Here is a 1,153,433-nt window from a genome sequence, read left to right on the forward strand (position 1 = left end):
TAAATATTACACTCAAACCAGTGCAATTAGGATAGAAAGAAGAACTAAAAGTCATAGAAATTGGAAAGTAAGAAATACATCCTTAATTGCATACACATGACCATGTTTGAAAGTTGTTCAAAATAGTATACACAGTATTAAAAATAATAAATTAATATAAGATCACTAGACATAACATTTCTATATAAAAGTTAACAATATAAAACAAAAATTTAAAAAGAGATACCATTTACAAAAGAAGCATAAAATACCAAGTACCTAAGAATAAACAATGAAAGTTACATTGAAAACTACACATTACTGAGAGAAATTTAAAAGAGAACATAAAGAAATAGAAAGATATACCATGTGCATAGCTTGAAACTTGCAACATCACATAGATTCATTGTAGCCTTTATCAAAATCCCAGCATTTACTGTGGCAATTTTCAAAATGGTTCTAAAATCATGCAGGATATTCAAAGAGTTAAGCAAGCAAACCCAAGGCTTTCTAGAGGACTTATCATATGTAAAGACCTATTATAAAGTAATTAATATAATAGAAATAGACACAAACAGAGACAAACCAACTAAGGCAACACAATAGTCTAGAGATAAACACACATACATGGTTACCTGGATTATGACAAAGATGACAATTAGCACATTGGAAACAATGGCTTCTCAATGCCTGGTTCTGGGTTAAATGGATCTCTGTATGAAAAAACTGTGTCTTGGCACTTACCTCACAGCATGCAAAATCAGTTTCCAATATATCTCAGATTTAAAAGTGAAGGGTGAGAGGTCACTCTGGTGGACATTCTTATGTACTATATAGATAACCCATTTTAGGTTTAATGCATTGGAATAGCTAGAAGTAAATACCTGAAACTATCAAACTCCAACCCTTGACTTTTGAAGATGATTGTATAGCAATGTAGCTTACAAGGGGTGACAGTGTGATTATGAAAACCTTGTGGATCACACTCCCTTTATCCAGTGTATGGATGGATGAGTAGAAAACTGGGGACAAAAACTAAATGAAAAATAGGGTGGGAGGAGGAATGATTTGGGTGTTCTTTTTTACTTTTATTTTTTATTCTTATTTTTACTTTTTCTGGTGTAAGGAAAAAAAATAGATTGAGGTGACTAATATGCAACTATATGATGGTACTGTGAACAGCTGATTGTACACCACAGATGACTGTATGATATGTGAACACAGCTCAATAAAAGTGAATTTAAAAAAAGTGAAGGGCAAAATCCTAAATATTTTCAGTGAAATAAACTTAGGAGAGCATTTTCATGACCCCTTCACCCCCTTAGAAAGTGCCAGTAGAATAAAATTTACCAATTTCATACTCCTCCCTTTCAGTTCTCTCCATTGGTTAAACCCAAATGGAAGTCAAGCAAGAGATTTTTGGGTATAGTCCACACAGATCACCCTTGCGGAGCACGGAGCAAAGTGGAGATGGGTAGATCATGGGTCTGGAAAGCTAAAAGGAAGATACCCAGCACATATGAGGTTAAATTGTATTTCTTTTTCATTTAAATGGAATTGGATGTTCTCAACTGGAAAAGAATCCTTAAGAGTTGAAAGGATGCAGCTGAGTAGATTTCCCAGCTTCACTGACCAATTTCTGGTTTTAGCATAAGGACTGAAAATATGGCCTCCTTTATAGCTTCTCCTCTTTCCCGAAGTTCGTGCAAATTCATGAAGATTTTTTTTACTTCCCAGCCTTATTTTCCTAGATCTCTACAGTTCTTTCCTTCCAAGATGGTACTCTTGCTGTATTTTGCTGATAACAGTAGTTTCTGGTATCTGCTTCCCCTGAACTGCCCCACTTCCACCATTTACACTTTTTATCTCCCTTTTACCTAGTGTTTTTTCTCTACCCAGTGTATTTCTGTTTTCAACATTCTTCTCTCAGGATGAGGCTTGGGTATTTCTGATCTCATTGGTAGATCACCACAAGCACCATTTGCAGGTTTGTACTCATCCCCAAAGGAGAGGTTGTGAAGACTTCTTCTAGGTTCACTCTTGTCCCAGATGAAATTCTATCCTTTCCTGTTGGGGGTGGGGAGATTATTTGTTAGTATTCTTTTGTTCTGTGGACTCTGGGCTGTTTAGTTCATTCCCTTTCACTGCTCTCAGAAGTGTTGCCTAGTGTCTATGCAGGCACTACTGCTTCAGTAGATGGTTTGTCCACATCAGTCCCTATGCTGGGCAGTGGTTGTTCCAGTCACTTAACTTTCTGTGAGTTTGTTTGTTTTTGCCATCTTGGTAGATCTGTTTGGTTTTCAGAAGAAGTTTTGGGAAGATTTAAAAGCTATGCTGTCACCATGCCCCATTGCCTGAAGTTATTCTCCAGGGATTTAGATATTTGGGAGAGAACATTCCAGGGATTATTACTCTGGTGTCATTTAAATAAGAAATATTTTCTTCACATATTGGTATATCATATTACATACTATATTATTCTTCACACATTAGGTGTATCATGAAAAACAACCATGGTCCAAGATGATTTTTTTAAATAGAACTATTTTAAAAATGGGAAACACAGCACTCAGTTAAATGGGGCATAATTGCTTATCATTACCTAAAATAATGTGTAAATTGATAAATGGATTTTAATAATTACATTATAAAAGAAATTAAAAATCCACTACAAAATAGACACTGGGGTATAGTCTCCTTGAATTGAGTGTACTTATAATTCTTTTGAACTTCAAGGGTTCTTGGAGACATCACTAATTCTTTGATCATTATGCTAATTGACCAATGGACCATATACTGAGTAGGACAATGTGGGGATACTGCAACAAGTACAGAGACTTCAGGTTCAACTAGACTCTCATATTTTTAATTCTTGCAGGACAAATATTAACAAATGTCTATTCCTGACAGATTGGTATTCACGGCAGTCTGTACTCTTCAGCTTAAACACTACTTCTGTCTCTGTCCTATATAGAATATTTTATTTTTCAACACAGTATCCATTCTAAAGATCTGTGAGAATCGTGATTTGTGGCACATTAATCAGGGGAATTGATTTGGCAAATTATTTTTATTAAAATGCCAAAATTGACAGTTTTTCTTCATATTTTCTCTTTGCGTCTTTAAAAAATACTTAATAATTGTTTTAACAACCATTGATTTTATTCTTGGCTGTACATACAGTGTATTCCTAAACTGTAACATTTTACTTGTGGGTTTATTTCTAAAATCACTTCATTTAGATTACTTATTATTCTTATTAATGAACATTTTTAATGTCTTCAAAATTAATTTATATTGCTAATCTAATTAACTACTTGAGGGTATGGAATGTGCCACAAACATTTTTGTATATTCTTCTCACTTTTTCCAATTTCTGTATATGTATATATTCAGTAAATATTTGTTAACTGAATAAATATAGTAGTTTAAGTAAAAATATTAATTGTTATATTCTGTCATTATGGAACACATATGTGCCTCTAACTGACATATTACTGGTATTTTTTCTGTGGATATTTCTAGCATGTGCTGTTTGCTCAGCTATTTCATTAATGATATAATATATGCAAGAGGTAGCAATTCAGTTTTAAATTATCTACTAATTGTGTTAAAATGGTTTACAGAGAAAATGTTAAGTGCCTCACTGATATTGTCATTTTTATTTATTGCTACACATTTCAGAGGCATTCAGGAATACTTTAGTTTCTCCATTTAGAAAGGTTTGCAGTCTCTCATCCATCTAGTGAATCTACCAGGGCAATTCAAAATCTTCCTTTCCTGAATCACATCAAAGCCTATAACTTTTGCCCTGCTTCTTTATCTCCTATTCACTCTTCTTTCTCACCCTCTTGGGCACTTATCAAACACTGTCTTTTATTGCCAATTGTAGTATAAAAATTGTGTTCCTAAAATGAATTGTAAACCTCTTGAGTGAAAGGAGAAATCACACTGACACATAAATAATCTAGCATAATGTTATGAACAGAGCAATTGTTCAATTAAAATAAGTTGATGTGTAGTTACAAAACATTAACCATTTCTCCAAGAACTAGCAAATGAAACAATTCTTTAATTATTAAAGGTATAATAATATCTCTTTGAAGATAGAATAAAAAGCTCTATTTAAATTCCAAATATTGGAGGTCAAACGAAGGCTTGGTTTTGAGGAATAAAAATAAAATCCACTGGAAAATAATATAAAAATACTTAATAATCCTTCAGAGACTATAAAATGATAAAATATTGTGCAAAATCTAGCCTACTCCATTTAGTTGCTGGCATTTTCCAAAGACTTAGAGACATCATATCTGATGAAGTTTCATCAACCATACAGTTGCTAAGCAACTGATGGTTCAGATGGAAGGAAAATGCCTTGTTCATAGGTATTATAGAACATGCCTATCCTTAAATTATTCCAGTAATGCAATTGTATAGAAATACAAAAATTCAGAAGGCTAAATACAGATATTTCTCAAATGCTAAACTAAAATTTCTAACCTTTGAAAAGCTCATACCTTTACCATAGTCATAAGTACATTATTGCTCTACACATTTCAAAGAAGGTATTTTTCACTTTATAGGTACTTTACAAGTAAAAAGAATATTAAAACTAACCTAGGAGAGATAAACTCTTGAAGTCTTTAGAGTTACTCTCCTCTCTTCTCTGGTATAAATTTTAAAGGGGCACAGATGGCGACCCTCTACAGATTTATAACAGCCTGAAATAATCTAGCTGAATGTTGGCAAATGGTTATAAATGTCATGATTTGTTCCAGCTTTCAGATTTACCCCAGAGCATTCCACATGCATATGTTCAGTACATAACACATTGCAAACTTCAAAGGCAATCGAAAGGATATGAGAATTGTATCCTTCCACTCTCTTTCCTTCAAAAACAGGGTAATTTAAAAATGTTTATTTTCACAGTGATTCATTGATGGTTTCAAAAGTAAGTTAGACTCTCTTATTACTGATAGACTCTTCTGTGCCACACACATAACATGGCAATGAAAGGAAAGAATATGTAAGTAAAAGATTAATGTCCTTCATTTCACATGTAGAAATTATCCTTCAAGGAAAGTTTTCTAAAAGGTTAATTTATCAAAAAAGCTAAATTGAGCTTAAAATTCCTTTTATAAATTCCCTATTTGAGCACTTGAAAGGTTACAAGTCAGTGTCTCACTGTGTTGACTAAATTCACATATCTGCTGTCATATAAATATAGTATAAAGTGCCTCTGAGTACATTTTTAATGCTTAACATCATTTTCTAGATGTTTTCCATAGAACAAGTTGATCTTTATATTTCTCTATAGACCCCATGCACATAAATGTAGATGAGGTCTTTTCCCCATTAGCACATTTAGTATTTCTTATAAAATTTATTGTAAATATTGTCATGAAAAGCTACATGTCTATTGAAATTTTTAATATTTGGAGATTTTCAAGCATTTTCTCATTTCTCTTCCTATGAAATATTGTTTATACATTGAATTTTGTACAAATTCTCTAATTCTTTTGCAAATTGTATCCACAAAAATCATCAAAACAATTATATGTTAGTGAACTAGAAATAATTCCACTTTTAATCAGAATATAAATTCCACCCTTCCCGCTCCCCAAATTAGAGCACCAAAAGGAGCTAATTATGAAGTTATCATTCAAATTTTGATATCTTTTGATTCACAAATTTAAATATAAAACTTTAACAGACATATTTATAGGTAGAGTATATTTCACCTATTTAAAAGGATTATGTTGAACTATTTTAATTCTAGCTTCCTTTGGATTAAACTTTAACAAATGTATGTTTTAGTCTACAATGTGGACATGTAAAGAAAACACTTTATTTTTCCCCAGTTTCTTACCATTTCTGGGCCAAAATGTACATTTTAAAGAGTGAGAACTCAAAACATATTAAATAGAAGATTTTACGTGTGGTTTTGAAGAAATTCTCAAACTTGAAAAATGTATACTCATTGTCCATCCTTCCAGCGTCATTGACTCAATTTATATCACAGGAGTAGTTGCCTAGTCTATGTACTCATGAGGCCAAGAGAGAGGAAATTCTTGCCAAAATGATTAGTCAGTAACTAACTATAGGCACCAAGACAGTTGGTCATACTTTTTTTAAAAGATGACTTTTGTGAGTCACTTCATCCGACCTTGTGTGACAGCTGTCATCTGTTAATGGTCCATATGTAACTGAATAAAGTTATGGACTATAAATTGCTCAAAGGAATGGAAGTTATTTCTTTTTTGAAAGCTGTTAGTGATTCAATCAGGATACTTCTTAACAATTTTTCACTACTTACAAGATGTGGTTTGGTCTCATGTAATGAAAATACTATAAATGGGAAATTGCCTTAATAATCTGCTACCAATCATGTGGCATTAGTAGTGACTAAGCATGTGCATTTAATTTCATTCCTCTCTGCAGATTAACAGAGGTAGGAAGATCAAGAAAACACAGAGGCTAAAGTCAACAGAGATCCTTTATAATCTGATTTAACTTGATACAGAGACCATAGCTTACACAGAGTTTGACAAACTCTTTCTGTAAAGTGACAGATAGTAAATATTTTAGGTTTTGAGGGTCATATGTCTCTGCCACAACTACCCAGCTCTTCCTTTGATAAAAGGACCCACACATCATATATAAGGGAATGACCACAGCTATATTCTCATAAAATTTTATTTATGGTGGAGGTGAGATTTGGCCCAAAGCTATAGTTTGCTGATCATTTGTCTGGAGAATAGATGGGTTATATTTAGCACAATTTGTTTACCTCCTGCCAAGGGGCTGGAGAACTGGGGTGACATAAATTAGTAAAAAAAAAAAAAAAAAAATCAGCCATTATCGAAGGGGGAAGAATGAGTTTTAGTCTAGGGTGATATCAGTCATTCAAAGGCATCCAAAGACAAGAGAAGGAGGACGTTGACTTCAAAGCCCCTTCCATACATTGATTCTATCCTTCCAAAATTGTCAGTTATTGAGGAAGGGTTGCCCATACACAACTCTTTATAATAAAAGGCAGTTTATAATTTCTACAGTAAAATATGGGAGGATCTGTCTATATATAAATTTCCTAAGAGACACTGAATTCTCAATTTGAAACCCTAAATGCAGGAAGTACTTACGACTGGAACAAAAACTTTGGGAGGGTTTGCCAAGGCAGCCATTTTAGACTTCTCCCTTGGGCTCTCTTCTTTGGAACTCTGGCCTTAGGACTGTCTAAGTGTGATCATATTATGAATAGTCATATACCATATATAATGGCATATTTATGCAGTGTAACATAAAATTGGCTAAGAAGAAACAAATCCATTTATGTATGATATATGACTTTTTTTAGAACACATTCAGGAACACATTCTTAAATACAAGTTTTGTTGATTTTAGGCATTCATTATAAACAAATATAAAATTAAAATAGCTTCATAAAATATTGATTGTGTAAATAGTATCAGTAAAGATAAGTCCTAAGAAAAAGGGAAGATAATGACCCAACTGGAATATCAGGCGCTTCTCCAAATTAAATATCATCTTCCAGCCTGAAGGAAAGAACATTTTATTATGTTTAAGGACTTTTGAGAATTGCAAGTTTTCCTACCATGTAATTGTTAAATTCTTACTCCCAGACAGGGAATCTTTTTTTGTTTTTCAAACATTCTACTTCTTAACATATAAAAAGAAACATTTTTGTTATTTTGACTATGTGTCATACCTTTAAACTGATATATTTGACTAATTTATTACAATCTAGCTTGCCAATCCAACTTCAATTATCTTTACAATGGTTTACAAACAGAGAAGTTAAGGAAGCCTGCCAAGTTTTAGTTTAAGTTGCAACTCAATAAAATAAACACATGTTTCTTTAAGTCTCTAAATCCAGAAGTAGAATGAAGTCCTTTAATTCTAATGCAAGTTTTATACTTTACATAATCTGTTTGGAGAGTCTTTTTTGGCAGCATCCTCTGATTTTCCCTGTGCTAACCCTAAAGCACTGTTTACCTGTTTTTCCTTATTACCTGAAGCAAATCTATACCAAAAGAGCATGAGAGAAAAATGTACCAAGATTCCTTAGGATAGACTGAAGGGTTATTTACCCCACCCCCAGCCCCCAATATATTATATTTTTGCTTTTATATATACATCTGTAGACATCTCTTTCCAAGCCTCTCTCAACTAAAAGACTGCTATACTATCCTATTTGAATCTTCCTCTCAGAAGGCATTCCCCCCAAGAAACCTCAGATTCCACAGGGGTTCCTTTCTCTGTGAATATGTATATCCACTCCATGGACTGAAGCCTTGAGTTTTACTGGGCCTGTACTCTGTAGAAAGTAGTTTAGGAAGTATGTACTTTTACATTAAAGATCTCTCCTAGGCAGTCTTACCTCTCATTCCATGAAAATTTGCAAAATATTTGTCAAAAAAGTGGGGAAAGAGGTTGTTTTTTTAAAATTATTATTTTAGTAAATACATGTAGAGGAAGAGAAGGTAGAAGAAAAAAATTATAATGTTATAAATAATATTTCCCCATATTTAAAAAAATATTTGCCTTTACTTTATACACTCAGTTTGCAAATGCCACACCCATAACTATTGCATTCCATAGCATTTGTACTGGTTTGAATCTATTATGGGCCTCAAAAGTCATATTCTTTTAATCCAATCTTGTGGGTGCCAACTTATTACAGGTGGGATCTTTTGATTAGGTTGTTTCCATGAAGATGTGACCCACCCAAATGTAGGTGAGACCCTTTGGTTAGATTATTTCCATGGAGACCCCACACATTCAAGGTGCTTCTTGATTAATTTACTGGAGTCCTTAAGAGAGCTCAGGGGCCAGCACAGACCCAGACACCTGGAGATGCACACAAAAAGATGTTTAGAGATGCAAAGCTAAAAGATGAAGCCCAGAGTTTGCCCTGGAATAGCTAAAAGAGGACCGCCCAGATGCTTAGAGAGAAATACCCTGGGAGAACAAGCAAGGATGCACTGGAGCTGAGAAAGAGAAGCTAAGAGAGACAATAGCTAATAGGCCTTTTGGAGAAAGCCATTTTGAAACCAGAACCCAGGAGCAAAGGTCTAGCAAATGCCAGTCACATGCCTTCCCAGTTGAGAGAAGTGTTCCAGACACCATCGGCCTTTCTTAAGTGAAAGTATTCTGTTTGGACACTTTTATGGCCTTAGAACTATAAATTTGTAACCTAATAAATCTCCTTTATAAAAACCAATCTCTTTCTGGTATTTTGCATAATGACAGCTCCAGCAAATTGGAATAGCATTTTCTTTCAGCATTGGTGCGAGACTTGATTTAAAGTCTCTACTTGATTCCTACATTTGACTATAAATAATGAACTTATCCTTTCTTTATAATCCTAGATGTCTTCAGGACAGTGTTGAATGAATGAAACTTTTCAATTAATAAAAGATTTTAAATTGTGAAGTATGTGCCACACTGCCCTGCTGGGAATGATAATGAGAAGATAATCCAACTTTATTTGGTTCCGTCTACTGTGAAGAATGTGTTCTGTCTTCCTTGTCAAACAAGGCAGGGTTTTGTTATGCTTTATTAAAAAAAAAAAAAAAAACACTGTTGACAAAGTAGACTCTTTTTGGCCTCAGTTATCCAAGAAATTTGTCAACATAGATTCAATCTTTTTACTAGCTGTTTTCCCTGGATAATCTAAACCCTGGTTAAATCTCACCTCTCATAAACCAAGTCCCCAGTTAGATGTCTGATAATTATGTTTATCTTAGGTATGGCATAAACTATTTCTGTCCCCTTATTAAGCAGTCATTATACTACCAGCTTTATTTCCTTTTCATGCAGTTTCTCAAACTAATGGATGAACTTCTTGTAGACTGGGGACATATTTTTATACTTCTTTTTATTCAGATCATATTTCATTGTTTAAATGTAAAGAATGCTAATTGGCAAACCATTTTAATCACATATCGCTCCAATTATAGTTCACTTTCACCTGATATTTTTGGGTTAAGATAGAAAGTGTCAACAACAGAAACAACAAAAAACAACAACAAATTAAGAGCTTTCCTGAGTGTTATATGGGTCAATCCATTATGCAGAACATAGAATTTTTCAGCTGTGCTTTAGACAGATGTCAAAGAGTTAGGGCTATTTTGATAAGCTGGGACTAAATGGTATTCAGTGCGTAAGGCAATATGATAGAACTGTCCCCCATGCATTATGGGCTTCTGTAATTCCAACAGAGATCCAGGCATCCTGAATGCTACAGCACAGTTGAATTACAGTGACAGGATTTTAAAGAGGAAAAGATGTAAGTACAAGAAAAGATGGCAAGAGAACATATCCCTATCAATTAAAGCAGGATAACTGATATTTTTATGGTATATCATTTATAACTGAATCAATTTATCTTTGCAGCTATATTTAACATATAGGTTTTTCTGATCATAAAAGTCTTAAAGAAGTATAATGGCTTTCCACTAAATTTTACACAGATACACTAAGACAGATTCTGTCAGTGCATAAATGATTCTCTCTAAAACATATTTTAGTTATTCTGAATAACTGCTCAAAGTTTCAAATAATTTTAGAGAGAGCAAAACAGCATGCATTCACAAATGTCCAAAGGAGGAACAGGATTTTTTATATAAGCAGTACAGATTTGCTCACTTAGGAAGATCCTGTCTGCTTTGAAGGTAGACAAGTATTTTCTGGGATTTGAGAAGGACACTAAGAAGTAGAGTATGGCTGCATCTTCTTTGTCCAAGTCCAGATGTGATGCCAGTCAGCTCTGGGTTCAAGACTCCAGCTCTGTCATTACGATCTGTATTTTATAAAAGGTAGATAATGAGTGTAACTGTCTCATTCATTACTATGAGAATTAATTTTAAAATATACTTAAAACTCTGTTATCTCTAAACTCTGAAATACAAAACTATTAAATTTTCCCATATGGGAAATCTCTGATACTCTCTCAAGCATTAGGAACTCCCAACTTAATAAGTCAAGCCCTTGATCTTAAGGCTTGTTCTTATGAAACTTATTTCTGAAACAGGGAAGCTAAGCCACCTATAATTAGGCCTAAGAGTCACTTCCAGAGAACCTCTTTTGTTGCTCAAATGTGGCCTCTATCTCTCTCTAAGCCCAGCTCTGTGAATAAACTCATCACCCTCCCCCTGCATGGGACATGACTCCCAGGGGTGTAAATCTCCCTGGCAACGTGGGTCATGACTCCCAGGGATGAGCCTGGCCCGGCATTGTGGGACTGACAACGCCTTCTTGACCAAAGAGTGGAAAAGAAATGTAACAAAATAAGGGTTCAGTGGCTAAGAGAGTTCAAATATAGTCGAGAGGTTATCCTGAAGATTACTCTTAAGCAAGCTTCAGCTAGATATTGCAAGCTGCCATGGTATGTCAAGCCCTAACCAACAATATTCCTGAACACCCTAAAGAATACCAAGGGTTCTACATGAGATTCTATGGAAAAGTTTCACTCACTATGTTTCTTTTGCAGAAACTTAAAACCCCCAGATTGTTTCTATGCCAGAAAAGCCCTGAGACCCAGAGATACTGGTCTCTCCAAGAATATCAACCAGTTACATCCCCCAATCCCATAATGTTGACATCCATTTTCAACATGAAGAAGTAGAATGGTCATTGCCTAAATATACCTGAAGATTGAGAGAATGATCAAATGGGAGGGAGGAATTATAACAGAGAGGATAGGATTTAAATGATTATGACTACTATTTCTTTTTAGTATCTAGTGTATTAGAACAGACAGAAGGACATAACTTGAAATGGTGGAACTGTAACCCATAGTTTACTATGAAACTTGCTATACAACTACTTGTTAAAATGTACCTTGAAATCTGTCACTTCTCTGTGTATATTTTATATTTCACAATAAAAAAATTTTAAATATACTTAATACTCATTATACAGAGCTAAATATGCAATAAATGCTTGTTAATATTAGCTATTATCATGGCATGACATAAAAAGCTTTCATTTCGTCCTATTTTCTTTTACATGTTCCTCATACTAACTTGATTTCTTGTGAATTTTGTAAGTCTATTTTTTATATATGTTTACCTATAGACAAAAAAATGGGTAAATAGCTTATATCTTCCCTAGATTATCAGGTCAACATTACTATGAGCAGCTTAGGAGACTCAATTCAGCATTATGACAGAATCTTGATTAAAACTTGAACTCTTCAACCATCCAAAGTCATGCACTCCACAATTACTAAATGTGTATTTTCTTTTTCTGCTGTAAAATTTTCCTCTTTTTTTGTAAATATTATTGAAGAAGTGATGACTAATCATTTATTTTTTTAAATAAAGTTTAGTCACAAATCTAATCCATTACATGAAAAGCAAAAATGCTATCAAATAGGATAGCATAAAATCTACCACAATGAACACTTGGGGCTGGATGTGATGTTCTGCAAAATAATTATTTCATGTAGCTGCTTTTGGTGGTTTGAAACTGTATGAACCCTAAGTAAAACATGTTCTTAAATGTAATCCACTCCTGTGGGTGTATACCCATTGTAAGTAGAATCTTTTGATGAGGCTACTTCAGTTAAGATGTGACCCACCTTATTCAAGATGGGACTTATTGGGGTCCTTGATAAATGGAGTAAATACAGAGAAAGAGAAACCTGGAAGAGAAGGGAGAGACTATCAGTGTCATCATGTGCCTTGCCACGTGACAGAGAAGCCAAGGAACTCTGGCAGCTGGTCTTCAGAAAGAAAGCATTACCTTGATGATGCCTTGATTTGGACATTTTCACAGGCTCAAAATTATAATCTTGTAAACTAATAAATTCCCATTGTTTAAGCCAAACCATTTCATGGTATTATGAAATTTAAGCAGCCTAAGAAACTAAAACAATGCCTTAAAATTTTTATCACTTTTAGGGGAGTTTCTACACTAGTCTAATACTTAGGAATATAACCACATGAGATGAGTTCAAAATACTTTCATAAAAATGTGTTTAGGCAAGATAATTTTTGATAAAATAAATTTGAGAGCATATTATCAATACTAGAGTATGCTTATTTTTAAAAGTGCTTTATAAGTATTATAGAATAATAATAATTATAAGAGTTTGCAATTTATCTGGTGTTTAAAATTTTTAAGCTCTCTGTTAAAATTATGATTCTTTTTAAACCACACTTAAACCATATAATTGGCTATTATTAAGGCAATTTTTATGAGGCAACTGATTTTCAAGGTTTAGTTTTATAAAGTCATACAGCAAGAGAAAGATGAGTTTCAGATTGTGCTGGTTTGAATATATTATGTCCCCTAAAACGCCATTATCTTTGATGTAATCTTGTGTGGGCAGATGTAACAGTGTTGATTAGATTGTAATTCTTTGAGTATTTCCATGGAGATGTGACCCACCCAACTGTGGGTGATGACTCTGATTGGATAATTTCCATGGAGATTACCCCACCCATTCTGGGTGGGTCTAAATTAAATCACTGGAGCCATGTAAATGAGCTGGCAAACAGAAGGAACTCAATGCAGCTGACAGTGACATTTTGAAGAGGAGCTACAGCCAAGAGGAACACTTTGAAGAATGCACAGGAACCGAGAGAGGCGCTGCAGCTTGCAGAGACATTTTGGAGACGGCCTTTGAAAGCAGACTTCTGCTACAGAGAAGCTAAGAGAGGACAAATGCCCCAAGAGCAACTGAGAGTGACATTTTTGAGGAGCTGCAGCCTAGAGAGGAACATCCTGGGAGAAAGCCATTTTGAGAGCAGAACTTTGGAGCAGATGCCAGCCACGTGCCTTTCCAGCTAACCGAGGTTTTCCGGGCACCATTGGCCATCGGGTACCCGATTGTTGATGCATTACCTTGGGCACTTTATGGCCTTAAGACTGCAACTGTGTAACCAAATAAACTCCCTTTTATAAAAGCCAATCCATTTCTGGTGTTTTGCATTCCAGCAGCATTAGCAAACTAGAACACAGATTTATATACGACTGCCTGATTCTGAATCCTATGCTCCTTCTATTATATAGGAAATTACTGTTTCAAAAGAAAGATTTAAAGTTTTGCTTTTTTCTTTATTATAGGGGATAATGCTGCTACTCTTGTCTCCTCAAATTCTGTGGTGTGTGGATAAGAATGTGAATATTATTGACGAGTTTATTATTAATTAAACAGAAATCTTTTATTATCTGGTTCCGATCTCTTTCAATGTAAATCTGGAGTCTTTGGGAAGAGCTTGGGTTGCAGGGTATAACTATATTAAATGGAAAAGAATCCTTCACTAGCAGAAAAATAGAAACTAAACATTACAGGAGAATTAAGGAAATTAACACCTGATGGGAATCAAAGGGAGAGGCCAGCCAATAGCCATTCCCGACACAAAGCACAGACACCAGCCCTGTTTTGTTTTGTTTTGATACATTTCTGATTGGGGGTGCATTTAGATGGTTAAAACAAAAGGAACAAAAAAACCTGCATCAGCAAAATTTCTGGACATCTTTACTCCTCACCTGAAATCCAAAGTCACTTCTGGGCAGAAGTTTAGGTTGTGTGCCCATGTTTTTGGCAAATAATATGAGGGCAATAACTCTGCTCCAACACCTTGTGGGCTTAATTCTATCACCTTCTTCTTCCCAATATCATGGAATGTGGGTTAAACTTACCTGGACATTGCAGTTTGTCTCTGCTTTATTTATGTTACTTTTTCTTTGTATTGTCCTTGTTCTTCCACATCTATTCAATTATGCCTCTTATTGTTAAAACTGATGGGTAGAATGAAAACGTTTACAAAGTACAGAATTTTGTTCTCATGTTGGGTCCTCAAAATACCAATTTTCCCTTATCACTTCTTATTTCTGTTTCCAATCATCATTGCTAGAATATAGAAGAATGTTTGATTTTATGTATGGTTTCCTTGTAATCTGTAACATAGATACACTCATTTGTTTGTTGAAGAATTTTTTAATTGCTTGTGATTTTCTGCATAGGCAATAATGTTGTCTGTGAATAGGAACAAATGATGTGTATGCCTTTTATTTCCTTTTTTACCTCATTGCATAGCTAGAGAAAATAGTCCAATCGGAAACATGAGAGTAGAACTCCTTCCTTTTTTCTTAATCACAGGTGTAAACTATTCAGTGTTTCACCATTAAGTATAATGTAAACTGTATAGTTGTTTTACTTATTTATTTATTTATTTTTGTAAATGTTCTTTATCAAGTTGAAAAATTTCTTTTTTATACCTTGTTTTCTCACTTTTTTAATCACAAACGAGTATTCAATTTTCTAAAATGCTTTTTCCTACCTCAAGTCATATGATCATGTGGTTTTTCTTCTTTAGACCAGGAATTGGCAAACTTCTGCAAAGGGCTATTTCAGACTTTGCAGGCTGCATATGGTCTCTGTCACATACTCTTACAAGTTTTTAAACAACTCCTTAAGAAATCTAAATCATTTTAGGTAGAAATCCATATAAAAATAGGCCATGAAAAAAATTTCAGCTTTAGGAGATTTAATAGTTGGATTGCATTGATTTTTTAATATTAAATCAAACTTTCATTCCTGTAATTAACCTCACTTAGTTGTGATATTTTTTGTTGTGTGCTTTTGAATTTATTTTTTATTTGTTTTGCTAAAGTTTGTTGAGAATTTTTTTTTTCTGTATGTATGTATGTTCATGTGGGATATTGGGTTTTAGTTTTCTTTGCCTTAATGTCTTTGACTGATTTGGATATTACAGTAAATCTGACCTCAAAAAATGAGTTGGAAAATATTTTCTTCTCTATTTTCTGAAAGAGACTGTGAAGAATTGGGGTTATATCTTCTTTAAATGTTTGGTAGAATTTTCCCAAATATTTATTTTTAAGAGTGTTTTAGATTATGATTTTAATTTCTTTAATAGTTATAGACTATTCAAGCTATTTCATTTTGTGTGTGTTTTATTAGTTTGTAGTTTTCAAGGAAATGTCCCATTTCATTAAAGTTTACATAATTTTGAACATAGAGATTTTCATTGTATTCCTTTATTATCCTTTTCATACCTACAGGTGCTGAAGTGATATCCCCTTTCATTCTTGATATGGGTTTGTGTCTTCCCTCTTTTATCTTTTTAAGTCTTGCTTGAGGGTTATCAATTGTATTGTTCTTTTCATGAATCTGCTTTTGATTTCTTTGATTTTTCTCTATTTGTTTCTGTTTTCAATTTCATTGATTTCTGCTCTCACTTTTATTGTTTTCTTTCCCTCCTCACTTTGAATTTATTTTTTACTTTTGAATTTGCTGAGATGGAAACATGTGTCATTAATTTATGACCTTTTTTTTCCCAATATGAGCATTTACTGATAAAATTTTGCTGCTAAGCCCTGCTTTTGCTGCATCCCACAAATTTTTTTTTTTTTGCTTTTGTCCAATAACTTTTTTTTTTCATTTTTATTGAGATTGTTCACATACCATACAATTATCCAAAGATCCAAAGTGTACAATCACTTGCCCCTGGGTACCCTCATACAGCTGTGTATCCATCACACTTAATTTTTGTTCAATTTTTAGAAACTTTTCATTACTCCAGACAAGAAATAAAGTGAAAGATGAAAAAAGAAAAAAGGAAAAGGAAACTCTAATCTTCCCTTACCCCTAACCACCCCCCTCAATTGTTGACTCATAGTATTGATATAGTACCTTTGCTACTGTTTATGAAAAAATGTTGAAATACTACTAACTGTAGTATATAGTTTGTAATAGGTATATAGTTCTTCCCTATATGCCCCTCTATTATTAACTTCTAATTGTATTGTCATACATTTGTTCTGGTTCATGGAAGCGATTTCTAGTATTTGTACAGTTGATCATGGACATTGGCCACCATAGGATTCAGTTTTCTACATTCCCATCTTTTGACCTCCAACTTTCCTTCTGGTGACATATATGACTCTGAGCTTCCCCGTTCCACCTCATTCACACACCATTCAGCGCTGTTAGTTATTCTCACATCTTGCTACCAACACCCCTGTTCATTTCCAAACATTTAAGTTCATCCTAATTGAACATTCTGCTCATACTAAGCAACCACTCCCCATTCTTAAGCCTCGTCCTATATCTTGGTACCTTATATTTCATGTCTATGAGTTTACATATTATAATTAGTTCCTATCAGTGAGACCCTGCAATAGTTGTCCTTATGTGTCTGGCTTATTTCACTCAGTATATTGCCCTCGAGGTTTTGTCATCAACCCATTTTTTTTTAAAATATGGTTTTGTTCACTCACCATACATTCCATCCCAAGTAAATAATCGATGGTTCTCTGCATGGTAATACATTTATGTGTTCACCACCTTCACCACTATCTATATAAGGGCATCTACATTTCTTCCACAAGGCAAGAGGGAGAGTCAAAGAAGGTAGAGAGGCAAAAGAAAGAAGAAAAAAAAAATGACAGCTAGGAAGCAGCAAAAGGAAAAATAACCTTAAATAAAAGTGGAATGAAGAATCAGACAATACCACCAATGTCAAGTGTCTAACATGCCTCCCCTATCCCTCCTTCTTATCTGCATTTACCTTGGTATATCACCTTTGTTACATTAAAGGAAGCATAATACAATGATTCTATTAGTTACAGTCTCTAGTTTATGCTGATTGCATCCCTCCCCCAATGCCTCCCCATTTTTAACACCTTGCAAGGTTGGCATTTGCTTGTTCTCCCTCGTAAAAGAACATATTTGTACATTTTATCACAATTGTTGAATACTCTAGATTTCACCAAGTTACACAGTCCCAGTCTTTACCTTTCCTCCTTTCTTGTGGTGTCTCACATGCTCCCCACCTTCCTCTCTCAACCGTATTCATAGTTACCTTTGTTCAGTGTACTTACATTGTTGTGCTACCATCCCCCAAAATTGTGTTCCAAACCATGCACTCCTGTCTTCTATCACCCTGTAGTGCTCCCTTTAGTATTTCCTGTAGGGCAGGCATCTTGTTCGCAAAGTCTCTTTGTCTGTTTGTCGGAAAATATTTTGAGCTCTCCCTCATATTTGAAGGACAGCTTTGCTGGATACAGGATTCTTGGTTGGTGGTATTTCTCTTTCAGTATCTTAAATATATCACACCACTTCCTTCTTGCCTCCATGGTTTCTGCTGAGAGATCCGCACATAGTCTTATTAAGCTTCCTTTGCTGCTTTCAGGATTCTCTCTTTGTCTTTGACATTTCATAATCTGAATATTAAGTGTCTTGGCGTAGGCCTATTCATATCTCTTCTGTTTGGAGTATGCTGCAATTCTTGGATCTGTAATTTTATGTCTTTCATAAGAGATGGGAAATTTTCATTGATTATTTCCTCTGTTATTGCTTCTGCCCCCTTTCCCTTCTCTTCTCCTTCTGGGACACGCATGATACGTACATTATTGTACTTTGTTTCATCCTTGAGTTCTCGGAGATGTTGCTCATATTTTTTCATTCTTTTCTCCATCTGCTCCTTTGCGTGTAGGCTTTCAGGTGTTTTGTTCTCCGGTTCCTGAGTGTTTTCTTCTGCCTCTTGAGATCTGCTGTTGTATGTTTCCATTGTGTCTTTCGTCTCTTGTGTTGTGCCTTTCATTTCCATAGATTCTACAAGTTGTTTTTTTGAACTTTTGATTTCTGCCGTATATATGCCCAGTGTTTCCTTTACAGCCTCTATCTCTTTTGCAATATCTTCTCAAAACTTTTTGATTTGATTTAGCATTAGTTGTTTAAATTCCTGTATCTCAATTGAAGAGTACATTTGTTCCTTTGTCTGGGCCATAACTTTGTTTTTCTTAGTGCAGGTTGTAATTTTCTGTTGTCTAGGCATGGTTTCCTTGGTTATTCAAATCAGGTTTTCCCAGATCAGAACAGGCTAAGGTCCCAGAGGGAAGAAATATTCAGTATCTGGTTTCCCTGAGGGTGTGTCTTAGAAAATTGCTCCACCCTTTGATGCCTCAGGTCACTGTGCTTTTCTGCCCAGCAGGTGAAGCCTGTTAGCCTATAATTCTTGACTGGTTTGAGGAGGTATGGCCGTGTTCCCCCAGGCTCTGGGGTCTGGTTCTGAATGGAAAGGGCCCCACCCCTTTCCTCTTAGAGAAGATAGACCCCCTAGGCGGAGGTCATTAGCATTTCAATGGTCTCTCTCTCTCTGCTTGTGGTGTCTCCACCCTTCTCCAAGTCACAGTCCTGGGAACTGGAAATGACTGGGGCTTTCTCCACTGAGCCAAAAAAGAAACAGATAGTCCCCTTCAGACCCAGTCCAAGGTGACCCTCTGGCTCTCCAAGGTCAGTTGTCACACAAAGCCTCTGTCTGTTTTTTGGGGATTCGTACCTGTAGTGAGCAGTTCACACTCGCTACTTAAAACCCCAGTTGGAGCTCAGCTGAGCTATATTCGCTTGTTGGGAGAGAGCTTCTCTCTGGCACCATGAGGCTTTGCAGCTCGGGCTATGGGGGAGGGGGTCTCATGACTTGGATCCACAGGTTTTACTTACAGATTTTATGCTGTGTTCTTGGGCATTCCTCCCAATTCAGGTTGGTGTATTATGAGTGGATGGTCTCGTTTGTCCCCCCGCAGTCATTCTGGATTATTTACTAGTTGTTTCTGGTTTTTTGTAGTTGTTCCAGGGGGACTACTTAGCTTCCACTCCTCTCTATGCCGCCATCTTGCCCTGCTTCTCCCCACAAATTTTGATGTTGTATTTTTCATTTTTGTGTAGTTCATAATGTTTTCTAATTTCTCTTGAGATTTCCTCTTTGACCATGGATTATTTAGAAGTATCTTAATTCCCACATTTTAGATATTTTCCTGTTATCTTTCTGCTATTGGTTTCACGTTTAATTTCAATTTGGTCAGAGAATACACTTTTTAGGATTCAGTGCTGTTTGTTAAGATTTGTTTTTTGAGCAAGGATATGATCTATCTTGATGAAAGCTGTATGCGCACTTGCAAAGAATGCATATTTTGCTATTGTTAGGTGGACTTTCTGTAACTGTCAACTGGAACCAGTTGGTTGATGGTGTTGTTCAGTTCTTTATGTTCTCCCTGATTTTCTGTATGATAACTGTATCATTCTCTGAGAAAGGAGTGTTGAGATCTCCAGCTATAATTTTGAATTTGTCCATTTTCTTCCTTTTGTTCCTTTAGGTTTGCATCATACATTTTGAACCTTTATCACATCACAAGGTGTATATACTTTTAGTATTGTTTTGTCTTTTGGTGATTTGACACTTTTATCATTGTGTAAGATTCTCCTTATTACTGATAACTTGCTTTTTCTGCAGTCACTTTTTCTGATATTATTATAGCATTTCATCTTTCTTTTGATTAGTATTTTCATTGTATAACTTTTTCCATCCCTTTACTTTTTATTTTATAATTTTTTAATTAAAGAAATTTGTAGGTTGACAGAAACATCATGCAAAAATTATAAAATTCACTGACTTTTAGGTTGTATATATGTTACTAGAATAAAACATTTAAAACACACACACACACACACACACACACACACAACACACACACACACTACACAACTCAGTGTTCCCGCATGTAAACTATGGACTATAAATAATAGTAAAATTAAAATAACATTCTTTTGTCAATGGTAACAAAGTTACTACACTAATGCAAAGTGTTAATAATAATAGAAGCAATAGTTTATCACTTCAAATAAATGCAAAAAACTTGGCAATATGTAGGTACTTTTGCCCTCTCACCTTTCATTTTAGAGGTCCTGTTTATTACATATACATACATTAAAAACATCTTCAAATTTATTTTTTAAATCAGTAATATTATTTTTAATACAAATGTAGTACAGAATGTTTAATTGCAACAGGGCAGTGATTGCAGTTAAATACAATTAAAAACCCTTATTTTCCCATAAAATTATTAATTTAATGTCTTAAAAGCAAATATAACAGTGAAAGCTTTAAATTATACCACCATTCACCACAGGGTTTATATTTCACCAATTACATACTCCATCACTTTGGCAAAAGGTTGAAAATTTTAAAACAGGTTATAAACCTCACATAGCAAAGATTATATACCTCTCCATATTGCACTTATTTATGTACAAGAATAAAACAGTAAGGTCAAATGTATTACATACATTAAGAACAGCACAAATTCGTCACAAACAACACAGAAACCCAAGTGTGTATTAAAAATGTATAGAAATGTGATACATGTGTATACAGAATGCCACACATTCTGAATGTTTAAGGATTGGTAGCAAACTCATTTCTAACCAAGAAGAGTGGTAATAATATATTTTAAACTGATTTTTATCAAAGAAAAACTACTATCAATAAAATGAGGAGAAAAGGAGATAAAGGAAGAAAGACAATTAGATGAAGAATAAAATAAACACGTTCTGTGGCAAGACTTCTCTTTGACTGGAATATAAAGAAAGACGAAGAGTTAGTAATCACTGTTTATTCACCTGCCTCTATAGCCATTCCTTCCCATGCTGCAGGCTGTTTCCAAAAGCCTATAATTCCTCATCTTGTCTTTTCTGGGCACAATGTTACGTATTCTAAATCTAATCTCTATCATTTGAATCCCAGTTCACCTGTCCTTCACTTCAGGACTTGATATATCCATTTACACTAAATGCTAATGACTGCTCATTCAATTTACTCTCCCTCTTAGGACTATTTACATTTCAAGTGTGAAGAAAATCACGCACTATTTTCATCTATATGGTCTACAAAGCTAAACAATAGAGAATAGTTAATCCTGCCCTGGGTGCGATGAAATTGTCTTTCACATATTGACAAAAGATCTCAAGAAAAATTTCACTTAGGAGGTTTTCCCCAACTCAATTTATTTATCAGCTCAAGTAAACCTTCCTTAGAGAGGTCCCTGCTCCCATTACCAAAAAAGGCCCCTAGTTTCTATCATATTATCCTATTTATATGCTGATGTGCTGTCTTTAAGGCACTTTCAGTAGTCTGAAATTATCTTGTTAACTTACATTTTTTGTTAATTAATTTTACTCCTGTAGAATGTAAACTCCATAACACTAGAGATCTTTTCTTGTGCGTGTGTATCCATGTGTGTGTATTTGTGTCTACAGTCCCCTATGACAGTGACTTGCACTTAGTATGTTTTCTATAGAAATTTTTGAATAAATGAATAATTGAACAGTTAAGCAAGTATACAAAGAGCTTTGAACCTACTATCTGTCTCAATATTTTCATTTCTACTTATTCAATACATTTAAATAACCTAAAAAATCAGAAAAAAAATTTATTACATATTCATTTTTATCTACTGAAAATTTTATGTCTTATTTATACTTTAGTCTTTTTTTTTTTCCTCTTCTAGCCAAAGCTGTGTTTTCATCAAGTCTCAAGATAAAGATCTTCATCATGGGTTAATCAAAGAGCAATAATTTACCTCAGTTAAGTCTAAGAAACCATCCCACATTCACCACCATAGTGCTGGTCATGAGTAACTTGATTGTTTTCTCAGGTTGCCTGATGTACAGTCTCCATGAGAGCAGAATTGAACACTGATTGGGCATATCAGGAAATACATATTGATACATATTCATTAGACAAATATCAAGGTAATGTTAACTGTGCCCATACACTGTGAAGTAGTCAATGCTGCTCACCAAAAAATTAGATTTCCTGACCCTCTTTTGATGGAATAGGGTCACATGACTACTTCTGACCAATGAGTTGTGAATGGAAACATCAGAATCTGAGATGAGCCTTTACTTAGTAGTGTGAGACTCTCCGGAAGTCTCTTCTATTTAAAGTGCAATGGGCAGCATTCAGTGTAGTTGCTATTACCACAGCCAGGGACCCCTAATTACCATGGTGCAATGACAGTTGAGCAACTTCCAGTGGACAAGTTATATGAACAAAAAACGAAAATTTGCTGTTTTAAACCACTGAGATTTTGGAATTTCTGTTTACCTAGCTTGTCTGTATCTGTCTCAAGACCTTGCAGCATCCATTCTATATTTCTGAAATGGGAAAATAGTTCAATAATACTTTATTATTTGCATAAGCTTCTAAGAACCGGGGTAAATGCAGTACATCTAGCATAATTATTATATACCATTGTTACAGCTTTGCTTGAGGTAAATACCTCCAAAAAAATGCTTTGTATCTATTTAATGCATCTACAAACTCAAGCTGTAAATTCTTTGACTTCCTTTAGTGTCTTCCTCCTGAGAAAATGAAAAAGCCTAGAATGATTAGATAATTAATATGTATAGTGTGTGCAAAGTCATCAAGGCCTCTAAGAATCATTAGTAGCTGTTTATAACTGTGCTTTAGTGAAATGCAAAAATTAGCTCATCTATCAGGAGAACCCTTCTTCAGCTTTTCTGACCTGAAAATATATAGGGCAGATCCTTTGAAACCTCTGAAAGTGATGCAGCTATAAATGAGGACTTTTTAAAAAAATCAACTTGCAATTTTATCAATATTCTCCACTATGTTGACTGTATATTTAGGAAAGTCACATGAGTTTCAACTAGTTATGAGCTCTAATATACATTTTTTTGTTTTGTCTCTAAGAAGAATGATGTTAGTGGCAGCTGACAGACAGAGGTAGAGTATTTATTAATAAACTTACTGTGTAGGCATATTACCTGTGTTGTATAAGCAGGTGACATGGCAACCAAAGATGGTACCTTAAGAGCCAAAATGGATCTTTCATCTCTCCCTATGATTTGTGATAAACTTGTATAGAGAAAGCCCTCTTGCATTTCCTCTGAAATTTGAAATCCCACAAAGGCAGCTGATCCAGATAGCAAATACGGCCCTAGTTCATTACCACTGGCCCAATAGAAAATATATCCCAACCACCTTAAATCTATCCCTATAAGATGAACAAAGCCTTGCCCAATTAATAGGAGTCAAGCTAACTTCCTTTTTATATCAATAAAGACAATTACCATACCTAGATTTTTAAAACTACTTCCATTCTGGCTTCCTTTGTTGCAGCAAAACTTTGGTGTCCCAAATAAAATGTAGTAGTCTGAAAACTTGACTCTGATTTGTCTTCCATATGTGAAAAATGGGGATCATAGAAAGTACATCTTGGTTGAGAGGGAATTATTAATATTATACTTTCAAATTCTATAAACGACATACATCTAAGAGGAAGTATGCAGGGAGTCCCCAGTACATAACTTTTACCCCTGATTTCCAAGTTATAAGATGTTATAAATTTAATTGAATCTTTCAAAAAAGTGAGTTAAGTTAAAAGGAGTAGAAAGGGTCATATATACTAACTCAAATCAACTTTGTCATATCATCAAAAATAATTTTTAACAGAGAGGAAATAACATGATAAAAGTTGCAATGCACTAAAACAAAATATAACTTTCATATAATAAGTGTGAATGGACTAAAAACTCCCATTAGAATGCAGTACCTGATTTAATTATTAAAGGAGAAAAGCACTTAAAGTGACAAAGAAAGGTTGAAAATAAAGAGCTGAGCAGATAGACTGTAACCTGATGTAACCCAAAGTCAATAGAAATAATGCAAGTAGATGTTATATAATGAAAATAGGTACATAAAAAGAAGAATTAACAGTTATAAACCTATATGTCTAAACATAGCAGCAAAATGCATAAAGCAGAAACTACTATATTACCAGGAGAACTTGATAGAAAAATTCATTATACGAAGGGACACTTCACTATAACTCTGAGAGTTGGATAATAAACAGAATATAAGAAACACATAGAAGAATTAAATGGCATGTTCAATCAATCTGAATTATTGTATTTTTATAGAAGAAAACTTACATAGCTAAAACAGAGCCTATACTTTTCCATTTGCACATGGGACATTTACCAAAAACAAAACAAATCGAATCAAAACAAAATAAAAATACAACTACGTCATTGGTCAAGTTTTTAAGATAATTAATTGAAAAATATATACATAGGAAGCTACCTGCACAGATCAAAATATAATAAAATGAGAAACATACAATAACGAATTCACAGGAAGAATATTAACCTCTTAGAAATTAAGAAATTCACAACTAGAAAAACCTTGGATCAAAGAAGAATTCAAAAATGAAATTGCACAGTATCTAGACATCAAAGAGACTGTGTTCCCTATATACCAAAACGTTTATCACCACGAAAACTCTACTCCAAAGAAAACATATAATGGAACATATCTTACATTTCAATATTAAAGATGAAAAATAAAAGAATAAAGTACTTGGAATAAGAAATAAGAAAGAGAACGAATATATAAACAGAAAGGAACAATGAATGGAAGTGTTACTAATACAGACAACACTGATATTGAGTAAAAAACAAATAAATAATAACAACTACCTGAAAATAGATAAGTACCTTGGAAGCATGAGTAATTTGTTTTTAAATGAGGGTAAAGCAGAGAAAGTGGGGAAGCCGATGGAGCTCTAACCATAGATGTGTGAAGTTTTAATGCAATTGTAAAAGAGTACATGGAAATTTGAACCATGGTGGCCCACCATGCATGATTCCTTAGGAAAAAATAAAAAGATTCTCAAATTGACTATTTCCTTGCTATGAGAGACAAAACTAATCTTTGATCCACAATGATGCCGTTCGCTTCCTCTCCCTCAGCACTAATTTTTCCTGCAACATGCCATACATAGAACATAAGAAAAACAAAATTTTTATAATTTCCCTATCTTCTCTCCTTGGTTTCATTCTACATCCAACTTAGGTGGGATCCTGGAACTACCTTTACCTCCTTTCTCTCTTCTCATTGTGAGAAATTCCTAGGTTTTTTTGTTTGTTTGTTTGTTTGCTTGTTTGTTTTTTTTTGCCATAGTCATTACTCTAAGATTTAGACTATTGTTATATGTGCCATTAAATTATTTTGTGTTTAATAAACTTTTATTTTGAACTTTTATTACAGCAACTCATTTTCTGCCTAGATATTCACTATGCCCTCTTCTTTCCTTTTTCATCTGACATTATGACAGCTCTCCTGGATCATTATTTCAGTTTTTTCCCCCTGGCATATTGCCATTATATGGTATTCTAGAATGACATACCTATATTGTTGTAAGTTTATCAATATATTTATTTTATTTTAACTTATAAACAATATATTGGCTAAAATCATGTTATTCATTTAATTAAAAATTAAAATCAAAATAAAACCATTTTATTTTGTAGTTTCTGCAGTTTTTTTCCCCTAACTTTTAGCTTCCATTGGCAAAGACACAATGTCTAATACCAATTTCATTCTAAGGATAACATCTTTTCTGTTTAGAAGTTTATAATAATTTATTTTTATCCTTGGAGTTTAATAAACTTATTCCAACATATATTTACTATGTTTCTTTCTTATCAATCAGCCCAGAATTTATTAATCTCTATTATCTATAGGTATGCTATTTTATACTTATTTATATCAGTTCCTTTATTTCGTTATGAATCTCTTAATATTCATGTGTTATGTATTCTGAATTTAATAATAGGCTCATAATTTTGAGTACCTTACATTTTCATTGTGATCTTTGAGATAATTTTATTAATTGACCTTTCAACACAAATCTGTTTCCCCAGTGATAATTTTCTTTTTTTACTACTTTCACTGAATATATTAACTTATAAATCATATTTTAGGTCTTTTATACCCTTAATGTCTTATACCTCCAGTGTTACCCTTTCTATACATGTTCTTTATTATGAACATCTGATTAGGACTTCTTTCAGACTAATCCTCCCATTCAAACAAGTATAGGCAGACTTCTGGGAGGATGGCAGATTAGAAGAGACAAAGCAAAATTCTCCTCCATGAACAACACTAGATAAAGGACAGAAAGTGCTCCAGAGCAGCAGTTCCAGGTTCCACTGGCTGTGCAAGGACTTCTACACCCATAGTGAGTGTGTACTTGGAGAAGCCGAGAGACTGCATTTAAGACCAGTGAGTGTTTGGCCCAGAATGCTGCTGGGTACGTGCGGTTGGAGCCAGCTGATGAGCGTGGACAGTAGCAGTATTAAAGGAAGTCCTTCAAGCAGAAGGAAAATGATCCCAGGTGGAAATCTGCCTCTACTAATTGGACAAAGAATGGATTACTTTAACTTTTCCCTTATGAATCTAAGGAAAGGTGAAAAATAAAATCAAAGTTAGCAAAAAAAGGGAAAATAATAAAGATAACAGTGGTAATCAAGGAAATCTGCCAGAGGAAGATCTCAGAGTTTACAAATGGCATCCCTTACTGAGAACAAGAAGGGTACTGCCTTCTTCCCTGGTATCAGAGAGCATTCTTTAGTCCTTGTATACTTGAAATAAGTAAATTTGGGTTGAATATGTAATTTAATGGTTTTTTACAGTTGCATTTTGTATATTATCATTTCCAAACACCTAAATTGTGCAATAAAGGAATGAGGGAGATTATAGCAATGTGGTACATTGTCTGTAAAGATGTCCAACCAAAACTTCTTTCATTCCTATTTGCACATCCTCCTGTTCAATCTGGGCTGGCCTACTAACTAGTTTGACCAATGTTAAGTGAAAGAATTAATACTATGTCAGTTCCAGACTAAATCTTAAAAAAAACCTTACATACGCTCAGAACCTTGAGCCATGCTACCATGCTTTGAAGAAGTCCAAGTTAAAGACACATAGAAATTCTATGTGGAAGGTAATCTACACCCACAACCCTAGCACAAACACCGGTTAAATCCAGATGCAAGAGTGACCCTGGGTGAGACCGTCTAAAGAATTTCCCAGTTAATCCATGGGATCATGACAAATAATAAAACGTCATTTTAAGCCTCTAAGTTTTGGCTTGTTTTGATATACAGCAATAATAAATGATGCAAACAATACTATTTTTGTTACAGTTCAGAGAAATTGTTTTACAGACACTATCTTATTTAATTATACAGTGAACTTTTAGTTAATATTTATGCTTAATCTATATAGGTATATACAAGAATAAGTACATAAATTATATTACAGTAATTGTATGTTCATTGATCTAATTAAAATACTATCTATAAAATTCATGACTCCATTATTTTCATAATGCTATATTTGATAAGGTTGTATCTTTAGCAAATCCACAGCTTCCTTGTTAAATGCCATTTGCCAAATCAAGTGAACTTTAAGAAACTTACTTGAGTATGCTATTTGTCTTAATAGTCAACAAAGAGTAAAACTAAACAATCTTTAGACAGATAACTAGGAGAGACCCATGCGCTGGACAAATACAATATATAAATGCAGGCAAACATAATCTTACTCCTACATATTTTTTCATGCTCATCCTAACATTTCCAATTCATTGGTCAAATTTTCCCACAAAAAATAATTATGGCAAGTCTTTGAATCAACTCTGCTTTTTATAGAATTTTACTGAGATACATTCATACCACGTAATCATCCAAAGTGTATAGTCAATTGTTGGCGGTATCATCATATAGTTGTGCAACTATGCTTTTTGACCTGTGCACTTTTGTAGGTTGAATGTCTTGCTCCTTCAAGACTATGCCACAAGTATATATATATAATGACCTAACCCAGATGCCCCCCAGTGCAAGAAGTCTTCACTCTCTCTTCCCTCAAACTGAATTAATTTTCTGATTTTTTCATAATTAGAAGTTTCTTGATTCCTTGACAAAATGCTATGAAAACTTTTATATTTCTGAATATGTTATACGATTGAGTTCTTTGAGGGCAGGTATCCAACTTGGTGATTTTAGTACATTTAGTGCCTAGAACTGTACATTAGGTAATTAATAGAAATATGATGAATGTATGACATGATAGCAGAAAGCCAATACAGCTAAATAATTACTACTAAATAAAATGCATTCAAATAATGCATATAACTTTCATAGGATGTAAGAAAAAGGAGTCAAATGTGGTAAAGCTGATGATTTTCATCAAATTCATTACCAAAACAAGGAATGGGTTTCTAATATAAGGTGAAGGAAGGATTCATGTTTAGGCAGAATCCGATTATCTGGTAAAGGTAACTTCCTAGCACATGTGTTTAATACAAACAATAGAGTAAGCTGCTAGGAAAAAAAACGGGCAATTTCCGATACAGGTATTCTTTCATTAGAAATGCTGTGTGGATAAAACTATGCACCACACATAAAAGTTCACATTTTAAAAAATCATGTGAAAATGATAAATTAATATACAGGGAGTAAAGCTTCCAAAACTTGAATATAATAAGAGGCTAACCTCATGAAAATCATCTTCTTTATATCATGTGCAGCTTACATTTTATTTCCATGATGTGAATGAGCAAAGATACCCTTTTCCTAAAATCAATGTGAATTAGAAACTGCTTTTGTGGTGTTTAAAAAAATCAGTTGAGCCTAAAATAAACCCTTTGAGAATATTCATAATGACAAATAACCTAAGTGAAAAGCAAAATGCAAACAAAAGAAGAATTCAGGCAACCATTCATTATATCCATACTTGTGGCATAGACTTGAAGGAGGGAGACTTTTTTTCCTAAATAATGTATTAGTCCTCTCCTCTTTGTGGTTTCTATTGAACATCCTTGATTGATTTTGTTCCTTGCTGAAATAAAACTTATCCAACTCAATCATCTCACCGCTTTATTTCCCTGCTGTATTTAGGAAGAAAAGGGCATTTAGGGACACTGCTTCATTTACAACAAAACTGCAGAAGAATCAGATTATATAACAGAGAGTTTTTCATTAAGAAATATTCTGACCTGTAAAAAACTGACCCCCTGTTCAAGGTCAAATCACCTAGTACTGCTGTCCTTTATGATATATTTCTCTCACAATGCAGCTACATTAACTCAATTTGCACTCTTTGTAGCCTCAAGATATACGAGAAGTGAGTTGTCAAATCTGCATATTTGAACGACTGTCAAAAAGGACGTGTAGGTAACAACAATCAGACTTTCAATGTTCTGAACATGTAAAACCATGGTTACGATAAATATTTTTACTCCAAGTCCTTCTATAGATCTTCTACATGCTAAACTTTGCAGCAAATATATTTGTGGGGTCTAAATTCTATGATATTTAAAGAAACTCATAAATATAATGTCAAAAATATATATTTCACATGTAATAAAGAAATGTATTAGAATCAAAACTCAATTTGAAAATACGCAAGTAATAAATTATTTAAAATTTATGCTATTTAATCTTAATGTCATATTTTCAACAGATATGAATAAATATATAGATCACAGCCATACTAACATGTTCTCATTGCAAAACAGCAAATGTAAAACCCTAGGAAATAAATGCTCATTTGGAGGTTTGAAAATTACAGAAAAAAGCAAACAAGAAAACAAAATATTAGTTGCTTATTATTCATGATTAATCAATCAGTCGATCTCAGTAGATGCAACTTAGGAGTCTACTATTTCCAGTGGTTGCACCTTGAGTGTACATAAGCCCTTCTCACTCTGAAAGTTTAACATATTTCCCAAACAGCTTCAGTTTTATCCTGATTTAATTAGTATTTGGAGTCCATAATCATAAACATCAGAAGTAAATCTCCCTCAATTTGAATACTGGCCAAGTCTGCCTTTCCCAAACCAGAACATTTGGGGCCTCAGTCACAACTCCAGAGGGCTTGTTATTTTTCTCTTCCTCACTGGAGCTGTTCTCCAAACTCACCTGCTCGGTATCATCTGAAATCACGGCTCTGGTTATAGCTTTAAGATAAAAAGCAACATGTATTTTAGAACTAATCACCATTGCTTTCTGGGAGAGAGACTTTTAAAAACAAAATATGTAATGGAATGCTTAGAACATACTCTCTCCATCTCTGTATTCATTTTAATTGTTTTTTAATAATTATTTATAAAAAAAAAAATTTCCAAACAAAACAAAGCAAAGCAATGGGAAAAACTAATATCCTGAAATAACTTCATTCCTTCCAATATAGTCCATTTTTATTGCTTTTTTTTTTCCAGGATACAGAAGTTGAGTGTGAAAAACAAAATAAAGAAATTGTCAGGCTCACATTCATATTATTTGAGATTAGCAACAGCAACTTTGAGATAACTGTGAAGACACTGTGTTTTAGTAAACATAAGCAGATGATTTTATTAGCCAGTTTTGTTATTGTTGTTTTAATTCTGGAGTCTTCCCTCTTCCCAACTTTCCCTGCCATTGTTGGGCCTCAGGTAGAGCATGCAATAGATTATATTCATTACTTCTGTAGCAAAAACAAAAGCTTTGGAGATTTAGAAGGCTAAATCCTGAGTGGACTCAAGAGTATGGAAAAGGATTGATGAATCAAAGTTCTTCCCAGTCATGTGACTAGGTGGATTCCCATGACTGGAGGGATGATAAGAGAAAGCACTGAGGTTTGGGATAGATGGTTCAAACCGGCAGAACAGGGCATGGTGGAGTAGAAGCCACCATGTTCCCACCAGATTGAGCACTCACCCTAGGGAGCTGTTCCAGAGCCGTGTCCTTTCCATGTCCTTTCTATTGTGCATCCCCTGGGTCCAGGAACCATGTTGGTTGTCCCAGCTGTTCTTCAGTGACGTTATTCTATCTAGAGTAGACGGCCATTGCTCATTAACCGCCTGTGCAAAAATAGTCCCTCCCTCCGTCCCTGCCTTCCTTCCTTCCTTCCTTCCTATTGGGTTTTTTGACCGGGAAGAGAAGAGACCAAAACTCAATTGGAGAAAGGTTTTTTTATGTGCAGGTGGGCTGAAGCCAAAAAATGGCGACAGCCCTGAACAAAGGGGAGAGTACAATTTTATAACTTTGGGGAGGGGGGTTGGGGTAAGATAGAGAAGTAAGGAGTTGACATCAGGGGACTGGCTTGTTTAGGGTAAAATAAGGAGGTGTTGTCAGGGAGGTTATTATGTTATGGAAATTTTTGTTGTTGTTGTTCTAGCTCAAACTGCCAGATTAGCTAAGAGTAGGTTTTATGTAAACAGTCACGGCTATTGTGGGTGAGAGAAAGCTTCCTGGAATATTTGCTAAGGGTGGATTGTGTGTGTGTTGGGGGTGGGAAGTTTTGCCTAACACACACTTCCTTCCTTCCTTCCTTCCTTCCTTCCTTCCTTCCTTTTCTTCATCTTCAGGGATAGTCAGTTTAAAATTGAATGAAGAGCATTGATTTTGCTTCACCCTGTATCATATTCCTCTACACAGCAAAGGACTTGAAACAAAAATCAGGGTGAAATTATTAAAAGATGGTTTATTACTGTTCTTAAGTCCCCTGCAGCAAAGTGACTTTTACATAATGACTCATATGTTAAAGGGATGCACTTTGCCACTTGTTAATAAGTAGTCAGTCTTCAAGGAAGAGTTTAAATATCACTTCCTTCTAGAAATTCCCTGAGCCCTGAGATCTAATTATCTCTCCTTTCTTTTCTGTAATTCCATGACACCTTCTGTATCCTTGAGAGCACATACCACTTCCTCTTTTAGATTGCTATTAGGTATGTACATATTTGTTACCCTAAGTTCTTAAAGGGGAGGTAATATATTTAATCATTCATTTTTTGTATTCCCTACAGCATCTAGAACGAAATCTTGAACTGAATAAAGGAATCAATGAAAGAGTAGTTGTAGATAAGGAATTTTAAAAAATCTACACTGATCTTTTTTTTACTACATTTTACCCACTTTCAGATTGGAAGTATAGTTTAATGTGGTGGGTAATGCCATCATGGAGGCTACCTGTAGCTCATATTGTTGAAGATATCCAACTTCTAAGAACAACATGCATATACTTATGAGTTACATCTTTGGTATAGTACCTGTAGAGGAGAAAGATAAAGCAGACATTTTCCATCTTATATTATTAAAAAAATCTTATGCGGTATTCTAAATGTGCCAGTCTTTGAAGCCATGAAATTCATAATCCACAGAGATCTTCAATGTGAGTAAAAATAAAGGCACTTGCATTACAAATGTAACACGAATGTCTAAACAAGTCTAACGCAAGTCTGAACAAATGTTCACTGTTATAATCTATATTAATTAAATATTTAAAATTCACATAGAAATAGAAAACTAGCCCAGAGCTTATGCATACACACACATATATTTGTTTACTTTAACAGATTTGATGTATTCTCACAGCTGTGCTCCTTCCCTCACATTCACTCTGTATGGGTGCATTTACCCCAAACAATGGAATGTGGAAAAACAGAGCCTTTCATTCTGAAATGTGAACAACATGGGCAGTGAGTCTGGATCATTTAAACTAAAATCCGGGTTGTTTTTTCCTCCTTTTGACATCAAAATGTCTTGTTTTCCCCTTTCAACTTTCCATTTAATAATAATAGCATATTTGGGAGGTGTTTTTTAGGCTTTTTAGAAGCAAACATAAGTGGTGGTTAGAGGTAATGGCATGAAGTCTATTCAACAGAAACTGAAGAATAAAGAATTTCAGGAGATTGCCTGAGCGCATAGCCAGTTAACAGCCAAACAGGAACTACAGGGCAGACATCCTGATTTCTAGTATGTTGCTTCCACTCACCACCTCCCACACACTGCTTCTCAGAGTTTTTATCACAAGAGAAATAACACTTCTTGGGTTCATCTACTAAGGGTTACTTTCTGGCTAGGAAGTTACTTTAAATCCTCCAAATAACCTATAGGAAGTATAATATCACCCTAATTTTGGAGAAGAAATTTTACGTAAAGAGGGATTAAATAAATTGCCTGACATTGGATAACTTGTATGACAGCCCATACCTCCATTATGTATTGTTGCTTCCCTTGATGGAGAATCATTAACAGTTTTTTTCTGGTTTTATTAGTAATGGTTTTCCAAACTTATATTTGCTAGCTAATCCTCAACTAGATTATAAATCTCTAAAGTGCTCTGCTCTGTGCATGCTGATGTCTTACTTGACTCTTTCGAATAGTACTATAAGACTATTTCTCAATAAACACAATTTTTATAATATTTATTCTTTATTTTACTTGAACTAAATCATAGTGCAATATGTAAACTTATTCATAAAGAGGATTCAACTCTCAATTACTTATTAAGAGAGGGACTGATTGATTAATCACTGCCAAAACTCAGTGCTCTGAATTTGACTTATTCTTTTTGTGCATCATTCCTAGCAATATATTCAATATATATTCATCACACTACTTTATATGACAGTAATCTTCAAGGCTTTATCTGCAATAATTTGTGGTCCATTGAAACCCACAGAAATTTTTACAGCCTCATTGATTAGAACATTTGAACACAGTGTAAATCAAGTTAAACACCAATAGGTTCATTTTCAATGCTAAAAAGTAACAAAAGAGCCACAGACAGCTCATGAGGGAAGGAGCAACCCCATCCACTTGGGTTTGTTGTTGGGGAGAACAGGACAAAGCCTAATTTGTGTATCTGGTCTTTTTTTTTTTTTTTTCCTATTGTTTTAAAAGAAGACTGCAGCCCCAGGAGCCTTTTCTTTTTTTTTTTTTTCTTTTTTTTTTTATCTTCATTTCATTGAGATATATTCACATACCACGCAGTCATACAAAACAAATCGTACTTTCGATTGTTTACAGTACCATTACATAGTGGTACATTCATCACCCAAATCAATCCCTGACACCTTCATTAGCACACACACAAAAATAACAAGAATAATAATTAGAGTGAAAAAGAGCAATTGAAGTAAAAAAGAACACTGGGTACCTTTGTCTGTTTGTTTCCTTCCCCTATTTTTCTACTCATCCATCCATAAACTAGACAAAGTGGAGTGTGGTCCTTATGGCTTTCCCAATCCCATTGTCACCCCTCATAAGCTAAATTTTTATACAACTGTCTTCGAGATTCATGGGTTCTGGGTTGTAGTTTGATAGTTTCAGGTATCCACCACCAGCTACCCCAATTCTTTAGAACCTAAAAAGGGTTGTCTAAAGTGTGCGTAAGAGTGCCCACCAGAGTGAACTCTCAGCTCCTTTTGGAATCTCTCTGCCACTGAAGCTTATTTCATTTCCTTTCACATCCCCCTTTTGGTCAAGAAGATGTTCTCCGTCCCACGATGCCGGGTCTACATTCCTCCCCGGGAGTCATGTTCCACGTTGCCAGGGAGATTCACTCCCCTGGGTGTCTGATCCCACGTAGGGGGGAGGGCAGTGATTTCACCTTTCAAGTTGGCTTAGCTAGAGAGACAGGGCCACATCTAAGCAAGAAAGAGGCATTCGGGAGGAGGCTCTTAGGCACAACCATAGGGAGGCCTAGCCTCTCCTTTGCAGCAACCGTCTTCCCAAGGGTAAAACTTATGGTAGAGGGCTCAACCCATCAAACCACCAGTCCTCTATGTCTGTGGTCATGTTAGCAACCATGGAGGTGGGGTAGGCGAATACCCCTGCATTCTCCACAGGCTCCTCAAGGGGGCACTACATCTTTTTTTTATCCTTGTTTTTCTTTTTTTTTTTAACTTTCCCTTCTTTTTTAAATCAACTGTATGAAAAAAAAGTTAAAAAGAAAACAAACATACAATAAAAGAACATTTCAAAGAGACCATAACAAGGGAGTAAGAAAAAGACAACTAACCTAAGATAACTGCTTAACTTCCAACATGTTCCTACTTTACCCCAAGAAAGTTACCTAATATAGCAACATTTCTGTGAACTTGCTCCTACTATATCCATCAGAAATTAACAGACCATAGTCATTCCTGGGCATCCCCAGAATGTTAAATAGCTTATCTGTTCTTCTTGGATTATTGTTCCCCCTTCCTTAATTGCTCTCTATTGCTAGTTCCCCAAATTCTACATTATAAACCATTTGTTTTACATTTTTCAAAGTTCACATTAGTGGTAGCATATAATATTTCTCTTTTTGTGCCTGGCTTATTTCGCTCAGCATTATGTCTTCAAGGTTCATCCATGTTGTCATATGTTTCACGAGATCGTTCCTTCTTACTGCTGCGTAGTATTCCATCGTGTGTATATACCACATTTTATTTATCCACTCATCTGTTGAAGGACATTTGGGTTGTTTCCATCTCTTGGCAATTGTGAATAATGCTGCTATGAACATTGGCATGCAGATATCTGTTCGTGTCACTGCTTTCCGATCTTCCGGGTATATACCGAGAAGTGCAATCGCTGGATCGAATGGTAACTCTATATCTAGTTTTCTAAGGAACTGCCAGACTGACTTCCAGAGTGGCTGAACCATTATACAGTCCCACCAACAATGAATAAGAGTTCCAATTTCTCCACATCCCCTCCACCATTTGTAGTTTCCTGTTTGATTAATGGCAGCCATTCTAACCGGTGTTAGATGGTATCTCATTGTGGTCTTAATTTGCATCTCTCTAATAGCTAGTGAAGCTGAACATTTTTTCATGTGTTTCTTGGCCATTTGTATTTCCTCTTCAGAGAACTGTCTTTTCATATCTTTTGCCCATTTTATAATTGGGCCGACTGTACTATTGTTATTGAGTTGTAGGATTTCTTTATATATGCAAGATATCAGTCTTTTGTCAGATACATGGTTTCCAAAAATTTTTTCCCATTGAGTTGGCTGCCTTTTTACCTTTTTGAGAAATTCCTTTGAGGTGCCAAAACTTCTAAGCTTGAGGAGTTCCCATTTATCTATTTTCTCTTTTGTTGCTTTTGCTTTGGATGTAAAGTCTAGGAAGTGGCCGCCTAATACAAGGTCTTGAAGATGTTTTCCTACATTATCTTCTAGGAGTTTTATGGTACTTTCTTTTATATTGAGATCTTTGGTCCATTTTGAGTTAATTTTTGTGTAAGGGGTGAGGTAGGGGTCCTCTTTCATTCTTTTGGATATGGATATCCAACTCTCCCAGCCCCATTTGTTGAAAAGACCATCCTGACTCAGTTCAGTGACTTTGGAGGCCTTATCAAAGATCAGTCGGCCATATATCTGAGGGTCTATCTCTGAATTCTCAATTCGATTCCATTGATCTATATGTCTATCTTTGTGCCAGTACCATGCTGTTTTGGCAACTGTGGCTTTATAATAAGCTTCAAAGTCAGGGAGTGTAAGTCCTCCCACTTCGGTTTTCTTTTTTAGAGTGTCTTTAGCAATTCGAGGCATCTTCCCTTTCCAAATAAATTTGATAACTAGCTTTTCCAAGTCTGCAAAGTAGGTTGTTGGAATTTTGATTGGGATTGCATTGAATCTGTAGATGAGTTTGGGTAGAATTGACATCTTAATGACATTTAGTATTCCTATCCATGAACATGGAATATTTTTCCATCTTTTAAGGTCCCCTTCTATTTCTTTTAGTAGAGTTATGTAGTTTTCTTTGTATAGGTCTTTTACATCTTTGGTTAAGTTTATTCCTAGGTACTTGATTTTTTTAGTTGCTATTGAAAATGGTATCTTTTTCTTGAGTGTCTCTTCAGTTTGTTCATTTCTAGCATATAGAAACATTACTGACTTATGTGCATTAACCTTGTATCCCGCTACTTTGCTAAATTTGTTTATTAGTTCTAGTAGCTGTATCGTCGATTTCTCAGGGTTTTCTAGATATAAGATCATATCATCTGCAAACAATGACAGTTTTACTTCTTCTTTTCCAATTTGGATGCCTTTTATTTCTTTGTCTTGCCAGATTGCCCTGGCTAGCACTTCCAGCACAATGTTGAATAACAGTGGTGACAGCGGGCATCCTTGTCTTGTTCCTGATCTTAGAGGGAAGGCTTTCAGTCTCTCACCATTGAGTACTATGCTGGCTGTGGGTTTTTCATATATGCTCTTTATCATGTTGAGGAAGTTTCCTTCAATTCCTACTTTTTGAAGTGTTTTTATCAAAAACGGATGTTCGATTTTGTCAAATGCTTTTTCAGCATCTATTGAGATGATCAATTGATTTTTCCCTTTTGACTTGTTAATGTGTTGTAATACATTGATTGATTTTCTTATGTTGAACCATCCTTGCATGCCTGGAATAAACCCCACTTGGTCATGGTGTATGATTTTTTTAATGTGTCTTTGGATTCGATTTGCAAGTATTTTGTTGAGGATTTTTGCATCTATATTCATTAGGGAGATTGGCCGGTAGTTTTCCTTTTTTGTAGCATCTTTGCCTGGTTTTGGTATTAGATTGATGTTAGCTTCATAAAATGAGTTAGGTAGTGTTCCATTTTCTTCAATGTTTTGAAAGGGTTTGAGTAAGATTGGTGTCAGTTCTTTCTGGAAAGTTTGGTAGAATTCCCCTGTGAAGCCATCTGGCCCTGGGCATTTATTTGTGGGAAGATTTTTGATGAATGATTGGATCTCTTTGCTTGTGATGGGTTGGTTGAGGTCTTCTATTTCTTCTCTGGTCAGTCTAGGTTGTTCATATGTTTCCAGGAAATTGTCCATTTCCTCTACATTATCCAGTTTGTTGCCATACAGTTGTTCATAGTATCTTCTTATAATTTTTTTAATTTCTTCAGGATCTGCAGTTATGTCACCTTTTTCATTCATTATTTTGTTTATATGGGTCTTCTCTCTTTTTGGTTTTGTCAGTCTAGCTAGGGGCTTGTCAATCTTGTTGATCTTCTCAAAGAACCAACTTTTGGTGATATTTATCCTCTCTATTGTTTTTTTGTTCTCTATGTCATTTATTTCTGCTTTATTCCTTGTTATTTCTTTTCTTCTACTTGGTTTAGGATTGGTTTGCTGTTCATTTTCTAGCTTCTGCAGTTGATCCATTAGTTCTTTGATTTTGGCTCTTTCTTCCTTTTTAATATATGTGTTTAGTGCTATAAATTTCCCCCTGAGCACTGCTTTTGCTGCATCCCATAGGTTTTGGTATGTTGTGTTCTCATTTTCATTCGTCTCTATATATTTAGCAATTTCTCTTGCTATTTCTTCTTTAACCCACTGATTGTTTAGGAGTGTGTTGTTTAACCTCCAGGTATTTGTGAATTTTCTAAGTCTCTGATGGTTATTGACTTCTAATTGTATTCCATTGTGGTCAGAGAATGTACTTTGAATAATTTCAATCTTTTTAAATTTATTGAGGCTTGTTTTATGTCCCAGCATATGATCTATTCTGGAGAAAGTTCCATGAGCACTAGAAAAGTATGTGTATCCTGGTGATTTGGGATGTAATGTCCTGTATATGTCTGTTAAATCTAATTCATTTATCCGATTGTTTAGGTTTTCAATTTCCTTATTGGTCTTCTGTCTGGTTGATCTATCTATAGGAAAGAGTGATGTGTTGAAGTCTCCCACAATTATTGTGGAAACATCAATTGCTTCCTTTAGTTTTGCCAGTGTTTCTCTAATGTATTTTGTGGCACCTTGATTGGGTGCATAGACATTTACGATTGTTATTTCTTCTTGCTGAATTGCCCCTTTTATTAGTATGTAGTGGCCTTCTTTGTCTCTCAAAACATCCCTGCATTTGAAGTCTATTTTATCTGAGATTAATATTGCTACACCTGCTTTCTTTTGGCTGTAGCTTGCATGAAATATTTTTTTCCAACCTTTCACTTTCAGTTTCTTTGTGTCCCTGTGTCTAAGATGAGTCTCTTGTATGCAACATATTGATGGTTCATTTTTTTTGATCCATTCTGCGAATCTATATCTTTTAATTGGGGAGTTTAATCCATTTACATTCAACTTTATAACCATGAAGCCATTTCTTGAATCTGCCATCTTATCCTTTGGTTTATGTTTGTCATATTTTTGCCCTCTCTATTAATATCCTTTATTGTACCCATACCGAATCTCTTTAGTACTGAACCTTTCTCCAAGTCTCTCTGTCCTTTCTTTGTTTCTCTGTCTGTAGGGCTCTCTTTAGTATCTCCAGTAGGGCAGGTCTCTTGTTAGCAAATTCTCTCAGCATTTGTTTGTCTGTGAAAAATTTAAGCTCTCCCTCAAATTTGAAGGAGAGCTTTGCTGGATAAAGTATTCTTGGCTGGAAATTTTTCTCACTCAGAATTTTAAATACATCGTGCCACTGCCTTCTCGCCTCCATGGTGGCTGCTGAGTAGTCACTACTTAGTCTTTTGCTGTTTCCTTTGTATGTGGTGAATTGCTTTTCTCTTGCTGCTTTCAGAACTTGCTCCTTCTCTTCTGTGTTTGACAGTGTGATCAGTATATGTCTCGGAGTGGGTTTATTTGGATTTATTCTATTTGGGGTTCGCTGAGCATTTATGATTTGTGTATTTATGTTGTTTAGAAGATTTGGGAAGTTTTCCCCAACAATTTCTTTGAATACTCTTCCAAACCTTTACCCTTTTCTTCCCCTTCTGGGACACCAATGAGTCTTATATTTGGACGTTTCATATTATCTATCATATCCCTGAGGTCCATTTCGATTTTTTCAATTTTTTTCCCCATTCTTTCTTTTATGCTTTCATTTTCCATTCTGTCATCTTCGAGGTCACTGATTCGTTGTTCAACTTCCTCTAGTCTTGTACTATGAGTGTCCAGAATCTTTTTAATTTGGTCAACAGTTTCTTTAATTTCCATAAGATCATCCATTTTTTTATTTAGTCTTGCAATGTCTTCTTTATGCTCTTCTAGAGTCTTCTTGATTTCCTTCATATCCCGTACTATGGTCTCATTGTTCATCTTTAGTTCTTTGAGTAGCTGCTCTAGGTGCTGTGTCTCTTCTGGTCTTTTGATTTGGGTGCTTGGGCGTGGGTTATCCATATCGTCTGGTTTTTTCATATGCTTTATAATTTTCTGTTGTTTTTGGCCTCGTGGCATTTGCTGAACTTGATAGGGTTCTTTTAGGATTTGTAGACCAATTGAAGTCCTTATCTCTAATTTATCAGATCTACAGCTTCGTGGAGTACACTTTCTCTAACTAACCAGCAGGTGGCGTCCACGAGCCACCTGTTCTCCACAAGCCAATTCTCCCCTGCTTAGCCTTTTTGGTGAGTGGGGGAGTGAGTCTTGTGGGGTCCAATTGGTGTACCAAGCTTGTGTGTGCAGTTGGTGTTGCCTGCCCTGTATATGGGGCGTGTTTCTGGGCAGTCAGGGAGGGGGGGGTGGCTCTAACAATCAAATCTCCCTGGTGATCCTAGAGTTTTAAAGCTGCTGCAATAGTCTAATCCTTCAGTTCAGTCCTGCCACAGTTTGTCTCTGCCACTGACCCACAAGTCCTTGGTATTGGCTTATAGCTCCTGAGACTTGCAAGTGGGCCCCTCTTCCAGGCCGTGCACCCCGGGTCCTCTGTTGAGGGATGACTGTGCTATGTCACAGGTGAGTGCTGTCCCCCCAGGGCAGTTCTGGGCTGCTGGGCTGTGTAGGGAGGCTCCCAGTCTGCTGAAATGATGGCTGAATGGGGCTTTGTTAATTCACACTACTCTACCTTCCCAACTCTGGGACAATCAGCTGAGGTTGCAGGGAAGGCTAATGTCCATGCCCAGTTTTGTGGTGTGTGCCTGTTATTTGAAGCACTTCTGTCACACTGGGTTGTCTGGGGCAGTTCTGGGCTATGGGGCTGGTGATGGGCAGTAGTGTTTCCTGTCCACCAGGATGATGGCTGTGAGCGGACACCCCCCTTTTCTTGGGAAGTTGTGGTGTTTAGTGAATTTTCTCAGCCACTGGATTATTGCCTTTTGTCTCAGAGCTCTCTTAGTTCTGCTCTTGACTTGACCTGCCCAAATAGTAAGTCTTTGAAGCTTTCTGTATTGGGCTTCTTAGAGTAATTGTTTTAGAAAAAGAAAAAAGGATTAAAAAAAAAAAAAAAAAAAAAAGGTCCTCCTCAGAGATCTAATGGGTTATTGTAATGCTAAGAGACAAAGCAACCAGGGCCATTAAGGAAAGGTCCACAGGGCAGAGAGATCAGCTTTTCTTCGGGATTTGCATATGCGCCTCAGGGCCTGGGCTCGGGCCTGAGCGCTGCCCTTCCCCTTTCTATGTTCACCAGAACTCCAAAAATCCTCCACTTTTATTTTGGAGTTTTTCGTGTTGTTTTTTTTCTATGCCTGCCTCCTCTCTGCTGGGCTGGCTGCTCTCAGATTTTCTGGTGTCTGGTCTCCGTCTGTCTATGGTTGGAGTTTGGATCAGCAGAATGGGTTTCCAATAAGAGCTGCCACTGCAGTTCTCCCTTCTCCTTCCCGGAGCTGACAGCCCCTCCTCCCACGGGACTGAGCCTGGCAGGGAGGGGCGCGGGTCCCCTGGCCGCAAAAACTTACAGATTTCGCTGATCTCAGCAGTTCCACATTTTCATGAGTGTTGTATGAAGTATGCCCAAAGTCAGATTGCTCTGTGGTGTCCAGTCCACGCAGTTCCTGGCTTTCTACCTACTTTCCTGGAGGAGTAACTAAAACATACAGCTCACCAGTCTGCCATCTTGCCCCGCCTCCTCCCCAGGAGCCTTTTCAAGTACTGCTGTGTAAGAGCAGCCCCAGGTACACAAAGGTCCATTGTGACTCCCACTTCACTGCACCTTACAGATGACTCATCATGTGTCTCATACTTAAACAAACACATTCACTGCAACTGTGTAAAAGATACTGCTTCGGTTTGCTAATGCTGTCATTTTGCAAAACACCAGAAATGGATTGCCTTTTATACAGGGGGTTTATTTGGTTACAAAGTTACAGTCTTAAGGCCATAAAATGTCCAGGGTAAGGCATCAATAATACAGTACTTTCACTGAAGGATGGCCTTTGGCATCCAGAAAAACCTCTGTTAGCTTAGAAGGCACATGGCTGTGTCTGCTTGCTCCCAGGATGTTCCTTTCTAGGGTGCAGCTCCTTTTCAAAATGTCCCTCTTAGTTGCTTTGAGGTCCTTCTGTCTGTGAACTCCTTTATGTGACTCCAGTGATCCAATTAACACCCACCCTGAATGGGCAGGGTAACACCTCCATGGAAATTATCCAATCAAACCTTTCACTCAGTTGATTGAGTCACATCTCCATGGAAACACTCAATCAAAGAATTCCAATCTAATCAACACTAATACATTTGCCCCCACAGGATTGCATCAAAGAACATGGCGTTTTGGAGGACATAATACATTCAAACTGGCACAAGTGCCTTAGGATATTTTTCCCACTGCAAAATAGATTCCGTAATAGAAACAAGGTTAAGGTGTTTGTTAGTCAAATTTTCAAAGGAACAAACGCATGCTTTATTGATTATAGGTGCCAAACAAAATAAAACTCCTCTCTTTCCTCATTACAGCCTCCAATTTAAGGGTCTCCATTGCAATGGTTCATAAAGTCAATGCCCATCAGAATAAAACTTGGGGAGAGTTCAAAAACACAAATTTGAGGAATCAACGGTAGGCAACTATGTCAGACTGTCTCAGCCCAAGATCCAGAAATCTGTATATTTTAGACCACTTCAAATCATTTCTCTTGCAAGCAATTCATGTGCCAGCATTTTGGAAACACTGTTTTATTTTGTGAAAACTAATTCCTACCTTTTGGCCTTCCACTCTTCAGAAAAATTCTGCATAAGTGAATTAGTAAGGGATGTTAAATAAATGTTAATTTGAAACCCATGATAAACTTCTTTATTTGTTTTCAAAAGATTCAGTATATTTTCATCACACTGCTTTATATGACAGTAATCTTCAGGGATACATGACAAAAGATAAAAATTGAACTACATCAGGATACAAAAAGTGGGCTAAATGAGTAGAAATGTTCTAAGTTTTTGATTCAGAATTGTGACTGGAGTGAAAGGCATGGTCTTTTCTTAGGAGTACTTACCTGTTTCTTTCACTGGGATGGTCCCCTTCACACAGTTGTTCCATCACAATATCTAGCACAGGAGCTAGACAGTTGTGTTCTCAGACTTCATTGAACTCAGTTATTCCAACTGTAAAATCTTGATAAATACTTAACCCATAGATTCATTGTTAGGTTCAGATTAGATAGTATTGTTAGATTGAAACTAGATAGAGCTATCCAGCAAAATGTCATAACACAATGTTTTGGGGAAATGTTCATTCCTTTTAGGACTCTCAATGCATTGAGCTTTTTTTAAATTAAATTTAGTTTTATTGAAATATATTTACACACCATACAATCATCCATGGTGTACAATCAACTGTTCACAGTACCATCATATAGTTATGCATTCATCACCACAATCTATTTGTGAACATTTTCCTTACATCAGAAATAATTGGCATAAGAATAAAAAATAAAAGTAAAAAAGAACATCCAAATCATCCCCCCCATCCAACCCTATTTTCCATTTAGTTTTTGTCCACATTTTTCTACTCAGCCATCCATACACTAGATAAAGGGAGTGTGATCCACAAGGTTTTCATAATCACATTGTCACCCCTTGTAATCTACATTGTTATACAATCATCTTCAGGAGTCCAGACTACTGGTTTGGAGTTTGATAGTTTCAGGTATTTACTCCTAGCTATTCCAGTACATTAAAACCTAAGAGGTGTTATCTATATAGTGCATAAGAATGTCCACCAGAGTGACCTCTTGACTCCATTTGAAATCTCTCAGCCACTGAAACTTTATTTCGTTTCATTTTGCATCCCCCTTTTGCTCAAGAAGGTGTTCTCAATCCCACAATGCCGGATCCAGATTCATCCCTGGGAGCCATATCCTGCATTGCCAGGGAGATTTACACCCCTGGGGGTCGGGTTCCACATGGAGGGGGGGCAGTGATTTCACCTGCCGAGGTGGCTCAGTTAGAGAGAGAGAGAGGGCCACATATGAGCAACAGAGAGGTACTCAGGGGGAGACTCTTAGGCACAATTACATGCAAGTTTAGCCTCTCTTTTGCAGTAACTAGCTTCATAAAGGCAAGTCCCATGACAGAGGGCTCAGCACATCAAACCACCAGTCCTAATATTTGTAACAACATCAGCATCAGTCCAGGTGAGGAATTCCAACACTTCTACACTTACTCCCAGCTCCTCAGGTGGCTTCTGTGAATATATTTTTGTTCTTTGCCCAAATTACTTTGGGATGTGTCACTATTTCATTCTAACCTATACTAACCTGCCATATCTCACTTCCTATTCAAAGTTCCATGTAATTGTGGTGCTTGAACAAAACAACTGAGAATTATACTGTTTAGAAAGTAACAGATCCTGCACCAAAAAGACATCTCTTCCCTTGGTCTCATGTGGAAACTGAAGTTTTAAAACACAGTCTGTTTCAACCTTTACCTTTTGGCCTGGTTTGCCCTAGTATTAACCAGATCTGCTTCATTCGTATCACTAATTGAAGTCTTGGCTCCTTTTTAGAATTTTTTTTTTTAACGGTTGCTGTATGCCCTAATACTGACATTCATATCTGCCAAGCTCTAGCTCTGAGTTTCAGGTGTCACAGAGATACCCATTGTTCCAGAGACTGATCAGGTTATACATTAAGGGATCAGCATCTCAAAGTTTGGAGACAGCCATTACAAGTCAGGAATAGATTTGACTGTTGTAAGAGCTCACAATCTAGGGACCATTACAATAATCATTCCGCTCTTAGACTGTGTTCTAAGATTCAATTTTGAGTTTACACATTGTACTTAGTCCAAATTGGTGAGGCATTGTAGTAATTGCCTTATTTCTTGTGTACTTCACTCAAAATGCTGTCTACAGTATCCATTAACCTTGTTGCATGTCTCACAGCTTCACTCCTTCTCATAGTTGCTCAATATTCCATTGTAGACATACACCATAGTTCATCATTCTGTTCCTCAGTCTATGTACCCTTAGGCCAGTTCCACTGACTGCAAATAATGAATACTTCCTCCATGAACACTAGTGTGCAAATGTCCATTCATGTCTCTGCTCTCAGATCTTCCAATGACATACCCCATAATGAGGTTGCAGGACCTTATGGCCACCACATACTTAGCTTTTTGTGGAAACACCACACTGACCTTCAGAAAGGTTACACTATTCTGCCTGCTCATCAACAGTAGATAGGTACATCCCTCTCTCCATGTTTTTCCCAACACTTTTACTCCTATATATTTTTCCTACAATTTTCTAGAGTTATATTCACATGCCATACATTTATCTACAGTGTACAGTCCATTGTTCATGGTATCATCATAAAGTTTTACATTTATCACCACAATCAGCACTTGAACATATTGATTACTACAAAAAAGTTTTTTTTAATTTTTTTTTGCAAATAATAAAAAAGATGATAAAAAGAAAAATAATGTCATACAATACAGAATAATAGTAAGGACAGAAAACAACACCACTACCAAGAATCCCATATCCCTCCTTTATATCCCCCTGTCATACACACTTAGCATTGGTATATTTCCTTTGTTACATTTAATGGAAGCATATTACAATGTTACTATTGACCATAGACTCCAATTTGCTTTGATTATGTTTCTTCCCAAATACCATCCCTTTTTCAACACTCTGCATGGTTGACGTTCATTTGCTTTCCCACATGCAAAAACATTTTTATATTTGCGCATTTAGTAACAGTCATTGGCCACTCCAGTTTTTGCCAAGTTATACAGTCCCAGTCTTTATCATCTATCTTTATCTCTTGTGTCATAATTCTCCTATCCCACATCTTTCAGCTTTACTCACAGACATCTTTGTTCAGTGTACTTACAATACTGTGCTACCATCACACAGTATTATGCTATCTATTTCTGGATCTATACAATCAATCCTGCTAAACATTCTGTAGTCCTTCAGCATCAAATGCCCAATCTCTGCCCTCTTTCTGTCTCCTGGTAGCCTGTGTTGTCAGCTTTTAACTCTCAAAGTTTGTTTATTAATGTTTGTTCATATTAGTGAGACCATAAATTATCTGTCCTTTTGTTTCTGGCTAACTTCACTCAACATAATGTCCTCAAGGTTCATCCACGTTGTTATATGATCCATGTCTATGTTCTGTCTTACAGCTGCATAATATTCCATGTGTATATATACCATGGTTTGTTTATCCACTCATCCACTGATGGACATCTAAGCTGTTTCCATCTCTTGGCAATCATGAATAATGCTGCAATAAACATTGGTTTACAAATGTCCTTTTGTGTCTTAAGTTTTAGTTCCTCTGAATATATACCTAACAATGGAATTACTGGGTCATATGGCAAATCTATACTTAGCTTCCTGAGGAACCTCCACACTGTCTTCCAGAGTGGTTGCACCATTCTACATTCCCACCAACAATGAATAAGTGTGCCTTTTTCTCCACATTCTCTCCAGCACTTCTAATTTTCTGTTTTTTTTTTTTTTTTTGGATAATGGCCATTCTGGTAGGTGTGAGATGATATCTCACTGTGGTTTTGATTTGCATTTCCCTAATAGCCAGTGAAGTTGAGCATTTTTTTAATGTTTTTGAGCCATTTGTATTTCCTCTTCAGAAAAGGTCTGTCCATGTCTTTTGCCCATTTTTAATTGGATTGTTTGTCTTTATGTTATTGAGTCATAGGATCCCTTTGTATATTCAGGATATTAAACCTTTATCTGATATGTAGTTTTCAAATATCATCTCCCATTGTGTAGGTTGCCTTTTTACATTTCTGACAAAGTCCTTTGATATACAAAAGTGTTTAATTTTGAAAAGATCCCATTTATCTATTTGTTCTTTGGTTGCTGACACCTTGGGTGTGAAGTCTAGGAAACCACCTCCTATCAGAAGATCTTTAAGATATTGTCCTACATTTTCTTCTAAGAGTCTTATGGTCTTGGTGCTAATGTTTAGGTCTTTGATCCATTTTGAGTTAATTTTTGTATAAGGTGTGAGATAGGCATCCTCTTTCATTCTTTTGGAAATTGATATCCAGCTCTCCAAACAGCATTTATTGAAGAAGCTGCTGTTTCCCAGTTGCTTTGGCTTGACTGCTTTATCAAAGATCAATTTTCTGTAGATGTGAGTGTCTACTTCCGAACACTCAATTAGATTCCATAGGTTGGTATATCTTTCCTTATGCCAGTACCATGCTGTTTTGAGCACTGTAGCTTTGTAATATGTTTCAACATCGGGTAGTGTGAGACCTCCCACTTCATTCCTCTTTCTCAAGATATTTTTGGCTATTTGGGGCACCTTGCCCTTCCAAATAAATTTGGTTATGGGTTTTTCTATTTCTGTTAAGTAAGTTGTTGGGATTTTAATTGGTATTGCATTGAATCTATACATCAGTTTAGGTAAAATTGCCATCTTCCAATCCATGAACATGGTATGTTCTTCCATTTTTTTAGTCCTGTTCAATTTCTTTTAGCAGTTTCTTATAGTTTTCTGTGTAAAGGTCTTCTGTGTCCTTGGCTAAGATTATTCCTAAATACTTGATTCTTCTGGGTGCTATTGTAAATGGAATTTTTTTATGGATTTCCTCCTCTTGCTGTACATTACTTGTGTATAGGAACACTAAAGATTTTTGCATGTTGATCTTGTAGCCTGACACTTTCCTGTATTCATTGAGCAGTTCTAGTAGCTTTGCTGTAGATTTTTCTGGGTTTTCTACATAGAGAATCATGTCATCTGCAAATAGTGAAAGTTTTACTTCTTCCTCTCCAATTTGGATGCCTTTATTTCTTTTTCTTGCCTAATTGCTCTCGTTAGCACTTCCAGCACCATGTTGAATAACAATGGTGACAGTGGGCATCCCTGTCTTCTTCCTAATCTTAGAGGGAAAGCTTTCAGTCTCTCCCCAATTGAGTATGGTGTTAGCTGTGGGTTTTTCATATATCGCCCTTATCATATTGAAAAAGTTCCCTTCTATTCCTATCCTTTGAAGTGTTTCCTCAGGAAAGGATGTTGAATTTTGTCAAATCCCTTTTCTGCATGTATTGAGATGATCATGTAGTTCTTCTGGTTTGATTTATTGGTGTGGTGCATTACCTTCATTGATTTTCTTGTGTTGAACCAGCCTTGAATACCTGGAATAAATCCCACCTGGTTGTGATGTATAAATCTTTTAATTTGGTGCTGGATTCAATTTGCAAGTATTTTGTTGAGGATTTTTGCATCTATATTCATTAACAAGATTGGTCTATAATTTTCATTTTTGTAGTATCTTTGTCTGATTTTGGTATTAGGGTGATGTTGGCTTCATAGAATGAGTTAGGTAGCTTTCCCTCTTCTTCAATTTTTTTGAAGAGTTTGAGCAGGATTGATACTAATTATTTCTTGAATGGTTGCTACATTTCACATGTGAAGCCATCTGGTCGGGGGCTTTTCCCTTTTGGGAGCTTTTTGATGACTGACTCAATCTCTTTACTTGTGGTTGGTTTGTTGAGGTCATCTATTTCTTCCTGAGTCAATGTTGGTTATTTATGCTTTTCTAGGAAGTTGCCCATTTCATCTAAGTTGTCTAGTTTATTAGCATATAGCTGCTCATAGTACCTTACTAACTCCTTAATTTCTACAGGGTCAGTAGTTATGTTTCTTTTCCTGTTTCTGATTGCATTTATTTGCAGCCTCTCTCTCTACTTTTTTTGTTAGCCTAGCCAGCAGTCCACCAATTTTATTGATTTTCTCAAAGAACCAACTTCTGGTTCCAATAACTTCTCTATTGTTTTCCTGTTCTCAATTGCATTTATTTCTGTTCTAATCTTTGTAATTTCTTCCCTTCTGTTTTCTTTGGGGTAAGTTTGCTGTTCTTTCTCTAACTCCTCTAGGTGAACAGTTAATTCTTCTATTTTTGCTCTCTCTTCTCTTTTAATATAGGCATTTAGGGAAATATTTTTCCCTCTCAGCACTGCCTTTGTTGCATCCCATAAGTTTTGGTATGTTGGGTTTTCATTGTCATCTGCCTTGAGATATTTACTAATTTCTCTTGTAATTTCTTCCTTTACCTACTGGTTTTCTAAGAGGGTCTTGTTTAGCTGCCATATGTTTGTGAATTTTATGAACTTCTGCCTTTTATTTATTTCCAACTTTATTCCATTATGGTCTGAGAAAGTGTTTTGTGTAATATCAATATTTTTAACTTTGTTGAGACTTGCTTTGTGACCCAACATGTGGTCTATCCTAGAGAATGTTCCATGAGCACTTGAGAAAGAAGTGTATCCTGCTGTTGTTGGATTTAGTGCTCTATAAATGTCTGTTAAGTCTAGTTCATTTACTGTATGATTCAACATCTCTATTTCTTTATCAATCCCCTGTCCAGATATTCTATCCATTGATGAGAGCAGTGTATTGAAATCTCCAACTTTATTATTGTAGAGGTTTCTATTTCTCCTTTCAGTGATCTCAGTGTTTGCCTCATGAATTTTGGGGCATTCTGGCTTGGTGCCTAAATATTTATGATTGGAGAAACTAAGATGGCAGCTAGGTGAGACAGGGCAAAGAAACACCTCTGTGAAAACCATTAGATAAAAACCAGAGGGTGACCCAGAATACTGGTTACATTGATGCACCAGCTGGACAAAGTCTGCTAGTTCCAAAGGGGCTATATACTTGGTGAAACTGGAGCCTGCATTCTGAAACGAGTAAGTAAGCTGGTTGGAAGACCCGTAGCCGCGCGGTGGTCTGGGGAAGCCAGGGTTTGGCATTTGGAGACCGACTGGCTCTTTTAAAAAAAAAAAAGGGGAAAAACCCAGGAGCAGCTGCAGCTGCGATAGTGGGAAACACGCAGTAAAACACAGCAAGAGGGGGCTGGGCCAGCCTCTCAGTGTCTGGCCTGGAAGATAGCCCGCTGCAGATACCCTTGGGGCCGGGGAATGAAGGGGAGAGCCGGAAGCTGAAAGAAACTCTGTGGCTAGCAGCTGGCTCTCTGGAGGGCTCGATAAACTCCTTCCCAGGGCCGTGCCCACAGCCCAGAGCCCCACCAGTTGTCTCAGAGCTGGGAAGGACGAACTGTGCAAGGAGGGGGTTGTGGAGATGCCCTGTTTGGCCATTTTTGCATCAGGCTGAAAGTGAGCCGGCAAGGCCCAGTGGCCTGAGGCTTCCCTTGAGGGATGGTGCACACTGGTGATGTACCAAGGCTTTCCCTTGGCAGAGGTCCTGGAGGATCACAGCTGGGTGGGGGGACCCACTTGGAGAACCCAGGGACACTACACCAAGTCCAGTGGTTTGTGGGACAGTGAGAGAGAGAGTCTGGGGCTGAAATGAAACGAAGGCTTAGACTCTTGCAGTGGCCTTGAATCTCCGGGAACCTGGGGGATTTGAATATTAAAGCTGTCCTTCCTCCCTGGCCACCCATAAACATGCCCTACATTCAAGGCAAACGGCTCCAGCAACACACCCAATCTGAGTTCTCCAACTGAATCCCACAAGAATCATTTCCTGACACACCATGGGGACAAGGTGGAGAACTGACTTGATGGGTATAGGTGACTCACAGAAACCATCTGCTGGTTAGTTAGAGAGTGTATGCCAAGAAACTGTGTTTCTGAAAAATTAGATAGCTTTTTTTTTGTTTTTTTTTTTACAACTTGAAAGAACCCTATCAAGCAAAGCAAATGCCAAGAGGCCAAAAACAACAGAAAATCTTAATGCATATGATAAAACCAGATGATATGGAGAATCCAACACCAAACACACAAATCAAGATATCAGAAGAAACACTGTACCTAGCACAATTAATCAAAGAACTACAATCGAGGAATGAAAACATGGTAAAGGATTTAAAGGACATCAAGAAGACCATGGCCCAGGATATAAGTGACATAAAGAAGACCCTAGAAGAGCATAAAGAAGACAATTCAAGAGTAAATAAAAAAATAGAAGATCTTATGGAAATAAAAAAAACTGTTGGCCAAATTAAAAAGACTCTGGATATTTGCAATACAAGACTAGAGGAAGCTGAACAACATCTCAGTATCCTAGAAGTCCACAGAACAGAAAATGAAAGAACCAAAGAAAGGAGAAAAAAAATTTAAAAAATCAAAATGGATCTCAGGGATACAATAGATAAAATAAAACATCCAAACTTAGGCTCATTGGTGTCCCAGAAGGGGAAGAGAAAGGTAAAGGTCTAGAAAGAGTATTCAAAGAAATTGTTGGGGAAAAATTCCCCAACATTATACACAATATAAACACACAAAGCATAAATGCCCAGTGAACTCCAAAAAGAATAAATCCAAATAAACCCACCCCAAGACATATTCTGATCAGAATGTCAAATACTGAAGAGAAGGAGCAAGTTCTTACAGCAGCAAGAGAAAAGCAATTCATCACATACAAAGGAAACAACATAAGACTAAGTAGTGACTACTCAGCAGCCACCATGGAGGCGAGAAGGCAGTGACATGACATATTTAAAATTCTGAGACAGAAAAATTTCCAACCAAGAATACTTTATCCAGCAAAACTCTCCTTCAAATTCGAGGGAGAGCTTAAATTTTTCGCAGACAAACAAATGCTGAGAGAGTTTGCCAATAAAAGACCTGCCCTACTTCAGTTGCTAGAGGGAACCCTACCAACAGAAAAACAAAGAAAGGAGAAAGAGATATAGAGAATTTCAACTGACATATATGGTACCTTACATCCCAAATCACCGGGACACTCATTTTTCTCCAGTGACCACGGATCTTTCTGCAGAAGGGACCATAAGCTGGGACATAAAACAAGCCTCGAGAAATTAAAAAAACAAAAATTGAATATACTCAAAGCACATTCTCCAACCACAATGGAATACAAATAGAAGTCAATAATTTTTGAACTGTAACTCCACTATTTACTTCCTACATGATATAAAATACACAAATTCTAATGACAAATCAGTGGTTTTGAGCTCAAGGTAAAATATGTAATTTTAGACAACTAGATAAAGGTGGGGGAATGGAGGAGTATAGGAACATAGTTTATGTGTCCTATTGAAGTGCAGGTGGTATCAAAGAAAAACAAGATCGATAAGGATTTAAGAGGTTAATTTTAATCCCCACAGTAAACACAAAGAAATTATCAGAGAATATAACCATAGAGATGAAAAGTAGAATTTGAGTTAAGAGAAATGGGGGAAGGGGCAATGGGGTCTTAAGAAATGAGTGTAGGGTTGCTGTTTGAAGTGAAGGGAAATTTCTAGTAATGGATGGTGGGAAAGAGCATTACAATATTCTAATGTGATTAATCCCACTAATGGAAGGTTAGGGAGGGGGTAGAATGGACAGATTTAGGCTGTATATATGCTTTCACATTTGGAAAAAAAAAAAAAGACACTCTAAATAGATGACAATTGAATGCCAAGTATGAACTTGGATGGGATTGGAGGATAGAGGACAGGTGGCTCAAAGAGACAGTTGAGACATAAGGAAAAGGAAATATAGAATGTAAGCTTTGTATCATTGTTGAATCTCTTGTACTTTTTAGCTGCGCTTAATGGGATTGCATAAAATAATGTTCTTGTTCATGGAAGTGTATATGTAAATTATAGTGTACGTTCAAGGATGTGTGCAGCTAGCTCTCATATGTTCAGAAGACAGAGCAATAGATGATGGATGATAGATAGGCAGGAAGGGAGGGAGGGAGGGAAAGAAATAGTGATGTGACAGCAGGTTAAAGTTGATGGATTGAGCTATCGGGGAAGGGGGGTCAGGGTATGATGGAATTCTGTGTATGGGGTTAGTATTGTTTTTGCAACTGTTCCTATAACTTTGAATTTATTTCAAAATAAAAAAAAATATTTATGATTGTTATGTTTTCTTGGTGAACTGACTCTTTTATTAATATATAGTGTCCTTCTTTGTCTCTTTTAATTGTTTTGCTTTTGAAGTCTAATTTGTCTGATATTAAAATAGCTACTCCTGCTTTTTTCTCATATTTGTTTGTGTGAAATATCTTTTTCCAACCTTTCACTTTCAGTCTATTTTTGTCCTTGTGTCTAAATTGGGTTTCTTGTAGACAGCATATAGATGGGTCCTGTTTTTTAGTCCATTATGCCAGTCTGTGTCTTTTTATTGGGGAGTTTAATCCATTTACATTTCGTGTTATTACTGTAAGGGCAGTACTTTCTTCTACCATTTTTTCTTGTGGATTTTATATGTCATATCTTATTTTTTTCTCTCTCTCCTTTTACCTTTCTGATAATCTTCATTTCTGAACTCTTCTCCAACTCTCTGTCTCCTGTCTTTTCCTATCAGCCTGTAGCACTCTCTTTAGTATTTCTTGTAGCACTCAACTCTTTTTCACAAACTCTCTCAGTGTTTTTTTGTCTGAAAATGTTTTAATCTCTCCCTCATTTTTGAAGGACAGTTTTGCTGGATATAGAATTCTTCTTTGGCAGTTTTTCTCTTTCAGTATGTTAAATATATCATGCCACTTCTTCTCAACTCCATGGTTTCTGTGGAGAAATGTGTACATAGTCTTATTGAGCTTCCTTTGTATGTGATGGATTGCTTTTCTCTTTCTCTTTTCAGAATTCTCTCTTTGTCTTTGACATTGGACACTCTGATCAGTAAGTGTCTTGTAGTAGGTCTATTGGGATCCATTCTGTTTGTGGTGCACTGTACTTCTTGAATCTCTAATTTTCTGTCTTTCATAAGAGTTGGGAAATTTTCAGTGAATATTTCTTCTATTATTCTTTCTTCTTCTTTTCCCCTCTCTTCGCCTTCCAGGATACCCATAACATGTCTACTCATGTGTTTCGTGTTGTCACTCAGCTCCCTAAGACCCTGCTCATATTTTTCCATTTTTTTCACCATTTGTCCTCTTGTGTGTGTGAATTAACATGTCTTGTTTTCCAGTTCACTGATCCTTTCTTCTGCCTGTTCAAATCTACTGTTGTGTCCTGCCATTGTGTTTTTCATCTCCTCCATTGTGGCCTTCATTCCCATGAGTTCTGCCACTTGCTTTCTCAAGTTTATGAATTCTTCTTTATGGTCATCCAGTGTCTTCTTTATATCCTTCATCTCTTTAGCTATGTGTTCCTTCAGTTCATTGAACTGATTTAACATTAGTTGCCTCAACTCTTGTTTCTCAGTTGAAATATTAGTTTGTACCTTTGGCTGTTCCATGTATGGCTTGTCTTAAGTTGTCTAGGCATCTGATTTTGTTGATTAGTTTATTCTGGAGCTCATTTTCTCTCATTTACCAAGGGGTTTCTTATTGGTTGGCTTTGCTCTCAGACCTCTGTTGTTCAGTTCAACTTATTCTAGACCTCTAACTTAGGTTCTATCTAATTGATCAGAATTTTTCACCTCTTTTTTTTTACTCTTTCTTGCCCTGCCTCTATGTAGCTTTTTTGTGAGAGGGTCTCCTCAGTTATGGTTGACCCCAGTCAGATTTTCCCAGTCTAGAGAAGTCCAGATCACATGAGGAGGGTATGGTGTTTTCCTGAGAATGAGACCCTTCTATGAGGTCTCTAGAATTGGTGTTTTCCTTATAGTTGGAGATTATATTTTCACACTTTTAATAGTGGATAGGAAAAAATGGTAAAATATCAACAAGGAAATCAAAGACTTGAATAACACTGTAGCTCAACTAGTCTTAACTAGAGAACACTCTACCCAAAACAATACAACACACATTCTTCTCAGGAAACATGGAATATTTTCCAGGATAGATCATATTATGCCATAAAAAGTCTTAATTAATACAAAAAGATTAAAATAAAGAACTATTTCATTTGACCAACATGAAATGAAATTAGAAATTAGTAACAGAAGGAATTTTGGGAAATTCACAAATATGAGGAAATGAAACAATGCATTCCTAAATATCCAATAAGCAAAAGAATAAATCACAAAGGAAATAAGAAAATGCTTTTAATTGAATGAAAAACCTGCAAAAATAACACAAATTGGGATGTGCACCAAAATTATGGGATGCATCCAAAGCAGTGCTTATGGGGAAATTTATAGCTGTTATGTGCCTGTATTATAAAAGAAAAAAGATCTAAAACTAATAACCTAAACTTCCACCTTCAGAAACTAGAAAGAGTAGAGCAACCTAAACTCAAAATGAGCATAAAGAAGGGAATATTAATGACTAGAGTAGAAATAAATGAAATAGGAAATAGAAAAATAATAAAATACTAGGGAAAATTTATGACACAAATAGTTAATTTTTGACAGCTTCAGCAAAATTGACAAGCCTTTACCTAGACTGAGAAAAAACAGCAAAGACTCATTTTATTAGAATCAGTGAAGTGGGAGCATTACTATTGACTTTACAAAAAATGAAAATGATTATAAGATTATGACCAATTGTATGCCATAAAATTGTATAACCTATATGAAATTGATAAATTACTAGAAATACAAAAGCTACTAAAACTTAGTCATGATGAAGTAGAAAATCTGAACTGGCCAATACCAAGTAAAGTGACAGAATTCATAACTTAAAACTTCCAACAAAGAAACCCCAGACCCAGATGACTTCATAGATGTGTTCCACCAAATGCTTAAAGAATAATCAACACAGTATTATATTGACAATATTGCATAGACTGTAGACCCTAAAACAAAGCAGAATATTCATGTTTTTAATCTTTTGAGACCTCCAATAAATCCTAAGAATATATCTATTATATTTAAATGATCCCAAAATTTATCTACATGCATCTCACAGTTAAAATTTACATTTCAGTTTTGTAGAAACTATTGGTGATTTCAGTATGCCTAGAAAATAAATATGTATGAACATGTGATAATACCATTAACCAATTTCAGTTTAAACTAAATATAGAGAGTTAAAGATTATTAAAATCTGATCAAAGATGCAAAAATCCTAGAAACACAGATCCTTTATCAAGATTTGTTTTATAAGAGAGAAAAAAAGTAATCCACATCAATTAGTATATAAAATGATTATCAATTTTTAGATATTTCATGTGAAATTGATATTTTTCAAATTATTTATCTGTGAAAATCTAAAATTGAATTACCATATAACCTATGATAGGCTTAACTTGTGCAAATGACTTTGATTTGAGTTTCAAATTTCACACTCAGTGGTAGCATATTATTACAAATTAATCTAGAGGTGTATTTAAAATTTCAATGTGTGTTGTGCTTTAGATCTAGAATTACATATAATTTTGTCCCCCAAAAATATGGAAAAGTGAAATACTGTATTAAATATGAGGAAACTGTCTTTGGCACTCTGCTACCTGCTGGGCACCAAACACCTCTTAAAATGCTACAGGATATTACAACCTTGTGTAAATGTTTGATTTCCTTGAATATTTCCTATTGTTATCACAAGCTAAAGCTAAGAAAAGTTCCTTTTATGTATAAGAGATAAAGGCTTTAGTTCTGTGATGAGATGGCTATATTCTCTGTAGAACATGAAAATTAATTAAGAATGAGAATACCTTGACCCTTGGTAACCTTTTGTCATTACACTGCACAAGTGGCAAAAATGAGTAATTGAAACTACTTAGTTGTGTGTCAGTTCAACTTTAAATGTTATATATTCTTTGGCATCATTTTATGAATAGATTTTCAGCAGAAAATTTAGTTGGTAAGTGCAAACTTGGGCAACAGGACTGTATCAGACACAACCATAAGATCTGACAATAGACTGATTCCTGAGTACCCGTCCCCTGAACTACAAATTTAGTGGGCAAGTTTTCCAAAACCTGCGTTCTGTTTCATACCTGGAAGCTTTAAGTTTCCTCTTTTTTCTTTTATTTTGGCAAACAAAATCAACTGCTCCCAAAATTCTGGATACAAGGTGATTTTCTGATTGGAACCTATTACTGTTCTCTCATATGCAACATTTTATTTACTAAGATCAAGCTACATAAAGTATCTGATCGATATTTTCTGACTCAAACTATTCAAGGCTCTCTGGAAATGATTAGATGCTTCTTAATTTGTTTATATTATAAAACAGAGAGAAGTGTTTCTGATTGTTTGAAATCAGAGGGTAATCTACGATACATTTGGACACTTGATGGTATGTTGTAATATTTGGTAGTAGTCTCCCCTTATTACTATTCCTTAGTACTATTGTTTTATAGGCAAGTTGCTCTTGCACATTTATTTGGCCAAATAAAATTTATCACCAACCTGCTTGCTACCAGAAAAAAAGAGGTTTATTAATATTTTATTAAGATTTCACTAAATTTAAAAATTAACTTAGAGATAATTTTAATTTCCATTCTATTCAGTTGTTTTATCCATGTATGAAAAGTTCATTTACATATCTTCAATTTCACACATTTCTATGCCTTTTATCTTTTGTATTGTTATTTTCTGTGGTTCTTTCTCTTCTTTATACCTTGTAATCAATTGCTCTTACTGTACATGAATTCCATGGGCTTTTAATTATAATTTTATATCCTAACTATAGTATTAATTTTTGTAAGCATTAGATTTTCATTGATTATCTTGGATTTTTTCAATTATCTATCCTGTCATCTGCAAATAGAATAGCTTTACATCTTCTTTTCTAATCTTCATGCTTAAGCAAATATTTCGACAGTGTTAAATATGGCTTTAACACACTGTTAAATATATATGATAGTCCCATGTATTCTGATATGTTGTTTCCATTGTCATTATTTTTAAAGCAGATTTTGTAATTTCAGTTTCATATTTTCCTTTAATGCAGAATTTGCTAAATTGTTTGTATCCAAAGATGGCCACAACCATCCCTTCCCTTCTACATATTCTTCTGCAATATGATATGGCTGCTCCTCTTACTAAGACATGAAGTTTTATTCCACTGAATCTGGGTTTCATATATGACTGACTTTGACCAATAAAATGCTGCTGCAGAAGGATCCTGTGTGTGTTCTAGACAAATATGGCATTTTAGTTTTCTCATGCAATGGGTTGGCTTCAACACTGGGAATTTATTGGCTCTTGGTTTTGAGGCTGGAGAAGTCCAAAAGCAAGGCATCAACAAGGCAATGCTTTCTTCCTGGAGGTTGGCATTCTGGAGCTTGCTGCCAGAGATCCTTGGTCCTTGGCTCCTCTGTCACATGGCAACTCACATGGCCATCTCTCCTGGTTTCTACCTTCTCTTTCAGGTTCTGTTTACTTTCAGCTTCTGGCTGCCCCCTCTGGCTTTTTTTTTTTTTTTTTTTTTTTCTCTCTCTCTCTCCCTGAGACCTTCCCCATAAGGTCTTAAGATAATAGGATCAAGACCCATCCTGGGCCATACCTTATCTGAAGTAACCTCATCAAAAAGTCCTATTAACAAGGGTTCACACACATAGGAATGGATTAAGTTTTATGAACATGTTTTTCTGGGGCACATAACTCCAAACCACCACAGATTGTAAGAGGCCTTCTTGGAGCCATTCACTAGCATGTAAAGAATTATGGCTATAATCTTATGGTGAAACTTTGAGTTGAGAGAGAATGTCTGATAGCCCCCAGATATTACAGCCATCCTTGCTGTGGAGACAGAAAGGTGAGTGAGATCACTCGGGATCAGCAGGGTCCAGTCAAGCCTCCAGATGACAGAAGCCACAGAAAGATCCCAGACAAAATCAGCAGAAGAACCCCAAAGTGGAACGTAGCCTAGATTGCAGAATCGTGAATGATTAAATATTTTGTCTTATTTTGAAGCCCCTAAGTTTTGGAGTGGTTTCTTATGCAGAAATAATTAGCTAATACTAAAGTGGTTTTGTAAACATTTTTCATTTCAAGTGAAATGACCTATTTTTTTTCAATTTTATTAATTTTTAATTTATTGAATGAAAATCAGAGTTCAGAGAGTGATGCCGGGAATTTTAACTTTATGGAACTTATTTGATGCTTTTAATGTTATTTTCAAGAACTCTTGTTAAAATTTTTTCTTTTCTTTTTTTTTTTTTTTTATTTTGAAAGTGACTGGGATGTCCTGAAGATTTTTTATCTTGAAAGTATAACAGTTTTACTGGGATTTTGCTAAGAGTTCCTATTATAGATTATTTTCCCTATATACATGATAAGCTCTTTCAGTATATACAATCTGGTTTGGGTTTTGTTTTGTTTCGTATTTTGGAAAATATTCTTGGATTACAGCTTTAGATATTTATTCTGTTCCCATTGCTTTGTTTTTCTTATTTCGTGATTCCAAATGTACATATGCGGAATATTCCTCAATAGCAGCTGTATGCAAATGTGGTTTAGAATTTTAGATGGCTTATGAGATTGTTAGTTTAAGAGCATTCACTTATGTCTTGTCTTTATAGTGAAGTGCAAACTCTTTAAATAATGCAATTGTTTTCAGAGTTTGGAGGGGTATTGATGTATCTTTTGATAATTTTGTTACTCTTCTTTTTTTAGAACATTTAATATCCCTTTCGCTTTTTGTTTCCCTTTACCACCAAGTCTCAAATATGGCATTCCTTCCTAGATATCATCCTTCTCTCTAGAAGCATTGCTTTCCCAAGACTAAATCTCAGTTAGCCAAAGTATAATTTTCAAAATATTAAAATATAATTAGGATGTAAATACATAATGATCTCATGCCATTGATTTATTTTACCACATAACTGAGTAATATTAATGAAATACATATATTTCTCATATCTTTCTTTGAAATGTCTTTGTTATCCTGGTATCCTGGGTATATATACATATATATGAATGGAACTAACATAAATAATGCTGAAATAAGATTGATTCATTAAATATAAAACTCCTAAGTGGCCTACAGGACAGTAAATTCATAACCTCTTTTCAGAAGATATATATCTCTATTGGATATATTCATTTACATCTAAAGAGCTTTTTTATAAGTTAGTATCTAATTCTATTCTGCATCTGCAAAGTTGTAAAATATTTGGGCTCTAATAGTAAATAGTAAAAAACAAACAAAAAACAAAAAACAACAACACAAAAACAAGTTATATTTCCTTAGAGTCAGGAGTCAGATGAACTTATACCATGCTTTAGTTATGATATCAAAAGTATGCACAGTCATCTTTTCTGTCTTGTTATTAAGTTTTGGATAATTTCTTAATGCACCCCATACACTTTTTAAGTTCTTTTCCCATAGTGAATGCTTTGATCTACCAGGTCTCAGAAATGTTCTCAGTATCTTTGCACTTGGGAATCTTTCTTGCAGTAATTTTTTCTGTGCTACCACCTTCTCTCTGCCAAAGCATATGATATGATCTTGCTGTTTATTTTTTATTTACAAGTGATTTGGGGTTCATGGTATTCTATGTCTTCTGGTTATGCTGAATATGTGAATATGTGTGTGTTTTTCTTTCCTTGTTTTTCTTTATGCTATTTTCTTCTTTAGAGTATCTGGGAAAGATTCAGATTTCAGCAGCTGCCATTTTTCTAGGACAACGTAGGAAACCAGACTGTGTTACATGTATTTCTATAGATACTTACCAGTGTTAAATAAATTTACCTAATGGGAAGAACATGGATTTTTTCTTCACTTCCCCTGAGACTTATCTTTCTATATTCTCTCACCTGCGTGTCTTCTACTTGATATGATCAGTAAGTTTCAAGAAAGCTGTAAGATACAATAGAATGGCTGCCATCAGTGTGTTTTTCTTCCTGTGGTTAGGCTATCATCATTAAACCTTTCAATTTTAATTATAGAAATAAAGGCAATGACCTGTGATAAAATAATTTCCTGGGTCAGCAAGTAGATGAAGGTAGTATAATTTGGGACATGTGAACTTTCTGGAATTTCCTGCATCACAGTAAATAATCAGCAACCTACTCATTAAGACTGAACTAGAAGATAAAATTCAAACAATCTATTTGGGGATGCCTAGAAAAGAGATTATTGTCTCTTCCTCTCCTTCCTTTGCCCTCTCCATCCCCTAAATGAACTCTTAATCTCAGGTTTATAAAAGTATGTGGTTGGGACTAGTTTGGCTCTGCTATAACTGCTGAAGGACAATTCGTGGATCTTCTGGGATGGAGTAGAAAATTACCAGGTGCAAAAGGATCATGGATTCTATCAGAATCAGATTTAGTAGATTTCCCTGTTTCCTTTTATTAATTCTTTCTCTCTTGTCTCTCAGACGTTAGATATCTACCGATAATTTTAAATGCAGATTTTACCTTTCCCTGTGTGTAGCTCAAGTCTGTGTGGGGTTTCTTCCTGTTTTCACTGTTCTATCTGTCATCTGTGGTCACAAAGAAAGAGAAGGAATCATGATCCCGCGCGAACACCACCCCTTTCAGGGGCCCTATTTAGATGTGAGAGTCAGCACTTCCACTGCCTTATGCATGAGAACGTCTGAGGAGCTCACTCCATGGGATAGTGGTGGAAGGTGAGAGTGGAAGAGAGAGAGAAGACCTTGAGCAAGAGTTTTCACATGAAAGGTATGCGAGAAGATATAGAAGTAAATTGGATTCCCCGGGCATTTTAGCTTCTAGGAAATTCATCTGTCTATGAACAAAATTTCAAATATGTTTTACCTGCACATATTATAATAAAAAAATTGACCAAATGTCATTTATAGATAACATAAGAAATCAGAAAAAGTAAAAATTAAACATGATTTGGCTAAGTAATAGTAATTATACTAATTATGGTCTTATGAGCAAAATCAATATTTAAGAAAACTTACTTTATGCCTAATTTAGCTTTCTTACAATAATTATGAATCAGGGCATATATATCAGTTTGGCTCTTTTATTAATTTTCTTTATTTACAATAATACATAGAATTTCTATATGCTTAACCTTTGCAATTTATGGCTTTTTACTTCTACTTAAGAAATAAAATAAATGGATCTTTTACAACCCAGTATGTCATGGCTTACATGCTTTTACATTGTTCCCAGCAGGAAGACGATTCAAACTTCCCTGTAATTATGAAATTACTGCTCAATTTTAGAAGGAAACTATTTTTGTTCTCACCTAGAATTATAGAAAATATAAGTTAGAAAGATAATTAAGATTTCACCGACCACCATGATAAAACAAGTTGTTGCCTAACCAATCACCTTCCAAATGCCACTTTTTATTTCCTGAATTCTTATTCTTTAATTAATTATTTACTTTTGTTTTGGGCTTTGTTTGATATAGGCAAGGGAATCTATTGATTACAAAGAGAATCCCATGGTTCATTAGTTTTTATGGTTTGATAGAATAAGTCAAAAATTCTCATTCAAAACAAATTTGTTTTTAAAATGCTGAGTTGTCAGGAACAGGTCAAACAGCAACAACAATAAAATAATAATAATAAAAGTGTGGTACAATTTCATTTTAAAAGTTAGTCCATTTTGGCAGCTAGCAAATCACACAACAATAAGAGCAAACAATTATTGAAGTTGTTTTTTTTCCAGTATTAGATATAAGCTACCTTTGACAAGCTGTATATTTTAAAATCTCAAAATAATTTTATAAGGTAGTTACTATTATTAGTAAACCCATTTTGTAGATGGGAGATTTTAGTTTTACAAGGGTCTAATAACTTACCCTAGGACCAATAAATAGCAAGTAGTGAAAACAATTGAAGCCTAGCTGGTCCAACTCATAAGCTCACGCACTTAGCTATTTTCTAACGATCTCGAACCGTGGGTCAAAGACCCCTGGGATTTTCCTTAGACCTTATTATGGAATATGTGAAAATAATACTATTTTCCTAATAATATCAGACATTATTTGTCTTTTCAAGTGTGTACAGTGTTTTCCAAGGCTACATGAAAGGTGATGTCACGAGAGATTGAATGCAAAAGCAGATAGGAGAATCCAGTTCTCCTCTATTAAACCAGGTATTAAAGAAATTTGATAAATGAAAAACAATGTCATTTTCTCATTATTTTTTTCTTTTGGAAAATGCAATTATATTTATTAAAATATATTACTTAAGTTACCATGCAATGGGTTTGTTATTTTTATTATTAAATTAATTAATACATATATGTATTAAACATTTCTGTTTTAACTTCTAACACAGTTTATCAATAGTTAACAAATACATTACAAAATCCTTTGCATTCCTCAAAAATTTTTAACTGTTCAAAAATGCTCTGAGACCAAAGAGTTTGAAAACCAATGTAATAATCCACATCACTTGAATATATTCATCCTTCATGATTGCACTTTGAAATATATACTAGAATCATATTCTCAGTAAGAATTTTAATAATAGTACTACTAATATTCATTGTTCTATTATTTTCAGTTTATTTTAATTTTAACTATTCTTTCCTGTACTTCCACCTTATGATCATTTCCACCTATAAATGTTTATTGATTGTAATTCCAAGACACATAGTGAATCATCATCATAAATACATTATTTCCCTGCATCTCTTCAAAATCCTCAATTTCAGTAACAGAGCCAGCTCAATATTCTAGATTTTCTCCACATCATACAAGTAACTTTACTGTATGAAGCTACAGTAGAGGCACATCTATCAAACAGATGGGGCATGGATTCAACAGAGAAGTGAATTTTTGGTAGCTTTGGGGAAAGGGAAATAAAATAAATATTCAGTTATTCTTTTGAACTTGGTGCTACTCCCATTAATATATTCCTATTTAACGGGCCCTGTCACAAGATAACAAGGGCATATGGAAAACAGTGTGCAAAAGATGAGCAAGGAGCTTTTAGGTTAGTCTTTGCAGAGACCATAAAACTAAAGAAAAAGAGAGATGAGACAAGATAAAGCTTTTCAAGACTATTTATATAAAGTCATGGTCGAGTCCTGCTAAAAATCCTTCAGATTAAGTTCACTGACCATATAAGTGACTTGAATGGCTATTGTTTAAACTGATTTAAGTTGTGCCAGTTGACAGTTTAATCTAGAAATGAAGGATTTATGAAGTTCACTTGTGTGTGAGAGTAAATGTCTATGTGTTTTTAAAGGAGAATTTCAAAGTGTTAAACTGATTCTCTACAGAATTCATAAAAGAGATCTACTTATATTTGACCTCAACTGGATGTCATGTTTATTAAAACCATTAATGAGGAAAAGATTAAGCATTGAGCAAAGTATTGGCTGAATACTTAGCAGACTCAGCACTGAAATTAACAAATTCATTTTCTGGTTTTAAGATTACAAAAAAAAGGCAAACATTAAATGATACTTCACTGACAGCTAAGTGTTCATTCAGCTGCAATGTTTTATAATAAAGATAAGGGAGACAATATTTCAATCATTTGATTGAGATAAACTATACTTAAAATAACTAATATTTATGAGCAACAGGAATAGTGCATTAAGTTGTGTACTGGAGAAAAACCTGCTATATAAAAGGGAAATATCTACACAAAAGATCTTTTTTATGAGAAGTGGATCTTTGCAAACTTTGTTTTAGCTGTTTGCTTTAAAAAAAAGAATGCAGATTCTAGTTAATATCTAAAGTTATCTATGCATTCAATTTGAATTTGAATTTTATTTAAACATTTTTAATATAATCTTTTATTAGAGAAGTTGTAGGCTTGTAGAAAAAACATGCAGAAAACAAGTGCCCATATATCCCCTCCATTATTAACACCTTGCATTAAGGTGGTACATCTGTTACAATTGAAAAAAATATTATTATAAGTGTACTATTAACCATGGTCTATCATTTACAAGAGTTCACTGCTTTTGCTGTACAGTCCTTTGTTTTGTTTTAAATTTTTATCCTAGTAACATATAAAACCTAAAATTTCTCCCTTTAAAACACATTCAAATAGATAGTTCCTATTTGGGCTGATGGACAAATTTTGGTATTAGTTGGTGGTGTTGGGAGCACAACATTGCAGTCATAATTAACAGCACTGAATTATTTAAAGTTTATATGCAGATGAAATATCTTCTCACTAACCAAAAGCTAGTCTGTTTTTGAAATCATCTACTACATTTAATTTGGCTCCACAGTTTGCGTTAGTCCTATGGGAACTCAACTAGATAGCTTTCAGTCACTCCTAAACTAGTTACCCTTAGTCTCTAGGAGTAGTCTCTCTTTGTCTCCTTCCTTCCTTCCTTCCTTCCTCTTTTTCTTTTTCTTTCTTTGCTCCATAACTAAATTCTTCTACCCAAAGAATGTTGAACTCAGGGTTTCAGGAAGTGTTAAGTATAAACATGCAGATTATGCAGAACACTAATTATATTCATTATTCATGTTTCAGTTTCTTTCAGAAATATTTAATGATACTTGAAGAGATAAGTTAATCTTTGAATCTAACTTTCTTCTTAATCAAGTCACACAGATGTCAATACATAATTGTACAAGAGTTAGCTAGATATTGCAGAAGATGGAAAAATATCAAATTCTATATAATATAGGAGATGGAAGATATATGTCCTTGTACATATTATTCTCATAGATGATATGATGTACATTATTTCATACACCCACTGACATCTTCCCTAATCATCTACAAGGAATGTTTCGGCAGAGGAATGTGAAGGTAACCAGGCAAAAGGATTGATCCAGGAAGAACTAAGCAAGCAGTACACTTTGGAAGTTACAATATTTTGTTCAGTGTTTCTGGCTGCAGAAAAATGCCTGAGATTATCCTTGATTAAAACTCTTTCCCATTAGAAAACATGCAAGGATTAAAACCTTTAAGCAAAACTCCAGTTTAAAATCTGAAAGGACAATCCAAAACCCTAGAATTAATCTAAAAAAATTAGAATTATAAGGATGAAGAAAGATTTCTAGAACAATGCAGTATGAGTTTTAAGGGGAAAATATGACTCAAGATTAATATACTCTGTCATATTATAATTCATATGCTCATAAAACAGAAGAATATATTTTGATGCATGATAACTCAGAAAGTTATACCACCTCTTAGCTTTTCCTAATATCAAATGCACACATGCATATATTTATATATATACACATTTGTATACATAAACACTTAAATTAGGGAAGTTTCCTATAAAAGTATGAGCAGTGAGCATTAAAATTAGATTATCCAAACTTCATTGTTATGAATATGGTTACAAAAATGATTGCAAATATCGAATATATGTACTTGCAATGATATGTAAAAATATATTTCAGTAATCTCTGAGATATCTGAAAATGTAGATGATGAGTACTGTTATCACTACTCTGTGTGCTGTACTATGTCAGTTAATGGTGTTTGCCTCCACAGGGCATTTCTGTTTGATGTTTGCAGTGACTGCATTACCTGGATAGATTAAAATAAATACTTGCTAGATATTTTGGGGACTACCCTGGTATGTTCAAATTTTACATGAGGCCTCCAATTTAAATGAAGATTTTATGAATTCTCAGATGAGATACCATTTTTCCCACCATGCAATGCTGCAATTGAGGCAGGCAAGTTTCTTTACCAAGATTTTAAAGAAGTATCTTCAAGCAAACTCTAGTTTTATTTTTTTCCCTGCTCTCATATAGCTCACAGACATCAAAACAGAAGCTCAGAGTCAACAAAGATTGGAAGAGGTTCTCAGAAAAACAAAAGCTTCTGAGCCTATTTATCTCTATGCATTTCTGGTTCCATTCAGTTTTTGGAATATAGAGAGTCCCTTTACTTTCTTTCTAGCTCAGAGATACATCTAAAAATATACTTTTTATATTATACACAGAATTAAAATTGCTTTACAACTACTTCCATTTATTTTATTGGTGTTTTTTTTCTCCAACCATTTTAATCACCTTCTTTTTGGGAATTAATATCAAAGTGTTAGAATTGTCTATTTGTCTACATTGCTTGTTTTGCATTACTTTCTCATTTGTATCATATGAACCCTCCCTAAACAAAGATGATTGGGCTACAGATAGGCACATCTAAACTAAAGGAAATCCAGAGACTTATGGTGTCTGTGGCCTGTGATGCAGAGCGGACTAGTCAATCTTATCCTTGCTCTTAGAAATTTAAAATAAGAAACACAAAAAGAATTAGGCAATAACCATTAGAAGCTACACCTAAAAGGTCACGGTCAGTGCTTGGACAAGAGAGTCCTCTATGGGAGAATGAACTAAATACCAGCTAACAAAGCCAAATGGTAGCAAGCAAGAGAAACAGTTACGCAAAATATAAACTGAGAGTCAGGGTTCATGACATTTTGAGTTATCAGATTTGTCTCTTCCAAATTCATCTCAATAAGCCCTCTCCTATTAAAATCTACACATAATATTTACAAGTAAATTCTGTGCCAGGTGTCATGTTAAGTATTTCACAAAAATTACCTCATTCCATCTTCCCAGAAATGCTAAGAGGTGATACTAAAATTGTCACTACTCTATATATGGGAAAAACAAGGTATAGAAAGTTTAAGAAACTTTCTTAAGGACATGGCATTAACAATGGTGCCTCCATGAATCTAACATCTGCAGTCTCTTTCAAGAGCCTACACTAACATCAGCATTAATGTTCTTGCATTTTCATTTCAAAGACATTCCCTTATCATTTTAGTGTTATCTTTATAGTAAACACTCCTTTTCTTGGGCTAGTTTGTGTGCTTTCCTTTCTTACAAAGAAGTTTGCCTCTAACGCATTCTTATGTATTTCTGTAACAATCTAAACTTCGCCCCCAGCAATGGGTTTTTTTCCTGGTATGTATTGCTACTTTGCTTGTGTGTCTCCACCAGAAGATCCCAGGGGCACTGAGACCCTCTATTGTTCAGAGTTTACCAAGATATCTAAATGCCTAACAAAATGTTTGGCACATAGACAACCTTAGTAAATATCATTGAAAGAAATATAAATGAATACATGAATGCTACTGGCCCTGAAGAACATAGAGAAGAGGAAGAGAAGAAAACAAATAGGTATTTTCATTTTATTAAGTATATGCCAAGCACTAGCCCATGTGTCTTAATTATAATTTGATTCAGCTACTGTTTACTGTGCACCTGCTATGAACCAAGCACTTTGCTAATTTCAGGAGCTATATCCCTGAATGAAACAGACTTTCTTTTACTACCTTCATTATAATCAGATTTTAGCAGTGGAGAGACAGATCATTAAAGAAACAGTTAAAATAAACCATTCTAAGTGCCTGATAAAATTTAGGGCCCTGTATTAGTTAGGGTTCTCTAGGGAAACAGAATCAATGAGAGGTGTCTCTGTTTATCAAATTGTAAAAGTGACTCATGCAACTGTGGGTATGCAAGAGTACAAATTCTGTAGAGCCGTCAACAAACTGTCAACTCCAAGGAAGATGTCCGATGAACTCCTCAGGAAACGAACCGGCAACTTCAACGAGCTCCTCAGGCAATGAATTGGGATCTTCGACGAACGTGTTTGATAAACTCCTCAGGAAACGAACGGGCAACTTCGACGAACTCCTCAGGAAATGCTTCACTGGGCAGCTGAAGAAGAAGTGAAGGTCCTCATCTGTCTTGCTTATAAGTCTTCAACTGATTAATTGGATCAAATCCAGCCAATTGCATTCTCTCATTGTGGAAGGCACGCCCTTTGGTGAGTCATCAGTCACAGCTGCAGTCAATTGACTGATGATCCAATAAACCAGCCTGTTGGTTTATCAACCAGCCTCAAACGTCCTCACAGCAATTGTTAGGCCAGTGTTTGCTTGACCAGACGGCTGGGTCACCTGGCCAAGTTGACACATGAACCTAACCATCACAGGCCCTAAGAAGGGAATAGAAAGTAATCATGAGGGCCAAGGAAAAGATTGCTAGAGGAAGATAATTTTAAGCTGTAGCCTAAAATATAAGTAAGGTCTAGCTGATAGAAGTAAGAGGAAACTGCTCAAGATGGGAAATAGCTTGTGCAAAAGCCCAAAGACTGGTGGTTTATGGAACCAGCTATAAGTTTACTCAATATGTCTGTCCTGTGGCTAGGCTGGATATACCAAAACCTACACAACCCTCCACTTGTAGCTGCCTCTCTGTTCACAGAACCCCATAGAAAGCAAAGTCTAGAACTGATTGTCCTCATAGCATCCTACACACTGCAGGAGTAAACAATGACTTAGTACAAACCTGACTCAGAAATACTTTCACAAAGATACTACAAGCAATAAAATTAGTTTCCAAAAGGATCTCTTCTGTTCATCCCTCTCCATCATTTATTTGTATCGTCACCATCCATTTCACACAGAAGAGGAGGATGGATTTGTGTGTGTGTGTGTGTGTGTGTGTGTGTGTGTGTCCTGGGTGATCTCCAATTCTCTCTTTTAGAGAGAGAGAGATGGCTATCTGTTGGGAGTTGACATGACACTAAAAGTTAGGCTATGGCACTCTTCTTTTAACCAGACATGATTTCAAAGAACACAGCATTAGAGGAGGACAACTCTCTAACTTTCTCTGAGCCCAGATGAAAACAAGAAAGTGCATAACACGAAAAGGACCTATCTTCTCTTTCTCTGCTCCCTTTAGTGAATATTGCTTCTTGACCAATCACAGCTTTAATCCCTCTCATTCCTCCCCTCTTCCAGTTAAAAAAACAAAACAAAACAAAATGACTAAGTTACAGTAATACAGAATGAATCCCACTTCCTGAAGCACCCAGTGTGGATAAAACTCTCTGCTTCCTTGAACCCTCACAAAGCTCATCCAGTTCAAGCCCCAAGCCTGTAACAAGTCCCACCTAACACTTTCTAATGCAGCAACTTTCCTTGCTTCACTATAGGTGTGTTCCTATGGTTTTTAGCTAGATATTTTATTTGTTTATTCTATGCATTTTATGAACTTCAGCATTCACCCATAAACACTAAAATATATGAGTTTTATGGATAGAATGGAGCCTAAAGCCAAACATGAAAACTCCTGAGTTTACTTCTCTTTACAAAACCTTATTTGCAGATGCTGCTAAATGAATCTGCAGGCATATTTCTTCAAAGGAGTTTTACTTTTTTTACTCAATTATCAAGGAAGAAGTAAAGAGGTCCCAACCTAACTTACGGGTGGAAAAAAAAAAAGGGAGAAAGTTTGCTTCAGATACTAGATATCTTAGTAATGGATAATATTATAATTAAATAGGCCAGAATATAGGAGATATATGAAAATAGTAGCTGGAGTTGAGCCTGAAGAAGCAAGCAGAAATTATCTCTTGAGATGCGTTGTAAACCATGTTACAGTGTTTACGCATTAGTCTATGGACAATGTAAAATAACAGGAATACTTAGCTAGGGAAAGGCATGATGTGGCCTGGATTTTCAAAATTTCTCTTTGCAGCTGGTGTCCATAATAGAACAATATTAGAGAGAGCAAGGTAAATAGGAGTGACAGTTGAGAAATGTTTGTGCTTATTCAGGGATGGCGGCGATGGAAGGAGTGGATGGATACACTCTTTAGATAATAAGATTTTAAGAAGGGCTAGGGCTTGATGACTATTTGGACAGGAGGTAGGTAAAGTTTTCTACTGGGGAACAGGGAAGAAGATGCTAACATCCACCCTGAAGAGTAATAAAGAGAAGCAGTTTTGGAGGTGAAGAGCAAGTATAGACATGGCAGGTGAGGTGATGAGGCATCGTGAGGAGGGTCTGTCTAGGTTTCAATGAGTATATGGGTCAAGACATAAAAGAGAGGTCTGTGCTGTGGGAAAAGATTTGGGAACTAACAGCATGTAGATGATAACTGAAATTGGAGGAGTAAATATGGTTTCCCAGAGAAAGACCAAAGACAGGCATCTAGAAAGCCAGTGTCACAGGACCCAGGAAAGCAATGCACGTGTATAAACCTCAGTCCCCATATAAGAAAGGGGGGTTGGGGGGTGATAGAGAAGCAAAGTCCATGGCTTGCCAAAAGATTTTTTATGTATCTATATATCTTTGCAAGCTAGCCACAACCTGGAAAAGACAAAGAAGAGCAGTGGAGAGGTTTTCAGGCACATCTCTGAAGAATGTTGACATTTTCCTAATTGCTTGAGAAAAAGAAATATGCAACTTGTGTAAAAGGCAGAGGGAGAGGAAGAAAATCTTGAGAGTGTGGGATTACAGAGAGCAATAAGGATAGTGTTTTGAGAAAGATGGAATATCAGTAGTGACCAATGCTGGACATCCATTAAACAAGTTCTATTTTTAGAAAGTTACATTAGAGTTGGCGATAACAATGTGGTTCAGGCTGACCCTGGCAAAAGGAGTTTCTGAGGAGTAGTATGGTTAGGATCTGGTTTACAATGAATTAAGGAGTAGGAACAAAGTACTTAAAGACAGATGCAGAAAACAACCTCAAAGTTAGTTTTGAATAATAGTATATACAAATGTATGTAGATTATTGAATGATAGATGTTAGATTTTGTTTGTTTTGTTTTCTCTTCACTTTTAGGACATCTATTTTCTTCTGACTTCTATTTTTATTAAGATATCTTCTGTCAGCCAATTTCCATTCATTTTTAAGGAAACTTCCTTCATTTCTGTATTTTTTGAAGTCAATCTGTATGCTTTGCAATTTTTTTTTTTTTTTTTACACTTTTCAATGTGTCTGGGTATGGAACTAGCTTTACATATTCTGAACTTGTTATGCTACGTATTGGGAAACATTATGTCTTACATCAGGTATGGAAAATGTTCACGCACTATTTCTTTGAAAGTTACCTGCAAGCCTTTCTTCTTAGTCTCTTTCCATAACTTACACTGGATTTCCGATCTTAGTTTAACCTCCATGTCTCTTAACCTCTTTTCTATATAGTTCATCTTTACTGCTCTCTGTGATGCTTCCTAACCAGTTATTTCTATCAATTGTCAGGTATATCAATTCTCTTCTTAGCCATGTCTAATCTGTTACATGGCTGTTATCCACTTACATTCTAATTTCAATATCTATTTAAAATATTGACATATTTAATTTTTTTAAATCTAACTGATCTTTTTGATACTGTTTTATTCACTTACATCTTCTATTTCTTCTCTATTTTTTGTCTTATTCTATGATCTTCATTTAAATATGTTGTTATCTGAAATTCATTTTGGATCATTATAAATAATGCCTTCTGTTAAAAGATTGCTATTTACTTTTCTTATGATTCTGCATCATCCTCTTTTTAATCTTATGTGATCAACTTGGAGGGTGTAACTCTTCAAATCAACTTTGTGCTTGCTTTTGCTGAATGTACAATGTTTTTTCTGCCTTAGTACCACCTTATGTGTTAGCAAAGAATTTTGCTGAATTATGTTCTAGTGTCGGATTGAAAGTAGAACTTATAAGAAATGAACTTTTATATTTAGCTTAGGACATTAATAAGAAATATACTGAAGGTGCAACCTGGTTTCTCCTTGCTGCTTACAGTAAAATGAGAGAGAAGAGGGATAAATGAGGACTGAAATGTTAAGCAAAAGGAACCAGCAGTTTACAATTTGGAGAATTCTCAGCCTATCCAGAGAGCATGCTGTGAGAAAGCAATTCTGACAGGGATTTCAGAAAGTGAGTCACCAGAGAACAGGGTTCCATACAAGGGTGTGGCTACTCAGCTGTTTGCTAAGGAGACTAGGCAGATGACTCATGGAGTCAATGAACCATCTCAGAGTAAATCAGGAATAGAAATGCAATTAACCAGAAAGGATCTGTGGAATATCCTTTTATCTGATAGCTTGGACCCTCTCGAACTGCACAAAAAGCTGACAAGATTGTTGGGAATTTTGTATGAGTAAAAGCACTGATAGTATGCATTGAAAGGGATAGAGACAGGATGAAATGAAGGAAGAATGACTCCAAGAGCACAGCCATGGAAGCAGAGGTCTGGGTAGAAGAGATCCTCTGGAGCCAAAAGAGAAGGAACTCCATCCTGGTGTTTGGAGTTGGTAGAACTTGCATGTTCAGGGAAAGCATTGCTCTCACCCTTGTGCTTAAAGAAGATGGGGCTTACATCCCAAGTATTTGGAGAAAGTGTGGCTGCCACCACTGTACTTAGAGATGGTGGGACATATGCCCTAGCATTGAGAGTATGGCCATCACTCTGGTGCTCAGAGGGCGGTGTCTATACTCTAGAAGTGTGGCTGCCACCCCGATGCATGCTCAGAGAGTGTGGGGTGAATGCTGCAGCATCCCAGGAAAGCAGGGCTACTACCCCAGCACTGGAGAGGGTGGAGCCTATGCTCTGGTGATTGGAGAGAGTGTGGTCACTGCCCAGTCACTTGAAAAGTGTGGGGCTGCTGTGCCAGAAGGCCAAAGGAGTCAAACCATGACTCTGCGACCTTGGGATCTAATGGAGTTTGCTCTGCTGGATTTTGGACTTGTTGGGACCTGTGAACCCTGTTTCACAGTTCTGATTTCTCCATTCTGGAACAGTAATACCTACCCTTTCCCATTATTTTAATATAGAAGCAGATAATGTGTTTTCCTGGCTTCACTGATCCACAGATTCAGAGAAATTTTGCTCCTGGATGGACCACCCCCAAAACTGATTTTGGTGATAATTTGGGCTTTTGAAAGTTTGGAGCTTTTAATGAAATTGCTTAAGGCTTTTGGGATATTGGGGTAAATGAATGTATTTTGCATGGGGGAAGAACATTTCTTATGGGGTTCCATAGAGCAGACTGTTGGGGATTGAATCATGCAGTTAGTCATTTTAAACCAGAGAAAAAGATACATAGAGACATGGGACAGAGGCAGGCATGCACATACAAGTCAAAAAAACACCAAGGATTTTTTGACAAGCCAGCAGTAAAATGCTACAGCCTCCAGGAGAAAGCATGGACTCATAATACTTTGATGTTGGACTTATAGTCTCCAAAACTGGGAGACAATAAATTCCTGTTTGTTTAAGCCAACCAGCCTGTGGCATTTGTCAAGGAGCTCTGGCATTTTAAGACAGGCCATAATTGTGATTCTGAAATTTAGGGTAATTCATATTAAGATAGACATGCTTCCATTACATCAGACTATGCCAAGGAATTTACTTTTTTTTAAATGAGAGTATATATTCAGCTTTACAGAGGACTCAGTTACAATTCCCCATCAGCCTTACTTTGCATTTTGTCGATTATAAGCTCTCTTATTTTCTTCTGAATTCATCTATGCACTTAGAGATATAATCATTTATCCAATGTTTTTAAGTATTTTTAGTGAGGTTTGGAAATATAAGAAACAAATCTCACAACTTATTTAATTTGTCTTCTATCTGACACAATACTTTCAATTCAGGGCAATGTATACTACATAATCAGTCTGATGTTACATTTCTGCTTACTGAGTCTTATTCAGTGAAATTAGTCTTTTTCTTTACATGTTCATGGATTTCTGTTCCCTTAGAATGTGTGCAGATGAAGCTCTTCAGCTCCCTAGAATGAAGCCAGACACATAAGAAGTGGAACATACTAAATTGTCTGATGTTGAGGCTTACAATGAGAAAGCAGACAATCCATTACTCCTATGTCAAAGAATAGAGAGAATTTCTCCCTGTTTCTCAGGAACTGAGATAGACTCAATCCACCACTGAAGTTCTCCTGCCAGCCTAGCTGGGTGAGTAGGATACTGGGCCAACCTCCATGACCACAAACAAAATGCAGAAAAGTGCAACTGCTCTCAAGATGATTCCCAAAATGAGTTATAGAATTTATTTTAAGGGAGGAAGTTATAAGACAAAAGAGCCAGGGATATTCAATCTGCTATTTCTATATATTCAAAACAAATTTAGTAGCTAAAAAAAAAAGGGATTCTTCTTTCTTTGTCTTTAACATATAGAGGCACCAGGAGTTAATGCCCACTGCATACTGACATGCCATTTCCAAATAGTAATAAACAAGTGGTAAACTAAAAAAGGCTTTTAAAAAATGATTTAAAAGTAAGCACATATATTTCCATTGTACTAGTTATTTAGGGAGTAAGGAGATTAAAGTCCAAGATAAACACCATTGCCAGAAACAGGGAATCCCAGTGGCATGATATCATTGCTATCTTGTACCACAGAAATGCTACAGCCAGTTGCTCTAAAATATTGTTCAAGAAAAGACTTGTTGGTGGGGAGGGGTATGATAGTTTGTAGAAATGTTCCAGAAAACTTGGATGTGAAACTCTGAGCCAAGTTTGCTTGACAAGTTCTCTGTTTATATGGCACCTGGGATGGCAACTCAAAGTAAGCTTGCTGTCAATTCTGCAGCACCAGTCAACTGGGGACTAGGTCATGTGTTACAGTTTAATTGTCTCCTTCTCCATCATTTATCACCATGCATCTTTTGGCCAGCCATTTTTCCACTGAAACCACTGAAATGGACATTTTAGTGTACTCTGTATAGCTTAAGTACAAAGAGCATTGTGTACCATCACTGAAACAGATGCTAAATTACTTGAATGTTAAAAATTTTTTTTAAATATTTTTTCCAACAAATAAAAAGACCAAAACAACTTCGAAGCTACCAAGGATTTTCATTGATTTCTGTTAATGAGCAGTCCCTCTTTCTCCCTTTCCACTCCATTTAATCAGTTAGAAAAGTCAAGTCTGCTTATTTACAAAGTCCTCATTTCCCAACAGTAAATTGAAAGCCTAGAAAACAATAATGGTTGAAGTGGCAGAGCAAAACGCAATAGTCACTCATGCTATTTTAACTTTCCCTGAACATCCATTTTCAATTTCTTCTGTCTCATTTAAATGCTTTGTACATATGCCCTCAAAAACCTAGAGTGTAGAATTTGAAAAATTGTTTTGACTAATGATCTAAGTTCCTCCTTAAAATGTCACACTAAAGAGCAACGCTCTGGAGAGTACATAAAAATATACTTTATATTTTGGTCCAAATTTTTTTCCATCTAATGTTTAGATAAAAAACAAACATAATTTATATTGTTTAATATTGTAAGTATAGTAAATCAGTTTGGGTCCATAATCATTGTTTTATATATCTAAGGAGAAATTTGAGCAACTGGTTCATAAATAGAATGAATAAATAGAGTTTTAAAATGTATGTATCTAAAAAAATTAAAGTCATCTCCATTTAATCATACTGCATTTTTATTTTGAGAAAGACTGATTTTGATTTTTTAAATCAGGACACAGTGAAGAAAGAATATAATAATGCCTTTCAGATAAGTAAAATGAATGGTGCATTTTTGTTTTGCCATCTCTGTTTAGCATCAGGAAAGATACAGGCTCAGCAGTATAAAAGCAATTGTCTCTTTAAGAGCTAAATCTTATTTGTGCACAGCATTAGCCATAGCCCCAAGGCAACAATGAAGATGTTTTCAAAGTATTGCTTGGGAATTTTTCAGTGATTCTCATTGACATTAATAGGGTTTCTATAGGCAGTATTACTCCCATCGCTTTGAAATGTGTGAGATTTTCTACCAGTGCTTTTTGCAAGCTTTCTACAGATATATGAAGTAACACTTTATGGTATGGATGTATCTAAAATGTTGAAATAATTGTGTGATCTAACAAATACATCAGCTATAAATTTATGTAACCATATTAATCAAGATGGTTATTTCAAATCATGTAACTTTTAAATAGCATATATTTTATCCTGCTTCCTCCACCTGTTTTTGGCTCTTTCATAGAGATAATAACTTTGTAGTCTGTGTGAGTTAATATTCAAAAATAACCAATCTACTTACAGCATATAACTGGAATTATGAAACTGAAATACAGGATCAAAATGTTTGTTTGCTTTTATAATATTCAGCCTTGATGTTAGTCATTAACTGATATATTTATAGTGCCGTGCACTATACCAGACACAGAGAATATAGTGGTGGGTATAGAGTCCTCATAGAGATCATTATTACTATTTGTTACAGTAATCAAATACTCACAACACAAGCACACATAAAGTGGCAATGTAAAACTCTGTGAAGAAACACAAGCACAATAAAATAAATAAAAGAGAGGTCAAGAAAGGTTATCTGGAAAGAATGATCCTTGAGCTCAGTTCTAAAGGATGAGTAGGCATTACTATGGTAAGGAAAGGAAGGAGAACATTTCTGGAAGAGAGAATAGTATGCATTCAACAACCTGCAATAGTAGGGATTACAGAAAATACTCGGTGTTAAAAGCAGGCCATTATGGCTAGAATGTGCAAAGATGGAAAGTCACTGCCCACGGGAAGGTAGCAGAAACCAAATTGTAGAGAATATTAGAATTATTAGAATACTGTAACAGCTGCCATTTGTTTCATAACCGTGAGCACAAAATTCAGTGGCTTAAAAATAAACACTTGTTTTTCACAGTTTCTGTGTAATGGGTATTTGAGAAAAATTTAGCTGAGTGCTTCTGATTCAGGGTCTTTTATGTGGCTGCTGCCAGTGTGTCAGCAAGAGCTGCAGTCATCTAAAAGCTTGCCTGGAACTGGAGGATTTGCTTTCAGCGTGGCTCACTCGCATGGCTGTTGGCGGGGGCTTCCGTTCCTCCCCTCCATGGACCTTGCCATAAGCTGCTTGAGTGTTCTCACAACATGGTCACTAACTTTCCCAGAGCAAAAGACCCAAGAGAGAGTAAAGAAGAATCAATGACATTTATGACCTAGTCTCCAAAGTTGCACACCATCTTTTCTAGTTTATATTATTCTTAAAGGGATGCAATAAGTCCAGCCCACATTCAAGAGAAGAGGAATTGGGCTACACCTCTGAAAGAGAAGAGTATCAACTAGCATATAGAAATGTTTTAAGACCACTACAATAAATGTAATGAGGTGTTTTAATTAGAAAGAGTGATATGATCAGGTTAATCTTGCTGCTTTGTGGAGAACAAAATAGAGTAGAGCCAGAGTGAATGGACAATAGCAGAAAGTAACCTACTCCAATAGCCTAAGTATGTGTGAATGTAGTTTGGATTAAAGTGGAAATAGATAATATGGAAGTAACATTGAGGAGCTAAAAGGATAAGACATTATGATGGAATGATTATGTGGCAAGACAAAAGGAGTTTTCCTGGATGACTCCAAGGATTATGGCTTGTTTTAAACCATTGTGATGGGTAATATCTGTAATAGAGAACATTTGGGGAGAGGTGGGGTGGAAAGATCATGAATTCAGGGTGTCTGTGATGTGTTTAGGTGTAACTAGATGATTTTTTTACATGAGCTGGAGGCAAAAAATTTCATTATGCAACATAAACTTTTAAGTCCCTGTGTAGGTGGTAATTAAGGCTATATTTTTGTAGGAGATCATCCAGATAAAATTAGAGTTCTGAGGAAAGAGTATAGAATTGATCATGAATAGTATATATGTATAATCTTTAGATTCAAAGACCACAGCAGGATTTATTGAAGATTATCCACTCATTTATCCATTCTTTAACCATTCTTTCATTAAACAAATATGAACACTATGCCATGTTGCATTTAGATCAATGAATAGCATAAGGATATCTAATTCTCATCTCCACACATCCTGATTGAATGGAGTATACAGGTAACGAAACTGTCAAGTATAAAAATAATGTAAAAAATGTTAAAATGGAGATTAGTAGAGTTTGCCATTGGAGCAAAGAGATGAGGCACCTAATTATACCTTAGGTCTCAGAGAAAGTTTTTGGAGGACATAAAGGGAAATCAGAGTCAGTCTGAATATACAGAATTGAGGAAATATGGAGAAAGCAATTATTCTAGATAAAATAAATAAATATTGTAGTTGTTTTGTTCAACTATTACATTCTTACAGATTCTTCTGGAAATTGGGAAATGATGCTTTCTATATATATATATATATATATATATATATATATATATATATAGGCCATATATATTTATATACACATATATATATAAAGGCTGTCAATCATCATATGCTGTCTCTCTAAATCACTGTAAGAGGCCTCTGAACTGAAGCTGCCAAATTAGAGTAGATTCCCAGGTTTTCAGTCTGGAACTAGAGTTAGAAGAGAAGTACCTCTCTGGAGGAAAAAGAAGGAAGCATGGGAGCAGCTGGCATACATTTCTCTTGCTGCATGAGAAAATAAACACTTCATTCATATAAAGGGGAAAAAATCAAGGGAGGGAGGGTTGGGGAGGAAGGACTTGGGTGAGAGAGAGAGAGACACTATGGAGGAGGCAGTGAATACAAATTCATATTTTCAACCCCAATGACTTAGAGAGAGATTGAAGAATTATTGTAATATTGGCAAGGGATTACTGGTGACATGGGAAGACAAGTGGACACTATTGGACACTATCAAGGCTGACAAGACATCAAGTAATAAAAGGGTTGAGAGTCTATACATTTATATCTATAGCCAAGTTTGTATCTATGTAAATATGTGTATATTGAATTTAGCAAAAGAGAGAGCCACAATGGTATTGAGAATATTTACACTGAGTTTTAAAGACAGAATTAACACCTTCAACAATTGGCTCTTAATTCAAGGAGATAATTAAGCCAGTAGTCAGAGGCATCATAAAGTCCAGAATGAGTTTTTTGTTTGTTTGCTTGTTTCAGAAGAGAGTTATTTGAGTGTGTGTAAATCCTAGTTATTGCAGATGAGTACAGAAAGCAATTGAATATTCAAAAGAGTTTATGGATGATTAGAGTCACAAGGAACAGAAGCTTTTGTCTTTAAAAGGAAGAGGGTGAATGACTTTCAGAACTGTTAATTATGAATGAAGGAGTATATGAACCAGGTAAATTCACATGTTTGGAAAAGGAAAGTTTGTACCAAACGTAAGAAATAAGCAAAGCTGTTTTTTCCCCCTGCGTCTTTGCTTGTAGTTTAAACCAAATCTTTTAATGTGGCTTGTTAAAATTCAGTCTTATTGCTTGAGTTCCGCCGCTGATCTGTGCCCTATCCTATTTCACACTTTTCCATGAGTTGGCTCTACTGTGCATAACACTGTTGTATAAAACTTCATAATTCTAACTTAGATACAGATATATTCTTAGCATTTGCTTTCTCTATGTGCTGTTATTTTCTTCTGATAGAATATAATAGATGTCATTTTGGACAATCCTGCTACAGATTTTCTTTTTAACAACTTTTATCAGAATGATATATATATATTTAAACTTGTGAAATGAAACTTTAAACTTTCTTACTTAAAAAACTCATTACTTATATAAGAAAAATGTTTCATACACTCTCTGAAATGACACCCTTTTTTATACTCTCTCTGAAATGGCAAAATGGCAAAATTTTGGTCATGATAAATGCTTCAGATAAATGTGACTACGAAATTTTGTTTTTAACCAGTTTTGTGACTAAAAAGTAAAGGAGATGCTAGCTGATATTATCTATGTAGCTGGAATGGGAGGTTATTTGTTGTGGAGTATAGAGTTGGTATTTATAAAAAATGGAAGAGATTTGAAATAGCCTTAGAGAAAGTTAACTGACCAAAGAAATTAAGAGAGATTGCAAGGTAGCACTGAAGTCTACTTGATACTGGAAATCATAAATGTGTTGTGGTAGTAATCAGGTCCCATTCTACTGCCTAAGTTCTGAAAGTATTGCAATTATATAACCCTTAATCTATGGAAAGCTTTAAAGTTCTGTATACATTTTGAGCTGCTCTTGTGTAGAAGTTAAAATGTTCTTACTAGGATAATGATACATTTTCACCTTTTCTCCTTTGATGAAGGGTAATATATGTCCACTTACCTCCCTATGATCAAATTTTATTTGTACCTAAAGAATAAGACTGTTAGCAATTAGCTTTCTTCCCTTTAAATAAAATGTTCTGTTTTAAACCTTATCCTTCTTTGTCCTTTCCTTTAATCTCAGTTTCAAGTTATTGCTAGTCCATTTAAAAGGCAAAATTGAATGAACTGTTTTTCTCTGAGTTTACCCCTTGTTGTTGTTTAAAATAACCATGCCATTTTATTGCATTCCATTGTCTGTGAACACAAGCTTTGTAAACTCTCAGTTTAAGACAATAGAGGAAATGAAGTATCAGACAAAATAAGAATGAACTTTTTGAAAATATGACAGACATATTAAGGGTTGCTATAAAATAAGTAAAATATTTCTGGAAGAAGAAAACATTAAGAAGAGAATATTGATGAGTTGTGAGAAGAACCAAATCTTAAAGATGAGCTGGGGAAAAAAAAAAAAAGGAAACCTAAGTCTATTATTCCTTTTCATCTAAAGAATATATAGATTAGTTTTTTCTGAAGTCAGTATAAATTGAATTACATGCTTCATATCATCTTTCCCAAATTCTTGGAAAATATCTTGAATCATTTTAATTATGTAATAAATTAAAATATGACATAGGACTTTTAAATGGAAATTGTCAGAAAGGAGATGCAAAATAAAAGGAAATCTTGAATATAAATTCTATTGAAAGGTCACACATAGACTAGAAGACATATTTGTTTAACTGTCTGACACTTGAAATAGCTTGTTTCCAAATCTAACTTTAAGGTTAAAACATATATTAGACGATGCCAATGCCTCAGCCAGGGTTAAATTTGAGCCTCTATTTTCTTATTACACTGCCAAATTCCAACTACTCTGTAATCATGCTCTCAATGCTGTGGTGACTGAAGTTTAACAAGTGAGCTTCCCAACGTGGCAGCATCATGATGGATCAAACAGACTGGTCTTTACAGAATTCACCACTTACTGACTCTGTGACTTCTGAGGAGCTGCTCAGCTTCCTTACCCACAGCATCTTCATCTGCAACTAATAATAATGCATTCTCCAAAGAGCTACTGTGTAAGAATATCACTTAGTAAATTTCCTGACACTAAATAGGAATTTCATAGATGATACATCCTGTCCATCTTCAGAGTTTCAAACAAACATAGTAATAGAACTTTGGGTTTTCAACAGTTATTCTTAATCATAACAATCTAAAATAAACATCATATAAATTTCTCTAGGAATCATGGAATTCCAAAAGATTTAGAAAATCTTACTGCTTAAGGACTTTAAGTACATATCCATTAAGAGAACAAAAACCTACTTCCCACCTAAATATATCATAGTCAAAAGATTTTAGATTTGGAAAGGACCTCAGAATCTAGAGCTCAACCTTCCATGCAATGTGTATATTTTATTTTATACCAAGTGCAATGCTTTACAATTATGATAGCTAATATTACCCTACTAGATTCATCCCATCATTTCATACAATTGAAGACCTTTTTAAAATTTTTCTCTCCAATAATTTAGGGCCTCTCATGTCTTTATGTCATTTTCAAAGTTAATTCTCATGCCTTTTGTGACTTAATTAAGCAGGTGACTATAAACACAAAGCAATCTAAAGCTGACTGTGGAGTCCACAGCCTGGCTCTGGAGAGTCTGTCCAATTTGGTTGTAAGCACTATTCCATTTTCCTTGGAAAGGGTTGCTCAACAATCTACAGATCCACTATGTTGAATCACCCCCACCCCCATCCCCTCAAAACACACACAAAAAAAACACACAGGCCTTAAGCCCTGGGTGTGAGCCTATTTGGAAATAGGACCTTTGGAGATTTTATTAGTTAAAGTTTGCCCAAACTGGATGAGGGCAGGCCTTAATCCAAAATAGCTGAAGTCTTTATAAGTAAAGGAATTTGCAAACTGGGGTGGGGAGGGGATGGGGAAATGCTAGAAGGCAGAAGTTAGAGAGGACATTGCTATGTGACAGAATAACCAAAGAATCCCAAGGATCACTGGCAGCCAGGCCCAGAATGACAGTCTTCAGATAGAAAACATCACCTTGTTGATGCCTCAATTTTGGGCTTCTCTTAGCCTCAAAAACCATGTGCCAATAAGTTCCCGTTGTTTTAGCAGCCAGGAAACTAAAACACTCTATATGATCAAATAGATACTTTTTGTCTCTATTGTGTGATAAGGAAGGATATGGTTAAACTTTATCAAAAACTCTGTGAAAATTAGGATAGACAATGGCAAAGGAGCCCGGGTCAGGTTTAACAATTGAAGGTTACTTCTGTTTTGTTTTTACTTTAGCTAACTAGCTATGAAAGGATGCATATTTGGCCATAGATAGAGATGGAACAGGTGTTTGGGGCTCCCATGTGCCTTCCTGGTACAAAAATGTGAGAAGTTTGAGGGTCACATTCAGTATTAGTTCCATATGTCTGGCTGCATGGCAGTTTCATAATAAATTTACTTTTGTTATAGTGCGCTGAAATTTCAGTGCAATGGGTCTAGCCATGGCCTGCCATATCGTAAACCTTGAGCTTCAGGATTATTAAATATCAAAAAAAGGAATAGACGTATAAAGTGCTCTGGTTTGCTTCATTATAGTTGTGACATCTTCCTAACTTCCAGTGTCCATTACCTTGAAACCACTCAATAATTTTTTGCTGAATGACTGAATGAATGGGTAAGTTAATGCACTTTGTTCAGTATACTTTTTTCTTAACCCACGGTGACCATATTTTTTCTCTGTACTTGTTCACAAACAATATCTCTAATGACATATTTTATAAATTTGCCAAAGAGAAACATGGTTCTCAGCTGCAGCTTTTTTTTTGTATATTTAATTACGTTTTCTCCATTTATAAATAGATTTTAACCAAATTGCCCTCAACACTAGAACAGCAGGACACTTCTCACATCCAACTTTTTCTACTTCAACATCTGAGTACAAAAGCTGCTTGATCCAATCAGATGTTACTAATTACCTCAGAAGCATGTCCACAGAACCATTTATGTGTAGGCCTTTATATAAATGGATTCATGTGCATTCACTTTTGCATGCATTATATTTTCCAATTTTATTGAGTAAAATCTTAATGTTAGGAATTTTAATGATAGTAATAATAATAATAATACAATCATAATATAAGAACTAGTATTAATTGAAGAATCATAATGTGCCAAAAAATTGGAAGGTAACATTCACATATTAACTGCATTTATGTTTTACAACAATTCTGAAAGGTGCTTGACATTATTCCCATTTCTAAAATTAACTTTTAAAATTGTCTATTTTTTTTAGTGAAAATCTCTATATAAAGAACATATAAGAACCCTCACATAATACTGAATGAATAACCAATCATTATTTCAATCAAAAAATGAAGCAATTTATAGGACAGAAATAGATAAGTCTCCAAAATGAAAGATATTTGTAAAACAGTGAGAGTTTATCATTATTGCAATGCTTTTGTTCAGCTCTGGGAACCAAAATCTGCTGTTCTGAGAAATGTAATACTCAACAATGAGTTTTTACTCTATTTTCATTTCAAGCATAGTAATTGACATTAAGCTGTATTTTCCTGAATGCCAAGTATATATATGAGTTTTCTTTGTAAGCCATGTGGGTGATTTCGCTAACAGAGACCCATGTGCCGTTGGATCTCTTTTCACTGCTTCCCAGAATTTGCTCAGCCTCTGTCCAACAAAAAAAGATCAGGGCCTTGAATAAGCCATAACACTCAGAGCAGATAGTCAGGGAGGGGAAATAATCCATTTGCTTTTTAAAGGAAAGCTGTTATCTAAGTTCAGATATAGCCCCGACTGTAGCCTGAAGACAGAGTTTCAAGCTGCAGCCTGGCAGCTATTTGATAGATTCACATTACTGGATGGACAATTTTTTTTCTCTCTCCTGTCACACCAGTATTATAAACTCTATTGCTTCATGACCGATGATGCCAAAGATGAACAATGAACAAAGAATAGAGAAAGAGATGAAAAAACACTGTGTTGGGAGAGGAAAATAATAGTTCTTCATCAGTCTCTCACATCCTCTACGTTGAGAGTTATGGAACACAGTGTCAGTCAACAGAGAAGTAGGACAAGCAGGACACAAAAGACCTCATTAAACTAGTGTTCAGAATGTTACAAGGACTTATAATCAGCAAGAGATAAAGAGTTTTCCTGTCATAGCTACTAAAATATTTGTCTCTCTGGTTTATATAAGATTATGCTAGATGATATGTATATATACCAATAAACTATTCTGTGCTTAAGTGTATTAAATTGCCAGCAGTAATAAATACAAGACCCATGGGTTTTGATGAGACAAATTATTTGCCAGACTGTTTCAAGAAAACTAATGTGTATGTTTGTTTGTTTCTTTCTTTTTTTCACTTTCTTTTCATGCTACTATTTCAACCCAAAAAATAGGAACTCTCTGTGGTTTAGTTTCTCAGAGTAATTTAAAATTAATAAAATTTCATTTCAAAATTTTCTGCCATTTCAATATGAAAATGCAAGGTGGACCAAAGATTAGATTATGTCAAAATTATTCTTCCCAAAGAGAAAAATTTAATTCCAAATAATATGGGGAATTTTATTTCATATTCAAATTTCTCAATTTTTAATGATAGTATTTTTATTCTGAGAATGAGTGGCATCATCTCAAAGTTCAGAGTAATTGTGAGGGTAACTATGGTAAAAAGTTAAAAATATGGAATGTTTTTTAAAGAATCTGACATTTGATTTCTGCTCTGCATATCCCTGCAAATACGGCTCTGCAGGGCAACTGCCAAAAAGAGGTATGGCTGTGAGGTAGGGGAGGGGTGGCAGACTTTAGGGCAGAACAAATGAGGCCATGTGGACAGGGTTTGATGTGGCTCCAAACCTTCTCATAAAGACATTGACCATTATGGAAGCTACATTAATAAATATATATTAAATTTTCCCATGGAATGCTCAACCCAAGAAGACATGGACTATATTTATATTTATACTTATAAATACTTATAAATATTTATATTGTACAGTCTGTGTTGAATGCCAGAGAAGGACAGGGGTGGATTCCTAGGATAATGCACTCAAAGCAAAGGAAAAACTGATCATGTATCTTCATTAACGTAATGAAATTATAAATGCAGCTAACATAGTTCCTAGTACATAGTAAGTATTCAGTAAATGTGGTTTTCCCATTCTATCTTTCTGTTTTGAACTGTGAATATTGTAAGAGCTAAACATTTATCAGACTTGGCATCTGCTCAACCCCTAGAATTTGTTTTGATTGGTTGGGTCCTCAAGCTACCATGAGAAATACTGTCTTTGATTTTTATCAACACTATTTTTAATGGTGTGTAGATGATATGTAGGATGAATTTTATTAGGAATATATAATCAAATTGATGTTTTAATGAGAAAAAATTTCTCCCTCTCATGTATATCCTAGTTAAGGTCATTGAATGCTAGCTAATGTTTTCAGTTAAAACTTTTTTTTCAATTTGTTTTCTCTATTTGTTATTTTATGGTATATTAACAAGGCAATGTACTTCTCACATTCAGCTGTAACCTTCTTGGGAATATCAGAAATTCCCTAAACTCCACACAAATTTAAGACAATGTAAATCATATACCAACATATTATGTGGTTTTCTGTTATTTTGTAATGAGCGCTGTTTCAAGCAGGGAGCACATGGAATGAAGAGCAACCAGGCTCCTGAGAAGTCTCTGAAGACCAAATTCAGCTAAGCCAATCTGAAATGCCCTCCAGCTTGTTTACCATTGTCCTCGTTCTCACACATGCTCATGAAGTCAAAACCAATATTTAATACATGATTTTCCAACTTACAGAGGGTTTTTAGTTAAATCTAAGAGATTTTTTTTTTGAGAAAATAAATCCTAGTCACACTGTGTCCAAAATTACAATAAACCTCACAAAAGTATTTTGGCTAAGTATATGGAGACTGTGATTAAATTTGCATAGCATTTCTGGGATCATATTTTATTTCTGTGCTCTATCTCAGTATAGCTATGTAGCTATTGACTAAGATCAAAGAATATAAACCACGCAAGTTTTAATACTGGAATGACAGTAAACTCTAAACACTCTTCTATGTCTAGATATCTAACAATCTTTATACAAAGTCATCCCTCACAATGAACTCCCTAAATTTGTAGAGGCTCACCTTCTTAAAGGGTAGTTCTGTGGGAGATGGCATATTCAAAAAAGAAAAAATGCAGGCAATCCACTGGGGATAAAGAAGATCACAATTATAGCACTGCTTTGTAAACCATATCGGGAAAAGAGAAAGATCCCTGACTTTTTTAGTAAGCTAGTTTACAGTGATGATAAAATTTTAATCTAAATTTATAGAAATAATGTCTTTAAATAAAATAAACTGTATAGTGCTGTCTGCAGAAGGGATAACACTACTTCAAACTCAAGTTTCTGAGCATGAGGCAATACTATTAAATAAAATTAAAATATGGAAGAGAATTAGATAACTGCTATTTATATATAAAACCTTAACAATATTCTTAATCATCTCTCAAATTGGGTTTCAGAAACTATGAGGAATGATAATGGAGTAGATCTGTGATACAAAGAGATGAAGTATGTCACGTTTACCCAGTTCCTATGGTCTACTACCAGATTAAGAAATAAAATGAAACTAGTGAAATATAGTTAATTTGGGGGAGGAAGGCTGATATCAAATTTTACAGCTTCAACAATTATTCATACAGAGGTATAACAAAGTAAATTGAATTGATCTACTGTCAATTCAAAGCTTTGAGCTTAAATTCCTTAGTCATATAAAAATTGCCAAAAATATTGGCTTTGAAAATATTCTTGGTAGGAAGTTTCAAGTATCCTAAGGTAAGCCTGGCATGGCTTAGAATAGAGGGTGCAAGTTTGATTGAGCGTGTGAGAACGAGGACAATGGTAAACAAGCCGGAGGGCATTTCAGATTGGCTTAACTGAATTTGGTCTTCAGAGACTTCTCAGGAACATGGTTGCTCTTCATTCCATGTGCCCCTGCTGTTGATGTTGGTTGGGGCCAGAGGTCAACATTAAAAGAGTTAAAAGGAGTAATGCAGAGACTATAAACTAGGTCTCCAGATGGGGGTTTCTCTGTCTTCTAAATTATTTCATTTGCTTATATAATTCAAATAAGTTAGATTACCTAGGCCTCTTAAGCAATAACAGTTCTATTTATAAACAGCTTCTGTTTAAGTGGTAAAATTTATAATATTCTGAAAATAATTTAAAGGAAGCTTGATAATAACTGTAGGTATAATTTGCCTACCTATGCTATGGGTAGGTTGCAACAAAAAAGAGAATTTGAAAACAAGAACATTAAAAGAACAGCAGCTCATTTAAATAGAATCTCTGAATTGTTCAAGTCAATTTTCTTTTGCCTTTTAGCAAATATATTTCATCAGCTTCAGATGTAGAAAGCATTTCTATTGGCTACAATAGTTCTCCAACAGCTGAAGATCCAGCATGACTCCAAAGACTAATAGCGACCTTAAAATAAATCACCTTTATTCTCTGCGTAAGGCCAAGCCATTTTACTAATGGATCACAAAGAGAAGAACATGACACAAATGTTAGTCTAAATTGGATGTAATGCACCCCATTAGTTCTTCCAACTTCCCTATAATGCCTATGTAAACTGTTCAACAGATTGGGATATCAGACATTTTTGTATGCTCAAAATAGATGTTTTTAAGTGGCTTAATTTAAATTGTGAAACCCATAATGTTTGTGTTCAAAAAGCCATATTAAAGATTTCTTTGTTTATACTTTCCTTGACTTAAGTTTTTTTAAGAGTATTTCTAAACAGATCATCTCATTTAGAAGTCATTATTGATTGTAAAATAAAAACCCAGTAGACACACATACACATATACTCAAAAACCAATTCCAGAGTCCCAGACAATGCCTTGTGGAGTATGACATTCCTTGAAATTGCTTATGTACTCAGTCATAAAAGTGCACTTAGTAGATGTAATTATAGCTTTTACAACAGTCTAATTAAACAACACATCCATCATATATATTGTCTCCTTCACTAAGAATTGTATAAATAAGTTTGAAGGAAAGCAGGCAGTGAGTTGTTTCTGCCTCCCCACCTGCTGATACTAACTGTAAACAAGCAACAGTGGAAGGGAGAAAAAATGTTTCCTATCAGAAAGTGATAGATGATACGATTTCCTATTTTCAGTACTTCTTGGCTCAAGTAAAAAAATCTGTATGTGCATCGTAATTATTGTACTTTATTTCTTTGGAAAAGAAATATTTCCTGTGATACGAATCAACACCATTATTTTCCTAATTGGAGAAATGATAAAGATGATTTTCCCAAATGATAGAGTCACAAGTGTATTGAATAGATAGATGTGACTTAAATTCAAATGGTCATTTCTATCAAATTCCTGGTTGGCACTTTTCTTGTGGCCCAATTTTCCTACATTTAAATGAAAGTACAAGAAAGTTTTAATATTCATAGTTTAAAGCAATGTGGTATATATTTTGCTTTGGGGTTTACTCTAGAACTTTTGGTAATTTGAAAAGAAATGCATCCTCTCACCATTAGGAAGAAACAGCATATCTATAAGTGACATCAGATAATTATTCAGCCAACTATAAGTTAGCCTTACGAACTAACAACAGGTTACTGAGTTATTCAGTTCCAAGGGGTCTAATTACCTAGAACTTAAGGAGATATGGTTAAGGGGTGAAGCAAAAGGTTGGGCATGAATATGGCTTTCCTAGAGGAATTTTAGAAGCCAATACCAGCGTATGAAATAATGAAGAAACAGAAAATAGGGAGTTAGGGCTTTTCTCGTACTTGTGGAAGTTGAAATCTGATTTCATCTTTTCTTTTTACAAGAAAAACATAACAGAATGAAGCAAAACAAATGAAAAAAGGAAAAACACAAACTCAAGTCTTTCAAATCAGTCGGTAACTGGCAGGAAGCATTAATGAGAAGTGCAAATATAGAAAGATCATTTCTTACTCCTTAGGGAAGCTTCCCTTGGCAACGTCAGAGGGAGGAAAAGTACACTTTTCTGTTCACTGACTTTTCTCTGGATTTATCCACTTAATTAAAGTTCTGGAAGTATTACTACTCAAACACCACTTCATATATTACTTATGATGGATGAAACATCTATGGCTGAACATCTGAAAAGAATCACCTCAGGTTCAAAAGTGGCAAGACCAGTTGTGGCAACTGCTTCAACCCTTTGCCAGATCCCTGAACACCAGTCAGGGACCTTCAACGTCTTCCGTAGAAGAGAAGCAGGAATACGGCTACAGAGCCATTAGAAACCTGCAGAGGGAGAGCTGGGATTCTGTCAAGAGGTTTTTCACTGTTGATAGACACTGAGAGATAGAAAGATATATGGAAGGAATGAATGGTTGAAGAAGTATGAGTCAGGTAAACTCACTCAAATTCCAGTGAAGAGTTTTAGCATCTTTGGTTTTCTGAGCTTACATTTTGCAGTCCCAGAAAGAGCCAGAGACACAGTCAACCGAAAAGAAAGCAACTCAGTAGAAAAAGGACAATCTGTGCAATTTGCTTATTCTTCTGAAAGGAGATATACCCCAATGCTTCAAATTTTGAAACACTAATTTACATAAATGCTTTTCTATCACTGAAGATGTGTTTCACAGAGACATATTCCCAATCAAAATCAAAAGAGAAAAATGGAATTCTCTTCTTATAACTCCTGCTCTTAATTTCCTTAGTTAAGTTTAGCGATACCACAGCAGCCTGCCAGCTATATATATACACTCACACACATATATATATGTATATATATTATTGAGGTTGTTCACATTCCATACAATTATCCAAAGATCCAAAGTATACAATCAATTGCCATGGTACCATCATACAGCTGTGCATCCATCATCACAATTAATTTTTTTTCCAATTTTTAGAACATTTTCATTATTCCAGAACAGAAATAAAGACAAAAAAAGGAAACTCAAATCCTCCCATACCCTAACCACCCGCCCCCTCCATTATTGATTCCTAGTATTGATATAGTACATTTGTTACTGTTGATGAAAGAATGTTAAGATACTACTAACTGCAGTGCATAGTTTATAATAGGTGTATATTTTTTTCCTATATACCTCTCTATTATTAACTTCTAGTTATAGTGTCATACATTTGTTCAAGTTCTTAAGAGAGATTTCTAATATTTGTACACTTAATCACGGACATTGTCCACCACAATATTCACTGTTTTATACATTCTTACCTTTTAACCTCCAACTTTCCTTCTGGTGACATACATGACTCTGAGCTTACTCTTTCCACCACATCCACTAACCATTCAGCACTGTTAGTAATTCTCACAATGTGCTACTATCACCTCTGTCTACTTCAAAATGTTTAAGTTCACCCTAGTTGGACATTCTGCTCATAATAAGCAAACACTGCCCATTCTTTAGCCTTGTTCTATAACCTGGTAATTTATATTTAATGTCTATGAGTTTACATATTATAATTAGTTCATATCAGTGAGGCCCTGCAATATTTGCCTTTATGTGTCCATCTTATTTCACTCAATATAGTGCCCTCAAGGTTTCTTCATCAACCCATTTTTTTTAAGATGGTTTTGTTCACACACCATACCCAAGTAAACAATCTTTGGTTCCCTGTATAGTCACGTATTTATGTATTCAGCACCATTGCCACTATCTATATAAGGACATCTCTATTTCTTCCACAAAGAAGGAGGAAGAGTCAAAGAAGGCAGAGAGATGAAAGAAAAAGATAAGAGAGAGAAAAGAAACCAAAAAAACAAAATATGACAGCTAGAAAGCAACAAAGGGAAAGATAGCATTGACCTAAAGTAGAATAAAGAGTCAGACAACATCACCAATGCCAGGAGTCCCATACCCTTCCCCTATCCTGCACCCCCCATATGCATTTAGCTTTGGTATATTGCCTTTGTTATAGTAAAGGAAGCATAATACAATGTTTCCATTAATTATAGTCTCTAGTTTGCATTGATTGTATTTACCCCCAATCCCACCCTATTTTTAACACCTTGCAATATTGACATTCATTGTTCTACCTCATGTAAAAACATATTTGTACCTTTTATTACAATCATTGAGCACCCTAGGTTTCCCTGAGTTACACAGTCCCAGTCTTTATCCTTCGTCTTTTGTTCTGGTGTCCCACATGGTCCCAACCTTCCTCTTTCAACCATACTCACAGTCATCTTTGCTCAGTGTACTTACATTGCTGTGCTAATATCTCCCAAAATTGTTTTCCAAACCTCTCACTCCTGTCTTTTCCTTTATGTCTGCGGTGCTTCCTTGAGTGTTTCCTGTAGAGCAGGTATCTTGTTCACAAACTTTGTCATTGTCTGTTTGCCAGAGAATATTTTAAGCTCTCCCTCACATTTGAAGTACAGTTTTGCCAGATATAGGATTTTTGGTTAGCAGTTTTTCTCTTTCAGTGTCTTAAATATATCACCCCACTTCCTTCTTGTCTCCATGGTTTCTGTTGAGAAATCCGCACATAGTGTTATCAAACTTCCTTTATATTTGATGGGTCACTTTTCTCTTGCTGCTTTTGGGATTCTCTCTTTATCTTTGAAGTTTGATAATCTGATTATTAAGTGTCTTGGCATAGGCCTATTCAGCTGTATTCTGTTTGGTGTACACTGTGCTTCTTGGATCTGTAGTTTTATGTCTTCCATAAGAGATGGGAATTTTCATTGATTATTTCCTCTATTATTGCTTCTGCTCCTTTTTCCTTCTCTTCTCTTTCTGAGACACCAAGGACATGTACATTCTTGTTTTTCATTTTGTCCTTAAGTTCTCGGAGACATTGCTCGTATTTTTCCATTCTTTTCTCTATCTGTTCTTCTGTTTGTAGGCTTTCAGGTGCCTTGTTCTCCAGTTCCTAAGTGTTTCCTTCTGCCTCTTGAGATCTGCTGTTGTATGTTTCCATTGTGTCTTTCATCTCTTGTGTTGTGCCTTTCATTTCCATAGATTCAGCCAGTTGGTTTTTTGAACTTTCAATTTCTACCTTATGTAAGCCCAGTGTTTTCATTATACAGTTCGTCTCTTTCACTATATCTTCCCTAAACTTTTGGAATTGCCTTAGTATTAGTTGTTTAAATTCCTGTATCTCAGTTGAAGTGTCAGTTTGTTTCTTTGACTGGGCCATAACTTTGTTTTTCTTAGTGTAGGCTGTAATTATCTGTTTTCTAGGCATGGTTTCCTTGGTTACCCCAGTCAGGTTTTCCCAGACCAAAACAGGCTTTGGTCCAAGAGGAAGAACTATTCAGTATCCGGTTTCCCTGAGGGTGTGTTTTAGAAAATTGGTACACCCTGTGATGCCTCAGGTCACTGTGCTTTTCTGCCCAGCAAGTGGTGCCTGTTAGCCTATAACTCCAGACTTGTGTAAGGAGGTGTGGCCCATGGCAGGTTTTCCCCAGGCTCTGGGGTCTGGTTCTAAATGGAAGGTAGGTAGTAGAGCTGGGCTCCACCTCTTTCCTCTTAGGGAAGAGAGATCCCCCAGAGAGCGGTCATTAGCATTTGAATGATCTTTCTCTGCCTATGCTTCTCTCCACCTTTGTCTGGGTCAGAGCACTGGGAACTGAAAATGGTTGAAGCTTTATTCCCAGTTTTGAGCTGAAACAGGGACTGAAAGCCCCATTCAGGGCCAGTCTGCAGTCACCCTCGGGCTCTCCAAGGTCAGTCATCACCCAAAGCCTCTGTCTGCTTGTTGGGGATTCGTAGCTTGTATCAAGCAGTCCATGATTGCCAATTAAAACCCAAGTTGGAGCTCAGCTGAGTGTATTCACTTGCTTGGAGATAGCTGCTCTCCAGCACCATGAGGCTCCGCAGCTTGGGCTGTGGGGGGTGGGGGCTCCCAGCTTGGATCTGCAGTTTTTACTTACAGACTTTATGCTGCAATCTCAGGCATTCCTCCCAATTCAGGTCAGTGTATGATGAGTGGACGGTTGTGTTTGTTCCCCTGCAGTTATTTCGGATTATTTACTAGTTGTTCCTGGTTGTTCACTAGTTGTTCCAGGGGGACTAACTAGCTTCTACTCCTCTCTATGCCACCATCTTAGATCCTCCCCTCTGCCAGCTATTTTTAATTTTGTTTTTCTCTATTATCCTAGATATATGCACACCTGAAAATCTTGGATATTATCCGTATCTGTGTTTACCATGGTAATACCAAAACTTTTAACACATAGTTTAGAGATTATTCTTGTAAAAGTAGCATATTTGAATTATTCGCAATGAAATTCTAAGAGGCACTTCTGGAAACAGCAATATGAAGAGGTTGCCAATTTAGGTAATTCCCCTCTGTAAAATGCAAAATTTCTCAAAGCAAAACTTCATGATACTGGAAACTGACCAAAATTAGAAATAAACTGAGAAGAGTTTCTCCTTGAAAAACTGAGGAAAGTTGGAGTCTGTGATCTTCTTGTCTGGGGCTGCTCCCATTACCTACTTCTTAACTCTGCAGATATAAAACTGTAGCTTTACCAGCTTTGGGCTCTCTAACAAACCCAATCTGGTGGAAAATTCAGTCTGGGGCTAGAGATGTGAAAATCCATGGCTTTGCTATCCAAAAGTGGCAGATTTTATTGGGAACATTCTGGAAAAAATCACGTTTACTCTCCTGGTTCAGTGCAAGAAATTGACCAGCAAGAAATTTAACAGGGATATTCTGAAAATGAGACATTCATAGAAGGGCTGTGATAAGGTTGCCATCTGTTCCAGCCTGACTGTAAAGGATGCTTGCATGGGAGGAGACATAAGAGAGATCTGCAAATACTGAAATCCAAAGGAGACTTCAAAACAAGCTGCAACATTGAATGTGTTCCCCAACCCAAAAGCGCTTCAATCAGTAGGAGATGGAAGCTTTGTAGGCTTCAGGTGTTTGAGCCCAACCTCTGTCCAAGCAGAAACTGATGACTAAGCTATGCTTATCAAAATGAAAAGCAAACAGAATAGAAGATAGAGCCTCAGAAATAACAGTGGCTGCACACTGAGAGGAAAAAATAAAACAGAATCCAAAGTTGCTAAAAATATTATCTAAATGACCAGTTTTCATTTAGTAAAAATCCAGAATCCAGATATACAAAGAAACAGAAAAGTTGACCAATACTAAGAAAAAAAAAACCAAAAAACAAAAAACATTCAATTTAACTGGACCCAGAATGGAACTTGAAGCTAAATTTCTCAAAGATTTTGAAGAAGCTATTAGAAATATGGTCAAAGAATGTGTAAAAGTAAGGAAATAAAGATTAGAGCAGAAATCAATAAAATAGAAAAGAGGCAAAAAGCAAGAAAATTAATGAAACCAAAGTTTGTTTTTTATGAAGATCATCAAAATTGATAAATTTTTAGCTACACTGGCCAAGGAAAAAATACAGAAAACAAAAATTACCAAAATGAAGAATGAAAGAGTATGTTGCTATAGAAACTAAATAAATTATAAGAATCATAATGGAGTACTATGAGAAAAGTGTTTACCAAAATATTTGACAACTTAGATGAAATGGAAAGATTCCTAAAAAGAAACAAAGTACAAAAAGGGTCTCAAAAGAAATAGAAAATCTAATTACATTTATATTGAGAATATAATATAACATAAGTGAACTGGAGACATATATTTTTGGTAGAAATGTGAACCATATAGTCACTTTGCAAAACAGTTTGACAGTTTCTTAAAATTTAAACATATACTTCTCTTATGACCCAGAAATTCTACTCCTAGGTATTTACACTAAGAGAAATAAAAATATATCCTTAGAGAAATCACAGACACCTGTTAAGTGGCCATCACTCAGACCTCACCTACCGCCACCTCCTTCTCCAGGGAAGGCACAGACACCTGGGCCTTTCTCCACCCTCACCTCCTTTTCTATTGTGTGCCGTTTCACAACCTGGGGAAGATGTTAAGTCTGAATGAAAAGGCCCAGCCACACTTTGAACCCTGAAACCACCCAGAAGCTTATCAGAACTGGAATGCTCAGTGGCAGGGCTCCTGCTTCTCCAGGTAGATAAAAACTGCATTCAAATAGTGTTGATTTGTTTTCTCTTCTCTGATGCAAAGTTGACATGTGGAGCTGCTATCTACTGAACCTGACCTAGAACACTTTTGGCATCCTTGGGATACTGAGCATGATGGGACTTCTTCCCCTGCTCTTTTGGACTTTGTTCTGTGTAAGTGACAAAGAGAATATTTGCCCTTTCTGGACTCATTATACTGCACAAGTAACAAAGGGAGAATTTGCTGAAAGTTCCTTTGTGCTCTGAATCTCTGTTACCACAAGACACTGTTGTAGCAACTCATTCCACATGTATGACCACACAAAGACTGTATACGAATGTTCATAGCAGCAGTATTTATAATAACCCTAAAATGGAAACATTCACTTAATAAATAATTTATAGCTATAGCACCAAGATATTTCCCATAAAGTTTTGCATGATTTAAGCTACGTATCTCATTAGAAACCATTAATGTTCTTTCATCCATTCGCAAATACGTACCTTGACTCTGCTACCAAGCCCTATAGAGTCTAATTGCAAAAGCACATAATTCGTACTGCCTCCCATTCTACGTATTTGCATAGCATATTCATTCTATGGATGCTGAACTTTCTCTTAACTTTAATGAATGCAGAGATTGGAAGTGGAAGAATATTACCCAGTAGAGTGGGAGACTTGGCAAGAGTTTTAGATAGGCATTGAGACCTTTTTAAAATGTATTCCCTCTTTTGGCCTTAAAATGATCATGATCTTCTGTTCTGATCTCTTCAATTCTCCCTTTGGCGGCACTGAACATTTAAAATCCCTTTTGCTTTGGAATTAATAATTATTCACCTGCATGGCCCTTCCTTTTTGATGAGTTTTACTATTTTTATTCCAACAATAGGTTTATAATTGCTATAACTAAAGATTTTTTATTTCCCATTTTGCATTATAGGTTCTAAAAAAATGTACCATGAATATTAGTAGCATCAGTATTGATTTCTTCATTTAATCTTCATGGTAACTCTGTGAAGTAAGTACTACTTATATTCCCATTTTACAGATGAAGAAACTGAGTCTTACAGATGTTCAATAAATTATCCAAATGAATGCACTAGTTACTCTTGATACCAGGATTGTAACAATGATTAGGCTGGCTCCAAGATTTGTTCTCATAACATTGTATTCTGATTTTTTAAAAATTTCTTTAACACTGCAAAAGGAAATAAAATCTAGAAAAACAGAAACCCAATTAACTCATATTTGCATTTGAAATAATGAGTGAGCTGAAACTACTACTTGCAATGTAAGAAGATGGCATGCTCTTCAATTTTTCTGAAATGACCTTGACCATAAGGTTTTTACTTTAATGGATGATGTCTTTGATATGGGTTAGAAAATTTGATACATGGAGTTCATTAATTGAGCATATTAAATAGAGATAACGTAGTAAAATCAGGAGGTGAAAATAAAAACACGATTTAATAAAAATTAAAATCATTTTTTCAATCATCGTAATGATAAAACATTGGATAATAAATTCATCAACACTTTCATTTATTTGTTATTAATTTAACCATACAATTTTTAAAAATCAGCTTGATTGTGGTCACTTATTAAAGGTTGTTCTCTATTTATGATTTAAGGTACTTTCATTAATCCATTTATTTAAGAAATAATGAGCAGCTATTATATGTCAGTTACTATTACAGGCATAGGGATACAGCATTGGATGAAAGACAAAAATCCTAGCCCTGATAGAACTTGCAGGAAAGAGGAGATTCTATTTCGGGAAATGAGTTAAAATAATTGATAGAGGCAAATGGATCAGATAGATAGATAGATAGATACATACATACATACATACATAGATACATAGATGCATAGATATAGATAGATAGATGGAGGTAGATAGAGAGATGTAGTTTTTGATAAATATGTATTATACGGTAGCTTAGAACATAAATGAATTTTAGATAAGTTGGCCAGGACAGATTCCACTGAAAAGAAGAGAATTTGGGCAAAGCCTGGAAGGAGGTGTGGGTGTGATTCATGAGCATAGTAGAGGAAAGAGGATTCCAGGCGGGGGAAACAGCATTGGAATTGTACTTGACAAATTCTAGGAGAGGTAGTAAATTAATAAGAATGGAGTCCATAGGGGGAAAAGAGAGTAAGAGGAGATTAGGTCAAAGATCCATGGGAGGGGATTGATGGTGTAAAGCCCTGTAAACTATTGTAAGTTTCTAAGTAGCTCATTGATAGGACCTGGATATGACAAATGACACTGGATTTCCTGTGGCATGGACTGAAGGATATAGCAGGGAGGGAGCTGGGAGGCCATCTGGGAGTTATTGCAACAAACTGGGTGGGAGATGATGATGGCTTGAACCAAGTATGTTGAAATTAATGAGAAGTGACTAAAATCTGGATATTTTTACTATGGAACCTGTAAGATTTCATAATAGTTCGAATTTCAGGTTTGAGAGAAAGAGAAGAGTCACGAAAGATACTAAGAATATTGGCTTGAGGCACTGGGTATGCTGAAATTGCCTGTGCCTGAGAAGAGAGGATCTTGGTGGAGCAGACCTGGGGGAGGAAAGCCAGGAACATGTTTTTGGACATGTGGGTTTTGGATATCTACTGATATGTAAGTGGAAATAAGGAGACAGCTGGATATTGGAATCTAGAGTTCAGGAGAGCGATCTGGGCCATTTACATGAATTGCGTATTTGTCATCATGTTAATGGTCTTTAAGGCCATTGGACTCAACAACATAATCCAGTAAATTAGTGACAGAGAAGAGAATTCCATCCCATCAAAAAGAGATAGAAAGATAAGGGATGAGCAACAAAAGAGTCTACGAAGGAATGGGAGCAGAGGTATGAAGAAAACCAAGATATCATGTCCTAGAAGAAAAGTGGCTTTTAGATATCTATGGCTGCATAAGAAACCACTCTAAAGTTTATTGGATTAAAACTAGTGTATTTGCTTGTGATTCTGTGGATTGATAAATTGAGCTGGTCTCTGCTGAGACGCCTGCCTCTGCTCCATAGTATACAGCCTGAGCTCATTTACATGTCTGGGCACCCAGCTGAGGATGCTGCACAGCTGTGGCCTCTCCTAGCATAGCCCCCCAGCCTTTGGCAGGCTAGCTTGGGCTCATTCACACCATGGCCCCTTTCCAAGACAGACAGTGCAAACACTGCACAATCCCTTGAGGCTTAGGCTCAGAACTCACACATTACCACCTCTACCACATACTGTTGGACAAAGTATGTAATGAGTCCAGTTCAGACAAAAAAGACTGAAAATCAAATCTACCTCTTTCGTAAAGAGAAGAAAAGTATTTGTGATGAACTTTGCAATCTATCCCATCAAGTGAAGAAAATATTTTGGAAAGAAGAAATGGTAAACTGTCTAATGTTACTTCAAGTAAGATGAAGGCCAAGAATAGGCCTCACATTAAGGAAATGTAAGAGCTCAGCCTAATTCTCTGTGAAATGAATAAGATCATGTTGGAATATAAGAGTACTGTGTGCAATTATTTATTGAATGGCAGTTATAGCACTATATGTGAGAACTCTCATACTTTGAAGAAATTCTACACATTACTTTCAATTTTAATATGTCAAAAAAAGTAGTGATCTTATTTCACATTTTTATAGGGTTTTAGTTTTCAGCATACATAGATTCCTATGCTTGTTCAGCCACGTATCAACTTTATATTTCTTGAAAGGGAAAGAATGTTATTGAGAACTATATTTTTAAACAAGTCAAGGGCAACACCATGACAACTAATGTTTTCTTCAACAAAATGGAAAACTTAATGGTAATTCAAAAAAAAAATAAGTGCTTGATACACTACAGATGTATTAAAAGGAGGGCTTAAAATTTTGATATTGAGAGACATGTAAAAGATTTGAATATATAAAATTGCATTCCATTTTTCTATTTAAAACCCATGATTGCAAATGACCCAAAGAGTAGCAAGAAATGCACTTAAAAGAACACTAAGTAGTTCTTATTTTCCATTAAGGCAAGTGAGAAAAAAACTACTTTTTACAATTGAGTGCAATTTAGCACATAATAATAAAGGATTCTTACATGCCATTTGCTACAAATAGATTTTTTTAAAGCCCTCTTTTTGGAAAATTATATCCTTCCTTACATTTTGGAATAACTAGAGGCAAATAATGTTTTGAGATAAGATTAAGTACAAAAAAAGAGGACTATTGTGCATAAGCTATGAAAAAACTACCATCACTATTAAGGCTTTCTCTTGTTTGTTTTTGTTGTTGTTTTGTTTTGTTTTGTTTTTAGCTAGGCAAAGAAGTTTATTAATCTTTGCTTTCAAACTTTACTCCCAGGCTTCTTCAGCTTAATTAGCTGCAAAGAATGAAACTGTTTATAAGCAAAATCTGAAAAGAGCTGCAGTGTCCAAGGGCTTGAACATAAAAATATTAGAGATCTAGATTTTATTAGATCCATTAACAAAACAACTTTAAAATGCAGTCAAACTATAAAATAGCTCCAAGTGACTTCAAGTTCTATCTTCAGAAGTTGACTCAATTCAGTTTACCTCATTCTTGGAAGTCTCATCAAAATTCTCCACAAGATCTGGAACTTCATCATTGTCATCCTCTCCAGTAGCAAGTGGTGCTTTTCAATCAACAGATTGTTTGGACAGAGCTTCAGCCAGTCTCCTTAAACCAGTCAGACTGCACCAAGCTGGTTTAAGACTGCCAATTCTGCCCAAGACTTTTGACCTCCAGCTGCAAGAAGTCAGGGTTCAAATACAAAGTTGGAAAAGTCCACACACAAGCACTCTTCTCACATCACCAAGTTCTGGGCTTTCCCCAAATCACCCTCAGCTTTGATAATTCACTAAATAGCTTCATAGAAACCGGAAACTGCTGAAACCTATTATACTCACTGTTACAGTTTATTATAGGGAAAGATACAAGTTACAAATAACCAAGGGAAGAGACACACAGGGCAGTCTGGGAGGGTTCCAAATGCAAAGCTTTCCTCTGCAGGATGCATTACCCTCCTGGAATCTACTTGTGACTAGAGACATGGAGTATTGCCAACACAGGAAGCTCAACAGAGCTTCAGTATGCAGAGATTTTATTCAGGCTTCACGATATTGATTGCCCATGTGGTTGAAATCGGTCTCTGGTGCCAGACTCCCTTAGAGATGAGGCTCATAATGCCAAAGGGACAACCAAGAGTCACCTCATTAGCAAAAATTATCAGGTGTGATCTGAGGGGTTCCCAGTGAATAACAAAGACACCCCTACCACTCCAGAAATTCCAAGAGTTTAGAGATTACCTCCCAGGAACTTGGAACAAAGGCCATATCTCTCTTTGGGCAAGGCCAAATTTCTATACTACTTACCTATACTGATTAATATCTACAAAGTGCAAATTAAACAATGCAGATCATCAAAGAAAAACTTAATAGTGCACAAAGTCCCACTGGGGTGAGATAACCCTTCATAACCTTTTAAGTTAATCACTTGAAAATATTGTTCCCAAAAAATAAAAGTACATGTAACATACTTTGTTAAGAAATTAATATACACACCCTGTTATAAGTTGGATTTTTTGTTCAAAACTATATCCTGGACATTTTCTCATGATTACTTTATTAGATCATACTGTCTACTTAACTGGCACACAATGAATTAATTAGAAATTTGTTATTCAATATTTTCATTGGTTTCAGTTTTTCACTTTTGTAAATTATGGAATAATAAGCATATTTCATGTACATGTATTTATGTTCTAGTTGAAGCATCCTATAAGAATAAGCTTCCATATCTGACACTTGGAGAAAAGACATGCTCCGTTTGGAGATTATTGATATGTTCTGCCCACGTACTGTTATTTTTTCCTTCAAGAATAGTATAAGAAAATGGCCACTTTTCACTAAATGCAAGAAAAGATTTGATTTTATAATTAAAAAATTATAATCAATGTCCAGCTCAATAAATTGCATTGTGAGTTTAAGCATGTTTACTGTTTTAATTTTTTTGGTCATAAGAATTACTAAATCGTGAGTGAGCAGTTCATTTCCTTAGCCCGTTTTCTCTTATGGTATTAGTTTTATCCTTTTGACTTATTTTTAAAATATTAAGTAAGACTATTAGTCTTTCATAGTTATTTGCAAAACACTTTTTTCAGTCTCTTCTCTGCCTTTTAGTTTGTGGTTTTAATCTTCTAAACAGAAGCTGTTATCAATTTCCCTGTTTTCAGCAATCTTTCTGGAATTGCTATCCTCTAATCAACCTGTCTTCCTTCAGCACACTTTATAAGATTTCTTCTTCTTGCTCCCACTGCCTAGATTGTGCTTTCCCCTTAAAGTTGCATGATTGGAACCTAGAACTATCTCATATTTTAGGTCTCAGCCTAAAAATCATTTCCTCATGTCAGCGTTCCCTGCCCAGCATTGCTAACATACAGAACCCTACCATATATAATCACCTATCTTTGGCTCTTCTTTTTTTCAAATAGTGCTCATGCAAATTAATTGTAATCTTATTCTTGTGATTTTTCCCCCCAATTTAGCAATCTCATTTGAATGGTACTCTGAAAAAGCAGCAATTAGATCTGTGTTGTTCACTGCTAGATGACAAGAATTTTGCACAGTTCCTGCTACAGAATATATATCCAGAAATATTTATGAAATGTATGAAAGAAGATATTTCTCACTACAAAATTATTTAAATATCCCCTTACAGTTAAATCTAGCTATTTTATAGTTTCCTTTTTACATTTAAATGATTCAACTATTGAGATTTTATTTTGCTAAAATTTGTAAGTAGGAATATACTTTCCTTAGCCAAAGCTTAAGAGAGCAATCATATTACCATTTATTATTTCATTCTTTCTTCAAATTTCAACTTGGTTAAGTATGAATGTTTTCCCTATTGCTGTTTCTGGACCTTTTTCTTCTGCACCATTGTTCTATTTCATGAGCAGTGGGCTCTTAGAAAGATTAGGATTGGCGAATCTGTGATTAAAAGACGTTAAATATTTATGGAATACTCAAATGGTCTGAGACTATAATCACATTAGTCTCTTAAGCAAAAGACTCCATTCTTGCCACCCTTATTTAATTAATTTAATTTAAATAGCCACATTTTGCTAGTGGTTAGTGCATTGGAAAGCACAGTTCTAGACCAATATTTATAAATATCTGCATATGATGAAGCATTAACAAGATTTGGTCAGAGTTGTTTTGTTGCCAGGTTGATGAGTTTGAACCCTAAATTCACATCTTACTAGTTGATAGACACTGAATTATTACTTAGCCTTTATGTGCCCCAGTTTCCTCATATGCAAAATAGGATTAATAATTGTTAAAATCTGGTAGGGTTGTTGCAGGGCTGTTAAGCTGTTAGCATAGGGTCTGCCATGTAAAAACAAGGTACTCAATAAATCTCAGCTATTAGAGATTTTACTATTATTGTTCTTATGTATACATAAGTATTTTCTATGTTGAACTGTTTTAGCAATAAAAATGACTTCACTGGAAAAATTAACTCCTCAAAGCATCTGACAAACTAATTTTTGCAGTGTGTATGGAATTTATTAAGTCTTTGATCCTAAATATTGTTCCTAGAAAATGGCTGCCAATGTTAATTTGGAAATTGTGAAAAAATCATTTCTCTTTACCCATCAAGAAGTAAAGTGTTTATTCAAAAAGATTTTCACACAAGAAAATGTTCATGCCAGAGTAGAAACTGTGGATTCAGTAAATACTCTATAGGTATTCTCAGTCTTTTTGCTATTCTATGTATTTCTTTACTAACCTATAGCAGCAGGATCTTGGAGTATTTTATCTTTGGTTCTTTAGCATAAATGAACATCTATTTGGCCATAATTACAAACCCAACTCTGCTTTGGATCATCTATTGATATTTTAGTCTGATACATTTTTTAATACTTGTGTCCATTATCTTAGCTGAGGCTGAGCTTGGGCTTAACCACAGATGAGACACTTTAAAAGTAAAGATTAGTGAGCTCAAAGTCACAGAAATAAAATCTATACAAACTGAAACATTGAGGAAAAAAAGAATAAATATTTGTGAACAAATCATGAGTGACCTGTAGAACAATATCCTATGTTTTAACAGTGTTACCGAAATTCCATTAGGAAAGGAAAGAGAGTGAGTTAGGAAAATATTTGAAGAAATAATGAATAATTTCTTTTTCAAAACTTGATGAAAAACTTCAAATAAATTGTCAATGAAATCTAAAAAAGAAAAATACTTAGTAAACCACAAACTTGGCACATAATAGCCAAACTACTAAAAACTGAATCAGAGAGAGAATTTTAAAAGCAATCAGTGACAAAAGAGGCTATCCATAAATAGAAACAATAATCCAAATAATGGTTGACTTCTCATCAGAAACAATGCAAGACAAATGTTAATGGATAAACATATTTAGAGTCCTGAAAGGAAACGAACGAACCTATAAAACCAGAATTCCATAACTGACGAAAATACTCTTTATTTTTAGATAAATGAAAACTGAAAAATTCTTTGATGTTATATCTGAATTCCGAAAAAAAGGCTAATGAAAATTCTTAAGACTGAAGGGAAATAACACCAGATGGAAACAAAGATCTACAGGAAGGAACAAACAAGTATTGGTAAATATGTGGATCGATAAAAAGATTATTTTAAATATATTAATTCCTTTTAAATACATATCAATGTTTAAAAGAAAGACTTACTATAATATATTGTGGAGTATTTAAAATATAAATGGAATATGCTATATATAATAATATAACAAAAACGAAGGGGTTATTGGAAAGACCCTGTTTCAAGATACTAGTATTCAAAGTGAAATGGTACAATATTGATTCTAAATAGCCTGTAATAAGTTGAATATGCGTATCAGAATTCCAGAACAACAATTAAAAATAATGGAGTAAGATATAACAAAAATCCAAGTAAGAAATTAAAACTAAATTTAAAAATACTTGGTTAATCCCTGAGAAGGCAGGAAAGGAGAAAAAGGAACTGAAATCAGAAAAGAAAGCAATTTAAAATAAGAAATGGTAGCTGTGAACTCATATGTGTGTAAAATTATATTAAATTTAAATTGATGAATCATTCCAATTAAAAAGAAAGAACAAAAGACTAGAAAAACATATAAAATCCAAATAATATCCATGTATAAGAGATCAACTTCAAATATAAAGTGAGAGAGGTTGAAAGTAAAAGAATAAGAAAAGATAAACCGGAATTTCTACTTTTATACATGACAGAGTATCAGGACAGGACTTATCTTCCCAATAAAACAAGTAGAAAACCAGACAGAATATGTAAAGCAACTGTTTTCAGACTTGACAATAGCCAGTGTAGGACTGAATGTGATCCATGGTGTAAGGAAAACAAATATTTGAGTGCTGTGATTGTCCTAGTTTTATTATTGGGAGAGATTTCAAGATCTGAGTATAGGAAAGAGAATCTAAATAGAGCCTAGGGATGCCCCAAAGGTGAGGAGACAGAGGTTGGATTCTGAAGAGGCCAAGGAAGCAGGAATTTGCAGAACAGGATTTTGAAAAGGAAGGAGCCACACAGAGATATGTATAGGATTCCTCTTCATCACTGGTGAAATATTAAGAGCATTTGTGAAAGAAAACTCCTAAAGACCAGGAAGAAAATGAATGGAAGGTAACAGGCTGAGGAATTCCCAGAACTCGAGTAAGGCTGGGAATAATTTGTATTCCCACCAACTGTAGAGCAAGTTGCTATGGTACATTATGGGAATACTGGCTCAGGCACAGCAGAGATCCTCAACAAATGATCACATTATTACGTACACAGCACAAAGGATCCTAAACAGCAGGGGAGGATGTCCCATCATGGATGGTCACTGGGAAGACCAACTGCCAGGGTCAGGATTGGTGGCTGGCAGCTCCATACGCCCTGCTTTGAATCAGAGATGAGGTACCTTGTGCTGCCACAGGGTTATTTATATACCCTACCAGGAGGTTGTCCTGCCACTGAGCAAAAAGCATGTATCAAACAGTCGTTGTGCAAAGTTCCCACACAGGCAAGCAACAGGATTGCTTGTTCCCTGTTTTGGGTTCAAGTTATGGTCAGGCCATTCCAGCAGACCTAACGTCTCCTGTGGTTGTGAAATGGAAACATATGAAAATATCTGCATGCCTACAAGCCAGAGGGGAAAAGGAGGGGGGTAGACAAGGTCTGGGATATGGCTACTGAGTGCGTCCATGACTTCTCCAGCACCAACCAAATGAGAAGACCTCCTAACACATGAGATATAATTCCCAGAAACAAATTCTTTTACTAGTGAATCTCTATTAGGCCTGGACTAACAGCTGTTCCCAGTCTACCTTTCTTCTTTAATTGAAAAGTGTTTATAATGTACCAACATAAATCAATATGCAGAGTTAATAAGAGGTTTTAAGTCACATTCTTGACTTAGTCTTTACCAGAGACCCTGTTTTCCTGAAAGCATCCAAGATTTGACCATATCCCTGAGGTTTTTTCTTGGATAAACCTTTGCTGACTTGGAAATCCATTCCTAAATGCATCTATCCTTCCTCTAAATTCTACTTGAAAACTGAAAAGTGTGTTCCTTAATTCATTTCTCTCCTCTCATAATTTGTTACAAGAGGATAGAAAAAGCCCAACAGCACCTTCAACGGTTTGCCCAGAAATCTTCTTAGCAATATCATGGAACTCTTTACTACATTTTGTATAGCTGTAGTCCATATTACTGCAAGCAACGGTGTTGCCGCTACATAAAATGTCCCCCCCTTTCTTCAGCTACTAATCAGATTTCATTCATTTTCCTTCAAGATTTCACCAACAGCTTCCTTGAGGCCTATCAAGCTTCTGTTCACCACCCAGTCCCCAATCAATGGCATTTTAGACTTTGTCATGGAAAGATCCTACTTCTGGGAACCAAATTCTCTTCTGGTTATTGGTTACTGAGTAACAAACCACTCAAAACCTACTGGTGTAAAACAACAACCATTGCATTTTGTTAACTATATCTTTGTGTCAGAAATTCAGAAAGGGCACAGGAACAGCTCTGGTTTTCTGAATCTGGGGTCTTAGCTGAGATGACCCAAAAGGCTTAGTGTGACTCGACCTGCTGTGGGCTGGAGGGATCTGAAGTTTCCTTTCTTCATGAGCCTTGCATTTGGGCTGGGATGACTTGCAGTGGACTAAACTGAGACTGTCGACATGGGTGCAGATGCATGGCTTCTCCCTGTGGTTTGGACTTTTTACAGCATGGTGGCTGGGTTCCAAAAGGGAATATTCTGAGAGGAGGTGTCTGGAAGGCAAGCATTGTAAGAATCCAGACTGAAACTGCATAGCCTTTGAGTATGTAACCTTGCACATCGCATAGCTTCTTTTTGCTGAAAGGCAGAGACAGGGAACAGGGAATGGACACTGCCAGCCACTGCTGTTTTTATGGCTCAAAAGTAGTCCTCCCCTGATGCACCCAAAATAAAAGAGTAGACACTGGGATTTTGAGAAGAGAGAAAGTTTATTTAGCAAAGCCTGTTGTTGCAGAGACAGGAGGATAAATAGTCTCTCAGATCTGTCTCCCTGAGCTGGTACTGTGAGGGATATTTATTGGATTAAACAAAGGGAGGTAGGGCTAGGGATTTTAGTACTACTGGTGTATTGGGATTGGCTAGTAAACATTCTAATTTAGGATTGCAAGTTGGCTATTATCATTGCTGATGAGTTCTGTTATTTTGAGGAGCAGGTTTGTGATGTTGCCACAATTTGCTAATGGTTGAACCTCTTGCTTTCTTTTAGGTCCAAAATTCTTCTTTCCTGTTGTCTCTTTTTATTTCAATTTCACTCACAGTGTTTTTTATGTCTCAGGGTCATTTTAAGTTCAGGTCTTGGTTAAAGCTAATTAAGGCTGGTCTGGCTAGAGTTGTTAAAACAAGAACTTATCTATGGGGTGTATAGGTGGGAATTTCAGAGAAAAGAAAAATGGCAACTTTTGCAACCTAGTTAGAAAAGGAGCTTCTTTGGCAGTGTGAGGCTGATATGGAAAAATGGGCCAGGGTCTGCTGCACTGTTGACAGACAGTGGAGGGGGGCTTAGAAAATTTTAAGGTAGGTGCTTCTGGTGACTGGTGACTGATCCCCACTAGGGATCAGGTTTGGGATTAGGACACCTGCCTGTGTGACCAGTTCTAATTGCTGGAGGGAATTTAATTCAAAGAAGACACTCAAAACATGGGAACCTTTGAGGAGTGGGGCCCCAGACAGGAGGCCCCTCTTGGCTCAAGCCTAAGAGCAGTAGTGCTGGTAGCTGACTGTTAAAGCAGTTTTAAAAGTTTGAGGATAGTTGTATACAATTATGAATAAATGCCAAATCAGACCTAGGAATTGGAACAACATTCTGTATAGTGAGTTTTCAGATATCAAAAATGAAGGAGATTAGGGAACATATTAGGAAATCAAGAAGGGAAATGTGTTGATAGGTAGATGAAGCCCAATAAGGAATCCGAGCTTCAGGAACAAGAAACTAGTGGCAACACAAGAACTTTATACTATGAATGTTTTAACCCCTCTGAATCAAATGCTTACTTTATTCTCATTCCCATGGCAGAGATTTACCAGAGCACATCAACAGAATAACATGGAGGTTGCCCACCTGGAGTAGGGTACAAGAGTATGAAAACCAGAGCACCTCTGGCACCCAACGTAAATAAAGTATGTTCTTATACATAGTGGGTTTTAAGATCTTCTCTGCAGAGTCCTTGGGTTCTGCAAAGACATCTTAGCAGCCTTTGTGCAGGAAGAGAAGACAAAGCAGTAGAGAGGCCTCCATCCAGGCCTCTGCCAATTTTATCCATTTGACATACTGGATTCCTAGTAAATTTTAATGTGTACATATGGGTATTAGTTTCCTAGGACTGCTTAAAACAAAATTGGGTAACTTCAAGTAACAGAAATTTGTTTCTGCCACAGTTCTGGAGATCTGAAGTCTGAAATCAGGGAGTCAGCAGGGCTAGTTCCTTCTGGAAGCTTTAAGAGAAAATCCATTTCATACTTCTCTTCTAGCTCTGGTATCTGTTGGCAATTCTCGATGTTCCTTGGCTTGTAGCCACATCTCTCTAATCTCTGCCTCTGTCTTCACATGGCATTCTGCCCTGCATCCATTTGTCTTTTCCTTTTCAGTCTCTTATAAGGATGCTGTCATAGAATGTAGAACTCACCCTAACCCACCAAGATGCCATCTCAATCCTTACCTTAATTATATCTTTGAAGATCTTATTTCCAAATAAGGTCACATTTCGAGTTTTCAGGTGGACATGAATTTTGGGGGGGACATTATTCAGCCCATTACAACATGTCTCTTTGGCTTTAGAAGTTCTTACAAACCACTTTTTGAGGAGGCAGCCAATGAGCAAACTGCTAGCCCCTGAGTCAGGAACATCCCCTTATTTGGAGGCTGGGCAGTAACATCATGCTTGTCCCAGGTCCTTCTTCCTTATAGGGTGATTCTCCCCTGTTCCTAGGGAACTTCTGTGCATCACCAAAGCATGTGCATCATATGGCACCTGGCCAACTGCTCTAGGATATCTGTTCCCAGTAGGGAGGCAATGGGGCTCCCCCAGTGCATCACAAAAGAGGTGTGCACAAATCATCCCCTGCATTGGCTGTCAGAAGGGACTAACTGGCAATGGAAGACCAGTGCTTACTACTAAAGCTGGCCTTGCTTATCACTTCTCTATGTGAATAATGCATTGTTCCAGCCAGTGCTTGTATGTGTTGTGTCTTCCCTGACAACTACAATAATGCAACACCATGGAGTGGACAAAAGTGCCTAGACTCCTACTCTTGGTGACCTGCATTATCTTTGCTATTCCCCAGGTAGTAGGCCTTCTTCCTTGGTGGTGACCTGGAACTTTGTCTCAACAGTTTGGTACAGTGGTCAGGGTCATCAATGACACCCATTATGGCATGGTGGAAACACAAGGACATCCCAGCTTCTTTGCCCAGGGTGGTGTTGAATCCCTGGCAGGTGATGGACTAATGGGAGTTTTGGCTTCCATCTGGCCACATGGGGACAAATTTGATGTAGCTTATCTCCCCATGAATGGATAAGTTGATATATCTGGGCCATTGTAGGAAGTAGGACCCACGAAGAACAGGGAAACCACCCCTTGCCTCTTGGCAGCCTTGCCGTCCATGGCTGTAGGCCTGATGGCCTCAAATTACCAGTCGTGCAAACCACTGGGGAGGGGGGCTCTCCTATTAAAGGACATGAAGAGAAAGTGCAGGTATCCAAGGTATCTCAGTGCCATGACCTTGACCTTGAGGGGATGACAGATCTAATTATGTTCCTGGAGACTTGGGAAAGGGAAAGGAACACCCCCAGATTTATCCTGATCTTCTTTTAAAAGAAATGACTAGAAGTAGGCCCTGCATCAGTCCTACACCCCAATAAGGATGAAATGGTAAGGTGCGAGATACATATTTCAGTTGCACTATTAGATATTAGTGCTCAGGTGAACATCATTCCAGGATCCCACAAGGAAAGGGGGAAAATAGTAGCTTTGGGTGGCTTTGGGGAAGATATTGTAATCTATGGGAGGTAAGTCTGCATATGCTCGTAGATGGGTTCATTTGTCCATTTTGGATGCTCATGGTCGTGGTTCCCTCTGCTGAGGGCATTATAGGTATTGCTCTCCTGGATCTCTGTGACACTGACACCACTGCCACTGAAGGTGATGTGCACTTCAACAAAGCCATATGCAAACCACTGTAGTGGGCCAGGTACATTCCGGGCCACATCCAGAAATTCTCAAACCACAGCATATTGCCCAACTGAAATAATACCACATTCCCGGAGGGGAAAAGGACATTATATTCTCTTGATCCAAGCCTTAGTACAGGTTGATGTGCTTGACACCACCCTAACACAGCACAATATCCCAGTTAATAAGGCTTTGGAAGGCTTATGGTGGGCTATTGCCAGTAATGCCAGTGTACCACCCTTGGCCCCATCAGTTCCTAACATCATTGCTCTCTCATCCAGCAATGGCAGCCCATACCAGAGAATGGTTTGCAATGATTGACTTGGCTATGGCTTTTTTCATGGGGTATCTCAATTCCCTACAATTTGTCACCAATTTGTCACCAATTTGACAACTTAGAGCAAGCCCACATTCTCCCTGAGGTGTTAATTATCCATTATATAGATCATATACTGATTGCAGGGTCCACCAAAGTCTGCAGTCAGTCACTGACACTATGTCTCACACTGCCTGTGCCATAAATTTTAATGAGGTTCAAGGTCCTGCACAGTAGGTTCAGTTTCTGGGAACTACGTAGGTGGGGATCCAAAAAAGAATCCCAGACAAGGTCAAACAAAATCTGATGTCCTTGGCGGTGCTTGCTAGTAAGAAGGAAACTGATAGTTAGTGGGCCTGTTTGAATACTAGAGACAATATGTACTTCACCTGGGAATTCTCATAGCTCCTTGACCAAGGAGCCCCCTGCAGCAGCAGATGCTGGAGGCTGTCCAATCAGCATGATCCAGGCCATGTCCCTGGAGTTCTTAGAGCTGGCTAGTCCTATGGAGTTGCAGGTGTACACAACTCCCACTCATGCTGATTGGAGTCTGTAATAGCTAGAAACTGCAATTGGGGTATGCAGACCATTTGGGTTCTACAGCAGCCACTGAGTTTATCCTCTTTAAAAGACAGTTTTAGCCTGCTATTGGACCGTACAGGAGACTGAGCCTCTGACCACTGATGTGCCCTATGTGACTTTAAGGCCAGAACCACCCATCCTTACTTGGGTACTCATTAATCCTGCTAAAAAGGTGGCACAAAGCATCATTAAATGAATATGGGACATCCAAGGCTGAGCCTGACTGAGGCCTCAAGGAGTAAGCTGGCTCTTTGAACAGATAGCTGCTTTGCTACAGGGGGCCGAATGACCCATAAATGATGGATCTGTCCCTCCTCTGGCTAAGTGGGACCCTTGATTTGAAAAAGTTCCAGCAGGTGGTAAATGAGGTCATTCTGCCCAATGGGCTTAACTCTGTGCAGTGGTTATGGCTATGCAGGCCACTCCAACAACTTCTTGCTACGCATTTATAGACTCATGGGCCATTGCAAACCGGCTAGCTATATCCTCTGGTGGATGGAAAAATCATGACTAGAATATTAAAGGTTCCCTTGTGTGGGGACAAGGGCTACAGCTTTCATCTGGGAAGAAAATCTACTTGTCATCCATGGTGATGCCCATTGCAAAGTGCCATTTAAAGCAAAATATTAATAGAATTCCTGTGCTGACCAAGCTTACACTCAATAGGTTACTACAATTGCTTGCTAGATTTGCCACAGGACACGGAAGCCCATGTCTGATACAAGAATGGGATAATTCTTATGGACCCATCTTAGAGAAAGCAGAAGCCAAAGATGCAGCAGAGTCATGGAACTCCTGCCAATGCTCTCAACCGTTCATTGTGGATAGTGGGACCACATCAGCCAGGGCTTAGGTCCCACTTGAGTCTGACAACTTGACCTCATTGGACCAATGACACCCAGCTATGGATACTGATGGTGACTCACTGCCACTGACAACTACTAGAGTTATGGGATCATCATCCCTTTGGGGCATGTAGATGCCAGTACCATGACAGTTTCATTAATAAGCATCCGTATCATGTTTTGGGGCACTCTATGGGTTTCCAATCCAACCAGGGAACAACTTTTACTGCACAAGCAATGCAGCAATGGGGACATGGAATAAGATGGACTTTCCATGCACACTTAGCATCCACAAGCCTGAGGGGCCATCAAATGATGAAATAGATGACTAAAGCAGCAATTCAATAAAAGAACATCAAGATGGACTGCTAATTAGATGATATCACCACCTCATCAGGCAGTTTGGACAGTAAACACTGCACTCCAGCATAAGGTAATGGGGCTCCTCTGGTGTGATTGGGAGTGCCTGACTCCTCAGTAGAGGTTGACAACATTATTGGACATGTTATATTTGTCCATGATATGACTTCCAAGACTAAACAACCAAGGCCAGAAGATTTAGGATAAGCAAAGGGACATTGGGTCCCCACTGAGGTTGTAGCCTTAGGACTTGGACAGACAGCCTGGGTTGCAATACCTGGGCAAGCCTCACCCCAAATAACAGGACAGGACCACCTCCAACGGCTGGAGGTAAGAGGAGTGAGAGGGGGTGGGAAAGCTAATTTTTCTCTCTCTCTTGCCTCCCCAGACACCTGGTAGTTCCTGGACTGACAACAGTCTAGTAACAGTTCAGTGGTGGCAGCAGGACGTGGCCTCAAGCAATGCTGGATCTGCCACCCTAGAATAAGCTCTCTTTCAGCACAGACCATCTTATTAAGAACATTTAATTCTGATATTGATGAGTCAAAGTCATATATCAGTTTTGAAATATATCAGATATATAGGATACATATATACATCCCCAAAGAATAAATATCAACAATAACCATTGCTGCTCATAGAAAAAATTAAACCCTTAAAAATAAAAATACTGATTTTGGTCCTCTGCTTCTTTAGTGGCTTTATTTTTTAAATATGGCTTTTTATCGTGTAGTATTGGATATTTCCATTTCTTTCAGATTTAAGTGAAACCAAGGAGCTTCCAGATGAGATGCATATTTTTAGTGAATGTTAGATGTTCTTCAAAGAATACAACATTTAATAGCAAAAAAGTAAAAAAAAAAAAAAAAAACTGGGAAGAGAGTGTGTTTTAATATTTTAAGCTCTTGGCTCTTGGAATAGTGTAAATATTTTTTTAGCAAAATTGGATCTCCAATTCTATAGGTAGTCAAGATATTCCTCATAAATTAAAATGCTGGTGTGAAATTGGTGATGATATAATTTCAACTTTATTTTGGATTTCTAATTGGTTCAAATCATATCATGTAAAAATTATATGTGAAGAAGTTTAGCAATTAATATTTTTTAAAAAGTCCATTTAAACTATGACCTTACCTAAGTGAAAATGTCAGTCCTCATGGAACAATAAAAAGTTAAAATATTATTTCTCATGTACACTTTTAAGTTTTTATCTGTATCTTCCAAATTATGGTTATCTTTAATCCATTAAGAACACATATTGAGAATTTACTAAGTGGAAAGATCATAGACAGTTTAAGGAGATTAAAAATAAGTAGGAGTTATGTCTCTGAAATTTAAGGAGCTTAAAAATCATGATATTGACAAAGCAGAAATAATACAATAATATTTTTGCTTTATGAAAATTAGTCAATCTCGTTTATCAGGTACTAGATATAAGTTATAAAAAGAGTAAGATGCTTTTTTATTCATTTATGAATATTCATTGTATACTACCTCAGAGTTTGGGGATATGATGATAAATATGGCATAATCATTGAACATATGACATTTATATAAATGGGAGAGACAGGTACATAAATCATCTACAGCTGTATGTTGTTGATTCTCAAGGAGATGGAAAGTGTTTCATTCATTGTTTTATTTTGAGGACTCAGAACAGAACCTTTTAAAAGAGGTGTTAAAAACATTTGCTGAAGAGTATACAAGTGAAAAGCTAGATTCAAAGAAGTCTTCTTAGAAAATTAACACTCAGATTAACTCTTAAGGATATTGAATGATTGCCAGAGAGTCAAAAGGGAACAATATGTGCAAAAAGTGAGAAGACATGAATTCAAATAACTACAAAATATTTTGTATATCTAAGATAAAAAAAATGAGTGAGTATGAGAAATTGGATGAGTGAGGTCTTCAAGGTTTAAATTATAAAGGTTTTGTATGCCATTTCAAAGGCTTGAATTTTAAACTTAAGTAATGAAGAAACACTGAAAGCTTTGAAGCAGGAGGCTGATATTTACAGAAAGGCCACACTGAAGGCAAGGAACTTTTCATGAGTCTTATCTCAACAGCCCCAATAAGAATCAGGGTTTCAACTAAAACAACAAAGCTCGATTTAATCAATGGTGCTTGGTATCTTCCAATGGTATATAATGACTGATTGAGAGAAGGAGGAACAAAGGATAAATTCTAAATTTCTATTTTAAAAAACAGTGTTGAAGATACTATTTAGTTTCACTTACAATTTATCACACACTTTCATCTCCAAGACCTTAAAAGCAGACAGTCAGAACATAAAAGAAACATGTTGCAGTGGAGCCTTAGTATATGAAAAATGAGACAGTCCACACAATGGATTTATTTCAGCTAATAAATGCTTAAAGCACCAGACCAAAAATGTATAGAGAAGGAATGGACAGTGACAATTAGATCAACAAAAAATATTGGGTCAGATTTTTACTAAGTATTTTGAATACCATATGCCAACATATGCTTAAAAAAATGTAACAATGAAAACTGTTGACATAAGCCAAGAGAAAATATAAATATTATTATAACTTGACATTTAAACACTTTAGATAAGTAATATTTATACCTATAATTTTACTGCATGACAAAAGTAACTTTAGTTATCCTTATATAATTTCCTCTTTGGTTGTGGTGTCATTTTACCGAACTAAAGAGCTCTATTGAAATGTTTCCCCAAGGTTTCCAGCAAGTTGATCCTGTTTCAGACACCTCCTCCCATTCCCTGTCCAGGGCCTTTTTTATTTCCATGGCACATAAAAATAACTTGTTCGTATTTTATGCATGATTGCTTTGTAAACCTACAACTTCTCTAAAAAAGACACAAAATAAGTGGTTTGACCTCTTAAACCTGGATATTTATAACAACAAGCTGGCAGTGTAGAATACCTGTCTTTTGAGAATTATGACAGTTTTCAAGGGAAAAAGAGCTGGTAAATCCACTATTATAATACAATTAATACAATCTAAAATGGAGCTGTATTACTGAATATGTATATATATAAACACAGACACATTTTGAAGAGTGAATCCTTAAGAGAATGCCACAGGAGTCAATTGCATACTGAAGGATTCTGTTGTAAGTTCATTGGTGGCAAAAACAATGACTGAGTTTTATTATTATAATTTTGAATCACAATGTTAGTAGTAAGCATATCTTAGGCAATTTAACATTTCTAATGACTTGTAAGAGGTTTGTTAAAATTATGTATGTGATTATTTAGCTTGTGTGTAAGAAATAATAAAGATTACATTTGAGTATTAATGACTGACAATATCATACAAGAGCATAGGGCAATTTCTCATCTAGTATCTGTGGACTACAAAAATGTTTCTGTGCCTATTGTGATTCAACAAGAAAAATAATGTGTTTGAGTCAATAAGAATTAGGCTCTTGCTTCTATTGACTGGTTCTCAGGAGTAAATAAATCAATGATAATTAAGTCTTTATTTCTAATGTAACATTCTTGGGGGAGATAGACCAGAGGGTGCTTCTTCTAATGAAGGCATAAACATTACTTGCAAGTGCTTTGTTCATGGGTTTGAATTCAAAGAGTACTTGGTTGAACCTCGCTCTACTTCCTAGCTTTTTTTCTTTTTGAGCAGACAACCTAAAAGCCAGGAGTACTTGATGCAGTGAGACAAATAGAGGCATTAATATTACATCCATCACCAGTCACTTACATTCCCAGAGAGATCTGGGAGTTGCAAGATTACCTGGCATGGAGTCCAAGGGTATGAGATGAAGGGCAGTGTCTCATCATCCCTTGTCTCCTGTACTTGGATAAATAACACTATTTCCTTTCAAAAAAATTATATTAAGAGTTTCCAAATCAGTTGGGTCATGCACATTTGCTAAGCAATATTGTAATAACCCACCCTGCACCCCTTAATCCCTCCTCCTTGCATGGATGTACTCTTTTTAATTCAGGGATCAAATGGAATAGGAGAGTTTTCATGCTTTGCTGGCAATCCATTAAGGATAGGGGCAGTGTCAAAGTGAAAACTGTTTTGTTTCTCCCATTAGAAGCCATGAAATTCATTGCTTCTAAATACCATATTTTGCAGAGTTTGGGGAACTGAAGGATTTGTGAGGTTAAAACCAACATGCCAAAATCCAGGGTTATAGTGTCAATATATTTATTTATTTTATGATTACTAGAAAGGTCCATTATTTTTCCCCTGGGCTAAAATATTTTTATTAAGGGAGGCAAGTGTTACATATTATAACACAGTATTAAATAGCAAAATTAGGATTGTTCAGAAAAGAAGAAATTATATTTATTATAATTAATTGCTCCAATGGGGGATTTTTAAATGAATGAATTTAGTTATCTTTGATTCATCTTTAACTGCTTTTCTAGAATAAATTTCCATTGAACAAAATGTTTTTCAATATTAATCAGTAAAACAGATTATTAGTAAATTTGTTTTTTCACAGTGGAAAAAATACATAAATGAAAATATATAATGGGAAAACTGACATTTTGAGAGTGATATGGTTTCAGAAAGATTTCACAGTTTAAGAAAATACTAGAGCAAATATGGGTTGTTGTTTTCTAAGATGTTTTTACATTCACAAGACAAATAAAATATCTCATTCTGCAGCTGCAACTGTACCTCTGGGCATTTCTAATTTTTCCTGATTTCCTTGCTTTGAGCTGCTATCTTTTAATGGATTACCAGACTGTCATTAGCCTGAGTAAAATTCCCATGGAGTTAGTTATAGAAGCATTATAGTGATGTGTAGTGGCTCTTGGCAATAAGGTTATGAAATTTTTACACATATAAGAGATGCACCACACACACAGCAATACAGTAACACTGCACAAGGTTTAATCTCATTCCTGGATAAATAATTTAATCATAAATGTACTCTGGAGATGACAAGTGGATATTGGGTAAACACATCAAGATCAGCATAAGTACAATAAACTTAATTAAAATATTGACAATATTTCTTTTTTAGCATGTCACTTTTCTACAATACTAAGCACTTGCTTTTATGGTTCTATTAGAAACTTACAAACAAAATCCCTATTTAATGGAACTGGGCACTAAATACAATTCCGGAGGCTACACATATTAAGTGAGAGAAAGCCACTCCCCTTTTCCAACCTCTCCAAGGCCTTCCTATCTCACTCAGAGTACTGGCCAGTCCTTACACTAGCCCACTGGCCCTACATTACACTTCAGATCTAAAGTTCTTCTCTGTCCCAACTCGCTCGGCTCTAAGCACACAGGCTTTCTTGTTCTTTGTAAACACATGGCAGCTTGCTCCTACCAAGGGTTTGGCATTTGTTCTTTCCTCTTCTAAGAACACCTTTCCCACAAATATCATCTATTCCCTCTCTCACTTGGCTCCTTCATTCTCAGGCCATCAAATACATATATATATTTTTTCCTCAAACATCACCCCTGGCAATCTTTATAAAATCTCTATCCCCACACTATGCTCTCTAAATCTCTTGCCTGCTTGTTTTCTTCATAGTGTTTTTCACTACCCAATACAATATGTGGATTACTTTGTATATATTTATTAATTCCTTGTCTTTCTCTTTCTCACCCCTAGAAAATAAACTCCACAACCACAGGGATTTTGACTATTTGTTCATAGCTCATATGCTCATATTCCCAGAGCCTAGAAGTGTACCTGATTCATAATCAGTGCTCAATAAACATTTGTTGAATGAGTAAGTATTAAGAAGTTGAGTTAGGCTTACTCATTCCTTCCGTGCTTTTGAAAAATATATTGTGATTTAAAAAAATCAAAGAGAGTCTATTTGTTAATAACTCAGGAAAATATCAAATGGCAATGGAATATAATGTCACATTTTACAAAAATAAATAATGAGAAGTTATTAGAAAAAAAATTGACAGAGAATAGATGCCCCCCTCAAGGAGCTAATCAGAAGCAAAGCACTGGTAGAATGAGAAAGAAATCAGAAGGTATCTTTGTGTTGAGAACAGCCAAGAGCAGAATATGCAAGTGCTATTGGTTAGAAATGGGAATAAAATAGATTTGGATTAAAAAGAAAATAAAGTTAACAACCACAAAGAAAAGACAGAGGAAGATCTAATTTCTGTATTTGTTAAAGGTAAAGGTATGTCTAAGGGCTGTAGCAATGCAGATAAAGGTCAATGTGTATGAAAGATTTATTTTTATTTCCTAAAGAGAAAAGCTGTGACAAATCAAAGGTCAGAGGAGGGAGAATTTCTAGAGACACAATAATATCTAATTGGACTAATCAGCATAAGAAAGGCAGTGATGGGTATAACTTGATAATTCTTAAAGCTTATTTTTAAGACTAAGTGAATACTGAAAAGTAATAAAATAATTTCTTTTTGTTTGGGTGCGTGTGTGCATTTGCTTATGTGTGTGTTTGTCAAGACAGAAACATTAAAGTAATTCTTCCTTATATTTTTGCATATGATGAGAAGCCAGTATTATAAAATCATGGTAAACATGAGTATTGGACTTAGGGAGACTAGGATAAAATGCAATTTTTCAAAATTTAATTTTGGTTTTTTGCTATGTAATCTTGGATAATTACCCAATATTTTCAAAACTTTCTTCTCGACTTAAAAGGGAGAAGTAGCACATATCTCACAGGAGAGTTTTGAGGTTTAAATGAGGTAATATATTAAAAAGCCTTTAGTATAGTGACAAAAACATAGTTATCATTTCACATTCTTAGAATTAGCACTGCAAACTCTGTGGAAGAATACAGAATAATAGAATGGCAAATTATATTGTGAAAATAAAAATCAAATTAGATGTGCATTTTTGAGCAGCTCAAACTCTTCTTTATGCCTTTTAGTTGTCTGATGGTAAAAGCAGCTGATCCTGGTTCTGTTCTGAACTCCCAGAACTAACCGTTATCCAGTTTCCTCTTATTCTGCTCCAGCCATTACTTATTAAGTTCATGTATGAATATTATGATAGGTACTCTTCAAGTTTCAAGTGAGTTATTCCTTTGAGAAAACAGCCGACTAGAAAATACTCAGGAGTACTCATATTAGATACAGTTACTTCCATTGTAATTATTTGCTTTTGATAAGACTTTTAAATGAAGGCACAGGACTGAAAATTTTCAGATCATCCCTGGAAGATTTATTTACAACATCTAATGGTGTTGGATACTGTTATTTTTTCATCTTTTCCTCACTCTACCCATTTCTGTCTCTCTGCTTCCCCGTGGAGGCTTATACCTGAGGGCTACATTACCGAGGCTCTTTGCCTCTTGCCTTCCAGTTAAGTTTAACAGATCAGACACAGTTGAGGGTGGCTGCCTTAGTCTCTCTAAGGACACAGCTCCTGGCAGGCAGGCCCTCTCCAATAGGTACAGCTCTGGGATAGCAACGACTCTATACTCCTTCCTTAAACCTGACCTTGACAATTGCAAATGGTCTCTTTTCTAAACTCTCTTTATTACCTTGTCTTAGTTTGCCATGGTTGCTATGACAAATACCGCAAACTGGTTGTCTCAGACCACAGGAATTTACTGTCTCAGGGTTTCAGAGATGAGAAGTCCAAAATCAAGGTATCGGCACAGCCACGCTGTGTCCCAGAGTCTGTGGCATTCTCGTGCTGACTTTTGCAATCCTTGGAGTTCCTTGGCTTGCATCTTCTGCCTCTGTCACATGGTAATCTGTCTCCATAGTTTCCTCCTCAGACCTTTTCTGGTACCTGGCTTTTTCTTCTGAGTCCAGTTTCCTGTGCTTATAAGGACTTCAGCCATACTGGATTAGGCCTGCCCTCATTCAATTTGGCCACATATAACTAAATTTACATTTTCAAAGGTCCTATTTACAAATGCATTCACACACAGAGAAACACAGATTAAGACTTGAAAATGTTTTTTGTGGGAGACATGATTAAATTCCTAATATACCCCTTTCAGGATACAATCTTTTTGATGACTCTCTCAGGCCTCTTCTAAGTGTTTCTTTTAAGTGACACTTAAGAGTAGGATATAGTTTCAGTGATATGCTTATAACTACTGAAGGTACAGGGAGAAAAGACTGTGGGTGAAGTGAAATTGACAGCATTAGCATTTACTACTTCAATGTTGACTGCTGATGGGTTGAGGGATTGGGTGGAGGCTGAATTGATTTTACATCAATTCAAAACATCGTAAACATCATAGAATTTCAGCTAACACCAGCACCATAATCTTAAGCAATCATCCTCATCCAAAAGTGAGTAATATTTTGTCTGAGGCCACATCCTGCCATAGTCCATTATTTTTACATGTTTACAATATTGAAATTCAATGTCAAAAAATGCCATGACCCAATTCTGGAGACACCATCCTGACATTAAAGTGACATGAGGCTCATTGGTGATATAAATAAAAGTATTTAAAGGGCTCAAGGTAATAAGAAGAGCAAAATAGAACACAATGTGCTATTTAAAACAAAAATCTGAGTGTTTCTAATCTTCTCTCCAACGTCAGGCATTTTTTTTGTGATTCCTTTCTTGCCTTGCTTAAGGTGCAAAATGGATATAAAACTATTATTTTGCAGATAGTTTTGCTTTTCACATAGTTATATGGAACAACTGAAAAAAAAAAAAGTGCCATATTGTTGCACCAGCCTTTTCCTTTTTGTCCTTGGACTCTGTCAACCTTTTATATAAATTTAGTTTTGGCTTTGATTTCCAGTGAATCTTTTGATGTAAATGTAGGGGTACACAAATCAAGAATTTTCAAAATTATGGATATTTCATTCATAAAATATAGTTTTTCAATATATTCTATTTGTGTTTAACATCAAAATGTTTGTCCAAATAAATGGTATCTTTAAACAGGCAATATATATATATTCATTCTAAAAGTATACCAAATAAATTGTCTAAGCACACATATCTGAATTATCTATAACATGATTATGTTGCGTTTCTCATGATGAAAGATTTCTTCTAATTTTCTTGTTTGCTCTTTCTGTGATCCTCAGTCTTACTTTCATTATGTTATTATTTTTTGCTCTGCAACATATGTTTCCTTCTTTATGGAAAAACAGGGTACAGGTATTACATCAGAATTGTTCTACGTAGTTTCTGTTCTTTTGTTCACACAAGACTAACGTTTCTAAAAGTATTCAAAGAAAGTGTTTGAAGAGAAATTTTATTTCATTCAAAAGGAGTATTTTCTGTGATAAAACAGCACATATTAAAGGTGTGAAGAAAAAGTCACTAAAGGAAGCTAAACTCAGGTTATGAAGAAAATCAGAAGTTGCTGCCAATTCACAAGTACATGGTATAAAAATCAATGTAATTACTTATTTGCCTGACTCCTCTTTTTCAGGTTGTGCTGGTCTCAGAAATTATCAGAAATGTATGTGGATTCCAAATGTGGATAACAATGAAGGGAAAGGATGATAAGGTTGTGTTTTGATGCCATTGAATGAAGTAAAAAATGATGTTGGTGAAGACGAGCATAACTTAGGAGGGATTCATTTTCCATTATTTTGATAATGGATAATGATCTTAAAAATCAACTGTAGAAATTATTCTGAGATATCAGTAAAGGTATGAATTTTTAAGATGCTGCAATTTGAAAAAGGAAAATTATACTTAAATATATTATTACTACCTTTATTCTCAAAGTATGAGAATACTTTGTGGTTATAACCTAACTTTAATCAATGCCTAATTACTAATGCACCTACTTCCTATGTGAAGTCATTTACTGAGAAGTACAGGTTTAAAGATGACTCTATGTTTATTCCAATTTTTTTAAAACATTGTTTCATTAATAGAATAATACTGAAATTTTACTCTGTAAATTACCATTATTGCTGGGGAAGTAGGTTTCTGTAGCTCTCCTCTCCCAACCCCCACTCACCAACTCTGCCTGATGGGTCTTTTTCACTGGCTTATCTTTCTGCTGTAATAAACAATAGCCATGAGTTTAAATGAAGCATCCAATTATACTCCAAATCTCTGATATCTTTGTTCAGGTCAAAGAAGCACACTAATTATAGTCGCTTAACATTGAAAACAGAAGAATCATCCTTAAAGGAAGATTTAATATATTCACCAGCTATTGACCTGGAAAAATTTAAATGAAAATGCATATGAAAGTTTTAATGAATACACAAAACACACACAGATATATCTGTTCAGTTTCATTTTTGAATTGTGACTCAATGAAATATTTCCAGACTTTCTGAATTGTTCCCCAAACAGATACATTCAAGTCCTAACTCCCAGCACCTCAGAATGTAAACTTATTTGGATATAGGGTTGTTACAAGTGGAATTAGGCAAGTGAAAATGAGGACATAGTGACGTAAAGTGGGCCCTTAATCCAATATGACTATTGGCCTTATAATAAGGGGAGAAGAGGCACAGGAGAGAAGACCCTGTGATGATAAATGCAGCTGCAATTGCAAGCCAAGGAAACACCAGAAGCTAGAAGATGCAAGGAAGGATCTTCTTCCAGAGGCTACAGATGGACCTTGATTTCAGACTTCTAGATTCCAGGACTGTGAGACAATAAATTTTTAAGCTATCCAGTTGGTAGTACTTTGTTAAAACAGCATTGAGAATTAAGACAATTACCAACAGCAACATCCTGGGTTATTTAGCAAGTGTAAGCAGAAAGAAATGTGAAAAATTCATGAAAAGATTTAGATATTGGACCTGCACAGTACTATAAATATTTTTAAACATACTTTCGTGTTTTTATTCTTATTCAAATGTGTGTGTTTTTTCTAATATATTTTGTCTTAATTTGTGAGGTTCCTCAATGACCCCCATTCCAATCCCTGGGAAGAGAAAGGATTAACATAGTAATCGGGAAGATGAAAAGCATAATTTAATGCATTTTTAAACATACTTCCGTTTTGTGGTGCATAATGCTGCACTGCCCACCAGGGGTGGCGTCTCCTTTTGTCCAACTAAACATTCAGCCTTTCAAGGCCATTACAGGCCATGTTGGAGCTGTCTACTTAGATGACTATGGCACAGAATCACAGCTTACCAGCAGGGCAGCACAAGTTTCCCTTCTGCAGGAACCCTTGAGGCATTTTACACAGTCGTCTAGGACTTCTCTTCTCCCCAGATGACAGCCCACATTCATAAAGGTGAGATCCACATAAGTGGGTGTGGAGCCCATGGTGATTCTGAAGCCCCATATCATGAAAGGGCCAATGATCTCTTGTAACAATCCCCAGGCCTGGCTTTCATAGGTCTCTCTTGCCCCGTAAAGGACAAGACAGTTGCAAGAGTCATAGTCTTCAGAGAAACCCAAACCTACAAGTTTTATCAAGTATTTATAATTCATTTTTTTAATTCTCCTCATGTAAATGTAATTTACCAATCAGGGGCTATTTGTATAATAAGCAATTCCTTAGAAACAATTGCCATTCTTACCCTTTAAATGTTACCAGGGCAACAGACAGAACTAGAGAGATTAACTGATGGGCACAGTTCATGGAGCAAGGGAAAGGGTTACCCTTTGAAACAAATGTCTGAGTAAACTTTGCTCTAATAGATGTTTTTGGTTGTTGTTACTGCTGCAGAGACTCAAGGGCAAAAATTACTTTGGATTTCATACATTTTATATAGAATACATCAATATTTCCCTCTTAGCTTATCGAAGAGTAATGAGCTAGATTTTAAATGCTGAACTGGATGAAGTGATTTATAATAATTGAAGTTTTTTAAGTTGTAAAAAGACATAAAATCGCAAAGAGCTAGGGAATGAGAAAATAAAATAAGATTACAAAGTAGAATATATTCATGCCAACATACCACCAGTAATTTAAGATTCAATCACTGAATTTCACAAAAACAGTAGTGATGCCATGAAATGTAGCTTCTTAGAAAAGGAAGAACATCAGTGATAAACACAACATTAATAAACATAACGTCAAAAATACTAAAATTCAATGAAAAATTTCAACTATAACCTACTTAGAAGTACCATTTGCAAGCCTTCTATAAAACAAGCCTTCTTATTTTTATCAAATACATTTATAGTATTGACCACAAGAAGTAAGCTAACTGGAGCACTCTTGCTGCAGGCTCAAACAGGTTTTCCTACTAGTAGTAGTTGTAAGGACAGATTTTTAAAAAGAATTTAGAATTTAGTTTATGAATGTTTTAAATTTGCTGAAATAATTGGCTTTCAATAAATATTGTCATATAAAAATGAAAGAAGAGGTCTGTGTTTTCCTGTGATTGTAAAGACATTGATTCCATAAATGTTTACTGATGGCCTCGTATGTAATGTGCAGTATGTTAGGTCTTAGTAATGAATGATTTATAAGTAGTCAGAATTCAGGGAGTCTTGGTGGAATTCAAGAATCCTGAGAATCAAGGAATCCTAGCCGGGCAAGGAATTATATGATTTTAGAGTGACCTTTTGTTTGTTAAGCTATAAACACAGACCAGAATATATTCTACAAGGCTGGTTTTGGTGAAAGATAGACAATAATGGAAGATAATTTTTGAAATAAGAGGAAAACTCAAAAAGTTATTTCTATGATGAATATATTTGAAAAGAATGTAATGAAAATCAATTTATGCCAGACGGATTTCATTTTAAAGCCCAGTCTTGTCAGTGGAAAGCCTTCTGGCAAATAATCTTACTGAGTATTTTAGCAGTATCTTTAATACTCACAGTTGCTGACATTTTCTAATGCAAGTTTTCCTGTCATAATACTCTTTTGATCAGACTGAATGTATAGTTTCAAGGATTTATTAAACCTGGCTGATACTAAGCCTATTTTTAAAGATCTATAATTTCCACAGTAAACCATATTTATTTTCCTACAAATATGTGTATTCAGATTTATCCTCATCTCTTCATAAACAAACCACTTTAAATAACTCTTTTACACAGTATATACTGACATTTTTATTCTTGTTCCCAGGTTAATGAAGACATCAAAAAGATTAGCTTGGCCGTGTGAAAAATGCACAGATTTGCATTTTCAGGGATGATTTTCCTAAGGTTGATTTCAGATGAATGTGAACGTGGCCAGTAATATCAAATATCGGTAGAATACACTGATGTGTTTTTGTAAAAAATGCACAATTATTACACACTTTGCTGCATTAAGTACTGTATTATCTTAAGTCTTCCAGTTTCTATAGCTTTTGTAATTTAGCTGAAAATGTAATACCAAACATAAACATCCAAAATCTCTTTTCTGTTACAATCATATACCAAATTGGATAATCCATGTAAAATGCTTAGTTAATGCTTGGTATATATCAAATACTCAATAAATTCCACCTATTATTATTTTATTAGGATCATGAATGCAAATAGTATTACCATTTTTATCCATGTTGTCCATTTAAATTAAAAAGGAAGATTAAATCAGATGATCCATAATGTGATTTCCATTTGGTTCTATCTGATAACAGGACAGTTGGATGGGAGCAAAATTTGTTGACCTGGAATTGTGAGTTATGGCAATCTCTGTACACCAAATCCACTATTTGTAAGGCTATGCTGATAAACTTCAGAAGATCGAAACTTATGCATATTTAGACACATCTGATTCTGCTGATTCAGGAAAATTAAGTAGACTTAACCACAGCCTGTGGTAAAAGCATGTCAATTAAGGACTTTCAACAAAATAGAAAAAGAAATAGTGCTACATCCCATCTAGTCTATTATTGTATCATTTGAAAGTCAAATTCCCTTCAATCTCTTCAAAAATCAGTCTGCATCCCTTCAGGTCTATATTATTTATTGCATTTTACTTCATTCAGTAGGAATTGACACTTGGGTACAAGAAGTTACTTTTATGCTTAGTAATCTAATTTTTACATTTAGAATATAAAATATCCCTAGCTTCATGTATTGGATAGTATGAACATCCAGTTTCCTAATACTCTCAAAATTTTACATCAGTTTTATAGTGAAGATATTTAAGTTAGTACTTTTATACTTGATGAAATTTAAGTGATGTTGTTGCATAGTATCTAAGTGATTTAAGCATGGTGACATCACCATGTGAATAATTAAAACAAGAAATATCTTTAAAAGATTTGTTGAAAAGTTTGGTTTAAGATTTCAATTCTTATAGATGTAAAATTATTCACAAACGTAAGAGTAGGTATGCATTAAGAACTCTGATAAATCAGGAAAACACAAGACCGAACATTTATTTTTTAGGTATTGTAGCATATTTTGATGATGCCAATAGCACAAATTATAAATAGTGTCTCTTAGCTCTAAAGACAGCCTATCTGGTAATTCTAGATTGCCAAGATTCCTCTTGATTAGTTTTGTGATTTTAAGAAGTAATTTTAATTTCTCTGAGTCTCAATTTTCCCACCTATCAAATGTGGATGATAATTGCATTAACCTCATAGGGTTGTCTTAGAATTACAAGAATAAATACATGCAAAACATCTAGAAGAGTACTAGGCATAAAATGGGATTTCAGTAAATATTTCTTATATGAATATATTTTTAATACAGACATAAACTTGAACATAAGTAAAAATCATTCTTACATTTAAAATTTCTTGCTTAGAAAAATGAGACAGAGGAGAAAAATTTTGTTGCAGAGCACTTACGAACTTAAGATCTGGGTTTGAATTCAAGTTCACCAATAACGAACTCTGATTTTGGCTCAGGCTGCTGTCCCTCATTGCAACCTTAAAGCAAAAGTCTGATGAGTATTAAATGGGTAGGGATTTTATTTAAGAATATGACATATAGGAAGCATGCAATAATATTTTATTGTTACTTGAGTATGCAATTAAATGATAAACTAAGATAAATTATAGGTTCCACTTTTCAAAAATCCAAACCTTTTTTATCTCTTTTTATTTTCTTTTAACTTGGGTTTAGAAAGTTACAAATTAGCATTGTAACATCAAGTTGCTTTTTTAGGTTTCCTTTTCTTTTTTTTTATTATTTTACAGTAGTTCAGTGTAGCTATAAATCTACCATTATTGATGATATGTAAAATACATAGCAACTTCAGATCTTTAGACCATAAGTCCTCTGTGACCAGCAACCACCTTTGTGTTTCCTGCTAGGTTGCTAGACATGATCAATAAATATTGACAAAAATTGGGAAAGATAATAGATGTAAGTGACTTGCACTAGGTTATTTTATAATATTAGTCCTATTTTAATAATGTGAGTGTGAAATACATTTGAGTAGTGAAATACTTACTTAACATCATTCTACCCATGTCCATACTTTGTATTCATTTTCTTCTGCTGAAAAAGTTGGTCACTATTCAACCAACCATGCAACATTCAGAATTGATCAGTGAGAAGCTTAACTATGATTGTCACAATTTTGGTTCATAATTGTGAAGCAAAGAAAGCTAGATTATACGTTAAAATGTTTTTTGAGATATAGAAAATGCCATTATTACCAGAAAAAGAGAAAATTAAACAGAGGAGCCTACTCTTGCCAAAATGTTTCAGCAGAAGCAGAGGGGCCTACTCATGGCCAAAATAGGGAAGGTGGAGTAGAGGAAAGACGACGCCAACAGCCAGGCTGAACCCTGTGCCAGATGACAGATGAAAGGACAGAATTCTGAGGCTTCGTTGTGACCTAGTTTAATGCTCCATTTTAGGAAAAGTTACAGAATCTCTAAAGTTCAACACTTAAAATGCCTCCTCCAGTGTGGGGAATGTTTGAGATTTTTCTTCATTCTTATAGGCCACAGGTTATAATAATAGTTGTCATGCATTTAAGACCATGGGAGATCCTTAGTTCTGTTAGCATTTTTTTCGAAGGCATTGTGTTTAGCTTTTATGAAAAATCAGGGAGAATTGAAAACCAATTGCTTTTATGAGGTCAGTTTCTAATTTTGTGGCAACATGAACAATTTCTGCTATGCTATTAGGCTAGAGTATTTTAGAAAGAAAAAAATCCACATGCTTTATTGCTGACAGAGCGGCCCAGGAATGAGACACGGACACAAAGCTAAGAATTAAGGGAGCAGGGAGCCCACTTGCATCTCGTGCTAAGTGGACGACAATGCAGCCTTGCTCCAGCTATTTACTTCAGAAGATCAGATGTATATGCTAAAGGTGCTCAGGTGGGGGAGAGCCCACCAAATACTTATGTTTACATCAGGTGGATACAATCTAGGTTTAAGACAATGGTAGTCACAAGACACACATCTTTACAAGGCGGGCCTGAATGGCATTCTATGCAGGCCTGCGGCTCAGCGTTCTAAGCCACCACCCCAGATATGCCTCAGGCAACATGGAAGACTCAGTTCCCCACAATGCTTCAGTATAGAAAGTTTAATAGAACCTTGCACGTGAGCACTGAACATTTTTCAATTGTGGAGAAAAGTTAAATATTCACTAAACTAGTCTCAGCAGGACTTATAGAATCTAAAAGAGCCATTAAAGTTAAAGTTTATAAAGAGAAAGTATTTAACTAAGTGGTAAATTAATACAGTGAGTATTTTTACATATACAGCAGCAAGTTTAGTCATTTTATTTCAGAAAAAAAATTTCCTTAAATAAAAGGTAATATTTTTATCTTCATTTCAATAATGCATTGATCTCTGTAGTACATGCTCTCTTAAGTCATGTCCCAAATGGTTACAACAGGGAAGAAGTAAATAGGATGACATGTGAGAAGCAAAAAACTAAATTTCCATAACTATTTGGTTACCATGTGTTTTAGTTTCCTGGGCTGCTCAAGAAAGTACTTTGAAATGGATCAGGTTAAACAATGGGAAATTATTCATTTACAGTTTTGAAGTTAGGGAAAATTCCAAATCAAGGCATCAACAAGGTGACACTTTGTCCCTGAAGACTGTGGTGGTCTGGGCTGGCTGCTGGTGATCCTTCTTCCTTAGCTCCTCTGTCACATGGCAAGGCACATGGTGGTCTCTCCTGGCCTCTCTATTCTCTTCCACTGAGTGTTCAGCTTCTTTCTTCCTGGGGCTTTCTCTCCATCTGTCTAAATTTCTGTCTGCTCATAGAGGACTCCAGTAATAGGATTAAGACCTATTCTGATCGAGGTGGGTCACACCTTAATGGAAGTAACCACATCAAAAGTTTCTACTTATAATGTTTTCACACCCACAGGCATGAATTAGGTTTAAGAACATGTTTTTCTGGGGTACGTATGGCTTCAAACTGCCACACCATGTTAACAAAAAGCTTTGATAGTATTTAACATTTAATATTATTTTCCCATAATACCTTAGGGGCCAGATGAAATAGTTATGATCATATATTTAAGTGTTGAACAATTTCTCTTATTTTTAAACTTTTATTTTGGAAAACTTTAGATTTGTAGAAAAGTTACAAAGGTAGTGTAGAGGGTCCCTGTATACCCTTCAGTCATCTTCCCTGTGTTATCACTTTATTACCCTGGCATATCGGCCACAACTAAGAAATTAACATTGGCACAATTCTATTGGTTAAACTACAGACTTTATGTGATTTCATCAGTTTTTCCACTTATGTCCTTTTTGTGATCAGGATCCATCAAGGAAACCAAGTTCTATTTAGTCAACATGTCTACTTAGTCATCTCCAATCTGTGAAGTTCAATTTTTCCTTCTTTTCAGTATGTTGGCAGTATTGGAGTACATTGTTCAGGAATTTTATAGAAGGCCCCACAGTTTTGGTTTTTCTGATATTGTCTCATGATTAGACTGTGTTATAGGTTTTGGGGAAGAACCATATGGAAATGAAATGCCCTTCTCATCACAGCATATCAGGGGTACATGATACCATTATGTACACCTGGTGAACATTTGCCTTGATCACTTGGCAAATGTAGTTTCAGGTTTCTCACTTTAAAGCTTCTATTTTTCTCTTTCTAGTCTCTATTCAGCAGAAATTAGTCACAAAGTCAAGTCCATACTCAAGCAGACAGAAATTAAACTCTACTCCTGAAATGGATAACATCTGCATATATTAATTAGAATTATACTGTAAGGAAAATTTATCCTTCCTTTCCCATTTTATTTATTAATCCATTTATTTATATCAGTTTGAACTTGTGGGAATCTATTTTATTCTTGTGATTATAATCCTTGCTGAGGAAGTCCTCAGTGGCCATCTCCAAGCCCTTGCCTACTCCCTCCTTTTCCCCTCTTATTTATTTATTTATTTTATTTATTTATTTTTGCATGCAGATGTTTCGGTTTCTATTTTGCAGCTCAGGGGAGACATTAGGTGTAATGGAATGGTCTGACCATACATTGAACCCAAAACTGGGAACAATAAACCTCAGCTGTTTATCAAGGTGGGAAATCTGCACAAAGATTGCTTGATAAATGCTTTTTACTTGGTGGCAGGGCCACCTTGCCTTGGGGTGTACAGATACTCACCCCTCACACAACACATGGAGCGTCTTCTCTGAGGCAAAGTGGGCATGTGGAGCCTCTATCCACCAACACTGACCCAAGCAGTTGGCCTCCCCAAGTGACTCATGATGGGATCTTTCTCCTGGCCCATTTAGACACTTTGTACTGTATATGTAACAAAGTGGTCGTTTGTTGAGAATCTCTGTTGTGCCTGAGCCTGTGTTCCTGTGATGCGCATGATGCACCATATAGCAACTTGCTCCAAATTTTATATTAGAGTTGTTTATTTTGTTGTTTAAATTTTTCTCACATTAGCTTTTGGGAGCTCTTTCAGATTGCCTATTGTGTCATTCTGAAAATCCCCCATCCTTTTTCTTATTGTTTTTTCCCCTTTTATTTTCTTTGAGTACTTCCTTACTTTCTGGCTAAAAAAAAATTCCCCAGAATAATTTTGAATACTTCCTAACCCAACCTTAGAATCAGTCATTACTCCAAGAATCCCTAGTACATTTAGGAGACAATAGTGTTTATAAATAAACATCTGGTATACAAGAATGTTAGTGTTTGGCAAAGACTGAAAAGAAGGCAGAAGAGTGGGAAAAATTTATAGTGGAAAAAGCGAATGCTTCAGGAAAGCCCTAAATGGAGGCTATAGGCATGAAAAAGCAAGAGCCAGGTTAACTAGAAGTGAGGCATCGTATATGATTGGTCAGGGGAGCAAAATTGACTTTCTCTGGTTGGTCCTACATTGGAAGTAGGAGAGAATTTAGGAAGCTGTCAGTTATTGATCCAGTGCACTTTATTTTGGGTCAATTGTTAGAGAGTTTGTGGTTTCACTTTCTGGGCAGTTTGCTGCAAATACTGGGTCAGAGTTCTGTTTTTATATGTGATATGGCTATTATACATTTGTATAGTCAGTATCTCAAGACATACAGGTGGTGGTATCTAGTAAACATTTGGATACATGAGTCTGGATTATAGGGGAGAAGTCTGAATGCAGAGAAAAAGTAGGAGTTATTGGAAATATTTGGTAAAGTCATGAGACTGAATGAAATCACCAATACATATAGATAGAAAGAAAAATAGGATTAAAACACCCTAGGAAATTCCAATTTTAAGCAGTAGGGAGATGAGGAAAAATTAATAAAAGAGACTGTTGGAGATGGAACAAGGAATGGATTAAGAGGAGAACAAATAACAGGATAGTATCCCTGGGTGCTAAGAAAAAAAATGGATTTTAAGAAAGGGAGTGATCAACATTATCAAATGCTGCTGATAGTGAAAATAAGAGAACTGATAAATGGTCAGTGGATCTTCATCTAGCAGTTTGAATATAGATACAATAGATATAAAACACAAATAATGCAGAAATAAGAGAGAACTGCTAAAATATGTGCCCATGTAAGTGAAAGGGATTCGTATCTAGTGCAGAAATGAAGGCATCGGGCATTGGCTAAGAACTCAGAAGTGTTATTCATAGTAACAGACACTGGAAGAGTCATGATCTCTTCTTTTTTTAACTTTAATTTGCATCTAATTTAAGATGAATTAAATTATAAGTTTTCATTTCTTCAGTTTCTTCTGGGATATCTTTTTCTTCCGTGCAACCTCCTCTTCTGGTTTAGGAACAATTTGTTCTTTCTCAGTAAGGCTCATCTCTTTGTGGGAGGGGGAACTCATGTATGGGTTAATCTGACCATGAGCTCTGTAAGTAAGGTAGCAGATCTTGGGGGATTTGTTCACTTGGATATGGTCAATAACCAGAGAATCTACATCTAAACCCTTAAGTTCAGCATTACTTTCCGCATTTTTAAGCATGTGCAACAAAAATTCAGCACTCTTTTTGGGCCGTTGACCCTGCACCCAGCCCCACTGTTTGGCCTGGGCATACCTACCAACACCACCATTGCAATGATAGAATGGCACACACTGCTTCTGTAAAGTGACATCTTTCAGATACCTGGTGGCTTTTCGAATATGCGTACCCTTGATGGCCTGAGCAGTTTCTCCAGTGTCCTTAAAGGAACACAAAGTTTTGAACTCCTGACTTGTATGATTTTGTGGGGTTTTCTGGGTAAAGTGAATAGCAAACCATTTTCAGAGATCACCTCTGACCAATTACGGGAAGAGGAAGAGTGTGGTTGCTGGGAGAATTCATGAGAATTTGACTTCTCACAAGTCATGATCTTTTTAATCCTGTCTCGTGGTGTGGGGCCTTTAGATTGAATGTTTCCATGGAGATGTGACCCCCTGAACTGTGGGTGAGAAATTTTGATTAAAGTATTTCCATGGAGGTTTGACCCTGTCCATTCAGAGTGGGTCTTAATTAGATCACTGTAGTCCTTAACAGAGCTGAAAGCCCACACAGACCCAGATGCTTGGAGATGCAGACAGAGAGACATTTGGAGACGCTGAACTATGAGATGAAGCCTAGAGTTTCCCCTAGAGAAGCTAAGAGAAGACCCCAGACACTTAGAGAGAAATGCCCTGGGAGAACAAGCAAGGATTCACAGAGGCTGAGAGAGAGAAACTAAGAGGGACAGAAGCCCAGGGACATTTTGGAGAAAGCCATTTTGAAATCAGAACCCAGGGGCAAAGGACCAGCTGACACCAGCCACGTGCCTTCCTAGCTGACAGAGGTGTTCTGGATGCCATTGGCCTTTCCTCAGTGAAGGTATCCTCTTGTTGATGTCTTTGGATACTTTTATTGCCTTAGAACTTTAACTTTATAACCTAATAAATTCCCTTTATAAAACTCAATGCATTTCTGATATTTTGAATAATGCTGCTCTAGCAAATTGGAATGGTAAGGAAGTAGACTGAGTCAGATGAAGGTGAGTTGGCAGATGTTGTGGAGCTTTATGGATGTTCTCTTCTGATGGCTTCTAATTACTCAGAGAAACAAGAAATGGTCAGCATCTAAGAGTGAGGAGGAGGGAGAAGTTTGAGGCTTGAGGAGAGGAAGCTATGACACACTCATCTAGGACAGGACATATGATTGTAATAAAAAAGACTGCTTAGTAAGGCAGACTTTACATAGTTCTCCACTTTTACTCTGTAATATAATCTTTTGATTATATCTATTATTTTTAAAATAATACAAGTTGTGGATATGTACCTTACTTTGAACCATGAATTTGGGAAATATTAGTTTTTGTTGGCCTATCCATTTTTGGCTTCTAATAGAGTATTCATAAATGAGCACCACTGTTACTAGCACTATATAAATATTACCATATTACCAATTTTTCTACAATTCATTAATAGGCACATCATTACCAGTTACTAAAAAAAATCAGAAAAAAATCTATGGCTCATTTTATAGCAACAGAGACAGAAAGATCATTTCCATTTATTTTGCCCTTCCAGAGATATCAGTTACCATAACTAATTTACTTGCAATTTATAAGCACATGGAAATTTAGATGCAGTCTATTTGTCACAGGCAGAAGGCAAGGAGGGACTAATGTTCTGAAAGGAAAATACAGTTAGCAATCTCATTAACTAGTGACATGCTTACTTACTTATCATTAGCGTTCATTAACATCTTTCTATCCTAGAAGTGTGTACATGCACAGTTTCTAATAGTTTTAGGAGTTTGGAGCAAAAAATCTCTCACATCCATTTATGCCACCACTTCATTATTTTTTTCATTTTTATTAGAAAGAAAGTACTATTAACATATCTGTAGATATGACCAAAGATGTCCTCATTATTTTCTGTAAATTGTATGTGTACTAAGAAGAGAGGATAAATTGTTTATATAGATTCCCCTGTTTGAATTTTTGTTTGTTTTACCTTATTTTGTTTGCTCAAGGATCACTGTGGTACATTATCTCTCTCTGTCCTATGGTGTTTACTTTTGCCACTTCCTTTAAGGAATTACCTGACATTTCCCTCCCTTCCAAGGCTGATGAAATTAAATCCTAGGACTACTAGATTAATTTCATCAACAATCACTCAACTGCTCTTTAAGACACAGAATGGGCATATAAAATTAGTCCTGTATGAGTCTATGTGTACTAAGCCCGAAAACAGGCAAAACTATTCTAAGGTGTTAGAAGTCAGGATAAGGCATACCCTTAGGGGCAGTGGGGAGGGGACAGTTAATTAGTGCTTCTAAGATTCAGGTCATCTTTTAGGACTCTGGTCATCTTCTTTTTCTTTATTTGTGTGCAAGTTACACAGGTATTTTCACTTTTTTGAAAAATCCATAAATGGTAGGCACATGATTTATGAATATTTCTGCATGCATGTTATATTTTCAATAAAACAAGAATAAACCAGGATGTGATTTTCTGTTGATAGCATGGACTTCTCTTAAATTCTCCTTAGAGCAAGTGAACTGTGCCAGACCAAGGCTCAAGAGGTCTCCAACACTTGAAGTCTTCTGCTTTCAAGCAGAAGGAAAGGCTAGAAATAACGTGGTGGAATTCTATCCACAGTTTGAGCAATGAGTTAGATACTTAATAAAAGGATATATGAAAACTTTTGGCCAAATGATCTAAACTGTTATTGACACCATGGTTAAAATAACCAAAGACCAGTTAATTCACTCAACAAAACTTCATTGAGTCTCTATTGTATCGCAGGCATTTGTGATAAAATAGGTTGTAAAACAGGAAAAATTTCCTATCACCGTAAAGTGCATCCACAACGTTTTAACAACTTTCATGTAACTATAGAAGGAACAAATAGACAGAGATGATGCATAGTTTTCCATGGCCAGCTAGAAGACCAGCCTTTTTCTTCTGTGGTGCTTTGTTTGCAAATCCTCATCTTTGAGAAAAACTTTTCATTTTCTGAGCTTCTGTCTCAGGATTGTGAAATATCTTAGGGGAAAAAATTACAAGAGGAAAACAATTGATGGCTCAACTATGATTTCATGGCTTGTATTAGTTTTCTGTTGCCATAACAAATTACCACAAATTTAGTGGTAGCCAATATGAATTTATTATCTTGTAGTTCTATAGGTCAGTAGCCTAACAGAGGTCTCACTGAACTAAGATCAAGGTGACAAGTCTATCTTCCTCTCTGGAGCCTCTAGCCAGGAATACTTTCCTTGCCTTTCCACCTTCTAGAGGCTACCCACATTCCTTGCTCATGACCCTATTGTCCATCTTCAGTCAGCAACATTACATCTCTTTGGCAATTTGTGATTATGGTTCCTTTGAATCCAGACAAAGAAGGTTCTCCACTTTCAAGGATACATGTGGTTAGATTGGGCACACTGGGACAATCCAGGATCCTCTACCCATCTTAATTTAATCACGCTTACAAAGTCCTTTTTGCCAATTAAGGTTACATATTCACAGGTTCCAGAGATTAGGACATGGACAACTTTGGGAGCTGTTATTCTGCCTACCACAATGTCCCTCAAACATCTTGGGTGCTCCCTAGGACTCAGCAATTTTTAATCTCTAACCAATTCATGCATACCTCAGTTAACATGATTCATCAAGATTTTTCCATCATTCCTTCAAATTACAATTAATCACAATTTCTCTATGTGCATGGTAACACCAAACCTTGGTTCTTTTTATTTCATACTCAATTTCCATATCTAACTTCACCAATCATTCTACCTATTCAAAAAATTTCTTTCCTCTTTCTCTTTCAGTTTAGTGTTTGTCTCATTTTGATGCCTTCCCACAAGTGCAAGGATCTTGCTTCATTGTTCTCTCCCTACTTATATATTTAAATTTATCTTTTCCTAGTCACTGGTATCGTCCCTTCAGAGTTAGTTGTCGCTGGTTATCCCTGCATCCTTTTGCATATTCCAGCATAGTTTAGAATTAGGAATGAGGCTAGTTTTGGCAAATGGATTGATAGTTCAAGGGATATGAGTCACTTTTGGATTGGAATAAATAAGAGACAGTGTGGCTCCTCTGTGTCTTTCTCTGCTGCAGTGACCAGGAGACACATAATCCAGATGATGGTGATTTGAGATGGAGGGAGGATGTCCGTCCATCTTGCATCAGAGTTTGGTCGAATGGGAGATAAATCTTTGTGTAAAGCCCCTGAGATTTGGGGGTTTTCCTGTTGCAGCCTTCAGCTTAAGTTACACTGACTGGTACACTGAATAAACCTACCTAGTCTGGGGGCTTGAGGACAGCTTCCTGGGAAATTGACAATTGAATGGATAAGTAGGTATTTACTAGGCAAGCTGTTTCTAGGGAAAAGTGAAATAGATGACTTATAAAGGCACTACCACTCTTGGTACTGCTCAACAGACACTTCACATATTTCAAACACAAGAAAAAATAAATGTAATGAAGAATACATGGGCACATCTGCCACTCAGGATACAGATATTTTCACTGGTACAGTGCAAACCATAACCCCAATACTGAACATAGTTCAGGCTCAGGGAAACTTCTCTGTTTCTTTCACCATACGCTTGAACTAGAAGATGACTGCCTCTGAGTACTGTGAGGATTTGTAGGTATAACTGGGGTCAATGACAAAGACACACAGGTTCGCAGTGCAGTGAAGATTTGATTGGGGAGAATTCTTAGGTAAGTGAAGAGACAAATCAGTTAACTTGTCAAATTCTTCATCTCTGATAGCAGGAATGCAATAGCTTCTTCCATAAAAAATTATGTTTCCCAGTAGTGCTGACAGTCTATTTTCTTGTTTCCTTTCATATTCTTATGTGTGGTTCTGGAGCACTCATGAATTAGCATTGAATTCACAGTGATGTCAAGCAGTGGCTAAAGACATTTTGCAACACTAAGCAATTCATATTATACTTAAATTTATAACTTTACATGAAATATGAGTAAAGTGTGATATCAGCTATCGATCTTGGCAACTGAAAGGACATTGACTATAGAATTACATTCGTTTTAATTTTATAAAATCATATAAGATATAAGGAAATGTTTTTGGAGTATCAAAATTCAGCATAATTTAAATAATTTTAATTTAAAACTGTACATTTCATTATAAATTGTAATCTGCCTTTTAATTTAATAGATAATTTTGAAGAAATTTAATTATTATTAAAGTTGAACAGGCCTGGGTGTTCTTCACTGCTCTCAAGTATTGTTCATGTAAAAGTCACTCTCCCTTCAACAGAACAGATTTGTGCAATCATAAATGAAGTAGGCTTTGAAATGTTGTCAAATTTTATCCATATAAAAATAATAATTTTGCACATTTTTAACTTTTATCCTTATGAAGATAAATATTTTATTTAATTGTTCATTAGTTTTATTAGATCTTTACTAACAATATTTTAAAGTTTGGACACAGGGTGCATCCACCTTCATTTGTATTCTTGCTCCAGGCACACAAATGTTGGGAGGACCTGCAAAAAAAAAAGGAAAATTAAAATACTTGTGTACACATGTGAAAATGCATGGGAATTCCAAGAAACAAAATAAATCCTGTGTAGCTGTTGCACAGAGATTGTGCTGCCCAATGACGTTGGAGTGAATAACAGGGTCCCAGCCCCACAGACAATTGAAGTTTATAGATACTTGCCTAAAATGAGCAGAAACTATTTCGGACTTTTTTTTAATCATAGTACTGATTCAATATTTATTGTAAGAATTATAGTTATTAAGGAATATCTATTAAGTAATTATTTCTGTGCAGGATACTTTATTAGGTATAGGAGATATTGCCCTGAAAAAAACACAGACAAGATTCCTACCTTCTGGATTTTACAGTCTGTTGGATATTTGCCAAAAAGACCAAATATGTGCAAATGAACACACCCATTTTTCTCAACCATGAACTAGCCAGAACTTACCCTAGGGAAGAGTGGTGAAGTAAGGATTAGGTGGAAAAAAGAATGGGTAGAGTTTAAAAAATCAATACAAGTTTTGTTTTGAAAAGATAATACCTATGATATTATGGAGAAAAGACTTATGATGGTTCAGAAAATATGTCAAAAATTGTTTGGAGGTTGTTTTTTGGAGATAGAATCATGTGCCACACAAAAGACATACTCATGTCTTAATCTGCTTTCCTGTATGTTTGAACCCATATTTAAATAGAACCTCTGTAGAAGTTATTATTAAGTAAGGTGTGGACTCATTTGTGAATTGGCTCTCCAATGATCCTATTTAAGTGAGGTCAAATTGAATCAAAGTGGGCCTCAATCCATATAGCTTTAGTCCTTGAAAAGAGAAGAAATCTAGACAGACATACAGATGACAGAGCAGGAGTAGAAGCCATAAGGCAAAGCTTTGCAACAGAGGCAGATATGCAAGCTTAGGAATCCCAAAGAATGTGGCAAATCAGCACCAGAACACTAGAGTCTGGGAGAAAGAATGGCTTGCTGATATCTTGATTTTAGACTTCTAGCCTCCAAAACCAAGAGATAATATTGCCTGTTGCTTAAGCCAATCAGAGTTTGATATTTGTCATAGTCATAGCAACCCTGACAAACTAAGACATGATTTTAACAGTCCAAAATTAAAAAAAAAAAAAAAAAAAAAAAAAAAAGTGTTGTTTTGAACCAGTCATGGGTCAGAGAAATAGAAAAGATGGAACATAATTTTAAAATAAATTCAGGGTGCAAGAATTATGGAAACTATGAAGTCTGAGGAAACACATTCCACACAAGACTATTCTCAATTTTGGCACTGATTGCAAATTTGGAGAGTTCTTAAAACCATCCTCAGTTTTGATAATTTGATAGAAGGACACACTGAACTCCCTGAAAGTTGATTTATTCATGAGTAAGGTTAATTATAGGGAAAGGATACAGTTTTAAATCAGCCAAGGAAAGAAGCACACATAACAGAGTCCTTGCAAAGTACCAAATGTGGAGCTTCTGTTGTCTTTTCCTGTGGACTCAAGGACATCATTACTTTTTCAGCATCTGCGTGTGACAATACATGTGGACTATTGCCAAACCGGGAAAAGAGAGGTTTTCCTGGAGCTCCACCATGTTAACATGCATGATTAGTTGCCTACCTAGCTGATCTCAGTCTCCAGCAACTCTAGAGGTTGACTGATATGTAACCCAAAGTCCCCATCCAAAATCACATTTTTCATCTTTCTGTTATGGCCAGCTCCCATCCTAAATCATATTATTAGACTATCCAGTGACACAAGATCTCCAGGAAAATAAGACATTTCTATCAGAGATAAATTTCCAAGGGCTTAGAGACTATCTTCCAAGAGCCAAGGACAATTGCCAGACCTATTTGTGGGAAAGGTTAAATTCTTTAGAACAGAGGGAATAGGGAAGCACTGTGTCAAGTTTGAATAATAGTGTTCCACATTATAAAACGGGATCAATACTGTTACCATTAACCAAGATCAGAAGTTTTCAAAGAGAAGCAATTTGTAAGGGAGGACTGAGTTTGGTTTTTCACATGTATATTTTGAAAAATTGTGTAGCCTCCAAGAGGATATATGGAAGAAGAAAAGAAATAGGTGTTAAGTAGATGTGGGCTTGAGGCAGAGGTCTGGAATATTTGAATAGCCAGATGAAGACTACCTTAGAGATGCCAACTCTATAGTTGTGATTAAAAAAATCACTGATAAATAACATGTTGTTCCTAAGAAGGCAGAGTAGGGATTGTCCTTAGAAAGAAAAGAACAGCTCTTCAAATAGCATAAAATCAAAAGATATAAGCATAATGCCTGTGACGGTTAATTTTAAGTGTCAACTAAACTAGGTATAATGTCCTGTTGTTTGGTCAAATACTGGTCTAGTTATTACTGTGGAGATGTTTCATCAATGCAATTAGCATCTACAAACAGTTGACCTTAAGTAAACCACAATGTGGGTGTGCCTCATCCAATCAGTTGCAGGTCTTAACAGCAAGAATCGAGAATTCCAGAGGTCAGAAAAATTTCTGCCTTGAGACTTCAACATCAACACTAATTGAAATTCCTAGCCTGCCATCTTCCTCTAAAGAATTTGGACTCAAGACTTCAGCATGACCTTTACTGGAATTTTCAGCCTATAGCCTGCCATATGGAATTAGCATTTGCCTGTCCCCACAACCATGTGAACCAATTCCTTATAATAAATGTCTTTATATATACATATACATATATACTGTGTATCCCATTGGTTATTTCTCTAGAGAACTCTGATAAAATGGCAGATTTTTATATTGGTAGTAATCTCCTGATGGCTTCTAGCTTCTCTAGGGAGTATGATTTAAAGGCATTTGCTAAAAAATTTTTGAAGAGTTATGTAGATTGCAATTTTGAGTATTGTTGGAAAAATGTAAAAATAGTCATTGCACTGAATAGGAGGGTGAGTTAACCTGGGCATATTGCAGGCTAGCTGAGTGGTTTTTTTTTTTTTTTTTTTTTTTTTTTTTTTTTTAGTGGAAACAATCTGCTTTGGTGTGTGGCTTGCCAGCACTCATCACTCATCTGCTCAGATCTAGGAATGGAAAAGCAGATAGTTATGGTCCTGCCAGTGTGATCTGATAGTTTTAGAAAATAGTCAAAGGAGAGAGAATTTAAAATATTGACAAGAACTGTAATAAATGATGCACCAGATAATGTAACAAAGAAAATTAAGCAAATGGGAGCCTATATGGATTAGAAACCAGTTCAGTTGACAATGAAAGTGAGTTGCTGCTTCTGTTAGCAGTAATTGAGAAAAATACTTTGATTGAGACGCTTTGTGCAGAGAAGAATTACAGTTGTTCTGAATATTGGATATTTCCACAAAATATGACTGGGAGACTGGCTGATTATGGAAGAGTGCAGAAAAAAGACCACTGAAAATGAGAAGCTCAAGGAAATTAAAGGTCAGGGCATTAATTGTTTTCCATGTGCTTGATAAGTTTGTATGTTTCATGCCTCAGACCAAGCTCTCCCCTTCACTATCCACCCTCTCCACCCATGTCTTTCTTCACTTTGAAAATTCTTTTCTGTTTTCTCTATTATTTCTTGGCAAGAAAGAAAATTTATTTTTCCAGGTATCTTAGTATTCCAGAGCTGCTATCATAAATACCACAAACTGGTTTTGGTTTAACAATAGGAATTCATTGGATCATGGTTTTGAGGCTAGAATAAATCCCAAATCAGGATATTGGCAAGGTTTACTTTCTCTCGGTGTCTAATGTTGTGGTATGGCTTCTGGAAAACCTTGGGTTTCCTTGGCTAGTATCTCTGCTGAAAGCTTTGGGAAAGCACTGGGGAAGGACCCCCCTTCAAGTTTTTGGGATTGTGGGCAAGACTCATTTCCTCATTAGTCATTGGACTAAGAACTTCTTTTCATTGCTGTTTGTTTGCTGGAGGTTGCCCTCCATTCCTTGCTGTTTGAGACTCTCTAACATAGCAGCTTGCTTCAAGAAGGCATACAAGCCAAGAATAAGTGGAGAGAATCTGCTGGCAAAATTCAATCTTCTATCACACAATTGTTGAAGTGATAATGCTTAACAAAATAATCACTGGAGTGAATTCCCATTACCTTTGCCATATTCTATTGGTTAGAAGTCATTAAGCTTAGCCCACATTCAAGAGGAGGGGATCATATAGGAGCATGGATATTAGGGTATGTGATCCTTGGCAGCTGTAACAGAGGTCTGACTATTATATCATCTTATTATTTATATATTTTTAGCATCTAAAAATGGATCATTATAGTCTCTATCCATCCATTCATTCATATACTAAATTACCTATATTACATTATGCATATTTTTGATATTTATTATTAAGTAAGTATTCTAAATATATAAGAAATTGAAATTAAATCCTAGTAATTACTCTGTATAAAATATAACCATAAATCAAATAAAAACTATATCCAGGGAAAAACATAATGTGTTCTATGTGGCAAAAAAAAAAAAAAAAAAAAAAAAAAAAATTAGAATCTCTAAAAGAAAAGAGTTTGCTATAAACTTTCCAAGTTTTCAATTAAATCTTTAGCACAATGTAAGACAGACTTCATATATAAGTTTGTAACATGGCCAGAGACATAACATTAAAATATATGTAGTATCTTAAGATTATGTGATGCAAAATGTGCTTTTAACATTCTTTCATTCTCATATTTCCATGTAATTCCAACATTACAAGGTCTACCATTGTTAATTTATAACTGTGTGACAAAATATCCCAATGTTTAGTTATTTAAACCATTACCCTTAGTTATTTGCTGATTCCACAGGTTGACAACTTAGTCTGATCCTGGCTAAATGATTCTCCTGCTCTAACCTGGACTTCCTCATTTGTCCAGGGTGAGCTACAGGTCAGTTAGGGGACTGCTTTTGGTGGTTGCCTGGAAGTTTCCTGATGCATGGAGGCTGTCCCCCAAATGGTTTATTTTTCCCCAGCAGACTAGCATGGGTTTGTTCCCTTTGCATGGCCTGAGTCCCAGGCAGTGAGCATAAATTCATTGGCTTCTCAAAGGGCTAAGCTGAGAATTAGCACACTGTCACCTTGGCTAAATTCTACTGACAAAAGCAATTCAGCATACCAGCCAGATCTAAGGGGTAGGAAAATACACTCCACTTCTTGAAGTGAAACCTGCAAAATCATATTACAGAATGGTATAGATACAGAGAATAGTAAGGAATTATTAACAGTTTGCTGTTGGTCTTATTTTCCTAGAAAGATAATCCTGGGTTCAAAGCATCCTCAAATTACTTACTGAAAAGTTACACTGTCTAAATTTTAGATAACATGATCATGTGAATTTACAAATGTATTTCAGTGGTGATGTGGTAAATGTGAGTTAGTATGCACGCAGGTAAATTGGCACATGAAGGAAAATATGGTTAGTGTAATCCTAGCTGACATCCCATATTTTCATGAAAAACATGAACATATTTCTCATAACACAACATGCAAATACACATTCTTGATCCTCCATAATAATTTAAAAACAGGGATATGAATCAAAACTATGCCAACCACAATATACCAAAGTTAAATATGTATGAGAAGGGGATATAAGGAGGGATATGGGATTCTTGGTAGTGGTGGTGTTTTCTGTCCTTGCTAATATATTGTATTGTATAACATTTTATTTTTCTTTTTATTATTATCTTTTTTTTTATTCACCAAAAAAACACTTTTTCATAGTAATCAACATGTTCAAGTGCTGACTGTGGTGATAAATGTACAACTATATGATGATACTGTGAACAACTGATTGAACACTGTGGATAATTGTATGGTATATGAATATATGTCTATAGAATTGTAGGAAAAAATATAAATAGGGGTAAAAGTGCTGGAGAAAACATGGAGAGAGGGATGTACCTATTTACTGTTGATGAGGAGGTAGAATGGTGTAGCATTGCTGGAGGTCACTGTGGTGGTTCCACTAGAAGCTAAGTATGTGGGAGCCATAAGGTCCTGCAACCTCATTATGGGGTATGTACTTGGAAGATCTGAAAGCAGAGACATGAATGGATGTTTGCACATTGGTGTTTATGGAGACAGTATTCATGATTTGCAGTGGGTGGAGGTGGGCTAAGGGTACACTGATTGAGGAACAGAAAAGTGAACTGTGGTGTAAGCATGCAATGGAATATTGAGCAACTACAAGGAGGAGTGAAGTTGTGAGACACACAAGGAGGTGAATGGATCTTGTAGACAGCATTTTGAGTGAAGTACACCAGAAACAAAGGCAAACACTATAATGCCTCACCGATATGGACTAACTACAGTGTGTAAACTCAGAATTGAATCTTAGAGCACAGCCTAACAGGGAAATGATTATTGTAATGGTCCCTAGATTGTAAGCTCTTACAGCAGTCAAATCTATTCCTGAATTGTAACGGCTATCTCCAAACTCTGAGATGTTGATCCCTTGGTGTACAATCTGATTGGTCTTTGGAACATTGGGTATCTGTGTGACACCTGAAACTCAGAGCTAGAGCTTGGCAGATATGAATGTCAGTATTAATGCATACAGCAACTGTTAAAAAAAAGCTGAAAAAGAGCCAAGACTTCAGTTAGTGATATCAATGAAGCAGATCTGGTTAAGACTAGGGCAAACCAGGCCAAAGGGTAAAGGTCAAATCTGACTGTGTTTTAAAACTTCAACTTCCATGTGAGACCAAGGGAAGAGATGTCTATTTGGTGCAGGATCTATATTTTCTAAACAGTATAACTCTACAGTCGGTTTGTTCAAATACCACAATTACATGGAACTTTGAATAGGATGTGAGATATGGTAGGTCTGTATAGGTTACAGTGAAATAGCAACACATCCCAAAGTAATCTAGGTGGAGAATAAAAATATATATTCAGGGGCCCCCTAAGGAGTTGGGGGAGGATGCGGATGTGTTGGACTTCCTCACCTAGATTGTTGCTGATGTTCTCACAAACACTGGGGACTGATGGCTTGACATGCTGAGCCCTCTGTCTTGGGGCTGGCCCCTATGAATCTGGTTGCTGCAAGGAGAGGGTAACCCTGCTTATAATTGTGCCTAAGAGTCTCACCCTGAGATGTGGCCCTCTCTCTCTCTCTCTAACTGAGCCACCATGGCAGGTGATCTCGCTGTCCTCCCCCCTGCTTGGGACCTGATTCCCAGGGGTGTGGATCTCCCTGGCAGCACAGGATATGACTCCCAGGGATGAATATGGACCCAGCATCATGGGATTGAGAACATCTTCTTGACCAAAAGGGGGATGCAAAATGAGGTGAAGTAGAGCTTCAGTGGCTGAGAGATTTCAGATGGAGTCTAGAGGTCACTCTGATGGACATTCTTGTGCATTATATAGATAACATTTTGGGGGGTTTTAGTGTGTTGGAATAGCTAGGGGTGAATGCCTGAAGCTGCCAAGCTCCAACCTAGTAGCCTTGACTCTTGAAGACGATTGTATAACAATGTAGATTACAGGGGGTGACAGTGTGATTGTGAAAACCATGTGAATTGCACTCCTTTTATCCTGTGTGTGGATGGCTGAGTAGAAAAACGGGGACAAAACCCAAATGAAAAATAGGGTGGGATGAGGGGGTTGGGTGTTCTTTTTTACTTTTATTTTTTATTCTTGTTCTGATTCTTTCTGGTATAAGGGAAAAGTTCAGAGATAGATCGGGGTGATGAATGCACAACTGTATGATGGTGCTGTGATTGTACACCATGAATGTTTGTATGATATCTGAACATATCTCAATAAAACTGAATTTTTTAAAAAAATTATGACAACTAGATGGATAGATAGATAGATAGACAGATAGGTGTTTTTTTTTTTAACTTTAGACCTCAAAGTCCTAGCTACAATTTTCAGCCATTGATTCCCTAAATCCCAAGACATAATACCTGATGACTGTGCTCAGTTACTATTCTTTGTCTCAGCTTCTCCCATAACCCAGGGTATGGCCCAATGTCACTGCATATAGTTATGCTAGTTGTGTCTACCAAAATGGACATTAAATTCCTACTGAAGAGATTAGTGAAATCTGAAATCCAGCCAGCTTTCTGATTTCCAAGCTGTGTGTGTTGGGACAGTGTTATTACCCCAGAGGAAGGGATGTCCAAACAAAGTTGCCGAATGGGCTTGATGCTATTCTGAAGGATTGGCCATCTGATTCCAAAACATATCACTGTAATTAGATTAGTGCTGCCTGTCAAGAACTTTGATAAATACTTGGTGGAAATTGAAAACATATGGCAAGGGCAGGATTGCACCTGAGACTGTTATTGAATTGACATTTCTTATTATGTACCAATGACTTCAGAACCATCAAAACCTATAAGATGACACACTACACAGCACTCTATTCCCTGGGCTTTTATTTTATAGCCTTTTGAAAATGAAAAGCAGTATGTATATACATATAAATGCTCTCCTCTTTTGATAGTATGACACAATATCAGGTACCAATTATTGTAGAACATGATAGGAAATTGAGCCAGGTTTTTAAACCACTTAGAAAAAATGATGTGGTTTGTTTGGTTTTGTTCTTTTAGAATAGGTACTGGAAAAAATTTTAAAGACCATTCCACTCCATACTAAATAAGAAAATTATAGGCACAGTGTTGCTGGTAGTATCTGGTATTGTTGCATGTGTTTCCACAGAAAGCTGATGACAATATTTATTATAACATAAACACATATGTAATTTTAGAAATCCAGCATTGCAGTATAGATTCAAAAGTGAAAGTCTCTAAACTCAAAATTCCTTTCTACCCCCTCCACTTCCAATTTGGTCCTCTAGAGGTAATTAGCTTTAGTAGTTTGACATTTATATTTCTTCAGTTTTCTATGTACACAGGTACATATAAATACACACATCTTCCCCAGAAAAATTGAGTCGATATAAAACAATCTGTCCAAAGTACACAGGGATACTGAAATATTCCATTCTATACATATATATATATTCCTTCATTGGTTATTGATTCCATTGTCTTCAGTTATTTACTAATAATCTTTAATTATTTACTAATAAATAATGCTGCAATTGAATCCTTATCTAAAGTGATGGTTTGAAGCTGTATGTACCCCCAGAAAAATATATTCTTAAATCTAACCCATTCCTGTGGGTGTGGACACATTTTAAGTAAGATCTTCTGATAAAGCTACTTCAGTTAAGGTGTGGCCCACCTCAATCAGTACTTCTATTACTGGAGTCCTTTATAAACACAATGAAATTCAGACAGAGAGAAAGCCATGGACGCAAGAAGCTAAACGCAATGAAACCCACAATAGAAGGGAGAGACCAGCAGACAATGCCATGTGCCTTGCCATGTGACAGAGGAAAAAGGATTGCCAGAAACCAGTCTTTGGGAAAAGAACATCACCTTGATGATGCCTTGTTTTGGATATTTTCTCAGCCTTAAACTGTAAGCTAATAAATTCCCATTGCTTAAGCCATTCTGTTTCATGGTACCTGCTTCCAGCAGCCTAGGAAACTAAAACATTTAGATTTTCTCATTAATAAAATATTCCTGGATATTTAATTGAAGAATTGAAGGATATGTGATAAACTGTATAAGGACCTCCCTCCAAAGATGTCTACATCCTAATCTCCAGAACCTGTGAATATTACCTTATTTAGCAAAAGAGACTTTGCAGAAATGATTAAATTAAGAATCTTGAGATGGTGTGATTACCTTGGAGTATCTGAATAGTCCCTAAACGTAATCACTAGGATCCTTATATGAGGAAGCAGAGATTGGAGCAATGTGTCCAGGAGCCAAGGAATGTTGGCAGCCTCTAAGAAGCTGGAAGAGGCAAGGAATGGATTCTTTCCTGAAGCCTCCAGAAGGAACCAGCACTACTAAAACCTTAGTTTTAATCTCTTAAGACTGATTTTGGTCTTCTAACCTCCAGAAACTTAAGACAATAACTTTTCATTGTGTCATACCCTTAATATTTTAGTAATTTGTTATAGCAGTAATAGGGCTCTAATACAGAAAAAAAAAATTTTTAATGTTTATGAATACACTTATCTGCAAAAAACTGTACTAAATTTTACATCATGAACAATGTATTAGTGCCGGTCCCCCATGGCAGCCCAAACAGTTACACCTCACTGTGATGGAGAGCAGCACTCTCTGAACAGCTGAAAATACCTCAGCCCTGCTTGAACTGAGGTTTTAATTAACAAATGTTGACTGCTCAATACAAGCTATGAATCTCCAACAACCAGACAGATGCTTTTGGTGACAACAGACCTTGGAGAACCAGAGGACCTCTCTAGGAGGGAGGAGCCCAGAGGACCAGGTGCTATCTCTGGCCTATGGGTGAAAGTGAGGTGGCTGTGGACTGGCCCTGAAGGGAGGCTTTCTGTCTCTTTTGTGGCTCACTGGAGAAAGCCTCAGCCATTTTCAGTTCCCAGCACTCTGACACAGACAAGGATGGAGATAGCAGAGTCAGAGAGACTATTCAAAGGCCAGTGGTATCTTCCTAGGGGGTGTATCTTCCCTAAGAGGGAAGAGGAGGTGCCAAGCTCTACCACCTGCCTTCTATTCAGAACCAGACCCCAGAGCCTGGGGGAAAGCAGCCATGGGCCACACCTCCTTACACCAGTCTGGAGTTACAGGCTGACAGGTGTCACCTGCTGGGCAGAAAAGCACAGTGACTGGAGGATTCATAGGGAGTATGAATGTTCTAAGACACACCCTCAGGGAAACCTGAAATTATTGTCTCTTTCTGAGACCTAAGCCCATTCTAGTCTGGGAAAACCTGATTGGGGTAACCAAGGAAACCAGATGACTAGACAACAGAGAACAAAAACCTAAACTAAGAAAAATGAAGTTATGGCCCAGGCAAAGAAACAAACTTACACTTCAACTGAGAAACAGGAATTTAAACAAGTAATGATTAATCAATTCAAAAAGTTTAAGGAAGATATGGCAACAGAGATGAAGCATATAATGAAAACACTGGGCATACATAAGGCAGAAATCAAAAGTTTGAAAAAACAACTGGTAAAATCTATGGAAATGAAAGGCACAACACAAGAGATGAAAGACACAATGGAGACATAAAACAGCAGATCTCAAGAGGCAGAAGAAAACACTCAGGAACTAGAGAACAAGATGCCTGAAAGCCTACATACAAAAGAATAGATGAAGACAAGAATGGAAAAATATGAGTAACATCTCTGGGAATTCAATGACAACACAAAATGCATTTCATTTAATGGGTATTCCAGAAGGAGAAGAAAAGGGAAAAGGGGCAGAAGCAATAAGAGAGGAAATAATCAATGAAAATTTCCCATCTCTTATGAAAGACATAAAATTACAGATTCAGGAAGCACAACATACCCTAAACAGAATAGATCTGAATAGGCCTATGCCAAGACCCTTAATAGTCAGATTATCAAATGTCAAAGATACAGAGAGAATCCTGAAAACAGCAAGAGAAAAGCAACCCATCACATACAAAGGAAGCATGATAAGACTATGTGCAGATTTCTTAACAGAAACCATGGAGGCAAGAAGGAATTGGTGTGATATATTTAAGATACTGAAACAGATAAACCACCAACCAAGAATCCTATATCTGGCAAAACTGCCCGTCAAATATGAGGGAGAGCTTAAAATATTCTCTGACAAACAATGACAGAGTTTGTGAACAAGATACCTGCTCTATAGGAAATACTAAAGGGAGCACTACAGACAGAAAGGAAAAGACAAGAGTGAGAGGTTTGGAACACAATTTTGGGAGATAGTAGCACAGCAATGTAAGTACACTGAACAAAGCTGACTGTGAGTATGGTTGAAAGAGGAAGGTTAGGAGCATGTGGGACAGCAGAAGGAAACAGGAAAGATAAAGACCGGGACTGTACAACTCAACGAAACCTAGGGTGCTCAATAATTGTGATAAAAGGCACAAATATGTTTTTCATGAGGTAGAACAAATGAATGTCAACATTGCAAGTTGATAAAAATAGGGTGGGATTGGGGGGGGAATATAATCAATGCAAACTAGAGACTATAATTAACAGAAACACTGTATTATGCTTCCTTTAGTGTAACAAAGGCAATATAATAAAGCTAAATGCATATGGGGGGGACATAGGGGAAGGTATGGGACAGTTGGCATTTGTGATGCTCTTTGACTCTTTATTCTACTTTAGTTTAATGCTATTTCCTTTTTTTGCTTCCTAGCTGTAATTTTTTCTCTCTCTCTTTGGTTTTTCTTTTTCTTTTGTCTCTCTACCTTCTTTGACACTTCCTTCTTTGTGGGAGAAATGGAGATGTCCTTATAAAAATAGAGGTGGTGGTGGTGAATACATAAATACATGACTATACAGGGAATCATCAATTGTTTACTTAGGATGGAATGTATGGTGTGTGAACAAATCCATCTTTAAAAAAATGGGTTGATGAGGAAAACTTGAGGACACTATATTGAGTGAAATAAGACAGACATATAAAGGCAAATATTGTATGGTCTCACTGATATGAACTAATTATAATAAGTAAACTCATAGACATGAAATATAAGTTACCAGGATATAGAAGGAGACTAAATAATGGGGAGTGGTTGCTTATTATGAACAGAATGTTCAACTAGTGTGAACTTGAACATTTAGAAATGGGCAGAGGTGATGGTAGCACATACTGAGAATACCTAACAGTGCTGAATGGTGTGTGAATGTGGTCGAAAGGGTAAGTTCAGAGTCACATATGTCACCAGAAGTAAAGTTGGAGGTTAAAAGATGGGAATGTATAAAACAGTGAATCTTGTGGTGGGCAATGTCTGTGATTAACTATACAAATATTAGAAATCTCTCTCATGAACTAGAACAAATGTATGACACTATAACTAGAAGTTAATAATAGAGGGGTGTATAGGAAAAAATACACCTATTGCAAACTATATATTACATTAGTAGTATTTTAGCATTCTTTCAGCAATAACAAATGTATATACCAATATAATGAATCAATATTGGATGGGGGCTTGTGGTTAGGGGTATGGGAGGATTTTAGTTTCCTTTTTCTGTCTTTATTTCTTTTGTGGAGTAATGAAAATGTTCTAAAAATTAAAAAAAATTAATTGTGGTGATGGATGCACAGATGTATGATAAAAATGTTCTAAACATTGAAAAAATTAATTGTGCTGATGGATGCACAGATGTGGGCAATTGAATGTACATTTTGGATCTTTGGATAACTATTGTATGTAAAAAATCTCAATTAAAAAAAATGTCATGTAGCTTTTCAAAAAAAATTCATGGGAGAAGAGGAAAGAGGAAAAGAGGATAAATTTGTCTTAGTTTGCCAGAGCTGCTATGACAAATACCGCAGACTGGTTGTTGTAAAGAACAGGGACATACCTGCTTGTGGTTTGGAAACTAGAAGTCCAAAATCAAGGTTTCAGCAGGACTTGCTTTCTTCTGGAGTCTATAGCATTTAGGTGTTGGCTTGCCAACAATCTTTTTATTCCTTGACATCTCAGTTTCCCACTCCTTTGGCTTCTACTGAGTGACTACACCCAAAGTTTCTCTGTGTATGAAAACCTCAGTTGTACTTAAATAAGGAACACCCAGATTCAGTTTGGCCTTAATATCTTCAAAGATCTTATTTACAAATTAGTTCATGCCACAGAACTAGGGGTTAGAACGTGCCATGCTTTTGCAGGGTATGTGATTTAATCTACCACAACTTAACAGGAGAAATGAAACAAGACCTGTACATAATTATGTACTTGTGAAATTTCAGGCATCCAGAAAAAAAGGAAGAAAGAAGGCAACAGTTTATCTACAAAGGAATAAGAATTTCACTGTCAATACATTGCACACTAGCCACACTGGGTACTACTTTAAAAAAGGAACAGAGTTCAAAATTGTTGGGAGTCTAATTTGTACATAAAAGCAATACTTCCCCAAACCAGTATTTAAGAGAACAAGATAACTTTAAATATTAAAGTTTCAGAAAGCTTACCATGCACTCTTTATGAAAGGCGTAATTATGAATAAGCTCCAACCAAAAACCGCAAATAACTTCAAGAATGAGGAAGAATTGGGTATTGCAAGTGTGAGGAGGGGAAAAGAAAGAAAACAAAGCAAAACAAAATATTTATGAAACTGTAGGAAGTTGCTTAAAATGACTCAAAAAATTATGGGCAAATTTTAAAATGTGTGTGTGTTTGTATGTCCCCATAGAAAATGAGTGTGAGTGTACTTTATTCCCACATTAAACAAAACATTGTGGTTGCCATTTGGAACATGATGTGGGAGGTAGCATAATACTTTCTTTCATTTTGAGGCTAGAGTTTGTGGTTAAAGGTAAAATTTGAATGGTGATAGAAAAAATGTGTTTAAATATGTTACTGAAATTTAAAGATAGAAGTAGGATGCACAATTTCTAAACTTCTAGAAAATCTAAAAGAGCAGGGGAAAAGTAAGTATGCCTAAACATAGGAATGTTAAAAAATAAGGGGAGGGCAAAAGAATAGCAAATGGAAAACACAAAGCAATATTTAAAAAAATAAGAGCTGATATATCTGTAATAAATACAAATTTATATGGTTAAATTTCCCTAATATAAATATATTCACAAATTAGAAAGTGGGAGGGATATTGAGGGGCAGGGCTATAGACTTTTCATAAAGGAAATAAACTACGCTAATATAGAAGTGTTAAGGAGCAAATATAAATTAATAATACTCAAATAATATTAAATATTTTCATTTTTAAATCAGCATGTTTTTATTACAGGATTTGAAATCATAGCAATCTATATGATAAATAAATAATTAAAATTATTTAAGTACATAAATAATTTGACCATAAAATTATAATTTTAGATAATCTGAATGAAATAAATTTACTTCTATGTGATTAAAAACTGGTTAAAAAGGACATTTACTCAAAAATTATATTCATATATTTAATTCCAATTTTTTTATAATTTAAGAGGAAAAATACAATTTTCCACCAATATACTAAGACTTGAGATCAGATACTTTTAATAAGTTCAATGAATTCTGTGCTAAGGCTAAATATCTATCCAAAAATTGTTAAATATTCTTTACACTATCTCTTCATTATTGTTCTCTTTCCTGCAAATTTAAAATAATTATCTTTAGTGCTGATTTTGGGGGGTTTGGGAACCATAGTTAATAATGATAAGAAAATTTACTCTCTTGAAGTATCCTGTTCAACTCTGCCTGTAAGGAGAACAAGTTCTGAAGAATATTAGTTTAAACCATCTTAGATAATTGTGGATCTATTTTTATAACTTGCTGGCAAGAATGAATTAAATTGACTCCATCTTCAAATAAAGGAACATAACCTTACAATAATTAAATATGGAAAATTTTATAATCCTCTTAAAAATAGGTTGAACATTTCATGTGCAAAATTACATATTAATAATACAAAATTTCCAAGTCTACTATGTAAATTAATTCACTTAGCTATATTGTATTACATAAAATACTTAGAAACCTACCCTCTAACTGACTATGTCAGATACTTTTACAATCCTAGGAGGGAGTTTGGACTGTTTCTATATAGGTGACTATTTTTCCTAGAGAGAGTGGGCAAATGGACAATTTACATTGATTCAGAATACCTAATTCTCTATGTCAAGTTTACATCAGGTTCTTTTTGGATCCTAAGAGAGCACCTTGAGCAATTTTCTAATATTCTTGTTGGACAAGGGAGCATTAAAGTTCAAGAAAAACTGGAGTACCCTATTGTAAGGGTCAATAACCAGCTTGGCTTTATCAGTGCCCCTTCTTCCCAAACCCCAGCCAGCTTGGTCCCTCCCCATGGACCCTTAGAGATCCCCTCAACTTGGCCTGGTAAGAGTTCCAAAACTCTGCTCTAGTTTGTTGCCACCATCTGTTGTCATTTGTCAGTATCCATGACCCACATGTAGTAAAATATTTTGAATGTGACCCCTGAAAGAAACATGTTTTCTGTTGGGACAGTAACATATCGATGAAATGTCTCTTTTGCTGTTTGTCTTTGATAAAATCTATCGCATTTATTATTTTCTCTGTGAGTGTTAATATCAAGCCTCTTTATACATTCCATATAGATAATATCAAAGTTTACCTTACCAAGAATTGTCATGAACGGTCAGTTTTTCTCTTTATCTTTAATTCATTAACTCAGGCATTCATTTATTTAATTTTTTATATGCAGAAGGCAAATTCTCCAATTCTTTTAAGATCACATTATTGAAGTGGGAATAATAAGAGAGCTCCATGTTATATCTGAAATCTGCCATTTACCAAAATGTGATATTTTATATAGTAGTGTTCTAGTTTGCTAATGCTGCAGGAATGCAAAACACCAGAAATGGATTGGCTTTTATAAAAGGGGGTTTATGTGGTTACACAGTTACAGTCTTAAGGCCATAAAGTGTCCAAGGTAATATATCAGCAATCGGGTACCTTCACTGGAGGATGGCCAAACAGAGGTTTTATGTTAGCTGCGAAGGCATGTGGCTGGCGTCTGCTCCAAAGTTCTGCTTTCAAAATGGCTTTCTCCCAGGACATTCCTCTCTAGTCTGCAGTTCCTCAAAAAATGTCACTCTCAGTTGCACTTGGGGTATTTGTCCTCTCTCAGCTTCTCCAGAGCAAGAGTCCACTTTCAACGGCCATCTTCAAACTGTCTCTCATCTGCAGCTCCTGTGCTTTCTTCAAAGTGTCCCCTTTGGCTGTAGCTCCTCCTTAAACATCACTCACAACTGCACTGACTTCCTTCTGTTATGTCAGCTCATTTATATGGCTCCACTGATCAACTTAGACCCACCCCGAATACTCAGAGCAACACCTCCATGGAAATTATCCAGTCAGAGTCATCACCCACAGCTGGGTGGGGCACATTCCAAAGAAAAACTCAAAGAATTACAATCTAATCAATACTGATAACGTCTGCCCACACAAGTTTACATCAAAAATAATGGCGTTTGGGGGACATAATACATTCAAAATGGCACAAGGGGTAATAAAAATTCATAGAGCTTTTGAAGGATATATGATAAGATATATAAACCAAGTCTCACATAACCACCCCCAAATTTTAGTGTTGTAAATGTTACACTTGACAAGAAGCTAACACCTAGGCTTCATGTTATGGTAAAATCCCTTATGAAGTTCAGTTTATTTATTCATTTTGTATTTTTTAGGTATCAGTCAAGGACTGTGTTTATGAAGTCCATCCCTCCTCCCCCCCATTTTTTTATATATATATATATATATTTTTTATTGAGATTGTTCCCATATCATACAACTATCAAAGATCCAAAGTGTACAATCAATTGCCCATGGTACCATCATACAGCTGTGCATCCATCAACATAATTAATTTTTTCAATTTTTAGAACATTTTCATTACTCCTGAAAAGAAATAAAGACAAAAAAGTGGAAACTCAGATCCTCCCATACCCCTAACCATGCCCCCCTCCATTACTGATTCATAGTTTTGGTATAGTACATTTGTTACTGTTGATGAAAGAATGGTAAAATACTACTAACTGTACTATATAGTTTGCAAACGGTATATATTTTTCCCTATATGTGTCTCTACTATTAACTTCTAGTTATAGTGTCATACATTTGTTCTAGTTCATAAGAGAGATTTCTAATATTTGTACAGTTAATCACAGACATTGTCCACCATAAGATTCACTGTTTTTATGCATTCCCATCTTTTAACCTCCAACTTTCCTTCTGGTGACATGCATGACTCTGAGCTTGCCCTTTCCACCACCTTCACACAACCTTCAGCACTGTTAGTTATTCTCATTACATGCTACCATCACCCCTGTCCATTTCCAAATATTTAAGTTCACCCTAGTTGAACATTCTGCCCATAATAAGCCACCACTCCCCATTATTTAGCCCCCTTCTATATCCTGGTAACTTATATTTCATGTCTATGAGTTTATATATTATAATTAGTTCATATCAGTGAGACCCTGAAATATTTGCCTTTATATGTCTGTCTCATTTCACTCATTATAGTGCCCTCAAGTTTTCTTCATCAACCCATTTCTTTTAAAGACAGTTTCGTTCACGCATCATACATTCTGTCCTAAGTAAACAATCGCTGGTTCCCCGTATAGTCACATATTTATGTATTCAGCACTATTGCCAATATTTATATAAGGACATCTCCATTTCTTCCACAAAGATGAAGGAAGAGTCAAAGAAGGCAGAGAGACAAAAGAAAAATAAAAAGAGAGAAAGAGAGAAAAACAAAAACCCAAAACTTGATAGCTAGAAAGTGACAAAAGGAAAGATATCATTAACCTGAAGTAGAATAAAGAGTCAGACAACATCATGAATACTAGGAGTCCCATACGCTTCTCCTATTCCCCACCACCCCCATATGCATTTAGCTTTGGTATATTGTCTTTGTTATATTAAAGGAAGCATAATACAATGTTTCTCTTAATTATAGTCTCTAGTTTGCATTGTTTGTATTTCCCCCCAATCCCACTCTATTTTTAACACCTTGCAATGTTGACATTCATTTTTTCTACCACATGTAAAAACATATTTGTACTTTTATTACAATCATTGAGCACTCTAGTTACACAGTCCCAGTCTTTATAGTTACACAGTCCTGAGTTACACAGTCCCAGTCTTTATAGTTCGTCTTTTGTTCTCATGTCCCATATGGCCCCAACCTTCCTCTTTCAACCATATTCACAGTCATCTTTGTTCAGTGTACTTACATTGCTGTGCTACTATCTCCCAAAATTGTGTTCCAAACCCCTCATTCCTGTCTTTTCCTTTCTGTCTGTAATGCACCTTGCAGTGTTTCCTGTAGAGCAGGTATCTTGTTCACAAACTCTGTCATTGTCTGTTTGTCAGAGAATATTTTAAGCTCTCCCTCATATTTGAAGGACAGTTTTGCCAGATATATGATTCTTGGTTGGTGGGTTTTCTCTTTCAGTATCTTAAATATATCACCCCGCTTCCTTCTTGCCTCCAGGGTTTCTATTTAGAAAATCCACCCATAGACTTATCAAGCTTCCTTTGTATGTGATGGGTCACTTTTCCTTTACTGCTTTCAAGATTCTCTGTATCTTTTATGTTTGATAATATGATTATTAAGTGTCTTGGTGTAGGCCTATTCAGATCTATTCTGTTTGGGGTACGCTGCACTTCTTGGATCTGTAATTTTATGTCTTTCATAAGAGATGGGAAATTTTCATTGATTATTTCCTCTATTATTGCTTCTGTCCCTTTTCCCTTGTCTTCTCCTTCTGGGATACCAATGACATGTATATTCTTGCCTTTCATTTTGTCCTTAAGTTCCTGGAGACATTGCTCATATTTTTCCATTCTTTTCTCTGTCTGTTCTTTTGTGTGTAGGCTTTCAGGTGCCTTGTTCTCCAGTTCCTGAGTGTTTTCTTCTGCCTCTTGAGATCTGCTGTTGTATGTTTCCATTGTGTGTTTCATCTCTTGTGTTGTGCCTTCAATCTCCATAGATTCTGCCAGTTGGTTTTTTGAACTTTCAATTTCTATTTTATGTATGCCCAGTGTTTTCATTTCATGGTTCATCTCTTTTGCCATATCTTCCCTAAACTTTTTGAATTGACTTATTATTAGTTGTTTCAATTCCTGTATTTCACGTGAAGTGTAAGTTTGTTTCTTTGACTGGGCCACAATATCATTTTTCTTAGTGTAGATTGTAGTTTTCTGTTTTCTAGGCATGGTTTCCTTGGTTACCCCAATCAGGTTTTCCCAGACCAGAATGGGCTCAGATCCCAGAGAAAGAAATATTCAGTATCCAGTTTCCCTGAGGGTGTGTCTTAGAAAATTGGTACACCCTGGAATGCCTCAGGTCACTGTGCTTTTCTGCCCAGCATGTGGTGCCTGTCAGCCTGTAGCTTCAGACTGATGTAAGGAGGTGTGGCCTGCAGCTGTTTTCCCCCAGGCTCTGGGGTCTGGTTCTGAATGGAAGGTGGGTAGTAGAGCTGGGCCTCACCCCTTTCCTCTTAGAGAAGATAGAACCCCTAGGGAGAGGTCATTAGCATTTCAATGGTCTCTCTCTGCCTGTGCTATCTCCACCCTTGTCTGGGTCAGAGCACTGGGAAATGAAAATGGCTGAGGCTTTCTCCACTGAGCTGAAACATGGACAGAAGATCCCCTTAGGGCTAATCCATGGTGATGCTCTGGCTCTTGAAGGTCAGTCATCACCCAAAGCCTCTATCTGCTTGTTGGGGATTGGTAGCTTATAGTGAGCAGTTCACACTCACTAATTGAAACCCCAGTTGGAGCTCAACTGAGCTATATTTGCTTGCTGGGAGAAAGTTTCTCTCTAGTACCACAAGGCTTTGCAGGTTGGGCTATGGGGGAGGGGTCTCCCAGCTTGGATCTGTGGTTTTTACTTACAGATTTTATGCTGTGGTCTCACTCATTCCTCCCAATTCAGGTTGGTGTATGATAAGTGGGTGGTCACATTTGTCCCCCTGCAGTTATTCCAGATTTTTTACCAGTTGTTCCTGTTTTTTTGTTAGTTGTTCCAGGGGGACTAACTAGCTTCCACTACTCTCTATGCCTCCATCTTAGATCATCCCCCTTCTCCCAATTTTTGACCCTAATTAAATATCTTGCTTATATTCCATGTCTGAGAGCAATGGTCAGAAGTGTATAAGCAAAAATTAAATATTGCTGTTACAGAATCATTGTTTTCTTCCTTATTTTAATGAAAGTGTCACATGTATTTCCCTTAATGGTTTTTATCTATTAATTTTGCAGGGAATAAAGAAGATCATTTCTCTGGAGACCTAAGCTTGGGTGAGCTTCTCTGATTGACAACACTCCTTGTGTATTGTCACATGTAATACATTCTGAGTCCTCAGGGAGAGGATACTGGAAATTTCTGTGTTTGGAAGCCTCCTGGTCTTTGTCCTATGCACTTCCTCCCTTGGCTGATTTTGACCTGTAACTATGAGTATAATAGCTTTCAGAAAGTTTTGTGAGTCCTTCTAGGGAATTATGGAATCTGAGGATGGTTGTAGGAACCTGCACTACTTGCAATTGGTGTCAAGAGGGAGAGTAATCTTATAGAGGAGTGTGTGCCCTCGAAACTTGAGAATTGGTTCTAAACATTGAAGTTCAGCTAACTTCAAGAAACATGTTATAAAAAAAAATTTTACTTCTATTATTTTAACTCTATTAGGAAAAGGTACTGAATTTTATTACATGTTTTTGGAAAGTCATTTACTCTATTAAGGGTACATTTTAAAAACTATTAATCAATAATTTGATATTAAAATATTTAATAATGCCACAATTATTATTGTGTAATAATAATTATCAAATTTTATTTCATTTAAATTTACAGTGCTTTTTAGTATATCTCTTTAAATTTTGAGATTTTCCTTTGTGGGTTCATATGGAATATCATTGAAATAATTTCCTGCTTCAGAAAAAAATGGGAATTTACCATGTATCTTTCTTTATCCAGAAGCTTCAAAGTAACTAGAAATTTTAGCAAAAATTGGCTGCCATTCTCAGTGTGATAATGCTTAAATACTATATTTTCACTATAATAAATCTTGTGCCAAAAGACCAGATTTGTAGAGATTACATCACTTGCTTTTTAATTTTTTTAATGTGCACATGGAAAGATGCTCTTTCTGTAGTTTCTAGGCAAGGGAATGTTGGATCATTTTACTGCCATTATCATTTCTAAACATGCTAATTTTTTGCTAGACAACTAGCTAGCAGATGGATAGAAGAATGACAAATCTTTAAAATTACATATAAATATTGTAAAATAGAATGGAACAAGATAAAATAACAGTTATGAGTAAAGTAGAACAGACCCAAAGGATTAATCAATTTATGTAACCTACAAAATTTCTTTAGTTCATTTTTTTATTTCCAGAAAATAAACTCCCCAGTTATTATTTCTGAGCCAAAAAAGTTAATTAATTTTACTATAACATAGGAAGTACATTCTAGTTGGAATCACAGAGAAATGGTATCCCAGTTAAAATCTCATGATTAATAGCCAGATTCTTTTTAATTTCACCTTAAAATCAAGCAAAGTTACCTTAACATCAAACAGAGTTTTATTTTTATTTGAACTATTTTTCTAAACTTCTGGATCACAATATGGTAATAGTTTTAAAATTTAAAAGTAAATTTTCAAACATATTCCCTTTAATTTTAAAAATAAAGTAGTGAAACATCAGATTCTTAAAGCAGTTTAATTACTTGTTTTCTTTTTATGCTATCCTTTGAATTTGATGAGTAGGCTATTGGATGAATCGACATCATTTTAAATTCAACAAATACATGTGGAAGACCAACAGCATGCACACTTTCTGCTTAGGCCAGGCTAGTGTTGTTCCGTGTGACTCATATTAAGATAATGTACAGAAAAGCTACCTAAATAAAGTAGAAACATTTTTAATATACCAACCAAATGGCTAAATAACTGCATCCATTTGTGAATGTATAAACATTAAATAAATGCATAATAAAATAAATCCTTTATAGTACCTATATGACTTTTCAGTGGAAAAAATTATATATTTTCAATTAAAAGAGCAAGAAAGGAAGTGATTTATAATGTTCTTTATAATTTTCTTAATCACTTTGAAAGTGCATGGTGCTGAGTAATGTGGTTAAGAGTGTTTAAGGAAATAGAGGTGGAGAAGGCTGAATGTGTGTGGCTGAGGGGTGGGGTGTCCTCTAGAGCTAGAAAGTCTGTGTTGGAATCTTCATTTAGCTACTTTCCAAATTCCTAAATAAAAAGTGGCAAAATATGATTTTTCTGAGGATTATTAAAATGAGCAAAGTTATCTGAAGGAACAAAAGACTTGTCTTTATTACTGCTACAAAACAGAGAAGATAGCCTCCAAGAAACTGCTTTAGCAACAAGCAAATGCAGTGAAGGGATGTTACAGGTTTTATGGGGAGGTTGGTGGGATGGGGTGGAGAAGAGGACCAGAGACATTCTGAGAACAAGAAGCGAAAATTCCAATAATGGAGACCAGAGAACAGTTACAACAAATTTGAACAAAGCAGTATATTAGTTTGCATGAACAAGATTATTAAAAAAAAAGATCCCAGATTTTTTCCTTGAGAAATGTATATAGGGTGATTTATCAATAACAGCTTTATTTTGGGGTTGGGTAGAATTCTCCAGCAGGGATAAACGGAATCTGGGAAAAACGTGAAAACACAGAGATTTCAAAATAGTTCACTAGATATGGAGGAATAAAATGTTCTCCTAGAGGTAAAGATCTTAAGGAACTGTCTGGCACTCAGTGAATACAATTAATAGTAGTATTAGCACTTTTTAATAAATCTGTGCTGTAATTATTTTTTTTTCTTTTCCAATAGAGATTATACATTTTTTCATCTGACCATGCCTGAGCCTTGGTGACAAGGAATTCAATTTTAAATATTCAGATGATACAAGTTGGCATAGTGGAGGACAGTTGTTAAGAAATTTTGTGGTTTTGTTCTGTTTTTAATTTAAAAGACTGATCTTTGATGTCTGTTTTGCATTTTTTCAATTCTTCTGGAAGTAGAGTAATGAATTCACTCTAAGAAGCAAAAAGCTCCTAAGTGGAATGGAGTGGTATGATTTAATGTGTTCTTTAGTATACAAATGGAAAATAAATACCTGTCAATCTTTCTAGGGTGAGATCTAAATTCACTGAAAGAAAGCCTGCCTGCTTCAGATTGCATTAAGTGCTCTGTCCAATATTGTTCGGGAATGAGCTTTGTTACTGTAACCTAAATGGAATTTTACTTTTGCAGGTTATGTTTTCTTTTTGAGAAGTTTTTTGTTTGTTTGTGTTTTGTTTTCCCCTCCATCTGGAACCGGCAGCTAATTGTTCTTGTCTGGAGAAGTTAGGAGTGCTAGGTTGTACGTAGCTGTCCACTGAGGATAGTTTGCTCGGTGAAAGCTCCCTCAAGAGGTCCAAGAAGGCATCCATGCCAATATTCTCTTCAGCACTATGGAGAAAAGACAGTGAAAAGGCACTGTGGCTTGTCTTGGTGCTACACTGGCAGACTAATGTATCAGTATCCACCAGAGATTTTATTTGGGATTGATTAACTCAGGAAGCATGCTGGCTGCCAATTCACACCGCTCACCCTGCACAGGGCCGTACATTGGACTAGAACCCAATATATATGTGGATGCTATGGCCAACATCCAATGTAAGAATGCAAAAAAATATTCTGAGAAACTACCTGTCATGGCAACCAACTACTTCTCCCTACCCCATAAGGACCATTTGACAGTTTAACTGCAACAAAAGCACCTCATGGGCCTCCAAAATGGTCAGACAGAGAGAACCTCCTGCCTCTCACATTGAACAGTCCTTTCTCTTGAAATGTCTCCAAACTACTCATGTGTCCCTTTGTAGCCAAACAAGACTGCAAATGTACCTGGAAATCAATTAGAAATTCTCCCCACTTCTAAAACTCCACCTTACTAGAACACTTGGCAATCGGTATTTCCTCTGATTTTCTCTTAGAAACTTTCTTTCTAACACCTTTGCATCTCTGCTGAAATGAAAGTGACAGCAGTTTGATGATGCAAGTTTCTGAATAAACAGGCTTTGTTAATTTTGTCTCCTACTTAAGTTTTGTCTTTGGTGGTTAACAGCAGTGATGTTTATAATAACCCAAACCTGGAAGCCAGCAAGTGTCTATCAAATGGAGAATGGATAAATGATAAATAAGTGAAAAAAGTAAGTACACACACAATGGACAAATGGATAAAATAAAATCCATAAAATGGAACACCATAAATAATCATTGAGAATGAATGGGATGGGATGGCTGAATCTCACAAACATAATGCTGAGCAAAATAAGCCAGACATAAGACAATGCACACTGTATGTTTCCATTTATATAAAATTCACACAAGAAAATCTAATTTAGAGTGTCTGAAGTCAAGGCTGGGGTTACATCACTGAAGGACAGAGACTGAGTCAGGGCAAGTGTACCAGTTTGGATGTATTATGTCCCCCAAAACACCATGTTCTTGGATGCAGTCTGTGGGGGCAGATGTATTAGTGTTGATTAGGTTGGAATTCTTTGATTGAGTGTTTCCATGGAGGTGTGACTCAATCAACTGTGAGTGAAATGTTTGATTGGATAATTTCCATGGAGGTGTTACCCCACCCATTTAGGGTGTGTGTTAATTGGATCACTGAAGTAGAATACAGGAGTTCACAGACAGAAGGATCTCAGAGCAGCTAAGAGTGACATTTTGAAGAACAGCTGCAGCTAAGAGAGGACAAAATGCCCCAAAAGCAACATTTTGGAGAATGCAATTTTGAAACGCCACCTGGGAGCAAGTAGATGCCAGCCACATGCTTTCCAGGCTAAAAGAGGTTTTCCAGATGCCAATGGTCCTCCAGTGAAGGTACCTAATTGTTGATGCCTTACCTTGGACACTTTATGGCCTTCAGACTGTAGCTTTGTAACCAAATAACCCCCTTTATAAAAGCCAATCCATTTCTGGTATTTTTGCATAATGGCAGCATTAGCAAACCAGAATAGCAAGCTTGTATCTTTTGGTAATAATATACTTCTTGGTCTGGATGCTAGAGGGGCAGTGTGTTTATTTTATGAAAATTTGCTGAGCTATAATTTGACAATTTATGAATATTTCTGTTTACATATGCATATTATAATCTCATAAAAATATCTATCTAAGTATCTATCTTAGTTTGCCAGGCTGCTATGACAAATACCATATAATAGGTTGGCTTAAAAACAAGAATGTACTGTCTTGCAGTTTCAGACTTTAGAAGGCTTGCTTCCTCCTGGAGTCAGCAGTGGTCTGGTGCTGGCTGGCCACAAGCCTTAGATTACCTTCGGCTTGAATCTCTGTCCTCTGTCACATGATGATGTCCTTGTCTTTCTCTTCTGGGTTACTGCTGACTTCCTGCTTCTCACTATGGCCTTCTCTTTATAAGGCCCCCAGGAACCTGGATTAAGGCCCACCCTGCTTCAGTCCACAATTTAACTAAAAATAATATCTTTAAGATGTCTGATTTAGAATGGGTTCACACCCATAGAAATGCAGATTAAGAATAACAACATGTCTAAACTGGAGCACATAGTTCAATCTACCATAGTGTCATCTCTCTTTATTGTCAGATGGGATGCTCTAATAAATTAGAATTAACTGATTTTAAGAAATATTTTAAGCAGTACAAATTTCTTGTACTCATGGTAAAATAAGCTTAGACTTATTTAAAAAAGTAACTTATCAGTGTTGGCATCATAATGTGCTAACGGCCAAGGGAAAAGTATTTTAAAAGCATTCTGTTTTTGTCTAGTTGGATCTATATTTTCTAAACAGTACAACTCTACAGTCGGTTTGTTCAAACACCACAATTACATGGAACTTTGAATAGGAAGTGAGATACGGTAGGTTAGTATAGGCTAGAGTGAAATAGTGGCACATCCCAAAGTAATTTGAGCAGATAATAAAGAATATACTTACAACCTCCCCACCCCCACCCAGCCCTGAGGAGCTGGGGAAAGATGCAGAAGTGTTGGACTTCCTCACCTGGATTGGTGTTGATGCTGTCACAAACATTAGGACTGGTGGTTTGATGTGCTGAGCCCTTGATCATGGGACTTGCCCTTATGAAGCTCGTTACTGCAAAGGAGAGGCTAAACTTGCATATAATTGTGCCTAAGAGTCTCCCCCTGAGTACCTCTTTGTTGCTCAGATGTGGCCCTCTCTCTCTCTAACTGAGCCACCTTGACAGGTGAACTCACTGCCCTCCCCCCTATGTGGGACCCGACTCCCAGGGGTGTAAATCTCCCTGGCAAAACAGGATATGACTCCCGGGGATGAATCTGGGCCCAGCATCATGGGACTGAGTGTATCTTCTTGACCAAAAGGGGGATGCAAAATGAGATGAAATAGTTTCAGTGGCTGAGAGATTTCAAATGGAGTCAAGAGGTCACTCTGGTGGACATTCTTATGCACTATATAGATAACACCTCTTAGGTTTTAATATATTGGAATAGCTAGAAGTAAATACCTGAAACTACAAAACTCCAACCCAGTAGTCTGGACTCTGGAAGATGATTATATAATACTGTAGATTACAAGGGGTGACAGTGTGATTGTGAAAACCTTGTGGATCACACCCCCTTTATCTAGTGTATGGATGGATGAGTAGAAAAATGGGGATAAAAACCAAATGACAAAAAAAAAAAAAAAAAAAAAAAGCACACAGCAATTATAAGACCCAACCAGGACAAACTGAACCCACATCTGTCTGTCACCAAGGTCCATCCCTGTGACTCCTCTGGTCTGTCCCTGCATAGAAAGAAAAACTATTCACTTCCCTTCAAAAGCAGCATGGGGTCTTCAAGCCTTTGGAAGACTTGGGCTTTAGGGTAGAGTTTGAATCTTAACTCTGCCCCTGTGTGACCTTGGACAGGCATTGAATGACCTCTTGCCTCAATTTCCTCATGAGGTAGAAGGGTATCCACTTCATCCCTTGTGGGGCTGTTGGGAGCTGGCATCCTGGGTGTCACAATAGGATTGTCAGATAAAATACAGGATCGTCCATTAAATTTGAATTTCAGACAAGCAACAACAACAAAAAAATTTTTTTTTTTTTAGTATAAGTATATCCCAAATATACTTATGGGCTATACTTATGCTAAAAATTTATCTGCTTGTGGCCCTCTCTCTCTAGCTAAGCCAACGTGGCAGGTAAAATCATTGCTCTCCCCCCTACATGGGATCAGACACCCAGGGGAGTGAATCTCCCTGGCAACGTGGAATATCACTCCCCGGAAGGAATGTAGTCCCAGCATCGTGGGATGGAGAACATCTTCTTGACCAAGGGGGGATGTGAATGGAAATGAAATAAACTTCAGTGGCAGAGAGATTCCAAAAGGAGCTGAAAGGTCACTCTGGTGGGCACTCTTATGTACAATATAGACAACCCTTTTTAGGTTCTAATGAATTGGGGTAGCTGGTGGTAGACACCTGAAACTATCAAACTACAACCCAGAACCCATGAATCTTGAAGACAATTGTATAAAAATGTAGCTTATGAGGGAGGACAATGGGATTGGGAAAGCCATAAGGACCACACTCCCCTTTGTCTAGTTTATGGATGGATGAGTAGAAAAATAGGGGAAGGAAACAAACAAACAAACAAACAAACAGAACAAAGGCACCCAGTGTTCTTTTTTACTTTAATTGCTCCTTTTCACTTTAATTATTATTCTTATTATTTTTGTGTGTGTGGTAATGAAGGTGTCAGGGATTGATTTAGGTGATGAATGTACAACTATGTAATGGTACTGTGAACAACTGAATGTACGATTTGTTTTGTATGACTACATGGTATGTGAATATATCTCAATAAAATGAATTAAAAAAAACTAAATGATAAATAGGGTGGGATGGGGGGATGGTTTGGGTGTTCTTTTTTCACTTTTATTTTTTATTCTTATTCTGATTCTTTCTGATGTAAGGAAAATGTTCAGAAATAGATTGTGGTGATGAATGCATAACTGTATGATCATACTGTGAGCAGTTGATTGTATACCATGGATGATTGTATGGTATGTGAATATATTTCAATAAAACTGAACTTAAATATATATATATATATATAAAAAATAAATAAATAAAGTGATCATCACTGAAGCTGGGTGATGCCACCCACTAGGGCTCAATACACTATTTTCTCTCCTTGTGTATATGTTTGAAACTTTCTATAATAAAAAGTTTTTTTTAAAGTTAACCAAAAATAAAAAGCATTCTGTTCTCAGTTTACCATTGAAACACTACCATAAAAATGCCAATCCTTTGAGAAAAATGAATTGGGTGAAAGAGAAGTGTTCTGTAATCTACTAACCTACTTTAGATTGCATGTAAAGCTACCTAATATTCTCAGAGCATATTCACTATTACACCTCTCAATGTCTATGTTGAACAAGAGCAAAATATTAAAATTTCAGGGTAGTTCAAGATCTTGGGCCCAAATAGGTTACAATTAAAAAAATGCAGTAGACTGTTGTTTTATAGGTGTTTGTCACTTCAGAACAGTGTTGTTTGGAAGAACTTGGTAAGGAGCATGATCTTTATTGCTTTACTATGTGGCCCTAAAAGTCTCATCTCCAAGACATCACTAACATATGCCTCCTTACCATAGAATCCAGAGTTCCCTGCCTAAACAGTTTTTCAAGATTCCCTGGATTATTTGTGTGGATTTTCACTCATCTGTTACTCACTATGAACAATTCCTTGGCGTAAAGCAGATCAAGTTAAATCTAACTCTACACGAAACTGCATTTTAGAGCTTTTAAATTATTGTAAAAGTGTCACTGTAAAAGTCATATCACTTGATAACCTCTTTCTCCATTAGATTATATAAGAAACAAAACTGATCAATAAAACAAGTCAAAATCAAATGTGCCAATTTTTATTAGCACAAGAGTTGTTACTTTTGGTTGGACCCATCTATACCCTTTCTATTCACCTGTCTGTGTGACTAGGATTTTTATTTTGGAAATCATTATGTTATAACATTACTATTATGGCCCATTATGAGCTAAAACAGCTGGGTATATTGTTACAATTATTCACTCTTTTGAAAAGCAGGGGTTATTTTACACATCTCAGCATTGTTAGAAATTATGCTGAAAGAGATATTATTTGATGATATCAAAGCCTGGGGACCCAAGAATACTCAAATCCTGTGCATATCACTGCCTAATAAGCCTCCAAAATGTCTTTGATAGAAATCATGAAAGTACAGTGATCAGTATATAGAAATAAAAGTAACAATTTTTGTCTTAAAATCACCAGATTTGGGGCCTTAAAACAAATCCAGGTATCTAGGAAACTAAACTTCAACACTGAGAAGACCCTTTAGTCCTTCAGTAAGAGTTTAAGGTAAAATTTAAGAGTATCCTTCACTCCAAAGCCATAACATGAAGAAAGGTTCTTTCATTAAAATCAGACTAAAGGAACTAAAAAGCCATTCTTCAGAGAGTATGGTCTTAGGGTGGGAAAGCTTACCATGTCTGGCTCCTGAATAAGAATAGATGCCAGATTAGTTTTTTGCTACAACCATGTGAAAAAAGAGGGAGAAGTGTCACTTGCAAGTTTTGGTGAGCTTTATTAACTCAAGGAGGTGTCTGACACAACTATCGGGAAAGACAAAGGAGAGCTTTGAGGAGAAGTCTTAGGCTTCTTGGAGGCCAAAATTCTTTGTTTTTCATTCTTTTTATTCTTGAGCCTTCATATTTGAAAGCCTTTTTCACCTACAGTAGAAGATCAGGAGAAAATCAGAACTCATTTTGTGGCATTTGTCTGATATTTTTGATCAGTTTTTGCATCCTCCTGGGATCCACAAAATAAGCAATGGAGTTCCATGGTGCTTTTATGGATTGTTTGATGTTGTTTCCAGAGTCTTATGAGATGAATCAGCGCAGGATAATATATTGAAACCCAAGCCTACACTTTTTTCCTATCAGGCACTATGTTCAATGTTCAGTCTAGCTCACTAGGTCACAAGTGACAAAACAGCCCAAATAATAAAATGCTATTACCATACAATTATTTAACTGTGAACAGAGATAATCTCCTCCATTATTAAGTTCTAACAGCATAACTAAAATCACCAATATTAAATCTTTGTTTCTAAAAACAATTAGTAAACAAAACTCACCTTATACATTTTTTATTAGAAAACTTTATAGAAATAGCATGCATAAAATACAGGGTTCCCATATACCACCCTATTGTTAACACCCAGAATTGGTGTGACATTTTGTCACAACTGGTAAAAGCACATTTTTATAATTGTACTATTGACTATAGTCCATGGTTTTACCTAGGGCTCACTGTTCGTGTTGCATTGTTTCCCCTTATATATTTTTGATAGTCTGCTTAGACTTAGCCAAATCTGTCTTATCCAAATGTCTTCCTTGGTTGGGTTCTCTTCTCAGTGCTGTGGCTTGGGCCATCTTCCCTGGACTGACTAACTCCATTGGCGAATTAAAGCTGGATAATTTCCATTTCAAGTCCCCATATGGGAAATTATAATATTTGATATATTATAATTTGTTGAATTGACTACTAAAAGGGTCAACATACCACTTAAAAAAAATCTCCATGACCTAATGACAGCATCTTCTAAGCAAAAACAATGTCCCTTACCAAACCGGTACACTTCTGCTGTACAGTACAATCGCGTATGTAGACTGTGAAAACTTCAGTAACTTCTGACACTTCCAACAGCAACTCAACTCAATTCAAAACTCAATTCTGACTCTACCCAGAATTAGGCCAGTCTCCACAGGTGAAGGGCAAATCTCTCTAAGATCATCCTCATTTCAGACACTAATCATAAGCTTGTGGGCTCAGGCCACCCACAGTTCTGATCAATCTGCCACAAATTCTAGGGTTCCCTTTATCCTCTCAGGTTTGATAATTCACTAGAACTAACAGAAAGCAGTATATTTACCATTATAGTTTAATTAGACTAAAAGATTACAAGTAATAAGCCAAAAGAATTGATGCCTAGAATAAGGTTTAGGATATTCTCAAACTCTAGCCTCCCTGAACTTTCCATGTGAATCAGAACCATCACCCTTTCAGCCCAGCAATGTATTTTATCAGACATGGAAGCTCATTATAGTTTCAAGTGTCCCTAATTTCTCTGGAGCTTCATTACGTAGATGTGATTGCTGGAATTAATTTCTATGTAGTTGACCTGAATCACCAGCCACCATCTCCATCCCAGAGATCAAGATCAGGCTGATACAATGTAGCTCAAAGCCCTGCCCTGGGACTGTAGGTGTGGCTGGAACTTCCCTGTCGTCACGTTAACATGTGAACTCTAAGGCATGGTCTTGGGCTCACCATGAAGAACAAAATAATTCTTATCACAGTAAATTCCAAAGATTTAGAGGATTCCCCCAGGATCCTTGGCAAAGGCAAGACCTCTTTTTGGTGGCCAAATTCTTTACTATATAAGTAGCAATAGACTTTGAACATTTAAAATATATCTACTGAACACTTAAATATGACTAAAATAAGGAATTGAATTTTTAATTACATTTAATTTTTAAGCTAAAATCTGATTTTTGATCTAGTTTTTGGAAAACATACACATATGTTTGGAATAACTTGGGTATATATATCTATTTTTCAGATGTAAGCTTTATGTAATCTCAATATAGATCAATATTTTATTGTCAATATAATGACAATTTACTATCCAGATTTAAATGTACTCTGTGTAAAATGCACATTAGAGAAATTTAGCATTCACACTGAGGTGTTCTCTAAACACAAAACACACACTTGGTTTTGGAGACTTAGCACAGAAAAATGATTATAAAATATGTCATTAATATGTGATACCAATTAAGTGTTGAAGTGGTAATATTCAGGGTCTATTTGGATGAATAAACTATATCTCTGAAAATAATTTCATCTGTTTATCTTTTTTTAATTGACTACTAGAAAATCTTAATTATATACATAGCTTACACATTTCTGTTGGACAGTGGTACTCTATATAAATCTGAGCAAAGACTAATGGTTTTGAGCAGAAAGTGGATCAACAGAAGAAATCAAATAGAGAAAAAAGAAAAGAATTCTTGGTTGTGGTCCACCCCCCTGCCAGTGATGAGGAGATCAAGCACCTTCATAATCAACAGAAATTCATATAACATATTTTAAAGTTAAAAGTCTCAACTGTCAAAGAGATCCTTAATATTTAATTCCTAGATAAACAGTGTAAGCCTAGATTTTAATGTACTTTGGGCATTGAGAAAATTGCTACCCTTGAGAAATCATGGTGGATAAGAGAATTAGTTTTGACGTTAAAAACTAGTATACGATTGCATTCAGTTCTGGGGATTTACATTTTTCCCCTAACTTTTGTGAACTAGAGGTAGGAACTACACCATTTTTGCAGATATTATTGGCCCTTAGAAATTTGGAAATGTGGGACACATGAGTGATTCTGGATTGAATAATCAGTCTTTGCAAGTGCTGAAGGAGCTGCACCAGTTCGAGTGAAAGTGAAGACTGGCTGCTGAAGAAAGAAAACAGACTTTCCAGATACCTGGGTAAATGTCTTTGGCTGAGATTGAGCAGAATAAAAAAGAAAATGTATGTGGGAAACCCTTGAGACTTAATTTTCCTGTGGCCACAAAGAGAGCTGAGATTTAGTTAGGAAATGTTAATTTCTCTGAATGCGCTCTTTCATTAGGAGCTCATTTCATAAAAGCGTATTACATTTGCATGAAACTGTTCACGGAGTTTGGTTTTAAAATACATCTGATCATGATTGGAGGTGGGGAATTTAAAAAACCCTGACTACTCAGTTTAAAATTTAGCATGAACTCAAGTTAACTTAATGCTTTCTCATTATTTTCAGAGATCTTCTGCAGAAAGTATAAAAGAAGCATTAATAAAGACCTTGAGAGACTGAACTCTCCAACTTGTTGGCTCCATATGTGTACTTTTAGGTTCAGTGGCCAGTATTTGAACAGCAGATTAATGAAGATGAGAAGATGCAGAAAACAATAGTGTTGGTTGACCACAGGTCTGGGCTTTAAATTCATTATGTTAAATAGCAAAATAGAAGAACAAAACCTGAAAACGGGGTCGCAAAGATGTTCACAATCCCTTCCCTTACTCCATTCCTGTAGAAAAGGTTTATTTTTGTTTTCTTTTGTTTTGTTTTACAGTCTAAAATCAAGACCACTGCCTCTTTCACATATAAAGATGGGCCTTAGCAGAAGGGCATAATACCTAATGTAAGATAATTACTCTTTTCTCTTCCCTGTGTCCTTGCCTTTGCACTTGCCTTTCATTGTCATAAGAATGACATTCACCAATTCATGCATTAGACAATGTTAATTGACCCACCATTATGTGCTAGGAACAATGCAAAGCACTAATATGATCAGGTACTCATGGTTATCTGGTGGAGGAGTGTGGTGGAAAGTGGCAAAATTGGCATTTGTGCCTACAGTGGTTCTGGGCTGTAGGTATCATCTAATGGAGGCAAATGTTTCCTATGCTATCAAGTCCAGCTCATTAGAAGACTACCTTGAAATAGTTGGTAAAAAAGTTTGCCTTTGCTCTGTCTTGATCTCTTGAAGGAAGAGTACAGGTATTCTTGGATGTTCTAGGCAAATAACTTCACACTCATTCATCCTCAGTAACTTCATGTAAAAAAAAATCTGATCAATCCATAGACCAAAAACAGGCTGCAATCCACAGAGCACTTTGTTAGATTTTTCTCTTGTTTGTAATGTTGGCAACAACAACAAAAAGCACCCAGGATCCTGTTCCAGACATCATGCAAATAGTTTTCTCCCATAGACAAACATATCCATTCTGAAATAGTGTTTTGCAAACCAGCACTAAAAATAAAACTAACTAGCAGCAATTGACAGTTATAGCCCAGAAGAGTTAGTGGGTTGCAGTGGTTTCACCATTCCTTGTTAAATATTTAAAATGCTGTTTTGATAATAAATTCTTCAAATCAAAGCAAGCAGTGGGTTCTCAGCTTCTGTTTTACTTTGGGGGTTTGAATTATTAAAAACTTGTAGTCAGTGAAGAGCTGGTAAGGCTAGAATATGAAACACTTTGCTAAAGTTTTGTGATAAGATCATTTTAACAAACTGAATATACAGTTCTAGATTCCAGGGACATCAAGTGTGCAATAGCTTTCTTTATCTGTATAAAACTTGGTTTAAAAAAGGAATCAAGCAATTGCTATGCAATTAGATGTATATAAATACATGACGGAGAAAGGAAAATTCAATTAGCTGTGGTCACACAGTTAAGGATAAACATATTTCTCTGTCAATTACTATTATCAAGAGCTCTATCATGTCAGGGAAAACAGAATCCTGTTCCATTCAACATCTTTCCTAATCCAAAAGATTTCTTTGAAGTTATAATAGGGTTCTGATAAGAACAGTAGCCTGCACTGCTAGAGGGTTCATTATCAAGAAGAGAGACATAGAATTCATTAAATGGGCAAGAGTTTATGCTTTGGATTGAGAGTTGTTTTTCTGCAACTCTGTAGGCATTTATTACAGTTTTCTAGATGGAAAATTTTTAACTATTCTCATGGATGTTATTACTGCTAGTTTATTCAGAGATATGAGCCTCATAGCTAAGGAATAGTTAAATTTTGGTTTTTCAGGAATTTGCAAAGTTCTGTGTGAACAAAGGAACACAATTGCTTGTCACCACTTGATTTTCTAGGGAAAAAGAGTCTTATTTGACTTAGATGTAGAAGTTCTGAATATTCATTTTATGTAATCACAAAATATGGAACAGGGAAAAAGCTGCTTATTCTCTTTTATATCCTCAATTTAAGGTAACCAAGAAAAACAATAATTTAAAATATTAGTGTGCCTAGATCTAGTGAGCAGTTTTACAATTATCAATCCCATGGTAACTGGCTAATTCACCTCTTTCATTGGCTGTACAAATTGTTTTATGTTAACATGTGTCTGGTCATAGAATTGCACTGATAAACAATTTTCCAAGCAAACCAAATATTAGTTGATATCTATATTTGTATCTAACTATTCCTAACTATGTAAATCCTAACTCAATGACATTTTAAAATTCATTAAACATTCTTGCTGGGCATTAACACTGTTGGAGCAATCTAATTCTCAGCTTACCATCATTATAATGCCATTAAACATTTAGGACACTCTCACTGTGACTGAGGAAGTAGCACAGCAATTTTTTCATCAGAATCTCTTCTGTTCCTTATTTTTTAAAATGTCATTTTAATATGATCTTTCAGTTTTATCTGAAATGAATAATGTGCTAGAAATCCTCACTTCATAAAAACCAAGAACCTTCACCACATTTTGCCATTTTGTGCCCTTCTGCTAATTTTTACTAGTGAGAGATAACAAATGATAAAAAGACAAGTGAAAACACCTGAATGTGTGTTATCTACAGGAAGATTTGGGTCAAAGAAAGAGGAAGTAACCTTTACTTGATTTAACTAATATGCAAAGTGTCAACCCCCTGCCAAAATCTATGCATTAATCCTTATGGCAAATTCAGAAGCCCTGGAGTTATTTTAAAAAGAGTTAGATCAGTCATGATTTAAAATCTTTTATTCACCCCTGAAGTCTTATTTAATATTTTTGAAATTATTCACCATGTTATTTTACAAAGCAGAATCAATGGTTCGTGATGCTAATTTTAAAAGGTATCCATGAATTTAAATGATTGTGAAAAGTTCGGTTTGTCCCCATTTAATAACCGTTAATAACCTCTGAACACAAAAGCCCTGAGAGAAATTTAAAAAAGACAAACAATTTTGGCTATTGCCCTTGTATAGTCTGCAGTAAAGCTGAAAGATAAAATGTTCTCACAAATATATATATTGTAATAAGTATGTATATAAATGAATGATATAGAAAATATTTATAATTTATATAGAACAAAATGTATATAAATATATAAATATACAACTATATATGTAATTCCAAGATAATGTAAATGCATTCATATCGCAATACAATACAAACTAATCACATAAATGATAAGAAAGAAAGTTAAGCTGAGATGGAATAGATTAGACTGAAGATTCTTCTGAGATTTACAATTAGGTTTTTGAATTTGAGACTTACGAAAATTAATATTTAAAATACTACAAGAAAAATAGCCACATTTTACCAAACATGAAAATAGAGATAAGAAGATACCATTGCAGGAAAATTCTACCTCCATACATCTTAATTGTTGAAATAGTAATTTAAAAGTATCAACTGCTTTTAACTTTCTAATTCTAAATACCACAGGGCAGGAGTCCTCAACTGTGGGCCTGCAAGCTGATCATTTAGATCTGTGTATAAAGTTTTATTGTAACACAACCATGATCATTCATTTGTGTATTGTACATCATTGCTTTCACACCGCAACTGCAGACATTAGTATATTTGAAAAAGTCTTTTGCCCTACCAGTTTAAAATATGGCCGTTCAAGAAAATGTTTGCCTAGTCTTGCCTAGGGGTTTATATCATCTTGGACTGGAACCAAACAAAGTTTTATAGTGGGATGTGTGTGTGTGTGTGTGTGTGTGTGTGTGTGTGAGAGAGAGAGACAGAGAGAGACAGAGAGAGAGAAAGACAGAGAGAGACAGAGAGAGACAGAGAAAACTATAGACTGAAATAGAGAACAAAAAGAAATAGAGGTCTTATGTATCAGAAGTACAACTGGTGTGGTAATTAGGGGCCTTTTGATGTGAATATTTATATGATATGAAGAATACCAAGTCAAGTTAAAATCCTGAAAATCTGGGAAATTATTTAAAGTGTATCTAGCACACCATCATTTTGCTTTCAACAAAATTAGGGGAAATGGGTCCCCCAATTTCTCTAGATAGAGAAATCTTAATAGGATTTTCTTAGAATTACTTTTCATTTGAACTCATAAAAAATGCTAATTCCTTCAGTATATATTTCTCATTTTCACCTTAGATGTAAAAGTTATGCCAGGAAATTCAGTGAAGAAAGAATTCAATAAAACAAACAAGTTTTGATTCTACTAGATTTCTGATACCTGAATTATGCTATTTGACCTCATATCCTCATGTCATGGTGATATATATCCTGCTTTCCCAGGATAGATTACAGGATCCACAATTAAAATTTTGCCCTTGTGTTCTGGTTTGCTAAAACTGCCATTATGCAAAATGCCAGAAATGGATTGGCTTTTATAAAGGGGATTTATTAGGTTACAAATGTACAGCTCTAAGGCTGTGAAAATGTCCAAATTAAGGCATCAACAAGAGAATACTTTCACTGAAGAAAGGCTGATGGCCTCCAGAAGAGCCCTGTCAGCTGGAAAGGCACATGGCTGTCATCTGCTTGTCCTTTGCTCCCAGGTTCTCGTTGCAAAATGGCTATAGCCCAAATATCTCTGGGCTTCTGTCTCTCTGAGCTTCTCCCTCTCAGCTCCTGTGCATCCTTGCTTGTTCTCCCAGGGTGTTTCTCTCCGGGCATCTGGGGGTCCTCTCTTAGCTTCTTAGGGGCAAAATCTGGGTTTCATCTCTTAGTTTAGCATCTGCAAACATATTTCTGTCTGCATCTCTAAGTGTCTGAGTCTGTGTCGGCCCCTGAGCTCTCTTAAGGCCTTCAGTGAAATAATCAAGACTTACCTTGAATGGATGGAGTCACACATCCATGGAAATAATCTAATCAAAAGTTCTCACCCACAGTTGGGTGGGTCACATCTCCATGGAAACAACCTAATCAAAAGATCTTATCCACAATAGGTCTGCCCCCACAGGATTGCATGAATGAACATGGCTTTTTCTAGGGTATATAATAGATTCAAACTAGCAATCTTGTAAACACTTTCAACTCTCTTTCCCTTCTTCCTCTGTTCAACTTTCCTAAGAAAATCACACTTTAGCCAAATCCAACTTCCCCTCCACTCTAAGTCTGCTCCCATGCTGCTGATGTGGCTGGAGAAAAGCAATCAACCATCCTCGCTGTTCTATCATGGATTTTATTTAATGTGGCAGACCAATAAAGCTACCCAATAATCCTACTACTGTCCATTCTGTACCTTCCTTATCCTTTATCCTCAAATCCCCAAGATCTTTTCCTCTTTACTCTGAGCTGTAAGTTTGCTTTTTTTTTTCAAATTGGAAAATCAAAGTAATTAGAAGATGTTTCCCATTCCTCCATCATCCAAATTTACCAAACTATTATCTGTATCTACATATGTTCTTATACTTATTGTTAATATGGATGGAGTAATATTTCTTGTATCTAACATAGATATCCTGGATTTAATTTCCTATTGAGTACTCAAAGACTTCATTGTATTATTTGCCTAGGGCTACTGTAACAAATAAGTCATTCTGGGTGGCTTAAAAAAATACAAAAACTTTGTATCTTACAAAGTTTTAGCTATTACAAAGTAATAGCCTTGTAATAGCTAAAGTAATTACAAAGTTTAGGCTATTACAAAGTAATAGCCAGTATCTTACAGTTCTGGAGGCTAGAAGTCTGAAATCAAGGTGCCCTAAAGACCATGGTCTCTCTGAAACATGTAGTGGAAAATTCTTCTTTGTCTCTTCCAGCTTTTGGTATTTGCTAGTGACACTTAGAATTACTTGGCATCATGATGCATCATTCCAATCTATGCCTCCTCCTTCACATGAAAGTGTTCTCATTGTGTGTCCCTTTTCCTTTTCTTTCAAAAGTGAATAAATAGAAGGGGTTTTAAGATGGTGAAGTGGTGAGGTGTGGAATTTGGTTACTCCTCTAGGGCAGCTGGTAAATAGCCAGGAACTATATGGAACAGCCATTTCAGGGATGTCTGTAACCAGTCATGAATCATAAACCAGTCTGGAACAAGTGGAGCAGCTGAGATTGCAGCAAAAATCTGTGAGTCTCCCCAGACAGGGGGCTGACACCCCTCCCCTCCCAGGCACAGCAGACTGTCTCGGAGCTGGTTCCCTGAAGGAAAAAGAAAGAAACTGTGCTGAGAGCAAGAAGGGGGCTCAACCTGGCCCCAATTGCAGAACTAATCAACAAACTCAGACTGTTGAATGAAAGCTCCAAGCAGAAATAAAACAAGAGCAGGCACCAAAGAAACCAGGAGCAATAAGTCTGGCAGAGAGGAGTTAGGGCAAACAAAACAAAGACTTTTGGAGTTGCAGTTTTTCAGAATACTGGAAAAGGGCTGGGCTCCAAGAAAAAGAGGCACATAGAAATGGGTACCAACTCCTGTCTGCAAACCCAGGGAGCTGGGGTCTGGCTCTGAAAGTTTTTTATTTGTTCCTTGCTCTCTGACCCTTTATATTTTCACTTTTCAGTGACCCCAGGGGCTGGAAAATAGAAACCAGCTTGAGTCAGCCATGTTCCTGGCAGGGACAGGGTCTGTGGAGAATTAAAGGCACCTGTGGCACCTTTTTACACTGATAGAGAGCTGTGGGCTCTCAAGTGTCACCTGCTGGACAGGATAGGATAAGCACAGAGTCTAGAGGCTTCCCAGGAGTGTCTGGCAACCTGTGGGGTCTCAATCTCAGGGAAACATGATATGGAGTACACACTCTTTCTGAGACCTTGGCCTGTCTGGACTGGGAAAAGCTGATTGGGATCAACCATATCTGGGGAGACACTTTCACAAAAAGGTTACATAGAAGCAGGGCAAGAACCAAAATAATAAGTGGTGAAAAATTCTGTTCAACTTAACAAAAGCTATGTTAGAATTCTAGAATATGTTGAACTGAACAACAAAGAAAATATAGAGAACAAAGCTAGCCAACAAGAAAACTCTAGGTAAAAGAGTGAATATAAGCTCCAGAATAAACTAATCAAGAAAATCAGATGCTTAGACAGCTAAAAATAATGAGCCATACTAGGAAACATAAAAATATGGACCAGTCAAAGGAACAAACTAAGAGCTCAACTGAGATACAGGAATTGAAACAGCTAATTAAAGATGTTCAAACAAATTTCCTAAGATACAGGAATTGAAACAGCTAATTAAAGATGTTCAAACAAATTTCCTAAATCAAATCAATGAGCTGAAAGAAAATGTGGCAAAAGAGCTGAAGGATATAAAGAATACACTGGATGACCATAAAGAAGAATTCATAGGCTTGAAAAAACAAATGGAACAACTTATGGGAATGAAAAGCACAAAAGATATGAAAAATACAATGGAGACATACAACAGGAGATTTGAAAAGGCAGAAGAAAGGATCATTGAACTGGAAGACAGGCACTTGAAATCATACACACAAAAGAACAGATATGGTAAATAATGTAAAAATACAAGCAGGGTCTTAGGGAACTGAATGACAACATGAAACACACTAACATATGTGTCATGGGTGTCCCAAATGAGAAGAGAAGGGAAAAGGGGCAGGAAGAAACAATAGAACAAATAATCACTAAAAATTTCCGAACTCTATGAAAGACATAAAATTACAGATTCAAGAAGTGCAGCATACCCCAAACAGAATAGATCCCAATAGACCTACTCCAAGACACTTCATAATCAGATTATCAAATGTTAAAGGCAAAGAGAATTCTGAAAGCAGCAAGAGAAAACTGATCAACTACCTACAAAGGAAGCTTGATAAGACTATGTGCAGATTTCTCAGTAGAAACTATGGAGGCAAGAAGGAGGTGGGGTGATGTAATTAAGATACTGAAAGAGAAATACTGCCTTCCAAAGATTCTATATACAGCAAAACTGTCCTTCAAAAATGATGGAGAGTCTAGAATATTTTCAGCCAAACAAACACTGGGAGAGTTTGTGAACAAGAGAACTACTCTACAAGAAATACTAAAGGGAGCACTACAGGCAGATATGAAAAGACAGGAGAGAGAGATTTGGAGAACAGAGAAATTAAGAATAAGGGTAAAAAAGAAGAGAGAGAGGGAAAAAATAAAATAAAATAAAACAAGGCAGGCTGTATAGAATCCAAAAGACATAATGGTAGATGGTAGCACAATACTGTAGGTACACTGAACAAAACTGAGTGTGAGTATGGCTGGAAGAGGAAGGATAGGGCCATGGATGACACCAGAAGGAAAGATGGATGTTAAGGGCTGGGACTATATAACTTAATGAAACCTAGAGTGGACAATGATAGTGATTAAATGCACAAATATAAAACTGTTTTAACATAAAGGAGAACAAATGAATGTCAATATTGCAAGGTATTAAAAATGAGATGGTATATGGAAAAATATGATCAATGCAAATTGGAGTCTATAGTTAGCAGTAACATTGCAATATACTTTCATGAAATGGAACAAAGACAATACACAAAAGCTAGATGTCAATAAGAGGGGGTATAAGGGAGGGGTATGAGGTTCTTGATGTTATTTTTGTTGTATCTCTTTTTCATTTTATTTGATTAATTTTATTTTTTATTCTTCATTTTTTCCCTCTTCTTTCTTTGCAGAAGAAATGGAAATGTCCTCATATAGATTGTGGTGGTGAATACATACCCATGTGACTATTCCAGGAATCATGGATTGTTTAAGTTAGGATGGATTTTATAGTATATGAATAAAACTCTTAAAAAAATAAACAGAAAGGTACAATTCTGGAGAAAATGTGGAGAGAAGGATGACTTATTAACCATTAGGAAATTAGAATGGTGCAGCCCATCTGGAGGGCAGCATGCTGGTTCCACAGGAGGCCAAGTATAGGGATGCCAGATGATCCTGCAACCCTGTTATTAATTATATAATGGAAGAACTGAAAACAGGACATGAATGGACATTTTCATACTGGCATTTGTGGTGGCAGTACCCATGATTTGCAATGGATGAAAGTGGCCTAAGGGTACATTGAGAAATGGAAGGGCAAACTGCTGTATTCATACAATGGAATATTGAGTGGCTGAAAGAAGGACTGAAGTTGTGAGGAATACAACTTTGATGAATGAATCTTGAGAACAGTATGTTGAGTGAAAAATGCCAGAAACAAAAAGACTAATATTATAACACCTCATTAATATGGACTAAATATAATGTGCAAACTCTGAGAAATGAATTCAAGAGCATTGGTTACCAGGGAAAGTCTTATTATAAAGGTTTCTAGAGTGTAAGCTCTTACAGTAGTCAATTATTCCTGAGTAGTTAATGGTTATTTCTAACTTCTGAGATGCCGTTCTCTGTGTACAACCAAATCATTCCTTGGAACTTTGGGTATCTGGTGACACCTGAGACTCAGAGCCAGAGTTCTGCAGCTATGAAAGTCAGTATTACCCCATAGAACAATTGTTTAAAAAGCTGAAAAAGAGATCAGACTTCAATTAAAGGCATGAATGAAGTTGATCTGGTTAGCACTAAGGCAAATCAGACTAAAGGGTAAATGACAATATTGGTGGTGTATGAAATATTTTTGTATGAGATCAAAGGAAGAGATGTTTATTTGGTAAAAAAAAGATATATCTTTTGTAGCACACTATCTAATTTACCTTTTACTTGTACACCGTAAATACATGGAAACTTGAATAGGGAGCAAGACATTGTTGGTCTATACAGGTTAGTGTGATACCCTGATTAATCCTAGAGAATTTGGGCAGAGAATAAAAAAGTATTTCCAAAGTCCCTTTGAGGGACTGGGGAAATATATGGAAATATTAAACTTCCCCACTTGGGGAATTCCTGACACTGTTGCAAGCTTTGGGGACTACTAATTTAATAGACCAAGCCCTAGGTCTTGGGGATTGCCCTTAAGAAATATATTCCTACAAAGGAGAAGCTAAGCCCACATACAATTATGCCTAAAAGCCACCCTGAGAACCTCTTTTGTTGCTCAGATGCAGCCTCTTTCTATAAGCCAACTCTGCAGGTAAACTCACTGCCCTCCCTCCTTCATGGGACATGACTCCAAGTGGTGTAAGTCTCCTTGGCCATGTGGGACATGATTCCCATGTGGGCCAGGGGGTGAGCCTGGCCTGACATCATGGGATTGAGAAAGCTGTCTTGCACCAAAAGGAGGAAGGGAAATAAAACAAAATAGAGTTTCCATGGCTGAGAGATTTCAAATAGAGTTGAGAAGTCATTATGGAGGTTATTCTTATGTATTAAATAGATATCCCTTTGTAGTTTTTAGTGCATTGGAATAGCTAGAAGGAAATACCTGAACTGCAACCCAGTAGCCTTGATTCTTGAAGATGATAATTTAACTATGTAGCTCTTAAGGTGTGAATGTGTAATTGCCAAAACCTTGTGACTGACACTCTCTTTATCCAATGTATGGACAGATGAGAAGAAAGAAAGACAATAAATAAATAAATAAATAATAAGGGGGATAAAGGGTGTGGGATGTTTGGGGTGTTCTTTTTTATTTTTATTTTTATTTTTTGGAGTGATGACAATGTTCAAAATGTGATTGTGGTGATGAATGCACAACTATATGATGATACTGTGAACCACTGATTGTACACTTTGAATGAGTACCTGGTTTGTTAATATATCTCAATAAAATTGCATTAAAAACCTATAGAACTACATACAGAAATAGGCAAATCCACTATTACTATGGGAGACATCAACATCCCTTTATCAGTAATTGGCATATGCAGTAGGCAGAGGATGAATATGGATACAGTTGAACTGAACAGCACCATCAATCATTTGATCTAACTGACATATATAGAATATTTCATCTGACAAAAGAGTAACATACCTCTCAAGCTCACATGGAACATTCACTGATATAGACCATCTTAATATATGGAAAATAACAGAAATCATAGTAAGTGTACTCCCCTCTGTGGACTAATGAACACAGTAGTGCACTACCTGATCATCCTAGAGAGCCATCAGTAATATCAAGGAGACAACCATGGCCAAGTAAGTCTGGGAAATTATATAAACTGGATCCTGCACACTATCATTTTATATTCAACCTTATAGTAGCCTAATATTTAATGTGTATCTCATATCTAAAATGGATTTCCAAATTAGTTATCTATTGCATGGAACAAATTATCTCCCTATTTTTCTGCTTAGAAAAACAAACAATTACAATCCCAAAGTATTAGGAGTACAGGCATGGCATAGCAGGGTGTCTCTGCTTCAAGGTATCTCATGATTCTCCTCCTTTTAACACCCAAATTCCTATCTAACATTGTACCAGAGCCAATATACTAAGGAACTGTTCATTTTAAAGAATTATCTTTTCTGTTTTACCAACTTCATAATAATGTCTGATTTTTTTGACTCTTTCTATTGTCATCTCCAACCTATTTTAAATCAAATACTATTTATATTTAAGATATTGCATTATTCATGTGCCGGACTTCTAACTGACTCTTTTATTTGTTTCTATTTCTCTGATGAGATGTCTTATTTTATTTCAATTCATTACAAATATATTTTCCTTTATAACCTTGAGCATAGTTTTAATAGGTGCCTTACATTCAATATCAGTGTCACTTGTTGTTAGTCTTCATTGATTGACTTTTCTTGTGTATATGGCTCACATTTTCCTGACCTTTTTATGTGTAGTAAATTTGTATTTTATCCTCAACATGGTACATGATATATTGCAGAGACTCTGGATTTTCTTGTGCTTCCATGAAGAGTATTAATTTTTGTATTGTCCTGTGTGTTTTTTGTTTTGTTTTAGCAGGCACTTAAGTTGGCAGGTTTCAAACTCTCAACTCTTTTTCCCCTGATGCGAATGGCAGATGAAATCCCTATTCAATTTATTTGGCTTTATTTGGGGTGATTTTCTCAAGCCTCAATGCTTTTAGAGAGTGGATTTTTTATACTTTCTTCACAAGTCAGCCATTATCAGTGAGATTTGTCCCGTAGTAGTAAATGTATAATTACAGGAAGGCTTGGAACTAGTACACATAAAATTATAGTATCGATTGACTTTTTCCTTGATATATTACATTCTTAATACTGTATAAAGCTAGAATTAATTATTCATTAGCATTTAAGATCAATGAATGATGATATTGTTTTGTTCAGTGCTCTATTCCCAGTGCTTAGAACATAAAGTAAACATTTTGAATGAATAATTAAATAAAGCCATATTTGCATGTGGTAAGATATTTAATCTATAACCTACAGAGTGTTGACAATGTAAGTTTATATTTGGCTGATAGATCTAATTTCAAAATTTGGGGCCTTTTGTTAGAAATCTAAATATGATACTGTCAGTTGTCAGATTGAAAAATCAACCTGCAATGCCAAGAATGTACCCAATATCTTTTAAGTAATTGAAAATGTTTATATTTATAATTATACATTGAAATATTCCTATTTTATTCTCTACTTTAATATTAAGTTTTTAAATTTTTAATGTCTTTAATATATAGTAGTCAGGATGAATGCCATCCTGCACTAATAAATGTATAAAGAGAAGTCTGGGCAAAATTACTATGGAAATACAACTAGTTGTCTCTGAATATTGGGAAAAGATTAAAAATGCCAAAACACTGCAAGTTTTGAGGGCATCAACTTTTCTCTCACATATGACAAAACAACGTCCTTGGAAATTTGACCTGTCATTGACGTGAACTATACAGCTTGCACAAGACAAATAAAATATTATAAATGAGCTTCAAATATATTTGTAGAAAATATTTAAATTATTTATAAAGATATTTCTTAAATTTTGATATCAGAATAACATATAATTTATATATCTATTATATATATGGAGTATAAGATACAACATCTGAAGTTTTACTTATCCCTATGGCATTATACTGTAAGATAAATTTTTGTTAACTACATTAAAATTGAGGTTTTAGGAATAGAAAAGAAAATGGTGCATAAATAAAGATTTTTTTTAATCCCAGCCCTATCTCCAAACCACTGTAATGTGTCATTTTTAATCATTTAGTTTATTTTTAGCTCAGTTTTAGCTTTACAGAAACATCATGCAGAAAAGTAGAGAGGATTCCCATGTATGCTTTCTCCTTTCCCTCACCAGAACATGATTTCTCCTATTATTAACATCTAGCATTTTTAGGTACACTTGTTAATATTAATGAGCCAATATTAATATGCTGTTGCTTACTATAGTCCATAGTATAAATTAAGGTTCATTCTTTGTGGTGTATAGTTCTATAAGTGTTGACAAATGCAAAATGTCATGTATCCACCATTACAGTGCCATACAGAATATTTTCATTGCTCTAAAATTCCCTGTGCTTTACTTATTCCTCCTTCACCCATCCCCCCCCTCCAAAACCTTGGCAAACACTGATCATTTTAGTTTCTTTCTTGTTTTGCTTTGTTCAGAGTGTCACACCATTGGAATCATATTTTATGTATCTTTTTCAGAATGGGTTTCTAGACTAGCTTCTTTCATTTAGCCAAATACATTTAAGGTTTCTCCATATAGATTTAAAATTTTTTATCAAGGTAATATAAATGCAATATAACATTTCTCCACATCTTTTTGTTGCTTGATAATCCATTTCTTTTTTCTTTGAATAATACTCCATATACCACATTGGCTTATCCAATAACATATTGAAATACACATTGGTTCCTTCCAATTTTTGGCCATTATGAATAAAGCTTCTATAAAATTTCATGTGTAGGTTTTTGTGTGGACCTATGTTTTCAACTCACTTAGGTAAAAACCTACAAGCACAATTGTAGAATCACATGGTAAGACTATGTCTGACTTTTTAAAAAACTACCACACTGTCTTACCAAGTAGCAGTACCATTTTGCATTACCGCTAGCAATGAATAAGAGTTCCTCTTGCTCCACATAATTTCTAACATTTGATGTTGTCAGTGTTTGGGATTTTATCCATGTAATACATGTGAAGTGGTATATCCATTGTTTTAATTTCCAATTCCCTAAGGACATAGGATAAGCATTTTATCATATGCCTATTTCCCATCTGAATATCCTGTTTGGTGAGGTGACTGTTCAGATCTTTTTCCATTTTACAATTGGGTCAGTTGTTTCTTATTACTAAGTTTTAATAGTTTTCTGTATATTTTGGATTCAAGTCTTTTATCATATATGTGATTTGCAAATATTTTCTCCCAGTACATATTGTCAATTTATTCTCTTAGCAGTGTCTTAAACAGAAGAGAAGTTTTTAATTTTAATGAAATACAATTTTATCAAGCAGTTTTTTCTTAAAGCATGAGTTTTGTGTTGTGCCTAAAAAGTCATTGCCAAACCCAATGTCACCCAGATTTTCTCCTACATTATATTCTAGAAATTGCATAGCTTTCCATTTTGCATTTCTGAGTTAATTTTTATGAAAGGTATATGATTTGTGTCAGATTCTGGATTCATTTTTTTGCATGTGTATGTCATTTTTTGAGCACCTAAAGTGCCTTTTTGTATAATTCACTAAAACCATTTTGAAATAAGAGAGTTGACAGTAGCCAAAGCTCAGTTTTTTCAATGATGTTATCTTAGCTAGATGACAAAAATGTAAAAAAAAAAACAAAAAAAAACTAATATAAAAAGCTAAAAATCTAATGGAGTACCTTAGGGTAGCCCTAGAAACATGATAAAACCGTCTTACATGTATTTAATCATGTAACACTCTAATGTCATTATTTCTAAATGATAAATATGATTTACTTATAGTTGTGGTAAGCAGAATAATGGTGATGTCCATTTTCTAATCCCCAGAACCTGTGAATATGTTAATTTACATGGCAAGGGGGATTAAGGTAGCAGATAAAATTAAGATTGCTAATATGCTTACAATAGGGTGATTATCCTGGATCATGCTTTTGAAACTAATTTTATCACAGGATCCCTAAAAGAGCAAGAGAGAGGCAAAAGATTGCTCAGAGAGATGTGACATGAGAAGGACTCAACCCAACTTTGCTGGCTTTGAAGACAGAAGAAAGTGGCCATGAGATGATGAATGTGGCTGACTCAAGAAGCAGGAAAAGGCAAATAAAAACCAGCCTCTCCACTCAAGTCTCCAGAGAAGAAATCAGCATTAGGAACACCTTAACTTTAGCCCAGTGAAATCCGTGTTAGATTTCTGACCTACAGAATTATGAGATAAATTTGTATTTAGCAAGCCACCCAGTGTGTGTTAATTTGTTACAGAAGCAATAAAAACAACAATATATTATAGAAAAAGCCAAGAGTATTGTGCTGGTTTGGATGTATTATGTCCCCCAAAACTCCATGTTCTTCAATGCAACCTTGTGGGGGCAGACGTATTGGTGTTAATTAGGTTGAAACCTTCTGACTGAGTGTTTCCATGGAGATATGACCCACCCAACTGTGAGTGACACCTTTGATAGGCTGTGACTTGATGAATGTTTCCATGGAAATGTGGCCCTGCCCATTCAGGGTGGGTCTTGATTAGTTCACTGGAGTCCTATAAATAAGAGCTCACGAACAGGGGAACCCCAGAGCAACTCACAGTGACATTTTGAAAATAGCTGCAGCTAAAAGAGGCATTTTGGAGAATGCCATTTTGAAACACAACCCAGGAGCAAAGGAAGAAGATGCCAACCATGTGTCTTCCCAGACAGCAGAGGTGTTCCAGATGCCATTGGTCATTCTTCTGTGAAGGTACCCTATTGTTGATGTCTTACCTTGGACACTTTATGGCCTTAAGACTGTAAGTCTGTAACCAAATAAACCCCCTTTATAAAAGCCAATCCATTTTCGGTGTTTTGCAAAATGACAGCATTATCAAACCAGAACAAGTATGGTATCATTTCCAAAATGAAATAGCCCTCAGGATAAATGCCACATTTTAAGTAGTTCATTAGAAACTCACACAATATTTCTCATGCCTATTTAACACTACCTTGGCATTGGGGACTACTACCAATTTAGAAGGATGAGCCCTCAATCTTGCAAAGGAGAGGCTAAGCCTACTTAAAATTGTGCCTAAGAGTCACCTCAGGAGAAAATCTTTTGTTGCTTAGATGTAGCCTCCCTGTCTAAGTCAATTCTGCAGGTAGACTCACTGCCCCCCCTTTTTATCCAGTACTTGGAAAGATGAGTAGAAAAATGGTGTAAAAAATTAAATGAAAAATGGAGGGGGGATGGTGGGATAAGATGTTTTGGGTGTTCTTTTTTGCTTTTATTTTTATTCTTATTTTTTTTTTGTAGCAATGAAAATGTTCAAAAATTGATTGTGGTAATGAATGCACAGCTGTATGATGGCACTGTGAACAACTGATTGTACACTTTGGATGTTTGTATGGTAAGAATATATCTCAATAAAGTTGAATAAAAACACACAAAAAACTACCTTCAATCAAATAGGTATAAAGAAAGAAAAATTAGATTATCAGACTTCTGGTCTCAGTTCTGACATATAAAGAGTTTGAAAGTCATCAATTCTATCACTACAACAGGGAAAATCTGAACAAACTGAAAATCAATAACTTTTCCTAGACCAAAGAGAAATATGAAGTTGTGGATCAAATTATCACCCCCTGAAATCTAAGGCTCATTAAGAGAGATACCACTGAGATCTGCTTAACTGTGGCAGGCACCACTGAAGCTACAATTGGTAGGAACATTTCAATGGTAAATTTGAAGGGATGCTGGTGAATGAGTGTGGAGTAACTTGAGAATAAAAACTGCTGGAGGAAGCAGTCTTGTTGCGGGGGTGGAGGGGGGTGTCATACTTTGGAGACTTTTAACTCCCAGAACCACACCTTCTTCTCATGGTGAAGAGGTGAGAATGAACCTTTTGTGCTCTGTAGGAAGGAGGGGAAAATAACCCTTGTGAAATACCTCCAGGACATTCTTCATAATAAAAGACTACTTTCCAGAGGAAAAACTTTACCAGCTGCTTGGCTTACTTTCTTGTATTTTATTTGGAAATATTCCACATTTCTTTGATGTGCTATTTTGTTTGTTTGTTTGTCTTTATATAATTTTTTTTCTCTTCTGGCCTCAACTCTTGCTTCTGAATCAGAGTAACATGATTACAAGAGCTTGAGTTCCTCTAGTTAGTCTTTCTATTCCCATCACATTTCTTATCTCATTCTTCTTCTCCCTTGTCAAACAACCTCTAAAGAATATTATAAATATATACCAAGAAGGCTTTTTGATATTTCTAAAATATCCACTCTTGGAGATAAAGTGTGGGTAATTAAAATGAAGCCTCTCTGGAATAGTATGTCATTTATCTTTTATGCTTATATGTCTTGATATACTTCTATTTCAGTTTTTACCTTTGTCATACAAACTTTCTTAAAGCACTTAATAGTAATTTTAATATTAATCATTACATCAGTTTAGTACACATTATATTCATTGGTAAATGACACAGAAAACACAGCACATTGTTCAAATACTGGCTGATGGTAACATTGGTGTGCTGAATTGGTTCGCTCCAGGCTATTGATCTGTATCCTGGTAGTCAGAAAAGCATGGGTGACTGGATGAGTGAAGACTGAATCAAGGAAAGATACTTGGTGTGATGGTTAAGTTCATATGTCAACTTGGCTAAGTTTGTATAGTGGTTTGGTCAATCAAGCACTGGCCTGATTGTTACTATGAAGGTATTTTTATGGATGTAAATCATTAGTCAGTTGATTTCATCTATGGCTGATTACATCTCCAATCAACAGAAGAAATTGCTTCAGCAATGAGAGGATTCTCATCCAATCAGTTGAAGTATTTAAAGGGAGAACAGATGATTTCAGTAGTCAGAAGAATGTCTATTTCTACTTCACACCATCAGATTCTCCTCTGTAATTTATGGAAGTCTTCATTGGAGTTCTCAACTTGTGGCTTGCCCTATAGGATTTGGACTTCAGTCCTTGTGGTTTCATGAGCCAATCACTATAATAAATCTCTTTACATATATCCTACTTCTCTGTAAAACCTAATAATACATATTTTCATAATGAGAGTGATTCTAGGGAAATGGTATTTTAAAGACGAGGTTTCTAGGTTGATTCTTATGTTTTAAAACTGGTTCTCAAATCTGATTAGATTAAAAGGCACTAATGACTATTTCCAATGACCAAGATGGCACCAATAGTTCATGGTGTGAATTGGCAACGGAAATTGCAAAACATCATCATTGGATACTGCTACTCAAATGCTTATAAGAGACAAGGCTCTGGGTGACAGTGCATTTGGTACCTCAATAGATTTTTGTGGAATTAAAAAGTATGATGGTGTTGGATGGTTTGTCCTAAATTTACTGAATACAATTTTAAATAAAGGGATGAGCTCAGGTTTTTAAATTCCCAGCATAAGTGCTAATGAAGGACATGAAAATTGTATGAGTGCCCTAAAAAACAAAACAAACAAACAAAACAAAAAAAAAACAAAACTCTTATTTCTTGGAGCTACAGGACTTGACATTTCTGAAAACCAGATCCAGAGTCTCATTGTATTCATGGCTGAATTACAATTGTAAATTGTATTTCCAAGCTTGACAGGTGTTTTCTGTTAAAGTGAGGGTATTGATTGGGATGGAATGGGCTCCTGAAAATTAGAATGGGGACATATGGGTTGTTAGTGATGATGATGGGGACATTGAAACCCTGGATTCTGCCCTGTCTTCTTTGCCAGATAAACCAGTAAATATCTGCCCTGAGGAATCAGCCACCTGCCCTCCAATCCACCCCGAGCAATCAGCTATCCCAGCTCCATCTGAAGAGATTAAGCCTGCTGTACCTGATAAACCAGTCATTAGCTTCCTTGAATAATCAGCCCTCACAATTCTATCTGAAGAGAGTAACCCTCTTTCACCACATGAAAGTGTAATGGAATGCCCCAAGATAGTTGACTTGTAAGATGTTGCTGATTCCTTCCCTGACCCACCCCCACCATCCCTCTTTTCTTCCAGACCTATTATCAGACTGGAGTCCAAACATGTCCCAGGAGGTGAGGTATGAAGTGTGACCACTGAGAAGGTGCATTACACTCCAAAAGAACTGCATGGGGTTTCCAATTTATATATACAGAAATTAGGGAAATATGTATGGGGATAAATTTTAAGGGTATGGGATAATGGAGGAAGCAACAGGAAGTTGGGTCAGGCTGAAATTTTTTATATGCACCAACTAAGCAGAGATTCTGGATTAAGTGTTGTAGTTTTGAGGGGTTAGAAAGGTCTATAACAGTTTGTTCAGGTGGTTGCTGTAACACGGACTGAAAGGTGACCTACACTGCCTGAGATCAAAATGCCAGAACTGCCCTGGTATAGTGTAGATGAAGGGATCCAAAGTCTTAGAGAGATTGGAATGTTAGAGTGGATATATAATGTAAGGCATGCTTACCCACCTCAGGAATTTCCAGAGGATACACCTTTCACCAAGACTGTGAGGAATACATATGAGCGCAGCTCCAACATCCCTGAAGAGCTCTGTGGTTGCTCTTTTCTGCAGGTCAGATGTTACTGTGGGCACTATTATGACTGAACCTGTGTTCTTAAAAGCAATGAGAATGATTAAACCTCAGGTTGGCAGAAGCCAAATGACAGCAGTTAATTGCAGACAAGGTAGGTGTGGCCACTATAATAGACAGCAGAGTCAAAGCAATAAACAGAATAGTCTGACTTGCAGTTAGTGATCATGGGGTACCTAGAAGTGAAATAGACAGTCTACTAAATTCTTTGTTGATCCTATAAGCAGAAGAGTACCAGGTCAAGTGAACAAAATCTAACTTTAATCACAAAAACAGAGAGTCATGGCTCCTCAATCAATTCCACGACTTGAGACAGTTTTTAGACACAGAACCCACTTAATGAAGAGATGGCTAGGTCTCTTTGGGGAAGGAATCTGCTACCCTGCCCAAAATTTTTACTGTTAATTATCCTTCCAATCTTCCCCGAAGGGACATATGGCTTTTTACAAAGATGACTATGCATTAGGGAAAAGGAAACTATTCAACATTTTGATGATGGTTATCCACTGCCTCTAAACTGACATTATCTCCAGGAGACCCAAATCATCACCAGTCAGAATAAGGGCTTAAAGAAGTCAAGTAATCAATGGAGTTTTAGCTCAGGTCCATCTTGCAGTTGTTCCAGTCATTTATGAACCCATTCTGTAGCTATTTCCCCAGTTCCAGAATGCATAACTGGAAAAGATATACTCAGCAACTGGCAGAACCAACACAGTGGTTCCCTGACTTGCAGAGTGAGGGCTATTATGGTAGGAAATGCAAATGGAAGCCACTAGAACTGCCTCTGACTAGGAACATAGTAAACTAAAAGCAATACTGCATTCCTGATGGGATTGCAAAGATTAATGCCACCATAAAGGACTTTAACAACACAGCGATGGTGATTCCCTCCACATCCTCATTCAACTCTCCTATTTGGCCTGTGCATAAAACAGATGGCTCTTGGAGGGTGACAGTGGATTACCATAAATTTAGCTAGGTGTTGGATTCAATTGCAAATCAATACATCCCCTGGTACATGGTATGCAGCCATTGATCTGGCAGATGCTTTTTACTCAATAACTGATAGTAAAGACCACAAGAAGCAGTTTGCTTGCAGCTGACAAGGCCAACAATACACCTTCTTTGTCCTACTTCAGTGGTATATCAACTCTCCAGCTTAATGTCATAATCTAGCCTGCAGGGGCCTTATTCACCTTTCCCTCCCACAAGACATCACACTGGTCCATTATATTAATGCATTATGTTTACTGAACCTAGTGAGCAAAAAATAGCAACTACTCTAGACTTATTGTTAAGGGACTTGCATGTCAGGGGCCTTCTACCTCAATGAAATTACCAGCATCCAGTGTCATGGGACATGTTGAGATATCCCTTCTAAGTTGAAGGATCAGCTGTTGCATCTGGTCCTCCTACAACCAAAAAAGAGGCACAATGACTGGTGGCCCTTTTGGATTTTGTAGGCAATATATCCCTTATTTCTTAGTGCCACTCCAGCCCATTTACATAGCAACCCAAAAGCTTGTTAGTTTTAAGAGGAATTGGAACAAGAGGAGGCTCTGCAATAGGTCCAGGCTCCCATGCAAGCTGCTGTGCCATTTGGTCCATATGATCCTTCAGATCCAATGGTGCTAGGAGTTTCAGTGGCAATTAGAGATGCTATCTGATGTCCTTGGCAGGATAATCATGGCACAAACCTTTAGGATTATGGGACAAAGCACTGCCATCACCTGCAGATAACTACTTTCCTTTTAAGAAACAGTTTTTGGCTTGCTACTGGGCCTTAGTAAAGGCTGAACACTTCTCAATGGGTCACCAAGTTATCAGGAAATCTGAAAAGTCCATCATGAACTGGGTGTTATCTGAGCCACCAAGTCATAAAATTGAAAGTGTGCAGTAGCATTCCATCATCAAATGGAAGTGGTATATATGAGATTTGGTTTGGGCAGACCCTGAAGACACAAGTAAGTGACCCAAAAGTCCATGGTCTCTACCCATGCCACAACTATCTTCTCTTTCCCAGCCCACAGCTATAACCTTGTGGGGAGTTCCCTATGATCAATTTACTGTGGAGTAGAGAACTTGAGCTTCATTTACAAACGGTTCTGTATGATATACATGTACATCCAAAAGAGGAAAATTGCAGCATTCTAGCCCTTTGTGGAACATCACTGAAGGATAGCATTGACGAGAAATCTTCCAGTTGGCAGAACTTTGAGCAGTGCACCTGGTTGTTCATTTTCCTTGGAAGGAAAAATGACCATAGATACATTTGTATACTGAACAGTGGGCTGTGACCAATGGTTTGGCTGGATGGTCACAGACTTGGAGGTAACATGCTTGGAAAATTGGTAATAAAGAGGACTGTATGAGATGTATGTGGATAGACTATGAATGGGTGAAAAACATGAAAATATTGGTCTCCCATATGAATATTCACCAGAGGGTGACCTTATCAAAAGGAGGATTTTAATAAGTAAGCATATAGGAATAGGATGACCCATTCTGTGGACACCTGTTAGTGATTATGCATAAGCTCAGATACCTGGACTTCCACTCACCAAGGCTGATCTGACTATAGCCACTGCTAAGTGCCCAATCTGCCAACAGCAGAGACCAACACTCAGTCCCTGATATGGCTACATTCTTCAAGGTGATTAGCCTGCTACCATTCACAGATTGATTACATTAGGCCATTTCCATCATGAAAGAGGCAGTGTTTTGTTCTTACTGGAATGGACATACTCTGGGTGTGGATTTTCCTACCCTGTATTTAAGTCTCCCACCAAAACTACCATCCACAGACTTAACAGCATGCCTTATCCACTGTCATCGTATTCCACACAACATTGCTTTTGATCATGGACCCATTCCACAGCAAATGAAGTGCAGCAATGAACACATGTTCATCTAATTTATTGTTCTTACCACGTTCTCAATCACAATGAAGAAGCTGGATTGATATAATGATGGAGTTACTTTTTGAAGACTCAATTATTGTGTCAACTGTGTGGCAGTACCTTGCAGGGCTGGGACAGTGTTCTCCAAGAGGCTATATATACTCCAAATAAGCAACTGCTCTATAGTACCCAGAATCATGGGTCCAAGAATCAAGGGGTTCAAATGCAAGTGACTCCACTCATTACCTCTAGTAATCCACAATAAAATTGTTAGCTTCCTGTCCTATTTATCATAAACTCTAGTGGTCTACAGGTCTGTGGTGGCTTGGAGCTGTATACACCAGAAAAACTTGTTATTAAACTTAATCGATTACTGGGGGTGTAAATCTTTGTAAATAGACCTTTTGATGACATTCCTTCAGTTAAGGTATGGCCAAATTGAATCAGGATATGTCTTAATCTTATTATTGAAAGTCTTATAGAAAGGTTACAGATAAAGAGAAGGTCAGATGGAGCAGCCAGATGCTCAAAGTGAGTGGAACTTGGAAGACAAGGGAGAAGCCATCAAGGGTCACCATGTGTATTGTCATGTGATGGAAAAGCCAGGGATCAAGGTTTGCTGGTACCCAGCTCCCAAATTCTACAGCCTTCTGAGAGCCCTGACAATGTCTTATTTTGGACTTCTCATAGCCTCAAAACCATAAGCCATGGTTTAAGCCAACCCATTGCATGGTATTTCTTTTAGAAGCCAGGAAACTAAAACTAGGTCTTAGTTCCAAAAGGAAGGGTGCTTCCACCAAGACACAACAATGATTCCATTGAACTGAAAGTTAAGACTGCCACTTGGCCACTTTCAGCTCCTCATGCCTCTGAATCAATGGGAAAATAAGGGAATTACTGTACTGGTTGGGGTAGATTTTGATTATGAAAGAAAAAATTCAAGTATTCTCTTTCAGTTTCTATCCTGTCATCTGGCCCCTTCTTGAGACAAAGAGAGAGGAACATATTTCTGTTCAGTTCTAAGGAGGTAATTTCAGGTAATATTTTCAGGTAATATGTGTTTTATTTTGGTTACCCAGACTGATATGGAAAGTGATATGCAGGAAAATTACTGGGCAGCACTTTTGGGATCAATATCTATGAAGAAGTGAAGGAAATAATCTAAGCAGAGGGAGTATTGAATTGTGATGCAGAGACCTCAGAGGAGAGTCTGACAATATTCTGAGTCTCACCCCCAGGACACCTGATACTGATTACAACCTTGTCCTAGGACCTGGGCCAATCTAGTCCAGGAAACCCTGATTGGGGTAATCAAGGAAACCAGATGCCTAGACAACAAAAAACTTATGAATCACTCTAGGAAAAATGAAGATATGGCCCAGTCAAAGGAAAAAACTTATACTTCAAATGAGATACAGGAGTTGAAACAACTAATTAAAGATCTTCAAACAAATAGGTTAGACCAATTAAAAAATCAAATCAATGAGTTGAAGGAAGATACAGTAAAAGAGATGAAGGATATAAAGAAGACATTGGGTGAATATAAGGAAGTACTTGAAAGTTTGAGAAAACAATTGGCAGAAATTATGGGAATGAAAGGCATAATAGAAGAGATGAAAAACACAAGGAGACATACAACAGCAGATTTTAAGAGTCAGAAGAAAGGATTCTTGAACTACAGGATGACAAGTCATCTGAAATCCTACACACAAAAGAACAGATAGGGAAAAAAAATGGAAAAGTATGAGCAGAGTCTCAGAGAATTGAATGACTACATGAAGTGCTTGAATATATGTGTCATGGTTGTCTCAGAAGAGGAAGGAGAAGAGAAAAGGGCAGAAAGAATAATAGAGGAAGTAATCAATGAAAATTTTCCATCTCTTTTGAAAGATGTAAAATTACAGATCTAAGAAGCACAGTATACCCCAAACAGAGACATCCCAGTAGCCCAACTCCAAGACAATTAACAATCAGATCATCAAGTATCAAAGGTAGAGAATCCTGAAAGCAGCAAGAGAAAAGTGATCTATCACATACAAAGGAAGCTTGATAAGACTATGTGCAGATTTCTCAGTAGAAACCATGGAGGTGAGAAGGCAGTTGTATGGTGTATTTAAGATAATGAAAGAGAAAAACTGCTAACCAAGAATTCTATATCCAGCAAAATGGACCTTCAAAAATGAGGAAGAGTTTAAAATATTTTCAAACAGTCACTGAGAAAGTTTGTGAGCAAGATACATCCTCTACCAGAAATACTGAAGGGAGAACTATAGGCAGAATAGGAAAAGACAGGAGAGAGATGTTTGGAGAAGAGTGTATAAATTAAGACTACCAGTAAGGTAAAAAGAGAGAGAGAGGAAAAGAAAATTAAAATAAAATAAGATATGACATATAAAATCCAAAAAACAAAATGGTAGAAAGTAGACATTACATTAAGTAAAATCAACCAGCAACAAAAGGACAGATAGTATATGGACTCAATAATATTAACTAACATTTATGAGCGAAATTTGAGAGTTGAGAACACAGGTTATCAGGAAATAGAAAAAGGTTAGATATCTGGCATTTTATGCTGAAGGAGTACAGAAGTTTCAACAGGATTGATTGCATGCATCCAGAATGGAATGGATAGCATAATATTATGTGATAGTAACACAGTGTTGTAAGTACTCTCAAAAAAATGAGTGTGAGTATGGTTGAAAGAGGGTAGCTAGGGGCATGGATAACACCAGAAGGAGAGATAGAAGATAAAGATGGTGAATTTATAATTTAGTGAAACCTAGAATGGTCAATGATGGTGATTAACTGAACAAATAAAAGAATGTTTTTAAATGAGGGAGAACGAATGTCAACAGTGCAAGGTGTTGAAAATTGGATGCTATAAGGGAAAAATACAGTCAATGCAAACTATAGTCTATAGTTAATGTTAACATTGTAAGATGCTTCCATTAATTGTAACAAAGCCAATATACCAAAGATAAATATACAAAAGAGGGGTTTATAAGGGAGTGATATGGATTCTTGGTGGTGGTGTTTGTTGATTTTTCATTGTATTTCATTTTTATTTTTATTCTAACTTTCATATTTTTATTATTCATTGATTTATCGTTTCTTCTTTCTTTGCAGAAGAAATGGAAATGCCCTCATATATTTTGTGGTGGTACCTGCATAATTATGTGATTATACCAGGAATCATTGATTGTTGACTTAGGATGGATTGTATGGCATGTGAATAAAACTGTTTACAAAATAAATAGAGGGATAAAAATGCTGGAGAAAATGTGGAGAGAGGGATGTACCTATTCCCTTTTGGTAGGGAAGTAGAATGGTACAACACAGCTGGAGGGCAGTCTGGTGATTCCACAGGAAGCTATCTATGGGTTTGCCATACAGTCATGCAACTTGGTTATTGGGTATATTTGGAAGAACTGAGAGCAGGGACATGAGTGGACATTGCACACTGGTGTTTATGGCAGCACCATTCATGATTCGAAGTGGATGGAGATGGCCTAAGGGTACATCAACTGATACATCCCTAGAGCTTCAGGCACCTGATGTTCAGAGCCAGAGTTCATCATCTATGAATGTCAACATTACCCAATACAGCAAATGTGAAAAAAGCTGAAAAAGAGATCAGAATTCAGTTAGAGATATGAATTAAATGGACTTGATTAGAATGAAGGTAAACCAGACTAAAGAGAAAAGGATGATGCTGACTCTGTTTCAAAACCTCAACTTCTGTGTAAGACCAAAGGAAAAAAATGTTTATTTGGTGAAAAAAAATCTATATTTTCTGTAGCATGCTATATAATTTAACTTGCATGGTCAGTTTATTCAAATACCATCATTACACGGAACCTTGAATAGGGGGTGAGATCTGCTTGGTTTGTACAGGTTAGTGTGAAGCTCTGATACATCCCAGAGTAATCTGTACAGAGAATGAAAAGTATTTGCAAAGCTCCTTGAGTACCTGTGGAAAAATGTGGAAATATTAAACTTTCCCACCAGGGGAATTCCTGACATTCTTGCAAGCATTGGGGACTACCAATTTAATAGGCCAAGCCCTTGATATTGAGACTTGCTGTTGTGAAGCATGTTACTACAAAGGAGAGGTTAATCCTACTTATAATTGTGCTTAAGGGTCAACCCCGAGAACCTCTTTTGTTGCTCAGATGGGGCCTGTCTCTCTCTAAGCCCACTTGGCAGGTAAACTCATTGCCCTCCCCCCTACATGGGACATGACTCCCAGGGGTGTAAATCTCCCTGGCAATGCAGGACATGACTCCCAGGGATGAGACTAGACCCAGCATCATGGGATTGAGAAAACTTTCTTGACAAAAAGAGGGAAGAGAAATGAAAGAAAATGAAGTTTCAGTGGCTGAAAGAATCCAAATTGAGTTGTGAGGTCATTCTGGAGGTTACTCTTATGCATTAGATAGATATTTCTTTTTAGTTTTTAGTCTATTAGAATAGCTAGAAGGAAATACCTAAGGCTGTTGAACTGCTATCCAGTATCCTTCATTTTTAAAGATGATCATCTAACTATAAAGCTTGTATGGTGTGACTTTGTGATTGTGAAAACCTTGTGGCTCATGCTCCCTTATTCTAGTGTATGGACAGATGTGTAGAAAAAACGGGAAAAACAGTAAATGAAAAATGGGGGGGGGTATGAGATGTTTTATTTTATTTTTATTCTTATTTTTATTTTTTGAAGTAATGAAAATGTTCAAAAAAATGATTGTGGGCCTGAAAGTACAACAATATGATGATACTTTGATCAACTGATTGTACACTTTGGATGATTGTATGGTATGTGAATACATCTCACTACAACTGCAATAAAAAAGTTATGTAAACTGAGTTATATGTGATTTGTTTATTTGCTTATTTAATTACATATTATCTTTTAGAGATCTACTCTTTTTCAGTATATGTGGTTCTAGCTTTCTTTTTTTCTTCCATATGAGTCATGTCAAGAATTGTAAATGTTTTGAAATATTGTTCATTCAGTTTGCTAAAGCTGCCAGAATGCAATATAGCAGAAATGGGTTGGCTTTTAACAATGGCGATTTATTAAGTTACAAGTTACAATTCTAATGCTATGAAAATGTCCAAATTAAGGCATCACCAAGAGGATACCTTCTCTGAAGAAAGGCTGCTGGCATCCAGTGTTCCTCTGTCAGATAGTAAGGCACATGGCCAGCATCTGCTGGTCCGTTGCTCCTGGGTTTCCTTGCTTTCACCTTCTGATTCCAGTGGTTTTCTTTCTCAGCATCTGTGGGTTCTTTCTTAACATCTCTAGGGTGTTTCTCTCTCTAAGCTCTCTCCAAATGTCTCTGCCTTTTATTCTCTCATAAAGCACTCCAGTAAATGATTAAGACCCACCTTGAATAGGCTGAGTCACATCTCAATTAAAACAACCTAATCAAAAGGTCCCATCCACAACTGATCTGCCCCCACAGGGATGGATTGAAAGAACAAGGCATTTTCTAGGGCACACAACAGCTTCAAACCAGAACAATTACCCTTCTTGCAAGGATACAAATTAATGTGCAACAGTGTCACAGATGCTGAAGACATAAAACTCTTAGAGACAAAGAACATTATTGTTCACAGCAATAGCAGTAGTCAGAGTATCATATTTTCTTGTGCTTGCTTCCCAAGCCCCAACACTCATGGGGAAATTTAAAGAGGTGCATGTGACTCATACACATGCAGTAGGTTGTGTTACAAGAGCGGAAAGCTGAACTTAAGGAACTTAAATATTTTCTAATTCACAGTAAGTATGCCTAAATTTTGCTATGAAGAGAGACGCTATCTAAACTCCAATATTATCCACTACACAAAGACACCTGAAAAATTACAACAGAACAAACGCAGTGTGGTGGTTTGAAGCTTTAAGTACCAAGAAGTGGGGTGCTGCAAGATGTAAATACCAACAATGCTGGAATGGTTTTAAAAGTGGATAAGGGGAAGATTCTGGAAGAACTGTGAGGAACTTGATAGAAAAGACCTAGATTGCTGTGAAGATACTGTTGGTAGAAATATGGATGCTAAAGGTACTTCTGATGAGTCCCTAGACATGAATGATGAATGTGTCATTGCAAACTGGAAGAAAGGCAACCCTTGTTTTAAAGTGGTAGATAATTTGCAAAACTGAGTCCTGATGTCAGATGGAAGGCAACATTTGAAAATGACAAGCTTAGATATTTAGCTGAGGAAATTTCCAAATCAAATTTGGAAAATGCAGCCTGGCTTCTCCTTGCAGTTTATAGTAAAATGTGAGAGGAAAAGAATAAGCTGAGAACTGAACTTCTGGTAAAAGAAACCAGAAATGGATGGTTTGGAAAATTCTGGGCTTCCAGAAAGTAAGTCTTCAGAGGATAGTGACCCATGTGAGGATTTAACGAAACCTGGAACCAGCCAACCATTTCAGTATGTCAGGATTGGAAATGTAGCTATCCAGAAAGGATTTGTGGAAGGTATTTTTGTCTGATGGTTGGGACCTCTGTCTGCTGCATGCAAAGCTGACAAGTTTTTTGTGAGATCTGCATGAACATAACCACTGCCAGACTAAACTAAAAGGGACAGAAAAGGGACAGATTGAAGAAAAATGAGTTCAAAGGCAGAACCATGGAAGCTGAGGTCTGGAGCCCAGATAACTCATGCCAGGAGAGCAGACCCACCCATGTGTTTGGAAAGGGTGAGTATGCCCCATAACTTGCATAGGGCGGGCCTTCTGCCCTATTGTTCAGGAAGATTGCTGTCTCCTATGGCTTCAGAGAGGGTGTCACACATTATTTGGGGACTGGGAGAGTCTGGCTGCCACCCTGCTATTCTGAGGAGGTTGAGCCCATGCCCCAGAGATGGCCGAGAGTCCAGCTGCCACCCCAATGCTTGAGGAAGGCAGGGCCTAGAGTTCAGCTGCCACCCTGATGCTTGAAGAGGGTGGAACCAAGAGCACAGCTTTCTCCCCAGTGCTTGGAGATGTTGGAGCCCTCATCCCAGTGTTTTAAGTGAGCAGGGCTTCTGCATGAGCTTTTGGAAGGGGTGTGGCTATGGCTTTTCCAAGCCTTGAGGACAAAACATCATTCTATAGATGACTCTCAGACCTGGAAATCTAATGAAGTATGCTCTGCAGTTTTTCGGGACACTTTGGGTCTGGTGACCCCTGTTTTCCTTTCAATTTCTCCCTAATGCAATAGGAATTTTTGTCCTGTGACTGACAGTTCTTTGTATAATGAAAACAGATAACTTGTTCTAAGTTTCACAGATCCACAACTGCAGGAGAATTTTGCTCCAGGACAGACCACATCTGAAACTGATTTTGATGAGACTTTGTACTTAATGTTGTTACTAAAATGATTTAAGCCTCTTGTAATATTGTGATGGAATGGATGTATTTTGCATATGGAAAGAACATATATTTTGGGGGTCCAAAGGGTGGAGTGTGGTGGTTTGACACTGTTATGTACCTCAGAAAAGGTCATGTTCTCTTTATCCATTCCTGTGGGTACAGAAATGTTTCAGGTAAGACTTTTTGGTTAGGTTAGTTCAATTGAGATGTGACCCACCCCATTCACCGTGGGTCTTACTCCTTTTACTGGAGTCTGATGAAAAGATAAAAGACAGAAGCCAGAAAGCTCAGAGAAGCCCCAGAGCAACTGAGAGACAAGGACACACCCACAGAAGCTGAGAGAGGAAGCCACTGAAGCCAGAAGATGAAATCAATATCTAGGAAAGGACCAGCAGACACTTGTCATGTGCCTTCCCATGTAATACAAGTGTCCCAGATGCTGGCAACCTGTCTTCAGGGATGGTATTTTCCTGTTGATGACTTAATTTGGACAGTTTCATGACCTTAGAACTGTAAATTTGGAAGCTAATAATTCCCCATTGTTAAAGCCAACCCATTTCTGATATATTGCATTCCAGCAGCTTTAGCAAACTGAAACAGGCAGTGACTGCCTATGATCAGAAAATGTACAGAAATGTGAAGCCACTTGGAGAATTGTCTCCTACCAGTCATTGTTTGAATGCTATAAATTTGATTCATTGAGGCTATTGCTAATTTGTATTAGTAATTTATTATTTATTGTTACTTCATTATATATAATACTGCAATGAACAAACTTGTACATATCTTGAACTTATACATATTTCTTTTTCTTCATGAGTCTGCCTCTGGGCTATTCTTTTCACTTTTTGTTGATACATAACAATGCCATTGTTTTATTTCATTTTGCTCTTATTTTTTATATTGAACTTACATCCAACAGCTTGTAGAACTCCTTTACAATATTTAGTATTGAATCAATAGATATATTCAATCATTATCACATGCCTGTAAGCCTAAGTGAAGAATTTCTAAGTATTATGCCTGTTCCAGTTTGGATGTGTTGTGTCCCCCAAAACATCAAAATGTTCTTTGATGCACTCTTGTTGGGCAGATGTGTTGGTATTGATTGGGCTGGAATCTTTGGATTAAGTTGTTTCCATGGAGATGTGACCCACCCAGCTTTAGGTGATAACTCTGACTGAAATATTTCCATGGAGTTGTGGGCCCACCCACTCAGTGTGGGTCTTGATTGATTTACTGGAGTATTTTAAAAAGAGCCACACAAGCCCAGCTGCTTGCTTCAGCCCAGAGAGACATTTTGAAGATGGCTATTGAAAGCTGACACTGACATTTTGGAGAACACCAGTTTGAAACACAACCTGGGAGCAAGCAGATGCCTGCCACGTGCCTTCCCAGCTAACAGAGTTTTTCAGACACCATAGGCCAGCCTCCAGTGAAGGTACCCTCTTGTTGATGCCTTACCTTGGACACATTATGTCCTTCAGACTGTAATTTGTAACCAAATAAATTCCCTTTATAAAAGCCAGTCCATTTCTGGTATTTTGTATAATGGCAGCATTAGCAAACTGGAACAATGCCTAATAGTAATTATGAAAAATACTCCATAAAAAAATCATTTCATTGTCACTAGGAAGGAAGCCTATATAATTCACTTCCTTTTAAAGAGTACAACATACATAAGCATATGAAGCTTTGAGGAATTTTGATGCAAAAATCAAGTTAAATTTTTTTCTCATTATTTGCTACGGTAGTTTGGAGCTCTGTACCCCAGAAAAACATGTTCTTAAACTTAATCCACTCCTGTGGGTATGACTCCATTTTAAGCAGGACATTTTGATGAGGTTACCTCAGTTAAAGTTTTGCCCAACTCCATCAGAATGTGTCTTTGTACCGTTATTAGAGTCCTTTATAAGCAGCATGAAATTCATACCGACAGAAAGAAAACCATGGGAAACAAGAAGCTGAGAGTCAACAGAACTTGGGAGAGAAGGGAGAGGCCAGGAGAGGCTATCATGTGCATTGCCGTGTGGTAGAGGAGCCCAGGAACAAGGGTCATTGGCAGTGAGCCTCACAACACCAGTCTTGGGGTAGAAAGCATCACGTTGACTTGGGCTTTTCCTAGCCTCAAAACCATGAGCCAATAACTTTCCATTGCTTAAGCCAACCCATTTAATGGTATTTGGTTTAGCAATGAGGAAACTAAAACATTTACCAAGTTCTTTGCTTGAATTGTTGGTCCAAAAAATAACTACCACCTTTCTGTGAAGATAATTTTAAACAGAACTTAATTTGGAAAATGGTGCAATAAACAATTTCATGTTGAGATCTTTGCTGTTAAAGACCATCCCCTGGTTGTGTGTGTGTGTGTGTCTGTGTGTGTGTGTGTGTGTGTGTGTGTGTTTGAGTAGGTGTATGTATATGTCCATAGGTTCATAATTGTTATTCAAGGAATGAGTTAAACCACTTCTGAATTTAGGGTTACATTACCCATAGAGAGAAGTTTCACACTTTTAAAGGCTCTCATTTTAGTTTCAATAGAAAAGAAAGGCTAAACCTTTTTTTTTTTCTAAATAGCCATTTATGCAACTATAGTTTCAATCAAGAAATAGAAAGAAAAGAAATAAAGCAAAGCCCTAGAACAACAGAAAGCCATCATTTCCTTTACCTCAGATTCCCAAACATGTTGGCAAAGATGAAAACAACCTTCCTGCTGGTGCTATTATCTACAATAGCAAATCCTTTCCTCCACTCAATCAGGGTCCAGAAGAACAACCTGTCCCAGGGGCAGCAGAAGCAATAAAAAGTGGGCAAGTGAAGACTCTCAGCATATGAACAACAAAAAAATATACATGACTGGACAATCACAGTAAACAAAAGGACTAAAAGAATGAATTTGTTGTGTTTGTTCCAACTTTGCCAGTTCTTTCTCTATTTTTTTAGCATTCCTATAAAGATGAGACATTTATGCAAAATTATCCTCTTCTAAGCCACAGAAACAAAACTGATACAAAAACAAAGAAAAGAAAAGAAGAGAGAATTTAATTTAAACTTGTGATGATTGGAAGCCAAAGAAAATTCCTTTTCTTTTGCTTGTATGATTACTTAGAATGGCAGTAATTTTGCTAAACCTACTTTTCTTCTGATAGTTTTTAGGAAATGGTCTTGTTACTAAATGTTCTATTCCAAGCTTTGAATAATAAAATTTTGTAGAATAAAATATTCTGGGGAGAGCTATCTAACTGCTGTTTTTCAATGAAAACATTGCTTTTTTTCTGTTACCAATCTCTTTAATTACAAAAGTTATATATATTTAGTAGAAAATTCACAACTTACTGCAAGACAGACAGAAAATTTTAAAAATTTCCCATGATCCCATGCCTCAGAGAAAAGCCACTGTTAACACTGTTTAGTATGTTTGTGTGTGTGTGTGTGTGTGTGTGTGTGTGTGTAGATGTATAAGTAGATACTAATTGTCTCTATGTAGTATTCTATCAAATCTTCTGCAGGGTTATTTATATTGTTACAAATTTAAAACATAATTTTAAGCTATTTTTCAAGAATAACCTTTAATATAAATTTGAGAATATATGCTCATTATTTCCTTTAGACAACTGCCAACAAGTGGAGCTGCTTGGATGAATAGAGATAAACAAATTTGCAACTTCTGATAGAGAAAAATTGGAAGTCATAATTTTCAAATTCATTTTTTTGTTGTAGTAAAGAGAATAATAGGTGGGATTATCAAGTATAATGGATATACACAACTTGGATTTTGGATACTAGCATATATTTTAAATATTATGTCACATTAATTTTTTTCACATGGTTGTATTTATAAATTAGAAAAATAATTTTCATAATATGTGCTCTAATTTGGGGTTCCAAAATAATCTTCAAACATAACAAGAAAATGAAATAAAAAGTTACATAAAGAGCTATTTCCTTTTATTTCTACCTAACATCAAAGAGAGAGCATATACTGATATAGCTTTAGACTTTAAACATCTCAACTGACAGCTTTAATACAAACTTCACTATAATTACCTAAAATGATCATATAATTAATAAAATTGCTATCACTTCTCTTTTTTTCTGGGCATTTGTTACTTTAAAGATTTTCTTATGAATATATAGAAACTCTAATTCTACCCCTGAAGCTTTGATAATTGTCCTTTTACACTACTAGTGGCTCCTCCAGCTCCTCCAGGCAGTGGGAGGCTTGTCATTTAGAATTACAACCTAAATTCCATAAACAACATTGGATTAACCACAGACAGAATGCATGCAAGTGTAGAGAAACATGACTCAGAGAAGTATTTCTGTAACCAAATTACCCTCCTTGTTTACAAATTGCAGCAAAAAATAACCATGATTTTATCAGATAGCCCTGGCTTTCAATGTTATCCTTATTATGCTGTGATATTTAATCTACTAATTATCACCAGTGGGCCTCAGTTTCCACCTCTGTATAAATGGAGATAATTATAATTTATGCCTTGAAGAGGTATAGATGACATGTGCCTGATATATTAATCATTGCTCACTGAATACGGTTTCTCTACAGTTCCCTTATTAACTTTATTTAATTCTTGAAATAATCTTGTGAGATGTGTAGTGTTGTTTTCGATGTAATTACAGTTTTATTGTATGGATGAGGAAATTGAGGCTCAGAAGCGAAATGACTTAACCAAGGGATAAAACTCCTACAGGGAAAGCCACACTCAAATCTTAAATACATAACCTCACATACTATGGGGTTTTTTCACTGCAGCGTGTTGCAAAATATACCTTTAGAAAGCATAACTCATTTTTGTAGTTGTAATACATTGACAAATAATATGTCAAAATCATTATGTTGGAGGCATGTTGAGAGTGAGTTTCCCCCATGATTGATCACAAATGCTATTGTGCCAGGCTTCAGGCTTGATGCATGAAGAGGGTCTGGGAGCAGAAGTTTTTACAAAAACCATCACACAGAACCACTTTAAGTTATTACAGATTTTTCCTTTGCTGCTATCCCATTTTTCAATTAGTTTCACTGGATATGTGCCCTTTTCACCTCTAGACCAATCTGTCCCTGGCCACTGGGCAAGAAATAGATATTAACCACCACCAGAATCTAATCCTCTTTTAACTAACAAATCCTTATTTCTAAATCCTTATTCTCAATTAGTTTTGAATTAGTGGGATGGGATAAAAATAATCCTGATAAATGTTCATGTATAATCATAAATTAGGGTTGCATTTTACTAGTGGTAAATCTGATTTTTAAAATGACCAGATGGTTAAAGACAAACAGAAGGTTAGTAAAGGAAGCTCAGTTGGCCCGAGGCATCCACAACATGCCCAATACAAAGCCAAACAAAGATCACGCTTAAAAAATTTAATGCTTCTATTTTTTCCCAATCATGCTTAGAACTAAAGTAAAAAGTTCATAGACGTTTAGGATTAGGTATAAAGGCAGTTAGCTGAGAGATTATCAAGTCAAGAAATTTCCACTCAAAAATAGTTGTTTACTAAAACAACACCTGTGTTTATCACTATGGAAAATGCCAAAGTGGTGATTTTTTAAAAAATCAAATATTTGAGGAAGGCATTTTTAAAAATTATTATTGCAGAGGCACTATGCTTAACCTTGTCAAAATACAATGAGCATTGTCCAGAAATGTTTTCAATGCTGGCCTTGACATAGACTAGCTGGCAGAACATCTCACCTAAAATTTTTGAGTCTCAATTTTTGTTATTTCAAAATGGTATGATACATACTGCTTCACATGTAGACTATTGTTTATGAGCTTTGATTCATTGGCACATACAAATCATTGATGCTAAAACATTTTCACTTCTCCCTCATGGTTTCGTTCTCTGTAAACAGCTTAAATTCCAAAGCCTTCTCATAGAGCTTCAACTCTTTTGCTTTGGGTTCCCTGCCTAATGTAGGCCAGCCCAGCTGTGTTTAATATTTAATCTCCTCCGAGCCCATGCCTATGCCTGCAGAGCAAATATAATTAGAGAAAAACACACAGCCATGCTAACTTGTCTTGCTTTAAATGAAGGACTTCTAACCTCCAGTTGACCATTATGACTGCCCAACAATTTTCCTACATACCACTAGTCTCACTTTTTCTCTCTCGTGTATGATGATTTCATTCATTTCTCTCCTCAAATTTCTATAGCTTCCAACCCAGTTTTCACTATCAGATAATGACCTGGCTTCCATTTAACTGAGAAAATACATATAATCCAAGAGATTCCCATGACATCTTACCACCATATCTACATACCTACTAGAATCTTTACTCACATGACCTGCCTCTAATTCAAGAGATTCCCATGACATCTTACCACCATATCTACATACCTACTAGCATCTTTACTCACATGACCTGCCTCTAATTCCATTACTGTTTTTTAAAACGCCATACCCATCCTTAGCCACTCTCCCTTCTCTCCCCTTCCTTACAAGGTGCCATTACTCACTATCCTCAGTTTCTTTTTTTTAATTTCGTATTCAGTATTGGAACTATTCTAGTCACATTTTGCAACTGAACTGATTTGTAAAATCACCAATGACCTTCACATTGGTAAATGAAATGATCCATCCTCAACTTACTTGAATTTCATTTACATCCACATTTGATGATTGATTCCTCATCCTTGAAAATTTTGTTTTTTTCATTTCTGATGGTTTCTAGTCTAACACTTCTCCATCTCAGATTATTTTTCTTATACTTTCTCATCCCTCCAGCTGCTAAACACTAGGCTCAGTTCTCAGACATGTATCCTTCTCTATATATTTTCTCTCCCTCAGTAATCTCACCTTATTTCAAAGCTTAAATAACATTTTTATACTCATGGCTGTCCAAATTATATTTCTAGCTTAATCATCCCCACAGAACTCTAGGCAAGCATATCTACTTTCTCAAAATCTTTACTTGTGTGTTGAAATGACAACTCAACATTAACACATGCAAAAATAAATTCTTTATGGTTCTATCCAAAATCTGTACCTCTTGAAGATTTCTCTATCTCTGTTCATGGCCAGATTCAATCTTCCTGTTGCTCTGGACAAAAGTCTAAGAGTCAACCTTGATTTATTTCTTTTTCTCACACCACAAAACAAATCCAGCAGCCAATCTTACTAGATTTCCTTTCAAAACATATTGTAATCAGACAATTTCTCAACACCTCAAGTGATACCACCTTTTTCCAAGCCATCATTCTTTTTCTCAAAGATTATTACATAAATTCTCATTTTCATGCTCATCTATAGTTTGTATCAGATCATATCACTTATGTGCTCAAGTTCCTCCAGTGGCTTCCTATCTCACTCCTAGAGAAAGATAAACCCTTTAGGGTGGTCTAGAAGACTCTATTTTTTCCCCCACTAATTACCAGTTATTGTTACTTTATCCTTCTCTATTCTGTTACATATGTTGGTGTAATATTCTTAATCCAACAACTCCATTGTATCATTTATCCAACTAAGGAAAATAACACAATTGTATTTTTTTATAATAGATAAATTCACTACACCCAGAACAGAACTTTCAAATATTCCAAACCACTTTGTAAGGCTTGATGTAGTTTATTTGGTGGCTTTTCTATTAAACACATAAAGGAAAAATAACAACTTTCATATAAAGTAAGTAGTTTAGTCTCTAAAATAGAATCTACTTCCTTATGAGGAGTGAAATTGAATTGAACTGTGACACTTTTTAGATCATGTTGAATTGCTTAAATAAAAGAGTCAATCTATATGGAAATAACAGGTATGATTTTTACAATATTTTTCTTCTTTGAAATGATATAGAAATAAAGATGTTTTTAAATCCTCTGGTACCATTTAAAAATGAACAAGTATATGAATTACCTGGTGCCTTGATGCTTCCTAAGATAACTGCTTTCATAAAGATGGAATCTCACAAAAAATATAGACACTGGCATCTGATATTATAAATAATACAGACATATTTTAGAAATACTACAGAAATACATAGAAATAATTTAGAAAGTACTTTAGCAGGTGTGCCGGTTTGAATGTATTATGTACCCCAGAAAAAGCCGTATTCTTTGGTGCAATCTTGTGGGGCAGACAGAATAGTGGAGATTAAGTTGGAATGTTTGGATTAGGTTGTTTGCATGGAGATGTGCCCCACCCAGCTGTGGGAGGTGACTCTGGTGGGATACTCCCATGGAGGTGTGGCCCCACCCATTTAGGGTGGGTCTTGATCATTGGAGCCATATAAATGAGCTGGCTCAAGGAGAGGAAACGGAGTGCAGCTATGAGTGACATTTTTAAGAGGAGCAAGCTTGCTAGAGAGGAACATCCCGGGAGAAAGCCATTTTGAAACCAGAACTTTGGAGCAGACGCCAGCCATGTGCCTTCCCAGCTAAGAGAGGTTTTCCAGACGCCATTGGCCATCTCCAGTGAAGGTACCCAATTACTGATGTGTTATCTTGGACGTTTTGTGGCCTTAAGACTGTAACTGTGTAGTGAAATAAACCCCCATTTTATAAAAGCCTATCCATCTCTGGTGTTTTGCATTCTGCAGCATTAGCAAACTAGAACAGCAGGCTATCACTCTAAACAAGCAATTCCCAAAAAAGGCCATAAAGAACAAAAACAAATAGCAAATCTACAGAAAGACTCAGGAATTCCATCACATATACACAAAGTCTAGACTTCCAAATTTAGAATCAATGCCCTAGGGAATGACTGAATTTTAATAATCACAAGGATAAGAACTGAGAAAACCAGAATGTCCACCACCTCGTAGAATCAGAAAAAAAATCACAAATTGACTCTTGCCAAAATTCATCTACAATACAAAACAACCCTGCACTTTAGGGACAAATTGCTGTGGAAATTATCCCAATGGGGCAGACTTTTGGGTGGTGTACTTGGACTTCTGCTTTCATGCCAGAAATAACCTGAAGTAAGGATATATAAGGATTTATTAGCAGTAGCTGATAGTTCAGATGATTGTTGAGAGGCCTGGGTAGAGCAGGATTATAAAATGAGATGGAGTGTAGAGATATGAGAAGAGGCATGTGGATAGCTCAATAGGCTTGGGTACAAAGTGGGGGGATCTTTGTATTGTGAAGACTGTTAATGCTCAACAGTGAGCTATAAAAAAGCACTAAGCGATTGAGTGGACAGGGTGACTTAGCCAGTGGTATCAGCCAATTACTATAAGCCTCCACGGTGCTAATACAATAGGCTCATGGATAGAATAGTCATGTGGCAGAGATGGAGGCTACTCATGAGCCCCACTGCATGAGTGCCTCTCACAAATTCTGATCTAGTCAATGTCTCTGCTGAACATTTTTGTCTTCCCAGTAGGAGATACTGATGTTGAATCCCTGGTGTACTATCTCTAAAAAGAACCAGTCAGCTCTCTTGTGGCAAGTTGGCTTCACTGAAACCTTTTCATCCAGAAGATGACAATGACTCATCCTGAACAGGATTGATATTTGTTCTGAGTATGAGTAAGCATTTATCTGCAGTAACTCACCCAGTGTTACTATTCAAGTACTCACAGAGTAAGTGAAATACTGACATGGGATCCCACAGAACATCATCTCATGCCAATAGTATAGTTGTGGCCATGTAAACATGGTAATAGTCCTATTATAAAATACATTACACCAAAATAGCTGGCTTAGTAGAGTAGTAGAAAGGACTCTTGAAGACACAGCTGAGGGAGTATTTGGTGAATGATACCATGAAGAATGGGGTGCTATTGTTTAGGATATGGGGTACACCTTAAGCCCATGGTCACAGTATCATTTTTTGTCCCCCATAGGTGAAATACATGAGTGTAGAAAATAAGGTGTACAAGTAGTGGTACTCACTTCCATTAACTCCTTGGGGAAATATGTACTTCTATCCCTCAACCTTAAAATCTAATTATAAGGCCTGGTTCCCAGAAAGAGGGCATTTCCACCAAGGGACACAGAGTCACAATCATTTTAAATCAGTGGATAGTGCCTGATTCATTTGGGCTCTTCAAGCCAGTAAACTGGAAGGCACAGAAAAAGAGTTACAGTACTGAGAGAGGTAAATAAGCTGCCTGTCATGAGGATGCAGAACCACTGCTGCTTCTGGATGCAGCAGAGAGAATTATGTTTGGCATTTATATAATCAACTGGGTCATCATTTACTATTTCTGTGTGCAGTGTTAAATGTAAATGTGCAATTACAACAACCCTGGAAGGCAAGGAAACCAGGGGTTCAGACCTCCCAAGAACGTGGGTCTGGGTCATTACACCAGAAGAGCCACCTAATCAGTACAAGTTCTAGTCAAGGGTGAGGGAAATATAAAATGAGTGGTATAGAAGAGAGATGATGATTATAAGTTATGGCCTCAGGAACAACCATAACATAGTTTATCCAACTATACCCTTTGCTTTAGTTTCTCAGCTGCTAAAACTAATATCATACAAAGGGCTGGCCTATTAACAGGCATTTATTGCTTATTGTTTCCAGGCTAAAAGACTTGCTTCCTTCTAAGGTTGGTGTCTCCTGGCTGACAGGAAATCTTTGGAATTCCTTTGCCTTTCTGTCACTTGGCAATGCACATGGAGGCATCTTTTCCTTTCTCTTCTGAGTTCCATTGACATCCAGCTTCTGGCTCCTCTTCATGTCCAATTTCTTTTGCTTATGAGGACTTCAGCCATATTAATTTAAGGTCTGTCTTCATTCAGTTTTGGCACACCTTAACTAATTACAACTTCAAAGATCCTATTTACAATTAGGTTCACATCCCAGGACCAGGGCTTGGGACTTCAACATGTTTTCTATGGGGCATATGATTCAATTCCCAACACCATCCCTCCACCAAAAAAAAAAAAAAAAACTGTGAACAACCAGGAAGACAGGAACAGACATAGTGAATTTAATGTAATGCAAGTGGTGGACTGTTACTGACACCGTTGATGTTCTGTCAAGTTCCCATTTCCCAGTGTGTGCCTCAGTGGTTGCAAGTGCCGTGGCTAACAGTTTAATCCCATAAACACCTCAGAAGAACTTCACTTGTGTGACTGGATCAACCATGTTGTAGACACTTCTGGGAGGTTAGGATTTTCACCCCCAGTATAGTTGATATCTAACTGATAAAAGAAACAAAAGTTCAAACACCTTGACTTATTGTGGGATTCATGTTTGGTATAATTCAAGCTTTACAGCCCTATCACTACCCCATTGATCAGGCCAATGCTAGTCTTGAGGGTACATTCTGTTTATCTTGTTCCCTTCCACATCTTGCTTTGTTCGCTCCCTTGAAATTTTTTTCCTTGAAAAGCTCTTCTCCAATAAATTGTGTTCTTTTTTTATTAGAGAAGTTCTGTGTTTGCAGAATAATCCTGCATAAAATACAGGGTTCCCAAATACCACCTTATTAACCGCTTGCACTGGTGTGGTACGTTTGTTACAATTGATGAAAGCACATTTTTATAATTGTACTATTAACTATAATCCATGATTTAACTTAGGGTTCACTGCTTGTGTTATGCAGTACCATGGAATTTTAAAATTTTTACTCTAGTAACATATATACAACCCCAAATTTCCCCTTTCCACCACATTCAGATATATAATTCAGTGGTGTTGATTACACATTCTCAATCTTGTGCTGCCATTGCCCACCTTCCATTATCAAAATCTTCTGTTACCTCAAATAGAAACTCTCTACAATGTAAGCATTAACTCCCTATTCCCTACCCCCACACTATCCCCTGGTAAACTGTATTCTAGATCTGGACTCTATAAGTTTGCTTATTCTGATTGTTTCAAATCGGTGAGATCATGCAATATTTGTTTTTTTTGTTTTTGTTTTTGTTTTTGTCTGGCTTATTTCACTCAATATGATGTCTTCAAGGTTCATCCATGTTGTCACACATATCAGACAATCATATTTTTACAGGTAAAAAAATATTCCATTGTGTATATCACATTTTGCTTATCCATTCATCAGTTAATGGATACAAAGTGTAAGTTCCTCCCTGTCTTTTCTGAGTTTGAATCTTGTCCTGGGCTTGTGCTTACTAGTGGCCTTAAGAGTTCCCCTGTTCATTGGAATTTGAATGCCCCTTTCACTTCCCAAGAAACAGACTTGCTCCCTCTCCTGGGTGTTCCACTGCAGGACTTAAAGCATGTAAACCTCTTCCCCAGTTAGCCTGTCTCAATTGTTTCTTGCAAGGCTTTAATTGTCTCAAGCTACTTTGCCTGAAGGGCAAATTGTTGGAGGGGAGCATGCCAGAGAGGAGTTTCCCAAGATTCCCAAGTCAATCTTTCCTAGCCAGGACAAAGTCAGAGATTCTAAAGGGAGTGCCACTCACCTCCAAATTTCCCTGGGGAGGGGCTGAAAGAGGAACAAGGAAGGGCTGCTAGGAGCTTCTTCCGTTACTCCCAAAAGCTGCACTTTCTTGACTCAGCACTTGCTGGACCCTTTAATTGTCCTCTGCAGCTCCGAGGAAACATACTCTATAATTTCACTGTTGCCCTTGTCAAGTGGGTTGGAGCAATGGCACCCTCAGAGCCAGTCCTCCAGCAATCCAAAGTAACTGATCAAAAGCAGTGATCAATAATCAGACTGCACCCCTCCTCCCTGGATCTTAGGGAACTAGTTTTTTATAGACTCTGGTACCAGGGGCCAGACCTTATTAATGCCTGCCATGAGAGATGGGGGTGGGCCACGGTAACTGCTGCACAGAGCAAGAAATTCACTGGCATTTACTAGAATTTATCAGCCTCTTCCTCCTGCTCTTTCCAGAATGCTTCACAGTTTTCTACTGGACTCCAGAGTTTTGAAATAGTTGATTCAGATAGTTCCTGTCTGCTTAATAGTGGTCCTGGAAGAAGGATTGATTCCTGGAGCTTCCTATTGCACTATCTTCCACAATTCCTCCAAATCATTTGCTTTTGATACCTGTCTTAGGTTTTGTTTCTATAGCATCCAAGACAGTGACCATCTGCATATAAATGCTCTTATGCTATCTCTATCTTGCTATGGAGCTGAATCACAAAAAAGAAGACACCAAATGAACCCGACTTTGGCTGAATTAAGCTACTCTATAACCAATCACTAATTTATGTAAGGTAATTATAAAGACTTTCTGTAGTGCCTCCAGACAGTCAAAGCTGTTCAATGACAATGAATATTTAGAAGTCATCTTTGAGTGATATTGGTTTATAATATTACTGAAAAAAAATACAATATGCAAATCAAGAAATAATGTGTTCAATGAATAAATAATGAGTTCTTCATAATGTTCCTTAAAACCTTAGTATGTGATTTTTATCTATACAGCGGAAATAAATATCTCTCTATTACCTGTTGTTATTTTTTGAACTGCAGTGTGTCTCATCTTTTTGACCTAAAACAACATGGGGCAGATATTATTTATGGGTGGGCACCTCTAAATGATTTAATTGACAAAGTTAATTTATTTTATGGAACAATTTGTTGTTAAGCCCTCACTAGTATTCAGATTTTAATTTTCCCACTTTTCCCCAAAATCATTCTCAGTAAAAAAATTTAAATCTAATATGGCATTTAACACAAGCAGCCTAAAATCAAGGCATATAAAATGCCAACAGCTGGCCTTCATGGCAGGGATTTTAGTTAGCTGTGTTTTCTTGCTGTTTTGGGGACTACAGGAGTGGTTCCAAATATGACCTGACCTGGACTTCTCTTCAAGCCTACATTATGCTGCATTTGTTGAGTTTTCTAACCTGCAGTTGGAGCAAATCCATTTATTTCTCAAATAATAATTTCATGGATGCATTTTTCATCCTCTGATGTATACTTACAGATATATGGTCTTTCATGTTCATGAAATGCCTAATTATTTTTGTGAGACTTTATTTAAAAAAAAAATACTGACAACTGGTGAAATAGACTCAAACATTAAATTCAGAGGTATTTATGATATTGAAAAATAAAGACTAACATGCCAAATAAAGTTTTATTGTAGAATAAATTGTCCCAAAATAAAATTGCGTATAGAAAACCTATTTGTTGTAGAACATTTTTTGCATATATTTTACAATGATGGGCTTTAATCTAATTAAAATATATTTAAATGCAGATAAAAGATGATAATCCATGTAAACCACTTAGCAAAGTTTGAAAAGAAAGCTTTAATATCAATATTATTGCTTTGTCCAGAACATGTTCATTATTTAATGCACATTTGCAAATTTCCATGATTTATTCAATTCTAGGATACAGACATTCCTGTTTGAATCACAATCCCTCTTCCTGAAATATATCATTTATTCATTCAATCATTCATTCACCCAACATATATTTATGTTTAGGGACACTTCTATAGTCTGGAGGTATATCAGGGAATGCCACAAATAGAATCCCTACCTTCTTGAGGTTTATCATTTACAGACTAGATATAATAAGGTGAACAATAGACTAGTTTTGTTCAAAGACTAATGAGAAAAAATAAAGCAAGAAATTAGATAAGTGGTGTCAAGGTAAGGGAAGATATACAGTTTTAAAGAGGGTGGCAAGAGAAGTCTGTGGAATGTTGGCATTTGAGTAAATACCTGAAAACTGTGAGGGAGTGAGTCACCAGGATAGTTAGAGAGAAGTTGTCAGAACTAAGAGCCCGGAGGAAGGAGTTTGCCTGATGATTTCGAGGGACTCATGGCCAAACAAGCAACTAGATTCTGTTTATAAGACAAACATTTAAAATATGAGTATACATGAAGACTGAAAATGAAAGAATGAATAACAAACAATACAATGAAAAAATAATCAAAAGAAAGATTATCAAGTTATGATAATATCAGATTAATTTGACTTTAAGAGGGGGAAGCTTTAAAAGGCAAAGACAACGACTTCATGATGAAATAGTCAATTAACCAGAAATGTAAAATATTTCTTACTTTATATGCACATAATTCCATGGTCTCAAAATATTTAAGGCAAAAGTTGTAAAGCTACAAGATGAAATAGACCAATCCAAAATCACACTGGGAGTTTTCAACACAAATCTCTCAGTCATGGATTAAACAATCAAAAATGAAACTTCAATAAAAACATTAAAGTTATAACAAAATTAATATAGTTGACTTAATGTTCTCTTATCATGCTTCACCCACCTACTTCAAATCATGCACTCTTTTCAGAACACATAGATCATTTATAAAAATTGACAACATGTTGTGTTATATGTAGAGTAGCCATATATATAGTTTGCCCAGGATAGTCTTTGTTCTCTCCTCTTGTCGCAACACTAATTATTAAAATCACCACCATTTACTTTAAAAATTGCCCTGGTTCGGATGTAAATTATATGTTCAGTCTAGTCTAAAAAACAAGTATCAACAAATTTTAAAGAATTTAAATTCTACAAAATATGATTTCTGACCACATGCAAATAAGCTAGAAATCTCTAATAATTAGATGAAGATAAAATACCTGTTCTTTCAGAAATTAAGATATAGACTTTAAAACAACTCATTGCTAACACAATACAACAATACAATACAATTTTTTAAACAGATTGGTAAGGAAAATACTATTTATCAAGTCTTCCTTTATACAATTAAAACAATGTTTACAGGTAAGTCAATATAGCCAAATGCACTTATTAAAAGAAAAGAAAGACAAAATTAGTAATATAAACAGTATCATTTGACATTGAAAAAAGAACATCTAAGTAAACCCAAATAATGTAGAAGAAAGGGGATAATGAAAATAGAGCATAAATTAATAAAATAGAAGCAAACATCATTAGAGGGTGTAAACATGAGACATGTTGGATTATATACTTCCTGGCTCAAAACTCTTCAGTTGTTTACCATTTATCTAGGACTGAAGTATTAATATCCTGGCACAATGAGGCCACGTTTTTCTCTTCAGTCCCACCTCTTAACACACTCCATCTCTAATGGAAAAAGGTCCATTAGGATGAACTTTCATTTTTCCTGCACTCTCTTTTAGCTCAAGACCCTCAGAAATACTATTCCCTCTATCTGAAATACTTTCTTACTTTTAAAACCTCCTCCTGACAAGATAAAATCCTATGTACACTTTGGAGTAAAATTAGAGGCTATCACCTCCAAGAAGCATCCTCTAATTTATGAGTCTGAAATAGACATTGCTCCTATATAACACCTTTCATACAGTATAGTAATTACCTTTTGTATTTATATGTATTTTCCTTCAGACTATAAGTTCCATGAAAGCAGAAGCCATATCTGTAACGTTGAACAAATGAATAAAATAATAAACTCATGAAAAAGACATAAAATAAGACAATGCAAATGTCTTATAGAGATATACAGATTAATGTGATGCTCAGAATACTATACACTGTCACTTGCATCAGAAAAGCCAGGAAGAGAAATACTAGAAAATACACACTGAATCATACAATTAGGATTTTCATGTCAAGTATATTGATGGTTGAGTTACAGAAGGTTAAGGTGAATATCATATTTCACTAAGAAGAAAAGTAAAAAAATAAAATTTAAACTACTATTTTAGATAAACAGAAAATGATTCGATATTAATGAGGAAAAATACTGACCAAAATAATTACACCTAAGCAAAACTATTAGTAGTTTACTGGAATAAGATTGTGCATAAATCATTTTTATTCCTTAACCAGAAAGTAAATGTGAACTACACACTTAATGGTACTGTGAACAATTGATTGCACACCATGGACAATTGTATGGTATGTAAATTCAATCTCTAAAAAATTGAATTTAAAAAACATGTATCTTGATACACTCATTGTCTAATAATTTCTTCAGAATAAATTTCTAGAACTGGATTTGTTCTTATCAAAGAAAGTATATTTTAATATTTCCCAATAGCACTCTGATATTATAGTAGTTTATACTCCCATAGTAGTGCTTATGAGTATTCCCCATCATCACTGACAATGGGAAAAATATCATTAATTTTGTAAAGTTGATAGGTTAAAATGATTTATCATTGTTTTAATTTTTATTTCTTTTATCACTGAGATGTAACTTTTCCACAATTGTTGTTGACACAAACAAACACACAGTTTATGTACTTGAAATAGTTCAATGGCAAATCTGGTCAATAAAGTACTTACAAATAATTTGAGGACAGCTAGTCCTATTGCCATAAACTTTATGGAAGGGAAAGTGAAAAGTGAAAAAGATTAGAAAAAATAGGAAGTAACTTAGTGGTTAAGAGTGCAGAAGAGCTTCCTCAAAACTAAGTTATTTTAAAATGCATTTTAATGGTCAAATTCCCAGTCTCATGTGCATTTGAGCAGAGAATGTTAGGTACTTTAAAATAGTCTTTCTAAGCCTTGTGGATCACACTCCGTTTATCCAGTGTATGCATGGATGAGTAGAAAAATGGAGACAAAAACTAAATGAAAAATAGGGTGGGATGGGGGGATGATTTGGGTTTTCTTTTTTACTTTTATTTTTTATTCTTATTTTTACTTTTTCTGGTATAAGGAAAATGTTCAAAAAATAGACTGGGGTGATGAATGCCCAACTATATGATGGTACTATGAACAGTTGATTGTACACCTTGGATGATTGTATGATATGTAAATATATCTCTATAAGAACTGAATTAAAAAATAGTCTTTCTAGAATGTATTGGAACAGAACTCTCTACTTGCAATATATGTTTTCTCTTCCAAAATGATTTTTCAAGCAGTTTCTGTCCTTACAAAGCCCTTACTGTTGCTTCCACATTTCATCACTATCAAAGGTAGCTTGTTATTGCAGAAACATCCAGTCATAATGGAGGTCTGAAGGGGAAAGAGCAGTCCTGATTTTCTAGAAACTTAGAGAAAATCAGTTTTACTCCTCGAGCAAATGGAAAAGACACAAATGGACTGTCAATACTTTGAATCATCCTAACCAGGAGGAGGTCTTCATAATCAAGACCAGAATCTGAGAAATCACAGAAAATAAAACAAAACACAAGGGCATAACAGACTACATAAAAGTTTAACTTTTATCTGAACAAAAGGACCATAAATAAATTCAAAATAAAAATGAAAAATTGGGAAAGTATTTATGACAAAGAATTAATGTCTTTACTATTAAATGAACTCATATAAAACAAAAATAAAAAGGAAAGGGAATATAATTAATAAATGCATATAAATATTACAAGACAATTATTTTCTAGAATAGTCAAGGAAATGTAAAATTGAAACATCAAATTGGTATCATTTTATCTATTAGAAGAGAAAATTTTTTAGAAATTGAAATGAGTGATGGCAAAGACAGTCTTATGCATATTGGTAGGGATTTGACTTTTTATAATCTTTGTGGGGACAAATTGAAAATTGTTGTTAAAGTTCAAATAACACAAATACATGAAAAACTATATTGAAAAATCTGCATGTTCAATGAATCACTATTTGGGGGAGCAAAATATAGGACAACAATACCTCCAAGTTACAAAATGGTTGATGTTTGTATGAGGTAATCATTCCCAGGATATACCAAAAGGGCAAGCTCTAGATAATTATGCATAGCACCAGTTGATTTAAGAGAAAAGTGAAAAAAGGGAGAATTGACATCAGCATTTTACATGAGTTCTCTCGTTCTCTCCTTGGATCCTCAATACAACACAACAAGTTTGGTGCAAATATTGCCTAAGAAGCTGAAATTTAAAGAAATAAAAAATTTGCAGAGTTATGTATCTAGTACATAAGCAAACCTGAGTGAGTAAAAGCCAGAAAAGCTGATCAGGTAATTTATGAGTCAATAGTATATGAATATGAAATTGGGGATATCATGGAAGAATTTTTGCCACATTGGAGGACAGCATCATGTTTGGCAAACACCCAAGTTTGGCTAGGGGTATTCTGGTAGAGATAGTTAGGTGTCTGTTTTTTCTTTAGATAGATAGATAGATAGATATGTATATGAATATATATATATATTGATAAATGACGAGAACATGGCTTCTGTTATGTACTTAATCATCTCCTCCATAAAATATTTTCAATAGAGTGCATGTGAACTCATTTATAATTGGGATCTTTGAAGATTTAGTAGTTAAGATTATGCCAAACTGAATCAGGTTGAACCTTAATGCAGTATGACTGGAGTCCTTACAAGCAGAGTAAATTTGGACACAGGAAGAGACAGACAGGGAGAAAAATGGCCCTGTGATGAGGCAGAGATTGGGTTATGGTTTTCCAGCAAGCTACCACCAGTACACTGCAGACTTCAGAGAAAGCATCTTCTTGCCCACACTTTGATTTTGGAGTTGTAGCCTCCAGAACTGTCAGTCAATATGGATTTCTTATAGCAGTCCTACAAATGAAGACAGATGTTACCTATTTGCTTAATAAAATCAGTATTAGAAGAACAATGAAAAAAATTAAGGAATAAATATCCTCTTATGGCACTTATTTTCAGAATCAATTTCTTGCTGCTATTTGTATGCTCCCTTGGGATTGTGAACAAGAAGGAATACCACATTACTGTCCTATATGTTTACCATTTACTTAGATATGGCAACATATGATTTCTAGATTTCTAAAAATTTACTTGAAAATTCCATGAAATGAGCATTTTCTATTAATATAATTCTCAACAGATTTATTTAGCTAGAGTCCCCAAGAATTTTTTGGCATGTAGTTTTACAGTATTGACAAAAGTATCATCAGCAGCTATAACGAAAATTCTACCTAATGTTTAGCTTTGTGTGAAAAAACAATAACACTCTTATCATCTGTTGTTAATACAAATAACTATGTCTTCTAATGATCATACTTCTAATCTGCCTTTGTGGTATCTATGTGCAGCAGCTAGGGCAGAGGTGATGTGAAGCACAGACTCAGGATTTCCTAAGAATTAAAAATGATATAACTTAAAACAAAAGTTAACCTGTCTTGATTACTGAATATTTCCTGGTACCATGATACAAGTTTTAATTCCCCAAGAAAGTTGAGAGGTGGTGTAGTGAACCCAGGAATTCAGAAAATTGTACATATCTTAGGTAATAGTAGTAAAAATGATAAAAGATTTGCAATACACAACCTAATGAAAAAGTTCGATGACATTAATATTACTGAAAAGAAAAAAACGTAGGGTTTAAATAAATATGTTAAAATTGGTTTTAGAAAACTACAAGCTATTGAAGGAAATTGTGTTCTCTTTGAAGATGGAAATTAACAAAGAATAGAATAAGGAAACATTTACCGGGGATGGTTTAAATCAGTCAAGTCTATGTTAGCTGTCATAAAATCCTTTCATGGTTCATGGGAAAGAAACTTGGAATTTATCAAATATATTCCAACTATATTAAACATGAAGATAACTAAGTCAAAGTTAGTTTTCCTTGATCATGCATTAAATAGCAGGGCTGAAAGTAAAACCTAGCTCTTTTGGATCTCCATTTTGTGCTGTATTCATTATGCTATGATTCAATTTCTGTTTCTCTCCGTCTCTCTATTTTTAATTGATAAATACAATTTTTGCTAAAAATTGATGTAAAAAATATGTACATTCAAAATTTAAGGCTAATCCAGAAATAGTGGAAGGAACCATGAAGATCTGAGGCTGAGAGTAAAGATGAATAGTGATGCTATCTGATTCTAAATGTACTCAGGATTTGGCATTGTTTCAGCAACTTAAAAATACTTTAGTTTCTCCTTTGTAAAGAAAGGAAAAGATGAATTGAAAAACGCTCATACACAATTAATATGCCTCCCACATTATCAATCAGAATATAAGAGATAAGTGGCAAGATTTATTCTGTAATACTATAAAAATTGCTGGTTTGGCCTGGATAATGGAAGATAATTGACACTAGTGTCTTATTGTTAAATTGTAAAGGCTTCCCTGTTATTTTAATTTTGTGCTAATGTACTTTAAAGAATGTTTATTCCTATAGCACACAGACGGCAGATTTTTTCTCAGAAGGTTTTTCTGTCTAAATATCCAAAATAAATACTAAATAATGTCATTATCATTATGCAAAAACAGAATGATGTGAGGATTCAGGTACATGAAAGTACAGCATCACAGTACTTACAAAAGCATTTACTGAGCCAACTTTCATTTCTACTACATGAAAACAAAATCAATTCTGCTTAAGACAACATAAGTGATGCTGTAATTGAGGCAATCTTTACAATACAGCTTGTGTAGTGACAGGAGGAAATACAAGTCATTTTTATTTTGTTAGAAAATGGCTCAAAGGCAAAGAGATTCTGCCCTTTGGAGACTTGCAATAACCTATAATGAGGGCAACGGCCATCATACAAGAAATATAACAGATGGCAGAATGGCTGCCTCACTCAGACACAGGTTACAAAACAGACGACGACAGGACTTTAATATTAGAATACAGGGGATAGGTGGCCCTTAAAACTAAAGGTAATGTAGCATAGAGAACATATCAAAACAACTGTGAAAATAAATTCAAAGAAGAAATGGAAACATAACATGGTACTTTATTATATTTTTCCTTTAATATATATTACCGTACTTGGGATTAGAGTTCATAAGAATATGACTCAAAACTATCCCAAGAGTTTAAATTTCTTAAAGATATGGAACACATTTTGTTCAGTGTTATAAAAATTGACTGTTTATAGTAAATGTTTAAAAACTGTATGTATTATTTTAATTGAATTAAAATATATTAGAATATAATGGGGTAGATTCAGAAATAGAAATCAATTTTCAATGATGACAAATTGCAAAACATCTTTTAAGGAGACATATCTATGGCTATGATGGAGCAAATAGATCACCAAAAAGTATAAAAACAGGATGAAAAATAAAAATAGCTTTTCAACTACATTGCTAGGCAACCAACGGCATTAAGACAAGAGGTGGGAGTAGGAATCAAGCTCTAAGAGGAAATGGAAACTCATTTGTTTAAAATCCACTTTTATTGCCACTTTTTTCTCTTGTAGTTTTTGGCATTAGTATCTCAGGTCATAGATATTTAACCAAAGCTGTAGCACAAAGCTTGTAGCAGCCTTGCTGGGCTGGGAGGCAAAATTTTGATATTCAGTGCTACTAAGACAAGACCTGGGCAAATCCTAGACAAAAGGGATCTGTGAAGATGTGAATGGGGCATTTTGCTCAACTTTGCCCTCAAGGTATTTACTAAATTTTGAACTGCTCTGCTCAAAAGGAGAATAAACCCAGCAGAAAGCTGCTGCTAAGTAGTTCAAAACCAAAGCTGAGTTTTTGCCCATCTCACATACATACCCAAGAATACAACAAAATGGAATGTAGCACATTTCAGGAAACAGTGTCTGCAGAAAACACCACAACTTACAATTGAAATCCCAGAACAAAGATCTTAAATTGCAAGCAAACCAGGAGAAGATGAAATTGAAATTCAACTTCAAATATATCAATCACTGTTTTTATCAAATATATCAGCCCATTTTCTATTTGCCAAAAGAAAATTAAATTTTCTTCAGTGGAAGAAATGATTTGAGTTCTTGAAAGTCTCCAAACACAAAGTCTAGCCTCCAGTGAAAAATTAGCAGAGTTGTTTTGTCTATTAATTGGCTCATAAAAGCTTTCTTTTTCAAAATTTGGTGACTTAAAACAACAACAGACACTTAATTATCCATAATGGCTCTGTGGGTCAGCAGTTTGTGTAAGGACTGGCTGCAAGATTGGAGGCTGGAGAAGCTGAAGGCTGGCTGAGCATCTTTCATAATATAGATTCAGACTACAGCTATGATGAGAATAAAGCAAGAGAGGGGTCTAGGGCACAAAATTCAAGGAAACAATAACGCTCAGGATACTGTTGGTTTTGTAAATTTCTACAATCATTATGAGAAATTGGCAATATCTACCAAAGTTGAATATATGCATATTCCAAAACCCAGTAATTCCATTGCTAGGTGTATAGCCAATAAAAATAATAGAAATATGCACATATATGTACAAAAAACAAGCACCATGGTGCATATAGTAGCATTGTTTGTTATTACAAACTAGAAAAAGCAAATTTCCATCAACAGTAGAATGAAAAAGGAAATCATGTCATGTACTTACCTTGGAATACTACACAGCAGTAAAAAATAAACTACTGCTATGCAGCATATATATATTGAATCTCAAAAACATAATATGGAGCAAAATAAGAGACACAAAGGCCTACACACTATGGGATTCTATTTATCCAAACTTCAAATCAGGCAAAACTATTTTAAGGTATAAAAGTAAGAATAATGATTACCATTGGGGAGCAGTAACACAAAGGAGGCCTGCAAGGGACTTCTGAAAAGCTGTTTATACATACATACATACATGCATGCATACATGCATACACAAGTGTATATGTGTATATATATAAGTACATATATGTATAAATTGTGTTGGTAGTTGCTCAGGTGTATTCATTTTGTAAGAATATATCAATCTGTGCATTTATTATTTGTGTGCTCTTTATATGACATTACACTTCAATCAAATGTATATGATTGTATGCTTTTTATATGTATGTTAAATTTAAATAATTTTAATATAAGGATATAAAGATTCACTCAAAATACAACTTAAAACAAGAATATTCTTATATTACCGGTGGGATACAGAATAGTATAGTCACTTCGGAAAAGTATTGGCAGTTTTTAATAAAGTTAAACACACTCTTAACACATAACCCAACAATCCCACCCCTAAATATTTACCCAAGCAAAATGTAAGTATGTCTGCACACAAATGTTCATAGCAGTTTTTTATCATAACAGGCAGACACTGGAAACAACCTTAATGTCCTTCAATAAGAGAAGCAATATTCTTCCATTAGAATACTACTTACCAATAAAAATAAATGAACTAGTGATAAAGCAGCAACATGTATGCATCTCAAAAACATTAAGGTGAGAGAACTCAGACATGAAATAGTAAATGTGGTATGATCTTACATGAAACTCTAAAAAAGACAAATGAATCTCCCACGAGGAAAATCAGATCAGTAGTTATTTGGGAACAGATGTGTGTGTCAATGACTGAGAAGAGCCTTAAGAGAAATTTGGGTATAATAAAAATATTTTATATATTGATTTTGCTGGTATTTACACAAGTGCATATATTTTTCAATCTCAACAAACTATACACTTAAAATGAGTTTGTTTTACTGAATGTAAATTATACCTCACTAAAGTTGATTTTTAAAATGTATATAAACAGATTTATATGTAAACTATGCATATGTACAATTATATGAAAAGATAATAAATTTTACATTTTTTTTAAAAAAGCAAGACAGAAAAATACTAAATACAAAAAGCTTCAAGTTCAGCTTTACAATCCCTCTGTTTTGCTTCAAGGGCAGTATACTTAATATACCATATTTCACATTTTTCAATTTCCAGCCATTCCACATGCAAAAAAGGAACAATGCTAAGATTTCTATCGGCTTAAGCCAACAATGGCAAAATATCAACTGAGGGAAAAATATGTAGTTGTTATAAATATTACTGTAGATAATAACCTGAAGGGAAGGAATGATGGGTAGCTCAGATTGCAGCCATCTGCATTGTTTATTTTTTAGCTTTTCAACCACAAAGAAATGTTTATTTTCCAAGGAGAGCTGCAAATCAAGATGGATTTACAATTTTGATTTTTGTTCTTTTGTTTTTTAAGTGGCAAATGTTCAAAGGTGCCCTTGTAAGGGCACAGTAAGAAAGCATCATCATCAGACCATGATTCAATTCAACTTCGTCCTTCCATGCAGAAGAGAGTGAGCAAAGCATACATAATTTCTACTTGATCACTAAAATCCCTTTCAATAGAATTCTCCTTGTACCAAGCAACTGAAATAAACTTACCCAATGTATCTGCCTAATGTCAATCAATGATAAGCAAATTTTAATATATTATTCTCACAAGCATCATATCTCTACTCTGAATAATGCATAATGTCAAATATTTCCTGATATTGGATTTTCTTTCAAACTTTCCAGACTAATTTAAGCCCATGCCTTTACTTGACAATGAAAACACAACCTGTTTTCTGTAGACAAAGTCCAATTGATAAAGTAGATGGGAAATTCTCCCAAAACATACTAAGATGCCTTTTTTGAATTTTGCAGTTTGCACATACATTGTATGTGAAATCTGAGGGGAGAAAAGAAAGAATTCTTGGTAGGTAAAACAATGAGCATAATAATAATTTGAAATGACAGCAGTCAGATAAACAGAAGTGTACATGGGAAGATTTCCTGCCTTCTATTATTTATTACCTCGGTTTAATTTAAGTCAGCAATGTCACTAGAAATACTGAAAACAGAGAGAAATAGAAGTATGTAAAAATAGATAATCTTAATCTACCAGTCAATTAGCAAATGAATCCCATACCATTAGTGGAATTTTTAAAAAGTATAGTTCCGTTGATGAGAAAACACACCATTTCTGATCTTAGCTTATCAAAAAAAATTTTCTATGTCTGCTATAGCTCTAAAAAAATGATGATAGCTTACTCTTATTGAGCACTTAACTATATTAAGCCCTGCTCCAAGAGCTCTACATGTATTGATTCATTTGATCTTTACACAAAATTTCTGACATTGTACAGTTATGATCACCATATTATAGATCAGAAAAGTGAGAAACAGAGATTTTGGTTTACAGTAATTGGCTTGCTCAAGTTCACCATCATGTGAACTAGTCAAATGGACAGCTGGCAAACACATCAAATCTGTTGGACAAAGTCATTGGGAAAAACTAATAGATAGGAGTGTCAGTGTATGTGTTGTCCTCTGTTGCTCAGTGTGTTCTTGAGCAGTGCACAGGTATCTAACAGGTTGGAAATCAGCATCTGGGAAAGGAACCCTAAACTATAGGCTGTGAGGCTAAGTTGCATTATCAGGGAAGCACCAGTTTATTCCTTGGGGTGAAGTGGAGGTTCAGATCACAGCTTTGTGATTGAACATGACTGCTGTAAACTCTGGACTATACTCAGCTTCCAGGGAACTTACAAGAGCCCAACTCATTTTCTGGGAAGTCTTTGTGCAGAAGACCAGTTTTTTCAGTTCATCCCTGATGAAAATTATAAACTCTGAGCTTCACTTAAGGATTCCATATGAATTGTGAGTCTAGCCACTGACATTTCTATTGAAGACTGTTGAAGATAGATAGAAGTGCTAGACAGAAGTCCATTTGAAAGACCATCCCGGAGGAGCATAATGTCGAATCCGGAAGGTATAACAAGGGTGCATCTGTAGCTGCCTCGTAGAGTTTGGTAAAAGACTAGTGAGCACTTGCAGCATTGCTTCCAGTCCTCTCCAATTCCTGGGGAAAATGTGGCAGTACTGGGGGGAGGAGCAGGCATCCCGCTTGGCTTGTTCATTCTAGTACTGCAGGCGCTGCTGTGGACAGTTATTTTCATTGGCAACAATGATGAAACCACATTTTGTGAGGTGTGAAGGCTTATAAAATCTTGGAGCCCTCTTAGGAAAAATCCTTTAGAACATAAAATTCAGTACAAGGTGATGTGAAATGTTAATAATAGGGAAAAAAATTTTGCATGTGATGGGGGGCAGTTCATATGGGAACTCTGTACATTTACATGATTTTTCTGTAAACGTTCAGTTGCTTTAATTTTTAAAATGTTGCAAGGGGCCTCCTGTGAGCAAATCCTAAAACTTAAACTTTTAGTATCTCAATAAATCTATTTTTCATAGGAAGGTCCTGGATTCTAGGAATCTGTGGAATTTCCAGAAGCTGGGGAAACACCAGGAACAAGAAAGTATATGGGAAGACACTGGAATGGGTTCTGAAGGCCACTGACTGAAAGAGACATTGCAAGGAATTCAGAGCAGTCTGATAATTCCCTCAGAAGATTACAGTACATGAAAATTTAGCATCCATCCTCCCTATTCCAAACCCTGTGTTTCGGGTATTCCCCTCCTCATACAAAGAGGCATTTTCTAATGGAAAAACCCATTCCATCTGATCCATATCCAGGGAGACCAGGCCAGTGACTACTGAGATTTATCCAGTCACCCACACACTCCCCCACTTCAAGGCCTGGTGGCTGCCTTACGTACCTGCACCAAGGAAAGGATGCCCAAGACAATGTCCATGTGGCAAGGAATCTGGACCCAGAAGTTCCATAAAACATGGACTATGGTAAAGGAAATAGATGTGACCCTAATTGAATGGCCTTTGTTAACCAACCTGGAGTTAACAGTACTCCCTGTTTGAGCTCCTCTCACCACTGCAAACAGAGGCAAATGCTCAAGTAGCTCACACTCCAGACCTGCTGGAGCAGCATTGTTGAGGAAAACTAACGGGGATAAGAACAGTGGCAACAGGTTATCAGGTTCCCTCTTTCCCATTGCATTCCAGGACATTGCAGAGATATAAGAGAGTCAGATGTTTGACTCCAGGCATGGGGTTTAGGGCTTTGGTTGCAGGGCTTTGAAACTATATGATGAGAGAAACACTGGTGCAACCTCCGATGGGATTAAGGCCCACAAGGGAATAGCAATGTGGGCATTGCAGAGCCTGCTAGCTCAGCGTTCATGGTTAAAGGGAACCACTAGCTCCTCACCTGAAATTATGAGATTATGAGAAGATTTGAGCCCGAGCCTTGCAATTGCAGTTGCATTAACTACAAGCTGCTGGCAGGATATGCCACCTCAGACTTCACAATTGGGGAAGGACAAGCCCCTCCCATGGCATGATCAGGGGGTGGATTCCAAGCCTTTCTTTGGTTACTATTGATTGCTTTAAACTCTCCACCAAAGTTGGTTTAGGGGGACACAGCAGGGTATGAAGTCTCTTTCAGGGAGGCCGGACAGCAGGAGATCAGTCTTGGGCAAGTTATCCCTTATTGTTCAGTCTCACAGTTAGTATGGTGTTATCATCCATTCCTCAAATAATTTATATTGATAATTTTTAAATAAATCCATATCATATGCCATATTATGTATTGTATGTATATATAAAAATACAAAACAAACTTAATTTCATCTATTTAATACACTAGTCGTATTTGGTAGATACTGGTTTTAAATGCTACAGAGTCTCAAATATAAATATGTATATATCTCAAATATATATCAGCTGGAGTTTTGTCTCCCATCTAAGCAAACAGAAAATAAAGTTGCAGTGATAATGGGAGATGTGTGTTGGCTAACTCTGGGCTTCTAGGTTCTGAGGCTGAGAATATTATGGGTATAGGGAATAAGAGAGCTGGATTCTGAGTTCCTGGAAAGGAAGTAGAGGAAGCAATTAGAAATTGAAATTTGAAGTCTGTAGGAATAGAAGAGACTAAACCGTAAGTGGAGTATTTGCAACAGGCAACAGCTAACAAAGAAGCAAAAGTACAGAAAAGAGTTTGTCAAATCAAGTCAAGAATGAATGCCGGAGGCTATGTGATACATGTGGTGTGGTGCCAGCCATTTATGAGACATCTGTGGCAGAACCTGTAGGCTGGGAAAGAGCCATAGCGAGCATTCCTTGATTAGACCTGGAATGTCTAAAGCACTGGTTTTAACATCTTGCATTCACAAACCCCTTCAATAATCCAAAGAAAGCTATGGGCTATTCTCCACCTACTCCATCTTTAAATGCACATAGGCCTGTGTCAGGTGAGTTATTACAAACTTAATTATTGTCTTGCCTTTTTGCTGCTCTCCACTTATAAGCGATATATATGAAACTGTAAATCTTCTCTTTTACCTAAGGGAAATTTCTTGGTTTTCTGAGATTGGAGTTCCCAACAGTTTCAGTCTTCAGAGGGAGATTAAGTTAAATTGTCTCAGAGGGAAAGGAAAGGAGGCTTTTGTGTGTTTTAAGAAAAGAGTCTGAAAAAACTCATGGAGAGATTTCAGTTCTCAGAAATGGGGAAGATGGGTACTTAATTTCCAAGTATCAGTGACTAAGCCCAGATATGGCAGGTCTCCTGATGAGGGTGAATGTACATATTCCTGGGGCCTAAAAAAGCCCATCATTGGTGAGTGACTCTTCAAAAACTGGCATAATGGAACTATCCAAAATGGCTTTGAAAATGAATATTTCATCAGTGACTATAAAAAACTGATCAGAATTTCTTGAAAAATTTTCTCGACTCCCAGAAAGTACAAAGTTTTTGCACAATAGCAAAGAAGGGATTATAATATAATAATCTACTTTAACCTCCTTTGAGTATGCTTTCCAGTGCTGAACACCAGAAAGGCTAAAAAAATTACATCACCTAGACTGTTAAAGCTGAGATCAGAATGTGGTTTAAATTCTCAATCAGATTCGGATGCAGCCACATAAAATGTGGAGGAAGGAACTGAAGCAGAAGCAAGGATCCCAGAGCTTCTGTTACTTATCTTGCAAGCCCAGTCCCATAGATCTTTGATTGTCCTAGTGGGCATTAGCAGAGGCCTACTGTGGAGCACCCATGTGTAGGATAGTAATTTTAGAGCTGAGAACAGTAGCAGAAGCTTCCTGTACATAAATGATCCTAAGTGTGTGGTTCTGGAACCAGCAGCTGCAGCAGCAGCAGCAGCTCTCAAATTGGCAGAAACATTTCTGTATATTAGGCAGCCACTCCTTTGGTTACCTACCTAGGCAGTCTTACTGAAAAGTCATCCTAGAGTCTTTATCTGTAGGCATTCCAACCTATGAGATTTTAATGTCCTGAAATAAATCTCTTTCTAAAGAGTCTGTTCTCTGCAATTTAATTTAAACCATTATGAAGATAAACCCTAAATGATTGAAATGTGATGTTTTGCCAAATCAACTTGTTAGGACCAAATCCATATTTAATTAAATTTAAAACAAAAAGATGCTTGTTTTGCCATTATTTGAAACCAACTGTAGTAAACTAATCTGCACACATTATATAAATAACAAACAAAATTTTGTGTTCTTTGTCAGAGAGCATACAGAAACCAAGTCTTGTCCAAAGACTCTAGCCTAAGAATTTCTGGTTAAAAGAAGAATCTGGCATGACAAAGCATCATGAAATCAATATAAAAAGTTTAATGTTAGATGTTGTCTTTACATATTCTGGTGGTTTGAAGCTGTATGAACCCACAGAAAAACATGTTCTTAAATTTAATTCATTTCTGTGAGTGTGAGCCCATTGTAAGAAGAAACTTCTGAGGAGGTTACTTCAGTTAAGGTGTGTCCCAGCCCAATTAGGATGGATCTTAATTCTATCACTGGAGTCCTTTATAAGAGAATGAAACTCAGACACAGAGAAAGAAAACCTCAGATAGCAAGTAGCTGAAATCAATGAAACCCAGAAGAGAAGGAAAAGACCAGGAGATGCCACATGCATCTTGGCACTTGACAAACTAAGGACCAAGGATCACCAGCAGCCAGCCCCAGAAAGCCACAGTCTTCTGGGAAAAAGCATCATCTTGATGACGCCTTGATTTACACATTTTCCTGGACTCAAAACCATGAGCAAATAACTTTCCATTGTTTAAGGTGAACAATTTCATGTTATTTGCTTAAGCAGCCCAGGAAACTAAAATACATAGCTATACACAACCCCATGATAAATGGAACTAAAATGTATCCAAATTTGAGAAAAATAAACTATTTTTTGCAGTCTACAGCCTCAGGTGGCAAAAAAAATCAAACAAAAAAACTCAAAACAAAACAAAAACAGCACACACATATTTAGTGAGTTTGTCATATATGTCAAGTATTTCAACTGGAAAATCAAAAAGAAATAAACCATTCTCACGGAACAATTTAGTTTTCTGATTTGATGTGGAAGAAATTTTCTTCTCTTCAATTTGAGACTAGATGTTATTTGAGAAAACCCCACATCTCAATACAAGAACCCTAGTCTACTGAGGTGTCCCAGCCACCACAAATCTTGCTTCAGAATATCGTAAGAATGTAAATATTGGTGGGAGGAAAGGAATGAAGTTAAAATAAAAAAAAAAAAAATACTTCCTTGATTCTTCATACTTGGTATATGTAGTGGCCTGTAATTCCTGAGGTAATTTCCTGAATCTTAAAAAATAAAAAAAAAAAAACACTAAAAAGAATAGAAGACATAGCCAGTTACGTAGAAAAAAAAGAGAATATAGAATTGCGTGCAACAGTGTAATTTCTTCAATCCCAGGGACCACAAACTTTCCTAGAATATGGTTAAATGTTCACAGTTTTTACTCATTTCTGATTTGAAACCAAAGTATTTTCTTATCCACAAGCTTCACTCCCTTTTTTGCCCCTAAACAATATTTGGTAAAAATCTGATTATATGATTATAGTAATGAGTTTCTGTCTTGTTCACAGCTCGTTAACCTACCACATGCTAAACACAAGGCCTTAGTCCACTAAAGGTAAATTCAAAATCCCTTGCTTATCACACGCCCTTCCCAATGAGCCCATCCCACCCTCCCTGCCTCTCTTAGGCAGCTCCCACCTGCTTGTGCATTTGTATCACTTGGATTTTTCTGAACTTAGCTCCAAACACTCAGTTCTATAACGCTGTGTCTCTAGTCTTTGCGGACTTTGTGGTTTTACAGCTGTTTCAACTTTGGGCTTCTCTTTCAGATTCAAGTTGTCTGATTTCTGAAAGGTTTTTAAAATCATAGACATCGAAATCTCCTTGGCTCCTTGATTCCAGAAAACTCTGTGAAAGTGTTAATTAAAATAAATAGTTATGTCTGATCCGATGATAGTGTTCAAACAACTCAATGTGTTCATTTTACATATATTTCAATGGGATATTAATTAGGAAAAAGAAGATCACTAATGGGTTGGTATGTTTCATACTCCTTTTCAAAACATGCTGGTGACTTTTGATGTCAATTTTCCTCTTATCTCATTGAATTCATGGCGAATTTAGTAATCATTTTGATAGCAGAAATATAAACATACAAACAAAAAGGAAGGTCAATGACCAGCAAAGGACTTGGGAGAAGGATCACTAACTTTGAACACTTATAAAATAATGTCACTAAGAAATATAGCTCCATTATTTTAAATTAAATTTGCAATATTCTTCAAAGTTATTGCCCTCAATACTATGCCTTGCTTGTTTTTTATTGCCCTAGACTGAATGATTATATCCTTGTACAAATGACAGAAATACATTTTAAAAATTTAAGATCACTTGAGTGTTTGCACATTTATAAAAGAAACAAAGATTTCAACACTTTAGTCTGCTCAAGAAAAAAAAGAAAAATCTTGTTATGACCTTCAATTTAAACAAGCATCTTTTTTTACTTACCTTTCTGCAATTCTGTGAAATTATATTCTTTACCCAAGAAAAACACACCCTTAAGTTTTTCAAATGTATTAGTTATTATTTGCAAACTTAAAATATTCTTTAAAGCTAAGCACTCTGACTTCCAACTATTGTCATTGGTTCCACGTGTGCTCAGATTTTCTTAGTAGAAACAATCTACCATTTCAAATCAGTTTCTTCTAATTGTGTGAAATTCATTCTTTTATGAAAGAAATGCCACACTATTTTCAAAAAATAAAAGGAAGTCCTGGAAAGAATTGCTGACCCAAATAGTCAGTAACCTGCCTCTGCTTTTTTGAATGACAGACATAGTTTCACTTTTTTCTCTGAAGAAAACTGGAAAGTACGTGGATTGATCTTTTTGGCTTTTCTGCTCAGATTGATGTGAAATTAAATTTTTACTGTTATCAGCAAACATCAGTTTTTGCATTTCAAGATACCACTCCAAGTTAATAAAATTATAGCCTTATTCCCTTAAAACTCCTCACACAATAGACTGAAAATGGATTTGGAATTATGCAGAAAAGCCAATGTTGATATAAATCCTGTCCCACTACTTATTCAATGACCTAGAAAAAGATAATTTTCAAGCTTCCTCATCTATCAAATAATACTTAATAGATAGTTTCTGATGAGGCCAAATAAAGTAGTATATGCGGAAGTAACTAAAAATTCTTCTATATAGTAAAGGGTAATAATTGTTGATTTTACACTTGCACATGCACTCATACACACACACATAAAACATTAAAAACTAATAGCTTTTAAAGGCAAAAGGCACTCAAAATGACATCAAGGAACTTAGTACAAATTGATTCTATTATTATTTGAGAAGATATATAAATATCCAGATAGATAGACAACTTATTTAATCATGAATGCCATGAGTGTAGAATGAAAAATATTTATAATTTCATCTCATCATCCTGTCGTCTGTCTGGCCCAAATTATGATGAATTTTTCTAAGGCAGTGAAAAGTTTAAACCAGTTAACACTTTTCTTGGGAAGGTACCTGTGTTGTTCTTTGTGAGGACAACAACAGAGGGCTACTGTTTATTTCTTTAGTTAATAGATGATAATTTGCCACCAATTATATATATAAATATATTGATAATCATAATCACTATATAAATGCTGGCCTATTTTCAATACTTATAAAAACCCACATTGTATCTCTTCAATATTGCCCAGATGGAAGCAGGTCTCTCTCTTCTTCCTGAAGGCCAAGTACTTCATTTGTCATTCAAGCTCTTTTCCCTCAGCCTTGAGAAAGAATATAAATAAATCTGAAGTCAAGAAAAAGTGAATTAAATGGCTGGTAATAAAAAACATGCTGCCAATTACATGCCTCATATATTTGACAAAAGATGACATTTCTTCTGTATAAACAACTAATGCTTGAAAGCAGACAGTTGATTCAGCAGGTAATAGTCCATTTTATAAGAATGTTATCTTCCCTGGGGATTTGTAAAACCATGTGAGATGGCCATAGCCATGATGGATATGATATGAAGTATGTGGAACTGGGCTAGTGCCATTGTATAGAGATGACCACAGTCTTAAGTCCTTAAGTAATATAGATGATCCAAATGGTATCAATCTTAAAATAAAAAAAACTATTTATCCTATTCATAACATAACTCCTTTGGTACCATGTTTGTGGGGAATGGAGTAATGTGGCAAGGAATAATTTAGTTATTAAAAATTTCACCTATTGATGACTTCTCTCTCTAACTAACCATACCACTTGTTCCTGTTTAGGAGTGCTATACATATATATGAAATTCAGTTTCAGCTCCCATTTGTAAATCACTGAGAAGGGCAGAGTAATGCAAGGCAGCCAGCAGTTTATCCAAGTTGAAGCATCAATTGAAGACTGAAGTAAGTCCCTGAGTAGAATTGTTGACTGTATTAAGTGATAGTTGCCTGATCTAGCAGGAAACCAAGAAAACTGAGAAGTGGGAGAGAACAAACCCATAGACAGTATTGAAGCCAAGCACTGGCTCCAGCATTAACAGAGGTTTTGATGCCTGATAACTTTTTCTTGTTCTCATAGCCTCCACATCAGGATTATGTAGACCCAAGTGAATTAAAAATAATCTTAAGCAAGCTCCATAGGTAACTTTTGCCTCGGAATGCAAAGAGAACTGTCCTAGCCGCATCATCACATACCCACAAACCAGTTGCTGCTGGGACTGTTATTTCTCCTTTCATCTATGACAAACAGGCTGGGTACCAAATAAAGGTCTTACACCCTTCTTTCTTTTTATTCCTTAGGTATAAGGGTAAGTAGGAGAAGACCCAAATCTGCCTTTGTTTTATTTCTTTTATACTGGGCTTGTGGTAAAACTGCCTGCTACATTAAAAAAATAATAAGGAAACCTTAATTAGTGCACTTAAATTCTATCCCTATGTGATCTCGATACAGAAACTGAATGCACCATTCTTCTAGGTAATCTATTCATCTCTGGCCTTACATAAAAGTCCCTCATAATAAAATGATCTATGGTCCATTCAGAGATTAATGCTGAGGCTGTCAATTTATAAATCAAAGCACTTCTTCCTCTACAGAGGAATAAAGCATGAATTCCTTGACTCTCATCAAAGTCACACTAAATAAAATATCTCATAAAATAGGTACATATATGAGCTCAAATAAGTCCTCAAATGCATCTTTATTACATTCTTCCCAGCCTGAAGTCTGATTTGAATGCAACAGACAGCAAATATATCAGATAAAATATCAAATTTGTTTTAAAAATGGAAGTTTCAATGTATTTTTGCCACCAATGTTTGCTGACTTTTTCTGCAGAACACTTCCAATATACTTTTTAAGTAATGGAATATATTCATTTCTTCTTGCCACTTTAATGGTTCCTTCCTATTTGCCAACTAAGAATTTCTGCATCATCTCCCCTCCCACTGCTCCACTGCTCCCACTTAATATCCTTTGGGTGTTACCTACACAAAACTAAGCAAATGTACTCTTAGCAAGGCAATATAACTTTTTTTCTTAGAAAATTACCCTGAAATATTGGAAAAAATGGGAGAGAAAAGAATATAAAGAAAACATTATATTAGAAAATGTGGCAGAATAAAATATGTATGCCTTTGCCTTTTATTTGACATGACTATAGCATTGAAAAAATACATATTATTTCTATAATGTTACTGTGAATAAATTATCCCAATTTGATACTTTTTGTCTCTCATCCCCTCTCTCTATATATATTTCTTCTTGATTTTATTTCTTAAATGCAACTCAAATATATCAATGTCTCCAACATTGCTGTTGTCACACTAAACCAAAGTGCCTCACTTCTCTCTTAAGTGATTACAAACAGCTCCTTTTTATTTTTCCCACTTGTACTCACCCTTCTCCACCCATTCTCCAAACCAAAACTGAGGTGATCTTTTTTAAAAAAAATTGTTTTCTTGTGAGAATCCCCTTGGCTTAAAACCTTTAGTAGCTTCCTATTACTAATAAACTAAAGAGGCCTATCTCTCGCACAGACTGCAAGGCCATGACTATGAGGGCTTGCATATGTAAATGCCATCTGTAAGGCCACAAGCAGCTCTAGCAGTTGACAATTCATGAAAGGATGAATTCTGCTTACTTTTCCAGCTTTAGATTGCACCAATCTCTCCTCCGTTCACTAATGCCAGGCTGCATTAAACTTCTCTCAAGTACTTGAACACATTATGCTTTCTCTTACTTCAGAGTCTTGAAGATGATGGGTTTTCATCAAGAAGTTTTTTTTTTTTTTTTTTCTTTTTCCTCCTCTTTGTTCTTAATTAGATCTTACCTATCTTTCTAATCTCCAGTTAGATGACTCTTAAGGAAGACATTCCCTGGGCTTTCTAGAGCGGATCAATTTTCTCAGTTAAAAGTTATAAGTTCTCAAAAGTTCTTACAACCTCCTCTTTTGTAACAATACCTTTTTTTTTTCCTTATTTGAGGAAATTTTGCTTAATATCTATCTATGCTACAAGACTGTAAGCTCTAGGAAGGCAGGGAAAAAACTGATTTTGATCACCTTTATATTCCCATTACTTAGCAAGGCACTTAGCACTCAATGGGTGTGCAATAAATATTTCCATAGGAAAGGAAGGAAAGAGGGCAGGAGGAAGAAAGGAAACAAACTCAAAGACAGTGAAATGTACACATGGGAAGTGGATGTAGACCGAGGCCACTGAGGCTAGCAACCAGGTCTGTGGGTTGTTGGTTACAGGCACACGAACACCAGCTGTCAACACCTGCACCTCGGCTGATGATTGGTGTGATTTTGTCAGAACACTTTAGTATCCTAATGTATCCCAGATTTAGTAGCCACTATAACCCTAGTAGTCTTCAGAAAATCATACAAGCCTATGATGAATCTTTGATGAGGTTCTAAGTCTCTTGAATCTTAGTCTAGCACTATATATAATATTCTCTCCTGAACAGACAACTTTACCCTCTTCTATAGCACCCCCAAAATGCCATCTCAAGTACAAGCTCTTCACAGCAGGGTCCAGCCTGCTGCTGGTGGCATTAAAAATGTAGTATCCTTCCTGCCACATCGGTACAGTTGAGGAACTGGCCACATTTCTGTCTTAAAAGGATACACGGGAAGGTAAACTTTCCTAGTCTGTAGAGGACTTAGTGGAAACATCTCATGTGAAGACTGTTATTAATTTGTCACTTCTCACTGCAAAGCAGGTGAAAAATCCTAGGAATCAGCAGGACTTCTGTTTGGAAGCCATCAGGAAATTAAGAAATTATTTCTTTTTTGATGTCATGGAAATTTACAGATCCCCTAAAAAGGAGCATTCTTTTCAAAGTGCACCAAAACTTTCAGCACTGAGGCAGGCATTATGGTGAGCCTGAAAGAAATGCGCCTCATGAGATCAGTTTCCCTCTATTTTATATTTTATACAGCTAATTCTGAAATGACCAGTCTTTCATGCTAATGATGGTAATATTAAGTAGTATTGATTGAGTATTCATATTTTCATCAGAAACATATGGTATTCCAATTCTGTAATTGACAGGGTGTTTTTAGATCTCAAATCAAGATATTCAGAGATAGATTCTCAGAAGGAAACAGATCAGGCTTACAATCTGTACTAAACTGACAATCCATGGATTGAATATGTTACTTCTTGACATTTTCTCTATTCTAGCCTGAATATGGATGAAAATACCTAAAATGATTTCACTGGGTTGAGTGAGGGAAAACCGGAAAGTAGAAGCAGTCACTAGAATTTAGAGTCTAAAGGTAGTATGCAGGGTGGTTTGTTTAAAAAAAAAAAAAAAAAAAACTGCCCAAAACTAGAGCTTTACTAGGCAGTTTAACACTTCAACAAATGTTTACTGAGTGTCCAACCTCTGCTGCATGATATGATGGACAATGGGAATATAATGTTGGAAAGACACAGTTTTTGCCTTCCAGGCTTTGCTCTCTAGTGGGGAAGGCAGGAAACATAAACAGGTCTTTCCAGTGTGGGGAATGCCTGGCAGAGGTGAGCCTGGGTGTCATGTAAGCCAAGGGAGGCCTCCATCCACCCTGGATTCCTTCGTGGATCACGACAGGACAGGGAGTAGTTACTGGAAAGCAGGGGAAGAGGGCTGAGTGTCCACTGTGGGATTGAGCCTTAGCACAGAGGGAAGAAATGGACGTGCTAAGAATTTTCCAGTGCCCATGTGGTAGAGAATAGAGTTTGGAGAAGTGTCAGGATGTGGGGATGGAGAGTTCGTCAAGGGTGGTTCATGGTCCCATTCCACACCTCCTAAGCCCATTTTCTCACTGTGGACCACTATCGACCTTTCAGCACCAAGGGCAAGATCCTCCTTCCTTCTGGGAGTCATTTTCTTTCTTGAGTTTGGTTCTTGATATGTAAGCAAGCTGTAGTCTGAGTTGCCTTTATAAGATATAGAAAGATCATGTCAGCCCTTTGGTTTCCAAGGAACACAAATTATCCCTTTGTGTGTGCTGTTTTTTGTTTTTGTTTTTGTTTGTTTGTTTTTATTAATCCAATGGAAGTATGGAGAAAGGGAGAAAAGAGGCTAAAAATAAAAATAAAAACCCTGTTTTGTAATATTTGCCATTTACTTGGCATAAATACTCCAACCACAGCCAAATTCAGGCTACCAAGATATTGTCACTAAATGCAGAGTTGGAAAGAGATTTGATGAATAAATGAAAAAAATTAATTAATAAATCATTTAATGAATAATTTCTCAGGACCAGCAAGAAAAAGTAAACAACTGAACAACCCCCCAAAATCAATTAATTTGATTGTTGTATGAAAAATTCCAAGTGCCATATACATTGAGGTATTGAAAGGCAAATAATGTTTTTGAATTGAGAAATATTAAAGTCTTCAGGGAAGCACTATTTGATGTTCTGTGACTATGCAGATGTGGGTATTAACATACATCTTGACTTCCTCCTGATAATCCGAAGGTACTCAACACAGATAATTTGGAGCATGCGGAAACTTAAACAGGATTGGAGCTCAGACTACTTTCATAGGTGTAAAACTTAAACTTTGGTGTTTTTACTGGGATTGATCTGCTGGCCAAAATATGGAGCTTAACTGTTTTTATACCTTATATGTAATATTTATAATTTAATTGATGCTCTTAATCCATTTACTTTCTCTTCTCATAGAAGTATTTTACTAACATGAAAACTATTGAATGCAATTTTGCTTTTCCAAATAAAATAATTTAAATTAGAAACTAAACAAAAATATTTTGTTCAGCATTTCAGGATATGTTGAAAGATTGATCCATGACATAAAGGAAATTAGTTTAAATTTAGGAGGAGGAACTTGATGCAATAACAGTAACAGCAGCAGTTTTGATCTATAGTTTCTAAATATCTAGACCAGTTCAGTCCAAAAGATATATGATGAGATCCACATACACTATTTAAAATTTTCTAGTATCTACTTTTTTAAAAAGTAAAAGAAATAGGTGAAATAAATTTTAGTAATATATTATATAATTTAGTGTATTCAATATATTATCATTTCAACATGTAGGCAGTGTAAAATTTTTATTAATGAACAATTTTACTTTTTAAAGTCTATCTTCAAAACTGGTATGCATATACTTTATAGTACATAGCAATTTGATGCTAAATTTCCTTCAGGAAATCTTGATCTGTATTTGGATTTCATGAAATTTATAGTTGAGAAATTGATTTACATACCCAAGCTGTTCCAAATGTACTTAAAAGTTTTCCTATAATGTAGTCAGATACAAGAAAATAAAAATAAATCCTTTGTATTTGTATACATACTGATAAAAATTCTTCTATTTAGAAGAATTGATTTGATTTTGAAGCTGTCTTTTGCTTTAAAATTCCAATTAAATCCTGATATTTGATCTAACTTACAGGTCATTGTTTCAGTTTGCTAAAGCTGTGGGAGTGCAATAAGTAAGAAATCAGTTGGCTTTTACAATGGGGCTTACTAACTTACAATTTATAGCTCTTAGACCATGACAGTGTCCAAATTAAGGCATCAACAAGAAGATACCCTCTCTGAAGAAAGTCTGCTGGCATCTAGGACACCTCTGTTGCATGGGAAGGCACATGGCTGGCATCTGCTGGTCCTTCTCTCCTAAGTTTCATTGTTTTCAGGTTCCAGCTTTAGGAGCTCTTTCTCTTAGTTCCTGTGAGTCCTTTTTGCTTCTCTGGATGTTTCTATCTCTGAGCTGTCTTGTTTTTTTTCTGTCCTTTATCCTCTCATAAAGGATTTCAGTAAAGAATTAAGACACATTTTGAATTGGGTGGGTTATATCTCAATTGAAACAAACTAATCAAAGTGTCCCACCCACAATAGGTCTGCCCCGACAAGAATGGATTAAATGAACATGGCCTTTTCTGGGGAACATGACGGCTTGAAACCAGCACAGTCATGATAACATTTTCTTTCATTTCCAGGTTGTATTACTTTTTGACATATGTAAAAGATTCAAAAATATCTAAGCCATGAGTGATTTTCATTCTGCAAAATAAGATTTATTTGTAATTGTGGAAGCCTTTTGAGACAAAAATGTATCAATATATTAGTTGGGCAGTTTCTGTTAATATTGTGTATGACTTATCTAAAGCTAAAAAACAGTACTTTTACTATCTCAATTAATTGAATCAATTAATCTTTGATGTTGTTAGAAAAGTTTCCTATTTTATGGACATTTGATGGCTTAAATGAAGATCTCTCAATTTTTGTAAAATCTTTTTTAGTCTTTTCCTAACAGATGAAGTAAAATTTCTTCAAAATATCTTCACCCAAAACTGGTTTTCTTTTTAGTGCACGAATCCCAGGCAATTTTTAGCTGTCCAGAGTTACATACTGAGATAGTATTTAAAATGTTCAAAATTTTTTTCTAAGAAACTTAATTCTGATTTTAGACACTAGATTTGTTGATCATTTTGTGAAGATTGAGAGGAAATTTCTTACCAAATTCATTATCTATTTGCTGAAAATATCTGCTGAAAATACTGCCCCATTTATCAACCTAATTTTTTTTACTTAACCCACAATTTTTCTGTTTTGCTTTAACACACCAAATTATAATTATCTTTTATCATGTAATTAATCATACATATTTTCTCACTTGCTTGCTCGCTCTGTCTCTTTCTGGTAATAGTACAAACTTCTGCATCTTCACCAGACTCTGTATCAGAATTATGCCTTTGCTTAAAATTTAAATAATTGCCTATACTTATTCTTTAACTGGGAAAACAATTTACATATATTATAATTAAAGCAATACTAGGTATTTCATTTTAGTAACTATCACAATGTATGTAGCATCATAATTCATTCTCTCTGAATAAACTACTAAAATGAATTCATAGTAATGTCATCAGTATGTAGAAAAACTATCATTCAAGCCATATCCATCCATTGATACCCACTACATTGGTGACATGTTTATATATGTGTAGTGCTAGAAATGACGTGCATCCCAAACATGTACTCCAATACAATAGTATCATGCATAGTGTAAGAGTTAAAGTGAAATGTAGTCCACTAAAACAATAAAGTTGCATTACAAGAAAAATATTTTATACTGCTTCAGTATTGACATTTAAATCAATCAGAATTAAAAATGCAGTTCATTGGATGCAATAGCCACATTTCAAATGCGCAGAAGCCTATTAGCTGGTAATGAATATACTGGACACCACAAAATCTAGAACAAATCACAAACCAGTCTCTGCATTTAAGCTTAAAGCCAAATTAGATAACTCTTTGTCTTCCTCGGTTCTTTCAATGTTATCATACTTGAGGCAGGGAGAAGCAGTAGAACTTACGGTGTCTGCATTACAGCATGGGAGAGGGCATTGTAGCACCTTGACGGATGAGGAAAGGGTGCTCATAATCATCCTGCCTATTGCAAATTTTGGTTGCACACAAAGACAAACACAAAGTGCCTCTCCAAACTTGGAAAGAAAGTTAAAATTAGCAGAAAATATATTGATTAATTAATAAATAAAATTATCTAAAAATTGCTTACTGGCTCTGAAATTAGCAAGATTGCTTTGCAAACTTAAAAAAAAAAATTACCATTCTAAAGAGAATGCCAGTCAAATGTAGATCACTGAAGCAAATGCTGGAAGTGCCTATTCCAAATATTTTCTAGGACAGTTCTAACTTGGGTTTATAAATATTTTCAGGGACTCATAATTTCACAGCTGGAATTTTATTTCTTTTTATTATGTTATGATAAAATGATAATATGATTAATACTAACTAAAATGTCCTATTCATCATTTTATGATATTCTCCCTCTCCCTCCCCCTCTCTCTCTAAATATATATATATATATATATACACACACATACACACATATATATACACACACAAATAGATATTGGAATAATCTTTAAACATCAGAATTATCAACAATTGCTACATAGTTTTAGTTTTTATGTTTATATTTGTGTTTAGAGCCATGTTGTTGACATGTAATCCCTTTAAGTAATAGCCAGTAACTTAAAATTCAGTATGTCCTAATCTGGACCTGGAATATCCTGTCAAATAAATATGGGAGAGATGGTGCCCTTATCTTAGTTCATAGGTTTACATAGTCATTGCAGTAATCTTCCACATGATAGCCCTAAGCATTATATGCATTTGCTTCACTTATAATCCTAGTACTTTCTGAAGAAAGAAGAAAGTATTGTGGATTTTATATAAAAGATAAACTAAAGATCAATGGTGAGATTCCTGTAGCTCCAAGTGAGTGAACATATTTTCCTAGTTCTGTTCTAGTACTTAACATCTGAACTGCATTATCCTTTATGAGTGACAACCACAGTGACTTCTCAGCCTGATGGAGATCATAGAGCTTTGGAGAAAAGATCCCCTCCTTTCATCTTCATGCCTTTATCATGTTTTTCAACTCATGTTATCACAGTATATAGAAGAAATAGTTCTAATATATCATTGACTTGCAACTACACTTCCCAATGGATCTAAAGCTGTTTTAAAGATGTAGTTTAGTGTGCCATAAACTGATCATAACATTTTTGCTGACTTCAGATCCCAGTGGGACCAAAAATCACAAGAAAATTGTCAAACATTTCAATTTGTCATTCTGTCATTTAAGATCCCTATTCCCCCAGGCCCAAAAGAACTGTGTGCAAAGGGATCCCAAACAAGATAAAATGGTGAACAGCAACCTTGATATATATATCAAAACAATTTGCTATATGTAACTAAATGTTACTGCCCTGAAGCAGGCAAACTTATTTTAAAAGAAACACATAATACCAAAGATTGAGAAATGGCCTTTTTTATTAAGACAACATCTTTCATCTGGAAATATCCCAAGGTACTTTTTCAAGCTGTGCAATTTGAATTATCCCTGTAAACTGAAATACAGAGACATGTCAATTAATTTTCCAGTAGCTGAATCATGTATTTGTTTTAGGAAATGTATTTTTTTTTAAATCCTGTCCTTTAAGGTCATTTCACCCACCATGTCAAGCTCTATATTCAATGGTTCCAGTGAAGAATCTCCCTCTTGACGTGACTGCTGGTATGACGTGCACATGTGCATTGCTAACTTGTCTGCCATCTGTTTTAAGATTTTTTGCTTATAAAGAGCAGAGGCTGTCTCAGATCCCAAAATGGGTGGATTATTTCAAGGACACACGTGAAGCAATATGGGAGATTGGCATATCATTTGAAGGCAAACAAGCTGTGGAGGAGGTAGAGCTCATGGTTACTGGAGCTGGGTCTAAGGCACATCTAAAGACTTAAGCATAGGAATGCAGATTTCCAAACTAATGCTCCCTGATTGACATGAATCACTCATTATCTTTGTGTCATTACCATCTTTCCTTCACTACCACAGATGCACTATGTCTCTAATCCTCATAGTCTGTCACTTTGTAAATTTGGTTTGCCATCACTGCCTCATAGCATCAGTTGCACTGCAGTTGGCAGGTTTTCTTAATTCTCCAAATTCATAATTAAAAAAAAAAAATGCTTGCCCCAGCTTATTGTTACTATAAGGTCACTGTTTTTAAATCTAACAATGTCTTAATTTCATCACTCTCCCCACCTTATCTATTTTCCACTTACCAAAAGAATGCTATTTCCATATTCCAAATTTGGTCTTGTCATTTCTTTGATAAAATTTTTTCAATGCTTTTCCCAGAGCTTTTTGAATAAAATCTAAATTGCATAATGTGGGCATGTTAGTGCCTCATGACTGGCTTTACCACCCTCCAGTCTCATCTTCACCACTCACCACCCCACATCCTACTCACCCATTGTGCTGTTCTACCCCATGTCCAGGCTTACGCTTGATTCTGGGCTTCTATGCCTTCTGCTTCCTCTACTTTTAAAGGCCTGTGAAGCTTTTGTACCTGGTAATTACTCATTCTTGAGTGTCCTCACCTCTTATGGTGATTCTTTATCAATGCAGTGATCATATTATATTTTAATTGATTATTACACTAGTCTGCCTTCCATTCTAGAATCTTCCACCGTACTCTTTGAGGGGAGGGTTTGTTTCTCTGTACTTTCACACCTGGCATGGCCTTGGCACATGACAGGTACACAATAACTGTTGTTTCTTGCTTTATTTTTAAGAAATGAGAACAAATTTGTGTTCTTGTATATATCTACTTAGTCTATGTCAAATCTAAATAAACTAGTTGCAGAGGATCATTATGTTGACCTTTTTCTTAAGTGAATAATGGTTTATACTTTTATGTTCATCCTAGAGTTAGTGAGGGAAAGTTGGCTTATATTTTTACAACTCAATCTTCATTCTCATTTCTTCCATCAACGAGCTTTTTTTTTACTTTCCTTCTATGCACAATTAATTGTGCTATAAGCTAGAGAAAAGGAATTGAAAATTGCTGTAATTTTCTTTAAGGACTACAAAAGCCAGTGGAAGAGACATAATGAAACAAGCAACAAAGGCAGGCATTATAATGTAGAAATAGACAGTGTGTCAGTCAAAACCATCTAGTGTAAGGCCTGATAACAAAGGATCACAAACTTTCACGGGCTTCAGCATTCCCCTCCACCTCAGGTCAGTTGTAGTGCTGCTCTATGTCCTCTTCACTCTACACACAAAAGCTAATAGAGCAGCCTCTATCTGGATTATTCTTGTTCTCACAGTATACGGAAAGGAACATGGGGTCCACCAGCTGGCTCTTAAGCTTCATGCTCCTTCTGCACATATGCCACTAGGTAGAGAAAGTCAGAAAGTTTTACCTGCAAGTCACTAAGTAGGACTGGCATATACCATCCTCCACAGGGCAAGCACCCCAAGGAGGGGCATTGAATATGGGTACAGAATCCAATCCTGACTTGAACAGATATTTGAAGAACGAGTTGGAATATTTGAAGAATGGAGCAGGGAAAGGTCTATTCCAGACACAATTACCAGTCACAGGGACCAATGAGAGTATGCTAGTTTATTCTGCTGAACTAGAGTAAAGAGTGTGTAGACCAAAGGAAAAAAAAAAAAAAGGTTAGAAATCATTAAATGTAACAAGATGAGAGATCAGATACACAATTTGGTAAGAATATGCTGTAGCTGTTTGAAGAAGCCTTTGGTGGAAGTTGAAGCCAGGGGACTCTTAAAGAACAGTGATTGGTTAGGAGACAGTTACAGAATCTTGGTAAAATGTGGTAAGGGCTTGAGCCCTGGCAGATGTTATATAAAGCAAAATGAGGATGTCTACGACAGAGGTCTCGTTTTCTTATGTTGCATCAGTTTTTCCTCAGTGCCTTGTGATCAGACCAAAGTAATTTACCCTTGATACAATTTCATATTTCCCAGTTAGAAATAGGGGGAATTATTTGCTGGAACAAATTAAGACTTTGTTGAAAAGGTCATTGTATATTTGTTTACATAGCAAATTATTATCATTGCTTATATCTGCAGTACACTGTCATTATTCATTACCCTAAACAGCTATTACATCATTTTAATCTATGATGTAAATGAGAGGCTCTATTGAAAAATAGCCAATGGAATTTTAATTTTCCTTGGATGCAGGTTAGAGGAGAGTTATCTCCATTCATATGCTTATGAGTATTTTCTACAAAACAAAAAAAGAATTTATCCCAGGAAACTCTAACAACATCTACAGAGAATTTGTAATCTTTACTCATGTAAAGTTGGTAAATTAAAAGAGAAGAAAGAAAAATCTGTCCTCAGTCTTCTTTCAGTTATCTATCTCACAACTTCAGCAAATCTTGGTGCTTTGATTTCTCACAGAAAATAAAAAAATGGAGAGGCCATCAATGGCACCTATTACGGTTGTAGTAATAATGGTTGAGGTGATTTTAAGTTCAAAAATATGTGCTTAATTGCTGCATTTGGATCCAGAAATACCAGGAAAGCTGGAATATGTCCATTGTATTGAAAGTATTTGTAAATTAGTGATAAATTAGGTAACAACTTCCCAAGGTGTTATTTTTTTTTTTCTATCTGATAAACTAAAAGATACCTTTTAAAACCTATTTGAGGAGGTTGTATCATCATATTAATTAAGATTACTTATGAAATCTATGGTGGAATGCACAGCATAAAGCATAGGTTTATATCATAAACATATCAGAAGACATAGGAGTCATCATTGACACAAAAAGACATGCTATTTAAACTAATATATGAAGAACTTTAAGATAAACATTTTACAGCATAATTGATACAACCAAATGAAAGTAGACAAGTAAAAATATTTTTAAAAATTATTCTTATGTTGTTAAAACAGAGTGTTTAAAATATATTTTCCATTTTTAAAAAATTGCTGATTAGCCTGTCTCTGGATAAAAGCCAAGGGAAGCTTCATTGGCTAGTAGAGGTTATTACCAAGGTGGAATGAACAGAGAAGCGTGATAAAATTGTATAGAGAAAGCCCTGGGCCCACTCAGAGCTAGAAACAAAACAAAACAAAACATGCTGGTTGTGCCGGTTGAAATGTGTTATGTCCCCCCAAATGCCATTATCTTTGATGTAATCTTGTGTGGGCAGATGTATCAGTGTTGATTAGACTGTAAGTCTTTGAGTGTTTCCATGGAGATGCACCCCACCCAACTGTGGATGACGACTTTGGTTGGATAATTTCCATGGAGGTGTTGCCCCACCATTCAGGGTGGGTCTGAATTAGTTCACTGGAGTACTATATAAGCTCAGACAGAAGGAGCAAGCCTGCTGCAGCCAAGAGGGACACTTTGAAGAATACACAGAAGCTAAGACAGTAGCTGCAGATGAGAGACAGTTTGAAGATGGCTGTAGAAAGCAGACTTTTGCTCCAGAGAAGCTAAGAGAGGACAAACGCCCCAAGAGCAACTGAGTGACATTTTTGAGGAACTGCAGCCTAGAGAGGAATGTCCTGGGAGAAAGCCATTTTGAAACCAGAACTTTGGAGCAGATGCCAGCCAGGTGCCTTCCCAGCTAACAGAGATTTTCTGCACACCATTTGCCATCCCCCAGTGAAGGTACCCGATTGTGGATGCTTTACGTTGGACACTTTCTGGCCTTAAGACTGTAACTGTGTAACCAGATAAACCCTCTTTTACAAAAGCCAATCCATTTCTGGTGTTTTGCATTCTGGCAGCATTAGCAAACTAGAATACTGGTCCAACCCAGATAAGCCCCAGGACCAAGGAACACACCTGACACAGAGTTACCCATGAATCTAATTAGGGAATTATGCAACATGAGATGTTTCTTCCTGGTGACAGGTTGGGAAAGTGAAGTCAGCATTCTGCACAGAGATATTGAGGAGTGCCAAGGGGGGTGGCTTATAAAGATTTGTGACAATGGGCTTTCTTGTGAGATTTGTTACAACAAGGTCTGGCAAGATTTGGTTACTAACAGTGATTAGGCAAGGAAAGTTTTAATACTTTCCTCCCCTGGCAGGGAGGAGGGCATGTTGCCTGGTCATGTAGGTGGCTGTGTGTTATCTCAGTAATGCAGGAGGGGGTGGGGCCTGGCATTTCCTCTTTATCTTTTGAAATTTTAAATCTTCACCAAGGCAGCTGACCCAGATAGCCAATCAAGCCCCTAGTTCATTACTTTTGACCCAATATGAAATAAAGCCCACCTGTCCTAAATCCATCCCTAGAAGATGGACAAACTTGGTCCAATAGAAGTCAAGCTAGTTTCCTTTCTATGGCTATAAACATCCTTTGCCATCCCTAGAACCCTGAATCTACTTCAGGTCTGACTTTTGCTGGAACAGAACTTTGGCATCCCAAAGAAAATGCTGTAGTCTGCAAACTCTACTATAATTTGTCTTTCACAGGAAGAATAAAAGGAGTAAAAAAAACAGAGAGTCAAGGGAAGAAGAAACTGAATCAAGTAAATCAAAATGAGGAGTCTGATTTGAAGCATGGTTGTCTTTTACATGTCGGTGAAAATTTGGCACGTTAAAATTTTCAAAGGGACTATAGTTAAAGAAAAAAAAAGCCCAATGGTTTTCAGCTAAAATTGTTGAGAATAAATTTTTTTCCACTATATATTAGTACTGCCTCCTGCACAAAGGAAGTAAATCTATAGTTTTTCATATTTGGTCTCTCACCTAATATAAATAAAAAAAAATTGCAGTAAATTTAAGAAATACAGAAAAGATATTTCAAATATATAGAATAGCACAATATGGTATAAAATATGAAAGAAAATACATTTAAAATTCTACTTCTACTTACATTTCTGGGTTTACCTTTCCTGTATTTTTTTCTATGAATGTGTACACACATATACCTAGTCATTCACATATAGGTAGTGAAATAGAACAGTACTCTTTATAGATACAAATTATATATATGTAAATATGGATATGGATACAGATATGTTTAAAGTACTATTTTTTCTATGAATTTGACTAGATTTATAGCTGTACATATACTTGTATATATGTGCATATATATTTGCATATGTGAATATACTCATATAAATATGTATGTGTATGTGCATAATTGTATGTATACATTTGTGTATAAACATGTGTGTACATATACTTAGAAAAGTATTTCTCTCTATAGATACCATACATGAAAAACAAACAAACTTAAGCTTATAACTGATGTTTTGATTTTCCTTGAATACTACTGGATCGTTCTAGTCTTCCCCTTTCTTTATTTGCAATATCTTTCTCTCTGACAGGAGAACTAGGATTTTATTATTCACAATAATTCTACTTACTGTTGCAAGCCTAACATAAAGTTTCAGAATTTCTAAGCCATACTCTGTAAGAAATAAATACACTAATTAGAATATAGCAGAATACAATATTCACAATAAATTCTTCTTGTCTTTATCCTTGCCTTGCATGATATGACAAAATATCATTTTCTTTCCAACCCTCTTTGGTGCAGTGTTCTTATTCATCTGTAATGCAATTAGTTAATTTTTCACTGCTTGTATTATTTTGTGTTCCCCCTATATCCAGATTTTATTTATTTATTTGGGAATCACTGAACTATATTAGCTTGATTCTAAGAGACAGAACTGTGTAATAATGGCACATTTGACAGATGCCTCCCACACTACTATCCTATTTCCATTTCCCCTTTCTTTCCTTCTTGTTCCCACTCTCCATACCCACTCCCATGGTCACCAATCTTAATAGGTTCTGGCTTATCCTTCTTGTATTTCTTTTGCACAAAATGGACAGACATATGTTTATTTTCTTGTATCTACTTTAAAATGTGAGGAGTGGTATACTATAGATACTTCAATGCTTTCTCTCTTTTTTTCATTTAACAATATATCCTGGAAATCTTGTCATGTAACTTCAAAGAAAGCTTCCTCACTTAATATTTTTCTTAATCTGTAGAGTGCTCCACTGTATGGAGATATCATAGTTTATTCAACTACTCTCCTGGGAGCATTTAGGTTGTTTCCAGCAGTTTGTAGTTACAGAGAGACTTATGCATATATGTTTTCAGATTTTTGAAAGTATATTGTCATTAAAAATAGGATTGCTGGGTCAAAGGGGAAGTGGATATGCAGTTTTGTTAGGTATTTCAAAATTCCCATGAGAAGCATTGTACCAGTTTGTATTTCCACCAGCAATGTATGCAAATGCCTGTTCCCCCAGAGCCTAGAAAACAGGATCTGTTGCATTCCTTAGAATTTTACATCAGGGTAAGCAATTAATGAGTTCAAAGGGCATGGTTTGCGAAGGGTATTTTATAGGGTCCAGAGCCTGGGAATATGTTGCTGCATGTGAAGGTGTGTATAGAAAGACAGAAAAACAAAGCCAGGAGAAATTAGCTTCATTAAAGTCTTACACATTTCCTTTGAACCCTACGGTTTTTATGGCAATAGGTAACCCAAAACATTGTTTATAAAACTGGTAAAAGAAACAAACTCACCAGTGTTATCAAAGCTGAAGAGTTATGATCTCAAACTGGGTAAATTGAAGTGAGAGTCTCAAAATGGCAAGTGTGTTACTGAGCTTATATGGGCAATTAGGGGATTTCCAAGTGGGAAGTTAAAAAGATTGATTGACATCTAACCCCTTCATTACATAGGAGGGTCTTGCAAAGCAGGAATAGATATACATTGATTAGTATTATACATTTGTCCATTTAATAGGCTGCTCTTACTGGACTGAGTCCGTCTTATTAAATGTTGCTCAAATTTCAATGTACAAGGAATTCTCTGCTTTTTTGTTGTTCCAGTTTGCTAATGCTGCCATTATGCAAAATACCAGAAATGGATTGGCTTTTATATAGGGGGTTTATTTGGTTACAAAGTTAGAGTTCTATAGCCGTAAAAGTGTCCAAACCAAGGCATATACATGAGTTACCTTCACTGAAGAAATGACCTCTTTGCATTTAAAGAGCACTTTGTCTGATATTAGTATAGCTATCCCTGCTTTCTTTCAGTCACACCTTGAGTGGAATATTTTTTTTTCATCCTTTCACTCTCTTTGTGTTGCAGGGTCTAAGATGAGTCTCTTCTTAACATCATATTGATGGGTCATACTTTTTAATCCATTCTACCAGTCTGTATCTTTTAATTGGAGAGTTTAATCCATTCACATTCAAAGTTATTATCATGAAGGGAATTCTTGAACCAGCCATCTTATCCTTTGGTTTTTAGTTGTCATATCTATTTTTCCCTCTCTCTCTGTGTGTTTTCCTTTAAGTTATCCTTACTAATACTCTTCAGTTCTGTGCCCTTCTCCAGACTTCTCTCTCCTTTCTTTTTCTCTCAGCTGGTAGAGTTCCCTTTAGTATTTCTTGCAAGCAAGTCTCTTGTTAACAAATTCTCTCAGCATTCATTTGTGAAAATTTTAAACTCCCCCTCAATTTTCAAGAACTTTGCTGAATAAAGAATTCTTAGCTGGCAATTTTTCTCTTTCAAAATCTGAAATATGTCATACCACTGCCTTCTCACTTCCATGGTGCCTGCTGAGTCTTATATTGTTTCCCTTGTATGTGGTGAATCACTTCTCTCTTGGTGCTTTCAGAACTTTCTCCTTCTCTTCAGCATTTGACCGTCTAATCAGTATATGTCTCAGAGTGGGTTCCTTTGTATTTATTCTATTTGGAGTTCATTGGGCATCTTTTATTTGCATACTTATGTCATTTAGAATGGTTGGGAAGATTTCCCAACTACATCTTGAAATACTCTTCTTCGCCCTTTTCTCTTCTCCTTCTGGAACACCAATGTTTCTTATATTTGTGAGCTCCATGTTGTCCATCATTTTCCTGAGAACCATTTCAAATGTTTTGATTTTTTTCATTTGTTCTTTTGTGTGTTGCCATTCCATTGTCTTGTCCTCTAGTTCACTTTTTCTTTCTTCTGCCTCTTCCAATCTGTTGTTGTGTCTCTAGTTAATTTTCAATTTGATCAACAGCAATTTTCATTTCCACAAGATCTATTTTTTAAATTCAGTCTTTCAAATTCTTCTTCATATTCTTATAAAATCTTCTTGATGCCCTTTTTGTCTTCAGCCATCTTGTTGAAGTTGTTTTGGAGGTTTGTGTTTATTTCTTTAATTAACTGTTGCAAATTTTGTGTCTCTTCTGGCTTTTTAGTTTGTTCATTTGGGTTGTCCATATCTTCTTGGTTCTTCAGGTGCTTTATGATTTTCTGTTGGCTTTTGGGCATGTGCTTATCTTGGTAAGATTATTTTGGGAAATACAGGATTATTTGAGCATTTATGTATAATTTGTAAGAGTTACAGCTTGCTGGAGTGCACTTTCCCTGTCCTACCAGCAGATGGTGCTCTTGAGCCACCTTTTAATCTCAAATCAGCTTTCCCCCACCTTCACCTATATGCTAGGTGGGGTCCAAAATGGCTGGACATCTACTCAGTGTGCTAGTTCTCCATTTGTACTGAGGACTGCCTGCCCTGGGGGTGTGATGTGGGCCTGTGCAGTTCGGCAGGGAATCCACTCAAGGGCACTCTCCAAGTCAAATGTGCCCCACTCCCTGCTTCTTGTGTCCCTGTGAGCCTCTGGTGTTTGGGAGGGGTTCCTGGAACTTCCATGTGACACCCTCTTCTATCCCTGCTTCTGGGTCATGCATTCCCGCTTCTGGCTCATGCATCCCCAAGACTTCCGTGGACAAATGTAAATTCATTCAACTCTAGTCTTCTGCCCCTAGGTACCCACATGGGAGCTCCCAGCCATGTGGCTGTGGAGGATTATCTCCCCAGTTAATTGTTAAGATGGGTGCACAGGAGTGGAGAGCCACTGCTCACTCCCTTGCCCGGTGGCTGTCCCATTGCTTCTAGCCCTGAGAGGTGGTCCAAGCTGATCAAACTCAGCCCATCCCGCAAGGCACTGTCTTTCCACTAATCACACCCTGAAACCACAGTCCCAGACATCCTCTGGTCCCTCTCCAATGGCCACCACCCCCTGGGTCTGGATGAACACACTTGGTCAATTTTTATCTTCTAAAAAAGTCCCTGTCATTTTCTCAGAAAAGCAACTTCTCTTGACAACTTCACATGTTGGTGTCCCTTTTGTTTTTTGTTTTTTACTTCTCATCTTTTTATTTGAATATATGTTTCTCCACTCACACCTGCTGACAAGCAAAACTACTTTTCTTACAGAGGTATTTCTTCCATTTGGGGGAACATTCTACTTTCTATCCAGATAGATGGGCTGTTCACACTGTCTGGTCCTATATGTGAATGCATAATTGGAAAAAGAGCCTATGAAAATGCCATATTGCCTCTGCTTCATTGATAGTTTCAGAAATCTCATGGTACCCATACTCAACCAATCAGGGTTAATTCTAGACTTTGTTGGCAAAAACAAAACAAAACAAAACCAAAAAACCTCTTATTGCATTTTCTTTTTCATTTTTTAAATAATTCAATTTTATTGAGATATATTCACATGCCATGCAGTCACACAAAGTGTACAATCAAATATTCATAGTACCACCATATAGTTGTGCATCCATCACCAAAATTAATTTTTGAACATTTTCATTACCACACACACAAAAGTAATAAGAATAAAAATTAAAGTGAAAAAGAACAATTAAAGTAAAAAAGATCACTAGGTACTTTTTTTTTTTTTTTTTTTGCCCCTGTTTTTCTACTCATCCATCCATACACTGGACAAAGGGGAGTGTGATCCACATGGCTTTCCCAATCACATTGTCACCCCTCATAAGCTACATTTTTATACAATCATCTTCAAGATTCAAGGGTTCTGGGTTGTAGTTTGACAGTTTCAAGTATTTACTGCTAGCTATTCCAAGTCATTAGAACCTAAAAAGAGTTATCTATATTATGAGTAAGAGTGCCCACCAGAGTGACCTCTTGGTTCCTTTTAGAATCTCTCAGCCACTAAAATTTATTTCATTTCATTTCACATCCCCCTTTTGGTCAAGAAGATGTTCTCAATCCCATGATGCCAGGTCCAGATTCCTCACTGGGAGTCATATTCCACATTGCCAGGGGTATTTACACCCCTGGGTGTCAGATCCCACATAGAGGGGAGGGCAGTGGATTCATCTGCCAAGTTGGTTTAGCTAGAGAGAGACGGCTACATCTGAGCAACAAAGAGGCATTCAGGAGGAGATACTTAGGCACAATTATAAGCAGGCCTAGTCTCTCTTTTGTAGTAACAGCCTTCCCAAGGGCAACTCCTGTGATTGAAGGCTCAGCCCATCAAACCACCAGTCCCCAATATCTGTGAGTACATCAGCAACCATCAAGGTGAGGAAGCCCAACACCCCATGCATTCTCCCTGAACAATGTTCACATTAGTGGTACCATATAATATTTCTCTTTTTGTTCCTGGCTTATTTCACTCAGCTTTATGTCTTCAAGGCTCATCCAAGTTGTCATATGTTTCACGACATTGTCCCTTCTTACTGCTACACAGTATTCCATTGTGGGTATATACCACATTTTATTTATCCACTCATTTGTTGAAGGACATTTGGGTTGTTTCCATCTCTTGGCAATTGTGAATAATGCTGCTATGAACATTGGGGTGCAGATATCTGTTCATGTCACTGCTTTCAGATCTTCTGGGTATATACTGAGAAGTGCAATTGTAGATCAAAGGGTAACTCTATATCCAGTTTTCTAAGGAACTGCCAGACTGACTTCCAGAGTGGCTGAACCATCATACAGTCCCACCAACAATGAATAAGAGTTCCAATTTCCCGACATCCTCTCCAGAATTTGTAGTTTCCTGTTTGTTTAGTGGCAGCCATTCTAATTGGTGTGAGATGGAATCTCATTGTGGTCTTAATTTGCATCTCTGTAATAGTGAAGCTGAACATTTTTTTCATGTGTTTCTTGGCCATTTGTGTTTCCCCTTCAGAGAACTGTCTCTTCATATCTTTTGCCCATTTTATAATTGGGCTGTCTGTACTATTGTCATTGAGTTGTAGGATTTCTTTATATATGCAAGATATCAGTCTTTTGTCAGATACATGGTTTCCAAAAATTTTTTCCCATTGAGTTGGTTACCTCTTCACCTTTTTGACAAATTCCTTTGAGGTACAGAAACTTCTAAGCTTGAGGAGTTCCCATTTATCTAATTTTTCCTTTGTTGCTTGTGCTTTGGGTGTAAGGTCTAAGAAGTGACCTCCTAATACAAGGTCTTGAAAATGTCTCCCTACATTATCTTCTAGGAGTTTTATGGTACTGTCTTTTATATTGAGATCTTTGATACACTTTGAGTTAATTTTTGCATAGGGTGTGAGGTAGAGGTCCTCTTTTATTCTTTTGGACATGGATATCCAACTCTCCCAGCCCCATTTGTTGAAAAGACTGTTATGTCCCAGTTCAGTGGCGTTGGGGGCCTTATCAAAGATCAGTCAGCTGTAGATCTGGGGGTCTATCTCTGAATTCTCAATTCAATTCCATAGATCAACATATCTATCTTTGTGCCAGTACCATGCTGTTTTGACTACTGTGGATTTATATTAAGCTTCAAAGTCAGGGGGTGTAAGTCCTCCCACTTTGTTTTTCTTTTTTAGGGTGTTTTTAGCAATTCAAGGCATCTTCCTTTTCCAAATAAATTTGATAACTTGCTTTTCCAAGTCTGCAAAGTAGGTTGTTGGAATTTTGATTGGGATTGCATTGAATCTGTAGATGAGTTTGGGTAGAATTGACATCTTAATGACATTTAGCCTTCCTATCCATGAACATGGAATATGTTTCCATCTTTTACGGTCCCTTTCTATTTCTTGTAGTAGAGTTATGTAGTTTTATTTGTATAGGTCTTTTATATATTTGGTTAAGTTTATTCCCAGGTACTTGATTTTTTTTTTAGTTGCTATTGAAAATGGTATCTTTTTCTTGAGTGTCTCTTCACTTTGTTCATTTCTAGTGTATAGAAACATTACTGACTTATGTGCATTAATCTTGTATCTCGCTACTTTGCTAAATTTGCTTATTAGCTCCAGTAGCTGTATCATTGATTTCTCAGGGTTTTCCAGATATAAGATCAAAACATCTGCAAATAATGACAGTTTTACTTCTTTCTTACCAATTTAAATGCCTTTTATTTCTTTGTCTTGCTGGATTGCTAGCACTTCTAGCACAATGTTGAGTAACAATGGTGACAGTGGGCATCCTTGTCTCATTCCTGATCTTAGAGGGAAGGCTTTCAGTCTCTCATCATTGAGTGCTATGCTGGTTGTGGGTTTTTCATATATGGTCTTTATCATACTGAGGAAGTTTCCTTCAACTCCTGCCCTTTGAAGTGTTGTTATCAAAAAGTGAAGCTGGAGGAGGCGGGGCAAGATGGCAGACTGCTGAGCTGTATGTTTTAGTTACTCCTCCAGGAAAGTAGGTAGAAAGCCAGGAACTGCGTGGACTGGACCCCACAGAGCAATCTGTCTTTGGGCAGACTTCATACAACACTCATGGAAATGTCGAGCTGCTGAGATCAGCAAAATCTGTGGCTTTTTGTGGCCAGGGGACCCGCGCCCCTGCCTGCCAGGCTCAGTCCCGTGGGAGGAGGGGCTGTCAGCTCCGGGAAGGAGAAGGGAGAACAGCACTGGCTGCTCTTATCGGAAACCCATTCTACTGATCCAGACTCCAACCATAGATAGACTGAGACCAGACACCAGAGAATCTGAGAGCAGCCAGCCCAGCAGAGAGGAGACAGGCATAGAAAAAAAAAAACAACACGAAAAACTCCAAAATAAAAGCAGAGGATTTTTGGAGTTCTGGTGAACACAGAAAGGGGAAGGGCGGAGCTCAGGCCCTAAGGCGCATATGCAAATCCCGAAGAAAAGCTGATCTCTCTGCCCTGTGGACCTTTCCTTAATGGCCCTGGTTGCTTTGTCTCTTAGCATTTCAATAACCCATTAGATCTCTGAGGTGGGCCCTTTTCTTTTTCTTTTTTTTTTTTTTTAATCCTTTTTTCTTTTTCTAAAACAATTACTCTAAGAAGCCCAATACAGAAAGCTTCAGAGACTTTCAATTTGGGCACGTCAAGTCAAGAGCAGAACTAAGAGAGCTCTGAGACAAAAGGCAATAATTCAGTGGCTGAGAAAATTCACTAAACACCACAAGTTCCCAAGATAAGGGGGGTGTCCGCTCACAGCCACCATCCTGGTGGACAGGAAACACTCCTGCCCATCGCCAGCCCCATAGCCCAGAGCTGCCCCAGACAACCCAGTGTGACGGAAGTGCTTCAAATAACAGGCACACACCACAAAACTGGGCGTGGACATTAGCCTTCCCTGCAACCTCAGCTGATTGTCCCAGAGTTGGGAAGGTGGAGCAGTGTGAATTAACAAAGCCCCATTCAGCCATCATTTGAGCAGACTGGGAGCCTCCCTACACAGCCCAGCAGCCCAGAACTGCCCTGGGGGGACGGCACTCACCTGTGACATAGCACAGTCATCCCTCAACAGAGGACCCAGGGTGCACAGCCTGGAAGAGGGGCCCACTTGCAAGTCTCAGGAGCCATACGCCAATACCAAGGACTAGTGGGTCAGTGGCAGAGACAAACTGTGGCAGGACTGAACTGAAGGATTAGACTATTGCAGCAGCTTTAAAACTCTAGGATCACCAGGGAGATTTGATTGTTAGGGCCACCCCCCCTCCCCGACTGCCCAGAAACACGCCCCACATACAGGGCAGGCAAGACCAACTACACACGCAAGCTTGGTACACCAATTGGGCCCCACAAGACTCACTTCCCCACTCACCAAAAAGGCTAAGCAGGGGAGAACTGGCTTGTGGAGAACAGCTGGCTCGTGGACGCCACCTGCCGGTTAGTTAGAGAAAGTGTACTCCACGAAGCTGTAGATCTGATAAATTAGAGATAAGGACTTCAAAAGGTCTACAAACCCTAAAAGAACCCTATCAAGTTCAGCAAATGCCACGAGGCCAAAAACAACAGAAAATTATAAAGCATATGAAAAAACCAGACGATATGGATAACCCAAGCCCAAGCACCCAAATCAAAAGACCAGAAGAGACACAGCACCTAGAGCAGCTACTCAAAGAACTAAAGATGAACAATGAGACCATAGTACGGGATATAAAGGAAATCAAGAAGACTCTAGAAGAGCATAAAGAAGACATTGCAAGACTAAATAAAAAAAGGGATGATCTTATGGAAATTAAAGAAACTGTTGACCAAATAAAAAAGATTCTGGACACTCATAGTACAAGACTAGAGGAAGTTGAACAACGAATCAGTGACCTGGAAGATGACAGAATGGAAAATGAAAGCACAAAAGAAAGAATGGGGAAAAAAATTGAAAAAATCGAAATGGACCTCAGGGATATGATAGATAATATGAAACGTCCAAATATAAGACTCATTGGTGTCCCAGAAGGGGAAGAAAAGGGTAAAGGTCTAGGAAGAGTATTCAAAGAAATTGTTGGGGAAAACTTCCCAAATCTTCTAAACAACATAAATACACAAATCATAAATGCTCAGCGAACTCCAAATAGAATAAATCCAAATAAACCCACTCCGAGACATATACTGATCACACTGTCAAACACAGAAGAGAAGGAGCAAGTTCTGAAAGCAGCAAGAGAAAAGCAATTCACCACATACAAAGGAAACAGCATAAGACTAAGTAGTGACTACTCAGCAGCCACCATGGAGGCAAGAAGGCAGTGGCACGATATATTTAAAATTCTGAGTGAGAAAAATTTCCAGCCAAGAATACTTTATCCAGCAAAGCTCTCCTTCAAATTTGAGGGAGAGCTTAAATTTTTCACAGACAAACAAATGCTGAGAGAATTTGCTAACAAGAGACCTGCCCTACTGGAGATACTAAAGGGAGCCCTACAGACAGAGAAACAAAGAAAGGACAGAGAGACTTGGAGAAAGGTTCAGTACTAAAGAGGTTCGGTATGGGTACAATAAAGGATATTAATAGACAGAGGGGAAAAATATGGCAAACATAAACCAAAGGATTCAATGCAATCCCAATCAAAATTCCAACAACCTACTTTGCAGACTTGGAAAAGCTAGTTATCAAATTTATTTGGAAAGGGAAGATGCCTCGAATTGCTAAAGACACTCTAAAAAAAGAAAAACGAAGTGGGAGGACTTAAACACTCCCTGACTTTGAAGCTTATTATAAAGCCACAGTTGCCAAAACAGCATGGTACTGGCACAAAGATAGACATATAGATCAATGGAATCGAATTGAGAATTCGGAGATAGACCCTCAGATCTATGGCCGACTGATCTTTGATAAGGCCCTCAAAGTCACTGAACTGAGTCATAATGGTCTTTTCAACAAATGGGGCTGGGAGAGTTGGATATCCATATCCAAAAGAATGAAAGAGGACCCCTACCTCACCCCCTACACAAAAATTAACTCAAAATGGACCAAAGATCTCAATATAAAAGAAAGTACCATAAAACTCCTAGAAGATAATGTAGGAAAACATCTTCAAGACCTTGTATTAGGTGGCCACTTCCTAGACTTTACACCCAAAGCACAAGCAACAAAAGAGAAAATAGATAAATGGGAACTCCTCAAGCTTAGAAGTTTCTGCACCTCAAAGGAATTTCTCAAAAAGGTAAAGAGGCAGCCAACTCAATGGGAAAAAATTTTTGGAAACCATGTATCTGACAAAAGACTGATATCTTGCGTATATAAAGAAATCCTACAACTCAATGACAATAGTACAGACAGCCCAATTATAAAATGGGCAAAAGATATGAAAAGACAGTTCTCTGAAGAGGAAATACAAATGGCCAAGAAACACATGAAAAAATGTTCAGCTTCACTAGCTATTAGAGAGATGCAAATTAAAACCACAATGAGATACCATCTAACACCGGTTAGAATGGCTGCCATTAAACAAACAGGAAACTACAAATGCTGGAGGGGATGTGGAGAAATTGGAACTCTTATTCATTGTTGGTGGGACTGTATAATGGTTCAGCCACTCTGGAAGTCAGTCTGGCAGTTCCTTAGAAAACTAGATATAGAGCTACCATTCGATCCAGCGATTGCACTTCTCGGTATATACCCGGAAGATCAGAAAGCAGTGACACGAACAGATATCTGCACGCCAGTGTTCATAGCAGCATTATTCACAATTGCCAAGAGATGGAAACAACCCAAATGCCCTTCAACAGATGAGCGGATAAATAAAATGTGGTATATACACACGATGGAATACTTCGCGGCAGTAAGAAGGAACGATCTGGTGAAACATATGACAACATGGATGAACCTTGAAGACATAATGCTGAGTGAAATAAGCCAGGCACAAAAAGAGAAATATTATATGCTACCACTAATGTGAACTTTGAAAAATGTAAAACAAATGGTTTATAATGTAGAATGTAGGGGAAGTAGCAGTAGAGAGCAATTAAAGAAGGGGGAACAATATTCCAAGAAGAACAGATAAGCTATTTAATGTTCTGGGGATGCCCAGAAATGACTATGGTCTGTTAATTTTTTCTGATGGATATAGTAGGAACAAGTTCACAGAAAGGTTGCTATATTATGTAACTTTCTTGGGGTAAAGTAGGAACATGTTGGAAGTTAAGCAGTTATCTTAGGTTAGTTGTCTTTTTCTTACTCCCTTGTTATGGTCTCTTTGAAATGTTCTTTTATTGTATGTTTGTTTTCTTTTTAACTTTTTTTTTCATACAGTTGATTTAAAAAAGAAGGGAAAGTTAAAAAAAAAAAAAGAAAGAAAGAAAAACAAGGAAAAAAAAATGATGTAGTGCCTCTTTGAGGAGCCTGTGGAGAATGCAGGGGTATTCGCCTACCCCACCTCCATGGTTGCTAACATGACCACAGACATAGGGGACTGGTGGTTTGATGGGTTGAGCCCTCTACCATAAGTTTTACCCTTGGGAAGACGGTTGCTGCAAAGGAGAGGCTAGGCCTCCCTATATTTGTGCCTAAGAGTCTCCTCCTGAATGCCTCTTTGTTGCTCAGATGTGGCCCTCTCTCTCTGGCTAAGCCAACTTGAAAGGTGAAATCACTGCCCTCCCCACTACGTGGGATCAGACACCCAGGGGAGTGAATCTCCCTGGCAACTTGGAATATGACTCCCGGGGAGGAATGTAGACCCGGCATCGTGGGATGGAGAACATCTTCTTGACCAAAAGGGGGATGTGAAAGGAAATGAAATAAGCTTCAGTGGCAGAGAGATTCCAAAACGAGCCGAGAGGTCACTCTGGTGGGCACTCTTATGCACACTTTAGACAATCCTTTTTAGGTTCTAAAGAATTGGGGTAGCTGGTGGTGGATACCTGAAACTATCAAACTACAACCGAGAACCCATGAATCTCAAAGACAGTTGTATAAAAATGTAGCTTATGAGGGGTGTCAATGGGATTGGGAAAGCCATAAGGACCACACTCCACTTTGTCTAGTTTATGGATGGATGAGTAGAAAAATAGGGGAAGGAAACAAACAGACAAAGGTACCCAGTGTTCTTTTTTACTTCAATTGCTCTTTTTCACTCTAATTATTATTCTTGTTATTTTTGTGTGTGTGCTAATGAAGGTGTCAGGGATTGATTTAGGTGATGAATGTACAACTATGTAATGGTACTGTAAACAATTGAAAGTACGATTTGTTTTGTATGACTGTGTGGTATGTGAATATATCTCAATAAAATGATGATTAAAAAAAAAAAAATTTAACTCAAAATGGATCAGTGACCTAAATGGAAGAGCTAAAATTATAAGACCTTTAGAAGACAACATAGGGGAAAATCTTCATGAATGACCTTGGGATTTCTTAATGGATTCTTAGATATGATACCAAAAGCACAACCACAGATCTCTGGTTCTGAAAATCCTAGGGAAAGAATATCTTTTTGGTCCTTACTTTAGTCATATATATATATATATTTGGCTTAATCATCTGTCCCACAACTTTGAAGAATTCATTTATTAGCTCTAAATTTTTGTGTGTGGATTTTTTAGGACATTGTATGTATAAGATCATGACACCTGTGAATAAGGATAATTTGACTCAAAAAAAAAAAAAGTGATTCTGGATTTTGTCAAATGCTTTTTCAGCATCTTTGAGATGATCATTTGATTTTTCTCTTTTGATTTGTTAATGTGTTGTAATACATTGATTGATTTTCTTATGTTGAACCATCCTTGCATGCCTGGAATGAACCCCACTTGGTCATGGTGTATGATTTTTTTTAATGTGTCTTTGGATTCGATTTGCAAATATTTTGGTTAGAATTTTTACATCTATATTCATTAGGGAGATTGGCCTGTAGTTTTCCTTTTTTCGTGGCTTCTTTGCCTGGTTTTGGTATTATATTGATGTTAGCTTCATAAAATGAGTTAAGTAATGTTCCACTTTCTTCAATGTTTTGAAAGAGTTTAAGTAAGATTTGTGTCAGATCTTTTTAGAAAATTTGGTAGAATTCCCCTGTGAAGTCATCTGGCCCTGGGCATTTATATGTGGGAAGCTTTTTGATGACTGATTGAATCTCTTTGCTTGTGATGGGTTGGTTGAGGTCTTCTATTTCTTCTCTGGTCATCTAGGGTGTTCATATGTTTCCAGGAACTTGTCCATTTCCTCTACATTATCCTGTTTGTGGCATACAGTTGTTCATAGTATCCTCTTATAATTTTTTAAATTTCTTCACAATCAGCAGTAATGTCACCTTTCTCAGTCATTATTTTGTTTATATGGGTGTTCTCTCTTTTTAATTTTGTCAGTCTAGCTAGGGGCTTGTCAACCTTGTTGATCTTCTCAAAGAACCAACTCAGTGTTATTTATTCTATTTTTGTTGTTGTTGTTGTTGTTCTCTATGTCATTTACTTCTGCTTTAATCTTTGTTACTTCTTTTCTTCTACTTGGTTTAGGATAAGTTTGCTGTTCATTTTCTAGCTTCTTCAAACGCTCCATTAGTTCTGTGATTTTAGCTCTTTCTTCCTTTTTGATGTATGAGTTTAGTGCTATAAACTTCCCCTCCGTACTGCTTTTGCTGCATCCCATAGGTTTTCATATGCTGTGTTCTCATTTTCACTTGTTTCTATATATTTAGCAATTTCTCTTGCTTTTTCTTCTTTAACCCACTGATTGTTTAAGAGTGTGTTGTGTGGTATTTGTGAATTTTCTAAGTTTCTGATGGTTATTGACTTCTAATTGTGCTCCATTGTGGTCAGAGAATGAATAATTTCATTTTTTTAAAAAAATTATTGAAGCTTGTTTTATGTCCAAGCATATGGTCTATTCTGGAGAAGGTTCCATGAGCACTAGAGAAGAATGTGTATCCTGGTGATTTGGGATGTAATGTTCTATATATGTCTGTTAAATCCAGTTCATTTATCAGATTGTTTAGGTTTTCAGTTTCCTTATCGGTCTTCTGTCTGGTTGATCTATCTATATCTATCTATAGGAGAGAGTGTTGTGTTGAAGTCTCTCACAACTATTGTGGGAGCATCAATTGCTTCCTTTAGTTTTGCCAGTGTTTCTCTCATGTCTTTTGTGGCACCATGATTGGGTGCATAAACATTTATGATTGTTATTTCTTCTTGTTGAATTGCCCCTTTCTTTAGTATATAGTGGCCTTCTTTGTCTCTTATAACATCCTTACATTTAAAGTCTATTTTAACTGAGATTAATATTGCTACTCCTGCTTTCTTTTGGCTGTAGCTTGCATGAAATATTTTTTCCCATCATTTCACTTTCAATTTCTTTATGTCCCTGTGTCTAACGTGAGTTTCTTGTATGCAACATATTGATGGTTCATATTTTTTTATCCATTCTGCCAATCTATATCTTTTAATAGGGGAGTTTAATCCATTTACATTCAATGTTATAACTGTGAAGGCATTTCTTGAATCAGCCATCCTATCCTTAGGTTTATGTTTGTCAGATACATTTTTTCCCTTGCTCTCTTATTGTCCTTTAATGAACTAATATTGAATCTCTTTAGTACTGAAACTTTCTCCATATCTCTCTCCTTTCTTTGTTTGTCTGTTGGTGGGGCTTCCTTTAGTATCCTCTAGGTATAAAATGCAACAAATTTCTTTCTTGTTCATCATGGTTTTAGTTTGGTTTCTTTCATTTGCAACTCAGAGTCAAATTAAAAGTATTATTTCAGAAATTGTCTTGGCCTTAGGATGACTCTTTAGTCGTATGAGACTAATATGGTTAAAAATGAAATATTTTTTTGAAATACAGTGTTTTAGTTCAATTTCCATTCATTAGGTTTCAAAGGATAAGGGAATGACCCTGAAACAGATGAGCAGATTCTGATCCTTGAGTTGTGTAATGAATGAAAAATACCATAGCTGTCAACAGATGCTGAAGCATCCAGGCAGGACTGACAATTGATTCTTCCAGTGAATTAGCATTAGAGCATATTTGAGTTTATCAAAACATTTCAGAATAGGCCTCTCTAGGGTTTAGTGCATTCCACAGAGTAAATAGTTACTGCCATAGCTGCCAGTAATGGAATGTACCATTAACACCCTTTCTTTGTTAAAGTACAGCTGCATTTTAAAAATTTCTTTTTCCTGTAACATTTTCCTATCTCTTCACATCTGAACCATCTGTATATAGCTCTCCATAAAAGCACCTTCAAAGCCCAGTGATCATCAGACTTGCTTTTCTACAACTGATTCAATTGTCATTACTCCCCAAATTCTAAGCTGTAGCTTATTCGCTTCCTACCTCATGTGCTCATTTGCAGTTTGAGACATTTACTTGTTATATAACAACCTCATTCCCTAACAATATTTTTCAGTATCCACGATAACCATTGGTTGTGTTTACTGCTGTGGGTTCTAAAATGAGTAAGTCACTCTCATGTATTAGAGATGCAAATGATAGTTAAATCCAAATTTGTGAGTTCCATGACAAAGATGCTATAGTTCACTATAGGAATCGAGAACAGGAATAGATGAATTTCCTTCTAAAAAAGAAGTGGTTGTTTCAGGGAAAGTCCTCATTACTAACTTGAGACTTGCGCTGAAGTTTTATCTATTTTATTTGCTTGAAATTTGTTTCTTCTCCTTCTGCATCCATGCTTCCACTTCTTCTAAGAGTGTGGAGTAATACTACATATCATAATTTTTCCAAATGTTCTTTTCCATGAAAATATATTTCAAGATCACAAAATTTGATAGCTATGTACACTTAGGATTCCAGTTAAACACTTGTCTTTATAAAGTAAGTTATTCTAGAACTTTACTTATTCTAGAATTCATGTTATTACATTAAAACAACAGTTATATAGATCTGATAGTATTCAGGCTTCCTAAAGCTGCTGGAAATGCAATATACCAGAAATGAATTGGCTCTTACAATGGGGGTTTATTAGTTCACAAGGCCATGAAAATGTCCAAATTAAAGCATCAAGAGGTAGATACCATCTCTGAGGAAAAGGCTGATGGCATCCAGAACACCTCAGTCAGCTAGGAAGGAATGTGGCTAGTGTCTACTGGTCCTTTGCTCTTGGGTTCCATTGCTTTCAGCTTCTGATTCCAGTGGCTTTCTCTTTAAGTGCCTGTGGGTTCTCACTTAGCTTCTCTGGGGCAAACCCTGGGATTTATCTCTTAGCTTAGTATCTCCAAACATCCGGGTCTGTGTCAGCTCTGAACTCTCTGCCTTTTATCCTCTCATAGAGGATACCAGTAAACTAATGGGTTTGAATTGGTGGGGTCACATCTCCATGGAAACAACCTAATCAAAAGACTGTACTCACAAAAGTGTGTGCCCACAAGACTGGATTAAAATATGGCTTTTGTGGGGGTACATAACAGATTCAAGCCAGCACAGATAGATTATTTATCAATAGTTTTACTTCATAGACATTTATGTAGGAATATAAAATAACCACTCAGTATTTTGCTTTCCTACCCAACCATTTACTTACTCATTAATTTTGTAAAGGAGTTAATTTTGAACTCCATTATATTACAGCATATGCTTTTATGATTAAACAGGTGGTAATGCTTGGACTGAAAGTTCAGTTCTGTCAAAAAAAGAGATTTCCTCCTACCATCAGAAATTAATGTGCTTGTAAGGCAGCAGCAATTTGTTTATGGCTTCTTCATGCAAGGAAGACATGATTAAAGGCTCCATCAACACCAGCACAGCTTTGATAGAACCTACAGCATAATTAGTTTCTAACATGTTGAAATTGATAAACAACTTTCAAAGTGTAATTATGTTCTATATATTTTCTCATTATGCATGCTGTGGAAGGAAGGATGAGAACTCAAAAATGTTTCAAAAGTAAGTTCTCCATTATAAAAAAAGAAATGCTTGTGTATTTCCTTTCTCTTAAATATGTGTATATATGTGTGTATATTTGCATGTCTGTGTGTGCACATATACACTTTGGAAAACGATATGCATTTTCTAACCCTTTGCAAGGGAAAGAGAAGGAGAAAGAGGAAAGATGTGGCAAATAGAGTGTGCTTTAGTTCACTAAAGCTGCCAAGATGTAATATATCAGAAATGGGCTGGCTAACAATGGGGATTTATTAGTTTACAAGATTACAGTTCTGAGGCAGTGAAGATGCCCAAATCAAGGCATCAACAGGACAATATCTTCTTCCTGAAGAAAGGCTGCCAGTGATCTGGGATTCTTCTGTCATGTGTCAAGGCACATGGCAGTGTCTTCTGGTTTTTCTCTTCTGGGTTTTGTTGCTTCCAGCTTCTGGCTTCAGTAGTTTTCTCTCTGTGTCTGTGGTTTCCTTTCTGTCTTATGTCTTTTTGCCGTACTTCTGTGAATTCTGTGAATTCCATTTTCTTATAAAGGACTCTAGTGAAATAATTCCAACCCACCCTGAATGAGTGGGTCATATCTCAAGTTAAGTTCCTACTCATCAAAAGATCCTACTTACAATGGGTCCACACCCAGAGAAATGGATCAATTTTAAGAACATAAATTTCTGGGGGCCATAAAGCCTCCAAACCATAACACACAAAAAGAGTGTAGGTAAATGAGAGGGGAGTATGTCAACCTTGAGCCATTTCTGCGATAGTTGGAACTTGAAGGAAAAGACTGGTTCAGCATGATTAATAGAAGTGGAGAGTATATGAAATAGAACAATCACTTATTTTACTGTTAGCTCTAAATATCTACATGGAGGCCTTAACAGTGTATACCACCATGAAACAAGATAATCTTTCCTGCTGATGAAACTAAAGTCAAAGGAATTGTTGGAGTTGTTGAGGCTTCTGAAATCAAGCCCTTGCTGGGCCATCAGCTCGGAAGAATTATGCTGCTATATGGTATTGGCAAGAAATTGGTGGTGACCAGTTAAAGAATAATTTTTACAAGTTTGTCAGTACTGAATTATGACTAATATCACAGAATAACCTTCAGGGTAGAGATGTGTGTTTGGCCAGGTAGCATGTCAAGAAAGGTGACAAATTTTTCCTGCAGGGAGCAACTAGGTCAATATTTTTAGCTAAAGCTCAAAAAGAAAAAAAAAAAAAAGATAAATGACTTATGAAAACTGCAATTTAATCACATGACTTTATTTTGGTAATCATTGAGTACCATACAAGTACTTCTGTAAGTCTACAAGGTATGACTTTTCTGACTCAGACCAACACTTATATTTTCTCTGTTCTCATTTTTGGCCCCAAGGACTCAGTCCCCTTCCTATTTTTCTTTAAGAGATGTCACTATTCACAGAACCTTTTGCAGTGTTTCTCTCCATGATGACTTCTTGTTCAATGGCAAGTATTCTTCACAGAGAGTTTCATTTTTTAATGGCCACTTGCTTGAAGGTGTATGCTATTGGGGTATAAGGATTACAAAGATAACAGAAATTTTTGCCATAATAATTGTATCTATTGTTAAGTAAAAAACAAATGACTTCCTAGAATGGGTAGTGCTGGGAGGGACCCCTTTGCTGAGAAAGGCTTTTCCAGAAGAGAAAAATAATTGACCTGCAAGTGCTTTCTGAGGAAATGGAAAGCATCCAACAGAATTGCAGAAAGGCAACACCTATGATAAACCAGTTTCTGTCCAGTGGAGACAGCTTATCAGAAGGGATATGTATGCCATAATAATGCATATCTGCTCCCCACTCTGCAAGAGTTGCCCTATGTAAAATAGAAACTTAACATCAGACAATCAGAACATTTCTTTGCTTGCTTTGGCATTCACCCTATAAACTTCCCCTTCCAACCTCCTAGGTAGAGCTTCTTTCTACTTTCTGAAGAGGATGCTGTCTGATTCACCACTTGCTCGATAAAGCTGTGAGATCCTAAATTGCATGAAAACTTTTGCTTTTAACATTATTAATATGAACCTCTTCTTGCCCAGACACTGACAAATAGTAGAATGAACTTACTTGCAATTTTTCTCCTTTCATTTACTGTTTTCATTTCCAGAAAAGTCAGAAAGAGGAGAAAAAGATATGTGAGATACAAAAGACTGCATAAGGCATTCTAAATTATAAATGGCCATATCCATAATAATGCACAAATGAATAATGCCCTAGGAATCCCCTTTGAAAGGGATTAGAAGAGATGCAATCTTTTTCACTGGCTACTATTGCAATAGCATACACATTTATTAAACAAATTTAATTTTCATTTTGGACTTTATTATTTTCATGTTTTCCCTTCAGCATGAAGAATTATAACAGAAACTGATATTTATAAATGTTAACAGCTCTCCCTTACAGCATATCCTAGACATGTTTTGAATGAACAGCTCTTTGGAAGTAGCCCCATCAAAGTCTACCGTTAAAATTAGCTTGCCTGAGGCACTATATGTGCAGAGTAAGGTTGTTTTTGCTGATAAGACATGACACTGTCTTTCCTGGCATTAAAGAGATGTAGGTTGCAGTCACCTGGTGAAGAAAACAACTGAACTTCTCTATCAGTTATGTTTTCCTTCATCTTGCAAGATTCTGGACCAGATCCTGGCACAACTGTTCCCATAATCTCACCAGAGAATAGGTTTATTATCCAGCTAATACCAGGCATAAAGCCCCTTTCTATCAGAATAATTATAAACACATCTAGGCATTATTGGCAGTGGTTTAGTACCCACTTAACATTCTTCAGGGATATGTTTGCCAAGATTTCCTTGACACTCTAAATTTACAGACACCCTTCAGTATGTGGTTTTCTTCATAAAATGGGACTAAAACATGAATAAGATAGCTTTTATTTTTTATTTCAAATGTAAAAGAAGAGACAGCCTTTGAAAAACAGTAAGTTTTGCATGGAAAAAAAGGTATTCGTTACAGACACAAAGCTATTTTGAAACTGGATGCAGGGTAATTGTCTAGACTCCCTTCCTAGCCAAGTGAGCTGCTTTTTCTCAACTGCCTAGAAGCATGAGTGATTCGAATTAAAAAAGCCTACATGGCCCTGGAATATTTTAAATGATGAATACAAAATCCATAAATGCCAAGAATATACAGTAATGAATACAGAACATACTTAACCTCATTAACTTCTTCTGCTTCTCTTGCTTCTCAGTTGCCAGGGTGCAGTTTTATTTTCTTCTAAGAAGCACCAGTGAAAAGTGAGACCAGAGGATACACACATACTGATACAGAAACAAAAACTTATTCAAATGATCATGAATTTTAGAAACAAAACAGAGTACAAAGATGTTCATTGCTCTTGTAATTATGAAACTCCTGTCAAATACATATTTTAATCAAGGAATCAAAATTTGCACTATAAATAGTCCATGCTTCACATGACTTACTGTACCAATACCAACACAGAATTATTTGGGAGTTTTCCCAGATATAATTTGTCTATGAATTATTTGTTGTCATTCTATTTGATAAGAAAAATGTGATGCCCAAACTAGAATCTTCTATTTGTCATTTTTCCTGCAGATATATCTTATGTGGCATTTTTCCCCATCTACTGTCTGTCTTTCTCCGGTGGGTCAAATTCATTCTGAAAGAGTATCCATTGTTTGGTGTAGAAATGATGAGCACCTGGAACACGTCCTAAAGTAGTAAAATGTTAAATAGTTAGATGTCAGATGAGGGAAAACAGTGTCTGGTTAAATTAAACTAAGAAGTAGTTTACACTTAATGGCCTATTTTCCCACTGATATTTATTTAAATGAGAAAATAAAAAAATTTTAAGTTTTAGACAAATGTAAAATGATTCAGATTACATATTTACACCCTTTGAGGCAACTTGAGGAATGTTAAACTGCTTTACCCATTCTTCTTGTGGTTCTACCTCTATATTTTGCCTCCCCAAATAAATTCTAAATTATGTTTAAAGCATAAGTAATGTTCAAAATTTTTATGTTTTACTTTTATAAGTTCAAAATGACACTGTGCTGCAACTTTTGTTAAGCTCAAAAACAGATTTATAGTATCTAATTATTGCTTTTCTTTCAACTCTGGCACCTATAAGTCTAACATTCAAAGGAGCTAAAAAAAACTATAATGAAACTTGGCAGTGTATTACATTCCAATTAAAAACACACATTGAGAATTAGAATTACGGGAAACCTACAGTAAGAAATTTCTGTGAATTTCCACTCTTTTGAAAGGACACCTTAAATGGTGGATAATCAATGTTTTGAAAAGATTAGTCCTTAAATAGAAAGTACATTTTAAGAAAGAACATTCATGAGAAATCAAAAGCAAGTTAATACTGGATCATATGAGTTGGAGATACCTGAGTTTGGGCTTTAGTTTCTATATTGATATTCTGGCTGAATTTCAAAGATCACCTAATTTCTCTGAAGTTAAAGTTTCCCTAAATAGAAAATAGGAATAACAATTTCTATATTTCCCTCTTAAAATAAAAATGGGATGGATCTAAAAAGAGTGGTTAGTTGTATTAGTCAGGGTTCTCTAACAGAAGTTTCTCATGACTTTGGGGATGGGCAAATCCAAACTCCATAGGGCAGTTCACAAGCTGGGAACTCCAATGAAGGCTTTTGGTAATTCCCCAGGAGAAGCTGGCTGGCTAAAGTAGAGATAGCACTTCTCTCTTCTGACTGCTCAAATCATCACTTCTTTTAAGGCCTTCAGCTGATTGGAAGAGAGACATCTCTCATTGTTGAGGGCAATCTCCTCAGTTCATTGTAGAAGTAATCAGCAATAAGATGTAATCGACTTACTGATGATTTAAGTCCATGAAATATCCTCAGAGAACAATCAGTCCAGTGCTTGATTGACCAAACAACTGAACCCTATAACCTGGACAAGCTGACATGTTAACTTAACCATCACACTAGTGTACTGATTTTACTTTCCTTCCCTCTCCCCTTCTTCATAACTATTACTTAGCATTTACTAAGTGCCAGCTACTGTCATTTGTTTATATGTATTAAAGCTTATAATCCTCCCCCAAAACTCTATGAGATGGGAATTAATATCATACCTAAATAAATCAAAGTGTCTGGGAAATATGTAGCATATAGTGAGCATCGAACAGACATCAGTCCCGATCTCTTTCCTAAAACATGTCATCATGCCAAATACATATAAAATGTTCTTGGAACAAATCAGAAGACTTTATCACATACCTTGGGAAAAAATATTATCATACCTATTGCTATTGCACTGATGAGAAAACTGAGGCACAGAGAGGTTAAGTAACTTGCCTAAAGCTACTCAGGCAGTCAGTGACAGAGATAGGATTCAAGACATGGCAGTCAGGCTGGAGTGCCTATAGATTTACTAATATATATATCCTCCACCTAACTATGCAACACTATGCACAACTGTAAACATAATTATAGTAGCCAACTTTTTTGAGCAAGGCACTTTACTAGGATTTTCAATGAACTCCCACTATAACTTTATGAATTAAATCTTGGCATTATTGTTATTTAACAGTTGAAGAAACTGAGTTGCAGTAAAGTTAATAGTTTCCCCTGTGTCACAACACAGAACCAGTTTGAGTTCAGGAAATTGGACTCCAGAAGCTGTGGTTCTTATATTGCTACATTTAATTAATCAACTTAATTTATTAATGTTCTGTTTCACTTTAGAGAGATCTGAGATGATTTTCAAAAATATGTTGCACATTATATAAAAATATAATTTTATAATTTTTATACACAAACATTAGTTTGTGTAGTTGTTGCAAATTTAGATACGGAAGTAGCATCCTCTGGTAAATTGATGGAAGTGGGAGACGCGGGCTGAAGTCATGGCTATATCACTATTTCATCTCAACTGGATATAAAATTGATGGCCCTGACATCTGCCCTGTAAAGCACCAGACACAGTCGGTTGACCAGAACTAGTCATATGGCCCCAACCTGACTAGAAAAAAGATGTCTCAGATGCCCAGGAAGAGAGCAGAAGCATGTTTGGTGAGTACTGATTGATTTTTCATATTCCTCTTCTTTTGTACAAGAAAAATAATACCCCCACCTCCTAGTTTATTGTATGGGTTTAATGTATATAGCATTTCATGTATGGTACATGTAGTAAATGTACTCAAATCTAGTTAATATTAATCTTGAAAATGTACCTATTCAAAAACTAAGAATTACTTAGGAAAGTCTACTAGCTAAGACATTTGTTTGGTATTTACTTTTTCATTTCCCAATTTGATTTTACTATGCCATGCCCCTTTAAATAAGGTTAATAATTGCATTTATTTGGTATTTAGTATGTTCCAGACATCATATGTTAATTCATTTTATCCTCACAATTATCCTCTGACATAAGCATTATTATCCTTATGTACTGTTTGAGATTATATATTGGATTATTTGTTTGAATGAATGTGATTAAAGCTTTAAAAGGAGAAGCTAATTTTGTCACCCAACTTGAAAACTTCAGCAAAACATTTGATGCTAATCTATTTTAAAGATTTGGCAGAAAAAAATTAACATTTTATGAGTACCTTCTATATGAACCACACAGTGTTCCAGCTTTAAATGTGTATTTCATATAAACATCAGACCAATCCTTTAGGGTAAGCACATCGTTACAAATGTCAGATGAGAAAGCTGAGGCTTCTATAGACTTCAGGTATTTATGTATTTATGTGTTTAAATACCAGTAGGATAATTGATCATTAAAGTACAACAAACTAAAGTCCCCAAAGGTATCTTTGAACACGTTAAATACGGTTCATGATGGGGTATAGGTTTATGAATTCTCCACAATGTTTTAATTTACTTTAGATCATGTTTCCCAATGTATTGTTTTATCATAATTTTACTTGCTAAACTTTTTATTGAGGAAAATAGAAAATAAATTAAAGGTAGTACAAAGCTTGCAGAAATTCATATGCAATTGAGGAGAGAAAATAGTGATTATTCAAAAAGATTACTTCAACTTGCTTTGCCTGAGGGAAGATGACAGATGTACTGTATATATTTAATGCTTAGGATGCTCTCTTTGAAGTGTTTATTGAGTCAACCATTGATAAAATTTTCATGAAGTTGTTACAATTCATGAGACTCTTTTTGCAACACAAAAGTAAAAGTATGATACTATTCCCTATAAAAATGTATGCTAGAATGAATGAAAATGCCTCTTTCTATTATATTAATATCAGTTATTAGGTTTAAAATAATGTTGAAAATAATAAGCTACCTAGAGCTTATATTTTCATTTCTTTACGTCTCTTTGTTAACACTTTAGATGTTCTGATATTGTGTTTTCTCACTTCTGAGCCATCTAAGATATGGTCCTGTATATTTCCTTCATCACAGTCAAGGGTGAAGAGAAATAATTGCTAATTGAACTAGTCAATTTTTTATTCAAAAACAAAAATTGTATTAGCCATTTGTGTGTGTGTGCAAGCATGTGTGTGTGCATCAGATATTACATATATGTTTCTATTAATGGCTCTGTTGAATTTGGTTTGCTTTCCCCATTTTCCCCAAGTATTGGGAAACTCTCAAAGTAGGCTGTTTGGGGGTCTGAATTACCCATTGCATACAACCAGGACATCATTTCTTCTATAAAAGATAGCCTCAAAATGTTTGCTTTGAAGCAAATGTTCATTTATACAACTCTGTAAACCCATTCTAAGTAAACTATCTACAGCCATACGAATTGATGCCTATTTTCTGAGTTACTTTTCACATCTTCATGTAAAATGAAAAAATAGGAGTAGTTTGTTAAAGAATTCCTCTAGAATTGGAGAGTAAGTTAGCAGCACAGTCACCATTTCAATTCAGCTCCTGAGATTTTAAGAATAATAGAAAAACAATAAATAGCATCTTATAAAAACATGAAAAAAATTTTATATAGGGAATAAAGTATTCAGCAGCTATTTTATTAATTATGTAGGAAATTTTTGCCAATGATTTTGATATTTTGCTTTGATGGATTTTATTCTTCTAAATGATTGGCTGGAATGCAGGGTTTTTTTTAAGCCACAAGACTTTTTGATCAATATTAACATATTTTACATTTACCTGGTTTTCCCAATAGTTTTATGCACCATATCCAAATTCTGATGCTAGATAAGCATGAGAAAATATTTATAAATTTCACTATTAGAATTTTGACACATCAAGAATGTTTGATGTTTTATTTGTATGTTTCTACTCTCTTTTTTTCAGTTCAAATTTTACTTTGTGGTGATTCAGAATGTCTTGCTGTTTGTAACTTCTAAGTGTGCTTCCTATAATAACACAAGGCAAAGTGTAAAGTATAATCAGCAGTTTGAGTTCATGTCTATGAATCAGATTCAACTTAAGAATAAAATGTTAGGATAGTTTGATTCTTTTAAATTAAAAATGCTACTTTGTGATTTTGAGTTTGTACCAAGGACCTGTAATCCTCCTTAGGGGTCACAATACATTGTTCTTTCTTCAGATTAAATCTCGAAAATAACTTTGTTTGATTTATTTCTACAGCAAATGCAATTACATTGTGTTATGAGACTAGAAATAAACTTTTAAATAAAAGATAGATTTCTAGAAACAGAGAGAGAGGGAGGGAGAGAGAAACAGTCACTCCTGTTAGTTTCATTTTCAGAATCCTAGCTTCATTCAGTTAGTGCCTCTCAAATGGTCCGCTAATGTGCAAGCTTGCTTTCACGTCACAGCGATGCTGTCACCTCCTTCTTCCCTGAAAGCTCTTTCTCCAGAAAGCTTCATGACCGCTGCCTCACTTCAATGAGAGTTTTCCTCAAATGGCACCATCTTGGCAACCTCCCCCACAATACCTATTATTTCCCTTCTCTGCATTATTTTTCCTTTGAATTTATAATTATCTAGCATCCTACATATTGTAGTTATCTCATTGCCCGTCTTCCACACTAGAATATTAACCCCATGATTATTTTTAAACTGCTGAATTCTGGACAGAATAGTGCCTGTCTTATAGTAGGTGCTCAATATTTATATTTTTGAAAATATAAACAAGTATAGTTATACTGAATCAAAATATACAAAATCAATTAAATATTTATCAAGAGATTTAACATACATCACAAATAGAATTTTTGTAAACACACAATTACATATTATACCCAAATGTATAATTTTTATAAAGTTTAATAATGTAAATGCTTTAATTTTGTATTTGCTGTTGAATTGGTTGCTTTCCCAGGAATTTGGAAGAGGACACCTCTTTAAAAATTAGCTTAATTTCAAGACCACTGCATTTGTTCTTTATGTTCATTTGCTAAATGTCTATATTGAATTTTATTTTTGTCTTTTGTCTATCAAGCCACAAGTTATACTTTGTGATTCCTACAATTTGGTAAATAGATGAGGTTTTCCTATCACTTCAAAAATACTGTTACAGAAATTTAGCTAAGATGTTTGATATGATACTACAAAAATGCCACCTCAAAAAAGGAAAAAATAGTCTACTTTGCAATATTACGAGAAATAAAGCAAAACCAAAGAAACCAATAAAGAAAAGCATTTTAGCATACTTAAAAAAAAATCTGAGGTGCCAAGAACTCTGAATTTGAAATCTGATATTTTCAAAAAACCTTCCCAGTTAGATTGTGATGTATTCATTTAAAATATCAGGAAATGGATTAAGAGCCCTTTGTCCTACTATCTATACCCCAGAAATCCATTAACAAATACTTTAGTTTGATTATAAGATTCTTTATTTTGTAAACTTTACATAAACAGTAAAAAAGAAAATGTGTTATACTTTAAATATTACATAAGGGCCACATTAAAGTTTTTATTTAGTTTTTACAAATCAAATGGAAAGAATCCACCAATTTTGCTTTCAATGAATTCTGTATCAGGAAACCAGTTGATCCACTGTTGAAATTAAAGGTACTGTTATGTAATATTCAACTGGATTTTCCATATTTATTATGGGCACAAAATCATTGGTTTGATATACTTAAAAATGATGGTGTGCCAAAATGTCTACACAAGTAATTAACATGCTAACTTAAATACAGCAATTAAAGTAATTTTTACTACAGTTAAATCTTAAATGCTACTCTACACAATCATAAACAATTCCACATGGCAATTATGTAACAACAGAAAAAATAGAAAGAAACATATTCCATTTTCTTCATTCCAGCAGCAGTACCTATACTGGCATTAATTTGGTAATCAGGTGTGCTTATATATTGCCTAATATCCTATATTGGTATGCATGCTAAAACCTTTCTATCTCTATTTTGCAAGGCACCATACAATACTTTCTCTAAGTTTCAGAACTAGTAACAAAAATGGCATAATTCTAAGAATAAATGCAAAGTTTTATCTAAAATCAGAAATAAAATGAGAATTAAGATTTTTGAATTTGAGCTTGGGGCAAGTGACACTGTTTTTGTGAAAGCATGGTGTAACTGAATCTTTCCCTTTGTCTTCTTACTTTCTATTCTGCATACTAAGTTGCTGGTCAGAAGGATAAAGAAACTTAGAAAGGTAAAGAAATCATGCTGCTTAAGAATATTAAAAAATCTAAATAAGACTGCCATCCAAAGTAAAATAAAAATCAGAAAGGACAACTAAGTTTTTTAGCTTTCAGAATCCATGGTTTTCCATATTTGCCTTTTGTAAAATATCCTATCATATCCAGAATAATTTCATTGTTAAATACATCATTATTAATGTAAACACACAATAGCAAACTCTGCAATAGTCACTTTGTTTTTCTTACTATGTGGTATCACCCTCATTCACCTCTGACTCACTCTAGGTTTGGGAAATGTTACTCTGGAATTGTAATTAAGGTTGTGTATAATTTTATAAAATCTCTGGGGCTCAGGCTACCAATAAGTTAATGTATATTTAACTTAGATTATTTCTCAGAAAAGTAACACATATGATCCCAAACACTGGTCACCGTTTTGTTTGTGGGAGATTTAAAATGTTTGTTCTTATGAAAATTTGTTAGTTTAGTTCAGTAGTTCTTCATAACTTTCTTTCTTTTGGCTAGGCTCCATATGTGTTGTTGTTTTTCTCTAAGGCATTATAAAAACTCAAAGTAAATGATTATTATTTAAACATAAAGTTCTATGACTTTAGCTGAGTATCTGAAATAATAATACAAAATACATATGAGGTTAAAAATCATTGTGTTTGGGGTCAAGAAGTTAATCCTCAATAGGTTACCACTTTGTAAATATTAGAAATTTAAAATTTATTGATCTCAGCTCTTATCAATCAAATATATCCATCATGGTCATCATCATCATCATCATCTCCTTCATCTTCATCATCATCTTCAATTTCATCTTCATCATTCATAATATCATCCTCCTCATCCTCATCATCAGTCCATTCATGGAAATCTCCACTTGCAAAATCTCCAGAGATCTCGAAATCAATAGCTTAAAAAAACAAACATTATCTTTATTTGATTGAAGTAGAAGATGATTATTGAGACATAGAAAATGAGCTTACTTAATAAATATAAGGAAAGTTCCATTAACATGAAAACTTTATCACATGTTAAAACTGTCATTTGTTAAAAGGTGGGTGCTAAAAAGCTGAATCGTTACTGAGGTATGATATGTAAGGTATTGGTCCTGTCTCATTGAGCCCAGTCCAGTTTTTATAGAACTCTATGTCATTCTTTGAAACATACAAAGGATTTAAAAATCCTACTACCAAAGGTAGGCGGTATAATTGCCCCTCTTCACAAAGATGTTCACTTGCTAATCCCCAGAATCTATGATTTTCTTACATTGCAAAGAAAAGGGGACTTTGCAAATATGAGTAAATTAAGGGCATTCAAATGAGATCATCCTGGATTGTCTCAATATAATCACAATATAATCTGTCCTTAATATCATAAACCTTTTTCAGAGTCAGAGTGAGATACGACTATGAAAGAATGGTTAGAGAAAATGCAACATCACTGGCTTGGAAGGGGAAGAAAAGGGGACATGAGTCAAAGAAAGTGGGTGGCCCCTAGAAGGTGGAAAAAGTGAAGAAATGGTTTCTCCTCCACAACCTCCAGAAAGAAATGCAGCACTGACAATAACCTTGCTTTTTTAGCTCAGCAATAACTGTGTCAGACTTCTGACATACAGAACTGCAAAATAATAAATTTGTGTGTTTAAGCCACAAAGTTTGTGGTAATCTTTTACAGTAGCAATAGAAAACAAATACAATTAGACAATATTTTTTAATATTTAAGAAATAGCCACTAGTATTTATGAGGGGAATAATGCATATATATCTTAGCTTGTGTTTCCTTTTTTAACCCCTCTAATGTTAGTATGAGTTTATTTTTGACTCTTTTTAATATTTTTGTCTTGTAATTCTTTGGTAGCTAATCAAAACAAATTGCATTAATGCAATTCAATGTTTATAAAAGTTATTACTCTCATATACCACACCGAAATTCACATCTTATGTAATGAAAATATTATTTCTATTCTCCAATTTCATGTATTTAAAAAAAATAATTACAGCATGCTAAGAAAACTCAGGAAGTTTATATTTTCAAAACAATTTTCCTATTTACTTATTAAATTCATTTCCATGTAATTTTCATTTACAACTTAAAAATTAGAATACTTTATCCATCTTTGGTATCACTGATAACTTAAGTAGGTAATAATGCAGGTAGTTTAAACTATATATTACAAAGACTTTTTCTCTACATGTTAAAGTTATGTTTGGTAGCTATTGGACATGAATTCTTCCTACTTAAATTCAATGGCATTGGCTGGGTAAGAACATCCAAACCAAGCCGTTAAAAATGTTATGAAATAGATAATTGCAGAACAGGTATTTAAGCATTTAAATGAGGTTATTTACATTTAAACCATTTATCTTTTTCTAAACAATCTTAGTCTACAAAATGCATGAAGGAGACATCTAAACATTTTCTAAAATTCAAGACTAGGTATATTTTCATATTTTGTTGTTTTTTATTAGTTGAAACACAATACATTAATTCCTGGTGTATGTGTGTGTACATGTAAAGCTAAGTGGCTTTTGTCATGAAACCTCTGCTTAGCACAAACAAAAATACTGATTTGAAACTTGCATTGTAGGAAAGTATTTAATGAAGCAAAACAAGATCCCACATTTAAAACTTTAAAATGCATGGCTGTGATGTTCAAGTTTATTGCCATATTTTTAGGTTTATGCATAAAAATGCCCACAAAAAAGTTAGAATATTGAGTATAATTACCCATCAACAATTAAGAAACTACATTGTAAGGAAATAAAACATAGCTGCAAATTATGGGCCTTTACTTTAAAAACGATTGCTTTTGTTTTGATGGCAAACTTGTGTGTTCCCTAATTTACCTTTTCCAGAGGTATATAGCCAAATGGGCTGTCATGGGGACATGACACATGCTAGCTTAGCTGAGTTGGAGTAGAATGGTGATAAAGGTCGCCTTACCCAAGGGGAAGGAAGATAGGACATATTTAACATCCTTTCTGTGTAGGAAAAGAATCTGCCCTGTAATTATTCTCCCTTACAATATCTAAACCAGACAATTCCATTTACTAGCTATACAAGTTTTTAGTATGCTTGCAGCAAGTCTTTTCTTGTCATTCTACCCCCAAGTATATTGTACAGTCTTTGCATAGAGCAGGTCCTCAATAAATGCTTGAACCAAGGAAGGGAATCTGGAAGTACTCAATCCTGTGCTCTGGAAATTATTAAATAAGTAACCATTCTCCTTACCACAATTTGCAACCCCATTTTTCCTGGATCCAGTGACTTCATTTCCATATCTGTCAACGCACCAGCACTGCCCTACACTGCCATGGCATTGTGTTGCTTTGTAGTAACCATCCTCATCACACAGTGGGATATACTGTCCTGTGAAACACACACAAACATATGTGGATATATGTTATGACTAAATTGTGCTCCTTTTTTGATAAGTATCAATTATGCATTAAGTCATTCAGGACATATGCATTTTGAGTGCGTACGACATTCCAGGTAATGTATTAGTAATACATGCAGAACAGAAGAAGTAAGGTCACTGCTGTCAGGGAGCTGGCCATTGTCATAATGAACTGCTTACTGCTCATGTATTCTTTTCCTTTAGTAAGTAAATGAATCTCTCTTACTATTTTCCACTCTGAAAACGGTATAGTTTTTGGAGGTTTCATACAGCATTAGAAATTTATTAATATCATGCCCATATTAGGTCATCCAGACCAGTTAGCATGGCATACCAGACCCTTCATTGTAGGGTCACTACTGACTTTAGCTTCATTTCTAAAATTTTTCATTCAGATATTCCAATTCTTGCCACATCTAACTACCTGTTTACCCCAAAATCAGTGATGCTTTGTGTCTTTACACATCTTTTATCTCAACGGAGTACTTCTGTTTCCTTCCTGCTTCCATTTTAAGACGACTTAAATAGGACGTCCAGAATGAAGGCTTCTGTTAAGCTGGAGGCTCCCCAATGCACTTCTTCCATTATATATATAAACATGTGCAATGTGTGTGCATGAGTGTGCATGTATGTGTGTGCCTAATTTGTCCTTGCTTGCTTCCATCACTAAACTGTAATATTCTCTATGTTTAGGGAGATATAATTTGTGTCTCTTGGTTTTGATTGTTGTACAAACAAAATCTCCTAAACCCCATAGTTTATTCAGAAAGACAGACATTTATTTTTAGATTTATGTTATCTAGCAAAGTACCTGGCACATTGCTAACTATAAATGTTTACTAATTTAGAAGTGAATTCACACTCTTCAACAAACACTGTGCCACTAGAATGTAAGCTAGAAGATGAAGAAATTTTGTCTTTCCTGGCCATTTTGTCCTAGTGACCAGATACATTATAGTTATTCATTGAAAGAGTGATTGAATACATGAATAAAATATGAAGAGCATCCATTTAATCTTGCAACCACAGGGGATCATTATCTCACCCTTAAAAAGTTTGAAAATTGTGATACATAAGTAATCAATTTAGTTTAAAATTGTAATTCATTTGAATGATTTCAGTGAGATAGACGCAATATTACCAATATGAAAAACTGGAGAACAGCTTTTGTGGATTTAAGGCCAGCTAAAATAATTTCAACTTTCTTACCTCTATGTCTCAAAACAATTGCCACATTTTGATATTTTTGACATAAAAATATTATGACACATGATGTGTGGGACCATATAATTTATCCTTTAAACTAGTGCACTTTGAATGTAAAAGAGAGCACTGTTCATTATGCTAGGTCTACGGGCAACAATCAGGACTGACCCAGAAAACTGGAACACATGGTATATAACAACTGCTCTATTTACAGATAAGAACTGTTATCCCAACCAAATAAGACGCAATAGTTAGGGATTTGGTACTTTATAACAATAATTCCATTTATACTACATAAGAAGAATAAAGGCGACGCTTCCCAAATAAGCATTATTTTTTTTTCTGTGTAACTTCAAATAATGAAAGTCTAAATTGAATAGATTTTGTCATTAATAGACTTTGATAGAATCTACAATATTTTTCAGCTAAATTTGAATGGCTCTTCTCTTTGCGTAGGGCTAACCTTGAATTTGTGGAGACAAAAAAAACTTCCTAAGAATGCATTATTTCCATTTGTCAGCTGCAATACCTCATGCATCTTAAAACAGAGTTAAGCCAAAACATGACACACTGTAGCTTGTATTGTAATTTTTTTGCATCTAAAAATGTTTTATTTCAAACCATTAGGCTTTTAATTTTGTACAATGGGGACTGAACTAAGGAATCTAAAGGTATAGAAATAATATTCTCATTGAAACATACAACATTGTAATTGCAAACTTTGCACATCACAATATAATATGATTAATAGGATCCAGAAATTTGTAAAATTATGTGCCTTGAAATACATAGTAAGTTAATATATAGGAAAAACACTGCATATGTGGTATCCTGGAATGGATCCTGAATTTGAAAAAAGGACATCAATGGGAAAATTAATGAAATGCAAATAAAGTCCATAATTTAGTTAACAACATTTTAGTAAGTTTAATTTCTTAGTTTTGACAAATGTATCATGTTTATTTGGTATATGGTAAGATATTAACTTTAGGGGAAGCTGGGTTGAATATATATGGAAACTATGTGCTGTCTTTGCAACTTTTCTATGAACTTAAAATAAAAAGTTTATTTGAAATTTATATATTTACAAGAATACAAAAATAATCACATATAATATTTTAATAATATGTTGATAATCAAACAGTCAAACATTTCAAGCTTTAGAAGAAATTTAGAATTATCTATTTCCCATCTAACTCTCTATCTATCAATACATATATTTACTTGCTCAAAGTAAGTTAGTTAAAAGTCCTGATAAAAACAATAAACAGTCTTCAGATTTTCTTGAGAAACTCAGGGCAGGCTTTCATCCCATCTCTACAAGAATTTGCTCTTGATATCAAATATATTTTTTCCCATCAATTCTTGAATTGTTAACGATAGAATTAGAATTGAAGTTTTTGCTGATGCTTTAACTTAAGCAATGTTTAAATCTCTTTTTTACTTAATGACTTTCAAAATGAAAATTATATTAGGGTAATAAAACAGACATAATATCTTTCAATGGGTAATGTAATAAAAGTAAGTTTAATGGCTTTCAAAAACTTCATAAATTTTGTTGCTGAAATTTAGTGCAGTCTATCTTTGCTGGATTAATATTGATTTTATGTTGCTGTTTCCCTTGGGTTATTTATGTAAGCAATAAAGCCTTCAGAAAAATGATCTATTACTCACCTAGGAGTTTTGCTACCCCGTGCCTCTTCTGAATATTGCTGAGCTCCGTCTGGCAAGGTGGGTCTGCAATGACATTAAAAATGTACTTTCAAGGATTGTGGTTAAACAAAGAAAGTATACTTTCTATGTTATCAAACTTCAGTTAGCCTTTACTTGACTTTAGGAGACAAATATTAACTGGTCCACTAATGAAGATACATACATCTACCTACATATATATACATATATAGTTGATTTACTAATCATTATTAATATTAGATCATTTTGGTTTTCCTCAGAATGACTGAATCAATGGGAAAAAAAGGATCTTATAAAATACTCATAATGCATAATATTTATTATTCTTTACTTTTAAAAGGAAGGTCTAGCAAATCAGTAATGTAAATCCAAATGACTGACTGGTGCCAAAGAAACTGATTGTTTTCCCCTAATTTAAAATAATTTCTGGGATATAGAAAAATAACTTTGAATTACAAAAAAAAAAATCTATGAAAAGATTAATGCTTCCTTCAAGTTATATCACTGATACCATTATATTTTTTAATACTGTATAATGTCTACAAATCTTGACCCTTTCATCCAGGTGCCTCAAGTCAATATACAATTAGGAAACATGATATAACATATGATAATGTCTGATAAGCCATCATTTAAAAAATATACTTAAGACACTTTAACTAATTTGGAAATAAGTATTTCCTTACTTTTTAAAACTCAGTCATTTAAAGCATGAAATGATTGCATTTTAAAAAGTAAGGAAATACTTATTTGGAAAGAATTATGCAATTCTAAATCAAAAATATATTTTGGGTTATATAATTACTAATATTATTCTTATCAGGAGACAATTCCATGTATTTTATACTCAAATTCTAAAAAAAAAATGCCATTAATGCTTGTTACATGAAAACTGCATCATAAAGCACTGAAACAGCAAAACAATAAACCAGTACCTATTCTTCTTTACTACATCTTTTTAGGGAAAAGCAAGGTATAATTAATGCAAATGATTTTTAAATCATTTCATTTGCCAACTTCACAATATTCAATTATTAAATGTCCATCTAAGTAGCAAAGTAAAATGATGGAATGAGACAAGGTGCTTAAAATATATTTTATAGTTTACTATCTGATGCCAAAAATGTTTCCTCTTATAGTGTCAAAAAGGGATGAAAAATTCATTTGTTTGAACAGTATGAATCTTATTGTTACACTTCATTTTGAAATTGGTCAAATTGTCCCCTTTATTTTTCCTAACAATCTTAGGCATATCTGGTACTAAGTACTAAAGGAATAGGAATCAAGTTAGATAGCGTGGACTTATAAAATTGACTTTTTAAAATTTACCATCCTCCAGACATGGCATCATAGAACCAAGGGGAAAGAGTCTAGCTGAAGTCTCAATATTATATTGGAAACAGTTCTTTTAGGTGCTATGGACTAGTTATCACAGAATAGAAGTATTTTTTCTTACATGTTCACTGCTGGATTACTTGAAAATCTGGGTACCTTTAAGTCTGACTATTGGTAATCTCACTGAAAAAGCCTGTTTTTGACACATGAGTGCCAAGACTGAGAGCACTGTGTTGGGGAACATCTTAAGATTTCAAGAGAAAACATGACAGATTAGACAGTTCTAGTCATAATATTTTCTTCATCTGATTTATGAGCCAGCTCTGTTAGTCTGGTCCTTAGCTAGTTATGCATAGAGCACTTAATTGAGAGGTTGTCTATCAGATAAACCCAATAGCAAAGATCTGATCCAGATGAGAAGGAAGTTAGGAACTCAACCGAGGGCAAGAAGTTTGGATATGATTAGACTATGGATATTCAGCTAAGGGTATAGGTACAGATACATCTGACAAGATTTTTATTCTCCCTAATCTGTTTACTAATAGTGTTTGATTTTTGGATAATCCTGGATTTTATATGCTTAAAATTTGTTTGAGAATCATGAATTAATGAAATATAAGATTTAATTTAATCATGAAAATTAGCAAATATTCCAAACTAAATATGAGAAAAGTGAAAAGAAATTTACTAGCTAAATCAAGACATTTTTGAAAATAACATTGTTTATATGTTTTGTATTCTGGATTTCAAAACTCAAATATAAAACTACATTGGGGTCAATCATACATTATCCATATTAGGAACTGATAATGTTCAATACAACAATAGCAATGCACTTTTATTGTCCCACAGAATTCTGAACTGAATAAAGTACTATTGGGAAGAGTAAATAAAATAAATACTATTTACAGTAGTTACTAAAATATAAAAGCATTTTTTCTATACTTGCTCTTAGTCATTTTTAGGGATTATATATTTATTAGCCTTCAAATGCATATAGACAACCCAGAGTCAGAGCTAAAGAAAGTGCACACTATGGAGGTTACTGAATTAATCCCTAAATTGGTAGCACATGGCCACACATACTGTGTACTGCAGGGCTCCAGGGGGTGCCATTCACCTGCACAGATTCCGAAAGGCACCCTGTGTTGTACAGCAGGGCAGCCCACTAACTTCCTTCTAAGTAAACCACTGTCCTTATTCACTTTCTCCTCAATATTTTATTACTCATACAGACTTTCACAAATGGATAATACCTAAACAAGTTCATTGGATTCATTTCATCTTTGGAAATTTCAAATATCCGTAATAACAAAGAACAAAATTCTCCTTATTTAATGTCTTTTATACACTAGAAAAAACATTTCCTTTTAAAATTATTAAGCCCATTTGACCCACACTCTGATGCCTCTAATAAATGCATAAATTACCTCTAAAAATGCTATCCATTTTTTTTTTTCCTGAGAAAAAGCATTAGATATTGAATATATTGAAACAACACCTGGTGATGTTATTATCTGTATGAATAGGACTTGCCAACAAGTTGCTGAGTGATATCTGACTGACATTACATAATTAAGTGAAAAGTCTAAAAATAACATTAAATTACTTGGAGACAGAAGTCAAGGACTCCAGTTTCAAATCCCAGTTTCTTCACTTACTCATTCTGTAAGTTAGTTATTTCAGAGCAAGAAGTTTCAGTCCTTAGCCATATAATGAGAATAATATGTTCACAGAGCTCTTTGAGCAATAAGTGATTTTATGTCTGTGAAAGACAACATGGATGTGAATAAATATTAATTTTCTTTCTCTTACCCTGTTTATAAACAATCAGAGTTTAAGTGAAAAAACAACTAATAATTGATTTTATTTTTTTAGACTGGAGGCTTAGGACACATATTTATGAAAGTACAATATTATTGACATTCAAGGTATCCAAAATCCAAAATTAATATTTCTCTTACTTATACTTTCAGGATTACTTAGAATAAAGAATTCTAGAAACCACAATCTTATATATTTTGTATTGCTTAACTGCCATGATTTCGAAAAATTCATCATAGAAACAAATTAGTATTTGAGTTAATTTTTTTATCAGACAACTACGAATATTTCACTTGTGTGAAATTTTACATTCTTAGTCTCATTTATTAAACCTTTGAAATAATCTTAATTTTATATTTTTGAAATATATTTTTGAAAAATGCCATTGTTTTATTTTCCAGATATTTTCCACCACTATACAACTGTAGTCTTACACTGCAGATTTAAGTCAATCTGGATTAAATAACCTTCTATCCTATTCTACTTACAATTATAATAAATTTTAAAATTTTGTATTGTTAAGTAAACAAAAAACACATTATTTCATGAGGTAAAGCATTGGAAAATATTTTTAATGACTATTCTTTTTTTATGAAATTACTTGTTGAACTAAAAGAATACATAAAAACAAAAACAAAGTGGAACCATAACACTAGCCCTAGCCTTCTCAGTTACCCTGAAAAGTTTTGCAACTTTTTCCAGAATTTTGCAGTAATGAATATAATGAGCTGAACTTTCCTAAGCTTTTGAGGAGTGCATAAACCTTTGTACCAGTTCAGATACTATTTAGTAAATAATTTGTTCCACTAATTAAATGATATCTGAGAATATAGCTTCATTGACTAAAAGTTTTTTAGTTTGTTTTTTTATTTATTTATTTTAGTAGAAAAGTTATAGGTTTACAGAAAAATCATGTAGAAAATAGAGTTCCCATATATCGCCCCTTACGCTAAAAGTTTTCCCTATTATTAGTGTTTTGCACTGGTATGGTACCTGTATTACAATTAATGAAACAATATAATTGTAATTACACTGACTGTAAAGGTTTTAACACTGGGAGAATGCTGTTTAATATGTGAAAAGTATACAAAGTAAAATTTTGCTTTGGGACCCTTTAAGTAGTCCTACAAATATGGCTGCAAAATCCAGGAAGGTTCAAAGATAAAAGTATTTATTACTGCAGGTGAAAGATTCAGAGTCATTCAGCATATTTTCAGATGTTCATGTTAGAATTTGCTATCACAAAAATGACATTTGTTATCATAATGAAAACTACTTCACTACCAGTCTTTTTATGGTGGCTTACTTGAATTTACTTCTTTACTTTTTTATTCTTTAAATTATTTAAATATATACTAGATATTAAAACTGGGATGTAGTTTTTTAGGGTAAGTCACTTACTAGAAAGCGCATGTGTAATGGTAAAGTTGACAATGGCTGTTTGTGTGTGTTTGTGTACAATTTAAAATATTTTAATAGAGCAAATCTATTTTTTAAACCTAGTTTAAAATCAAATCTATTTTTTAAACCTTGTTTAAAGTTGTTTGTATATGGTTAAACTACTGTATGCACCCTGCTGTTGGCTCACCATTATCAATTTGTGGATAAACGTTTCATCCTTAATTACTAAGCAATTACTAATAAATGAAAATGTAATCAATAAGTAAAATACCCTATATAATGTGTTAATTTTCCACATGAATCATTGGCAATCATTAATAGCGTCTAAGGTAGGTTGCTCTTTCTCTTAACTTCAAGAATTTAAAAATGCAGTGTTAATAGCAGGTGTATCACATTAAACTAATTTCCAGAAGTTGTTGTTTTAAATTAGCCTCAAAATTACCTAAATCATTGCCTTCCTAGTTTGTTAAAACTTTATTGTAATGTGAACTTTTTGGATCTATTTCCCTATACATACTTAATTTGAATTATCATGTCAATTGATTCTGTGAGCATGACACGATTTTACAAGATTTACAGTTCCTAACAAAGAAGGATGAATAAAAAACTAATATCCTTCAAACTCTTCAACTTGCCTCAACTCTCCTAGAGAATTAACACTTTTCCTTGCTGTGTATATATTTTAAAGCTAAGTTATTTGGAGAAGTTTGAAAGACTAAGTCATTTTAAAATCAAATGAGTAAAAATAACTTTATGGTAAATGCTGTGGTTCATTCAGCTGATTTAATAAAATCACAAAATAGAACATTAACACACCACAGTACAGTGATAAAAAATCCACTGATTTTACACCATGGGCAAAACAGATAAATTAATTTTAATGATTACTTTTAATATCTATGTGCTCTTATCTCAATGTGCAGTTCATAATGGAAACTATAATAAAGTCCTTTAATATAAGATATTAATTACTATTTTCATTTTATTTAGAATGTTTTGCATCTCTAGAAGAATTATTTTGTTCAACATGCTGCTTATTTGCTCTTGTACTAAACATTCAAATTGGAAAAATGTCTACTAACATGAATGGGGTGTAATGCACTGCAATTTTTGTATCATGAAGGAAGAGATACAGTTTAACAGGCAGGTCAAACTATTTGCATGGTAGGTATCTCATCTTTTACCTTGCTGTCTCTGGAAGCAGTAGCACCATTCATTGTTAGATATCAAACTGTCCTTGTATGTGTCACATGAATTGAAGAATGCCTTGATACATTGTTCATTCTTATCAAGGTAAATGCTTCCGAGCTCTGACTGGTCCAGCAGCAGGTCATAATTTGTATCAAGTCTGTTAAACATCCAGCCAAGTGAATCCTTGCAAATTGGCAAAATACTGGTATCAAATCCTAAAAAACAAAGGCAGAAAACGATAATTTAAATATGAAAGATGCCATCAACAGCAAGTATAATAAAGCAGCATTGCAGGCCATTAGTGTGGGGCATCAATTCAACAGTCAGCGAAGTAGGACTTTCAATTCATCTTGGGTAATTTGTTTTGAAATAAAGTGCTGATAGTAATATTTACCTCACAGAATAGTTTTGATGATTAATTATCCCATATAAAAAGCAGCCAGTACTAATTAGTCAGTCCTTAAATGGCAGTTACTATTATAATTATTACATTATTTATTTACCATTATTCTTATTGTTGAAGTTTCGTCTGAATAAATACATTGTCACGACACATGCTGTATCCAATTCATGTAAAAATAATTAAATAATCATGTCATATTAATAAAGAAATAAAATTTATTTCATTCATGGAAATGAAAATGCCACTTTAACCCAAATATAATAAACACATAATAATAATATCAATAATGTTCTTTAAATTTATATTGTTGTGGTGATTGTGCTATTTCATATAAAACTGCTGGAAAACAAAAGAATAACGGCCATGTAATTTACATAGCTGTTCTGTCTTTTGCTTCCCCCAAGACAATTTTTACAGCAGCAAATATGCTATAATGGGAGGCAGCAGAGTGCATCGGATAGGGTCAGGTCTGGGTTTGTGTCCCAGCTACACACTGTCAAAGTTGGGTTGCCCTTAGTAAGCCGGAGACCTAACTAAGTTTCAGCATCGGATGCCCTCTCAGTAGATTAACTAAAAATCTTTAAGTAAAGATTTATCTTTGACAATTCTTATTTGTCAGGTTAATGCTAGCTTTAACACATATTTTGCTAATCTGGTTTTGGTTTTCCTTGCTATTTTCCACTCACTACAAGTAAAAGTAAAATAACTTATTTAAAAGGCATGGAAGAGAGGATGTATTTGGAAATGTGCAGATTTTCTGAAAACTGAATATCAAAATGATTTAATCTTCAACAGCAGGGTTTGAAGAGTAGTTTAACCATTTACAAGTTGAATTCTCTCTCAGATGTACTTTTTTTAATAACAAATCTATTTGTTTTAAGAAACCTACTTTGATAATTTTTGTTTGCTATACTTTGAGTTTAAGAATAATTTCAACTAAAGTTATGGATATTTAGGGTTAAAATTAAATAAGTATGGAATCTGGGAGATGTTTGGACTTGAGAAATTAATAATTTCACCAGATTTTTGGAAATTTTTATTAATTTATTCCAAACATATTAACATATTTACTGCTTTCTATGTATGCATTCCTGCGTTAGGCCAAGGGGGATTCAGAAGTAAATGAGGTTTTTGAAGTATTTTCACATAAGTGTAAGGAAGGAAAGACACTGACTTTTCACTGTTTGCATTTTCTTTGTAAAATTGTTTGTAGAACCAAAACAGACTTTACCCAGTCAAACAAAGAGTAAACATGAATTGCTTACTTTTCCTATTTACTTTCCAGGTATTGAACTAGGTTCTTGTTTGAAAAATTCAGATGAGGCTCCTATTCTCTTGAAGCTTTCTTTTAACCCAGCAGGATTTGAGATATTGGTTGAAGCTGTTCCTTACTAACCAAAGTTGTCAAATGCCCAAGTATTACATGAATAAAGCAGCCTATAGAAAACAAATGTATTAAACTCTCCAATGCCATTCAGAGCAGCTGAGGTCTTAATATGAGATTTCCTGTATGCTTTTGAACCACGCCCTCCCTCCCAATCTCATTTTCTGGATCAGTGGAGAAACCTGACTGTGTTATATCTGCCCGTCACTTCCTTATTGAGAGTTGGTTTCTCTCCCAAGGTTAACATTGAAAGCCTTAGGACAATCTTAAGAATGTGCACACATGTCTAGCAGAAGGAAAGAAGGGAAAATGGACATTCAATTTGCAGGTGAAAATCTACTTAGTCTAACCTTGTCTACTGGCCTTTGGAGGTGGGGAAACAGCACTGGAGAAAGATAATTCAGAGTATAGCCATGTAGGTAAAAGGATAAGGCTGCCTGGGATCCAGATGAGCCTGAAGGATGTCTCAATGATGGGAACACAGAGGTGGATGAGATATGAGGCTATAGGCTTTGCAGCACAGAAGGACTGTTGGGAGAAACTGGGCAGAAGGCCGGCATCTAGGGATTCACCAGCTAGGGTATCTTGTCTAGAGATGAGCGATGGAAAGCATTAGATGACAGCAAACATACTCCAAATTGTATTTTGAATGCAATGGAGAATTACAGAAAAGTTTAAAAGCAGGAACTGGCACGATCTGCTTTATACTTTAAAGAGAAAGCACTTTTTGCCCTTTGGATTATATGGGTACAAGTGTGGAAGCTGGGAGAAGAGTAGGAGGTCACTGGAAAAGTGTAGGTGAAAGATTACTGGTGTTTAGGGTATCATTTTCACAGTTCCTTTAATTTTTTGACCAATAATCAGTCTTTAAAAATATCAATTTGAAAAAAAAATATTTCTTTCTAGCTTTTACAGTGTACTGTAACACCCTTGTCAGTATTAACATGCTGTTCCATCTTTTTGTATATTTGTTAATATAGTGTGAAAGAGAAGTATCCTTAATATTTTGATAATTTTTGTCACTCTATTTTGAGAAGAGCTTACTCCACAATTCAGACACCATCACAAAAGAATATTTCTGAAAATGACAAGCACAGATATATAACAATTTTTAGACACAAAATAACAGAGTTTATTTTTCATGTCAAAAAGAAATGAAATTCTTATATAGAGTAGATGCCCAGTGAATGATCAATTTTATTAACTCTGATGTAATAATGTTTCAGAAAGAAATGTCAAAGTATCTGATTTGGATTCAAGTCATTGGCCTGTGTTCCACCACTACTTCACCTTGATCAAGTTATTTAATATTTTCAGGCTTCAATGTCAACATCTCGATAATATAGGGATTTTTCAAAATAATCTCTAAGTTATGATAAAAATACAGTAAGACTATGATTTTGCTATTTGAACAATTTTCTTGTACACAAGTATTCAGGTACAATGGTCTTCAGGATGATGAGTAACAGAAAAGGACTAGAAATAAAATTACCTTGAGATCCTCAATTAAATATATACTTTCAGATATGATTTCATTGATGCTACAAATACAAATTGAAATCAATTTGGAAAATGGTGTTTTCCCATGTTTTGTCTTGAAATTTTGGAGCAATAGCTAATATTTGGTGAGTTTGAGAGTTCTAGGATAATGATATCATATAGCCACAAAAATATTTTATTTTTTATGAATATGAAGTAGTGAAATAATCAAAGTATCTCCATAAACAGTGGGAAGTAGAATGTAATATACAGCATTTGTGGCAATTTAAAGATTAAAGCATTGATAGATCTATTTGGCAAAGTAAATAAATTAGTTTACTCAGCAAATAAATACAGGAAATAAATTTGTGACTAATTGACAAGATTTCAAGCTTCTTTTAATGCAAATTATTGTTGACCAGATACAATATATCTCTTTGAATGCTGTTTCTGAGTCAAAATCTCTATGGAAAATAGAAACAATAGAAGTATATTTCCTGTCAAAACATAGTTTTAAAATCAACCTTAGATCATGAATATTCCAAGCTTTTCACTGAGAACAACTCACAAAAGCTATAGTTCAATGGATTTAATTTATCTGTTTGTCACTTACAAGCCACCCTCAAGAGTAAACTTTGACCCAGATTCTGTTTCCAATCATTGATGTCAACACCATGACTAATTTGATATGAGCAAAATTTCCTAACTTGACATTTATAGGGCAGAATGTCTCCTCCTTTTCTAAGATTCATGCAGCTTAGTGACATTTCTTCCTTTTATCTAGTAATGAGTATGTTTGCAATTCATTCCCTTTTTGATTAATATCAAACTTGAGGGTGCATGACTAAATACTGTGACATTCTTTATGTGTCATATTTCTTAAAATAAACATGCATCACCTGTGTAAATGAAATATGAAATATAAAAAAAGAAAAAACAAAGTGCTACATATAATCACATATCCTTAACTATGATATGCTGAAAATAATTTAACACTTATTAATGATTCAAAGGAATCATCCAAAAAATAGTTTTGTTTTTTGTTTTTTTTTTTTTTTTTTTGGCTAGCATATGGTTTGAGGACTGTTGTGGTGTATAAAATCATTTGTTCCCACATTAAATAACCCCAGATACATATGCTTTTTCATTTACTTGCTTTTCATCTATATATTTTTACTTTGGGTTTTAGCTATTACTTCTTGATGCTCTGAGGCACCTATTACTCAAACACTCAAGGCTTTTATATATTATTGAACTGGCATTGGGTAAAATTCAATTGGGGATAATGCTTATGCTGTAACTGACTAAATATATATCTCATGTATGCTCTTTGAGAAATGTAAAATTTTCTGTTTTCTTTTTTACACTGCATTGATGTCTAACCTGATTGCTATTGTGTTTTGTTTGTGTGTGTTGGTGGGGTTATTTCATTTTTCACTAAGGTTCTGATAGCTCAGATTGCTAGTTAAATGTGCTCTGAATGCCCTTTATGGTTATATTTGGAAATTAAGGAATAAATTTTTTTTTAAAACACCAAACAGCAATATTCCATTCACCGTTGAGACGCAACCTACTTGTTAATGACCCCCAAATTGCCATTGCTAGTATAATTCCCTCTACTTGGAGCAATATAGTTCTTAAAGACTAAGTGCTATCCAAAATTTGGTGCCTAGCAGATCTAACTGGGTAATTTCCGAAGAAAAGCACAAAGCAATTTTATTGTAATACATCCTCACATAATATCTTTGTTTGAAAATTGTAATTTTAATATGCATAAGATTGCATTAATTTAGCTAAATATGAACTATATAATTCTACTAAATTACTCTATCCAAATATTGAGAAAATATCTTAGTAATACTAAAGCGTACAGTTACATTTTATTATAGAGGGAGTTATATGCGTCTATCCATTAAAAGAAGAAAATTGCCAGTTGTCTCAATAATTAGGATAATAAAATAAGCAATGATCTAGATCCTTCATTTTATTATTGTGAAATAAGAACAGAAAATTTATCTACAAGCCTTACAAATCTTTGTTTCAAAAAGATGAAAATTCCATGCCATACCTGAAGGCTCCTAATTGCATTTAAATGGATCATCCTTTTAAGCCATCTGATTCGAAATTCATCTTCTTCACAGTGTGAAGACAGCATGACATAAAGTGAGCAATATATTGGTAAGAAACTGGAATTCTTTTACCCTGGGGGTTTAAGTATTTTATCATTTTCCTCTGGAGAAGATCATTCGGTTTGTAGGAACGACAGAAATAAGACATCTTAATCTTTTAATCTGAGGATTTGCACATAGTTCTAATGTCCTGATGTTGTTCAACTTGACAAAAGGAAAACTGATACAATATCATTTCAAAGATAAAGCTCTATCTATGTATCTATGTATCTATGTATGTATGTATGTATCTATCTATCTAATCTGTCTGTCTTCTACTCATCTATTAAAAAAATTCAAACCTGTTGTATAGTGTTTTCTGTTCTTTAATTAGTATTGTACATTAAATAATGAAATGAAAAGTCAGATACATACATTAGTATGCTTGGCAAGATGGCAGTGGTAGAGAGGGTGTAGAATTTAGTTAGTACTCTAAAGCAACTAGTAAATAGCCAGGACAGCTAGTAAATAGTCTGGAACAACTGTTTGGGGGACATCCGTGACTGGACACACATCATACAACAGTCTGGAATGGGTGAAAGGACTGAGACCACAAGCGCAGAATTCTAAGTAAATCCCCAAACGGCAGAGGGCAGTTTTTTTCCTTCTGTTTTTTTTTTTTTTTTCCAAATTGGAAAATGTTTTATTTCAGGGAAACACAAAAGGTACTGAAATACAAGGGAAAGGAATGCTACTACAACATAGCAAAACAGAGGAAAGGGGTGCTTAGCTTTGCCTTCCAGCTACAAACATGAATGGAAATCTCATTAGTTAAGGTAAGACACCACAAGCACAAACTAAAGCTCACTGGGGACTGGGCTCTCTCTTCTACTGAGTTGGGGCACTTCCCTGCAGGAATAAGAAGTGGCCTCTGCCAGGAGCAAGGGGTAGTTACTCACCAAGCTACAATTGTGGTTTTAATTAATGAATTTGGACTACTGAACACAAGCTACAAGCACAGTTTAAACATGGAGCAAAGCAGGAAAGGAGCCCTGAGGTCTCTCCCGGCAGTTAGGTGGTGGCTGATGAAAAAACAAAAAAACATAAATAATTAAAAACAGAGGCTTTTGGAATCAGCTGAGCTCAGAATACTGGAAAAGGGCTGTGTCCTAAAAAAAGGGGCTAATAGAAGCATATACCAACTCCAGTTCTTAATTAGAGAAACTGGGGACTGGGAGCTGAAAAGGGGATTTCCTTCCTTTTTTCTTTTTCTTTTCTCTCTCCCATTCTAAGTAGCTCATTAGAGAAAACCTCAGGCGGTTTCACTTGTCAGCACTGACCCATGCTGAATAATATTTGGGGAGAAGGGGTATTGGATATTTTGGTTTTCTTTTTTACCTTTATTTTTACTCTTATTTTTACTTTTTTTTTTGTTTTTGGAGTAATGAAACTATGCAAAAATTGATTGTGGTGATGATTGCACAACTATATGATGATATTGTGAACAATTGTAAACTTTGGATGATTGTATGGTATGTGAATATATTTCAATAAAATTGCATTTTAAAAAAGAAAGAAAAACAAAACAAACAAAAAAGATATGTACATTATAATAGACACACATGCTTATTGAAAGAAAGCCTCAGATAAGTTTTTTCATGCTATAATAATAGGATTTGAGGCTAACTGGCTCCTGTTCCTTCAATTACTCTTCATATAAAAAAGCCTAGGGTCATTCCTTTGCTTGTCAGTGAATGCTCCAAGATATTGTTCCCTGATCCAAATGAAATATATCAAAAAGACTGATTTTTTTTTTAAATATGACTTCAATGGTTGAAAATAATGGTGGTATTCCATTTTATTTATCCATCAGTTGATGGACCCTGGGTTGCTTCCATCTTTTGGCAATTATGAATAATGGCAATATGAAAATTGATGTGCAAATATCTGATCGAGTTCCTGCTTTCAAATCTTTGGGCATACAATGGAATATTATTCAGCCATAAAAAGGAATGAAGTTTGGATATATGCAACAACATAGATGATACTTGAAGATTTTCACCATGTTGAGTGAAATAAGCCAGATATTGCATGACCTCATCAATATACAATAATTTGAATAAACAAACTCATAGAGTCAGAATCTGGAATGTAGGTTACCAAAAAAAATATTTCTTTCTAGCTTTTACAGTGTACTGTAACACCCTTGTCAGTATTAACATGCTGTTCCATCTTTTTGTATATTTGTTAATATAGTGTGAAAGAGAAGTATCCTTAATATTTTGATAATTTTTGTCACTCTATTTTGAGAAGAGCTTACTCCACAATTCAGACACCATCACAAAAGAATATTTCTGAAAATGACAAGCACAGATATATAACAATTTTTAGACACAAAATAACAGAGTTTATTTTTCATGTCAAAAAGAAATGAAATTCTTATATAGAGTAGATGCCCAGTGAATGATCAATTTTATTAACTCTGATGTAATAATGTTTCAGAAAGAAATGTCAAAGTATCTGATTTGGATTCAAGTCATTGGCCTGTGTTCCACCACTACTTCACCTTGATCAAGTTATTTAATATTTTCAGGCTTCAATGTCAACATCTCGATAATATAGGGATTTTTCAAAATAATCTCTAAGTTATGATAAAAATACAGTAAGACTATGATTTTGCTATTTGAACAATTTTCTTGTACACAAGTATTCAGGTACAATGGTCTTCAGGATGATGAGTAACAGAAAAGGACTAGAAATAAAATTACCTTGAGATCCTCAATTAAATATATACTTTTCAGATATGATTTCATTGATGCTACAAATACAAATTGAAATCAATTTGGAAAATGGTGTTTTCCCATGTTTTGTCTTGAAATTTTGGAGCAATAGCTAATATTTGGTGAGTTTGAGAGTTCTAGGATAATGATATCATATAGCCACAAAAATATTTTATTTTTTATGAATATGAAGTAGTGAAATAATCAAAGTATCTCCATAAACAGTGGAAGTAGAATGTATATACAGCATTTGTGGCAATTTAAAGATTAAAGCATTGATAGATCTATTTGGCAAAGTAAATAAATTAGTTTACTCAGCAAAATAAATACAGGAAATAAATTTGTGACTAATTGACAAGATTTTCAAGCTTCTTTTAATGCAAATTATTGTTGACCAGATACAATATATCTCTTTGAATGCTGTTTCTGAGTCAAAATCTCTATGGAAAATAGAAACAATAGAAGTATATTTCCTGTCAAAACATAGTTTTAAAATCAACCTTAGATCATGAATATTCCAAGCTTTTCACTGAGAACAACTCACAAAAGCTATAGTTCAATGGATTTAATTTATCTGTTTGTCACTTACAAGCCACCCTCAAGAGTAAACTTTGACCCAGATTCTGTTTCCAATCATTGATGTCAACACCATGACTAATTTGATATGAGCAAAATTTCCTAACTTGACATTTATAGGCAGAATGTCTCCTCCTTTTCTAAGATTCATGCAGCTTAGTGACATTTCTTCCTTTTATCTAGTAATGAGTATGTTTGCAATTCATTCCCTTTTTTGATTAATATCAAACTTGAGGGTGCATGACTAAATACTGTGACATTCTTTATGTGTCATTTCTTAAAATAAACATGCATCACCTGTGTAAATGAAATATGAAATATAAAAAAAGAAAAAACAAAGTGCTACATATAATCACATATCCTTAACTATGATATGCTGAAAATAATTTAACACTTATTAATGATTCAAAGGAATCATCCAAAAAATAGTTTTGTTTTTTGTTTTTTTTTTTTTTTTTGGCTAGCATATGGTTTGAGGACTGTTGTGGTGTATAAAATCATTTGTTCCCACATTAAATAACCCCAGATACATATGCTTTTTTCATTTACTTGCTTTTCATCTATATATTTTTACTTTGGGTTTTAGCTATTACTTCTTGATGCTCTGAGGCACCTATTACTCAAACACTCAAGGCTTTTATATATTATTGAACTGGCATTGGGTAAAATTCAATTGGGGATAATGCTTATGCTGTAACTGACTAAATATATATCTCATGTATGCTCTTTGAGAAATGTAAAATTTTCTGTTTTCTTTTTTCCCCTGCATTGATGTCTAACCTGATTGCTATTGTGTTTTGTTTGTGTGTGTTGGTGGGGTTATTTCATTTTTCACTAAGGTTCTGATAGCTCAGATTGCTAGTTAAATGTGCTCTGAATGCCCTTTATGGTTATATTTGGAAATTAAGGAATAAATTTTTTTTTTAAAACACCAAACAGCAATATTCCATTCACCGTTGAGACGCAACCTACTTGTTAATGACCCCCAAATTGCCATTGCTAGTATAATTCCCTCTACTTGGAGCAATATAGTTCTTAAAGACTAAGTGCTATCCAAAAATTTGGTGCCTAGCAGATCTAACTGGGTAATTTCCGAAGAAAAGCAACAAAGCAATTTTATTGTAATACATCCTCACATAATATCTTTGTTTGAAAATTGTAATTTTAATATGCATAAGATTGCATTAATTTAGCTAAATATGAACTATATAATTTCTACTAAATTACTCTATCCAAATATTGAGAAAATATCTTAGTAATACTAAAGCGTACAGTTACATTTTATTATAGAGGGAGTTATAGCGTCTATCCATTAAAAGAAGAAAATGCCAGTTGTCTCAATAATTAGGATAAATAAAATAAGCAATGATCTAGATCCTTCATTTTATTATTGTGAAATAAGAACAGAAAATTTATCTACAAGCCTTACAAATCTTTGTTTTCAAAAGATGAAATTCCATGCCATACCTTGAAGGCTCCTAATTGCATTTAAATGGATCATCCTTTTTAAGCCATCTGATTCGAAATTCAATCTTCTTCACAGTGTGAAGACAGCATGACATAAAGTGAGCAATATATTGGTAAGAAACTGGAATTCTTTTACCCTGGGGGTTTAAGTAATTTTATCATTTTCTCTGAGAAGATCATTCGGTTTGTAGGAACGACAGAAATAAGACATCTTAATCTTTTAATCTGAGGATTTTGCACATAGTTCTAATGTCCTGATGTTGTTCAACTTGACAAAAGGAAAACTGATACAATATCATTTTCAAAGATAAAGCTCTATCTATGTATCTATGTATCTATGTATGTATGTATGTATCTATCTATCTAATCTGTCTGTCTTCTACTCATCTATTAAAAAATTCAAACCTGTGTATAGTGTTTCTGTTCTTTAATTAGTAGTGTACATTAAAATAATGAAATGAAAAGTCAAGATACATACATTAGTATGCTTGGCAAGATGGCAGTGTAGAGAGGTGTAGAATTTAGTTAGTACTCTAAAGCAACTAGTAAATAGCCAGGAACAGCTAGTAAATAGTCTGGAACAACTGTTTGGGGGACATCCGTGACTGGACACACATCATACAACAGTCTGGAATGGGTGAAAGGACTGAGACCACAGCGCAGAATTCTAAGTAAATCCCCCAAAACGGCAGAGGGCAGTTTTTTTTCCTTCTGTTTTTTTTTTTTTTTTCCAAATTGGAAAATGTTTTATTTCAGGGAAACACAAAAGGTACTGAAATACAAGGGAAAGGAATGCTACTACAACAGAGCAAAACAGAGGAAAGGGGTGCTTAGCTTTGCCTTCCAGCTACAAACATGAATGGAAATCTCATTATTTAAGGTAAGACACCACAAGCACAAAACTAAAGCTCACTGGGGACTGGGCTCTCTCTTCTACTGAGTTGGGGCACTTCCCTGCAGGAATAAGAAGTGGCCTCTGCCAGGAGCAAGGGGTAGTTACTCAACCAAGCTACAATTGTGGTTTTAATTAATGAATTTGGACTACTGAACACAAGCTACAAGCACAGTTAAACATGGAGCAAGCAGGAAAGGAGCCCTGAGGTCTCTCCCGGCAGTTAGGTGGGGCTGATGGAAAAAACAAAAAACATAAATAATTAAAAACAGAGGCTTTTGGAATCAGCTGAGCTCAGAATACTGGAAAAGGGCTGTGTCCTAAAAAAAGGGGCTAATAGAAGCATATACCAACTCCAGTTCTTAATTAGAGAAACTGGGGACTGGGAGCTGAAAAGGGGATTTCCTTCCTTTTTTCTTTTTTCTTTTCTCTCTCCCATTCTAAGTAGCTCATTAGAGAAAACCTCAGGCGGTTTCACTTGTCAGCACTGACCCATGCTGAATAATATTTGGGGAGAAGGGGTATTGGATATTTTGGTTTTCTTTTTTACCTTTATTTTTACTCTTATTTTTACTTTTTTTTTTTGTTTTTGGAGTAATGAAACTATGCAAAAATTGATTGTGGTGATGATTGCACAACTATATGATGATATTGTGAACAATTGTAAACTTTGGATGATTGTATGGTATGTGAATATATTTCAATAAAATTGCATTTTAAAAGAAAGAAAAAACAAAACAAACAAAAAAGATATGTACATTATAATAGACACAACACATGCTTATTGAAAGAAAGCCTCAGATAAGTTTTTTCATGCTATAATAATAGGATTTGAGGCTAACTGGCTCCTGTTCCTTCAATTACTCTTCATATAAAAAAGCCTAGGGTCATTCCTTTGCTTGTCAGTGAATGCTCCAAGATATTGTTCCCTGATCCAAATGAAATATATCAAAAAGACTGATTTTTTTTTTAAATATGACTTCAATGGTTGAAAATAATGGTGGTATTCCATTTTATTTATCCATCAGTTGATGGACCCTGGGTTGCTTCCATCTTTTGGCAATTATGAATAATGGCAATATGAAAATTGATGTGCAAATATCTGATCGAGTTCCTGCTTTCAAATCTTTGGGCATACAATGGAATATTATTCAGCCATAAAAAGGAATGAAGTTTGGATATATGCAACAACATAGATGATACTTGAAGATTTTCACCATGTTGAGTGAAATAAGCCAGATATTGCATGACCTCATCAATATACAATAATTTGAATAAACAAACTCATAGAGTCAGAATCTGGAATGTAGGTTACCAGGGGATGAGTTAGGGGTAGGGAATGAGGAGTTAATGCTTCAGTTGTACAAAGTTTCTATAAGGGTTGATTGTAAAATTTTGGTAAAGAATGGTGGTGATGGTAGCATAAAGTGGTGAATGTAATTAACAGTACTGAATTACATATGTGAATATGATTAATGGGAAACTTTTAGGCTGTAGAAATGCTATCAGAATAAAATAAAAATAAAAATGAAAAAAAAAACCCATAAGGCTGTACAACACAGTGAGCCCTATTGTAAACAATGGATTATTTAATAGTGCAGTTATAAAAATGTTCTTTCATGAATTGTAGTAAATGTACCACAGAAATGCAATATAGGAGCTATGTATTTTTTTTTATTTTTTTTTTAATTTTTAATTTTTAATTTTTTAATAAAGCGGTTTTTTTTTTTTTTGTTTGTTTTTTTAATCTTCATTTTATTGAGATATATTCACATACCATGCAGTCATACAAAACAAATCGCACTTTCGATTGTTTACAGTACCATTACATAGTGGTACATTCATCACCCAAATCAATCCCTGGCACCTTCATTAGCACACACACAAAAATAACAAGAATAATAATTAGAGTGAAAAAGAGCAATTGAAGTAAAAAAGAACACTGGGTACCTTTGTCTGTTTGTTTCCTTCCCCTATTTTTCTACTCATCCATCCATAAACTAGACAAAGTGGAGTGTGGTCCTTATGGCTTTCCCAATCCCATTGTCACCCCTCATAAGCTACATTTTTATACAACTGTCTTCGAGATTCATGGGTTCTGGGTTGTAGTTTGATAGTTTCAGGTATCCACCACCAGCTACCCCAATTCTTTAGAACCTAAAAAGGGTTGTCTAAAGTGTGCATAAGAGTGCCCACCAGAGTGACCTCTCGGCTCGTTTTGGAATCTCTCTGCCACTGAAGCTTATTTCATTTCCTTTCACATCCCCCTTTTGGTCAAGAAGATGTTCTCCGTCCCACGATGCCGGGTCTACATTCCTCCCCGGGAGTCGTATTCCACGTTGCCAGGGAGATTCACTCCCCTGGGTGTCTGATCCCACGTAGGGGGGAGGGCAGTGATTTCACCTTTCAAGTTGGCTTAGCTAGAGAGACAGGGCCACATCTGAGCAACAAAGAGACATTCGGGAGGAGGTTCTTAGGCACAACCATAGGGAGGCCTAGCCTCTCCTTTGCAGCAACCGTCTTCCCAACGGTAAAACCTGTGGTAGAGGGCTCAACCCATCAAACCACCAGTCCCCTATGTCTGTGGTCATGTTAGCAACCATGGAGGTGGGGTAGGCGAATACCCCTGCATTCTCCACAGGAGGAGCTATGTATTTTATGCATGATTTTTCTGTAAACCTAAAACTTCTCTAATAAAAATAATAATAATAGCAAACTTTGCCAGGTTGTTTAATTTCTGTACAAAGCTGTAATCTTATTGAGATTTTTTTTTTGTCAACCATTCAACTATGAAGTTTGTCTACTATCCAACATTCAAATAAACAAACACTTTTTCTTGGGTAATGACTATATGATTAATTATGTAATTGTGATGAAATTTGGTTGATTAAAAATTCAGGTTAATTTCCTATTGTGTTTGATAGAAAGAACTGCTAGAATAGCTACTAGAAAAAAATTCACCATATCTTTTATCATTATTATTATTATTATAGAAGCTGTGGGTTTAGAGAACTATCATGGTTAAAATACAGGATTCCCATATACCATCCTATTATTAATACCTTGCATTGGAGTGATACATTTGTTACAATTGTTGAAAGCACATTTTTATAATTGTACCATAAACTATAATCCATGGTTTAATTTAGGGTTCACTGCATTGTGTAGTTCCATGGAATTTTTTTAAAAAAATTTATTCTAGTACCAAAAATACAGCCTAACTTTTCCCCTTGGAACCACATTCAGATATATATTTCAGTGCTGTTAATTACATTCATAATGATGTACAATCATCACCACCACGTCTGACCAAAACATTTCCATTGTTCCAAACAGAAACTCTACACATTTTAAGCCTTAATTCCCTAATTCTCTATCCTCACCCCATCCCCTGGTAAACTATATTCTAGATTCTGACTCTATGAGTTTGCTTATTCTAATTGTTTCAAATCAATGAGATCATATAATATTTGTCCTTCTGTGACCAGCTTATTTCATGCAACATAATGCCTTCAAGATTCAAACATGTTGTCACATTCCTTTTTATAGCTGAATAATATTTCATTGTATGTATATACTATATTTTTGTTTATCCATTCATCAGATTGGGTTGCTTCCACCTTTTGGCAATTGTGAAAATGCCACTATGAACATCTGTATGCAAATATCCGTTCAAGTCCCTGCTTTCAATTCTTTTGGGTATAAATGTAGAAGTGGTCTTGCCAGGTCTTATGATAATTCTATACGTAGCTTCCTGAGAACTCCCAAACCATCTTCTGCAGCATCTGCACCATTTTACATTCCCCAAAGCAATGAATGAATGTTTCTATTTCTCCACATCCTCTCCAACAATTGCAATTTCTAATTTTTTTTATAGTAGCCATTCCAGTGGGGGTGAAATGATATCTTGTGGTTTTGATTTGCATTTCCCTGATGGCTAATGATGTTGAGCATCTTTTCATGTGCTTTTTGGCCATTTGTATATCTTCCCTTGAGAAAAGTCTATTCAACTCTTTTGGCCATTTTTTAATTTTAGTTGTCTTTTCGTTGTTGAATTCGGGGGTTTCTTTATATATTATGGATTTTAAGCCCTTATCAACAAGTCTTGGACCTTTTATTCCAATCCTGCCAACTGTGAGCATACTGCTCTTGTACAACCTGCATGTCATTCAGTAATCATAGGAAAGCAGCTTTAGGCTACTTTATCACTCTTTTGAAACTGGGACAATGCTAAAAAAACAATTTGTCGTTAAATTCATTAACTGATTCATTAAACAATTGTTATTAAAGCTCATTATGTGCCAGGGCATACTCTAGTAGATGGGAATTCCACTGTGGAAAATTCCCAGCATTATAGAGCCTACATTTTTTTGGAAAAAGAGAGAAAATAAAAAGGTAAACATTTTTGTATCATGTACTGATATATGCTCTGAAGAAAAGCAAAGCAGCATAAGGAGCAGGTGAGCACTTTGAGGGGGGGAGTATTATTATTTTATATGGGGTGGAAGGGAAGAGACCTGATTCTGGATATTTGACCAACAAGCTAAGTGAAATAAAGGAATGAGCTATACACATATCTGGGTGCAGAGTTTTTCTGGACAAACATACACTGTGAAGCATGTGTCTACTGTGAAGAGTTATGTTAATTAAAAAGTCCTGTAATACCCCTAGAACCTACAGAGAAGTCAGCAGGCCATGGTTAATTTACAAGAGTAATTTGTAGTAATACTTTTTAGCAATCTGACTTTTGAGTGAAGAAAAGGAAAATAAAATTAGAGAACACATTGCCTGTATTGCCTTGAGCTTAAGTGTCATAAGTAACTCTGTAGTTAATATATAAATACTAAAGGGGATATAATTATAATGGGTTATGAGATTAAGATAAAGAAAAAAATGTATGTTATGGTTATATTTTACTTTTACTCAACATAACACTGAAGGAAAATTAAGCTAATAGACAAAAGGGTGTGCTTTACTCTGAGAACGAAAAGAATTTGAACTATTAAAGTATCACCAACTAACTCGCACATGAAAAGTAAAGTAAATTTTCAGATAAGTTGTATTAGATTGAACCTTAAGTAATTATTGTTTTTGTAGTTCCAAAATTGGTAATTTCATATAATTCAACCTAACATTTGTATTCATACTCAATTATATTGATCAAGTTAGTGACCTTTCTTTTGGCTAATACTTAGAGCCAGTTTTTCTGGACTGCACCCATGGGTTTTATTGTCTCATTTGTTGGACTGGGAAATGCCACATATTTAAAGCTTTGTATAAAGGAGAATGTTGAATTTTTCAGATTATTTAAGGATCTAAAGTATTGACAAAGAAGACTTGTTCCAACATCCATTGTTCATCCTCTACCTACACCTCAACCATTTCTGTGGCAGCTCAGATCCACTTCTTAAAGTTATTCAGTAAATTTTTAGTTTATAAAGTTAGATCGAATGAGTATAAGTTTTGAGAATTATTTTGCTAAAACTACATACTCAATTCGCAATTATTCTAATATCATAAAAAGCAAACTCTCTCAAACTTCTAGATGGAAAAGTAAAAATGGACTCATTATAAAAATCACATTTATCATTTAAATGTCATTGGAAATACACATCCATCAAAAGACAAAGACCTATTTCAAGGATAATATTAATAATAGTAATTATTGAAAGAAATAGATATTGACATTTAAACATTCTTATTTGTACAACCAGAAAAATATACAGAAAACAGTATTCTCTACATTGCTCTTCAGCTTTACTGTCACTTTTCCTATATTAAATTTGAAGTTGGTTGATTAAACATAAGGAAGTTATTCAACTACCCCAAAAAAGGCAGCAACTTCACTCTTCATGATCAAGACCAATCTATTAGCATTCTTTCTTTAGTCAAACGGGTATTGGAGACTACAGATAAATGGGTACAAATTAGTACAGAGCTTTCTCTCCTCATGGGCTGAGTGCTGGAGACCAGCATGGGGAGACTGGGGTGGAGAATCAAAAGTGACAGACCCTGAAAAAACCTTGAGATACAGGGCACTATAGACTCTGGGATGGGGGACTCAGTATCTACTCCCTTTAATTAGGCCTAGTATCCCTGCCCCCCAAAATTCATAAAGACGGCTGGGACAGTCTAAGAGACACAGGATTAAGGAAGCATCTTCCAAGGTTCATTGGGGAGCCAGTGCCTTCTGGATGGTGTAAGGTAAAGCCAAAGTATGTGAGACTGCTTTCCATCCAAGTGGATCTATTACCAATCAATGGATGTCACCAAACAGACCAGAGCCCCCTGAGTTGACAAAGGAAAACCACTACATATTTGAATGAACTGAATAGCCAGAGAGAGAAAGATCAGTTATATACTGAGTAAAATAAAGAATATGGGGGGACAGTTTACAACTTGAATTCAAGGCACATTCTCACACACTAGTGCACAGACATTTAAGAACACGCCCATAAAAAGTGTACAAAATACTTTCTTGAGCTGAAAAACATAGTTTCCCTACTAAACAATCCTATGGATGAATTGTAAGAACTGATTAATGCTGTTGATTGCCGAATTAGTGGCCCAGACAGACAAGTGAGAGAAATATATCAAAACACAGACCAAAGATATAAAAAGATAGAAATTGTGAGTGAAATAAGAGGCTTGTGAAAGAGTCTCATTTTCTTGCATGCTAGGTAGACCTAATGTTTACATTTAGATAGAGTTTTGTGATTTCCGATCAGGGAATCTTATACTTTGGAACATGTAGAGTATATTCGCTAAATCCCTAAAATGGTAAATGCATTTTCCAAAGTTAACAAAATATCAAATAAACTAAAAACGGAGATGTATGATAGGAGATGATGAATTACTGGTAAACATACATGCAAATATATATCAAGGTGTATTATTATAGGTCTTGATATGCATATATAAAAGATTGTATGTATACAGTGGGAAAGTTATGGACATGCTCAGCAGCTATCTCCCAGCCCCACCCTTGCCTATTCCCCTCATTTCCTTTGTGTACAGATTATTTGATATGTTTCCATTTCTCAGCCTGGGAGAAACATTTATGTGTAACAGAATAACCTGACCACTCCTTCAACCCAAAATCAGAAACAAGTAGCCCTAAGTGCTTCTCAGGGTAGAAACTCTGCACAAAATTTGCTTGATACATGCTTTTTGCTCAGTGGCAAGGTCCCACTCCCAGGATATAAATACCCGCTCTTGAGTAGCACAGGTGACTCTCTCCCACAGCAAAGTGGGGCATGCAGAGCAGCCAGCCACCTATCCTGGCCAAGCAGTTGACCTCCCCAGAGACCAATAGGATCTTTGCCCCTGCTATTTTGGACCCTTTGTGCTATGTAAGAAATACAGCGATCAATTGCTGAAAGCATTTTTTGCACCTGTGTTCCCATGACACACCGTATAGCAACTTGCTCCACAGAATTTTGGCACAGCGAGCAGAGTGCACAGGGAAGTATGAGGTGGCTTGATTTCTTGGCCATTCTGTTAATTGCTCTTGCATTCCTTTTGTACAGGAGCATCTTGGGCAACCCAGAACTCATAGTTTTGTGGACTCAACTGAAGGTCATCCCTGGCATATCAGTCCCAGTAGAGGTACTGACCAGCTGGGGGACATAGGGCATGCTGTCTCCATTCTCTGGGGAAGGGCAGTGATAAATGGGACTTTGAGAATTCCCCACGAATGTCAGAGAATTGGTTAACTGTTTCCATGCTGAGATCAATGAGGTTGGGGATTCCAATACCCAGCCTACACTCCCCTGGCTCATGGCCTCTTATATCTGTTCTCACTCTGGAAAAAGACGTACATACACCAGACCACCCAGACTGATCTTGAGGTTAGTGTGAGTCTGTTCATTAATTAGGAGACTATTTGAACTGAAGGGGGTGGGGTGAATGGATGTGAAAATGAAAGTAGGAGTTTTTGCAGAGAAGGAGATAGGAGATATGAAAGACAGGTGTAGACAGGATCTCCTCATGTGGCTATCCCGACTACACAACGAGAGCACCACTACCACCCAGACAACCAGGCCAAATGCAGGAGTCGTGGCTACTCAAGTCCAGCCCCATCCTCCAAAAAACTCTTAGTCAGTTAGAGTTAAAAGAGGAAGAAGTGGGAGGTGGGGAAGGAAGGGCAGATGGAGTAGCTGCAGATGCTGTGCTGCTTTAGCCTCAGCTTGACTGGATCCTTCAGAGACCTGACTCTGGGTGACCTCCCCTGAATTCCAAATAAGCCCCCTAATTCCAAAAGGAGGAAGCCATGGTCATGCAGTGAAAACTGGGTGTTGGTGTGTGGATATCCCTCACCTGATTCCCACTTCTCAGCAGGACATTAATGATCTTATTAGAAAGGTGCCTCCTGAGTGGGCAATGAGCTGGTTCTCCTTCTCTCCCCAGGGCTTCCTCTGGGAGATGTGAATGAGCTGGTTTATGGTATCCTCCCTTTTTGGGGCAATGGTTCCTGTATTAGGCTTCTTCCCCTCAGGGCCCTCACTTGCCCAGTTATGTTCTTGTGGCTCCTAAAGCAAGGGGTCCTTAAGGACACCCTGGTCACAATCTCCAAAGGAACAACTGAGGGAAAATATAAACCAGAAGGATGGAAATGGGCTCAACAGGGAAAATCTGCCCTTGTCCTCCCCCTCCCCACAATCCCCAGATGCAGGAGGAAGAGGAGAGGAGGATCGTGCAGATCTCCTGTTTCTCCCTTCAGCCCCATCTGAGGAGTCTGGCCCAGGGAAGGATGTATTTACCCAGACTTGACTAAACTGAAAATGGCCGCAGGGTAGGGTCAAGGGCCCTGACCACCCCCTGAAGATCAAAGGCTGTATGCCCAAGTGCATGTACAATATGGGAAGAGTGAACAAAATTTATGCTGTTTTTGGATACAGGTACCCAGGTTGCTACCATTAAGGGAGACGCACAGGGGAGGGGGTGACAAATTGTGTTTGGAGATTTCAGGAATTCCACATGGATATGAGAATGAGAAGTAGTTGCCACCCTGTGGTTTGATCTCTTTGGCCCTTTGGCTGACCCTATGGCCATGTTTCTTACCAGAAAATGCATTAAAGGATTGACGTCTGGCTCCACTGCACATCCCAGTGGTGATGGTGCAGATAAGCTCCCCCAACCCAACAAACTCTGTCCACCACAGTTGGGCAAAGGACAGATCACGCACCCCCAGTGTTTCAAACTTCTCTCTGCATTGTCCACCAGTGGCAACACCATCTCCCTGGTGGGGAAAAGGGCATGACTGAACTCATAAAGGACCTTCTATCTGTGGGCATCCTCTGCTCTACTACCTCTGCCACTAGCAGCCCAGTGAAAAAGGTGAGTGGAGCATGTTGGCTAACTATACATTCTTGGCACTTAAATGCAGAAGTACCCACTTTGGTGCCTATGCTCCTAGATATTGTGACTCTCATGGATGTCATTATGGCCTCCACCAGAGTTTAGTACGCAGTCATTGACCTGGCGAATATCTCTTTCTACATCCTACTTCAGGAGGAGGACTAGGATCATTTTGCTTTCCAGTGGCAAAATCCAGACCACCAGGTCCCCATCTTAGGCAGCATAAGGGCTGGAGCCCAGTACCAGATCCCTGACCCTGTATAGGAAAAATTACTGCCCCTAAAGTCACCACCTCCAAAAAGGAAGTCCACCAGTTGATTGAGCTATTTGCATATTATTCCTCATCTTGGTATCCTTCTGGCACCCCTATGTATCAGGTCACACAGAAAACAGGTACTTTCCACTGGGGAATGGAAGAAGGGCAGGCCCTGCAAGATGTAAAAGCAGCTGTTTCAACCACCCTGCCATTAGGACATTTAGAGCCTCGTTCTCCCTTCATGCTGCCACCTGGACCCAGGAGGGAGCAACAGGAATTCTCAGACCCCTGGGTTTTTGGACCAAGAAGTTTGCAGACACAGCCAAGCGCTACTCCACTTTTGATAGGCAACTTCTTGCATGTTATTGGGCTTTGGTGAAAATGGAAAGGATTACTGAGAGCTCTCAGGTCCTCCTGAGGCCAGAAATCTCCAACATGTCCTGGGTCCTGGGTAATCAGAACACATGCCCAGACAATGCCAAACAACAGAGTATCATCAAATGGAGGAGGTACCTTCAGGTGTGTGCTCACTCAGATTCCCAGGGAGTGACACGCTTGCAAGAACAGGTGGCAGAGACTCCCCTCATCAATGATCCTGTTGCAGCACCAGATGAGGGCTCTTCCCTCCCTGCACTGGCAGCTTGGGATCCCTGACTCAAGAATGCTCTACCAGATGCCCAATGCTGGCCCACTATTGGATCGGTCAAGCTGAAGCCTTCTGGACTTCATTGGGCAGCAATTGCTATTTCCCTTGCCTCAGGAAGACTACATATCACCGTTGGCACTAGAGAAAGTGACCAATGTGTTGAACTGCAAGCAGTACTCTTAGCCATGGAACACTTGGACCCAAGCACCCCTATGTTCCTGTTTACTGACTTATGAGTCATCACCAACAGCTTGGTCATCTCTCTGGTTCATGCGGGGAACACGATTAAAGATCCAAGGTTCCCACGTGTGTGGAAGGAACCTTTGGAAACAATTGGCAATGAGAAAAGGCACCATCTGTTATCCATATGGATGTGCATGGCAAGGTATCAGTATCATGCTGATCATTTGAGTGACCTAGCAGATGAAAGGTGCACTAAGCTGCTTTTTGCAAATGAAGCCAGAGATCTTCCTGGGAGAAAGGCAGAGAATGAGCTCCGCCCAGAGGATGAAGACGATGAACCTACCCTTGGTGACATCATGAAATAGCTGAATTTCCCATGACTGCTTCCACCGCTGGGTGGATCCAACACCAAACTGGACATGGAAATTATGGGTCTAAGAACATGGAGTACTTCTTTGTTATAAGAGCCCCAATCTGCCTTTTATCAATGTAAGAGACGTCAAGTGCAAGCCAGAGCCCACAAAGGGCATCTAGGAGCTATTTCCAGAGGGTCTGCACAGGACCACTCATGGCAAATGGGTTACACTGACCCTCACCTGATGTCTCAAGTATGTCCTATTCCTTGGTTGTAGTAGACACACCTGTTTGGGTTATGGCCTTGCCTTTCCAATTTGTCATGCAGCTGTATTACATACATGGGATACAGTGGAAAAGTGGCTCTGCCATCCCTTTGGGTACCCAGACAACATCTCTCTAACTAAGAATCCCACTTTACTGCACAATCCACTCAGTGATAGGCCCAGACCACAGAATTAGATGGACCTTCCACATCATCCATCACCCACAGCACTGACATTGTGAAAAACATTACTGGCTGCCTGTAAAAGGAGCTTTGTAATCTATACCTTGACAACTTCAGTGGATGGACTGTCCACTATACTCAGGCCCTATGGAAGCAAAGTTCAGCAATTTCCAGAAGGGAAACAGAGCCTTATCCCACTTCTTAGAATAGGAAATAGATGAAGGTAGTGGAGGAACCCATGATTTGAAGCACATCTGCCCTTACTCCCATCAAGCTGAGGACTGGCCCTGAAAGGGGGATCAATGACACACTACTGGGGACTCACCTTTTCAGCCACTGTCAGGGGATCACCTCATTTTTTATCCCATTACACCCTCCACATGATTCCCAGGATGGTGGGAGGTTAGGGGCACCAGGTAGAGGGGTAGGATGACAGAAGTGGACCTAGAAGTGCTTAGTACACATGGGGTGACAATCCAGTGGGCTGGATCCATTTGGACTGACACAGACATATTGGAGGTTAGTTGGTGACGCCTACCCCTGGTTGGTCCTCCAGTACCCTTGGAAATGGTCATGGGATAAACTCAAGGAGTCCTGACAGCTCCCATCTATCAAGAAAGAGTGGAAGTGGGCTGGAAGATATGGGTAAGGCACTTGGATCAGTGGGAAAGAGGTGAGATTATACCTCTGGGCAAGAGGCAGACAGACTGGGTGGCCTTAGAGGGACAAAAGAAATTACTGCAAACAGGCTGAGAAAAGTGTCTCCCATGGGAAGTGGTTGCATGACCACCCCGCCAAGACTAGATACTGCTTCCCCGTTTGCTACAGATTTGGCTCAGCAACAACCTGGAAAGAAAACACCTTCATCTAACTGACAAAGGCCATTCTGGCGGTAGGGAACCTGACTGACAAGTGGATCTGCCATCACACTCCTGGACAACCTATTGAAATGCAACAACTCCTGATACAATGAAACTGGCAAATGGCTCAGACATCTTTACACTAGTATCCCTGAGATCACCAGTGACTCTTCAGGGGCGAGCTGTGCCCTTCCAAGGTTTATCTTCCTCTCTGGAGGAAATAAAACCTCCACTAGTTGTGCCATTTCCTGCATAGATCGTTAAGAGACTGATGAGACAATGCACCGTCAGGTTTATTCCTACCCAATCTGAGACTTCTCACTGGACTGCTCCCTTCAATGTGTTATCCTGAGAAAAATACAAATTGCATGGGGGTGGTACCTGTTTCTGGACTCCTCTCTTTCAGCAGATCATTATTGCCCTGGCTGGGAATAAGTGCCAGTGAACACATGATAAGCAATCTGTCATCCACCTTGGCTGATACTGCTGCACAGCACAAGCCCTTCAGGCTCAGAAAAAAATCATTAGACTCTATTGAAAGTAGTGCTTGATAATCCCATTGCCTTAGCTTCCTCCCAGCCCAACACGGAGGCCTATTTGTTATTGCTAACACCTCCTGTTGAATGGGGGTTAATACCTCAGAGGAAGTGGAATAGGAGGTAATGAAAACCCAATGGCAAGTCCACTGGCTGCAAAGTGTACAAACAGATTCCATGTGGGACCTCTTCAGCTGCCTTCTGAGGGATAGGGTGAATGGATGCACTGGAGTAATGGGATGCACAGGTGAAGACTTCCTAATGTGCTGCTGCTGCTGTTCCCAAATTGTTACCGACAACATTGTTGAGAGCCACTGGTGGGTAGGCCTGACCCACCTCCACCTTCGTGTCTGAGGTGGAAGATGGGCTTATTTATGTCCTGGAAGCTAATGGAGGGGAGCAGTTTAGGCCTAGTGAAGAGGCCGAGGGGTGGACAGCTGGGGAAGTCACAGACACACTCAGTGGTCATCTCCCAGTCCTCGCCTAGCCTACTCTCTCCTTTTCTTTGTGTGCAGATGTTTCAGTATTTTTCCATTTTACCCTGGAGAGACATCTAGTGGAAGGGCTTGACCATACCTTGAACATCAGACTGGGAACAAACTGCCCCAGCTCCTTATTAGGACAGGAACTCTGTACAAAGTTTGCTTGATGCATCCTTTTATCTTAGTGTCAGGGCTCCCTCCCCACCTGGCCCCCCAGGTATAAAGATCTACTCTTTATACCTCTTTATACACTCCTTATAACTCTTTATACACTATTTATAAAGAACGGGCATCTTGCTTCTCCCATGCAAACTGGGGCATGCAGAGCTGCCATCTACCAACCCTCCCCAGGAGACCAGCCACTCCCCTGCTCATTTAGACCTTTTGTTCAGGATAAGTATTAAAGTGGTCATTTGCTGAAAGTCTTTGTTGCTCCTGAGGCTGTGTTCTCCGGACACACATACAGCAACTTGCTCTACAATACAATATAAATTATATGCAATTATTCTGTGTTAAATCAAAATATATAAGGATAGACAATTTGGTGATAAGAACTATAAGTAACAGACATTAAATTTTGAAGAAGAGATATATTGAAAGGGAAATAATCACTAAATTAGTTCAAGTTCAGCCAAAGTATTTGGAGAAAATGAGTAGAGAGGGAAGAAGGATTAATTTTTCCTAAAAATGTCATTTAGGTGCAGTAGGAGAAAAAGCAAGAGTTTAGGGAATAGAGAAATAAAAGTATTCTAGAGAGCTCATTTTATTGTGGTGAAGATGAGTGTTCTAAAGGAAGAGAACAACTTGGTTAGTGAAAAAAGTATGTCTGCATGAAAGAACTACTTGGTATACTGCTTTCAAATAATAGTAAAGGAACTGTGCTTAATTGTGCACTCACAGAAAAGAGAAGTAAAAATAAATGAAGTGGAAAAGTAAGGTATAATGCTCAAATCAAATGGAATGAAAAACAACATGATCAGGATAGAAAAACTAAAGGAAAAAATATATATAAAATAATTTATACATGCAAAATAATATTGAATGAATAAAAATCAAGTATATCTACTATTACATCTAATGTTAATGGGCTGAATTGAATTGTATCACTATATACCATAGATTGCCATATGATGGGGGCTTACAAGAAAGACATGACAGTTAAATCTAAGTGATAAAGACAGATTGGAAATAAAATATGAGGAAGGATATCAGGTAAGTGTAATAAAATTGAAATTAGGAGTGGTAAATTACTATAGAATAAATGTGAAAGGCAAAATCTATGCTAAAATGCAGTAAATAGGATCTACTGTAACCAAAAAAAAGTGTGAAGAAACATAATTTATTAATGGATAGAAAAGACATAAATCCATATATTCTAAAAGTGCAGCTAACACATAAAACAAAAATTAGCAAAAGTGCTAGAGGGGCCTGATTAAATAGAATGATAATGGAAGCCATCAACATACTTTCTCAGGATTAAACAGATAATAGACATAATGTTTGGTGCTTGTTCTTTTGTTTTATGCTATGTAACTTCACTCTCATTTTTTATGTTCAAATTCACTAGTAATAAAGGGAATGCAAATTAAAGTAAAAATAAATATAATTCTGTGCTAAACAGAATGGAAAAATTAAGAGAATTAATTAAAAATTAAAAGAAAACTAAAAAGACATTAATTTTTGCTGGCAGGGATGCAGGTAAAAATTTACACTCATGCCTTACTTGCTGAGATTTTGAAAAGTCCTAAGCTTTTTGCAAAGCAGTCTGGCAACATCTATTAACATTTATGATTTAAAATGCATATGCATTTTGAATCCTTACTTCTAATGCTTTGAATCTTCCTTATGTTAAAAAAAAGTATACAAAATTGCAGCAATGATTGTCATAGAGAAAAAAAAAGTGGCAACAGTAAGTACTCGTTCTGAAGGGAGCAACTGAACAAATTATGGTATATTTACATGTTGGAATATTTTATTTCATATTGCTTCTTTGCTTTATCCATTCATTCATTCATTCCCCTCATTTTTATTTAGTGCAGAGTATGCATAAAACATTATTGTAAACTCTGGGGATGCGTGTGAAAAAAGATTTCTGCCTTCATTGTCTGGTGGGGAGAGAGAGAGACAATAAACAGAGTAAATAAGTAGAGCTCTAGTATATTACATTGTGATGCTATGAAGGAAAAACAAAGAAAAGGCGATGACAAGTATGCTGTTGGAGAATTGATTTGCACAATAAATTGAGGGAGTCAGGGAAGGACTCACCCACAGGGTATAAAGATCTGAGAAGCTGGGGGACCTGCCATTTCTTATTCATGCATTTGTCATATCTCTCCTAATAGACAACTTCCTTTTGGAAATTATCTCCTTGTTGGTCTCTGAATTCTTCATGCAGTAAAAATAAACCTATGACCCACTTTTTCCTTTACTCTCCAAAGATATTCAATTCTCAAGGAGCTTTTTGTAATTAACCCACTCTTAAGAGAGTCTCATGACGTTCCCTACAAGAAAAAGTTAGAAAGGGAAATAATATTTTATAAATGTGAACAATTTGCCAGGCACTGTGCTGAGTGTTCTACACGATCTCTTGTTATCCATTAACAAATCTAAGAGGGATCATTCTTCTGAACTCCAGCTCAAAGGAGAAATTTGAAAGCAAGCAATAAATGTGTTCAAGGGTGAGTATTGGGAGGACAGGGAATGAATATGAATTAAAAACAAACAAACAAAAAAACTGGGAGCCGCAGTAGAAAGCAAAATATAGAGGTCTGCAAGAGAGCCTAGATATATTTGCTTTATGAATCCAGTAGCAAATATACTTATTTATTGTTTCTATTAAATAAGATCAGGCTGAGAGGCAGTGAAACAATTTATATCTGCCAAAAACTGGACCAGTAATTCTGAAGAAAAACCTCGGAAATACTCCCACAGGGTAGTGAAAATGTTATAATTCCTCTGTGAAATTCTTCAAAAACACATATTTGCACAGTCATCACACACTCAAATACCATTACTATGTCTAAATTTGATGGCTTAATTGTTTCTGCACATTAAATTATTTAGGAGCTTAAATGAGATTCATAACTGGAAAAGGGTGGGGTTTAAGCAATTCCCTGATGAGAAGAAAGCAATTGAAGTGTTTCAGGAAAAAGACTATGGATGATTCTGCGATCTTACCATGTGACCTTGTCAGCAGCTGCTCCTTGAGGGCTGCAGTTGAGAGTGGATGGGGCATGTCAGGATGAGCTATGAAAGTCGGACACTTGAGGCTTCCTTTGTCAGTGACAAGATGCTGTGCACAGTTGCTGCTCTGCCCCCTCTTGCATTTTAGGGCAAATGCTCCCATCTTTGAAAGCTCCCTAAAATTCAGCCCATGCTTCAGCATCCTTTTATGTGCATTAGCCATAGAATAAATATCTTCCACAAACGGAAATTAAATAAAATGTTCATAAAATCACTCAAAACAAGTGCCCTATTTCAATTTGCATTTCTAGTTCTAAGGGATTAAATAGATTTGGGGGAATTATACAGATGACGAAAACATCATGCAAGAATCATATGGCTCTTATTTCTTCCTCTATGTTGTAAGAATTTGATTTGCAGCATGCCATTGAAAACATTCTTTCTAGTCTGCGCTTCCATTTTACATAGTTATGATTGGGTCAAAGAGAGATGTCTTCAAAACAACTGTGAGAAGGATAACTTTTGGGTTCAGTAGCGCTCTCTAAAAATCTAAGTACTCCAAAATTCTTGCCCTTGTTTCCTGTGTTGTTTTACTCTTTACCACTTTTATCAAAACAACTGAAAAGTACCCTGCTTTTTTGAGTCAACTAGAAGTTAAATGCTATCAGGAGTGATATTCCCTTTTCCAAAGTAGCCCCAAATGCTTTATGTCCTTGAAAAATATGATGCATGCAGCTGAAACTAGTAAGACTGTTTGGATTATGCTTTAGGCATTTACATAAAGGATACATTTTGAAATGTGTTTTATTCTAAATGATTTATTGCAAATGCAATCTCCTCTCAAAGACAATTGCACATATTATATATAGAAATCTTACTGCTTCTCTCAGGCCTCAGTAATGCTTTTGTCTTCTTGTTCTGGCTTCCACTTTCATGAAGGGCCTTGAACCAGTCCCGCAGTCTGTTTGCCACTTCTCTGAACTCCAGGTCACTACATGCTAAAAACAAAGAGAAATAACACAAACTTTGAATAATAATTTAGCATAATGCCAATGCTATTTCTTAAATGATTCCAACAAGCTGAAAGGTAACAATGATTAAAAGGAAAAGAATAAGAGAATAACTGTGTTTTGGCATCCCAAAACTTAAATAGGGTGATTGAAATATAACAAGATATAATATAATGGTTATGTTTTACTTAATAAAGAAATATTATCAGAATTTCACTTGTATTTGTCACTGGAAGGTAACACTTGGTTGAGAGCCCTTATTATTAACATCTTATATACTGAGTCAAAATATTTATGTACTGAAATCTTTGGGCTTGGTAATGCGGTGGGTCATTTGGAGAAATAAAGGAATGAAAATCCAGAATTAGTATTATACGTTTAATATTGGCCATACCTATCATAGTATGTTATTTAAAATTCTGTAATAGTATACTCAATATATGTAGAAATGTTCCATTACAAATATGTGCTATTTCTATTTGGTTTAATCCTAAATATTTGTTAAGCACATAAAAATAAGAGCAATATAATATAATTTGATGTTAAGAAAGATTGTAAAATATTTAAGAAAATATGTTCATGTTGTGAAAATTTAATTGTTTCTAAATTTTGACTTTTGGAACTTACTTCCTTTTTCTTTTTCTTAATATTATTACTTACCAGTGTGTGTTTGTGCATGTGTTTGACTAATGCTAAAATATAAGCTGTAAAATTCAGTAATTTGCTGCCAAAAACTTTTGAAAAAAAAAAACCAACCAATTTACAGACCTAACACTTGTGCATGTTGTAAATGCATAATTTCCTCAACTGACAAGTTTTCCTTACTAATATTCTTCTTTTTCATTTTGTGAAAAATAATAATTTACAAATATTATTGTATTTGTAAATGTAGTTTGCATTACATTTAATATATATTTATGTAATATGTATTATATGTACATAGCATACCATAATATTATATAATACAATGTAATGTATTATAATTCAAGAGAATTTCCTAGCACTAAAGGAAATAAGATTCCAGTTAAAAAGCACAAGCAACAAAAGAAAAAATAGTTAAAATGGACTTCATAAAAATAAAAACTTTGTGTGAAGGACATATAAAGAAAGTGAAAAGATAGTCTACAGATTAAGAGGAAATATGGGAATTCATATGTTGTTTATAAAAAGAACAATAAGTCCTACAACTCGAAAACAACAAAAAAACCCAGTCTTCAGGGATGTCCAGCCAGTGACCACCCTAACTTGTTCATGTTGAAAAGGAGTGTTGACATTATGGGAAAAGGGGGCACAATTGGTGGTTGTTCTTGAAGAGACTGTTGCTGCTGGGTTTGGGGACTTAGCTGGCATAGGAACTCTCTGGAGGATTTTAATTTCTGAAGAATAAACTTGGAGAATGAAACTTTTATAGAGTTTTATACCTAAATTTTTATAGAATTTTATACCCTTTTACACCCAGAGGTATTATTTAGGGTTTTTGGGACTACTGTTGACTTGGGCTTATCATACTTTGGTCATTTGGCATATATAGCTGAAGCTTGCATGGGAGAAAACCTCCAGGACAGCCTCTAAACTCTATTTGAAATCTTTTAGTCACTGAAACATTATGTTGTTGCCTTTCTTTTCCCCTTTTTGGTAAAAAAAACATTCTCAATCCCTCATTGCCAGGCCAGGCTCATGTCTGGAATCCATGTTCCGTGTTGCCGGGGAGACTCACTCACTTGGGGAGTCCTGTGCCACACTGGGGGAAGGTCATGAATTCATTTGCAAAGTTGGGCTTAGAGAGAGAAAGTCCACATTTGAGCAAAAAAAGAGGTTCTCTGAAGGTGACTCCTAGGCATAATTATAGGTGGGCTTAGCCTCCCTTTTACAACCGTAAGTTTCACAAGAGAAAGGATCAAGATCAAGGGCTTGACTTATAAAGTAGGGGATTACTAATTTCACATAGCATATGTTCTGTCCATGATAAAGCAATCAGTATCTCACATTATCATCATTTATTGTACCATCCTCATCACTTTCCAATTTAAACAATTCTCATGACCCAAAACACCTCATAGCTCTTTTCAGCCCTTATTATTTGTCCCTAGTATTTGTGTAGTACTAGTAAGGTAGTCCTATCAATTATAGTCCCTAATATGCAATAGGTAGATTTTTCCCTTATCCCACTCTGTTGTCAATTCTCTGTACCAGTGTCATACCTGGGAAATATATCATGAAAGCCCCTATCTATATTTGTAGTGCTGTTCTGTGGGAAGATTGGGAAAGTGATTAAAGTAGAGGAAGGGGTAGAAACAGACAAGATAGAATTTAACAAAGGATTGTGAATACTGAATCTGTATATAATTTTATGTTCCTTAGTTGCTAGGGTATTAGAATAGCCAGAAGAAAAGAATTGAAATGGTGGAACATTCTTTGAGATTTGCTATATAGCTACTTGTTAAATTGTAATTGAAAGCTATCACCTTTTTGTATATATGCTATACTTCACAATAAGGAAATAACTGAAACTATGGTACTGCAACCCATAAAATTCTTGGAAATTTCCTATATTACTACTTGTTAAATCGTACTTTCAAAGTTATCACCTTTTTGCATATATTTTGTATTTAATAATAAGGAAATAACTGAAACTGTGGAACTGTAACCCCCACAACATTCTTTGAAATTTGCTCTCTAACTACTTGTTAAGTTGCATTTGGAAAGTTTATCACTTCTATGTAAATATGTTATATTCCACACACAAAATAAATAAATAAATAGATAGATACAAATTGGGATGAGGGTTTGAATAGACATTACTCCAAAAAGATATTCAAATATACAAGTATGTGAAACAAACTCAACATCATTTGCCATTAAAGAAATGCAAAGTAAAACTGCAATGAGCTATTACCTCACACCTACAAGCGTGGATCTTGAAGTTATCATGTTGTGTGAATTAAGCCAGACACAAAAGGCAAATATCTTATGGTTTCTCTTCTATGTAATACTTAGAATAAGCAAACACATAGACACAGAAAGCAGAATAATGGTTACCAGGGGTTTTGCTAAATGAATATGAGTTTTGGTATGGGATTAGGAAAATAGTCTGGAAATAGTGGTGAAATTACACAGTATTGTCAATGTACTTAATGTCAAAGAATTTTTCACTTAAAATGGTTAAAATATTTTTACTATAGGTATATTTCACCACAATACACCCACAATATACCACAATATATCCAGAAACATCAAGTGGGAGAGTAAGCTAAAAAGATTTTAAATTGTCCACATAACCTTTTCCCAGGAAGCAGTAGAAGATGTAGCACACCAGAGAAATCCAAAAAAGAGGAAAGAAGGCTATAATACAGGAAATAAAGGATTTAGGAGGGATATGAAGGGAATTCTTAACATGGCAAATGGGAATCCCAGAATTCATGCTGTGTAGTGGCCTGTGATGGCTAAGTTCATGTGTCTCTTGCCAGGTTTTGGTGTCCAGTTTTTGATCAAGCAAGTGCTGGCCTGCTTGTTACTGTGAGGACATTTCAAGGAATTAAATCATCAGTAAGTTGATTGCATCTATGTCTGATTACATCTACAATCAACTGAGAAGATTGCCTTCAATAATGATTAAGTCTCAAGCAATCAGTTGAAGGCCTTAAAAGGAGAAGTGATGATTTCAGCAGTCAGAAGAGAGAATTTCCATCTCTACTTCCACCAACCTATTTCTCCTGGGGAATTTACTGAAAACTTTCATTGGTGTTCCCAGTTTGCAACCATGCCCCCAGGAATTAGGACTTGTGCATCCCCAGAGTTGTGTGAGAAAATTCTTGTAAAAATCTTAAAATGTTTGCAGTTATCTCCTTTTGGTTTTGTTTCCCTAGAGAATGCTGAGAAATACAAGGCAAATGTAGTAAGTTTTGAAATCCTTGGCCAGAGAAATGTACAGAATTCATTGCCAGCCTTTCATCCAGGGAAAACAATAAGCTCTAATGAAAATCAAAGAAAACATCACTTTTATTGATAAGATCCACAATGAGTGGGAATGAGTGATGAGATCGTAAATGGTATGCTCCTAGGTGAATGTTGACATTCTAGCCTGGTATCTCAGTTCAGACCAACATTTTGGCAAGAGTTTTCTGATCTCCATAAACGACTATGTAGAAAAAAAAATGAAAATCCATCCAAATAAGAGGAATCCCTCTACGTATAAATACATGCTTATATACGCATTACTTAATTCTGTAAGGATAAATACTAAGCTGATAAGACTAATTACTTTCAGTTAAGGAAACTGGACAGCTGGGGGAAAGGTGCGGCTGGTGTGAAGTAGTCTTAATTTTACTTTTTATCTTTTTTTTTTCCTTCTGAGTTGTGAACTATATACATGTATTAATATTAAAAAATAAATGAGGGAGGAGGGGCAAGATGACAGCATAGAGAGGTGTGGAATTTAGTTAGTCCCCTGGAGGAACTAATAAACAACCAGGAACAACTGGTAAATAATCTGGAATAACTGCTGGGGGACAACCGTGACTGTCCACACATCATACACCAATCTGGAAGGGATGGAATGGCTGAGACCACAGCATAAAAGCTGTAAGTAAAAACTGCAGAACCAGAATGGGAGTCTTCTCCCCCCATAGCAGGCTGAGCTGCAAGACCTCGCTGTGGGAAAAAGCAGCATTTCCAGAGCAAGTGAATATAGCTCAGCCTAGCTCCAACTGGGGTTTTAATTAACAAATGTGGACTATTGAGTATAAGCTACAAACATAATCAAACCCCTAACAAGCAGAAAAGTACCCTGAGGTCACTACCAGTGGAGAGGAGGTGGGGCTGATGGAAAACAAAATTAACTTAAAGAAAAAGAGGCTTTTAGAGACAACTGACCTTAGAGAGCCAGAAAACTCCTGTGTCCTGGGAAAGGGAGCCCAGAAGACCAGGTGCTATCTCTGGCCAATGGGCAAAACTGGGGGGGGGGGGCATGGACTGGCTCTGAAAAAGGGTTTTCTTTCCCTTTTCCTCTCTCTCAACCTGAGTGGCTCAGTGGAGAAAGCCTCAGCCATTTTCCGTTCACAGAGCTCTGACACAGACAAGGGTGGAGATAACAGAGTCAGAGAGACAAAGGATAATTCAAATGCAGAATATAGCTCCCTAGGAGGTGTATCTTCCCTAAGAGGAAGGAGATGGGGCCCAGCTCTACTGCCTACCCTCCCTTCAGAACTCAGACCCCAGGGTCTGGGAGAAAACAGTCAAAACAGAAACAACTTAAGCTGACAATTAAAGAGACCACACCACCTTACACCAGTGAGGAATGACAGGCTCACAGATGTCAACTGCTAGGCAGGTTAGGAAAAGTACAGCAGCTAGAGGCCTCATAAGGAAGTCTGTCAATCTTCTAAGAGACACCCTCAGGGAAACCTGATAATAAATATAGGCTCATTCTGAGAGCTGAGCCTGTTCTGGCCTGGAAAAATCTGATTGGGGTAATCAAGGAAACCAGATGCCTAGACAACAGAAAACTACAAATCACACTAGGAAAAACAAAGATACGGCCCAGTCAAAGGAACAAACTTACACCTCAGTTGAGATACAGTTGAGAGATTGTTTCACTTTAATGAAACAATCAATTAAAGATTTTGAAATAAATATGCTAAATCAATTAAAAAGCCCAGTCAATGAGTTTAGGGAAGATATGGAAAAAGAGATGAAGAATATAAAGGAAACACTGGGTGAACATAAGGTAGAAATTGAAAGTTCGAAAAACAACTGGCAGAATCTATGGAAATGAAAGGCACAACACAAGATGAAAGACACAATGGAGACATACGACAGCAGATTTCAAGACACAGATGAAAACATTCAGGAACTGGAGAACAAGACACCTGAAATCCTACACACGAAAGAACAGAAAAGGAAAAGAATGGAAAAATATGAGCAAAATATCAGGGAATTGAATGACAACATGAAGCATATGAGTGTATATGTCATGGGTGTCCCAGAAGGAGAAGAGAAGGGAAAAGGGGCAGAAGCAATAATAGAGGAAATAATCAATGAAAATTTTTCATCTCTTAAAAAAGTCATAAAATTACAGATCCAAGAAGTGCAGTGTACCCCAAACAGAATAGATATGAATAGATGTATGTCAAGGTATTTAATAACCAGATTATCAAACATACAAGACAAGGAGGGAATCCTGAAAGCAGTAAGAGAAAAGTGATCCATCACATACAAAGGAAGCTTGATAAGACTATGTGCAGATTTCTCAGTATAAACCATGGAGGCAAGAAGGAAGTGGTGTGATATATTTAAGATACTGAAAGACAAAAACCCCAAACCAAGAACCCTATATCTGGCAGCACTGTCCTTCAAATATGAGGGAGAGTTTAAAATATTCTCTGACAAACAGACAATGAGAGAGTTTGTGAACAAGATACATGTTCTACAGGAAATACTAAAGGGAGCACTACAGACAGATAAGAAAACACAGGAGTGAGAGGTTTGGAACACAATTTTGGGTGATGGTAGCACAGCATAAGTACACTGAACAAAGATGACTGTGAGTATGGTTGAAAGAGGAAGGTTAGGGGTGTGTGGGACACCAGAAGAGGGAAAATAAAGACTGGGATTGTATAAATTAGTGAAACCTAGAGTGCTCAACAATTGTTATAAAATGGACAAATATGTTTTTACATGAGGGAGAACAAATGAATGCCAACCTTGCAAGGTGTTAAAAATGGGGTGGTATTGGGGAAAAAAGTACAATCAATGCAAACTAGAGACTAAAGTTAGTGGAAACAGTGTATTATACTTCCTTTGATGTGGCAGGGGCAATGTACTAAAGCTGGATGCCTGTGATGGGGATATCAGGGAGGGGTGTGGGACTCTTGGCATTGGTAATGTTGTCTGACTCTTTTATTATACTTTAATTCTATCTTTCCTTTTGTTGCTTTTTAGCTGTCATCTTTTTTTTTCTTTCTTTTTCTTTTCCTTTTGTTTCTCCACCTTCTTTGAGTCTTCCTCTTTCTTTGTGGAAAAAATGGAAATGTCCTTATATAAATAGTGGTGATGGTGGTGAATGCATAAATATGTGATTTTGCAGGGAACCATTGATTGTTCATTTAGGACGGAATGTATGGTGTGTGAACAAAACCATCTTAAAAAAAAAAAAACCGGTCAATGCAGAAACCTTAGTGATATATTGAGTGAAATAAGTTAGACACAAAAGGGCAAACATTGCAGGGTCTCACTGATAGGAACTAATTATAATATATAAACTCATAGACAGGAAATATAGGTTACCAGGATATAGAATGAGGGTAAAGAATGGGGAGCAGTTGCTTATTATGAACAGAATGTTTAACTAGGTTGAACTTAAGCATTTGGAAATGGACAGAGGTGATGGTAGCACTTTATTGTGAGAATAACTAACAGTGCTGAATGGTGTGTGAATGTGGTGGAAAGGCAAAGCTTAGAGTCACCTGTGTCATCAGAAGGAAAGTTGGATGTTAAAAGATGAGAATGTATAAAACAGTGAAACTTGTGGTGGACAATGTCCATGATTAACTGTACAAATAACAGAAATCTCTTTCATGAACTTGAACAAATGTATGACACTGTAACTAGAAGTTAATAATAGAGAGGTATATAGGGAAAATATACCTATTGCAAGCTATGTACACAGTTAGTAGTATTTTAACATTCTTTCATCAACAGTAACAAATGTACTGCATCAATACTATAAGTCAATAATGGGGGCAGGTGGTTAGGGGTATGGGAGGATTTGAGTTTTCTTTTTTTTTATTTCTTGTCTGGAGTAATGAAAATGTGCTGAAAATTGAAAAAAAAATTATGGTGCTGTATGCATGACTATATAATGGCACCATGAACAACTGATTGTACACATTGGATTATTATATGGTATGTGAACAATCTCTATAAAATTAAATTGAAAAAATAAAAAAATGAAATCTTAAAAGTTCTTTAAAAATTAATTGCAAATATATCTACCCTTTGATCTAGCAAATCAACTGAAAATTTATCATATACTTATGAATTTAAGTAGATTCATTTCAATTATGTAATGGTATTTATTCAACATTTTTTATAATAACAAGTTTATTAACAATAAACTGTTCACCAGCGATGGCCTGGTGATATTAACTAAGTACAGCCATGCAACAAAGCCCTAAGAACTACTGATAAAAAGAAGTACATTATATCCTGATATGAAACTAGATTCAAAATATAGCTTTTGATGAAAAAAGGCAGAAAAGTGTATTTAATGTGCTTCCATTTGCATGAAAAGGGATGAAAAATGCATTTGCTTCTATGTGCCTAAAATATCTCAGGAAATGTACATAAGAGATTGAAACATTGTTACCTCTGCAAATGGAATTGTATTGCAGGATATAGAATAGTAGAATACTTTTCATTGTATTTACCTTTATAATTTTAAAAGTTAAAGCATGTAAATGCATTACCTAATTTAAACAAAATAAACATTTAATAATGAATTTAAATCCCCTTTTCTGTTATCCATTTTATACTTCTGCCATTATGTCATTGTTCTTACAAACAATACCTGGCACAGAGCAGTTTTATTCAATAAGACATCTAATTAAAAATGAAAATAAAAAAAATTTAAACTTTGAACTGATTGGTTCAAAGTATTTTATTATGTTAGTTCACTGAAATTTAATGATACAGAACTTACTATGTATATACAATGTATATTTAACGGACCATGTATATATAATGGACTAATAGTTAAATTGCATGATTTTTATGAGATTAAATAAGATGTTTAAAAATAATAGCAATTACAAAAATTTACTCAAATGTGAGACTTATAATACCCTTACTGTGTAACACCTTAGCTTAAGTTTCAATACATATTTGTGGAATATTTTAGAAATAAAAATCTTGTGGCAGTAATGATAATGCTAATAGCAGCTAACACCGTATCCTTACTGTTGTAAGTACTTTATATGTATTGACACATTTAGTCCTTATCACAACTCTAAGAGGTATATATGACTACTGCTCCAATTTAAAAGTCTAGGAAACTGACAGAGAACTGAAGAACTTTCCCAGGCCAGACAAATAAGTAGCAGAGCCAAGTTTTGAAACCAGAAAGTTAGATTTCCAAGTCCAAGGCCTCAATCATTATAGCAAATCTCCTTAGTGGTCTCAAAGGAAACTAAATCAAGTAGCATGCTCCAATTTAGAACAAACAATTCAAACACTGCTTCCCTTAAAGCTCGTAAGCTTCCATTCCATTAAATTATGATTATAGTGATGTGATATGATCATCATGGCAGATATGTATGTTGTTAGCAAAACACATTTTTAGAAGATAGTAACACAAAACCAAGTTAGCTGTAGCTTCTTGACTTTAATGGGGTCATGTATCTTCTATCTCAATGTTTAATGACAATTAAAACATTACAGAGATCTTACTGAGCCACAAGCTACAATACATGCCACCACATAATCTACAGAAACTGTTGAGGGCCCATAATGGGGGTTACTCAAAAGGATATATTTCACTATTCTTATTTTTTAGAAAAAGTCACAATGGTGACATTATTACTATTTGTAAATCATGAGACAAACTGTCCTTTTCACATACAAAAAGGGAATATGTAGCTTAAATAATTTTGAAATATAGCATTTATTATAGGATGCCATTACTACTTCCTTGGCTACCAAATTCTGTTACTGACTAACCAGATAAGATGTGATTGGAACATGACCAGTAAGCTCTCCTTCCACAGATGTTTAATAGCCATTGGTGATTTACCATAGTCCTTTAATAGAAGTCAACTGATGACTTTATTTTTCCAGATTTTCCAACAATTCTGCCATAGAGATTTTTTTCTAGAAACAATAACTTGCATTTATACAACATGAAATGCTTTTAATGAGGTTTCACATTGGATTTTAATATTGGGCCTGGTGAGTTAGGGAAAGAATTATTATCTCTATTTTTTTATCATTGTGGAAAATGGGACAAGGAAGTTAAATGACTGCCCTAAATTTTAGAGCCAGTAGCAGTGAACTAGGACAGTGCTCAGTACTTATAGATCTAATTATCTTTGTATGCAGGAATGGGTAACAGAATAATAAATTACCATAATGAAATAAACATGCTTTTAAATCAAATTTGCATAAATAAAAAGCTACACTCATGTCCAAGGTTCTTCAATTGTGAAAAAAATATTAATAATAAGAGCATGGTGTTATGTAAAGCAAACAATGAGTGGAAAAAGAATATCTCTTGGAAATTAAAAAATACATACATACACACATTTGACAAAACATGTAACAGTAAGAGTGGAGAAAAAGCCAAATAAATCTTCCCAAATGTCAGATGAAAATAAGAGAAGGAGACTAGAGGAGAAGAATATAAAAGGAAGGATATTTCAACGTGGAGGATTAGGCTAAGAAGCCCAATAACCGACTCTTAGAAGTTATTGAAAGAGATCAAAGATATTGGAGTGGCTAAATTATTTTTAAAATATAATACTTAATATATTTAAAATATAATTCCTGCATAATTCCTGAAACTGCAGAAGGAAACAGTTTTTAGACAAAACATCTGAGTTATCAGCTGAATGAATTGAGCATACACAAACACACACATATACAAAGACATATTTTGATATTTTAGAATATGAAATATAAAAAGACCTTAAGAGCTTTTAGGAAGAAACAAACAAAAAAAACAAAACAAATAATCAGTCAAACAAAAACACACAAAAGGTTGCCTTCAAAGGAAGAAGAATAGGCCTTGTACCACACTGTTAGTGACAATGGATAAAGAAGGTGATGAAACAAGGCTTCAGAGTTCTGAGGAGAAACAGATTTCAATCTAGCCTTCTATGTCTATTCAACTATCAGTTAAACAGAGGAAGAATAAACACATTTTTAGATTTGCAAGACCTCAGAGATTTTACATTCAATGGCCTAATGAGAATGGGCTACAGCAAAATAATAGAGGAAATCAATAAATGTAAAGACATGAAATTCACACAACAAGTTTTCCACTCAAGAAAAACTGGAAAGTTAAATACTTTTCTGATGTTGGAGAAAGCTGATGGACAGCTCTGGTAGAGACAAATCTATTTGGTGGTTAGGGCATGACTGTGATAATGATTTGACAGACCAGTGTCTGACTGACTTGTACAAACTTGTACAGTTAATAAAGGTAGTAAAGGTAGTTAGAATGTGAGGTGGTAGAATGCATTTTAAATCAATACTAGTAATATTCTTCATGAAGTGAGACATTTTTAAAGATGTAATTTTAGTGTAAATGCTCACTCTTCGGTTAATAATATTTAAATGGTCAGAACATTGTAAAGGCCTTTGGTTACAACCTGGCTCACCTTATAAAGAATTCGCAGATTTAATGATAGTGATACAGTTATAGAAATAATGCAAATGATATCAAATTTGGCAATGAAAGGCCTGGCACTTGCAACCAATGGAAAGAGGGAGGTGGAAGTGAGAGCATGTAAAAGAGAGCATGACAATGCTAATGTCCTCATTTCAAAAAATGAGAAACTACTAGACAGTGTCTGTGGGACTAGAACCATATAACTGAGTGGCTTTTCTTTTGTTTTGTGCTAATATGGGTTTTTTAATTTTTTTAAATTTTTTTAATTTTTAAAATTTTTTTTAGATTACTGTTGTGCCCTCTGGAAAACAGACTAGTCATCTAATAATATTGGAAACTTGGAAGGGAAGTGGGCATATTCTTATTTATCAAAGCAGAAAATAGAATGTTAATGTCAAGTTGATAAATAATTATTTCACAAATGGGCTAATCACCAGGGGCCCAAAACCTGCAAGGCTTAAAAATGATTGGCTCTCTGCTTCAGGAGTGCGGATGAGAGGAGGTGGGGCAGGAGATTGATTGTTGGTTTTCATTATAATCAATTCTGAATCACTTGACTTTTTATTCCCACACTTGGAAATCAATAATAAATTGCCTTAGTACCTCTCTCACTCCCTCTCTCACTCTTTCCCTTCCCACCCCCCGCCACCCATACTTCTGGAAACCTCTGAGTGCTAATAATGTACATTATGGGGATGAGCTGAGGGAGGGCAATTAACATTATTGATCATATTCAGACAAACCAAGCATTAAGGTATTAGCTTTCCTTACAACACCTATTAGTTTAGATAATTTTTGTAGCCTATTCCAAATCATAGTTATCATAGTTACTAAGTAGCAAATTTGCAGCAATTTCTATTATGTTAAACTAGCATCTTTTGCCTACAAATACAGTTAAGAATTGAAGGAGAGCTTTCAGAAACATTTCAATGTCTTCCTTAAGCTCAGGAAATCTTACTTTTGTAAGCCCCAATCCACAATATACATTAAAAATGATATTATACATATTAAACGTTTGAAGTCATTCTTATAATTTTGCAAGTTAATTTTACTTTTCTAAGAAATAACACATTTAATTTAAAATTGGCAGTGATTTATCTGAAATCATTAGGCAAAATAAATCAAAATTAATTCTGATTATTCACTTTTTTTCATTTTACGTTTTAGAACCAATAAATGTTTTCAATCTCAAATATTTCCTAGACACATTTTAATAGGTATCAAACCTGCCACCTCTTATAAACAATTGATCAAATGCTCTTGATTTGCTCACACTGTGACATATTTAAAAGTAATGATTAATAAAAGTCATTTATTAAAGTATCAATACTGATCCTGTTGTTATGAGTTGTTAATTGAGAGAATGCTATATATTAAAGAACTCAGACATAAATATTGATTCTGGGAAGGTTCAAATCAGAAGCAGATTCCACAGTATCAGTTGTGTCCTAACAATGAAAGAATTTCACGAGTGTTGTTCTGACACTATATTTAGCTCACTGACCCCCATCTCTATTAGGCTTGATTCATGAGGGTTTTAAAAGCATTTTTCAAATCATCATTCATTCTTGCTAAATGCTAGAAAATAATTGCAGAAGATACCTAGGTATGTTTTGGTAGATTTTTTTCCTCATGAGCTTTTTGGTTAAGAAGAAATTTCCCTAAATCTGTGATTCTGTAGGAGGTAAAGACATGAAACAACATCATCACATATCCCTCTTGGCAATAAAAAAAAATTTGCTGCTCCATTCTGACAATTTAATGTACAGAGATCTGAAAGTATCTCTGATATAATTATGTCAATATGTGCATGGGGTACAAATAAAACCGTGCAGAAAACAACCACCTTAAGGGTAAAATAACTTAAGTTGTCTTTATATGACTGTTTCCCTTCAAGGTCAAGTCTAGTACATGCAGAAAAGTTCCAAGAAACTTGCTTCTCAATGTCAACTCTCATGTATTTCCATTTCAGGAGCTGCAATGCCTCAGAGACATGAAAAAGACAATGTAACAGAAAAGGTTTTGCATACTACAATATTTATTTCAGGTTGAAGAGGAAAGGGAGAATTTAATTCTTGTTGAACTTCATTCTTAACTATTTGAGGATGGATGATTAAGTATTCTACAGTTAGCTCTCTCTTTTGTATCTTGCTGTGCCAGGAACGTAAAAAGTTGGTTAATAAATATTTGATGAATAAATGGTACAGATCTCCACATTTCTGAATGACTTTTATTTACCAATCCTTTGAGCATTTGCTTTATTTGATATTTTTCTTATTCAACTCACATTCATACAAACCTGACTTCAAGTATTAAATAAGGAGAAGAGGGAGTGTAATCTTGAAGGGTTTGTTTAGCTTTATTTTTTTGTCAGCTAATGAAACCATTCCTTGAAGCTCCATCACCTTTTTCTGGGCTCTAATCTCCCATAATGTTTCTTTCAGCTTGTAATTTGGAAAGTCATTAATGAACCAATTTAGCTGTTAGAGCTTGTAATTTGGAAAGTCATTAATGAACCAATTTAGCTGTTAGTTCACAATGGATGATGATAAGAACTTTCTTAACACTATTTTTTATAAAAGTATTTGAAACATTTTTTTCTGATTATGAAAGTGAGATGTCAATTTTGTAAATATGTATGTTTTATAACATATATTAACAAGATTTTTTTAAATGCATATAATCCACCACCAGTAGGCAACCACAGTTAAAATATTTACTTCGTATATGTGCTAGGCATACTTTACATAGGTTGGAACATATCACACAAACAATTTTGAAACTTATTCCATTGCATTACATTATAAAATGGTAATTGTCTCAGACTGATAATCACCCAGAACAAAACAATCTGATAGATGCAAAAATTTCATCATGTAATGTAAATGCATCATAACTTGTTAAAAATTCCCACAAGGAGAATTGTGTGTAAAGACAATATATATTGTTCACAATCTGTGTGCTCATAAAAAGAACTAGGATGAAATTTTATTTCCACAGATTTTTGCTGTCTCATCATTTCTATTGAAAAACTTAGAAATGGAGTAATGGATCACAGAATATAAACATGTAAAGGCACTTGGTACATACAGTCAATTTCCTTCTGTAAAATACAAACATTTAATCCCGTAAAACATTTTAAACATATTTAAAATGTGCAGTTTCAATTACAATTCATGTATGTATATTTGAATTTTTAAGAAATGAAATAGTATAGTCATGTAGTGATTTTAAGAAACTTAGTGAAGATTGCATAAAATTCTCCAGTATAAAAATAGCATGAATTATATATTAATCTAGGGCATTCTAACTCAAAATGATTAGTGTGTATATAGTCCAAAGAATAACTCACATGGAAATCAGAAAGATAGAAAGTCAGAAAGATCCCCGAACTCCAACCAGGACTTTAATCTTCCTGCTTGAAAGTTTATAGAAAAGTTTCAACATTTCTTTTCAATTGTGAACTATGCTTTCAACGTGAAGTACAGTCAGAAAGTTATCCCTGAAGCAGAATTCAAAAATACACCCATCACTGCAATGAGGTACACAACATATTGATAAAATGCAACACATAAATTGAGAGACTATAAATTAGAGAATAAGAGAACATTTCTTGTCTAATAGGTAAGTGATACTGTATATTTTGAAGGTTTATTAGATTACATATTCTTCTGTAGGAATCAATAGATAAAAATTGTATGAGAATATTCATAAGCAGAGACTGAAGATGTTAGAAAAAGATAGAAGGGAGGAAAATAGTATGGAGTCATAGAAAAAGATCAGCAGGTCTTTGATAATTTGAAAAAACAGGGGGATGCAAGATCAACAGAAACTCTTTTAGAAGCTTTACCTGGCAAATAAAGAGGAACTGGAGACTTACAGCAGAATGTACATGTATATTCATATATGCACACATATATGTCCATACACACATACACACACATACATGGACATGTACACATGTATCTGCCTAATTATAGAGTAAAACACATATGTCTCATTCAAAGACAAGGATTCATCTATTTTAAACTATTTCTTTCTTAAAAAGCTCAGTTTAAAAATTGCCCCAGGCATTCCCATAGAGAGAAATTGATTTGTGGTAGGCCTTACTATACTATAGCAATCGTGATTCTGCTGTACTTAAGTGCAAAATCAGGTATGTTGCCCTCCAAATCCTCTCTGACACATGCACAAACACACACACACACATATGTTAGAGAATAATTCCTTACCAAGGATTATTTCAGTCTGAGTGTGTTGTGTATTAAAGTCACACTAAAAATTTTAAATGATATATATTTTAAATTAGACACCAGGAGGCTTAAGCATGGCTATAAATCATATAGTTTTATTAAAACATAATCTACCATTTCTATAGCCATTAAAGAATGTTGATGTTCACAAGTGTATTTGAAACTTTGTGAACCACAAATGATTTGCTTTTTGAGCCAGCCTAAGTAGGGGAGTGTTCTATATTGAGAAGCATTTTGTTCAGACATTAGAAGTTAGTCTTGAATGGATGAGTCTCTTAGCAGGCATTTGGGCAGTTGTAATACATTATTCATTAGATGCTGACAGTCAGTGGCATTTTGGGTTATAAAAAGTCTCCCTGAAAAGCAGGAGCTGCTAGAGACAGGATCAAGTGGCACAGTGTCAGATGCATTCCAGGCAAACATCTTAAAGAGGACAAACTGTGTTGGAATGTTTAGTGTCCTACAGAACATAGATAAATCTACTTCTGTTTTAGGATAGGAGGCAAATAAATATTAGGTTTCAACAAAAGTTTCTGAGCTAAAGAACTTGAGTTATTGTGTTTGAAACTTCAAATATCTGTTGATCTTTTATGTTAATGGAACATGACTGAAGCTGAAACATTGTCTATGACATTTACTAATAATATAACTAAAAACACTAGTAAAATTCCATGCCAAGAATTATTATTAGTTTTTATTTCTGGAATAAAATAGGATTTTTTACGTAACTCACCCAACTGTATGTAGGATTGTTTCTCTCCTTTCATTAAATTTGAATTAACTGTAGCATTGATCAGAGGAAAAATCCTCTTCTAATTTGAATTGCTACCCACTATCCTTTAGGAAACCACAGAGCCATGACATAATCAATAAAATTGAAAAGAAGAGGTATTTGCTATCAGCTTCTTTGGGATGAAAGGGGCTTTGAGATTGCTCACAATGGCTAACTGGTGAGGGCAGCATTGCCTTGTGGCCTTCATCTGGGTTTGAGGACTCAAGGCCCATATGATCCAAAGAATAAATTATAGGGCTCAGCAGGTCTGCATTGAGCTTGTGGCACATTATTACAGTGTCACAGAATGTAATTTAAACCACCTAAAACTCACTTTGTACATTTTTAAAAGTTATTCTGGAATATACGTTTTCAGGTAGATTTTAAATCTTCCTATTGTTATAAGAGTACATGTTATATACATCTGTCTGAATCACAAACATTACATTTTCTTGAAAATCATCATTCATAAATGTATATTGAAAAACAGAATATACATTACTCATTTGTTTCCAAGTTGTTTTGATGTCACATCTAGAAACAATGCGTCTGTCTCTAGTCACTACCAGAATGAAAAAAACAACCAACCAAACGTTGACTAAACAGTGAACTCTATCACAGCATTTCTCAGGATATGTCCTACAGGTCACAATTCACTGTAGTGTTAAACTTTGTTTCATGGAGAAGGGCTCCATGGGAAAAGAGGTTTAATAAATACAGTGCTGAAAATGGGTTAAATTGATTTATTTTCTGAAGAATTTATCAAGAATTTTAATATGTTTTCAACAACCATGCATCTATAGGAGTGATAACATACACAGCATTATCAAAATTTCATTTCTTAAACAACATAACTGTATATTACCCTGGGCACTAACATTGTGCAGATGTACATATTTGAGAATGCCACTCTACAAAAGGAAAATAGAACTATACCTATCACATCTTTTTCATATATGTCTAATCTTCTGCACAGTAGAAGTACACTGATAGTAAACAGGACTTCAAAATTATTGAATGGATGGATGGAAGGACAGAAGAGGTTCAAAGGAAATTATGTGTTACCCTTTGTTATACTTTTCTGAGATTCTCTTTTTGAGAATCTCTTCTCCAGAAGAGAGCTCTTTTCTAACAATGGATATAAAGTATGAAGATGTATCTTGTAATCCATGTCAAAACCAGATCTAATGCACTGGATTGCAATAGGTTTTCTTTCCTACTGGATAGTAATTTTCTGGTCACACATACATCCATAAAAGAGTAAAATAACAGTTTTATCTGATTTCATAGATGAGATGAAGTAATGCAGGGCAGAATCATTCAGATTATTATTTTATCTGCTATACTGGCAGATTAATCTTAATGGCAAATGAAAGACAGTAAAGGTTGTAGAAGGTTAGTCAGCAATCAAAAATGCATATTTAATCAGATGAATTCTATTCGGGAACCTGCCCAAAACTGCTTTTACTTTTGCATAATATTAATGGAAGGCATGCCTGCTATTACAATCAATCCTAGTAGCCATTAAGAGAATTACTATGGGGTAAAAATGAAGTTTCAAGCTCAAAGGCTGGTACATTTAGTGATCATTTGGAACAAAAAAAAAAAAAATAATGACTGGCTTTGCAAATGCAACATGTATAAATCTAAAATGAAGGGAAGGATTTTTATGTACATAAGGCACTATAAGTACATGTTTCAGAAATTCCTTTACAATAAATACTATAAAATGGTGCAAGCAGTTTTCTTCTACATATAGCAAAAGATACAATCTAATACTGCATTTGAATATAACTATTGCTTGTGGGAAATCATGATAAAAGTTAATTAGTTTATACTCCCTAAATTGTATTAAAAGGTAACTGAGAGTTGTAGAAAAGCAGTGTTAGTTAAAAGTACTATTGTACTACTATTTAAATATTATTTACAGAGACAGTATAGAAACAATTGAATGCATGTCACATTTTAAGTTGAATCCACAAATCAGAAAGAGTTTTTATATTCGTGTCTAAAGTACTTCACAATGGCTCTAGTCTTTGTCTTGACCTCAATAATAAATTAGTTCAGTCTTTTGATTACCAGCAATAGGAATGCTACATGGTTCACATCTCCTTTTTTACAGTTTATCATAAGTGAATAATTTTGTTTGAACAAGGTCTACTCCCTAGAGATTTTTTAATTCTTAGGTAATTTACCTATAATTAGGTGGAGTTGTCACCAGATGGGGGGTGAAGCTTATATATTGCCTCCATGTTAATGAGTTAAGTTATACAATAGTGAAATTGAAAGGTCTATTTGCATGACTTTTCCAGAAAAATATTATTTCTTATAAATGGGAAATCATTTTAAAAACCTTAAACAGTATTGCTCCTACATGTAACAAATATTTATGTTATATAAGTCACGAGATAAAATCTGAATTAAATTTTAAGAAATATATTTGACTTTTAGTCTGTCTTCTTCTTAACTGATTTGTATTAAAATATACATCCTTGGGATTAAAGTTCAAATTCTTGCAACAATAAACCATGGAGTTTTTAGGAGTATACCTTATTTCAGACCAAGGACTGCATGCCAGACCGAGCATCTGTACTTTGCTGTTGAAGTTTTCAAGCAATTGGTAACCAGTAGTGAGGTGATGCTGCTGGCCTGGGGAACGGGAGCTAGTAAGAAAACTCTCAAGGAATTGTACACTGACTTTTGGAGCTAAATTACTTCGCTGGTTTAGATCTGTTACGTACTCCAGAAAAGCCTATGTTCTTTTGCCCAGTCTTGTGGGGGCAGACTTATTGTAGGTAGAACCTTTTGATTAGGTTGTTTCCATGGAGTTGTGACCCCACCCATTCAAGAGGGATCTTAACCCCCTTGCTGGAGTCCTCTACAAGGGGATAAAAGGCAGAGACATCTTAGAAAGAGTACACAGAAGCTAAGAAAGAAAATGCCCTAGAGAAATGAGAAGGACCCACAGAAATGGAGAGAGCCATTTTGAGAGCAGAGCCAGGAGAAGAAGGGCCATCAGATGTCACCATGTGCCTTCCCATGTGACGGAGGAACCTAGGATGCCATCAGCCTTTCCTCAAGAAGGTGTTGACCTCTTGATGCCTTAATCTGGACATTTTTATGGCCTTAGAACTGCAAATTTGCAACCTAATAAATCCCCATTGAAAAAGCCAACCCATTTCTGGTATATTGAATTCTGGCAGCTTTAGCAAACTGAAACAGTTACTAACTAGGCATAAAACTGAAAGTCACCAGGTGCTGATGGTTCTCTTGAGCTAATATGTATTCACCACTCGGATTCCTGCACATTCCAGATACAGAGCAACTGGGTAACAAAAGCTCCATCACCCTGTCACTATGTATGTCGTGCTGTTGTCTATCCTCTGCCCTTTATTAAATCAGGGTAATATGTGCTGTGTAAAACTTGTTGTGTTTAATTTGATGCCAATATGATCCTAGTCGAACAGAGAGGGCACAATACTCAGCAGTATCTTTTTTGATTGAACTTAGGTTTCTGTTAGACTTTCCCCCCAAATATTCCAGTTTTAGAAGCACACAAAGCATGAAAAAAAAAAAAAAATAAGACATTACCCAATGGAAACAGAATACATATTCTTCTTGAGTGTATGTGGAAAATTTTCCAGGATAGACTATATGTTGGGTCACAAAACAGTTTTCAGTAAATTAAAAAAATATTGAAAGCATGTAATGTATATTCTCTAACCAAAATGGAATGAAGCTAGAAATCAATAACAGAGGAAGAAAAAGGTAATTCAAAAACATGTGGAAATTAAACAACATACACTTAAATGACCAATGGGTTAAAGAGGAAATAAGAAGCAAAATTAAAAATTATCTTGAGATAAATGAAAATGAAAACACAACAAAAAAAATTTAAGGGATGCAGCAAAGGCAGTGCTGAGAGGGAAATTGTAGCTCTCAATGCTTGCATTAAAAAAGAAGAAAGACTTCAAATCTGAAACCTAACTTCAAAACTGTAAGAATTAAAGAAGAGCAAACTAAATCCAAAGTGAGCCACAGGAAGAAAATAACAAAGATTAGAGTGGGGATAAATGAAATAGAAAACAAAAACAATGGAGAGAACACCTCTAAAAGGTGGTTCTTTCAAAAAATCAATATACTTGACAAACACTTAGCTAGACTGACAAAGAAAAATGAAGATGATACAAATAAAATCAGCAATGAGAGGAGTACATTACTACTAACCCCAGGGAAATAAAAAGGAAAACGAGGATGCTATGAACAACCGTAGGCCAACAAATTAGACAACCTAAATGAAACGGACAATTTCCTAGAAACACATGAGCAACCTACACTAAATCTAGAAAAAAAAGAAGACCTCAACAGACCAATTACAAGAGATTGAATCAGTCATCAAAAATCTCCCCCAAAAATGAAAGCCCAGACCAGTTGGCTTCACAGATGAATTCTACCAAATCATTCCAAGAAGAAATAATGCCAACCCTGTTCAAACTCTTCCAAAAAAATGGAAGGGAGTTAAACACTACAAAACTCCTTCTATGAGGCCAAAACCACCCTAACACTAAAGCCAGATATAGACACTACAAGAAAAGAAAATTACAGACCAATTTATCTTATAAATAAAGATGCAAAAATCCTCAACAAAATACTTGCAAACTGAATTCAACAGCACATTTATACCCCATGATCAAGTGGGTTTTATCCCAGGTATGCAAGGGTGGTTCAACATAGGAAAATCAATTAATGCCATATACCACATTAAAAAAATGAAGGGGGAAAAAACACATGATCATCTCAATTGATGCAGAAAAGGCATTTGTCAAAATCCAGCATGCTTTCTTGATTAAACAAACAAACAAACAAACAAACAAAAAACAACACTTGGAAGATTAGGGATAGAAGAAAACTTACTCAACAGGAAAAAAGGCATATATGAAAAACCCACAGCTAACGTCATACTCAATGGTGCAAGACTGAAAGCTTTCCCTCTATGATATGGAACAAGTCAAGGATGCCCACTGTCGCCAGTGTTATTCAACATTGTACTGAAAGTTCTAGCCTAGGCAGTTAGGCAAGAAAAAGAAATAAAATGATCCAAATAGGAAAGGAAGAAGTAAAATTTTACTATTTGGGGATGGCATGATTCTACAAATAGAAAGTTCCAAAAAATCTACAGCAAAGTTATTAGAGGATAATAAATGAATTCAGCAAAGTGGCAGGGTACAAGATGAATATGCAAAAATCAGCTGTGTTTCTATACACTAGTAATGAGCAATCTGAGAAGGAAATCAAGGAAAAATGCCATTTATAATAGCAACTAAAAGAATCAAATATCTAGGAATAAATTTAATCAATGATGTAAAGGACTTGTACACAGAAAACAACAAATAATTGTTAAAAGAAATTAAAGAAGACCTAAAGAAATGGAAGCGCATTCCATGTTCATGGATTGGAAGACTAAATTTTGCTAAATTGTCAATTCTACCTAAACCAATTTACAGATTTAATGCAATCCTAATCAAAATCCCAACAGTGTACTTTCCAGAAATGGAAAAGCTATTGCTTCATCTGCACATTGGAAATAAGAGTAATAAGAATAATTTATGTTATAGATATTTTTGTAGGTACCTTTTATCAGATTAAGGAAACTCCATTTGATCACTAATTTCTTCAGTATTTTCTCTTTAATTGATACAGAATTTTATTAAATTATTTTAAGCATATGATTTTCAGCGTATTTTTTCAGTGTTATGAATAAAACTGATTTTTGAATGTTTAAACTCCATTTAATTCTTGGATTCAAACCAACTTTGTTGTAATGAATTATACTTTTTAATATATTCCCAGATTAATTTTGCAGCTACAATGCTTAAGCTTTATACAATTATGTTTATGAATGGGAAGAGCTTGTAACTTTTCTTAAGATGATTTGGTAACGCTGGGCACATAAAATAAATTGGGGAATGCTGGTTGTCTTTCTGTTATCTAAAGGTATTTGAATCAAATTAGTGAAATTTCTCCATTAATATATGAGAGTAATTTTTTTTATTTGTAGGAAGATAAGATTAAAAAAAATTCCACTTCTGCAATACGATTGGATTATTTGAAATTTCTATTTCTTCTTTTTTTCAATTCTAATAAGGACATATTCTCAGCATGTGTCCAATTCAACTTAATATTTAAGTGTATTAACTGATGATTATTCACCTTATTATAGGTTTTATAACTGTTGGATCTATTATGATGTCCCATATTTTACTCATGATACCATTTATTTGTGCATTTATTCCTTCAGTTTCTGGTTATTGACTATTTGATATTACTAAATATCCAACTTTTGTCTTTTGTCATTTTTTCAATTGCATTTTTATTTTATATTTTATTAGCTTGTGCTTTTGTCTTCATTATTTTTTTACTTTTTCTTTGTTAATTTTTAAATTTCCCTTTTCTTTTAACTTCTTGAGATAGACTGTACTAACACTGATATTCTCACTTTCTTCTTTTTAAACCTATACATTTAAGACTAATTAGTTCCTTCTTTCAAATACATACATTTAAGAATAAAGCACTGACTTAATTTCATCCTATAAGCTAGGATATTTACTATGTTTATTATAATGTAGTTTCAAAAATGTTATTTTAAATTTCATTGTGATTCTTGTGACTTCTTCTTTCACCTGCACACATTATATAGTAGCATTTTTTAAAATTATTTAAACATGGAGTTTTTTTTAGTAATGCCTATATTATTGATTTCTAGCTTAGTTGCACTGTAGGAATAGAGACCACACTTGAAATGATTCAGAAATGGTGAAGGGTTACTTGTGTAGAATGCTGCTCAGAGGTTAATACAGAAGAGATTGTGACCATTAAATATAATAGTATGGAATTTAGCGTTGACCTTGATACAGCCACCCCAGGGCAGTGATGGGAAATGATTGCTAATATATGGGATAACTTTCTGTACTCCTGATACTGTAATTGCCTCAGCATTTGTCAAAATTCTGTTTTATTATATTTAAAAGGAAATTTCAACTTTAAAACATAAAAGTTCTCAAGAATACATGAATTTTTCTCTTTATTACTTGGAGGTAACAGGGGAATTTAGGAAAATAGTTTTATTTTATCATTTAGATTGAGATTGCCTAATTTGGTTAATAGGAATATGTAATTCTTAGTTCTTTCAAGTTGCATGAACACAGTAAATCATGGTCATCTTCCCAAATTAAAGATCTGTGTTTTGTTATCGTGTTCCATATTTTAACATTTAAAACATTAATTTTGCTTACACCCATTGCTTATCCATGGAACACACACTTCCCCTTCCTACTGGTAACCTCTTATCCACTTTCTGTCTCTGAAGATTTTCCATTTATAGACACCCCTTAGAAATGGCATCATACAATATTTACCTTATGTGCCTTGCTTATTTCACTGGGCATGTTTTCAATTTCTTCCATGTTGGGACATGTCAGAACTTCATTATTTCTTATGGCCGAGCACTATTTCATTGTCTGAATGTACTACATTTTGTTTATCCATTCATTTTTTGATAGGCACTGGGTTTTTTTTTTTTTACCTTTTGGCTATTGTGAATAATGATGCTATAAACATTAGTGTACAAATGTCTGTTTGAGATCCTGTTTTCACTTTCATTGTGTATATACTTAGAAGTAGAATTGTGGGCCATATGGTAATTCTATATTTAAAATATCAAGGAACCACCATATTGCTTTCCACAGTGACTGCACCATTTTACATTTCCACCAACAATGTACTAGAGTTCTAATTTTTTTACATCCTCTCCAATAATTGTTATTTTCCAATGTTTTATAGTTTTTCAAAAGTATTTAATTGTAACATTAAAAATCTAGAAGTATTTATCTGAAATGTCTCCAGATAAAATGATGCTAAGGAATATCTCAATATGACAATGGTTTCATGCAAAATATATTTCAAAAATGCACATTTTACGTTAGAGTTGCTAATCAGTATTTACCTGTATTAATCATTATTCTGTGTAACACCTTTGGCAAGTTCATAGAGAATTTTGCTATGTGCATCAGGAACTCAGCACCTCACCCAGATCATCATAATGCAGAACTCATTAAGGGAATGTTTAGAAAGTGTCTTCAACATAGTCTCACATAAAATATCACAGTCACACACTGGGATTCTAATCTTAAGATGGAAATGTAACAGCCAGTTGAAGGAAAAGTTACACTGAGGAATATGTTTGAAATAATAGCAATGTTCTACTTACCTCAATTTGAAGAACAATAACTCTAAAAATTATGCTAAATAGCATGTAGAAGTATATTGTTATATATTCATTCAATGAAATAATAATGCATTCCAATAAGGAATTATTATCCAAAAAGAAAGCATACCAAAAATATACCTGGGATAAATTAGACTAGATATAGATGTAGATATATATATCTCATTCTTCTCTCTCTCTATATATATACATATATATTAGTGTGTGTGTACACAATTTTCAATGTATGTATGCATGTATATATATGCATACATATAATAAAACATATATTTAGTTTCAAATAAATGAATTGAGATGAGGATGGATATTAGGAAGAGAATTTTTAAAACTTCATGATGAATTTTTTTTCCATAATATATAGTCTATGGGGGAAGGAATCCTTTCCTGTATTAGAATTTTCCAATTTTGTCAGAGCATCATTATAATGAATTTAGACTCATATGCCTACCAGCTAATCAGAAAACTAAAAGGCCTATTTCCACAGAATTGTATAATTACAGAAAAACAACTGAAAACATCAATGCATTATGATACGAGTGTAACTTTAGATACTGCCCTATTAATAGTTGAAAACTGTGCAATTGGTAGGATTGCAAAATTCTGAATAAATTCTCTGGTCTTCCATAAAATATCAACATGTACTGAATATCACTTAATAAAAGACTGTGCACATCATTAAGTTTCTGTCATGTGTTAAGCCTTAAAATAGGCCTTTAACATAATTATCTCATGGGCATCTCATGGGCATTATCCCCTTTGTAAAGAAGAGGGAAATGAGGATTAGACCTTTCATACAGTTAACCAAAATCCATACAACTAGACAAACTGCATAACTATGTAATAAACACAATTATTTATGGCTTTAAAGCCTATGTTCTTCTCAGTATATTATTCTACTTCATCCTTACAATTATAAAGGATAAAAAAAAACCTCAAAATCTGGTAGGAACCCTGATTTTATCTTCTATTGAGATAAAGTAATTATCTAGAAAATGAATATAAATAGTTACTCCTTTAATTGCAGTTCATTTTGTCCTGTTCTCTCCTCTTTGGAAATTATAATATTTCATATCAAAGTAATTTAATGTTGTTTTCATATAAATAGTTAATTTTTCTAAAAATTATTAAATTAATCTTCAATCCATTTTCGGTCTTTAAAAAGTGCTTTATCTTTGTTCACAGGTGAGATTTCAACTATGTATGTATGTGTATTTTTAAAATGCATTGTTCTCTAGACTTTCTAAAGTTTCTCTTTATCTCCTAAGTAATTGGCACTATAATCTTCATTATTCATTCTGTTAGTTCATGCCAGAAGTTATTCTTCTATGTGTGTATATTTTGGCCTGCAGATTTTAAATTAATTTCATTGCTATCAAGTAGCATTTTTATAAAGCATCCTGTATGCTTTATAAGGCTGCAATATTCCAGTCTGTCAAATGTGATGCATGTTTTTCTTCTCTGTGATGACAGGCTTCCTCTGGATCTGCTTAATATCACTGTGTTGATTAGAGAGGAAATTATATACAAGTCAAACACTTTATGTTAAGACTAATGCATAACTAATTTTAAATCATCCATAAATCCTCTGTCATAAGGTATTGAAAGAAGACATTCCTTTTACCTTCCAAGGATATAAGCAGGATCTATCCTTTGCTTTGAAGAGTGACACTTTGTCCCTCTTCAAAGGCTGGTCACTATTCAGGCACCCTTGAAAAGCTACTCCAGAACAAGGACAGTCCATTCCTCTGCTTGCAATGTGCACGTAAGTGTGTTAGACCCATGGAGAACTGCAGCCTAACTGATAGAAGCAGAAGTTCAGGAACTTGGGGGTAGCATCAAGGTGAAATCAGAATCAAGTATGGGTGGAAAGTAGAAAATAATTAATACGAATACATTACCCACTCCTGACTAGTTCCTTGACAACATCTCTCCAAACTGAGGTCTGGGTATTAAATCAGGAGAGAGGAGGTCTAACAAAGATTAAAATTAAAGGACTGAGCAATAACAGGAAATTCAAATAAAAATACAGCCAGAGTAATAACATTAATAGCAAACAAAATAAAATTCAAGAAGCAAAAGAGCTTCAAGGGAAAAGAAGAATGTAATATATACTTTAAGAAGAGCAGTAGGTTAAGAAAATATGATAGTAATTGACAGATTCACACAAACCAACCATGACCCAAAACTCATAATAAAAGCAGAAGAAGATCCATGTAGTGTGTATAATGTGACTGGTGTTGGTCCAAATGCTTTACAGTTCCTGAGTCTTTTCATTATTTTAGGAAACTATGAAGTAAGCTACTATTATTTTAAAATTTTTAGGTGAGGAAATCAAAACTCTAGGAGTTAAGTATGTAACTTAACCAAGGTTACACAGTTAATAAATGCTTTTTCTAGATAATTGTTTTGAAAAATTAAGTAGCCAATCCTTTTAAATCTTTCAGTAAAGTACCTATAATTAAAAAGGTTCTCAATAAATATTAGCTTTTAATTTTAGGATACAAAATACTCACTACAGAACACCAATGTTTTCACATCCTAATTAGCATTGTAACAAAGATACTTTGATCAATGTTACGAAACTGTATATCTTAAAAAAAAGAAAGAATTTCATTTTTTTTCTTTCCTAGGAAGGACTAAGTTCAAGTCGCTTTTTTAGACTTATGTAGACCTTTATTTGGGTCATAAGTTACTGACTGTACTGTTTTCTAAATAACATAAACTTGAAACATCAAATCAGCTAAGTTCTGCTTGCCCATATTTCCTTTATCACACCTAATTCTAAAATCTGCTGTTAAAAATTGCACCTAAGATTATGCTTCTTTTAAAAAATTCTTCTGTGGAATTATAACTTTAAATTCATTTTAAAAATTGATTTTAAAATATGTCAGCTTAGTTTAAGTTGTATTGCAACTACAGTTAAGACTCTTAAAATGGATTTCAATCAACTGATTTGAAAACAAATCCCTGTGGATTTCCTATTTCTGTAATTGAAGAGAGATATAAATGAAAATGATTTAAGAGGAACACAAAAAGTATTTGGGCTTTATTACAATTTGAAGCATAGCAGTCTATTCCCCAGCATTGCATACATAATTGTGAATTTTCCATTAAATTTTAATGTATTATGTGACTATTCTTTGGCTAATTTTTTGTTGTTGTGGGAGGTGAGGATACAGGTAGAAGACAAATAGCCAAAGCCTTTTTGATTCTTAATTTTCATTATTTAAAAAAATTGCCTTTATTAAGGGGGAGAAAAAATGATCTCAATAGATGTAGACACATCATTTGCTGAAATCCAATACACACACATTCATGATAAAGACTCTCAACAAAATAGGGTTAAACTGGGAATTTCCTCAACCTTATAAAGGCATTTACAACTAACATTCTAATTAATGGTGAAGACTAAATGCTATCCCCTTAAGAAAAAAAGCAATGTAAGGTTGTCTGCTCTTGTCACTTGTGATGGTTAAGTTCACCTGTCGACTTGGCCTGGTTATGGTGCAAAGTTGTTTGGTCAAACAAGCACTGGCTTGTTACTGTGAGGATATTTCATGGATTTAAATCATCAGTAAGTTGATTTTATCAATGGTTGATTACATCTAAAATCAACTGGAGGAGATTGCCTTCAACAAAGATTATATCTCATGCAATCAGTTGAAGGCTTTAAAAGGAGAAGTGATTATTTCAGCAGTCAGAAGGGAGAATTTCCATCTCTACTTCAGCCAGCCAGCCTCTCCTGGGGAATTCATCAAACACCCTCATTGGAGTTCCCAGCTTGCAGCCTTCCCTACAAAATTTTGAAATGCCTATTGCCACAGTTGTGAGAGTGAATTTCTATAAAAAAATCTTATAATAGTTACATAATACACACACACACACACACACACACACACACACACACACACACACACACACCTCCTGTTGGTTCTGCTTCCTTAAATAACTTATATTCAATTTTGTAATGAAGGTTTTGGTTAGAAAAATCAGGCTAAAAAAAAAAAAAAAAAGAAAAAAGAAAAGAAAGGAAAGGAAAGAAGAAAAAAACAAAAATAAGAACTTCCAAGGAGGATGGTGGAGTAAGGAGCTACAGGACTCATACCTCCTCCAAATACAGCTAGCAGACAGGTATAAACTGTCTGAAACAACTGCTGTGGGGCTCTGGAGGTGGCTCTGGAGGCCAGTGAAGCACTGCAGAGCATCCAGGGAGGAGCAGGACAAAGAGACTGAGAAACTGTGGTAAAGAACTGTAACTCGAGCTGCAGGGGGGTCAGGGCCCATCTGCCACCCTCGGAGCAGGCCGTTTTGGGCCTGGTCCCTGGCTGGCATCCTGCAGACAGAGAAAGAAGTAGAGAATCTCCTCCACAAGAGCAAGGCAGGGCAAGGCCGAATACTGATCGTGCTTTTGATCAGCAAATTTAGATAACAGCATTCTACCTCCAGCTACTATTCTAGACAGTCACGGACAGGAACTACCTCGGCCATTGTCTTAAACCCACTACTAACATGGGTTGAGAAGATGAATGAAGGTTTGAGACAGTACCTCACTATGTCTGTGGGGAACAGTTTACTGAAGGGCACCATCCGATGGGTGGGCCAGGAAAGTGCAGCCTTGAAGAGCTGAGAAAAAGGCCTTTTGGCATCTTTTCTCACCCACTCCCCAGGGCCCTTTGGAACTAGTCTGGCTTAACACAAAGACAATCAATAATTAAGTCCTAGCAAAGAGAGGGAAACTGACCTTCAGAGTAAATTCATCAAGAAAATCAGATGCCTAAACATCAGCAAAAAATTTATAAGCCATACTAAGAAAGAGGAAGATATGGCTCATTTAAAGGAATTAATTCCTAGAAGAAAATGTAGGGAAGCATCTTCAAGATCTTTTGGTATGAGGTGTTTTCCTAGACTTTGCACCCAAAGCACAAGCAACCACACTCAAAAAATAGGTAAATGGGACCTCCTAAAAATTAAAATCTTTTTTTCTTCAAAGGACTTTGTCAAGAAAGTAAAAAGTAGCCTAGTCAATGGGAGAAAATAAGGACTCAATATCCAGAATATACAAAGAAATCCTACAATTCAACAATAAAAATACAAACAACTCAATTGAAAAAATGGTTAAAAGATTTGAATAGACATTTTTTCAAAGAGGAAATACAAATGGCTGAAAAGTACATGAAAAGAGGCTCAACATCACTAGCTATTAGGGAAATTCAAATAAAAACCACAATGAAATATCATTTCACACCTGCTAGAATGGGTATTATTAAAAAAAAAAAAACAGAAAACAACAAGTGTTTAAGAGGATGTGGTGAAACACGTACACTCATTCACTGCTGGTGGGAATGTAAGATGGTGCAGCCACTGTAGAAGACAGTTTGGTGTTTTCTTAAGAAGCTTTGTATAAAATTGCAGTATGATATGGCAATCTTGCCTCTAGAAGAACTGAAAACAGGGACACAAACACACATCTGCACACTGATGTTCATAGCAGCATTATCTCCATTTGTCCAAAGATGGAAACAATGCAAGTATCCATTTACTGATGAATGGATAAATATAATATGGATAAACATAATATGATGGAATATTATTCAGCTGTTAGAAGGAATGAAGTCCTGATGCATGCGACAACATGGATAAACCTTGAGGACATTATGTTTAATAAAGTAAGCCAGATACAAAAGGACAAATATTGTATGATCTCACTAATATGAATTAATTATAATAAGCAAACTCATGGAGTTTGAATCTAGAATATGAGTTACTAGAAGACAGAATGATGGTAAAGAATGGGAAGCTGATGTTTAATTTGTGAAGGATTTCTATTTAGGTTGATTTTAAATGTTTGGAAATGGGTAGCGGTGATGGTAGCACACTACTATTGTGAGTGTAATTAACAGTACTGAATTATGTGTGTGAATGTGGCTGCCAGGGGAAGTTTAGAGTCATGTATGTCACTAGAAGGAAAGTTAGAGGTTAAAACATGGGACTGTGTAACACAATGAACTCTGTTGTGGACAATGACTATGGTTAACAGTACAAATATAAGAATGTTCTTTCATGAAATATAACAAATACATGTCATTATTATAAGTTGTTGATAATAGGATGTTGTATAGGATAAAATACATCTAATGCAAACTATGGACTATAGTTAACTATATTTTTTTAATGTTTTTTTCATCACCTCTAACAAAGGTATCAATACCAAGTGTAAACAATTGGAGGATATAAGGGGTATGGGTTTTTTTTTTTGGAGTAATGAAAATGTTCTAAAATTGACTGTGGTGATGAATGCACATCTCTGTGATTATACTGAGAGTCCTTGATTGTACACTTTGGAAGGATTGTATGTTTTGTGAATGTATCTCAAGAAAATGCTTCTATCAAAGGACATTAAGCAGTTCTTTAGAAAATCTAAAAAAGAAAAGAGAAATAGAATGCATGATGGGAAATGGAAAAAGTAAAGCTGTCTTTATTTGCCAACAACATGATCCTGTATCCAGAAAATCCTAAAAAAAAAAAAAAATACACACACACAAACAAACCAACTATTAGAACTAATAAATAATCTCAAGATCACTATACAAAAATATGTGCTGATTCTGTATACTAGCAGTGAATAACTCAAAAATGTGATCAAGAAAACAATTCCATTCACAAAACTATCTAAAAGAATGAAATACTTAAGAATAAATTTAACAAAACAAGTACGCACTGAAACTACAAAACATTGCTGAAAGAAACTAAAGATATAAATAAATTGGAAGGTATTCCATGTTCATGAATTGGAATACCCAGTATTATTAAGATAGCAATTCTCACCAGCTCAACATACTCATCCAATGCAGTACTTATAAAAGGGACCAAGAAGACTGCATAGATGCTCCTAAGTAATGTTCCCCCACAGAATCTTTGAGCAACTAACAAAAGCTGCCAGATCCATCTTGCTAAAAACTCCAGAAAACAGATAAACTATTGCATTACATGGGCAAATGCAAAAATAAGAAAATGCAATTAAAAATGGTAGGAGACATACATGGTAGCCTTGAGGGAGCCTGTCCTACTCCCTCCCTGGTGCAGTGTGTGGCCAGCCTGTGCTTCCATTTTGAGCCTCTGACCCTGTTCTGGAGGGAGAAATGTAACCCCTATGTGCATACTAGGGAGGTTATATGTCAGTGCCAATCTCTTTGGTGGCTCTTCCAGAACCTGCCCTGTAGGCATATGCAGTTTGTTAACAGTCAAATTGCTCTGGGACAAAGAAATATTTTCTATTTTAAAGAAATACATTAGAACACTAAGCAAGTAGAGGGAGTCTACTTCATAGACAGTGGAGGGGGCATTTGAATCCCAGTAGTTGGGAGGGTTCTAAGGCCACATGTAAGCAAAAGCCTGGGATAAGACTCAGGTTTAGAAAACATGGAGAGGACCCTGCACTTTTGTCTTGAGCTGAGCTATTGGTAGGAGTGCTACACTCTGAAGGAGAGCACCAGCCAACACAGAGCCAATTCACAAAGGCTGCTAGGCTTTTTCATTGATTTGTTTGTTTATGATAGCTCCTGGGCACTCAATGAAATTTCTAGATATTTCTACCTGGATATAAACTTAAGGAATAGACATCTCAGGGCTAAATCCCAGATTTAATAGTTTCAAATATTAAATTCGCAGCATGCAACAAAAAATTACAAGACAAAGAAACAAACAAAAATCAGGAAATGATGGCCCATTCAAAGGAACAATATAAAACCTCAGAAGCCATCAATGAAGAATACTAGACTCTGGACATACCAGACAAAGATAAAGAAAAAGAACATCAATATGCTCAAAGAGCTAAAGGAAAGCATGGAGAAAGAACTGAAGGATATCAGAATGATTGATGGATAATACAAAAAACTCAATAAAGAGATAAACAATTTGGAAAAGAAATGAACAGAAATAGGGAAGTTTAAGGCCACAGTAACTGAACATAAAAATCCAAAAAAATTCTCTAAATGCTTTCAATAGCTGATCAGAGCTGGCAAAAGAAAGAATCAGTGAACTTAAATATAAGACAATTGAAATAATACAGGATGAGGAGCAGAAAGAAGAATGACAAACAGAGCCTAGGAAACCTGTGGGAAATCATCAAGGATATGCATTATGGGAGCCCAGATGAAGAAGAAAGAGAGAAAGGCACAGAAGGAATATTCAAAGAAATAATGGCAGAAAACTTCCCCAATTTAATGAAAGAATATACGTTGAAGAATTCAAAAGAATCCTGAACAGCATAAACTTGAAGCAAATCATGACTAGACACATTGTAGTCAAACCGTCAAATTACAAGGAAATGGATAGAGTTCTGAAACCTGCAGGAGGAAAGCAACATGTTATGCATAAGGGAATCCCAATAAGATTAAACACAAATTTCTCTTCAGAAACCATGGAGGCAAGAAGGCAGTGGGATGAAATATTTAACGTATTGAAAGAAAATAATTTCCAGCCAAGAATTTTATATCCAGTGAGACTGGATTTCCAAAAATGTGAAGAAGATTAGGATATTACCAGATGAACAAAAGTGGAGGAAGTTCAGGACCACTAAACCTGCCCTACAAACAATCCTAAAGGGAGTTCTTCAAACTCAAAGGAAAGGTACAGGTAGGGTGAAAGTGAAAAGTTGGAATAAAATGTTCCATGAAAACAGTATGCAAAAGAGAGCTGGGGTAGTAATACTAATATCAGATAAAATATTTTAAGTCAAAAACTGTAATGAGGGACAAATGAGGTCACTATATCCTGATAAGGGGTCAATTCAAAAAGAAGGCATAACAATTATAAATATATAGGCACCTAATGGCAGAACCCCAAAATACGTGAAACAAATATTGACAGATTTGAAGGGAGAAAAAGGCAGTTCTATATTTATAGTAAGAGACATCAATATACTACTTTCAGTAATGTATAAAACATCTACATAGATCAATAAGGACACAGAAGACTTGAACAATACTATAAACTGATTAGACCTCACAGACATACATAAAACACTTCTCCCTACAACAGTAGAATGCACATTCTTCTCTAGTTCATATGGATCATTCTCTAGCATAGAACATGTTACAAAGCTAGTCTCAATAAACTAAAAAAATATTGAAATCATACAATGTGTCTACTCTGACTACATTGGAATGAATTTTGGAAAATTCACAAATTTGCAGGAATTAAGCTAAGTTACTCATAAACAATCAATGAGTCAAAGAAGAAATCCAAGGAAAATTAGAAAATACCTTGAGGTGAATGAAAATGAAAATGCAACATACCAAAACTAATGGGCTGTAGCAAAGGCAGTGGTGAGAGGGAAACTATAGCTCTACCTGCTTACATTAAAAAAGGAAGAAAGATCTCAAATCAGAGATCTAACCTCACAAGTGGAGGAACTAGAAAAAGAAGAGCAAACTAAACCCAAGTTGAGCAGAAGGAAGAAACCAACAAAGATTAGAGTGGAGATAAATGAAATAGAGAATACAAAATAAATAGAAAAAACCAACTAAACCAAATTTTTTTCTTTGAAAATATCAATAGAATTGAGAAATTTTTAAGTAAGACTGACCAAAAAAAAAAAAAAAAGAGAGAGAGGGAGAGAGAGAAAGAGAGGACACAAATAACTAAAATCCTAAATTAAAGGGCAGGAATTACTACTGAACCCATAGAAATAAAAATGATCATAAAAGTTACTATGAACAATTGCACCAACAAATTAGATAACCTAAGTGAAATGGACAACCTCCTAGAAACACACAAACTACCTACAATACTTATCAAAGTCCCAGCAGGCTCTTTAGCAGAAACAGATGAACTGAACCTGCAATTTATATGGAAATTCAAGGGTCCCAGAAAAGCCAAAACAATCTTGAAAGGACAAAGATGGAGGACTTACATTTCCTGATTTTGAAATTTAACAGTGAGCTACAGTAACCAAAATAATTTAGTACTGGCATAAGGATGGACATTTAGATCCATGGAACAAAATGAGAGCCCAGTTATAAACCAATATATTTAATGCTAATTTATTTTTGACAAAGACGCCAAGGCAATTCAATGGGGGAAAGATAATCTTTCAACAAATAGTGATGGGAAAACGAAAATCCAACATGCAATAAAAGATGAATTTTGACCCTTATCACATACCAAATGGTGATGAGACAAATGAATATACACATAGAAAAATGAGGAATTTGACCCTTATCTCTCATCAACACAAACAATGACTCAAAAGGGATTATAGCACCCAAATGTCAGAGCTAAAATTATCAGACTCTTTGAACAGAAGTAAATTTTGTATTCTTGAATTAAGCAACAATTTCTTAGCTTCACCATCAAAAGCACAAGCAATAAAAGAAACAACTGATAAATTAGAGTTCATAAAAATTGAAAACACTTGCATTTCAAAATACACCATGAATAATGTGTCATAAAGACAGACAATGACAAATATTGGCAAAACTGGAAATCTCACACACTGCAGAGGAAATGTAAAATGGTGCAGCCACTTAGAAAAACACCTGAGCAGTTTCTTAAAAAGTTAAACATAAATCTCCCATATGACTTGGCAGGCAGTTCTACTCCCATATATCTACTCAGGAGATACAAAGGCTTATATTCAAATATTCATAGCTACAAGATAGATGATAGCCAAAAACTGGAGGCAAACCATACGGCTATTTCCTGATAAAGGGAAAACATCATATATCCATATAGTGCAATACTAGTTGACAATTAAAATAAGTGGAATACTGAACATACTACAATGGGGAACATTGTTAGTAGCAATGTAACATTGCAGCAAGCCAGCAGGGACACTAGCTATGTCTTATCTATTTAAACATGTGCATATACATTGTTTCCCTTAGGAATATTCACTGCATCTACATCCCTTGTTTCATTTAACCCCTGCTTAATGACTTTATGAGACAAGGCAAATAGATAGTCCCCATTTATAATTTAAAAAAGCAAACCCGTTGGGACCTTGAGTTGCTGAAATAAAATCTGATGATTGCTGCCCAGTCTCAACAGCTGTTTTCCCTTTCTTTTACACTTGCAGAGCCTAGTTTTCATTCCAGAATTTACTTTCTCTCTCCAATAAGTGACTGGACAAAGTTAATTTGATAGTGACATGTTTCAAAATGGACCTGTGATTCAGTTCTGATTAAAGGCACATGAAAGCAAGTCTGCTAGGGAGTTGTGGTGAAAGGTTTATTTGCTTTAAGTGAAAAAAATTAAAAAAATATTATATTAGAAAGAAACAGGCCTTTACTTCTACTAGATACTGCTGTTTCTTCCAATGATTCCTGGAACTTTAGTAGCCAATACATTGTCACACATTAGCTTACGAAGTCTGAGGATGGGAGAGTGAAAAGAAGGAAGGAACCCGGACCTTTGATGACAAGGTTTAACTACTGAGTTACAATAAATCCTGGAACACCCACCCATGGTAGTTTGAAACTGTTAAGTATCCTAGAAAAGGATATGCTCTTTTAATCCATTCCTGTGGGTGCAGACCTATTGTAGGTGGGACCTTTTGATGAGGTTATTTCAGTTGAGATGTGACCCACCTCATTAAAGGTGGGTCTGACCTCTCACTGGAGTCCTTTACAAGAGCACAAAACACACAAAGAAATTAAGAGATGAAATTAAGAGAAGCTCACAGGGAAAAGCCCCAGAGAAGCTAAGCGAGGATCCATAGAAGCTCAGAGAGGAAGCTACAGGAACCAGAAGCTGAAAGCAATGAAACACAGGAGCACCGGCAGACACTGGTCACATGCCTTCCCAGGTGACAGAGGAGTCTCGGATGCCAACAGCCTGTCTTCAGAGTCCAGGTAGCCTCCTGTTGATACCTTGAATTGGACATTTTCATGACCTAAGAACTGTGAATTGTAAGTTAATAAATTCCCACTGTAAAGGCCAAACTATTTCTGATATATTGCATTCTAGCAGCTTTAGCAAATCAAAACACTCACCTGGGAAATCATACTATGGGAAATCATAAGTCCTATCATTTTTATATAGTTTGATTGGGCTTCTCGTTTGCTTATAGGGGAAATTAACCTATTTGATACACTTTGCTAAAGTTATATGGCTGATGGGGAAACAAAGCAATACAAATCTTCCGTATGAAGAGGAAAATATGAAATTAGCAATATTAGTCTCCCTGTAAGAATGGAATCAGGTTTAATTAAATTAAACTATGGAATAATAATTTGGCCTTAAAATATTTCTTTATTCAGACCTTGTGTGTCGTCCATTATAGTTTTATGTTCATGAGAAAGTGAAGAATTCTGAATATATGTGACCATTGGAAGTAAAAATAGTTACTATTGGACAATTAACAGTGTACCTAAACAAAGAATCCACTTGATGAATGTCTCCAGCAATATTGCATTTGACTCTGTCCTGTATTTTATCATAGGTTCCAATGTTTTTCTGTTATGTTTTCTGACATTCAATGTAAATGTGTAAGAACCTAATTATTGATAAATTGTACTAAAAAGCTTGTCTTTACACATCTGAAATATAATAGACTTGTCAATAAAACTCTTTTACTACTTGAAAAAAGTGATTCTTTTATCCTATAGAATAGTCGACTAAAAATAGATCGACACTGAGTTATATTTCATCAATTCTAAGATGCATTTTTTCTTTCTCATTTAAGTGCTTTAGAAATCAGCAACTGAGGGTTGCTTAAAAATAATAAAATGGATTATCAACAGTTACAAATGAAAGGGAAGAAAAATCATTTCAATAAATAGAATAACCAAACAATGTTTTTTTTTGTGCTTGTCATTTTGCCTTTGACTAACATTTTTTCTGGAGGACTCTCTGAATATATATTTCAGTTATGTTTCAAGCAATAGACTTATTTTGTCAGAGGTATATCCATTTTTAAATTCAATAAATAATATATATATTTTTTTAAATTTGCATTCCAACATGCACTGTGAACACCATACCTTAATAGGAATAAGATTTTTTTTATGCAGAATTCCTTTTTCTTTAACCTAAATCTATTTTATTTTCCATTTCATAGTAACCTATGTGGTTTAGTAGGAACTAGGTCATGCCAACACTACAACCCTTAAAGTGGACATATGGCTTGGTGAGAAAATCAAAATATCCCTTCTGACTTGCCTCTAGACGTTGGAAAAGAGATTAGGCTAAGACTGAGAAGTCAAACTAATTAGACTTTCTTAAAACTTTTGCTGGTTCTATTAAGCTAATAAAATTTTTGTATTTTATTTTATTTTTTCTCTGGTTGATATACGCATTTTTATATGTATGTATTCATAGAGCTAGAGTTCAAAGGAAAATGCAGGCCTGAAGCTGTCTGAGGTCCCTACGTTCGATGAAACATGATCTTTCTGATGGTGTATTTTATTTTGCTTTTATTTTGCCAATGTCAAAGTTTTCCTTGAGCATTTATCCTGAAAACACATCTGTTGTTAAAGAATTAATAGTTTCAAATTATGCAAACTAATTCTACGTGACTGTTTCCTTAAATATCTGTTCATTGACATGATACTTAACTTCTGTTTATCTGTTTCTTAATTTCAACCCCTGCTTTTTGAAAAGGAAGTACTGAGAGGAAGCGAAGAGATTTGTGGTGTATACCTGATATAAGGTGTGTAAGGTGGCTAAGCATAGTGCTTGGCATGCAAAGAACACTCAAAGAATGGCAGTCTTTATAATTGCTTGTTTAGTTAAACAAGGTTTAATAACATTTATTAACCATATATATTGTATAATGTACCTAGATTCATACATAGTAAATTTTTTATGGTAAAAAAGGTATGTATTCCAATTTCTTTTTATAAAATAGAGCTGTACTCTATTGCTATTAGGCTTATATCATAGAAACAATAAAAAGTTCCGTGTCAAAATTCAGAGAAATCAACAACAAAACAACAAAAAGAGCACTGTTTTAAATCAGAAACATATGTTAGGAAATCTTGGCCAGCTTGACTCTTAAGGGCTATGGTGCTTGCACTGATTAGCAGTAAATCTGTACAGCTTGCTGAAACCAACTATGCCCCCATATATTACAATATTTTGTACTTGACACCCACTTCAACTATGAGTGAGAGAGAATAATGGCCCTCACACATACTACACTCTTGGGAAAAGAAACTAAATCTATGACAGGTTGTGAATAATTCTAAGAACAATTATTTGAATTTTAGAAAAATGCATAAAGAGCACAATTCTATTCAGCCTATTTTCCTTAATTTTTTATAATTACAAGCTTAATTAATTTTTCATATAAAACCCTCAGCTTTTCAAAAATTATTGGTTAATATAATCTTATAGTCTCTTTCTACACATATTCTAAATACTGCAGAACTTTAATGGGCATGTCTGATTATGCATAAATTGACAAGTACAGAGAATGATTGGTCATACTGTAACTGAGAGTTAAGAATTAACAAATAATTATGATTACTGAATCATTATATAGATGCTTTTCTTATTTCACATATATGTAACACGACCAAAGGGAAATGCCTGAGGTTGCTGAACTGTGGCCCATCTTCTTTCATCTTTAATAATGATTGCATAACTATAAAGCCTTTATCTTGTGATTATAAAAACCTTGTGACTGGCCCCCACTTGTACTCCCTTATCCTGTTCTTCAAATTTAGAGTCTTATGATCACAAAAGACAGCCCCTATGTTTATGAATGAAGGAACCTGAGTAAGCCCAGAGCTACCCCATTCCAATTCCTGAACTATCTTGCTAGAAAAAGCTGGATCTAACTAAAATGGGCCTGCCTGAGCTTAAACTTTAACCTTCAAGTGACCTATACCTCTTTATAATACTAAAAATCATGCCATCTTTATATTAAGGCCACCTTTTTCTTACATGCATTCTGAGACTAAGCATGTAATCAAACTGCACATGCTCAATAACTAGATCACCTCTAATTACATCACCTAGATCCATTGTGCTCAGTATCCTGAATCTTGACAGTCTTTTGATCTTACAAAACTATCATTGTTACTGCAGTTACAGAAGACATACTTTTAGGCCAATAGGCCATCTCATCTTCTGCTTCCTGCTTAGAAAAAAGTCTTTCTTTCTTTGAAACCCTGGTGTCCTAGGAATTGATGATTTGAGTGCATTGGGCAGAGAACCCACCACTTTTGATTAATATCAATAGTTTATGATGTTAATACCATAATAAATGATTCTTTTCTAGAAAGATAGCTTCATATGTAAATAATTTTCATTTGCAAAAATTAAAAAATATTTTCCCTGTTTTCAATTAGTAAATCTCTTCTGTTTTCAAATGTAATTTAGCTTGGATTTACGTTTCTTTGACTATTTTCATAGAAGATATATGTTTATTATCAGCAATAAATAGGAATTAGATAATATTCTATAGCTTATCATATTATGTGGGCAAGGATTATTCTCAGATATTGCTTTACTCCAGGGATTCTTTAATAGTATCATATTACTTATCTCCTAAGCACATGGATTATTCTTATCACGGGGGTTAATCATTTTTCTAGGATAAAAGCTTCCTCTTGGACATTGTGCTGGTGGAAAACTGATTGTTTTGCATTGTGGCAGTACAGAATAAGCATTTACATGGGTGCATTCTTTTTTTATTTTCATTTTAAAACAGTAAGAACAAAAATGGCTACAATATGATGTTATCACATATAGTGACTCCACTGCTGAACTTAAAGATAATACATTTCAATGTAACAAATATTTCTTTTGACCTTTGATCTTCAGTTTACTCAAGCTTTTCCTAAAAGACTGTAATCTCCCAAGGGAAATGTGTCTTGCTTTTAACAGGGAGAAATGTATTCTGAGATGTAATAATTCTACTAAAAAGACTAATGATACATCTAGTATTTTTCCCCATTAAACAATACTTCTACCTGAAATATTGAAAATTTTGTGAGGGTGCTTATTTATGACAGCTTTAATAAGCCAATTTAAACTATTTACATAACTGATACCAGGTCCAATTATCATGTTTTTTAATGCAGACAGTTTATAAGAAAAAACCATTCAAGGAATAATGTAATTTTGCTTCACACACGCAAATACAATGCACTCACACACACAGAAACACAAACTTTTATTAGATACTGATTTTAGCATTTATAGATTATCAGATTAACATGAGTCAACATAATCAAGAATGATGTAATTTTGTTAAATTTATTACACAAGTTAGAAGTGATCAAATAATTCTAAAGACAGTCTTTTTAAAGAATCACAGCAGTCATTAACTAACCAGATGACAGACTACATTTGTATTTGCTAATATTTTTTTCTATTTTAAATGCGGCTGAATTTTTTATATAATTAGAGGGAAAGGACTATTTTAAATATCCTTTCATTTCTTTCTTACTTTCCAGTTTTTGAATTTTCAATATTTTAGGTTGAATATAGCGTATGGTTGCATAATTGTGTTTACTTATTTGCTACAAAGAAGAAAACAATTTAAAATGCACCAATGCTCTGGAATGATTACTTAAGCTGTTGATATTTTCTATGCAAATTCCCAACAGAGGGTCAAGCTCTCTGTGAAAGCTCCCAATAAGGGCAGTCTCTTATTGCTGTAAACTCAAATTGCTTAATCAAACAGGACTTGGTTCATTGATTGTGTCACTTTATTAAGGTTACTTAACTTAGTTCTTTACATCATTCCCCCTTTCATATGGATTAATTAACTACTATCACCATGTCTGTTCTATGGTTTGCATCCCCTAATCCGAATGCCCCCACTAATGCTGACCAAGGTTGCACTAATACACTAATAGCAGCCCCATACAATTGTCTTTTAGTTCGCATATTAACGGCTGAAGTGAATTTGTTTTTCATATGAATCACATGAATTGGACCTCTCTTATTCTGTCATATCTTAAGTGATTTTTTAGAAATGTAAATATAAGTCTTTCTAAATGTTTCCCTTCAAATAAAAGTTGTTGCTTCAAGGTTATTGCCTGGCTTATTCTAACAAGTGTGATTCTCACTCTATCACGATTGAAAGATCCATTCTTCACAAGCTTGTTTCCTATTCAGATTTGATAAGCATATCTTCTTGGTCTTTTCCCAAGGAAACTGCAATAAATAGACTAGAATGAAGGGCAGCATAATATATAACAACAATTACGGAACTTCCATGAGGTTCTGATCCATTATTCCAAACAATTGAGATAGATTTATCAACAGTTTACAAATTATTTATTTCTTTTGTAATTTCTTCATTGGCTTGCACAAACAACAAAAAGTATCTCAAATCTTGAAATCACATAGTGTGAATCCTCCAAATTTTAATTTTTTCACAAAATTGTTTCTGCTGTTCCGTTTTGCTTTTTCACATACATTTTACCATGAGTTTGTCTACTTCTATAAAAAGAAACCAACCATTGTGGAGCTTTGGGTTGTTACTGTGTGAAATCTATTGAAAAATTTGGGAAGAACGGACATTTTAGCAATAATGAGTCTTCAAATCCTATAACATGCATTATCCTTCCATTTATTTTTTTTTTTTTATTTTTGCTTACCAGTTTTTTAGTTTTCATCTATTTCATTTAATGTAATAAATGCATTATCTCAAGTGCCTTAACGCAATCATGATAAACAATGTCTTACCTTCAAGGAACGCCATCATAAAAAGCAATATTGTTATTTTGACCTGATTATATTTGCTGAACTCATTGTAGCACTTACTAATCACTGCTTCATTTTTAAGTTATATTAAGGCATAGATTACATGCAGTGAAATTCACCTTTGTTAGGTAAACAGATTGGTGAGTTTTTTAAAAATTATTCAGTTGTGTAACCACCACCACCATAATCAAAATAGAGAATACTTTCATCACCACAGAAACTTCCTTCATGCTCCCTTGAAATCAATACCTGTCTCTCCTAGTTACTGGCGAGGACTGATTTGACTTTTGTCCCTACACTTTTACTTTTCCCAGAATAGCATTTAAATAGAATCATAGAGATTTTTACCTTTTGCATCTTGCTTCTTTCACATAGCATAATGATTTTGAAATTTACACATTTCAAAATGTGTTTATCAGTGGTTTGCTCCTTTTTATTACTGTTATCATTTCACTGTATGAATTGGCACAAGTTAGTACACATTTTGTTTGTTTGTTTTTTCCCCAACTTTTGGGGGTTAGGAATGACTGCTATAAATGTGAACATGTTTTTGTATGGAAATATATTTTCATATCTCTTGGGTAAATACCGAGAATTGGGATTACTAAGTCATATGGTAAGTCTAGTTTAGCTTTAAAAAGAACATTTCCAAACTGTCTTCTAAGGTGGCTGTACCACTTTGCATCACCACCAGCAATGTCAGCATGTTCTGACTTTGCCACATCTTCACTTGGTATTGTCCATTCTTTTAAATTTTAGCTATTCTAATAGCTATGTAGTTATATTTCCTTGTAATTTTAATTTGCATTGCATTAATGTGTCATGATATAGAGTACCATTTCATGTACTCATTTGAAAACCCTATCTTATCTTTATTGAAGTGTCTAGTCTATTCATATATTTTCCTCTTTTTTGAGGGGGTGTGGCTGGTTTGTTTTCCCATTATTGATTTTTGAGAGTTCTGTGTATACTCTGAATAAAAGTTTTTTTTTTTTTCATCAGATGTGTTTGCAAATAATTTTCCTAGCCTGTGGCTTATATTTTCACATTGTTAATAAAGCCTTTCATTAAGCAGATGTTTTAAATTTTGACAAAATGAACTCTAGTAATTTTTTTCATCTTTCATCCTTCTGTGTCCTGTCTAGGAAGACTTTTCCTAACCCATGGTCAAGATAATGACCTTATATCCTATTTTATAGAAATTTTATAATTATAGATTTACATTTACTTCTATGACCCATTATGATGTAATTTTTATACATTGTATGAGATGAGTCAAACTCTTTCTTTTCCCCCATGGAAATGTGTCCATTTGTTCACATTGTCCAAATGTGTTGAAAAGACAATCCTTTCTCTGAGAAATTATTTTGGTACCTTTGTCAAAAACAAATTGAACATATATATGTGGGTTTGAGTCTGAACTGCTTGCTGTTCTATTATTTTGCTAATTCTCCACTGTCTTTATCACAATAGCTTTACAGTGAGCCTTGAAATAGGTGGTATGAGTCTTATAACTCTCCTTTTTAAAATTGTTGCATCTATTCTTGTTACTTTGACTTTTCCCATATATTTTAGAAACATTTGTCAACTACAAACAGCAATAGCAGCAAACTTTTAGGGATTGTTGGGGATTGAAACATATTCCCTACTCCACAAAACTTTCCAACTCATGATCTTATGAGTGTGAACCCATTGGTGAACAGGACCTCTAAGGATGTCATTAGTTAAGGTGTGCCAAAACTGAATGAGGGTGGGCCTTAATCAATATGTGTGAAATCCTTATAAGCAAGGAAATTGGACACAGAAGGAGAAGCCACTGGGAACAGCTAGAAGGTGGAAATCAATGAATCAAGAAGAGAAAAGAAAAGATACCACCATGTACATTACCTTGTCAGGGGAAAAGCCAAGGAACCCTAAAGATTGCCATCCAGCTAGAAGATACTGAACCCTGGAGACACAAGCCTTTTAGCCTCTGAAACCACGAGCCAATAAATCCCTATTGTTGAGGCCAACCCAGTGTATGGTATTTTGTTTTAGCAACTAGGAAACTAAACCAAGGAGTGTTTAAAAAACAGAAAAATTCCATCTGAAAAAAATTACCATTTTGAAATAAAAAGTTAACTGTCCCATCTAATCCCCATTCTTTTTTCCCTCATTTTCCACCTTTTGAGTCAAGTCAATGTTTTATGATATCATTCTTTCTTTACTAGTAGCTTACTAGTTGTATGTCTTAGGCAGGCCTAGTGAGCCTGGGCATCAGGAGTGGATTTATTTCATCATTCTTGTCCCTCCTCCCAATGGTGATTAAATTCTGTGTCTATATGAGGTTTCTCTTGGGTATGCAAGTGTTACTAGCCCTTTCCCATGGGGTAGATGACCTCTGCCTGTTCCTCTGCCCAAGTGGGGTCCTGCCATTGCCCATGTAGAGAGATTTTACTTCTCCCTCAGCTCTAGATGAAAACATTTTAGAAGCAAGGTTTCTAGTCCATCCCCTAGAAGCAATCGATCCTTTCCAATTCCCTGGTGATGAGAGGCTCTTTGCCCCAGAGGCATTTTGCACAGTTGCACCACCCAGGGGACTCTCTCTAGACTTCTGCACTGCCCCAAACCTTTCTTCTCAGCACCAATGGAAGTCCATGGAAAAGAGCTTAGCAGTGAATGCAACCTCCATTTGTGTCTAGGGCCCCAAGTATTCCAAAAATGATGCATCTTACCATACTTGGGCTTTATTAACTCATTAAGATTTCTTGACTTCTTATCAAATTTTAGGGTACCCGCCTCTTTGTCACATGCTTTGCCAAATCTGACACAGTTCATATGGCCCACCTTCATTGAGAAGATCTCTCTGAAATTCAGTTTATTTGATTGACTTGCAGTCACAGCTCTCTGATGGTTGCATGGAAGTTATGATTTTATAGATTTATCAGGTTTTATTCTCTGTGTTCAGATGGGAATGTTCAGGTTAGATCAACATTCTTTTGGGACTTTCTACATCCTACGTGGAAGAGGAAGTCCTACTTTTTCATATTAATCACACAGGCTACCTTCTCCATTAATATCTTTAAGAACTTATACTCAGCATCTTTATCCAAGTGTACTCCACAAAGTACCTGTCCTGCTAGATGGTATTATAAACAAGATGAAAAAACAATCAAATGAACAAACAAAAGCATTTTTTCTAGGAAATATGCTTGATTTGCAAGGGTATTTGACCACAGAACTATAAGCTATCTGAGAATATTTTTGAGTGAGGGATTCTAAGTATTCCTTCTCTTTCTCCCCTGCCTGCCTCCCCCCATTATCTCTCCCTTTGGAAAACTTGACTATGCTTCTATCAGCTGGTACCCCCACTGTAGTCTATGATTTCTCAAGAATGGTCCTATAAACACATCTGCATTTTCTTTAATATCCCATCCTTTTTTTTCCAAGTGGATTTTTCAGATTGTATCCTTTCTAAAATAGACATGCAAAGATTTACCATTAAATTGGAAAATATCTGAATTTGTAATATATAAACAGATTACTAATAGAAATGTTTTTTTATTAGGTCAATTTACTATTCTGTGATTAACAATGACTTTCTAGATAAATGTAATGCATCATTATTGTTGACAATAATTATATACAGTCTTCTGAACTAACTGGTTACACTGATTTAAATCTAAGTGTGTAAATAAGTGTTACTTATCCACAAAACTCTTTTATATTCTATTTGCAGAAATCATGAAACCAAGAATTCTTGTAGTGTCAACAATAACATCAACATTTTGTTAGAAAGTTTTAGGAAACAATACTTGAGTAAAAGCTGCCTAAGGAAACAAAACAAATCCTTTTATCTTTTCTTTTTAACATCTGAGGTTATTTATTTTTTTTATGTTATGTCTTAAACTTTTCAAAAAGGTCCAAAAGGGAATAGTCGATGTGAAACTAGGTCTTCATTTTTCAATTATCTGTATGGAAGCATTCACTGTTCTTTTTCTGCCAAACTATTTCTTAAATAATTTGTTAGTTATCTTGCATATTCTTCTATATTTCAGCTTTAGTGGGCTATACCTTTGTATATTCTTTGTAGACCCTTTTTTATTCACTGCCAGAGGAATTTCTTGATATAATATACATATTCCTGTAAAGAATGCTGCTTTGTTATGAAACCTTTGATATGCCTTCAGAAAAGTGGATTGTTATGTAAGCTCTATCAATCTTAGCATAGTGACATTTTATTGTTAGTTTTACTCCTTGTTTTTCTGCTCTTAGGTTGTCTATATGTATAAAAATAACAGTGGAAGTGTGATAACCCACTGTATTTTCAAACAGGTACTAAAGCATATTCCAGAATCACCTCTCAGGTTTTTTGGTTCTTGTTATTTTCTGAAAATTTGAAACACAGAACACTAAGAATGATATGACAAGCATCCATGTATTCAAATCTCCAAATTAGCAGAATTTTGTTATTTTTCTTCAGCTACCTTTGAAAGATTAAAAAATAATACATTACTAATAAATAGGTTGCCTATTCTTTCCTGCCTTTAAGTTCACACAAGGAAAAAAAACCATAATGAATTTATATTAAAACTTGTACACTGAATTGTCATTTCTAGATTTTAGAAGGAATATTATTTCAGTTGAATCTGCGAACATACCTTTTTCTTGGTATGTTTTGAGATTTTTTTCTGTGAATTGCTCTTCAGCAATGTTTATTTTCCATTTCAGTCCTGTGTTTCATAGATGGTGAAAGTATCCCAAGGATGTGTGTGCCAGTTTGTATACACTATGCCACCAGAAAAGGCAATATCTTTTAATGCAACCTTGTGGGGGCAGATTGATTAATCTTCTTATTTAGGGTGTGAGCTCTTGATTCGATGTTTCCATAGAGACTTGACACTGCCCATTCAGGGTGGGTCTTAATTAGTTTACTAGAGTTCTTCAAAGGAAGTTTTCACAGAGGGCAGAGAGTTGAGAATGTCCCAGGATATGCTAACCCAAGACCCAGACACTTTGCTGACACTTTGGAGATTCTAGACCAGAGTTTGCTCCAGAGAAGCCGAAAGGACAAAATGCCCCAAGAGAGGGGCAGGGAAAGATGACAGAGTGGTGAATTGTGGAATCTAATTTTTACCCCAGGGCAGCTGGTAAATAGGCAGGAACTGCATGGAACAGCCATTTCAGGGGCTTCTGTGACTGCTCATGCATCATACACTGATGTGGAATGGGTGGAATGGCTGACATGATAGCAAAAACTGTAAGTTTCCCTGGCCAGGGGGCTGGCACCCCTGCCACCACCCCCAGGCATGATAGACTGTCTTGGAGCTGTTTCTTGAGGGAAAAAGAAACTATCTGTGCTGGGAGCAAGGAGGAGTCTCAACCTGGCAACAAATGCAGAATTAATTAGTAAATTCAGATTGCCGAATAAAAGTTCCAAGCACAGATAACCAGAAATGGGCACCAAAAGAGCCAGGAGGAATCCATCTAGCAGAGATGAGGTGGCGCTGACAACAACAACAAAAACCAGAGAGTTTTGGAGTTGGAGGCATTCAGAATACTGGAATAGAGCTGGGCTCCAAGAAAAGGGGGCACCTAGATAAAGTTACCAAATTAGGCTCTGGTTTCCAAATCGGGAAACTGAGGTTTGGCTTTGAAAATGTTTTTTTTTTTTTTTTTTTTCTTCCTTTGCTTGCTTTTCGACTCATTATCTTTTTACTTTTCAATAGACCATCAGAACTCCTGGTTCAGCACTGCCCCAGGCAGTGCAAAATTAAGAATTAAAGTTATCTGAGAGTAACTCTTCAGTAAAAGAGAGAAGAGTCTAAAGGACTTATCTTTACATAACCCACAATGGGTCTGAGAGAACTTGGAGTCTGGGAAAAGGCCTTGAAAAGGATTCTCTCTCTCCTCCCTCCCTCCCTCCCTCCCTCCCTCCCTCCCTTCTTTCTTTCTTCCTTCCTTTCTTTCTTTCTTTCTTTCTTTCTTTCTTTCTTTCTTTCTTTCAAAATAATAATTCTAAGTAACTCATTACAGAAAGCCTAAGATATTTGCAACTGGCCCCTGGATCCAGGCAAGAGTGGAGCTAAGATAGGTCTGAGAAACAAAGCAATGAGTCTGGGGGGGACATAACTTCCCCAGGACAAGGGGGTGAGGCCCAGCTCAAGTGGTGGCACTCCCTCAGAGAACTCAGACCCCAGGACTAGAAAGCAGAAACCAGCTTGAGTCAGCCATGCCCCTGACAGGGAGAGGGTCTGTGGAGAATTAAAGGTAACTGTGGCCCTCTTTACACTGATGGGGAGCTGAGGGCTGAAAAGCACCAACTTCTAGACAAGATAGGGAAAGCACAGAGTCCAGCAGCTTCACAGATGGTCTAACAACCTGAGTAGCCTCATTCTTAGGGAAATTTTATACCATCTCCCTGAGACCTGGGCCTCTCTGGACTGGGAAAATCTGATTGAGGTAGATCATATCTGTGGTGACCCTCTCATAAAAAAGTTACCTAGAGGTAGGGCAAGGACCAGAAAAACAAGAGGTGAAAAATTCTGATCAACTAAACAGAAGTAAGGTTACAGGTCTAGAATAAGTTGAGCTGAATGCCAAAGATCAGAAAGAGAACAAAGCCACCAACAAGGAAACAGTAGGCAAAAGAGGGAAAACAAACTCAACAATAAAGTAATCAAGAAAATCAGATGCCTAGATAGCTAAAAATAATGAGCCATACTAGGAAACACAAAAATTTGGACCAGTCTGAGGAACAAACTAACACTTCAACTAAAATACAGGAATTGAAACATCTAATTAATAATGAAACAAATCTCCTAAACCAATTCAAAAATCAAATCAATGAGCTGAGGGAAGATATGGCAAAACAGATGTAGGATATAAAGAAGAAACTGAGAAAACAAATGGCAGAACTTATGGGACTGAAAGACACAACAGAAGAGATGAAAAACACAATGTCGACTTACCATACCAGATTTGAAGAGGCAGAAGAAATGATCAGTGAACTAGAAGACAAGGCATCTGAAATCTTACACATAGAGGATCAGATAGGAAAAAGAATGGAAAAATACATGCAGGGACTTAGGGAGCTGAATGACAATAAGAAGCACACAAATATGCATGTTATGGGTGTCCCAAAAGGAGAAGAGAAGGGAAAAGGAGGAGAAAGAATAACAGAAGAAATAATCACTGAAAATTTCCCAACTTTTATGAAAGACATAAAATTACAGATTCAAGAAGTGCAGCATACCCCAAACAGGATAGAATCCAATAGACCTATTCCAAGACACTCACTGATAAGATTGTCCAATGCCAAAGCCAGAGAATTCAAAAGCAGCAAAGTGATCCATCACATACAAGGGAAGCTCAATAAGACTATGTACAGATTTCTCCACAGAAATCATGGAGGCAAGAAGGCAGTGGAACAATATATTTAATAAACTGAAGGAGAAAAACTGCCAACCAAGAATTCAGTATCCAACAAAACTGTCTTTCAAAAATGAGGGAGAGATTAAAATATTTTTAGACAAATAGACATAGAGAAAGTTTGTGAATAAGAGATAATGTGCTTTAAGAAATATTAAAGGGAGTGCTGCAGGCTGATAGTAAAAGACAGAGAGAGTTTTGGAGAAGACTGTAGAAATGAAGACTACCAGGGAGGGTAAAAGGAGAGAGAGAGAAAAAAAGATATGATGTATAAAAATAGAAAGGCAAAATAGTAGAAGAAATTACTTCATTACAGTAGTAACACTAAATGTTAGAGTAAACTCCCTAATAAAAAGATATAGACTAGCAGAATGGATTAAAAAACAAGACCCATCCATGTGCTGTCTACAAGAAACTCATTTTACACACTAGGACAAAAGTAGGCTGAAAGTGAAAGGTTGGAAAAATATATTTCATGCAAACAGCAATCAGAAAAAAGCAGGAGTAGCTATACTAATATCTGGCAAGTTAGACTTCAAATCTAAAACAATTAAGAGAGTTAAAGAAGGATGCTATATATTAATAAAAGGGAGAATTCATCAAGAAAACATAACAATCATAACTATTTATGCACCAAGCCAGAGTGCCCCAAAATACACCAGACAAACATTGACAATATTGAAGGGAGAAATGGATACCTCCACAATAATAGCTGGAGACCTCAATATGCCACTCTCATCAATGGACAGAACATCTAGACAGAGGATCAATAAGGAAACAGCAATGTTCAATTTTACGACAAATGAACTAGACTTGACAGACATCTATAGTACACCACGTCCCACAACAGCAGGATACACATTTCTCAAGGGCTCATGGATCATTCTCTAGGATAGACCACATGTTGGGCCACAAAGGAAGGTGCTACAAATTTTTTTTTAAAAATTGATATTATACAAAACACCTTCTTGGATCACAATGGAATGAAGTTGGAAATCAATAACATGCAGAAGGACAGAAAATTCACAAACATATGGAGGATGAATAATACATTTTTTAGACAACCAGTAAAGGAAGAAATTACAGGAGAAAATATTTAATACCTTGAGGCAAATGAAAATGAAAACACAAGAAATTGAAATTTATGGGCTGCAGTAAAGGTGGTGCTGAGGAAAATTTATTGACCTAAATGACTGTATTGAAAGAGAAGAGAAAATATTGAGGTGTTAACTGCTTACCTGGAGGAACCATAGAAAGAACAGAAAACTAACACCAAAGCAAACAGAAGGAAAGAAATAAAAAAACATTATAGCAGAAAAAAATGAAATTGAGAACAGGAAAACAATAGAGGGAATCAACAAAACCAGAAGTGAGTTCTTTGAGAAAAATCAATAAAATCGATGGACTCTTAGCTAGGCTAACAAAAACAAACAAAAAAAAAAAACAAAGAAAGTAAAAAAAGAGAACAGATGCAAATAAACTCATTCAGAAATGGGAATAGGGACATAACTACTCATCACACAGAATAAAGGAGATAATGAGAGTAAACTATGAGCAACTATATCCTAATCAACTAGACAACTTAGACAAAATGGACAACTTTCTTCCAAAGCATGAACAACCAACATTGACTCGAGAAGAAATAGATGACCTCAACAAACAAATCGTTTACAAACAAGTAAAGAGATTGAGTCAGTCATCAAAAAGCTCCCAAGAAAGAAAAGCCCAGGACAAGACGGCTTCACATGTGAATTCTTCTAAGCACTCAAGAAAGAATTAGTAGCAATGCTACTCAAACTCTTCAAAAACAATTGAGGAGGGAAAGCTACCTAACTCATTCCATGAAACCAACATCACTCTAATACCAAAGTCAGACAAAGATACTAAAAAAAAAAAAAAAAATTTATAAATCAATCTCTTTAATTAAAATAGATGCAAAAATCCTCAACAAAATACCCACAAATTAAATCTAGCAGCATATTAAAAGAATTATACACCATGACCAAGTGGGGTTTATTCCAGGTATGCAAGGCTGGTTCAACACAAGAAAATCAATTAATGTAATACACCATATCAATAAATCAAAGCAGAAGAACCATGTGATCATCTTGATCAATGCAGAAAAAGCATTTGACAAAATTCAACATCCTTTCTTTATGAAAACACTTCAAAGGATAGGAATAGAATGGAACTTTCTCAATAGGTTAAGGGCAATATATGAAACACCTACAGCTAGCATCATACTCAATGGGGAAAGACTGAAAGCTTTCCCTCTAAGATCAGGAACAAGACAGGAATGCCCACTGTCACCACTGCTTTTCAGTATTGTGCTGGAAGTTCTAGCTAGAGCAATTAGGCAAGAAAAAAAATAAAAGACATCCAATTCTGAGAGGAAGAAGTAAAACTTTCACTGTTTGCAGATGACATGATTCTATAAGAACAAAATCCAGAAAAATATACAGCAAAATTACTAGAGCTAATCAACGAATTCAGCAAAGTGGCAGGCTACAAGATTAACACGCAAAAATCAGTAGTGTTCTTATACACTAGTAATGAGCAACAGGGGGAGGAAATCAAGAAAAAAAAATCCACTTACAATAGCAACCAAAAGAATCAAGTATTTAGGAATAAACTTAACCAAGGCCACAAAAGACCTACACAGAGAAAACTATAAGAAACTGCTAAAAGGAATCAAATAGGACCTAAAAAAATGGCAGTACATACCATGTTCACAAATTGGAAGAGTAAATGCAGTTAAGATATCAATTCTACCTAAATTCATTTATAGATTTATGCAATACCAATTAAAATCTCAACAACTTCCTTTGCAGACATAGAAAAACAAATAACCAAATTTATTTGGAAGGTCAAGGTGCCCTGAATAGCCAAAAATATATTGAGAAAGAGGAACGAGGTGGGAGGTCTCACACTAAGCATTCAAGCATAGTGTGGCTGACTTTAAAGCATACTACAAAGCTATAATGATCAACACAGCATGGTACTGGCATAAAGACTGATATACAGACCAATGGAATCAAATTGAGCATTCAGAAATAGGCCCTCTTATCTATGGACAATTGATCTTTGATAAGGCACTCAAGCCAAAGCAACTGGGACACAGTAGTCTCTTCGATAAATGGTATTTGGAGAACTGGATATCCATATCCAAAAGAATGGATGAGGACTCCTATCTCACACCTTATACAAAAATTAATGCAGAATGGATCAAAGACCTAAACATTAGTGCTAAGACCATAAGAGTTTTAGAAGAAAATTTAGGGAAATATCTTAAACATCTTGTGATAGGACGTGGTTTCCTAGACCTTATCCAAAGTGCAAGCAATGACAGAAAAAATAGGTTAATTGGGTCTCTTCAAAATTAAACACTTTTGTACATCAAAGGACTTTATTGGAAAAGTAAAAAAGTCACTCTGGAGGGCATTCTTATATGTTATATAGACATCCCTTTTTAGTTTTTAGGTATTGGAATAGCTAGAAGGAAATACCTGAAACTGTTGAACTGCAACCCAGTAGCCTTGATTCTTGAAGATGACTGCATAACTATGTAGCTTATATGGTGTGACTGTGTGACTGTGAAAATCTGGTGGCTCACACTCTCTTTGTTCAGTGTATGGATGGCTGAGTAGAAAAATGGGGACAAAAACTAGATGAAAAATAGGGTGAGATGGGAAGGATGGAATGTGCTGGGGGTTCTTTTTTACTTTTATTTTTATTTCTTTTTTGGAGTAAGGAAAATGTTCAAAAGTTGATTCTGGTAATGAATGCATGGCTATATGATGTTACTATGAATAGCTGATTTTACACTGTGGATGACTGTAGGGTATGTGAATATATTTCAGTAAAACTGTGTGTGTGTGTGTGTGTGTGTGTGTGTGTGTGTGTGTATTACAGTTATAATACAGTTATAATAAATTGCTATCATCATTTGTAATATATGTTCCACAGCAATGCAGTATGTTGGTGTTGAGGTGGTGTAAGGGAATCCTGTGACTTATGCATGATTCTTCTATAAACCCATGATTTCTCTAACAAAAATAAAATACCATGCTATTAAAATAGATAGTTGAATGAAAGTTAGAGTGTGTAGCAAAGAGCAATCTAAACTGTGATATAATAATGGAAAAGAAAAAAAAATGCCCCAAGAGCAGGTAAGAGAGACAAAGAGACATTTTAGAGAAAGCCATTTTGAAACGCAACCTGGAAACAAAGGAACAGTAGACACCAGCCACGAGCCTTCCCAGCTGACAGACGGTTCTGAATGCCATCAACCATTCTTCAGTGAAGGTACCCTCTTGTTGATGCATTAATTTGGACACTTTTACGTCCTTAGGACTGTAAATCTGTAGCTTAATAAATCTCCTTTATAAAAGCCAATCTATTTCTAGTATTTTGTATAACAGCAGCATTAGCAAACCAGAACAATGTGGTTTTTGCTTTTGCTATTCTAGGGCCTCATGATTTCCCCAGCTCTATTCCAATTTTTATGCTATTTCCATTGCCTTAATCCCTACCCCACAAAGTAGAGGAGATTTTATATCTCTAGATATAAGATCTTCCTTTATATTTCTTTTCCAGAGAGGGACGTTCTTGTTTATTATAGCTTCTCTAAGAGGTAGAGGCCTTTTGCTAAGCCCCCTTAACGACTATTAAGCTCTTAGAGATCTGACTTAGTGCAGGTGGCTAAAATGCATTCTTATCACATATTCAGTTCAGATGGAGACAGATTTCTTTCTTTGTAAGATAATTCCACAATACTGAATGAAAATTGTATCCCTCAGTATTTTGCATGATCCTGGGAGGGTATTTTATTTAAAGCATCTTCTATGAACATTTTTATTTTGAAATAATTGTTGGTTCACATGTAGTTGTAAGAAATAATACAGAGAGATCCTGTTTACATTTTATCCAGTTTCCCCCAATAGTAAAATCTTGCAAAACTATGAAACAATATCACAACCTGAATAGTGACATTGCTGCCATGAAGACAAAGAACATCAACAGAAAGATTTCTCATTTTGCTCTTTCATAGCCCCAGCAACTTGTCTCTTACCCCAATACCTCCTTAGCCCTGGCAACCAATAATCTGTTCCTCATCTATATAATTTTGCCATTTGAAGATGCTGATAAATGGAATCATACATTATTTTATATTTTGTGATTGCCTGTTTTTTTCCTCAGCGTAATACCCTGGGGATTCATCCAGGTTGTTGCACGTATCAACAGTTTGCTCCTTTTTTATTGATGAGTACTATTGCAAGGTATAGTTATATCGTAGTCTGTTTAAACATTCACTGGTTGAAGGATTTCTGGGTTGTCTCCAGTTTGGGGCTATTATGAATAAAGCTGCTATAAACATTCATATACAGATTTTTTTTTAAATATAAATTTTCATTTCTGCAGGACAAATGCCCAGGGGTACAATTGTTGGGTCATATGTAGTTGCATGTTTAGGTTTTTAAAAGAAGCTGCCTCCTCTTTGAAAACTTTTCCAGAAAGGCTGTATTATTTTACATTTTCACCAGCAATGTATGAGTGATCATTCACTTTAGGGTCAGATAGTAATTCTTTTTTCTCAGTCTTTTCCAGGACAGAGTGCAGTGTGCCAGGTGCTAGCCATATCACAGGATGCCATGGAATTAGAAGAATAAGAAGTATATTAAATGCAGACCCAGACAAAAGAAAAACAGCTTCACAGGGCTAAAGGAACCACTCTCTACTTCCAAATTTACATCTATCTGGTTTTTCTATACTTCCTAGTTCTTGATGACGTGTCTTTCATTTTTTTTACGAGGCCTTGTAACATGTCCTTCCTTCTTATTCTTTCCTAGTATGGGAGGTTATAAAAATTTGCAAAAAGTCCCACCTTCTTGCATACATGCTATTTCAATATGACATATAAGTCCTTCCCATCCATTTGAGGTAGGAAGAATTCTAAGAAAGCACCCATGAATCCCACCCTTGGGTGTATACTTCCTATATTATCCCTCTTTGAGAATGGGCAGGACCTGTGACTATCATGGAATATCTCTCCCATGATTAGGTTCCATTTTATTCCAAATGTGAAGGGAACTTGAAGACGTAGTCCCCTTAGCTTTGAGTTAATTAAAAGGGAGATTATTACGTTTAGGCCTGACCTAAGCAAGTAAGTGCTCTAAACACCAGTGTAGAGGTAAGGACAAGATGCAGCAGCAAAGAAATGAACCTTGCCAACACCAAGGTGAGCTTGGAAGAGAGCACTAAGACTCATATTAGACCTTGGCCCTAACACATACTTCATTGCAGCCTTGTGGGCCCTGAGCAGAAGACCCAGCTGTGCTTTGCCTGGGCTCTTGATCCATAGAAACTGTGATGTCATAAATGCATGTGGTTTTCAGCTTCTAAATTCGTGGTAATTTATAGCACATCAATAGAAAACTAATACATTCTCTGTTTCCCTACTCCCTGAATCTGGATTGACAATGGGACGTTTTTTGCCCAAAGGTGACACGAACAACATTTAGCACCTCTTGTATGTTGGAGTTTGAAACTCAGAGACCACTACTGGATGAGGCTGAGCTAGTTCGCTAAGTATGAGAGACACATCATTGCCCCAGTGAATCAAGCCAGTGGCGAAACAGGTGAGTGTGGCTATTCTAGACCTTTCAGCTCCAGCTGAACAACCAACTGATTACAGACACCAGGTGAGCAAGCTGTGCAGGTGAGCCTGCCCAATGCAGGAGATCCCTCAACCAGCCCACAAAACTATGATAAATTATATATGCTTGTAATTTTAAACCACTAAATAGTGGGGAGATTACTAAACAACAAAAGCTAACTGATGCCCTGTAATTCTCTGGACCAAAAAAAAAAAAGCAAAAAACAAAAAAGGCTGGAACAAGAATCTGAGTTCAAATTCAGCATTGCCATTTACTAGCTGTCTGATGTCTAGCAACTCCTTTTCCCTCAACTATAAGTAGATATAATATACTTATTTTATTGTATTTTCATAGTGAAAATGAAGTAAAGTATTCTTAGCACATGGTGTATTTGTAAGAAGATAGCTATCAATATCATTTTCCTAGATTTATGCAGCATACCATTTAAATTGTTATCAATGCAGTGATTTCTGTTTCTAGCCTTATATACACCATTGGTTTTCTTCCTTTTTGACTGCTGGAATGTTGAGGAAGAGTACAATTTATGTGCTATTGTCAAGAGATTTCTTGATAGTTGAAGTCTAGTATGAAAAGTTATAGAATCCACTATTGAATTCACTATAATTTAAAATTTTTGACTTCACTACAATCTAAAAGAATTATGTTAAACAAATGAAATTTTTCTTTCCTGACCTACCTTATTAAGTGGTACTGTAGCATAATGAAATATTTTTTAAATTTCAGATATAGATAAAGAAACACCAACTGTATGGAAAAATATATATCAGAATCCCAAAATGTTGAAATCATAGTAATTACTAATTTATGTCTGAACTGTTTAAAAAAATAGAAAATATTAATGTTCTAAAAAGTAATACAAATCTGATTGTGGGTTTAATTTATATTTAATATTTCCTTCATGTCAAAATTTATACTGTCATGTGTTTCTCCTAAAGTTTCATGCAATAAAAGATACTTCTTGAATACTTTTTAAGAATTTGAAGAAATTTTTGATATGGTTTCTGTTTTTTATAAAAATAAAGGTTTTTAGGAGAATAAACTGACCAAGTAGCTGACTTTACCAAAAGGTAGAAAGCAGGTTTTGGAAGCCATGTTTGCAAATGTCCAGGAGACCTCTTTTGTAGCTACGAAGCAATAGTTCAACAGGTTCATGAACCAAAATGCTCTACTCTAAATATTTCTCACTAAGTTATTAATTAGGTGATTCTTAAAGCATGGGACAGAAAAATTACTCTAAGGTAAAATAACTTGTTTTTTAATGGTATATTTTGATCTGGAATATCTGCCAGGGATTATGGTTAAGCAAAGAGATAAAGAAATGCTAGTATTGTGCTAAATATACAGGAATATCGCAAAAAAAAAAATGTTCAGTGTGTTCAGTGTGTTCTTATCTCTTTTCAATTACATTATCAACTAAGGCTCATATTCAATCATTTTATAAAAGATATATGATACACATACAGGCAATATTGTTATATATACTTCTGGATTATTGTAAGTCAGTGTACTAGCTCATTCATTAATTATGAATATCATCATCCAAATATAATAGTAATGAACAGAGAAGGAAATAAGTGAGGTTGGTAAAACATATGATTCATCCAATCTATGTTTAAAAAGGCAAAAATGATGAATATTTTAGGCATTGATAATATATTTTTTCAGATAGTGAGTAAACTAGCTTAAAGCATGCTTTTTTTAAACATTAGCTCACGTCTTCACATACTTGAAATTGGTGTATTGTAATGTTACAGGCAAATAATAGCTTAATGTTCTAGAGTGCTCTTTTAAAAAATATTACATTTTAATCAGTTTTGGTGTCATTTCTCATTATTCCTCAGTCTGTGGTAATTTACCAGGTAATTTTGAAATTATCAATAGCTTAACAGAATATTGTAGACTTTTAAATAATGACATTTATGAAGGGTAACAATAAAGATATAAACATAAAATTGTTTCAAAACTAAATTTTCCAATAAGTATACCCACAAAAATAGCAATGTATGTAAATGTTCAGAAAATGTCATTAAAATATAATATGAATTAAATCAAATCATTCTTACAGGAAGGAAGCCTTTGATTAACGACGTCAAAAAGCCACCATTATTACTAGGTAAGTAGTGGCCTGTAAATAAGCAATTTATGAAGTTTGGTTGGTATATTAAAAAAAGCTAATCTCATTATTCATAAATACTTCACATATAGAGAAAGAAACAAAAATCAAGTATCATTTACACCAAAATAAAAGACTGATACGTTGTCTTGCACTGCAAAATTTATTATTATGTGGTAGAAGTCAGGTATGACTTTATTTTTCAAGCTAAATATTTTTTATTTACCAGTTTATAAGCCATTTGGGAAGAGCTGAAGCAAAGCATGGAGACTCTGCTTCTTTTTATTCAGTCAGATATCTAGGATATAGAAATGTTGGAAATTTACTGAATTTCATTTTTGACCAATGACAAAAAAATTAAAGGTCTCTGAGGGATTCAAGGTTTCAGGCCTCTAGTAATATAGTAGAATTAGACTTTCTTTCTAATATAAGACACCTAAACACACTAAATTTGAAATTCTGAGGAAACACCAGAGTTGCTGCTCTGTTAAAAAAAATGCAGATATTTATAATTGAACAGGCTGCTGTAAAGCAGCCAACAGCAACTGAGAACTAATGATATGATAAACAACATTAGAGCAAAATCATTCAGAGCTTGTTTCATCAGGGAAAGCTTCATGAACAAGCACAGGATTCAAGAGGCCTCCTGTCAATCACAGGAACATTAAAAAAAAAAGGTATCCAGAGGCATTTGCTATGTCTTACTAACAGTCGATAAGCAGATTTAGATAGAATGAAAGATTTCTATAGTGAAAGTCATATGCAGGAGTGTTGGCAATTTATGCAGAGTTTGGATTTTGAAGAAGCTTGAATGTGAGGTTAAGTAATTTGGGCTTTGTTTTAGGAAAATGGAAATTGGCAGAAATTTTAAAGGCAAAAGACAAATGTAATGTATATTGAGCCAAAAAATAATTAACCTGGAAGCACTGTGTGTGGTGGGATAAAATAGGGGAACACCCAAAATATATTGTTAAAATGGTACTCATTAAATTTTACAACTGCTTTTAGTATGTCAACAAAATTATCTTTAAAAAGAAATATATAAACACATATGATCTATCTCTAATGCTCCAAATTAGTGACACTATCTCAGGGCTAGGTGTAGGGAATTTTGGGTTCTAATCTCAGCTCTGTGGGCTGGTTAACTTTTACAACAGAATTTTTTTTCTTTTATAAAAGAAAGAGGTTAGGTCATCTCCAATTTTACACCACTCCCTAAAATTCTTTGATTTATACATTTGTAATTCAAATTTTATCCAGTTGGATATTGAACTAGGTTGCTAGAGTTTTCTAAAAATTGAAGTGTTTATTTTTTTATTTACTCAATACACAAAACAGAGATAGAACTGCCACTAAAATAAAACCAACAATATGTGAAATTCAAAGTCAAAAGTAATGAGACAGAATTATTTTACTGAAATAATAAGGCCATTTTCCAAAGTGTTTACATCAATTTTATAATGTAGAGATAAAATTTAAATATTAAGCAGTGTAAAATGTTTCCTACGTATTAAGCTCCTTTTATTTTATTAACTATTATCTTAGAGGACTACGTATTTTTTGAAACTGAAACAATTCCTCAAGGCCACAAGAGTACCATTTAATTTGCAATGCAGCAAGGCACTAAAATCTCCCTCAGATTTTCACTAATAATTTTCACTCATCATTTTACAAGATGAGGAATGGAACTACACAGTTTTGCATACTCTCTAAAGTCAGTCATTGAATCAAACACAAAATTAGCAAAAAATTAAGCACGATATTTCACAAAACGTAAAGCAACCTTTTAAAATAATTTTAGGCTGAGCCATATGAAATTGTGGATATTCATTATTTTTTAACCTATAAAAAGAAAATATCAAATAGTTTGACTCAATCTGTTAGGTAAAGGTATTAGAATACCATTAAGGATTCATTGAACTTCTACATAAACAAGCCTGCCCTCCCCAAACAAATAAACAAAAACACAACTGTCTTATGTTAGCAAATTACAGAATGTTATCATTCTCAACATAGTTTTTATGTTTTGCATAGATTCTTGGAATCAGAAGAGGTTTCTGATACTCATTAGGTTTCCCAATAGCACTAACCCTAGTAATCGGTGCACAGTATGCTTTGAACAAGCATGCAATTTGATTTGGAATACAATTATAATTTATTTTCAATTGTCCAAATCCTGGCTTAAGTAACAGATTATGTTTGGTACTATTTGCTCAGCCCTGTTCACTGAGCAGAATAATTAATAAATACCTAAGTTGTATCAACAAACTGGATTCTCCAACTCTAACAGGAAAAGTTATATATATATATAAAAAACAAATGCATGGCCTCACCATCACCAAAAATTCATCTCAAAATCTGTCAATAATATGTATAGACTGTCTCTTATATTTAGACTATTATATCTTATTTTGGTATAACTTGAGAATTTAGTTCTTGAATTTTATTTTATCAAAATTATATTGTAGAAACAATTATTTAAATGGGAATGGAAGTACTGAAGGTATAGGCGGTCTGGAGAGTTTCAGATCCAGCAAATTAGTTTTCCAGGTGGAATTTCAAAATCTAATTTCAATAGTAAAGAGAATATCACATATCGACAATATTGCATTGTTGACAAAACTGAAAAAAAATAGTTTGTGTAGAATGGGTGCATCTTACTGTTGATTAAATGCTAGGACAGTTGTTTCCTCTATCACCCCAGCTGAATCATCAGGTCAGTGCTTCTTACACCTTTATCTGTATGACCTTTACCAAGCATTGCTTAAGAAGCAAAGTATAAAATTGAAAAAATATACAGTAGAAAACACATACAAAATCACAATAAATCAGAGCTGAGATCATGAAAACCAGTGGTAAACACAAAAAATGAGGTAAGGGTTAACTGTCTACCCGCAGGTACAAGGTAACTGTGTATTCTGGCCTGGAAAGCAGGACATCTTTATTGATAACCCACTGTTATCAATAGCTCCTGATCACTCTGAAATTTTAATCACTATTTTACATTTAGTGCCAATTGTGTTTCTTAATAAATCAAGCTAGTTAATCCTTACATTATAAAAATATTTGCTTTAAGAAAAATGCCCATACTTATGGTTTTGCATACAGAAGGGGAAAAAAAACAGAAATGTGATCCTTATTCTCTCAAATCATTATTATCACTTTTTAATTTAACCTTCCTTCATTCCTTTAAAGTCTCAATTATATATCTGTTATGTGTCAGACACTAATTGGCATCACAATTATCTGAAGGGCTTGTTGAAACACAGACTGTTGGGCCCCCCTCCCAGAGCTTCTATTAATAGACATGGGGAGGGGCCTGAAAATTTGTGTTTCTAATCCTAACAGGTTCCTAACAATTTCTCACTTGATATTGATACTGCAGGTCTGCAGATATACTTTGAGAACCATTGTTCCAGGGGTGAGAGTTGCAGGGGTAGTAAAAGAAGACACCACATTTTTCCTCATCATAGTTACATTCTGTTGGAAAAGATATAGTACCTTGCCCATTAGTGTATCAGTGAAAACCAAATTGAATTCACACACATGTTAAAGCAGTAGTTGTCTTGGGCAGTTTGATTTTCCACTTCTAAGTGCCCATGGTTAGATGACTATACCTGCTATGCTAACCAAACAGAAAGCACTAAGTCAACTGGCAGCCACATCTGGGTAAAAACAATCAGATCCACTGATTTACTGTCAACCCAACAATGGGTAAATTATATAATTATATACATACAAAGGCATGCCTGTCTTTTGAACTATTAAGAGAAGAGTTTAGTCTCTCTCCTCTCTGATTTTCCAGCTGGCTCATGTAAATGACAGTCCTGTGCTGAGAGGTCAGCAGGAGCTACACTAAGCTACCCAGAGAGCAGGCCCTGAGTATCACTGTACCCAAGTTCAGACCCCACCTCCGGCGGGGAGCTCAGCTGCCTTCACACTGGAAGGTACAGAAGCCTGTATCAAATGGGTGGCCTAACTGGGGAGAAGGGGGATGCTTTTGGACAGACACCTTTAGATAAACTACTTGAGCTAGCTGGAAGCTCTTGTTCTAGTTTCAGTATTCCATGTGTCCAGGGTGAAAATAGGTTTTCCTTCAACTGTTACCTAGTACCAGGATGCTTTGGACTGAAACCTGTCCAAGAGCAGAGTGTTAGAGTAATCTTTCCCACAGCAGAGGTAAAACCTTGGAGAAAATTTAAAAGTCAAATTTGTGTCTCCTATTATAGGTAGTTTGAATGGATTAAGAAAAGAAGTAATTATCTGGAGAAGTGTCATACCAAACCTTCCTTTCTTTCCTTTTCTGATTGGTAGCTCCAAATGTAAAGCCATTCAGTGATCTATTCATATGCAGAGGTAGTAGTATGGGAGTTGTCTGCCAGATAGGCCAATCACAGTCCTTCAGGGAACTGTTATGTATGGTTAGCCTTTGACCCATTTGCAAAATAAGATGATTTGTATCATCTCAGTTTGTTACAATAACTGTATTCTCCTTTTATACATAATTTGGGAATGATATTACAATGGGCTATATTTTTTCAACCTACTGTATATAAAATAGAACTAATGCAGGAGTAACAATTCTTTTAGCCAGTGTGTATATATATATTATTCACACACCATAGAATCCATCTTAAGTGTACAATCTATGGCTGTTGGTATAATCACATAATTATGCATTCACCACTACAGTCAATATGAGAACATTCTCATTTCTTTCAAAAAAAAAATCCCATACTCCTTTTTCTGGTTTGCTAACGCTGCTGAAATGCAAAATACCAGAAATGTATAGGCTTTTAAATGGGGGGTTGTTAGTTCAAAATTTACAATTCCAAGGCCATAAAAGCATCCAAACTAAGGCATCAACAAGAGGATATATTCACTGACAAAAAGACTGATGGTGTTTGGAACACCTCTCAGCTGGGAAGGCACATGCCTGATGTCGGCTGATCCTTTGCTCCTGGAGTGTGTTGATTTCAGTGGCTTTCTCCTTAAGTATCTGTGGGTTGGCACTTAGCTTCTCCAGGATAAACTCTGGGTTTCATCTCTTAACTTAGCATCTCCAAACGTCTGGGTCTGTGTTGGCTCTTGTGGGTCTTCCTTGCTTCTCCTGGGGGCAAACTCTGGATTACATATCTTAGCTTCTCTCAAAAATGTCTCTCTCAGCTTCTCTCTTCAAAACATATCTGCCTTTTATCCTCTCATAGAGAATGCCAGCAAGCTAATTAAGACTCACCTTGAATGGGTGGAGTCACATCTCCATGGAAATAATCTAATCGAAAGGTCCCACCACAATTGGCTGGGTCACAACATAATCAAAAGATCCCACTCACAATAAATCTATCCCACAAGATTGAATTAAAAGAACATGGATTTTCTGGGGTATATAATAGATCCAAATTAGCATACCCCTAATATCCCACTATTATTGACAGTAAGCTTTGATAATGTGGCTTTGTTACAACTAATGAATGAATATTACATTGTTAAATATAGACCTTAGTTTGCATTAACTGTATTTTTCCATATGCCATCCCATTTTTAAAACCTTGCAATGGTGACATACATTTATTCTAGTTCACGTAAAAACTTTCTTAGATTTGCACAATTAGCCCTGTCATTGTTTACTCTAGGTTTTGTTAGTGTACAGTCCCAGTTTTGTTCCTTTATAGCTTTCCTTCTGGTGACATACATGCCCCTAGCCTTCCTCTTTCAACCATACTGACTCTCAGCTTTGTTCATTATACTTTCAATATCATACTACCATCACACAGTATTGTGCTATCCATTTCTGAACCTTTACAATCAACCTTGTTAAACATTCTGTACTCTTTAAGCATCAAATGCCCAATCTCTACTCTCTTTCTATCTCCTGAAAACCTGTGTTCTCAAATTTACCTCTTAGAGTTTGCTTATTATAGTTAGTTCATATGACAGACCATACAGTGTTTGTCCTTTCGTTTCTGGCTTATTGTGCTCAACATAATGTCCTAAAGTTTCATCCATGTTTTTGTGTGCATCATGATTTTATTCTATCTTACAGGTACAAAATATTCCATCATATGTATATAGCATATACCACAGTTTGTTTACCCACTTGTCATGATGGACTGTTTCCATCTCTTGGCAACTGTGAATAATCTGCTATAAACATTGGTGTGCAAATGTCTATTTGTGAACCTGCTTTCAGTTCTTCTGAGTATATACCTAGTAATGGGATTACCAGATCATATGGCAATTCTATGCTTAGCTTCCTGAGAAACTGCCAAATTGCCTTCCAGAGTGGCTGTACCATTCTACATTCCCACCAATAGTGAATAAGTGTACCTCTTCCTCCACATCCTCTCTAGCACTTGTAGTTTTCTGTTTTTTGATAATGGCTATTCTAGTAGGTTTGAGAATGTGTCTTACTGTGGTTTTGACTGCATTTCCCTAATTGTAGGGAAGTTGAGCATCTTTCATATGCTTTTCTGACATTTGTATTTCCTCTTTGGAAAAGTGTCTATCCATGTCTTTTGCCCATTTTTAAATTGGGATGTTTGTCTTCCTGTTGTTGAGTTGTAGGATTTCTTTGTATATTCTGGATACTAAACCCTTATCAGATATGTGATTTCCAAATATTTTCTCCCATTAAGTATAGCCAGTATATTTTGATTCTATCCATAAGCAGTGCTGACTTCATAACATAATTACATAGTACGTGGAAACTATATGTTTATGTCTATTCCCATAGAAGCTAGCACATCACCTGTGTATGGAAGACACTTGATAGATTTCTTTTAATTGCATGGGATTTCTTCCATTATTCCTACTGGCTATTTCAGATCTGCTATAAGGCCCAATTCATAGTAGTTAGCATATGGAAGGCAAAGCCCGCACAGTTCAAGAATGAACATTCTGCTAAGAACTCGGGAGGCTTCTTATTTTACCAAACTCCTTGTGAAATATTAATACTATGACTTGATCAGCCTCCTATCTCTGTCTACGTTTTTCATGCTTCTCTTTAAATACCAAATATTTACTTTATGTCAAAGGCCAGTTCTTCCAGTTGGCTTATTCCGATTTCTCCTGAAATGGTATGGAATGTAATCTCCATCTTTTTTATAGCACTTATTTGTCTTGACGAAATATTATAGTTTTAAGGTATAGATCTGATAGCCTGTGAATTCCTAAAAGAGAACAAACCTAGGCCTTCCTCAAAATAGTATCTACCAACATTACCTAGCATATTACTGATTAGATAGCAGGCATTCAATGAAAATGTTTAATGAATATAAAATAGAGGTAGAATTATATTTAAATTGAACATAGAATTTAGAAAATTCACCAGACAGGACTACTAAACCAGATATTGCATGAGCAAAAGAATAACAATCTCCTTTAAGTGAAACAAACATAACACATTAATGCATTATTTCCTTGTTGCTCAATGCTAGCCTCTTTTTATCATGAGCACTGATAAGCTTATATGTATATATATACACATATACTTTTCTGGGTGTATTTATGTAATACACACACACACACATAAATAGATACATAAATACATGCCCATGAGTATATATAGAGATATAGAGATACATACACATATACTTGTCCAGGGTTGATATTCAAATATAAACAAATAGTACCAATACTGGTTTTAACAGAGATTTATATTTTAACCACAGCTACCTTGTGGGATCAGTTACGCCTATGAAGTCACCTTGAGTTTAAAAATTGTACAAATGCATTTTCCCTTCTTTAGCCGTCAAATACAAAAAAAAAAAAAAAAAAAAGAGAGAGAGAGAGAGAGACTGGTCTGGGAAAAGTCAGTTAATATTTGATAAGCAATAGCTTCAAGATTTGGCAAATAGTGACTATTTTTACTGATGTAAGATTTTAGATCACCTTAATCACACACACACTTGTGCCAGTAATATGAGCTCTTTCTTTCAAAATTCATGCCTCTTACAATCAACTGGAATAAAATATTTGCTATAAATTGGACAACTTGCCATTGTGTCTTGGGGAACGTAGACAAACTATATTTTTTCTTTGTAGAGAAAGATGAGAATGGGAATTTTTAAGGAAAATTATCACCCAGGGGTTTCCTGGTATCCAATAGTATGCATTTTTAGAAAAACAGCAAAAATACTGAAAATATCAGTCTCCAAAGACACTTCCTGGAGTAAAAATATATACAAGGTCAACGAAAGCAGAAGTATACCAGCTTTAAAAGCAATGTGCCAAGAAAGAGAGTCCGTAAATGTATTAGTGACAAGAGCAACATATTTACCTAGTATCTATCAAGAACAAGCAAGTGGCTAGATGTTATCTCATAGAAAATAACAATGAAATATAAGCAATTCCAATAAATCTGCAATCCATTCAACTAGATAGCAATGTGTGATGGACTTTCTGTCTTCTCAATCAGATCTGGTTGGTATGTCAGCTAAAAAGTGGGTAAATCAAATACAGACAACTTACTGGAAGTGAATCTCCAGGATTCTGCAGGGAAGATTATGTTTTGAATGACTTATACTGGTCTTCATGCCCATTTGGCCATGATGGCATTGTTTGCATTAGAATCTTGTGTTTGAGAAGTTCAGAATCCCAATCACTTTTGCACTGTGGGAAAGGCATTTTCAGGAAATTTTCTATTACTGAAAACATTTAGCAGCAATAGATTTTTCACACTACCACTAGGGGGAAACATACAACAAATTCCTGGAGCAACTGCATCCAGCATTTTGTAGAAACACTTTCCGGGAAAGAGAAAGAGAGGCCATGAACTAGTTAAAGATGCTACTATTGAAGTGCAAATGCTGCAAACAGAAAGACTAATGAATCTTAAATTTGGTAAAATCCCTGACAGAAGAGTGCATGCATATTGTGAATAACTTGGTATATGTAAAAGAATGTCGTTCAAGACTACAGACTCAGGAGGAGCCACAGTGAGGGCCAGCTCAGCAACACCTGCCACAACCACATCTACCTATGCATTTCAACGAGCACATGGTGGGAAGAGATGAGAGATTTATGGCATCTCCTGTTGTATCCCCTCACTTGTGGTTCACACACACACACACATACACACACACATTCATAAACATGGATAAAATATATCTCCATGTTTAAACCAATAGCTTTATAATTCTCATAGAATTCTTGTCATAATGTGAATTTGGTGTCCTTGAGGACAGCATAAAATCTGAGAAAAAAAATTGGGTATCATTATAGATAAATATTATAATGGAGGGCACACAACTGGCAATTGTGAGTTTTGATTCCCTAGCCAGGTAGCTGGAGTAACAAGTTCTCCCTATACTGTGAATGAAAACAACTGCTAGATTCATCCAAAAGCCATGACACTGATCCAATGCCCCCTGAGAAACTGTCTACATACAGACTTCTCCATAAGAGAGAAATGCATTAGGCAGTGATTTGGTTGGCTTGAGTTCAATCCTTCAAAACATAAGCACGGAAGGGAGAATGATAAAATTAAATATCTAGACAAGAGAGTGCCCTGGAAGTGTTTACACCAAGGAATAGTCTTTCCACAGTCCAGATTAAAGCAGCAGTTAGTCAATCATTTTCTCTTTCCTCTCTGCTTATCATACCTTTCTCCAAGTTCATTACTGTCAACAATAAAACATATCCACCTAGATATACTTCAATAAAAAGAAATCCTACTTTATTGAATTCCATTTTTAAATTCTAGGTTAGCACTTCTTAAAACAGCAAGATACACATTTTGCTAGATATTTAAAAATTATGCCAAGATTACCTGGAACAATAAGTTTATTTAAGATTAAATAAAGTTGAGTTTCCTTTGTAGCATGGGATCCCCATTGCCTTCCATATGCTTTTTATGTGGAGGCTCTCCCCAAAATGGTGCTCTAATATGCAGCACTTCCCAGATCATTCACCTCTGAACTCTTGCTTCTCATGTACAATAAAACGGAGCTTTTGAGAGATTTTTGTAAATCTATTTCTATAGGGTAAGAACCCACTCTCTTTTGTTGGAAATCTTCCTGAAACACTGAAGTTTTCATTGCAAAATATATTGCAATGAAAATTTCCAATCAGGAAAGTCTATAGAAAGGAGATGGGGTAGCTAGCTCAAATGATGGCATTTGTTCAACAGCTATTTAGCTTAATCAAATTAAGTTTCACCTTGGTTGTGTTAGTCAGCCATGTGTTTTTAGCACAGCAATTCAAACCCAGTATATTTTTATAAACTCAGGAGCTCATGCAGCAAGTAGACTGGATTTGGATCAGGTTCCCCCAAAGGACAGAAATAGAAGCTTAGAAAATGATTGCAGTGATTAAATTTAATAATAGCAGGTGGGAGGTAGGCCTGCTGCTTGATGCACATGATATGTCTTTTGTGGCTTGGGGTATCTGAAAGTAACAAGGTTAGAAAGATAAAATAAACTTATCAAAATTGGAAGGCACTAAACTTATGAAAAAGACTTGGGCGTAGCATATTAAATAGAAAATAACCTACAGAGAATACGCCTGTCAAGTTCTTGGACTTCTGTTTAAGTGAACTGATGTTGGATGAGTAAAGAGAATATAATCAATTTATAGTTGCATGTTTATCTGAATATTACTCTATCTTAAATTACTAAATAATCTCAATTTTAAACATTTAAACAATTCCCTTTTAAAATTATAGTCATCATGTTTATTAAGTACATAAAGGCTGGGCAAACCACTTAGTCTTCCAGAATAGTCTTTATAAAGACTGTAAAATGCTTACATTAATATCTAAATTTTCCTAATTGTGGGTGATACTGAATTTCCCCTTATCTAGTAAGTAAGGCCAAGTGAAAATGAGGGCTTAACTAGCTCTTTACCATTTCTTTACTTTTCTTTTAAGAGCTTTCAATAGCTGTCTCCCATCTACACATGACATTCTATTTTTACCTAATAGTTCCAGTAATATTACCATTTATAATTTGTGGCCAAAATTGGTATAATTTTTGCATAATTAAGACTGATTCTTTCAACATGTTTCTGGGGCTAGGAATCAGGACACTCAGCTTAAATTTATTATTTTACAACTACTTAACTCAGCTAGCACAAGTCAATTTATACAAATTGTTTGGGCTTTTGTTGCTTTAATTTAAAAAAATTGGGTTCCAATATTTTATCTCCTGACTATCTGATAAGATTGGAATGAATATCAAGTTATAAAAGTAGTGAAATGTTAGTTTTAAACCACTATAAAATTTATGGTTTTCAATTATTAAACTTTTATTTGTCACAAATTTCATTTATTAACTAATGTAATCAGTTATGTCAATAAAACAAAAGTAGAGTATTCATAAATACATGACAAATTCATAGAAGATTCAGTGTATTGAGAACAAAATTTAAAATGTTATAGCTGTATGTTCAGTGTTCTTTAAAGAATATGATAAATCATTTAGTTAGATATGCTTGTAATACATCTGTTCCAGTTTGCTAATGCTGCCATTTTGCAAAACACCAGAAATGGATTGGCTTTTATAAAGGGGGATTATTTGGTTACACAGTTACAGTCTTACGGCCATAAAGTGTCCAAGGTAAGACATCAACAATTGGGTGCCTTCACTGGAGAAAGGCCATTGGCATCTGGAAAACCTCTGTTAGCTGGGAAGGCCAGTGGCTGACGTTCGCTTGCTCCCAGGCTACATTTCAAAATGGCATTCTCCAAAATGTTAGTATCAACTTCCAATGGCCATCTTCAAAATGTTTCTCTCAGCTACAGCTAGCAGTGAGTTCCTTCTGTCTGAGTGTTTATAGGGCTCCAGTGAACTAATCAAGGCCCAGCTGAATGGGCAGGACCATGCCTTCATGGGAATTATCTAATCATTTTTATCATCTACAGTTGGGTGGGTCACATCTCCATGCAAACTACCTAATCCAAAGGTTCCAACTTAATCAACACTAATACGTCTGCACCTACAAGACTGCATTAAAGAATATGGCTTTTTTTGGAGGACATAATATATACAAACTGGTACAAAATGTCTCTTCATATGATCAGAAAATACATGTCTACTCTGAAAGCATATTACAGATCCACTGTTGAGTTTATTAATTCATCAAAAATAAAATTTTTACCCCTTTGTTCCAAATGAAAATACATGGCAATTGAGAGAATTTAGACAATGTATAAATACACAAAATTTTTTTTGTTTTAGAGAGATGAACTATTGATATACATTTATAATACACTGGGAAATTTATTTTCTTTCTTGGAACATAGATATTGATATAGAAACAGTAACATAATTGGGATCTTAAATACCTTGTTTTTAATAGGTAGCATTAAATATTTCTGAAACAAAATTTAATAGCGCCTTTAAAATCCACACACAGTTTATTTAGCCATTCCTATGTTGTCACACATTTAGGTCTTCTTTAGTTTCCTAACCCATAAAAATTTTTTTGCTTCAATGAACACCTGTGCTCATTAATCATTTTGTGACTTTATGACTGTTTTTTAAATTTATGCTCAGAAGAGGTGATACTAGGTCAGACTATGAATCTTTAAGGCTTCTGATGCAAGTTAATTTTCAGGATTTCTGTGTCTTTATAATGACCTCTCTCTCTGTTAGTTCTCATTTCATAATGTTTTCCCTAAGCTCAGATATTATTTTATAATTATTGTTTTCTTAATTTGAAAGTTCAAAAATCATATCATGTTCTTTTTTTTAATTTGTGTTTGATCTTTGATAAATTTGAATAGTTTTTCTATAAATTTATTGTCAATTCTAATTGTAATAAATATCTATGAAATTTCTGGATACATCCTTTTGCTCATTTTTCTATTATAATTTAGTTATTTTCTATTAGTGTGTATGAGTTCTTGATATCTTGAAATCATTAAATCTTCAGCTGCTACACTGTAGTGGATATTCCTTACAGTATATTGTTGTCTTTGGATTTGTTTAGACAATTTTATCAGGTATGATCATCATTAAAATGTAACAAATGTGTAATTTATAATTACTTTTTTTTATGTCTAGAAAAAGTTTCCACATTTAGAGGTCATCTAGAAATTCACCTATATTTTATTCTATTTTTAAATATTCGTTTTTAATGGTTTTTCATCAATCATTAGTTTTGTATAATGGCATGGAATAAGGATGAACTTTACTTCAAAAAAATATTGATTGTCAGATATTGCTTGGATAGGTAAAACTTTTTTCCCTTATTAACTGATGATGATTCATGTATCAGATGCTAAATTCATATGCAAAAGTTCTACTTATGCAAAGGTTAGGCTCTGAAAAGATGTTCAAAGTTAAAAACTTCAGAGTTACAGCAGTTAAAGAAGTAGAAGTAGGCAGAGATGACATGTTTGTTCTGGATATAGTACTGCTTTTAAGTATAAAAATCTGTAGGGAGATAGTTCTTAAGGAGAAGAGAATCTGTGCACAAACTCCCTGCCCCCATTGCACATATCATACGCGGGTTTATTTCTGTCTCTCCAAACTTGTAATAGTACTATGCTATTTTAGTTATTTGAACTGCTTTCCAAAGGTAGAAATTGCCAGGTGTGCAAAATTGAGAGCCTTTTTAACCCTGTTTCCATCCTGAAGTGCAGAATTAATACTAAAGTAATCTTGCACTCCTGGGATAAACCCAAAATAAAAATGGTGCATCACAAACATTTTTATCCCAGAACTCCGTATGCCAATATTTTGCATCCACATTCATAATTCAAATTTGCTTTTGTCACACTTTTTATGCCTAGTTGTGGAATTAAGTTTAGCTTCATACAAATTGAGGAATGATTTCTCTTTTTCTGTGGTTATGTCTGGAAGAATGCAGATAAGATTGGACTTAGATATTCTTGTATTTTGTTGCAATCACTGGAAAAACCATTTGGGACTGGTGTTTCCTTTATACAGTTTTAACTGTGGATTCAATTCCATTAATGTTTTTAGATCTATTCTGGTTTCCTCCTTCTTTTTGAGCCAATATTGATAGTTTCCTAAGAATTTACCAATCCACCTCAGAAATACCTTAAATTAAATATCAAAAAAGTTGTAGACAATACTATTTTTATTTATCATTGAAGAACTAGCTTTTTGCTTTTTTTAATCCTATTTTACCTTTTTCTCTAATTCATTAATTTTTGCTCCTGCTTAATTTTCTTCCTTCCATATTAATAGTTTTCACTCTATTTCTTTTTTAATAACTTGTATTCCCTCCTTAACTCCTTCACTTTTAGGCTTTTTACTTTTCTAATTCAAATATTTAAAGCTATAAATATCCTCAGAGTTCTGCTATAAATGCATCCTTCAAGTTTAATGGTACATAATATTGTTTTAATAATTTTCAGTTCTAAATATTTTATAATTTATATTATGATTATTTCTTTAACCCTTGAGTTATTTAAAGAGTGTTTCTTAATTTTCAACCATAATGGAGTTTTCTATCTATAGTTGAATTATTGATTGAATAATTAAATGCATTTTATTCAAGGTGTGTTCAGGTCTAAATTATTAACAATATTTTGAAATTTCCAATACTTGCTTTCCAGATAGATATATGTTCACTTTTAATATATGTTCTAGCTTTGTTAGAAAAGAATACATATTTTGTACATATTGAATGTGATTTGCTATATATACCTATTAATATTAAATTTGCTGTATATACCTATTAATATTAAACTTGCTATGTATACCTGTTAATACTAAACTTGCTGATTTTGTTATATCAAGTCTGTATTCTATAGTTTTTGTCTACTTGATTTTACCAAGATGTGTAAAAATCACTATGCAGTCATTTTCCTAATTCAACTCATGATTTTGTCAATCTTTACTTGTATATTGTGATAGTATTTTGCTAGATGCATGGGAATTTATTAATTGTTCATCTTTCTGGTGATTTACCTTTTATATTTGGCATCTGAACCTCTTTGATTAAATTTTTGTTTTCTTTAAAGTTTTTTTCATCTGCTAATTATACAGCCACACTAGATTTCTTTTGATTAGTAATTCCCTGTTATATCTTTTTCTTTTCTTTACTCTCGAATTTTCTGGGAAAGAATTACATGTATTAGATGCATCTATTATAAGCAGATTTTTTATTTTTAAATCTAGGTGGGTAATTTTTCTCTTTCAGCTAGACTATTAAGTTCAATTACATAACTACAATATACTTTGTTTCCCATTATGTAAGTGTTCTACTTATTTTTCACCTCCTCTCCATATTTCATTAGGTTATTTTGTTTACCATATTACAAGATACAGAAAACATATACTTTTCATGTCAAGCAAATATCCTTAAATTCATATATAAAATTAACTCATTTGATATGGTTTTGTTAGCAAGGAATGGTACATTCAGTATGCCTATCTGTTGCCTTCTGATGCACAGATGGAGTAGTACCTCAATTCATGGAACACTATTTCCCTCAGTCCTTGCAATATTTTATTATTTATTATGTTTTCCCCCTTCATCAGAGATCCCTATAATCCTTTGCTTTTTCCCATAGGTATGCATTTAATATGTTTCTTATATAATTTTAAAACATCTAATAATGGTTTTGTTTGCTTTAATTCATATAAATGTTATTGTCTTACAATTCATTCTGTTCTTATTTTTCTTACCCAATGGCAATTTTTAAAATGTGCTCACTCTATTCTATATATACTGCCATTTTCTACTGGCACTATCATTTTTACATTTTGGTTTACAAGAATTTCACATAATTGCTAATGCTTTGTCAAATTTTGATATTATAAATATTTCTCCTGGTCTGTAACACATTAACTACTTTTTTTGAACTGAAGTCCTTATCTTTGATGTATAAAGATCCATCAATGTTTCATCTTTAGTTTGCAGTTTTGGGTACCTGTTGAAAAAATACTTCCCTATATCACAGTCACAAAGATGTTTTCCTGTATTTTCTTTTATTAACTATACAGTTTTGCCTCTCAAATTTAGGTTTTTAATCCAACTGGAGTTCACGCTACAATAGAAGTTATGAGTTGAGTGTCCAACTTTGTATTTCGTAGTACAGATCTTCTACTTATGTTTGCTTGTTTCTGAGCTATCATATTGTTTTGTACTGATTCGTTTACCTATTCCGGTTTTGTTTTTATAAGAATACTTTTTATTATATTTTAATAGCTGTTCATGCCTCTTTCCTTTTATATTCTTTATTAAAATTGACTTTAACATAAATTTCAGAATAGTTTCTTCAAAAACTTAAACATGCATTTTATATTTTTATTAGATTTATATTACACATAGATTAATTTGTAAAAATAAACATCTTTACAATGTTAAATGTTCTTATCAATGAATGTGGTGTATCTCTTCAAGTTTTCAGATTTTTTCTCTATCCTTTAATATATATATTATTATAATTTTCTCTTTAAAGGCCTGTGAACACTTTGTTACTTTCTTTAAAAATTTCTTTCTATTGAGAACAAAATATTGAATTCGTTTATATTACAAAGTAGACTATTGGTGGAACAGAGAAAGCCTATTGATTTTACAAATTAATCTGCTACCCACATTTTGCTGAATTTTCATGTGGTTCTCAAATTCTCTCAGTTCTGTTGTTATTTACAAAATTATTATCTTATTGGCTAATAATGACGGTTTTGTGCCTTTCCTTTTAATCTTCATATTTATTCCTCTTTCTTAAATAATGGGCCAGGGTTCCAAATAATACTTTGAGATATTAGAGGAAATTCTTATACTTTTCCTGATCAAAAAAGATAATTTGCCTGAATTATGTTTAGTTGGTATTTTTAATAAGAATTTGTTAAAAAAAAATTTTTGTTTTCAAATTCCAGTACCATAAAACAAGTCCAGAAAGAAAGAAAGAAAATTTTCCAGTCAGTGCTCATAAAATGGTCACCATGTAACATAATCAATATTGTCAATGAATTGTCATAAAGTAAGCTCATCAAAAAGTTCTCAAGTACATTAATATGAGCTAGAACATATCAAAATTAATTGAAGTACATTTCCAATATACAAAACAGTTATGTGTTCAATCATTCTAACAATAACTAGGAAAAGATGTTCAAAAATCCAATTAAATAACATCTTTTTCATTTTTCTCATCATTATCCTTATCATCATCATTTTCATCTTTCAACTGAGCTTTTTATAGCTACTGTTCATAACTATGATTAGACACTATCATTTCCTGGTAAAAAACTCTTCCATGTTCTGTAGTAGGACAGAAAATACTATTAGATTATGGTCAAACTAGGAGTATAATTGATGATTTTTATGAAAATTGAGAAGTTTCAGAAGAATATACTCTTAAGAAGTATTCTATATCCAATCAGAATGAACTAATGAAATATCCACAGATATGAAGTTTCTCTATAGAAAAAAGTTTTTAATCCTCAGTAATTCACTTTTTCATCAGCAACTCCACATTGTGTATCTATACTATTTTTAAGTTGTTAACATTATAAGTAAAATGAATATATTTATACATAGTAACAAAATATTAACAGCAGGCATATAAATTAGACAAAAAAGTATTAGAAAATTTTCATCCTAAATACCACGTATGAATTTGTGAAAAAATCAAAATTGAGAAAAACATTATGTTGAGGCAAAAACATTCTTAATTGCCAAAATATATATACCAGAAAACATGAGTTTCTGTTTAAACTTTTATCATTTCATATAGTAACTGATTTGTTGCATTAAGAAAGAAAGTAAAAAAATCTAATGTTTGAGGGATTAAATAGCTTTAATTGTAATTCAGTTGTAATTTTAAGAAAATAAGTTAGCACATTCCCACACAATTCTGATTTGTTTGTTTGTTTTGTTGTTGTTTGTTTCTCCTGAAGTTAAACATTCTGGAAATAAAATATGTGAATTAAATATTGCACAGAGTGCCATCTAGAATAACATGGGGTTTTAAAGTTAAATTTTCTTAAAACATACAACAAGATATTATTTGGGGACTGATCATCATATTTAAGTATAGACCATAAAAGAAAATCTAGGAAAACTCAAATCCCTCTGGGGAACAACAATTGAAACTATAATTTAATACATCCTTATATCTATTTATAAATTGGAATAAAATATACTCTTGCTGAAAATGTCATACTGTATCAATATAGTTTTATTCTTTTAGTCCCACAAATCAAAGGCAATGTAACAAGGATGTTCTAAGTATACATTCCCTATATTTTTGGAATCAGGACTGAACTAAACAGAATAAACTGATTCCTGCTTAAAATTACACAAAGTGTCTCAATTATCATCTTTATTGTACTATGAAGCCTTGGCTTGATTTTATGTTCACTCATTAGTGGCTTTGTAAATTTTATAGTTTTGATGCTTGAGCCTAATTTTTTTGAAAAAGTTTTTAAAAACAACTGTAAGCTAAGAAAGTCAATTAACACAAAATTTTTCAGTTTGAGGGAGAATTGTGAGTTGCTGTTTTCATTAATTATTTAGTAAATTACAAAGCTGTCCCCATGCTAATGGAGCAGAGTTCTCAATTTGACTCAACTGAGGAACCACTGACAAATGCCTGGGAGGCCTTTCTGGTGTTTGATCTTGCAGGATCAGCAGGAATAGTTAAAAGGACACTGCTGTTAATTTTACAGAATGCAAAATGCTGATACTTCGGTTTTTTGAGTTAAGCAATCACAAGGAAACACATCCCAAAATATATGGGTAAAAGTCTTATAGTAGGAAGTGTAAGGCTGTCTAAGTAAATGAGAAAACTTAGAGTTGTGACTAGTCTTCCTTTCTTTTAGAGCTACAAACTAAACCTTCAAGTACAGCAACTCTTTTGCACATTTGTGTTGTTGATTTCCATAAAATCTAGGTCAGAACATGACTACATAAAAACTACCTATAATACTTACAGGAAGAAAATTCCCTAACCACATCTTTTTTTACTGTTGAATCAAAGTGTCATCCTTTCATTTAAAGGACAACTGATCAGTATTATATGATAATAAATTATAAAATAATATAAACAAACTAGTAAAACCTTAATAGTTGAGTAATATTTGTATTTTAAAAGTACTTTTAGAGACTTTGGTTACAGCTTCAGCATGTAAACTCCTTGAAAGTCATTAAGCCTGTTCTTATACCAAGGAAAACCTCAACAAACTGTTTATTAATGATTTTTCATAGACCTTAAGAGAACTTAGGCTGCATGGCAAACAACTGGTCTGAAAGTTAGAGAATCAGGCAAATCCATAGAAATATAGCACCCAGGATTTGCTTATCTGAAGTAGAAGTTCATGGATGCAATAAACAATAGAAACAGTAATAGTACTTTTGTAATTTTGATTAATGCATGAAGGCTAAATGGGGACTGGCCTGAGTGCAAGAAGCTCCTGGGAACCCCAGATTAACTCAGGGGGCAACACACTTTTGCAGATTTTTCTCTAGGAAACCCAATGTTCTCACAAAGAGGAGCTAAGAAATCTTCCCCCATGGCCATAACAGGGAGAGGGGAAGTATAGCCAACATGAATCTCAGTTTCTTGTCCCAACAATCCTCTGGCCTCCAAGGGGAATGACCACCCGAGGGCAATTCTGACACCTTATCCTATCTCAGAGCCACAGCTGTAGAGATCCCCACACTTTCATCAGCTTTCTCTCCAGGAACCCCACCAGAGAGGTCACCTTGTGACCCTGGCAGGAGAAGGAAAAGAGTAACTATTGTGAAATAAGCCCAGAGCCATCTATAGCAAAGGTCTACTCTCTCTAGGGTGGAAGCTTTGCCAGAAGTTTATCTAGCTAGGAGAAGAGAATTCCAACTCCTCAACTTCCTTTCAGCCTTCCTATTCTAAGGTAATAAATAGATTGGGTAGATAGATATAATAGAGAGATAAATACCACAGTTGACAGGGAAGAGGGCTTCAAGGAAACAACCTGGTAACCTTGTACCTAGAGAAGAGGTCAGGACAGAAAGAAACCTCTATTTCTGGAGGAGGGATAGAATCACTTCTGAAGGCCACAGTCTCAAGACACAGAACATTAGACTAAAAGAACTATGGAATAGAATCTCTCATGTGATAAATACCCTACCAAAGGGTATTTGAGGAAAGGTGCTGACCTAAGTAACTTTGGAAATAGAGTCTGTAAGACTAAGGAGAAAGGAACTGTAGATAAGCACTGCACTCCAGTTGGTAAATTTGTTTTCCATGGGGTATAGGTTAACAGTTCTGAAAACACAATACATACATTCTAGGAGTGAACAAATAAGTAAATGTATGGGGGGATGGTAGGAGCCAGGTTTCTCGCTGTTGGAGTGGACAGTTACAGATGTGCAAGGGAAAAAGTCTAGAACTGATATATGGTACAGAATTTGAGATCGGGACTTCAGTATAAACTCATGTTTAGCTTGACATAGATGATAATGGATTGATATATAAACAATCATAGATACGTGTGTGTACGTAGGTTAGTATACCTGCATATATTTCCTTGCTCTGTTAGCCCAGAGGGCTTAGAAACAAAGTCAACCCAGAAGCAATTATCACATCCAGCACTCAGAACTTGTTTCTAATACCATTCTCCAATACCAGGAATCACTGCAGAAATGGCTGAGACTAGGGTTTGGGGCAGCAAGCATATGCAATGAGCCTAGAACATCTTGTAGGGTCCAAAAGCAAAGAAATACTCTAAAAACAAAACAATGGGGATATGTCAAAGAGACACAGAGATGAACTGAAATAGCTACCAATAGCTAAAGCTCCAATGATATCAGCAACAAAATAAACAAAGTAACATTGTTTTATAGCTCAAAGTAGAAAATAAATATTCATGAGTTCATACTGATATAAAAGAGTAAAAAATAAATAAACTGGGGAAGAGGGGAAAGAAAAGTCACTCATATGGAAGAATCCCCAGTAATTTATGTGGATATTCCTACCTCGAGAAGGTAGAGCAGAACTCCTATCCTTTAAGTGATGGGCTACAGTAACTGACTTGTTTCCAAAGAATACAGTATGGAAAGGTGGAAAAATGGCTTTACAGTGGAGAAATGTGACAAACACTACCACAGTCAGGTGACCAAGGTTCACATCATCAATTTTAAGTATTGTTGATAGTTTGTACCCTTTATATGATTTGTTGTGCATGGCACATAGCCTCTGTGATCTACTTCCTGAAAACCTACAACCTCAGTCTAACCATGAGAAAACATGAGACACACCTAAAGTGAGGGGTATTCTATAAAATAGTTGACTAATTCTCAGAACTTTCAAGGTCATTAAAAAACAAAACAAAACAAGGGAAAGTCTGAAAAATCATCAGAACCCAGAGAAGAAAGCCTAAAATGACCCAATGACCAAATGTAATATGTCATCCTGGATAGGACCCTTGAACAGAAAAAGGACATTAGGGAAAACTAGTATAATCTAAATAAAGTACAAAGTTTAATAGTGATAATATATCAAGGTTAGTTTCTCAGTCATGGCAAACATAGCAAAAGAAATATAAGATGTTAATAATAAGGGAAACCATGTTGGGTACGTGGGAATTCTCCACTGTCTTTGCAATTTTTCTGTAAATCTAAAACTATTCTAAAATTTGTAAAAGTTTATTTAAATTAAAAAATAGACTTTGACATGTATGATCTATTTCACAAAATCCTGTGAGAGTTATTACTTATATTTTTAAACTAAGAACACAAGTTTAAATATTTTCCCAGGGTCACAGAGCTATCAAATAATCAATAGAACAGGAATCAAACCAAGATTACAGAATCCTAAGTTTTTGCTTTTACATTATTTATTCAGTTAATACTTTTACATAATTGATGTAAAGATATTTCACTTTTTAAAATTTGCTTCAAACCAGCAACTAATTATGTTAAAATGAAGAACTTGATGCAATAGTAACATTTTTCACATAAAGATTCATTAAAATAAAAGTGGTCAAGTATCGATAGGAGGCATTTATTTGACTTTGAGAATAATTATAGATAAATTTTAATGTTTCTTTTCTAAAATTCTCTGTTTGAACTAGGTTATTTATATTCCTGAAAATAAAGTCACAACCCCAGTTCATTTAGTTTCAACAATTATTTTCTGACCACCTTCTGTAAAGAACAAACTCTAGAAGATGCTAGGAGCACCGGCTGGTGGCTGGAGAAGGGTGTGGAATTCAGGAGAGGAAAGAGGGACAGATTGAAATGAGAAAAAGAAGTCAACATAGCATCCAAGAGCTCAAAAGCAAAGGGAAATTCACTAGGAAGCAGGGAAAAATTGTTACTATTATTGGGAGACAATATCCTGTGGTTCTCTTGCATGTTTGTAATTCTTGTGACAGCTTTTATTAAGAACTACCCTTTCAAAGACGCTTGCACAGTAAACAGTATGCTGTTTATAGAGATGGTGTCTCCCTGACAGGGATGAGGGCAGACTTGCTTACTGTCCAGTATAATAAAGATAATATCTTTCTCTGGGTCAGGGTTGGGCAGGTTTGCTATGACCCTCCTTGAAATACTGGGTGTTTCCTAAGCTCAGGGTTCCTCAATTGTGAAACAAAGCCACTGTGTGTGCAGCATCCACCTGGGCTGCTTGATATCACTCCTGTGGTATTTGGAGTTAAGAAGAACCAATGTGAATATGAAGGTCATGCTTCGAGTAATAAAGTCCTTTTCCTCTGCTGTAGAAGTCTGCCAGCATTTATGAAACTATGGCAGGCTAACGTGTTAACTTCCAAGTATGGTGAGAGCTCATACACTTGAAAAATAGTTCTTGAAAAATAGCACTTGTCATTTAAGTACTGAGCCAAGAATGTTGTGTCCATTTAATTCCATTTAATCCTCATGGACACACAGTGGATTTTATTTTACCCGTACTACAAAAGAGAGGCAGAAAATTAGAGTACTTCACTAACTGAAGGTCATACTTCAAGTCAGTGACCATATTGCCAATTTAAATATATATTCATATGACCAAAATACCTGTGCGCTTAACCACTAGCATTAACTGATTCTGTGGATACTTGGGTTTTATGTGGAAGACTGTGTGATGATGACATTTTTTTAGAAATGTAAATTGTGGAACAGAAGCTAGTACATGAGATATATACAAAGAGACAGAAAATTAGGCCAGATGCAAATTTGATATCTTATTGGAAAAAGTAATCCCTGAAGTTATAGAATTTTAATAAAAAATTCTTGCCTGATCCACTTAAATGATTATATGAACATATATTTATATGACCAGACAAGAAAGGAACATGTTTGCATTACTTTATCCAGATGGTAAAGCAGTATTGTCTTAAACTAATAATTGTGTACTCTACTTTTGATATGTTTACAGGTGGCTGATATACAAAGTTTTTAAAGGATATACAGAGATATGTATCACGCTTACAATATGTAACTCACTGTTGACATGTAAGTATTAATTTATATGTTGGTCATTGCTTTTGGTAGCAAATGGCACTGTTCTGTGATACCTTGCTTTTTTACAAGGAAAAGAGGCTGAAGCTATGTGTGATTAAAATATTTACTTTTGTGAGAAGTTCAATCCCTATTTCATTTAATGCATAGCTTTGGATAACCTAGTAGGTACAATTTTCAAAATTCTATTTTTAAATTTAAATTTTAGGCAATTTAGAATGTTTAAAAATATGTCATTAATTTTATTGGTGCACTGCTGTAACTGATATTCATTGTAGTTGTCATTACAGCATTTGATATAATGTAAAATATATTATTGAGAATTAACGAAAGAGTCAAAATAATATTCCATACACTTATAAAAACAGATATAACTTCACTATTTATTACATTCTGAAAAAAGTCTTGAATAGGCAAAGATAAAACTTGGATTGCACTTAATTGAAGGAAGGAAATAGGGGAGAAGATGATCAATTGGGTAGATATTTTTAATGCATTTTGTACATATAAAAGGGGCTGAACTTACATATCAGTAGTTGGTTGACCATCAGAAATATTATTATTATCTGTGTTTCTGCATGAAAATTTGATATTCCACTACAAGGAAGTAGGGATGGAGATCTCTATAAACTACCATTTTCTGGAGGTAGATAAATAAAGGACTTCAAGGTAAATATATAGAGATAATTTATGAAAGAATAAAATTAAACAGATTGTTTAATGCAGGAATACTTATAACCTATACAATACGAGTATTTATTTTGAATTCCTAAGGTGAGGATTTTTATGCAGCATTTTTCAAAGACTTTACTTTGTTTTACCTTACACATTTTGGAGATACTAGCATGCTGCACTATGGTGGATGCTACTTTAAGTAAATTATGATTCAATATATTTATTTAAGCTTCTCTTATGCTATATTCTGATATACACAAATATTTTTATATTCTTGTGTCACAACTTAGCTCGATCTGTATCCCCTTAACATGTCTCCCCTTCTTGAAATACTATTATAATTATCCAGCCTTGATATAATGGCATGTAGAGATCATAACTTATACTATTAATTCTTGCAATATGCTTTTTGAATGAATTACATAAAACCTTTCATTCACCAACAGATATGTGTGTGACTAATAGTTTAATATTACTAAACTTTGCTAGACAAGAAATAGCAGTTGGACAAATAAAAATACTTTCAGTGTTTCAGTTTCATTATTTAATGAACCAATTACTTGTTGCTGCCTCAGATATTGCAAACTCTGTCACCATAAGAAGCACAAGACATCAAGGCCATTCCTCAAAGCAGACTCATCTGCATGCAGCTCAGGAATATCCAAAATCTGATTCTATCTTCCACCCTCTCGAACTCCTGAGCTCTTTCCACTGGGATCCTCAAGAATTTATGGTTCATCAATAATCAAATTCTCTTCAATTCTGAGCATTCCTTTGAATGGTACTCTAAATGACATGTCTCTCCTCTGAGGATTTTGGCTTTCCATCAGGTGTATCAAGTGATAGCTGTTTTCTCTCTTATACCCAAGTGCCCAGCCTATGGGAGAGAAGGGCCACTTCTTGTTTCTTTTTCCTGTTTTCTGAGCCAGAGTCCTCTCTCTTCCTTAAACACTGTGCACTTGCACTTAAGCTCATGCCATAGAGATTACACCACCAACCAATTTCCCCTCCTTTTTTTACTCAACTACAGGTCCCATCCCAGATCATTCTTTCTTATTCTTTAAAGCTTTTACTCCTTGACTGACTGTTGCTTGCTCAAAACTACTTATGCTATAACCCTAGATTATTTCAATAACTAAATATAAATTATTTTAAGTTCCCTGGTCTCTCAGCTCCTTGCCCTGCTCCCTTCCAATGATCTTTTCCTTCTCCGTATCTGAGCACCCTTTTCCCCTGGCCACAACCTATATCTTGTCATTAACAATAACAACAACCCCTAAATAATTTTAGCTTCAAGCATAATCCTCTAAAAGAACCATCTTGTAACCTTCTAGCTAACTACTAGTCATCTCCATGGTGGGATCTACAATTCATTAATTTTATATTTGCTTCATTATTTCTCTTTTACTCAGCAACACTAGAAGTATTAAGACAAAAAATCAATGCCTTCAAATTCTCAGAGATAAATGATATTTTGTCTGTAGTTTATTCCCAGCTATATTACTTACATATCATAACATCAAAATGAAGACTTTTCTGGTATGAAATTCTCAAAAAGTTTACCATCCACACTCTCCTTTTAAGAAGGTATTAAAACATATAATCAAGAAAACCAAAGGAGAAAACATAAGAAATAGGAAGACATTGAATCCAAAAAATAGTGGATATGGAGTAGGAGTACAGGTTAGGAGCATTACAGACGCAAGTTTTCTGCAGGCTTAGAAGACAAAAGTTCTGAATTGGAGCAGGAGGGTGGAAAAGTCCAGAATGGACAACATGCCAAGTGGCAAACAAGTGGTCCTTAAACAGCAGGTAGCTGGGAATGTTTGCTCAAAAAATTTGACTGATAGTGAAACAAGTCCAAAAGGATTTGGATAGTTTATTATTCATGGCACAGCAGGGATAATGAGTCAAGTTGCCTCTGTTCCCAAGGCTCCAAAGTCCCACAGGGGCAATGTGGAGCTGGCCCCATGGAATGTTGAGCACTCAGTGCATCTGTATCACATCTGAGGAACACTGAGCTTAGGAAAACTCCAATCTTATAAGAGGACTGCTGCAAACTTAGCTCTGGAAGGAAGACATAAACCTTATATCTCTGGAAAGCAAGCAAAGCTCCTCAGAAAGTCTGGATGCTTTCCCATGGAATGTAAATAAAACTGTTCTCTAACATGAAGGAAGACACTATATCTAGGTTTCAAAAATGTTTGCTTCAAAATATAGCCCAACATGTCTAAAAAGACCATAGAGAATTGCCTCCCAACATAGCACTAGAAACACAAGGAGGGTTTTCTTATAGTTAAGAGTCTAAAGTATTCTAAAAATATGTTAATGACATTTGAGTCTTTCATCAACAACAAAAGAAAGCTATTTGGAAACCCCATGGAAGAGAGTCATGGTTCAAATATAAAGTTAACTAAAATTTGGCATGCTTTTAAGCAACTGGTAGAGTGTAGAAAAAATAATCCATTTGATCAGGGCATTCTTATTTGAGTGTCACATGGAATATAGCTAGTTAGTAGTCAAGGGCAGGTATCCATAGCATAGATATTATCCAGTAGTAAAAATCACATACAATTATAGTAACATTAACAGTATTGGTTGATTTTGAACATTTAGAATCAAACAGCAAACAAATTATAGAAGACTTCAATTTAGTTAAAGAATAGTGTTTAAGGGTAATAAACATATATTATAAGTGAAAGAAGTTTAGGTGAATGAGTGGGAGATGAGGAAAGAATCCAGTCCAGTAATACTTTTCTAAAGTTAATGGAACAAGAAAAATACTTCTACATTTATTATTTAAAGTTACAAAAATTACCAAAAGAGTAATTTTATAATAGTATGACTATCATTGGGATGTGGCAGTTAAGAAAATGTAAATAAACTAAATCCTTATCTTTCAAAATAATCAGTAGATAAAATTTATGATAGGATATCAAAGTTATGATAGGAGCAACCAAAACAACTAAATACAAAAGTAGTTAAAAGTGGTTACTTCTGAGCAATAAAATAAGATTTGAAAGGGCAGGTTAGTGATCAATTGATCTCATTATTACCTCCATTTATACTAGTTAATATTTACCAGCTACTGTACATGAATTATTTTGAGGTGTCCAAAAAAATCCTCTCACAGAAACTGAAATTCTAAACCTTCTGCAAACATTTTTAAATTATTTGCTGTAATGAAAACAATAGATTTTTCATTGGCTATTTTTTTCTGGTACTGTTAAAACATTTATTGATAATTTATTTCTGTTTGAGTGAATTTTGCTATCAGAGTTGTAACATTTCCTTTATAGCAGAACTGACATAGTATTTCAGGAAAGATTTTCATTTAAAAAAATCCCTTTTCTTCAGAAAATCTAATCTAAGAACAAATAATATAAATGAGTTTTTAGACAAATGTAATATAAACTTAAGCCAAATAAGTTCTATCAAACACCATATATTTGGTGAGGATAGGCAGAAGAAAAAACTGTGGAAAACTCCTGAAACAAACAAACAAACAACTTGAAGCAAGTAGAAAATAAAATGGTTCCACGATCCATTTGAGAGTGCATTACAACGCAAAAGTCTTCATCATCCAGGTCATTTTCATTCAGAGAAAAATCATGTTTTCCTTATTAGAGATGATTTAGAGAAAATTATACACTAAAATTCTTGAACAGATATTTGTTTCTTGGTATCTTCATTACTAGTGATTTTACATTAACCTGTTACTATAGCTGTAAAAATAATAGAAACACTAATTACTTTGCCAATAAGCAGAAAATTGACATGAATAAACTTCAGAAAAAAATGCACAAAGCAGATCAATTAGTAATATATTTAGCAAGTTGACTGTTTCTACCATAACCATCTTTCTGCATCACTCTAGAAATGTTCAAAATGCTACCAGGGAACCTACAAACAAAATATCTATGGAGACAAAACTAAATGTGAGTTTCCTTTTTGGCAAGTCAGAATGTTTATTATGTAATGTTTTATGAAAATTTGGCTTCAGAAAGTATACACTAGCAGAAGCTGGCCAAGATTGTAAGTGAAGGAAGCCAAAAAATTTTTAGATTTTCAACAATCAACCTAAACTTACTGAGTGTTCCTTTTAAATATATACATAACTGTTTGCTTATACTTGCTCGGCTTTAAAATCTAATGCCATTCTCTAAATATCTCTACTTGGTAACTATAATGTAGCACAAGTAATACGTTATTTCACACAAACAGGCAGAGGAAAAACATGTTGTTATTGAGAAAGCAGATGACATATGGTCATAGTGGAGGAGAAACCCTACAGAGCTACAGAGCTATTATGATAGTGTAGTGAAGGGTCAGCATACATAACCTTAAAACCTTGTTCAGACACCTACTAACTAGGTGACTTTAAACTGATTACTTAATTCTCTATGATTTAGATTCATCATCTATATAGCAAGGATACAAATAGCATTCACTTCATAGGGTTATTGTGAGGATTAAAGAAATAGCACATGTAAAACACCTAGAGGAATGATAAGCATATACTAATAAGGGGTAAATGATATTTTAATTTCCAAGTGGCTAAAACAAATACCATAAAAGGGGTTGGCTTAATAACAAGAATTTATTGGTTCATAGTTTCAGAGGCTAGAAGGCTTGCTTCCCCTGGGGTCAGTATCTTCTAGCTGGTCTGAAATCTTTGGGGTTCTTTGGTATTTCCATCACCTGGTAATGCACACGATGATGATGTCTTCTCCTTTGTGACTTCTGGCTGCTCCCCTGTGGCTTCTCTATCTATCTGATTTCACTCTGCTTATAAAGGACCCCAGTAATCCAGATTAAAGCCCAACAGGTTGCAGTTGAGCCACACCTTAGCTAAAGTAACATCTTGAGAAGATCTTATTTACAATGGGCCCACGCCCACCAGAATGCATGCTTAAATTTGCATTCATAATGGAATACACCCAATATTAGTTTGGCCCATTTGCTTCATAATTGTTAAAAGTTTAAACCCAACAATGTCCCAAAGGGACTCCAAATGAGTCCCTTAATTCTCAGAAAGAAATATCTGGAAAGTGGGCATAGAAGAAAGAAGGATTACTTGGCTAACTATTTTAATTTGGAAATGTCTCCCACACTCTGAGCTTCAGTTTCCTCATGGGGCTAACTTGCATACCATTAATGCCCACATGTTTTTATGAATAAATGAAATAAAAAAGGCAAAGTACTTTGCACATAGTAGATGCCACATACATGTTATTTTCACCACTTCCCATCACATTCTGCATGCGTATTGTGTTCCTTCAACTCCACCACACTGATTGAAAGGAATTGAATGCTGGATACAGGAGATGAACAGGGGTTGGGATGAGGAAAGTACATTTATTGAATGTCCATCATATATGCAAGTTATTTGTCCACATTATTTCATTTAACTCCTATGAGACTGAAGTTGCTCTTTCTAGAGTCACCAGCAATCTTCTAATTTCCAAACTCTGGAATCATTTCACAGGCCTGATATTATTGCACATCTCTCTTGTATTTAACAGTAAAGATCATTATCTTCCAGTCAGTTTATTCTTCAGCATCTGGGAGGTTATTTTCTCCTGCTTCTAATTTTAGCCCTGTCAGTCTTCCACAGAGTCTTCTAGGTCTTCTGATCTTGGGAATATTAGTCTTTCCCAGCATTCCCACTTTTTTTTTTATCACTTTCTACACTCTTTTATCACTTTCTACACTCAATGATTTCATTCACTCTCACAGTTTAATTTATTGCAAGCTAATTCCATGGTGTTTATTGACAACTCCAGCCTCTTCCCTAAGACATACAAGACAAATGTCTACACTTGGATGGATGATACTTTAAAAACACTGTGTCCAATTGATCTTTTCCATCTAAACTGTTATTCTAATAGTTTTACATCTCAATTTTATCATCATAATCCTCTCAGGAGCTATTATTATCTATGCACCATTTCTCCTTCCCTAAATCCCAAAAATCACCAACCACTGATCTTTGCCTTTTAGTTTCCTAAATATTTTGTGAATCCATGACCTGCTTCCCATCCCTAATACCTTAATCACTATCATCTCTATCTTCAATTATCACTAACCTACTAACTACTTTTTCTTCTCCATTCTTGCACCACCATATCTAACCTTCACATACTTAAATCAAGTACTTAAAAATCCAAATAAACCTCTCTCCCACATAAAGAATTCACTGAACATATTTGAAAACTGGTTTGTTCAACCATATCCTCATTATATTATTTATTATTTATGAAACTTTTAAATATGATTTCCCAATGAACTAACCAAACTGATAGTGAAAAAGGTAATAATCAAACAAATGAAAAACCACAAAGACTTTCAAAATGTGTTTTTAAAATTAATTGTTGAGTTCCAAAGAATACAATGTTCTACAATTTTATTCTTGTTAGCTTTTTCAAATTGAACAATAATGCACAGGCATAGCCTACATTTTTTAACCTATAAACAAAAACATCAATCATGAGATTTCAACAATTTTTGTTTTCTTATTTCAGCCATTTGCAAAGTAACAGCTAATCTGACAAATAATAAACAATCTAACTTATTCCAAAAATAAAATAATTCCTTCAGTAAATTCATTAATAACTCATCAAGTTGTTTAAAAGTGTAATTACAAAGTATAGAGTAGAATATGCAGTTTTTATTTCAACAAATTTAATTGATTCAAGTATATTTTATAGAAAAGAATATATTCTTATTTTCTGCTTTTAATTCAATCTGACTTCAAGCTTTCTTTTTCCTCCACAAAATACAGATGGTATGTCTTTGATGTCCCAAATTAATAACCTATGTTTTTTTCCTATTTTCTAAAATATTAAATCATTTCTTTATGAGAAGGTGTAAATCCTGCATCAGCTTGGCTTTCCATTTCTAGTTTGAGGCTTAAAATTATCATCAGGGTCTGGGTATCTCATTAAAAGTTTGGAAAAAAGCTGGTGAGTTACTTCAAGAAACCATAAATTAAACTCTAAGATACTATTACAAAAGTCTTCTCACAGTTTGCGATGCTAAACTTCAAATATATTTTGTGATTCCTTTACTCACAAAATAAGCCATGGAAAATCTTCTAAATACAAATCAATTGGTCTTACTTCCAATTTAAAAAAGTAATACCTTACATGCTCAAAATAGAAATACAGGTGAAGGGAAATAAGCTTGGTCTTTCTTAACAGTTTTTAAGTCACCCACATTCCCTAACTCAGAGTAATTTTTGTTGCATTCCTTTCACTTGAGCACCATAGTCAATTGGTTTTTAATCCTTGTGAATTCCATCTCAGTAATACTACTTAAATCCAATTTCTCCTCTTATTTCTACTTCCACCATCTTGCTGTGAACTGATTACCTTCTTTCTGAATCACTGCAATTGCCTTGTAAATAACACCCTCCCCCAAAAAACAAAAACAAAAAAATCTACTCTGTAGCATAACAACAAAAGATAAAGCCTAGCAAAACACTTTTGGAAATGCTGTCTCTCTCCTTAAGAATCTCAATTGCTTCATGAGTCTGACTCTAATGAATTAAATGCAAAGCTTTCATCTCTGAAAATTACCAATCAGCTTTTTGCAGTGTCCTCTTAAAAGTTCCCGAAGTGCCAACTCAAATGGCACTGCTATGTATACACTTTAATACATGTCTAGGGTAGACTCCTTTGAGTTTGGATATATCAACTAAAAAGTAAATGCTTTCTAAATTCCTTTTCAATACTTTTTGATCTCTGGTTCTCCAAGTTCTTTCTAAACTTCAACATTGATATACACACATACATATATATATACCCACACAAGGACACTTATTCTATGGAAACTGCTCTATTAGTAGTCCATACTCACAACTATGAATCTCATATCTCTCTAGCTGTATAAAAATATTAGAGGCCTTTAAATGCCAGCTGAAATGTCAATATTCATTGAATGAAATTGATTCACCTTCCAAATGATAATTCCTGTACTTGAGATTGCAAAGTAAATTTCAAAAATAAGGGAAGGAAGAGAAGATAAAAGGAATTTAGTAATGGAACCCAGAAGTACTAGCTTTTGTAAATTTGGTCTTGTGCATCAGAAATGCAGAAAATTATATAGTTAAGTTTCTGATTGAATGAGAGTATGCTTGCTTAGCTACTTATCTAAAGTTAGAATCCAGGATCTTTAAAATGTAAATTATGTGTTTTTCTTTATTCTACATACTTGACTGTAAACACCTGGGCCAGTTTCTGCACACCCATTACTGAAAACATTAGGGTAGCAGTGGAGGGCTTTATTTTTTCCTACTTTATAAAGGAAAAGTGCTTTTATTATTTTTAATATATTTCATGTACATGTAAATAATTTATTCTGCTCTTAATACAGTGAAAACACAGGAATATTATGGTATCAGTTTGGCATCAAATGTAGAAAATCAGAAAGATTTAAGAAATATTTTATCATTGGTAGTTTATTCCTCACAATGCTTTCTAGAACAAAGATATTAAAAAGTATTTTGTGCACTGCACAGTCTACCGAAGGCATGAATCTAATGTAAATGACAGCTGAAAGATTAAAATTGATGCTGAACTCAGTTTTACATTTCCCTTGTCTCTCAGCCTTTGGCACTGCGTAGAAATGCCATTCAGAAAGTTTTGTACTGCTTTTCCATAGTAGCAAGCAAAATCCTGTACTTGCTTTGCCCTGACAATCTATCAGAGCGGGATTATTTAAATTCTTCTTGCCTTTCTTTCTACACACAATTGAATCCAAATGATCTTCATCCCCAGTGATGCAGTTTTTAGAAAAGTTTCCTTCATGACATATTAATATAAACATTGTATGGAGAAAGTGAGCAACACGAAATATAATTATTCTTTATTCATAAGGGATCCTCTTCGCAGATGTGTTACCTTCCATATTCAATGCACATTGAGTTCCTCTTGCAGTTTGTGGGAGGTTATGAGAAATTGAGACTACATCAAATTTAGTTTCTCATTCAAAAATAACATTAAAACAGGGAGATATTGTTGAAGTGCTATATTGTTTTAAAGACATACACTTATTATAACTACACCTTCTCAAATGTTATTCTTACGAACCTCCATTATAAAGGAGAAATGGATATTTAACACCACAGTAGGATTTATTTCATGCCTGAAGTGATTTTTAGAGGAAAATCTCTTCAACCTTCAGTTAATTGCATAAATTGGCAGTGGGAAATATACAGATACCAAAGTACGCCAGTTAAAATAAAACTACAATTAGATCTTGATTATTTGCAAGCCGATCAACATATTCAAGATGAAGATGTGAGTCCTTATTTGGGCTGTGGTGTAGAAAGTGGTTTGGGTATTTTTAAAATTTTTCTGATTTTCTACATTTGATGCCAAACTGATACCATAATATTCCTATGTTTTCACTATATCAAGAGCAGAATGAATTATTTACATGCACATGAAATATATCATAATTAATAAAAGCACTTTCCTTTATAAAGTAGGTAAAAATAAAGCCCTCCACTGTTACCCTAATGTTTTCAGTAATGGGTGTGCAGAAACTGGCCCAGGTGTTTACAGTCAAGTATGCAGAATAAAGAAAAACACATAATTTGCATTTTAAAGATTCTGAAACTGGACCCAGGGTCCTGTGAGGCATCAAGGTTTAGACCTTCTATGAATGCGGCTCCTGGAAGTCAGCTTAACACTTCCTTCTGACCGAGTGGGAATCTTTGTGCACACTGCCTAAGGCCTGATCAACAATTTACCACTGATCTGCAACCAATTAATTATTTTTAATAATAAAATTTATTAATTGCTTTACTCAAGGCAATGTTGCTACATATTTTTATTTTAAATGATAATCTTAAATATTATTTCAATGTGGAAAGACCAAAATAAGTGGCATAATTTAATTTCAAAAGTTATATCTGTGATAAAATATTCATTATGGATCTCTAACATGGAATATCAAGTATTCCATATCTACCAAAATACACTGTTCATATAAAAAGTACTTTGTAATAACTAAGGCTTTTATTTCTTATCTGTATACCATCTGCCATTTCTAATAAAATACATAATTTATATTAAATATACTTCATAATAACTAAGGCTTTTATTTCTTATCTGTATAACATTATTCATATTTTTCAAAAAAAAGGCAAAAATCAATTTTCCACATTAATAAGGCTGCACAATCAATAAAGGTGGAAGGAAGATGAACAAAGATTTTTTAAAATTGTGAAATTAAAAGTGTTAGTCATAAAATACCTGAGACCTGATAATTGTTGATGATATTCTACTCAGTGCCTTATATAATAGTCTGATTTAAAGAAGCATCTACTTCCCTATGTTTACTTCATCTAGTGCTTCAGAGGACTGGAACTAGCAGGCATAGAGATATCTTTAGAATGTTACAATATCTCAAATAGATAAATAATACAATGTAAACTATAGAAAATAATTTCATAAAAGTGATCTTATATATTATGCTAAACATCAGATTATATGTATTCACTATTTTTATTAGACATTGTGCTGGTTTGGATCTTTTATGTATCCCAGAAAAGCCTATGTTCTTTTTTTTTTATACATATATATTTTTTACTGATATTGTTTACATGCCATACAACTATCCAAAGATCTAAAGTGTACAATCAATTGCCCATGATACCATCATACAGCTGTGTATCCATCCCCACAATTAATTTTTTTTCAATTTTTTAGAAGATTTTCATTACTACAGAAAAGAAATAAAGGCAAAAAAAGGAGCCTCAAATCCTCCCATACCCCTAACCACCCCTCCATCCATTATTGATTCATAGTTTTGGTATAGTACATTTGTTACTGTTGATGAAAGAATGTTAAAATACTACTAACTGTAGTATATAGTCTGCAATAGGTATATATATTTTTCCCATATGCCTCTCTATTATTAACTTCTAGTTATGGTGTCATACATTTGTTCTAGTTTGTGAAAGAGATTTCTAATATTTGTATAGTTAATCATGGACATTGTCCACCACAAGATTCACTGTTTTATACATTCCCATCTTTTAACCTCCAACTTTCCTTCTGGTGACATATGTGACTCTGAGCTTACCCTTTCCACCACCTTCAGCACTGTTAGTTATTCTCATTGCATGCTACCATCACCAATGTCCATTTCCAAATGTTTAAGTTCACCTTAGTTGAACATTCTGCTTATGATAAGCAACCACTCTCCATTCTTTAGCCTCATTCTATATCCTGGAAACTTATATTTCATGTCTATGAGTTTACATATTATTAGTTCATATCAGTGAGACCCTATAGTATTTGCCATTATGTGTCTGTCTTATTTCACTCAATATAGTGCCCTCAAGGTTTCTTCATCAACACATTTTTTTTAAGATGGTTTTGTTCATACACCATATATTTCGTCCTAAGTAAACAATCGTTGGTTCCCTGTATAGTCACGCATTTATGTATTTGGCACCATCGCCACTATCTGTATAAGGACATCTCCACTTCTTCCACAAAGAAGGAGGAGAGTCAAAGAAGTTAGAGAGACAAAAGAAAAATAAAATAGAGAGCGAGAAAAACAACAACAGCAGCAACATGGCAGCTAGAAAGCAACAAAAGGAAAGATAGCATTAACCTAAAGTAGAATAGGGTCAGACAATATCACCGATGCCAGGAGTCCCATATCCTTCCCCTATTCCAGCCCCCACCCCCACCCCCCCATACGCATTTAGCTTTGGTATATTGCCTTTGTTGTATTAAAGGAAGCAGAAAACAATGTTTCTGTTAATTACAGTCTCAAGTTGGCACTGATGGTATTTTCCCCCCAATCCCACCCTATTTTTAACACCTTGCAAGGCTGACATTCTTTGCTCTACCTCATGTAAAAACATATTTGTACCTTTCATTACAATTGTTGAGCACCCTACACTTCCCTGAGTTACACAGTCCCAGTCTTTATCCTTTGTTTTTTGTTCTGGTGTCCCACATGGTCCCAACCTTCCTCTTTCAACCATACTCACAGTCATCTTTGTTCAGTGTACTTTCATTGCTGTGCTACTATCTCCCAAAATTGTTTTCCAAACCTCTCACTCCTGCCTTTTCCTTTCTGTCTGCAGTGCTTCCTTTAGTGTTTCCTGTATAGCAAGTATCTTGTTCACAAACTCTGTCATTGTCTGTTTGAGAATATTTTATTCTCAAATAAATAATATTATTTATTTGACGGTCAGTTTTGCTGGATATAGGATTCTTGGTTGGTGGTTTTTCTCTTTCAGTATCTTAAATATATCACACCACTTCCTTCTTGCCTCCATGGTTTCTATTGAGAAATCCACACATAGTCTTATCAAGCTTCCTTTGTATGTGATGGATCACTTTTCTCTTGCTGCTTTCAGGATTCTCTCTTTATCTTTGATGTTTGATAGTCTGATTATTAAGTGTCTTGGCATAGGCCTATTCATATTTATTCTGTTTGGGGTATACTGCATTTCTTGGAGCCGTAATTTTATATTTTTCATAAGAGATGGGAAATTTTTAGTGATTATTTCCTCTATTATTGCTTCTGCCCCTTTTCCCTTCTCTTCTCCTTCTGGAACATCCATGAAATGTATATTCCTGCATTTTGTGTTGTCATTAATTCCCAGAGATGTTGCTCATATTTTTCCATCCTTTTCTCTGTCTGTTCTTTGGTGTGTAGGATTTCAGGTGCCTTGTTCTCCAGTTTCTGAGTGTTTTCTTCTGCCTCTTGAGATCTGCTGTTGTATGTCTCCATTGTTTCTTTCATCTCTTATGTTGTGCCTTTCATTTCCATAGATTCTGCCAGTTGGTTTTTTGAACTTTCAACTTCTACCTTATGTACGCCCAGTGTTTTCATTATATGGTTCATCTCTTTTGCCATATCTCCCTTAAACTTTTTTAATTGACTTATTATTAGTTGTTTAAATTCCTGTATCTCAGTTAAGTGTAATTTTGTTCCTTTGACTGGGCCATAACTTCATTTTTCTGAGTGTAGGTTGTAGTTTTCTGTTGTGTAGACATGGTTTCCTTGGTTACCCCAATCAGGTTTTTCCAGACCAAAAGGGGCTCCGGTCCCAGAAGGAAGAACTATTCAGTGTCTGGTTTCCCTGAGGGTGTGTCTTAAAAAACTGGAACACCCTGTGAGGCCTCAGGTCACTGTGCTTTTCTGTCCAGTGGGTGGCACCTGTCAGCCTGTAACTCCAGACTGGTGTAAAGAGGTGTGGCCCATAGCTGTTTACTCCCAGGCTCTGGGATCCAGTTCTGAATGGAAGGTGGGTAGTTAAAGCTGGGCCCCACCCCTTTCCTTTTAGAGAAGATAGACCCCCTAGGGAAAGGTCATTAGCATTTCAGTGGTCTCTCTCTGCCTGTGCTATCTCCACCCTTGTTTGGGTCAGAGCACTGGGAACTGAAAATGGCTGAGGCTTTCTCACTGAGCTGAAACAGGGACAGAAAGCCTCCTTCAGGGCCAGTCCATGGCCACCTTCCAGCTCTCCAAGGTCAGTCTTCACCCCAAGACTCTGTCTGCTTGCTGTGGATTCCTATTGAGCAGTCCACACTTGTTAATTAAAACCCCGGTTGGAGCACAGCTGAGCTATATTCACTTGCTTGGAGAGTGCTGCTGTCTAGCTCCACAAGGCTTTGCAGCTCTGGCTGTGGCGCTGGGGGTGGGGGGTGGGGGTGTCTGTGGGGGGCGGGGGGGGGACTCCCAGCTTGGATCTGCAGTTTTTACTTACAGATTTTATGCTGGGGCATTCCTCCCAATTCAGGTTGTTGTAGGATGAGTGAATGGTCACGTTTGTCCCCCTGCAGTTATTTCAGATTATTTGCTAGTTGTTCCTGGTTGTTTATTAGTTGTTCCAGGGGGACTAACTAGCTTCTATTCCTCTCTATTCCACCATCTTAGATCCCAAGCCTATTTTCTTTCAATCTAATCTTCAGGGGGCTAACCTATTGTGGGTAGGACCTTTTGATTAGGTTGTTTCCATGGAGATGTGACCCCACCCATTCAAGGTGGGTCTTAATCCCCTTGCTGGAGTCCTGTGTGAGAAGATAAAATGCAGGGACATTTTGGAGAGAGCTCAGAGAATCTAAGAGAGAAAATGCCCCAGGAGAAAGCCATTTTGAAACCAGAACCCAGGAAAAGACAGCAGATGTCGCCATGTGACTTTCCATGTGACAGAGGAACCCCAGATGCCATCAGGGAGGGTGTCTACCTCTTGATGCCTTAATTTGGTCATTTTCATGGTCTTAAAACTGCAAATTTCTAACCTATAAATTCCCATTGAAAAAGTCAACTCATTTCTAGTATATTGCATTCTGGCAGCTTTAGCAAACCAAAACAGACCAATAGAAGTAAAGATTCAAAAATTCTAGATCTAAACAAAAGAGGGCTTAATTTATGAAATTATTCTGTGCAAAATATTATATATACATATTCTTACATGCATTTTATCAGGAGTACATATTTCTATTTAAAAATGGTAGCCATTAATTTACTGGTCAATTTCACTTCTGATAAAAGTCAGTTTGGTTTTATTACTTTATCACTTATCAGTTCCCTGCTCCACAAGAAAACTGGATCTAAATCACACATTTTAGACACAATGATTTATAGAATGCATTCCTTCAGATTTCTTATATATTATGAGTACATAGGAAAGGAGCATCCAGCTACTACCATTAAAATAAATGGAAATCTATAGAAACTATTACTTGCTATAATAATTGAAATTAAAGTTCAAAATAAAACAATAAAAACCTTATTGACAATATAATTACCTTTAGTTATTTGTATAAAAATGAACTCTATTGTGTATTTAATGGCTTAACATTTACTGCGGAACATTTTAATAGGATGGGAAGAAGGTAAAACTATATTTCGGTGACATGCTTGTATTTTCCTTTTATCATTCTCTAAAATGAATATAAATTGTCACCACTTACCTCTCTTAACATTTCTGCTTGTACTTGTGGTTTTATCTGAAGGACATGGGCAACGTCCTTCACATTTGACTGAGAGTTGTTTTCCTAAGACACATGCTTGATATTCTAGTTTGCACTGTAAAAAGAGGGGAAAAAATAGTAATTCAAATAAATTTAATTATATCATAGACTGTCAAGAGATATTTAGAAAGATTCATTTTTATGCACATAATTTGAAAATGTTTCTACTAGATAATACATCTCCAAATAATAAGGTGCAATCTTGTATGCTCTTAAGTTATTGCTCCATCCATAGAGGAGGCAAGGTGTGCTGTTGCTTTGAATGCCATTTTTGGTAAGCAGTGACTGTTGTACCTAATTTGACATTTCTATTATATGAACTGAGTACAGAATCGTATGGACAGAGAGAGGACACAGATGTTGACAGTGCTTCTATCAAGCCCCTTTTGCATATATTCTTGAACTTTACTTCCTTGAGTATGCATGTCTCTTATCTCTCTTAATGGACCCTAAATTTTGGGGACAGATTCTGTATCCATCTAGTTTTTAGTCAATGATTTGTATATCATGGCCTATGATATATCACAGTAGGCAAACAATTGTAACGTGTAAATTTGGAATTGATGTGCTTTCCCACAAAGATGCTACAATAGCCCAAACACACACGTGCACACATAAACATACATTTGTAAGTATAGAATAATAAATAATAAACAAAATGCTTATGTACACATACACAACATTTATATGAGTATGTATTTATATTTCATATACTGTTAATAAATATCATATATACTATATTTTGGTATATAAAGATCTTTCTTATTAGTACCTCTATAATCCTACTGTGCAAATGGTTCTTAAATTGACCTCCCATAGGTCATATTTTATAGTTCTTCATTTGCACAAGTATACAGTCAAAAAACAGTATTGTCACTTAAGACTGTTTCTATAAGCCCGAGATATTATTTCACTTTTTTTTTCTAGAAGGGGAGTACAGCATGCTTCTCTTCAATGTTTGCACGACCAGAGGATTAGAAACTCTTAAGAGTATGACAATAATACATCTGTGATTCTATCACACATGCCATGAAAAATGAGAGATAAAGGGTGTTGAACAAAGAGCATTATACCTCAATTCTCAACCCTTATATGTTGCTTTGGGGCTAGTTTCTAAATATCCTCAGTCTTGATTTTCCCACCCGAGTAACTGGGATAATAATTCCTAATCTACAGGGTTTTTAGAATAATACAGCCAGTTTTCCCCAGTATGATAACTTTCATGAACCAGGTTCTCAGTAAATGTTAATAAAGACTAAATACAATTAAAGTCATATAATAAAAAATATTATGGCACATGAGTTTTGTTTTGCTTTTCGTTTTCTGTAACCATTACTCTCTGTAGAATCACAGCCTAAATACCTTCAACTCATTCTTTTTTAATTTTTTATTTGCTTATCATATTTAATAAGGCATTCTTTAGTTAATAGTTTTAACTAAAAATGATGTGCACTTGATGAACAAAAGTAAATGTGCTCCATCTTTTAAGAGGTAATGACTATCTTACCTCTTAAAAGAAATTAGCAAGAAGAAATGTATCTTGCTAATGCTGGGGTAATGTGATTTCTTTTCTGGCTACCTCCATAATTTACTCAGTATAAATTATTATTAAATTAAATAGGGTAGACTTTCTGGCTCCTATAGGCCAATGCATCAGTGGCTAATTTAATTTGGATTCAGCTGATAGCTAGAAGCACTAAATGCACCCAATGACTAATCAGATTACCTACATCTGTATGATATATATTTTTCTTTGTCAAACAATTCTTTAATGGCCATGAAAAATTCAAAACTAGCACTGAAATACATGAATAAAATATTATTACACACTTCGATCATATTTATAGTGGTGTTGTGGGTCTCTCTGAGGAACAAATTCTTTGAAAAGTGTCATTATTTTTCTATGTTCAGTGTTTAACTAGATGGAAAAAATGATTTGTCATGTAAAATCACATTGAATTTTAAGTGTTATTAAAAATATCCCACATGTAACCAAAAGTAGAATAAATAGTTTAGCAAGTGATTTAATGAAAGATAAAAAAGTTACACGAAACTTTGAGATTTCAGTTATATTATCCTTTAATGTAACTTCTTTTAGCAATATTTCAGGACTTTGGATTTGATCATGTGAAAATTCTGATTCATGACAATTTAAGGAGAGTTCAAGGGCAATTATAAGTAGCATATAAACAGATAAAACCAAAAATCAATATTAATTATAGCTAGCATTGGATTCAAATTTTGAAAATAAATTAGCTTTTTTCAAAGATGTTTTATGCCACACATTTACATTTTAAATATGATTTATTGCAGCAGTGATTGATTCATACAAAGAGCTCGAAAGTCCTGATTATACTTGAATGAACAAAAAATGCATGAGCTATTAGTTTCTTAAAAAGGAAATCACAAACTTCCTGCATTTTTTACCTCTATTTTTTTAACCTCTAGCTAAGTTTCTTCAGCATCATTATAATAATTTTAAAAAATTCAAAGCTTTCTTTCAGATTTACATGACATGATGAAATTTATGGTTTTGCAAAAACAATTACAATGTAAATGAAACAATTTCTCTTTTCAGAATGACTCTACCTAATACCCTTTTCTGTATGCATTTTTTAAAGGGGAACAAAATCAGATCTATAGCAAGTATATAATCATATGAATCAGCTTCCTGTAATCAGAAAACCACTTAACTTTATTTATCTATGAATTGATTTTGAAAAAAAAAAAGGAGGAAGAAATCTTTGTAAAAAATTTTACCTGAAGAATAGTAGGACAAATTAAAAATGCTACTTTTAAATATTATCTACATTCACTGATTGCATTCTTAATTAAAATGTTCAATTTTCTTAATTATCACAAAGCTGAAATATTTATAAAGGTATAAGTGAACTAAAATATCACTTAAAGGGCATGCTCATTAGTCTTTAATTACCAAAAATGCAAATACCATAGAGAAAGACATGATTAATACATTCCTGATTTTCTAAGACCTGTGCATTAAGCACATTTAGGTTATGATGTATTGTGAAAACCAAGGCTACAGTATGATTTTTCAGCAATCAAAGCTGATACAGTGTTCATTGGAAGTAAGTTTCTTACCATTTTTTTTTAGACATAAGATCAAAGAAGAAAATATAGTCTTACTGTTGGAGAGATACGGGCTGCACAGAAACTAACCTCACCACCTGGGTGAATCAACTATGGGACAGGCTAGTTTCAATGGCTTTGAAAAAGATGAAATCACCATGGCCATGGTAAATGGATTAGACCAGAGTTTCTCAATGGGTGTGAGTGTGGGGGGTGGGGATTGAAGCGGGGTTGTGTGCTACTGGCACCTAGTGTACAGAGGTCAGAAATGCTTCTAAACATCTTACAGTGCACAGGACAGTCCCCCACAGCAAAGAATTATATGGACCAAAATGTTAACATTGCCTAGATTGAGAAACCCTGATTGAAGCACAGGTCTCCTGAAAGACAGTAAATGGGTGAACCAAACTCTCCAGATCCATTCCATATTTCCTTAGGGATGCTTTCTTGGGCATTCACTAAAGCAATGCATATCATTAAAAAAATAGTATAAATAAATTACCTACAAGTACTTTAATTATCCAGACAGTCCAGAAAATGCAAATAAATCAAAAAACAAAAACAAAGTACATAGTTGATAATGGCTCACATGGCTTACTTTGAGGGTTCCCAGTGTCACGCACTGTGCTGTGTATACTTTCAATCATCAAAGACAGGTATTTTTTAACTAAATTTTACAAGAGAAGCTTAGAAAACTTCTGCAACTTCAAAAATATATATGACTGAAATGGGATTTGTACACTATCTTAGAGTTCTAATGTAGAACAAGTATATAATTAACAGTAGTTAAAATATAGCAACACTGTTCTATTTCTTATTGTAACAACTAAATTTGTATTGAGGTAAGTAAACAAATTCGGGAATATGGAATTCATGAATTACTTTTTTTTAGTCTCTGTTTTAATCTATCTGTGACTGATCAATACATTACACTTCTTTCATTACAACCAATATCTTAGATATGAACTGAGACTTCTTTGCCAAGCAGACTCCTTCCATTTGAATTCCTCTGCTCTGCATCTCACGTAAATACAACAAAAAGTATACTTGATCCAGTCTTGAATCCATTCTTTCATTCAACTGGGATTTGCATTTTACTCAGACATATCATACTTACAGCATACACACATAAGCAGGGAGTTAAATGTAGTAGGGACAATATTTAAACACCCTATGCACTACGGGTGGACAATATACCACTGACACTATACCACTGGGTTTTGTCTGTTCTGCACCTTACCTTCCATTAAGGAATAACACTGCTTATTTTGGGCACTTCTTTTTCCACAAAAACTTTATTTTGAGAAACTTCTTATTTCACAAAAAAAAATTATGTATCACCACATTCTCCACAGGGAGAGAGTCATGTGACATGAGGCAGTTCTGAGTTGTTTTCCTACTTTCTAAGATTACAAGTGAGGAAAGAGAACAGGCCCTCTGCAGGGATAACAACAGAGATGTGAGTACAGACATTACTGAGCACAGTTAAAATGGGAAAAGGACCATCTGAGTAGTGAGGATACTAGAGTCCTTAATCTGAACCATCCCATAAGGCTCAATGATATGCTAGTTAATTTCTCCCTTATACCTTAAGCTTCTATTTCAAACTGTTTCTATCAGGCGTCCAAGATGGCATCTTGAAATCGGGTATTATGAGGACTAGCTGAATTTAAGCTGAGGCAAGATGAGGTAAGGGCAGTAAGGATCCCTTCAAGCCACGCCAATAAGCAGACAATCCCCATCACGAACCAGCTAAAACATTGCTTGAGTTGGTAAAAAGATTATCTTATCAAGGACAAATGCCAGGAAAAAAATAAAACAACAAAGGTATATTTATCCCTTACCTTATTAAGCACACTCTCTTAGACCAGTATAACACCCATATTCCAAATAGAAATTATTGTTACAGATATTATATTTTTCTTATATAATCAAACATATTACAAAATGTCCTACATAAACTTTTAACTTGGCAGAGTTTACAACAACTTGTAGCACAACATCAGAATGTGACAAGGAGAAAACAACTTGATTCGGGGATTACGGACTTAGACTAGATATAATACTAGTTTTTGGAGGGTGTCCTTTTCAAGAGTACCCGAGCATATTATAGATGTGGATAGGATTGCTGCATTACCGTCTCCCTTAACCTCAATATTAATTTAATCCAAAGTACTAGAATGCCAGGATTATATTTACCCTCAAATCAGTTATGATTCTAAGTGTATGCCTATAAAAAGCCTTGATGTCTTCCAAATTACTGAATTAGTTAGATTTGTTATAAGATCATCTGTAGTCGAATATCTATTGTTTTGTGAGATGTGTGAATAATGTGGCATTTGTACATGTGTTTTCCACTTTCATTAGGTAATTTTCTAAACAAATATCTTAGATTTCAAAATCTGATAACAAAAAGAAAATTTAAGTTTAAAAGGCTAGTGTGCTTATTGTATAACCAATTCATTCTTATTGGTTTTATCAGTATTTGTCATTGAAACCAAAATTCTTGTTTAAATTATTCCAGACCAATGTTGCTTTCATTTAAAAGAAACATTCAATTAAAGAAAACTTTAAAAACTTGTTACTTCTTAATACATATATATATTCATATATGTATATATATATTGTTTAAATTAAGGAAATAATTTAACTTGATTTATATTTTCATTATTTGCCTTAATATATAATATAACTTTTGACAGATAGCTCCTAGAATTTTCTAGAAAAGTATAAGAGTACTCAAAAAAAATGGATTAGAAAAGGTCATAATGCCAAGTATTCCTGAAAATGAGAATGACATTTCAGCAGAAATTATTTTTATAGATATATAAGGGAGTGAATGTTTAAAAAAAGAAAAAGGGGAAAGCAACAAAGGATGCATTTTGAAAGACATACAGGAGATGAAAGATTCAGGACAGAAGGTTAAATTTAGCTAAAGAGAGAAAGGACTCTGAAGAACTTAAAGTAATAGATGACCTCAACAACAATACAAACATAAAAATACTTCTGTGTCATTTTTTTGCATACATTTCAATATCTATGGGGCTTGCATACTTACCCTTTTGTGTTAACTGATTTGGTAAATATAAAGCATGAGGAATTTCCCTGATTATTTTCCTTAAGACATGCCAAAAGACTATTAGAAATATTTACCATTCTTTTTTTTTCTGTATCCTGAATATTTTTTTTTCTTTATTAGAGAAGGTGTGGGTTTACAGAACAATCATTTATAAAATACAGGACTCCCATGTACCTCTTAACACCTTGTATTGGTGTGGAACATTTGTTACAATTGATGACAGTATACTTTTATAATTCTATTATTATCTGTAGTCCATGGTTTAAGATTTCACTGTGTAGTGCAGTTCCATGGATTTTTCAAAAATTGTTATTCTGTTACCATATATACAATCTTAGGTTCCCCTTTTAATCACCTTCAGATATATATTTCAGTGCTGTTAATTACTTATTTTCTCAGTTTTGTGCTGCCATCACCACCATCCATTGCCAAAACATTTCTGTCATTCCAAATAGGAACCCTGTACATTTTAAGCTTTAACTTCTCATCCCTATCCCTACCTCATCTCCTGGTAATCTATAATCTAGATACTGACTATGAGTTTGTTTATTCTGATTATTTCAAATTCTTCTAACTAATATATATGCTTAATTGTCAATAGTTCCCAGACACTTTTACACGCTGGTAACAATGATATACTTTGAGATCAGCTAAAAGAGAAAAATGGGGAAGATACAAAGATATAAAGCTTAGTTTTTTCCCACTGTGTAACATTTCCTTTTGAGTAAACCTCAGGGAATAGCCTGGGGAGCTCTACCTCCTGAGAGCTAAAGTGCCCTCTGTTGACTCACTTTGGGAATGCATGAGTATCTAGGACAACAGCCTGGCAATGTTGACTATAAGTAAAGAGAAGGGGGCTGTTAAATGTAGTGGCAAAAGCATATTATTAAGAATGAATTTACTGAGGAGAGGTCAGTCAAAAAAGGAAAATGATGAGGGTGGGATGAACCAGAGAAAGCAGAAGCAAACCGGTTAACCCTTCAGAGGTTAACAATTCATTAAATACTGTAAATAAGTACCTATTTTTCTACAATACACATGTACACAAACACACTGGTAACCATTCCCATATCTAGCCTTGCATATATACCAAAAACAACAGCAAAAACAATAAAAACCAATATGTGTTCAAACTGATACCTCCAATTCTAATCCAATACATCAGAATTCTTTCTAGCTTCCTCCTTTCCACGCTTGTAAGTATCTTCTCCAAAACTGAGAAAACTGGTTCTCATTATTCTAAAGATATCTACCTATAAACTCAAACTACTTTCTTAATTACTCAACAGAACCAATCTGACAATCATGTTAGGTACCTCCTCAGTATAGAAATTTCAAGAATGCAATAACATATGTACTTAACATTCCATGTCCTGAGGCACAGGTAGGCAAACCACCAAGGCTATGTCACAGGACCCCACCTTTCCTCCTTCATCACCCTTCATTGGGCCCCACTGTCTTACTTACTGAGCCAAGGAAGATAGCGAAGGAGTCTAACTATAAATATTTTCTGTTTATCAGTTATTAAGAGAGGAATGTTGAAATCTCACAATGAGTTGGTAGGCAATAGAAATTGAAAAATATAAAAGGTAGAAATTGCTTTTTTATCTTGAGAATATTTATTACATACCTATAAGATTAGATCTATTATATTAAGTTTTCCAGGTGAATTAACATATTTTTCATATGTAGTAATCTTCACTTTCTATGGTTTTTATCTGAAAATCTAGTTTTTCTGATATTAATAAAATTATCCTACTGTTTTGTATAGTGTTGGGAGTGTAGCTAAGAAACAATTCTCAGTGGATATCTTGTATTTCTGCATACAACTTCTGGACTATATATTCAATTATGTTTGTATAGCAATTAGCCTTGGAAGATAGATAGTATCTCCTTCTGGAGGAGAGGGCAAGTTGGTTTGCTGCCCAGTAACATAAAGGTAATGTCTCCCCCTGGGGCAAAAGTTGTACATACTTGTTTGTAGCCAGTTATAAATGATCGAGATTTACTAAATTCAAATTTCCTTGTTTGTGAAACAAACCCAATGTATGTGCAGCATTCAACTGGGTCTCCCTGTATTGCACCTGTGGGAACTGTGGAGAAAGAAGAATGACAAAGGACATGCAGCTTATTCCATGAGTAATAAATTCCTTTGCCTCTGACCCAGGAATCTCATGTCTCCTACCAAAGCATCCCCTGAAACTGTGGCAGCATGAGAGTAGGGCAAAATCTCAGACAATTCACAGACTATTGACAGTTTTTGGCAATGAGGATGAGGTGCTGACAGAGACAAGACTTTCTGAATAGAAAAGACACAGGCTCCCACAGACTGAGTTAGAGGATCTGAGAAGATTCCCCATGATCAAGTAGCAAATGTTCTCACCCAAGTGATGGACAGGGTGGAAAATAAGAGTCACCCACTCTTTCGTCTACCTATTAAGGAAAGTTTTGAGCCTAAGCAACAAGAGGCTGTGTTGACTCAAACTGCTCAAACTGTGCTTTGGTCATTGTTTACTAGTCTCTGGCAGGAGGAGGAAGCCACGGTCTCCCTGTCCCCAAATGGGAATTTTCTTTCACCATTTTAACTGTGTTTACCTACTGTTTTCTAAATCCTATTAACTCTGCCAAGATATTTTTGTTGTTATACCTGTATGATATTTTTGGTAGGTAATATGGCTTCTCTGTCTGAGTTTTACATTGGTAATCTGCCATTTCACTGAGTGTCTAGATTTGGATTTTTTATTTATCTTACTTGGCACACATTAGGCTTCCTATATTTGTGAATTCATGGATTTTGTCATTTCTGGAAAATTCTCAATCAATGGCTCTTGATATTTTCTATACCGTCTTATTTCTGGCTTCTTCTGTACCTCAGATTAAATTTTGTTGTATCTTTTCATTCTACTCTCTATTTTCTATTACCTTTGTGGGGGCATTTTTTCCTGAAATAATAAATATACATATATTTATATATATTTCATTTTATCAATTAATTTTGTTTCATATATGTACACATATATGTATGTATATTGTCAATTAATTCTCTTCAAATTCTCCTAATAAAATTTTTAACTACCCATTAATTTTCAAATTAATTATTATATTTTTCAATTTAATAAATTATATTTGGTTCTTTTACAAATCTTTCTAATCTTTTCTGAAATTATCTTGTTATTGTTATATTTTTCAATACTATTTTGTCTTTAAACATTTCACACATTAAGAATATTTTATACAGTTAATGTATCTTTAGATATGCCTAATATTTATCCAATAATTTTAGTATTCTAAATTTTTAAAGTCTAAATCTGGTTTAGTTTTTACTATTGTTGACATTTTTGACTCTAGCTCATTCAGGTTTTTTCCAAACATTTTTTTTTTTATTGTCAGTAGGTTTAATATGCTGATTTTTTTATATAGATTTGTTTCTTCACTTAAGTATTATTTTTATTCATTTGTGTGTGAGCACATTGTTGGCAAAATGAAAACTGGTAATCCACAGGAGCTTGTTTTCATTATACTTTTCTACAGATTCTTGCAGATATTAAGGTATGCTGTTCACATGGAAAGGCTTAAATTTTGTTTCTCAGTCAGGGACACCTCTGACCTCTCTCTGAGGTAGTGTAATCCAAAACTCCAGATCCAGGAGACAGCAGGTCAATGGTATAAATTATTTTTTTTCCCATCCGGAGCTACTTCAGAGATAAATAGCTCACCTCTAAGACTTTTAATGCCTGATGACAGTTACTTCCCTGCTTTCCTTTCATTAGGGGCACAGCTGTTTGGAGGGTAGTTCAGTTCACCTACAACACTGTGCTTTCACTCCATCATTCTTCCACAGAGCATTCATCTTCATATATCCTGATTCTAGTGATTGTCAATTTTGTTTTTTTTTCTCCTCCTAGCTTCTATATTTGAATTTACTTGCTTCCTACTTTCAGGTAGCTTTTGGTGAATTGGCTTGCTCCTGATCCATTAACATACTTAATCCATTGCCAGTTATATCCAAGATTAATTTTCTTGGTAGAAAGCATTTAGGGTAGAGTGAGAGTAAAGAACATTAAAACATTCAGTGATGAGAGAATACATGCAGAAGAATTGTGTGAAAATATGTAATTTGCCTATGCAGCCACTGCTTAGGATATGACTTCCACATTCCACTGTGTCCATCTATAGAGCATGTAATATAAATTTATATAACCATAAGTAGGTATTATTTATAGCATTTGAATTTTTCTTTGCCTAGAAAACATAACTCCTTACTGTATTAATTTTAAAGTCACATTCATAAGTAAATAGAACTCATTATTAATATATCATATCAATAAATGCAATTATATACAAACTAATTTATGCACTATAATTGTATTATTATATTTTTGCATTTAAATTATGTCTATATTTATTCACAGTCATATTATTACAGCCCTGCTACTTACTAGCTTTGTGACTTATTCATATTTAATATCTCTATGTTTCAGATTATAATATTTAAAATGGGGATATCAGTTTAAGTTAACATTTTAGGGATAACATTGGATTGTTATGAGGAATAAATGAATTCATATATAAGATAATTCATTAACCTAATTAGTGCATTGATGCATTGGCTTAGAACACAGATAAACAAATATTAGGCAATCACTAATTGTTGGCTTTTTAAGAATCTTTGCTTTGTTGGCATGAGTTGTGTGACTTCAAAAAGCAGAAACAGACACAGCTTTCCCAAAGGTTCTGTGGGTACCCTGTTTTTGATCTACGCAGAAACTTTCTGATTATTCCATTGGCTTATCTTCTATCAACAGAATAAGACTGACACATGCTTCGGTTATCTTTACACATGGATATCCTATTTACGTTGCTACAATCTGAACTTTTGAAGAATTGGAATATATATGGCTGCTTTAAATCTTTCCTATTGCTTCCCATGGTTCTTTCTTCTGGGGAAAGTACTGAATAATTGATGTTACAAAGAACACCATTAAGGTAAAATCCACGTGTGATAATGGCAGTGCTATTGCACAGTACAGCATAGTGGTTAACCGTGTGCTCTAAGCTGGGTTCATATTCCAGCATTGTTATTTACCAGCTTCATGGCCTTTATGTGCCTCCTTTTCCTTATCCTCAAATTGGGAATAATTATAGAATCTGTCCTATTTGGTGGTTTTAAGAATAAAATTAGTACACATAAAATACTTAGAACAGCACCTGACATAACTGCTCTATTATTTCAGCAATTGCTACTACTAACACTATGACTGTTTCTATTACAATACACCTCCTACTATTATTACACTTTGCTTAAGGAAAGTGTATATTCAAGCATGTTCTACTTATTTTTAAATTTTTAGTCAAACTGGCTCCCTGAAATGCCAACTATTGGGAACATTTTCCAAATTCAAGATCTTTTAACAGAAAAGCAATGGTGGTATTATCTAAGATATAAAAGTCAATATTAAATATTCCAGAAATGAATGTATGCACTGTTTATACACAGTAACACATTGTACATGTGAAAATATTGTAGGTTATATTCTATCATGGCTACAGAAAATCTGATTAACATCACCTTAAGTTCTGTAAAGGTTTTACTTTTTCAAATACAAAAACCTACAGGTAACTTCATACCTACTGCTGAAATAGTAACTACTTTTCTCCTAAATTGGGATTAAGGCAAGGAGGCTTATTCAGAATTTTACTGGGCAGCTGACATAGAACTGTAAGACTAGGAAAAGAAATTAAAGGCATAAGAATAAGAAGGGAAGAAATAAAGCTTTCTCTATTCACAGAGGATAATTGTATATTTAGAAAATCCTGATAGATTTACAAATCACTCCTAAAAATAATAGGTGAATTTAGCAAGTTGTCAATATGCAAGGTCAGCATAGATAAATTAATTGTATGACCATATACCAACAGCAATTAAAAATAAAAACAATTCCATTTATAATAGAATTAATAAATATACAATACCTAGCAATAAATTTAACAAAAAATAGTAAAGACCTCTATAAACAAACTACAAAATATTAGTGAAGATCTAAGTAAATGGAGAAATATTCCAAGTTTGTGGAATTTGATATAACATTGGTAAGATAAATTCTCCTCTATAGATTTAACATGATCTGAATCACAGTTCTATCTGGTTTTCAGTAGAAACTAACGAACCAATTCTAAATTCATATAGAAATGCAAAGGACAAATGCCAAAGCAATACTGAAAAAGTAGAACAAAATTGGCCATAGAATGCCTGACCTCAAAACTTAATATAAAGATATAGCAATCAAGGCAATGTGGTACTAGCCTAAGGATAGAAAAACAGCTCCTGCTTTTAGGATCATTTCATTTTCAAGAAAAGAACAAAACAATACAATGGAGCAAGGTGCTGCAAACTATACTGGTACAACTGGTTATCTATGTGGAAATAAAGCTTCTAAAAGAAAACATTGAATGATATATTTTCAAGTAAAAACCACAGAGAATTGATGAAGTAGATGTCCTCATCATGCAAAATATCTAAAATATGTTTTAAAATGGTGTCTTTAGGAGGATTTTTGCTTTGTTTTCGTTTGTTTTGTTTTGAATGCCAGTGTTCTGAAATCACAGGACCCAAACCCATAAGGACCAAACATGATAAACGTAAAGGCCATGTATTACACTCATTTTTAGTGATGCAAATAAATGCAGTCAACACATTAATTATGTGTTGTAATATAGAGAAAAATGAAGGGTGATTACTCAAGAATGTGCTTTTGCACAGCATACCCCAAACAAAATAGATCTGAATAGGCCTATGCCAAGAGACTTAATAATTGGATTACTAAACATCAAAGATAAAGAGAGAATCCTGAAAGCAGCAAGAGAGAAACAATTTATCACATACAAAGGAAGCTTGACAAGACTATGTGTGGATTTCTCAATAGAAACCATGGAGGCAAGAAGGAAGTGGGGTGATATATTCAAGATACTGAAAGAGAAAAACCATCAACCAAGAAGACTATATCTGGCAAAACTATCCTTCAGATATGAAGGAGAGCTTAAAATATTCTCTGACAAACAGACAATGACCGAGTTTGTGAACAAGAAACCTGCTCTACAGGAAACACTAAAGGAAGCACTGCAAACAGAAAAGAAAAGAAAGGAGTGAGAGATTTTGAAAATAATTTTGGGAGAGTAGCACAGCAATGTAAGTATACTGAACAAAGATAACTGTGAATATGGTCGAAAGAGGAAGGCTGGGATGATGTGGGACACCAGAACAAAAGATGAACGATAAAGACTGGGACTGTGTAACTCAGGGAAACCTAGGATGCTCAACGATTGTAATAAAAGGTACAAATGTTTTTACATGACGTAGAACAAATGAATGTCAACATTGCAAGGTGTTAAAAATAGGGTGGGATTGGGGGGAGAATACAGTCAATGCAAACTAGAGGCTAGAATTAACAGAAACATTGTATTATGCTTCCTTTAATGTAATAAAAGCAATATACCAAAGCTAAATGCATATTGGGGGGGGGGATAGGGGAAGAGTATGGGACTCCTGGCATTGGTGATGTTGTCTGACTATTCTACTTTAGGTTAATGCTATCTTTCCTTTTGTCACCTTCTAGCTATCAAGTTTTTTTGTTTGTTTGTTTTTCTCTCTTTCTCTTGCCTTTTTCTTTTACCTCTCTGCCTTCTTTGACTCTTCCTCCATCTTTGTGGAAGAAATATCCTTATATAGAAAGTGGAGATGGTGCTCAATACATAAATACGTGACTATGGGGAACCAACGATTGTTTACTTAGGACGGAATATATAGTGTTTGAACAAAACCATTTTAAAAGAACTGGGTTGATGAAGAAACCTTGAGGGCACTATATTGAGTGAAATAAGACAGACACATAAAGACAAATATTGTAGGGTCTCACTGATATGAACTAATTATAATATGTAAACTCATAGACATGAAATATAAGCTACCGAGATATAGAATGAGGCTAAAGAATGGGGAGTGATTGCTTATTATGAGCAGGATATTCAACTAAGGTGAACTTAAATATTTGGAAATGGACAGGGGTGATGGTAGCATGTAATGAGAATAATTAACAGGGCTGAATCGTGTGTGAAGGTGGTGGAAAGGGTAAGCTCAGAGTCACGCATGTCACCAGAAGGAAAGTTGGAGGTTAAAAGATGGGAATGTATAAAACAGTGAATCTTTTGGTGGACAATGTCTGTGATAAACTCTACAAATATTAGAAATCTCTCTCACGAACTAGAACAAATGTATGTCACTATAACTAGAGGTTAATAATAGAGAGGCATATAGGGAAGAAATATATAACTATTGCAGACCATATACTACAGTTAGCAGTATTTTAACATTCTTTCATCAACAGTAACAAATGTACTATACCAAAACTATGAATCAATAATGGAGGGGGGGCATGGTAAGGGGTATGGGAGGATGTGAGTTTCCTTTTTTTGTCTGTTTTTTTTCTGGAGTAGTGAAAATAAAAATTGAAAAAAAATAATTGTGTTGATGGATGCACAGCTGTATGGTAGTGCCATGGGCAAATGATTTTACACTTTGGATCTTTGGATAGTTGTATGGTATCTGAACAATCTCAATAAAAAATAAAATAAAATAAAATAAAATAAAATAAAATAAAATAAAAAGAATGTGCTTTTGCTTGAAATTCCTACAAAGAAAATACAAAAGTGATTGAGAATACGGAGTCTGGAGCCAGCATGCCTGGGTTCGAGTCCATGCTCTGCCATTTAGCTGAGTGACACTGGGAAAATTACTTAACTTTTCTGTGAACCAGTGTTCTCATTTTTAATAGGGGAAAAATAATAAGTTAATATGTCTAAAGCATTTATAGTATTTGCCACATATAAAAGCTAAATACAAGTTTGATCTATATGTATATATGAAGTTATGAAACAATGTGGTGAAAGGTAATCATTTACCATATTTCCAGATCAAAACACAGGTATTGTAAATGGTAGACAAAATGGGGTACACGTGTCTCTGACTCATTCATGCATTATACCTCTTCTCCCCACAGCTGTGAGAAACACAGATCGGAGCCTTGGGAAACTCCCTTGGAACTTGGTACCTGGTAGTAGCTAGAAATGAAGAGTGACTGGGTCGTAATATTCTGGTGCAATACCTACATCCTCTTAGAAGCCTGTATCCAAATTTGTCACAGTCATAATTCAAGTCAAGGAACATTAAGACATTAAAAAAAAAACTGGAAAAAGATAAAAAGGAATTCATAGACATTGCCAGATACTTTACTTCCATTTAATAAGGCAAAGGTTTTCAAATAATCTCTGGATTTATTATTTTTCAAATTGCTTATAAACATCACCAAACAGTTTTGGTGAAAGGATGGGAGCAGAAGCCACTTTTCTATGTGTTGCAGAGTAATTGTCAAGTGAGTAAAACAGGTAATGAAGATCAGTGAACTGAAATCCTTTAGATTTACAATTTAAAGATTATGGATATTTCAAAGACAAGTTTGTGAAACAGACAATGTTTGCCAATGTTTTTCTTTCTGGTAAAGAATTACATGAAGAATAAGAACAGAAGTTAATAAAATTATTAAAACTTTGTACTATCACTGTAATTTTGTGAAATCCATTTAACATATAGTCACACACAAAGGTAAGTGCATGATTTCAAAATAAAGGACAATGATTTAAAATATACAAAGTTACATAAAAGACATATTTATATAAAGGTAGAAATTTAGTGAAAACTTTGTCTCAAACCCATTCAAAGGTAGCCACCAGTACATACAATGAAGAGCCTTGAACAGGTCAACAAAGTGGGCCAATGTCTGTGCCAACGTTAAAGAAAGAGAGGCACACAGTAATCCATAAGGCAAACTCCAGGAGGAAGAGGAGCAGGTATTGAGTATGGAAAGGGATTAGAGCATTAACCCTCAAAAGTACACTTAATAATTTCAAAAAGCCGATTTCCAAAGATAATTATGTTTCTAAAGTATATTATATTAGAAAATAAAAGTGAGAATGAAGTTATATTTCTTTAATATAATACAAGTGGCAGGTAAGTGATTTACTCAGTGAAGTAATTTAAAGGCAAGACAGAAAGGTCCACTGCCATAGCAATGTGATTCTACTCGATTCATAACTAAAAAGGGGGAGTAATTTTTTAAATGTTCAACAATAGGAACCATTAGTTTGCTATAACAATTCTTTTATAGAAACAGCACATTTTCATATTTCAACTTAATTTTCTCATTTTTCTTTATCCTTTTTGAAAGGCAAAATATACTCAGGACTATAAATTACTATTCTCCTTATCTTTACTTATGCATTTAATAATGAGATAGTATACTATAAATCTGAATTGCTCCACATATAATATTTCATGCATATAAAATATCATGAGAAAATAAATATAAACTGAAGAGGGAATTAATTAGAATTTATTTGTATCCTATATTTAAGGAATTTTGAAAATTTATCAATTGCTTTAAATTCTTCAAATTCAACTAATAAAATTTCATATTTCACCTTTACCAAACAGTGATATCTTACCTAAACATGTAATATTTACAGAAGAGGAGCATATTAATAGCTTGTTTCTTCTAAATGGAATACTTTTTTTTGCAAGTTCAAAAAATTCCACTAGAAGTTCTTTCTCAATCAGTCTCCACAGAAATAACTGATGCCCACAGCATGCTGAAGACTTAAGGTTAATAAGCGGTTCCAAACTCCTCTTATTTCTGTCAGTTGAGTGTTACACCCACTACCATTCCTTTTTTTAAAAAAAATTTGTTTCTAAAACCTGTTCAAATGAATTAACAGCATACTTACATAATTAATTAAATATCATTTAATTTGGTTAAATATAAGAGCAAAACAGAGGTTTGTGTTTCTAAGAAAACAATGTTGAGTGTCTCAGACTGAATAGTGAGCTAGACAAAATAAAAGTTCTTGTATAGATGTATGTGCCGAGATAACTTAAAAGACTGGAAATAGAGTTTTGTTAAAGTTAAATAATATTCTATACATTAGATTGCTCTACAAGTGTTTTTTAGCTCTTGCTCCATTTTAAATGGAACATTTAGGGGATTCACATTTTTCCCCCAAAATGAAGACAATAGAGTATGCATTTGTGCTTCAATATATGCCTCCCGGGGGTAAGGACAGGGAGTGTTGGACGCTAAAGGAATGTAGGGAAAGGACAACTTTTCTGACTTGACTCCCCTGAAATACAGAGGTTTATCTCATGGAACATTCTATCCTTTCAGGGAGATGAGAGTTGAGTAAAAGTTTATTCTAGGTGTCTTTATCAAATTCCCTTTAAGTCTGAGATTTTCTGATACAGCTCACTTATATTATTCCCTTTATTGTTCAGTGCTTTAATAAGAGCTTAGCCCAGTAAATGATCCTGATAATATGCTGGAGTTGTAATCTTGATCAACTTGGCATATCTAAGCAAAAAGTAAAACCCAGCCCAAATAGAAAAGTAGTTCAAATATAAACTGCACACATCTGTTTCTGACAACTGATTTTCCAATATAAAATTTTCTTAGCTCAAAGTATAAAGAGGAAGGAAGACAGGACAATTAAATGCTAAATATTGATACATACAACACATCACACTTCTAATTGTTAGCTATCAGATATTTTCTATCTTTCAAAATGTACATATGTAGTCATTATAATAATGTGGCTATTTAGGGAAAGTAACAAAATGCCTCAAATCTGGCCAAGCAAATGACAGAAAGATTAAAATGTAATAGAAGGATATTGAAACTTGAATTGGAACTATCTCAAATTGCAACAAATGAGGAAAATATTCCCCCTTTAATATTAATATTATTGTTCTATTTATAAAAGCCTTATATTTAAGGGTTCAAAGGCAACAATTTGAAGGGATGCAACAGTGGTTCTCGACCATGGCTTTACATAAAAATCACCTGGGGAGATTTTAAAATTCATATTCACTGGGCTCCTTTCCAAACCAATTAAACAGCATCTTTGTAGCAGACATGATGAACTCCAGTATAAAATGGATAAGATTTCTATTAGTCTTCCCTCAACACACAAACACACTCAAACATATACCACAATTTCCCATAAACAATGTTCATTACTAGGGAATACAGCATTATTTAGTTCAATTGCCAAGCATGGCACAACTAAATATTATAGAAAAGAGTTCAAATAATCCAATGTACTATCCCCAGGGAATTTATATTATGGATGTTCTGCTCACTTCTAAAACACTGGTATTATTTATTGATTTGTTCTCAGCAAATGTAATATACACTTTACACAAGTCAGTGATGAATATATCCATGGTCTAATACAGATGCTGTATTGCAGAACAATTCCTAGTTCTTACTGAAGCTTGACAATACAATCAAAATAGACTTTGCCTGAAGTGAAGAAATGAAGACTTTTATCTTTTGTGCCAATTTCAGGAGTGATTACCTCTCAAGCATCCTTGAACAGACTTACAGTTTGATTTTTTTTTTTTTTTTTTTTTGGTATTGCTGAGTTTGGAAAAACTCAGAAAATATTGGCTCTTTTAAAAAGAAAGATTAAGTAGACGTCTAAAAAAAGTCAATCGTTTACCTTAACAGGATAAAAGCAGATAACTTTCAAAAATACTTCTTATGGAAATCACAAATACAAATTACTCTGCAGAGGAATTCTAGACAAGATGATAAGCTTCAGAGCTTGAACTTTAATAAAGTAATTATTCAAAATTTGTCACATTGTGAAATGAGGTATACTTTCTAAAATTAAATCCATTATGTCATTTGACTAAAATCTTCCTTTGGATATCTTCTGATAATCCCCTTTCCCACTACATTCCCAGCTCCTGCACCTGCTATATGTTTAATGACCTCGTCTCCAATTAAGGTGTGTAGCAAAAGTATAATTTATAAATTCAGCTCTAGAAATTGAGCTGAAGGTAATGAGCAAAAATTAAAGGTCTGAAATAGAACTTTTAGTAACATTATCTATAGAAGTAAAAAAAGAAATATCTTTTACAACAAGTCAGGGGGCCCAAAATACAGAAAGATGATATGGTCTCAAGGGCTGGACTCAGCTTTCACTGTAGAAGTAGGGTCCCCCATCCTGGAGTGTGTCAGGACAACTCAACTGAGAGATTGAGAACTTCAAGCAAGAAACCTCGTGGACCACGCCAAACTTGGAATTCCATGAGTGGCACCATGACTGTGATCTCAAATGCCGAGAGGCCCCCAAAAGCTATTCAAATCTGCCCTATCATAGTTTGTCCAATATAGTGACAAATTTTAGTGAGCCAAGAGCCTGTGACTGCTCCATCCATCTTCTGTTTTCATTTCCTGATAAGTGCATGTTGGTTAAACAATGAAATGCCTTTTTCAAGAAGGCACTTGCCTCTGTTACTGTTTTTTTCTCTTGATCCAGACCTAAATAGCCTAGGGCACTATTTTCTCTGACAGAAAAAAAAAAAAAAAGAAAAAAAGTTGAGAACCTTAATTTGCATTTAATATCCACTAAACATATTACAAAGCACTAGTAAGGAGAGTTTAACATAATAAGTTCTCACTGGGATAAGAGTTCTATTTAGTTTTCATTGTTTTAAAAACCTCAGCCTTACTGCTGTCAATGCACACATTTAAGATCAGAGTTGGTGGTCCAAAATGCAAAAGTCACTAAGTAATATTAGAATCAATAGAAATAAGGATGGTGAATTGTGGTTATTAAAGACCTATATTCATTTGAATAATGCTTTTTTTTTTAATGTGCTTCTATGTAAATAATGCATTTGTTAAAAGTGATGTTTGGTGCAAATAAATATCAAAATAATTCAAATATTTATTATTAATTAGAAGATTGGATTTGCTGACAATATTAATAAGGTCATTAATAATTTGTAAGTTGGGATGTCACAGCGTGCATAGTACACAAGCAAGACAATGAAGAAACTCCATGAAATTAGAAACATATTTGGATTAATCTATATATCATAGATTTGCTTAGTCTATTGTGGGAGCATGACAAATGCATTTTTTAAGCACTGAATACCTCCAAAATCCTCAAACAAGGGATCCCATGTGATCTCAAGCTCCCATGTGATCTCAAGCTCCCATGTGGTCTCAAGCAGTCAGAAATCAACTGTTATTCTAACTTGGTGTTCTGTGAAACTAATTGGGAAAGTTGGGAACATTTGCTAGGAACATCCTAAAGAGAAGCCAAAACAAGAAGTGGGAATATATTTAATACTCTGCAGGGACAATGACACCATGAACAATGACACCATGAACACAAACATACCTGTCAGTTCCTCTGGTAAATATATTTCTAATGTTGAGAAAGACATAGGTCTAGCTTTGCTGGATGCCCATAAAAATTCCAACCTCTCCACCAACCCAAGTTGTTCAACAATCAGTGTTCACTAAGTAGAATTAGCATTAAAATTTGCATCCTGTGAAGCTCCATTTACCAGTTTGATTACTTCAATCTATACCATTCATTGCAATTTAGTGAATCAGTATATGGTTTACATAAAATTGTCATGGGGGTTTTGTTAATATGAGACAGATTCAACTCTTCCTTATGCTGACAACGTGAATTTTCTAACCTTGCAAAGCTGAGGTCTTGGACCACGATAAATTCACCAAGTTCAAAGTTATATTAGAGGACCCCTGACACATTCCTTCCTCTCCTAGCAGCATGCTCGCTTCTATATGTGTCTTTAAAACTTAAGCAAATAGGCACATGGTAGCTTCACTAAGGTGAAGTACTTGAAACCCAGTAAATACTATACAGTTGTTTATGGACTGAATTAAATCTATCTTATCTCTGTAGTGATCCTATCAAGAATAGTAATTGTAAAATGCTATTGGAAGTTTTAGGAAAATATTTACATGGGCAAATTATGGTGCATGAGCAGGTATCCACAAACCAAGATGTTCAGAGAACAAAATGAAACAAAACTTTAGAACTCACTTTGCAGTAAACAAAACCAAATATGAACTGAGGTGAGGCTGTTTATAGTCTTCATGCATCCTATTTTACGTGAATATTCATATAGCAGTTTCCTGAAGAGATGTTAATATATTTAATTATAGAATAAGAGCCCACTGGAGATGCTATGTGCCACATTACCTTTCTAAAACTGAAAAAAAAAGTCTATGTTTGTAAATATATCTGGCCTGGAGTGTTTCAAGTAAAAGACCATAGAGCCTGCCTTCCTTTCTGACAATAAATCAAAGAATGTTCATCTTTGTCTTATTTAGGCACTCTTGAATATTATCAAAGTTTTTAAAAACTTCTAAATATTGGACAATATGGGGCACCAAATAAGGAGCTGAATAGTATTGAGGAGAGGGCAGAAGCAATGAATTCAAGATGAGTTCAAATACTAGTTTCAATGTCAACTAAATATGTGAAACTCATAAATAACTATATGTTTTTTGACTCTTAGTTTAGTAATCTGTTAAAAGGGTTTTCTTGGAGCCTTAAATGTGGTAATATAGAAGTAACAAATGAGATAACAATATAATGACGTTGACAAATTGTAGCTGCTATTGTAGTTTTAATAATTATTAGTAATGATAACATATAGCACGATAAGAGTTCTGATTTCCTGTATATTAACAACAAAGGACACATTGATTTTAACATTTGAGATTTCAGTGTGTTCACAATTTTAGTATTTCCATCTTAAAATCTCTAATATAGGAGAAACATGTATTTGATCATATTTCAAAGCAGCAAGATTATTCGTATTATTTGAAAAGCTAAATAAATTATTTGGATGACCACATTGAAGAATTAATAGTTTTAGTCGCTTACTAATAAACACTTATGGCTTATTTCATGTCTTTACCTGAGAAGAGTAGGTGTGGCCGTCTGAACCACAAACCGGGCTGGTGTAGACAGCTGGGCACTGCTTGCATTTGGATGACATGGGGCCCCTCCATTGCTTATGGCCTGCTCCTGCTTCTTTCATACTGGAAAAAAATAAAACAGCTATACTTAGTATACTTATTTAAAAAAACAAACACAGTTATCTATTAGAATAATGCCTTTTCTCCACTCTCATTCTTAAAGAGAAAGTAGAATCAGTAAACTGTGTTCTCATTATAATCTCTTGGTTCATATCTCAAAGTTTTCCTATAATAACACAAGAAAATATTCTTTAAAAATATTCTACTTGTCACATATAGACTATAGTTCCATTTTGCATGTTTGCCTGTTTAGTGTGAAACATGCTTTTGAGAACTCCAGAAACAAAGCCACCTTTGTCCAGCAATAAAAAACACATCTGGCACCTCCTAAGAAATGCCCTAGTATTCCATTAGGGACAGCACCAGAAAGCTGACACCTAATTCACTGGGTGTACTTGATGGGCTCAAAACAGTGATGCTTATTTTTAGAAAAAACAGCAATAAACAACTGCAGTTTTACAGCATCTACAAAATTTAGAGATCCAACTGGTAGCTTTAGTGATAGCAAATCCTCCATTTATTGTATAGAAGTGCCTCAAAATAGATCTATCAGGCTTTAAACTAGAATAACTTAGGAAAACCCATTCTCTTCTGCTACTTACACTCAACTTCAGCTGAATTATTTGTTTTCCCACTTTGATTAAACTGCTTTATTTCTCTGCCTATTTGTGGGAACAATTTACATACAGAGGAGTAAAGGGATTAAAAACAAGAAGCAAGCAACAGGACATTCATACAAAATTATTTAATATTTAAAAATCCTCCAGTAAGTCAATTTTCATTCTATTTCATTAAAATTGTCTTAGGAAGAGAATGATAGTAATTTGCTATCTATGCCAGGATAAGAAGTTGTTTTACTAAAAACATTTATTTCCTTTTTGCTTTTGCTATTTTCATGAACAAATCAACAACAAAGTGGCCCCAAAAGACTACTAAGAAGTTTGCTAAGGAAACCTTCATTGATAGAGAAAGACATTCAAACATATGTATTTCAAATTTTGATTAAATTTGAATGGGTATTAAGAAGGGGTTTACCAATTTCTCTCTCTGTCTCTGTCTCCCTCTCTCTTATAAAAATATTTTCCTTAAGCCATTCATGGTTCCAAACATGTTCTCTTCATTTCAGTGTTGTAATTTCTGCCAAAAGACCACATTAAAACTCTGTTTGGCTACAGACTTCCTCTCATAATAGATACAATGTGAAAAACAGCCCTGCTGCTACTACTAATTAAATAATTGGCACAAGATTATAATGGGAATTAAAACAACGACTGAAAACCTGGAACATTATTCCCTACCACTTCAAGACTTCTAAATTACAGAAATGCAGCAAAAAGAAATAAAATATTTAAAATATTCTACTTGCAATGTTCTTTTAATTTGTGTAAACAAAATAGAGCGTAAAATTATGCAAAATTATTTGCTCTTCTGATAAATTAGGAAAAATTATTACCAAGTTCTATCTTCTAATCAATAAAAAGTGTTTTATTAGAATGAAATAGAACTGTAGTAAAAACACTTTATATATATAATTGCATCTCTGTTTCTTCTTTACCTCTTTCCCCTTTCTTAGCATATATAACTTTAACAACCATAACAAAATATGGAAATTAAAACATTGCTATATTAATGATTTTCTTTTATAAATGTATATATTTTATGACCCAGCAGAAGTTCTTTCACATTTAATTCAGAGTAAATATGAGTAAAAGTGAAATCTTTTAAAATTTTGAAGATTTATTAGAAATTCTCAAAATTCAAATGAGCTCTTAATCAATGAAACTGAATTGTGCTTGTAAAATAGGCATTGAGGTAAAAAAAAATTCAGTTATCCTTAATCCCATATGCTTGATGAAAAATGAATATTTTCAGATTCCTAAAGGATAAAAAAAAATGGTAGTTTAAAATTTGATTTGATCCTGATCAAAATTTGCTGAAGTAAAATATAATCATCACTATTATAAACACTTTAATAATCCACACATCTGCAGCACTTTTTGATCAGAAGTTGATGCCAAATGCTGCACTATCATTTTTCTGAAGAAATGGAGTACTTATGTTTATTTAAAAATAAAAAGAACATTAAGTGACAATAGATTAACCAGAATTTGTTTAAATATTTATCCTTACAGTAACTTATGCTGAACAGCAAATCATAAACTTTTAATTATGCTCAATAAATCCAATGGAAAGCACTTAACAGTTTGTTAAATAAAGATAGTCTTTATAGAAAAGACTTTATATTAAACACAATCCCTACAGAATAGACCTTACATGCAACAAATAGTCTAGAAAGTTTAGGCCTAAATTTGAAATCTGAAATTCTAAATTTCAAGGTGTGCTCTTAAATCACCCCAGACTGTTTGGTAAAATTCATACAAAAATTTACTTCATTTTTCTGTAGAAACACATCTCTTTCAAGCACAGAATGTATAAAATGCAGTTTTCTAAGAATCTTATGTGAATTAAAAATATTTCTAAAAACACATAATGAATTAACAGTATATTTATAAGCACTGATAGATACACAAACAAAATACATTTCTTGTTTCAAAAAGGAAAACACCTATGATTGACGAAATAAGATTTGTGAAAACAAAATTCGCAGTATTGGACAACAGAACTTTGGAGCCAATAAACTGTATCATCAATAAGGGCTTTACGGATTCTGATTAATCTGCTTAGACTTCACAACAGGGTAGCCAAGGGCAGTCGTGCAGGTTGTACACACTATAGAGCATGTGCATGGTGCTCTTTAACATTGCGCAGGGCTCCCTCTGACCACCTGTATGTGGTATCTCTCTCTGTTAACTGTGAGTGACTTTTACATTGAGTCCCTTGTATCAAATTCTTCAGGAATGCTTCTCAGAAAGCATTATTCATAATTTTGTCTATTGAAATATTTCTATCTTTTGTAGTAAAATTAGTGAAATAGATGTGGCTATAAGTGAAAAATTCTGACTTCATTTAAATATCTATATATCATATGTAACATATAAAGTTGATTACATATAAGTACAGATAATCTCTTTTCATTTGATTTTTAATTATGTTTTGTGGGTCCTATCTAAGAGAGAGCAGTGTATTTTTGAAAGTGATGGTAATCAGTTTACTGGACAAGATAAGCAAAGTAATGTACTTAGGAAAAGGTGAAGTTGGCTCATGCTGTCAAAACGGTTGCCTGGCAAGTATGGCAGGGCGAATGAGAGGTAAGAAACTATATTTGGCAAGGGCATTGCTAAGCATATTATTTTGAATACCTGGGTACAAAAGGATTTTTAACTTTTAAAAGTAAGTTTAATTTTTTTAAAATACCAAAGGCCATCTACAGTTAATTATTGTGAATTATCATCAGAGTAATATAATTTGCACCCATTAATGAGGTATAAAGCTCAAGCTGACTGAAAAATTTAAAGATTACCCTGCCAACAGCAAGTCTGCAGGAATAGATGCACACCTTTTATGGGAACTATTTCTCAATTTTGAAAATTTTGGTTAAAAATCTATTTACTCTGTAATGGCATCCTATAAATAGCCATATCTTTTCTCATAAAAACAAATAAAAATGTGTTTTTAAACCCAGGGAAATGAAGCAAATAAATGACATTACACTAAGTCTAGTTTTTGGTCAGAATCTGTCTTGTTAAATATTCTACCATTCAAGGCATGAAGTTTCATATCAATAAACCTGTTATTACATTTCTAAAAGTAGAAAATTAAACAGCAAGAATTTGTAACTATTGCTTGTGTTCCTTTGCATGACTCATTTTAGGCAGTTAAGTCATATTATCTTTTCATTACCTGAACTGTAACTTCTTGTGTCCTACTTAGTTTTTACTCTAGTCTTCAGTACAAGAATCCAGAGTCAGTCTCACGTGAAAGCTCAATAGTCCTTTATTTTTTTCTAATAGTTAACATGTTAATTACTACTAAATGTGTCTGCTTAATTATAGTCTACTTGGTTTTCTGTTTAGTTAATTATGTTGTGCATTTTAAAAATATATTATGAAAAAACTTCTATGTTTTAGAATATACATTGATTTTGGAATGAGAATAAAGATGCTAGCAAAATGGCTGCCACAAAAACCTCATTCTGATTTTATGTAAGTTTTTCATATGACCCTGTCATTAATCAGTCTTGGCAAGTCAGTGAACTCCCTGGGTCTTAATTCATTCACTTGTACAATGATAGTTCTCATCACCATAGATCATTTGGTGATCTATGAGCAAATGATAGATTTGAGCAACCCATGAGTCTTGAAATCTTTAATAAAATTACCTTTATGGAGCTAGTCAACAAAAATCAGAATCATAGTGCACATTGGCCAGATGTTATGATTTTAGATACTGAGTTAGTGCTACCAAATGAAAGAAATATATCAGTACGGGGGAGAGGATCAAGTTGAGTGGATCAAGAGATTGCTGGGAATGTTGAAGTTGAAACCTTTGCTCTCTGAAGGTAGCAAATGAAAAACCTGGAGGAGCCCTCTCATGTGATAACTAAAGAAATAGAGGTCGTGTTTAGCAAAGCATGGTTTCCATGATAGAATCCCTAGGAATCAAATCATGTTTGTATTACAATAAGGCATTCATAAAATAAATAATGTATATTTACAATAAAATAAATAAAATTGTACAGTATGTATTTATAAATGAATATATATTTCTATATAAAATATGTAAATAGGATAAAAAGCCAAGTGATTTATATATTTATCTGAGGAGGGAACCATTTGTACGTAACTCTTAATTTTTCAGGTGTATTTGCTGTGCTTGTTTCTAATGCAGCTATACTAACTTAATTTGTAATGTCTTTTCTTCAATGGAAGAATTAGGTTATAAGTTAATAAAAAAAATCTAGCATTCAAATTAAGGGAGATAGTCTATGGAGCTCTCAACTGATGGCAACATTATGTATTTTTTACCTACTCAACATACCTGACATTTTACTTTCCTTTAGGCAGTCAATTTTTTAAGTTCTGTCCAAATTATGAAGGAATTCTTCCTCAAGACACAACTGCCAAGTCATGAAATCCTCCCTAATGAACACAACTCTTCAGGAAACCAGCCTACCCTCATTACTTTTTGCTATGGGCCTTAGGAAAGCCCTGTATGAAACACTGAAAGTGGTCACTACCTGCTTCATATGATTTCTGTAATCTACATGGCAATGATTTGAACACTGAAGAACAACAGTAAAGTTTAATTTTAAGTAAATACATATTCTGTAAATACAAAAACCCTTATCTGTAGTTGAAAACACTGTTAACAATATGGCTATTAAATAAAAATATAAAACAAATAACTTGGCATAGCTTATTCTGCGAAATGGTCAGAAAACCTACTTATTCTATATATTTTATGAAAGACTAAGGTTAACACAAGAGGCCCACTTCTAGACACATTTCAAAATACAGTTGTGGGAATAATTAATACAATGTATCTTTTAAAACTACTCATAACACAAATTAAATACATTTTAAAAATTGATTGCAATTATACATTTTCATCATGAAACCTTTTTTACTAGGCCAACTTATGCTATACTGCATTGTTACAAAGAAACCAGAGCAATTAGTGATTTAGAAAGTATATGAGTAATCAAATGGAACAGCAAAATTTAGATTTAAAAAAAAAGTGGATAATTAATCATGTGAACCACTTTCTTTGAACAGATCTTAAAACAAGTTTGCACAGTTATTTTACTACTTAGGAAAAATACAGTTTCAACTAGATTTATTTCAAGGACCTGTGTTTGGAACATAGAACTCACTAATAAAACCAAATAATTTAGTGAGGCAAATGTTCTATCAAAGAGTATTTCACTGATCTTATTTGATCTTATTCTGAAGCTATATTATCACTGAGAGATTTGAATCATGGGAAACTTATAATAATATATGAATAATATATTCCATAAAATAAATGTTTTCCTATTAAGTAGTGTGCATATTCATAATTTTAGAAGACATCAATAAATAATTTCAAAATTTCAGAATAGATATCACTACAAATAGCAGCACTGCATATTTAGAATCTCTTCCCCAGTTGTACCTCTGATTGAATAAAAAAGCTATGAAGTGTATTACAATGTATATAATGTCAAATTTGGATTCTAGTGATCTAGATTCTTATGGCTTCCACATACTTAATACTTAATGTTATTTTAATTATTAACAACTTCTTCACTGAAATTATGGAAAAAGTATATTCAACTGCAAAGGCAATTGATTGTACAAGAAACAAAGAATTGTTAGATGAGTTATGAACTAAAAATGTTCCTAAATCTATACTTCCAGGAAAATACAGACTAACACATTGGGAATTAATTATCTGATCCAATGAACCATTGCCTGTTATAGCTGTGTGTGTTTTTATTCATGGGAAGAAGTGCTGGAAACTTGGTTTTTCTCTCAAATTAATAAAATAGCTACATAAAGCAATATTTTAGTAATTGAACCAAGTATTTTTACAAATTTAAAATTAGATTTCCATGTGTATTGATAGCCTATTATGTGTCAGAAACATATATTGCAATATTATCCATTATTTATAGCAAGCCTATGCAATAGATATTATTCTTTAAATTTTGAGGCTAAGCAGAGGGAGTTGGAGAGAGTTTAACTATGTTTCTCAAGCTTTTTGTTGCTTGTAATTGGCAGATATGGATTTCAAGTGTTCCTTTTCATTTTGCCATTTATCCAATTTCTGCCATGAATGTGCATATAAAATTTTAAATGTTATATAAAACCACATAACCATATTTCACAAATTTCTAAATCAGTTTAATTTAACAGGTTGAAATGACAACATCACTAATTCAAATTTTTACTTAAAAATATGATTCACCACTACCACCAAGAGTTGTCTAGAGAATATATCTGGCTAATTCAACCTGAAATTTACATGCAGTGCAACAAATAACTCAATATGACATATGGGATCCTGACTTAGAGCATTAGTACAAAGATCAATTAATGTTGAATTGTCATTGTGCTGACAGATATATTTTGCTTTTAAATAAGAACACATGAAAATGATTGCTAAGCCTAGCTTTCTATATTTAAAAAAGATTGAGGAAGTACCTCAATTTTTCACTTATTAATGTTCAAATGTAAAGCATATGACAATGGGTCATTATTTTAAACTTAATTAGTTCCACAGGATTAGCACTGAGCAAAGTATGAACTAAGATTTAAGTTCACAAAAATATGTGATTCTTAAAGATCAAGGAGACTCTATATTTGGTAAAATGTATTCATCTTCTTAAAATAACAGTGACAGATACGCAACTAAAAAAGGGAAAAAACATTCTACCTAAAAGAGAATGACTAGTAATCCAGCATTTATCAGGAGACAGGGAAATGATTCTGTTTGAACATTCAAATTATAGTTTATTTATCAAAATAGTCCTTGATTATATTTTTATTTTTGTCTGTTTTAGCTACCATTCAACAAATAGACTCCACAGTTGAGCAGAAGCATTTAACAATTGATTCCTCACTTTATTTAAGAAAACAGTCATTACAGGTCATCCAAAGTTCAGGGAGGGAAAACGTAGAGCTTTTCTTCCATGGTCAATCTGCATTAAAGTTAATATTATTGGCTTCATCCTTGCTTATTGTTTCATTGGAAAAAGATAGCAATAGAAATAAGAACAGAGAAAGAAGTCACCATGTTTTGCTCTAGTCTGATTTCTAAAATGAGAAAAAGGATGAAGAATACAAAAGATTCACTATGCATTAGCTCATACAGTATTACTTCAAGTTAACTAATTAATACAATTTAAAAGAAAGTCCATAATTGTTGTATCCATAGTATTTTCTCTATCAGGTTTTCTTTATTTTCTGTCCCAAATGAGTGTACTTATAAGCATGTGTTAATTCTCCACAGTGTAAAAAGGAATAGGATCAGATTTACTAGAGAAGGAAATGTTCTCAAATAAAAGTTATCCTAATAATCTGCAACACCACATATAAAAGATTATCAGAAAAGCCTTTAAAAACATGTCTTAGTTTCCCAGCTGCTAAATAATTACCATACAGTGGTTTGGCTTAACAAAGGAATTTATTGGCTCACAGATCTGAGGCTAGGAGAAATCTAAAACTGAACATGTTTCCTGGGGTACATAATTCAATCTACCACAAACAGATTATTATTTTTATTTATAATATATTTTAACTTAATAGTTAACCAACTATCATGTTCTAGGGACTGGATTAAACGTCATTAAAACCCATCATAAACTGCTCCATTAACTCCTCTTCTCCTAAAACACACAGAAAGAACCCATGTGCCTTTCTAGCGACTGTTCATTTATTTACCTGTGGAAGTATCCTACAATGTATTCAGGTTGTCTTTTACAATCTGAAGATACCAGATGGATAGAGCTCCTGAATTCACGGGTCTCAGAAATTGTTGGGAGTCAAAATGATAAGAGTAGCTTAGAGTGGGGGGTCCTAGGGCCTAGTAAATGATGAGGAAAGGAGAATCTGGAGCCTATCTGGCTGATCTCACCTTCCAGGTTTTAACTCTGACGCTGTTTCTTTTGTGAAACACTTTATGACACCCCAAACACACTTCCGCCACCAGTTTGGTTTTATACATACTCCGTTTGTAAGCATTTTATATTGCTTGCCATTTCTATTATAACAGTCATCCATATGGCCACCTTTTCCAATTAAACCAACCTCTACTTATGCTTTGAGTCTCTGTCTTTGCCCCTCTGACATCTGCTGTCTGTCTTATACTCACCCCTTCCCTTCTTCTGCTATTTCTCCTAACTGAAAACATGGTAGCCAATAGAGCAATTTAGAGCAAAGGCCTACTTCCTGAGGCCTGAAATAATTCAAACCTTAGTTGAGTCCTTTTAAATTTTATTAATTAGTTAACTTGAAATAATACTGTATGAGCTAATGCATAGGACTTAGTTGAGCAGAAATCAGCTGGGCAGTAACACAGGTCATTTTAATCACAGCAGGGAATTGTACATAAACTGGACTTGGCCACAGCAACCTCTCGAGTCACCATACCAAATATTCTGACCTACGTGCACGTTTCCTAATCACATTCCTGATGTTCCTTCGTCTATTCCAGAAATAGACTTTCAGAGTTTGGGGAGAATTTTAGTTTCTTGTATTTGCTGTAACCATTTACCACAAACTTGGTGGCTTAAAGCAACAGACATTTATTCCCTCAGAGTCCGAAAGTCCAGAAATCCAAAATCAGCTTCACTGGGCTGAAATTAAGATGTCGGTGGGACTGTGCGCCCTCTGGAAACTCTAAGGGAGAATCTGCTCCTTTCCTTTTCCTGCTGTGGAGATTCTTTGGCTTGTGGCTGCATTGTTCTGTTCCATCTGCACATCACCTTCTCCTCTGTGCGCTTGTGTCAAAACTCCCTCTGCCTCTCTCTTATAAAGATGCATGTGGCTGTATTTAGGGTTTACCTGGATAATCCAGAATAAGCTCCTTCTCTCAATATTCTTAACCAAATAACATCTTTTGCCATATAAAGCAATATTCACAAGTTCTGGGGATTAGGAGTGGACATATCTTGGGGCTATGATTTAGCCCACTACAGGGCAGGATACTTGGAAACAGACTTTTCACCTTTTTCACTACAAAGGAGGTTCAGGAATGGAGTCCCTGATTTAGAGGGATACTTTAATTAACGTGGTGCCTAAATTCACACTGATAGTATATTTTGTACTTTGCTTACTCTCATCAACCCCTTCACTTCTAAAGGAAGAATTTACGGTTCATAGCAATATTTTTGGACTGGGATTTTGTCCTTCAGTAACCAGAAGGTTGTGTTCCTCTGCAAATGTGTGCTTTTGTCTTAGCCATGGACACACAGGAAAGCTTAACTGATTCTGCTGTCAGTAGAGGCCAACTTTGGGATTCCCAGTCAATGCTCTTTAAACTCACCTCATTTCTCGGTGAATTACAGCACCATTTTAATTTCTCAATTGTTTCTTAGGAGAACTATATGAGTGCTAGAGTTGTGAAGAGTGTAAAACAATAAAGTCTACATTTTATGGATAGACAACAGTCAGATCAACACTACTCACAGGACCCTCATTGACTGGTAGAAGAACAGAGGATGAAGACAATGAGGTTTTCTTGTCTTTGTTCTTCTATAATTCAAAGTAGTGGTCATTGGGAACTGTTGAAAGAAGTAGTATGTAGATGTGCCAAGCGTCGTGGAGTAAGGGAAAATGGAGGTTCCTTTGCAGGGTTGACAAGAGAGAAACTATTGCAGCATATCAGGAAGCTATTCCAAGAAGTGTGGTCCAAAGTCTCTGCTCTAATTACCAGCTAATTGTTTTCTACTAGGTTGAACTATCTTTACCAAAACATTTCAGTCCTCCTCTCTTCACTAATACCTTTTTACTTTAAATCACAGCTCATTTTCTTTATCCACAATGTTTCCCTGAGGTGTGGCACAAAGTAAGTATTCAATAAATACTGTTGAACAGATAAGAGAAAGAAAGGAAGAGAGGAACAGAGAAAGAGAAAGATAAAAAGAAAGAAAGAAGGAAGGAAGGAAGGAAGGATTGATTCTCTGGTTCAAGCACCAAAATGGCTTTTTCTTTTCTTAGCTTTCTGTCCACTTCAGTGGAAATTCTTTGGCATTATTTTCTTACTGAATAAACATTTTATAAATTATTTGTGAATTAAGTCCTTGTTAAAAGTCATTATGACATGCCATGTTAATAGCCATTCATAGTCAAAACAGAATAAACATAATACAATTTTGTTCCAACTCAGCTTAGCCCCAAGATTGAAGAACATGCCAGGCATGGAGTTAGACATGAGTTTAGTAGGACTTATGGATAGGAGATATGGTTATTTTACAGTGGCAGCCATCCGGGAAAGATGGAAGTTAGCACTCCCCAAAAGCAGGGGGTGCAGGGGCTGGTTTATAAGGATTAGGACAAGGGAGTGTGAGAACAGAGTTTCTGCCAGGTCTTGTGACACAAGGGTGTAGAGATTTGGTGTCAACAGTGATCAGGGGAAGGGAGTTTCAATGCTTTTCTTACAATTCATTTTTTTCTCCCTTGGGGAAGTCTGATGACTTTTAACCTCTGTCCGGTGAAGTAGGAGCTATGTGAAATCACTATGGAAGGGAGGGGCCTGGGCCCCGGGTCACCACAAATCTACTATGAATTCCAACCAGAGTCTTCTTTCTCTAAACCATTATTTTATGTCACAGAATAAAGAAACATGAAAAAAGCATCTCATATTATTTGCTTCAGTAGAATCAGTCTGTCAGGAACCCTCTTCAGCTTTGTATTTTATAATTTTTTTAATAGACTCTCCATTACTCATTTAGGAAACCAGCACTCAGGAAATTAAAAATTAAGCTCTTCACAAATGTATGAGGAAGAGTGACTTATATAGCCTTCTTTTTTCAACAATACTTTAACTCATTTGAAAACATTGCTAATTTATCACATATTTTTGTGTTTCTCCTGACTTTGTAGAATAATAAAGTCCATTTAATCTACAACCTTGTGGTAATTTCCCTTTGGAAAAAAGCTACTCTGTCACATTCTTTCTTGCCCCATCTGACATGTTTTCCAGACCAACTGGGGACCAAAGACATAATGCAGACTAACAGTACTATACATCTTCTAACTTCTCCTCTCACATTGCCTGAAAGGGACAGAAAGACAGACAAAGATTTATCATTTTTAATGTCATTTTACTGACTAAAGGAACGGTAGAGAGAATCTCTCTGCTGAATAAAATTTGTTGAGTCCTGGTGTGGGTAGCTTTTGCAGATGTTCCAAAGATGGAATTAAACTGACCTGTAGTATGCCATCTTGAATGGGAGTTGGCGATTGACTTTCTAGATTGGAAAGCAGATCAAAATAAATGACCTAATCCGGAGCAACTTTTCTGTTGACTTTGAATAAATAATTTCATTTTTGCAGTCTCTTCTGTTTCTTGCTGCAAAGCAGGTTTCTTTTTTGTTTGTTTTCTGATTTTTTTGTATGTTTTGCTTTGTTTTTCTCTTTCATGTTTGCTTGATAATACTCAAGTTTGGATTACTTAGGATTTGGAGTAGTAGTAAGAAAAAAAAGTCCTTGGTTTATTTTGTTTCTATTGTTATATTATCCAGGCATCATAGCTTAGAAAAAAGTGTGTTCCATGGGTTAGAGCATAACCGATTGGCATGCACTGGGGTTTTATTATGTTGTTTCAGTGTGGGAAAAGTATTCACTTCTTTGCATTTTTCTCTTTATACATGTGTCCTTTGGAATGAGATTTGGATATTCTCAGGTTCCTATAATAACTCCCCAAGAACACACCAAATATACTCTGATGGTAGTCCTGAGCCAGAAACTTCAGTGGATACATATGTATATGAATATATAAATATAGATATGCATTTGTACACTACTATGACATGTGTAAATAAGAAGGGGACTACACAAGTGTGATTATAGAACAAGGGAGATAGAGGCTGAAATGGGATCTGAAGTGGAATCAACAACTCCTGCATCATAAAAGATGAAGAATACATAGGGGAAAAAATATAAATAGAAAACAACACACCTTAGAATGCATATTATTGGCAACTAATCACATTAAATTTTACTACAAAGTGGCAAAACATTGGAAATCTGTTCCTTATAAGGACTTGCAAAGCAGTTTAAACCTATAGCTTTATGGAAAAACACTAGAAAAATCAGAATTTTAGCACATTTTGGCTGTCACTTGATGTACTTAGCAAATTATGATATGAAAAAGATGAGCTATGGCAAGACTTGGCTGGTTTATAAGAAAAAATAAACAGAAAAAAACATTTAATGAATTTGAAGGCAATTGATCCTGACCCCAAAGGATGGAAGATAAAGCCTCACCCATTCCAGCAAAGTTTACTGTTTCAAGATAGCTGACATTAATTTGAGAGAAGGAGGCATGGATACAATCAAGAAGAAAGGATAAGTATGAGAATTATGCTCTGGAAAAAGAAATGGACCATGGCACATGGCATTGACAGGAAGAAACAGATTTGAGCTCACTAAATTTTAGAGGGTATTATACTGCAAAAGAGCTAAGAATCTGGTTAAGGCTTTCAAGCCCTAAAACAATCACTGGTCCCCCAAACTTGTATTAGTTTGAAAGGAGTAAAGCCTGAAAGAAAGGCATACTCTGCAATACCTACTTTTGATTTTGTCATAGAAGGTAACAGGCAAAGGTGCTCCTACTGAGCAGAATCAGAAACCCTGGAAAACATGACAAGGTGGTTCTTGATAGAGAACAAAATCAGATTCTATTTAAGGAATTGCCTCGATAGCTATGGCAAGGTACTTTCATAATGCCCACCCAGCAAGGTTTCCTCACTGCTATGTTTCAGTTACTGCTATTTTGTCATCTTCCATTTCTGAATGCGAGCTTCGTGGTTATCCCGACTGCTCATATATATTGCCTAAGAATGTTATATTTTATATAGAAATTTAAGCTGCCTCCTTTGGGGAGAGTTGACTGTATTATGCATATGGAATAGAAATGCATTTGTGGATATTTGCAGCAGAATGCCAGCTATTCACCAAAATTCACACACCCTCTTCCATAGTATATAGTTGTTACTGCTAAAGTGGTTGCCCAGGAACAAACTACATTTCCTAGTATCCCCACTCCAAATTGCACACAGGTGTGGCCATACTATTATTTTCTGTCCGTGGAATGTACCAACAGTGAAGTGAGTTACTTTTGGGTCAAAGCATTTAAGACATAGGGGCAACTTTTCCATACTCTTTTCACTACCACTGGTGCTAAATGTGGATGCTTTAAGATTGTGTGAGAGAGGCTGGGAGATTTTCTATAAAAGGCAAGATAGTAAGTATTTTAGGCTTAGCGACTAAGGTCTCTGTTGCAACTACTCAACACTAACATGGCACAAAACAGCATACAAAATACGTAAACAAATGGCCATGGCTGTGTTCCAAAAATGTTTTTTAATGACACAGAAGTAAATTTTCATGTATCACAAAATATTATTCTTCATTTCATTTTTTTTTCAAGCATTCTTATCTTGTGGGCTCTTTGAAAGCAGGTTGTGGATGGGATTTCATATTCAGGCCAAGTTTGTTGGGCTAGGAGATAGTGAAGCTACAACATAGAAATAGGCTTGGCCCCTAAACAAGACAAGGAAGAAAGCCCTGCCCCACCCCACCTCCACCAGGGGCACCCATATTGGTTTAATAAATATATATATATATATAAGAAATTAATTTTTATGGTGTCAAACCATTGAAAAAAAATTGAGAATGTGTCTATTATAACAGGTATCATTACTATTAAAAACACAGATATTTGAAGCAATCTAGGTATATTGATATCTAAAATACATATCATTTTAATAGAGAGTCAAAAAATGAATGATTAGAAAATAAGTCTTAGCCCTCTTGCTTTCAAGTCAGATATCATTTCAACCCTTCCAAGGAAAATTTATTTTTTTTAAAAAAAGATTTATAACAAAGTGGGATTTATCCCAGGGATGCAAAGCTGGTTCAAAATTCAAAAATCAGTTAATGCAATCCATCACATCAATAGGCTAAAGAAGAAAAATCATATGATAATATGAATAGATGCAGAAAATTATTTGGCAAACTTTAACACCAATTAATGACAAAATTGGTTGCAAGCTAGGAATGGGGGGAACATCTTCAAATTGACAAATGACATCTATTGAAACTTACAACTAACATCATACTTAATAGTATGAATATAAATGTTTTCCCCCTGAGATTTGGACAAGACAAGCATGTTCCCTTTCCCCACTCCTATTCAACATCATACTAAAATTCCTAGCTAATATGGTAAAATAAGAAAAGGAAATAAAAGATATACAAAATAGAAATGAAGAAACATGACTGTTTTTGTTTGTAGATGACATGATTTTCTATGTAGAAAATGCCAAATAATAGTCAAAAGTACTACTGGAACCACTAAGCAATTATAACAAGGTTTCAGGATTCAAGGTTAATATACAAAAGTCATTTGCTTTCCTGCATAACAGCTAAGTAAAGAATTACCATATGACCTGGCAATCCTTTTACTAGGTTTATACCCAAAAGAATTGAAAACAGAGATTCAAACAGACATTTCACACCCATGTTCATAGTAGCATTATCCACATTACAAGAAGATATAAGAAACGCAAGTGTCCATCAACTGATGAATGGATAAACAAAATGTAGTATACACATACAATGAAATATTATTCAGCTGTAAAAAGAAATGAAGCCCTTATGATGAAGACATTATGCTAAGTGAAATAAGCCAGACAGGAAAGGACAAATATTGTATGGTCTCACTGATATGGAATAATTAGAGTAAGCAAATTCCTAGAGTTAGAATGTTTCCAAGTTCTGGGTTGGGGGTACAGAATGGGGAGTTAATGCTTAATTTGTACAAAATTTCTATTTAGGTTGATTAACTTTTGGAAATGTATGGTGGTGATGGTAGCACGATACTGTGAATGAAATTAACAGCATTGATTATTTATGTGAATGTAGTTAAAGGGAGAAATCTTAGGTCCTATATATGTTAATAGAATAAAAATTAAAAGATAAAACATAGGACAGTATTACACAGTGAACCCTATTTTAAATGATGGAGTATGGTTATAAAAATATTCTTTCACAAATTTTAACAAATGTACACACTAATGCAAGGTATTATTAAGGTGGTCTATGAGAAGAAATACACCTAATGTAAACTATGGCCTATAGTTAAAAGTACAATTTTAATATTATTCTTTCAATTATAACAAAGGTATCACACTAATGCAAAGTGTCAACAATAGGGGGTATATGGGAATGTTGCATTTTTACATAATTTTTCAGTAAACCTACAACTTCTATAATTAAAAAAAAAAAAAATTAAGTGGGCCAAAGGGCAAAAGCTCTGAACAAACACCATACCAAAGAAGATATACAGATGGAAAATAAGAATATAAAAAGATGCTCAGCTTCATATTTCATTAGAGCATTGAAAATTAAAACATCAATGAGATGCCATGATACACTGACTCACATGGCTAAAATCCAAACCACTGTCAACACCAAATGCTGATGAGGATATGGAGCAAAAGAAAGTCTCATTCATTGCTGGTGGTAACACAAAATGGTATAGTCACTTTGAAAAACAATTTGGAAATTTCCTATAAAATTAAATATAGTTTTATATATACCAATTGTGTTTCTGGGTATTTTTACTCAAATGAATTGAAAACATGTCTACACATGCAAAAAAAGCTGAACCCATATGTTTAAAGCAGCTTTTTCATAACTGCCAAATATTGGAAGCAACCAGGATGTCCTTACATAAGTGAATGATTAAAAAATGTGGTACATGCATACAATGGATATTTCTCAGAGATAAAAACATAAGAGCTATCAAGTCATGAAAAGACATGGAAGAACTTTAAATGCCTGTTGCCATATTCCAATTTTATGACATTCTGGAGAAGGAAAAACTAGAGACAGTAAAAGGATCAGTGGTTTGAAAGGTTCAGGGAGAGGCAGAAAGGGTGAACTGGTGGAGTACAGGACATTTTTAGTGTGGTTGAAACTATTCTACATTCTATACGATAATGGTGGATAAACAAGATTATGCATTTGTCAAAACCTATATAACTATACAACACAAAGAGTGACCTCTAATCTAAACAATGGACTTAGTTAATAAAAGTGCATTAAAAATGGTTCATCAATCGAAACAAATGTGCTGCGCTAATGAAATATGTTAACAGTAGGGGAAACCATGTGAGAGGACAGGGTTATATGGAAACTCTGTACTTTGTCCTCTATTTTTCTATAAACCTAAAACTCCTCTACAAACAAGGTCTATTAAATAAAAAATAAATGAAAAGATTTATGAACTCCTCTAAGTTCCCCAAGCATGGAACCTCAAAGTTGGACTTGAAAGGGTCGGTAAATAAAGCAAGCAAGTACAGAACTTTCAACAAATACACCAAGGTCAGTGCCTGCAAATTCCCTAAACTACAAGAGGAAAGAGTTCCAAAATTGGTTCAATTTCAAGATAAGTAACAGAAACCCAGAAGGAGGCATTAAACTCCTGTTCCAGTTTATTTTTACACTCGTTTTACAGAAATATGCAAATATGTCTAAGTCCCACCGTGAAACCAAATTACCTTCTTCTTCTTGAAGTTACACACATAAATTTGCACAAGCACATAAGAGAATGTTTAGTAGACAGATTTTTTTGAAAGCTAGGAGAACTTTTTATAGGATGATTATCGTTGAATAGCACGTCTATCATTGTCATCAAGAGAAAATAAATTATGACATAATAATCCCTTTGGTGAAGCTAAATTTTACAAACCCTTACTGGAATGAAATGCAGATGTTGAGTAAATGGTGAAACTTAACTAAATATAGAACATGAGACAAAATTAAAATGCAGTTCATGAATTATTCATTGAGTTTGATATTCAATAACTGAGGCTCCTGTGGGACCTTAGGATTTTGCCAGCATATTCAGCACCATAAGAACATATGGCCACATCTGTAGAACTTCAGTTTTCTCAGATTATGCCTCTTTTAACTCTAAAACTAACCCAGAGATACAGAGAAGAGTGCAAAATTGGAAAACATTATATATAGCAAGTTACATGTGAAAGTATATATATATATACACACACGGGGCACCTAAGGAAATTGCCACCTTTATCATTTGCTTCAGGCGATGTCCTCCAGATCCCATCTGAAATAATTTTGTGAGAAGGTCTGAGATATGTTTTCTGTTGAACTATTTAAACTTACCTTTCAGGCTTCTGTCCTTCAAAGAATTTCAAAAATTTTCCTCCATCTCCATGCAACCCAGATGGTAGTCAGAGTTATTTTAACTTCCATCCTTGCTCCATTACACTTCTTTACCAAAGTGGGGAACAGGAAAAACTAATAATAGGTATGTATGTCTGTCACAATTAGCTTCAGACAAAAAAAAAAAAAAAAAAAAAAAAAAAAATCCCAAGTTCTATTTTAGTAGTTGGAATGGTTAATTTTATGTCTCAAGCTTGCTAGGTTATAGTGTCCAGTTGTTTGGTCAAACACTTACCTAGATGTTGCTGTGAGAGATTTTTGTAGCTGTGATTAGGCTCTACAGTCAGTTAATTTAAGTAAAGGAGATTGCCCTTAATAATGTGGGTGGGCCTCCAATCAGTTAAGACATTACGAGCAAAGGACTAAGGTTTTGAGGAAAAAAAAAAAAAGATATTCTGCCTAAAGACTACACCATTTACTCCTCTCTGAATTTCTATCCTGCTGGTCTTCCCTATTGATTTCAGGCTTGCTAGCCCACACAGTTGAGTGAGCCAATTTATTTACATATATGTATATGTAATATATATATTTCCTGCTAGTTCTGTTTCTTTGGAGAACCCTAATACAGTGGGTTTAATTTTGTGTGATGTAGTATCCCAAAATAAAGATTTTCTTCTATAATAGTTTTAAAACCCTGACTAGTAAAAATATCACATGAAATAAAAAAAAAAAAAAAAAAAAAAGAAATTCTGGCCTTCCATTTGATTGTAGTCAGACTCATACCTTTGTCCATTAAGAAATGGTATAATGACAGAAAGCAAATTTTTACTTTGTTACTGATAACACTTTTGAAAAATGAAGCATGTAATGCATGGTGGGTATGCAGATTTGTGTAAGCATTGCAATAACTCATGGCCTCCAAGGCATTCATGAACAAGAAGTTGCAAAATTCTGATGGAGGAAATCCTTCTGTCATGAAATAAATTGGTGGCACTGAGCTGAGATTCTCTATGGAGTTACTATCACATTTATGTCCAATATATATGTCACTATTATGAGTTACAATACAACATTTCCATCAGCAGCACTTGAATAGTGAATAACGTAATAAGGTTGTTTAAACATATATTTGTTAATCCATCAAAAGAAATGGTATAGCATGATTTTGCCATGTGTTGCTGTGATTACCAATGAAATTCAAAACAGCTTTTCTTTTTATTTTTGGTTTTCTTTTCTATTGTGATTTTCTGGTTTTGTCCCTTAACAATTTTCCATTTGTATTGATCACAAGTTTAATCAGTACTTCCAAAGTCAACATTTGAAGAGTTCATCTATCCCAATAATGTTCCAGTGTCCCAATAATGTTCCAATTAATGTCCCAATATTTTCTTTTTATCCTGATTCGTTCTTTATTAAATTAAAAAAGAATGTTGGCTTTATAGGCAAGGTTGTTCTGTTTTGAATGGATATATTGGGCTCCTGAGAACACTAGCTTAAAGGTAATTTCAATGAAAACTAGCTTAAAGGTAATTTCAATGACCAATGAATTAGATATAAAGGAATAAATGCTGAAGAACGATTAAGCTACTTTCTACTTAAGACTGATACGCTACTGAATAATGGAATTTATAACATTTTGTTAAATCTAAGGTTCATCTATCCCAATAATGATCCAATGTCCCCATAATGTTCCAATTAATGTCCCAATAATTTTTTTTATCCTGATCCATTCTTTTATTAAATTGAAAAAGAATGTTGGCTTTATAGGCAAGGTTGTTCTGTTTTGAATGGATGTACTGGGCTCCTGAGAACACTAGCTTAAAGGTAATTTCCTACTTCTCCCAATGCTGGAAAAAGCAATTTGAAATTTTCAAGTAGACTCTAAATCTTCATTTTATTCCCAGAGATGTTAATTACTTCAGGAATTAAACATTGTGAATCTTTTCTTTCCTGATTGTGTAACATCAACATTGTAGGCATTCAGAGATTGCTGATCAATATAATTAGACTCATTCCTTTTTTTTTTGGTTTTGGGATCAGACTCTCTTCCCTAGAAAATTTCGATAAGTTCAAATCCAAAGAGCAATCTTTAAGTAGTTTAAAGAAATATATGCAACAATTATATTCACAACTAGATGTTATGGATCTTGGGAAATGTTCCATCAGAAACTGCAATTTTCGATAGTTTCTTCAAAAAAAAAATCAAGAACCTCTTCTTTTCAGACATCTATTTAGTTCTTGAATGGACTTAGTACATATCATTTCACTTAAATAAAATAGCAAGATTTATACTTTAGGCACTATCTTCCATGGGCAATTGGAAAATAATGTATTCCCTAGCAATAGGCTTTGTTTTCTCCCACCCAGCTTGAATTATTGATCTAAGCATATATAAGAACATAATTTTCAAAAATATTTTAATATAATATTTGAAACTGTTTAATGCATAAGGTGCACATCAATTAATATAGCAATAGTAATAAAACAGCAAAATGTAGTGATCTCTTATTCAGTCTGTGCAATGTTTTAAAAATGGTAAATGTTAAGTAAGTTTCAAAGAGGAACATGGACAATGAAGTAAAATTAAAGTTATGTTGTGTTCAAACACTTTCTAATAAACTAATAGCTCTCTAACTCCTTAATTATGCAAGTTATTTTAATTTAATCATTTTACTTCTAAGTAAATTTGAATGATTTTGTTTAGGAAAAAAACATTTTAAAGGAAAGAAAAGTAATTTAATAAAACTTTAGAAAGAAGATATGTCTTTTTTTTTCAAAACAGTGGAGGTAAAGGAAAGGAAAGAAAGTAGAAAAGATTGAGCCATAGACACAGAGGAATGAATATTTACATATAGAAAAGCTGTCAACCTACCTCATTTACTGTTTACACCATACATGTGTAGCTTTTCTGGTATCATCTATTATATCATTTTACTCCATCATATTTAGAAAGGAGCTATTCTTACTAAGTTGACAGAATTCCTGTTTAATATTCTCTCCTGTGAAAAGGGACAATGGCAGCCATAGTACAACTGACAGCTTTTTAATAATTCTACTGGTACTATTTAAAAAAATCCTGTCATGAGAGAAGATAAATCAAAGATAACTGGAAAAAAAAAAAACAGTATAAAAAGGTCGGACACTTAGACTAACATTGAAGGTACTTACGGAAAACATTTGCATTTCCTGTCAGGTGATCATGAAATGAAGTACAGACAAGAAAGCTAACATGCATTATTCTATAAAGAAAGCTTCCATGAGACCACCTTATTTTTGCCTCCACATATCATATTTTGATAAGATTGCTTTTAAGACCACTTTAAAACTGCTTATAAACAAAACAAAATCCTTAAATAGACTTGTCACTAACGGTTATAAATGTGTCAATTTGTTACTTGACAAAGAAGGTAAATGGACTGTTGTAGAGATTGCATCAATGCCTTTCTCTACCCTTCTGGGCATACACAGGCACACAAGAGGACTCCCCATACTCCCATGTACATACTACTCTAGCTTGTTCTAGCAGCAAGAAAGCCTTTCTATTGCCTTTGGCCTTGCAATTAGAATGTTGTTTCACAGCAATCCATTGATTTATGTAAAAACAAAACAAAACAAAAAACATAGATTGCATTAGTTTACCTAGTATCACATCCTCCACAGATTGTGTTTATCAATTGTCTTCCCCCACTAGAATATAAGCTCTTTGACAGCAGAGATATTTGTATATTTTATTCAGTGCTGTGTCTCCTGTGACTGGAATAGCCCATACCACATAATGCTCAGTAAATACTTGTTTTAAAAAACATGGATAATTGGCAATAATTAATATCTCTTCATCATCTACTGCTAGTTTCACTGTATAGGACATTAAATTCATGCTTATATTTATTTTAGCTCAAATGTTTATTTCTCTTACATTAGCCAGTTTGGTTTATTTTCTGTTGCTGATTTTGGTTACTAGATGTGTATTCACCCAGATGCAATGGGATGTGCAACACAATTAAAGTTTTAATTTCCTTTAAAGGAAAGGAGGGGCCAGAACCAGATTCTCAGTACATGTCACTCAGAAAATTGTTAGGAATTTGATCTAGCTTCTCCATAGCTGAGAGTCTTCCCTACTTCTGTCTTTCAGATCTTTTTTTCTTTCTTCCTTTCTCCGCATTTCCTTTACACATCTTAAACATTTAAATCACTCATAAATAAAGATATTTAAGATATGATAATATAAATTGTAATGCTTCATAAGTATTAACAGAAACTCAATATTCCTCTTTGTGTCCATGATTGCTTTTGGAAAATTGAATTTGGCACATAAGCTTTTAGGGTGTGGACACATGCCTGAACCAGAAAATTAAACCTGAAATAAGCCTGAAACTGGTGCATTCTTTAACTTATCAGTGATGAATAAATCTACAATTTATCTGTAAAAAAAACACAACTAAAATGTTCTACAACATTAATTAATTTTATATTATTTTGGAAATAATGGTTAGGCTCCATATTGCTTTTATCAAGAGAATTCCTAAACTACATACTCTTGGAAGTTAATGTTCAGTTACATTCAGAAGAACACTTTTTCTACAAAACTGTTCAGCTATTTTTCACCTATTTTAGGGCCTTATTCATAACTTTCAATCCAGTGAAGTGCAGACTAAATGTTAACTCTGGTAACATCAAAACCACAGGCAACAATATGATGATTAAGCCAGTGTACATTAAAAATAATTCATTTTATCTTTGAAATGAGTCTTGATTTTAAAACATTTTTTCTTTTAGAAAATGCAACCACAAGTTACATCCTCTGAGGTTATATTTTATAAGAAACATTTAATATTGTGAGTTTTGTTATTAAAATGTCAATATAAGCATACTTTGATTTATTTGTTTCTCATTGAGATATAAGCTGGGTGAAAGTGTGTAGTAATTAATTTTCATTTTACTTCATCAGGATAGTCTTTTTGATCAACAGATGATGGATAGATATAAGACAGATGTATTTTTTTAACATTGAATTTATTCATTCTGCTTCTATCTGTAGATTTTAAAAAGCACAAGACTTCTTTGGCAATAGATTTTAAGAACAGTCATACTGAGAGCAGTTGAAAGCCTTATTGTGCGTCAGGTGTCCTCAGACCTTCATACAAACAGCTGTGGGAGTGTGGCAGCCCGTGGCCTGAGCAAAACCAGCCGGCAGAACTTGACTCACAGTAGTCTGTGTGATCTAGGCAGCTAAGGTTTACTTTGTAAGCCAGTAAAGAGATAAAGGGTAAATTGTAACTTTAAACAGGAATTAGGCAGGAGGTGAGAAACTCTTGGTCTCATGAAAGAGCAAGGATGTTAACCTTGTCTACCTGCTTCCTGGCCCCCAAGTGTTATCACTCTTGTGGTTATTTACAAAGCCCCATCCTATAATTCTTTTCTTCCTGCATCACGCTCATGTCAGGATGCTCTCCCACCCTTAGGAATGTCTTTGTCTTACACCCTATATAACTGACTTGCTGTCCTCTCAATCACATGGCCAACTTCCCTGCAAAAGTGGTACCTGCCTGGCAAGAAAAAAGCCATTTGATTTCTGCTGATTTCTGCCTCCCTGTGAGTAAGCCCCAAATAAAGTTCACATTTCAGAAAATGCTCATCATCTTCTTTGGTCTTTTGACTGGCAAAGCCCCCTCAGGCTGTGACAGGGTGATAGAATAATTTATGTAAGAAGCCACTTATACTCATTACAAGAATCCTATTAAGTACAGAAGCACTGAAAACTCCATGCCTTGATAATCTATCAGGAAGTATGTTCTGGAAAGAAAAGAATACGTGGCTGCCAAATTTGTACTCAACTTTCAAACATAAGTAAACTTCAGTAACACAATATTAAAATTATGAACTTACAAATAACATATATTTGCCCACCCCCACCCCCAACCCTTCTGGCTCTTTTCTAGCTGAAGTCAGGAAATTTTTCAAAATGAAAATCTAATTGTGTCACTTCCTTGTTGAAAAATAGCAATAAAACAAACAACATAAAACAAAAGGCAAATCTTTCAATGCCTTCCTTTTGATCTTTGGAAAAATAGCAATGTCCTTTGTCAAACTTCAATGAGAAGATACGGAGATACACATTGTCTGCTTCTCCATCTCTCCAGCCTCCTCTCCTACTGCTTTCCAGCTCTCCCACTGGTTCTTGGCACCCCACCCATGCTATTCTTCATCCAGTCCTTTCATGTTCTGTGCTTCCCTCAATGGAGTTGCACACCACATTCACTATCCTCAGCCTGGCATGTTCTTAGCTCCTCTTTGTATGATCTCCTACACTTCCTTCAGCTCTCAGCCACAGGGTTTCTTCCATAGAGAATCCTTTCTTGACTGAAGTTAAGTTTCTTACTGGGCTTTCAGAAAGTCACTCCTTTTATTTTTTAATGCAAATCTCATTTCTTTTCCCAAATATAATATTTATTTCTTTTATTATTTACATAAGAAATTTGAGAGACAATTCTCCAAATGAGTCTTCCTATTTCTGTACATATTGCAAGCAAGGAACCAACTGCCCTTTGTTCCAGTTGATCTTTTGCAGGGGGTGTGTGTAGCAAGTAGCCTTTAAACACAGAGATATATGTACGATGGTTGGTACGGTTGAGTTGCAATTTTAAATAGGATGGTAAGAGTAGGCTTGGTTGAAATGGTACCATTTGAGGAAAAAATCTGAAGGAAGTGAAGGGGTTTGCTATGAAATATCTGAGGGGAGGTTACATCAAATAGAGAAAGCCACAAGTAAAAACACCTTGAGCAAAAAGTAGACTTGGCCTATTTGAGGAACAGCAAATAAGTCTGTACAAAGCCATACAAGCAAGGGATATCAACAGTAGAAGAAGTAGAAATATAGGGGCTCAGATTTGTAGGACTGTTGGGACAGGCAATCTGCCATGGTTCATAAGCACCGCTGCTCGTTCTTGCTGGGTACACCCAGATACTCTTTCCCTGGGCCATTTCTTAGGTTTGTGTTTCCAGCAAGAAAACTTGAGATATGAGGTCGTGTCCCTCTCTCTGTGCTTTCACTTATTATAAAAGTGGTAACTCTCCAAGCTCAATGTCCCTTTCGCATATTGCAGCCCAGCACAGCTGCTGGCCTCCATCACAGGACCATCATCTTGCCCGTGGATCTTAGGGACATGGCAACAGATATAAATATTAAGCTCTGGTGACTGCTTTTGCTATAACAAAAATCCTTTTTCTCTGACCCAGGAGTCTCATGTCTTCCTCCAGCATCCATGACACTATAGTAGGCTAACTTATAATAGGGTAATATCCCAGACCCTGCACAACTCTTTATGAGGTTGTGGTCATTGTAACAACTTTGTATTTTATTCTGAGTGACAAGGGTGTCTGTTAGAAACTTTATCTTTAGAAAAATAGCAATGTTCTTTGCCAAATCTCAATGAGAAGATACAGAGATACACATTGTCTGCCTCTCCATCTCTCCAGCCTCCTCTCCTACTGCTTTCCTCCTCTCCCACTGAACATACTCTGAAAAATTAGTTGAGTCTTGCTTTATACCCCAACACACTTATCAATATTTGTAAACATTTGATGAGCATTTGAATATTTGGTTATTCAGTACATTGTTTTATAAATAAGCAAATTATTACTATGATTTTCTATATCCTCACAAACATGGAGGACTGATGGTTTGGTATGCAGAGGCCTCTATCCTGGGGCTTGCCCTTATGAAGCTCATTACTGCAAAAGAGAGACTAACCCTGCTTATAATTGTGCCTGAGTCACCACCTGAGTACCTCTTTGTTGCTCAGATGTGGCCCTCTCTCTCTAACTAAGCCACCTTGGCAGGTGATCTCAATGCCCTCCCCACTATGTGGAACCTGACTCCCAGGGGTGTAAATCTCTCTGGCAAAGCAGGATATGACTGCTAGGGATGAATCTGGATCTGGCATCATGGGATTGAGAACATCTTTTTGACCAAAAGGGGGAGGCAAAATGAAACAAAATAAAGCTTCAGCGGCTGAGAGATTTCAAATGCAGATGGGAGATCACTCTGGTGGACATTCTTATGCTCTATATAGATAACACTTTTTAGGTTTTACTGTACTGGTATAGCTAGAAGTAAATACCTGAAACTATCAAACTGCAACCCAGTAGCCTTGACTCTTGAAGACCATCGTATAACAACATAGCTTACAAGGGTGACAGTGTGATTGAGAAAGCCTTGTGGATTGCACTCCCTTCATCCACTGTATGGATGGAGAGTAGAAAAATGGGGACAAAAAACTAAATGAAAAATAGGGTGGGATGGGGGGGGTGATTTGGGTGTTCCTTACTTTTATTTTTTATTCTCATTTTCACTTTTTCTGGTACAAGGAGAATGTTTAAAAAATAGATTGGGGTGATGAATGCACAGCTATAAGATGGTACTATGAACAGTTGGTTGTACACCATGGATGACTGTATTGTATGTGAATGTGTCTAAATAACACTGAATTTAATTTTAAATATATATATGACATATACTCCATGAAATTATATTAATATCACATAATGCAATTTTCAAAGTGGAAAATAAATTCAAATTGGGGAAAAGTGCCTTTTAAACACATTTTTCTCTAAAAGTCAAATATATGCTTTTTACCATGAAATTATTAATCAGTTAACTGTGATACACTTAAAATATTATTTCAATTATTTATAAATTGCAGCTCCCAATATTATATTTGAGAGTAGTATCTTAATTTTAGAAAGAACAGGCTTTGTCTTTTTTATATAACACTCCTAATCTGTGTTTCTTTGACTGCTCATCATAAATGATGAATACAAACTAAAAAATTTTGATTAAATGAGAAAATAAAATTAATGATACTTGGCATTTCTATATGGATACAAAGAATGTATCACCCTCTATGCTGTCCTGCTGCTTATAATAATTATTAGATTTTTTTTCAATTCATATTTTGCTATATAGTATTTGTCAACTTTATAGGCAGTTAGTACAGAGGAGCATGGTATTATTCAGGGCAAGAAAATGAATTAATTTTCCACATGAATGAGAGATTGAAAGAAAGAAAATCTTTGTTCTCTTGCCAACAAATGTATCCCTAACTCTAAGCAGCAATGGGAGAGAGTGTAAAGAATTTGGATTTGAGAAGACACTAACTAAACCTTGAATTTTGTGATGAGCTATTAGCTTTAGATATTTCATTTAACTTCTCTGAGCCTCAATTCCTAAATTTCGAAAATGAGTATAATAAAGTATAGCCTGTTCACCACAAAAGTTAATTTTTTTGGTATAAGCCCCAGTGAGGACTTGATAGGCAAATGTTTGGTTATCAAGTGCAGAAGCTATGGGAATTACCCCATAACATCTGTGCATGGAAAGTAACTGCAATAAGCACAAAGTAGCAAATGAGTGTAAAAAATAATACATTTCTTGTAAATTTAGAGAATGTAGAAGACACTGTTCCCCAGGGTTATCATGGAGAATATTAGAAAACTGGGATTTCCTGAAGGCTGTGAAAAGTGTGTAAAGTTTGATAGTCAATTAAAAAAGGAAGACTGTATTTCCAGTATTCAAGAGCAAAAACACTTTACAGTCACTGTGACTATTCTGGTTTGGTTGAAATAGAGATTTGTTCAAGCTGGAATGTGGTAGGGGACAGTCTTAGCATAATCTGCAGTCTTTCCCTCGTACCCAAAAATACATCCTGTTTTCAGGACAAGGTAGGTCTTTTGGCCTGGCTGGATAAAACGCACTCCCTTAGTAGATAATGGGAATGCCAATACATTCCTTCCCCTATTGTCCCAGGCAAATGTAAGAATTCACTAGAGACAGTCTGATTCTGGTAGCTGTGTTTTATACCATTCTCTCCCGTTGCTGCTTAGAGTTAGGGATACATTTGTTGGCAAGAGAACATCTGTGTATTTTATAACTGTCCCTGACTGGGAGGGAGCACGGCTCCCCCTCTATGGCACACAAACACAAGGGAGACATCCCCCTGCATTGACCATGGACTGGGAATAACTACTTATGGGAACTGATGCCCATCAGTGAAGCTGACCTTGCTCTATCACTTCTCTATTTAAGTAAAGCATTTGTTCCCTCTAGTGCTGTGTGAGTTGAGTTCCTGTTGCCAACACTGGCAATTGGATTGAGGTGGGTTGACATCTCTTTAGGTGTCTCTCCTTTTGACTGACACGGAATGTTCTAAGAAATTCAGCTGGAGGGCTAAGTATGATTTTGACTGTTAGATGAATGTGTTTCATTTTATATTCTAGGTAATATGAGTTCATATTATTAAATAGAACTGCTTTAACAGAAGGCTAATATACTAGAGGAGTGATTCTGAAAGATTAGCATAATGTCAACTGAAGAATGACAGAGGAATTTCTGTTAAGAATTTAAAGGATTGCTAACTTACAAGTTAATAAAGACATAAAGGTGAAGGCAGATAAAAAATTAAAAAGGAGCAGACTTGAAAGACACTTGTGAAGGAAAAATTAAGGTAATTTATTTGTTGATTAGGTCATGGGCTGTCAAGCTTCCTCTGAATTTTTGATTTTGGGAATGTAAAATTGTATTTCTATAAAATGAAATCTGAGTATCAGAAATGCATATTCATAATTAAATCAGTTGTACACTTTTTGAATTTCAGATGCTGATTATCAATCTAGAAAAAATTTCAGTAAGTAATTTAAAGTTCACAACTTGCACCTAGAAGTCTATGTAAGTATGACATTTTAGAATTTAAAGTAAGAAATATGAAGCCAATAGCTTAAACTATTGTCACAAATGAAATCTTTCCAAAGAAGAGGATTTGAAGATAAGATAAAAGGAGATACTGTGAGGTGCACAAATGCTTAGGAAAAAGAGAAAGAAATGAGGAAAATAGGAAAGACATAACTGACATTCAACAAATACAGACCGATCTCTTCTGTATCAGTCACATGCTAGTCCAGTAGAAAAAGTGTAGTATCACAGCTGTCAAGGAAGGAAAGTGTTTCAAGAAAGGAGGTGATAATGTTCAATGACAAATATCTCAATGGTCAAGAGTAAGGGTATAAACATTTATGAAGAACCTACTATATACTGAACAGATAGGTAGTTAGAGAGAGAGAGAGAGAAAGAGACAAAGAGAGGAGAGATAGATAAATGTATCTATGTAATATAGCTAATATAATCCCTATATATATAGTAGGGATAGAAGGTAATTATAGTTAAATGGCATGCCTTACCAAAACCTAGGTAAATGGTAGAAACTGAATTCTTTCTGATTCCAAAATTATCTTCAGAAAGGCAGGGTAGAATTTAGTAACTTGAGGTAATTGAAATCATACTTTGTTGAAAGGAATGGAAACGAATTGCATAAACTTATTTGAAGAATGTAATTGAAAATGAATGGCACACTCTGTATTTTAAAATGTTTTCATAATGTGGATTCATTCTTTAAAGACATATAAATTTACTACTATTGTATAAAGCAAACTGTGCAAGATGATGGGGATAAAAGAAGTCAATAAGAAACAGTAACAGCAATGACAAAACAATAAAAAACAAATATCATAACTTTCTCCTATTAAATAACAGTATATTGGGAAGCAATTGAATTTAATTGTAAAATTGTAAATATAAAATCGTAACCATGATAAGCATGAGGGAGGAGATACATAATTCTATGACAGAAAATGGTACCTGAGCTGGAATCTGAAACAAGAGGAGTTATCAACTAGGCAAAGTTGTTTGTATTTGTGTGTATTTGTATGGGAAGCCCTCTCTCTCATACACAAACATGCATACGCACAGGTACACACACAAATTGCATAGTAGAAGCTCAATAAAAGCTGATTATTTTTTAAACCACTTTTTAAAATCCACTCAGTCTTGTTTAAAATAGCTCATTATAATAGCCTAAAGAATACAGCTTCAGTTTATTTGTGTTTAATAGGGAAAAAAATGCTTCTATAAATATAGTTCAAGAAAATCGGTAAATGTATTTGAATTTATTTTCTCTTGTTAAGGCCTTTGCTGCTAGGAAAACATCATTTGTTGCCAAAGCTATCATAAATGGGTAGCTTTAGTAGCAAAAAATAAAATGTACCTCATTGAAATTAAGGAAAACTAGAAACACATATGATAAAAATATTTAACTAATTTATTGATTTTACTTTTTTCCCCAATTTTGTTTGGCAATGAAGGGTAATTGATTTAATGATGCAAAGAATTACAATTTTCTGTAGTACAAAATACAGACATTTAAAATAAGATCAGTAAAATAAATAGGAATAGAGGTAAAAATGCAATGGCCGATTTTATATACCTTGCATGGTGACTAGTCAGATTGGTCAATAACATCTTTTCTACTATTGCTCAAACAAGTTGGGAATGATTTCAAAAATGAATTATTCTTTCTGGTGATTCAGTTATCCTTCTGATCATCATAATATAATAATTTCTAGGAATCCCCTATAGCACATTGACTCCTCTCTCAGAACAACCAGCTGAACTGGGCTGGATTTCTGCCTCTATAGCCTCCTTAGCCCAGCCCTACTACAGAGCTACCTGGTTGTCCCTGTGCAACTAGATGTTTGGTTACAGTTAAACAGACTCAGGATGAATAGCTGACAGAAGAGAGGACAACCAATGAATGCCTCCTGGGAATTTAGAAAAACTAGTCCTCATCCTGGGGAGTTGGAACTACAGGATTGTAAAATCAGAAGCTACGGACAAGAGAAACAGAGAAACCTGGTCCTTTAAAAAACTATTGTTTTTTAAATATATATATACACACACACACACATATATATGTGTATATATATACACACATATATATGTCATAAAATTTGATATTTTAACCATATTTACTTGTACAATCCAGTGGCATAAAATATATTCACAGTGTTTTGCAAACATCATCACTATTTATTTCTACAACTTTACATCAGCCCAAATAAAAACTCTGTACTCATTAACCAATAATTCCCCATTCTCCCTCCATCCCCTGGTAACCTCTAATCTATTTTCTATCTCTATGAATTTGCCTATTTCAGATATTTCATATAAGTGGAATCACTGAATATTTGTCCTTTTTTGTCTGGCTTATTTCACCTAGCATGTTTTCAAAGTTCGTCCACATTGTAGCCTGTATTAGAACTTCAGTATTTCTTTACAGCTGAATAATATTCCATTATATGTATACAAGACATTTTGTTTACTGAAACTTGGACTTTTTTTTCATGATTTTCTCCTGTAATTAGCAAAAGTAAACTTAGGAAAGACATTGTTTACTAATTCCAGGAGAAAAACTTAGAAACATTTGAAAGGGTTTATTCCAAATATGCTGTAATTGTTTCCCTTTTTACTAGTTGTAGCATTCTTCCTCCCAGAAAGATAAAATACCACCGAGAAGGGAAAAAAATAATTGTAATGCAGGATTATACTTTTAACACTTAGAATGTGGGGGTGGGCAGCCTCTACGATGGCCCTCCATGATCCCCACTTCTTGGTTCATATCTTTGGGTGTGGACCAAACTTATTGACCAGATTCTAATATATAGGAAACTGCAAAAGTGATGAGATGTCACTTCCAAGTGTGGTTTCCCCTTCTTGGGTGTTTACTTTCCCTTGCTCTCTCTTGGATCCTTCTTGCTGGGAAAACAAGCTGCCATGTTGCTACAGTCCTGTGGTGAGGCTCGTACCACCTGGTGAGGAACTGAGGTCTGTGGTCTAGTAGGCCTTGAGGAACTGAAGAACCACAGGAGTGAGGTTAGGAGAGGATCCTTCTGCCCCAGGCAAGACTTGAAATGACTAAAGCCCAGACCAACAGCTAATGCAATCTCATGAGATCGGAGATGTGGAGCCACAGACATCAGCTAAGCTACATTCAGATTCCTGACTCACGGAAACAGAAAATAAACGTTGTTTTATGCACTAAGTTTGGGAGGTAATTTGTTATCCAGAAACAAATAACTTACACAATCACATTTGACCTTTTTTAGATAAAATTTTGTAAACATTTAAATGTTACCTTATCTCCTTCAGCCTTTCTAAAAAAAAAAAAAAAAAATCTAACATTAAAATGTGATTAGTAAATCCATAGCTAGATTTTTTATCATTTGATTTTTATTTCCCAAAATAGTGTTTTTAAAAATAATTTATTTTTTAATTTTTTAATGAATTAATTGATTAAAGCAAAGCAGTAATGACCTCTGGAAAGATTGAGAAAGATTTTCCCTCAATATACTCGCTCCCCCCCCACAATATTCATAGAAAACTTTTATTTTTATGCAATTAATGGACACTAATGTAAAAAAAAATGAATGTAAAAACCACAAAACTCAAAAGCTATGAGGTAGAAAAGATTAACTAAGAATACCTTCTGGAATTTAGCTTAATACTTAGAAGGTATCACAGGTGTTGATATTTGCATGATACATTCAAGCAGAATTTATAGCAACTTAGCAGCTGTACTGTAAATAGTCTTATAAAAAGACTATTAAGCAACAATTGCTATTCAATATGCATAGCTTAATGAAAGTGACTTGTTGCAATTTTAAGCCATTTTAGAACCATCATTATGTAAAAGTCTGACATGTGGAAGCTGTTTCTATCAGTTAGTTTGGGAGAAAATAATTGCACATATTCTCCTTTTTTCCCATATCAAAAAAGAATAAAACATTGATTGCATTTCATTTAAATATTTTTGATGTGTCATTTTTAACAAAACTTTCAAAAAATGCTACTTGATTTTCTTGACAGTTTGCCATTTAAGGATTTTACATTAATATCTGCAACAACATAATTAGAAAAAATTATTTCATACTTAACAGTTCTACTGCTGAGAATTTTTTTGATTTTAAAATGATATATATTTTTAAGGTTATAAACAAATTCCAGTCTGTTCAGAGTGAAGATATCTGTTTTACATTTAGCCATGTTAAAAAAAAAAAAAAAAAAAAAGCATTTCCAGCCAGTGACATCTTTTCTTGGTAAGTCCACAGGCAGTGAGAAAACAGCTGACGCACGCAGAAATTTAAGAAACTTTGACATAGTAAAAGTTCCCAGTGGATCAGAACCCTAAGACATTATTCAGCGAAAGAATATACTAAAATTTAGCAAAAAGAAGACACTTCGTGGGATCACAGATACAGGCTAAAATCAATCTCAGAAAGTTGTCCCGTTTTTGACAGGTTGGTCAAAGGAGGCTGAAATGGGGGAGAAAATGACACGCTATGTTAAGCTGCAATGCATATGTTTCTTTTGTTAAGTTTGATATCATTTTGAAGTATTTCAGAATATTAATCAAAGGTATGTTGTTACTTCCTGTGTCTTGTTTTGAGAATGACCTGAGGTGGTCAAATATGTTTCATATAAACCACACTCATTTTTATATCGCTATTCTGATTTGCTAATGCTGCTGTTATGCAAAATACCAGAAATGGAATGGATTTTATGAAGGAGGTTTATCTGGCTACAAACTTACAGTCTGAAGACCATGAAAGTGTCCAAATGAAGGCATCAACACAATTATACCTTCACTGAAGGAAGGCCAATGGCATGCAGAAAACCTCTGTTAGCTGGAAAGAATGTGGCTGGCGTCTGCTAGTCCCGGGTTGTGTTCCAGCTCCACTCTCAGCTCCTGTGCCTTCTTCAAAATGTCTCTCTTGGCTGCAGCTGCACTGAGTTCCTTCTGTTTGTCCTCTCGTTTATATGGCTTCAGTAATTTAATTAAGACCCATCCTGAATGGGTGTGGTAACACCTCCATGGAAATTATCCAATCAGAGTTATCGCCAACAGTTGGTTGGGTCACATCTCCATGGAAACAACTTAATCCAAAGATTCCAACCTAATCAACACTAATATGTCTGCCCACACAAGACTGCATCAAAGAACATAGTGTTTTGGGGGACATAATACATTCAAACCAGCACAACTGGTTTAAAGGAAAAGGTAAAGTCATTCAAAGATCAAAAAGGGAAGGTGGTTTTACACCTGCATTCCAGTAGTGCCTCTTTCCTTATGCTTTAAAAATCTTTTACTACTTAGTTAAAACTTGTGTACAGTTAAAGTAAAATAATATAAAATAAAATGACCTGTATGTTTTATTTTTTTATTGTACAATTTAGCATAAAAATATATGGCATTATTGAAATAACTACGATAAATCTGGTATCAACATAGCTGGATTCAACAATCTGCTCTACAATTTCCTCTTTAAAACAGAGAAGAACGTTTTTCTACCTCCTGGGGAGGGTATTGTACAAAGGTGTGAATAGCAGTTACTGATATGATACCCCATAACTCTCTAAATACTGTAGTGTATGTTTTTACAAAGACATATTCTTACATATAAATATATCCATCTGAATGGGGAAATTAATACTGATACATTACTGCTATCTAATCCTCAAACCCCATTCAAGTTTTGCTAATTGTACCAATAATGTCCTTTGAAGAAAATGTATGCAATTCACAATCACACTTGGCTACATTTACTTGTTCCTTTATTTTTAAGTCTCCCGAATCTGTAATATTTCATTTGTGTTTTTCATGTTCTTTATACTGTAACATTATAGGCCAATTTTTTGTAGAATGTTCCCCAATTTGGGACTCTCTGATGTATCACATATCATGTGGTATATGATTTCAATCTGTCCCGTAAATTTATGTTAACTTTAATAGTGGCCATCATCTGTGAGCAGGAGCTCAAGGATGGAGTCATCAAGCTCTGTTTGGTAGCCAGCATGGAAGAGGTGGACATCCGAAGAGAAGACCTTGAGGAGGATATCAAAAGAACAAGCCAGCCCCTCTGCATCTGCTGAACTGAGGAAACTGTCAGAGAAATAATGGACTGGCAATATTTGAAGCTAAAAGAAAACTGCTTTACATATTTCTGTTCCAGCATGAAGACCTAAAGAGTAGTCAGAGCAAAGACATTTTATTATATTGATTTTTTGGGGGTAGGGGGAGTAATTCCTGACAAAAATGGCCAGATGCTACTCTATTTTCCATCCAAGGTCTCGGAGCCTGGTCCAGCCTGTGCCTCTGGGATATAGGGGCCAAGCCTGAGATGATACCCCAGCCTTCCCAGTATCTGTTGTCAGCACATACTGTGCTCTGCTCTACCTAAAAGCTTTAAGGCTAAATTGCTCAGATGCATTCTAAAGATAAAGAGCTTCTTATTCTTGCTTAGCTCTATTTCAATAAGGCTTTTGGCCTCACCAACCCACCAAAACCTCTTTTTGTTTGTATGCATGTATTTATTTATTATTTATTGGTCAGGAAGAGTAATAATTATAACCATATGCCCCTGTTTATCCAGGACAGCCATAATTCATTTGGTGATCCCTCTATTACTCTCAAAAGTGTCCCAGTGACCTGCATGTTTTTAAATCCAATGGTCAATTCTCAGTCATCTTAACCTGATCTATCGGCATTGTTTAACATAGTTGATCATTGCCTCCTCCGTGACACAAGAACTTCCATTGGCTTCCAAGATGGTGCATGCTCCTATTTATTTTTTTACCTCAATAGTTTTCCTACCCAGTCCCCTTTAATAGCTTCTCCTCTTTTCCCTCATGTATTAATGTGCTGGGATGCCCCAGGACTCTCTCCCTGGAACTTGTGTCTTCTCTATTTCACTCACTCTGAAGATGATCTCATCCAATCCTGTGGCTTTAAAAAAACATTCATCTTCTGTGGCTTTAAAAAAGACAATCTCCCAAATTTCTACCTCTAGCCTAGATCTCTTACCTGAAATCTAGACTCATATATCCAAATGCCTCCTAGGCATTTTCATTTAGATGACAAATAGGGATCTCATACTCAGCACGTTCAAAACTCAATTCTGTCCTTCCTCCAAATTTGGCTCCTCCTGCAGCCTTCCCATCCTTCAGGGTGCTAAATCCAAACCCTAGGCATCATCTCCTTACATAACATTCAACCCAAAGGTAAATACTGTTGCACTTGCTTCAACACACATTTTCATATGTCTCCATTCCACTGATATCACCTGGTCTGAGTCCTTCTAGCCTAGATTACTGCAAAGCTTATTAAGAGAACTTGGCTTCTACCTCCACCATTTCCCCAAACCTTCATACACCCCTCTCTGTAATCCTCTTAAAACAGGCCATATACACCTCTGCTGAGAATTCTGCAATGGTTCCCCATTTCAATCAGAATAAAAGTCAACATCTTTGACAGGTGTAAAAAGTGCTATATTCTTTCAGTTCTCTGAGCTCATTCAATAAATATCCCTGAGCGCACTTTGTTCCAGTCACTCCAGCCTCCTTGATGTTCTATGAGTGTGCTCGTATATCCTGATAATATGTGCTGAAATAAGTCCTTTGTTCTACTTTTCTCTATGGCTGAAATAGTCTTTCTCAGAAATTCACCTGATAAGCTTCCTCGCTACTTCAGATCATTGCTTAAATTTCAACTTTACAGTGACACCTTCTCTGACCATCTACTTCAGAGCTATAATGGGATGCTTTCCCTCTCCTTAGTATGCCATATTCCTCTTATCCTACTCTACATAAAAGCACTTAGCACTTTTAAGGGTATTTTATCCACTTTATTTACTTACTAACTTTAATGCTTATAGCTTTTCACGCTATACCACAATGTAAGAGCCACATGGCAGGAATGTTATTTGTTTTGTTCGCAGATGTCACCTAAGCACCTACCACGGAACCTGGCACATAGTAGGTGGACAAAAGATTGTTATTGAATAAATAAGTGAAGGTGTTTAGTTTAGTACAAAACATCCCATATCACTGATGAAAAATCCAAAACATTTTTATTTAAGGTAGACAATAACTTTCTCAATCTGTGATTAGTAAGGTTATATAAATATACTGGTTCCTTACCAGTTATTTTAAAATACAGTGAATCTGATACCTAATATCCTAACAGAATGACCAAATTCTCAGGAACAATTCTATGGAAATTAAGAGTACTAACTCTTGTACCTCCTAATATTAACTTATTTTTATTTTTGAAATATCACCACTACTGTTATAATGCAAACATTTCCATCTTCTTTACTTTGCATTACTTTTTAAGAAGAAATAATGATATTTCAACTATATAAATAAGAGCAAAAAGCCCCACAATTCCCCAATGTTTTTTAACTTTTGAATTTTTGTGCCTATGAATATATTTTCATAGTTTAATATACTGAGCATACCACTTTTTTCTCTATTCCACACATTTTCTAAACTTTCAGAGTACTCATATTTCATAAAATCCAACAGTACTAATACTGAATAATTTACCAAATATTCATTTAACAGTGTTTTTTTTTCTTATTCATTTATACAATTAATAGGGGAAAATGCATTAATAAAGTTATGCATATAAATTTTGCCTCATTTGAATTATTTTCCTTAGGAAACATTCTCAGAAATGAGATTATTGGATATAATCCATTAATATTCCAATTACACAATCACTGCCAATAAAAAAAATCACATAATAGCTTTTTCTGCTAAAACTCAACAGCACTACATTTAGTTTGTGTTCCTGCTTTTTTACATAAATATGTCACATTCTCTGTATTATTTCTTTTTTAAACAGCTTTATTGAGGTATAATAAACATATTATAAAACTTACCCATTTAATTACACAATTCAATAACTTTTTGTAAATTTCTATAACTATCACCACAACCTAATTTTATAACATTTCTATTATCTCAAAATGATTCTAGTGACCTTTTGCAGTCACTCTCCATTTCCATCCCCAGCTCCAGGCAACTAATCAAGGACCTTTCATATAAATGGTATTTATGGTGTTTTGAAGCTGTTTATACCCCCAGAAAAACATGTTCTTAAATCTAATCCATTGTTGTGGTTGTCAACCTGTTGTAAGTAGGACCTTTTGATGAGGTTACTTCAGTTAAGTTGTATATGGCCCAGCACAAACAGGATGGATCTTAAACCTATTATTGGAATCTGTATAATGAAAGAATTCATACATGAGAGAGAGAAAGCCACAGGAGACAAGATGAAGGTAAGGGAGAGACCAGGAGACACTGCCATGTGCCTTGCCATGTGACAAGCTAAGGAACCCAGGTTCACCAGCAGCCAGTCCCAGAAAGTCACAGTCTTCAGGAAGAAAGTATCACTTTGATGATACCTTGATTTAGACTTCCATTAGCCCTCAAACCTAAGCTATTCCCACTATTTAAGTCAATCCATTGCATGGTATTTGCTTGAGCTGTCTAAGAAGCTAAGTTGCCCATCATGCTGTGTTGTCTGAGACATCAAGCCATAAAGTTGAGTGTGCACAGCAGTTCTCCATCATAAAATGGAAGTGGTATATATGAGATAGGGATCAACAGCTCCTGAAGGTACACCCATGTTGTCTATATCAATTCTTGATAGTAGAAATTCACATATCCCATGTGTATGCTCTATTTAGTATTTCCAGGTGTGAACTCATGGACCAAGGTCTTGTTCAAGCAACTATTAAGTAACAAATGCACATATAAGAAGTCACACAATATATAAAATTTATTTTGAAAATTATTTAATAATATGATAGAAATATACAAAGGCCTTGATTAATATTTTTGGTTTTAAACAGGGAAATATACTTATGAGCTTACCTATCTGGTAAATAATTTGAGTGTTTATTTTTTTTTTTAAACACTACTCTGCTATCTTAATCCCTACATTTCTTTTATTCAAGAATTGTCACTCACTCTCTTGGCCTGCTACACTACTGATGTGCCATTCCCATAGGACTCAAGAGTCTTAATTGCCAGATCATAAACAGATTTCACATTTCAGTAGCCCATCAATGTAGTTTCCATATTTCCAAAAGCAGAAAGACATAAATTAGTGATAAATAGTTTTCTTTTACAAATACGTAACTTATGACAGTGTTTACTCTCTTCACCCTCTTGCTCTGGCCAAACCTGCATGGCTCCTGAAATCACTGTTGCCTCTTAATGCTTTTCTAGTGATGGCTATTTTTCTCCTAGGTAATTCATACCATTGAGTCCGCAAGGAAGAATCTGGTATGCTTCTGTCTTTACCATGCCTCTTTCTCTCTCATTTGATGAAAGTTTCTGTTGTTCCTGAGCCTGTGTTCCTCCACAGAGACCCTGTGTCCTAATCAATCACCTCAGTGACTTTTGTTCTTGATTCATTGTCACTCACTTCAAAACTGTTGCTGGTCAGAATTGTTGGTGATTGTCATATCCATATAGATGGTACTTTTAATACCCTTGATGACAATGATCTTTTGCTCTTTCTGACCTCAGTCACTCACTTCCACTGTCATGCACTAGTTCATGTTATTACCAATAACTTGGTTCTCCGTGATCTCAAATTCAATCCCACCGCCTGTTGTATCCTACCTCCAACAATTCTTCTACTTCATCACGATCTTTTGATAATCTCACTATGTTTTAGTACTCATTTCTCTATTTATTCAGTTTGAAGCCATGAACAATTATTAAAATTACTCCCCTGCAAACACTCAACTCCTTTACCCTTCTCACTTCATTGCATAGAGTTAACACAATCCTGATTCTGCCCTTGCACTGATGCAGCTGTACATGTTAGACAGAAAACACACAATCTCAATATTTAGTCTCATGCTAAACTAATGACCACTAAATTCAAGTTAGCCCTGAAATCATACCGTTTTCCTAGAACGTTCACTCTGCTGTCTCTTTGAGGACTATGATATATATACATATATATATATATATATATATATATATTTTTTTTTTTTTTTTTTCTGATGCTCCTACCCACTAAATGTATCTCCCTTCTGTCTTCCCCTTCCTAATTAATTGCAGGTCCATCATTCTAGTCGCTCAAGGAAAAATCTTGGAGTCATCATTGACACCTCTGTTTCTCACAGCATGAGGTAAAACCTATGGGTTCTTCCTTCAAAATATTTTCTGAATTCCATCCACTTATCATCAACTCCACTTTCACAGCCTGGAAGCTATAATGATCTTGCAGTAGCTTCCTAACACATTTCCATGCCTCAATTATTTTCCCTGATCTAACAATATCTTTTCAACAGAGCAACTAGAGTGGTCCTTCTCCCCTATACATTAAAAACATAATAAGAATATAGATGGTGATTAAGTCTAATGGAGAAAAATCAGGGAAGAGGAAAAAGGGTACAGTGGGGAGTGGGGAGATACTGCATTTCAAATAAGGTGATCATAAAAGTGCAAACTGAGGAAGTAATCCTTAAGTGAAGATTTATTTATTTTGCTTATTTTCTTTCTCCTTCTGCTAGAATTAAGTTTTATGAAGGCTAGGGTCTTTCTCTGTTATGTTTACTGCTGTAACCCCAGAACCCAGAACTGCATTACTTCAACAAATATTTGTAAAGGACAATGACAAAGGCACATAAAAAATGACCAAGATAGAAAAGTCATATTTCCTTCTTTGAACTTAGTCATTAAATGTGATGGAAAAAAGAAGGAAAGTGACAAGCTTGAATAATGTTATCTAAATCTTTGATAACATCGTATACTCAATCATAACTAGCTTATATTCAATTATTAGCTAGTTACAAACAAATTAATTTTCATTTATAAAAGTTGACAAGCATTCAGTTAAGCCTATAAGCATAGGATTAATTACTTTTTAATGGTTTTAGAATGCATGATTCTAAATGGTTAAGTTGCAATGTTGTGCTCATTGCAATATGGTTTGCTCATTTGACATTCTTTACCTGGTTTGTGTTAAGTTAATGAAGCAAAAAATGGAGAAGGAAATAAGGAGTAATCAAGGAAGATGTTAACAAGTTAGAAAATAGAGCCAACTGATTAATGCTTATGAGAGAAACACATTAACTGGGAAAGAGAGTAAAGAGACTGAATTTTCAAGGAAAGTGGAAAAGTAAGGGAGATAAAACATAATTAGATAAAAATGTGAAACACCATGTTTATTTAAATATGTAACTATAGTTTCTAGATCTTACAGAAAATAGGTCTAGAGAGCATGTTTATTAATTATAAGCAACTATTATAAGACTATTTCATAAGTACATGATATATAAGAAAAAATGATGAAAGAAACAATCATGAAAGGAAAGTAAAGGAAGCATATAATCAACAGAATAGGCACAAAAAGATTAAAAATAAATTTATTTCCCTTTTATGGTTACATTCAAAGTGAAGCACAATAAAAGCATATTAGAATAATAATTGAAACACTGTAGTCTAATTAGATTTAATGATTTTGGAACTCTTTCATAATGCTACTTCTATAGAACAAACCTAATAACTCACATAAAAATCTTTTATTTTTCTGATTAAAAAAGTAGTATATACTCATTAAAATATCAAAGAGAAACAAAAATGTTTGATTTGAAAAAGGAAACCCCTTGATAAGTCAAGGATTACTACTTTAACAGTTTTGTCTATATCAATTCATATTTTTTAAACTCTAAAATCAAAGCAAGGCTTTTTGTAATGTCAGTGTGGAGTATGAAAACATAAATAAGACAAGGAGAGTTACAGAGCCTAGCAGATGTCATGTGCCACTTATATAATAGTGAAAGGCCATAATGAGGGATATAAATTTCTGTGAGATATAGAAGAGAAAAATAACTTCAGGTGGGCAACATCATAAAAAACCTGGTGAATATAAAGTACTTGGAATTTACTCTGAAGGATGGATATATGACTTTTATCTCAGAATATTCATTATCCCAGAGTATAAAAAAAAATCAATCTTAAGAGCTTTGGCAGAGTGTCTTATAGGGGAATACAGCTACTGAAATAATGCCATGGAAATAAATAACCTCTCTGCCAGGTCAACTTCTTCACTGACTATAGCCTTACATTTGGAATTATGACAACAATGAGAGGTTCCACCCAGTTAGCCAGGTCAGCTGAACTGATGCTTAGGATTAGATGGTGACAGATTATGCTCATATCCAGAATAAAATGATCACATAGCTAGAGGGACGTATGAGAAAATTTATGTGTGAGGAACCAATGGACATTGGAGAAAACCAATGGCAGTGGACAGGTACCGGAGTGATCAAGTGTAATGGATTGAATAGTGTCCTCCAAGTACTAACTTCCAGTTCCTCTGAATGTGACTTTATTTGGAAATATGGACTTTGAAGATGTAATAAAGTTAAGGACCTCAGGACAAGATTACCCCAGGACAAAACCCCAGATAGGGTGAGCCCTAAGACCAATGACTAGTGTCCTTATTAGACAAAGGAGAGGGGTTTTGACACAGAAACACAGGTGGAACACTACGTGAAGAAAGAGGTGGAAACTGCTATGCAGCTGCAAGCCAAGGATTGCCAAGATAGCACACAAAGCAGTCACCAGAAGCTCTGAAAGAGCCATGGGATAGGTTGTTCTTAGAGCCTCCAGAAGGTACTGACCACATCAGTGCCTTGATTTCAGACTTCTAATCCCCAGAACTGTGAGAGAATAATTCCTATTGTTTCTAGCCATCAATTTGGTGGTAATTTGTTACAGCAGCTACAGGCAACTAATGCACCTGATGTTAAGAGACCCAATCTGCTCACTTCTGTAGGGGAATAGGGAGGGAAGAGCTAGAATTATGTTGGAGATGGTATTGTAGGGCGACAAATACTGAGAATTCTTTACATATGAGGTAATCAGTCCCATAAAGGTTGTAGAATTGGAATAGAAATGACCAAGTAATTCCAAAGGATGGCTAATCAAACAGATGCAGATTTACGGTTTTATATTATTTTAAATAATGAATAGAATATCCAGAATGAATAAAGAAAAATGAAAAAAAAAATGGGATATAGGCATATGGTATCAGCAAGCAATAAAAAAGGCAAATAACAAAAAAAGAAAAGGAAACAAATTCAATTGCAGTGAAGCACAAACCAATAACATTTGAACCTATGAATTCACAACTTAAAAAAAAAAAAAAACGCTTTAAATTCAGGAAACTTTTAAGCATGTGAATTGTACCCAGGATATTAGAAAAACACAGATGCAAAAATTTTAAACATGAATGCATAGATTACTTTTGTACCCATGGAAATTTACAAAATATTTAACTATAAAGTATATTTTATAAGTGAGGATGTGAAGAATTGAGCATTCTTGTAATCTGATGATAGAAATAGTCATTGAAGGAGCCATTTGAAGAATAACTTAGCAAAAGTGACAAAAATAAAACATGCACACAATTGGATCCATTCAGCTGGTCTCTTGATATTGGATATGTGTAAAGCTGTTGGACATGGACAGAAAAATAGAGATACCATTCTCTATTGAGAGAGAAAGTTGAAGGAATTATGCAAGTACAAAGAATTCTGATGGCATTCAAGTTCCTGGCTCAAGTTTATTACTGATGAGCACTACTCTGAGTTATTCACTTTGTTTAAGAATATTTGAAGTATTCATGAATACTTATTTTTAAAAAATCTCCCCAAATCTCCTTAGGACCTTTTACAAAAATAGTTCCAGTGAGTTTCTATATTTGCAATTAATAAAAATCAAAGAAGAAAAAAATTATCAATCATATTTAACAAGTATAATATTATTGTTAAGGAAATAAGCCTTGGAGCAAGACTAATTTTGTTCACAACTCATTTCCCTCACTTACCAACTTTTTTAAACCTGAGCATCTTCACTCCAGAAATTAGAGACATGACAGTTTCTATTCCATCCAGTTGCAATGAGCTTTACATCTACACACATATATATAACACTGAGCACATCATAGCGGTTATCATCATTACCTCATAAACCCTATTAAGCAACATAGACCTTGTATTATCAATGTTTTTGCATGTATTTTGTATATAAATGTATTATAAATGCCTCACTTCCAATTTTTATCTCAATCATATGGCTGCTCTTCAGCACTACATTTCTTTTTAAGAACAGTTTGGTTCCCCGACTTCGTTCTGTATATATTCATGAACTAGTATCATTGTAAGTTCCAATGAACATGGGAGCTCTCCTGGTTGTACTGTTAAATTGAACTCTGTGTCATCTATATCAAGGGCAACAAAAATTACAAAACAAAACAAAACAAAACAAAAACAAACAAAAAAAACTAAATTTCACTGTATTCTTTCTACATACCATCGATTGCTATCACTGAAGCAAAATAAAGTACCACATACTGGAATTTATTAAGGTAGATGAGCCTTCCTCAGCACTAGAGTTGATGAGCACTATTTTGAGTTATTCAGATAGTTCAAAAATATTTTTTCTTCAGCTACTGATATTAGCCTGTACTTTGATGTTGGTCTGCATTATGTAATAAATTTTTAAATAAATATATCTCTAGACTTTTCTGTTTTTAAAAAAGTGATATATTGTGCACATTGCTAATATAACCAACAGAGACAGTTTCACCAACGTCAGCAAAGAAAATTGTATGTTTATTTTGTTTATTATTGATTCAAGTACCTATATGTCCATAGTGTTGAGTCCACTTCAATCAGCCACCCTTAAACCATCAAAGAGCACTGGAATCTTAATTACAAAGGTTCAGTCTCAGCACCACTAGGTAAAGAGATCTGGAGAGTCAAATTATTTCACTACTGCTGTTGCTTCTATCACTGTTACAAGGTTTAGCTTTATAAAAGTTGAACACAATTATGTGGACCTATGCACTTCAATCTATCTCTCCAAATAGGCTTCAGCTGAGCTTCATTCTTGGGCTAGGTTGCAAGTAGCACTGGCATAGGCAAGAATAACTGGGTACTTGTCTTAACTCAATCATATGTTCCCCATTGCATGTGTCCCAGAGGCACGTAAGCTGAATGGCAGGCAGGGATCGCAAGAAAACAAGGCATCCCAAGGAGAGGTTGAAAGGTATCTTGAAAGAGATAAAGAATTAAAGCCTTTCCAAACTTCTTTTAATCCAGGAAATTATAAGTAGCAAGATGTTTACACAACATCCAGTTTGACCAATAGAAGTGAAAGCAGCAACCACAATCAAAATTAAAAACAAACAAACAAATTAAAGTTATAAACTGATCCAAATTTCAGTCACCATGCTTTCTCAATTAGTTGTACTGAGATTCTGAGATATGATTCCATAAAAACATGGGGCAATGTGGTGCAAACAGAGCCCCTATTATTAAAAGACATCTGGTTCCAGCAATGGGCACTTTTCCATTTCCACAGAGTTACAAATACATGTTATACAAAATTGGTAAACACTGGCAAACACATCCATTGGTTTTGTAGAAGAAGAATCTAAAACATAAAGAACATTTTTTCCTGAGGTCTCATGTTTATTGCACTAACGTTCTCCACAAGTTTCTCCTACTTTTGGACATCTCCGGGAAAAAGCATGCATAGCCTTTTGTTCCAGTCTTTTCAAGGATGCTTGTTTAGCAAATAACCTTGGAAGATAGAGAATATGCAATCCTCTGAAGCAGAAGGCAGCTTTGTTTCTTGAGTAGGATAATAAAGACAATGTTTCCCTCCAGAGAAAATGCTGGGCAGGTTTGCTAGCAACCCACTTACTTCTATTGCTGCTATATAACGAATGACTACAAACGTAGGGGCTTAAAACAACACAAATTTATTATCTTGCAGTTCTGGAGGTCTGAAATCCATATTAAACCTCACTGGGCTAAAATCAGGGTTTCAACATCGCATTCCTTCTGGAAGTCCCAGGGGATAATCTGTTTCTTAACCTTTTCCAGCTCCTAGAGGCCACCTGCCTTCCTCAGCTCACGGCCCTCTTCCATCTTCAAAGTAGCAATGGCCGGTCAAATCTTTCTCACATGGCTCACAGTGAATCTGACTTTTCTGCCTCCCTCTTCCAAATTTCAGGACCATTGTGATTACACTGGACCCACCTAGATAATTCAGGACATTCTCTCTAACATAAGTCCAGCAGAATAATAACTGTAATTCTATGTGCAGATGTAATTCTCCTTTGCGAGGTAACAACATATTCACAGGTTCAGGGATCAGGATGTATAAGTCTTTGTGAGGCCATTCTTCTATCTACCACAACTCTTATGAGATACTGAGATTTTTTTCTCCTGTAATGGAAACAACTGTATGTGCAAGTGTCACCTGACCCTTGTTACCCTTTGGGAACTGGAGCTCAGAGAACCAGTGCAAATGATATTACTCTGGCTACCGATATCATTGTGAGTAACAAACTATCTTCTGTCTCTGTCCCAGGAGTCTTCCAACATCCATGAAACTGTAGTAGGCTAACGTGGTAGCTTGCATGTAGGGTAAACTTTTAGATAGATCTTGCCAACATCTACTAAATGTGAAATCAGGACTTTTTCAGGAGAGTGTTTGCATCATGATTCCCAGCAGCATAAGAGGATTTTCTATAGGTAACAGGATTGCTACTTTCAGTCAAAATATTTTAGGAAGGGAAGAAGTAGGAAAGGGGAGGTAAGAAGAAAAGTATTATGTGGAAACCTATAGGACCTTATTTTGGACTCATTTTAATGTTCCAACATCAGGAGATTATTTAAGGAAGCATTTTCAGGACTTCCAGAGATACTGGAAGATCACAGAAACAGAGGGTCCCAGGCAGTTGTTGAGGTTACTCTATTTCCAATCAAAGACACATCATTCTTAAAATTCTATTCTGGAAAATGTCATGTTCAATCACCAGATGAAACTGCATAGTATGTCAATAATTACAGTTTCATTTAAAGTAGAAAGAATCAGCTCCTTAAATAATGAGTGCTTCTCAATACGACTAGATTCAGAATGTTGTATATAGAATGTTATATATGGGGCTCAGTATATATAGGTCCACAGTTGAATTAACATTCGTCATTCCTGCCTACCACATGCCAAGAACAACAATTTGCCTCTGTCTAAATCTCCTAAAGGTTATAGCCCTACCTCTTGTCCTATGACTTGGGTATATCAAATCTTAATTCCTGATTTTTCCAGTCCTCAGATCTATTACTTCTGTGCCACTTGAAACTAGACCTTCTGACCCTCTCCCTGATCATAAGTTTTGTGTTATACCTTTACTACAAATTAATAAAAATAAACAGGGCCATTTTATTGATATTTTTGACAGATGGTTATAAGTACACATGATTTGGCAAAGAAAACAGAAATTTGAATAAGCAAGGATACTTATTTTGTTTATTTAATGTAATTTGTTATTTGGAAATTGAGATATTAATATCACTAGAATGGCACAGATGTTCCTTTTGTCCCTATTACAAGAAGCCAACATATTATTTTCTATCAGAATTTTGCACTTGAATCATCATTGTTGGTACTGTAATATATTAAACAGATTTCATATTAACACCATAACACTAAGATTTTCTTAAGGCTTTCCAGCAGCCCAAAGTCCTTGTATTACTATTCATTAACTGAAACCCCAGGAGATGATACTAAATAGATAATATTCATGTAAAACTGGCAGTTTTTTCCTTTTTTATTCAACTTTAAAAAATAAATTAAAACATGCTATTAAATATTCCACACACAAAATTGTTGACTTCCTTTTTATGCAAAGCCCCTGACTAACATTGTTCATTTTTCAATGGAAGGACATAAGTACCAACATACCCATGGGATAATTTACAACTTGTTTTTTTATCCCAAACTCAGGTTTTGTTTTCTTCTGTATTTCAAAACCATAAACAACAGACAGATCATAATAGTAGATATTAGATATCATGAGTCATTGGGAGAAGAACCTTGGTCAATAAATAATATTACTTATAAAAATGGACTTGTCATGAATGCCTCAGGATGGGAAAAGTATGCCTGTGTATAATTGCCATTATCTCTGTGTTTAATTGACATTATCTATTATGCATTATGCTTTATTGATTTTTTTCTATGAAAATAAAAAGAAATAGTTCTCTTAGAACGTGATCAAATGAACTGGGAAGGATTTTAAACTACCAAATAAAAGCAATTTTCTTTTTTTCCAATTAATAATATCTCAGGACTCAGGCACATCTTCCTTATTGCCAAAATGCAATCATTTAGTAACCTCAGCTATAAGAAAAAAGTAATTGTCTCAGTAAGCTGAATACTTCCACTTCCTCGTCATCTTACTGGATTCTTGACTGAGGAGTTCATTGACATTTTCTGTCTTGATGTGGGCATTTTCCTTTTCTGATCAGTCATCAGTTACAAAGATCTTAAAAACAGACCAACTTTTATTAGATCCCTTATGATAGTATTTGGGTTTATGATTTCTTACATATTATCTAAACTTACTTTGAATTCCTGTGGAACTGCAATATCAGTGTACTGCTAATTCTTTTACCTTGCTGGCCATGTCTAAAAAGCCTACCGATAATTGTAGATACTAGAAACAACACTGGACAAAATAGGGCAATACAGAGCTTAAGAATTCGTAGTATGTCATAGAAATCACATAATCCTAAATCCATAAAATATATCAAGCCTATTAACTACAATCCCAGCTCCAGGCATGTGACTTCTTAACCTAAGAATGACAAATTGAAAGAAATCTTGGGCATAGGCATTTTCTGGTATCTAATTTCCAGGTGAAATTTACACAATTCAGAAGAAACATCTAGAGGTGACTGCAAGATGTAACACAGAGAAGAAGGATAGAGGGACCAGAAGTTGCCTAATACATGAATATTTGTATGAATAGCATCAGTAGATTTTTTTTCAACTTCAACACATTTTTACTTTAGGAGCACTTCAGGTAAAAGGAACAAGTTTATAACATAAAAACAAACTGATACATTACCAAGCCTGGGAGCCCCTGCTCTTCCAGATGCAGCTGGACATGAGATCAGAGAGCTCCGCCTTGCCTGAGTTACATAAAATTATAGCATCTTGATTTAGAGTAATTTTAACTAAGTCATATTCTATTTTTTAATTCAATTTTATTGAGATATATTCACATACCATACTATCATCCAAAGTGTACAATCAATTGTTCACAGTACCATCATATAGTGGTGCATTCATCACCCCAAACATTTTCCTTGTACCAGAAAAAGTAAAAATAAAAATAAAAAATAAACGTAAAAAAGAACACCCAAATCATCCCCCCACCCTATTTTTCATTTAGTTTTTTTGTCTCCGTTTTTCTACTCATCCATCCATATACTGGATAAAGGGAGTGTGATCCACAAGGTTTTCACAATCACACTGTCACCCCTTGTAAGCTGCATTGCTATACCATAGTATCAGTGAGACCTTGCAATATTTGCCCTTATGTCTCTGACTTATTCCACTCAATGTAGAACCTTCAAGGTTTCTTCATCAACCCATTTTTTTAAAGATGGTTTTGTTCACACACCATACATTCTGTCCTAAATAAATAATCAATGGTTCCCTGTATAGTCATGTATTTGTGCATTCACACCCATCACCACTATGTATATAAGGACATCTCCATTTCTTCCACAAAGAAGGAGGAAGAGTCAAAGAAGGAGAGAGATAAAAGAAAAAGAAAAAAAAAAGAAAGAGAAAAAAAAACATGACAACTAGGTAGCAACAAAAGGAAAGATAAAATTAAACTAAAGTTGAATAAAGAGTCAGACAACATCACCAATGCCAAGAGTCCCGTACCCCTCACTTATGTCCTCCTCTTATATGCATTTAGCTTTGGTATATCACCTTTGTTACATCAAAGGAAGCATAATACAGTGTTTCTGTTAACTAACTAAACTATAGTCTCTAGTTTGCATTGCTTGTATTTTTCCCCCAATACCACCCTATTTTTAACACCTTGCAGGGTTGACATTCTTTTGTTCTCCCTCATGTAGAAATATATTTGTACATTTTATCACAATTGTTGAGCACCCTAGGTTTCACTGAGTTATACAGTCCCAGTCTTTATCTTTTCTTTTCCCTTCTGGTGTCCCACATGCTACTAACCTTCCTCTTTCAACCATATTCACAGTCATTTCTGTTCAGTGTACTTGCATTGCTGTGCTACCATCGCCCAAAATTGTGTTCCAAACTTCTCACTCCTATCTGTAGTGCTCCCTTTAGTATTTCCTGTAGAGCAGGTATCTTGTTTACAAACTCTGTCATTGTCTGTTTGTCAGAGAATATCTTAAACTCTCCTTCACATTTGAAGGACAGTTTTGCCGGATATAGGATTCTTGGTTGGTGGTATTTTTCTTTCAGTATCTTAAATATATCACACCATTTCTTTCTTGCCTCCATGGTTTCTACTGAGAAATTCACACATAGTCTTATCAAGCTTCCTTTGCATGTGATGGATTGCTTTTCTCCTGCTGCTTTCAGGATTCTCTCTTTGTCTTTGACGTTTGATAATCTGATTATTAAGTGACTTGGTGTAGCCCTATTTAGATCTACTCTGTTTGGAGTATGCTGTACTTCTTGGATCTGTAATTTTATGTCTTTCCTAAGAGATGGGAAATTTTCAATGATTGTTTCCTCTATTATTGCCTCTGCCTCTTTTCCCTTCTCTTCTCCTTCTGGGACACCCATGACATGTACATTAATGTGTTTCATGTTGTTATTCAATTCCCATAGACATTGATCATATTTTTCCATCCTTTTCCCTATCTGTTCTTTTGTGTGTAGGATTTCAGGTGTCTTGTTCTCCAGTTCCTGACTGTTTTCTTCTGCCTCTTGAGATCTGCAGTTTTATGTCTTCACTGTGTCTTTCATCTCTTGTCTTGTGCCTTTCATTTCCATAGATTCTGACAGTAGTTTTTTCAAACTTTCAATTTGTACCTTATGTTCATCCAGTGTTTTCATTATACCCTTCCTCTCTTTTGCCATATCTTCCCTAAACTTGTTGAATTGATTTAGCATTAGTTGTTTCAATTCCTGTATCTCAGTTGAAGTGTAAGTTTGTTCCTTTGGGCCATATCTTCGTTTTTCTTAGTGTAGATTGTAGTTTTCTGTTGCGTAGGCATCTGGTTTCCTTGATTACCCCAATCAGGTTTTCCCAGACCAGAACAGGTTCAGGTCTCAGAAGGGGGAAATATTCAGTATCTGGTTTCCCTGATGGTGTGTCTTAGAAGATTGACACACCATGTAAGGCCTCTAGCCAGTGTGCCTTTCCTAACCTGCCCAGCAGGTGGTGCCTGTCAGCCTGTTGCTCCTGACTGGTGTAAGGAGGTGTGGCTCCCTTATTTTCTGTTTTGGCTGTTTTCCCCCAGGCTCTGGAATCTGGTTCTGAGTGGAAGGTCGGTAGTTGTGCTGGGAACCACTTTCTTCCTCTTAAGAAAAATACACCCCCTAGAGACTTATCATCAGCATTTAAATAGGTTCTTTGTCTCTTTGACTCTGCTCTCTCCACCCTTGTCTGGGTCAGAACGCTGCGAACTGAAAATGGCTGAGGTTTTCTCCACTGAGCTCTCAGGTTGAGAGAGAAAAAGGGACAGAAATCCCCCTTTCAGAGTCAGTGCACAACCCCCAATTTCACTTGTCAGCCAGAGGTAACACCTGATTTTCTGGGGTCCCCCTCCTGGGACAGTGGAGTCTTCTGGTTCTTAAAAGTGAGTCATCACTAAAAGTCTGTCTGCTTGTTGGGGATTTGTAATTTTTATTGAGCAGTCCATGTTTGTTAATTAAAACCCCAGATGGATTTCAGTTGAGCTGTATTCACTTGCTCCACTCAGACAGTGCTGCTAGCTTCCAGCATAGTGAGGTTTTGCAGTTTGGGCTGCCGTGGGAGGAGGGGGCTCCAGGTGCATTTCTGCACTTTTACTTACAGATTTTATGCTGCAATCTCAGGCATTCTTCCCAATCCAGGTTGGTGTATGATGTGTGGACAGTCACGGCTGTCCCCCAGCAGTTACTCCAGATTATTTACTAGTAGTTCCTGGTTGTTTATTAGTTGCTCCAAGGGACTAACTAACTTCCACTCCTCTCTATGCTGCCATGTTGCTGCTTCCCAGCATCAACAGATTTTTCATAAATGTGTCAAGAATTTTACCAAAGTTAATTTTTATTTTGCCTTCTGTGTCTCTATGCCTCAGTGACATTTTGAAAGTGTTTAGCTCATTAATAAAAGAGGTTTTGTTTTTACAGTGTTTGACTATTTTAGAAGGCTGATGTGAAGAAAGGGGAAAAAATGCCTTTTACAGGCATTTGTGGATCATCTGACATTTTCTACTTATATTCATTCCTGTGTTTAAGGTACCACTATTTCTATCAGTTAATACAAAATATTTTCTTTTTACAAGGCAGAAGATTTTTAACATATAATAATGAAGTATTTTAATGTTTTCAATGTAAATATATTTTTCAGTCTTGATTTTCTGTGAATATCTTTAATTTGTCCAAACTAAGTCTTAGATTTGAAATAAGAAGAGCTGTATCCAAAACATAAAATTGTTAAGAATATAACTACTAGAATCATGCTAATCCTCCATAAATGCAATAAAGTAATATAGTTGGTGTATTTATTTTCCTGAATCATAGTAGATATCAGTAGCTGCAGCTTACAATTGAAAACAAATATTAAAGCAAATTTCAATAATGGCAAGAACAGGGTTATCTATGTGAAATTACTAGTTGCAGCTTACAATTACTAAAAAAATATGCCACAGTATTAAGGACCAATATTCTTAGAATAAAGGAATACCAGGCAACAAGGCACAGCTTAATTTCACTTTGCAAGAACACAAGCAAATCCCTGCTGGCTCTTGAGATGGTACAAGAAAGAATTATGACTAGATAGGTACACAATAATTGTGCTAATCCAAGTTATATAATATTATCAGCATGAAGGAAGCAGTGCCCTCATTATCCCATTGCAAACCATTACTAAAAATTCAGCCTCTGGGGTGCATCACTTCCTGTGCAAACAAACATCGATAACACAATAAGCTGGAAACTCTTCCAAACTAGCAAATTGATAGCACAAATTACTCAGCCAAAGAGAAAGCCTTCTGCAGCTTCAGAAGTGCTTGCTGCATAAGAATGATTAAGTGTTTCTGTATAAAACCACAACTCACAATAATGAATCAGATGAAAATTTCCAATAAGAAACCTAAATGCACCAGCTGGCCTTCATCACACAACAATGTTACAATGTAAAATGATGACATTCTAAATAGCAGTGTTTGCAACTTCTGGCGAACTCTGTCCCATTATCTCCCTGTTTTGCCAAGTACATCAGAAAGAAAAACTGACAAATCAAAAGAATATCAGTCTCTTTTTAACACTCTAAGACGGGGAAAAAGATGATTTTCACATCGATAGCTAATAAGATTTCAGAAAGTATTAAAATTAAAAATAGTGTAATCCTTTATCAAAAATGTTTATAACCTATTTAATGCATACTAATTCTTGCCCCTTTATGCCTCAACTGGGTGATTGTTCAGAAGTAAGTTTCATTGGGCTTTTAATTTTTTAAAGTTGTTTATCAACAATGAAACTTACTACACTGCAGTCTTACCTATATATAAAAATAATTCAAAATGTAACTTATTTAGATCAGTTTTAACAATATAACAAATAACTTCATATGTGACATATTAATAATTGAACCAATTTAATGACATAATGATGTTAATGTGAATGCCTGGCTTACACTTTATTTCAATTACACTGAAAACACACTGAAAACAATTAATTCAATAGTGCAGGGAATCTCTACCTGAGAGATATTTGTCCTCATAATTCATTTCTTATTTTAAAATACAATGGCTTAGGAGTCTTCAAATATACATAGTATTATTTTTATGACACAGCACTGCCCATAATTATTAAGAATAAATGTGTTTAAAATATTTCCAGCATTGCTACAGTCCAGAGTTAAGAATTTGTTAATGGGGAATGGGGGGTGGGGGTGGAGATGTCATTTCTTAGCTAAATAGAAAGCACCAATTTATTTCACCTATTACAAGTTGTTGTCATTGGAACAAGATTGTTTTCTCAACTAAATTCTCAAACATTATCAAGTAACTTAAAAATAAATATAATTGATATGCAACTTAAGGGAAAATACTTGTCCACTATTCCTGGCATAAAGTCCATAAGAAGTAAATTTGTCCTAAGTACATAATTATGAGATAATGAAGTATAACATGAGTGGTTTGATTACCAGGTGATTTAATTACCACTGAAAAAGTTGTATTCAAGAGCGATAAGGATAACTGCAACGGAAATGCAAGTTGTTTTTGAATTATGAGAAAAAACACAAAAGAACTTTTCCTAAAGAAAATTGTGACATGAGACTTTGGCACACATAGAGACATTTTCTTTAAAAAAAACTGTAAGTATAGAAATAAGTTGGCTGCAGCTAAGAAATGTATTTGATGAAGAAATGTTGCCTAATTAAATATCTAATTTTAACAATTCTTTAAAATATGAAACTACTGTCTGAGAATTATTCATGGGTTAAATATCACACTGATAAATAATATCAATAACAGAGCCTAGTTTATCTTCTTCAAAAGATAATTATGAAATGTCATTTTGTACAATTCCACCAAGCAGCTTTAGCAATCCTTTAATAAAGGTTTATGACATCTGAGATATTGTGAGTAAATATAATCTTATTCTTTTTTGTGAATCATGCAAAACTCACTGACAAGTAACCAAATATTCACCAATGTCCACCTTTTAATTATCAAATGTTTTTAAATGTAATAAGATTGGGTAATTTGGGGTTTGGGACAGGAGATATATTGTATCTCTAGCTTTTAAAACTTATTAACATTAAATCAACATAATATTTCAGACAACTTGAAAACAAATATGTAAAATTCTTTTACAATCAAATTGACTATAACTATTTGGCTATTTAATTTATACAGTAGCAATTAAAATATACATTTGCAAACTAATCTTCATTACTAATGTTTGCTATAGATAATAATATTCCATACATGGTTACCACTTCCCTTTCCTTTAAAATAAAATTCTTCAAAATAGTTATAAATTCATATTGTCTCCAATTATTCTCCTGCCAAGCTTTCTTGAATTCATTCCAATCAGACTTTCAGCATCGCCATATCAAAACCACTCTTTTCAAGTGAACAAATGATTTTCACATTACTAGAATCCAAATGATCAATTTGCCATCCTCAATTAGACCTTTCCATTGCATTTGATACAATGATATTCATTTTAACACTTATTCACTTGGCTTCTATCACCCCCTGGTATCTGGTTTTCATCTACTCTAATGGCCACTCCTCAGACTCCTTCATTTGTTCTTCAACTTCTTTCCTACCTATTACCTTTGGACAGTCCCAGTGCTCAATTCTTGGAATGCTTATTTTATCTATACAGCCTATATTGCTATTATAAATAGGCATAGTTGGAATATAAATTGCTGTACTGTACGTCTAACTTTAAACCCCTAATTTAAACCTCTAACCTCTAACTTAAAACTCAGACTCATATCCACCTGCATAGACATCTCTATCTTAATATGTCCCAAAGTGAGCTTGTTTCACCCCCACCAGCCCCAACCCCTCCAAAAAGGAGAACCAACCCACCAACCAGCAACAGCAACAAAATTTCTGTTTCTGGAATTCTCTTCCCATCTTACTAAATGGCAATTTCATCCTTCCAATTGCTCAGATTTTTGGAGGCACCATTGACCTCTCTCTTACATCTCATGTCCAACCTCTTAGCACACCCTATTGGTTTTACAATAGATATATTTCCATTGCTCAATCACATTTTACTACCTACTCTGTTATCATTCTAGCCCAAGCCATCACCATCTCCCACCTGGTTCATTGTTAATAGTCTCCATTTCCTATCTTTGCCCATTCCTATTCAGTCTCAGTGTAGTATCAGGAGCTATGTGGAGCTGAAATCTAATTAAGGCAGTGGTCTGCTCAAACCCATCTCATTCACCATAAATGCCTCATCATGGCCCACTAACCCCCTGAGTGATCTGGCTCCCACTACCACTCTGATCTTACAAATTTCCTCCTCACTTTTTCTGTGCCAACCACTCACAGAATTTTGCTGCTGTTGGAACATATAAGACTCATTCCTGCCTTCAGACTTATGACTGGATATTTCTTTCACCAGGATACCACATGGCTCAACTTCCCACCGCCTTTAGGTCCTTATCTACTCCATGCAGCCATCCTATGCTACCTCACTTAAACTTGTAACATCCTCTCTCCTCCCCCTGCAACACATTCTATCCCTTTCTTTATTTTATTTTTCTCCATAAAAGTTAGTTTCTGTGCCTTAAGTATGACATTTTTTTCCATAATAAAAGATGCCTAATGATTTTCTGTTTCTTTAATGCATTTAAATGGTGGATGATTTTGTGTTGCTTTCATAAATTTCACTCAAAACGTTATACATTCTATTAAGTCCATTGTTATATTATCAAGCTTTTAATCTCTTTATAATCATGTATTTAATAGAGATGTACAAGTTAGGAGTCATTTGTTTTAGGGCTCTTATTATATATAGTTAATATTATTTGCTCATGCATATTTATGCCTAATCCCAGTTTTGAAAATTTAGATTGAGCAATAATGACCAAAAATGTAAAAACTCATAAATCTCACAAATACTTTAAAATAATCATTATAATATGTGTTAAGGAGGAAAGATAGGATTATTTTTTAAATTCCTAATCATGACAGTCTCTAACAATATTGTAATTTTTCTATACCAATCTTTAAAATGATTTTATCATTTCAAGTTGGAAAAAAAATCCAGAGATGCTTTCCTTTATTATTTTCATGGTTATGTGTAGTATGATTGCTTCTGAATGCTTATGTCTTCAATTTTAAAATATATATTTTCAATGATATGTGGATGTTTTTTGTATCAGATAAGTCTGAAAAAACATTCTGGAGTAAGTCATTTAAACCTAATGCTTCCCTAACTGATTGTTCCATTGATAGCGAAGCCAGAATCTGATAGTCACTAACTTTTCCTCTGGAAATCTTCCATTAGTCGGGAAGGCTGCCAAAGTTTTCTTCTATTAAGAAGATGGATGTAAAACAGATTTGAATCAGTATAGCATTACATCAATTTTCTCTCTCTTGGCAAAACTGCAAATGCATATACACAAAGATTTTAGATTCCTAAGGTAAGACAAGCTCTGACTCAAGTCTAGCCATGATTCAAAGTCAGTGCTACAAATCTGCTTAAAAGTCTTCGCTGACTCTTTTGAAATAAAGGATGAGTCTTCTGTTGTAAAGGAAGCAGATATTGATCCAAGGATTCCGATTTAGTCTACCATCAGGTATATAGGAAGAATGCTTTCTCTAATGGTGAACCGACAACCACCCTGGTAATATAAAGGGTAGCAATCTCTTAAATAAAGCAGTTAAGAATTTTCACTCCTAAAAGTCTTACTTCTCTTTCTACTTCCATTTTTTGTCGCTAGCTGGTAGGTTCCCTGTTGACCTACCTCAAGCTAGGGTGAGAAGTAGAGATCTGCCCAAAACAGAGATGGGAAGGAACAAGCAGAGGCTTAATCCAAGGAGGGGGATGAAAGGAATGATGAACAACTATCAAAGCAAGGCCTCATGAACCACATAAGGAGAGAACAAATAGAACCAGGACAACAATAGGTGTTGGGAAGTTGGGAACAGCACTATAGATTAGTTATTAGAACAAAGCTCCAAGATCAGATCTAGATAAACAAGACAGGTGGGTTTATGCCAAGTGCCCTCATATTAAGCTAGAATCACTTAATCTCTCTAAAATATTGTCGAAAAGGGAAGGAGATATACCCATCAGGAGCTGAACATGGAGTAAGTCACTGTACACACATTATAGCATGTATTAACTTTGAAACACCCCTCTAACCTTCCTATTTCAATTGTATTCACAGTCATTGTTTTTTCAGTGTACTTACAATATTGTGCTACCATCACACTGTATTGTACTATCCATTTCTAGATCTGCACAATCAATCCACCAGAATATTCTATACTCTGTCAACATCAAATGTCCAATCTCTACCCTCTTTGTATCTCCTAATATCATTTCTACACTCTTCTCAAAACCTCTCTCTCCTGTCCTTTCCTATTTGTCTGTAGCACTCCCTTTTGTATTTCTTTAGAGGAGGTCTCTTGTTCATGAACTCTCTCAGTGTCTGTTTATCTGTAAACAATAATCAGGGGCTAATGTACCTATACAAATAAAAGAAGGAGGAGAAGGCAACTATATTTACTGAGAATCATTTTATATACTATTACTAAGTAAACATACACAGACACACACATGCAGAAGTAAAGATCATGGGTATCAAAAGTAAAAAGGAAAATATTAAAATGGATCTGCTTGCATGTTGTTCTAGTTTACTAATGCTGCTGGGATGCAAAACACCAGAAATGGATTGGCTTTTTATAAAGGTGGTTTATTTGGTTACACAGTAACAGTCTTAATGCCATAAAGTGTCCAAGGTAGCACATCAACAATTGGGTACCTTCACTGGAGGGTGGCCAATGGCGTCTGGAAAACCTCTGTTAGCTGGGAAGACACGTGGCTCACGTCTGCTTCAAGTTCTGGTTTCAAAATGGCTTTCTCTCAGGATGTTCCTCCCTAGGCTTCAGCTTCTCTTCAAAATGTCACTCTCAGTTTATCTTGGGGTATTTGTCCTCTCTTAGCTTCTCTGGAGCAAAAGCATACTTTCAAAGACCATCTCCAAAATGTCTCTGTAAGCTGAAGCTCCTCTCTCAGCTCCTGTGCATACTTCAAAGTGTCCCTCTTGGCTGTAGCAAGCTCGCTCCTTCTGTCTGAGCTTATATAGTGCTCCAGTAAACTAGTCAAGGCCCATGCTGAATGGGCAGGGTCACACCTCCATGGAAATTATCCAATGAAAGATCTCACCCACAGTTGAGTGATCACATCTCCACGGAAACATCCAAAGTCTGCAACCCAATTAACACCAATAGTTTCTTGCCCACACAAGACTGCATCAAAGATAATGGCATTTTGGGGGACGTAATACATAGAAACCAGCACACATGTGAATAAAAATCTCTCTGAAACTCTTCAAAGAGTATGCAAAGCAGTGTTTGCTTCCAGGAAAGGAAACTGCATGGTGTGGGACATGTTGAGAAAGAGACATTTTGAATTTTGAATTATGAGATTGCATTATTTTTTCAAATAAAAACTGCAACAAATAACCATAATAATTCAGTTTTTATAATACTTACTGTATGCCAAGAACTGTGGCAACCTACTTATACTGCCTTTAAAAAATAGAAGATGTAAGAAAAATATGTCTCTTTTACAATTTAAAATCTACAGATTCACCTGCATCTGCACCCATTTTCTTATCTTTGTTCTGGTAGGACTAAGAAAGCATTCCTCTTTCTCACTCCCTCAGAGACTTTGATTCTCTTGTTGGCAGTTTCTCCTATATCACCAATCTCTCCTGCTCTATTGAATTCCCCATTAGCACACATTCCCCGGTAGTGAGTCCCAAGCCTAAAATGATACAAAATAAAACACAACTAAATCCTCTTTATCCTTAATAGGACTTCCTCATTTATTTTCTCCCCAGAATACATTTTCTATTCTACAATTCCTCTTCACTCCTCAATCTATCCTGCTCTGAAATCCAACCCTCCAAATGGTCAAATTCAATGGCTGCAGTGTTTTCCTGTGAACATCTCACCCAACCTTTCCACTGCATGGACACAATAAACAATTCCTTCCACCTCAAAATTTCTCTCTTGAGTCTCATGCCACCAAGGGCTCCTGATTTTCTCCCTTCTTCACTGGTTGCACCTTCTCAGTCTTCTTTGTAGGCTCCTTCTCAGGGCCTATCTCTGAACAGTTGGAATTTTCAGGGATCTATTCAATTCTCTTCTTTGTCTTTAGTCTATCCCTTTGTTTTCTCATGATTTCTGTGAGTTGAAATATCATTCATATGTTGAAATCAATCCTTGGATCAAACTTCACTGAAAATTGTAAACACAGCTGCTTATTTCATGTCTCTACAGGATGTCTTTTAAACTTCACATATTCAGAATAGAACCTTAGATTCCTATTACTTCTCCTTTCTCCAGCCTAACCTGACCCTTCAGATGGGACCACGACCACCCAAGATAATTAACACAGTAACTGAAGCCTCATGGGTGAACATTCCCTCTCCTTAACTCACCACGTGCAATTCATCAGTGAGCCCTGCTATTTCCACCTTCAAAATAAATCACTGATATATCCACCTCACTCCATCTATGACTAGCAAATATCCCAGTCCACTCTTCAGTCCCACTGGCCTCCTTTCAGTTCTTCAAACATGTCACATTCTTTCCTTCTTCAGGGTCTTTGCACATTGTTTCCTCTGCCTGAAATATTATTTTCCCCATGCTTTGCTTGATAGCCTCCATTTAATCCTTCATGTCCCTGACAAACTTTATCAGTTTGGGTACCAGCCCTGACACCAACTACATCTTGTTGGTCAACTTCATAGCAGTGATTTCCTATATGCTTACATTTCTATTGCTTGCTTGCTTTTTTAATATTTCAGATTTTAGCCTCCACCAGAGTAAAACATATACCTCCTTTATGCACTAATGTGTATACCATGCCTAGAATAGTATTAGCATGTTGCAGATAATAAATAATTCTTGAATGAAATAATGAATGAATGAATGAGTAAATAATTGAATACATAAATACATGCACTAATACTTCTTTAGCCTTCTTTCATTGACATCACTAGGGATTTGCTCAGTCACATCAACTGACAGTTCATGGGAGATAATCAGTGACATCAATACAGAGTTCACTGACAATATAGAACCATCTTTTGGTGATTTGCTGTCTTTCTGTCATTTATATGGAAAAATCAAAACACTTTTTTTGCAATCCCACATAATCAGAAGCACATTAAATAACAAACCTTATAATTGAAATAACTACCTTAGGGTTGTCCAAAGAAATGTTATGAAATCAATTCTGAATTTCACAATTGTAGAAAATGCAGTGTGGACAGTTATTAGGTTTACATTTCCATACACAATCCAAACGAATTGCACATTTGAGCTAAGGTTAAAACAGACTAAAAACCTAAAATATATTTATATTTTAGATATTTTATTAAGAAATAGTGGCCCCAAATTTAGACAGCCCATGTCTTCCAAGCTCAAATAATGCATTGCCAGAAACTAGAATAGTAGCCATTTATAGATAAAGATAGGTGGCAGTATCTGTGATATATTAACACTTCTTCCACAGATTCTTTCCTGAGGTAATTCTAATGAGTATAAATAGATCTCTAGTCATTAGGGTAGGGTTGCATGATTAAATAAATGTCATCACATTCTAATAATGCAATCAACTTTAAGGATGGTTTTTCCATATAGAATTGAGTCTATACTCATTAGAGTAAAATACGGTAGCGGTGTCATAGAAGAGACAATTTTTAATGACCACTGATTTGATGCCTGCCATAGTTTCTGCTTTTTGTCTTCTCTGTTTGACTCCAAGAAATAGCATAGGAAAAAACTTTATGAAACTAAAATATAATATTTATTTTTGACAGGTAATTTAAATTTGTATTCAAATGAATATTGTATCTATGTGGAATTAAACAGCTATATCTGTACTAATTCAATACTTACATAATGAATTATATCCTTTAATTCAATGCTGCTTGAAAGCCAAGACTTCAGTATATTTTGTAATTAAGTTGGATTTCCCACAATGGTAGGTGTAACAAATATATACTTAGTTGGAAGAATTTTTTTCCACTACTTGAATATAATAAAGCAAGAGGAGGAAAATAACATACAATACAGAGATATTTAGAATGCAGTGATGGTTTCTCTTAGAAACATTGCAAGAAACCTAAAAAAATAGTATCTCCTTCCAGAAATATGTTAATCAGTCTTCAGACAATTATTTTACAAAGAGTAAGTTAGCCTAAATGAAGCAAATGTACCTCCAGCCAGAAAGTCTCTCATAAATCTAATACCATAAATGCATTTAAATTCCTTTCCAAAAAAGCTACCACATTCATTCTGATTTTTCTCAATAACTTATTCATCTTTCTTTTGATAATTCACTGCATTAAAAAAAAGTTACAGGGTTTTTCAGAATCCATTAGGATCTGAGGGGAATTCATCCCTGGGATCTAAAATATTGAAATCAACAAAATGAAGAAAAACAGGATTTTCAGTGGATGCTGATCCAGATTTCCCCAAAGCAGTGTTGCCACACTGTGTCACCACACTGTGCCACATAGTAGAGACTATGAAAATGAAAATGGGTTACTAAAATACGTGTATAGAGTTAATTACATTCACAATCCTTTGAAAACACTATTTTCAAACTTTAGAAAAGAATTCAAAGTGAGAAAAAGTCAAGTAAATAATTTGATAAATTACATAGTTTGATCCTAACATAAATTTCCTCCCTCCCCCTTGTGTATTTAATCTATTGGTAAACCATCAAACTATTAAACCATCAGTGCATGAAATTTTCTATTAAATTTATTGCAAAACATTGAGAAGTTCTTGTTTGTTTGTTTGTTTACCATCCCCTCCACTTTCTTTTCTTTTCTCTCTTTTCTTTTCTTTCCTTTTCTTTAAACAGAATTTGATTTATCACAATATAAGGGAGAGACCTCAAGGATCCCAACAGCAGGAGCTGGATAAATAACAATGCAAAGAGAGCTTATGGCCAAGGTGAACAAATCTCCTTAATGACATGTAAGATTTTTCTCTTAAGTCTGTACACAATTCATGGTTTCCTAATTTTTGTCCCTCAGTAGCACTTATATCTTTTCTATATGATTAACTACAGGTTATGAAGTGTATATACTAGTGCCTAGCTCATTAGAGAAAGTCTCACTCACTTTCAACTGTCAGTGCTGACCCACACAAGGGTGGAGTTAAGACAGACAGAGAGTCAAAGGAAAAACTCAAGTGTAGAAGATAATTCCCTAAAGGGCTTATCTCCCATAAGAAAAGAGTGGGTGGAGCCCAGTTCAAGATGCTGCCCTACCTCTGAGAACTCAGACCCTAGGGCCTGAGGGCAGGGGGTGGAATCAGAAAGAACTTAAGCTTGGCTTCTGACATGCTCAGTCCCTAGTCAGGACAGGGTCCACTGAGAATTAAATGTACTGCCCCTCTTTATGCCACTGGGGAGCTACAGACTGACAAGTACCACCTTCTGGGCAGGATAGGAAAAGCACAGAATCTAGATGCCTTACAGGAAAGTGTGGCAATCCACTGGGTTATACCCTTAGGGGAACCTGATGCTGAGTACAGCCTCCTCCTGAGAGCTAGACCCATCTGGTCAGGGAAAATCTGATTGGGGTAATCAAGGAAATCAGATGCCTAGATAATAAAATTTTAAGAATCACACCAGGAGAAATGAAGATATGGCCCAGTCAAAGGAACAAACTTACACTTTAAATTAGATACAGGAGTTGAAACAACTAATTAAAGATCCTGAAACAACTAGTTAAAGAGCTTCAAAAAATATGCTAAATCAATTCAAAAATAAAATCAATGAGTTGAGAGAAGATATGGCAAAGGAGATGAAGGATATGAAGAAGACATTGGGCAAACTTAAGGAAGAACTCAAAAGTCTGATAAAACAATTGGCAGAATTTATGGGAATGAAAGGCAAAGTAGAAGAGATGAAAAACACAGTGAAGACATACAACAGCAGATTTGAAGAGGCAGATGAAAGCATTCGGGAACTAGGAGACAGAAAATCTGAAATCCTAGACACAAGAGAACAGATAGGGAAAAGAATGGAAATATATGAGCAATGTCTCAGGGAATTGAGTGACAACATGAAGCACATGAATACTTGTCATGGGTGTCCCAGAAGGAGAAGAGAAGGGGGAATGGGCAGAAAGAATAATGGAGGAAATAATCACTGAAAATTTCCAATCTCTTATGAAAGACATAAAATTACAGATCCAAGAAGTGCAACATACCCCAAACAGAATAGATACAAGTAGACTGATTCCAAGACACTTAGTAAACAGATTATCAAAAGTCAAACACAAAGAAAGAATCCTGAAAGCAGCAAGAGAAAAGCAATCCATCACATACAAAGGAAGCTCAATAAGACTATGCTGATTTCTCACTAGAAACCGTGGGGGTGAGAATGCAGCGGTATGATATATTTAAGATACCGAAAAAGAAAAGCTGCCAACCAAGAATTTTATATCCAGCAAAAATGCCCTTCAAGAATGAGGGAGAGTTTAAAATATTTTCAGACAAACAGATATTCAGATTGTTTGTGAAAAAGATACCTGCTCTACAAGAAATACTAAAAGGAGTGCTACTGGCAGATAGGAAAAGACAGGAAAGAGAGGTTTGGAGAAAAGTGTAGGAATATCAGTAAGGGTACCATAAGATCTTACTTACACTTCAAATGAGATACAGAAATTGAAACAATTAATTAAAGATCTTTAAACAAATATGCTAAATCAATTCAAAAATCAAATCAATGAGTTGAGAGAAGATATGGCAAAAGAGATGAAGGATATAAAGAAGACACTGGATGAACATAAGCAAGAACTTGAAAGTTTGAAATATTGGACTAACATTGGTAAGTTAAATTTGAGAGTTGAGAATGCAGGTTACCAAGAGTTAGAAGGAGTACAGAAGTTTCAACAGGATTGGTTGTATTGTATAGATCAAGAAATGGAATGCATAGCATAATAGGGTGTGATGGTAACACAATATTGTAAGTACTCTGAACAAAGTTTAGTGTGAGTATGGTTGAAAGAGGAAAGCTACCAGCATTTTATGACACCAGGAGGAAAGATAAAAGATAAACACCAGGACTGTGTAACTTTGCAAAGCCTAGAGTGCTTAATGATGGTGAATAAATGTACACATATAAGAACAATTTTAAATGAGGGAGGACAAATGAATGTTGGTATTTCACAGTGTTGAGAATTGGATGCTGTGGGGGAAGAAGTACAGTCAGTGCAGACTGGAGTCTATTGTTAACGGTGACATTGTAAGGTGTGTCCACTGACTGTAACAAAGGCAGTATACCAAAGCTGAATGTCTGTGAGAGGGGGATAGGGGGGATTGATGTGGGATTCTTGCTGGTGGTGGTATTGTCTGAACTTTTCATTGTATTTTTTAAATTCAATTTTATTGAGATATATTTCACATACCATACGATCATCCAAAGTGTACAATCAATTGTTCAGAGTACCACATGTACTTGTGCATTCATCACCACAACCTATTTTTCGAACATTTTCCTTGTACCAGAAAAAGTAAAAGTAAGAATAAAAAATAAAAGTAAAAATGAACACCCATATCTTCTCCCCCTCCTACCCTATTTTTTGTTTAGTTTTTTGTTCCCATTTTTCTACTCATCCATCCATACAATGGATAAAAGGAGTGTGATCCACAAGGCTTTCACAATCACACAGTCATCCCTTGTAAGCTACATTGTTATGCAGTCGTCTTCAAGAATCAAGGCTACTGGGTTGGAGTTTGATAGTTTCAGGTATTTATTTCTAGCTATTCCAATGTATTAAAACTTAAAAAGGGTTATCTATATAGTGTGTAAGAATACCCACTGAAGTGACCTCTCAACACCATTTGGAATCTCTCAGCCACTGAAACTTTATTTGGTTTAATTTTGCATCCCCTTTTGGGTCAAGAAGATGTTCTCAATCCCATGATATAGGTCCAGATTCATCACCAGGAGTCATATCCCGTGTTGCCAGGGAGACTTACACCCCTGGGAGCCAGGTCCCTTGTAGGGGGGAGGGCAGTGAGTTCACCTGCCAAGTTGGCTTAGCTAGAGAGAGAGGGCCACATCTGAGCAACAAAGGAGTACTCAGGGGGAGACTCTTAGGCACAAATATAAACGGCTTTAGTCTCTCCTTTGCAGTCATGAGCTTCATAGGGGTAAGTCCCATGATAGAGGGCTCGGCACATCAAGCTGCCAGTCCTATGTTTGTGAGAACATCAGCAACAATCCAGGTGAGGAAGCCCAACACCTCTGCATTTTCCCCTAGCTCCTCAAGGAGGCCCTGCATATATATTTTTATTCTTTGTCCAAATTACTTTGGGATGTGTTGTTATTTCACACTAACCTATGCAAACCTACTAGGTCTCACTTCCTATTAAAAGTTCTATGTGATTATGGTATTTGAACAAACTATATGAGTTAAATTGTTTCGTAAATATAGATCTTGCACCAACTAAACATCTCTTCCCTTGGTCTCCCATGGAATATGAAGTTTTAAAATGCAATCAGTATTGTCCTTTACCTTTTGGCCTGATTTGCACTAACCCTAACAATATCTGCTTCATTCATATCTCTAGTTGAATTCTTGACTCTTTTTTAAGTTTTTTTAACAGTTGCTATATGTGCTAACACTGATATTCATATCTGCCGAGTTCTAGCTCTGAATTTCAGGTGTCATACAGATACCAAAAGTTCCAGGGATCAATCAAGTTACAGACAAAGGGATCAGCATCTCAGAACCTGGAGATAGCCATTACAATTCAGGAATAGATGTGATTGCTGTAAGAGCTTACAATCTAGGGACGGTTACACTAAGTGTTCCCCTGATAAGCTGTGCTCTATGGTTCAATTCTAAATTTACACATTGTAGTTAGTCCATATTGATGAAGCATAATAGTGTTTGCCTTTGTTTCTGGCATAGTTCACTCAAAATTCTGTCTACAGTTTCCATTTACCTTGTTGTGTGTCTCATAGCTTCTCAAAAAGAGAAAAAGATAGAAAGACAAAAAAAAAAAAAAAAAAGAAAGAAAAAGAAAAAAGAAAAAGAAAGGCCCAGTATAGACTAGTTATAGAAAAGCACCTTAATTCTGTCCTTGCAGTTCTGATGAGCTATTGAAAAGCAAAAAGAAAAGGAGTTGAAGAACAACTGAGCATCAATCAAGCAATCTGAAAAAAAACAGCTTTTCAGAGAAGGGCCCTGGCACCCTGGGTTTGCATATGTGCCTGATTCTGTTTGAGCCCAGCCCTTCTCCACATTATGTTCACCTTCAACTCCAGAAGTTTCTGTTTTTGCTGTTTTTGCTAGCCCTATCTCCTCTCCACTGGGCTGACTGCTCCTAAATTCTCCAGTGTCTGGTCTCAGTTTACCTATGGTGGGAGTTTTTGTTCAGCAGTCTGAGTTTGTTAATCAGTTCTGAAACTGCAGTTCTCCCTCCTAATTCCCAGCACTTGGGAAATCAGCTGCAAAAGTCTATTGTACCTGACAGGGAGGGGCACAGGCCCCCTGGCTGTGAGAACTTACAGATTTTGCTGATCTCAGCTGCTCCATGCACTTGAGACTGATGTATTATGTGTGCCCAAACTCAGATTCCCCTGTGGTGTCTGTTCCACACAGTTCCTGGCTATCCCAGAGGAGTAACTAAAACCTACACCTCACCACTCCTTTCATTGTATTTTTATTTTATTTTATTTTATTTTCATTTTTCTTCTATCTTTTGTAGTTTTATTCTTCATTTTTTTTTCTCTCTCCTTTTCCTCTTTCTCTGGGGAAGAAATGGAAATGTCCTCATAGAGATTGTGTTGATGAATGCATAATTATGTGATTATACTGGGAATCATTGATTGTTTACTTAGGGTGGATTGTACAGTGTATGGATAAAACTGTTTAAAAAATAAAACAAAGGGATACAAGTGCTGGAGAAAATGTGGAGAGAAGGATGTACATAGTCCCTGTTGGTAGGGTGGTAGAATGGCTCAGCTCATCTGGAGGACAGTGTGGTGGTTCAACAGGAACTAACTATGGGTTTGCTGTATGGTCCTATAGCCCCATTACTGGGTATACACTTGGAAGAACTGAAGACAAGAACATGAGTGGACATTACACACTGGTATTTTTGGCAGCAGAATTCAGGACTCACAATGGATGGCAGGGATCTAAGGGTACACTGACTGATAAACAGAATGGTGAACTGTGGTGTATACATACAATGGAATACTGAGCAGTGGCAAAAAGAAATGAAGTTTTGAGGTATGCAACTAGGTGAATGGACCTTGAGCACAGTATGTTAAATGAATAAGCCAGAATCAAAAAGACAAACATTATAACACCTCACTAATATGGACTGACTATAATGTGTAAACTCAGAATTCAATCTGAGAGCATAGGTTATAAGGGGAAGTCTTGTGGTAAAGGTTCCTAGATTGTAAGCTCTAACAGCAGTCACATTTATTCATGAGTTGTAATGGTTGTCTCTGAATTCTGAGATGCTGAGATGTTTGTGTAAAACCTGGTGGGTCTTAATACTCTAACTGGAGAACTTTATAAGAGAATGAAATTCAGACAAAGAAAGAGAAAACCATGGAAGAAAGAAGCTGAAAGCAATGAAACCGGAAGAGAGGGGAGAGAACAGAAGATGCCACCAAGTGCCCTGCCATGTGCCAGAGGAGTCGCTGGCAGCAAGTCTCCAGGAGAAAGCATCATTTGATGATGCCTTGATTTGGACATTTTTCTCAGCCTTGAAAATGTAAGCTTGTAAGCTAATAAAATCCCATAGCTAAAGCCAATGCATTTTATGGTATCTTCTTTTGACAACTTAGCAATCTAGAACAGCTTCCTTAACTACTTTACATAATATACCCTTTAACACTTCTTTTTAATCTGTCTCTTTAATCACCTCTATTTTCACCATGTCACTTATCTCCATCTTAAATTATATTGTATATTGTTTTATTTCTTTATCATCCAAAATGTGAAAGTCACAAGATTTGAGGTGTTCTTTGTCTTTATGAACACTGTAATACAAGTGCCTACATGGGTGATTGGCTCAGAGTAGGTTCCCATGATGTGTGTTCAATGAATGAATGAATTATGAATAAATGAATATAGTATAAAGCTCAACCAAGATAAGAAAGAAGACTAGACAATGAATTTGGCAACATAGTTTGCCAATCCCCTATGGAAAATTATTTCATTTAGTTGAATAAAATTTTAAATTATTTTAATATAACCTTTAAAACACAAGCAAAATGGCTCTATTTATATAAAGACACCATAAACTGTAGTAATTTTTTAGAATCATGCGCAGTAGGTGGAGGAGCAAATGAGAGGCAAAGGAATAAAAATGAAATTTCTTCTAAGACATTTGCTAGCAAATGGCAATAAAATTGCACAGTATGAAATAAAGAAAGCCCATGGAGGTTTTCTGTATGCTTGACTGTTCTGTTTTGTTTATATACGCTAAGTGATAAGCTGCCAGATATAGGAATATTGAAGATACAGGATATGGAAAAATAATTATAAGAGCAAGGATGATAGAGATAAGAAATGATGCTTCTAATATCTTAAACACAAGTTGAGGGGTTAGGGTTAGATAGGAGAGAATAATAAAGGTTGCTGCCAATTATGACAATAGTAGTAATAACAATAGAAATAATGAAAATATCAGACACTGTTTTGAGTGTTTTCCAAATATTAATTAAACTGATAACTCTGTAAGTTAGGAAAGAAGATGTTGGGGAGAACCTAATCTGATGACTTTTATTTCCTATGTGAACAGGTAGGTGACAAGGAAGGAAGATGGCAAGATGTGAAGCTTAACAAGAATAGATAATCTTACAACAGCAGCTTAAAAAGGTGACTCAGGACTCAGAAAACAATTACCAGAAAGCGTGGATGGTTCTGCTAGAAGTGGAGACAATTCCTCTGTAGTGACATCGATTTTTACAACCACACAGGTCTCAATAACAATATCTAGGATATAGAAGACCTGGATTTTATTCTTAAGTAGACTAATGACTAGAGATATTTGTGACTCTGGAAAAGTTGGGCATTTACTTGGAACAGCAAATAATGGGGCTTTGAAATCTAACAGATAGCTTAGTTCAATTCGTGGCTCTGTGACTTAATATTAAAATAGCCTTTTGTAATTCAGGTAAACTATCTGAATAACCATAAACTATCATCTGTAAAATGAAGACAATGATAGTATCTGCCAACCAAGGTAATACATGTAAAGTGCCTAGCAATGTTCCTAGTAAACAACAAGCAATGAATATTTGGATATTGTTTTTATTACTATGATTCTCAAATGAATCTCTCTCCTCATCAATCTCACTATCATCACAATCATTGCTTTAAAGTTTTAAAAAATTGAACTAAATTGACTCTAGAGAATTTCTAGCTCCAAAACTTCTTTATTCTAGTTACAAGCAAACCCTAAGTGCATCAGTGGACCTAACGTTAAATAAAGAAGAAAGGACCTAGAGAAATAATAAAGAATGAAGAAAGGACCTAGAGAAATAATAAAGAATGTACCGTCTCTACAAATGTGTCTACTTATAGTTTGCAATTAAAATATAGAAATTTTAAATAATTACATGCTTTGACCTATAACTGAGGCTGGAATCTTATATTAATACAACCTATAAGCTATTTTAAAATATAAACCATGTAACTTGTCCACTAATTTTAGTAAAGCCCTAGAAACTAGTAATTTTTTTAATCATCTGGAAACTCTGATCAGTGGTTCTTGTATCCTATGTACTACAATTTTATAAGAAAAGAGAGATCAAATAAAGTGCCTGCATTTGAGAATAACTAAAATCCAGGCAATTATGTGCAATTGTTGGGATATATCATATTCTGGGGGAGTCAATGGTACCTAAGTGGTACAAACTGCTATATTACATCTAGATCAGATCCTCAGTAGACAAGTTCTTTGACCCACTTATCAGTTCTCTAGTGTTTTTAGCCAATGCAAAACTTGCTGAGATAATTACTATTACTCTATCATATACCTCCATAATTTCCCACCATTAAGATCATTCAAATTTTCTTAGTAGTAAATTTCAGATGGATGTATTAATCAGGATAATGCTAATTACTAGCACACATTTAAAATTTCAGTTGCTTAACATAATGGAAGTTTATTTTTGTTGCATATAATAGGCCGTTGAAGCTGCTCATTGGGTGGCTTTCTGTGCAGTGACTCAAGTTCCTAACAATTCATCATGAATAGAATGTTGGCAGAATTATGGACATTAAAGCCACTTCTGGCTGGGCCTTTGTTTTGGTTTGCTAAAGCTGCCAGAATGAAAAATATCAGAAATGGATTAGCTTTTAAAATGGGGATTTATTAGTTCACAAATTTAGAGTTCTAAGGCCATGAAAATGTTTCAGTTAAGGCATCAACAGGACAATACCTTCTCTGAAGAAAGGCCAATGGCATCTGGGGATCCTATGTAACATGGGAAGGAACATGGTTGGAGTCTGCTGGTTCTCTCCTGGGTTTAGCTTCTGGTTTCCATTGCTTTCTCCAAAAAGTCTCTTGGCTTCTGTCTTAGCTTCTCTTGTGGGTCCTTCTTGCTTCTCCTGGGACATGTCTTTCTTAGTTTCTCTGAACTCTCTTCAAAATGTCTCTGCCTTTTATCCTCTCATCCAGGGCTCCAGGAAGGGATTAAGACCCACCTTGAATGAGCAGGGTCACATCTCCATGGAAATAACCTTATCAAAAGGTTCCACCCACAATAGGTCTGCCTTCACAAGATTGGATTAAAAGAAGATAGGCTTTTCTGGAGTACATAATAGATCCAAACCCAAACCAGCCCAATCTAAGAAGAAAATGATGAATGTGTCATTGAAAATAGGAAGAAAGACAATCCTTGTTATAAAGTGTCAGCTCCCACTCATTTTTGAACCCCCACAATTTTTCTAGCCTCTGCCCATTACCTAATTCCAAAGTTCCACATTTTAGGTATTTGTAAGAACAGTATGCACTTTCTGGTACCAAAAACTGTTTTGATATCTCAGCTGTTAAAAAAAACAAAAAGCACTATGCAATGGGTTGGCTTTATAAATGTAATCTATTGGCTCATGTTTTCAGGGGGCTAGATCTAGTCTTGCTTCCTTTTGGGGTCAATACCTGTTCTGGTTTGCCATTATGCAAAATACTAGAAATGGATTGGCTTTTATAAAGGGGATATATGATGTCACAAAGTTATAGTTCTAAAGCCAAAGAAGTGTGTAGACTAAGGCATCAACAAGATGATACTTTCACTGAAGATGGCCAATGGAGTCTGGAACACCTCTGTCAGCTGGGAAGACACATGACTGACATCTTCTGGCCCTTTGCTCCCGGGTTGTCTTTCAAAATGGCTTTCTCCAAAATATATCTTGGCTTCTGTCTTTGCTCCTCTCAACTCCTGTGCATCCTTGCTTCTTTCTTCCATGGTATTTCTCTCTAAGGATCTGGGGATCCTCTTAGCTTCTCTGGAGAAAATTCTGGGCTTCATCTCTTGACTTAGTATCTCCAAACATCCTTCTGTCTGCATCTCCAATCATCTCCAAGAGTCAGCATCTGTGCCAGCTTTTGAGCTTTCTCAAATACTCCAACGAACTAATCAAGACCCACATGGAATGGGCGTGGTCCATACCTCCATGGAAATTATCTAATCAAAGGTATCACCCACAGTTGGGTAAGTCACATCTCCATGGAAACAATCAAAAGCTTCCAACAAAAAAGATTCATTTAAAAGATCATGGCTTTTCTAGGGTCCATAACAGTTTCAAATGCGCACAATACCTTTTATCTGTCCACAATCTTTGGGGTTCTTTGGCTTGTCTATCACATGGAGATGAACATGGTGTCATCTTTTCCTTTCTCTTTTGGGTTCTGTTAACTTCCAGCTTCTGGCTGCTCCCCCTGTCTTCTATGTTCAATTTCTTTCACTTATAAGGACTTTAGCTAATGTGGATTCAGGCCTATCTTTATTCAGTTTGGGCACATGTTGACTAAAAGCAGCCTCAAAGATCCTATCTACAAAAGGGTTCATACTCAGAGGATCAGGGGTTGGAATCTGAATATGCCTTTGGTGTTGGAAGGAATGATTCAACCTTCAGCCATTACTTCTACTCTGGTTTACATGAAAGAATTACTCACATGACCTCACAAAAATGCAAGGGCTATCATGAAGAGAATCATGGTACCTGGTCGGGCAGCGATTTCCAGCAACAACTCCACACTGTGTCAGGGAGTGCCATCCTCTGTTCTACCACCACCAGCCTCTGTCCATAGTATAATGAGTATAAATTACATATCCAAAATTACAATGTGAACAGAAGAATAGGAAATAAATTTCATTCTAAATTTTGATACTAGATAGCCACAACATTAAAATTATTTTATAAAATATTTTAAGGAAATCTAAAGGAAATAAGTAAGATACGCAAGAAGTCTAGGAAAAGAACAGATTGTTCAGACTTACATATATTAGGACATGATTCTAAACTTCCTATTTTCTACATTAGTCAACTACAAGAAAGAAGGCTTTCTAAAAACTTTAAAAATTAATATGCTCTAGCTATTAATGCCCATTTCCCAGAAATAATATTGTCTCCCTGCCAACACTTGGTGTATTAGTCAGGGTTATCTAGGGAAACAGAAGCTACAAGAGATATCCATAAATATGAGACTTATAAAAATGTCTCATGCAACTGTGGGTATGCATGAGTCCAAATTCCATAGGGCAGGCAGCAAACTGGCAATTCCAATGAATGTGTTTGATGAACTCCTCAGGCAATGAACTGAACTGGCAACTTCGATGAACTCCTCAGGAAGCTTTGCTGGTCAGCCAAAGAAGTGAAGGTCTTCTATCTGTCTTGCTTAAAAGTCTTCAAATGATTGGATTAAATCCAGCTGATTGCATTCTCTCATTATGGAAGACACATCCTTCATTGATGTAATCAGTCACAGCTGCAGCCAATTGACTGATAATTTAATAAGCCAGCCTTCTGGTTTATTAACCAGCCACATATGTCCTTGCAGCAATGGTTAGGCCAGTGCTTGCTTGACCAGACACCTGGGTACCATTACCTGGCCAAGTTGACACACAAACCTAACCATTACAGTCCAACCCTTGTCAAACTGGCAGTTATACACATCACCTTAAACCATACTTTATCTCTAAGTAGAGAACAATAACAGACATATTTTACCTAACAATAATCTGCTATCCTGTGTACAACCAGAAATGCACTAAATCTCTCCAGAATAGCAAGTCCTTGGGTGACATTAACTCTTAAAGTTGATTTCCTTTAACTTAAATACTGCAAAATGAACAATACAGCATACACCACATGATAAGGGGATAAGACAGAGAAGCATGCAAAGACATTTGCTTTACAGACAAATACAAACAGACTTAAAACAAGGAGGAAATATTCATGCCATCATAGTCCTTGTTTCTGTAACTGGTCATGTGGCCATAGTTCATATTTATCACTACCTTCTTCCACTAACCATTCCATGTTCCCTTTACTCTCAGCAAGCACTTCAGCTGGCCATGGTTCTTTGCCTGGTGGGTTGACCAAACCTTCATTCCTGAAGTTTCTTGGCCATTGGTAGTCCTGCCTGGATTGGGTTGTTGCAGTTTTCCACTGAATTTAATCACAGGGCATGGTAGTACTAAGAGACGCCCTAGGGGATCTCCTGTATTCCAGGAAAACTCTTTACCTCCATTGTGTAGTTGCAGTGCTATTTCCCCTTGATAGTCAGGATCAATCACCCCAGCCAGTACAGTAATCACCCCAGCCAGTACAGTAATCACCCTCCTTGCCTGTTGATTCAGAGGCATAAGAAGCCCAAAGTGGCCAGGTGGCAGTCTTAACTTCCAGTTCAATGGGATTATTGTTGTGTTTCCTGGTGGAAGCACTCCTCCTTTTGGAACAAAGACTTGTAGACCAGCAGAGCTTAAGCTTGCAGTGACAGGAAGCAAAATTTTTCCTAGTGAATCGCTAGGAGTGATAGTGAGTGGTGCCACTCCTGTTTCCACCCCTTGATTCCTGGATTCATGAATCCTAGCTATGAGAAGCAGCACCACAGAGTGGATGCTGATTCAGAGCATACTACAGCCTCCTGGGGAACACTACCCCAGCCCTGCAAGGTATTGCCACCTAGTTGGCACTGTAGTTTAGTCTTCAACAGGCCATTCCACTGTTCTATCAACCCAGCTGCCTCTGGGTGATGCGGCACATGGTAAGACCAGAGAATTCTATGAGCATGTGCCCATTCCCTTACTTCATTTGCTGTGATGTGGGTTCTTTGCTCAGAAACAATGCTGTGTGGAATACCATGACAATGGATAAGGCATTCTGTAAGTCCACAGATGATAGTTTTGGCAGAAGCTTGTCATGCAGGGAGGGCAAACCCATATCTGGAGTATGTGTTTATTCCAGTAAGAAAAAATTGCTGCCCTTTCCATGATGCAAGTGGTCCAATGTAATCAACCTGCCACCAGGTAGCCAGCTAATCAGCCCAGGGAATGGTGCCATATTGGGGACTGAGTGTGGGTCTCTGCTGCTGGCAGATTGGGCAATCAGCAATGGCTTGGGCAGGTCAACCTTGGTGAATGGAAGTCCATGTTGCTGAGCACATGCATAACCTCCATCCCTACCACCATGACCACTTTGTTCATGAGCCCATTAGGCAATGACAGGAGTTGCTGGGGAAAAAAGCTGACTGGTATCCACCAAATGGGTCATTTTATCGACTTGGTTATTAAAATCTTCTTCTGCTGAAGTCACCCTCTGGTGAGCATTCACATGGGACACAAATATCTTCATGCTTTTTTCCCACTCAGAGAGGTCCATCCACATACCTCTTCCCCAGACTTCTTTGTCATCACTCTTCCAATCATGTTCCTTTTAAGTCTCTGACCATCCAGCCAAACCCTTAGCAACAGCCCATGAATCAGTATACAAATGTACCTCAGGCTATTTCTCCTTCCAAGCAAAGTGAACAACCAGGTGCACTGCTTGAAGTTCTGCCCACTGGGAGGATTTCCCCTCACCACTGTCCTTCAGGGACATCCCAGAAAGGGGCTGCAGTGCTGCAGCTCTCCACTTTCAGGTGGTGCCTGCATATCATGCAGAACCATCTGTAAACCAGACCTGAGTTTTCTCTTTCTCAGTCAATTGACTGTAAGGAACTCCCCAAGATGCCATAGCTGTGGGCTGGAAAAGAGAAGGTGAGGTAGCAGGAGTGGGGGCCATGGGCATTTGGGCCACTTCAACATGTAACTTACTTGTGCCTTCAGACCCACTTGAGCTCTATCTCATATACACCATTTTATGATGGAGTGCTGCTGTGCATGCCCAACTTTATGGTGTGGCAGGTCGGACAACACCCAGCTCATGAAAGGTAACTCAGGTCTCATGGTAACTTGGTGACCCATGGTTAAGTGTTCTGTCTCTACTAAGTCTCAGTAGCAGGCCAACAGCTATTTCTCAAATGGAGAGTAGTTATCTGCAGAAGATGGTAAGGCTTTACTCCAAAATCCTAAGGGCCTATGTTGTGATTCTCCTATAGGAGCCTGCCAAAGGCTCCAAACAGCATCTCTATTTGCCACTGACACTTCCAGCACCATTGGGTCCGCTGGATCATATGGTCCAAGTGGCAGAGTAGCTTGCGCAGCAGCCTGGATCTGTCACAGAGCCTCATCTTGTTCTGGTACCCCCTTAAAACTAGAAGCTTTTCTGGTCACTCAGTAAATGGGCCAGAATAGCACACCCAAATGAGGAATATGTTGTCTCCAAAATCCAAAGAGACAAACTAAGCCACCTTGGGCATTGAGGTGCACCCCTTTGAGTTCCATACCAAGAGAGGACCTATGAAATACAATGTGTGGGAAAAAGCTGGTCAGGAGAAATTTGGTGGCATGAGAGATGGCTATTACATCCAAGCTTGGTGTGCCATTATAATGTTTGATGTAACATTAAGAGTTACAAGAATGTGCCTAACTGGCATAGAGATCTAGTCCAAGTGTGTGAAAACATCTCCATCATGTTGGGTGGTGTTCTAGTTTGCTAATGCTGCCAGGATGCAAAACACCAGAAATGGATCAGCTTTATAAGGGGGGTTAATTTGGTTACAAAGTTAAAGTCTTAAGGCCATAAAGTGTCCAAAGTAATACATCAACAATCAGGTACCTTCACTGGAAGATGGGCAATGGATTCCAGAAAACTTCTGTTAGCTGGAAAGGCATGTGACTGGCGTCTGCTCCAAATTCTGGTTTCAAAATGGCTTTCTCCCAGGATGTTCCTCTCTAGGCTTCAGCTCCTCAAAAATGTCACTCTTAGTTGCTCTTGGGGCATTTGTCCTCTCTTAGCTTCTCTAGAGCAAAAGTCTGCTTTCAATGGCCATCTTCAAACTGTCTCTCATCTGCAGCTACTCTCTCTTCTCAGCTCCTGTGCATTCTTCAAAGTGTCTTTCTTGGCTGTAGCTCCTCTTCAAAATGTCACTCTCAGCTATAGTGAGTTCCTTCTGTTTGTTAGCTCATTTATATGGCTCCAGTGATTTAATTTAGACCTACCCTAAATGGGTGGGGTAACACCCCCATGGAATTTATCCAATCAGAGTCATCACCCACAGTTGGGTGGGGTGCAACTTGACAGAAATACTCAAAGGATTCCAATCCAATCAGCACTAAAACGTTTGCCCCACAAGATTGCATCAAAGAATATGGCTTTTTCTGGGGGACATAATACATTCAAACTGGCACATGTGGCAACAAAGTGGATATTAAGGACAGGATAGTTAAGGCAAAATCCGTTGTTTTGCACCAAAAGAAGAATCTTCAGTACTATGACATTTCTGCCAAAAGTAACTACAACTTTGAAAAGCCCTTCCTTTGGCTTGCTAGAAAACTGACTGGAGACCCTAATTTGAAGTTTGTGGCTATGCCTGCTCTTGCTCCACCAGAGGTTGTCATGCATCCAGCTTTGGCAGCACAGTGTGAACATGACTTAAAGATTGCTCAGACAACTGCTCTGCTGGATGAGGATTATAACCTGTGAGACAGTGAAGCTGAAGCCCAGCCTCAGAAGTCTAGTTTCATAGGCAACTGTCCTGTGATGTCAGTGGTGCGGCATGCTTGCTACTTTATTATATAGCTAGCAGAACATGTGCTTAATCTCTGGGATGCTGAAGGAGATGAATGTGCTTTGGAGTGAATGTGGCAGTTAAAAAAAACCTTCATTTTTTTGGGACCTGAATATTTAGCTGTTTTGGAATACAGTTGTTTCCTTTTTGAGTTTCATATATAAGACAGCAATAGTCACACCACAATATTCGGTGGTGAAGTCTTTTTTGTTACTGTCATTCCCATTCTTTTTCACTTAGAATCAGAATAAGGTTGAATTTCAAATATCTAAAAACAAACAAATGAAAAAACAATATGCATGCACAGAATGGATCAGGAAGGCTCCTATATTGTGGCCTCAGGCTACTCTCTAAACTCATTGTACAGATAAGCTCTGCAGAAGAGCACTTTCACGGGCTAATCTGCAAAGACTGGAAAACTGGGAAAAGTATACTTTGTTTGTTTGTTTAGTTGGTTCCTGGAATGGAAAGGCAGTTTCTTCATAACACTATTTGGATACAAGCTTAAGGTACAGACAGCTTGGAGTCTAAATTCTGTCAATAACACCTGAAAATACCAAAATGTCCAGGTTTCAACAAACAATTACAAAACATACAAGTAAGTGGGAAGCAATGGCTCAGGCAAAGGAGAAGAAAGCATTAAAAAACGTCAGTGAGGAGGAACAAACCTGGGATATACCAGGCAAAATACTTTTAAAATATAGTACTAAATATGCTCAAAGAGCTAAAGACAAACAACTAAAGAAAATCAGGAAAACAATAGATGAATAAAAAGAGAATATCAGTAGAGAGGTGGAAATTATGAAAAGAAATCAAAGCGTGCTGAAGATGAAAGTAACAGAAATTTAAAATTCCTTAGAGGGATTCAGCAGCAGATTGGAGCAGGCAGAAGAAGGAGTCCATAAACTTAAAGATAAGGAAATTGGAGTCATCTGATCTGAGATGCAGAAAGAAGAAAGAATGAAGAAAAGTGAACAGCACCTGAGGAACCTGTAGGACAGCATCAAGCATATTGATATACACATTGGGGGAGTCCCAGGAGGAGAAGAAAAAGAGAAAGGGACAGTGAGAATATTCAAAGGAATAATGGCTGAGAACTTTTCAACTTTAATGAAAGACATGAATATAGAGATCCAAGAAGCTAAAGGTACTGCCAATAGGATAAACTCAAATATACATACACCATGACATATTACAATCAAACTGCCAAATGCCAGAGATGAAATAATTCTGATATCCACATGAGAAAAGCAATGTTTTACATACAGGAGATCATCAATAAGATTAAATGCTGATTTTTCATTAGCAAGCACAGAGGCAAGAAGGCAAAGGAATGACATATTTAAAGTGCTGAAAACAAAATATTCCCAACTAATAATTCTATATGCAGAAAATTGTCTTTCAAAAATGAGGGAGAACCAGGGACAAGCCTAGCCCTAGCATCACGGGATTGAGAATGCCTTCTTGACCAAAAGGGGGAAAATAAATGAAGCAAAATAAAGTTTCAGTGGCTAAGAGATTTCAAATAGAGTCAAAAGGTCATTCTGGAGGTTAATATTATGCAAGATTCAGCCAAATATTGCAAATTGCCAAGATATGCCAAGCCTCAACCAACACTATTCCTGAAAACCCTGAATAATTCCATGGGCTCTATTTAAAACTCTATAAAAGTTTTACTTAGTAAGTGTGCTTGTTTGAATCTGTTATGTACCTCAGAAAATACCATGTTCTTTTAATCTATTCTTGTGGGAGCAGACAGATTGTGGGTGAGATCTTTTGGTTAGGCTATTTCAATTGAGATGTGACCCAGCCTATTCAAGGTAGATCTTAATCTTTCACTAGAGTCCTCTATGAGAGGATAAAAGGCAGATGAAGCAGGAGAGGATAGAAAAAAATATCCAGAGACATTTGGAGAGAGGCACTGAAACCAGAACCAGAAGGAAAGGACCAGTAGATGACACCATTTGCCTTACCATGTGACAGAGAAACCTCAGATGCCAGCAGCCTTTCCTCAGATGGTATCTTATTCTTGATGCCTTAATTTGGACATTTTCATAGCCTTAGAGTTGTAAATTTGTAACCTACTAAAACCCCATGAAAAAGCCAACCCATTTCTGGTATATTGCATCCCAGCAGCTTTAGCATACCAAAACAGTAAGTTTATTTTTTCAGAAACTTAAGGCCTCCAGATTGTTCCTATGCCAGGTGTATTAGTTAGGATTCTCTAGGGAAATAGAATCAATGAGAGATCTCTATGAATATAAGATTTACAGAAGTGTCTCATGCAACTGTGGGTATGTACAAGTCTAAATTCCATAGGGCAGGCAGCAAACTGGCAGAATCCAATGAAGATGTTCGATGAACTCCTCAGGAAATGAACTGGCAACTTTGACAAACTCCTCAGGAAACAAACTGGCAACTTCAATGAATGTGTTCGATGAACTCCTCAGGAAATGAACTGGCAACTTTGACAAACCCCTCAGGAAATGCTTTGCCGGCCAGCCAAAGAAGAGAAGGTCCTCTATCTATCTTGCTGAAAAGTCTTCAACTGATTGACTGGATTAAATCCAGCCAACTGCATCCTCTCCTTGTGGAAGACACGCCCTTTATTGATATCATCAGCCACAGCTGCAGCCAATTGACTGATGATTTAACAAACCAGCCTGTTGGTTTATTAACCAGTCACACATCGTTGCAGCAATGGTTAGGCCAGTGCTTGCTTGATCAGACAGCTGGGTACCATTACCTGGCCAAGTTGAAACATGAACCTAACTATCAAGTTATACACATCACCTAAAACCATACTTTATCTCTAAATAGAGCCTCATCTTGTTCTGGTCCCCACTCAAAACTAGAAGCTTTACTGCTCACTCAGTAAATGGGCCAGAGTAGCAAACCCAAATGAGGAATATGTTGTCTCCAAAACCCAAAGAGGCCAACTAAACATTGTGCCTCTTTTTTAGTCATAGGAGGGGCCAAATGCAATAGCTTATCCTTAACCTTAGAAGGGATATCTCAACAGACCCTACACCACTAGACACCTAGAAATTTTACTGAGGTGGAAGACCCTTATAATTTTGTTGGATGTATCTCCCATCCTCTGCCATGCAAATACCTTATCAACAAATCTAGAATAGTTGCTACTTCTTGCTCACTAGGTCCAATCAACATGATATCATCAATATAATGTACCAGCGTGATGTCTTCTGGGAGGGAGAAATGATCAAGATCCCTGTGGACAATATTATGACATAGGTCTGGAGAATTGAGATAACGCTGAGGTAGCACAGTGAATGTAAACTGCTGGCCTTGCCAGCTGAAAGCAAACTGTTTCTGGTGGTCCTTACTAACAGCAATTGAGAAAAAAAGCATTTGCCAGGTCAATAGCTCCATACCAGGTACCAGGGGATGTGTTGATTTGCACAAGCAATGATACCACATCTGGAACAGCAGCTGTAATTGGAGTCACCACCTGGTTAAGCTTATGGTAATCCACTGTCATCCCCCAAAACCCATCGGTATTCTGTACAGGCCAAATGGGAGAGTTGAATGGGGATGTGGTAAGAATCACCACCCCTGCATCCTTCAAGTCCTTAAGAGTGGCACTAATCTCTGAAAACCTCCAGGAATATGGTATTGCTTGGGGTTTACTATTTTGCTAGGCAGGAGCAGTTCTTTTGGCTTCCACTTGACCTTTCCCACAATTATAGCCCTTACTCCATGAGTCAGGGAACCAATGTGAGGATTCTGACAGTTGCTGAGTATGTTTATTCCAATTATGCATTCTGGCACTGGAGAAATAACCACAGAATGGGTCCAAGGACCCACAGAACCCTCTGTGAGATGGAACTGAGCTAAGACTCCATCGATCACCTGACCTCCATATGCCTCAACTCTCACTGGTGGACCAGAGTGATGTTTTGGGTCTCCTGTAATAAATGTCACTTCTGAACCAGTGTCTAATAATCCACAAAATAGCTGATCATTTCTTTTTCCCCAATGCACAGTCACCCTGGCAAAAGGCCATAGGTCCCCCTGGAGAAGGCTGGGAGGAAGATTAACAGTACAAATTTTTGGCAGTGAAACAGGGTCCTTCCTCAAGGGTACCCAGCCTTCCCCTCATTCAAGGGGCTCTGGATCTGTAAACTGTCTCAAGTCTGGGAATTGACTAAGGGGCCATGACTCTCTGTTTTTGTAATTCAAGGGAGACTTTTGTTCACTTAACCTAGAATTCTTCTGCTTATATAGTTCAAACAAGAATTTAGTCAATTGCCCATCTATTTTACTACTTGGTACTCCACGATCTACTAGCCAATGCCATTAAGTCTCTGCAAGTCAGATTATTTTGACTGCTGCTTTGAGCCTGTTTTTCATTATGGTAGCCATGCCCACCTGGTCTGTGGCAATTAACTGCAGCCACTTGGCTTCTACCGACTCAGGATCTGATTATCCCCATTGTGTTTAAGGATTCCAGCTCAGTGACAGCAGTTCCTACAGTAATATCTGACCTACAGAGAAGGGCGACTACAGAGCTCTTCAGGGATGATGGAGCTAGTCTCACAAATTTATTCCTCACAGTGTTGGTAAAAGGTGTGTCCTTTGGACATTCCAGGAGTGTGTGAGCAGGTCTTCCATGATAAATCCACTCCAACATTCCAATCTCTCTAAGCCTTTGAATCCCTTCCTCTACATTATACCAGGGCAGTTCTGGCATTTCAACCTCTGGTAATGCCAGCCACCTTTTGAGCCATATTTTAGCCAAACACCCAAACAAACTGTTAACGCCCTTTCTAACCCCTTGAGCTACAAATTGAATGCAGAATCTCTGCTTAGTGGACCCATATCAATAAATTCAGCCTGATCCAACCTTATATTCCTTCCACCATTATCCCACACCCTTAATATCCATTCCCACACATATTCCCCTGGTTTCTATCTGTATAAATTGGAAAACTCATATAGTTCTTTTGGAGTATAGTGTCCTTCCTCATGGGTCACACTTTCTACTTCACCCTTAGGGGCCTGTTGGGACTTTAGTCTAGTTTTAGGTCTTGAAGCAAAGACTGGTAGTGGGGGTGGGTCATAAAAAGAATTAGAATTATCCCTCAAGCCATTTACCTCAGGACATTCTGTTGCATTTTCATTTCTTAAAACAGGATTAATCTCTCCAGACAGAGGAGTGAGGGCTGCTTCCTCAGGGGAGGTCATTACAGGATTACCAGGCACTGAAGGGTTAATCTCTTTAGGTGGAAGTTGGATGGCAGGCTCCTTAGGGCAGACTTGGGGTGGGTAAACTATTTCCTCAGGACAGCCCTCTACAGGTAAATCTAACAATGACTCAGCAGAATCCAGGGTTCCAATGTCCTCACTGCCATTATTATCAATCCATATGTCCCCATCCCAAATTTTGGGATCCCATTATTTTCCAGCCAATGCCTTTACTTTAGCAGCAGACACCCTGAGAGGTTGAGATTTTAGTTTACACTGTAAATCTGCCACTCGCACAATGAGAGTCTGCATCTGGTTTGCAGAAATCTCAAGTCTGTGGCCACAGGAAATAAGATTTTCTTTCAGGGAACACATAGAAACCTTTACATCTGTCATAAGGCATTTAAGTTTTAAATTTGAAGACTTTAGCTTGTCCCTTTCTCTTATCACTTTAGCCATCGTATCTAAGAGCAGCCAGCCAACATCATTATACCTCTTAATTCTGCAAAACTCTGTGAAGGTGATGAAAACACTGTCACCCAGAGCCTTGCTTCATAGAAGAGTATGATTAGGAGAATCAAACGGTGCTATTTTGCTTATCTCCTTTGCCAACTCATGCCATGGACTGTCAGTGCCCTCTTCATTATTGGAAATGGAGTCATCAGTGCCTTTGAATCTAATCAGAGTAGAAAACAAATTGTAAAAGCCCATTTTAAGGTTCTGTTTCTCAAGAACCACTCCTGGTACCAAGTTGTATTAGTTAGGGTTCACTAGGGAAACAGAATCAATGAAAGGTATCTATGAGTATAAGATTTATAAAAGTATCTCACACAACTGTGGGCATGCACAAGTCCAAATTCTGTAGGGCAGGCAGCAAACTGGCAGAATCCAATAAATATATTCGATGAACTCCTCAGGAAAAGAACTGGCAACCTTGACAAACTCCTCAGGAAACAAACTGGCAACTTTGACGAACTCCTCAGGAAATGCTTTGCTGGTCAGCCGAAGAAGAAGAGAAGGTCCTCTATCTGTCTCATTTAAAAGTCTTCAACTGATTGGATTAAATCCAGCCTACTGCATTCTCTCACTGTGGAAGACATGCCCTTTGTTGATGTCATCAGCCACAGCTGCAGCCAACTGACTGATGATTTAATAAACCAGCCTGTTGGTTTATTAACCAGCCACAAATGTCCTTGCAGCAACGGTTAGGCCAGTGCTTGCTTGACCAGACAGCTGGGTACCATCACCTGGCCAAGCTGACACATGAACCTAACTATCACAGCAGGTAAGCCCTGAAATTCAGAGGTATCAGTCTCTCCAAGAGCATCATCCAGGTTCATTCCTCTACCCCATAATATCAACACCCCTCTCCAGTATGAAGAAGTTGAAATGCTCATTGCCCAGATATCCCTGAAGATTGAGAGAAAGATCAAATGAGAGGGAGGAGGTGTAACTGAGAAATTAGGATTTAACTGATGAGTATGACTACGGAATCATTATACAGATGTTTCTTTTTAGTTGCTAGTGTATTGGAATAGCCAGAAGGAAATACCTGAAATTGTTGAATGTAATCCAGTAGCCTTAATTTTTGATAATGATTGTATAATTACACAGCTTTCATCTTGTGACCCTGTGATTGTAAAATCCTTGTGACTAACATCCCCTTTATCCAGGGTATGAGTAGATGAGTAATAAAGACAAGTATGAAAAAAAAAAAGAGGAGAAATTGATTTTGCTGATGAATGCACAGCTATGTCATGATGATGCTGTGAGCCACTGATTGAATACTTTGGATGGAGTGTATAGTGTGGGAATATATCTCAATAAAATTGCATTAAAAATGAGGGAGTGATTAAGACATTCCCAGATAAACAAAAGCTGAGGGAGTTCATCACCTCTAGGCTGGCATTATAAGAAATGCTAAAGAGAGTTCTTCAAGTTAAAAAAAAGGACAATAGACAGCAGATTGAACTTACATGAAGAAATAAAGATCTTCAGTAAACGGGTAAATGTAAATATCAGTAGTATTGTATTTTTTGGTTCTTAATTCCACTTTTTTACTACCTACAGGATCTAAAAGGCATATGCATAATTTAATGGCAAATCCATGATTTTGGACTCAATGCATGAACATATAATTGGTGACAATAACTACTTAAATATCGGTGGGAGGAAGGTATAGGAATATAGTTTGTGTATACTATTCAAGTGAAGTTTGTATTACAATAAAGGCTGGTTGCTATATATTTAGGATGTTAAATTTAAGCCCCATGGTAGCTTCAAAGGAAACATCAGAGAACATGCAGGCTCATAGAGACAGGTATTAGAGTACAGGTTGCTAGAGGGAGAGGAGGGCAGGGAGAATGGGAAGGTAATGCATAAAGGGTATAGGGTTTCAGTTTAGTAATGGAAAATTTAAGTAATGGAGAGTGGTGAGGGTATCACAACATTGTGAATGTGATTAATTCCCCTGAATGGCAAGCTTGGGAGTGGTAATGATGGTAAATTTCATTTTGTATATATGTTTCCACAATTTAAGAGATAGATAGAAAGAGTGAGAGCATAACTAAAGAGAAAATGACACTTAAATGCAATACATGATCCTGTATGGGATCTTAGAGTGGAGGAGAAAAGGCTCAAAAGGACATGATTGGTATATAAAGTAAAATTTGGAATAGAGACTATAAGCTTTATATCAATGTTAAATTTCCTGAACTTAACTGCTCTTAAGGTGTTTACATACATGAATATCCTTGTTCTTAGGAAATGTACATGGAAGCATTAAGTATTCAAGGAATATGATGTATATACAACCTGTACTCAAGTGTTCAGAAAATGGATTGGTAGGTCGATAGACAGACAGAGAGAAGAATTGGTAGACTGATGAACAGATAGAGTAATTCAAAAAAATGTGGCAAACTGTTAAAAAAATGCTGGCGTTGGGTAACCGGGGAGTTAGGGGTATGCTGGAGTTTTCTGTATGGAGTTTACAGTACTTTTGCAACTCTCCCATATGTTTGAAAGTATTTCAAAATAAAAATATTTAAAATGCAGGAAAAGAAACACCAGCACTTCTGACACAAACTTCCATTATGAAAAACACACAGACCCACACTTACATTTATTCTTGAGACTAAATAGTGATAATATAAATGTACCTAAACCAATATAAATAAAAAATAAACCACAACATTTTAAAGCTCAAAATTATTAATATCTAGACAGTATGCTTTGGGCAAGGCTGACAAAACAGGAACCAGCACACATTGCTTGTGGTAGAGAAATTGTTGCAATCTCTTTAGAGGTTATTTCACAATATATATCAAAATTAAAGTGCATTTTTCCATTGACATAAAAATTTGCCTGCTTGAAATTTATGGCAAAGATATGCATACATATGTATGCAAAGATGTCTGCAGATAAGTGCTGTATGCAGAATTGTAATAGAAGAATCAAGAATTAACCCTAATGTCCATCAAAAAGGTACTGGTTAAATGAATTCTAGAAGATACATAAAATGGACAACTTTGAAGCTGTTTAAAGAAGTGAAGTAAAATGCATATGCTGAATTGCAAGATTGCAAACATATTTAGTTAATAAGACAAAGCACAACAACCTGTATAAAATACTCCCATATAGAGATAATTGTGTGAATGTGTGTGAGTAGAGAAAGTTTCTGGAAGAGTGGGAGTGGAACTGAGAGTCTAGGGTGGAAAGAGTACACTCCTTTTTTCTATTACATGAAATTGTTACCATATCCACATGTTGTTTTCATAATAGTTTAAATAATGAAAACATAAATTAAAAATTTGATACCACATATCAACCTCATTGTAAATTTTCCTACATTTTCACATTTAGCTAGTAAACAATCATGATTTTTCTCAGTTGCCTCAAAATAATAAAATATAGAAATATATTTATATTTAGGAAAACAGGAATAATTATTGATATTTATAGGCAGGTATTTTTCTGTCTAATTATCTGTCTACCTACAATATGAAAACCTAAATAATGTAATTAGACTTTAAACCTGAGTGTTTTAATCCTCATCGTCTGAAGATGTTGGGTGAAGAGATATCAAGGTCCAACTAAAATACTGTTTTAAAAGTTACCCTCTTCATTATTCAGTAAATAATCCTCTTTTCAAAGGCTTCCACTAGTCTCTTGTCTCTTTCAGAAACTGTATTTCATCAAGCAATTCCTTAATATTCCTTTGTTGTACCTTCTTTTTCTAATTCTTATTCTTTTCTCTGTATATGAGACATCTATGAAGAAAGAGTTGGATGGCAGAGAAAACTGCTTAAGTATGAATGAATCCCTTGTGCTCCTTGTTAACAGAATTCCATGAACTAGATTCCTTCTATTACTGTCAGCCTACTAGTCCAGGTTTTTGTGACTGGGTGCTCATCTTGCTCGCTTCTATTGACCACCATAATTCAAATTCCAGTTCTCACAGCTAAATTCTGGGTATCAGGAGATTTGGAAGATACACAAACACACATTGTTCAAAATCTTTTATACAGACTTCAAAGTCAATTATATACATAAAATCAAGCAGGTGGAGGGATCTCCACTCAGACCCAGCATTTCCTTCCTGCAAAGATAAGGAGGTTTCCTGCTAAGCAGAAGGGGCCCACTGAAAAAATAAAAGCTACCTGAAAGGACATGAGAGGACTCATGTGTAGCTAATAATTTTTTTAAGATACTAAATGCCAAGAAGCATTTAGCAGATGTGAATCCCACTCCTGTTAGACTGTTTGGTCTGAAGCCCCTCTTTTCTGGGTATGGGGATATCAGCAACTGTAAAGCATATACACTAGAAAACCTTAAGGGGAGCAAATTTGCTCAAATTACAGCACCCAAGCAACATTTAAGAGAGCAAAGGGATACCTGCTTTCTTGTTATTTCTCTTTAAGTAGTTGCTTCTTAAATTTTTGCCAGCACAAACATGAGACATTGTCTTCATTCCCTCAATTCTCAACTGGAAAAATCATATCTCTCCTATTACTTAAAGTACAACGTAATCTTAATTTTGATCTTGTATAATCATGACAGGAGCCAACCAATTTTCTCAAATGCTTGTGCCAACTGCATCTCAGCAATTCAACATATAACTAGAACATACATAACACATAACTATAACATAATACAACTATATTGATAAAAGGGTTTCTAATGTGCTGTGATCACAAAGATAAAGGAGAATTTAGTTCTACCATTGGCTGGGGGAGATGTCAGGGAAAGCCAAAGAGGGATTTCTCAATAAGTAATGTTTATTGAGTGCTTACATTGTGAGAAGTGCTTTACACCAATCATTTCTTTACTTCTCATAAAAAGAGAGGGAGGTAGATAGCATCATTATTAACTTCATTTTATAAATAAGAAAACTGGGTCTTTGAGAGTTTAATTTGCTGAGTCATTCTAATACCAAGAGCTGGAGCCATTCTTCAAAGCTGGTCAGTTAGCTTCAAATTACATACAATTACCATTAGGCTAAAACCTCCTCGTAAATGGATCATTTGCCAGACGAACAAAGGAAGAAGTGGGCAGAGCATTTTATGAGGAAACAACTCAGACATAACAAACACCTATGGTTATAAAATATACAATATGTTAAGGAAAAAATGTATTAGCTAACCCTTATAAAATGCTTTACTGTGGAGCAGGTATTGCTCTAATTGTGGTATATCATCTCATTAATCCTTAAAACAACATCATCAGAAGTTGTAACCTGGGTCAGATTATAAAGGACTATGCTAAGGATTATGGGCTTTAATCTGTAGGTCCCTGATTTTCAACTGGAGAGGGAATATATCACAATAAGGTGTGCTGTGTAAACCCTCTATATTCTAACTGTACAAGATTTATGGAGAGCTAGGAACTTATGAAGTTATATAACATTTATTCATACACATAATTAAAATTCATCCCATAATTATAAAAAAGGAATATGTATATAAAATAGACATGATTTCAAATTCTAAACCTTACTCTGTAATCTCTCTCTCTCTCTCTCTTTACCCTTGGGCAGGGAACCCAGAATCTCTGAGTATTGGTCTCTGTTTTTATAAAATGGGCATAAAGACACTTAATATAAAGAATTACAACTGTTGTTAAAGCTAAATTGATTTAAAGGAGTTAGAAAAAAGCTTTGCACATATCAAATGTGTAATAAATTCTGGAATTCACTCTCCCTATGAGCAATATCAGTACATTCATATACCACAGATGATAAATATTACATAAGCATAAAGGATATTATTTTAAAATAGTTGTGGTAAGTTTGCTTCAGTTCCCCAAAACATTTTGGGGATTCTACTATAGCTTAGGCCCAGTGATTGAGCCTTTCCATGTTAAACATGTCTACCTTAGTGCAATGAAAATATAAACATAATAGTTATTTCTTTAATAATCATATAAAAATTTGGATATTCTTATAAATACAGTCATAATAAAATATGTATTTCAAAAGTATGTAATTAAAATAGAGGAATTTAGCACTCAATTTCTCTGATATCTATTTTTGGTAAATAGCATTTTAAATTAGTCCATCATTCTTCTATGTAATGCCTTCTTATGAGGCCAAAAGCATTTTCTTATTGATTTTACTTTCATCCTTTGGTGTAAATGAAGCAGAAATTAATATGGCTATTCTTGTCCTACAACAATTTCTTCAACCTTGCTCTGTCTTATTATACCAAGTCTTTTCCTTTTAATATCAGCAACTTTGGTGCCAGAAACACTGATCTAGGAATAGTGATAATTATCTGCAGCTGCCTGGGCAGCAAAGGAAGCATAAAACATTGGGGTTCTTGCTCACAATATACAGAAACAATCAAACAAAAACCCTCAGCTAAAAACATCTCCAGAACAGTTTCCCAGGATAACAATGTGAAAAGCGGGTCGCAGTCCAAGCCTGGTAATTCCCTCATATATCTTATATTAAGCCATCTAAAAAATCATGTTACCATTTTGGAAAAATTGTTGCAATTAAGATTCTTTCTCACTGATCATAAAACTATTTGGTTTTAACTGATTATGATAATGGTGACAGAAAGCCAACACAGAACACTGGTGCCGTGCTTGTTGGAGGTCAATTCTTCACAGAAAAAGCCATTAGGAGACAAATATCCAAATATATGACTTTGAACATGACATGCTTGAATGCTTTACACCAACCTCTGCATTGGCAATGGAAAGCTAAGCTGGTATAAAACGTAAAAATAAATGAGCCATCTATTCTTGCTATTTCTTTGATTTCAGAAAACAATTATTGTTTAAAGCACTAAGGAGAAAATTACCAACTATTTAAATTATTAAAAATTATTTTAAAATGCAGGTCAGGGATCTACAGTGTCTTAAAACCATCTGTTAAGAGTTCATAAATTCCCCTTCATAATTTCATCATTTACTTCTTTTTCTGACAGTCATGCCTTCCTTCACTGATTCAATAATGTTAATTGACTGCTATGCCCTTCCCAATCCACCTTCAATAAATATGCATAAAGCACACAGAAAACAACATTTAGGCCTCTATTATCCAGCCTGATCAGTTCAAGTGCTCAATCAACTTCTCAAAATATTCCTCCCTAAATATTCCATGAATAACAGCTCCACTATTCCCTCCTCAAAGGAAATATATACTAGTCATTTTGTCAGGATCTGAGTATAAAGTGGGGAATAAAACAGAACTTGACTTCATGAAGCTTCCAATAAATTGAAGGAGATTGAAGTTAAACAAGTTATTCCAAACATGACAGCATTAAAAGATGATAAGATGAGAAGTTCAGGAAGCTAAGGTAATAGAGAACAGGGTGTGAAGTTATTCTGGAAGCCTTAAGAAGGCTCCATTGAAAAGGAGTCACCAAGCAGAGGAAAACAATAGATTTCATTCCCTTTCTCTTCTTTCAGAGAAAGGAAAGAAAAAATGAGCTGTTTCTTTAAATGGAAAAAAGTAAGGATTACTAATCAAAAGGCCAAAATTGATTCATTAAGTCTCCTTTCTGTGTTCTATCTACACCATCTCCAAAACACACACACACACACACACACACACACACACACACAAACACACACACAATCCCCAAATTTAAGACCTAGATTATTTAGATTATTCATCTATATTGATCAAAGTACTCAACAAAACTCTCCTTCCCTGTGTATAACCATTCACTAAGTACTGACAATCTCAAAGCAAATAAATATTAAATATTAATCATAATATCAATTATTTAGAAACTAGTTATTTATTGAATACAGTATGTGTTAAATTCAAATTTTAAAAATTCTATATCAGAAATACAACAGGACTAAATACTATTTACATAAAACACTTTGATGTCCACTTACTTAAAACATAGTAGTCTCCTCTTCTGCCCCACCCACCATCACATCAATAAATAGTAGTTGATGATTCTCCATTCTAGTTGCTTAAAATACTTAAATTAAGAAATATTTTGACTATTTGTTTCTGAAAAATAGTCTTTATTATGTTAAGGAAGTTTCTTCATGTCTATTGTTAAGTCTTTATTCAACAAGTCATAAAGGCAGTGATAACAGCAGAGTTGCAAAAATCATGGATTCTGGTGCCAGTAAGTATAGATTGAAATCTACACTCTGAAAATTCCTAGCTTTGTGGCCTTGAATCGTTTAACTTAACCTCTCCTAGCTTCAGAGTTCAGCAAGTGTCAAAGGATTAAGTCTCTGTCTCAGGCATGATATTAATGGTAAGGTGTTCAGTTCCTCTTTAACTTGGATTCAGAGGGTCAGCGGTGGAATGGCAGACGAAGCTGTTTCAAAAGTGTTACATGTGTGTAGGTAGAAATCTTTCTTAGGGTCTCTAGAACTTACACTAAAACAGTTTGTGCTCTTATTGGGTATGTATTGACTAAGTCTCTGCAACGTAATTGAAGAGTCATATATGGATTAATTTCTTAGTCTTCTTATTGATCTCAAGTAAAACTCTCACCACCACCTCCCACATGGTCACATACTGATATTTAAAAATATTTAAGAAATAATTAATAGGAATTCCAAGATATTCAGAAGCTGTTGGGAGCCCTAATGTAATAAACAGAAAAATAAATTTCTTGCTTGAAGCTTTGTTAATCTTTTATAAAACTAGTATGGTAATCAGGATTGATTGGGGATACATTTGGGATAACTTTCCTTTGCCCTTCTGTGCTTTCCCTCAGCAGGATGATGTTACAGAAATGTTATTTCCAAGAGCTCTTAATATCCCCAAAGTGTCATTCTCCTTCTCCCTCTCCCTGTATCTTTTGCTTTTAAAAGTATACTATTTGTAGACTATAATGCTGTGTCCCAAGTGAGCACATTGCCAACTCTCTATTTTGGTTGCTTCAACCCACTTTGTTTCTTGAAATCTGCCACTACAGATTTTCATTATGGAATGAAGACTTTCCATGATTCACTCTACATGTAATAAAAGGCCTTATGCATATGTGCTTTTATATTAATAAAGAACATCAGCGAACCAAATAGTTGTTGCTTTCTATTCTTTAACACTCTCTGATGGTATATTTGAATAACAGAATTTAGATGTAAGTACACTGAAGCCAAAAATCAAATTATGAGGGTACCCAAATAGGTAAAACCCTTTGCTCATGTGACCTAAGATCAAGAAATGAATCGGGTCCACAATCACAGAAAAGAGTGTTTTCACAAAGAGCATCTCTTTAAAAGAAATATGGAATTTTTTTCAGTTACCCGGTAACTTCACCTTTGGTTTGATGTGTTCCAATCCCACGACTCAGAAATTACTTACAGAGGCTGTTTCTAAATTACTGATCTGATTCAAAACAGAGCCTAGCTTACAGTAGCAGTGATGATCCTTAAGAAAAATATTTACAATCCTTCCTTTCCCTCTAGGAATTTTGTGTCTGCCTCCACTGAAGAAAATGCAAGGACTCTGGAGGTATGAGAGCTTCCTTAGGGAAGGTGTCCTAAAATGTTCCAGTCCCAGGTTTCTTATTTTATGACTTGTCATCTCTTGAGCATCACTCATCCATTTTTCTCTTTTTAACTTTTTATCTGACCCTCTTCTGTGGGAAATAGGTAAGTTTGCATAGGCATAAACAAAAATATTCCAATGGTACCAAAATCATAATTGTTCCTTAACCTTGAAAAAAATTGTAAGCATCTGGCTGTAGCACTTTAATCCCATCTTCATAAATCCCACTTTATTTGATAATATATATCTAAAAGTCTATAATCCATCATCATTCTGATTGATAACAATGTTTAACCCAAGAGAATCAAAATTGTGTTAACCAAGCTTCTGATACCATTTCAATAAAACTAAGGATAGAAGCTTAGCAGCCATTACTGAATATTTATTCTCTGCAGTTGTCCATCGTAAAGAGTACTGTTCAATCAGCTAGATTTAACTTAACAAGGTTTACCTGTGTGTAAGCCTCCGGTGACTAATGCAGACTGCAATCTGAGGATCTTGGGCAATGCATACTTTATGGCGACCACATTTCATCTTTAAGCATGGATCCTTAGCTGGATCTAAAGCTAAAAAATCAAATTGTAAAGAAAATATTAAAATAGGTTTCTGTATAATGGAGGTATCTAATCCCATCAAAAACAATTCATCAAGTAATTTACACAGTGTTTAGCTATAAATTTTCTTCACAAATATTCTTCCTCTATCAAGAGATATTTTTCCTTTTATCCACACAATTCATACCTGCAGTTTGAATAATGCATACGTGCAGTTTAGTCTCATCCTTTCTATTTATAAGCTGAAATGCACACACTCCTATGATCAAACATGTGCAAACAGAAACTTCAAGACCAAAGCTCTCTGCAGTTACTACCACCTTCTAAGCAGAAAAGGTAAAGAAATGAAGGAAATAAAGTTGGAAAGTTTTATTACAATATTTTATATCAGCATGCAATTACAATTTATATTTCTGATTTCTCTAAATGGATGCTGGTGAGGAAGGGAAAAATGGAATGAAACCCCTCAAAAATGTCAATGGTATTAATGAGTGTTTGGACATCCAAAAAGTCTAGAGCTGTAACAGGAAGTTGTCTCATTCCCTGATATATAAGAAGAACTGAGATGTGCTTTCATTTTTAAAGTGTTTGTGTTCTGACATTTGAACTACCCCAAACATAACTTCCATCTTGGTGGCTGCCAACTAAAGACTTTGTGTGATTGGTTGATGGTTTTTTTAAAAGCTTTATTGAGATGTAGCTCAAGTACCATATAATTCATTTATTTAAAGTTTACAATGCAATGGTTTAAAGTATATTTAGTTTTACATCAATCAGATGCATCAATCACTATAATCAGTTTTATAACATTTTCCATAACCAAAAAGGAACCCTATACCATTAACAATCAGCATCATTTTTCCCCAACACTGTAGACCCAGGCAACCACCAATCTACTTTTTGTCTCTATAGATTTGCCAATTCTGGGCATTTCATATAAATGGAATCATAACATATATGGTCTTTTGCAACTGGCTTCTTTTGCTTGGCATAAGGTTTCAAGGTTCAATCATGAGTGCATGTGTTAGTTCTTCATTCCTTTTTCATTTCTGAACAAATTCCATTGTATGGATATACCATCTTTTATTTATCCATTCACTGTCTGATGGACATTTAGGTCATTTCCATTTATTAACTAATGAATAATGCTACTGATGGTGGTCGGTGAGGATTTGCTGTTGTTTATTACAGGGGTGAGGGCCAGAAGGGGAGTTCATATAAAAAAGGAAATGGAACTGAGTTTCAAATTTGGATACAAGTTAAAATTGAGAAGAAAACATGAAAGATGGCAGACTGAAAACAAAATTTTAGTGAATGTATAAAACTGGAGCCAGATGATCAGAGAGTGTGCATTTGGAAGATGCAGAAATATCTGAGAAGGCTCTAGGCTTTCTCCTGGACTTAGAATGTGGGTTTAAACCAATCTTGCTTAGATCTTTAACCTAGTGTAAATCTAAGCTGACACCTGAAGGACAAATCAAATTCAACTTTCTGAATTTGCTAAATCATAAGCAGATTTAGTGAATAGCCCAAATAAAGAGAATAAGTTTTGACAAGAAATTAAGTCAATGAAGTAGGCATAAATTATATATGTATGCATATAACATACTTTATTGCTTTAAAAACACCAAGTATATTTCTGAAAAAAACTTATTTTAGATTTAAAATTAAGCATGAGATTTAAAATAAAGAATACTAGCACAAATAGTAGATAAAATATTAACTAATGGATATATTATACCATGATAAAATGGTCAAAACATGAAAGATATATATTTGGACAAATGTATACATTCCTCCATACTAAGGAAACATTTTCCTTTTAATTTTTGACAAGCAATTATTAGAACAAGCTTCCAAATATTTTTCAAAAATTAAGATAAGCAATATGAATTATGTTGTCTATAAAATGTTGAATATATTTTATTCACTATACAAATGTAAATTGCCAGAGCATTCTCATTACACTATTACAGTTTAGAATGTCACTAATTAAAGAAAAAAAAACAACAAAAAAACCTTTTTCATCAAACTACTGTACTTTAAACTGTGTACCCTCTTGTAGGACAACATAAAAGAAAAATAGTTTAGGAAGCATTAAAAATGTTTGAGCCATTTCTAATCCTTAGTCCATTTTGATTTCTAATTATTAAAATCCCCTTTTAAAGTTAATTAAAATTAAACAATTTTGCATTAAATTAAACAATGTTATTGCTATCTACTACTGTACTCTATATTTATATATATCATATACTTCCTGTGAAATTATTTAATCCAGAACATATTATTTTGAAAAAGAAGTAATTTCATTTTGAACAACATTATAGTATGTATAAAACTACTAATTCTTATTTTTAGTTTTTCTTCCAGTTTTCTTCATTATGCAGTTTAAGTTAGATCATTTTCAAAAGTAGCATGACACATCTTAATTGAAATCTATTTAATAAAATAAATGAGAACTCAAAATGGTATACAGCAGGAAGGAAATTATCAGAAGAAGATAACACACAAAAAGTGATTTAATGAGAAAGTTCTGCATAAACTTTCACAGAAATTATCAAATAAAAAATAGATTTGACAGGAGTTGGAGAATATAACCCGAAGAATCAATTATGATAGGATCTGAAGCAGAAAAAAGCTTAAGACCACTTTCTGTGCATGTGATTTTAACCATCTGTATTTTCGAGTAGGACTCACATTGTTGGCAGCTTAAAAACTACAAAACATAACACACTGTAAATACAGATGCCTGAGGTTTTTATTCTTCAAAACACTAACACAACTATCTTCCTCCTGGCTAAAGCCCAATGATTATAATCAATCCTATGTCTTACAAAAGCCTGTAAATTCATCACCACTTCTTTCTATCTTTTTCAATTTGATATCTTCTATTCTATCCCCTACCATTGTATTTAGCTTTCTTTTGAGTATCCAGTAACACTATCTCTAGAATCATTTCAGCTTGTTCTTTTGAGTTCATTTAACCAAGTTCTTTTCTTCGTCCTGATCTTTCAAAAGCTTTCTGATTGATGTGAACTAATCTGAGGACCTCATAAATATTAAGGCTTTTGTTTTGCTGTTGTTGTTTATGATATGAAAAAGGCAGTCTGAAATTTAACCTTTGGACTGCATTGCATTTGTAATTTAGCTCCACACTGTTCTGCTAAATGACTTGGTCTTCAGTCTAGAATCCCCCAGACTAGGGTAAACTGGGAAGGAGACCAGCCAGCCTGATCCAGCTGCCAATGTGGAAGTGCACAAGCCCCCAGGGTTAGGAGAGACCGAAAAACAAAAGATCTAATTCATGAAGAGAAGCTCCAATGTGAAGGGAACTGGGAACCAAGAACACATAGTGCAAACAACTGAGCAGGGGAGAACAGATGCCAACAGTGATTGCAAGATAGGTGCTGAATTATCTATGGAGTAGAAGAATCACTGTTATACATTCAAATTTAGTGACAGTGGTCTTGAGAGAAGAAAAGACAACAAGTGGCATCACTCAGGTGCAAAGAGGTATTGATGTTAGTAGCCAGAACTGAAATACATCTGAACATGGTAGGCTAGAACCGCCAATCTGTAAGTCTCATTCTTGAATTTTGTTTGTTAGTCCTAAAGAAGCCTGTATTGTAGAAGATGAATTCCTAGTAATCCTAGGCTAACACACTCTTTAATCTTGCTGCATATTATTTTTAGCAGACATAAGGATGAACCAGCCTTATCATAAGCTTATGCCAGAGAAAAGATCTCTTAGATACGTAAATATAATAGAAACTTATCTCCCAATACTGATTCAAATCTTTGAACAATCAGTATAGTACAAATTAGCAATCTCTGTTTCTCCTGTTTTTTTCATCTTAATATAAAGAATTTGAACTAGATTATCTTCAAGATTGCATTCTGCTCTAAAATTGGATTACTGCATTTCAACATATATTTTTGGCACCAGATATCCTACATGGACCTGCCCTCAGCAGACTCAACAATGTTATTAGAAAAGAGATACATAAATATAATTAAAATGCATTGTTAAGTGAATATATATATATATGTATACACACACACAAATGAAGGGATCCTATCTATACTGGTGACTGGGCGGGGGGGAGGAGAATGATTAGCATGAGTGAAACCTTAGGGAGTTTTAGAAAGATATATAGAAGTCATAAGCAGATAAAGTGAAAAGACACTCCAGTATAAAAGAGCAGCATGAATTGCATAAAAGTATATAAGAGTGTGCTTTATTCACGGAATGACTTCAGAACCAGCGAACTATGAAATACATATTTTGCCCGAGAGTATGGGAAAAAATATGACAGAGGCAGACAGAAACTTCTTAACTTTTGGAGTTTTACCTTAAAATAAATTCTACGTCATTGAATGATTTTAAGTAGGAGAGTGGCATAATCAGGCTTGTGTGGTAGTACAAAGATCACACACAAAAGAATATGGGGATGATTCAAAAGAATATGTGATGAACATATTCCCAACATAGGGAAACTAATCAGATCTCAGGGAGAGAAATGATAAGAGTTTGATCTGAGAACATTAAGGGTAAAGATGGAGAGGAGGGGTCACATTTCAAATATATAAAATGGACAGATTCAATAGGACCTAATTATTGATTGGCAGTGAGGAGGAAATTGATAAGAAATAGAAGAATCCATAATGGTAATTAGGTTGGCGGTGCCACTAAGCAATAAATAAAAGATTTTAGTATCAAGAAACAAGGGAAATATAGCAAAATTGCCTTCTATTTACTCTCTGCAATGAGCTAGTGCAGTTCTTTACCATTTATGTGCAAAATATCCCTTGCTCCTATTCTCTAAAAAATGTACTTCAATCCTAGTTTAGAGTTAAGGAAGCTGTAGCTCAAATACAGTATGTATCCTATGATGCTTGTTTCTCTCAAAATGATGTTCAAGTCTTAAATCCTTCCTGGTTCTGAGAAAGCGACCCTATTTGGAAATAGGATCTGTGAATATGATCAGTTAAAATCAGGTCAAACTGGATTAGGATGGGTCCTAATCCAATATTACAGGTGCCTTTATAAGAAAGGGAGAATTGGGCACTGACAGACAGACAAAGGAGAGAATGCCTTGTAACAACTGAGGCAGAGATCGAAACTGAAGGATTGCCAGCAAACCACCAGAAGCTAGAAAGAAGCAAGAATGATCTCTCCTACCAATTGCAAATTTCGAGCCTGCAGAACTGTGAAAGAATATTTTTCTGTTGTTTTAAGCCATCCAGTTAGTGATAGTTTGTTACAGTAGCCCTAGGAAACTAAGACAGATGTATCACTAGTAACTAGTAGGACTGAGATTCAAACCTAAACCCTTTAAACTTCAAAGTGTAAATGACTTGTCAGTCAAGAATTTTGCTTCCTATACTGCAGGTGAGATTAAGAGTAGCTATAACAATGTTTTATAATTAGTTTATCTTTATATACTCCCTACCATGGAATAAACATAAAAATTGCTGAAATAATCAATATATACTGTGTAGTAATATGAGAAGATGAAATAGCAAGATTGTATGTTACTAGAGTGTCTTCACCTAGTTTTTATGCTAGAGTTAACTCGTGGCTATACTTGCTGCTTTCTCAGTTCCATATGCAATAGGACCTAATACTGTATTCTGCTAACTCTCCAAATTAGAAAATCAGCCAACAGAACCCGCAAGCCATCAATTTAGTTTAATCTTTCACATTTCAGATGAAAGCATTACTATTTTATGCCTTTAAAAATGCAGACTTTGGGAAACATTTAACTTTTCAACATGACCCCTAATTTTTAATTCGATCTTTGCTCAAATTTCAATCTTCTCCTCTTCACAGACACTTTTCTAGTCATTGACTTGAAAAGTCATTTCTTTATCGTAGCGCTGCTTTTCTCACACACTCTTGTCTCTCACAACTCAACAGTCCAATGCTCCACTTTGCTCTTTCATCAAGAATTCTTTGGGTAGATTTTGTCATCATTCCTTTCTACAGAAATTCCTTTCCTCAGAGACTCTTTCCATAGAAATGTATTTTTTTGTTATCACTAGAATTCATAGGCACTTTCTCATCCAGCAGGTCCTTCTTCTTGCTGGTCCTTCATTTACTCCACAGCCTTGCTGACACCCACCCATAGAAAAACTGTGGCAGAAAAATTGTTACATTTTTCCTAATGAACATTTATTTTTAAATCCAAGACTATTTTTAAGTAGTTGTATGATGTGAGCAATTTTCTAGGAAATTATTTCAGAAAGTTTGGTGCAAATATATGTCTTCCAATGTATTTAATAAGGCAGTTAATAGGGATTCTATTCTATACTTCAAGTATTTTATATTCTCAACTACAAATGGAAACCTGGATTGCATTTACATGGATTATGACCTACCTGGTTCCATTACCTATACAATTAAAGGCAGCATGACTTTAAATCTTAAATTATGACTTTCTGAACAGCATCCAAATATACAATCATATCACCTTTAAGTCCATCTCTCAATGCCACTAATAAAACAACTTTATTGAAATTTGACAGTGTTCCTCAGGTCATGGATAATAGCATGTTTTAAAAATATAAACAAATTAATTTATTTGGGCTCCTTCATATAATTCTAATTTCAACTAAAAGATTCATTTGGCTTAAGCTATATTGCCTTCTTTTAAGTTAACAATATACATCAGTTAAAGCATGACACCAGAATAAATCAATATTTTAATCTACTGCTACTTGGAAGATGGAAACTTATTACCTTTCACATCAAAAAAAAAACCACATTCAGATCGATGAGTTTGCTAACTGTTCTTTGCCACCAGTAAAATTAGCTCTGGCTTAGTCTTTAGTTAGAAAATATGTGCTAAGTATATGCAGTAATATAGTCAGTACAAAATTGCCATTTTATGCTTACTATCTAAGGGAGAAACAATATGGAACTTAGAGTAAACAGAAGTATTTTTTCCAGTTGAAATTTCTTACATTCCATATTTATAGACACATCACTAAATGGTTTAGCATACATTTTTCAGTTCTAAGTGATTCATGGATTTAATGTAGATCAAGGAAACATTAATACCCCAAACAGACTTTTGGCTCTCTATTCAAGTGTGACTAATACATAACACAAAATGTTATTTAAGCAACAGGTCAGTCCTTACTGTAATCCCCATAATAGCTTAAAATGACTGCCTATCAATAGGTTAGCTACATGGCTTATCCAACAAGGACATTGCCCTATAGGAACCTAAAATGCCCTTCAATTTCAGCTTTAGAAAATCCTTTTCTCCTTCTGTGGTAAGTAAAGTATTGAATAAGCAGTTTAACTTTTTCAGAAGCATGTCTGTTTTGAAGGGATATGATAGCTTACTGATGTTGCTCTTAGTCAACAGCTTTTGTCCCTTCAGTGACTTCGGTGACAGAGCAGTGTGTGATTATGAATATTAGCATGGACCAATGTCTAAGGACTCCAAGGCTTTAAGCCAACTATCAATTTAATATGCCTGCTTCACAAGTTTAAAATTTTGTCTTAAAAGGATATGAAAGAAATGTATTTCTTGCAGACATACACATGAGTATTCAAAGGTAATGGATGGGATGGCAGAAAGAGATATGATCACTGTTAATAAGATACGGACAACATTAACGCAAACTGGGATAAGTGTGAAGGTTGAGATGACATTTAGTAAAGATGAATTTTAAAATATGGATAGTTTTATTTCTTGAGCTTTGACAGGGGCAACAGTCCATTAAAATTATGGAAGCATGACTATTTTATATCTAAAAATGAATTATTTAAAACCAATTTGAAACTTAAAAATAAAAATTTTTAAAATGTCTAATATTTATAAATGTAGTCAATCATAAATGTTAGGAAATAGTGATATACTGTAATATTTTATATACATATAAATGCTTATATTTACTGATTTATTACATGGAATTATATTGTAATATACATATTTATTTATACATTTAGAAATATATTTTTATGTACAATGCATTATGATAAATTATGATTATATATATATATAATTCCCAGAGCATTTCAATCCTATTATAAATATAAATAAATGGTTCTATAATCCTTATTTTTCAAACATAGAATAATTAAGTAGTTTTAGGACATTTATAGTTCTTATTAGCAATATTTTTACTTGTATTAGAGATAATTCTAGCATGAAGCAAAAAAAAAAAAAATTGCAGCTTAGAAAGGTTTGTTAGAGTCTTTGAATATACAAATCTTACATGTATTGGGGAAGTACAATGGTGTTATACAATATTGACTTTTTAAGCAATTTCTCCCCAACATGAATGATTATTTTATAGAAATAATGTATAAATATTAACCAAGTAAATTGTGCTTATGTGTTGATTGCTCTTTCACAAAATCCCTTTTGTTCCTTTTTCTTCTATATAACCCACATGTCTTCACATAATGTTTACTTGAGAGACACTTCATAATCATTTAAATATGCTCCAAATACATAGAAATGATAAACAAAATAAAAATAGGAATATTTAGCCCAAAATCACTACAATAACAAAAAATTTAAGAAAGACAAAAAGGAAATTTAAACTAAGCTGGAGCCTGAAAATTTACTGTTTCCATTATATTTGTCCTTGGGTCATGCAAAGAATGGGAGCTGAATTTAAGAAATCCACTAAAATCTGGGTTCCTGAAGGGTTGCCTCATTAATAAGCTAGTAATATCTCTATTCCTATGGTATGTAAAGCTCAAACTAAGAAATTAATAGAAACTTGGTGTAAAATTATCAGAAATCTTAAGGCTTGACAGAAGCAAAGATGTAATATGCTGTATCAGAATCTTCACAAGCCAGAACATATAGAACTCTCACAAAACAAAACAACAATAAAAATACAAAACAAAACAAAAAATTAACTGAATATGACCTCACAAACACAAACATACACACACACACAAAACACTAAGAATCAAATAATCATGAGAAGATTCAACCAACCAATGTACTAAAGGATTAGCTTATCAGGAAATCAAAATAGCCTTTAAAAATCCTAAACAAAAGTATTAATTATGTTTGATATGAGTCAAAGTATAAAATAAAACATAATTCAAACTATAAAATAAAAACAGAAAGAGGAAAATAGGACAATGTATACAAAAAATAGAATGTCTCTAAATTTTTTAGAAGACATTAAAATTAAAATTTTAGTGAATATATTACATACCAGTGTGGATACAATTGAGAAGAGAACTGATGAATTAAATGACAAATCTAAAGAAATCACTTTGAGCAGGGAATTGGAAACTATGGCTCCTGGACCAAATCTGGCTTGCAACATATCTTAAATTTTTTTATTAGAAAACATGTTACACCTTTGCATGTTGTTTTTGGCTGTTTTTTTTTGCCACATAACAGCAGAGCTGAGTTATTGCAACAGAGACTGTATGGGCTATGAAGGCTACTGCCTGTCCCTTTAAAGAAAAAGTTTGCCAGTCCTCTACCTAGAACCATAAGAAATGGAAAATATGACTAATGTTGAGAGCTGTGAAAGAAAGCATAAGGAGTTCGAATGTATAGCTACTAGAATTGCTAAAGGAAGGAACAGAGCAAATGAGAGAGGCACAATTTTCCAAGTGATTATGGCTTTAGATATATTAATCTCCAAAGGGAAACACAGTGAGTCATGAGCACAGTTGTTAAAAAATTCACTACAAAGACACATCAGGTTGGAAATGAAAAACAATAAATTATAAAGAGAATATATGAAAAACAATCAAAGTGGAAAAAAGCAGGTTGCTTATAGAGAACAATAGAATGAGATCAGGCTTACACATTAGTGACAAATGATGGTAAGAAGATGGACTAATATCTTCATCCTGGTGAGAAAAATTAATTATCAAATAAGAATTTGAGACAGCTAAAAAAATTTAAAGTGATAGTGGAATAAAGATAAATTCAGAAAAAAAGATGGAAGGTAAAACATGTAATACACATGATAAAAAACCTACAAAAGGATATACCCCAGCAAATGGAAGCAAATGATACAACTGAACACAGAAAAAAGAAAGAATTGAAGAGACAATGATCAGCAAAGAACTTGGTAGAGAGCTAATTTTAAATTAGCTATTTTAGTAAAAATAGTTAAAGACTAATCAGTACTGGAAGTGGTAAAATGAAATGCAATTCATGAAAAATTGTGAGCAAGATGAGGGTCAAAGAGATGGGGTTAACATGTTCTAAGGTTCTAGTACTCTTGAAGGATACAGCTACTTATTATATGGTTACTCTCATCCAGCTTACATCAGTTGTGCTTACAAAAGTTTAAAGGAAACCACTAACAGAAGGCCAAGAGAAATCCTAATCCCAAACTAACAGAGAGGCCAAGGTGCTAAAGAAAACAGTCATTCTGCTAAGTGGCAGGAAAGTGCAAGAAAAACAAAGAAACAAAAAAGAAAAAGAAAAACATTGCAAAATATAAAGCACAAACTTAAGTGATAGAATGGAGCCATTCATATAAAAACTCACAATAGATGAAACAGAAAAATGATAATCTCAGATTTGTTTTATAATTTCATTTAAGGGGTATTGAGCAAAACCCTTAAAATATAATGAAAAATATGAATTAAGAATAAAGTGATTGGGGGAAAACTTTGCCAAGCAAATACTAATCAAGAAAGTAGTGACAGTAATATTAATATAAAACAATATCCACAAATGGTGGAAGAGCAGAACTAGAAATTCATTCAGTTGATCTGAGTTATAGTTGCCTGAAGCATATCTATTCTAACGGACCAATGCTTAACCTCTCAAAATCGCCTTATTGCTCTATAGTCATCATTGTACCCATGTCCACATATTATTAAAACTGTGCTTTGTTACTATCCTTCTCCAAACTTCCAATCCTTGCTACTTAACTCAATTTCAACATCATCAATAAGTAAATGGCTTAAATGATTATTTTTTCAAAGATATTGACAATAATCACTACTGAACAAAAAGCCCAGGTTGTGATCTATATTTGGAAAACATAGCTTAAAAGTTTATGTCCCTTTTTCTCATTTATTATGATATGTCTTAAAAAATATTGAGTCTTGACATTAAAAGGAGATGAACATATTAACTGACCATATCAGCATCAACTCATTGGTAAATATAGCTTTCTAATGAACAAATACATGAAAAAAACACATGATTTCCAATGAATCCATTCTCTTATGGATACCATGAATCTTTTAAATGATATCACCTCCTACATTTAGCCACCTAAATATTTAGAACAAGAGGTGAGGCATGCTTTTATGTACAGAATTTTATGATATGGATTTTGTATACTGATATTATCAGTTCTATTTTATATTTGTGTTTTAGTTCTCCTTTGCCACAATTTGCTCATTTTAATCCTTTCTTTGATGTGTCTTTTAAAATAAAAAATCTATTCAACTCTCCAATCATTCTTTAAAAAAGTAGATATTGTTTTATTTTCCCAGGTTGCTATCACAAATACCATATAATGAGTTGGCTTAAACAATAGGAATTTATTGGTTCCTGGATTTGAGGGTAAAAGAAGTCCAAAATCGAGATATTACTAAGGCCTGCTTTCTCCCTAAAGACTGTAGCATTCTGATGTTGCCTGTTGGCAATTTTTGGGGTTCCTTGGTTTCCAACATAATGATGATGTCCTCTCCTTTCTCTTTCAGGTTCCTGATGACTTCTGGATTCTCGCTGTGGCCTTCTGACTATATCTGATTTTTTTCTGCTTATAAAGGACTCCAGTAATCCAGATTAAGGACGATCCTTATTCAGCTGGGCCACACCTTAACTAAAATAACAACTTCAAGAGAATCTATTTACAATGGGTTCATACCCACAGGAATGAGGATTAAGATTAAGAACATATCTAAATTGGTGTACATAATTCACTCTACCACAGATGTTATTTCACATTTAACTGAGTTACTATTTTCAAGATTGGGATGGAGAGCCAAGGAACTGGAAAAGAGAGAGAGAGAGAGAGAGAGAGAGAGAGAGAAAATTCCTATTCCAATTAACTTGACCCATAATTATTCTGGGCTATTCTTTAGTAACTGAAAACAAAAATCTAATAGAAAAGGTATGTGGTCAAGAATGTCAGTGAATAGAGGAACCAGGTGTTCTATAATTTATTTAGGGTGAAGTTGCCAAGTGTTAAAAATTATTGGGGTTATACATAAAAATATGTAATTTTCCTCATATGGGCAAATATATATACATATATTTATATTTTTCTGATCATCAAAAGTTTGTGTCATTGCACATTTATTTGCAACTATCACAGCAGACTCATAAGCACATGTGCCCTTCTCTTTAAAGTTCAATTGGTAGCATAAAGTATATTTAAGTGACAAAAAAGTTCTTTAGCCATTGGGGTAGAAAGCACCAAGAAATAAAAAACTAAGTAGAACATTCATGGTGATTTTAGAGAAGTTGGCTATGCCATTGATAGTGTCATTGCAATCTTGGAAATATTGTACCACCAAATAATGAAAGCAAAATATGCATCAGCTGTCCATTTTCTAAAATGCCTCTTTAGAGCTAATTGTGTGCTATCATATAAAATGAAGTGACTATGAACTCAAAAATGCTACAATCTAGCATTCAATGTCTTTGTACTAACAACAGTTCATGTCACCATAACTATGTTGTAAAACTATAGGAAGAAGTGGTCTTCTCAGGAATTTTAAAACTAACCAGATGTTATAATGAAAGGCTATGCAAGTGAGCAGCATGGAAAATAGAGCTAATGTCTGATAGTTAATTAGACTTCTGACAGCCAATTTTGTGGTGCTAAATGTGATTAAATGTAACTGCAAGTCTTTGGAGTGACTTTCTTAGTTTCACACCTTAATATTACTTCAGTTACATAAAACCCATCCGAAACTCTGGTCTCTCCATTGCTAACATTAAAAGTGTAGGTCTACACAATTAGCAGATTCAAATGCAATTGCTAGATTAATTTATATTGTAGTAAATAAACAACAAAATAGTACAATAAGTATTATAATAATATCCAATTTTTATACAGAGGTATTAAACCCAACTGACTACTGCACTGACAAATCAAATCTAATGAAAAATCTAGATGCTATTATAAGTCACAATTGCATTCCACAGTTTTTCTATTCTCGTCAAAGGATTGATGAAGACATTAAAATACCATTCTCTTTAGTTCCTCAGAATTGTATAAGTTGTTATCATTATTAATACTTCATATTGTGTCCCAAACTTCTTTAAATGATAAATGCTAATGTTTCTTTTATAAAATAGATGTCTTTAAGCAAAATTGATTATGGGTAAACACCTATCATTTTCTGACCTATTATTTGATATATAAAGGTAATGATAATGAATCACGATTATAAGGATATGTAATTTAGATTTTCACTCCAAAATTAAGGTTTACTATACTTACGATTTGGATAAAACAGACTAAAAGGCTGTCTGAAATAGAATCATAAAGAAAAGGCCCAACCAATATGGCAATTAGGGCTTTGGTTTAATGAAATAACAATTGTCTGAAGATCCTCGACAATGTCCCCAAACTATGTTATATCTTAATGTCTTCATCTATAAATTGAAATTAGAATATTGTTCTAAAGTATAAAATAATATATCTATAGTTATTTAGCTGGCTCAAGAGTTATAACATAAAAAATAAGAAGCATTTTAAAAATCCACACTGAGCTGCAAAGATGTTTATATGACTCTGTTAATATGTGTGACGTATCTGAACTATTTCTAGGCCCCTAGAAAGCAGCAATTCTTTTGGACATTATTATTTGTATATTATTGATAGTAAATTCATACAAACTCTTTTGTAGCATGCCATACAGTTTTTGTAACCACCCTACTAAAGGATTGCTGGTCTACTTTTAGTCATCCTTCACCTTTCTAAACTCACTACCAGTGCACAAAACTACCTCCATGCAAGAAAATCCATTGACTCTCAACTCACCACCTCCATGGAAAAGGCTGCTTCTTCTGTTTTTGACAATTTAAAAGCAAAATCAATAATTTTCACATGCACTCTTTTGAAAAGAACATTAAAGGTAATCATTAAAATACCAAAACAGTGTATTTAGTCACAGACATGTTTCCCCTGAAAGTTGTGTCAAGCACTACTACCAGCAAATAGTTTAAACACACACATGTATACAAACACACACACAATTATTTATATATATTAACAAGGAATTATATTATGACCATTTAATTTAATCTTAGTATGAATCAGAAGATATTCCACTGATTTCATTTGCTTAAACTGAATACAAACAAACCATTTTGATGAATATAAATAGAATTTGAAAGGAATTTAAGAATTTTTATTATTAGTGATAATTTCATAGTTTATTCACAAATACTAGGCTATTGCTCTACTCTAGATTGGAGATGCTGGTAGCTTAGTTTAAACTGGTCAATGCAATTAATAAAACATAGACATTTTAAAAAGATGTCCAGGATTTATAATTAGCCAACATATATGTAGATGGATTGGACATAGAGAAGCTGGGAGACAGGAAGTTACTAAATATTTGTATTTATATTCTCAATTTACTTAACTAGATATATAGTGATGCCCTTGAGTCAAATGGGTACTAATGGAAAATGGCATGTGCTCAAGGGGAAATTATGAGCTTGGTTTTGCACATGTGATCAATGAAGTGTCTTTGAGACTCTGGTAAGGAGGACAAGTAGGCAATTGGATGACAGGAACAATCAGAAGAAAAGGCTAAAAATATAAATTTGTGAGGCATCAAACATTGGAATCATAATAATAGATGAGATGGTCTAGGAAGTACAAATTGAGAAGGAATTTGGACTACCATCAAGCCTTAAAGGATCCACCATCTATGAGGAGGAATCCTGAGATGCATTAAAGAAAAAGCACCTGAAGAGGAAGAATCAAAACCGGGATAGGGGGTTGCGCTGGTTTGAATGTGTTATGTCCCCAAAATGCCATTATCTTTGATGTAATCTTGTGTGGGCAGACATATCAGTGTTGATTAGATTGTAATTCTTTGAGTATTTCCATGGAGATGCACCCCACCCAACTGTGGGTGATGACCTTGATTGGATCATTTCCATGGAGGTGTGACCCCACCCATTCAGGGTAGGTCTGAATTAGTTCACTGGAGCACTATATACACTCAGACAGAAGAAGTGAGCTTGCTACAGCCAAGAGGGACACTTTGAAGAATGTACAGAAGCTGAGAGAGAAACCGAAGCTTCCAGAAACATTTTGGAGATGGCCTTTGAAAGCAGACTTCTGCTGTAGAGAAGCCAAGAGAGGAATGCCCCAAGAGCAACTAAGAATGACATTTTTGAGGAACTGCTGCCTACTGAGGAATGTCCTGAGAGAAAGCCATTTTGAAACTGGAACTTTGGAGCAGATGCCAGCCACGTGTCTTCCCAGCTGACAGACGTTTTCCAGACGCCATTAGCCATCTTCCAGTGAAGGTACTCGATTGTTGATGACTTACCTTGGACACTTTATGGCTTGAAGACTGTAACTGTGTAATCAAATAAACCCCCTTTTATAAAAGCCAATACATTTCTGGTGTTTTGCATCCCAGCAGCATTAGCAAACTAGAACAGGGGTCAACCAACAACAAAAGAAAGATAGTGTCTCAAACAGTGACAAATGGATCCAACATTCCTGGCTGGGGATGGTGTACACAAAAGTGTTTCCTTGGAATTTAGAGACATAGAGCTCTTTAAGAACCACAGCAAAATACTTCTCTAAATGGAAGATAGGAAAATAGAAAGTTACAATATTTGTACAGTCTTTCAAGATGTACAGATCTGAATGGAGGACAGAAATAATCCAGTAGCTGTAAGGGGGTTGTTTAGAGAAGGGAGAGAAATGAGTATTATTTTGTTGTTGTTGTTGACTTGTGGTGTGTGTGTGTGTGTGTGTGTGTGTGTGCATGTGCATGTTAAAATTTACAGCATCAAAGTATCTAAAGGTGGATGGAGATTTTACATTCTAGAACAAAATTTTGAAAATACAGAAGAAAGGAGAAATGATTATAGAGTAAGATTCCTAGAGGAAAAGCAAAAAATCAAAGTTCATGTAGAGGGACTGGTCCAGCTCAAGGGACTGGCCCATTACATAACAGTGGGGAACAGGAAAAATGAATGTATTCCTGTTGTGTGAAAGAATGAGTGTGTTTTGTGTGAATTTCTTCTGTAGCCATCAGTTCCCAAGTGTCAGTATGTTAGATTTGAGTTGCGTTTTGTTTTGTTTTGTTTTGATTTTTGTTTTTGCTTTTTGCTGGAAGTCATTAAGAGTTAAGGTTTACAAGAAAGTTATGACAATAAAAGAGAGATATTTTAAATCTACCAGTTTCAGTTGGGAGATCATACTGCTAAAGTAAAATTTAACGCTTTATTTTTCTTTCTTATTATTTTTTCCTATTCTATCATGCAATCTATAAATCCAAAAAGTAGAAGGAATTAGATATATTGCAGGCTATACATCATTTCCAACTAGTATCATTTTTGAAATAAAATTGAGAGAATAGAAGTAAAATGAGCCTTAAATGAACAGTAATTTCCAAAAGACAAATGACCCAATAAAAAAGATCTATGAATGTCACATAAGCACAAAGATAACTGCTCAATATTGTTAATCCTGGTGGGAATTCAAAGTTAAAGTACAAGTTACAAAAGTTCAGAAAACTTGATTCTTATGAATATATAAAATGAACATTTTACATGTCAATTACTAGTAACTACTGAATAACTAATAAGATATTTAAATTGGTTGAAATGAGAATTTGGAAAGTTAGGTATTTATGCACAATTTCATAAAAAATTCCTGGATGAGAATGCTTTGGTAGGTTAAAAAAAATAAATTAGCATCCAACAGGGCAATGAGTTTAAACCTTTGGGATTATCTTTTCTACCAGACAGAAATAATCTGCATCTCTAATGGACAGCAAAAGTACAAATTGAACTCTGACTCTAACAAGTTGTAAAACAGCCCAATCAATAGAGTATCAACAAAGGTTTCAAGCACAGCTCTGAACTGAAAGAATGCAAAGTTATCTCTTTTTGCCTATTTTCAAGTTTCACATAAGTTTTCTGATATCAAATTAAAACCACAGAAAGTTATCACTTCACCTCCACCAGAGATGTAAAAAGTTAAAAAGAATGACTTTAATAAGTGTTGGCAAGTATGTAGATCAAGTAATTCTATCAAATGGCTAGTGGGAACAAAAAATGGTACAAGCACTGCTATCAGTCAGGGTCCAATTTGGAAACAGAAACCACAATAATTTGAAAAGGGAGACTTTAAAATAGGGAATTGCTAATTACAGCAGAGACATATCTAAAAAGTGGTGTAGAGAACTCTAAAGAATATCCTAAGTATTAGGCAGAGTGCCAAAGGAAGAACCAAAATTGGAAGATGTGCCTTCTCCTGAAGACTGGGATTCAGACATCAGTGGAGAAGGTGTGGTTGTAGCCCCTGAATGGCAGAGAAGTTTGGTTACCTGGGTCATAACTGGTCCATAATCACTGGGAAAGCAGGAAAAACTGCACCTGCTCTTTGTTACACCCTCCAGGTCTAGGTGCACCAAGGCTGTCAGGCAGGGAACCTCGGCTGGGACTGGCAAACAGAAAACACTCGTCCAGCATGCAGGTGGGCTGGCAGGCAGGTGCATGCAGGGAATTGGAGCATTGGGAGCCCACACACAAGTGCAAGGCCTGGGATGCACAATGCCCACAAGAGCTGGGTGTGCAAACTCTCTATAGAACTGTACACAGGACCTGCAGCTGGGGTGGAGCACCCCTGCCTGCCTCCTCTCATGTGCCATTGCAATAGAGGTCAAGAGGAAACAAACAAGTGCACAAGAGCCAGGAAGAGAAGCCCTTCATCCTGCAACGTCCTTGCAGATCCCTCTGCTGACAAAGCTTAATATTGTTTTGTTACAGAGGGAGAAACACTAGCAGGATCCAAATCAATTTCTGCAAAACAGGCAACAAAAGGTAGAATGAGAGATGAGACGCAATAACTTGACAGCTTGCACAATCTCTTTGGAAAAATAATTTGGCAGCTGTATAATTAAACAATTCCACCCCTATGAATTTCCCCAAGAGAATTTTTAAATGCCTACAAAAAGGTTATTACAGGGCATCTTTATTCATAATAAGTAATCCAAATATCTATCAACAGATGAGTGGATAAACAAAGCATGGTAAAATCATACAAATTGAATGCTAGTCAGCAATAAAAGGGAGGGAACAACCAGCACATGCAACAAAGTGGATGGATATTAAAAACATATCAGACAAAAAATGGCAGACACAAAAGTGTACGCATGGTATAGTTCCATTTACATATAAAATTTTAGAATAAGCAAAAATGAGGTAAGCTGAAATAAATCAGAACAGTAATTGCCTGGGGCAAGGGGTGAATGTGGGGAAAATTTGCCTGGGGTGATGGAAATGTTCTTTATCTTGCTGGATGGTGTTGTTAACACAGGTGTATGCATTCACTAAAATGAATTAAAACTGCACATTTAAAATCATTGAATTTTATTGTATGTAAATTATACCTTAATGAAAAGGAAAGTTCCTTTTTTTTGCCTGAGACATTTTTTTTTAAATCTCCTTTTTGAACATGAGACTGTTTAGAGCCTTCTCAATCAAATAATCTCAGGCCACATAGCACACAATCAAAAATCAAGCGTGATAATTTTACCTTAAATTTGGATACTAAAAGTCATTTTTCCCTATAAATGGAAGATGCATTTTTGGAAGGTAAACACTACACACTGAAGACAGACAAAATTGACAAAAAACAATTTATTATGGGAAAGATGATTCAGAACTGGATCACATTTTCCCCAAATTGCTTTCAAGTACTCTTGGCAATGTCTATAAAAGACACTGAAATTAACCACTGGAGTATACATATGCCCCAAAATGGAAAAAATGTTTATATATGGTCAGACCTTTAAAACTAAAAGTTTTATAGAATCAATAATACTGGCTAAAATAACAAGTTCATAGACTTTGTAACTGACATTAATTTTAATATATAATCATCTTCATAACATATTTTATGTTTTTAAGTGTTTTTCAAATATTTCTTCTTTCAGGATACTGACCTTGCTTCAAAAAAACTGCAATTGTAACAATAATGGACTATTTTAGAAAGGAAGTGACAATTATCACCCTGGCAGGTAAGTGAGCCTTATAAATCTTTCTCAGTCTTCAGTTTGTCATTTCTAATTAATGTCCTTGCTTGACAAAAACAATCCTTTGCAAAGCAATCATCTGTCTGTTGTTAAATGAAGCTTTCATTGACTGCCACTGACATATGTGTGATTTGATTAAAACCTCTAAGTAATCCAGGTAACTAAATCAAGTGATATGCATTTTCTGACACTCAAAGCCTTTTCAGTCAGCTTATGTTTTAGACATTCCAATCTGTACTTCACCTAGTGCAGATGAAGTTTCTAACTGCTATTTTCTAAAGGATGGCATCTTTAGCACCAATCTATCAAATTAATGATTTGCCACATCCAGCAAGCTATCACAAAGTGCCTAATTTAGAAATCTAAAGACACTGGAAATTTTTGTTGACTAATATCCAAAATATTCAAAAGGTGTTTGCAGTCACTTTCTGAGGGGTGGTAAATTGGCAAGTCGATAAGATCCAATTAGGTCTGGCTAAATTATTACAGCTGAATCCAATTCCAGCGAATAACATAAAAGCCTGTAGAATTAAAACATGTGACTCCACGATATAAAAAATGATGGAAGCAGTGGAGGCAAATGGCTAAGATTTTAATTCTATAAGTAGCTTTGATATTAAATATTATAAAATTACTTTTCTGACAAATTATTAGAGAATTTAAAAAAGAACGTAATTAGAAAAACACCATATAGCAATGATGACAACACTAAAAATTCTTAATTATTTCATTGATTGCTCAGTGGGGAAATAAAAAGTAAAGAGAACATAATGTTCCCGTATATTATTATTCAACTTGAAAACTTAAATAATGGATAAGATGTTTTGAAAAAAAAAATAGTGCCTTGTATGCCTTTTTGTATGCAAAATCTTCATTCCAGTCTACATAATTTTCCCATGGAGAAAATGACATTTGTTTCTGTGAGATTCATGAGGAAAAAGCAAGAAAGTATTCTGCTCTGAACCTGCAAATATAACTAGGTTGTGAGAAAACAGCTCGGAGAGTGTTTTCCAGATTTTTTTTGACAACATTGTTGTCCCTACTCAAGTATATCAGCAATGAACCTGGATGACTGAGATCATAGAATTATTCCATTGTAGGGAATGGATGTTTCACTTACCCATGAAAGTTAAACTAGCCATGCATTAGGAAAAAAAAAAGAGCCTTCCCATTTTTGATGTGGGGGATAAAATGTAGGAAAGAAGAGAAGAGATGGCAGATAATAAAGCAGTTTAACCAGGGTCCCTATTTCTGACTTTTTCCAGGCTTCAGTCCAACTTTTGGGCATTGGTCAGACAACTGAGGGTAAATCAGAGGGCATACAGGATTATTTGACCATCCCTACCCATTGTTCAGGCAGGGGCCACACCACAGACTATCCTGTAACATTCTGGGGCACTCACACATCTAAGTTGGTCAGACAGCTGCTCAGTCAGAAGGGGCTCCGTGCCTGGACATTATGGACATGCTTGGTTCCCATGCAGCATGATCACTGACTAGAGGGCTACCACAGCTTGCCAGAAAGCCCACTCTGCAGGGTAGTATGATACTGCTGCCAAGATTGTGAATTGGGGCCAATGGGACGAATAGAGGCTTTGATACTGGGCTGTACTGAGCAAGGCTAGGGTGAGGTCAACTCTAGCTTACACCATGCCCATATTCTCCGTATATCCACAAAGGCACTGTCTTGGAAAGAGAAGCAGGAAGAGGAGAGGCAGCTGAGAGGCTTAGCAATACCCAAATGGGATTAAAATTTATTTTATTCAATCATTATCTAATAGTTGAATTAGAGTCAACTATAAGCCAAAGTTGTACATTTCGTATTGTCTTCCTCATTAACTGAAGGGTGAAAGCCTTGGGAAAAGGGGAAACAGTACAGACTAAAGAGATTCCATTTTTCACACATTCAGGTTCAGCTTTTCAGGCTGATCTGTATTTGTAACTTGCATATTGAATGATCTGGATTCCCAGAGTGCAAGTAAGAAGCAACCTGATTCTTTATCTAGTTCTCATTAAAATTTTCTCCTTGAAACCAATATGTTCCTTTTTCAAATAAAAACTAAGACAGTATTTTAACCAATTTTTCATAATGAAATGTTTAACATCATAAAACTTTAAATGTCTCCTTCTTCCAAGCATTCACCAGATGGAGTCCTACTTTAAGTTGGGAATTCTGAGGTAGGATCTCGTCCACCTCCTTTCCTACTCACTGGTTGCTATTTTTGACCCTTATGCCTATTGGCCTAAAATAAAAAGTGAATAAGTAGGAAAGGACATAGGTCCACCTGGCTCATCCTTTGCAATCTGGCATTTGTGGACTCTAGTAGGAAAAGCTCAACTTTTGGTGCTTCATGTCATGGTAAGCTATTGTGGTTTTTCCAAGATTCTCTTGCAGAGGACCTCTGAATACAGATCCCTAAAATGTGACCATTTCTCCCTTTTGGCTGGCCATTTTTTGACTTCCCTATCAATACCTGGGAATCCGGCAATCTATCATCTACCTCTCAGTTGGATCCCTCCTCCTTTCTAGGTGATCCTATTGGTCGGTCCTTTTGAGATACCTTTATGTTGGCTCCTGTAATCAGAGTGCTCAGCAAATGTAAGCATCAGCTCCAACTGTGGTGGAAGAACTACTCTTTTCCAATACAGCCACATCAATTTTGCCCTGCTACACCAGGGGAGAGCAATAGTCATTGACTTTTACCATTAAAATATCCAGTCCTGAGTCAAATACCAGTGTTTAAGTCCTTTTCATATACATCACTTTTTATTTTATTTATATTTGCTTTTGTTTGATTTTTTCTTGTTCTTTTTTACGCATGACATTCTTATCGCTTTGAGCAGTAAAAGCAGAAATTTGTTGAATCCCCCTTCATTCCCAACAGGGAGAAAGAGTACTCTTACCCCTGTACTCAAGCAGTAATCCTATTTCTTATATAAAGTTCCTTGCAAGGGGCAATTTTTAATCCTCACTACCCCAAAGAGTTGAACTCCTGGTCACCTCTGCCCAATTTCAGACTACGTTTCCAACAGCCCACAGCTTCAAGCAGACTTATTTTTCATCCTTGAGTTATCTGTCTTGTGCTGAGCAAGAGAATGCATTTTTTTAGTTTTTATATTTTTACGATATCGGTTATCGGTTGCTTAAAACAGAATGAACAAATTGAATTTTAAAAAGTAACTTAGCCAGAAGTTAATTAATTTGAATTTAATCTTCACCTTAATGTTCAGATAAATTAATATATTTTTATTTCAGATCAGTAGCAATGAGTTAATAAAAATTTGGTCTGATATTAACATTTGCATATTTATTGAGTCTTAATCTGTCAAAGGTACTAACTATTAGAAGCATGAGGAAAGACAAAATAAATTGAATAATATATGTATTATATTCTAATATATTATGAATTGCTTTATTATGTGAGCTATTTTAATAAAGGGATTTTGACATGTGCTGGGAACAAAGAGAATAAACCTACTTAATATTATTTGCCTTCAACAAACAAAAATACTTTTATTGTATTAAAATATTTTATTCTCTTTACAACAACACAAAGTTATAAAAATCACAGTTGGTGTGCTCAAAGTACTTAAGAATATATTACAATATTAATATTACAACTGATGAGCGGCTCTACAAAAATCACACAATGCTAACTCAAAGATGGGAATCACAGTAAGAGGCATTCAGTTCATAGAGCTGAACATTTAGTCTGAGGATGTTTGCTCACCTCGTATGCATTATAGAATTGAACAAGGAAATGCTAGAGATAAAGGTTAGGCCTAAAGTATGTTACATTTACCATTGAAATGGAAAAGAAAGAACAAAACAAAGGTGGGTTTTATTCATCAGCCAGCAATCATTTCCTTTCCTGGGTGCAGCACCTTTTATTCTTCCTTTGGGGCCTGAACTTCCACCTCCATCACTGAGGTTCTATTCCAATAATGGAATGGAAACAACGCTCGTTATAATGAGAATATTTGATATAAACTTGGCCAATCCAATCCAGTTCTTCAGGATTTTCAATCTGGACCACCCAAGGTAGCAATACAAGTTCTTCCTTTGATTTTGTGAAGTATATTTAGTCATTTCTTTTTGGCTTAATTTAAGTAGGTCTGGTTTATTTTGCTTGTCAATAAAAAGGAAAATTTATATAAACTTATAATAGAGGAAGCAGCTGCTGAATTAGTTCAACAAATTAGCAGAGAATCTGAAAGAAGCTCAAACACAGTCCAACTTTACAAGCCTGAGAAATTAAAAACAAAAGTGAAACTATTAAATGAAATCAAGATTTTAGGGACGATTTTTTGAGGGAAGTGGGAAGTATGCAAAGCAAAGACAAAGTAACCAATTTTTACACGTGATTTAATTCATTATAATATGGAGATATTCAATTATCAGTTGTAGCTCTACAGGCAAAGATGCAATGCCTAAAATATCCAAATTTTCAAAGAAAGAAAACAGTGTATACTACTAAGATACATGTTTATATCATCTCAATTTTATTAATTATCATAGGAAAAAAACCAAAAAGCTTAGAAGAAAAGAGTTCAACTTCATGACATTTTGACAAATCCTTGTTCTGTATCCAATTCTAAAAATTATGTTGCACATCTAATTAGGTTCTGGAAAACACACTAAAGGATTCAATTGTCATTATCTCTTAAGATGCTAATGAGGCAATGAGGACTGATTATTTTATTATTTTGGGCTGATTTGTATTCATCTCCTTTAGTTTCCTGTGAAAAACTGCTACATGCAAACATGAATTCTTCAATTACCACTAATGGTTTCATTTCTTAATTGTTCATGCTTAGTAGATATGCTCAGCAGGATTGCCCATTATTGCCACTGTGATTTAATTTCATTCAGAGCTACTGGCAGGATATATTAGTCATAATATCATGATATCATGACATCATCTTCATAATTAACATTACTACTAATTTAGAAGAAGTAATGCCAAACATTAATTTTGACTTTTAAGACTGAAAGCAATTCTTGCCAGGTGCTAAAGTAATTTAGCATTGGACATTTTTAAGGGTGTGTATTTTTAAATAAGATTTCAAGGTAACCTATCCTGAAAAAGCAAAAATAAGTTTACTTTTATTCTTATAAGTCAAGGAGTTATGTTTACCTAATATTATATGCTGTTGTCCATTATTATTATTGTTAATATTGGGTGCTTACTATGGGTGAAATCTTTTCTCAAAGCTTCATATATATTATTTAATTCACACCAGTCCTATGAGGGAAGAATTTTTCCTCATTTGAGGTAGGAGAGTGAAAGTGAAATTCAATGGGCAGAAACAAACCCTTAATAATTTAAATAATTATGCAGTCAATAAATACATTCTAAATAGGTGCTCACTCCCACATCCATGGTAGATGATGTGAACCTCACAATGTTTCTTAACACAACAGTATAGTACTGCCAAAACACATGAATTAGAATGCTAAAGGAATCTTCCTTGCAAGCCTCTGTCCAGTATTACTAAAAATGTTTATATGAACGTAAGGTTAATTTAAGGATGGTGTCAGTAAAATCATCTCACATCTACATTTGAATTTATCAGATGAAGCTTGTCCTCTGTAAAATTACAAAATTCTTTTTCTTCTGATAATTGCATCTCAAATTCATCAGCTACCTTATCTCCAATGAAAGTGTCTTACTAACAAATTTAATTTATTATATACCACTGGACTTCAGAATTTGCTTCTATCCGGAAGAAATTGCATGTAGTATTAAGAAAATACATTTTAAGGGAAATGCCCTCTATCTTCTTTCTGAAATAACCTGAAAAAAAAATTACCTTCCCAAAGAATCTGAATGTTGGAATTAAAAGACTCCCAGATTATCAAAACCCTCTGAATTCTAGAAAGTTATTTATTAAAACTAGGAAGAAGAAGTATAATAATTTATGATGTGTATATAAAATAATGCATATAAATTTTTCATGTGCAAAAAATCATGCTTGAATAAGATAATAAACTGATGAATTAGGGGCGAAATTTAATCCAAATAACCACATTTTATCAAAGAAAAGTAAAGAGAATCTGCTGAGTACTGAAGAAATTATCTTAGACATGGAAGAGATGTAGCTGATAAAAGATTACCCCATTATTTCTCAATTTGAGGTACTAAATGTCTTCTGCTTAATGGAAAGATGGAGATAAGGTCTGAAAGCACAGTCTGATGGCAACTTTGCCATTGAATTAAAACAGGGCTCTAATATGGGACATACTTAGCAACATGGTGATGATTCTGTTTTTATCAGCTCAGCAAGACTTAAGCCATGTTCTGTGATTAAAACTATAGCTGTTACCCTTGCACAGTGAATAGCAAACTTTTTAATAAAGCTAAAATATGGCATCTGAGATCTGTATCTGTGAGAATTTCCATATGACTTAAGCCAACAATACTTGAGCTGGAAAAATCACTGAATGTAATATATCTGCATATAGAACAATGCTAAATGTATTTTAAATGATGCGGATTTTTAACATAATCAACAATAATGCAGCTTACAGGTTAAAACAAAAAAGTCTGGGGCACTTGGATAAAACGGCAATTTAACTCCAAATAGAATCTCCAGACTCTTCAAATATCAAGTAAATATTTTATGAACAAATACATCAGTACCTAAATATATTTTTAGTAATATATTAGTTCTTATATTAATGACTACCCACTGATAAACATACTATTTCCATAACTTAATTTAAAACTTTATTTGAACCCATGCAGTGTAGTTTTTTTTTTTTTTAAAAAAAAAAAGAAAGAAAAGAAAAGAGAAAACTAGACTACTGAGTGGTAAGTAAGAGTGCCTATCAACTTTAGCACTTACATCATCTCCAAGTAGAAGGAAAATGTGGACACAGGTAAAGTCTTGGGGGTAAAAGCCAAATTAACAACAGAAAAATATAATTTCCTCTATAGATGCAATATCTCATAGACCTGCCATAACTGTATTTTTTTTTAAAATTCTTTAGATCTTCTATTAGTTCTATCTGGTTATCATGATACTTAAGTGTGACCTCACAATTAGACTGAAGGAAAACGTCTGAAAGTGGGACAGGTTTAAGTGTCAGGACAAGCAGGGGAAATTACTAGACGATATGAAGTAAAGTTATATCCTAGTATGAGAAATTAGAAACCTCACTTGCCAGCTCAGTGCAAGTCCTTAAGGGACCCACCTTTCCTGAGGCAGAATGGAATTTAAAAGTTCCAGTTTAGCACTTTGAGATGGATTCACCATACACAAATCTAATTGCAAGCCCACCTTTGATCGCATGTCCCACATATGACATTACGTTTCTCTCTAACCCTGAAATCTGTAATTTTCTAGTCTTGGTAATCAATTCTCCATCTTCTTTCCCTGCAAGTATACTTTGCTACAATACACTAATTAGTGTCCTGGCACTAGAATTAGTTCTGTCTTCGTTTAGTTAAATCTTTATTCCCATTGCAAAGGGATAGTGTGGCAGAATGAGTTCTGAACCCCCTAAACATATTCTTAATCTTTACCCAAATTCTTGAGTGTGTGAACCCATTGTAAATAAGATCTCTTGAAGATGTTATTTTTGTCAAGATGTGGCCCAACTGAATGAGGTTGGGCCTTAATCCAGATTAGTGGAGTCCTGAGAAGCAGAAATTCAGACACAGTGAGGGAAGCTAGCAATTAGAAGTCAATGGAACCGGAAAGATAAAGGAGAGGGTCGTGCCACATGATACAACGCAGAGAAACCAGCCAAAGAGCCCCATGGATCCTGGACAGCCAGCACCAGAGTGTAATAGACCTTGGGGAGAAAACATTGCCTTGCCGATGCCTCAATTTTGAATTTTTCCTAGCCTCAAAATCGTGAGCAAATAAGTTCCCATTGTTTAAGCCAACCCATCGTATGCATTTGTCATAGCAGCCTGGCAGACCAAGACAGTGGGCAACTCTGTTCCAAGCCATTCCCACCTTAATAACCCATACTTCCCCCACCCTTTATGCCAGGACTTGAATTAAATTCTTTACCACACTTAAATAAAATAAATAAAGCCAAAGATTATATTTGAGCTTCTGATGAAAATAGCTCCCAGTAAAATAATCGCTTAGTCAATCTTCATATTTTAAAATGTTTTGAAAGACCATTTAACATATCTTGTCAAAAAGTAAAATTTAAATCAGAATCTCCCTATTGATATAGTCATCCATTGATAGAAAGGGGCATTCTTAATAAGAAACACAAATTGCCTCAAATATTTCAGTACCATTTAGTACTCCTTTATGACATGTCAAAATGTATTTCCTTGTATATTTAGGGCTGATTAGCCTCACAGTTGCCCTTATCTGTTTTTCTTCTCTGTTTTAAATTTGAAAAACACCCAAAGATCGGGAGTTTCTTTTCCTTCAGTCATACCACTTGTCTTCCTTGATCTATTTTATTTATTTATACCCCTTACAGTCTTGTTCCAAGTGACAGTTCCAAACAAAAAATACCTTTAGTCCTGCTGCAAGCCAGGTGCAGAAAAAAATAATTTTTTTTTTTTTTACATCCTCTTGCTTATACAGTCACGTGGGCTCATTTTAGAGTGTTATCTATTGGGCTTTCAAATGAAACACTTCTGATAAAGTAGCCAATATCTTCAAAATATAAAACTTTTTTATAAAGAAGGCAGTACTTTCTATTGTATTTACTTTTTTTATCCTTCTTTGCTATCAGCAATCTATTAAAATGAAAACACACAGCTAGTAGCAAAGCAAAATTAAAAAGTCATATGTTTGTTTATTCTATATTCTAATGAAAATCAATGATATTCTACATTTTTATGGTTTTAAATCTCTTAAAATTTATGGATCTGGGTGATGGATACCTGTTATCCTGTTATGCAAACATCCAAAGAGCATTTCAGGATATACATAGTACTTGATTAGTTTGTAATTTTAGTCTCAGAGATTACATTGAATATTTGCTTCTTCCTGGGTGAGATTTTGAATGTAGTTCCCTATTTTATTCTTAGTGCCTGAAATAGCTTGGCAGTTATCAAGCGGTAATGTAGGCAGAAAACTTAGGTTTATAAATTATGCATTTCTTTAAAAGGAGACTGGAGGAGACTTGCTACTTAACTCTCTCATCACTGAGGCAACTCTTTTTCATCTCAAAGCAGGGGCGTAGGCATGGATATTTGTTTGTGGTTCATCTAAATTACCCAGATAAATGATTTTCCAGTAAGATGTCACCTTCCTTAAGGATTTTAGAAATCCCAACACATCTTCATTGTCCGTGCCCAATCAGCTTATTGTTTTCAGAGTTCAGGCTCCATATGCATGTTTCTCAAGCATGAAAGCTGGGAGGCCCATTAACTGTCCTCTGTTGCTGGTGCCACACGGAAGAGAAACAAAGAAGCTGCTATAGATTAATGTGTCATCTAGAAGGACTAACTTAGTATAGGAAGGAGCTTTGACCTTTGAAGAAAACCTGGTTCAGACCAACTATTTAATTTGACATAATTTGGTTAAATTAAGTATTTTCTGGAACCTGTCTCAGACCTAATATAATTAAGTGAATCTTTAGCTTTTAAGGTCAAAGACTTTTCAGTTCTTTATTTTTATCTTTTTTTTTTCCTTTTAAATTGCTGAAATACAAGACCAGAGAAAATATAACACAAAGCAATGAGAAAATGTAATTATATATGTTATCAACACATGGAACTTTCAGGAGAAAGAACAATTATTTAGAAGGCCTCCTCCAGGATGAGCCTCATCAGGGACATGTTATTAAGACCCCAGACACCAATGGTCACAGAATACCCAGTGCATTCTTATAATGAAGCATGGAATGCCAACTTCTTACACTGGCACTGGGACTCTCGTCGGCTCTGGACCCTATTCAGCTCAGCCAACAACATTTAGTATTTGTTGCACTGTACTTCCAACTATTACTTTCTATATAATTAGGACCCTTTCATTTGGGCATTAGAGAAATCTTACTAAACATGGCTTTACCAAAAAAAAAAAAAAAAAAAAAAGAAAATGAAAGAAAAATGAATCTAATCTATGATTACAGTTCACTCTAGGCTGGATCCTGGGCCCAAATGGTATGTTCAGAACTAGGTCTCGTTTGCTTCATCTCTCAACACTGCCTTCCTATGTGTGATGCTCTTTAGACTTCTGATGACAGTCATATTATATAGGTGTATATTTTATATAGATACAGATGTAAAAAGAGAACTTCTTGTTCCTATAAATCCCCCACATGTCTGAGAATCAAGTATAAATGACCTGTTTTGGATTATGTTCTCATCCCGAAATTGAGAATAGGCAGAAGGGAAGCCTAATGGGCCATAGCTGAGTCACATAATCAATTGCCAAGTTAGAGTACTATCAACCTATCAGAACCTTGTGGGCTAAGAGTATGAGGTAATGGGTTTTAACAAAAACAAAAGCAAAAACAAAAAATGGAAAACCTGAAGATGCTTAAGCCTCAAGAACAGATGCTGCTTAAGTGAAAACATTTATCTAACACACACATACTTTTTATATAAAATGTTTAAGAATGAAAATACCATGTGCTAAATCCACAGTGAATAAATTAACATAATTTTTAAAATATTCCAATCAAAGGCAATCATTAGTCTACATTCATTTCTGCCTAGCTTTTTGTGCTTATGTGATGGATATGTTCAGTAATTACAGGAATCATTTGAGCATTATTTCAGTAAGACTAACCTTTACTTTATGAGACACAATATTACTTAAACGCTAATAATTAGAGCCCAGTTAATGCAATAGGACATGTTATTTACTTATAGGATTAATACTTAAAAGATTCCTATAAAATATAATTACAGTCTTTATCTCTATTTTTGATTAAACATGAGTAACGGATAGAAATTAATGCATAGATTCCTACATCCACTTATTAAAGAAAAGTGTTTAAAAGTTACATAGTATGGAGTATCAAAATTAAGTGGAATCTATATTTCTTCATTATTTTTATAAGGATTTTTAACATTTAAGAATAAAATGTTTTATGCATATTTTATATGCATTTTGCAAAAAATTTTAAACTATGGAAATGGCATATATAGAGCATAAAATTGCATAAACAATTAAGATACCTTGAGCCTAAATGACAGACTATGAATTTTCCCATATCTTGTCTTCCTTTAGTTCTTCATTAACTATCCCTTGGAATCCTGTAGCACTAAAGTTAAATGTTAATCTGTGAATATTATCTTTGATCTAGGGTTAATTAAGTTTTCCAAGTTTGCAGCACTAATACGGAGTAGCCCAGATTCAAACCCCTAACATCTAATTTCACAGCCCACAAAATTCCCTTAATGTCACACTTCCTCCTATCTTATATTAAAGGTCAATTTGACTTTTAAATGTGCTATCTCCTGTCTTGCTTTAAAGTTTATTTTCATTTTTAAGTATTCTACCCTTATCTTGAATAACAACCAACCTCATTGCAATAAGGTAATGATTAGCTTATCTTTAACATCTTTATTATACTTTTGAGAGAGTTCCTTAATTTTCTGATTAAATAACTGCAACGTTAGGGTAGTGATCCCCCATTCTTCCAATTTTATAAAACTTTTATTGCTCTCAAACTAAAATGCATGTGAAAATTGCAAAATTTACATGGGCATAATACTTATTCACTGATATTTAGTCATCTCTATATATGATGATAATAGTGTTTTAAAATAAATTTACTAAGGTCTGTTGCTGAAAAAATTTCTCCAACACATTATCCACCGATATCACTGTCACAATTTTATTGAAAATTAAATTTATACTTAAAATGATAAATCATCGCTTTTTAAAAATAGAATAAAAAATTGTTGGCAGAATTAAATGTTGCAATCTGCCTACATTTATATTCAAAGACTTAATTATTAATGTCATTCAAAAGGCATGTAGAACACTAGAAAGCTAAAACTTAAGGTCTAAAGGGAATGTAAAAATCATCTTCTTTGCAAAAATTTTGGTAATGGATGGTGGTGATGATAGCACAACTTCGTGAATGTGATTAATACCACAAAATTGTACAGTTAGAAGTGGTTTAAAAAGAGATTTGAGTTGTATATATGTAATCACAACAAGAAGTTAAAATATAAAATCTTATGCCAACTCTTCATTTTAGGGAACAGAAGTTAAAAGTCAAAACAGTTTCATTAAATGCTTTTACAAAGAAAGAGGGAGTGACAAGAATTCAGCCCTGTTTTTTGAGGTAACAGAAGTTTCCTCATGAGAGCTGACTTGAAGTTGCAGTGAAAGGTTATGGATGCAGGCACAGCCATCAGGCTGGCCGGGGCGATGATTCTGAAGTGGCATGACTGCATGGAGAAATCCCAGAATTTGGAATAAAAAAGATACATGCATTTGAATCCTGCTTCTCACACTGAAGAGCTGTGTGATCATGGGCAAGTGGTTTTACCTCACTGAGTATGAATTTTCCTCCTCTACTAATGGGAATGAAAAAATTGAACTTCTAGAGTTCGTGTGAGAATGGGCTGAAATAATATCTAAAATGCAGTTGGTATGTAGTAGGTTGTCAACAAATGGCAACAATTTTTATTGTGTTGAATTCATGAAAATTATGCTCTAAGAAAATGAGTTAACTAATAGGTTATTTCACTAATAAAAGCATTAATAAACGTACAAAGATCCATGATAGCTTAGCAAGGCGGAAGACTGAAATTTAAACTCAATTGCAGTTGTCAATATTTATGTACCTTGGAGTATTTAAAACTGAAATTGTTAGAATTAGCAACTATCTTATTGCCCTAAGACTTTGAAAAAATTTTGTGAGGGTGAAATGAAACAATGTGTGTGAAAATTCTTTATAAGGAAGCAAAATTACTGACAAAAAAAAGAGAAGAGTAAATGCAAAGTACACATTAAGTATAATTAGACATAGCTTACTTTATAATAAGCAATTGTATTCAACAGACAAATCATCTGCTTGTAACTGAACGAGACAAAAGGATAGTCAAAATTCCATTCTCCCACCCGTTAGACATTTTTCAGTCTTTAATTAGATATATTAAGTATCATAATAAATATCCCAAAATGATAGAAAATGAAATGTAACTGCTGCTTAGAGTACCCTGGGTTAAAAAGAAGAGATACAATGAATAAAATAAGGAGTTATGTGACAAGTTTCTTGTTTACTCAAGCTAGGAGCATGGCTGGGTCTGATGCATAAGTTGTGGAGTTTATGAAAAAAATGGAAAATCTGTCTTCACAGGGAAAAGGACTCATACATTGTATTTAAAAAAAAAAAAAAAAAAACAAAACAAACCAACAAACAAAAAACCTCGCTAGGTGAGTTTGATGAGTTACCTGACTGGAAAACTTCCAATTGACTAAACACCTATAAAATTTGCAAATGGGAAAAAAAGGGAAATTTAAAAAGTAATCCATATTTAAGACATATTTATACTTTCCATAAAGGTAGATGAATAAATTCCTCTTAAACTTTAAAAGATTTGCATCATTGTGTCATTAAAAAGAATCAAATTCTTCTGATTTCAAGAACTTTTGATAAAATAGAATATTTGACCAATTTATTTCTAGATATTTTCTACACATTGCAGGCGAAAATGCCTAAGGCAAGGTAGGTCACGTAAACAACAGTGGCGGGAGGGAGAAAGCACATGCATATATAGAGCTGTAGCATACGGGGATGCCAATTCTCTAGGAAGAAGTTTTTATTTGCCCCTGCTCGGAGCTCTTCAGTACTGTTTACTCGTTGTAGCAGATCCTATTTCTCAAGAGATGCTGGTGCCCAGGTGAGGCATACACCATTGGATCTCTACTCATTAGTCAGCCTCCTTTCTCACTACATCTGTCTGAACACTAAAATAAATCCAATTTTGTTCAGGGAGTAATGGTCATAGTGGAAATGTGCCCCACTCTAAATCTAAATAGATAAATCATGACTGGTCTATGGCAGTCATGGTTAATCTCAAAGCTCTTTGCCTTGAATTGGTTTGGAAGTAGGTAGTGCTCTTGTGAACCTGTTCTGGCAAATGAGATATAAGGAAAAGTCTCCAGGAGCACTCTGGGAGAAGGTTTCTCTCCTGGCAAAACAAGGTGCACAGAAGTAAATGCCCCCCTCCTTTATCCTGACATTGTGTCTTTGGGCACTTGAGATCAAGAGAAGAAACACACAGCCGGTTTTCTGAAGATGACAGAGAATGAAGGTGGAAAGACTCAGGGTGCTTGCAAATGTCATCAAGACTCACTTAAGTACTCCTGAAACTGCCAAACCATCAGACTTCTTGTAGTGTATGATATAAAACATTTATTATGTTAGTTTCAGGGGAGAGTATCCCAGGCATTAAATGATTTTTTTACATGAGATATTTAAATTTTTAAATTTTCAATAAAAACTTTTAAAATCACACAAAATAGATCTACAAAACATATCCATCCTGCAGGCCAACATTGCAATGTTAGAAATGAAAATGTTTTGTATAAACATTGGAAGAGATGTCCGATTCAAGATACAATAATGAACTAGAAAGTTATCAGGCCCCATACTTCATGAAGACAAACTCATTTATTCATTCATTACATTGAGTGCCTTCCAGATGTAATACTCGGCATGAGAGGACATTGTATATTAAAAAAAGGACAGTTCCTTCTTCAAGGAAATTATAATTGGCTTATATTTTGTAATTATTTGTAAAATTATTATATATTTACTTAGAAAATTCAATTAGTTATATCACCTATTGTGAGATAAGTGCATGAAATAAACAATAGTGTTAAGAGGAGGGGAGATCATCAAATTAAATTTCAAAAGGCAGAGAAGTTGAAGGGAGACAGAAGCAAATACTCAGAAAGAGAAAAACTAAGTGCTGATTGGAGAGTGAAAAATGGCTAAATTTGACTCTAGAGGTGAATATACAGTATGTGCCTATGATGTGCTGAACGCTGTGGAGGATATCTGGATATAAAGTATGGTCTTGGCCTTTGATGAGCTTATTATCTTAATCAAGAGTAAATGAAGAGTACACATTAACTCTAATAAAACATAGGGTAAGTGAATTCTAAATCATTTATTCCTGGCTTTAAGTGTAAAGAACATTGAAAAGAGAACACAATATGAGTTTAAAGTCATTAAAAAAATCTTCATAGGGACAGTAGAATTTAAGTTTCATGCACAAAATATTTTCCTTCAATTTATCATGTAACTTCTAGGAAATGTTAAAAAAAAAAAAAACAGTAATTTTAAAAGTAATTTGAGTAGAAAGAAGTTAGGTAGTAAGTTAAACCTTTTAAAAATCAAGAAATACATTATTTTGCTTTTGTTTGAAGATGGTTTCTAACAACTGGTTAATGCTAAACATAATATGAGTTCATACTGATAACTAGTAGTATAATTTTGCCTTTCAGAAAGTTCCAGTATCTATAACCAAGATGATGGCCAAAATATGACTTTTAAGTCATTGTATGAGCTTTTCCATCATAAGCCACCAAGAAATATACATAACAAGAATTTAAAATAATTGTTTAAATTGGAATTGCTAGATCGGTTGGTTTATGAAGTTTTCAAACTCAATATTATTGACCTAAATTTGAAAACACTATAAAAAATAGGTACCAATTTCAACAACCAGACCACAGTTTCTCTATAGATATTTTGATATTCATCCTCACTGTGCATTCTGCAAGCTTTTTATTCCATAATAATCACTATAACTAAAAGAAAAGGCTAAGTTGTGGCCAAAATGTGTTAGGTAGAATTATTTCTGAGATCCATATGTAGGGTTGCCTAAGGAAAGGTATAAGGCATAGATTAAAATTTTAGACATTTTCTTAACTAAGGTATATATAAGACCATTTCCTGAAATGTGTGTTTATTGTATTGTCTTAAATGGTCTAGCACCGACTAGTGGAAGTAATATGTTTAATTTTCCACTACATTAACATATAATATCTTGTTTAATGACCACTGTACTAAGGGTTTAGATATTGAATTATTAAGCAATTTACAGATATAGAGAAAAGAAAAATATTCAGTGTGGAATATCATTCAAAAAGCAGAAAGCCACCTGATTTTATATTATTTAAAAATAAGCATCAGAAAAACTAGAAGTGCCCTACATATTTTTTGTATATATTGCATATTGTTTTTGTCATTCAGATGTAAGAAAACTAGGAGATCCTGATAACTGAATAAAACTGAATTTACCCAGGAAATTTAGTAGTTTAGGAAGTATTTTTTCCTCCCATATAAAATATCTTAGGGAAAAGCATTTTCAGCTAACGCATAAGATATGAAATGCTGTTTTGATGGAGGAAGATGTGTGCTAAAGGGATGTTTATGTCAGTGAAGATAAGCCCATGGGTTTTTAAATCTAAGGCCACAATAATTTATCTATATTTAAGTGGGACACTCCAGTTAGATACTATCTCAAAAAAAAAAAGAAAAATAGAACTAAGGTTGAAGATTTAAGCATTCATTGAGATCTACTGCTTTTCATTTATCTTTAGGATTTCGGTATGACCAATTCTCCAGTCAGCATCACTGATCATTAACTGTGTGTGTGTGTGTGTATGTGTGTGTGTGTGTGTGTGTGAGAGAGAGAGAGAGAGAGAGAGAGAGAGAGAGAGAGAGAGAGAGAGAGAAAGAGAGGGGGAGATTTACTTAGAAATTACTTGGTGGGTAAATATAAACATAAAACTAATAACATTCTTCAGTAAGAAATGTAAACTGAATAATCATTGAGCTGCTGTCTGTCATATGAAAGTTAACTTCTATTCTTATGGATATAAATTTGCAAAAGTAGAAGCAGAACATATTGAACATTATTACGAGGAAAGTTAAATTGTCAAATAGTTTATTTTAAAATTGTTTATAATTTTTATTTTTTACCTTCCTTACTAACAAAAGATTCAAATTAAATTATAAAATATTTATCATAATAAGTAAAATAGGTATGATACTATCAAATGATGAAATCTTTAGGATAGATGCTTCTTCCAAAAACCAGGTAATCTGTTTAAAGAACAGAAATACCAGTTGATTAAGTATGTAAAGCTGAGAGGATTTATGTCAGAGCACACACACATACCACAAGTAAGGACAAGCAAGGACACGATGGGAACTAGTCTAGGAAGATTTTGGAGTACAAATCCAGGTACTTACAACAACTCTTTTCTATATGGACAATAAGTTGGTCTGAGTGGGGCTGCAAATGGATATATTTTGACCAGAGGAAAGATTTTTATATGATGTGTGCAGCATAGTCATTAGAAGGAAGGGATGCCCTGAATTTAGATGTTAAATGACGTATTATCAGAGAATTGTTCATTTTATACAAAATATCATTCACAAAGATCAGCTTCCTAGTAAATCATGAGGAAAAATGGGTGTATCGAGTTGAATTCCTAAGGAATTCTGAATTTAGTGCTATTTCATATTTTTATAAATCACTTTAAAATTAGAAGAGAAGCCATGTTCATTAAATTTTCCAATAACAAAAAATTAGATGGGCAGTGACTAGCAGTATGAAGAACTATTACTACACTTTAAATCAACCAGACATATTAATATATATATATATAATATGTAATTGCTGAGGTTATATTTATTAAGCAAATTTTTTTAATTAATTAAAGTATCTTATTGATGTGTTAACATTCTGACATTTACGAACCATAAAAAACTGAAGTTTACTGTTAATACTGACATCTTTACAGTTTTTGTTTTGTTTTGTTTTGTTTTGGTACCATCTGTCTCAGAATGCAGTTTATTCTCTGAGCTTTCGAGCCTCTTCCATTATGGTGGGTACCTAATGGAGGCCCCACTGTAGCACTCAGACTCTCATTTACCTAAGACACTGGCAAGCATGTGTTTGTGTGTTTGTGTGTGTTTGTGGTCCCAAAAGGAAAGAGCTCCTTCTCCACTAGTCCAGCGAAGCCACCAACCATTTCCCATTTTAGGATCTGCTCTTTTCCAAGGAATCTTTGTCCTCAGCTCTTAATATAGTGCCCAGCACCTCTTAGATGGCCAATACACAACCATTAATCAATAGAAAAATGAGGGAATATATACATGATCTGGAGGGAAAGAAACCTCACCACCACTTGGTGAAAAATTTATAGTTTTAAGAACAAGTAGGTTTTTACTTCTATCTTCTTAACTTTGTTATAATTTTTGACAGTGACATGTAAATCATTTCAAAATAAGTTTAAGTAATAACAAAGTACTAATTAAATTTACAATGAAAAGAAAACCATTTGTAAACCTCTTTAAATGAATATCTTTCAACTCATTTTAAAAAGTGATAGAAATATACTTCTATTACAAGACTTTACAAGTGAAACATTGAAAAAAATTTGTTTTAATAATACCACACTCAAGAAGACATTTTTCTTTTCAATTGTTTAAAGTTAAACAAGGAAAAGTAATTATGAAAGGAAAAAAAAAACTGATATTAATTTATAAAAAGTCCTACATTTGAAACTGTAGAAAACTGAGTCTAATAGTGTTTGACATATTCCTGACATTAATAATTGAATTAGCTAAAGAGAAAACCCAGAAGCACTTGCTCCCAGATTTGTATTCCTTTCTACCATACTATGAGTGCTACCTCTGAGCCTACATAATTTAATTGTGATAATTATGTAATTGTGTTATTACGATGTATATTACTTAGCATAATAAAATACTACTTGAGTTTTCCCAATGTCTTGAAAATTGTGACTCTAAATTTATCAAGAAAGATTAATTTTTCATAAAAACCCTCAAGACAATTATCATGCAACTGTGTTGAGCCCAATCATCTCCATGGCCACTAAACTTCTTTGATTAAACTTTTAAAGTACTGTAGAGGATACACAAATAAATAATTTTTCAGAAAAAAGAAATATTTCCAAATAAACGAAAGTAGCAAAGATTTACAAAAAAACTGTCTTTCCCTGAAAATATACATATAAGGCAACAATGGGAGAGGAAGAGAAGGGAAAAAGTTTTCTGAACATTTTACATATTAAATTGTATATAGGTTTTACATACTTTTCAGTCTCACAACTCTGTGAATTAGGAATTCATTTATATTTTTTCAAAGGAGGAAAAAAAAAACAGCAAGATTAACTTATTTGCATAAGGTAATACAGTTTGTACTAGCAGAGCTGTAATTCAAACTCATGCCCAAAATAAATGACCACCCAACTATTCTGCATATCAACCACTTACTTCAGCTGTTCAAGAACGAATCACTACTACAATGCAATTCTAAAGCACTGAACAGAAGAGAGCCTGGGCAGAATTATCAAGAATAAACTGGGAAGAAAGAAAAAAACTAAAATTTAGGGCTAAATAGCAAAATTGCCAATCTATTAATATATTCATGAAATCTTAGAACTGGAAGAGACTGTGATCATGATCATCCAGCCTCTTTATGATCAGCAGCAGGGAATGCTAATCAAAAACATACATTAATTAAAAAGTTTTTAGAAAAAGCACCACATTAGCTACTTTCCACATGTAAATAATTGTAACATGGAAGGACAAATTTACTTGTTCTTGATCTATAGAATATAGTACTGAAATATGCAAATAAGGAAGCAGATTTTAGTTCAGTTAAAGAAGGAGTTTTCAAATAATGAGTGCTATGTGAGGATGGAATGACAGATTCATGAAGAAAATCTAAGCCAAGCCTGGACATCAGGGATGTTAAAAAAATAGAGTTACAGAGATTCAGTATTCATAATCCTTTGTTAAATTCCATCTTGTCTGTTGCTACCCCTTCCTCTAGTTTAATCACTTTCCTGATCTTCAGGGATGTCCACGCAGTGACCACCCTAACTTGTTCATGTTGAAAAGGGGTGTTAACTTACGAGAAAAGGGGACATATCTGGTTGATGTTCTTGAAGAGGCTATTGTCTCTTGTTAAATCATGCTTTGAAAGATAATATATTTTTGGATATGTTATATTTCACAATAAGGAAATAACCTAAACTGTGGAACTGTAACCTATAATAGTCTTTGAAATTTACTCTCGAACTACTTGTTAAATTGCATCGGAAAGTTATCACTTCTATGTATATATGTTATATTCTACAATAAAAAATATGATTAAAAAAAAGCAGGGTTTCCTTAATTGGGTTAGTGATCAGACACAGACTCCTCTAAATTTCAGTGCCAGGATTTTAACATCCTAACACATGTATTGTTTTTCTACATTGCTTATAAGGAAGTGGAGTGAGAACTGTGTGCAAGATTCTTCAGAGTAAAGTCACTTTCAAGAAAGTATTCTATAGGAAGCTCCCATAGAACCTTGAAACATTCTTCATGTCTTAAGGTAACCTGTGATATTGTCAAGCATAGGAAATCCACCCCAATCCACCAACTCTTGTAATTATCAGATAACAATTGTGTAAGTAAGTCGGTTTAAAACAACTATATTTCTATATTCTAAAAAATTAATTTTTACTTTAATTGCTCTTTTTCACTTTAATTTTTAGTCTTGTTACTTTTGTGTGTGTGATAATGAAAATGTTCAAAAATTAATTTTGGTGATGGACACACAACTGTATAGTGGTGCTGTGAACAACTGATTGTACACTTTGTATGACTGTATGGTATGTGAATATATCTCAATAAAATTGAATTATTAAAAAAAAAGTACTTTGAGAGCTCAAAGTAGCCCTTCATTCATCCAATCAACCAACATTAAATGAGCACCTACTATGGCCAGGCAATGTGCTCTAGTGGAGGTCCAAAAATGAGTAAAGCCTGGACTGCACCCTCATGTAACCTACCATCTAGCAAGCCTTAAAGTAAATTCTATGAGACATAAAATAAGATGTGGATAAATGGAGAGGCACACATGCTTCTGGATGGGAAGACTCAATATTAGGGAGGTGTTGGTTTTCCTCAAATAGATCTTAAAATTTAATCCAATCTCAAATTAGATCCTAAACATAATTTGAAGTCCAAAAAAATGACTCTAGAATTCATCTAGAAGAAGAAATATGTGAGCATATTAAGGAATTTTTGGAAAAAGAAGATGAAAGAGGAGAAAAAAATAAAAAATAAAAAATAAAAAATTAGAATGTGAGTTGCAAACACCTTCTCTCCTCTGTACTGGGGCAATTATAAATACGACCAAATATGTACCTGATGATTGACCCTTTCACCATCAGTCCTTCCCTGTTTCATTCCTACTATGTCCTCTCATGGAAAAGGTGTATGTCTAAATTGAGAAACAGACCAAAAAAGTGCATATGAAAGATCTGATCCTACAGCAACATTGCAGGATGAAAAATCAAATGGGCTTCAAATTCGCTATTACAAGATTTGAAATCCCAGCTACAACACTCATTAGCTTTGTTACCTTAAGCAACTGCTCTCAGTATCAGTTTCCTATGTAAATTACAGAATACACATCAATACAGATGACTGATTTTCATATATAACACCTGACACAAGGAAGTGCTTGTACAAGAGAAACAGTGATTTCATCTTGGGGGTTTTCTTCCTTCCTACAATCCATTCTCTCAAAACCTTTCTGCTCCTGCTTCTGGTGCCATATCTGACAAGGTAAACAGATTATTTAAAAATCTCTGACACTTTTGATTACATTCCAAAGAACAACTTTTTTTTTCTCAACAATTCTCATTGCTACTGAAAAGAATAACTGGGAAGAATAATTTTGATAAATCATTTTTCAATCCTGTGACCTTTAACGGTATCTGCTAAAATAGCAAATTGTGGAGTTGAAAATAAACACAAACTCACACAGTAACACACAGGAGCACAGACCATCTCTCAGACTGATTAGATCAAAATCTTCAGGGATTGGGCCTAGGCATCTATGCTTTTTAAAGGTGTGCTAAGTAATTCTAATGCATAGCTAGGGTTGAGAAGCACTGCTCCAGCCAGGGGAAGTTTCCTGTTTCGATTATGACTCCTTAAATACATCCACTCTTTTTGCAATCTTCAAAATATGTTTTGCTGTTTTAAATAGGTTTGAGATCAGGATATTAGTTCTTAAATATATGAACACCTTCTAGGTATATATGATGAATCCTTTGCTCTATAAATTTGATTCTGAATTTAGCAATACATTAGATAATAGAAAAGAAATAAATACAGCTTGTCTTCTTGCACACATATGTAGGCTACTGTGATATGAACCAAATTGAATATCAATAATCTCAATTTCATCTCATGGATTAAAAACACAGACATTTATAAAATTTTTATCCTATGGGAATACTACCACCCTTTGACCCCCCAAAAAAACAACCAAGATTCTTGGTTTCTAGATTTCATAGATGGTGGTATAAAATAAATTAAATATGTTTATAATAGAAAGAGGTCAGAACTGGATAATGACAGGAGACAGATATCTCATTTAGCAGTCCTTACATAGTTATTATTTGCTAAGTCTGAAAGAGCACAAATGAGCATGCACTGTTGTTTTCTACGTTGACTATAATTTCTTAGTTGTTCCTTCAGAAAACAGGGTTTCTAAGACACAGAGTTACAAACATGGACTAAATAATCAATGTAGGATGTAAACTGACGTGGCTATTTGCACTTGAGTACTCTGTGTGTTGTTAATATCATGTGTCAGTTTGGCCAGGTATGGTGTGCAGTTGCTTAGTCAAGAAAATATTAGCCTGATTGTTACTGTGAAGGTACATGGTAGAAAGATTTGCATCTATAATCAGTTGATTGCATCTACAGTTGATTGCATCTGCAACCAACAAAGTTGAGCAATGAAGGGAGTCTCCTCATTGAATCAGTCGGAGGTCTTAAATGTCAGAACTAAGGATTTTAGAAGTCAGGGAAAGAAGAATTTCTGCCTCAAGTTTAACTTTAGTCAGCCAGCTCCCTCCAGGAAATTTGTACTCAATTTCAGCATCACCTTTGTGCTTGTGGCCTGTCCTATGGAATTCAGACTTGAGTAAATGCCTTCTAATAAATTTCTTTCTCTCTCTCTCTCTCCCTCTCTCTCTCTCTTTCTATATATATATATATATGAGACAAAGCTCTGGGTTGCCATGTATTTGATACTTAAATGGATTTTGTGAGGTTAAAAAGTATATTGATGTTGGTGGGTCATTCCTAAATATGCTGTTTAAAGTTGTAAAAAGAAAAGGAAGAGCTCAGAGCTTCAAATTCCCAGCTCATGTACCACATACATGACATGAAAGTTTCTATGTATGCCCTTATTTCTTAGAGCCACCGACTTGAAATATCTTAAAACCAAGCACAGAGTCTCATCATGTGCATAGCCGAATTGCAACGCAATTTAATTCCCAACTTGCAGGGTGTCTGCTGTTAAAGTTAGGGCATAACTTGACAGGGAATGGAATCCTGAAAATAGGAATGGGACATACGGGCTGATAATGTTGGTAATGGGAACACTGAACTCTTAAATTCCACTGAGTCTTCTTTGCCAGTTAAACCTGTAATGGTCTCCCCTGAAGAAACAGCCTTTCCAACCTTCCAACACCAATTCAGATTAACCGGGTTTTGCCAGATGAAACTGTAATGGAATCCCTTGAGGCAGGTAACTTGCGAAACGCTGCTAATCTCACTCAGGATCCACTTTCACCATCCCTCTTCATTTCCATATCAGTAACTAGATACATCCCAGCAGACCATGAAAGGTGAGGTGCAAAGTATGACCCACAAAGTGATGTGCTAATCTCCAAAAGAACTGCATGATTTTTACAATTTATACAGACAGAAATCAGGACATAATGTGTGGGAAAAGATATAATGGTGTGGGATAATGTTGGAAGCAATATAAAATTGGATCAGTCTGAATTTATTGATATGGACCCCCTAGGCAAAGATTTTGCATTCATGGTTTTAGCTTACATGGTTAGAAAGTGCTCTGCTTGTTTGGTTGGTTGGCTGAAACATGGACCAAAAGGTGGCCTGTAGTAAACGAAGTTGAAAAGCCAGAACTGCCCTGGTAAAATGCAATTGAAGGTGCCCAGTGGCTTATGGAGAACAGAATGTTAGACTGTATTTATCTTGTCTCTGGTACTGGGAGGAATAAATTTGTCAGAGCAGCTCCATCATCTGTGAAGAGCACTGTGGTCCATCGTCTTTATAAGTCAGATATTACTGGGGAACTGATGCCACCAAACTGGAATCCTTAAACAAAAGGGGGATGATTGGGTCCAAGGTTAGCAGGAGCCAAGTCGTTGCACTAACTTGCCAAAGATAAGATGGGTGTGGTTACCACATGGACAGCAGATTCAAAGAAATAATCAGAATGGTCTAACTCAGAGTCCTGCGGCATTTGCTAGTCAATTGTGGGTAAATAGAAGTGAAAGGGATGGGCAGACTACTAAATTCTAACTTGATCTGTATAAGCAGAAGAATTCTCGATCAAGCGAACAAAAGTCCAACTTGAATTAAAAAAAAAAAAATAGAGTATCATGGCCCTTAATAACTTCCCAGACTTGAGAAACTTTGCATACCAAGAACCCCTTAAATGAAGAGAAGATCAAGATCCCTTGGGGAAGGACCCATTGCCAAAAATTTATAGCATTAATCTTCCTCCCATCCTTCCCAAAAGGGACCTCTGGCTGATTACTTTACCGTGATTGTGCATTGGGGAGAAGGAAATGATCAGGTATTTGGGGGGTTACTGGACACTAGCTGTGAGCTGACACTAATTCCAGATACCAAAATCATCAATGTGACCTACCAGTCAGAGTAGGGACGTATGGAGGTCAGGTGATCAATGGAGGTTAAACCCAGTGCCATCTCACATGGGTTCAGTGGGTCCCCAAATCCATTTTGTGATTATTTCCTGAGTTTCAGAATGCATAATTGGAATAGACATACTCAGCAAGTGGCATAAAACACAAATTCATTCTGATCTGTGGAGTAATGGCTATCATGGTAGGAGAGGCAAAGTGGAAGTCACTAGAACTGCCTCTAAACCAAAAGCAAAAGCACAGTCCTGGTAGGATTTTAGAGATTAGGGCCACCATTAATGACGAAGGAAACAGAAGTGTTGATTCCACCCATGTCCCCACTCAACTGTCCTATTTGATCTGTGCAGAAAGGAGGATGACAGTGGATTGTCATAAACTTAACCACATAATAACTCCAATTGCAGTTGGTGTTCCAGATGTGGTAACACTGCTTAAGCAAATTAACACATCCTCTGGAATCTCATATGCATCTATTCAGTTGCAAATATATTTTTCTTAACACCTGTTAGTAAAGATGACAAGAAACACTGGCAAGGCCAGTAATACACCTTCACTGTTCTACTTCAGGGGTATATCATCAACTCTCCATCCCTCTGTTGTGATCTAGTCCACAGATAACCTTGATTGCCTTTCCCTCCCACAAGACATCTCATTGGTTATTTTATTGATGCCGTTATGCTGATTGGACCTAGTGAGCAAAACATAGCAATGACTGTAGACATACTTATAAGAAATTTGTGTTTCAATGGTTGGTAAATTCAGCAAAAAATTCAGGAACCATTCACCTCAGTGAAATTTCTAGGCATTCCATGGTGTGGGGCATGTCAAGATATCCCTTTCAAGGTGAAGGATAAGTTGTTATATCTGGCTTCTCCTGCTATCAAAAAAGAGGCAGAACATCTAGTTGGCTGCTTTGGATTTTGGAGACAGCACATTCTTCATTTGGGTGTGCTACTCACACCCATTTACTGAGTGACCTGAAACCTGCTAGTTTTAAGGGGAGACCAGAACAAGAGAAGCTCTGCAACAGGTCCAGGCTGCCGTGCAAGTTGCTCTGCCACGTGGGTCATATGATCCAACAGATCCAAAGGTATTGTAAGTGTCAGTGGCAAACAGAGATGCTATCTGAAGGCTTTCTCAGGTCCCTATAGGAGAATCACAGTGCAGATCAATTCAAAGCACTGACATCCTCTGCAGATAACCACTCCCTTTTTGGAAAACAGCTTTTGGGCTGCTACTGGGCCTTGATAGAGACCAGATGCTTAACTATAGGCCACCAAGTTACTATAAGACATGAGTTTCCCCTCATGAAATGGGTATTGTCTGTCCCACCAAGTAATAATGCTTGGATTACACAGCAGCACTCCATCATCAAATGGAAGATATATATATGAAATATATATATATGAAATCAGGTTTATGCAAGCCCTAAATACACAAGTTATACCAGGAAGTGGCCCAAATGTCCATGGCCCCCACTCCTGCCATGTTACCTTCTCTCTCCCAGCCTGTACTTACGGCTTCCTGGGAAGTTCTCTATGATCAGTTGACTAAAGAAGAGAAAACTCAAGCCTGGTTTACAAATGGTTCTGCACAATATGCAGACACCACACAAAAGTGGACAGCCGCAACTTTATAGCCCCTTTCTGGGATGTCCCTGAAGGACAGTGGTAAAGGGAAATCCTCCCAGTGAGAAGGAATCCAAGCAATGCACCTGGTGGTTCATTTTTCTTAGAAGGAGAATGGCCTGAGGTGCATTTGTATATTGATCCATGGTCTGTGGTCAGTGTTTTGGCTGGTGACAAGGGACTTGGAAGGAACATGATTGGAAAACTAGTGATAAGGAGGTTTGGGTGAAAAGTATGTGGCTATACCTTTCCAAATGGGCCAAAAAAAAAAAAAAAAAAAAAAAGAAAGAAAGAATAATTCTTTGTCTCATGTGAATACCCACTAGAGAGCATCCTCAGCATAGGAGGATTTTAATATTCAGGTAAATAGGATGACCCATTTGGTAGATACCAGTCAGGCTTTTACCACAGTGAATCCTGTCATTGCCCAATGGGCTCATGAACAAATTGGTCATTGTAGTAGAGATGGAGATTATGAATGGGCTAAAGGCACTGCTGAGTGTCTAATATGCCAACATCAAAGAACAATACTAACTCCCTGATGTAGCACCATTCCTGAGATGATAATCCCGCTACTTTGTGCAAACTGACTACACTGTGCCACTTCTATCATGGAAGGGGCAGCATCTTTTTCTTATTGGAATAGACACTTACTCTAGATATGGACATGCTGTCCCCACATGCAAAACCTCTGTCAAAACCACCATCTGTGGACTTACAGAATGCCTTATCCACCATCATGGTATTCAACACATCATTGCTTCTGATCAAGGAATCCACTTCACAGTAAATGAAATGCAGCAAACAGCCCACTGGTCTTATGTTCCCCATCGTCCTGAAGCAGCTGGATTGATATAATGGTAGATTAACCCTTTGAGGATTCAATTGCAGTGCCTATTGGTAGCAATACCTGGCAGGGCTGGAACAGTGGTTTCCAGGAAGCTGTATAGGCTCTAAATTAACATCCAATTTATGGTGCAGTTTTTCCCATATCCAGTTCCAAATTTGAAGGTATAGAAACAGGAGCGGCACCATTCACTATTACCCCTGTGATCCATCAGAAAAAAATTTGCTCCTGTCCCCACAATCTTACGCTCTGCTTGTCTACAGGTTGTAAGTCTAAAGGGAGGAGTGCTTCTACAGGAAACACCACAATGATTCCAATGAAGTAGAAGTTAAGAATACCATCTGGTCACTTTGGACTCTTCATGCCACTGAATCAACAGGCAAAGAAGGGAGTTACTCTACTGGCTGGGGAAATTGATCCTGATTACCAAGGGGAAATAGAACAGCTGTTATGCAGTGGAGATAAGAAAAAGTTTGCCTGAAATACAGAAGATCCCTTAGGGATTTCCCTTAGTACTACCATGCCCTGTGATAAAAGTCAATGGAAAACTGCAACATCCCAATCCAGGCAGGAATAATAATGGCCCAGAACCTTCAGGAATGAAGGTTTGAGTTACTACCAGGCAAAGAACCATGTCCAGCTGATGTACTCACAGCTGGCAAAAGAAATATGTAATTGCTTGTGGAGGAATGCAGTTATCAGTACCAGCTACTACCATGTGACCAGTTGCAGAATCAAGGACTGTAATTTTTGCAAGTATTTCTTCCTTACTTTGTCATGAATATGTTTGTATACGTGTGTTTTCTTTCTTCTCTTATCCCTTTGTCAGATTACATAAGCTGTACTAATTTTATATCATAGTATTTAAGTTACACAAGATCAAGTATATGAGTGAATATAATGCAAGGACTAGCATACTCTTCTGGGCAAAGGTTTAGTGCATTTTTGGTGGTGTGTAGGACAGTTGTACCCTGTTATACAAAAGTACAACTATGCTATTGTCTTATTTAAAGATTCAATATTGTTTAAGGAGTGTGTATGAGTGCTAAGTTGACAATGGGGGACAGTGAAGGTTAAGTTCATGCATCAACTTGGCTGAGTTATGATGTCCAATTGTTTGGTCAAGGAAGCATAGGCCTGATTGTTACCGTAAGGGTATTTTGTGGATGAATTTGAAGCTATAATCAGTTGATTGCATCCACAACTGATTGCATCTAAAAACCAACAAAGGAGGTTGCCTTCAACATTGTGGGGAGTCTCCTCATCCAATCAGTCTGAGATCTTAAAAGCTAGAGCCGAGGATTTCAGAAGTCACAGAGAGAAAAATTTCTGCCTCAACTTCAGTCAGCCAGCTTCCCCTAGGAAATTCAGACTCAACTTCAGCATAATATTTATTGGAGTCTCTAGCTTGCAACCTATTCTATGCAATTCTGACTTGTCAGCCCCTCATGGTTGTGTGAACCAATTTCTTACAACATGTCTCTTGATATACATCTCCTACCAGTTCTGTTTCTCTGGAGAACTCTGCCTAATACACCGTTACAAGGAATTTGTCCAAAATGATACAAAACTCCAAAATCTCTTAATGTATGAGGTGATCAAATGACATTTCAGAATTTACATTTTAAAATGACTTACACACATTTAGAAAATATTGTACTAACCCAGGCACATTACCCCCAATGAATTTAAAATCTGAGAACACCAATTTTTTCCAGTAGAACATGCCAAAAGGCACCAAACGCTTAAACAAAGAAGCATTATGCTACCAGCATGACTCTATTGTGAAGCATGGATAAGACCTATCTACTGTTTCAGAATACTATCAATAAATATTATCTAAGAATATGAAAACATTACCCTCATAAAAACAAGTGGATGTAAAAAGCATCTGTGAAAGAAGCAATATCTACATAATGTAATCCATGTAATCTGAGTCTTAAGAAGTATGGCAATATGTTTTAAAAGGGAGACAACAAATTGAAGGGGTACATTTTCTCAAACTCAAGTCTTTTTCAATATAAGAAATAATTATAGCCACAATACTATGGGTAGCTCTGTTCATTGAAGGGAATAAAAGATGAAATCTCAGCAGCTCTTTCACTGTAGCCAGATCCTGATTGCTAAAGGACATGTCAGGCTGTGACCGCTGACCAATGTAAGAATTTTTGTAAATGGATGGGAAAGATGGTGGAAATCAGATAAAGTTTTCTGCTCTAAAACAGACCCTGGAAAGACAGAAACAATGAATAAGTATATAGCTAAACATATGGCTGTCCTTTCAAAGAGTTGCTTCTTTTTAGACCATCCCCCTCCCATCCTTGCAAGAACAGCTCATCTTGGTGCAAGGTTAGCTGTTCATATGTCTGTCTTTCCTAGCTAGAATGTGAGCAGCTTGAGTTTAGGAATGGTCTAGCATACCACCTCTTCATGAATTTCTGAGAAATTCAAAGGGATATAACAAGCCTGTAGGAATCTAGCTGTCCTTCCCCAAGGGACTGATTTAGGTAGAGAGCTAGACAAGCCACCAGTCAAAACTCCAGCAGAATGGTCAACAGGTGCCCACAGCTCCACTCCTTTCCCTTAAGTCCAGAAATCTGCAGCAGCAGAGAAACCATATCAATAACATAAAACTGGTTTGTCCTGTATTCCCTAAATCTATTTAAATTCAGCTTGTCGATTATAAACTTATTTACTAAAATTTACTGCCATGGTAGATACCAAGTGGAGCAACTCCAAGCTGGCTTGAATAGTAAGAAAATTAGGCACATATAATAAGGATCCAAGTCTTTCACCCCAGGGCACCTAGATTTCACATCCTGGGGAAAATAACTTTTGAATAAAAGATGATTCTTAGAGTACTTCAGTATAAGTAGATTTTCTAAACAACTCTCTAGAATCACTGCTAAAAACTTCAGTGACTTATCTGTTACACACCCAAATTAATCTGTGACCAAAAACAAGACAGGGTTAATTTGGTGAAAAGGAAAGAGGTGAACATTCTTTAAATGCTACAGCATTTTTATGCTCCAATAATATATGAGGATAAAAGCATTTACTCCATTATTTAAAATCTTTATCATACTACCACTCCAGGATCATACATGCATTTTCCCTATTCAGTTAATTTGACATAGTAAACAGAATTTTCATGCCTTATTCAAGAAGATGCACGTGCTCATTAAAACTATTTTTCAGTTGATTTCTGTAGTGTCAACTCATGATTAGCTATACTAATGAAGAGAAGCAATGGCACAGAAAATGCAACAGGGAGAATTCAAAGCAATTTATCTTTGGCATCAGTATGCTTTCTTTTCATTTTTTTGCAGCAGATTTACCTTCATCAAATAATTTTAGTTAAATTAATTTGAAGCCTTTATATTTTCCTGAAACTCTTGCTATTGTAGTGGCATAGAAAACTTACCTGATAGTTTTCTGATTTATGGAAACAAGTTAACTTGAGATGAAAAATTAGTTGTAGCTAAACCAGAAAGATAAACTATAAGCTGTATCTGAAAAATCAGTTCATTTTTACCTAGAAGCAAATACAGAGGTTCAAATATGTATTTGTGGTTGTACATGTGTAAATATATGTTTCTATGTTTATGTATGTATGTTTAGAGGTATATATGTGCATACTAAAACATATATAGAGAGATACATTACACTGTGTAATACAGAAGCTGAGAAATTATATTATTCATACCATGAAATGCTAATTAAATGTTTTCACTAGTGGTACTTTAATTACTGTATATTTTCTGGAGCATTCTATAGAGATGAAATTATAAAATGATTTTAAATTAATATGATAAAATAATATAAATATCAGCAGATGAACATTAATGCCAAGGTAACTATTTCTTCATTCTTTTCAGGAAATACGCAAACTTCCAAAACAGAAAAAGGAGAAAATCAACTTACATTGATATTATAGAGATTTCCATAAAGCAGTGAAAATGGTAACATTGAAATTATAAAAATAAAAAAGTCTTCTTAATAATTTTATGTTAAACAGATCAATCAGCTTTTGAAAATGATACTTAAAAGCAATTCTGACATCAGAAAGAACGAAAAATATATTAGACTTTAACACATGTCAAGTCTATTCTGTATAGGTGATGCACACTGTGTGCCTTGTTCAGAATTAAATGGGAACAGGATGATTTTCCTCACTCCTGTGTCTCATCTACAAGTGTGCAGGTTAATTTGATTCAAAGCCAAAAGCATGTAGGAAACAAGTACATGGATCTCACTAGATTTTTTTTCTATTTCTCTCTCTTTCTTTGATAATTTTTTCCATGCATATTTATCACCTATAAATGTTCAATCAAAATCTAGAATGTGGTAGTCTAAAAAATATTGCTTTGAAATATAGAAATAAAGCCAAAAGCTCTATTTCTACCATTTGTTCAAGTACATATTAGTTACTAAAATAAAAACTTCAAAATATAGGTAGTATGCCATTATTTTATTATTATTATTTTAATTGTTTTAGTCTTATCATTTGAGTGGCAGTACCACTTAATAGAGAGTTAGGAAATAGGATTTGGGGGTCAGACTGCCTGAAGCCAAATCCTGATGCTGCCACTTTGTAAGAACATGACCTTGGGCGAGAGCTTAACCTCCTTCAATCCCTCCACTTCCTCATTTCTTTGCAGAGTTACCCTAATGACAATCAGACTAACTAATATATAGCAAATACTTAGCATAGTGACTAGATACAGCACACTTTAGAAATATTAGCTACTATCATGTCATGGGCTTCTCCCTAACTGCTAAATACATGTTTGACAACTTAGTAAGGTATAAACCTTTCTGAAAATTGAAGTAACTCAGCCTTGTGGTACATTAGGTTGTGGAAGCCTCCCCTATAATAATCTTATTAAAAAAAAATTGAAGTTCAATACATTGTTACATACACACAACATAAAACTCGAAGCATCTTTATTATAACTGAATGCACCAAGTATGGCACATTTCACTTTTAAAAACCTATCACAGATTACTCCCATTTTTCAAGGTTTATTATTTCATCATAAAATTTCATACCCCAAGAAAATTTGCAAATATATACCATTGACTGTTTTTTAATGTATTTGGCTTCAGTTTTAATAACCAAATCAAAAATTACTTTTACAATTTTAAAATACAGATTGTACAAATAAGCACACTGGATAATAACAGCAAAATCAAATGAAGTTTTTAAGAAAGAAACTAATTTTAAAGGGAGATTGTATATGAATGATAGTGACAGACTCCAGTGTAGGGTCAATGTTGATGATATTCCATTTCTAGGTCCACCTAGACTGGTTCTCACTCAAAGAGGTTGTTGCAGCATTCATCCCAAATATTAAGTTCAAAAGTTTGCAGACATAGAAAAATGCCATATGCACCTCTTAATAACATATTATGTCTCCATCATAAAATTATCTAAACATTCTTAAAAACTATTTCTAATTTTTAGCTGATACCATTTCATGGATTAATATATTCTGTTAGGTTATATATCATTAGTAAAGTAGAAATTCATTTTGTTTCAAACTTTAAAAGGGTCATCCTCTGGGTTTATTGTGGAATGTAGTAAAAAAGAAAACTCTCTTTGTAATTTTGCACAAATAAATCTATTGCCTAGAGAATGCACTTGAACATTGGAAAACTGGAAAGGTGACTTGTTTCAACTAATGAAAAAGAGACATTAATAAAAGCTCAAAAGTACAAATCAGTAATCCAAGACATATATCTAAAAAAAGGACATCCTGACATAACCATGATACCTAACTAACTGACTATATTTCTACCTATATTATGTTGAAATAATTGTTCTATAAATGAGTCTATTCATAGTGACTTCTCCTACTAGTATTTTAAATTCTAACCGGATAATACCATGTTTAAAGTACAGTGATTTAAGATGTAAAGATTTCCACTGTAAAATAGCTAAGAGTCTTACCCTGATCGAAGGGTTTTCCTGGACTCCAAGCACGGAAATAATCATCCTACAAGGGAAAACAATGTGAATTGAGTTGCGTGAGTAATTACTTTAAAGATTAATATAAAATATAAAAAAAATATAAAATACAGAAGCTGTATACAAACCTCTACTTCCTGAAATGGCAAGCAGCAAATTATAAAAAAATAAAATAAAATAAAAAAGGAACAAGAAAAAAAGAATAGTTATCAAAAGAGAACACCATGTTTACATGCTATAGAAATGTTTCCAATAAATGTGCTCATTTTCATTGCAAGTCAATGTTTACTATAACAGCTTGACTATTTTAGGTTACCACTTCTCCTAAATATTATAATGCAATACTTTCAATTGCAATTGAATGTGTATTATAATATCCAGATAATTACCATAAGCTAATAAGCTATAAAGCATCTTACCAGTTTCCAATTATGCAACTTTATTTTCCACTAGTACAATAGTAAATAGTACCATTAATATATGGGAGAAAATACCAAGTGATTCTGCAATAGCCTCTAGAGTATAAATATGTTTTATGCAAATCATGCACATGTTAATTGAATATCTAATTAGTTGATCAAAATGCAGTTGGGATTTTGAAAAATGTACACTTAATTAAATCTTGCCTCAAGTTTAATTCTTTGATAAGGAAAAGAATCAGTACAATACATTTACTATTATTTAGTAAGTATGACCATACAACAAAAATGTATACTGAAAATAATAAAGGAAGCATGGCCAAATTGACTAAATCTATTTTATTTATTCTTTACCACTCTAAAAGCCTTCTGAAATTATCTCATCCATGCCATGTTTTATTGTAAATAAAATACATTTACTGTCATATTAATATGCTTCTTTCCCTACAGTTACTTGTCGCAAGAAAGAGCAGCATATCATGGTGAAGGTCTTTGATGCAACATTCCCATGCTCCATTCTCTTAGACCCAGTGTAGCAGCCAGATGGAAAGCTGCAGAAACTAGAGAGTAAGAAAAGGCCAAATAGAGATTCGTTGAATGTTCCTGTTAAGCATTTGCTAGTACCCTCTGATGTATAAAGAGGAACATGCAGTAAATATTTTAATCATGAAATTAAAATTAATTTTTTTTCATAAATAAGATAAGGAAATGCATTTATTTTAATCATGGAAATAAATGCTCTTCCCTAATTTATTTATGGAAAAATTTTAAGTTGTTACAAAAGTTATTTCTTATGAAAAAATTTTAAGTTGTTACAAAAGTTATTTCTTATTGCATCTAACCATTCACCACCACCTTCTGCACTCCCACCTCACCAACTTCAAAAAGAAAAAGAAAAAGAAAAACAACAGAAGACATCTCTGTCAATCTTAGATATATGTCAAGATAGAACTCACACAATTATATAGAGTCAATTTAAGAGAAAATAACACAAATGCATAGGTTAAATAAATATTGACTGCTTAATATCTTTTGTAAATCTCTGTTTAAAAACAATTATAGCATGGTAGAATTCTTGGAAAACTAAGTTTTCAAATTAAGTTATTCCACTGCATGTCTCAAAACATGAGCTGAGAATCCTAACATGCTCACTTAATATCTTTGTTTTTTTAACCAAATCTTACTGTTTTGAGATGAAAACTATTCATCTTAGGATGGAAGAAGTCGGGCAGCTATGTTGTTAAGTCTCTTCTGAAGAATAATCTAAAGCTTGACAATGAACACATGAGTGATGGATTTGGAGTCAGGCAAATCAGAATTCTAAGTCTGGCTTTACTACTTATTAAATGTATCACCTTAAATGAGTTATGATCTAAATCTCAGATCCTTGAGACTAAAACCGGACAAATAAAATCTCCTATCTGGTAGGCTTACCATGAATATTAACTATAAAATATATAAAATACCAAGCACAGTATGACATAAAGGAGGTGCTAAAGAATAAGAGCTCATCAGAGGGGCCAAGGTCATCTCCGTCAGTATCTTTGGGCAACACCATTGAACAAGCTCTCATTACTACTGACGATCCTTTAGTTTTTGTGGTTCCTTCAAAACAGTCATGGGCAATACATAACATTTCAAAGCTGAAGTCCAAACTGCCACCACTAAATGCAGTCAACCTGATTAGGACTTATGTTTATGAGAGTAGTTAATGCAAGAAGGCAAGTATTCCTGCTATCACCTCAGACTGTTCTGAAGTGGAACAGCTACTGGTGGCACCACCCAAAGAAATATGGGTAAGTTTTCATTCCAAGAGTAACTTTATCCACATAAATAACACAGGGCTCTAGAGGGATGAGTAGGCATGGAACTGACATTGTTAGCATCAAAGGCCAATAACATGAAAGCAACATTTTCAATGCAGCACATAGTGTTTGAAATATTGAACATCTGTGCAGATTATTGGGAATTAGGTGTTCATGTATCAAAAAAGGATATGATGGTAAAATCTAACCCAGAATTAAAACTGATTAACTCCCTTCAGAATAACGTGGTCAAATTTAGTGAGCTTGACATTATGGCTATATACAAATCTATAACCATAATGTAAAACATGAGCCTGTTTCTTTTGATTGTGTCGAGGGTAACCTAGAGGTCCGGCCATTGTGGAGATCTGACACAATGTGAAAAAGCAAAGCAGTTAGCCTTGTTGGCTATTTTAGAAATACTGTGTTTTGACATGACTTAACTTTTTTTTTCGGTCTGAAAATGGACTCACTTCATTAAGTCTTAGGAATGTGCCAGGATAGGAAATAAAAATATTTTCACACAAGTGTCCGTTCAGGTGCATTTTCTTTTGTCTCAAAAAGCTTTGTGAGATTATTGGGTATTGTCAGGTTTCAATTTAGATCCAAATTAAAGCCAATCAGAGATTAGAAAAACAACTCCAAGAAATGCCCCTAATTAGAGATATTCAGATTCAGATGACTGAAGCCAAGCCTGAGTGTTCCAACAGACAAAGCTGGATTCTTGTTATTTGTGTTCCCAAACTTACTCTATTGAGTTACTGGCACTATAAGATTTTAATATTACACATTTGTCAATTTCTTATATTTAAAGAAATAATAATTGTTAGTTTTGTACAAAAGAGTCTGCATAAGAAAATTTGTTTGGGGTATTATATTATTTAAACTATAATTTCCTTGCCATTCTAATGCTCTACTTTTTTCTAATTTTAAAACATCTCTTCAATATAGAGCAGGGTTTCCCAGCCTTGGCACTATCTATATTTGGGGATGGATAATTCTTTGTTGTGGGGTGCTACCCGGTGCACTGCAGGCTGTAGCAGCAACCCAGTCTTCTACCTATAAGCTACAATTAGCAACCCTCTCCCAAGGTGTGACAAACAGAAATGTCTCCACATGTTGTCTAATGTTGCTTGGGGGGAAAAAATCACCCATTTCAGAATCACTGATTTAGAGTTATTGGAAAATATAGAAAGACAAATGAATAAAAATATCCTACAACAAAAGGATGATTACCAGTAACAAATTTTCTCCAATTTTTTTTACTATCTTGAGATAATATTATATATTCAATTTTATAGCCATGTTTTTATTCGATGTTTAATTAAAAGAATTTTACAATTGTATTAAATATTTTTCTCAAAATACTTAAAGGCTGCATGTGGATATACCATCATTTATTTATTCCCTCATATGCCTGTGCTTTCATATTGCTTATGATAATTTGCTATAAAAAATAATACATACACAAATGTCTGACTGTATTTTCTTATGAATACAGAATATAAGTTTAGGGAGGGAATCAGTAGGAATAAACACCATATCCAGAATAGATGAATTAGTTTCCTGTGACAATAATTGGTTACAACCACTGTCCAAATGAAGTTTGTCATGCATCTTTGGCATATGTGTCCACACTGTTGTATCTGTACTTAGAAATCTACCATTGCTTGTAGGAATAATATGGATTGTCATTAAACTAGATCAGGGATTGCTTAAGCATTCAAAGTCCTCATGGATTTTAATAAACAGTCAGTTAGGAATAGGGGAGTTGGACGCCAAAGCGCTCCACAAAGGGTAGCCCTAGAGATGAACATAAAATGCATATTTGAGGGATGTGAGTCCCTCTGAGGTAATCTGAGGATTACCTTAGTCATGATTACCATTCATCCTGTTTCAGCAGCTATGAGGAGCTACATGGGAGAGAAACCTTACTGAAAGATATATTTGAGAATAAGTGGCTAGCAAAGAATCCCAGTTTCAAATAATGGTCAATTAAGATACTATTGAAGTTTATTGGACACAACCTTGTCCTGTATTCCAATAAACCTTCTGCAATTTACATTAAACAATTATTATAAAGATTTTCAAGCTCTAGGAAAAAAGTATTATACAAGTATAACATAAAATACAGAAGATAATACATTTTGGACACCCTGCAAAAATAAGATACGTGTCAAGTCTTATGGTCAATCTGTACCCCCAAAATTTAGGTGATAACCTTTCCACAGTACTCATCTTCCTATCCAAAGTCTGATATCAGAATATCTGGTATTTCATATAGGATTTTTGTACAGAGTCAATCATTTGGAATATATGAACATGCAAATGCTTACATATTCACACATATTGAATGCATATGCCTGCATAAATTTATATTTGAAACAGATGGGACTGTAACAGATAAACATTTAACTAATATCTGTCCTAAAATTAAATACCATTTTATGGTTCATGTGAGACATCTCATAAGGCAGATGCAGTTTATCCAATTATAGTTTCACTAAAAAAAAATCCATGTGGTAAGGCTGATATTTCTTCAAAGATTTGCAGAACTACCTCATATGATTACGCAAACCCAGAAATCTGAGTCCCTGAGGCTAAATGTATGAATAAACATATAAACAAAAACACATTCAGCTGTGGTATTACCAACTATATTTATTGGCATTTTATCATTACAGTGACTATCGCTGCAATGAATTATTCCATAAAGTGATATGTCTTTCCACATTTAATTCAACAAGGAGACAGACCCTTACAACAGTACTCTCTTGGTCTTTCTTTTACTTGACAGAAGCCCACTATATATTACAATTGTTTACCAAATGACATTAAGAATTATATTTTATTATATTAAGTACTTAAGAATTGTATTTTATTAACAATGCATTATTTTAAAATTTCAGTTTTTTACTTTTGTCCCAAAAATGGATACCCACAAAAGCAACAGTGTTTTATCAGTGATGCCATTCACATAAGAATGATGTCTCAAATGAATTAGGGTGGAAAAAAATGAAAAATAGAAAATACCTCAAAGTTTAATTATGAGGATTTAAAGGAGATCTTATATTGGTACAAATTTTTAAATCCTAGGTTAACAATTTCAGTTAACAAGTTAGAAAGAAAAAAAGAGAGAAAACAAAGCAGGAAGTTGTATTAGGACATCCCAGCCAAGAGTGAGGTTTTGAAACAAGAAAAGCTTAGTTTTAAATGCTAGATCTATCATTTACTCTATTTTAACTCTGACCCTTCAGTTTCCTTTTCTGAAAATCAATACTACAAAAATGTAATAGAAATGTATAAAGATTGAATGCATTATATAAAGGACTGTTATAGTTTCTAGCTCACACTAAGAACTTAAAAATTGTTTAGTTCCTATTATTATTATAACCAGGAACATACGCTAATAACTCTCACCAATCATTACAATGTTATAAAATAATAACTAATAAATTGACATCATATAAAATGGGATTTTTGAATAAAATATATGGCAGATGGTAGGAGGAAGATTGTGACATATGAAATAGGCAGTGGGGAAACAACCTTTTGATAACCCATTGGAGTCCCTGTCTCCTGAAGCTAAATGTCCGTAAAGTATAACACTGTTAACCTTCCAATGTCACATCAGAGAGTCATCATTTCATTTTTTACCAATTATTCTAAAAACATTTACAGTGCTTCCAATAGATGTTACGGGGGCAGAGGGGGGAGGATGATACAGAGCCTGTGACTTCAAGAACTCAGTATCTAATGTGAAAGTAAGTTACATTCCAAAACAGACTAGGCACATGAAGAGAAGCTGTTCAAAGCACAATAGGGGAAATGAAAGAATGTAATCAGTAATGTTAAATGTGAGAAGTGTTCACTTGGAAGGTAACTTCCAAGTATGCTCATATAGGATACGGAGACAAAGAAAGTTAACTTTGCAAGTTCTGAGACATTAGCTAGTTTTCACTAACTTCACAGAATCTTAAGTTCACCTATAGTAGGTAATCTCCAAAGACGGCCTCCACCAATTATTTTCTTCCCTGTACATTCATGCTGCTACTAACAACAAAGGATGAATCTCATTTTCCTCTCCTTCAATATTATCTGCCCTTCATGACTTGTTTGACCAAGAGAATATGGCAGAATGATGTTTAGGGGCTTCTAAGTGTAGTTTATAAGAATACTTTCATGCTGCCACCATGAAAGGAACCCAAACCATATGGAGAAAGCACTAGCCTTCATCCCAAACTGAGCTTCCAGATGCCATACAGAATTAACTGCCAACCATGTGGCAGAGCCATTTTGAACTTCCAAATTACTCAAGACCCAGCATCGATTTTACTGCAATTGCTTTAGAGACTCAAAGTATGAAATATCCAGCTGAGCATAGTCAGCACACTGAAACCTGAGATATAATAAATTGCAGTTTTAGGCCACTAAGTTTTGGGCTGGTTTGTTACAGAACAGTGAATAATTGGAACAGCCCACAAGTTATACAATTAGTCAGGTGTGAAGACCAAAAATACATATGAGATCTCCTAATATCTGGTCTCTTCTGTCTTTCATAACTGCACATTCTCAGAATAAACAGATGTAGAACATCCAAATAGTCCCTTGTGCTTAAGATTTCACCCTTATCCAATAGGTAAATCTTTACAAATTCAGCCCTACTTATATCTGATAATCAGTGATGACATTCACATTAGACCATGGTCACACATGACTTTCCAGAGGACGTAAGGAGCAATTCTAAGGAAGCATCCAAAATCTTGGCTCTGTGATGGATATTAACATGCACTCTTTGGAATTCCCTCCTTATCCACTGACAGTTTATCTGGAATTTTCATTCATCCCCTATTTTCCTTCATCTCCTATTTTCCTTCAGTCTTCTGAGTCCAAAACTACTTAACCTGCCAGTTTTCCCAGTCCTGACCTGCTATACCATTTTACTATGTCTTGCTTCTAAGTACCCATCCCCTCCCAAATATCTTTTTCCACAGAACAGTAAGAGACAAAAGTGTTCCTGATCTAAAATACTACCCATCTAGGTCATAGTCATGAACACATCAGGAATATGGAGAAGTTTCTGGCCTCTACTCTCATATACAAAGAAGGGAAGATGGGCCTAGAGATATCAACTTAAACATCTTATTCCCAAGGAGTAAAATCTCAGCAAATTTTTTTGACTTTTGAGAAATATAAAAGACATTAAGACCCCTCACTTCAACCTTCCTACAACAATCATACTTTGTGTTTCAAATCTCTAGAATCAAATCAATAAGTATACTCATCTATTGCTCCATTTAATGGGGAAAATATTGCTATATTATGTAAGTAGAAGTAAAAATAGTGTGATGATGATTGTGAGTATGAATCTATGCTGTGAGGTAGGAAGGTGAATTTCTTAGGATTTCTGGATCTCATGATTATATCCCTCAAACCCTCACAATCAAAACTTTAAAATATCTCTGCTAAATTAACTCTTATTGCTTGTTATATTTCAGTATCTCATTGAAAACATGAAGCTTTCCTGGTTCAATAAGGTAAAAAAAAAAAAAAAAAAATAGCCATGAAAACACCACTGTTCTTTTGAAATGTGTTACAGGTTATTGCAGTCTCATTTACACATTCACCCCATTATAGAAAGAAAAACTCACAAAATAGTGAAGCCAAAAGAGGAAACTGCATGGTATAGAAATACATAACATGTAATTTGATCACAGGATAGAGTAAGAAAAGCCTTGTCATGGTGTAAAGGAATTATCTATACGAGAGAAACTATCTGTTCCAGGAACCCCAGTGTCACATTTATTACCCAAGTAGCACTCATTTTCCACATGGTCTCCTAGGATTATGAAAGAATTCATTTATAACACTTTGGCAGACCTTTTATTTTTTTACAGAGCATTTTATGCTGTCTGTCTCACTATAGATAAATCACATAAATAAAATACATTATATGACAAGGACAGTGCCATTGGGACAATTCCTCAGTTGTCTCTGAAAATGTCAGCAAATTTAGGTTAAATCCCTCTAAATACATATGGATTGTGCCCTGTTTACATTTACATTGATATACAAAATGTATGATCCATATACAACCAGGAAAGGCATAAAAACAGCTTGCCTTAATAAACAAATAGGGAAATATAAATACTGGCAATCTTCACTGTAACTATAAAGACATTAACTCATTTAAGGAAATTGAGAAAAACAGAGGCTTGAACTTATGATTCACTTACCCTATACCAGACAATATTTAAGTACTTTTTCTCAATCCTCACAGTATCTGTAAGAAGTAAGTGCTTCTAATATTGTTCCCATTTGACAGATGAGGAGAGTGAAACAGGGAGACATGAAGTAATCTGCTAAAGCTTACATAGGTAATTAGAAGTAGAGCTGAGATTTGAACCCCAGCAGTGAGGCCCAGAGCCTGCATGCTTGACCGCCCCACTATTCCACGGGTCAACAACTATGGCCTGTGGGCAGACCAACCACCTGTTTTTGTAAATAAGGTTTTATTGGAACACAGCCACACCCACATATTGTCTAAGGCTGCTTTGTTGCTACTATAGCAGAGTTGAGTAGTTAAAACAAGGGCCATATCTCCATATGGCCTGCAAAGCCTAAAATATTTACTATCTGGTCTTTTACTAAAAAGGATCCCTATACTACATATCCTATATAATACATTCCCCATAAAAGAAGGCATATGAAATCTGAGAAAACAATATATATGGGATACTTCTCTATTTCCACATAGAAAAACAAATCTCTTTTGGAAAAAAAAAAAAAAAAAGATGCTTAATATTCTGAATCTGTGTGATTTTATCTCAAAATCTTCAGTCTTACAAAATGTTTAAGTATTTCATTTCCTCTTTCTGACCAACAATATATCATCTAGCTTGGCATATAATCTGCAGATGAGTTTACCACATTTTCAGAACAAGATATCAAGATGTATCTGGAACCAGCAAAGAGCATTATTCCAAAAAATATTATTATATATTATACAAAACAAGTTTTAGGTACAGAGTTGCAAATGTACGTTCTGTATGACAACATCATGATAATCAATTCAAAACGACAAATCAAAAGCTAAAGGTAATTGGAGAAACGTTTCTAATCCTAGAAAACTTCTCAAATTAGTAAATCAAACTTTTAGCTATTGTTTAGTTGTTGAAGCAAAATATCATTATTAATAGTCCCATATGTTTTTCACATTCCTTTGGCATTCATAATAGCATTTTAGTTTTTAAAGTGTTCATAATACATATTTGTTTAAAAACTCCATAAAACTATAACACTGAATATGGCTCAAATATAAGAACATTTAATGATTTCACTAAATGTAAATAAAAATTTAAAAAAAATGTATGTGTTGAATACATAGTAATAGTTTGTTATAAGCCATGAACATATATAGTTGATGAAAATAAAGCATTACCCAAAATATAAACTAAATAATGCATAAAACAAAGAAAAATTAATTATCATACATCAGAGCAAAATAATATTAATCTTTTTTTTTAAAAAGTAGTGTCTTAAGAAACAAAATGTCAGTGGTTTCATCGTTGAATCAGTATGTATTTCTGTGCTTTTCTATTGTCCCAGCAGCAAAAATAAACTCTTTTAGAGTCGATACTGGTTGGGCAGTAGAGAAGAAAGATTTATAAGGGAACTCTAATTATTTCTCTCTGAGTCCCTTATCTTCAGATAATCTAGTCCCGTGATTAATACCTGTGAATAACTTTTTTGAATATATCTATTTGTAAATGCAAACTGAAAACTCTTCCACATTGGATTTTGCTTTTTGTCTATTAGATATAATTATTATTTGCCATTACTATTATTATTTAATTTCATCATCTATAAATTGAGAGCCTGATATATAGCTACTTCTATCAATAGAATAAAGTTATATTCATAGTGCACTTATTTGTAATATCTGTGAACTCATGTATGATCTATTCTTGTCTTAGGAGCTTTGCTTTGTGACTATCTTCTTCCTCTTCAGCATTATAGAGGTGGAATACTTCGTAAAGGAATGAACCCTCGCTGAATTCAAAAAAGTAGTGTAATGTGTATATACTGGGGTTTGTCCCAACTGTTACATTTTAGATTTCAGATTTTTTAAAACACTGAAATAACAATACTGCCAAAATATCAACAAGATCATTTAAAAAACAGCCCAGTATACAAGAAAGCCCAAAATGAGTTATAATCATTAGTAAAGGATTAGATGGACAATAGTAGGTACAACTACCTACAGTACTCAGGAATTCACTTGATTCTCTGTGCATTGGTAGTAGATGAGGCACCAACCTTTATAGGTAGACTACATTAGTTATCTATGCCACGTTACAAATTAAGCTAAACCTAATGGCTTAAAACAACAAACATTTATTATTTCACAGCTTCTGAGGGTCAAGAATCTGGGGATGGCTTTGCTGAATTCTGCTCCCTCAGTCTTTCATAAGGTTACAATAAAGGTTGTGTTTTCATCTGAAGGATCAACTGAAGGAAGATGCACTTCCAAGGTCTCACTTCTTTTTTTATTTCATTTTATTTATTTATTTATTTTTTGCAGGATTCAGTACCTAACCACCTTTTGGTCTGAGGGCTTTGATTCCTCACTGGCTTGGTTCCTTGCCACAAGGGCCTCTCCATGGGGCAGCTCAGATCATGCTGCCTTCCCCTAGAGCTTGGGTTCCAAGACAGAAGGTGAGAGAGGGAGAGTAAGATACATGCTTTTCTTTCTGTAAGCTACTTTAGGAATGATATCCCATCTCTACTGCACTCTTTCATTTGTTAGAAGTTAGCCATTAGGTCCAGCCCAAATTCAAGGGGAGAGGGGAATACACAAAAGCATGAATACCAGGGTTTGGGTGTCCTGGGAACTGTCTGAAAGACTCACTACTACATAGGAGACACTGGAAACTTTTCTTCTCCTTTCGACACAAAGAGTGCATTTCTCTCCTGTAATGACTTTCAAGGAAAGAGATTCCACATCTCACTCGTTTTACTGTTTTATTTCCAGATTCAGTAAACTTCACTGTGTATATCAGTGCTATGTGTTAGTGTTCCAAAAGATGTGTATTGAATAACCAGTTATATTTTTCCCAACCCATTACAAAACAAACCTTTTGTAAAATACAATATAATTCCTAGAAAAAATGAAATAACAAAAACATACAAAATAAAAACCCAAAATCATTATTAGATTTAATCAATATAATATTATTCTGTCCCATTGCTATGAAAGTTTTTTCAATGCTTATTCTCAATTTCTATGCATGTTCCACTCAGTTTGTAGACCAGCCCCAATCTGTAGCTCACACTTTGCATGGCCCTGATCTAAATGCTAGAAAGGTATAGCTAGAGATATATTCTCTCAACTTTATGCATCTAAGTCTGCAGTTTTTTCTTATAGAATATAATGAAGCCAACCAATAATAAAATATCTAATCTCCAAGAGGCTGGAAATATTTTAGCTAATTTGATACTGTAGTAAACTGTATTACTATTTTTTGCTTATAATAAAGAAGCCAGATAAAAGCAATATTTTATTCTAATTTGAATGTGATTCAGGGAAATTTGCATGTATCAGTTCATTCTCTATTCCTTTAGTTTACCCTCATCAAAAAGTAAGCAATCAACAAATGATCAACGTAGCTATAGGAGGTCAACGTGTTTACACCAAATCACATTTAAAGTGTACATTTTAAACACATCACAGTGAAATTTTATAACAGGCAATCATAAAAAGTTGTGTATTTCACAGTTCTGATCACAATACACTATACACAATAGAAAACTTTAAAAAGTTTGCAAAATAAAAACCCAATATAAAAATTGTAAACTGCATGCCACCTGATAGCCTCTGCCACAAAAAACATAACGCAGAGAATAAACAGAATTTTAAAACAGCACAAACTGCTTATCGTCTTAGGTATCCACTTATTAATTTAGGCTTATGATCCATTGTGAGACTTTTTTTTTTTTTGGCATTAGGCAAATATAATAGACAAAATGTATAATTAGGCAATGAGAAATATGGGACTTCAAATACCAGCAACCAAAAATTAGACACTTTTTACAATTCATATAGAGTTGCTAATAACTTGCCTTGCCATTTTAAAATCCTTTTAGAAACATTCCAGTAAATATAAATTTACTATAGTATTTCATATCCACATTCAAAAGATTACAGTGAAAAACTGACACTTACGTGTAAAATTATGCATGGAACTGAAATGATATTTAGCAATTGCATTAAAATTTATCAATTGAAACCAAAATAAATCCCAAAAAGGTGTATGGTTGAAATTCACCAGACGGCTTCAATTTCTTTTTATATTAAACAAGATAAAAAAAAGTGTGTTACTTAAATAATGAAACATGATATTCAAGTATTTCATTTATTCTATGATTTGAAAAGATCATCTTTGAAAGGTTAATCATTCTTGACAAGTATGTGTGAGTCTGTATCCTGCAGATACTTTCCCCAATTCTTTAGATTTGCAAATAATCCTGTATTGCATACTATTTTGCACTGTTCTCGTCCTTTAAAAAAAGGAAAAAAAAAAAGCTATAGCTCAGACTGAGTGCAGAAATGAAACTCATAAGGAAGTACAGAAGATGTTTTATCTAATTGCATCTTGTTTCTCAAATCACCAGAACATTTTCAAAGGAAAAAGATTCACTTTAGAATAATCTGATGTAAAGGAAGATACCACATATTTTCCATGGTTATTAAGTTAAAAAGTGAAAATAGTTTCATACATCTAAATTATAGCACATACAATCCTCCTTACTTTTTACTTCTCCTGAATAAAAAAGCCATACAGAATTTCCTAATATGGGTCAATGCTATTGTTTGACAAATAATTTTTGGTTTTATTGGTCCTCTCTGCTCTTCATTTGCACTTTAATAAGGCCTAAAGTTAAGTTTTTAAAATAATGGAAGAAAAGGTTATACTAATAAGCATTGCAAGTTAGTTCATATATCTGGGTTCATTTTTTTTTAATGCACTTAATAATATCAGACAAATCCATTTATGGAGAAAAGAGAAAAGGAAGGAAGGAAGAAAGGAAGAGAGGGAGGGAAGGAGGGAGGAAAGAAGGAAAGAGGGAAGGAGAAAATAAAGAAAGAGGGAAGGAGGCAGGGAAAGGGAGGAAGGGAAGGAAGAAAGGAAAGAAGAAAGGGAGGGAGGGAAGGAAAGAAGGAGGGATAAGCAAGGAAGAAAAACAATTTCCAAGTGCAAGTAGTAATCTACTGTGCATAATGATTTAGGAATTCCAACCTAAATTATTTTTTCTCATTGGTTTATTCAGTAAATATCTATTGTCTATTACACTCCAGTTCTAAGCAAGAAAGGAAAATCAGTGAAGAAAGCACTCCTGCCTTCCGGAAGTTTAGAGTCTAATTCTGGGGATACATATACACAATGGCGTTCTATGCAATATTTGTGAAGAAAAGAGCGGTTCTACAAACAGTCATTGTGAAGAGCTCTTGTTCTTTCTAAATTTATTCTATTTTGATATTTACATTTTGTTATTTGCTTCTCAAAATGGCACGGGGCAAATCCAGAAAAATAAAAACCTAGCTTATTATTCATAAGAGTACATGAACAGAATTTTTAAATTCAGGTTCAAAGATACTGTCAAATACAAAAATGAAACATCTGTGAGAGTCTGAGGTACATTTTAAGAGCCAGAACAGAACCTTGTTGCTTTCCCCTATAAAATTTGCTAGTTTTCAAAACTTTCAAAACTATAAATGACTTTTCAAAGCTTCCCAGAAAATTGTTTTGTCAGTATCCATTCATGAGGAACAACCTATATCCCTTGATAGATCCTAATTTATGCTCCTTGCTGTGATTTCTCTGAACATTACTGGATTTAATTATCTGGAATAAACTGCTCCTCTTGATAAGAAATACTGTTTCTTGGTTTTATTCCACATCTATAGAAATTTAGAAACAAAAGCCAATAGAAAGGGAAAACATCTTTATAGATAAATACTCCAAGCAAATAAATTTCCATGGAGCATGGTGTAAAGGGCCATTTCCTTAGTTTTAATTAGTGATTAGATGCTAAGACCACATAAGAAAAGAAAAAATCAAATGTAATAGCCAATCTGGCTGTGAATGTGTGATTAATATTGCCAGTCAACTGAATCTTGTAAGCAGTTCAGAGTGTTGTTAATTACAGTCCAGGGAAAGCAAATTCAATATCAAACACTTTTAAGCAAAAGTAAATGGGATATTATGGTGTTGGCAACTGAAATGTGTTTTGAGCAGTGCTGAGCTCCTTCACATATTACCCTTGTTGTTTATGGACTTAATGATCTGATATTTAAAACATACTTTTAATGTGGATATTAAATTAGATCATAACTGTGTTTACCAGGTTGAGGGTGTGAGGCCATATGTGCTATAAATGTAAAAGGATATCGATCGTTGAAAAAGCAGAGAGTAGTGTTACTAATGCCCGTAATGAAGAATGCAAGAGTCTGCTGTTGAGGAGGTGCAGGTGATCTCTCACCAGGCAGAGTTCTTGCAAAATGCATAGATGACAAATTTCCCTTTTACGAATGTTCTTCACTGCTACCATTTTCTAAACCTGACTATATTTTTCAGCCTTGGAAATAAACATATTTATCCCAAATGGTCAACTACTTACTCTTTAGGATACTTCATATAATAAAGCAGGGGAAAGGGCAATTTCCCACCAGTATAGTCTCAATCTATTGATTTATGCCTGTTGCACTAGGAGCTAAGGGGTGAGATAGCCTAAGGATGTCAGGTGGCACTGGGAAGGCCACCTGCCCAACAATTTCCCAATTTTCCCAGCAATTCATTATTTGCATTAATCAACTGTCCTTTTATATTGTAAATGTCCACTGAGAGAATGCAATCAGTCATTCCTAAAAAAGCAATTATTGTACTGTTCAGTAGTGCTAGACTCAGTAATGGAAATGAGCGTTTTTCTTTTCACTAGGAAAGAAAAATATAAAGCACAAAAGGGTAATTTAACATTAAAGTTCATTCTAGAAAAGGTGAACCCTGGGAGTAAAGTTTAAGTAAGGTGTTTGGAAATCTATAAGGCAGCTTGAGAAGATTGTTTTAAGAGTGAGATTTAGAAGAGTAGATGGAATGACAAAAACATATCACCTACCATTCAGTTTTGCCTCAGGCCTTGGAAGTAGCCACGTACCTCTACTTTCCTGATCCTAAATAACAAGCTGTGGATTATCTCCTGCTGTGGGGGATAAGTAGAGGCACACACATAGAAAATCAAAAGGAGACTTTGGGATTGCTGTGCTCCATGGTAACTCCTGCTTTCTCTTGATGATGATGTCTTGAATTCTTAAAGCAATATTACTTTGATGCTCAACTTAGAAATCTGTTCCTGCAACTATGCTGGCTTTTGAGGAGACATAGTATAGCAGAAAGTTTAGGAACCATACAGATTGGGGTAAAAGTTGTATCTCTACAACTAATTGAAGGAGTTTGAAAAAGCTATACCTCTTTAGCTTCAAATTCCTCAAATGAAAACATATTCTTAATGTCACCTTTACAAGGTTTTGTGGATATTAAATAGACATATGAAAAAACAAGCACAATTTCTAGCATTTAATGAACTCTCAATAAATAAAACTTTGCTGCCTTTCTTTTTTCTACTCCCAAATAATATTAAATGAAAAATTATCATGGCATGCATGTTAATACTTTCAGCTTCAACCCTTCATTCATTCATTCACTCATCCATGTAACCGTAGATTAGTATATTATTGAATATGATGTTAATGCTTAGTTAATATGGAAGATAGCACTAATATACTGTGTGGAACTCCCTCCTTACTCCCCTTCCCCCCCAATAAAACAAGGGAAGAAACATTCTGTAGCAACAGGATTAATTTCTGTCAATCAGAGTCTTTCTCTGGAAATCTGAAGTGGGAAGCATTTGGCAGCAAAAAGAAGCAGCTAGAATACCATGAGGAAAGAAGCATTGACAGAGCTAAAGTTAAAAGAAATTCAAAGGGATAAGTGAGCAAAATCTATGACTAATATAAAGTTGTGAAGGAGAAAAGGTTTATACAGATGGAAACTGAAGCAGTGGGAGCAGAGAAAGAGCAAAACTGAGTGTTATTAAAAGGTGGGAGAAAACCAGAGAAAATGACCAGCCCCTTTCTCAAATCTTGAATAACACTCATGTTCCAGCCTCCCTGATGTCAAGTTGTAATATCCTCCCTGTTCTCACGAACTCCCCATTTGCCTGTTTTATCAACACATGCATCCTCACAACCAATGTCCAATACTCAACATATCTTAAAGAATTTTATCTTAAGTAACAGGAGTGTAAACACACACCTTATCTTTAAATACTTTGGTATGCATAGTGTAAAACAATTGCATATAATTTAATTTCCTGGAGGGAATTTGTTAGTATTTATAGTACCCTAAATAGGAATCCATATTCTAGGGACAACTATGGAATCATTACAGTTATTATTGTGAAAATCTATACAAGACAGTTCATTAATTAGTGTAAGGTACTAATTTGGTTGGCTAGAAAGAGTATATGAGTCCCTAAGTCCTCGTCGGCCCTTGGGAGATGTGCTTGGTTTTGTGTCACTGCCCTTCAGAGAGGACAATGCTTTACATGAGGAGAGGACTGGCTGATGCACTTTACATCAGGATTCCAACAAGGACCTGCTCAGCAAAAGTGACCCACTCCCTGTTTTTGTTAATAAAAGTTCACTGGAACACAGCTACACCCATGAGTTTACATATGGCCCACAAAACCTACTATTTTTACTACCTGGCTCTCTTTAGAAAAGGTTTTCTGGAGACCTGCTTTAGATCACTGAGCTCCCCTCAATAAATGCGCCCCCTGTAGGACCTTGTTAATTTCTGAGAACTAAAACTGCAGAGGTTTCCAAGCACATAAAAGCAGGTTGTATGACCATTTTTGCACCTGTTCACTAAAATGAATTTGATATACTTGGTAGAATTTGGCTGGTAAGGTTGTGGGAGCTGAGGCCATTCAGCATCTATTAACCTCTGATCAGTACTTAAAATTGGTAGCATCATCCCAAAAGTGTACCGGGGGGCGGGGAGAGGAGAGGAAAGGGGTGGGGAAGAAAGGCAGCAAGGGGAGGGGAGTTCTACCGTAAGGCAGGCTGTTGCATAATGAATTGTACTAAACTTATCTGGATACACTGGTGCCTTGCAATATGTAAGCAGCTTTACCACAGCAGACCCCAAGCAGAATATCCTAAGAAAAATGGCAAGTAAATAAAAAATAATTCATGTTTCCTACCTGACCATTTATGGGAAATATGCAGGTACACAGAAATCAATAAATAGATTTTTCAGATCAATATTTTAATGCCATATTATGTCTAAATATTAGTATTATTCTATATTTATTTTAAAACAATTGTATCTTTGTAATTTATTAAAACTGCTTTTAAAACATCATGATCAATAAAGGCTTTCTATGCAAGCATCTTAACATTTTAAAACCTGATTGTATTAAACCCTTACATATCTCTTGTTTACCTCATGCCTATCCTCTAATTCTTCAATAGGGACCAAAAATAGTTGGCTTTTAACGGTGTTCTGAATCCAGTATAATCCTTAATACAGCATAGTCCTCTCGCCCTCAGTTCTCTGCACACATCGTGCTCAGCTTGAAGCACCCAGCTTTATCATTCTCTTTCATGAGGTTAACCCTAAGATGAAAAGCTCCCGGGGCAAGAATAATGTCCTGTTTTGATTGTATATCCAGCCTCTAGCACAGTGTCTGACACATGGGAAACACCCAATAAATGCTTCTTAAATGAAAGTATAAAAGGCAGAAGAAACCAACTAATCAGACCATTTCAGTTCATCAGAGTAGACCATACTATGACAGGCATGACAGGCTGTCAAATCACTGTTTCTAGTTGACATTTTTAGTCACATAAAATGCTTGTTACTTAATTGCTTTATATCTATAAAGCCTTGGCTATAATTCACTAATTTGATTTATACTTACTTTGACACTAATTATGAAAGATATTCAAGGACATACTCAAAACTATTTAAAGAAAAAAATAAGTTGAGCGCTCCGGGCCCACTCATTCCCTCAAGCTTGACCTTTTCTTCCACCACCAATTTCCAGGAAGAATTAGCTGCCTTGTTTCCACTTTCATCCACTCCTTAACAAAAAGAAGAGTGATTTCTGTTTCCACCAGTCTACTGAAACCATTTTCCTTACAGCCCTAAGGAAGTGTGGCATGATGATTAGAAGCGTGGGCTCCAAGGCAAGACTAGGTAAGCTCCAATCGTGGTTCCAGCTTTCATTAGCTGAGTGAATTTTGGCAAATTACTTAACCATTTTGCTTGCTCATTTATGAAATAGACATGATAATGTTATCTACATCATAGGGTTTTTATAAGGATTAAATTAATAGGATAAAGTGTGAATGAAGATGAGTGTTTCGGAGACAAGTAACTCATAGCTTGTAAGCTGGAATTAACAATGCTTTCCTTGGTTTTCTTATTTCTCTATTCATTCCTCCTAATTCTTTTCTGGCATATTCCCACCTGAAATCTAAATATTGGCTTTCCACTCCTCACTTGACATATTCTCTACATGTGGTGATGGTTCCAGCACCAGCATAACATTTAACATTTCTGCCCTAATTTCTTTTATAAGCAATTTTATCCTTCTGACTACTATAAATGTCCTGCAAGAAAACTTATTACTCCCAATACCTAATTTATTACACCCATCTCAAAATCTATATTAATTTATATTATCCCCTTAGAGCATTCAGAGTTATCTTTCAAAATCCTGAAATTTCTCTCAACACATGTTGTAATTCTCTCTCCAAAGAATCTCTTGAATCCACCTCTTCTTTCATTCTACTTTCTTATGCTTTGCTCTTGTCCTTGGTGGTTCAGCCATAGACTTTGACCTTAAGCTTTAAACTACCTTCTAAACTCCAGCTCACTCCACTCCCATTCCAGTCTCTTCACTGCAACCAGAACCATCTTTGTAAAGAACCTCCATAAACGAGTAGGTGGAAGCAAACTTAGGAAGCCTGTGGGTGGCATATTGTGATAGGTCTTGGTTGTTACCCTGAAACTATGGATTTTATCTTATATCCAATGGGAATTCTTTTTTTAAAGGAAAAGAGAATTATGGTTAAATTTTGCTTTAAACAGAGAAATCTATTAATGTGGATCATAGCTAAAAGAGATGGAATCCAGTCTATGTACTCACTGCAGAAACACACCATGGACGTTCATGCTGTGTTATGGGCCTCTGTAATACCCTCCACCACCATCTCTACATGGGGAGCTACTATCCATTTTTTAAGGCCTCATGCAAATGACAACTCCTTTTGGCAAGATGGCAAATCCATACTACATCAAAGTAGAGCTAATTTTTTCTTCATTATGTTCTCTGAAGCATATTATGATTCTAATATTTATGTGAAGCACAGTATTTCACATAGTATGATGGCTTAATAATAAACATTTATTGTCCAGATGAATGAACTACCTATATTACAATGATGACACAAAAAGGACAGATTATGATATTTGGCCCACCTGGATATTAAGAATTATTTAAAGCCCCATGGAAACTTTATTTTTACATTTCTTCACTGATTATTTAAGTGATTATTTTCCTTATTTTATTCCTGTTTCAATCAATGCAATAAAATAGTAAAATTAATACTGAGCCTTGATTTTAATATTTACTGAAAAACTATGGAAAATATTACCTTTATCATAATAGCAAATCAGAAGAAATTAATTGCAGTTGTTTTGTTATTTAAAAATGAGACATACTAATTACATCATGTTTTCACATAATAAAATTCATTCATTGAAGTAAAGCTTAGGTACTTCCCAACCACTAAAGGTCAATAAATCAGATATAACAGAAGTTAAAATAAAAGTATGGTATTATATGGTAGTATAATTGCTTTTAATTCTGTCATCTTTAATGTATGAAGTAGCCAAGAAAGATGCTGGCTTTGGTATTGGATCAGTCTGGACATGGTTTTGGGTTTTGGCAGTTGTGACTGGCTTTGTGACTTGGACAAAGGTTTTTTGAATTTCTGATTTGTTATGCTTATAACTGTTAAATAAGAATGACCACAATTTCTATTTCACAGGACCCTTTGTGAAAATCAATTATCTTTTACTCTGCCATGCATTGAGGACATGTCATTGAAACTCTGTCACTATTTTCCTCTTTCAGATAGAAATATTCACTTTCCACTTTGTATTTGTTAACTGCTATATGGCACATACATCTAATTTACTCTACTAAACAACATGCTCCTTAGATCAACAACTAGATCTTATGTTTTTGTATCTTCTAAGGCCTGAAACACAATGTCATACATGTAGCAGTTGCTTAAGAAACATTTAATCAATGAATTAACGAATGAGATGAAATTTTAAAAATTATTTGAGGCATGGCATTCTTTATCAACTGCTGAAGTTGATAGATACAACTATCAGATAATACATGCAAGAAATAATCCTTTAAAACAAAATTTTCTATATGTTTCTAATATATAACAACCTTATGGATTGGTGTTACCATAATTTCCTCTTTATGAATGATATAAATGTAACATAGACATTAAATAACAAATACAGAGACACAGAGCTTATAAATTTCAAAGCTAAAATTTGAACCCAGGCCAAGTATCTTATTTCTGCTTCCTTAATCATTATATTATGATGTGATATCTTTTTAAATGTGTCATTACTACCCTCTTGAAATGTGGAGTGTAAGTTTTCTGAAAATTTTAATAAATATATTGGGATTAGAGTAAGAGCCACTAATAGGAAATTTACTTATATTAGTACTAGTGGCACCAGAACATGTTTCATCCACAAATCTTATCTCAAGAACATATCTATTACTTTTTCTCCTAGGTATTTAAACAAATTTTACAGCATTTCTTCACAAGATAAATGCTGGGAATCAGCAATTCAGTCTCATTTAGAACTGTTCAGTGACGAGCACATGCTATCTGAGATCACTGCTGCAGTAAATCACCAAAAGTTATTGGCATTACTTCAAGTTATCGTACATAAAGTAAATACCATAATGGAAATGGAAGATGTTTCATTTCCCATATTTTGTCTACTTCCCACATATAAAAATGGCCTTATCATGATAGAACTCTAGAAAATGTGACTTTAAAACATTGCTTATTTAGAACATAAATATAAGCCTTCTGTTTTTAGCTATCGCAACTGTTCTTAATAAAATAAATGATGTAAATATAGATCTTTTAGCTGTTTATGCTTTTATGGACCCAGAAAAAAAGCAGTAGTAGATAAAAACCGATAGCATAAACCACCAACAGACTGACACTAAAAGAACTTAGAAATGATATGCAGAAAGAAGAGAAAATAATCCTTGTGATGAAAAGGAAAGAGGACAAAGAAGTTAATAGGTATATCAAAATGATGTCTAATATGTAGCCTTAAAAGTTCCAAATATGGATGAGTAGAGTTAAGTAGTTTGGGTTGAAGCATTTGAAGCATCAACTTTAACCTTTGTTAACCCTTGTAAGACAGGACAAATGCAATTAGGAAACAAACCAAAGAAAGCAAAAAAAAAATAAAAATTATTTTAATGATGTTTTCAATAATCAAAATAGAAGAAAAGAAAAAAGACAAATTAGAAAACTAGAATTTAAAAAGTAAGATGGGAGACAGGGCAAGATGGCAGAGTGGTGAGGAGCAGAATTTCGTCTCTCCCCTAGAGCAGCTGGCAATTACTCAAGAACTATATGAAACAGTGTTTTGGGGGTCTCCAGTAACCAGTCACACATTGGACGCAAGTTTGGAATTGGAGGAAAAGCTGAGATCGCAGCGAACACTGTAAGTTCCCTGGACCAGGGGTCTGGCGCCCCTCCCCACCCAGACCTCACAGACTGTCTTGCTGCTGGCTCCCTGAAAGGGGAGGGGGGGGACAAAAAACAGCAATCTGCTGAGGGCAAGAAGGGAGGCTTAACCCAGCCTAAACTGCAGAATTAATTAACAAATTAATTAATTAACTTTGGGAGCTGGGGTACTAAAGAAGGGCTGGGCTCCGAGAAGTGGGGGCACGTAAAAGCGGGCACCCATTCCCAGACTCCAAAAAAGCCATTTTTTCCCCTTACGTTTTGTCCCTTCTGGCTTCTCACTGATCCCTTATCTTTTTGCATTTCAATAGCCCCTGCAGGGGTGGAACTGAAGCTGTTGGAGAGTAATTATCAGACAATAGCCTAAAGCATATCTTTAAATGCTCTATTCTGACACTGACAAAACTTCCAGGCTGGGGAAAGACTTTTAAAAGAGACTCTTTTTTTTTTCTTTTTTCTTTTTCTTGTTTTTCTTTTCTATTTTTTTTTTTAATCTAAAAGTAATATATGTGGTTATTTTCTATCAGAAAGCCCAGGTTCAGGGACTAGGCTGGGCTAGGGGGGAGACAGAGTACCCACAGTGTCTTTGAGTTCTGTATTCACTACTGAAGGCCTCCACCCCCGTCTTTAATTGGCAACTCAGGCTGACCAAGGAATCTACCTGGAGAGGCCCCAAAGAGGAGAGGGGAGAAGGCAATAGTGCCCCTGAGAGACAACTGGAGTTCTGAGGATTGGGAGAGTGGAGGGAGGTCCAGCTCAACTGGCAGTCCTCCTTCTGGGAACTCAGACCCCAGGGGCTGGAATTCAGATTCCGGCTTCAGTCAGCCACGCCCCCGACAGGATCAGAGTCATCAGGAAAACCAAAGTCTCCACACCTCCTTACACTGGTGGGGGAGCTGCGGGCTGGCAAGTGCCACCTGATGGACAGGAGAGGAAAAGCACCAATTCTAAAGGCCTCATAGGAGGGTCTCATTCTCAGAAAAATTCCACACCCTCCCAATGAGACCTGGGCCTCACTAGACTGGGAAAATCTGACTAGGGTTGACCATATCCAAGGAGACCTAATCACAAAAAGGTTACATAGAGGCAGAGCAAGCAACAGAAAAAACAAGAGGGGAAAAATTCTGATCAAATAAATAGAACCAAACTTAGAGGTCTAGAATAAGTTGAACTGAATAACAGAGGCCAGGGAACAAAGCCAACCAACAAGAAAACCCCCAGGTAAAAGATAGAAAACAAGCTCCAAAATAAACTAATCAAGAGAATCAGATGCCTAGACAACTTAAGATAACAAGCCATACCAGGAAACACGAAAACATGGACCAGCCAAAGGAACAAATTAATAGCTCAGCTGAGACACAGGAGTGGAGGCAACTAATGCTAAATAAATTCAAAGAAATAAAGGAAGATATAGCAAAAGAGCTGAAGGATATAAAGAAGACACTGGATGACCATAAAGAAGAATTCATAAACTTAAACAAACAAATGGCAGAACTCATGGGAATGAAGGCCACAATGGAGGAGATGAAAAACACAATGGAGGGACACAACAGTAGATTTGAACAGGCAGAAGACAGGATCAGTGAACTGGAAGACAGGTCATTCGAATTCATACACACAAAAGAACAGATGGTGAAAAAATGGAAAAATATGAGCAGGGTCTTAGGGAGCTGAGTGACAACATGAAATGCACAAATATATGTGTTATGGGTATCCCAGAAGGAGAAGAGAGGGGAAAGGGGGCAGAAAGAGTAATAGAAGACATATTCAATGAAAATTTCCCAACTCTTACAAAAGACAGAAAATTAGAGATTCAAGAAGTACAACGTACCCCAAATAGAATAGATCCCAATAGACCTACTCCAAGGCACTTACTGGTCAGATTGTCCAATGTCAAAGACAAAGAGAGGATTCTGAAAGCAGCAAGAGAAAAGCAATCCATAACATACACGGGAAGGTCGATAAGACTATGTACAGATTTCTCTGCAGAAACCATGGAGACAAGAAGACAGTGGCATGATAAATTTAAGATACTGAAAGACAAAAACTGCCAACCAAGAATTCTATATCCAGCAAAACTTTCCTTCAAAAATGAGGGAGAGATTAAAACATTTTCAGACAAACAGACACTGAGAGAGTTTGTGAATAAGAGACCGGCACTACAAGAAATACTAAAGGGAGTGCTACAGGCTGATAGGAAAAGACAGGAGACAGAGAGTTGGAGAAGAGTGCAGAAATGAAGATTATCAGCAAAGGTAAAAGGAGACAGAGGGAAAAATAAGATATGACATATAAATTCCAAAAGACAAAATGGTAGTAGAAAGTACTGCCCTTACAGTAATAACACTAAACGTAAATGGATTAAACTCCCCAATAAAAAGACACAGACTGGCAGAATGGATTAAAAAACAGGACCCATCTATATGCTGTCTACAAGAAACTCACTTTAGACACAAGGACAAACATAGACTGAAAGTGAAAGGTTGGAAAAAGATGTTTCATGCAAACAACAACCAGAAAAAAGTGGGAGTAGCTATATTAATATCAGACAAGTTAGACTTCAAAAGCAAAACAATTAAAAGAGACAAAGAAGGACACTATATATTAATAAAAGGGTCAATTCATCAAGAAAACATAATAATCATAAATATTTACGCACCAAGCCAGAATGCCCCAAAATTCATGAGGCAAACACTGCAATCACTGAAAGGAGAAATAGATACCTCTACAATAATAGTTGGAGACTTCAATACACCACTCTCATCAATGGATAGAACATCTAGACAGAGGATCACTAAAGAAACAGAGATGTTGAATTGTATGATAAATGAACTAGACTTGACAGACATCTATAGAACACTACATCCAACAACAGCAGGATACACTTTTTTCTCAAGTGCTCATGGAACATTCTCTAGGATAGACCACATGTTGGGTCACAAAGCAAGCCTCAACAAATTTAAAAATATTGATATTATACAAAACACTTTCTCAGACCACAATGGAATGCAGTTGGAAATAAATAAAAGGCAGAAGGTCATAAAATTCACAAACATATGGAGGCTAAACAACACCCTCTTAGAAAACCAGTGGGTAAAGGAAGAAATTAGAAGAGAAATTAATAAATACCTCGAGGCAAATGACAATGAAAACACAACTTATCAAAACTTATGGGATGCAGCAAAGGTGGTGATGAGAGGGAAATTTATTGCCCTAAATGCCTATATTAAAAGAGAAGAGAGAGCAAAAATTGAAGAGTTAACTGCTCACCTGGAGGAATTAGAGAAAGAACAGCAAACTAACCCCAAAGCAAGCAGAAGGGAAGAAATAACAAAGATTAAAGCAGAAATAAATACAATTGAGAACAGGAAAACAATAGAGAGAATCAACAAAACCAGAAGTTGGTTCTTTGAGAAAATCAATAAAATCGATGGACCACTGGCTAGGCTAACAAAAAAAAAGAGAGAGCAGATGCAAATAAATGCAATCAGAAATGGGAAAGGAAATATAACTACCGACCCTGCAGAAATTAGGGAGATATTGAGAAGATACTATGAGCAACTATATGCTAATAAACTAGACAACTTAGATGAAATGGACAACTTCCTAGAAAAGCATAAACAACCAACATTAACTCAAGAAGAAACAGATGACCTCAACAAACCAATCACAAGTAAAGAGATTGAGTCAGTCATCAAAAAGCTCCCAAAAAGGAAAAGCCCAGGACCAGATGGTTTCACATGTGAATTCTACCAAGCATTCAAGAATGAATTAGTACCAATCCTGCTCAAACTCTTCAAAAAAATTGAAGAAGAGGGAAAGTGACCTAACTCTTTCTATGAAGCCAACATCACCCTAATACCAAAACCAGACAAAGATACTACAAAAAAAGAAAATTATAGACCAATTTCTTTAATGAATATAGACGCAAAAATTCTCAACAAAATACTCGCAAATCAAATCCAGCAGCACATTAAAAGAATTATATACCACAACCAGGTGGGATTTATTCCAGGTATGCAAGGCTGGTTCAACACAAGAAAATCAATTAATGTAATACACCACATCAATAAATCAAAGCAGAAGAACCACGTGATCATCTCGATTGATGCAGAAAAGGCATTTGACAAAATTCAACATCCTTTCCTGATGAAAACACTTCAAAGGATAGGAATAGAAGGGAACTTTTTCAATATGATAAAGGCAATATATGAAAAACCCACAGCTAACATCACACTCAATAGGAGGAGATTGAAAGCTTTTCCTCTAAGATCAGGAACAAGACAGGGACGCCCACTATCACCGTTGTTATTCAACATTGTGCTGGAAGTTCTAGCTAGAGCAATTAGGCAAGAAAAAGAAATAAAAGGCATCCAAATTGGAGAGGAAGAAGTAAAACTTTCACTATTTGCAGATGACATGATTCTACATGTAGGAAATCCAGAAAAAATCTACAGTAAAGCTACTAGAACTAGTCAATGAATACAGCAAAGTAGCAGGCTACAAGATCAACACGAAAAAAATCTGTAGTGTTCCTATACACAAGTAATGTGCAACAAGAGGAGGAAATCAACAAAAAAATCCCATTTACAATAGCAACCAAAAGAATCAAGTATTTAGGAATAAACTTAACCAAGGTCACAAAAGACCTTTACATAGAAAACTATAAGAAACTGCTAAAAGAAATTGAACAAGACCTGAAAAAATGGAAGAACATACCATGTTCATGGATTGGAAGACTAAATATAGTTAAGATGGCAATTTTACCTAAACTGATTTACAGATTCAATGCAATACCAATTCAAATCCCAAAAACTTGCTTTACAGAAATAGAAAAACCAATAACTAAATTTATTTGGAAGGGTAAGGTGCCCCGAATAGCCAAAAATATCTTGAGAAAGAGGAATGAAGTGGGAGGTCTCACACTACCTGACTTTGAAGCATATTACAAAGCTACAGTGCTCAAAACAGCATGGTACTGGCATAAGGACAGATATACTGATCAATGGAATCGAATTGAGTGTTCAGAAGTACACCCTCGCATCTACGGACAACTGATCTTTGATAAGGAAGTGAAGCCAAAGCAACTGGGAAAGAGCAGCCTGTTCAATAAATGGTGTTTGGAGAACTGGATATCCATTTCCAAAAGAATAAAAGAGGATGTCCATCTCACACCTTATACCAAAATTAACTCAAAGTGGATCAAAGACCTAAACATTAGCACCAAGACCATAAAACTCTCAGAAGAAAATGTAGGGCAATATCGTAAAGATCTTGTGATAGGAGTTGGTTTCTTAGACCTCACACCCAAGCCACGAGCAACCAAAGAGCAAATAGACAAATGGGATCTCCTCAAAATTAAACACTTTTGTACATCAAAGGACTTTGTCAGAAAAGTAAAAAGGCAACCTACATAATGGGAGATGATATTTGGAAACCACATATCAGATAAGGGTTTAATATCCCGAATATATAAAGGAATCCTGAATCTCAATAACAGAAAGACAAACAATCCAATTAAAAAATGGGCAAAAGACATGAACAGACATTTTTCTGAAGAGGAAATACAAATGGCTCAAAAGCATATGAAAAAATGCTCAACTTCACTGGCTATTAAGGAAATGCAAATCAAAACCAAAATGATATCATCTCATACCTACAAGAATGGCCATTATCCAAAAAACAGAAAATGACAAGTGCTGGAGAGGATGTGGAGAAAGAGGCACACTCATTCATTGTTGGTGGGAATGTAGAATGGTGCAACCACTCTGGAAGACAGTATGGAGGTTCCTCAGGAAGCTAAATATAGATTTACCATATGACCCAGCTATTCCATTGCTAGGTATATACTCAGAGGAACTGAAACTTAAGACACAGACAGACATTTGTAAACCGATGTTTATTGCAGCATTGTTCACAATTGCCAAGAGATGGAAACAGCCCAAATGTCCATCAAAGGACGAGTGAATAAACAAACTGTGGTATATACACATGATGGAATATTATGCAGCTGTAAGAGAGAACAAAGACATGGATCATGTAATAATGTGGATGAACCTTGAGGACATTATGTTGAGTGAAGTTTGCCAGAAACAAAAGGACAGATTCTATATGGTCTCACTAATATGAACAGACATTAATGAACAAACTTTGGGAGTTAACAGCTGACAACACAGGCGACCAGGAGATAGAAAGAGGACAGAGATCAGCCATTTGATGCTGAAGGACTACAGAATGTTTAGGATTGATTGCATAGATCCAGAAATAGATAGCATAATACTGTGTGATGGTAGCATGGTATTGTAAGTACACTGAACAAAGATGTCTGTGAGTAAAGCTGAAAGAGGTGGGATAGGAGAATGTATGACACCAGAGGTAAAGATAGATGATAAAGACTGGGACTGTATAACGTGGCAAAAACTGGAGTGACCAATAACTGTTACTAAATATACAAATATAAAAATGTTTTTGCATGTGGGAAAGCAAATGAATGTCAACCATGCAGAAATTTGAAAAGGGAATGGTATTCAGGAAAAAACATAATCAAAGCAAACTGGAGTCTATGGTCAACAGTAACATTGTAATATACCTCCATTAAATGTAACAAAGGCAATATGCCAATGCTAAATGTATATGAGAGGGGGATATAGGGGAGGAATATGGGATTCTTGGTAGTGGTTTATTTGCTGTCCTTACTAGTATATTGTATTGTATGACGTTATTTTTCTTTTTATCATTTTTTCTTATTGCTAAAAAAAAAACAGTTTTTCTTGTAGTAATCAGTATGTTCAAGTGCTGATTGTGGTGATAAATGTACAACTTTATGATGATACCATGAACAACTGATTGTACACTGTGGATAAATGTATGGTATGTGAATATAACTCTATAAAATTGTAGGAAAATATATATATAGGAGTAAAAGTGTTGGAGAAAACATGGTGAGAGGGATGATGCCTCACCAATATGGACTAATTACAATGTGTAAACTCAGAATTGAATCTTAGAATATAGCCTAACGTGGATACAATAATTGCAATAGTCCCTAGATTGTAAGCTCTTACAGCAGTTAACTCTATCCCTGAATTGTAATGCCTATCTCTAAACTTTGAGATGCTGAACCCTAGTGTATAACCTGATTGGTCTCTGGAACAATGCATATCTCTGAGACACCTGAAACTCAGAGCTAGAGCTCAGCAGATATGAATGTCAGTATTAGTGCATACAGCCACTGTCAAAAAAAAAAAAAAAAAAAAAAAAAGCTGAAAAAGAGCCCAGACTTCAATTAGTGATATGAATGAAGCAGATCTGGTTAAGACCAGGGCAAGCCAGGCCAAAGGGTAAAGGTTGAAACTGATTGTGTTTTAAAACTTCAACTTCCATATGAGACCAAGGGAATAGATATCTATTTGGTACAGGATCTAAATTTTCTAAACGGTACAACTCTACAGTCGATTTGTTCAAACACCACAATTGCATGGAACTTTGAATAGGAAGTGAGATACGGTAGGTTAGTATAGGCTGGAGTGAAATAGTGACACATCCCAGAGTAATTTGGGCAGATAATAAAAAATATATTTACAGCTTCCCCCTCCCCAGCCCCGAGGGTCTGGGGGAAGGTGCGGATGTGTTGGACATCCTCACCTGGACTGGTGTTGATGTCACAAACATTGGGACTGGCAGTTTGATGTGCTGAGCCCTCGAGCATGGGACTTGCCCTTATGAAGCTCATTACCACAAAGGAGAGTCTAAACTTGCATGTAATGGTGCCTAAGAGTCTCCCCCTGAGTACCTCTTTGTTGCTCAGATGTGGCCCTCTCTCTCTCTAACTGAGCCATCTTGACAGGTGAACTCGCTGCCCTCCCCGCTATGTGGGACCCGACTCCCAGGGGTGTAAATCTCCCTGGCAATGCAGAGTATGACTCCCGGGGATGAATGTGGACCTGGCATCGTGGGACTGAGAGTATCTTCTTGACCAAAAGGGGGATGCAAAACGAGATGAAATAGTTTCAGTGGCTGAGAGAGTTCAAATGGAGTCGAGAGTTCACTCTGGTGGACATTCTTATGCTCTATATAGATAACACCTCTTAGGCTTTAATGTATTGGAATAGCTAGAAGTAAATACCTGAAATTACGAAACTCCAACTCAGCAGTTTGGACTCCTGAAGACAATTATATAATAATGTAGATTACAAGGGGTGACAGTGTGATTGTGAGGACCTTGTGGATCACACCCCCTTTATCTAGTGTATGGATGAGTGGAGGAATGAGGATAAAAACTAAAGGACAAATGGGGTGGGATGGGGGGATGATTTGGGTGTTCTTTTTTCACTTTTATTTTTTATTCTTGTTCTGGTTCTTTCTGATGTAAGGAAAATGTTCAGAGATAGATTGTGGTGATGAACGCATAACTATGTTATCATACTGTGGACAGTGGATTGTATACCATGGATGATTGTATGGTGTGTGAATGTATTTCAATAAAACTGAATTTAATAAAAAAAAAAAAGTAAGATGGCAGATATAAGGCCTTAACTCATGTCACTTCTTCTGGAAAGCTGTCCCTGGACATAGCTTCTGAAATTGCAACATCCCAGACATTTCTTAATCTGTTTCTGCTGTTGTTGTGGTTTTTTGGTCACCTTGGCCATTTACCATATCAAATGCTATATTTTCAACTTATTGTTAAGCTCTGTTATAACTTATATGTGAGAAGATTTTTGCCTATTGTTTTTTGTACTTATGTAACACCAGCACCTAGTATGTAACTACAGGCTCAATATGCATTTACTGAATGGATGAATTAATCAATGAACAAGCTTGGCTTTTAATATATTTAGCAACTAGAAAACATGAATGTTCAGTTCTTTAATGCACAGGACTTATATGAATGACCAAACATAAAATATTTATAACCTTCTAATACAATTGTGAGAGCTATAAAAGTATGATTTATCATCAAATGCAGTTAATAGGTATTATAAAATGGATTTTAAAAACAAGTATAGAGCTTTACAATGCCTGAGTTGACTGTAAAATGCATACAATTCATTTCAGAGAAAATAAATATTTTATATGTCTTATTTGAAACCTAGCCTCTTATTTCCTCAATGTTTGCAAAGAGAACGTTATCCAAACCTGGTGGCCATTTTTGCACCAGGGTTTTATGAGAAGATTAAGCATGAAAACCCTAAGGCAGTGATTCTCAAAATACGCTTCTCCATCCAGCACATCACGATCAATGGGAAACATATGAAATGAAAATTATCAGGACCAACCAAAGACCAAGTGAATCTGAAATGCTGAAAATTGGGCCCAGAAGTTTATGTTGTAACAAGTCCTTCAGGTGATTGCACTTCAAGCTAAAGTTTGAGAACGACTGCCCTGAGACATCCCTTAAATGCTGACTCTTTTTTGCATCTAGAACGGTACTAGTTGGGAGAAAATATGAAATTGGTCATTTCAATCACTTCCTATGTTGTTTCGGTTAAGGAGCCCAGATGAGAAAGCTTGCAAAATGATACATTTGGTACTGTTCAAAACAGGAATTGAAAAATGTCTACAAACTCACCTCACTTCAGCTTGTATTCACCCCAAAGAATTAAACAGATAGCTCAAGTATAAGCAAGTTTCATAGACATTAGTATTGTCTATGCTTCATTATTCAAAGCTGGGTAAAATATCTGTTTTATTTTTAAGCCAGGATTATTGAAGTATAATTTATATATGTAACATTCACTCTTTTTTAGGTTTTTGGATCAGTAAGTTTTGACAAATGTCTATAGTCATGTAACTACCACTACAATAAAAATATAGAACATATCTATAACCTGAAAAAGTTCTCATGTCCCTTTATAATTAATCCCCTGCCCCCAGGCCTTGGCTACCTTTTATCTGTTTTCTGCTTTTTTGAAGGATGTACTATAACTGGATTACAGAGTATGTAACCCTTTAAATCTGGTTACATCCCCTCAGCTTAATGATTCTGAGATTTAACCAGTTGTTGTACATATTGGTGGTTCTTTTTTATAGCAGAGTAATATTCCATTGTAGGGATATATCACGCTTTGCATGTCATTCAGCAGTTGAGATATATTTGAGTGGTTTCCAGGTTTGAGTAATTATGAAGAAAACTCCTATGAACATTTACACATAGGTTTTTATTTGGACATGTCCTCATTTTTCTTGCACAAATATTTAAGAGTGGGATTGATGAGTCATATGATAAGTGTAGGTTTAACTTCATAAGAAGCTGCAAAACTGTTTTCCAAATTGATTGTATCATTTTATATTCCCACAAGCAACGTAGAACACTTGAAGTTCCTCAGTTTCTTCATCAGTAACTGGCATTGTCAGTTTTTCTTTCCTCCCTCCTTTTCCCCAATTTTGCTATCTCTTTCCCTCCCTCCTTCCCTCTCTCCCTTCCTTCCTTCCTTCCTTCTTTCCTCTCATTCTTTCCATTCTAATAATTTGTAGTGGCATCACATTGTGGTTTTATTTTTCATTTCCGTAATGACTAATATTATTGATCATATTTTCTTCTTTGCCATCCATTTCTTCTCTTTGATGAAGTCTCTCTAAATGTTTTCAATTGCTGAGGTACTTTAATTCATGTGGCTTTTTTTAAAAGCATTTTTATTAACCGTTGTTCTTGTGATCCAAGTGTAATTAAGAGTTTTAAAAAGTCCAAAAGTAGCCACCTTGATGATTTACATTGTTCTGACAAATAATTCAGATCCAAAAAATGGAAAAGGTCAAAGTAGAAATGAGGATATGTGTGTGTGTGTGTGTGTGTGTGTGTGTGTGTATCAGAGATTGGGAAACACTTTAAAACTTCAACAACTAACCAAATAATCCAGTTATAATCACCTAAATATGCTTCTGATACTAATCACCTCATACTTGGATAAACACTAATAATAATTAAGCATGGCAGTCAAAACCATCATATATTTCAAGCTTTTCATAATAAAATGGGAAAAATTGTCACCTAAGGACTGGCCCTGAGCCTCTGTGACACTTTTTTGCTTTGGATACCTAATATAAAATCTGTATTTTATTTGTATTAAATAGCTTTGGAATGTTTAAATGTGTACATAATATCACAGAAAAATAGTATATTATGAAGAATGAACTAATTAGAAGCACCAATCAAATACTAAATTAGTATTTGATAATCAAATACTAAATCCAGGATAAGAGATTTGGAACACTGAGAATTGCACCACTGCAAATTATTAAATATATTATAATTACTCTCAGAGCCTGATTTCCTAATTTGCAAAATGGTGGTATTATCAATATCAATATCATAGTCTTTTTTAGATAAAATCATTCTCTGTATTTTATTTGGATATTAATAAAGTACTGTCTATATTTTATTTAATTAATAATACAATACCTACATGCTATCTATCTACCTGAATATATATTATTTAAAACATATGAAATGACTACTCCCTCACTAAGACATGGAAATTTGTTTAACTAGGGAGATAAACTTTCCTTTGTTACATACATCATAGGGAGTAATATAAAAGCTCTAATTTGTGTAATACTGGGGACAAATAATAATGAATCCTAAAGAATAAAGCACATGAAAAGCTCCCATCTATCCATTTCTGCCTACCCATTTTCTAACTCCTTATGTTCTGTGAACAATTTATAATCACATATTTTGCTAAATAGTATCCAAAATAAAATTAGGCCAGATTTTTTTCTTAATGAAAATAGGAAGGAAAGAAGGAAGAGGAAGGAAGTATTTTAAGAATAAAAGAATAGGAGTAGAAGGAAACGGGAGGAAGAATAAAAAAGGAGAAAACATTTTCTACAAAAAGTTTGTGATTATGTTTAGAAATCTTACATTAGCCAGTTACATTTAAGGTTCATGGAATACCAATTATGAACGTTAATAGGTAACAGAAATTAAAATATTAAGACCTAGGCACTTCCAGAAGAGAAGACTAAATATTCTTACAGGCTTTGTTTTCATAAAACATCCAGTTGTTAGTCACGGTATAAGAAAGCATATAAAGAAAGCATTAAAAACATTTCTGAGCATGAAAAAACACATGTACACACACACACACACACACTCACACACAAACACAAAAGCAATCAAGTTGTTAAATTCATGTACTTAAGCACAGAAGTTGGGCCTTTTTGGAAGACACGCTTAGTATCAGGAAGCTAGTTTCAGGATTTTTAGCCACATCAAGGGAAAAGGTAGTCTAAGCCCTGTGTTTCCACTAATTTGAAAAGAAACACCTAGAGTGAGTGTGTACCTATGATGAAAGTTTGAGCTGTAAAAAACCCACTCCTAGGCAAAAGTAGCCAATCCTATCTATGAAAAATTATATCAGCAAAAACAGTAGAAGCACTGTTGCTGGAATTTGTAGCTTTAACTTGCTCTCACATGAGTGTTATGCTTTAATACACACTGCTATCACATTCTGGGAATTCCCAAATTGAGAACCTAAATTAAACTGGACTCAGTTGGATAGCAGACCTGTAGCAAATCTAGATTTCTAATTTGTGAACCTGAATTTTCACATTCAGGTTCCTCAGTATTCCCAAAAGTTAAGTTCAACCAATTCATATATAATGACCAAACACATGAAAATGCATGCCAACATGAACAAGAGAAAACAAGAAGAAAACACAACTGCAAACAAACAGCAGATTTTAAGTCTTAAAGACCCAATACTTCATATATCGGATTATGAAATTAATAATATTAAATTTCTACATATAAAAGACATAAAGAGAAATGGATTATACAAAAATCAAGCAACAGAGGATTTGTAACAGGCAAAAGCAAATTTGGAAAAGAATCAAATATAATTTCTTAAAACAAATAATGGTAGAAAATAAAATCTCAATAGAAATGCTAAATAATAGGCTAGACACTGTTAAAATTATCCAAATTTTTCTGTGCTGCCTCAGCATCCATCTGACTTTGGCTAAGCCACTTGGGTCAACTCTGACCTGTGACCTAGTTAATAAACAACTCTCCAGCCCTGGGGCATGTACTCCCCAGAGCCCAAACCCACATCTGCAGCCACCACCCATTGCACCCACACAGCTCACCACAGGTTTTCCCAAATGATATGCTAACCACCCCACCACTCTTGGATCCCCAGTCTCTTCACCTTTTCCTACATGTTTGCTTTAGAAATCTACTAACCTCCATCCCTACATCACAATGAAGGCACTAGCAGATGGGTCCCTCTCCCTCTGCTTGAGTGCTCCCTACTCACTGGTTAAACCCCTGGAATCTATCGTACTTCCCATCAACCCCTCCCTGGGACCTGTGAGTAACAAACCATCTTTTCTCATGCATTGTGGCCTCAGTTTCCCATTGTGTCACACCTGACCTCCCCCTGGACCCACATTTAAAATCAAACTTAACTAATTCAAGGCAGAAACACTTTAAATAAACAGTGAACTGAAAGCCATCCAATACATGGATATTACATTCATGGATTAAAAGACTCAATGTCTTCAAGAAAGAGTGTCATTTCTTTCCAAATTAATGAGTCAGTGCCATTCTAATCAAAGTCCAAACATGTTTGTTCATGAAATTTGGCAGGTTGTTATTAAAATGTTTATAAAAGTACAAAATCCAAGAATATCCAAGATTCTCCTGAAGTAGAATAAAGCAAGGAGAAATTATCTTGTAGAATAGCAAGATGTTATCAAGACTTATAAATACACAGTAATTAAATAGTTTTGCATTAGGGCAAATGGACAATTGCAAGAAACTAGAGAATCCAGAAACAGATGTATGCATATATGGAAACTTTGTATAAAACAGGGTCTTCATTAAATATCATATTCCAGTGGATTGCTTCATATATGGTCTGAGAGAATAGGTTATTCATAAAGAAAGAAATGAAGTCAGATCATGGTTCAACACATTACACTCAAAAATATTTTCCAAAATAAAAAAGTTGAAAGCAAGTATTGAAAATTTGCAGTGAATTTAAAACAATATAACATGATCTCAAAATCTGTAAGATTCTTAAATAAGTAAGAAATTCTAACCAAAAGAGATTATTAATTTAAACACAATAAATACCAAATTTGTCATCAAAATTGAAGCATCCATAAATGAAAAAGAAAGCAACAGAGTAAGAGAAGTTATTTTCAACACATATAAGTAACAGTAATTTATATCTAGAATAAAAAAAATCTGTAAATCAATAAAATCAAAGCACCAAAAACAGGTAACCTAAATGAAAATGAATAAAAGTCATAAATAGACATTAAAGAAAATAGAAAGCACTAATGGCCAAAGACATACAAAATGATTCTCAAACTTATTAAATCAGGAAAATACAAATTCCAGCCAAAAGAGATACCATTTAAAGAACAGTAAACTGGTTTTTGCTTTTTTACATTGATAATATCTAGTATTGTGGATGTGGAGTAACTAGAACTCTCATAATATGGAATTATGCACCTCATCACACTTGTAAATGTGAGATATGGATACCCCATGACACAGTAGTTCCACCTCTAGAGAAACAGCCTAAGAAATTCTTGCTCAAAAGGATATGCAAATTTGTGCCCAGAAACATCATTTATAACAGCAAGAAAATAGGAGGAACCCACAGGTCTACCAACAGGAAAATGAAGACACACTCAGAGGCATGCACACACACACATACACACATGCACATATATATACATACATATTATATATTCTAGTGAAAAAAACATATACTAGAATGAATAGCATTCCATAATAAAGTATAGTGATATATAGTATCCATTTACTAATATTACACCTCAAAGGTAGAGAATGAAAACAGGTATATACAAATCAGTATTTTGATGAAACACAAATGCAATGCTGGGTGTCAAAAGCAAGTCATGGACCAACACATACAACTTAATTGGAACAGATACATAAAAAAGGGAACAACCTAAATAGGAGATATACTTACATGGTAAAATAGAATTAACAGTGAAGGAACGAAATTAACAGAACTAAGAATAGGGATTGTTGTTGTGTGAGGAAAGAGAATGATTCAGTTGGAAAAAGGCAGGGATTTCAAAAGTAGTAGCAATATTGACAGTGGATGCATTGGTGTTTTGTTTTGTTTCGTTTACTGAGTATACAATATTTTACCTCTGTTTTGTGAAATTATTCATAATACAAGGTTTTTGGATCAATCATGAATGTAAAAATGAGTAAGCAGTTAAAAATATCAACTTCAGTATCTTGAGATCAATATCAAGTAATATGTTCTGCTTCTACTTCTGCCATGTGAAATTCATTATCATTGTCTACTGCAAAAAAAAAACAGAAACTATCTGCCATATGACTGACATTTTAACATATTGACCTATTCGTCTCCAAAGCTTTTCCCATTTTCATGAATATTTTAAAACACAAATGTGATGGTTAATTTCATGTGTTAACTTGGCTAGACTATGGTGTTCTGTTTGGCAAAGTAAACAGTGGTCCAAATGTTACTATGAGAGTATTTTGTAAAAGGATTTGCATCTATAATTGTATCTAGGGCTGACTGCATCCACAATCAGCACTGCAGATTGCCCTCACTTAGTGGGGAATCTCCTCATACAATTAATTGGAGGTCTTAAAAGCCAGAACTACTGAAGATTTCAGAAATCACAAAGAAGAATTTCTGCTTCAACTTCAGTCAATGAGCTTCTCCTGGGGAATTAGCACTCAACTTCAGTTTCACATTTATCAGTTTCCAGCTTGCACTTGCACTTGCCAGCCCCCAAGTTTACATGAGCCAATTCCTTATAATAAATCATATAAATACTTGTAGGTATACATATACATTCATTTATGTGTGCATGGATATGTATATCTGTGTGTGTGTCTGTGTGTGTGTTTGTGTTTGTGTGTGTGTGTGTATCCTGGTGGTTCTGTTTCTCTGGAGAATGCTGACTAATACACCAAGCAATAGTTTCATTCATGGGCCCACATCTTCATTTATTTTTCATTTAATCAAATACATACTGAGCACTAACTGTGTGCCAGGCCGCCTTCTTGTCACAGGGTGTATATCATGTGTGCCAGTTTGAAACTGTTACAGACCCCAGGAAAGGCCATTTCCTTTAATCCAGTCTTGTGGATGCAGACTTACTGTGGGTGGAACTTTTTGATTAGGTTGTTTCCATGGAGATGTGAGCCACCCAACTGTGGGTGAGACCTTTTGATTAGATTATTTCCATGGAGGTGTGGCCCTATCCACTCAGGGTGGGCCTTAATTAGATCACTGGAGTCTTTAAGAGGGCTGAGAGCCCACACAGACCCAGATGTTTGGAGACACCTGAAGACAGAGGGACATTTGGAGATTCTATGCTAAGAAATGAAGCCCAGAGTTTGCCCTGAAAAACTAAGAGAGGACTCCAAGACACTTAGAGAGAAATGCCCTAGGAGAATAAACTGAGAGAGAGAAGCTAAGAGAGACAGAAGCCCAGAGACATTTTGGAGAAATTTTGAAACCAGAACCTGGGAGCAAAGGACCAGCAGACGCCAGCCACATTCCTTCCCAGCTGACAGAGGTGTTCCAGATGCCATCAGCCTTTCTTCAGTGACAGTATCCTCTTGTTAATGCCTTAGTTTGGACACTTTTATGGCCTTAGAACTTTAAATTTGTAATGTAATAAATCCCTCTTATAAAAGCCAACACATTGCTGGTATTTTGCAAAATGGCAGCTTTAGCAAACCACATCATGGAGCAAAATAGATAAACGTTCTTACTCATATGGTGTTTGTACTGCAGTAGGCATGAGGCAGATTGCAAAAATGAATTTAAAAATAAATTACAGTATAATAATATTAGAATGTAATAAATACTATAAAAATTTAGCAGTGGGAGGGAATCAGGCATGTTGTTAGAAGGATTGTCATTATATAGTGGCAACAGAATCCCACATATTCTAATAGGATACGAGATCACTTATTTAGAACATATTTTCCATTTTTGGTCAAATTCTTTATTTTGTTGAATACCCCATTGTTTCATGTTAAGAGAAGTTCCTCAGGACCCTAAAATATAAGAAATATAAGCATATTTCAGATATACAGCACAATTATTTATTAAGATTCAAGCTTCTAATTCTATTCTAAATACTCAAATGTCAATGAAATATATTTAAAATAAGGAATTAAATTCCAATGCTTCAGGTGCTTGCAGAGTGGTAAATTCTAAAGATACACTTGGTTAGGAAAGCAATAAAAATGAAAATAAAAATTGTTCATTAGAATTGATCATCTAAAAGTTTGTGGGACATTTTTATGAGGGTGGGATCATAATAAGTTGTCAAATAGTATTTTCCCTTGTAATTGTTGTTTCCATGCATGGAGAAGTATGCTGAATTTGAGAGACAGAAGTAAGTGAAAGCAACTTTACAAGCTTTAGTTGTCTTACTTTCAAAACACAAAGAGCAGGGTGGAAAGGCAGTATTGCATGAAATGATTCTCAAGAATTTACCCACCTTTTACTTATTTTCTGTAATTAACTTCTTTGCAAAATATTTATAGAGCTCTCTACGTACCAGGCACAGTCATTGGTGCTGTATGAGATTTGGGTGCTGATCTCCAGTAGTTTTCATTCAGTTTAATGTTCAATAGTTTCTGTAAATGATCAATCATCAGTACCCAAGGCCTTAAATGTTCTAAGAGTATCTGCCTTCCTTTGTGAGCTCATTTCTATTCATTTCCCTCTTCCTTCACTCTAGTGACACGGTCTCTTTGATGCCCATGAACAAATCATAATTGTTCCTATTTGGTGACTTAGAATCTGTTATTAGATCTCACTAAAATTTCATTTTCTTAGAGATATATTTTCTCTCACCCTTATTAAAATTGTCAACCACTTTCTATCCAGTGAGACTGGTTTTATTTTTCCAGATACCATTTATCATATCTGAAGTTATATTTAGTTTCCTTGGTCATTATAACATAAAATAAAGCAGATTCATAAAAATGAGGGATTTATTAAATGCTTACCAATATGCATTGTCTATTCACAATAATAATTTGACTAAATCACAAAATCTGGGCCACAACCATCATAAAAGTATTTTGTCAAAGATTTTTAAGATGCTTGTGATGCAATATGGCATGTGAAATAGTTCAAAGTAAATAGTACCTCTATTCCAGTACGACAAGGGCAATATCTAAAAATTCCTCACCAATTGAATAAAGATAGATAAGTTGAGAGTTAAGAAATTTTAAAGTAATTGTGAAGAATAAAGTCTCCAATTAACCAGTAATTCTTTGGATTATCTTTACATTATGACATTTTATAAAACTTAAAAACTATTTGACATGAAAAAATGGTATGCATAGAAAATCAGATTTTATAAAAAAGTTGCTATTGTTTACTTGACAGTATAGGGAATATGAAAATTGAAAAAAGGGACCAAATTGTGGATTAGAGAAATTTTCAGGGATGGTAAAGTTAATATTTATTATGCTGATTATTAAATTTACAGATTAGTCAAACCTTTGTATGAAAAATTTTTCCCATTGTGCTTAACTATTGGGCATTTTCCTGCAACTTCCTCAGTGTTTGGAGAAATGAAGTAAAAAAAAGGTATAAAACCTTACTACTAAATCTAACAGAATAAGAAGTTTAGAAAAATGGTGACAGAGACTGAAAGTTCTGGCTAAAATTAGTCTCTAGGATATTCTGGTAATTGGATTCTCCAAGCTATCTCTGTTTCCAATTTCCACAAGAAATTAAGAGCTACCTAAATTAAAAGGAAGATTGAGACCAAATCACTGCAAGTTTCAAATATATTTTTATCAAATCTGCTCAATACATTACTTCTGAGGAGACATGACCCTTAGAAAGGGAACAAGATTAAAAGAATGTCCGCCACAAGTATGTGAGCAGATCATGAGATGAGTTTGAAGGATATGACCCTGTGGGAAATCAGCAGGAAATCAGCAGGATGTGACCTGGAAGACACATCAAAGGCAATCTGTTTATGATACTAAAGGGGAAAACCCTTAGACTAAAGATTAGAGTTTCAATAAAAGGGCAACTCTTTACTACTACTTTTATCATAGTCAATTATTTTTAAATGAGTACTTACATAATCAAATTTATGCACACTTATTTACCATAATCTTAAAGTATGAGTTTGATCTATGCTTTAGTGAAAACCAAATTGTAATGAATTTCTTATTCTATATGGTATACTCAAATGTAATTACAGACAGAGTAACCAGGAGACTGTCATCACTCTTCTTAATAACTCCTTCTCAAATCTAATACACTGGAATCTATTTGGAAAAATTGGTGAAGGATGTCAGACTAACATACTGAAAAGAAGGCTTAACCTTGAAGCTTCCAGTAAAAAAATAATTTGTAAATAAGTAATTTTCTTGAACTATTGTTAACATGAATGCCAAACCTATGCTTAGCATTCAGTGTTGCAGGGATATATTTTAAAAATCAGAGAAAATTGCATTTAAATAATAATCCCAATAAGATGTTCAAATCCTGTGTTCTGCTGAATATCTTAACTAAAAGATTAGTGCAGATAAGCAAAAAGAAAAAAAAAACCTAAATTCCTTAAAATTCCATATAAATCAAAGCATTTCTTTTTATGTCTTTATAAAATAAACAATTATGTCATTATCAGTTAAAATGGTTGACTTACAAAACATCATGTCACTTTAATTCATTTTAAATCTCTTATACACATTGGATCAAAATAAACTATTGCCTGTGATCGAAACAGACTATACAACTAAAAACATCAATTAGCAATCTTTTATTACTCTAAAATATTAATCTGGGTTTTCATCATTCTTAATCTATGGAACTATAACTATATGGAATTATAATGGAATATTAACTATAGTAACTTAAATAAAACAATAAAAAACATCAATCCATTCATTGACTATATTACCAAATTTTGCATAATGAAGTGGCATGGGATACATATTTAAATTGTCTCTGTGTAATATTGATATATCTATAATCACCAAGTAATAGAATTTAACATACTTGAAAATAGGGAATTTTTGTAGCTTTTGTGATATGGAAGAAAAAAAAAACAATAGTTAAGGTTATTCTGCTTTTGAGGATACTTGCTTGGAAGATTAGCTATCATAACTCCATGAGAAATTGATAAAATTTTGAAAACCTTAGAAGTTGATGATTTCATCTGTCATTTTCTCCATTTCATTCACTAAAGGAGTCTACAGGTGGGAAATAGGGGCATTTACATGCCATTATGATCCAAGGAATGTGGGTTTTAGTTACTTTCCATTTCCTATGTTCTTCCTTTTGTTTTGAATTTGAAGGAAATGGAGGAAAACCTATCATGGAATTTTTATTGTAATTCTAACTCATGATCACAAAATATTTTCTAATATACTTTAATATGCTAATTTGTTTTTTTTTTTGGACCTTCTTAGATTTGCAGAAAAATGGTCAAGTAGAAAGAATTCCCATACACCCTGCACCTAGTTTCCCCTATTATTAAATCTTAGCAAGACAAATTTAAGATCACGCATTAAGATTAAGAACATGCATTATCTTAATGAGCTTGATAGCTCTTTTTTATTGCGGAACAATATTCTATTGTATATGTTTACATAAACATATACAAACAATAGTTTATTGATCCATTCATCTACGGAAGGACATCTTAATTGCTTCCAGGTTTTGACAATTACGAATAAAACTACCATAAGCATTCACGTGCAGGTTTGTGTGTAGGCATAAGTTTTCAAACCAATTGGGTAAATAACAGATCATATGATTAATAAATTATATGATAAGTCTTTGTTTAGCTTTGTGAGAAACTATCTTCCAAATTGGCTGTACCATTTCGGACTCCCACCACCAAGGAATGAAAGGTCTTCTTGCTCTGTATCCTTGCTAGCCATTGGTGTTGTCAGGTGTTTTTTTTTTTGTTTTTTTTTATTTTGGCCATTGTAACTGATGTATATAAGTATTTCATTGTTGTTTTAATTTGCAACTCCCTGATGATACACTCCCTGCTGATATATAATGTTGAGCTTCTTTACATATACTTATTTGTCATCTGTGTATCAGTTTTGGTTAGGTGTCTGTTCATACACTTTATCAGTTTTTGATTGGTTTTCATATTGTTGATTGTTAATATTCCATTGTATATTTTGAATACAAGTCCTTTAGCAGATATGTATTTTGCAAATATTTTCTTCCAATCTGTAGTTTATCTTTTCATTCTCTTAATAGTGACTTTTACAGAGCAGAATTTTTAATTTTAATAAAGTCAAATATCAGGGGTTTTTTTTGTTTTTTTTTTCTCATAGATCATGCATTTGGTATTGTAATGTCATTGCCAAATCCAAGGTCACATGTTTTCTCCTATGTTTTCTTCTGGAAGATTTATAGTTTTGCATGTCATACTTAAGTGTATGATAAGTTCTGAGTAAAATTTCTGTGAAAGGTGAAATGTCTATGTCAAAATATTTTGTTTTTGCTTATGGTTTTTATTGTAGAATATTCTTATCAGATTGTGAAAGCACTATTTGTTGAAAATACTATTCCTTTCTCCATTGAATTGAGTTTGTCTTTTGTCAATGATCAATAGATAATATTTGTGTTGATCTGTTTCTGGTTCCTTATTCTGTTTCTGTGTCTCAGGTGTCTATTCTTTCACCAATACCATGCTGTCTTGAATAATGTAGGTTTACGGTAATTAGATAGGATGAGTCCTCCAAATTTGTTCCTCTTCAGTATTGTGTTGACTACTCCAGAACTTTTATCTTTTTGTATAAAATTTAAAATCAATGTTTCAATATATTTAAAAAATGGTATGCTGGAATCCAAATTCAATTGCATTGAATCTATGGAACAAATTATGAAGAATTGACAAATTAACAATTTTGATTTCTCCAGTCCATGAACATGGACTATCTCTAATTATTTCTGCTTATTTTTTGTTGCTTTCTACATATAAGTCCTGTACATATTTTACAAGATTTACACAGAATCATTCATTTTTTGGTAGTATTGTAAATCGTATTGTTTCTTCAAATTCAAATTCCAATCATTCCATAATGGTATATGGGAAAGGAATTGACTTTTGTGTATTATTCTTGTATCTTTTGACTTGCTATCTTTGCTTATTAGTTCCAATAATTTTTTTATTGATTCATTGAAACTTTATACATAGAGAGTAGTATCATCTATGAACAAAGATGGTTTCATTTCTCCCTTCCGAATCTGTATAACTTTTATTCATTTTTTTTTTTCATACTGCACTAGCTAGATCCTCTAGCAGGATGTTGAATGAGAGGGGTGAGAGAGGACATAATTGCTTTGTTCCCAACCTTAGGGAGAAAGCATCCAGTTTCAAACCATGAAGTATAATGTTAGCAATAGGTTTTTGTGTAGATGTATTTAATCAAGTTGAGGGAGAGTGCCTCACTATTCTTTGCTTGCTGAGAATTTTTATCATGAATGGGTTTGATATTTGGTGAAATTATTTTTTTTCTTTAGTTTACTGGTCTGATGGATTCCATTGACTGATATTTGAATGCTGAATAAACCTTGCATACCTGGAAAAAATCACATCTTGTCATGGTATACAATTACTTAGTACATTGTTGATTTGATTTGTTAATACCTTGTAGATGATTTTTGTATCTTTGTTCATCTAGGGATATTGGTCAGTGGTTTTCCTTTCTTATAATATCTTTATCTAGTTTTGGTACTATGGTAATTCTGGTATCATAGTTAGGAAGTCCTCCCTCTGATTTCTATATTGTAGATGAGATAGTGGAGAATTGGTATCATTTATTCCTTAAATGTTTGGTAGAATTCACCAGTGAAACCATCACTGGTTCTTTTTGGAGGATTATTAATTACAGATCTTTTTTAATATATATATATATATATAGGCCTATTCAGATTATCCAGTTCTCCTTGCATGAGGTTGGAAAGTTTGTGTCTTTTAAGGAATTGGTCTACTTCATCTAAGTTATTGTATTTGTTGGCATGGAGTGTTTTATAGTGTTCCTTATTATCCTTCCAATACACATTGGTCAGTAGTGATGAAAGCGCTCATATTTTTTACATTGGGCATTTGTTTCTTCTCTTTTCTTTTCTCTCTCTCTCCCCTCCTCCATTTCTCTTTTGGTTAGTTTGGTTATGGGTTTAACAATTTTATTGTCCTCTAAAAAGGACCACCCTTTGCTTTCATTCTTTTCTATCCATTTCAATTTCATTGATGTCCACTCTAATTTTTATATTTCACACCTTCTACTTATTTTGAATTTAATTTGCTCTTCTTTTTAAATTTTCCTAAAGCACAAACTTAGATTAGTGAATGTAGATCTCTATTCTTTGATGATACATATGTTTAATATAAATTTCCCTCTAAGCACTTCCATAGCTGCATCCCACAAGTTTCATAAGTTGTAATTTCATTTTCATTTAGTTCAAAATATGTATTTTTAAATTTCTCTTGTGAGTTCCTCTTTGACCCATGCATGATTTAGAAGTGTTTTGTTTAATCTCCCAATATTCATGGATTTTCAGCTATCTTTCAGTTAATTAATTCCAGTTTAATTCCATTGTGGTCTGAGAACCTATTTCATATGATTTCCATTTTTAAAAATGTTAATGTGAAGTTTATGGCCTAGAATGTGGCCTATCTTGGTGACTGTTCCATATGCACTTAAGAAAGAGTTTTCTTCTGTAGTTGGATGGAATATTCCATATATACCTCAACTAGATCAAGCTGATCAATAGTTCTGTGCAGGCTATCTATATACTTACTGGTTTTCTGCCTGTTTAATATACTAATCACAGAAAGAGGGTTTTAAAGTCAACAAGTACAATGGTTGGTTTATCTATTTCTCCTTGTTATCCTACCAGCTTTTGCCTCACATCTTTTGACCCTCTCTTTTTAGGTGCATACACTTTACCATTGCTGTGTGTTTTTGGAGAATTAACACCTTTATCAATATGTAATATTGCTCTTTATCCCTGATAACTTCCCTTGCTCAGAAGTCTGCTTAGCCTGAAAATTACAGCTACTCCAGCTTTTTTTTAATTAGTGTTACAATAGTATAACTTTCTCCATTCCTTTACTTTTAACCTGAGTCTTTAAATTTAAAGTAGGTTTCTTGTAAACAATACAACTAAGTCCTTTTGTTAATCCACTCTGACAATTTCTGACCTTTAAATAGTATATTTAGAACATTCAGACTTAAAGTAATTGTTGATAGGTTTGGATTAATATACACAGTATTTTAACTGTTTTCTATTTGTTGCTTTTGTTCTTTATTTTTGTTGTCCCTATATTTCTGCTCTGATTGATTACATTTTTGCATTTTACATTATTTCATATGGCAATTATCAATTAGATTCAATTATATAGCAGTTATACTTCTTTGAAAAAAGTTTAGTGGTTGCTCTAGAGTTTCCAATATACATCTTTAACTAATCTCATTCCACCCTCTAATAGCACTACACTGCTTCATGAAGGGTGTAGGTGGATTGCAACAGTTTCCCCAGTTCATCTCTCCTGTCTCTTATGACACTGTAGTCATTCTTTCACCTACCCATATGCCATAAGAAACCAACAAAATTGTTGCCATTATTATTTGAAGTTATATTTTAGATCAATTAAGAATTTAAAAATACTATTTTATTTCACCTTCATTTATTCCTTCTCTGATGATCTTCCTCTTGTTTCTGCCTATGTCATTTTCCTTTGCTCTGAAGAATGTCTTCTTTTGATGTATTTCTCGCAAAGAAGATCTGGTCTGCTGACAATGAACTCTGTCTCTTTGTTTCTCTGAGAAAGTCTTTATTTCTCGTCCACTTTTCAAGGATAATTACATTGGGCATAGAATTGTAGGTCAATTTATTTGTTTTCTTTCGTTAACACTTTACATATTTTCCTACACTCTCTTCTTGCTGGCATGGTTTCTGACAAGAAGTCCACTGTATTTCTTATTCTTGTTCCTCTAAATGTAAGGTGTTTCCAACTCACAAGTCCTGGGCTTCTTTGAAGATTTTATTTTGTCTTTCATTTTCTGCAGTTTGACTATGATGTGCCTAGATGTAGTCCCCCCCCCTTCTATATTTATTCTTTGTGCTTGGTGTTTTCTGAGATTCTTGTATCTGTGATTTAGTGTGTCTCATTAAGTTTGGAAACTTCTCAACTATTATACCTTCTGAGATAATTCCACAGCTCTCGCATATAGATTTCTTGTTTATATTTTTTCTTTTTCTATTTTTTTCTTTGCATTTCAGTTTAATCAGTTTAAGAAGTTTCTTTTGACTTATCTTCAAGCACACTGATGCTTTCATCAGCTGTGTTCAGTCTAGTGATGAACCCAACAAACGCCTTCTTAATTTTTTTTTTAACTTTTACCGTGTTTTATTACTTCTTCCTTAGAGATCTTGTCTCTCTGTTTATATTCCCCATCTGTTTTTGCATGTAATCTATTTTTACAATTTGATCTCAACATTTTAATTATGGTTATTTTAAATTCCCACTCAGATAGTTCCAACATCTATGCATATATGCATTGGGTTTTGATGTTTGCTTTAGTCTTTTAGATTGTGCTTTTTCTTGCCTTTTGGCACGTCTTATAATTTTTTTTGTTGTTGAAAGTTAGACATGTTGTATCAGATAATAAGAACTGAGGTAAATAGGCATTTACTGTGAAATTTATAATAATCTGGCTAGGAGTTGAGCTGTGTTTAATGTCTGCTGTAGTTGTAGGTTTCAGAGGTCTCAAATTCATCTAGTATCTTTGTTTCTGTCTCTTCTTTCATCTTTGGGCTTATCTAAATACTTCTCTTCAAAGAGTCTGTGCCATGCATCTCTTTCCACTGTTACTGTACTGAAGCCTTGTTAATAGGGTAGTAAGTTGTGGGAATGGGGAAGCACTCTATAATCTCATGATTAAATGTCAGTCTTTTAATGTGCCTGTATCTCTGTGAGGTGGCCTTTTCAAATGTTTCTTCAGGGGTTAGTTCCCACCCCCACCACTGCCTTAGTTGTGAAAATAAGCATGAAGGATCAAGTGGAAAGAGTACTGTGCTTTTTGAAAGCAGTTCATTTCCCTACACTTTTGTTATGGAGAAAGCCCCATGTGTTTTTAACAATGATCCTTCCTCCTTTCCTCCAGCTAGAGCCAATGGGAGATCTTTCTAGGATCTTCACAGTGAGAACTGGGTGGGGTTCCTGGACATAAAACAGGAGGGAGGGTGTCCCCATCTAAGACTTTGGGTCACTAGGAATTTCTCACTCTCTTGTGACTCTTCATTCAGCTCCCAGCAATTTCTCTCAGGTGTGATTTAAGTGTCCCTGCCAGCTTAAGGCTCAGAGGCTTGTGCCCCAGGTAAGGAAATCTCAACTGTATTTATTTTTTAAATAAATTCCATATTTTTGACTTTTATAACTTTCAAAAATAATTCCCCAATTAGCAAAATTTTCAATAGCTGCAGGGCTAATGTTGATGCACACTTTTTATCATTTCACTCTAAGGTTCTCACTGCTTACAGGACAATGTCCAAAACAAATTTCCAATATTAATGCTCATTCTCTATTTCATCTTTCCAGTGTCTGGCTCAGATGAACTTCTTGTTTCCAGCATTTTAATTTTTCCATGTTTTTGCCTCTTGCCTAGGTGGTCCCTTCTTACCCCTTGGTACTGTCTCCAATTCCAGATTGTACCTAATCTTCAATGACCAACCTCATACCAATTTCTCCATGAGACTTTCTATATCTCCCAGAAAAAATATTATGCCTCTCTTTTCAAAATATCCATGACATTTTACCTATCACTTTTTGATACAAGTCTCCTTTTCAAACAAACCTTATGATTATTTGTTTCATTGATTATTTCTTTTAGTAGATTTTATGAACCAAGAAGGCAAAGATCTGGTTCTAACACATCTTCATAATCTCCAAATCACCAAGCACAGTAAAGTCCTTAAAGTAGAATATCTACAATACACATGTGCTGAATAAGTAAAATATAATAGTGGCCTTAGATTCTTTTTAGGGGTGTTTCATTTCCATTTATATGTATCCTATGTTACAAAGTTAATATATACAATTATAATTGTGTTTTGTTTCAGGTATTGAAATTGAGACAATTTGCAACCTTTCAACATTTCCTTCATTAGCTAGTAAGTAATTTTATTACCTTGAATCCAGTTTTATTTGTATTTTAAAAATACTCTTACCAAATGGGGACTCATTACCCTATGTGCACAGAAGTCAACGTGTGACAATAGGATTTCAAGAAAAGAAAGAGCTAAAATGCAAGGTCAACCACCATGGAGACAGGAGGCCAAGAACAAATCTGTCTCCCCAGTCTGAGAGTTAAGGGAGAGTTTATGGGAATGGGAGATGCAAGATGGGGACAAAACTGGGGAGGCTGACTGGGTATAGTCCGACTGGTTAATTATAGAGATGTCCATATGTGGTAGAGTGGATTTTAAGCCCGACCTATGTTATTAACGGATCTCTTGCCTTTGATTTGCTTCCAGTGTCTCCTTATCCTCATAATCCTGGTTCCAAAGGAGGTGACTTCTGTTCCTGGTGTCTAGTGGTTGTCTAAAGGACAAGAATCAGTGATCTCTGTGCATGCTCAGGTTAAATGCCCTGCAGTTAAGCTCAGAAGTAAAGGTTATATGAACAGGGGATATCACCACCAACCAATTTTTCCTGTCCACAATTTCAATACTTGGAATTAAATATAACAGATTGAACACAGCATATATGTATATATATGATTTCCCACTTGACTGTATAGACTCAAAATATAAATATTCAAAGACAAATACAATGCATATGATGAAAGAAAAGCTATAGCAACAGAATTTTTGTTGTTGGAAATTAGATGTATGTATATTAACTAACTCAGCAGATTAGGAATCTATGGAACCTTAATCCTTCAGAGGTGGAAGCTAATGAAAAGCATGCATCATTAACTCACAGAACTTTCAAATGGTTCTCAATAATTGATGGCATATACAGGAATTTATACTTTATGTTTATTGTATGTCTTTACATATCAAATTTAAAGCTTCTTTTGCTTGGAGTTTGCCCTCTGAAACCACCAAAAAGTGCTTCACAACTACTTAAAAAGTAGTTAAATTTTTCTCCTATTTTTTAAAAAATGTAACAAGAATATTCAATTAATGGACTCTCATTCAAATCTTTGGTGCCACTCCCTACATTTTGGTTCTCTCTTTTTAAAATATCCTTGTTTGAATTATTAACATATACCTTATCCAGAGTATTTATGAAGGTAATATTAGAAAGTATATTTTAAAGCACTTTGGAAAATAGTTGAAGATCATATCAAAATTGAAGCACAGTTATACAATTTCACATTCACATATTAATTTCTTTCTACATATCACTCAATTCTGTATATTTTTGCCCTAACTCTCACAATAAGTATAACCTAATGTCACCCAGTACCTACTTTCTTTCTTACAATGTATTAGAAGCCTTTTTATTCTCATATTCTGTATCAATTTATGCTTGTGCTTCTAAAATATGTCTATCTATCCTTTTAAAAAGTAGTGAATATCAAATCCCCACTATCAACTTACCCCTTATAAATTATTTTACTTCCATTAATAATGGGACCAAAGGTGAACTTTTGGCAAAGCCTCTTAACTCCAACTCAGTAATTCCAAAAGTCATTTAATGTAGGTGTCTATTGTTAGATGCTTTCTTCTAACTAGCTCCTTCTATTCAGCAGCTGCCAACTTTCTCTTCTCTGTTGCTAAAAGTGATTCTTTGCTACTTGCGTAGTTCCAGTGATGAAAAAAATCCCTAAAGATCTCTAAAGTGCTATACCCCATTTTTCCTTCCATCCCACAGTCTTTCTCCATCTTTCTCTCTCTCTGTCTCTCTGTCTTTCTCTCTCAGCATCTCATTCTCTCTCAAAAAAATTATTTCTCAGTTTTATTAAAGGGTCAATGTAGAGTCTATTTCAATACCTGCCCTACCCTTCTGTGTCAGTGGTCTGCAGAAGTAATAAGAATAAAAACTATGAATTTAAAAGCAATGAATTTACTTTTGTTAAAAGTATTAAAATATTCTCAAGAGTTTAATGTTTCTATTTTATTGTATGTCAATTATTCATATATTACTTAATTTACAATGGGATGATCTCAAATTATTCTTTATTCAGATCATTTTATACTCAAATCCAATTAGTCCAAAAATAAATATTTATTTTTAAAATATATTTCTGAGAAAGGTATATCTCAGAAATTAAACAAATCTTTCTAGTTTCTTATGTTTGCATGGTGACTTTCTATGATTCATTTCTAAATGTGTCATGCATCATCCATCAGTCTCAAATTCCCACTCAATTATGCAATGCTCCTACACAGTTCCTGAAATCCTTGCATGGTGATATTTGAAACTCAACATCAGGCATTGGTAAAACACTATGTATCTTTAACCCCTATTCCCCAAATTTCTTTTTTGAGGGCACTGCTTTCCCTGAAGCCTTCTAAAGTGCTCTGTCTCCTTCTTTCCTAAAATTTCCTGGCCTTGTTTCTACATTTTTAGGACTTACCCTTTCTCATTGCACACACTGTCCTTCTCCCTGGTTAGAATCTTCTGATCCTGCCACCTTTCCTCTTATTCCTTGAAGACTGATTCAATGACCATCTCTCCACAATTACTCTCATGAAAATTGTTGGTAATTTCATTGTCTGCACTGATGGCTTTCAACCCTGGCTTCTTAGGTCCTTGAACTACTTTTCTCCAATGGTTATTCCCTCCACATACCTCAACTACTCACATGACCCTACCTATGCCTTGTGATTATCAATAACTGCCATCCTTCTCAGTATCCAACATCTCCTATCTTCCCAGTAATCTAATTCCAAAAATGCCTTGGACTCACAAGTGCCTTCAATCTACCAATCCTACTCCATTTGTGACCCCCACATCTTGCTTTCTAGTCTTTCAAGTTAAATGGCCATGGTTAATTATTTTAATTTCTTTCAGGCATGCACTCATAATTCCTTTATTCCCTTCTCCCTTAGGAGTATTTTTTTTTTTTTTTGGATAATTTACAATCCTAGTTGAAGCCAAATCTCCTCCTCTTTTGTGTCTGAATCCACAAAGTTATTGTAGCTGGAGTAAAGCACACAACCATGCAAGCTCTGTCTCAATTTATGTTTATGATCACCCACCTCAAGTGGGAGCTTACTGCTACCGATCAATCATTCCAGTCCTTTTACTTAGTCCATTTATTCTCACACATTCCTGGAAAGCTTTCACAGACCTCCTCACTCCTCAAACTGGTAATACCTCCTCCCCTGTTCTTACTCAGGTTATAACCTCCTTTTCTCTATGTCTCAGAGAAAACCAAAAAATAACATATTCCACAAGCTTCCACCACCATTTATACTCCCTATCATGCTAGAAATGAGGCTAGGTACAAAAACATCTTCTAAAATCTTACTTTGTTTAAGAAATACACATATGTAGAGAGGATCCTCATCTCTTATCTATATGATTCTAGTCTTGGCACTTATGCACTTACAGGTAAAGAACTTCATGCAAAGGCTCATAAATGAAAGATTTTTAATGAGTGAGGGGTCAGTGATTCAAAGGGGGGAAAATTTATTGGTAAGTGTTCATCAAAGAAAGAATGCACATCACCTTCATTTTTGTTCTATATAATCATTTATCCACAATATAAATATTCACTGAAACCCTAATGTCTAGAAAGCTATTCTCAATACATTTTTGCTGAATGAATGAATAAATACATGGATGGGCAGAAATCTAAATATAGCACATAAGCCCAGGCTTAATTTCATAAAATAGCTACACAATCCTAAAAAAAGTCCCTTTCCATGTAATAGCACTAACCACTACTGAATATTCCCCCAAATGACAATGAGTCTGTCTGTGCTAACAATGGTACTGTATAACTTATCACACTGGGTGAGAGATTATTTTTTTCATTTCTTTTGATTTTTTAAAGATTTTTAAGAGTGTGCTGTGAAGCATAAATAAAACGCAAACACATAAATAAAAGCTTTAAGATAGATATAAAAATTTGCTGAATCAAGAACATGTTTTCCACTTACAATTCAATTCTGTAAAGATTTTTGTAATAGGAACATGTTCTGGTTTGCTAAAGCTGCCAGAATGCAATATACCAGAAATGGATTGGTTTTTACAATGGGGGTTTATTAGTTCACAAATTTGTAGTACTAAAACTATGGAAATGTCCCAGCTAAGGCACCAACAGGAAGATCAATGGTATCTGGGGTTCCTCTGTCACTTGGGAAGGCACATGGCTGGCTCCTCCTCCTGGGTTTAGCTTCTGGTTTCAGTGGCTTTCCAAAAATGTCTCTGGACTTCTGTCTCAGTTTCCCTCTTAGCTTCTCTCCAGGGAAGACTCTGGATTACATATTTTAGCTTCTCTGAGCTCTCTCCAAAATGTCATCTTTTATCCTCTCATAGAGGTTTCCAGCAAGGGAACCACGACCCACCTTGAATGGGTGGGTCACATCTCCATGGAAATCACCTAATCAAAAGGTCCCATCCACAATAGCCTGCTCCACAAGTCTGGATTAAAAGAACATAGTCTTTTCCAGGGTACATAACAGATCTAAAACAGCACAGAACACCAAAATCAATTACTTTTCTTTCCATTAGAAGTTGAAAAAAGTGGTTATTAGTCAGAATGTATTTTTATGTTACAGTCACGAAACAAAATCTCAGTTAACCAATATGAGGCACTGACTTTGATGATGATGACAGCTACTAGTCCTATCTGCCCTCTTCATAGTATTTCCAAATAAGCTCTGAAAATATGTTATTCCATAAGATCTACTTAATTTTTTAAATAACAAATTTAAAAGTTTGAGACTAATTTTCAGACACTAAAAATGATTATGTCAACTTATCACCAGTTAATATTAATTCATCACCTTTTGTGAATACATAATAACATCACAGATGAGTTTCATGAATACTGCTGCCAAAGGAATAAATCTGTTGTAAATTTTTTAAATAACCCTTTTCCCAGAGTTGATTCTTGGATTCATAACAATGAATATATTGTCATCATTTTTAAAAGTAACTTTTTAAAAACTTCAGTTTGGCATAGTATTCAGAAGGAAATATGTTAGCATCTGAAATCAGCATAAATTCTATATTACTCTTGAAAATCTTTAACTCATAAAATACCTACGTAAAATATAATTTCTAGCAAGTTATCTAAATGATAGGAATTCCCAGACAGTTTTCATTCTCAGGTGGTAGAATAGTAAGTAACAGAAAACAATTTACAAATAGAGCAGATGCTCTCAAAAAGACTTTTCAAAAATGTCACAAGCACTTCAGTCAATTTTTTTTACATGAATGATTTCAATAATACATTAAAGCTAACATATAAATTGATGGCTACTGACTTGCTCTGATTTAAGGTATTCTCTCAAGGGCTCTTACCAAATATATTCCCACATGAAAGAAAAACTTGTGACTCTTCCTGAACAAGATCCAGGACTCTAGCAGAAAAAAAAACACAGGGTATGAGGGGGCTTCCTGTTGATACTTCAAATGCCTGGCATGTCTCCAGCAGGAGGTGGAAAAGATGTGAAAGGGAAGGAAAACCTCAAGAGTTTACCATCTCTTTGCATCATCCTTTAAAATCTTTCCATTATAATTCTGGTTTCAACTAGCTCCTTGTCTGGGGAAAGCAGAAATAAGAAAGAAGTGAGGATGGGGAGGAAGTCTCACAAAACTGCTTTCAAAGTAAAAGAGAAAGAAATGCCACGTGGTGTCATCAAGGAGAGATGACCATATAAAATTAGTCTAACATATTCCTTTGTAGAGTCTGCTTTTTAAAAAATGAAGGACATTTATTAGATATGTGAGTGTAAATCAAGAGCTACTTTAAAGTAGTCATTTATGCCTGTCTTTATATATGTGTGAGCACATCCAAGGACACTGAATAACTAGATTTTCTCCTCTATTATCAGATATTTCAGTATCAAGTGATTTTCCTGCCTGATTATATTGATTTTGTATCTTAGCAGCAGGTAGAAAGAATCAATGTGAAAAGGTTAGCATGTCAAGGGAAGAACTGCAAATCTTAAACCAATTGTTACAGCAATGAAAAATATGCGAAGTCAATGACCCTGCCAAACTAAAGCCAGTTGCGGTTCCCCAGCCCCACTGTAGTCCAAGCCACTGCATTTTAATTTCTGAATTCTCTTCATAGTGCACTGCCGCTTAGATTCCTTTTTTTTTTTTTAACTTTTTATTTTGAAATACTTTCAAACTTACAGGACAAATATGAAAACAATGCAAACTTCATACAGAGAATTCCAACATCCTCTTAAACCCAGATACCCAGATCTATCAATTTTAACATTTTGCTACATTTGCTGTATTGTTTATTCTATCTATCTATCTACCCATTGATCTTACTGATTTATCAATCCATTTTCTGAGCATTGGAGAGTAGGTTGTAAACATCATGCTTCTTGAACACATAATACTGCCATGTACATTTCCTAAGAACAAGGATGTGCATATATTTAAACACCATAAATTGCAGTTATCAAGTTCCAGAAATTTAAAAGCTATATAAAGTTTAAAGCCTGTATTCTAATTTTTTCTATGTCCCCATAACATTCCTTTGTGCCTTTTCTCCTCCCTTGCTAGATCCCATCCAGGATCATGTATTGCACTTAATTGTCACAGATTTTTAATGGCTCTTTCTTTCTTTCTTTTTTTTTTTTAAATTGAACGAACATGAATAGAACGTGAACTTTACCACCTCAACCACTCACTCCCAAGCATAACATTCAGTACTCTTACCACCTTCCATTACTAAAACTTGTCAAACTCCCCAGAAACCCTACACCCATTATGATTAACTCCCTATTTCCCCTGCCCTCTACAATCTGTACTCTAATTTCTGTCTCTATGAGCTTTCATATTCTGATACGTTCTTTGTAGTTACCATAGGGCTTAAATTTAACATCCTAAATCTATAACATTCTCCTTTGCTCTGGTGCCAACTTAACTTCAATAGTATATACAAACTATGTCCCCATACCCCTCTGTCCCTCCACCTTTATTTAGTTTTTTGTCACAAATTACATGTTTATACATTATAAGTCCCAAACCACTGATTTTTCATTATATTTTGTACATTTGCCTTTTAAATCCTATGGGAAGTAAAAAGTGGAGTGACAATTGAAAAATACAATAGTACTGGTGCTTATATTTGCCTATATCATTAGCCTCATGAGAGATATTTATTTCTCCATGTGTTTTCAATCTATTGTCCATTGTCTTTCCCTCCCAACATGCAGAACCAGAACCCTCTTCTGCATGTCTTGTGGTGCTAGTCTAGTAGTGATGAACTCCCACAGCTTTTGTTTATCTAGGAATGGCTTAATCGCTCTCCTATTTTTCTAATCATATTTTTTATTATAGAATAAAACATATATACATAGAGGTGATAAACTTCCAAGTGAAATTTAACAAGTAGTTAGAGAACAAATTTCAAAGAATATTGTAGGTTACAGTTCCACAATTTCAGTTATTCATTGTGTGTGCTTATTCCTTATTGGACAGAAAACGGCTGCAGGATAAACCCTTGGAAAGTGTGGGACCGCTGCTCTCTCAAGCCCCAAGGTCTATAAATGACTCTCAGACTTTGAAATCTAATGGAGTTTGCCCTGCGGGTTTTAGGAATTGTTTTGTTTCCATGAACCCTGTTTTCCTTTCAGTTTCTCCCTATGGCAATGGGAACTTTTATCCTATGACTATCTCTCCTTTGTATATTGGCAGCAGATAACTTGTTCTAAGTTTCACAGGTCTACAGCTAGAGGGGAATTATGCCTTAGGACAGACCATGACTGTAACTGATTTTGATGGGATCTTGTACTTACCTATTGTTATTGTGATGGGATGAATGTATTTTGTATTTGGAAAGATCATATTATTTTGGGGTCCATGGGGTGAAATATGCTAATTTGGATGTATTACATCCCCCAAAACACCACATTCATTGGTGTAATCTTGTGGGGGGCAAAGTATTAGTGTTGATTAGGTTGGAGTCTTTGGATTAGGTTGTTTCCATGGAGATGTGACCCACCCAATTGTGGGCAATGCCTTTGACAGGATTACTTCCATGGAGGTGTGGTCCTGCCCATTCAGCATGGGTCTTAATTAAATCACTGGAGTACCTTAAAAAGGAGCCTCACAGGCCCAGAAGCTAGTTGCAGCCAAGAGAGACACTTTGAAGAATGCACAGGAACTGAGAGTGAAGCTGGAACCCAACCTGGGATCAGCAGAAACCAGCCCTGTGCCTTCTCAGTTAACGGAGGTATTCTAGATGCCACTGGACTTCCTTCGGTGAAGGTATACTAGTATTGATGCCTTCATTTGGACATTTTCATGGCCTTCAGACTGGAACTTTATAACCAAATAAACCCCCGTTATAAAAGCCAATCCATTTCTGGCATTTTTATAATGGCAGCATTAGCAAACCAGAACATTGTGCAATATAACATATATACAAAAAAGGTAATGTCTTTCAAGGTATGGTTTAACAAATAATTATATAGGAAATTTCCAAAGTTATGAGTTATAGTACCATAGTTTCAGTTATTCCTTATTGTGAAATATAACATGTATACAAAAATGGGATAGCTTTCAAATTACCATTTAACAAGTAGCTATAGAACAAATTTCAAAGGATGCTATGTGTTCCACCATTTCAATTCTTTCCTTCTAGCTATTCTAATACCCCCAAAATTAAGAAAATGAAAATTAAATGAAGATTCAGTATGCATTATCTTTTTTTTTAAATTAAATTCAGTTTTATTGAAATACATTCACACACCATACACTCATCCATGGTATACAATCAACTGTCCACAGTATGATAACATAGTTATGCATTCATCACCACAATCTATCTCTGAACATTTTCCTTACATCAGAAAGAACTAGAACAAGAATAAAAAATAAAAGTGAAAAAAGAACACCCAAATCATCCCCCCCATCCCACCCCATTTGTCCTTTAGTTTTTATCCCCATTTTTCTACTCATCCATACACTAGATAAAGGGGGTATGATCCACAAGGTCTTCACAATCACACTGTCACCCCTTGTAATCTACATTATTATATAATTGTCTTCAGGAGTCCAGACTGCTGGGTTGGAGTTTGGTAGTTTCAGGTATTTACTTCTAGCTATTCCAATACATTAAAACCTAAGAGGTGTTATCTATATAGTGCATAAGAATGTCCACCAGAGTGACCTCTCGACTCCATTTGAAATCTCTTAGCCACTGAAACTATTTCGTCTTATTTTGAATCCCCCTTTTGGTCAAGAAGATACTCTCAGTCCCACGATGCCGGGTTCAGTATGCATAATCTTTTGTTACATTCCATCTTGTCAGTTGCTACCCCATCCTCTGGTTTAATCACTTTGCCAATCTTCAGGGATGTCTAGGCAGTGACCACCCTAACTTGTTCATGTTGGAAAGGAGTGTCAACTTTATGAGAAAAGGGGACACATCTAGTTGATGTTCTTGAAGAGGCTATTGCCTCTGAGTTTTGGGACTTAACTGGCATAGGAGTTTTCTGAAGAATTCTCTCTGATTTTTGAAAGACAGTTTTGCCAGACATAGATTTCTAAGTTGACAGATTTTTGCTTTCAGCATTTTAAATATGTCACCCCAAAGCCTTCTTGCGTCCATGGGTTCTGATATGAAATCATCACTTAATCTCATTGATGCTTCCTTGTAAGTGATGTATTGCTTCTTTCTTGCAGCTTTCAGAATTCTCTCTTTATCTTTAACATTAAACTGCTTGATTTTAATATGCTACAACATGAGTTGATTAAGGTTTATCCTGTTTGGCATTTGTTGAACATCTTGGATGTACACATTCTTAAATTTGAGAATTTTTCAGCCATTTTTTTTTCCTTTTAATATTCTCTCTGCTCCTTTCTCTCTTCTCCTTTTGGGACTCCCACTATTCATGTACTGGTACACTTGATAGCGTCCTGCAGGTACTTCAGGAAATGTTCATTTTTCTTCATTTTCTTCTTTGTGCTTTTCAGACTGTATGATTTAAACTACAAGAGATCTGCAGTTTCTTTGATCTTTCTTCTGCTAGCCCCAATCTTCTGTTGAAACCCCCAGGGAATTTTTAATTTCTGTTACTGTGGTCTTCAGCTCTCTTTGGCTCTTTTTCATAATTTCCATCTAGCTATTGATATTCTCTTTGTGTTCATATGTCATTTTCCTGATTTCCTTTAGCTCTGAGCATATTTAGGACCAACAAAAAAAATCTTGATGTGCTATGTTTGTGGCATCTTCAGGAAGAAAGCATCACCTTGAAGGTACCTTGATTTGAAAATTTTCTTGGCCTCAAACTGTAAGCTAAAATATTCCCATTGTTTAGCCCAACCTATTTCATGGTAGCTGCTTTCAGCAACCTAGGAAACTAAGACAGATTTTTTAGTATACCAGGAGAATGTGGTGCTGTCATTGCAAATACCAAAAATGAGGAAACAACTTTCAAATTGGTTAATGGGTAGAAGCTGGAAAAATTATGAACTGCTCAACAGAAAAGGCTTAGAAGGCTTTGAAGAGACTGTTGATAGAAAAAGGGATATTAAAGACACTTCTGAGGAGGTCTTAGACAAAATGATGAATGTGTCATTGGAAACTGGAAGAAAGGCAACCCTTGTTTTAAAGTGGCAGAGAACTTGGCAAAATTGAGTACTGATGTTGTATGGAAAGCACAATTTAAAAGTAATGAGCTTGGCTATTTAGCCGAGGAGATTTCCAAGCTAAGTGTGGAAAGTGCATCCTAGTTACTCCTTTTAGCTTATCATGAAATAAGAGAAGAAAGGGACAAGCTGATAACTGAACTTCGGGGCATAAGAAACCAGAAATTGATGGTTTGGAAAACTGAGCTTCCCAAAAAGAAGTCTCCCAGAGAATAGTGCTCCACGTGAGGTTGTAACTGAACATGTATCCAGTCAGCCTTTTCAGGGCAAGTCAGGACTGGAAATGCAGTTATCCAGGAGGGATCTGTGGAAAGTCCAACTGGCTGATGGTTTGGACCCTTGTGTAGTATATGCAAAACCAACAAGTTTTTTTGTGAAATCTCTATGAATGGAAACATTGCCAGCCAGGACTAAAAGTAACAGAAAAGGGACAGATTGTAGGAAAAAAATCACTTCAAGGGCAGAACCATGGAAGCTGAGGTCTGGACCAATGACATCTTCTCAAGCCAAGAGAGAGGACCCATCCATGTGGGTAAAAAAGGTGAATCTGTACCAGAGCTTGGAGAGGGTGGTGTTCCACCCCATCATTCAGGAAAAGTGCTACCACCCTGGTGGTCTCAGAGGGTAAAGCCTTCACCCCCATGTCTGGGGAGAGCATGGCCACTGTGAAAGCACTTGAAAGGGTTGGGGTTGCTGCTCCATCAGGCCCAGAGGACAAGCTGTCAATCTATAGATCACCCTTAGATTTTGAAATCTAATGAAGCATGTCCTGCAGGTTTTTGGAATTGTTTCAGATCCATAAACCCTGTTTGCCTTCCAATTTATCCTTATGGGAAAGGGAATGTTTATCCTATGCCTGCCCCTCCTATGTATATTGGAAGTAAATAACTTGTTCTCTAGGTTTCACAAGTCCACAGAGAGGAACTGTGCCCCAAGACAGACCACACCCATAACTGATTTTGATGAGATGTTGTACTAATATTGTTTCTGAAATGACTTAAGGCTTTTGGGATGCTGTGATGGAATGAATATATTTGCATATAGAGAGAGCATGTCTTTTGGGAGTCCAGAGGATGGAGTGTGGTGGTTTGAAGCTGCATGAACCCTGGAAAAACATGTTCTTAAATCAAATCCACTCCTGTGTGTGCAAACCCATTGTCAGTAGGGCCTTTTGATGACATTACATCAGTTAAGGTGTGACCAACCTCAATCAGAATGGGTCTTCATCATCTTACTGAAGTCTTTTATAAGAGAATGCAAATTCAGACGAAAGCCAGGAAGCAAGAAGCCAAAATCAGCAAAATCCAGAAGAGAAGGGAGAGACCAGCAGATGCCACCATGTGCCTTGTTATCTGACGAACAAGGACTGCCAGCAATCAGTCTTCAGGAAGAGAGCATCACCTTAATGATGCCTTGATTTGGACATTTTCTCAGCCTCAAATGTTAAGTTAATAAATTCCCATTGTTAAAACAAACCCATTTCATGTTTTCTGTTTTCAGCAGCCTAGGAAACTAAAACAATGTCCCAGGTCTGGTCTTCCTCACTGATAGTTTCCAATGCTTTAATCTTCTCTTTTGCCTGTGCTGTTGCTTTCTGTTTCTTTGCATGTTTTGTATACTTTTGCTGAAATCTGGATATTTTGATATTTTAATGTGTTATTGCTAGAATTTAGACTTAAGCTTGTATCCAGCTAGCGTTACAGCAGAGCTTTCCTTGAATGCCAGGAGCTAACAAATATAAGGAGGAGGAGGAGGAGGGGGAGGAGAAAACACCTTTCCCAGTTTTTGTAGATTGACATGTGTAAACACTCCCCTTCAGAGTTTATCCATACAGTGAGTTTAGGGAATATCTCCAGGCCATACAATGAATTTGGAGAATATCTCCAAACCGAGCATAGGGGCCTCCCTGATCCTTTCTGTTGATGTGTCTTTTCTTGGACCTGCACGATTCCCTGCTGAGCTGGGAAGGGTAGAGAAGGAGCCAGCCAGAGTGCCAAGAGATCTTACTTGTTTGAAGTAGTCTTTTTCTTGATTCAGCACTTGCCCTGTTACTGAAGTCCTTTGTTTTCTGGAGCTTTGAGAAAGATGTTTCTGCCAGTTCTTTACTGGTTGTTCAAAGCTTCTGTGGGGGAATGGAGCCCTGAAGCATCTCACTCTACCGTCTTATATACCTTCTTATATAACAACTCTGTATCTTGTTCTATGTAGCAACTAATATTGTGCCCTTTATAAACCTGTATCTTGTAGCTGCTGAATTTACATTAGCAAGCTTTTGTATTTTGGGAGTCTCTCGTTTGAAATTTTTACTATTTACTACCTTCTGAGTTTAATCTTAATGAATAGAAGACTGCATCAGTAAAAAGTCCTCAGTGTTGGGCAAAAACTTATCCATCCTAGCCACACAGCTTCATCAGACCTGCTAATTACCCTGAACAGGAAGGAATGAGACTGTGTATCAGTCAGGGTCTGAACAGATGATACATTCAAAGGAATAACAAAACTTTAAGGAAGGGGCTCTAAAGAGAGTATTCAGCAGGAGAAAGGTAACAACCAAGTATGGAGTAAACACCCAGATTCAAGCAACAGCAGGAAATCCCATTACCTTCCCTTATGCCTCAAGGGACCAGAAAGGGGTGGGGCATTGTAATACTAGAACCAAGTGGAAGCTATGTCTAGGGTGAGCATCCACCACACAGGAGCTATGGCCAAAGGCAGAGAAAGTCTTTTTCCTTATAGAGAGGCCACAAATACCTCTGCATACCTTAGATACAATGCTCTGATCCTGTGTGGGTGCCTCCCAATCTTCAAACTCAACAAGAAGCCAGAAGGCAAGTGAGTGTGGGTAATACATATTCTAAGACCTCCCAGGGCTCAAACCGAAGAAAAAAAAAAAAGAAAATTAATTTGAAATAGAAAACTGAAAATAACCAGCACTAAGTGGTAGAAAGAGAGAAAAATACCATTTTGAGTTGTTTTTAAGCAATTAAAATGAGACAAATGAGTGTTCAACCCCAAGTAATGGTGGAGTAGCTTCTAGCAGACTACACTGTCCTTTAAAAAAACAAAATAAAAAGCTAGAAATAAGCCAGTTGCAAGCAAACAAACAACAGTAAGCAAACATCCATTTTAAGGCATCAGAGAGGTAGGCAGTGAGCCAGTACCTGAAAGGCCAAGATCATGGAAAAAAAAGAAACTCACTGTGGAGAGCCTAATACTCCATGCTGCTCTTCACCACAAGGCATATACCAATTTCTAAGCTGAGAAAAAGATGCCAGGAAGCTTAGTGGAGTGGTGGCTAGGAGCCAGAAAATCCGAAGACAGTTTCTCCCCCATTTCCTAGGCTGTTAGAATGAAATCGCCAAGTTCAAGGAGTCTAACGATTGAGCTTACCAGATCCCCATAAAAGGGGTGGTCAAATAAGTGAACTCTGCACATATTTCTCTAGGCATTCACCAATTCATAAGCATTCAGGTACAGAAAAGCATGCAGAATCTCGTAGTAAAGAGGTAAGGATGTAATTGTAGTCGGAGTGCCGGGGAGATAAAATGTGGCATACAGGCCTTGCTAATGAACAGGGTTCTCAAAAATCACAAGACTTTCACTTGGGATCCCTGAAAATGTATAACTCTAGAAGTAAGGGAGAATGAAGAACAGACCAAGATTTAAAAATTCTAAAACCCAGCTTTTATTTAGCTCAAATTTGGGGATGTCCCTATGCCAATGGCATGCTGAAGGTAATGTCTAATCTATAGCCTCCACAGTTTTCATACTACAACTTCAGCATTCAAAAAAAGTAAACAGGTAAAGCAGGAAACAAGACTAAATAAACAAGAAAAATGAGAAAAATAAAAAACAGAACAAATAAAACCAGACTCAGAGTTGATACAGACATTGAGATTATCAGACATGATCTTTAAAATAACCTTAATAAATTAGTTTAGCAAATAGTTGGCAATATGCTAGTTTCACTAGAGGACTGGATTCTCTAAAAAGAGACAAAAGTAAACTCTAGACATTAAAAACAATAATAATTGAAATGATGAACTCAGTAGGTTAGAGTAGACAAAAATTGGAAAATTATAGCCCATGGGCCAAATCTGGTCAACTCCCTGTTTTGGTAAATAATTATTTATTGGAACACAATCATGTCCATCTGGTTACATATTGTCTATGGCTGCTTTTGTGCTACAACATAGAGTTGTCTAGTTGTGACCAAGACTGTATGTCCTGCAATGCATAAGATATTTACTATCTTGTTTTTTACAGAAAGAAGAAAAAAAGAAGGTTGCCAACCCATGGATTAGGCACAAAAGAATAACCGATTGTAAAATAGTTCAGGAAAAAAAACCTTCAGACCGAAATACCAGAATAATTAAGAAAAAAAATAGAAGAAAAGAAAAGAAAGAAGGCAGCATGTATAAAATATAGGTAAATGTAATTGTGTATTATTTATGTGTAATTGTAATTGAAGAGAGGAAAGAAAAAGTGATATTGATATAATATTTGAAGAAATAATGGCTAAGATTTTTCTAAAAGTGGTGAAATATATCATGCCATAAGTTCCAGAACCATTATGGCTGCATGTAGAGAAAAATGAACAAACAAACAAAACACCTAGGCACAATGAAATAAAAGGCAAAGAGAAAACATTGAAAACTGAAAAGCTAGGGACTAGGAGATATTTACTTTCAAAGCAGCACCAATCAAGTTGATGGTTAACTGTTTGCAGCTGAAACGATACCCAGAAGATAATGCAATAACATCTTTGAAGTCCGGAAAGTAAATGACTATCAAAATAGAATTCTATTCCCATATCCTTAGAATTTAAGAATAAAAATAAAAATCTTTAGCCAAACTAAAACTGAGAGAATTCAATTCTAAAAGTAGTTCTTGAGGTAGAAGGGTATGATAGCACAAAAGCACTCAAATTCAGAAGTAAGGAATGAGAAGAAAAAAAAAAAATGTAGATAAATCTAAATATTAACTACATAAAACAATACCAATAATATCTCATGGAATCCAAAATATATGTAAAATTGATATGCAGAACCTATGTATATTCTATGACCCAGAGATTTCAGTCCTATAAATATACTAAAGAGGTATGAAGATACATGTATATCTATACACTCATATGCATATACATACATACATATATTCACAACACCAAAAGTCATGAAGAAATTAAGACAATCCATTGCTAGTTTAATTTTAATTACTAAAAACTAGAAACAATGTAAATTTCCCTCCACACAGCCACTTCCAATGCCAGATAAGATGTAGAAAACTGCAAAAGGCCAATGTCCCCATGTTAAAAATGAGAACAAGTCAGATAAACTACAAAAGAATATGTATTTTTTAAACCCATCATGGAGTAGAAGATTCCAAAGAAATCTACAGGCACTAAATTCCAGGCAAGGATAAGCACTTCCTAGGACAGAAACGACCCATATCTGCCCTGATCCCTGGGGCAATGATGGATGCAAGAGAAAATTCTGCCATAAAAGGAAGAAAGGAAAAATCTGCAGAACTTTGCAACAGTTTAAACTGCTACTTGTGGCTGGTATGAAGGAGTAGAATTCTAAAGAGCCCCAGTCAAAAACTGAGTCCTCACCAATCTGTCAATTCTTTCCTATAGGACCTTCACTGAGTACCCAGCGGCAGCAAGGGGAAGGCTGTGAGCTGGGCAGTGGTGCTGGAAGATGAGCCTGAAGTGCTCAAAGCAGAAGTCAGCAAAACCTGGGGTCTGGCAGAGCAGCAGAGCTCAGAGAAAGCCTCTGGATGCACACAGGGTCTTCACAGAATGCTTGGAGGCTGGAGTGTTCTGAAAGCTAGAGTCAATGTAAGAAGCTGGACAGAGCCTCACCTCGGTGTCCAAGGCTTTCATCAAGTGCAAGGTAGCAATCAACTGAAGTCTGGGGACAGGACAGCAGGTGGGAACAGCTCTCCAACAAAGTGGAAAGCCAATGGAGAAGCTGGAGGAAGAAGTACAGTACCCAGTGGTTCAAAGAACGGATGACTAGGTGGTAAAGCTTAAGGAGATTTCTGGATCTGCCAGTGCAAATATTCCAGGGAAAGTCCTGATCTCACTCTATTTACATTGAAAACCAGTGGGGAACTGAGACTGACTAAAATATAACAAAGCCCTACCCAACCCAAATACAAAAGATAGACTAAATCCACACCTTGGTGGCATGACAGTGAGTATTCCTTTTTGTGGGGGAAAGTATTACCTGCTTTGGTATGTGTGATTTTTTAACACAAAATATTCAGTATGTGGGAAAATATGACCCATAATCAGACCTCATACACTTTTCAGTGATCAGACCAATATTTCAATACCTGTCTCCTGACTCAAAAGCCTACCACTGTTCTTTAGACATACAACACCCTTTTTATTTGCCAACCTCTTTGTATTTTGCTAAATAATAATGTATTGAATGTAATGTTTCTTTTTACATGTATATGATTATAATTAATCCAAAATATGAATTGGCTGTATCCAGAAGCTAAAAAGGATTTTAAAGCTTATATAATATAATGAGAATCACACATCTTATTTAAAAGCTTTCTTTACCAGAGGATCCCTATAATCATTTATAAATTCAACACAGTTATTTCCTTACTTTTTTTAGCTACTGCTACATTAGATTTCAGAGAATGCCTATCTCTGAAGTTCACCCTTAATTAAATAAATCCATTCCGATGATAACCTGGAAAAATCTACATTACTCATGTTAAAGGCTGCATAGTTTCAGAGTTGAAACATTCCTGTGAATAGTTTATACCTTAAAAGCTGTCTCATTTATTTCAACTGTCTGTATTTTATGATTGCTTATGTAGCATTTTCAACTTTAAAATTCATGTCAATGAATCCTTCTGAACACCAGCTGCCATCCTAGCTAAATCTTAAATAGACAAATTGCTCATATTTCATGTACCAGTTATTCTTGAAAAAGCTTCATCTAAGTGGCATTAGGTCCTGTTTTACAAGTACATTGAGTTCTTTTTCTATCAGAAAAAAAAGGGCAACTTGGCATCCACTGCTCAGGAAACAGAGATGCTGCTTTCTTTTGGCTATTCCATTACTTCCTTCCTAAATACTCAAACGTTGATAGCAAAGCTATGAGAAGCGATTTAATATAACCCACACCAAATTTCTATTTTTTGCCACCTCCTTTCTTCTATTTTTTCCTTCTGGTTCCTGCCCTTCTAACCTTTGCATAGATTATTCCAGGTTCTATCTGGTCTCTCTGCTACCAATCTCAGCCCTTCTGATTAGTCCACATGCCTGGAGGGATGGGCTGAATAGAGAAGTCTACTGCAGCTCAGAGTAGATGAGAGCCTCACAAATAGCTATAATGTACAAAAGCTAACACTGCAATTTTGTTTTGAACTAGAAGAGGAAAAACAGCACCATTTCATTTCAACAATGGAGAGACACAAGAATGATTTATCATAGCAATTTTGGAGTTAGATACAAGCAAAATTTCTATGGGCTTTGGAGAAGCCTCTAGGAAGGGTGGGAAACCGTTGAACAAACGCTCACACATAAAGTACATGATCAGAGAATAACTGTATGTAAAAAGAAGACTCTGGTGGAAAGACAGTGAAAAATGAAAAAATTCCAAGTAAATACTTATTAGAGCAGATGTTTTAGCTTTGCATATTACTGGGTCTTATAAAGGAAAGTGTTTTTGGAAGGCTTTCACTCCAACTTTCCTTAAAAACTACTTCAAACACCTGAAAATGTTTCAAAAAAGTTACAGAAGTCTGTCTGAAAGAATAACAAAGAACATGACCTACCTATACATTATGATTTTGCCAAATATTCTTCAAAATAATTTCCATTTAAGTCATTTAAACCACCATGAGGAATATTTAGGAAATTATATGGCAGAAATGAGAAACCAAAAACCACAGAGTGAAGGCCCGAAGGCTGACATCAATCAGAGACTTGTTTGTTCAGTGCATACTGTTAAAAACAATGCATTTGAAGTGTTTATACAAGGAACGTTCTGTCTACAATTTACCAGCATGCCCACAATTCTGTACTGTCTTATAGATTCCATAGTTTTCATCACCTGGCAGAACCCTGAAGGATGTGAATTGTTACCATGTATGATCATCATTACTATCAGCTAAACTTTTTTCTTCTTATCAATATCCCAAAGGTATCAACCAAAACAATAAAAAAGAAAAACTATGATGAAGAAAATATCTGCAAAACAAAAGGTTAAATGATTTCTCCTGAAATATTTTAAAACATTTAAACATTTAAAAAATTTTGAAACATTTTAAATTGTATACATGCCAGAGTTTGTGTTTCTATTAAAGAAGTTCATAAACATGGGTGCATAAATTTCTTTGTACATTAAATGAAAGTTTCATACATACACCTAATTTTAAGAGGCGTTATATTGTTGTGGTTAACAAGATAGGCTCTGGAATGAGGCTGCGTTAGTTTAGATTCCTGCTTTGTCACTTTCTAGCTGTGCGACTTCAGACAAATTACTTAACTGCATTGCATCTCAATTTCCTTAACTATAAAATTGAGATGGCAATAGCATATCCTGGAGGGTTGTTGTGGGGATTTAATATGCTAATATTTGTGAAATGACTAGCACAGTGGCTACCACATAATAAATATTATTAGATATCATTAGAATTATTATTAATGTCTATATCAAAGCACCATTTATGAAAACAAGGAGAACTACATTGATGCTTCTAACCATCACATTAAAATAATAATGACTTGCCTATCTGGTACTGACTGTTAAAATGCTTTTCAAAAACAAATAATTCAATCACTCAATGTTTGTACTTACTAATTTCTGTTAGAATATTTGGTCAAGAGATAATGCAGATCTTTTTCTTGCTCTGGTGTTAAGCACTTGTGGGCTGAGTATAGTATTAGCTATAAATTTTATCAAGCATTACCCTGCAATGTAACAGAGAAGATGATTTGAATGGCTATAACTGAACTCATTTTAACGAGTGCATTTTTTAAAAAAATTCATGTCCAAGGTGATTACCATAACATCAATAAATTCTGTCTTACAGAGGAAAGAACTATTATCCCTAGTGTTATCATTTGGATGAACTTTAACATTTATTAGCATCTTAGTTTCAATGAGATTAATTATCTAATAAATTCTTAAATATCAAATCTCTATTTATTTCACTATATTAGAATGCCTACTCCACAAGATTATTGGTATTCCTAATTATTCAGTAGGTTTAGAGAGTGTTATGCATATTCAAAATCCATACTATTGCACTGAAAAGTTCAACAGTTGCTTTTCCCCCTTAATAATGGAAAGAATACCCATATTTAAATAAAAGAATATATTTTAATAATACAGAATTCATATAAATATTTGAGTATCCAAAGTGGGTTCCAGAATATTAACAGTTAGTGCACAGGTCTTGTCGATGTTAAAGAAGCTCATTCTTTTAATATAAATGGCTCATATTTCTCCCTTTAGACCAAAGGAAGGATAATAATAATTACTTTCTCTTAAAAATTTCTCTGTTAGCATATTCTCATCCCTCCTCCTGACAGCAATGCCAATGTATCTCCCCTTGAGTTTTGTGTTATAATCTTAGGTGAAAGAAGCTAGAATCTATTATTGCCTCACAGAGATTTTTTCTCAAGTTTCAACTAAGAAAAGTGAAGGTGGGAATGAGATTAGTTCCCCTACCTTAAGGTCTAATCAAATGATAGGAAGTAATGCTAAGAGATAAAGAGGACAATATTAAGAGTGGAGGAAAAAAATTTATCTGACAGGATTCTTTGTATTATATGATTGCATAACAAAATTTGATGCTATTTATTTGTAGTCATGAATAATTCCACATATTCTCATCTTTAGCAAACTAAATTTTGTAGTGGTAGTCTGCTGTTTCAAATATTTCAGTCAAAATACAATTGCTTTGAATCTTCTCAGATTTCGGAGACACCAAGAATCATGTCCTATGAGATATTAACAGAGTTAATTTTAACATGACTTCATGCTATCCTTAACAAGATTATGTTATGAATAAAAGGTAAATTTGTTCTGAGAAGCAAAAATTAGTGTAAAATATCAGAAAAAGAAACCTCTGAACTTAACCATGCCCAACTGTTATTCCAAGTTCCCTGTTAATAATTTTCAAGGGTATATTTGTTTGCTATTAGATTGCACTGCTAAAAATTAATAATGAAAAAGGTCATTCATTCATAGTTTCATCCCTATATATCAAGATAAAAGTCACTCATACTTCCTTAGGGATAGAAGACTTCAATCCACATCATTAAACTACAGTATAGCCTGAAAGCAATGTCATATTTTACTGGTGAAGTTATCACAGACCGAGACAGATGTAATACACCACTGACATAAAACTCATGAATCATTCTTCCTCTGTTTCCTATTGCTGGCATTTGAAGGATGAGGTACATATAGTGCCGTCTAATACATGGATGAAATTCTTAGCACAAAACTTATGTAGAATTTCTGAAGAAAGTTAAAACAATAGAAGAATTATCAATATTTCCACGGGTAGCGCTAAAGAACAATCAACTGGATAAAATTAACCTATTATTTCAATGTCTTTTTCTCTCTACATTTTTTTTCATAGAAGTAGCAGTACCAGTCATAGAATAATGGGAAATATAATTATAAAGATATTATGTTACCAAAAATTGAATAACATATATTGAAAATTTGCAGAAGAAATGGAGTGGTAAAAAAATTTTAGGGCTGGGGAGGTGCAGAAGGACCTGCGGTGGGCGCTCTCCGGCATCCCACCATGCGCTCCACGAGCCGTCGGGCACCAAGGGGAGACGGGACAACCCAGTGGCCTATATGAACCCAAAGCAGTGGCCGATCAAGGGGTCCAATCCAGTCTTCAGGGTCAAAGATACAAGATTATCTGAATCGATCAAGGCCTACCTAGGAGACACAAAGAACAAACAGGAAAAAAAAAATGAATAAATAAAGACAAGCTCCAAGGCATTGGCTGAATTTGAAGAAAAAATGAATGCAAAATGGAAGAAAGAACTATAAAAACACAGGGATAAATTATTAAGTGGGAGTGAAAGCTCAGCCAAAAAAAGGCAGAGAAAGAAAAAAGAAAAGAAGAAATCTGGTAGGTATTCATCTTCTCCATCAAGCTCTGATTCTTCCAGCAGTTCTTCAGATTCTGAAGATGAGAATAAGAAACCAGGGAAAAGAGGAAAGAAAAAGAAGAACCATTCACATAGATCTTGGGAAAATTCCATGTCAGAAACTGAATAAGACAGTTAGGATAGTTTAAAAAAGAAAAAGAAGTCTTTCCAACTGGGAAAGAAAAGGACAATAAAGGACTCAGCAAAAGAAGAAAGATGTACCCTGAAGATAAACCTTTATCATCTGAGTCCTTGTCAGAATCCAGTTATATTGGTTATATTGGGGAGGTACAAGAGAAAAAAAAAGAAAAGCAGTGAAGAACGAGAAAAAGCAAAAGAAAAACAACAACAACAAAAAAGAAAGAATAAAGGAAGAAAGAAAAAGAAAAGTGTAAGAAACATAGTAAGAAGAAGAAAAAGAAGGCTGCTAGTCCAAGTCCTGATTCTCCATAACATTAAGAAAAATCAGATTTCCCTTAAAGAGAAACTGTAATGTCTAAGGAAATTTCAGCTGTGAAAATTATGATATATTTACTGAAATGCACAACTTTTCTTTTTTTTAGACTTATTCCTGGACTTTCAGTAGCCACTCAAATGCTGCTGTGTAAAAGGGCCATAATTGTTGCCTGCTGCTTGAACATCCTTTTTTTCTCTCTCTCTCTTTCAATGCTTAATGACTCTGGGAGATAATACACTGCAGTCATACTGGTGGTTCAGATATTTAGGGATAAAGTGAATATTTTTGACTATAATTACCTAATCATAAATCAACAGAAATTGAATCTGAATATATCTTTAAGATGGTATCAGAAACATCCAGACAACTTTAGTTAGCATTTTTGAGGTAGGGATTACATTGACATTCCAAAATCCTGATTCTGTAGATAAGTGCATTTTAATTATTTTTCCCTTGTATACTTTTTATTTACCTGGGGAAGGAACTTTTAGGCTGGGGGGGGAGGGGGGTTGCTATCTCTTTAGTTAGTAAAATAGTGTGCCTTTGATCCTCACACATCCTGTTTTTGTGGATGCAGCAGCCATGCTTCCTGGGGAGCTCAGCGTTGGATACCAGTAATCTTCCCCTTAACTGAGCTTAGTGACATCCTTGGACTCTGTCACATCTGCCTTGAATGAACCAGAGAAATGGCCTTGCGCAGCACGAGAATGCCCCAAAAGCTCTGGAATTTATCTCCACTTCAATAATTCTGAATATTTTTTAGCATTACAATGTGTTATGTCACATGAATTACTTTTGACTACACTTTGGTTTTGGAAAGGAACCATTTCAGATAAACACTGGTACTTTTTGAATTAGATAGTGAAAAGATTCTAAAATGCATGTTTTATTCTGTCAAGTTTTAACCAGTCAGGAAGCTTTTATGTAACTTACTTATGCCGAAATGTTTAGTTTTTGTAACTCCTTACTCTTGGTATCTTAAGTTCATTTCTGTGTTTAATGGCATACTTGCTGAGGCATTTAGCATGTAAAAAGCAGGTTTTGATATTTTTCTTTAACAGTTTCATATCGAACCTGAAACTTACCATAAACAAGTTGCGTGGCAGTTCTGATATGCTGTGTCTTGTTACATAACGCTGTTGCCAGAATATTAGTAAATATAATGTTTAAAAAATGTTTTAAAAAGCCATGCCCTCAGTAGACCGGTACTTTGAAAACAAAAAGAAGGTATAGTGAGTTGGGAGGCAGTACAAAGAAAGTCAAAATATTAGTCTTTAAGAATCATGACACCAAGAAAGTAGAAAAGTTGAATAGCATTTAAAGTGGTAAATTATACTTCAATATAATGACATGAGAATATCCTATCATCAATGATTTTTGTAAATGAATTATATAGGAATTCACAGGTCAATGGTTAATAAAAAACAAATGAGATCATCAATATGTATGAATCATTTGAGGTTTAACATCATTTCATAGGGAAATGTATCATGACTTAAGATTTGCCCTAACAACTAATCTCCCCAAGATGGTAGATATATTTCTATTTGATGAGCTATGCAGTCTAGGCTCCTCAATTTCTAAGGAGGGTGTCAAATACACTTTTAATATGCTAATGATTAAAACATATAGTTTTTCAGTACCTCAGATAATCTACGTTTCTAAGTTGAATTCAATCATGGTCAAAATTCCCAACTGCTTGTCTGAATCAAGGTGTTCTCTGACACTAGGCTTGGTTATATAATGCCTCATCCACTGCTGATACTCTAAGCTAGGTTGATTGTTCTATTAATATGGGGCACACACATGCCAATCATGCTTTCTGCTATGCCCAGAGCCCTGGAAAGAATAGCTCTAAAAAGACGTCTTATATTACATACCCTTCATTGGGAATCCTGTATATCACACTCACCTGGTTTTCCTCCTACATTTCTGTCCACTTTACTCACCCTTCTCTTTTGTTCCTTCCTCCTCATCCCTGACCTTTGAATGCTAGAATGGCCTGAACTTTTTTCTTTTTTTAAGATACACCAAGTTTTACTTCAATTTTTTTATGCTAATAAATACCTCTGAAACAGCTGATATGCAAGAGGCTAATACAGTTGTCTAAAAGAATGTCAAGATCACAGAGTATTTGTATGTCTCTTAGACAAGAGGCACTGCTCAAATTCTGCCACCCGCCACCCAACCACCCACTGGGAGAGAGCAAGAGGAGGGGACCTTGGACAGAGGAACAAATAACCATCATCTTCACTCTGCCATCAGGACCAGCAGTTCCAGTCAAGAGCCCAAGCCTCCAAGGCGGCCCACCAGTGACAGCTGGACTTTCTAAAGTAACCCAGTTATAGTGTTTTGGGGGGCATTCCAGGCCTAGGGTTTCAGGAGGGTCCACATGCAAGCTGGGGAGGCCTTGGCCAATACCCTCTTCCCATGCTAGCCTTGGGGAGAGGCTCCCTGGTGGCCGGGTAGGGCCTGCCTGGACCTTGGAGAAGTCTAAAGCCCCCCACTCTCTAAGAGGGCATCTCATGTAATGTCAGTGCTCAGGTCCCACTGAGGTCCTGTGTGGCCTAGGACCCTGGGGCCCTGAGGCTGGCAGTGAGGGGGCAGAAAAGTCAGCAGGACAGTGGCTGAGGCAGCCCATATATTCATGTTTGTCTCCAGACAGTGGTATACCACTGGGTGGGTGGTGGGGGCGGTGATTAGGGGGTGCATGGTGCTGGTAGCCTCAGGACTGTAGTATGTTTGTGGGGACAGACACAAGGACAGGAATCCCCAGGACTTCATCTAAGCTTGTGATTAAAATGCAAGTCTATATGCTGAAGACTTCTTAAGTTATTTCTCCATTTCTGACTCTCCTCTAAACTCCAGACCAGTATATCCACCTCTATTCAACATCTCCACTCGGATGACTAATGAGTAACACAAACACAGCATGTCCAAAACTCCTGCTATCGCCTATCCCCCACCCCAAGATCAGCAGCTCTTGCAATCAGACTTTGTAATCTCAGTTAATGGCAACTGTTCTAGTTGCATGTGGTAGTTTGAAGCTGTTATATACCCCCCAGAAAAGGCCAGGTTCTTTTTTTTTGGCTTTTAACAATGGGGATTTATTAGTTATAAGTTACAATTCTAAGGCATGAAAATGTCCAAATTAAGGCAGCGACAAGAGGATACCTTCTCTGAAGAAAGGCTGCTGGCATCCAGGGTTCCTCTGTCAGATAGCAAGGCACATGGCTGGTGTCTACTGGTCCTTTGCTCCAGAGTTACACTGCTTTCAGCTTCCAATTCCAGTGGCTTTCTCTCTGAGCACTTTGGGTGCTCTCTTAGCATCTCCAGGGTGTTTCTCTCTCAATTCTCTACAAATGTCTCTGCCTTTTACCCTCTCATAAAGGACTCCAGTAAAGGATCAAGCCCTACCTTGAATGGGCTGTGTCACATCGCAGTTGAAACAACCTAATCAAAAGGTCCCACCCACAATGGGTCTGCACCCACAAGAATGGATTAAAAGAACAAGGCCTTTTCTGGGGTACATAACAGCTCCAAACCAGCACATCCCTCAATGTACCTTTTAAGAAAGCATGATTTTATAACATATGACTGTTAATAAATAGTAATGGAAATGGTTAATTAATGATAATAAATGTTAAGTGTTTTTTACAAAAGAATTTTAAATGTTAATAAATAAACAGCCACAAAGTATTCAAGGAAAATGAGTTAGAGAAAAACATTCCAGATATTTTATGAAGGTGACTATTCTTTGAACACAGTCACACTATTCAGAGAATTGTTGCATTTGTCTGTCCATAGAGATCCTACTTAAAAACAAACTACTATTTTTAATTAAAAATTTTACTTTCTCACCTATTTCATCCATAGCCCTAAAGTCACCTACATTCCTAGGAGGGAGGAGCAGAAAAGTTCAAGGACCTGTGTAGGTCAGGAAATGTTTGTGAGCACGTCAGAACCGTGTCCAGCCCAGCCCTTCCCCATTACAATGCACTGAGTCCCTTGGGAGCAATTCATTGCTTATTTTTCCTTCCTATATCCACGAGGATAGGAAAATACAACCACGAATTACACAGCTAACAGCGAAAGTAGTTAGAACCACAAATGTTTTACACAAAATTGACTAAAGCCCAATTTTAATTGTGATTTAAGCAGTTTTTCAAAGGTGTCCCTTCTCTCTCAGCTGATGCTGTTCATTTACCCAACAGATATGATCATACTTTGTCTCACAGTAAAGAGTCTGAGAGCTGCATCTAAGCAAGTGTGAGAGAAGCTGATCTGAAGGAAGAAAGATGACACTACTACAGCTCCAGGGCCATGGGAAGTGATAACAAAATTAGACATTTTGATTTATCTAATATCTACCTTTCACACCAAAATCTCTCTTTGAATCTCGTAATCAAAATATAAATGAATGAACCACCTTGTACCATTCTGAGTTAAAACAAATAAGGAAGAAGCAAAACCGTGAAATGTGGAATATATTTTTGTAACCCACTCTTAGGACAAAGTAGAGAATTTTGGGGGATTTAGAGTGCCCTAAATGGGCCAGTTTTTCTCATATGAAAGTTGAAGTTTTAAAACACAATCAGTTTCAACCTTTATCCTTTAGCCTGGCTTGCCCTGGTCTTAACCAGACCTGCTTCATTCATATCACTAATTGAAGTCTGGGCTCTTTTTCAGCTTTTTGGTTTTTTTTTTTTGACAGTGGCTGTATGCACTAATACTGACATTCATATCTGCCGAGCTCTAGCTCTGAGTTTCAGGTGTCTCAGAGATATGCATTGTTCCAGAGACCAATCAGGTTATACGCTAGGGGATCAGCATCTCAAAGTTTAGAGATAGGCCTTACAATTCAGCGACAGAGTTAACCGCTGTAAGAGCTTACAATCTAGGGACTATTACAATTATTGTGTCCACGTTATTACAATTATTGTGTCCACGTTAGGCTATGTTCTAAGATTCAATTCTGAGTTTACATGTTGTAGTTAGTCCATATTGGTGAGGCATCATCCCTCTCACCATGTTTTCTCCAACACTTTTACTCCTATATATATATTTTCCTACAATTTCATAGAGTTATATTCACATACTATACATTTATCCACAGTGTACAATCAGTTGTTCATGGTATCATCATAAAGTTGTACATTTATCACCACAATCAGCACTTGAACATACTGATTACTACAAGAAAAATTGTTTTTTTTTTTTTTTTAGCAATAAGAAAAAATGATAAAAAGAAAAATAACATGTCATACAATACAATATACTACTAAGGACAGCAAATAACACCACTACCAAGAATCCCATATTACTCCCCTATATCCCCCTCTCATATACCTTTAGCATTGGCATATTAAGGCCAGGTTCTTTTAATCCATTCTTGTGGGTGTGGACCTATTGTAGGTGGGACCTTTTGATTACATTGTTTCAACTGAGATGTGACCCACCTCATTCAAGATGGGTCTTAAACCTCTTACTGGAGTCCTTTATAGGAATATAAGACATAACGAGAGACAGAAGCAAAAAAAGAGAAACACCCAGAGAAGTTTAGAGAAAGGCCACAGACAGAGAAGCCAGAAGCTGAAGCAATGAAACCTGGGAGAGAAGAATCAGCAGGCATCACCATGTGCCTTGCTATCTGACAGAGGATTCCAAGCTTGCCGGTAACCAGTCTTCAGAGAAGGTATCATCCTGATGATGCCTTAATTGGGACATTTTCACAGCCTTAGAAATGTAAATTTGTGAGCTAATAAATCCCCATTGTTAAAAGCCACTCCATTTCTGGTATATTGAATTCCGGCAGCTTTACCAAACCAAAATATTGCCCATACAAAAATCTTTTGTGACATCTTCAACGTCCCTATTTCTCTCATGCCATTCATCTGGTTGGCTCAACCTTTAAATATAACTCTCAATCAACCTCTTCCCATCTCCACTGTCAACACCCTTACCCAATTCACCATCATCTCTCACATGGATTATTATAATAGCCCCCAATATATTGGCTGTTTTTTCCTGAATCAATATTTTACTAATTAGTCAGAGTGATCCTCCTAAAATATAAATTTAATTATGTCATCTGATAGACTTCATGTAGAAGTCCAAGCAGGCAATGAAGAACTTGACAATATCAGTGACTGTTGCCGCTTCTACTTTATTGTTCCATAATCTTCAACATGTTGTCTCCATCTTATGGCCTAAGAAGCTTCCACCAATTTTTCTGATTTCAGTCAGAGAGAAGCAGGGGAAAGGGCAAAGAAGGGCATGGTCCTCTGCATAAGTCAAGTTGCACATCTTATTTCTATTCTCATCCCATTCGTGATGACTTAGAAAACACTTAAACACAACAGAGTCTGGATAATGTAGTATTTATTCTCGCTTTACACCCAGCTAAAAAATAGATGAAAATTGATAATAGATGTGAACTAGCAACAATCTTTGCCCAAACTCCTATATCCCAATCCTGTTTCAAGCAAAAAGGTTGGCACCTAAAACAGGGCAGTCAATCCACATTCTGACTAGACACCTCGGAAGAAACCTTACAATAAATTCACTGCCCACATGGACAATCTTGATGTCTACAAATTTCCAACTCCTGCATTGCAAAAAATCTATAGTTAAAAAGCCAACACCCCCCTTGTCAAGCCCCTTATATTTATGCTAGTCTGTGTACCTCTCATCCTTACAACCAAGTCATAATTCATAATTAGCACATGATCTATAAAAAGCAAAAAAAGCCCAAAGCCACATACATAGTATGACCAAGAAAATCAGTTTTGTTTTATCTTTTACAGGCTTTTTAATCCTAGTCCAACTTCCATCTTTAGTTTCTGTTCCATCTCCCACTCATTTTTGAGTTTTGTTTGTTTTTGTTTTGTTTTTGTTTTTTATTAGGGAAGTTGGAGGTTTAAAGAAAAATAATTAATAAAATACAGAGCTCCCATATACCACCCTATTGTGAACACCCTGCACTGCTGTGGTACCTTTATTACAATTTATGAAAGAACATTTTTATAATTGTCCTATTAACTACAGTCCACTGTTTACAATAGGGTTAACTATTTTTGTTGTACAGTCCTATGTTTTTTATTTATTTTTATTCTAGTAGCATAAATAAAACCTACAATTTCCACTTTTAACCACATTCAAATGTATAATTCAGTCCTGTTAATTACATTTCAGCTACCCTCACCACCATCCATTACAAAACAATTCCATCAGCCCAAACAGGAGCTCTGTACAATTTAAGCATCTTAACCCTTCCCTCCTCACAGAGTCTCACATTGTCTTTGGTGAAAAATATCTGCCCCAGGTCATGGTCCATGTAGTCCCATCTCTCATTATCTGGCAACTCTGCCCTTGTCCTGTAAAGTGGTAACACACGATTCTTACTACCATGAACAAAAAGCTCAAGTGGTTGAAGAACACTTATTTACTTTTTTTTAATGCCCTAGGGAAAAAAATACAATTTAAAAGTCTCCAATAATGTATTGAAGGATATTGCTAAAGCGCGATCCAAAATAAGCATTAACACTTTCTTTTATATAAGATGTGTGAGCAAACAGTAATTCCCTTTAACTTAAATATAGGATACAAAAATAAATAAATAAAACCACATGCACAGTTAATTGGGTCAAACTTATATTCCCCTCTGTACTTTGTGGCACTGCCAAGACTGCTTCTTTACATTATAGAAAAAATAAATCAGGTGAGCCACTGTAGGAAAACAGTGTTAAGAAACGTCTTAGCTTGTGATCAATTATTTGCTTAACAGAAGTGTACAAAAAGGAAGTGATGATAAATAGTGATGCCTTGAATAAGCTGAGATGAAAATAAATATTTCACCTAAACTCCTCCAAACTGCAGTTTCTCATAGCTAAGGTAAAATGAAATTACAAAAATAAATTACCACATACCTGTGACAGGAGTCACAAGAAAGACCTTTGAAACAGCATTTGACATCTAATAGCTTCCTTAATGCCAGGGACACTGGACCCTTCCCAACTGCTAAAAGAACTCACAGAATCCCTTAGCCTCTTCTCCATCTTTCCTCAAATTCTCACTTTACTGTATCTTTATTGTCAGCACATAAAAATGCTCAAGCTTTTTTTCTACCATAAATTGCAAACATTATTTAGACCTTCTAGCTTTTCCTGTGCAGTCATGTCTCTTGAAAAAGTTCTCTCTTTTCTCATTTATCATTAACCCAAAGCCACCCTTCACTATGGGAACCACTTCAGCAAAATTCCTTTCAAACCGAGACTTTTCACCCCTTATCTTATTGGATCTCTAACTTCATAGTTCATTTACCTTTCTTCTCCTTATGAAACTTTGGGACACCATTATTCACTACTTTGCCTAAAAATGTAGTTAGAGGTCTTCATCTTGTTGTCAAAATTCATCTCTCTGGCTCTTAAATGTTGTAACTTCCACCGCTTCCCATGTATCTTTTGTTCTCCCAATTGCCACTGCCATGAAGAAATATAAAGCACAATCTACAAACTTAGTTTGTCTCTCCTGCCAGATCTACCAGGAACTCCACTCTATCCCATCTGTCTTCATCCTGGCCCATCTGGGATGGAGGACCCAAGTCTGAGGTACAGTGTGTGGGAACCAGGGAAGTTTCCAATATCTAGCAGACTGAGGAATTAAATGTATTCTTGAGGAATGAACCCACAAGCCTGTTTTGTCCCTGCTCCATATCCCTTATGTAGTGGCTGTGTTCATTGTCAAAAATCTCCCAAGAACAAACAGAGCAGGAAGGGCCTAAGAGTAGGCATGGTACATAGTAGCGGTTCTCAAAGTTTTATCTGCAGACCAGCCTGATCAGCATTGTCTATGTTGATGTTAGGAATGCAAATTCTCAGGTCCCATCCCATTCCTACTGGTACCCAGCAATCTAATATTCAATTTGTAGCAATAGAAGCAAAATATGCTTAAATTTGGGATTTGATTTTATTGCTGGAAAAGTACTATATATTACATAAATATTGAGCAACATACAGAATATGATAAATAAGAGACTAAATCAATACAGACAAAACAAAGATGTCAACCAGTAAATATAATGCCTAAAAAATTTCTGATGGCTCACAGTCATTATCAGTATTTTAACCTAATGTGACCCTTGTAAAACCTCAAATAAAATGGTACATTGGATTTTAGATGCTTTTGTAATAGACTAAAGATCTATTAGACTAAATATATCTATTGTACTTAAGAGAGCATATACTAAACAGCAATTTTCAGCTAAACATCACAATTAACCTGTGTAAAATCAATATTATTATTATACAAAAACTAAACTGGGAGCCAAAAAAAACCATTTTAATTCATGTGATTTACATGGTATAACTGGCAACTCCTCACTAAAATGTTACATAAAATCAAGGTAGTCTTGCAGTCAATCAAAATACAAGAAAAGGATTGAATTATAGAATACTGTACTATAAACATGTCACCAGAAAAATTTAGATCTCAATATGCTTCATGATAATAAAGTTCAGTCTTTATTTGAAAGGTATTTAAACTCCAGGGGGAAATACTACTAATAAGCAGGTATAGATATCATTCATTTATTCACTCCTTCATTCATTCATGCCATTAAAGAAAAGTATTGATGCTGGGGACAGATCTAGGCTCTGGAATTCATGGCACTCAAAAATCAATGACCCTCCATGGAGATTATATTCTAAATTTATACTATTGGAATAACTGTAATGGCTCAGGGTATTTTGTAAATGTTGGTAAATCAGTTACACACACACGTATACTGAGACTTGCAAAAAACCTCATAGCTTTTACTAGAACCAGGATCACTATATCTTCACTGTTACTGGCTAAAATTTTGTCACTTTCACCAGCACACTGAAAATCAAACTATCGAAAATAAGTTTTTAAATGTACAAAACCAAGATAAAAATAAATGCCAAATTGGGGCATGAAAACCAGGAGTGGTTCAGGTAACAGTTCTAATGCCTTCAACCCTCTGATAATTATAGGCCAGTATGCTTTAAATACTTACTGTATGGATTCTTACACCATACACCATATGACTATTCTGAGATAAAACAGTTTAGACATTTTCCAAAGCTTGGATGAAAAATAAAATATATATGTGAAAGAACTGAAAAGAAACATTAAAAAGAAACCCTTCAAATTATAACTATTATTGTCTCAGAAGCTGGGAAAAACCTGCAGCGTATATATATATATACTCATATGATATAAGTATATAGTCATATACCGGGAAAATGCTAATAAAGTCCATTTCTTAAAACTGAATCTTATAACTTTTCCATCTACCATCTCTCCAAGAATATTTTTAATGAGAAATATAAATAATGGCATCAATGAAGAATTCATGCACACTATTATCATATATCATTTATATATATATAGATAGATATTTCACATTCCATACAACTATCCAAAGATCCAAAGTGTACAGTCAATTGCCCATGATACCATCATACAGCTGTACATCCATCAACACAATTAATTTTTTTTTCAATTTTTAGAACATCTTCATTACTCCAGAAAAGAAATAAAGACAAAAAAAGGGAAACTCAAATCCTCCCATATTCCTAACCACACTCCCTCCATTATTGATTCATAATTTTGGTATAGTACATTTGTTACTGTTCATAAAAGAATGTTAAAATATTACTAACTGTAGTATATAGTTTGTAATAGGTATATATTTTTTCCTGTATGTCTCTCTATTATTAACTTCTAGTTACGGTGTCGTACATTTGTTCTAGTTCATGAGAGAGATTTCTAATATTTGTGTAGTTAATCATGGGCATTGTCCACCACAAGATTCACTGTTTTATACAATCCCATCATTTAACATCCAGCTTTCCTTCTGGTGACATACGTGACTCTGAGTTTACCTTTTCCACCACCTTCACACACCATTCAGCACTGTTAGTTATTCTCACATCATGCTACCATCACCCCTGCCCATTTCCAAACATTTAAGTTCACCCTAGTTGAACATTCTGCTCATAATAAGCAACCACTTCCATTCTTTAGTCTCATTCTGTATCCTGGTAAATTATTTGTCATGTCTATGAGTTTACATATCATAATTATTCATATCAGTGAGACCCTGCAATATTTGCCTTTATGTGTCTGTCAATATAATGCCCTCAAGGTTTCTTCATCAACCCATTTCTTTTAAGATGATTTTGTTCACACACCATACATTCCATTCTACGTAAACAATCATTAGTTCCCTGTATAGTCACGTATTTATGTATTCAGCACCATCATCACTATCCATATAAGGACATCTCCATTTCTTCCACAAAGAAGGGGGAAGAGTCACAGAAGGCAGAGAGAAAAAAAAAAAAAAAACAAAAGAGAAAGAGAGAGAGAGAAAAAAACAAACAAAAAACAAAACTTGACAGCTAAAAAGCAACGAAAGTAAAGATAGCATTAACCTAAAGTAGAATAAAGAGTTAGACAGACAGCCTCACCAATGCCAGGAGTCCCATACCCTTCCCCTGTTCCCCACCCCCCCATATGCATTTAGCTTTGGTATATTGCCTTTGTTATAGTAAAGGAAGCATAATGCAATGTTTCTGTAAATTATAGTCTCTAGTTCTCATTGATTGTATTTTCCCCCCAACCCCACCGCATTTTTAACCCCTTGCAATGTTGACATTCATTTGTTCTACCTCATGTAAAAACATATTTGTACCTTTTATTACAATCATTGAGCATTCTAGGTTTCCCTGAGTTACACAGTCCCAGTCTTTATTCTTTGTCTTTTTTCTGGTGTCCCACATGGTCCCAGCCTTCCTCTTTCAACCATTTTCACAGTCATCTTTGTTCAGTGTACTTATATTGCTGTGCTACTATCCCCCAAAATTGTTTTCCAAACCTCTCACTCCTGTCTTTTCCTTTCTGTCTGTAATGCTTCCTTTAATATTTCCTGTAGAGCAGGTATCTTGCTCACAAACTCTGTCATTGACTGTTTTTCAGGGAATATTTTAAGCTCTCCCTCATATTTGAAGGATAGTTTTGCCAGATATAAGATTCTTGATTGGCGGTTTTTCTCTTTCAGTATCTTAAATATATCAGCCTACTTCCTTCTTGCCTCCATGGTTTCTATTAGAGAAATCCTCACATAGTTTTATCAAGCTTCCTTTGTATGTGACAGATTGCTTTTCTCTTGCTGCTTTCAGGATTCTACCTTTGACATTTGATAACCTGATTATTAAGTATCTTGGCATAGGACTTTCAGATCCATTCTGTTTGGGGTATGCTGTGTTTCTTGGGTCCATAATTTTATGTCTTTCATAAGAGATGAGAAATTTTCATTGATTATTTGCTCTATTATTGCTTCTCCCCTTTTCCCTTATCTTCTCCTTCTGGGACCCCAATGACACATACATTCTTGCTTTTCATTTTGTCCTTAAGTTCCTGGAGACGTTGCTTGTATTTTTCCATTCTTTTCTCTATCTGTTCTTTTGTGTGTAGGCATTCAGGTGTTTTGTTCTCCAGTTCCTGAGGGTTTTCTTCTGCCTTTTGAGATCTGCTGTTGTATGTCTGCATTGTGTCTTTCATCTCTTGTGTTGTACCTTTCATTTCCATAGATTCTGCCAGTATTTTTTTTAACTTTCAATTTCTACCTTATGCATGCCCAGTGTTTTCTTTATAGCCTTCAACTCTTTTGCCATATCTTCCCTAAACTTGTTGAATTAATTTATCATTAGTTGTTTCAATTCCTGTATCTCAGTTGAAGTGTAAGTTTGTTCCTTTGACTGAACCATAACTTTGTTTTTCTTAGTGTAGGTTGTAGTTTTCTGTTGTCTAGGCATCTGGTTTATTGGTTACCCCAATCAGGTTTTCCCAGACCAAAACAAGCTCCAGTCCCAGAAGGAAGAAATATTCAGTATCCAGTTTCTCTGAGTGTGTGTCTTAGAAAATTGGTGCACCCTGTGATGCCTCAGGTCACTGTGCTTTTCTACCCAGCAGGTGGCGCCTGTCAGCCTGTAACTCCAGACTGGTGTAAGGAGGTGTGGCCCGTTGCTGTTTTCCCCCAGGCTCTAGGGTCTGGTTCTGAATGGAAGGCAGGTAATAGAGCTGGGCCCCACCCCTTTCCTCTTAAGGAAGACAACCCCTCTAGGGAGAGGTCATTAGCATTTGAATAGACTCTGCCTGTACTCTCTCCACCCTTGTCTGGGTTAGAGTGCTGGGAACTGAAAATGGCTGAGGCTTTCTCCACTGAGCTGAAACAGGGACAGAAAGCCCCCTAATGGACAGTTCATGGCCACCCTCTGTCTCTCCAAGGTCAGTCATCACCCAAAGCCTCTGTCTGCTTGTTGGGGTTTCGTAGCTCCTAGCGAGCAGTCTACACTTGTTATTTAAAACACCAGTTGGAGCTCAGCTCAGCTATATTTGCTTGCTTGGAGAGAGGTGCTTTTTAGCACCACAAGGCTTTGCAGCTCAGGCCATGGGAGGAGGGGGCTCCTGGCTTGGATCCACAGTTTTTAGTTGCAGATTTTATGCTATGATCTCAGGCATTCCTCCAAATTCAGGCTGGTGTATGACGAATAGATGGTCATGTTTGTCCCTCTGGAGTTATTCCAGATTATTTACTAGGTGTTCTTAGTTGTTTATTAGTTGTTCCAGGGGGACTAACTAGCTTCCACTCCTCTCTATGCCATCATCTTAGACCAGTATCATATATCCTTTTAAAAACTTATTTTGTTGGAACTTTTTTGAAACTTCCATGTTTTCCACCAGGCTCACAACGTCATATCTAATCCAACCCTTTCCTTACAAATTACTTTATTTCAACGAATATGAGCCCAAGAGATCTTAGTTTACTTTGCTCAATCTATCAATAACAGAACTACAGTAAACCATTTTTTAATGCTGAGAAATGTTAATAAACACCTGCAACATTTCATATGAGAGATTAACTCCTTAACTTTCACATGTTATCACAAAAGAGAGATCATCTTTGGTTGTATCTCTAGATCTGATATTTCTATATCGCCTTTTAGAGATATGTCTTAACATACAGATATCCCTAAGATTATAAACTGGATTGACAGAGTATATTATCTATGAAATTTATGATTATTAAAAGTTAATTTTTATACATCCTTCTTTTGAAAAATTCCTATCATTCAAGTTATGTTATGAATAACTTTTAAATTTGGAGATGGTCTTGGTTTCTAGTTACCACAAACTTGATGGCTTAAAACAACAGAAACTTATTCTCTCACAGTTCTGGAGGCCCAAAGTTGAAAAGCAAGATAGAAAATTTCAGGGAGAATGAACTCCATGCCTCCCTCCTAGCTTCTGTGGCTGCTGGCACTCCCTGGTATTCCTTGGCTTGCAGTCACATCACTCCCGTCTCTGCCTCGTCACACGCGGCCTCCTCCTCTTTTGTCTGCAGGTCTCTCCTCTGTGTGTCTCTTTAAGTACATTTGTCATTGGATTTAGGGCCCATGTGGGCAATCTAGGTTAATCTCATCTCACAATCCTTATCTTGGTGATATCTATAATGACCCTTTATCCAGAAAAGGTAAAATTCACAAGGTCCAGTAATTTGACATAGACATATCCTTTGGGGGGCCACTGTTCAACCCACTATAGACAGTAAGCATTAATACTACATCAAAATTTTTGTTACTGTCTATCACAGGCAAAATAATGCTCCCACTTGCCCCAAAAATGTACACATTCTGATTCCTGGAATCTATATGTTACCTTACATGGCAAAGGGGATTTTGCAGAGGGGATTAAATTAAGGATCCTGAGATGGAGAGATCATCCTGCATTATTCAGGTGGTTCCAAAATAATCATGAGGGTCCTTATAGTAGGGTCAGGGTCAGAGAAGGAGATGAGATGATGCAAGGAGAGGTCAGAGTAATGGGGCCCAAGTCAAGGAATGTAGGCTTTCTCTAGACACTGGAAAAGGTGGGGATTGGATTCTCCCCTAGAGTCTCTAGAAGAAATGCAGCTCTTGATTTTACTTCAGACTTCTGACCCCTAGAATTGTAAGAACATACATTTGTGTTTTTTTTCAATTAACTAAATTTGAGGTAATTTGTTACAGTAATAGTAGGAGTCCAATACACTGTCCAACTTGTGTCAGTGTGGTGTTTAGACAGGCAGATAAACAGTTGTTTGTTTAGCTTCAAGAACAGAGCCTGAGTTGCCACAGTCTAGCTTACACAGAGACTGGCTAGTTTAAGACAAGTGAAGTAAAATCTATCCTATTTCAATTGCAGGAGTTATTTAACTAAATTTGAGGTTTACATTAACATAATCAGGAATCTGAAGAATATTTTGTTTTGTTCTCCCCTGGCTTCTACAAACCTCCTGTGAATGATGCTACAAAAGGATACAAAATATACAGACTTGGGATAGGGACATTCCCATCCATCCTTTCCCTCTCAGAAAGGCTGTCTAAAGGTTCTATCTGTTTAAAATGATGAGATAAATCAATATATTTAATTGAAAATAATTTTAAAAGCATTAGTAGCTAAAAATCGAAGACAATTTGTTGGTCTACTTCAAAATAGGAGCTTTCAATTACCATTAAAAAATCAAGGTGTTAGTGTATGCCAGATTTATTATGCTTTGCCTTATAACTTTGATGGCTTCATATGTCTTGCATTTGAATTTTCCAGAAAGGAGAGACTATGATTCTTTGACAGAGGAGAATGATGAGGAGAAACTCAAATTAATGACCTAGTCTCTCAATTTAATGTATATTTTCTATCAATATTCCATTCCTATGCTATGGGTAGTTACTCCAATTACAGCTTTAATAAATATTATGGTCATATTAGTATCTTCTGCTGGTTTCATTTATGCAATACTACTTTAGTTTACTTTTTAGGGGTTAAAAAATTCTACAATAAAGATATTTAAAAGTCATATTTACCATAACTTACACATTCTACTATTTTGTTGTTACATATATTCTTTCAGTTCTTATCTTGTCCATTCCATTATATTTATTACTTAAATAATAATTAGAAGAATATAACCATGGTACAAGTTTGCCTTTGTAACTTGGATTATTTCTCTATTTCATTTTATTGACTTTTCCCCAGTGCTTTCATCAGCACTATTTAATACCTTATTTCCAGTTCTATTAAAAGTGTACAGATCCATAAAGTGAAAAAGACTGATCCCATCCCTGCTTATTACAACTTTCTATTTGTGAGTAGAAAATAAGAGGATACTTTTAAGATGCCTATTTTGCCTCAAAATTACATACATGTGTGTTTATGTGTGTATGTATATGTAAATATATGTGTGTGTATATATGTATGCATATATATGTGTATTATTTGTATATGTATACATATATTTAATTCTCAGTGACTGATTTGAGTTTTCCTAAAAGTAATATATTATTGCCTAGATGAAAAAATGAAAAGGTCATTCATTCTATCATTTTATCTACAAGGGTTAACCATGCATATATAGAGAAAGTCCTGTTTTAAACCTAAATTTCCACTAGAATTCAAGACATCTAAAGATTAAGAAATTTCAAAGAACATGAAGGTGTTCAATTTCAAATTTATTGTGTATTGCACAAAAAAAAATCCTGTTCTTACTGCTTTCTTTTAGAAAGAGCACAAGTCAAAAAGAATAACTTGAGGTTTTCCTCCATGGGCAATAATAATTTTCAATCAGTTTCAACCACTAGTAGTTGCAATCTTCCTCATCTTTCAGCAGCCTCCCTAGAGAAAGAGAGGTCACTTGTTTTAGCTTCTTAAGAATATTCTGACTACCAAGATATCCTATGAGCCATATCATAGGGAATATACCAAATTGGCAATTCAGAAGTCAGGCACATAAGCAATAGTTTACCTTTTTTTTTTTTCCCAAGTGGAGATAGTGTGTTTATTGTCTTATATCAAATGTCTCTCTGCGAGTGTGTATTTGTGTATGAAATAAAGTTGATTTTATATCCCAGAATCTATTTTAATATAGATTTACTGCTGAATAAATTCTTGCCATGTGAATAACCAAATGAAAAGATACATTTTCTAGCACGCATAGTGCAGTTCCAGGTATCATTTCATCTTTGATAAGACCTATCAATAAGTTAAAAACAACATCTATATTATTTATTATTTCAGTGTCCCATTATAAACAACAATTGAAAAATGTAAATTAAAATAAACTGCTCCCCCCACAACAAGCATAGAGGAATGAAAGGACTAACTAACATGTGTTCATGTCCATTTTTTTCCTCTAAGTCAGTGGCTCTCAAGACCATCATCAATATCAACATCAGCGTCATCTGGGAACTTATTAGAACTACAAATCCTTGGGTCTACCCAGACCAAGAGATCAACAGACTCTGGGAGGTTGCCAAGGAATTTACAGTTGATTCTGATGCAAGCTAGGAACAGACAATTTTGAATGTGTGTGCATGGGCAGACATACCTACTTTTTTAATGCATTTTTTATTGTGAACTTTAATATATATACATAACAGTGATAACTTTCAAAGTACAATTTAACAAGTAGTTAGAGAGCAAATTTCAAAGAATATCATTGGTCACAGTTTCACAACTTCAGCTATTTCCACTATTGTAAAATATAACATGCATACAGAAAGCTGTTAACTTTTGATGCAATTATACAGGTAATTTCAAAAACTGTTATGGGTTACAGTTCCACAGTTTCAGTTCTTTCTTTATTATAAAATAAAGGGTATATACAGAAAGGTGAAGACTTTCAAAACATGATTCAATGAGTAACTATAGAGCAAATGCCAAAGAATGTTATAGTTCCACCACGTCATTTACATTCTTCCAGCTATTCCAACACCCCAGCATCTATCTATCTACATTTATATATATATTTATATGAAGTTTCAGTATTCATAGACCTTTGTTAAATCTTATCTTGTTTGTTGCTACCCCTTCCTCTCACTTAATCTCTTTCTCCCTCTTCAGGGGTGTCTAGGCAGTGACCACCCTAACTTTTTCATACTGAAAGGGGATGTTGACAATATGGGGAAGGGGGCTGCAGTGATTGTTGTTCTTAAAGAGGCTGTTGGCTCTGGGTTTTAGGACTTGTCTGGCATAGGAACACTCTGACGGATTTAAGTTTCTGAGAGATAAAACTTAGTGAGTGACTCTTTTATAAAATCTCAGGTAGGGATCTAGGTATTTGGGGACAATGTTTGGTAAATACATGGCATACTGTGACCATTTGGGATGTCTAGCTGGAGCTTGCATATGAGAAATCTCCAGAATAGCTTCTTGGCTCTATTTGGGATCTCTCAGCCACTGTAACCTTATTTTGCTACCTTTCTTTTCCCCCCTTTTGGTTAAATAGGCATTTTTAATCCCTCACTGTCAGGGCCAGATTCATTCCTGGGAGTCATCCCACGTTGCCAGGGAGATTCATTCTCCTGGGAGTCACATCCCTTTGAAGGGGAGGTTAATGAATTTATTTGCTGAGTTGGGCTTAGCGAGAGAAAGACCACATACCTACTTTTAAACCAGCCCAAATAGGCCAATCATGACTTATTTGCTAGATGGCTTCTAGACTACCATTAATCATGGGCATACTATTGCAAAACTGACCAAGTAAAAATAACAGGTACCTAAAAGAGTTGTATGTTGTGGTATTTCCTGTTTTTTTGAGGAACTACCTCCTCACATTTGGCAGACTAGGCTAGAAAGTTATTTGGAGGACATGCATCCATAACTCTTCATGCCTTCATAGAGAAACTTCTAAGAGAAGCAAATTGCCAACAGAAGATAAATAGAATTTTATGTGTTTTACATATTTCACAGCAGACCTACTTTTCAAAGTTAGAAAGGTCCCATGGTATTGTATATACACCTCTAAAATTTTCTTAGAGGCTGAAATTCTTTGGGGTTTATATTGATGCAATGAACAATACAAATTCCTTTCACAATTTGGTGGCAGCTGATTTTTCATGTTTTTCCCCAATCCTACACTCATTTCTATGTGAATAGGTGTTAAGTGATGAAAATATCCAACTTCTACAGAATTTTTTACTTTTTTGTGAATTTCAGAGAAGAAAGGTAAAGAACTTTATACTTTCCTGATTTTATCTGACGATAAATATGCCAAAATATTGTTAAAAGCTACACATGAAGTTAAATTAATGTGGATTCAATTTTGTTCTTTCATGATACTTGGTTATTGGAAACTTAACTAGACAAGAAGGTAAAAAGATATATATTTTAATATATTTAACTTATAAAGTTGGATTTTATAAATTTTTATTTTTTATTTTTATATATAAATCTTCCAGTTATAAGCTCATGAGTTTCAAAAAAAATTGTGCTATATAAGACTGTGTCTGATTAATCCTTCTGTTAACTAACATTAATATTTTTAAATATAAAGTTCAAACATAATATGAAAATGATTATAATACACTGATCATGTTATTAGTGGGAAAACAGAAATTCGTATTATCTAAAAACATTTAATATGCAGTGAATATTATTGATTGATCACATATATCCTAGAAAAATAAAGATATGACCCAATGGTTATATCCTAGTTATATGATCATGAATGTTTTTCAATTTCCTTACTTCTTTTGTATTTTATATAACAATAATGTATTCCAAAAGAACAACAAAATAAATGTGGCAATACAAGCACTCAGGTAAGGTGATCAACTGTAAAAGTGAAATTTATTAACATATTAAATATTCTATATATTTCATAATGCTTCCAAATATTTATTTTTATCACCAATATTCACTGTTTGCAATATTAATTATCCATCAAAACTTTTTCAAATAATTTTTCTGAATAGAATAGCAGAGTTTATTTTTGCTGAATAAAATTGAGGTATATTTAGAATTGCTGAAGAGAATTTGAACAACAAATATAAACTGAGAAATATAATGTTTTCTGATTTAAAAATAACTCCCCAATATGAGTTCTTACTCATATTAACAAGATTTTCAATTGCTAAGGGATTGCTACCAAATAGTGTGTGTACTGGAATGGCATTTAGGAAAATTGGGTCATTAACACTGGAATTTGAGTTCCAAGAAAGTAGAAATTTCTGTATTGTATATCCAGTGTTATATTTCTGTTGCTGATAAGGGTAAGTGTGATAAGCTATGCCTAGGCTCTGTGCTCAATAATCATTGGATGATTCAATGAATGAATTACCTTGACCAAGTCACATGATTCCTTGGCATATCAATTAACATCCTTGACTACAGAAAAGCCTGCCATTGAGATTCTGGGGTCACAGGTAAGCTGTTGCCAGATAATGAATATAAGTAATTTTGATGTAAAATACTGAGTTGGCCATGAATGCAGTCCCTCAGTCTCCATCCTCTTCATTATGTAGGTGCTTCTTGGAGGCAAAGACAGACAAGGCAGGGAGAAACTTGCAGCCCCTCTATATTACCTTGAAGTAATTAAAAAAAAAACTCAGTGAAAGTGGAAATCATGAATATCCATGGTCATTTTTTTCTGAGACTGTTCTTACCCATGGGATCAAGTAAAGAAAAGAGAAATAGCATGATCTGAATAAATGACATTTGATATAAAGTAAGCTTTATTCAACCTGAGCTTTGCATCACTTTAAAAATTTAATATGAAGAGAACAGAATAAATTTTAGAAGCCATCATTTTCATTTTAAAAATTAAAAATTCATATCATTTTAATAGATTAATTCTTTAGATAGAATTTGGTTTTTCTGTATCTGCTTTTTCAAATCTGAAATAAAAATTTAATTTGGTTATCTTAGTTCTCAGCATTATAATACTGCAGACTGACCTCATTCCTACACATCATCAATCCTTTCAAAAAGGCTTCCAACTTTGTGGTTTTGTTTTGTTCATACAACTAAGTTATGGCCATTGTCAGCAATCTGCAAAATACAGAAAAGGATAGGAAATAATATTTTTAATATAAACCACAAAATCACTTACTATTTTGGTTTATGTATGTTCAGTGTTTGTACATATTAAAATATGATTTTTGATACAAAAAGTTTTTAATATGTGCTTATGTATTCAAATTTATCCATCTGTTCCACTGTAAATCATTTTATTTTATGATGTATGTATGTATGTATTATTTTTCCTGGATGGTGCAACCAGTGTTAATTGAATAACCTATATCTGCAACACAGTGACTGATTCAACATCAAGGAAGCCATGGATTTTTCTGCCTTGTCAGTGAAAAACACTTTCTCCTACTCCCTAACGATAAGAAAAGTCACTAAACACATGGCACAAATGCTGGGCCCAACCAGGGTGGGAAGGATCCATAAATTACAATAAAAGCAAGGGGCAAGGGAGCAGGGGAAGACTGAACTCAAAATAAATGTATTCCAACCTGCACTCTGCACCCAGGAACCCCTGCTTTGTATACCACCCTCCCAATTCGTGCTGAGGCTCCTGCCCACCTTCTGTTCCCAGCCAGCTTAAGGGATTAAAGCTAAGGAGTCCTTCACCATGGTGGCATCCACAAATAAAACACCAATTTTTTCTACTGGGTTTTTGATGATGCTACTTTTTAATATTTAACTTTTGAAATAATCTGAAGTTTATTCTGGTGTTAGCTTTGATTCTAAAGGTATCCTAAACTTACGTTTTAATAAAAACCAATTATCTCAGCATCCTGTCATTGAGAAGTCATCCTTCTTCCATTGATTTTGGGTAAGTACAATGCAAGGCTTAATGCCCACCAGTCTCATTTTCTTCACAAAAATACAATATCCACAGACCTATTAGGACCATATGTAATAATCCCCGGGATAGGGATGTAAGAAAACCATGAACACAATCAGGTGCCAGCCTAAGACCACCTCTATCACCCCGAGTGCTTCTTTCATTTAATGTTCAGTTTTTCACTAAATTTCTATGATGGAATGAGAGTCTTTAATATTTTTGTTACTTTGACAATTGTTCATATCTAGAGTAAAACATTATTAAAGATTCATTTTATCTGTGACAGAGGCACATACAGAGACTTTTAGAGGTGACCAAAAGCAATAGTTCATTCATCTCTTCTTGCAGTAACATTACTTCAGTGCACTCACAATGCACTAAAGGCTGCATTCAAAGCTGTCACACTGAGAATGGCATAAGGTAGAGAAACAAAGAATGCAGGTTCAAAGTCACATAATTAAGTAACTGAATTAGCCATGCCAGTAGCCACCTTACCTTTGATTTATTTATATGGGAGATGAAGAATCAATTTATTTTCAGATTTATTTTTAGTTCAGTTTTCAGTTGCTTATACCACAAAGCACTGTGGATAATATGAATGTGTGTGTATGCTTCAACACATCCATTTAAGACAATAAATCTTCTGGAACATATTGTTGGTGACAGGTGTAAATATTCTGGAAGATTAACTTTACTACATAATGTTAAACACACTTATCTTACAAATAGAATATACACCTAATCAGTCTTATGATGTTTATGGGCTGGCTGCACTTAAAATAATCCATACCAGACAACTTATCATTGTTCATTCAAATAGATCTTATTTTTTCCCAATAACGTATATTTATAATATATACTGATATTTAGACAACTGTTGACACTGCAATTTATTGGTAATACCTAGGTAAAACTTTGTATACTAAACTATTATGTAAAATTCAGAAATATTAAGTAGTCACATTCATTATATAGATCAATTGTTCTTATTTGTAACAATTTGCTCTTCTGCTACATCAGTAAGTAACAAATTATATTGCCTCCATTTTTATTCAGATCCAAAATCACTTTCTTTTCATCTATCATGGCAACTACAGAACCCAAATATTTTGGACTCATAACGTCCGAAGAGGTAATCCAACCCCATTCTTTCAGTATGCTGATTTGGTGAGGTTGTATGGCATAAGGGTAAAAAAACAAACGAAAACCACCACTGCCACCACCACAACAATAGAAACAGAAAATCTGGAGCCAGACTGATGGGTTTGAATTTGACATTCACCACATATCAACTCTGTGAAGTATGGCAAGTTAGCTAACCATTTAATGCTTCATCTTCCTCATATGCAAAACAATTTCTAATGATGATCTGAGGTGAAGTGAGATAAGGCATATAAAATGCACCATAGAGGAGGCGGGGCAAGATGGCAGACTGGTGAGCTGTAAGTTTTAGTTACTCCTCCAGGAAAGTAGGTAGAAAGCCAGGAACTGCGTGGACTGGACACCACAGAGCAATCTGTCTTTGGGCATATTTCATACAACACTCATGAAAATGTCGAACTGCTGAGATCAGCGAAATCTGTAAGTTTTTGCGGCCAGGGGACCCGCGCCCCTCCCTGCCAGGCTCAGTCCTGTGGGAGGAGGGACTGCCAGCTCCGGGAAGGAGAAGGGAGAACTGCAGTGGCAGCCCTTATCGGAAACTCATTCTACTGATCCAAACTCCAACCATAGATAGACTGAGACCAGACACCAGAGAATCTGAGAGCAGCCAGCCCAGCAGAGAGGAGACAGGCATAGAAAAAAAACAACATGAAAAACTCCAAAATAAAAGCAGAGGATTTTTGGAGTTCTGGTGAACACAGAAAGGGGAAGGGCGGAGTTCAGGCCTTGAGGCGCATAAGCAAATCCCGAAGAAAAGCTGATCTCTCTGCCCTGTGGACCTTTCCTTAATGGCCCTGGTTGCTTTGTCTATTAGCATTTCAATAACCCATTAGATCTCTGAGGAGGGCCCTTTTTTTTTTTTTTTTTTAATCCTTTTTTCTTTTTTCTAAAACAATTACTCTAAGAAGCCCAATACAGAAAGCTTCAAAGAATTGCAATTTGGGCACTTCAAGCCAAGAGCAGGACTAAGAGAGCTCTGAGACAAAAGGCAATAATCCAGTGGCTGAGAAAATTCACTAAACACCACAACTTCCCAAGAAAAGGGGGGTGTCAGCTCACAGCCACCATCCTGGTGGACAGGAAACACTCCTGCCCATCGCCAGCTCCATAGCCCAGAGATGCCCCAGACAACTCAGTGTGACGGAAGTGCTTCAGATAACAGGCACACACCACAAAACTGGGCGTGGACATTAGCCTTCCCTGCAACCTCAGCTAATTGTCCCAGAGTTGGGAAGGTGGAGCAGTGTGAATTAACAAAGCCCCATTCAGCCATCATTTGAGCAGACTGGGAGCCTCCCTACACAGCCCAGCAGCCCAGGACTGCCCTGAGGGACAGCACTCACCTGTGACATAGCACAGTCATCCCTCAACACAGGACCCGGGGTGCACAGCCTGGAAGAGGGGCCCACTTGCAAGTCTCAGGAGCCATACGCCAATACCAAGGACTTGTGGGTCAGTGGCAGAGACAAAGTGTGGCAGGACTGAACTGAAGGATTTGACTAATGCAGCAGCTTTAAAACTCTAGGATCATCAGGGAGATTTGATTGTTAGGGCCACCCGCCTCCCCAACTGCCCAGAAACACGCCCCACATACAGGGCAGGCAACACCAACTACACACGCAAGCTTGGTACACCAATTGGGCCCCACAAGACTCACTCCCACACTCACCAAAAAGGCTAAGCAGGGGAGAACTGGCTTGTGGAGAACAGGTGGCTCGTGGACGCCACCTGCTGGTTAGTTAGAGAAAGTGTACTCCACGAAGCTGTACATCTGATAAATTAGAGATAAGGACTTCAATAGGTCTACAAATCCTAAAAGAACCCTGTCAAGTTCAGCAAATGCCACGAGGCCAAAAACAACAGAAAATTATAAAGCATAATAAAAAACCAGACGATATGGATAACCCAAGCCCAAGCACCCAAATCAAAAGACCAGAAGAGACACAGAACCTAGAGCAGCTACTCAAAGAACTAAAGATGAACAATGAGACCATAGTACGGGATATAAAGGAAATCAAGAAGACTCTAGAAGAGCATAAAGAAGACACTGCAAGACTAAATAAAAAAATGGATGATCTTATGGAAATTAAAGAAACTGTTGACCAAATTAAAAAGATTCTGGACACTCATAGTACAAGACTAGAGGAAGTTGAACAACGAATCAGTGACCTGAAAGATGACAGAATGGAAAATGAAAGCATAAAAGAAAGAATGGGGAAAAAAATTGAAAAAATCGAAATGGACCTCAGGGATATGATAGATAATATGAAATGTCCAAATATAAGACTCATTGGTGTCCCAGAAGGGGAAGAAAAGGGTAAAGGTCTAGGAAGAGTATTCAAAGAAATTGTTGGGGAAAACTTCCCAAATCTTCTAAACAACATAAATACACAAATCATAAATGCTCAGTGAACTCCAAATAGAATAAATCCAAATAAACCCACTCCGAGACATATACTGATCACACTGTCAAACACAGAAGAGAAGGAGCAAGTTCTGAAAGCAGCAAGAGAAAAGCAATTCACCACATACAAAGGAAACAGCATAAGACTAAGTAGTGACTACTCAGCAGCCACCATGGAGGCGAGAAGGCAGTGGCACGATATATTTAAAATTCTGAGTGAGAAAAATTTCCAGCCAAGAATACTTTATCCAGCAAAGCTCTCCTTCAAATTTGAGGGAGAGCTTAAATTTTTCACAGACAAACAAATGCTGAGAGAATTTGCTAACAAGAGACCTGCCCTACTGGAGATACTAAAGGGAGCCCTAAAGACAGAGAAACAGACAGGACAGAGAGACTTGCAGAAAGGTTCAGTACTAAAGAGATTCGGTATGGGTACAATAAAGGATATTAATAGAGAGAGGGAAAAATATGGCAAACATAAACCAAAGGATAAGATGGCCGATTCAAGAAATGCCTTCACGATTATAACGTTGAATGTAAATGGATTAAACTCCCCAATTAAAAGATATAGATTTGCAGAATGGATCAAAAAAAATGAACCATCAATATGTTGCATACAAGAGACTCATCTTAGACACAGGGACACAAAGAAACTGAAAGTTAAAGGATGGAAAAAAATATTTCATGCAAGCTACAGCCAAAAGAAAGCAGGTGTAGCAATATTAATCTCAGATAAAATAGAATTCAAATGCAGGGATGTTTTGAGAGACAAAGAAGGCCACTACATACTAATAAAAGGGGCGATTCAACAAGAAGAAATAACAATCGTAAATGTCTATGCACCCAACCAAGGTGCCACAAAATACATGAGAGAAACACTGGAAAAACTAAAGGAAGCAATTGATGTTTCCACAATAATTGTGGGAGACTTCAACACATCACTCTCTCCTATAGATAGATCAACCAGACAGAAGACCAATAAGGAAGTTGATAACCTAAACAATCTGATAAATGAATTAGATTTAACAGACATATACAGGACATTACATCCCAAATCACCAGGATACACATACTTTTCTAGTGCTCACGGAACTTTCTCCAGAATAGATCATATGCTGGGACATAAAACAAGCCTCAATAAATTTAAAAAGATTGAAATTATTCAAAGCACATTCTCTGACCACAATGGAATACAATTAGAAGTCAATAACCATCAGAGACTTAGAAAATTCACAAATACCTGGAGGATAAACAACACACTCCTAAACAATCAGTGGGTTAAAGAAGAAATAGCAAGAGAAATTGCTAAATATATAGAGGCGAATGAAAATGAGAACACAACATACCAAAACCTATGGGATGCAGCAAAAGCAGTGCTAAGGGGGAAATTTATAGCACTAAACGCATATATTAAAAAGGAAGAAAGAGCCAAAATCAAAGAACTAATGGATCAACTGAAGAAGCTAGAAAATGAACAGCAAACCAATCCTAAACCAAGTACAACAAAAGAAATAACAAGGATTAAAGCAGAAATAAATGACATAGAGAACAAAAAAACAATAGAGAGGATAAATATCACCAAAAGTTAGTTCTTTGAGAAGATCAACGAGATTGACAAGCCCCTAGCTAGACTGACAAAATCAAAAAGAGAGAAGACCCATATAAACAAAATAATGAATGAAAAAGGTGACATAACTGCAGATCCTGAAGAAATTAAAAAAATTATAAGAGGATATTACGAACAACTGTATGGCAACAAACTGCATAATGTAGAAGAAATGGACAATTTCCTGGAAACATATGAACAACCTAGACTGACCAGAGAAGAAATAGAAGACCTCAACCAACCCATCACAAGCAAAGAGATCCAATCAGAAATCAAAAATCTTCCCACAAATAAATGCCCAGGGCCAGATGACTTCACAGGGGAATTCTACCAAACTTTCCAGAAAGAACTGACACCAATCTTACTCAAACTCTTTCAAAATATTGAAAAAAATGGAACACTACCTAACTCATTTTATGAAGCTAACATCAATCTAATACCAAAACCAGGCAAGGATGCTACAAAAAAGGAAAACTACCGGCTAATCTCCCTAATGAATATAGATGCAAAAATCCTAACAAAATACTTGCAATTCGAATCCAAAGACACATTAAAAAAATCATACACCATGACCAAGTGGGGTTCATTCCAGGCATGCAAGGATGGTTCAACATAAGAAAAACAATCAATGTATTACAACACATTAAAAACTCGAAAGGGAAAAATCAATTGATCATCTCAATAGATGCTGAAAAAGCATTTGACAAAATCCAACATCCCTTTTTGATAAAAACACTTCAAAAGGTAGGAATTGAAGGAAACTTCCTCAACATGATAAAGAGCATATATGAAAAACCCACAGCCAGCATAGTACTCAATGGTGAGAGACTGAAAGCCTTCCCTCTAAGATCAGGAACAAGACAAGGATGCCCGCTGTCACCACTGATATTCAACATTGTGCTGGAAGTGCTAAGCAGGGCAATCCGGCAAGACAAAGAAATAAAAGGCATCCAAATTGGAAAAGAAGAAGTAAAACTGTCATTGTTTGCAGATGATATGATCTTATATCTAGAAAACCCTGAGAAATCAACGATACAGCTACTAGAGCTAATAAACAAATTTAGCAAAGTAGCAGGATACAAGATTAATGCACATAAGTCAGTAATGTTTCTATATGCTAGAAATGAACAAACTGAAGAGACACTCAAGAAAAAGATACCATTTTCAATAGCAACTAAAAAAATCAAGTACCTAGGAATCAACTTAACCAAAGATGTAAAAGACCTATACAAAGAAAACTACATAACTCTACTAAAAGAAATAGAAGGGGACCTTAAAAGATGGAAAAATATTCCATGTTCATGGATAGGAAGGCTAAATGTCATTAAGATGTCAATTCTACCCAAACTCATCTACAGATTCAATGCAATCCCAATCAAAATTCCAACAACCTACTTTGCAGACTTGGAAAAGCTAGTTATCAAATTTATTTGCAAAGGGAAGATGCCTCGAATTGCTAAAGACACTCTAAAGAAGAAAAACGAAGTGAGAGGACTTACACTCCCTGACTTTGAAGCTTATTATAAAGCCACAGTTGCCAAAACAGCATGGTACTGGCACAAAGATAGACATATAGATCAATGGAATCGTATTGAGAATTCAGAGATAGACCCTCAGATCTATGGCCGACTGATCTTTGATAAGGCCCCCAAAGTCACTGAACTGAGTCATAATGGTCTTTTCAACAAATGGGGCTGGGAGAGTTGGATATCCATATCCAAAAGAATGAAAGAGGACCTCTACCTCACCCCCTACACAAAAATTAACTCAAAATGGACCAAAGATCTCAATATAAAAGAAAGTACCATAAAACTCCTAGAAGATAATGTAGGAAAACATCTTGAAGACCTTGTATTAGGCGGCCATTTCCTAGACTTTACACCCAAAACACAAGCAACAAAAGAGAAAATAGATAAATGGGAACTCCTCAAGCTTAGAAGTTTCTGCACCTCAAAGGAATTTCTCAAAAAGGTAAAGAGGCAGCCAACTCAATGGGAAAAAATTTTTGGAAACCATGTATCTGACAAAAGACTGATATCTTGCATATATAAAGAAATCCTACAACTCAATGACAATAGTACAGACAGCCCAATTATAAAATGGGCAAAAGATATGAAAAGACAGTTCTCTGAAGAGGAAATACAGATGGCCAAGAAACACATGAAAAAATGTTCAGCTTCACTAGCTATTAGAGAGATGCAAATTAAGACCACAATGAGATACCATCTAACACCGGTTAGAATGGCTGCCATTAAACAAACAGGAAACTACAAATGCTGGAGGGGATGTGGAGAAATTGGAACTCTTATTCATTGTTGGTGGGACTGTATAATGGTTCAGCCACTCTGGAAGTCAGTCTGGCAGTTCCTTAGAAAACTAGATATAGAGCTACCATTCGATCCAGCGATTGCACTTCTCGGTATATACCCGGAAGATCGGAAAGCAGTGACACGAACAGATATCTGCACGCCAATGTTCATAGCAGCATTATTCACAATTGCCAAGAGATGGAAACAACCCAAATGTCCTTCAACAGATGAGTGGATAAATAAAATGTGGTATATACACACGATGGAATACTACGCAGCAGTAAGAAGGAACGATCTCGTGAAACATATGACAACATGGATGAACCTTGAAGACATAATGCTGAGCGAAATAAGCCAGGCACAAAAAGAGAAATATTATATGCTACCACTAATGTGAACTTTGAAAAATGTAAAACAAATGGTTTATAATGTAGAATGTAGGGGAACTAGCAGTAGAGAGCAATTAAGGAAGGGGGAACAATAATCCAAGAAGAACAGATAAGTTATTTAACGTTCTGGGGATGCCCAGAAATGACTACGGTCTGTTAATTTCTGATGGATATAGTAGGAACAAGTTCACAGAAATGTTGCTATATTATGTAACTTTCTTGGGGTAAAGTAGGAACATGTTGGAAGTTAAGCAGTTATCTTAGGTTAGTTGTCTTTTTCTTACTCCCTTGTTATGGTCTCTTTGAAATGTTCTTTTATTGTATGTTTGTTTTCTTTTTAACTTTTTTTTTCATACAGTTGATTTAAAAAAGAAGGGAAAGTTAAAAAAAAAAAAAAAAAAAAAGAAAAACAAGGAAAAAAAAAAGATGTAGTGCCCCTTTGAGGAACCTGTGGAGAATGCAGGGGTATTCGCCTACCCCACCTCCATGGTTGCTAACATGACCACAGACATAGGGGACTGGTGGTTTGATGAGTTGAGCCCTCTACCATAAGTTTTACCCTTAGGAAGACAGTTGCTGCAAAGGAGAGGCTAGGCCTCCCTATATTTGTGCCTAAGAGTCTCCTCCTGAATGCCTCTTTGTTGCTCAGATGTGGCCCTCTCTCTCTGGCTAAGCCAACTTGAAAGGTGAAATCACTGCCCTCCCCCCTACGTGGGATCAGACACCCAGGGGAGTGAATCTCCCTGGCAACGTGGAATATGACTCCCGGGGAGGAATGTAGACCCGGCATCATGGGACGGAGAACATCTCCTTGACCAAAAGGGGGATGTGAAAGGAAATGAAATAAGCTTCAGTGGCAGAGAGATTCCAAAACGAGCCGAGAGGTCACTCTGGTGGGCACTCTTATGCACACTTTAGACAACCCTTTTTAGGTTCTAAAGAATTGGGGTAGCTGGTGGTGGATACCTGAAACTATCAAACTACAACCCAGAACCCATGAATCTCGAAGACAGTTGTATAAACATGTAGCTTATGAGGGGTGACAATGGGATTGGGAAAGCCATAAGGACCACACTCCACTTTGTCTAGTTTATGGATGGATGTGTAGAAAAATAGGGGAAGGAAACAAACAGACATAGGTACCCAGTGTTCTTTTTTACTTCAATTGCTCTTTTTCACTCTAATTATTATTCTTGTTATTTTTGTGTGTGTGCTAATGAAGGTGTCAGGGATTGATTTAGGTGATGAATGTACAACTATGTAATGGTACTGTAAACAATCGAAAGTACGATTTGCTTTGTATGACTGCGTGGTATGTGAATATATCTCAATAAAATGATGATAAAAAAAGATATAGTCAAATACAGGTTAGCATTTTCCTGGATTATCACAATATTCGATTTATACAGATTTGAAGTTAATATAAGATTTTTCTGTGTACAGGATGATGTTGTACAAGGAGGTACAGTATCTGGCACCTAATAGGTGTTTTTTGTTTTGTTTTGTTTTGTTTTGTTTTGTTTTGTTTTGTTTTAAGTGTGTGTTGCTCTGCTGAATGATAAAGGGACATTCTCCTGACAGCTAGATCTCCTTGCAAGCAGTTAGGTGTATTTTGCCATGGGCTGGGTCTTGTTTTGATTGATCTCTTGGAGCTTGCCCTTGCCTTTGCACATAGAACCTGTTTGCACAAGACTATAAAGAATCTGAGCAAATAAAACTTACTGTTTGGCAAACCATGAAAAAAAAAAAAATAAAATAAAATAAAATAAAATGCACCATAACAAGTGCTCATAAATGTTAACTGCTTTTGCTTTTATTAATATTAGTTGTCAATTCATGCCTTTTATTATTAATTACATAAATGTAAAGCTTAACATCACATGAGCCCAAGATGTTTTTTAAGGCTGAAACCCTTTGTCATTCCAGGTTAAGATAAACATTGAACATATTAATCTAACTGTGTTCCCCAAACCCCACTATCACTACAGTAAATAGATTTTTTTCAAGTTGTAAATCCCAAAACTTGGAAAAACAGTAGAGCAGAAAACAGTGACAAAAACTTAGAATCTAAGAAGCAGGTGGATGGAGGCATATCTGAAGCCCATACTGGGGAAGCTAAGAGCCAAACTGATTTTGAATGCATATTCTTTAACAGCCCAGTAATTAGCAGCACATCTGGAATTTAGAGTGAAGGGGTCACTAAAATAAAGAAGAGTAGACTACATCTATTTGAGAACAATTAGTTCTCCAGATCACTGGCCCTCACCACTCTAGAATGTATGGAGATTTATTTACCTAAGAGGATTAAACAAAGGGTCAGCGAGCGGGAGTGGGGGAGAGACATCAGACACCGGTGAGAGAGTGGATACAAGGACAAAACCAGAGCTAAGGGACCATATAAGAGTATTGAATCCTGAAGACAGAGACTTGCTGGACTCTTTCTCAACTAGGCTCGGGTAACTTAGCAACCAGACCTCACCCTCCAGGCAGGAGACTGAAGTACACTTTGGGGACTGTGATCATATCAGGAGGGAAGACTTAAGATACCGATACTCAAAAGTCCTCCCAAAATGGCTCACCCACATCAAGCTACAAAAGAGTTCGAAGAAGACAAGCCAAGACCGCTTGATTTAAACATTGGATTTGGGATAAACTTCTCACTGTCTGAGATACCACTTTGCTTCTTTTGCTTTTTAGTCCTAGGGAATTGGGGTGGGGGCAGTAATTGGAGGAAACAGACACTACAGGGAAAAGGAAACTTTACAAAAAAAAATGTATTGCTGATATCTTCAACAAGATCTGAAAAGATTTCAACCATGAAAACACTTATCTAAGGTACCTTTATAAAACTAAAACAACATATCAAAAAATAAAAAGAAAATCAGACCAAGTGCCTGAGAGGTAAGGCTGAACTTGTCCAAAGCTCAACCCTGCAAGATGGCCACTCAGAAAAGGAGCTGGTCCTCTGCAAATCTCTGAACCCTGTCAGGTTCCAATGACTAAGACTGACCAGGTGGCCGCGGCCGCTGCATGACGGGGCACAGCAGGACTTCTAACGCCAGAACCAGCGAGTCGTGCCATTGCGGAGCAGGTCCTTGCCCCGCTAGTTCCCGCCCTGGTCTTGGAGCTTTGTCTGACACAGCCGGCGGGGCACTCTGCAGCAACCTTCCTTCTTCAGCTCTTTGTCTTCCCCCTCACTCAGTTTGCCTGAGCGTGAAAGGAAAATGCCCGGGGGTGCCACAAGACCCTCTGCTCCTGCCCATCCCAAGTGCCACCGCTGCCACGGACCTCATCATCTCCTCCCTCTTCTGCCTCTTCGGCATGAAGCAGATGTGTATTTTGATGCTTGGATTGGATGCTACTGGCAAAATTGAAATTCACCATATATCTGTATATTCACCATTCTGTATAAACTGAAGTCAGGAGAGAGAGTCACCATCATTCCTACCATTGGTTTTAATGTGGAAACAGTAGAATATTTGTGCATTTGTTTCACACTTTGGCCTCTCTGGAGGCATTACTTCCAAGCTTCCCAGGGTCTTATTTTGTGGTAGATAGCTATGATGGTGAAAGAATGCAAGAAGGAGCAGAAGAGCTGCCGAAAATGCTTCAGCAAGATGAATTGCCAGATGCAGTGTTGCTGCTTTTTGCAAACAGAATTTGCCAAATGCTATGGCCATCAGTAAAATGACAGGTAAATTAGATCTTCAGTCCCTTCATATCAGAACATGGTATGTCCAAGCCACTTGTGCTACACAAGGAACTGGTCTGTAGGGACTTGACTAGCTATCAAATTAGCTTTCAAAATGTTAAATGAAACTGGATTATTTCACCAAGGACATGTGTGATAGAATTGGTCTAGACTTGTTACAACAAAATTCGTTTGCATCTTGGTTATTAAACAGTATCTGAGACTTGTATGGGCAGAATATTATGCATCTAAAACTTATTTTGTTGTACCAAATTATTGTTCAACAAATGCAGTGTTGCTATTTAGCAATATGCTTGGTTTTAAAGAAATTCTCCTTAACTTGGAAAAAAGTCCTTTTTAAATTTTACTTCCCTTAAGCCTAAATGTCTGGACAGAGAAATTTCTGACACCTTTAAATATATTTTGAATGTTTTTTGAACCCACAACAAATAACGTTTTAAAGTAACCCCTTGCTACTTTACTGATACATTTATCATTCCTGGGACAGTCTACAGATTTAAAAACATAGCATTCTATTCATATTTATTCCTCTGCCTTGCCAAAAAGGTTTTCTAATACTGCTTATGCCAGTTAGGGAAATGCTCTAAAACGTTACTCAGATCTCTTGCACTGAGGAACATTTTTTCTCTCCCATTATTGACTTCTGGCTTCCGTCAATCAAATTTACCTTGATGTGGTTTGGAACTGATAGATATTAGTTCTGTGCTGGTTGCAAAAAATTCATATTGAGATTGTTTTTAATACTCAGCAGATTGTCAACCTTTATATTATATCTTTTTTAAGTTGCCCATTGTTTGTGGTATCAGCTTGACTCTTTGCCCAGTATATGAGAGTTCTGATGTTTTTGTTGTTTATTGGTGGGCATATTTTCATTAAAGGTTTTTTGGCAAACTCATCAAACTCAATGAATAAGCTTCTATGTAACCCATTTGGAAATATTCCTAATAAAATGATAAAATATATTAAAAAAGACCAGACTGAACACCACATTTTACTTCCAGGGTCTTAGAATATTCTTAAGCTGATGGCCACAGGGAGCAAAATCTGCCTTCTAGTGTGCTCATCAAATTCCTTATCCAGTGTTTTCTTCGGCTACCAGCCACCGTATATTAAAATTATAATGGCTGCTTATAGAGTACATTGTGGTGTTTAGACACCCATGCTTAGATACCACCTTTGTAGTCAGGGCATAGACTGAAAGGTAAAGGTTAACTTAGGTCAGTTATTTAATACTGAACACCTTCAGGTGATGTTAGAGGAGTTAGCCTCCTTCAAAGTTTGAAGAAAACTGAACAACTATGAGGTCTGATACCAGCCCTACCTCCAAACCCCACATACCAAAATGCCAATGTTGCAAATCCTGCAGCTTAAATGCAATGTTGTATAGCCATAATAAAAGGTCTTGGACCTCAGTCTCCTGATTTTACTAGGAGATGGCCAAATGCCCACCTCCCACCAAAAACGCTGAATTGACTAAAGATTTTCCCACATTATCAGGATCCCTCTCTCAAATCCAAAGTCCAGTCAAGTCTTAGAATGTAGTGAACAATGGAGAGTCCCAAACTTCCTACTGATCCTGTCACTGTGTTTTCCACAATGATAGCTGCTCAACCAGGTCTGTTATGGGTGCTGCCTGGCAATCTGCCTTTGGTTGCATAGTACAGGTGGAAGATAAAGTCAATGCAATCTCTCAGAAATGGAATAAAAAGTAAAAGAGATAGAAAATGGGAAAGAAAAGATAGGAAAATTCAATTACTTGTCCAGAAGTCCAACATCTGCATAAAAGTGCAAGAAAAATTGAACTGATAGCAGAGGGTAGGCAATCATCCAAGAAATAATCTAACTGAAGTTAGATAATCTAACCAAAGTTCCCCATAACTGAAGTTCGTTAGTGTCCAAATTAAAAAGGCCTACCTGGAATCCAGAACAACAGATTGAAACATACCCACAGTAAAGCAAAGTGTTTTGTAAATAAAAACAAAGGAAAAGTCTAAAAAAATTTCAGAAAGAAAAAATTCTTCTTATTTGCAAAGTATAAAAATAAAAATGGCTTTGGCTTCCTCAACATCAACACTGGAAGCAAGATGACAATAAAGCAATGCCTTCAATTCTCTCAATGAAAATTATTTCCAATCTAGAATTTTTTACCCAGCCAAATTATCAATGAAGTATGGGAATAAATAAAATATTTTCAGACATTCAAAGTTTCAAAAATATAGCTTTCAATACACTGTTTCTCAGGAAGCTACTGGAAGATGTCCTCCAGCAATACAAGCAAATGATAGACAGTCAAGAGATACAGAAAACTGGATATCTAATCAGGAGAGAAGACAAGGATATTTCCAAAATGGTAGTGAAGTGTAATGCTGGACTAGTGACAATGTACCAGGCCTAATACAGTGGGGCAGTAAGGCTCAATCAGGCATGCAATTGCCATGTTTTTAATCTGACAAAACTAATGGAAGCTGTTCTTTCCCTTAAGAAGTAAGTAAATAAAAAAAAGAGAAAGATATGAGAAAAAGGGAAGCCACCAATGGAAAAAAGTAAATGAATTCCAATGTACTCCAAAAAGAATGCCCAAAGATCACAGCTGTGCAACAGCAACACTGATAGAATGGGCAAGGTTGTGTTTAGTAGGGGTATTTCCAAGAAAATAATGGAACTGATAGTGTGATGGTTAGTTCATTTGTCAGCTTGCCCAAGTGATGGTGCCCAGTTGTCTGGTCAAGCAAACACTGATTTATCTGTTGCTGTGAGGACATTTCGTAGACTTAAATCATCAGTACATTGATTGGCTCTATGGGTGATTGAGTCTACAGTTGGCTAAGGAGAGTGTCTTCCACAATGAGAGATGTTTAATCTAATCAGTTAAAGGCTTTTAAGGGGAAGGTAATGACGTCAGCAGTCTGAAGAGAGAACTTTTGACTCTACTTCAGCCAGCCAGCTTCTCCTGGGGAATTCATCAAAAACATTCTTTAAGTGCCAGCTTGCAGGCTGCCCTACAGAATTTGGACTCATGTATCCCCACGGTTGTATGAGACACTTTTATAAAATTTCATACTATTTGCAGATATCTTCTGTTGGTTCTGTTTCCCTAGAGAACACTAGATTATCTTATGTGATTGATGTTGCTGCAAATTGTATTGGAATGGGGGTGGGGCAATAAATACCTTTGTATTATTAACAATAAATAGAAAGGAAACTAAGCAAATGAAATGAATTGTCTAATTATTAATTTTAAGAGGAAAGGTAAGGATGAAAATGTGATCACAGTACACAATAATGCTCAGATATGAATAATAGGAGCAAGGCATAATAATGTCAACTTTTTTAATTTAATAAAAATTGTGATTACATATATTGGAGGATAGGCAAAGCAACAGGTCAGACTATGTAAAACAACCAAATCCTCACTAGTGATAATAGAAAATATATAAAAAACTTATAAATTAATAGTTAGCAGTGTATATACTTCATTTAGAAATATATAGATAGGTAAAAGTCAGAATAATGGTTTAAAAAATGACAGATACATCTGGGGAGAATTTAAAGGGTAAGAGATTATTATTATTTTGTTATATACCTTCAGCACTATTTCATTCTTTAAAACCATGTTTACATTTTACTTTGATAAAATTTGATACAGAAAAACAAAAAGAGAAATCATTTCTGTCCATCTCTCCCAAATTTTCTAGAGGTACAGACAGATAAACTGAGTGAAGTGCCAAATATACTTTTATCCTTCAATCACTCCAGTGCAAATACATGTATATAACTTGCTTGGTGAAAAGATTAGAGATTATGGACTCAGAGAGATATTTGAATCTCCTTTTCCAAACTGCTGATTTTTCATCCTCTTCCTAGTGTGATTATGTCATTTATTAGGAATCAAATGATAGCAAAATTAAGCCCTTAGAACATTTCAGACAAATGATAAGTAGCCTTGTATTTTTAGTACTCTCCCATTATTGAGATGGGATAGTGTGATGGTTAGTGCAGGCAATAGGAAAGAGAACAGACATTATTCTTCATAGATTCAAAGATACCTTTCATTTCTCTAAATTATGATGTATCTAATAATTGTTTGTATCTTACCATGGCCAGCTGCCCTTTTTCTTAGTTTATCATCCCTGAAATTGGGCTTATTTATAATAGATGGCATCTTAGATACAATGAAATATGATAATTAAAAATCCTAAGTTGAAAACATTTGTTTTCATACTGGAACATACCTGTATCTCAGACACCTCCTGCCCTGGTGCCTAAAATGGCAAAACATTTTCAATGTCAAATACACTGAATACCCCAAAGAAACCTTTAGCATATGTGTTTAATTTCTTTCTACAAGGTATTGAATCAACGAACTAATAAATATGAGCAAGGGTAGAGAAGTGACAAGTGAAAGTTAATGTGGGTTTTGACAGAAGGGAAAGACTTGCTGATGGTTCAAAGTCATTACAGACACTTATCCAATAATTAAATCATTAATATCTATGAACACCTGTTATGTTCTTGGCACTGTGGTTGGCACTTGGATACAACTGAGTCAGACTTATACCTGCCCCTTAGAATATATTTGCTACTACTTGCTTCACGATTTTACCTGTTTTTAGCTGTCCTCTCTCAGTGAGGTCTACAACAGCTTCAATTTAGAAGCCTACAGAACAATCATTAAGTCTATTGTTATTACTTTTTTCTATTAATAAGCTGCACTTTAGTGCACCCTAACAACTACACTTGTGCTTTGGGAATCAGCTACTGGACTAGACTAAAATATCCTTTATATTACAATGTACAGTCTATTATCCAAACATAAGATAATACGTTTCATAAAAGTATGCACTAACATGCTCATAAAACTTTAAATGCTGAAAGTCCACTGAAAAAATATAACTACAGGATATTGTTCACATTTCATTCATTCACCCATTTTGCAAATATTTATTCAGGGTCTACTTTTGGCCAGGCAATGCCCTAGGCTGGGCTTAGCAAGACAGTCATTAGATATGAAAGTAGGGGAAAGACAAATTAATAAATAATGAATTTCAGATGTGATAGGTGATAAAGGATATGAAAACAAATAAAGTAAGGAAGGGAGATAAGGAGAGACTGAGAGGTTATAAATTAAAACAGGGTAGTCAGGAAAGGTCTCATTTACAAAACATGAGGGACAGACCCACACAGGTATCTAAGGAAAAGAACCTTACGCAAAGGGAAAAACAAGTACAAGGGTCCTGATATACAATCAATGCTTGGCATATTTGAGAAACAAGAAACTGGAGCAGAAAGTGTGAAGTGGAGATTGAAAAGAGAAGTCAGAGAGTTCATCAAAAGCTAGAGAGTAAAGGGCATTATAGGGCATAATGAGGTCTCTCAGCAAGACAGAGAGCCATTAGAGTATTTTGAACACAGCATGTAGGAGCTAATTTAAAAGGATCATGCAAGCTGCTGTTGAGTAAAGACTGCATGACAATAAATTGGAAAGTATTTAAATAGTGCAGGAGATAGATGATAGTTCCTTCAGGTTGGCCATGGCAGATTTATGGAGAATTTGAGGATTTCTGGCTATATTTGAAGGAGCAGCCAACAGGATTTATTTGTGGATAGAATGTGTAGTATTAAAGAGGAGTCAAAGATGAGGAGAGATTTTGTTTTGCATGAGCAACTCAAAGAATGGGATTGCCATTTACTGACATGGAGAAAACTGTGGGAGAAGTAGATTGGTAGGATACGAAAAGAATGTTTCTACATTGCACATGTTAATTACAAGATGCCTATTAGATAACCAAATGACCATATCATTAGACAATTGCATACATGAGACTTGTTAGAAGATCTGAATATATAATATGGGAAACATATAGATGTTTTATAACATTTAGGACCAGATAAAATCACCAAAGAAATGGGTGAAGAAAGAAGAGTGGTCAGGACTGAGATATGTGTCTCCCAGTGTTTAAAGGCCAAGAATAGGAAGCAACCAGGAAAGAAGGCTGAAGGTGGTGCCAGTGAGGTATTGGGAAAAAAGAGTGTGGTTTTCTGGAAGTCAAGTGAAGAAGGTATACCTAGGTCTTAAGATCAACTGAAAAATGCTGCAGATCACTACATTGAGGTCTAAGAAATGACTACTGGATTGTGCAACCTGTAGATCACTGGTGATTTTGAAAATATCATTATTCTGAAGCAGTGTTTCTCAACTTGTCATGGTGTCCTCCAGGGGACATTTGGCAAAATCTGGAGACTTATTTAATTTTATTTTTTTTGGAGACTTTTTTGATTGTCACTACTTAGAAGAGGGATTGCTACAGCATGATGGGTGCAGGCCAAGGATGCTACTAAACATCCTAAAATGCACAGGACAGGCCCCCCACAATAAAGAAAATGTCAATAATGATAAGAATGAGAAAGTCTTCTCTAAAGGGATCTTTTATAATTACCTGATCCTTCAGAAACAGAATAATTCTAATAGTTTACAAATAAGGGAGTCTTTTAAGTATTTTCACACTACCTCATTAATTGACTTTAACCAAGCAAGTTAAGATAATATTCTACTACACTTACTTGTTTATTAATCATTAAAATGAGGGATATAGGCTAGATAATCATCTCTATAAAAGTAAATCATTGTCTGACTTCAGAATTCTGCAATACTGCATGCCCCTAAGATCCCTATAAATATAAAACCAGTATAAGTCTTACATATGAACATGTAAACCAATAGCCTCTAGGGACTTTTGTTTTTATTTCAGATTTTAAAATCATTTAGTAAATTGCATTTTCCTTTGAATATAGTGTCTCCCTTGAAAACAAAGTGCTGAATAAATTAAATTGCATTAAGTTGTTTATGCATATGAAAAATGATATGCAAGACAAAGTGAACCAGATGAAAATCTTTGTTCTAGAAACCAAAAAAGTATGTGGAATATCACTCTAAGAAACACAGGACATTTAAAATAATAATTATAATATGCTACACAACAGTTCCAAATGAATGTTTTGTTTCATTTTGAGAATGTATTAATTCAATTTGAATAATTCTTCTGAGTATCTCTCTTACATTAAAATTATACATTTGGGTACATCTCTTTACTTCAGATTACTAAGTATTTAAATTTCATATAGAAAATTAAATAAAAAAGAACTAGAAGCAAGATTACAGTGAAAGCAATAGCTGCTTTGGTCTAGAGGATATTTGAAGACTTTACCACATTTACAATTGCATGTTATTCAGTTCTTGAATGGTCTTTAAAGTGTTCAATCTTCTTTTCAGCAACTGTTTATTCTCTACTACCATCAAATTTTTTACTAAATACTGAGGAAACAACGGAAAATAAGTTAGGCATGATCCTTGACATACTCAGTCTATGTATTTTTTTGCTTTTTTGTCCTAAGCCATTGCTGCTTGCTATAGAGAAGGATGCTTCTGGCTAAAATTATTCAGTTGCATGTGAAAAAAATTAAAAGATTTCTTTAATATCTTCATAAGCAGAACACCTGTCAAAAGAAGCATGCTAATGAGGTACTATAAACCTGAGGCTCTTGGGCTTCAATTGTTTTGAAGGAAGTGTAGAATCTTATATTCATTAACATTGTTCATCAATGCATAATATCAGTTCCTTATATATACACTAATGTTTTCAAATCAAATCCAAATATTAAGTATCTATTAGTAGACCTTACTTGTATCATGGCACAGCTCGTATTGCTTGCTGTTCTTTCATTTGCATTTCAGATGAAATTATATGTGTCAGGATTTGTGTAAACTGCTAACTAAAAAAATATTATTGTGAAAATATTAAGCTCCTTAATGATAGGAACCTTTAAACATTCTTAGATATATATAGTGGCTAAAATCTTAAGTTCAGGAATCAGAAAGCCCTGACTTTAAATCTGAGCTCTGACACTTTTTGACTTTAGGCAGGTTATTTAACTTCTCTAACATTCAGGTATTTTATATTTAAATAAATGCTATGAGGATTAAATGGGATGATACGGGTAAAGCATTTATAGACAATAACTGCTCAATAAAACATTCACTGAATTGTTCTCTTAACACATTGCCAATTTGACCTCCCAAAGAGGCACCTAATAAAGTAGATATTCTATAAATGTTAAAAGAAATACATGCACAGAATGAAGGTTTTTGTACTGTTTTCCTATACCCTGAGATATGGATTCTTGAATTTGGCAATAGGGAGAGGATTAAAATTTTTTAGAGAGAAGTTTCCGAAGACTGGTTAGTTTGCAGATATTAAGAAGCCAATGGATAAGTGACATAAAAAAATGTACATGAGAGTACAGTCCACATATTAGAGGAGATTGGCAAGAAAAATTAAGGGAATAGATGGTATTTAGATGACAAAAAAAAGGAACGTTTAGAGATTTTCAAAGAAACCACAGAAAAGGTAGAGAAAGGAAAGACTGAAATTGGAAGTAATTTTTTTAACCAAGAAGTTAGGATTTAAGGGATGATTATAATTACTGAATGATTATATAAATATTCCTTTTTACTTTCTGGTATATTGGAGTAGACAGAAGCAAATACCTGAAATCTCTGAACTGTAATCCAGCTCCCTTGATTTATAATGATTTATAGCCTTTATCTTGTAACCTTGTGATTGTAAAAACCTTGTGACTGATCCTCACTTGTACCCATTTTTTCCAGTTTTTCAACTCTAGAGTATTATGATCACTAAAGACAGCCCCTAATGTTTATTAATGAAGAGTCTTGAGTCAGCCCAGAACCAACTCACCCCAATTCCAAGGTTATCAGAGAGCAGCAAACCACCTTTGACGAAGCTTTGAAAATAGGTGGATAAATACAGCAGGAAAGTAGAAAACCATACACTTTGGGGAAGGGATAAATTAGTATAGCCTTATGCCTGTAAGGAGTGGTGACAGTTAATGTTGTTGAAGTAAAGATAGTATGTTTGGTCCAAAAATTAACAGAGAGACCTTCAGGAGGTGAGCTGGTTGTATCAGAATAGAAGTGTTAACTTAGGGTTCACAGAGGTGGCATTTTCCCAAGAGTAGTTTTGATGATGGACAGTCAGTACTTGTGGTTGATAACTGGTACATTCATTGTGTCAAAAGAAGAGAAAGAAAAAACAAAAAAAGACACTATGAGTTCAAGTAATCCAGAAAGTCATCAGCACAGATGCCCTAACTCTTGAGGGAGAGAAGTGTGTTATTTAATTTAAAAGTGTTTACAATCAGAGTAAATAATCAAGAAGTCCGATTGACTCATTTTACCTTTTCCATGGAGAGAGCTGAAGATAAAACTGTACCTGTTTGAGCCCATCATCTGGTGAAGCTTTATCTGCTAGGCTAGAGTGCTATGGTTGTTCTCAAACTGTGCTAGACATTGGAATCTCAGGTCTTGGGTTTAGGTACCCTTGGTTTGGGTTTGGTTTGGGTTCTGTTGTCAGGCTTTCCATTTGGTTTTACTTCATGTCTCCTTCCAGCTCTCTAACTCTCTGTCTCTCTCTCAAACGCATAGGGTTTGGGAATCTATGAGTCTCTCTATGCCGAGTTCAGCCTGGGACACATGGCAAGCGGTCGGTCAGTCCTCTCGCAACTTTTCTACCCATTTTGTTGCCTGTTTTCAGTTCCACACACCTGTCTGGAACCTCGGCTCACTGGTGGGGATCCTGCTAAGGTCAGCACAGAATCCAAATGGCTGAACTGAAAGGACTGGGGGCCCAAGAGACATTTTGTCTGTCTGCAACGTAACAGTCTTCCTGCTCTAAATCTCCCACTCCTCCTTCTGCTAAAACTCCTGCTTCTTATATATACTGGCACTATGGACCCGTGACTTTCTGTTCATGGATGAATCTGTCTTCGTGGTGACCACTTTGAGAAACTTTATAGTAACAAAATCTTGCACATGAGAGATTCCTTAAAAGGAAGGGGGGGGGGTGATCCAGGGTTTGTTCTTGTAGGTTGTTAGAGGACAATCTGCATCCTCAGTAGTTTCACTTAAAGTTTCATTAGAAAAAGAAAAGGCCAAAAAATAGAAGAAATGGACAGAACTCCAAATCAAACCTATAGCTCTCCCAACTTCCTGTATCTGACCCTTCCCCCATAGGTGTCCTAACTGGTTTCTCTTGACATCCTCAGGGAAAATGATCCAGTCCAGACTCCTTTAAAGATTAAGGCTTGTGTGGAAACTGGATGCCTGCTAGAGCAGAATTTAAACCTTGGTCCAGAACTGAATTAAGAGCTATAGTTAATGGCTTCCCCAAATAAGACCAGCAAGTATTCACAGAAGAATTTAGAATTCTTTTGGGTACACATAATCCAGAGCCACGTGATCAGTATCAGCTTGTACACATGTTGGTCAAAGCCGCAGATGGTAAAAGAAGCCGGTTGGACTAACCCAGGAAGGGACGTACACAATTCCTCTTTCCACAATAAATTTGAGAGCCAAATATGCCTGAGAATTAGGGCAAAGTTTCTGTAAGATTACACATTGGGGCAAAGACAAACTTAAAAGTCTCTTTCACAAATTACAATGGGAAAGCTTTAGCCCTCATATTGTTGTTGAACCGAGTTTGCTGCCTGATGCACATAAAAGCCTATCTATGACACCAGGGTTTCAAAGAGAGAAAGAGCTTTATTACTGCACACTGTGTAAGGAAACAAGAGGGAAAAAGCCTCAGATCCATCTCCCAAGTCAGGGTTTTTATGGTATTTAGACAAAGGGAGGTAGAGACAGAGACACTGACAAATACTGATTGATCCATTGATTATGGTTAATTGGAAGTGTGTACACACAGGTGTGAAGACCAGTAAGAGCTGGGGTAAGCATTAGGTTACAGTTTACAGCACTGTAAATCATTCAATTAACATATGAGTAAGCACAGGTCTAAGAAGTTCTTCGAAGCACTGGAGTGTTAGGTTACAGTTTACTGCAGTTTTATAAAACATAAGATTAGAAGTAAGGGAATGGTATTAAACTAAAATTACATTTACTATTGAAATCTTGGAGTCAATAGTTATGATCTAAGGGAAACAGATGCTTTCCCAAGAACCCACTGAAGGGGTACCAAAGGGAAATGGGCTAATTGATGACAGCAGAGGTTACAGTTAAAATATTAAATAAATAACCTCAACTTGCTCTGAGGCAGGATAGAACAGGGCATCAAGGCTGTGGTCCCTGGTCTTCTATTCAGCTTCAAAAGAGTTAACACAAACCTGAAAAGCTTCAACTGTGGACTTCATGGAGCCAAAATTTCCCCTAGAAGCTCTGAAGACTCCCAAAACCCATTATCCCATTTCTTAAAGGCAATATATAGCCTAATTAAGATTTTCAAGGACATTATTTTATATGTGGACACAAGACATTCAAAGCACTACCTATAAATTGGGTTAGTTCCTGTTATACAGCTTATGTTCTTCCCCAGATGGCAATTTACAATAAGCTTCAAAAGGGAAAATGAGAAACATGAAGGCTTTTATGACCTCTTCCCTTACTGTAAGAGACTAGACTAGACCAGCCTAGAGATGGCTCTAAATGGATCACGGAAAAACCCACAACACAGGCTAACCTCATGGGGTGTTCTCTTCTTGGTATTGTTCCCCTTGTCACTGGGGCAGGTTTCTCCTTTGTTGGATAATACACTATAAGATAATAGACGGCATTAGAAAAGGCAGCTTTAGAATTAGATAAATCTATCTCCCATCTAGGGCAGGCCATCAGCTCACTAGCTGATGAAGTATTACAAACTTTGCAATATGACTACAAAATTGATTCACATTAGACTATATTCTGGCTTCTCAAGGAGGTGTGTGTGCTAGCAGGGACTCAGTGATGAGTATTCGTAAATGACAGTCAAGAGGATGATTACCAAATGTAATGGCAGCAGAAACGATAAAAGGTAGGAATGTTACAGGAGACTATGGCCAATGCTGACATTTTACACATATAAAATGAACCATGGAGAACTTTCTCAACTGATTGGATATAAAGAGTATAACTAGTCAAGATGGTTGAGTAAAATCATTAAAGGCACATTTCCCAAACACTTCAGTAACAGACAGCTGATAAATCTGTGATAGTTGTCTTACTTGGACATTTGAAAATCATCTTACAATGAACTAAACTGAAATTCAAACTCCTTTAATAATTTCAGTGCACTTAAATTTAAATAGAATATAATTATGAACAATTGTTGACAGCCGAAAGCAGAATTTCCCATTTTGAGAGGATAAATTCTCTTTAAAAGATGTAGGGAAAGTTTCAACATAACACTGAAATGAAGCATCACTAGCTTCCATAATTGTATAGTAACTATTCTAATATCTACCTTAATATATTGACCAGGGCATCTTATGAAAATATGCTTTTCAAAATGTGTTCTGAATATATTGAGGCAGAAAGTGAATTTTCTGCTAAAGGTAGAAAATTTTATTGTTTAACATTTCTCTAACATAAAGTAAGTCAACTTATCTATTTGGATGCATTACAACTATTCTAAGCAAAAAAAAAAAAAATCTACCATCTAACATTTATTGATTAACAATTGTATTAGGCACTATGCTAAGCTCTTTAAATTTATTTAATTTTACTGTCAGTGTATTTGATCATATTCTCTTAATAACACCATGAGATAGATATTATTATCTCCATTCTATAGCTGATAGAAACTGTGGTTTAGGTAAGTTAATTTGTGTAAGGCTACTAACTTGCAGAGTGGCCAGGCTTAGATTGAATTTCAGGTCACCTGTCTGACTTCTCAGCCAAGGCTCTGTGCATTATATAAGGCTGTTTTTTTCTACTCAAGAATTTAACAATCACTCTTTAAAAAAAGTAAAAAAAAGGTAATACATGTGGTGTCCATGTCCATATGGAAGTAATCAGGGCAACTGTTGGTGACATACACATTCCTGCTTAGGAAACTGTTACAATATATAGATCATAGAGGATTGTTTTATAACATCTGCTGTTCATGCAGCATTTAAAGTTAAATTCAGATTATTTAAAATTAAATAAAATTAAAAATTCTGCTCCATAGCTGTATTAGCCACATTTTCAGTGCTCAATAACTACCCGTGGCTAGGAACTACTATACCGGACAGCACATATAAAGAATATTTTTATCATCAAAGAAAGTTTTATGGGGCAGCACAATTGCATTAAGAAAGTTAGATTCAGGGAATGTAGTGTGATCTTTGACTTTGTAACTTTAAATTTTGGCAATATTTTCACTAATACATTTGATGACTAATATAGAAGAGTTAGTATAGTACTAACATTCAGATAATGCCTAGTATCAAAACATAAAGTAGAGCTTTTTTTTTTGAAAGTCATCAACTAATAAACACAATTGTATTACTCAGCATTGTTCTGATTCCAGGTGTCAGTAACCAACTAAAATCAATTTATGTAGAAAAACAATAGGATTATGGCTTGGTTTCAGGAAAAAAACAAACAAAACACCCTAGAATCAAGGCTTTAAACACTATCAGAACTCTGTCTCTCCATCTCTGCTTTCTCAACATTCCTGTCTCATTCTCATTTTGCCCCAAGTCCCCTCCTCCACCACAGACACCTCTGAAATTTTAATCCCTAGTCCACAAAATATGGCAGAGAGAGGTCAAACTTTATATATTATCACATAAGCCAAAAGGGACTCTTAACTTGGGTCCATGGACCTCCAAGTGATGAGGGCTAAATATTGAATGGCAAAATAATTGCATATGTATTTTTACTAACCTATGACTGAAATTTATCATTTCTCCCATTATGAATATAGGCAACAAACCACCATATTATTAGCACTACAATCATACGTATTTTCATATCACATTATAATTGTTCCAGACATCTCAAAATAGCAGCTGTCTCTATGACTACTTTATAATTATAATTATCAGACCTAATGTCAACTGTTTTCTTGTTAAAAAAAGTCACAGATTTTGTTTTTCTTCTATATTTTAACCCATTTCAATAAAACTGGTTTCCTTTATAATCCCACATATTTTATTGCATGCATTTAAAAGCATTATTCTGAGAAGAGAACCACTGACTTCACCAACATGATCCTTATCAAACACATACACAACTTTTAAGAACAACTGCAATGAAAAATGCACTAAAATTATGTTATTTGTGGCCTCAACTCCAGAATTCCCAGGAAAAGAACTGAATGGCCTTTGTATAGGTATAGGTATAGGCATGCTATAAACACACAGAGGCCCCATCAGAAACTATAAGCATAGAGTGAATATATGAGGCAGCTACAAGAAAAATGGGACATTTTTCCAATAAGAGATAGGGGAAAAGAAAAATAATAGGTGTCTGCTATGCTAAAAAATTATTTGAGCTCTCAGTTTCAATGTAACAAATATAGACTTAAATTACCACATAAAAAGAAACAAATTACTTCAATAGACGTGGGGGGTGGGTGTTGAGACATATGTTCACCATATTTAGTAGAAGCCAGCCCTGACCTCTTCGAAAATTCTCCCAACCTATGATTACTTGCGATTCAACAATAAATGAAAATTTTTATCACTTCTGTGATCCTTCCAATGAATTAATCTTCATGTTACTAAACTACTACTGGTTTTGAGGTAAGTTTTTATTGAGGTCATTTTTATTGGAGTGAATTTTTGGGAAATATAAGCCCTGCAGAACAGCAACTTCAAAAAGTGATCACATGAACAATTACATGAATTTACAAGCATCTAGCACATTAACAACAATAGAGCTTTCCAATCTCTCTATTCAGTATGAAATTATACTAATAGTTTACCAAGAAATTATTTGAAAAAGATACCTTTATTACATCATCCATCCAAATAAGTACCTATTGTTCTCATAACAGGAAGTTACACAGTGTTTGTTAATATTATGTAATTTACCTCAAGATTTTGTCATATATCTTTTAAATGCAGGAAATAGAACAAAAATTTTCCAAATGTTTTAAGTGAAATTATAACAAAAGATTTAAAAGAAAAAAAAAAATAGTAGAACATGCATATGATATATTTTAAAATGCTGTGTAAAGCAACTCAAAATCTATCATTTTAAACTCATTAAAGCCAGAAACTTTTAGAATACACTTTCAATTCACTTGAATTTTAAAACTTTCAAAGAGTATATTTAAAAATCACTGGGCAGGGAGTAGAAAGTGGGAACATTACTGTTAACAAGCAAATACTGAAAGGCAGTGAGAAAGCTATTTAATTCAATATTTGAAATACACACAGCAATCCTGTCTAGTAGAAATATTATATGAGCCACTACACAATTTTATATTCTCTAGTAGCCAGATATAAAAAATAAAACAAAAAGAGGTAAAATGAATTCTAATAATAAATTTTATTCAACACAATACACTCAAAGAAAAATTTTGACTTGTAATCAATGCAAAAATTATTAATGAGATATTTTACATTCTAATTTTTTTCATACTAAGTCATCAGAATTTGTTATTTTACATTGACAGCACATCCCAGTTTGGATCAGCCATCGTATTGGACAATGCACGTTTGAGGATACGGTTAGTGGGAATCGTGATGCACATTCAGATGATTCTGCCCCCTGTTTCTGAGCTCAACCCACTCAAGCAAAATTAGAAACACAGAACACTTTTTTAAAAAATCTCTCATTTATACTGCCATAAGATAAGAAATTCTGCAAATATGCATACACATGCACACATTCACTCCCTCTGCACCATGAACAGATGCTTACAGGATGAGTAATATTAATGGTTCAGCATTTTAGTGCTCATTACATAGTTCAGGACTGTGAAAAGATGAGCAACAGAAACATGATAGAGAAAAACTATGAGACAGAAAAGAGTTTTCTTTTAATTATAAATTATGTAAAATATAGAATTTACTTAAAACTATAACATAATGAAAGTAAAGAACTGGAAAATGAGAAATCGTAAATCACTAATGTCTGCATAATTTCCATATTTCATTCTAAAAACAAACTCTTAGAAATATGCCCTAAAGCATGGCCAACTCTGCTGATACCACTTTAAGCATTTACAGCACCCAGAGCTTCCAATTCAAAAGATTTAAAGAGCTTAAACTTGAAGCACAGACTTAAATGATCATAACTCTTCCACAATTTAAGGATGAAAATTACAGGGCAAGATTTAGGGAAGGAGAATATAATTACTTGAACTGGAATTTGACCAAATACTGATTTTCCACTCAAAGGGCCGACAGGGTGTTCTGTAATTTTTAACAAATAGCATGCTACTGTATCTTAATCTGAGATGCTGGGAGTAAAAGCATATCACTGGCATAAAAAATTCATAAAAATTTATCACAGGTTTTTCTGAGGAGAGTTAGAGGTGGTACAGGGAATATAATTTTCAGAACAACTCCTTCAAAATGTTTGTGTTTTTTCCCAAGTTCTGCTTTAATAACTGATGAAAAAAAATATGGATCAAGAGTGATAGAGGCAGACAATAGGGAAAAAAATCAAAATCACAAATCTGAGCTAGTTGGTATGTCTTTGAGAACAGCCAGTTCCACAAAGACTAAGGTTGACTACACAAGGTTGATAAAGGTAAGTCTTAAAGATTTTTTAAAATAAATTGAATTCACACAAAGCAAAAAAATGAAATAAATTAAAACTTGAGAACAGGTTTTAAAAAATATCCTTGACCAACAATATAGTCATAAAATTCTAAACTTGGAATAGTTCCCATGGCATAATCAGGAGAAAAAAAAAATTGGGGGGATATTTCTGGCATTAAAAAAGATATTTAGGTAATGTGAAATATTGTATCTCTCCTCCTGGAAATTTGCCAACTACTTTCACATAGTGAAGGTCTTCAAAAACCCCACAATAAATAAATATTTAATAGGTGTTCTTTGCACACCTTTTTTTCTATAAAATTTCAGTAAATATGATAGTGTTCTAGAGTTCTGCAAAAGCACACTTCTGAAAATGCTCCCCTAGTATAACTATTATTTCTATGAAAAAGAAAAAAAATTAGAGGTTTTTTTTTCCATGATATTACACCAAATTCACAGAAATCTACAATTCTTTTCATGGAAGTAAAGATTTTGAAATAAGCCACATGCAAGTCACTGTGTGCTTTTATTTTGATACATAATAATCCAAAAGTCTCCTTCCTGTTCTTTACAATTTTCATTTTAAAATTGCAAAGATTTTGGAGTTTTGGAAACTTAAGTTGAAAATCACTATATCTTTACTTCCTAATATTAACATAACTATTTAAGGCTGAAAATATACTGGTTAAAGACAGAGAAAGATACAAAGAATACACCAAAAATAAATATAGGAACAAAAGGAAAAAGCACTCAGTTGTAGCTTTTTATCATATTCTTTTAATACTACCATAAAATGAGTCTTTTTTTAATTCTGTTATGTGTGTGTGTGTGTTTTTTTAATATAGCAGTAGAGGATACACAATACTCTTTGGAGACAGGTCACAGAAATATATAGCTGTAATCATGTCAACACCATCAAGAATGGTCTCTGTTGTGATTCTAAACGCATTTGTTTGAAAATAGTTTTTACATAATTGGAAAAGACATTAAAACAAAATATCAAGCATTACCAACAAATGTGAACGAATTCACACGTAAGTAAGAAATGCAGTGAGTGCCATTATCAATTTGTCAGCAACAATCCATCACCTATTTTATTTTTATTCTGACATATGGTGACACAGGGGATCACTCTCCTTACCAGATCACTATTCTATCTTGAACTACATAAATAACCTTTGAGAGTTTGTAAGCTATAAAACAACTCTCAAGTGATTTTCTTTCAGAATGACATGTGTAATAGTTATTAACAGAAGCCTAAGAATATTACACTTTCACATAGTTTGATTCCAATAAGTCCCTTTTCCGTGAAACAGTTGAGGAGAAACAAAATGGATAACAAATGGATTTATTTTCCGTATCTTTATGGTAGATATCTTATTTTTTTTTTAAATAAAGAATGTAGTTGAGGTAAAAGATCATCAGATTATTTTTATTTTATTTATTGTCTATTTGTTTTTACCCCTAGAAGAAACTCCCCAAGGCAAAATATCCACTGATGCAAACTGGAAGAAAGATCATTTTACGAGAAAAGTGTTAATGCAAACATGGATATAGACAAAATAAAAAGCAATTGTGTGAGCTGAGCTTGAGTATTAAAACAGAAACTCCCAGGAAGATATTTGCTAACAAAAACATGGGAACTAGGATGAATAGAGGTTAAAATCAGCCATCAACCTTTTAGTTTGAATGCTAGCTCTTGAATAAGCTGAGGTAAGTTATTTAACTTAATGGAACTTTTGTATTCTCATTTGAAAATTAATGCCTATATCACATGATTGTTGTGAGTTTCAAAAGCAGTAGTTTCTGTTACACTCTTGTTTAACCTAGTGTGCAGCCCATGATTATTAAAATAATTATTATAGGATGGTCATTATTTTGAGCACTAGCCAGGTATAATCTCATTTAAAACTTTACCCTCCAAGTCTATACTGTCCATAACTGTAGTCACTAGCCCCAAATGGCTATTTAAATTTAAATTATTAAAATTAAAAATTAGTTTCTCAGTCACACTAGCCCCAATTCAAGTGCTAAAGAGTCACATGTCTAGTGACTACCATGTTCGATACAGTAGATTACACAACATTTCCATCACCACAGAAAAGTTGATTGAACAGCTCTTCACTGAGATACATATTATTACACATTCCCACTTAATAAAGAGGAATCAGAGTAACAGAAAGATGAAGTAACTTGCCCAAGGACATGTGCTAGTACTCAGGGCTGGAGCAATCTGATTCCATTACACAATTCGGTCTCCTACATCATGGAAAATGTTCAATAAATGTCGACTGTATTTACTGTCAATTTTTTCTCATAAGGTTTTAAATGCGGGGGTAACATTTTAAATCAAATATAAAATATGTAAAATATTCTTATAATAATCATGTTGCATCAAGCTCTCAAGAGAATATATGCAAAATTTTAATTAAAAAATCAAACTGTGGGAAGTGATCGATAGCATCTGCTGTGCCACTAATAATCTATTTTTATTATTTAAGTGGTTATATTTTTATTTATAATTATTAAATAAAATGTGCATATATTATTTAGATTTTTCCATATTATGTTACATTTCATAGTAAACAACAATAATTTAAATTTATATTAAAATACTTACAATTTTTCTTCTGTTTTTTATTATATTTTCCTTTAAATACAGTTTTTATACTAGTTGAGCTGAACTCTGAAATAAAAAGGTAAGATTTTTTTTTTGCAAACCTAAATTTAAGGGAATCGCATCATATGAAATATGAGAACATATCATTACATGAACATGTCCCATATACCATACTTCTTGATCACCGTTTTAGCTGATAATCACTCAAGTGAACAATTTATGAAAGTCAAGTCAGTATGATCCAGAAAGAATTCTGACCTTAAATCTGAAAGTAAACTAGGTCTTTAGAAAAAGATACAATGTTTTTGCATGATGCAACTCTTATCTACTAGAGTCTATAGGAAAAAAAAGTACTCATCTTATAAAAATTACACATGTGAAGAAATCGTAGGGTCTTGGAACAAAAAAAAAATAAGATCCTAGAATTTGAGATTAAAATTTCCAGGCCACCTTTCTTCAGAAAATCAAATCCTTGAGTAAAAGAACTATGCAGAGTCACATCCAAACTAGAACTGCCCAATGATCCATTTGAGACAAGAATGAGCAACATGATACACTGTAATACTAAACTAATTTTATCCCCAAACAACTGATTCATTTTTGCATCATTAAGAACAAATAACACTCCTACCAATAGAATATTTCAGCATATTCACATACATACAAAAATTATGTTTTACAAGTAGTATATTTATAGCTCTGTAAAATTTAAAATTTTTAACTTATTCAAAGTCTGTATATATGGGTTTGAAAAAATATGTAAAAATATGTGAATCCAAGGAATTGGTGGTTCAAATAGTACTTATCAGGAACACAAATTCTAAACAAGAAACATGGTAAAAGCTAGCATTACTACTATGTTCAATTTGATTAAATTCCTAGAAATTAGATGCATAAATTAAATCTATAAAATGAATAAGTAAGCTACATAGTATCTATTTTAAGATTATATGTAAATACCAATTAAAAAGATATTCTAATTGAGTACATTATGTCAGGGAGGTTTGAGAAGCACAAAAAAATTATAGATCCTAAAATATGCACATAATAGAGGTATCAGAGATTCAAGCAAAATCAAAACAAATGTCAATGGGTAGAGATTATATTATGTTGACAGAACTTATGTCAGCTATAAGGAGTAAGGTCTATTTGGGATGGGTAAGGAAAAACTCCATTTATAGAGATTCACAGCGCAGAGGGAAATGGAGGAGGGTTAAGTTTTCTGTTTCTATTTTCATCCAAAAATTGGCATCATTAGAATAACCAATCAAAAGGAAACAGTAAAAAATATGAGTTGCTGGCATAGTGTTTAAATACCATCTTAGCAATGCAGCAATGAACTCGAAAATAGAAGGCAAATTACTATTCAACACATACTACCACAGACAACAGAGAACAACTTAACCCACATTCAATCAGGATTCTATGGAGAAAGTTTAAAACATATTTTACAAAATCCAAATGGCTATTTTCTTTGCTTTTGTAGAGAATTAGAAAATGTATGCATGGACACAAATAAAACATTTTGGTTGAATGTCTTCTTTTAAAATAAGAAGTTAATATCTATTAAATTCTAGGAAATTAAAACAGTAATTGAGGGTTCAAAAGAATCCAATAGACAGGGTTCTTTTCAACTGTACCTCAGAGCTGTACCATTATTCTTAGTTCCTGAATTGTTTGAAACCCTACAACTCTCCCTCTTTGTACTGCATTAAAAGGTAAACTGATCTGTCAGTGACACTGGTATGCAATCCATCTCTCAAGAGCAGGAAAACACTGAATTTCTTACTAGGCTGTCAAGAGTTCATTTTCTCTTACTGTCAGAGTTTTCTCTATTGTTATATTCTGGTTATAAAAGCACCTGTAAGTCTTTTCAGCAATTAATTTCCTGGGGACTAGTTAATAGTGTACTGTCAGACAGCTAATATTTCTGACAATGGAAGGTAAATGGACTGTTGAAATGTAGCCCACCAATCATTTATTTCATTCGTCAGCAGTAGAATAGCACTTTACATATTCCTTTTGAAAACTGTTAAAAATGTATGCATGGGATTTTGAAAAATGGAAACGGTTTTTAAAATACCAAGGAACTCTTATTTTATAATGTTCCATAGTGAAATAAACAAACCTATTCTGATTACTCCCCAATGATTGCAATCACAAGAAACAGACTGAATCTTTTAATAATGAATTATACTTATAATAGATTCCCATATCCTAAATATTTTTGAAGAACCAGAACAAAAAACAAGTATCAGTATATTTCCAAGAATTTATAGAACAGTTACAAGTCAAATGCCCTTACACAACAACTTATTTCATTTTGTTTCATTCCATTTCATTTCATTTACAGGCATACCTCAGAGATGTTATGGGTTCAGTTCCAAACCACCGCAGTAAAGCAAATATCACAAGAAGCAAGTCACATGTTTTTTTGGTTACTTGGTGCATATAAAAGGTATGTATAGACTATACTGCAGTTTATTCAGTGTGCAATAGCATTATGTCTAAACAAAAAAATATACACACCTTAATTAAAAATACTTTATTGCTAAAAAATGCTAACCATCATCTGACCTTCAGTAATTCATGAACTTTTTTCTGGTGGAGGGTCTTGCCTTGATTTTGATGGGTGCTGACAATCAGGGTGATGGTTGCTGAATGGTTGGCTGTGGCAATTTCTTAAAATAAGATAATAGTGAAGTTTGCCACATCCATTGACTCTTCCTTTCACAAAATATTTCTCAGTAGCATGTAATATTGTTTGATAGCATTTTACTCACAGTAGACTGTCTTTCAAAAGTGGATTCAATCCACTCAAACTCATTGGGAAATAATCAGAATAGGTTTGTTTATAAATTGCTTTATCAACTAAGTTTATGGAAAATTTTAAATGCTTTGTGGTCATTTCAACAATATTCACAGCAACTTCACAAGGAGGAGATTTCATTTCAAGACATCACTTTCTTTGCTCATCCAAATGAAGCAATTCATCTGTTCAAGTTTTATCATGAGATTGCAGTAATTCAGTCACATCTTTAGGCTCCACTTCTAATTCTAGTTCTCTTGCTATTTCCACCTCTGCAGTTACTTCCCCCACTGAAGTCATGAACCCCTCAAAGTCGTCTATGAGAGTTTCAATCAACTTCTTCCAAACTCCTGTTGATGATGATATTTTGACTTCTCATGAGTCACAAATGTTCTTCATGGACTCTAGAATGGTGAATCCTTTCCAGGAGGTTTTCAGTTGACTTTGCCCAGATCCATCAGAGGAATCACTCTCTATGGCAGCTATAGCCTTATGAAATGTATTTCTTACAAAATAAGACTTAAAATTCAAAATAACTCCTCAATCCATGGGCTAAAGAATGGATGCTGTATTAGTAGGCATGAAAACAACATACATTTTGTTGTATATCTCCATTGGAGTTCTTGGGTGCCCAGGTGCATTGTAAAGGAGCAGTAATTATTTGAAAGGAATCTTTTGTTTCTGAGAAGAAGGTCTCAACAGTGGGCTTAAAATATTCAGTAAACCATGTTGGAAACAGATGTGCTGTCACTCAGGCTTTGCTGTTCCATTTACAGAGCACAGGCAGAGTTGATTTAGCATAATTCTTAAGGGTCTTAGGATTTTAAGAATGGTCAGTGAGCCCTGGCTTCAACTTCAAGTCACCAGCTGCATTAGCCCCTAACAAGAGAGTCACATTGTCCTTTGAAGTTTTGAAGCCAGCCTTTGATTTTTCCTCTCTAGCTATGAAAGTCCTGGATGGCATCTTCTTCCAATAGAAGGCTGGTTCATCTCTGCTGAAAATCTGCTGTTTCATGTAGATACCTTCATCAGTGATTTTAGCTAGATTTCTGGATAACTTGCAGCTTCTACATCAGCACTTGCTGCTTCACCTTGCACATTTATGTTATGAACATGGCTTCTTTCCTTAAACCTCATGGACCAACCTTTGCTAGTTTCTAACTTTTCTTCTGCAGCTTCCTTATCTTTCTTTGCCTTCATACAAATAAAGAGAGTTACAGCCTTGTTCTGGATTAAGTTTTGACTTAAAGAAATGTGGCTGGTTTGATCTTCTATCCAGACCACTAAAACTTTCTACATATCAGCAATAAGGCTGTTTCACTTTCTTATCATTCAAGTGTTCACTAGAGTAGCAATTTAATCTCCTTCAATAACTTTTCCTTTGCATTCACAACTTAGTAACTGGTATAAGAGGCCTAGCTCCACTTTCAACATGCCTTCCTTACTAGGCCTAATCATTTCCAGTTTTGATTTAAAATGAGAGACATACGACTCTTCCTTTTACTTGAACACTCAAAGGCCATTGAAGTGTTATTAATTGGCCTAATTTAAATATTGTTGTGTTTCAGAGATTAGGGAGGCCCAAGGGGAGGAAGAGTGATGGTGGATGGTTAGTTGGTGGAGCAATCAGAACACACATATTTATCAATTAAGTTTGCCATCTTATATAGGTGCAGTTTGTGGTGCCTGAAAACAATAACAGTATTAACATCAAAGATGACTGATCAGAGATCACATAACAGATACAATAATTATGAAAAAGTTTGAAATTTGTGGGAATTACCAAAATGTGACACAGAAACACAAAGTAAGCACATGCTATTTGAAAAATGGTGCCAGTAGATTGCTCTGGGTGGGGTTGTCACAAACCATCAATTTGTAAAAGCACAGTATCTGTGAAGCATAATGAAGTAAAGCACAATAAAACAACGTATGCCTGTATTTTATTTTATTTTGTTTTTTTATTTATTCCATTTCATTTTATTCCTGCTGGTGCAACCTAAATTCTGTAAGTAGCAATCCTCTTTCTTGTGGAAAATTCCACCTTGATATTTAGTACCCTTCTTCATATATTTATTGGTTAAGAACTAGGCAGTTAGATTTCAAAGAAATATAATGAACCATCAATAACTCCAGAAATGGGTATACAAAAAATGTTCACCATATGGAAACTTGGATATTTTTTAAATGATTTTAAATTGGGGTAGGATGTCAGGCATGCAGTAGCTCTGCCATTTTGCTGATTGAATTTTGTAGTAAGAACAAGGATGATTTTCAGCAATTTCCCTCTTTTACCAGCTGCCATTGGCAATTCCTAATTATGAGATATGATTTGAAATCAGGGACTTATTTCTGCAAGTGGCCTAAAATTCAATGTAATTACCTTGAGGCACACTTCATCTGCTTGTTAAAGCAGTTTGGGAAAATATAGTGAATCATCCACTTAGGTGGTATGGCATTTACCACTATTAGGAGAATATGAAATAAAAATAACTAAATTCTTTCATGCAAGAATTTACACTAAGGAAAAAGAAGCCCCACTTTCTGTGATAGAAGCATCTGTATAGTGAGAAGTTCCAATAGGATCAAATTGAGTCTAATTAAAACCATAAGATAATTTGATTTGACTTGAACAAGTCAGTAAAGGGGAAGAATGTAGAGCAGGAATATTTTATTCCAGTATTAAATTGTTCAGAAGAATTTATTTATTTTGTCAATACATAGTTTTAGTTATGTGCATATACCATAAATAGAATATTGCAGGCATTGGGAGTTCAGGGTACTGCTCGTATTCACTCCTTTAACATAAGTATGATTTCAGGAAAATTATTAAAACCATGAAATTCAATTTCAAAGGCTAGCAATTTCTCATGTTTATGCCCAAGATCACGATTTGTGAAAGCTACGGCTTCATTATTTAAATATAAATTAGAAATATTGTCTATTGATTTGTCCTGCATGAAATGCCAGAAAAAATTAATCTGAATTTTATAAACTCTAAGACAGCTTTTGATGGTCTGCTGTCTTTAAGTATCTAAAGGAGAAAGTTCCAGAAAAGGCACTAGTTACTGATGGCAAACAGAGACAATATATTACACCATTCATTCATTCAACAAGTATTTACTATGTACCTATAATATGCGTGGTACTTTTCCAAGTAGAGAAAATGCTGAAAGCTAGGATTTATGACTGAATTTTTAAAGGAAAAATCTAAGTACTTCAATTGTACAACTCATTAAATCCTCACTACAATTTTCTAATTATTCCAGTTTTACTGATGGAAAGGCTGTGGCACAGCCAGGCAATAATAATTTTCCAGATATAATAATATAAATAAATGGAAATAAAATAATAATGCAATTACGTGAAAGTGGAAGAGTTTAGCTTTGAATCTGAGCAATGTTGCTCCAGAGTCCCAGAATTAAACCACTGGGCTCTGTCAAATTTGTAAATTTACCTTTTTATAAGGAAAATTGACAAAGAAAATAATAATCTGAAACATGAAAATGCCTCAAAAAGAACATCATGTTTCAGAATGTGGAGATGATGAGAGCAACAAGGAAGAGAAAATTTGAGGTTCAACTCTAAACTGTTCAAAATTCAAGCTATGCGATTATTCTGTTTACTGGTTTAGAAAATCAAAAGACCCGGCTAATGGCTAAAAAAAATTGTCAGCTCAAAACATTTATGATTTCAAAAGAAAGGAAACCTGGCAAATGAGGTAGAAGATAGAAGAAGGAAAAGAAAAATTTGCATGCAACAAAGGATAATAGAGCAGAAATTATCAATGAGACAGTAGCTTCCAAGTTAGTTTTCCTAACTATATTTGAGAACACGTGACTTGACAGACTAAATCACCCAATTCCCCAAGATTCTCAATGAAAACACTTTAGGTATAAATAAAAAATCTAGCTTATTAAATAGATAAGTTGAGAAGGGAGGGCTTATTTGTTCTACAAATGACTTATTTTGATTGCTGTAAGAAGCCAGTTATACACTAAAAATGTAAAATGTGCATAGATTGATAAAAACTGAAATTACACAATTTTATAGGATGCCTGTTAAACAGCATAAAGTTCATCATTAAGGGCCTAAGATAATACTGGATGTCTCCAAACAGGAAGCACATTGGGTTGAAAGATGTGTTTTAAAGGTACATGTCAGGAAATTGAATTCCATTTTCCAAAGGAAAAATTACATTAAAGGTGCTTAGGATCTCAGGCTAATCATCAATGGCCTAATGAAGCCTTTAATTTAGCTGAAATATTAATTTTTATAATAAAATAGATAATATTGTAATGTGGTCATTATCCCAAAGAAAAAAGTTAGTTACATTGTCTTTTAAATGTTTCAGTGCTTAAGAAAACAAATTTAATTAGAGAAAAGTGATGAGGCAGTAGAGGCAAATCCAAAGGGGACCCTAGGGATTTCAGGAAGTTTTGGAACTTAATGATACTATTCTTTAGTTATATCTAATTTCACATTAAAATCTATGTCATGTTCTTTTTTAATTTAATGTGATGATATCTCTGTCTTATTAGGCATCCCTCTCATGATCTGACCTTTTTCTGTTATCTTGTAAATGGAACAAAGAAGGGATAAATTGACCATCAAAAGGTCAGTTGAAGAATAAAAGAAGAGGATTTTTTCACATAACTGGACAAGCACAAGAAGAGACTGGGTGACCCAAATGGGACTGAAGAGGATGCTGTATAGAAGTAAGAAGTGATTGAATGAGGTGAACTTAATGGGGTGGTAAGAAATAAAACAGAAAAGCTAATGGAGAGCACAGCAAAAATCAACAGCACGTGGCAAGTCTCCAGGCAGAAAAGTTCGTGCAAGTCAGTCTGAAATCTCTAAAACAGTAGTTGGGAGAAGCACAGAGAGATTGATGGTGAGTGGGAGACAGAGGGGCACAGAGTACAGCATATGCTGTGTGTAGAAATCCAATATTCATTAACCAAATTTATAAACAACATTTATAATCAGAATGTATTTACCAGGTAATTATTATAAAGTCCACTGATTTAATATATGTCATTATCCTGACAGACACTACAATTAATTTTTGTTTAGCAATTTGAAAGAGCATTAAATATCATTTTTCAGGGTAATGCTTCCCTGATTGAGAGACATCCACTTCCAAGAAAAATGCATCTTCACTGAAACCAGGAGCAACTCAATCAGTTTATGTAAGCCAACAACAAACCATTCATATTTATTTATTGAAATAGGATTCCTACTAATTATTTTTCCTCCACATGGTTCAAATTACCATATCTAGATATAAAGGAAACAATATTTCCTAAAACACACAAAAATTTCAAACTAATTTTCCCCAGTTGTCCAAATCAGTTAAAGTCAGTCAATTTATATTATACTCAAATTATATCCAGGGACAGTTTTAAAATAAATATGATTACATTTTTAGAGGTTTTTGAAAGAGAATATATAAAGTGTGTGTGTGTATGTGTGTATATATACATAAATATACATACATACAGCTCTATGTATACATATATATAAAAATGTGTGTGTGTGTGTGTGTGTGTGTATGAATACCTGCATTGCAATTTGGAAACACATCTGCTTGACAGTTCACCAAAGGTTTCAGAGAATTTGGCAGGATTTTCAGAGCTCCTACATTTTCATGGGCAAGTTATTTTAAATAACTTTTCATATACTAAATATGAAATAGTTAATAAAACAGATCATGGGAATGAATTCTTGTCCATTATTGCTAATATTCTTTGCATTAACTATGCTTGAAATTTACAGACATATATGCAAATCAAACAATTTCCCTTCATCCCATCATTCATGTATTTGCAGACCAGGGGAGTAGTCCATGTTTATGTTTCACTTGCCTTGAGTTAAATTTTTACCGCTTCCTATTTTCATTCACCAGGGTGAAGGACTTGCCCACAAGCACTTTGTTTATCTATGCAGAAGTGGCACTCCATTTGATGTTGCAACAAAAACTGAAGTATCTCTGTATTTTTACTTTTCACTATTTTCTGCTCTCTATTACAGTAGGTCCAATCACTATTATTGCATTTTCTCAAAATATATGTAAATAGCTAGCACAATATGGCTTTACATATTTTTAAGTTTCTTTTCATTTTGCAACTTTTCTTTCTGATACTTTAAGCCTATATTTCCAGATACTTTGTAAATTTCCTGGGCAAAGTATTTGTCATTTTCCCCACAACTAGCAAGTACTCTGAATCTCAACATTGCTTATCAGATACTGTTACCAAATTTCTTCATATGACCTATTAATATTTTTTCAGTAGTGACAATAATAAAAAGAAAAATCTGTTGTAATATAAATAATAGCCCAATCCCTGAATCATTTCTTTTCTTGCCTTAGCATCTTTTTGTTAGACATTTATTGAGTGCCTCCTAAGTAACGGGCACTGTGCTAGGTGCTGGGGTTACAAACAATACAATCTTTGACTCAAGCACCTAAGAATACTGTGAGAAAGAGTGACTAAAAAAAGAGAAGCAATCCGCGATTATAAGGTAACCAGATAATAGATGAGACAGAAGTGTTCCTGGATTCAGCGAGCCATGTAGGCCTGAGAGCTTCAGGAAACACTTCATGGATTGAGCTGAATCTTGACTAAAGAGGAGGCAATAGACATAGCATTCCAGCAGGGGGGAATGGACAGAGCAAAGGCTCAGTAAGAATGACTGACAGTTCAACTTTTTGATTGAAGATTTTCTTTCTGATTTCTAGCATTTGGTTACATAGATTTATTCCTCCTTCTGAGAGTTAGCTTTTGAGCTAAAACATTAATATTTCATTTATGTCTTTATACAGAACACAGTGGAACAAACAATCTCAATAAAATAGGCAATTATAGGGTATTGATTTAAAAAGCATTCATGTTCTTGGACAGTAGATGATGCAGGAGTACAGAATGTTCAATAAGGCTTATTGTAAAGTTCCCTATATTATAAGCTCTTACAGCAGTCATGTCTATTCCTGAGTTCTAACTGTTATTTAAGAGATGTTTATTTGGTACAAAACTTATAATCTCTGTAGCACACTATCTAACTTAGCTTGTATGGTCAGTTTATTTAAACAACATAATTACATGGAACCTAGAATAGGGAATGAGATCTTGTTATTCTGTACAGATTAATGTTTTACCCTGATTCATCCCAGAGTATTTTGGACAGAAAATAATAATAATAATAATAAATATATTTGCAAAGTCCCCTGGAGGGACTGGGGGGAAATGTGGAAATATTAAACTTCCCCACCTGGGAAATTCCTGGTATTCTGACAAGCATTAGGGACTCCCAATTTAATAGGCCAAACCCTCAATCTTGGGGCATGCCCTTATGAAACTTATTCCTGCAAAGGAGAAGCTAAGCCTACTTATAAGAGTCACCCCAGGGAACTTCTTTTGTTGCTCAGACGTGGCCTCTCTCTCTCTATCTGCCAACTCTGCAAATAAAATCACGACACTACTCCCTAGGTAGGACATGACTCCCAGGGGTGTGAATCTCCTTGGCAACGTGGGACATAGTGACTCCCAGGGATGCCTTGCCTGGCATTGTGGGATTGAGAAAGGCTTCTTGACCAAAAGGGAGAAGAGAAATGAAATAAAATAAAGTTTCAGTGGCTAAGAGATTTCAAATAGAGTCAAGAGGTCACTCTGGAGATTATTCTTATGCATTATATAGCTATTCTTTTTTAATTTCTAGTGTATTTGAATAGCTAGAAGGAAATACCTGAATCTGTTGAACTGTGATCCAGTCGACTTGATGCTTGTTGATGTTTATATAGCTATATAGCTTTTATTGTGACTGTGTGATTTTGAAAACCTTGTGACTGACATTACCATCATCCAAAGTATGGAAAGATGAGTAATAAAATAAAGACTCTATCTATCTATCTATCTATCTATCTATCTATCTATCCATATAATATGGATGATAAGGGGTATAGGATATTTTGAGTGTTCTTGTTTATTTTAATTTTTATTTTTTTCTTTATTTTGGAATAATGGAAATGTTCTAAAATTGATTGTGGCAATGAATGCACAATTATATGATGAAACGGTGAGCCACTGATTGTATACCCTGATGAATTACATGGTGTGTGACTATATCTCAATAAAATTGCATCTAAAAAACACTCATGTGATGCTTCATTGATATATGTTGTGCCCAATATACTATTCCTATCACTCAAGAACTGTTTTACTCATACAGTAAATAGCAATTTTATTCAAATTTAAAAACATCACAGTGTTTTTTTTTAAAGGTTACTAAAAAGCATAGGGCTAAAAATAGTGATACACAAGATCCTACATATGAGAAAAAATATCCATTTTAAAGATGCATTCTATGTTTCAGGGGACCAAGGTATGCATAAAACCACTGGTTATGAATACTGCAAATGGTACTCTAACATTTACAAAAAAAATAATCAAATAAGCTCCCTAAAGCAAATAGTTTATTTAGGCAATATCTAACAAAAATATAGTGGGATTTACATTTACTGAAAGATGGTTCACATTCCATGATGAAACAATGAAGAGACCATCCTATAAAGCACAGAATTCAGAGAAGTTTCCAAGGATCAGGTAGTGAGTTCTGATACTGAAGCAAGGAAGGAGTAGAGCCTAAGTGGTGGAATCATGGCTCTAAAAGGTGAGAAAGATGCCAAATCTGGAGATGTGGCTAAAGCAAATTTTCAGGGAAAACTGCCTCAGAAAATAAGGTTTTAAAGTAGGGACCTGGGGGGTGGTGCTCATAAATAAGCTTTAAAGTTTCTTCATATTCCTTGTAATGTATATAAACTTTGTGTTTACACATGCACACACATAAAGGCACTTTTCTGGTGAGAAACCAATATATATATATTCAATATTTATTCTCAAAGGAGTCCTTTAATTTTAAGCACTACTAATCCAGGACAAATTGTATGGAAGTAAGATTTCAGCTGCAAATATGATTTGTCCTCTTTCTAATGTAGTAGGATGCAGCAGCAACTTGCTGTATTAGACATGCTTTTTTGCCTACCACCTGCAGAATTACTGGGGAAGCAACCACATACTCATGAAGACCTCATGAGAAAACACGAATTAACTTTAAGAACTTCTGAGGCCCCTAAAGGAAATTCTCTATAATTATAAAAGGGAGTTGTGTTTAGAACTATTAACTTATCTTCTTCCATAATTGAGGTTGTATCCCAGTGGTAGAATCAGTGGTACTACCTCTTATTAAACCAATAACTCACGGACTGCTACACATGGCACGTTCCCAATCACGCCCTCCTTTTTAAGAAGCACTCAGTCAAAATGAAAGTTATGGTTAAAATAATTCCTAGGCACTTTTTGTTCCTGAGAGGATACTATTTGTTTCAAATGCTAAGATTTTATTTTTTTTATTCATTTTATTGAGATATTTTCACATACCATGCAGTCATACAAAACAAAGCGTACATTCAATTGTTTATAGTACCATTATATAATGGTGCATTCATCACCAAAATTAATTTTTGACATTTTCATTACCACACACACAAAAATAATAAAAATTAAAGTGAAAAAGAGCAATTAAAGTAAAAAAGAACACTGAGTGCCTTTTGTTTGTTTGTTTGTTTGTTTTTCCTTCCCCCATTTTTCTATTCTTGCATCCATAAACTAGACAAAGGGGAATGTGGTCCATATGGCTTTCCCAATCACAATTGTCACCTCTCATAAGCTATGTTTTTATACAATCGTCTTCAAGATTCATGGGTTCTAGGTTGGAGTTTGATAGTTTCAGGTATTTACTGCTAGCTATTACAATTCAATAGAATGTAAAAAGGGTTGTCTATATTGTGTTTAACAGTGCCCACCAGAGTGACCTCTCAGCTCCTTTTGGCATCTCTCTGCCACTGAAGCTTATTTCATTCCTTTCATATCCCCCTTTTGGTCAAGAAGATGTTCTCCATCCCACGATGCCGGGTCTAGATTCCTCCCCAGGAGTCATATTCCACATTGCCAGGAAGATTCACTCCCCTGGGTCTCAGATCCCATGTAGGGGGAGGGCCGTGATTTCACCTGCCAAGTTGGCTTAGCTAGAGAGAGAGGACCACATCTGAGCAACAAAGAGGAGGAGGCTCTTAGGCACAATTATATAGAAGCCTAGTCTATTCTTTGCAGCCACAGTCTTGCCAAGGGCAACTCCTGTGGTAGAGGGCTCAGTCCATCAAACCACCAGTCCCCTATGTCTGTGAGCACATCAGCATCCACTGAGGTGGGGAAGCCCAATACCCCTGCATTCTCCACCAGCTCCTCAAGTGGGCGCTGCATATTTTTTCATTGTTTTTGTTTTTTGATTAACTCTTTTTTTTTTTTGAATCAACTATGTCAAAAAAAAAATGAAAAATACATACAATAAAAAAAAAAAAACATTTCCAACAAACCATAACAAGGGAGTGAGAAAAAGACAACTAACCTAAGATAACCACTTTACTTCCAACATGTTCCTACTCTACCCCATGAAAATAACCTAATATAGCAACATTTCTGTGAACTTGTTCCTACCATACCCATCAGAAATTAACAGACCATAGTCATTTCTGGGCATTCCCAGAACGTTAAATTTACCCACGATAGCTTATCTGTTCTTATTGGGTTACCATTCCACCTTCCTTAACTGCTCTCTATCACTAGTTTCCCTACATTCTACATTATAAACCATTTGTTCTAAATTTTTCAACATTCACATTAGTGGTAGCATGTAATATTTCTCTTTTTGTGCCTGGCTTATTTTGCTCAGCATTATGTCTTCAAGGTTCATCCATGTGGTCATATGCTTCACAACATCGTTCTTTCTTACAGCTGCGTAGTATTCCATCGTGTGTATATACCACATTTTATTTATCCACTCATCTGTTGAAGGACATTTGGGTTATTTCCATCTCTCAAAGATTCTTCTCAAAGAACCAACTTTTGGTGTTATTTATCCTCTCTATTTTTTTTTTTTCTGTTCTCTATGTCATTTATTTCTGCTTTAATCCTTGTTATTTCTTTTCTTCTACTTGGTTTAGGATTGGTTTGCTGTTCATTTTCCAGCTTCTTCAGTTGATCCATTAGTTCTTTGATTTTGGCTCTTTCTTCGTTTTTAATGTATGCATTTAGTGCTATGAATTTCCCCCTCAGTACTGCTTTTGCTGCATCCCTTAGGTTTTGGTATGTTGTGTTCTCATTTTCATTCATCTCTATATATTTAGCAATTTCTCTTGCTATTTCTTCTTTAACCCACTGATTGTTTAGGAGCATGTTGTTTAACCTCCAGGTATTTGTGAATTTTCTAAGTCTCTGATGGTTATTGACTTCTAACTGTATTCCATTGTGGTCGGAGAATGTGCTTTGAATAACGTCAATTTTTTCAAATTTATTGAGGCTTGTTTTATGTCCCAGCATATGATCTATTCTGGAGAAACTTCCATGAGCACTAGAGAAGAATGTGTATCCTGGTGATTTGGGATGTAATGTTCTATATATGTCTGTTAAATCCAATCCATTTATCAGATTGTTTAGGTTTTCAATTTCCTTATTGGTCTTCTTTCTGGTTGATCTATCTATAGGAGAGAGTGATGTGTTGAAGTTTCCCATAATTATTGTGGAAACATCCATTGCTTCCTTTAGTTTTGCCAGTGTTTGTCTCACGTATTTTGTGGCACCCTGATTGGGTGTATAAACATTTATGATTGTTATTTCTTCTTGTTGAATTGCCCCTTTTATTAGTATCTAGTGGCCTTCTTTGTCTCTCCTAACATTCTTGCATTTAAAGTCTATTTATCTGAGATTAATATTGCTACTCTTGCTTTCTTTTGGCTGTAGCTTGCATGAAATACTTTTTTCCATCCTTTCACTTTCAATTTCTTTGTGTCCCTGTGTCTATGATGAGTCTCTTGTACGCAACATATTGATGGTTCATTTTTTTGAATTCTGCCAATCTATATCTTTTGATTGGGGAGTTTAATCCATTTACATTCAAGGTTATTACTGTGATGGCATTTCTTGAATCAGCCATCTTATCCTTTGGATTCTGACTGTCAGATACATTTTTCCCTCTCTCTCTTAATGCCCTTTAACATACCCACACTGAATCTCTTTAGTACTGAACCTTTCTCCATATCTCTCTATCCTTTCTTTGTTTCTCTGTCGGTAGGGTTCCCTTTAGTATCTCAAGTAGGGTAGGTCTCTTATAGCAAATTCTCTCAGCATTTGTTTGTCTGTGAGAAATCTAAGCTCTCTCTCAAATTTGAAGGAGAGCTTTGCTGGGTAAATAATTCTTGGTTGGCAATTTTTCTCTCTCAGAATTTTAAATATGTCATGCCTTCTCACCTTCATGGTGGCTGCTGAGTAGTCGCTACTTAGTCTTATGCTGTTTCCTTTATAGGTGGTGAATTGCTTTTCTCTTGCTGCTTTCAGAACTTGCTCCTTCTCTTCCATATTTGACAGTATGATCAGAATATGTCTCAGAGTGGGTTTATTTGGATTTATTCTATTTGGAGATTGCTGGGCATTTATGATTTGTGTATTTATGGTGTTTAGAAGATTTGGGAAGTCCAACAATTTCTTTGTATACTCTTCCCAGATCTTTACCCTTCTCTTCCCCTTCTGGAACACCAATGAGTCTTATATTTGGAAGGATTTTATTTTAAATATAAATGATAATAATAAAGTTATCATATTATATTAGTTCCCTCCTGCTGCTATTACAAATTACCACAAAATTAAAGGCTTAAACAATGTAAATTAGTTGTCTTAAGTCCCACGGGTCAGAAATTTCACTGAACTAAAATCTAGATGATGGCAGTGCTGCATGTCTTCCATAAAATGTAGAGGAGATTCTGTTCCTTCCCTTTCCCAGCTTCTACAGGCTGCTGGCATTTCTTGTCTCTTGGGATCCTCTTCCACCTTCAAAGCCAGAAATCACATCATTCTGGCTTCTGTTTCCATCTTCTCATCACCTTCTCTGACTCTGACCCTCCTGCCATCCTTTTATAAAGACCTCTGTGATTACACTGGGTCCACCAGATAATCCAGGATAATCTCCCATTTGCAAAATCCTTAATTTAAACACATTTGCAAAGTCCCTTTTGCCATGTAATGTAACTTTTTTTTTTGCCTCCTTACTGCAGCACTTTCATTTTTCTTTACATGACAGCATGTAGGTGGGGCCTAATGTTCTCATGTGACAGTAGGAAAACACGCTCTGTTGTCATCTCTTATTAGGGAGTATTCTGCCTGCAATGCATGTATTGAATGATTAATATGCAGAAGCATCCAGGAAAGCATTTTACCTTAATTTTCTCGTTTAATTGTCTAAAGTGTTTTCTGAGGTGGATTCCATTATTATGCCCTTTTTATCTGAGAATTTAAAGTTTTGTATATTTATTCAATGAATTATTCTACTCTAAATCTTCCTAAAATATGTATTTAAATGTCATTTTTGTTGTCAACATGTGTCTATTGTCCACATATATAACTTTATTTTTTAACATATAATGTCTCCATTTCTTTTAGTTCTTGGATGTCAATTTATTATTCCACCTTCAGTCTAGGCTCCTAAAGATGGAGGAGCAGAACCTGGGTAACAGGTGTGATATACAGAACTGGATGGAAATTGGATGGGGTAGAAATAAAACAGTCCATATATAGTTCTGTATATCACACTCATTACCCAGGTTCTGCTCCTCTGTCTTTAGGAGGCTTGACTGAAGGTGGGATATCCTCAGCCTCTGCAGTGCTGCTGCATATGACCATCAGGTAGAAATCCAGTCAAGTCCTGCAAACAGTATGACTTTGCACAAACGTGCAAAGTCTACTCACCACCAGGTCCCAGCATTGCTGATTTGCTGAATGAGTCACTGATGAAGATGAGACATAGTACCACTTTTCCAAGATATCCCAAATTTTGGAATCAACAAGGTAATGTTCAACTCTACTAAATAGGTAAAAATGTGTTCTATTTTCAAGGAACTAATATCTTAGCAGAGTACTATTTTACAGGGGCTATTGGTACAAGGAGACATGGGACTGACTGATCTGTAGCCTGAGCAGCCTGGGGGTAGGGGCATGGCAGAGGGGGAAAGTCTTCAGGTGAAGCACCTAAGGACACAGTGGGAAACATCAGGTCAGTTGCAGGGCAGTTCCAAGATATCAGGGGTTGCTTTTTGCTTTCTCAACGCACGCATAACAGATGAGGAAACAGAATAACAGAAGTTTCAGTAACTCACTGAAAGTCACACAGCTGTTCAGTAGCAAAGCTGGAATTTAAAGCCAAGCAAGTGTATTTCAATTCTAAGTCTTTAATCATTGTGCCATACCTGCAATCAGTAACACCAGTAGTGACAGTGCTATGGACACCTTCCTCAGGTAAGGTTCTCACATGGATTTTTCAACCAGCATGAAAGCCATGGATATTTTAAAGAGAATCAATTTCCATGTCTTTAAATTTCTGTACATAAAAGTATACTGCCTGAGATACTGCCTGTGGTGAGGGTTTCACACCTTAACATTTACCTTCATTATTCAATCATTTAAATAACAACAACAATAATAATTTTCACTTATCCAGAGTTTTACTATGGAATGAGCATGTGCCCCAAGTTGAAAAATACCACAGCATCACACAAAAAGGCAAATTAGAATAGTTACCAATGAAATTGGCTTTAATCAAGTCACAAAACACTCTTATCTATCTCAATGAACGTTCCAATTCCAATGATTTTCTTACTTTTTATGTTTAAAACTATTGGAATAAGTTTGTATTATATGTTTCTTGTGTCATAAAAAAATGACTTAAAATATCCAGGTTTTTAAGAGAAGTACACATATGTATGTATTTATTTTTATGCATGTACATGTTTAAAATAAATGATGGTATATTTCAAGTTGCTATAATGTCTATATTCCATTAGACATTTACAAAAGAGTTAAATAGTTTTTTCTGATTTTTTTTTTATTTCTTCAGGATCTGTAGTAATTATCCCCTTCTCATTTCTGATTCTGTTTATTTGGGTCTTCTCTCTTTTTGACTTTGTTAGTATAGCTAAGGGTCTGTCAACCTTGTTGATCTCAAAGAACGAATTTTTGTTTTTATTTATTCTATTTTTTTTTGTTCTCCAGCTCATTTATTTCTACTTTAATCTCTGTTATTTCTTTTCTTCTACTTGCTTTAGGGTTAGTTTGCTGATCATTCTCTAGCATCTTCAGTTGTTCAGTTAGGTCTTTGGTTTTAGCTCTTTCTTGCTTTTTGATGCATGCATTTAGAGCTATAAATTTTCCTCTCAGTACCATCTTGCTGCATCCCACAAGTTTTGATATATTATGTTTTCATTTTCATTCATCTCTAGGTATTTACCTATTTCTCTCACAATTTCTTCTTTGATCCACTGATTGTTTAGGAGTATGTTGTTTAACCTCCATATATTTGTGAAAGTTCTGGTTCTTTGGTGGTTATTGACGTCTGGCTGTATTTCATTGTGGTCAGAGAATGTGCTTTGAATAATTTCAATCTTTTTAAGTTTATTAAGACTTGTTTTGTGCCCCAGCACATGATCTATCCTGGAGAATGTTCCACGGGCTCTAGAGAAGACTGTATAACCTGGTACTCTGGGATGTAATGATCTGTATATGTCTCTTAAGTTTAATTCATGTATCACATTGTTTAGGTTCTCAATTTCCTTATTTCCTCTGTCTAGTTGTTCTATCTATAGATGAGAGTGATGTATTGAAGTCTCCCACTATTATTGTAGATGTGTCTATTGCTCCCTTCAGTTTATCCAATGTTTGTCTCATGTATTTTGAAGCTCCTTGATTGGGTGCATAAACATTTGTAATTGTTATTTCTTCTCAGTGAATTGTCCCTTTTATTAATATATAGTGTCCTTTGTCTCTTATGACAGATTTGCATTTAAAGTCTATTTTGTCTGATATTAATATAGCTACCCCAACTTTCTTTTGGTTGCAGTGTGCATGGAATATTCTTTTCCATCCTTTCACTTTCAGTCTCTTTGTGTTGCAGGGTCTAAGATGAGTCTTTTGTAAACAGCGTATCAATGGGTCATACTTTTTAATACATTCTATCAGTCTATATCTTTTCACTAGGGAGTTTAATCCATTTACATGCAAAGGAGTACTTGAACCAGCTGTCTTATCCTTTGGTTTTAAGTTGTTAGATCTATTTTTTTTTCTCTCTCTCACTTTTTTCCTTTAAGTTACCCTTATTAATACCCTTCAGTTCTGTGCCCTTCTCCAGACCTCTATCTCCTTTTTTTTTTTTTTTCTCAGCTGGTAGAGCTCCCTTTAGTATTTCTTGTAGGGCAGGTCTCTTGTTAATAAATTCTCTCAGCATTTATTTGTCTGTGAAAATTTTAAACTCTCCTTCAATTTTAAAGGAGAGCTTTGCTGGATAAAGAATTCTTGGCCGGCAATTTATCTCTTTCAGAATGTAAAATGTGTCAGACCACTGCCTTCTTGCCTCCATGGTGTCTGCTGAGTAGTCAGTACTTAGTCTTATGCTGTTTCCCTTGTATGTGGTGAACTGCTTCTCTCTTGCTGCTTTCAGAACTTTCTCCTTCTCTTCAGCATTTGAAAATCTAATCAATATATGGCTTGGAGAAGGTTTATTTGGATTTATTCTATTTAGAGTACATTGGACAACTTTGATTTGTGTATTTATGTTGTTTAGAAGAGTTGGGAAGTTTTCCCCAACTATGTCTTGAAACACTCTTCCTAACCCTTTACCCTTCTCCTTCTGGGACACCAATGCTCCTTGTATTTGTTTGCTTCATGTTGTACATGATTTCCCTGAGATACATTTCAATTTTTTTTTTTTTCACCATTTGTTCTTTTGTGCATTCACATTCAATTGTTCTGTCTTCTAGACTGTCTATTCTTTATTCTACCTCTTTAAATCTGCTGTTTTGTGTCCCTAGTGTATTTTTAATTTGATCCACAGTGTCTTTTATTTCCATAGATCTGCTATTTTTTTATTTACTCTTTCAATTCTTTTTTATGTTCTTCTTGAGTCTTCTTGATTTCCTGTATATCTTTAGTCATCTTGTTAATGTTGTTTTGGAGATTTGTTTGTAATTCTTTAATTAATTGCTCCAAATTTTGTGTCTCTTTCAGCTTTTTAATTTGTTCATTTGGCTCGTCCATGTCTTCTAGATTCTTCAAGTGCTTTGTGATTTTTCTGTTGGCTTCAAGGCATTTGCTTGTCTTGAAAAGGTTATTTTGGGAAATGCAGGATTTTTTGAGCATTTGTATATAATTTGGGAGAGCTACTTCTTGCTGAAGTGCAGTCTCCCAATCTTACCAGCAAGTGGCATTCTCAATCCAGTCTTCCTCTGTCTTCTCCTGTGCACTGGGCAGAGTCCAAACCACATAGGGAAACAATCAGTTTCTCCATGTGTACTGGGGACTCCCTGTCCTGGGCTGTGATGTAAGCCCTGAGCAGTTACACAGGTAATTCACTCAAGGGCACCCTGAAGATCAAACATGCTCCACTCCCTGCATGCCTGAGCCTTTGAGTCTCTAGAGTGTGGAAGGGGCTCCTGGTCACTGGTATGGTGCCTCTCCCCTGCTTCTCACCACTGTACTGTCCCAGACTTCGGTGGGGGAAGAGCAAATGCTGCCTCCCAGGTTTCCTCATGGGCATTCCCAGCTGTCTGGCTGTGGAGGATCACCTCCCCAGCTAACTGCCAAAGTAGGTATGGGAGTGGAGAGCCATTGCTCACACCTCTGCCTGGCAGCTATCCTGGCTGGAACAAACTCACCCTGTCCCTGGAGTCACCATCTCTCATGTTTTTGTCCAAGTCCCCTTCACGTACTGTGGGGGACCCTCTGTGGCCAGTCACACCCCAAAATTGTGGCCCTGGGCATCCTCCAGTGCCTCTCTAGTTTCTTTCATGGAAGAGAAGCCCATTCTGCCTCACCTATTCTACCATCTTCCTGTGATGACTTTTAATGTGTCAACTTGGCTTAGCTAAGCTACATTTCCCAGAATTCCTTTTTTCTTGAATGTTTTCAGTTAGAAAGGGCTACCAGGGTTATCGTCACCTAAGTGTTCATTAGTTTAATTTTTATACTTTATGATATGTTTGAAATGATGTCATCTGTCTAAACCTGAAGAAAAAACTTCAAAGTCAATTTAAACATTTTTCAAGTAAATATTTACTTGTAAGAATTATTATAGGGATTACATGAGCAAAATGTTTGAAGATGACTGACTTATACTGAGGCTATTTGCACAAGACAGTTTATCAGACTCACTGAGACTTTGAACAAAGGAACCCAAAGAGACCGAGGTCCCAGCATTTAAACTGATGAGAGGTCTTGATTAGATGCTAATATGTGTGCATCCATTGTTACAGAGATCTATTTTCATTTTTTTTTCCTTTTTTGTTTTCCCATAGGCCAAAATGGAAAATGCACAAGATAAGGCCTCCACTCCCCCCTGCCTATGACAGCTGTGGCTAATGACGCAGAATTCTCTGCTGCAGGGACTGTACCCAGTTCTGCAGAGACTGAACCCAGTTCACAATCCTCAAAATAACACCAGAGGCAGCCTCTAAAAATTTATCAGGGTAGGCACATAAGTTTAACTTTACTTTCCATTGTCTCTCTGGGAAGTTTAGGCCCTAAAAACCTCTTTGTATTGCTAAAGTAATTTCTAAGAAATAGTTTTTATAATCAAGTAACTATTAATCATTCATGGAAGTCATATTTTATTTATCAAATTTATTACATATTTCTGATAATCTTACAAAAATTTAATTAATGGCTATGACAATCTATATAGATTTCACCAAATGTACTTTTAACCTTCAAAAAAGTGGACATTGCACACTTTGTTATGTGCAGACCAGAATGTTCATTCACTGAGATCTTATTCACTGAGATCTTATTCATAACATATGAGACAGGGGGCCTAGCTATGCCAGAGCTGAATTGTAGGTATGTCTGGGAGGAGGACTTAAGAGACATAGTTCCTCCCCACCATCCATTTAAAATCTTTTTGCTTTTACTGAAGTATGTTGGTGAGTTTGCTTGGAAAGAAACTCAAAATATGATGGTGGGCATTAAATAACTGACAGAATGTCTAATAAACTAGGATTAGAATAGGGAGTTAGGGAGTTGTGGAGAGGGATAAATGTCCCATAGAATGTATATTCCAAGAAGGGAATATGGCTCCCCTTCCCAAATAAAGAGATTTAGTTCACAATCTGGACACAATGACAGAGCCTGGAGTAGTGTTTCTCAACGGGTCATCCTGGGGCTTCTTGGAGATTAAGAGCCAAGTGAAGGCTGGATAAACCGTAATCACTTGGGGTCTAAAATAAGTCTGTTCTGGAACGCTTGAGTGGACAAACTACAGAGAACAGGAAGCATTCTCCAACCAACTTCAAAAAATAAATGGAGCATCTACAATCAAGACTGAGGAACAGAACTGAGGATGTTTCATTTCAGGTAGAGTAGTACTTGGCACCACAAGCAGCTGAACATCAAGAAATGTCCATAGAAAGCAGGGGATGTTGTGGTCAGGCCTGGATAGTGCAAGATGGCCATATGAGCAGTAGTCTAGAGTAAGAATCAAGCCACACTTGGGAGCTCAAGTTGTATTATCCATGAAGAGAAAATACAAAGGGAACTTGAAATAAAAGGAGTTTGTGTTCCTAAAAATATGTAAGGTTCTTAAGAAATATTAAGAAATATTTAGGCTTATATATTATGATGATCTCATTTTTATGCACCAAATTATGAGGTGTGGTGATATTTGAGCATTTCTATTTTAAAGATCAATGACCTGGTTAGTGAATTTTTATATTTTCTAGCTACCAGAAAAATAGCTAAGATTATGGTTGTGAACACAGCAATAAAGGTATTTAAGCAAAGACTAAACTGAAATTGAGAAAACATGATGTAATAGTTTGTAAATAAGAGCACTTACATGAGTCATTGAATGTTGTTTTTAAAAGCCCATTATATATAAATGTCCAGTCAGCTGAAGAGATATTAAATAGATATTACAACATCAAAATGTATAAATGTGCAGCTTATTTGTCTAACTTTAAATTCACAATTTATTTGGTGCCATTTATATTTTTAAAACAACATGGATCATATTGACTAGGACCAATCCATCATACACTGATTCATGATTTTTCATTAACTAAAGCTGACTACAACTAGTTCCATTATTTTAAATACCTTCCATAAGTTAATCATTCCCAGATCTATAACTGTTTCCTCAATCACTTCCCAATACTCCAGACTATTATATCCAGTTAATGAAAAATCTTAACATGCATCATAATAACTCTTGACTTTTCCTATAAACATGTTACTACAGGAATCTTCCCCATCTTGTTAAAAGGTGACTTCATTCTTCCACAGCATAGGGGAAAAGCCTTGGGTTATCCCTGACTCCTCTCTATTCCAAGCTTTATATCAAATCCATTAACAATCCCTGTGAACCACCCCTCCAGACTCTAACCATCTCACTATCTCTATTGCCACCAAGCCATCATCTGCAAGACTACTGCAAGAGTTACCTAAATTTACTTCATGTCTGCACTCTTCAATCTATGCTCCAGCCAGTTCGTTCAAATCATTCTGTTCAAAATATTCCAATGGCTTCCGTCTCTCCAAGACAGTGTGATCCAAAATGCTCACCTTGGCCTAAAAGGTTTACATGCTCTGACACCTTCCTACCTCTCTAACTTTATCTCCTGCCATTTCCTCTAAGCTTCCAGACATCAAGGTCTCCTTGGTGTAGCTCAAATACTCCTATACCCCCAAAATCAAGGCTTTTTCATTTGCTTTGCCCTCTAACTATCAAGCTCTCAACTAGCTATATATATGGCTCCTTCCCTCCCTTTTTTTCCCAGAGTATGTGCAAAAGTTACATTTTTCAGAAGTGTTTTTTGGTGCTTATACAATATTCTTTGAACCTTATACAATTCTTACTCTCTATTGAATTTATCTTCCTTATTTTTCTTCATTTCAATAATTAACTTGCTACATTTTTGCTTATTTTTGTCTTTCCCCACTAGAATGTAAGTATCATAAGGTCATGATACTGTCCACCACATACGTATCAGATCCAATAAAGATCTTTGGGATAAATAAAAGAATAGCAAGAAAATTAGAACTTCATAATGTTTAATCTATCCTGTTTTCTATTTGCACTTATGACATGTAAATAATTCAATGTGTATCCTATTTTTAACCAATTACTACAGAACACATTGTACTAGTCTGCCAACCTTAACTCTTTCCCTTGATTATCAATTTTCAATCCATGCTTAGTTTTTTCATCCTCAAAACTCAACCACAGATGGTAGTGGCTTTATATTTATCCATCAAAATAAGGATTATGCATACTTAAATATCATTAATCCAGAACTAACACTAATCACCCACCTGACCTACCCAACAACACCACATTTAAATATGAGTAAAACACTCTACAAAGAGTTCTCTAAAGCCAAAAGAAAGAGAAAAGGGAAAAAAAAAGTGTACTCTTGATGTTCATGCTTGAAGATATTTGGAAGAAGTCAGAAGTGAGTGGTAAAGATCTACAATTATAAAAACATACTTAGAAAGCCCTCAAAACAAAGTTCACATCTCCTTTTTTAGTTAGTCTTCGGTAGATTGTGTCATTGACCTTAATCCTTTACTGGCCTCGTATCCACTTCCTTTCCTCGGCTTCCTCATTGACAGAGTAGGTGTCCATCCTTTAACTTTGGGCTCTGCCATATAATTTGCTTTGGCCCAGAGCATGAAAGCAGAAGTGACAGTGTGTCAGTTCTGAGCACAGTGTCAAATAGTCAAATAGGCTCTGTGGGGTTCTGATTGTCCTCTTGTTCCTGGAACATAGCCATGACTAGAGCATGCCTTGGTGATCACGCTGTTCCAAAAACTATGAAGGCACATGGCCAGAGCAATTCTTACCAGCCCACAAAACTGCAGTGAGAGGCAGAGACTCCAGTCACAGCACCCTGAAAGAAAGCACTCAGTAGAGCTTAGGCAAGCCAGCCGAGCAGCAGACATGTGACAGATAATAAATGATCATTGTTTAAAGTCACTGAGTTTTGAGGTAGTTTGTTATACATCAATAGCAAATCAATGGTCTTCTTACCAAAATATTCCTTTCAGCTTCTTTAAAAATATTTCCTCATGACAAATAAAAAAAAGAAAGTTCAACCAAGCACAAAAGTATGAAATGTCTTCCAAAAATATTTAGGTCAAAACAGCATGAAAAAAATGACACTTTATTAAAAAATAAGAAGCATAGAAAGAATTTCAAATGAAGTATCTGCTTATAAAAATATGAATAGAATGTGATAGTGAAGTGCTTTCATGATAAAGAAGTCTGAGCAAAACAAAATAGGAATAAAGAGCAAAGAAGACTTGTAATACTCATTGATGTTAGCATTTGATTATTCCACAAAGAATCTCAGTGTACAATAGCCATGTAAAACTACAGTTTGCCTAAAAGAAATGAACTCCCAGAACAGTGAAAGTTGTCCTTTGAAAAATGGAATGAAGGGAAGCATACGATTTATCAGACTCGAAATAAGAGATTGTCTAAAAGCCTTTGAGAACAATGCCAGCAAAGACTTCAGACATGAGAACTTACCAGAATTAACCTAACATTACACTCAGAACTCATTAAAGGAAGATACAGAAGAAATAATTAGATGTAGAAATTTTTATTAGACAATGTCTTAAAACACTGATCAAAAATCCTTTTTTGAATATCATACCAAGAATATTTATTTGAAATTCAAATGGTTCATGAGTCACCAATGAGGTAATAAATCAAAATGTTTGTAGAGGTAATTTGTTTAACTTCCCATTTGTTCTTGTTGAAATAGTTACACAAATAAATTATCCTTCTTTCTGAGCACATTGAACATATTTCTTAGCAAACAGCTTCAATATGGAGGGACACTGGAATTAATCCCCTTCCACTTTTATGCCTATTTTCCCCAAAGAACCATCATGTATATATCTGCCATCAGCTATTCCATTAGTCTGACAAAAGCAGACCACTAAGCTTCATTCCAAAACAAACAATTGATGTTTAGGTGGTGTATTTCAATTCATGGAGATTTAGAAGGTCAATGATATGTGTATTTGGTTACTATGTGTTGGATACTCCTGATTTGCTGTGTGCACTCTCTCCTATAACAACTGGCACTCCTTAATACCCAGCAAAAACTACTCTCATCAATACTTGGTAACAGGTAATTTTTGCTGAGAATTCACACTGAGCCAGGCACCATGCTAGCCACTTTACCAGAATGAATCCTTAAACCTCATATACCCTGTGGATACTATTGTAATCTCCATTTCACAGATTTGAGATTTGAGGATCAGCTTTGCTAAAACAAGATGGAACCAGGAAGATATACCAAGCAATCTGACTGTCTTAGCCATTATATCATTTCTCTAAATCATCGGAAAATAAAACAATTGACATCAGATTTCCTCTTAGGAGAGAGAATGGTCTGATTTGAAAATTTGCTTGATGTGGAAGCTGAGACCATGAGAAAATGAGTCATCATTAGTTTTTCCAGCAAAGAAAATAAAATCTATTGTTAACTGAATCTCAGTATTAAATGCATGATATTTTGGTGTTGGAAGTGCATGCCTAGGTAACTCTGGACATTTATTTAGAAGAAAAAGAAGTAAAAAAAAAAAAAGGAGATTTTTTTCTAAAAAAGACAGGTGCCTGATATTCAACTTTAAGTTGTTTATGCAATATAAAACCATCTACCCCTCCATATTTCCAATAAATCTGCAACATTCATCAGCTTTGTATTGGTGATATTTTGTTCTCTTTATATGTTGTGAGTGGGTGGAAACTTCAGGGTCAATATATTGAATGAATTCAGTGAAAGCAAAAACTAAAAGGTGGCAATGACCACTGCAATGTTAGGTTCTTGGAAATTCACAGAAATCTTAAAAACAGCATTGGACTTGCTACAAGGACATAAAATGTGGGAGGGGGTAGGGTTGGAACCACTTTAATTATATACTTACAAGCAGGCTAAAATCAGCTGATGAGCAAATCGTACATTAACTTTTTACTGTAATATTTTTGCCCTTGATAAACATAGTAGCTATCTTATTCCTGCCTCCAAGAGCACCCACACTCCCACCAAGCCGACTCATCACTCAGACACTTGACAATGGCTCTTTTCTTTCCAGTCCTCACCTTTCATCCATTTCCCCTTCCTGTGCTGGTTTGGAGCTGTTATATACCCCAGAAAAGGCCATTTGCTTTTAATCCATTCCTGTGGGTATAGACCTATTGTGGGTGAGATCTTTGGGTTAGTCTATTTCACTTGAGATGTGACCCAGCCCATTCAAGGTTGGTCCTAATCCTTCACTGGAGTCCTCTATGAGAGGGTAAAAGGAGGGTAACGCAGGAGGGCATAGAGAGAAATGCCCAGAGACATTTGAAGAGAGCCATTGAAACCAGAGCCAGCAGAGAAGGGCCAGCATATGTCCCCATATGCCTTCCCATGTGCCTTCCCATGTGACGGAGGAACTCCAGATGTCAGCAGCTTTTCCTCAGAGAAGATATCTTCTTCTTGATGCCTTAATTTGGACATTTACATAGCCTTAGAACTTTAAATTTATAATTGACTAAAACCCCATTGAAAAAGCCAACCCATTTCTGGTATATTGCATTCCAGCAGGTTTAGCAAACTAAAACACTTCCTCTGCTCCCCCTCTCTTTGCTTTCTCTTTATCAACCACAGAACCCAATCCTAAATTATGCAGAGCTTTTCCATGGCCACAGGCAGTGTTCCCTATGTAAGGACCATCTGCTGTGTGGATCCTGCTCCCACAAATGATTGAGCTCTTTAGGAAAAAAACAGTATTCATTAGGGTCATATCTATAGCAAGAGACCTGAAAAACTGGAACAGATTGGAACTCTACCTACTTCAGTGTAACCAAATCGTGTAAGAGCCAGTCCTCACTAGTAAGAGCTGCCCTTTCACAGAAATTGGTATTTAGATCCTGATAACACAATTATAAGAAGAATTTTTAAGTGCTGAATGAATATAAATCTAAATACAAATATCTGGGTTCGGCAGAGGGGACAATCAAAATTATATTAAAACAGTGTTCATATCCTTTTATAGCCCAATGACATTTTAAAATAAAAATGAAAAAAAAAATCATTACTTTCCCTCACCCTGTACCCACATTCTGATGGCTACAAACTTTAAGAAGCACTGCTAAGTTAATCAGAACCAGGGGACAGCTAAATGCTTTCTAAGTTTTAAAACTACACATGTACACCCTCAAAAATAATAAACACCCCATACTCCTCCCATTTGCTGAGACTGATTTTACAATCGAGTTCTAAAAATACAAAAAACAGATGACACTGGTAAGAGAATAAAGAAGGAACAATAATTTAGAAGACTCTCACAGTTTATAACCTTCTCTTAAGATAAACATTCTTTATCTTCAGAAAACTAAAATTAAAAAAAAAAACAGTTAGTTTTAAAATTTTAGATTTGGGTATTATGACTAAACTGGAAACATAAATGCCAAACAACAAAACATAAAATCAGAAAATCCAAAACTTACATTTTAGGTTTAAAAATACATATTCCAACTTAAATTTATTATGTTTCAATTATTGTTTTTCATATGTCAAAAATAATCCTCTACCCAAGGCAGGAGTGCAGTTGTATAACTTTCATATAAACTATGTAACTTATAAAAGAGGCCCAAAAATTATAACCTTAAATTGATCTCTTTAAAAATTTAGTTAATAGATTTGCAGAGATTGTCACATTCCCCAAAAGGATCTACCATGTGCCCATTTCAGTCATGTTGGTGATCTTACCATTCTTCCTGTATGCCAAGCTCTAACTTTTGCTTTACTATCTATGTCTCATGGTCACAAAGCCTTGCCATGTCCCTCTAGTAAACAATTTTAGAGTTCTAGGTTTTTTCTTCCTTTGGCCAGATGGTCTTGTTTTTTTACTACTCCTTTCTTATCAGCAAATATTAATTTTTCCGATTGTTCTTTCTTAAACACTTTTCACATTGTTTCAGTTTGTTAATGCTTCTGAAATGAAATATACCAGAAATGGATTGGCTTTTAACAATGGTGATTTATTAAGTTAGAAGTTACAATTCCTCAGGCTGTGAAAATGTCCAAATTAAGGCATCAACAAGAAGGTACCTTCTCTGAAGAAAGCCCGCTGGCATCTGGGGTTCCTCTGTCAGATAGCAAGGCACATGGCCAGTGTCTGCTGGTCCTCACTATATCTAGGTCTGCAGCTCCATGGCTGGCATCTGCTGGGTTTTGTTGCCTTCAGCTTCTGGTTCCAGTGGCTTTCTCTCTGAGCATCTGTGGGTCCTCTCTTAGCATCTTCAGGGCATTTCTCTCTTTAAGCCCTCTCAAATGTCTCTGCCTTGTATCCTCTCATAAAGGACTCCAGTAAAAGATTAGAACCCACTTTAAATGGGCTGGGTCGCACCTCATTTGAATCAACCTAATCAAAAGGTCCCACCCAGACACCCAGACTAGGTGTACCCCCAAAGGCATGGTTTAAAAGAAAATGACATTTTCTTGGTACATACAGCTTCAAACCAGCACACTCATCATATCACTTCTCTAATCATAAACCTACTTTGGCTTGTCTCCCTTTTCAATAATCTTACAACATCCTAAAATTTCCAACTTTTTCTCACTCATTTCCAACAAATAGTCTATTCCATTCCAGTAACAGCAATATAGTCTTTGTGCCCCCAAATATTTAATTATATATTTTCCTTTAAATCATGTGAATCTTTGAAATGTCACCTATCACATTCTCCTTTAATTAAATGATTTTTATGATGCTTCTCTCCTCTTCTATGCTGTGAGCATCTGGGGAGTAGAAGTCATAAAAGAATGTAAATGCACTCTTTGGAATCAGACTGAATTAGACTTGAATCCAGGATCTCACATTGGATAGCTGTGGGAAATAAAATATATTTAATTTTTTTACTGAGCTTCAAGGTCTGTTAATAGAGCTTAAAAAGCAAGGTTTAAAAGAATAAGCTGTCAAATACTTATGAAGTGTTTACTTCAGTGCCTGATACCTAGATATAATGTATTAATAAAATTAGCTATTATTGAAGTTTTCCCATTATATCCAATACCTTCCATGGAGTTGAGTAATAATTTATTTCTTGATTTCTGGAGTCAACAGAAGTCTCTCCACCCTACTGCCCACATCTACATCTATAACTCAAAGACACCTCTCCATCTCTAAATTCATGTATCTCTTGAAATTATTTTTCATACTAAATGTTCCAAGTGTATTAGAACTTATTTCCTAAATGCATTAAGCTCTCCTGGAATCCTGCACAGAACTGAGCAAAATACACACAGGTAGAGCATGTAAATTTATAAGATGACTCATAGTTTCAATGTCTTCCAGTATTTCCAAACTTTAGTTATATTTTAGGACCAGAAAAATGAATACTTCTTGGTGGAAATACACAGTTCAGTAAAAGTTTATGTATACTCATTTGTTACTCAACTATTCACAAGGTTTGATTTGGCTGGTCTGTTTGGCCAAGTGTCCCCTAAATTTTAAGTATCTGTACCTGGCTATCTAGGATACTGTTTTTCAAAGGTGCTTTTAAAAGTTGCAGAGGAAAAAAAAAATATTTTTCAACTTTCGCAGAAGGATGAGAATGTTTAACAGTGTAGAGTTTTCAGAATATTCAGTAATTTCCAAAGGACTATCAATAAGTTTCTTTTTTGCTTGAGAAAAATCAAGATTCTTGTTACAAAAGGAATTGTGTTAGGGGATGTTTGCTTGTTTGTTTGCTTTTTTCATTAACAGGAGCAAGTGAGGAAACAGTATTGGACTGGTAGTCAAAAACACCTGAATTCTAATATAAGCCGTCTGTAACTTCCTAGTGATTCTGAGTAGATGATTTAGCTGACATGGAACTAAATCTAGAATTTGCACAAAAGGTAAAAAGTGGCCTCTGATTTATAAAATGCTGATTTTTATGTGTCTGTGATTCCTCAAGGAAACATATATAAAAAGACTCCAAAATATATAGTGGAATTAAATGTAACATTGCAATAAAAATATCATTACTATCAATGTAATGTTCACTAAATCAGAATTGTACATAACTCATAGTCATTTTGTTTGATGGAAAATTTGATAATAAAGGGATATATTTTATGAAATTATTGATCAGAGGACAATATATGGGAATGGAAGTTCACAATTAGAATTTAACTTAAAAATAATATAATACCATGTACAGTGTCAATGTCCAAGAAATAATATTAAAGAATGCATACAAAGTTTAATCATAGTATTGTTTGTAATAGAAAAAGGAAGACTTGAGGGGGGAAAAACTAATGTCCAGCAATAGTTCATTGATTAAAAAAACTTCTGGTACGTATATACAGTGGTATACTATGTAGCCATAATAAAGGAGGTAAAATCCACTTCGCCTAATATGAAACAATCTTTGACAAATGAGCTAAATTCCCACTTTGCTTATGCACAAGAGAATTTTTCTTCCACTATAACAAGAAACATATATTCTATAAGATCTAGTTTTTAATCTATCAGAGCTGAGAGTGCAAGACAACCAGAAGAACTGCACTCCAAAATAACACGCCTCTATAAGGAAAGATGGGTGCCTTGTCAATTTACCTTTGACAAAGTATAGAAATAAGAGGAACTGGCATAAAAGTAGGTAAAAGTAAAACAATTTAAATTTTAGCAAACTTTTAAGGCTGAGTGTGTTGTAGCATGATAGTTTCAATTAATTGAGCACCTCATAAACAAGGAGATTCCACATGTACTCACCAGCTCTTTTCCCTGGTTTCCCAATAGCAACAAACAAAAAAGATTGAAAGCAAAGAGGGAAACTTGAGAAAGCCCTTGCTAAAATGCCCCATGCAAGGCCTGTCAAGGTTTACAGTGAAGCATGAATACCTAGAGAAGTCTACCAGAGCTTTAGGTCTTATGTGAATATAAGGTGTTGATTTGCTGCCACTAGGGATCAGCTATGAAACCTGTCCAGACTCAGATCTTGTGCTCATACAACAAAAGATCTCTGTACTGCTTAGCAGAGGAGGTAAGGAATACCTCCATGTGATGGGGAAGTCATGGACATGCTCAGCCACCCTTCTTTCTCATTTGCCTGATCTAACACCTAAGGACTGATGCCTCTGGGAAAGGAGAAAAATCAGGGTACCCACTTTAAACTAGGCAAGATCCATTTTCCATGGAGAAAGGAACGAGAAATCAACTTACATCCTAGATCCTATGTGGATAAAATTCAAAACACTCTTATCACTCAAGGCCAAGGAGTACACTGTATTGTAACTTTGATAATGCATGAATATAAGACAAAGTTTGGTTTCCATGCAAGGATGATGTACAAAAAAAAAAAAAAAAAAAGACTACTCTAAACTTTGCACTTAGTAGGGGAAAGATTGTTTAATACTAGGTAAGGGGCAGGAACACTGAGAAATGAACAATGCTGGGGTTCAAAAGGAGGTCTAGATGAAAATTTAGGGTGGAGAAGGACTATTGAAGAAACCTTCCATGAATCCAGGTATCCCATGCAGTACAACGTGGTGGAGGTCAATCCCCAGAGGAATGACAAGATTCTGATGCACTGAGGTACACATAGCAATAATAAAACACAAACTTAGCTCAATTACCCACTGGATTGAGTCAAACTCACACACTTAGGATATCAGGAGGTAGGCTCATTTTTTGGTGTAAATTTTATTTACCCAATTCTCTACTGCTCATTCATACATTTATACACATAGCCTGGCATTCAATGAAAAAAGTTACCAAATATACTAAGAGCAGAAACAACAAAACACTGTTAAAACATGAAACAGTCAACAGAACAGAACAGGAATGAATGCCAGAGATGGCACATATATTAAAAATACCTGACAAGGAATTTAAAAATGTATAATTAACATGTTAAAAACTCTGATGGAAAAGTGGACACCAATAAATAAAAGATGGGGAACTCTAATAGAGAGATGAAAATAATAAGAAGAATCAAGTGAAAATTCTAGAATTTGCAAAACAATATTATTGATGAATATATATTCAAAGGGATTATCAGAAAACAGAATATAGAACAAGAAATATTCAGAAAACATGAAGGAAAGCCAATAGAAAACATCCAAACTAAAACACAAAGTAAACAACAAAGCAACAAAACTTGTGGGCCAATATAAAAAAGTCTAACAGATGTAAAATTGGTTTCCCAGAATGAGAGGTGGGAGGTAGACAGAAGGATTTGAAGAAGTAATAGCAGAAAAATTTCCAACATGAATGAAAATCACAAACTCAATAAAATCAACACACCAAAGCTGAATTAACAAATAAAAGCACATCATAACATGTCATAGTCAAATTGTTGAAAAACAATAAGGATAAATATTAAAAGCAAACAGAAGAAAAAAGATGCATTGCATTCAAAGAAATAAAGATAATGCTGGCTAAAAACCTCTCATCAAAACTATGCAAGCTGAAGGAGAGGCTAAGCCTACTTATAATTGTGCCTAAGCATCACCCCCAGAGAATCTCTTTTGTTGCTCAGATGTGGCCTTTCTCTCTAAGTGACCTCTGAAGGTACACTCACTGCCCTCTCCCCTGTGTGGGACGTGACTCCCAGGAGTGTAAATCTCCCTGGCATTGTGAGACATGACTCTTGGGGATGGACCCAGCATCATGGGATTGAGAAAGACTTCTTGACCAGAAGGGAGAAAAGAAATGGAACAAAATAAAGTTTCAGTGGCAGAGAGATTTCAAATGGAGTCAAAAGGTCATTTTTGAGGTTATTCTGAAGCATTATATAGACATCCCTTTCAAGGTTTAATGTACTGGAATAGCTAGAAGGAAATACCTGCAACTGTTGAACTGCAACCCAGTAGCCTTGATTCTTGAAGAGGATTCTATAATGATATAGCTTACATGGTGTAACTGTGTGATTGTGAAAACCTTGTGGCTCACACTCTCTTTATCTAGTGTATGGACAGATAAGTAAAAAAAATGAGGAGAAATGAAAAATAAGGGTGATTTGGGGGGCATGATTTCATTGTTCTTTTTAACTTTTATTTTTATTCTTATTTTTAATTTGGAGTAATGAAAGTGTTCAAAAATGATGAACGCACAACTGTAAAACAAATGACTGTATGCTTTGGACGATTGTATGGTATGTGAATATATCTCAATAAAATTGAATTAAAAATCTATGCAAGTCAAAAAAAAGTCCTTCAAAACATGAAGATAAATTAGTCTTTTTTTCCTGTTTAAAAAAAAAAAAAAAAAAAAAAAGGTGATATACTTCATAGCCATCAGACCTGAAGTACAAATGTTAAAGAAAGTTTTCAGAGAGAAGGAAAATTATACTACTGGGAAATTTGGATTTACAAGGCAATGAAGAGCACTAAAAATTATAAATATGGAGGCAAATGTAAAACACATATTTTTGAATAATGGTGACAGCAGGCATCCTTGTCTCATTTAAATCTTAGGCAGAAGGCTTTCAGTCCCTCACTGTTGAGTACTATGCTGGTTGTGGGTTTTTCATATATGCCCTTTATGATATTGAGGAAGTTTCCTTCAATTCCTACCTTTTGAAGAGATTTTATTAAAAAAAGGATGCTGAATTTCATTCAATGCTTTTTCAACATCTATTGAGATGATCATTTTATTTTTCCCATTCAATTTGTTAATATGTTGTATTACTTTGACTGATTTTCTTACATTGAACCACCTTGCATGCCTGGGATGAACCCCACTTGGTCATAGTGTACAATTCCTTTAATGTGTCTTTGGAATCAATTTTCAAGTATTTTGCTGAGAATTTTTGCATCTATGTTCATTAGGGAGATTGGCCTGTAGTTTTCCTTTCTTGTAGTATCTTTACCTAGTTTTGTTATTACAGTGATGTTACCTTCATAAAATGAGTTAGGTATTCTCCTTTTTCTTCAATTTTGTGAAGGAGTTTGAGGAGGAATGGTATCAGTTCTTTTGGGAAAGTTTGGTAAAATTCTCTGTAAAGTCATCTGGCCCTGGACTTTTATTTGTGAGACGCTTTTTGATGACTGATTGGATCTCTTTACTTGTGATTGGTTTTTTGAGGTCTTCTATTTCTTCTCAGGTCAGTCTAGACTGTTCATGTGTTTCCAGAAAATTATCCATTTCCCCTAAATTATCTAGTTTGTTGGTGTACAGTTGTTCATAGTATCCATAGTATCCTCTTATGATTTGTTTAATTTTTTAAGAAAATGTCTCCCCTCTCATTTCTGTTTTTTTTTTTTTTTTTTTTTTTTTGGATCTTCTCTCTTTTTTACTTTGTCAGTCTAGCTAAGGGTTTGTCAATCTTGTTGATCTTCTCAAAGAACCACCTTTCAGTTTTATTTATTCTATTGTTTTTTTTTCTTGTTGTTATTGTTGTTCTCCATGTCATTTATTTCTGCTTTAATCCTTGTTATTTCTTTTCTTCTACTTGCTTTAGGGTTAGTTTGTTGTTCATTCTCTAGCTTCTTCAGTTGTTCAGTTAGGACTTTGATTTCAGCTCTTCATTTTTAATGTATGCATTTAGAATTGTGAATTTCCGCTTCAGCCCCGCCTTCACTGCGTCCCACAGATTTTGATATATTGTGTTCTCGCTTTCATTTGTCTCTAGATATTTGCCAATTTTTCTTGCTGTCTCAGTATATACCCAGAAGATCTGAAAACAGTGACACAAACAAACATTTGCAACCAATATTCTTAGCAGCATTATTCACAATTGCCAAGAGATGGAAACAATCCAAGTGCTCTTCAATAGAAGAGTGGATAAACAAAGTATGGTACATACATAAGATGGAATACTATGTAGCAGTAAGAAGGAAAGACGTCCTCAAATGTGTGACAACTTGGATGAACCTTGAAAACATAGTGCTGAGAGAAATAAATCAGACACAAAATTAGAGATATTGTATGTTACCACTAATGTGAACTCCCTGAACAGTATAAAATAAATGTCTTATAATGTAGAATATAGGGGACCTAGAGATAGACAGAAGTTAGTGAAGGAGGAATGATAGCCTAATATGTACAAGACATGATAACTTAAAGGTATGGGAATGGACAAGGGTGATGACTGTTCATTAATGGGATTATAAAGTATCAGTGCTGCATTGAAGGTAAACATGATCTCAAGTGGTTTTCTAATGGCATGTATCTCACAGATTAGCACTACAAATATAGTTTGTATGACATATGTCTAACATATGACACTAGTACAAAAAGTTAACAACAAAGTGGTATATGGAAAAACTATCCATTACATATTATAGGCTATATTTAACAGGAATACCTTACCAGTACTTCAATAATACTCGGGATAAATAATTAGGGGCTGATAAGAGCTTCAGGATGTTTTGTGTTACAATTGTTTAAAATTAAGAATGATGATGATTGTACAAATAAGTGAAGATAATGTGAGATACTGATCATTTACCTTGGACAGACTATATGCTATGTGAAATTAGTAACCCCCTACTTAATAAATCAAGCCCTCGATCTTGAGATTTGCTCTTGTGAAACTTGTGGCTATAAAAGGGAGGCTAAGCCTTCCTATAATTATGCCTAAGATGTACTCTAGACAACCTCTTCTGTTGATCAGCTGTGATCTTTCTCTCTCTAAGCCCAACTCAGCAAATACATTCATTGACCCCCCTCTCCCCTCCATATGGGCCATGACTCCCAGGGGAGTGAATCTCCCTGAACATGTGGGACACAACTCCCAGGGGAGTGAATCTCCCTGGTGACATGGGATGTGACTCCCAGGAATGATCCTGATCCTGGCATTGGGGGATCGAAAATGGTTTTTTGACCAAAAGGGGAAAAAGAAAGGTAATAAAATAAGGCTACAGTGGCTAAGAGATTTCAAATACAGTTGAGAGACTGTCCTGGAGGTTACTCTTATGCAAGCTCCAGCTAGATATCCCAAATGGCCTAGGTCCCTATCTAAGGCTCTATAAAAGTTTCATTCACTAAGTTTATTTTTCAGAAACATAAATCCACCAGAGTGTTCCTATGCCAGATAAGTCCCAAAACCCAGAGGCAACAGCCTCTTTAAGAACATCAATCAGATGCAGCCCCCTTCCCCATAATGTCAATAACCCCTTTTTAATATGAACAAGGGTGGTCACTGCCTAGACACCCCTGAAGATCAAGAAAGTGATTAAATTAGAGGAAGGGGCAGCAACAGACAAGGTAGGATTTAACAAAGGATTGCAAATACTGAATCTTTATATAAATATATGTATGTATTTTTAGATGCTAGGGTATTAAAATAGCTAGAAGGAAATAACTGAAATGGTGGATCTGTAACCCATAACATTCATTGAAATCTGCTCTATAGCTACTTGTTAAATTGTACTTTGAAAGTTATCACCCTTCTGTATATATGTTATATATCACAATAAGGAAATAGGTGAAATTGTGGAACTGTAACCCATAACATTCTTTGAAATTTGTTCTGTAAGTACTTGTTAAATTGCACTTTGAAAGTTATCACTGTTCTGTATATATGTTAAATATCACAGTAAAAAAAAATGTAAAAAAAAGATGAAATAAGGATTTTTCAAATAAAAAAAGACAAATTTTTCATGTTTTAACTCTTTGAAAATGTTCATTATTTAAAGTAGAAAGTAACAAATTAGTGGGGTATTTATATGCAGAGGTAAAAAGAATGAAAATAACAGAAAATGATTTAAGAAGTGAAATGTAATTATGCTACAGTGATGTAGTTACATTCTAAGTGGAATGTTACAAAATTCTTGGAATTAGACAGTGATAATTTATATTGAAAACTATTATGCAATCACACACAGAAGCACACACACACACAATAAAATTAAAGCTATAGATTATAAAACAATATTGGAAATAAAACAGAATCACAAAAAAAAACAATCCAAAAGAAAGGACAAAGAAAACATTTTTTAAAAAGCAGATAAGGTAAAAATTATAAAACCAAATATATTAACCACCTTCAATGTGAATGGTCTAAAGACCCCATTTTAAAAAGCAGAGATTGTCAGAGTGGATAAAAAGGTTATTTCCAATTATGTTACATACAAGAAATTCATTACAATAAAAAGGCACAGGTTAAAAATAAAATGATGGAAAAAGATACACCATGCAAATGCTATTAGAAATAGAGCTAAGTGGCTATATTATACACAATGTATTTCAGAGATTAAGAGGAACATTTCAGAATAATGAGGGGTTCTATTCACCAATAAGATACAGCAACCCTAAATCTATATTCATCAAAATTTATGTGCACCCTAAATTTAGCAAAGTTTTATATGAAGCAAAAATAATTAGAACCAAAAGGAAATAAGAACAAATTCACAGTCATTGTTGGAAATTTCAACACCACTTACTTATTGATAGAACAAATAGAAAATCAGTAAGGCTTAAACGGCACATAGTCAGCTTAACATAACTTTTATTAGAAAAAACTCCAGGCCGCCTATCCCTTCCCTGTATGCTGAGCTCCTTTCCTTTACCTGCACTGACTCCAAGAAAGTGGATACAAGTTGGTCCAGAAACTGCCATCAGACAAGGGCTGAGAAACATGAAAGCATGTGAGTCACTGGCCATTTTTGATTCTCCTGATCCTATAAATCTGGCCTTTGAATCTAACATTGGATCCAATCAGCAGAGAAGTTTGAAAAAGAATGCTTCAAAAAATGCATGAGGCACTCACCACCAGCCACTGTGTGCAATCCTGCAGGAGGTCTGGAAAGATTCAGAGGGGCTATAGCCAAAAGAAAGTCTGTGAGGTGCCTTTTGTTATCCTAACAGGGAGGTCCTTTGATTTTTTGCTTTTACTTTTGGTTTTCTTAAAAATATCTGAACCTGTTTAGGACAGACTTTTTGAAAAGTTTCTCCAGCTTGAAGATTAGAAGCAAAGGAGTTAGATAAGTTCTGGTATTTGAGGAGAGTTAGACAAGCTCTGGTATTTGAGGAAGACAAAGAACTGGATACAGCCTGAAGAAATCCAAGGAGACACCTCCACTGGGAATGATTAAGTCTGGGAAACAGTTGCTATGGAAACAGCCTTCTACTACTAAGAAGAACTCAAAATACAGATCTCACATCCCCAAGCACAGAATGCTGGAGAGACACCTACCTGATGGAGAGCAAGATACAGAAGGGGAATTTCAGTGATAGACAAGAAAAGAAGTGAATTATTCCAGATATGAAGAAATGCCATCTTTGTGGCATCCCCTCTGCTGCTCTGGCAAATCAGTACAAGGATGAAAAAAGATGTTTCCAAAGTCAGATAACAAGGACAGTGATCAGAAGGAAGCAGCTAATAACCACAAATAGTGACTAATTACAAATGGCTTTCATCTCCATTATGCTCATAGTATCCCCCAGGCAGTTATCTAAATCAAAAATTATCTTGTTAATTTAGCTGGCTTTCTGCTTTTCTTCCACCACTGAATGTTAGGCACCATGAGAGCCTTGTCTGTTTTGTTCACCATTGTATACCCACTTCTGAGAATGCTGCTTGGAACATAATAAACAGTATTCAGAAGAAAAATAAATAATTTAAGAGAAGTGAAATCATACAAAGTGCTTTTTTCTGAATATGAAGGGATTAAACCTAGAACTCAACAACAGAATAGTATCTAAAACCATCTTCAAAATTTGAAGATTAAACAATGCATGCTAATTAATCCTTGTTTCAAAGAGAAACTCACGAAAGAAATTAGAACATATGTTGAATTAAATGAAAATTAAACACAATATATTCAGGGTGTGAGATTTCAGATGCAGCTAAAGAAGTGTTTAGAAGAAAAAATATAGCTTTATATGCTTATAACATAGAAGGATAAAGATCTAAAAATCAGTGGTCTAAGCTTCAACATTAATATAGTAGAAAAAGATCACCTTAAGCCCAAAGTAAACAGATGGAAGGAAATAATAAAGTTAAACAGAAAATCATTAATACAGAAAAGAGAGAAAACAATTAAATCAATAAAACCAAACCGAGTTCTTTGAAAAAAATCTGTGCACTCAAACCTCTCACCAGACTTATAAAGAAAAAAGAAATGCCATTACTAATATGAGGAATGATAAAGAGGACATCACTGTAGGTCTTAAAGCCATTAAACTGATAAAAAGGGAATATTATGAACAACTGTTTGCCAATGAATTCAACAACTTGTATCAAACACACTAATTATTTAAATGACACCAACTACCAAAACTCATCAGTAAGAAACAGACAGTTTAATAGCCTACATTTATTAAAGAAATTGAATTTGGAGTTAAAATTCTTCCTAGAGAGAAAACTCCAATGTCTGCACTGATGATGTCCACCAAACATTTAAGGATGAAATAATACCAACTCTATGGAAACTTTCCCAGAATATAAAAGCAAAGGAAATATTTCTAAACTATTTTATGAGGCCAACCTTACCCCAATTAAAAAAAGAAACACATTAAAAGAAAGCTACAGAGCAGTATCCTCGTGAACCTAGAATATAAACAAACAAAAAAAATCCTTTACAAAATATTGATGAATCACATCAAGCCACATATAAAAGAGTACATTAAGACAAAGTGAAGTTCACCCAAATATGCAAAATATGTAAGACTGCTTCATCATTCATAAACTAATTAATATAATTCATCTTATGAACACACACTAAATACATAACCATAGGCACAGAATTCAACTTGCATTCATGATTAAAAACTAGGAATAAAAGGGAACTTATTCAATTTGACGAAGGATTCAACAAATTGCAACTAACACTGTATTCAACAGTGAACAACTGAGTGACTTCCTCCTAAGATTGGAGACTAAGGAAAGAATGCCAGCTCTTGCCATATTGTATTATAGGTCTTTACTAATTCAGTAAGGCAAGGAAGAGAAAGGAAAATCTGCAGATTTGAAAGGAAACAGTAAAGTGTCTATATTCACAGATATTGCCCATACACCTAGAAAAATCTAAAAAGAATTTAAAAAAATAAAAAACTTCTGGAGCTAAGCAATTTTAATAAAGTTTCAGGATATGGGGTCAATTTACCAAATTCAACTGCATCTCTATATTTTAGCAATGGACAGCTGACAATTAAATTTTTTAAAATTCACTTAGCAACATACGTAAGCTTCTCTTAATGTTATTTTCTTAATGATAAATTTAACAAAATAAATGAATGGTCTGTACACTGAAAGAAAACACTGAGAGAAATCAAAGGAGACCTTTGTAAATGGAGAGCTAACCATGTTTATCAATTACAAGACTATTATTTGGTTCCCTATTCTCCTCAAATTGATTAATACATTTAAGACAAACACAATCAGTACCCAGAAGTCTTTTCTGTAGAAACTAGTAAGTTGATTCTAAAACTTACATAGAAATATAAAAGAACTAGAATAGCCAAAACAATTTGTAATGAGGGAGCACTTTTTATGTGGATATACTATACCAAAATATATTTTAACTATTTCTACAATTTTAATTTTCAGTTGCTTTTGTTTTGTTTTGTTTTTCTTCCTAAACTACATAAACAAGGTTAAAATTCTTGGTTTATTATTTATCTATTGCTGTGTAACACACTACCACAAACTTAGTGGCTTAAAACAACACTTTGTTATGTCAGTTTCCATGTGTCAGTTATCTGACCACAGCTTGCCTGGGTCCTCTAGTCAGCTTCTCTAGTCAATGTTGCCATCAATAATTTGGCTAGCTGCATTCCTTTCTGGAACTCACAGTACTCTTCCAAGCTGAAGTGCTCACTGGCTGAACTTAGGACTGTGGGACTTACAACTGTAGGACTGTGGTCCTCATTTTTTCACTGGCTATCAGCAGGGTCCTGCCTTGACTACAAGAAGCCACTGCAGTTTCTTGCCAGATGGTCCTCTCACAGGCCTTCTCACAACTGGCTTATTTCTTCAAGGCCATCAGGAGACTCTTTTGCTATAGTTTGCTAAAATGGAGTCCCATATAATACAATCACAAGAGGACTATCCCATCCCTTTCACCATCTAATGAAACCTAATCACAGAAGTGAACTGCCATCCTCTTTTCCATATTCTGTTGGCAAGAAGCACATCATGGCTTCCCCCTGCATTCAATGGTAGGGTATGAGACAAGGGTGTGACTGACGGGGCTCTCCCATAGGGGGGCTCTTCCCCACTTGGGTAAAATCTGTGTATATCATGCTATTTTACCTACTCTTAAAACTCAAAACCTGGGATTCAAAAGGCAAAACAGACATGATGAACACATAAAATTTAAAATTTAATTTAAATTTAGATATTTTAAATTTATGATGTGTGAAAGCTTAGGCTATTAATTATAAGGTAAATAAAATTATAACATAAGTGAAAATAAACTATGAGAAATTCAAGCATATTTTTCCAGTTTGCTGATGATGTCATTAGGCAAAATACCAGAAATGGATTGGCTTTTATAAAGGGGATTTTTTTGGCTACAAATTTAAAGTTCTAAGGCCACAAAGGTGTCCAAACTAAGGCATCAAAAAAAGGATACCTCCACTGAAGAACGACCAATGGCATCCAGAACACCTCTGTCAGCCGGGAAGGCATGTGGCTGGCATCTGCTGTTCCTTTGAAACTGGGTTGCATTTCTCAGCTTCTCTGGGAAATTGCATGGGTTGCTCTGCTCTCTGTGTCTGAGATTTCTTGACTCCAGGCCTCAATTCCCATGTTTCTATCTTTGAAAAAAATTTTTCCTTCAATCTGTTCCTTCTCCATCCCCTCCAGTCCAGACTGGCAGTGATTCCATCTATACAGATCTTGCAAAAATTTGTTGGCTTGGCATGTAGCTTCAGGGGTCAAAACCATCAGACAATAGGACTTTCCACACATCCTTTATGGATAACTCCATCTCCAATCCTGGCTTTTACTGAAATGGTTGGCTGGTGCTAGGTTTCATTAAATCCTTATGTGGGGCTGTAATCTCTGGGGTTTCACTTTCTGGAAGCCCAGAGTTTTCCAGGCCATCAATTTCTGATTTCTGAACTCCCAAGAGTTCAGTTCTCAGCTTATATATTTCCTCTCACATTATACTATTATCTGCAAGGAAAAGCCAGGTTCCATTTTCCACATTTAATTTGGAGATCTCTTCAGCTAAGTACCCAGCTCATCACTTTCAAATTCTGCCTTCCATCCAACACCAGTACTCAATTTTGCCAAATTCTCTGCCACTTTAAAACAAGGTTCACCTTTCTTCCAGTTTGCAATGACACATCATTTCTATGTAAAGCCTCATAAGTATTTTCAGAGTCCGTATTTCTACCAACCATCTCTTCAAAGCAATCTAGGCTGTTTCTATCAAGCGCCTCACCAATTCTTCCAGAATCTTCCCCTTAACCATTTAAAAAGCCGTTCCAGCATATTTGGTATTTGCCAATTCAGTAACACCCCATTCCTGGTACCAAAATCTGTTACAACTGTCAAATGCTGCTATTATGCAAATATAAAGGAGATTTATTAGGTTACAAATTTACAATTCTAAGGCCATAAAAGTGTCCAAACTAAGGGATCAACAAGAGAATACCTTCAACAAAGAATGGCCAATGGCATCCGAACACCTCTGTCAGCTGGGAAGCATGACAGAGCAAAATAACTTTCTCCAAAATGTCTCTGGGTGTCTGTCTTAGGTCCTCTCTCTCAGCTTCTCTGTTTCCCTGCTTCTTTCTCCTGGACATTTCCAAGTCTCTGGGGGTCTTCTCTTAGCTTCTCCAGGGCAAACTCTGGGCTTCATCACTTAGCGTACCATCTCCAAATGGCCTTCTGTCTGCATCTCCAAGCATCTCCAAGCATCAGCAAACATCTAGGTCTGTGTCAGCTCTTAGCTTCTCTCTTAAATACTCCAGTGAACTAATCAAGACTCACCCCGAATAGGCAGGGCCACACCTCCATGGAAATAATCTAATCAAAAGTATCACCCACAATTGGGTGAGTCATATCTCCATAGAAATACCCAATCAATAGTTTCCACTCTAATCAAAAGACTAATAAATCTGCCCCTATAAGACTGCATTAAGGAACATGGCTTTTTGGGGGACATAATATATCCAAACTGGCACACATGCATAGTTCATTAATTTTAGATTTGTCTAAATACTCAAAAATTGTCTCCCTAAAATTATTTGAAGTTTGTAGTCTAACGTCTTGTTTTCAATCAGAGAACAAGAAACATCAAACTGAGGGGCAATAACTTTTTATAAGCAATTTAAATCAAGTTCAAATAAGGAATGTTTTTATCAAAAATTAGCTATTTCCATTCCCAAACTTACCTAATAATTGCTATGTTTCAAGTATATGCTTGAAAAACGAAGCATTTTTATGAACTGAACCCCAAAAAGGCTTCTGCTAAGAAGAATTCCTGATCCCTAAAATATACATTACTCTTCCTTATTACCATCCACAAAGAACTCCTCTAAACTGCAAGCCTGTCTCAATTGCTGACAACTGCGAAAAGAGCTGTGAGGGGCTCTGCAAGACCCTTGACACTCTTCTACTAAGTTTCAGATACAGTTCCTCTCAATAAAGAATATGTCATATCCATTTTTGTTTGGCTCATTTTCATCTTGTATCATACATTCTAAAAAATCTATGTGCCTTACTTCACACCTAGAATTGGATAATAGTTTTACCCAACGACAAAACATGGGTCTAAGAAAATGTATTTTACTCTTGAAAATAACACTATCAAAATGGTGCTATGATGGGATCCATTTTGTACTAATAATACCACTATAAACTCCTCCATGTTACTTAGCATAAAAAATAACAAAAAAAAGTATTTCTGTGGAGATCCCTACAGCAAGCCCTAGTGCCTGGCCCCATTTATAAAACCCTATTAAGTGACAACCACATCTTGCAATTTGGCTGTAGATGCTGTCTCAGAGGTTTCTAGAGAAAAGAATGAACTCAAACATCATTGAAACTACAGCCTTCTTTAAAAAGTGAAGATTCGTGTATTTCCCTAAGCAGATCAGTCCATACTCGTCTTTAAAATGACCAAATTTCTAATTAAATGCAGGAGTACCAAAATCTGCATTCAGTTGAAAAAAAAATGACAGAATATATTTTATACTAATAGTATATTACACATAATATTTAAACAGCAGTTAAACTGAATAACTAGGAAAAAATGAGGTTGTTAACATTTATTTTTATTTGTGTGGTTACCTTTTTTACTTTTTTTTAACTATCCTTCACTTTTCTTATGACATCCATCCCTAAATTTCATAGATCAATCCCACTGCACCTCTTTGCCAAGCCCAGTCTTCAAGAACCAAAGTGAAAGTCAGACAAGGAAGACTGCAGCTCATTCAAGTGCAGATTTTGTACATTAACATTCTTAGTTTACAAAGTTAAACTCAATCAATTTGTAACTCTAAAGTTACAGTTTGGAACAAAGTCATAATTTCAATTCTATTTAACCAGGCCTAAAGTACATAGCCCTAATACATGCCCCTCAATTTAAGAAGGCCCACATGTCATGTTAGGTAGTAGCTTAAAAAGTCTGCATATTTTACAGAAAAGATCTTATAATTCATATGACCTATCAATAGACTCTGCGTAAATGAAATAACCAGTATTTGTATAGAGTCCTCAGGAAAATCAATCAGAAAAGTTAAAATAGCATTAAATTACATGAGGGCTGCATGAGACATATTCTTGCCTAAAATTACTAATAAATAAAGCCTCATAAATTCTTGTTAAAAGTTAAAATTTTCAAAAAAGTATATGATTATAATCCCCAAAATGATAACTATTTTTGCATGCATCTGTAGTGGATGCTGTGCTGCAATTTTTGTTCCAGTTTATGTGCATCTGATCTCTGCATGTATCTCAATTTTGTACCCATATGCACTAATCATTCATGGGTTGAAATCTGAACAATGTTTCAAATTCTAACTCAAATGTCATTCCTCTGTAAAATCTTTCCTAATGTATCAAGAATGAATATAATTACATAACCAAATCCTCAACTGAATCTCCAACACATGATGCCTATTCTACTCTTACAACCCTTAAGTTTTTCCATTTTGATTTTAAATTACTACTGTATTTTCTTTTTTTCACAGACAGAATTCCTTAATTTAAAAAATTCTTTATTCATGTTTTTGTACCCAATACTTATCACATTATGATACTCATAAAAGTTGCTCATCATATGTTTATCTAAAGAATTTGCCAATTACAAGAAAAATGATAAGATTTGGGGAAGGTGGAGCTAATTAAAAGAAGGAAAGTATGGGAATATACTCGTGAATGTTTAAGTAGGACAGAAGAGAAAAATGCCAAGGTGAAAACGTGTATCTTTTAAATGGATAATTCTTAAATCATAGGAGGGATAATCTGTTCAAAGGGAGTTGTGATATCAACTTGTATTCAGTAACAAAGCAAAAGAAATCTTGTTTTGTTAGATTTATAAATTGAATCAGAAACTATGGAGATAAACATTAATCCTTATGAGTTGAGGATAAAAATACATGTCATGCACCACCTTATTACAAATTAAGATGTGAAAATCAAGTTGTTCATTCAATTCTTCAACTATCTGCTTCAAATAAAATATCCATTTTATCAATAATTATAATACAATATACAAGAGCACCTAATGGGAATATTGGGATAAAAATATAGCTACTCAAATTCCCACTGTGTCATTTCAATAATTTTAATTAAACTAGGGCCCATTTTTAACAAGTAAATGTCTGCTGTTTTCTTAAATGTCAGAAATTAAGTACTATAAGACTAACCATCATGTCTTGGGTTCATGGGTATCATCCAGGTATTCATGAATGATATTCATTCTCTTGTCCGCTGTCCTGAACCTGTTGTTTCTCCATCAGGCCTCTCCCACCCCTCCATGTTTTCCCATACCCGTTACCATCACCACCTCTGTAAAAAGATCAGAATTCAATCTTTGAGAGCTAAGGTTAGTAAGTAGGTAAAGAGGCTACTTTTGAATTAGGTTATTTCTGAATTTGCCTTATAAGATGTTGCTGTAGAGTATCTAGAATGAGAAATATAAGTTATTACACTACTCCAGTTGTTCAAAACATTGTAAATATTCTGTTCAGATCAACATGCTACAGTTAAAAAGGGAAGCTGGTATGTCAGCTCATCTCAGAAAGAGCAATTATGCCAAGGGTATGTAGACCACAGTCATCATTTAACATACTTTCAATACATGTGTATAGTCTGTAAAAGATATATGTTTAACAGTGAGTGTTCAGCTTGGAGAACAGAATATATAATAGATGCCTTCAAATGTTTGTATCACATGGACAAGTAGATATTTCCTGTAATTCTCCGGAAGGCAGACTCAGAACCAATACATGGAATTTGTGCAGTCAATATTAGCTAAACACAGTCCAATAATTGCTAACTGTCCTAAAATTTAGAATGCAAATAGATCTATTTAATAGAATGCAATCCTGCTTAAAGTGGATGACCAGGTTACAGATTTCTATATTTTCAAACAAATACTGTATTACCTATCTCTTGCCTAAACATGTAGTAATGGCTTAAAAAATAACTCTAGTGAATTTCACAATTAAACAATGAAATATACTTTTCAGGTTGTTTAAGGATGCTATTTTATATTTCATTAAACACTAATCAATTGAAATTACAAACAAGAAAATGCAGCAGGAAATATTATATTGAAAAAGGAACGGACTCCATTAATCACTAGATACAACAAATTCTCAACAATATCTTTTTCATATATTTCATAACTAAGCATTTTTACCATGATAACATACATATAATATTACAGCTGATAACAGCTATGAAGAACAAAGTCATCAGATAATGAGCATGTATTAGGGAGCAAGAGAAGGTCGAATGATGCAAACTACCTCCCTGGAGATGCTGATTTCACCATGAGCAGGGATCCCACAGTAGCAATTCTGAATTACTTGGAAGTTGAAAAACCAAGTTGGAGATTCTATTGAGTTATAACAAGTCACTTAATATTAAATATAACAGATAAAAGCTACTAGTTTTACTAAAAGCAAAGTACCTGAAACTTCTAATTGACAAAAAAGGAAATTCCATCCTTTTGGCACAGCTTTCTGTATAGAACTTCATTGGGACACAGCCCTTCAGAGAAGTCACTCCACAGTGGCTGTCTGCAGACACCTCAGCTATAATTAAACAACTTAATTTTAACTCTTGCTGCATACTTCATTAAAGCTTCTTATCTACCTATGAGACAATTGAACTGAATAAAATCTCTTCCTTAGGATATTGGCAATTTCTCCTCCTGTCCAATGGACAGAGGAGAGAGTGGGAGGAGAAAAGAGAGACAGAATGAAAGCTGTTACAAAAGAAAGGTTGAAAAAAAAAAAAGTTGAAAGGGAAAATAATGCATCCCTTCATGATTTAAGTAAGAAAATAAAAGCATAAAAGGTTTGAAAATCAAAACTATATTGTATGCATTCATTCACTCTCTTCTAACAGTAATAAACATGGTGACTGTACATTGCCATAGCATTTTAATGGGTTAAAAGTTTATTTCAAATAATAATAAATTCATTGGTCATTTAAAAGAAGAATATACAGTAAATAATTTGCATTCAAAAGTTTCCAAATACATAGGAGTTGAGATGAAATGATATATGAAGATTCTGACCACAAAACCTTTCATATTTCCATAATGTATTCAAAGTACATCTTAATTAAATCCAAATCCATTACTGGAAAGGAATAGATGAAAATGAATACATGCCTGCTTTTGCAAAAGTCATGTTATCTAATTTGTAGACATATATGCATATGAATATGTAATGAATATAGTATAAAATGTATTCTCAGATAAATATATGCATTACAAACACATTTTTGGAATTATAACAAAAGAAGTTTTCACATTTATTTTTCCTCCTCCAATGACCACCATTGTGGGGGTACTGCTCCCACACTGGAAATTAAAAACCAACATCGCACCTGGTACTTACCTGACTTACCCAAAGAGAGCAATAGTTTACAAAGAGAACTAGATTTAAACAAGTGTAAATACTTTGAAAGCAACTCTAAATTGACCTTCAGGCCCTGGGTTACAAAATGGCTCCTGGCAAAGGAGGCGCACACGGTGGACACTACGCGACACAATCACCTTCAGGAATGTGCAGTTTCGAGAAGACTTACAGGAAATAGGACTTGATAAAGAGGCCTAAGTGCTGACCAATCAGTTTCAGGTAAGTTTCCTTCTGCCTCCATGCTTCGATAAGCCCCTAGAACAGAACTTACCTGATAACCACCATTTTTATTCATTCATTCATTCATCTGCTATAAATTCCCAGTGCCCCTGCTTTTACTTGGTGTTGCCCAAATAGCTAACAGTTACACTGTTAATGAAGCTCTCCTCTTTCTATTTGTAGTAACAGTTCTTCTGACAAGTCTAATGATCCAAACTAAAGTTCAGAGTTGGACATCCTGCAGACATCCTCAGAATAATCTGGATTAATGATATGATACAGGCATAACGTCTACAGATTCTCAGTTCCATATATTGCAATCATAAACTCGCAACATTATAATTTATTTTCTTCTTCATCAATTGTAACAAAAGTTCCACACCAATTGCAGTGTGTTGGTGTTCGGGTGGTGTATGGGCATCAGTATTTTATGCATAATTATTCTAGAAACCCACAACTTCTCTAATAATAAAAAAGAGCAATTGATTTAAAAATATAGAAACATCACATACACAAAGTAATTGTGCTAATTAAATAGTTCACCAATAAGAGGGAGACATAACATGTCTCTCAAAAGTAGTAGATGTCTGCTTTGGTAACCGATGTGCCTTTAAAAAAGTAATATTTCCTGGGAAATGTGATGTATAATTTGATGCAAAATGGAATTCTGCATCTATGATCATATTAAAACTGAATTTAAGACTCAAACATTTCCATTGACAGACAACAATATCTTTTTTTTAGTAACAATATTTTTCATTCTATTCCTGTGCTTGATTTCTTGTCACATTTTTAGTCTAATGACCAAGTTGTGTGGCTGAAAACTATCAAAATTAAATAACCAAAAGGCCAGCTATCAATTTGAAAATACCCAATGGAATTTTCAACTTGTTTTTATATATCTAAAATGAAATTACATGGCGGTGCAGAGGTGATAAATCTTGACAGTTCGTTGATTTATCATTTAGACATATACTGTAATTTGCTTACAATCTCTAACAGTAAATTGTTACTGTTACTTTGACAAATGAAATTAAGACCTGATTAACAGAAGTAAATGAACATTCAAAGCTTAACACTGTCAGAATCATAGCTTTATATGTTTAAAATACTGTGTTTTAGTCTGCTTTGCTTTCAAATAAAACTCTAAAATTATTATAGGAAAATAATATTAGATTAACCTCAAATTACTTTAACATGTATTATGTATTGATGTAACACCCCTACAACTATGCATAAAGATATTTATTAATATGAACTTTAAATATTTTGATCAGTGTTGAATATAATGTAAAAGCACATTGACTCATTTATTGCATACTCACTACAGCCCTATTTAAAATATTTATTTAATATGTCATTTTACATGTTGTGAAGCAATTAGAGATTGTTTGATCCATGCTTAATATAAATGTAAATCTATTTCAATAAGTTAGCATTCAATTTTAAGTTGGATCACTCATTTTTTAATATATAAAGAAAATTAAATTCCAGATTGCCTCTGCTATCCCAGAAACTTTTGAACCAGGCTGCTTTCATTTGGTTTATTTTTGAGGAACGCAAATACATTTTAAAATGAAGTGAAGCAAAGCATGATTTATAAATGGCCTCCTGAACCTTCTTGGCAATTTCATACTTTTACTCACTGCTCCTTCTGGCTTGAAAGTCATACTTAATCCCTAAGCACTTAGCAAGCACCTCATTTCTAAATATTCACATCAAGGAAATCTCTTGTGTAAGACATAACCTAAGCAAAAACATCAAGGCAGAGCCCTTGAAATATCTGTCTTTGAATTACCACTGCCTAACACAGTGGAGAGAACACTGGAGAGGGACAATTTCCCAGAAATTTATTGAATGAATAAGTGAAATAAAAATGTAATCATTCAGCAACAGAGGTAACTGATCTTTCAGTGATTTGCAGTTTAAATTTTTAGTTGGTCCCTTCTATAAGCAGGTGTAACAGGCAATGTAGGCATTTTATTTTATTTTAGAGCTATTGGTTCTCTCCAAATGATTGTGGACTCAAGTCATTTACCTTTAGGAAAATTATTCAAATTTGTGGAGTGAGTAGGGAATAATCTCAGAGATCATGGGCTTTAGATTCAAACAGGCACCTCTGAGATTACTAGCTAATTTACCTTGGGCAAATATTTTAGATTCTCAATCCTAGTATTCCAAATTTAACTGGCACTAATATATTTTTAAATCTTCTTCTAATATACCTTTTTGAACTAAGCACATTTATAGTAGTGGAAACAGATTTATTACTTGATGGCAGTAAATGGAAAGATGTTCAATTTTGATTTGTGTTTACATAAGGAGCTCTTACTAAAAATACGAAAAATATTTCTGTAAATTAAGTATGATTTAATCTATTAAAATAAATAGTGATTATCTTACCGATATTTTTCTAAGAAATTTTCCTTTCTCATAGAGGTTCTAAGTAATAAGACTCTAACCTAAGTAATAAGTAACCTAACAAGGAAAACATACTAAAATCTTACAAAGGTTAAAAACAAAAGTCTGTAATATATAGGTTTGCAATCACTCTTCTAAAAATGTCTATGTATGCTGGTTAATAATTATGTTTTGTATTCTGCATATACATTATTAGCATTGTATTTCTTCTTTGACATTTTAATATACAAATAACACTGAGTGAACAAAAATGTAATATTCAGATTACTCTCCTTGGTTGCTATAAATCAACCACATCCACAACAGTCTGAAGCATAAACCAGAAGGTCATCAGCAGTTTAGTTTCAATAAGTGAAAAAAAATGTGACCTAGAATTTCATTAACATTGTGTTTTTCACACTGGGGTCCATCTTTTGGATGACCTGCCATGGGATATTCAAGGCCCCTGGAGAAGCACTACTTTGATTCTGAACAGCTAATACATAAATTTTTCAAGCAGTATATATTTGAAAATATTTTTAAATTGAATCAAACATGGATTATGATATTTAATCTAGGTTTTAATGGATGAATAGTATTTGCCATTTGTGCTAGAATCAACTGGAATGTAAAAGGCATATGGATTTTAAAGAAAAATATTCCAAAGATATTTCATAATGCAAACATTGAAAAGTATTGCAATCTGATATAGTATGGAAATTAATCTTGTTTTCTGTATTTGGAGTCTGAAAGTAATCCTTTCAAGTCTCTGGAAATCCTTAAATTGAAAAAGATCCCAACTTTTTTTTAAGGAATTCTTCAGGTCTTATTTAGGATACAACATTTTCTCAGTTGTCATTCTTACAAAGATGAATGCATTCATCAGCTATTACATGAAAGACTAGTGCTGCATCTCCTGAGATAAAGCATGTTCTTAGAACACTAGCAAAGTAGAGGCATCTAAACAGTGAAGAAAAAAAAAACACTTAAAAGAATTTTATATTTTTAATTTTTCTAAAAGTATCAAAGTAGACATCATAGGAGAAAAAGCAGAACTTCACTGAAATTCCTTAGGCTAACTTTATGCATTCATTTATATTTCATTACATGTGGGACTGTGAAGGGGGTATCACAAGCAGTTCAAGGATTAGGACCTCAAAAACTATTATTCTGACCCTGTGGACATCCATCAAAACCACTTAAACAGCCACTGCTAGTGGTAATTGTAAGAAGCCTCAATTGCCAATAAAGGACAACCTGTTTCACAGGTTTTAGAAATAACTTTTAAATTCTATTCCCAATAATTTTGTCTCATCTCTAATGATTCTCATCTCTAATGACTCTTTATTTCTGCCAAAATTAATTTATTGTAGTTATAGAATATGCCTTGTCATTTTACACCTCTCTACCCTGGTTCATGCAGACCTCTGTCAGATACGCTTTCTCCCACTTGTCCAATGGCCAACTGAGCTCACCCATCAAAACCCAGATTATGTGTCATAGACTCCAGGAGGCCTTCATTCAATCTTCTCTCCCTAGAGATATAATTTGCATTTTATCTTACCTCTCATGTCAAAACACATTCTAATCATTCTTCAGCATACCAATCTCTTCAGCTACTCCAAGGATTCTTCATGGAGAAGATGGCATGGCTTGTACAGAGAGCCAAAGTGGCACATGTAATTATTTAAAATAAAGCAGTCTTTCCCTCATGGTTTTAATGATTTTTAATATCAATGATTATTAAAAGTTTTATAAATATTAAAACAATAAATTTGTATATTTAGCAAAGAGGGACTCAGATTTATAAGTGGATGAAGAATGGTTATGAAATAATACCATATTTAGCAATTAATTACTTTCCATTGTTTCCATGTGTTATTTATCATTTGATATTAAGAGTAATCCTGTTTTTCTGAAACATTGTTCTCATTTTACAGGATAGGCAACTGAGTTTTTAAAATGTTAAGCCATTAGCCCTAGAGCAGACAGGTTTTAAGTGCAGAATGCTCTCTATTTATTTAGCTATAGATAGATGATAGAGTGATTTGATAGATAATGGAGATATACATGTTTCTTTTTAATATCTGATAAAGTATCTTAATTATTTGAATAGATACTTCCAATTTATTAGAAACTGAGGAAAGAAAAGTATGTTTATGTCTATATTGGGACATATAGGCAAAGCCAGGGTTCAAATTCAGACAATCTGGCTGCAAGATTACAGTAATGCTATAATGCCCATTCATTACAGCAGCTAGACTTAAATTCATAATATATAACAATAAGAAACTGGTGTACTGAACTAAATAAATGACATCTCCACTATGTTTATGGACTGTAATAAGGTTCCTTGCTGTTACTGTGTAATAAAACATTTTCTAGCTTTTCTTTGGTTGAAGGAATTCAGTTCAGCAGTCAATCACATCAGTAACTTCAAATTTTTATTTTCTTGAGTTGTTAATAGTGCAAAATGTAATAAGAACTTACAGAAACAGGTGCTATATCTCTAGGAATCTCTGAATAATAGAATCTATGAATCTCTTAATAGCCTCATTCATGTTTCTCAGTATCTCAGAAAGCACATTCAAAACTCTGCTTTTTCTTATAAATTATTTCATATTTATTTCTATAACTTTACAAAAAATTATTATTTGTAGTGCAAGGAGCCCAAGAATTATGCTATCAGCCATATGTAATCCCCCCATTCACGGAGAATATACGCTTTCCGATGTTGATCATCTTTTCACCTGAAATAGATAATGATCGTAGGATCTGATAACAACTCGGAATTTCCTAAATGGGAAAGTTAATTCCAAATTACCTTTCTTCAAGTAAAATGTAAATAGGTATCCATATAATCTAGTAAGCCAATTGCTAACATTACCTTAGATTATAGACCAAACACACTGTGTTTTTTTATTGCTTTCAACAGATTTCCACAGTTAGTGGAGGTTTATTTGTTGACAGGCAATGTAGTAGAGTTAATCAAATCAGCTTTGCATACTGTTAAGAGAAATAGTTTGTCTCTGTTCAACTTATATTAGGATTATTCTTATCTTCTTATTTGTTTAACGGTTTTTTAGAAACAAAAGCAAACAAAAAACAATTGCCACATTAAACCTTCACACCAATTTGAAAATGCATTTCCTTTTCATAAATTTTTTAAAAAAAATTATAAAATTTACACATATTAGCATCTAGACAATATGGTACTTTTCATTTTAAAAACAGACAACAGCATTCTAACAATCAGTGGTCTTGATCAAGCAATTTCTCTATGCTAGGGATGGCACGTAATAGTATAAAACAGTCTTCAAGATCTAGCAGCATTACTCTTGACCAAATTGTTCCAGCTGTCACATCCTGGACATTTTAAGCACACTGACTCTAGGTTTCAGAAGACATGGCTTTATAGCCACATTTTTTTAGTCTTGAGTATGATTTTCTATCAAACTAATTACTTAGAGTTCCATAAAATAATATAACTTTCTTTACAGAATTGTTGTTACAAACAAATAGATAACACACATCAGTAAATGGCTTTCTGCTCTATGTTCTGGGTAATCCTCATTTTGAGTCTTCACTAAAGCAGCTGGTTTTGCTAATTTGTTTTAAAAGCAAAATGTTTAACTTGCAACTATTGACAAAGAGCTAGAGCCAAGAAAAACTTGAAAATTTTACTTAAACTGTATTTTTTATATTCTTATTGCTTCAAGAGCAAAAGTCATATCAGTACCAATAACCCCCTGATGTAAATCAGAAAATCAACAAGCAAGGATAACATTTCTTCACCCGCCAGAGCATAGTACAGAACAAGACATCTCATTCAATTCAAAATACATTGAGAGTTGTTTCAAAATGGATAAAATTCAAAATTTGCAAATCACTTACATAATGTCACTAGAAATCTTCTACTAAGTTACTAGAAATCTTGTATCAAGGTCAAGATATTTGAGAAAATTGCAATAATTTTCACATTTTTTCCAAGATACATGACATGAGACAAAGAAATGTAACAGAGAATTAGTCTAGAGAAGTTTAAGAATGTTTGGTTTAGTTATCACCTCTGCCTGTAATGAGATGCTGGAGCACAATGTACATCTAAGAATATATCAGATGTTCATTTAGAATAATTTTAAAATTTCTCTGCAGAATGTGTTTGAATCATTTGAGTTTTGCTTATATGGCATGGTGTCATTCTGTGCTCAGTGATGGCAATGTAAATATCACAGTTGCTTCTGTGGGTCCTAGCTCCTTGATGGGGAAAGCAGCTCTACCCTTCTCATGTAGCCACCTGAAAAAAACTCGGCCAGCAATACATGAAAATGTATGAACTGTTTACTTGTCCAGTTTCTTCCTGTGTTTGTGCAAAGGCAGATGTCATTGTGATTCATAATGATGAGATGAATAAAAGGAAAAGCAGGGCCACCTGAAGAATTCTAAAACAGCTCAATTCAAAGGTAAATACCCAATCTATTTTTAGCTATTTTTACTAGTTATTTGTGTAGTTACATCAATTAACAGTACATGAATAAAAATTAAAATAACTGTGGTCATAGTAAAAATAAAGACTTATTTTAGTCCTACATATAGTCATTTTATTTAGTCCAGTTTAAATGCAGGAGGAAGGATAGTGATAAGAGTATTTCCATATAGAAAAAAAAAATAGGACATAACTGAGAGTTTCACTTTTCTACTGACTATTTTGGCATTATATCAATGACACCTATAAAATGACACTGAAATCTATCTATTGTCATGACTAACTTTTTCTGAACAGTATTTTAGTAGTCAGAGTTCTCCAGATACACAGACCCAACAGGAGATATATCTGTATCTTAAGAGATTTATTTTAAGAAATTGGTTCACAGGATTGTATAGTTGCAGGAGAATTCCCCCTGGGTAATCAGGATCAACCACCCCATCTAGTATAGGAATTCCTTTCTTTGCCTGTTGATTCAGAGTCATGAGGACCCCAAAGTGACCAGGTGGCAGTCTTAACTTCAGGTTCAATGGAACCATGTTTTGGCTCTTGTGAAATCATTCCTTCATTCAGAACCAAAATCTATAGACCAGCAGAGCACAAGGTCTCAGGGACAGGAAGCAAAAACTTTGCTGGCAGATCACTAGTAGTTAATAGTGAGTGGTACCACTCCTGTTTCTACCCCTTGATTACTCAACACCAGAATTCAGGCCATGGGAGAAACAGCAACATATATTGGACACTGAGTGATGAATAAACAGCCTCCTGAAAAACATAGCCCCAGTCCTGCCAGGTATTGCTACCCAGTTGTAGCCATAACTGAGCCATCCTACCATTCTATCAACCCAGCAGCTTCAGGATGATGGAGACCAGTTTATTAATTCCATGATCATGGGATCATTGCCACACTTCATTTCCTGTTAAGTGAGTTCCTTGATCAGAAGCATTGATATATTGAACACCGTGGTGGTAGGTATGGCATTCTGTAAGTCTATAGATGGTAGTTTTGGCAGAAGCATTGCATGTAGGGAAGCCAAAGCTGTATCCAGAGTAAGAACAAAGTGTTGTCCCTTCCATAATGGAAGGGGCCCAATGTATTCAACCTGCTGATCATCTCAGTAAATGGTGCCATGTCAGGGATTCAGTGTTGGTCTCTGTCACTGGCAAACTGAAAAATCAACAGTGGCTATAGCCAGGTCAGCCTTGGTGAACAGAAGTCCATATTGCTGTGCTCATGAATAACCTCCATTCCTACCACCATGGCCACTTTGTTCGAGTCCATTGGGCCAAGGGGGGAAAGAGGCTGACAGTATCCATAGAATGGGTCATCCTATCCACTTAATTATTAAAATCCTCCTCTACCAAGGTGACATCTGGAGAGCATTCACATGGAACATAAATATATTCACTTTTTTGCCCATTCAGAAAGATCTATCTGCATCCCTTCTTCCAGAACTTCTTGTCACAAATTTTCTGATCATATAATTTTATGTAATTAAAATTTTGTTAAATATTGTTTGAAATGAGTATGTATGAACATATTGATAAACCATGATATCTTCAACAGTTTTAATCACTATTAAAACCTTTCTGCTGTTTATATGCATATATTCTTTGGTTATTTTTTTCTATATTCTTCGTGGCATCAAACTACATCAACGGTAACAGTGAAAAATAAGCCATAATATTCTAACTCCTATTTTTAAAACTTAAATATTTTGTAAGAAAATTTTTATTTTATTGCCTTGGTTTTTCATTGTCTTCTTACCAGTATCAGCAGATATTTTAGGTAAAACAAAAAAAATGGAATTCTAGTTTTAAACACAAACTCTATTGCCAGGATATTCATTTTAAGGAAAAATAGAGATCTTCTCCATTTTTCTATGATCAAGTTCAGTAATAATTATAAATCAAGTTATCATGGTTCAGATATACATAAATTCAACTACCCCATTTTTATTAATCTGAGATCCTGAAATCATAAGAAAGCATGCATTTAATTCCTGAATACCAAGAAATTTTCCATAAGAGTACTGAATATTAAATAACAGATTACAATATTAATTGTACTTAGAAACCAATCAACTGGGAGAAGTTATTATTTTTGTATATTGTATTGTACTTGTTACTATAATGGTTTTTATACAGTTTAAAGAAAAGAATATCTAAAAACAGAAGCCATCATTATTTTTCTTAAATAACTTTACCTATATTATAGATTATGATTTGATTGCATTCATTATTATTAATTTCAGATTCTCCAAATGTGAGAAAACAATACAATGAGATTAAAAGTGAAAAAAGAAAAGTTCATTGAGAAATTATAATTTCAGTTTTGTTTGTAAGCAATAAAAATTTGCAATTTTCTTCATGTACATGATAAAACTTGAGACTACGTAAGCAATATATGAGAGCATTTGTGTCTTTTGAACAATGGTTTTTAAATGATTGTTCTTAACTTTCTATTTTAATTATAAAATCAGGTTAAAACAGTTACCTTGCAAAAGATTTTCTGCTAGAAAAAAATTTCTTCCATAAATTCCACTTTTCCATAATACTGCCTGCAGATAAAGAATCATTATTTTAATCTTAATGTCAGTTTATCAACGTTTCTTTTTAAGTAGGATTCTCATTTTTAGAAAGTTTGAGTTCTGAAGAAAAGGTCCAGGGAAAATCCTTTCCCTAGCTTTGAAAGCTTGCCTTGGGGCAGCCAATTTCTATGTGATGATTTATGGCAGAAACCCAGCAGCACACTGTTGACATTCTCTTAGTAATTATGGATCAGGAGTTGGCTGCTTGGCAGAGCAAAACTGTGTCACATGTGACATGGAAAACTCTTGCTAATATTATTTTTCTTTTTTTACTATAGTTCAGACTTGTTGGCAAAAATAAGTGTTCTTGTAAAATAAATGAGAGCTTAAAATCAGAAATCAAATATTTAGGAAAGATTTTGTAGGAATTGGGAATGAATGTGTATTCCTTAATAACATGCTTAATAAAATCTCTAGGGCTAAAATAAGGTAAAACATTGTTATCAACTAATAGTATTAATCTGGGATTTGATACCTATATTAATTATTAACTCCCAAACCTGATCTGAAAAGAACTGGTTACCTCCTCATTCATTCATCCACATGTTAATTCATTTTATAAGTGCCCATTTCTTCTACACACCTGGAGGTCAAGGAACCGTCCTCTCAGGAGACATGCCTCTTTCCACTGCTAATATTGACTCTCAAAAAGTGCAGCAGGGGTTCAAGGAGGGGAGCGATAGACTCTGACTGTGGAAATCATGGAAGAGGGCATAGACAAAGGATAATATAAAATAGGCCGTAAAAGATGAGAAGTATTATGTAGCACGAAGATAGACGATTCACACTCAATTTGATTAGTGTGAGGAGTACATGAAAGAGAAAACAGGATGAGAAAACAAGTATGTTTGGGGGCCAAGTCGTAAAGGGCTTTTGGAGTTGGAGATAGGATATTTGGATTTTATTTGGTGCTGATGTTTGAATAGAAAGCTCCTGATGAGACTTGCGTGTTGCTAGGAAGATCCTGGCTACCTCACACTGAGGCATTACTGCGATGAATTTCCCACCATCCGGGCTCTGGCCTTCAGCCCCAAAGCCTCAGGAACCTGGTTCTGTGAGCAGAAAACATGTGTCAGCATGACTGGTACACTCTCTCCCTGGGGCTGAGCTAGCTTAAAATCAGAAGTTTTCTGGATGAGCATGGAATCAGAGAAAGAGAATTTATTTTTATATATATATTTTTTTTGTCATTCATAATTGGAAGGCATTCTAGCAGCCTGTAAAGTGGCCATTCTCTCTCCTGAGTACTGGCAAAGCTTGTCTAGGTGAATTTTTTTCTCTGTCTTATTTGAGATTCCTTCTGAACAGCAGTTTGCCTCAACATATATATAACGATATTCAGACTTCTTAGATAAACCAAAAGATCTAGGAAACATGTACTCTCTCCCTTTAAGGTGACCACACAGAATTGTGAACGGCTCCATTATGTAGAAATTCTGTAGTTTAACCCACGGAAGGCAATCCTATTCACAGAGTTTTAGAGGGCAATTTACAGTTGCAGCTGTATGTGGTCCATACTGTGTAATAAAAAAGGAAGGAATGTAGGTATTTGAACACGAACAACAAGGTCAGAGCTATAATTTGGTGAAAGTTATGAAGCATTGGATGATTGAAGGCAGGGGAAAATCTTGAAAAATATGAAAGCCATCCAACATAAGGGAGAGGTAATAAGAATCTGATCCAAGGAAGAATGAGGAGACATAGATTTTAAAATGGCTGCAAAGATGATTACAACAGGACTTTTAAATGATCTGACTGGGTACAATGAGGAGGAACACAAGAGTCCAAGATAACCTCCAATAAGAAATTTCTTGTAATTGCAAGAACATTAAAAATATTTTCACACAGCTTTAAGTAAAAATTCAATCATAATTTCTGTAAAATGCTCGTATTGCACAATTCACCTATATACCTGTTTTTAATAATTAATCACAGTAAAGAACTACAAATTCTTTGAATATTATATGCAAATTTGAATGTATCTGAACATTTCTAGAAGAAGCAACTGTAACTGTCTTCAAATTCTGGAAGAGTTTCTGACTCCAAAATGGGAAGAATTTTTTGTCCAGAGGATTAGCTTTGGAAAGAGTCAATTTAACAAATGCAGAAACACATTATTAATTATACTGCGTAAGTAAACACTCAGAATTGAAACACCAGTATTACAGGAAAATCCTAAAATAAATACAAACAAGATCAGAGCATGGAAACAAACTTCTATCCTGAAATACTTACACATGCACAAATTGCCTTATTTCAATAATTATGTTAAAAAATCTACTCTTTAAACAGTGTAAGATACAATTTGTGGTGCTATTTTATTTGCCTTTTATTAGTGGATTTGAATTTCCAAAAAATGCAAGATAAAAATAATTAGAATCTCAACTAGTAGGTCAGTTACATTTAAAAATAGTTGTTTTGGTTAAAAATTATAATATATTGCAACCTTAAAAAACTTGGAAAATGCACTACTTCTAATACGCATAACATGTTTTTATCATGTTCTTTACACAGCTTATTTATGTTTCTATGTGATTTATTTAATATTCATTTATGAAAGAAACTTGGTTAACAGTTTGTATGCATTTTCTAAATCAAACAGATATTTTCATATATTGACTATTTAGATGTGATTATCAAATTGCTATATCCTTATAAAAATTAAACTGTGGAATTTTGACCAGGTCATCTACATGAAAGTTATTTAAATTTATAACTTCATTTAGCTATAGAAAAATTTAAACCCACATACCACAATATAGAAGGGTTCCTATTCAACTTCAAATACAAATCGGAAACATCACAGTCTGGTACAACAGTGAAAAAGTGAAAAGTAAAATTATCTTACCAAAATAGAATAATTAAAAACACATATGTGTTTTAGTTACAACTAATAAGAAATCATGAAACTACCCAGGGCTTACAAGGAACACTGTTCACAAGGACCTATTTTGGTGTCCAAGATGACAGGCTATGAAATAAGGAAACCTGAAAAGCCATTCAGAGCACACAGGGAGGCCAATTAAGCTTTTAGCTTAAAAATGATTGCAGGCGAAAAGCAAAATAACTGTCCTAGGTCTCCGGCAGACATTAACTCAGCCTTCAATAATGTTTTGCTCCACTTTTGCTCATGGCACCAAGGTAGCAACTAAGATGATGCTAGTAGCAAAGTGTTTTTGTCATCTTTGAAACTGATGGCATTTCCTAGAGCAGCCCCCAGAATGCACACATCAGACCCAAAGCACATGTAAATAAAGGGGCACTCATTCCAAAAACAAACAAAAGACTTTTGGCAAAAAAAAAGACCAGGTGGCTTTCAGCTGCACAGAGCAAACAAAGAAGTTCAGGAATTAGATTTCCAGATCTCATTCACTGATCTACATATTGCTTGTGGTTCTCAATCACATTCAAAACTTGATACATGGCATACATTCAAGAAATTTCTTTTCAAATACTTCTTCTGCAAAGATAATGTGGAATGTCTTCTCCAAGCTTTTACTAATTTGCTATCTGAATTAGACATGTCAATCCCCATTGCCAATTTTCTCATCTTTTCTGAAAATTTCACTTAGGAAAACATGTACATTGACATAAAAAAAAGAGATACATAGAACACTTTGAATTCTGAAACAAAGAATTTTAAAAGACAAAATAGCAATTAGCAAGAAAATGAGCTTGTTTACTCAAGAAACTTAATTTTTTTATTTCTTTTTTGATAAAGATAAAAAAAGAAACTCTGAGGATAATGTGCTAAATGTGTTGATCTATGTAAAAATATGATGCTTAGGGTTACTTTCAGATTTCACAGCTTTCAAACTAGCAATTCCTTAGTTATCAGGGTAGAGTATGCCTTTAAGTCACATAGTTTCAGTAAAAACAATATTTCTTTAAAGCTATAACGCTTATAACATCTAAACTCTAGTATATTATGTTTTTATGTCCAAGAAAACTTTCTCAGGTAATACTAGGTTAATGCTTGTTGATACTATATTCTAGAAAAGTTCTGCCTCAGGGAATGACCATTGTAGAAGAATCTGACTGCCTCAGGGATATCTGGGGAGAATATCAGATGTCGTCAAGGGCACCTTAGACAGACTTACAGGAAGACTAGGAGGTTGCCTATATTTTCATAGTATACTGTATGCCATGAAAGGCCTATAAATATTCTCCTGATATTCTGTAACTGATTCTTCAGCAGATGCTAATACCATGTGCCAAGGCAATTATCAAGCTCATATTTCACTGTCCTGCCTAGAGGACCCTGTGTAAATATTTTGAAAGTCACAGAAGAGCCTGGTTGTGAGCTGTGATTAAGGAACTATCAAATTACTATTTTTAGGAGCTATATCTTAGCAAGTGCTTTACCATATTTAGGAAGATAATGCCTTATAATGTTTTATATCTTTGGAGACACAATTAGATTAAGTTATACAGTTTTGGCCCCTCTCCTTTTTCTTTCATTCATACTAATGAATGGGCTTTTCCTTATGATAAGAATGAAAAACAGTGTTATCTGGAAAATCCAACACAAAATTTCAAAATTGACCATGTAAATTAATTTTAATTTTTATCAGAATATCTCACATGGCCATTTATTTCATATAAATACTAAGTGTATAATTTAGCAATAAATAAGTTCAGTATTGGTTAACTTCAATAAAAACAAAATATAGAAATCATTGCCATTCAATTTACTCTATGCTTTCTTTAGTCTGGCAGCTAATTAATCTAACAAGCTAATCTTTTGCTATAAAATGCTAAAAATAGAGGGTTCATGTTTGATTAAATAGTTCATGCTTAAAGACATTGAGGAAATTCTAGATGCATCGTTCTTGCAAGTGTATGTAGACAAAATTGTTTTAAAAAACTAGAGCTACTCCAACCTATCTTATAAATGATGAGATTCCATTTTTTTAAAAGTCAGAATCATCACATCAGTCTTAGATATTCAACATGGTAAATATAGAAAACTAAGTGACCTATTATGGACAGATATTGCCAAATACTATGGACTGATTACATTTATACTACATGGGTATCAATTGGTTAAATATGATAATATTTTGTGAATTCTTAGCCTTTAATTTAAGAAAATAATTCCTTTTCCTCTTCCTTTTTTATCTACTTCTTTGAAAATGAGGGGAAGGAATCAGAGTCTCCAAAACAGAAAAAAATCTACAACCATAGTAGGTGGAAGTTAGGCACAGCTATGCCTACTAACAGTTTCCAAAGATGCTGTACATATAAGCTGAACAATGCTTATTGTAAAAATGTACCAGCACTCTTTGAATAGCCATTCCGCCCACCTCAGATATTCAGAATTGCATTGTGATATCAAAAAAATCTCATTAATAAAAATGCCAATACGCTAAAGCCAAATGTAGCATGGTTGCAAAGAAAAACATTATTCTTTGAAGAGTAATGTGATATTTACTGGCTTTCTATTCATTAAAGTTACTGTAAGACCAATGAAGGTCAAGCAATCAGAACTTTTCTATTGTAACTACAAGATAAACCAATCAAATTATAGTAGGATCATTGTGATTCTGTATAAAAGACATTCCCTCAATAAATTTTAACATGAATTCCAAGTCTTCAACATCTTGCTCTAGCAGAAAAGAAAATATAGTTAGTCAATGTAACCATTTAAAAACCACCAAACAAACTTTTTGGAAGAGAGAAAACTAATTTGAGTTACCACAATGACTCATTGAAAGTGGTCAACTGTTAACTAATGAGAAAATAGCAAACACATATGATCTTTAGAGTTAGGGAGAGACAGGTTTGAATCTCACTAACCTGGAGCAAGTTGCCTAAGCTTACAGAAACTCAGTTTCTTCATTTGTAAAATAATATCAACTTTTCATGCTGCTAAATAGTTACACTAAATGTTATAATATACTTAAAGTGTCTGGCACATAATAGATACCCAAAGATAACATTTATAAACTGAGAAGCAATATACTCTGCTGAGTGAAGACTGGACTCTTGAGGCAAAATGCTAGGGAGGGAGAGAGCTCTGACTGATGTGTTCTAGCCACCTGACCTTGTACTTCAGTTTCACTGTCTTTTTTACAGTGATGCTGTTACTTAATATAGAAAATACTCAATATGGCTGGCATGTAACAAACTCTATAAATGTACTAGTTATTACATAATTATTACCAATATCTGGACAAGGAGGAGCCTGCCACTATTTTATATTATTTTGTTTTTTTATTTTCATCAGTCACCTCATTTGATATTTTGAATGAGAGCATTTTAATCATCACCACCCAGACCAGCCAGAATGATTAAGCTTTAAGAGCAGCCTGTTCATATAAAAAATACAGACAATTTATGCACTTAACCTTAACTTAATTTAAAGGTCATTTGGTAAGAGTAAGAGGTATGAATTAGATAAAATTAGATAAAATCATTCTAATCCTTTCCAATTAAAATATCTAAGTTGTATTTCTGTAAATTATGAATCTAGAAACCCCTTACCATATTTTTTTTCCCATTTTTATTATTTTGGACTTCCTGGTTGGGAAATATCATATATATTACATATTTAAAGATATTTTATTTTAACAAGGTTGCCATGGATGTTTGAAGTATTCAGATAATAAAATAAGACAAATAAAGGCTAGCCATTATAAAAAATAAACTGGAAATTTTAAAATACAATTTATTTTACCTTGTGTATTCAGAGACTATTTATATAGGTATGGTATTATTTTACCAACCGAAGATCATAACAACAATCTGAAAATTGGAATACAGTTAATTTCTAAGCTCATTTAAAGAGTGTAAAAATGCTAAGAAACAAGAAGCAATTCACATATATCACTTGATATGTAATTGTGTATGGAAAATATACATATATCATAAATTTAAATTCTTTTCTAATGATAGTAAACCAACTATCAAATGTCTCAGCATATTTAAAACCTAACAATAGTAGAACCAGATTGTTGCAAGAACAATGTACTTAAAACTTGCCCTTCCATGTACAAATAGTATGATAAAATAATCAATAAATATTTTATAACCAAATGGATATGAAAACAGAATGCTGAATTTAATTTATCACCATTTTATAATAGGAGTGTTAACATCAGTTAAAAGTATCCAAAGCAAATAAACAACACATAAGAAAGGAAAGAGTTTATCTCACACAAATTCTAAGGACTGATTTTTTTTTTTATTTTTTTCTTATTAAACGTGATTACTTCTGCAACTATGAAATCAACTACTGAAATAGCATGGTGTTATTTTTTAAGGAGAGAATAAACCTTTTATCAGGCCATTATCCCTAGATTCTGCATAGAAAAATCTTCTATATGTGTTTGCAAGTAAGAGACATTTCTGGTTGGAGCCATTATTATCCTTCAAAAAGGAGGCAGCCTGTGAGCAGGACACTGAAGGACAGATGAGTTACAGTGATACTGGAGAAAGCACTGATACTTTTGAACAAATTATATGACTCTCATGGCAAAATGATTTTATAAGGCCATTTAACCTACCTTTCTATCTTATATATTTGTCAACTGTATAATTATTATTAATTGTAAATTATTCTAAACATGAGTGAGTGAAATTATAAGCAAAAGTTATATAATTTCAGTTTTCAAAATAATCATGGCATGAAATATATATGAAAAAGGTACAAATAAACACTAAAGTTTCCATTCGGTAAAGATGTAGAAAGTAGGGATCACTTTAAAAGTATATAAAACCAGTAGTTCAATTCTCCATGTCTGTTTATGACCCAGGCAAGTAGCTCAGCCATCAAGGCTGTCAGACACCTCTGATATCAAGAAACAGATAATCAAAAGTATAAAGCCTCCCTAGAAGTTCCGGTGGGATGATTTGCTGCAGTTTCTATTTCATAACCCTCCCAAAGATAGTAGTACCAAAAATATTTTTTTTATTTTTTCCAAAACTCAGAGCTACATGAATCCAGCAATGGCTTTGCCTCTAGTATTACTCCAGGGAAAGGTACTTTGCATTAACGGTAGCTTCACTTATTTCCCTGAATCAGAAGGAATAAAACTTTGGCTATAGAGAATATCCTGTCCTTTGACTAAGGAGAGTGAGAAGTAAATTCTAATTTCCTCCCTTCTAATGACTGTTAACTACCTCCCCTAAGAGCACTGTAAGGCAAACACCAAAGATCCATAGCTAGAAAAGTCTTCATAGGTTTACTAATCGATTTCACTAAAGAAAAATAGGATTCATCATCAGAGGCATGTTGTTCTTTATTTGATAACCTATCCAAATATTCTTTTTTAGAGCTGACTCTCTACATTTCCTCTTAAAAATTATCATATTACTATTTGTCCTCAAGCTCCTATACCCAAAATCATAGGTATGAGGTACTCCACTTCTATCCTGGCCAGCACTACTCATCTTCTACCTCAGGACAAAGAGAATGAAGAGATAATCTGAAATAAGGGAGTAAAAGAGATTGGAAACAGCAAACAATCAGCAGGCAAAGATAACAATTCCTATGCATTGACACAGGGGTGGAAACTGAGAATATATTCAAGAGAGATTCAGGTAGTTGAAACAGCATCACAATAATAGTACAGTTACCAATATTTGTCTCCCTTTACCCAGTAGCCTCTTCTTTCTTTAGGTAATAATCTTTTCCCTTTAGAAATTACATTTCCTGGATCCCCTTGCAGTTAGTTGTAACAATATGACTAAGTTCAGGCTTGTGGGATACAAATAGAAGTGATGTGTGACACCAGGTCACTTATAGGGCAAGCAGCTTGCCCCAGACTTTCTTTTAAACTGCTCCTTCTGTATAGGAAATGGCAACTTTTGGAGAAGTCACCCTGAAAGCCCAAGCCCTGGGCAGTCCACTTCTGGATGATTACATGGTTGAGAAATAAAATTATATCTTCATTAAGCCATTCTAGTTGAGGGTCTCTTTGTTGCAGAAACTTAGCCTATATCTAATACTTCGGCAATTATAAATAAAGAAAAAATGGAAGAAATGAATCTGGGCTGTCTGTGAAATATCTGGATTCAGCCACACCAACCATTAACTAAAGTGCAATACTAAATAAAGACAGGGCTGATACTGATGTTTGATATTACTTAGTAGGCATCAAGACATCTTTAAAGATTTTAGAGCAATAAAATTATGTGATCAAAGAGGAACTTTAGGAAAAGAATCAGATGAATTGGCACAAGGAATGCTGACATATACAGGCATCCATTTGTTGACCATTCTAAAACTGGACATCACAGTTACCAGACCATTGCATTTCAGAATTTATATGACTAAAGTAGTGTAGTACTTAAAATTTCGTATTTTATAAAAATTAAATTTTCAATTCAATTTCTAAACTGGGCTCTAGGGGGTCAAAAATAGGAAACGCCAATAAAAGACAACACAGTTTTAAAGCCTTTAATTAAAGAACTGCTCTGTTCACAACGCACACATTGTGTTCCTTTATTTGGTTAATATTTTCCAGTGTTTACTCTGAGCCAGCTACTGTGCTAATGGTAGGTGAATTGTGGGGTTCAAAGGGAAGGGACTACAACCATTAGCTGTAGAGAATTTGTAGTCTGTAAACTAGTAGAAGTGGAAAGGATAGAAAAGATGTAAAGATTTCCATAAACAGAAAAATACATGTAAAAAGTCCAGAAGCTTGTAGGAGTCAGTTTGTGTAGAAGATTCAAAAGATAGCCTTTAAAAACAAATAATAAGATACTGATCTAGATCATAAAATCTTTAAAACTAAAGTTATATAAGAACATACAATGCCACTCTGAGTCAGAATCATGAAATCTAAAAGCATACGACCTAGTAGTCTGATTGTAAGAGTAAGAAAAGAAGTACTTCATAGCAGTATGAGATGTTCCTTTTGTTTATCTAGCTCACAAGTTTAAGCATACAATCCCAAACTGAATGGTTTCCCATAAGAACTAGGCAGCCACTCTGTGACCGCATACATGCAAGTAAATAAGATTGTGTTCTAAGATTACAAAATGCAGAAAAGCTGACCAGGAAAAAAAATACATGATATCTTAACAAAATTTTCAGGGTATCTGTTTCTACTTAGCCAGTAAAAATAATATCTACAATACAATATATAATTGTCTTGATTTTCAGATAATTTCATCTATATATTTGGAAACACACACATATATACACTTATATAGAAATACAAATATCGACTTATGCATATATCTACACACACACATACATACATACACACACACATGCACAAATTTCTTTCTCAGTTGAGTCTTCCTAATAACTCACTAGAAGTTATGAGGTCTAGAAAGTTAAAAGTATTGTCTACTGCCCCATGATGAGTATTTGTTGAATGAACCTATGGCGAATTGACTGAATTTCATTATCAACTCAGATTTCCTAATGGGGCCTGATTCTGTGTTACCAACTATCCATAAGCTTCCCTCTCCAGAAACTACCAGATCAGTGGACTTCCTCTGACTTGCCTTTCTCATGTGACAGCTGACTTGACAGCATCAATCTTAACTCCTGACTGCTGAATGTGGTAGTGGTGGGGGTGGGGGTGGGGGTGTGGGGGGGTTAAGAAATGGAAATGGAGAGGCTGTACCACAACCATAGCTTAAATAGAACCAAGAGTACAGAAACTGGGGTCAGGGCATTTCTGTAGCCATTCATGGACCCCAGAACTGTCAAAAAGATTGCTTATTGCCTCTCTCTTGATTAAATCTATTCATCATTTAAACAATATGAATAATAGGCCAATATAAATAATACTGCATGCTGTAGTTTTCACCAGCTCTGATCTGTAAACGCATACACTATATACAAAGGCCTTTAAGGATTTTTAAATACAATCTCTACAATCTCAAAATGCAAAAGAAAGATAGAACACTCATGATAATGCAATGAATTAACTGAGAAGAATTCCCAAGGCAAGCCTATGTTCTCGACTGTGATGAAATATATGAAATGGTTACACAGTGTAAAAAGGCATTGTTTCACAGTAAGGAATACTAAAAATGTACATTTATATGAGATTTGAATATTCATTTTTGAGAAAGTATTACTGAACAGAGAGAATAGTGAAATATTTTGTTAAATTTCTTCAAAATATGAATATTCTTTAATTTTATTTCTGGTACATATTTTTGAAAAATAAAGTAGTCTAATGTGGCTGGCTGCTATTAAGGTACCATACAGGAGGGATTCTCAATGCTAAGGTCATGCCTACTATTCAAGAACTATAATCACGATGCATCATAAACACAGCCAAAGTACTAAGAGAGCGGTCTTTTAAGAGTCTTATTGTAATTTTTATTTTAATGTCTTTCAAAGCAATAGAGCACTTTACTTGAAATAGACTTAGAAACCATTTGTTTTATTTACTATCTAATAGCAGTAACGGCTGATGAATTCTCAGGGATCTTTTATTCCTCTGTAGTCCACTAAATGCCAGGAAATATCCCTCACCATCAATCATTATCTCTTAAATAATCTGTACACTCAAGAAACTCAACTCAGATGAAAAGGGAAGATAGAAAGAAAAAAGAAGTTAAAGGTTTACTTACTATTTTATACCCCCCGAAATAGGCATTTTTAAAAAGCCAACTTATAACTTGAATGCCACTAACACACTTCAACTTATATTTTACATTTTCACAACCTTTTACATGTCCTTTATCTTATGTTAAAGTTAAGTTTTCAAAGCTAAATCATAGGGCTTTACTATTCTTTCAGTATATCTAAACGGTAATAAAAATCACTTAGGGAATAAATTCAAACTGAAGTTCATTGTGGTTTTTGCTACATGGATGGTAACCATTTCTTAACGAAAAGTTCAAATTGAGCTCCAGGTACTTTTATTGAAAAACAAATCTAATCTGAACTGCCTGAATTTCAATTTACGGGTATGATCCTGATATTACTATATGATTTATGTAAAATCACTATGGTCAGCCTTGCTACTTTTGCTAAACTTTTATTAAATTGCTTCCAACAAATAGTATTTGAGGGTGTCTCATATTTCACGTTTTCTATCATTCTTAATTACTACCCATAATTCAGTGGAATCAATAATATATGAAGTTGATTATATTATTATATCATGCATTAACAATTAAACCACTGATTTCCAAATTCCATACTCATTTATTATATGGTAAAGAGTATGATTTCATTTAAATTATAAAACGCAAATGTTTGAAATATGCCATGTATGAGCCATTTGTGCTAAGGATTCAGTTTCCTCATAATAATCCTAATTTCCAATTCTCTTAATAGGCACATATACACCCTTACACATGTAAGAATGGTTTGAGGGAACCATCTGCCCCAGCTGTTGATGAAGGAAGTGGTAGGTTTGTCTGTTTTAATAATTGCTCCCATGCTTTCCCCAATGAGAGATCTTGTGTTCTTGATTTTATCAACACTGAACAGAGCTTAAAAAAAAAAGTAGGAAACAGCATGCAACCAAATATATACTAAACATGCTAGTGTTGAGGGTTGTTTTGTTTTATTCCAAAATCACATAATTATATCCTGAATAGAACATACTGTTTCTGTCTGCTCTATTTGTTTTTAAATTTGTTGACTACATCTTTAGATTAAGTTTAACTCCTATTTTTCCTAAAACATAGGGATTAAAATCTCAACTAGAATTCTTATACTAATAAACAAATATATTAATGATTTTTAAAAGGGTATAGGTTCTCCATGTCTATATAGTTACATTTTCTACACTTTAATGGCCAAAAACATCATGAAACCTCATTCAGTGAACAGATATAGTATCGAGTAGTCAAAATCATTTGGAGATTTTTCCATGTTGATACTTAGTCACTGGAGGCTTTCTTTGGTTTTATTATTTCTCTATGTTTTATTTTGGAGGAAGTTAAGAAAATAAGCCATCATTGGTAGTTATTCATAAATTCATCTATTCTCACATAACACTTCCTAGTCATGCTCTGTATTCCTAAAGCTTTATTATCTATAAAATATATTTCTATATTTATTTTATATCCTGTAAATAAACAGTAACATTTATTTTAAAATCATCCCATTAAAATATAATGATGAATTATATTTTCAAATATTACCCTAAATGTTTTTCAAATATAGTTCAAAAGAAGGTACAGTTCAAAACGTCATGAAAGAGTAACTTTTAAAACAATGTAGATTGTGTAAAACAGTCAAGCATAAGAAAAACTTTAAGTTTTAATTTCAGTAAGAATTAATTACTCTCAATTCATAAACTTTTTCTCTAAATGAAATTAGTTTTATTTTTATGGGAGGAAAGCACTAAGCAAAAGTTCTTCAGTTAAATCGTTTCTAAAAGTAGTTCAAATTTCCTTGTTTCACGGCTTCCATATAAACTGAGTAAATCCATTATTTAAGATAGAAAAACTAATGCAGAAGATTCAAAGGTTAATTCATGCAGCACATTCGTAATCAAGTGATGCCTTATAACAATGTCCTTCCAGCTGCAAATGAGATAAAAAAAATCCTAAAAGATAGAGAAAATAGTTTATTAAGTAATGATTACCTACAAAGAGAAAGAAAACATATAAATTTGCAGTGAGGTGAGTGGTCTAAATAAGGATTCCATATTATGCATTCTGAGTTGTTATGTGGAAAGCTGTCAGCATACATTTTATTATGTTAATAATAAGCAACAAGTGGCTAAAGGCAAAAAAAAAAAGATAGCACTTATCTTCTCCATGCTTTTTGGAAGTCATCTTAAGAAAAATGTAACTGTCTCACTAAAATGGTAATGCTAAAAAGTTGATACGTTTTCCAAATGTCAGTATTGTAAGTACTGTAAGTATATGTATTGCATGTACTTGAAAAGAAATATTTGATTAAAATACCTCAAGAAATCTTTTACTTTACAAATTTAGCATACAATTTTGATGGAGTTTTTCCTGAGATTGTATAAGAATAACTGAAAATACTATGTCAATATCTCTATAGAAGTTGGCTGCATGAATTCTATAATATTTAATTCTCAAATTGGGCAACTCAGTTTGCTTCAATATATTATATCAAACATATTCACAAACTGTCTAAGTATAGCCTTGTTGTTCTTATGAAAGACCCTAAACCAATCAACAATTATGGATGAAGGTAACGTTGAAGATTAAGGAAAGGGCATAGAAACCCTGAATGTATACTACATGCATAATAAAACATCAAAATTCATAATATAAATTTAATAAAGTTACTTGAATAAAATCAGAGAATACTCAGCTATTCAAGATTTAAAATAAATTAGAGAATAATGCATAAATTCATTTCTAAAAGATTTTAAAGCAGTTATGAAGTAATGAAATGTCATAATGTCAAATGCTGTTCAAATCCTGACAAAACATTCAATATTTTTCCAAATGAGGGGCATGATAAACAGAAAATCTTCACAGGTTTAGAAATACTGCACTTGCTTGCTTGGCTGCGTTTTTATTGTGTTTAATATAGTATAAATTTAAATAAAATAACTTTGCAAGAACATTAATTTAGCAACAAAATAGAGTTTAAGCTTTGTTCATAAAGCATGTAAGACAAAGCCTTCAGTTAAGTATTATCATCATTTTACATCCTAGGTACCTTGCCTTGTTATCAATTAGCTACACCTAATTCTAAAGTAGAAATTAACGTTTCTGCAGGAATCTCTGCCAGAATCAGCAACGTGTTAGATTTGGCTTGGTAACTTCATATAAGGAATGTTGGGAATAGGTGTAGAGGAGCCAGGATGAAACTAGCCTAAGCTTCCATTTTTCCAAATCATGACAGAGGTTTTGCTGATGAAAGAAGTTAACTCCTCTCCATGCAGTGCATTACGGACGGATTCCACTAGAAATTTCACAGTAAGGGCTACCAATGTGTCTGAGAATCATGCCCTCTCATTTCTCAGGCCTTCCGGCTTTTAAAGTTTGGACTGGGGGCAGTAATCTGCAGTCAGGGCGACCTCCTCACTGGGACATCCAAGTTGACTGCGCTCATGACCCGGGCAGTTCTTTCTCTGCTCGGTTCAGATTAGGTGGGGGAAAAAAAATGACTAGCAAGTCACCTCCACAGGTTCCAAAGCAAGCAATCGACCATCGCAGGACTCCAAACCTGATTCCTAATAACCTTTCAGGAAACTCCCCAGGCGAGCCTACAGTTTAACCCTTTCACCGCTGCCGCCTGCAGACGCACCCCCACCCAACCCCCACCCCATCTTTCCTCTAGCAGATATTACGGCAGTGATTCATTTTGGAATAAAACGTAATCGAGCTCATTGCAAATATGTCTAGATTAAAGTTAATGCCGAAACACAAACCTGATCAGCGATTTTATGAGATCAGGAGCAGTTCAACTTCTGCCGACTGGTGCCGCCAAACAACCTCCCACCCTTGGAGAGCGGGCATTTATAAATCTTACATGTTCCAACCTCCTCCCTCAAATTCCTTAATGGACCATTAGTAACGGGATCGATCCTAGTTACTTTAGTAGCAATACATCGCATAGGCATATCTGCTGTGTTTACTAGTGCTAGAAACACCATTCAAAAAGTTAAAAAGATAGCGCTTTGCAAGCCTTTGGTGGTGGGGGTGGGGGGCGGGGGACAGGGGCTTGCAGCGAAGAGTGGATGGGGAAAAGACGAGTGGGAACCTAATGAGAACCAAACTCCTCTCCTCACAACAAGCAAGCCCTTCCCCTGGCACCAGCCGGAAAAGGGGCGTCGGACCTGCGAACTTCCCCAACCGTGGGGGCGCCACCGTGTCCCCTGAAAGCCCGACTGCCCCGGCCCCAGCCACTTAGCAGCGCGCGCGCGTGTGCCGGGGTATGGAGCGCAGCACTTACGTCTCGGAATTTGTTCCACTGTCCGACTTCCTTGTCATACTGAGAGATCGTGGTGAGCCATTGTTTATCATCCAGAAAATTACCGCCGTCCGACCGCCCCCCGGCCGCAGCCACCACCGCGGCAGCTACGAGAGCCTGACTGCACCAAGCGGCTGCACACACACACAATACGGCTGACACCTTGAGCATCTGAGGAAGAAGACACAACCGGAAGGGGGAACGATGTCAAACACGGGAAACGAAGACTGGGGCGACCCTGGGAAACCTGCATCATCAGCAACGACGGGGGCAGAGAGAGAAGACATGCAGGGACGCTGGTGCCCCCTCCCCGCAGGCTTTACGCCCCAACCCGTGCACGAACACACACTCAAACCCGGGAAAGGGGAGGGGAGGTGGGAATATAGAAGAAAACCCCAGCCGCAGAAGCCCAAACCGGCAAAAAGGCTTCCTGACATATCACCTTGTTAAGAGCCGGCTCTGTGTTCGCAGCTCCTGCTGGAAATGCAGCCTGGCGCTGCCAACTGGCTGCTTTCAGGAGCTGCTGCACGCGCCTCGGTCTGGAGTGGTCCACTCAGCTCCCTGCGCCCGGCGCGCTCTCCCCATCTCCACCCTCCCCGCGCTCTCTCGCTTACTCCCCTCGGTTCACCCCCCACCCCCTCTTCCTTTTTTTTCCTCCTCCACCTCCTTCTAACCCACCTCCTACTCTCTGGATCTAAGCTGCAGTTGGCTCCTGATACGACGCTCTGCTGGAGCCAGAGGATGCGGTAGCTCCTCGCCTGGGACGCCTTATCTCGCTTTCTAACCGCTCCGCTCCAGAAGAGCTTCTCAGGTTCATGTTCTCAAGATAGCCTGGTCTCTCTCAGCTCCTTCATTAATTTAACACCAAAGCGTTATATCTCTCTGCGTTGCCTGTGCTCTGGAATATCGAGCGTGATCAGACAGACTTTGGAAATGATCTGTAAGGAACTTCATGCATCACCAAGTCAAGAATCCCCTGGACTTTCTGTGCTGAGAACCTGGACTGAGCTCCACCCTAAAGCAAGGCCTTGGGAGAGCTGTTTAATCTCGGAAAATTTAAAGTTGGTTTTCACGTACTTCTGGATTATAAAAAACACACTTTCCTATTAAAGGGTAGAAGTTTCATTTTTTGAAAGAGAGAATCACTACCATTGGGATGTGTGAAGACACCTAAATCTCCCACATACTGTAGATGTTTTTTCTCTTTATAAAAGCCCCTTCGCAACACTACTGTAAGTTCTAGGACCTGAATTAAAAGCTTTAAAGAGCACGATCTATGCCTCTCTACTGCAAAACGCTTCAGAAGAAAGTTTTGAGGCCAAAACGTCAATTTTGGGCTCAAAATCTCCATTTATTACAAAAAGTTGACTCTCCATTGCCTTTTCCACTCACCCTAAATAAACCTGAAGGAAAGCAAGAATTAGCTTCCTGTAAACAGAATCTGATGAAGAAAATCTCTCCCATATAGATAAAGGATTTACAGTGAATGTAAATCAAGAGATTTATGGAGCCTTAAAAAACTTGTGATATCATTGTGTATCTTTATGTAAATTATTAAGTATTTAATAATTTAATATTTAATAATTTAATAATTATTAAGTATTTCAGCTAACACTACATCTCTCAAAGCTATGACCCCTGAAAATTTCTTTGGCTTCCAAAATCCAGGAGACACTCGAACAACAGCAGTACTGTCTCCATTTCAATTTTATATGAAACACATGTAACTTTTTAATAAACTATTAAAATAAGAATCCAACAATAACTAAGCAATATTTTTAAATTTCTAATATAGGATTTTAAAGGAATATGTAAAATTAACGAAAGGAAAGAAACTGTTATTTTTAACTCAGAAACAGATATTTTCTTCAATTTTCCCCATTTCTACTCTGATGAAAGGGAAAAAAAGTATTTAAAAATGCAATTCATAAAACTCATATTGATGTAAACATATAAAAGCTAACTTTTGAAATACTGATGTGTACTATTCTCCATAGATATTTATTTTGACCTAATCAGAACTGGCAATGAAATATGTTTTAGCATATTCTCATCCTCCTTTAGGATATTATCAAGATAATAGGTAGTCCATTCTCCACCATCATGTTGGGCTCTCTGGTCCTTCTATCCCTAATCCCTCATCCTCATCTCTCTTACTCAAAATTGGGGGAGCACTTTCCTCTCACTTCAGTGGCAACATTTCAACATGCTAAGAAAAGCCTCATTTTGCCTTATTTAAATCTAATGGGGAAAACACAGAAATTGTGCCTTAGATAGAACTGATACACAGCTGAAGTCAGTCATTTTTAATTTAAAAATATCCCTTCTATCCTTGTAACCTACCGTTTAAAAAGATGTATGCTATTTGCTACGAAATATTTGATGAGGAATGATGCCCTAACATTCTCCCTCCTTCAATGTTCGTTTTACATTTTATCATAGTAATTACCATCTAAGTTTAATATGATCACCTTTAAATTTACAGAAGCTTGTATATTAATTTGTATAGTCCCATTCCCCCTCAAAATGCATACATTTCATTGCTGACCCTGACATGTTCTTAGAATCCCTTCACAACTAGCTTTCTTTGGCCATTTCCCAAAATGCAGCTCCCACGTGAAATTTCCAAGTTGCAAAAATTTGTTGGAGAGCAAGCAATGACAAGTCATATGCCTCTTGGGAGTAAAGCCTCTGCTAGGGTAGCAAACTCCAGATCTGACAGAGGAGAAATATTTACCAGCAAATTAAAAGCTTTGAGTTCTGCAAATCAAGAAAGGTAAAGTGAGCCTATCTCCAGTGCATTTGTGCAGATCTATCATAGGTGCAGCTCATCCCCCACCACTACCAAAGCTCGTTAAACTTTTACTTCCAAAGCCATGACAGTAACAAGGTTAAGCTTCTGATCATGTTGTTAGTGAAGGTAAAGTCTACTGAGTCTACTGTGGTATTAATCACAAGTAAAGTCTCCTTTCTCAGTTTTCCTATATAACTGAATTTTGGGGTCTTCAAAGACTCTGCTTTATGAAATGTGAATAGTCCTGACAGGGATCATACTACTGGTAACACCTTGGTTATTGGTTAACACCTCAGTGGGATTAATTGAAAGCTTGCTGGGAACACAATACAGCAGGGAGGAATACAAGAAAAGTATAAGGGGAAGGGAACATATGGAAAGGAGAGTAATGAATATAGCAGGTCAAGGTGGGAGGGCACACAGGGGAATAATCCACTGACTGTGTCCCATTTTTATTAACAGCCAGTCTATGGAACTGGATAAGCAAAAAAAAACAAAAAGTGGGATGGGGTATGAGGTGAGCAGAGAGAAGGCACTGATGCTAAAAAAGTAAGTGATAAGTCTAATCATGCTTTCTTATCATGCTGTACAAAATCAAAACTCCCAGCAAGACACAGGTCTTCAAATGCCCAGTTCTTCTACTGTCACTTTTGCTACCTCATGCGAAATAAAAATTTATGTGTATTATGGAAAGCCAATATTAGGGCCACTCCACGTTTGAACCTTAACTCTACATTTGTGTTTCCTTGTCCTTTTAACTCTTCATCTCCTAAACATTTAGTTAGTCAATAAACAAATATCTGTTATCAAACATGGGCAAGATATTTTTCCTAGGTATTTATCATTATTACATCTATTATTTTCTCTAGGTTTCCTTTCTTCTTTTTCAGATTTGCCACTCTTCTAGAAATATAAATAATAACCATGCAGTGGCAGGGAGTCCATTTCCAACCACTTTTGAGATTGAGACCTACAAGGACCTTAACAGAACTCCATTTCTTTAAATTCATAACACATATATAAACACACGTGTTGTCTTTCCTATGTCACTTTCTTTCTCAGCTGCTATAAAGACACGCTACTCTGCTGTCATTCTTAACCAATCATGAGAATATGTAGGAAAGGTATAACTAATTGAGCATCTTCTGTGAGCCAGGCACAGAGTAGCACTTTACATATATAATATTGTTTAGTCTTCACAACTTAACAAAGATTCCATAGCCAGTAAATACAAAGATAGAACTTTGAGGGTTCATGTTAGATTGAATCATGTCCCCCACAAAGGCATGTTCAAATCCTAACCCCTGGTCAGGTGAATATAAACACATTTATAAATAAGACCTTCAAAGATCCTATTTGGATGACACCAAATTGAATCAGGGTCGGCCTTAACCCAATTTGACTGAATTCCTTATAAACAGAGGAAATTCTGATGCAGCCAGAGAAGAGAGAGAGATTGCCATGTGACTGAGGCAGAGAAACAAGCCAAGGAACGCCAAGGATGCTGACAAGCCATCACCAGAATGCTCTCTCCAGTCTCCAGAAGAAAGCATGGTGCAGCGATAACCTGAGGGTGAACTTTTATCCTCCAAACACATGAGACAACAATTTCCTGTTGTTTTAGCCCACTGGTTTGTGTGTTTGTCACACCAACTCTGGCAAACTAAGCTAGGTTCTGTAAAGTTACTGAGAATGATCATGCTACACTGAAACGTCCTCTCTGTATAGAAACTTCTTGGTTTGAATCATCTTCTGTTTATGATCTTCAGTTCCACAGCTCCCATATCTTTCCTCCCTCACCTGTCAATGATAGAATAATTATGTTAAAAGACACCCTTTGGCCATTTCAGGAACATTTCATTAAAATATGAGATAAGTAATACCTGATTTTTATGGAACATTTGGAGTGGTGTCTTATGCCACATTCACCTTTGAGCTTGAATTCAGCATATGAAAGTGAAAAAGAATAAAGCAAAGCCATGGACATTAAAAATTCAGTGATAAATTAAAGTCGTGCTGACACCATGATGAAAAAAATGCCAAGAAAGCATAGTCTATGTACTTGTTTAGAATTTTATTTACTGAAACAATTTAAATCTTAGGCATAATCTGTTCTTATTTTAGCAGAAAGTATCAGTAATTACTAAAATTGCATTAGGAGAATCAAAAATGAAGCAAAACAAAACAAAAGCCAGAATGGAATGGCTGGAATAGGTTGTAAACAGTTTTTGTTTTATATTGTTTTCAGTTTTTATTTCTAGAACCAACCCCACTTCAGCAAACAGAAAATATTAGATAAATAATTTGACAGATAATTTGACAGATAAATAATTTGTGATGTAACTTAATCTAAAACATTCAGTAGGCAAACAATCTTTCAAAGCTCTAATAAATACCAGAAGCATATCAATCAGTTCAATCACTGTAATTCTTAAAAAGGTATTTGTTTCAGCATTTAAATCATTGGATGAATCTGATTAAATTAATTAATTACAAAGCTGATGATACTGGAAAGTGGCCAATTGGGCAAGTGCTATTGGGTTGTACTTTAAACTAGGGTATATTTCTTATTTTTTTAAGAAAAGGTATTTTTATTTCCACGACTGTTAATTATAAATACATGAATTTTCTTGAAGGGTATAAGGTACTGATATAAAAATGGATAAAATAAAATGTTTAAGAACATCTAAAAAATAAACTCATTCTACATATAGGAACGTAGATTCTTATTTTAAAATTATTAAATTAAATATGCAGGTAAAACAAATATAAGATTTTGAAAATACCTAGGTCCTTAAGATTCATATAAATAGAGATTTTTAATAAATTTGTTTGACCTGCAGATTTATTAGTTTAATAGCTTTAATATAATACTCTATGTGCACTGAGTTTATTCTTTAACCTGGAATGCTATTTGGCAGATTAGGGTATTATATTCAAAAAATGGCTGTAAGAGTTTCTAAATTAGGATCTAGACAAACGTTAATCTGAGTGAAATTTTGATTTGCTTGTTTTTACCTAACTAGTGTAATGCAGGCTTCACGTATCCTTCTCTATTAAATTATTATTAGTTATCTATTTTCAGAGTGTAAGTGCTTTCCCAAGTCCTATTGAAAATTCTTGCCAGCTAATTCTTTACTCTTGAATAAAGGGAGAGTTCTTTCTTTGTAAGGCAATGGTACTAAAAAAAAGAGAGGGTTATGATTATTGTCCATGCATTCAACATCAGGAATCCTGTATTTTACCAGATATCCGACAGTAAAATTGTCTGACTAAAAATTAACAAGTTTTGCCTCTTTTTAAGTTAAAAAGCTATTCTCCTATTTACTTTCAGAAATATTAATTGATTGCATTCTATGTGCTATGCAATGAGCTTGACATGGAGGATAAAAATGTGAATAAGCTGTTACATGAGCCCAGTCCGCAGAAAGCTCACACTCTTGCCAGAGAGGAAAACACAGCATAATGAGTAAGTACTAAGACAGGAATTATGTAGCTCAGATCTCATGCAGAATTAATAACAGGAAGCTCAACTGTGAATTAATCGTAATACATAAGTAAAAATTTAAAGTTAGGCATTACCCTAGAAAACAGCTCAGACAAAGGTGTTGAAGACCCTAGGTTTCTCCATCTTTAGCCGGCTTCATCTATGGGATTTATAATATGCAACTCTGTTCCAGCAAAATTCAGTGGCTTTTCTGGTGGTTAAAAAACGGCCAAGGCACTTACAAACCTCAAATCCCCATAGAAGTGGGTGGTTGAAGAAAAGGGTGAGCTCCTACACTAGACAAAGGGAGTTTCCCCCATAGTTGCTCCGACAATGCTTTCCTTGAATCACATTGGTTTTGATTTGGTTATACACCCAACCCTGAACAAGTCCCTGAATCCTGGAGGATAAGATACGGCTGACATAAGCCAATCCCAACCCAATTCTGGAACAGTGACAGGGAGCAGTCCTTATCAAATTGTTGTTTTTTTTTTAAGCGGGGGAGGGTCTAGTTTCTCAAAGGATGCAAGATCAGAGCAATGTTTTACCAAAGGCAGGATCAAGAGTTACCAGTGTAACAGATCTCTAAAAAAGATCTTCATGGGATACTGTGGAAGTGAAGAAACTGGTCATTTAGGAAATAGGACTTCTGAGCCTTGAAGAATAATAATGTTATTAGCCCAAGGAAAGGTGTGGTGGAAATAACATGTTTTGTAGAGGAAGGAGTAAGTACAAAAACAGCCAGCAGTGTGATAACATGCTGTTGACATTTAAAATTTATGTGTTTTATATCTAAATGACCACTAATGTATAAACACAAATAGAGTGAACAATGATATCTAGAAAAGTCAAAGCAAAAGACTTTCCTTTCTTAAAACACACTTTTGAAGAGTACTTCAATCTAATGTGACTCACTTGACTGCATAAAATGCTTCTCAGCATTTTCCCTGACTCAAGCTAACTCATTTCTTATGTTTTGAGAACATAAAGAAACAAGGGGTAATATAGATCAATAATGTAACTCTCCTCTTTTTTACAAGGAATTTTTAAACAAACAACACTAATTCAAAAGAACTGTACTAGCCAAGACTCTGGATTGCAGTCAACAACAGTCCAGTTCAGTCCAGCTCAGCTTTTATTTTGAACATTTTTATTGACTTTTTTTTTAATTTTGGGGAACATTTAAATTAAAAATTCAACTATTTGCTTGTTATTTAACTATTTAGATTGCATATTTCATCATGGTTGCATTTCGTTGGTTTGCAGTTTCCAAACAATTGATCTATTTTTTTTCTAAGTTGTCAAATTTATGTCTAAAATTATTTGTAATATTCTCTTATTATCCTTTGAATGGATACAGGACTTCCTTCTGCTTGCTTTTTGTCTGCTTTGCTCCTCTTATTCTAATTTCTTAAGATAGGAAATTAGGTTATTGATTTGAGATCTCTATTTTTTAATAATATAAGCTTTTATATACTATAAATTTCCTTCTTGACACTGTTTTAGCTGCATCCCACATATTTTGATATGTTGTTTGTTCATTTACATTCAGTTCTATATATTTCTACTTCCTTTGAAACTTCCTCTCTGACCCATAGATTGTTAGCATGTCAGTGGGTTGTTTAATTTCCAAGTATTTTGAGATTTTCCTGTTATCATTTCGATATTGATTTCAAGTTTTATTCCACTACAGTCAGAGAACACACTCTGTATAATTTCAATCCTTTTTAATTTGCTGAGGTTTGTTTTATGACCCAAAATGTGGTCTATCTTTGTTGCTGTGTGTATTTCAATGTGCATACATACGTATCACAGTCTACTGGTACCAACATTTATACTCTTTGAGCAATGTGTAGAAACCTCACTTCCATTTAAGTCCCTTTACCTACAACACTCTTTGAATATGTGCTTTTTGTACACATGGAGCAACATACCAGGTAATGTTATACTTTTTCCTTCAATCATCAAATATGATTTAAGAAACTCATGAGAAGGATAATCTATTTTATTTACCCCTCCTTTCTCCCATTCCAATTTTCTTTTCTTGTTTGTTTGTTTGACCTTTCTGAAGTCCCAAGCCTTCTTTTGTTATGATTTTCCTTCTCATAATCTTCCTTTAGCCAAACTTTAAGATTATTGGTTTACAAAAGTCATTTGCTTTTAGTTGTCTTTCATCTGAGAATATCATCATTCCTTTTCAAATCTGAAGGACGGTTTCACTGGATATAGAATTTGTGATTATTGGTTCCTTACTTTTAGCAGATAAAATATATTTTGGCCTTTCTTTCTGTCTTCCATGGTTTCAAATGAGAAATACATTATCTTTCAAATTGATATTCTCTATGTGTAAAGTGAAGCTTCTCTCTAGCTAATTTCAAGAGCCCAATTGAAGTAGGACCTTTGAAGATGTTATTATTAGTTTAGGTGTGGTGTTGTGAATGGGATCTTCAAAGATCCTATTTAGATGAGCCTAAATTGAATCAAGGAAGCCTTAATCCAGTATGACTGAAGTGTCCTTGTCAGCAGAGGAAATCTGGACATAGTGAGTAAAAGCAAAACATCAGAGGGAGACAGAGAATGAGGCAGATCCCCATGGGATGAAGGCAGAGATGCAAGTCAAGGAACCCAAGAACTGCAGCAAGCCAGCATCGGAATGCTTCAGACTCTGGGAGAAAGCATGCCCCGCTAATACCACAATGTTGGACTTATAGCCTCAAAAGCTGTTGCCTAATAAATCCTCTTTGATTACACAAATAGATTTGTGGTGTTTGTCACAGCAGCCCTGGCAAACTAATGTACTGCATGAAGATGGAGGTTTTGCTCCCTACTGGATTCAGCTAACAACAGGGATAGGAGGAAAGTGGAGTACTGATTATCCCTGATTCACATTGCCTTTTTCAGTCACACTGATGCCTGGTGGGGGTGGAGGCTCAATTCTCTGCTTTCACAGACATCTCTCAGCAAGAGGGTTTAAAAAAATAGCTTACTGACTCCAATTGGTCAGGCAAGAAAATGGAAGTTCTCCTGGTGGCTGGGGAAGAATGGGGAATGAGTTACCAGTAGAAGGGGATAGAGAAATGCCAGATACTCGGTCCCAAATATGTCATTTCAAGCCCTTTTACTATTTCTTAAGGCAAGATTTGCTCATTCCTGCTCACGAACTACCTCCTTGAATAAGATAACATGTGTTTCTACAATTCCAGGACAATTAAGGGATTTTTAAGTCAAAGACAAAGAGTTGCATTTATTCAATTTAAGTACTACATCCTATGTGAAGCCTTCCCTGAGTCCCTTGATCTTGACTGAAGACCCTTCTTGCTTCTTGTAGTTCTCTTTGCATATCTATGTTTTAGTACTTAATACACAGTACCCTAAAATTTGTTTCCTTTTTGTCTTCTTAGCATGCTCTAAATTTCTGGAGGAAGAGAGCTTTTCTAATGATCTCTGTATAACCTAGGCAACAAGCAGGTGCTCATAAAATGAGTGAGCAAATATGTAACTAGAGAAGAGGGAGAGAGTTAAAATTTCAAAAGTTTACTTCAGTGTTTAAACCATATATCATACTCTTTTAAAAATAATTTTATTCTATCATTGTTCTTTACTTAATTGGAATAGACATGAAAACTCTCAGTGTTTCATCAGTTTCTTAGTAGCAAACTGTGAAACATACAAATAAATATAAGCATAAAATAATTTTATTAAAAATATATTAGACAGCTCACGACATTTCCAGAAGAGACAAAGTCAGGCTTGGAGAAATTTCCAGAAACACTGACCACTGCAGGACTGATCTCATGAAGCCCAAACTGCTGTGGTCAGAGAGTAAAAACATCTTTTCTCACTTTGCCAGAAAAATGCATTGCAACTCTGCACTGTCTGACACTCTGAAATGTCATTGTGTCTGATCAAGGAACCTCAACTTCAAGGAGAATGAGAAGCAAATTCTGGCTTCTCTCTTGGGAAGACAGAACTCACAGGAAAGTTCCTTAGACAGAAAAAGTTGTTCCAAAGATACCAGAAGGCATAGAAAATGTACACTTCATATTAGGTGAATGATACAAGGTATTGCCTTAGAGATTATATTCAGTCATGATTTGGCAAATTTTCAGTCATTGTATGTATCAGGACATGGCTGGAGGAATAATTGGTATAAGAAATTTTTGTAGGGAAAAATTGACAAATGACTAAAGCAATGTAAAGTATTTTCTAACTTAGAATTTCTGATTCTATCTAGTTTTAAATCTGTCTAGATATATAATTAGAATATCAAAGCCAAAGAAGCAACTCTTGCACCAACTCTACTCTTCTTTTTTTAGTGATCTTGCAAAACCTGAAGACAGACACATATATAGACTTCTGTCTGCATGCACACACACTCACACACACACATCCAAATTAACTCCCACAATTTTCACAGTCAAGCAAAGTTCATTTTGTCATCTGGTCCAGAGAGAACTTTTCAAGTGCTAAAATGACAGTTCATTTAATTTTCTTTACAATAATTTCTTGATCCTAGTTGTTGTCAAAAAAGCATGTCTTTGATTTAGTGGGGCTTTTCAGAAAATTAGAAAGAATTCCTTGTGAAAGCATAAAATACATTAATTACTAATTAATTGTACAAATTATAAGATGCATATTGACTTTAACATTGTCATGATGGCAGGAGTGGGATCTGTCATAACATCAAGGAAATTCTTAGAGTTTTGAAGCACAGATTCTAGAGGCAAGGAAATAAGTCCATCCTCTATGGTGAATGAGAAAGCTGAAATTAGAGGAGAATAGATGTTATCCCAAGTCACAAAGATGGTTAGCAACATAATCCCTTAACTGCTATGTTCTTCCTTATCATGGTAAAGTAACAAACAATCATAGTGATTTCTTATTAAACATGGTGGATCAACAATATTCATTTATGTCTGGCTCTTTATGAAGACTCACAAAATGACTAAAGGTAATAAAATGTTACAAGTGAAACAGACTAAATGAACAGGTAAGAGATGGCAGAAAACTATAAAGCCCAACAAAATTTGTAAATCAGTCAAATAGTAAGGCTGGAGTATTAACCCAAGGCCTTGTCATTTCATAGTCTACAGACACGCCATTGTATTAAGCAAGTATTTAAAGTATTTATACTGTAATGTGCAGGAGGAGTTCTGTTCTCAGCTGTGTCTGATATTGTATGTGAAAGTCAACACCTACCTGGACCTATTTCCCTCTCTATGACTAGAAAGTTAGACTAAGCAAATGTATTTTCAAATAAGAAGTAAGAAATACATTGCATATTATTATACAGTATACACACAGCACACAGACTCACACACACCAGACCCAGGTTGACAAACAACAACTCACCCCTACTGCATTGATAGCAGAACTTTCATTACCCTGATATTTTCTTTATTATTCTTTCCAACTGTATTTCATTCTTTTAAAGCAGACAGTAGCCAACTAAATAAATTTCACCACTCTCTAATGGGCTTGACACACGATTTTAAAAACACTAAGGTGGCTTTTTTTTGTGTTCTTAAAGTGATGCATGCTTTATTTTAAAAAGACAAACCATTCTACATGGCTTTATATGAAATTCAGTCCCTTTCCCCCCCCGCTCCCATCTAGTTTTCATTTTTATCCCTTTAAGCTGATATTTTGCTCCTGTGTCTACAATGTGTGTTTGTTGCTAATTTTTGTTTTTCCAAGTTTAGGTATTTCTTATTGATTCTTCTTTCCTCCCATATACCCCTAGCATCCCGATAGAGATGCATTGTAACTCTGATTATACTAATACACAGCCTTTTGTCTTAATCTGACAATGTAAGTGCTTTTCACATTTGAACCATGCAATAAATTGTAATTACTTTCTCTTACTTGAAAAATCTTTTGTTTTCCTGGAGCTAATCATTATCTTTTTTAGTTTTTTAGATATTTAACACTTTTAAACTTTTCACCAATTATCAAGGTCTTTTCTCAAGATTTTCAGAGAAAATAGTTTCACTAGTTTCATCTTTCTGAGGAAATCTACCCCAGAGCCTTCTAACTGCTCTTGCCCTGGACTGTTTGTCCTCTCTGCCTAGTACATCTGGGATCTACCTGCACTCTCACCAGGGGGAATCCTGGTCTCTCTCTCCTGTGATGGATCTCCTAATTCCTGTATCCTGTCTTAGTCTTTCTTGCTTTTCTCCCTTGTTTGTTTGCTGAAGTACATCTTCTAGTAGATTCCTGAGTGAGTGTGCAAAGGAGGTAAAAAATGTGAGACCTCTTATGCTGATTCTACCCTTAACTGTGATCCATACCTTTGTTAGAGGAAGAATTGTAGTTAAAAAAATTTTTTTTTCAGAATTTTTAAGGTATTACACTATTACCTTTTGGTTGCCTTTATGATGTTACTGTCAAAAAAGTAAATTCAGGCTGATTCTGATTACTTTTTATGTGATTTTATTTTACTTCAGTAATATATCCCACTGGTCTGAAATGTCATGATGAAGATCTTTGAGATGATCTACCTTGTTTCATTAATGATTTTTCTCTCTATTTTCTTGGTTCTTTTTTACTAGAACTTCTTTAATTGTATGTGTGTGTGTGTGTGTGTGTGTGTGTATTTGCCCTGATATTTCTTTAAGTCCTTGGCCCATGTTTACTGATCTCTTTGCATTTTGTTCTACTTCAGAGCAGATAATTTCCTTTCTCTTTGAGAGAACACTATGCTGAGGTATTCATTTTTGCTGCATATATTTTTTTTTTCCCAAGAGCTCTTTGTTTCATCTGATAATTCCTGTTTTTATAGTACCCTTTTCTGATTGATGGCTGCAATAGTTCTCCTATCTTTCCAAGGATGCAAATTAAAGTTTTTCAAGATTTTCAGTTTTCAAATCTTCATAGATTTTGTTCCTTCCATGTTGCTTTCTACTCTTTATTTATCTTAGTCTCCATCAATTATATTAGATGCTTTGTTCATCTGTCAGGTAATACATTTTTACTCATATGTTGACTGAATATTTTGGGCATGTAAATAGGCTTATATAAACTAAGCATCAATTCAGTGTGTTCTCCTTTGGGAGGCCATTTGGGAACATGCTGTATTATTATCTTTTGGGATTCCCTATGGAGCTACTCAGATTCTGAGGGAAGTCTATCCTAGAAAGCCTGAGAAGTGAAAGTCTGGCTGGCAGAGTTGAGGGAAGTGAGTTGAGGGCAAATTGATTGGGGTGTAGGGACAGGTCTTAGCATCTGGTATGCATATTTTTGCTTAATCCCTGTTATTGAGTGCAACCCACTCCTCACCAGTCTTGATAGTCTCAAATCCAGAGATCCATTGTCTTACCCTCTCTTAACAATAAAACCACCAATCTCTTGTTGGGGAGAGTGAAGGGCAAATGGAGTAGGTCAAGGAATATATGGGTCCACCTGACAACTGAGTGTCTCCAATTTGGAGACTTCTGGGGATTGTGCAGTGATATTATTGTTTATGTTTCACTTTCCTGTCTACCTACATAGGATTGTGTGTTCCTGGATCCCTTACTGCTTTCCTAGTCCATCTGATTTCCATCATCCGCATTTTGTAGCTGATGTCTTCTCCCACACTCTTCACTTATTAAATTATGTATCTTTAAAGATCTCTTCATCTTTGATTTATTGTGGTTTTAATTGTGTATTCAATTTGCCACCTTTCTGGCAGACTTTCTTTACTCCAACATTATTTTTAATAGCATAAAACATTTTACAGAGTTTGAGTTTGAACCTTGTCCCTGCTTTTATATTAGTTCCAAACTTATTCATTAATTTGTGAAGAGAAAATTATTTATAATTCTCCAGAAACAATGATAAAATTATTTGGTGTTTCAAGTCATCAATGTTTAAAGTGAGATCTCAGCTTAGCTTTTAAAATTAGGACAAACTCACATAGATGACAATGTGAGAATTTAGAAGGTCAGTGATGCCTGTCATAGCCAAAGTGAGCAGTTTGAGCCCTGCATTAAATAAGCCTACCTCTCTCAACTTAAAACATGTTAATATATTTCCGTTAGCTATTTCAGTAGCAAAATGAATCATCCTGAAACACTGAATGGAAAATCCTTTGCTCTGAGGGAGAAACCCCCTTAAAATAAATTTTGATATGCCTCTCTGGGGCAAAAGGAAACTGCATTGAGAATTCCAATATTAATAATCAGTTAAAATTGCATAGTATTACAACTATACAGTAAAAAAAAAATAGATAAGTTCTGCTACGTGAGATCTTTGGACAGATTTGATTCACTGTGATTACTGCCTGGTGAGCACTGTAAAATTTTTATTAGCATTACAAATAAATCTCTTGTTCTTTATCATACTATCATCATCGGACTTCTTTTACTTTCAGTTTAGACTGCAATTAATTGAAAACAGTCCTTACTACAAAGATTTTTATCAAGAAAGTAACTCATTAAGGTAAAAACAAAGCAAAAGAACAATGTATTACTTCAGAGAATAAAATGAATAGAAGAGCAATGGACTGTGAATTTAGAAGACATATATAAGCAGACAATTATTTCCAAAGACAGAGCTGTGGTATAAGGATGAAATTTAAAGACCAATATTATGTATGCTTTGACATCTGGGGAAAAGCTAGAGGGCATTGAATGGCCTAATCATTTGCACCACTCCTAACTTTGCTCCCATGGATGAGGGCCCCTAGACAAACAGCCCTCCTCATCATGGAGACTGGGCATAGTTCCTGCTTATCCTTGAGTGACAGGCTTCAGTTCCCCTCCCAACCATGGAATTATTCAAACAGGCCAATCACATCCTCCTGTGGGAACCAGGGATAAACCCAGCCCTTGTTACTACAAACCATGCTCCCACAACCTCTGTTTGTTCCCTCTGTTCCCAAGTGCACTCCTGTGTGGTCCTGAGTGACATGCTGTGTCCTGGGCTATGAGCGTACGTGACTAACAAACTGCTGTTGGTATTCTCTGTCTAGTGTCGGGTGCTGGGTATTCAGCCATCCCTAGAACCCTAGGCTGAGAATCCCTCCCTTACCAATAGATTATTACCAATTATGTGTCCCAGAAAAACAGTGTTCTTAATATTAATCCATTCCTGTAGGTGTGAATCTATTATAAACAGGACCTTTAGAAGATGTTATTTTTAGTTAAAAGTGCAGCCCAAATGAATGAGGTTGGGTCTTAATGCTTTTACTGGGGGCTTTATCAAAAGGAAGCCACATGGAGGAGTAGAATTCAGTGGAAACTAAAGAGAAAGGAGAAGACATCACCATGGGTTAGGAAAACAAAGGAACCCAGGGATTGCTGGTCAATCAGAATGCTACTGACCCAGGGAGGAAGCAAGTCTTCTAATATCTAAAATTGTGAGCCAATAAATTCCTGTTGTCAAGCCAACCTACTGGGTGGTATGTATACAGGAAAGTAAAACAATGAGTGAATACAAATGTGGAATACTTAATACGCTCAAGAGTTTAAGGTGAGTATTACTTAAATTGGCAGATTCAGAGTATACATGTATGGTGTGGTGGGATTTGGAATTTTGTGTTTTTGAAGCAAGGGAAAGGATGGATCTTTTATAGCTACAATATAACTGATTATGTATGGTAAATATAGTAATTCAGTCTCAGTACTTGTGGACAGCAGAAGCTTTTAACCAGAGCTAATGTTGCCCTAAGATTTAAATAATAATTATATTTGTGTGTGATGGTTTTCAAATTTAGTCCCCCTAATATTTGTGAGGCCTAGGGCAAAACTACAAATGGAGGTCCACCTATCATATAATATGGGTTGAATTGTTTCCCCAAAAATGATATAATGAAGTCCTAAACTCTGGTACCTGAGAATGTGACTTTATTTAGAAATAGGATCTTTGAAAATGTAATCAAGTTAAGATAAGTCCATAATGGACTAGGGTGGGCCTCATCCAATGTCACTAGCATCCTTATCAGAAAAGTAGTGACACAGACTGAGACAGACGATAGTTAAGTACATGCTGTGAAAAGCCAGCAGCTACCAGAAGCTGGAAGATGCAATGAAGGATCCTCCCCTAAAGGTGTTGGAGGATGCATGGTTTTGCCAAAACCTTATTTTCTGATTTCTAGCCTCCAGAACTGTGAGAGAATAAATTTCCATCATTTTAAGCCACAAAGTTTGTGGTACTCTGTTATAGCAGCCCTTGAAAACTAATAGATCATATATCTAAATATTTTAAAGTTATAAATAAGTTACACCCATAAGAGTCCACATTCTTATCCAGAACCCTTACCACAACCTACTCCCTGGAGACTGTCTCAAGGACCTGAAAACTAAAATGTCATGCTGTAACCTGGGCCAGTGTGGCTATCTCCCAACCTGAGTAGCAGTAAAATTCAGAGCAGGGTATATCTGAGCCCAGACACTGGAATATTGCTCTGCCTGAACTGGGATGGCAACTGAATGTGCAGGCTATAAATTAAAAATTAAGGTTTACATATATTATTCAATGTTAAAATAGTAGCCAGTAAAGGAACTAAACAATTTCACCCTTTTCAATTTCTGAAAGAAAGGAAGAAAAAACAGCATAATTAAAAAGAGAAACCAGAAGAAAAATCAATGAAGTTTGAAAATATACAAATATAAAATGCTAAAATTAGATAAAAGGCTTAAGGTCATCTAAATTGGTAAAATATTAATTCATATTTCTAAGACACAGTGAATCAAGGAGGCAAAATATAAGGATATGAAAGAGGTGAATAATAAAATTTAAGACAGTTGAAAAGACATAAATCAATTATGATTAGGTTTGACTGAATATACCATAGAAAACCAAATTAACAGTGTCTTTACCTAACAAGTATAATAGTGTACAACAGAGGCCCAGAGGTAGGCCAGTCTCATAAGGTAGTTTTATATCAATTGGAGACTCAAACTTCTTCCAGTTCTCTGAACCATTCCATGGGAGTGGCCCTTATCCATGCTGTCCAAGATGACTGTTGGCGTTCCAGACATCACATTTAAACAACAGAACTGAGAAAAGGACTAGAAGCACATATTCTCTCCCTCCAAAGAAAATTTCTTTGACGCCACACACCTAACTTCTGCTTACCTGGCCCAAACTGAGGCATGGTCCCATGCTCAGCTGGAAGGAATGAAAACTGAGGAATGCAACCTTTTAGTTTAGCAATATACTTAGCAAAAACCAAGACCCTTCTTATTAAGGAAGAGTATGGATATTGATACTTATTTAGCTGTCCATGATCCATTGCCCCTTGGGATAATATGCTCATGTATTATTCCCATGCTTGGAAAATATTCACCCCTTCTGAAAGGAACAAACTTTTTCCATCCAGCTTAAATTTCAGGATTTCTGGGCAATACACCATCTTCATCACTAAGTCCAAATATGGCTGCTCATAACCTAGCAACCTATCAAGTAATAGATATGATATTTTCCCTCCATACATGCAATGTATAAAGGTGGATGAGCAGCAGAAAAATAAATGCAAGCTTCCATTCATAAAAGGGAAACAGAGCAGTCTTTGGTTCATAGCATTCGTCCATCAGGAATTGCCAGCACTAGCGCCCTGCCCTAAAGGAGTAATTGATTAGCCAAAATGACTATCCTTGACTACTCTGTGTAAGAAAATACCTTTTTCATTATTCTCAAAAGTTCTTCTCTCTGCCAGTTTTTCCTTGATCCTCATCTTCCATGGCCACCTCTAAAGTCACGGTTGGTGTTTGCCTCTGTGGCACTACAGAGCTGTCACAGTTCACTCCTTACAAGAAAATGTTTGGGGTCCAGGGGACTGAGTTGGGGGATGCCATTCACAGGCTGCTTGCTGCTGCCCAGACAAGGAGCTTCCCCCAAATGTAGTAGGTTTCTTACCTATTGCTTCTTCTCAGTTGAATGCACAAGTAAATACAGTCCTAAGGTGTTATCTAGCAAAGAATTTTTAAACTAAGTATTCTTGTCATTCTTGTTCTTTGTGTGTTTATATTATTTTTTCAAGTATTGATCCTTGAGGCCGTCTAACACAAAAGCTTCCAAGGAAGTATGCACCCTACTTTTGGCAGAAAACTGTCATATGAAAGAGTTTTAAAAAAGACTTGGATTTACAGTCTTAATTTCTGCTAAGATGGCTGCTGGATTGTGCAATTTGTAATTATTTCAGTTTACGGACTATAAGCAAAGAAACTTTTCAAATCTGCAAGATTCCAAATTACTGGAATCTCAGTCAATTTAGATTGCTGACCACAATCAGCATATCTGGGAAACCACCAACTGTAAAACATTGAGAGAAAAGTAAATATCCATTATCATTTATGGATATCTGTTGACCTTTAATGTATGTCTTTGAAAAATACAAATGTTTATAGTAAATTAAGTAAGCATTCATATCAATAAAACATATAAAACAAACAAAAAAGAACAAAAAAATTTAAAAATTCAGAAAATGCAAAAATTAATAACTGAATAAAAGGAATTAATAAATAGCTTTAAGAAATCATTGGGGGAAATGAAATATTAGTATGTAAATTAATCAGGAAAAGCAAAAAGTATACATACCCCAAATTTGGTCTATGATTGGAGAAATAATCACGTATCCACATTAATAAGAACATATTTGGCCCAACTCTGGCAAATAATTTAAAAATTTGAAAGAAACTGATGATTTTCGTTAAAACTATAAATCATCTTTGTTTGCTAAATAAAAGATAAGGAAAAAAGCTAAACTAAAAATACTAACAATCATAAATGAAAGAAGAATAATTGTCAGGCCCATATCCTTACAGTCATGGATTTTCCTCAAATCTTCCAGAAACAGATAATTTTGAAGTTATTTAAATTATCTGAGAGTTAGAGAAAGGAACCCTGTAGAAAGTGCTATAAGTCCAAAATCTAACTATCATCAAATCAAAATACATTTTAGAGGTATTAAACATTTAAATCATAGTAACAGAATCTTTAAGAAATGTGTATTAATTTTATAATCTTAGAGTGAGAACACATTATTAAGCATAACAGAAAACTTAGAAAGCAAAAACATAAAAAACAACCTAAAATCCCAAAAACAAACAACAAAACAAAATCAAATGAATAACAGCAAACTGGGAGAAATATGTTTGATACATATAACATAGAGTTAATTCGTTATTATGTGAAGAACAGTTACAAATCAATAAGAAATGTTACACGTTCCAATAGAAAAGCAAGCAAATTCATTAAGGGACACATAAAATGGAAAACATGCTAATTTAAATAAGTGAGTTTAGGAAATATTCTTAGTGCCTCACACCTCAAAAAGACAAAAATATGATAATGCCTAAACTTTCGAAGCACATTAGCAAAACTATGAAATAAAAGATCTGAGTGATTTTAAGGGTCTCTTGGTTATTTATGACCATAAAATAGATAAAACAAAATTGTTGCCCAAGAAAGAGGGTGGTAATGGGTTTATCTACAAACCTGTACGAAGATATGTGCCTCTCAATTAACTAATCTGCTTTTCCAAACGCCAGTATTATTTTAGAATTGTTTCTTATACATCTTTTCACATTTTTAATTCTTTGGAAATGTATGATAGTTCTGGTTGGTTCAGTATGTTGCTATTGTTATTGAGTCTTGTTCTAATAACTCTTTCTAATTAATTATTCATAACTATAGGAAATAAAGTAAGGTCATTGTAAATAAGGAGTTTATTTACCTTTCTTTAATGAATTTTATATATGGCTTTTTATCTTGTTGAACTGGTTAGATCCTCTAGAAAAATATTAAATAATACTGGTAAGCGAAGTCACTCTTGGCTTTTTCATCTATAATTTTAAGGAGATAATACCCACTTTCTTCAATAAGTATAATGGTTGCCCTAAGTAACTGATATTATGTTTTATGTTGAGAAGGTTTCCATTTATTTATAAAAATTTTGGTGGATTTTATTAAAACTTTTTAATCTCATGTGATTTTCCCTCTTCTTCCCCAAGTGTTAATGTGATAAATTACCCTAACAAATTCCCTATCCCATGGGAATAAACCATGTTTATCTATAGTATATGAATATATCACTGGACATCATTGCCTAATATTTTATTTTAAAAGCTTTCTGTTAGCAAGGGAGATTTCTTTCCAGGCTTTTCATGTTTAGAGTTTATTTTGAAATCCACCTTCATTTGTGGAATAATGTGAATATATTTTTATCTTTTACCATGTCCTTGAATAAACTGATAGAAAATAAGCATTGTCTGTTCTTTGCAGGTTTGGTAAAAGTCACTCATAATGTTTTCTATTTGAGTAGTAGCATTCAGGTTACCTTTTATGATCAATTTGGGTTTTCTAGTTGATTTAATTATATTTTCCAAGGAAAGTCTGAATGTTTTCCAGGTTTTCATATTTATCAAGACTCAAGTTGTACATAATATTCTTCTATAATGTTTAAAATGCTGAATATATAGTTCGTTATTCTTTTGTATTGTTCATTTTCTTCTTTTGTCCTTTCACTTTCATGATCATATGTGCCAGATATTTATTGAGCAATCCTGCTCTCTCTTTTCTATTTGTTTGTCTTTTATTTATTTATTCAAGTATTTTGAGATGAATTTTGTCTCTCTCTGAAGTTATTTTTATTATTTTGTTTCTAATAAAATTATTTTACTTTATTTTAGTTTTGTTTTGTTTTCTAGTGAATGTTTTTAAGGCTAAAATTTTCCATCTCATTATTTCTTTGGCTACATAACAGTTTTTAAATGTAATGATATTTTTTCATTTAGTTCTCAATCATTTTTAATTTTGTATCATTTACCGATTCACTCAAAGAATTCCTTGGATGTATGTCTTTGCATGCAAATTGATAATTTATTTGAGGTTTATTTTTCTTTTTAAAAATGTATTGCCTTGTCAGCAAGAGAAAAGCAATCCATCACATACAAAGGAAGCTTCATAAGACTATGTGCAGATCTCTCAGCAGAAACCATGGAGGCAAGAAGGAAGTGGTGTGATATATTCAAGATACTGAAAGAGGAAAACCACCAACCAAGAATCCTATATCCAGCAAAGCCATCCTTCAAATACGAGGGAGAGCTCAAAATATTTTTTGACAAACAGACAATGAGAGACTTTGTGAACAAGCCACCCACCTACAGGAAATACTAAAGGGAGCACTACAGAGTGATACGAGAAAACAGGAGTGCGTGGTTTGGAACACAATTTTGGGAGATGGTAGCACAGCAATGTAAGTACACTGAACAAAGATAACTGAGAATACGGTTGAGAGAGGAAGGTTGGGAGCATGTAAGACACCACAAAAAAGGAGGAAAGATAAAGAATGGGACTGTGTAACTTGGTGAAATCTAGAGTGTTCAACAATTGTGATAAAATGTACAAATATGGTCTTTTACAAGGGAGAACAAGCAAATGTCAACCTTGCAAGGTGTTAAAAATGGGGAGGCATTGGGGGAGGGATGCAATCAACGTAAACTAGAGACTGTAACTAGCAGAATCATTGTATTATGCTTCCTTTAATGTAACAAAGGTGATATACCAAGGTGAATGCAGATAAGAGAGGGGGATAGGGGAGGCATGTTAGACACTTGACATTGGTGGCATTGTCTGACTCTTTACTTTGATTTAAGGTTACTTTTCCTTTTGCTACTTCCTAGGTGTCATTTTTTCCCTCTTTCTTTTGCCTCTCTACCTTCTTTGATTCTCCCTCCTGCCTTGTGGAAGAAATGTAGATGCCCTTATATAGATAGTGGTGAAGGCGGTGAACACATAAATATGTGACCATACAGAGAACCATCGATTGTTTACTTAGGATGGAATGTATGGTGTGTGAACAAAACCATCTTAAAAAAAAAAAAAATGGGCTGATGACAAAACCTCAAGGGCAATATCCTGAGTGAAATAAGCCAGACACATAAGGACAAATATTGCAGGGTCTCACTGATAAGAACTAATTATAATATGTAAACTCATAGACATGAAATATACGGTACCAAGATATAGGACGAGGCTTAAGAATGGGAAGTGGTTGCTTAGTATGAGCAGAATATTCAACTAGGATGAACTTAAGTGTGTGGAAATGAACAGAGGTGTCGGTAGCAAGATGTGAGAATAACTAACAGCGCCGAATGGTGCGTGAATGAGGTGGAAAGGGGAAGCTCAGAGTCATATATGTCACCAGAAAGGAAGTAGGAGGTCAAAAGATGGGAATGTATAAAACTGAATCCTATGATGGGCAATGTCCATGATTAATTGTACAAATATTAGAAAACTCTTCCATGAACCAGAACAAATGCATGACAATACAACTAGAAGTTAATAATAGAGGGGCATATAGGGAAGAAATATATACCTATTGCAAACTATATAATACAGTTACTAGTATTTCAACATTCTTTTATAAACAGTAACAAATGACTATACCAACACTACAAGTCAACAATTGAGGGGGGTTGGATAGGGATATGGGAGGATTCATGTTTCCTTTTCTTTTTTTTTTTTCTTTTTTTTTCTTTTTACATCTTTCACTTTATTTCTTGTCTGGAGTAATAAAAAGTCTCTAAAAATTGAACAAAAATTAAGTGTGGTGATGGATGCACAGCTGTATGAGGGTACCAGGGGCAAGTGATTGTACACTTTGGATCTTTGGATAATTGTGTGGTATTTGAACAATCCCAATAAAAATTAAAAAAAAGATGTATAGCCTTGTACACAGAGATTGTTTTGTTTATTTTTAGTACCTTGGAATTTTCTTTGCTACTTTCCACATGGTCAAGTACTGTTAATGTTTGATGCCTGTTTGAAAATAATATGTATTTCCTCTTTATTATAAAATGATACATGTGTATATCTATGCAGATAGATAGTCTATATGGTCCTGTTTGAATTTTTATTATTCAAACCTTTGTATCCTTACTTTTTTCTCTAAGCCATCTGTTGTTTCCTGAGAGTTGTGATCAAGTCTCCTACCATGACTGAGAATTGGTGAAATTGTCAATTTCTCATTAAATTTTGTTTTGTTTTTCAGCATTTAAAAGCTATGAGTTTTTCATAATCTTTTAGGTCTTAAATTCTAGCCCCAAATGCGCTATACCAATCTTGCAACCCAGAGTGAGTCAGCAGTTCAATTCCTTTCAATAAATAAAATAAAATGAAATAGAATAATATACTATTATTAAATACTTACAAATTATAAAATAAAATAAATCCCTATCAATACAAATAACAGATGGAAGTAGATAATTTCTAAGACCTCTTCCAAATCTAATAGTCTATGACTTTCATTTGCAAGGGATTTTATTTTAAAGAAACTTTGGGAACCCATTATTCACAATCCACTCTTTCTCTACTGCTAGACAAATCAAGGGAAATACATGAAAGAGATAAGAATCAAATATTGTCTTAGTGGTGGAAAACTCCTTCCAACTTGAATTGCACTTAAATCTAAGCACAGACCGAATAGCTGTAGAGCTGGTATCTTCTTTCTGTGAGACTGAAATCCAGTCTCAGGAAGCTCCACCGGGGCTTTACTTATTAGAATAGGGATTAGTCTTTCCTCAAAAGGCACTGAAAATGGATTTTCCCATTTAACAATATATTGTTAATCTCTTATAACATTACATAGTCTTCTACATATAATTTCAAATTTCTGTATGGAATTACATTGTATGATTGTAGTACAATTCAATTAAATAATTACCTGTTGTTACACAATCATCATCATGTAAATCTCTGCTATATTAATGTAACTAAATTTTCATACCTCATATTTATGTGTTCCAGGTAAAATTGAAAAGATTCAGAATTTTCTGCCAATTATTAATAATTAACCTGTAGCAATCTATTTCTATGCCAATCACAACAACTTAGTTTGAAAATTGCACTGACCAGAGCAAACTGATAAGCACTTCATTGTTAAAGATCTTATTATCATAGAATATGTAGAGTGATTCCTAAAGATCTCTTATGAGACGGATTTAATTGTTCTAAATAAAAATTTCAAGCAATGCCATGTCCTGCTTTTGTGTTTATTTGCTGGGGATGTGATGAAATTTAATCTTTGAAAAAGATTATATTCAAAATAGAAAGAACCAAATTCAAAGGAACATAATTGGACATATTGCAGCATTCATGTGTAATTCATAACTAAAATAAAATGAGTTCTTTAAAAAAATTAAAAAATGAACTTACATTTATTTTGATAATTACTCATATAATATAATTCAACTTTTTAAAATTAACAATAAAAATGTGAAGAAAATATCCCACTTAGACTAAAAGAAGGCACTTTTCTTTTCTAATTTTTATATTTTTACCCAAACAAGAATTCTTTTGGAACATAGTCCCAATCCTAAGAAATAGCGTCTAACAACCAAAAGTATATAAGAAAATAAATTATTAAAAATTTCACCTTTTCTAAGAGAACATCTCACTCATTCATTAACAACATCTTTGTATGTTTTGATAAGGATTTTTTTTTAGAGAAACAAATATACTAGGCAAAAGCAACTATGATTCACTATTAAAATTATCTAAATGTCGATTGATATCATTAACGGTCAACTTGATTATCTATGGAAATCAACTGTTAATAGGAGAAATACCTTTGTCATAACCAAGGCATCATTTAAAAATAAAACCGTAATTTTCATAATGACATCTCATATTAAATTTAGTAAAAGAGATCAGATTATAAGTCAAGAGAAATTCCGTAATATCATTAGTACTGCAGAGGATTCTGTTGTTACACCGCAAGTTGAAAATTTGTCTTACCATTCAAAAGACTCAATCCCTGGTGCAAAATATATTCTGGAGGAGTCTCCTTTATACATTTAGTACTACGTAAGTGTGGCAACCCATGGCCTGAGCAAAACAGGCCTGCAGATCCTTGGTGGACAGCAGTCTGCATGACCCAGGCAGCTAAATGTTTAACCTATTGTCTTTCTAAGCCAGTAAAAAGAAAAAGGGTAAATTGACCTTAAAATGTAACTTTATGCAAACAGGCAGGAAGTGAGAGGCTCTTAGTCTCACAAAAAGAGCAAAACGTAATTGTTCAAGTGCTATTCTAGTCCTTCCTGCACCACCCCTCAGGTCAGAGTGACCTGTTACTGCATCTATGCTCCCCCCACCCTTAGGAAGGCCTTTGTCTTAAACCCTTATAAAAGGCTTTCTGCCCTTTTTGCATCGCTCACTAGTCTTCCCTGCAAACGTGATGCCTGCCCGGCCTGAGAGCCATCATGATCTCTCCACGACTTCTCACCCTGTAAGTAAGCCCTGAATAAAAGTTAATGTATCAGAAAATGCTCATTGTCTTCTTTGGCTTTTGGACTGGCAGGGCCCTCTTGGGCTGTGACGATAAGCTTATCACATTTTATGGTAGATTTCAACACTCATTGGAATACTGTTAACTAGCTTTATGATATGTCAACAACACAACAACCTAAATCCCTCATATTAAGTCCTGTAAAGATGCCTTGAGATTTTCAGAATAACTCATGAAAGAGTGACAGTTGGCTTTTTCTCTTTCTCTTCATCACACTTTCCCCAACCCAATTAATTATTGAACTTGTTACAAATTGGCTTAAATTCTTACCTCTTTAGTAAAAATAGATCTGCAGATTTCATATAGGTTTCCAATATCCATAAACTACTTTATCTTGCTGCAGCTTTGGGCACAAATGAACATACTCCTGGGTGATACATGTGAATAACCCCTCTTGCTTCTGTTCCACTCTTACCGAACTAGCCCTTCTCCCTCTGGTGTGCTCACTCCTCCATCTGTCCCTTTAAATGCTGGTTTTCCTCAGATCTCTGACATAGGCCCTATGTTTTTTTGTTTTAACCTCTAAATAAATATATACCCATCTCCTCTGGATCTTAACCAGATATTCACTGCTACTGTATTTAGCCAAATGAATAACAAATGTACCAAAACAACCCATATCAAACTAAAATCATTATATTTCCCTTCATATTTCTCCTTCAGTGTCTTTTTTTTACTGTGACATTAAAAAAAAAAAGCCCATTCTTAACTTTCTTCTCTTGGTCTCCTCCCCACTCATATCACCACATTATGAACACAGTCATCTTTTCCTCTGAAACTTCTATAGGATTCATTCTCTCCAAGGTGAATCATTGCAACTGTTGTCACTCAAACACTAAAATTTTTTACCTGTAATAGGGCAACATTTTTCTCAGTGCTTTTCTTGCTATCAGCCTCTTCCCTTTTTAATCTCATGTTTTCATCAGTGTTGTCATTATTTTTTAGTTGAGGTGACAATTATATTTAATGACAAGCAGAGATCTTAAATATGAAGTGAGTTTTAATAAATATGTACTGCTGTAATCATGAACCCAATCAAAATTTAGGAAATTGGAATCTCTCCAGAAAACTTCTTCAAATCCACTTCCAGTCAATGTCCATCCATTGTAGCCATGCACTATTATGATTTACATCATAACAGGTTAGTTTGGCTGTTCTTAAACTTTGTAGAAATGGATTCATACAATAGGCACTGTTTTGTGTCTGACTTTTTTTCTCAGCATACTATTTTGAGATTAACTCATGTTGTTGCATGCATATTAAGTTTACCCATTTGTATTGCTGCACAGTATTCCATTATATCAATATATCATAATTTATCTTTTTTCCTATTGATGGACATTTGAATTCCATCCAATTTTTGGCTATTATAAATAAAGTTGCTGTGAATATTCTCATCCAATTCTTTTTTGTGAACCTATGTTTTTATTTCTCTTGGGTAAACATCCAAAAGTGGAATTCCTGAGGCCTAGAATGGGTTTAGAGTTTAACATGTTATAAAACTTCAAAACAGTTTTTCCAAAATGATTGTCTATTTTATACTCCCACTAGAAAAGCTTGAGCATACCAGTTGTTCCATATCCTCACCAATTTTTCATATCATTAATCTTTTTAATTTTAACAGCTGATTGGTATTTAATGGTATCGTGTAGTTTGTCAGAATGATGTTTTTAAAAAATAACTAAGTTTAAATCATGCCCCTTGTGGTGTGGTGATTTGAAGCTGTTACATACCCCAGAAAAGACCATGTTCTTCTAATCCATTCTAGTGGGTGCAGAACTGTTGTGAGACAGATCTTTGGATTAGGTTGTTTCAATTGAGACATGACCCATCCAATTCAAGGTCAGTCTTAATCCTTTACTGGAGTCCTTTATGAAGAGGATAAAATGCAGAAAAAGCAAAGAGAGCTTACAGAAGAAAAGCCTGGAGATGCTAAGAGAGTACCCACAGAAGCCAGAATGCAGGCCACTGTAACCAGAAGCTGAGGACAACGAAACCCAGGAGTGAAGGACCAGCAGCCACCAGTCATGTGCCTTCCCAGGTGACAGAGGTGTCCTGGATGCCAGTGGCCTGTCTTTAGAGTCCTGATACCACCCTGTTGATGCTTTGAGTTGCACATTTTCATGGCCTAAGTACTGTAAATTGTAAACTAATAAATCCCCATTGTAAAAGCCAACCCATTTCTGGTACCTTGCATTTCAGCAGCTTTAGCAAACTGAACTACCCCTCTGCCGACACCTCTAGTGACTCCACGCTATCTCACAAAATAAAGTCCCTCACTCCAATATCATACAATGGGTCTTTCACAGTTCTCCCAAAATATATTTTGTCACATTTTCATACTTCTAGCTTCAAATTCCTCTGCTTCCTCACCCCCACTCTTGTTCTATCCCCAGTACATAGATTAGAGGTTTATATTTTCTGAATATTAGTGTCCTCTCATGTCTCTATGCTTTATTTTTATGCTATTCCTCCACATGGAAGTCCTTTCCTTTTATATCATCTGGGAAAATAATTTTCTTTTGACTAACTCAAATGTCCCCTTTCTCTAGAACCTTCCCCCATTCCTCTTTGCATGCTAGATATTCCTCCTTCATGCTCTCAGAATATATTGTCTTACGTCCATGTTTCTATTTCAAACTTTATCATATTTAGTTATTTTCATGTCACTTTCTTTACCAGAAGACTATGATCTTTCTAAGACGAGAGCACATTAATAATGTAACATTGTACCTTAAGCTCCAGAATAATAACTGCCAATCAAAAACTATTAAATGAAAGAATGAGTAACATCCTTATCATGTTCTTTAGTCCTCACTATAGGAAGCATGGCCCTGGGTTTTACAAATAATGTAGAACAAAACATTTCTCCTAAGTCGAATGAATTTGGGGTTTTTGCTCTCTGTAAGGTGCAAAAAAATCGTTTTCTAAAACTTTAAAATTTTTATTAGATTCTATGTTTTTACAATAAATTTAGTTCAAAATGGATGTAGTCTTATATAAAGCAGACTTTATTAATTGAAAAATAAGACTTGAGGTATTTTCATTGGACTACCCTGTGAAAAATAATTGATAATAATTTAATAAGTTATGATTTTAGTATCTTATGCTTTTTCATAGATTATTTATGTTCAAAAATATGTTTAAATAAGTATTGGTTTCAGGGCATTTAAAATATTTATATAACGAACTTTCTCATGTTTCCTGGGAATTTTAACCAAGTAGGTTTTCTTAATAAAAAGTCATAGAAATTCCATTTATTTTTAATCTTCAGGCTGAGTAACAGAAAGTTTTAAAAAAAAGAATTATAAAAAGTGAAAATAACCCAAGACAGTTTTGGGATACCATCATGCATATAATATACCGACTATGGGAGTCCCCATGGAGAAGAAACAAAGGGACAGGAGAACTATTCAAAGAAATAATGACAGAGATCTTCCCAAACCTAGCAAAAGATTTGAATAGTCACATCCAAAAAGCTTAGAGAACAGCAGACAGGATAAACATGAGGAAAAATACATCCTGTCCTATACTGATCATATTACTGAATGCAAAGGGGAGAGTTCTGAAAGCTCCAAGAGAAAAGCATGTTATGTACAATGGAGTCTGTGCTAGTTTGTTGTATTATACCCCCCAGGAAAAGCCATATTCTTTGATGCAATCTTGTGTGGGCAGATGTATTAGTGTTGATTAGACTGTAATTCTTTGAGTGTTTCCATGGAGATGCATCCCACCCAACTGTAGGTGATAACTCTGATTAGATAGTTTCCATGGAGGCGTGGCCCTGCCCATTCAGCATGGGCCTTGAGTAGTTTACTAGAGTACCATATAAGCTCAGACAGAAGGGATGAGCTTGCTACAGTGAAGAGGGACACTTCGAAGAATGCACAGGAGCTGAGAGAGGAGCTGCAGATGAGAGACAGTTTGAAGATGGCTGTTGAAAGCAGACTCTTGCTCCAGAGAAGCTAGGAGAGGAGAAGTGCCCCAAGAGCAACTAAGAGTGACATTTTTGAGGAGCTGAAGCCTAGAGAGGAACGTCCTGGGAGAAAGCCATTTTGAAACCAGAACTTGGAGCAGATGCCAGCCATGTGTTTTCCTAGCTAACAGAGATTTTCTAGGTGCCATTGGCCATCCTCCAGTGAAGGTACCCAACTGTTGATGCATTACCTTGGACATTTTATGGCCTTAAGACTGTAACCATGTAAACAAATAAACCCCCTTTGTAAAAGCCAATCCATTTCTGGTGTTTTGCAAAAAGGCAGCATTAGCAAACCTGAACAGAGTCCCAATTATATTTAGTACCGATTTCTCAACAGAAACCATGCATGCCAGAAAACAGTGGGTTAAATACTTAAAGTTTTGAAAGACACCAAAGCCAACCAGAAATTATATATTTGGTGAGATGTTCTTTCAAAAATAAGGGAGAAATTAAGACATCCCCAGGTAAACAGAAGCTGAGGGAGTTTATCACCACTAGACCTGTATTACAAGCAATGCTAAAGGGAGTTCTTCGGATTGAAAGGAGAGGACACTAGACAGTGGTTCAAAGCAGCTAATGAAATAAACTGGCAGTAAAAGTAGCCATTTGGGTAATTTTAAATGCCATGTTATGGTAGTGTATTGTTTGGCATGTAGCTCCACTTCTTACTTCCTACATATGCTAAAATGCAAATGCATTAAAAGTAGTGATAAATCTATGTTTTGTATATACAACATACAAAGACACAAGTGGTAAAAAGCACACACAAAAAGTGGTGGCACAGAAGGGTAAAGAAAAAGTAAATGTGCATTGAAGTTAAGTTGGTATCAAGACAAATATGATTGTTATATATTTAGGATGTTAAATTTTAACCCCACAAGGAAAATAGATAAAAATATATCCAGATAGAAAAGAGAAGGCACTCAATATGATACAATGCAAAATATCAAACAAACATAAAAATAGGCATTAACAGAAGAACTGAAGCACAAAAAAGGGTAGAAGGCATACAAAGTCTAAATAGAAACAATGGCAGAAGAAAGTCCTGCCTTACCAGTAGTGACTTTAAATGTACATGGATTAAACTCTTCAGTCAAAAGACAGAGATTGATAGAATAGATAAAGAAGCCTGACCCAACTGTATGCAAGAGACTCACCTTAAATTCAAAGAAACAGGTAGGTTGAAAGTGAAGGAATGGAAAAATATATACCATGCAAGTACTAACGGAAACAGAGGTGGGGTAGCAATATGAATATCAGATATCAAAAACAGTTACAAAAGAAAAAGATGGTCATTATGTACTAATATAGAGGACAGTTCAAAAAGAAAATGTAACAATTTTAAATATATATGAACCTAACAACAGAACCCCAAAATACATGAAGCAAATACTGAAAGATTTGAAAGGGAAAATGATGTTTCTACATTAATAATATGTGACTGTAATATACACTTTCAATAATGAATGGATCATCTAGTCAGAAGATCAATATGTAAATTCAAGACTTGAACAATACTCTAAACCAACTAGAACTGACAGACATATATAGAACTCTTCACCCAACAAAAACAGAATATGTATTCTTCATGAGTGCACATGGACCACTCTCCAGGACCTACCATATGTTAGGTCATAAAATGTCTCAATAAATTAGAAAAACATTGAAATCATACAATGTATATTTTCTGACCACAGTGGAATGAAGCTTGAAATTAATAACAGAAGTAGTATTAATTACTACTTAAATAAATACTCTTAAATACTCAAGGGGTTAAAGTGGAAAACAAAATGATATTAGGAAATATCTCATGGTGAATGAAAATGAGAATACAAAATAGAAAAACTTATAAAATGCACCAAAGGCAGTTCTATAAGGTAAATTTCTAGCTTTAAATGCTTACATTACAAAAGAAGAAAAGTTTCAAATCAGAAACCTAACCTCAAAACTGGAAAAACTAGAAAAGGAGCAAATAAAACCCAAAGAAGAAGGAAGGAAATAATAAAGATTAGAGCAGAGATAAATGAAACAGAAAAGAAATAAAACAATAGAATGAACCAACAAAACCAAAATTTTGTTCTTTGAAAAGATTGATAAAATTGATAAACCAAGAGAGAAGATACAAATAATGAAAATCAGAAATGAAAAGGGGGACATTATTACTGACCTTGCTGACATAAAAAGGATTTTAAAACAATACTATGAACAACTGTATGTCAAAAAATTAGGCAACCTAGATGAAATGTACAAATTCTTAGATGCACACAAACTACCTAAATTGACTCAAGAAGAAATAGAATATCTCAACAAATTGCACATGAAGAGATGGAATCATTTATTAAAAACCTCCCAACAAAGAGGACCAGATAGCTTCACAGGGAAACTGAATCAAACATTCTAAGAAGGCATAACTCAAATTGAACTAAAAATTTTTCTTCCAAAAAATTGAAGAGGATATTATACTCTCTAATTCATTCTATGAGGTCAACATTGTCCTCATACCAAAGACAGATAAAGATACTACAAGAAATGTAAACTCCAGACCAATATATTTTATTAAAAAAAATGCAAACATCCTAAAGAAAGAAATGAACAGCAACAACAAAAATCTCACAAACCAAATGGAATAGCCTATTAAAAGAATTATACACTATGATTAAGTGGGATTTATCTCTGTCGTGCATCAATGTTTCAACATAAGAAAACCAATTAATGTAATACATCACATTAACAGAATGAAAGGAGAAAACACATGATCATCTCAACTGATGCATAAAAGGCATTTGAAAATATTCAGCACCCATTCTTAATAAAAATGTGTAGGATAGTAGGAATAGGAGGAAACTCTAAAACACAATAAAGGGCATACATGTAAAGCCCACAGCTAACATCATACTCAATGGTGAATGATTGAAAACTTTCTATGTATGATAGGAACCAGACAAGGATGCCCATTTTAACCACTGTTATTAAACAGTGCACTGGAAATTCTTGCCAAAGCAATTAGGCAAGAAAGAGAATTAAATGCATCCAAATTGGAAAGGAAGCATTAAACTTTTTCTATTTGCAGATGACATGAACTTATAAACAGAAAATCCAGAAAAATCCACAACAAAGCTCCTAGTGCTAAGAAATGAATTCAGCAATGTGGCAGGTTACAAGATAAACATCCCCAAATCACTAATATTCCTATACACAAGCAATGAATAGTCAGAAGAAGAAATCAAGAAAAAAATTCTACGCACAATAACTAAAAGAAGAAAATATTAAGGACTAAATTTGACCAAGGATGTATAGGACTTGTATGCAGAAAACTACAAAGCTTTGCTAAAAGAAATTAAAGAAAACCTAAATAAATAGAAGGACATTCCATGTTCATGGATTGGAAGACAATATACCATTACAGTGTCAATCCTACCCAAAGCAACATATAAATTCAGCTTAATCCCAAACAAAGCTTCAACAACCTTCTTTGCAGATGTGTAAAAGACAACCATCAAATTTACATGGAAGTGTAAGGGGCTCCAAATAGACAAAGCCATAAAAAAAAAATAGATCAATGAAGTTGGAGGACTCACACTTTCTGACCTTAAAACTTATTAAAAAGCCACAGTAATCAAAAGAGCATGGTACTGGCACAAGCACAGACATAGAGACCAATGGAACAGAATTGGGAGCCCAGAAATCATTCCTCACATTTATGGCCAACTGGTTTTTTTTTTTTTTTTTTTTATTAAATTCAGTTTTATTGAAATACATTCACACACCATACAATCATCCATGATATACAATCCACTGTCCACAGTATAATAACATAGTTATGCGTTCATCACCACAGTCTATCTCTGATGGCCAACTGGTTTTCGACAAGGGACAAAGAAAACTCAATTGTGAAAGAATAGTGTCCTCAACAAATGGTGATTGGAAAACTGCATCTCCATTTGCAAAAACGAGAAGTACGACCCATACCTCATACCTTATAGAAAAATCAACTCAAAGTTGATCAAAGACCCAAATTTAAAAGCCAGAACTATCAAACTCCTAGAATAAATGTAGGGAAGCATCTTTAGGATCTTGCGTTAGGCAGTGGTTTCTTAGATTTTATACCCAAAGCACAAGCAACAAAAGAAAAAATATATAAATGGTACTTAACAAAATTAAAAACTTTTGATTCTCAAAGGACTCTATCATTAAAGTAAAATGACAACATACACAAAGGGAAAAAATATTTGAAAACCATATATCTAAAAGTTTTAATATCTAGAATATATAAAGAATCTTTCAACTTAACAGCAAAAAGACAACCAACCCAAGTTAAAAATGGGCAAAAGACTTGAATAGACATCTCTCCAAATAAGATATGCAAATGGTCAGAAAGCACATGAAAAGATGCTCAACATCATTAACCATCAGGGAAATGCAAATAAAAACCACAGTGAGATATCATTTCACATCCATTAGAAAGGCTGCTATTTAAAAAAAAGGAAGTAAATGTTGCAGAGGATATGGAGAATAAGAATACTTATTCATTGCTGGTTGTCATGTAAAATGATGCAGCCACTGTGGAAGACAGTTCGGTGGTTCCTCACATAGCTAAGTATAGAACTACCATATGACCAAGCAATAGTGGTATTCTTTAGCTTGTAGCTCTGCCTCAGGTCACAAGGGGATGTCCTCTTTTTTCTCTTCTAGGTTCAATTGACTTCCAGATTCCAGCTCTGTGATTGTCCTTTTATAAGACATTCAGTAATCTAGATTAAGACCCACCTTCATACACTTGGCCCACACTTTAACTGTAAATAACAAATTTGAGAAGTCCTATCTACAATGGGTTCACACACACAGGAATGCAGATTAAGATTAAGAACATGTCTAAATATACCACATGTTTCAATCTTCCACATTATGTTATACAAATTCATACCCAGAACTATAACCAAGATATGATTATATCTGGTTATAAAAGTCAAATTTTAGTAAAATGAGATGAAAACATAAAAGACTGTCACGATGAAGATCTATCATATCTTCAGTGTTGGCTCAACCATATTTATTTTCAAACTTGCTGCAATGAGTTTGTCTAGATCATCCATATTTCTTAAATACTTTAATAGAAGCCACTATTATATATTGGTTTTAAATCTTAACGTAAAGCTATTGCAATCTAGAACAAGTGTCCCCGTGTAACTTGATATTTGACTGTGAACCCTATGAATAAGTTATTTGTCTTCCTCTACTGACTGCTGGGATCCTTGATTACTTGAAATTGCAAGTGAACTTTATTATATTAGGTAAAAACTTTATCAATTAAAGATTATTTTAACCATAGCTATTAGAGAGCGAGGTGTTTTAAAAGTTAATCTAGTTCATCTCCCTCATTTTGCAGTGAAAAAATTAAGAACCTCAAGGGTTAATTGACTCATCCACAATTACACAAAAAAATAAAATGGCAGACCCAGAATATATATCTAGGTTTTCTAACTCCTAAGTCAGGGTTCTTCCCACTAGTCTTAGCAATTTTTAACTATACTAAGCTCATCTCTAAATATTATTAGAAGATTACTTGCAAGAAATATTCTATTTATGATATATAAAAAACATTTTATATATTGATTTAACATTAACAGAATCATTCATCTGAAACATTTGAAATAAGTCATCTTAAATTGCAACAGTAATACCACATTAATGAATTTGACATTTATTTGCCATCTTGGTATAATCTTTCCCCCTTAACACAGAAAATATTAAAAATTACGATTGTTAGAGTTATGATGCAATTCTGTTTTTTATTTTTACTTCTAACTCATAATCAGAGTAATAGATTGTATTCCTACTTAACATAATGATGGTTTTAAACTCATGTGGACCAGTTACCTTGTTTCCAAATGCCTACTATTTCTAAGCTCCAATTTTGATCATAATATTAAAATAATGTACCTGGGTTCATCCTCAAAGGTCATCATCATCCCTGAAACACTCAAAACAGAATTACCATCATATAGGGAGAGTAATAAAATTTCATTTAATTCTGGACTTATGGATTTCTATTCAAGTCCCTACCTCATGTAAAATTCATGGAAAGGTAAAATGTTTACTAGCTGACAAAGGAAAAATTTGTGAATGACAGCCTCAACAATATATTTCTTTGTATAAGCAGAAAATGCTATATTTTAAAAAAAGTCCATGATTAAATAACAAATGAAAAGAAACATTCTAAAACTTACATTATCAATAGAAATATTTACTCACTTTCAAGAAAAAGCCCTTTTCAAAGTACAAGCTTAAAGAAAATTTAATTCCCTAATTTTTTTGCTGCAATTAGGTTAGTGAATTAAGGTTTTTTTTCTTAATAAGCAGGGTCATATTTTTGGAATACTCTAAATTTAACATTGAAAAATAGTATTAGATGTGTGTGGCTGTAACTATTATCATTGAAAATCCTTATTTTTTCAAGTAAAGGATTTAATTCATTGCCCTTTTTCCTGATGTATTTAGTAAGAGTGCCCCCTTGTGATATCTGAAACATCAGCAAGAACATTGATCTTAGGGAACTTATTTAAATTAAAAAAAAAACAAAACTCCTCTTGTCTTTTAAAGAAACAACCACTTAAATGTTGCACATGAAACTACCATACTTTTAAACATAAATTTATTTTACCAGAAGTGTAATAAAATGCTTCATGGGGATTGATTAGAAAGTAGTTTTAAGAAAACCACTCACGGTTCTAGGGCTCCATCTAATCCAATGCTTATATTGTTGTCCATTTTTATGCCCGTGTAGGAGGCTCTCTATAGACAGTACATTGTTTCTAGAGAACAAAGCTGCTCAGCTCACAAAACAGAATTTTCCTGACTTTGTGGCATGATTTTGATGTTTTCTTCATTATGAACCCAAGGATACAATAAGAAGGGCCGTATGTCTTCTGGGAGTCCTTAGTGGAACTCTCAGTCATACCAACAGGGAGTTGTTTGTGTAGATCAAAAAGAACAGCAAAACTCACATTGGGACTGAGAGTGACATGACCTTGGGAACTTTAGCTCATGTAGATCTGAAAGATCAGAGAACAAACTGATATAGCATTAAACTGAATGCATAACCAATAAGAAATTATGAAATTAAATTAATGGAAGACTGGGGATTTTATGCAAAATTACTAGACTAATCATGTCACCGTTTATACTCTGTCAATAATGTATGTGCAATGTAACTAATTAAAGTTACCAAGTATTATACTTTCTTTTAAAGGACGACTGACAAAGTGCACTTATATACAGCAAACAGTTTGCTCTGAAATAACTTTTCATTCTACACACTGACATCAACTTCTAATCATGAAAACAATATTACCCTCAATTTCCTCAACTAAAATACTATTGACAGACAAGAATATGGCTGAGGTAAAAGGACAAGGTGATGAATAAAAGGGGGAGGGGTTGTAGATAAAAGCATCAACCATTCTAGCCAAAGCCAATTATCAGAAGTAGGACAACTTTTGTAAACTGTGATAAAAAATGAAAATATAAATTGCTATATAAATGGTTCATATTTTTCCAGCAATCCAGTTTCTGTTGCCATCAAAGTATAGAGCACTTGTAGGTGAATGTAAAGAAAGACGTGTTTCTCATAAACATTTCTCTAGACCAGTGTTTTTCACCTGGGGAAGAGTGTACAATTTTACCCTCAGGGAATATCTGGGAAAGTCTAGAGACATTTTTGGTTGTTACAAATGAGAGGGTTGTGGAGGGCTAACTGGCATCTAGTGGGTGGAGGTCAGAGATGCTGTTAAACATTCTAGAATTCACAGAAAAGCCCCCAGTAACAAAGAATTATCTGGTCCAAAAAGTCAACAGAGCTGAGATTAAGAAATTCTACTCTATACCCAGAATTTTAAAAGTGACTGACCTGAAGGCTTTCTTAGCTAGATTTTGTATGCTACCTCTCATAACTCTTCATTGGAAAATACACTGAAGTTGGATGTCCATGACAGGAAGAAACTTGCTTTATAGAAATGAACATTCCTCTTTTACTTAAAAGAATTCCCCCTTTGTGAAATTGTTTAGAACAGTGATTTTTTTAAATTATGTGCAAAGAAAAAATATTAATGAAAATGTAGAAAACCCAGGCTTTATTGCTCTCTTCCTACTTCACCCGGGCTCCCACTCCCAGGTTCAGACATTTGCAGTGGGAACCAGAAATTACATTTTAAATAAGATACCTAGGTGTCTATTACATAGGTCACAGACTACATTGTGAAAAATACTACTCTAGATTTCTCTAAAAATGTCTGTTATTCAGGAAAATATCCCTCTGTATTTATGCAACTTTATTTTATAAATTCAGATGCTAAACATGGGGTTGCTTACTCTTATATTCTTTGTCTTTCTGGCAGAGCCGAGTGTATGAACAAACTTTATCATGAGTAAATGCATGTATGTGGAGGGGAAGGAGTTAAAAATAGATATTTAAAAATATGTGCATTTCGTTACATGTGAGGAAATAGAAGGATTTGCTTTTGCTGTGTACTTTTTTTTTTTTTTTTTTTTTTTTTTTTTTTTTGTTAAATTCAGTTTTATTGAAATACATTCACACACCATACAATCATCCATGATATACAATCCACTGTCCACAGTATGATAACATAGTTATGCCGTTCATCACCACAATCTATCTCTGAACATTTTCCTTACATCAGAAAGAACCAGAACAAGAATAAAAAATAAAAGTGAAAAAAACCACCCAAATCATCCCCCCATCCCACCCCATTTGTCCTTTAGTTTTTTTTTTTTTTTTTTTTTTTTTTTTTAATCATCATTTTATTGAGATATATTCACATACCACGCAGTCATACAAAACAAATTGTACTTTCGATTGTTTACAGTACCATTACATAGTTGTACATTCATCACCTAAATCAATCCCTGACACCTTCATTAGCACACACACAAAAATAACAAGAATAATAATTAGAGTGAAAAAGAGCAATTGAAGTAAAAAAGAACACTGGGTACCTTTGTCTGTTTGTTTCCTTCCCCTACTTTTCTACACATCCATCCATAAACTAGACAAAGTGGTGTTTGGTCCTTATGGCTTTCCCAATCCCATTGTCACCCCTCATAAGCTACATTTTTATACAACTGTCTTCGAGATTCATGGGTTCTGGGTTGTAGTTTGATAGTTTCAGGTATCCACCACCAGCTACCCCAATTCTTTAGAACCTAAAAAGGGTTGTCCAAAGTGTGCACAAGAGTGCCCACCAGAGTGACCTCTCGGCTCCTTTTGGAATCTCTCTGCCACTGAAGCTTATTTCATTTCCTTTCACATCCCCCTTTTGGTCAAGAAGATGTTCTCCGTCCCACGGTGCCAGGTCTACATTCCTCCCTGGGAGTCATATTCCACGTTGCCAGGGAGATTCACTTCCCTGGGTGTCTGATCCCACGTAGGGGGGAGGGCAGTGATTTCACCTTTCAAGTTGGCTTAGCCAGAGAGAGAGGGCCACATCTGAGCAACAAAGAGGCATTCAGGAGGAGACTCTTAGGCACAAATATAGGGAGGCCTAGCCTCTCCTTTGCAGCAACCGTCTTCCCAAGGGTAAAACTTATGGTAGAGGGCTCAACCCATCAAACCACCAGTCCCCTATGTCTGTGGTCATGTTAGCAACCATGGAGGTGGGGTAGGCGAATACCCCTGCATTCTCCACAGGCTCCTCAAGGGGGCACTACATCTTTTTTTTTTTTTTTTTTAACTTTCCCTTCTTTTTTCAAATCACCTGTATGAAAAAAAAAGTTAAAAAGAAAACAAACATACAATAAAAGAGCCTTTCAAAGAGACCATAGCAAGGGAGTAAGAAAAAGACAACTAACCTAAGATAACTGCTTAACTTCCAACATGTTCCTACTTTACCCCAAGAAAGTTACATAATATAGCAACATTTCAGTGAACTTGTTCCTACTACAACCATCAGAAATTAACAGACCATAGTCATTTCTGGGCATCCCCAGAACGTTAAATAGCCTATCTGTTCTTCCTGGATTATTGTTCCCCCTTCCTTAATTGCTCTCTACTGCTAGTTCCCCTACATTCTACATTATAAACCATTTGTTTTACATTTTTCAAAGTTCACATTAGTGGTAGCATATAATATTTCTCTTTTTGTGCCTGGCTTATTTCGCTCAGCATTATGTCTTCAAGGTTCATCCATGTTGTCATATGTTTCACGAGATCGTTCCTTCTTACTGCCGCGTAGTATTCCATCGTGTGTATATACCACATTTTATTTATCCACTCATCTGTTGAAGGACATTTGGGTTGTTTCCATCTCTTGGCAATTGTGAATAATGCTGCTATGAACATTGGCGTGCAGATATCTGTTCGTGTCACTGCTTTCCGATCTTCCGGGTATATACCGAGGAGTGCAATCGCTGGATCGAATGGTAGCTCTATATCTAGTTTTCTAAGGAACTGCCAGACTGACTTCCAGAGTGGCTGAACCATTATACAGTCCCACCAACAATGAATAAGAGTTCCAATTTCTCCACATCCCCTCCAGCATTTGTAGTTTCCTGTTTGTTTAATGGCAGCCATTCTAACCGGTGTTAGATGGTATCTCATTGTGGTCTTAATTTGCATCTCTCTAATAGTTAGTGAAGCTGAACATTTTTTCATGTGTTTCTTGGTCATTTGTATTTCCTCTTCAGAGAACTGTCTTTTCATATCTTTTGCCCATTTTATAATTGGGCTGTCTGTACTATTGTCATTGAGTTGTAGGATTTCTTTGTATATGCAAGATATCAGTCTTTTGTCAGATACATGGTTTCCAAAAATTTTTTCCCATTGAGTTGGCTGCCTCTTTACCTTTTTGAGAAATTCCTTTGAGGTGCAGAAACTTCTAAGCTTGAGGAGTTCCCATTTATCTATTTTCTCTTTTGTTGCTTGTGCTTTGGGTGTAAAGTCTAGGAAGTGGCCGCCTAATACAAGGTCTTGAAGATGTTTTCCTACATTATCTTCTAGGAGTTTTATGGTACTTTCTTTTATATTGAGATCTTTGGTCCATTTTGAGTTAATTTTTGTGTAGGGGGTGAGGTAGGGGTCCTCTTTCATTCTTTTGGATATGGATATCCAACTCTCCCAGCCCCATTTGTTGAAAAGACCATTATGGCTCAGTTCGGTGACTTTGGGGGCCTTATCAAAGATCAGTCGGCCATAGATCTGAGGGTCTATCTCTGAATTCTCAATTCGATTCCATTGATCTATATGTCTATCTTTGTGCCAGTACCATGCTGTTTTGGCAACTGTGGCTTTATAATAAGCTTCAAAGTCAGGGAGTGTAAGTCCTCCCACTTCGTTTTTCTTTTTTAGAGTGTCTTTAGCAATTCGAGGCATCTTCCCTTTCCAAATAAATTTGATAACTAGCTTTTCCAAGTCTGCAAAGTAGGTTGTTGGAATTTTGATTGGGATTGCATTGAATCTGTAGATGAGTTTGGGTAGAATTGACATCTTAATGACATTTAGCCTTCCTATCCATGAACATGGAATATTTTTCCATCTTTTAAGGTCCCCTTCTATTTCTTTTAGTAGAGTTATGTAGTTTTCTTTGTATAGGTCTTTTACATCTTTGGTTAAGTTGATTCCTAGGTACTTGATTTTTTTAGTTGCTATTGAAAATGGTATCTTTTTCTTGAGTGTCTCTTCAGTTTGTTCATTTCTAGCATATAGAAACATTACTGACTTATGTGCATTAATCTTGTATCCCGCTACTTTGCTAAATTTGTTTATTAGCTCTAGTAGGTGTATCGTTGATTTCTCAGGGTTTTCTAGATATAAGATCATATCATCTGCAAACAATGACAGTTTTACTTCTTCTTTTCCAATTGGGATGCCTTTTATTTCTTTGTCTTGCCGGATTGCCCTGGCTAGCACTTCCAGCACAATGTTGAATAACAGTGGTGACAGCGGGCATCCTTGTCTTGTTCCTGATCTTAGAGGGAAGGCTTTCAGTCTCTCACCATTGAGTACTATGCTGGCTGTGGGTTTTTCATATATGCTCTTTATCATGTTGAGGAAGTTTCCTTCAATTCCTACCTTTTGAAGTGTTTTTATCAAAAAGGGATGTTGGATTTTGTCAAATGCTTTTTCAGCATCTATTGAGATGATCAATTGATTTTTCCCTTTCGAGTTTTTAATGTGTTGTAATACATTGATTGTTTTTCTGATGTTGAACCATCCTTGCATGCCTGGAATGAACCCCACTTGGTCATGGTGTATGATTTTTTTAATGTGTCTTTGGATTCGATTTGCAAGTATTTTGTTGAGGATTTTTGCATCTATATTCATTAGGGAGATTGGCCGGTAGTTTTCCTTTTTTGTAGCATCTTTGCCTGGTTTTGGTATTAGATTGATGTTAGCTTCATAAAATGAGTTAGGTAGTGTTCCATTTTTTTCAATGTTTTGAGAGTTTGAGTAAGATTGGTGTCAGTTCTTTCTGGAAAGTTTGGTAGAATTCCCCTGTGAAGCCATCTGGCCCTGGGCATTTATTTGTGGGAAGATTTTTGATGACTGATTGGATCTCTTTGCTTGTGATGGGTTGGTTGAGGTCTTCTATTTCTTCTCTGGTCAGTCTAGGTTGTTCATATGTTTCCAGGAAATTGTCCATTTCTTCTACATTATCCAGTTTGTTGCCATACAGTTGTTCATAATATCCTCTTATAATTTTTTTAATTTCTTCAGGATCTGCAGTTATGTCACCTTTTTCATTCATTATTTTGTTTATATGGGTCTTCTCTCTTTTTGATTTTGTCAGTCTAGCTAGGGGCTTGTCAATCTTGTTGATCTTCTCAAAGAACCAACTTTTGGTGATATTTATCCTTTCTATTGTTTTTTTGTTCTCTATGTCATTTATTTCTGCTTTAATCCTTGTTATTTCTTTTCTTGTACTTGGTTTAGGATTGGTTTGCTGTTCATTTTCTAGCTTGTTCAGTTGATCCATTAGTTCTTTGATTTTGGCTCTTTCTTCCTTTTTAATATATGCGTTTAGTGCTATAAATTTCCCCCTTAGCACTGCTTTTGCTGCATCCCATAGGTTTTGGTATGTTGTGTTCTCATTTTCATTCGTCTCTATATATTTAGCAATTTCTCTTGCTATTTCTTCTTTAACCCACTGATTGTTTAGGAGTGTGTTGTTTAACCTCCAGGTATTTGTGAATTTTCTAAGTCTCTGATGGTTATTGACTTCTAATTGTATTCCATTGTGGTCAGAGAATGTGCTTTGAATAATTTCAATCTTTTTAAATTTATTGAGGCTTGTTTTATGTCCCAGCATATGATCTATTCTGGAGAAAGTTCCGTGAGCACTAGAAAAGTATGTGTATCCTGGTGATTTGGGATGTAATGTCCTGTAGATGTCTGTTAAATCTAATTCATTTATCAGATTGTTTAGGTTTTCAATTTCCTTATTGGTCTTCTGTCTGGTTGATCTATCTATAGGAGAGAGTGATGTGTTGAAGTCTCCCACAATTATTGTGGAAACATCAATTGCTTCCTTTAGTTTTGCCAATGTTTCTCTCATGTATTTTGTGGCACCTTGATTGGGTGCATAGACATTTACGATTGTTATTTCTTCTTGCTGAATTGCCCCTTTTATTAGTATGTAGTGGCCTTCTTTGTCTCTCAAAACATCCCTGCATTTGAAGTCTATTTTATCTGAGATTAATATTGCTACACCTGCTTTCTTTTGGCTGTAGCTTGCATGAAATATTTTTTTCCATCCTTTCACTTTCAATTTCTTTGTGTCCCTGTGTCTAAGATGAGTCTCTTGTATGCAACATATTGATGGTTCATTTTTTTTGATCCATTCTGCGAATCTATATCTTTTAATTGGGGAGTTTAATCCATTTACATTCAACGTTAAAACCGTGAAGGCATTTCTTGAATCGGCCATCTTATCCTTTGGATTATGTTTGCCATATTTTTCCCTCTCTCTATTAATATCCTTTATTGTACCCATACCGAATCTCTTTAGTACTGAACCTTTCTCCAAGTCTCTCTGTCCTGTCTTTGTTTCTCTGTCTGTAGGGCTCCCTTTAGTATCTCCAGTAGGGCAGGTCTCTTATTAGCAAATTCTCTCAGCATTTCTTTGTCTGTGAAAAATTTAAGCTCTCCCTCAAATTTGAAGGAGAGCTTTGCTGGATAAAGTATTCTTGGCTGGAAATTCCTCTCTCTCAGAATTTTAAATATATCGTGCCATTGCCTTCTCGCCTCCATGGTGGCTGCTGAGTAGTCACTACTTAGTCTTATGCTGTTTCCTTTGTATGTGGTGAATTGCTTTTCTCTTGCTGCTTTCAGAACTTGCTCCTTCTCTTCTATGTTTGACAGTGTGATCAGTATATGTCTCGGAGTGGGTTTTTTTGGATTTATTCTATTTGGAGTTCGCTGAGCATTTATGATTTGTGTATTTATGTTGTTTAGAAGATTTGGGAAGTTTTCCCCAACAATTTCTTTGAATACTCTTCCTAGACCTTTACCCTTTTCTTCCCCTTCTGGGACACCAATGAGTCTTATATTCGGACGTTTCATATTATCTATCATATCCCTGAGGTCCATTTCGAGTTTTTCAATTTTTTTCCCCATTCTTTCTTTTATGCTTTCATTTTCCATTCTGTCATCTTCCAGGTCACTGATTCGTTGTTCAACTTCCTCTAGTCTTGTACTATGAGTGTCCAGAATCTTTTTAATTTGGTCAACAGTTTCTTTAATTTCCATAAGATCATCCATTTTTTTATTTAGTCTTGCAATGTCTTCTTTATGCTCTTCTAGGGTCTTCTTGATTTCCTTCATATCCCGTACTAGGGTCTCATTGTTCATCTTTAGTTCTTTGAGTAGCTGCTCTAGGTGTGTCTCTTCTGGTCTTTTGATTTGGGTGCTTGGGCTTGGGTTATCCATATCGTCTGGTTTTTTCATATGCTTTATAATTTTCTGTTGTTTTTGGCCTCGTGGCATTTGCTGTCCTTGATAGGGGTCTTTTAGGGTTTGTAGACCAGTTGAAGTCCTTATCTCTAATTTATCAGATCTACAGCTTCGTGGAGTACACTTTCTCTAACTAACCAGCAGGTGGCGTCCACGAGCCACCTGTTCTCCACAAGCCAGATCTCCCCTGCTTAGCCTTTTTGGTGAGTGGGGGAGTGAGTCTTGTGGGGCCCAATTGGTGTACCAAGCTTGCGTGTGTAGTTGGTGTTGCCTGCCCTGTATGTGGGGCGTGTTTCTGGGCAGTCGGGGAGGGGGGGTGGCCCTAACAATCAAATCTCCCTGATGATCCTAGAGTTTTAAAGCTACTGCAATAGTCTAATCCTTCAGTTCAGTCCTGCCACAGTTTGTCTCTGCCACTGACCCACAAGTCTTTGGTATTGGCGTATGGCTCCTGAGACTTGCAAGTGGGCCCCTCTTCCAGGCTGTGCACCCCGGGTCCTCTGTTGAGGGATGACTGTGCTATGTCACAGGTGAGTGCCGTCCCCCCAGGGCAGTTCTGGGCTGCTGGGCTGTGTTGGGAGGCTCCCAGTCTGCTCAAATGATGGCTGAATGGGGCTCTGTTAATTCACACTGCTCCCCCTTCCCAGCTCTGGGACATTCAGCTGAGGTTGCAGGGAAGGCTAATGTCCACGCCCAGTTTTGTGGTGTGTGCCTGTTATTTGAAGCACTTCCGTCACACTGGGTTGTCTGGGGCAGCTCTGGGCTATGGGGCTGGCGATGGGCAGGAGTGTTTCCTGTCCACCAGGATGGTGGCTGTGAGTGGACACCCCCCTTTTCTTGGGAAGTTGTGTTGTTTAGTGAATTTTCTCAGCCACTGGATTATTGCCTTTTGTCTCAGAGCTCTCTTAGTTCTGCTCTTGACTTGACGTGCCCAAATTTCAATTCTTTGAAGCTTTCTGTATTGAGCTTCTTAGAGTAATTGTTTTAGAAAAAGCAAAAAGGATTTAAAAAAAAAAAAAAAAAAAAAAAAAAACAAAAAAAAAAAAAAAAAAAAAACGGCCCTCCTCAGAGATCTAATGGGTTATTGAAATGCTAATAGACAAAGCAACCAGGGCCATTAAGGAAAGGTGCCCTGGGCAGAGAGATCAGCCTTGCTTCGGGATTTGCATATGCGCCTCAAGGCCTGATCTCCGCCCTTCCCCTTTCTGTGTTCACCAGAACTCCAAAAATCCTCTGCTTTTACTTTGGAGCTTCTCGTGTTGTTTTCCTTCTATGCCCGTCTCCTCTCTGCTGGGCTGGCTGCTCTCAGAGTCTCTGGTGTCTGGCCTCAGTCTATCTATGGTTGGAGTTTGAATCAGTAGAATGAGTTTCCGATGAGAGCAGCCACTGCAATTCTCCCTTCTCCTTCCTGGAGCTGACAGCCCCTCCTCCCCCGGGACTGAGCCTGGCAGGGAGGGGCGCGGGTCCCCTGGCCGCAAAAACTTACAGATTTCGCTGATCTCAGCAGTTCCACGTTTTCATGAGTGTTGTATGAAGTATGCCCAAAGACAGATTGCTCTGTGGTGTCCAGTCCACGCAGTTCCTGGCTTTTTACCTACTTTCCTGGAGGAGTAACTAAAACATACAGCTCACCAGTCTGCCATCTTGCCCCGCCTCCTGGCTGTCCTGCTGTGTACTTTTAATGGTCAAAGTTAATGTGGGTTTGGGGAAGAATATAAAAAAACCTTGGAAATTCACAGAAAAAGGCATAAATGTGAGTACTTCCTAACAGATAGGGAGAAGTTTTAAAATACTTCTTAATTGGCCATTAATTATTCATAAAATTGCCAGTTTTATAATGTAAAATGAAATTTTAAAAACTCCATTTAGTCCCTCCACACAATTAATAAAAAATGAAATTATAGAATTCACTTGTAAGTCTCTAAGGAATAAATCATGTATTTTGCTCTCTCAAGACAGGCTGCACAATGGTCATTAACACACTCCTACCTGTGATTTATCAAGTTCATTCACTCAAACTCTAAGCATTTAAACATGCAAGATCTTTGGGAGAAAAGTCATTACCTAAGTGATGACAGCAATTTACCTCTCTCAACAGAATTGTTCTCTCAATAGAATCAAACTTTACAGATAAGTAAAAAAAAAAGAAGAAAAACTATTCAGAGATTTGGATTAATCAGCATAATAAATCTTGAAACAATGTCTTTACAAAGGAACTTAGACTTCACAGCTTACTATATAATTTTACAACTGGATCTGACAGATGTATTAAATTGAAGCAAAGGGCAAATCACTAGAATTCTAATTAGTGAAGGAAAACTACTATTAAGCCTACCCATTTTGCTAAAAAAGAATTGTCAAAAAAGCCTTGCATACTATGTGTAAATACTACCACTAAATAAAAACTGAACTCTTTTCTGGCAGGAATTTGAATAATGTTACATTTCCAGAATTCTAGGGAATGGAGTCATCAAACCTTTTACAGTTGTGCAGCATTGGGCTAAATATAAGTTTTTCTGGCTCTGAATGAAAATTTTCCTTATCCAAAATTAAAATTGGTAACAAAATCTTAAATACTATGGCTTTTAAATCATGCATCCTAAAATTATGCTCCATTTGCTTAACAGCTCTCTGTTAGCCATCTCTAAATACTGAAGTTTCACATGTTCTCTCTAAATCCATTGCAAGGAAAAATATTGGGTGACAGAGTACTGAGAATTAAAGAATGAAAGCAATAGCTTTTAATCCTCTTTAATTCATTTTTGGGTTTGCATTTCATGAATATTTATGTTGAAGAATTTTTATTGTGTTTAATATTTGAAGAGTTTTACATGAATATGCCTCAGAGAAGATTTAATTTTTTTTAAATTACATCATCTGAAAAAAACCATAGAGGCCTCAAAGAAATACACTGGCTTTGTTCTTTTGGCTTTTTTAAACTATTGAAATGCAACACACAATGAAGGCAAGCAGGCAAACATAAAAATAGAGTTCAACGAATTAATCTTGAAGAGAATAACCTACCCAGGTCAAGAGCTTAAACTTATAACTTATAAGATGCCCTCTCTTCTCACCCTTATTACCCCTCCTCTCTTCCTTAAACATTTCTAATACTATAGTAATTTTGACTCTTTAAAAATTTTATATAAATTACAGTATATACCTTTGCATGTCTGGCTTCTTTCATTCCAACAATTTGCTTGTGATGTTCCTTCTTGTTGGTGGGTTTAGGATAAGATTACATATTTTTATTGCTCTAGTATTTCACTGTATGAATATAACAATTTATTTGCCCATTTTTCTGTTGATGTTATGTAATTATATATGCAATAAATGTGTGTGTGTGCATACACACATTACTGTTGAATACATAATAGAAGTGGAATTTCTAGGTCACAAGAGGTTTGCAGTTTCAACACTATTAGGTATTGCCATTTAAACATTTGCCAGCTATACATAAGATCTGTTTTTTCATATCTTCCACAATCCTTGGTTTTGTCACTGTTGTTTTAAATTTCAGCCACTGTTAGACATCTACATTAGATCTTACTGTAATTTTAGTCTACATTTCAATGACATCAAATAAAATTGAGCACCTTTACACATGTATATTAACTATTTGCATATTTGCTTTTATGTTATGCCCATATGAGTTCTTGTCTGTCTATCTATTCAATTTTATCTATTTGATTTTCTGCTTTTTTTTTTTTTTTTGGTAGACATTTTTCCCAGTTTCTATAACTTTCATTTCATTCTCTTGTCCAATACACTGGTTAGGGCCAGCAAAATTTTTAAAAATAAGGGTGTTAACTATCCTTACTTCCATAGCAAAATTTTACTATTTAGCATTATTTGTAAAAATTTTGTGGATATCCTATAACAGATTAAAGGAGTTCCCATCACCTTTATCTACTTTACATGGGTTTTTAATTATTAACTGATATCAATGTATTAATATATCTATGAAGATGGTTATAAGATTTTTAACTTTTATTCAGTTGATATGGCAAATTAATTGATTTTTTGATGTTGAACCAACCTTGGGTTCCAGGATTAAATCCAATTTAGTCATAAACTATTACCCTTTTTTTTTTTTTTGTATACTGGAATTTTTTTCTGCTATTTTTATTTCAGATGTTTGCTTTTATGTTCATAAGACTATCTATAATTTTCTATTCTGTTAATTTCCTTCTCAGGTTTTGATATTAAGCTTATGATTTTTAAAAAGATTTTTAGCTGAGAACTTTTTGTTAGTCCACGGAGGAATTTGTGTAAGATTTGCATTATTTCTTCTTTAATTATTTGGATGAATTCATTAGTGAGGCAATCAAGTCATGGAACTTTTCTTTGTAGGAAGGTACTTTAGTGTTTTATGTTTTTATTTTTATTTTTATTTTTTGGTTATTATATATATATATTTTACATATTATATAATATGTATTATTTGGTTTCTTTTTAAAATTACAGTTATAGTCCCTTTGATAAGTAAAGGTCTATTCAAGGTTTCTACTTCCTCTTGCCCCAACAAGTTCTATTTTTCTTAAATTTTGACTATTTCATTCATATCTTCAAATTTAATGGCATGAAACTGAGAGATATATTATAATAATATCCCCATTTTTGTTTGTTAGTGCCTTATTATTATTTCTGCTTACTCTGTTGTTTTGCCCTCTTTTGTCAGTCTCATTTGATTAATCATTTCAAAGAAGTAAAAATCATTTTTGTTATATCACACATAAACACACACAATTCATGAAATTTTGCTTTCATTTTTATTATTTCCATTTTTCCTTGTTTCTTTAGCTTTCATTTGTCATTTCCAAAAACTGTTTCATAAAAACTGGTTTCAAATTTGATTTTCTGTTTTTATTCATATATATATGTAATGCATTCAAGGCTGTTACAAATTTCCTTCTATTGGGCTTTAACATCTAGTACCTAGAACTTTATCTAAAACTATAACAAACTGTAATATTTGTAAGTATATATGTACATACATAATTTAATTTAAAAAGTTTAATTAAAATTGCTAAAAATATTCTGAAAAAGAAAAAGTGGGAGGACTTACTCTCCATGACTTTGAAGCTTATTATAAAGCCACAGTAGTCAAGACAGCATAGTACTGGCACAAAGATAGACATATTGATCAATGGAATCAAATTCAAAATTTGGAGATAGACCCATAGATCTATGCTTGACTGATCTTTGATAAGGCCCCCAAAGACACTGAACTGGAACATAACAGTCTTTTCAACAAATGGGGCTGGGAGAGTTGGATATCCATATTCAAAAGAATGAAAGAGGACCCCTACCTCACACTCGACACAAAAATTAACTCAAAATGGGTTAAAGACCTCAACATAAGAGACAGTCCCATAAAATTCCTAGAAGATAATGTAGGGAAACATCTTCAAGACCATTTATTAGGCAGTCAGTTCCTAGACCTTATGCCCAAAGCACAAGCAACAAAAGAAAAAAATAGATAAATGGGAATTCCTCAAGCTTAGAAGTTTCGGTACCTCAAAGGAATTTGTCAAAAATGTGAAGAGGCAGCCAACTCAATGGGAAAAAAATATTTGGAAACCATGTATGTGATAAAAGACTGATATTTTGCATATATGAAGAAATCCTACAACTCAACAACAATAGTACAGATAGCCCAATTATAAAATGGGGCAAAGATATGAAAAGACAGTTCTCTGAAGAGGAAATACAAATGGCCAAAAAAAAAAAAAAAAAAAAACACATGAAAAAATATTCAGCTTCACTAGCTATTAGGGAGATGCAAATTAAGACCACAATTAGATACCATCTCACACCAAATAGAATGGCTGCCATCAAACAAACAGGTAACTACAAATGCTGGAGAGGATGTGGAGAAATTGGAACTCATTCATTGTTGGTGGGACTGTATAATGGTTCAGCCACTCTGGAAGACAGTCTGTCAGTTCCTTAGAAAACTAGATATAGAGTTACCCTTCGATCCAGCAATTGTATTCTCAGTATATACCCAGAAGATCTTAAAACAGTGACATGAACAGATAACTGCATGCCAATGTTCATAGAAACAATATTCACAATTGCCAAGAGATGGAAACAACACAAATGTCCTTCAACAGAAGAGGGGATAAATAAAATGTGGTATACATGCATGATGGAATACTACACAGCAGCAAAAAGGAATGATGTCATGAAACATATGACAACATGGATTATTATGAAAACATAATACTGAGCAAAATAAGCCAGCTACAAAAAGAGAAATATGTTACCACTAATGTGAACACCAAAAAATGTAAAATAACTGGTTTTGAATGTAGAATTTAGGGGACCTAGCAATAGATAGCAATTAGTGAAGATGGAACGATAATCTAATAAGAACAGAAAAGTTATTGTGGGTAAATTTAATGTTCTGGGAATGCTCAAGAATGACTATGGTTTGCTAACTTTTGGTGGGTATGGTAGGAACAAGTTCACAGAAGTGTAATTATCTTAGGTTATCTGTTTTCTTATTCCTTTCCTGGGTTATAGTCTATATATTTTCTTGGAGTAGTGTAGGAACATGTTGGAAGTATTGTAGTTATTTTAGGTTATTTGTTTTTTCTTAGTCCTTTGTTCTGGTTCAGTTTGAAGTGTTTTTTTATTGTCTTTTTAAAAAAAATTTTTATGAAGTTAATTAAAAAAAATGAAAAAAATATGCATAGGCCCCTCTAAGGAGCTGGGGGTGAATGCAGAGGTGTTGGGCTTCCTCACCTGGATGGCTGCTATTGTTCTCACAAACACTGAGGACTGGTGGGTTGATGTGCTGAACCCTCCATCATGGGACTTGCCCTTAAGAAGTCTGTTACTGCAAAAGAGAGGCTAGGTCTGCTTATAATTGTGCCTAAGAGTCTCCCCGTTAATCTGTCTTTGTTGCTCAGGTGTGGCCCTCTCTCTCTACTAAGCCAACTTGGCAGGTGAAATCACTTCCCTCCCCCCTATATGGGATCTGACACCCAGGGATAGAAATCTCCCTGGCAACACAGAATATGACTCCCAGGTAGGAATCTGGACCTAGTATCATGGGATGAAGAACATCTTCTTGACCAAAAGGGGGATGTGAAATGAAATAAAATTTCAGTTGCTGAGAGATTCCAAATGGAGTCGAGAGGTCACTCTGGTGGGCACTCTTTTTTTTTTTTTTTGTCCTTTCCTGTAATTTTTTTTTTATTATTCATTTTATTGAGATACATTCACACACCACGCAGTCATGCAAAACAAATTGTACATTTGATTGTTCACAGTACGATTACATCGTTGTGCATTCATTACCAAAATCAATCCCCGACACCCTCATTACCACACACACAAAAATAACCAGAATAATAATTAAAGTGAAAAGGAGCAACTAAAGTTAAAAAGAACACTGGGCGCCCTTGTCTGTTTGTTTGTTTGTTTCCTTCCCCCACCTCTCCACTCATCCACCCACAAACTAGACAAACGGGTGGTGGGCACTCTTACACACTATATAGATAACCCTTTTTATGCTTTAATGAATTGGAATAGCTAGTAGTAAATACCTGAAACTATCAAACCACAACCCAGTTGCCTTGAATCTTGAAGATGATTGTATAACAATGTAGCTTACAAGGGTTGACAATGTGATTGTGAAAGCCTTGTGGATCACACTCCCTTTATCCAGTGTATGGATGGATGAGTAGAAAAATGGGGGCAAAGAACTAAAGGAAAAAGAGTGGGGGAAGGATTTGGGTATTCTTTTTTTACTCTTATTTTTTTATTCTTACTTTCACTTTTTCTGGTACAAGGAAAATGTTCAAAAAATAGAACAGGGTGATGAATGAACAACTCTATGATGGTAAAATGATCAACTGATTGTATACTTTGGATGATTGTATGGTGGGTGAATAAATCTTAATAAAAAAAAAGAAAACAGAAAAGAAAGTTTAGAGGCAGGGAGAGAGACCCCAAAATGCTTCCCTCATGGTGCAGACCTATAGTATGAGAGTGTGGTGGTTTGGAGCTACGTACCTCAGAAAAACATGTCTTAAACTAATAAATTCTGTTAAATATAAGCCCATTGTAAGTAGAACTTTTAATGAGATTACTTCAGTAAAGGTGTGTTCCAATTCAATGAGGATAGGTCTTAATCCTATTACTGGGGTCTTTTATAAGTGGAATAAAATTCAGACACACAAAGCAAAAGCCACAGAAGCTGAAAGCAGTGGGACCTGGATGAAAAGGGAGAGGCCAGGAAAAGCTGCTATGTGCATTGCTATGACAAGAAAGCTACGGACCAAGGATAGTCAGCAGGCAGCCCCAGAACACCAGTTTTGGGGAGAAAGAATCACCTTACTGATGCCTAAATTTTGGAATTCTCCAACTTGAAACCATGAGCCAACAAAATCTTATTGTTTAATCCAACCCAATTCAAGGTATTTGCTTGAGCAGCCAAGGAAACTAAAACCAGAAACAACAGATTTTCCAGAAAAGGCATGAAACCCTATCTGGATTCTTCTCCCCTGTACAACCCCCTCACTATTAAGGCACAATTGAAGACCCAATGCTTTTGGGGGAAGAAAATAGAAAAAGAAAAGCAACCTCATCACCTGTGGGAAGAGCAGGAAAACATTATGGATCCAGACAACTAGAAAGCCCTTAGAGCCCTGGGAATATCAGGATCATCGATAAGACTTATCTCCTGCAACCAGGGACGCAGCACATACCTGAGCATGAGCCAGGGCAATAGGGAAGACCCTTCCTCCCAACTACTTTCTATCATCTGGCTGACAAATAACAGTAAACTAGTACTGGAAAAGGAGCCAGAGTCTGGATAGAGAGAGAGGTTCTTATGGTATATCAACAAACAGAAGACTAAAATTTGAATGTAGAGAAGACATGGAGAAAAATACTCCTGCAGACCAGTCCTGTCCTAAGCACAGGGTAATTATTATGACAATTAAAGGAGGAAGTATACTGAGACTAAAAATAGCAAGAACAACAATAAGGAATATTCAACTCAATTCTGAAATAAGTTCTCCTAATTCCCCAGATCCACTGAAAGCCTAGCAAAAGAAGAAACATGCTCATTCCAGGGAAAAAAACAAAAACAAAAACAAAAAACAACTTGAACCTCTATTGTCCTAAACAAAATTACAGCTTTAAAAGGACACCCAAAAAGCAAGGAAATAGAAAACAAAGCAAAACACACTGCCAAAGGCCATAGCTATCAACAGAACCAGACTTAACTATTACCCAAATATTGGAACTATCAGCAAAGGAATTTAAAATATCTATAATTAATCTGTTAAAGTTTTTCATGAAAAGATGAACAGCATTCATGAATAGATGGAAAATTTTGGTAAAGAGATAAAAACATTAAGAAATAATCAAACAGAAATCCTAAAAAAAAGAAAAATAATAACAGAGATGGAGTGTCTGTAATAGACTTATAAGTAAACAGTTGAAGAAAGAATCAGACAACATGAAGATAGGTCAATACAAATTATTCAAACTGAAGCACATGTACACATATACACAGGTGAGTGGAAAAAAAGAGTAATAAACAGAATAGAGCATCCAAGAGCTGTGAGAAAATATTAAATGGTATGAAATATGTGTAATTGGAGTCTAAGAGAAAGAAGAAATGTTTTGAAGACAACAGTAACAATTTTTAAAAATTATTATCAGGCACTATACCAAAGGTTCAAGAAGCTCAGAGAATATCAAGCAGGATAGATTAGATGAAGAAGAAAAGCACAAAAATTACACACATCACATTGAAATTGCTGATGACAAAGATAAAGAAACAAATTTTGAAGGCAGGTAGAGAAGGTAAAAGGATACATTACATAAAGAGTAAGAAAGAAAAGAATTACATAATATTAATTATCAGAAGTATACAATTAAGAAAATGGCTACATCATGAATTTAATGAAAGAAAAAAAAGACATCAACCTCAAATCATATATTTAATGAACATATCTTTTAAAAATAAAGGAAAATAAAGGCAATTTCAGACAAAGAGAAACTAGAGAACTCTTTCCTAATAGCTCTGCACCAAAGGAAATATCACAGGGAGTTATTCAGGCAAAAAAAAAAAAAAAGTGATACTACACAGAGACACAGATCTAAACAATAAAATGAAGAGCACTGGAATTCAAAAAATGAATGCTTTTGCTTAATTTAAATACTCTGAAAGAAAATTGGCTCTGTAAAGATAAAAATATAACCATGTATTTGGTGATAAAAATAGCACAGAAAATGAGAGGGAAGTACTGGAGCTATATTTTTTAAGGTACATACTCTACACATGTACCTGTATGATGTTACTGAAGGTAAACTGCGATCGACTATAGATGTATTATATAAATACAGGGAAACTGCTAAAAAATAAGAAAAGTGCAAATAATCCAATAGTGGGGACAAAATGAAATCTTAAAAATACATAATCCAAGAAAAGAGGAAAAGCTAAACATAGTACAGATGGAAAAAGAGAAAACAATTAACAAGATGGTAGATTTTAGTTCAATAATTTCAATAATTACATGAAATGGCAGTTGTCTAGATGCACCCATTAAAATCCAGAAATTATCAGATTGGATAAAATTGCAAGACCTAACTGTAAGCTGTCTACAAAACATCTGTCTAAAATATAAAGACATGTATAAATTAAAAGTAAAAGAAAAGAAAACATATAACAAGCAATACATAAATAACATAGAGCCATAGTCAAATATTAATATCAAACAAAGTAGACTTGCTATGGGAGGAGATACAAATCCAATGATATTAAAAATGTAGGCTCTTGAGAGATCTAACATGATGGCATAGAGAGGAGCGGAAGCTGGTTAATCTCCCCAGAAAAACTAATAAGGAACCAGGAACAGCTAGAAAATAATCTGGAATAACTGCAGGGGGACAAATGTGACCATCCCCTGATCACACACCAACCTCAATTGGGAGGAATGCCCAAGATTGCAGCATAAATACGTAAGTAAAAACTGTGGATCCAAGCCGGGAGACCTCTCCTCCCACAGTCTGAACTGCAAAGCCTTATGGAGTCAGAGAGCAGCTCTCTCTGAATGAGTGAATATAGCACAGCTGAGCTGCAACTGGGATTTTAATTAACAACTGTGGACTGCTTGATACAAATCCCCAACAAGCAGACAGAGGCTTTGGGTGAAGATGGACTTTGGAGAGCCAGAGAGTGGCCACAGACTGGCTCTGAAAGAGGCCTTCTGTCCCTGTTTTGGCTCAGTGGAGAAAGCCTCAGCTATTTTCAGTTCCAGTGCTCTGATCCAGACAAGGGTGGAGATAGCACAGGCAGAGAGAGACCACTGAAATGCTAATGGCCTCTCCCTAGGGGGTCTATCTTCCCTAAGAGGAAAGGGGTGGGACCCAACTCTACTACTCACCTTCCATTCAGGACCAGACCCCAGAGCCTGGGGGAAAACAACCACAGGCCACACTTCCTTACACCAGTCTGGAATTACAGGCTGACAGGTACCACCTGCTGGGCAGAAAACACAGTGACCTGAGGCCTCACAGGGTGTACCAATTTTCGAAGACACACACTCAGGGAAACCGGATACTGAATAGTTCTTCCTTCTGATCTGAGAAATCTTGATTGGGATAACCAAGGAAACCAGATGCCTAGACAACAGAAAACCACAACCTACACTAACAGAAATGAAGTTATGGCCCAGTCAAAGGAACAAACTTACACTTCAACTGAGATACAGGAACTTAAACTACTAATACTAAGTCAATTCAAAAAGTTTAGGGAGGATATGACAAAAGAGATGGACTGTATAATGAAAACACTGGATGTACATAGGGTAGTAACTGAAAGTTTGAGAAACCAACTGGCAGAATCTATGGAAATGAAAGGCACAACACAAGAGATGCAAGACACAATGGAAAAATACAACAGCAGATCTCAAGAGGCAGAAGAAAACACTCAGGAACTGAGAACAGGCACCTGAAAGCCTACACACAAAAGAACAGATAGGGAAAAGAATGGAAAAAATATGAGCAATGTCTCTGGGAACTTAAGAGCAAAATGAAAATCAGGAATGTACATGTCATTGGTGTCCCTGAAGGAGAAGAGAAGTGAAAAGGGGCAGAAGCAATAATAGAGGAAATAATGAAAATTTCCCATCTCTTATGAAAGACATAAAATTATGGATCCAAGAAGTGCAGCATATCCCAAGCAGAATAAATCTGAATAGGCCTATGCCAAGACACTTAATAATCAGATTATCAAACATCAAAGATAAAGAGAGAATCCTGAAAGCAGCAAGAGAAAAGCGATCCATCACATACAAAGGAAGATTGATAAGACTATGTGCAGATTTCTCAATAGAAACCATGGAGGCAAGAAGGAAGTGGGATGATATATTTAAGATACTGAAAGAGAAAAACCACCAAGCAAGAATCCTATATGCGGCAAAAGTGTCCTTCAAATATAAGGGGATCTTAACATATTCTCAGAGAAACAGACAATGACAGAGTTTGTGAACAAGATAACTTCTCTACAGGAAACACTAAAGGAAGCACTGCAGACAGAAAGGAAAAGACAGGAGTGAGAGGTTTAGAAAACAATTTGTGAGTAGCAGAGCAATGTAAATACACTGGGTAAAGATGACTCTGAGTATGGTTGAAAGAGGAAGGTTGGGACCATGTGGGACACCAGAACAAAAGACGAAGGATAAAGACTGGGACTGTGCAACTCAGTAAAACCTAGGGTGCTCAATGATTGTAATAAAAGGTACAAATATGTTTTTACATGAGGTAGAACAAATGAATATCAGCATTGCAAGGTGTTAAAAATAGGTTTGGATTGGGGGAAAATGCAATCAATGCAAACTAGAGACTATAATTAATGGAAACGTTGTATTATGCTCCCTTTAATATAAAAAAGGCAATATACCAAAGCTAAATGCATATTGGGATGGGGGGGCAGGAGAAGAATATGGGACTCCTGGCATTGGTGATGTTGTCTGTCTGACTCTTTATTCTACTTTAGGTTAATGCTACCTTTCCATTTGTTGCTTTCTAGCTGTCATGTTTTTGTTGTTGTTGTTGTTGTTGCTTTATTTCTCTCTCTCCTTCTTTTTTCTTTTTCTTCTGTCTCTCTGCCTTCTTTGTCTCTTCCTCCTCTTTGGGAAAGAAATGGAGATGTTCTTACATTGATAGTGGTAATGGTGCTGAATACATAAATATGTGTTTATACAGGGAACCAATGATAGTTTACTTAGGATGGAATGTATGGTGTGTGAACAAAACTGTCTTAAAAGAAACAGGTTGATGAAGAAACCTTGAGGGTATTATATTGAGTGAAATAAGACACACAAAGGCAAATATTGCAGTGTCTCACTGATATGAGTAATTATAATATGTAAATTCATAGACATGAAATATAAGTTACCAGGATATAGAATGAGGCTAAAGAAGGGGGAGTGTTTGCTTATTATGAGCAGAATGTTCAACCAGGGTGAACTTAAACATTTGGAGGTGAACTTAAACATTTGGAAATGGGCAGGGGTGATGGTAGCATTTTGTGAGAATAACTAACAGTGCTGAATGGTGTGTGAAGGTGATGGAAAGGGAAAGCTCAGAGTCACATATGTCACCAGAAGGAAAGTTGGAGGTTAAAAGATGGGAATGTATAAAACAGTGAATCTTGTGGACAATATCTGTGATTAACTATACAAATATTATAAATCTTTCTCACAAAGTGGAAGAACTATATGACATTATAACTAGAAGTTAATAATAGAGAGGCATATAGGAAAAAATATATACTTATTGCAAGTTGTATACTACAGTTAGTACTATTTTAACATTCTTTCATCAACAGTAACAAATGTACTATACCAAAACTCTGAATCAATAATGGAGGAGGGTGTTGGTTAGGGGTATGGGAGGATTTGAGTCTCCTTTTTTTGTCTTTATTTCTTTTCTGGAGTAATGAAAATGTTCTAAAAATTGAAAAAAAAGTAATCATGGTGATGGATGCACAGCTTTATGATGGTATCATGGGCAATTGTTTGTACACTTTGGCTCTTTGGATAGTTGTATGGTATGTGAACAATCTCTCTCTCTCTCTCTCTCTCTCTCTCTCTCTATATATATATATATATATATATATATATATATATAAAGTAGGGTCCTAAGAAGAGAGCCTTGTAATGTGAAGGAAAAAGTGATTGAGTTGATAGAACCAATAGTTATATCCACAATTATAGTTAGAGATTTCAACAATCCTCTCTAGGTAATTGATAGAACAAATAGACAAAAAATTAATAAATATTAGAAGACCTAAACAACACAATCAGTAACTTGACCTACCTCACATTTATGGAACACTCTGCCCAACAACAAAAAAATATGCCTTCTTTTCAAGTGAACATGGAATAATCACATCCGGGGAAATTAGAAAACGTCTATGGATTTTAAATATTTGAAATTTTACAAATACATTCTTTGATATATGAAAATCAAACTAAAAATCAATACCAGAAGAAGATCTAGAAAATTTTTAAGTACTGGGAAACAAAACAATTGACTTCTAAATCACATATGGGTCAAAGAGGAAATTATTTTGAAAATAGAAAATGTTTTTAATTGAATAGACAGTCAATACTTGAGGGAGACACATAAAACAGGGCTTAGAGGGAAATGTCTAGTATAGAATACTTACATTAGAAAACAAGAATGTTCTCAGATTTATGATCTAGTCTTCTATCTTGAGAGATTGGAGTAGAGTGATAGCAAAATAGTTGAGAGACAATTTGCCATGGGTTTCTCTGCATTCTTGCAAGTCCAGGCCTTCTGAGAAAAGGTCACTGCAAGGATCTTTGCATAGCCGACAGCCTTGGAAGATAAAGATGGTGTCTTAAAGACGGAGACCTTTGAAGAGATTTGGAGACCCAAAGCTGCCTCCCTTTCCTCTCCAGAGACATTGCTTACGTTGCAGGGATAATAAACTTCAAGAAATTTCCCCTTTCCTCCAGAAAAGGTTTCCTTAATGAATGCTCTATTTCTCTCTGGAGAATAGGATGGGCAGATATGCCAACAGTCTATGAAGTATTAGAGCTTCCTAATTTGTGGCTTCCTTTTCTGTGATTCAAACTCACTGCTCGCACAGGCAAACATCTGGCCCTTATAACATTGGTCTTAGGAAAATTGGGGCATGGGGGACCAATGCTAAGATATTGCTGTCACTCTTGCTTTTGTCTTGAGTAATAAATGATCTGTGTCTCTGAACCAGTGTCTTTCATGTCAGTATATGTATAAAAAACTACAGCTTAGCTAATACTTAAAGTAATCCCAGACCCTTATTAGTTTCTGCTCACATTAAATTAACTCACCACATATTCTCCAGAAACTAAAAGATAATAAGAACACATTATAAACAATTATATGCCCATAAATTTGAGATATTAGATGAAATGGACACATTCCTTGAAACATACAACTTGCCAAATATAGAAGAAATAGATAAGTGGTATAATGTTTGTTTTTTACATTAATTGGATTCATAATTAAAAGCCATTATATGGACACACAGGCATACACAAACACACACAAACACATAAACACACTGCCAATCTAAGGTGTATACTCTTGTCAATTGTTACTAGGGCAGCAGCAATGCCAATTTTACATAGTTTCTTTTAAAATATAGAAGAGGGAATACTTGGAAACATATTTTACTACACTTTCCCTGATATCAAAAATCAGAGAAAGAGATACAAAAAGAAACTTACAATGACATCCCTGATGAATATATATGTAAAAATCCTTGAGAAATTACTTGCAAATCGAATTCAGCAATATATAAAATGCATAATACTACATGATCAAATGAATTTATCCTAGGTCTGCGAGGGTAGGTCAGCATTTGAAGATACATTGATATAATTTGCTAGAGTGAGGAAGAAAAAATAATACAGTAAAAAATTATTCAACAAATTTCAGCACTTCTTCATGCTAAAATCTCAGCCATGTAGAACTGAAGGAAACGCCCTTAATTTAATAAAGGACATGAAAGGCTACCACTACTAGTACTAGTGTAGTTAACATGACACTTAATGATGAAATTCTGAATGATTTCCCCTCTAAGGTTGGGAACATGGGAATGATCCTCACTCCCACAACTCTTGTTTAAAAGATAAAAGACAAAAGAATAAAAACATAGAAATTAGAAAGGAAAAAATTAAACTGGTTCTTTTTGCAGACAACAAAACTGTCTACATAGAAAATCCAAAAGTAAGTACTAAAATGCTGCTACAACTTATCTAATGTCAATGTAAAAAAAAAAATCAGTTGTCTATTTATATAATAGCAATGAACAACTGGAAACTGCAATTGAATAAATTAAAATACATAATAGCACCAAAACCATAAAATACTTAGGCATAAAACTAATAATGACATTCAATATTTATACATTGAAAATGACAATCTACTGATGAAGGATAACAAGAAGAGTGAAATAAATGCAGAGATGCTCCACGATAATGAATTAGAAGACTCAGTATTGTTTAAATGATATTTTTCTTCTAAACTGATCTAAGGATTCAATGCAATTCAATCAAAATCTCAAAATTTCAGCAGGAGAGAGGAGTTCGTGGCTCCACCATGATCAAGATGGGTGAGTGAGAAGCTTCAGAGCTCCAAACACCCACAGAAGCTTTGAATAACCAGCAAAAATTGGCAGAAACTTTCTGAAAGCTCCAGAAATGGTTAAAGGTATTGTGATGGTTAGGTTCATGTGTCAGTTTGGCCATGGGATGGTGACCAGGTGTCCGGTCAAGCAAGCACTGGCCTAACTGTTACTGCAATGACATTTGTGGCTGGTTAATAAACCAGAAGGCTGGTTTATTAAACCATCAGTCAATTGGCTGCAGCTATGACTGATTGCATCAATGAAGGGCGTCTTCTGCAATGAGAGAATTTAATCAGCTGGATTTAATCCAAACTGTTAAAGACTGTTAAGGAAGACAGACAGAGGACCTTCACTTCTTCAGCTCACCAGCAAAGTGTTTACTGAGGAGTTCATCAAAGTTGCCAGTTGGCTACTTCAGGAGTTCATCGAGCACCTTCATTGGAGTTGCAAGTTTGCTGCCTGCTCTACGGAATTTGGACTCGTCCATCTCCACAGTTGTATGAGACACTTTTATAAAATCTTTTATTTAGATATCTCTTGTTGATTCTGTTTCCCTAGAGAACCCTGACTAATACAGGTATGTAATAACAGGGTAAGTGTCAAATCAAGAAAAAGGATAAAGGGGTAGGGCCTCATGGTACCCTGGCTGGTGTCTCCTGCAACCCTTCACTGGCTGGGCAAGGAGCTGATCTGGGAACAGTGTGGATCCATGGTCCTATTTCCAGAGCAGGGTAACCTTCATGAACAGACTTGGAACATGTATGTCTGTTCCAATCTGTCTGGTGGTGGCCTGAGGACTTGTCCTAGAACTTGTCCTGCATATAGAAGATGGCTCACAGAGCTCTCCCAAAGAGTGCCATGGGAGCACAGTCAAGTTATGCTGCCTGGGGGAAGGGATTTCTTACTATAGGACATACTGTGCAGTGTCCAGGACTATCAGAAAATGATTTCCCAGGGAAGAGGGGACATTCATATCTGCATAAATGGGGAAATTCCTAGGGCCAAATGCCCATGCCCATGCCCAAGACAAGAAGGATACACAGAAAGGAATAGGGATGTCCCTATGTTTTATTCTGGAGTTATTCTGTAAACTCATTGTATGGATAAGTTCTGAAGGAGAGCAGTCACATAGTCAATCGGTAAAGAAAGACCAGGGAAAGGGATGGCCCAGGCAAAGGAGAGGTTTAAAGTATTAGAAAATATTAATAAGGAGGATCACACCTGGTACATTCCAGACAAAGACTTTTTACAAAATAGTCCTAAATATTTTCAAAAAGCTAAAAGAAAACCTGGACAAAGAACTAAAGGAAATAAGGAAAACAATAGATGAACACAGAGACTATCAATAGAGTTATAGAAATTATGAAAAAAGAGCCTAACAGAGTTGAAGACCACAGCAAGAGAAATTAAAAATCCCCCAATGGGGTTCAACAGCAATTTGAAGCTGGCAGAACAACCAGTGAATTCAAAGATAAGAAAATTGAAATCAGGTGCAGAAAGAGGAAAGAATGAAGAAAAATAAATGGAGCCTGAGAAACCTGTGGGACACCATCAAGCGTACCAATATAGGCACACAGGGAGTTCTAGAAAGACAAGGAAGAGAAAAAGGGACAGAGAAAATGTTCAAAGAAACAATGGCTGAAAACTTCCCAAATTTAATGAAAGATATGAATATACACATCAAAAATGAATACATACATCAACAAACTCCAAACTGTATAAACCCAAATAGATCCAGAGTGTGCCGTGTTATAATCAAATTGTCAAATGACAGCGATAGAGAGAATTCTGAAAGCCATAAGAGAGAAGAAGCATGTCATGTACACAGGGCACTCTATAAGAGTAAGAGCCAATTTCTCATCTGAAACAATGAATGCAAGTAGCCAGTGAGAAGACATATTTAAAGTGTTGAAAGCAAAAAGTTTCCAAGCAAAAATTCTATATATGACAAGCAGTCTTTCAAAACTTAGGGACAGTTTACAACATTTCCAGATAAACAAAAGCTGAGGGGCTTTACCACCAGTAGCTTAGCTCTAAATGAAATTCTAAAGGGAGTGCTGCAAGTTGAAAGGAAAGGACACTGAACAATTGAGTGATACCACAGGAAGAAATAAAGCTCTCCAGTAAAGATAAAATAATTATGCGGGCAACAATAAATTGCAGTTCTATCATGTTTTTTGATTTGTAAATCTACTTTTTACTTCCTAAAAGGATATAAAAGTAAATGCACAAAATATAATGATAAATCAATGGTTCTGGTCTCATTATGTATAAACATGTCATTTGTTACAAGAACTACATAAAGGTGGGGGGGAACAGAGGGTTGGAGGAACACAGTTTGTGTGTGCTATTGAAGTTAAGTGGTATCAAAGCAAACAAAATTGTTATAGATTTGGGATGTTAAATATAAGCCTTGTGGAAACCACAAAGAAAATATTAGAGAATAAACAAGCTCACAGAGAAAGAAAGTTGACTACAGGTTACCAGGGGTAGGGGGCAGGGGCCATGGAGGGTTAATGAAAAATGAGTGAAGGTCTTCTCTTTAAAATAAAAGAAACATTTTAATAATGGATGATGGTAAGAGTCCTGCAACATTGCGAATGTGATTAATCAACTGAATGGTATTCTTGGGAGGGGTTAGGATGGGAAGATTTATGTTGTATATGTTTCTACAATTTAAAAAAAGAGAAAGGTAAACTAAAGAGGTAATGGCAATTAAATGCAATATATCATACTGGGTGGGATCTAAGAATAGAGAAAAAAGGCTCAAAAAGACGTTATTGGTACATGAGGAAAATTAGATTATAGAATGTAAGCTTTATATCAATATTAAATTTCTTGAACTTGATAAATACTTGATGACATAAGTGAATACCTTTGCTTGTAGGAAATGTACATGGAAGTATTATGTATTCATTTAATATGATGCATGCAACCTGCTCTCAAATGTTCAGAAAATAGATAGATAGGTAGATAGATAGATGGAAAGAAAGATAGATATAGATAGATGTACAGATCGATAAATAGATAAACAGACACACAGATACATAGAATGATATGGCAAATGTGGCAAAATGTTTAAATCAATGGATGTGGGTTATCTGAAGGGGTAGGAGCAAGTTGGGGTTCTCCATAGAGGGTTTGTATTATTTTTGCAACTGTCCTGTAAATTTGAAATTATTTTAAAATAAAAAATGTTAAGAGACCTCAGCAGGCAATTTTTTAGAATTTACCAAGCTAATTCTAAAATTTGTATGGAAAAGCAGAATACATACAATAGTAAAAAAAAAATTGAAATTGAAAAGCAAAATTGGAAAACTCACATTACCTAATCTCAATAGTACAGTCAAGGTATCATAATCAAGATGGTAGGTTATAGAACAAAGGTCTGCAACATACAGTCCATGGGTGAAATTTGGCCCCAGGCCTCTATTTGTATGGTTTATCAGCTAAAAGCTTTTACTTTTATTTTTGCATTTTCAAATATTTGGGAAAGAAAGGTGGAGAAAAATATGTGGCCTTTAATCCAAAAATATTATCGGTTCTTTACAGAAAAGTTTGTCACCCTCTTGGTGTAGGCGACTACAAAGATATGTAGATCAATAGTATAAGAATCCAGAGTTTGACCCACACATATATTTTCAAAAAGATGCAAATGAAATTCAGTACATAGAGTCTAATGTTTTCAGTAAACAGTACTGGACCAAATAGATATACATATGCAAAAATATTAATCTCAATCCATGTTTCACACCTTATACAAAATTTAAATAGAACTATATCATGCACCTAAATGTAAAGCCTAAAATTATAAAACTTCTAGAAGAAAGTTTAGAAGTAAATTTTTTTTGCCTTGATTTAAACAAAGGTTTTTATATAAAGTACCAAAAACAGAATCCATAAAAGAAAAAAATGATAAATTGGACTTTGAAAGATATTGTTAAGATAATGTGAAAACAAAACATAGACTGAGGAAAATATTTGCAAATTGCAAATCTGATAAACTTAATGCATAAACTATGCCCAAAACTAAGTAATACATTTTAAAAACTAAAAATAAATGGACAAAATACTTGAAAAGACATTTCACCAAAGAGGATGTCAACATGAAAATAAGCATATGTAAAGAGGCAAAACATATTAGTCATTAGAGAAATAGAAGTTAAAACCCAATAAGACATCCTACCATATTGTGAAATCTAAAAGTTGCAATACCCCCCGCCCCCAATCAGGGTGGAGTAGAGGATGCTCACTTTACCTCCTTCCATTCAACATTGCACTTGAACATTTTTCCAGGAAATTTAGTATGGAAAAGAAATAAAGGACATTCAGATTGGAATGGTAGAATTAAATCTATTCTGTTAACACTTAGCATGGTATAAATAATACACATATAGATATATGACTTTTTTGTGAAACAGGCAAGCTTATTCTATAATTCATATGGAAATGCAAAAGACCCAAGATAGCTAGAGAATCTTAAAAATCAACAAGGTGGATGATTCCTATTTTCTGATTCAGAATTTACTATAAAATTACAGTATTCAGAATAATTAGGTACTAATATAAGGATAGTCATTTTAATCAATATACTGTAATCAAGACACCAGGAAAAAAAGGCCATACATTTATAGATTATTGATTTTTGACATGGATAAAAAGTCCATAAAATGAGTGAAAGAATATTCTTCTCAAAAAATTATTCTTGGCAACAGGATATCCAATTCAACAGAAATAAATTGTACTCCTACCTAACACTATATACAAAAATTAATGAGAAATACATAAAGGATCTAAATGAAAGAGCTAAAATGATGAATCTCTTAGGAGGAAACATAGGCGCAAACCTTCTCCACCTTGGTTTCTTAAATAAGAAGAAAAGGAAAAAGCAACACGGAAAATGTAGATAAATTGGACATCATTGAAATCAGATACTTTTGTGCTTCAAAGAACATTATCAAGGGAGTGAAAAGACAACCCACAGAATGGGAGAAAATATTTGAAAATCAAATATCTGATGACAGGCTAGTAGCAAGAATATATAAAGAATGCTTACAACTCTACAACAAAAGACCAAAAAAATAAATTCAAGTGTGCAAAGGAATTTAGTAGGTATTTTTCAAAAGAGGATTTACAAATGGATGATAAACACAAGAGATGTTCAACATCATTAGTCATTAGGAGCATACAAGTCAAAACCAAACTGAGATGCAAATTTACACCCAAGAGGATGGGAACTATCAACCAGGTGTTATGAGGAAGTGGAGATACTGGAATACTCACACATAGCTGTTGGAAATGAAAAATGGTGCATATGCTGTTGAAAACAGTTGGCAGGATCTGTTTAACAAGGTAAACATAGACTTACCATATATGATCTTGCAATTCCACTCCTAGTTACGTGCCTTAAAACAATTAGAATACGGTTGAAAAAATGGTTGTATATGAATGTTCATAGCACACTATTCACAATAGCAAGAGATGGAAACAACTCACATGTCTATCAATGCATGAATAGATATATGAAATGTGCATATCCATATAAACAATATTATCCAACCATAAAAAGGAATGAAGTACTGATTTTTGCAACAAGGGTGAACCTTGAAATAATTATAATACATGAAAGAATCCACACACAAAATGTCATGTTATATGATTCCATTCATATGAAATATCCATAATAAAAAATTGTAGTGGGTGATTTTAATAATCTTCTCTCAGTACCAGAGAGAAGCAGCAGTCAAAAATCAAAGTAAAGATATTGACATTTGAAGAAAATACAACTACATTTTTACTTTATTGATATATAAAACACTGCTACTGACAAAGCTGAATAGACATTGTTTTGAAATGCATGTAGAATATTTAATAAAATTTTCCATATGCAGGTTCATGATGCAATTCTCAAAATTTCAAAGGGTTGAAATCTCCAGAGTATATTCTCTGATCATTATCACAATTAAACTAAATGTCAATAAAAATGACTGGAAAATCTTAATATGTTTTGAAAGTAAGCAAAGTAATTCTAAAGAATTCATGCATGAAAGGGAAATGGGAAGCAGTTTCAAGGTAATGATAATGAAAACACTAAATATAAAAAAAAATTATAGGGTATATGTGCAGGTTTGGACGTATATATATGTGTGTGTATATATATATATATAGCATTTAATGGATAGATTGGGGGAAAGGTATATTAGACAAATATTAAACATAAAAAAGAAATCATGAACTTTGTATCTAACACAGTGAAATTAATAATTAAAAGTATTAAAATGGGTAAAATATGTGCACATTATAATGTTAAAGGTGCAATTCACAATGAAATATATGTATTTTGGAGCTTTCTAACTATGTTTCTCCAATTTGCTGTCTTAGTTTGCCAGGTCTACTATGAATATCATGCATCAGTTGGCTCAGACAATAGGAATTTATTGTCTCACAGTTTGGGAGGCTAGAAATCCAATATCAAGGTATCAGCAGGGTTTGCTTAATTCCAGACTCTATAGCATTCTGGTGCTGGCTTGCTGCAACCCTCGAGGTACCTTGACTTAGCATTTCTGCCTCCATAACATGGTGATCTACCTCTCCTTATGTCTGGTTTCTACCAACCTCTACCTGCTGCTTCTGGCTTCTACTGAATGACATTACCTATTTTTATAAGGCCTCTAGTCGTATGGATAAATGACCACCCTGATTCAATTTGGCTGCATCTTAACTAATAATAACATCCTTAAATGTTTCCACATTCACAAGATCAGAGGTTAGGTCTTAAACAAGTCTTTTATGGGGAATATGATTCAATCCCCAACACTTGCCTTTGTAATCCTGTTACTGTCTACTCTTTCACAACCCTCCTTGTCCCAAGTGATTTCTTTACTTTTCAAGATCTACCACCTTAAAGCTTCAAAGTCTATAACTGAGACCTGCTAATTGGAGTTCTCCTTTGATTAACTTGCTCTCCTCCATATTCAGGCCCTCAAGACACCACTCTGAATTCTCATAGCCATTAGGTAAAACTTTCTTATATCTATCATATAATATATTGAATTTAGGAAGATAGACTTTGAGAAGAGGTCTCATGTCAGATACACAGAGAATCTGTGTAACTCTATATCATGTTATTGTCCAAGGAAAGGGAAATAAATAAGACATCTTAGTCTGTTAAATTTTTCATTTGTAGAGCATACATTTGGCAACAATAATGTACTGGATTATTATATACATACATATTGATATATCTTACCAAATTTGGAGGAGACTCCAAAATTTCTTTTAAGTTTGTAATAAAAGTCGTATGAGAAAATGCGAAAAAAGTTAAAGCTAAGAAGATTTATAGATTATTAAATTCCTTTTGAATTGATGAGCTCCAACAAAGCATTAAATAGCACAGCTTCCTTGCAGAAGTTTGCTCTAATGGAAAATCTTAATATCTTTATATAGAAAATAAAAACTGGGAAAGTTTTCTGGTATCAATTGATAAGTTCTTTTTGATTCATATTTAGCACTGGCCAAAATCTACTTATTGTAATGGAAAAATTTGTGGCTGACTTTCACAGAATTAATTCTTTATTTCCAGTAAAATAAACTTTATTTTTGTTCTCTGACATCTAGATGTTTATCCCAGTGTTTCTTCATGGGATAATATTCCAGTTTAATAAATCGGTATCCTTACTTATTTCATGCTCAATTGGTGGAAATGGTGATTTTTTCATGTAGCTATATATTATTCAGCAGGTATAATTATAAGCTTAGTGTAAAGTTACAATTTTTAAAAACATCTTTGATTATGAATTCATGGATAAATTTTCCATTAGTTAACAGAAAATGCCTTAAGAAATATAAAGTGTACCATTTATACACCAAAAGTGTATGAAAACATTATAGCATTTCTATTTACAATCATTGATATTACACTGATAAAAAGTTTTTAGTTCTTATAACTCTTTCCAGAAGTACCACAGCTAAGTAAAAGTAATTTATAATTTTTCAAGATTAATATGTATGTATAATTTCTGTTTCAAGTCTTGTGTGGTCCATTAAAAAGTGGCATTATTCTGCTTTTTCTTTCTCATTAATTGGTTTTATTAATCCAACATTGGCTTACTAATTTCACTCTCATTATTTATTTTCCTATAAGTCAAGAACATCTTTACTTCTCTGAAAAGGGTGGGTGGAACACATGTAATAGCTTTTAATCTGTGTAAATTGAAATGTTGCAATCTCAGGCCTATAATATTATTAATTAATGAAATAATGAGAGGCATGTATAGAGCCATTTTCAGTCTACCTATCTATGTTATGCAGTAATAGTATTTTAAAATAAGCTTGTTTCACAGTATCTTGATGTTAAAAACACAAATGCGCTCCATTGCCATAATAGACATCATTCATTATGTACAGCTGTGATTTGCTAAGTTACTTGGTAGTGTGAGTTTTATTTCCAGTGGGGAAAAATCATGACATATTTTTCCAAAATTTTTGAGTCACCTTTCCAAATTGCCATTAAATCTCATGCTATAATTTCATTTTCACCTGAAAGTGTAAAATAACTCCTCTTGAATATCAAGTAAAAATAAAACTGACTAGCAAAAGTCAATTTGGGTAAAGGATGCTTAATTTGCTTCAGACTATCTGAAGTATTCAATTACCACTAGCATACATTGCACATAAAAAACACACAAAAATCCATCTATATTTCATACAGTAGTTCTTGAAAAGTTGTTTTCCATGCTCATGGGATAAAAAAGAATGATATTTGATTGCAAAATGTGAAACTAAAAGCACATATTTCAGAAATAATTTTAAATTCATGTCAAGTAAGCAAGCAAGAGCACTTTGCATATAAGCTATCTTAAAACTATTCAAAAAAACTATTCAAATAAAAACACAATGCTTAAAAACAGCATAGGAAAAATATGAGTGATTTGATTCAGATATGATATATCACTATTGCATACACATCCATCACGATGTGTGTGTAGATAAGTGCAGCATTCTGCTCCTAAAAGCATAAAGAGTCAACTAAATGGTCAAAATAAAGGTAGAAACAGTCAAGGAAATTTCTATGCAGTTTAATAACCAATTCATTCTTGATGTATTTTAATAGTGTGCTTAAACTGAATAACTGCTAGATTTAAATCTATGCTTTTCTTTAGCCTTGAGTCTCAAAAAGGGCTTAAAATTAGAAATTGTTAAGCAAAGTTTTTTTCTTAAGTGATCACAATTAACATTTGGTTAAAATATTTAATCAATCTGATGATCAGTTAGTGCTAAAATTAATTTATTACTTTGTTTCATGTATAAACCTGGATTCTCTAGGTTTCACCTATCAACAACTTCCAAAAATCATTAAATATCTTGCATAGCCTCCTCAGTGTTTTAAATAATATTGAAATGGCACCCCAAGTGTTTGAAAGGAATTGGGCAGTTAACCTTGTTCTGAAGTAACTTCGCATCTCAGAGATTATCAGAGATTATAGAGGAGAAAATATTTTTTCTTATAAATTTAGCCTTGGTCTCTTTCTGTGGCCCATTAAATATGTTATTTTTGAACTCAATTTTGAATGAAAGACCTGCTAACATGTTGAATTTCATGTTTTCAAGGACATGACATTCTGTAAATCTTATTTATAGTACACTCTGGTAGTTTTGTGCAATGTAGTTTTTCATTTCTGGGTCAATGGTTGAAATTGGGATCATTAGGGAAGTAACTGTTAGGGCCTACAGGAGAAAAATCCTTCAGTCAAACACATTTTTATTGAATGGAAGAAGGGGGAGGACTGGTACATGTCACTGTCACCCTAGTGAATGCTCATTGGTAATATTGTCATTCATCTCATTCATCTCATTACAGACAACTGAATTTTGCTGTCTCACTATGTCATGTACATAATCTACCCAGCTTTTTTATGTGACAGAAATATTGTATTTAAAATGGAAATTTTGTCTAATTTCCTTGTGTAATTTACTTTTAAATGATTCACTATCCATAATGAAGTATGAACTTAGCAGGTAAAAGAACAAGTTTGGGAGATGATGAAGATATTAAGCACAAAGGGAGAAGAAGAAGATGACATTATTTAGTAACGTCAAGTTAACAATATTTGTTGATTTTTTTATATGGAAATCATTCACATGTAGAAATATGCAAAGGAAAAAATTAAAAAGTAATCAAAGGACGGGGAGAGCAATTTTGACATGAAAATATATATTATATTCCCTTACTCATATATATTTGAATATTGAGGATGATTTATTTAGAGTGCCACTGGCTCAGAGATTAATGCCACAAAGAGGCTTGAAACATATATGTTTAAGTCAACTTTATATCATACTCATCTTATACAATGAAACTTTGGTTTTCTTTCACATTTTCCCTTATGTTCTCATAAAAGTTAAAATGAGACAGACACTCAGAAACTCTGCATAGTTTTAGGCTATATAAAATAAAATATTTCCATCTAGGCATTTCTCCATCTAGGCATTTCTTTTCTTTTTTCTTTCTTTTTTTATTTACTTTTTTTCTATATTAGAGATGTGGGTTTACAGAACAATCATGCATAAAATACTGGATTCCCATATACCACCTTATTATTAATACCTTGCATTGGTGTGGAACATTTGTTAACAACTGATGATATAGTACACTTTTATAATTGTTCTAGTAACCATAGTTCATGATTTAACTTAGGGTCTTTTGTTTGTATAGTGTAGTTCCATGGAGTTTTTAAAAATTCTTATTCTATTACCATATAGACAAAAATTTTTATTCTATTACCATATAGACAATCTAACATTTCCCTCTTTTAATCCCAGTTCGATATATATTTCAGCACTGTTAATTACCTTCACAATGTTATGCTACTGTCATCACCATCCATGATCAAAACATTTCTACTATTCCAAACAGGAACCCTGTACATTTAAACTTTAACTTCCCATACTCTATACTCACCCCAACCCTTGGTAACCTATATTCTAGAGTCTGACTCTATGAGTTTGCTTATTCTAACTATTTCAAATCAATCAGGTCATACAATATCTGTCTTTTTGTATCTGGCTTATTTCACTCAACAAGATATCTTCACATTTCATCCATGTTGTTTCATGCATCAGGATTCCATTCCTTTTCACAGGGGAATGATATTCCATCATATGTATATACCACATTTTATTTATCCATTCATCAGTTGATGGACACTTGGGTTGCCTCCATCTTTTGGCAATTGTGAATAATGGCACTGTAAACATTGGTGTGCAAATATCTGTTTGAGTCTGCTTCTAATTCTTTGGGGAATATACCTAGGAGTGGGAATGCTGGGTCATATGCTAATTCCATAGTTGACTTCTTGAGGAACTGCGAAACTGTCTTCCACAGCATCTGCACCACTTTACTTTCTCACCAGCAAGGAACGAATGCTTCTATTTCTCCACATCTTCTCCAAAACTTGTGATTTTTTCATTTTTTTTTAAAAAGAGTAGCCATTCTAGTGGGTGTGACCTAGTATCTCATTGTGGTTTTGATTTGTATTTCCCTGATGGCTAATGATACTGCACATCTTTTCATGTGCTTTCTGGCCGTTTGTATATCTTCTTTGGAGAGATGTGTATTCAAGCCTCTTGCCCATTTTTTAAATTGGGTTGTTTGTTTTTTGCTGTTAAGTTAAAGGATTTCTTTATATGTTCTGTATGTTAAGCCTTTATTGAGTATGTGGTTTCCATATATGTTTTCCCATTGTGCAGGTTGTTATTTTACTTATGTGGTAAAGTTCTTTGAGTAGCGAAAGTTTTTAACTACGATAAGGTGCCATTTATCTATTCTTTTTTTCTTTTGTTGCTTGTACTTTGGGTGTAAAGTCTAAGAAATCATTGCTTAACACAAGGTCCTGATGATGCTTCCCTACATTTTTTTCTAGGAGTTTGATATTTCTTTTAAGGTCTTTGATCCGTTTTGAGTTGACTTTTGTATATGGTGTGAGGTAAGGATCCTCCTTCTTTACTCTCCTTTTTTTTTTTTTTTTTTGGAAATGGTGATCCAGTTATCCAAGCACCATTTGTTGAAGAGGCTGTTCTTTCTGAATTGAATGGTTTTTGCCACCTTGTCAAATACTCAGTTGGCCATAAATGTGAAGGTTGATTTCTAAGCTCTTAATTCTATTCTACTGCTCTTTATGCATGTCTTTGTGCCAGCACATGCTGCTTTGATTATTGTGCTTTGTAATAAGTTTTAAGATCAAGAAGTGCAAGTTCTCCAATTTCATTCTTCTTTTTCAAGATAGCTTTAGCTATTCAGGGCCCCTTACACTTCCATACAAATTTGATGATGTCTTTTACATCTCTGCAAAGAAGGTTGTTGGAATTTTGATTGGGATTGAATTGAATCTATATATTACTTTGGGTAGGATCAACATCTTAATGATTCTGAGTCTTCCAATCCATGAACAAGGAATCTCCTTTCATTTATTTAGGTCTTCTTTGATTTCTTTTAGCAATGTTTTATAGTTTTCAGTGTGCAAGTCTTTTCCACCTTTTGTTAGATTCATTCTTATATATTTGGTTCTTTTAGTTGCTATTGTGAATGGATTTTTTTTTCTTGATTTCCTCTTCCAAATGTTCACTGTTTGTGTATGTAAACACTACTGATTTTGGGGTGCTGGTCTTGTAACTCACCACTTTGCTAAATTCATTTATCTCCAGGAGTTTTGTTGTGAAATTTTTCAGAATTTTCTATATATAGGATCATGTCATCTGCAAATAGGGACAATTTTACTTCTTCCTTTTCAATGTGGATTAGGTACTTCTTGTTTACAAAATATTTTTTTTTAAAAAAAGAAAGAAAAAATTGAAGAAAGTTTTAAATGTTTTATCAGAATTTCCTGATTGACTGGTATAACTAAGTTGAGAATTAAAAAAAAACAAACAAACCTTATTTATTTCAACACTTAGAACAATAGCATAACAAAGTACTTTATATATTAATTTAAGAAAAAGCAGTTAACATGGCACTTTTTATTATGTACCTCAGAATTAGCACCCATAATTGCTTGCTAGGTCATAAAATTAAAACTTAAAAATGCAAGTATACTGAAGCTGGTGCTAAAATTAAAATCATTATATTTTAGCCTTCATTGTTAATTGTTTGGTGTTCTTGCTGTAGAAAACAAACATTCACTAGACAGAATAATGGCACATGTTTGAGAGTAAATACTTGACTTATTCTTTTTTTTTTCTTCAGAAGTAACCTGTTGTGTTTAGTGAAAAATACACTATTGACAGCTTCCTGCCGGTTCAAATTTTCTCCTCTTTGAGATTCTGTTCTCTTTTGACAAACTTTTTTTTTTTTTAATGTAGGCAATCTTCTTAAAAATAAAAGAAAAAAATTAAAATCTTCTATATGATCGTAATGAATTAATCAAGAGAAAGGAATTTCAGAATGATAACTTCTCAAGTCTTGGATTTGCTTTCTTAAACTGAGATTGAAGTATTGTATTTGTTAACTTAGGTTTTCAATTAAAATGTGAAAATCATTTAGATGTATTAAACAACAGCTTTATGCTATAATACTTAGATAATGAAGTTACCCAAATAAAGTAGAGAGCTCAATAAAGTGTTAGAGAACAATAATTTCATAAACCAATTTATGAAATAATGCTACAGGTAAGCAATATGTAAAGAAGGGCAAGAGGGAATAAAATTGGCCCTTATCTGTCCTTTATTGCTCCATTTCAAAACAGAAATTCAAGGACTTAGAAAAATCCTAAACATTGACAATTTTGAATGTTTTGCATTGAACTAGTATTCCAATATTGCCATTTTTTTAAAAAAAACAAACAAAGCTTATCTTTTCTTCCAGAACATAGCTTCACAATCATACTTAACAAGAAATATGGCAAATACATGTTTTTGTAGATTGTTGTCTCTGAGGACCTCTGAATGTCCAGGAAACCCTCATGGATTTAGGAAAATAATCTACTTTACCCTGCTTCTGAATCATCTCCAACTGAACAGTTGCACAAAAGAAGCGCATTCCTCACTTAGGCAGTCACTTTTTGTGTGTTTTCTGAAGTTCCATTTGCCACTCAAAATTTTGCAAAGCAAATGTTCAGTGCTACTGGCTCCATAATATCAGAAATGAATTCTTACAATGTATCCTCAAAAATATTGAAAAGGTCCCAGATTTTTCTTATGACAAGTGTATCCTTTCCTTCTTACCCACTGGAATGTGCATATATGACCCGTATTATATATTTGCTGTTATTAAGCAATAACTTGTTTTAGGATAATGTCTTTATTCAATATCAACTCACTGTTTATAAATTACAATGTTTAGTATTCACTACATGAAAACTCCTTGAAGATAAGAAACATATTTTTTCTTCCTTTCCTTTCCTTTCATTCCCTTCCTTTCTTTTCTTTCATTTCCTTTCCCTTCCCTTCCTTTCCCTTTCTTTTCCTTTTCCTTTTCAAATTGAGTATGTGCTAGACAAATATTTGAGACCAATAAAAATAAAATCAGTAAATAATAATAAATTCAGTTCCCTAGCATTTGATCTTACCCAAACCCAAACAGCTTGTATTTATTTCCAGTTTAAATCAGTCCTTATTATAGAGGTGAGAGATTCATGACTTTCCAGACATACTTTATTACTGTATATTCTTCATGAGAATTCTGAGAGATTATTATGAACATATTATCCCTTAAACAAAAATTTTTAAATAGTGGACTCCCCTCACCCCCAAATAACCAATACAGCAAAAACAAACAAACAAACAAACAAACAAACAAAACTTTGCTTGTCTGACTGCCTGAAAATAAACAAGCAGTTATATCCTAAATGGATGGGGAGAGGATGACTATATTTGAGATACTTTCATTGATTTTCCCTTTGATTCACATCATATTTTCTCCTCTACTTTCTTCTATTGTCTTACAATGATTCATATTCCTTGAAATCGTGGTGAATGATTCATAGAGAGATAGGAAACAAACATAATATTTCTAACTGTGGAGCTCTTTGCACTTCTCACAGTATTCATCATATTATTTATTTATATTATTGCTAAGTGGTCTACTTCCTGTTATCAATATTTAAAAATAAATTTTCTAGTATATATCTTACTACTGTTCACTGCTACCTAAGTAAACGACTGCTAGAGCCTGATGAGAAAAGAAAATACAAGGATTATCTATCATGACCTTACCACAATGCATACAGCTAATTTACTTCATTATTGTCATTCTTGCAGGTGATCAGTGTGACAGAAACTGCTCGTCTAAGGAATTTCAAAAGAGCTTAGGGTTTAGAGAATTCTGCAACCTGACTGTATAATGAGAATATTAGCGTTCCTAATGCCTTTTCATCTGAAAAAAGTATAGCAAGTAACCAAAGACATCCACAAAGGGAGAAGAGTTTATAAAATTAAGTAGGAAATGAAGAAAAAGCTACAGTAACAATTCACGGAGCACTGATTTAAATGAACACGATATACAAAAAATCAGAAATTATAAAATAATTGAAATACAATATATTTCCTTAAGTTATCAAAAGTTTTGTTGAAAAAGATGATTATGGAAGTATCTAGGATTAAAGCTAACAAAAGATATATAAGACAGCCACACAGATAATAAAAACTACATTTTATTAAGAGAAATTGAAGTAAATCTTAATAAATGGGGTAATATATCATGTTTATGGATAGACTCAATATTGTCAACATATCAATTTTGCCTATTTATCTAGAATTAAGTGTAATTTCAATAAAAATTCTAGCAAGTTTGTGTAAGGGCATGTGTTTGTGTGTGTGCGTGTGGGGGGGTGGGTTGTATAAACTGACAAGGTGATTATAACATTTGTATTAAAATTCAAATGTCCAAAAAACCTCTGGGACAATCTTGAAGATCAAAACTGGAAGACTTATTTTGGTAGCTGTCAAAACTTATATAAAGCAATAGTTCTTAAAATGGTACAGTCTTGGTACAAAGATAGGAAACAACAGAATGGATTTAAGAAAAAGGCCTTCGTGTTTACAGACACCAGAAAGTTGATAAAGGTGGCACTGCAGTACAAAGAAGAAAAGATCATCTTTCTATAAATGGCTGGATGTTTTTGATATTCATATTTAAATGAATGTATTGATTGCTCCGTCAAATCATATGGAAAATAAGTTGCAGGTGGATTCTAGCTTTCCACATAAAATACAAACAATAAAATTTCTAAAAGAAAATGTCAGATAGTATTTTGATGACCAGAAATATGTGAAGATTTTTTAAACAGAACACAAAAAGTGCAAATCCATTAAGGAAGAAAAATATTAAAAATTATTTACCTTATTAAGAATTTCTCTTCAAAAGAGTAAAATGAAAAGAGTGGGAGAAGTGGAGAAGAAATTTGCAATGTGTATACTTATAAAGGACACATACCCAGAATATGTAAAAAAATACAAATCTTAAAAAATAGAAAATCTGCAGAAAAATAGACAAAAAAAATCCATCCACAGGAACTTTATAAAATGGAATACCTAACTGACTAATCAAGATATGAAAAATGCTTAGATTCATTTGTCATCAGGGATACACAAATTTAAACCACCACATACTAACCATAATAGGTGAAGTAAGAAAGCCTGACAATTCCACGGGTTGGTGAGGATTAGAGTATCCAGAACTCTCTAACAGTGCTAGTGGAAGTATAACCTTAGAAAATTTGCACTATCTACTAAAACTGAACTTAATCATAATTTTGACCCAGGATACACACAACAGAAACATATAATATGCTCAGCAAAAGCTATCTAATAAGATGGCTTACGACAGCATAATTGGTAATGTATAAAATCTAGAAACGTCAAACACCCATCAAATGTCTCAGGAGAGGAAATTGAATAATGAAATTGTGGTATATTTACACAATGAAATATTATACAGCAATATTTGAAGAGTGAAAATACTTCAACTATATACAGTACTATGAATGAATCTTACAAAAAAAAAAGACAAAAAGACTGTATTTACATAAAATATAAAACAAGCTGTTGGAAATAAGGACTGTGGTTACATTTGAGAACTGCCATGACTTATAGGGAGTGCAATAAGTAAAGACCATGTTTTAATTCTTGATCTAGGTGCTGGTTACAGATGAGCTCATTTTTTAACAAAAAATCAAGTTGTATATGCACTTGATTATGCTCTTTTTCTGAATGATTCTCTCTCCCCCCTTTTAAATAAAGATTGTACATTATTGGGTTCTCTTCTCATTACAGTCAGTTAGTTGCCAAGTTATGTCAAACCCACCTTACACTGTCTTTCACTCCTCTTTTCCATTCCTACCACTACTGTCTGCTTCAAACTCTCATTGCAATAGTCTCTTCTATTTTGCTTCAAGCACCACTGCCAAATGACATCCATTTGCTAATCTCTAAACAAATTTCTTACTTTTCTATTGTCTCTGTGCTTGCCTGTTCTTCCATCTGGGATATTATTCTGCCCAATGCCCATGCATTTACTGAACTTCCATTATTTCATAACTTATATTTATCATCCAATATCACTTTCACAGATCCATGTTTTTTACACTAATTTGCACCAATTTTCTTCCTTTTGACCTATAACTTATTTTACCTTTTTTCAGTTACTTATGTATATATCTGTACTCCTGTTCTAGACTGGAATGTATTAAGAGTAAAAGAAAGACACTTGATTTGCAAAATATTAGTACAGATTCCACCTGTCTTGACCCCAAACTACACCAGAAAATCTGATGAATAGCTTCTTCTCTGGACTCCATTTCTTCCTTTCTGGGGTAGATATTCTGAGCTCTTTCTTTTTTCTGGTCAATGTATGCACTTGTTGTCTCTTTCCATCTTCTCTGTCAGGAGTCTTTGGATCTTCTCCAGTTTGCTAGTCTCCCTCAGAATAAATGCTTTCATACCATGACCCTGTTTTGAATTTCAAAGTGTAATGGAACTATACCTCTGTCATGTGAAACTTACTGTTAATAGAGCTTGAAAACGTTTATCATTTTGTTAGTAGTCTCTTTTGCTTAGAAAGTAAAATTCTCAAGTATTTTTTCTGTCTCCATGTCACCATGTGAAGAGTTATCCATAGAAGTCTATATTATCCCTTTCTTTTTTCAACTGATTTTATTTAACACCCTGAAAAAAAGAGATTACAGAAACAAATATGCCTTGGTGCCTTGAGCCAAAGTCTAGTCTGGCAATTATTTTCTATCTTGATTTCATCATTCATCAAATAAGCTAATAGTCCACAATTAATTTTGTGATAAACTTGTAATTTATATCTCTAAATAACTAATTAAACTATAGAAATAGGACAGGGCCAAAGACAGAGCGCTTGACTTCTGTCTAATTTGATTCATTGTCAGTAGGCAATGTTCTTGGAATACATCTATAATTAAATATAAAATATTTCAACAACAAAATAGCAATTTATAAATGTGAGAAATAGCCAGGATATTTAATATAGTAAAGTTTATATAATTTCTCAAATGTTTTCATCAAAAAACCCCATGGAAAAGGAAAAAAATTATCATAGTAATCTTAATGTATAATATTTAAAATCTAGTCATGCTTTGCTAAGTACCCCACAGATCATCTATATTACAAGCCAAATGAAGTGAATTTTTAGAAACATTAGCTCACTTTTGGGTCTGATGAATAAAATCAATATCTACCAATTAAATAACACATCAGGAAAAAAATTGAATATATATATATTCCTAGCAAGACAGTTCTCTGGGCTGCACCAAAAGGTAATTTAAAATTATACATGAATTCCAAAGGATAGCAATGACATAAACCTGTAATTAAGAGAGAAAATTTTCTCTGGAGAGTTTTTGATCAACTGTGGGAAAAGTATTTATGACAGAACATGATAAATATTTTCATAATTGTATTCATTTAAGCATTAAATCATTTATTATCCTTATTGATTTATTTGACATAATTGAATAGATATTGACATGTTAGTCATAAATAGTTTTTAATTCTTCTTGGGAAATTGGAAATCCTGGAAAGTGAGATATGGAAATTAAGAATGAACAGGCTGAATAAAATAATCTCAAGTGGTTGAGTATAGGTATAATTTTCCAGGCACTTTGCAACACACAATGCTTTCCAAATCAAAAATTATGCAAGCATAGATATGTCATGCATCCTTCAACATAAGTGTAATCAAAATGATTTGATTTTTATTTAAATGTCATTAAAATTTGATTAGAATTATCTAAGGCAATTTATTGCTCTGGTAGTTCCAAGATCTTATTTGCAAAACTACACGCCTTCTGAGGAAGTAATTTAATTTTCAACATGATAGTTCAGTTCATTAATTATTGTATCTTCAAAACTGAAGTTCTTTTGTAAACATGCTGATGTGATACTTTCAGAAGCTAAGACTGAATACCTTGTGGACAATAGTTCCTATCATAGTTTCTGGACTTATTTATTGCCACATTTATATTCAAAATATTAAAATCCAATATTTCTTTATTAATTTCTGTACTTTATATTGACCCTACATTGAATATTTATTTTATTTTTGTTATTTGTATTTGTTAGGTCATTATAAAATACTTCAAGCACATTCCATAATGTCTATTTTAATTCACATACATTTCATGACCTTTAGAACAGTTTCATAATCTTCCACATCCATGCTGAAGAAATAAATGTGGTCACAAGTAATCAAGTTTTTAACTTATAGTGTTAAGTTAATATCTATTCAAATCCAAATCATGCAGATGCTAAAATGTGGGCATTACATTTTAAAGAGCAGGAAAATTATTTGCACTATTTCTTAAATATTCTGAGGAAGCTGAAAGTTTCAAAGTCTGGAAATAGTTAAGAAATGTGGTTACTATCATTTTCAAGTATAAAGATTGAACTAATATTTTTATTTTAATCTGTTGGCTAAATAAAAAAACTGATATGCATTACCTTTTGCAATTCTTAGCTAGATGGTTTTCACTGAAATTAAATAGTATGGTTTCATATATCTTAGATATTAAACAATATATGAATCACATTTATTATATTCAAGTTTTGCTTTGTTTTTCTTACTGATTCATTTACTAATTTAGTAATTTCCAACTGCCTCTCAGACACTATTATTTTGGTGTAATTGGAATAATGTATAAATTTTAAATGTTTAAATAAAGAGCCAGTTAGTAAGAACATAATTGCCTTATTGTTTACAAAATTTTACTTAGTATTAGAAAGTGAGGATGGTAATTATGCTTTTTGTCCTTACTTGTATGTCTAAATTTGAAATTACAATTATGTTTATTAACAGTTTACATTGTGAAGTGTATACTTTACATATAAATATTTTGTTGGCAATTTATAGTATAGGTTGCTTTCAGGCTTGAAAAATTATATAATGTTTTTTCATAAATTTATGTAATTTCCAAATATGTAACCCCAATTGCACATAATTCCTTGAATTTCTACTGCATTTAGGACTAATTTCTCTTAATTTTTATACAATTACCCTTAGTTGACAAAATGTTTTGCACAGATTATTTTATTTCATCTCCAAAGAGCCCCATGTGTATTTTCTTATTCTAGGTTTCACAAGATAAGAGACAATTAGGACTAGTTATTACATAGCAAAGCTTTTCTCATGTTCCAATATTTCCACTCACTCCAGTACTGCTTATTATATGCCACATTGTCCCTCTATACATGCAATTATTTTTATTTTTAAATTTGTTTAAAACACTGGTGAATGACCATTGATCATTCAATAAATAAGGAAAGGGTGTAGAAACCCTAAATGAAACTTAGTTACCGTACAGTTACTAAATTCAGCTCTAAGCCTTCTGGAATAAATCAGTGCAAAATAATGGATTATACCTCTTCTGTTATCTAATAAAGGAAAACTTCTGAATATTGGGAGATGTATCTGATATTAATCAATTTCTGATACTAAACAATAAATTTTCGTTTGGAAATATTTTATAATAAAATGATTGCTAAATAATATTAATATTTTCACAGCAATTCTATAAGAAATGTATAAAAGTATACCACAAGTCTGATTTTTTGGCCTATGAACATCCTAGGGCTTTCACAATAGGTCCATGAATAGAGTTAGGGATGGAAGCTATTAATGGGCTGAAATCATGGGGTCTTTCTCACCAAGGCTGACCTGGCCCCTCAGGTCTAACCTATCAGGAATAGAGAATGAAAATGAGCTATTGATATGACGTTACCACTTCAGAAGATGAAATATCCACTTGGTGGTGAGATTACATCAGATTTTTCTACTCTGGAGGTATCTATAAAATCTTTACTGGAATTGATACCATACTGTATGTGAATTTACCTTACTTGCTTTATTGACCAATCAAGTGATATTACAGAATAACCAATTTATTGCAATAGATTTCTCAAGAGATTAGTTCATGGTGATTTTATGGAATCCACTGATCTTTTTATTTAATGTATCACCATGACACTGTCAAACAGGACCCTGGAATAGATTATTAAAGAGTCAGCTAAGGAGATAGCTTAGCTTCCTAGTTAACAACATTCTTTTGGGTGCAGCACTCTATTGATAAAGTATTTGCATTTAGCCAATGACAGATATTCTTTTTTTTTATTAGAGAAGTTGTAGATTTACAGAAAAATCATGCAGAAAATGCAGAGTTTGTATATTAACTTCCCCATGCCATTACTAACACCCTACATTAATGTGGTACCTTGTTACAGCTGATAAAAGAGTATAATAATATAATTATAATTGTAGTATTGACAATTATGAAAAGTACTGGTCAGTAATTTTGACAGAAAACTTTCAATTTGCATTTGTATGATGTTTTCTCGGGATTAGATTGAGATCATTTTGAGTAAGAATACTGCAGAAACACAGATGGATTTCTGGGGAAGATGGCAGAGTAGGGAGCTCCAGGACTCACTCCAGTAAACAGGCACAAACCCTCTCAAACAACTGTTCTAGGGCTCCAGAAGCAAGGGGAATACTGTACAGCATCCAGAGAGTGGGAGAAAGAGTCTGAGACACTGTGTTACAGGATTATGGGTAGCTCGTTCTGTGCAGTGGCTGCCAGTGCCTATTCCTCACTCTCTCAGCAGGCTGCCCCAGGATCCACAGCTGCCACAGTCAGAAAGAAACATAAAAATCCTCTATGCCAAGAATGGGGGTAGGGTGGGGGAGCATGGCCAAGCACTGACCGTGGCTTCTGATTAGCAAATTTGGATTGCTGGTCCCGCTTCTGAGCTACTGTGTCAACCTACACCAGAAAAAATCAGTATCAGCCATTGTCCCAACCCCATCCCCAATAGGAGCAGAGGCAATGGAGGTTTAAAGACACAATGACTTCTTAAGGCTGAAAGGAACAGTTTGCTGAAGAGTGTGATCCACTTGGAAGGTCAGGAAAGCACAATTTTGGGAAGACATCAAAAAGGATTTTTGGCATCCATCCTAACTTTCTCCCCAGGGCTCTTCAGAACTGGCCCATGCCTTCTTCATGGGACCATGGCCCTGGTTTGGCTTGGAAATACCAGAAGTCTTCTCCAGGGTGACTCTCTCCCAGAAAAAAAAAAAAAAAGCACAAAAAAACAAGAGACAAAACAAAAGCTAACAATACAGATCAAGAATCCTGGAGAAGGAACAGAGGAAAGGCTTTCTCCTGTGGTGTGTGTGGGTGTGTGTGTGTGTGTGTGTGTGTGTGTGTGTGTGTGTTTGTGTGTGAGAAACAATTGTAATCTTAAAAATTGTTCCACATATGCAGGGAAAGAATCAGATAAAGAGAAGCTGAAAAAATCTGATCAGTTAAACATGGGCAATTCTAAAGGTCTAGAATAAGTTGAACCAAGTGTCAAAGAAGAGCCTTAACATAAAGCCAATCAACAATAAAACCCTAGGCAAGAGAGAGAAACTGACACACAGAGTAAACTTATAATCAGTTGCCTAGATGTCAGCAAAATTTGCAAGCCATATTAAGAAACAGGAAGATATGGCCCTCTCGAAGGAACAAATTAAAACTTTAGAAGACAACAGAATTTGGAACAAATAATCAAAGATGTTCAAAAAAATCTCCTAAATCAATTCAAGGAGATGTAATAAAATATGGCTAAAGAAATAAGGACAGTAAAAAGACACTGGGTGAGCATAAAGATGAATTTGAAAGCATTCAAAGAAAAATAATTTATGGGACTAAAAGGTAGAACAGACGAGATTAAAAATACACTAGAAGGAGATGAAAAAAGATGGCAGCATAGAGAGGAGTGGAAGCAAGTTTGTCTCCCTGGAACAACTAATAAACAACCAGGAACAACTAGTAAATAATCTGGAATAACTGCAGGGGATGCTCATCATACACCAACTTAAATTGGGAAGAATACCCAAGATCACAGCATAAAATCTGCAAGTAAAAACTGCAGATCCAAGCCAAGACTCCCCTACACCCATGGCCCAAACTGCAAAGCTTCATAGGGCAAGAGAGCAGTATTCTCCCAAGCAAGCAAATATAGTTCAGCTGAGCTCTGTCCGGGGTTTTAATTAACAGATGTGGACTGCTCCATACAAGCTATGAATCCCAACAAGCAGACAGAGGATTTGGTGATGGCTGACCTTGAAGGGCCAGAGGGTGGCCATGGACTGGCCCTGAAGGGGGCTTTCTGTCCCTTTTTTGGCTCAGTGGAGACAGCCTCAGCAATTCTCAGTTTGCAGTGCTCTGACCCAAACAAGGGTGGAGATAGCACAGGCAGAGAGACTATTCAAATGTAAATGACCTCTCCCTAGAGAGTGTATTTTCCCTAAGAGGAAGAAGGTGGTGCCAAGCTCTACTACCCATCTTCCATTCAGAACCAGACCCCAGAGCCTGGGGGAAGACAGCCAAGAGCCACATCTCCTTATACCAGTCAGGAGCTAGACTGACAGACACCATGTGCTGGGCAGAAAAGCACAGTGACTTGAGGCCTCAAGTGTGTATCAATCTTCTAAGACACCCTCAGGAAACTGGATACTATTGCCTCTTTCCAAGACCTGACCCTGTTTTGGTCTGGGAAAGCCTGATTGGGGTAACCAAGGAAACCAGATGACTAGACAACAGAAAACTACAACCTACACTAAGAAAAATGAAATTATGGCCTAGGCAAAGGAAAAAACTTAACACTTCAACTGAGATAATGGAATTTAAACAACTAATACTAAATCAATTCAAAAAAGTTTAGGGAAGATGTGGCAAAAGTCAACTGGGAAAGAATAGTGTCCTCAAAAAATGGTGCTGGGAGAACTGGATATCCCTATGGAAAAGAATGAAAGAGGACCCCTATTATTCTTTTTTTAATAATGTTTATTAAAAAATGGATCAAAGACCTAAATGCAAGAGTCAGGATTATAAAACTCTTATAAGAAAATGTAGTGGAGCATCTTCAGGGTCTTTTGGTAGGTGATGGTTTCTTAAACTTTACAGACAAAGCACAAGCAACAAAAGAAAGAAAGAGATGAATGGGACCTCCTCAAAATTAAAAACTGTATATATATATATATATATATATAATATAAATTAAAAACTGTGTGTATATGTATATATATATAATATATATATATAATATATATAATATATATAATATATATATATATAATATATATACTACTAGAATAAATATAAAAGTTAAAATATAGGAATGTACAGCACAGTAAATCCTATTTTAGACAATGGACTATAGTTAGTAATACAAGCATAAGAATGTTCTTTCATGAGTTAAAACACATGTTTGATAAAGTGGTAATGATAGAGTTATATATGGGAAAAAGTAGACCTAATGTAAATAATCGACAATACATAGAACTATTTTAATAATCTTTCTTCAATTGTAGCAAAGTTAACTACAGTTAAAAAATACAATTTTAAAAAAGTGCTAGCATCAATAGTAACAAATGTTCCACACTAAAGCAAGATGTTGGTAGTGGGGTGCTATATAGGAATCCTGTATTTTATGCATGATTGTTTTGTAAACGCACAACTTCCCTAATAAAAAAAGAATACAACAGAAGTGAGTATTCCTAAAGTTCATTATATCAGGGGTTATATAATTTTGATATATCTTATTATAGATGTTAATTTTAATCACTTGCTTAAATTAGCATCTGATAGGATTTCTCAAGCTAATGCTACTACTTTCCCCTCAGTTATTAATAAATATCTTTAGGAAGATACTATTAGATTATGCAAATATCTTGGTTCCTCTCAAATATTTGCTCACTAATTTTAGTATCCATTATTAGAGCCAGACAATGCAACAATTATTACTGTGCTGAGTAATTTTCTATTTCCTGCATTCCTTCAAAATTTATTCATATGAATTATCTATAAAGAATAGAAGTCTCTTCTCTCATATTTAACTATTTTTCTGTTACTCATTTATATTGGTACGCACATGGATTTTTGTTAACTGTTTACAATTTTATTTATCTTTTGTTTACATCATTCCAGTTTTGGCCATTGGAACATTTTTAATATTTTTTTCATGTACCTTATCAACATGACTCATCCTTTGTTTTTTTAACAAACATTTTATTTTAGAACAGTTTTAGATTTAGAGAAAAATTGTGAAGATAGTGCAATTTCCCCTATTACTAACATGTTATATTAATGTGGTACATTTTATAATTAATGAGCAAATATTGATTATCCAAAGTCCATATTTTATTCAGAATTCCTTAGTCTCTTCCTAATGTCCTCTTTCTGTCCCAAGACACCATCTAGGCTACCATATTACATTTAATTGTTATGTCCCTTAAGCTCCTCTTGTTTCTGATAGTTTCTTAGACTACCCTTGTTTTTGGTGACAGTTTTGAGGAGTACTGTACAGGTATTTTTAAAAATGTCCTGCTATTGGGATTTGACTGATATTTTTCTCATGGCTTGACTGGGGTTATGTGTTTTGAGGAGGAAGATCAGAGGTAAAATTGTCATTCCTATCACATTATATTAAGGTGCACACTATCAACAGGACATCACTGTTGATGTTATCCTTGATCACCTGACTGAGGAAGAATTTTCAGCTTTCTCCACTGTTCGTTACTCTTTTTGTCCTCATTCCATATTGCACTTCTTGGAAGGAAGCCAGCATGTGAAGACAACTTTTAATGAGTCAGGGGTTATTCTTCATCTCCTTGAAGTAGGTGTATCTACACAAGTTATTCAGAATTCTCCTGCACAGATATGTCTCTTCTCCCCCTCATTTATTTATTCAATTATTTATTTATATTACTATGGAGTAATGGTTATTTATTTTATACTTTAGATTATGATCCAGTACTGCTTTATTGTGTTGCTAAACTTTTTCTGGTTTGGCTGGTGAAAACTTTCAGTTGGCTCCTGTGTCTTCTTGACACACACTCTTGATGAGCTGGTCATCATCTCTTTTTAAATGAAATTAGCATTTTTTTAGCACGTTCTTACTTTTGGAGACTACAAGGTGCTTCAGGCTCATCTTCTAAAATTCCTGGCCCAGGCCAGTAATCAATACTTTTTCTAACAATCCTTGAATTCTTTTATTAGATAATAGTATTAGAAAACAACATTTAAGAACTGGGTGTACTCGTTGCTACTGGAGTATCATTGTTTCTAGCCCCTTTCAGCTGACAGATCAAGGAAATATATGTGTATATAGTAACCCATGCACATAGGTAAATCTATAAATATTTCTATGGCATACCATCTATATCTATAGTAAGATAACCAGGAGTTCACAAAGATGACTCCTGCTTAATACATTACCACAGGGATCCTTCTAGCCTCCTCCTACTACTTATTTGTAACTGCCCAAGCCAACAGTGAGAAACATGGCTCCTATCAATTGCCATCCACTTACTTGATTGCTCATTTCTAGTATACACATACAGTGATATTGCAATTGCTAATCCACACACTCACGGGAAACTACTTTATCAACTAGAGTATGTGCTTATGTAGAATTTCTTTTGCCTTTAGTTTTATGACTCTGCATGTTTCCAAAGTTATTCTAGCAACGTTTTACTCCAAGCCCTTTAGTGAGTTTCTTTCGTATATATTTATAATACAATTTTATGGTTTTGTGGCTTAAACAACAAGAATTTACTGATTCATAGTTAAAATGTCTGAACTTTAAGTATCAGTAGGCCAGCCTTCTCTGAAGTTGGTAGCATAATGGTGGTGGGGCAGCTTGCTTGCAATCAATCTCTGCCTCCATCATATCTGTCTCTTTTTGTCTGCTACCATGACTTGTACTTCCATGTCCAAATTTCCTTTGATTTTAAGGACTCAAGTCTACCATATTAAAGCATACCCTCATTTACTTTGGCCTCATTTAATAGGATCTGTAAAGGCCTATTTACGAATAGGTTTAAACACATATGACAGGAATTAGGATTTGAACATGTCACTGTGAGAGACAGTATTCAATCTACCACAATCTGCCCTTTGGACCCCAAAAAGACATGTTCTTCCCACAGGCAAAATACATTCACTTTGTCTCAACATCCCAAAACTTTAAACCATGTTGGTGACAGATCTAAGTCCAAACATCATCAAAATCAGTTTTGGGTGTGGTTCATCCTGAGGCTAAATTCCTCTCCATCTGTGGACCTGTGAAAGCTAGAAAATAAGTTATCTGCTTCCAAAATACAATGGTAGAGCAGGCATAGAATAGATATTCCCATTCTAGTAGGAGAGAAATTGGAAGGAAAATGGGTCATGGGGCTGAGTATATTTAAAGTTGCAAGTCTGCCTTTTATGTTCACACTTTCATTTAAAGTGATTATTGATATAGGTGGGTTAATGCCTACCATTTTCATAACTTTTCTACTTATTTCATTTTTTCTTTTTTCCACTCTATATATTTTCTGGTTTTAATTGATCATTTTATGTGATTTCATTTCACGTATCAATTATATTTATTTAAAAAATTTTAATTAGTTCCCCTCAATTTCCCAATACGCATCTTTAACTAATTAGTCCACCTTAAAATAAGACCAACCTGATTCATGTGTAGTTCAAGTTCTTATAAGAGCTTATTCCCAACTCTTCCCATCTATAATGACTTTTTTGGCATTCATTTTCCTTATCCATTTGTTTACTCAATATTGTGTTACTATTACTACTTTAAAAGTTATTGCATAAGGGCGGGAAAGTGACTGGCGGTCGGCTGGAGACAGGGCCCTCGCCCCGCCCCCTTGGGCCGGGGTTCCGTGCACCCGGAAGGCGTGTTCCCGGCTGTCGGACCCAGAGGTGGTCGCCGGTTGAAACCCCCCTCCCCGTCGCTGGTGCCATGGAGGCCGCAGTGGCGGCAGAAGTTGAAAATGAGGACGGCGACGGCGACAGCAATTGCGGGGACCTGTGCTTCATGGACAAAGGCTTGCGAAGCATCTCAGAGTTATCTTTAGATTCAGCCATTCATACCATCAATCTTCACTGCAATAATATCACCGAGATTAAAGCCATTGATCATGTTTGGAATTTACAACATTTAGATCTGTCATCTAATCAAATAATTAAAATTGAAGGGCTAACTACACTAACAAAACTATGCACTTTAAATTTGTCCTGCAATTTGATCACAAGAGTAGAAGGACTTGAAGCACTAACTAATCCGACTAGACTGAATTTATCTTACAACCACATAAATGATCTTAGTGGTTTTATGCTCCTTCATGGGCTGAAGCATAAATTAAGATATATTGACCTACATAGTAATTGTATAGATAGTATCCATCACTTACTTCAGTGTATGGTAGGATTGCACTTCTTGACTAATCTTATTTTGGATAAAAACGGAGAGAATAATCCTGTTTGTCATTTCCCAGGGTACAGAGTGATTATTCTCCAGACTTTGCCACAGCTTAGAATTCTGGATTGTAAGAACATATTTGGTGAAACAGTAAATTTGTCCGAAATAAATTCATCACACCTACAGTGCTTAGAAGGTCTTTTGGATAATTTAGTCTCTTCTGATTCTCCCCAAAACATAAGTGAAGATGAGATCATTGGTAGTACACCAGCAGTAACACCGAACATTGATCAGTTAACACCCTTGGATCAATTTGAAAGCACACCAGCTGCTTTGACATCCTTTGTATCTGTGTGTCCATCTTCTGAGCCAGAGAAAATTAATCATAACAGTGATTTTCAGGATGATATGCAACTTCAGAAATCAGATTATCAAATTTTACAGCTTCTCAGTGAAACCTCTAATTGTTTATTAGATAATGTTCCTGAAAGAGACATCAGACCAAAAGGAGACACCAAAGTGACTTCTGAAAGTGACTTTGGAAACAGAAGAGGAAGCAATAGAAAAATTCCTCAAAGATCAAAAATCCCGTATTACTCCAGAACTACTCAGACTTCTAAGCACTGCAGTAAAAACAGCTCTTTCATAAGTTGTAATCGTAAAATGAAACAGCCTTACCTTAGAGATTTATATGTAAGATCGTGTTTTGCTAACTCTAATACATTAGAAGAATCAGATGAACAGAAGACTGAAGTAATGAAAGTAGACCCATGTAGCTCAGAAGACACCACTTACCGGTCCCTTGTTGAACAGCTAGATCAAGAAAGAGAGAAGAGATGGAAAGCTGAACAAGCTGAAAAGAAACTTATTGATTATATTGATGAACTGCATAACCATGCAAAAGAGAAAAAAGATATTCATAGCCTGGCTCTACTTACCACAGATAGGCTAAAGGAAATTATTTTTAAAGAAAGAAATTCCAAAATGCAACTCGAATTTATGGTTCACAAACTTCAAAATGAAATTAAAAAACTAACTGTTGAATTAATTAAAGCAAGAGATCAACAAGAGGATCATCTTAAAGCCCTAAGAACCATGGAAAAAGCATTAGAAAAAATGGAAAGGCAAAAAGCAAAGCAACAGGCAGCACAGATGAGACTTATTCAAGAGGTGGGGCTCAAAGCTTCAGCTGCTGATAAAGAAATAAATTTACTTAGAACATCTCTTCATCAAGAAAAGGAAAAAGTAAAACAACTTCATGAACTTTTTGCACTGAAAGAAGAAGGACACAGGAAAGAACTTGAAACAAGGGAACTTTTTAATGATGCTGAGTTCCAGAATGCCTTAGCTAAAGGAATAGCCAAAGAAAAGAGAAAACATGAGCAAGATATAAAAGAATACCAGGAAAAAATTGACATATTAAACCAGCAGTATATGAATTTAGAAGATGAATTCCGGGTTGTTTTAACAGTTGAAGCCAGAAGATTTAAAGATGTTAAAGATGGTTTTGAAAATGTTGCAGCAGAGTTAGCAAAGAGCAAACATGCTCTTGTTTGGGCTCAACGAAAAGAAAATGAGTCTTCCTCTTTAATTAGAGATCTGACATGTATGGTGAAGGAACAAAAAATAAAACTTGCAGAAGTTTCCAAACTGAAACATGAAACAGCAGCAAATTTACAGAATCAAATCACCACCCTTGAAGTTTTGATTGAAGATGACAAGGAGAAGAGTATTCAAATAGAACTTCTCAAGCATGAAAAAGTCCAGCTTATTTCTGAGCTAGCAGCCAAGGAATCGCTAATTCATGGTTTAAGGACAGAAAGAAAAGTATGGGGAGAAGAGCTGGCACAGCAGGGAGAATCTCTATCCCAAAATCGTGGAAAATTAGAAGCAAAAACTGAAAATTTATGTAGAGAGAATGAATCTCTGCAAAAGGCAAATGAACGTGATAATGATGCATTAAGAATTAAGAACAAAATCATAGAAGACCAAACTGAAACCATTAGAAAATTAAAAATTTGTGTACAGGAAAGAGATGAACACATTAAAACATTACAAGAGCAGATCACTGAGATACAAAAATGTACTCAAGAACAACTTGAGGAAAAATCGTCACAACTGGATGTTATAATGGAGAAATTGGAAAAACACAATGAAAGAAAAGAACAACTAAAACAACAGTTGAAAGAAAAGGAAATAAAACTTGAGGAAATTAGAAAAGCTTATAGTATACTTAACCAGAAGTGGCATGATAAAGGAGAACTTCTGCGTCATCCAGAAATACAAGTAAAAGAAGTGAAAGAAAAATTTGAAAACAAGGAAAGGAAACTTAAAGAGAAAAGAGACAAAAGTATTGTACTACAAAAGGATGCACTAGAAAAACTTCATAGTATGGATGATGCCTTTAAAAAACAAGTTGATGCAATTGTTGAAGCTCGTCAAGCTGAAATAGTACAACTGGCAAATGAAAAGCAGAAGTATATTGATTCTGCAAATGAAAAGGTTTATCAAGTCGAAGAAGAAATGCGTGAGCTTCTGGAGGAAACATGCAAGAACAAAAAGTCAATGGAGGAAAAAATTAAACAACTCTCTTTTGCTCTAAGTGAAATTCAGCAAGAATTGTGATGATTCTAAGAAAGAAATTCATTGAAATATACCAGCAAACCTATTGTAAAAATGATTAAATATTGTAACAGTAGTAACTTCTATGACTTTGAAATGTCTCTTTCTACACATTTCATTCTGAATATATTTTTTAAAACTTTGATCAAGTATTTAATTGTGTATACAGGTTTTTATAATAAATTAATAATTGTGTGTAATAGAAAAAAGTTATTGTATAGATTTTTTAAGAAGAAATTAAAAATTTCACTTTACTTTCAGTTTTTTTTTTCTTTTTTGACAATCTTTCTTTCTTTGGGTAGATCTGGGTTTCTGTCCTGTATCATTTTTCTTCTCAATCAAATAACTTGTTTCAACATTTCTTACAGAACAGGTCTACTGAAAATAAATTCCCTCCATTTTTGTTTGTTTGAGAAAGTCTTTATTTGTCCTTTTGCAGGGTAATTTCACTAGATACTTAACCCTCTTCTTGTTAGCATAGTTTGTGATGGGAAATATGCTATAATTCTTATCATTTGCCCTCCATAAGAAGTATTTTTTCCCCTCTGTTTTCTTTCAAGGTTTTTTTCTTTGTCTTTTATTTTCTAGTTTGAATATGATATGCCTTGATGTATAGACCTTGGTGTTTTTCCTGCTTGGTGTTTTCTGAGATTCCTTGACCTGTGGTTTCGTATGTGTCATTAATTGTAAAGTTCTTGGTCATTGTTACCTCAAATATTTTTATTTCTCTATTCTCTATATTCTTTTCTGTATTTCCAGTACATGTATGTTAATACTTTTAAAAGAATTCCACGGTTTTGGATTTTCTTTTCTTTTTTATTCCCCCCTTCTATTCTTTCTCACTCTTTTTCTCCCACTTTGGTATTTCCATTGGAGAAGTTTCTGTTGACCTATCTTCAAGCTCACAGACTCTATCTTCAGCTGTGTCCAGGCTCCTGATGAACAAATCAAAAGCAATATGTTGGTGTTTTTGATTTCTAACATTTCCTTTTAATTCTTTCCTAAAATTTCCATCTCTGGAAATTTACATTACATTACAGCTCTGCTTACATTTACATTACACCTCTGTTCTTGCACACTGTCTACTTTTCTCTATTAGAACTATTTAGCATATTTACCATAGACTTTTTAAATTCCTGCTCTCATAGTTCCAACAACTGTGACAAATGAATCACGTTCTAATGTTTGCTTTGTCTTTTCAGACTGTACTTTTTTGCCTTTTGGCATATCTTATAATTCTTGTTGAGAACCAGATATATTGGTTATGGTAAGAGAATGAGGATTTATGCTGTTTTGGCTAGGAGCTAGGCCTTGTTTAATTGTGCTGTAAGTGTATGTTCCAGAGAATTCCAATTCTTTTAGGATCTTTGTGTCTCTCCTCTTGACATTAAGCTCCCAAATACTCCTCCTCAGAGAGGGTAGATGTTTTGGAGCTCTTTTTGCTGTAATCCACTGTTACTATACTACAGTCCTGTTGGTTTGGTGGTAAGGTATGTGGGGTGCTTGGGTGTTGTATAATCCTTGATTAAATCTCAGCTGTTTAGTGGGCCTATGTCCCTGGCCTGTGAACTTTTCAAGTGTTTCTGCCACAGTATAGTATCCCCCTCCCAACTGGTGAAACTCAAAGGCTACAGAGGACTGGAATCAGATTAATCCTCTCCCACAAGTTGGGATAAGTCTCTGTTTAAATATTTTCCCTGGAAGAATAGACCCTTGTTATGGGGAATGCTTTGGAGTATTTCACAAACTTTATTCTTCTCTTCCATTGCCAGAGCCACAAGGAGATCTTTACATGCTGTTTATTGTTAATACCTCTGTGTTTCCTAGAGGTAAAACCTATGAAATTGCAAGTTCCCCAATACTTCAAAGCCCCAGGAGTTTCTCACTCTCATGCTAGCCCATGCTCAGCTTTCAGAAATTTATCTAATATATTGTTTCTACCAGTTTACCACTGCAGTGGTTCCTGTTCCAGACAAGTAGATATTAGCTCACCATTCTGTGGATTTGCCTGTCCCTCCAGCTTTTTGGAGTGACTACTTGCCCTGCAACATCAGCTCTGTGAGGAGTCCAAGAAAAGTCATTAATATGTTTGTTGTTCAGCTTTTTCTTCTTGTAAGATTGGAGTGATGATTGCCAAGCCCTTTTCATGCCAAAACTAAAACCAGAAGTTCTGTCTTCTTTATTGATCACTTCCTTATTATTTGAGATCTCAAATCTATGGTTGTGCTCATCATTTGAATTTTTCATTTTGGCTATTGTAATTTTCAATAACCCATTTCATTCTCTGTTAATGTACTGAGGTTCCTTGCTTGTTAAGTCATTGCCATCTTTATTTTTAAAGTCCTAGGCATACCTTATTCAATTACTTGAACATATTTATACTAGTTGAGTCAAATATTTTCCAGTTAGCTCATGTTAGAAATTTCATGTCAGTTTCTACTGATTTCATTTTATGCTGATTATGAGTCATACTTTCATGTTTCTTCATATGTCTCATTTTTTGGTTGTAAACTGGACATTTAGGTATATAGTCTATATTTTAGCAATAACTGATGCTGACATTTTCCCCTGAGACTTAGCAGCTGAATATATTTTCTTTAATGTAGGTAGCCACTGATGACTCTGCTTGGTTTTGTTAAGTCTTATTTTTATTTTCTAGCCTTGTTTTTTTAGGAGTCTCCTGTAGGTCTGGATAGCATAGTGGTCAATGATTAATTTGAGCAGGGGTTTTGTTCAGATACATAAATTTTGCAAACTTTACATTCTTTGCTGATGGATTTGTGTGAGGTACAGGGAGTGCATTCAAAGTCCAGCAAGTTCTTTCCTCTAGCTTTTACTTTCCTCTAGGCTCTTGCAGATCTTTCCTGTAAATGCACATGGTTTCCCAGTTAGGTAGAAATATTTAGAGAGCTTATCTTGCCTTTCTGTGGCTCTGTCTCCAGGACCTTTGTTAAATTTTTGGCTGGCCCACTGCATGTCCAACCAAAGAGAACCACTTCAGAATAGCAGAGCTGTGTGTTTTCCACATTCATTTCCTACTGTGTTTGCTAACTATTTGAGGCTGCTACCAGGCCTGAATTTTTGCAGTCTGTCCCAAATCTGGTCCACACTCTATGGCATGGAAGCTGCTGGTTTTCATGGCCAAACCTACTCTGGTAAACTTTCATTCTGATTGAGCTTGAAGGATGTTAGCAGCCTCAGGCAAGAAAGTCTTCTTACCCAAAATTCTAGATATTCTTCATGAATAAATTCATCTCAAGTTTTTTGTTTGTCTTTGATACATTTTCCAGAGCCTTGAATTGGTTGTTTTGGACAATTTTGATCATTCCATACTTTACCTTTGAAGAGAGGACCCCAAATCTTCACATCATCCTACTTTTGCTGCTATAGCCAGAAATTACCACCTACTTATCTGTTTTCGTGAACAATATATGATTGGAAACTCTGAATATGAGGATAGAAATGGTGAACTGTTAACTTCACTTTGGGACAGTCTAGCTGTGCATTGAATTGGGAAACTGTCTTTTCATTATTATTAGGTTTTTCTTCTTGTACTGGTCAGATTCTTCAAGAAGGCACACCAAATTCTTGCCTGGAGTATAAAATGGGAGAAGATAATTTTGATAATTCAGCATCTAGTATACAATATTAAACTTTTCCTCATGTTTTCATTTTGGTATTCCTTCTCTCCAGTGTAACCCATGCCTTCCAGTCTACAGTCACAAAAAGAAAAACTAGCTGTGCCAGTTTGGTTATATTATGTCCCCCCACAAAAGACATGTTCTTTTAATCCAATCTTTTGGGATATTTGGATTAGGTTGTTTCCAAGGAAATGTGACCCACTCAATTGTGGGTGAGAACACTGATTGAATTTTTTCCGTGGTGGTGTGGACCCCACCCATTCAGGGTAGGGCTTGATGAGTTCACTGGACTATTTAAGAGAGCTAAGAGCTGACACAGAAGCTGATGCTTAGAGATGCTTGGAGATGCAGACAGAAGGATGATTGGAGATGCTAAGCTAAGAGATGAAGCCCAGAGTTTGCACCAGAGATTCTAAAAGAGGAACCCCAGATGCTTAGAGAGAAAAATCCTGGGAGAAAGAAACAAGGACACACAGGAGCTGAGAGAGAGGACCAAAGACAGAAGCCCAGAGACATTCTGGAGAAAGCTATTTTGAAACCAGAATTGGGGAGCAAAGCACCAGCAGATACCAGCCACCTGCCTTCCAAGCTTACAGAGGTGTTCCAGACACCACTGGCCTTCCTTCATTGAAGGTATCCTCTTGTTGATGCCTTAGTTGGGACACTTTTATGGTCTTAGAACTGTAAAATTGTAGTCTAATAAATACCCTTTATAAAACCAACCCATTTCTGATATTTTGCATAATGGCAGCTCTAGCAAACCAGAACACTAGCAAAATCTGGGAATGATACAGATAAAGAAAAACTCTAAATGTATACAGGTAGTGAAATCATTAAATAAAAGAGATTATGATCTACTCAGGTCTAAAAATCAGATTGACAATAACATGTCCCTATGTAACATTCAATTCAAGAAGGCAATATTCTCAGAGTATTCAAAAATAAATAAATCTCATATCATCTTAGCATTAAGTTACTGTTCATATATGATGGCAACTAAAACATTAATATACAATAGTTCAGAAGGTATACCTCCCATATAATAATTTACTAAAAAAATATTGAATGTAATATCTAGTCAACTTAAAATTGAATAAAAATAAGAAATTTAAAATGGGAAAATCATAGAATGGAAAGTCTCATGGGCCTTTCCTTACTCAAGTTGAGCCTTAAACTCAGAAACCTGACTATATGATCACTTGTTAGATGTCTAGCACTAAGCTACTCTAAAATCCTCTTCTTCATTGCTTTGTATCATATTTTTTCTTTTGAACATACTTCATTCCACATTTCATGAGAATCTTTTACCAGGCTTAATGGTTGCAAAATTGCTACATGTCCTGTTCTACTATCATTTGCAAAATTTTCTAAAATATTTATACATTTAGGAAACTCTGTTGGGTGAATAACAAATAAATTATCATTTTACACAATTACAGAATCAGATCAGCAGAAACCAGTGGAATAGTTGCCTGGCACAGTTATAAGTAACTATTCTCCAGAATCAGAGCAAATGGCTTTAAATTGTGGCTTTGCCACTTATTGGCAAGTGACAAGGGATTGTGCTGTATTTCTCACTGCTCTATCCTTAGAAATTAATGCAGAGGTTAGCATATAGTAAGCACTCAAAAATAATAAATGAAGAAATGGGTATTACTTAACCACTTATGTCTAACTCATTTAATCTGTAAAGAAGGGAGAAAGATTTTATATATGTGTGTTGGTTTTGATATATTATGTCCCCCAAAATGCCATGTTCTTTGATACAATCTTATAGGGACAGATGTATTAGTGTTGATTGTGTTGGAACATTTTGATTGTTTCCATGGAGATGTGACTAGTAACACCTTTGATTAAGGTATGATCTGTTGATGGGATTATTTCCATGGAGGTGTGGCCCTGCCCATTCAGGGTGGGTCTTAATTAAATCACTGGAGTACTTTAAAAAGAGCCATGCAGACCCAGATGCTAGCTGCAGCTGAGCCAGACATATTGAAGATGTCCATTGAAAGCTTGCACTGACATTTTGGGGAATGCCATTTTGAAACACAACCTTGGAGCAAGCAGATGCCAGCCCTGTGCCTTCCCAGCTAACAGAGGTTTTCCTGATGCCAATGTCCTTTCTCCAGTGAAGGTACCCTATTATTGATGCCTTACCTTGGACACTTTATGGCCTTAAGACTTAACTGTGTAACCAAATAAACCCCCTTTATAAAAGTCAATCCATTTCTGGTATTTTGCATAATGGCAGCATTAGCAAACCGGAACAATGTGTGTGTGTGTGTGTGTGTGTGTGTGTGTGTGTGTGTGTGTGTGTATACAGATTACACACTGTAATCTGAACATTGCTGGGAGACATATTGAATATATATGCTAGCAATGTTCAGATTACAGTGTGTCATTAAAATATTAGCTGCTGTTAATAAAGCTTTTTATTATATATATATTTTAAATCCAGGAAATCATTTTGTCCATTATTAAAATTCAAATTTAATGATCCATGCTACCCTTGTAAAATATGAACTGCTAATAAAACACTCACCTGGAGCTGTTTTTAATAAGTCTCTTTCTTTTAACCATGCTTTATCTTGCACCTATGCATGATCCTTTGATAAAATGAGCTTAAGATGCCACATATAGAGTATGCTATAGGTACAGAAAAGCCATAAGGACATTCAGAACAAGTTAATAGTACTTGTGTATAAGGGGATTCTGGATGTTCTTAGTAAAAATTCATATAACTTTTCAAAATGTTTATACTGACATGTTATCTTTATAATCAGAAAAATTATTTTTTAAAAATAATGACATACATTTTATACAATATGAGGAAGTGCAGCAATTTTAAATATGAATTGAAGAACTACAGATAATTTTGATTCTAATATTCTGCAGTTTCTATTAAGAAGGATATTAATTTTATAATACAAAAATAACAATTTAAAAATACATATGATTTTTATATAAAGTTGTAAGAAATAAGGAAGGAATGATAAGGGAAGAGCAGGGATGGATGGCCTTGCATAGTATTCCTGAGAAAGCAGAAAGTAGCCAAGAAAATGCACTCAGAATCTTGTTCTTATATCTACGTTGAAAAATATAGATTAGATGTGAGTAAATACACTTATTCAGTTGGGTCATTCTTTGTATTCTTCTCTTGTATATAGTTATCACAGATAAACCTAGGATAGTATTATGCTGATGTTGGGGGGTAGGAGGTCATTTTGAACCCTGGACATTATTAACCTAGCAGCCAAGTCCCATAAGCTTTGCAAAAATGTACAAAACTCTCTGTGAATTAAACATATGCACACATACATACATATACATACACACCAAAAATACACAGCATACTGTTTTCAATTGTTAAAGTTAAAAGAAAATTTAAATTAATAAAATTGTGGTTACATATAAGAACGAATGATCGGTATCTCAACTCAGTGATATGTTGATAAAATTAATGGCAAAAAACAAAGTAATTTATTATTAAAACAATCATTTTTTCTAAATTTTAATTAAATGTAATTAGAATTAATTAGAATTATATTCTATTTTTTCAAAGCAAAACTGTGTTTAAAGTGGGATATTTGTAACGTTTAATGTATTTGACATGACGTAAAAAGCGGTTTCAAAAGCTATGGTGCCGAAGGCCTGTAAATTTTTGGAAACAGTCCTTCAGGATATTCAGCCCAAATTTTATAGTAACAAGTTCATATGACTCAATGGAAATACAATAAGAGCAGGAGAAGGGACTCAACATCTGGCTTTACATGCAGCAGGACCACATGCTCTCTTGTTGAGGCCTCCAGAATGACTCACTAATTGTCTGGGAAAACGGAGTCTTTATGTGTGGGGTTCAGGGAAGGTACACATATTTTTTTTTCAGTTCTGGATAAGTGAAACTAATTTTGCTGTACTTAGTTTGGAGGATCTTGAGGAAAAGATGAATACAATTATGATGTAAGTAAAGTCAATATATTCTGAATGCAGGAAAATGGGAGCCTTCTTGCAGACAATTGGAAGAAGTTTCAGGAATGAGCGGAGAAATGCTAGCCTTTCAGGATATGGTAGGTCAGCAAAAGAGAATGATTTCCTAAGTCAACTTGGAAATTTTATCAAAGTAAGTTAAATTTTAAGTAAGTTAAGGAGAAGATTTCTCAGCATTGGGGAATGAATTGGAAATAGATAATTTAAAGCAACAGAATTAAAAATTTTGTATAAATGTGTTTAAGTATGTTTTCACAGGGTATGTTCAATGACTGAAGGAGGAAAATTCTTCCGGGTGTTTTACCCATGAGGTTATGTATACAGAAGCTTATTAATCATGGTAAAACTTTAGTACATCACTCAAACAATGGCTGACATCTTATTTTATTTATTGTAATGGTTGCTTTTTACCACTAATTCAAATTACTGTTGGTCTTGCTATGTTTATGGATAGCAATATGAATGGTGAATGCAGAAAGGCACTCTTTTGATATGCTAACCCATGCAAATTGTGACCTAATTAATTTATCTTAAATTACCTTGAAACTAGAAACATTTTAATTCCACTTGGCTTACTTATAGCCAGTTTCCTCTGGTAGGGATTCTTACTGCTATTTGCAGCTGCATGAGGAGAACTACTCTAAATGTAATTTTGTTTGTGAATCCTTGGTAACATTCTGCTTAACCTTTATATCAATGTTTCCACAAATTTTTAGCCTATTAACCTCAAACTCTCAAGTCCCCTTCAACTCACTAACATTAAACATTGAAGTTATTTCAGGATGATGCAGTCATAGACAAAGAAGAGGTGGAAGAAGGAAGCCAACACAATAATTTGGTAAAAGAGCAGTTTTTAGAAAGCTGTCTGGGTATAGTCAAATGGCTGAAGATTAGTTAGAACTAGAGAAGACAGAATGGGGAGAAGAACAAAACATGTTTCTCAAATCTCTTGCTTTCTTAACTACACATCAGCAAATGTCCACTTACCTACTTTTCCCTTTTAAATAAAGTGATATCATTTTACCACAGAAATTCTATGATTTATCTCTCAGCTCAGTATTACTTTTGCTTGAAATTTTTTAACTTAAATATTTTCTTTAACAATGAAATCAAATGTACATTTTTTAAAAAAATGAAATATATGGATATTGTGTTATACACATGAACATGAATGTGTTTTGTCAGTTGCTAACAAACACATAAAATGATTCCTTGTTTTTGATGTTCTGATTCCTGGGCTTAAGACTGCCCCTTATCATGATATTTGGTAACTACCCTTCTGGGTCTTGAGCAATTGATTTGTTTATCTAGTCTCATCTTCAGATGTGGTTTTGTCTCTGGAATAAAATCCTGATTTCCTGTCATCAATTGTCATAGTGGAAATGGTAAAGCCATCTTGCACATTTATTTTCCACATACTTCTTTGACTTGGATTCTTAAGATAGTTGAAATGTCACTTATTAAAAAAAAAGTACTCTCTGGAAAAATGTATCAGTCTATACTGTGTAGAGTTTGGGATACATGGGGGTATACATTTGTCAAAAACTCAGGGAATGTAGGCTAGAGGTGTGTGCATTTCATCGCCTGTAAACTTTACAATCAAAGAAGAAAAGAGTAAATAAACATTGATGGCTTATTAATAACTTCAATGCTAAGGTATGTAGAGGGAAACATAATGAAATCTGAAACTTACTCTGAAATGCATTAAAAATAATTTGCATTAATAGATGGGTAGAGAAATGGATGGACATATGATAAAGCAAATATAATAAAACATTAAAGGTAGAATCTAGGTGATTATATGTACATGTGATGGTTAGGTTCATGTGTCAACTTGGCCAGGTGATGGTGTCCAGGTGTCTGGTCAAGCAAGCACTGGCCTAACCCTTACTGCAAGGGCATTTGTGGCTGATTAATAAACCAAAAGGCTGGTTTATTAAATCATCAGTCAATTGATTACACCTGTGACTAATTACATCAACAAAGGGCTTGAATTCCACAATGAGAGAATTCAATCAGCTGGATTTGATTCAATCAGTTGAAGACTTGGAAGAGAGAGAAGCTTCACTTCTTCTTCTACTAGCCAGCAAAGCGTTTCATGAGGAGTTCATTGAATACCTTCATTGGAGTTGCCAGTTCACTGCCTGAGGAATTCATCCAACACCTTCATCAAAGTTGCCGGTTTGCTATGTGCCCTACAGAATTTGGACTCATGCATTGCCATACTTGCATGAGACACTTTTATAAAATCTTATATTTACATACATCTTTTGTTGATTCTATTTCCCTAGAGAACCCTACCTAATACAGTATGTTTACTGTAAAACTCTTTCAATTTCAATGTGTGCTTAAAATTTTTTGTAATAAATTGTTGGTGAAAGCATAATATTTTGAAAAGAATTGCTACTTTGATCATGATTGACATTTAAGGAGATTGCCAGCATAAATTTCAGATGTTGGTTTCTGAGATGATTTAACTATTTTCTTCAAATTTGATCAAGATTCCTTTAGATAATGATATTGTTGGTTAATAAAATACCCATCTTTATCATCTTCTCTTATGTACCAGACCCTGTTGTAGGTAATTGACATGCAAAATCTTATTAGCTCCTTACCATAACTCTGAAAAGTAAACATTAATATACTCATTATTTTCCCCTGAGTCTCAGAAAGTGTTCTTTCTTGTTTTGGTGTAGTTAGTATTGTTAGTAAGTAGTAGAGGCAGAATTTGACTCTAGCTTTTCTGGTCCCCAAATCCATGTTCTCCCCATTCTCCTTTAATGCCTCCTGAATTCTCCTTTTCCCATTTACCAGATGGGGACAGTGAAAAAAGTAGAATATGAAAGAAAGCTTTCCGTGCTGTTTATATAGAATTTTTATGAATATGTAATTTATTACATCCTTTAAAAGCTTACCTTTATTTTTTAAGTCACATATATGTGCTGTTACTGTCAGTTGTTAATGCATAATTTAGAACACTGAAATTGAAAACTGATTTAATCATTAAAACTGGGTAGTCCCTTTTTCATTTTTCACTATCTTGATTCTCTGTTTAATGATAAATGTGAATGTAGAATGTGTGACTGAAAGGTGGTGTCAGATATTTAACCATATTTTCTCATAAACTTTCTTGGCAGAGAGATTAAGCATACCTTCTAAAGAAATCACATTACTAATGTGTTTATATAACAGTCAAAGATAATAAATTTTATATCAATCTTTAATATATTTTTCATTTGTTTTCAAGTCTAGAAGTAAATATCATTTTTCCAGCGACAACTCTTCACAAAACTGTCATTCTTATGTATTCATACTTTTCTAAAGAGAGTAAATTTTTAAATTTCTTTTTTGTAGAACTATGCTAAGTCACAACAAATGAAACAAATTGTAAAACATGATTTCCCAAATGAATTGTCACATTCTCTCTGGCTTAATTTGTCCTGACAAATTTTGTAATAGCAATACAGTTTTCTTCTGACAAGTATATTTAGGTTTGGTGAAGCACACTTATTTTACGTTTCTGAGAAAGCAACTCAAACTAGAATGGAGGAATATCTGCGACAGAATGGACAGGGTAGAAGAAAGATGAAGAAAACTTTAAGTAAATTAATGTTGAATTGTGGTTCATAAAAAATGAAGCAAAGCTATAAACTATTATTATAAAAGTTTAAGAATCTCTTTAGAATGGAGAAGTTTGCATAATAAGCATGTTGCCTTTTAAGATTCAGATGAGAGACAGGGAGAGAGAGAGAGGGAGAGTGAGAGATTTTGCCTATTAAGAAGTCAGAGCTTTTAAAATCTAAAATCATATAAAAAGGAACAATTGTGGAGTTTGTACAAGTTACCCTGTCATAAGCATTCATTGCATTGGAAATCTTTCCTTCAAATCACTTAACCTCTTTGGAATTTCATGTGGAGCTGCTGAACAGTTGATCAATATCTCTCTACTTACAAGATTATAAACTTGATGATGGCTGAGAACACATCTTGTTTCACTCAACATTTTCCTCCATTTCTTAGCAAAAGGACCACATCTAAAATATTTATAGAATAAATGAATTAATGGTTTCAATTTCTGGAATTATATTATAAATTGCAGCTATTCAACACCTGAATTCTCTGTCTTAAAAACTCCCTAATCTATGGCTTTTATACATAATAGATTTTATAAGTATCCATTTATACAGCTTCTTATTGTTGTGCCTTGTAAGAACTAGAATTCAAAGTCTACTGATTCTTCTGTTGTCTTAATTATGACACCTGTTTTACTAATATATATCTTTTTTTTCCGGGTTTTAAATGTTCTTTTGTACTTTCTAAGATTTATAGCATTTAAATTACAATGTTATACAACATTTGTGGGTAGATATGCTAAAAGTTATTAAGTGCCATTTGGATTAAATGAATTTTTGAAATGATCATAATTCCAAATGGAGAAAAGTAGCTTTGTTATCAAAGTAATAAAGCTCCTGGTAAGTACATGCACATCTGAAATATTTATTTCATAATTTTACCAAGTTTCATTTCCTTTTCCTAATTTTAAGAAACGTGAGACAATATCTATCATACAAGGTAATTTGAAAACTAAAAACTGAATTTATCAAACAATGGATTAGGAGTTAATTACCAAATGTGTTGCCTTTGAAAAGAAACTATTCTTTTGGAGTAGGAATGAAATTGATTATTTTAAAGATGATGTGGTGGTTTGGAACTGTATGTACCCAGAAAATCATGTTCTTAAAGCTAATCCATTCCTGTGGGTGTAGACCTAATGTAAGTAGGACCTTTAGATGAAGTAGTTTACTTCAGTTACGGTGTGCCCCAGGGTGGGTCTTAATCCTCTTACTGGTCCTTTATAAAAAGGGCTAAATACAAAGAAAGAAAGACCTGTGTGCCAGTTTGAATGTATTGTGTCCCCCAAATGCCATTATCTTTGTGGTCTTGTGTGGGGCAGAAGTTTTGGTGTTGGTTAGATTTGCTTGGAGTGTGCCCCACCCAGCTGTGGGAGATAATTTTGATGAGATGTTCCCATGGAGGCCTGGCCCCACCCATTCGGGGTGGGCCTTGATCGGTGGAGCTATATAAATGAGCTGACTCAAAGAGGGAAAACTGAGTGCAGCTGGGAGTGATGTTTTGAAGAGAAGCAAGCTTGCTAGAAAGGAACGTCCTGGGAGAAAGCCGTTTTGAGGCCGGAGCTTTGGAGCAGACGACCACTGGCCGTCCTCCGGTGAAGGTACCCGATTGCTGAGGTGTTACCTTGGATGCTTTGTGGCCTTAAGACTGTAACTGTGTAGCGAAATAAATCCCCGTTTTATAAAAGCCAATCCATCTCTGGTGTTTTGCATTCTGCAGCATTAGCAAACTAGAACAACCTGGAAGCAAAAAGCTGAAATCAATGAAACTCAATTTTTAATTAAACTTTTTATTTTGAGATAATTGCAGATTCACATGAAGTTGTGATGAACTAAGGCAGATAGAACTCTTGTATGCTTTACCCAGTTTCCTCCAATGGTAACTACTTGCAAAACTTTGTAAAATATTACAGTCAGGATTTTGATATCAATGCAGTGAAGATTTGGAACCTTTCCATCACCACAAAGATCCCTCATGTTTTCCTTTTATAACTGTACCTACTACTTCTTGTCCCAGCTCCCTGTTAAGCCTTGTCATCCATTAATCTATTCTTAATTTCTAAAAGTTTATCATTTCAAGAATGTTATATAAATGGAATCATGGTATGTAACATTTTTGATTGTTTTCTTTCCACTCAGCATAATTTTCTGATTTTTTTTTCAGGTTGTTGTTTGTATTGATTGTTTGTTCCTTTTTATTGCTGAGAAGTATTCCATTGTATGGAAGCCCCAGTTTCTTTAATCATTTACTCACTTAAGGACATCTGGGTTGTTGCCAATTTTCAGTTATTATGAACAAAACTGCAACAAATATTTGTGTACAGATTTTTGTGTAAACGTAAGTCTTCATTTCTATGGGAAAGATGCAGAGTTTGGATGCCATGGAGAAAAGAAGTAGGACTTTTGAGAAATCTTCCCTCCAAGGGTGAGAAAAAGGACTGCCTAAGACTGAGGATGGAACAGAATAACAGAAAATACCCCTAGCACCATGACATCTGTGTACATCTCAATGATGAGGCAAGAATGTTAACAGTGACCCCTTCTGTGACACCAGAATGCGAGGACATCCGAAAGTTGAAGGTGGAGAAGGAACGCTGAGAAAAACCCTGAAGCATCCTAATAGCAATGTAGCAGCAGGAAACTGCTGGAAGAATCTGTGTGATGCACTGAATATAATGATAATAACAATTCAATTCCTGAATAGATTTACTCAACACCCTCCTGCAACACACAATGCCAATGCCTACCAGAATTAAGGGCATGCCTATTCCCAGGCATAAATATCATTTACATCAGTCTCTACTGTTTTTCTACACACAATATTCAGGATAAAACCATAAATTGAAATCCACACAGGCTAAAAAAGAAAGAAATAAGGATTCTTTTATGAGAGATAAAGCAACCAACAAAATCTGCCAGAGATTATTCAGAGATTGGAAATATCAGGAAGAGGTTTTTCGATAAATATGACTAATATATTAAAGAATTTAGTGGAAAAGGTGGACAACATAAATGAACAGTTAGGGTTATTTCAACAATAAGATTGAAATAATAAATATATTCAAATGGAAATCACTAGAGTACAAAAACACAATATTAAATGTGAAAAATTCCTTTGACAGCCTTACCACCAGCAGACTGGAGAAAGCTGAAGAAAGAATCAGTAAGCATGAGCATATGACAATAAAGATTATACAATCTAAAACTCAAAGAAAAAACAATCAAGAAACACAACAGAGCACCAGTAACTGAGGAAGAATATAAACCATTCCTATATGTAAGTAATAGGTTTTCCAGAAGAAAACAGAAAATGGGAAAGAAATATTGACAGAGTTAATGGCCTAGAATTTGCCAATTAGTTTTGAAAGACTGCAAGTCAAATATACAAAAATACAGAGACCCTAAGCAAGGAACACACACACACTCACACACAAAATGCCTATCTATACATACCATCCTGAACTGCTAAAGAAAAAAAAAAAAAAGAGAAATTATGGTCGAGAGGCACTGAAAAAGGAACATCACACACATATAAATAAAGGTAAGAATTACACAAGAATTCTCAAGAAACTATGCAATCCTGAAGATTAAAGAGTGACATATTAAATACTGAGGGAAAACATATTATCAACCCAAAATTTCAGAGTCAGCAAAAAAAACAAAACAAAACAAAATACTTCCAAATGTGAAATGAAATAAAGATTTAGGGATGCAAAAGTGGAGAGGGGTCATTATCAGACATTCTACACACTAAGAAATTTTTAAGGAAGTTCATCAGGCAGAAGGAATATAATACCTAAGGGAAATTTTGAGCTTCACAAAGAATTAAAATGCACTAGAAATAGTCAAGATGAAAGTAAATATGGAAGACCCTGTGTTCTTATTTTTAATCACCTTAAAAGATAACCATTTCCCTTAAAAGTAAGGTAATAGTAAATGTACTTTATGGCTTATAACAAATGAGGAAGGAAAGTGTATGTCAATAATAGCACAAAGGAAGGGAGGGAGGTCATGAAGGCATAAAATATATAGGAAGTTGTATAATATTATCCGAAGGCAGCATGTGATAAGTTAAGGATGTACATTTTAAACTCAAGTTCAATCACACACACACACACACACACACACACACACACACACACACACACAAACATGAAAAGATTTGTAACAATTAAGCCAGTAGTGGAGATAGAATCATGCACAAGACTCATTCCAAATGTAGGCAGGAAAAGAGGAAAAAGGCAAATAGAAAAATACAAAAAATACAAGTAGAAAATGAAAATAAAAAACAATTAAGGAGATAATATATTTTGATTGAACAATAAAATGTTACAAAAAATATAGCTTACTACTCCAGTCATCAACCTTTTGCCTCATAACTTTTTAAATTGTCAGATTTGATAAAAATGTAAGTCCGAGTATGTGTTTTCTACAAGACACTCAAAAATTAATTATAACAACACAGATAGGTTAACGTTAAAATTATGGAAAAGGATTTACCATGCAAACTAATCAAAGGAATGCTGGAGACATTACACTATTGTCAGAACAAGGAAAACAGCAGATCTCAAATAAAGGAAAACTACAAAGCACAAAAAGGACAAAATGTAATGATAAAGCGTCAATAAATTAAAAACATGTAATTTAAATGTGTGTGCACATATTGTGAGAACTTTAACATACAAAGGACAAATAGACCATTCATGTTTATGGCCAGATATAATTCTGTCTCCAGTCAATAGAAGAAGTAGACAGAAAATTATTAAGGATTTCAAGACCGGAAAAACAGCACATTTGACCTAATTGATATTTATAGAACACTACATACTACAACAGCAGAATGCTCTTTTTGTTTAAGTAAATCTCAGCATTGATTAAAAGAAATGGACAATCTTGTGTATAGATGACACATATACTCACTAAACCATTGTCCCAATTGCCAAAATACATAGGCAACTACTTGTTTGTCTTGAATACAAGGCAGTAAAATTAAAAACAAATACAAAAACAAAAATTGGCCAAATGTATGGGACCAACCTTCAAAACACTGCAGAAAAAAAGGGGTGCAGGAATAGCCATGGGATAACCAAAAGAGGGAGAGAAGTGGCATATGAAAAACCAAATGAGCACTTAGTGTTGAATGATGCTGGCAAGAATCCTCTCATTTCTGCCTGAATAGTACGCTAGTGGCTTCCTGAATACGACTTGTATTTTCTATGTCCTCACTGGTTCCATTTATCATTTTGGATTTTGTAAATCTAACATATTTTTCAAGTTGTAACTCGTTTTTTTCATTTTGAAGCTTTTCAGACCAAAACACATGGAAAGAACCCCAATCTCTGAGACACTGTAATTCATTTCACCAATATTACTTGCTACTGTTGTCAATATTAACTCATTGTATACGCTCCTTGTGAATAGAGGATGAGAACGAGCCTTGGGATTATTTTACAGGCATTTTCAAAATTACATCATTAGCCTCTTATTTGTTTCTATTTCCTGAAATAGCACATATTCTAATTTGCAAATTTATGTTTCTCTAATTCATACAACAATTTTGCAAAATAGTAGCTAATTCTTTATAGAGAAACAATTATTAGCAAATAACATTAGTGATCTTCTCTTTGTTTTAACTATGGTTGAAAAACAGGATTTACATCCTCTGCAAATGCTCGCTATCATGCCATTATTTTCTCTTAAAAATCTGCATGTGATGCCTTACTATACACCTTTCTGATGAACTTGAACTTAATGAAAGCAGGATCCTTTAATAAATTAAGCCAAAATAGAATTTGTTTCTTTTTCTTCTGTACCATTTCAAAAATTATTAATTTCATTATATCTGAGAGCCTTAAAATACAATAAGAATAATATCTTACAGGTCAAATTCAATGATTTTTGATGTGTATTGCATTTTTGTCATCCTACTTTTATGTCCAAATAAATATTATAGGGAAAACATTTATTTTTCCCAGTTTTTCCTTTCCTTCTGGAAATATAATTATACACATAATAAACTGTATGTTATCCTTCCTGCCCTATTTATTTTAGTTCTACATATTGTATACTTCAGTTCCAGAATTTCGGTTTGTTTATTTTTTTTAAGTTTGTATTTCCCTGCTAATATTAGTCACCTGTTCACTTTTTTGTGCTGGCTTTTTGTATAAATCTTTTACATAACTATGGGTTAATTTTTTTTATTTTCAAAATGTTAGTTGTCTGTGGGTCTTCTGTGCAATATATGATTCAACCAAATTTTATCAAGATTTGCAGTAGATTTCCATGAGTCCTTCTTTTGTGACACTCTTCTTTCTAAAAGGCCCAGAAGCAATGGCTCCCAGGAGCAATGAACACAGCTAATGCTCAGACCTTGTTTACATGGCTGAATGCTTTAAAGATCCTAGAATTAGTCATTTCAAGACCTAGGATAAGCAAAATTCAAGGTGAACATGGAACATCTTGGGCAAAACTAGGAAATTCTCATAAAGTAATGGAAATTTTGAGTATCAAATTCATAATGACAGTGATGAATGAAAGCATAACAAGTAAAAAAATTGTCTCTGACACCATGTTGATAATCAAATAAAGAGGAGGAAAAGATGGGATAGAGAAAAACCAGACATGGAGTGAAAAGGGAAAAAGGAAATATGCTACTTGAAGAAGAATGTCAGGTAATAAATGCAGGAACATTGAATTTAAAATTATCATTTTAAAACTCTTAATGTGTTAATTGATTCATTTAAGGCTTATCAGTTGATGAGGAAGTCATTTATGAGGATCAAACTCTTCAGATGTTTACCTATTTTCAAAGAATTACCCCCACACATCACCTATTAATTACAATGGGAAATATATCCCATGACAATGGCAAGAAAGGATTATTACCACTTTGAATAAGTGATCAAAAATTTCACCACCAGTGTTAGGGAAATCTGCTATTATGTACCATCGGATATGATTTTAAAAGAAGCACAAAATACTGCCTATATAATAACTGTGACTGTTTATTTTGTTTCTCATGAGGAAAAAACAATCAAATCCAGAATGTAGAATATTTTGTAAGGTAACTGGTCTAGACTTTTAATGGAAAAAGAAAAATTAGATGAAGCTTTAAAATTTAAACAAGACAAGAAATTCATTAAAATTAAATGCAAAGAGTGTACGGTTTCTGTTTGAGGTGATAAAAAATTGGGGTAATGGATGTTGGTGATGGTAGCACAATATTGTAAATGTAATTAACACCACTGAATTATACACATGAAAGTGGTTAAAGGGGAATTTTGAGTTGTATAGGTGCTAGTACAATAGATTTTTTTTTAAACTTAAAAACAAAAGTAAATGCAATTTGTGTGAATTTTGAATACTGTTTAAAAAGAAAAACTAAAATATGTTTTCAGGACAATTGGGGAAATTTCAATGACTGCATGGCGGGTGCTATTGAAATAGCATCAGTATACCTAGGTCTGATAATGTTTTTTTAAGGTGTGGTATGAAGAGGCTGTCTTTATTTTTGGGAGTGACATGCTAAAATGTTCATGGGAAACACTTCATGATGTAACTTCTAAATGTTTTGACAAAAAAATGTATATAATATGTGGGCAAGTTTGTGTGCAGTGCATGTGTGTGTATGAAAGAGAGCAAGAAAGAAAACAATTGTGAAGTTTAACGATCAGTGAATTTTGTGAAGAAATGTACAATTAATGAATTTTCTGATGGATTTAGGAAAAAAAAAATTCATATTTTTCCCCATTTTTCTGTAAGTTTGAAAATTTTAAAAATAAAAATAGAAAGAAAAGATTATAAAAATATGCCTTTGTCTCAGAAAGACACTAGATTCCCCTACCAGGGTCTAACACCAGATAACTTAAACCAGAAGCTCCTGGAGAAATTCAGAATATTGAAAAAGGAAAGAAAATCTTTCATATTTACAGAGGAAAAAATTACAGAATGTATTCAAAGGAAAGAAGATCAGGTTGCCTTAGATTTCTTAGCTCCATAACTGGAAGATAGTAAGCAATGGATCAATGCTCTGAAGAAAACTATTTTGAGTCAGAATTCTAAACAAAATGACATTCATATGAGGCTAAAGTACTGAAATATTCATGTAACTACATAGAGATTTTTACAAACATAATGTTAAAGGGAATGAGCCAGCAAAAACTGAATACATATAAAGTTAAAAAAAGAAAGACAAAATTAATCCAGAAGCTAGAACAGTGGTTTCTCTGAGAGGTGGAAGTGGGCTGAACATGACTTCTTAAAATATGTTATTTATTGACCAGGGTAGAAATTGTATGGATATATTTATTTTGTGATTGCACATCTTGCTATACTTAGATTGTTTACCCAGATTTGTACTTGTGTGTGCATGTTGAATAAATATAGGCATAATAAAGCAAGAAGATGGTAACGAAACAACAGCAGCAAAGATATAAACAATTCAAAAGCACACATGCACACATGTACACAGTGAAAATCAAAACTATTAAAAAAGCATCGTAGTAAGGAAGAAACATAAAGTATAATTCCTGGATAAAATCTGAACATATCAGTAATTTCAGTAAGTATTAAATTACTCAATTTTCTTATTAAGAGACAGAATTAACTCTTTATATTATAACAGCTGTACTTAAAAACATGCCTTCCCTAAAACTTTAAAAATAAATACCAATGTGGGTTATAGGTATAGGAGAAAACATACCAGGTAAATGTAAACAAAGAGAAAGTATGCATGGTACTGTTAATATCAAAAAAATAAAATTTAAAGCAAAATTATTAAACTGGCCACAAAGAAATATTTATATGGATAAGTGGATATATAATCTTCTGGGAAGATAAAATATCAAGAAGCTTCATATATCTAACACAAATGTACAACATGTAATACCCAAAGTATTAAATATGAAAGGGAAAATGGACAAACCTAATTTATTTGGGGAGTTCAACATAATGCTTCAAGCAATTTCAAGATGAAACAGTTAAGGATATAAAGAAATTGAATAACAGTTTATATGTTCTACATCATCTTAATTTCCTATTGCTCTCACACATACCACATCAGGTCTCTGAGGTCTGTTGGATTGGATTTTAAAATATATAAGTATTTGACCACTTTCATCACTGCTGCTGTACCTCGGTTCAAGACTGGATTATTGTATTATCCTCCTAAACTGGTTTTCCAGTTACTACCCTTGTCCCCAGTAATCTAATTTCAACCTAGCAGCCAAAGTGATCCTGTTAAAGATATAAATCTGATCATTGCTCCATTGAAAACCCTCTAAAATCATCCCAAAGTAAAAGCTAAAACTCATAATTATAACTTACCAGGTCCTGTATGTTCTGACTCTGGCCTTTAGTTTTGACCTCCTCTCTTATCTACCCTGGTCCTCATTCTTCACCAGCTATACTGCCCTCCTTGCTATTTCTAAACTAAGACAGACATGCTCCTTTTTCCTTCACCATTTAAGTTACCACTGCAGCAAAATAACCATATAGATCACTCCTTTGCTTCTATCAATACTTTACCCCATAGTCACATTCTCAGTGAGTCTTTCCATGGCTACCCTGTCTGTAACGGGTTGAACTCTTTCACAACTTCCACACTAAGAACAGCAAGCCCCTATACTAAAGCACATTTTTTTTTCTTGCTAAATCTGAGCACAACTGAAGCATATGCCTTCTCAGACTTGCCTTAATTATTCATGTTCTTTCTAAACAGAAACCCTCTAACTGCAGAATGTAAATCCCTGGAGTTGCTTCAACCATCTACCTCTCAGAATTATAAAGGAATCTCTGTGTTGCTCCCCACCTCAGTTATTCCCTTTTTCTCTTAGCAACATAAGTGCTTGCAAAATATAAAACCTCTACTAACTACCAAAAGAAAGGGGCAATCTCATTTTCAGACAAATACTCACACAATCAGGAAATAAAGGTTTTCTCTTTGTTGCTCTACTTTGGTGCTCTTTATTCAGGATGTTATGACATATCAACACAATCCACCCTCTTTTACCAACAAATTTTATCCCCTTTTCTCCATCCCTCCTTTATTTATTCTCCTTAGACATATTACCATATAGGTGCACACACATATACACACACACAACCGTTTTTATCTTGCTCATTGTCTATCTCCTGAACCAGAATGTAAGCTCTTTGAGAGCAGGTATTTTTAGCTGTTTTATTCACTGCTGTGTGCCTGTTAAAAAAAGAGTCTGTAAGTCCTGAAGATTCTGAAAATAAACATACTAGCAATTAAGCTTATCGAAACTACCTAAATTGAGAGGTCCCAAAGCTCTGGATTCTAAAGATATACCAAAGTTAACTGAAAATTGCTTGGAAGTCCTTATATTTGTTATCACAAGAGTGCTTGAGTCTATTGAACTAGAAGAGGCCAGCTCTCTAATTGAGTGTTATGGAAGAAAAGTAACCAGAAATGTGAGCAAGAGAACAAACTATCTTATCATGGGTCATGATAATGGACAGTCTGAGAGCGAGAAGGCAGCAGCCTTGGGAACAAAAATTATTGATGAAGATGGCCTATTAAATGTGATTTGAACTATGCCAGGCAAAAAATCCAAGTATGAAATGGCAGTGGAAGCTGAGATGAAAGAAAAATACAATTGGAAAGAACAAATTGGTCAAAAAAAAAAAAAAAAAAAAAAAAAAAGAGAACCTAGTCCAAATAAGAAGGAATCAGAATCTAAAAAGAGCAAGCTGACTCCCAAAAGGGCAGCTCTACAAAGGCAATAAAAATGGAACAGAGTGTGTTTCAGAAAGGCCTGGACTTTGAGAACCAAGTGGCCAAGGAGACAAATGGTGATAGCAGGGTGAAGAATTAAGCTGATGACAGCAATGAAAACCATGTAGAAAGTTTGCTCTGGATAGATAAATAAAAGCCAACCTCACTCAGGACCATAAGAGTAAAGCAAGGTGAACAGAGCTGTGCTGACAAACTCCTCTGCTGGCTCTAAAACTGGCACACGAGTCCATCTGAAGATAAAAAACACGCAAAGTTTGGTAAATTTGCTGGCAAGGATGACAGCTCTAGTTTTAAAGCAGCATTGCTCTCAGGCCCACCAGGTGTTGGCAAAGCAACCACAGACTCTCTGGTTTTTCAGGAAGTGGGATTACAGCTATGTGGAACTGAATGTAAGTGACACTCAAAGTAAGAACAGTTTGAAGGAGATTGTTGCTGAATCAACTGAATAATACCAGCATTAAAGGTTTTGTTCAAGTGGAGCAGGAAACATGCTCTCATCATGGATGAAGTGGATGGCACGGCAAGTAGTGAGGACAGGGGAGGAATTCAGGAGTTAATTACCTGATAAAACATTCAAAATTTCCCATTATTTGTATGTGCAATGACAGAAATCATCCCAAGATTTGCTCTTTAGTTCATTATTGTTTTGCTCTTCATTTTCAAAGACCTCAAGTTGAACAGATTCAGGGTTCTATGATGTCTATTGCATTTAAGAAGGCTTTAAAGATTTCCCCTCTGGTTATGAATGAAATAATTTTAGGAGCAAAACAAGATATCAGACAGGTTTTTCATAATCTGAGTATGTGGTATGCACAAAGTAGGGTATTAACCTATGACCAGGCCAAGACTGACTCCAGTAGTACCAAAAAGGATATCAAAGTGGGCCTATTTGATATTGCTCAGAAAGAATCTGTAGTGGGGTAACAGACTGCTCATGTGTCCCTTGTGGGAAAATCAGATCTCTTTTTTCATGATTACTCAATAGCATCTCTCTTTGTCCAGGAAAACTACATACATGTGAAGCCTGTAGCCACAAGGGGGGACGTGAAGAAGCACTTGATGGTTTTAAGCAGAGCAGCAGATAGCATATGTGATGATAACCTAGTGGACAGTCAGATCCGGAGTAAGCAAAACTGGAGTCTTCTCCCCACACAGACCATTTATGCCAGTGTTCTTCCTGGAGAGTTAATGAGGGTACATGACCCAGTTTCCCACCTTCCAAAGCTGGTTGGAGAAGCATTCATCTACAGGCAAACACTATCATGCTGTTCAGGACCTAGCACTGAATGTAAGTCTCAGAACTTAGTCCAGCAAAAGGAACATAAACATCGGTAATCTGTCACACATAAGAGATGCACTTGTACAACCTTTGACCTCACAAGGGGTCAAAGGAGTAAAGGATGTTGTTGCACTCATGGACACATATTATCTGATGAAAGAAGACTTTGAGAATATCATGGAAATTAGCAATTGGGGAGGGAAACCCAGTCCTTTTGCCAAGCTGGATCCCAAGGTGAAAGCAGGCTTCACAAGAGCTCAGAATAGGGAAGCCCACCTTACTGCATATTAACTTCAGGCAGTAAAGATATTTAGATGCAGTACAGGCCCAGCACTGGATTCCAGATATAATGAAGAGCTAAAGGAAGATGAATCTCAATCTGATGAGAAAGACCAAGACTTTGTGAAAACCAATGCTTATGATCAAGAAAAGGACAAAATCTTCAAAGCCTTCAAAACCAGAAAAACATAGGAAATCCAAAAAAGGAAAAGGAAAAATCTCGAAGAAATGAAACCATTTTACTGACAGCCACTTTTTATACACCCTGCTGACCATTACAGCTGGTCTAGAGAGAGCCTTATTACTATTTTTTTTTTCCAGAGGAACCATGTTTTGGTAGTAATGAGATGAACTGGTGGTCCCATTATAAATAAACGGTAGTACAGCCTGAAGGATATAACCGCTAGGCTAACGTACACTTCTTATATGGGTTGATAGGACTGCTTGAGTCTTCCACTGTCCCTTGCCAATCTAAATAGATTGTTGTACTTCAAAGTTACGGTGTATAATTAAAACTAGAAACTAAATGTGGGCTTTGGAGTCAGATTATAGTTATCAGTGACATGCCTAGGAATAGTGGTATGTACTAAGGTGACTTTTATAGGTTTAAGAATTTATCCTAATGGCCTTTATATATGAACAATGCTTATTTTTTTAAAGGTGTTTACTATTAAGTGGTGAAATTGTGTAAATAAATTATAATGCAAACAATCACTACCTAAAACTGGATATTTTTGTACACTGTCAAATATCTTGCTAAATATAAATTAGGAATAAAAACATTCCACATGATAACCTGTACAAATTTCTTGACCTACGACTGTCATCTGGTACAGTAAAATATTATATTGGTGTATTATTTTTCTTATTAATTTGAAAATAATGAGGTAAAAAAGCTTACTATATTCCTCACTACCATTGTATGAAATACAACTTTGGCAGTCGAGAAGTCAGAATCCCCATTTTCATTCCCTTTGGGTATTTATTGCATAGCACGATGTGCTGACTACATTGACCAGTTTCATGGAGAGGCCCCTTTGTTATTATAGGGGTCTGATGGACAGCAAAAGGATTCCAGACATTCTTATCCTTTGAGGCTCAACCCATCAAGCCTAAACCACTAGGATCTAGGCTTGGTCAGATTCTTAGGCTCAATCTAGACATAATGAACTGTGGTAGTTGTTTAGTTTGTCCCTGGAAGATGTCTTTTTTTTTTTTTTTTTCCTGTTCTGGGATGAATTCCACAGACCCCACTGGAACTTCACATTGTACCTATAATTGTACTTGTTGAGTGACCCTCAAGCTATGAAATTAGCTTGGAATTTAGGTGCCTACCTATTTTTTTTTTAAATGTTGTCAACAATTGCTCAGAGTACCTCTGTAAGTTATTAAGTTTTGAGACATTTAAAGTGTATTTACTCTTGTGGAAAATGTCTTTTATGTAGATTAAATTCATTATAGGAATAAAACATTGCCTTAAGCTAAAAAAAAAAAAAAAAGAGAAAGCATTGCCATGTATTAGGTCACAAAGGATAGCTCAAATAATTAAACACATATGTATATATAATCAAAGTCACCAAAAAATAGTTGATATCTTTTTTCCTTTGGAAATTTGAAAGTCACTATTTTAGATAATTCTTGCATTAAAACAACTGTTGCTATATGGGCAAATTGGTACTTAGAAGTATATCCTTTAAGGCATTTACTCTAAAAAGTAAGAGAAAGGAGAGAGATTGAAAATATGTGGCCACATTAACACTGGGAGGTAGATAAAGAACAGGAATGAGGACAGACAATGGCAGATGGCAGGCATATTCTGTACTCCTTCTCCCTCTCCACCCCTTCTCTAGAGCAGACCTGCAAGACTGAAGCAGAAGACAGTGAGTTGGCTCTTCTCCAGGCCTGTGGCAAAGTTGAGGGCTGTTAAGTCCTTGAGAGTGTCCACCCTTCCAAAGCCTGGGGATGCTCTCCAAGAGAGCCTATGGATTGCCCTCTTGTGACTTCCCAATTCTATTGACCTCAGGGGACACAAGGGAAAGCTGAGTGGGAAGCTCCTGGGCTTAGGCTGTGAGAATGCTGGTGCGGCTACAGGAGATAACCAGAGAGGAGCTTTCTCCTCCTGCATCAGGCATTGAGTGGTGGTTTCTGGGTTTATTTGCCTCTGTTCTTTAAGAACAAAAATTGGTTTTCTGTTGTTCTAGAGGTCTCAAAGACATGACCTGTGGTTATTAGCAAATCCAAAATGTTGTTATTGGGGGAACACAATATTATAATTGGACAAAGAAAAATCACAACTCACTTAAAGAGTGACTTGAGGGAAAGAGATAGGAACGCATACCTAGACCCAGCGATTTCCCAATATGGGCCTAAGGGATGGATCTTTATCAAAAAATTAATAAAAATTGTTAAGATTTGCTTATAAAACACATACACACAATTACTTCTACTGTTAAAAAGAAGATAACTTTTAAAATTAATAGACAAATGGACTCTGAGTCTGGTCATTGCTTATCTCTAGATTTTTAATCAGGAAAATCTCTGACAACTCAGAGCAAAAACGAAAAGAAGAGGAAAGCATAAGATAAAAGATCAGAGATTAGAAATACAATGTAAGGAGACTAAACAAGGGCCAATAAGGTTTCCAGGAAATGTAACTATTAAATGTAGAAGTAATTATTGAACACAATAAAGAAAATTTATCTTAGATTAGTATTCACTCTACAGATTAAGAGATGTCAATGAGCCCTAGGATGTTTACTGAAAACATGTGCTACCCTAGACTTTTCCTAATGAAATTACTGATTGGCAAGAATAATGTGGGAAAAAAATTACAGGTTTCCAGTAAGAAAGCACAGGTCATGCATTACCTACCAAGGTTGGATTTAGTATCAACATGTAAAGTGAAACAAATTATATATAATATCAAAAAATGCCAAAAACCATTTAGTTATATTTAACATCCATTTATAATAAATTATCTAAAATGTAATCGAACAAAACTAATAGAATTAAGGGTCCTCCAAACCAACAGTGAAATATTAAAATCATTTATACTAAATAGTTACTAACACTAATAAATGGAAAGTATTGCTCAAAGGAAGGAATCTATTTGTGGGAGATGAAGATGACATCTATATTAGAGAAAGCATTAAATTCAGTAAATTCAGGAAAAGTAGTGAGCCCTGCCTCATGCCCTGGGTAGGGGCTCAGAGCAATGTAGGCTTTTGCTGCTTGGCTACCCTTTGGAGGCATGTGCAGAAATGTGTTGAGGTTGGAAGCAGGGGGAATAGTAAAAAGGGAGTCAAAATCACCACTGTCAACATTATTTTGAGGTTCTAGTTAATGAAATAGAAGGGCATGAATATTTATACAAATTGAAAAGAAGATAAAAATATATCTTTACAGATATGATCACATATCTAGAATAAAGGTGATCTATTTAAATAAAACTGCAATAAATTATAAAGTAATATAGGGAAATGGTTGGACAACAGAATTACCCTAATTGTTTCTTAGGGCTGCTGTGACAAATTAATGTGTAACTGGTGACTATTTAGTCTCTTGCAATTCTGGAAAGAAGTCTGAAGTTAGAAATCAAGATGTTTGCAGTAACATGTTCCCTCTGAAGGCTCCAGGAAAAATCTTTCCTTGCTTCTTCTAGCTTCTGCAATGCTTGGCATTCCTTGGCTTGTAGCTGCATCATTTGAATCACTGTCTCTGTCCTCACATGAACTTCTTCGGTGTCTTCCTATGTCCTCTCCTCTTATAAGGACAGCAGTCATTAGATTAAGGGCCTATGCTAAATCCAGGATGAACTCATCTCAAGATCCTTAAATAATTACATCTGCAAAGACCCTATTTCCAAATAAGATAACATTCTGTGGTTCCAGGTGGACATGAATTTTGGAGGGACTCTATTCAACCCACAATGCAAGGTAGTCAAAAATACTCTTTTTGTATGCCAGCCATGAAAATTAAATTAGCAAGAAAAATTTCTTTTGCAACAATAACTGTCTTTTTTGGATATTAGGTCAAAAGATAAAAATAATGGGTTCCAGCATTATTTCTACTTCAGATATAGTTCTGCTCCTACTTTGTTATATTAAGTTTGGTCTCTAGACATGTACTTCCCACTTCTCTCCTTGCTGTTTTCTCTTCATTCTAATCAAAGGATCATTGAAAGGATCTTCCAGACACTGGCATTTGCCTTTAGGAGAATCTCTATCATTCAAGGATTTGAGAATATTTAACTTTCAGCTTCATCCCTTATCTTGGCATAAATTTCACATTTTGTCAGATAATCTTTATCATTTATAGTTTAGGATCATTATTGTTTATTTGTTTCTTTTCATTTAATGATTGCATTGCATTTCATATATGGGGAGGCTATAAAGGAGTTATTATGGAATCTTTTGTTTTTATTTTTTTTACATTCAGTTATATTGAGATATATTCATATACCATATAATCATCCAAAGTGTACTATCAATTGTTCACAGTACCATCATTTAGTTGTGCGTTCATCACCCCAATCTATTTTTTGAACATTTCCTTGTACCAGAAAAGGTGAAAATAAGAGTAAAAATTAAAAGTAAAAAAAGAGTGCCCGAATCATCCCCCCCACCCTATTGTTTTTGTTTTTAAGTTGATTTCTAACTCAGATATATTATAAGATTGAACGAAAATTATGGGTTTCTTTTAGTTCTGTATTACCTTTCAAAGGTTTCTGGTTCATTTGTTTATTGATTAATAAGAAATAAGCAGTGTAATAAGACTTGTGATATCAATAGCTTTTGCTTAAAATTAAATTCCAAGTATCTAGGGAACATTCAAGAGTTATTTATTAAAGTTTTGTTTCTACAAACGGTTTCATAATCTTTTATTTGTTTCTGTTTATCTTTTTTTTTTGCAGTTTTATAGTTTTATTAAGATACATTCACATAGCATACAATCAGTGCCTTTTAATATATTCACAGTTGTGCATTTATCACCACAATCAATTTTAGAACATTTTCATTACTCTGTAAGCAAAAACCCCATACCCCTTAGCAGTCACCTCTCAATCCCTCTACCTTTCCCCAGCCCTACATAACCACTAATCTATTTCTGTCTCTACAGATTTATTTATATTTACCTTTTAAATAAATGGAATCATACAATATGTAGTACTTTGCATCTGTTCCTTTCATGTCGCATGTTTTTTATAACCATTATTATTTTTAGTTAGAGAGGTTGTAGGTTTAGCAGAAAAATCAAGTAAAAATACAGTGTTTCCATATACCCTCCATATTGTTGACACTCTGCATTGGTGTGGTACCCTTGTTATGATGGATGAAAGAATATTAAGATGATATTGTAAACTATAGTCCATAGTTTACTTTAGGTGTCTTTTTCCCATATACCATTCTATTATTAACAACTTGTATTAGTGTTGTACATTTGTTGTAATTCATGAAAGAACATTCTAACTTTCACATAGCATACAAAAATCCAAATCCCCCTTTCAACCGCATAAAAATACATATTTCAGCACCATTAATTACATTCACAACAATGTGCTACCATCACACCTTTGAGTGCAAATTAAGAATCAGCTCCCCATTCTCTACCCCCAATCTAGTCCCTGACAACCTATATTCTAGATTTTAACTCTATGATTTTGCTTATTATAATTAGTTCATAAAATCCTATAATTGGGATTTATACTGTTTGGAGTATGTTGCACTTTTTGGACTTGTATATTTTTGTCTTTCATAAGAGTTGGGAAATTTTTGGCTATTATTTCCTCAAAGTATTCCTTCTGCCCCCTTTCTCTTCTCTTCTCCTTCTAGGATGCACATGGTATGTACGTTTGTGTGCTTTGTGCTGTTGCTCAAATACCTGAGACACCAATCATTTTTTTCTATTCTTTTCTCTATCTGTTCTTCTGACTATATGATTTTGATTGTTCTGTCTTCTAGTTCACAGATTCTTTCTTTGGCCTGTTCAAATTTGCTGTTGTATGCCTCTAGGGTATTTTTAATCTCTACTATTGTGCCTTTCATCCCATAATTTTTGTATTTTTTTTATATTTCAAATTTTTCTTTGGGCTCACAAATTGTCTTCTTAATATCTTTTACCTCTTTATGTGTATTTTCCTTCATCTCCTTGAACTGATTTAGGAGATTTGTTTGAAGAGCTTTGAACAGTTGTTCCAACTTATGAGTCTCCTGTGAAATTTTAATTTTTTCCCTTGACTGAGCAATATCTTACTGTTTCTTAGTTTGGCTTGTAATTTTTGCTGCTATCTAGGCTTCTGATTACCTTAATGAGATGACTCTGAGGGTCCATTTCTCCTTTTTCTCTAGAGTGCTATTGTTGATTGGCCTTGTGCTAATGTTCTTCTTAGATGCTTGGTCTAACTTATTCAACACCTTTAGAAGAGCCTCTGTTTAACTGTTCAGATTTTCTCAGCTCTTCATCTGATTCTTGCTCTGATTATTTGGTGCAAAATTTAATATTGCACTTTTTGTGCAATTGTTTCACCTCCAGGAGAGAATTTCCTTTCCTTGGTTTATTCTCTAGGAAACTTGATCTGTTCTGTTCATTTTTGTGCAGACTTTTCTCCCTAGTTCATATGATTTATTTAAGTTCTCTCCCTCCTTCAGCGCCACAGTATACTTTTTGGTTCTGGGATCCATCCTATCATATAGCAGTTTAATTTAACACCATTCTTTTTTTTTTTTTTTTTTTTTTTTTGGTGTGGCTTTTCTGCCTCCAGTTTTTTCCCCATTACAGTATCCCACTCTGGGGAGCCAGTTGGTGTCAATCCAGAGGTGAGTCACTTCAAAAAAAAGTCTATTTTGTATTTATTTGGCCCAGCTGACTGAAATTAGGTTCAGTGAGGTCATGATAGTTCTCGCCAGCATTTGTATTGTAGTCTCTTTCTTTTTTATTTTTTCCTCCTAGGGGCCTTTTTGTATGCAACACTCCCCAGACTTGTGTTCCACTCTGGATCACAGTGGACTTAGGTCCTTGTGCCTGGATATACTTGCAGCTCAAATTCACTGCTCTGTGTGAGTCACTCTGTAGTCTCTGTCAATGGTGGGATGAAGCCAGGCCTTGCTGCCTCTGTGTGACCCCAAACCTTCATGGGACCAAGGGAGGGGGAAGGCAACTGGAACAAACTGGTAGGTTGGGGATGGAATTTTTCTAACTGATATTTTTCTGTTTCTTTGATTCAGCATTTGTGGAGTCCTTCTCCAGTCTCTTCTGCCCTCCAGAGTTCTAAGAAAGTAGGGATTTGTACTTTTATTTGCTAAATCTTGGGGAAGCTTTTTAAGATTTATCTTATGTTGCTATGTTGATGATGTCACTCCCCCGGCTCTCTATGTTTATCTTTTAATATTTCTAATAACAGTGTATACCTCCTAGGGACCAACCATGATCTTTGACATAGAAATACAGGCTATTTTCATATTAGAAATATTTTAAGCTTATTATTAAAATGGATTTGAAAAAAAGTGCTCCCCAAGGTAAAGATATTGCATGTCAGAGTTATATGAACACATCTTCAGCATGATGTTTATCTTCCTACTACTCTTTGCTATTCTTGTGTTTTAATTTTGTTTTTATTATTTTTGTATGTTTTCTTCTTATTTATCCTTAACAAGCCACTTTGCCTTTGGATGGCTTTGATTACAAGGCACATGGAATACTTCACCATATATAATCATGTTAGTCCAAGAAAAGAGGAGAATTGGTAACATCAGAATGGTTTCCATAATCATAAAACAATTTCACAGTATTTTGGATAATTATTTCACAAAAGACAAAATTGAAATAGCTGGATTTTAAATATGCAGACTATAAACAATACATTATGTAAGGTATATGGAGACCAATTTCTTCTTTTTTTGTTCCTTTTGATGCTAATACAAGGACAAATGAAAGAATTGACTACTTAAAGCCAAACTATTTTAATTTTGTTCTCATTTATCAGATGATCTCATCTTTGTAATGATTAAAATACATTGTAGTTGTTTAATTCATGGGCTTACTTTACAAAATTCAATAAAACTATATTTAATATTTTATCAATTTTTAAAATTTTCTGTAGATTGAAAGGATATGCATGAGATCACAACTATAACATCTTTAATGGCTAAAATATGTTTGTCACCAACATATTAAGTACATACTGGACATTCACACTCTCTATCCCATGTCTCTTTTGTATTAATAGTTTTGTTTGTTCATTTTATTTTCTGGAACATTCCTTTTAACTTAGCTTCTAATTCACTAATTCAGCTAAACCTATCCATTAAGCTGTCAATTTCAGGTTGTTCTTGTTTTTTCAATCCTAGAAGATTTGTTTATCTTTCAAAATTTTATATTATTTTAATGTTTTCTTGTTTCTCACAATTATCTTCAAGCTTGCCTTTTATTTCTTTAAGCAGAATATTCATATTTTTGTTTATGTCCTTTATATTATAGTTTTATTATTTTAATATTTTGAAGATCTGTTTTGGTTTTCTTTTCTGGAGGGGGTATTATTCTAAATGCATGAAGTCTAGGTTTGTTAAGTGCCTATTTTTCTTTGGATGTGAATTACTATCTATATTTGTAACTCTAAAGGTAAAAGAAAAGGCATCTTTACCCCTGAGAGGATTTCCATTTAATTCTCCCAGGTATCTGACAATCTTTAATCAAGTTTAAAGCTTGGGTTTCCCTGGATAACCCAGGATATAAAAATCCAGGTTTTATTTCTGCATTAGAAGAGATATATTTCTATAATACCCACATGCTACAGTACTGACCTACAGGGATTCAGCTTATTATAGGGATATACTCTTGTTAGAGTCCCCACTTTCAAGGGCTTTTATTTCTCTCCCACTTATTCTACAATGCTATAAAAATAATTTGAAATTCCCAAATCCCCAAGTGTCTTCAAAGGAAAATTGAGTTAGTGACCATTTAATTATGTGAGTTGCATATTTACTTCAGTGTTGTCATCAGCCACTATTACAACTATTGAAGAAAAAGAGGGTATATAATCTTAAAATAAGTTAAAATGAAATGGCAAGAGAATTGAGAAAGGATAAATAAAAATAAAATATACAGCTATATAGAACAATAGCACAATAGGATGAGGAAGGAAATGTAGGTGTACTTCTGTTGGGTTTTTACAATATATGTGAAGTGGTATGTGGTAGTTTGGAGGCTGTATCATACCCTTGAAAGGATCATGTTCTTTTATTCCATTCCTGTGGGTGCAGACAAACAATAGGTGGGATCTTTTGATTAGGTTATTTCAGTTGAGATCTGCTCCAGGGAGAGCCTAAATCCTGTTATTGGAGTCCTTTTTTAAGAGGATAAAAGGCAGAAAAAGCCCAGAAAAGTTTAGAGAAAAGTCCCAGAGAAGTTAAGAGAGAACCCACAGAAAACAGAGAAGAAGCCACTGAAGCCAGAAGCTGAAAGCAATTAAACCCCAGAGAGAAGGTCCAGCAGACACTGGCAATGTGCCTTCCCATGTGAGAGGGGTGCCTCCTGGATGCCCGCAGCCTGTCTTTGGAGTCCAGATATCCTGCAGATGCCCTGAGTTGGACATTTTCATGGCCTAAGAACTGTAAATTGTAAGTTAATAAGTCCCCATTGTTAAAAGCCAGTCCATATCTGGTATATTGCATTCTAGCAGCTTTACCAAACCAAAACAAGGTATAACATGATTTAAAGAAAGAATGAGATAAGTTAAAAGTATAAATTTTAAACTGTAGAGAAATCACACATGTAAAATAAAGAGGCATACGTAACAAGCCAATAATGAAGATGATATGGAATACTAAAAAAAAAAATCACTCCATAAAAAAAGAAAAGTCAGAAAAAGAGAGAAAGTGAAACAAAGAACAGATGGGAGAAATAGAAAACAATTAGCAAGGTGAGTGAATTAAACCTAGCAGGATCAAAAATTACATTCAACAAATTGTCTAAATCCTCCAGTGAAAAGGGAGATATTGTCAGACAATTGGCAACTATAAGGCATCCCAATTATGTGATATCTATAAAATTACATTTTTTAATATAAAAACACTGATAAGTTAAAATTAAAAAAAAATGACTATATTTTGTAGTATCGGACAAAGAAAAATTTAGGACAGGGAATATCACCATGCACAAAGAAGGACATTCCATAATGGTGAAGAGCTTAATTGATAAGAATGCAGAAATCCTAACATATTTATCTAAAAATGGTTCCAAATATATGAATCATGATCTGGCAGAACTGAAAGAAGAAATAAACAGAAAACACAGAATTGGTGGTTTCTATACTTCTCTTTCTGTATTTAATATAAATAACATGGAGATGGAAAATTAGTAAGAGTGAAAACCACTTAAACATACTATTTTTATATTATTTATATTTATAATATATCAACAACTTTGTAATTATTAGTGGCATGTAGCAGTGCATTGCCAATTTCTCTACTTCTGTTCCATGACCCTGAAGTTTCCTGGGAATTACTGAAATCATATTTATCATGCACATGTGAAATTCATGTCATCTAATTTCAGCTGATACTTCAACTTCTCTCTATTCTACATTTCATTATTTAGAGCAGCAGTCCTCAAATTTTTGCCCAACTTGAGCCTGGATTGTAGCCTTTTCTCTTCTCAAAAACTAAATATACTGAGTTAACCCACTCTGTATTTCCCCAAATTCTCTGAAAACTTACCTTCCTTCACTTCCTATTTGTATCAGAGGACGAACCTTTTTTTTTTTTTTTTTTTTTTTTTGCAGCCATTCCCATTCTGGACTTTCACATCTTCAATTATCAATTATTGTTTCACATATTCTATTCCTTAAATTTTGATTCATTTCTGAGAACAAAATCCCCTTGTCTAGTAAAATCAGTTTCTGAAAATGACTATTTTATTTTTTACATTCCTTTAGTTAAACCACTAACTTGTCCAAATTGCTCCTATTTCTTAATTATCAATTCCTCCTTTGTTCCACTGATTACAGCTTTTATCCATGCCTTCCTGTAAGTTCAATGATTCCTTCATAGTCCCTAGCTGTAAGGTTTTTTCTCAGTCTTTATCCTGCTGACCTTAATCTGGTCCATGTTAATCAGGAAACTCAGTTTTCATTACAGTTATGGCACTTTCTCTTCTGCAAGTTTTTGATCATACATTTCTTTTTCTTTTCAAGTTATTAATTTCCCTTCTACTTTCTTAAGTTAGGTCATCCACCAAGATTACTGTGATGGTTAAGTTCATGTGTCAACTTGGCTAGGTTATGGTGTTCAGTTGTTTAGTCAAACAAGCACTGGCCTGATTTGTTAATATGAAGATATTTTGTAGATTTAAATCAACAGTAAGTTGATTTCATCTATGGCTCATTACACCTACAATCATCTAAGCATATGGCCTTCAACAATCATCTAAAATGATTGCCTTCAACAATGAGAGAAATCTCATCCAATCAGTCAAAAGCCTTAAAAGGAGACCTGATTTCAGTAGGCAGAAGGAAAAATTTCCATCTCTACTTCAGCCAGCCAGCGTTTCCTGGGTATTCATCAAAAAGTTTCATTGATGTTTCCAGCTTACAGCCTGCCCTATGGGATTTGGATTTTCCCATCCCCTCAGTCACATGAGCAAATTACTATAATAAATCTCTTTATATATCATCATATGTATATATTCTGCTGGTTCTGCTTCCCTGGAGATCCCTGACTAATACAATTACATTTTTTGGTTTATTCTCATTTCTCTCTCCCTTGTAGAGTTACTGCCATGTTTTCAACTATCATGGACCAATTCCCAGTTAGTATCACTGATCACTAGGCTCATATATTCAAATGCATGGATATTTTATCAGAGTTTCAAATACACTATGCTCACAGGCAAACTATCTTTTCCTCCATATGGTTCTTGACTTCTCTGTTCTTCTTAATTAGAACATCTTTGTTGAGTTCTCATGGCTTAAAGTCTGAAAGCAGTTCTTATATTTTTCTATTCCTTGAGTCTCATCTCTAAATCAAAATTATTTTAATTCAGACATCTCTCTCCTACTCTCTCTCTTTCCACATCTCTGTATTACACAAAACAAAGACTTGCAGTGGTTTGACTATTTCTTTTCAAGGTATAAATGCCTCAGACCTTATATAAAAGCTTTTTTTTTATATTTATTATTGAGATTGTTTACATACCACACAACTATCCAAAGATCCAAAGTGTAACATCAATTGCCCATGGTACCATCATACAGCTGTGCATCCATCACCACAGTTATTTTTTTTTCAATTTTTAGAACATTTTCATTACTCTAGACAAGAAATAAAGACAAAAAAAGGAAACTCCTATCTTCCCATACCCATAACCACCTTGCCTCCATTATGGATTCATAGTTTTGGTATAGTACATTTGTTACTGTTGATGAAAGAATGTTAAAATACTATTAACCCTAGTATATAGCTTGAAATAGGTGTATTGTTTTTCCTATATGCCCTTCTATTATTATCTTCCAGTTACAGTGTCACACATTTGTTCTAGTTCAAGAGAGGGATTTCTAATTTTGTACCATTAATCATGGACATTGTCCACCACAAGATTCACTATTTTATACATTCCCATCTTTTAACCTCCAACTTTCCTTCTGGTGACATATGTGACTCTAAGCTTACCCTTTACACTGCCTTCACACATCTTTCAGAACTGTTAGTTATTCTTACAACATGCTACCATCACCTCTGTCCATTTCCAAACATTTACGTTCACCCTAGTTGAACATTCTTCTCATAATAAGCAATCACTCCCCATTCTTTAGCCTCATTCTATATCCTGGTAACTTATATTTCATGTCTATGAGTTTGCATACTATAATTAGTTCATATCCATGAGACCCTGCAATATTTGTCCTTATGTGTCTGTCTTATTTCACTCACTATAATGCCCTCAAGTTTTCTTCATCAACCCATTTTTGTGAAGATGTTTTTTTTCACAGACCGTACATTCCGTCCTAAGTAAATAATTGTCGGTTCCCTGTATAGTCACGTGTTTATGTATTCAGTACCATCACCACAATCTATATAAGGAGATCTCCATTTTTTTCCACAAAAAAAGAGGAAGAGTCAAAGAAGGTAGAGAATCAAAAGAAAAAGAAAAAAGAGAGAGAAAAAAACATAACAGCTAGAAAGCAACAAAAGTAAAGATAGCATTAAACTAAAGTAGAATAAAGAGTCAGACAACATCACCAATGCCAGGAGTCCCATACCCTTCCCCTATAACCACCCCCCCACAATGCATTTGGCTTTGGTATATTGCCATTATTATATTAAAGGAAGCATAATACAATGTTTCTCTTAATTATAGTCTCTAGTCTGCATTGATTGCATTTTCCCCCCAATCCCACCCTAATTTTAACACCTTGCAATGTTGACATTCATTTGTTCTACCTCATGTAAAAACATATTTGTACCTTTTATTACAATCATTGAGCACCCTAGGTTTTACTGAGTTATACAGTCCCAGTCTTTATCTTTTGTCTTTTGTTCTGGTGTCCCACATGCTCCTAACCTTCCTCTTTCAACCATGCTCACAGTCATCTTTGTTTAGTGTACTTATATTGCTGCACTACTATCTCCCCAAATTGTTTTCCAAACCTCTCACTCCTATCTTTTGCTTTCTGTCTGAAGTGCTTCCTTTAGTGTTTCCTGTAGAGCAGGCACCTTGTTCACAAACTCTGTCACTGACTGTTTGTCACAGAATATTTTAAGCTCTCCCTCATATTTGAAGAACAGTTTTGCCAGAGATAGGATTCTTGCTTGGTGGTGTTTCTCTTTCAGCATCTTAAATGTATCAGCCCACTTCCTTCTTGCCTCCATGGTTTCTTTTGAGAAATCCTCACATAGTCTTACCAAGCTTCCTTTGTATGTGATAGATCACTTTTCCCTTGCTGCTTTCAGGATTCTCTCTTTATTTTTGATGTTAATATAATTATTAAGTGTCTTGGTGTAGGCCTATTCAGATCTATTCTGCTTGGGGTATGCTGTGCTTCTTGAATCCTAATTTTATGTCTTTCATAAGAGATGAGATATTTTCATCAATTATTTCCTCTACTATTGCTTCTGCCCCCTTTCCCTTCTCTTCTCCTTCTGGGACACAATGACACATACATTCCTGCATTTCATTTTGTCCTTAAGTTCCCAGAGACATTGCTCATATTTTTCCATTCTTTTCTCTATCTGTTCTTTTGTGTGCGGGCTTTCAAGTGCCTTGTTCTCCAGTTCCTGAGTGTTTTCTTCTGCCTCTTGAGATCTGCTGTTGTATGTTTCCATTGTGTCTTTCATCTCTTGTGTTGTGCCTTTCATTTCCATAGATTCTGCCAGTTGGTTTTTCGAACTTTCAATTTCTACCTTACGTAGGCCCAGTGTTGTCATTATACACTTCATCTCTTTTGCCATATCTTCCCTAAGCTTTTTGAATAGATTTAGCATTAATTGTTTCAATTCCTGTATCTCAGTTGAATTGTAAGCTTGTTTCTTTGACTGGGCCATAACTTCATTTTTCTTAGTTTAGGTTGTAGTTTTCTGTTGTCTAGGCATCTGATTTCCTTGGTTACCCCAATCAGGTTTTCCCAGACCACAATGGGCTCAGGTTTCAGATGGAGGCATTAGTGTCATATTTCCCTGAGATTGTCTTAGAAGATTGGTACACTCTGTGAGGCCTCAAGTCCCTGTGCTTTTCCACCCAGCAGGTGGCACCTGTCATCCTGTAGCTCCAGACTGATGTAAGGAGGTATGGCCCATGGTCGTTTTCCCCCATACTCTGGGGTCTGGTTCTGAATGGAAGGTGGGTAGTAGAGCTTAGTACCACCTTCTTCTTCTTAGGGAAAATACACCCCCTAGAGAGAGGTCATTTACATTTGTATAGCCTCTCTGCCTGTGCTATCTCCATCCTTGTCTGGGTTAGAGTGCTGGGAACTGAAAATGGCTGAGGCTTTCTCCACTGAGCTGAAAAAAGGGAGAGAAAGCCTCCTTCAGGGCCAGTCCATGGCAACCTCTGACTCTCCAAGGTCAGTCATCACCAAAAGTCTCTGTCTGCTTGTTGGGGACTCATATCTTGTATTGAGCAGTCCACATTTGTTAATTAAAACCCAAGTTGGATCTCAGCTGAGCTATATTCACTTGCTCGGAGAGTGCTGCTCTCTAGCACCATAAGGCTTTGCAGTTTGGGCCATGGAGGATGAGGCTCCTGGCTTGGATCTGCAGTTTTTACTTAACAGATTTTGTGCTGTTATCTCAGGCATTCCTCCCAATTCAGGCTGGTGTATGATGAGTGGACATCATGTTTGTCTCCCTGCAGTTATTCCAGATATTTACTCATTGTTCCTGGTTGTTTATTAGTTGTTCCAGGGGGACAATTAGCTTCCATTACTCTCTATGCCACCATCTTCTTCTGTCTCCCTATATAAAACCTTTCGCTACCCTCCTAATCAGTGTGACATTCTGAATTATCCCTTCCTATTTTAGTTTCCTGTCCCTACTCATACTCTTATTCCTCTCTAAATAAACATTTTTATTACTTTTTGCCTGTTGAAATTCTCATTACCTGAAGTTGTCATTAAAAACTACCTTCCCCTCAGGGGTTTTTCTGATTCCTTCTCCTGAACTTAATTTCTCCCTCTTTGGAATTCTGTGTTGGTACACCTTAATAGTACTCATCACATTATCATTCTCACTTCTTGTATTCTTTATTAACCTACTTCTACATTGTCATCTCCTTGAATAGAGAGAAGTTGCATATTATTCATTTTTGTAACAATGTTTTGCACATAATAGACACTAAAAATGTACATTAATTTAAATTTTTTTTGCATTTTAGCCTATTTCTTCCTTTCAGACAGGTCTGAGGGGATGTATGCAATGTCTCTAATTTGATGGCCTCTTTATGCAATCTTTCAAATAGAGAATTACCTTGTGCCAGTATGGGAAAATCATACTCAATGTCCACAAAATAAAAGCTTTGTGAATTGAATTTAGAGAAAAGTTAATAAGCAATGTTTTTCATCTGCTGAATTTTAGACCATCTGTGTTCCTCCCCCTCCAAATTATAAGGAATCAAAATCATTAAATGTTCCTTAGTATAATTTCATATCATTGAATGCATCATTTAAATTAGGAGCAACAGTCAACATAGTAAAATGGTGTAAAAAGCATAGTCCTTGGAGTTTTATTACCTGGGTTCAAACACCAGGTTTACTATCCACTACCTGTGTTACCTTGGGTAAGTTATTTAACTTCTCTGTGCCTAAGTTTACTTCTTTGCTAAATAAAGATACAACAGTATATATACTGTGGCATTGTATGGAAATTAAATCGGGTGACATTTTTAAGATTGGCAAATAGGTAAGTACTATGAAAAATTCAATGAAATAAATAATGAAAATATTCAATGAAATAAATAAGAATGTTCAGCTTTTTCCTTTCCATATTGTATGTTTATCCTTAATTAACTTTATTTTGTCTGTCAAAAAACTGCACAAATAAAAAGGGCATTTTGTTTACAGTATGCTTTTATCTCAAAGTGAGGCAATAAAATTGTATTGCTCTTTGAAAAATATTTCCAAGGTAATTATCCAGCCTAGAAATGACAGCACTGCAGTCAATGGAACATTAATATTTTCTCTTTATCTTTTTATGACACTTCAATTCCTGAGATGCTCAGAAATGTTTCCAAACTTGTTATTTTTTTCTCTATTGTTGCCAAAACTAACAGGTCTCCTTGCCTTTAATTTATTTTCTGTTCAATACCTTCTGCTCATTTACATTATATTAATCTTCCTAAACTGATGCTTTTATAATTTCATTCCTCTGGCCATCAGTAGCTCTCAATGCCTAAGACAAGTTTATACTTCTCAGCCCCATCTTCCACTTATCTTTAGGCCTTTTCCTCACAAACCAACTATATGTTCCAGTCAAATTTTTCTGGACCAACCCTGGATGCTTTAATAGTGTTTTCCTCTTTCCTTCTCTGCATTTTGACTACTCCTGTTTGGCTGTCTTCAGAATTACTGCATTCTACACCACTACATAATAGGAAGTATACGGCCTTTGGGGTCAATACCTAGGTCCAAATATGGGCCCTGCAAATTGGCAGCTGTATGAACTGCAAAATTTACTTAAATTTTCTGTGTCACAGTTAATGGACATTTGTTGGGATTAAATTATATAAAGTGTGCAGGGCATCAGGCACAGGCAATTAATGATGCTCTTTTGCTTTTTACTCTATCCAAATCTATATGTCCTTTAAGTCCTAGTTCAAACTCTATCTTTGTCAAAGAAACTTCCCTGAATCATGGGCCCTGGTTTTCTTTCTTGCTTAAACTTGTGTTCTTTTGCACTCATTTCACACTTCTCATTTATAGGTGTTCATTTTTGATTTGGCTCTGAGAGGTTTTTCACATATATCCATCCCATTCCTCCCCTTAGATTGTAAGCTACGTGACTATCCTTAACCCTTTTGGCATTTGAAGTAGACCTTGAATTATATAATCATTACAGAATTTTTAACTGATTAAAGTTTTATAGCATTTTTATCCTTTTTTGGGGTCAAAATCTATAAATTAAGTGGAAAACATTGAGACATATTTTGGAAACATCATTTAAAAAGTTTCCAGTATAATTTTAGAGTAAGAAGTGCCAATTTAAAAATTACACTGGTTTACTTTATTAAATATTCCTGTGGTAAAATGTGTAATAATTTTGTTTTATCTCATATATTTTATAAATAAAAGCAGTAGAGTTCCAAAGATATCATTAATATTCTTTGGGAAGAGGTTTAATGGAATCAGGAAAACATAAATTATAATATTCAATATAAATTTTCCACTGTAATTAAAAGTAAAATGTTTGAGTTGGTCACTAAACACATGAACATATTTCTGTGTGCATATTAAGTGTTTTGTTTTCGAATATAAATAAATTGAGAAAGAGAAAAGCAGTCCCAGTCAGCAGACTGATAACTATTAGCTAAGTGTTGGTCCCTCTTATTGATCATAAACAATTTCACAGAACATCAACATCAGACAAGGGCGCTCTATGGCCATGATGGATCAGGACAAACACAAGACCACTGCATAATCGTACCTGAACACAGACAGAACATAAGCACTGCCCAAACCATCAGAATGAACAAACATCCCCCTCTCCTGGCTAAAATGACTGATTGTTGTTTCTTCACCAATTACAGCTTTAGCCTGGGTCTATCCTGTTTTTCCTCACCCTTCCTGACAGCATTAAGTTCCATGGAAATTAATTATCACATAGTATTTTATTAATAATTTCACTTTAATTTCTCCAAATGTATAATCCTTGAGGGAAACTTTTCAATTGATCTTTACCCAAAGAGAAAAAAGTTACCCTAAGATTATGAAGAACTAATTATTATGTTATTTAAAATCAAGAATTATATTGTAATTTATGAAATCACATTATATACCTAAAAATTAAAGTTATATATAATTATCAACTTGAAAATACAAGATTTATACACACATACACAACTTGCCATTGTTAAAGTAACCATTTTAATTTTTAGCTTAAATTATAAGTGTTTTGTATATGTGTGTATGTATATATACATATATATACTTATTATAAAATAATTATAACAACCAAATATTCAATAATATTGGGAATAGTAAGCAAAATAATGGCATCACATACTACTAAAACATGTAAATAATATATGACTATAATAACATGAAAATTTTTGGAATACAATATTATTTGAAAAAGCATGTAACAATATGGTTTAAAATATAATACATATGAAAAAGGAAAACAATTTTTATTGACAGAAAATTTGCAGAAACATTTATTTGTGGTCTGATTCTATTTTTCTCTACTGACTACATACCTGAATATGCACCTTTTTAAATAAGCAAATAGATTTTATTACAAAATGTTATTGAAATATGTTACCATTTGTAAATAATAACATAAATTATGATTTGCAGTTTTTTACTGGTCTCAAAACTCAAAAGATTCCTGTTGGCTTTCTGGATATTTTATGAATGCAGTCAGTATTTGCACTGAAGTTACCTGCTCATCCCGTCTGCTCAGCATGTTTTCATCAATGTAATGAATCAGTGTGATGTTCTAGGATGCCCAGATGCCCAGATTGCTTTAGAACTGAGGTCAGCAAACACTTTCTGTAAAGAGTGAGATAGTAAATATTTTAGATTTTGGGGGCCCTATGGTCTCTATCAGAACTGTTAGTTTCCTATTGCTGCTGCACCAAATTATCACTAACTTTGTGGCTTAAAACATCACAAATTGATTATCTTACAACTTTGGAGTTCAGAAATCTTAAATAGGCTAATGGGGCTAAAATCAAGGTATTTTCAGGATATCAGATGCTCTAGGGGAGAATCTGTTTCCTCGCCTTTTCCACCTTCTAGAGGTTGTCTGTATCCCTTGGTGTGTGCTTTTATCTTCAAAGCCAGCAATGGCAGGTCAAGTCTTTCTCACATCACCTCAATTTGACACCAACCCTTCTGCCTTCCTCTTTCCCATTTAGGGACCATTGTGATTACATTGGCCTACCTGGATAACCCAAAATAATCTCCCTATTTTTAAGGTCAGATAATTAGCAATCTTAATTCCCTCTGCAACTTAATTCCCCTTTCCTATATAACCTAACACGTTCTCAGATTCTGGAGATTAGTACGTGAACCTCTTTGAGAGGCCATTATTCTGCTTACCACAGCAACTACTCAACTCTGCTGACGTGGAAGGAAAGAAGCAGTAGACTAACTGTAAATGTATGGATATGTCTGAGGTTTCAATAAAACTTTATAAAAGCAGGTATCAGTTTGCATTTGGCCTGTCATGGACTGTACTTTACTGACTTCATATAGACTATCATATGATAAAGAACAGAAGAGTTAAGATAGCCTGAAATAAAATATGTAATAAATATTCTTGTTTGTCCCATGTGAATGCAAGTTGCTTCTGATCATCTTTTCCCAACAGAATAAAAAGAATACATTTGCCAAATAAATGGCCACATACCATGAACTTGAGACCTTATTAATCACCTGTGGCAACAATGCCACATTTAGTGCATTGTAGTTGTGGTAGTTCACAATTGGATGTATGCAGTCTTCAGTCCATGATCCATCTAGTATTTTCAAAGGCCAGATTGGAAAATTAATGACTGGGAATATCACCCTGCATCCTTTAAGTCTCTAACAATATCCCAAATCTCTGTCATTTCCTTTGAATGCAATATTATTTATTATTTCTCTTGGTTGGGGGTGGGCATTGCAGCTTTAGAGATTTCCAATTGGCCTTCCCCATTAGGATTGCCCTTATGTCACAAGCTAAGGATCCAATGTAGTGGTTAATCCAACTGACAAGTATTTTAATTCCATTTAAATATTTGTGGACTGGGGGGTGGCCATTGTGTTGGTCTTTAGACCAAGCAAGCCTACTGTGAGCTGGATTTTAGCCAGGATTCCACTTATTACCTCTGCAATGCCCATTTTAACAGAGATACAATGATGACATCTTGGGCTTCCAGGTATCATCAACTCAGATCCTATGTCCACTAATCCTCAACATATCCGAATATTCCCTTTCTTTGGGGTATAGTTACCTGAGTAAATGGCCATAGTTCTTTTTGAGGAAGGGCTTGCTGAATTATTTATAATATATACTTGACATGGGGTTGCAGGGCTTCCCTACCAGAACCTAGTCACCTCTACAGTCCAATGGATTTTGGATCTGAAAATTGTCTCAAATCCTAAACTTAACTAAAGAACATGACTTTTTTATTTGGGTGACATCTCTTGGCTTTCTGCTCTTCCATTCTTAATATTTTTTTTGTTTGGTTGTAGATGTTAATTAGGCACTTGTTGGCTATTCAGAGGATACCATGCTGTAGATAGGAAGTGTCTTGAACAGCAGCACATTTCCGAGAAAGGTTTGACAAAATTGATGGGGAATCCATAGCTAAAGTTGTCATTAGGAAGAGTTCTCATGTTCCCATAATGGGCCTGCCTTAATATTTACACCTTAATCATTAGCTCAAAACAATCCATGGGAATTTTGGATTCTTGGGAAAGCAGTGTGGGATCCAGAAAGATGGTAGCTGGGACCATCAGTCAAATATGCATTCTGTAGCAGAAGATCTAATGAGTGCATTTTCATGGCTGTCACAACCAGGGAGATAGGTTACATTATGTGCAATCAGCTTAGCCATATCCTAACCATCCCCCGATAAAACTCAAAGAACATTCCTTCTACTAAGTCATTATGGAATGCATTGTGAGAAGGGCTCCAGCATTCTTGGAAATCATTGTGGGCTGTATCTTGTGGGTCACAGTAGGAGATACTACCAGGGAATCAAACTGCATACTTTCAGTGAGAATAAAGGAAAACTGGAATGATAAAGATTTGAGATGACTCTCAAACATTAGAGAAAAAGTGGGTACAATAACCCTAGTAAGCCAAGCCTTCCTTAGATAGACCAGTAGTTATTGAATAATGTGACTATGGACTGGGAAAATGGAAATACTCAGACCTCTTAGGAGATGTTAGAAAGTGTCTCTGAACTGACAGTAATAAGTAAGATTCAGAATGACACCATGGACTCCTGATTAGAGCAGGGCTTTTTGGGAGTATAGTGGTGAATGGCAATTTGCCTTGAGTTCATCTCACAGTAGATCTAATGGACCTGTGGTATTCCACTGGTGCCAGGATGTATAAGCATACCTTGGTACTTGACTGCTTTGAAACTTGTCGAATTTGGTATTTGATGTATTTTGATGTGAAAATTTTGTCCCAGTACTCATTGTTTGTTTGGGGCTTGATGTGCAAGCTAGAACTTGTCAATGTCAGTTGCCTCATGACTCTCTACCCTGCCCAGCTGAAACAAAGGGTCATGCATTTGTCGCTTGGTAGCTCTTGTCCTGTGTACATCCCCTTTTGGTCTTATCTTAGCTTCTGTGGTCCTAAGAAAATGAGCAGTGATAGCATTGAGGAGAAAAGAAAATTACTTCACACCACCATTGAGCAATAAAAGGAAATAACAGGCAAATATGAGAGCAGTCTTGCTTTGATGATCTTGCTAGGGAATACAGTATGCTTAGAACAATTGTCTCCACCATCATTAAGAACAAAGAAGTGATTAAAAAAAGGCTGATGTTGCAAAAGGAGTTAAAACAGCAGCAAAACAGCACTCCCAAACAATTGAGGAAGTTAAAAAACTGTTATTAATTTTGGTAAACCAGAAGCCCTTGGCAGGTGACAGTGTATCTGAAGCCATGATATGTGAAAAAACAAGTGTTGCATGCCGATCTTTTGAAAAACCAAAGCAGGACCAAGTGATGGGAGCGTTGAAACTTTTAAGGCCAGTCCCTGCTGGTTTGATAATTTTAAAAAGAGGATCAGCATCCACAGTTTCATGAGGCATGTTGAGGCAGCGAGTGCTAATAAAAAGGCTGCAGATGCAGGATATTGTACCCTTGGGCCAATCCATGGGTCTGGAGGTCGATGCTGCTGCTGATGAGGAGTTAGTGGAGGAACATCGTGAAGAGCTCAGCACTGAGGAGCTGCAGGAACCACAGAAGGAGCAGCAAGAGGTGGCTGAAGAGATTTCCTCAGGTGAGGAGGAAATAAGGGAGGATGTCCCCAGTTCCTTAATAAAAGAAATGCGTGCATAATAGGCATAAGCTCAAAACTTGGTGGAGAAGTACCATCCAGACAAAGCTCTGACATGCAGAAACATGAATTCATTGAATGACCAAACAATTTGCTTTTTTGAGGAATTCTGAAAAGAAGACAGAAGCAGTCCTCATTGAATAAGTTTTTAGTGAACATGACAAACTGTGTGTCAGAGTCTATGGTGCAAGTTGAAAAAGGCAGAAAAGAGAGAGAACACCTGAAATGCAAGTGCCCAATGTTCTATTAGAGGGGGGACTCTCCTTCCAAGCATCACTGCATGTAACCTTTCCACCTCATCACTCTCCTCCGACCATCCCATTTAGACATGGCCTCTTCTCAGGACATGTAAAGTGAAGATTTTATTCTACTTAATCTAAGTATTTATTAATTTTTAGGTTTATTTCTCATGTAAAGTAATGGTATCCAGCTGCATCTTTTTACATATTGGCTTAAAAATGTGCATTTCTTTGGTTTGGGAATGCATTAACTTTATGCATTAATTTAATAATTTAATAATAATACATTACTCCTTATAGGTACTCGTCATTTTTGGTACTCATCATGCCTCCCAGAACCAATTATGGATGAGCACCAAGGTACCACAGTACTTAGTAACTGGCTTAATCATGACCTATGAAGTTGATTCTCCTAAAATTTTCTCTAGCCCTTGCTAAGAGAGTAAACCAAAACTATTCTGTAAGTGCCATCATAAAAGGCTGAAGTAATGCAGGGGTGATTTCCACCCCCACTGTATTCCCATTTTATTTGCCTGCTTTTAATGAGGGAAAGCCAAAAATGCCTTCTACAATGACTATGGATTATCATAAACTCATTTTGAATTGGAGAACCTCTGCTGCTCTTCTAGATGTGATATCTTTATTGGAGCAAGTCAACACAGCCTTTGAAACACGTTATATGGCTAAAAGCAAAGCAAATGATTTCTTTCATATCAAATTCAAAAAGTAGCACAGCACCATCAGGTGTCGGGGGAGGGCATTATAGCTTTACTGCATTAGTTCAAGGCTGTCACTGCTTTCACTGTTCTAATAAGATCTGGAGGGACACAATCATCTTGACATCTGTTAGATCATTTGCTGGTACATTACACTACGAAGATTATCCTAATTTTTCCAGATGAGCAGGGAGTAGCAAAGTGTGGGAGATAAACCCTTCGAAAGTACAATGAACTGTGACACTATTTTAGTATTGTACTTAGTGCAGACCTGCTGGTGAGATATGTCTCTTAGTTGCTAATTGTCTGTGAAGGTATTTATTTCATCTTCATTTTAAAAGCAACCCCCCACCTCATAATTTTTTTGTTTCCTTTCAGCACTTTGAAGATATTGCATTTCTTACTCTTTCATTGTTTCTGATGGGAAGTCATGAGTTTATTATTGCCTTTTAAAAGATAACTTGTTTTCTATTCTCCAACTTTTAAAATATCTTTTTGTTTTTAATAGTGTTTCTATGATTGGCCAGAATGTTTTATATTTCTTTGCATTTATCCTGTTTAATATTTGTACTGCTCCTTAAATCTGTGCTTTATTGTATTTCATCTTTGTGAGAAAATTATCATTCTTTATCTTTTCCTGTATCCATTCTTCCCATGTTGCTCTCCTTTCCATCTGCAGTTATAATTGAATGTATATAATTTCAGTATATCCTTTAGGTATCTCATGCTCTTTTCAGTATTACATCTTTTTCTTCTTTCTGGTATTCACTCTGGATATTCCTTTCCTTCTGATCATTCTTTGAGTTCATTAGTTCTTCAAACTGAATGCAAAGAATGTCACTCAATTTCTGAAAGCTGGGGGAATTTTTTTTTTCAACTAAATCCTTACCTATCTGCCTTAAAGTTTTTTTTTGTTTTTTTTTTTGTTTTTATGGTGGTGGTGGTGGTGGGATTTATCTGTTGGTCTTTTTCCCATCTCTTAAGTAGAATTGCTTATAATCTATTAGTATTTATTTTAAACTTACTTTTGTTTTTGAGGAATGTATTTAAAATGTTATATTTTACAATATAAAGCTTAGTCTTCCATTTTATTTATCAATTTCTAATTTTATTGGCTTATGATCAGGTAATTTGGCCTGCATGATATAAATCCTTTGCAATTTATTGAGGATTCTTTTATAGTCTAATAGATTTTTTTTAATAAATATTACCCTTATGCTTCAAAGTAACATCTATTAGCTCTATTATATATATATATTGTTCAGGTTTTATTATCTTGAATATCTATTTTTTACCTCTTTGATTGATCAGATTCTGAGAGGGGTGTGCTAAAATTTCCAGCTTCAATTGATTTATTTTGTTTCCTTTCCAGTTCTACCAGTTGCTTCTTGACATATTGTTAAGACTTTATTATTAGGTGGTTTTTAATTGTCATGGCTATATCTTCTTATTTTATCTCAACGGTACCTGCTATGTGACTTCCATCTTTGTCACATAGGTTTCTCTTTTTTCTTTCCCTTCTTCCTCCTCCTCCTTCTTCTCTTCTTCCTCCCTTTTCCTTCTCCACTTTCTCCTCCATATCTTCATCCTCCTCCTCCTCCTCTTTTCTTAAAATTTGTTTTTCTTGATTGATGTTACTACCCCATTTCAGTATCTTAAGTTTTAAAGTGAATGTACATGTTCTGATGGATCAAATGCTTTGGGGACAAAATTAATATTACCAGTGTATTTGATTACACTTATTTACTACATCTTTTCAAACACATTTTGGATTTGTTTCTTATTTACATACTTCTTACAAAATAGTTTTTAATGTGGGTCTTGATGTGGCAAACTTTCTGAGACCATGTATGCCTGAAAATATTTTTATTGTGCTCTCACATTTGTATGGTAATTTATATGGATGTAAAATTTTGGTATCAAATTTATTTTCTCATCATATTTTAAAATATCACTCTCCTAGCTTCTGCATCTAAAGTTGCCATTGAAATTCTGGTGCCAATCTAATTCTTGTTCCTTCATGAATAATCTCATTTTCTTTTTAAGCTTCTAGCATTTTCTTTTTGCATGCAGCCACCTTTAGTTTATATAAGTCTGGATGTAGGATTTTCCTTATCACTCCTATATGGCATATTTTGATCTGAGAGTGTGAAAAATTCTTTAGCTCTGGGATATTTATCTCAATTATTTCTTGAAATATTTACTATTCTCTGTTTTTAGCTTCTATTTTTCTGCAATTTCTACTTCCATGATGTTATAAATTCTGCTTTTATTCCCCATATTGCTTAGTTAGCTTTTATTATATATTATTTAATCTCTATTTTTATATTGGCTGCTATTTGAGAGAGTTCCTCAGTCTGTTCTTCTACCCTCCAACTTATTATTCAGCTATTTCAATCCTACTATTATCCATGAGGTTCCTTACTTGAATTATTATTCATTTTTTATATCTAATATTTCCACTTGGCACTTTATCATGATTTTTAAATTCATATTGCTTTATAATTCATGTTACTAAATTTTTCCTTAATGCCTTGTATATTTGGTTTATTTTTAAATGATTTTTGTTCTCTCAGTAGTTCTGCATTGGGTGGTTTATGTTATTGAGTTTGTTGTTTTTATTCTGAGAAGTTTAGTTATTTTAACCTGTGAGTTAATATTTGCTTGAGGTTATCAGCCTCAAGGTCAATCCTTAGGAGTTAAGGAACAGGTAAGGGATAAATACAAGCTTGACTTGATTCATGCATTGCTACTATGGCCACTTTATTTTCTGCTACTATGTGCTACTATGTCAGGTAAACCCTTTGGTAAATTTCACTTTTATATGCTTAAGTAGAAGCAATATTTAGAAGAGCTAAACCCCACAAGTGCAAATGATCTAAGGGGGGCAGGGTGACAAAGGAGTGGTGGTTGAAGCCAAAAGATCAAGATCAATCCAGACCCATTTTCATCAACTCCCTGCTCTGCAGTTGCCTTGCAAGATACAGATCCCTGACTACCTTTCACCATTTATTCTTTTCTAATTTACTTTTGGTTCCATCTACTCCAGTCACAGTTGCCTACTTTTGGTTCATTTAACATACTATCTTCAACCTCATAACAAGTTTTTGGACTCACCCTCTGTCTTAGTTTGACAGACTGCTATGACAAATACAACACAATGAGTTTGGCTGAATAACAGGAATTTATTGATTCATGAGTTGGAAGGCTAGAAGTCCAAAACCAAGATGTCTGCAGGACTACCTTTTCACCCCCAAATCCATGACATTATGGTATTGGCATGCTGCAACCCTTGGGGTTCTTTGGCTTGTATCTCTGCTCCCCATCACAAGGCAGTGTCTTTCCTTGTGTGTGCTCTTCCAGTTTCCTCTGACTTCTGTCCTCTGTCTCCTCCCTGTGCCTTTTTCTAACTCCTGGATTCTGGTTTCTTCTTTTTAGAAGTCTTCCAGTAATAAGGATTAAAACGCACCTGATTCAGTTGTCAACACTTTATCTAATAATACCATTTTCTAAAGGTCCTATTTACAAATACATTCACATACATGGGTTAAGAAAAAGAGCAAAACCTTTGAGGGAATAAATAATTAAATCAACCACATTCACTTTTCTGTTAAAATGTTCTTTTTCCAAATCTTTGCTTGACTGCCTCTTTCTCAATTCTGATGTCATCTTCTCAAAAATGACTTCTACTACTGCCCAGACTGAAGTCACCCCTTACCCCCCAAAAATTCTAACACACATCTTATATTATCTTATTATTGGTACCTGAAATGGTTTCATTCATATATTTTGTTGCATTTATTGTCTGACTCCTCTGAATAGAAAGCAGAGAATCATTAGAGGGCAGAAAATCAGTCAATTTTGTTTGCTCTTATAGTTTTTGCATATTCTTTGGCATACAGTACAATTTTTAAAATGGCTTATGGAAAAGTTTAGAAAACCTAGCTTGGATCATCAAAGAGATTTTGATGCTATCTTTCGTGCTGGATTTTATAGACTAAGGCTTTATCAAATAGAAGAGCTGTTTTAAAATAGACCCATAAAATGTCTCTGCTTTTACATTGGATGTAGGATAATAAGCATCCATTACTAAAGAGGGTTTTTAAAACTGTGGTTTCCCTGGTTGTGTGTGTCTGTGTGGTGGTGATTGATGGTGAGCATGATATCATGGTTTGAATTAATATGGATTAGTGGGAGAATTCTCTGTAAATTTAGAGTTTAGGAGAATTTGCTCATGTTTTAAATTCCTGAGGGTTGGTATGTTGAGAATAACTAACCTAAAGTATTCACACCAGAAACTCTTATGAAGAATTGTTTTTTGTGCAATCACAAGCTTTCTTTTCATAGAAAGTTAGAGACCTAGTTATTCCAGGTCCATGGGTTGCTCTGGGTTGATGCAAAAGAAGTGTCAAGGGAAATCAGCATTGAGTAGTATGGTGAAATACTCTTTTCAAAAAAAGAAAACTTCAACTATTGTTATATAGGTCATATTTATGCTTTCAATTTTATAGAGAAGCACATCTCACTACCCCATAAAAAATACAGGCACATTTTTTGCACTTGGTTATTTTATCTTAATATAATTTTGCTCAACTTTTTGTATTCCTGATTTGTAAACTCCTTTTCCGATTGCCAGTATCAGCTCTGGTTGCCTTAAATTTCAAACTTTATATGGCAAAGACTATTTTCACCTAATGCTTTCTCACAGGTACAACACACCCCCTCAAGCTATTTGGGATGTACTTTATATCAGTCAATAAAGCAACTTCCTGCTTCAGCAACTCTTATTGTTTTGGCAGTCCACTACATGGTTACTTGAGATAAAAGGTGTTGGAGATTGAATCATGTTCCCCACAAAAGGCATTTTCAGGTCCCAACTCCTGGTCCTGTGGGTGTGAGCCAATTTGTAAATAAGACCTTTGAAGATGTTAGTAAAGCCAAGGTGTGCCCAAACTGAATGAGGGTGGGCCTTAACTCATAATGGCTGAAGTCATTAGAAGCAAAGGAAATTGGAAATTAGACAGAGAAAGAGAAGCCACAGGAAGAGCAAGAAACTGTAAGTCACTGCAACCTGGAGGAGGAAGGAGAAGACACTGCCTTGTGCATTGCCATGTGACAGAAAAGCCAAGGATCAAGGATTGCTGGCATCCAGCCCACAGTGCCACAGTATTTGGGGAGAAAGCATTGCCTTGCTGACATCTCAGTGCTGTATTCCTCCTAGCCTCAAATACTTGAGGCAGAAAATTCCTGTTGTTGATATTTATTTTAGCAGCCAGCCAGGAAGCTAATACAGAAGGCAAATGAATTGTCTTCATTTTATAGACAGTCAGAAACAAATAGTTAAAAGGAATCTTATAGGAGACATTTTCTGGGCACACTGCTTGACTTCTGATCCATCATATTCTTAGAACTCCAGGACCTAGAAACTCCAGCAATTCCTTGGCTGACAATCAGAAATAAATCTGTTGCTGGTAGAAATAAACAACCTGCTGAAGAACTATTTGTAAGAAATCCTGGTTCTTCATCTCTGATGTTCAATTATGCAAGGTACCAGAGCAGCTGAAATGCTTTTTATTCCCAGATTAAATGACTTTCTTAATAGAGAATGTTGAAGCACAAATCAGTTGAATAGTTTAGATACTAGAGTTTTGTAAAAGCTGAATTGTTTCCAATGTTAAGTACAATAAGAGACTCTATGATTATAACAGAATGACCCTTCATTGCTTATCAAAAAAGCATAAAAATTGCTGAAAAATTCTTAAATCCCTATCTACTATATTGTTCTCTTCTTGAGAGCCTCCAAAGGCAGGTGACAATGATGCTCAAAGCCTTGACATTATTACTGCATTGTAAATTGGGTTAAAAATAAAAACAAGTGAAGAGGCATAATAACTAACCTTTGGACTATTACTTTTGAGTATTCAGCATTTATTTTGGCGAGGATTACGACAGGTTGGGTTTTAGGTAGAATGTTTCAGTTATAACTAATAGTAATTGTGGAGTGAGTTGTTGCGTGGTGGGAACACAGTTTCAAGGCACAATAGAAACTTTCAGCAAATGATCCCTTTATTACTTGCACAGTATAAAGAGTCCACAAATGACAAATAAAATCTCTCTGTCACTTACATAGCACAAAGAGTCCAAAAGAGCAGAGGAAGATGTCCCATCATGGTTGGTGTCATGGGGTGGACAAAAGCTGCTCTAGCTCAGGGTCAATAGATGGCAGCTTTGCACACCCCACTTCACACTGGAGCAGAGAGACAATGCTGTACTGTTTGAGTGTGGTTTTTATCCACCTTGGGGGAGAGCAGGCCCTGCCACTGAAAATTCCTGTTTCTTTGAGCATCTGAGGCTGCTTGTTCCAATTTCTGGGTTTAAGGTCTGGCCAGGCCTTTTCATTCACAGTAACATCTTCCCCTTGTTGTGGAATGGCACATAATTGAAAAGGAGGTGGTGGTGGAAAGCCAGAATATGGCCATTTCATATGTTTGTGACTTCCCCAGAGAAGGAAGTGAGGGAAGGTGAGGTCTGGGTGATGACCACTTAACAGGTGTTTGTGATTTCCTGAACAGTAATAAAAAGTAGTAATAGACACAAAGCTGAAGTTATAAAGTGATAATTGTTTTGAAAATTACTTTCCTCTGTCTTACGAAAATTAATTGTGCTCTTATAGGTGATATGATTTTTGGTAATTTGGGAGCATGTTAAATTCTAATCTTCCCCCAATGAACAGATCATTATTACTACTCCAAAGAGTAACTAAAAGAGAAACAATAGCTTCATACCCTTTTGAAATCTTAATCCCATTGAACATTATCCCTAAATCCTAGATTGCTATCTTCTGTGTAGCAACTGAATATACACAAATCTTATCATTTATTTTTTAAAGAACCACACTAAGCTCTATCATGACACATTAACTGTGATAAGCAGAAGAGGCAGGGTGCTAATTATTATAGTGATGTGATCCATTTGCTAAATGGTGAGAGCATCAATAATACATAAGAATTAGCTGCTCAGACATTTAATGTCAGATGATACAAGCCTGGCAACCCAGATGGTAATCTTTTGTGTCTACTAGTTGGCAGTCAGTCACTTCCTTTTCATTATGAAATATAAATGCATTTTCCATCTTGCAGCAGTTTATGTTATAAAAAATGGCAGATGTATAATATTTCTAGTTTGATTGTTTGAAGTACTAGGCAGGCCCAGCAGAAAGTCTGCAGATGTCTTGTACTTAGTGAAAATCAGTTTTACAAAATTTTAAATGCAAACAGAATGTCATCTGCTAATGAGAACCGATTATATGAAATAAATTACAATGGCATAATTAGCAAAATATGGAATAGTTTTTCACATTGGAATAGAGGACAATTGTCTCCTCATGTTAAATCATGTTATCAGACTAAGTCCAGTTCTTAGATGATTGGTATTCCAATCCAGTAATTGTGTCACCAAAGCATTAAAGTTATCTTGTTTCACTTAATATCCAATGTATGTTTACATATTCATAAAAGCATAAATTTTTAAAGAAATTTATATTCATTACGGCAGTAGTACATGTCCGTAATGTAATCAATATTAGTAAATCTGACAGGCAATCTGATTGACAGAGTAGTAAAAGATAAAATTACATTCTAACTATTAAGATAGTCATTTTTTCAGTACCTTCAACACACCAAAAAAAATGGTGTTAACAGATGAATATATTTTCAGTTATAATTGTCAATGCAGAAATACACTAAGCTGCAAAGCAAGAAGGGCATTTATTTGGGGTCTTGGAATTGCAATTTGGGAAGCACAGATTCAGATAGCAACCCAAATCATGCTCTATTTTGGCACTTCCAGGCAAGGGTTTTTAAGGAAAAAAGAAGAAAATTATATAACTTTTTTATGGTTGGTGGATATTTGGGGTGCTCCAAATGTCCTTCAGGTCAGATAGTTTATTAAATTTATTAAGTTTATCTTGTGGTTTGTTTCTGGTATCTAGCTGTCATTAGGGTTTTAAGGAATATTGTTGCTTGAGGCTTTGCATACTTTGGCAGCTTGTGATACCTGGCTGAGATTTGTGTAAGAGTAACATCCAGAATGACCTCCCTATTCCATTTTAAATCTCTTAGCCATAGCAACTTTATTTTATTTTATTTTATTTATTTAATTTTATTTTTACACAATACAAGGAAAAAACATTCTAGTCTGCAAAATCAAGATGAAATCCCTACAGAGCTGCACAATACTGAAATTTGTTTTGGCAAATAATTGCTTAATGGCTTCAACAAAATTTAATGAAGGTCTTATAAACTAATCTTAATGCATGCAAGAAGGTAAATAGCTTAACTCCTAAAATCCTTGAATTTTCCATGTTTCATTCTAAATATTTTTTCTCAGCCTAAATTCACATATAGTTCTTATTTTTTATAAGTCCCAGTTGCAGTTCTTGGTTAAAATTTTGATTGCATCCCAAAGATATAGAACTTCTTCTGACAAACCTTTTCAGTAACATTTTTGCCTTGAGTACAATTCATTTCAATTTCATTTTGTACCTTGACAGTATAACTAAAGAGAACATCTTTAAATTGGCTTTAACATTATGCAATTATGACATTTTTCTGGCTTTCTAATGAAGGAAATGTTATTAATAACATCACCTTCAAGCATAATTTTGCCTTTTATTCCACTTAAAATTTTCTCTAATTAAATTTTCATAATATCAAGGAAACTAGACAGAAACAATTTAATTTTTTATATCTATTAAGCATAGCTCCCAATACTAAAAACTGTCATATATCATAAAAAGTACAGCACTAAGAAACTTATAGTGATTGCATCATTCCCTAATGAAGAAATTTTACCTTTGCCCTATGGGAACTAGGCCAAAGAAATTGGAGTTCCAAGAACACGTAAAGTTAGACAAAGGTATAGCATTGGATTCAATTTTCTTGTGTTGGAAGATACTAGATGATTATTTAGTCAAATTCAAAATGGTATCAAAACTAGTAACATGCAATATTTCTGTTCACCTCCTGATCTTTACTTAACATGGGGAAGGAATGGCTTAAATCAAAGAATGTAAACAGTTGTCAATGCTTCTGATGACCACAGATTTTATATTCTGGTTAAAAGATCACTCTCTTTTTTTTCTTTCTATAAACAATCAGCTTGTAATAAAGATAATTGAAATTCTGTTTCAACTTTTCAAATAGGCAGTTTTTCAGTCTTAACTCTTGTGAGAAAAGGACCATCCCCCTTCTGCCTACCTTCTGTATCCTCCAAGGCCTTTCTGCCAGACTCTTCCATTAAGGAAACAGGCTAGAGGGAAGTAGGAAGATAGAAAGAGGGGAGACGTAACTTTCTTCTTGTTTTCTAGTGGGAGGCACTGCAGAGCAATTGTGGATTCCAGCCACTGTGTCCTACTGCTACTCTTTGCATCAGGTAAAGCTCCTTCTCAGAGGCCTGATCAAATATCTGGCAGGGCCTCTCTTCTGAGCTCTCGTAATGCTAACACTTGTCTTTTGTTTCCCCAAGTCTGGAGGTTGTAGATGTTTTCTGTAGTAATTAAACTCTGGATTTCCTCAATTTTTTTTTCTCTTTTAGCTTTTCAGCACACAAGTAACCAATTCTACGTATCAGATCTTCCATGTTTGAAATACCCATTACATTTTCTGTTTTCTTCGATGTTTTCTTTCTCCTACTGAGGAGCCATTGAAGGATATCATGTAGGAGCTGACATTATTAGGGATGTGTTCTGGAATACTCACTATGTTTGCCTTGTGGAGAGGAGATCAGAGGGAGGAAGAGTGCAATAAGTAGAAACAGTGTGGAAGAGTAGAGGGCACAGCTACTTTAATAGATCAGAAGAGAGACTATGTTAGTGTTCCGGTTTGCTAATGCTGCCCTTTCGCAGAACACCAGAAATGGATGGGCTTTTATAAAGGGGGTTTATTTGGTTATACAGTTACAGTCTTAAGGTCATAAAGTGCCCAAGGTAAGGCATGAACAATCGGGTACCTTCACTGGAGGATGGCCAATGTCATCTGAAAAACCTCTGTTAGCTGGAAGGCACATGGCTGGCTCCAAGTTCTGGTTTCAAAATGGCTTTCTCCCAGGATGTTCCTCTCTAGGCTTCAGCTCCTCAAAAATGTCACTCTCAGTTGCTCGTGGAGTGTTTGTCCTCTCTTAGCTTCTCCGGCGCAAAAATCTGCTTTGAAAGACCATCTCCAAAATGTCTCTGTAAACTGCAGTTCCTCCTTCAGCTCCTGTGCATTCTTCATAGTGTCCTTCTTGGCTGTAGCAAGCTTATTCCTTCTGTCTAAGCTTAGTTAGGGCTCCAGTGAACTAATCAAGGCCCACGCTGAATGGGCAGGACCACATCTCCATGGAAATCATCCAACGAAAGACCTCACCCACAGCTGAGTGATCACATCTCCACAGAAACACCCAATAAAAAGTCTCCAACCCAATCAACACCAATATGTTTCCTGCCCCCACAAGACTGCATCAAAGATAATGGCATTTTGGGGGACATAATACATCCAAACCAGCACTGTTAGCATGGCTAGGATTGCTGTGATAGAAAAGGAACCAACTAGATAGATTCCAGTCATGGAATAGATGTAATATTGGCAATATTTGGTGATGAATCAAATATGGGAAATTAGAGAGGAATGAAGGAATGGCAAGTGACAGGTTTGAGAGTGATGCTATTTAATGGGATGAATATCACTGGAAATGTATGAGGTTAGAAAGATCACAAGTTAACTTTGAAATAGAATTTGGGTTGTCTGTGAGTCGACCAAGAGGAGATATCTGGTAAGAAATTGTAAATATGTAAATTTATAATTGTAAACATGAGTCTATGGCTAGGGATATACATTTAGGTGCAGTGCTTTTACAGGTGGATATTGATGACATGGGTCTGGACAAAAGCATATAGAATGAAAAGGAAAGGGTTTCAGAACCAAGACTGAGGACCTTCACATAATGACCTGGTCAAAAAGGACAGGACTTCAAAAGAGAATGAGAAGAAGTATACAGAGTGTTGAGGAAAACCAGTATGTTGTGTCAGAAAAGTTAAGGAAAGGGAATTTTGGAGAAGTAGTAAGTAATCAACATCGACAATGGCTGATAAAATGAGACCTTAAAACAAGAAATTTAATCAGTTTGAGTTAGGGCACAGTGGTAAAGCAAGGCAGGGAAGAATTACTAACTGGTAACAAATTCCCCATCCTGTTTCTGAAGAGGTCATAAGTATTAATCTTACCTCTTGGATCTCATCATTATTTCTGTTGCTAAAATAAAATCTTAGCATTCCATGTGACATGAGGCAGAAACTCAAGCCCAGGGATCCCAAGGATTGCCAGCAGCTAGCACCAGAATATTACAGACCTTGGGGAGAAAACAACTCTGCTGATGCATCAATTTTCTATTAGCCTCAAAACCTTGAGCCACACACCCTGATCAAGATGGCAGAGTGAGATGCTTCAGGGCACTGTCCACCCATAGAAGCTTTAAATGACCAGCAAGAACTGGCAAAAATATTTTTCTCAAAGCTCCAGGAAATAGTTAAAGGACTGCAGTAACAGAGTGAATGCTGAATTAAAGAAAAGGCTACTTAAAAATGGTAGGTCCCATGATGCCCTAGTTGGCTCCTCTACTTCTCACAGCTTGGCATGGAGTCATCCTAAGCTCCCAGTGCAAATCCAATCCCTGGACCTGGTTCTGGAGGGAACAGAATAACTCTCATGCATATACAAGGAGCATGTATGTCTGGTCAGTCTTTCTGGTGGTGGCCTGAAGGACTTGCTGTCCCAGTCCTTTTCCTGAATATAGAAGGCAGCTCACAGATTTTCCTATAGAATGATGTGCTGGCTGGGCCAAGGGATTGCTGGATGTAGGACATACAGTGAAGTGCCTGGGACAGCGATGAAATGGTTTTCTAGGGAAGAAAGGACATTTGGAACCATAAATGGGGTGGGGGTTATTGCTAGGGCCACATATTCATGCCAAAGACAAGAAGCATGCACTGAAAGATTCAGGGAAGTCTCTATTCTTTGGCCTGGAGCTGTTTTCTAAATTCATGCTGTGGATAAGCCCTGAAGGAGAGCACCTGTACCTGTCAGTGTGAAAGACTGGGTAAAATGATATCATTTTTCCTCTTCTCTTTGTTTTTAGTTAGCTCCAGGAATTCAAGAAAAGCTCTAGAATAATTCTAGGTAGATATTCCAGTGATAACACATTAAAATTTCAAATTGTTCAGGTTTCCATAAAAGGTTATACAACATACAACAAAACAGAAAGCAATGGTCCAGGCAAAGGAGAAGATTAACACATTAGAAACCAACAGTGAGGAGGACCAGGCCAAGGACATACCAGACAAAGACTTTTAAAAAAGGGTGCTAAATTTGTGCAAAGAGCTAAAGGAACACATGTAGAAAGCACTAAAGGAAATCAGAAAAATGATAGAGGAACCCAAAGAGAATATCAATAGAGGGATGGAAATTATGAAAAGGAAACAAAGAGAGTTAAGACCACCATAACAGAAATAAAAAATTCCCAAAGAGGGTTCAAAAGCAGATTGGAGCTGAAAGAAGAAAGAATCAGAGAACTTGAAGATAAGACAATTAAAATCATCCAGTCTAAGAAGCAGAAAGAAGAAAAAGAGATGCTAAAGAGATTCTGTGGGTTGAAACCAAAGGACAATAGACAATAGTTTGAAGCTAAATGAATAAATCTCTGGTGAGAGTAAAGGAATAGGTAAAAAAAATGCCAGTGCTATATTATTTTTGGTTTGTAACTCCACTTTTTACTTCCTACAGAATCTAAAAGGAAAATACATAAAATATAATGATAAATCTGTTGGTTTAGAATCATAATGTATAAACATTTAATTTGTGACAAGAACTATGTAAAGGTAGAGGAACAAAGGGGTATCATAACATAAGTTGGAATTAAAGCAAATGATATTTTAATAGATTTAGGATGTTTCATTTAAGACCCATGGCAACTACAAAGAAGATATCAGAAAACATGCAAGCTCATAAAGACAGAATTTAGAGTGCAGGTTACCAGGAATGTGGGGCATGGGGAAAGGGGAATTAACGCATAATGGTTGTAGGGTTTCTATTTGGGAAGATGGGAAAGTCTTAGTATTGGAAAGTGGCTAGTATGCTGCAATACTGAATGGTATGTTTGGGATTTGTTGAGATGGGAAATTTGTATTGTATATATATATGTTCCCATAATTTAAAAATGAAAAGAAATAGCAACAAAGGAGACAATGACAATTAAATGCAATACATGATCCTTAGTGAGGGAAGAGAAAAGGCTCAAAAGGACATTATTGGAGCATATGAAAAAATTGGAATATAGTTCGTAAGCTTTATATCAATGTTAAATTTCTTGGACTTGATAACTGCACTTAAAGTGGTTACATAAGTGAATATCCTTGTTCTTAGGAAATGTACATTGAAACATTAAGTGTTCAAGGAGCATTATGTATACAACCTACACTCAAATGTTCAGAAAATGGACTGACAAATAGAAAGACAGAGTGATAGGTAGATAGATTAACTAGATAGTTGATAGATAGATAGATGGATAGATATAGCTATAGATATGGCAAATGTGGCAAAATGTTAAAATTGGTAGATCTGGGTATCTGGGGCAGGGGTTAGGGCATGTTGGAGTTCTCTGTATGGGGTTTATATTATTTTTGTAATTGTCCTGTAAGTTCGAAAATATTTCAAACTAAAAAGCTAAAAAACAAAACAAAACAAAACAAAAACAAAAACAGAAAACTGTGAACCCATAAATTCCTCTTGTATAAGCCAAAAAAATATTATACAGATATCATTTATGGGAGTTTATTTGAGCAAGTTTATAATTCACGAATCAGGCAAACACGAATCAGGCAGCACTTGGAAAGGAGCTCCATTGAGGGAGTGAAAAGGGGAAGCTTAAATAGAGCAAACATGGAAGCAAGAGAGGAATTATTTTGATTGGCTGATATTAAATTTCCATTTTATATAAGGGAATTTACAAAATGGAGAGCAGATATACATCGATTGGTATGGCAGACTTGTCCATTCTGATAAGCCTCTCTGCTGGACCAAAACCAAGTGTTGCTTTTATCTGAGGGGTATTCCTTTGTTCCATTTTCTAGGAAAGCCCCAACAGGTCAATTGCTTTTGTCTTCTGGAAAATCATTTCTCAGAAAGGGTTCCTCCTGGCAATGTCCAATGTAGGTAGTCATTTTAATTTACTTAACAATGCACATTAAATATATTCAAGCAAGGAAAATATAATTACTTGTGGTATCTTTCTAAATAAGATGCTATTCTTTCAGTCTTTGTATTTCCTATGTCTTTCTCCTTGTGAGAATTTGAATAGACAAATTATACATGGTTCCCAGTGTCTGAAAACACATATACATTGTATAAATTCTGGTGACGATATTGATAATTACATTTCACAGATAAAGAGAATCAGAAATAAACAATTCCTAACTCAAATCATAGAAAGTACAACCAAAAAGATAATCAGGTTCTCCTGGCCAATGATAATTTGAATATTGGAAATCCCTGTCTCCTAGATAAGAACAAGCCTGAATACCATGATTACTTTGGCAGTCCACTAGCTCTAGCCCATAATCTTGTACTTGTACAACCATATCATACAAAAAGGAGGTTGTAACAATTCTCCCTCCTCAGCACAAGAATTATGAAAATACATCATTACTGAGTAAATTTCCATTGTAATTTTTGTCCACAGTTACCACCTTAAAGAAAATCTATGATATAGCACTTTGCGGTCTGAAGCCCAGCACTTAAACTGGAGCAATATTCTTGATTTTGTAAAGGCTTTTGATACCTGGATCACAGGTTATTACTAACAGAAATTGACTGCTCAAGCAAATGAAACAGCAATTTGGTAATGGTTTTGCTAAATTTTATCCAAAACACATTACCTAGAGGGATTCAAAGATTTTTATTGAGTTACTAATTAGCTAATACACAATTTAACTCTTTGATCTGGTATTAAGTGAATCAGAATTTTAAGTGTTCTATGTAATGCTCTTGTTTTGTACCTGCAAATGGTGTTATTGAGTCATCATTTAAGGATCTGAGCTTTGAATTGCTTTATAAATTGAAGAGGTAGATTTGTTGCATAGTTTGCCCCTGTATCTTTTTATCAGAAATGAAATCTGACAATCTGGGCAAGTCATATCCTCTTTAAGTCTCACTTTCTCTTGTGCAAAATGGAAATCTAAACCTTAGATACTTCATTGGGGCATTGTAAAGATTAAATAAGATCATGTATGGTTTGTAGCACAATCCTTGTCCTATATTTAATGATAAATAAATGTTAGTCATCATCACTTGCAACACTTCCATATTATAATAATACACATTGTCCAAAAGCCTTGCCTTAGCTGGAGCTATTGCCTGAATAAAACATAGAACAAAAGCTATAATATAATTCTTTCAAATAATATACATTCATCCATTCATTCAACAAATACTTATGTGGTATTTTGTAAGATAATTTTCTATTGATTGGAGTTATGACATTGAGGAAGAAAAACATTCACTGCTCTCAGGACTAATATACTAGTGGGAGGACATGAAAACAAATTAAAATATTTCCAAATGGTCATAACTAATGGAAAGAGAAATGAAGCAAGATAAGGGGATAGAGATTAGCAATGATATGGGGATAGAGATTATTTTAGGTGGGTGGGCAGTGCGGGCATTTCCAAGGAGGAGATAGTTGAGCAGAGATCTTAATGAAACAAGGGAGAAAACCACACGTGTGTGAAAAACATCCAAGGCAGATCAAACAGCAAGTACAAAAGTACTCTTTCCCTGAGGCTTCAGTAATTTCCAAATACATTGTTTTGTTTACTTATCAGCATTATCCCACCAAAGAGACAGAGCCCTATGTAGATATTTGCTGTTTATCCACAGAGATGCAGGCATAAGCCTGAAATATTATTCTTGGTCCACTTTTTATCCACTTGCATGTGGGGCAAAGCTCCTTCGATCTATGGGTAAAAATCAGGTATATGCTTTCAATCAGTCTCTACTTTCCAGTATTAAGTGACTTTTCATGCATTATCACATCTGAGCCTTAGCACAACCACACAAGGGAGCTTTTATAATTATTCCTGTCACGCAGAAGATGGAACAGCGGCAAGAAAGATTAAGTAATAGTTAAAAGTAAATCTTGAATTTGAATTCAACCAGCTTCATGTATGATTTTGCTTATTCTCAAATAATTCCTATTAGTTTGTGAATTCAAATGTTTGGGTGCATGTGATCTGTATTATCTATTTGTCTGTTTATCTATCTATCTATCCATCTATCTATTTATCTATCTATCTATCTAATCTATCTATCTATCATGTATCTATGTATCTATTTATTAAATGCCTTAAACATCATAGTAATTCTGGGCAATATGCAATCCAAAACTAAAGGCTATTCTAATATATTTTCCTGTAGTAGAGACCTTCCATGAAGAGTGTAGGACACTGTGTGTTTTACTGATGTATCAGAGTGAGTCAATTTTGATTGTTCTATTAATGGAGCAGAACATTTGAGTACATCATTTATATTAGCAGAACACTTAAATTGAATTTTATTGACATAATATTTCATTAAATTATTTTCATGTAATTGTCATCATTACTTATTGCAATAATATAAATTATTATTTTATTAATTTTGAACATACTGACTCTATTTAAGATCACATATAATAAGAGGAAAAAACAGTTTAGGAGTCAAAAGTGCTTTCATATTTCATAGTGTTGAAGTGAAATAACAAAAGCTACAACCTTTAAAATCGTGAGCTAGGAAAGCTTGCTAGTCTAAGTTTACTGAAATGAAGCATTTGACTCCTTTTCCATGATACCTTTGTTTACCAGTGATTCAGGACATTTTTTGTTTGCTTGCCTCCCTGTAAATTCCAAATTATACTTTTAGATATTCTCTATTAATTCTTTCATTTAAGAGTAATAGACAACTCTTATTAGATAGAAGACGTTTGGGCAATCAAAATGGATCAGGCAATCAATGTAAGGAATTATTGTGTTAATTCTTAAGTAAGCCATGGAAATTCATAACTAATTATATGACTTTTCTTTTGGGAAGCGTAAACTGGTTGAAAAGGTAATATCAAATTGAAGCTTTAAATACTTTTACCACGTTTACTAGAGTTTTAATGCTCTCTTTAAGTTAATACACAGTTGTGATTACTGTTGTCTTATTAAAACCTGTATTTTGTGAAAAAAAATTGTGTTAAATTAACTCGCCACTTTATAGAAATTCCCCTTTCTACTAACAAACAAATTTATTTTGACCTTATTTTTATGGATCTCTTCTTAAAGCCATGCTTCTCAATTTGGAAGCTTGTTACATTTCCAAGAGGGCTTTTTAAAAATTATACACATTCCTTACTTATTTCTAGAGATTCTGTTATGCTCTGCATGCCCAGAGAAATGTTTTTGAGGGCAGCTTGTTGTGGGGAGAAAGTGTAGTGATAACAGCAGAAAATGGACGGAAATCTCGCTTCTAAAATCTATTTTATATCCCTCTACCTTTCTTTACATTGATAATGAACATAAACTGTTTTTCATGAGTCTTTTTCAACTTGCAGTTATACTGATGAATAACAATTATTTTATTTCATTATAAATTGTAGCAAAACAATTCATATGTGTTTTAACTGTTTTGTTTCTGTCTGTTCATAGGCTTGCAGCAGTCACTTCTAAAACTAATCATTATTCCTGCTTCTAACCACCTTCCTAAATTCTGGCATGTTTATTATCTGGGAAAACATAGCTGGTGGATAAAAATGCATGTTAAAATAGAGCAAACTGGCTCTGCATGGGGACAATGGGCTGCTTGTGTTATGTTATATCATGTCGGTTAATACTGAATGCTCACAAGCTTTTACATTAAATCTGTAAAATTTATGTAAAATTGCAGTTACCAGAAGTTTGATACTCTTCATTCAGTAAATATTTCTGAACCCTTCATATTTTATGAAGCTCAGGCACTTCCAAATGAACTGTTATGATATTTATTTTTGATTATACAATTTCATATCTTTGGGAACCACTTCTTTTTCAAATGGAACAAACTAAGCCATGAACAATATCCCATTATCTATGCTTTATTGTGCCAAGTTCTTCCTCAAAGTGCTTGAGAATAATGCATGACATAATCAATTTAATAGCAGAGTTTCTTCAACCAGTAAATTTTTAAAGTTTCCATTTTTTCTGCTTTGGCCTGGACAAACTTTTACCTGGCAAATTTCAAATGATGTAGTGTATTGCCCTCATCAATATTTTACAACATTCCCACTCTGTGAATATTGTAAATATCTAGCTTTATAGTTCAATAATAAACCATCTTTCAATTTGTTGGTGTTTTAGAACTGTCATCTGAAATTATATTAGATAAGAAATCATGAACAGAATTTTGCTTTCCTAGTTCAAAGATGTAGAAAAGACAGATAGACCTTTGTTATTGCTAATTATCAATTAGGAAAAAGTCTTTCAGTTCCATTGTCTTGCACAATTTTTCAGATGCCATATGCTATATTTATGCCTATTTTTAATATCTCCATATGTATTTTTGTGTGAAAATGTTCAGCTTTGTAGATGATTTTAATTCTGTTATCAAATGTATGTTATCATTAGTTTATGAGTTCAATATCTGTCTTGTTTGTCTAACTTTGAAAAAAATTATTAAGGGCAACAGACTATTTGAAAAAAAAAATATTTGTAGTTTGCACTAATACCTATTTTTGTTCAGTTGTTAAATTTAGGTTAAATCTTCCAAACCATGAAAAAGCTTATGAAAAACCAGACATTTCTTTTCTTTACCAACAAAACAAACAAAACAATGGATTCCTTAACTTTTGTAAAATTTTAGAAAAAATTAAATTCCTTCAATTCATGTGGAATCAATGACATTTTAAACATGTTAATTTAAGTATCTAACTTAAAAATAAAATAAATTTGCCTTGCCCAACTGCTTATTTGTGTTATAGAGGAAGCTAGCTTGTTTGTAGTTTGCTGCAAAGTTTGCTATTCTCTGAAAAAGTTCTGAGTCTTTGGTCCTGGGTTCCTCAGCTACCATGCAAACCCACTGTAGCATCCATGTCATCTACCATTATCCATGTAAACATCTGCCATAAAACAGGCTAACTTATTAGTTTCCACGTAGGGTAACTAGTTTCACCACTTCCCAAATGGTATAATCATTTAGTACGGAGTTGTGCAAATTAATATTCTAACACTAATGTATCAATGCATGCAGGATAAAATGTCAGAAAATCAGTAGAATCCCTTTGCCATGTTAGGTGACCTGAAAAGCTTTCAGAGTGTTAAGCTTTGTATCAAGGATTTCATGCAGGTATTGTGAAATAATCTACATTCAGATTTCATCTAAACCTGAAGAAATGCCATGTGGGCAAATGGAGAAATCTCCATTTATATACAAATAGAAGTATTACTACAAATTTCTATGGTATTGCACTAGTTTGTGGCAATCATTAACAAACCCAAACATGCCAAAGATGTTAAAGAGTATGATAGTAATAATTGATCATTTTGGTTACCATTGCCCTCAAGAAATAATCCTTGCCGTATATAAGAACTTGCACCTGTCTGAGATAATATGGTTTTTGCATTCTATGGGGATTTATACTATATTAGTGTGAATTTGGTGGAGTAATCTAAACTTTTATGTTTTTTTATGCTGTTTATTGCATTGTGTATTGACCCGAATGATGATCACAGACTCATGTCCTGTAAGTTTTTTCATGAAATTTAATATAGATTAGCAGTATACTAATATACTGGGGATTTTTGACTGGATAACTCATTGCAGGAAGGTAAAGAGGACACCATTCTAATTAGTGGAGCGCAGATAGTCACTAGAACAAGGTGGCAGCCCAATTGCTAAAAATTTCACCTTTGTTGATATGGGAAAAAGCCATATAGAGGGAAAAACTTTTTATTTGTGATGATTCAGACATTTGACAGATATAGGGAGGGGGTTGCCAACAAAGACAGCAGAGAGTGCTGGTTACTGCTTAATTGTATTGAAGTCCGTCATAGGGACAATAGGAAACTAAAGGTCACTGACAAGCAATTCAAGGTCAAGTGTAAGAGACAAAAGGCCTCTTTGGTAGGTTGCACATAGACTCATTCAGCAAAATGAATATCAATACATTGATTTTACTTCCATCTTCTCTGAAAAAAATGAACTTCTGGTGAAAAAAAGCTTGAGTGAACCTTTAGAAAAACAAATTTAAACTTGAGATGGGTGAAGAGTGTATCAGACACCTAGCAGCTCTAAATGAGTTCACTTTTCCAGGTCTAGACAAAGACTTGTCATGTCACTGAGACATTTCACAAAGGAGATCTTTGTCAGAGACTGTGGGAGCCAGGGCAAATGGGAGAGGTGCTGGAAGACTGCCGCTCTGATCCTCAGAAAGGGAAAGCGGGTACATTACATGGCTATGACCTTGACAACAATTCCGGAAATGATTCTGAATCCAATTATTAAATGGACTATTTGTGAGCTCCTACGAGAGGCAGGTATAATCATTAAGGCCTTCCCTGGGCACACAGAGTGCAATCCATGTCACAGTAACCTCATTTCTTTTTCTGACAGGGTTACTGGAATAGCAGATCAGGGAAAACAGATACAGCATATCAATAGAATGCAAATACCTGAGGGCAAGGATCATGACATATCTGATGGCCCTGGAGGCTCAGTTCCTCTGCCCTCTGGGGATGTTAGCTGGGAGTTGACTCTAAGTTGGATCAGAGGTAGAATAGGCTGATGACAGCCTGTGAACTCCAGAGGTTCTCCTCTGCAGTAAAGCCACCTCCCTGAACTGGAGGAGTAGGGGAGGGCTTCTATTATTATGCAGGGACACAGATTGTCAGTGAAAACTTTCTTCCCTATTAATATGTAGAACACTGGGAAGAGAGCATCCCTTATCACTGGAAGGTTCATTATGGTGCAAGCCCACCAACTCTGCCAAGGCTGCCAAGTCTAGTCTGTAGGATAACAGGTGTTCAGAAGGGAAGAAATTGTGTAGACACTATGACTCTACTACGTATTAGTTTTCTCCCACAAATCGTGATATACATTCACCCTGGAGCTAGATGTGTGTAACCGTAATCCCTGTGCAGGGATCAGAATTTCAGAGAAGTTTGTATAAAACCTATTTGTTAAATGACCATTATATATGTAAGCAGTCTTGGCTCCTTTGTCTTTTTACTTTCTTCAGTAACTGCCCCTCTCTCTTTCCAACTGCTAAGGACCCACTGGTTGGGTTGTCACCATAGGTCCTTAACAACAACTTTTTTTTTTCCTGTTTCTGTAACTATCAGCTTGTCATTCTGATTTATCAGAATGGTCTAATTTCAGTATTTAATTCTCAGACTCATTCATTTCAAACTTTGGTCTCATATTTGATTCAAAATTAATCCCTATTCCTTTTGCCAGGGCAGGTTCCTAATGTGTCTACAACTTCTTGAGGATAGAGGACAGTGGACGAAGTCAGACACTCTGAGATCTTCACTCTGCCTCTATTTTCTAGGTGTATGTGCCTTTGAAACTGAGGGTAGGGGTGAGCAATGGGGTAATGTTTCCTTATCTCCTTATATGACAAGTTGAAAATCCCCTGGTTCAGTCAGCTTCTGTGTAATGCTGGTGGTTCTGCTTTGCTGTAGTCTCTGTGAGCTGGTATGCTTGAATTCCTTGGATTAAAGTTCAGTTCAATCCATAGACTATATGGGAGGATTGTGGCTTAATAGCATTTATGAAGAAGATTGGGCTTTTAGTCCACTAGTGGTTATCTCAGCAGCTCTGCTGCAGTTCATACCATTGTGTTTCTAAGTGGTTTGTTTACCAGACTGAGTTTCTTGAGGGAAACTCTGACTTGAATCCCCACTGTTTGTTACAATATTCACTGTTGGAAAGTTGTTAAAGTGACAAAAGTTTATTGAATGTAGAATGGAATTAACAGTGTGGTATGGTTCTCAAGAGTATAATCTATCTTTAGCTGCTAAGAAAGGAAGGAAGGAAGGAAGAAAGAAAGAAAGAAAGAGAAAGAAAACAAGAAAGAAGTATACATAATGCTGAACTGAACAGTTAGTTCCTTTTTATCTTGTAGTGAATCATTTCATTTCACTCTAGGCACACATCCTAATGGAGTATTTGTAGAATATGTAGTAGAATGAGGTCATAGAAGAATGACTGGAATGATGATGGTGCTCAAAAATATATGGGAAATGGTTAAAACAACTGGTGTAGACAGAGGTTTTTCAACTGCTTGGCAGGAATGTTGTGAAGAAGTTTCAAACATGGTTGAGTAGTTGTGATAGACAACTTTCTGGACCCTTCTGATTTCAACATTCTTTAGACAGTAATTCAGCAGTGTTTCACACACACAAAAATAACAACTGTTCCTAGCATTTATTGAGTACTCACCCTGTTTCGGGCACTCCTCTGCATGGTTATAGTATTAACTCATTTGATCCTTAGGACAACCCCACAAGACCAGTGTTACTTATTCCATCCCCATTTCATAGATGAGGTAACTGAGACACAGACTATTTAGGTAATTTGCTCAAGATCACACAGCTAGAAAGTGGCAAAGTCAGGATTCAAAACCAGGTCCAACTCCACTCATAACCACTACACTCTTGTGTAGAATGTAGAAATCTCCCTCTCATTCACTCCCTCCCTTCCTTCCGTGCTTCATTCCATCTTCTCTCTCTCTCTCTCTCTCAGACACACACACACACACACACACACACACGCACACATGCGCACACAGTGGTCGGGCCTTTCCTCAGCTCCAGCACCAATAAAAGTAGCCTATAGCACTTCTCCTAAGACGCACAGGCCCCATCTCACTGGCTGACTCTTGTGTTTCCATTGTTAGCACATCTGGCATCAAGCATGGTCAATTACATTTCTCTAGTAACTGGAAACTTTTGCTTTCCAGACACTCTGCAGTGATGTGTATGAATATTTTATTAAGGAATTGAAGAAGAAATATCAATTATGGAAATGAGGTAAAACTATGGGTAGAAGAGACAGAGGGGAAAAGTGAATTAAGCACTGGAGGAAGTGAAGGAAAGTTCTTAGGATCAGAGCTAGTCCATCTACTCAATGTAACAACAGCAAGGAAGATATTTTCTACAAATCCCTTGCCTTTCTGAAACACTGGGGTGGGATAGACATTTAGAATCCTTTAAAGAAATCCATTCTAAAGGACATTGCAATTTCAAAACAAATGTGAAACTCTGTTTTTATTAGGGTTTCAAACAATGAAGATGTGTGTGACTTGTGAAAATATATGTCATTTATTAGTATCAGTGCAACTTCTCTGGATCTTATTACATAGCTGCTCAGATTATGGCAGGGTGATGGAGTCAAAAAAACAGCTACTATTATAAGGAATATTTGGGGATGATTAGTTATATAAAAGACTTTTGAATGGAATTTATAAAGAAGGAAATTTCCTGAAATACCTTTTTTAGGATTAATAATATGATGAAGCAAATTAGCCTAGATTTATTTGCGCATGTGGAGGTGGTCTCTATCCTCTAACCAATGCATTTATGAAAACAAAAAGATGACTCTCCGAAGAACCTACTTAGTCATATTATGAGAGGCATTATATTTGGAAGAGTCTGAATCATATTAAAACTGTGATATAACATTATGTTTCACACAGCCAGTAGTAAGCGCATAAGAGGTTACACTAGGCATAAGCCTCTTAGGAAGTTTGGAAGCTGGCAAAGACTTTGATTTGGATAAGACGTGGACCTTTTCTCCAGCAACAGAGGCTGATAGGCAAGGTTGGAATTATTATTTGCCAAAAGAAGTTTGAAAAACAAAATTTTGCATAAATATGCAAATTAGAGACATCAAAAGTTTAATGAATGAAAGTATGGGTTATATGAAAGTCAAATGGTTGAAAGTCAGGGACACTTCTCCTAAGATGTCCATTGTAATTTTAAGTACATCAAGAGGTTTTGCTTTCAAGATTTTATATATACATACATACGTATATGCATACATATTTGTATATACACATATAGGCTTCAATATCTTAAAGTAACCTTTCGTCATATTTATTCCTAAGTGTTGTCACTCAACATTTTATCTTGCAATTATCCAATTTCCTTAGATTTTTCATTTTAAGACATTTCCATTACTCTCTGTCTCCTAATTATTCCTTTGTTCTACCTTCTCCTATAAGGTGTTCATTGTCCAGGACAGAATTATGCAATAAATAGAATTAAGAAGAAAATTTTGAGTTGGCTACAAGTGATCACAGTTCTTAACTTTGTGTAATCAGCAAAAGTAACTCCAGATTTGCCCGTTGTTTCACACTTATTTGGATAGAACTTTCAATGTAAACACTATCCCCTATTTCTTAGCATGTCATTAAAGATTTGCTTTTGTAGACATTTTAAAGGTCATATCTTTCACAGTATTGAAGAAAAGCATCTTTCACAGATGTTTCATCTCCACAGATGACTACAGAGACCCCCCCAGGCTGTTACTGTACATTTGCTACCTTTGGGAACTTTTATTATTTAGCTGTCATCATTAAAAATTCAAAGTAGTGGATCAGGGAAGCAGGTGTGGATGGTTTTTTCCCATTTATGGTTATACACAGTTGTGGAGAAATGGGAATATTTGCCCTTAAGAGTAATAAACTTCAGTTCTTTAACAGCCACACATTTTGATAAAAGACTTATATTCGGTGTTTCTTTCTATAGCTTTTATTCCAGGAAATGAGGGTTATAAGGGAAGTAGCTAAAACGAAGCAATTTTACAGACATGTGGAGATGCAAAGATAAATAGTGACTAATGATGAACTTTAAACCTTGATTAATATCTTAAGCTAAACCTAAAGCAAAGTCATTGACCTTGTTTGCCAACTTTGTATGTATGTATATATGTACGTATATGTATGTATGACTGTATGTATGCATTTTGGGAGGGTCTGATATATCAAAAATTGCCTAAATGTGGTGAGAAATAAAGTATTATTTCATTATAGAAATCTTATAAATATGATTGGATATGCTATGAGAGACCAAAACTGCTCTTAAGGCTTATGCACAAATTACTGATCTGTGGATTCATGCCTCATGTCAGTTCAGGGCCACAAATTTATGAAAGAATAGGGACAGAACAGAGATCAGATGCTAAACTTTCACAGCTGTTTGTTTCTAGATCTCCGCCTTAACTAGTAAGAGTCAGAACCTACATAGAAATAGTAAATTAAAAAAAAATCAATAAATATATTCATATTCATCTATTCATTCCATTGCCTCCAGATTTAGAAAAAAATGCCATGGATCACCATTTCCTGAGAGCCCCAAATTTTGAATGAACAGAGTTGCTGTATATTTTCATGACAAAATGAATGCTATTCTTATTAGAAATTTCTGAAGGCAAGAAAGGATAAGGATTTCATAAAAACAAACTTTATCCTGCTTAGAGTTGAAATTACAAGTCCCATATTAAAAAAAAAAAAAATTCCTATACAACCACATAAAAAGGTCGGCAATAACAGTATTTATCTGGAAAGCAAAAAGAAACCCAGTTTAGAAAGTCATAATTAATTCTTAACTGTTCAAACTATGTAGGTGACCTATGACATAGATTATTATAAACCTGAGATAATTGGTTCTGCATATCAAGCAATAATTCATAGCATTCCATAACAATTCCATTTAAAATGCTGGATAAGCTATTCTTTACTTGGTAATATAGAAATTAGCCTGTACAAATGTCTTCAAATACTGTGGAACACAGTAAAAACTATACAACTACTGTGCCATACAATTTAAATGCAGGAAGTACACTGAACATCCCTAAAATAAAATTATCCCATTAAAAATAGTTATTATTTATAGGAAAAGGTATATATTTTTAGATGAGAAAATATTTTATCAATATTCTTACTGTGAACCATAACAATGAAAACTTCAGCCTTCATTTATTTTCTCTAATTAAAGCTTGAACATACCAATAATGAACTCTTCCTGCAAAGTCCATTTGTGGATTGGAAACCTCCCACTGAACTTGGAGTAAGGAAAATTAAGATGTAATTTTGTTTCATTATGCTAATGTTTGTCTAAAGAAGTTGGTGCAAACTGGAAAATGAAGTCATGACCTCACTCAGTTTTGGTTTATGGGTGGCACCAAATTGGAATGAACAGAGAAAATAAAGCACATGGGGAATTTAGAGAAACGGTGATTTCAGAATTAAAAGGTAGGTAATGCTCATCATAGTTACACTCCAGCAAACATTTGCTTATTCTACCCTTTTCTCACAATATGACCTCTCTTATTTCCCTACTGCCCTCCTCATCCTATGAGATCCCTTGGCTGATCACTATCATTCTCTTGCAATTACCCTTAATTCCCTTGTCCCTCTCTCCGTCATTCATTCTATCCTGGCAAAATCCTAAACCTGGTTAAAATTCTACTGCCTTTCTTGAACCCACAAGCAAGTCATTGTTCTCGCTTTAAAAAACTGATTCTCAATCTCAAATGGTCACCAGATACTGCCTTTTAATCCTATTACCATTCTGAGTGAGCCTGCTTTCTTAGGTGATGGTAGTACAGCTTTTCTTCTCTTCTTTATCCTTCAGTTCACTATAGGAGTGGGAAGGAGGCTGTGACGCAGCCCCTAGAACTCCACATTTAGGACTGCGTCAGTCATTCTCTCAGCTTCCAGGACTGTTGCCTGCTGGAAATTTACAATTGAGTCATTCCCAGGAATTGCCCTCAGTAGAAGGAATTTGACTTACCAAAGAATATGCCACCTCCTCTGCCACTTCCAATGACTGTTAACATGGAGATGCAGTTTAGGAATTTAACTTCAATGTAGGAAAACTCTGAAGCATCCTCCTGGCTTCAGGGCTCCCCAAAGAACCAGAAGAAACCTCTGTTGCAACTGTATCTCAATTGTTTCAATTCTCTGCTCAATCCGTCATCTTTCACTCCCTCACACATGCTGCTCCCATGAGCATTCCCCAACAAATTACTTGCAACAAATGTCTGTCTCAGAGTTTGTTTCCCAAGGAACCCAACCTAGCATAGTTGGCATAACTAAGAGTGTTCTGTAGAAGCAGATGCTAATCCTGTTGGATTTTGGAATTAGATCAACCCTAGGGTATCTGTCAATGAGGACGTCATCATTGGTGGTATGTGGAATATGGATAGTTCCTGCAACTATTAAAATTTTCACTCTTGGTGAGCTAGGATGGAATACATGTGAAAGGAAATATTCCATGCATTAGGAGGGTATTGAGAGCTAGGAGTTATGTAAACTGATTGGATGACTTTTGCTGAGAACCACTAGATGCAATGGAGAAACGTAATCACATGATGAATGGCTGGGGATGATTAATCTCTAATTTAAGGCAAAGTATGAAAAAGAAGCCACTTTATCAGCACTTACAAGCACTCCTGCAACTGAAGACAATATAAAACTGAAAATCAGCACAGGACTTAGTTATAAGGGTAGCAGAGCTTCAGAGAAGATTGATTTTTAAAACTACACAGTACTGGATCAACAATATGCTGGATCAAGGGGGTAAAATACAAAGTTGGATAAAGCTAAAGAAATCTTTACTGATAGAGGAATTTTTCTGTGACAAAAGATTTATTGCCATGGCAGAGATGCTGAGTGAAAATAATATAATTCTAGGTTGGCTACTGAAGGTTTTTAGAAAGTGAATATTTTTGCTAGGTGAAGCAGAAATTCAAAACTATTGTGGCAAGATGGTAGATTTAAATCCAACCATATCTATAATTATATTCAAATGTATATTGTCTGAGCACTCCAATTAAAAAAAAAAAGATTATCAAACAGGTTCTTGTTTCGGTGCCCGCGAGTTAAAGTACGAGACAGCCAAACAGAATTTAAAGAGCCTTTTATTAGCCAGCTAGCAGGCGGCTGCTGTCTCTCACTCCACACAGGGAGTTCAGCAAGCAGCCCCCACCTGTGTGCACTGGTGCCTTATATAGACAGAAACTGTATCCTAGAAACGCAAGCAAACAAGCTATTCTAACAGAAGCAGAGTTGGCAGTTTAGCTCTTGATCACAGAAAACAATTACACAAAGAGTTTCACTTGGAACTGGAGCAGTTATTGATCATACAAAACAACTTCACAAAAACAATTTCACAAAGAGTTTCACTTGGGACTGGAACAGCTATTGATTATTAAAGGGTTACAAAAAGTTTCACTTGGACCTGGAGCAGTTATTGTTAAAAGGGTTACGCTTGGCTGATGCGTGCAACCGCAGCTTTGCCTCCCCTAAACGGCAAAGTTTTGATTTCTTTACCTGTTACAGGCCCAGTCTCACTCCCCCCTCCTCATGGCCTAATGCTGTTTACACAACACTGTTGCTTTGCAGATGTTTTCGGATTAAGGGAAAGGGACCTCACTTCAGTTCTCAAAGCAAGACCCAACTGTATACTGCGTAGAAGAAACCCATTTTAAATGTGAAGAAACTTAGTAGTTTCCAAGTTAAACCATGCATACACTAAACATAGGAAGGTGGGAGGATTATATTAATATCAGGCAAAATAGCCTCCAGATCATCATATATTAACAAGGACAAACTGGGGCATTTTTTAATGATAAAGGGGTCAAATCTGCAGAAAAGTTTAATGATGATAAATGTATAAGTACCTTATAAAAGAGCTTAAAATAAAAGAAATAAAAACTGACAGAACTCAAAGAAGAAATTTCTGAATCCTCAATTATATTTGGAGACTTCAATCATCTCTTATTTGTTGACTTGACCAGTAAATAGAAAACTAATAAAGGACTAAAGTCTTTAATATAGCTGTCAAGCTACTTGATACAATTAATTATAAAGACCATGCCACTTAATCACATCATAATACACATTCTTTACAACTGCACATAAAAAAGTCATGAAGATACTTCCTATAAGGGTTAACATTTAGGCATTGCTACATCTACATGATTGTTTTGATAAAAGTAATCTTACTAACTGGTTATGACCACTCTTTTGAATGGTGATTAGATCTTACACAATTAGCAAGTCAACAGAGATATCTTGGGCAAAAGTAAATCATTGGGTGGCCCTGAGTAACTGATACTGGATGTAAAAAAAGCAATACCATTTCCAATAGCAAATACTTACAAATAAATAAAGCAACAGATGTGCATGACAGATACATGGAATACAACAAAATATTTTTGAGAGAAATTAAATAATATATAAATAAATGGACAACTATCATTTCATGTTCATGGATTGCTAGACTCAGTGTTGTCTTTGTGACCTTGGGTTAGACAAATAATTCTTAGATACAGTAACAAAAATACAATCGATAAAAGAAAGTTGATAAATTGGACCACATTGAAATTGTCTTAGAAACAGAACAAAAAGGCAAGACACAGACTAGAAAAAAATGTGCAAATCATGTATCTGATAAAGGACTCATATCCAATATACATAAAGAACTCTCAAAAATTGATAATAAGAAAACAAACTATCCATTAAGAAATAACAACAATCTGAACAGATACTTCACACAAAAAAATAAAGACAACAAATAATCACACAAAAGTTGCTCAGTATCATTAAGCATTAGAGAAATGCAAATTAAAACCACAATGAAATGCCACTATATCACTAATAGAGAAGTTAAAATTAAAAATCTGACCATACTATGTGCTCACAAGGAAGTGGAGGAACTGTACCTTTTAAACACTAGTTTTTGGAATACAAAATGGTGTAGCCAGGTTGAAAAATAGTTTGAGAGTTTCTTTAAAAATTAAACATTCCATTTACCATATGATCCAGCCATTCTAGGTATACCCAAAAGAAATGAAAGTATATTTAAAAAAATACATATTCATAGTGACTTTTTAATAGCCAAAAACTGACAAAAACTTAGTGCATCGACACATGTCCATCAACAGATGAATAACTAAATAAATTTTGCTATAGTCATACAATGGAATACTGTTCTACAGTAAAATAGAATGAATTATTGATATATGTAATGAATGGATGACTCTCAAAATAATTATGCTGAACAAAAGAAACAAGACCAAAAAAGTACATGCTATATGATCCCATTCATATAATGTCTTAGAAAATGCAAATTTACAGTATGTATATCAAGAGTTGCCTGAGAATGGACTAGGGGTGGGTGGTGACACAGGCAGGGGTGGCAGGGAGGAATTACAAAGAGCACAAGGAAACCATTGTGGTGATAGATTATGGTGATAGTTTCATGGGCATATACACATATCAAAACATGAAATTGTACATTTAAATTCATTCAGTTTATTGTAATTAAATAATGCCTATCATTGCATATCAAATAACCACATACCTGAGCAGCTTGAAATAGTACACATTTATGAAATCACAGATTTCGTGGGTCAAGAATCATAAAAGATGAAGGTGAAGGTGTTGGCTGGCCTGCATTTCACAAAGGGAGGCTTAACTAGGTAGGAATCTACTTCCAAGCTCATTAAGGTTGCTGGAATAATTCATTTCCTTGCCATTATATGACTGAGTGCCCCGGCTTTTTACTGGTTGTTGGTTGGAGGCCACGCACAGGCCCTAGAGACTTCCTGAGGCTCTTGGAGCCTGCCTGCATTTCCTTACCACATCAACTTCAGCATGGCATTTGACTACATCAAGCCTGCAAATAGAGTTTATTGCTCCAGTCTGCTAATAAGATGGAGTTTTATATAATATAATGGAATTGACAGAGTGACATACTCTAACTTTTTTCTTAGTCTATTGGTTAGAAGCAGTTGGTAGGTCTTACCCACACTCAAGGGGAGAGGAGCACACAAAGGTACATGCACCAGGAGGTGGCAATCATTGAGGGTCACCCTAGAGTCTGTCTGCCACAACCTCAATAAAACTGTTCATTGACTATAAACTTTGTCATAATCTTTATATTTCATTTGTCTGTGTTGTGGTGCTTAAATTCCCATCTGAGTAAAAAGTCATCTGAGTAAGGGGATGAAAGTAGGATTCTTAAGACCACTGTCATCAGCATCTTGATATGTGACAGTTACACCTCAAACAATAGTGTAGATATGGATGCATTCATTCCCCAAATCAGGCTGAAAAATGACCCCAAGGGGAGGACTGAAAATGGAGACCACCTGTATCCGCATACCTTAACTATCAAGACTGTAAACTGAAGCCACCTCTGTCAATAGGAATTGTTACTTTGTCTAGATTATTCTTACTTAGGAAAAAAAGAGCATATAAAACAATAGCTTAATTGCTCCACAAATTTCCTCAAGATCAATTTATCTGAAATAATATGTTGCTTATCTGGGCAAACATCACTTTGTCAGGATAAGCAATTGTTTGTTCATTGGAATTTATTTTGAGACCTTAGCTCAATCTTAGATTTGCCCAATCCCAATCACAACCCTGCATTGAGACACCTGCCTTAATTACTGGAGCCAAAACCCCCAAATTCTATTTATGCCCTAAAACATGTTATTTCTATCCTATATAAATCTTAACTCTACCCTACATAAGGCAAATATATATCTTCCCTCTTCTAACACACTACTCAATGTCCCCTTCTAACACACTACTGAAATTCTCTCAAGATAACATTCTCTTCCTAGATTTAATAAACTTGGTTTTAATTGATCAATAGGTAATATTGTGGCATGGAGGTACGTAGCCCAGAAAAACATGTTCTTACCCTTAATCCATTCCTGTGGGTGTGAACCCATTATAAATTGGATATTTTGCTTAGGTTGCTTCAGTTAAGGAGTGACCCAACTGAATTAGCATGGCTTAATCCTATTATTGGAAGCCTTATAGAGAAAACCAAAGAGAGGGAAGCCATAGGGGGCAGCCAGAAGCCAAAAGTCAACAGAAGAGAAAAGAGACAATGCTGCCATATGCATTGTGATTTGACAGAAAAGCCAAGGACCAAAGATCACTGGCAGCCATACATGGAACACCACAGTCTTTGGGAAGAAAGCATCACCTTGCTGGCACCTTGATTTTGGACTTCTCCTAGCCTCAAAACTGTTAGCCAATGAATTCCTGTTGTTAAGTCAGCCCCACTGCATTTGTTTGAGCAGCTAGGAAACTAAAACAGATTATTTTGGTAATATTTCATAATGGGAGTCAGCATTCAATACCATGAATTATTTTAATCTTTCTTATCAATGAAAATTTAGGTTTTTTCCAATTTATTTGCTATTACAAAGAATAATGAAATAAATTTGTGCAGATTCCATTTCTGATAAGTGTGCCTATTTGTAGGGAAAATTCTTAGAAGAATTATAACTGGTTTGTCATACTGTATTTTCTTTTTATCATACTGTATTTTCACCTGTATTTTCTTTTTAATAAGTATGGAGATAAATTGCCAAGTTGTTCTCCATAAGGTTTTACCAATTTACATTCCCACCAGTCTTTATTGAGAGTGCCTGTTTCCTCACACTTTTCATGCCTTCATATGTTTTCAAATACTTTAATCTTTGCCAATCTAAAAAGTCAAAAATGGTAACTAATTTTAGCTCTAATTTGCCTTTCTTTTATTATGAAAAGCAAAGTAGAACAACTTTTCAGTTATTTAAGACCTATTAATTTACTATTCTGTTAAATGTCTATTTATATCTTTTGTCCATTTTTGCTTGTTGTCTATTTTCTTTTTTCATATGTAGGGCTGTTTACCTAAAATAAATCCTTATTCTATCATACACACTGAAAATATTTCCCTCTTGTTCATTATCTGTTAATGTGCTTGCAATAATTGTCTTCTGTGCATATATTTTGAATGTTTATGCTGTAAAAATTTCTTATATCTTTTTAATGTCTTCTAAGCTTTGTAGTATATCTGGGAAAAATTTTCCTGCTATGAGAATTAAAATAATTTTTAAACAAAAGAAAACTTTTCTCTTGCTTCTTCTAGTACTTTTATTGTATCTTTTTTCATATTTAAAATTTTAATCCATCTGAATTTATTTTGATGACTCCAACACCCTGGCACCATTTATTGAATAAAATATAATTTATTCTCTAATTGAAAATGCAAGTTTTATCATATACAAATTCTCATTGTATTAAGGTCCATTGCTAGAATTTCTAATCTTTTTAATAGATTCTTCTTTATTTTCTTGTTCATTTTCCTTAAAAACCTAGAATATCCCTGTTCCATTATTGAGATTCTACTAAGTTTATAAAGAGTGTAGGGAGAATTAGCAGCTTTACATATTTGAGATCTCCTATCCATATGAGGAAACATCACAAAGAATTTGCTGATTATACTTTCATGTTTTAAATATACTGACTGTGATGGTTAAGTTCATGTATCAACACGGTCAGGTTGTGGTGTTCAGTTGTTTGGTCCGCAAGCACTGGACTGTTTGTTACCATGAAGACATTTCATTGACTTAAATCATCAGTAGATTGATTGCGTCTGTGGCTGATTACATCTACAATCAACTGAGGAGATTGCCTGCAACAATGAGATAAGTCTCCTCTAATAAGTTGAAGGGTCTAAAAAGAGAAGTGATGATTTCATCAGTCGAACAGAGAATTTCCATCTCTACTTCAGTTCATTGAAAACCTTCCTTGGAGTTCCCAGCTTGCAGCATGTCCAAGAGAATTTGGACTTGCCTGTCCCCACACTAACCTCGGATAATTCTCATAAAAATCTCATAGTATTTAAATATCTCTCCTGATGGTTCTGTTTCCCTAGAGAACCCTGACTAATGCACTTACATGCTGTTATTTGATGATTTTTTTTCTTCCTCATGTTGAGGATGAGAAAATTAGTGTACACATGCTACTTCTTAACTTCTATCCCCCCTAGGTCTATTAAAATGCATATCGTTAAAATACCATTAGAATTCACATTTACATTCTAATCTTTAATGATAATAGATATAAAGCTCAGAATCAGTCTTTTTACAATATTTCCTTCCTACATTTCTTGATAGGCCAAATTTCATTTTCTAATGACTTTAGGAAGAGTTCATTGGAGCTGAATGTCAGAAGCTGTTTTCTTTGTCTTTATACATGGCATGTATGTTTGTGTGTGTGTGCATGCTATGAGTTGAACAAGAATTTTTATACATATATGCTTCTAAATTGTATAGTTTATGAGAAGGCTCAGCACCTTAGATAATTCGATACAGGCATACTTTGGAGATATTGCACATTCAGTTCTGGACAACTGCAATAAAGCAAATATTGCAATAAAGCAAGTCACACAAATTTTTTGGTTTTCCAGTGCTTATAAAGGTTATGTTCATACTACACTATAGTCTGTTAGGTGTGCAACAGTATTATTTCTAAAATAACTATGTACATACCTTAATTAAAAATATTTTATTGCTAAAAAAATGCTAGCCATCATCCTAGCCTTCAGTGAATCATACTCTTTTAGCTAGTGGAGGGTCTACCCTCGATGTGGATGGCTGCTGATGAATCAGTGTGGCAGCTGCAGAAAGTTGGGGTGGTAGTGGCAGTTTCTTAAAATAAGACAACAATGAGATTTGCTACACCAATTGACTCTTCCTTTAATGAAAGACTTCTCTGTAGCATGCAATGCTATCTGATAGCATTTTACCCACAGCAGAACTTCTTTTGCAATTAGAGTCAGTCCCCTCAAACCCTGCCACTTCTTTATCAACTAAGTTTGTGTAATATTCTAAATCTGTTGTTGGCATTTCAACAATGTTCACAGCATCTTCACTAGTAGAGTCCATCTCAAGAAACCACTTTCTTTGGCCATCCATAAGAAGCAACTCCTCATCTTTTAAAGTTTTATTGAATTGCACAAATTCAATCACATCTGCAGGTTCCACTTGTAATTCTAGTTCTCTTGCTATTTCTACCACATCTGCAGTTACTTGCTTCTCTGAAATCTTGAACCCCTAATAGGAATGAACGAGAGTTGAAACTGACTTCTTCCAAACTTCTGTTAATGTTGGTATTTTGACCTCTTTCCACGAATCATGAATGTTCTTAATGTCATCTAGAATGGTGCATACTTTCCAGAAGGTTTTCAGGTGATTTTGCTGAGATCCATCAGAGGAATCACTATTTATGGCAGCTATAGCCATATGAAATGTATTTCTTAAATACTAAGACTTGAAACTTGAAATTACTCTCTGATCCATGGGCTACAAAGTGGTTGTTGCATTGGCGGGCATGGAAACAGCATTAAGCTTGTTGTACCTCTCCATCAGAGCTCTTGGGTGCCCAGGTGCATTGTCAATGAACAGTAATATCTTGAAAGTTGTTCTGTTTTCTGAGCAGTGAATCTCAATCTTGGGTTTAAAATATAAAGCCAACCATGTTGTAAACAGACGTGCTGTCCTCCAGTCTCTGTTCCATTTATACAGCATGGACAGAGTATATTTAGCAAAATTCTTAAGGCCCCTAGGATTTTCAAAATGGTACATGAGCATTGGCTTCAACTGAAAGCCACAAGCTGCATTAGCCCCTAACAAGAGAGTCAGACTGTCCTTTGAGGCTTTGAAGCCAGGCATTGATTTCTCTCTAGCTATGAAAGTCTAGAGGCGATAGTACTTCCAATGAAAGACAGGTTTGCCTACATTGAAAATCTGTTGTTTAGTGTAGCCACCTTCATCAATGATCTTAGCTAGATATTCTGGAAAACTTGTTGCAGCTTTTACATCATCCCTTGCTGCTTCACCTTGCACTTTGATGCTATGAAGATGGCTTCTTTCCTTTAAACCCCATGAATCAACCTCTGCTGGCTTCAAACTTTTCTTCTGCAGTCTTACTACACTTTTCAGCTTTTATAGAATTGAAGAAAGTTAGGATCTTGCTCTGGATTAGGCTTTGGCTTAAGGGAATGCTACGGCTGGTTTGATCTTCTATCCAGACCACTAAAACTTTCTCCATACCAGCAATAAGCCTGTTTTACTTTCTTGTCATTCATGTGTTCATTGGAGTAGTAGCACTTTTAATTTCCTTCAACTTTTCCTTTGCATTCACAATTTGGCTAAATCTTTGGGGCAAGAGTCTTAGCTTTCAGCATGTCTCAGCTTTCTAGATGCCTTACTCACTAAACTTAATCATTTTTAGTTTTTGATTTAAATTGAGAGACATGTGGCTCTTCTGTCACTTGACTACTTAGAGGCCTTTGGAAAGTTATTACTTGATATAATTTCAATATTGTGCCTCAAGGAATAGGGAGGCCTGGGGAGATGGAGAGAGATGGAGGAATGGCTGGTCAGTGGAGCAGTCAGAACACAGGCAGTATTTATCAGTTAAGTTTGCCATCCTATATGGGCACAGTTTGTGGCACCCCAAAACAATTACAACATTAACATCAAAGATGAGTGGTCACAGATCACTATAACAGCTATAATAATAATGATAAAGGTTGGAATATTACAAGAATTACCAATAAGTGACACAGAGACGAAAGGGAGCACATGCTGTTGGAAAAATAACTTTGATAGTCTTGCTATCAAAGGGTTTCAGCAAACTTCTATTTGTAAAAAACACAATATCTGCAAAGCACAATAAAGCAAAGTGCAATAAAATGAAGCATTCCTGTGCAACTCTATTTGTATATAGACAAGTTGGCACTTATGCAGAACCAGAGAAATTGAAGAATAACCCAGTTTTTAAAAATTTCACTTAAGAATATAGTATTAGATGTACACATTAGTATAATTTGATGTTTTAATCATTTCAGTAATGTTCACCCATGCAAAGGAACAAGCCTATAAAATGTTGACTTAAAATTTTTCCAAGTTACTTTTCCTAAATGAATCCATAGCAATTTATACTCCCATCAACATATGTTCATTTCTTTTTCCTCTTTTATACTCTCTTCAGGAGATTTCAGTATGAAGGTAAAAGTAAGTACCAGCTTAAGGAAGTGCACTGATTTTGTATATTTAGTTTTCATATGATTTCTGTATTTGGGCAGGTAATTGTGTTGATTTAAAATACTATTTACCAAATAGCCAGATACCTATAATTTGACATCTATGGGGAGTAAGCACAAATAAGAGTTAATTCTATCCAATAGATTCATCTATATTCTTTAATCAATTTAAGTGTTATCAAACTTAAAAGCACAACTTTCCTCATAAATCATCAATTGTAAGTAACTACCTTATAGATTTCTACCCTCTTAGGTAGAGTTACAAATTAAATTGATGACTACATTATGGAAGTAAACATTTTAAAAATATTATAGAGACATTTGGTAAAAGGGGACTCTAAAATGTTATTGTGATTATTTTTTCCCATACTTCTATAACTAGATGGATCTTTAGAGTCAATTTTCCAAAACATTGAGAGGAGACCATTTCACAACCTTTCTATATAAAGCCTGTATCCACTTTTAAAAACACTCTCAAGAGTCTTTCTGAAGTTCAGTCTACATCCATCTGCTAGTTTAGCTATTTCCCACATCCTCACATAACTGAAATGAGGAAGAACTCAATGCCAGTGTTTCAGCATGCAACAAAATTGCCTCTGAGCTCCTCTTGTCTAGCCTAATTATTTTATAGTCTATTTTAACAAAGAAAGAGAAAATATATAAAAGTGGAAGGGTCATCATATCCCTTTATAATATGGTATTTGTTCTATATACAGGAATTTTAGCTTCATTGTAGGGACCAAAATTGCCTCATCATATTCAAAACAACATGATGATAGACATAATTTAAGCAATTTTTTCTTGAATATATTGAAATTTCAGAGAATATAAACTCAAATCTTCTAAGGAGTATTGTAGTAATGGTATCATTCTAGTTCAGTAGCATTTCAAAAATGGATTATTGTTTCTTTTCTGTCCTTTCATTATTATCAAAAGCATTTATTCTAATGACATTCAGGGAATTTTTGGAATATACAATATGCTTTTGAAAACACCCTTCTCCCTTATCTTTCTCCTAAAATTTGTTTCACAGTTATTGTTAAATATCAATAATGTCTATTATTTTTGTCCAAGAGCATTTTTGGATAAAAACATCAAAAGTTCATGGATGCTTACTAAAAAATTACTCAGTAATATCCTGAAAACAGAAATGGCCTGTAAAATCAACATTATCATTTATAAAAGTAGCAAAAATGATAGAAGAATGAAGTAAAATATACATCAGATCTAGATAAATCTAACCATTTTATACTTCCTACCACCCCTCAACATTATGAAAATATTGAAAGAAAATGGAGTCTATATTTTATCTAGAACTAAGGGCAAATTACTATTAAGTATCTCTGTGTTGATTAATTTAGCCTATATTCACTATATTTAATGACTTAAATGTAACAAGAAAATAAAACATTTCAAGTAACTAGTGTCTAATTCTGTAAGGTTTACATCTGCAATTTCTAATATCATCATTTGGCAAAAAATAAAGTATTGAACATGCAAGATGAAAGATTGCTGTATATTTGTGAAAAATATCTTTGATATTGAGGTTTAATCAGAAAACAAATAGGAAATTTAAAGCCTCAGAAGAAAATGCAACTCTAAGAACAGAAGTTCTTAAATTAATTTTATTACTAAGGTTGCAGTGCTCATTTATTTCCAGAAAATGTCCTAATACTAAACATACAGCATGACAGCCTTAAGAAAAAGCATGAGAGAATGGATATGGAAGGGTGGGTTGTTGACTGTGAACAAAAAAATGTGAGGTATGAGGACGCATGGGCAAGGAGAAAGCAGTATAAAAGCTGACACAGAAGCAGCAAAGGACTAAAAATTACATTGAGGGATTGTGGTCCATAGGAATAACTTTAATAAATCATAGGGCATTTTAAAATCTTGACATGCTTATATCCTGAAAATATTTTTAGACAAAATCATGAGGTGCTCTGGAAATAATGGAGCAATTTGATCTGTTATTTGCAAATTTTGGATATTTGTAATATCTTACCCTGATCCATGACCCTAAAATTAAGGAATTATCATGGACTATTAAATATGATAAATTTGTTTGCTTAGTAAAAAGATTATGACATAAATAAGTTTAAATTTCAAAATAACAATATTTTATTTGAAATAAAAGTGAAAGTCAAGTGAACCAATAATTTGTAAGGTTATTTTTGACATAATGACACACAGCATTTCATTTCTCTTTTCATATTAAAATATATTTTCAAATCTCCAAATAAAATTTAGCATGGAATTTTGGAATCAGAAGTAAACTAAAATTTTAGAACAAGAGGTAATTTCTATTGTCAGCTAGTTCAGTGACCAATTTTGTATAAATATGATACTAGAAATATCAAGTGATTGACCCAAGTCAAAACATTGTGTTAGCCACTGTTGCACTAAAATCATATCTTTCTTATTCTTTAAAGATAAGTGTTTTATTAATATTCTAAAACTTTTGATTTCAGTGTCAATAGATAGGTTAGAGACAACTTATGGCCAAGAAAATAAAAACTAAATCTGGTGCTCTTATTTTAAATAGTGAAGTTGTGGGTTTACAGAACAATCATGTATAAATTGCAGGGTTCCCATATAAAACCCTATTATTAATACCTTCCATTGGTTTGGTACACTTGTTACAATTGCAGAAAGCACATTTTAAAAATATAATTGTACTATAAACTATAGTCATGGTTTAACTTAGGTTTCACTGTATTATGCAGTTTCATGGATTTTTTAAAAATTTATTCTAGTACTATGTATACAACCTAAAATTTCCCCTTTTAACCACATTCAAATATTTAATACAGTGCTGTTAATTATGTTCACAGTGTTGTGCTATTATCACCACCATGCATTACCAAAACTTGTCAATCATCCCCAAAATAAATTCTGTACATTTTAAGCCTTAACTACCTTTTCCCTATCCCCTGGTAACCTATATTCTAGATTCTGACACAAGAGTTTGCTTACTCTATTGCATGTAAGTGATATCATACAGTATCTGAACTTTTTTGTCTGTCTTATTTCACTCAATTTGATGTCCTCAAGGTTCATTCATGTTATCATGTGCATCAGATCTTTAATGCTTTTTTAACAGCTGAGTAATATTCCATATGTATATATATATATACCACATTTTATTTATCCATTTACCAGTTAATGAACACTTGGGCTGCATCCATCTTTGAGAATTTGTGAATAATGCTACTGTATCAATGTGCAAATATCTGTTTGAGTCCCTGCTTTCAATTCTATTCAGTATATATTAAGATGTAGGGTTTCTATATTATATGGTAATACTATAGTTAACTTCTGAGTAACTGCCAAACTGTCTTCCACAGAAAGTACCCATTTCACACTCTCATCAGCAATGAATTAATGCTCCCATGTCTCCACATCCTCTCCAATACTTGCAGTTTTCCATGTTTTTAAAAATATTAGCTATTCTAGTGGGTTTGAAATGGTATCTCATTGTAGTTTTGATTTGCATTTTTCTAGTGCTAATAATGTTAAGCACCATTTCAGTGCTTTTTCAACCTTTGTATATTTTCTTTGGAGAGATGTCTATTCAAGTCTTTCACCCATTTTTAAACTGGGTTTTTAGTCTTTTTGCTATTGAGTTGTATATTTTCTTTAAATACCCTGGATATTAAACCCTTATCAGATATATGGTTTCCAAGTATTTTCTCCATTGTGTAGGTGATAATTTTACTTTCATGATAAAGTACTTTGAGGATCAGAAATTTTCAATTTTTATGATATCCCATTTATCTATATTTTCTTTTGTTGCTTGTGCTTTAGGTGTAAAATCTAAGACATCATTGCCTAACACAAATTCCTAAGGATGCGTCCCTAGGCTTCCTTTTAGGAGTTTTATAGTTCTGGCTCCTACATTTAGGTCTTTGATGCATTTTGAGTTGGTTTTTTATGTGGAGTGATGTAGGGGTCCATTTTCATTCTTTTGCAAATGGAGATCCAGTTTTCCATCACCATTTGTGGAACAAATGATTCTTTCCCGTTTGAGTGGTCTTTGCCCTCTTATCAGAAATCAGATAGCCATAAGTGTGAGTGTTGATTTCTGATCTCTCAAGTAGATTCCATTGGTCTATATGTCTGTCCTTTTGCCTGTATGATGGTGGATTTGTAATTATGTTTAAGACAGGGTGTGTGAGTCCTCCAACATCATTCTTCCTCTTCAAGGTGGCTTTAGCTCTTTGGGGTCTCTTACCCTTCCTGTAAATTTGATGATTAGATTTTTCATTTCTGCAAGGAAAGTTTTTGGAATTTTGATTGGGATTGTGTTGAATCTGTATGTCACTTTGAGTAGAATTGATGTGTTAACATTATTTAGTCTTCTAATACATGAACATGGAATATCCTTCCATTTATTTAGGCCTTCTTTGATTCCTTTTAGCAATATTTTGTCATTTTCTGTGTATAGGTCCTTTCAATTCTTAGATTTATTCCTAGATATTTGATTCTTTTAGTTGCTATTGTAAATGGATTTTTTTTTAAATTCTTCTTCCAATTGTTCATTCCTAGTGTCTAGAAACACAACTGTGTTTTGCATTTTGAACTTATACCCCACCATTTTGCTGCACTCATTGATTAGCTGTAGGAGCTTTGTTGCAGATTTTTCAGGATTTTCTGCATATACAATCATCTCATCTGCAAATAGGGAAAGTTTTACTTCACAATTCGGATTTGTTTTGCTTGTTTACTTGCCTAATTGCACTGGCTAGAACTTACAGTAAAATGCTGAATAACTATGGTTTCAGTGAGCAAACTTGTCTTGTTCAAGATCTTAGAGGGAAAGCTTTCAGTCTTTCAGCATTAAGTACATTGTTAGCTTTGGGTTTTTCATCTGTGCCCTGTATCATGTAGATGAAGTTTCCTTATATTCTGAATTTTCTAAGTGTTTTTATCAAGAAGTGGTAGGTGCTGGAGTTTGTCAAATGAATTTTCTGCAAGTGTTTTTTCCTCCATCTGTTAATGTGATGTATTGCATTAATTGATTTTTTATGTTGAGCTACACTTGCATACCTGTGATAAATCCCACTTGTTCATGGTATATAATTCTTTCAATGTGCCATTGGATTTGGTTTCCTAGTATTTTGTTGAGGATATTTGCATCTATGTTCGTAAGGGATATTGGTTGGCAATTTTCTCTTCCTGTGGTATATTTATCTGTCTTTGTTATGAGGGTGATGTTGGCTTCATAAAATGAATTAGCAAGTGTTCCCTCCTCTTCAATTTTTTGAAAGGGTTTGATCTGGATTGATATTAATTCATCTTGGAATATTTGGTAAAATTTCCCTGTGAATTCCCCTGGTCGTGGGCTTTCCTCTGTTCGGAGGTTTTTGATTATGGATTCAATCATTTTGGTTATTGGTTTTTTTTTTTTTTGTTTTTTTTTTTAGATCTTTTTCTTTTTGAATCAGAGAATGTAATTTTTGAATTTTTTTTATAAGTTTGTTCTTTTCACCTATATTATTTGTTAGTGTACAGTTATTCATAGTTTCCTCTTATAGTCCTTTTTATTTCAGTGGGGTTGATTGTAATGTCCCCCTTTTCATTTCTGATTTTAGTAACTTGTGTCCTCTCTCTTTTTTCTTTGGCAGTCTAGTTAAAAGTTTGTCAATTTTATTGATCTTTTAAACAGCAAACTTTTGGTTTCATTGATTACCTCTATTGTTTTCTTTTAATTATCTATGTCACTTATCTCTGCTCAAATTTTTGTTTTGTTCCTCTTTCTGCTTACTTTAAATTTAGTTTTCACTTCTTTTTCTAGTTCTTCCAAGTCTGAAATTAGGTCTCTGACTTGAAAGATTTCTTCTTTTTTAATGTAAGCAGATCTATAGTATCCCTCCTAGCACTGCCTTTGCTGCATCCCATTAGTTTTGGTAGGTTGTATTTTCATTTTCATTCATCTCAAGATATTTCCTAAATTCCCTCGTGATTTTCTTTTTAATTATTTGGTTGTTTAAGAGTATGTAGTTCAATTTCCATGTGCTTGTGAATTCTGCCCCCCCCCCATTATTGAACACTAGCTTCCTTCCACTTTGGTTGGAGAGGTTAGTTGTATGATTTCAATATTTATGAATCTATCAAGACTTGGTTTGAGACCAAAGATATGGGTCTATCCTGGAGAATGACCCATGCACCCTTGAGAAAAATATTTATTCAGTTCTTGGTGGGTAAAATTTTCTATTTATGTTTGTTAGGTGTAGTTGATCTAGAGTATATTCTAGTCTTGTGTTCCTTATTGATCTTATTTTATACATTATTGAAAGTGATGTATTGGCCTCCTACAATTAATGTAAAACTGTCAACTTCTCACTTCAAATCTGCAAATATTTGCTTCCTATATGTAGGGGTTCTGCTGTTAGGTGCATATATATTCATAATTTTTATGTCTTCTAGTTGAATTAACCACTTTATCAGTTTATAATGACCTTCTTTGTCCCACATAAATTTTTTTTTTTTTAATTGAAGTCTATTCTATTTGAAATTAGAGTAGCTCTCTTTGTTTACTACTTGCATGGTATTTTTTTCTCTATCCTTTCACTTTCAGCCTATTTGTGTCTTTGAATTTAAAGTGAGTCTTTTGTAAGCAGCATACAGTTGGATTATGCTTTTTTTTAAAAATGCATTCTGTCATTCTCTGCCTTTTGACTGGGGAATTTAATTGATTATATTTGAAGTCACTACTGATAATGCAGGAATTTCTTCTCCCACTTTGCTATTTAGTCTTTGTAAGTCTATACCATTTTTGGCCCTGAATTCTCTGTTAATGTCTACTTTCATATTTATTTATTTTATTTATTTATTTATTTTTAATGTACCATATTGAATCCCTTCTCATTTCTATCTGGATATATTTTTCATGTTTTCCTTGTGGTTACCATGGGCTTAAAACTTAACACCCTAAATCTATAAAAATTATATGTGATTTCCTACAAATTGACTTCAGTAGCATACACATACACTCTTCCTATATCCCTCCACCCCTCACTTTCTTTTGACCTTGTTACAAATGATTTCTTCATACATTGTATTTCTCAAACCTTAGATTTATCATTACCTTTGTGCATTTGCATTTTATCACCTGTAGGAAGAAGTGGTTGCATATCAAAAAATACAGTGTAATAGTACTGGCATTTATAATTACCCAAATTGTTACCTTAATGGAAGTCTCTATTTCTTTATGCTACACTTTGAACCACAGTCTAGTGTTCTTTCCTTTCAGTCTAAAGAACTTCCCTTAGCACTGAGCTCAGGGCAGGTCTAGTGGTGATGAATTCTCTCAGCTTTTCTTTATCTGGGAATATCAGCTTTGAAAGAAAGTCTTGCTAGACGTAAAATACTTGGTTGACAATTGTTTTCTTTCAGTACTTTGATGGTATCAACCACTGCCTTCTTGCCTCCATGGTTTCTGATGATAAATTGACACAATCTAATTGGGTCTCCCTAATTCTTACAATATTGTTTTCTCTTGTAGCTTTCAGAACTCTCTCCTTGTACTTTGTATTATTCAAAACTTTTATCAATATGAATTGGGGCATATTTTTCTTCAAGGTTATCTTGATTCTTGTTCTCTGGGTTTTTGGAATGTGCATAGTCATATCTTTCACTAAGATTGGGAAGTTTTCTTTCATTATTTCTTTGACTATTCCTATTTCTCTCTTTCTTCTCTTTCTGGGACCCCATAATGCATATATTGGTATGCTTTACGGTGTCCCAGAGATCTACTAGGCTATTTTCACTTTTTATAATTCTTTTTTTCTTTTTGTTCCTCAGCCTCACTTATTTCAATTCTTTCCTTCCAGTTCACAAATTCTTTATTCTTCTAACTCCAATATGCTGTTGGAAGCCTACTGAGAATTGTTCCTTTCAGAACTATAACTCCTATAGTTCTCTTTGTGTCTTTTTAAAAATTTCTCTTTATTGAGATTATCATATTGTTTATTCTTTGTTTTTCTGATAACATTTAGCTCTTTCTCTGTATTTTCCTTCATCTCCTTGAGCATATTGAAGATCATATTTTAAAAAGTCTGTCCATTATGTCCACAGTCTGGTATTTCTCATTTGTATTCTCTGGATTTTTATCCCCTGCCTTTGGATGGGCCACCATTTTCTACTTCTTTGTCTTGTAATCTCTTTTTGCACACTGTACATTGTAATATTTTAAAATGTTAACTCCATAATTTATTCCATGAGATGTCTGTTTCTTGAGCTTGAAACTGGCTAATGATATCACAGACATTTTCTTGAATATCAGCTCTCTTATCAAGAAGGTCCATGCAAGACAAACCCAAAGTGCAGGATCCTCCATTTTTTCTGGGCTTGTGTCTTGTTCTGGGCTTGTGCTTGCTGTTGTCTTAGGAATCCCCTGTTTACATGAGTTTGGATGCCCCTTCTACTTCCCAGGACACAGTCTTTGTTCATCTCCTGGATGTTCCACTGTCATATTTAAAGCCTATGAGCTTTGTCCCAGGCTGTCTGCCTCAATTGTGTCTTACACTGCTCTCACCTTCTCTTGCTGTTTTTGCATGAGTTTCCCCAGTTCATCTTTCCCATCCAGAACAAGACCAGGGATGCACAAAGGGAGTACTGGCCAGCTCCAAACTAACCTGGAGATGGGATGAGGAAGGGGCCAGGAAGGGTGTGAGGAGCTTCTTCCATGGATGCCCAAAGCTGCACTTTCTTGACCTGCCCAGCAGATGCAGCCCTTCAATTGTCCCCCACAGCTCTGAGAAAGCATACCATCTTTAATTCTCCTCCCCCACTGCCTTTGTCTGAGGCAGGTTGAAACTATGGCCTTGTCAGAGCCAGGCCTCAGTGATACAAAGTCCCTAATCAAAGTCCATGAGCAGTGATCTGCCTGTGTCTACCCTGGATCTTGGAGAAGTAGACTTTTATGTCCCTTTCTTATACCAGCAAGCCATGCAAGGAGCTAGACCCCACTGTGGCCTGCCACAAGAATGGGGTCAGGTGCCAGCAACTGCTATGTGGAGAGAGCAATTTACAAGTTTTTACCATAATTTACCAGCTTCATCCTCCTGCTTTTCACTGGGTGCTCTATATTGTTCTGCTGGACTCCAGGGTTTCAAAATAGCTGATTTACACAATTTCTGCCTGTTTAATAGCTGTTCTGTGGAGGTATTGATTACTGGAGCTTCTTACTCCACCACCTTCCCACCATCCTGCTCTTAAAGTAGATATTTTAATTTCGCTATAGCATATACGATCCTCACCTCTAGTTAAGATGACTAAAATAATCTCCTAACTTGTCTCCTTGTCTCCACTCTTGCTCCAGCCCCACACTTCACATTCTGTTCACTGTTCAGCATGTAAGTGATATTCCTACTATATAAACCAGATCATATTTTTACCTCATTTGAATTCTCTAATGCTCCCATCCTATTTGGAATAAAATCCAAACTCCTTATAATGACTTAAAGGACGTTACATAATCCAGCCTTTCCCTTACTGTATGACACATCTACCATCAATGTAGCACTGGACACTTACACAGCTCCTACTCTGTGCCAGACAGTGTTCTGAGGCCTTTGGATATAGAAGTCAATCAATATTCACAATTCTATGAGGCAAGTGTGCTTTTAGTCCCAATTGACAGATAAAGCAACTGAGCTTGGAGAAACTGAGTAAATTGTCTAACATGATTTCCTAGTGAAGCCAGGATTTAACTGAGGCCACCTGTCTCCAGGCCCTGTGCTTAATGCCAGGCCGTGCTCTAGCTGTGCTCCCAGCTTCCATTCCTTCAGTCAGACTAGCCTTTCTTTGGTTTCTTCAGCCTTCCTGATTGTGCCTACCTTAGGGTCTTTCTAGTAGTTTTACCCCTTTCTTTGGGAATCTATTCTCTCATAGCTTTTCATGGCTTGGTTTCTCACATTTTTCAAATGTCTGTTCAAATGTCATTTCCTAAGATAGGCCTTAGTTCTCAACTAAAATAGTCTGTGTCTTTCTCCTACTCACAACTCCCAATCTAGGTCCCAATTATTCACCAATCCTTTACCTTTCTTTTTTTAACCTCTTGAAACTTAATACTTCTTGAAATTACATTATTTGTTTCCTCCCTTACACACTTGCCTTTTTCTATATCCCTTACTAGAATGTATTTAAGGACAACCAGGCTTTTCCTTATTAATTTTAGATTGCCTATGCCTAAAACCATTATAATAGGTACCCAATACATATTTCTTGAATTAAATATTTTTATATTTATAATATCTTCTGGAAAAATACTTTAGGTGATTTAGGAACTGATTTGGGATTAATGTAAGATTGTTATTTTTTAAATTTTAAACATTTTAATTGTAATTATATTTGTCTCTTCACCTGTTTGTTCAGTTAATTATCTACTGGCTAATCAAAAACTTTAATTTGTTATCTAGATTTTTAACAGAACTAGTTTGTGTGCTCTCTGGCTGTATTCTGTGTTGTTTTCTTGTTTTAGTCATGGATGTCCTATAAACAAAACAAAACAAACAAATGAAGAAACAACGTGTAGAAAAAAGAAGGTATCTGTTACTAATAAAAATTGTCCTAAATATGATATCCTTTTAAGGGTGATTGCATATGCAGGCATTGAAGAATTTGAGTAGATGTAACATCTGTCAAAATAATATAATGACACTACAATGTTTGATTTCACAGTGAGGTGAACATGTAAAGAAAGGAGAGAATAAAAATAATAGTGTGCTTTTTTTAATATTCTGTGTCTGCAATCCACTAAGCCAACAGGTCTAATAAAACTTTGTATTATACAAACTTCATAAAAGATTATCCTGGAGCCTTGAGGCTGTAGAAGAGAGAATAAAATCTATTAGGAAGTATCTGTGCTTGAAAATGTCACCCATGAGTTGAAATTGGATTTCAGCACCATGGCTTAAGATCCTATCATTGCAGGATATTTACGGATTCAGTATCTATAGACCAACACATGTAGAATGGATAATAAGTAAACTTAAATTGAAATTCTCAAACAAGGCAGTAAATATAATCTTATTGCTTTCACTATGACTCTATGAAATGGAAATCAAGATTGGAAAATGGCAACACATAGTGTGTATTCCATATTCAAAAGACATATCCTTCTAAGAAGGAAGGCAGAATAAAAATTTTAGTTCCTGAAAGCATATTCCTTCATGGAAATACATAAATGTGAAGGTAGAAATTTGCTTATAACAAAAAGAGAATAAGATTGAAGTGATATCAATGAGGGAATGTACTATATGCTTTTACACAAATGGAAATAGGTGATTTTTGGTAGCAGGCAAAATTATCATGGAGATACTTCAATAGCCATCTCTACTGAGTACTCATTTTCCTGGTATATGTTTTCTGAGAAATTCTTGAATTATTTTGTTCCTAATTTCTTCTCTGAGAGATCAAAATTACAAGTTAGTACAACTTCTACTCCACAATTTATTTTGATTAAAAAAATCTAATCATTGCAATGGAGGTGATGGGCCCTGTTGTTTAAGCCACCCAGTCTGTGGAGAAGAAACAACGTGTAGAAAAAATGGGTACCTCTGTTATTAATACAAGGCTGTCCTAAATATGATTTCCTTTTAAGGGTGATTGCATATGCAGGCATTGAAGAATTTGAGTAGATATAAAATCTGTTAAAATAATATAATGACACTACTAGACCACAGACTGTTGGCTTAAACAGGAATTTATGGGCTCAGTTTGGAGGATAGAAGCTCCAAATCAAGTTATCATACCCTCTCCAATGTCTGAAATATTCTGATGGTAGCTTGCTGTCAGTCTTTGCCTCTGTCACATGGCTGTCTTCCAGCTCCTCCTGTGGCTTCTCCTTCTGTGTCTAAATTTCCTTCACTTACAAGGACAAAATTTATATGGGAATAAAACTCACCCTGTTTCAACTCCAGGACTGGGAGTTAGGATTTGAATGTGTCTTTGTGGGGGAAATGATTTAATCTATCACAGGTTCCTTGAAAGAATACAGGTTTTTCATCTTATAATCCTTGGCAAATAGCCACAGAGTAAAAGTATGGGCATATTCAGATATGTACCCGGATAACACTCAAAAGATTTTTTAAAAAGGATGATTTCAAAAATTTCAGAGTGAAACTAAAGACTGATGTTCCCAGCATTACCTACAGTATACTAATCCTGTGTGATGCTTATAGAAAAAGGATCTATAATAAAATAATTTCAGAAAACAATGTATAGTTTACTCATCTTATGAAGTTCAGCAAGTGGAAGGTCATTCTGGTGTCTATTGGGTAAAAACAAACTACTCCAAAATTCAATGCCTAGAAAAACAATATTAATTTTGCTTGTGAATTTGCAGTGTAAGAAAGTCTTAATAGGGGCAGCTCACTCGGCATCAGCTGGGGCTGCTCAAAGACAGGAGGCTGAAATCAGCTGAACCTTCACTCAGCACCATGATTGGTTGTTCATTTGGCTGTGAGATGGAACATCAGCTGGAACTGTTCCTGGAACACCCACACATGGACTTCCCATGTGCCTGTTTGGCTTCCACACAACTAAGTGTCTGGGTTTCAAGCATCAGCATCCCAAGAGTAGAAAAATAGTCTGTGCATGTTGCATGGCCTTGCATGACCTACCCACAGTAATCTAGCAGCCTCACTTCCACTGCATACTATTGGTTAGAGTGAGTTGCTAAGACCAGTTAATGTATTCAATGGGAGGAGAGTTAGACTCCTTTTTTTGATGAGAAGACTATTAAAGAATTTGCAGACATGTTTTAAAACTACCACAAATGCTCTAAAAACATTTTTAAAAATTTATTGAGGTGAACTTCACTTAACATAAAATGAACCATTTTAAAATGAATAATTCAGTGGCATTTGGTACATTTGCAATGTTGCACAACTCTTACCTCTAACTAATTCCAAAACATTTTGAAAATCTTTGAGAAAATTAAATCTGTTTAACATAATATTGCCTGATTTTCTTGCTCTTTGTACTTCTCAGATAGCACTAATTACCATCTTGTGAAGATATCATTCTTAGAAAAACTAGAGAAAAGTTGCTTGGGAAGAAGAAATTCTTGCAAGTATGTTGTATTACTCTGAGTTTACTTGAGTAGCAGCTTAATGAATGGGATTGGAGTGACTTGCATTCTATTTCAAAGGAAAGCTTAGGCACACCGAAGTCAAAGGCTATGCTCATATTTTGTCCATTTTAAAAATATACACATATGTATATATATACACACATGCATACATACATTCTTTCCCCCTTCCTTTTTTTTTTTTTTTTTTAACTTTTTTTTTTTTTATCATCATTTTATTGAGATATATTCACATACCACGCAGTCATACAAAACAAATTGTACTTTCGATTGTTTACAGTACCATTACATAGTTGTACATTCATCACCTAAATCAATCCCTGACACCTTCATTAGCACACACACAAAAATAACAAGAATAATAATTAGAGTGAAAAAGAGCAATTGAAGTAAAAAAGAACACTAGGTACCTTTGTCTGTTTGTTTGCTTCCCCTACTTTTCTACACATCCATCCATAAACTAGACAAAGTGGAGTTTGGTCCTTATGGCATTCCCAATCCCACTGTCACCCCTCATAAGCTACCTTTTTATACAACTGTCTTCGAGATTCATGGGTTCTGGGTTGTAGTTTAATAGTTTCAGGTATCCACCACCAGCTACCCCAATTCTTTAGAACCTAAAAAAGGTTGTCTAAAGTGTGCGTAAGAGTGCCCACCAGAGTGATCTCTCGGCTTGTTTTGGAATCTCTCTGCCACTGAAGCTTATTTCATTTCCTTTCACATCCCCCTTTTGGTCAAGAAGATGTTCTCCATCCCACGATGCTGGGTCTACATCCCTCCCCGGGAGTCATATTCCACATTGCCAGGGAGATTCACTCCCCTGGGTGTCTGATCCCACGTAGGGGGGAGGGCAGTGATTTCACCTTTCAAGTTGGCTTAGCCAGAGAGAGAGGGCCACATCTGAGCAACAAAGAGGCATTCAGGAGGAGACTCTTAGGCACAAATACAGGGAGGCCTAGCCTCTCCTTTGCAGCAACCGTCTTCCAAAGGGTAAAACTTATGGTAGAGGCCCCCTTCCTTTTATCTTTCTTCTTCAAGTTAGTGTACACTCACCTTTCTACCACTAGCAAACTAATATGGTTGCAGAAAGTGGACACAAACACACATACCACTAGCACAGTGGTCTGTAAAGAAAAATAAGGTTAATGGGTAAAACAAAGAAGCTCTAACTCATTCCTGGGTCTTCCATACCCTAGTTAATCCATTAATAGATATGCTTAGGCAAGATGTAGTAGAATTGAACACACTGTGGAAAGAACTATAGAAGAGAGACCCTGCCTCAGTAACATTCTATGTATTTTTAGGGAAAGGAAGACAGGGAACGTTTAGTTGGCTATGTCATGAGTTATTAAGTATTTTTAAATGTAATACACAGCATAGGGTATTTACTTATGAAGCATTCATTAACTCTCTCAGGCAGAAAAAGTTGCTCCCTCCTTTAAGCCCCCAGAGTATTTTGAACAATTTCTGATATCATCAGAGCATTTTTCTTTATCTATTCTTATTCTTATCTTAATCTTCAAATTCTATAGTTTCTCTTTTTATTCAACAGAAAATTCAAGACTATAATATTGAAAGTAAATGAAATCTCTAGATTATACAGTTCCTTCTTCCATTAAACCCATTTTGCTTAAAGAGCAATATGTATTTTGAAGTTCTATATCCTTATGTTAAATTCACTACCATCTTAAATTTCCCTCACCACTCCATTAAAATTCCTCCTCAAAGTCAGCAAGGAATGGCCTAATTGGGAAATGCAGCAGCCACATTCAAATGATTTATCACCTGACTTTTTCATTTCATCTGATAGAGTTGACTTCCGCTTACTTTTTGTCTCTGCCTTCTCTTAATTTTTAGTAAACTCCAATCTCCCAACCTGAATATATAGTTGATTCCAAATGTGTGATATTTATTTGAATTTAATTTAACTCAGGAAATTATACTTTCATGCTTCCAGTCTTTACAAGAATGTGTCCTAAAATCCAGGAGTCATCCTTGATACTTCTTTTCTCTTGCCTACCACTTCCTACCTGCCATCAAGGATGACCAATTCTCCCTCTATACTCTCTCTTAAATTGTTTTTCTCATCACTCCTTCTTATATAAGTAAGGGAATCACTATTTATTGCCCAGATTATTCCAACTGCTTCCAATATCTCATTTTCTTCAGTCAGCTACCTCTACACCACTCACCCTGGCAGTGCAATTCTGACATTAGCTACCCAGAGTTAGGGGTCAGACGTAATAAGCTAAGGGTCCAGTCCTCAAAAAAACTGCCTCACTTCAGACATATCAGGACTTCCAAGGCCATCCACACTTCTGACCAACTGGCTACAAATTTGGGGTGTCCCACGACCCACTCAAGTTTGATAATTCAGTAGAATGAGTCCTAGAACTCAAGAAAGTGCTACCCTTACAGTCTTATTACAGAAGAAAAGGATGCACCAAATGAAGAGATACATAGGGCAAGGTCTGAGAACTCCCAAATGCCAGCTTCTGGGGTCCTCTCTCTGTGGAGTTAGAATATGTCACTCTCCTGGTATGTCCGTGTATATTATCAACCAAGGAAGCTCCCCAAAGCTTTGGTGTTCAGAGTTTCTAATTGGGTTCCATTACATAGGCAGGAATGATTGAATCAATGCTAATAGAGTTAAACTCAATCTCCAATGCCCCCTCCCCTGCCCAGAGGTCATGACATGATGCAACTCAAAATCCCAATCCTCAAATCACATGGTTGGTTTATCTGGCATGGCCGGCTCCCATCCTAAGACTACTGATGTGACTGCCCCCACCCAGAGTCACCTTGTTAGCATAAACTCTCAGGTGTTGTCTTGGAGACCCGCCATGACTAACAGACACTCGTATCACATGGGAAATCCAACAGATTATTCTCAGGAGGCAGGACAAAGATCAGACCTCTCTTTTGAGGTCAAATTCATTACTATTCAATAGTATGGAATAACATGACAAACATGACAATCTTTAAGTGTAAAGTGATTGCATATTTACCTGCTTAAAATTACTCATTTTCTGCAGCCATACTGAAGCTCTACTATTTCTAGAACTCCACAATACTTTTTATTCTGCCCCCCATGTTGCTTTTTATGCTTCTACATCTACTCTGATTACTCTTTCTCATCTTCAGCTGTAAACTCCCTGTCCTTGATGAGTTGGCTTAAAAATGTCAGTCCCTGTGAATTCTTCTTTAATCCACTGCCTTTTATCTTGTTAGGATGCACTGATAATATGTTTCCATATTGTCATCATGAGATTTTGCAAATGTTTATTTCATGGGTTCCTTGCAAACAGAATAATATTTCTTATTTTTGTGACTGTAGAGGTTTGATCATATCCACAGCCAATAAAAATTTATTTACTTAATGAAAGAATATAGCCACAATAGTAGCTACCATATTTCAGTGTGATTGTTTGTTTATGAATCTGACTCAATTAACAAAATTCATGGACAAGAACCATATTTTATTCATTTCTTTATTTATAATCCTAGTACCCACAACATAGCATGCACTTTTTAAATATGTTGTATAAGTAACATGCAGAGAAGAAAAATATTGGAGAAAAGCCAACTTTAAAAAAATACCATTAAAAACATTTTTGTAGTATTCAAAATTTGATAAAGTCAAGGGGAAGCTAGCATAGAATTAACTCTCCAAACATGTAAATCATGTTCTTTAAACTCTGCGAGAAAAGATCTATTAATTTCACTCTTAGGCACACCTTGTTTCATTTGATTCACTTTATCTACATTACTTACACAATTCCACAGTGGATTTACCTGAGAAAACACAGGGAATCTATGATCTGGCTTTAGCTTACTTGCTAAAAAGCTTTGCTGTGCTGCCTCAAAATGAATGAACAAATCAAAGTAAATTTGAGTCAACCTCTAGAGAAATAATGCAGAGTACCTGCATTACCAATCAGAACTATTTCTTTCTGAAAAATATTGTGGGTAAGCATACTACTGACAATATAAATCAACTTGGCTTTAGGTACCATAATGAAAGCAATTTTTACAACTTTGCATGGGTCTATCCCCCAAAATATTTTCTTTTTTTTTTAAATGTATTGTTGCAACCCATATAGAAAAGGAGCAAGCATAAACCTTTTAAATGGAACTCTTGGGTCCCTGGTAGCTCTCTTGATTCACTATACCTATGTCCAAAATTGATATTCAATAAATTTTCAAAAATTTTTCAGTTTAAAAAAATTCCCACCATACCTAAAATCTTGTGTAGACCTAAAAACAAAAAGAAAACACATCATTCACTCCAAGAGGGAAGAGCTTTTCATGTGTTTTGGTTCTGACATATCCTGAAAGGCTGGAACAGTGCATGGCACACAATTGAAACACATACATATATGTTGAATCATAAAATCTAGTGTGAATAGAGAAGAACATCAAAACTGAGGACCATCTAAACTGTTACCATTGTCCAGGAGAAAATATAATTATATATTTGGATTATATAGTTTCCTTCCTATTTCCTGTAAATCACTCATATATCTCATGATACCATATTTGCATTCTCTCATAAGGATTTTCAGTCTGTCACAAAAATAACTAAACTTTATAGAAAATTATTGCATGTAATTTTTAATAGCCACACACAATTTTTTCAGGACATCATAGCTTTTTCTCAATCACAAAAAGATATGATAGAAATGAATAATTTGGAGGAATGAGGCTAAGTTAATGAGTTAGCTACAAATAAATACACTCATGTCACTTTGGTGATGCCCTGGTTCTATCAGAGATGTGTAAAGCTCATTCTTGCAAAGATTGATGGACTTTGTGAATAACCATTTACTGTGTACAAAACATGGTATTGCACCTGCGTTTCCCCTTTTTTGTCCTTAGAGGTTAATATACATTCCTAAGACATGAATATCAGGAGTAGCTACTGTCCTAGCTATGCTAACCTTTCTGTTCTGTGAAAATGTCAGACATGTATCTATCACAGGCTCTTTGCTTTAGCTCTTCCCACTACCATGTTTTTTTCTTCTGATAGTCATTCAGCTAACTCCCTGCATTTGGTTACATCCTTGTAGATCTAAGCAATGTATCCTTCTGTCCCATCTCTTGCTTTATTTTTCTTCCCAGCATTTATCGCTAACTGATATCACTTCATAAATATATATGTGTGTGTATATACTCATATATACCTATAGGTTATATATTATATATGCATATATTATATATTCAACTGTTTATTTTGCTGCCCTAAATAGAATATAAACTCCAAGAACAGATGTTTTCCTGTTATTTTTGTTGCTGTGTCCTTAATAGTTACTGACACATAGTAGGTGCTCAATAAATATTTTTAAATAAAATAATACATGAGAGAAAGATTTGGTTGTGGGGAAATAGGTTGAATATCTTTTGATAATAAAGCAAATTGGGTAAGTTCTCATCAAATTAGGAGCAATTTTTTAGAAACAGCATCTTATAAAACCTTATCCCAGCAAGAAGTTGCATTAATTATACTAAATGTTTAACAATATGTGGGTTACTATACTGGTCCAATTTCTCTATAATGCACCCTGGGTAGGGATGCTTGGAGCTTAATGATGCCCAATATAGGGTGGATTCTTCTTTACTTTTAATGAGATTTTAATTTTTCTTTAATATTTTGGAATAGGTAAAATTAATTTCTGTATAGGCTCCTTCCTATGCTATATTTTGAAGTTACCTCCTGTCCCTTAGCCTGGGATCCCCAGAAAGCAAACTTGAGATAAATGTTTATATGCTAATCCTTTATTAGACAGAAAATTTCCAGGAACAAAGGAGTGAAGAAAGAGAGAAGTGAGAGAGAGAAGGAAGTAGACCAAATACAGTGGCATGTATGTGCCAACAAGGCCACAGTTTCTAACAAAGTATAGTCATATCCTAGGGAGATCATTTCAAGTACCAGGACTTTAATAGTCATTTCATGGTAAGGAAGGTGTATTAGTCAGGATTCTCTAGGAAAACACACCAATAGGAGATATCTGTAAATATTATGGATTTTTTAAAGAATTGACTCACACAACTGTGGGGATGCACAGCTGTAGGGCAGACTGCAAGCTGGGAACTCTAATGAAGATCCTCGATAAATTCCCTAGGAGAAGCTGGCTAGATGAAGTAGAGATGGAAATACTCTCTTCTGACTACTGAAATAATCACTTATCCTTTTAAAGCCTTCAACTGATTAGATGAGATGTCTCTCACTGTTGAAGGAGGTCTCCTCAGTTGATTGTAGATGTTAATCAGTCATAGATGAAATCAACTTACTTAAGTCCATGAAATGTCCTCACAGTAACAAGCAGACCAATGCTTGTTTGACCAAACAACTGGGAACAGTAACCTGGACAGGTTGACATGTGAACTTAGCCATCGCAGAAGGGAAAATAATTTATTCTAAAGCTCCCTACCAAACCTGTCTTCCATTGGTCAAAGTCCTTATTGGGCACCACACAGCTACAGTTTTGTGTTGTTTATCAAAACCTATTCCTGGGGGAGCCAGTTCCTTTGTGGGTCCGCTCTGGCCAATAACCAGTTACAACAGTCTCACATTATCAATTAATATTACAAATCAGGGTTTTACAATCTGTAGTGATAATGGTAGTGATAGCAGTGACCTGGCTATTTGTCCATTTTACGCTTGCTCAGGTCTCATAAACACAAAATGTATAGGTTCTTAGTAGGTTAAAGTAATATAACATTTTCTCATACATCTTTTCCTCATTTACAAACCAAAGTGACCACTGAATAAGATATTCTGAAAATGTGACTTATTGATCATACTTTATTTAAAGGACAAACAAATTTGTATTTTAATTACCAAAACCAAGGTTTACAAATAATTCTTCATAGGTAAAACATATTTGCATGTCTGAATCTCTAGAATAATTTGGATCAGATAGGTGTTTACTTTACAAATTGATCAATTTCGTACCCTTCATCCTTATTTTAGTTTCCTAGCTGCTAAAACAAAATACCATCCAATGGGTTAACTTAACAATAGGAATTTTTCAACTCATGGTTTCAGAGGTTAGAAGGCTTGCTTCCTCCCAGGACTGGTATCTTCAGGTTGGCCAACACTCTTTAGAGTTCCTTGGGTTTTCTGTCAGTGCACATGGTGGTGTCTTCTTTTTCTTCTGAGTTCCATTGACTTCCAGCTTCTGGCTGCTTCCTATGGCTTCCTTTTTTGTGTGTGTCCAAATTCCTTTGCTTGTTAGTATGTAGTGGTTTGGAGTTGTGTGCCCCAGAAAAACACATTCTTAAACTGAATCCTTTCCTGTGGGTGTAAACCCTCTTTAAGTAGGACCTTTTGGTGAGGTTACTTCGGTTATGGTGTGTCCCAACTGAATCAGGATGGGTCTTAGTCCTATTACTGGAGTCTTCTACAAGCAGAATGAAATTCATTCAGAGAGAAAAAAATATGACACAATTTCAGGCTGCACTAACATCAAAATGCAAAATTGTTCTTCCTTAACAGCTCCTCCTTAGCACAAATACTAAAATATTCCCTGTACATCTCCAAGACCCTAGCTCCTTCTAGCCTTGTTTAGTACTCCCTATAAAGGAAGAGCCTTTTTCTGCCTGATCCTTGAGATGCCTGTAAATCTTGTGGTCAGAACATTCTCGCTATCACAGTTGTTTTTTCAAATAAAGTCTTTTCTTACCCAAGTCCATATTTATTTTTGACTCATGTATACTCTGGAGATAGAAGATCTCAGAAAATGTAATCTGAGTCACCCTTGAAATGTCTCACTTTGAATCTGCTTTGTGACAGAAACAGGGAGGGAAGCTTCAGGATTCAGTGGGCTAAACATAGACCCTACAAAAATGTAATCAACTGTGAACCGTTTTACAAAGGACCCCAGATAAGATGGTCGTATTCCCAGAAGCAGTTCTTTTATATGAAAAATGTTGGTGTATATATTCAGATGTAGAGATTAATGTAGGAGTTGTTAACATCAGCTAGAAGAGAACTTTCCTGCAGCAAACATAAGTTGGATGATCCCAGGGTACTACATAAGATACAGAGAAGAAGCATATCATGTCCTTTTCTACCTACAATCTTCCCAGGATGAAACAGAACCAAGCTAAAGGGAGGAGTCTGTATTAAACTGATAGTGTAGGGTTTTTATTTTTCACATGACTGAATGTTCTAATTCATGAAAAAAAGGCATTTATTTATTTTCCAAGATTGAAAGAAAACGTGAAAAGTAGAGAGGAAGTAGAGTATGACAGCGAGGTAAAAGTTATTTCTCTTTCTGAACCCTAATAAATACAATATGTTTAATAAACTAGTTAATTTCCATAAACCTAGGTAACATTTAAGTTGAAAGGATGGATACAGTTGTTCTCTCTCCCAATTGGAAATTGATCAAACCATTTTCAGATGAACTAGGAATCCATGGACATGATATTGTGAAGGTACCATGAAATAGAAACTATCATCTGAGGTAGATACAGAGATACATCACCCAGATCCCACTTCAAGGAAAAACTGGCTTCCTAACTGAAAACTGAAGTCAGTGGACAGCTTCCCACTATCAGCAAAATTTGGAGTTTGCCTCAATTAAAGAGAACCACTTTGCTCAATGTGACACCCTTCCCAGGAAACCTGCACCTGTGTCTGAGTGTGGTAAAGGTAAAAAGGCCCAGCTATTTCAGCCTGATGTGGCTCACTCAGTTAGACAACACATATTTTAGAGCTCCCCACCAGGTTCTCCAAAGCTTGTCCAAGCCTACATCACATTTCAGCTTCTTCCTCTGCTGAACCCTGCTTCCTTACCCTTCTTTTCACAGGTATTAAACACCATACACCCAAATCTCTCAGTGCCTGCTTATCAAGAGCTCAACTGCAACAAATGGCACAAAACAGGGTTTTAGAACTGGGTTATTCATTGACTGGCTGGCAACGAGGGTCCTATCAATGGTGGCAAATGAAGAAAAGATGATCCCTGGTTTTAGGTGACAGTTCAGTTGTGAAAACATTCACCAGTGGGACTACAGAAGACTGTAAGTTCAAACATATAGTAATTCCAAATGCAGTTGCCAAGCCAGTTGTAGAATTTTTGCTACAGCAGTTTTATATGGCCTTAGGAATGTGCTATGCAGCCACTGAATTGGTGAATGAATTCTTTCTTATACTGATAAGAAAAGATTCCCAAAAGAATTATATATATATATAAAATATGTATACATGTATGTATTTATATACATAAATACACACATATTATACATATTACACACACATTTACAGTTATACTCTGGGACTATGTTAAATTCCCCTGTCCTTGAACATAATAAAGACCAAAGAGATATGGAACGTCAGGACATACTGCAGAGTATCATACTAGGACATTACATTGATGACATTATATTAATTGAGCCAGATGAGCAGGAGGTAGCTAACTAGTATCCTGAAATCATCAGTAAGACATGGGCTCCACAGAGTGTGATTCTACAGATTCATGGCCTGGACACAACCATACAGTTTTGAGAGTGATGGTGGTTTGGAACTATGCTCCCTAGGAAAAAATATGTTCTTAAACTTAATCCAATCCTGTAGATATAAACCCATTTTAAGTAGGACCTTTTGATGAGGTTACTTCAGTTAACCATCAGTCAGGATGGGTCTTAATCTTATTACTGGAGTCCTGTTATGAGTAGAAAAAATTAAGATATGTAGAGCGAAAGCCACAGAGGCAGCAGCCAGAAGCTGAAATCAACCAAACCCAGAAGAGAAGGGAGAGGCAAGGAGAGGCTGCCTTATGCATTGCCACATGACAGAAAAGCTAAGGACCCAGGATTGCTGGCAGCCAGCCCAAGAATACCAGTTTTTGGGAAGAAAGCCTCACCTAGATAAGGCCATGATTTAGTCTTGATTTGGACATCTCCTAACCTTAAAACCATGAGCCATTAAATTCCTATTTCTTTAACCAACCTATTGCATGGTGTTTGCTTGAGCAGCCAAGGAAAATTAAACAGGAGTGTAGTGGTCAGATAACATACCCGGGCATGTCCTCCAAAATGAAAGTTATTTATTACATTTTGCACCTCAAATCATGAAAAGGAAGCACATTGACTAATGTACCTCTTTGAATCCTAAAATCAGCATATTCCACACTTAGCAATACTTTTTCTGCCCTACTAATGAGTGTCATGAAAGGCTGCCAGCTTTGAACGGAGCACAGAGCAGGAAAGAACTATGAACCAGCTCAGGATACGGCTTTCCCAATTGGGTCATATGATTCAGCAGAACCTTATATGTTGAAAGTGACAAATAAGTTTTATTCTAGAAGGCAAAAACTGAGTCTGTATTTAAAATCTAAATCCATAACCATGTAAAGGAAATACTGAATAGCTTTATTTTGATTTCAAGCCTCTTCATATCATGCTTTTCTAGAGGCATGGAAAGTGAGGGGAATCCTATAGGTCAGAGATTGACACAGGGTATACATGATATCAGTAAAACCATAGACCTCACTGAAAAGTTCATGAGATTGGGCAGATGTGGTTCAGAGCAGCCTTAGAAGTGACATTGGCCTCTTGAAATTGTACATGTGCCATTTTAGAGGACTATTATATCCCTATAGACTTTCCTAATTTCTAATATTTCCAAGAAGATCTGGGGATAAAATGAAAAAGTCCTGAAATTATGTAATGTGGCTAATGTACATTCACATATTTAGTTCTAGGAATTCTTCATATTGAGGATGGAATCTATTTTCTAAGTTTAATCTTGTTACTCTTGGAAATTGACTTAGAAATGGACCACAAAATGTTATCATAACCCTTTCATTAATATTTTTCTCTACTGCAATTTTCAAATGTGTCATCTCCAGAATCTTAAATCAATCAGATGATGCAACAAATTATCACCCCCCAAAAAGTAAGAAAACATGATGTAATGGTGTTTGAAACAATTTCCACTAGAATCCTGATATTCAAGCATGACTATTCACATAGTGGTATATATCAGTATTGATCATATCCTCAAATTATAATGGTCTATCTTCCAGCACAGGCTGAAGAATGAACAAAATGGGCATACTGATAAGAGAATATCTCTGTCAACACAGTTAAGATAGTAATGTAGACCGTTTATGTCAACTTTATTTAGGTGCTTCTTCCAGAAAGCTTTTCAAGGAAAACATAAGACTGTAATTCAGTAAATTACTTTAATATTCTCTTAGAGAAATCTTTATAGATCAATTTATCAAAGACTATAGTGGGCTCACTGGACAAAATGCTTATGTATTAAGCAACAGTCTCAATTCAGGACCCTTTATTTTCTGTGCTTGTCAACCCTAAACTATTGTATCGCAAACAAGGCCCATTATAGTTCAGCTCTTTGCTTTGCCAAACACCAAAGCCCAAATCCCAAATATCCTAAATCTTCTTCCCCCTTCTGAATCACTGCTTAGTCTGTCAAGGTAGTGTTCTCCTTTACTGTAGTAAAGTAAAATAACCATTGCTTTACTTTATGATTATGATTTCGGATATAATCAATATCAACAATTGATTAGGAGTTAACATCTGATACAATCAATGACAATCAGAGTATTTTCTGAAGGATTTACTGAGAAGATTAAAAACTTCAAGTTTTATACTGCCTGTGCCCTTGAGCAAATAAAATATAAAATAAAGATCTGTTAGCTAGTAGCCATGTTTTACCAGGTAAGCACAATATGCAAAATAAGTAAATGTGGAAGTAATTGGTATGAAATGGAGGCCAGCAATGAGTAAAGGAATATATTTTAATAATCTAATACATAAACAATGGAAAGGTATCAAGTTTTATGATGAACAAAGATACTGTCATCTAATCAAAGACAGCATTTTTCTATTTTCATATTCATGTTCTTCCTTTTCTTCCCTATCTTGTTCTTTGAATATCAAAAGATAAAAAAGCTTAATTTTATGTTGGTATATTTTTTACCACCCTGTGTGCCCCCTTCTCCCCCCAAAAAGTCCTGGAAGTTAAAAACAGAGATTAAAAACTTGGAAAGTAAGCAATAGAATAAGAAAAGAAAGAGGAGAAGGCTTAGAAAGAGGAGAAGATTTAGGAAAAGGAGGAGGAGAGAAGGAGGACAGAAAGAGAGGAAAAAAGAGAAAGATGAGGGATAAGGAGAGGGAGAGTGGAGGGGAAGGGAGGAGAGGGGAAGAGAGAGAAGAGAAGAGAAGAAAAAGAGCTGTATTACTTCTGAAAATTTTGTGTTACCGGACTATTATTTTCCTTTTACAAACTACTTGCTTGACATTATTCAACAGCTCTGATGGAGAAGCTGCAGTTATATATAAATCAGAAGGAAAAATTAAAGTCATTGCTCCAAATCCTGTGACTAAATATTTTCTGACATTTAATTTCATAAGATTCTTTCAGAACCTTTCCTTTATATTGATAATTTGGATAATAATTTGAAAAGACCAAAGTGAAAGTTGAATTTATATACATTGTAGCCTTTGAAATATCCAGTGAAGAGTGATTTGCTCTCTATATTTATTTTTACCCAAGAGTTTTTTTTTAATAATTCAATTTTATTGAGATATATTCACATACCATACAGTCATACAAAGCATACATTCAACTGTTCACAGTACCATCATATAATTGTGTGTCCATCACCAAAATTAATTTTTTGAACATTTTCATTACCACACACACAAAGTAATAAGAATAAAAATTAAAGTGAAAAAGAACAATTAAAGTAAAAAGATCACTGGGTGCTTTTTTTTTTTTTTTTTTTGCCCCCATTTTTTTTACTCATCCATCCATACACTGGACAAAGGGGAGTGTGATCCACATGGCTTTCCCAATCACATTGTCACCCCTCATAAACTACATTTATATACAATTGTCTTCAAGATTCAAGGGTTCTGGATTGTAGTTTGATAGCTTCAGGTATTTACTGCTAGCTATTCCAATTCATTAGAATGTAAAAAGGGTTATATATATTATGCATAAGAGTGCCCACCAGAGTGACCTCTCAGCTCCTTTTGGAATCTCTCAGCCACTGAAACTTATTTCATTTCCTTTCACATACCCTTTTGGTCAAGAAGATGTTCTCCATTCCGTGATGCTGGGTCCAGATTCCTCCCCAGAAGTCATATTCCACATTGCCAAGGGTATTTACACCCCTGGGTGTCTGATCCCATGCAGGGGGGAGGGCAGTGATTTCATCTGCCAAGTTGGCTTAGCTAGAGAGAGAGGGCCACATCTGAGCAACAAAGAGGCATTTGGGAGGAGACACTTAGGCACAATTATATCTATTGAAGAGTGATTTGCTCTCTATATTTATTTTTACCCAAGAGTTTTAAACAGAGAATATTGTTCATTTGCTTTTCCTGGGAAGACTTTTAATTAACAAATGAAAAATATAATTTATGTTTCTTTAAGCAAGCATAAACATAAACATGACTAATAGCCACTTTCTGCAAGAGGTTAGTAAAACATTGAAAACTTCTACTATCCAGGTCACTAGCTGTTTACCACAAAACACTTGTGATTGCGAGCGCACTATCTCAGAATGTCCTAGTAGGCTGTGGTGCATGGAATAGAGCAAGGAATGTGTCATTGAGTATAAAAGGAAAGAACACTGTAGCATAGTTGAGATCCAGAAATTTACTTCCCATAGTGGGCCCACTTAGATTTAATTAATTGGAATATGAGAAAATATTTTCTAGAGTCAATAGCATATGGGAAGGAAACAGAACCTGCATTTTAAAATAATAATAATGAAGATCTCTACTTCAAGCAAATTTTGTACAATTGCTATAATTGAGAATTAATATAATTGTCAATCATATTAAAGGCAACTCTGTTGCAATTATGCTTAATTTCCTTGCAAACAGCATAAAAATTGTATGTAACTCAGAAGCAAATTGGCAGAACCTCTAGAAAGCTATTCCGACTAGAATAATACTGTCTTACTGACATAGGTTACAGATTCATGAAATTTATACCCTTGCCTCACTCTATTAGTTGCCATTTAGTCAAATGTATGTAGTTTCCTAGTATACTATAGTTGAGTAATTTTAAGTAAATTATTATTATTTCTATTTTCATAAAATTCCTAAGTAAATGTAGTATTAGACAAAATTCAGGATAGACTGGGTGAACTCTGCCTGTTATGATCTTGATTTTGCTGTCCAGTGTAAGCAAAATCAGGTCAATAGTTTCCCTGACAAATTGCTATTTCAACAATTACTGTTTTTCTGGGATAGTTTGTTACAAATAACTAATGTTAAAATCAATGAACTCTCTTTATACAACCACTGTGGTAAATTGCTTTGCATTACCTATGATTGCTAAACAGATGCCAATCCATTGATACGACAATCCATTGATACGACAATTCCATTCCTAAGTATACAATCAGAAGAACTGGGTGCATTTGTATATCCAAAAGTATTTACAAGAAAGTTCACACTAGCTTTGTTTAATAATAACAAAGAATTGGAAGCAAGCTTAAGTCAAAAAAGATTAGTAGGGATATACTGATATAATATAGTCAAGCAACAGAATACCGCAAAGCAATTTTTTAAATGCAAAACTAATAATGCACTTGATAACATGTCTAAATCTCACAGGCTTAATGTTGAACGAATAAAGTCAGACACAGAAGACTAAGCATTCTACATTTGCATTTATACAAAGTTAAAGAACAGGCAAACAAATCAATGAGTGATAGAAATCAAGATTGTAGTTACCTCAAGTTTGGAGAAAGTGTGTGTGTGGTTTAACGTGATGGGGAATGAGGGAGCCCACCTAGGGGTCAGGAAATAGTCAACCTCTTGATCTAGGTGATCAATATATGGATGTACACACATGTAAAAATGCATAAAGATGTAGGCTAAAGATTTGCACATGTTATGTGTATCTCAATAAAAGTGAATTAAATAAAAAGACAAAAAAATATTAAAAGAACATCTTTAAAAGGAAACCAGTGGGTGTAAACCACAAAGAGACACTGAGATACTTGCAATTTGTGACTTTACTATGTAACGTTTATGATCAATTTTGCATACCAGTCCCAGCCTAGTCCTAGGTCTTCCATTTCCAGGCAAACTTTCATCTTTTGGGTTCTTTTCTTTAAGCTAGTGCTAAACTCCTGGTAAAACCTTCATTTTAGGCTTATATGAAGTTCTTCTTACATAAACATTTCCCTTCAGCATAAATATTTTAAGTAATAAAATATTCCTCCTAATGATAACACCTAGGTATAAGTTAAAATAATTAGTTATAATTTTCCCTAATTGGAAATTCCATATTTTCCCTTATGAAATATAGTTATTTATTTGCTCAGTGATTGTCCCACTTTTAGAAATGTCCACTAATTTTCTTAGGAATCAGTCATAATAAGTTATCAAAGTTATCAGATTACTTTTTCATTGTATACCTGACAGGCAGCCAATGGAAGCCTTTCACAATAATTGGATAGATATTTGGGCTAACAATTCTCCAGATACTTTTGATCTTCCTCAAAATTATTGTGTTGAAATAAACTAGCCTTGGTCCTTAAAATTAATTTTTAAGATTTATATGCTTGTCAAATTGTTACATTAAAACACAAGGGGGAGATGATGTCAAATAATATTCCTTGTTGTGGACAGTTCATACAGGAGACTCAGCAAACTTTTTCTGTGAGGAGCCAGATAGTAGTTCAGACAATCTCTGTCTTCCAGTCTCTGTTGCTACTACTGAACTCTGTCAATGTAGCATGAATGTATTCATAGATAATACATAAACTAATGGACTTGGCTATGTTCCAAAACACGTTTATGTACAGACACTGGCATTGAGAAGGAAATAATTCAGTAAATTCTATCTCTGAAGACCTATGAGTACCTTTTAAACTTGGTCTATGCTGTACAAGTAGCATTGATTCTTTATTTGACTGCCTGTGCACTGAAATTATCAGGTTGCTTATTATTCTTACTTCTTTGGGAGAATATCAATCTTTTCATTTTCATCCAATTTTAAAATATTCAGAATGTTTTAAGTTTGCTGAAGATGAGCTAATACTAGCCAAATGGTGAAATGGTGAATTCCTTAAGGAAAAGCCAATTCAAAGCCAGGACTTAGTAGTAAATGGTAAAGCCAGATGTTAATTACAGCAATTATTTTTCAGTCTGATATCAACAAGATCCCAGTAAGGATTCTGCAGCTTACCAAATTTATTTGCTCTTAGACTACTAATTGAAAATATTAGATTGCCAAATACAAAAAATATTAATGTGGTTTATACACTAAAAGCAAGGATCTTTTCCATATAGTGACTTTTATCACATTGAGATTGGCCTTGAATGTTCAGGCACGTGGATGAAGGAAACTTGGAAAGAAGTAACTAATGAAGTTTCTGGTTTACATCATTAAGAACATAAGTAATAATATGGCATTGTTGTTATCTATTCATTTTTCAGCTATATGATGTTTTATAACTGTATAACTCTCAAATCTCAAAACTGGCTTTTAAACTAATGGAGAAATGAATTTTGGAACTCATTTCTTGAGTTAAATTTCATCATTTAAATTTGTGGTGAGGAATGGAAAATGGAGTGATTGTAAATAATAGGAGATGTAAATTGCACAATTTTACTTTTCAGAATTTGAGAAAAATCTGATATAGTTATTCCTTATTTAAAATACATTGACTATTACAGAAAATTTGTAAGATGATGTGCTTTTTCAGGCTTAAAAGGAACTTAACTAGAGACTGTGGTATTCTATATCCAAAACAGACAGACTTTAAGTATTTAAATTTTATGAAAATGTACATTGCTATATAGATGTCTATATGAATAATTGAGCAACACTTCATCCATAGTGTAATCTCAAGGAACCTCTTTAATCACTTTCCTATTTTAGCACCTATGCAAACAATGTTCTTCAAACCTGCACTTTTAATTTCCACTTTCTTAATTTGCATCTATTAAACTGTCTAATTTAAATTCATAGTTTTTCATTAAAAAAGGCTTAAGTGATGATGCAGGAAAGATACTCTTGGGGAATTTTTCCCCTATTTTTGTTCATTTACAAATTACATCCCTTACTAAATCTTAGGTAGAAGTTTATTTTAGGCAATAAATTTTTTGCAGTGGAGAGAAAATTCCATGTAAAAAAAAGAATGTCAAATAGAGTAAAATCAATTTCTCTTATAAATTAGTGTGTGATTACTCTTAGAATATAGTGCAAAAACTAGAAAACATTTAAATAATATGAAGAGGGACTGATTGCAGAATTAAAGACATTTTTTGATACATATACTACGTCTATGGAGTTTTTATCCACATCTTTATATAAATGGTACCTATGGCATACCATATGTATATATATATGTGTGTGTATATATCTATATAGAAAATCCTATCTGCTTATTTTTTACAGTTATCCACTAACATCCATAGATTTTTACAGATATGCAAAAGTTCATTGTTTTTCATTTATATGCTAGTAAAGATCATGGCACTGTCCTTCTTGACACAGAGATAATAAGGGTTAAAATGCAATTGAAAAGCTCTAATATTTATTTTTAAAGTATACTTATGATACTGATCAAGTATCTCCTAAGTGAAAATTGTTGTATTGAGGCTTGGGTATAAATGAAACATTATAAAAATGAAGTCTAGTCATAAGGGACATAAACTGTAGTAGAATAAATATTATAGTCAGCTTTTCATGCATATTTTGAACTTACTGTAACTCATGTATTGCTTTTGTAGCCTCAGGTACAAAACTACCCTGGTAGTAATTTTGTGGTATATGGTCTAGCTCCAAAGCAGCATTATATAAAAACAGGCTACTGAATCTAAATGGTCCATTAAGTTTCTTTACTGACATTTTGTAATTGAAACCATGATGCTTTATACCTGCATAGTCCAGTCTTTATATCTGCATAGTCTTATAAAGACAAAATAGTTCAAGCATATGATGTCATTAAGCTCTCCACATAATGAGTATTAAGAAGCAGAGGTATATGATCTGCTAATTTTCATTAAGCTTTCACACTCCTAAAGGAGGAAAACAGTTACTATACAATCACAAAATTTATTCATTTATACAGATGGATATGAGGGTTCTTATAAAAGAGAGAGAAAGAAACATGTTGGAGATGGATATACTAGAATTAAATGACACATAATGGGAGGTATGAAGGATCAGTATGAACTAAATGAAGAAAGGAAGAAAAGGGGAAATTAGAACTTTTAGGACTGGGAAATATATGAAAAGCCTCATAACAGGAGCAAGCATGGCACTTTCAAATACATGAAATAGGAAGGGTTTGAGTAAATTTATCAAGCAGATGAAAATGGCAGAAGACTGCAGCAGTAAGTAGTTAGAAAATGGAATAAATTTTGATAAACTGATGAAAATAAATGAGAGAAGACCCTAATAGTTACTAAAATCAAGAAAGAGGGACCATTACCACCAACCTTACAGAAACAAACAAAAACATTATAATGGAATACAATGAATTACTACATGCCAACTGTTTACATATCTTAGATGAAATGAACAAATTTCCAAAAAGAAACAAGCTTATGAAACTGACTCAAGAAGAAGTAGAATATATGTACAAACTTATGACAAGTTAAAATATTGTATTAGTAATCAAACAACAATTGACAAAGAAATACACAGGTCCCCCAATAGACTGTCAACTCTAAGTGAATCTCCTAGTTGAAAAAAGAGGGAAGCCCTGTACTAGAGTTCCGATAAACATGTACTGCAATTCTTCGTATATAGAAAAAGTACTCAAGTTTAACTTTATTCTTAAAACAGTTGGTTCCTTAAAAAGGTCAATAAAATTAACAAACATTTCGCTAGACTGACAAGGAAAAAAAAAGAGAGGATGCAAATAACAAAAATCAGAAATGAAAAAGGGGACATTACTAACAATCCCACTAAAATAAAAAGGACTGTAAGTGAGTAATACACAGAAATATATGCCAATAAATTATTAACTTAGATGAAATGGACAAATTCTTAGTAACACACAAACTATCTACATTGACTCAAGAAAAAATAGAAGATCTCAACAGACCAATTACTGTTAAAGAGATGGAATGAGTAATCAAAAACCTCCCAACAAAGAAAGCCTAGGACCAGATTTCACATGGGAATTCTATCAAACATTCCAAGAAGATTTAATTCCAATTCTGCTAAAACTCTTCCAAAAATTGAAGAGGAAGGCACACTCTCTAACTCATTCTACAAGGTCAAAATCACCCTAATGCCAAAATCAGATGAAGACGGAAGAAAGGAAAGCTACAGACCAATATCTCTTATGAATATAGATGCAATAACCCTCAACAAAATATTCGCAAACCAAATCCAACAGCACATTAAAAGAATTATACACCTTGATAAAAGTTATTTATCCCTGGTATGCAAGGTTAATTCTACATAAAAAAAATCAATTAATGTAATTCAACACATCAATAGGATGAAGGGAAAAAAAGCACATGATAATCTCAATCATGCAGAAAAGGCACTTGACAAAATCCAGCACACCTTCTTGATAGAACACTCAGAATACTAGGAATAGAAGGAAACTTCCTCAACATTATAAAGGGCATATATAAAAAGCACACAATTAACATCCTACTTAATCATGAAAGACTGAAATCTTTCCCTCTATGGTTATGAACAAAACAAGGATGTCCACTGTCACCACTCTTATTCAGTATTTTACTGGAAGTTCTTGTAAGAGCAATTCAAGTAAAATGAATAAAAAGCATCCAAATTAGAAAGGAAGAAGTAAAACTTTCCCTATTTGCAGATGACATGATCCTATATACAGGACATCCCAAAAAATTCACAACAAAGCTCCTAGGGCTAATATATGAATTCAGCAAAGTGGCAGGGTACAAGATCAACACTCAAAATTTAGAAATGTTTATATACACAAGTAATATACAATTGGAGGAAGAAATCAAGAAAAAAATCCATTTACAAAAGCAACTAAATAATTAAATTTTATCTAGAAATAAATCTAACCAAGGATGTAAAGTACTTGTACACTGAAAACTAAAAATAATAATAATAATAAAATAATAATAATAATGCTAAAAGAATTAAAAGAAAACCTAAATAAATGGAAGGATATTCCATGTTCATGGATTGGAAGACTAAATATCATTAAGATTTCAATACTCTTTGAAACAATGTATAGATTCAGTGCAATTCCAATCAAAATTCCAACAACCATCTTTGCAGAAATGGAAAGGCCAATCTTCAAGGTATCCCCAAAAGCTAAAACCATCTTGTAAAAGAAAAATGATGTTTAAAAAGCCACAGTAATCAAAACAGTATGGTACTGGAACAAGTACAAATGTATATAGACCAATGGAATAAAATTAATGGCCAACTGATTTCTGACAAAATGGCAAAGACTACTCATTTGGGAAACAATAGTCTCTTCAACAATGGTGGACCCTGCTTCATGTCATATAGAAAAATCAACTCAAAATGGGCCAAAGATCTTAATATAAGAGCTAGAACTATTAAACTCCTAGAAGACTACATAGGGAAGCATCTTCAGGGCATTATGTTAGACAAAGTTTTCTTAGACTTTACACCCAGAGTACAGGCAAAGAAAGAACAAACAGACAAATAGAATATAATAAAAATCAAGAAATTTTCATCCTCAAAGGACTTTTATCATGAAAGTAAAATGACAATCTATACAAAGGGAGAAGACATTTGAAAACCACATATCTGATAAAGGATTACTATCCAGTGTTATAAGGAAATCCTCTAACTTAACAACAAAAGATAAACAACCCTATTAAAAAATGGGCAAAAGAATTGAACACATGAGATTGGGTGCATAGGTGAATGGACCTTTAGGACAGTATGTTGAGTGAAATAAGCCAGAAATGAAAAGATGAACATTGTAACTCCTCACTAATATAAACTAACTATAATATGCAAACTCTGAGAATTGAATCTGAGAACATAGGTTATCATACCTTACTGTAAAGTTTCCTAGATTGTAAGCTCTAACAGCAGTCACATCTATTCCTGAATTGTAATAGCAATTTCTAAATTCTGAGATGTTGAGCTCTTTGTGTATAACCTGCTCAGTCCCTGGAACCTTGGGTATTTGTGTGACACCTAAGACTCAGAGCTAGAGTTTGGCAGCTATGAATGTCAGCATTCCCAGATAAAGCAACTGTTTAAAAAGCTGAAAAAGAGATCAGACTTCAATTAGAGATATGAATGAAATGGACTTGGCTAGGACTAAGGTAATTCAGACTAAGGGGTAAAGGATGATATCGACTATGTTTTAAAATTTCAACTTCTGTGTGAGACCAAAGGAAGAGATTTTTTTTTTGGTGGAAAAATATATATTTTCTGTAGCACACTATATAATTTAACTCATGTGGTCAGTTTATTAGAATGCCATAACTTTGAATAGGAAGTGAGATCTGGTTCATTTGTACAGGTTAGTGTGAAACCACAATACATCCCAGAACAATTTGGGCAGAGAATAAAAAATAGTATTTGCAAAGCCCCCTTCAGGGACTGGGGAAAAATATGGAAATATTAAACTTCCCCACCTGGGGAACTCCTGAAATTCTTGCAAGTATTTGGGATTATCAATTTAGAAGCTGAGACTTTGATCTTGGGGCTTGCCCATATGAAGCTTGTTACTGCAAAGGAGAGGCTAAGCCTACTTCTAATTGTGCTGAAGAGTCACCCCCAGAGAAACCTCTTTTGTTACTCAGATGTGACCTCTCCAAGCCAACTCGGCAGGTGGACTTGCTACTCCCCCCCTTACATGGGACGTGACACCCAGAGGCATAAATCTTCCTGGCGACACGGGACATGACTCCTGGGGATGAACCTGGACCCAGCCTCATGGGATTGAGAAAACCTTCTTGACCAAAAGGGGGAAGAGAAATGAAACAAAATAAAGTTTCCATGACTGAGAAATTTCCAGTGGAGTCTAGAGTTCCTTCTAGAGGCTATTCTTATGCATCATATAGATATTCTTTCTTAATTTTTAATGTATTAGAATATGTAGAAGGAAATACCTGAAATTGTTGAACTACAATCCAGTAGCCTTGATTCTTGAAGACAATTTTCTAACTATATGGCTTCTATGGTGTTACCATGTGATAGTGAAAGTCTTGTGGCTCACATTCCCTTTATCCAGGGTATGGACAGATGAGTAGAAAAGTGGGGACAAAAAGTAAATGAATAATAAGAGGGCATGAGGGTATTGGGATGCTTTGGGTGTTTTGTTTTTTACTTTTATTTTTATTCTTTTTTTGAAATAATGAAAATATTCAAAAATTGATTGTGGTGATGAATGCACAATTATATGATGATACAGTGAACTGTACACTTTTGATGATTGTATGGTATGTGAATATATCTTAATATAGTTGCATAAAAAAGACTGTTTCTTTAAAAAGCCCATAAAGAGCTGCCTATTTTGAAACTAAAAAAAGAAAAAAAAGATAGACTTGAACAGTAATCTCTCCAAAGAAGACATACCAAAGGCCAGAAAACACGAAAAGATGTTCATCAAGGAAATGCAAATCAAAACCACAATGAAATACTATTTCACATTCATTAGAATAGCTGCTATAAAAAAATGGAAAATAGCAAGTGTTGGAGAGGATGTAGAAAAGTAGGAACACTCATTCATTGCTAGTGAAAATGTAAAATGGTGCAGCCCCTGTGGAACATAGTTTGGTGGTTCTTCAGAAAGCTAAGGACTACAATTGGAAAATTCCAATTGACAAACCAGTGGGTGAAATGAAAAATATTTCAGTTATGTAGTACATTATAGGATAAGTACACACAATATTTTCTGGAAAAATATTGCATGTAGCATAGCAAAATAGCAAGGATTTTCAATATGCTACTCTATATGCATCCCTAGAGCAAGTTATTAGAGTAGGAAATAAGCCATTTATGTTAGTGCAAGGTAAATAGAAAGTGAGTCTGAATGAATTTAAGTGATACTGTTTTTCATCAAGTACTATGTTATTTAGCTGCAAACATGGTGCAAGTTATTTTTAATAGCAAATGATAGTTTAAAGTCACAAAAAAAAAAAAACACGGTCACTAAAAACTGTGGGTACTGACTTGCTATCATGGGTGCTAACTTGAAAATGAAATTAATGTGGGACAGAGCTTTTCCATTTCCCCACCTACTGCCAAACCTGATGCTGAATTAGATGTAAGGTTTTTTTCTAATTGCAAATAATTTGGGGAACAATGGAAATTTGTTGTGTAAATAAATATGCATATATATAGCTTGTGGATTAAAATGGCTCAAACATAACAAATAAATTTTGAATTTTTTAAAACAACTATGACAACAACTACAAAAATAGAACTATCGTTATACCTGGCAATCCCACTACTAGGTATATACCTGAAAAAATTGAAAGCAGTTTTGAAGAGATGTTTGTACACCAATTTTCATAGCAGCACTATTCACAATTGCCAAAAGATGAAGCAACCCAAGTATCCATCAACTGATGAATGTATAGATAAAATGTGGTATATATATGCAATGGAATATTATTCAGTTGTAAAAAAGGAATGACGTTCTGGTACCTGAGACAACATGGATGAACCTTGAGGACATTATGTTGAGTTAAATAAACCAGACACAAAAGGACAAATATTGTATCACCTCACTGATATTAAATAATTAGAATAAGCAAATTGATAGAGTTAGAATCTAGAATATAGATTACCAGGGAATGAGGGAGGGGTATAGGGAATGGATAATTAAGGCTTAAAATGTACAGGGTTCCCATTTAGAATCCACTTTGGAAAACAGTTTAGTAGCTCCTCAAAAGTTCAAACATAGACATTAAAACATACATCCACACCAAAACATGTACAGGAATGTTCTTAACAGCTTTATTCTTGGCATTCCAAAAGTAGAAAATCCCAAATGTCCATCAACTGATGAAAGGATAAGCACAATGCAGTATATCCGTACAATGGAATATTATTTGGCAATAAAAACAAATGAGGTGCTGATACATGCTTCTACATGGATGAGTCTTGAAAATGTTATACTAAGTCAAAGAAGTATTCACAAAAGACCACATATTGTATTATTTCATTTATATGAAATGTCTATGATAGGCAAATCCATGAGAAGGAAAATATATTGGTGGTTGCCTAGAGCTAGAAATAGTTTGGGTGGAAATGAGAAGTGCCCGCTTTGGTATGGGGTTTATTTTTGGGGTGATGAAAATGTTCTATAATTGATTGTATCTTTGGTTGCACAACACTGTGAATATCCTAAAAACTGTTAAGTTGTATACATTAAATTGGTGAGTTGTATGGTATGTGAATTATATCTCAATAAATTTGGTATGCAGAAAGGAAAGCTGTTGAAGTATTTTAAGTGAGCAGTGAGAAATAAGAGAGGAGGCACTAAGATGATAAATTTGCATTTTTAAATGATCACTTCAATATGCAGAATAAAAAATAGAGGGACACATTGAATGTGGGAAGAACAGTTGGCAAAGCATTAGATTAGATAAGAGGTGATAAATTTTGCTAAGTGTATTCTGTGGTGATAAGTGAGGCATAGACTGATTTGATAGGCATTTAGTAGGTAAAATAAATAAGAATCAGTAACTGATTTGACAGGGAGGTATGAACATAGAAGCATCAATTATTATTCCTAGGTTTCTGTATTACATAAGTGGTTGGAAGTTGGTACCATTTACATGGATAGGAATTAGTAGAAACTGGTCATAGTATTTTACTTATCCAGGTTGAATTTGAGAGTCTTTGAAACAAACTACTTTAAATGTCATTTAAACAACTGACTATTAGAACTCTAAGTTAAGACATCATAATCATAAGGTAGTAATTAAGGCCATGGGAATAGACAAGATGGTTTAGGGAGAAGTAATAAATTGAGAAGAGAATAGCACCTAGACAGAGAACAGCATGCCTGAAAATGAGAAGGCTCAATGAGAACAGAAGGAATACTTAATATGTACAACTTTGTAATTCTGAATATTTATATTTGATACTATTTGCTTGAAGGATGTCTTCCAAGCAGCCTAGCAAAGCACACATTTTTTAAATGTTTATGCAATAATTCTGAAAATCATAAACTTGTCAAGAGCTCTAAGGGGAATATTGGGAGACCTCTGCCAAAGACTGTATTTTTTTAAAAAATGTTAAAGTATGCCCCTCATACAATTATATAATGTATGTGCTTCAAAATGTTATTCAGTTCCTTTAATAATGAGGGAACCTATATGCTGGCAAGGTTAGTTTCAATAATTTTTGAAGAGGTTAGTCAATTTAATAAAGGGATAATAAAAAAAATTTGCTATGTTAAAAAAATGCTATAAGCTATGTGATTCTTTTCTAATGAATATAAATTTAAAAGTTACCAAATTACTTCATAGTGCCTGCTCCAATAAAATAGTAAATATCAAAGTCAAACACAAGTGTGTTTTCCTGGATAATTATGTAATTCTTGTTACGCTGGTTAAATAATGACATTGAAAAGACATGTAGGCATGCTGTTTCTTAATTTCCAGATTTTGGAACTGGCAAGTTGATTTACTCTTCCTCACCTGCAAATCATTAACATTCAGAATGCATTTTACTTCTGCTTTACTTTTATGATGGTCAAGGATCTAGTAAAGCTGTGAATCCTGTCATGTCAATCATCCTTCTTTCTTTCAAGAATCCCAAGATTCTCAGGACAGCTGAATCAAAGCAGCAGAATAAAAATCTAAGCACCAGTTCATTAGTAGATATTTAAGTGTCCAATACCCACCACAAATCACTAGCAAAACATGAACCATCACCCTTGACCATATATACAGATGAAGTATTAGTACTAAAATAGGAGGAGGGCTTGTGAGAGGCAAACAAGATTAAAAGAACTACTCTCATGTTAACCATGAAAATACATATTAACCAAGTATAAAACTAGTAAAAGAATGAATTAGTGCAGGCTATTCTAAATATTACATAAAATGTTTGGAATATGAAAAGGATAATTGGAGAAAAATTGAGAAATTCATAATCTTTAACACCTATTCTAGGAAAAAATGCTAAAAATAATTAGGCTAAATCTCTAATCCTAAGAAGTGAGAAAATGTATTAAAACCAAAAGCAAGTAATCGAAAATGGCAGAAAAGATCAGAAGCAAATGAGTTTTAAAACAAGGATTTAATAGAAAGAATCAACAAAGCTAAAAGTTGAAAACACAATTGACAAAAAATTGGCAAGTTTTATCAAAGGAAAAGGGAGAGAAGACACAATTAAGCAACGTTAGGAGTAAAAATTGAGGACTTAACTAGACTCAGTAGAGATTAAGAAGCTAAGAGAAGAGACTATAATAAAGAACTATTTGGCAGTAAATTTGAAAACTTAGAGAAATTGGACAATTTTAGAGAAAATACAATATACCAAATTGACTCAAAGAGAAACAGGAAACTGGATACTCCAGAAGTAATTAAATAAATTGAATCTGTAGTTTAAAATATCTCTGCATATAAAACAAATGTACTAGATTTTTTCATGCAAAGAATAAAAAAAAAATGTTCCAGGTAATCCCAGTAATTCCAATAATTATTGGGATTCCAATAATATAATTCCAACAATTATAATTCCAATGGTATAAAATTTCAATAACTATAAGACAATTCCAATAATATTCCAATAATATTAAAATTCTTTAGAAAGAGAGGAAGAGGAAGAGGAAGAAGTAGAAGAAGGAGAAGAAAAGAGAAACATACACCAAGTTATGCATTACCTAAGCACAAAAATGAATCTAGTAATGCACAAAATGTTAGCACAGTATTTCCAATTTGAATTTATTTCTGCAATGTAAAGATAATTTATCAATATAATTCATTACAATAGCATATAAAAGAATACTATATAAATATCAGAATAGATCCATAAAAAGTACATGATATAATTTGTGATATAACTCTTAGTAAATTAGGAATAGAAACTTACTTCACCTGATAAAAGGCATTCCCTGCCCCCCAAATTTATAGCCAACAGCAATTACAGTGGCTCAATTTTAGAAGAATACTATTTTGAAATCAGGAACAAGAAATCATTATTTCTATTCACTGTAACACTGGAGTTCTTAGCCACTATACTAGAAAATTATATAATCACAAATTTCAGAGAGTTATTTTTATTATCAGCATATAAAAAGCATTGTATTCAATAAGCCAGCACAAACTGATAGAAAACATAATCTAAATAGACACAAAGATACCACGTAACTAAGGTCAAATCTGACAAAATATGAGCAAACATATTATGGAGAAAATTATAAAACTTTATTAAAAGACATTAAGAATATATAAATCAGTGGGAAGACATCTATGTCCTTGGTTAGGGAGACTATCAAAAAGTTGTCAATTCTCTAAATGATCAGTAGATTCAATGTAATACCCATTTAAAATCTCTCAAAGAGATTCTTTCCTTTAACAAAATTTGACACAATGATTCTAAAAATCTCTGGGACAGAGCAAAGGTCTAAATCTGGCCAAGCTTTCTTACATGCATCAGTGGTTCTGGAACTTTAGCTTTCACCAGAATCATCTCGGGACTTTTTCAAATAAAAATGGCTGGGATCCCCAGAATTTCTGTTCAGTAAATCTGGAACGGTGCCTCAACATATGCATTTCTAACAAGTTAAGCTGGTGCTGCTGGTCAGGAGGCAGCACTTTTTTAACAACCCATATGTGCATTTTACTGCCTTTGTGTATATTTTTAGAGCTTCTAATTCTTTTCAGTAGTATAATGATTAGAAGGTCAAAATGGCCAGAAATATCCATGGATTCTGGTGGTTAATGTGCCAGTTACTTAAAGTGTGCTGTATGTAGGCTCCCAGTTTGTTCATCTGTGAAATGAATGGATTGGATAGATGATCTCTATAACTTTCTGCTCAAACATTCTTCATACCATTTTATAATCCAAACCTTAGATTACTAGGAAATGCAGTTTTATTATGTAAAAATGATAACAACCACAAAAAATGAGTTGGATTCTATTGTACTTCTTGCTCTATTTCTATCTCAATGCAAATTGATCTGTTTTGATTTAAGTAAACTGTACTACCTGAAAATCTAGGTAAAATTTGAGGGAATACATTTCTAAAGATGCTATGATTACTGAAATAAAAATTATCTTTTGTTGAACTTTTGGGAAATGAAGTATTTCCTATACAGTTTTTGGGACATCTGAAAAACACCTTAAAAACTTCAATCCATTTTTACTTATTTCCTGCTTTAGAATTCTACTTTACACCTAAACCTAAGCACACTCCCAAGCCTGAAATCAGTTTTGCTTCTGCTTTCTCAATAGAATCACCTTCTCTTGGGACCATTTTCCTCTCACTGAGCTACATCTCAATCAGCAGACAATTCACCGAGGGGACTCAGTTTGAATTCTTGCTTCATCTAGTCACACTCAATCGAACACGGCAGCCTGTGATCATTAAAGGCCGCTGCTTTCTCCTGACAGTTTCATGGAAGTAATCCAGAGCTACTCAGTGTCTGAATTTCATATTTCCTTGAAATTGAAGCTGCATAACATGCAGCGGTGTGACCTTTTCCTATAGTTTTTTTATTTTATTTTTTTTCCCCTTCCCTCTGTGGTTTGCAATGTATAGACATCAGAGAAATTTCACTAAGGACCATCACAAAATATGATAAAAAGGTCACAATATACACCAATACTAATTTAGTGCAGATGAGGAGCTTTATTCTCTACATTATTAAATATTTGAGATTTAGTAATAGTGAATACTGCTTTTTCTTTGTAGTGATTTAAGTAGAGGTATCACTTGAGTGTTAAAACTGTTTAATTCTCATACAAGAAAATGTGAACTTTAGTCTTTTGAGGACCCAGAGAATAGGTGTAATCTACAGATTACTTAACTATTCTTGATTGATTTCAAACTGTGTCTCAACCTATCTATTTCAAATTATATATTTCTCTTTCATCCTTTTAGAGATTATGGCCTTGACTATTTCTTAAACTAACATTCTTACCGATGGTATCCTTTACTTGATTCTTATGGACCTAGAATATTATTGAGTAAACAAGGCAGCAACTTTCTAAATACAGGAAATTCCCTTCTTTTATAGTTTTGTATCCTTGAAAACCGCAAAGTCAATACATTGGTAGTTGTTTTTCTGACACCACTGAGGAGTAAAGCTGAGGAAAAGATGTAGATGTTGTATATGTATCCCAGGAGGGATACTTACGAGAAGTTAGGTGACTGAAGACTTTAACCTACCCTAATTCGGCACAGCCTATTCCATGTATATGATTATTTCCCTGTCTAAGAGGAAGAAAGTGAGTACCTTCATATTCATTTGCATATAATTTCCTGGTCTGAGAGGAAAGGAAGAAAAGAAAAGGAAGAGAAGGAATAAGAGATGTTTGCCTGGGACATTTCATAATTACAATTGCTTTATACCTGATTAAGATAGCATTATGAAAAATATATGAATTCTGTACAAGAAACTAAATGATTAAGTAAAAGAGACATTCCTTGACCTTTTTCCAAAAATCATTAAAGTAGTCATTCAGCTTACATATCTATAGTTATATAGATATATAGGCATAAATATATAGATATGTATCCTAAAATTGAATAGCAGAATTATGGTAAACACTAATTCCATAATACATATCATAGCAGAGGATGTGCTAGCAAAATATATACTATATGCAGAAAAAATATCCTGTCTCTTGAGAAGATAATGCTTTCTTAAAATTCACCTCCCATTTAACATAACAATAAGGAAACATTTAGTAGATGAGAGCTTTGCATTTTGTAGGTCTAAGTCAGATAAAAAGGGTTTTGAAGAAATGAAATTGGAGGAAAGACAATTGCAATATGATGCTATGTGAACCAGGAAGCTTAAGTAGACAAAATATATAGGCAAATTTCACAAAGTGGTATAGGGTCTTGTAAGTGACCAAGATCCATAAATTGAGTTAGTAAATAAATTTTAACTCTATTTTTATGGCTCAATTAAACCTAGATCTGGGATGACTCTAGCAGGATTCTGCCTCCTGCATCAGAATCATCTGGGTACAGTTAGACAATATAGATTCCTGGTCCTACCCAGAACCTACTCCATCCAAATCTCTAGGAGCGAGAGGCAGAAATCTGTTTTTAACAAGCTGAGCAGTTTCCTCGGGGTAAAAACAGCTAAAGGTCATTCTGAGAGGAAGTAAAATAGGGCCAAAGAGATAGTGTGAATAAAGGTAGGCTGAGCGCATCCCTGATATATCTACCCTCTCCATGATAACCTTCAAAACATTTTATCAAGATGGATTAATCCGTTTCTTGAACTAACTCTTTCTTCTGTTTGAATCAGTCCTTTTTTAGTGCTTTAAAAATATACACTAACAGGAATTCTGAAGACACTACTTATGTGGAGAAATAAATGTGAAGCTTTACTGATTAGCAGGAAAAGTAGCAACCTGAAATGCAGTAATGTGGGAATAGGAATAATATCTAGTACTTGTGGAGCTATTTTTCTTTTCATCTACAAACCAGTTTTTCAAAAATAATATGAACAGATGCTAACAACCCTTATGAGTTTAAAGAATTACCCTTAATTCACTCTGAGCGTTGCTGAACTGACTCAATTTCTCTGACTTTCTATTGCAGAAATATTGGCATACTTAAACCATCTGTCATAAATATAGAAATTAATTTGAATAAATAAAAAAAACTCAAATTAATGAAAGAAAATCTTGAAAAAAAAAAGAAAAAATATTTAACCATATCTTTACCCATGAAAATAATTTTAAAAAGTAGTGTTACTGTACACCACAGCGTTGGCAAATATATTAGAGAAAGGATATATCCAGTCATTCTGAGAACTGAAGTGCTCAGATGGAAAAGAATGTATGTATATATGTTGTTAAAGACTGCAAAGAAATGTCCACCAGAAAAACAAAGAAAAAGAAAAAAAGGTAGAGTTTAACTTGATTTAAAGTTGGAGAGTGGGTATAGGTGATTGAATTCCATTTTGGTACTTAAGCATGAATATCCTCTTCACAATAATTTCTCATCCTGAAGCAATTAGCTTAAGACAGTCTGGAATCTGAAGGCTTTTTTCCACTACTTTTCTTGGAACTTAACATTGTCTGGAGTGTGACAACATCTGCCTAACTTGCAGGTCAAGTGGTGCAATGGAAAGAACACCAGGCCCGGAGTCAGGCAGCTCCAGACCTAGTCAAACTCATGCCACTGACTGGTTGGAGCACATTCTGTAATCTTATGGGAGTTTAGCAGCATAATTTTTAAACTGGTGAGCTTGAGCAAAATTATCTATAAATACTCTTACAAAATTTTCTATAAATACTCTTAAAAATAGTAGCATGTGTTTGAATTTATAGGTCCAAGTAGATTGAGGTACATAGCTGATAAATACCTGGGAACTTATGGGTATAATTACGTACCAAATATAAAACTGTTGGGCAATAATAGGTTGAGCATGCCACCTCTCATCAAAAGGTGGGATAGGCCGAATAATGAGCACCCTATGTTGTTTTCCAACAATATCCAGAAACTGAGAATATATTACCTTACAGAGCAAAAGCAGTTGTGTAGATGTGGTTAAGTAAAGGATTTTTTTTAAGGGGTTGCAGCTTTATTTACTTAGCTTTAAGTGCTGTTGCCACACATTTTTTTAAAAATAGATCCTTCCATATGTCACCTGCAGCTAATTTGTTTCTTCCACTCCAACTGCCTTTATTAAAAAAAAAATTAGAGAATTTGTAGGTTTACAGAAAAATAATGTAAAAAAAATACAGTGTTTCCATATAACCCCCTATTATTAACACTTTGTATTAGTGTGGCATCTTTGTTACAATCAATGAAAGGATATTAAAATTTTACTGTTAACTGTAGTCCATTGTTCACATTAGGGTGTATTTTTTCCCCATATACCTCCCTATTATTAACACCTTTCATTAGTGTGGTGCATTTGTTATAATTCATGAAAAAAATATTTTTATAATGTACTATTAACTTTAGTCCATTGTTTATAATAGGACTCACTATCTTGTACAGTCCTATGTTTAACTTTTTAATATTTATTCTAGTAACATATATACAACCTAAAATGTCTCATTTTAAACCACATTGACAAATATAAATCAGTGCTGTTAATTATATTCACAGTGTTGTCCTACCATCACCACCATTTCCAAAATTTACAATCAACCTAAATAGAGAGACTGTACAAACCAAATATTAATTCCCAATTCCCTACCTCCAAACCAGCCCCCAGTAATCTAGAGTCTACATTCTAATTCTATGAGTTTTCTTACTATAATTGTTTAATATCAGAGAGATCATACATATTTGTTCTTTTGTGTCCAGTTTATTTTGTTCAATATAATATCTTTAAATAACGTAAGGTTCATCCATGTTGTCCCATCAACCAAAACTTCATTCCTTTTTAATGCTGAGTAATATTCCATTATATGTATATGCCACAGTTTGTTCATCCATTCACCATTTAATGGACACTTGAGTTGTTTCCATCTTTTGGCAATTGTGAATAATGCCACTATGAACATCAGTGTGCAAATATGTATTCGAATCCCTGCTTTCAATTCTTCTGGATATATACCCAGTACAGGGATTGCCGTATCATATGGCAATTCTATACTTAGCTTTCTGAGGAAATGCCAAACTGTCTTCCACAGTGACTGCTCCATTTTACATTGCCACCAGCAATGAATGAGTGTTCTTATTTCTCCACATCCTCTCCTACACGTGTAATTTTCTGTGCTTTTTTCAAGAGTAGCCATTCTAGTGGGTGTGAAATAGCATCTCATGGTTTTGATTTGCATTTCTCTAATAGCTAATGATGTTGAGCATCTTTTCATGTGCTTTTAGCCATTTGTATATCCTCTTTGGAAAAATGTCAGTTTAGGTCTTTTGTCCGTTTTTTAAATGGGTTATTTATCTTTTTATTGCTGAGTTCTAGGATTTCTTTACATATTCTGTATATTAAACCCTTATTGGATATATGGTGTGCCGGTTTGAATGTATTGTGTCCCCTAAATGCCATTATCTTTGTGGTCTTGTGGGACAGATGTTTTGGTGCTTGTTAGATTTGCTTGGAATGTGCCCCACCCAGCTGTGGGTGGTGACTTTGGTGGGACACTCCCATGGAGGTGTGACCCCACCCATTCAGGGTGGGCCTTGATCAGTGGAGCCATATAAAACATGCTGACTCAAAGAGAGGGAACGGAGTGCAGCTGCGAGTGACGTTTTGAAGAGAAGCAAGCTTGCTAGAGAGGAACGTCCTGGGAGAAAGCCATTTTGAAACCAGAACTTAGGAGCAGACACCAGCCACATGCCTTCCCAGCTAACAGAGGCTTTCCGGACGCCATCGGCCATCCTCCAGTGAAGGTACCCGATTACTGATGTGTTACCTCGGACACTTTATGGCCTTAAGACTGTAACTGTGTAGCCAAATAAACCCCCTTTTTATAAAAGCCTATCCATCTCTGGTGTTTTGCATTCTGCAGCATTAGCAAACTAGAACATATGGTTTCCAAATACTTTCTCCCACTGACTAGGTTGTCTTTTCACTTTCATGACAAAGTCCTTTGATGCCCAAAAGTTTTTAATTTTGATGTGGTCCCATTAATCTATTTCTTTCTCTTTTGGTGCTTGTGCTTTGGGTGTAAAATCTAAGAAACCATTGCCTAACACAAGATCCTGAAGGTTCTACCCTATATTTTCTTCTAGGAGTTTTATAGTCCTGGTTTTAAGTTTTAGGTCCTTGATTCATTTGAGTCAGTTTTTGTATATGCTGTGAGGTAGGTGTCCACCTTCATTGTTTTGCATATGGATATCCAGTTTTACCAGCACCATTTGTTGAAGAGATGATTCCTTCTCAATTGAGTGGACTTGGCAATCTTGTCAAAAATCAATTGGCCAAAGATATCAGGGACATCTAAGTAGTCTAATTTGTTGGCATATAATTATTCATAGTGTTCTCCTATGATCCTTTTTATTTCTGTGTGGTCAGTAGTAATGTCCCCACTAACATATTTGAATGTATTTATTTGCATCTTCTCTCTTTTCCTTTGCAGTGTAAAATTGGTGTGCCAATTTTATTGACCTTTTCAAAGAACTAATTTTTGGTTTTGTTATTGATCTCTATTGTTTTTAATAATCAATATCATTTATTTCTTCTTAATCGTTTTTTATTTCTTTCCTTCTGCTTGCTTGAGTACAGTTTGCTATCCTTTATCTAGTTCTCCCAGGTATGCAGTTACAGCTTTGATTTGAGCTATTTCTCCTTTTTTTATATAATCATTTAGCATTAAAAATTTCCCTCACAGCACTGCCTTTGCTACATTACATAAGTTGTGACATGTTGTGTTCTCATTTTCATTTGTCTCAAGATATTTACTGATTTCCCTTGCAATTTCTTCTTTGTCCCACTGATTGTTTAAGAGTGTGCTATTTAAATCTCTTATATTTGTAAATTCTCCAGCTTTCTGCCTCTAATTGATTTCCAGGTTCATTCTCATAGAATATGCTTTGTATAATTTCAATCTTTTTTTAATTTATTGAGTCTTTGTTTTGTGACCTTTGTTTTGTGGTCTACCCATGAAACGATTCATGTGCACTTGAGAAGAATGTATATCTTTCTGTTTGGGGATGCAATGTCTGTTAGGTCTAAATCATTTATTATATTTTTCAAGTTCTCTCTTTCATTATTGATCTCCAGTCTAGATATTCTATCTCTTGATGAGAGTGGTATATTGAAGTCTCAAATATTAGTGTACAGGTGTCTATTTCTCCCTTCAGTTTGCCAGTGTTTGCTTTGTGTACTTTGAAGCACCATACTTAGGTGCATAAACAATTATAATTGTTATTTCTTCTTGGTGAATTGACCCCTTTATTAATATATAGTGTCCTTCTTTGTGTCTCATAAATTAGTTTAGCTACCCCAGCTCTTTTTGATTACCATTTGAATGGGATATTTTTTAACCAATTCTTCACATTCAACCTATTTGTGTCTTTGGGTTCAACACACAGTTGAATCATGCTTTTTTTAATCCATTCTGCCAATCTGTGTCTTTTGATTGTTGAAATTAATCCATTGTCATTTAGTGTTGTTAATGTAAAGGCAGTACCTACTTCAGCCATTTTTTTTTCCTTTGGTTTTCATATGTCATATATTTTTTAAAATCTCTTTTCCTCTTTTGCAACTTCCTCTTCTGTATAGTTGATCCTTTTTGAGTTATCCTACTGATTCCTTTCTTATTTCTGTTTCTGTATATTTTTAAAATATTTAAAAATATTTCCTTTGTGGTTACCCTGGGATTTGTAATACACAACCTATATCTATAGCCTACTAATTTGAAAAACTACCAACTTAGCTTCAATAGCATGCACATTCTCTTCTTCTATAACTGTCTGTTTCCCCTCTTTATATTGTTTTTATTCCACATTGCATCTTTTTATTGCATGTCTATTATCAGGAAATATGCCTTTTTCTTGTTCATGTATTCTGACTCACAATTAAGAATTGCAGTAGAGTTGTTTTTTAAGATACAGTACTACTGGGTTTTGCATTTACCCCTTTACCTACCTTTACTGAAGATCTTCATTTTTTTCACACAACTCGGAGCCACTGTTTCCTTTCTTTTCTATTTAACATGTAGAAATCCCTTCATTAATTCTTGTAGGGCTGGATCTTTTGTTTATGAGCGCTCTCAATTTCTGATTATCTGTGAATATGTAAGGATTTTGAGATAAGGCTATTATCCTGGATTATCTTGGTGAGGCCAGTGTAGCCTCAGGGGTCTTTACAGAGCAGTATGTGTGACAACAAAAGCAGAAGTAAAAGTGATGCAGCCAAGAACCAAAGAAAGCAGCAGCCTGTAAAAGCTAGAAAGGGGAAGAAGATTCTCCTCTAGATCCTCCAGAAGGAACACAGCTTTCATTTTAATCTCAAAAGAGCCATTTCAGATATCAAACTCCAGCACTGTAAGATGATAAATGTGTTATTTTAAGCCACTAAGTTTTTGTTAATTTTTTACATCAGCAATAGGAAACTGATAAAAGAGAGCTATGAGGAGGTCCCATTTGTAAGGAAGCTTGGTAGTTTTAAAACACATATACAAAGTGTTTGGCATTCCTCCCGCTGAGATAGGGAGTCTATGTCACCTTCTCTTACATCTGTGCTGGAGTTTGTGACTTACTTATACCAATAAAATGCAATGGAAGTGACATTGCATGAAGTTTGAGGCTAGGTCAGAGATGGCAATGTAGCTGAATATTACTTTGTGCTGGATCACACATACTTTGAGCCTTTGGATACCATGGAAGAATTTCAACTACCCTGAGGCCATAATGCTCTGACGAAGATGCCACATGAAGAATCCACAAGTTGGCTATCTGATCAACCACCACAGATGAGCTCCCAGCTCACTTGAGTGAGCTATCATGGATATTAGCCCAGTAAAGCCTTTAAATGACTGAAGCTCCAGTCAACAACTGGCTGAAAACACATCAGAGACACCCAGCAAGAATGAATTATATGAGCCTTCTCTGTATTCATTACCCCCAAAATCTTTGACCATATTAAAATGATAGTTGTTTCAGGTCACCAAGTAAGGAGTAATACCAGGAGTATTAGCCAATAAACTGCCAACAATTTCTACATCACTAAAAAATAGTTGTTCATTTTTCAGGTTTGCTAATGCTGCCATTTTGCAAAATACCAGAAATGGATTGGCTTTTATAAAGGGGGTTTATTTGGTTACACAGCTACAGTCTTAAGGCCACGAGGTGTCCAAGGTAAGACATCAACAACTGGGTACCTTCACTGGAGGATGGCCAATGGCATCTGGAAAACCTCTGTTAGCTGGGAAGGCACATGGCTGGCATCTGCTCTGGAGTTCTGGCTTCAAAATGACTTTCTCCCAGGATGTTCCTCTCTAGACTACAGCAGCAAGCTCCTTCTGTCTGAGGTTCTTATATAGGACTCCAGTGACTTAATTAAGAGCCACTCTGAATGGGCAGGGTCCATATCTCCATGGAAATTATCTAATCAAATGTTTCACTCACAGTTAATTGAGTCACATCTCCATGGAAACAATCAAATTATTCTTTGATTGTTTCCATGGAGTCTAAGGCCAGAAGGAGCCATACCAGGGACCTCCTTGAGTTTTCAGGAGGTGAGTCCCCAAAGAACAAAGCTAGGTGTGACGGGATGGTTGAACGACCCTTTGCTAAAGAGGATGTGACTGAAGAGACTTTTGCTAAAAGCAATTAGGCATATTACTCATAGTTATAATCACCCAAGTCAAGAATGGAGATACAACCTAATCAACACTAATATGTCTGGTCCCACAAGACTGCAAAAGGGAACATGTCATTTTGGGGGACATAAGACATCCAAACTGGCACACACAGCAACAGCTGTATTTGTTTTAAAGGATATATTTATCCACCTCTCTGAATTTAACCACTGGTGAGGGCTTATAAAAAAGTGAGACCTATAGAGAAAATTTCTGTAATCACAAAGAATAGAAATATCATTATGAACAGAATCTTGGTAGAATTATGGATTGCAAAGGTGCTTCCAGTTTGGCCTGGGAAGAAAATGATGAATGTGTTATTTAAAACTAGAGGAAAAGTGATACTTGTTATAAAGTGGCAGAAAACTTGTCAAAATTTAATTCTGATGATGGATGGAAAGCAATAAATTGGATATTTAGTTGAAGATATTTACAAGAAAACTGTGGAAAGTACAGCCTGGTATATCCTTGTTGCTTATAGTAAAATGTGAGAGGAAAGAGAGAAACTGCGGAATGAACTGTGAAGTAAAAGGGAAACAGCAATTGATGATTTGGACAATTTGCAGCCTCCCCAGATGGCATGATCTAGTCTAAGGCCAGAAGGAGCCATACCAGGGACCTCCTTGAGTTTTCAGGAGGTGAGTCCCCAAAGAACAAAGCTAGGTGTGACGGGATGGTTGAACGACCCTTTACTAAAGAGGATGTGACTGAAGAGACTTTTGCTAAAAGGGATTAGGCATATTACTCATAGTTATAATCACCCAAGTCAAGAATGGAGATACAATTATCAAGGAACAATCTCTGAAACATCCTTTCATCTGATGGCTTTGGCTTGAATTGCATGGAAAATTTATAAGGATTTTGATCATTTTGAATGCTCAGGAATACTGCCAGCCTGTATCGAAACAGACAGATATGAGATGAAATGAAGGAGGAATGATATGAAGGGCAGAACCATGGAAGCAGAGGTCTAGGCAGAATTGTTTACCTGGGGCTAATAGAGAGGGACCTCCATAATGGCTTTGGAGGTAATAGGCCTTCTGCCCTCGTGTTTGGAGATGGCAGGTACTACAAAAGTGTAAAGGAATAAATTACTGTTTTTAAGACAACCCATTCTGTGGTATTTGTCATTGTTGGACTAGCAAACTATGCAATATACAAAGGAGGCTCAGTCATAGGATAAATGTTTTCATTGCCATAGGAAGAAATTGAAAGGAAAACAGAGGTTACAGGACCCAAACAGTCCCTAAAACCCACAAGGCACACTCCAGTAGATTTCAAATTCTGAGAGTCATTTACAGAATGATGTTTTATCCTTGGGACTTGAGAGAGTGGGAGTCCCACCCTTTCCAAGGGCTTGTTAAGTGGCCTTGCTCTCCCGAAATGCTGAGTAATTGCTCCAATATATCCAACTATTGGGGAGACCACCTTGTTCTTGGTCCAACCCTCCTCAAGTATCAGGGTGGCACCTGGACTCTCTGCCAACCCTGGAGCAAATGCTCAACCCCTTGAGAAGAGTGGGGTGGTAGTCAGGCTCTTCCCAATCCCCAGGGAATGTGTTCCAACCTCTCTGAGGCCTAGGTGACAGGACTCTTCCTGAACATTGAGGCAGATGGTCCACCCTCTGCCTCTAGGGAAAATCTACCAAATACATGAATGGGCCCACTCTCCTGGCCTGAGATTTCTTGGCTTCAGACCTTGTTTTCCATGGTTCTGATTTCTCTGTAGAAATTTTTCCTTCAATCTGTCCCTTTTCTATCCCATTTAGTCCAGACTGGCAGTGGTTACATTTATACAAATCTAACAAAAAAGTTGCTGGCTTGGCATGCAGCATTCAGAGGTTAAAACCATCAGACAATAGGACTTTCCACAAATCCTTCCTGAGCAACTCCCATCTACAATCCTGGCTTGTTCTGAATTGGTTGTCACATTCTATGTTTAATTAAATCCTCACATGGGGCATTATCCTCTGGCACCTCCATTTCTTTAATCCCAGAGTTTTACAAGCCATCAATTTCTGGTTTCTTTGAATCCAAGAGTTCAGTTCTCAGCTTATCTCTTTCCCCTCATGTTTTACTATAAGCTGCAACGAGAAGCCAGGCTGCATTTTCCACACTTAGTTTGGAAATCTCTTCAGCTAAGTATCCCAGCTCTTTGCTTTCAAATTCTTCCTTCCATCTGACACCAGGATTCAATTTTATAAAATTATCTGCCACTTTATAACAAAGATCACCTTTCTTCCTGTTCGCAATGACACATTCATCATTTCTGTCTAAGGCCTCATCAGAAGTATTTTTAGAGTCCATATTTCTACCAACAGTCTCTTCAAAGCAATTTAGGCCTTTTCTATCAAGGTCCTCACAGTTCTTCCAGAATCTTCCCCTTATCCATTTAAAAAGCCATTCCAATATGTTTAGTATTTGCAAACTCAGCAACACTGTACTCCTCTGATACCACAATCTGTTCTGGTTTACTAAAGCTGCCAAAATGCAATATACCTGAAATGGACTGGCTTTTTACAATCGAAATTTATTAGGTTGCCAAATTGCAGTTCTAAGACCATGAAAATGTCCAAATTAAGTCATTAAGAGGTGGGTAGCTTCTCTGAGGAAAGGCCAATGGCATTCAGGTTTCCTCTGTCACATGAGAAGTCACATGATTATGTTGTTTGTCCTTTTTCTCCTGGGTTCTGGTTTCAGATGGCTTTCTCCAAAATGTCTCTGGGCTTCTGTCTCTTTTAGCATCTCTGAGCTTTCTTTGAAATGTCTCTGTGTTTTATTCTCTCACAGGGGCTAGTAAAGATGATTAAGACTCACCTTGAATGGGCAGGGTCACATCTCCATGGAAATAATCTAATCAAAAAGTCCCACCCACAGGATGTCTGGCCCATGAAATTGGGTTAAAAGAACATGGCTTTCCTGGGTTATATAATAGATCCAAACCTACAAATCCAGGTAAACTTTTCCATGTGTTTAAGTCATTGCAACCTCCATTTGGTCTCACAAATTGAATGGCTATGGTGATACTGATGGAAAACATATATAGACATAATAAGGACTTTGCTTCACCAAGGCTACCTTGGTAACTGTCAAGTGCTCAATTTGTCTTAGCCCACCCCCCAAAATTCTCATACTTCAGTAGGAGTAGACCTGGGGTTCAATAAATTACATCTGATTCCTTTCATGAAGTAAAAGATAGTCCTCAATTAAATGAACATATCCTGAATTTGTATTTTGTTTCTATACTAATCATACCTCTTCCAACACTATAATACATTTTTGATTTATTGAATGCCCTATTAGTTATTATAGGATTGCAGACAGCAATGTTTTTGAATGAGGAGCTCACAGCACAGTGAGAAGGGTAGGGTCATGGGATAATAGCTATTATATTCTCTATCCTTATCATTAACCTTGACATACAAGTCATCTGGCTTTTTAGAAGTGAGGAATGACTTATTGAAATGTAGGTTGGCATCATTTAGAAGAGAACACTTTGTGAAACCAGGGCATTGTTCCAGTATATTCTGTGAAAACCTAAAATCCACAGTTCTGAGAATTTAATCTTAAGACAAGGGAAACGTATTCTAAAAATTGTTGACATTTTATTTCACTTAACCAGTGTTTGAATTTCATCATGCATAACTGTTTGGATCATGTGTAGACTCTACATTAGCATGATAGTAAGTCTCATCAAGACTTACCTTTTGTCTTTTCTCAACTTCAGATCTATGTTCAGCAATAATTTCTATAACTTACCATGTTTTTTCTTCTGTAGATGACAAGTAAGGATGTCAAGCCAACAAAGGATGGACTGTACTAGATATAACTTTTTGATACTGTACACCATCCCTACCCTACTATGTTATCCCTTGTATTATAGGAATGTGAAGTACAGAAACCATAATATCAGAACTCCCTTGACATCAAGTTTCAGTAAGATTCTGTCCTTTAGATATATTTGAGTGAGATTTAGAGCCAGAAAAGAAAGACAAGGCCATTGTTTTATTATCAACATGTCTGTGGGTATTGGTAAACAGTAGATATTAATTTTTTTCTGTGGCTTGCAGACAGCCTCCTGATAATTGTCCATTTTGGACCTGTAGGTGGCTAATTTCCTTGGTGAATCTGTACGCTTAGAGATAGCCTGAAAACTTTCTTAAACTTTGTGTCCTCACCCTTACAGTGGCTTTTTAAAGTCTATTTAATTCACATTACTAAATATTATTCCACTCAGAACACCTAAAATGGCTTCTGTTTTCATGACTGAACACTACTAATAAAATTCTGAATAAAATCTGTAAAATGAAAGGATAAGAAATTGAATGAAAGAACAATAATTTACATAAGAGTGTCTTAAAAGATAACAGATTAAATGCATAAGCATTCTATAACAAGTGTTATCAGGATTCTGCTAGATAACAGCAAAATTTCTCCAGTGCTCACTTCCCTTGGCATAAGGTCAGTAACTTAATAACCAAGCACAGGGTGTTTGTCATTCTGGTACATGGGATACTGTATTGACTCACAGGCTATGCTTCAGGATAAACAAGTACTCCTTAGTTTACACTGAAGTGTTCTAAAAATATAATTATAACTATATATTTCCAAATTGCAGGAGAATTTTGACATTTTTTTTTTCTGCTTCAGTGATCCTTACAAATTCATCTGAATCCACTAATGTTTTTTAGGAAGAGAACACTATTAGAATAAAGAAAAAAAATCCTAGAGATATGAACAGAAAACTTTTCACATGGTCAATAATTCTTGGTTTCAGTTTTTGTTTTCATGAAAAGATATGAGTAGACAGAATTAAATAGAAAAAAATTTCAATTTTTATCTAGGCAGTTGAAATTTAAAACTACTAAATCATATATTATCTTTCAAATAATATTACCTTAAAAGTAGATAAAATTGAATGCACAAATCTATGATGGTACTGTGAACAACTAATTGTGTATTACGATGATTATAGGGTATGTGGATATATCTCAGTAAAACTGAATTGAATAAAAAAGTAGATAGAATCATGGATAAATAAACTGCCGTACATCATATAATGTACAATAAAATACAATGCAATACAATAAAAAAGCACTTAAAGAAATCTTACCAAAATATTTATCAAGAAGAGTTAAGGCCAAGAGATTTTGCCCTACATTCATATTAAGATATTTTCCTGCCACAGTAGCATCTTCTACTAGGATACTAATAGAAGACATATGTCTCCTGTTTTAGAGATGAAGGGAAATTTATCACTCATAGCAATAGCAACGACCAGAGTACCAGCATTTTTGTGTCTGTTCTCTGAGCTCTAATTTCCAAAGTAAGAGGCTCAGATAACATCTTCACACCAGAGTGTTATTTTCCAGAAGAGGGACATTGGTATCAGAGAACCAAAAATTCATAATTGACAGTAAGCATACATGTCCTTTGTTCTGGGGGAAGATACTCTATCTTCCAAGGCTATTTGCAATACAAACACCATGGAAAAGATAGTGTAGAACAAAGTATAGGTAGTTGCCTCACTCAAAGGATGTGCAGAAATGCAAAAGATCCATGAACAATTTCCTCTCAAAAATCTTGAATGAATATACCAATACATTAATAAAAACAATAAAACCACTAAAACTACTTGTTTTTGAAAAACTAATTTAGGCATTTTTACCATCCTTTATTCATGAAAACCTAAATTGTTTTCAACAGACCATTTGTAAACTTCTGGATATTGAGGAAACTGTCACCCAAGCCACAAAACAAGGTTAGGAAATGTTATTGGAAACCACAGGAAGAGGAATACATGTTATGTAGTGACAAAAATTTAAGCAGCACTATTTCATGCAATAAAATAGAAGGTAGAAAACGTGCCTAATTAAGTGATTTCTTTGTACTACTCATTGTAAAATGTGAAAGTAAAAACAGGAAATTGAGGGAAAGATTGCTAAAGAAAAAGGAGAGAGAACATCATGGTTTTGAAAATTCTCAGCCTTTTCATATAGCAAACTCATGTCAAAATTAAAAGTTAGCTCTTGAGCAAATATTGAATCCAGAACAATGCCAGGAAAACATGGTCCAGAGTGAAGTTGACGATGTGAATGTAAAAGTTCTTTCTAAGATGACAGAAAGATCAAAGGTGATATAAATGAAAGGTCCTTTAAGAAAATTGAGGAGAATATGCATCACAGACTCTCTCAATTGAAATATAGGGCCTCCAGGAAGCTTAAGGTTCTTGTCACTCGGCCCTCCAGCAGGAGCCCAAGGTAGATAAGAGCTTATCACAAACAAAGTGATGGTGATGACTTTTGTCCACTTGAAAAACCCTTGAAAAGATTTACAAAGGGGCCAAAATGGTTTTGAAAGAATTATATCAGCAGAAATAATGATGGCTTGGATTGAAAGGGACGGAGATAGGACAAAATGAAAAAGAATAGAACTCCTAAAATTCTAGTAAAAGAAAGCAGTTGGAACTGGCAAAACTAAAGGAAGCAATTGATGTTTCCACAATAATTGTGGGAGACTTCAACACATCACTCTCTCCTATAGATAGATCAACCAGACAGAAGACCAATAAGGAAATTGAAAACCTAAACAATCTGATAAATGAATTAGATTTAACAGACATATACAGAACATTACATCCCAAATCACCAGGATACACATACTTTTCTAGTGCTCACGGAACTTTCTCCAGAATAGATCATATGCTGGGACATAAAAGAAGCCTCAATAAATTTAAAAAGATTGAAATTATTCAAAGCACATTCTCTGACCACAATGGAATACAATTAGAAGTCAATAACCATCAGAGACTTAGAAAATTCACAAATACCTGGAGGTTAAACAACACACTCCTAAACAATCAGTGGCTTAAAGAAGAAATAGCAAGAGAAATTGCTAAATATATAGAGACGAATGAAAATGAGAACACAGCATACCAAAACCTATGGGATGCAGCAAAAGCAGTGCTAAGGGGGAAATTTATAGCACTAAACGCATATATTAAAAAGGAAGAAAGAGCCAAAATCAAAGAACTAATGGATCAACTGAAGAAGCTAGAAAATGAACAGCAAACCAATCCTAAACCAAGTAGAAGAAAAGAAATAACAAGGATTAAAGCAGAAATAAATGACATAGAGAACAAAAAAACAATAGAGAGGATAAATATCACCAAAAGTTGGTTCTTTGAGAAGATCAACAAGATTGACAAGCCCCTAGCTAGACTGACAAAATCAAAAAGAGAGAAGACCCATATAAACAAAATAATAAATGAAAAAGGTGACATACCTGCAGATCCTGAAGAAATTAAAAAAATTATAAGAGGATATCATGAACAACTGTATGGCAACAAACTGGATAATGTAGAAGAAATGGACAATTTCCTGGAAACATATGAACAACCTAGACTGACCAGAGAAGAAATAGAAGACCTCAACCAACCCATCACAAGCAAAGAGATCCAATCAGTCATCAAAAATCTTCCCACAAATAAATGCCCAGGGCCAGATGGCTTCACAGGGGAATTCTACCAAACTTTCCAGAAAGAACTGACACCAATCTTACTCAAACTCTTTCAAAACATTGAAAAAAATGGAACACTACCTAACTCATTTTATGAAGCTAACATCAATCTAATACCAAAACCAGGCAAAGATGCTACAAAAAAGGAAAACTACCGGCCAATCTCCCTAATGAATATAGATGCAAAAATCCTCAACAAAATACTTGCAAATTGAATCCAAAGACACATTAAAAAAATCATACACCATGACCAAGTGGGGTTCATTCCAGGCATGCAAAGATGGTTCAACATAAGAAAAACAATCAATGTATTACAACACATTAAAAACTCGAAAGGGAAAAATCAATTGATCATCTCAATAGATGCTGAAAAAGCATTTGACAAAATCCAACATCCGTTTTTGATAAAAACACTTCAAAAGGTAGGAATTGAAGGAAACTTCCTCAACATGATAAAGAGCATATATGAAAAACCCACAGCCAGCATAGTACTCAATGGTGAGAGACTGAAAGCCTTCCCTCTAAGATCAGGAACAAGACAAGGATGCCCACTGTCACCACTGTTATTCAACATTGTGCTGGAAGTGCTAGCCAGGGCAATCCGGCAAGACAAAGAAATAAAAGGCATCCAAATTGGAAAAGAAGAAGTAAAACTGTCATTGTTTGCAGATGATATGATCTTATATCTGGAAAACCCTGAGAAATCGACGATACAGCTACTCGAGCTAATAAACAAATTTGGCAAAGTAGCGGGATACAAGATTAATGCACATAAGTCAGTAATGTTTCTATATGCTAGAAATGAACAAACTGAAGAGACACTCAAGAAAAAGATACCATTTTCAATAGCAACTAAAAAAATCAAGTACCTAGGAATCAACTTAACCAAAGATGTAAAAGACCTATACAAAGAAAACTACATAACTCTACTAAAAGAAATAGAAGGGGACCTTAAAAGATGGAAAAATATTCCATGTTCATGGATAGGAAGGCTAAATGTCATTAAGATGTCAATTCTACCCAAACTCATCTACAGATTCAATGTAATCCCAATCAAAATTCCAACAAACTACTTTGCAGACTTGGAAAAGCTAGTTATCAAATTTATTTGGAAAGGGAAGATGCCTCGAATTGCTAAAGACAGTCTAAAAAAGAAAAACGAAGTGGGAGGACTTACACTCCCTGACTTTGAAGCTTATTATAAAGCCACAGTTGCCAAAACAGCATGGTACTGGCACAAAGATAGACATATAGATCAATGGAATCAAATTGAGAATTCAGAGATAGACCCTCAGATCTATGGCCGACTGATCTTTGATAAGGCCCCCAAAGTCACTGAACTGAGCCATAATTGTCTTTTCAACAAATGGGGCTGGGAGAGTTGGATATCCATATCCAAAAGAATGAAAGAAGACCCCTACCTCACCCCCTACACAAAAATTAACTCAAAATGGACCAAAGATCTCAATATAAAAGAAAGTACCATAAAACTCCTAGAAGATAATGTAGGAAAACATCTTCAAGACCTTGTATTAGGCAGCCACTTCCTAGACTTTACACCCAAAGCACAAGCAACAAAAGAGAAAATAGATAAATGGGAACTCCTCAAGCTTAGAAGTTTCTGCACCTCAAAGGAATTTCTCAAAAAGGTAAAGAGGCAGCCAACTCAATGGGAAAAAATTTTTGGAAACCATGTATCTGACAAAAGACTGATATCTTGCATATACAAAGAAATCCTACAACTCAATGACAATAGTACAGACAGCCCAATTATAAAATGGGCAAAAGATATGAAAAGACAGTTCTCTGAAGAGGAAATACAAATGGCCAAGAAACACATGAAAATATGTTCAGCTTCACTAGCTATTAGAGAGATGCAAATTAAGACCACAATGAGATACCATCTAACACCGGTTAGAATGGCTGCCACTAAACAAACAGGAAACTACAAATGCTGGAGGGGATGTGGAGAAATTGGAACTCTTATTCATTGTTGGTGGGACTGTATAATGGTTCAGCCACTCTGGAAGTCAGTCTGGCAGTTCCTTAGAAAACTAGATATAGAGCTACCATTCGATCCAGCGATTGCACTTCTCGGTATATACCCGGAAGATCGGAAAGCAGTGACACGAACAGATATCTGCACGCCAATGTTCATAGCAGCATTATTCACAATTGCCAAGAGATGGAAACAACCCAAATGTCCTTCAACAGATGAGTGGATAAATAAAATGTGGTATATACACACGATGGAATACTACGCGGCAGTAAGAAGGAACGATCTGGTGAAACATATGACAACATGGATGAACCTTGAAGACATAATGCTGAGCGAAATAAGCCAGGCACAAAAAGAGAAATATTATATGCTACCACTAATGTGAACTTTGAAAAATGTAAAACAAATGGTTTATAATGTAGAATGTAGGGGAACTAGCAGTAGAGAGCAACTAAGGAAGGGGGAACAGTAATCCAAGAAGAACAGATAAGCTATTTAACGTTCTGGGGATGCCCAGAAATGACTATGGTCTGTTAATTTCTGATGGATATAGTAGGAACAAGTTCACAGAAATGTTGTTATATTATGTAACTTTCCTGGGGTAAAGTAGGAACATGTTGGAAGTTAAGCAGTTATCTTAGGTTAGCTGTCTTTTTCTTACTCCCTTGTTATGGTCTCTTTGAAATGTTCTTTTATTGTATGTTTGTTTTCTTTTTAACTTTTTTTTTCATACAGTTGATTTAAAAAAGAAGGGAAAGTAAAAAAAAAAAAAAAAAAAAAAGAAAAACAAGGAAAAAAAAAAGATGTAGTGCCCCCTTGAGGAGCCTGTGGAGAATGCAGGGGTATTTGCCTACCCCACCTCCATGGTTGCTAACATGACCACAGACATAAGGGACTGGTGGTTTGATGGGTTGAGCCCTCTACCATAAGTTTTACCCTTGGGAAGACGGTTGCTGCAAAGGAGAGGCTAGGCCTCCCTATATTTGTGCCTAAGAGTCTCCTCCTGAATGCCTCTTTGTTGCTCAGATGTGGCCCTCTTTCTCTGGCTAAGCCAACTTGAAAGGTGAAATCACCGCCCTCCCCCCTACATGGGATCAGACACCCAGGGGAGTGAATCTCCCTGGCAACGTGGAATATGACTCCCAGGGAGGAATGTAGACCCGGCATCGTGGGACGGAGAACATCTTCTTGACCAAAAGGGGGATGTGAAAGGAAATGAAATAAGCTTCAGCGGCAGAGAGATTCCAAAACGAGCCGAGAGATCACTCTGGTGGGCACTCTTACGCACACTTTAGACAACCCTTTTTAGGTTCTAATGAATTGGGGTAGCTGGTGATGGATACCTGAAACTATCAAACTACAACCCAGAACCCATGAATCTCGAAGACAGTTGTATAAAAATGTAGCTTATGAGGGGTGACAATGGGATTGGGAAAGCCATAAGGACCAAACTCCACTTTGTCTAGTTTATGGATGGATGTGTAGAAAAGTAGGGGAAGGAAACAAACAGACAAAGGTACCCAGTGTTCCTTTTTACTTCAATTGCTCTTTTTCACTCTAATTATTATTCTTGTTATTTTTGTGTGTGTGCTAATGAAGGTGTCAGGGATTTATTTAGGTGATGAATGTAGAACTATGTAATGGTACTGTAAACAATCGAAAGTACAATTTGTTTTGTATGACTGCGTGGTATGTGAATATATCTCAATAAAATGATGATTAAAAAAAAAAAAAGAAAGCAGGTGGAGAAAACTCTCATCTGAAAACTTTGCTACTGGTATTAGTTTTCTAGCTGCTGTGTCAAATACCATAAGATAAGTTGGCTTAAAACAAAGGAATTTATTTGTATACAGTTTTTAAAATCTTTTTAGCAGTTCTATTAAGATACATGCACACATCATGTAATACATAGAAAGTGTACAATCAATGGTTCACTGTATCATCACATAGTTGTGTATTAATCACCACAATTTTAGAACATTTTCATTACTCAAACAACAACAAAACATTTTTTTGAAATGGAAAGAGTTGCTATATGGAGTAACGCCAACTTTCAGAGTTGCAGAATTCCAATTCTGGGTCTCAGGTGTCAAACAGGCAGCCAAAGTTCCAGGAAAATACCAGATTATACACATAGAGCACAGCATCTCAGAATTTAGAAATAATATTTAAAACTCAGGAACAAACATGATTGCTGTAAAAGCTTACAATCTAGACCCTAATTTTTTTATAAGTATTTTCTAAATGAGACCATACAATATTTTTCCCATTGTTTCTGGTTTATTTTGCTCAACATGTTGTCCTCAAGGTTCATTCACCTTGCTGCATGCCTCACAACTTCATTCCTTTCTGTAGCTGTACTGTATTCCATCATATTTATATACCACAATTCACCCTTCCATTCCTCAGTTGGTGTACCCCTTGGCCACCTCCAATCATCAGCTATCATGAATAATGCCACCATAAACACCAGTGTGAAAATGTTTATTCAAGTCCCTGCTTTCAGTTCTTCTGAGTTTATCCCTAGTTACAGGCTTGCTTAATCATATGGTGACCCTATATTTAGCCTCCTGTGGATTCATTGCATTACCCTCCAGAGAGGCTGCCCCATTCTCCTACCCTACTAACAATGAACTGTTTTACCTCTCTCTCCACACTCTTTAGCACTTAAATCTAATTTATTTTATTTATTTATTTTGAATCTGCAGATTTGGTTGAGATATATTTACATAGCCTGTATTCTATCCAAAACAAAGAATCAATGTCTCACAGTATACACATTTAGTTGTGTAATCATCTTCACTCTCAATTTTAGACCATTTTCATTGCCCTGAAGAGAAAAACAACATAGACACACCCACACCAAAGAGAAAACCCACAACACCCCTTAACTCTTATCCCCCCACCCCCATTTATTTACTCTTAGTATTGGTGTGGTACTAGTAAGGTATTCCTGTTAAATATAGTCCATAGCATGCAATAGGTAGTTTTCCCCCATACCACTCTACTAGTAACTCTTTGTAGAAGTGTCATACCTTTGAAGTAGCTCATGAAAGAATTTATTTATATTTGTAGTGCTAATTGGTGAGATACATGATTTTAAACAACCCCTTTTGATCATATTCATCTTCAACATAGCGCTGTTACTTATATTCCTGCTAACAAACTACCATCCCCTCTATCAATTCCCATAGATTTAAGTTCAACTTCATTAACAAGTCTATACCTGTTATAAACTGCTCCCCTTCTCAAGCTTTTAACTATAGGTTCCCTATATTCTACACTTTAAGACTCTGAGTTTACCTTTTATAGTGATTCATATTAGTGAAATCATACAGTATCTATCCTTTTGAGTCTGGCTTATTTCAGTCAGCATTATGTCCTCAAGTTTCATCTATGTTGTCACATGCTTCAGGACCTCATTCCTTCCTAAGGCTGCATAATATCCCATTATACATGTAAACCACATTTTGTTTATCCACTCATTTCTTGATGGACACTTGGATTGTTTCCATCTTTTGGCAATTGTAAATAATGCCACTATGAACATCAGTATGAAAATGTCTATTTGTGTCACTGCTTGCAGATCTTCTGGGTGTATCCTGATTAGTGGAATTGTCGGGTTGTAAGGCAACTCGATATTTAGTTTCTGAGGAAATGCCAAACTGTCTTCCATAGTGGCTGCACCAGTACACATTCCCACCAGCAGTGAAATAAGTTGGAATTTATCCACATCCTCTCCAACATTTATAGCTTCCTGTTTGTTTAATGGCAGCCATTCTTATAGGTGTGAGATGATATCTCATTAGGGTTTTGATTTGCATTTCCCTAATAGCTAATGAAGATGAGCATCTTGTCCTATTGATTTTAGCCATTTGTATTTCCTCATTGGAGAAATGTCTATTCATATATTTTGCCCAATTTATAATTGGGTTGTTTGTACTTTTATTGTTGAGTTGTAACCTAGAATAGAAATTGAGATCCTGCAATTCTGCACAGCTTAATGGAATACCCTGATACACCCCAGAGCATGTTGTGCAGTCAACAAAAAGTATTTGCAAAGTCCCTCTAGGGACTGAGAAAAAATACAGAACTTTTAAACTTCCCCACCTGGGAAACCCCTGACACCCTCACAAGCATTAAGGACCCCCAAATCAACAAACCAAGCTCTTGATCATGAAGCCCACCTCTATGGAACCCATCTCTCCAATGAGGAAGCTAAGCCTACCTACAATCATGCCTTAGAGTCACCCCCCAGGGAACACCACCCCTGCTGTGGCCCCTCTCCCCTCAAGCCCAACGCTGCAAATAAATTCACTACCCTCCCCCCCAAGGTGGAACACAACTTCCAGGGGTGCAAGTTTCCCTGGCATTGTGGGATCAGCAATGCCCTCCCGACTAAAAGATGGAAAAGAAATGCAACAAAACAAAGTTTCAGTGGTAAGAGACCTCAAACAGAGCTGAGGGGCCATTCTGGCTATTCCCATGCAAACTTCAGCTAGATATTACAGGTGGCCACAGTGTATCAAGCCTCAACCAACAGTATTCCTGAAAACTCTAAAGAATATCCAGGGCTATATCTGAGACTCTGTAAAAGTTTTGCATACAGTTTTGAGGCTAGGAGAAGAAGTCCAAAATCACACTGTCAGCAGGGTGATGCTTTCTCCCCAAAGACTGTGGAATCATGGGGCTGGCTGCTGGCAATCCTTACCCTAGGCTTTTCTGTCACATGGCAATGCACATGGAGGTGTCTCTTTTCTCTTTTGGGTTTCTGACTCCTCCTTATGGCTTTCCCTCTTTTTCTGTCCAAATTTCTTTCTGATTATTAAAGATTCCAGTAATACCCATTAAAGCCCATTCATTTGGGTCACAGCTTAACTGAAATAATACCTTTAAGAGATCTTATTTATATTGGGTCCACACTCACAGGACTGGACTAAGATCATGAACATGTTTTTCTGGGGTACATAAATGCAAGCCAACCCACTACTTTTCAAGGAAAAAAAAAGATGACTCAGAGGGTCAAAACAGAAGCCTAAGGCAATGGAGAATTATTCACTAGTTTTGAGACCTAATGAAGGACTTTTCAGAATTTGTCCAGCTGCACTTCAGAATTGCCATAGACCAGTGACACTTTTGTGCCTCCCATTCCTTCCTCCTCCTCTGCTTTTTGAACAGGGATGTCCTGTGTTTGTCCCAACAGTTTTTTGTATGTAGGAGGCAGATAATTTGTCTTTTTAGTTTCACAGACCTATAGAGAATAAGGGAACTATAGAAACTATGCAGGCAGCCTCATCCACGGCAGGACCAGATTCAGATAATGAGATTCTAGACTTTGACCTGTGATGTAATGGGATGAGACTTTTGGGGACTTAGAATGGGGGAGAGGGCATTGTGCCTACTTCAGGGATATTAATTATTGTGTTAGAGGGCCGAAAGTGATGCACAGAAATAGACAGCCAATACAGACCTAAAGGACTTCAGCTGAAGTTTAGGTTTTGACATTTAGTAACTCTAAAATTTAAAGAAAATATTTAACCTATTCAAAAGTAATTGTCCTTTGCACTGTATTTATTGTATTTGCTGTTCAATAATTATTTATTGGGAGTGATGTTTTAGCAACACCCTTTGGAAAGAAATTTTAGCCTCTGATTTAACATTCCCCTTTCACCTCATCAAAATTCCTGTTTATTTCTATTATAAGCTGTTGATCAGATCAATCAATCTCATCAGCCTTTATATATAAGTATGTATATTGTCTTTTTTTTTTCTCTCTTAAGTATTAACAAGAAACCTAATGAGTACTTGACAGCAGAACATTTCATAGTTTTTTGGAAAACCGTAACAAAAATATCAGTTCATATCATGTTTTCTTTTAAAGAAAACTTGAAATACTACTCTTAATAACCTGTACTAAAATAAGCATTAATAATAATGAGAAATGATTAAAAATGATGAGAAAACTTGCTTCATGGTTTAATCAAATTTTCAAAGAGTTTTTCATGCTAGTATCAGATTACTAAGTAGATTTTTTAAAGTAAATATAAATGCATAGTTACCAACGAACTTTGTTGAATAATTGGCATATCTGTCATTCAATGAGATGTTTCTGAATGAGAGAACAAATACAGGTTAGAGACACATCCAAAGGTTTTGTGAGAATGATCTATTCAATGATTTAAAAAAAGGTTACTTCCTTACTAGGTTCTCAGAAGTTTGATAGCTCATTCTCTTAAACCTCTTTATATATATATTATGTATATACACATGTATATAGGTCTACATATATTATACATACATAAATGTGTTAATAAGAGTTTGACTAAAGCCAAATTTTTATTTCTATGACAAATTCCTTTGTATGACAGTTTTTTTCCTAATGCTACCAACCATTTTCCCTAAAATACGTGTTTTCTTTCTTTTTCTAACATAATGCTTCTCACAGATCCTGAATCAACAAATACTACTCTGTTTGAGAATTTTTGTTTCTCTTTTCCTCTGTGAACCAATCTCATAAAATAAATATAATTCAGAAAAAAAGAATAAAGAAAAGAAAAGAAACATATTAAATATTCGTTAAAATGTGAACATTTTCAAGGGTTTTATCAGAGTACTTGCAAACAATCAAAGTCACCACCTTACATGCCATCACATTTTACCCTCATTGTCTCAGTGTGGTGATATATTCATTTTTGGTTATTATATTTCTCTGTTGTTCAGTTCTGCTTTTTCCTTCTTACCATGATTATAGATTGATCAGAATATGTGAGCATGTAGACGTGACTGAAGCTCAATATTTTGATTTGTTGGATAAAGCTGTATGTAATACTCAGGTAAGGCACTGGGCTTTTCAGAAACTAGATGCTTACAAATATTTCATGGATTTCTGTGGGGATTCACTTTTATTTCCTTAATTGTTTGTGAAGAAATCCCAAGGTTCAATATGATTTAATTTCATTTTTATTAATAGAATCTCTCAGTTGTTCAGCAATTCTTTATTGATACCCACTCTGTGTCAGGAATAGTTATTGGTTGCTAGGGATATAATGGTGAGCAATGGAGGAAAACATACAAGGAACAATTTCTTACCAGTTTTTAGCCTTCATTGGAAAAGAGAATACAAGAAGAAAAGTAAACAAATGTGGTCGTGATGAGGGTAGCTATAGTTGAGTGAAATATATAACAATGTACATATATGTATATATGTACATATATATGTATAGATTTATATGTATATATATATATATTTTACTATATTTAGTTTCCAAATTTCAGCTTGTTTTATGGAAGACAGACAACAATTTGACAATCTTCACTTATCCCAAGGTTAAACATCAAGTCCATGGTTTATTGCTGATTTTCTTATGCCTCATTGCTAGTTGAGCACGTGATAGTACTCTTTTTCTGGCATTGCATCTTTTTGTATGCATAACTGATAACGCATTTCATTTGGACATTGTTTTGATGTCTCCGCCATAACTGACCTTTTAGAAAAGCTGATTCATTCTTGATTATAGGTGCCTATTTGGAGGATGACAGGCGTTTTGTTGTATCTAACCACTGGCTAGATAAAATATGCAAAGTTTATTATTCTTTTTAGCAATTTCTGTACATTTGTGGAAAAGTCATTTACTTCTGTTTATCAGTGTCTGTTCTCTCTCTTATCTCCACTGTGAGAAGCATAATGCTTTATCTCTTTCCTCTAATTTCTTGGAATTCATCCTGCAATGTCCATGTAATAAATGTTTTCGAGATAAGTTCTTAATATTAAGATAAGACCTTTCTAATATTTTGTATTAGTTAGGACCGTACTGGTTAAACGTGACAGAATCTGAACTCAAACATGCTTAAGCAAGCATGGAATTCATTTCCTCAGGGTGTGTGTGCTAGTGTCAAACAAGCCGCAGGAAATGTAGGAGCAACTGGAACCAGAGATGTGAACTCCACCATGATTTCTCTTTTCTCTGCTTCTCCATGTCTATGGTTTCATTTTATTTCTGAGACAGAGTAGCTTTTTTCTACATTAAATGACACCTGGTCATCAATGTAATCCAAATTTTGTAAGTTTTAAATTCAGCTCCAAAGTGAAACTGAATAATTTTCTTGGCTCTAGTTCCCAAAATACAAAACTTAAGATATATACTCTGACTGTTGTGGGATAGACGCAGTCCATTCTGGGACTGGCTTTTATTTATGGTAAGTGACCAGGGGAAGGAAACAAGAGGTGGGGGTGGGGGTGGGGAGGGCGAGCAGGTGAAATTATTCCCTAAACAATTCAGCAGCTACCATGACAATGACTACATCTCTTACTTTGTGCTTTAACATTTAAATATTAGCTCTTCACTTAATCTTGAGATAAACACTGTCTCTATTATAATTTTAATATTTGCTATATTTTACTATATATAGTCTTTAAAATCCATTAATTGCTAATTATAATCTAGTAGTTAAATGACTGCATTATTCTGATAGAGGCAGAATATGTGCGTAGCGAGCAGACAGACAGACCTGGGTTTGATTCTAGTATGACCTCTTGTTATGTGAGCCTAGGAAAATTACTTATGCTCATCTGAATAATGGACATAAAAGCAATAGTATCTATTTTTGGTTTGTGACTATTAAATGAGACAAGGCAAATAAAGCAGGGTTATTGTGATGTTCAACAAGATTAATTCAAATGCTTCATGCATTTTTATCTTTTTAAATTAGGCAAAAAGGAATTAATTTAATTGTTCTTCAGTGGACTACTACATTTTGTCTTTTAACATTGAGCAATCTCTTCACATCAGCTTAGAAATAGTTGAGCAGATATCTTGAATAACTTATTTGGATATTTGATTATAGTCTTCTAGAAAAACAGTCTATGGATTCCAAAGTAAAGCTGAAAAATTTCAGTCCTACTTTGCATATTAGCCCAACAAAAGTGTTTTCAACAATTTTCCTTAAACTTCTACTGAATAAGGTACCATTAAAGTGTTACTATTCTTCAGTCTGAATCTGGAAGTTATTTTTTCCATTACATCTACTTGTGTGTTTAAATGAATATATATTTCCAAGGATCTTAACAGTTTTTCTTACACTTTATTTTCTTCTCAGTCACAATTTTGTATACTTCTGAAGACAGCAGTGGGTATATCAAAAGATATGGTATATTCAATGGTTTTCTACTTCTATCAGAGTAATTTTATATCCATTTCTTTCCTGGTCTCAATGTAATTTCTAGGGAGAGTTGACTGCATCTTTAACTATTCTTGAAAATTTCTGAAATAACACTCCTTTCCCCCTAAAAATATGTTATTCCTTCACTCCTCTTTTTGTTCATATTTCAAATAATCAATAACCAAGTGTTTGGTTTGAAACTGTTATGGAACCCAGAAGAGCCATGATCTTTAATTCCAATCTTGTTGGGGGGAATCTTTGGATAAAGTGTTTCCCTGGATATGTGACACACCAAATTGTGGGTGAGACATTTGATTAGATCATTTGCATGGAGGTGTGACCCCGCCCATTCTGTTTAGATCTTAATTAGATAACTGGAGTCCTTTAAGAGAGACACTTTGGAGAGGAGCAGAGCTGACAGAGACCCAGCACTTGGAGATGCTGGGAGATGCAGACAGAAGGATGTTTGGAGATGCTAAGCTAAGAAATTTAGCCCAGAGTTTGCCCTGAAGAAGGTAAGGGAAGACCCCAATATGCTTAGAAACACTCTGGGAGAACAAGCAAAGATACACAGGAACTGAGAGAGACAAGCTAAGAGAGAAATAAGCCCACAGCCATTTTGGAGAAACCCATTTTGAAGCCATAACCCAGCAGACACTAGCCACATGCCTTCCCAGCTAACAGAGGTGTTCCAGATGCCATCAGTCTTTCCTCAGTGAAGCTATCTTCTTGTTTATGCCTTAATTTGGACACTTTTATGAACTTAGAACTGTAGATTTGTAACCTAATAAATCCCCTTTATAAAAGCCAATCCATTTTTGGTATTTTGCATAATGGCAGCTCCAGCAAACTGGAACAACAAGTTCTTTGATTTTTTTTTTAATTGGAAATAACCTCAAATCTGGCCTTTTTTCTTCATACCCACCATTAATGATTAAATTCACATCTTATCTTCTTACACTGCACAGCTTCATGGGTTCATTGCCTAGAGTTTCTAATTCAGTTGATTTTCCATATTGATTCCTGCATAAATTTGTTCAATAAACCATTACTCTATTGGTCAATTTTGTTGAATTTGCTATATAATAAACAACTCCAAAGCACAGTAACTTACAAATAACAGATGTAACTGTTAAGCAAAACTTCCCACCCCCAACACATACACAACACACCCCTAGCAAATATTCCAGGAAGCTCTCCCACAACAGACTTAACTGTTTATATACAACCCACTCTTAGCTAACGTAACAGTCTGAGCAAGGACAAAAAAATATTCTCCATAGCATAACCGCCCTGATGTCAACTCCTTATCTTACCCTAAAGTCAACTCCTTATCTCACCTCAAACACCCCTGACATCAACTCCTTATCTTACCCTGATGTCAGCTCCTTATCCTACCCTGAGCAAAACAATCCCCTGACTCAACTCCTTACCTCTCTATCTTACCCACCAACAATTATTCACCTAACCCGCCTCCCAAAAAGGTATAAAAACTGTAATCTCACCTTTATTTGGGGCTGTTGCCACTCTTAGGATTCAGCCTGCCTGCACATGGCTACAATAAAACTTTCTCCAAGTGAGCTTTGCTCTCTTCTCTTCCTGGTCAAAAAACCTAACATATTTGTGCCGAAACCTGGGAGAATTGCAATCACAGTGGTAGCAGGGTCCTGGCAGGGGTGGGGTGCAGCCACAGCCCCAGCAGCATGGAGCTCTGGCAGGAGTGGAGCTGGGCTTGTGGCTGCGCTGGCATCAAGCACAGTGAAGGCTGGAGGATGGAGCTAAGTGAGGAGCTTGAAGAGAAGAATTGAGAAGGTTTTCAGAAGGATTTAAGAAAGAGTTGGGATGAGGAGGAGGAGAAGGGTTTGATGAGTGGAACACATTTGGCACAGAGAGGGGCAGAGAGAGAGAGAGAGGGGAGGGGTGCCTGTGCAGGTTGAAAAAGGCTGGACATATGGGACTTCACTCCACTTGCTGAGACACTGACAATAATTGTTAAGGTTAAAAGAATTTGGGGATCTAGGGTTCCATTTTTTGGCTAGGTGGATATTGTGACCAGGCAAAATTACAATAGAAAATGAATTTGTTAGGTTTTAGATCTATCTTGCTTAGAGACTTTAGGGTAAGGAGAAATCCCAGCTCTCAAGCTTTGAAACACTCAAGATGGTGTCCGACCATGAGAATTCCCAAGCTCCAATGCAGTGATGGGGGAGTGGATGGAGGCATCCCAACATCCTACTCACTCCTAGGTTCCCAGACCCAACATAAGCAGCTCTCACCTAGCACTAGGATTCCCATGAACAGGGTCTCAGACAACACAGAAAGAGAGTGCCAGAGAGAGAGAGAGAAGGCACTTTCTCCTTACCCTGAGGTGATTTGCCATTGGTGGGTATTGGAGTCAGGCAAGTGGCTTCTGACCTGTCTGATGGAAATTTTGTCTTTTTTCTCAGTCCCATGTTTCAGAACCAGTATGTTAGGTTTTTTGACCAGGAAGAGAAGAGATCAAAGCTCTCTTGGAGAAAGTTTTACTGTAGCCATGTGCAGGCAGGCTGAAGCCTAAGAGTGGCAACAACCCCAAACAAAGGTGGGAGTACAGTTTTATAGCTTTTTGGGAGGGGATTTGGGGGAATAATTGTTGGTGGGTAAGATAGAGAAGTAAGGAGTTGAATCAGGGGATTGTTTTGCTCAGGATAGGATAAGGAGTTGATGTCAGGGAGGTTATTATGTTACAGAGAATTTTTGTTCTTGTCCTTGCTCAGAATGTTACGGTAGCTAAGAGTGGGTTGTGTATAAACAGTCACATCCATTGTGGGAGAGCTTCCTGGAGTATTTGCCAGGGGTGTGCTGTGTATGTGTTGGGGGTGGGGAGTTTTGCTCAACAATAACTTTTAGCTTGGAGAGCTGTGGTTCGGCTGTGACTCAGCTAGGTTCTGTTTGCCTCTACTGTATATCTTGTCTTTCTAGGAAGCAGGCTGAAGTAATAGCCATTATTTGAGATATGCTATTCTCATTGCAAAGGCAAGAAAATAAGATGGCCAGCCTACCACACAAATTTAAAACTTCTGCTGGAACATGACATAATTCATATTCAGTTTTATTTCATTGACCCAAATAGGTCAAGCTTATCAAGGATATGGAAATAAAATCTTCTTAGGGAGAAATACCTCAATTCTTTGGCAAAGGGTGTGGGCATATATTCTCTTAAAGGGGAGGAAATGGGTATTTGGGAATAATACTACAATCTCCTATATTTACTTATAACACTTCTTTCTGGTTATCTTTCCAAAACAAATCTTATTGTGTCACTATTCTGCTAAAATATTCATTGGTTCCATGTGATTTACAGATAAATCCAAGCTTCTTTATGTGATCTATAAGTTCCTCCAAAATCTGCTCCCCAAACTTGCCCATTGCCTCACATTTGCCACTCTATCCTTGTTTTTATAAACCATTTGCTTTACATTTTTCAAAGTTCACATTAGTGGTAGCATATAATATTTCTCTTTTTGTGCCTGGCTTATTTCGCTCAGCATTATGTCTTCAAGGTTTATACATGTTGTCATATGTTTCACAAGATCGTTCCTTCTTACTGCCGTGTAGTATTCCATCGTGTGTATACGCCACATTTTATTTATCCACTCATCTGTTGAAGGACATTTGGGTTGTTTCCGTCTCTAGGCAATTGTGAATAATGCTGCTATGAACACTGGCGTGCAGATATCTGTTCATGTCACTGCTTTCCGATCTTCCGGGTATATACCGAAAAGTGCAATCGCTGGATCGAATGGTAACTCTATATCTAGTTTTCTAAGGAACTGCCAGACTGACTTCCAGAGTGGCTGAACCATTATACACTCCCACCAACAATGAATAAGAGTTCCAATTTCTCCACATCCCCTCCAGCACTTGTAGTTTCCTGTTTGTTTAAAGGCAGCCACTCTAATCGGTGTTAGATGGTATCTCATTGTGGTCTTAATTTGCATCTCTCTAATAGCTAGTGAAGCTGAACATTTTTTCATGTGTTTCTTGGCCATTTGTATTTCCTCTTCAGAGAACTGTCTTTTCATATCTTTTGCCCATTTTATAATTGGGCTGTCTGTACTATTGTCATTGAGTTGTAGGATTTCTTTATACATGCAAGATATCAGTCTTTTGTCAGATACATGGTTTCCAAAAAATTTTTCCCATTCAGTTGGCTGCCTCTTTACCTTTTTGACAAATTCCTTTGAGGCGCAGAAACTTCTAAGCTTGAGGAGTTCCCATTTATCTATTTTTTCTTTTGTTGCTTGTGCTTTGGGTGTAAAGTCTAGGAAGTGGCCGCCTAATACAAGGTCTTGAAGATGTTTTCCTACATTATCTTCTAGGAGTTTTATGGTACTTTCTTTTATATTGAGATCTTTGGTCCATTTTGAGTTAACTTTTGTGTAGGGTGTGAGGTAGGGGTCCTCTTTCATTCTTTGGATATGGATATCCAACTCTCCCAGCCCCATTTGTTGAAAAGACCATTATGACTCAGTTCGGTGACTTTGGGGGCCTTATCAAAGATCAGTCGGCCATAGATCTGAGGGTCTATCTCTGAATTCTCAATTCGATTCCATTGATCTATATGTCTATCTTTGTGCCAGTACCATGCTGTTTTGACAACTGTGGCTTTATAATAAGCTTCAAAGTCAGAGAGTGTAAGTCCTCCCACTTCGTTTTTCTTTTTTTTAGAGTGTCTTTAGCAATTCGAGGCATCTTCCCTTTCCAAATAAATTTGATAACTAGCTTTCCCAAGTCTGCAAAGTAGGTTGTTGGAATTTTGATTGGGATTACATTGAATCTGTAGATGAGTTTGGGTAGAATTGACATCTTAATGACATTTAGCCTTCCTATCCATGAACATGGAATATTTTTCCATCTTTTAAGGTCCCCTTCTATTTCTTTTAGTAGAGTTATGTAGTTTTCTTTGTATAGGTCTTTTACATCTTTGGTTAAGTTGATTCCTAGGTACTTGATTTTTTTAGTTGCTATTGAAAATGGTATCTTTTTCTTGAGTGTCTCTTCAGTTTGTTCATTTCTAGCATATAGAAACATTACTGACTTATGTGCATTAATCTTGTATCCCGCTACTTTGCCAAATTTGTTTATTAGCTCGAGTAGCTGTATCATCGATTTCTCAGGGTTTTCCAGATATAAGATCATATCATCTGCAAACAATGACAGTTTTACTTCTTCTTTTCCAATTTGGATGCCTTTTATTTCCTTGTCTTGCCGGATTGCGCTGGCTAGCACTTCCAGCACAATGTTGAATAACAGTGGTGACAGTGGGCATCCTTGTCTTGTTCCTGATCTTAGAGGGAAGGCTTTCAGTCTCTCACCATTGAGTACTATGCTGGCTGTGAGTTTTTCATATATGCTCTTTATCATATTGAGGAAGTTTCCTTCAATTCCTACCTTTTGAAGTGTTTTTATCAAAAACGGATGTTGGATTTTGTCAAATGCTTTTTCAACATCTAATGAGATGATCATTTGATTTTTCCCTTTCGAGATTTTAATGTGTTGTAATACATTGATTGATTTTCTTATGTTGAACCATCCTTGCATGCCTGGAATGAACCCCACTTGGTCATGGTGTATGATTTTTTTAATGTGTCTTTGGATTCGATTTGCAAGTATTTTGTTGAGGATTTTTGCATCTATATTCATTAGGGAGATTGGCCGGTAGTTTTCCTTTTTTGTAGCATCTTTGCCTGGTTTTGGTATTAGATTGATGTTAGCTTCATAAAATGAGTTAGGTAGTGTTCCATTTTCTTCAATGTTTTGAAAGAGTTTGAGTAAGATTGGTGTCAGTTCTTTCTGGAAAGTTTGGTAGAATTCCCCTGTGAAGCCATCTGGCCCTGGGCATTTATTTGTGGGAAGATTTTTGATGACTGATTGGATCTCTTGCTTGTGATGGGTTGGTTGAGGTCTTCTATTTCTTCTCTGGTCAGTCTAGGTTGTTCATATGTTTCCAGGAAATTGTCCATTTCTTCTACATTATCCAGTTTGTTGCCATACAGTTGTTCATAATATCCTCTTATAATTTTTTTAATTTCTTCAGGATCTGCAGTTATGTCACCTTTTTGATTCATTATTTTGTTTATATGGGTCTTCTCTCTTTTTGATTTTGTCAGTCTAGCTAGGGGCTTGTCAATCTTGTTGATCTTCTCAAAGAACCAACTTTTGGTGATATTTATCCTCTCTATTGTTTTTTTGTTCTCTATGTCATTTATTTCTGCTTTAATCCTGGTTATTTCTTTTCTTCTACTTGGTTTAGGATTGGTTGGCTGTTCATTTTCTAGCTTCTTCAGTCGATCCATTAGTTCTTTGATTTTGGCTCTTTCTTCCTTTTTAATATATGCGTTTAGTGCTATAAATCTCCCCCTTAGCACTGCTTTGCTGCATCCCATAGGTTTTGATATGTTGTGTTCTCATTTTCATTCGTCTCTATATATTTAGCAATTTCTCTTGCTATTTCTTCATTAACCCACTGATTGTTTAGGAGTGTGTTGTTTAACCGCCAGGTATTTGTGAATTTTCTAAGTCTCTGATGGTTATTGATTTCTAATTGTATTCCATTGTGGTCAGAGAATGTGCTTTGAAAAATTTCTATCTTTTTAATTTTATTGAGGCTTGTTTTATATCCCAGCATATGATCTATTCTGGAGAAAGTTCCATGAGCACTAGAAAAGTATGTGTATCCTGGTGATTTGGGATGTAATGTCCTGTATATGTCTGTTAAATATAATTCATTTATCAGATTGTTTAGGTTTTCCATTTCCTTATTGGTCTTCTATCTGGTTGATCTATCTATAGGAGAGAGTGATGTGTTGAAGTCTCCCACAATTATTGTGGAAACATCAATTGCTTCCTTTAGTTTTGCCAGTGTTTGTCTCATGTATTTTGTGGCACCTTGATTGGGTGCATAGACATTTACGATTGTTATTTCTTGTTGTTGAATTGCACCTTTTATTAGTATGTAGTGGCCTTCTTTGTCTCTCAAAACATCCCTGCATTTGAAGTCTATTTTATCTGAGATTAATATTGCTACACCTGCTTTCTTTTGGCTGTAGCTTGCATGAAATATCTTTTTCCATCCTTTCACTACCAATTTCTTTGTGTCCCTGTGTCTAAGATGAGTCTCTTGTATGCAACATATTGATGGTTCATTTTTTTGATCCATTCTGCGACTCTATATCTTTTAATTGGAGAATTTATTCCATTTACATTCAACGTTATAACCCTGAAGGCATTTCTTGAAACAGCCATCTTATCCTTTGGTTTATGTTTGTCATATTTTTCCCCTCTCTCTATTAATATCCTTTATTGTACCCATACCAAATCTCTTTAGTACTGAACCTTTCTCCAAGTCTCTCTGTCCTTTCTTTGTTTCTCTGTCTGTAGGGCTCCCTTTAGTATTTCCAGTAGGGCAGGTCTCTTGTTAGCAAATTCTCTCAGCATTTCTTTGTCTGTGAAAAATTTAAGCTCTCCCTCAAATTTGAAGGAGAGCTTTGCTGGATAAAGTATTCTTGGCTGGAAATTTTTCTCACTCAGAATTTTAAATATATCGTGCCACTGCCTTCTCGCCTCCATGGTGGCTGCTGAGTAGTCACTACCTACTCTTATGCTGTTTCCTTTGTATGTGGTGAATTGCTTTTCTCTTGCTGCTTTCAGAACTTGCTCCTTCTCTTCCGTGTTTGACAGTGTGATCAGAATATATCTCGGAGTGGGTTTATTTGGATTTATTCTATTTGGAGTTCGCTGAGCATTTATGGTTTGTGTATTTATGTTGTTTAGAAGATTTGGGAAGTTTTCCCCAACAATTTCTTTGAATACTCTTTCTAGACCTTTACCCTTTTCTTCCCCTTCTGGAACACCAATGAGTCTTATATTCAGACGTTTCATATTATCTATCATATCCCTGAGGTCCATTTCGATTTTTTCAATCTTTTTCCCCATTCTTTCTTTTATGCTTTCATTTTCCATTCTGTCATCTTCCAGGTCACTGATTCGTTGTTCAACTTCCTCTAGTCTTGTACTATGAGTGTCCAGAATCTTTTTAATTTGGTCAACAGTTTCTTTAATTTCCATAAGATCATCCATTTTTTTATTTAGTCTTGCAATGTCTTCTTTATGCTCTTCTAGGGTCTTCTTGATATCCTTTGTATCCCGTACTATGGTCTCATTGTTCATCTTTAGTTCTTTGAGTAGCTGCTCTAGGTGCTGTGTCTCTTCGGATCTTTTGATTTGGGTGCTTGGGCTTGGGTTATCCATATGGTCTGTTTTTTTCATATGCTTTATAATTTTCTGTTGTTTTTGGCCTCTTGGCATTTGCTGAACTTGATAGGGTTCTTTTAGGATTTGTAGACCAATTGAAGTCCTTATCTCTAATTTATCAGATCTACAGCTTCGTGGAGTACACTTTCTCTAACTAACCAGCAGGTGGCGTCCACGAGCCACCTGTTCACCACAAGCCAGTTCTCCCCTGCTTAGCCTTTTTGGTGAGTGGGGGAGTGAGTCTTGTGGGGTCCAATTGGTGTACCAAGCTTGCGTGTGTAGTTGGTGTTGCCCGCCCTGTATATGGGGCATGTTTCTGGGCAGTCAGGGAGGCGGGAGGCTCTAAGAGTCAAATCTCCCTGGTGATCCTAGAGTTTTAAAGCTGCTGAAGTAGTCTAATCCTTCAGTTCAGTCATGCCACAGTTTGTCTCTGCCACTGACCCACAAGTCCTTGGTATTGGCATGTGGCCTCTGAGACTTGCCAGTTGGCCCCTCTTCCAGGCTGTGCATCCCCTGGTCCTCTGTTGAGGGATAACTGTGGTTGTGGTGTTTAGTGAATTTTCTCAGCCACTGGATTATTGCCTTTTCTCTCAGAGCTCTCTTAGTTCTGCTCTTGACTTGACCTGCCCAAATTGCAAGTCTTTGAAGCTTTCTGTATTGGGCTTCTTAGAGTAATTGTTTTAGAAAAAGAAAAAAGGATCAAAAAAAAAAAAAGGGCCCTCCTCACAGATCTAATGGGTTATTGAAATGCTAAGGGACAAAGCAATTAGGGCCATTAAGGAAAGGTCCATGGGGCAGAGAGATCAGCTTTTCTTTGGGATTTGCATATGAGCCTCAGGGCCTGAGCTCTGCCCTTCCCCTTTCTGTGTTCACCAGAACTCCAAAAATCCTCTGCTTTTATTTTTGAGTTTTTTGTGCTGTTTTCTTCTATGCCTGTCTCCTCTCTGCTGGGCTGGCTGCTCTCAGATTCTCTGGTGTCCGGTCTCAGTCTATCTATGGTTGGAGTTTGGATCAGTAGAATGAGTTTCCGATAAGAGCTCACACTGCAGTTCTCCCTTCTCCTTCCCGAAGCTGACAGCCCCTCCTCCCAGGGGACTGAGCCTGGCAGGGAGGGTGCGGGTCCCCTGGCCACAAAAACTTACAGATTTCACTGATCTCAGCAGTTCCACGTTTTCTTGAGTGTTGTATGAAGTATGCCCAAAGTCAGATTGCTCTGTGGTGTCCAGTCCACGCAGTTCCTGGCTTTCTACCTACCTTCCTGGAGGAGTAACTAAAACATACAGCTCACCAGTCCACCATCTTCTAGCCTTGTTTTTAAAAAAAGGGTGGTATCCTGGATATCAAGTGAAGAAAGTGTTTCCAGGAACTAATAAACTGAGCCAAATGTTGCACATAGGCCAAGTGTGATAATATTTGGTAATCTGACCTTAACAAAGAAATATGGAAATAATTTAGCACCCTGAAAAAGAAGGTTTCATTGAAATAATGAGGGCAAAAAGCTGAGTGTGTGGATTTTAGAGATAATTGGAGAGTTACATTGGAGACAGGGATCTATAATAAAAAGAGGCTCAGAGAGGCTAAGCCTACATATAATTGTGCCAAATAGTCTCCCCCAGAGAACCTCTTTGTTTCTCAGGTGTGACTCTCTCTAGCTAAGCCAACTTGGCAGGTGAACTCACTGCCCTACCCCCTATATGGGACCTGATGCCCAGGGGTGTAAATCTCTCTGGCAGTGCAGGATTTGACTCCCAGGGATGAACCCAGATCAGGCATCATGGGATTGAGGAAATCTTCTTGACCAAAAAGGGGAAAAAAAATGAAACAAAATAAAGTTTCAGTGGCTGAGAGATTTCAAATGAAATCAAGAGGTCATGCTGGAGAGCATTCTTATGCACTATATAGATATTCCCTTTTAGGTTATAATGTATTTGAATAGCTAGAAGGAAATACCTGACACTGCTGAACTACAACCCAGTAGCCTTGATTCTTGAAGACTGTATAACTATGTAGCTTATATTATGTGACCATGTGATTGTGAAAACCTTGTGGCTCACACTCCCTTTATCCAGTGTATCGATAGATAAGTAGAAAAATGAGTATAAAAACCAAATGAAAAATAGGGAGGGATGGGGAATGAAATGATTTGGGTGAAATGATTTTTACTTTTATTTTCTATTCTTATTTTTATTCTTTTTGGTGTGAGGAAAATTTTTAAAAATTAATTGCCATGATGAATGTACACTGTATGATGCTGCTGTGAACAGTGGATTGTACACCATGGACATACATGACTGTATGGCATGTGAATATATCTCAATAAAACTGAATTTATTTATTAAAAAACACAAGCTCAGAGAAAAGGTGTTGTAACTTGAAAGTTATGTGGGGTCCAGAAAAGCTTCTTGTTGTCTGCTTGCTTGTTTTTAAGATGAAAGAAAGTCAGTCACTATTTTATGCTGATTTTAATAATCTGGTGAAGAGGGAAAATTAATGCTGTGAAAAAATATACAAGAGATTTTATGAAGCAATATGCTCAAGTAACTCGTAGGAAGTGATTGCTAGGACTTAATATATAGTTTGGCTTTAAGTAGGTGTTCATGGCAGACTGAAAATAACTGTATGAAGAACATAATATATGCACAAAGAGGCAGGAGGTGAGGAGATTTGATCCTGTAAAATTATGAAAGATTTCTTCTGTTTGGTTTAATTTTGCTAGTGAATAAGCAAGCAAGTTCATGAACTGAGAATGAGGACCAGGATGAAGGAAGAAGTATAACGTGTTTAAGGAAAGAGGACAAATATATGAAACAGCTGTCTAGTAGAGTGAGAGACTGAATAGATAGAGATATATGAAACACCTTACAGTTTGTCATTCTCTTACTCACAGGGATACAACATGTAGAGTTGTCAACTGGCAGGTAGGTAATATATTACTTCAAGGATATAAACAATGGTTATATGGATTGTAGACAAAGAGACAGGTGCACTGAAAAAATGAACTTCTGGCTTTGGTTAGTCATTTAAGGGCAAAGGTTCAACAACCCATTTTCTGGTTTGCTAATGCTGCCATTATGCAAAAATACCAGAAATGGATTGCTTTTATAAAGGGGATTTATTCAGTTACAAATTTAGTGTTCTAAGGCTATAAAAGTGTCCAAACTAAGACATCAACAAGAGGTTACCTTCAATGAAAAAAGGCTGATGGCGTCAGGACCACCTCTGTCAGCTGGGAAGGCACATGGTGGGTGTCTGCTGGTCCTTTACTCCTGGGTTGCATTTCAAAATGGTTTTTGTGGGGGACATAAAATATCCAAACTGTCACAACCACCAATTAGCATCTTTTAGTTACTTTCAATTCAAGAAATGAGATTGTTAAAGATGTTTTCACTAAGATCGGGAAGAAATTCCTTACTGCACTTACTTAGTCAGAAACCAGCCTGAAAGGATAGCCAATTGATTCTTTGTCAGATGCTCTTTGGGAGCATAATTTCTTCCCATCAGCCATAAACTCTACTATCTTGTTATGACCATTTACAGATTTTCTTGAATGGAGTTTTACCTGGTGAACAGGCCCTCCAGCAGTCAGTAAGCATTGCATGTTGATCCATATGCACAGAGAAGGATAATAAGAGGTGTTGAGTAGATAATTTGAGTGTAAGTTGGAGTAGTTGGCATCAGTCTTGGGGAAAATATGATTGCAACAATTAGGTTTCCAAACCAAAGCAATGCCAGAGACTGTTGGTGTATAATATCTCTTAGGAGAAAATCACTGGCAGAGGTTAAATATCAGACATTAAAACAGTTTTCAGTCACTGGGTCTGTGATGGAAGATACACTCCCTCACAATTTGGAAAGAAAAGAGTAGCAATTTGTCTTTAAATAAAAGTGACATCACTCAGAAGTGCTGCCCAGACTCCTTACTCCAACTGGATAGACACTTGGAGTGAAATGATCCCAAGAGAAGGAAAGGAAGAAATGAATAGGACAGAGGCAGTGAAATTGTGCTTATTATTTGACTGCTTCCTTCACAGTTTAAAACACTGATGGACAGCTAGGAATATACAATGATATCAATTCTACAATTTGTTTTCTGTTTTCATTTAGTATGTATTAGAAATCTCTGTATGCTAATTTATGCAAGTAAAAGAATTCATTTTATAGTTATTTTCCACTTATCCTATGTGTTCCATAATGAAAACTTGTAGAAAAAATATAATCCAATCTTGGAATAATGAATGCTGTCACTCTTTACCCACCATATATGGAAATGTAACTAATACATCAAGTAAAATCAGTAAGTAGGTAAGACTGTTAAATTCAGGGCTTTAAAGCTGTAGGGTTTTTTGGTTTTGTTTTATTTTTGTTTTTGTTTTCACAAAGGGACTCATATGTAATAGGTATGTAAAGTATTGTGCAATATGGAAGTCAATTCATTATAGCACAGGACAGTTAAATTGGCCCAAGAATGCTGTATAATAAAATAAAGAAAGCTCATAGTAAAATTAAAAGTTCAAATTTTCATTGGGTCACTGCTTCTCTTTTGTCACTCTGGTTTCCGTAGTAGGCATGATTCACTTCTATATAACCTGGGTTCTCATTCTCCTTCATTTCATTATTATACACTATTGGAAACCAAGTTTTGCCTAATAGTTAAAAAGAACTAAATTTTTAGGTGGGAAAAGCAAGGCTGTCCTGGGACACTTCATGGCTGAAAGGAAGCAATGATACTCCCAAAGTTTTCTCAATAAGGTTTCAGCTTGTGAAGGGCTCTCCCATTGCTATGGATGAAAAAGTAGAAACACATAAACAATGAACAATTTTAGCCACCTGAAGGAAGATAAATTTTTTAATCAACTTCAGACCACAGTGAATCTGAAAAGAAAAATGTAATACTTGGAAAGCATAACTTTTCAGTAATTTTTTGTTGAGGGTAATATTGCATGTTAGTGAAACACATGTCTAAAGAGTACTGTACTAACATTTTGGCCAATATACAAAAGACTAATGAAAGTTTATGTTGCCCAAAAGTCTTCAAACCTAAAAGTTGTTATTTTTGAAGGCTTAGATTCAATGCAGCTTTTCTTCTATACAGTTTTGTGTGTGTGATACAATAATGTGCGTGATGAATGAAGAACAGTATTTAAAATATATCTGCATTTTATATTCTTAGCCTTAACTACCTTCAAGCTTATTTCCGAAAGCATGGGATCTGCCATTTTAAATGCCTAGGAAGGCAGATCCATTTTACTCTGCAGTCAGAAATCAAGAAATTGTCTTTGGTCATTGATCCAAAGAGATAACGGAGAAATGTGTAAACATACAATAGAGAACAGTGGTGTATTATTGTAAATCATTCTGTTTTGGGCTTAATTAACTCCTTGCTTTTGTGTTCAATTTTTATGCCAGACATCACAATAGAGGCAGCCAATTCTAGATTTACCCTGATGTTAGAAATCCAACTAGTGGAGGAGGCAGGGCAAAATGGCAGACTGGTGAGCTGTATGTTTTAGTTACTCCTCCAGGAAGGTAGCTAGAAAGCCAGGAACTGCGTGGACTGGACACCACAGAACAGTCTGACTTTGGGCATACTTCATACAACACTCAAGAAAACGTGGAACTGCTGAGATCAGTGAAATCTGTAAGTTTTTGTGGCCAGGGGACCCGCACCCCTCCCTGCCAGGCTCAGTCCCATGGGAGGAGGGGCTGTCAGCTCCAGGAAGGAGAAGGGAGAACTGCAGTGGCAGCTCTTATCAGAAACTCATTCTACTGATCCAAACTCCAACCATAGATAGACTGAGACCAGACACCAGAGAATCTGAGAGCAGCCAGCCCAGCAGAGAGGAGAGAGGTATAGAAGAAAACAGCACGAAAAACTCCAAAATAAAAGCAGAGGATTTTTGGAGTTCTGGTGAACACAGAAAGGGGAAGGGCAGAGCTCAGGCCCTGAGGCTCATATGCAAATCTCAAAGAAAAGCTGATCTCTCTGCCCTGTGGACCTTTCCTTAATGGCCCTAATTGCTTTGTCCCTTAGCATTTCAATAACCCATTAGAACTGTGAGGAGGGCCCTTTTTTTTTTTTTAATCTTTTTTTCTTTTTCTAAAACAATTACTCTAAGAAGCCCAATACAGAAAGCTTCAAAGACTTGCAATTTGGGCAGGTCAAGTCAAGAGCAGAACTAAGAGAGCTCTGAGACAAAAGGCAATAATCCAGTGGCTGAGAAAATTCACTAAACACCACAACTTCCCAAGAAAAGGGGGGTGTCCGCTCACAGCCATCATCCTGGTGGACAGGAAACACTCCTGCCCATCGCCAGTCCCATAGCCCAGAGCTGCCCCACACAACCCAGTGTAACGGAAGTGCTTCAAATAACAGGCACACACCACAAAACTGGGCGTGGACATTAGCCTTCCCTGCAACCTTAGCTGATTGTCCCAGAGTTGGGAAGGTGGAGCAGTGTGAATTAACAAAGCCCCATTCAGCGATCAGTTCAGCAGACTGGGAGCCTCCCTACACAACCCAGGGTCCCAGAACTGCCCTGGGGGGATGGCACTCACCTGTGACATAGCACAGTCATCCCTCAACAGAGGACCAGGGGGTGCACAGCCTGGAAGAGGGACCCACTTGCAAGTCTCAGGAGCCATACTCCAATACCAAGGACTTGTGGGTCAGTGGCAGACACAAACTGTGGCAGGACTGAACTGAAGGATTAGACTATTGCAGCAGCTTTAAAACTCCAGGATCACCAGGGAGATTTCATTGTTAGAGCCACCCCCCTCCCTGACTGCCCAGAAACATGCCCCATATACAGGGCGGGCAACACCAACTACACACGCAAGCTTGGTACACCAATTGGACCCCACAAGACTCACTCCCCCACTCACCAAAAAGGCTAAGCAGGGGAGAACTGGCTTGTGGAGAACAGGTGGCTCGTGGGCGCCACCTGCTGGTTAGTTAGAGAAAGTGTACTCCACGAAGCTGTAGATCTGATAAATTAGAGATAAGGACTTCAATTGGTCTACAAATCCTAAAAGAACCCTATCAAGTTCAGCAAATGCCAAGAGGCCAAAAACAACAGAAAATTATAAAGCATATGAAAAAACCAGACCATATGGATAACCCAAGCCCAAACACCCAAATCAAAAGATCCGAAGAGACACAGCACCTAGAGCAGATACTCAAAGAACTAAAGATGAACAATGAGACCATAGTACGGGATACAAAGGAAATCAAGAAGACCCTAGAAGAGCATAAAGAAGACATTGCAAGACTAAATAAAAAAATAGATGTTCTTATGGAAATTAAAGAAACTGTTGACCAAATTAAAAAGATTCTGGACACTCATAGTACAAGACTAGAGGAAGTTGAACAACGAATCAGTGACCTGGAAGATGACAGAATGGAAAATGAATGCATAAAAGAAAGAATGGGGGAAAAAATTGAAAAAATCGAAATGGACCTCAGGGATATGATAGATAATATGAAACGTCTGAATATAAGACTCATTGGTGTTCCAGAAGGAGAAGAAAAGGGTAAAGGTCTAGAAAGAGTATTCAAAGAAATTGTTGGGGAAAACTTCCCAAATCTTCTAAACAACATAAATACACAAATCATAAATGCTCAGCGAACTCCAAATAGAATAAATCCAAATAAACCCACTCCGAGACATATTCTGATCACACTGTCAAACACGGAAGAGAAGGAGCAAGTTCTGAAAGCAGCAAGAGAAAAGCAATTCACCACATACAAAGGAAACAGCATAAGAGTAGGTAGTGACTACTCAGCAGCCACCATGGAGGCGAGAAAGCAGTGGCACGATATATTTAAAATTCTGAGTGTGAAAAATTTCCAACCAAGAATACTTTATCCAGCAAAGCTCTCCTTCAAATTTGAGGGAAAGGTTACATTTTTCACAGACAAACAAATGCTGAGAGAATTTGCTAACAAGAGACCTGCCCTACTGCAGATACTAAAGGGAGCCCTACAGACAGAGAAACAAAGAAAGGACAGAGAGACTTGGAGAAAGGTTCAGTACTAAAGAGATTTGGTATGGGTACAATAAAGGATATTAATAGAGAGAGGGGAAAAATATGACAAACATAAACCAAAGGATAAGATGGTTGATTCAAGAAATGCCTTCAGGGTTATAATGTTGAATGTAAATGAATTAAACTTCCCAATTAAAAGATATAGATTCACAGAATGGATCAAAAAAAATGAACCATCGATATGCTGCATACAAGAGACTCATCTTAGACACAGGGACACAAAGAAATTGAAAGTGAAAGGATGGAAAAAATTATTTCATGCAAGCTACAGCCAAAAGAAAGCAGGTGTAGCAATATTAATCTAAGGTAAAATAGATTTTAAATGCAGGGATGTTTTGAGAGACAAAGAAGGCCACTACATCCTAACAAAAGGGCCAATTCAACAAGAAGAAATAACAATCGTAAATGTCTATGCACCCAATCAAGGTGCCACAAAATACATGAGAGAATCACTGGCAAAACTAAAGGAAGCAATTGATGTTTCCACAATAATTGTGGGAGACTTCAACACATCACTCTCTCCTATAGATAGATCAACCAGACAGACGACCAATAAGGAAATGGAAAACCTAAACAATCTGATAAATGAATTAGATTTAACAGACATATACAGAACATTACATCCCAAATCACCAGGATACACATACTTTTCTAGTGCTCACGGAACTTTCTCCAGAATAGATCATATGCTGGGACATAAAACAAGCCTCAATAAATTTAAAAAGATTGAAATTTTTCAAAGCACATTCTCTGACCACAATGGAATACAATTAGAAGTCAATAACCATCAGAGACTTACAAAATTCACAAATACCTGGAGGTTAAACAACACACTCCTAAACAATCAGTGGGTTAACGAAGAAATAGCAAGAGAAATTGCTAAATATATAGAGATGAATGAAAATGAGAAAACAACATACCAAAACCTATGGGATGCAGCAAAAGCAGTACTGAGGGGGAGATTTATAGCACTAAACGCATATATTAAAAAGGAAGAAAGAGCCAAAATCAAAGAACTAATGGATCGACTGAAGAAGCTAGAAAATGAACAGCAAACCAATCCTAAACCAAGTAGAAGAAAAGAAATAACAAGGATTAAAGCAGAAATAAATGACATAGAGAACAAAAAAACAATAGAGAGGATAAATATCACCAAAAGTTGGTTCTTTGAGAAGATCAACAAGATTGACAAGCCCCTAGCTAGACTGACAAAATCAAAAAGAGAGAAGACCCATATAAACAAAATAATGAATGAAAAAGGTGACATAACTGCAGATCCTGAAGAAATTAAAAAAATTATAAGAGGATATTATGAACAACTGTATGGCAACAAACTGGATAATGTAGAAGAAATGGACAATTTCCTGGAAACATATGAACAACCCAGACTGACCAGAGAAGAAATAGAAGACCTCAACCAACCCATCACAAGCAAAGAGATCCAATCAGTCATCAAAAATCTTCCCACAAATAAATGCCCAGGGCCAGATGGCTTCACAGGGGAATTCTACCAAACTTTCCAGAAAGAACTGACACAAATCTTACTCAAACCCTTTCAAAACACTGAAGAAAATGGAACACTACCTAACTCATTTTATGAAGCTAACATCAATCTAATACCAAAACCAGGCAAAGATGCTACAAAAAAGGAAAACTACCGGCCAATCTCCCTAATGAATATAGATGCAAAAATCCTCAACAAAATACTTGCAAATCGAATCCAAAGACACATTAAAAAATCATACACCATGACCAAGTGGGGTTCATTCCAGGCATGCAAGGATGGTTCAACATAAGAAAATCAATCAATGTATTACAACACATTAAAATCTCGAAAGGGAAAAATCAAATGATCATCTCATTAGATGCTGAAAAAGCATTTGACAAAATCCAACATCCGTTTTTGATAAAAACACTTCAAAAGGTAGGAATTGAAGGAAACTTCCTCAATATGATAAAGAGCATATATGAAAAACCCACAGCCAGCATAGTACTCAATGGTGAGAGACTGAAAGCCTTCCTTCTAAGATCAGGAACAAGACAAGGATGCCCACTGTCACCACTGTTATTCAACATTGTGCTGGAAGTGCTAGCCAGGGCAATCCGGCAAGACAAAGAAATAAAAGGCATCCAAATTGGAAAAGAAGAAGTAAAACTGTCATTGTTTGAAGATGATATGATCTTATATCTGGAAAACCCTGAGAAATCGACGATACAGCTACTCGAGCTAATAAACAAATTTGGCAAAGTAGCGGGATACAAGATTAATGCACATAAGTCAGTAATGTTTCTATATGCTAGAAATGAACAAACTGAAGAGACACTCAAGAAAAAGATACCATTTTCAATAGCAACTAAAAAAATCAAGTACCTAGGAATCAACTTAACCAAAGATGTAAAAGACCTATACAAAGAAAACTACATAACTCTACTAAAAGAAATAGAAGGGGACCTTAAAAGATGGAAAAATATTCCATGTTCATGGATAGGAAGGCTAAATGTCATTAAGATGTCAATTCTACCCAAACTCATCTACAGATTCAATGTAATCCCAATCAAAATTCCAACAACCTACTTTGCAGACTTGGGAAAGCTAGTTATCAAATTTATTTGGAAAGGGAAGATGCCTCGAATTGCTAAAGACACTCTGAAAAAGAAAAACGAAGTGGGAGGACTTACACTCCTTGACTTTGAAGCTTATTATAAAGCCACAGTTGCCAAAACAGAATGGTACTGGCACAAAGATAGACATATAGATCAATGGAATCGAATTGAGAATTCAGAGATAGACCCTCAGATCTATGGCCGACTGATCTTTGATAAGGCCCCCAAAGTCACCGAACTGAGTCATAATGGTCTTTTCAACAAATGGGGCTGGGAGAGTTGGATATCCATATCCAAAAGAATGAAAGAGGACCCCTACCTCACACCCTACACAAAAGTTAACTCAAAATGGATGAAAGATCTCAATATAAAAGAAAGTACCATAAAACTCCTAGAAGATAACTTAGGAAAACATCTTCAAGACCTTGTATTAGGCGGCCACTTCCTAGACTTTACACCCAAAGCACAAGCAACAAAAGAAAAAATAGATAAATGGGAACTCCTCAAGCTTAGAAGTTTCTGCGCCTCAAAGGAATTTGTCAAAAAGGTAAAGAGGCAGCCAACTCAATGGGAAAAATTTTTTGGAAACCATGTATCTGACAAAAGACTGATATCTTGCATATACAAAGAAATCCTACAACTCAATGACAGTAGTACAGACAGCCCAATTATAAAATGGGCAAAAGATATGAAAAGACAGTTCTCTGAAGAGGAAATACAAATGGCCAAGAAACACATGAAAAAATGTTCAGCTTCACTAGCTATTAGAGAGATGCAAATTAAGACCACAATGAGATACCATGTAACACCGATTAGAGTGGCTGCCATTAAACAAACAGGAAATTACAAATGCTGGAGGGGATGTGGAGAAATTGGCACTCTTATTCATTGTTGGTGGGAGTGTATAATGGTTCAGCCACTCTGGAAGTCAGTCTGGCAGTTCCTTAGAAAACTAGATATAGAGTTACCATTCGATCCAGCGATTGCACTTCTCGGTATATACCCGGAAGATCGGAAAGCAGTGACACGAACAGATATCTGCATGCCAATGTTCATAGCAGCATTATTCACAATTGCCTAGAGATGGAAACAACCCAAATGTCCTTCAACAGATGAGTGGATAAATAAAATGTGGTATATACACACGATGGAATACTACACGGCAGTAAGAAGGAACGATCTCGTGAAACATATGACAACATGGATGAATCTTGAAGACATAATGCTGAGTGAAATAAGCCAGGCACTAAAAGAGAAATATTATATGCTACCACTAATGTGAACTTTGAAATATGTAAAACAAATGGTTTATAATGTAGAATGTAGGGGAACTAGCGATAGAGAGCAATTAAGGAAGGGGTAACAGTAATCCAAGAAGAACAGATAAGCTATTTAATGTTCTGGGGATGCCCAGGAATGACTATAGTCTGTTGATTTCTGATGGATATAGTAGGAACAAGTTCACAGAAATGTTGTTACGTTAGGTAACTTTCTTGGGGTAAAGTAGGAGCAGGTTGGAAGTAAAGCAGTTATCTTAGGTTACTTTTTCTTACTCCCTTGTTATGGTCTCTTTGAAATGTTCTTTCATTGTATTTTTTTTTTTTTCATACAGTTGATTTAAAAAAAAAAAGTAAAAAATAAATAAATAAATAAATAAATAAATAAATAAATAATGCCTGATTGCTCCAGAATATACTAATTTTCATTCAGTTACCATTGTATGAGACTGCCTGTTTAGCCTCCTCCTCCATGACGCTGTATATTATTCATCTTAATCTTTACCAACCAGAGAAGTGGAAAGTTATCTTGTTTTAAATGGCATTTAAATTTTATTGGGAAGAGTGAACATTTTGTAAATTTGTACTAGCAATTGTATTGTCTGTGAATGACCTTTTCATGTTCTTTGCCTGTGTTTTTCATTGATTGTTGGTCTTTTCCTTATTGTTTTGTGCAACCTTTTTTTTTTTAATTAGGTAAGTTAGCATGTTGCCATACATCTTGTAAATATTTTTCTCTTATTTCGTCCTTCAGTTTTGTTTATGGAGTTTTGTCTTTTAATTTCTATGTAGGTACATTTATTAATCTTCTCTGTTATGACTTTTGTTTTGTTCCATGACTAGAAAAGCCTTTGCTACCCCAGGATCAGAAAAACATTTACTCATTTAGTCATATTTTCTTCTGGCACTTTTATGGATTTATTAAGAAATTTTAAAAATATTTGATCTGGTTGGAATTTATTTCAGTGTTAGGAGGGAGGTAGGAAATCCAGGTTTATTTGTTTTGTTCCAAATGTCTGACTAGTGTCTCAGTTTATTGAATCCTCTATTTTTTTTCTTTGTTGATGTAAAATGTCTCCTTTGTCATATACTTAATTCTCATGTTTATTTGGGTCTATTTCCAATTTCTTTATTCTTTACTGCTAACTTGTCTCCCATGCTATTTTAATTATTGTGGCTGTATAATATATTTTTAAAAAATGTTTTATAGGTCTTCTCCTCCCTTGTTAGTTAACTTCCCTCCACCCCAAGGAATTTTCTGACTCTTCTTTTATTTATTTATTTTTAATACTCATTTTATTGAGATATGTTCACATACCATGCAGTCATACAAAACAAATCGTACATTCGATTGTTCACGGTACCATTACATAGTTGTGCATTCATCACCTAAATCAATCCCTGACACCTTCATTACCACACACACAAAAATAACAAGAATAATAATTAAAGTGAAAAGGAGCAATTAAAGTAAAAAAGAACACTAAAAAAAAAAAAAAGAAAGAAAGAAATCCAACTAGTAGTTGATGTCATAACCATCTCCTAGTTTACTGGTAAGTGTATACATTATAAGTTTAGACTACCCCATAGCTAGGAATCACCTTAAATGTCATTCTTCCAGTTTAAGAGAAACTATTATTCTGAAAGAAATAAATACATTTTTTAGTACAGATCAACAGATCTGTTTGTTCATCACCATCCGTGCATCAGTCTCTAAACTCACTTGCCTTTTTGGCTGCATTCCAGGACTTATGAGGACTCACGGATAGGGACAGACAAATAGCATAAATTTGCTACAGATCCCTGACCTTATCATAAACCTAGATTGCATTTCTGATGTTGAGAATAGTATTTTGTCGGTAATTTTGTTCATTTGGTTAAAGGTAATAAATCACCGTTTGTTTAAATGAAAGGTGTTGGGATTTTATTTATTTTCATCAACCCATAAGAATTAATTTGAAGTTCCATGGATGGTAAGAAATGAGGATGAACTGAGTGTTTTGATTTTTTTTTTTATGAACTAAGATTTTTACCTAATCCCTTAGCAACCAAGCCATGAGGAAAGCTTACTTCTGTTCTTCTGCCTAAATTCTTAATAAGATTTAACACTGATATTTGAGAGACATTATTTCTTGTAATGTTTGCTTGTATGTCCATTCAAATGGGTGATTAGATTAAATTCTAACCAAATACTGTTTTTGTCTGTTTGTTTAAACCACAGTGCCACTTACCAAGGAAGTTTCTATATGTATGAGTTTTTATGTCTAATTTTCCAGCTTATATAACTATCCATATCCAAAAGAATGATTTCCATGCCGAATCATAAACACACACAATACATATGTATGTGTCAGTGTGTATCATTTTGGATGAACATTTGGATAATTATAATATATATATGTGGGATAATTTTTACATGAAATTAAAAAATTTTGAAGGAAAACATTTCTTCCTGTATCTATAGACAATCTTTGCCTTCAGATTATTTATACATACTAGTATACTGGCAAACTGGAAGTGATTGATGATAATGTCAAATTCACTCTGAGACTGCAAGATACAGGTGATACCTTTCAAATTGGTGAAAACCGAATTAATCTTACATGAAATGTAAACCTTTTCTTCTTAACCTGATAACAATGTGGAACAGCAGGAAACCCAGAATTTTCATGATAAAGGAGTCCAAGCATGAAGGATGTGTATAAAAATATTCAAGCAACAATAAAATTATTTTTCTCTCTACCATAAAATAAAGAACAGAAATCATACCCTGTCATTCTCTGAGGTATTTTAGAAGCACTACACAGCAGGCTTTTTGAATACCATAGTTGATCATAAAAATCACAGATAAGTTAAGAAGCATTGTATGTGTTTGTCTTTTTAAGTTGTTTCCTTTATCAACTTGACACATCAAGCCCATGGTGCTTAAATTAATGTTTACTTGAACTGCTGTTAAGCAATCCTTCTTCCACCATCTAGGGAATCTGCAACACCTTTCACATCTTCGTAAGAAACTAATGTGCCTTCTTTAGTTTAAATCATGACTCTTGGCTTTAGTCATGCAATCAGTAAAGGATAATTTTTAATTGGTAAAATCATGACTCTTATATAAATATAAAATAACCATGTGTTAAATATTTTATTTAAATCATCAATGAAAGAGGGAAATATTAAGGTGTTTCAAATGGTTCCAAGAAGAATTCAAAAAACCACACATGTATTAGGCAATCAAGAATGCTGAACTGAACTTATTAATAGATATACGACTAGTCAATACCCACAGGGCAATAATCAATTGCCTGTCACTGAATAAAGTTTATCTATCCAAATAAATCTTTAAGGACAAAATCATTTGCAGTATTATCAGTTTTGTACAACTTGTGAATTTACAAAATATTTCAAAGAAAGTGAAAGATGAAGAAAGTCTAGAAGAGAGCTTCTAGTAAACACTTTTGCCCATTTCAAAGCCATTCCTAATTTACTTGACTTTATGAAATATACAGAGGAAATACTTGGGGGGACAACTTGTTATGCCACGGCTAAGAAAAGGCATTAGGTGGGACACATTTCCAAGAAAGAGACCTTATTAATCTAATTAAATATTGAATAAATGTTTACAAAATAAATATAAGACTTCAAGAGTGCACTTCACAGATTACTGGCATAATTTATATTTGTTTGTGACATACATAAACAATGCTGGACAGAGGTTATTCCCAAAAACTTAATGCCATTTTTAGAATTTGGTCACAGCTGCAATTGAAACATCTCTCTTTAAATAATTTATAGATTTGGCAAGAACATGGATGCAGGGCTTGATATTGTTGTTTTCTGAAAATGTTCAATCAATAGAGAACCTGGAATAAATCATGTTAGGAATTTGCACATTTAGGAGAAAATGTTAAATTACATTTATACTATTTCCCTTTAATTCTAATATGTGTTTGTGTGTGTGTGTGTGTGTGTGTGCTGAAACTCCTCAGCTATTCCTGCCTCCTTTCTTGTTCTTGTTCTTAAACACACACACACACACACACACACACACACACACACACACACTGCTGGTCTAAATGATGAAATTATGAAATTGAAATTCACTGATTAGTTGTTTTTATTAAATGCTGGTGAGGACCCTATTTACAGAAAAGCATCACTCATATTATTCCGGCCATATATTTCCTTTCTATTCATCTCTTCTCTTGATCCACTTTCCACCAGTCTTCACCCTGCTCTTTGTCCTAGAAGGCTGACTTGTATGAAGGAATTAATGGTTTTCATGCCTTCTGTCTTCCATTTTGATTCCCAATAGGATGCCACAGCAAGAGCTTGGAGAAAGGGAAGTGAGTAACTTCAGTGAGTCATTGTCCCAGCTCTCTCCCCAAGATGTCCCTCAGGCTGACTGTGTCACTGGACCAAAGGCTCCTCTAAAGACAATCTTCTCAGCAAGTCCCACATCTTTGGATTCTGATAAGTGATGCTTCCCTTCATTATTTCTAGGCCTCAGAGTGCTAACAGCTCCTCTGCCTATCAGTAGACCAAAGTTACTATGTATTCCTTATTGTTCCCTTATACCCCATTTCCACTTTTATAAATAATTGCTTTGCTAATAAAAACCTTTTTGAATAATCCTAATTTGAGTAAATCGTATTTCCTGTTGGGACCCTAACTGATACAATGCCTGAGTGTGATTTTATCTCCAGAATCAGGTGGTTAACCAAAGAGCTTGAATTCCCTAGATTTGAATCTCAGCTCATGAGGAAGTAGATACTCTCTTAAACCTTTAGGCTTGACCAGGTGTCAGCAAATGTTATCTATAAAAAAGGCCAGAGACAAAACATTTTAGGCTTTGTGGGCCATGCCAATAGCAGCCACAGATGATAAGGAAACATGGGTACGGTTGTGTTCCTGTAAAACTTTATTTACAAAAACAAGGGGTGGAATGAAATTTGGCTTTTGGGCCAAAGTGTGCAGACTCCTAGGCTGACCACAAACTCCAAACTAGGTTTAGAAAGCCTGCATTTGAGGATGTCTTACACCGGTGTCAATAATAAAGAAGCAATATGTGATTTGGGTTTAGCTGGCATTGTTCTGTTTTGAGAATATTTTTTTCTTACTGTTTGTATAATAGTCACACATTTCTAATATATGATTTGGGGACATGTTGACTCTAAGGCTAAGTCATTGCTGAGACTACTAATATAAAAAACTGAAACTTAACGGAAGCCTCATATTTTGTATTGAAATTGTATTAAATTGCTGCTCTGCTAATGCAGCATCTTGTTCTGCAGTGCAGTGTTTACCTTCAATTCCAGTTCCAAAAGGACACAAGCTTCTAGTAAATAAGTCCACTACCTACTCAGATTAATTATTTATTTTTGAATTTTTGGAGCATTCAATGCATTTTATTACTACTTCACTTTCCACATAAATTGTTTAACACTTTCAGCTTTAAAAGAGGCAGTAACTGGAACCAACAGCTATATTTCAGTGTCTACATGTGCTTCTTAAAAATAATTTTTTTTTTCATATTTTTATACCAAGTTCCTGTTTGTTACACTTCAATAACTAATAAAATTAAGTTTTGTGAAAATCAAGTTTTGGAAGGATAACCCCAAAGCAATGCTGGATTTCAGAAATCTTAGGCCCAAGGACAAATAATACTTTTTCACTCAATAATCCAACTCATTTAAGAAGGCTCTACTTTTGTTAGGTGTTGTTGACTTCTGCAAACTCTCTGCCCTCCTGGATTTTCAGTTACATGTCTGTATTCAACTCTTTGGTAAGAGTATATTTTTCAAATAAATATGGCCAACCTTCACATTACCAGAAAAATTTATTTCACAGGAATTTAAAATACTTGCAAGTATTCTTATCCTTAGTTATACATATTACTATCTTCAATTTGCTCACACAGAAAAACCACTATGCAAGTGCATCCACCCACCCACACACTCACATGCATGTTAATGAACATGACAGTGCTCTTGCCACAACAAAGTCATCGAGTCCAAATAAAATATTACTCTAAACCTAAAATTACCTCATGCCAGGGAAGGAATCTCTTTCGTTGTTCCCTATATCAACTATTCAGTCACCCAAGCTCAAAACCTTTGATTTGCAAATTCAATCATTCAAACAAATAATATTTTCGAGTCTTACTATTTACCAGGTTCTCAGAATAGACATGAATGACTTGAAACTGTAACTTTCTCTTTAAGGTGGTATTCTATTGGAGACAGTATAAATTAATTAATATTGAGTGATAAGTGCTATACTAAGGGATTTTTAGGGACTGTAACAGGAGACACTGATAGGTCTTTCTGGAGGTGGTGATATCTACATTAATATTTGAGTGTAGGTGCCAAGAGGGACAAAATCTCTTAAGAGTTGCAACCAAGTGTGATAAAGCATGAATGTGTTTAAAGATGTAAGAGGGTCCAGATGATAAATAACCTTGTGAAGATTTTCCCAAATAAAATGGGAATGTGTGTTGAATATTTTTAAGTAAAGTAATAGTATGATCAGATTTTCAGTTTAGGAAGTTCACTCTGCTTGTTCTTTAGAGAATAGACTGCAGTAGGAAAAGATCGGAAGTAAAAAGAACATTATTTTATGGTAATCATTGCAGGAAAAAAAATGAACAATGCCTGAACTTCAACAATGACATTGGGAATGAAGCAAAAATAGAATTTAAAGATTTACAGGACCAAACCTCAAACTCAGGCCCTGGTTTTGGTCAACCTAATGGATGGTGATGTTTATTTTTTATTTTCTTTTGGAACACAAGATGAGACATGAGATTACCTGTGCAGGATAAGAAGGAGCAAGCACATTCCTCCCACTAATTATAACTAAAACCTTGGACAAAATACACAAAGCAACTATTATAAGACTATTGGAAGACTCTAACGTGGGAGGAAAAAGACTGTAGTACTTCATGACAAAATCTTTTTTACTATATCTACCTAATTGTCTTCTTGTTACCAAAGACACAAATGACTGATATCAAAACTTATAAAATGTCTATCATTAGCAATCCCTTATTCATTGAAATGACAGTAAAGGAATATTAAGAACAAATCTATACCCACAAATTTGATAACTCAGATGAAAAGGACCAATTCCTTGAAGGACACAATCTACCAAAATTTATACGAGGAGAAACAGATAATCTGAATAGAGCCATATATATTAAAGAAATCGAATCAACAATTAATAACCTCCCCAAAGAGAAAGCACCAGGCCCAAATCTTTTCACAGTTGAATTCTGCCAAATATTTCAGGAAGAAATAATACCAAATCTCTAAAATCTCCTCCATAAAATGGAAGCAGAAGGAACACTTCCTAACTCTTTCTGTGAAACCATCATTATCCTATTGCAGAATCCAGACAAAGACATTACAAGAAAGGAAAATTACAGATCAATGTCTTTCATGAATATATGGAAGCAAAAATCCTACACAAAATATTAGCAAATCAAATCCAACAATGTATAAAAATAGTTATATACCACGACCAGAGGGATTCAGTCCAGATAGGCAAGGCTGGTACAACATACAAAAATCAATTAATGTAATTCATCACATCAAAAGCGTGAAGAAAAAAATCATAAGACCATATACTTTGATGTAAAAAGAACATTTGACAAAATCCAAAACAGAGAGCAAACTAGAAATAGAGAGGAACTTCCTCAACTTGATACACAACATCCACAAAAACTGTACAGCTAACATCATACTTAATTGTGATAAAAATGAAACTTTCCCCTAAGATCAGGAACATCTCAACACTCCTATTCAACATCATACTGGAAATCCTACCCAATGCATTAAGAAAATAAAAGGAAAAAAAAGAAGTATGCAAATTGGGAGGGAAAAGCAAAACTGTTTTATTTCAGAGATGATATGTTTGCCTTTGTAAAAAATCCCAAAGAATCAATAAAAACATTCCTTGAACATAGAAGAGATCTTGGCAAGGTTGCAGGATTCAAGGTTAATATACATAAGTCTATTAATTTCCCATATTCCAGCAGTGAACAATTGGAATTTGAAATTTGTAATTAAAAACACAATACTGTATACATTAGAACCAAAACAAGAGAAATAGTTTAGGTGTCAGTCAAATAAAATATATGCAAGGTCTCTATGTGGGAAATAACACTCTGAGAAATAAATCAAAGAAGAGCTAAAGAAGCAGAGAGTTATTTCAAGTTAATGGATAGAAAGAGTCAATGTTATTAAGATGTCAAGTCATGCAAAATTGATATACACATTCAATGTAATCCCAATCAAAATGCCAGCAAGTTATTTGGTGGATATTGATATTGATTCTAAGGTTTATATAGATAGGCAAAAGAAGCAGAAGAGCCGAAATGAAACAGAAGAAAAGCAAAGTCTCAGGACTGATATTACCTGTGGTAGTTTGAAGCTCTTATATACTCCAGAAAATGCAATGTTCTTTTAATCAACTCCTATGGGTGCAGAGCTATTGTAGGTGGGACCTTTTGATTAGGTTATTTCAATTGAAATGCGACCCACCTCATTCAGGGTGGGTCTTGATCCTCTTACTGGAGTCCTTTGTAAGAGGATAAAACACATACAGAAGCTAAGAGATGAAATTAAGAGAAGCTCAAAGAGAAGAGCATCAGAGAAGCTGAGAGAGGAGCCACTGAAGTCAGAACTTGAAAGCAATGAAACCTGGAAGCCAAGAACCAGCAGACAAGAATCATCCTTCCCATGTGACAGAGGTATCCCGGATGCCAGCAGCCTGCCTTCTGAGTTCAGGTATCATCCTGTTGATGCCTTGAGTTGGTCATTTTCATGTTCAAAGAACTGTAAACTGGGAGTTGGGCAAGATGGTGGCATACAGAGTAGTGGAAGCTAAGTAGTCCCCCTGGAACAACTACAAAAACCCAGAAACAACTAGTAAATAATCCAGAATAACTGTGGGGGGACAAACGAGACCGTCCACTCATCATACACCAACCTGAATTGGGAGGAATGCCTAAGAACACAGCATAAAATCTGTACGAATCCCCAAAAAAGAGACAGAGGCTTTGGGTGACAACTGACCTTGGAGAGCCGGAGGGTCACCTTGGATTAGGTCTGAAGGGGACTATCTGTTTCTTTTTCAGCTCAGTGGAGAAAGCCCCAGTCATTTTCAGTTTCCAGGACTGTGACTCAGAGAAGGGTGGAGACAGCACAAGCAGAGAGAGAGACCATTGAAATGCTAATGACCCCCCTAGGGGGTCTATCTTTTCTAAGAGGAAAGGGGTGGGGCCCTTTCCATTCAGAACCAGACCCCAGAGCCTGGAGGAACATGGCCATACCTCCTCACACTAGTCAAGAATTATAGGCTAACAGGCGTCACCTGCTGGGCAAAAAAGCACAGTGACCTGAGGCATCACAGGGTGGAGCAATTTTCTAAGACACACCCTCAGGGAAACCAGATACTGAATATGTCTTCCCTCTGGGACCTGAGCCTGTTCTGGTCTGGGAAAACCTGATTTGGATAACCAAGGAAACCATGCCTAGACAACAGAAAATTACAGCCTACACTAAGAAAAACAAAGTTATGGCCCAGTCAAAGGAACAAACGTACACTTCAACGGAGATACAGGAATTTAAACAACTAATGCTAAATCAGTTAAAAAAGTTTAGAGAAGATATTGTAAAAGAGATAGAGGCTGTAAAGGAAGCACTGGGCATATATACGGCAGAAATCAAAAGTTCAAAAAAAACAGCTAGTAGAATCTATGGAAATGAAAGGCACAACACAAGAGATGAAAGACACAATGGAAACATACAACAGCAGATCTCAAGAGGCAGAAGAAAACACTCAGGAACTGGAGAACAAAACACCTGAAAGCCTACACGCAAAGGAGCAGATGGAGAGAAGAATGAAAAAATATGAGCAACATCTCCAGGAACTCAAGGATGAAACAAAGTACAATAATGTATGTATCATTGGTGTCCCAGAAGGAGAAGAGAAGGGAAAAGGGGCAGAAGTAATAATAGAGGAAATAATTAATGAAAATTTCCCATCTCTTATGAAAGACATAAAATTACAGATCCAAGAAGCACAGCGTACTACAAACAGAAGAGATCTGAATAGGCCTATGCCAAGACACTTAATAATCAGATTATCAAATGTCAAAGACAAAGAGAGAATCCTGAAAGCAGCAAGAGAAAAGTGATCCATTACATACAAAGGAAGCTTAATAAGACTATGTGCGGATCTTTCAGCAGAAACCATGGAGGCAAGAAGGAAATGGTGTGATATATTTAAGTTACTGAAAGAGAAAAACCGCCAACCAAGAATCCTATATCCAGCAAAGCTGTCCTTCAAATATGAGGGAGAGCTCAAAATATTTTCTGACAAACAGACAATGAGAGACTTTGTGAACAAGACACCTGCCCTACAGGAAATACTAAAGGGAGCACTACAGCGTGATAGAAGATGGAGTGCATGGTTTGGAACACAATTTTGGGAGATGGTAGCACAACAATGGAAGTACACTGAACAAAGATAACTATGAATACGGTTGAGAGAGGAAGATGGGGAGCATGTGAGACACCAGAAGAAAGGAGGAAAGATAAAGACTGACACTGTATAACTTGGTGAAATCTAGAGTATTCAACAATTGTGATAAAATGTACAAATATGTTCTTTTAGCGGGAGAACAAGCAAATGTCAACCTTGAAAAGTGTTAAAAATGGGGAGGCATTGGGGGAGGAATGCAATCAACATAAACTAGAGACTGTAACTAATAGAATCATTGTATTATGCTTCCTTTAATGTAACAAAGGTGATATACCAAGGTAAATGCAGATGGGGGGGTAGGGGAGGCATGTTAGACACTTGACATTGGTGGTATTGTCTGATTCTTTATTCTACTTTGATTTAAGGTTATTTTTCCTTTTGCTGCTTCCTAGCTGTCATTTTTTTTTCCTCTTTCTTTTGTCTCTCTACCTTCTTTGACTCTCCCTCCTGCCTTGTGGAAGAAATGTAGATGCCCTTATATAGATAGTGGAGAAGGTGGTGAACACATAAATATATGACCATACAGAGAACCATCAATTATTTACTTAGGATGGAATGTATGGTGAGTGAACAAAACCATATTAAAAAAAAAATGGGTTGATGACAAAATCTCGAGGGCAATATACTGAGTGAAATAAGCCAGACATATAAGGACAATTATTGCAGGGTCTCACTGATAGGATCTAATTATAATATGTAAACTCATAGACATGAAATATAAGGTACCAAGATATAGGACAAGGCTTAAGAATGGGGAGCAATTGCTTAGTATGAGCAGAATGTTCAATTAGGATGAACTTAAATGTTTGGAAATGAAACAGGGGTGTCGGTAGCAAGATGTGAGACTAACTAACAGTGCCGAATGGTGCATGAACAAGGTGGAAAGGGGAAGCTCAGAGTCATATATGTTACCAGAAGGAAAGTTGGAGGTCAAAAGATGGGAATGTATAAAACTGAATCCTATGGTGGGCAATGTCCATGATTAATTGTACAAATATTAGAAAACTCCTCCATGAACCAGAACAAACGTATGACAATACAACTAGAAGTTAATAATAGAGGGGCATATAGGGAAGAAATATATGCCTATTGCAAACTATATATTACAGTTAGTAGTATTTCAACATTTTTTCATAAACAGTAACAAATGTACTATACCAATACTATGAGTCAACAATTGAGGGGGGTTGGTTAGGGATAGGGGAGGATTCAAGTTTCCTTTTTTTTTTTTCTTTTTTCATCTCTCACTTTATTTCTTGTCTGGAGTAATGAAAAGTTTCTAAAAATTGAACAAAAATTAAGTGTGGTGATGGATGCACAGCTTATGAGGATATCAGGGGTAAGTGATTGTACACTTTGGATCTTTGGATAATTGTATGGCATCTGAATAATCTCAATAAAAATGAAAAAAAACACTGTAAGTTAATAAATCCCCATTGTAAAAACCAGCCCATTTCTGATATATTGCATTCTGGAAGCTTTAGCAAGCCCAAACACTACACAACTTCAAGACTTACTATAACATTACAGGGATAAATATAGTGTGGTAGCGGTGAATAAAAAGTACTTCAATAAAATGTGATTGAGACCCCAGAAATAGAACTGCAAAACTAAATTCAATTGAACTCTGACAAAGCAGCAAAGGGAAGTCAACGGAGAAAGGATAGTCTTTACAGGAAATGATACTGGAGCAACTGGACATCCACATGCAAAAGAAGGAATCTATGGACATACTTGACACCTTTCACAAATCTGATCTCAAAATGGGTCATAGCCGTAAATTTAAAGTGCAAAGCTATAGCATCTTCCTGAAAATTTAAATGATCTTAGGTCTGGCAAAGATTTTCAGATACAGCATCAAAGGCGTGATCCATGAAAGAAGAAAAATGGTATGTTGGACTTCACTAGAATTAAAGTGAAGAACACTGTTAAGAAAATGAAGAAAAAAACCACATGCTGAGAGAAAATATTTGTAGAACACAGAAATTGTAGGTGAAATATACAATAACTCTAAAATTCAATGATAACAACATGAACAACATAAGTTAAAATGGGAAAAAGATCTGAATGGACACTTTATCAAAGAAGATATAGAGATGGCAAATAAGAATAGGAACAGATGCTCAACATCATATTTCATTAGGGTAGTGTGAAGTAAAACAATAATGTGATGCCATTATGGAAGATAGTTTTGCAGTTTCTTACAAAGCTAAACATATGTTTACTATATCACCCAGCAACTTCAATTCTAGAAACCTACCCAAATGAGTTAGTTGAAAAGCTATGTCTGTGCAAAAACTTTCACATAAATCTTTATAGCAGCTTTTTTCATTATTGCTCAAAATTGGAAGCAATCAATATGTTCTTCAATATATGAATCTTTAAACAAGCAGTGGTACATCCATACAATGGAGTATTATTCAGTAATTAAAAAGTGAATTATCAAGGCATGAAAAACCATGGAGGAAACTTAAATGCATATTGCTGTATGAAAGAAGTCAGTCTAAAAATACTGCCTTCTGCATGATTCCAACACTAACACATTCTGTAAGGGAAACAGTAAAAATATCAGTGGTTGCCAGGTATTTCAGAGTGGGGTTAATTAATAGCTGGAGTAGAGGGAATTTTAGGGCATTGAAACTATTATGTATGATACTGTAATGGTGAATACATTAAGTTACACATTTGGCAAAACTCTAAGAACTGGACAACACAAGATAAACTTTAATGTTAACTATGGACTTTATTTAATAATAATGTATCAATGTTGGATCATCAATTATAAGAAATTCACTAAGCTAATGGAAAATGTTACTAATAGGGGAAACTGTGTATAGGGTAGGAATTGGTGAAGATATGGGAACTATTAATAATTTCTATGCAAGTTTTCTGTAAAACTAAAATTCTTCCAAAAAGTAGTCTTTATTATACAATTTTATTGAGATATATTCACATACCATACAATCATCCAAAGTGTGCAATCAGTTGTTCACAATATCATCATATAGTTGTGCATTCATCACCACAATTTTTCAACATTTTCATTACTCCAAAGAAAACAGAATAAAAATAAAAGTATAAAAGAACACCCAAAACATCCCACATCACCCTCTATTATTCATTTACTTTTTGTCCCCATTTTTCTACTCATGTGTGCATACACTGGGTAAAGGGAGCATGAGCTGCAAGGTTTTCACAATCACATGGCCATACTGTATAAGCTATATAGTTATACAACCATCTTGAAGAATCAAGGCTACTGGACTGCAGTTCAACAGTTTCAGGTATTTCCTTCTAGCTATTCTAATAACCCAAAGACCAAAAGGCATATCTATATAATGCATAAGAATAACTCCAGAATGATCTCTAAACTCCGTTTGAAATCTCTCAGCCACTGAAACTTTATTTTGTTTTACTGTTCCCTTTTCATCAGAAGGCTTTCTCAGTCCTATGATGCTAGGTCCAGGCTCACCCATAAGAGTCATGTCCCACATTGTCAGAAAGTTTTACACCCTTTGGAGTCAGGCCCAAAGTAGGGGGAAAGGCAGCAAGTTCACCTGCCAAGTTGGCATAGTGAGAGAGGCCGCATCTGAGCAACAAAAGAGGTTTCTCTAGGGGTGACCCTTAGACACAATTATAAGTAGGCTTAGCCTCTCCTTTGCTGTAACAAGCTTCACAAGGGCAAGCCCCAAGATTGAGCATGCAGACTACTAAACTGGTAGTCCCCAGTGCTTGCAAGAGTATCAGGAATTCCCCAGGTGGGGAATTTTAATATTTCCATGTTTTTCAACAGTCCCTCAAGATGGCCTTGCAAATACTTTTTATTCTCTTCCCAAATTACTCTGGGATGTATCAGGGCTTCAGGCTAACCTGTACAAACCAACCAGATCTCACTCCCTATTCAAGATTCCATGTAATTATGGTGTTTGAATAAACTGACCACACAAGTTAAATTATATAGTGTTGCTACAGAAAATGTAGATTTTATATCAAATAAACCTCTCTTCCTTTGATCTCACACAGAAGTTGAAGTTTCAAAGCACAGTTAATACATTCTTTACCCTTTAGTATGATTTACCTTAGTCCTAACCAAATACATTTTGTTCATATCTCTAACTGAAATCTGGTATCTTGTTTGGCTTCTTGAACAGTAGCTACATGGGGTAATAGTGACATTCATAGCTGCCAAACTCTGGTTCTGTCAGAAGTCACCAGATACCCAAAGTTCAAGGAACCAACCAAGGTTATACACAAATAGCTCAGCATCTCAGAATCTAGAAATAACTGTTCCAACTCATGAACACATGTGACTACTGAAAGAGCTTACAGTCTAGGACTCTTTACAATGAGCTTACCCTGATATCCTGTGCTCTCACATTCAATTCTCAGAGTTTGCACTCTAGAGTTAATCCATATTAATGAGGCATTATAATGTCTGTCTTTTCAATTCTAGCTTATTTCACTCAACGTACTGTCTACAAGGTACATTCACCTAGTTGCATATCTCAAAACTTCATTTCTTGCTGCTCCCCAGTACTCCATTGTATGTATACACCACAGTTCATCATTCCATTTGTCAGTTAATGTACTCCTAGGTCACCTCCATCAATTGAAAATTGTGAATGCTGCCACCATAAACACCACTGTGAAAATGTCCATTGATATCCCTGCTATCATTTCCTCCAAGTATATACGCAAAAACAGGGTTGAAGAGCCATATGGCAACCACCACACTGCCCTCCAGATGGGGTGTACAATCCCAGTCTTTATCTTCTGTATCTCTTTCTCATGTCATACATGCCTCTAGCTTTCCTCTTTCAATCATACTCACATTCATCTTTGTTCAGAGTACTTAAAATATTGTGCTACCATCACACAGTATTGTGCTATCCATTTCTGGATCTATACAATAAATCCTTTTGAACATTCTGTACTCTTTCAGTATCAAATGCCCTATCTCTAACCTCTTTCTATCTCCTGATGACCTGTTTCCTCAACTTTAACCCTCAAAGTTTGCCTGTCAATGTTATTTCACATTAGTGAGACCATACAGTATTTGTCCATTTGTTTCTGACTAATTTCACTCAGCATAATGTCTACTGTTCACCATTTTGTCTTTTGGATTTTATGTCTTATTTTATTTTTTTTCTCTTTCTCTTTCTACCCGTACAGATAGTCTTCATTTCTACAGTCTTCTCCAAATCTCTTTTCTGTATCTTTCTATCTGCCTGTAGAGGTCCCTTTAGTATTTCTTGTCGAGCAGGTCTTTTATTCACAAACCCTCTCAGTGTCTGTCTGAAAATCTTTTAAACTTCCATCATTTTTGAATGCAGTTTTGCCTGATATAGAATTCTTGTTTGGCAGTTTTTCTCTTTCAGTAGCTTAAATGTATCATACCACTGCCTTCTTGCCTCCATGGTTTCTACTGAGAAATCTGCACATAGTCTTATCAAGCTTTCCTGTATGTGATGGATCACTTTTCTCTTTCTGCTTTCAGAATTCTCTTTTAGTATTTGACATTTGATAATCTGGTTACTAACTTCCCTGGAGTAGGTCTATTCAGATCTATTCTGTTTGGGTACACTTTGCTTCTTGGATTTGTAATTTTGTCTTTCATAAGAGGTGGGAAATTTTCAGTGATTATTTCCTCCATTATTCTTTCTGCCCCTTTTCCCTTCTCTTCTCCTTCTGGGATACCCATGACACATATATTCATTGCTTCGTGTCGTCATTGAATTCCCTGAGACCCAGCTCATATTTTTTTCATTCTTTTTCCTATCTGTTTTTTGTGCGTAGGATTTCAGAGGCCTTGTCTTCTAGTTCATGAATCTTTTCTTCTGCCTCTTCAAATCTGCTGTTGTATGTCTCTGTTGTGTTTCTCATCTCTTCTATGTGCCATTCATTTCTATACATTCTGCCAATTGTTTTTCAAACTTTCAAATTATTCTTTATGTTTGCCCAATGTCTTCTTTATATCCTTCATCTCTTTTGCCATGTCTTCCATCAGTTCATTGATTTGATTTTTGAACTGATTTATCATATTTGTTTGAACATCTTTAATTAGTTGTTTCAACTCCTTTACCTCATTTGAAGTGCATATTTATTCCTTTGTGCCATATCTTCCTTTTCCCTAGTGTGACTAATAACTTTTTATTGTTTAGTTACCTGGTTTCCTTGATTACCCCAGTCAGCTTTTCTAGGCCAGACAGGCCCATGTCTCAGAGGAGGGTGCAATCAGTATCAAGTTTTCCTGAGGATGAGACCCAGCAGATTGTCAACTTACTGTGAGGCCTCTAGACTTTGTCCTTTTCTTATCCTGCACAGCAGGTGGCAATATTCAGCCAATAGCCCCCCACCAGTGTAAAGGGGTGTGGTGCCATTAATTCTCATCAGAAACTGTCCCTGCTAAAACTGAGGGTGAGTCAGAAGCCAAGCTTAAGCTGTTTTGTTTTTATTTTCCCCAGGCCCTGAGGTCTGAATTCTCTGAAGGAGGGCTGCCACAGAACTGGGCTCCACCCCACCCTTTTCTTAGGGAATATTTGCCCATTAGGGAATTATCTTCTCCACTTGACTTCTTCCTTTGTCTCTGTGACTATCTTAACTTCACCTTTGCCTGGATTACTCTGACAATTGAAAATGCCTGAGGGTTTCTCTAATGAGCTACTTAGAATGAGAAAAAAAAAGAAAAAAAATCCCCTTTTCACAGCCAGACCCAAGCCTTCCCTCCCCCCCCCCCAGTTTTGCAAGTCAAGAGCCAGAGATGGTACCTGGTTCTATGTGACCCTTTTCTTGGCACGCAACCCTTTTCCAGTATTCTGAGCCCAGCTAACTCCAAAAAACTCTGTTTTTATTTATTTGCTGCTATATTTTATTTTCTGTCAGCCCTGACCCCTCTCTACTGGAAAAGGCTCTAGGTTTCCTGCTTGTTCCATGTTTATCTGAGCTCATAGCCTTTATTCAGTGGTCCAAAATTATTTATTAAAACTGTAATCAGGCCTTGGTTGATCTACCTTCCCTTACTCCCAGCAAAGACCCCTTTTTCCCCACAAGCGAGTGTTCCATCTCAGCCTATCACAGAAGTGGGGGAGAGGCAACAGCTCTGCAGTTTTGGGGGACTTTACTTACAGTTCAATGCTGAGATTTCAGCCCTTTCACACATTCCAGACTGGTGTATGACATATGTCTCATCATGGATGTCACCCAAACAGTTGTTCCAGACCATTTGCTAGCTGTTCCTGGGTATTTAGTAGCTGCTCTGCAGGACTAACTAACTTCTACAACTCCTTACACCACCTTCTTGCCCTGTCTCCAAATTCTATTTTTAAAAACAGAAAAAATGAATCATGGTAGTTGTTTATTATTATATGAAACAATGGGTAGTTACACAGTATACCCCCCCCTCAAAAAACAAAAAAATTTACAACCCCAGTGCTTTTCTTACATAAAATTTGAATAACAAACAAAAACATATCAACATTTTGTTATTAAGTGGTTATTAAGCATGTCCAATGGAATCTAAATAATGTGTCAATTGCATACCATCTATCATAACTTTAGAGAATACATGAACTAAGTTCTTCTTAACAGCTAACAATTTTGTATCTATTAAAGGATAATTTTCACAAAAAATAAAATCATGACTCTCATGCAGATAGAAAATGAAATGTGTAAAATATTTTATTTAATTCAATACAACAGAGAGAAACAATGTCAACCAATTCCAAGGAGAAGAAAAAGAAGCACAAATTTATATGACAAAGGAAATCTGAAATGAATGCACCAGTTGACCCAAACTGGCTTTTTTTTTTCATGAGGACAGGGAGTAGAAGTCAATTTAAAATCCACTGCAGAGAGTTCATTTGCATTTCTGTAGACAAGGATTATTTTGTATTGGTATCAGTTTTCTACAACTTTCAGAGCTGTGAAATAGCCTCAGAGATGCACACTAAACAATGCATTGTTTTGCATTGGAGACACACAATAAAATTTTCTAACTTTTCTTTCCTTTTTCCTCCTGAACTCATATCCTACCCTATTCCTTCACAGACATGTAGTATATTATGATATTTTATGCGTGACACTTCTTTATTGGTTAACATAAAATACTTATTTGAATATAAATGAGTGCATAAATTGAATTTTTTTTCATGTCACCTTATGGCTGTAAATTTTAACAAAGGTGTCTGCTTGTTCAGAATATCATTTTAATTATTATATGAAAATTGACCAAGGCAACATAAACATATTACAGATTTTGGCAAATTAGTATTACAGAAAAGGGTAAAATTTTATTTGAGATGAATCAAATAAGAATACGGATGGAGGGTTTTTTCCTCCTATTATTTCCTGTGTCCATTTGAATATCACTTTTTGCTAGACTGACTCAGGATTTAGCATCATTTCTAGTCTTTTTATAGAAGTAAAGTCTAATAAATGTTGATACAAGATGAAAGCAATTTTGCTATACCCATGTCACTAAAAGACTTGAATGCTTTCTTGCAAAATTCACAGTTATCTATTCCCAAATTAATATTACTAATATATCGGAAGCCATTTCCATTAGATCTTCCCTCAATTTTGTTGAAAGCAAAGAATTGGAAATTACCTGACTTGCAAAAGTTGGTGACTTATAAATTAGGGTCACTCAAATTCTTTATATCGTTGTCAATATTTGTAGTCATCCCTTTGTATGGAGCCACAGAGTTGTTACACTCTGGGGCAATACATCATAGAACGATTCCAGATAATATTCCATTTATTAAAGTGAAATGAAGACAATTGTGAAAGTTAAGATGGGAAAAGAGGATTTCTTCAAGGCTTCAACAATAGTTGATTTGTTAGGAATAATTTTAAATAAAAAATATATAAAGAAGATGAGGACCTAGGAATAGATTATCTTAAAACAGTGGTTCAAAAAGTGTGGTTCATGAACCAGTAATATCAGCATCAGCTAGGAACTTGCTTGAAATGTAAATTCTCAGGCCCCAACCTAGACCTACTAAATAAGAAACTTGGTAAAGGGCCTAGCCATCTGTGTAGTAATAATCTTTGGACCCGGTGTCCAGGCTGTAATATGCTTTGTCCACTGTGTTATAACAAGTGTTATGTGAGACAATACAAATCATACAGTGCCTTGAACTTATTAAATCCTCAAAATTATTTTTATCACCCTTATTACTATTAATATCAAAGTTTGAGGTAGCAGGAGAGACTTCTAGGAAAGATGGTGGAGTAGGGAGCTCCAGGACTTGGTCTTTCTACCAAACAACTATTAAACAGGAAGAACCTGACTGAAACAGCTATTTTGAAACTCCAGATCCCAGAAGAACATTGTACAGCATCCAAGGAAGAGCAAGAGGAAGAAGCTGATAAACTATGGTAAAGAACAGTGAATTGCTCTCTCTGTGTGGAGGCTCCTGGCACCCACTTCTACTCTCATGGCAGGCTGCCTTGGGGTCCATTCCTTGGCTAACTGCTGGTGATAGAAAGGAAAATAAAAAGGTTCTTCCCCAAGAACAGGGGTGGGCATGGCTGATCACTAATTACTGTACTTTTGCTTGTTTGCTTCATTTTTCCACTAATTTTCCTAAAAAGGAATTGAACATTAGCATTTACTTAAGACCAAAGATGGGATTCTGAGCATTGGAGCTGTAGGATATAGCCTCTAAATGGGTCTCTAATTTTGCCCTCCTGCTTTTATATTTGTCTGAAATGACAAACTCTCCACATTATTTGGAAATAGCCACGATATCTTTTGCAGACATTTATTGGCAATTATGGCATCTCTACAAAAAACAAATATTTAGTAATGAACTTTTAAAAATTATTATCTTTAATTAGAGAAGTAGATTTTGTAGGAAAATCAAGTAAAAAATACAATGTTCCCATATATCCCCTATTGTTGACATTTTGTATTATTGTGGCACCTTTTTTTACAATTGATGAGAGAATACTAAAATAGTACTGTAACTGCATAGTTCATAGTTTTCTTAGGTGTATTTTTTCCCAAATACCATTCTTATTAACACCTTGTATTAGTGTTGTACCTTTATTATAATTCATAATTCAATTGACTGGTGAATTCTGATTGTTGGAGACCAGGTTCTGAGGGTAGCTATTGTTTCAACCCACCCTGAACAAATGTGATGGCAGCCATTGCTTTAACCCTGCCCTGGAGAAAGGCAGAAGTGGTGAAGATTTAAAGACACTGTGCTTCCTCAGGGCTGTCCCTCAAGTGAAAGATAGCTGGAGGACTATATTTGCTAGGCAGGCCAGGAAAATTCAGCTTTGGAGATCCATCAGAGAAGCTTTTGGTGTCCCTCATGATCCCCTCCCCAGGACACTTTGGAACAGTCTGTGCCCCATCATGTGTCTGGGTTCCTGTGTTGGCTGGGAAAGACTGATGGGAAATTCCTCTCCAGGGTGACACTGTCCCAAAATTTATCCTGTAGGAGATGAGAATATGCACATATTAAACAAAGCTTAAAAATGATCTTTAAAATGCTCAAGGAGATGAAGTAAAGTACAGAAAAAGTGCTAAAGGATATCAGGAAAACAATGAGTGAGCAATATGAGAATTTAAGTAAAGAGATAGAAATTTTTAAAGGAACCACATAGAACTATTGGTGGTGAAGACCAAAATAAATGAAATGAGAAATGGCTAGGAGGGTTTCAAGACCAGATTGAAGTTGGCAGAAGAAAGAATCAGTGAACTTAAAGACAAGAAATTTGAAATAGGCAGGCAGGGAGAAAAAATAAATACGAAAAGTAAAAATAGACTGAGACAGTTTTGGGACAACATCAAATACACAAGTATATCCATTATGGATGTTCCAGAGGGAAAAGAGAGAAAATAGCAGGAGGAAGAGTTAAAGAAATCATGATAGAGGACATCCCAAACTTAGCCGAAGAGATGAATATGCATATCCAAGAATCTCAGAGAACAGCTAACAGGATAAACATGAAGAAAAAGACACCATGTCATATACTGATCACCCTATTGAATACAAAGGACAAGGAGAGAGTACTGAATGCAGCAAGAGAAAAGTAACATAGGAGTCCCAATTAGATTGAGTGCTGATTTCTCATCAGAAACCATGGAGACAAGAAGACAATGAGCTGAAATACTACTAAAGTGCTGAAGGAAAACAACTACCAGCCAATAATTTTATATGCAGTGAGACTCACTTTAAAAAATGCAGGAGAGATTAAGAGATTCTCAGATAAACAAAACTGAAGAACATTCACCACTAGACCAGTCCTACAAGCAATGCTAAAGGGAGTTCTTCAGACTTAAGGGAAAGGACAAAAGACAGTGGTTCAAAGCAGCTTAAAGAAATAAAGACCTATGATAAAGGTAACCATTTCAGTAATTATAAATGCCAGTATTATTTTATTGTACTGTATGGTATGTAAATCTACTTCTTACTTCCTACAGGTGCTAAAATGTAAATGCATAAAAAGTAATGCTAAATCTAGGTTTTTTTGACACACAATGTACAAAGTTATAAGTAGTAAGAAGCACAAAAAATGATGGGGGGAGAGAGGTATAGGAAAAGTTTATGTGCCTGCTATTGAAGTTAAGTTGGTATCAAACCAAGTATAATTTTTATATATAAGCTGTTAAATTTTACCTTAAGGTAACCACAAGGAAAACAGATAAAAAATATATCCAGATAGAAATGAGAATGCACTCAATATGGTCCAGCACAAGAAAGCAAATAAATATAACAGTAGGCTTTAATGGAAGGGAGGGATAAAATATGTATAAGACTTACAAACGATAAATAGCAAAATGGCAGAAGACAGCCCTGTATTATCAGTAGTGACTTTAAATGAAATGAGATTAAACTCTCTAATCAAAAGGCAAAGATTGGTAGAATGGATAAAATAGCATGAGCCAACTATATACTGTCTGCTAGAGACTCACTTTAAAGTCAAAGATACAAGTTGATTGAGAGTGAAAGGATGGGAAAAATATATACCATGCTGGTAGTAAACAAATGAGAGCAGGGGTGGCTATTCTAATATCAGATAACTGATATTATGAGGGACAAAGATGATCATTACATACTGGTAAAGGGAACAATTCAACAGAGTAATGTAACAGTTATAAAAATATATGCACTTAACAGCAGAGTTCCAAAATATATGAAGCAAATGCTGACACAGTTTTAGGGAGAAATTGACAGTACTACATTAATAGTAGAAGACTTTAACACACCACTTTCAATAACGTATAGAACATTTAGCCAAAAGATCAATAAATAAATACAGACTTGATACATGAAATCAAACAGACATAATAGACATATATAGAACACTGCACCCAACAAAAATAGAATACATATTCTTCTTGAGTGCAAATAATCATTCTCCAGGATAGATCATATATTGGGTCATAAAACAAGTCTAAATAAATTGAAAAATATTGAAATCATACAATGTATATTCTCCAACCACAACAAATAGAGCTAGAAATCAATAATAGAGGGAGAAATTAAAAATTCACAAAGACGTAGAATTTAAACAGCACAGTCTTAAACAACCAATGGGTTAAAGAGGAAATCAGAAGTGAAATTAGGAAGTATCTTGAAGTACATGAAAATGAGAAAACAGCATAGCAAAACTTATGAGATTCTGTGAAAGTGGTGCTGAGAGGGAAATTTATAGCTCTAAATGCTTATGTTAAAAAAGAAGAAAGATTTCAAACCAGAAACCTAACCTCAAAACTGGAAGAATAAGAAAAAGAAGAGCAAATTAAACTCAATGCAAACAGAAGGTAGGAAATAACAAAGATTAGAACAGAGATAAATAAAATAGAGAACAAAAGAACAATAGAGAGAACAAGCAAAGCCAAAAGTTGGTTCTTTGAAAAGCTCAAAAAAATTAACAAATATTTAGATAGACAATAAAAAAGAGAGAGGATATAAATAAAGAAAATCAGAAATGAAAATGTGGACATTACTACCAACCCATGAAATAAAAAGCACTACAAGTATTATGCACAACTCTATGGCAATATATTAGGTAACCTCGATAATGTGGACAAATTCTTAGAAACACACAAACTACCTACATCAACTCAAGAAGAAATAGAAGATCAACAAAGCAACTACTAATAAAGTATTGAATCAGTAATTAAAAACCTCCCAACAAAGAAAAGCCCAGGACCAGATGGTTTCACAGGGGAATTCTACCAAACATTTCAAGAAGACATCTCCAATTCTTCTCACACCCTTCTAAACAATTGAAGAGGAGGGAAAACTCCATAACTCATTCCATGAGGCCAAAATCACCCTCATATCAAAGCTGGATAAAGATGCCACAAGAAAGGACTAAATAGCAATATCTTTTATGAATAGAGATGCCAAAATCTTCCAAAATACTAGCAAACTGAATCCAACAGCATATTAAAACCATTATGCACCATGATCAAGTGGGATGTATCCTGTCTATGCAAGGTTGGTTCAACATAAGAAAATCAATTAATGCAATACACTACATTAACAGAATGAAGGAAAATTTAAAAAATACATGATCATCTCAAATCATGCAGAAAAGGCATTTGACAAAACACAGCACCCTTTCTTGATAAAAATGCTTAGAACACTAGGAATAGAAAGACACTCCCTCAACATGATAAAAGGCATATATCAGAAGCCCACAGCTAATTCTAGTTAATGGGTAAGGACTGAAAGCTTTCCCTTTAAGATCAGGAACAAGACAAGTATGCCCTCAGTCACCACTGTTATTGAACATTGCACTGAAGTTCTGGCCAGAGCAATTAGGCAAGAAAAAGAAATAAAAGTCATCCAAATTGGAAAGACAGAAGTAAAACATTCCTATTTGCAGATGACATGATCCCATATACAAAACATCCTGAAAAGTCTACAACAAAACTCCTAGAGCTAATAAATGAATTCAGCAAAGTGGCATGGTACAGGATCAACACCACCAAATCAGTAGAGTTTCTATATGCAGGTAAAATACTTCTATTTCCAATGACAACTAAAAGAATCAAATATCTAGGGATATATGTAACCAAAGATGTAAGGGTCTTATACCCTGAAAACTAAAAAATATTGCTAAAAGGAATCAATCAAGGCCTAAATAAATGGAAAGACATTCTGTGTTCATGGATTAGAAGACTACATATCATTAAGATGTCAGTTCAACTCAAATTAATTACAGATTCAACACAATCCCAATCAAAATTCCAACAGCCTACTTTGCAGAAATGGAAAAGCCAATTATCAAATTTATTTGGAAGTGTAAATGGCCCCAAATAACCAAAAACATCTTGAAAAAGAAGAATGACAGTAGAGGACTCACATCCTGACTTTAAAGGATATTACACAGCTACAGTGATCAAAACAGCATGGTATTGGCATAAAGATAGATATATTGACCAATGGAATCATATTGAGGGTTCAGAAATAGACCTTCACGTCTATGGCCATTTGATATTTGAGAAGGTTGCCAAGTCTACTCAAGTGGGAAAGAATCGTCCTTTTAACAAATGGTGCTTGGAGAACGTGATATTCATATGCATAATAAAAGTGGACCTCAACTCACACTTTATAAAAAAAATTAACTCAACATGGATCAAGGACCTAAATATAAGAATCAGCACCTTAAAACTCCTAGAAGAAAATGTAGGGAAGGAAGGTCAAGATCTTGTGATAGGCAATGGTTTCTATGATTTTACACCTGAAGTACAAGCAATGGGGAAAAAATAGGTAAATGGGACCTCCTCAAAATCAAAAACTTTTGCACATCAAAAGACTTTGTCAAGAAAGTGAAAAGGCAGCCAACTCAATGGGAGAATATATTTGGAGACCACATATCTAATAAGAGTTTAATATCCAGAATATAGGAAGAAACCCTAAAACGAAACCATAAAAAGACAAGCAATCCAAATAAAAAATCAGCAAGACTTGAATAGACATTTCTCCAAAGAGAAAATGCAAATGGCTAAAATGCTCATGAAAAGATGCTCAATATCACTAGCTATTTGGGAAATGCGAATCAAAACCACAATAAGATATCACGTCATACCTAAAATAATTGTCATTATTTAAAAGAAACAAACAAAAAAACCAGAAAGCTAACAAGTGTTGGAGAGGATGTGGAGAAATAGGAACACTCATTTATTGCTGGAGGGAATGTGAAATTGGGTAACTGCTATGGAAGACAGTTTGGCAGTTCCTCAGAAACCAGTGTATAGAACTGCCATATGATCCAGCCATCCAGCTTCTAGGTAAAATACCTAGAAGAACAGAAAGCTGGGACCTGAACAGACATTTGCACACTGATGTTCATAGTGTCATTATTCACAATTGCTAAAAGATGGAAGTGACCCAAATGTCCATCAACTGATGAATGGATAAACATGTATATACACAAAATGGAATATTATTTAGCTATTGAAAAGGAATAAAGTCCTGATGCATGCAATAACAGGTAAACTTTGAGGACATTATGTTGAGTGAAGTAAGCCAGACACAAAAGGACAAATTTGTTTGATTTCATCATTATGAAGTAATTATAATAAGGAAGCTCAAAGAGTTAGAATGTAGGCTATGTTACCCCAAGACAGACTGGGGTTAGAGAATAAGTAGTTGATGCTTAACTGGTACAGAATTTCTGCTTAGACTGATGGTAAAGGTTTGGAAATGGATGGTGGTGATAGTGGCACATTACTGTGAGTGTAATCAACAGCACTGAACTATACATTACACTCCATGTAAATAATGGATGACAGAACTATTTCAATAATCTATCATAAATTGTAACAAAGTTAACTACTGTTGAAAAAAGTAGTACAATTATTTTTAAAAGTGCTGTCATTAATAGTAACAAAGTTCCACACAAATGCAAGGTGCTGGTGGTAGGGTGGTATACTGGGATCCTGTATTTATGCATGATTATTTCATAAACTCACAACTTCTCTAATAAAACAGAAGTCTTAGGTATAAAATTTTTATAAGATAAAGATGTTTATTTATTAGAGTAAGAAATAATGTTTTGTTTTGTTTTGTTTTAATCTCTGTTTTCAGGAAACCTCCCAATATGTGTGTCCTCACTCTATATCCCCCTCATTTTAGAACTTTTACTTTGAATTTATTTCTAAATAATTTTTTCTCTAGGAATGAGTTTTCTTTGTTTCCAAAAGAATTCATAACCACTTTAATTAAATCAGATTTAAGTCCATTGGGTTGAATAATAGATGGTTTCAAAAAAGGAATACTTCCTATTCCCTCCCTTTAGTAGAAACTAACCTGGACAGATTAGGTGCTACCCCCAAAGCAAATACTTGTGAACCATCCTAGCCAACACACTTCTCCTTACTCTCAATGTGCAATCATAATAGCATTGTATCTCCAATCCTCTTTCTGCCTCATTACCACAATGCTTATTATTTTATCTGGAGTACTGTAGCACCTCCTAATGGGCTTTTATGCCTTAGTTCTTGCAACCTTCAAATATTCTCTTCATTCCTCCTAGTGATCTTGCTAAAATAGCAATGTAATGGAGCAATTCCTTCAATTGATCATCTTCACATTCAGTACAGAATACAATCTCCTTAGCATGATGCACAAGACCTTCCTTTTTCACTAAAAATTTTCTTATAGATACACCTTGCTCAAGCAATAGAGAATGAAATAAAGCCACTGGGATAGATAATGTTCTCTAAACTATGTGCCTTCACTGAAACTGTTTCCTCTCTTTGAAACTTTGTGCCCTCCCTTCTTTAACTCCTCTTGAGTGTCTCAAAATTCAGCTCAACCAGTCTTCTCTGCGGACCCTCTCTAAAGAAGCCTCCTGCACCACTTCCCTACCCTAGAATGGTCTCACTACCCTTATAATACTACCAATACTATCTTGTGATTGTTAGTTTTATTGCCATAATTTCATTCCTGCAATAAATATTGAGTTCTTATTATGTTTAAAACACTCCTCTCAGAGGCAGGAATGCAAAAAATCAAGCCAAGCAACAATTTTTCCTTACAAAGCTTGCAAGGGAGGAGAATGAGGTTACAAACAATTTAATTTCATTGCAGCATGATACTCCTATGAAGGGGCAACACAGGATGCTGTATGAATTTTCTTTAGCATCTTGTGTTTACCTACAAATTTCTATTACTGGAATAGAAACTATTCATAGCAGAAACTATGCCTTTAACATAATTTTCAGCATCAATATCACCATATTCACATTGTAGGAGCCAGACATTGCTAAGCGGAACTAAGAAATGAATAAATTGTATTTGCATATATATCCTTCTGAAGAGATAGTAAGACCAAGCTCAGTAGATCATTCTTATGATTATCAATGTGCATTGCAAAAATACTATTTTCTATACTGTTTAACTTTAGATTTCAATTTGAAAGTACATCCTCTTATGTTTTCAGAGAAGAATGGCACATCCCTTTATATATTTGAAGGCTATTTTAAGGTCCCTGCTGACCTGAATTTGGTAATTTGTGCCAATAGGATCTGATCTGAGGTAACATCTTGATCTCACCCTCCACCATTCTGCCCTTTTACTCGGTTTCAGCCATGCTCACCTGGTTCCCACCTCATGTCTCAAGCATATGCTGATGCATTTGCCAGTCATATTCTTCCTCTAGATATTGGACTACGTTTCTTTGCTTACAGATCACCTCAGGTAAGCCATCTGTTCTAGTTTGCTAATGCTACCACTTTGCAAAACACCAGAAATGGATTGGCTTTTATAAAGGGGGTTTACTTGGCTATAAATTTACATTCCTAAGGCCATAGAAGTGGCCAAACTAAGGCACCAACAAGAGAATTCTTTCACTGAAGAATGGCTGATGGTGTCTGGAACACTTCTGTCAGCTGGGAAGGTTAAGTGTCTGGTGTCTGCTGGTCTTTTGCTCCCAGGTTGTGGTTCGAAATAGCTTTCTCCAAAATGTCTCTGGGCTTCAGTCTTCAATCCTCTCTCTCAGTCCCTGTGTGTCCTTGCTTCTTCCTCCCAGGGTATTTCTCTCTAAGCATCTGGGGGTCTTTTCTTAGCTTCTCTGGAGCAAACTCTGGGCTGGCATTTCCAAACATCTCCAGGCACCATCTTTCAACACTCATCTCCAAACATTCTCTGTCTGCATCTCCCAGCATCTCCAAGCATCAGCCAGCATCTCTGTTGGCTCCCAAACATCTCTTAAAGGACTCCAGTGATCTAATTAAGACCCACCCAGAATGGGTGGAGCCACACCTCCATGGAAAAATCTAATCAAAATATTTTACCTACAGTGGAGTGAGTCAAATCTCCATGGAAACAACCTAATCCAAATATCCCACAAGATTGTACTAAAAGATTGTGACTTTGGGGGGACATAATATATCCAAACCAGCACACCATCCTTAAAAATACTGCCTCTATCTCTCTCTCTTTTTATCCTTATAACAATTGGCATTTTTCTCAATAGCACTTATCAAAACCTATCTTGGTGGCCCAGGGCCCGAGGCCCCTCCTAAATGGCCTGTAACAAGCCTGCTTTAGCCAAGGACAAAGGCCAAGAAAGTAAATAATCTCCCTGAAGGGGGAAGAATGTAACCATGGATGTAAAAATGGCATTGATAGTATCTTAATCTTAAACACTAATCTTAGTAAGTAAAATATCAGGTCTTAGGCCTCTTTAATGATTATACCAGAGACCTGATGTCCTCATACTGTATAGAATGTCTTTGTCCTAAAATCATATATTGCCTACTGTGCCCTCTGTCCTTTGCAGAGTGCTATGACTCCAGACAGGCCACCACTGGAGAATCTCTCCTGTTTATAAGTATCAGTAAATCTATGTCTGCTTCTGTGCCTGGTGTGTTTTTCAGTTTCATGGCAGCACCAGCTTGTCCTTTGCATGAACTTGGTGTGGACCCAAACACTAACATTATATGTTTACTCATTCATTCATTTTTTTCATCTCTGCTACTTGAATGTAAGTTCCATGAAACCAGGGATTTTTCTTTTTCAATGCATAATCACCACTGACTGGAATGCATGACAGGTGCTCAATTAGCATTGTCAAGCATATGAAAATATGCAGGACAACTGAAGAGGAAGCATTTGGCAATTGCTGTGGGGCTGAGCAGCTAAGGAGCACATCACATCAATAAAGGAGTAATCATGTTCTTGTGACTTGGGCAAGAATGTGGAATCTGGGGCATTGATGTTTGAGAACATTGATGCATATAGTTTCCCTATTTAGGGATGAGTTAATGCAAGATCCTGTTTAAGGAGGCTACCTTCATTTTTTATACTGCCTCCTAGGTTTGTGTCATCTGGCTTTCAGAGATTGTCCAAATTCAGGTACATAAATTTGGACTTTCCTATTCTGAACTAAGTTGTCTTAATTCTATTTCCATAATTTTCATCAATTCATTTTCAAATATTCTCTTCAAATTCTCATAACTCATTTAAAATTATTCTAATTTTCCATATTAATTTTAAGACATCAACCAAAGGACCTATTACCAATGTTCCATAATTTGATAAAAAGGGATATATGGAATGTAAAAGTATATCTACTATGTATACAGGAAATCTGAAACATTCAATGCATTTGAGTTCTGAGCCTTTACGAAATTAGGACTCATAGGTAGTACTGGATTTTCTATGTTGCGGGGCTAATGAATCACATTGGTCCAAAAACATTATGCTTTAAATGTAGTGAAAAAATGATAAAAGAACAAACTACTTATCTGATCTAACACTGATTTTTTTCATTACTTAAAAAGGCCATTATTTTGTGTCTTGTGTTATTTAATCTATGGTTAATTCCTTATAAAAATTTAAACCTGCTTCTTGAGATTAAAATCTTATAATAATTTGAGCTGCAATTTAGAGTTTCTAGGTTGTTACATGGTATTCAATTTAATTTTACAAGTCTAAGAACATGGAAAAGGAATATCTGAAATCAGCAAATTCAAAAAGATTTTCCAGCTTCACTTCTGTTTTTGAAGAGTAGCTTCAATTTTCCACAGTCTGATAAATTTGATTGTTGGGATCACTTGTCACATTCCCCCTGTGTTTATCAGTTTATTAAAACCAATATAGAAAATGTTGCTAATATCCCTCTTCTTATCTTCCTGCCAACTAGCCATGAGGAGCATCAGTCAAATAATTCCCGTGTGAAGGAGTTATCACTGTTGCAGTGACTTGTAATTGAAGGCATTTGGCCTCTGTGAATTCATATATTTAAAATTGTGCTTGCTAAATGTTGCAGAATAGGTAATATATTAGAAAATTTAATCTAACAGCCCAATTAATCATTATCCAAATGAAGTATATCATGTTAAGAAAGGAATTTTCTTTTACCATTTCTCAGGAACAATAAAATGTAAACAAAAATATAATGCTGTCATTCAAACAAACAATGTAAATTTTTTTCTTTTTTGTCCTCCCCTGGCTTTGAACATAAAGAGAAAGTAAAGAAAAAACATTAGTCAAGGATTCTGGTGGGATCTAGGCCTACAAAAGGGAAGAGTTGGCATCTATTTATCAAATAAAACTAAGACTGACTTAAGAGCCATTGAAGTCTATGTTTCAGAATCTTTTTCATCAAGGCATGATGAAAAGTGGAGGAAAAGGTTAACGTTACAAAAAAATCACTATTTGCCCTGATCATAGATATAACAGATCATTGAATGTAATATGCTTTGTAGTGGTAGAATACAAGTTATTTAGAACACTCCTCTTCGTGATGCTACTCTAGGTAAGCTATCCCATATTTAGCTCTCATTCTCCCTGCAATGTACTATTTTTTATTCTTAATACTGATTTGGATGAGACTGTAATGAATTCCTTACTTTAAAAAACAATTGAATTAAAGGAGATTTCAAGTCCTTAAAATAAAATTCTGTAGGTAGTTTTTACTCTGTGTAGATATTGTCAATTTAATTTATTGTTTTTCCTGTTTTTTCTATATCTATCTATCTATCTATCTATCTATCTATCTATCTATCTATCTATCTATCTATCTACCTAATCATCTATCATCTATCTATTTTGAAAATATCAAGGGTGGGGAATGTGAGGAGGCTTCAGATGGTAAGAGTTTCTCATATTGAAATACAAGAAATTCAGGTAATGTTGAGTAGATTTGCAGCTTAGACATTTCAGTCTTCAACGCACAGTCTTCAACTTCAAGGACACTTGGATTTTTATGTCCACACTGAGGAATACAAAGTACCTCCTTTTTAGCTGTATTGGCCATGACTGGGTTTTGCATAGTCTTAAGGAGATTTTATGTGGAAAACTTCAGTGAATTTCCTAGTCTTTCAAAATTAATTTGAATGTGATGAATTAATATGGGTGCATTAGAGTCATTGTACATGTTCCAGTGGATAGAGAAAATGTTTTTGAAGCTTTAATTTCACTTGACAAGAAATCTGTTTAAATGAAAACATGGCAAGTAACAGAAAGATGGAAGAAATAGGTTGTTTTCCTTGATTAAGAACACCCACAGTCTTTCACAGAATACCCATAGGAAACCCAGAAACATAATGGGAAAAGTGCAAAATCTATTGAGTGCTTTATTGGCTCAGTTATTCTGTGAATGGCAGCAGATATAAATACTCTCCTTGGCCTTAGGGCTGACTTCAAAAATGCTTGTCTATATCAACTTAGATTGCAAAAATTGTCAGTGACTGTGTTAAGCTTCCGCAGGCAGAGATTGAAAAATTGTGCAATAATACTGCAAGTAGTTGACCAAGATCAGAGCTGTTAAGAGGGAGTGACAGGTGGTGCAAGCATCCCCAGGCTCTAACTCACTAAATTCTAAAGAGCACTTACTCTACTTAGACTAATAATCACAGCAGTCACGTTGCACCAAACACCGCTTGTGTTTTTGACTTGTGGTTTCTGTTAAGGATAAATCATTTTAAGAACCTTATAAAGAAATAAAAAAGATTAATTTGTACTTTTCATAGATGTTAAACACTATGCTAAAATGTACAACTGTTGAATCAAGCACAATTTTTCTGTTTCCATATATCTTGAAGTTACGAGCATTGTAAATCTTTTCACCCTGCAGTGTTATTCTCTCTGTGTGTATGTGTGTGTGTGTGCCTGTCTGTCTTTCTCCTGAAGTTCAATCTGTGTGAGAAGAGAGGACGATATATTTCTATTTCTATATCCTTAGCATCCAGCACCTAGTAAATATAGTATTTGATAAATGAGTAATAAGAACAATGGACAAGAGAACAAAGTTGATGAGAAAAATAACCATCTTTTCTGGAATTTCAGGAGGAAAATATCCATAGCTAAGACCTTAACAAAGGACATTTCCAAACTCAGTGATGTTTCAAGTTTAATTTTTGAAGACAAAACACTGTTTTTGCATGCTTACCAAGCCATAAGCCATAAAACTGCTGCAATTGCAGTTTTAACATGGGTACAATGAGGGAAGTTGACATTGAGTCATTTGGCAGTCAGGATGGGTGTAATCTTGCAGAAGGACAGATGTAAGAAACTTCTTTCATTTTAGTTTCAAGATCAAGAAAATATTCCTGGAGGTTTAAAAGAGAAACATGAAGATTTAATCTTCAGATGCATAACACAACTATACCATTATAGCAAATGGCTTTAGCAGGATCTGTGCAGGCTTGAATGATCTCCAGACATTACAATGAGTCAAATGATTATGACATTTTCTTATGAAGAGGGTATCCTCTCCTTAGGAAAAGAAATGCCTTAGGAAAAGAAAATGCCATTTTTCTAGAAGTCTATGTTTAAAAACTCAACAGAATTCTAGTCCAGCCTGAGACCCATCCTGCAGAGTCTGAGTAATTCCCAAATCAATCGGGACAGTGCGGGGACTGAGGGGCAAGAAGAGAGTTGGGTCCTATCCTTCCCCTTCCTCCACAGTCACTCACAGCACCCCACCTCCAAAACTTTTATGTTTGTGCAGCTGATTTGATTTTTGTTGTTGTTAGTATTCATCACAGATCATATGATTGGTAGGTGAGTAGCAAAGATGATTCTGAGACATTTTTGTCAACAGCTTTCCTCCTCAAATACAGTCTTTCTTACTTTTCAAAACAGTTTCTTTGAGCTCATTTTTTCTTCCCTTCACCCTGACAATATAGAATTTTATCTAAGTTCTATGCTCCTGGAAAACAGTGACAATTAAGAAATTTCTCCTCACCCCCCACCCCTGCACACACTTGTTTTTTGTTCTCAGAAATATCCTTGTTCTTACTGCAAAGAACCACCCATGACTATATGACAGATAATATTGTGGATGAGCTCCTTGGTTACCATAGGACAAAGCCAGACACAGACCCTCCAAATTCCCATTCTTTGACTCATAAATGATTAGCTGGCTAATCTGTACAAAATCCCACTAACCCTACTTGACCAAATTTACTCAGATTTCTCTCCTTTCCCTAGGTCACTAAACACTGGCCCTCATCTGAGCATTGGAATGCAGAAAAATTTCTCCTTAACAACCCTTCTAGAGAATTGGATGGTCTCAGGGAAAAACGTCAACTGTGCTACCAAGTCACCTGCTGATCAAACTCCCCTATCCCTAGTGGTCTAGCCTTGCTTATCCCTCTCTGTAAGAGATTCCTTTCTTACTGACTTCTGAGACACTTGCAGATTCCATGGCAAGAACATTTTGCCTGTTGCAATAATCCCCTTCCTCCTATTCCAATAGTCCCCATGTTTCTATTGCAATAATCTTTTTTTATATAATATTTACCAAATCAAGATCTGTTTTTATTCAACAACACTGGAAAGTTTTTTATGCAAAGTGAGTTGTGGGAAGAAAGTATGCACACTAAGTGTGAGAACTACATTCAGCAGTGCCTGGGGTGTACATAAGCAAGATATTTTAGTTTCAGCATTCTGTAAAGTAGAAATAGATTAGCTTGGCAGGTACAGCATATAATAAGGCAAACAATATTACACCATAAATACAGTGGTTGTTGTGTGGACAGAAGAGTTTTGAGAGAGTATAGGACAAACAGATTTATCTGGGATGTATTTAAACTACACATTTTTCTTTAATATTTCCCACCAACACTTGATACTTTTGTATGCTTCCCTAAGGTCAGGGGATTGGCCTGAATTATTTAAAATCTCCCCTAAAGATTCTAATATGCTCCTCCCCTTGACAACTGCTGCCTTGGGTGATGGCACTAGCAGAAAGAGGCAGGAAGTGGGTCTCAGCTCAGGGTGGTAAGGCCTGGACTGTTGGTTCTGTCTGTGATAAAAGGATTGATGAGAAAATGAACTAGTTGAAAGGGGGATATAGAACAGTGGCTAAGGGAAATATCATCTGTAGGACTTACTTGTTCATGACCTTGAGTATATCTGGTAAAATGGTGATAAAACTTCTATTGTCAAACATCATTTATGCAAAATGGAGACTTATGCATCTCTTTGAGACTTATTTTAAAAGTACACTTTTTAGTTTAGAAGTGAAAAGTAATAATTGATCAAAATAAAAAGAGAAAAAGCCAAGCAGCTACTAAAATATTTTTCCAAACAAATTATAATTTTTCCTTTAAAATATTTATAATTTTATTGTTTAAATATTGTATCATCTTTTCATCCACAATATAAATAATTCATAACTAGAATGCATTGTGTCCGCATAATCTGTTGATGTGAAAATTTGTTTGAATCCAAAATAAAAAAATTACCTTACTGGAGATGTTTAGTATTTTGGCATTTTTTTGCATTAAAATGTGAAATTCCTTTGAGGCATTTTGGTTAAGAGAATTATTTGACATTTTGTAATAGTTTTTAAGGATTTACAAATAGTTTATAATGAACCATTGAATGGATTATCACCTGTTGAATAAAGCATACTTTAGTTGCAGGCAGTAAAAGTAACAACAGATAAGAAATTATTTGAATCAGAAAGTTAGTCTTAATAAAATAACTTTAAAACAAGTCCCATTGCATAATAATACAAGGAAATAATTGTGCAGATGCCCACAAAATTGTAGATTACAGTTAAAGTCGCTTCCTAATTTTTTCTCTGAAAAGTATGTCACCATAAATATTCTTGGATTTATTCATGATGTTTAAATATAAGCCTCTTCATGCTCAGATTGTTTTATGCTCATTTCTACTTTTCATATTACAATACAAAATGACATGTTGTTTCTGAAAGAGAGAAAAAGACATTTATAGGGAAATAATTCTATCAGCAGACCCTACATTCTAAACTTCCCATTAATTGGTTGGACATGTGGGAAGGAAGTATTAATTTCCTCAATATGCCTAGTGACTATGTATTTTTTCCATTATAATTATTAACCTAACCTAATTTTTTAGTTCCTGATGCGCCCAGTGATAGATTCAATTTGTTCCCTCCCTGTTACTCCAATTACTATCTGTCTCTCTGTCTCTTCAGTCTTCAGCTCAGGTCAATGCTTTCTACTCCAGAGGAATGTGCAATGACTAGATTTCACAAAATAAAATTTTCACAGGTTACTTAAAATTCTCTTCTCTGAATGCAATAAAATGGTTTAATAATAGAAATAACATATATAACTCTCATAACTGAAAGATTCAGAGACAATTCTTCAGGCAAGGCTTAAACCAGGGTCTCAAATAACTCCACTAAGGACCCAGTGCTAACTACTAGTGTCAGCTTTTCATGGTGGCCCATGTAGCGCCTTCAAGAAATCTTTTTTTCATACCACAAAGGTGACTAAGGTGGAAGAGAAACATCTGTTAGTTATTGTGTAAGAGAAAGGAAGCTCCCTTCCCCTGAAATGTTGGTAAATATTTATTGGCATTTAATTGTCTATGATTAGAAATGGAAACAAGCACAATGATTATCAAGGGCTAAACCTGTGTGTGAAATAAGTCAATCCCACCACCTGATCCCACAATGAGGTGAGAGTATTGTTTCCCAAAAGAAAACCAGGGTATCATTAGAGAAGGAGGGAAGGTAGCCAAAATGTGTTAGAGCCCTCTCCTCTAATCTTACCTCACCCTTTCACTGGTTATACGGCCTCACGATAACTGCAATCTCAAGCATCCCCTCCCTGAAGATTACCCTTTCTGACAGCTAACAGTGTCTGGCACCCACCCATAATCCAAAACTCTATTAACCTGACTAGGACCAAAAATCTATTGATCACACCACATTTTTACTGTTACCCATGACTCATTTTTACTGTTACCCTATCCTTACATGTTTACATTCCAAAGGAAATTATTATTAATACTTCTGTGTATAAATCTTCAACTGCGTTGCTCTTTTCTCCCTTCCTGGTACCAAGCTAGAAAAAAACTTAATCTTGATTAAATCCAACTCTGCTTGTACTCAACACCTACACTTAATCAGCTGACTATGGAAGGAGAAAAATAGACAGTCATGCTGATGTATCTCATTTTAATTTTACAACTCTTAATTGAAATGGTTCTTAATGCTTCTCAGCAATCGTGATATATTTTCCTCATTCATTCATTCTCTTGTTCTTCTACTCATACTTTTTCCAAAAACATCTTGACACCTCCTCCCCCCACTCTCAAATCATTGTCTTGTTTTTTCTTTTAATTAAAAGACAACCTTCACAAGCTCCGTCACTACTGTTCTAGTTTGCTAATGCTGCTGGAATGCAAAACACCAGAGATGGATTGGCTTTTATAAAGGGGGCTTTATTTGGTTACACAGTTACAGTCTTAAGGCCATAAAGTGTCCAAGGTAACACATCAGCAATTGGTACCTTCAGTGGAAGATGGCCAATGGCGTCCGGAAAACCTCTGTTAGCTGGGAGGGCATGTGGCTGGAGTCTGCTCCAAGTTCTAGTTTCCAAATGGCTTTCTCCCAGATGTTCCTCTCTAGGCTTCAGCTCCTCAAAAATGTCACTCTTAGTTGCTCTTGGGTGCTTGTCCTCTCTTAGCTTCTCCAGAGCAAGAGTCTGCTTTCAACAGCTGTCTTCAAACTGTCTCTCATCCGCAGCTCCTGTGCTTTCTTCAAAGTGTCCCTCTTGGCTGTAGCAAGCTTGCTCCTTCTGTCTGATCTTATAAAGTGTGCCAGTAATTTAATTCAGATGCACCCAATGGGTGGGCCAACACCTCCATGGAAATTATCCAATCAGAGTCATCATCCACAGTTGGATGGGGCACATCTCCATGGAAACACTCAAAGAATTACAATCTAATTAACACTGATAGGTCTGCCCATGCAAGATTATATCAAAGATAATGGCATTTGGGGGGACATAATACATTCAAACTGGCACAACTACCAAGACAAACTTCACTAACACCTTTAACTTCTTAGCTACATCCATGCCTGTATATTATTTATTTCTTACTACAATGTATAAATTGCCCATGTGCTCAAAAAAGGCACTTGGGGACTGGTTATATCCCACCCCTCACATATATTCAAGAATATTACTCCAGCAATGTTCTACCCTCTGTTCTGAATCATTAAGTTTTCCTTCTATTTTGGATTATTTTGATCAGTGTGCAAACATGCTTTCATTTTTCATAAACTAAAAAAAGGAGAAAGAGAAGTCCAGAACCTCCCTTGTCATCACTTTTCCATCAAGCTCCCCTATTTATCCTTTTGATTCTCCTTCAAAGCATTGACTTACCCTCTCTGTTACTTCAATTACTATTGTTCTGACATTCTGTTTGTAGTCAAGCATTTTCCTTCACTCTTCTGCAAAAAACATCCTTCATGTGGGACACCAGAGCCTTCCATATTACTAAGCCCAAGCATCAATACCCAGAACTCACTTTACCTGACCTATCAACAGCTTTTGAAACATCTGATCTTGCCCTTTTCTTTGAAACATTCATTCATGTCTTGCAGGACCCCAATGTCCTTGTTTTCTCTTCTAACTCTTTTTCATTTCTTTCCTGGTTCCACTTCATCTTATGACATCAAAATGTTAAAGGACTTTGGGGCTCAGCTCTTGGATCTTTCCCCTAACTATAGTTACCCCCTTGGAAAACTTCTCCAGTTTCTTGCCTTCAAATATCTTCAACCTGCTGACAACTGCCCAAGTTCCATGTACTGCCTGAAATACTTTGTGGACTCCAGACTTTTATCTTCAGCTGCCTTATTGACCTCTCAGCTTGGATGACTGGATGTCTAATTTTAATCTCACATAAATATGTAAAAACAAACTACTGATCTTCCAATTCAATCTGCTTCTCTTGCCATCTTACTGATCATAGTTGATGGCTGTCCTATTCTTCCAGTTTCTTTACTTATAAGCCTTAACATATCTTTGTCTCTTCTCTTGTTCTCACATAACATAATAAACAGTGTTGACTTCATATTTGTATATACACATTCACACATATCGATATGTATACCTACATATGAACACACATATATATACACATGTACATGTGCACATAATCACATATGCATATATACAGCTGCATATACACACATACACACTCAGAGAGAATACCTGACAACTTCTCATTTCCTCTATCACAAATGCCTTTACCCATGATACCCTCATATCTCAGAAATATTCCTATAAAATCCTGCTATCTCTGTATCTCCTCTTACACCCCTCCAGTCCTTTCTCAACACTGAAACCAGAATAAATTTGCTAAAACATAAGTTCGATCAGGTTACCCTTTGCATGAAAACCTACAGTGGCTCTTTTCTCCTTTTCATTTAAGATAAAAGCCAAAAATTTTACAATGGTCTTAATTACCCTTCCAGAATCATCTCCTACTTGTATCTCCCCTCAATCTCTGCTACAGCTACACTGTTTATTGTTTGTTTCTTGTTTGTTTGTTTGTGGGCTTTAGAATACATTAGGCAATTACCTACTTCAAGGTCATGGACTTGGCTATTTCCTAGGGTTGAAATTATCTTTTCCCACTTGCTGGGGGCATCATAGACACACCTAGCTGCCATCTCCTGGTCCTTGCCTATTGTGTGCAGATGTTTCAGTATGTTTCTATTCCGCAGTCCAGGGGAGATGTTAGGTCAAACGAAAAGGCTTGACCAGACCAAAAACCCAGAAACCAGAAACACTGCAGTTATCAGGGTGGGAGCTCTCAGTGGCAGGGACCCCAGGCAGTACATGTGTCTCTCCCCTCCATCTCAAAGTGGGCATGTGGAACTGCCATCCACCCACTCTGACCCAAGCGATTTTGTCTCCCTGGGAGACCAGGCATGATGAGGTCTCTTCCCCTGCTCTTCTGGACCCTCTGAGCTGTGTAAGTAATAAAGCAGTCATTAGCTGAAAGTTTCTGTTGTGTCTGAGCCTATGTTCCCATGATTCACCGTATACCAACTTGCTCCACACTGCCCATGTGGTTCACTTCCTTACTTCCTTCACTTCTATATCATCTTTCCAGTGAAATTTATGTCTATCCCTAACCCCTTGCCTAGCTTTTCATACTGTCTAGTTGTATGCCTGCTTTTTTTTAAAATAACTCTTTTTCTCCATCTACTATACATATATATGTACACACATATGTGTGTATGTATTTATCTTATTTATTGTCTCTCTTGAATTCTTCCCACCTTCGTCCCCTCACACGACAATGCCCACGCTAGAAGATAAACATCATGGGGACAGAAACGTTCGGCTATCTTGTCCATTGCAGGTTCCCCAGCAATAGGCTGCCTTCAATAAATATTTGCTGAACAAATAATTCCAGTTTGCTTCTCCTTGTGTTAAAAGAGATGATGTTTGACTTGTCAATATGGCTATCATTAAAGCATTCTATATATTCAACTGATGTACCTTTAGGTAAATCAGATCTAGCTAAGTTGGTTCACCTCTAATAAATACATTGGCATCAAATGTATCATGTTGAATTGTAACTTCAGTCACATTCTACCAGCTTACTCATTTCTACTTTTATATCCCCATCTTAAGCCAGGCTGGATATGAGATCTTGAATTGGAAGCTACTAGAGATTAATGTGACAGATTTACTCTTTGCCTCTTTCTGTTCTTACTTCTGTGAGTCAGTGGAAAGAATTAGATCAGGAGAAATGCAAGGTGTTAATAGGTTTAATGGATGTGATGCAGGTCATAAGAGCTGAGCACATTTAGAGTGTTAAGATCTGCTAAGGGTGAGATATATAATGGAAGAACCAGCACCATCAGTATCAGTAAATTAAGAGTAGAAGGATGGGACACTATTGTCACTTTCTGCTGTGTGCCACCCCCACTTGTAAATATGCAATCTCCCCACCGTTTATTTAGAGACTATGCAACATTCTTTTAGAGGAAACCCATTACAAATTGAGCACTACTGTCAAATGTGTCTCTATAATAATTTCTTCTGCCAGCATCTGATGCTTTTTGTAAGGAGGATTTAACACAGTTTCCTCTTCTCTGACCTATTAGCATCATTCACATTTTGTGCAATTAAGTTTCTTGTGACTCTTCTCACTTCAGTGATGATGAGTTATGAAACAGTCAATTCAAAAGCAGATACTTGAGAGAAGCAAATGCTTTAAGAAAAAAAAAGATTTCTTTTTTCCTACTGGAAATAGATCCTGCCTATTATTTCCTATCATTTTTCTCTTCTGAGTGATAGATAAGTTTTCATAATAAAATGGACAACAAATAAATTTTATGGCATCTAAGAGTAATGTGGACATAAGTTTGTTATAATATCATATTCACTTATTTTCCATTTTGTTTTAACAAAATAATACAATAAAGTTGGAGGAGGCCAGGTTTAATAAAATAGAGATTACAAAAGAAATTAATAAACTTGGTTATCTGAAAGGAATAAAGCTAAACTGGAGGATAAGCATAAAACTAATATTCAGAGATTTCTGGAACACATTGATTGGAAGAATGTTACAAGATTATGTGACTTATTTGTGTGGGTGTGGAGGTTTTCTGTTAAAAGGTAAGAGAAAATAATTTGTCAGTTAGAATATAATGCACATGATTAACATTAACTTGTAAAAAGCTAACCTTTCTGTTATACTTAATGAATATGTGATAAATATTATTGAAATTCATTAATTAGAAAATTAAAAAGTGTGTCTAGTAATATATATGAAAACTCAATTAACAATAATAAATGTATTTATACACTGTACAGCCTGTGTTAAGAAACACCATCCTACTCAATGTATATTTTATTGTAGCACGTTTCCTATGCTTCTCTGCATAAGAAACAAATTAGAATTTAGGGAAGTTCCATTTATATAGAAGATTCTAGCAAGTATGTAACATCAATATATTATAATTGCAAAGAGAGGAGGCAGAACTAGAGGGAAATGAAGGTTGTTTAGAAAGACAGAAAAATACTCATGATTTGATCCAGGCTCTTTGACCGCTTAGAAATATATTTGCTTATGGAAGGGAAATTTGAAAACAGAGAAAAATGGATGAAAGGAAGTTCTACAGGAAGAAAGAACAGCTTAGGGCAGAGAGAGCAGTTGAATGTATTCTGGGTCAAATACTAAGGACGAAACATCTATCATATTCAAAATTAGGTGCCCATGAGTGGACTGTGATGGCTGCTGGACAGAGATAAAAACCAGATATTTATATTCATAAACAATAGAATTTCTTTGGTGTAACGAAGTAAAGAGTCTTCCCATAGTCAGTGCTTGAACTGCTCTGTGTTATAGTGGTCACTCAAACCTGAATGCCTGTAATAAATCACCTCTTTCTCTACCATGTGTGGCCCTGAAAAGAGGAAAAATCTCAGTTTCAAAATGGAAAATCAACACAGGAAACAGAATGTGCCACTAATTACTGGAAAATTTGACTTTTATTACTTTGGTTTTGAATAATTTACACAGAATTTGAGATAAACTCATAAAATTTACAAAAAGCATTGCCAAGCACAAATATTTAAAGAATAAGGAAATTATGAATGTGGCAAAATGTGTTAAAGGGCATACTCACATATATCCTTCAAAGCTAGTTTTCCAAAGCTAGTTTTGGAAATACTTATTTTTAACTTATTCATAGTTTTTACCGATTTCGAATTTTTAAATAATGCTCTTTTATAAACATAAACTGGAAAATTCACCATTGACCTTTCCCTAATGAATAATTTTTTTCTTGTCATCCCTTTCCTTCATCCACTCAGGAATTTTTCAGTGTACTCTTGCAATATTACCAGTTATATTTGTTCATTCTCTTTATCCTTATAGAAGCAGATTTAATACAAAAGTAATGGAGCTTAAGTTTCAAGATCCCTTTATTATATGAGTCCCTTTTAAAGCAATGGTGGAGTCTTTAACAGTAATTTCCATAGTCATATGAGTGTTATAAAATTTTCATGAAATATGATACTTTTAACTCCCACCAGTTAAGATTGTTGCCTTAATCGATTTTGACACCTCTTCCTTTATACTTTCCTGCTGTTCTAGTGGCCACAAGTGATGGTTTTAGGATCCAGGCAAAGGAAAATTGAGGATTATTTCTGTATGTGAGCCTCTTTATGTGTGTGTAAGAGGAATGTATATGGCATATATTATAATTATTACTAACAATGTAGAAATGATTTTGGAATACTCCAGCTGTTCACTGTGCCAGTTTACCCATGATCAGGACACAGAGTGCACAGGCAGAGATGCTCACACCATATGAAAGTGCCTTACAGTAACTGTGCCGGTTTGAATGTATTATGTCCCCCAGAAAAAGCCATATTCTTTGATGCAATCTTGTGGGGCAGACAGAATAGTGGGGAGTAAGTTGGAACGTTTGAATTAGGTTGTTTGCATGGAGATGTGCCTCACCCAGCTGTGGGTGGTGACTCTGGTGGGATACTCCCATGGAGGCGTGGCCCCACCCATTCAGGGTGGGCCTTGATCAGTGGAGCCATATAAACGTGCTGACTCAAAGAGACTGAACTGAGTGCAGCTGTGAGTGACGTCTTGAAGAGGAGCAAGCTTGCTAGAGAGGAACGTCCTGGGAGAAAGCCATTTTGAAACCAGAACTTTGGAGCAGATGCCAGCCATGTGCCTTCCCAGCTAACAGAGGTTTTCCAGATGCCATTGGCCATCTTCCAGTGAAGGTACCCGATTACTGATGTGTTATTTTGGACGCTTTGTGGCCTTAAGACTGTAACTGTGTACTGAAATAAACCCCTGTTTTATAAAAGCCTATCCATCTCTGGTGTTTTGCATTCTGCAGCATTAGCAAACTAGAACAGTAACTGACACCAGAAGTATAAGGGTAATTAGAGGAAAACAGGGTTTGAAGTGCATAGGAGGTAATCTGTGTCTAATTCTTCAAAACGTGAGTGGATGATTTGGTTATTATCAACTTCTGGTCATAATGGAAGTTCTTTAATTTTCCACATATTATTGAGAAGTCCAGCTCCTGGCAAAAGCCTATGTGTGATACCCAATTATAGGCAATTACAAAGGCTTTATGTCAGGCTTCACAGGGGAAAAGTTACCCTCCCTACATGAGACTTGCCACACAACCAGTGCACTTCAGTCTCTAAAGGAAGTTGCAGTCAATCAAGGACTCGATGATCAGTGGCCAATTATACTCTTATGCTTATCTACATTGCTAACCTGAGGCCTTTCTTAGGGGCCTCTACTGATAACCTCCTTATTGGGTGAGGAGGAAAAGAACTTGAAGATACTTTACTCTGACTTGACTCAGTACTCAGTACTTTCCACTCCTAATACCTCAATTCTTACCCCTGGAGTAATGAGATGAGAATAAGATACTATCCTATATGTAAAGCAGTCCACCATAGGCATGAAGCCCTGCAAAACGAATCTTGGTTTCTATATAAAAGAGAGAAGGAGCTGTCCCCTCTCCCCTTCTGAGTCTCCTTGGAACTGAGTTATGGGAAGGATCATGGGTCCTCACACTTTGGTATACAAATAAATCTCTCCCTGGGAGAGATAAGACTAGTGTGTCCAGCTTTAATAACTAGGGAACTCTCCTCGATTACAGGTATATTTGAAATGTAAGCAAATGAGTTCTGGGATATAAATCTCTCTGGATGGTCTTTATATCTAATCAGGCATAATTAACTCCCAGGTCTCATGTTTTAGGAAAGGTTGCTCAGAAATCCCGAACTGTGCAGAACCACAGAAATATTTACTCTACAACCCCACACTATATGAATATGATGTTTATAGGGCACAAATCTATAGCAGTACAAAGAGAAATTGCATCTTTGTGTGAAATTAATGTTTTACACATCACATAATAAAAATTTTATATTATCCATGCTAAGGAAAAATTGAATTATCTTCCTATTCTTTCTATGGAACATTTTACAAAATCATTGTCATTTGCAACCAAAGAATATGCAGCTCAAATATGTACTTTCAACTATTATAGAGGCTTGTCATCTATGATATTTTTTTCTAGATTATTGTTGTTTGAGATAACTTTTAGGTTTCTAAATCTGTAATTGTTACTATTTCACTTCTCATTTTTTTAAAACTTGTTCACCTTTGTACCTCATTTTATATTCTTTTTCTTAAAGAGGAGCCTCTATTTATATTAGCTTCCAAAACTTAAAAGGTATAAGCCTCAATATGTGCACACATGCATACATACATACTTGATCCTAAGAAAGAGCCAAAGAAAGAAAGAAAGGTAAGCATTATTTAAATTTGTAAAGGTGACCAAATATACTAGAATTCTGGCTTCCTCATACAGATCAGTCTAAGTCTGTTAGCAGGCTAATGCCAGAAACTGTGTAATTAATGAAACAGACTTAATGTATGCAGCACCCTACTTTAAAGCAGTATGTAGGGTAGATATAGTATGTAGGTATCCACCAGTTCAGAGTTAAATGGAAAATGTCAAATGCTAAAGAAAATAAGCTCTGGTGATAAAAGATATGATCAAAGTTGTATTTGGAGAAGACGATAGGTACAGGTAAAATTTAAGTCAGGAACATACGAAAAAGAGCCAAGGTAATTTGCTTGTCAATCATTTACTAAGATCTACAATATTCCAGGTACCATGTTGCTTTTTATTTTAATGAACAAGTTCAGGACATCCTTGTCTCACAGTCATATGTTGGGGGGATGCTTGGTATCTGAATGCACCTAGTCTGCCTAAATGACTGATAACAGAAAGAGAACCTTAGATTTATGTTGAGAAAAAGTGATCTTAGGAAAAGCTTTTATTTGTTGCTTACACACATATTACTAATTCTGCCAAGTTTCCTCTAGTGTAGAAACACAACTTTAAAGGACTAAGTGAATATTTATTGAAATAGTATGGTTGAAATAAATTTTAAAAAGGGTAAAATCATGGCTCCCATACAATAGAAAATGAACAGGTGCCAAAAATTTTATTTAACTCATTACTTAATTAAAGAATCAGGAAGCTACAAAGCATTTCAAAGGAGAATCTGAAAAACAAACACATAAATATACTATTGGGAATAATAAAATGAATTTCCTAATAAGTTCAAAATAGTATCCTATAAGAAAGAAATACAATATTTGAAAACGTCTTTTTTCTCCACAGGGCAGGTAAGTTTATCAGTACCAGACAAAATTCCTTTACATTTCTGTGGTAAAGAATCATTATTTGCAAAATCAACAGCCCTTTACAAACTAATTTATATCTCTACAGAATTATAAAATAATCAAAGACAATGAAAGACACAGTCCATTATAGACCAATATAACTTGGGGAGCATCATCTGGACCACCCCTATCATTCCACTGAAAGTACACCTGTTAATCTTTTACCCATTTTAAAACCTTTCACAAATTTTCCTGACAACATAAATTAGCAACAAAGCAGAGATTACAGAGAAAAGAAAAAGGAAAAGTTCATAATCTTTAAATTATATTCTAAAACAAAAAACTCTAATTGCTTGAAGAAGAATTAGATACAAGGAAAACAAATGTCAAGGAGACCCAATAGAAAAATAAGCAATGGATATAAATTGGCACTATATGAAAAGAATATACAAATGCTAACAAGATTATAAAATGTGTTCAATCTTACTATGGCATACTAAAACAATGCCATAATACTTTTCACTTTTCAAATGAAAAAAAAAAAAAGATTGATAATTTAAGGTGTAAGGAAACAGGTACTCATATAGCAGAAAATTTCTCCAGTCACTTTAAAGAATGATATTGCCAGTTTCTATGAAAATATTTACTGTTGGCATATGACCCAACAATTTTATTCCCTGTAATCTGTAATAACAAAATAGATCTGTGTGAAGAGATACATTATAGGATATTTATTGCAGTATCTTTAAAGGCAGAAAAAATGTGACAGGCCTAAATTTTCATCAATAATGGACTTCAGGCTTATAGAACACCATAGTATACCATGCATCAGTTGAAAGAATAAGGTGTATATTTACATGAATTGAATAGAAATATCTTCAACATATATATACAGTATGACATATTTCATGTAAAAAACCTACAAAAACAAAACATTGTATTTTTGGAGATGTATATAATTTTAGCAATTTGAACATCCATTGAAAGAATGTATATCCCATTGATAACATGTTTACCTACAGGAAAGGGAAAGGGATTAAAGTAGTGGTTACAGATGATTTAGGTTTTATCTATACCATTAGAGTTTTTTCAGTGCAAATACTTGCATATTTATGTGCTAAAGTGTTGTTCTTGTAATTAAAAGAACCTAAAACAGAACAACAGGAGTCTTTGATTTGGTTGTTCTCTTTTCTGTATTTTTTGCCCATTTACACTGTTTAAAGCATCACATAAATATCTGTGATTTTTAATGTAATATAAAATAACCAAGAAGAGAACTGAATTAAGATGCTTCAGCCATAAAATTGCCAAAATTAATATGAAGGGGAAGATGCATTTAATTCTGCTCCCTTCCACTTAGATAACCTAAGAAAAAAATGGAACAATGCTTTGCTGACTAATATTAAAGGAAGATACTAGTTGTAAACTCTTTTACCAGTGTTCTGTGTTGCTGAATGTTGGAGTTTTACAGTAAATGACTATCTGTTTAGCAGAACCCAGTAATAAATTTTTTTTTAAACTCAGTTTTATTAAAATGTGTTCACATACCATACAATTGTCCATGGTATACAATCAACTGTTCACATTATGATCATATAGTTAGGCATTCATCACCACCATCTATTTCTGAACATTTTCCTCACATCAGAAAGAATCAGAATAAGAATAAAAAATAAAAGTAAAAAAAGAACACCCAAACCATCCTCCCCATCCCACCCTATTTGTCATTTAGTTTTTATCCCCATTTTTCTACTCATCCATCCATACACTAGATAAAGGGAGTGTGATACACAAGGTCTTCACAATCACACTGTCACCCCTTGTAATCTACATTATTAAATAATCATCTTCAGGAGTCCAGATTACTGGGTTGGAGTTTGGTAGTTTCAGGTATTTACTTCTAGCTATTTCAATACATTAAAACCTAACAGATGTTATCTATATAGTGCATAAGAATGTCCACCAGAGTGACCTCTCGACTCCATTTGAAATCTCTCAGCCACTGAAACTATTTCCTCTCATTTTGCATCCCCCTTTTGGTCAAGAAGATATTCTCAATCCCACAATGCTGGATCCAGATTCATCCCTGGGAGTCATATCCTGCATTGCCAGGGAGATTTACACCCCTGGGAGTCAGGTCCCACGTAGGGGGGAGGGCAGTGAGTTCACCTGCTGAGGTGGCTCAGTTAGAGAGAGAGAGGGCCACATCTGACAACAAAGAGGTACTCAGGGGGAGACTCTTAGGCACAACTACATGCAAGTTTTAGACTCTCCTTTGCGGTAACGAGCTTCATAAGGGCAAGTCCCACGATCGAGGGCTCGGCACATCAAACTGCCAATCCCAATGTTTGTGACAACATCAATAACAGTCCAGGTGAGGAAGTCCAAAACTTCTGCACCTTCCCCCAGCTCCTCAGGGTGGGGGTGGGGGGCTTTAAAAATATTTTTATTCTCTGCCCAAATTACTTTGGGATGTGTCACTGTTTCACTCTAACCTATACTAACCTACCATATCTCACTTCCTATTCAAAGTTACATGTAATTATGTTATTTGAACAAACCAACTGTAGAGTTATACTGTTTAGAAAATATAGATCCTACACCAAATAGACATCTCTTCCCTTGGTCTCACATGGAAGTTGAAGTTTTGAAACACAGTCAGTTTTATTACCCTTTGGCCCGGTTTGCCCTAGCCTTAACCAGATCTCCTTCATTCATATCACTAATTGAAGTCTGGGCTCTTTTTCAGCTTTTTTTTTTTTTTTTTTGACAGTGGCTGTATGCACTAACACTGACATTCATATCTGCCGAGCTCTAGCTCTGAGTTTCACGTGTCTCAGAGATACGCATTGTTCCAGAGACCAATAAGGTTATACACTAAGGGATCAGCATCTCAGAGTTTAGAGACAGGCATTACAATTCAGGGATAGAGTTAACTGCTGTAAGAGCTTACAATCTAGGGACTATTACAATAATCATGTCCACATTAGACTATGTTCTAAGACTCAATTCTGAGTTTACACACTGTAGTTAGTCCATATTGGTGAGGCATTATAGTGTTTGCCTTTATTTCTGGTGTATTTCACTCAAATACTGTGTACAGGATCCATTCACATTGTTATGTGTCTCACAGCTTCACTCCTTCTCGTAGTTGCTCAGTATTCCATTGTATACATGCACCACAGTTCACCATTCTGTTCCTTAGTCTATGTACCCTTAGGTCACCTCCACCCATTGCAAATCATGGTTACTGTCTCCATGAACAATAATTTGCAAATGTCCATTCATGTCCCTGCTCTCAGATCTTCAAATGACATACCCCATAATGGAGCTGCAGGACGTTATGGTCCCCACATACTTAACTTTTTGTGGAATCACCACACAGATCTTCAGAAAGGCTACACATTCTACCTGCTCATCAATAGTAGATAGGTACATCCCTCTCACAATGTTTTCTCCAACACTTTTACTCCTATATATATATTTTCCTACAATTTTATAGTTATATTCACATACCATACATTTATCCACAGTGTACAATCAGTTGTTCATGGTATCATCATAAAGTTGTACATTTATCACCACAATCAGCACTTGAACATATTGATTACTACAAGGAAAATTGTTTGTTTGTTATTTTAGAAATAATAAAAAAGATGAGAAAAAGAAAAATAACATGTCATACAATATAATGTAATAGTAAGGACAGAAAATAAGACCACTACCAAGAATCCCATATTCCTCCCCTATATCCCCCTCTCATATACATTTAGCATTGGCATATTGCCTTTGTTACATTTAATGGAGGTATATTACAATGTTACTGTTGACCATAGACTCCAGTTTGCTTTGATTACGTTTTTTTTTTCCCAAATACCATCCCTTTTTCAACACTCTACACGGTTGATATTCATTTGCACTCCCACATGCAAAAATATTTTTATATTTGTATATTTAGTATATTTTTTATATTTAGTATATATTTTGTATTAGTATATTTTGTATATTTAGTATATATTTATATATTTAGTATATTTAGTATATTTTGTATATTTAGTATATTTTGTATATTTAGTAACAGTCATTGTTATTAAACAATGACTCCAGTTTTTGCCAAGTTATACAGTCCCAGTCTTTATCATCTATCTTTACCTCTGGTGTCATACATTCTCCTTTCCCACCTCTTTCAGCTTTACTCACAGACATCATTGTTCAGTGTACTTATAATACTGTGCTATCATCACACAATATTATGCTATCTATCTCTGGATATATACAATCAATCCTAAACATTCAGTAGTCCTTCAGCATCAAATGCCTAGTCTCTGCCCTCTTTCTATCTCCTGGTCACCTGTGTTGTCAGCTTCTAAGTCCCAAAGTTTGTGCATTAATGTCTGTTCATATTAGTGAGACCATACAGAATCTGTCCTTTTGTTTCTGGCTAACTTCACTCAACATAATGTCCTCAAGGTTCATCCACATTATTATATGATCCATGTCTTTGTTCTGCCTTACAGCTGCATAATATTCCATCATGTGTATATACCACAGTTTGTTTATCCACTCGTCCATTGATGGACATTTGGGCTGTTTCCATCTCTTGGCAATTGTAAACAATGCTGCAATAAACATCAGTTTACAAATGTCTGTTTGTGTCTTAAGTTTCAGTTCCTCTGAGTATATACCTAGCAATGGAATAGCTGGGTCATTTGGCAAATCTATATTTAGCTTCCTGAGGAACCTCCACACTGTCTTCCACAGTGATTGCACCATTCTACATTCCCACCAACAATGATTAAGTGTGCCTCTTTCTCCACATCCTCTCCAGCACTTGTCATTTTCTGTTTTTTGGATAATGGCCATTCTGGTAGGTGTGAGATGATATCTCATTGTGGTTTTGATTTGCATTTCCTTAATAGCCAGTGAAGTTGAGCATTTTTTCATATGTTTTTGAGCCATTTGTATTTCGTCTTCTGAAAAATGTCTGTCCATGTCTTTTTGCCCATTTTTAATTGGATTGTTTGTCTGTCTGTTATTGAGATGCAGGATTCCTTTATATATTTGGGATATTAAACCCTTATCTGATATGTGGTTTCCAAATATCATCTCCCATTGTGTAGGTTGCCTTTTTACTTTTCGGACAAAGTCCTTTGATGTACAAAAGTGTTCAATTTTGAGCAGATCCCATTTGTCTATTTGTTCTTTGGTTGCTCGTGCCTTGGGTGTGAGGTCTAAGAAACCACCTCCTATCACAAGATCTTTAAGATATTGCCCTACATTTTCTTCTAAGAGTTTTATGGCCTTGGTGCTAATTTTTAGGTCTTCGATCCATTTTGAGTTAATTTTTGTATAAGGTGTGAGATAGGCATTCTCCTTCATTCTTTTGGAAATGGATATCCAGTTCTCCAAACACCATTTATTGAAGAGGCTGCTCTTTCCCAGTTGCTTTGACTTGACAGCCTTATCAAAGATAAGTTGTCCATAGATGTGAGGGTCACCTTCTGAAAACTCAATTTGATTCCATTGGTTGGTATATCTGTCCTTAAGCCAGTACCATGCTGTTTTGAGCACTGTAGCTTTGTAATATGCTTCAAAGTCAGGTAGTGTGAGACCTCCCGCTTTGTTTCTCTTTCTCAAGGTATTTTTGGCTATTCAGGGCAACTTGCCCTTCCAAATAAATTTGGCTATTGGTTTTTCTATTTCTGTAAAGTAAGTTGTTGGGATTTGAATTGGTATTGCATTGAATCTGTAAATCAGTTTAGGTAAAATTGCCGTCTTTACTATATTTAGTCTTCCAGTCAAGAACATAGTATGTTCTTCCATTTTTTCAGGTCTTGTTCAATTTCTTTTAGCAGTTTCTTATAGTTTTCTGTGTAAAGGTCTTTTGTGTCCTTGGTTAAGTTTATTCCTAAATACTTGATTCTTTTGGTTGCTATTTTTAAATGGGATTTTTTTCTTGATTTCCTCCTCTTGTTGCACATTACTTGTGTATAGGAACACTACAGATTTTTATGTGTTGATCTTGTAGCCTGCCACTTTGCTATATTCATTGACTAGTTCTAGTAGCTTTGCTGTAGATTTTTCTGGATTTCCTACATATGGAATCATGTCATCTTCACCTAGTGAAAGTTTTACTTCTTTCTCTCCAATTTGGATGACTTTTATTTCTTTGTCTTGCTTAATTGCTCTAGCTAGAACTTTCAGCACAATATTGAATAACAATGGTGATAGTGGGCATCCCTGTCTTCTTCCTGATCTTAGAGGAAAAGCTTTCAGTCTTTCCCCATTGAGTACGATGTTAGCTGTGGGTTATGCATTCCTTTTATCATATTGAAAAAGTTCCCTTCTATTCCTATCCTTTGAAGTGTTTTCATCAAGAAAGGATGTTGAATTTTATCAAATGCCTTTTCTGCATTGATTGAGATAATCATGTGGTTCTTCTGCTTTGATTTATTGATGTATTACATTAATTGATTTTCTTGTGTTGAACCGGCCTTGCATACCTGGAATAAATCCCACCTGGTCGTGGAGTATAATTCTTTTAATGTGTTGCTGGATTTGATTTGCAAATATTTTGTTGAAGATTTTTGCGTCCATATTCATTAAAGAAATTGGTCTATAATTTTCTTTTTTTGTAGTATCTTTGATTTTGGTATTAGGGTGATGTTGGCTTCATAGAATGAGTTAGGTAGCTTTCCCTCTTCTTCAATTTTTTTGAAGAGTTTGAGCAGGATTGGTATTAATTCTTTCTTGAATGTTTGGTAGAATTCACATGTGAAACCATCTGGTCCTGGGCTTTTCCTTTTTGGCAGCTTTTTGGTGACTGGCTCAATCTCTTTACTTGTGATTGGTTGGTTGAGGTCATCTATTTCTTCTTGAGTCAATTTTGGTTGTTTATGCTTTTCTAGGAAGTTGTCCATTTCATCTAAGTTGTCTAGTTTATTAGCAAATAGTTGCTCATAGTATCTTCTCATTATCTCCTTAATTTCTGCAGGGTCGGTAGTTATATTTCCTTTCCCATTTCTGTTTGCATTTATTTGCATCTGCTCTCTCTTTTTTTTTGTTAGCCTAGCCAGTGGTCCATCAATTTTATTGATTTTCTCAAAGAACCAACTTCTGGTTTTGTTGATTTTCTCTATTTTTTTCCTGTTCTCAATTACATTTATTTCTGCTCTAATCTTTGTTATTTCTTCCCTTCTGCTTGCTTTGGGGTTAGTTTGCTGTTCTTTCTCTAATTCCTCCAGGTGAACAGTTAACTCTTAATTTTTGCTCTCTCTTCTCTTTTAATATAGGCATTTCGGGTAATAACAGCATTGCCTTTGCTGCCTCCCATAAGTTTTGATAAGTTGTGTTTTCATTGTCATTTGCCTCAAGGTACTTACTAATTTCTCTTGTAATTTCTTCCTTTACCCACTGGTTTTCTAAGAGGGTGTTGTTTAGCCTCCATATGTTTGTGAATTTTATAACCTTCTGCCTTTTATTTATCTCCAACTTCATTCCATTATGGTCTGAGAAAGCATTTTGTATAATATCAATATTTTTAAATTTGTTGAGACTTGTTTTGTGACCCAACATGTGGTCTATCCTAGAGAATGTTCCATGAGCAATTGAGAAAAAAGTGTATCCTGCTGTTGTTGGATGTAGTGTTCTATAAATGTCTGTCAAGCCTAGTTCACTTATCATACAATTCAACATCTCTGTTTCTTTAGTGATCTTCTGTCTAGATGTTCTATCCATTGATGAGAGTGGTGTATTGAAGTCTCCAACTGTTATTGTAGAGGTGTCTACTTCTCCTTTCAGTGATCTCAGTGTTTGCCTCATGAATTTTGGGGCACTCTGGCTTGGTGCATAAATATTTATGATTGTTATGTTTTCTTGATGGATTGACCCTTTTATTAATATATGGTGTCCTTTTTTGTCTCTTTTAATTGTTTTACTTTTGAAGTCTGATTTGTCTGATATTAATATAGCTACTCCTGCTTTTTTCTGGTTGTTGTTTGCATGAAATATCTTTTTTCCAACCTTTCACTTTCAGTCTATTTTCGTCGTTGTGACTAAAGTGAGTTTCTTGTAGACAGCATATAGATGGGTTCTGTGTTTTAATCCATTCTGCCAGTCTGTGTCTTTCTACTGGGGAGTTTAATCCATTTACGTTTAGTGTTATTACTGTAAGGGCAGTATCTTCTACTACCATTTTGTCTTTTGGAGTTTATATGTCATATCTTATTTTTTCCTCTCTCTCCTTTTACCTTTCCTGATAATCTTCATTTCTGCACTCTTCTCCAACTCTGTCTCTCCTGTCTTTTCCTATCAGCTTGTAGCACTCCCTTTAGTATTTCTTGTAGTGCTGGTCTCTTATTCACAAACACTCTCAGTGTCTGTTTGTCTGAAAATATTTTAATCTCTCCCTCATTTTTGAAGGAAACTTTTGCTGGATATAGAATTCTTGGTTGGCAGTTTTTCTCTTTCAGTATCTTAAATATATCATGCCACTGTCTTCTTGCCTCCATGGTTTCTGTGGAGAAATCTGTACATTGTCTTATTAACCTTGCCTTGTATGTGATGGACTGCTTTCCTCTTCCTGCTTTCAGAATCCTCTCTTTGTCTTTGACATTGGACAATCTGATCAGTAAGTGTCTTGAAGTAGGTCTATTGGGATCTATTCTATTTGGGGTATGCTGTACTTCTTGAATCTCTAATTTTCCATCTTTTATAAGAGTTCAGAAATTTTCAGTGAATATTTCATCTATTACTCTTTCTGCCCCCTTTCCCCTCTCTTCTCCTTCTGGGATACCCATAACACATATATTTATGTGTTTCATGTTGTCACTCAGCTCCCTAAGACCCTGCTCATATTTTTCCATTTTTTTCACCATCTGTTCTTTCATGTGTATGAATTCAAATGTCTTGTCTTCCAATTCACTGATCCTATCTTCTGCCTGTTCAAATCTACTGTTGTGTCCCTTCATTGTGTTTTTCATCTCCTCCATTGTGGCCTGCATTCCCATGAGTTCTGCCATTTGTTTTTCCAAGTTTATGAATTCTTCTTTATGGTCATCCAATGTCTTCTTTATATCCTTCATCTCTTTTGCTATATCTTACTTCATTTCATTGAATTTATTTAGCATTAGTTGCCTCAACTCCTGTATCTCTGTTGAACTATTAGTTTGTTCCTTTGGCTGGTCCATATTTTCATGTTTCCTGGTATGGCTTGTTATCTTAAGTTGTCTAGACATCTGATTTTCTTGATTACTTTATTCTGGAGCTTGTTTTCTGTCTTTTACCTAGGGGTTTTTTTGTTGGTTGTCTTTGTTCTCTGGCCTCTAATACTCAGTTCAACTTATTCTAGACCTCTAACTTAGGTTCTATTTAGTTGATCATAATTTTTCACCTCTTGTTTTATCTGTTTCTTGCTCTGCCTCTATGTAGCCTTTTTGTGAGAGGGTCTCCTCAGATATGGTCGACCCCAGTCAGATTTTCCCAGTCTAGAGAGGCCCAGGTCTCATTTGGATGGTATGAAGTTTTTCTGAGAATGAGAGCCTCCTATGAGGCCTTTAGAATTGGTGCTTTTCCTCTCCTGTCCAGCAGGTGGCACTTTCCAGCCCACAGCTCCCCCACCAGTGTAAGGAGGTATGGAGACTTTAGCTCTCCTGGTGACTCTGATCCTGTCGGGGGCATGGCTGACTGAAGCCAGAATCCAAATTCCAGCCCCTGGGGTCTGAGTTCCTGGAAGGAGGACTACCAGTTGAGCTGAACCTCCCTCCACTCTCCCCATTCTCAGAACTCCAGTTGTTTCTCAGGAGCACTGTTCCCTTCTCCCCTCTCCTCTTTGGGGCATCTCCAGCTAGATTCCTTGGTCAGCCTGAGTTGCCAATTAAAGACTGGGGTGGAGACCTTCAGAAGTGAATCCAGAACTCAAAGATGCTGTGGGTACTCTGTCTCCCCTCAAGCCCAGCCTAGTCCCTCAACCTGGGCTTTCTGATAGAAAATAACCACATGTTACTTTTAGATTAAAAAAAATAGAAAAGAAAAACAAAAAAAGAAAAAAGAAAAAAAGAAAAAAAGAAGCAGTCCCTTTTAAAAGTCTTTCCCCAGCCTTGAAGTTTTGTCAGTGTCAGAATAGAACATTTAAAGATGTACTTTGGGCTATTGTCTGATAATTACCCTCTAACAGCTTCAATTCCACCCCTGCTGGGGGCTATTGAAATGCAAAAAGATAAGGAATCAGAGAGAAGCCAGAAGGGACAAAATGTAGGGGGAAAAAATGTTTTTTTTTTTGCACCTGGGAATGGGTGCCTGCTTTTATGTGCCCCCCCTTCTCAGAGCCCAGCCCTTCTTTAGCACCCCCAGCTCCCAAAATTAGTTAACTACTTTGTTAATTAATTCTGCAATTGAGGCTGGGTTGAGCCCCCCTTCTTGCTCTCAGCAGATAGCTTTTTGTTTTTTGTTTTCCCTTTGAGGGGGCCAGCAGCAAGACAGTCTGTGATGTCTGAGTGGGGAGGGTCACCAGACCCCTGGTCCCAGGAACTTACAATGTTCACTGCGATCTCAGCTTTTCCTCAGATTCCAAACTTGTGTCCAATGTGTGACTGGTTATGGAGACCCCGAAAACACTGTTTCATATAGTTCTTGGGTAATTGCCAGTTCAAAATAAGTCTCAGGTGCTGACATGAAGATACAAAGTTCTCACCATATCTGAGTTCCAGGGCTCAGGACTTTGACATCTGAGAATGGCTGCCAGCCATGTCTGCTCCCCCTCTGGCATTCAGCAATAAATTTTTGCAAATGTAAAGGTAATGTCAAAGTTGAGATTGTGGTCCAGATAAGAACCCCTTAAATTGTTCTTCATAACAAAGTGTAAAGAAATTTTACCTTTTAAAGAAACCTGAGAGAGATAGGGTGGAGAATGCTAAAGATGGGAGGATGAGTCCTCCAAAAAATATCTATTATTATTAAATTATATGCTGTCTTATGCTACAATCTTCTGTGTTATCCCTACATATTCAGGAAACATCTACTGTACACAACTATCTTTTGTGAATAATTGCTATGGAAAAATCAAAAGGAAAAATATATTTATTTCTTGTTTTAGGTTGTGGGGAGAGGAAAGCTTAGACCAGCCTCTGATGATGAGCCATGAGTGAAGCCACACATTCAGCAGAAGCCAAGGATTCAGAACAAGAGATCATGAGCAGAATTCAGAGAGATAACAATAAATATTGGGGTAGCAGGGAATAGTGAATTTTCCTTTTTTTGAAATATTAAAATTAATGGTGGCTACTTTTGGTTATGCATAAAAACATAATTAATCTTTGAGTATCATTTTTCTTATATGAGGAAGGAATAGAAAGAGTGGCTGAATATTAGTATTTGCTAGTTCACTTTGTGGAGAATCAACTAGCCAGACCTACACACTCCTGTAACAGGATAATGTTTCCTCTAACAAGATGTATAGATATAAGATACTGTATAAACAAGCAATATTCTTGCATGGGGGGATCCAGGGCCAGGGCTTCTCCCCTTCATATTGATTTCACATAGCCACCTATTTGACCAAGACAGACTAAAAGTCATCAGACCTCCCCCCCCCCGGGGGGGGGGAATATATTGTTAACAAAGCATTGAAACTCCCCTCCCCTGATGACTATTGATAACAAATCTCCACATCCTTGTGTCACAAGACTCTGCCAAAAGCTGAAACTCTGTTCTCATACCCTCCTCATCCTAACCCTTATAAACCACACCCTGCACCACCTGCTTTTGTGGAGCACTAACTTCCATCTTTCCTGGCCCGCTGCTGCTGTGGAACTAATCATCTCCTGTAATAAGTCCTATTAAACTCATGTCTAACTCTGTGCCTCTCATGTTCTTAGTTCTAGGGCTAAGCTAGGTTGTGACAATTGTTGAGCACAGCCAGGAGGATCAAAGAGCCATGGCCATAGCAGACATGAATTCTATAGGAAGGGAGAGTCCATGGTGGGAATCCAAATTGTCCCATATCATGTGGGAGGGGGTGGTTGCCCTCTTCGATGAATGGGGACTGCTGCAAGAGTATGGGGATGCCCTAAACTCTGGCAGAGTTACTAAGTGTTTTGCAACAGATAGCATGCTGTTTAGAAGAGAAAGTAAAACTAGAGAGACAGATGTGCTGCATTGCCCAGGCTGAAATGGATGACTCTCTGGCTTATTGCTTGCTCTGAGTGGATGATCATCTAGAGATTCTGGCATGCAGATATGCATGAGTCAAAAACCATAAGTTGCCTTGGATTCAAGTCTGGAGAATTCCAGCTACTGTGGGTTAGAATCCCAAAGCATGGGACCCCAAAGACTCCTCCTCAGAAGAGGAAGGGGAGAAAGAATGGGAAACTTTTGTCTGAAAAATAAAAAAACTGGAAAGATTTCAGCTATAAGCCTATGGGAAAAAAAGTTTATTTCTGTAACACAATCTGGCCTTAATATGGTGTAAAATAGGCAGAGAAATGGCTCTATAGAAAGAACATGGCATTAGAATTGTTCTGGTAAAGGGTAGAAATGGGATGAAATGATGTATATTCAATTCTGTATTTGCCCCTTTCAAAAGTATTTCTATGTTTCTGTTTCTTGTGACTAACTTTCTATTTGTGTCTTGTCTGCCTGTTCAATGAATTGTTGTCTTGGTCTGCCTGCTTAAAAATAAATAAGCATACACACACATATATTAGTATTCCTGGAGACCCAAAAGAAAATAAAGGAAAAAAAAAAAAACCCTCTTTGCAGCAGGGTTCAAAGCCTCAGTTCTGTAATTACTGTAAGCAAACCTGGATATTAAAAGGAAACCACTCTTGGAATTTCCCTAAGGCAGCAGAAGTCTACCAGAGAGCTGCCTCTAGAAAGGGCAAAGAACTTTCCCAATTGTCAGGATCAAAACTTTAAGTGAAATAGATCTATTAATTGGAAAAAATTAAAAGCAGGGTGTAGAAACTCCCAAATCTCACTGCCTTGATTTAAAACTTTTAAATTCAAGTTCAACAAGAAAAGCCTTTTTCTTTCTGTCTCACCTATCCCTGCCTCCATGGCCTGAGCACCTAAGGCAGCTATGGAGGAAGAGCTGGGTGCAGAAATTTGGGGGAGGTATAGTTTAAACAATGTAACCATTATATGAGACAGTCCCAAACATTACTGGTTTATTATAAGAAATTAGTACCAAATTGTATCATGTCATTTTGTATTGGATTTTTTTTTTTTCTATCTCCCTAGGAAAATCAAGCTGGTCTGTATGCATCTTCTTTCTGGGGAGACCTGTAATGGACTTTGTGGAGGAAGCCCCAGGCCCAGGGATTTCCCCAAGTGTCTTGAAGACTGCACACAGCAGCTTGCTTGCCTAGGATAGTTAAGGTTTGACCTACTCTCCTTGTAAAATCAGGCCTCTGGTGCTAAATGTTATCTATAGCTTGCCTCCCTCCTGGAACTACCTCCTCCCTGCAACTCCCTGAGATACTGTTGTTTACAAAATAACCTATAATCCTCCCCTCCTCCCTGTTGATTATAATCAATCCCTCCCTATGTTGTAAGACCCCTACTCCTGCCTTATGCTCCCATGCTCATTGGAATGTTGAGCCCTACAACAAGCTTGTTCAGCACCCCTCCAAAAAAAAAAAAAAAAAAAAAAACTGCAGAGTGTCTTCATGTTGAGCTCTGAACATGCTGCCATTCAGAACACCTCCTGAATCCATGCAGGGAAGCTCCTGAATCCAGGGCAGCATGACCAACTTCCCACCCTGTAGGTAAGCCCCCAAATAAAAGCTCATGTCTCAAAACATGTCTGGCACTTTCTTTAGTCCTTTGGCTACAAAAGCCCTCTTGGGCTGTGACAGATTTTTACTGTGCTTCCCCAAGGCTATGTACATAAGCCTGACCATCTGCCACTGTCTTCTGGCAAAGGATTTGGCTAAGTGGAGATGCCCTGCAAGTGTAACTCTATTTTACTAACCAGCAATTCTCTTTAAGGTGCAATGTTTCCCCACACCACAAATGCCAAAGCAACTAATAGCTTTCTTGGGATTGCTGAGGTATTGGAGACCTTTGTTCCTCATTTACCTCAAATGTTAAAACCTTTGTGTGTCTTGATTAGGAAAGGCTATCCCTAGGAATGGAACACCTCCCAATAGGCTGAATTTAAAAAGGCAAAAAGGGCAATAGCACAGGCACAAGCACTGGAGGGCATAGATCCAGACCTGCCCTGTGAATTGGATGTAGGCAACACTAATATAGGCTTTGGGTAGAGTCTATGGCAGAGACAACATTCTAAACAAATGCCCCTTGGCTTTGGTCACCATTATGGAAAGAAACAGAACTGAGATACAGCCACTTAAAAGAGCAATTGTTTGCTGCATATGATGCCTTGTTGCAAGTGGAGGGATTAATGCAAAGATTCCCAGTCACCTTAAAAGTGGCCATCCCTATTCAGGGGTGGATTCTAGCACAGCTTTTTAGCCATGCTGTGGCATTGCCCAGATAAGCACACTGGCCAGAGAGCCTACCTGCTACAGTGCAGCATTTTCAATACCAGCTCTCTGAATACAGAAATGCACAGGAGTCTCAGACCAGTGCCCTAGGAAGAGGGTTCAACAGGTAAAGTGGCTTCACCTGAGGTAGCTGTTGAAATGAGAATTGTGGAAATACATCTGGGATGCCCACCAACAATGAAAGGTAACTGTTGCCAGTGGCTAGTGGACATCACTAAGGAGTGCCCTTCATGCTCCCTGCATCAACCACATAGGCTACCACACCAGATGTCACATGTGGACTACATCAGTCCCTTTCCATTCTTGGTATGTTTTTACTGCCATGGACAATGCTACAGGACTTTTGTTAGCTTTCCCAGTGGGGAAGGCAAACCAGCGGCCACAATCAGCTATTTGGAAAAGGTGTGTGCTCTGTATGGCATACCTACATAAATAGATGGTGATAGAGGGATACCTTTCACTGAACACATGACCCAAGCACAGGCTATGGGCTATACAATCTCTACAACAAAAAGGTTTTATCAAGCCCTAAGTTGCCTAAGCCCCACACTGAGAGATGCAGTCCCAGCTCCTATTGAAATGCTAATGGTGGGACCAGTGCAAGCATTGAGACTCCAAGTTAAAGGGGCCAGACACTTTACAGCCTAAGCTGGGAAATAGTAATAATTTGTGGTTGCCAGGGCCCCAGACCATAGAAAATGGGGAAAATGAGGTTAACTGACCTTGGTGCTGGCCTATGTAGCCACACTGACTAGGAATCCTAAGTCCCTGGGGAATAGGAATTACCCAAAATATTGTAACAAGCCAGGGCCTCCCATTCCCATGGGATCCTTATGGCTATGTGTCTCTCTGGCATCTTTTTATCAACCAATAGATCTCTGGCATATAATTACCCCTTATTGTTTTCACCTAGTGAGCACCCTTCCGGAGGGTGCTTCAGTAACTCATGCCCACAATCAAACCAAATTTTAGGTTTGCACAGATTTGTCATCTTCAGGTGCTACTGGTCTTCCTTGGACTGTGACCCCTATGAACTGGACTGCATAGAATACCCTGCTGGCCTGGCAGAATTCAGCAATTATCGGTAGACTCCTTGTCTAAATGGTTTAATTCCCTTTTTTGGCCATGGCAGCATTTCTTTATGAAGGTGTTATCTCTGTGGGGCATGGGGGACTTCTAGTGTTCTGTTGTCTATGGATGCAATGTCCATCCTGTGGTCAACGTAGCCTGCTATGAAGGGGTGGACTGTGGGGACCCAGGGCCCAGGCTCCCTCCCCTCCATAGCGATTTCAGATAGCCACCTACTTGACCAAGGCAGATGTTAAAAATCACCAGAACTCCCCAGGGGAGGGAAAAATGTATTGTTAACAAAGCATTGAAACTCTCCTCCCCTGATCACTGTTGATAACAAATCTCCACAACCTTGTGTCACAAGACTCTGCCAAAATTCTGTTCTCATACTCTCCTTGTCCTAACCCTTATAAACTACCCACTGGCACCCCTGCTTTTGCAGAGCACCAACTTCCATCTTTCCTGGCCCACTGCTGCTGTGGAACAAATCATCTCCTGTAAGTAAGTCCATTAACTCATGTCTTACTCCGTGTTTGGTGTGTTCTTGGTCCTAGGGCTAAGCTGGGTTGTGACAATGTGTAAATAAGCAATTTTCAGACAGTAAATCCATACAAGTTCTACAAGATGCACATAATACAGATAATGACTACATCAGCCTTAATTTACCTTTAGCTTGACTAAACTTTAGACAGGCATCTCCCCTGACTATAAATGCCTGAAAATCCCTCTCATCCAGGCCTTGTTACACACCTTCCATGCAGTTTTTTCTTTGATGATAAAATATTAATACTATTCCCATAATTCCTATGAGCTAAGTAACCCATTTAATAGATGAGGAAAAATGTATATGAATCATTCAAGGATGAAAGAAGAAAGTTCATATAGAGCAGTAGATAAAATAGCTAACGTATTTAAATAAGGTTTTTCTTGAAAAAGTTGAGACTATATCTCTCTCCATTTCTGCTTTATAAACCATGTGTGAAATTCTGTAAATATCCATTAATTCTTTAAATTAACATGCTGTTTGGAGTTACTAATAGCTCATTCTTGAAGGAGAAGTTCAGGGAAGTAGATTTCATATTCAGAAAGTTGTTTTTTGGTTTTATTTCCTCTTCTATAGAAATAAAGCTCATTGTTATTAAATTAGGCATTTTATCTCTTGTATATAAAATAGATAAAAGGAAAATGAGGTCATTTTGTCAGAATAAAATCTAACATTTAATCAAGAAAAAGATTAGAGAGCATATTACAGCAAAATTGTTGGTTACCTTGGAGTATTAAAAATCATCATTCTTTCAACATGTTAATAAAATATTAAAAGTTATAAAATGATCTATACAATTTTGCATGTTTCTGTGTGTTATATTATGTAAAATGAATTAGCAAATTGTCAAATAATATTTAGATATGGGCATAAGCCATGCTAATTTGCACATCAATTTAATGTATGAGAAAGGAACAGATGACTGTTTTTCTGTTTTGGTTTTAAATGTTTACAAATGTGTGCTTCCATACTGCTTATTATTATTTGTGCTGTATTTTCAGTGGTTTTAATTATCTAATAAAGATATCTAATGCAGAAAACAGAAAGACTAATTTCTAAAAATGCCAACCTGCTTCTGAGGTATATTCAGTGTGAATTATTTTGGCTAAAACATTCAGATTTGAGGAAACATAGCCCTTGATCTTAACTTTTTGCTTTTTATTCAGTCTTGTGGCTCAAACTAGGTGCATTCATTCATCCTCTTAACAATGATTTATTGAGCTCCTGCCATATGCCAGACACTAAATTGTATGATAGAGAATCCTATGAAAAATACAGGTATATGGCAAATTCTTGGGCATTAGTATATTTTATGGTTGTGTAAATTGATGGATGGATAGATGGATGGATGATGTGAAGGACTCAAGAAAACACATTTTCTATGATTTCCAATATGTAGCAGTACATTAGTTATCTTTAGTGACTGTGACATCCACCGTGAGCAACAGACCTCTATATCCCTTGGTAGGTATCACCATCTGTGCATGGCACTTGAATCTCTTGCAAATTATAATAACTCAGTAATACATATGATAATCATTAATTTATTCATATCTTAATTTATTCATTTTTAAAATTTTTATCAACTACCTACTCTTCTCCAGCAATTCTGCTGGACTCTAGGATCCATGCCATTATTGAGCACAGGGTTTAGTAAGAAACATACAATTTCCACAAATAATTTGAAGTGTGAAGAGTATTAAAAAAAGAAGTTTAGGGAATTACAAAAGCTCAAGTAACCTTGAGGAAAAAACATAAAAGAGACCTGAATAAGAAGCTGGAGAATGGGGCTAGGGATGGTGTTGGGGTGGTGATCACTGTAGAAAGAACTTTTCAGGAACACCAAATAAAAAAATTTGAAAGGTAGGGAAGAGGAGAACTAAAAGAAGGTTAGTAATGTATAGTATTAAAGGCAATGGGGAAGTGATACAAGAAAAGGTTACAAATGTAGGCTTGGGTCAGGACACATGGACTTCCCACTCTAGTTCCTCCTCTAATTCAGAATCACAAGTTCCAGGAGGAAAAAGATCATTCCTGTCTTGTTTCTTACTGCAATCCCATTATCTACCATTAATACCTAACAAATGACAAGAGCTTTATAAATACCTGTCAAATGATAAGTAGATGAATTGCCAATGCTTTTTGAAATAGTCAACAATTTTTATACTGAAATAAATGATTGGTACAGTTCAATTACAGGCATAAGCACACATGCCTGGGAGACTGTTGTTGACATCTAGATACTGCTTTGTTTCAATAACCTTCTAATTCTTTAAATGATAAGTTTGTGTTTTATATTGCTGTGAAACTCTTAAAAAGAATTCAGAGATATTTCTTCTTTTCTGATATAAAATATATTAAAAATTTGATATACATACATTTCTTAAGGCTATTTAAAATATACCTATATATTTCCTTGATTATAAATTGGTAAACTCTTTACTCCTATTTACATCCAATTTTAGGGTGAAAAAATGCTTCTTCTGATAATATTTTCCTTTCTGCATTAGCATCACCCAACCAATATTTGTCCTATCTTTTAAATGCTAAATCTGTTTATTTTGTATCTCAATGTTTTATGCAAATTTTTAGACAATATGCAGCCATTGTGCTTGTTTTCACAATTGTTCTTATTTAAGGTTGAAGAAACAGTTATATCATTATAGAAATATTAATAGCCTGAAATAGTTGCCAGATTTTAAATGCTTAAAAAAAAAGCATTAGCTCTTAACCTGTTCATTGCTAGCCTCAGGTTGTACATGCTCTCATAATTCTGTTTGTAAAATGCTGAAGGTCAGTATATGCATGTATTTTATGGATATCAGGGGAAGTTACATTATCTTTTATCATATTCTAAAATGGGTCTGTCACTTTTAAAAAAAGGAGTTATGAACCACAGTTGTAAAGATATGTTTTCCTCTAAGGCCAAATAGATACACAAAACATTGCTTTTACTAGAAAATAGAATTTTTCCTCTTGTATGTTCTTGAAACTAAATTTCTCACTAAGCCCAATGAAAAGAATGATGGTGTCAAAGAAGTGAAGTAAATTTCACATTTGGAGGGCCAGTCTATTGTAGTGCTTTGGTAATGTATCAAAGCATTCATCCCTTTGGTTTTTAATTAATATTATGTTCTAACTCAGTCAGAGAACAATGATCTTTTGCCAGATGTTTTCAGACAAATGACTTGCATCAACTTATCTATATTCCCCACGGGGTCATAACCACAAGAATGTCATTAGTAACTGCCTGTCAAGTTCACTTAGGACTGCCTTAAATAATTAAGACATTTTAATTTTTACGGAGTTGTCTCTTCAATGTCTGGATAATCAAATCTTTGTTATACCTGTCCGTTCCCCTCCCTTCTCTTTATTCTGTAGCCAGCTTCTTCTTCTTCTTCTTTTTTTAACAAAATGCTAGGCACCCTGCTACTGTCATTTTTTGAAAAGGCTTTCAGAACCTTTTAGAAAACAACATAGGCTGCCCATTAACCACAGAGCTGTTCTTTGCTGTCCACATGTATAAATGTACTTTGAGCAACGAGTATAGGAAGAGAACAAAGAGCTCTTTTACTCCGTCACCACTTCTGGGTGTACAATCTTGACCCTGTGGAGACAAAGCAGAGTAAATTAGGCAGATTATCTATAATATAGCACCAATACATGCTAATATTACTTTCAAATCAGTGTATTGTAAGTAATAAGCAGACTTTCAGCTGTTCGAAGTATTTTTATAAACAAAAATTACCTCAGCATTTAGGAACTGCAAACCTACAGTCACCGTTGCCCTGTTTGAGGGAGCTTATTATAAACTAAACCATTTTCTTGTAAAGATTCAACAAAGAGATTGCAGCGTGTCTCTATTTGCCAGTGTGTTACAACTATTACTTATAAAGCTAAATATGAGTTGTTTCAATTCCTATTGCAATTCAAGTATACAGATAAAAAAAGGAAAAACAAAATCAAACCCAAAAACTGTAACATAAAATCAAGTTAGTAATTCTAGATGATCTACAACAGTGATTCTCCAAAGATGTCTTATCACAATATTTGGCAGAGTTTTCTTTGTCTTCACTTGTGGACTTTATATTTTTTTTAAATTGTAAGCGTTGCAAAACACAAATGGCAGAAAATAATATAACAATAGATAATGTGATAGTATATACAATACACCCCCTAGAATTAACATTTGTTAAACTTTATCATATTTTTGTCCTTGTAAAAATGGAAACATATTAGTCAATTAGCTCTGCTTTTCTCTATTTTAAACCTTTAGAGCAATTTTAAATTTACAGAAAAATTGAGACTATAGTACAGAGAATTTCCATAAACTACATATCCAGTTTCTCCTATTAATATTTACATTCCTGTGATACATTTATACGATTAATGAGGCAATAAAGATACATTGTTATTAACTAAAGTCCATATTTTATTCAGATGTCCTTTCTTTTTACCTAATGCCCTTTTTCTGTCACTGGATACCACATTAATTAACTTGTCATGTCTCCTTAAGGTCTTCTTGGTTGTGACAGTTTCTCAGACTTTACTTGTTATGGATGACCTTGACAGTTTGAGGATAAACAGCTGGTATTTTGTAAACTGTCCCTGTTTTGAGATTTGTCTGATGTGTTTTCATAATTATACTGGGCACTGAGTTTATGGGCTTTAGGGAGAAAGACCACAGTGGTGAAGTGTCATTTTCATCATATCATATCAAACAAGTTTATACACTATAGACATGACAATCATTTGTTCCATCTTTGGCCATTGGGAGTTCTTTCAGTTGGCACCTGTGTCCCTTTGATATCATAGCATCATTGTGACTTTGCCCTCCCCCCTTCCCTTCCTCCCTCACTTCCTTCCTTCATGACTTCTATATTTCCTTCCTTTCAACTACCTTATTTTCTGGCATTACAAGGTGGACCAGGCTTTTGAACCAGTCCTAGATTCAGACAGTTGCCCTAGAAGATTTAACTCTGTTTCCTTCATTTATTGTCTTATTTTCTTGCCTCATGTAGATCTAATCTATTTTTAACTGCTGTGTAGCATTCCATTTAATAAACACATAATATTCTATTATTCATTTCTATAGCAATGCTCACATTATTGACAAATTTTTATGTGAGAAAAAAGTACTGCAATGATTATCTTTGAAAATAAGATTTTGAGTGCATGAGAAAGTTTCTTCATGTAATAAATCTAGAGGAGAAATGACTGGATTAAAGGGTCTGGTTCTTTTTAATTTTACTAGAAAGTATTTCATTTCATTGCAGAACCTTTCCATTAGCAGAGTCCCAGAATTCGTCATTATGAACCATTGGCATTTGCCTCATTTTGTTTTGTTTTGTCAATCTTATATGTGAAAAGTGATCTCTTTATTTTGCACTTCTCTAATTGCTAGTTATTAAGTATCTCTGTATATGTATTTTAACCATGTCTGCTTCCCCTCTATACATGGTAGTTTTAATATAGTAAGATTGAACAAGCTGTTTTCTTCATGGTGTATGAATTTTTCTGGAGGGAGGAAGAATGTTTTTAGACAATGTTTTCCAGTTCCATGGAGGTCATAAAGTTTATATAATTTTTATTAATAGTTATATAGCTTTGTTTTTGAAATCCAGTTATTTAAAACATCTAGAACTCATTCTTGTTTGTGATTGAGGTTGAAATCTAATTTTATTTTTTTCAATATGGAAATTCAGTTGTCTCAATACTATTTCTTGTATAGTTGATGCTTTTCCCATTTATACTTATGCTGGTTCTGTTTGGGGGCTCTTTGCTATGTACATATATGTCTGTTTGGGGGCTATTTGCTATGCTGCATTGAAATAGTTGACTGTTGTGCTAATACAACTATTCTAATTATTACAGCTTTATAATAAGTCTTGATGAATGACAGACTTTTCCCTCCAGTTATCTTGACTGATCCTTTATCTTCCCTCTGTATTTTAGAATTAATTTCCCAAGTACTATGAAAATATATGTTTGCATTTTGATTGGAATTGCATGCAATTTATGAAATTTCGGTAGAAATATAATTCTTTCGACACATAAGGACATGCATTGTATTAATTTCCTATTGCTGCATAACAAATCACCACAAACTAAGCAGAAAGCAACACCCATGTATTATCTCACAGTTTTATAGTCAAAATTTGCTTCTGAGTTAGTTCTATTTATTTGAAAAATTCAATTCCTTAAGGTTATTGGACTGAGGTTCCCATGTCCTTGCTGGTTGTCTGCTGGGAGCTGCTCTTAGCTCCTAGACACCACCACATCACTTGCCTTGTGACTCCCTCCATCTTAAGCCAGCAATGGTGCACTGAATCCTTCTCATGGTTCAAATTTCTGACTTCTTTTTGACCTCTAGACTCAGATGACAATATTCCTATCTTAATGTCACCTGATTTAGGACCTTAATTACAACTGAAAATCCCTCCACATCTCCAAATTGTGTTTGATCTCAATGAGTTAGTACAGTCCAAGCAGATATTTCCAGATTGTGGTCTCCAGATTGGTTCAAATAAACTACCCCAGGACACCAGGGGTCCAGAGTCATCTAATGATTCAGATGTAGGGGTGGAGACTCAACTATGGTAGCAAGTAAGTGTCCACATGCACACACACACACACACACACACACACACACACACATGCACACACCATTTAAACCTTAGAGAGATGACTCGGTTGGTATATGGAGATACCATCCAAATAGATGAGATTGAATGTCAAGTCTGTTCTTATCACTCACAAAGCACAGGGGCAATAGAACCCTGGAACAGCTATCTCAAAAACCATTTGTACTGCCACTGCTTTTGCCATCCACTCATAAGCTGGCTGGTACACTTTGCTAGTACTATATATACTCTGAATAAAGTCATCCTCTGCCAAGTGTCCCTCTGCTCTCTGACACCATTTAGGGACCCAAGAGTATGGAAAGCAGAAGATGAAACAAGTCTGGAGTGGTAGAAATATGTAAGGACCCCCCCTTTCTTTGTACCTCTCTTTTGATTCCCTCGGGCATTTGGAAACCCTGGGCTCTATCATGTGTGAAAGGGGAGATGACATTAATTTGAAGACACTGCTTTTTCCTGGCTACTATGGCTGGCCTTTCTCTCATGAAACTCTATTTCTAAATCCAGACATTTTGTCTCAAGGACACCATGCTGGCTGTCATCACTTTAGTATCGGTACAAAATAAATGAACTCCAGCTATCACAGGACCATGTGGATGAAGAAAGTGGTTGAAATTTTTGGGTACTTGCTGAGAGGATCATCCAGAGTATGGGCCAGAAACTATGTTGCTTGCAGAAATAGATGACTGCAAGAAACCATAAAAGGCAGGGGATGAGGGGTATACATATTAACAGTCTTGTGTTTGGGTATTTAAGGAATGTCATCCAGGTCACCATGGATTCACTGGTACATCCTCAAAGAGGCTGACTTTTTCTACTAATCTTTCATGATACTGTATCTTGATTAAGTGCTGAATTTGGCGGAGCTATAGCCACTACCATACATTTTAAAGGCACAATCCTGTTTCAATTTATATCATCACCAGCAATGAATGAGAGTACCCGGTTTTGCAGATGTTACCTATCTGTTGAGGATATTCCCCTCTATTTATAGTTTGTTGAGAATTTTCATCATGAAGGGTTTTGGGTTTTATCAACTGCTTTTCCCACATCTATTGATATGACCATATGTTTTTCTTCTTTAGCTTGTTGATGTGATGAATTTCATTAATTGGGTTTTGAATGTTGAACCAGCCTTAGAAAGCTGGAATAAATTCTACTTGGTTGTGGAGTTTAACCCTTTTTATACATTATCAGATTTTATTTGTTAATATTCTGTTGCATCTATGTTCATGAGACATATTGGTCTGTATCTATCTTTTCTTGTAATGCCTTCGTCTGGTTTTGATATTAGGATAATGCTGGCCTCATAAAATGAATTAGGAAGTGTTTCTTCTGCTTCTACATTGTAGAAGAGACTGCAGAAGCTTGGTATTTCTTCTTAAAATGTTTGGAAAATATCACAAGTGAAACCATCTGAGCTTGGAACATTCTATTTTAGAAGGTTAACAATTGTTGATTCAATTTCTTTTAATAGATATAGGCCTATCCAGATGATCTATTTCTCCTTGTGTGAAGAACTTTGCAGATTTTGTCTTTCAAAGAATTTGTCCATTTCATCTAAGGTATCAAATTTGTGGGCATAGAGTTGTTCATAATATTTCATTTATTAGCCTTTCAATACCATGAAATCAGTTGTGACGCCCCCTCCTTCTTTTCTTTTATTAGTAATTTGACAACATTCTTTTTGGGGGGGTTAGTTTCTCTAGAGGTTTATCATTTTAATTGATCCTTTCAAAAAGCCAGCCAGCTTTTTGTTTTGATTTTCTTTATTGTTTTCCTGTTTAAAATTTCATTGATTTCTGCCCCAATTTGTATTATCTCTTTTCTTCTGTTCTTCTTACATTATTCTTCTTTCTCTAGTTTCCAAAGGTGGAAGCTTAGATTATTTACTTTTAGATCTTTCTTTTCTAATAATATGCATTCAATGCATATATAAATTTCCCTCAAGGGATGGCTTGCCCAGTTTCCCACAATTTTGATGTTATTTTCATTTTGTTTAGTTCAAAATATATGTTTTTAAAATTACTCTTGATACTTGTTCTTTGACCCATAAGTTATGTAGACGTGTGTTGTTTAATCTACAGATATGTTGATACTTCCCAGCTGTTTTTCTATTTTTGGTTATATATTTCCATTGTGGTCTGAGTACATAGTTTGTATGATTTCTAATCTTTTATATTTGTTAAGGTGTGTTCCATAATTCAGAATGTGGTCTACCTTGGTGAATGTTCCATGTGAACTTCAGAGGAATATGTATTCTGCTGATGTTGGATAAAATATTCTTTAAATGTCAATTAGATCCCTTTGATTTGTGGTGCCATTCAGTTCAACTATATACTTACTGGTTTTCTGCCTGCTGCATATATCCATTACTGAAAGAGGAGTAATGAAATCTCCAACAATAACAATGGATTTGTATATTTCTCCTTGTAGTTCTATCAGTTTAAAAAACATATTAGAGAAGTTGTAAGTTTATAGAAAATTCATGCAGAATTTGCAGATTTCCCTTATGCCCCACCCCTTGCACAAATAGTTTTCCTTATTATTAACAGTTTGCTTTAGGGTGGTACTTTATTACAATTGCTGAAGCAATATTAAAATATCTATACTATTTTACCAATACTCCTTGGTATATGGTTCACTGTTTGTGTTGTACAGTTCTATGGTTTTTAAAAGTTTTATTCTGGTAGCATATATATAACCTAAATCTTCTCATTTTAACCACTTTCAGGTATTCATTCAGAGCTTTTGATTACATTCACAATGTTGTTCTATCATCACCATCATCCATTATCAAAGCTTTCCCATCAATACCAATTAAGCATTAAATCCCCATTCCGTACTCCCATCTTGGCCTGTGGTGGTGACCTGTATTTTAGTTTCTGATTTTATGTATTTACATACTCTGATTATTTCCTGTAAGGGAGATAATACCATATTTGTCCTTTTGTGTCTGGCTTATTTCACTCAACATGATGTCTTCATGGTTCTTCAGGTTATTACATGTATCAGAACTTCATTCCTTTTTATGGCTGGATAATAATCCATTGTATTTATATGCTACATTTTGATTATCCATTCTTCCACAGATGGACACTGTGGTGACTTGAAGTTGTCATATACCCCGGAAAAAACATGTTCTAAAATCTAATCCATTCCTGTGGGTGTGACCCTAATGTACAGAGGAACTTTTGATGAGGCTTTTTCAGTTAAGGTTGTATGACCCACCTCAATCAGGATGGGTCTTAATGCTATTACTGGAGTCCCTTTAAACACAATGAATTCTGACAGAGAAAGCGAAAACCATGGAAGCAAGAAGCTGAAATCAATGAAACTGGAGGTGAAAGCAGAGACCAGAAGACTCTACCATAGGCCTTCCCATGTGACAGAGGAGCCGAGGATCACCAGCAGCTGGTCTTTAGGAAGAAAGCATCACCTTGAAGATACCTTGATTTAGACATTTTCCTGGCCTCAAAACCGTGAGCAAATAAATTTCCATTGTTTAAACTGAACCGTTTCATGGCATTTGCCTAAGCAGCATGGGGAACTAAAACAGACACTTAGGTTGCTTTTACCTTTTGGCAATTGTGGATAATATTGCAATGAACATTGGTGTACATTTATCTGTTTGAGTTGCTGTTTTCAATAATTTTTGGTATATAACTAGAAGGCGATTTGCTGGCTCATATGGTAATTATATACTTAACTTTCTGAGGAAAAAGCAAACTGTCCACAGTGGCTGCACCATTTGAAATTCCCGCCAACAAGTTTGTGTTTTTCTTCTTTCAACCCTTTAAATATTTCACTTTAATTTCTTTTTGCTTCCACGGTTTCTGAAGAGTGGGTTGATGTAAATTTTATCCTTCTTCCTCTATAGTTAAAGTCTTTGTTTCCTCTTGCTTATTTCAAGGTTTTCTTTTCATCTCTGATTTTCTGCTGTGTGACAATGATATTCCAAAGTGTATATTTTTGGTAATTATCTTGCTTTGTGTTTTCTGGGCTCCCTGTATCTGTGGTTTGGTGTCTGTCATTAATTTTGGAAAATTCTCAGACTTTATTACTTCAAATATTTCTTCTGTTCCTTTCTGTCTTCTATTTCTGGTATCCCATTATGTTTACACTTTTTAAATTGTCTCAAAGTTCTTGGACATCTGTTTCCTTTTAAATATTTTTTTTTCATTCTTTTTTCTCTTTGCTATTCAGTTTGGGATGTTTCTATTACCGTATATTCAAGATCATTGATTCCTTCTTTGGCCAAGTCCAGGCAATGAGGAACCCATTGAAGGCATTCTTCATTTCTGTTACAGAGTTTCTGATTTCTAGCAACTGATTTCTTTAATTCTTTCTTAGAATTTTTATATCTCTGCTACCAGTACTCATGTTGTCCACTTTTTCCATTAGAGCCTTTAGCATGATAGTCATAGTAATTTTAAATTTCCAGTCTAATGATTTCAACATCATTGTCATATCTGAATCTGAGTCCAGTTCCAATGCTTGTTGAGTTTCTGCATGAAGTGATTTTTGTTTTTTAGTATGCCTTATAATTTGTTTGAAAGCTGACATGATTGATGTACCATGTCAGAGGAACGGCATTTAAATAGGCCTTTGTTGTGAACTTTTACTTCCATCTGGCTAGGAGTTAAGCTGTGTCCACTGTTTGTTGTGGGTGTCAGAGGCTAAAATATCCTCTTGAATCCTTGTTTTTTTTCCTCCTTTGTCGTTGGGATTCCCCAGGAATTTATGTAAATAAGGTCAGAGTCTTGTAGTTCTTTCAGTTTTAACCTCTGTTATAATAAGGGTCCCCATTTATGTAGTAAGTTACCTTACCCAGGGAAACAAAGTGTTCTATAATCTTATGATTAGGTCCTAGGTTTTTAGTTAGATGGTGCCCTTGGTCTGTGACCTTCACAAATGTTCTCAGCTTTTGTCCCCCTCCTGTTACCGAGACAACCATGCTCTCCAGCACTGGAATTGATTATTTCCTTTCCCTCATAGAAGATTAGAGGGGGCTAAAGTTAGATATTTCCCTTCCCTTCTGTTGGCTAAGCTCCGTAAATAGTTTATTTTCAGGGCTGGGCTTTGTGAAGGAGAAGGGAACACTCTGGATATATTTATAAATGGTTACTTTTCCCCTCCTCTTGCTGGATTTTCCTCCAGTCTTCACAGTGAGAATCTGGTGATGAGCATCCCTAGTTCAAGATAAAATATTAATCTTTAATTTTTATAATTTTAATGTTGTTTTTATGCATTGATTTTACTTTTATATCTTATTTAATAACACTGAAAAACAATCACAAATTGCAATAAATCTAGGAATTTCAATGTTGGTATGGGTTAGTCAGTAATGACTCATATTTTATTGAAAACACATGAAGAAAATAATGGTATCTGAGGTAAATCTGAGCTCTTGAGCTCTAACAAATGAATAACATTCCTTCTATGTGGCATTTACAACATAGGCAACTTCAAGTTTCAACTTAAGGCTGATCATACTAGACAGAAATTCTGTAGATGTGAAGACGGATTTATTACACCCCCATCTTTGAACAACTGCCTACCTTCTTCTTAAGCCTATCCTTTTCTTTACTAAAATATATTTTTCAACTTATCACTTGCTTTTAGACAGTAGGCAGTTGAACAAGAAATGGAAAAATGTATTCAGTTACTTGTTGGTAAGTGTAGGGAAATATACACAGCTATTTTGAAATAGGATAAAAGTCACTTTAAAATTCAAGACTGAAATGGATAATTCAGAAATCCTCCAGATGTCTTTGGATTGAGCTTTTTTAACTTTGTTCCTGAAGAATGTGGACTTTAAACATATAATTGATAATTGCTAAAAATTTGTATCAAGCAGACAACTGTTATCTTACACGAATGCTTGGAATTTCTAATAAAATTTCATTCTCATCTTTCCTCTCTGTTATGACCCCCTTATTTGCCAATTCTTCACAACACTGAATTATTGTGATTGCCTTATTCAAAATAACAAATTCAGTTTATCTGGTAAAAACAGATGCTAAAGTTAGATTCAGTAATTATCACATAAAATGGCGCTATACATATGTATGACTTTATCAGGTAATACCAGGTACTGAATATTTATCCCTCAAGCCACAATGGCTACATTTTATAAATTTATGACTCCTTGGAAGCTAATATACAGGATGCTTCTAGAATTCTCAGAAGGGTAAATCCTACTTCTCTCTTTCTTCTGGGTTTATGATGGATATTTAAATATATGTGTGCTTGGACATATATATTTATTTTACATTTATATTACTTGGAGCATGTAAACTGCAACTAATCAGAGGATGGTAATGCCGTGTGGTTAAAAAAAAAAAAAGTAGCTCTCTAAAATTGCATAAAATTGAAGATATTCCTGAGAAAGAATCATTTGTATCAAGAGGTTAAAAAACATACAAATTAAAAATGCTGGATGAAGGTACATAGCACCTGCACATAAAAGAAGAATTCTTGGCAGTGATCTTGAGGCATGGCATTTAAATATTTCATGCATTTTTCTTCAAGAGAACCAACTTAGTTAAAATTTTAGAACATTATATAAAAATCGGCCTCTTGAGGTTTACAAAAGGCAAAATAGGTTTTACTCCTTTAAAACGATTTTTTAAAAAGTACAGATAGAGGCAATTCTGACATATAAAAATTAATTTTAGATTGTACTCTCTGTAGGAATGGCCATTATCAGGATATATAAGGGGACTTAGAAACATTTGGGACAAGGCATTCTCACAGAACAAAACCATTCTTTGTACTGACTGAGTGAATTCCACTGCATTTATGGCATGGCCAAAGGGAAGAGGATGAGGAAAAAAAATGTATTTATAAATTTGACTCAAAGGAATGTATTTTTTTCATCCAACACAGAAAAATCGCCAGGTTGCCATGGCAGAGCACAAGACACTGTACCTTACTTTCAGTTATTGCATTATCCACTGTTCAGATTTTCTGGAAACTGGTAGATATAGACAGATTTTCAGAACCAAGCCATTTATGCATTTGGGACTAACCACATGTTTATATAAATAGGTTTTCTCAAAACATTTAAATATCTTTTATCTGTCAGTAATCTAAGCTCAATTTAGAAGTGTTTAGTTTCAAGAAGAGAGGGAAACCATGGTACATTTTCAACTCTTCCAGATAAGTTATTGCTCATTTCCCTTCTATACTTAAAATTCTGACGTTCACAACCTTTCCCTGCTTCTGTATGATGGCCTCATTTCCTGATTGATTGAGAATCCTGAAGCAAGCAGAGAGAAGCCTCCACAGCTGTCTCTTCATCCAAACACCCACCTGGTCTGTGTCCTCATACTCTGCTTCTCTCCTGTTGCCATAAAACTTAGGTCCCACTCCCTCCTGCCCGCTTTAGCGCTTCTGTCTAAGAAAAAACTTCTCTTCATCCTATGTCCAGTACCAATGTCACCACTTTTTTCCCACCTTCCTTTTACAGAAAAATTATCCATTCTTACTATTTCCCAATTCTCTCAGACCCTACTCCAGTCATATTTGCCCAACTTGCAGGCTCCATATTTTGGCAGCTTTTAAGCCTCAACCCTCCCTCTTCCCCTTCTGCCCACATCTGGGCAAGATGGTAAGAAAGTCAAAATGCTCCCTCCTTTTACACCTGTGGGAGTTTACAGCAAACAAGCCCCTGTCCAGAAGAACTCTCACCCTGCTCCCATATTCTAATCATAATAAATACTCCAAGCCAGTCTCCTTTCTCTGGTCTTTCAAGACATTTTTGGACCAGCTTTGGAAGCCTGCCCTGAAGCCCCCAAACCTTGTTATGTGAGTAATAACTCTTTTCAAATCCTCTTAAATATGTGGTGTTATCGGTCTTCACATTCAAGCCAAATTTTGAGTGGGGGTCTACAGGGTGTCTATAACAAAACCCTTCTCATAAACTGCTTGTATTAAGGTTACCAGTCACCTACATTTTCCTAACTACAATGGACAAAGTTTGGTCCTCATTTTACTTGACCTTTGGGTCACATTTGAATATTATTACTTGTCTTCAGGATACCACACCCACACTCTGATCCCCCTGGCTGCTCCCTATGGTGTCCTCTGCTCATTCCCCCTCATCACTTCCACCTCTCAATGAGGCAATGCCCAGGGCTCAATCCTTGGATCACTCTACGTTTCTGTCTTTATTCACTTCATGACCTTTTCAGTCTCACAGCTTAAATAATATATATTCTGATGACTCTCTTATTATATCTTTATGCCATATCTTTTTCATAATACTCTGACTCACAGACCCAACTATGTGCTCCATGTCTGCTACATATCTCTTCCAGTCTTATGGCTTCAAATGCCATCTATAATCCAATATTTTTTCAAGCTTATGTCCAACCTGGATTTTTTGTCTTGGCCTCTAGAAAGTCTACCTGAAATTTCTAAACTAATATGCATCTCAAAGGTTGTATGTTGAGTACCAAACTTTTGATAGTTTCCTGAATCATATTTTATTTCACACATTTTATTTCAATGAGTATCATAATAATATTTTACCTTTCTTGCTTTTTTTCTGAAAACATAAACTAATTAGAAAGGAATCTCTCCAGATCACAATAGAAAAACAACTAGAACCAAACCACTAACAAGCAGATCTCCATGATGAGTCAGTGTAAAAAGAAGCAGAGAAGCAATAGGATTTCTGATCCACCTAAGAACAAGAGAACCCCAAAACAGTCAAAAAGTCATCCAAATTGGAAAGGAAGAAAGAAATCTTTCCTTAGTTGCAGATTATACGATCATGATCATATACAGAGAAAATCCCAAAGAATCTACAACAAACCTATTAGGAACAATAAGATGTCAGCATATGTAACTTTAGTGCTCAGAAAATCAATATAATATTTTAATATTTTGTTTTAATATTGTATATGGGTATATACAACTTTAGATGTAACTATTTCATATATCATCAATATAATAAAACCTATTTATTGATAAATAATCATGTCAACTAATTAGATAAATTATTTTGAGCATTCCTTACATTATGAAAAGTGTCTGGTTTGGAAGGTAATTTACATAGTTTTGTTAGTAATTGTAGGCCAATAGATTAGAGACCTCAATAGAAGGAATAATAGTGGAATAGGGTCATTAGAACAAGTGTGTAGGAATACAAGGATTTTGTTCAAAAAGTAATTTTCTTAGAGTTGAAATTTTGATAGGTATGTAGTTATTTATAATGATCATGAGTCTGGTCATGGAAATAGGTGGGCTGTCATACAGTGCACAAAAGATTGTTGAAGTGAAGTCAAAGAACTGAAAGGGTCAATTCTTGGGTTGATGATAGTAAGAAGAGGAGTGGAAATCAAAGATGGCCATGCCTGATGATTGCAGTGAATGAGGAAGAGTAATGAGATTGTGTACAAAGATTGTACATGTTAGTTTGATGGCATGTATTTCATTAGATGTTATTTATCCTCTCAAAATGCACAGATTCATGAAACATCAAAGTTACCTAAGTTTCCCATGTCAAATGTTATTGAACATTTGCAAGTTGAAAAAAGCAGAGAGACCAAAGGAAATGACAATGCAACAAGATACCCGTATCCTTAAATAAGGAAATGCAACAGCAAAACTTCTAAGCATGGAAACAAAATCTAAAGGAGCAAGTGAAACTGAATTTAGAAAACCCTCTCCCTTCTGTTGAGTGTCCAGTATAGGTCACCCAATTTTATTCAGGTGCTGTTTTTAAGGCTCCCTTATAGAATACTGCTATCTTTGCACTTTTAGCACTTAACATGAGTCAAAATTTTAAATTTTATTATTTAACTCTTACAATAATTCAACAAAATAAATTATTCCAATTAATTTACAGAAGAACTGAGGTTTACAGTGATTTGGAAATTTGTCCAGTGTCATATAGCTGTTGGAAGTCAGACCCTGTGTTAAAATTTATTTATGTTATATAGAGAAAGTGTGTTCTTTTCATTAGGTCATACTGCTTATACACCTTAAATTCTTTCCAATTTTTTTTCTGAATTTAATTCTTTTGATGGAAATATTCCTAAGTGTACGTTACATAATTTACTCCATTGTCCTTCACTGATATGCAAGGATGGGACCTCAATGTGAAGTCAGCAAATTAAAATATTTGTAATGTCATGAGAAGTAATTCTTTCCATAAAATTCCTCCAAAATCATATTCATGAACTATTAATTAAAGAACTGTAAAAGAATATTTATTGTTTCATTATCACAATCACTGAAATTAATATTTAATAAATATATAATTGGCACTATGTGTATAATAAAGTGAAGAATACAAAGTTGAAACAATCAAGAAAATTATAAGCTAAATAGTAGAGATCAGCAAGATACACAATAAAGTAATCATACAAATATAGCAGTGTGTCACTTATGTAATTACTATAGGTACATATATGTTTAATATTAAAATACAAATAAAATATAAGTTCATATATTAAGTCTAGGTTCAATAAAGTGTTACATATTATTGCATGCAAAATAGAAAAGTACATATTGGATGATGATACTCATAAATGGATTCATATTAGTCAAGTCATTTACCTCAAAGCATTATCATTAATTAAAAACTTTGCTAAATATAATTCTACAAAATTAAAATGGGCTGTCTTTGGAGACGACTTAGTTACCTGTCACTGGAACTGACATCCAAGTAGAAGATAATTAAATGGATAACCACATATACATGAGAAATGCTTATATTTTACTCTATAAATGTAATTTTTATATGCCCTATTCTGCTTTTCCTATTGACTTGTATGGAAAATTTTGAAAAATTTTTATCCACTCTCATTTTCTTGAATATTAATGCAACAAGTGATGTCCACAGTAAAATGTTTTGTATTCAAAAGAACATTTTTGACTCTAATAAGATATTGCAAAAATATGGGTTTGAGAAGTAGCAAATAACAGATCCCTGAACTTGGAGTCACTTGGCAAGCAGAGAAGGCAGGAGAAAAAAATGGAAAGTAGACTATCCTAAACTCTGCAGAGCTCGTTCACATTCTTTGCTGAAGTTCTCCTGAGATGGGGTAAGTTTACAGCCCACTCCAATGGAAGAAAGGTCACTTCCAATTTATGACCTTCATCTTGTAGCTCAGGGAGGCAAACTTTACCCACTATTTTGAATATCTTAAATGCATAAGGGCAGTCTCTCCACCTGCACACCCACTCTTTAGCAACCTATTTTTCCATCAGTCATTTTAAAGGTCAATTTTCTCTAATAATGCCTGGACTCATATTTGGTAGAAGAATTTGTAACATGCCATTTTAATCATCCCTTATTTCTTCTCCTGTAAGTGCATCTGATTCTTGTATTTACACAAACACCTACCCCACAATTAAAACTAAGTTCTAGATCTCTGATGCTTTAAATTGCCAGAGACAAAGACAGACCTATGTTATTGATCTTACTTTAAATTCATTATTGCTAGCATTGTGTTGGGTCTCTTTTCTGCTGGAAACCATACTGTTCTTTCCTGGTCATTCACTATTCACTATCTCAAACGAGACCTTTACCTCTATTTTTTGCTTCAGCGTGATGGTATAACTTCCTTTTTAATTGAGAAAAAAATATGAAGAGAAGCTCCAGAGGTCTTCACCATTTCGTTTATCCACCAAGACCTCTATCATCCATTTTCTCTGCTATTACTCAGAATGAACTGTCCATGCTCCTACCTAAGCACAAGCACTTTACTTACATACTAGATTCCATTCCCTGTATTTTATTCAAGGATATTGCACCAGAAATGCCTCCTCTTTCTCCTCCATCATCATGTTTTCCTCTAATAGATCATTCCCATAAGTATACAATACACTATTATTTCTTCTCCATCTGATGCCTCATTACTTTCCTTCCTTTCTCAAAAAAAAAAAAAAAAAATTCCTTGAGAAAGTTGTCACTACTTATGATCTCCATTTTTCTCTTATCACTCTTTGTTGAATCCATTCCAAAAATGGGTTTCACCCCCACCCATTACATGCAATATAAGAAAAGTAGAATATCACTATTAACATGAATTTCCAGGTAGTACATATAATGCCTTACTAATTAATTATTACTCTTATAGGACATTTCTGGTCCATTGGTGTGCTCATACATTTTAGTACTTATTCCTTTTAGTTATTCATTTTAGTACTTAACCCTATGTAAGGATATTCATAAAAATAGAAAATAATCAGTTTTATATATAAGAATGGTCTTTCATGAACTAAAATGAATGCACTTCACTAGTACAAGGTGTTAATAATAGGTATAAAGAGTGGTATATGGGGAAAATACACCTAATGCAAACCATAGACTATAGTTAACAGTAATATTTTAGTATTCTTTAAATATAAATAAATCTATAGAGACAGAATTAGATAAGTGGTTATATAGGGCTAGGGAAGGATAGAAGGATTGAGAGATGACTTCTTAGAGGTATGGGGTTTTCCCTTTGGAGTAATGAAAATGTTCTAAAATTGTGGTGCTGAATACACAACTCTAAATATACTAAAAGCCATTGATTGTACACCATGGACAGATTGTATGGTATGTGAATATTTCTCAAAAATGTTTTTTCTTAAACCTATGTAAGCATGTTCATAAACTTAGGAAATAATCAGATTTATATATTTTTATCACTATTATTATTTCATAAGAAATATAATTTATTTAATCCCAAGTATATACAAAAATAAAATCAATTCAGCAAAATCTCTTAAAAATTTTATAAATTATTTCATAAGAAATATAATTTATTTAATCTCAAGTATATAGAAAAATAAAATAAATACATCAAAATCTCTTAAGATTTTTATAAACATAAAATGCTGCTGTTTGAAACATGAAATTGATATTTAATATAGAAATTGTGTCCAATTTTCATTTAGACGTGGGTAAGGAATTCTGCTAATAAAAATAGATTATATTGGTTTATATTCATTTAAAAGACTGTGATCTTAATAAGGAACTTCATTGTATTTTTTATTGAGCTGTAATCCATATAACAGAACACTCACCATTTTAAAGTATACAATTCAGTGGTTGTATTAGTTAGGGTTCTCTAGGGAAACAGAATCAGTGAGAGGTATCTATGACTATAAGATTTATAAAAGTGACTCACACAACTGTGGGTATGCATGAGTACAAATTCTGTAGGGCAGTCAGCAAACTGGCAACTCCAATGAAGATGTTCAATGATCTCCTCCGAAAACGAACTGGCAACTTTGACGAACTCCTCAGGAAATGCTTCACTGGACAGCTGAAGAAGAAGTGAAGGTCCTCTATCTGTCTTGTTTACAAGTCTTCAACTGATTGGTTGGATTAACTCCAGCCAACTGCATTCTCTCATTGTGGAAGACACACCCTTTGGTTAGTCATCAGTCACAGCTGCAGCCAATTGACTGATGATTTAATAAACCAGCTTGTTGGTTTATTAACCAGCCACAAACATCCTTGCAGCAATGGTTAGGCCAGTGCTTGCCTAACCAGACAGCTGGGTACCATCATGTGGCCAAGTTGACACATGACCCTAACCATCACAGTGGTTTTTAGTATATTTACTATGTCGTGCCAATATCACCACTATATAATTAAAGAACATTTCCATTATCACAAAAAATCACTTTGTATAACCTAGAAATCAGTCTCAATTCTGTCCCCTCTCCACCCACCCATAGCCTGACAATGAGAAATCTATTTTGTGTCACTACGGATTTGCCTGTTCTGGAAATTTCATATATAGAGAATCAAACAATATTTGGCTTTTGTATCTGTTCTGTCACTAAGTATAATGTTTTCAAATTCATCCATGTTGTAATATGTAATAGCACTTCATTCCTTTTTATGACTCAATAATATTCCATTGTATGAGTATACTGTATTTTATGTATGCATTCATACATTGGGTTGTTTCCAGTTTTTGGCTATTATGAATAATACTACTATTAATATACAGGTACAAGGTTTTGTGTGAATGTATTAATTCATAATGGAATATACCTAGTTGTGGAGTTGCTGGACAGATGATAATTCTATGTTTAATTTATTGAGGAACTACCAAATTGTTTTCCATAGTGTTTGCACCACTGTACATTCCCACCAGAAATGTATGAGGGCTCCAGTATCTTTACAACCTTGTCAACACTTATTTTCCTTTTTTATAATTGCCAGCTTAGTGGGTGGTAGTGGCATCACATTATAGTTTGATTTGCATTTCTCTAATAACTAATGATGTTGAGCATCTTTCTACATGCTATTGGCTTTTGAATATCTCTTTGGAGAAATATCTATTCAAATTTCTTTGGCATTTTTAATTGAATTATTGACTTCATTATTGAGTTACAATGTCATGCATATGTATGTGTGTGTGTGTATATACATATATACATATATATACATATATGTACATACACATACATATATATAATCTGGCTACTAGAATATTTTCTCCCATTTGGTGGGTTGACTTTTTACTTTCTTGATAGTGTCTTGGATGCACAAAAGTTTTTTGGCCTAATGTATGATCTATCCTGGGAATGTTCCATGTACATGTTGAGAATAATTTCTATTCTTCCATTGTTGGTGGACAGTCCTATGGGTGTCTATTAGGTATAGTTTGTACTAAGTATTTTTCAAGTCTTCTATGTTCTTCCTAATTTTCTTTCTAGTTCTTTCTTCCATTATTAAAAGTGGGGTAGTGAACTCTCCAACTTATTCTTGAATTATATATTTTCCCTTCAATTCTGTCAGTTTTTGATTCATATATTTTTGGGCTCTGTGACAAGGTCCATATATGTTTTTAATTGTTATATATGTTTAATATATTGACCCTTTTATCATTATATAATATCCTTCTTTGCCTTTAGTAATGATTTCATATTGGAGACATTTCTGCATGATATTATTATAGCCATGCCATCTCTTTTTGTTTCCTGTTTGCATGGAATATGTTTATTCATCCTTTTACTTTCAACCTGTTTGCATCTTTGAATCTAAAGTGTGTTTAGGCAACAAATGGTTGGGTCATATTTTTAAATCCATTATGTTGTTATGTCTTTACATTAAATGTAACTATTAATAAGAAAGGATTTAATTCTGAAATTTTGTAATTTGTTTTCTGTAACTCTTCCTTTTGTTCCCCAATTCCTCCATTACTTCCTTCTTTTGTGTCAAATATATATATCATAGTACACATTTTAAACTTTTTTGTTGTTTTTACTAGATACTTTAAAGTTATTTTGCTAGTGGCTTGCCTGGGGACTGTAATTAACACCTTAATTTATAACAATCTAGTTTGTATTAATGTTGACCTAATTACAAATATATACAATTTTGATCCTATACAGCTCTTTTCCCCTTTATGATTTTATTGTCGTAAATTGCATCTTTGCAAATAGATTTATAATTATTGCTTTAGACAATTATATATTTATTTATTTGTTATTAGAGAACTTGCAGGTTTGCAGAAAAATCATATGTAAAATACAGAGTTCTCATATAGCTCCCTCACACATGCAGATTTCCCTGTTATTATTTCCCTGTACTTGTGTTATAATTGATGACACAATATTATTATATTTATACTATTATGTTAGTTCATAGTTTACATAAAGGTTCACTGTGTTGTAGAGTCCTATGGTATTTTTAAAAATCTTATTCTAGTAATATATATACAAACTAAAAATTCTCCTTTTAGTCACATTCAAATTTGTAATTCAGTGGTGTTCATTATATTCACAACATTGTGGTACCATCACTACCATCCAATACGAAAACTTTCCATCATGCAAAACAGAAACTATGTACCAATTTAGCATTAATTCCTTGTTCCCTAGCCCTACTTGAGCTCCTGGCAAACTGTATTTTAGTTACTGAATCTGTGAATTTACTTATTTTAATAATCTATCAGTGATATCATATAATAATTGGCCTTTTGTGTCTGGCTTATTTCATTCCACATGATGTCTTCAGGGTTCTTCCATGTTGTTCCATGTATCAGAACTTCATTCATTTTATGGCTGAATAATATTCCATTGAATGTATATGCACATTTTTCTTTATTCATTCATCTATTAATGGCACATTATTTGCTTCCATTTTTAGCAACTGTGAATAATGTTGCTATGAATATTGGTATGCATTTTTCTGTTCAAGCCTCAGCTTTCAATACTCTTGTTACATTAATAGAAGTGAGATGGCATATCCTACAGTAATTTTAAACTTAACTTTCTGAGGAACTACTGAACTGTTTCCCACAGAGGGTGCATCAGTTTGCATTCCCTCCAGTAATGAATGAGTGTTACTATTTCTTCACAACATCTCTAACATTTATTATTTTCCTCTTTTTAAAACAGTAGCCGTTCCAGTAGGTATGAAATGGTATCTTGTTGTGGTTTTCATTTTGCTTTTCCTTAATGGCAAGTGAAGTTGAACAACTTTTCATGTGCTTATTGTCCATTTGTTTATCTTCTTTGAAGAAATGTCTTCAACACTGTTGCCCATTTTTAAATTACGTTGTTTGTCTATTTGTTGCGCTCTGCTTTTTTAATAGTCTCAATATTACCATTATTGAATATGCAGTTTCCAAATATGTTCTCCCATTCTGTAGTTTGCCTTTTTACTTTCAGAATAAAGTCATATGATGCACAGGAGTTTTTAATTTTTTTGAAGTACAATTTATCTATTTTTTTTCTATATAGCTCATACCTTTGGTACAAAGTCTAAGAAACCATTGCCAAACACAAGGTCTTGAAGATGCTTCCCTAGGTTTGCTTCTGAGAGTTTGATAGTTTGGTGTCTTTTAATCCATTTTGAGTTAATTTGTGTATATGGTGTGAGTGGGGGCCCACCTTCATTATTTTGCAAATGGCTATACAGTTTTCCCAGCACCAATAGTTGAAGACACTATTTTGCCCCACTGAGTGGATTTGGCACCCTTGGCAAAAATCAGTTAGCCATAGATGTGAGAGTTTATTTCTGAACTCAATTTGATTCCATTGCTCTATATTGCTGCCTTTGTGCCAGTACTATGCTGTTTTGTAATAGCTTGTAACAAGTTTTAAAACTGGAGAGAATGTGTCCTCCAACCTCATTCTTTTTTTTCTAGGTGGTTTTGGCTATTCAGGTCCCCTTATCTTTCCACATAAATCTGATCATTGGCTTTTCCATTTCTGCACAAAATGCTGTCGGAATTTTGATTGGACCTGCACTGAATCTGTAAATTCCAATCCGTGAACACAGATATACATCTATTTATTTATGTCATTTGATCTATTTCAGCAATGTTTTCAGTTTTCTGTATACAAGACTTTACATTTGTGGTTAAACTTATTACTAGATATTTGTTCTTTTTTAGTTGCTACTATAAATGGAATTTTTTAAAAATCTACTTCAGATTGTTCATTACTAGTAAGTAGAAAACCACTGATTTTTGCATGTTGACATTGCACCCCAACCCTTTGCTGAATTCATTAATTAGCTGTATTTGTGTCACTGTGAATTTTTCTGGATTTCCTGTATATAAGATCATACCAGCAGAAAATAGGGAACATTTTGCTTCTTCCTTTCAAATTTGGGTGACTTTTATTTTTTTTTCTCATCTAATTGTCCTGGCTAAAACCTCCAGTTCAGTGTTGAATAACAGTGGTGACTGTGAGTATCTTTGTGTTGTTCCTGATCTTAGGGAGAAAGATTTCCATCTTTCACTATTGTTTATGATATCAGGTATGTTTTTTTCATATATGCCCTATCTCATGTTGAGGACATGTTGCTCAATTCCTGGTTTCTGAATATTTTTATCAAGAACGGTGCTAGATTTTGCCAAATGACCTTTTTGTATCAATTAAGATGATTAAATTCTGTTTTTTCTCTTTGCTCTATTGATGTGGTGTATTACATTAATTTATTTTCTTGTATTAAACAATTCTTGCATACCCGAGATAAATCCCACTTCCTCATGGTTTATAATTATTTTATGTGCTATTTGATTTGTTTTACTAGTATTTTGTTGAGAATTTTTGCATTATATTCATAAGGGATATTGGTCTATATATTTTTTTTCTTTGGTAATATATCTAGCTTTGGTAACAGCATGATATTGGCCTCATAGAATGAGTTACTAAGCATTCCCTCATTTTCAGTTCATGTGTGTGTGTGTGTGTGTGTGTGTGTGTGTGTGTGTGTGTGTGTAAGTGTTTGAGCAGGATTGGTGTCAATTCTTCTTGAAATGTTTGGTAATATTCACCAGTAAAGTCATCTGGTCCTCATTTCCTTTGTTCACTGGTTTTTGGTGGCTGACTCAATCTTTTTACTTGCTATTGGTCTGTTAAGATCTATTTCTTCTTGATTTAGTGTAGGTAATTTGTGTTTTCCATTTTATCTATATTTTCTAATTTGTTGACATATGCTGTTCAAAGTATCCTTCTATAGTCCTTTATCTTGCTGTGGAGTCAACAGTAATGTCCTCTTTCAATTCTGATTTTAGTTATTTTCATCCTCTCTCTTTTTCTCTTTGTCAATCTAGATAAAAGTTGATTTTTTTTTTATCTTTTCCAAGAATGGTCTTTTTGCTTTGTTGGTTCTTTTTACTGTTCTTTTACCCTCCATATCACTTATCTCCACTCTAATCTTTGTTATTTCCTTCCTTCTGCTTGTTTTTGTTTTGTTTGCTTCTCTTTTCCTAGATTATCCAATTGTGGTGTTAGATCTCTGATTTGAGATCTTTCTTCTCTTTTAAGTAGGCATTTACAGATATAAATTCCCCTCTATGCCCTGCCTTTGCTGCATCCCATATGTGTTCATAAACAGGGTTGATTTTTTTCATTCACCTCAAGATATTTCCTGATTTTCCTTGTGATCTCTTCACTGACTCACTAGTGGAACAGTGTGAAGTTTAATTTCTACATAACTGTGAATTTTCTAATTCTCCCTCTGTACTGATTTCTAACTTTATTCCATTGTGCTTGGTGAAGATATGTTGTTTAATTTTCGTATTTTTAAATTTATCGAGACTTGTTTTGTGACTTAAAATATGATCTATTCTGGAAAATGATCATGTACACTAAAGAAGAGAATACACTCTGCTTATGTTGGTGAAGTGTTATTTATGTCAATTAGGTCTAGTTTGTTTAGAGTTATTTTCAAATCTTCTATTTTTAAATTGATGTTCATTCTAGATATTCTATCCATTATTGAAAATAGTGTATTTAAGTCTCTAGTTATCAAGGTAGTATCATTTATTTCTTCCTTCAAATCAATCAATATTTGCTTCATGTATTTTGGGGCTTTGCCATTAGGTGTCTATATATTTATAGTTGATATGTCTTTTTGTTGAATTGGCCCCTTTGTCAGTAATAGTGACATTATTTATCCCTCACAGAGTTTTTACTTAAAGAGTGCCCCAGTTCTCTTTTTATTAATACTTCCATGGAATATTTTTTCCCATCCTTTAGCTTTCACCCTACTTGTATCTTTGATTTAACGTAAGTCTTTTGTAAATGTTGCCATGTAGTTGGGATATGCTGGTTTTTTTAATCCATTCCGCCAATCTCTGACTTTTTATTGGAGAAGTTAATCCATTTACATTTAAAATCACCACTGATAATGCAGGACTTTCTTCTGCCAGTTTGCTATTTAGTCTTTGTAAGTCTTAAAACCATACTGTCCCTTAATTCTCAGGTCAATACCTACTTTCATATCTATTTGATTTTATTGTAGTGGACCATTTTGAGTTCCTTCTCATTTCTATCTGTATATATTTTTTGCCTATTTGCTTTCTGGTTACCAAGAGGCATATATTTAACGTCTAAACATATAACAATTGCATTCGATTTTATACCAACTTAACTTCAATAGCATATGTAGAAATTGTTCTTATACACTCCTTCCCCCTACCTTTTTGTTTACTTTTTACTAATTGTATCTTGATATATTGTATATCTTCATCCATAGATTTATCATAATGTCTTAGCATTTGCATTTTATAATCCAGAAGAAGTAAAAAGTAGAGTCACCTCCCAAAACTATAATACAATTTTCTGGAATTTATAATTTCCCATATAGTTACCTTTGCTTCAGATCTTTATATCTTTATGCCACTTCAATCTATTGTCTAGTGTCTTTTCCTTTCAATCTGAAAAACTCCCTTTGTCATTACTAGTAGGGCAATTCTAGTGGTGACAAACTCCCTTTGCTTTTGTTTATCTGGTAATATGTGAATCTCTTCTTTCCTTATTTATTCAAAGATAGTGCCACTGAAAATATTCTTGCTTGGCAACTATTTTCTTTCAGCACTTTAAATATTCTGTCTCATTGCCTTCATGCCCCCATGTTTTTTGATGATAAATTGGAACTTAAGCTTATTGGGCTCCCTATATACATGTTAATTTTCTTTTGCAGCTTTCAGAATTTTCTCCTTGTCCTTGGCTTTTGACAGTTTGACTACTATGTGTCTGGGCATGGTTTTCTTTGAGTTTATCTCTTTGTGGTTTGTTGGGGTTATTGAATGTGTTATTCATGTCTTTCATTAAATTTGGGAAATTTCTGCCCTTTTTTTTTCTTTTTGCATATTCCTTCTGTTCTTTTCTCTCTTATCCTTCTGAGACTCCAATAATACATATAATGGTGCACTGATGCGATCCATCAGGTTTCCTAGGCTCTGTTTGCATTTTTTTTTTCATTCCTTTTTCTCTCTGCAGCTCAGCCAAAATCATTTTGCTCATCTTGTCTTTAAGTTCATAGATTCTTTTTTTTTTAATTTAATAAATTTTATTTTGAAATAAATTCAATCTTACAGGAACAGTTGCAAAAATAGTACAAACCCCATACATAGAACTCCATCATACCCCAACCCCCCTCCCCTGATACCCCGATCCACCACCTTTAACATCCTGTCACACCACCGTTTCTTTCTCTCCCTTCCTCTCTCCCTCCCTCCCTCCCTCCCTATCTATCATCCATCATCTATTGCTCTGTCCTCTGAACATATGAGAGCAAGCTGCACATATCTTTGAACAAACAATATAATTCACACATACCTTTCCCATGGACAAGAACATTCTTTTATGCAATCTCATTAAGTGCAGCTAAGAAGTTCAAGAAATTCAACATTGATATAAAGCTTACATTCTGTATTTCTTTTTTTTTTTTTCTTGTGTCCCATCTGTGTCCCTTTGAACCGCCTCTCCTCCATCCTCAGATTCCATCCAGGATCATCCTTGGCATTTAATTGTCATCTATTTAGACTGTCTTTTTTTTTTTTTCAATTGTGGAAACATATATATAGCCTAAATTGTCCCATTCCACCCCCTCCCTAGCATTCCATTAGTGGGATCAATCACATTTAGAATGTTGCAATGCTATCACCTTCCTACCATCCATTTCTAGAAGTTTCCCTTCACCCCAAACAGAAACCCTACTCTCATTTCTTAACTCCCTGTTGCCCCTTCACCTACTTCTCAGAACCCCTCCTCTACTTTTCATCTCTATGGTCATAGTCTCTGATACTTTCTTTGTGTTTACTGTGGGGCTTAAATTTAACACAGTAAATCTATAACAATCTTGTTTTTCTTTGATACCAACTTAACTTCAATAGGACACATAAACTATGTTCCTATACTCCATCATTCCCCCACTTTTATGTAGTTCTTGTCAAAAATTACATATTTTACATGGAGTCCAAAACCACTGATCTATCATTACAGTTTATGTATTTTAGATCCTGCAGGAAGTAAATAGTGGAGTTATAAATCAAAAGTACAGTAGTATTGGTATTTATATTTACCTTGTGATCTTTACTGGAAATCTTTATTTCTTCATGTAGTGTCAGTCAATTGTTTAGTGTCCCTTCCTTTCAGCCTGCTCAACTCTCTTTAGCATTTCTTATAGCACTGATTACTGGTGATGAAGTCCCTCAGCTTTTGATTATCTGGGAATGTTTTCATCTCCCCCTCATTTTTATCCTCCAGTTGTTGGTGAATTCTCTAAGTCTCTGATGGTTATTGACTTCTATTTGTATTCCATTGTGGTCAGAGAATGTGCTTTGAACAAATTCATTTTTTTTTTTTTTATTGAGGTTTGTTCCTATGTCCCAGCATATGGTCCATTCTGGAGAAAGATCCGTGATCACTAGAGAAGAATGTGTGACACAGTGATCTGGAATGTAATATTCTATATATGTCTGTTAAAATTCTCTATATCTCTCTCTCTTTGTTTCTCTGTCGGTAGGGCTTTCTTTAGTATCTGAAGTAGGGCAGGTCTTTCATTAGCAAAATCTCTCAGCATTTGTTTGTCTATGAAAAATTTAAGCTCTCCCTCAAATTTGAAGAAGAGTTTTGCTGGATAAAGTATTCTTGGTTGGTAATTTTTCTCTCTCAGAATTTTAAATATGTCATGCCTCTGCATTCTCGCCTCCATGGTGGCTGCTGATTAGTCACTACTTAGTCTTATGTTGTTTCCTTTGTTATGTGGTGAATTGCTTTTCTCTTGCTGCTTTCAGAACTTGCTCCTTCTCTTCAGTATTTGACAGTCTGATCAGAATATGTCTTGGAGTGGGTTTATTTGGATTTATTCTATTTGGAGTTCACTGTGCATTTCTGATATGTGTATTTATATTGTGTAGAAGGTTTGGGAAGTTTTCCCCAACAATTTCTCTGAATACTCTTTCTAGACCTTTACCCTTCTCTTCCTCTTCTGGGACACCAATGAGTCTTAAGTTTGGACGTTTTATTTTATCTATCGTATCCCTGAGATCCATTTCGATTTTTTCGATTTTTTTCCCCATTCTTTCTTTTGTTCTTTCATTTTCTGTTCTGTGGTCCTTGAGGAGGCTGAGTTGTTGTTCAGCTTCCTCTAATCTTGTATTATGAGTATCCAGAGTCTTTTTAATTTGGCCTACAGTTTCTTTTATTTCCATAAGATCTTCTATTTTTTTATTTACTCTTGCAATATCTTCTTTATGGTCTTCTAGGGTCTTCTTTATGTCTTTTATATCCTGTGCCATGCTCTTCTTCATGTCCTTTATATTCTGTGCCATGCTCTTGTTGCCTGTCTGTAGTTCTTTGTTTAATTGCACCAAGTACTGTGTGTCTTCTGATATTTTGATTTGGGTGTTCAGGTTTGGGTTCTCCATATTGTCTGGCTTTATCATAAGCTTTAAGAGTTTCTGCTGCTTTTGGCCTCTTGGCATTTGCTTTACTTGATCTTTAGTTTGTCAGAATTGCAGCTTGGTGGCGTACACGCTCTCCAACCAACCAGCAGATGGCATCCGTGAGTCACCAATTCCCCTTAAGTCAGCTGTCTCCAACCCTGTCTTTGTGGTGTGTGGGGATCTGACCCCTGTGGGGTCCACTTGGTGCACTTAATTTGGGTGTGTAGTCGGTACTGTCCACCCCAAATGAGGAGCGTGCATCTGAGCAGTTAGGGAGGAAGGGCAGCTTTAATAATAAAACCTCCCAGGTGTTCCCGGAGATTTAAGGCTGTTCTCTGCTGCTGACCCAAAAGTCCTTGGTATTGGCATAGGTTTCCTGGGATTTCCTCGTGGTTCCGCTTTCCTGCTGTGCTCTTCCAGGACCTCTGCTGAGGGAGGGAGGGTCATGCCACATCACAAGTGCGTGCCGGCCTCCAGGGAAGCCCTGGGACGCTGGGCTGTGCAGAGGCCCATGTCAAAGATGGTTGAATGGGACATGTTAACTTCCCCTTTTTGCACAGCTCTGCCCTCCCAGCTCTGGGACAATCAGTCATGGGTATATTCAAGGCCACTGTCCACAGCTGATATTGTGGCGTGTGAGTGGTGCTGCGGGAAAGACTCTCTGTCATACTGGGTTTCTTGGCACAGCTCTGTGCTGTGGGTTCGGCCCCAGGCAGGAGTGCCCACACTCACTGAGGGGATGGCTGCAAGTTGTGCATTTTTTTCTCCTTAATTTTTTCTCCTATAATTCTTGACTGGTGTGAGGAGGTATGGCTGTGTTCCCCCAGGCTCTAGGGTCTGGTTCTGAATGGAAATGGCCCCATCCCTTTCCTCTTGGAGAAGATAGACCCCCTAGGGGAAGGTCATTAGCATTTCAGTGGTCTGTCACTCTGCTTGTGCTATCTCCACCTTTCTGTGAGTCACAGCACTGGGAACTGAAAATGGCTGGGGCTTTCTCCACTGAGCCGAAAAAGAAACAGATAGTCCCCTTCAGACCTAGTCCAAGGTGACCCTCCAACTCTCCAAGGTCAGTCATCACCCAAAGCCTCTATTTTTTGAGGATTTGTACCTGTAGTGAGCAGTTCACACTCACTACTTAAAACCCCAGTTGGAGCTCAGCTGAGCTATATTCGCTTGCTGAGAGAGAGCTTCTCTCTGGCACCACAAGGCTTTGCAGCTTGGGCTATGGGGGAGGGGGTCTCATGACTTGGATCTGCAGGTTTTACTTACAGATTTTATGCTGAGATCTCGGACATTCCTCCCAATTCAGGTTGGTGTATGATGAGTGGATGGTCTCGTTTGCAACCCCCCCACACAGTTATTCTGGGTCATTCACTAGTTGTTTCTTTTTTTTTTTCAGTTGTTCCAGGGGGACTACTTAGCTTCCACTCCTATGCCGCCATCTTCCCTCTCTCCCCATAGATTCTTTCTTCTGCCACCTTCAAAATTCTGCTTCAATCCTTTAGGGAATTTTTCATTCATAAATTACAGTTATTTTCATCTTTTGCTGTAGTATTTCTTACTGGTTCCTTTGTAAAATGCCTATCTCTTTCTTGAGAGTCTCATGTCGTTCATTTATCACTTTCCTGATACCCTTAGTTCTTTTTTCATGTTTTCTTTTATCTCCATGAGCATATTGAAGATCAGTTAAAAAAAAAAAAAAATCTTTGTCCAGGATGAATGCAAAAAATCTGGTCTTCTATATTGTTGATTTCTGGATTTTTATCTTATTCCTTTGGATAGTCCATCATTTCCTATTTCTTTGTTTTCTTATTATCTTTCATTGCACATTGAACATTTTAATATAAAATGTTACCTCTAGGATTTAGTCCCTGATAACTCTATTTCTTAATTTTTTATCAAGCTAGTGATATGACAGAGATTCCTTGAGTGCCAATATCTAAAACAAACAAACCAAGGGAAAAACCACCTGTCACTATCTGTTCTGGTTTGCTAATGCTGCCATCATGCAAAATTCTAGAAATGGATTGCCTTTTATTAAGGGGGTTATTTGGTTACAAGGTAACAGTCCTAAGGCCATAAATGTGTACAAATTAAGGCATTAACAAGAAGATACCTTCACTGAAGAATAGTCAATGGCTTCCAGAACACCTCTGTCAGCTGGGAAGGCACATGAATGGCATTTGCTGTTCTTTTGCTCCCTAGTTGCGTTTCAACTCCTCTCTCAGCTCCTGTGCCTTCTTGGTTCTTTCTCCCAGGATGTTTCTCTCTAAGCACCTGAGGGTCCTGTCTTAGCATATCCCAGGGCAAATTCTGGGTTTCATCTCTTAGCTTAACAGCTCCAGAAATCCTTCTGTCTGCATCTCCAAGTGTCAGCATCCCAGCAAAAGTCTGCTTTCAACTGCTGTCTCCAAAATGTCTCTCTCAGTTTGCAGCATCAAGTTCCTTCAGTTTGTGAGCTCTTATATGACTCCAGTGATTTAATAAACACCTATCCTGAATGGGCAGAGTACATATCTCCATGGACATATTCAATCAAGAGGTCACACCTTGATCAAAATGATTAATCAATCTGCCCTCAGAAGAGTACATTAAAGAATATGGCTTTTTCTGGGGGACATAATGCATACAAACTGGCATACTACCTCTGTAAATTGTCTCTGCATTGGCTGATGTTCTTCTTCAGAGTTTAGCTCTTCTATCAAGAAGATTGGCCTTGGGTGAAGATGAAATGCAGGGTTCTCTCCCTCTTTTCTGATCCTGGTTCTTATCCTGAGTGCATGCTCACTTGTGGTTTCAAGAATTCCACTATTTACAAGAATTTTAGTGACCTTTCTACTCCTTAGGAAATAGGAGCACTATACTGTATTTCTTAAGGCACATAAACATTTTCTCCAGGACACTTTGACTTAATTTGTTCCTACACTACTTTAGCTGTCCACAAGCTATTTCTGCCTGTAAGGCAAGTTCTATGAGGGCAAACCACAGATAATTTTCCTGTTTTGGTCTTTCGTGCTTCTACCAGATCAATTAGCTCTGACTTACAGGCAACCCAGTATGCACATGGAGATTACTCTGCTTTTTCACAACAAGGCTGAGGACCCACCATGGGGGTGCAGGCTGGCTCCACACAATGCTGGGGGGCAGGTTTGAGCACCATAAGTGTCTCCCATAAATTCTAAAGCTTTGTTTTATTGATTCAGCACTCACTCAGTTACTGCAACCCTTTAACCCTTTCTGGTGTTTTGAGGAAGATAGCTCTGCACCCTCCTGGAGCATTATACACTACAACCTTGGTTGGACAGAAGCCAATATTTATCCAATTGTATTTTAAATCATGTAAGAAAGGAATGGGTTATAAAAAATTATGTTGCATTTTATATTCACCTATAGTGAACTGTACTGGTGTTCTTCATTTCTTCACGTGGATTTGAGTTATTGTCTAATGTCCTTTTTTATTTCAGAATTAAGTTCTATTTTAGCATTTGTTGAAGGGCAGATCTTCTAGCAAAATCCCTCTGTTTCTATTTACCTGGGAATATCTTAAATTATGCTTTGTTTTTGAAGGATTGTTTTGTCAGTTACAGTAGCCTAGGTTGACTTTTTTTTTTCCTACCATCAGCACTTTAAGGCATCCAACTGCCTTCTGATTTCCAAGGTTTCTGATGAGAAATCATTTCCTATTCTTATTGAGAATTCCTTGCACATGATGAGTTGCTTCTCTCTTACTGCTTTCAATGTTATCTTTTTCTTTGTCTTTTGACCATTTTCTTATGATACATCTAGGGTGAATCTCTTTTGAGTTTATCCTACTTGGAGATTTTCAAGCTTCTTGTATGTGTAGATTAATATTTTGCACAAAATTTGAGATATTTTTGTCTTTTATTTTTTTCTAATGTTCTTTCTTTCTCTTCCTCTGTCTCCTTTCCTTCTGATATTCCCATTATTCAATTAGTGGCATAATTTATGCTCTCCCACAGATCTCTGAGACTTTGTTCATTTACCTTCATCCACTATTCTTTCTGCCCCTCAGACTGGATAATCTTAATTGACCTACATTTAAGTACACTGATTCTTTCTTCTGCTGCTCAACTGATCTATTGATTCCCTCGAGGGAATTTTTATTTCTGTTATTTACTTTCCAATCCTAGAATTTCTCTTCCATCTATAATTTCTATAGTTTTGATGTTCTCTATTTGGTGAGTCATTGTTCTCATACTTTATTTCGACATGGTTGTCTTAAGCCTCTTGAACATATTCAAAATAGATGGTTTGAAATCTTTGTCTAGAAAGTCCAATGTCTTGACTTCCTCTGGGACAGTGTCTATTAACCACTTTTTAATCCTATGTATGGTCCATGATTCCTTGTTTATTTGCATGCCTCATAATTTTTTTTTGTTGCAAACTGGATATTTTAAATATTACAGTGTGGCAACTCCAGAAATCAATTTCTTTCTCCAATTCAAGGTTTGTGTTATTGCTGCTTGTTGTGGTTTTGTTATTTATTTACTGACTTTTCAGAACTTAATTTGTAAAGTCTGTATTCTTTTTCATGTGCGATCACTAAAGTCTCTGCTTGGTTAGCTTAGTGGTCAGCTAATGATTGGACAGAGATTTTCTTAAATGCCTGGGACCAAAGATTCTAGTTTTATGAAGGCCTCTGTGTGTTTCTTGGAGTCTGCTTTCAATACTCAGCCAAGGAGTCTATTCTGCCTTAGTCTTTATATCCAGTTTCATCTGTGCCTCAAGGTCAGTTGAAGGTAATACCTTAGGGACTTCTCAGGTATTTTCTGAGAATGTACCCTGTCCTGGTCACATGCGGGGCTTCCTAGATTCCCAGGAATATGTTGAAGCTTTCAAAGCTCTATGGATACCTCACTTCCCAGTCTTATCTGTCAAGCTTTTTGGATGCTTTTGTTTTTTTTTTACCCAACTGTTTTCTATCGCCTCATCCAGCAGTGACTAGAACATTTGCTGGTATATTCTTTTGACATGCATATTCCCCTTCTCCCCACCACCAATCTGGTGGCAATTTTAGTGCTGGGCCAGCTCTAAATCACGTAAAATAAAGATACGTCTTTTAAGTCAGTCTATGAGGCAACCAGCAGACAGAGCAAAACAAATAAGTTCCATACTTTGGGAACAAAGTCCATTCTATTCCCTCTGGTATTGGGAATGTGCAAGCTTTGGGTTAATTTCTGAAGTTTTAAAAATACTGATTTTGCCAGTTTCTGCCATTTGGTTTATTTTTATGGAGGAACACAATTTCAGAGTCCTTACTCTGCCATTTCTTTGCTGACATGCATATTAATTTTCAACTCACACAACCATAATAAGCCAGTTTATGAATAGTTATACTTTTTCCTGGCTACTGGTTTATTACAGAGGCCTTTAGACTTTTCAAAAACATATTAAATGCAAATGTAGTATATTTCAAATAAAGTCCTATAAAATCCTCTTCTTTTTAAGGATCTTTTTAAAGAAATTTAATTTAATCTTTCTGAGATGTCCTGATTTGCTAAAGCTGCTGGAAAGCAATTATACCTGAAATTGATTGGCTTTTATAAAGGGTATTTATTAGGTTACAAATTCACAGTTCTAAGGCCATAAAAGTGTCCACACTAAGGCATCAAAAAGAGAATACCTTCCTGAAGAAAGGTCAATGGCTTTCAGAACACCTCTGTCAGCTGGGAAGGCATGCAGCTGGTATCTGCTGGTCCTTTGCTCCTGGATTGCATTGCTTTCAGCTTCTGATTCCAGTAGTTTTCTTTTTAAGCATCTGTAGGCTTTCACTTAGCTTCTCCAGGGCAAACTCTGGCATCATCTCTTAGCTTGGCATTTCCAAATGTCTTTCTGTCTGCATCTCCAAGTTTCTGGGTCTGTGTTGGCTCTGAGTTCTTTCTCTTCCTGAGCTCTCTTAAATGCCTGGGACCAAAAATTCCAGTTTTCATGAAGGACTCTGTGTGTTTCTTGGAGTCTTAAGGACTCCAGTAAACTAATTAAGATGCACCCTGAATGGGTGATGTCACACCTCCATGGAAATAATATAATCAAAAGGTCCCACCCACAATTGGGTAGTTCACATCTCCAGGGAAACAACCTAATCAAAAGATCCTACCCACAATAGTTCTGCCCCAACAAGACTGGAAGAACATAGTCTTTTATGGGTAAACAACAGGTTCAAACCAGCACATAAGACCACTTACATGTGATGTATTCTAAATCAGAGTGATATACTACATAACTTCAATCCTATGGCTTTATACCAAAACAATTTCTTTTCAAAATTATTACAGGGTCCTATTTTTCTAGCTCTTTTGTGCCTAGTCTAACAATAGAATAGTAATAATTGTCAGTGTTTTAAAAATGACTATTGCACAGGGGATTCATGCTCTTTTGCTGAAGTGTAATGCTGACATATAGTATTCACTCAATGAACACAAAGATAAATGAAAGAAAACAAAAACAAAAACAAAAATAAATAAGAACCAAGCATGAAGAACGAAGAAAATAGAATCATCATTGTTGAAGTTACTGGTTCAAGAGAAAGAAATTTAGCTTGCAGCAAATATAATTAAGAAGGATGATCTCCAATTTGGTAGTAAAATTAGCAAAAAGTTTACTTATCAAAGTTGGCTGATGTATGCATGGCTGCTTATGACTGTGAGAAGGAGGCAGAAACACTTTTCTTGTAATAGAGACCTAACTCTGTGGAATTATGATATTACAAGGGAGCTAGTAAATAGTATTTTAAACAGCAAAGGTAACAAATTGACTGCATTAAAAATCACACTGAAAATCTAATACCTTTATTCCCATTGTCAGGAGCAGAAAAAAAAAGCAAAAGCTTAAATAGGTATTATTGAAAAGCCTGTGTAAATGAATGTAGCACATCATCTAAATACTCATGGGCTTTTTCAATATTAAAATGCTATCTAGACATATAGGCAATTTAATTATGGCAGCTGAAGCAGTGTTCATTTTTATATCATGAAAAGAATAGTTTAGATTGTATATTTTTGTAAATTTATCTTCATTGCTCAGAAAAACAGCATGTCAATGTAAGTGCATGCTATTCTCTTTAGACTTGCTCTAAGCTGTTTAGATGGTCAAATGTCACCTACATGATCAACACATAACATTTGAGATTTTCTATATCAATCACCATGTATTAAGAAATGGACTGTAACATTCTTTATGCTGTCAGAATAATGAATGGCAAATGCACACATATGTACACACCAATAAGATGTCAATATGATCCCAATGGGAAAAGAATTGATGCAGAGAGCATTTAATAGTATTTTAATACTTTCTAGAAAATGTGCTCATTTTTTCTGAAATAATTTTAGTTTCAAAGAGTATTATCTGAGTACTTGTGTGTAACAAATGCTTATATATAAGGTGGTGGGAGAAAAGATTTATTTTACAATGAATGCTCAGGATACTACCAAATATAATTCTGAAGAAAACTTTGTGGACCTCAAAGGACAACAAAGTTTGCTTCAGGGTACATTTTTCCCATAAGATATCTTCAGGAAATGAGAAGCCATGTTACTGCTCTGCAGTGCCTGGAAACCAGGTTTGAAGTAACCAATAGTCTTCATTACACTTCATGCCTCTTTCCAGCTTCTTGGTTATTGGCAGAAAGGGGTAACCAAATGAAAAAAAAAAAAGTCAAGCTTTCTTGGGAGGTTTAAATAATAACAAACATTTTAAACAATTAACTGTTTCTTTCTACATGACTGATATATCACTTACATTATGTTGATTGTTTAAAAGTTGATGCACACCATTTATGATCCATAGCAAGATTTGGAGTAATCAGTTTTTTTGTTTTTTTTTGTTTTTAAATTTCTCATGTGACCTCTCATTGGTATGTAATATTAATACTTATGCCAGATTTTTAGTCCTGAAAACTTGTAATGGTGTTTCATAAGAATGAAAATGCTTACCTTTGGTTTGAAAATATGAGATTCTAATTTTGAGTGAAAGAAACATAGAGAAAATAATCAAATGAGTCTATTAAAGGATGGTGATGCAAAAGTTACAAAAAGAATAGGACATACTAAATAGTGAAAAGGAAATTTTAACACTTAAATTTATTAATGGCATCATACTATAATATTTTTATATTATATTATTACTTTTCTCTTTGATGTCATGTTTCTAAATAACTTTTTGCCTTAAAATGTAAAATTCACAGGTGCTTTTAAATTTTAAATTAGAGAAGCCATTCATAAAGTTTTATTTTTTAATAAGCTTATACTGAGAGAAAATAATTTTGGCCACTTTTCATAAATGCAAACATGTACATTAAGATTTTTCAAATATAGGCCAAGTATTTGATTTGACATTCTAATGATATTTTTTATCTTCATTTTTCTTTTTTTTTAGACCCACTTCCTTTAAGTTTATTTAATTGATTTGATACACAAATAGAGGTGCCAGTAGTTTATATTACAGCTTATTACCTCATGAACAATTATCAGTATCAAAGAAGTACATAATTACAAACCAAATACTGTTTAATATATAAATGCATCCATAAAGTATGAACTGCATAGACTGAAAATCTCTTGAATATTTGAAAATTTGAGAGTACTCCTCTCTTTTACATTTTTGATTAAGAAAATTTAGAATAAAAACACTTAAAGCACACATTTCTTGTGCTATATGTTTCCAGGTATTTTAAAAAGTGGAAGCAAAGATAAGGAGATAATTGGATTTAATTTAAATATATTTGCACATTCATCAGACAAGGGACTTTCTGGATGCTTTGAACAAAATAAAAGTAAACAAGATATTGAAATTGTGCTCAAGGAATTTACCTTCCATTTAGAGAATTGGAAGACTAAAGGAGGCAGACATGTTTCTTCCTTAAAAATATTTCAAATTATGCTTGAAGCATAGTTTCCTGGGCAATTTTTTAAATTAAATTTAGTTCTATTGAGATATACTCACGTACCATACAATCATCCATGGTGTACAACCAACTGTTCATAGTATCATCGTATAGTTACGCATTCATCACCGCAATCTATTTTTGAACATTTTCCTTACACCAGAAAAAATAAGAATTAAAAAAAAAGTAAAAATGAACACCCAAATCATCTCCCACCCTAGTTTTCATTTAGTTTTTGTCCCCATTTTTCTACTCATCCATCCATACACTGGATAAAGGGAGTGCAATCCAAAAAGGCTTTTACAATCACAGTGTCACCCCTTGTAAGCTACATTGTTATACAATCATCTTCAGGAGTCAAGACTACTGGGTTGGAGTTTGATACTTTCAGGTATTTACTTCCAGCTATTCCAATACACTAAAACCTAAAGAATGTTATCTATATAGTGTGTGAGAATGTCCACCAGAGCAACCTCTCAACTCCATTTGAAAGCTAGTGAAACTTTATCTCTTTTTGAATACTCCTATTGGTCAAGAAGATGTTCTCAATCCCATGATATCAGGTCCAGATTCATCCCTTGGAGTCATATCCTGCGTTGCCAGGGGGATTTACACACCTAGGAGTCAGGTCCCATGTAAGGGAGAGGGCGGTGAATTCACCTGCCAAGTTGGCATAGCTAGAGAGAGAGGGCCACATCTGAGCAACAAAGAGGTCCTCAGGGGGAGACTTCTAGGCACAATTATAAGCAGGTTTATTCTCTCCTTTGTAGTAATGAGCTTCATAAGGGCAAGCCCCAAGATAGAGAGCTCAGCATACCAAGCCGCCAGTCCTCAATGTTTGTGAGAACATCAGCAACAATCTAGGTGAGGAAGTCCAACACTTCCACATTTTCCCCCAGCTCCTCAGGGGGCCCTGCATATATATTTTTATTCTCCATCCAAATTACTTTCAGAAGTGTTGCTATTTCACTCTAACGTATACAAACCTACCATATCCCACTTCCTATTCAAAGTTTCATGTAATTACGGTGTTTGAGCAAACTGACTGTAGAAGTTATATTGTTTAGACAATATAGATCCTGCACCAAATAAACATCTCTTCCCTTGGTTTCACATGGAAGTTGAAGTTTTAAAACATAGTCAGTTTTGGCCTTTACCTTTTAGCCCAATTTGCCCTAGTCTTAACCAGATCTGGTTCATTCATATCTCTAATTGAAGTCTGGGCTCTTTTTCAGTTTTTTTGTTTGTTTGTTTTTGTTTTTGTTTTTGTTTTTGTTTTACAGTTTCTGTATGCACTAATACTGACATTCATATATGCTGAGGTCTAGCTCTGAGTTTTAGGTGAAAGTGTAAAAAGTGAGATGTGGAGTTACATACCAAATACACAGTGTAAGTGTACTGGCATTTATAATTACACATTTGCTTAACTTTATTGGGCATCCCTTTTCATTATGCTGCTTTGATCCACTGTCTAGTGTCCTTTCCCTGCAGTATGAAAAACTCCCTTAGCATTGCTAGTAGGGCAGATCTAATGGTGATGAACTCCCTCAGCTTTTAATATTTTCCTTTTTGTTGAGTAGTTTTGTGGTCCAGCTTAATAAATATTTTCCTACCCAAAAGTCACTAAAATATTCCCTTAGTATTTTTATCAAGATTTTTTATACATTTAGACCCATAATTCATCCAGAAATGATTTTTTCTACCTTTTTTATTCCATATGGATATTCTATTGACCCACTATCATTTATTCAAAAGACCAGCTATTCCCAACTTTTCTTCCAGTTTCTTGCTTGAGTTATTGTATTCTCTGTCCCCCCCTTTCATCTCCCACACAATCACTACTCACATATTACTTCTAAATATCTCTTTGCTATTCTCCTATAAGTTTTTTGGCTGAGCCATTTTAGTTACTCTGCAACAAAAGCATAATGATTGGGCAAAACAAGCCAGGAAAATATGCACTATTCAATAAATGCCTCATAATTATCCGAAGTTCGTATTATTTCTCAAGTAGACTTAGATGTCTCAAATAGTGGTGGAAATATGGAGAAGGGAAATATCTCTTTTTATACGGGGTATGTAGGTGACCTTTTTAGGAGAGTTATAAATTGAAGTACATTTGTGAATTTAGGTAGTATTTTGATAGGCAGAAAAGGGAACTATTTAAGAAAGAGGAAGAACTTGAATAAAACCAGGAGATGATAAGGGTGTTTAGAGGAGAGAGAAAACACTGTTCATTTCAGAAAGTTTGTGTAGGGATGGGGAGGTGTTGGTGGTGGTGTTGAGTGCTGAAATATAAATCTAAGAGGATATTTTGTCACAAAGTTATGAAATTAGGAAAACTTTCTTTGGAGGGTTTGATGGTTAATTTCATTTATCAACCTGGCTAAGCTACTGTGTCCAGTTGTTAGGTCAAACACTAGTCTAGATATTGCTGTGAGGGTACTTTGTAGATGTGACAAGCACCAATAATCAGCTGACTTGAAGTAAAGGAAATTATCCTTGATAATGTTGCTGGGCATTATTCACTGAATCTTAAGAGTGAAACACTGAGATTTCTGGAAAAAAAAATTCTGCATCAAATTTACCATTGTTTGAGTTTCCAACCTGCTGACATGCCCTACAGACTTTAGTCTCAGCATCCCCCACACCCCACATAGAGTCAATTCTTGAAGATCTCTCTGTCTGTCTTTCTACATAGATACACATACACATTTATAAAAATCATAGTACAAACACACACACATGTATTTATAAACACAAAACACAAACACAAGTACATATGCATATATCCCACTAGTTCTGTTTCTCTTGAGAACCCTGACACAGAGAATCTGCACAATAGTTCATTGAGGTGCAGAAAGAACATTTTTAATTTAATTTCATTGAGATATATTCACATACCATATAATCATTCATGGTGTATAATCAATCATTCACTGTACCACTATATAGTTGTGCATTCATCACAATTCATTTTTTAACATTTTCACTACTTCAAAAAATAATAAAAATTAAAAGAAGACCCCAAACATCTCGCACCCCCCATCCCTCCCTACTATACATTTACTTTTTATCCCCATTTTTCTACTCATCTGTCCATACACTGAATAAAGGGAGTGTGAGTCACAAGGTTTTCACAATTACATAGGCACACAGTGTAAGCTATAAAGTTATATAGTCATCTTCAAGTATCAAGGCTACTGGGTTGCAGTTCAACAGTTTCTTTTTTGTTTGTTTGTTTCATTTCTCTTTCCCCTTTTGGTCAAGAAGGCTTTCTCAATCCCTCAATGCTGAGTACAGGTTCATCTCTGGGGGTCATATCCCATGTTGCCAGTGAGATTTACACCCCTGGGAGTCATGCCCCACATAGTGGGTAGGACAGTGAGTTTACCTGCAGTGTTGGCTAAGAGAGAGAAGCCACATCTGAGCAACAAAAAAGGTTGTCTTGAGTGACTCTCAGGCACAATTAAAAGTGGGCTTAGCTTCTCATTGTAGCAACAGACTTCATAAGGGCAAACCCCAAGATTGAGGGCTCAGCTGTCTAAACTGGTAGTCCTCAATGCCTGTGAGCATATCAGTAATTCCCCAAGTGGCAAAGTTTAATATTTCTAGATTTTTCCCCAGTCCCTCAAAGGGTATTTGCAAATACATTTTTATTCTCTGTCCAAATTACTCTGGGATGTATCAGAGCTTCACATTAACCTGAACAAGTCAATCAGATCTCAATCCCTATTCAAATTTCCATGTTATTATGGTGCTTGAATAAACTTATCATACCAGTTCAATTATATAGTGGGCTACAGAAATACAGATTTTGCACCAAATAAAAATCTCTTCCTTTGGTCTCACACAGAAGTTGAAATTTTAAAACACCATTCCTGGTATAATCACATAGTTATGCATTCACCCACAATCTAAGCGAGGACATTTCCATTTCTTCCACAAAGAAAGAGGAAGAAGAGAAAAAAGAAGAAAAAATGACTAAAAAAGTAAAAGAAAAAATAAAATAAAAAGAAAATGAAATACAATTAAAAGTTCACGCAACACCAGTGCTAACAGTCCCATACCTCTCCTTTATATCTCCCACTTATAGACCTTTAGCTTTGGTATGTTACCTTGTTACAATTAATGGGAGCCTATTTCAA

At 35.2% G+C, this 1,153,433-nt stretch overlaps 2 protein-coding genes and 4 pseudogenes across 4 annotated transcripts; 4 read left to right on the forward strand and 2 right to left on the reverse strand.

The window, feature by feature from the left end:
• Positions 1-132,720: 132,720 nt before the first annotated feature.
• On the reverse strand, positions 132,721-133,355 carry LOC119530581 (annotated as a pseudogene).
• Positions 133,356-277,226: 143,871 nt separating this feature from the next.
• Positions 277,227-783,150, reverse strand: SPOCK3 (SPARC (osteonectin), cwcv and kazal like domains proteoglycan 3). 3 transcript variants are annotated; one of them, XM_037830971.1, is made up of 12 exons: positions 783,034-783,150; positions 782,338-782,526; positions 584,002-584,010; positions 583,856-583,901; positions 531,398-531,512; positions 438,117-438,240; positions 416,032-416,146; positions 318,354-318,473; positions 290,072-290,293; positions 284,310-284,372; positions 281,261-281,398; positions 277,227-278,939 (listed from the first exon to the last, which is right to left on the reverse strand). In XM_037830971.1, exons 2-12 carry the CDS (start codon positions 782,524-782,526, stop codon positions 278,773-278,775), a joined length of 1,308 nt encoding a protein of 435 aa, XP_037686899.1. In that variant the 5' UTR covers positions 783,034-783,150; the 3' UTR covers positions 277,227-278,772. The 3 variants fall into 3 exon arrangements, with proteins under 3 accessions (XP_037686899.1, XP_037686898.1, XP_037686900.1); XM_037830970.1 differs by lacking the exon at positions 783,034-783,150 and adding an exon at positions 782,798-782,939; XM_037830972.1 differs by lacking the exons at positions 584,002-584,010; positions 783,034-783,150 and adding an exon at positions 782,798-782,939.
• Positions 642,786-655,435, forward strand: LOC119529100 (annotated as a pseudogene).
• On the forward strand, positions 688,036-688,818 carry LOC119529101 (annotated as a pseudogene).
• An 88,629-nt stretch (positions 783,151-871,779) lies between the features above and the next one.
• LOC119528903 (leucine-rich repeat and coiled-coil domain-containing protein 1-like) lies at positions 871,780-874,908 on the forward strand. The gene has a single exon (XM_037829100.1). The coding sequence runs from the start codon at positions 871,825-871,827 to the stop codon at positions 874,906-874,908; it is 3,084 nt and encodes a 1,027-aa protein (XP_037685028.1). The 5' UTR covers positions 871,780-871,824.
• Positions 874,909-892,812: 17,904 nt separating this feature from the next.
• On the forward strand, positions 892,813-898,714 carry LOC119530582 (annotated as a pseudogene).
• The last annotated feature ends 254,719 nt before the right edge of the window (positions 898,715-1,153,433 follow it).

This window comes from Choloepus didactylus, chromosome 3 (genome assembly GCF_015220235.1).
Source record: "Choloepus didactylus isolate mChoDid1 chromosome 3, mChoDid1.pri, whole genome shotgun sequence".
NCBI lineage: Eukaryota > Metazoa > Chordata > Mammalia > Pilosa > Megalonychidae > Choloepus > Choloepus didactylus.

Bases quoted from the DNA above. Each gene is read 5' to 3' on its own strand.
- LOC119528903 (XM_037829100.1), top strand. From the start codon at position 871,825: ATGGAGGCCGCAGTGGCGGCAGAAGTTGAAAATGAGGACGGCGACGGC.
- SPOCK3 (XM_037830971.1), bottom strand. From the start codon at position 782,526: ATGCTCAAGGTGTCAGCCGTATTGTGTGTGTGTGCAGCCGCTTGGTGC. The intron at 531,513-583,855 runs GTAAGACTCTTA...TTGATTTTTTAG, and splicing joins AGGAAAACCCTTCGATCAGG to CTTTAGATCCAGCTAAGGAT. The intron at 416,147-438,116 runs GTAAAGACATGA...CTCTTTTTACAG, and splicing joins GCCACACCTACTCTTCTCAG to TGCAAACTAGAATATCAAGC.